The 857,114-nt window shown below is 35.3% G+C and overlaps 1 protein-coding gene across 2 annotated transcripts; it reads left to right on the top strand.

Moving 5' to 3' along the window:
• Positions 1-88,496: 88,496 nt before the first annotated feature.
• On the top strand, positions 88,497-832,542 carry SLC24A3 (solute carrier family 24 member 3). Of its 2 annotated transcripts, none has more exons than XM_051975857.1 (17): positions 88,497-88,930; positions 189,019-189,144; positions 513,564-513,640; positions 614,773-614,847; positions 622,862-622,946; positions 624,951-625,054; positions 713,500-713,574; positions 737,800-737,825; positions 753,499-753,552; positions 758,907-759,040; positions 760,612-760,772; positions 761,727-761,997; positions 773,249-773,415; positions 776,712-776,826; positions 778,551-778,663; positions 814,886-814,951; positions 816,061-832,542. In XM_051975857.1, the coding sequence occupies exons 1-17, from the start codon at positions 88,549-88,551 to the stop codon at positions 816,208-816,210; spliced, it is 2,181 nt and encodes a 726-aa protein (XP_051831817.1). In that variant the 5' UTR covers positions 88,497-88,548; the 3' UTR covers positions 816,211-832,542. The 2 variants fall into 2 exon arrangements, with proteins under 2 accessions (XP_051831817.1, XP_051831816.1); XM_051975856.1 differs by having other exon boundaries at positions 758,907-759,052.
• Positions 832,543-857,114: the final 24,572 nt, after the last annotated feature.

Here is an 857,114-nt window from a genome sequence, read left to right as displayed (position 1 = left end):
TTTCTTTGTATCTCTAACACTGAGCATAGCATCCAAGGTCTAGTAAACATTTAAATTTGTGTTGACTGACTACACTAAACATGGGTTTCTTCAAAGGGGTTAAACCAAAGCCTTTGGCTGGATAAATATGACTGAAGTTTTTGTTAGGATAGAAATCTGCCAATATAATAGATTTTCTCAAGGGGACTTGACCATTTGCAATTAGGAAAAAAGGGAAGAAGAAGGGAGAAAAGAAACTGTGGGCTTACATTTGCTAAACTCTCTCCTGACCCTCCATGAAATTCCTTCTCAGTTACTTTCTTGTCACAAAGAGGTGTCTTAGGTTCTCAGAGTTTAAATTCTGGCCCTATGGGGTTGGAAAGGTTTGTAGTAAAGGTCTGGAGATGAGCCTGCTTCAATTCCAGGAGGCCCATTTTCAGGTTGGCTGTAGACTTGTGAATTGTTTTGATCATAGCAACTCTTGAAGACTACTCATTAAGTTGTGGGAGGGGTGGTAATTCACCACAATCTGCATGAGTGAAGGAGAACTCCTTCTGACTAAACCATGGATGTTTGGAGTGTTGAAATGTTTTCTTCTTATGGCACTGAGAAAATTCTTAGATTGGATGTTTTTACAATACCCAGTAAATTGTCCAATCTAAAAGCTCTTAGTTATCAGTGTTGACTTGCCTTATTTAAGGTTATGCCTAACATTTCCAAGGATTTGGACATATTATAAAGATTTAGAACTCTGATAACTCTAGAGGAACTATCTATATTTTTAACATAGACAGAAACTGAGGCCAAGAAATATTAAAAATTACTTTAGATCAGAGGATTATAGATTTAGGCTGGAGGGAGCTTATTGGATATCTATTTATACCCCCATACTCTACCCCTCATGCTTAGCAGTGTTTTGCACATAGTAAGCATATAAGAAATTCTTCATTCATTTATTTAGTCTAACTTCCACATTTTAAAGATTAAAAAAAAAATGGAGGCACTAGTAAGTGAAGACAAGATTCACACTCAGGCAACAAAATCATAGGATCATGAATCCTAAGCTGAAAAGGATTTAAATATTGTCTGATCTAAGTCTCTCAATTTACATCTGAAAAAGCCAAAATCTGGTTCACAGAAGTATTAAGTTAGCAGAGACAGAATTCAAAGTATGCTTCATGAGAAAGTATCCTTCATGTATACGCTATACCACACTCTCTCCATTTTGTCACAACTATTGTTTTGTTGGGTTTTTTTTGGAAGAGGGCAGGTTCTCACTCAGGTGCATCTGGCTAATTTTCTGATTGATGTTTCAGGAATAGATTCTCTAGATAGGGCTTCTTAAATTTTTTTCATTTGCAATCCCTTTCTTCTAGAGAAATTTTTTATGTGACCCCTGATATATAAGTATATGTAGGTATGTATATAAAACAGGCATACAAAGCAAACATTTACTAACGATAAATCATTATTTTGTGACCCCCACATTCAGTTATAAGATATCATATGAAGTTGCAAACTATAGTTAAGAAGCTGGGCTCTAGATACTGGCCCTAAAGAGATGAGGCTGAACCAAATGGGTAATGTAAGTGTGAAGTCAAAGGCAGGAGGAGAAATTCCTGGTATCCAGAGAAGAAGAAGGCTGCTACAAGCTAGGGATATAAATGTCAGCTTTTTTGGATTATCATAGCATCTTTCCAAAGGATATGGGACTAAATTTAGGCAAGGATGTTTAGTAATACAACTGTAGGATCAATATAATGGAAATACCATCATTGTTCATATCCCCCCATTTATGCTGGAACTCAGGAGCAGCACAAAAAATGACCACAGACCTACTGTACATGGATGGAGATACATTGCACATGCCCAAGACCATTTCTTTTAAAGATTGAATAATCAAAATCACATAGAAGAAGCCCTAGGGAAGCAGAAAGGGACAACTGACCATCATTGCTAAACATAAAGATCTCCTGAACTTGCAGGACTTTTTATTTCCATACCTGACCAAGAATTTTGCTGAGAACAAAAGATAGAATAACTTGACTATCACCGATTAATAATTTCTCTTGCCATCCTCCCAAAAAACCTTCTGAAGCTCATCTTCATTGAATAGTCCCAGTTGTTATTAAGTCATAGATCTCTTGGTTTAACATGCCAGCCATGCTCTGAAGTTTGGTGTAAATATAACAAAAGGACTTGAAAAAGAGTCATTCCAAACTGTGCCTGCAAAGGCTATGACTGATGGTGAATTCCTTAACTCCCCACTGCCACTTGGAATTTAAAGAAAAGGATGGTATTTTAAAGACTTCCTCCTCTCTAGAGTCTCATATATAACAGTTCTTCCATGTTGATGCTAACCTACTTATGCAAGAAGAATGACTTGGAAATAACCAACACAGGTGTCCAACTATGAGGCATGTGCCAAATGTTGCTCCTTTTGTCACCTTGCTACTTTTCCATATTAGGAAAATTCATTACTAAAAGATTTCTCCTGTAGATATTGATTATATATATCTTATATTTATTAATATCTGTATCTATTTTCTCAGCAATTCCATGATACAAACTCATTCCAATAAACTTTGGATGGAAAATGCTATTCAAATTCAGAGAACTGTGGAGAATGAATGTGGATCAAAGAATACTATTTTTGCTTTTTTTCTTTCTTGTGGTTTTTCCCTTTTGTTTTAAGTTCTCTCTTCCAACATGACTTAGATAGAAATATCTAAAAAATTAATGTACATGTATAGCCTAAAAATAAAAACATACATATATGCAAAGAAAATTTAAAAATCACCTAATCCAACCCTTTTATTGTATAGATAAATAATTTAAGTCCCAGAGGGATGAAGGTAATTAGCAGCAACACCAGGACTTGAAACCCAGGCCATTTCACTGCCAGGTCAAAGATTATTCTCTTTTATGAAACTGCATCATTAAATTATGAGTAGCATAGATTTGGAACTGGAAACGACATAAAAATTCATTTGGTACAACTACCCAATTCTTCAGACCAGGACACTGAGGCTTAGAGAAGGGAAATGATTGATTTAGGGTCACATTGTAAGTAAGTAGATTTTGAGTCCTGGCTCTATTACTTATAATCCATATATCCTTGAATAAGTTTTTTTTTTACTTTATTGGAATGCAGGTCTTTATCCGTAAAGTGGAAATGTTGGATTAGATGCTCTATGATGACTTTTATTTCTAAATTCTATAATTTTGAATCATTTCCTATTAGAGCTGACTTTGCATCACCCCCTCACAATGCAACAAAGCACTCTACAAATAGTAGGTATTATTAAAATACTTGTTGGGTTACATTGAATAAATACTTTTACATCCTTAAATAGTCCCTACCTTCAGCAAAATACTGCATTTTTCCTTCCACATTTTCTCTGAAGGTAATGCTGGCTAACAACTGGGGGCTTTGCTTCTCCTGGCAGACTATGAGATCCTTGAGGTCAAAGACTGATTGTTTTGTTTTGTTTTGTTTTTCCCTTCTTTTCATTCTTTCATGTTCCATTCCCTGCAAAAGTTTTAGTTCATGGTAGGCCCTTAATGTTTGTTGAATTGAATTGAGAAATGTTTTACATTTTCTATTCATTTTTTGTTTTAATTTTGTTTTACTTTTGAAGCCACAGAATCCTAGTCTTAGCTGCCACTTGTCCTTTATGTGTTTTCATCTCTTACTAAGATAAAAAAATCTTTGAGGACCTTTATTGTTTTCATTTTTTATTTGTATGTTTGACACTTAACATTGGCACATTAATAAATGTATCTTTATTAACTTATTCATTTGTTCACATACTATCTTCCACAGAGAGTAAGCTACTTGAGAGCAGGGATTATTTCCTTTTTTTGCCTTTGCATCCAAAGTACATAGCATCCATTTAATAAATATTTATTGAATTGAAGGCAATTTCTTTCCCTCCTGATATTCATTAAAAATGTGAAAATAGCATCATGTCCAGCAATCTATATTCCACAAACTAACTCAATGAAAGATGCTTATTATCTATGATGTGATTGGTTGTTAGATGGGCAACTCATTGAGTTAATCCTTTAGTACATATATATGGGAAAGACTCTATAGTTATATAATGAGCTCTACCCAAGATCAAATAGAATAAAGTGGACTAAATTCTATATGGAGAATCACACAGTAATTTCAATGAACTCAAGCTTCTCCCTGAAGCAATAACCTATCTTTCTAAAATCAATATTATTGACAAAATGGAATACTGGATAGATGACAGGGCTGGGAAGTAGGAAAATGTGAGTTTAAATACCTCTTTTAACACTTATTGGATGTAAGACCCAGGCAATTTGCTTACTGCTATATGTATGAAATTCCCACTTATCTACTAAGTCATAAAAGGGTTGTGATAATAACTAGCCAAGGAAGCTTCTCACAAAGAGGAAATTTCAGATTCTTCCTGTATCTTAAAAGGGCAAATCCATATATTTCTTTATGATTCCACTCAAAATCCCCACAATTTTTGAAGTTACAGAACCCTAGCCTTAGCTGCCACTTGTCCTTTATATGTTTTCTTTTAAGATATAGGATCTTTTGCCAGTTCCAATGATCTTGTGATGAAGAGAGCCATCTATACCCAGAGAGGGGTCTGTGGAAATTGAATATGGATCACAACATAACATTCTCACTCTTTTTGTTGTTGTTCACTTGCATTTTGTTTTCTTATTCTTTTTTTCCTTTTTGATCTGATTTTTCTTGTACAGCAAGAGAACTGTACAAATATGTTTACATATATTGGATTTAACATCTATTTTTATTTGTATATCATAAAATTGGATTGCTTGCCATCTAGGGGAGAGGATGAGGGAAAGGAGGGGGAAATCTGAAACATAAGACTATGCAAGAGTCAATGTTGAAAAATTATCTGTGCATATGTTTTGAAAATAAAAAGCTTTAAAAAAGATATAGGATCTTTGAGGACTTTTGTTATCTTCATTTTTTACTTGTATTCTTGTTTTCTTTATTTGTAAATCTTATATTGATTTGTATTCATTTATTTATTTGTATACAATATTTGTATATTGTATTCTTTATATATTTAACACAATGAACTTAATAAATGCATTTGCTTTTACTTATTCATTGGTTCATTTATCCATACATTCATGTATAAATATACACATGTATTCATCTGGTGACATGTGAATCAATGAAAACCATAATCTCTGAAGAATCAAAGTTGAAAGTGATAAAGAGAACAATGGTGGAAATCAATTACATGTACCATTGCCAACAATGTTGGAGTATAAGAAGTAAGTAAAAAATATAATGTAGAAAATGTATGATCAGAAAAGTAGGAATAGTAGTCATATATTGAGACAATGGAACAACAAATGAAAGCTTGAATATTACACTAGTATTTGCAGAATGTTACAAGATCTAAAAAAAAAGACTTTCAGAAAATTAGGTGGATCCTCCATTATGGGAAGACATGAGCCCCATAAGATGGGAAGATGAAGATGTGTTACAAGCTACACTACTAGAAGAAGTACCTATATCCACAAAATCTCATATTATTGAAGAATTTTTCATAGAAAGGATAGGACATATATCATTCAGACTCATTGAACACATCAGCTTAGATAAACGTATCAGATTGGCCAACATCAGGTATCCATTTCCTGAGCCAAAAGATAAGAATCTTTTAAGATACATGGAAGTGTTGCCAGCACATGCCACAACTTTCTAATTACAAGGTCACACTCTTTGGGGATTAGGAAGGATTTTGGTGGTCATCTAGTTCAGCCCACATAGAAAAGGAATCTCCACTGAAATGTACCTGATAGGTAATCCAACTTTTATGCTTGAAGAGCTTCAAGGAGGGGGAAGTCTTTGTCTCTCTAGGCAGCTTATTCAATTTTTGGACAAGGTCTAATTGTTGGGAAGATTTTCCCCACCTAAATTTTCCTCCTTGTAACTTATGTCCTGTGCTCTGGATTCTACCCTTTGGAGTCAAATGGAGAAAGTCTTGTTCGTGCCCCCAAGATAGGTTTTCACATGCTTGGAGACAATTATCGTGTTCCCCACTGAGTATTCTTTTCTCCAGGACAAAAAGCTCTTGTTCCCCAACTGATCCACACTGGACATGATCTGAAGGCCTTTTACCATTGTTTATCCTCTTTTGAATACTCTTTTGCTTAACAATGTCTTTCTTAAACTCTGGTTCACAGTACTTAACATTACTCCAGAGGAGGTCTGATCAGAATAGAGTACAGTAGGACTAGCAATCACTCAATCAACATCCTATTTCTGAAAGTTCTGCTCCTTTTAATGTTGCCATGCTTTGCATTAGTTTTTGTGGGTTTTGTATCTCACTGCTGGTTTTTATTTAACTGATACAACTAAAAGAAATGGAGATTTTAAAATCAGAACTGCCTTCCTCATCTTATATTTGTGAAGCTAATTTTTTGGTACTATAGTACAAGAGTAGACATTTCTGTCCATTGAACTTAATCTTGGTAGGTTCAGCCTTTTCTCCTTATTTTGGACCTTTGATCTTTGCCTTTCAAGATCCTTTTGGGTTCTGATTTTATTACTCACCATTCCTCCTACTTTTGTAAACAAACAAATAATTCATTGACAAATATGTTAAATAGCATAGAGCCAAGCAGAGATCTTTGCAGTGCTCCATTGGAGATCTCCTACCATACTGATGTTGAACAATTGCTCTCTGCATCCTGCCATCCAACTATTTCTGATTTTATTTTTGACTAATTTATATCTTGCCATTTTCCCCTCCCAAGTCATACAAGATACTTTGCTTTGCTATGATCTAGGTAAACTGTATCCATCTCATTCCTCTCATTTGACAGTTTAGTAATCTTTTAAAACTGCAAATGAAGTTATTTTCTCATGACATGTTCTTGATAAAGCCATGTTGGCTCTTTGTTATTGCCGTTTTTCTTTCTAGATGTTTGCTAATCATCTCTTTAATTACACATGCGAAAAGTTTCCCAAGAATTGATCTCAAGCTCACTATTCAATAGTTCACGAATTCTGTTTTTTTTTCTTTTTTGAAAATTGGAATAAAAATCTGTGTCTCACCAATCTTGTGTTACTTTTCCCATTTTCCATGATCTTTCAGATATCAGTGTCAGCAGTTTAGTGACCACATCTGCTAGTTCTTTCAACACTTGAAGATAAAATTCATCTGGCCAGGTGACTTGAATTCATCAAAGGCAACTAGATGTTTCTATTTCCTTTATTTTCTCTGATATCAAATCTGTTTGTTATTTTTTGGCCATTTCCAATATAGAGGGAGTTCTTTTCTGTAGTGAAACCAAAATGAAAATTAAGCCGTTTTGCTTCCTGCCTGTTGTTACTTATCACCATTCTATTCTCCCCAAGCAAAGAATCCAATCCTTTCTTTTCTTTTGAGTTAGCTAAGAAATTCTTTTCTATTGTCTGTAGCTTCCTAGTTAACCTTGACTTATTCTGAGCTTTGGTTTTAATGAATTGTACCATTCTTATAAAATCTTCTGTTACTCCACTTTGCTTCCATCTTCTGCATATTGCTTTTTAAAAATCTAAGTTGGTTGATAGAATTGCTTCCTGCTCCCATCCCAACTCCTAAGCTTCCTATCATTTCTATTCCAACAATCAGTTTCTCATTACTAATGAGAATCAGATTTGGAATAGAATCTTCCTTTCTTGGTTCTTCCTCTAGTTGAAAGACAAGAATATCACTAAGGCAAATCAGTAGGTTATTAAATGATTTGATTTTGGCAGAGAGAGAACTTCAGCAAGTCCTCCCTCACTTCTCTATCCAATTGAATAGTTTAGCTGAAATCCTCCATCACTTCTCTATTGTGTTTATTTGCCAGAGGTCACTTTTTTTTCTAAAATTCTTCATTTTCTTCCTTTTTCTTCCCAGGTATTGTTGTTTAGTCATTTCAGTTACGTCAGGATCTTCATGATGCCATGTAGGGTTTTCTTAGCAAAGATACTAGAGTAGTTTGACATTTCTTTCTCCAGCTCATTTTATAAATGAGGAAACTGAGGCAAACAGAATTAAGTGACTAGTCCAGGGTCATATAACTAGTAAGGATCTGAGGCCAGATGAGTCTTCCTGACTCCAAACCCAACATTTTATCCATTGCGTCACCTTCTTTTCCTTCTTCTCAGATAGAATATAATGTACTACAAAGCAAAAATCACCTCTGTTTATCCCTCCTTTGACTTTCACTTTAATACTATCTGTTATATTTCCTCTCTCTGGTTTTTGGATTTTCTCAGAATGAATATAACTTCTTAGTGTGCAATATACTTTACTTATCATTTTAACCTATACTGTTTCTTTTGACTACAACATAGTTCTCCAGAGTCATAGCTTCTTAATGCATTTCATCCTATTAAATCATATTGATATCTATGAGATCAAAATTTCCCCTCAGGACCTCTTATGTCTCTTATTTTTTATTTAAACTTTGGAAATTTTAGTAAAGATACTTGGCACCTTGGGTTTTCTATTACTGACTTCTCTTTTGCTGGATGGGGGAGGATATTTTCTGTGAACTGTGAATTTCTGGATATTTAAACTGGTATTCTTCTCTCTTTGTGGTTAAGGGTTTGTAAAGAGGGATATGGGGAGAAAGTATATTGTATATTAAGAAGGTATACTCATCTCAAGAAAATCCAGAAACCAGATGGTGGAAACATAGTAGATAATACTTGGGCAAAAGTAACTTGAGGGATATAAATAGACAAGTTATCTCTCTCCTCCTCCCCATCCTTTTTAGTTTAAAGCCTTTTCGATTAGATTTATAAGACAACTTGGAAATACATTTGTACTGGGCTTTATTAGGTATACTTCATCTCTGGCCAGGAATATGTCAACCCTATATGTAAGCTGTGATTCAGAAGTACAAATCCTATTTTCAGGCACCCCCTTCTAAGCCAGATGTTCGCTTTACAAATTAATTTTTATCTTATGCATCCTTTACTTCCAGTGGAGGAAAAACAACCTGTGCCATTTGGGTTTTTAGTTGCTTTTCCAACACTTCAGAATCATTGCAATATATTTTAAGTTCCTTATGGAATGTCCTTTTGCTCATATAAAACATAGGATTGGTTAGTTTTCTTCTGTTTTAATAAGTCTTGTGACATTCTCTGCTATGTTTTAGAGATGTAACCTGAGAAAACAACAAGTAATTTTTATTGTCATTTGTTCAACCAGTAGTTGTTTGAATACCCTCTAAAATACCCAACTGTTACTACACTTCTTTATCTTACTTTGTCCCTAGCTATATCTGCTATATCATTATTATGCCATTGGGAAGATGAGAAGCTTTCTCTTCCTTATGAGAATCTGATTCTTTTGTTCTTTAGGAAGAAATTCAAATTTGTTCTAAAATTCTAATTATAGAAGTACCTTTTTGTTTCTCTTCCTTCTCTTTGTAAAACTCTTCCATTCTCTATCAGGCTAAATCACCAGTTATTTTCTTTAAGTTGAGGTTTGTCCATATTACTTCCCTGTTCAATAAACTGTAGTAGAACTCCCTATTATTTCTGTTTGGCATTCAAAGCCTTTCATAACCTAGCGTCCTCCTCCATTTGCATTTTCTTACACATATTTTTCCTTCCAGTGATACTGGTCTCCTGATTGTTCCATGAACAAGATCTCCCCTCTTTCATTTCAAAGCATTTTCTTAGTCCCATGCTTAGAATGTGCTCTTTCCTTAACTCTACCTAATGACTTTCCTGAGTTCTTCTAAGTGCCAACTAAAATTTTATCTTTTACAAGCAGTATTTCCCAAAACTTCTTAATTCTAATTTCTTCCTTCTGTTAATTCTCTTATTTATAATGTAGCTTGATATATACATAATTTGTTTCTATTCTTTTGCATTAAGATACTGTCTTTTGCCTCTTTTTGTATCATCAGCATTTAGCACAATGTGTGGCACATAGCAGATGCTTAATAAATGTTGATTACTTTACTCTATCTTAATAACAAGCATTTATATAGTGGTTTTGCTGAGTGCTTTAGAAATATTTATTCATTTTGTCTTCATCACAAAAATCTGTGAGATAGGTATTATTATCTTCATTTTACAGATGAAAGAACTGAGCCCTACTGTGTCTGCTAGTGTCCAGGATTGGGAACTTCCCAGCTATGTGATCCTGGATAAGTCACTTAACTTCTGGATGGCTAGCACATAGTAAACACTATATAAATGTTAATCATTGTTATAATCATTATTATTTCTTGTTGGAATTTTTACAAATCATTAAGTCATTAGAGTTGATAAAGACAATAATTATCTAATTTAGTATGATTGATCTGATCTTACAAGGAGATATTATGGGCCAGAAGAAACAAGGTACTTAGTAGAACTAATTGATACAATGCTTGTGTTCACACCTTTACTCTTTGGAATTCACAAGTATGGGAGATTCACAAAGTTAACTGTGTAACTTTGTGAATTCACACCTCCCTTGAAGCTCTTAGAGCCAGAGAACACTCTGAGAAGAAACCCATAATCCCTCTCTCTCACATCCCACAATCCCTCTCTTTCGAAGGAGCATAAATAGAGCTTCAGTGAGTCCAGTCAAGGAGTGGAGCTGAATTTAGATTGAGAGAGGAGAGTCAAGTGAGTTCAGCCAGAAGCCCTCTCTGAGTGAGGAGTGTTACTTTGGAACATTGACTGGGGTCGGAGAGGAGCACTCTGGGAGATTGAGAGCCAGAAGCCCTCTCTCAGAGGCAAGACAGATTCACCTTTGTGCTGGCTGGGCTGAAGGACAAACCTTTGGATTTGGAGACATTTGGAGGGAGCTCTTGGAACCAAGAAGAGAGATAGGCTTCTAAACTAACCGGGCTATATTGGAGGCAATAAAAGATCTGAACTTTTATCACCTGGCTGTGTTTTGGGTGATTATTTACTCTTGATTGAAACTAAGGTTGCCTCCAGAAAACCTCCCCGAGAAACCTGCTTTTCCCCCCAGAGAAAACCATTATATTATTATAAAGAAGAAAATCTCCACAATTTCTTATATTTGACTTAAGCTATCTCTCTTGGACATGGGCAAAGCTTCTGTAGCTTGTAACTTTATAGCAAAAAGTAGAAGATAGAGAGGATCCAATAAACTCATTGATCTTCCCATATATTCAGAGAGAATGCTTTTGTGGAGAATGCTCTGAAGAAGCCCAATTGTTTTTTTACAGCCCAAGCTTTTCTTGCTTTGATCCCTTCTGCTTTGTTCTATTCATCCCCAGATGTTTGTTGAATTGTTATTTGGTAGTAATGCCCACATCTATGTTTTCACAGATTCAATAAAATATTAAATGGGCTCATTTATATCCTCACCCCATTATTTCTATCCATTAAAAATTTTTTTTTCCATTGGTGTTGGGTTAGATGCACTTTATGGTTTTTTTCCAACTCTTATAGTCTATGATCTATTATCCCATCATATTGAATGCATAAAGTACTACATGATAAGGAAATTTACACATCCAGCTTGTAGTATCTCATCTCTGACAGAGACTTCCATTGATGTTTTTCCATTCATTGCTTCGACTTCTTTTGAGAGTAATAGAAGTATAAGTGATTCTTCCTGGAGTGCTTCACAGGTGAACTATAAAAGAACCCAAATAAGATCAGAGGGTATTTGGCATTACTGCTCTCCCTCTCCAGGTCTAAAGGAGTCACTAGTACATCTAATATATTGTAGGTGATTTAAATTAATTAATTAAAATTAAAGTCATTGGTTTCAGTTCATTTGACTGAATTCTTATAGAGGTTTTTGGTGGTGGTGGTGGTAGTGATTAGTATTGGCATTAGTGTATGTATATATGTATTATGTATGTTGAAAATATGCCCATTTCCTTAATATGAGAGAATGCTTGAACTAAGACATATGTTTCTCATTTAGAGAAGAGAGCTGAATGTCAATTTTCTTGGACCAGATAATAAAAGTGTTTGAGGTAAGAGAAGAGAAAGCCTATTCTACACCCAATTGACATTGAATACTTATTGAATGCATGAAAAAGCATCGTTTCATCTTTAAGCTACAATCAAGTATTTTGTTATAGCATTATATTGGTTTCTTGCACGTAGAAAACCCTTAATATTTGCTGAAGGAATAAGTGAATGTAAGGGTGTGTAGATGTATAGATGAATGAATGAATGGATGTCTCCCATCAAGGGCAAGGAAGCCTTAGACCAAAAAACCTTCCTTACGGATCCCTGTCTCACCTGAATTATTTTCAATTTACATCTAATGATCTTTGAAGGGGAGTGAAAGGTATATTAATTTGGTTTTGCTGAAGTTGTGGCTGTGTGTATTCCAAATTGGTTCTTGCTCCTTGTCAAACAAATTAATGTCCTGCTGGGCTGTATTGTAATCTGAGCATGACCTACTTGGGTGACATACTTCAGTGTTTTTGCTTCTGCAAAAATAATCTAAACATTTAGGAACTGGAGCTGTTAGGGAACAGAGCCATGAGTAAACAACAAACAACAAATGTTTATTAAGTTCTTGCTCTCATCAAGGTCCCAGTGATGCAAAGAAGAGTATAACAAGGACTCAGCTCTTAAGAATCTTACCATCTAACTTCTGCGTGTGAGTGGGGTATAATATATTTATACAATTGAAATAAAGTTAAGTGAAGCTAATGACAATGAAAGAGTAAGGGAAGTTACTATGAACCATTTGAGGAAGGAGAGCTTACAGGCTTCTGGGGGATGATAAAGGCTTCATCAGGAGGTAGTATCTGTGAATGAGTTAGCCCTGAAGAGAAAGAGAAAGAAATTTCAGGGGATGGAGCTGGGTACAGGCAGAATAGAAAAAAGAATTCACTCTGAACAATAGGGATGGCATAAGTGAAGTCACAAAGTGAGACTGCAGAGAACAAGAATGAAAGACAAAAATATTGAATGCATGAAAGGAATTAGCATGAAACAGATCATATAGGATCTTGAATGCCTTGATCAAGATTTTGTGTTTTATTTAGGCAATGGTGAGCCACTGAAGGAAGGTTTGAATGTCATGATAAGAATTGCATTGGCACAATTACTCAAGCCACAATATGAAAGATGAATTAGGGAAGGGAATAAAAGAAGAAAGGTCTTTTAGGAATCTTTTACAATAACTATGACAAAATTTAAATGAGAACCTAAAGAAGGATAGTTGCAATGGGAGTAGAAACCAAGATACACTTCGATCAAGTAAAACCAAGGAAATTGAAATGATTGAATGTGATTTGTGAGAAAAAGGGATGATTCAATATTGAATCCTAAGTGACTAGGCTCATTGGATGGATGATTTTAGAAACAATGCAAAGACTTATATTAAACATCAAGTTGAGGGGAAAGGAAGCTATAGATAGTAAATCATATTGGTAAGTTGAAACTAATTGGCATTGACCCCCTTTAAAATGACTTATCCAACATCTCCATTGGATGATTTTATTATTCAGAATGAATCTGGATGAGAGCATCATTGTTTTGAAGCAAATGTATAATCATATTTAATAATATAATATGTGGAATCATATTATATATCATCTATGTATCATATATACCATATTTAATATGCATATATACCTTATTTCATATGTCTAATATGTATAATCATATTTAATATAACAACTTCCAATTTGAATTACTCTTTTCTCTGACTTTCTAGATCATTCCTATCTGATTTACTCCTACATTTCATAGACATCAAGACATCTGAACCAAATTTTGTGTTGTTCTTAATGATCACCATTGAAAAACATTTATTGAGAACAAATTATTTCAACTCATATCATATACTGGGAGGTCTTGGAAGGGGCCCTAAAACAGTCACAAACTTGATTATTTCTATAATTCCCAGAAGCCTCAAACAAAGTCCTGTTCTACATGTATTTGAAGTGAGACAGAAAAGCTAACTTTATTTCAAAAAACTAACAGCAATCACAATAATAGCAGCTGACATTATTATGTCACTATAAAGTTTGCAAAGTGCTTTTCATACATTTTCCTATTTGAGCCTTACAGCAACTTTGAAATGTTGATATATGGGTGTATTCTAATTGCCTGATAAAAGCTCCCTGAAAGCAGACATTGTTTCATTTTTGTCTTTATGTACGCAGAATCTAGCCTATTGCTTGACTGTTAGTAGGCACTCAATAAAGCTGGTTTATTACCCTGCCCATTTATTTCATGGATGAGAAAACTGAGGCTCAGAGAGTCTATATGACTTGTCCATAGGCAAACAACAAAAGCTAGAGACCGAACACCTCTCAAATGTAAATCCAAAGATCTGTGGTAGTCAGTCTGAATTATGTAAGGAATGGAGTGGAAGCCAGTCAATAATACTAGGGAAAAGACTTAGAATTATAGAATTTCAGAGCCAGAAGGGATCTTAGAGATAGCCTAGTTCAACACTCTTTTATCTTACAGAAAACAAAAACAAACAAACAAACAAACAAACAAACAAAAAACGGAAGCTAAGATCACAAGGCTGCTAAATGCTGACAATAGAACTCAGATACTCTTTCCCATTCTGTTAATTCACAGAACCTCAGGTCATGACAGCCTGAGATCAAGCAATATCAGTCAAGACTGGCGGGAGAATATGTTAATTTCAAGCTATTTAAGTTTATTGCAGCATTCAATTGCACATCTTAGATAATTTTATGGGATAATTAGAAATGATTCTTAACTCCTCAAGTTTGGTGGGTCCTTTGCTTTGCAGCACTTCCTAAGCCTTTAAGGTTGGTAACTCCCAACTTTTGTGGAATGGTCAAAATCTACTGTTGTTTGTTTTTTTTTTTCATGAAGTTTTCCTGTAGGAAATGTAGAAAGATCAATTAACCTCTCATTCTTTTCAAACAAATTCCATTGATAACTGTTGTTTCTTATTTCATCTTCGCCCTATTTAGCAAACTAGCCTGTGTAAATAAAATGAAAGAGGGAGGAAAAGCCATTCCACCAACTAAGCAGGACACCAGCTGAACCTTACCCCTTAAAGTTCATTTTAGATATTATCTTATTTGTGCATACTTATTTGCAATTCATCTCCCCCATGTAAATGACGATCTTTGAAGACTGGGACTAGTTTTGTTTTGTTTTGTTTTTTGCCATTCTTTGTATCCCCAACACTTAGCACAGTGTCTGGGACAAAGTTAAGTGCTTAATAAATGCTAGGCGACTGATCTCTGCAAAGAAATTGTAGAAAAACATTTTAAAATCTTTTTTAAGCAATATGTTGAGTCAATATATATAAATTTTTATTATTTTCCTTTTCACTTACATTGCGTTGTGTAAATTGATTTTTTGGATCTGCTTGTTTTTCTTTGCCTATGAATCTTTCAAAGATTCTTAGGATTATTCATATTCATTATTTCTTATGGTGTAGTCATAGTTTACTTTATGAATTTGCCACAATTTGTGCAACATCCTTAGCTGATGTCCATCTGCTATTTCCAGATATTTCTAGATGGATAGTGCTAGGAATATTTGGATGTAATGAGATCTTTTGCTTTAAACTTTTTGCTTAATAGTGGGATCTCTAGGTCAAAAAGCATTAATATTTTAATCACTTCTTTGCACAATTCTAAATTACTTTAGCTCAATTGACAAATTTTATCAATATTGAATTATTGTGCCCATTTTTTCAAAGTCCCTCAAACATTGATAGTACTCATCTTTAATCATTCCTATCAATTTCTCATATGTAAAGTGAACTTTTAGAATTTGCTTTGATTTGTATTTCTCTTAGTGATTGGAGTTCACTTTTATATGATTGTCATAATTTGTTATTATTTTTGAAACCAAATATTCATATCTTTTGACCACTTATCATTTAATAACTTTTGGTTTCTGATAATTGCCTACATGCCTTAGACTTGACTCATATCAGAGATATTTGATACAAATATTTTTCTCCCTTAATCAACAGTTTCTTTTCTTATTTGGGTGTCATTAATTTTGTTAGTATAAAAATCTTTTCAATTATATGTGGTTCAAATTATACAATTTATCTTTGAAAATAACCTCAATTCATTATTCGATTAAAAATGGTTATTATAGCCAAAGCTGTGAAAGGTATCTGATCTTATTTTCTTTTAATTTTTCTTTCTATCATCAATTGACTTTAAATATTCAGTTATTATATTCATTTTGAGATAATTTTTTTTGTCTATGGTGCAAGATGATAGCATAAACCTAATTTCTGTCAAACCTCTTACTAATTTTTCCTAGACATTCCAGTTAAATAAAGAGTATTTCCCCCAAAACTTATGGTGTCATGATTATCAAACACTGGATTATTGAGTTTAGTCATTCTTCAATGGTATAGTCCGTACCACTGATGTATTTTTGTATTTTGTTAAGCCAGTACAAAATAATGTCAATGACTGGAAATTCTCTCTCTCCCTCATTTCAACTTTCCCCCCTTCCCCCATTTTCTCGGGTGATTCTAGATCTATTTTTCCTCCAAAATAAATTGTATAGTATTTGATTCATTTTGATTCTCTGAATCTGATCTTTTTAGTCAATAAGAGAATAATTTCCATTCCCTAAATATATTCAACACTTTTTTATATTTGTGCTTTTGCTCACACTATTTTATGTAGAATAATCTTCCTTCACAGCTTCATCTATCTAAATCTTCCAATATTTCAAGGTTTAACTCAGATAACATCTCCATCCTCTCTTTTACAGCTAAATAAATTTTATCAAGGCTCAAATATAAGCTAGTCCCTTAAAATTTAAAGGTAAAAGTGTCATAGTAATAGTCTCTAGTCTCTAGCTTATCAGATAACAATATGATGTTCCTTCAAAGAAAGGAAGGAAAAAATAAGCTTGAAGTAGATAGCACTTCCTTAGATTTCCTTTCTTTTCTCCTCAAAAGAACTATAAATATTTATATACATTTTTTTACTTAGGGTTTGTTTGCTTAGGTCTAAGCCATCCCATAATCTATTTTCCTTCTAATTCCTCCTTTCCTCTTTCTTCCTATTTTCCCACTGAATGAAACATATTTTTGGATCCAACTATGTGTATTTTTTAGTGTGTGTATTCTTCCTTTCTTTAATCAGTGAGGGTAAAGTATCAACTGCTCTTTCAGTTCTTCTTTTCTTTGATTAAAGGTCTAGTTGTAGACCCTGATTGTGTAATACCAGGATTTTGTCTTATATATTTTCTGGATCCATTTGGAGAAGTTTTGTGGATGGGAACTCAGTTGCCTTGCTTCTTAGACTTTGTCATCTTGGCTCTGCATTCTGATGCTTCTTTTGGGATTGATGATTTTTAAAATTTTTAATCATACTTTCAGGACATTAATTCTCTTTCAATTTTATTGAGATATTCTAACAAATAAGATTTTTTTCCTCTATGGATTATATTAGCTGCATTATTTGTGATACCTGTAAAAGAGACATGCCTTCTACAGAATGAAAATTTCCTGCCTTCATTTTTAAATGCAGTGAGTTCACCAACCATGAAATGTCACTACATTGTTTCATCATCATTCTCTTTCACAGTTATTTCCATAATTTGTTTTGATTCATTATTCCAAATGTCATTAAGTTTACTTTTATATATGCATATTTTCCTTATAGTCTTTATATTGATTGTTATTAATTGATGTTATGGTATTTAAAATATCTGCTTCTGATTTTTTATATGTATTTATAATTTGTGCTTTCACATATGGTATGTTTTTATAAAGGCATATTGTAGTTTTGAGACTAGGAACATTTTTTTTTAGTGTTCTAATTTATGTTACCACATTTTTACAGCTCTAAATTTTCTGACAGTTTTCCCATTTTCTATTTTCCTTTTTTAAAAAAAAAACCTTTCCATTAAATTTGTCTAGTTCTTAGGGAAAAACAGTAAAATCTTCTACAATTATTGTGTTAATATTTATGTACTCAATTTTTCCTTTATTAATTTAGATGTTATGAAATTTGGTATGTATATATACAAATATGCATATATATGTATTAGTATTGAAAATCATTTCTTGCCAATGGTTCCTTTGAGCATGAAGATAAATGTGTGAGAACAATTAGATTGGAAAAAGTTAATTTTACAAGTGGGAGGTGGCAGATGTGTGGCTAGCTATTGGACAGTATATTTTTAGAAATCAGAAGTAGAGTTAGAGGATACATGCTAATATGAAGCAATGGTATGGAGTAGTAACTGATTTTAAGCTGAGAGTTTACCAATTTTGAAAGAAGACAGCAAACATATATAGAAACATGATATAACTTTTAAAAACTGAATACTAAGGCAAGTAGGATTTACAAAGGTCAAAAATTACAAAGGTCAAAATTGAGTAGCTTCTCCAAATCCCACCAGCTGTCCTCGTGCATTTTCCAGATTTGCAACTGATATTATTTGGAGAAGAATTACTTGTTACATCATCCAGTCTTTAAAATGATGAGAAACTACCACTTCCAGCTATTTTCTCCTATCCATTCAAAATTGAATGAGATTTAGGAGAAAAAATTGGGTGTAGTTCATGGTTCAGAAATTTGCTAGCTAAGACTGAGGTTTATAAATCTCCCTTTTTGAGGAGTCTTATTTCACTATTCAGGCTCTTTTACTTAATAAATTCCTGGAGCCTCTGTATAATTCTATGACACAGCTATATCATTCTTATCTCATCAAGGTTTGCTAGTAAATATTCCCTTAGGACATGGGTTTGTATGTGCAAAAGTAAAAAGGCTTTGATTAAATAGTGTCCAAAGCATAAGACAGAACAGAATTAAAAGCAACACTGCCTATAGATGACAGAGCATAAGTAAGCTTGTGTGAAGGTGGCCAACTGCAATATTCTTCTGGTGCCTTCTTTGATCTTAAGGAGTCTTTTATACTGAATTTCAAATATATTTTCTTTGCAATTTTCACTCAGTTTTTAAAATTGCATTTGTGGAACAACAGGGGAACCCTTTAATTTAATACCTGTAAAAGAGTTTCATGTCTTCTGGAGATTGAAAAGTATCTGCCTTAAATTTCAAAGGCAGTGAGCGCACCTCCTATTATGGTTGGATTTTTTTTTTTTTAATAAATCCTTACTTTTGTCTGTGGCAGTCAGAGATTGTCAAGTTGTGCTGTTGTCTCACAGCCTCATATCAACCTCCACCTCCACCAAGCTCTTAATGTTTCTAAATCTGCCCCAATAAAAGGGTATTTCTTTTAAATAAATTATTACTTATAAATGGTAGTTTTTGTGTGAAATGTACATATGGTTTTGTAAGTTCATTGTTCAAAAGCGTTTCTTTACTGTAAGAAAAATGAAGTTTCAAAGGCCATTAGAAGTTATCTAATAATGTCAATTGGGGAATAGATAACCGAGTTATGGAATTTGATTGTATTACAAGAAAAGATGAACTGGATTATTTTAGGAAAACATGGGAAGACTTGCACAAAATAATGGAGTGAATTGAGTAGAACCAGGAGAATACTGTATATAGCAATAGCAATATTGTTTTAAAAATGACTAAATCATTTTGACTATTATAAATAGCCAAATTAGTTAAAAAGTACATATGAAGACAGGCACTACAGAAAGATGAATAGACATGTGTATAGATTGATTTTACATATATATATATGTACACACATAAATATGCATATATTTACATACATATACACAGTGTCTAATGATAGCTCTCTCTAGGATGGAGAAGAGAGGGAAGAAAAAAATGAACAAAAATACAATAACTTAATTATATATTTAAATGGAATAGTAAGTTGTATATAATAGATTTGCAGTTTCCTTTGCAATCATTTTTTAAAATTATACTGTTATGTAGATGTTTTTTAATTTTCCTAATTAAAAATAAATTATAAAAAGTGAGTCATCTAGTCCATTCTCTTGCTACAAGAAAAACCATTGCTATCCAAGCCTTCATATAACCTAAGCAGAAGAGAAAATTTTTGCCTTTGAAACAATGAAGGGCTCAAGATTTGTTCTAATGTGTATGTAGCCTTGGTCAAACTGTACCTAGAGTATTGTGTTCAGTTTGGGTATCATAGTTTAGGTTGAATGTTGATAAACTAAAGAATATGCGAAAGAAGACAATCAAAGTGATGAAAAAATGTCAGCTTCAAGCTATTTAGGGAATGGTTGAGGAATCTGTGGCTATACTGCCTGAAGAATAGAGGTCTTAAAGGGTCAGGATACTTGCCATCTATTGCCATGTGAAAGAGAGCTTAAATTTGTGTTACCCCACAGGATATATTAGGGGCAATACATAGAATGTGAAAAGAGGAATATTTACATCTGTTGTGAGGAAAAAAAAACAACATTCTGACAATTTGAGTTAGATCAAGTGGAATGGACTGCTTTGAAATGTAACAGGTTCCCCCTTACTAGAGGTCTGGATATTCACATGTCAGATAAGCTGGAGAGGCAATGCTTGTAACTATCTCCAAGTGAAATCAACTCATTTCAACAAACATTTTAGTTTGTATTATACCAAAGCCAGTTTTTTAGAGCTGAAATAACAATATCTTCAAGGTTTACAAAGTACTTTACAAATATTATCTCATTTTATTCTTACAACATCCCTTCAGGAAGCTACTATTATTATTTCCATTTTGCAGATGAAGAAACTGAGGTAGATTGCAGTTAAATGACTTGCTCAGGATCACACAGCTAGTAAGTATCTGATTCAGGAACTCAATTCTGACTCCAAATCCCCTATTCTATCCACTGCTCCATAGAGCTTTGACAGTCCAGTTTCCCTTTTTGAGGAGGAAAAGAACCAAGGACAGAGGGATTAAGAAATTTTTTTGTGCAGCTAAAGTAAGACCAGACACTAGGATTCCTGAATCTCAGGTGAATGCATTGCCACTCCTCTGTCTCTCTGTGCTCTTGGTCTATTCATAGAATTTTCTTGGGGTTCCAGACTACAGAACGTTCCAAGCCACTGGGGGCCAGAGAGAGCCTACAACAGTTGGCCAAGAAGAAAAAGTGAGGGCTACTTTTTTGGGATGGACTGATTTTCAAATAAATCATACAGATTATCATTCAGCTTAGGGGTTGAACAATTTTATGGTTTTGATCAAGGAAATAGATATGATAGAGGAAGAGATCTTCTCTGCTTTGACACTATTCCCTTATTACAAAAACTCACTTCCAGCCAGCCAGTCAGGCAGTCAAGAAACATTTATTAAGCACCTATTATGTGCCAGACACTGTGCTAAGCACTATGGATACAAACAATGGGAAAAAACAGCATTCCTCAAAGAGCTCATGTTCTAATGGGGGAGATATACAAAAAATGTATACATTCAAAATATGTACAATGTGAATGGAGGGTAATATTAGAGGAATAAGAAGGTCAAAAGGAAGGATAGGACACAGAAAAGTCTACTTTAGAAGTATTGAAGGAAACTATTGAAATTGGTAGATGGAAGAGCATTCTGGAGTGTCATAGGTTTGAAGCACAATATTCCTGAGTACACCTGAACCAGATAACAGTGCAATTAGGAAATATTTCACAAAATTTTGAAAAAACATAGATTATATAGGATTTTTAAATCAATAGGCAGCCATTATTTAAATAGATTAGCGGCTTCTTTCTCTGAGTTTAACACCACTGTTTTAGAAATTAGATTTAGAGATGCCTTAGATCTTGTCCTAATTAATTATAGCTGCTGCAGTAGAAGGGGGATAGGTGAGAAGGGTTGGTGGTGCAAAGGGACTAGAATAAAGATTTTTTACTGGTAAAATACATCACCATCCTAGTGCCAACTGGTGCCCAAAATCAAGATGTAGATGTTGAAAGGTTAAAGGCCTTTCTTTGGTCCATTTTAAGCTCATGCTAGGAAAGTGTTTATCTGGAGACCTCTATAGGGAGGAGAGCAAGAGAAAACAGCCTATTCCTCTTCCCTCTCTATAATCCCCAGAGAAGCAAAAATTTCCCGATATCATAGGATATGTTTATAAGTTGACCATTGAAGAGGAAATTGAACCCAGGAAAGAAGATCTTTAAGTCAAGGAAGGAGAATAAAAAAGGCGATGAATAATCAAATGAGAAACATTCCTTAGACATGGCACCTATTTCAGAGCAGGTTTCCATCACTCCTCTTAAACCAGGACTTCCAAGTTCTATTTCTCAGACAGGGTTGCTCCCTGATGCAGATGAGGGCCAGGTGTTCCATGGTTAAGGGGGAGACCTCCAGCAGGCATTTCTCATTAGTATTCCATCTCTGATATAAAAATCAGGGAGGCACCAATTACTAAAGTTTCTTGGGGCATGCAGATTTCTGGACAAGTGCTGGGTTTTCAGATATAGGTCATGGACAAGGGCAGAGATGCTTTGCAGGATGAAGGAGTTTGTCTTGAATATACAACCTATCACAACGAAGACTGAACCCTGAAAACCAGAGGATTTTGAAAAATCATTGTCACTGAGATCATCTAGTCTAATTCAGTCATTTTGCAGATCAGAAAACTGAGGATCAGAGTGGTGAAGAGATTTGCTCAAGGCTGCAGATAGCATGAGCCAGAAGCAGGAGATGAATGAACCTTTTGTCTACCAATCCTGGCATCTCTACCCCAGATGAGCCACTGACCATCTCCAGTGAAATGTGAGAGGTATTGCTACCTGATTATGTCATCTCTCTTCCTTTGAACTTCACCTGGCAAAACCAGTGCAGGTAGCAGTCAGGCCACGTACCTTTGCAGCTTATTGGTTAATGTAGCTCTTTAGGGAACACAAACCTTTCCTTTTTGCAGGAAAAAATGTATTTAAATTCAAGATCATGCCTTGCAGGCTTTCTTCATTCCTATTGCAGCCCTAATGTTTGGAAAGTTCAGAATCCAATGAATATACAATTAAACTGATCTGAAGGTGGGAGGGGGAGGGGAGATAACCAGAAGATTTTTGTAGCACGAAAAACTTGTAGTACCTCAGTCATTCTGATATTCCTGCCTTTTCTGCCATGTTCCATTTTTTCAGGTTACAATTCTTTGCAAATGTAATTTTCATAAAGATAAAGCCGAATAAAACATTTAGCAATCCTTTTTCCCTAAGTACTTCCTGTGTGTATGGAACATTTAATTTTAATCTTTTTTGTTACACCAATGGCCCTTTTCATGACTGTTCCTTGCACAAGCATCTCACCAGACTGCTTTCATATTCCTAGGGTAGCAGAGACATATTTCCCTTTATTCAAACTAACAGCAAAACTCTGTGGGTGACCTATGTTTGCCTGTCTTCTCTTTTCATTTGTACATTAAAAAAAAAAAAACAGGTCAAAGATTTTGATTTACAGGATTACTTTTTTGAGTTTAATTAGAAATATTAGCCTTTGCTACTATTTGTTATCGATTTAGACTTCATCTTGGAGCCAATCTGAGATCGTGATATTATAATGATTCATTTCAACACAGAAAAAGGAAAAGAAGAAGAAAAAAATAGCTGAAGAGAAGGCTCAGGTAATTCAAAACATGGCATTCATCATGTGTGGTTCCACTATAAGATTGCTGTTATAAGTGTATAATCACTTTTCAGTTGTCCTTTAAATTTCATCCAAGTACACTACTTCAGGTTCAAGGTATTTTTATATATATATATATATTTCATTAGCCTCTACCAATGTACTTATCTTTGATAGTCAGCCAAAAGACACAGCTAAAAAGCAAAGACATTTGCTGAGATGTCATCGTGAAAATTATCTATAAAACATCCACTCTTCTATCTCTGTAAAATGAGTCATAATCTTCCAAAACTATATAAGGTGTTAGAAGAATATGCGAGTAGAGATGCTTACAATCATAGAATCCATGTGGCCAAAGAAACTCATACTTTTGATGTTGTAAAGCCTTAATATTTCTTCTCTTTTTTGTGGTTTTAAGATCAAGAACAAATTATTTTATTTCCTACTCTTAAAATTTCCTACTATTTCACACATCTTACACAGAAATTTTTTTAAGACAATGTACTTATGACCATAGTCTAGAAGAACTTTGTAAGGCATGTGTCTTATCAAATGATGTTTTTCTCCCTGTAGAAATAGAAAATATTCCAGCCTTATCTGAAAAAAATATCTTTCAGTTTACACACAAGATTCTAGAGTTTCATGTTATTATTATTATTATTTTTTTTTGCTTTGCTTTGTTTTAAAAACAAGCAAATTTCATTTTCATAAGCAACTGGATTAAGTTGAAGAAAATAAATTTTTGTCATTAAAGGCACATTCCCAACTATGCTCTCACAATCTTGATTTTGCCCTGTATTCTGCTCCCTTAATGCCCCTTTTTAATCACAATTGAATTGTCGTAAAGAAGTGAGTTGATTAAAGGCTGGAATGGATGGTTAGGGATATTCCCTCCATTTCAAAGTCTTTGAGGTTAGTGATTCTATTTTGTCATTCTTTCCTCTATCTTTTAGAGAATCAAGTTATCCTTAAAGTAAGTTATGCATTTATCAGTACAGGTTTCACAAAGAGATATAGCTCTATCACAAACCATCCTAGTTCAAGTCTCCTGTTACTGCTATATTTTATTTCTGAGTCAGGTTTGAGATACATTTTCTGAACTTATCATCAATTTCTTCCTTCTCTTTAGGGGGTCTGCAACTTCTTTTTACAACAGTATTATTTTGTTTCTCACGATATTGACTCACACTCCCAGTGTTTTTCACTGTGTTTCTTGGTTTTTCTCATGAATATGCTTTAAAAAAAAATCAATGCCCTTGATTTTTTATCAACAATTTTAAAATAATTTCCTCATTGAAAGATCACATTATAAAGAAAAACAATTATGCAAAACTGACTAATAAAATAACCACATCTGACAGGTTTTTTTGTTTTTTTTGTTTTGTTTTTTTATAAATTCTCTCTCCCTTTAGCAAAAAGAGGAATGTGTGTTTTATCTTCTTTTTTGGAAATAAAGTTCATTATGATTGATCTGATTTTAACTTTGTTCATTTTAACTGATTTGAGTTTAATGACTTTTTACTATTGTTCCATTTATATGGTGTTTTTGTTTTTTGCTTTCTTGACTTTCTATCACTCCATGTATCTTTCTAACTTTCTGTTGAATCTTCATATTTATCACTTTTTAAGGGACACTACTTCACCACATTCAAATATATGTCTTTTACATATAGCATTACTTCACTGATGTTATTTTATATTCCCTGACTATACTTTCATCATGACTCCTTACTTAAAAGATATATAAGAGCAGAAATTTGTCCCTTTGTTTTTTACCTGTACTTAGTGTATTTGTCTATTGACATTTGTAACGGTTTTAGAGCTACCTCATTACTTGAATATAGTCTATTCTAAATTGTTTCTTGCTCTACATATTCCTTTTCCAATAGTATACCTGTTATTCTCTGTGGTATGTAGCTTGGCAGATACATGGGTAGTTTTTTTGGTGGAGAAACAGATCAATATATGCAAAAATATTGTTTGGGATTTTTCAAATATCAATGTTCTAGAATGTCACCACTTTCATCATTGCCTAGTAAATTCTAATGACATTTCATTCACAACAGTTCCCATTAGCTGTGCAAATTATTCTAAGATCTAAAAGAAATTAGATGGGGTAAATATTTGTTAATCAATATAAAGGGATGCTAAAGAGTCATGGTAGGCTTTTGAGATGGATAGTTTAAATGATCTAAATTCTCTCCAAAATTTGTTGATCATTGGTGTTAATTGGCACTATCAATAATATAATTAAGGAAAGCAGGGAGGAGATTAGTCATCCTGATTGCAGGCTGAATGTGTAGAGGAGTAGATGTAAGGCTACAGGTGAAGATTTCCTATTGTCTTTCTTTGCACATTTTCTAGAAAAGTATCACATGTGGAGCCTGCAGTTTTATTGGCCTGCAATCTTCAGACGATAGCCAGAAACAGATTAAAATATAATTGGAAAATATTTTACAAAATAAGTAATAGAACATTTTAAACTCTTTGTGATCTTGTGGGCCATAGAACAATAATATTGCCCATGTGGTTTTCTTGGCAAAGATCTCAAGTGTTTTGCCACTTCATTCTCCAGAGGATTCTTTCATCAGTCAATCAGAGAGGTTAAGAGACTTGCTTAGGATCATCACAGTTGGGCAGTTTTTGAGGCTAGATTTGGACTCAGGTTTTTCTGACTTTCTCAGGTCTGGGCCCTGTGCTCTAGCTGCTGAGCTACAGATACCTTTGTTGACAAGTGACTGTCCAAGTAAATGTGCCACCTGTAGGAATCCTTATGGGTGGTTTAGTGGCCCCCATTTCTTTCTTTCTTTTTTTTTTTTTTTTGAATTTTTTTTCCTTAAAAAATTTTTTTAAAATAACTTTGTATTGAAAGAACACATGCCAGGGTAATTTTTACAGCATTATCCCTTGCATTCACTTCTGTTCCGATTTTTCCCCTCCCTCCCTCCACCCCTTCCCCCCAGATGGCAAGCAGTCTTTTACATATTGAATAAGTTACAATATATCCTAGATACAATATATGTGTGCAGAACCGAACAGTTTTCTTGTTGCACAGGGAGAGTTGAATTCAGAAGGTATAAGTAACCCGGGAAGAAAAACAAAAATGCAGGCAGTTTATATTCATTTTCCAGTGCTCTTTCTTTGGGTGTAGCTGCTTCTGTCCATCTTTGATCACTTAAAGCTCTCTTTATCGAAGAGATCCACTTACATCAGAATACATCCTCAAACAGTATCGTTATTGAGATATATAATGATCTCCTGGTTTTGCTCATTTCACTAGCATCAGTTCATGTAAGTCTCTCCAGGCCTTTCTGAAATCATCCTGTTGGTCATTCCTTACAGAACAATAATATTCCATAACATTCATATACCACAATTTACTCAGCCATTCTCCAATTGATGGGCATCCATTCATTTTCCAGTTGCTAGCTACTACAAACAGGGCTGCCACAAACATTTTGGCACATACAGGTCCCTTTCCTTTCTTTAGTATCTCTTTGGGATATAAACCCAGTAGAAACACTGCTGGATCAAAGGGTATGCACAGTTTGATAACTTTTTGAGCATAGTTCCAAATTGTTCTCCAGAATGGCTGGATGTGTTCACAATTCCACCAACAATGTATCAGTGTTCCTGTTTTCCCACATCCCCTCCAACATTAGTGGCCCCCATTTCTATTTTATTTTGACACTACTGGCCCAGAGTTATTTCATGAGGAATTAGGAAATATTGATAGACCAAAAGGATACCAATAACTTTCAAAATGCTAACCATTCTTTCAAAGGGTTTGGAGGCTTCTGGTTTCCCTCATGAGATGCTAACAACTAGGTTCATCACCAAACATGAATATTGTCTGCGGTATCTAAAAGATTTTTCAGTAGAGCAGGACAATCACTCATATGCACGTTTTCACACGCAATGAGAAACAATATTTATCTCCTAGTTTAATACTTTAATGAATTTTTTTATCTTAATGATATGTAAATTTCTAGCTTCCACTTGAGGATTTTTTCTAATCTTTACCTCTACTGGTAGTTTGGCCCTGCCCTATAAAATTACATTGTATTTATTTTGTACGTATTTCATATTATATTTTATATTATACATGTTGTCTCCTTTAATTAAATGCAAGTTCTTTGAGAGCAGGAATCTCTCATTTTTTAATTTGAATCTCTAGCATATAGCCTAATGTCTCACACATAGTTGGCATTTAATAAATTCTTGCTGACCAAGTATGCAATTATTTAATTCTTAAGCTGTATCTATATAGCATAGCCTGTAGAACCAAGTTCACCCATACAACTACATATTAAAATATGGGGAATGTGTATTTTTCATCCACTTGATTTTTAGTATATACATTATTATATTGAATTGTTTGAGTGATTCATGACTCTGTTAGGAGGATCTGTAGCATTTCAGGTCTCACTGTAAATCAAACATTTAAAATACCTACTTATTAACAGAAAATCCATCTTCTCTTTAGAATTTGCTCAAAAAATTTAAAATTTTTAAAAACTAATTTGCACAGAACATCTTTAGTAAATGAAGAAAATAAACAAAGAGATACTTAATTTCTGAATTAACTCCTTATCAATATGAAATCCCAAAGGTTAATGAGATTTGATAAGTACAATGAATGGCACTGCAGGAGAGTCTGAATAAAACCTTGGTCACTAGTGCCATTTTTGTGTCTTTAGCATATTATTGGCTTTGCTTAAAAGATAGTTAATCAGTCAATAAACATTTATTAAGCATGTTCTATATACCAGACACTGTGCCAAACCCTGAGGATACAAAGAAAGGTAAAAGACACTCTCAAGAACCTCACAGTCTAATGCACTGTAAATCTCAGAAATTTGTTCCAATCCTTCCATGTAATTATTTGTAATAAAGCAGTATTGTTTAATTGGAAAGAATTATTACATTATTTTAAACAAGGATTACACACATTTATACATGGATGTAGCGATGGATACTGGTTATGATAATGTGGCTAGTTACTGTAGTAATCACAAGAAACCAAGACCAGATGAAAGGTGATGGGAGAGCATGAATAGATAGTATAACCTGATGGATAGCATTTGTCCTTATAAACCTTATGAAAAGGATCTCACATATCCTCCTCCTTCTGCAGGTTTTTGTCTGCCCCGTGACTCAACAAGAACTTTGGAGAAATTGGTTAAGGGTCTGATAGGATAAGAGGCTCAGGACCTAGCTTTTAGATGATCAAATCACAGAATACCTGAGTTGGTTGATGGTTAAAAGAGACCAAAAACACTACCAAGTCCAACCTGTCTCAAAATAAGAATACAATAAGTGAATAAATGAAAGAATATATCTTTATCTGCAAAGCACTGTGCTAAGTGATGGATGTCTAAATTTAAAAAGACAGCTACAGTTCTCAGGGAGATCATGTTCAATTAGGGGGAGGCAATACATATGAAAAAAAATTCAGCTAGAAATCATATGAAAAAAGCCTAGTAATAATAAGTAGCATTCATACAACTCCCTAAGGTTGTAAAGCACTTCACCAATATTACCTTATTTTAGCCTTAGAACAACCCTGAGCGGCAAATGTTATTATTATCTCCATTTTTACAGATGAGGAATCTGAGGCAAATAGCAGTTAAAGGGTCATGTGACTCACTATCAATGACTAGATTTGATCCCAGTTCTTCCTGCCTGGATCCAGGTCCAGGACTCTGTTGAATTGCAAAGCAGTCTCTTCCAGCTATATCAGTAAAGCAGATGGTAATGCATCTTATTTTCCATTAATATCTTTTATTCATCTGATACTGAGTCACTTTGGTGGTGAGAAATTTGTTAAATCTTCCGTAACTCGCTTGGATCTTCATGGCACTTGTTTCTTTTGAATATGGTTATGGAAAGGTTAGAAGCAGGATCAGTGATAAAGAAAGACATGATTAGAGACATGGTTATTTCCTGGCCTCTTGGACTTAGCTGCCCAACTGTGGCATTAGGTGTTGCTACTTTGGCAATGGAGATAGTTGGCTTATTCTCCAAAGAGATTGTTCCCTTGGATGATATCTTTATGAGTTGGAGGGAGCTTCTGTTTCTAGAGTACATAGTCCTGAGCTGTCTCTGATGGAAGTGGTAGAGGCATTTAACCTATATGACATTTCCTATTTTTCTGTCAAATGCCTTGCTATTTCACCTTAGCTAATTTGCCTGATGCAATGTTGCTAGTTGGTCATCAGTAGCTATTGATAATGGACTGCTTGATGAATCTAATTTTTCCACTACCTACAGAAGAAGCCCATTCTGCTTTTGGATAGCCCTAATTCTTAGGAAATATTTGTTTAAATTGAACCTAAATTTTTCTCTGAAATTATCAATCATTGCTTCCAGTTATGTAAGCAAAATATAGGGACAAAAATAAGGTATTTTTTGTTTGTTTGTTTGTTTGTTTTGATTTGCAGAGTAGTGCAAAGTGAATTGGCTGTAGAGTTAGAAAACCTCTGGGTTAGTCCTAGTTCTTTCCAGAGGTATAAATAGGGTTTTTTTTCATTGCAGGCAAAAGGACTATGATCAGGAATAGGTAGTATAGAGCAGAGCTTCTAAAACTTTTTCCATTCTCCCAGTTTTCTGTGAGAAATTTTTATGCAATTCCAGGTATACAAATCAAATATTTACTGATAATAAATCATAATTTTGCAACCCCCCACATTCAGTTACATGACCTCATATGGGGTCACAACCCTCCATTTAAGAAGCTTTGATATGGAGAACAGCCTAATTAAATATGAAGTCAAGTAAAGAAGGGGTATGGCCAAATCTCAATGAGTATGATCTGTACATTACTGAGAAAGGTGGTCCCTAAAGAAGTGTACTCTAGTGACAGATCAGGACAGGTGAAAATATGGGAGTATACCATGCAGTTCCGTCCAGATATTAACTCTCTTAGGAAAAAAAATTATTCCCTTATCCTATCAGCACCTTGGGACTAAATCTTTTTTGCTCTGCTCAAAATATTGATTTGTACATTCATTTACTCACTAATAGACCTCAAGCAAGTGACTTAACCATTCAGCCTGAATTTCCTCATTTATGAAACAAGGAAATAATATTTGCACTGTCTGCCTTGAAGGATTATTGCGTGGATCAAATGAGATTATGTAAAGTGCTTTGTAAATTGTAAAGCCCTATATTAATGTAAGATCATTATTGTTATTATTAAGTCTACTGAGCTGTCTAGTAGATTATATCACTTCCTATGTAGATAAGCTGAAATATTAGAAATTATAATAATTCCCTGTCAGTTTAAAAATGAAAAAAAAATTGCATGTTGCTGATAAGTGGCCATATCATAGAAGTATTTTTTGTGCATGTAAAATATTTCAACAATACCAGAGAATTTTGCTGTTTAAAGATCTATCATGAATCCATGTGTAAAGTGAATCTATTCTAAAGAATTTATAATTGCTTTCCATAGAATCATAAAATAGCAGAGTTTGACGTTAACTGTATCATGTATTCCAGTCTTGCATTTTAGTTTACTATGATGCAACTGGGACTTGAATCTGGGCCTCCTGATCCCCAGAATAATACTTCTGCTATCTTGACTCTTACCATTTCAGAATTCTGTAAAAGGAAGCATGTCTATGGAGAAATCCCTACCTGGCAAGGCATTTTTTGTTGAGATTAAAAAAGATTAAAGAAGAAAGTGCCTTCATCTATAAATAAGACAGGCAAGTCGAATTACAGGTGCAGAGCATGAAGACTTTGTGTAACAGCATAAGATGTCCAATGTGGAGATTTCTTTTATCCTAAATTCTTTTACAAGGCAAGGAGGTATATGGAAATAATTGAGATAGCATTAAAGTTTGGAAGACCTAACTTCTAGATGTACCTCTGAGGTGTATAATAAGGCATACTGACTGTGTAATCCTGAGCAAGTTACTTACTCTCTGTGCCTTAGTCTCTTAGAATATAAATTACTGTTTTGTTTTGCAATGGTAAAGAGTTTCCTCCTCTGGCATTTCCTATTTCACTATTTCACTATTGTGAATGGATGAATGGAAAAAAAAACATTTATTTAGTGATCATTATGAGCTGAGAACTGGTGGGATAAAAATGGTGAAAGCAATAGGCCCTGTTCACAAGAAACTCGCATTCCTATTTGTTTGGTTCTGTCCCTCTACTTGCTACCACCTTCTGCCCATATTTTCATTAATTCCCTGGGAATTTTTTAAAGTGCATTGGTGCTTTTGAAAAAATATCTCAAACAAACTATTTAAATCATGTTAAATGAGATTGGACAAAAGCCATAGTTTCCTGGTAACAAGTCACAAGAAGGAAAGACCTGCTGATTGTTTTCCATTGCTAATTTCTGGGATGCTCTGCTGCCAAGTTTACTAAAGAAATTTAGAAGGCTCTACAAGAAGCATGCTTGAACAAAAGTAAAATATTCCAAGTTTCCAAGTTTATGTTTTCAAGAAAGTATGGAAAGACTGCCCAGTAGAATGCTCACTGGTCCCCAAACTATAATAAAACAGTTTTCTTCCCAAATGCCTGAGAATAATGCTTATAATTTTAGTCCATGGTTACATGGAACTGTGTAAGGTAAATATTCAAGAAAAAGGAAGAATTAGAAAGGGGAAAGAGGAGAACCAATTAAACTCTTCATCTATTAATACCTAACCTCTCCAAAGAAGGAATAGTACCCAAGATTTTTAAGGTAATGGATCATAAAATGCTTGCTTAGATGAATTCCAGTAGAAAAAAAATAGATGATTTTATGAGTGGGAAAGAGAGAGAGAGAAAGAAACTACTATTTAATTAGGACTGACAAATGTATAAATTTTAGGGGAAGGTAAATGCCTGTCAATACAAAATATAATGCATTCAGAAATGACTTTTTGTGAATTTAGAATATAGTTCTTAATAGCAATCCTAGTAGAATAAGGTATGTAAGCATTCCTATAAATAATGTGGAGTTTAATTGTTTCTTCTGATTTCAAATCGGTCTATCTTAAAAAGAAACGAGAAAAGGAAGACAGAGACACACAGAGACGGAGAGAGACAGACACAGAGAAACAAAGAAAGAAATGCTGCCATTTTGTTCTCAGACCACCATGAGAGAACCAAATAGAAAGAAAAGAAAAATGTTTCTTGTTACAATTCTGCCACATAGAAAAAGAGAAGCCTAGGAAATCTTTGTTTTCTGAAAGCTTACTGCAGATAATTATTTTCCTTTTTGTTAGATCCTTCATAGCTTTTTGAAAGTAGCATTATGCTTAAGAAATTCTAAGCTTGATTGCCATGTTTGAAAAAAAGTGGGAGTGCCCCAATACCAGCTTTTCCACTGGACAAATCCTTTTAAAATTAATAAGATCCTAGTATGTTAATAAAAGATATCGCCCTCTTAAAAACACTCTAGTAAATCTCCTGCCCCTTTTCTGAGACCCTTTTTTTTTGCGGGGGGGAGGGGGAGGCGGGTAAAGCCAAGTATGTGTGTCACATAGTTAATAAGTGTCTGAAATGGGTTTTGAATTCAGCTTTCTTACTCTAGGTCCAGCACTTTATCCACTGTGTCACACTGCCAACTTTCTCATATTTCTTCAACTCTCCTTGATTTCAATTGCTTTGTTTCTAGCATCGACTTATTTTCTATATATTTAATCTAGCTTAGCTACTTTTCCTTTCTTTATTCTTTTCAATTTTCTCCATTTCTACTTTTCAATAAGCGATGCTAATTCAAAGCTATGATGTTAGTGATCAAATGTTGTGACTCTCCTGTTCTTGATGGTTGAAATAGATTGTTACATAAAGTCTTTGCATTTCTTTTCCTTCTTGTGTATATCTGTCATTCTTCCAATTTCATTCCTAAATGTGCTCAAGAGAACTTTAACTCATCAAAGCTTCTTTAAGCTAGTTTTTCCTCTATTCCTTCTCACTAAATTACTCCACTGCTTATAATCACCCCCTATCTTTCTCTATAAGGCTGATGTTCTAAGAGGCTGCCATGGGCAATCATGTCTCTCTTTCTGCCAAGCATTTGAAATGCTCGTTAAGGCAGTTGTTAGCTCTCTTTGGCTCTTTAAACTAACTGATCCTTTAAACTAAACTAATTAGCTATTGGCAAAGATACTTCGGTGTTTAGTCACTTTCTTCTTCAATTCATTTTATGATGAAGAAACTGAGGCAAAAAGATTTAAGTGAGTTCCCCAGAGTCACAACTAATAAGTGTCTGAAGTTAGATTTGAACTCAAATCTTCCTGACTCTAGTGTTTCCTTATCACACCACTGTGCAACTCTGTTTAAAAAAAAAGAGTTTCGGTTGGTGTAATATTATAATGATGTTAATGTGTGCTCCTTTAGCCTTTATGAATGCTAAATCACCTCTATACCAGCATCAGAGTAGGACTTTGTATCTGTGTTTTGTCCACATGACAGTCCTTCAAATACTTGGAGAGAGAATCATCATGCTCCTCCTGGGCATTCTCCAAGTTAAACATCCATGGTTTCTTCAACTGATTCTCATTTGGCATAAATTCAAGGATTTCAGCATCTTGGTTATCTTCTGGTGCTCTCTGTCCAATTTAATAAAGTTCCTTCTGAAATATATCACATAGAAATGAACACTGTGATCCAGTTATGGTCTGACTAGAGCATAATGCAGTGAGATTATTATCTCTTCATCCTGGATATTCTACCACTCAACATGTCCTAAAACTCTTAATATTTGGACAACCACAACCCTCTATTGTCTACATCATCCTACTGAATTTAGGATTCACCAAAAACTCTAAATCCTTAATCTCCAATTGCTGTCTTTTTGTTGTTGAGCTATTTCAGTCATGTCTAACTTTTTGTGACCCTGTTTAGGTTTTTTTCTTGACAAAGATATTGGACTGGTTTGCTAATTTTTTCTCCAGCTTATTTTACAGATAAGGAAACTGAGTCAAACAGGTTTAAGGAACTTGCCCAGGGTCATGCAGCTAGTAAATATCCAAAGCCAGATTTGAATTCAAATGCTACTGACTTTAGGGCTGTTTTTATCCACTGTTCTACCTATATGCCCATATGCTATCTAGTCATATCTTAATTAGACATGTAAAGATGATTTTTTTAATCCAAGTATAAGATTTTACATCTGCCTTTCTTAAATCTAATCTTATTAGATTTCACTCAAAGTTTTATTCTTTCCTGATTACATGAATCATTTTGCCATTCAACATGTTTTGTTATCTCTTCTAATTCTGTTTTATCTGAAAATGTGGTATCACATTTTTGTCTTTATCCAAGTCATTGCTAAGAATATCAAAGAGCAACAAATATATATTGCTGGAGTATCCCATTGGGTACTTCCTTCCAAATTCACAATCAACCATTAATGATTAGCTTTTGGGAAAATCAACCATATCTAAATTTAGCTAACCATCTAACCCACGTCTCCCCATCTTTGCCATAATAGGATAAGGTACTTCTCCAGTGTCCCCCCCCAAATCCAGTTAAAACTATATATGTAGTGTTACTTTGTCAACACTATCAAACCTGTGCAACTTTGTGATCTCTACTTCCTTTTCTAAATGTTCACTAACCATTCCTTTGATAATATAATCTCAAATTCTGCCAATATCCAGAATCAGGCTCATTATGCTATAGTTTTCAGATTCTATTCTTTTCCCTTTTATGAAAATAGGGACATTTTCTCTTTTTAAATGTGTCAACTTTCCTATTATTGATGATCTTTCAAAGATCATTTAACGATCATGTCATCATTTCTTTCATTGCATCGAGATCAAGTGAGTTGAACTCATAAAAAGTGTTCTCTTGTTATATTCTTCCTTATCTTTTACTTTAACTATGTATTAGCCACTTTTATTTTGTCTACTCAGAATCATTCTCTTGGATAGAGAAATCAACTAGAAAAGGAATTGAGTAGTTCATCCTTCCTTCCTTTGTCTGTAATCATCAGTCTATCCTGTCAAACAACACTATTATTTCCCTTTGATCTTCCTATTTCCTTCTGTCATTTTAGGGCTAATATGAGATTGAGTATTTTTTTCTTACAGGCTCATATCATGGCTTTATAGTCATTCTCAATTATATTCCCCTCCTTTACTCTTCTGTTTGTGTTTATTATGTATTTACATTTGTTAGTAATCTATATACCTATACTTGATGACTTTACATTTAAGTCTAAAATTTTAAACAATATATAAAGTACATTCACATCTATTTTCTGACTTCATTCTTGGAGCAATTAACACAAGGAAATAAGAGAAAGGGACAATCCTTCCCCTTCTAGATCCAGAATAGGCAGGGAGAACTTAAAGATCATTTCTACTCTTATCTTCACTGCTGTGGACAGTACGCTTTGAGATCTTAAGTAAACAGTACACTTGTAAGTACAAAGCAGTGTTATTTTAGCTCTCATAAATACAGGCTTTTGTCTCCAGCTGAGAAGTAGTTTGGTACAAACAGCCTAAAGCAAACAGAATTGTTAAGGAAAAGCAGCACTCCTTGGCATGCACAGTGGAAAACTCTCCATGGCATCTCCTCATGGCAGAAACTTCTGTTTTCTGGGGTCAGCTGGTACCCAGCTGACGACTCTGCTGGCAGATTCCACAAACAGTCATAAAATGGGCTGTCTCACTCAGTCTTACATTTCTTGTGTCTGTTTCATCCTTATTTTCTCTCTGGGGGCCAAAATGAGTTCACCTTCTCTCTGATCATTATAATCCTCAGAGACTTCAAATCTCTGCTGTCTTTCCAAAAGAAGAGAAAAGAAACTAAAAAAACCCACCTTTCTCCCCTCCTCTTTATACCCTCCACTCACCCAGGTCTAATAGGTGAGACCTTGAATTCAAAAAGAAAAAAATACCTGGCTTTATAGAATTCAGGAAGATAAAAGGAAAACAAGAGAGGCCAGATCTCAGGCAAGAGAGTAGAAACAGTTGAGAAGTTCAGGCGTACCTCACCTAATGTCATTAATTGATCCTCTGAAAACACTACTTTAGCTCAAAAAGAGTTGTAGGGGGCAATTAATTACATAGCAACAAAGTTATAAATGGAAGGTATGTTTCTGGGCAGCCGAAATTTGGATTAAAAAGCTTGAAATTGGTATCTGCTGAGGCAGGCTACAATAGGGTTGGGCTGGGCTGCTATAGAAAAACATGCCCCAAAGTGTAGAAGCCTGACACATACCAAGTCATCAGAAGGACCCCTGAGGCTTGCAGCTGGCAGCCACTCAAATGGGGGTTGGGAAGGAGGGAGTGACTGCTTCAAGTGCAAGGAGCAAAGAATCCAAATAGGGAAAGGGGCTAACTCTTTCCTCCCTAGGAATTCTTTAGCCTCTAGTTTAACTTTTAGCTTGAGATAACAACTCTAAGATAAGTTTGGACATTATTTCCTCCAAATTAAACACACACAACAACAACAACAACAACAACAACAACAACAACAACAACAACAACAACAACAACAACAACAACAACAACAACGCCTCTATTTGGGAAAGGTATATTCTATTTCTCCAAGAGGACTGATAAGGATGGGAAAAAGCTTGAGCTCTAGTGAAATAATAATAGTAGCTTAGCCTTTCTTTAGACTTTGGGTTTTGCAAAGTACTTTGCATGCATTATTAATTTGATCTTTCCTATAAATCCATGAAGTTGGTACCATTATTATCCCCATTTTACAGATGAGGAAACTGAGGCTTAGAAAGGTCAAGTGACTTGCCAAGAATCGTGCAGTTAATGAATGACTGAGACAGATGTAAAATTCTGATCTTTCTCATTCCAGGTCAAGTGCTCTATTCACTTAACTGCCTAGTTTCTTCAAGGAAGGCATTGATTATATAGAGAACTTGAAGGTTTAGGGACTAAGCATTCCTGATTTCTTCCCTGCTTTTAATTTTCATTTTTAAATGTGAACTTAAAAACATTAACACATATAATTACTTCCATATATAAAGAATAGAAATAAAAAATCATATATGATTCATCAATTATATAATTTTGTTTTATATATAAAGTAGGTATTATATTTATGTAATGAAATAATTTATACTAATTTTTATGTTTTTATATATACAAATGTGATAATGCCAATACTTCTGTTTGTCTGTCCCCCTCTAAAGTTCTTTTTATTCTCTTCTGCATATTTATTGAATTGACTATCTATTTTCTCTCTTCTTCCTCCTCTTCTTCTTCCTACTCCTCCCTCCTTGCTTTTCTTCCTTCTTTTTTCTCTTCCTCCTTCTCTCCCTCCCCTCTTCCTCCTCCTCTCCTTCCTTCTCCTTTTCTTCTCTTTCTCCTCCTCCTGCTCCTTTTTCTTTTTTCTTCTTCTCCTTCTCCTTCTTGTATTACTATTACTATCATCCAATAGTCCTCCAGTCTCCCTCTACCCAAAAGGAATAAAAGTCTTTCCTTGTAATAAATAAATATAGTTAAAAAAAACAAATCTACATATTGGCTATGTCGGAAAATACATGTCTCATTCTGTACCTCTCGTCCATCACCCCCACCAAGAAGCTGTAAGTCTTATTTATTATCAGTTTTCTGGACTCATGATTGATCATTGCTTTGATAAGAGTTCTTATATTTTTCAAGGTTGAAAAATTTGTCTTATTGTAGTCATTTTATAAATTATTTAACTGATTCTTCTCCTTCACTATGAATCAATTCATACATCTTTCCAGGTTTCCTCTAATCTGTTCCTTCCCTATTTTCTTATAATGGAAGTTTATTCTATTTTATTCTTTTACCAAAATTAATTCAGCATTGTTTAATTGATGGGCATTCACTTTGTTTTCATATTTTATTTTGCTACATTGAAAATAGTTGTTATAAAAAATTTTGTATATATGGATTTTTCCCTCTCAATTTTTTCCTTTTAATTTAAATGCCTAGTAGTGATATTGTTGAGTCATAGGGTATGCAGAGTTGGGTGAGTTTTTTCAGTATAGTTTTAAGTTGCTTTCTAAGATGATTGGACCAATTTCACAACCCAAACCTCCTTTTTCCAAGAAATTGGCAGAATAGGGCAAGCACTGGGACAGTGATTTTGAACTTGAATAAGTTACTAAATACAAATGTTATCAGTCTCTGAAGAACTAAATATTGTGTGCCTTTCCCCTTTTTTAAACTATTATGTAACTCCATCTAGGTTGCTAATCAAAGTTATGATTTAATTTGTACTTAATATCCTCCTCCTTCAGAAACCAGTTGTTCATTCTCTCCTGGAGGGTCTGCTAAAAAATCCCCCAAGCAAAAATCTTACTTGATTTGGTGAGTGCCAGGCCTCTGCCTGCTTTGCTATGTGATGCAGAAGAAAGCTCCCAGAGGCCCTCATATACCACACTCCCAGAGGCAGAGCTCTTCTAGCAGTAATATCAGCATTAAGCATCCATATTTTCTAACGGGGCTTCTGCTAGAGACAGGTTTTTCACCTTAAAGAGGCCATCTACCCTCTCACCCCCATCTCCTTTTTTTCTTTTCTCAATCTACTATAAACATTAAAAAAGCCAATTGAAGAAAACAGAAAAAACTTTGAGATCAGTTTTATTCCAGACATTATCTAATTTATTCTCACAGTTTTCCCCATAGAGAGAAGAACAGAGCTAAAAACTGAACTAAGGTAATCTGGCTCCTAACCTCTCTTTATCACTCTCTCTATCTGGCCAAAACCTACTGAAAATATTGTACAAGGAACTCAGAATGAGGTACGCTGGCCAAATGGTGATTTCCTTAAATAAGTTATCAAGAAGATCTTAAATCTATCCTGAAGGAGAAAAGAAGGAGAAAAGCCCAGACAAACCTGAAATACAAAGAAGAGCTAAGAGCCCAGAAGCAATTTGGCCTTTTTGCTACCTACTGGACTCTATTTGGATTATGTTTTTGTTATAGTATCTCACAGGCCAAGAGTTGAAATTTATTTAGACAATATACATAGAAACACACACATACACACACTTATAATAGATATAATATACATATTCTTATATACATGTAAAATACACACCAAGCATACCCACATATACATAATGCACATACTCATACATATTCACAATGATTACTATACATACATGCATACACACGAACACTCACAATATACATGTGCATAATGACATATATACATAGAAACACATAATAGTGTACATAATTTACATAATATATTTAGATATGTATATATACATAATCACATACATATACATAATTTACACATACACTTATATACATATACATACACAGAAACACATAATACACATATACACAGTCATACATATTCACAATACACATAAACATATATACATATTTATACAAATATAAGGATATATACACACATATTCAAATATATACATCCTATTGGTTCATTATTCTGAAGAATGAAATTGCCATCATGGAACATCACACCATGCTGAACTATATGTTCCCAGCGGCACAAACTATTTCTCAGCTAGTGGGTAAAAATGCCCAATAAGGGATTCTGTAGGTAGAATGCGTGAGGTTCTTCCATAATGTGATTTCTGGATCTTCCACAAGGCTTCCTTACACACAAAATAGCTCTTTTACATGCTTTCATTTTGCTGATGATAAATTGTTGTCGTACAGTTATGTCTAACCCCACGGACCATGGCATGCTAACTGTTAGGGTTTCTCGTCAAAGATACTAGAGTGGTTTGCCATTTCCTTTTCTACTGTGTCCCCATTTCCAGATGATGAACAAGCAAAGAGGAATTAAGTAATTTGCTAGTGGGTTACATAGCTAATAAGTGTCTGAGGCTGGATTTGAATTCAGTTCTTCCTGACTTCAGGCCCAGTACTCTAACATTGCTAGGTTGCCAACTATCTCATGATTCACAATAGAATTTGTGCTGTTACTTTATTACCAATAAAAATTGAGCACCTTTATTTTCTTCTTTGAAAAGTTAATACTGTGTGGTTATAAGATCTTAGATTCTAGATATCCAAGGAGGTCAGCTTTGATATTTAGGAAGGTGAGTCTCTGTTTTTTGTTTTTGTTTTGTTTTGTTTTTTGAGTGTGTCAAAGTTGAAGGGTATATCTTGATTACAGAAGAAAGCTCATAGTATTCGAAACCATTAAACAAAACATAAAAGATTTTACATATAAAAGATTTCTTCTCTTTATAAAGCTTCCCACACATACTTCATAGAAAATGGAAAGTATCATAAAAATGTCAAGATGACTTTGACAACATTATAATTAAATTTCTATAAGGTTCAATATCAGCTAGAAATTTCATGGTTGGTTTTTTAGTTCTTTGACTCTGGTAGTTTAATCTTGAAACTTAAAGATTCACTGATTCTCCATGATGGGCTTAACTGGTGATATAGTCGAAAAGGGCCTTTCTGGAAACTTGAAGAAGTGGCAGCCATCTTTAAAAGGGAGCTGATAAGCGCCTGATGTCAATCATTCCTGCCCTTCAGTGTGAAAGCTGAGCTCTATATTTTTACTTTACCAGCTTAGATTCGCCTTTGGGCTTCTAATTAGTCCCATCCTGCTTTCTAGTTAAATACTTATTAAAAATGAAGGAATTCAATTCACAGAATTACATAATCTCTGAATGGGAAGGGATCTCAACCATAACTAATCTAAGCCATTGTTGTCATTTCACTTCATTCTTCGTGACCTCATTTGGGGTTTTCTTGGCAAAGATACTGGAAATCTTCTCCAGCTCATTTTATAGATGAAGAAACTGAGACAAGCAGTGTTAAGTGATTTGCTCAGGATCACACAGCTTGGAAGTGTCTGAAGCCAGATTTGATCTCAGGAAGATGAAATTTTTTTATGTTAATGTATATAATGTATATTATCTATGAGCAGGAGCTCAAAAGAAATGTGTGAGATTTGCAAATTTGGAGACATCTCCCTTCCATGTGGTAATACAGATTATCTGTTGCCAAATTGTGGTAGAGACTTCTGAGCTCATATTGATATCAACTGGATATATTGTACATTGACCCCAACATTGTAATGGTATTTTGCATGAAGGGCAAACAACAATCACATCCTTACAAATCCTCAGTTGATCCTCCATCTTTGTTAGCTAGGATCTTTGTTTCTTGAACTCGTCTTTGCAAAAATCCTTGAGAGAGCCATTTATACCATTTCCACTTTCTTTCCTCTCACTCTTTTCTAAATGCTCTGAATTTTAGTCTTTGATCCTATTCAACTGATATTATCCTTCTCAAAATTACCAATGATCTCTTACTTGTTGAATCTAATTGCCTTTTCAACAAAATTGTTAACTTTCTTGACTTCTGTGTAGCATCCAGCATTGTTGATCATTTGGATGCTTTATCTTCATTATGATTTTAGAATTAGGGTTTGCTCTAAGTGTCCTTTTATCAATGGCTCCTTTTCAGTTTTTGTTAGTTTTTTATCTATATCATGTCTGTCACCTAAGTTTCTGTCCTGAACCCTTTTCTTTCTTCCTTTTATACTGTCTTCCTTGAAATTCCCAGTAGCTCCCATAGAATTATCAAATCTATGCAGATGATTCCCAGTCTACATATTTGTCTTCAGCTCTAGTCATCAATTGTCTTTTGGACATTTCAAATTGAGTATCTCATAGGCATCTCAAATTCTATGTGTTTAAAACATAAGCGGTTATTTTCCCCTCCCCCCCCATCTCTGTCATATTTCCAACTTCCTTGTTATTCTCAAGTATATCGCTATTGTTCAATTAGTCAGATGTGAAACTTTACTCTCCACACACTGAATCCATATGCTTGCAGTCCCTCAAGCGTAACAATTTTTTCCAACTTAGTGTATTTTTGTCCTTCATACTTTGAATGGTCACTCCTTCACATCTGCCTCTTAGTTTCCCTGTCTTTCTTCAAGGTTCACTTCAAAACCCACCTTACTCCAAGATGTTTTTCCTGGTCTTCTGAGATGCTAATTAATACCTTGTCTTTCAGAGCTCCTTCCAGCTTTATATATATAACTTGTTTTTACTTACTTGTTTACATGATATATCCATCATGAAAATGCAAACTCTGAGGGCTGTCTTTTTTGCCTTTCTTTGTGTATCTATGCATAGTAGTCAATAAAATTTTTAAAAAATGCTTGTTAACTTGAGGGAAAATCCACTGTTTTATTTTATTTTTCAATTGCATGTAAAAACAATTTTTGACATTTTTTTTTAAAGAAATTGCATTCCTAGTTTTCCTTATCTACTCTCCTTCCTCCTTGAAAAGGCAAGCAATTTGATATACATTATATATGTATACTCATGCAAAAGGTATTTCCATATTAGCCATATTATGAAAGAAAACATCAAAAAGGCAGATAGAAAAAGGAAAGAAAACCAAAAGAAAGTAAAAAAAATTCTAGCTTATGCATTCAGATTTGATTATTTCTTTCTCTAGAGGTAGATAACATATTTCATCATAAGGTCTTATGAATTGTTTTGTATCGTATTTCTGAGAATAGTTAGTCATTCACAGATTGTCACTTCACTTCACTTTATATAAGTTCATGTAAGTCTTTCCAAGTCTTTTTGAAAGTATCCTGCTTATTTTTTATAGGATCCCATCACAGTCATATATGTGCAACTTGTTTAGTCTTTTCCCAGTTGATGGAGATCCCCTCAATTTCTAATTATCTACCACAAAAAGGAGTTACTAGAAATATTTTTGGTATGTATAGGTTTATAAATATATATACACACATACACACATTATGCATACATATATATATATTTTATGTATATAGGTATATAAAAATTTTTAAATCTTTTTGGGATACAGAGCTATTAGTTATATTGCTGAGCCAAAGAGGATGTACAGTTTTATTTATTTTAATGAAATTTTTTACATGCACAGTTTTATAACCAATTTAGCATGGATCTAAATTGTTTTCCAGAGTGGTTGGATCAATTTATAATTCCATGCACAGTATTATTAGTATACCACTTTTTCCATATCCCCTCTATTGCCATTTTCTTTTTCAATCATATTAGCCAGTCTGATATTTATGAGGTAGTCATAGTTGTTTTAATTTTCATTTCTCTAATCAGTAGTGATTTAGAATAGTTTTATATGACTATAGATAGTTTTGATTTCTTTTTCTGAAAACTGCTTGTTTACATCCTTTGATCATTTATTGGGTAATGATTCATATTCTTATAGATTTGACTCAGTTCTCCATATATTTCAGAAATAAATTCTTTTTCAAAGACACTTGATCTAAGTCCCCCCATTACCCAATCCTTCATTTTCTGCTTTTCTATTAATCATGGCTGCATTGTATTGGTTCATTAAGAACTATTAAATTTAATATAATCAAAACTATCATTTTTACATCTTATACTGTTTCTTGTTTGGTAACAAATTCTTTCCTTATTCATAGATCTGACAGATAAGATATTGTAATTATATTAATAACATTCTTGGACTTGTCTTGGCAGGTAGACGCCAAGTATTTTATATTTTCTATACAATTTAAATGAATTTTTTTCTTTCTATCTCTTGCTCCTGGATTTTATTGGCAATATGTAGAAATACTGATGATTTGTTTGTGTTTATTTTATATTCTGTGACTTTGATGGTTTTTAATTGTTTCAACTCATTTTTAGTTGATTCTCTAAGATTCCCTAAGTATACAATCATATCATATTCAAAGAGTAATAATTTTATTTCTTCACTGCCTTTTCTAATTCTTTCAATTCCTTTCTCTTATTATATAGTTAGTATTCCTAGTAAAATGTTGAATAAAAGGGGTGATAATGGGCATCCTGGATTCACCCCTGATTTTATAGGAAATACTTCTACATTATTTCTATTACAGATAATGCTTTTTGATGGTTTTAGACAGATACTACTTATCATTTTAAGGAAAATTCCATTTGATCCTCTACTTTCTAATGTTTTTATAGGAACAAGTGTTGCATTTTGTTAAAAAAAGCATTGAGATAATTATATAACTTTATTGTTGTTACTGATATAGTCAATTATGCTGATAGTTTTCCTAATATTAAACCAACTTTACATTCCTGTATAAACCCAATCTGCTAATTGTATGTAATCCCTATGATATAGTGCTGTAATCTCTTTCCTAGTATTTTATTTTTAAAATTTGCATAAATATTCAGGAGAAATTGTTTTACAATTTTCTTTCTATTTTTTATTATACAGATCAAAAGTAGTGATACTTGTTCCCATATCCTAAGACTTCAGAAGCATTACTATATCTATTGCATCCAGCTTTCTCCTTAATGCCACATACATCTGTTTCTTCATTTTGATAGAAGTCCATGAGAGGCAAAGTCAGTCTGGGAATCAAGAAGATCCTTTTTCTTTTACTACTAAATACCTGGCAAGATCAGTCAAGAACTTAAATGACTTATATTAGAAAAAGAAATATGAAAAAACCAGAAATACCCAGAAAAAAACACAAACATAGGGTCTGTAAAGAACAAGCAAATGCAATAACCAGTCTGGCTGTCATTGTGAAAAGGAAAGGATTTTGTGCAATGAGGTTACTTTAAATGGAGATGCTTAGTAGTTACTATGACAAATCTACTTTTTAAACTTTAAAATAGCACTGTTAGCATTTGCATCTCTCCATCCTCTTGGGAATATTGTGATATATAAGGAATAATTACAGTTACTAATGAATCGGAACTCTATTTGAGATGAATACTATATCCATGTAGGGAGCATCATTGCCATTAAAAGGGAAATGGAAATGGTATTAAAAATCAAAGCCCATTGGTTTCTGAATTCAATCAGGGATCTTTACTTCTCCATTCATTGGCAGCATAATGATCATAGAGAGAGCAACCATATTATAGTGGATAGTCAAGAATGCAAATTAAAATGTGAAAAGTTTAAGGGCTCCTAGAGTATCCATATGCTAATAGCAGACACGTTAAATGTTTGATATTGAAACTGAAGATTCTAGCACATCAAACATTCCTTATGGGAAGGAATTTTTTAAAAGCTTGCACATGCTTTCTGATAGAAAAGAATATTTCTTCAGAAACTTGCAGTTTTGTGTTTAAGAAGACAGAAGAAGAGAATGGAAAATTTCTCTACCATCACTCTTACAATCAGTTAAGTTGAGAGACCTGTATTCTTCTCCCAAATATGCAATAAGATAGCTATGTGACCTTTGATAAGTCATAATTGCTTTGTTTCCTTGTTTGTAATGGTTGAGTTGGACATTAAAGTCCTTCCCAAATCTTACATTCTGCAAATATCATGAATATATATTTGAAGGTCTAAGATGTGTTTAATTACCTTTAGGCACTGTGGTGATACAAAAGATTAAATGAGACAAATCTGGGCTTGAATTCTACCTGAGACATTAAAATATATGTAAGATACATATTAAACATATGTGTATATGTGTATGTATACTTAATTTTTCTGCAATCTAGTCTTCTCATCTGTAAAGTAAGGATGTAAGTATTAATTTTAATTATTAAAAAGATCCCATGAGCAAAGTTTTCACAGCTCAACCCTATTCTTAGTCAGATAGTTTCAGAAAACCTGCCCCACTTTCAGTCCTCCAGTTAACCAAAAAAGAAAAGGGAAAAAAAATGTCAATTAAGTTATCCAAGAGTTATGGTATGTGAATGTTATGGAATATCTAGCTATATGAACATATAAAGGGTACAAGAAATCTGCCTCTCATTTTAATCATGTGTTTAGCCAGACTATATTCAGTCTCCATAATCCTCTTTCTGGATGTAGATGGTTCTTTTTACTACGTCTATTGGAACTGACCTGAATCACCTCATTGCTGAAAAGAACCAAGTCCATCACATAACTTTGTTGTTGCTGTGTACAATATTCTTTTGATTCTACTCATTTCACTTAGTATCAGTTCAGGTAACTCTCTCTAGGCCTTTCTAAATTCATCTTGCTGATTGTTTCTTACAGAACAATAATATTCCATAACATTCACATACCTTAACTTATTCAATCATTATCCAACTTATGGGCATCTACTCAATTTCCAGTTTCTTATCACTACAAAAAGGGCTGCTACAAACATTTTGCACATGAGGGTCTGTTTTCCTTTTTTATGATCTCTTTGGAATACAGTCAGTAGAGACACTGCTCCATCAAAGGGTATATAGTTTGATAGTTTTTGGGCATAATATTGGACTTTTTTCTATGTAAAACCCATGGATATTGGTACGGGCAAGAACCTTTGATATTGCTGGAAACCAAGTTGGCATATTTTCAGTCCAAAGATCAGAAGCATCTCTTGGTATTCAGCTTGGCTGAAATGAGGAAGAAAGCAATTTGCCTCCTTGGTTTCTAGTGTATATATAGAATTAATTTGTAGCCACATTTAAAGCATTCAGTGTTTGCAACAATTCAGCTAAAGGTGAAGCATCTTATTGAAAGCAAAGGGTTAACTTTTTAAGGTATGTCAGGTAAACAGTTCTAAGAGATTATAAGCTAGTGCTTCTTTTTCTCATGGTGGTGGTAGTGGAAGGGAGGTAGCATTGGAGAGAATAATAGCTTGGTTGTTTTTTAATAGACATCATAAAATTAAAAAATTTAAAAACCCTAGGAGTTTATTTGGAAGACACATGAACCTTTTAACTAGGGATGTCATAGGAGTAGGAAACTTAACTGGGTCTAAAATCTAGCTATATGAACATAGAAAGGGTACAAAAAAAATCTCCCTCTCATTTAAATCATATGTTTAGCCAGTCCTTACCTCATAGGAATGTTGCAGTTTCCAGAAAAAGAGTCAACATAAGTGGAAGGCATTATCATTTATATGGGGGTTGACTTGGTCCTTCCCTTCATTCTCCCTGTTTCCATATGTAACCAATAAGTTGTCAAATACAATTTTAGTTAAATATGTGTAGAGAGCCCAGACAGTGGGGGAACTCTGGGTAAGTTATAAGACCCTTCAGCCCAGAGGGAACCTGCTGACAATGTTTGGTTCTGCTCCCCATCTCTCCCTGGGGCTTCTCATCCTTCCTGAGGGGTAAGGGGCAGTGATAACCTGTGTTGTAATTGAAGCAGAGTGATACCAGGTGGCAAACTACATAGCAAGTTATTTATGTGGTCTCACAGGAGCAGTGTTGCTTTGGTTATATAAAGGTATTAAGGTATATAAGGCTGAGAGAATTTGGAATAAATAGACTCCATGTTTGACCATCCACATGAGTCTCACCTCATTACTTCTCCTCCACTAGACTAAGGACTCAAGCTGGTCCCGAGATCCTCTAGAAAGTTAATCTGGATGGTATATTTTGGCACCAACATGGGGGTTCTAGAAAGTACCCACCAAATTTGTATTTAACAAAACAAAATTAATTAAGTAAACAAAAATAGTTAATTTTATATCTGTATCATCTCTTTCATCTGTCCCTTTGCCTCCATTTACATGGCCACTACCCCTAATTTAGGCTTCTGTTATTGTTGTTCAGGAGTTTTTAAGTTGTGTCTCACTCTTCCTAACCCCATTTAGGCTTTTCTTGGCAAAGATGCCAGCGCAGTTTGCCATTTCCTTCTCTAGTTCAATTTATAGATGAGGAAACTGAGGTGAAAGGGTTAAGTGACTTGAGTGAGATCACATGGCTAGTAAGTGTCTGAGACTACATTTGAGCTCACAAAAATGAGTCTTGTTGATTTCAGGCCCAGCACTCTATCCAGTGGCCACCTCATTGCCACTTCTCAAGACTGCTGCCATAACTTTCAAATTGGTATCCTAATTTCTCATCTCTTCCTTCTTCAGGTTACTTTCTACATAGATGACAGATTCCTAAATCGCTAATCTCTCCATGTCACTCTGTTGCTCAAGAACTCACTGCTAATTCCAGGATAAAATATAGATTCCTCTTTTTGGCACCTAAAAATCTTCCCAATCTGGTTTCAACCTTTCTTGCCAGATTAATTTCACATTACTCTCTTGCAGACATAATGTATTCCAGACAAATTGGCCTACTTGTTCCTTGTATATGACAATCTATTTCCTGTCTTTGTCTTCATACAAGCTGTGCTTAATGCCTGGAATAATCTAGCTCCTCACCTCAATTTCTATTTTTTTTTCAAACTCAAGTACCAACTGTTTCTGATCCCCATACTGATCCTCTCTTCCCCTTTGTATGATTTTGCACATATTCAACTAAATACATGTTGTTCTGCAATATAATATGTATTTCTTGAGAATAGAACTTTTTATTTTTTTAATTTTTTGTCACCATCTCCTTGTACAAAACTTATTGAGTTTAAATGAAAATTTTGATTGATTTATTATTTGGACTGGATTTCATGAAGATTGCCTCAAATGCTTATAACCAGATGCCCCATTCTTAGAGCCATTCAATAAATGTTTATTAAATATTTTCTGAGTGGAGAGCATTGATATGGCTGCTGTGGAAGATAATGTCTAGACAAGACAACCTTTGGAGGCAGTGTAGTAAAAGGAAATAAAGAACATAAGTCAAGAAGACAAGGTTTCTAGTCTTGCCTCTGAAGAATTCTGGCTATGTAATGTTGGACAAGTCACTTTATACCTCACCAACTTTGAGTCGTGAGTCTCACCAAGAATGACTTATAGCTGATGACCTTTATGGAAGGAGAGAGGTAAATACACTGTTAAATCATACATACAGAATAATTGAAAGAAAAAGTCCCTTCCTACATAAGGTTTATACTTTAATGTAAAGAAGATACATACCAAAAAATTATAATAATACATACAAAACAAGTAGGTTTAAAAATTTTCTCAAAGTGCTGGAGCATTTGGAAAGTAATGTGGTAAAGTAGAAAGGGGGCTGGCCTTGGAGTCACAGGAAACTGTGTTTGACAGTTACTGTTTGACCTTAGCCATATCTAATCTCCTTAAACCTTAGTCTCCTCATCTGTAAGCCAGGAAGATTGATCTAGATAGCCTCCAAGGTCCTTTCTAGCTCTAGAACTATGATTTATGATTCTATTTTCCAATTTGGGGCCTAAAGGAGAACATTTTTCCCAACAGGATGGTTTCATGGATGAAGTGATTGCATTTTTCTTTAAAGGATGCATAGGAATTCAATAAGTAAAAAAAAATTAAAAAAACATGTCAGGCATAGGGAACAAAATGAGCAAAGGCACAAATATAGCTAGAGTGGAGACTTTTTAGTTTTGCCTATGGGAGAGAACTCATGGAGAGGAATAATATGAGATTAACCTAGATGTATCAGGTTGGGAAAGCAATGTATGCCAGAAAAAGAAATGTGAATTTTATTTATATAGTAAACAAAGAGATTCTTAAGACTTTTTAGCAGATGATGACTAGATCTATGCATAAAGAAGGTAAATCTGGAATAGAAGATATATAAGAGTGGGAAGCAAGAGAGAGACAAAGGTGTGGAGGGAGAGAGAGGGAGAGAAGGAGAGAGAGGGAAAGAGAAAAGAAAAAAAGAGAAAAGGAAAAAAGGGAAGGAAGGAGCGGGAGAAAGAGAAGAGAGAAAAGGAAGAGAGAGAGGAGGAGATGAGGGAGAGAGAAAGAATGAGAGAGGGAGGAAGAGAAGAAAGACAGACAGAGAAAGAGAGAGACAGAGAGAGACAAAGAGAGACAGAGAATCCAGATCTTTTAAGAGGATATGTAACAGTCAATGATAACTTGTATTGAGTTTGTGTCAATAGTAGAGAGGATGGAGCCAATACAAGCTGTAGCATGATGGAAAGAATCAATAGTTTATGTTAACTGATTGAATATGATAAATGACTAAGAGGAAAGAATCCAGGGAAATCCCAAAGTTTTGAACATGAAAGAAAATGGTGCATGCTGCTATCACTAACAGAAATGATAAATTCAGGAGGAAAAGCAGTTGTAGGGAGAATTAGCAAGCTCGGTTTTGAATATTTTGGGATTGAACTATTAGTGTAATATCTGGATACAGTGTGGTCCTAAAATGGAAGGGGAAAAACATTTAGGTGCTTTTTAAAATTATTATTACCTCATTTTCTCCTCACAAAACCCTGAGAAGTTGGTACTTTAATTATCTCCATTTTCCAGATGAGGAAATTGAGACAAATACTTATTAAGGGTCTTACCCATGGTCTCACAGATAGGAAGTGTCCAGGCCCACTGCTCTATCCACTGCCACTTAGTTATCTGCATATATATCTATATTTATATTTATATAGAAATAGATATGCAGATGGGTAAGAGCCAGTAGGGAGTAAAAGATTGAAGATGCATAAGAATAAGTAAGACCATTAGAACAAAGTTCTAAAGAAGGTAGCAGAGAATGTATTAGCATAAACATGTAGAGAAATTACCCCGAATGAGGAGATTACATGCATTGATGCTGAGAAGTTTTGAATAACAGAGGGTTGGTGATGAGATAAGTCATGGAGAGAGGCCACTGATGGCTTCAGCCTTCTCAGGGAAGTAGCTGGTCTCTAAAGGAAGCCTAGTGGTCCAAGATGTGACTAGGGGTTCAAGGAGAAAGGAATCACTGAAATGATGTGCAGTAGAATAGAATGTTTATTGAGCAAAAGTGAGAAAGCAGATGAAGCTATGTATCTTTGTGATGAATTTGATTCTTTTATGGTCATTTGCATTTATGCTGTGATCATGAAGAAATAACTGTGGAATTATGCATGAAGTCCAAGTACTCCAAATCCCTTCCCCCCCTCCCCAGTTCTCCCATGAATCAAAACAGAAGTCATTTCCCTTGATTGGCTATTTTGCAATGTGATTACCAAAGTCTCAAAACAGTAGAAAGTTGACAGAATCAAAACAGCTCTTCTTTCTTTTCATTCCCCTAAGTTAAAAAGAATTTTATAATTATAAACTTAATAATCAGTAAATATGTATACTCCAATATATAAAGGAGTACCAAAAGAAAATTATAGTAATATATATCTATAGATACATATATATACATATAGAAATATATAGGCTTATATACATATATAATGAAAATAGCCACAAAATCTAAAAATTGGTTATGAAATTTAAAACTACATATACATATAGACATATACACATAAATGAAATATGTATATGTAAACAACACACATATATAAAGATATGTCATGATGTGGTAGAAAGAACACTATTTTTAAATTACTTTTTTGAGTCATATGGCAAATTATTTGGTATGTATGTTATGTAATATATAATACATACACAGTGTTCTTCCTACCATATCATGATGTGTATACATGCACATATATGCATGTATACACATGTCTCCCACACTTTTAGCCACAATGGATAGGGTGCCAGGCCTTTTGAGTTCAAATCCAGCTTCTGTCGTTTAATATCTGTATGATCCTGGGCAAGTCACTTAACCCTGTTTACTTCAGTTTCCTCATATGAAAAAATGGAAGAGGGAAATGACAAATTTTCCCAGTATCTTTGCCAAGAAAACCACAAATGTTCTCATGAAGAATCAGAGAAGAGTGAAACAACTGAACAATAATAACAACAAACATATTTAATAAGATTATAGTTTGTTTTATTTTAATCTGTATTAAATTTGATATGACAGGAACAAAATTTGTATCCTTCATGTGGTTCCTAAAGTATTTTATTGATGCTTCTTTCTTCCTTTCTTTCTGCATCTCTGTTACTAGCCACTAAAATGAACTCTTTCACCTCCTTCAGTTTTCCCTTTATGATAAAGAAATATAATAAACAATACAAATTTCATTTTCTATCTGTAAGCTATCCCCTCCCCCCAAAATGAGCACTATGCTTTAACATTGACTTTGAAGTGGGGATTGGTCACAGTGCTGAAACTCTCTCTCTTTTTTTTTTTTTTTTTTTGAGCCAATGAATTCTTGGCATATAATAACCTGGAATTGTTGCTCCTATGTTGCAGGAACATTACAACTCATATAGTCAGCAAAATCTTCACTTGTCCTCAAGGGAATGAATTATAGGAGGTTTAAGACAATAATCATACCCAAGAGAAGATTAATCTGATGGGCCTCTGGATAACTACATAGTGACATTGTTAAACCTCAGTTTCCCTGAAGTGTAATATCTCAGTTTCCCTGCCTCAGTTTCCCTGAATTGTTCTGCTTCAGTTTCCCTGGTAGCAACCTCCCCTTCCTGGCCATTAGGACTGAGAAAATTAGAGCTGTAGAGGTCTGGCTACTCTAGTATTCCAAAAAGTCATAAAACTCCAGATGGCTTATCTCAAATACTTGGATGTCTCCTGAGCCCAGACTTCCTGTCTCCTGTTTGACCACTTTCTTCATTCCCAACTTATCAGAATTTATGGTGCTTTCCTGGAATTTCCACTCACCCACTTCTCTGCCCCCCCTGGCCTTTATTTCCCTGATAGCTGGAACCCTATAAAAGTCTCTGTAATCAATTGCTAGATGTTGGATGTTTTGAGGCAAGAGTCCAATCCGGCTTGCTGGCTATGGCTAGTATGGCTTTGCTAATCCAAATTCTCCAATATTAAAATATTAAAAACCCTAATCTTGGCCTTGCCTCAGTTTCTCTGGCATTACAAGATAATACTCATTTTTGAGCCTAACACTCAGAGATTTCCTAGTTTCTTCTGAAGGGCATGTTACCTCTCTGTAAGCTTTATCAGCTCAAATTTCTATCATTTTAAGACAAAGCTGTTACAAAATTTACCATTTGGTTATAATGAAACATATAATATACATGTATATATGTTATAGTGAGACATGTTATATATGCATATATGGTTATATATATTTATACACACACAAACACATACATGTAAAACACACAAAAGCACACACATAAAATATACACATATAAGCACATGCACATATCTATATAATATCTGTACACATATATAGATACATATACATATGTATACACTTGTATGTATATACATACAAATGTATATGCACATACATGTGTCTATACACGTAAATGTATATACATAAACATGTATAAAGACATATCGTAATATGGTGGAAAGGACACGGAACCTAAAATCCAAATAAGTCAATTCCCCAAGATCATTGTAGAATGAATGCACAAGTTCTTTCTATGTCTATTTCACAGGGATATTGAGAATGTAAAATGAGATGGCAGATTAGAAGATCACTTTAAAAAACTAAAAATTATTTTAAAATAACATGTTTCTCTTTTTAATTCATTTAAATAATTGACATTTGAATAGTATTTTCAGATTTTCCAATAGACTTATGACCATATTTGATGCACATACTTGCTTGATGATAAAGGTATTTCAATAATTATTATTCCTATTTTATAGATGAGAAAATGAAGACTCTCAGAGATGAAGTAGTTTGTTCTGATCACATGGTTGATAATTGATTAAAAAGTCTAAATTTAATCTCAGGTGGAAGAGGATGTATAATATTGTAAAAGGACATTAGCCTGAGAGTCAAAGGGCTGGAGAATAGCCCTGAATTTGTCCTTTCCTAATTATGTCATGATGAGCAAGCTATTAACTTTCTATTCACTCTATTGTTGTCTTTACAGATGTTCTTTTTTTTTAGAAGTAACAATTCATGCATGATGGAAGCAATGTCAGATTAAAGCAACACTCCATATTCTATCTAAGTTTTAATAGAGTATTTAAAATAATATCTAATATCATTCTTGTATTAAAGTTGGAGAAATGTAGGCTGTGTAATATCCAGTTTTGTGGATTTGGAAAAAGAGAGGTCATTAATGATCGAATATCATTTTTCAGTAGATCCCCCCAAAATCATCTTTTAAGAACACAATGTCCAGCTTTGCCTAAGCAGCAGTGCATCTCAAAAGTGTCTACAAAAGTTTATTCTTCATTCTTGAAGTGGACCTTGACATCAGGGAAGTGATGTCATGACTTGCAAATGAATTAGATTTAAGTGAGGGAGGGTTGTGCAAAGCCACCAGTGTTACTCTTTCCTCTGGAGCCATCTGGGTCCAGGGGCAAGATATAGAATAGGATGATTGAAGATGGCCCCAGATGCAGTGGGAGACCTTTGTCCTTTTAAGATAAGGTTTTTTCCCAGGTCTCAGTTTGACTAAAGCTATGTCCAATCATTAATTAAGACTAGATAAGAAATGAAATAGAAAATGGTCTCTTTTATCTAGTCAAAAAAAAATCAATCCAGGAAGGAAAGACCTTAAGGTTTCTGGCTAAAACAGAAACAATTGCTATTTACACTCACTATGTGTCAACAAGGTCCAAACAATAACCATGTGAATAACAATTAAAGGTCAATGGGAATCAATAATGAATAGTAGAATTGCCAAGAAAACTAACATTTTCTTTGGTTTCATTAAAAGAGGGGTAGAGTTCAGATTAGGGAGGTGAAAGTTCTATTATTCTGCAACATCTGTAATATTGTATTCTGTTCTGGGAACTATATTTTAGAAAGAACAGGGATAAATGATTAGGCCAGCTGGATTCGAAGGGTGTGATGGTAAATACATTGGAAATATATATTGGGACCAGATGATAGAGAAACACTGAACTGCAGGCTAATGAATGTGTATTTCATTGTGTAGGCGATGGAGCATCTTAGAAAGGTACTGAGGAGAATAATGTGGTTCAAAATAACAGGGCTATAAGTCTGGCAGATATGTGCAAGATAAATTTGAGGGGGGTAGCTACTAAAGGCTGGAAATTAGTTAGGAGGTTATTGCAATAATACATGAAGTGTCAGTGGAAATGGAAATAGATATATTTAAATATTGCTATTAAATGCTTCTTCCAGTAAGTAGAGAAATGCTCCAAAGATGAGATCCCAGGAACATAAATTAGCTAAGGCCTTCTCTGAACTAATTTAAACTTGACAATGGTGCCTTCCAACTAGAATGGTTTCATAAGGAAGAAAGTAAACTTAGGTCAGCTTTACAACCCTGCATATCTTATTTTTAATACCAGATAATTATATCCAAACCCTTTACAAAGAACTCAAGTAATCAGATGATACAAGTGACATACCTTAACCATGGCAACACATCTATAAGGGACTACATAGAGCATCTACCCACCCTCTCCACCCACTGAAATCCTATCCACTCTTCTAGGCTCAGCTCAAATGACATCTTCTCCATATAGACCCCATGTTAAATGAAGGAAAGAAAAATGATCAATAGGACAGTGAAGGTTCATGTGCCTCTCATCCATGGTCACCTGGTGGGTCTGTGGTCAAGTCTACGCTTGACTTCTGCCCTTCTCTTTTCTGGGACCTATTAATGTGACAATCCTTTTCCTGGGTTATGCTATTCTTGCACAGCTGGGAAAGGTTGGGCTTTGAACAAAGCATCATTTTATCCAAGTTCTTAGTTGTTGAGTAACTGCTCCTTGGTGTAAATTGTCCTGGTTTCTGTTATTTTGACATTTTAAATGGGCTTCTGGAATGAGAGAAGTGACCAGATATATTTTACTGTACTTCTAAAAATTAAGGCCATAAACAAGAAAGTAATTGCTTTTGATTTTAATTAGGCAGGATATTGCTCTTGCTAGCTAATGAGTGGCATAAACTAACAGAAGGAATTAAAGCATCACCCTCCACACATGCGATTATGTTTTTAATTTGAGCATGCAGTTTAACACTGATATGCTTATTTGTTAACTGGCCTGGAAAAACTGGTGGTTACTGCATTTCCAGAGACGGCATTAGGCAATGTAGGATGCTATATAATATTCCACTGTACTAGAGATAGTGACAACCTCCACAGAGTAACTTGGCTAAACTGAGTTCCACAAAATAAATAACAATAGCCATAATAACAGCTAGCATTTATATAGTGCTTTGAAGTTTACCAAGTGCTTTACAAATATTATATCATTTTATCCTCACCACAACCATGGGAAATAGGAGCTACTACACAGCTCATTTTATAGATGAGGAAATAGACACAGACAGAGCCGAAGTGCTTTGGCCAGGGTCATCCAGCTAGCAAATGCCTGAGGCCAAATATGAAGTCAGGTCTTCCAGACTCCAGCTCCAAAATTTAAAGTGATATCTTTTTAGAAGACAAAGGACTTTTCTATACAAAGCCATCTTCTGAATGTATGTCAAGGGAGTACATTGCAGATGGGTCTGTCTTAAAATGAAGTCCTTCAATCCCTTTGCTTGGGGTCCATGGAAGGCAAGTCTTGTACTGAATTTTTATCTTGTTCTACATAAATGTTCATCATAATCTGTTTTTCATCCAGGGAACTCTGATGAGTAATGCCGGGTAAAACATTTAATTTCTCTAGGTCTTGTTTTTTTATCTTAAAAATAAAGGTATTGAAACTGAGAATTTTTAAGTCCATAAATGTAGAACTAGAAAGGACTTCAGGAGTTATTAAATCAACTCCTTCACTTTATAGATGAAGAAACTGAATGAAATTAAAAGACTTGTCCAGGGTCACACAGCTGATTAAGTATCTAAAAAGGACTTAAATTCAAGTGCCCCAATAATATCTCCTTAAAATCTTCTAAAACTATACTAATTTTCCCCATTGTTTGTTTTTGTCTATTCTGATTCCTAGAGGCAGCTAGGTGACATAGTGGCTAGAGCTCTTGGCCTGGAGTCATGAAAATTCATTTCCCTGAGTTCAAATCCAGCCTCAGACACTCCTGGTAGGGTGTCCCTGGATAAGTCACTTAACCCAGTTTGCCTCATCTGTAAAATGAGCTGGAGAAGGAAATGGCAAACCATTCCAGTGAAAATCCCAAGTGGGGTGATGAAGAGTTCTATTGAAACAACTGAAAAAAAAAACAATTCTGATTCCCTATTTATTTCTATACTAGTTTATGACTTTTGTTTATTCCTTTGTAAGCAAGCATCACTGGGAAAAGTTAAAAAAAACAAAACTGGTTGGGACCAATGAAAATTCATGCTGATGCTCCAAAGGAACTATTCCAAAACTTTTTTCTATCCTCCTCAAAAATATACCAATGTTTTCATTTGTAGTAGATTATCATGTTTCCTATTTTATGAAAAAGATTGAGCCCATTGAATGTGAGCTTTAAAAAATTCCATTTTTTTTGTACATGATTATCTGTATACCTTAATACATTCTGTTTTTCCAGCTTGTTTTTATGATGAAAGTTCTCTTTTCTTTCTAAGGGCAATCCCACTCTTATTTACAAGCTATCCTTTCTATGTTTTCAGTATATTAGCCCTGGGAAGTCAGACTATCTCTCTTTGAGATTTAAGCTATATAACCAGCATCTAGCACAATACCTGACCACAGTAATTTCTTAATGATTGATTGATTAAATCTCTTCCCACATTAGTTCCCTCTCTTCCTGCTAAAAATATGAATAGGTCTTCTTATTCTTGACTTCCATATCCAATTATAGATGTCTGATAAAAAGTTGCAGAAGATGGGAGATTAGTAGAAAAGTTTGAGCTAGATAAATCAATCTGAAAATCATCTACACATAGATGATAAAAATGAATACATAGAAGCCAATGAAATAACCAAATGAGTGTAGAGAAAAAGAAGGCCTAGGACAGAGCCTTAGAGGACATCTATAATTAACAGGGATGAACTAGCTAAAAATTTAGCAAAGGAGCTATAACTCAGTGCAAGAAGGAGCAGTTAGAGAGCCAGGAGGAGAACCAGAAGAGAGCAGTATTTCAAGAAACTAGAGAGAAGAATATCAAGACAAATAGATGACTGACAGTTTCAAAAAGCTGCAAAAAGGTCAAGAAGAATGAAGTTAAGAAAAGGTCACTGTATGTGGCCCTTAAGAGATCATTGGTAACTTGTTGATTTTCCATTGAATTAGGAGGTCAGAAGTCAGACTGCAAAGTAGAAAGTAGAGGCACTGATTGTGGTTGGCTTTGTCAAGGATTTTCGCCATGAAAAGAAAGAGAGCCGTAAGATGATAGCTAGTGATATTAGTTGGATCAAGTAAGGTTTTTCTGAGGATGGGAAGACATGGATATGTTTGTTGGTGGTAGGGAAGCATCCCAGAAGAAAGAAAGGGATTGAATATTTGTGGGAGCAGAGATGAATGAAAGTCAAGCTGTTGGATGGAATGGTATCATTCATGCATGTAGAGGGATTTTGCTTGACAATGAGAAAGTTATCTTTTTATATGCAAAGGGCAGAAGAAGAAGATGGTAGGAAAGGCATCTGAGTGATGTGAGATGAGGAAGGCATGGAAGAAAAAAGAGTTCTTAGAGAGTGACCTCATTTTTTTCTTAAATTTTTTTTATTGATTTTGAACTTAAATACAAAAAGAGAAAAATATATTTCCATGTACGCAGCACAAAATAAAAAGGGGATTCAATACAATGCAATGAATTCTCTATTTTATACTGTTTACTTTTTTGGGTGAAAAATTATGTAATAAAACCAAATATAATTTTTAGAGCTACCCTGATTTTCTGTGTTTTCTTCTAAATTTTCTTTTGTTCTCTGCTGTGCACTTTTTTTCCTTCCTACCTCCCCATCCCATTAGACACAAATATGTATATATATGTAAAACCATACTATTCATATTTCTATTTATCAGTTCTTTCTTTGGATATGGATAGCATATTATTTATAGATCTTTTGTAGTTGATTTGAGTATTTGTATACTCAAAATGATGTAGTTGTTCAAAGTTATTCTTAGAATAATATTGTTGTTACTATGTACAATATTCTTTTCATTCTGATCATTTCACTTTTGACTATTTTATGCACATTCCCATATTTTTCTCAAATTAACCAGCTCATCATTTTTTATAGCACAGTAGTATCATCATGGTTTCACTTTTTAGTGAAAGATGAAGCAAGGTTCTCAGCTGAGGGGGTGAAAAGAAGAAATTTGGGGAGAGATAAAAATGTCAGAAAAAACTACTACATAGTAAGTGGGATGGTGGATAGATTGGGGAGATTTAAAAGGATTGCCTTGCCACAGTGAGGGCTTAGTTGATATTATATAATATAAATTTATAGTGGACTCAATCAATAAAGTTTTAGTCAGAATCCATTCATCATATTTTTCACTTCTCATAGTAGAGCAATATTACATTGCTTTCACATACCACAACTATTTTAACCATTGATTAATCTGTGAACATCTACTGTGTTTTCAATTTTTTGCCTTTACCAAAAGTATTTCTTTTGCAGCATATTTCTCTTATTGGTGATTTGAAATAATCTTTCATATGGTTGCTAATAATTTATGATTGATTCTTCTGTGGATATCTATTCAGTAATATCCTTTGACCATTTATCAACTGGGGAATCTCTTTTAGACTTGTATATTTCTGTTATTTGCTTACATGTCTTGGATATATCAGAATACTCCAGATTCAATTCATCATTTTCTCTCCATCATCAACACTCTTCTGGTTTCACAGAATGAGTGGATCTCAAAATTTTTAAGAGTGGCCAAAAATCATCTGATCCAACCACATGTGAACAGGAAACCTCTTTAGTCAGGCAACAATTCATTAAATTCATTAAATTTCATTATTTATTATTCATTAAAAACAATTATAATGCGCTAGGTACTATGCTAAGGAAAGGCAAAAAAAATTCCTGCCTTGAAAGAACTCAATAGGGTCACACAAAAATAACTATAGCTATGTATATACATACATATATGTATATCTTCACACATATATACAAGTATATATATATGTGTGTGTGTGTGTGTGTGTGTGTGTGTGTGTGTGTGTGTGTGTATACACATTTTATATATGAGGTAATGAAGGGTGATTGTGGATAATCTCAGAAGAAAAGAAATAAGCAATTGGGGAGGGACCAAGAAAGTCCTCCTGCAAAAACAAAACAAAACAATTAGATTTGAACTGAGACTTAAAGGAAGCCAAGGAAACTAAAAAGCAGGGGTGAGGAAGGAGAAACATTCCAGGATTTGAGACAGCCCTGTAAAAACAGATAGGTGGGAGGTAGAATGTTGTATTTGAAGAATTGCAACTAGGCTGAAATTGTTGAATCAGATGGTGTGTGGAGCAGAATAAATTGTAAGAAGACTGGGAATGTAGGAAGCAAACAGGTCATAAAGAATTTTAGATGTCAAAATAAAGGCTTTATAGTTAATCCTGGAGGTTGCAAGGACCTACTGAAGTTTGAGTAAGAGGGAGTGACCTACACTTAAGGTAAGCTGTCAGAGCTAAGTGGAGAATTCCTTAGAATGGGGAGAGACTTCAGGCAAGGAGACCAATTAGAAGATTATTATAAAATCTAAGAAATAGGCAATGACAGAGTGAACAAAGCAGGTGGCTGTGAAAGAAAGAGAAGAGGCTGTATTTAGGAGATGTTGTAAAAGTGTCAATGATACTATTAGGAAAGAGGTTGATGATGTGGGATGAGTGAGAATGAGGAGTTACTAGCCTAAGTAAGATAAGTGCTATGCAGAAGAGGAAAAGGCCTAGGGCAGAGTGGGGGAGAAAAAGAATCTGGTTTTGGACATGCTGAGTTTGATATGGAACATCTAGTTCAAAGTGTCCAAGAAGCACTTGATGATATAGGACTAGAACTAACTAGAGCTGGTCATTTAGATCTGGGAATTATTTACATAGAGATGATAGTTGAATTCATATCCTTGATAAATGTTTATCTGGGTGCTGCTTGAAAATCTCTAGCAAGGAAGAACCAACCCAAAAAGATTGCTGAGGCAGTTCTTCTGCTGAGGTAGTATAATATTATTTGGGACAGTTTTAATTGTTCTAAAGTTCAGTAACAATAATTCAACAAAGACAAAACAAAAACAAACCACTCCCCCTCCAATCCCCACAAAAACCCAACTATAGAGAAATGATTGCTCCACAGTATCTTGTTTATCCTTCATTTTTGAAAACCAATGACATCACAGAAAGATATCTTGACTCATGCATGATTTGGATTTGAGGGAGAGTTGCACAAAATCATCAACATCACTCTAATTTCTAGTTATCCAGTACCAGGACAAAAATCAAGATAACTGGAGATGGCCCAGGATGCAATGATTGACCTTGGTGTCTCTGGTGTCTGACCAAACTCTAAGTACTCCACAGGTCCTGCCTCTACCGCCTTCGTGATCTTTGGAACAAATTGTTCTCATCCTCCCATTGCACTTTGGGGAGTTATCACATGTTTGGGATCAAGCTCATTCACTGATGGGTTTGAGGACTTTCAGTTACCTTCACCTAATTTAGCCACTTTGCCAAGGAATGTGGCAGTTGCACATGCTGTAGATTCTTGGACAGGGGAAAGCTGAGCAAATCAGGTAGATACCAAAGGTAGATGAATGGCCCTGAAAATGACTTGGCAAGCTCTCACACCAGAGGTGCTAATCCTCTTGAGCACCCCTTAAACTCCACATACAAGGAACTTGGATCTTTGAAAGATGAAGCAGGTTTGGATGTCCCCCAATTGCTCTCAACTAGAAAGAGGTCTTTGAACTTCAGGTGCACTCAGGCTGAAATGAAGGGACATTATGACAACAAATTGGACATGTCCAAAGCTATTCAAATTCCAAAAAACAACCAAAAAAGCTTCTAAATATCACTCTTAGCTTGGTGTGAATAATATTTGGGGAGAAATGAGGAAAGAATAAAGTTTATATCATAAGGTGAGGTTTAACATATGTTAAATGATTGACACAAGAGGTAAAAAACCAGGGTATTCAATGTAATAAGTTTACTTCTCCTACAATCTACTTGGAAGCTGTGGTTGCTTGATAAAGTTCTCAGATAAGATCCATTTTCCCCTATGGCATTCTCTGCCATATCCTAGGTTAGAAAGCTAAAAAGGACAACACCATAGGAATGGTCTAACTTGATCACAGTATAGCAGGACTATCAACTCCCTAGTATTGGATATTGCATTTCACTTAATGAAGCCTAAGATGACATTAGCTCTTTTGGCTGCCCTATCACAATTTATTCATATTGATCTTGCTTTTAACTAACACTCTATGATCTTTTTCCATTAACCACCCCCCAAACTATTTTATAGTCTACCCTTCTCCATCTTTTACGTGTGCTACTGATTTCTTAAACAGATTCAGATCTTTGCATGTTTACTAAATGCCATTTGACCAGCAAATTATTCTCAATTTTCCAAATCCTTTCGGATCTAAACTTTGGCATCTCATATGTTAGTTATCCTTTCTAACTTTGTGCTATTATCAGTAAATTTGATAAAGATACTTAGCAAAGTATCTGACAAATAATAAGTATTTAATAAATGCTAGTTGACTAACAATTTGTGTCTTCATTTAAATCACTGATAAAAATTTTCAGTAAAATAGGCACAAGGAAAAGTACTTGAAAGACTGCATGAGTGACTTTTTTCTAGACTGACATCTAGATTGACATCTAGATTGACACTGATATTATTCACTACCCACTGGGCCTGATGGAACAGTTAACAATCCATCTAAATGTTCAGAACTCACATTTCTACTCTAGTGCTCACATTGTCCACCAAGATTATATGAAGGATTTTTCTTTTCAAATATTTTGCTAGAATTCAGGTGCATTAGATCTATAAAATCCCTCTAATCTATAATCTAGTTGTTGTTTAGTCATTTCAGTTATGTTCACATTTTTGTGACTCCATTTGGGATTTTCTTGGCGAAGATATCCAAATATATGGAGGTTTGCCTTTTTTTTTTTCTCCAGCTCTCTTCACAGAGGAGAAATCAGAGGCAAATAAGGTTAAGTGACTTGCCCAGAATCACAAAACTAGTGTTTGAGGCTGAATTTAAATTCAGGTTTTCCTGAATCCAGGCCTGGAACTCTATCCATTGTGCATATCCTGGCTTCCCCACAGTAACTCTGGGGGAAAAAAAATAAGGTTAGTTTAACATGATCTATTTTTGATGAAGCAATACTATGCTTTGAATGGCAGCACTTCCTTATTAAATCCTCACATGCCACTCCTTTGATGATACATTCTAAACATATTTTAGAATCACAGTCAAATTCAGTGGCCCATTAAATATAGACTGAATCCTGCCTTTTAAATATTGGGACATTTGCCATTCACTAGTTATTCAACAACTTCCCTATTGAATGAGGTTATTCAAAAATTACTGACAGCAGTTTAGCAATCACAGTTGCCTGTTCACATGGGACCTCAGAATAGAAGTTTCCTGGGCCTGGTAATTTATTTTATTATAATTTTATTTTTAATAATTATAACTTTTTATTGACAGAACCCATGCCAGGGTAATTTTTTACAGCATTATCCCTTGCACTCACTTCTGTGCCGACTTTTCCCCTCCATCCCTCCACCCCCTCCCCCAGATGGCAAGCAATATGTTATAGTATATCCTAGAAACAATATATGTGTGCAGAACCGCACAGTTTTCTTGTTGCACAGGAAGAATTGGATTCAGAAGGTAAAAATAACCCAGGAAGAAAAACAAAAATGCAAACAGTTTACATTCATTTCCCAGTGTTCTTTCTTTGGGTGTAGCTGCTTCTGTCCATCATTGATCAATTGAAACTGAATTAGATCTCTTTGTCAAAGAAATCCACTTCCATCAGAATATATCCTCATACAGTATCGTTGTTGAAGTATATAGTGATCTCCTGGTTCTGCTCATTTCACTTAGCATCAGTTCATGTAAGTCTTTCCAAGCCTCTCTGTATTCATCCTGCTGGTCATTTTTTACAGAACAATAATATTCCATAACATTCCACAATTTACTCAACCATTCTCCAATTGATGGGCATTCATTCATTTTCCAGCTTCTAGCCACTACAAACAGGGCTGCCACAAACATTTTGGCACATACAGGTCCTTTTCCTTTCTTTAGTGTCTCTTTGGGGTATAAGCCCACTAGTAGCACTGCTGGATCAAAGAGTATGCACAGTCTGAGAACTTTTTTGGCCTAATTTCAGATTGCTCTCTGGAATGGTTGGATTTTTTTCACAACTCCACCAACAATGCATCAGTGTCTGGGCCTGGTAATTTAAATTCATTAGGGTACCTAAAAGCTATTACCATCAGTGATCTTAGGTTTCAATTTCACATTAACAACTTTTGTATAATCTTCCCAATTTGAAGATCATTTTCTTTAGTATAGAAAACAACAAAAGAAGAGATCAATAGTTCTTCCTTCCTTTCATTATCCATTATCATGTTCCCATCTATTCATATTAATTCTATCTTTTTAAATCTTTTTCTTGCCTCCATATTCCTTGAAATATATTTAACACAGTTTTTGTCATCCACAATTTAGTTGATTGAGCAACTGGGGGGCATCCAATGAACTTTAGCTCATTTTGAACTTCAGTGTCAAGACTCTATTCTGACAATCTTTCTTTCGAATTTATCCTTTTTCACCTACTCTTGCTTCCATCATCTATACATATATTTTAAAATTTTAATTTGTTTTTATGAATCTTGTGATTGAAATAGTAGTGTCTATAGCTCTCTCAGACCACAGATGGCAAAAGGGTCTGACAACTAACTGGTCAGAAGATGATTATAAAAGACCCTTTACTGGTCTTTGGAATAGGACTCTGTTGCATTATTCATATGTATTTCCTGGGTGTAGTTTCAGGGTGAGGAGGATGAGGTGAGTATGCTTATGGTCACTCAGAAATCTGGGCATTGCCAGGAGAGCTATGACCACACCTCTCTTTAGACCATTCCACCTTGAATTTGAAGAACTAAAAACGAACTAACTCTGAAAACAGCAGCAATAAAAGTTTGGAACAATGCCCTCTCCACAGTAGGAGCAGAGCCCAACTTTAACATCACATTAAAAGTCAAAAAATAAGCTGGAAAAATGAGCAAACAATAGAAAAGAATTTGACCACAGAAAATTACCATGGGAATGGAGAAGATCAAATCAGACTCAGAAGAAAATAAAATCAAAACTGCTGCATCCAAAGAAATCTTCAAAGAAAAATGTGACTTGGTCTTAGGTCCTGGAAGAGCTCAAAAAGGATTCTTCAAGATCAAATGGTAGAAGAAAAATTGAGAAAAGAAATGAGAACGATTTAAGAAAACCAGGAAGAAAAGAGTCAAAAGCTTGATAAAGAAGACTATGATAAAAGCACAGCAGAAAACAATAGCTTAAAAAACCAGAATAGCAAAATGTAAAAGAGGCATAAAAATCCATTGAAAAGAACTTGTTAAAGAGCTGAACTGAACAAATTTAAAAAGAGAAACAAAATCCATTGAAGGAACTTCTTAAAAAGTAGAATTGGCCAAATGAAAAAGGAGTAGAAAAACTCACTAAAAAGAGTAATTCCTTAAAAATTAGAATGGGGAAAGTGGAAGCTAATAACTTCACTAGATACCAAAATATATTAAAATAAAATAAAATAGAAAAAAAATGAAACATCTCCTTGGAAAAACAATTGACCCAAAAATAGATTGAGAAGACACAATTTAACAATGATTAGACTAAGAGCCATAATCACAAAAAAAGAATTACTTGTCATCTCCATGGATTACTTCTTTCTATATAATGCCTTTCTGGTGTCTATCTCTGATGGCAGATTATACATAGCCAGATTTTTCCCTCTCATTTGAGATATAAAACCTTCTTGCTCAGATTTACAAATATGTTTTTTATCTGCTCTCATTATATCCACTCTATCCCTAGCCAAAATTTCTTAAACTGTTTTCTAAAAATTCAAATCACAATTTCAGACGCTATCTCTTTAAACCCAATTTCCAAGGCTAGTTTTCCCTTTTGAAGTCTGGACTTTAATTGGTAGCAGTAATGGAAATTCCAGTTGTGCTGTTCAAGTCTTTAGTTTCTTGTCCAGGACTCTATAATCCCTAGAAATGCTTTATTAGGTTCTTTTCAGTAGCATCAATTGACCTCACATAAACCAACAGGAATGGGTAGTAGTTGTCAGGACCAACAGGTTTCTGAAAGAATACTCACATCTTAGATATGGGTCTGAAGACAATAGACTTCTCTATTGTTCCTATTAGGTCAATGCATCACTTCAATAACAGAAAGTCATAAGTCACCAGTAATTGACTCTTCATACCCTAATTCTTACCAAATAGTTTGTCTTTACTTTGTGTATGTGTGTGTATGCAGTATAGATGTACAGTATAGATGTATTTTTTACATAAAATTAATAAATACATATATATATATATTTGTTCTTTGTTCTTGTTTGTCAGTTCCTGTAATGTATTAATTACTTAGTAAATACTTAACTGATTGATTGATGTGTGGCTCAAATGGATCACTTCTTGGATATTAAGAAACTGCACCAACCTCAGAGGGTTCTAACCCCACCCATTTTAAGAAAAGACTGGTACCTGTTACACTGCTCCAAGTAGTTACTGTTTTTTCTTCTCTGTTTCTATGTTGCATTCTTCCCTCCTGACATAAGAATAGAATTTCTCTCTTATTCTTTAGATACATCTTCATCTTTGCATTTCCTTTTTTATATTCTTTTCCCCATTCTTCCAAGCAACATTACATTCTTTTTACTATTATACTGAGGAGAGAGGGATTTCTTTATCTTCCTTCCCCTGCCCCTAAATTTTGGGAGACAAATCCAGTGCTAGAGCTAGTATGGGAGTGGTAAGGGCTTTGTCCCAGACGCTAACATTTGGGCATAACTATCACACTCTTCTGAAAACAGAACTTAGAGTTTTGTATCAGTCAATTGGACCGAACCCACCTCTAACCTATGGATGGCTAGAGCTGAACAGAGCAGGCTAGAGACAGGAGGATAAGGAATCAGTTTAATTTCAAAGATAGGGAAATAGCTTACAAGAAAGGAGGCAGATCTGACATATGTGCCAGGGTCCCATCCCTAGTGGAGGCACTCCTGTTATTGTGTCTGAACCTTAATTTATGTATTTGTGGCTATACAAATTGAAATTATGTAGTATAGCAACAGTAGCGAGGCACAACAGCAACAGTGAGGCAAGTTTATTTAGTGATAAAAATATGTTCAGAGCAAGGCGTCATGTCTGGGCCTGTTGGTGCTTGCCCAAGTTCAGGAAAAATCACTGTTGTGATTAAATTGCAGTAGTGTTCATCCAGAGGGTCAAAGATTATTGTTATGCTACTCCTAATAGTTTCTTGACATATTATATCATAACATTTAGGACCAGTAATGAGAAGATGTGAGGTGGGTCAGTAATGGAAGGAGAACTATTTCCTTAACACTTAATTTCCATGATATATTCACATCTATCTCTTATACTATTCACCCTTTTTTTTTTATAACCTTTCTACTATGTCCTGTGAAACTCTCCTCTACTGAGATTGTTTCAGGTCTCTCTTCTCACATTCTTTCCATGTTTTGGTGTTCTCTGAAATCTAGCTTTCTTCTGAAAAAAAAAATCCAACCACAACACTTTTTTGGTATCTATTCCAAGGCTCCTTTCACACCCGTAGGCATATAGTGTAAGGAGAAGGAATTGGCATTGTCTTTGATCCCCATTTTTACTTTTAAACTCTTCCTCTGTTTATACTCTAATGGGGAAGTGATACAGTATGTATACAGATTAAAAATTGAAAATATTTTTGGATTATCATGGAGAGTAATAGGTTGATCTGAATAGACTTCACTTTAATCTGAATTGAATCCAAGGAAGAGAAGAGAGCATTTAAGGAGAGAATTTTTAATAAATGAAGTGAGGAAAACATGGAGTAGGATATATACCTGGACATTTGGACATTTTGTATGTGTATAAGAGAAGACATGTTTTTCTTTTCCTTTTCCTCTCACCCATATGTTTTTCACCAAGAAGTCCTGACTGTTGATCAGTCTTGATCATCTTTAAAGTAATGGGTCCTGGATAACCATTCTCCCTCCCCACTCCATTCTAAGATTATTACCAGATTATTTGGGGGGAAGTTGATTCATCCATGTTAGCTAATATTTTGAATGCTAAAATGAGTGTTCTCTTTTGAGACTGATCTAAATCCACAAGCATGGTGACATTCAGCAAATGGTAGAGGAACAAGTCAGGCCAAGACACCATGGGACATCTCTCTGATGTAAGACCTAGTGTTTTTAAGCAAGTTTTAAAACTCATAACATTTTCACTCACTCACAAGAAATTCATACTGGTTTTGGAGTCAGAAACATCTCAATGTGAATTGCACCTCAAATACTAGTTGTATGATTCTTCTGATAAAAGCTCTCTGAAATTCAGCTTCCTCATCTGTTAAAAATAGAGAAAAATACCACCTGTAGTACTTACTTCACAGGATTGTTGTGAAACTCAGATGAGATAATATACATGGAGTCCTCTAAATAACAGCTACTACAGTGACTGTGATGGCAATGACAATGCTGATAAAAGGAATAACCAAATATTGTCCAGAAATGCATGACTAACTTAATCAAGTCTTCTGTGTTATTTAAGAGAAGCAATGAAAAGCTGTCACCTAGCAACAGATTCTAGCCACTTCTGATGGGGGCCCAATCCAAGAAAGTGACTTAGAGGTCACCTATTTGTAGGGTAGACTACTCCCCTCTTTCCTTGATTGTGACATAAGGGAAAAAAGCCATTTTTTGGTAACCTCCTTATCTTGGCAGAACACCATTAAACTAAATAGGGTCTTGCTTACTTCAAGAAATCTAGGCTGCTAAAATCCCTAAAAATCCTTGCTTCTTCAAGTTGAAGCCCTAGAATTATCAGACAAGAAATCCTGATACCAATCCCCTAGAAGGAGACCAGAGTCAAAATGAAGGTGTCAGATATCTGTCTTTTCCCACTAGTCAGAATAGAACCTGACAGCATACTCCTGGTTGAAAAGAAGAGGTAAATTAACTCTTACACAGTTAGAGTCAGGATGAATTGACCCATGCAGCAGGATAGCATGCCCCTGGTGAAAGAGCCCTTCTATAAAAATGGAACTTTCTTTCCTTACCAAGTCAGAACTAGGTAGAATTTTCTGCACTTTCCCCAAAAATCTCAGGGCAGCTTGAATTACACTGACATTATAAAGAAGCAGAATGACTTGGTGAAAAGAGCCCTGAATTGGGAACTGGGAGTCTTACTGGGTGATTTTGCTTATAATATTGCTGGACCTCAATTTCCAAGTTTGCCAAATTAGGGAATTGGGCTGGATGATCTCTAATGTTCCTTTCCAGCTCAGCATCTCGTTGATTATGACAAAAGGAAACGGAATGCATTTTGAGTTAGTTCTATGACCAAATCTTTGAGTCAATTTTATTTGTGTAACCAATCTTTATCTCGGTGGAGTTCAAGGAGATTGCCCTCTACATTTAGAGGTTTACCAGCATAGCCTCCTTAGTAGCAGAAAATAGGCACAAACCTACACTTGCAGACACTTAAATTCTTTAGTCAATAATGATGGACACTTGAAAATATGCCATATCTCAGAGGTCCCCAACTAACAAGAAACTTATAAAGTAGAGCAATCCAATTTTCAATGTTGTTTAGTCTCTAAAAGGCAGTTAGGTGACATTATGAATAGAGTACCAGTCCTGAAGTCAGAGAGCCCCTAGTTCAAATCCAGTCTCAGACATTTACAAGCCATGAGACTTCTCACAAAACTTTCTTTTATAGAGAACTCAGATCTGAACTTTCCTCTCTGATTGTAGGGGGCAGTTAGTTGGTGCAGTAGATAGAGGACCAGCCCTGAAATCAGGAGGACCTGAGTTCAAATGTGACCTCACACACTCAACACGTTCTAGCTGTGTGACCTTGAGCAAGCCACTTAACCCCAATTGCCTCAGCCAAAAAACCCAAACCAACCCCCCCCCAAAAAAAAAAAAACACACCAGGAAGGCTGTGGGTAAAGTACTAAACTCTTCCCAAAACTTTTCGTTAGAGAGGATGTGTCTCCAATTTCTATTAGTAGTTATATTTGTTTTTTTATCCACAGACTATATCTCCTGGTACTATTAAATGTTCTTCCACCTCCCCCAATCATATGTGCCATAACTATCAGGCAAGATACCCTGAAATTTCACTGGAATGTATTTTACTTTAGTGGAAATCACTGTAAGACTAGTGATCTCATCCAATTAGATTTCATTATCAAAAATATTGATACCTATATGACAAATTACTTTATACAAATGACTACATTTGATTCTTTAAACAGCAGACACCATGAAGTGAGTTGTAAAAAGGCTTCAGTGTGTTAGAAAAAAGACAAAGGGCCCAGGCTCAACTCCAACATAATATAAGCTGTTTGACTATGGGAAGGCCATTGTATTCCTCTGAGCCTCTTTTTTTTTTCTTTTTTTTTAATTAAAGCTTTTTATTTACAAATATACATGGGTAATTTTTCCAACATTGACCCTTGCATAACCTTTTGTTCTAAATTTTCTCCTCTTTCCCCCCACCCCCTCTCCTAGCTGACAGCTAGTCCAATACATGTTAAATATGTTGAAATACATGTTAGATCCAATATATGTATACACATTCATACAGTTATCTTGTTGCACAAGAAAAATCAGATCAAGAAGGAGGAAAAAGAAAAACTGAGAAAGAAAACAAAATACAAGCAAATAACAACAGAAAGTGAGAATGCTATGTTGTGGTCTACACTCAGTTCCCATGGTTCTCTCTCTGGGGGTAGAAGGCTCTCTTCATCACTGAACAATTGGAACTGATTTGAATCCTCTCGTTGTTGAAGAGAGCCACGTCCACCAGAATTGATCATTGTATAGTCTTGTTGCCATGTACAATGATTTCCTGGTTCTCCTTATTTCACTCAGCATCAGTTCATGTAAGTCTCTCCAGGCCTCTCTAAAATTATCCTGCTGGTTGTTCCTTACAGAACAATAATATTACATAACATTCATATGCCATAATTGGCCATTCTCCAATTGATGGGCATCCACTCAGTTTCCAGTTCCTTGCCACTACAAACAGGGTTGCCACAAACATTTTTGCACATGTGGGTCTCTTTCCCTTCTTTAAGATCTCTTTGGGTATAAGCCCAACAGTAACACTGCTGGATAAAAGGGTATGCACAGTTTGATAACTTTTTGAGTATAGTTCTAAACTGCTCTCCAGAATGGTTGGATCGGTTCACAGTTCCATCAATAATGCAGTAATATCCCAGTTTTCCCACATCCCCTCTAAAATTCATCATTATTTTTTCCTGTCATCTTAACCAATCTGACAGATGTGTAGTGGTATTTCAGAATTGTCTTAATTTGCATTTCTCTGATCAATAGTGATTTGGAGCATCTTTTCATGTGAGCCTCATTTTCTTAATCTGGAAAATGGAGATAATAAAATTTGTGTGCCTGCCTCAGAAGACTATACTACAGAAAACCCTATATGAATTATTGAATTTCTGAGTGAATACAACAATAAAAGCCACCTAATACAAACCATATCTGACCCAGAATTTCTAGCAAATATCTCCAATAATGATTACCCAGTCTTTGTTTGAAGAGCTCTGGTGAGAGTGATTCCACTACTACCTGAGGCAACTCACCTCTTTCCCTCCAGTCTTCTCAATTTCTTCTTGCCAGTCTGAACAAAAATGAGTGTCATTTCTCTTCCATGGGACAGTCTTTCAAATACTTAAGTATAGTATGACTATGATAATAGCTGACATTTATGGAGCATGTTTATGTTCATTCTCCCAGATCTCCACTACAACCATAGGAGGTAGAAACCTACATGAATTGTTTTTTTCTTTTTCTGTTCTTCTTCCTGAAAAGGAAGGTTTAGAGAGACTGAATAGTGACTTTGCTCATAGTCAGAGAGTTAAGGTAAGGAAGATGAGTTTGGGTCTAGAAATTCTTTTATTCCACATTCAGTCCTCTATCCCTATTTTAAAAATTATTATTATAGTATTTTATTTTTCCAAAAACATGCAAAGATACTTTTCAATATTCACTTTTGCAAAACCTCATGTTCCAATTTTTTTCTCCCTCTAATACCCCTTCCTCTCCCTGCCTAGACAGCAATAGGTTAAACATGCAATTCGTCTAAGCATACTTCCATATTTGTCATGCTGCACAAGAAAAATCAAAAGTGGAAAAAAAAAACACGAGAAAGAAAAAACATCAAGCAAACAAAAAAAAAACACACACTCACAAAGTGGAAATACTATGCTTTACTCTTCGTTACTCTTCATAGTTCTCTCTCTGGATGTGGATGGCACTTTACACTCTATCCTTATTACCACTAGAATCAAATAAAATCTTCTGTTTGGCTTTTAAAACCCATCACAACATGGCCTCTTTTTACCTTTCTTTTCTTTATATACTTTACTACCTTGCTTGCAAACTTTATGACAGAGCTACACTTGCTTTCCTGTGATTCCTTGCTCTAAATTCTATGCTCTTTCAAAGAAGCTGAAAGGTGGTTCAGTAGAGAGATTGCTAAGTTAAAATACGGCTTCAGATATTTGTTAAATGTGTGACTGGGCAAGCAAGTCACTTACCTCTGTTTGCCTCAGCTTTCCACTTGTAAAACGGGGACAAAGATAGTCCTACTTCCCAGAATTGTTGTGAGAATAAAAGGAAATATTTGTAAAGTGCTTTGCAAACCTTAATGTGCTATAGAAATGCTATTATTCACTGTCAGTTCCTATGCCTAGAAGACTCTCCTTCTTTACCTCAATCTCAGGATTCCTGGCTTCCTCCAAGAATTATCTAATGTTCATCCTTTATCAGGTCCTCCCAACTGTTAGTGCCTTCTCTTCAAGATTACCTTCCATTTACTTTGCACAGATCTCATGGGTACCTACTTATTTGTCTGTTATTTCTCCTATTAAATTTTGAGCTCCTTTAGGACAAGGAATCTTATAGCCTTTCTCTGGATCCCCAGTGCTTAGCACAATTGTCCTTATTTAGTAGGTACTTAGTTCCTGTGGCTATCATACTTCCTCCTCAACAAGTATCTACCTTCCAGGGTTATTTTAAGGATCAAATGAAATAGCTTATTGTAAAGCACTTCACAATCCTTGAAGGATCTTAAAAATGTGAACTGTTAGTAGCATCTTTTACTTTCATTCTTACTTTACCTAGACACATTTCAGTAACTTGCTCTAAGTTACCAAATGGCTAGGCTGAGATCCAAACTCAGGTGATCCAGGACTTATGACTTCTGGTTTAGATTAGTCCCATAGTATGGATTCCAATATTGGCGTAAAAGAAACATAGTACTGGGTTCTGATATGTAGCACTTGTGTGCTTTGATGAGCCTAAGAAATAGAACATGGTAAGATCTTGAAGTACAGCAGAACTTGGTAAGAAACAAATCACATGGAAAGAGCAAAATATGATCAATAAACCAAGCAAAACCCCACCTCCAACCAGCCAAAGATCCTGATTATTATGTCAATCCCCTCCATAACTGATGATGTTTTATTCTGGAAAAAAAAGTTAAATCTATCTTAAAATCCTTATAAGGTATGCTAGAGTCCATATTGATAGACAAGGAAATGAATGGCCCAAAATGGAACTTGATCCTGATTTTTTGGTTCTCTTATGATTCAGTGTTGTTTTAGCAATAATGGTTCTCCAATGTAGGAAGGGCACAGGAATCAGAATCTGAATCACTGGACTTGAACCCTAACTCTTTCACTTCCTGCTTGTATGATCTTGAACAACTTGCTTTATTTCTTTGAATCTCTGTTCAAGTGTAAGATGAGGGAATGAGTCTCTCTCATAAAATCTTAAAATTTTTGTAGCCTAACTTTGCTATGTCCAAAGAGAAGAGGCATTGACCAGCTTGCTGAGAAGCAACATGACATAGTGGAAAGAGTGGTTGATTTTCAGTCAAAGAATCTGAGTTCAAATATTCCTCACTACTTACTACCCAAGTAATACTGGACAAATAATTTAACCTCTACACCTCAGATTTGTCTTATGTAAAATGAGTTAGATTAGACAAGTTCTGAAGTCCCTTGAAACTTGTGGACTTTGACAATGGCATTCACTTATAGTTGACTTTTAGATCTCTTCATAAAAGTCATTTTTTTATTCTTGAAGACATGAATTTTGTAAATGGAATTTGACAATTTAAGTATGATTAGAAGCTTTTTTTTTTCTGAGGCAGTTGGGGTTAAGTGACTTGACCAGGGTTATACAGTTAGGAAGTGTTAAGTGTCTGAGACTAGATTTGAACTCAGGTCCTCCTGATTTCAGGGTTGGTATTCTATTCATGGTGCCACCTAGCTGCTCCAAAGCTAAAAAGTTTTACAAAGAAATGTAAGCCCATCTCACAAAGACCCCCCGACAACACCCTGATTTTTTTTTTATCTTTCCACTTGTGGTTTGAGTATTGTGCATAAATTGTCAGTTATGGTTCCATCTCTACTGCAAGCCAAACAAACCCAGCTAATTCAACCAGAGATACATATATGGGATTCTCAGCAATTAGATTGGGATCTTGTGATTAAAACTTTAGGTGCTAGATATGTAGTAGATCAACAAATGAATTGCTATCATCCCATCATGGTCCCTCTTTATGGTTACTGGCATTCCTAGCTGATAAGGGAAATGGACAAGTAGGGATGCTTCTTATTGTTGTTCGTCCTTCATTTTCAAAGAGAACCAATGGCATCATGGTGACAGCTTGACCTAAGAATGAATTGGATTAAGTGAGCAACCTCATTCTCTCTTCCAGAATCATCAAAGTCCAATAGCAAAACAAAAGACAACTGGTGATTGTCTTAGGTGCAGTAGATGACCATGGCATGTTTGACCAAGTTCTAAGTGCTCTAGCACGAACTGCCTTCATGGCCTTTTGAACAAATTATTCTCATTTGCCCATTCCACATAAGAAAGTCTTCAAATATTTGGGTTAGATATTCCCCAATTCCCCAGTGGGTTTGATGCTTGTTGGTTTTCCTCAATCTGGTTTACAGAGTTTCTGTTACAGCTTCTTAGAGCCACTGGTAAGAGTTGGGTGACAAACACCAAAGGTAAAAAGCAGCCCTGAAAAGGGTTGATGGCCCTCACACTAGAGAGAGCTAAACATGCTATATATACCTTTGTTGCCTCTTACTGCACTGTTCAAAGGCTAGTCTTTCAGTAGAGTTGTAGTTGCAGCTAAATGTTTGATACTGTATCTGGGTTCATATTTAGAATTAGAAAGAACTTCAGAGAACAAGTCCAGCCCTTTCATTTTACAGATAAAGAGACTAGGATGCAAAGAACTTAAGTGACTTGCTCAAGATTACATAGCTAGTCAATGTTTTAGTCTTCCTGATTTCAAATTCAGGGTTCTATCCATTATGTCATATTGTCTCTTCACTTCAAGGGCATAATTAGCAAAGGAGAATTTGGTTTTGCCTTCAAACTGCTGAAATGGATAATGGGAGTAGTGATGGTGATGATTGGATATTCACTTCCTTCTTGTAGCTGTCATTCCAGCATCCTATTGTGCTGGGTCTTTCCAAGACCCCATTTCAATTCTCTGGGGGAGGGCTAGATTTGTCCAATTTCTAGAATGTGGAGCTACTATATCCCAGGTGGGACTGCCTTCTCTACCTCTGACTCTGTCCTTCTATCCACTTTCATCTCAATTGTTTTCAGCTTGGAGGAAAAGTCTAGTTAGGGATCTTTTCCACATCTGCCTCCTCCTTCATCCTCAATGGTCATAAGGTTTGAGAAAATAAACCAGAATTCCTTCTCACAAAACAGATGGGGCAATTTTACTTTGGCTTTTACTTTGTTCTACCTGTCTGTCTGTCTATCTATCTTCTTCCTCTTTCTTCTTCTTTCTTCACTTTCTTCAAACCCAGACTATAATATGATCAATCCAAAATATGCTCATAGAAGTGTTTTGAAAAACTTAAAAAAAGGGAGGAAGGAAGTTCACATGTACAAAATGAAATATTCAGATCCACATACCAAATTCTTCACAGATTCCCAGGGATCCTCTAGTGTTTCTACTACTCCCAACTCTCTACCCTATCTATAGCCACACACTTTGCTTTTGAGGAAACTGAGGTCAAGAAACATAAAGTTCAAACATACAGTCAGTTCTAGGATTCAAATCCCAGTTTCCTGTATTGAAATTGGAAATGCTTTCACTTTTCAACACTCCACCCTCCCCCTCATCAACTTCTACTCAAACCACATCACGTGTAGTACATTGTAAACTGTAGGTTTTTATTATTTGGTGTTTGACAGAGATGGGATTTGACTTAAAATTTATTCTTTTGGATATCACGCATATATGAAACTGCCTGGCTATTCAGGCAGCTAAATGTTTGATACTGTATCTGGGTTCATTTCTCAGAGACCTTCAGAATATATTACTTTGGGGATTACTACATCCTTTTACATTACTCTCATTTCACTTTTAACTTAATGTTTGTTTGAACTATCACTTTATGCCTTTGGGAGGAAAAGACTACATTTTTCAATGTCCTGTTAGCTCTCCAATAATAATGGTATTCATTTACATGTCATTTCCTTGTTCACATTTGTTTCCCCTCAGAGCCCTTCCAGACTATTTGTGATAGCACTATTATGTTCATGTTATAGATTGGAAACTAAGGCTTGGAAAAGTTGTGACTTTTTTCAAGGTTATATAGGATGAAGATTTGAACCCAAGACTTTTCTAAGTCCAATCATCTTTCTTTATATCATGATAGAAATTGTAGCATGTGGAATAAAGTAATTAATTTGAAAAGCACAACCAAGGATTCATGTGAAAGTCATGGCCATACATTTAGAACAAGAAGAGAATTTAGAGACCATATGATCCAGTTTTTACATTTTGCAGACAAGAAAACTAATGCAAAGTTTAAGACCACCCAGATAGTAAGTATCTGATGTCTTTTTGTTTTTTTGGCAAGGCAGTTGGGGTTAAGTGGGTTGCTCAGGGTCACATAGCTAGTAAGTAATAAATGTTGGAGGTCGAATTTGAACTCAGGTCTTCCTGACTTCTGGACCAGTATTCCATTTACTGCTTCATCTAGGTGTCCTTTGATTACTTAATACACACACACACATGTATGTATGTATGTATGTATACACATACATACATACATACATATGTGTGTTTGTATGTATATTGATGGCAAATTGATAGATACCTATCACTAATTGGAGTATAAAATAGGAGATATATATTCAATTTACCCAACATTTGCTAAGTGCCTACTATGTGCCAGACACTATGTTAAGTGATGAGGATACATATAAGAAAAATAAAGGCTGTTCTTGCCCCCAAAGAGCTTACAGTCTAATGGACGAAGACATATAGAATACATAAAAGGAAGCTGAAAAGAAAAAAAGGTGGAGAAGATACTTGGTATGAGGCATGATGATCCTGCTGATTATACAACTGAATCCAAGGATTGGGTACATAGCTACCCCATCTCCCCAAGTAGGGAGAATATGGCAGTTCTGTTGTAGCAACTGGATCCCTTCTAGAAGTAGGAAGTATATCAGTGGAACATTCTTAAGAAACTCAAGCCCTGTTTCTGTTATATGGAATAAGGATTTGGTCTAAAATGAATCAAGAGTCCCAGATTATCAGAGGAGGAAGTAAATTGCTTAAAAAGTCCCATTTCAGAAAAAGAAATAGAACAAGCTATTAATCAAATCCCTAAAAAAAAATCCCCTGGACCAGATGGATTTACAGCTGAATTCTACCAAACATTCAAAGAATGATTAGCCCCAATGCTTTATAAACTATTTGAAAAAATAGGGAATGAAGGAGTCCTACCAAATTCCTTTTATGACATAGACATGGTACTGATACCTAAACCAGGTAGGTTGAAAACAGAGAAAGAAAATTATAGACCAATCTCCCTAATGAATATTGATGCTAAAATCTTAAATAAGATATTAGCAAAAAGACTACAGAAAATCATCCCCAGGATAATACACCACGATCAAGTAGGATTTATACCAGGAATGCAGGGCTGATTCAATATTAGGAAAACTATCAGTATAATTGGCCATATTAATAATCAAATTAACAAAAACCATATGATCATCTCAATAGATGCAGAAAAACATTTGATAAAATCCAACATCCATTCCTATTAAAAACACTCGAGAGTATAGGAACAAATGGACTTTTCCTTAAAATAATCAGTAGCATCTACTTAAAACCAGCAGTAAGCATCATATGTAACAGGGACAAACTGCAACCATTCCCAATAAGATCAGGAGTGAAACGAGGTTGCCCACTATCATCATTACTATTTAATATTGTATTAGAAATGCTAGCTTTGGCAATAAGAGTTGAGAAAGAGATTAAAGGAATAAGAATAGGCAATGAGGAAACCAAATTATCACTCTTTGCTGATGATATGATGGTATACTTAGAGAACCCCAGAGATTCTACTAAAAACTTATGAGAAACAATCCACACCTTCAGTAAAGTTGCAGGATACAAAATAAACCCACATAAGTAATCAACATTGTTATATATCACTAACAAAACTCAACAGTTAGAGTTACAAAAAGAAATTCCATTTAAAGTAACTACTGATTGTATAAAATATTTAGGAATCTATCTGCCAAGGGAAAATCAGAAACTTTGTGAGCAAAACTACAAAACACTTTCCACACAAATTAAGTCTGATCTAACCAACTGGAAAAATATTAAATGCTCTTGGATTGGGTGAGCAAATATAATAAAGATGACAATACTATCTAAATTAATCTATTTATTTAGCGCTATACCAATCAGACTCCCAAAAAACTACTTTGATGAACTAGGAAAAATAACAACAAAGTTCATATGGAAAAACAAAAGGTCAAGAATTTCAAGGGAATTTATGAAAAAAAAATCAAATGAAGGTGGCCTAGCTGTACCAGATCTAAAATTATATTATAAAGCAGCAGTTACTAAAACTATCTGGTATTGGCTAAGAAATAGACTAGTTGATCAATAGAATAGGTTAGGTTCAAAGGACAAAACAGTCAATAACTTTAATAATCTAGTATTTGACAAACCCAAAGACCCCAGTTTTTGGGATAAGAATACATTATTTGAAAAAAATTGCTGGGAAAATTGGAAATTAGTATGGCAGAAACTAGGCATTGATCCACACTTAACACCGTACACCAAGATAAGGTCAAAATGGGTTCATGACCTAGGCATAAAGAATGAGATTATAAATAAATTGGAAGAGCATAGGATAGTTTACCTCTCAGACCTGTGGAAGAGGAAGGAATTTATGACCAAAGAAGAACCAGAGATCATTATTGACCACAAAATAGAAAATTTTGATTATATCAAATTGAAAAGTTTTTGTACAAACAAAACAAATGCAGACAAGATTAGAAGGGAAACAATACACTGGGAAAACATTTTTACAATCAAAGGTTCTGATAAAGGCCTCATTTCCAAAATATATAGAGAATTGATTCTAATTTATAAGATATTAAACCATTCTCCAATTGATAAATGGTCAAAGGATATGAACAGACAATTCTCAGACGAAGAAATTGAAACTATTTATAGATATATGAAAATATGCTCCAAATCATTATTAATCAGAGAAATGCAAATTAAGACAACTCTGAGATACCACTACACACCTGTCAGATTGGCTAGAGTGACAGGGAAAGATAATGTGGAATGTTGGAGGGGATGTGGGAAAACAGGGACACTGATACATTGTTGGTGGAATTGTGAACACATCCAGCCATTCTGGAGAGCAATTTGGAACTATGCTCAAAAAGTTATCAAACTGTGCATACTCTTTGATTCCCTCAGTGTTTCTACTGGGCTTATACCCCAAAGAGATACTAAAGAAGGGAAAGGGACCTGTATGTGCCAAAATATTTGTGGCAGCCCTGTTTGTAGTGACTAGAAGCTGGAAAATGAATGAATGCCCATCAATTGGAGAATGGTTGAGTAAATTGTGGTATATGAACATTATGGAATATTATTGTTCTGTAAGGAATGACCAGCAGGATGAATACAGAGAGGACTTGCGAGACTTACATGAACTGATGCTGAGTGAAATGAGCAGAATCAGCAGATCATTATATATCTCAACAATGATACTGTTTGAGGATGTATTCTGATGGAAGTGGATCTCTTTGTTAAAGAAAGCTAATTCAGTTTCAAATGATCAAGGATGGACAGAAGCAGCTACACCCTAAGAAAGAACACTGGGAAATGAATATAAACTGCTTGCATTTTTGTTTTTCTTCCCGGTTTATTTATATCTTCTGAATCCAATTCTCCCTGTGCAACAAGAAAACTGTTCGGTTCTACACACATATATTGTTTCTAGGATATACTGTAACCTATTTAACATGTAAAGGACTGCTTGCCATCTGGGGAAGGGGGTGGAGGGAGGGAGGGGAAAAATCAGAATAGAAGTAAGTTCAAGGAATAATGCTGTAAAAAATTACCCTGGCATGGGTTCTATCAATAAAAAGTTATTTAAAAAAAAAAGAAGGGCAAAAAAAAATGAATCAAGAGCAATAAATGGAAGCCAATAAACTGTTGTAATTTCTGTCAAAGAACTAAACAAAATCCTAATTAGTGAATTTTCTAATGAACATTTAGTTTTTTTTTTTTCAGGGACACGAAAACAGAACCTTAGAGCCAGAAATAATCATTTGAGATCATTTGGTCCAACCTTTTTTCATTTTACAAATGAAAATGAAATCTAGAGAAGGGAAGTTCTGCAGTTAATAAATGACAGAGCAGAGGCTAAAACTCAGGTTTCCTGACTTCTTGGCCAAGATTCTTCCCATTAAATTACATTGCTTCACCTTGAGGCTTACACATGGATCATGGGTTTTAGAGCTTAGCATTTATTTAGAATATTAAAGTTTACAAAGCCCTTTATGTGTGTTGTCCCATTTAGTTCTCGCAGTAATTCTGTGTTACAGGTGCTATTGTTATCTTGATTTTACAGATGAAGAAACTGATGCCTAAAGAGATTGTGTTTGGAGATGAATTTGAATTCAAGATTTCCAAAGTTCACCTAGCAATCCTTATTTTGTATATGTACCCTCACACATACGTAAATGGATGCATCTTCTTTGAATGTTAATTCCTTGAAGGCAGAAACTCTTGGTTTTGTTTTTATCTTTATATTTACAACCTCTCACGGGGCCTAGGAAATAGCAGGCTCTTTTTAAATGCTTGTAGTTGACTGATTAATTAACTGTGAGTCAATTTTCTCATCTGTAAAATGAGAGGGTTGGATAGGATATCTAAGATCCCTTTTAGACCTAACTACTGTTTTATGAGGGAATAGAAATAAGATAGGAAAAGTTTAGCACAGCCACCAGGGGGCCTGCGTTTACAGGTTTTCTTGCTTTGCAGTTAGAATTAGGGTTAGAAAGCAGAAAACCAGGTTGAGAGACCCAAGGCTCAAACATAGTCCTGTTTCCCCATGGGGCAAGCAGAAACCTATTATTTAACAACCCTGAGACCTATCCTATTGACCCTCATGCATCTCAGAATTGGAACTCAGATCTCCACCCATCAATTTCACTTTCTCCCTAGTTACTTTGACTAAAAAAAAAACAAAACAAACAAAAAAAAAAAAAAAAACCCTCTTTTCCAGTGGACTGAAAGGGATACTACAGATGGTGGAATTGAATTCTGGGCATCTGGGAAGGGTGCTGATGTTGCTATCATTGTGATGCTTGTTTGTTGAGCTGAATAACAACGGGAAAGGAGACTGTGTCTGGCACTTGAGATGTTTTTCTTCTTTTTATGCTTTCCATTTGCTTGCTTCATTATTGCTCCTGTTACTCTGAGATAGGCCAGGTATCTGTCATTCTTTTTTGGATGGGAAAAAAAAAGTAAGGCAAAGAAAAAACAATAAAAAAGTATCCATTCCAAAATGGAAGCTGAAACACTATAAAATATGAGACTCTATCCTGCCATTATGAAGACTACAGTCTATATAGAAGGGGGCTAAGATGTATATATAGACAAGTGTAGTAGATAACATTACATCATTCACTGATTAGAGAAATGGAACTATGAGATTCAAGGGGGAGAAATGTTATGGAGTGGGAAATTAAAGAAGGTTTCCTGTAAAAGTAAAATTGGTGAACACAAAGAAAGGTACGTAGAGATAATTTATTTTAGGTTAGGGATTCTTTATCTTTTCTGTATCATAAATATCTTTAGCAATCTAGTGAGTATATAATCTCAGAATATTTTATTGCCTATATCCACAACTGAAGTAAATGTTAAATTTTAGATAGATGATAGTGAAAATAAAGATGTACTTTTTTAAAATCTAAGGTTATGGAGCCTAGCAGGGAATCTATGTATAGGAGTCCTATTCTAGGAAGAGGCAGCAGATTCAACAATACTGTGGAAGAAGGAGAGAACAAGATAATTTGTGAAAGAGAAAGTGAGTGGACAATAGGCCAAAGAGTAATCTAGTTTAGCATGAGTTTGGAATTCATCAAGAAGAGTTATACAAAGTGAGTTTAGGAACACAGTCTGGTGCCTGATTGTGGAGGGACAGGCTAATTTTGATACCTAGAAGGACAGGAATCACTGAGTTTGAATTGAGGCACAATCTGACCATTGTTCACAGTAGAGCTTCCTTTGAAATTGACGATGCTCAAAAAAATCTCCCTTACAAATTATCTCTCAAGCTGCCAAAAGTATTAGTGTTTCATTTTGAATTAATTTTGAACATAAACCTAAACTCTTACCTGCTTATTCTACTCAGCCTTTTCTTTCTTATTTTTTTAATAAAGCCATTTCTGAGCAATATTTGCATGAGAAAGTACTTGCTTTTGTTAGTGCACATATTTTGTTTTTCTATTATATCTTTCAGACACTTAAAATAAGTGGAATTTTATTTTTAAGTTGGAAAATTTCATCTAAAAAGTAATTTGAAAATATTAGATTAACTTTTGACCCTTTACTGTAAATGGCATCACACCCTTTTGGATTTTACTGCCTAATGTCTAACATATATTAGAACTTAATAAATGCTTGCTGATTGCTTGAATCAGCATTGGTAAATTATTTTTAAAAAGAGGACAATTTATCTTGATGGAACCATTATATTTTCTTTTTTTTGTTTTTTTAAATTATAGCTTTTTATTTTCAAATATATATATATGGATAATTTTTGATATTCACCCTTCTTCCCTTTCCCTAGTTGGCAAGTGATCCAAAATATGTTAAACATGTGAAATTCCTGTATATATATTTCCACAAATATCATGCTACACAAGAAAAATCAGATCCAAAAGGGAAAAAAGAAGAAAGAAAACAAAGTGCAAATGAACAACAACAAAAAGAGTGAAAATCCCATGTTGTGATCCACATTCAGTTCCTAATGTCCTTTCTCTGGGTGCAGATGGTTTTCTTCATCACAAGACCATTGGAACTGGTCTGAAACACCTCACTGTTGATGAAAGCTATATCCATCATAATTGATCATTGTATAATCGTGCTATTGCTGTATATAAGGATCCACTGGTTCTACTCATTCCACTTAACATCAGTTCATGTAAGTCTCTCCAGGCTTCTTTGAAATCATTCTGCTGATCATTTCTTATAGAACAATAATATTCCATAATATTCATATATATCTACTCAGTTTCCAGTTTCTTGCCACTATAAAAGGGGTTGCCACAAACCTTTTTGCACATGTGGGTTCCTTTCCCTCCTTTATTATCTCTTTAGGATATAAACGCAGTAGAAATACTGCTGGATCAAAGGATATGCACAGTTTGATAGCCCTTTGGACATAGTTTCAAATTGCTCTGCAGAATGGTTGAATCAGTTCATAACTCTACCAACAATGTATTAGTGTCTCAGTTTTCCCACATCTCCTCCAACATTCATCATTATCTTTTCCTATCATTTTAGCCAATCTGACAAGTGTATAGTGGGTACCATTATATATTCAAAAAAAAAAGAAGGAAAGGGAACAACAGTAACAATCACAAATCATAAAATCTTTAATTTTTAATAGAAAGTTCCTGTTCTGTCTATGGGACATACTTATGGGACAAATCTGTGCTGACATTCATTCATTTATTCATTCACTTATTTATTCACCAGTTTGACAAGTATTTATTAAAAATTTTCCATATGATATATATGTATATATAAAAATACATAATGTCTATATATAAACTCTATGAAGGAGAAACTTCTGCCATTGTAGGTGGTACCTTAGCTTCAATTTATAATCTTAGAAAGTTGTCAAGAGCATAGAGAGATTAAGCAGAATTACTAGGCCATTATGTCTCAGAGAATTGACTTGAATCTAAGTCTTCCTGGCTTCCAAGTCACCATTATACCAAGATACCTCCTCCCGGATACAAAAGGAAATAAAAACACATACATACCTCTACATATAGATATTGATAGAGTCATACACACACACACACACACATATACACATACACATATATACAGAAACAGAAACATATACATACATATATCTATATCTGGGCATAGTTTGGAAGTGCATACATTCAAGAATGCATCTCAATAGAATTTATCTGCTTTCTTCTGGCATTTCTCTGATCAAAAGTTTTTTATTTTTTTTAATTTAATAAGAACCATCTAGCCTCATTTTCCTTTTCTTTGTTCCCTTGCACTGCATCTGCATGGGGTTACCAGATCAACCATTCTGAATGAATTGACTTGTCAAACAACTGATTGTTTCTTTCCCCAGAGGCTTGATGAAAATCACCTGGCTGTTTTACCAGTTACCTAGACAACAGCCTGCTTATGTCCACTAAGCTACTGTTAGTTATGGACACTCCGATTTTCTGGAGAAGGAAGTTAGTCTGAAAATATAGTATAGGAAAGTGTGTTATCCTAGCCCAGATAAGATACCATTTATTGTGTTGATGGAAGGCTTACTTTGGGTAGTGATAATTCCAATGGATGTGTAGGCAGGAAGCTTTTATGATTTTGATATAAACTCAATGATTAGAAAAAACAAGCCAACTGGGTTACGTTTCCCCTAAACAGGTCAAGATCTCTTGGACATCTCAGACTTGAAACTAGAATGTTTATATAAAAAATAAAAACGGTATATAGAAGAGAAAAAGATGAGATATCTCCTACATACAAACATGCCCCAAACAATACAAAGTACTGGGATTTTTACCTAAATTTTTTTTCATACTCCTTTGGGGAAAAATCTGAAAAGAAATTTTACAAATAAAAATGACAAATCTGTATGTATGTGTATATATGTGTGCACTTGTTTCTGTTCATTTTATGATGGCCAGCAGTGAGGGGGCAAGGGGACATATTCATAATTTCAATTTATTACTCCCCTCCTTTCTTTCCAAGTTTTCTATTCATGAGTCATGAGGGAGACTATCATAGACAGAAATGTGCAGTGGGGGGAGAAATGGGACTGGGGAGAGTAAAGCAAGACAAAAATAAAAGCTTTCCTCTCAGAAATAGTATCCACTGAGATGTTTCCCTTCTCCTTCTCTTGTATTGATAGATAGCTTAAAAGCCTTCTGGACCCTGTAACTTGACTATCTGTAGAAGGGGCAAAGAGGAGATTCTTTATTTTTCAATCCTTTTCCTAGCGGAAGACCATATCTATCTTAATAAGTTACCCTCTGATGTAACATGTTTTGAAGTAGCTGACTAGACCCTTTCCCCTCCCCCCCTTTATTCTTCCCCCTAAGTTAACTGTTTGGAAGATTCTTCTGCATTACTTCAAAACTGCTTTAATCTGTCCTAGGAAGCCTGCCAAAAAAATTTCAGGTTAAATGAATTTTTTCTGTGAGCCACAGGAGTGAAGTCTAGCTGGGGGGCCCAAGCTGGAAATGAATTCCTAGAAGCTGACAGTTAACTTGTTTGCCCTTTCTTGTTTCCTTCAGTTCTCCTCCTACTTGTCCAATCACCATTCATTTCATTTGTTTATGCCTATATGAGTTCCTCAAACCCTCCAAAAATAGTTAAATCTGTCTAAACCCCCTTGAGCTGCTTCTAATTTCTTTCTAGATACAACTAGGGGCAAAATTTGGAATGCTTCTTTGAGTCACCTGAGAGGTAGAGTTATTAAAATCTTTTAAACTAGAACTACTTATCCTCCTCCTTTGAAAATATATCATATATTTTTGAGTGCCGAATTATCAAACCACATCCCATTAGGGATCATAATATTTATTTTTCAATCGTCATGACTACCTGGCACCCTTGAGCAATTCTACAATAACAATGCATATGTCTACCTGGCCCAGAAGGGATGAGACAAATTGAGTCAAAATAAGGGCATGAACTAGGATTCAGAGGTGGTGATGAGTTACCCCTTCCAACCATAACTAGGCAGCCATAGGGGGTAGGTGGAGAGAAGACAGAAGACAGAAGTAGAAAGAAAGACATTTTTTGTATTATATTTGCATTATATTTGATTCAACCGTTGCTAGGGTCCATACAGATAAGAAAATAGTTGTGTGAGGGGGTAAGGGGAAATCCTGGCTTGTGCAGGTGCAGTGCAGTCTGAGGTCCTGCCAAAATCAGACAGTCACAATCAATGTGGATCCTCCCTACTCTCCAAGTGGGAAATCTTGCCAGGAGTTTCCCTTCATCCTTTCTTCCCATAGTTTACTGATCCAATCTGAATCCATCTGAGATAATCATACCGACAGAGAATCCCTTGTTTGCCCAGGATCCACTTTTGAACAAGCCCTTTTGTTTTCAATCTAAGAGTGAAGGATTTTTTTTTTTTTTTTGGAGAGGTGGCATGAAGGAAGGAACTGGCATTTGTATCTCCATAGAGTTCCCACTAATCTAACCACCCTAGAGGGATACTAGTCTAGAAAAAGGAAGTGATTCCAAACAATCATTCCTGAGTTACTTAAGCTTCTTCTTAAATTAGATACCAAGTGTGAATTTCCTACCTCCTTGTTTTGCCAGGACAGTCACAAAATTATTATTATTATTATTTTTTGTGTGTGTGCGCGCGCGGGGGGGGGGGGGGGGGGGAGGGAGTGCTACCATGAAAAAAAGACGCTTAGTAAGGGTATGTATGAGTGAGCATAGCAACATGTCTGCTGTTAGATGAGGGCCCAGTCAATTTTATATTCCATTTATAGAAAGTAATATTTCTTTTCATGTGTCCTTCTGCCCCATAAGTACTGTGATAACCTCATTTGATCTAAGACGGCAACTGTTTTCCTTGGGTGGGGGAACAACACTTCCAATAAAAAGAGCAATGGGCTTGTGCCGGGTGGTGTGGAGGGGGGAGAGACATTTCTCCAAGTCAGATCCCAATACCACAGAGCAGGGAAAATGAATTCGTGGTGGTAAATGCTCTAAAGAAAAAAGAGTGTTTGGGGATTCAGGGAATTACCAAAGGTGTCAAAAAAAAAGATCAGGACGCAATGGCTGGTTGTCCGGGTTTAGGGGAGAACCGGATCTTCTTGGCGGAGGGGGTCAAGGGAAGAGCAGGTGGGGAGTGTAGGCGGGGAAGTGAGAGTTCCCACAGTTCCCCCACGCAGGATAGGGACACCCTGTGGGGCGAAGAGGGTGGGGTGAATGGGAGACCCCAAGAGGCTCGCGGATGATCGGAAAGTTTCGGGTAGATCCTTTCTCTAAGACACTTCTTTTTCTTGCCTCTCTGTATGCTTTTTTCCTCATCCACTTCCCTCTCATTCCTTCCTCCATTCCCTAACATCGACGGCAACAGTACTGTGCTTCCTCCCTCCTCCTCCTTTTTCTTTTTCTTCTTCCTCCTCCTCCTCTCCTCTTCTTCCTCCTCCTCGTCCTCCTCCTCCCCCAGGGACATTCACACAACCCTCTTTCTCTTCCACTCCATTCAGGTTTCTTTGGCAATACCAGGGCTGCATCCATGGCAAACCCTCCTCCTCCTCTTCCTCCTCCTTCTTCTCCTCCTCTTCTCCTCCTCCCTTCGCCTCCCCACGCCTCCGCCGCCACCTCCGCTGCCGCCCGGGGTCCCGAGCCTCTGTCCTCCTCCCGGCTGTGATCTCGTTGAAGGGGAGGAAGGGGTGGTAGCCCTAAAATCATGGATTAGGAGGATTTGGTCTCGTAGCTCCTGCCTTTGCACAGGCTAGAAGCCTGCCTTTGCACAGGCTAGAAGAGGGGGCGGGCGAACAAGCAGGCGGGGTGGGCTTGGCGAGCAGAGCTAGCAAGCAGCTTGCGAGCAAGAAGAAAATCAAGGGTCTTCCGCGAGCCTGCCCCGCGGAGTTTGCAAGCAACTGATTCTCCCTTGCGTACATCCACAGACCCGGAGAGCCCGGACCCTGTTTTTGCCCCTATCGCCCCTTCCTCGGTCTCTATCCCTGCTTGGCAGCAGAAGAACAAGAGTGAGAAGTGTGTGTGCGTGTGTGTGTGAGAGCGCGCGCGCGTGTGTGCGCGCGTGTGAGTGTGTGTGTGTGTGTGAGTGTGTGTGTGTGTGTGTGTGTGTGCGCGCGTGTTGTCTGTGTGTGTACGCAGGGAAAAGCTAATGGATGTAGTGAAGCTGGCGCTGGAGAAGGGGAGAGGGCAGCAGGCTCCGGCCGCTGTTGCAGCTGTTGCTCAGGCTCCTGCCCTGGCTCTAGCTCTGTCTCCGGCTCCAGCTCCAATTCCGGCTGGGGCTCAGGCTTCGGCTCCGGCTCCGACTCCGGCTCTGGCTCCGGTTCCAGCTCGCCGCCGCCTCCTCCTCCTGCCCCGGCCACCACCGCCGCTGCTGTCCCTTCGGCAGTCAGAGATGCTGCCGCTCCTGCCCAGCAACCAGCACCGGCTCCGAGCTCGCAGGAAAAGAAAGGAGCTGCTGCTGGGCCAGGTCTGCTTCCTGGGCTCGCTCTTGCTGCTCCTCTCGTCTCTGGGTAACTGGGCTGATAAAGCCGGTGAGTTTTTGCTGGAGTTGGCGTTGCGGATGGCAGGGGACTCGCGAGGCATCTCCTAGGGGTTGACTTTGTGTGTGTGTGTGTGTGTGTGTGTGTGTGTGTGTGTGTTGAAGGTGGGGGGCAATAGGAGTAAAGATGGGGAGGAACTGATTTCACTGTGGGTTGTGTTTGAATCAAGGTGTTTTCACCGAGTAGGGTAGGAGATTGGGAATGAGGAGTACGGTCACCGGGGGCAATCACCCTCACTCTGACCTGTGCTTTATCACCTCCGATCCGGCTCCGGCCCAGCGTTGCCCCGAGAGTGTTAGAGAATGGGGGTCTCAGTAGAGTGGGAAGCAGGCAAAGAACTATCTAACCTGAATGTTCAAATACTTCTTGGCAGAAGAATCTTAAGATGGGGAGTATGAGAGAACAGGGGAAGTTGGGGGACCTGGAGAATCGTTTGAATCTATTGGTGTTGGTCTGGAAATGTTGGGAATGCCCATCTTGGGCTTGTCACAAATACTTTGTTTGCCTGTGCCTCCCCATCCCCCCCATTTGGGAAATGGAAAAAGGGAAACACAACCTCCCTCCCAACATAAACCTTTCAAAGTGACCCCAGGAATAACCCATTTACCCCCCAAAATAAAGTCACCCTTGTAGGTTTGTAAAGGCCATGGTTTCTTATAAACACCTGTCTTTAGTTCTTAGTGACACCTTTCGAAGGTAACCACCTGTAAACCCCATGGGCATGTGGAAAAGATGGAATGATTGGTTTTTTTCCCTTAAATTCTTACACTTAAGACTATGTTGACTTTTCTTTGGATGAGGGGAGCAGAAGGCATCAAAGCCAATTTTGCCAGGCAGTTCATGCTGTCAGAGGACAACCTTAACTTTTAATAGAAAGGAACTATTGATCCTTCAGAGTTTATAAGTCAATATACTTCTCTTAAACTTATTGCCCATCAGCAAGACATCTTTTCCTGAACTTGGGTTTTGCATTCTTCTGACATGTTTTGGTAATCTGGTCTTATGCTTTTCAAAGTAACACTTTTTCTTGCAACTCTGGGGTAAAAATTTTCAGTGGATTCTATTACTTGGTTGTAGTAATTAATTCCATCTCTGTCACCTATTCCCTATCCCCATCCCCAACATCACTGCTCTGAACTTCATCCTTCCTCCTGCCTCTTCCCCTCCCCTCACACCATATCCTGGGTTCTTCCTAGGCAGAAATAGCTCATGGAGAATTGTATTTCATACAGTTGTTCATTAAATACTACATTTAGCCCAAGGTGTCTAGTTGCCTCAAGTGTCAGGAAAAACAATTTCTGTACAACTGATCATTCTGTATTCTGTGTCTTTAAATGCCACTTTTAAAAGGAAAACAATCTTGTGAAGAATAAAGTCACAAATAACAACTGATGTAGTGGGAAAAGCACTGACATTGGAGGTAGAGGAACTGGAATCAAATCTCAGGTATGGGCTAGGGGTAGTCACTTAATATCATTATGACTTTAAATGAAAGGGTTGGATTAAATGGCTTTTCAGGTTTTTTCCTAGCTCTAAATTGATGATCATAGGAGACTTTGCATAAAATTAGATGAAAAGTAATATAAATTCAGTTTGGTGATGGCAGAAAGCTGTCACATCATCTAATAAACTGGGATACCTAAATATTGGAAAAACAGGACTATACTCTTTTCAAGCCAAATGATCAGCTTTAGAATTTGGACTCTAGAATTTCTTCACCAGATTTCATTGTCAATAGTCCTTTGTCCATAGAGCCAAATAAACAGTGAAGAGAACTACTCTTCCATTTTTCCCCAAGGTGCTTTCATTCTGCAAATATTGTCATTGGAAAGGACCTTGTGTTTGAGTGAAGACAAAGCATCTCTCCAAATGTGGGTTCACGCTATGCCAAAGGATTGGTTGATTGGCTAATTTTCCTTAAGAGAAGTTCATTATTAACCTCCCTTTTAATCCTCCCAACTTTTACGAAGTAAAAAAGGCAGTTTATAGGTGTTAGTTTTTTTTTTTTTTTTTTTTTTTTTGCCTTCAGGAGAGACCATTCCAAATAAATTACATCTTGTCCATTTGTTCCTCCAGTTTTCATGTTTATGCTTTGTGAGTCATATAGTTCTGTCCACTTTCCAGGGTTTAAAAGACATTTCTAATTTTCCAGATGAGAATATGAGCCATATAGTTCAATCTATCTACTCCAGGCGGCTGCATGCCCTTAAGGAATAGTAGCATGTTTGTGATGGTCATCCACTAAGGGAACTTAGTACTCTATGACGAGCATACCATTTTGAAATTATTTCCCAAAGAGGGAAATTTCTTTTCAGATAATTACTGACTCAGATATAGCCCAGTCTTCCACTTTCTTCCATCATTGCATCTTTCTCTCTCATTTCCCTTCCTTTCTTCCCTTTTCCTTTTTAGTAGCTAGACCATATGGTACTCCAAAGCCCATCACTGGACCTATGAACTAGCATGTAATATGGAGTTAAAGATCAGACAGAAAGAGTTGACAAGGTTAAGAAGAACACTGTGCTTTGTGAATTAATTTATCAAAAAAGAAAATAGTATTTGTAATTCTGTCTCTAATCACTTTTCCCTCCATCAAATATTGATAATTTCAATACATAGTAAGCCACAAAGGGATTTTGTAGCAAGGCACAATCTTTCAGCATAATCCCTGACAGATTTATTTACACCAGAAAGAATCCGTAAACTCTTTGTAAGTTTATGAAATTTAAGCATTTGGAAAGTGACTTTGAAATAAGAAACATTCAATTCCCTACATGTATTAGTCCTTATGAAAAGCAGGGAATTCCCAGGCCTTGGAGTTAGAAGATCAGCATTGCCTTCCATGTGCTCTTAAGAAAGCTCTTTTACTGCTCTAGCCTCATTTTCTTCAACTATTAAATGCAAGTGTTAAACTGGATTTTTTTAAAGGTCCCCTCTATCTAAGAATCAAGTGATTCTATTAATATAATAATGAAAAACTAAAATTTAGTCTTATTTTAAAGCCTGGGCTTAGGGACACTCAGAGACATTAAAAGATTTACTTAGTCACATAGTAATTAGAAGCATGATCTGAATTCTAGAATGGAGACTTCTCATATCCTCCTTTATATCTTAGAATTTATGTTTCTCTTTTCTTAAAACTGTAACACACATACAGAGCATAATGATCAAAGCTAATGTTTTATTTATATACCATTAAAGCTATGTCAAGATAGTTGTTACTTCTAAACATAAGATAATGCAATGACTTAGATCCTTGCACTTTGTATGTAGTGATTTGTTTAAAAAATAGAATAAGTCAAAATAAAAAATGTATGGTAGAGATCATATTACATTATCACCTAGAACTCTATGATTATCCTGGACTCATGAAATTCTATTCATGACTACTACCTCAATTTAACTCATTTTGGTTTCATCTTTATAATTAACACAAGAATTTGTTGAGCAACTCTGCAGGACAGGAATAGAAGAAACCTTCAAGCCTTCTTTACAGAAGCTGAGAGATTTGGTTTCCCTCTCTTCCTATTACCCATTAAGGTCACATTCTCTGTGCTCTTCTTTCAAAGTCCACTGGAGAAATAATACCAAGTACAGCTCTCATCTGTACTACATTATAGTTTACAAAATGTTTTCACAGGTTTGATTTAATGTGATCAGCAAAACTATCCCATGAAGTTGAAAGTCAAAGTGTCATCACTGGAATTTTATGGATGGAAAAGTCTCAGAAAGAAAGAGGAGTATCAGAGAAGTTAAGTGACTTGATGGATGTCTTATAATGAATAAAAATAGAGCCAATCTTGAATATCTGATTCCTGGTTTTAGGATGTATATATGCATATAGATGTATACTATCTACTAATTTCTTCATCTTCTTCCTCAAGAAGAAATCAAGTTGGATTGATCAAGCCAGGTAATGATTATGATGTTACATATATATATATATATATATATGTGTGTGTGTGTGTGTGTGTGTGTGTGTGTGTGTGTGTGTGTGTGTGTGTATTTGGGAAGGGAGAGTCTGAAACTATGATTTCACCGATATAGGGGATTGTCTTTAGGAAATGCCTTTTTGGGATGCAGAAGAACAATTCTGCTATACTTTTATAGAGATGCCTGCTAAAATTATACTGAGACTATTGAATACTAAGAGATTAAATAATTTGTCTGGATCTTCACAGCCCAGTTTCTATCAGAGGTGATAACTTTTGAGGTCAACTTTCTGTAAATCATGTTAAATTATAATATACGTAACTATGACTTGTCACCCAATTCTTTAGGCTTATTGAGCAGGTTCATTCTTGGCAGTATCTACCAAATCATGGTATTTGATGTATTTTGCCCCTAGTCAGAGATTGTCTCAAATAACTCTCCAAATAGTTTGAATATGGCTCATCTCTAGGTCTCCACTGGTATTGGAAAGAGGGTTCTTAGATTCTACACATTTATTCAAAAATAGCAATGCAATCAGTACAGGATAGTCTTTGTTTCACTTAAGGAGAATTCAGAAAATATATAGGGGCATAACATTTTCTATAAACAATTAAACATATACATATACACACATGTGTACTCATGTACTCATACATGTACACACACACACACACACACACACACACCCCTCCCCTTCCCTTCTTGGAAAAACTTCTCCCCTCAAAGGAAAACAATCTTGTCATCACTAGAATTGAAGTTCTTAGGCCATTCAGATGAGTCCATTTTTCACAGTGTGAAACCTCTAGTTTCACTAGATAAACCTCTAGTCTGATGATAATACCCTAGGAGTTTGGACCCACTGGAATAAAATGAACTCAGAGTTACTCCAGAAGTGACCCTCTCCCTTTCTCATCTGTCCAAGTAACTTATAGAAATGTTCATGGGTAAAACTCAAGTTTTACATTCTCTTATATCATGACTTATTTCTTTACTATTTATTTCCTTAATCTTCTTCTTTAGAAGTATCTCTCAAGGCAGTGGCCCCCCCTCCAATTATTAAATTCCCTGAACTTTCTCTCTGTCCAAAAGGCAATCTCTCTCCCCTCTCCTCAGTATTGGGGCATCCAGTAATTGGGAATTAACCCAAGAGTTCTTGAACCCCAAGGTAAACCTGAAGCTAGTGCTATTCAGGAACTCTCCCTTTTTTCTCTAGACAGCTAGATACCTGAATTCTCAAACTTGGGATAGAAAAAGAAAGCCCAAGGCTGGTAATTTCCGGGAAACGGCCTTTTTGTTTTCTATAAAATCAACATCCTAAGCCCCTCTAGGAAACATGGTAAGAGCATATGCTTCTCACATGTGCTTTCACTGCAAAGTGGCCATTATAGGTTCAGGCCAGGTGTGTGTGTGTGTGTGTGTGTGTGTGTGTGTGTGTGTGTGCATATACATGTGAATATGCATTGTCAGAGGGTAGAAAGTGAGGAAGCTGGGAACTTTTAATTTCTGATGATCAGAAAGAGGAAAAAGGAAAAAAAAAGTCTAAAAGGCTCCAACTCTTTGATTATCCCCATCTCATTTTTAAGTAAAAGCTCAGTACAAAGAGGTATCTGTGTCTAAAAATCCCAAACTAACCAGTTCATCCACAGTAGGTCTCAAATAACTTGAATCTATTAATTTATTCTTAAGAAGTAACTAACTGGCACAATAAATTGATCCCAGGGCCTGGAGTCAAGAAGACCTGAATTCAAATTCAGGCTTCAGACATTAACTGTATGACATTGCTCAAATCACTTAACCTTTGCCTATCTCAGTTTCCTCAGTGGGGATAATAATAGCAACTATGGTTCAGAGTTGTTATGAGGAATAAATGAGACAATATTTATAAATGGTTGGCACTATGCCTAGCACATATTAGGCACTTAATAAGTAAGTGCTTGTTTCCTTTCTTCATCCACTGATAAAATACAAAGTTCCAAATAGAAATCCTCTGATTTGGTAAAAGGGAGACTAGAGCAATCAGGAATTTTGGCATAGGGCCAATTGTAATTATGATTTCTAGGAGGTCCATTGGGTTCTAATCCCAGTTTAGAATAAAGGTTCAATTTTTGAAAATGTACCTTAAAAGGGCAGTAACATTTTAAAGGATGAACTATAGAGCTTGATTTGGCTTGTTTCATTGCTTTTTGAATAGTGACTCCTTTGCTTAAGATAGATATGAATTCATGATGTGGAGATTTCTGTTTCAAGGGCAATAATTAGATGCAAAGTTAAAGAGAATGAGAGGCTTGAGAATACTAAGGAGATGCTGGTCTTATATTGCCTTTTTCAGTTAGATTCTATAGTAAAGAAGCAACAGAATGTTGGAATCAGAGCAGCAATATTTTAGAAACACATTTGGTTTTAAACTTTCTATTTTCTGCATAAACATATATAGATATGTCTTTCCTCCTGGCTTTTCTTAGCTGTCTCCTGAACCAGATTTTTCTCAGAGACTTCTTTAACTGTCTAGCCTTACATTCTTTTAGGAAGATTCCTTTACCCTGGAGGGATGGCAAAACCTAGAAGGATTTCAAAGCTAATATTTACAAAGAGATTTCTAGAATTGTGGAGGTTAATTTGACAGTGCATGATTTTGGCAACTCCATTTGACTTCAAGAAGAGCCACTGAGTTTGTGGAAAGAGCAGAAATAGTGTGGGTCAGGACAAGGAGAGATTTTTATCTCTGCATGTTGTAACAGCCAGAATAGGAGCTTGGGCAGCAATGAGTTTTCATGTAGGGCAGGTGTTCTTGATCTTTTGTGTAATGGGTCCTTGACTGATGAAGGTCATGAACCCTATTTCAGAGTGCTATTTTTAAAAAAATCATAATTTAAGGAAATGCCCAATTTTAGTTAAAGGTTCATGAAATTAAAGGTATTATTTTCTTCTCCCCTTTTAAGTTCACATGTTCCCTGAAATCCACTCAACCCTCTTGATCCAAGGTTAAGAATTCTGATTTAGGTCCCTTGACAGGGTATTTGTAAGTTGGGCCAAGAGAAGAAAAGCAAAAATAAATGCATATGTTTTCAGCTTAAGTCAAAGATGTAGCTGTGACTAAAGTGGGGGAAGGGTCTTACAGAGACCAGAACAGAAACAGAAAGTGATAGTAAAAAAAAAAGAGGAATTTGCTATATTAAACCCTTCTCTTAGCTGAAGAAACTGTCACAATCTCTATTGTGATCTGATCCAAGTCAATGTTTGCAAACCTAAAAGGCTGGGGTTGCAGAGAGCTAAAGATTACTCTGAGGTACCACAGCTCAAGGCTCTCTCTTCTGCTTTTTAGCAAAATTCACATAGCAGTTATGGGGTATGAAAATAGTCTTGATTCCCTTTACTTTACTCCAAAATATCTATAATATCACTCCCTTTGCCCATGATTCATTCAATATTCTGATACTGTCTGGATCAAAATTTATTAGTTTCATCCATTTATTTCAGGATTACTAGTTTTCCATGGTTGAATTAATTTTCTGACACTGTTATGTCATAGAGATTGTGTTCTCCTTGCCCTTTCCATTCCCCTGAGCTCCACAGAAGGGACTTTAGAGATAGTGAGTCCTACTTCCTTCATTTTACAGATGAGGAAATCAAAGTCTAGAGAGGGGAAATAATTTGGTTTTGTTTTTATGAAGTCTGTTGCTTAGTCAAACGACTTAGTCAGAGTCACACAACTAGTAAATGCTGAGGATATACTTGAACTCAGTTCCTTTTGACTTCAGGGTCAGTACTGCACCATCTAACATGTATTTTTATGTAGTGGAATAGCCAGGACTACAAGCCAAGGTATGTTGACATCTCATTCACTGTTCTTGTCACTTTGCCTGAATAGAAATAATCACCTTTGAAATGATGTGTTAGAAAATTTGTAGAAATGATATTCTCCAAGCACAATGGATTCTGGAATCTAGGATGGAATAAATTGAAAACACTTTTTGCTTCTAAGCTATGTTCTTTATATGGTGTCAATAAAGATCTATTAGATGGCTACCATGTACCAGGTGCTATATTTGGGACTGGGGATACAAAGAAGGCAAAAGATAATCCTTGCTCTTGAGGAGCTCACAATATGAGCTTTGCAACAACCTACATATAAGGTACAGGCCCAATATAGATAGGAGAAACTGGAAATAATCAATAGAAAGAAGATGCCAGAATTGAGAGGAATCAGGAAAGCCTTGTTGTAGAAGGTGCGATTTTATCTGGGACTCACGAAGTGATAATTGGGGAGAGCATTCTAGGCCTTGGAGAATAACTGGTGAAAACATCTATTTGAAGATGCTTGTATGAATTCGGGCATTTTATCTATAAATGGGGTGGGGGTGGGGTTCATAAAATGGAAGGTGACTCTACCTCAAAAATTCTTTAATTCTGTGATGCTATGATCCTAAGAATGAATTTCCTAGTAGCTTCCACCTCTTAGAATCTTTAGCTTCCTTCAAGACTCTGGTCAGACGACATTCCATCTATTGATTCCCACTCCCCATTCATCCCAGTACTTGTTAATGATCAAGTCCTTTAGAAATTACTTTGTATTTTTGTATCACTTTGCATGCTTATATCTACATGTGTACATGCTTAGGTCTTTGTATTGAACTGATATTTTTAGGAGTAGAGGATCCCTATATGACAGGGTTTCAAGGTTGATTGAAAAACTTTATCCTAGGACTATTACCTACCTAATATTCCTGATATTCTTTTAGTAAAAGATAAAGACAGAGATAAGATAATCTTTGGATAGGTAACAAAATGGTGTGTTCAACTATGGCACAATCGACTGATACCATGTTTGCTGAGGGTGATGGATGGAAAACAAGGCACTAGTAGAAAGAAGGAAATTTAGGAAGGAAGAATACAGAAAGAAATTGGAGAGCCTGAGGACAAATTTTAGTGCTTTAATTCTTTTTAGACCTCAGTATGTTGATTAAGGGGATTAGAGCAGAAAATGTTAGCCTGATTCAAGTTGGTTACATTTCTGGCCAATTCTAATTCACACTAGGTACACAACAACTTACCTTTTAACCTTAGACATAGAATCTTAGGTTTCCCATCATTTTTACATTCAAATTTTCTGAAGATTTAGAACATATGGTCAATTGCCGTGCTGTCATAATTTAAAAAGTACTTATTTATGAAACCTGATATTTGGAGGCTTTAAGTCAGAGGAATTATGCTATGGACATTTATATTCAGTATTTAGCTATGGTCACACATCATTTGTGCATAATCTTCATGAGAAATTATGTGTCTAAAACTGTTTTCTCTTCAGTAAAATGGGGATAATCACTGGTTAGAGTAGCTTCTTCACAGCGACTGTTATAAAGATCCAATAATATAATGCATTTGAAATGCTTTCTAAATTGTACAGTACTAGCACTTAGCACAGTGCCTGGCACATAGTAGGCTTTCAATGAATGTTTATTGATTGTTTGATCTATACATGATGAGTTACATATCCTGTGCATCTTTACTTTTTTTCTAGTGCTCTTTTTTGACATGTATGTTTTTACTGTACTCCTTCCTGACTAATGTGATTCATTCAGCTCCTCTTTTGCTAACAAAAAAAAAAAGGTGGAATTTCTAGGATGTTTTGATGGTGGAGAAGAACTGGGACATAATATATTAAATTAGGACTATATCAGAAAATTGAGGAAGTACAGGAACTATTTGTCTCTGTTAAGCCACCTCAACTTAAAATATGAGAAATTCCTCATCAGAAGGGAAGAGTTGGGAAAGGGCACAAGATTCCTAGTGAGTTTGGGCTCAGTTTTTACTTTTGCTTCCAACTTTGTCTCTAATTCTGTGATGATGCATATCAGTAGATAGGAATTTATTGTTAGTCAATAAGCTTATATTAAGTGCCCTTTATGTGCAAGGACAGTGCTAAGCATTGGGGATACAAAAAAGGCAAAAGACAGCCCTTACCCGCTCTCAATCCCATGAGTCACTTCATGTCACTTCTCTTCTTCCATAAAAGGAAGGCATTGGATCAGATCTGGAACTCTTAATAATAGCTTTTGAAATGTTTGCAAAGTACTTTACAAAATCATCTCATTTAGTCCTCACAACAATCCTGGGATGTATTTGCTATTGCTATTCCTATTTTATAGAAAACTGAATTTTAGAAGAGTTAAGAATCATTTGCTAGGCAGGATTTGAGATTTGATATTAGTTAGGTTTTCCTGACTCCAAACTCATCACTTTTATTCATTGAACTACCCAACTGTCTCTAAACTTATTTTTGGGTCTTGGATCCCTTTGGCAGTCAGTTGAAGCCTATGACCCCCTCTAAGAATAATATTTTTAGTTGCATAAAAATAGGATAGCAAAGAAAATCTATTATATTAAAATTCTGCCATCATTAAGAATCCCCGTGCCATATGATTATTACAGTTCCTTCCTGTTCTATGAAGGATATCTTCTTGTGAGAACACAGGAACAATGCCCTGGTGACCATCAAATACCAGTTCTATGACAAAACCACATTTACAACTCAGAGCATTTGACTCTCCAGGTTTCTGTCACCACTATGGAGCTGGCATACTAAGACATACTTATTTTTTCAGCACACCTGCTGCTGCTAAAAAGCACATTTCCTCCACATTATGACAGCATGAAAATCAATTGTACATTTCAATAAATGATTATAGAGTGAGAGGTAGATTTTGAATAAAAATGAAGACCTGGAATTAGCTTTTTTCATTTGCCACATAATAGTTCACAATGCCTAAATTTCTTTTTCTTTCTTTTAATTCCAATTAAGATTTTCCTGAAGCATTTACAGTGTAGACAGGTATGTCTGTCTAGGGGCAAAAGATAGGGAAAGGGGGTAAATGAAGAAGGTCATTCAAAAATCTGATTTTCATCTCATTTATTTATTCCTATTCATTCAACCACTGTACTTAATGCAACTAGAAAGATGAACTTCCTTGTTATTATTTTTTCATCTTTTCTCTAGACAAGGATATGACATTGCAGGGATAGTTGTGGGTCTTATGATATTTTTTCTTTTTCTAACCAGAGGTTTATGGCTTTCTCTAGAGGAATTTTTTCTGGGTCCTAATTGGGCCCACGTAGATTACTGCTGAAGATTGGGGCCATTGGAGAGCAGATGGCCAGTCCAGTTATCTCCTGATAGCAAGGATCTGCTTAGACAGACTGATAATTACTTTAAAGTTTTTTATATCTCTTTCCCCTTTGTTTGATCTTGGACATTCCACATTGAATTAAGGTTTATTTAAGTTGAATGAGGGGAACAAGTAAAAGATAGAAAACTGGGACTAAACACTACAAATTTAGGTGCTAAGAGTAACCTCTAGGACTTGGTTCTGCTTCGTATGCAACATGAGAGGTAATGTGTCATGGAGAATAGAGTCAGAAAGGACCTCTCTCTGTCACTTATTATCTGTGTAATCATAGGCTCCTTTTCTCTAGTCTCGGTTCTCTTGTCTATAAGAGGGAGTTAATATATGTAATTTCTAAGTCCCCTCCGCTCAAAGCATCAACTAAATGTTATTGTTTGAGCATTGTCAAAGAGAATAATCTTAAAGAGTGGACTCAAGAGAATCTTGACCATATACCCAGAAAATATAGGACCATTAAAAAAACATTTAGATCATGAAAAAGGAAGGAATTATTTTATTTGATAAGGAATGGATTGCAGAGGGCCAGAATCCTGGAGAAGTATACTTGAAACAAGGTGTTAACTCAATGGAATTGATGAGATGAGGGTTCTCTAGTTCAAATATATACTTAGTACTTAGTATGGTGATATAATGGGTTTCTAATTCATACATATTCAGTATGCTGTAATGATGTAATTGTACTAAGGTATATAAAAGCTAAGAAGGACTGGAAATGATTCATTCCATCTTTGACCAGCCTTGTGGTGGCTGTCCTGCCTTCATCACTTCTCCAGTAAGACCAAGGACTCAGGCTGGTCCTGAGGTTCTCCAGAAAGCTAGCCCCTTAGGGCACCAAAATGTAATGTTCCGGATAGTTTTCCAGAGGACCTCGGTACCAGCCTTGATCTTAGTGCAGGAGTACATGAGGCAGGAGAGCCACTAGGAGGAGCGTCAAACATGGAAAATCTAATTTCCAGTCCTTCTCAGCCCTTAAATACCTTGGTATGATTACATTATTACAGCACACTATGTATGTGTGCACTAGAGAACCATTGCATCACCATGCTAAGTACTAAGTATATGTTTACTGAAGAACCATCATCTCATCAATTCCACTGAGTTAACACCTTGTAAGTATCCTTATTTCAAGTAATTCTCCAGAGTTCCAGCCCTCTACAATGGACAACATACTTCTACTTAATGGAAGAATGATGTCAAGGGGAAAGATGATGGAGGTTGAAATCTTTTGGTTTTCCAAGCTAACCAGTTCCGTTTTCTGAAAGCAATCTCTCCCTCTCCTCCTTCTCTTCCTTCCTTCGCCTTCCTTTCTACAATAAGCTTTTATTGAGTACCTAAATTTACAAAGCACTATATTAGGCATTGGTAATAAAAAAAGTGGAAACAAAACATTTCTTGTTGTCAGAGAGTTTATATGCTACAGTGAAATTTCTTAAGAGTGGTTCTTTTCTTTTACACCAAAGGCTGTTCTTCAGGATAATAAAGATGAATTCTTTTATAGTTCCAGAGTCTGGGGTAGAGAGGATCAGGGGGATGAGGAAAAGTCCTTCAATTCTTAGAGTTGCTGACCCTTCAAGAATTGCTCATTTTAAGGATAAAATGCAGCAATAATGTTTTCCTTGTCAGTTATGATGTATCTCTAAAAAACAGGGTCCTAAGCAAGTTCCCAAAGTTCCTTGGAGGAGGAGGAGGAATGAGAATCTAATCAGTGACCTGGTACTCCTTACATCTCTCCTAATCTCCTTAGAGATTTGGTTCTTGTCAGGATGCCAGATGTTGCAGCTGTGGAGGGGGGTGGATCTAACACACAGATAAAGACTTAGAGATACAGAAAAAGGCTTGAAGTCAGTAGACTTGGATTCAAAGAATCATAAAAGGAACCTTAGAGTCCACCTAGTCCAATGCCTAATTTTGCAGATAAGGAAGAAGAGCCCTAAAAGATTAAGTGACTTGCCAAAGATCATGCTGGTAATAACAGAGGCAGAATTTGAATTTAAGTCCTGTCACACCAAAGTCTTTGCTTTTTACATTAGACCATTTTGGTTCCAGCTCTACCATGCTCCATTATTGACTATCTGTATGTGACTTCATCTCTGGGTCTACATTTCCTTTTTTAACCTTACTTGTAAAAGAAGAGGCTTAAACTAGGTAATTTCTTTTCTTCTTCTTCCTTGCTTCCTTTTTTCCTCCTCCTCCTCCTTTTCTCTTTCTATCTTTTCATCTCCTTTTGCTTCTCCTTTTTTCCTTCTTCTCCTCCTCCTCCTCCTTCTTCCTTAAATCCTAGGAATATAAGTACAAGAATATATAGAGACAGTCCTTGCTCTCAAAGAACATACTTTCTAAACAGAACATACTTGAAAGGGGTGCTAAAAAAACAGGAGGCAGGGTACAGAAGAAGGGACTCAGTGTAAAGGCATAGTCAACAAGGTTGTCCAGAGAGTCAGGAATACATTGTGGAGAGGATTGAGGCTATAGTAAACCTGGATTTCCTCCTTAAAATGTAGCTTTGTGGAGGAACAGTTAATCAAAAGGAGTGCTAACAGGGGAGGAGGATGTTTCCAATGTGAAAAGAACTCCAGGGATAAAGTGAGTTTCCAGGGTAAAGTGGTTTCAATGGTATGATAGACAAAGTCCTGAGTAAGGATTGTAGTCTGGAGAGCCTCCATGTCTCCATCTGTAAAATAGGGTAATAATACTTATATGACTTAAGTGGATTTTATGTGGAAAGCACTTTGTAAACTTTAATTCTATTGACTCTATAAAATTTGCATGATTTGGTTAGGCCTTAGATGCATGAACTGTTCTTCCCATTTTCATCTGAGGATATTGACTTGTACTTTACTGAGAAAATGAAAGCATTTACTGCAAGCCCTCTCTTTTCTCTTCCTCTTCATTAAAACCCCCTTAAGTGTACTCCCTTTCTTTTAGCTTCCACTGTAATTCTTCTCCTTACAAAAGTCACCCCTTCTCCATGTGTTCTTGATCTTTTTCTTTTCCACCATCTCCATCTGATTGTCTCCTCTGCTTTCTCTTTTCTCTCTCTAATCTCTAGTCCCTTTCTATCCATTTATTCCATTCCTATTACTTTCAAATATCCATCCCTAAATCTCCCCATCCTTAATAGCTTCATTTGACTCCACCATCCCCTTAACATATCTTTTATATCTCTTCCCTTTTTCAGACAAACTCTTAAGAAAAGATGCTTTTACTTTCCCTTCTTATCATGTACTCCTCAACCTTTTGCAATTTACTTTCTGATCTTACCAGTCAACAAAAATTGCTGTCTTCAGAGTTTTCTGGTGGTTTCTTAACTGCAAAATATGATGTTTTCCCTCTTAATTCTTCTTCATTTTGGTCTCTTTTGTTACTTTTGAAACTTTCTGTTCATTACTGTCTCCTACAGAACATATTTTTTTTTGTCTCTCTGTGTGTGTGTGTGTCACATTATTCTATCTTATTTCTCTTGCTACTTGTCACATCTTCTTAGTCTCCTTTATTAATTCATTTTCCATATCTCATCCTTTAACTGTGGCTGTTGCTCAAGGCTCTGATCTAGATGCTCTTCTCTTCTCTCTCTAATTTAAAATTTAGTTATGCTTATTCTGTCTTCTCTCCTTTTCCTTAGTGACTTCTCTTCCTCTCTTTTTTTTATTTTTACCAAAGTGTTAATGATAAGTTAACTGAGATGGGTTGTGCTTTGCTTTGCAAAAAGTGGAAAATTATAAATTCACTTCATCTATTAGTTGGTTTTGGTTATATTAGGATCAACAATTATCCCAAATTAACATGCCAAGTCTGTATTTGCTCACTCCTATGTATGAGTGTGTGTGTGTGTGTGTGTGTGTGTGTGTTTGATGGTGCTGCTATGTACAAAACTATACAAGGAGCCAGTCTGACTGGCTCAGCCAAAATTCTTGTCAGAAAAATAGTTGGTAAACCCCCAAGGGAATGTTAGCTTTCAGAAATATAGGTGCCCTAGGGAAATTGGGTTGGAAATAGATAGTTGGGAAGAGAGAGAGGATAGTATGGGCAACTCTTAACCATTGTTTTCATACTCCTATATTTATCTTTCCCCATAATTTTGGCCACTATACCAACTGAATATCTTGTCTGCCCTCATGCTGACCTCAAAGTCTATAGAATACAAAATAATCAGTTTTTTAAATAAATGAATTATCTAGATGTCATAACACATGTCTATATTCCTTGCTCCTAAGGAAACCGATGCTGATAAGCTGCTTCATTTTGGGAAGTCTAAACTGCATAGGATTCCAGCCAATCATGTGTCTATACTAAGGCTGGTACCAATATGTTAAGCCCTTAAGATCAGAAGGTTACCAGGCTACCTAAGGATGTGCAAATCATCTCAGCTTGGAAGAAAGGAACATGTTAAAGCTTCTATATTGATTAACATTAGAATTAAACCCTTGAGAAGTTATTATAATTCTAGTTTATTCAAGATAGGGAGACCCAGTGTAGATAGAAAGAAGGAGAAAAGGAAGGACAAAAACAGAAAGAGAGAGAAATAGGAGGTAGAGGACAGAGGGAGGGAGAATTAACTAGTTTGTTTAAACACAATTTTAATATTATTCTAGCTGGTGTAGAATAAGAATAATAGAGTCTCAATAATATTCTACCCAAAGCCTTATTACTTCTGTGCCCTTTGTATCTTTAGTGGTTGATTAGTGTTGCCTATTCTATGATGCTTTCATCATTTCATGATGGAGCCTTGTGCTAAATGTGGGCATTTTCATATTACTCCATAAATTTCTTAAGACTTTTGGATAGCATGCAATTAAGTATATGCAAAGCATCACAGAATTGATGCTTTCCAGTTATGGTTCTGAAGAAGACTTTTGAGAGTTCCTTGGACAGCAGAACATTAAATCAGTCAATGTTTAAAAGAAATTAATTCAGATTATTGACTAGAAGGACAAATACTAAAGCTGAATCCTAAATATTTTGGTCATATAATGAGAAGACAGAACTCACTGGAAAAGACCCTGATGTTGGGAAAGATTAAAAGCAAAAGCAAGAGGTGACAACAGAGGATAAGATGGATAGATAGTATCTCAGAAACAACAAACTTGAGCTTGAACAGATTTTGAGAAATAGTGGCAGATAGAAAAGCCTAGTGTGCTGTGGTCCATGGGGTCAGAAAGAGTCAGACATCATTGACTGAACAATAGCAACAACAACTGAAGTATAAAATAGATCACAATAGAAAAGATTGCTTCCATGATCTTACTGACAGAGCATGCATAGTCTACCTTTCATGTCTATTTTGTAGTTGGTTTATTCTCATAGCTAGTTTGAATGAAGATGTGATGATTGTTTTTGTAACCAGGTTAAAAGAACATGTCATGTTTTTTGTAATGAAATAGTTTGCTCAGAGAAAGTTTAATGATAAGATATCAGCCATGACCCCTTCCTGGGTTCACATTAGACCCAGTAGCTTAGAATGGTTGAGCAGCATATATGTAGACAACAAAGGTTACCAGTTGTTACTAGCAAAATATAAATCTGAATTCTTTTTTAGGAGAGAGAAATGAGAACATTTTAGATCACTAAAAATCATATCCACCTTAAGTTCTCTGAATACACATGGGAAATATTTCAAATTTGCATTTTCTAAAAATTTAAGGAAAAACCTCAGGAATAGTCATCATAACTAAAAAGACCAAAAAAAGGATTATTAAACATTAAACATTATTAACTGGGACCTAGCTGAGGGCATAGTCATTAAAGACTAGAAAAAACTCAGCATTATGTATTTTTCTAAAGAAATAGTATTATAGGTTTTAGACATGAACAACAACAACAAAAAAAAACTTTAAGGTTCATCTTATCCAACACCCTCCCCATTTTATAAATGAGGTAAGTGACGAGTAAGTAGCAAAGCCAGAATCAAAACCTGGCCTTTAAACTCCAACATAATTATATGACTGGTAGTTACATATAGTAACTTGAAATAGCCACAAAAGGATTGCCAAGTAGAGATCTTTTAGTGTTGTGACTCATCCTTAATGGAATAATTCCATTCAATTCAACAAATATTCATTATGTACTTATTATGTACCAAGCACTGTGCTAGGCTCATTTATATAATCATAGTTGGGTAGATTAGCAAGTATGCTTTCCGGGCTCACTATTCCAGAACCAGACAACTATACTTTCCCCTTTGGCTTCTGAAAATACATGAAGGGACTTGGATTATCCTTTTCCATGGCTATCAGTTCAAGTCCCTACCTAGAGGGGGAGTAGTTATTTTTCCTTCACTGGAAGTCACCAGTAACCTTGTAGTACTATTTGACCACTTAGCATCAATTAGCTTTTATAAGGGGATAATTTCTTTGAAAATAAAATAATAGGGGCAGCTAGGTGGTGTATTGGATAGAACACCAGCCCTGAAGTCAGGAGGACCTGAGTTCAAATCTGGCCTCAGACACTTGACACTTCCTAGTGGTGTGACCCTGGACAAATCACTTAACCCCAATTGCCTCAACAACAACAATAACAAAAATAATAATAGTATACACATTTCCCCTAATAGCTTGGTCTTCTCTCTAATACTTCAGTCTTAGGGAAGAATGGGCTCAGACACAGTTTCTACATAGAATTGGTCCTACAAGTTCATAGCCAAAGATAGTAATTTCTCCTGAATGAGTCTTTATTTCACCTCTTTCTGGACTGGTTTCTGAAAATCATTCCAGTAGTTGTTCCTTATTCCTGGAAGGATCTAGGTTGGTCTTTAAAACCCAGCATGCATTTTGACTCCCTGAATTCCAGATGCCCCAGATACTCAGAGGATTGCTCTCCTAGTCTTCTAAAGCACAATCGACACCTCCAGGTTAATCTTCTTCACCTAAAATGAAAGAAGAAATGGTGAGGAACAAAATCTGTTTTCATGAAAGCCTTGGAGGGAAAAAGGACTTTCCATTACACTCCCTCATATAGCATTGTGTCTCACCAGATGCCCCCAGTGAAGTAAAACTAAGAACATAAATTCACTAAGAAAGGGGCTGAGTGTGACCAAGGCCTTTTGAAGGCATCCCCAAGTTCCGTTTCTATAATTATAACCAATCAAATAGGCTGCTGACCACCACATGGGCAACAGATTTCAACCAGTTGTCAAGTCTCTACACTAATTTTCTTCAAAGCATTTCATATATATACATACACACATACACACACACACATACACTATATATATACACATACAATCACTCTTCTCCTAGAAGCAGGCTTTCCAGACTTTGTCACATGAGAAATAGTTTCAGAGGTACTGCACATATAATCTCTTGGAACATATATATATATATACACACACACACACATATTTGGAGTTAGATGCTACAATATGGCATAAAAACTGACCTCAGACTCAGAGAGATCTGGCCCTGACACATATTAGCTGCGTAACTCCTGGGCAAATCAATTAACTTTTCAGTGACCCTGCAAGACCTGTAGGACTATCATTAGCATAACAGTTATTGATCTACCTTGGTAGATTGGCTGTAATTGTGGAACTGGAACTAGGCCTTCAAAAGGCCTTGAAAGAATTTCTTTAATTCATAAGACTCTATGCCAAGGAAATCAAAGATCCAGATCAAAAATAATGACAACAACAATAAAATGAAACCTACTTGAAAGTGTTTAAAACCTGATTGCCCTTCTAAACAAGTTAATTATTCTCTCTTTTGTACAATATTGCTTTCACTATTCATTTGGAATATAGGATATTAGAGGGGACCTTTGGGGTCAATTTATTCAAGCTATTTTTTTTTTTTTTACAGATGAGGAAACATGCCTAGAGATATCAAATGACTCACTTAAGGAGGCCATACAGCTGATATTAAAACCTATTGTTTGTTCTTTGTGTGGTAAATCACCCCCCCCACACACACACACACAATTTTTAAAAGAAAGAAATATTCCATAAATAGAAGGATTGATTTTGACCTGGTCTTAACTTAATTATTAAGAATTCTGAATTAATAGGATTTGAGTTAATGAAATTTTACTATATGTTACTCTGGCCAAATAAGAATCAGGGAAAAATCCAAGCGTAGGCTATTCCCAGCATGCTTTGAGAGAGCAACTGATTGACTGATCTATCTTTCTTTTTCTGTAGAGAGGTCCCATGTGTGTTTGGATGGTTTGAGCCTTATGAGAATGAATGTTCTCTTTTTTTATAAGGAGTCTTTGGAGACAGACATTTTCTGCTTTTCATTCCCTAAACACTCTTTCTTTCTTTTCACAGACATGGGAATCATAGCTGCTTGTCTGAATACCCCTCTCAGATCAGAAATATCTTTCCTAGGGTTTGAACAATTTTTATTTTTATCGTTTAATAGTAAGAGCATCATGACTGTGGTTTTATACTTTATGAAACTGAAATCACAATCATGCTGAGCTAGAACCCTTTGCAAAAATCAACTTTTAAGAAAGCAAATGAAGAGAGGTCCTTCTGCGTACTTCCATGTCAGGCTATTAGCATCAGTTCTGGACTCAGGCTTATAAAAATGGTGAAATCTCAATTTATGCAATGCTTTCAAGATTTAGGGATGCTCTCTTCATAATAATGGAAGTAGATAATACAAGTATTATTAACCACATTTTACAAATGAGGAAGCAGACATGGAAGTGATTTCCCCATAATCAAACAGTTACAAGAACTGAGATGTGAACTCACGTTTCTGATCCCAAGACTATTACAGTTTCCACTATGGCATGAACATTCTAGAGGTATCATCAATAAGGCGAACTTGAAAATGAAGTGACTACTTAGAGGTGGGCTTAGTGACTTGTTTCCAACTCTAGTTTGAGGATTATCTATAATATCTTGGGTCCAGAGCAGAATACACACCCTAAACAAAATGGATACGTTGGGGCTATAAAGTTCTGACTGGCAAATTTTCAGCCCAGAACCAGCAGTGTTCTTTCCAAAACTAGTGTAAGAAATATGGTAATTCCATGAACCACAATACTAATTATTGTGCTACAGGGTGGTCCCCGAAATCTAGAGAATGACTAGAAGGGGATCCTAGCAGGAAACCAACAGTATGGCATGGTCTAGGGGGCTGCCAAACATCTGGGTGGTAACTAAAAAATTCAATTAAGTATCTAGGTTTTTTGTTTTCTTTTGAAGCAATGATGCCAAACATCCGGCAACATCTGGATAATTGATGGATTTTTCCCCCCCTTCGGTTTTCATCCACTGTCCTCATATAACCACAACACCTGGGTATCTGCAGCATGATTGGCACGGATATTGTCGACTATATTTTAAAGTCTGAAATGTTTTGCTTCAGGGGAAAATGCAAAATATACTATTCAAAAGAAAGCCACAGAAAGTGAAGGACAGTGAAAGGAGAACATATGCAGAAATAAGGACAATTGGGTATTGGTTTAGCACCTAGCCAACTGTGTGATCTTAAACAAGTTGCTTTTCTTCTCTGGGTCATAGGTATCCCCATCTGTAAAATGAGCTGAAGTTAGATGAGATGGTCTTTCTGGTCCCTGTGTCCAATGATTCTACAAATTTAAAAAAATTCAATTCAATTTGGTAAAAGTGATCCTCCTGGGGAATTTGAAATTGCTTTTAATTCCTAGAAAATTTAGCACTCCCTGAATGAAATAGACAATATTGAGCATTTCCTGTTAAATAGGTTTGGTGAATCTGCCAATCTAGAGAAAAAACCTTGCATGTGCAGAGATCTTGGTTTTCACATGTGAACCATAAAGTACTAATGAAGTGATTGAACTTAGATGGCCTCTCAGTTCCCTTCCAGGACTAATATTCTGTGAGCTTTTTTTTTTTTTTTTTTAAAGATTTTTCTTTTTCCTTTTTTTTTTTTTTTACTATTTTAAAGATATTTTTTAGTATCCTTGTGAGAGCATTTCTGCTTATCAAATAGATGATAATAAAGTTGCAGTTTCCTAACAAGTGAAAGTTCAGATACTTGATATGTGTGTGTGGTTTTGATGGGGAAGAACTGGATTTTCGGTTACTATTAGTATTTCACTGCTTAATTTGGGCTAGTGGGCCTATCCTAATTTACATGAAGGCTTTGGTTCTAGGCTGTTGTTGAAGAGCCTGATTCAATGAAAAGTGAAATGGTTTCTCCAAAAGGAGCCATTACCAAGAAAGATGAGACAGGAATCTATATGCCTTGGTTCCCTGTGTAGTGTTCTGCTCTCTTGACTTGAAGTGACTTGAGTATCTTTTTAAATTTCATTTAAACTTTTCCTAACTCATGAAACTTATGGTATTGAATTCTTGCATTCAATTTACAAATTCCAGCAAGAAACTGACCCCAACTTAATGGGATGGAGTAGAAAGATCATTGGGCAGCTAGATAGCACAATGGATAGAACACTGACCTTGGAGTTGGGAGGACCTGAATTGAAATTTGGCCTCATATTCTTATGAGTTATGTGACTCTGGGCTGGCCATGTAGCCCCATTTGCCTGAATTCCTCATCTGTAAAATGAGCTGGAGAAGGAAATGAGAAACCACTCCAGTATCCCAAATGGCATCACAGAGACCCATATACAACTAAAACAAAAGCAACACAGTGGAAAGATCAGCAGAGTTCATAAGATTTCATTTTGAATCCTAGCTCTTCTACCTACTAGCTGAATGACTTTGGCTAAATCTATTTTAGCCTTTTCATTTTTGATTTCCATGTTTATAAAATGAAGTAACTAGACAAGATGATCTCTAAGGTTGTTCAAATTCTGTGATTTCATGCATCTTTCGCTCTTCTCTTCCCTACCCAGTTATGACTGAAAACTCTGGAACCTGGGAAAACTCCGTTGAAGAGGGAAGGGCATAATGAAAATTACTAACCACTTGGCTGAAGTTGTCTAAGGGAGGTCATCGAAGTCAGTGAGATTAAGGAATGGGAAGACCTTGATATTTAAAACAGGCAAAGGTTATGGAGGCAAAAGCTGTGTCCAGCACTGAATTTTCTGGGGTAAAGGGAAAGTATCTTGGTGGTATGAAGATGATGGCAGCAAACAAAGGTTTGGACAAAGTAGCATACCCTTGAAAGGAGGGGGTGTAGTTGTTGGGCAATGATGGCAGAGAGAAGGTTCGGGACAGTCTGGGAAGGAATGTACCTCTTAATACTTTGTGTCAAGTGTGGAAGATGGAACAGCCAGCCCAGAGATTTGTGGTCTCTAAGAGAAGCTGACTTAGATAGAGGTTAAATGACTTGTCCAGTGTCATGAAGCTAGTATCTGAAGAAAAATTCGAACTCAAGTCTTCCTGACTAAAAGCTGTAGTGATCCATCCATCTCACTCCATTGCTGTCTCCTACTAAAAGCTGGGAAGAAGGTAAAAAGAAGAAATGAAGGCTGAAGGAAGCAAGGTTTTATAATTAATACAGGAGGGTTCCAGAGGGCATAGTAGAAAGGAAGGGCAGAAAGGGATAGAGCTTTGGAGAGCTAGCGTGGGGTTGTACAGGTAGGAGTGTAAGGAGAGGGACCAAAGGAAAGGTGGTTTTGCCTTTTTGGAAGAGGATTAGAGTAGTAAGAATGAGGAGTCATAAAACTTGGGTACACCAAGATCAGAGAGGCTAAATTATATTAAAGAATCCCTTTTGACCCTAACCCTCAGGAAAAGTCCTGTCATTTGATTATGGTGAGGAAGACTGAAATCATAAGGAAATATATTAATTATTATAATCAGCTGATTATACATTGATTGAAAATTTGCTTTGGATGGAACATTAAGCTCAGTGATGGGGAATCTAAAGGTTAAAGGTGACCCTTAATCTCTACCTTCAAAAAGTTTACTCTTATAGAGATGATATGAAATAATGGAAATAGTATTGTCTGGACTTAGAGTCAGAAATCAATGAGATGATTAATGAAAAAGGACTGTTAAGTATTTACTATTTGCTAGGCACTGTGCTGAAAGCCAGAGATCCAACAAAAGGTGAAATAGTACTTTTCCTCAAGAAACTTCTATATTCTATCATAAACTTGTTTGGGTTCAACTGCTAATTCACCTACATACTAACTTTGGATTAAAAAGGAAAGAAGTTATTAATATTTTCCCTATAAACACACACACACAAACACACATACACACACATATATAGCAGGTTAACATTTGCCTCTTTAATCTAGATATTTTGTTTTTTTATCTTCCCATCTTGATGGTTGCTTGATCTTTCCTACCCATTGAATGCTCCACTTATAATAAAATCAGAAGGCAAAACAACTTTTAAGCAATAGACTCAATTTTGCAAGCTTCTTAAATTTTCTAAGCCTCAGTTTTCTCATCTGTAAAAGGGGGATATAATAGTACCTACGTCACAGGGTTCCTATGAGATTCAAATGAGACAATGCAAATTAATTGTTTCATAAAACTTAGAAATCAGTCAGGCAAAAAGTAACTCATAGTCTAATGGAAGAGAGAATATATAAACAAGATATATATAGTGATGTATAGTTTGGTTATTATGACTATTATAGTAGTGGAGATGGAAGTCCCTTCCGAGACAGTTCCTATGCTAAATAGTCTTTTGATAGAAATTTGTGCCTGTTAGAAAGATGGTTGGAGGGGGCAGCTAGGTGGCACAGTGGATAGAGCATTAGCCCTGGAGAACCTGAATTCAAATCTAAACCTCAGACACTTACTAGCTGTATGATCCTGGGCAAGTCATTTAATTCCAATTGCCTCAAAAAAGAAAAAAAAAGATTTCTGGAAGTAGAAACTGATGGCTATAGAACTCTTATGTATCTATTTTACTCTGGGGAAGAGTCATAGAGCAGTTCTGATGTTCCATTGGGGTTAGGAAGGAATGTCTCCTCTCTTCTACTCTGGGGAAAGGTAAAAAGAACCGACCACTCCTATTCTAATTCTGACTCTGAATTTATAACACTGTTTCTCTATGAAAATGATTTCATAAAAGACTAGAAAAGAAAGAAACTAAAATCCAATGGGAAATTGATAACAAAAATGTTATGCGGGGAAAAATGAATGAGGTTATTAATAACAGACTGAATTTTCCGTGTAAAAATATACATTGCCGATTAACATTTGACTCTTTAATCTAGATTTCTTGTTTGCTTTATCTTCTCATCTTAATGGTCGCTTCATCTTTCCTACCCACTGAATGCTCCACTTATAATAAAATCAGAAGGCAAAACAACTTTTTAGTAATGGACTAAATTTCGCAAGAGCCCTGAAAGGTCCAGGAGGAGGATAGGAGGAGGGGAAGAATCCCAAGGCTTCTTTCAAATAGGCAAGCCAGCAATGCTAACTGAATTACAAACAACAGCTCAAAGACTGAGAATGATGTTCCTTGGGAGACAGATCTGGACAGTTGTTTTGCCTAAGATGGCAAGAACAGCATCCTTCATTCTAGGGCCAAGACTACCATACATGGACACAATTTGTCTCCCCTCCGAAGAGGTGCTTCAGAATTCATTTAGGGGTTGTTTTCCCATGAACAAATAGTTCTATCTTCCTTGGTATATATGTCACCTTTCTTTTGGAGGGTTTCTTTTCTTCCACTGGGTTGGGAGACAGAAGAGCCGTTTGTTGGAGCTATCTTTTATGGTGAACATTTTGAATATCAGCACAATACCAGGGGTTTATTTTAGGCCATAGCAGCAATGAAATCTTTTATGTTGACATTGCACAGGACTGACTATATTGTTCTATAACTTCTAAGAGTACGTCCTTGTGTCTTTAGGTTTTTTTCTATCAGACATTTAGTTGTGGGCCCACCAACTTCAAACCGAGTTCATTTTTCCTTCTAGGTGATGTTTTCTCACACATAACAATTCTTCTGGAAGGTGTTAAAAGGAAGATTCCATCTGTGGCCAATTTTAAAAGAAATTCAAATTCAGCAAAAAATAAGTTGCCGACTATATGTGCTTGGTGCTAAAATAAAAATAAATAAATAAATAAATAACGATCCCTGATCTCAGATAATTTACACTTTTGTGTGAGAACTAAGGAACAGTTGCAAATAGCTGCAGTACAAAAAAATACATCATTGAGTGAAGAAGAAAGGAACCAAAAGGGTTATGTTAGATCTGGGCTAGGAAAGTTCACTTCCAACTGGGAACATTAGAAAAGGCTGCATGGAGGAGGAAGCCTTTGATGATCAGTAAAAACCTAGGCAGTAGAAAGAGATAGAACATTTAGTCCAGAGAAATAACATGAGCGATTGCATGGCGATGAGAAAGAAAAAACGCGTTCATGGACTCTTGAGAAAGACTCTCATTTGACAGACAGAATTTTGTCAGGTAATAAGTATAACCAGATGCCCTCTGAAAATGACTTATTTTCCTCTTAATGAGAATTAATCATGTAGGCTTCATTCCCATTAGTTTCTCAGAGCTATTAAAATTTCACACTGGATAATATTAATCTAATTGTTTATCTCCAGCAAGATAGAGTTCTACAGGTCATGAACATTTTCTGATACTGTAAACCATAGCCATAAACTCTAGGAACAAATGCTACTCTCCCTTTGTGGGAAACCCACAGCATTTAATGGCTTTTCAATGATTGTACTTCTGAACGAGCCAAAGGACAGTATTGTAAGGATAGTTTGAAAAAGAAATATTATTTTTGGCTAAGTGGTGGAGTCACTGACAAATCCATTTGTATTCATATGCATATGTGTGTATGTGTATGTGTGTGTGTGTATGTGTGTGTGTGTGTGTTGTAATAAATATTAGGAATGGAGGAAAGGACCTTCCTTGGGAGAGGGAAAAGGGGGAGAAAGGAAAGCAGAAGAGATAGAGAGAGAAGGAGGAAGGAAGGATCAGAGACAAAGGAAGAGGAAGGAGATAGGCATTTATAGCACCATGCACTAGGTTCTTTAAAAAAAGACCAAATATTATAGTCAGTCAATAAACATTTATTAAGCATATAATATGTGATAAACCATGATAAGCTCTTGATATACAAAATGAAGCCAAAGACAGTCAAAGCTTTGCCCTCAAGATGCTCATAACCTTTTGAGGAAAATGACAAACAAATATGTGCAATTTATAACCTATGTCAGATTGCTTGCCCTCTTGGGGAGGGAGGAGAGATAAAAAGGAAGCATAGAATTTGTAATTAAAAACATGTTAAGAATTGTTTTGACATGTAATTGGGAAAAACAAAATATTAAAATAAATATATACAAACTAAATACAGGAAAAAAGAAATAAAAGAAGAAAGGCATAAAAATGTGAGAGTCTGGGAAATTTTTTATTTTGGCAGAAAAAGAGATTTTAATTGAGATTTGAAGCAAGCCAGGGGAGCCAATAGGTGGAGATGAGAAAGGAGAATATTTCAGGCATGAGAGACAGGCAGAGAAAATACCTGGAATGAAAAGATAGAATATTTTATTTGAGAAATTGCCAAGAAACCAGTGGCACTAGGTTGAAAAGTACATGATAAGGAACAAGGTCTAAGAAGACTGGAAAGGTGGATATGACAAATAGAAGATTTTGGATTTGATCTTGGAGGTGATAGAGAGTCACTGGAATTTTGAGAAAAGTGAGGCAAATAAAATTTAAATAATTTAGCCAAGATCAGACAGGTGGTAAGTAACTACTTTGCCCTTGGGGAAAGGGAAGGAGGGCTTGGAGGGAGGGAGGGAGAGTAAGAGAAATCAAAAGAGAGAGGGAAAGGGGAGAGACAGAAATAAATAGAGAGACAGAGACAGAGAAATAGAGTGAGAGACACAATTATAAGGATAGTATCACTACTCTCATCAGAAATGTGATAGTGGTGAGGAACTAAAATGGCATTGACATGAAAAGGAAACCACTTCAAAATTTCATTTGTATTTTGTTGGGCTCTCATTCTCTTAATCCTCTCTTTTGTATCTGAATTCAAAATTCTCTTGACAGACTAGAACAATAAGTTAACTTAAATATAGTGAAATTGAATAGAAATAAATGTAAAATTCTACACTTGGGTTCAGTAAAAGGACTATTGAAGGCCAAGGTAAATTATTCTGCAATGGGCCTGACCCAGGCTGGTCCAGTTACTCAAGCTAAGAATTATAAAATAGTGAGATACTTAAATCCCTAAAATTTAACAACAGGAAATTTGCTCAACAGTAGACATAGAAAGGTTATTCAATAAAGATGCAATGTTGATTCAGTGGCGCACATCTCCTGTCACCCACACATTAGACCAAGTGCCACATAGGAAGTTCATCAAGTCCAAAAGGCACTTGGATATTTTTGTTTTGGGCTCTTCTGCTTTAGGTGAATTTGCAGCTGTGTCAACAGTTCAAGCCTTAGTCCTCTTGACCAAGCTAGTTTGGTTTTGAGGACAATTTCATTTGCCTTTTAAGGGAAAAAACTAGCCTATGTGTCAGGGATCTTCAAGTCTTATCGGGCCATGCATAGTGAATTTTTCATTGTGCAATGGGGCTTAGTGCCAGGGTTCAACCAGATTAATAGCAGCTGTAGCTCATAGCACACTGGGGAGACATACCTACATAGGAGTTCATCTAAAAAACGATCTGGAATTTTAGTGGGCTGTAAGATCAGAATGAGTCAATAATGTGATATGATAACCAGTCAAGCTAATACAATATTAGCCTGCCTTAAAAGAGATAGATTTCTGGACTGGTGGAGTTTAGTCTTGTACTCTTTATTAGTCAGTCCACATTCTAAGTACTACTTTTTAGGAAGGACATTAACTGGAGAATGTAAAGAGGAGACTAACTAGAATGGTAAGGGCTCAAGTATGTGCCAAGTGAGAATTGCTCAGAGAAGCTTCAGATAGTTAAACTAAAAAAGAGAATTAGATGGCATTATGACTATGTTAAAAATTTAAAGACACTAGGAAGAGAGATTAGATTTATTCTGCTTGATCCCATATGACAGAACTATTTGTAATGGGTAGAATTTGTAAAGAGATAAATTTGATATCAAGAACAAATTTGCAATGATTAGAACTCTTTGAAAATGAACAGGGCTTCTTTTGCACGTAGTGGGTTCCTTTTCATAGAGGGATATAAATGGGAGATGGTAGACTTCTTTTCAGGTTGAAGAACTCCCTTTTTTCCTCTGTAGATTAGATTGGATCCCAGCTCCTTAAACTGTGGTTTGCAAATCCATATGGGAGTTGCAAAATTATGATTTTAAAAAATCAATAAATGTTTGACTTATATATCTATTTTATATACCTCTATACCTAAGGTTTAGGGCCAAAAGAAGTCTTGAGTAGAAAAAGTTTAAGAAGCCTTTGACTAGATGACCTCTACGGACCCTTCTAACTCTGAAACTCAGGGTTTCTAGTTTTGTGTATGGAGCCTTCATTGGCTTCAGAGGGAGCTCTGGACCTAACATGAAGAAGCAGAATACAGCGAAGTTTGATTGCTTTAAGGCAGTGAAACAACTGATTAGGGGTCTTATCCAAAATCAGTAATGAGTTTGGAATAAGATCTTGCATCAACCTCTCTATTTTTAGCTCAGTTATCACTTATATATTCCATCATAAGAGGACATGATAATTCAATCCCCCTAGAACTTCATGGCGATAGCAATGATTTAGTTCCTTTCCTTCAAATCTGCAAATATAAAGTGGGATGCTGTGTATGGGAAAACTATGTCTGAAGTTTGGGGAAAGCCATTAACTCTAGCCTCTAGGGTATTCCTTGTTGCATTACAATAGTAATTTGTTAACTTATTGAAGCATTATCCAAAACCTTACAAATATACAGAAACATTTTATCAGCTCATTAAAAAAAACACACACACACACACACACACAGAACTCCATTATCCACTGAGGTAATGTAGGATATATGCTGCCTGGTGTAAATTGGTGCTTGTCTTGAAAATGTTTTCTAACAACTTAACTTGTTAAGCCTAAGTTGAAGCCCCTTGGGTTAAGGCCTAGGAATACAGAATCAGAGTGGAAATTCTTTAAGAGACCTTAAGGTCCATCACTGAGCTCCAAAATAAATTGCTCAAAGTGACATAGTTATAAAGTGGCAGAGCCAAGTCTCAGGTCTTCCGATTCTAAGTATTGTGCTCTTATTCTACTCTTAGACTAAAAGTTCCTAGAAAACAGGAACTGTTTTTTGCCTTCCTTTGTATTCTGAGTGCTTAGTATAGTGTCTGCCAAATAGTAAAAGCTAAATAAATGTTTGTTTAATATCTCTACTATATTCTGATTTTCCCTTGTCAGTGTATTTGTTATTTATGTAAGTAGTACTTATGCAGCTATATAATTTTATAAGTAACCTAGATAATTTTACTAGTTATTATGCATAATTTACTATCATTTGTTATGTAACTTTACTAGTAATCTAATAGTCATCTACACCATTTTAATAGTAGTCCTATAAGTTAGATGGAAGAAAGGAATCCATTTAGATGTCCTTTCTTCAGCTCCAACACAAGATATCTTAAATCAAAACAAATTTCATTTCCTGAGTTCCCTGTTTCTATCAATGGCACCACTATTCTCCCAATCACTCAATCTGATGAGTTGAAGTATTTTTAGTATTCCATTCAATGGATAGGAAAGATCAAGTATTTGACCTTTCTTTCTGTGTCCTATATAACTATTACATCCTGTCACCTTTCCCATCATAATGTATTGTGTATCTATTTATCTATCTCTTTCATTCTTTTTATCACCCACCTCTTTGTATCTGCTATCACCTCTTCTCTAAGTTGCTATAGCAGCTAACTCACTGGTCACTATGACTCCATTTTCTTTCCCTTTCTAATTTACTGGATTTTGAGCTGTTTTATTAACTTTCCTAAATTACCACTTACCTGCTAAAACACCTTTAATAGCTCCCCATTGTCTAAGATTTAAATATAAAATCCTTAAGCTGATGTTTAAAATATTTCTTTATATGCCCCTCCTCCCCTGCTTCTTGGGAAGGTGTTTACAAAATGTAGAACAGAACTAAGGGTCATTAAAAATCAAGAATTATTTTTCTCAGACTGCAATATTAGAATAAATCCATCAAAATAAATTTATCAGGATTAAGGTAAAGTATTACATTTATGTTTTAAAATAACAACCAAAACAATTTGGTATATAGAACATAGAAGTGACCTGATTTGGCAGTAATTCATATGGCAAAGATCTTAGAATTTTCCTTGACCACAAAATTATCTTTTCCTAATAGCCTGATAAAGCTCTTTAAAAAGTTGATGATTTTTTCTCTTTTGTCCAGATCCATGATTTCATGAGATAGAATTTCTCAATTTACATACAGTCTTTTTTGTCCATGATTCTTAGAGATTAAATAACTTGTTCATAGTCATCCTGCCTACCTATATCAAAACAGGACTTGGACTTTGGTGTTCTGATTCCAAGGCTAGTCTTCTATCATCAAATCCCAGTTCTGAATTGATTTTGACATTTACTTCTTCTGATACTGACTGGAGCTGTAGTAAAAACCAAGTTTATTGAGCACATTAAGGATTCAAACTTAACTGGCCCCTCATTACAACCAGGCACATTTTTAACCCTCCCTAATGGATTCCCTCTCTCTCCACAGAAATTATTCCAATTTTTCCTTTCTTTTTTCCTCGAGACTCCTATACTTCTCAATCTGTTCATTTTTTCAGATGACAACATTGTCTCTCTTGAAAAAATAGAATATTCACTGAACTTCCTCTTCTTCCCTTTTCTTCATCTTAAGAGCCCTTAACATCATCCCCCAGTCTCTTCTTCTTTTTCTCCTATTCTCTGTTAGATGATCTTCTTTACAGTGTAAAGATCAAAATTTCTACAAAGGTCCTTGATTATATCCCTTTTTTCTTCCTTATCGTATTACCCTCATGTCATTTTCTTTTTCACTTTCAATCTTCAACCTTTCCTTATCTACTTCTTCCTTTCCTGTCACTTTCAAATATGGCTATTATTTAAAGCAAACAAATAAACATTAACTTGATACTATCATACTCTCAAACTAGCATTTTATATTTCATTTTCTGTCTCTTTATCAGCCAAATGCCTAGGAAGAGTTGGCTATATTAGTTGTGTTTACTTCCCTTCCTCTCATTAACTCTTCAGCCTTTTGCAATTTGGCTTAAGAACTGATCATTCAACTCAAATTGTTCTCTGAAAATTATTAATGATTTCTTAGTTGGCAAATCAGATGCTCTTTTCCTGGTTTCATCCTTCTTGATTTTTGTGTTGCACTTGACATTGTTGATCCTCTCTTTCTTCTTAAATACTCTTATTGGGTTTTCATGATGTTACTATATCCTTTTCTTACTAATCTACTATTTCTTCTTAATCTCTTTTCCTGAACCATAATCTATATCATTCACCTTTCCTAGGCTTCAAGCCTCTGTCCTGGTCCCTCAAATCTCTCTATACTCTCATTTAATGACTTCATTAGCTCCAATAGGGTTGAGTTCCTGAATCATCTCCACAGAGAGATGACTAACAGATCCATAAATATTATCCATATTTCTCCCCCGAGCTTCCATCCCATATTCCCAGTTACCTAGTTGATATTTCAAATTGAACGTCTTAGAGACATATCAAAATGAACATGTTCTAAATAGAGCTAAATATTTTTCTTTCCAAATCCTCTCCTCTTTCAAACTTACATTTGTCTTGAAGGTACCTTCATTTTTTCAGTCCTTCAAATTTAAAATCTTTTTGACTTTTTTACTCTTCTTCACCCCACATATTCAATTAGTTGTCAAATTGTGCTCTCCACAACATTTCCTACATCTGTCCCCTTCTCTCTTTTTCCACAACCACTACCTTATTCCAGGTTCTCATTACCTCTTGTCTGAATTATTGTTGTGCCTCTTAACTGATCTCCCTGTCTATAGATTCTCATTACTTTAATCCCTCCACCACTAACCTGTAAAATAGATTTTCTAAAAGTACAGATCTGACCATGTCACTCACTTATTCAATAAACTCTCATGGCTCCCAAGTGCCTTTGAAACCAAGTATAAGTTTCTCTGTTTGGGTTTTTAAATATGTTTTCAACTTAGTCCCATTGTGTCTTCCTACCCCATATATTGGTCATTTCCCACACTCTAGGGCTTAATCAAATAGATTTTTCTGTTACTCTTACATGGTACTCTGTCCCTCATCTCTATGCCTTCTTCATTCATATCATCTAAATGCCTAGACTGAAATATTTGCTCATCTCTGCTTCATAAAATATCTTTTCCTTTGCATTCTATTTGAAGCCTCTTCTGATTTCCCCAAATGCTGGGGAACCTTCAACAACAATTATGTATTTGGTAACTTTGAATTTATTCTGTATCAACTTCTATATCTACTCCTTCTTCTGACTTATTCAATGTATTTGTATCACCAATTTCTAGCATAGTATCTAGGATGTAGCAGATAAATGTTGATTGGTATTGATACTCAATGAAATCTTAGATTACAGTAACATAAATATATTGTTTAAATCACATAAAATGGTAGTTCCACTGTACTTAGCTTGTTAGTGCAATTTGATATATTCAATTCTTAGCACCACATTTAAAGCAAATATTGTTAAGACTTCCAAATAAAGTCCTATTTCAAGGTCTCATTAAGGCATGGAGGTTATTCTAGGTTCTCAAAAACTATATTATTAGAATGCAAGTTATTCTATGGGGACAAGCATAACTTCATGGAGAGCTATTAAGGTCATCTACTAAAGAGTAAGGAAGTTGTGATTTGTATTAGTAGAAAGAATATCATACCATCAAAAATGGATCTCTTTAAAGTATAAATAAACTAAAATCCTTAGAAGTAAAAGCCCTTCATATTAATAATTATTATAATTATAGAAAAATTCTGCTTTGCAGTGAAGAATGATAAGAAGCCTGGAGACTACGTTATATGAAGGGAAGTTGAGAGAACTGAAGTTTTTAGCTTGGAAGGACTCAGTAGGAATATGAGAACTATTGTTAATATTTGGAGGATTATAGAGAAAGGAGTAGGCTGTCCAACAACACAATGGATTGTCTCATAATGTAATGAGCTCCTTATTAGTTCTCAAAGAGAGCCTGGATGATAACTGATCAAACATGTTGAAGAAAGTATAGGAATGCTAGGATTCCTCCCAATTCTAAAGATTCTGTAATATTTTTTCAACCTTATGTCTCACTACTCATTGTGAATCCTTTATTCAAACCAGACTGATCACATTATTGTGTACACACACACACATACACACACACACACATCTATATTTTTGTTCAAACATTCTTCTCATTTTGATAGTTTTCTGTTACCTAAAGAATACTATTTAAGACATTTATGGTGTTCCAATCCTGTTCCAACATATTGGGGGAGAGATAGCTAATATGATAGATAACAGAATCAAGATTCATGAAAAGTTTGAAATGATTTTTACTGAAATATTGAACCAAAAAAACTATCAAAAAACTTTAAAGAAAAAAACTCTATAATGTCTTGCATTTACATTTAAAATCCCTCAACAACAGATACAATCACAAAAATGCATCATGGGAAGGACTTGCATTTTCATAAAAATAATAATTATAATAAGAATAAAAAATGTTAGCATTTTACATAGCGTTTTAGGATTTGCAAAGTACTTTACATACATAATTTCATTTGATCCTTATAATACCCATGTGAAAAAGATATTATTATTATTATTCTGATTACATCTGATGAAACTGAGATCACTGCAGGAAAACTGACTTACCCAAAGTCACACAGATAGTAAGTTTCTGAGACAGGACTCAAGCTCAGGCCTTTTTGAGTTCAAGTCTAACACTCTCCAATTCTCCACCAACAAAAATGTCCACATCCCCTGTAAAAGACCTATTCATTTTAAGACTCATCTCCTTCATGAACTCACTCTAACAACTATAGTCCATAATATCCTAGCCCATCTATAGATATCAAGTATTGTTTATATCACTCATTTAAAACTCTATCACATAAAACTTAATTTTATAATATTATTTAGCAATTTATATGGGTATGATTGTGGCTTCTCTTCTCAGTAACATTACACAAAGGCAGGAATTAGCACCTAAACATGTTTATTTTTTTTCCCTTAATTCCTCCCATAGTGCTATCCATGTAGTAGGCAATCAAAAATATATAATGAATGGGTGAATCCCAGGTTTCATATGAAGAAACTAATGCTCATCAGTTATTTTGGAAAGCCAGAAATGAAGCCTCTTGATTCTGATGCATTATTCTATCTTTGAAAATATGCTATCTTTTTAGGGCATCTGGACAGGGTGAAAAGAACCATTCACATTTACATAATGCATTAAATTTTGCAAAGTGTTTTGCTCGTATTGATCCTTAGAAAGCAGACATTACAAGTATTTATTATTATTATTATTATTTTGTAAATTAAAAAATTACAAATAAAGAAATATGCTCAGAGATGCTAATCTCTTATTCAGTGTCCCTCCTGTTATAAGTTGTGCAACCAGACACAGACTCAGTACTCCTTGTTACAAGTTCATTGCTCTTTTCAGTATGCTACATAGTATTTTATAAACTTGCTGAAAATAGTACAATTTATGAATAGAAATTATTGAGTGTGTGAACTGAACACTCCAGAGAAATAATACTGCCTCATTATCAACTTGATAGGTTTCCTTTTTTTAAAGCTGTTTTAATATTTTTCCAACTATGTATAAATTTTTAACATTTTTTTTAATTTTGAGTTCCAAATTCTCTCCCTCCCTTCTTACCCTCCCATTATTGAGAAGGCAAGCAATTTTATATGTTATATACATGTGCAGTCATGCAAAACATTTTCATATTAGTCTTGTTGTGAAAAAAACACAGACCAGAAAAACAAAACAACCAACCTCAACAACCTCAACAACCAAAAAAACCCAGGAAAGTTAAAAAAGAGTATACTCTGGTCTGCATTCAGACTTGAGTTTTTTCTCTAGGGGTAAATAAGAATTTCTCATCCTAAATCCAATTGTCTTCAATCATTATGTTGCTTAGAATAGCTAAGTAATTCACAGTGATCATCATACAATATTGCTGTTACTGTGTACACTGTTCTCCTGGTTCTCCTCACTTCACTTTGCCTCAATTCGTGTGACTCTTTACAGTTTTTTTTTCTGAAAGCATCTTGCTTGTCATTTCTTACAACATAATAGTAGTTGATAACAATCATATCATTTAGTCATTCCCCAATTGATGAGCATCCCCTTGATTTCTATTTCTTTGCCACTACAAAAAGAATTAACAATATTTTTTACACATAGGCCTTTTTCCTTTTTTACAGTCCTTTTGAGATACAGATTTAGTAGGGCTATTAGGTGGGTCAAAGAGTATATGCAATTAACTTGACAAATTTAAAAAGTCCTCTATTTAATAGCACATAATTATCACATATGTTATCCCTGCCCCTTTCTCTTCTCTTGTAGAGGTTAAAAACCCCTTGTTGAATGATACACTTCATTTTTGTGAGTACTCTCTTCACAAATGTGAATCTGAACCCTTTTCTTGCTTAATAAAATAGTGTGTGAGAGTTTTTGCTGCCAAAAATTCATCACTTTATGGTTGACCTGGTTATGAATCCCTCAGAAGTTAGCTGGACTAAAGATTAGTCATTATTTATGTCATCAACTCTTATTCTTTTTTTTTAATTTTTAATTTTTTAATTTTTATTTAATAATTACTTTATATTGACACTCGTTTCTGTTCCAATTTTTTTTCCCTCCCTCCCTCCACCCCCTCCCCTAGATGGCAAGCAGTCCTTTATATGTTGGATATGTTGCAGTATATCCTAGATACAATATATGTTTGCAGAACCGAACAGTTCTCTTGTTGCATAGGGAGAATTGGATTCAGAAGGTATAAATAACCCCGGGAAGAAAAACAAAAATGCAGATAGTTCACATTCGTTTCCCAGTGTTCTTTCTTTGGGTGTAGCTGCTTTTGTCCGTCATTTATCAATTGAAACTCAGGTCTCTTTGTCAAAGAAATCCACTTCCATCAAAATATGTCCTCATACAATATCGTTGTCGAAGTGTATAATGATCTCCTGGTTCTGCTCATTTCACTCAGCATCAGTTCATGTAAGTCTCGCCAGTCCTCTCTGTATTCATCCTGCTGGTCATTTCTTACAGAACAATAATATTCCATAATGTTCATATACCACAATTTACCCAGCCATTCTCCAATTGATGGGCATCCATTCATTTTCCAGTTTCTAGCCACTACAAACAGGGCTGCTACAAACATTTTGGCACATACAGGTCCCTTTCCCTTCTTTAGTATTTCTTTGGGATATAAGCCCAGTAGAAACACTGCTGGATCAAAGGGTATGCACAATTTGATAATTTTTTGGGCATAATTCCAGATTGCTCTCCAGAATGGTTGGATTCGTTCACAACTCCACCAACAATGCATTAGTGTCCCAGTTTTCCCGCATCCCCTCCAACATTCATCATTATTTTTTCCTGTCATCTTAGCCAATCTGACAGGTGTGTAGTGGTATCTCAGAGTTGTCTTAATTTGCATTTCTCTGATCAATAATGATTTGGAACACTCTTTCATATGAGTGGTAATAGTTTCAATTTCATCCTCTGAAAATTATCAACTCTTATTCTTAAAGCCTTTCCAACTTGGTTGAATCTTCCAGACCTAATGATTCCCTGGTATAACCTTTGAAAAACCTTTGAGGAATCCTTTTCATGATATAATGAAGTAGTAACGTCAGACTTTAGTGGATGAAACAATGATCACACTGAAGGGTTTACAAAGCAGTTTTTTTTTTTTTGCTACAGTAGGTAATGTGCTGAATGGAATTCAAACCTTCGTCTGTTTCAATTTTCTCCTGTGTAAAATGGAAATAATAATAATAGCCACTATATCATGGGAATCCAATCAGATAAAATTTGGGAAGCACTTTGAAAACCTTAAAGCACTAAATAAATAATAGATATTTTTCTCATGATAGGGGGTGCAATTATTATAATTTTCATTTTATAGCTAATAAATCTGGGATTCATCAGGACAGAGCAACTTGCCTAAACTGATATGGGTAATAAGAATATGAAGGTGGGTCATCTGATTAAGTCTAACATCCTTTCCTTTAGACATCTTTAACAAATGTTAATATACATGGACAGTATAATATCAATATAAGATGTGCTTTCTATTTAGCTACATTGGTTTCAAGGTCCTCCCTAATTTGTCCTCAATCTATCTTTCCAAATTCATTTCATATTGAAACTCTCTATATTCCAGCTAAACTAACTGATTCTTTCCGATATTCTGTTTCCAACATTCCCAAGATTCCATTTCTTGCATCAATATTCAAACTATAGCTCTTTGCTTAAAATTGCAGAATGAGCTCTGACCCTCATTTCTACCTTTCAGAATCCTTTTCATACCTCAGGGCTCAGCTTTGGTACCTTCTCTTCCACATATCTTTTCTTGATCATCTTCTCTATTCCCCAGGTTTTAATGTTTTTCCTCTTCCTCAAATTAACTTATATTACTTATTTGTATTGTGCAGCTCACTGATAGAATGTAAGTTCCTTGAAGGCAGGGATTGTATTGTTTTTGTCCTTGCAGCTTCAGTGCTTTTGGGTAATTTGCACATCCTGATACTTAATAAGTTTGTTGACTCAAAAACTTAGTTTCTAGTCCCTGTATTAGCTTGCATTTTTATTGGAGCTATCCACTGCTGGATTTCTCACTTGGGTTTACTTCAGATAGGAACGTTCAGATTTTAAAAGATAATATAAATTCATTGGAATATAAATTTATTGACTTCAAATAGCACTTAGCCTGATCATAATGGCAACATTAAAGTAATTATGCTGTACTGATAGTTGATGGAGTTGTATTCATAAACATATTGAGTAATATCCACCCTTAATGTTTCCTCTTTTTCTTTGCCAAGTGTCTTTAAAATCATGTTGTTAAAGATACCATTAAACTTTAGGTAGCTGCAAACTTTTTTATTTGCCCATTTAATTTATATATTTTTTCTCAACCAAGACATTTCTCCTCTCCATAAAATAAAGATTAAAGAGAGTCAGGGATTACAATTTTTGATGCAGCTATGAAGGAGGGTTGATGCAGGTCAAGAGTTTAGTTAGAAGCTAGAGTTAGGGCTGTGATTTAAACCTTGATTCACCATTACTTATTGGATTGCCCTAACAAGGTAATAGATTGCTATTGGTCTTTCATCTTTTCTTTGTATCATAGGTTTAGAGCCATATAGGACCTTACAGGTCATCTGATCCAACTCCTTCATTTTTCAAATGAGTAAACTATGATCTAGAGATTAAATTACTTGCTCAGGTAGCAGCTAATAAGTGGCCAAGAAAACATTTGAATCCGTGTTTTCTGTGCTTAATAGATGTTGTTTGACTGTTGTCTGATACCTATTCTAACTCAAGCTTATATGATGCTTCCTTTATTCTCTTTATTATTCCTCACAACTTGTGAAAATGATAGTGCAAGTATTACTAGGTCCATTTTACAGATAAAGAAACTAAAGCTCTGTGAAATTGTCACCCACCCCCAAGATCACACATCTAATAAATTATTAATTCAGGGCTTTTGATTCCAAATCCAGATCTCAGACTGACTGAATTACCTTTGAGATGAAGATAGTGATTTCTCAATATTCTTATGGACCCCTAGCAGTGTGTCATCTCAACACGACACAAACATAATATATGGATCAGCCAAATCATCTATATGCTGGAGCTTTCTTACACTAATGAAAGCCTGTGGTCAAATTTTCATTTCATCTACAAATGTTACTAATCAGGGCTTTATTTATTATAATTTTGTTGATTGTTTTGACTTTAAAAAGTGATGAAAGAGTTGTTAATAATGCAGATTAAACGTAGAAGTGTGTCATACATACATTTTCTTCCCTGAAGAGCAGCTTGTTCAATATTAACATTTCTGGACAAAAGAATCCTACTTGGATTCCACTTAGAAGAATGACCCAAGATGCTAGGTTTGAAATTTGTCCTCCTGAAGAGAAAATAAGTGATACTGGTTCCATTCATCCCAAGCTAAGATCCTATCCCTTCTTTAATTTTCTATTTTCTCCCTACATAGTTAAGAACTTTAAAATGAAATTTTTTTTGTCTTTAGTTTTTCTAATTAGCATTACCTCAATTTGAGCATTAGAATTCTTTATACTATTTTTTAGAAAATGTGCCACACTTTACATTGATCATCTTTTATCTTCTCTTGCTTACCTTTACTATAAGTGTCTTTTAAATATTTGACGTGGTGAGTTCCTTGTGCATCCACATTGATGACTTATAAGTGCTTTCCCCTTTATATAGATGATTTTGGGAAAAAAATTCCTCATCTTATATGTCCCCATCCCTCTTCCTACCCTCCATCCCCTACCTTTTCACTTTGTGATACAAATTACAGTCTCAGTCTTGCTTTAAATATTTTTATGTGTAAAGGGCAGAGCTATTCCCTAGTCTTAACTAACATTTTCATATTGTCATTTTCATTAAGATTAAAATAGTTAGTGTCTGGGAAGAGAGAAATATAGCTCCCAGCCCTCTACAGGAAAAGGTTTACTTGTCTAGTCAATTTTAGTCTTGTGTTTTGAGGGAAAACACAAGTTACATTTCACAGAATCACAGTCACAAAACTTGAGATTTGGAAAAAAAAAACTTCAGTCATCACTTAATTTGACCCATGCACAAAATGAATCTCACTATAACATATCCCAGAGTAATTATCCAGTCTCTGCTTAAAGACCTTTTAAGAGAGGAAATTCACTAATACTCACAGCACTCCGTTGCACTTTTGGATAACTAATTGTTAGGAAGTTTTTCCTGATGTCGACTTTGCAACTTTATCTATTACTCTTAATTTGGCCCAAAGAAATCTAATCCATCATCTGCATGACAGAACTCAGATACCTGAAAAGAGCTATTTTTCTTAATTCTTTTTTTCTTTAGGTGAAACATACTCATTTCCTTCAATTGTTCTTCAAATGTCATGAACTTAAGGTCTTTCACTATCCTGCTTAATTCTCCTGTAGATAAAGCTGTAGTTTATCAGTATTCTTAAACTAATGCCTAGAACTAAACACAACTCTCCAAAGGAATTCTGATCAGACAGAGTGCAATGGGACTATCATTTCCCTATTCCTGGAAACTCTACTCCTTTTAATGCAGTCTCAAATCACATTAAGCTTTTTTGGCTGTCATATCACACTGCTAAATCATATTGACTGTTCAGTCCACTAAAACCCTCAATTTTTTTTTTTAATATTCAAGTGAAAGACGTTATATTTTATCCTTGTGGAATTTCATCTTATGAGATTTAGCTCAATGCTCTACCTTGTCAGGATTCTTTGGAATTCTAAGGCTTTCCTTCCACTGTGTTAATTACTCTAACCAGTTTGTTATCCATCTGCAAATTTGAAGAGCCTAATAACTATGCTTTTATCCAAATTGTAGATAAATACTCTAAAAAGCATAGGGCCATGCATAGATCCATTAGAGACCATCTGCCATGTTGATGTTGAGCCATTTAACAACTACCCTCTAAGTCAGCCATCCAACCAGATCTGAATCCAGATATCTCACTAAATCCCAAACATATCTCTCATCTTTTCTACAAAAATAGTATGCGATAATTTTACCAATATCTTTGCTAGAATCAATGTAAATCATATTGATAACATCTTTTTCATCTACAAAAATTTGGTAATCATATAAAAGAAGGAAATGAACCTTGTCTCACATGATCTGGTCTTCATGAAGTCATACCCTCTTTTTGTAATCAACATTTCCTTTTTCTAGATGTTATATCTTTAATGAGCTAATCTAGAAATTTGGAAATGAAGTCAAGTTTACTGGCTTGACTTTTAGTTTTTCAGCTCTGTATCTTTTTCTTTTCTTTTTTTTTTTAAGTTGAGAAAACAATTTCAATTCTCTAACCTTGTACTTCTTCCATTTTGCATAATCTTTCAAATATCATTGATAGCCACACTTTTTCTTTACTTTTAGGATTCCAGAATAGAGTATATTTGGGTCAGGTAACAAATTCATCAAGGACAAGGAAGACTGGCTACTCTTGTATATCTTTTTACTTATCATGAGAATTAACTCCCAGTTAGTCATTCTTGTTCTATCATTTTCACTGGCTATTTCTCATTTAGAAAACAAAAACAGAAACAAAGAAAACAAAACAAGAGAAAACAGAAATTAAATAAGAATTTTAGTAGCTCTTTTTTCTCTCTGTTGTCAGTAATCATTGTTCCATTCATCCCAAGTTAGGATCCTATCTCTTTAGGAGATAAATGTCTTTCAAATATTTGACTTGGTGAGTTCCTTGTGCATCCACGTTAATAACTTTTCACTTCTATGTAGATGATTCTGAAATACTTCTAATCCCTATTTCTATCCTTAGTTCCAGATGCGTATTTTAAATTATGTTCTAGAAAGGAATGAATTAAAAACCATTGTGTTCCAGATTCTCTACTAAGCACTAGAGATACAGAAATAAAGTAAGATGGCTCTTGCTGTTAAGAAGCTTATGTTCTAAAAGGTCAAGAATATCAAGTGATTTAATGAAAAAAAAATACAAAAGATGGAGGTTAGCAGTACCAAACCTAAAACTATATTATAAAGCAGCAGTCATTAAAACCACTTGGTACTGGGTAAGAAATAAAGTACTAGATCAGTGGAATAGATTAGATACACACAACACAATAATCAAGACCTATAGTAATCTAGTATTTGATAAATCCCCAAACTCCAGCTTCTGGAATAAAAACTCACTATTTGACAAAAATTGCTGGGAAAACTGAAAAATAATATGTCAGAAACTCAGCGTAGACCTTCATCTCCCACGTCATATAAATAAGGTCAAAATTGGTATGTAATTTTGACATAAAGGATGATACCATAAGCAAATTAGGAGAGCAAGGGATTAACCTATCAGATCTTTGGAGAAGAGAGAAATTTATGATCAAATAAGAATTAGAGAACATTATGAAAGGCAAAGTCTACAACTTTGGTTACATTAAATTAAAAAGTTTTTGCACAAGCCAACAGAATAGAACCAACAGAAACAAGATTAAAAGGGAAGTACAAAGAAAACTTGAAAAAATTTGAGAAAAATCTTTATAGCCAACATTTCTGATATCTCATTTCTAAAATAAAGAACTGTGTCAAATTTATAAGAATACAAGTAATTCCCCAGTTGATAAATGGTTAAAGGATACGAACAATTTTCAGCTGAAGAAATTAAAGCCATCCATAGTTATATAAAAAAAAATGGTCTAAATCACTATTGATTAGAGAAATGTAAACTAAAACAACTCTGAAGTTCCATCTCACACCTATCAAATTGGCTGATGACAGGAAAATATAATGATAAATGTTGAAGGGGATGTGGGAAAACTGGGACTTTAATGCATTGTTGGTGGAACTGTGAAATGATCCAACAATTCTGGAAAGTAATTTGGAACTTTGCCCAAAGGGCTATAAAACTGTGCATACCCTTTGACCTAACAATGCCTTCATCCAAAGAAATCTTAAAGGAGGGAAAAGGACCCACATGTGCAGAAATATTTGTAGCAGCTCTTTTTGTAGTAGTAAATAATTAGAAAATGAGTAGATGTCCATTAAGAGGGGGATGGCTGAACAAGTTGTAGTATATGAAGACAATGGAATGTTATTGTTGTATAAAAAATGATGAACAAGCTGATTTTAGAAAAGCCTGGGAAGATTTACATGAACTGATGCTGAGCAAAACACACAGAACTAAGACTATATTGTACACTGAAACAGCAAAAATGTGAAATGATCAACTTTGAAAGGTTTGGTTCTTCTCACTAATTCAGTGATCCAGAGCAGTTCGAATAGACTTTGGACAGAAAATGCCATTTGCATCCAGAAAAAGGACTAAAGAGACTGAATGTAAATCAATACATGCTATGTTCACTTCTTTTTTCTGTTTTTTTAAAAAAAATCTTCCTATGGTTTTTCCCTTTTGCTCTGGTTTTTCTCTCCCAACATGATTCATAAAGCAAGGTATATTAAAAATAAATAAATTTATTAGCAGTGGAAAAAAGAAGCTTACGTTCTAATTAAAGAGAAATCACATATAGAAGAATGATGGTCAGAGAGGGGCAAATTTGGTAAGCTTTAATTGTTTCAGATGGCAGCCAATAAATATACTCTTTAAAGATGATGCTTCTTTCAAGTGTCATTCACTTGATTGTTAAGCCATAGCAAGATATGTATGTAATAGGAAAACAGACAACAGAATTTTTGGAGTGGTTAAAGGATACGAACAATTTTCAGCTGAAGAAATTAAAGCCATCCATAGTTATATAAAAAAAAATGGTCTAAATCACTATTGATTAGAGAAATGCAAACTAAAACAACTCTGAAGTTCCATCTCACACCTATCAAATTGGCTGATGACAGGAAAATATAATGATAAATGTTGAAGGGGATGTGGGAAAACTGGGACTTTAATGATGAGATATGATGCAATGTTTGGTCTAATGCTTTTGAGTGGAAAGAAACTGAGTTTTCAAATGCTTACTAGCCAATCAGGATAGCTTGGCTTAGGATGGATGTACCATTGCTATGTGGATTAATACTACAAGAACTGGGAATTATAACTTATCATGTCTGAAACCAAACTCATCAATCCACATTTATTCAATGCCCACCATGTGCCAGTCACTCTGCTAAATGCTGGGAGTACGTAAAGGGGCAAAAGAGTATCTGCCTTCAAGGAGCTTACAGTCTAGTTACACATATATGCACACACACATATAAAATATGTATATATATATATACACACATAAATATATTTGGGTTATGCATATTGTATATTGTATTATCTTCTTCCTATCCTAAAATTTATTCCTATTAATAGCATCTTTATTTCTTAGTTACTTAGGTTTGCATCTGGATTCCTCTTTGATTCCGAATCCTACTTTTACCTCTGTATCTAATTAGTTATCAAGTTCTGAATGTAGGACACTTCCCGACCTATAACAATCATGACACTTGTGCTTAAACTATCACGTTCTCACTAGTAATTTGGACTCTTATCACTTTCGTCTCTTGGATCTAGTAGTTTTACATTTTTGTTTATCTTTCTGGAGCTTGTGTCATTTCCCTCCTATACCACGTCATTTTCTAGCTTCCCTTGTATACTGCCTTTATCAATTAAAATGGGGCAGGGATTGTATTTCTTATATTAGTATCCTTAGAACTTAATATGTATTAACAACTACTGGTATTAGTATGGCAGTACAGTGCTTGAGAGATAGTAAGCATAACATATGTTTAATAAGTGCTTTATCTATATTAGTTTTTAGGATAAATGATTTCATTTTTGTCTTTTTTAAAAATTGGTGATGAACAAAGTGCTTTGTAAGTAGTAGAAATTGATGTTTGTTAAACTGCATTGAATTGTTAATTTATTCTGTAACATTTAACTCATCTTTTATATTCCAGTGATCATCAACTTAGTTCAGACACTTTTTACTTCTTGTTTGGACCGTACTGCAGTATGGTCTCTTGAGTCCAGCCTTTTCTTATTCCATTCCATTCTGAGAAGTGCTACTACATTATTTTTCTTAATGGATAACTCTAATCACATCATTCTACTGCTCAAAAAAACCTTTAATAACTTCCTCTTGCTTACTGGGTGAAGTCCAAACTCCTTCAACTGGCTTTTAAGAACCTCCATCATCCAACTCACATCTACCTTCCAGCTATTTCTTACTCTGATCGCTTTCATGTACTCAATATTTCTAATCAAATTGAACTCCTTCTCTTTCCCTGAATATGCCCCCACATTCTCCCACCCCTCAGGCTTAGCTTGTCACTTTTTGTATTAGGTTTCACTTCTGCAGATTCTTTAAATTTTAAAGTCTTACTCATGCTTCTAGTCTCTTTTCAGAGACCAACTCTGCTATCAGTCTTCCTTGGCACCATATCTCCTTCATAAGTGACCATTCCTTTCTCTGAAAATGATCACACACTCAATCACCAAGCATTTATCAAATGTCTTCTATGTGCTAGGCATTATACTAAGCACCAGAAATATGACAGAAGTAATTTTTTTTCAAGTAGCTTACATTTTAATGGAGGAGGCAACACGTACATATATAGACCAGAACACATGTGTAAATTTGTATCCACATATGTATATATGCATGTGCATATACATAAACATATCCAATATATTACCATGTTCTGAATGTAAGACTATTTCCAGACTACTTCAATCATGAAATCTCTTCTTGAACCATCACCTTTCCCACCTGTAACTTGGACTCCATTCCTTGGTCTCTTGATTCTGATAGGTTTTATTTTTATATAGATGCATATGTATGAAATGCATAGTGGTTACATATATATACACAATATATGTATATACATAGTTTATACAAAATTATTACTAAGTAGTTTTGAATGGGAGTACATGAGCATTGGCTGCTTTGGCGATCAAGAAAAGCTTCTTGTAGAGGTCAGACTTTGAGTGAGTATTCTTAAAGAAGGACAGCTAGATGGCACAGTGGAGTAAGTGCTAAGCTTAGAGTCAGGAAGACTCATCTTGCTGAGTTCAAATCTGGCCTTAGATATAAATACTTACTAGCCATGTGACCCTGAACAAATCCCTTAATCCCATATGCCTTAATTTCCTCATCTGTAAAATGAACTATAAAAGAAATGACAAAACAATCCAGTACCTTTGCCAAGAAAAATGCAAAAAGAATCATGAAAAGTTGGACATGACTGAAAGGATTGAAGAATCTCAAAAATCTTAAAGGAAATCATTTAGTTAGTAATAATTTATTAAGCACTCACTATGTGCCCAGGCACTATGCTTAGGTGCTAGGTTTACACATTTTAAAAAGAAACACACTTTCTGTCCTCAATTAGCTTATAGTCTTTTGCCATAAAGACAACACTGAAGTGGAAGCTAAAAAAGAGCTTGGGGGGAGGGAACTGGTTAGAGTACATGTGAAGAGATCTAAAGATCTCTTTGTCTTGGGTTCCGCGGGAAGTGAAGAATTGACTAGTCTGGTAACCATACTTAAATGGAGGTTTCAAGAGTTTTCTGCCCTAAAACGAGAGGTTCAGGGGCAGAGGGGACTGATGAGATGTGAAGACCAAGATTGATGTGATCTTGCAGGATGATGAGGTTACCTTGGTAATGACGATAGAAATTTAATAAATGTTTAGTTGCTGAAGCCATGTAGTATAGTAGAAAGTATGTTTGAAACTCATCTAGTATACTTTGTGAAAGATACTAACCCCTTCACTCATTCATCCACAATGCTACTAGTACTGTCTGTGGTGTGGGAGATAATATATAAACCCTACATCCTTAGCCTTTTATTCTCTTTGGCAAAGAGTATTCTACCCTCCCCCACCCTCACCCCTACATCCCTGCCACCTGTCATCCTCCCTTTACATCCACCTACATCTTCTCTTGCTGTCCTTACTCTTATAAGATCTGAGGTAAAGGAATTATTGCCTCTTATGTGGATGAAAGTCTTCTGAGATAGCAAAGATGAACAGAGGAATCACAGGCAGGAGAAGAGTGTTAATTATACAGGAGAAAGTGTGATCACAACAACTGGAGCTCTTCAGAGAAAATCTTGTTTAAAAAACCCAGAAAGAACAAGTCTTTCCAAAATTATCACGTCTGAGTCTATTTTGGCGCTACACAAGACTAATAATGAAAGTGGAGTCTATAAGTAACGTCCTTTCACAGAAAACAGAGTAGGGAGAAGTGCGTTTTCTTAAGAACCCACTGATATTTTAGCCACAGTTTTCAAATGACTGGGAATCCTGCTGTCAAAATTTCAAATAAAGAAGGAGAATGTATCCCAAAGGTAGGCTTGTGAAATCAAGATATATTTACCCCATTAGTGATATAATGCAATATGTATAGTAATGTAGCTGGTGGGATATCTGAAAGAATCCCTGACAATGAATTCTGAAGTGCTTATTATCACTCAGAATTTCGTATGAGCTTTTATTAAAATAGAACTGGATCTATCTGATAAAACTATAAGAAAGTTCTATCTAGGCTGAGGGGCTTTTTATCTCTGTCCTCAACTCCTCCAGCTTTTGAAACTGTGTGCAGGAGCCTAGCTTCATGACACAACCACAGAATCATAGAGTTGAAAGGAACCTCAGGAGCCATCCAAACTGTCCTATACCTGAACTATAATCCCCACTGCAACATTCATTCAGTCAACTAGTATTGATTAACTTATCAAATAAAAGTACTTGATTTTTTTTTTAAATGAGGACTTTTGAAAAATTAATTCTGCTTCCTTCCCTGGTAATCCAACTGTTAAGCACAACTGTCTGTCTTAGCTGCTCTGTCTGTGCTGATGGACTCATTAGGTCACTGAGATAATCTTTTCTTCATTCATTCTCTCTTGACAAAGTGAATAAATTGAGGACTTGGCCAAGCCACAGCTAAAAGGCTGCCAACCCATCAATTTGACTATTTCCTAACTCATGATAAACTGGCAACTTTGAAAGCCCTGTCCATATTAATGTGATTTCTTTAGGATTTTTTCTGGATAATGCCATCGTATTAGAATATTCTTCTGAGTGGAGCTTGGAACAGTTACTGTTCCTCATTCCTCTTGAATGGGATCTAGGGGGAAAAGATAGGAAAAGTCAGTTCTTTGCATTTGTGGGCTTAAGGGTAAGACAGTGATGATGGAATCCCAAATTAACTTGTACATACATATATGTTAGGAGGGTATTGTGTATAGGGCTGCTGTATAATAGTGAATACTGAACATCCTAATTTTGAATCTACTTATTTGCTGTAAGATATCATGTAGGACTTCTACAGTAGAAGTCCTGTAGTGACTTCTACAGGAGCTAAGTGTAGCTGTGACATTTCATTTGATTTTCCCTGGACTGCAGCTTTCTTTGGATATAGCCCATGATTTATCCCTAGTTATTCACATCATGTAGCTTCAGCTCATCCCACTAATGTTGGGGCTGATTATGTTATTGTTAGTGAATAAATATTTATTAAATGTCTTCTTATACATGCCTTATACTGTGCTAAGAGCTGGGGATATAAAGAAAAGCAACAGATAGCTCTTGTCTTCAAGAAGTTTACGATCTAATGGAGAAAGAAGCTGGAAAATGGGGTAAAGATGAGGGGAAAGAGTGAGGATCCCCAGTCAGGAGGCATGATGAAGTCCTGCAGCCTAGTAGAAAATTATGAGAATATTGCCCTAAGTACCCTCCTTATATGGAGAATCTGAAAGGAGCTCTCCAATGTTTTCCCTTCTCCAATCTCAGAGAAATAGGAGCACCAAGGGCAGAGAGTACTAGGGTGTGAGTTCAGAGTTGATGCTATCTTGTAAGATGCTAAGAAATCACAAGTCCACATAGAGGGCAGAAGGAGTGTGGCCAGTAGTATTTACATACCTAGTTAAGCATTGACAAGAATCTGTCTCTTTTCACCTCAAAAGTAAAATTATTAGCATTTCATATTCAATTCTACTCAGTATTTTTATGGCCCTGTAGGACATCCTAAAGGCTTCCAGTACACCTGTCTTGTGCTTTATTCTCTACTTACATAAGAGATTTTGGTAAATTGGTCATCTAAGTTCACATTCCTATTGGAGATACTTTTTTCTCCCCATCTATGACAATAATAGAGCAACTCATCAATAATTCAATCTAATAAAGGAATAAAAAATTGAAATATAGAGTATTTATTACTTTTCAGTCTATATAGTAGTTTAGGTTAGTAAAAATATTGCTACAGAGAAAGATCTAATTTAATGAGTAAATAAGAGTGATTTATGATTAGCATCTTAGTTATCTTTATGTAAATGGAACTTCTCTCTTTTATTTTTTAATAACTTTTTATTGACAGAACCCATGCCAGGGTAATTTTTTACAGCATTATCCCTTGCACTCACTTCTGTTCCGATTTTTCCCTCCCTCCCTTCACCCCCTCCCCAAGATGGCAAGCAGTCCTTTACATGTTAAATAGGTTACAGTATATCCTGGATACAATATATGAGTGCAGAACTGAACAGTTTTCTTGTTGCACAGGGAGAATTGGATTCAGAAGGTATAAATAATCCAGGAAGAAAAACAAAAATGCAAGCAGTTTATATTCATTTCCCAGTGTTCTTTCTTTGGGTGTAACTGCTTCTGTCCATCCTTGATCAATTGAAACTGAATTAGCTCTCTTTATCGAAGAGATCCACTTCCATCAGAATACATCCTCAAACAGTATCGTTGTTGAGGTATATAATGATCTCCTGGTTCTGCTCATTTCACTTAGCATCAGTTCATGTAAGTCTCGCGTCTTCTCTGTATTCATCCTGCTGGTCATTCCTTACAGAACAATAATATTCCATAACGTTCATATACCACAATTTACTCAACCATTCTCCAATTGATGGGCATTCATTCAGTTTCCAGCTTCTAGCCACTACAAACAGGGCTGCCACAAACATTTTGGCACATACAAGTCCCTTTCCCTTCTTTAGTATCTTTTTGGGGTATAAGCCCAGTAGAAACACTGCTGGATCAAAGGGTATGCACAGTTTGATAACTTTTTGAGCATAGATCCAAATTGCTCTCCAGAATGGCTGGATGTGTTCACAATTCCACCAACAATGTATCAGTGTCCCTGTTTTCCCACATCCCCTCTAACATTCCGCATTATCTTTCCCTGTCATTCTAGCCAATCTGACAGGTGTGTAGTGGTGTCTCAGAGTTGTCTTAATTTGCATTTCTCTGATTAATAATGATTTGGAGCATATTTTCATATGTCTATAAATAGTTTGAATTTCTTCATCTGAGAATTGTCTGTTCATCTCCTTTGACCATTTATCAATTGGAGAATGGCTTGATTTCTTATAAATTAGAGTCAATTTTCTATAGTAAATGGAACTTCTCAAGATTGGAAAGTAGTTAACATCTCATATATAATTATATTTAAACAAATAATTTACCTTACTGTCCTTTAATTGTATAAATTTACATCTGTCCCTTCTTGATAGTTATAGACAGTTCCAAGTTAGGGGAACCTGAATTAATGAGGGTTTAGTGTACTCAGTTCTCTGGGAAGGCAATTGTGTTGAGTGATGATTATATACCTCCTGTACAGTAGGGACTACTTTCATTGTAAATAGTACTTCCCCCCCTCTCAAGAGTGCACTTAGATATGAATGTTAAATGCCATAAAAATGCTGAATAGCAAGTGAACCTAAGGAAAGTTAATGGCTCTCTATTTGGTGACATCTTAAGGGCTTCTATGCTTTTTCACCATTTCCTTACAACCTAAAGGTGTCAAGTCAGAAACATTTGCCACTTTTTCAACAGCAGTATCAGGACATTCAAATACAGAATATAAAGTAAATGATTTATTTTTGAGAGATTGTTACCATCATAGGGAAATGTGATGGAACCTTTTACCACTCTAGACTCTAATCCAAATTCTAATTTAAATTGCAATTAAAAGTGAATTAAATTACTTGGTCTGGAGCCAAACTACTGGGACACTGACCAGTACCCAGAATTTTGTAATTCCTTCTGAGGCTGGATGAGATGGCAATCCTTTCTCCTCTCCCCAGGGAGCAAATTGGAAAACTGCAAGCTCCTTAAGAGTAGAGTCTGTTTTTTTTTCAATTTGCAGGCTGCCTTTCAACATCTAGGGCAGTGCTTTGGACCATCAGTTTTCAATCAATATTTGTTGTTTATTGGTGGATTGTCTATCTAGACTCACATCAATATTCTTTTGATTTCTAGACCACTATATGTATTCAGGAAAAGTATCTCTTTATGATTTACTTTTCATGTGTCATTAAGCAATGATAAAAGGCATTTTGGGGTACCTCTTCTGGTTTCTGTAACATTAAAACAGAATTAGCTGCCCCAAGTGATATTCAGAAGAGATTTAGTTTTCATGTATAAGCAACAAAGGGCATCAGGTATGTGAAATCTGATGTGTGATGGTTGTAAAATAGCAGGGGGGAAAATGGTTTTTTAGGCTTGTAACTGTGGTGAGTTTCCATGGACTTAACCATGGAATTAACAGTAGAAAATAAAGCAATAACAATAACAAAAAATTTACCTAGTGAAATATCCAGGTAATTTTAAATGACATACCCTATGCCTCTAAAAATTTCAAGTTTCACAAAATTCCTAAAATTAGCTAAGGTCTACAGCTGACCTTCTCAAGGCCGCCCTACCATAACTATATGAAGATTTTCTGACTTATCTGAATGACACCCCCCCCCCAAAAAAAAAACGCTTCAATTAAGCCATTTCCATTGGCCACAGTCTGTCTATACCTGCCAAATTCAAGTTGGTTGTATTCTTAACTTTGCCATGTGCTCCAGTGACAATGAATGATAAAGATATTTCATTGGGAGGGGTAAGGCATTGTGATGCCCATTTTTTAAAGAAAGGGCACAGCCCAAATCTCTTTGTTCATGACTATACCCACTGATTTTTGAGTTTAGAAAAATGCTGTTCAGAGGTGTGTATAATGCAATTGGGAATGAAAGGGAGAGTGTACAAGTGGCTGTGGGGACCAGGACTGGTAGTATTAGGTCTTGTGACAGATGGTGAGGCAGTTAATTTTGAGAGAATCATCCATATTTAAGTGCTGCCTACTCAAGTGACATAGGTACAATTTCTTCATGTGTCCCTTCTTTCTAGGAAAAGATGTCTTTTGCTCTGTTTGGATCAACAGGTGTCTTCCATTTTCTGAAATCCTTCCTTCCTTTTTCATGAATTTCAACTGATAGTCTGAGGATATTCTTCAAGGTTTATCCTTGCCAGTTGACCACTGAAAGAGGCCTAACTTGTCCTAACTTTGAGTGCTGGCAACAAATTTTTAATTATATTTTTCAACTCTTGCTTATGCACATTGCGTAAGACCTCCAAGGTACAGACAATTGCTCAGTTGACTAATATTTAGTTGTCCTGATTGCTTGGATGCAAGTAGAGTCTGGACCAGGAAGTCTGTGGCCTCCCAAAACATCTTACATCTTGACATATTAATGCTGCAGTCATGTCAAATGAGACAGTACCTTTCTTGCAAAGGATGAGTAACTTATGGACATTGTTTAAACTTGTATAATATTAGGTTGGCTCATTTCAAAGCATGTCTCATCAGAATCAGTGACACATTTCACAACATCTTTCTTCCAAGGTTTTTGATTGAACCCAACCTTATTATTGCAGAACACTAACAGGGTGTGTCATATTGCTAGCTCAAACATTAATGTCCCTGCCCTAAAGGTTGATTCCTGTGGACATCGTAGTTATACAGAAAAAATATAGACAATAAATTAGGCAGGGATTCTTAACCTGATGATCGTGTATTTATTATTTTTTTAAATTTTGATATATATTTTTTTACTATGTCGGTTTTCTTGTCATTTCTGTGTATTATATTTTGGTCATTTAAAAACATAATTCTGAAAAGGGACTTCACCAAATTGCCATAGGCATGTGAAACATCAAAACTGTTAAAAATTCTAGGCTTAGAGCATGGGTGGGGAATCTTTTTTCTGCCAAGGGCAATTTGGGTATTTTTAACAACATTCATGGGCCATACAAAATTATCAATTTATAGAATTCAAGTGGTGGACGAGGGGGATGGTGGTTGTACCTAGCTTTCAGATCAAGCAGTTGCCTTAACAAATTATTTCATGGGTTTTATACGGCCCTCAGGCTGGACGTCCCTCATCCCTGGCTTAGAGGGTGGCAAGGAGAGCAAGATTCATGAGCTTGTGATTTTCGTGTTTTTAATTCTTCTGAGGTGATTTATCCCTGAGTCATTTTATGGAAACAAGCCAAAGTCTTAGAGGTCTAGCACTGTAAGGATAGTACCGTCTAGATACCTATTAGGGGCAGGGGGATTAGGGGGATTAGGGATGGTGGTAGGGCAAGACAATGTAATACCTATGTACTACCCTAATGTTCATCCCTTGGAATATGTGATGTCTCTTGTGGTGGGAGTCTATGAAGCATGGGTTGATCCAATGAGCCAATCAGGATGGAGGACTGGACTTGGAATTATAGAATTAAGTTAGAAATTCAGTTCTGACACTTATTATCTGAGTAACCTTAGACAAGTTGGTTGACCTGTCTGGGATTCATTTTTTTTTAATCTCTAAATTGAGAACTAGATAACCTTTAAGTTTCTGAAGAAGAGAAGGGGAAGATAAGAAGCCTACTATGTGCCAGGCACTGTGCTAAGTGCTTTTTATACATATTATCTTATTTGATCCTCATATCAACACTACAAGATAGATGTTATGATTATCCTCATTTTATTTCTGAGGAAACAGGCAAACAGTAGCAAAGTGTTTTTCTCAGGATTATATAGCTGGTAAGTGTCTGAGTCTGGATTTGAATTCAGGTACTCTAAACTCTAAGCTAACCACTCCATATACTGCATCACTCAGCTGCCTCTTAATTCTAGCTCTATGAATTCTTTGGTTTTATGTCTGACCTAGGGAAGAACTAGAAGAATCAGGTTATTGACATTTGCTTGATTTTTTTTTAATTTTAAGGATTTAAATTGGATCCCCATCTTCAATATTTGTGTAATTTTCAAAGGTTCAACAGTTCAAGAAGTAATATCTAACCTTATATTATGCTTTAAACTTTGCAAAACAAATGATCTCACTTGAGCCCTCACAATAGCCCTGTCAGGTAAATACTATAGGTATTATGCCTAACTCAGAGAGGTCTAACTAGTAAATGTTACCTAGCTAGTTTGTTGTGACAATCAAATTAGATAACATAGTTTAAAAACTTTGTAAATCTTAAAATGCTATAGAAACACCACCATCACCACCACTACTACTATTACTATTACTGTTATTGTTGCTATTATTATTGCTATATTGGAGTTAATCACATTTTCTGTGTTAGAAATTAAAGAGAAAATGTTAGTACGAGGTTAAAGAGAAGAAAAAAAGAATTTCTCTTAAGGGAAAAACAATTGATACAAGAATAAAACCCAGAATACTGATTTGCAGCCCAGTGTGCTTAGCTGGACTTCTTCACACAGCAGTCATGAAGTCATGGTCTCTCTGTGGGTTGGAGAGAAGGCCAGGCTGAATCCATTCTCTCCCCTTAAAAGGCTGCCTGGATTCTTTCTGTTCTGAATGTCTGATGCCATGTGATGTATAGACCCCAAATGGCCCTTCCCTGTGGCCAGGCTACATTTTTAGTGGTTACAACACAGCCCTGAGGATCTGAAATTTATGGCAGTGGTTGGTTCCATCAAAGGGAAGACAGAGTGCTTGTGTGTAGCGCCTAATAAATTCCTTGTTATCTTTTACAACCATCTTGGGTGAACATTGTTCCTCTTAACACAGTGGGCCATGTCAGCCAGAGCAAATGTTACCCCAGACAACCATGTATTAAGGACTAAAGAGTTGTTGGTGCCAGAATAACTAGCCTTGAGACCTAGCCAGGCCATTATTGAAGAGTTGAGGAGGCTAGCTTGGCACAAATGGCACTCAGGTGAAGTATACACTGGAGAAACCTAAGGCTTTGAAGATTCCCAGAAGCCCCTGGGTAACAAAATTGTCTTGATGAAACTTAGAGCCAGAGGAGGAAGAGATGGTGGTGACAGAGTAACAACATACTTGTGGTCACAAGTGCTAATTAACCCACAGGGCTGATTTTAATCGTTACTGTCATCTGCTGAAATCAGATAACTAGAAAAATTCTCTTTCTTCCTTTCAAGTGAATTAATATTCAAGTTAAATCTAGTTTTCCAAATCAAACTGTTTTCCACATTTATGCCCTTCTTACCCTCTCTCCTCATGGAAGAAAAGAGGAAAAAAAAATCCTAAAAAGTGAAAATTTCATTGAGTCACAGTCTCAAGGTCTGAAGTGACCTTAAGAATAACAATGATAATAGTTAACATTGTATAGGACTTACTATGTCCCAGTCACTGTGTTAAGCAACTTACAATTATCTCATTTGATCTTCACAACTCTGGAAGGTAAGGGCTATTACTGTCCCCATTTTACAAACAAGGAAACTGAGGCAAGCAAGTGAAATGACTTGTCTGAGGTTGAACAGCTAGTAAAAAATTCTAAAAGGGAGGGATAGAACATAGAGTTCAACCTCCTCATTTAATAGACAGGGAAACTGAGGCCCAGAAAGGGAAGTGAGTTGACAAAAAGAAATACCACTTACAAACCAGGAATTTGGAATTTGCATTCTGTCAGCCTGTGCATTTTCCTTTATAGATTCTTTATACATTTGCTGCATAAGCATTAATTAAGCACATACAAAAATGAAAACAAAACAATCCTTGTCCTCAAGGATTTATGTGATAATTGTGACTCAGAAGAGGTGGGGATGGGGTGGATATGGGTCAAGTGACAGAATTTGGGGGATTCCTCACACTACATCTTTTGTGTTTCCATTCATCACATTGTTTTTTCAATAAATATCTATTCCCTTGGCTCTGGAAAGAAGGTGTTAATAAACTGCCCTATTGTCTTTCTGACTTTCCAGAGACCCTTATCTAGCTACCCATATCTTGTGTATATTGTTTCCATCATTAGAATATGAGCATCTTTTAAAAAATAGTATTTTATTTTTTCATATACATGCAAAGATAGTTTTGAAATTCACCTTTGCAAAACCTTGTTTTCCAATTTTTTCCCCTCACTCCCTCTTTTCCCTTAACCCTGACAGCAAGCAATCCAATATAGATTAAGCATGTATAATCCTTTAAACATATTTCCATACAATAAGAGCTTCTTGACAATAGGGCCTTCCTCACATTTTTTATTTGTGCCCCCAGTAATTTACACAGTGCTTGCCACATTCTGTTTAAATAAATGTTTTCCATTAATTCATTTATTCATTCATAATCTATCCCTAAGATCCTTTAAATTTGGTCTGTCACCAAACATTTATTAAGTATCTATGTGCCAGATCCTATGTTAAACATTGGGGATACAAAGAAAGGTAAAAAAAAAATAGTTCTTGCTCTACAGGAGTTTACAGTCTAATGGGATGATCACATGCAAACAACTATGCACAAACAAGTTATGTACTGTCTAAATTAGAGATAATCAACATAGGGAAGGTACTAGATTGAAGAGGGCATGAGGAAAGGTTTTATCCAGAAGGTATAATTTTAGCTAGGACTTGGAGAATGCTAGAGGAAACTGGAGGTGAAAATGAAGAGGGATGATTGTGTGGATAGGTCAGTGAGAATTCACAAAGTCAGGAAATTGAGTGTCTTATTTGAGGAATAACAAGGAGGCTAGGCTTAAGTGGATTGCAGAGTATATGGGGTTATAAAATGGAAGAAGGTGATAAAGGGCAGATTTTGAAGGGGGACACTCATGGTTAGTGGGCATGACCTGGAAATAAAGATTGAGAAAGCATAGTAAGGCAGGAGAACCTAGAGAGTAAACCTAGAGAGAAGAGAGCATCCAGAGGAGGATGATTAACAAGAGTTAAAAGCTGCAGAGGTCAAGAAATAGGAGGATTGAGAAAAAGCAAAACATGCATGTTTGTAGGATATAGTGGAAAATCCAAAACATATATATATGTAGGTAGAGACTGTAGATAAGTGAGGAAATAGCAAAGACAAACAGAGCAATCAAGATGTAATAGGATCTTCTAGGTATATAGAGGAGTTAACCTTGGCAAGGAGAAGGGCTGCTTCGTTATGTGAGCCAGGAAAGAAGGAGGAGTTCATGGCAGAAATTATCTGGGAACTGTGAGATGAGGAAGAGGAGAGAATCAACAATCAGTGAGTGGTCTCGATTTTCCCCCAATAAGTATGAAGCAAAATTCTCAATGGACAGGAATTCCTTTAAGGATGAAAAGATTGGAAGGAGCCATTATATTGAGTGGGAGAGTGAGTTTATAAGAGAATTATTTAAAATATATACTTGCTTTAGTGAGGGCTCAATTGAGGTTATACAACATAAATTTTTAGGGCAATCATGCAGTTGACATCATTTCATGAATTTTTTCAGCATCATACAGCAATATATTTGTAGAAGTGAAGGCAGCTCATGGAGTGAGTGATCCAAGACTGAGTCCTGGCAGGGCAAGATTGTCACAATTAAAAGGGAACAAAGGATTGAAGAGAGAAGGAAAATGTAGAGTTGAACTGGTTCACTAAGAGGTTAAGATGAGGGTGGTTAGACAGTGTGACTTAATGCAATGACCTGGGAGAGAATGGAGAGTCTGATGAATCAGAGATGAAGAGTAAAGCTTGTGATTTCAAAGCACACGAGGAGAAGGAAAGACACTAGATTGATTAAATAAGGGAATTTCAGAGTTCATGAATAGGGAGGTGGTAATTTTGTGCATAATGGCAACATCAAGGATATGATCATCTTTATATGCTTACTAGCAGTGAGATTATGGACAAGCTGTTTGTCTTTGATTGACCTCCGTTGGTTTATCCATATCACTAGTATAATCTCCATGGTGACTACCTCATTGAGTTGCCTTGAAATGTCAGAGACTATAAGGTATGTAAAGCAATCTATAAATGTCAGCTATCATTATAATTCTATAGTGTAACCTTCCAAGGCTGCTTGTTTCTAAATTCCCTCAAACTCCACGTTTCCAAATCTCTTGACATATCTTTTCTTTAGTTCCAATCTCTGATGAAGAGATGGTTCTTTTCTTTACCAAACACAACTCATGTATGTATAATCCTTTTTTTTTTGAAAAATTTGGATTTATTTATTTTATATGACATAGAATTTTTATTTTTATTTACAAAATATATGCATGGGTAATTTTTCAGCATTGACAATTGCAAAACCTTTTGTTCCATTTTTTCCCCTCCTTCTCCCCCACCAACTCCCCCAGATGGCATGTTGACCAATACATGTTAAATATGTTAAAGTATATGTTAAATACAATATATATACATATGTCCATACAGTTATTTTGCTGCACAAAAAGAATCGGACTTTGAAATAGTGTACAATTAACCTGTGAAGGAAATCAAAAATGCAGGTGGACAAAAATAGAGGGATTGGGGATTCTATGTAGTGGTTCATACTCATTTCCCAGAATTCTTTTGCTGGGTGTGGTTGGTTCAATTCATTATTGCTCTATTGGAACTGATTTGGTTCAACTCAATGTTGAAGAGGGCCATATCCAACAGAATTGATCATCATATAGTATTGTTGTTGAAGTATATAATGATCTCCTGGTTCTGCTCATTTCACTCAGTATCAGTTCATGTAAGTCTCTCCAGGCCTTTCTGGAACAGCCTGCTAGTCATTTCTTACCAAACAATAATATTCCAAAATATTCATATATCACAATTTATTCAGCCATTCTCCAATTGATGGGTATCCACTCAATTTCCAGTTTTTGGGCACTATAAAGAGGTCTGCCACAAACATTCTTGCACATACAGGTCCCTTTCCCTTCTTTAGTATGTCTTTGGGATATAAGCCCAGTAGTAACACTGCTGGATCAAAGGGTATGCACAGTTTGATAACTTTTTGAGCATAGTTCCAAATTGCTCTCTAGAATGGCTGGATGTATTCACAATTCCATCAACAATGTATCAGTGTCCCAGTTTTCCCACATCCCCTCCAACATTCCGCATTATCTTTCCCTGTCATTCTAGCCAATCTGACAGGTGTGTAGTGGTATCTCAGAGAGTTGTCTTAATTTGCATTTCTCTGATTAATAATGACTTGGAGCATCTTTTCATATGGCTAGAAATAGTTTTAATTTCTTTGTCTGAAAATTATCTGTTCATATCCTTTGACCAGTTATCAATTGGAAAATGGCTTTATTTCTTATAAATTAGAGTCAATTCTCTATATATTTTGGAAATGAGGCCTTTATCGGAAACTTTGACTGCAAAAAAAAAAAAAATGTTTTCCCAGTTTATTGCTTCCCTTCTAATCTTGTCTGCATTAGATTTGTTTGTACAAAAACTTTCCAATTTGATATCATCAAAATTTTCTATTTTGTGATCAGTAATGATCTCTAGTTATTCTTTGGTCATAAATTCCTTCTTCTTCCACAGATCTGAGAGATAAACTATCCTATGTTCTTCTAATTTATTTATAATCTCATTCTTTATGCCTAGGTCATGGACCCATTTTAACTTTATCTTGGTGTACAGTGTTAAGTGTGGGTCAATGCCTAGTTTCTGCCAATGTATATATGTTCTTGATCCCAGCTCCTTCCATTTTCCTTACCATATTGTTGTCCCCCTCCCCAAACCTGAAGTCTCCATTTCCTCTTTTAAGTCTATATACCTTTCAAGTTTTCTGACCTTTTTGCTGCCTAGAAACAAGTTTTCTCTTATTAAAAATAAATTTTAAAAATTCTTACCTAATACTCTCCAACTTGCTTATCCTATAATCTCTCCTTTCTCTTAAAGCTGAATCCTAGGAAAATTTTGACTATATTCTTTGTCTCTACTTCCTTTCCTCTCATTCAGTATTTAACTCTTTGCATTCTTCCTTTTGACCTCATCACTCAATCAAAATTGCCCTCTTCAAAATTATCAATGATCCTTTAATGACCAAAATCAATGATCTTTTTTTCAGTTCTCATCTGTCTTTATCTCACTACAGAATTGGCTATTATTGAATAATCTCTCTCCCAATATTCTCTCTTCTATAGGTTTTTGTGATTCAATCTTGATTTACTCTTACAGGTTTGACTGATCCCCCTTTGAGTCTCCTTTTCTGATCATCTTTCTTATTCTACCTCCTAAGCTCCATTCTATGTCTTCTTCATTTCACTCTCTGCCGTCTTTTATTCTTCAACCTCATAAATTCTCAAATTTCTATGAACAAACCTAGTCATGCATGTACAACTATCTATTGGACTTTTTCGGTTGCATGTCCAATTATTTAGACATAAAGAATGATACTAAAAGCAAACTAGGAGAGCAAGGAATAGTTTATCTGTCAGATCATTGGAGAAGGGAGTAATTTATGATAAAAGGAAAAGTAAAGAATGTTATAAAATACAAAATGGATAATTTTGATTACATTAAGTTAAAAAGGTTTTATACAAATAAAACCAATGCAGCCAAGATTAGAAAGGAACCTGAAAGCTAGGAAACACTTTTTACAATTTTCTGATAAAAGCCTCATTTCCAAAGTATATAGAAAACTGAGTCAGATGTATAAGAACACAAGTCATTCCCCAGATAATAAGTGGCCAAAAGATATAAACAAATGATCTTCAGATGAAGACATTAAAACCATTTATAATCATATGAAAACATGCTTTAAATCTTTAAACTTTAAACTTGCATTTCTCTAATTTATAGAGAAATGCAAATTAAAACAACTCTTGAGTTCCACCTCATACCTCTCAGATTGACTAAGATTATAAGAAAAGACAATGATAATTGGTGGAGGGGATATGGTAAAACTGGAATACTGATGCATTGTTGGAATTGTGAACTGGTCCAACCATTTGAAGAGCAATTTGAAACTATATCCAAAGGGCTGTAACATATGCTTTGATCCAGCAATGCCACTACTGCTTGATATCTCAAAAAGATCATGAAAGAGAGCAAAGGACCCACGTATGCAAAAAATGTAGCAATTATTTTTGTGTTGGCAAAGAAATGGAAAATGAAAGGATGCCCATCAATGGGGAAAGACTGAATAAGTTATAGTATGTGAATGGAATGGAATACTATTGTTTTATAAGAAATGATGAACAGTCTAATTTCAGATAAGCCTGGAAAGACTTAGATGAACTGATGCTAGTGAAGTTAGCAGAGATACGAAAATTTTGTACATAGAAACAATAAGATTGTGTGATGATCAACTAAGATAGTTTTAGCTCTTTTCATCAATTCTTGATCCAAGAAAATTCCAATTTTATTTGAATGGAAAAATGCCATCTGTATCCAGAGAGAGGACTATGGAAACTGACTGTAGATTAAAGTATACTATTTTGGTCTTTTTTTATTTTATTTTATTTTTTTCCCTTCCTCTTGATTTTTCACTTTTGTTTTGATCTTTCATTTCCCGACATGACTCACATGGAAATACATTAAAAGTGATTGTACATGTATAAACTATATCAGATTGATTCTTAGTGTGAGAAGGGAGAGTGAAGGTAGGAAAGAAGAAAAATTGGAACTCAATGTTTTACAAAAATGTATGCTGAAAACTATCTTTACATATAATTGGAAAATAATATACCATTAAAATAAAATTTTAAAAATTAGATATCCAGTAGGCAGATGTTGTGATCTAGTTCAGATAGATCTGAATCGGTCCCTGTTCGGGCGCCAAAATGTGGTGAGCTTTTTCTTCTCAAAACGCAGCCAGGTGATAAAAGTTCAGATCTTTTATTATCTCCAATATAGCCCGGTTAGCTTAGAGGCCTATCTCTCTGCTTGGTTCCAAGAGCTCTCTCCGAATGTCGCCAAATCCAAAGGTCTGGTCCTTCAGCCTCTGCCTCTGCTTTCTTCAGCCTCCAGCCAGCTCCATTCTTCATGTCATTCCGGTGAAATCTCTCAAAGTGCTCTGTGTCTGTTTCTTTTCTACAAGAGGGAGGAATTGTGGGATACGAGAGAGAGGGATTATGGGTTTTCTCCCATAGTGCTCTCTGGCCCAAAGAGCTTCAAGGGAGGTGTGAACTCATTGAACTCCAATGAGTAAAGGTGTGAACACAAGCCTTGTATTAATTAGTTCTACTTAGTACCTTGTTTCAGGTTCTGGCCAAAACATCTTCTTGTAAGATTAGATCAACTCTAATTAGTTAGCAGTTAGTAAGGATTCCAACACATGTATAAACTATATCAGATTGATTCTTAGTGTGAGAAGGGAGAGTGAAGGTAGGAAAGAAGAAAAATTGGAACTCAATGTTTTACAAAAATGTATGCTGAAAACTATCTTTACATATAATTGGAAAATAATATACCATTAAAATAAAATTTTAAAAATTAGATATCCAGTAGGCAGATGTTTTGATCTAGTTCAGATGGATCTGAATCGGTCCCTGTTCGGGCACCAAAATGTGGTGAGCTTTTTCTTCTCAAAACTCAGCCAGGTGGTAAAAGTTCAGATCTTTTATTATCTCCAATATAGCCCGGTTAGCTTAGAGGCCTATCTCTCTGCTGGGTTCCAAGAGCTCTCTCCAAATGTCGCCAAATCCAAAGGTCTGGTCCTTCAGCCTCTGCCTCTGCTTTCTTCAGCCTCCAGCCAGCTCCACTCTTCATGTCATTCCGGTGAAATCTCGACTTGTAGCTTCTTCACTCTGAAGAACTTCCTTGACTGGCCCATTGAAGCTCTATTTATGCTCCTTCAAGAGAGGGATTGTGGGTTTTCTCCCATAGTGCTCTCTGGCCCAAAGAGCTTCAAGGGAGGTGTGAACTCATTGAACTCCAATTAGTAAAGGTGTGAACACAAGCCTTGTATTAATTAGTTCTACTTAGTACCTTGTTTCAGGTTCTGCCCAAAACATCTTCTTGTAAGATTAGATCAACTCTAATTAGTTAGCAGTTAGTAAGGATTCCAACAGGCAGATGTCTTTCTCTTCTGCATCTCTCTATTTTTGTCCAAGATACCATCTTTTGAGTCTGGCAGATTAGAAGCTGGAATCAGTTGTCTTCAACAGTTGTCAAATCTTGTTAAATATAACTCCCCTCTATTGCTCACCTTCATACACCTCTTTTAATTCACACAAACACCATTCTAGTTTAGATACTTATCATCTCTGTATTAATTCAGTAATCTTCTAATTGGTTTCTTCTGATTCATTTTCCCTCACATAGGACAAATTTAATGAATGCTTTTTTCATTCATTTATTTGCTCTAATTCATCCTTCAAATAACCATTAAAATGATATTCCTAAAATAAAGGTCTGATCATGTCATCATCAATAGTGATTCTTTTAGAATTCATTTAAAGTCTATTAAAACCTGGCTCCAACCTATGTTTCTGGCCTTATCAAACTTGATTTCTCTTGATTTCAGCTAAACTGTCTATCTTCCTCACATGCCACATTCCATCTTTGGACGGATGTCTTTGCATAGAATGTTCCTTATATGTAGCATATATGTCCTCCTTATCTCTCTTTTAGAATTCTTAGTTTCTTTCAAAGTTCATCTCAAGAGTCTCCTACAAGAAACTTATCCTGATCTACCTCCAAATGCCTGTATCTCTTCCCCAATTATATTTCTTTTTTGTATATATTTTGTATTAGCTTATTTTATATACTTGCATATGCAATTGTCTCCTCCAATAGAATATAAGCATCTTGAGGGCGGGAACTGTTTATTTTTTGTTCTTTTGTCTCCAGCATGTAGCAGTGTCTGGCACTGATACTTAATAAAGCTTATTGGTTGATTGATTATGTCTGTGGGTAGAGAGAGACACAAAGTAGATAGAAGAAAAGATTCTGCCGCCATGAAACTTATATTGTGATTTGGAAGATAATGTATATGAAATAATGATACAAGAAGGTATACAAATTATCCAAATGAGTGATATGAACTCCACATATTAGAGGAAACATTTAAAGAACAGAGAGGTTAGTATAACTTACAATAGTTGCAGAAAGTTTCTTGGAAACCTTGAGTTATTTTTGTGGTCTTACTCTACCAAAGCTTTGGGGAAAATGAAAAATAAGAAACAGGATTTTTTGATTCTGTTATTTGTTACATTTCTTGATACTCTAGTTGTCCCAATGTCTATCCTCTTTTGTTAGATTTAGTCTATGCTGCTAGCTTTCTACACTAATTCCAGTATACTGATAAGGTAAGAAGTTACCATGACAATCTGGTAATGATTCAATCTCAATAGTGGACTGAGTACCCTACAGCACAAAATGTTGCTTTTATGCCTTATTTATAACTGACAAAGATGCTACTTGATCTTTTAAGTTAAGACCAAGGTAAAGAGATTAGACTCATGGCGAAATAGTCTTAAGCCACTTCCTGGCCTATGAATTCTAAACCACACATATTAAAATATATATCCTGCATGGCTAGAAAGCTATAGTTGTGCTTTCTTTTGACAGAAACTTTATGAATCTAAGCATTGCAGAGTATGTCATTTCTCAGCAACAAACTCCAAAACTTTTCTGATGTTTCTTCCAATTTAATAAATTCAGACCATTGTGAATCATTTAACATGTGTGATGATAATAATAAAGGCTTGTAAGAAAAGAAAGATTTTTTTTAACCCCTTTTGCAGCTCATGAGCATAGTACAGGGAACCCAAGGAAGAAAGATTTTGGGGGAAGGAGACTATGTATTTTTGGGGTTTCTGTGTTCATAGGTCTGGGCTTTGAAGCAAATTAGATACTAATCTCTCATCCTAAGGAGTAGCGTTGGTAGAAAAGGCTAGATTGTATTCTAAACTACCTTCATGCTGAAAGTCTCCTTCTCTTTTGAGAGTCTTGGAATAAAACAATGACAAGGTTGATACATGCAGAGATAGGACTATCTTCTTTTAAAATACAGTTATTCCTCTGCTTTTATATGACTAATTCCTTATGTTTTCGAACATGCCCACTTTTTGAAATACTATCACAGCACTGGACTTGGCATCAGAATATCTTATTCTTACTAACTGTGTTACTGCAGATAAGGCATTACATTCTCAAAATTGTGGTTTCCTTATCTTAAAATGCAAATAATCATATCTTGCTTCTTTTAAACTTCAGAGGGTTCTTGGGAAAACCAAATGTTCCATAAGGGCTTTACTTGATTCTTGCACCAACCCTATGGGCTAAATTAGGGCAAATATTCATGATTGTCTTCACCTTATAGGTAAGGAAATTAAAGCACAAAAGTGTTAAACAAAAACCAAAAAAATTTCCTGTCATGTAACTATTTGGTAGTGGAATTAATATTATCTACTTAAGTTATTCATATCTGATGCAGCCAGTATTGCTGGAGACTCTTTTCTCATTTAATGTCACATCATTGTTTACAGTGATGCTTCACCACCAAATTCCTGCTGCTTTTGGATCTCTTAATAAAGTACAATAACTAAATGAATTCAATTAATAGCTAAAGAGTGAAAGCCTAGATTTTATAGGATCATAGGTCTAGAGCTAGAAAGTAATTTGGAAGTTATCTATTTCAACTATGTCTTTTTTCTGATAAGGAAACTAAGGCACCAAACTTTTAAGTGACTTTTTTGGGGTCAAAAAACTAGAAAGTGGCAAAGCTAGAATCTGAGGGCAGGCCCTCTTATTCTAAATTCTACAATTTTATTTCACCATGCTGCTTATCACAAGTCTATTGTGCTAGCTCTTGGATCAGAAATTCTTACCCGTTTTTGTGTCATGAATCCCTGTGGTTGTCCAGACAGCCCTTTTTCAGAAGATTATTTTCAAATCCATTTTAAAAAGCACACAGGATTACAAAAGACACTATATTAAACAGTTATCAAACATATATTTTAAAATTTCACAGATCTCAGATTAAGAACATTTATGCTAAATTCTCACCTGTAACCCCTTCCAAACCAGTAGTAGCAAAGATCATGCTGAGAACCTCCCCATGGGTTTTTCTTTCTGCGTATTTGCCTATCACTTTATCTAAGAACCAATGGAAAGCAATTCATGTAGGTCTTTATCATTTGTTCTATCAGTTTTTAAAAGGAAATCCTAGAAGGAAACAGCCAAAGTCATCTAAGGTGAGCCCAAATAGCAAGAGAACATTATTCTCTTCTCCTCCATGGAGAGAAGCAGAGAGGAAATCCATAATTGAGGACAAGGCTATTTTAAAAAAGTAGTTTGAGAGTACACAAAATTTTTGCTCAATTGATTTTCACCTGATTGGGTTGATCCAGGGATCATCACTCATGAAGACCAGGAAGAATAACATAGTAAATTCTCCTTCCATTAGGATCAAACCAATTGGGGATTACATGTAATCAACCCATTCTATATGTTCCAGTTTTATTTTTATTTTTTTATTTTTTCCTTAATTATCTTTTTTTAATTTTAATTTTATTTTATTTAATAATAACTTTGTATTGACAGAATCCATGCCAGGGTAATTTTTTACAACATTATCCCTTGCACTCGCTTATGTTTCTTTTTTTTCCCCTCCCTCCCTCCATCCCCGCCCCCCAAGATGGCAAGCAGTCCTATATATGTTAAATATGTTGCAGTATATCCTAGATACAATACATATTTGCAGAACCGAACAGTTCTCCTGTTGCACAGGGAGAATTGGATTCAGAAGGTAAAAATAACTCGGGAAGAAAATCAAAAATGCAAATAGTTCACATTCGTTTCCCAGTGTTCCTTCTTTGGGTGTATCTGTTTCTGTCCATCATTTATCCATTGAAACTGTTAGGTCTCTTTGTCATAGAAATCCACTTCCATCAGAATACATCCTCATACAATATCGTTGTTGAAGTGTATAATGATCTCCTGGTTCTGCTCATCTCACTTAGCATCAGTCCATGTAGGTCTCTCCAAGCTTGCTCTGTAAGGAAGGACCAGCAGGATGAATACAGAGAGGCTTGGAGAGACCTATATGTTCCAGTTTTAAAGGAAAGTGTTTTAGGAGGTTTGGGGAAAATATATTAATATTTTCTATATTACATAATACATGTGTTTATATATTATATAATATAGTTACATATATTACATATGTTAAACACATACATATACATTTGTATTTTATGTGTTATATATTAGATATGTATATATATATATAATATTTATATTTCAGATTTAGTTTTTATTTTTGAGAAAACAAAAGCTCTACCTCAATTTTGCATGTAAAGGGAGGGATGATCACTAGGAACAATCAGGCAATCAATGGCTCAGAAGATATTCATTGGATATCTATAAACTCTGTGCAATAGTCTAAAAGATAAGACATAGATACAGTTAAAATAACTGGAGAGCAGTGTAATAGTGGACAAACCAATTCAGTACACATTGAGTACCTGATTTATTCAAGGCACCAGGACCTGGAGTGGAGGGAGCAGGCATCAAGGTAGCAGAGTTCCTGATTTTGCGAGGATACCTCTGTATAGTTTATCTCTATGATCTTAGGCATATCACTTAATGCTCTCTGGTTTTCAATTTTATTATCTGTAAATTGAGAGGGATTGAATTAGACTAGATTGTTTTTGAGTTCCCCTCCACTCTAGGTCTGTATCTTAGGAAGTAGAGGTGAGAAATATCTACAAATGAGTATAACATAAAATAGAATGTGATAAATACTATTATATATATATATATATATATATATATATATATATATATATATATATACTATTATATATATATATATATATATAGTATTTATAGAGTGCTATAAAGTTTGCAAAGCACTCTCTGTGTATCATATAATTTGATTCTCACTAGGACCCTGTAAGGGAGATATTATTATACATGTTTTATAGATGAAGAAACTGAGGTTGAAAAAGATTAAATGATTTGCCCATTATCATATAGCTTATAAATGTCTGAAGATTTGAACTCAGACTTTCTCCCTCCAAGTCCAGCACTCTTTTCATTAGCTGCCTTTAAATAAACAAAAGAATAATTAACCACATTAAATGTTCTGCAGTTTGCAAAGGGCTTTCCTCTCAACAACCTTGAGAAATAGGTAGTATAAGCATGAACCCTCTTTTACACATAAGAAAATTTTGACTTTGATTACAGAACGTGACAATGGTAAACAAGCATTTATTAAGTTCTGTTACTTTGGCTTCTACTAATAACTAATATTTATAAATCAATTTTAGGTTTGAAGAGAATTTAATATTATCTTATTTGATGTAACCACCTCGATGTAACTTACTATTTTCATTTTACAGAGGAGGAAACTGAGCATATAAAAATTAAGTGTCTTATTCAGTTCATACAATTAATAATTGTATGACACCAGATTTGGGCTCAGGCCTTTCTGACTATAACTCAAATACACTAATGTAATGTCTCTCTAGTGTTCGGAAGACCTAGAATGTCAGACAAAGCAAGAACAGCTTGAATCTGGTAGGCAACAGATGAGTTTTAGAAAGTTTTTAAGCAAAAGAGTGGTTTGATGGTATTTGCATATATAATGTTGATATAATATATGATGTGACATGATTTGATATAACATAAGTATCTCAGTATTCAGTCTATCTGTGAGGATTAATATGCCAGAATTTGATTACTGATGAAAGAAAACAAAAGAGATTAGTGAGGAGAGAGTAATCTAGGTCTATGGTAATGAACACCATGACCTGGTGATGGCAATGGAAAAGAGGAGCTGGATGTGAGAGATTGCAAAGGTAAAATCAATAGGGCTTGGCAACTGATTGGACACAGGAAAAAAAGGAAATATAAGAATCCAAGATAACATCAAGGTTTTGAGCCAGGGAGAAAGGGCCCTTAAATGGAAGTATGGGTCATATTTTCCATCTGGTATTAAGTTCTTCATCTCCTTGCTTCAACTTGACTTCTGAACAGTCTGGCCTATTTTTTTTTTTTTTTTTGTCCTATGAAAGGTCCCTAACCATTATTGAATGTGCACTGAAGAAAAGGGAATAATAGCCAAATCAAATATCAGTTGTGCAACTTTGTCTGAACCTGAAGCAGAAGATCATCACAGAATGATTTCCTGGTGGGACCACTAATGCCCTGACCTCAGAATTGTTTGTCCCCATGCCAATAGATGAACAAGATACCCCCAGAAAAATAATTAGGATGTATACTCCTGGTTGCCTTCAAATGATAGACTGAACAGCAGCAAAACACAATGATGATACATATAAAGGAAAACACTTGGACCCCTTAAGAAGAATTCTTCATCATTGTAATAAAAGATCAATTATTGGACTCAGATGGATCATTATATGAGAATCTTCTACAAGTTTCAAAAAAAAAAGTGTCACTAGCTATTTAATGAAAATAACAACCACTGAACCCTAGATTTAGAGTTGAAAAACACCTTAGAGAATATCAAGTTCAACTCCAGTATTTTCTATATGAGGGAACTGATGCACAAAAATATTAAGTGAGTGGTTGTTCAGGATAAGCACTAAAATACTGATCTGCAAGCACTGAATACTGATCCATTTAAGGAAGGATATAAGTAAGATTTTGTCACCCGTTATTTGAGATCACTACTTAATTTTAGAATCAGAAGGAGCAGAATCAGAAAGGCACTTCCTGGTACAAACTATAACTTGCTCTCATCACATTTCAGGGGTTAGTTGTGCTACTGACCTATGAACCCATAGTAGTTGGTTTGGCCAATTTCTGTTATTAGCGTTCATAATTTCAGAGCTTGATTGGGCAGCTTTATTTAAGATGATAATACATTTCTTGCTTCTCTTTGTCCATTTAGAAGCAGTGTAGTACACTTGATAAAGCACTTGTCTTGAAGCCAGGAATATTTAGGTTCAAATCCCACTGTGGATATTTGCTAGCTTTGTGATCCTGAACAACCACTCACTTAATATTTTTGTGCATCAGTTCCCTCATATAGAAAATACTGGAGTTGAACTTGATATTCTCTAAGGTGTTTTTCAACTCTAAATCTAGGGTTCAGTGGTTGTTATTTTCATTAAATAGCTAGTGACACTTTTTTTTGAAACTTGTAGAAGATTTCAGATAATTACTTCTCATGGCTGGGATGTCCCAAATAATTGTTATTATTTTAATGCTCTTAATAAATTGTCTCATTATTTTAGTTCTTCCCCCAGGACAGATGGAAAAAGGGATAGGGTAGGGAGAGAAAAGGCTTTGTTTTTGAGTAATAATTCAACTTGACCAACATTTACTGAAGGGAAGAGAGAGTGCTTAATATATTTATTTTATTTTATTCAATTGTATTTTATTTTCAGGTCCACATTTTCTCGTTTCCTCTTTTCCCCTTTCCCCCCAACTGAGAAAGCAAGAGAAAATCAAGGCTTTACAACATGATTGGACAAAGAAACTAATTCCCTCATTGGCTTTATTTTTAAAATTTTAAAAAATATGTTTCGATCTACATTTTGAGTCTATCAAGAGATCATTACAATGTTTCATCAAAAGGTCTGTGGAATTATGATTGTTTATTGTTCAATTAACATTTATTAAATATCTTCTGAATGCAGGACTTTGGTAGGTGTTAAGTGCTGTAAGAACAAAGAAAATTGACACACCTGTCCCCAGGAAGCTTATATTTTTCTGGGGTAAAGAATACAATGAATAAGTATAATGATATAATTTGAGATAGCAGTAATAATTGGGATAATCAGAGAAATCTTTATCCGAGGAGAACCTCAAATTCTGAAAATTGTCATGTCATGCTTTTCTGCAATGACCATCTGTTGCTACTCTTCATCAAATTTTCATCAGAGATACATTGTAGTCTCTTCACACCTACCACATAAATCTTTGAATGACTTGGCAATAGTATATATCTTTGGAGACTAATATCACATGATTTACAGCCATATAACAATGTTAAATGATGTTAAAATTGATAGACTTTTTTTTAAAGAAGGAAACACGGTAATTAAAAACTCCAAAAAACGGTTGTTTGATAAACTTCCCAGAAGAGTTGTGTTTTTTCATAAGCTATTTTGAAGTGAATTATTCTAGGAATGTAGGGAGGGGAAAAACAAGTCTATAGCTTTGAAAGAGGAAATGAAGCAAACATTTAGGGAGATCAACTGACAATGAACACTTATTAAGTACTTACTGTGTGCCAAGTATCATGCTTGTCACTGGAAATACAAAGATATATTGACAAAGTTTCCCAAGGAAATTACAATTTATTGGGGAAAGCAACATGTACACATATAAGTACAGAATGTATACATGCGTGTATGTGTATATATATACAAAGTGATTATAGTATAGAATATGTGTGTGTATACACCCAACCCCCCTCCTCCCTCTCCACACACAAAGTAATTATAGTGCAAAGTATGGTTATATATTTGGAGGGATGAAGGCATTAGTATCTGTTGTATCAGGAAAGGCAAGATTGGAAATTGTTCTTTAGCTAAACCTTAAAGGTCCTGAGGTTCTAAATGATAGGAGATGATAGGAAAATCATTTATCTTGAGAAACTAGATTAATTTTGAATATGGGTTCACATATATTCAAAGATAACATTTTTAAAAGACAGTGTGGAGATAGAAGGCGGAGCAACCTGGGATCAGGAAGGGCTGGTTTCAGGGTTTCTCTCCAAAACAAAATATTCGTTTGGTATTAAGGAAGTCGTTTAACCTATCCATGCCCCAGGAAACTCACCCAAAACTATAATCTACAGAGGAATTGCTGAGCTCTATCAGTACGGGAAGTTTCCTTATAGGTGTTCCTTAGACTGATAAAATCACAGAACTAGACGTGTGTTTCTATATCTTAAAATATCAGTGCTTCTTCATATATATAATATATTTTGAAAGAAAAGTGATTTTATAAACCTGTAACATATCCAACAATTCCATTCTTATCAGGAGATTAATTTTTAAAAATTTTGAGAGGGAATCAGACCAGTAATTGTAATACTATAGAGAATTCACCATGAGGAAACTCCTTTTATAAACCCTGATTGGCTTTTGTTCTGCACCTTACCATCTTAGAGAGCTGCTGAGCCTTTAGAAGTTAGTTAATAATGCTAATGATAATAACTTGCATTTATATAGAACTTTGAGATTTGTATATATAAAAATCTCCTTAATGATTTTAAATGCTTATTAATTAGTATTAAATCACTGTTGCCTATTAATTCATGTTACTAATCTTATGGGAAGGCTCTTGTTATAGGAGTATGGATGGTATCTTTTGAAAGGGACCTTCTGGGCAATCTAGACCAATCCCTTGATACATAGATAAATTTCCTTTACAACAGATTGTTGGAATCTTTACAAACTGCTAACTCATTAGAGTTGATGTTTTGGGCCAGAACCTGAACACAATGCTTGTGTTTACACCTTTACTCATTGGAATTCACAAGTATGGGAGATTCACAAAGTTAACTGTGTAACTTTATGAATTTACACCTCCCTTGAAGCTCTTAGGGCCAGAGAACACTCTGGGAGAAAACCCATAATCCCGTTCTCTGATATATAAGAAGAAAGCAGAGGCCCAATTGGGAAGTGATTCATTCCATTTTCCACTTGGCTGGCTGGTGGCAGAAGAGAGTGGAGCTGAATTTAGATTGAGAAGGGAACATCAAGTGAGTTCAGCCAGAAGCCCTCTCTGAGTGAGGAGTTTTACTTTGGAACATTAACTGAGGTCGGAGAAGAGCACTCTGGGAGATTGAGAGCCAGAAGCTCTCTCTCAGAGGCAAGACAGATTCAACTTGGTGCTGGCTCTGGAGGCTGAAGAAAGCAGAGGCAGAAGCAAAGGACAAAGCTGCAAGAGCTCTTGGAACCAAGCAGAGAGATAGGCCTCTAAGCTAATCAGGCTATATTGGAGACAATAAAAGATCTGAACTTTTATCACCTGGCTGTGTTTTGAGGTGATTATTACTTTCAACGGCAACTAAGGCTGCTTCCAGAAAACCTCCCGTTAGAAACCAACTCACCCCCAGAGAAAATCATCATTTATATTATTTTAAAAGAACAAGAACACCACATTTTGGCGTCCCACATGGGGCACCAAAAACAGATAAATGGTCTTCTAACACTTCTTTGAAGACTTCCACTGATAGTGGTATTTAGTAATACAGTATTTGAGGGAACAAAGATAATGACTGTGACATCTTGGAATGGCCAATAGATCTGTGACCTCTCTGATTTGGATAATTCATAACTTCCCATCTTGCTCATTTTCTCCCATATGTTCACCATTGGGCATGAGGTTTATCCACTTGATGTATCCACTTGACATTCATAGGGCCTTCCTCAGTTTCTCCTGACATTATAAGGATACTGATAGAACACAAGAAATGGTTGCCTGTTTTCTCTCACTCTTGACATACAAACAGACCTTCTTTTTTAATCATATTTTTCCATAATAATATAATTTACTTCTGTTCTTTAAAAAACTTCATTAGCTATATGTTGTAGTTGGCTCCCAGTCACTATGTATTTTTTTCATTTCCCTTTATAATAGTTTTCATTTTTGGTACATTTTGGGTTCATAATTTTGTTTTATTTCTCATAGAAATATAATAAAACCAGGAAAATATTGGTATATGAAAATATGGACCTTTTTCTAGGAGAAGTTTGGGTTCATCAAAGTTGTTTTGCAGTTCTCCTGAAGGTGATTCAACCACTCCCTCCTGTTTATTTCTGAACCTAATTCATTGCCTAATTGTATGGTTTCTCCTAGAGAGATATAAGTAGGTGTTGATGAATAAATACTATAGTTTATCTTTCTGGGTTATATTTGTAAGAAAATAATGGCACATATCACTATACATGGGGAACATGCACCCACAGTAAAAATTAATCCATAAATGCTTTATAACAAGGTTTTATTTCTTTTAAACATTTAAGTGTATAAAGTATGGTGCTGTAAGATAAAATGGAATAGAGTTTTAATGGAACATGGAAAATTATAAAAAATAATAAGATAATTATAGAAATGATACATATGTACATATACATATTACATGCACATACATATATGGATGTGTCTCTGTGTACCTCAATGGAAAACAACACATGGAACAGAGTGATGACATTTTCCACTCTGCTTAGTTTACTGGTTCTATCTTTTTAACTATTTATCCATTTAGTTTCTACTCTTCAATAACTTAGTTTGTCTATCTATCTATCTATCTATTTATCTGTCTGTCTGTTATCTATCATTAACTTATCTTTTCTCATCCACTGATAAATGTTTATACTATCAACTCTAGTCATTCCCTACATTTTTGCCTAGCTACTGCTACTTTTTCTTCTAGTATTTTAGGCATTCTTCTGATAATAAATAATAATAAACAGGTGGAGCTGTGGATAGAGTGTTGGACCTGGAGTTAGAAGAATCTGAGTTCAAATCTTGCTTCAGATATTAGTTAGCTGTGTGACTCTGGGCAAATCATTTAATCCTGTTTGCCAAAGTTTCTTCATCTGTAAAAATGATCTGAAAAGGAAATGGCAAATCATCTCAATATCTTTGACAAGAAAAGCCCATAGGGAGGTCAGAAAAAGTTAGACACTACTGAAACAATTGAATAAGAACTACTAGATATTATTTTTCTTCTTGTTTCTCATTAGGAATTGTAGATATAAAGCTGGAAGGTATCTGGGTGGCCATCCAGTCCAGTTCTGGTATTTTATAGAATCAGTGATTTGATCAAGGTCAAATTTGTAATGATTGTAAGAGACAATATTTGAACTCAGATCCTCTGATTCATAGTTGAAACTTTTTTCATTGTAACATATTGTTTGCTTCTCATTTTAATTTATTCTGATTATCTCTTTTCTTTTTTTGGGGGGGATGGGGAGGTATTTGTGTGCATATATTCTAGTAGTGTTAGTTGATCTCTATTCCATATATGACATTATTTTGTAAATTAGTGAGGTTTCCTGGGTTTTTTTCTCTCCTCTGAAAAGGGCATAACTTCCTTAGTTAGGCAAAATCGATGAATAGAAAAATTCATTAAATTCTTACATTGTGTTAAGCACTAGGGATACAGTTAGGAAAGTAGCCAGTCCTTTCTCTTAAATGGCTCATCTTCTAATGGGAGGCAACCACAGATAAAAAGTTTCAGCTGCAAATCAAGTGGAAAGTCTCATGGTGCTTAGGCTACAAAAGCAAATTGAATCAAATAGGATAATGATTGTGAAATGTTTAGCACAGTGTCTGGCATGTAATAAACACTATATATTATAGCATATATAATATTATTTCCTCTAATGTAATTATATCACTTTATGATATTGAACCATTTGACAGACAAGGTCTTGGGTGACAATGATTTTTTTTAAAGTGCTAAGTGTCTGAGACCAAATTTGAACTCAGGTCCTCCTGAATTCAGGGCTGGTGCTCTACCCACTGAGACACCCAGCTGCCCCACACAATAATGTTCTTTTGTGGGACATCAGAAACTGTGGTTGCAGCAGCACCTGAAGGAAGAGTTGATGAGGCATTCCTCTCTAAGAGTTCCTCCCTTGAATGGCAACTATAAAGACTAGGCTTGAAGTGACACTTTTAAGTTTTTTTGGGGGGCAATGCCACTTTAAGAGTTCTTGGACTTGCCTTTCTACCAATGTCAGTTGTTTAACAGTTGATGGTGATGGTAGCAAAAGAGACAGCCCCTTCTTCATAGTGATTATCCTCTTCAGTGTTAGCTAAAGGGATAGAAGCAGGGCAAGAGGTAAGATGTGGGGAGCACAGCTATTCTCAAAGTTCTTGAACTCGGACTCCTGGGCTATCTCCTTCTTGTTTGGAAGGGAAATGGCAGTTGAAATGGTAGTAGTTTAATTGCCTGGCATGTGCTGCCCTGTCTTGCTTTCATGGTGCTTAATCCAGTGTGCTTGGTCCATAAGGTTCTTAACAAATGTTTATTATCTTATTGATTTGGTGATTCAGGCTGACTAGACAGAATCCTAAAAAAAACTGACTGACTTAGATCAAACCATAATGGGAACCATCCAGTATGGCCTTTAGAAAAGTTAGTGGTTTACAGATCTTGGAGAGATCTACTGAGGTGTTTTAGTCAAGTAGAATAAAATATTATGTTTTTCACTGACCATTTTCAGTAATTCTTTTTGCTTGATGTTTGCTTGCATCCACTATTTATAACGGTTATCAGTGTAGTTTAGTGAAAAGAGTGGTGGATTCAAAATCAGAAGACTAATTCAAATCCCGAGATCTGCTACTTATTTGTATGACCCCAGATAATTTACTTTTCAAAGATACAGGTTTCTAATCTCTCAATGAAATAGTTAGAATTGATGTTCTTCAAGATTTCTTCCAGACAGTTTGAAGTAATTTGTGGTGAGGATTATATGATATTTAATATTGTTCAAGCAACTATTATTTTTTTTTTACCAAAGTACAACATGCTTTTCATAATTACATTGCATTATTTAACCATTGAAAATATTTCCAGGTAGGAAGGGAAAATGATATCTTTATTCCAATTTGTTTCATCTCTCTCTCTCTCTCTCTCTCTCTCTCTCTCTCTCTCTCTCTCTCTCTCTCTCTCTCTCTCTCCCTCCCCCTCTGTCTCCCTCCCTTTCTCTCTCCCTCCCTCCCTTTTCCTCTCTCTCTCTCTCTCTCTCTCTCTCTCTCTCTCTCTCTCTCTCTCTCTCTCTATATATATATATATTATATATATATATATGTATATATATGTATATATGTATATAGTGATCAGAACACTGGATTAAGAGGAAGGGAAAGCTAGTTTTAAATCCCACCTCAGACACTTAATGGCTACATGATTTGAGTAAGTTATTTAGCCTTTTCCTGATAAGTTTCTTCATCTATGAAATGTGGGAGTTGAACTTGACAGTGTCTAAATTTCCTTTCTGCTTCTAAATCTATGATCCTATAATCTTGTGAAATAATCCTGTAAAGTTGGTGCTATTGGCATCCCATTTTACAGCAGAGGAAAATGAGCTACAACAAGGTTAAATGACTTGCCAGAATTTTATAGATAATAAGTGTCATAGGCAGGCCTTGAACCAAGCCATTGTTTACTTGAAGTCTACCTGACACATTACTTCTCTAGATAAATATGTAAATGATAACTGGAAAAGGAAAAGAACACTAAAAAACAGGAGGTTTCAGAAAGCCTTCTTATAGAACGGAGGTGACAGGTGAATTGATTCATAAAAGAAGCTACAAATTCTAAGAAGACATGAGAGGAAGTGAATACCAGAAACCTGAGTCCCCATGCTCCCCATCTGTTGTGGCAAAGCACCCCTTTTCTCACTGAAATAATAATAGCTGATATTTATATAGCATGTTAAGTTATGTAAAATCTTTTATGCACACCCTATGTATACACATGTATATATATATATGTGTGTGTGTATATATATATGTGTGTGTGTGTGTGTATATATATATATATATGTGTATATATACATATATATATAATTATTTCATCTTCATAACAAGAAAAGAAGGAAAAAAGCATTTATTAGGTATTTTCTATGTTCCAGCTACTGTGCTAGCACTGGGGAGACTAATATAAACAAAAAGAAGGACAATTCCTGTCCTCCACTAGTTTATATTCTAACACCAGAAAACAACACATAAAAAGGAACCGAAAAGAGGTGGAAGGAAAGGAGCAAGATAAGAGTGCCTTCTGAGAGGGCTTGGTTTTGAAATCAGGAAGTCAGAAGTTGTGCCAGGGAAGGAATGAAGGCTGGACAGCCTAGGCTCCTCCCCCAAACTGCAGATTCAGGTGGTACTCACCAGTGGGTCAGGGCGGGGGGCAGCCTGGTGGAGGGATATTCCAGGCTGAGAATGCTGTCAGGAATAGTTGTATGTTCCAAATCAAAAAGGCACTAGTGGCTGAGAAGCAATAGTTTAGACTTGGTTTTGAAGTCTGGGAAATCAGGAACAGAGTCAGGAGGGAATGAAATCAGTGAGGCTTCTCCTCTTCACAAAATGGGGACTCCTCAGTAAGGAATATCTTGTGAGGAGGAATTTTAAGTGTCCATATCACTATGCAGGAAATGGAGGATCAAAGAATTTAAGGAATTTGCCTAGAGTCACAGAGCTAGTTAATATCAAAGAAAGAATTAAAATCTAGATCTCTCCTAACTCCATATTTATATTTCTTTTAAATATAACATAATGCATTTAAAGCACAATAAGCCCAAACTATAAATTTTCAATTCAATTTAAATTCAATTTAATTCAAATTCAATTCAAAATTTCAATGACACTGGCCTTCTTGTTCTGTGAACATGGTACCTCATGTATCTTGCCTCTGGGCATATTATCTGGCTATTCCCATGCCTGGAATACCCTCCTTTATTTCTACTTCCTGACTTCCCTCACTTCCTTCAAGTGCCAATTAAAATCTGATTTTCTCCAGTAAGAACCTCTCTTAATTCTAGTACTCTCCTTCTTTTAATAATTGTCTTTAATCCTGTATGTAAATTATATGTATTTGTTTGTTTGTTGCCCCTCCCATTATAGATAGTGAGCTCCTTGAAAGTAGGAACTGTCTTTTTGTATCTCCAGCACTTAGCACAGTACCCAAGACATAGCATGTGTTATAAATTTTTATTGACTGATTTGTTGATATTATGGTTATTAGTTTATCCATTGATACTGATGGTATATCACTGGGTTTTACTGTAGCTCCGAATTTAATTGACAACACTGGAAAAAAACTTGTAGCTTTTTTAATTTGGTAGAAGCTTTCAGAATTTACATACTGTTGGCATAGTTTTCGAGTACCCAGGGTGACCTCCACAACGTGATGAGATGCTGAAGCAAGAAATAGAGTGTCAATATAATGATTGTTATTTTGAAAATGAGATTCACTGATACTAGTCAAAACTTAATTGTGTGGTAATGAAAATTTGAATCTAAAGGCAGGTTGCACAATTCAAAAATTCAGGTCACATTGTTTTTATCTTTCTCTGCCCAAGTCCCTGGTTTCAGGAAAATTCTATAGTACAAACACATTTTGAAACCTCTCTGTGGATAATTATAAATGGAAAAAAGGTCTCCAACATTTGATTAGACCCAAAATTGTTTACTCAAAGTAATAATGCATTCTAGACCTGACTGAAATGATTCTACATAAAGGAAATTATAAGAGGTGAGCACCAATGTGTCACTGATTTTAACTACCCACCTTGAGATGATGCAAGGAATGGGCTGAGAGGTAGCAAATAGACGACAAAAATAGCCCTTGCCTGAAAGAAAACGCTTTCTCTATACTTCCATCCCTCTCACCCACCCTCCCATAACTTGAATGCTTACCTTCCAGAACAACAAGAAATATTTTTATGCTAATTAAAGAAATGATGCATGTGTTGTTATTCTTGACAGCAATATCTTTTCTGGCACTTCAGCCCTGATCTCCAGGGGCCAGTATAGAAATTATTACAATTGCTGTAGGACAGAGGAAGAGGGTTTATAAAACAAGGGGGAAAATGGTGTTAGGAGATCAGGCAAAAGGATTGAAAAACGATGAGAGAACAGGATGAAAGGAAAGAAGAGACAGGCAAAACATCTAAAAAGAAAATCTGGGTTTGTTTTGCTCTCTGCCAACAGTGTCACAGTTTGCCTGTAGAGAAGTTTATTACAAGTGTAGGGCCAAGCTACCTGCCAACACTACTAAGTCCTCAGTTCTGATCTAATGCATTTTGTTTTGGGGATGCCACATTGACAAATCAGGCCCTTTTGTTGGTTTGATTATGTTAATCTCTGTTAGTTTGTCCAGCCTGGATGGTTCTCTTGCTTGCTTTCTTCTGTGTCTTTATGTAGGACATCTCCCTCACCTTCTCTGCATGGGATTATCCTTTCTAGCTCGTTCCTCAAACCCTTACTTACTTAATTTCCTTATATTTTCTTAAATTTATGATGCTGTTTTGCACATTTAGAAAGTTTACTCAGGAAAATCAATTGCAAAATCCTATATCCATGAAGGTTAGGAACTCTGCCTTAAGAATGGACTTCAAAGATCTCGTTTTCTGAGATGCAGCATCTAATGGGATCTGTGGGAAGAAGGTCTGCATGTGGCTCTAGTCAAAGGACATGAGAGAATCAAATCAAAAGGAATGTTTAATGCATCTATTTTTGTATTTTGTTGTTCATTTCCTTGGTGTCATAAGCAGTAAGTATTCGTTGAATCCCCATTGTGGTCATATTCAGGGTTTGAGTTGCAATTGAAGAAGATGGAACAACATTTTAGTTATTTTTAGAAAATTTAACTTTCATTCCAGAAAATTCTACTAGATGAAAACTTTCTTTCCCCCTCATTTCCCACACCTTTCCTTCTTTGTATCTATCTTAGGTACAAAGATGTTTGCATGTTAGAATGTGAACACCTTCTGGGCAGATGTATTTTTTTATTATTTCATTTTTTAGTATTTATTTTCCCAAATATATGCAGAGATATTTTTCAACTTTTACTTTTATGAAACTTTGTGTTTTAAGTTTCTTTCTCTCTCTCTTCCCTTCCTTCTCCGAGATAGCAAGTAATCCAATATAGGTTAAACATGTACAATTCTTCTAAACACATTTCCATATTTGTCATTCTTCACAAGAAAGAAACAACAAAAACAGCAAAAAGTGAAAATACTGTGCTTTCACCTACGTTTAGTCTCCATAGTTCTCTTCCTAGATGTAAATGACACTTTCCCAGAGGTATTTTTAATCATCATCATCATCACAATATCTAAGATTTATAAATAGTGTTTTAAGGTTTGCAAATTACAATACAGGTATTATTTTATCTTTACAACAATCATAGGGGATAAGTGCTATTATCATCCCTATCTCACAAATATAGAAAATGAGACAGACTTAAATGACTTGCCTAAAGTCATAGAACTAATAAATATCTAGAGCCAAATTTGAACTCAGGAATTCCTGACTCCAGGTCCAAATCTATTCAAAAGAGTATTCAATACTCTTTGCATCCTCAGTATTTAGTTCTGTGTCTGGCATATAATAGATGCTTAATAAATGTTTTTGGATTTCATTTGACTTAATTTCTTGTACTGTCTCAGTATATAGCACCCCTGGGATAGCACCACATGCTCTAGATGGGGATAACAAAGAGCTACATTGAATTTCCTTTTCTTTCTTCCTGAACATCTTGGGGAAAATGCTATTGTAAATATGATGCGTTTTTAAAGTTTTGTTCTTCACTTATTTTTAGTCAAATAAAAGTAATTCTTTTCAACTTCATCTTTGCATATTTGCAAAAAGTTCGCAAATAAAAGTCTAATTCTTTGCAATTTCATCTGGGGTTTTCTTGGCAAAGATAACTGTAGCAGTTTGCTATTTCCTTCTCCAGCTCATTTTACAGATGAAGAAACAGAGGCAATTAGGGTTAAGTGACTTGCCCAGGATCATACAGATAGTAAGTGTCTGAGCCTGGATTTGAAGTCAGGAAGATCAGTCTTCCTGACTCCATGCCTGGCACTGTATTTATTTTCCTCCTATCTATCAGCTTTTCAAGTTAGGAAAAGACAAAATCTTGTCTTTGAAGGAGCTGTCTTACTCGATGGATTCATAACAATTCTTTAGAACTTCAAAGATCTATATTTCACAGAATCACAGAATTTCAAAAGATTAGAGTTGGAAGAAACCTCAAAAGCCATTAAGTGAGACAACTGAGTGGCACAGTAAATAGACCACTGACCTAAAGTCAGAAAAACCTGAATTTTAAACCTGAGTTATCTGGCCTCAGATACTTAAATAGTTATAGGTCAGTTTTCTCATCTGTAAAATGGGACTAGAATAGTGTCTACTTCCCAGAGTTATTCTGAAGAGAAAATGAGATACTATTTATAAAATGCTTTGAAAACTCTAAAGCACTATTAATGATGATAATGATAATATCAACTAGCACTCGAATAAGGTTTTCCTCTAAAACAAATTAGATTAAACTGTTTGTCATCCAGTTCTTACTTGGAGATTTCCAGTGCAAGAAACCTAGTACTCAACTAAGGAAACTCACTTCACTCTTAGATTGTTCCAATTGCTAGGATAAATTTCCTTACATAAAACCTAAGTTTTTCCTTTTTGTAATTTTGAAACCTATTGCTTTCTTGGGCCTAGTAGGAGAGAAACAATCTCTCTTCTATATAACAATCCTTCAAATACTTTAGACAGCTATCATGCCTTTTTTTCTGAGTTATTGATAAGAATGTGTTGTTGTTTTTAATGGTTCTGGACTAACCATAAATCTGCTACATCTCTTCTTCTACTCTCATTGCATCCCTTTTTCTTACCCCTTCATTTTTTTTTTCAGTTGATTCCAACATAATTGACTCATACCTTTACCTTTTGTTTATGTAAACTTCTAACTAAGAATGACAAAGTTCTTTGGAATCACTTGTCATCTTTCTGTAAAGGAATATAAACAGTTTAATCTTATTGACTCGTTTGTGATTCATTTTTAATGCTTACATTTTTATGCTTCTCTTGAGGTGTGTTTTGAACATCAGATTTTCTATTTCATCAGAAATTCCTGAAAATCCTCAATTTTATTATATACTCATCTTTTTTCCTGTAAAGGATTACAGTAAGCTTTGCTAGGTAGATTCTTCTTGGCTATAATCCTAGCTTCTTTGCCCTCTGGAATATCATGTTCCAATTTCTCTGTTCCTTTAATGTGGAAATCTCTAAATCTTGTATGATCCTTACTGATTTGTGTTATTTGATTTTTTTTTTCTGTCTGTTTGAAGTCTTTCTTTGACTTGGGAAGCCTGCAGTTTACACAATTCTAGATGATCTTTAGTCAAGAAGGTTACCTCTGATTCCTTGTGACTGACCACATGCACTCCTTTCCACCCCAGAATTGTGCATGGACATTAGAGTTTCCAATAAAAATCAGCTATACCCAGTGCCCTGAAATCGCTTTCTGATTAATTGTCTGATCTCCTACTACTTCTGGATTGAGAGCTCCTTAAAATGCTGCTGCTGCTGTGGTCACAGTGGCTTTTGCCCTATGCATGTACTCTTGATAGTTTTCCTCTCCTGTCAACCTCATAATTTTTCTTAGGCTAGAATCTCTTTCTGATCTTTTGTTGACTCTGTTGCTCCAAAATTTGATTTGAGGCATTATTTTAAAGTTGTTTGGAGGAGAAGATTGACAGTCAGTTGGACTGTTGTCTTGCATTTGGCTCTTCCTCCCTCAATTCCAGGATTTCAACTTTGCCATCATAGAGAATAGTTTGCATTTGCCACACATGGCTGGTTTTCCGTGATTGTGTTACCTTCTGAATGTCTTATGGTTTTATCTCTGTAAGATGTGCCTGGTAGTCTATTTTGGAGGGTTTATTATAAGTCTTTGGAATTGTTGCTTTAGAAATAGAAAAGTCTTTCTTTTTCTTCCATGCACTACTTCCTCTTTGCCAGATTCAACCCCAAACTGGCAAAAGCAAGATAAATTTTACTTTCTCTCTGTTTCTATAATCACCTTTTTTTATTAGGACAGATTATTTATTTCAGTAGGATCTGGTAGGGTAAGAGTTTAAGGTACCAGAAATTATGGAATATCCAATCCAGATGGGCAATATCCCCTATTTTTCTTCTGAAACAGACAAATTTGTCATTTTTTCATGCATCATGCTTATTAGTTTATTCATTCATTGAACAAATATTTTTGAAAGTATACTACATTTTTTTTAAATTAAAGCTTTTTATTTTTCAAAACAGATGCATGGACAATTCTTCAACATTAGCCCTTGCAAAACCTTGTTTTCCAATTTTCCTTCCCTTCCCCCATACCCTCCTGTAGATGACAAGTAGTCCAATTTATGTTAAACATGGTAGAAATATATGTTAAATCTAATGTATGCATACATATTTATTGTGCTGCACAAGAAAAATCGAATCAAACTAGTAAAAGAAAGAAGCAAAATAAAATGCAAGCAAGCAACAACAAAAAGAGTGAAAATGCTATATTGTGAACCGCACATTCAGTTCCTACAGTCCTCTCTCTAGTTGCAGATGACTTTATTCATCACTGAACAGTTGGAACTAGTTTAAATCATCTCATTGTTAAAGAGAGCCATGTCCATCAGAATTGATCATCCTGGTCCTGCTCATTTCACTTAGCATCAGTTCATGTAGGTCTCGCCAGGCCTGTCTGAAATCATCCTGCTGGTCATTTCTTACAGAATAATAATATTCCATAACATTCATATACTACAATTTATTCAGCCATTCTCCAATTGATGGGCATCCACTCAGTTTCCAGTTTCTGGCCATTACAAACAGGGCTGCCACAAACATTTTTGCACATGTGAGTCCCTTTCCCTGCTTTAAGATTTCTTTGTGGTATAAGCCCAATAGAAACACTGCTGGGTCAATGGGTATACATAGTTTGATAACTTTTTGAGCATAGTTCCAAATAAGCATACAACATTTAAAGGGTTTTTGGAGACACAAAGTCCCCAAAGTCCCCTTCAGTGCACTTACATTTTAGCAGGGAAAGTATAATTAACATTAATAATAACAACACAAGAATAAGATAAGTGTCATATAAATTGCTCACATAAGCCTTCATAATGATTCAAAGGAAAGATCATTTTTAGTGAGAGTGATCAACAAGGGTTCTTGAAGAAGGTGATATTTTAATTTGGCCAACAGATTCTGGGAAGGGCCTTTCAATCCCAGGGAATAATATGAACAAAGACGCAGAGGTGGAATAGCACAAAGTTTATGCAGAAATTATCCCCTAGATCAAATTAGAAGGCTTATAGATGAGTCTAGACTCATGAAACATTTTTCCAATGAAAATTAGAAAGGTTAGCTGTGGGAAGAACAGTGTTTACTGGGTCTCTTCCAAACCTTGAGAAGGTGGGGATGGGAACAACAAAACTACCCTAGCTTTATTTAAAAGGTTAGCTAGGGAAAACGAGGTTGTCCTAAATTGAGAGAAACCAGAAATTTTGCTGCTGGACTATTGTTTTCCAACAGTCTTCAAAGTAATTTCAGCAAGGAACTTGAGAGGCAGAAGGCTGAATAATGAAATATTTACCAAATAAAGCATGTAACCACACCACTAATAACTGAACATTTTATATTTTGACTTATTTGTGTTCTGTGATTTCCAAAAGTCTCTGTGGGATTTGAACTGCTGGCGTTTGTACATTGTTGTTGATACTCATTTCAAGATTATTTCAGCTGAAAATGAAAGATAAAGAGGTGACAACAATGACTTTGGTGACCAATTCATATTTGACTTATCTGAGGTCAAAAGTGGAAGCAGGACAAAATTGTAGTAGGAAGGAGTTAGTCTAGATTCAAGGAAGTTGTGCCTTCTAGTGAAGAATATTAAGTAATGGAATGGGTTACCCAAATTATCTGTGGAATGTCTGTAGGGAAGATTTCTCTGGGATGGTTAAAGTTAAATACCTAAATAAGAGGGACAAAATTGATGGCCTCTATTGTCTGATCCCAGACCCTAGATTACAAATAGTCGGCAGAATTCCTGTCAGTTTGCACGTAGGTTTGAATGACTCAGAACATCCATTTCTGGATGTGTAATGTAACTTGATTAATGTCCAGTGCAAGTATTTCAGAAAGATAGGAAACATTCTGTTATCCCCTTTTGCAGATGGGAAAATCATCTGAAAGTTGCTTGAAATCAGTCAATCCCACAGCTAGGTTGAAAATAAGTCTGAAGCTTGCAAGCTTCCAATTCAGGGCTTGAGGCCATGGCTGTAATGTGTTTTCATGCTTCCTGAGGATATAGAGTATTGCAATACTTTGAAGAATGGCAAATAATTTCATTCAGCAAATGTCAAAAAAGTACCGTCTATGTATAAAATACTGTGTGAGCTAGTGAGGATACAAACCTCATCACTCCCTCAAATACTCAGTTCCTACATTCAGTAAGTTACAGTACTTAGAATATGAGCAAATAGAGAATATACAGTACTGAATAACTTTTGTACAAAAACCAAGCAATTCAAATTCTCTTGACTTATTAACATATCTTTAGATAGAATTGACTTATGTCTCCCAAAGCATTATGGGGCAGCAGGTTAGGTAGAGGATTTAGTAAAGACATTTTCTCTGTCTTTGGGGAGCTAATAATCTAGGTCAAGTTATAATGCAATTCTTTCTTATCCCCCTTTAGGAAAAAAAAGTATTGTGCTTTAAGGCAATTAAATGCCCTCATGAGGCAAGGCTAGGTGGTTTAATAAATAGAATATTGGACTTGAAAACAGGAAAACCTGATTTTGAAACCTACATTACATGCTTACTTGTGTGTGAGCCTGCATGAGTCACTTAAGTTTCTTAACCTCTGAAATAGGGAAAAGTGCATTTATCTCACAAGGTTGTCTTGAAAATCAAGTGAGACAATACACGTAAAGCAGCTTAGAAGCCTTAAATCACTTTATTATTATTATTATTATTTATAAAAGTAATAATATTGGGGTAGCTAGTTGGTGTGGTGGGGAGATCACCAGCCCTGAAGTCAGGAGGACCCTGCTGGCTATATGACCCTTGGCAAGTCACTTAACCCCAGTTGCTTCAGCAAAAATAATAATAATAATAATAAATATTTTCCTATTAATCTTGTGTCTTTTCTCTTGAGTCCATAGTAAACTTCTAACAGATTGAGAAGCATGATGGTTGGAGAAATTTTTTTTCTCAAATTTGTTAGCTTTCTACTGGAATTTCTATCCAAATCCTCTAGAATCACTTTTCAGTTACTTTTTATTTTATTCTCTTTTGTTCAGGGAAGGCAATGAGATGGCCTTAGGCAGGTACAGTATATGACCCATATAAAGAATATCCCAGTCTAAAACTGAGAAGTGCAATAAAGGGTCTTTCCTCCCCTACTTCTCTTTTTGCAAAATTAAAAGGCTGCAGCTGACAAGGAACAAAACCTCAAGTTGAAAATGGGTCCGGCTTGGAGTTGAGATTCAGTACTCTGATAATGGGAGAACGTTTCTTAATTAAGCGTGAAGGCTGATGCCTGTAATTGCCATAGCAGAATTGGAATGAATTAAAGTCTGAAGGGAAAAAAAGAGCCCATTTCTGGCTAAGCAGCTTCTCAAACCAAGTTCCCTTCACCCACTTGAGATGATTTGAAAACAAAACGGAAAAGAGCAAAATTTATAAATGAATGTTGCATTATCCTTTCAGCCCTGAGCTTCTCCTCCAATTCCAGGCAAGACACTGATGAGCCCCTCCCCCTCTTCCTGGACCTCACTTCAATCCCTGTTTCCTTAGCTTTTTCTTTTTGTGTTTTAAGGCAATTGAGGGGAACTAGCATATGCTCCATTTAGATGTTGGCTTTTTCTTTTCCAATTGGTTCAGAGAGATCTATTTATTGGAGCTCAAACCTCAACTTCTGAACAATTGGCTTTAGTTTCTAAAGAGTGAAAACAATAAAGAAGACGACTCAAATTTCAGCTGAAAATATCTAATGAAAATCTCAATTATATGACACTGAACCCATTTCCTTCCTTTTTCTTCCATAGGATATCATAAATTCATTATCTAACATTACTAAAGGGGAGAAAATCTTCTAAATCACTATTTTTTGCCTCTTTGAAGGCAGCAAAGGGATACAATGAATAGAATATTGGACTGGAGACAGGAAGATTCGTTTTTCTCTGTTCAAGTCCAGCCTCAGACAAGCCCTGAGCAAGTCACTTAACACTGTTTGCCTCAGTTTCCACATCTGTCAAATGAGCTGGAGAAGAAAATGATAAATTATTTCAGTATCTTTGCCAAGAAAATCCCAAATGGTGCCATAAAGAATGGGTCAAGTTAGAAAGGACTGAACAACACAAAAAGGACTTCCTGAATATATAAGAAGAACCTCTTAGGATTTATTACAACATAATCTTAAGAAGTAGTATTATGTAGGGAGAGGGTTGGATGTGTAATTAGGAGACTGATGTAAATTATCTATGTTGTTTTAGACTATCTACTTGATATCTCTGAGCTTCAGTTTCCTCACCTCTTAAAAAAATAATATTTGCACTGCTCACCTCACAGGATTGTCATATAGAAAGTATTTTAAGGGAAATACAAGAGTTTCCATGTATCAAATAAGCCAAACTGCCATCAAGACTCTTCAACCATCGAAGTTACTAAAGACCAGGAAAATTCTCTCTACTAGTCATTGGTAGAAATAGATACAGTTTTATCAATGGAACTAACATCAATATGGTATGTACCCCATTAGAATATGATCTCTTTGAGAACTGAAATGTTTTTTAATTTTGCATTTCCAGTACTTGGTGCATAGAAAGTGCTTAATAAATGTTTGTCAACTGACCAACATAAAGAAGATGTGCTACTATATGCTTTCTCACTGCACTTTTAGGACTATGGGACTATTTCCTATGATTTGCTGCTGAAACTTCATGGATAAGTTGTCTCTCTTTATTAGAAAGTTAGCTCCTTCACAGAAGGGTCTATCTTCTTTTCTTTTGTAACCCTAGCATCAACTCAGGTGCTTTGCAGATAATAAGTGCTTAATGAGTGCTTTTTCTTTCACTCATTCATTGTAAACCAGTAAAGCTTGACATAAATAAGGGTTGGAAAATAAGAAGCACAGAATTGAGTATGTCAGTAGGAAACAATGAGGCTTTCACAAATAATATTCAGCAACAGTTAACTGAAGGCTGTAGAGATATATTTATTGTTTTTATTATCAAACACCCCCTCAAAAGACCCCCCAAAATCCCTATTCAAAATAAAACCAAACAAGACTTGGTAAAACAAAACATCCACTTATAGTTTATTTTACCCTCAAATCTAAATTATCAAGGTCATTCAAGATTACTTGGAAGATATAACAATAGAAATAACCCTTTTCAAAACTGATAATAAACATGAGATAATTCAAAAAACATGGATATATTTTGTTTTTCTTTGTATCCACAGTATTTAGTGCACTGCCTAGTGCATGTTGTTTTTCATTTGTTTCAGTCATGTCCACTTCTTCATGACACTATTTTGGGGTTTTCTTCACAAAGATACTGAAATAGATTGTCATTTCCTTCTCCAGTTCCTTTTACAAATGAGGAAACTGAGGCAAGCAGAGCTAAGTGATTTGTCTAGGATAACAAGATGGTAATTATTGAGACTGAATTTGAACTCAGGTCTTCTTGACTATATACCTGATGCTCTATTCAATGTGCCATTTAGCTGCTCTGCCTAGTGCATAGTAATCACTTAAATGGTTTTTAACTGATCTGCCAAAAGTTTTATCTATCACAGAATTTAGCATGAGGAGAGACTCTGTAGATGATGAAATACTTGAGATATGTTAACTTGTGGATGATTGATTACTTTAAGTCTCCAGACATTGCAGAACTTCCTGGAGTATATCTTTAATTGCTTGTAAGAATCTGGCCTGTCCATCCATACAAGAAAGACAAAATGGATGAATAATATCTATTGCCCAGATCTTAACATATATATGAACAGAAACCTTATAGAGCTTGTCCAATATTTTATTTATCTGGGAGACATAATCGAGATGGATAATGGACAAGGTCCATTATTGCAAAGGAGGAGAGCTGGCTAGACATCTTTTGGGAAAAGCTAAGTGTTGTTTACTGACCAAGTTTCCTTATTGTAAAGATCTAACTTTTTAAATTTAAACATTTTATCTATATTGCTATATGGCAGCAAAACTTTGAACATTATTGTCCCTGATAAACAGAGATGAACATTTTACACAGAGAAAAAAAGGAAGGTGATAGATTTGTGAGCAAGTCATGGCATAGGACCAATGAGAAATGTCAAAGGAGGATAGGATAAAAATATTATTCATGACTTGTATGACTTTAAAAAAAACATGAATTGCTCACATATTGTGAACAATGATGTGATGAATGGACAAAGATGATAATCTGCTGGTTGTCAGAATCAGAAAAAATCAAGGGAGGTCTCCAGCATTTGAGTGGATCTCCTGGGGCAAGAACAAGGTGAGCAGATATAGCAGATACAGCTGAAGTTATGATCAGCATGAAGTTATGATCGAGGGGAGTGCCTGAATTAATGTGATCCCAGATTCATTTGAAGATTTGTGGACTCATCTATAAAAACTAGACAGTCCTATGGGTTATAGCTGTTACTGAGTAATTTGTTCTAACAATAATATAATTAATAGCTGCTATTGTTTATGAAACATTTTTAAATTGGCAAAAAAAAACCTTTTGATACATTATTTCACTTGAAAGAACAACCAGCTGAGCTTTATCATTCCTATTTTACAGATGAGGAATCTGAAGCTCAGAAAGTTTAAATGACTTAATTGTAGCAGTCATTTTACAAGTGAGCAAGCTGTCTTTGAAAGGTCAGATGACTGAGCCAGACTCAGACAGTGTCTGAGGTGATGTATATGGCTAGGTCTTCCTGACTTCACATGCAGCATCCTTGGACAGTGTCAGTTAATGAATGTATATTAAGCACCTACCATATGCCTTGCACTATATTAAAGCCTGGGAATACAGAAAGATACAAAAGACAGACCCTGCTTTCATGAAGCTTACAGTTTAATGGAGAAGAAAATAAGCAAACAAATATATATATATGGACAATATATATGAATATATAGGAAATAAATAGGATAAATAGGAAATAGTTAATAGAAGACACAAGATTGGGAAAGACTTCCTATAAAAGAAGGAATTTTCTTTGGGACTTAAAGGAAGCCAGGGAAGTCAATAGGTAGCAATGAAGAGAGTGTTCCTGGCATGGGGTTTGAGGGGCTAGCTAGAAAAAATTCCAGGAGCCAATGGATGGAGTGTCGTGTTTGTGGAAAAACCAGGAGCTCTTTGTCACTGCATCAAACAATACATCATGGGGAGTAAAGTATTAGAAGATTGAAAAGGTTGACTGGATGAGGTTATGAAGGATTTTGAAAATAAGGAAAGCATTTTAATTTTTCTCCTTGAAGTGATAGAGAACTGGAATGTTTTAAGTGGGGGGTGTGTGGGTGTGGGTGTGTGAGAGAGACAGAGAAAGACAGAGACAGACAGAGAGACAGAGAGACACAGAGAGAGAGAGACAGAGAGACAGAGAGAGAGCGCCAGACAGACAGACAGACAGACAGACCAAGATAAAGACAGTGACAGAGTGATATGATTGGACCTATGTTATAAGAAAATTACTTTGGCTGAATTGAGGATAGATTGGAGTAGGAGACTTGAGGCAGGCTGACCCACCAGCAGGCTATTGCAGTAATCAAGATGAGAGGGGATAAGGGGTTTCATGAGGGTGGTGACAGTGGCAGAGGGGAAAACGGGTTACATATGAGATAAAACTGACAGGTCTTGACAGAAGCTTAGTTTGGGGGTGAAATGCATTGAGGAAATGAGAATAACTCCCAGTTTGTGAGCCTAAGGGACTAGAAGGAAGGTGATGTCTTCTAATAATAGGGGAGGTAGAAAAGAGGATGGTTTAGAAGGAAAGAAAACGAGTTCCTTTTTGAACATGTTAGTTTAAGATGGATATTGGGCACTCTACTGGGGCAGTGAATTAAGAGAGAGACTTTTTACTGTTTCTGATGCTGTCACTGGATCTACTTGGCACTTTTTTCAAAAACCAAATAACCTTCTTAGGCTTTAGTTTTCTCTCATCTGTGATACAAGACTTTATTTTCTTCTCTGAAATGTTTTGGGGGATGTATCAGAATGAAGTAGAGGCATTTTGCCAGTCTGGCCCTCTTTAAAGGGAGTGCGTTCTTCTCAAGGGAATTAGTAATTCAGGTGATGCTTACCACATGTGTTGTATTGAGAGGCCCCTGAAAGGGTTAATGCACTTTGCTGAAATGAGTAGCTACTCCTACTCTTTTATTCTCGGACCCAGTCCAATATTTGGAATGGATTTGGAGTTTGGAGACAGGTGTTTCACATACGGAAAATACCATTATTCTTATCAGGGTGTATTATTGTTTCCCTGAGCCAGGTTGTCTATTCAGTCACCTGCCAGCTTGGGTCTAGGAGCCCCAGGCAGGGTTCTCAGAGTGATACAGAAGTGCAGCAGGTCTGTTGGCCATCAAACCTCTATTCACAGAGTTGTTGCATTATTTGATGGCATCCTGTTGGAGAGAAAGGCAGGGAACAGCTTTGTAATGGAAACTTGGCACTGGGTGCATTATTTTTTTTATTGCATGTGGCCTGAGCCTCTCGGTTGAGAAATGTTCCTTCATTTTGCTTACAATAGATACTCTGCTCTCTCTGAACAAGACTTTTTTCCTCCTCCTCTCCAAGTCTGAAATCATATAGGTTGCATATGCACTGACATGTGAGCATGTTACCCCCCCCCCCATTGTCTCCTCTCCTCTTCCATTTCTTTTCTCCCCTTCCCCCCCACCCACTTAATTAGGCCAACATGCAATTTCCAGGGCCTGGAGATGCCCAAGCCAAGAATGCCATGGATCGGGGCCAAATGTTTTTGTTGACATTGCTAAAGTGGAGCTTCATGTAGCAGGACCTTCTAAAAAGCTGCGAAATTACAGCAAACTGGAAAGATGAGAACAGGGAATAATTCTCAAAAACTGTTCTGCAAGAACTACAAGGAAGCCAAGCAAAAGGACCATTTATCCTGGAACTTCTTACAGTTACTTGAGCAAGACACTGGCTGTGCCCCTTACCTGGAGTTCTTTCCCCCCTCATCTCTACCTCCTGACCTCCCTGATTTCCTTTAGATCTCAGTAAAATCCCACCTTTAATATTAGTGCCTTCTCTCTGAGAGTGCCTTCAAGTTGCCCTATACAGATCTTGTTTGTACACAATTATTGTCTCCTCCACTAGATTGGGATTTCCTTGAGAGCAAAGACTGTCTCTTGTATCCTTGTATCCCCAGTGCATACAGTAGGCACATAATGAATGCTAATTGACTTAACGTGATTTTCCCACTCACCATACCCCTAGTCCCCTCCTTTCAGGAAGGTAGTGGCTATCATCTGTGGCCACAGATTGGGTCCAAGCTCCTAATTTTACAGAGGGAGAAACTGAGGCACAGAGAGTTGCCCCAAGAGAGTTTGAAGGTAGAATTTGAAAACAGATCTTTTAATTCCAAATTGAGGTGCAGAAAAGCAAGCCCAGTCATTATATTATAAACTCCTTTTATATCTCCAGCACTTAACACAGTGCTAGTATATAACAGACACTTATAAATGCCAAGTGCTCTATTGACTGTGCAATGGGCACATGGTGAATAATAACCAGTATTAGCCGATGTGGCTCATCATTAAATCTTAATCACACAAGAACAGGAACTAGCTTTTTAAAAAAATTACCATTACTTATGGCAGTATCTGGCAAATAGTAATAGGCTACTAAATAAATGACTGATGAATGCATTTACCCAGTGGGCCCTCACAAAAAAAGAATTTGCTGTTTTGTGCCTTTTTTGCAAGCCTAGAACTTGGAACTGTTTTTTCAATGCCTGTTCCTCTTTACCCTATTGCTTATTTCACTCACACTTGTTTTTGTGCATGACCCTACATGCTATTTTGCATCTCCCTGTTGTACATCCCTCAAAGAGGCTGGGAAGTAAATAGAAACCTGGGCCTAGATGCAGAAAGAGCTGAGTTCAAATGTGGTCTCACACTCTTACCATCCCTATGACCCTGAGCAAACCATGTGTAACTTCTCAGAAGCTTTGTTTCCTTAATTGTAATCATAATTAACTGATCATAATATCACTTACCTCACAGGGTGGTTGTGAGAATCAAATGAGATAATATTTGTAAAGTGCTTAGCACAGGGCCTGGCTTATAATAGGCCTTTCATAAATGCTTGCTCCTTCCCCTTAATGAGTCTCACGGCTGTCCATGTGTTCTGGCAGGCTGTAACCTTGAATGAGCCCAGTGGAAAGGGTGCTGGATTTAGATGGGAGGCTTGGGTTCAAAACATTATGGCTGCCAGCAAGGCACTGAACTTCTCTGAGCCCAATAATTCATTTATAAGATCACTGCCTTTTTTTTTCTTTGCTTGCTATAATGATAAATATAATCACCACATAAAACATTTTGTAAATACTTCTTTATTTCTTTGTCACTTTTTCCATCTGTAAAATGGCTCTAACACTAATTGCCTCTGTTATCCTCTCCTGAGAACAAATGAAACAAGATATGAGCCTGCTTTGAGTAAATAAAGAAGATACATAATTATAAGGGATTGCTGTTATTTTTGGACTGTCTGATGTTTGAGTATTATGGCTTCATCTGACTATATTCTAAACTTTGAAACACAGATTTATTTGCCAGTTAGAAGTGTTCAAGGGCATTGCTTTTTCCATCTCCAGTTATTTAAGGTGTTTAATCAGTGGTGTGGTCCAGGACTCTTACATAATAATTGGGCTTGTTTTTCTGCTTCAGAAGCTCCACATCAGTTTTGTGTGTTTTACTAGATTCAGAGTTAGAGAATTCAAAGAGATTCAGCTTTACTTATATCCTCTGTAAAGGCCTTTGAGATTTCAATTTACTGAATCATTAGGAACAATGAACTCTACTCATTTATCAGCTTTATCAAACAACCAAACAGGCAATTTGTTCAATGGGCAAAATTAGTATAGCGTCATGACTTTGATCTACTTCACTTTAGCTTTCTCCCTTCCCCCAAAAAGATTATTCTTAGTTTCTTTGGTATGTGACATGGTATTAAACTATTTATTAATTCACATCTTGGAGGTAGCTGTTATTGGAAATAGCCTCATTGCTTCTGCTGGATGATCCGTTTCAGACAAGGCAGGGCATATTCCAATTATACCTTCATTGTGAGATGAATTATGCTAGCTATTTTACATTGGGCTCAATTGTACAGTGTTACATTTTAGTCATCTAGGACTGATTGAAATTACTGATGTTCATTAATATGCATGTGATGTTTAACATATATCATGAGCCATCTGTGACATCTGAGATGGATGGCTTTTGGTTATTTAGTTAAGCATTTAAGAATGCCAAATGAATGCTATGGGTTGCTCTTGATTGTGCAACCAGATACCTCCCCCCCCCTTTAGCCTTTTATGAATAGTATTATTTTTCTTAAATTATACAGTTTTCTGCAATTATCAGCTCTGTTTATCTGCCTACTTATATGATTTAATACAAGGATAACATTTCTGGTACCACTGTTGATTTTTCCCTTCAAAGGATTAGGCACAAATGAGCTTTGTTGTTACATTTATCATTTCACTCACTCATTCATTCAACGGCCCTTTATATAGGTCACTCTACCTGGGGAAGGATAAAAGAAAGAACTAAAATAATATAAGATGTGGCACTTATTTCTGAGGAACTTGAAATGTAGCAACATTACTTAAAATCATGGGAGAATTCTATATCTTTTAGGGGTGAGCATGTGTGTGTGTGTGTGTGTGTGTGTGTGTGTGTGTGTGAATTTTATACAAGTGAAAAGATGGATGGAAGAAAGAAGTCTGAGTCTGTGTTAAAAAAAATCTCACTATTCTCTGTAATCCTTGACCCTTTCAAGAGCAAGGGTTAATTATAGTGTATTTAATTAATTGCATTGGACTGTTCTTGAAGATCTCTTTAGTTCACACGTCTTTTGTGAGGGTTGTTAATATACAACGAAATAAGAGAGTATGCTTAGAGGTGCCAATGGTCTTGTCACAATCTATACTGGCTTTTTTACAGGGAATTATAACTTGGAACACATCAAAGAAGTAGAGAGGATGCTTAGGTCATATATATCTCTTCAGTCATCATATTCATTATTTTTTCTTAAAGTGGAACTTTAAGAGATATGTTAGAAAATGAACCAATTATATAGGAGTTTTTAAGACACTGAATAAGTAGTATATCAGTCACTCTATAAGGCATTCACATTATTTAGATAATATAATTTGATGATCTAGGGGAAGGGATAGGAATGAGATTGTATTCCAGATTAGGCTGTGCCATTAACTAGCTGTTTTACCATGGGCAAGTTTTTGATGTCTTTGGGATTCAATCTCTTCCTCTGTAAAATGATGTATTTGAACTCTAACAATATTTCACTTCTGAAAAATCTATAATCTATGATCACAATCCATGTCAATTAGGTGATGATAATAGAAAATAGCTTTGTATAAATAAATATGGCATTTACTATTGTAAATGTAAATATGTGTTATATATATACTACATATGTATATACATATACATGTATATGGATATAGTGAATGCATTTAAAACATAGTATATAGCATGCATCATATGTGTACATTATCTCCAAGTACAGTGTCCCAGATAATTCTCTCGGACTATGAATTAAAGATATTTTTCTGTATCCTTGGAGAATATCCATCCTGAATCAACACAATCACTTCCTTTCTTTCCCCTAAAACACATTCAATGAACATATTTTTTGTTTTGTTTTAGCTTTTCCCATTTATGCAATTTGATGTAGATATTGTGAGGAAGGTGAGTTAATGTCAGTATGGATGAGGTAATATACTGCCCTGGATAGGCATTTGGGGTTTCTCAAATGCCCATGCTAATCCCCTTAACATTGTCTCCTTTTCTGACATGACACCTTTATGTGCAGTCTCATCTTCCTCTGTCTTGGAAATAGGTACCTTGGCATCAACTTCTAAATGGGAACCTATTAAAAAAAGCAAGGTCTAAGGAATTGACAGCTTTCTGCTTCTAATGGGAACAGGGCTAGCTACTCCTCTGGTCATTAATGAAAGGCAAGAGACAGGGAGGAAATGCCCCAGATTTGGGGCAGTGGGAGGATAAGTTGTAAGACAATTTTTAAAGATGTTCAATGCTCTTGGTTTATCAGTTTTATCCCAGGTGGCACCTAATGCCCCAAAACCAGTATTTCTCACTCATTGCTGGGCTCAAACTGCATTGGAAAAGTGGTTGAAATGTTTCTATTTGTCCTGTAAAGATCAAAGGTGGAATTTGGGGGCTGCTAAATGCAATTATATGTGATCCCTGCCCTCTAAGAGCTTTTAGGCTAAGGAGAAGAAGGTGCATAGAGCAAGAACTGATGTGAGGTGTATAGATCAAAACATTTCTTTTTAAAAAAAATTAATGTGTCATTCTCATCCATCAAAAGCACATAATCCAAAAGAGAGAATTAAATTCTGAAACCAAATAGAGATACTTTGAGTTTTTTATTCTGCATTTACCTGTGAAAGTACCTCAGTTTTAATATAGTCACATACCTGACTGCTTTTTACTTTAGAGAGGAACTTATAGACATAATAATAGTATTTCATTGTGGTTTGGATTACCTTTCTTTTCCTTTCTTAGTCCCTACTGCACTCAATAGTCCATCTCAAAGCTGTCAAACGATTGCAATTTATATCAAGAGAGTCAATCTCCTCTCTGTTCACCCTCCTCTCTTCACTCTTTCTCCCTTTTCTTTCTTCATCACCAAGTACTTTTTAGAGCCATCTTCATTTCTAAACTGCCTCAGCTCCTATCTCTTTAGACCCTAGCTTCTTAAATTGTGGATTGCTGCTGAATGTGGGGGTCGTGATATTATGATTTATTATCAATAAATGTTTGTTTTGTATGCCCATTTTTATATCTATATATCTGAGATCATGTAAAAATTTCTTATGTGAAAAAGGGTTGTAAGTGAAAAAGTTTAAGAAGTCCAGCCTAAATTACTTTCTCAATTGTTAAAATATGCAACATAACATTTCCTCCAGTTGAGTCTGAGGATAGCTTTTTTCCTGTTTGTCATGTAGTGGACATAAGCCAGGAGACTGAGGTGAGAATCATAATTCTGACCTCATCAGCTCACTTAATCTGAGTCTCAGTCGCCAGCATCATTTTCATTTTTTTTTTTGTTATGTATAATCTTCCCATTTTAGAATGTAAATTCCTTGAGGGCAGGGACTGTTTATATCTGTTTTTTCCAGATTTTAGCACAATGTCCAGAATGTTATTGTTCAGTTTTTTTTTCAATTATTTGTAACTCTTCATGACTGTATTTAGGGTTTTCTTGGTGAAGATCCTGAAATGGTTTATCCTTTTCCAGCTCATTTTATAGATGAGGAAACTGAAGCAAACAGTGTTAAATAACTAGCCCAGAGTCACACAACTAGTAAGTGTTTGAGACCAGATTTAAATTCATGAAGATTAACCTTTGTAACTTCAGACTATATCACCTACCTGCTTTATCGAATCTAATATCTAGCCTGGTCTTCTCGGATGTTTTTGACTTTGCATACAGAATTTTTCCTTTTTTGATTATCAGTTAATAATTATCATAACAATACCTTATATTTTTGAATTGATCTTTATTTGTTAAGATATTTTCATATATATTATCTCATTTGGTCCCCTAATTTAGGTGGGCAGAGATTATTTAGTTACAATGGAGGAAAGAAGCTTAATTTACTTTAGATCAGTCAATTAATCAAGATGCATTTATTAAACACCTACTTTATAACAGGCAGTTAGGGGGACATAAAGAAAAGCAAAAGACAGCCCCTATTATTAAGTACTCAATCTAATAGAAGAGACAATGTGCAAGCAACTATGTATAAATTATATACAGGATCTTTTGGAGATAATCAACTGAAGCAAAGTATTAGCATTAAAGGGGATAAGAAAAGGCATCGTGTAGAGGGTGGGATTTTAACTGAGACTTTAAGGAAACCAAGAATTAAGGAAGAGAGGATAAAATGAAAGAGAATTCCAAGTAACTCGAATTTGAACTCAGGCTTACTAATCCAAGTCCAGAGCTTTTCCCATCATAACACAGGTTAGTTCTTGATTTCCTTCTTCTTAAAAAGAAATACTCTTACAAACATTTAATTTGCTACCTATTAGGAACATGTGCTGCATAAATAACAGTCCCTTCATTTGAATCTGGGGTTTAATTTTTTTCCTATTTGCTATATAGTGGAGCTCATGTGTAATCTGTAAATTAAAGCTGGAATCCCAACTGACCACAGTTGGTCAACTTACTCAATTTCCTCACTGGTGAGATAAGAGAAAATATCCTCTCTACTAAGTATCCTATAGGGTTTTTGGGGGAAATGCTTTGCAAATCAACAAAGCTCCATAAAAATCTAATATAATAATCTAAAAAAATAAAATAATAATCATAGCAAAAATGATTCAAGATTTAAATGTTCATAGACTGTTTACATTGGAGAGTGGTTTGTTTAGAGATTTTATGGGGGCATTGAGGGAGGCCATACAGTAGTAGGGAGGTAAGAGAGTCCAATGTTTCTATTGCTATGGGGAGCTCTCAATGGTGGCTTCTCTCAGAGTAGATGATTTCCTTTCCTGCTACTTATTTAGGAGAATTTCTTAAGTCACTGAGTGGTTAAAAGACTTGCCATGGGTAAAGAGACAGTATATATCCCAAGTCAGAAGTTAACCTTAACTCTTCTTGACTCTGGGATTTAAGGACATACTGTCTTTCAATTAAATTAACCATAGTGGCTTGATTTGACCTAATTATAATAAGAATAACTATAATTGATATATTCATTCCAGGCTTCAGGGTTTACATTCTGTATTATGGTGGCAGCATGAGGCTAAAATAAGTTACAAAGGAAATCTTTTGTGCTTTGATCAAGTGTAGTCATTCTCAACCTTTTTGGTCTCAGGATCTCTTTACACTTTTAAAAAATTATTGAGAACCTCAAAGAGCTTTTATTCATGTGGGTTATATCTATTGATGTTTTCCATATTTGAAATTAAAATGGAAAATTTTAATGAATATTAATTAATTATAACAAATCAATTACATATTAACATAAATAACATGTTTAATAAGAATAATTATTTTTCAAAACAAAAGAAATTAGCAGGAAAACTGGAATTGTTTTACTTTTTTTCCCCCCAAATCTCATTAATGTCTGGCTTAATAAAAGACATCTGGATTCTCATATCTGCTTCTGCATTCAATCTGTTGTGATATATTTTCTCAGTTGAAAGAAAATATGGCCTCAAACGTATAGAGTTGGAAAGGGAAGAGTATTTTAATAGGCAAAAAAATCTTAGTTTTATTAGAAAAATAATTTTGACCTCAAAGATCCCCAGCCAGGGTCTTGGGGACCTCCAGGGAATACCATCCATATTTTGAGAACCCTTGATCTAGTCTCTAACATAATCCTGAGATTATTTTTCTTGGTTTTGTTCTGGATAACATATATTCATACTCAGATCAATACTTGTTAGTTGTACTTGACTGCATATATTTGAAGATTCCTTTCTATCTCCTATGTCAAACTGTGCTTGATGTACTAAAAAGTAGACTGATTGTACTTTCAAAGCCAGTAAAGCAGAGGCAATGTTGACTGAGAACTGGAGTGGGTTATAGGTCATGGGTTTTTTTTTTTTTTTTTAATACAAGGTTAAAATGTTGAGTGATCCTGAATAAAATGAATTGACATGTTTGAGCCCTGTCAAACAATGGATGATTCTGTTAACATACCTCAAGGGCATGATTGTTAAAAGAAATAATGCTTCTAAAGCATTTGGCTTATAATAATAATAGGGCTATTTTCTCTTTTTTTATAGGTTATTATATCTTTGATTATATGGAAACAAGTGACAAGTGGAGTGGGAGAAGACTACTGCAAGAGAATACTACCTTGATTCCAGAGAATACAGAACCCTTGCATGGTAAAAACTGCACTGACCCTGGTAAGAATGAGCTGGCTACTTATTTTCCAACTATGGTAGTTTCTTTCAAATGCTATGATTCCATAGGCACACTATATTAAGAGGATAATTGATTGAAAAAGTGTTTTGTGGTTCCCTATTCTTCCTTATTTGAATTCCAAGTAGGTGGTTCAAAGAGAGAGAGATGTTCCATAATCATTTCTGCCAGTTGGTAAAAGGATTTACAGGTTAAAAATCCTATTGTTCTGTTAGCAACGTGGGCTGCATGCTTAATCCATTTTTTATCTATCTGTTGGAACAGAGAAAAGATGAAATGAAAATAGAGGATATCATTTTTCCCCATCTGATGGAGTGGTACGTGTTGATAAATGAGTGTGTAAGGTTTTTACTATGTTGACCCATGGCAGGCAGTTGGAGTGCATCAGGGATTTAAAATTACCTTAACACTGTGGGGAATAAGTAGGAATCCTTTCATTTATTTACCTTCTTTACATGAGTAGCCTATAAGTATAAGAATGAAGTAAGTAAAGATGTTCTGTGACTTAGCCATCAAAATGGTATGCTGTAATCTTCCATAATAGGTCATAGTACTAAATCACAACCAGAAACTTAAAATTATTGGGCCAGTATGACAGTTATGTTAATGGTCATTCTTGAGGGGATAGTTGGGGTGGTGACTTTATTTTTTAAATTTCATTGTTGTTGCACTTTTCCTCTAGAAAAGTTGAGGTGCTTTAAGAGCAAGCTTTAAACATAGTAATTTAAACTTTAATATCATTTTTAAAATATGGGAGACAAGGAAGGAAAAGAGGAACTATCCAGGAGCTTTAGAAAGTATACTCCAAGGACAAGTTATTTTTTTAAAAGTTCTTAATTTATGGAATAAAGAAAGCATTTCCATAACATAGCATAATAAAAATGGAAATTACACAAAAAATTACAAATGTATTATGTCCAACTTGTTATTCATTTTAAATATACAACAAAGTTATCATGGAAACATTTTTTCCTTTTCTTCTCCCTCCATCCTAGAGATGGCCACCACTATTACACACTCAAATAGGTGTATTTATATATAAACATATATACATGTATATTTACATATGAAATTATTTTTATATCTGCTTATCAATTCTTTATATAAATGCAGATAGTGTCTTTATTCATATGCCCTTTATAGTTACTTTAGGCACTTATAATTGTCCAAATAACATATTTGTTTAAAGTTGTTCTTAAAACAGTATTGCTGATATTATATACAATATTCTCTTAGATCTACCCATTTCACTTTTCATTATTTCATGCAAGTCCTTCCATGTTTTTCTAAGATCATTGAGCTCATCATTTCTTGTAGAACTGTAGTGCTTCATCAACAATCATATACCACAACTTGTTCAGCTATTCCCCAATTGATAGGCATCCCTGCAATTTGTAGTTCTTTGCCACCACAAAGAGAGGTGCTATAAACATTTCAGAATATATAGGTTCTTTTCCTTTTCCCTAATCATCTTTGAAAATAGACCTAGTAATAGTATTAGTGGGTCAAAGGGTATAGGTAGTTCAAAAATTCTTTTGTACAATTCCTTTTTTGTTTGTATAATTTGTATTTTTGTTTGTATACAATTTGTATAATTGTTCTTCAGAATAGTTGGATAAGTTCACAATTCTACCAGCAATGAATTAGTATTCTAATTTTTCAATATACCAAGTTCCTGGTAGATGGAACTTTTTGCTAGGACTGTTGGTGGTAGGTTTAACAGAATGCTTTTGAAGCTTTGCTGGCACTATCCCTCTAAATTGTGATATCTTTTCTAAACTTTAATGTTGTTCTGATAGATGGCTTAGCTTGCATGTATTTTAAGTCATGGGCAGCATGGCAAATATTTGGCCCCAAATTCAGAGGTCCACTAAGTTTTTATGTTATTTCCAAAGACATAAAATATGAGACAGATGCAATATTCTATTTTTTTCATAGTTCACAATCTCGTTGTCTATTAAGTGAACTCAAAAGTAGTTATCTAAATATGTAGAGATTTTGCAAGTGGAATTGATTGAATAAACTCCAGCAAAAGCAACCTAATATCTGAGTGGGCCCCAATGAAGAACAAACTGAACTTGTAGAATTAATTTGTACTGACAGAATTATCTTGTACTGACACAGTTATCCTATATTAAGGCCTATTGTTATCTTATACAACCTGAAGGTTAAGCTGTAGATGTCAATTCTTGACACCATCCTATCCTGTATCCTGTGTAAACAGAATGTACATGACTACCATTGATTAACTTAGATACACAGAATAGTAGCACATCTTACTCTGGATTCTTTCCCATAAAAGGTTCTACCTCTCCCCTTGTTAATTATGAGTTCTGCTAGGGAACTTTTTGTGATGACCGCATTGGCATCCTGGATACCTTAGAATCAGCTGGAGTCAGGATAAGCAAAAGCCCTTAGTCTTTATTCTTGGTCTTTAGGAGTAGAAGTGAATTGGATGGAAGCAGAATCTCCGCAACCTTCCTTCTTCGTCTCCCGCCCAGAAGTGACCCTGGCTAGTCTCCACCTCTTCATCCCTCCTACAATTCTCTGTATACACCAATTATCGAGCCAGCACAGGATAGTGGAAAAGGCCATTCCCCAAGCACATGCCCATAGAGTATTGTCCAATCAGTAATTAGCCCTAAGTGCTTGAACTGACCTCAGTGCAATGACTCAAGAATTTCAGCCCTCTACAACTTTTCTCTCTTGCTGAATGTCACAGTAAAGCTTTGTCCCTTGACCTGAGGATGGTTTGAGCCTGTGAATTCATTCCTGATCACTCCCCACCTTCACGACTTCTTGTACCTCATCATTTTTGTTAGATTTCATTAGAACCTCCAAGGTGATAGCTGAAATATTGAGAGGAGATGTCTGGTGTCTACTTTTATGGAAATATTGACATATCTTTTCCCCAACATCATGTAACAAAATCAGACTTTCTTCTTTACCATGTAAAGAATTATTCAATGTGGAGAAAGCACATGTTGGCTAAATATTGAAAATAGCATGCCTGATTCCTAATCCCTAATAGCATTTTCCGAACACTTGAATAGTTCTTCTTTATTTTTAAATACAATGGGATTAGTTATTGAGTTTTCTTTCCTTTTTTGCTAAGCAGTGAAATAAAAATTTGCATTCCACAGTAAAATCCTTTTTTAAAAAAATTATTTATTTATTTATTTAACCCATGCCAGGGCAATTTTTTACAGCATTACCCCTTGCACTCACTTCATTATCCCTTGAACTCACTTACAGTAAAATCCATTCGAGAAATCTATTTCCCCCCCTTTCCTAGAGTCATGTAAATAATTTTCCTGTTATACTCAGTTGGGTTGCCAGCATTCAAGAAGTCTCTGTCTTCAATGAGCTTATATTTTATTGGATAAAGCATTAGAAATAGGTAAATATGAAGCAATATCAGAAGGGAAAATACTAACAATGTGGAGATGGTATCAGAAAAAGATTTGAAGAAGGAGGTAACCACTTTTATTTAAAGTTCTAGGAGATGGAGGTGAGGTAGGATAACATTCCAGGACAACTGGGTTACCGAAGTAATTGATTGACTTGGAAAGGGCAATTCTTGATTCTCCTAGTTGTTGATGTTTTTCTCTCTCCTCAATTTTTTGTATTTATTTATTTTTATTTATTATGTTGCAAGCTGTACTGCTCCTTTTCTTTTCCAACTTCCCTTCCTCCACCCAGCCCCTAAATAGAAGTACATATGAATTCCTTGCTTGAAGACTAGGGTTTTTCAGGTACCTCTGTGGACTAGTACTTAGAGTACTGGATTTACATTCAGGAAGTTCTGGTTCAAAACTAGCAAGTCACTTTACCTCTTTGCCTTAGTTTCCTCACATGTGAAATAGGGATAATGACAGATCCTTTATGGGATTGTTGTGATGATCTAATGAGATAGCATATGTTGTTTGGTTGGTTAATTGTTGTCCTTCATACTTGAAGAAGATCAAAATGACAATGTTGTAGGTAGTACTTAGACTTTTGTAAACCTCTAATAAATAAAATAAATGTTAGCTCTTATTTATTATTGTTTTTGTTGTTATTTTTCAGGATTTTGGAACTTTGTATTATCACTGCATAGTAGGAATTTAATAAATACTCATGAAATTGAATTGATTGACTGGGAAAATGCATGTTTGGAATGAGTTTTTAATCACTTTTTGAAAGGTTCTGTATAGTGGTACTTTGGGCAAAGTTTTCTGCTTGGATGTATCTTTTGCCATAAAAAATTTTCATAATGATATCATCTGGTTTAATAACTTTTCATGAAATTTTATAAAATATATTTATAAAATAAGTTTTAAGGTTATAAATTATAAAACTTTAGAATTAAAAGTTAGGTTGGAGATTTTTTAATCTAATCACCTTCTTTTATAAATTAAAAAAAAAACAGATCAAGAGGAGAGAAATTACTTCTCTAAATCTCATAGCTTGTTATTGGTAGAAATAGGACAAGAAACAAGATTTTCAGATTCTCAGGCTCCTGCCCTTTCCACAAGTGTGCACTTACTTTAAAATAAGATTACATTACATTAGCCAAGAATAAAGACAATTTTAGGTACAGACTCTGTGATAGTCATCTGTTTGTACAATAGAGTCAATTTTTTACCTGATGTAGTTTAATATGCTCTGCCTTTGCTGGAATACATCTGGAGTCTTATGTTTAATCTGGGATGCCACATTTTAGGAAGAACATTGATAAATGGAAACTAGCTAATGGAGGGCAACCAGGAAGACGAAGGACCTGGAGTTCATATCATGGGAGAAGTCATTTAACGAATTGAGGATATTTAGTCCGAAAAAGAAAAGACATGATTGGGGTTACATTAGGGTGTAGACACATAATAGCAATGTTCCAGTATGTATTTGAAGGGCTGATATACAGAAGTGGGATTTAGATTTGTTTTGTTTGGTCCCAGAAGTTAGATCTCAGAACAGTAGGCAAATGTAATAAAAATCTTCCTATTAGAGATTTACAGAATCCAATGGGCTTCCTCAAGGAATTATAGGTTTCCTAGATGGCCTCTGACATCCCTTGCAACTCTGAGATTTTTGTGATTCTGTCAGTTACCATTTTGAGTTGAATACATACCATGATGAATTATGACTTCATGTGTTTTTTAAATAAAAATGGAATTTCGTTTTATGATGTGGCATCTGTTGCTTTGGCTTAACCATTATTAAACAGTCTTTCAGTCATTAAATTCAATGAGATGATGCTTAGACATAAGGAAAGATAAATGTATAAAGGAAAAACTCCAAGTAAAATTGGGAATTGGGAGAAATGAATCTCTGAGGATATCTATATCAATCCTGTCTCATTTGATTTAATAAGCATTAGTCATCTACAAAGGATAAATCATTGTGTACTTAGTTACTGGAATCAAAATTAGTCTGATAAATTTGAATTAATGAATTTGAAGGATGTTAAAGGAGTGGGATCCTAATTCCCATGTATAGGATGGGAAAGGGAATAGTCTGAAATGAGACTGGACAAGAGGTTGTAGCCATATTGTGGAGGTCATTAAATTCCAAGCTGAGGAATTACAGCTTATCTTACAATTAGCGAGATATAGTGGAATGAGTCCTGGTTCTACAGTCAAAGGATCTTCCTTAGTTTAAATACAGAGAGAGACAGAGACAGAGACAAACAGAGAGAGATGGGAAGTTCTCATGCTGATGGCAGTGATATTTGTCTAGTCTCTTATCATTTATCTTACCAAGAAATGCTTTTCTAGGATTGATAGACAAAACTAAAAAGAAGGAAACATTTTAAAAATTGTTTCAATGATGGAAGTGACTCAGTCTCAGTAGGTAGAAGAAAAGAAATTCCAAGAAGACAAGAATAGCATCAGAAAACAAGATGACTAGTTGTGACTAGAGCAGAATGAAGAGCAGAATGAATAGATAAGAGAAGCTGAGGGAGTATAGGGAAGGAGCCAGTTGATTAAGCTTTTGAAAAGCAATGGGTAATACACAATGTAATTTATTTTATCAGATCTTTTTCCTCCTTATAAAGCTCTTAGGCAGTGTCATACTAGAAGCTCGTAGGATGGGAAAGAGTGAATAGTGGGAAATATGAAGGTAACTCCTAACCAGCCCTCTTGAAAAGTATTACAAACTGCTGAGAAGAAATGTGGAAGGGAAGACATCAAGCATCTCCATGGAGGGAAAATAGAGAGCTTGGGGTATCAGTATAAAGCTACTGCCGTGGAAGCTGTGTGAAGTGGGATAGAGTTGGGGAGGGATGGAGGTAAGGAAGGAGCTTCCTTTATTCTTCCTAACTAGGTGCTTATCTCTATGACTTCTATGCTGCTGAGGAACAGTGAATGTCATCACTACTTTCTAAATTTGGTACCATGGAAACGAAATTCCAGTCACTCCATTCTAGTTGTAACTGTGAAAAACACCAGATAGACATTTTTGCTTATTCCATCATGTGGCAAAGGGATTGCCTTGAATCAAGAAGTTTCTCCCTCCCTCCTTCTCTCCCTCTTTCCCTCCTTCCTTCCTTCCCTCTCTCCTTCCCTCTTTCTCTCCTTCTCTCTGTCTCTGTCTCTTTCTGTCTCTGTCTCTGTCTCTGTCTCTCTCTCTCTCTCTCTCTCTCTCTCTCTCTGTCTCTCTCTCTGTCTTTCTCTGTCACTCTCTGTCTCTCTCTCTCCCTCCCTCCCTCCTGTCTATCTAGCTATCATTTGTCTAACTATCCAATTATACACACACAAATATCTGTGCATATATAAATGCATAATTAAGTCTTTTCTTCCATTTAACCAAACATAGAGGCTGTTTCAAAATAATCTGGTGGCCTTCAAATCTTGTGGCCCATAAAATGTTCACAAATTTATCCTCACACTAGTATCTTCATGATAAGTTTTCTAATTTCAGTGAACACTTGCATGCAGAAATAGCGTGAAACTAATTTGGTCGGCCTTTGATTCTGTTGAATTCCTTCTCTCTTTCCCAACACCTGTTTTTGACTTTTTTATTTTTTAAGGTTAGTTGAGTTTCTCTTCCAGAGTTTGTGGGCCTGTAATGATTTATATAGTCAATTGAAAGGGAATGTTTCCAAGTAAGGTCTCTTGCTTAGATCCCTATTTCACCCTTATCTTTTGCCTGATACAGCAGAAAACTAGGCGATGCTCTATCCAACTTGAACCATCTTTTTAATTTACAGATTATATTCATCCCTTTCCAAATTCAGAAGCCTACAGGGGAAATAGACAAAATTGAATATGAATGAAACAGTGGGGTGTGTTATCAATGAAGCATTATCTTTGTGGAAAATTAATTGAAAGCAACCTGATTGTTTTCATTATAAGTTTTTCTTCTTCATTTTCCCCACATAAAGTTTTCAAGATTTTGAGCTGGTTGTTTTCCCTTCTCCTCCCTCCCCCTTACTTCCCCCTTATCCAACTTTTAAGGATAAATTTGGAGCAGCTGATCTATTTGGGGTAGCAAGAGTTAAAAAAAAAAGCTGAATAGGTTACTTACTGTAATTCAGCAACCAAGTGATATTTCTGAAAGTAGAATTTGTGTGGAGAAGATATGTGCCAGTGTTAATTAGGAAGTGGCTGTCTAATGCGTTTTTCTGGCCTAAGAGGCCACTGTAGTCAAATAGGATGAAATAGCAAGTCAAGGATTTTCTACTTTATGTTAATGAACAATTTTGAAGTCTTGAGCTCAGAGAGGAAAAAGCTCAAAAATATGCATTTCAAATAATCTGGGCAGCACTTAAGACACTCCTTGCTGAGCAGCCCTTCGGAACCACTGGTGGGTCTCTGAGAGCAGCCTGTGTTGTCAGCTGGCCCCACTGACCAATAGCCAGTCTCCTAGAGGCTCAGGGGGAATTGAGGCAATAATGAAACTTCTTCAGGGGCTCACAAATGTAACTTTATTTTATAATTGTATCAGACTATAAAGTTTTGGAACACATTATATGATTTGGTCTTTGAAATAACCCCATAAAATGAGTTATATGATACAACATGACATACTTTGAAGAGCATTGCTTGGGTTTGGGAATCAGAGGCCCTAAGTTCAAATAATGTTGTGTTATGTGCCATATGTGTGGTTTTAGACCTTGATTTCCCCTCACCTTTAAAAGAGTGAGTTAGAGTAGAATATCACTAGAGGCTTTCCCGTCTCTAAAATTGCACTGACTTTCAGCCTAGTGCTTCCTCTGTCATACTGGTCTTAGTCTTTATACTTTGTGCACTGCAATAAATCTGGAATATTGGGAAGGCCAGTGATGGCCCACCTTGTCCCATTCCAGTCCACAGATACATGTAATGAATATTACCCTCATTCATTAGTCATGTCTTTAAAGAATCATATAATCACCGTATCATGGAGTTGGAGAGGCCATCTTTGCAGCATACCTGAGAAATGGACATTCAGCCTTTGAAAATTGTCTGTTCCTATCCTTTGACCATTTGTCAATTAAGAAATGACTTGCATTCTTTTAAATTGGAGTCATTTCTCTATATATTTTAGAAATAAGGCCTTTATCAGAAACAGTGCAGCCTTTGAAGACCCCTTGTCAGGGTAGTGCCTTCTAATTCCGGAGGTAGTTCGTTCTCTTTTGCAGGTTTGATTGTCAGGAGCTTTTTGTTTTCTTTTCTTAGATTCATCAGTTAATTAATCAATACATATTTATTATATGCCTGCTCTCCATTCTAGGCCCTGGGAATAAAAGTACAAAATGAAAAGTAAAATCCCCATCCTCAAGGAGCTTATATTCTTTTGTCAGAAACAATAAATAAAGCAACATAATAATAAAAAATACAGAAGGCAATTTTTAAGGGCCAGAATCCTCCTTTTTTAAATTTCTAACCCTTGTTTCTAGTCCTGACTTCTAGAGTTAAGCAAAACAGGTCTAATATGCAAGTCTTCCATATTACAGCCTTTAAAATAAATGTCAGATGATAATTACCATTTCCCAAACTGTATCCCCAATCCTCGCACATCCAATTCTTGTGATGGATTCTCATACTGAGGAATCTTGAGGCCCTTCACCATTTCTAGTTTCCCTTCTCTGAATAATATCCAGTTGCTCCATGTCCTTCTTGAAATGGGATACTCAGAACTAAGTATAATAGTCCAGAGTAAAAGTAGTATTGTTAACCTTATTATGATTTTTGAAGTAGATGGATAGATTTGACAAAGGGTGAAACTTCAGAAAGAAAAGCTAAGAGAACAATGATAAAATAACAATGTTCTTCATTTTAACCATTTTAATTTCAGAGAAAGAAAAACCTAAGCTCATATTAATTACTGGAGATGAGATTGGTACCCTGGATTATGTAGAATCTAAGGGAGTTCTTGAATTCTCCACCCAGTACCTTATGAAGGATTTTCCCTGTCTCCTTAGGGAAAGCACATGCTGCTAGAAACAAATTTTCCCTTGGGAAACAAGGAAGGAGTTTTACCACCATGAAAATACTTTAAAAAAAATAAAATAGGATGGGAATATTTCTGATTTTCCCTATCTGTTGATCTAATCTATGATAGGGTTAAGCCCTTAGTTAACTAAGAGATCACCTCTCCCACTGCACACTGTTACTCTGAGAAGTCACAGTCTATTGAGGTACTTCTATAAAGATCCCCGAGGGACTGAGGGAGGCAAGGTGATTGCTGAAAAGTGTTGATTTCATGATACAATGAAAATAACTGCCAGAATGTTTTGTTAAAAGCAGTTTACATACATTGTCTAATTTGAGCCTGACATAATCACCTCTTGATTTTGGATACATTATAGACATTATTCTTCCTATTTTATAGACGAGAAAACTGAGTTTCAGAGTGGTTAAGAGTAGACTGTCAGATGTGATGACTATAGATACCTGCCACTCTATCAGGGTAGCCTCAGACATTGCTTTTAATTCTGAGATTCTGTAATTCTGGGATTGGCTTTCAACCATCTGATTCAAGATGACAGAAAGGTGGAGAACCCATTGTTTGGTGTATTCCTTTCCCCATATCATTTTTGTAGCCATGAAATTAGTTGAATAAATCTCAGCAGTAGCCTTCAAGGGGAAAATAATTTACAAAATAACAGTTTAAGAGAACTTTGAATGTGAAAACCAGGAGGAATTGCATTACAGATTTTGCCTCAGTACTGTGATGAGTATGTGTTTATGTGTAATATGTGAGTGCATGTACACATGTGTATAAGGCTAACTTTATCTTTAGCCTTGCTGAGCCATTGGTGAATCCCTCTTTTCTATTTTGTGCCCCTCTGTTATAGTCTAAGGATGGCTGTCCCTGAGGTCTACATCTTGGTTCAAATTTTTCTGTGAAGGTAAAAAATAGTTCAGCAGCTTTCTTCTATGTGCATTCTGGAATAAGTAGCTGGTTAGGATGCTAAAGCAGTCAAGACCCCAGGAACAATGTGAAATCCATTACTGTGGCTGAAATTTCTGTAATAGAACATTAAGCCCCCTGAATGAAAGATTAGTGACCTTTTTTTAAAAGACAGACTTTCAACGACAAAATGGATTTGTGACCGCCTCAACTGTGTATTAAACCCTAGCGGTGTTTTAGTGCTGAGCCTGGGTTTGGAGATATGATAGCTCAGTTTTCAAAAGACTTCAGGTCGTTGAAATTGGATGGTTAACAAAAAACACTTGAAATGAATTAGTTGTTGAATTCATGAGTTGCTTCTAAATTTTCTTCTTAGAGTAAGGGGGGAATGAAAATCGAAAGGCAAAATGTAATAACAACAACAAAAGTAATAATAATAATAACTACTGAAATTTGTATTGCACTTTAAAGTTTACAAAGTGTTTTTCCTATATTACTTAATTTGTATTTAATAACAACCCTGTGATGTAGGCACTGCAGGTATTGTTATAACACCTGAGTTCTTTGGCTCACTTACTCTAGGACATCCTTCTCAGTGGTCATATCTCAGTCTCTTCATTATTTAGAATTTTACTCAATTGTTTTACAGTTGCTTAATTTGTGTATCAGTTCTTTAAGAAATAGCTCCCTTCCCTCCATAATAGTACCATTTCCCTATCCCAGGGTTCATGGGACTGATTGGATGTTGGGCTCTGACCATGGTTAAACTCTTGGATTAAGGGGAAACAAATGGGATTATCCAGATTCTGTTCAAGCCCCTGTAGCCAAAATCAGAGTAGTACTTTCAGCTAAGGGCTATATATTACAGTTATCCCCCTTACTCTCCCTGCCTGATTGTACATTCTACATAAACCTTGAGTTTTTGTTTCCTAAGCATTTTATAAAGGAATTTCCTTGGACACAACAGACCTGTGATACTGAGTCAGATGGCTTTCCTTTCTGACCTCCTGTACAAATCTTTTTAAGAACAACATAACCCAATTCACAGATGAGGAAATGGAGGTTCAGATAAGTTAAATTACTTATACAGGGTCACAGACCTAGTATGAATCGGAGATAAGATGTGAATCTGGGGCTTCCCGACCCTACATGATGCGCTTTATGCACTGTACCATTTGAAATCTTACACATTGTAGACACAATAGCTAAATGGAATCTGGAACTATACATATATAATAGGCACAGTGGACACTGTGGGCTGACAGTAGACACAATAGGGGCTGACTCAAACTAAAAGGTCTGTGGAAAAAAATTGGAATTGTTAAAAAACTTATGGTTAAAATCCATAAATAATTTTTTTTGAATTTATATAGGAAGGACGGGAACTATTTATCTATCTACCTATCTATCTATCTATTAGCTATCCATCTATCTATATATGTAAAGTCATATCAGTGTGAATTTTTTCATAAAGTGAAAGAAATGAACACCAGAGAACTTTTCAAACTTTTTTTTATCTATTATAAAATCAGATACATTTAAGTACATCTGTCTTGTAAGCAGGGCCTATGGAATCTGTATATGGCCCTGCAATAGACAGACAGACAGACAGATAGATAGATAGATAGATAGATAGATAGATAGATAAAGACAAAGGAAGGAAGGAAGGAAGGAAGGAAGGAAGGAAGGAAGGAAGGAAGGAAGGAAGGAAGGAAGGAAAATAGGTACCAAATATCAACTATATTTGAAAGTATTGGTAGTATCCATGCCTATTAAGCATTTCTTACAAAATGTGGATTCCAATTAGATTAAGAGTCTGCCCTGTGGGAAGAAAAAGAAGAAGACTCTTATCATTGTATCACAGTATATATGGAGGAGATACTGGAATAAAATATAAGAACACTAGAAAGTTAGGAAGAGATATAAAAGGCTTTAATCTTCAAATAGAATTTATTGAATGGAGGTAGGGAAATTGTGACATGATCAGTCCTGCACTTTAGGGAGATCAATTTGCCAGTTGAGAGTAAAAATATCTTTAGAAATTTTAAAGCATTGAATAAATTTTAGTTATCATTAGTAGCTGATAATGCTTCCAGGTAGTCTTAAAAGAGGACCCATTCATAGTTCTGTGCTGGGATCAATCTGGCTTAATATTGTGAATTTATAGTCCTAAACAAAAAGACCTTCATTACTCATATTCATCATTTGGAAAATAGATGTCAGATTGGTGAAGGAAAATAACAATTTTTCGCAGTGTTCTTGAAATGCTTTTTATGCTAAGTCCCTTAAAAATGATTGGGGATGGAGAATCAACAATTCTTTGTTCCCTCTGGGTAGATGCTTTGAGATGATAAAGAAGGTGGGAGAAACATTGAGCTAATGTAGCTTTCTAGTCCATTCTGCATCTATTAAGAGTTTATTTGCCTATTTCAACTGCAAGGGAGGAGCACCTATTTTCCTCTCCCCAGTTGAGTAGTTTAAAAATTGTTTAATATTTTGGAATGTCTATCCTAACACAAGAAGGCCATATAATTGGGTTCCCAACTTCCCCTCTGTGTGTATGTGTTTATATTGCTAAATAAAGGCATCAAGGCTCACTCCATTAGTTTTCACTGCATCATAATGTGTATTTGTAAAGTGCTAAAGGCTTGCCAAGTAATCATGCTTGGAGCATTGGTGCTCAGACTCAAATCACAGAGAAACCCATTCACATCAGACAGGCGGATGGTTGGCCTATTAAAGTGGAAGAGTTTTCAGGAAAATGAAGAGGCAGTCTCTCTATCTCTATTTCTGTCTTGGTTTCTCTGAGAGAATGTGGTATCTAGAAACAACCTTGAACCTACACTCAGAAGAGAGTTGAGTTCAAATAACATATTTGCTGTTGAATTGCTATTTAATTCTGGACAAACTACCTAATCTTTTTGAGACTTAGCTACTTTGTCTCCAAAATGTGGATTTTTTTCCTATTGTTGAATTGTGTCCAACAATAATGTCTTGTGTCAGACAATAATTTCATAATCTCATTGGGGGTTTTTCTTGGCTGAGATTCTGAAGTGGTTTGGTATTTCCTTCTCCATTTCATTTTACAGATGAGGAGACTGAGGCAAGCAGGGATAAATGACTTGCTCAGGCTAACACAGCTAGCAAATGTCTAAGGGCAGATTTAAACTCTATCCATTGGGCCACCTAGCTGCCCTTTAAAATATAGATTAGGATACCTTTACTACCTGTTCACACAATTGTTGTGAGAAAAGCACTTTATTATATTTTGGAGTGCTATGGAAATTAGTTATTATCATTATGTCTCTTGCTTCAACGGGATGGTCCTTTAGAGATTTGTGTAGAACACAAAACAATGCAAAGATTAAGGAAGTACAAGAAAAATTCTTCCCTCTGGTATGCAAGGTCATGCTATTAACTATTCCCCGCTTTATCTCTTATCCTCCCAACACTTTAAACTCCTGTGGTGTTTTACCATGGAATCCAGTCTAATATAATCTCCCAAGCATTTACCAAGTACCTACTACTACTAGGCATTTTACTAAGTGCTGGAGATACAAACGGGGAAAAAAAAAGCACTGCAAAATTGTCTCTTCCTCACACAGTTTGTATTCTTCTGGGGTAATATAACTTATGAATAGATAGGTATTCATGATAGTTTAGAAGGGAGAGAGCAGCTTGGAGTTGGAGGATCTGGAAAGGCTTCCTGAATGTTCCTTGAACTCTCTTGCCTTGAATTGATCTATTTACCTGGAATCCACTTGGAGCCTGTTACTCCAAATCACAATATTCCTCAGTATTCCATTGACTCAATTTCCAGATATTTTTAAAAGGAATTAGCTGCCCTAGGAGTTTGCCATTGTGAGGATGAAATGAGACATCAAATGTATTGAAAAGTATTTTGAAAAATACTTTGAAAAATTTGTTGTGGGGCAGCTAGGTGATGCAATGGATAGAGCACCAGCAGACACTTAACATTTCCTAGCTGTGTGATGCTGGGCAAGTCACTTAACCCCAATTGCCTCAACCAAAAAAAAAATACATGATGCTATGAAACGTAAAATAATATTATTTATCAAAAAAATCAAGAGAATCATTTCACATTCCTCATATTTACTGAATTAGGGTCTAGAGAGATTTAATAAATGCTTTCTGATTATTGAGTGACAGAGCAAATGCTTGCTCTTGGTATCTCAATTTTCATGCATTGGGTGTCTATGCTCCTAGAAAAAGTATATCTTTTAACTCACTGTGATTAGACATTTTTTATTGTTTCATGCTTTAGTCATTCATTTCTACTTAGCATTACAGTGCTTTACCAATAGAAGCAGCTAGTTTGTTTGATGTTGCTCAGGTTTTTTTTCCAATTACGTCCATCTCTTCAGGACTCTATTTGGGTATTTTCTTGGCAGAATTGCTGGCATGGTTTGCTATTTCCTTCTCCAACTCATTTTACAGATGAGGAAATAGGCAAATGGGATTAAGTGACATGTCTAGAGTCACACAGTTAATAAGTACCTGAGGCTGGATTTGAATTTAGGAAGATGTTTTCCTAATTTTCAGCCAACTGTTCTATGTTTAATGGGCCATCAAGCTGCCTTAGAAGCAGTGTTCGTATTTGAGTTCAAATATAGTCTTAGATATTTATTAGCTGTAAGACCCAGAACAAATTATTTAACAACTGTCTGTGTCAGAAACGTAGGGATAATACTAGCATCTACGTCTTGTGGTTGTTGTGAGAATAAAATGAGCTATTTGTACAACACTTTGCAAAACTTAGAACTATATCATTATTGTTATTTTTAAGATGATAAACTCAAGTAAATTAGTATATTATCACTCTTCCCTTAAAAATATATATGCACAAATATATAACGTACATATATAACATATGTGATATGTTTAAAATTTAATTTTTGTTACATCACTTGCTTAAGTTTAGATGATCAACAGAACAAAATTTCAAGCCCCAATTTGTAATATTTTCTGATTTTTAAAGCATAAATGCTTCCACTGAAAATTTAACAGACAACTCTCAGGGGCAGATACAAGCTGGTTCCAATACAAGCTTATCTTCATGTTTTTATGACCACATTTATGATGTTACATTCTTAAGGTCTTCAAAGGCACAGTTTCTTCAGCCTTCCTAGGAAATGTTGTATATATGGTACAATGAGTCATTGTCTTGGTTTTAGAATAGGGAGGTGTGAATTTCTGTGAATTCTAAAAGTTTCCAGCTTGAAAAGCAAGTTTTTGACTTGAAAGAGGCAGGGATAAGGTTGAGATGTGGGACTTTAGAAACCTGAGGGGTATGCTTAGCGTCTGACCTAGAGTTCCAGAAAATTATGGAATTCAATAATGTTAGCTACTTCGTATCTTATGCAGGGCTGATTCTCTGTAAAACTGGAAAGAGCAGCTGGTAAACTAGCTTTCTCTGCTGATCACTGCCACCTTCAGAGAACCCTGCTTCCTTTTCTCTACAGCTGGAAGAGAAATCAGAGTCCACTAACTCTAAACCCTATTTTATAATTGAGAAAACCAAGGCTAGGGTGACCTGTTCCAGGTCATACAGGGAGTTAGCATCAAAGCTTCCTTTATTTGTTTATCCCCTTCATTATAGTATGTTAGGAGAAGCAGGAATGAAATATTCAATTAATTTTTCTTTTTTTGTTAAAAGAAGTTTTATTAATGCATCTCTTTCCTTTTACATCTCTGCTACTTTCCAAGGATATTTCCCTCCTCTGTAGAATCTTCCCTTCTCACAAAGAATTCTAGATAAACAGAACATAACAGAATATTGGTCTGGCCATGGCTGATAGCGTATGTCTCGTTCTCTATCTATTGTATACTGCCTCTTTCTAAAGAAGAGGGAACAGACACTTTTGAAATGAAGAAATTGAAACTGTTTCTATTCATATGAAAAAGTGCTCCAAGTCACTATTAATCAGAGAAATTCAAATTAAGACAACTTTGAGATACCATTACATACCTCTCAGATTGGCTAAGATGACAGAATGTTGGAGGGGATGTGAGAAAACTGGGACACTGATACATTGTTGGTGGAACTGTGAACGGATCCAGCCATTCTGGAGAGCAATTTGGATCTATGCTCAAAAAGTGATCAAACTGTGCATACACTTTGATCCAGCAGTGTTACTTCTGGGCTTATACCCCAAAGAGATACTAAAGAAGGGAAAGGGACCTGTATGTGCAAGAATGTTTGTGGTAGCCCAGTTTGTAGTGGCCAGAAACTGGAAAATGAATGGATGCCCATCAATTGGAGAATGGCTGCATAAGTTTTGGTGTATGAATGTTATGGAATTTTATTGTTCTGTAAGAAATGCCCAGTAGGATGATTTCAGAAAGGCCTGGAGAGACTTACATGAACTTATGCTAATTGAAATAAGCAGGACCCAGAGATCTTTCTTTATACACAGCAACGAGATTATATGATGATCAATTCTGATGGATGTCACTCTCCAACAATGAGATGATTCAAGGCAGTTCCAATGATCTTGTGATAAAGAGAGCCATCTATACTCAGAGAGAGGGCTACGGGGATTGAGGGTGGATCACAACATAACATTCTCACTCTTTTTGCTGTGGTTTGCTTGAATTTTATTTTCTTTCTCTTTTTTTTTTTTACTTTTTGATATGATTTTTTTTGTGCAGCAAGATAATTGTATTAATATGTATGCCTATATTGAATTTAATGCATTTTTTACCATGTTTAACATATATTAGATTTCATCCCATCTAGCGGAAGGGATGCAGGGAAGGGGGGGGAATTGGAACATAAGGTTTTTCAAGGGTCAATTTTGAAAAAGTACCCTTACATATATTTTGAAAATAAAACACTTTGATTAAAAAAAAAGAAGAGGAAGATCTGTGTTTCCCTTCCTCAGATTAGATTCCCTTCAACAAACATTGGATTCAACAAGCATTTATTAAGCATCTCCTTTTGTGTAAATCTTATGATCTCAGCCACATGGATGAGGTGGGATTAAAGGAGGAGGAAGGAATAAGCATTTATTAAGCACCTACTAGGTGCCAAGTCACTGTGTTAAGCTCTTTATAAATATCTCATTTGAAAATATCATATGATAATGAGACTACAGAATAGATACAGAATAGTGCTTGCCTGGGAGGAATTTATATTCCATTTCTTAATTCTGCTTAGATGACCTTTAAATTTCCTCCAAATTCAAAAATTCTGAGATCCTTGTTTTATCGACTGCTAGGGGTGACCCTATATTATGAGCAGCATTATAAAGATCCAATCATAGAAATTTTCCTTTCCAACTGTCCCCTTGACAAATCCACTCTGTTTGTCCAGCTATTAGTGAGGTAAGTAGAAAAGGAGAAACAGAGGAAAAAACAAACATATTTTATGTTAAGTTGTCAGTGTAGTCTTGGAGGTTGGGCAATAAGAACATTGTGGATCTCAATCAGAATCTGGCACAGATATCTCTGTTGTTTAAGAACATTGCTAACTCAATTTTTAATGACTGAATCTGGCCCTTCTTTTTAAGTGTATGTCAGAAAATGATGGAACGCTTTCACAGACCTTTTAAGAAGGCTATTGTGATAACTGGGGCAGAGAAGAGTTAAGAAGAGTTAAGAAATGGGAAGATGAAGGCAACAATTGTATATTAGAAAGAGCTGGTCAAAGAATCCAGGATTGAACTATCAACTATTCTAACTAACCACAAGACCTTGGTTATACTACTTTACCCCTCTGGCTATCAATTTCCTCATCTTCAAAATGAGATTGTTGAAATAAATGACCTGTAAGGATCCTTTCTGGCTCAAGCAAACTGTGAAACCTACTGAGATAACTGCACCATGCTTTTAGGCTGTGTCTAAATTAAGTTCAAACTTCTCAGGTTCCCATAGTCACACTGGCATTTTTTCCTACATTGCAAAATAATAATAATAATAATAAAATTCACATTATTCTTTTTTATTGGTGCTATATTGCATTTATGATCTCATTAGGTAACAATTAGCAGCAAGCATTTATTAAGTGCTTACTCTGTGCCAGGGACTATAGTTTGACCTGGGGAATACTAATTCAAGCAAAAAGATAGTCCTGTCCTGAAGGAATTTACATTCTGATGGAAAACAATACATAGTACTGTCTATGTTGATTTATCCCTGCTTTCCAATTTAGTACTATTTCCTTCCCTTTCCTTATTTTTTTAATGCCCTCCTATAAATCTGTTGAAGGGTATCCACTTTGTGTGCCCTGTAGATTTCTTGATAGTGTGCTAACTTGGCAACTTTTGTAACTCATATTCCGCCATGCAAGAAAAAAATGCTGAAAGATCCATTTGTGTTATAGGAATTTGGGTTTTTATGGAGCTTTTTAATAAATTTCATTTTCCTTTTTTGATAAATTGCTATTTTAGATTGGGGCTGAATAACTTACTACAAGTTATTTTTAAAATCAGATTCCTTTTGAAATAGGAAAGAGTGACATGTTATGGAAAATAATCATCAATTTATTCTGTTATATAAATATCAGAATAGGAAAAAAAAATTTTCAAAGTGCAGTGTCAATATCTTACACAAAGTGAGTTTAAATTCCCTTTTCATGTACTGTTACATTAATATTTTCCTAAATGTAGATTTACTCCTCATTTTCCAAAGAATTTTCTGACACTAGGACTTCATATCTGATGTTAGGGTTATCCCTGTCTGTGTATTTAATTTTATGCCTGTGATGTCAGTATTTCCAACTTACTTATATGGAAGCAGCATAAACAATATGTAGTTGACTACTGGTTTCTTGACCTACTGATACTTTGGCCCAGAGAAAGCAAGAAAATGAGTCATGTTTTTCATTCTAATACCAATTATCTGTAACATAAAATCAACAAAGAGGAAGGAGATTATCTCCTTTCTGCACTCACGTGGATGAAAGAGAGTACATTTAGGTTTGGCACACTGGCACTCCCCATGATACAGTTTGCTTTGAATCTTAATGGAACATCAACATTCATCTTAATTTTTAAGGAGTTTATTTTTTTTTTCTTTTCCAAATGCAATCCCTGCTTAACTGGAACCTTTCATGACATTAACTAACATTTGCATCCTTACAAAAATAAATTTTAATTTAGATTAAGAAGACTTGTTGGCTCTTCCAATGTTCTCTATGGGTCTAGTATTTTTATGATTTCCATATTCAAGGATCTGTGAGACTCCTAGGATGAATTGAAATGAAATTATATTTTTTTTCTTAAGAGCTCTGAGAGTAACTTCTGTTTTTCCTCTAAGTCAGGGGGATGAGGCATGAGGCTCTCAAGCTTCCCTACCTCAAGGTGCTCTGTGTATAGGAATTAAGATTTGTAATGCAAAAGATCAGTGACTTGGAAGCACAAAAATCACCAATATTTTTCTTTTTTTAATTAATAAGCATTATTTTTCTCCTACCCAGCCTCTTCAATATGAGAAAAGAAGAAAAACAAAACACTTTAAAAAGTGAAAATACATAGTCAAACAAAACATATTCCTGTATCAACCTTGCCTTATGCTGAATCTTGAGGTTGTCACCTTTGTTCAAAACTGAATAGAATTTTTCATCAGTCCACTGAAATTGTAATTGATCATTTCATTGATCAGAATTCTGAAATATCTTCGAGTAGTTTGCCTTTACAATTTTGCTCTCATATCATTTGCTAACTTGTTCTGCTTCTGTTAGTTCACTTTGCATCAGTTCAGAGAAATCTTCAAAAATTTCTCTGAAGTTATATCTGCCATAATTTTATGGCATAATGACATTTATTTATTCATTATTTGTTCAATAATTTATTCAGCTTTTTCTCCCAATTAATTGGGACCTATTTAATTTTCAGTTCTTTGCCAGCATAAAGGATGAATATAAATGCTTTTGTCCAAGGAAAGAATTTTTCCACTTGAATATTCTGACTCTTTTTTTGATATAATTGTAGATATATCACTGCCATATTCATTGTTCATCCATAAATCCATTGAAAACCAAAGGTAGAGTTCAGGAAATGATCATTTTAATTTATCTTGCATGTGAAGATTTGCAAATCATTTTCTTCATAAATTCCCTGTAAGGTAGGTTGTACTGCTCTTCCTATTTTATAAATAAGGAAATGGAAGTTTTGAGAGTTAAGTGACTCAGTGATGATCATATTAAAAAGAAGTATCTGAGACACAGGACTTAAAGCCAGATTTTATTCATGCTATCTGCTATATTATAGTATGTTTAAACTTGGCCAAAAAAAAAAAAGATGATTTATCAACATTCTCTTGTGATGTATAATTTAGGAAAAGAAGGTGAAAAGGAATAGGATAGGAATGAGAAGGGCCAGATGAAAGACACTTATCTAAGTTTTCTCAGTACCTGTAGTTACTATGGCCTTTCTCTATACACAATGACAGCTATTTAAAATGATCTGAACTTTACGACTTACTGGATTTTTGTGTCTTAATGCAAACTGACAGTTGTACTTCTAAATTAAACAATTCTTTTACTGCTTCAGAATATTTGCTCACAAGACTCACAAGACTGTTGGACTGTTCATAAGGCCTTGCTGGATGGATTAAATGCTGTCATTCAACTGTCACCTCTGAAAAATAGCAATGACAGAAAATGTCCCTGAGTATGCATTTTCACTGTCTATGGAATTACTTCCAAAGGTTCTGTAGCATTTTGTAAAACTGGGACAATGTTGATTCTACAGTTTCTTTCTTATAAATTATCAGAGCTTATCTTTCCTAGGACTTCTCTCTGAATTCTTTTTCTTCTAAATTCAACTTTCTCATTCTTCTTTCCTTTCCTTTTCTGCATTTCTTCCTACCTACCCATTCACTTCTCCCCACAATTCTCCCATTATCTTAGGAAAGTACAAATAATATCCTTATAGGGATTGGATCAAATTCAGCAAACATTTTTAGGCATCTACTGTGGCTAAGGCACTGTGGTAAGATAAAAATGAAACAAGATGTTTTTCATTTGCCTTTTGAATGTTGCCCTTCACAGAATCTTAGTACTTAGAAATTTTCTGCTCTAGGATTACAGAATGTAAGCTCCTTGAGGGGAAGGACTTCATTTGGTATCTTTGGTATATAGAATAGGGGCTGAAACAAAATAGAAACTTAATAAATATGTGTGGAATGGAAGCGAATCTTCAATGTAGCATGGAGAAATAACCTCCTTCGAACTTTTTTGGTACTGCTTCTCTCTGCAATATTTAAAGTTCTAAGATGCTTAGTAGCTTGATGAAGGTGAATTGACAACCCAATCAAGAAACATTGATTAAGTGCCTCCTATAACTACTAGATCAGTTTTTTTACTGTTATGTCATTATTCCCAGGATTAACCTCTTCTAATCCTAAACTTTCTGTTAACCAAATTCTAGTTATAGAATTTGAGTACTATCACAACTAGTCCAACTCTCATTTTGCAAATGAGAAAGAACAGATAGAATCTGACAGTTCAGAAAGACCTCTGTAGCCATGTCATTCAACCCATCCATAAAAGGAACACCCCAGTGGAAAATGGTAGCTGAATTCTGGCTATGAAATCTTCTAGTCAAAGATTTATGTGGTTCAACTTCAGTTTCCATCTGGAATGAGGGTGATCTACCTGTCTTTAGTTTGAGACTTTGTCACAATTCTTAATTAAGAATTTGATATTAAATTGGAAAATGTTTTTCCTTTTCAGCTTCATTATGCCTCTCAACATGACATCATTTCCTTCAACATTTTGTACCTGGGAAAGTTAGATGTTTTATGAAGTTCAAAGAAATCATATGCATTGCCCCATAGCGTTGTTCTTCATGAGAATAGATAGTCTATTCAGTGTTGTTATTTCTTTGGACTTTTTTCATGTGAAAGAATATGTGCTGAGTTTTGGTGAGTAAAGGTTCTATGAATCTCTTCTCCATGACATTTTTTTTTTTTGATTCATCAATATAAACTCGGGGTCAAAGAACTGCTGCAGTTTCCTCATTATACATTCTACTCTGCATGTCCCCTGTCTTCTAGTATGTATCTTAAGGGGGAAGCTGAGTCACACAGAATATGTTATTGGGAAGATTTTGGGAAAAAAACTAAAATTTGATATGACAGATCTCTTCAAAAATGTGAAAGGCTGTCATCTAGAAGAGAGAATAGGTTTGTTCTATATTGCTCCAAAGAGCAGAACTATATGCAAAAAGCAGAGTTAAAAAGAATGCTATTCCCCACCTACCACTCTGTTTCAGGCTCTCATCAACTTCATGTGTGAACTACTGGCTGATCCCTATGCTTCATGTCTCTTCCCAATCTATCTTCCACAAAGCCATAAAAGTAAATTCCTAAAAACACAAATCTGTCTATACCATTCCCTATAGTTACTCTACATCTCCCTAACATCTCTTGTCATTGAGTCATTTTAGGTGTTTGTAACTCTTCATGACTTCATTTGGCATTTTCTTGGCAAAGTTACTGGAGTGATTTTCCATTTCTTTCTCCAGCTCATTTTATAGATGAGGAAACTGAGGCAATTGAGGTTATGTGACTCACACAGGATCACATAGTTAGTAAGTATCTGAGACCAGATTTGAGTGCTCTATTCACTAAGCAACTTAACTGCCCCTCCTAGAACTTCTAGAATCAAATAAAAATTCCATTATTTGGCATTTAAAACCCTTCACAGTCTGGCTCCAGCCTACCTTTCCAGCCTTGTTACACAGTATTCCTCCTCCCACACTTTATAATCCCAGATATCCTTGCCTTCTTGCTCTACATTTTATATAGTGCTCTGTATTTTACCTCATTGAATATTTCCCATTTCTGTAATGCTCCTCCTCTATCTCTTAATCGTAATCACTATTTCCTTCAACTAACCACTAGCACTACCCTTTATATGATACCATTCCAGGTTTTCCCAATTGCTAAAACCTCTCTCCCAGCAAGGTTACTTCGCATCTGCTTTGTGTTTGTTTTTGTACACAATTACCTATTTCCACATTGTCTTCTCTGTTAGAAAGTAAGGATCCTTAATGAAAGGGACCATTTTTCTATCATCTTTATATTCCCAATACCTAGCCCAGTGCAGGATACACAGTTGACACTTAAAATGCTTTTTGATGTATTTTAGATTAAAAACAGATACTAACAATTTGAGCTCTTTAAAAAAGGGAGTGTGTTGTATTCTGAGGCAGTAATCTCTGCTTAACCAGAAGTATTCAAATAAGGATGGGTAATTGTCAGAGATATTGTAGAGGATATTTGCATTTAGTAGGACCTTAGAATTGATGACTTTTAGTGTTCTTTCACCTTTAAGATTCAGCGATGTGAGGAGATTTTTGTTATAAATTGTGAAATTCTGTGAGTAGATAAATAGTGCTTGAAAATATGTACACTGTATGCAAAACAGGTCTTTGCCCTTTGAAGTTTGTCTATTTTCAAATAAAAAATGAATCCCCCTCCCCTCCAAAAGACTCTAATAGTGTATTGGAATAAGAAAACTCTCAGAATCCTAGTTACATTTTATAAATGCTCTCAGGTTCTCATACTGTAGTTGACTCATCCTAAGTCAGCAAAGAACCATCCATATTTTGGAGGGATTTTGTGAGGGACAAAGAAAGGTCACAACATTTAAATGGCTCCCTGTTTACCTTATATCAGTCACAGGACAAAGATCCAAGAGCCAGCAGACTCATAGATCCTCTCCATAGGTGATGTAGAGTGAAACATGGCTTCTTATTGTTGGATATATTGAAAAAGATTTTTTTCCTGAATCATTTTGAAAAGAAATTATTCTTTCTGCTCTCTGGCCAGCCTATTGCCTAAATCAAACAGTTTGTCATATTTACCAGATTCTGTGCTAGAGCTGTGAGATGACCTAATAGTCAAAAGAGTTTGTTTTCTTATTTTTTTTTAAAGGTATCTTTTGAAGTACTTCCTTATGTTGACTAGCTACAAAGCTACCAAATCTTTGTTCTGCAATTTTTCAAATCCCTTATAGGTATATATTAATCATACATGTACATATGAACATATTAGCCATGCTGCTGTACTAGAGATGGTTTATTTTGCAATTAACAGGGAAAGGGGACAGTGTCTTTAAGTTCTCATCTTTTTGTTTGCTCTTTTGGGGACTAAAAACTTAAACCTGACATCCTACCCTGCCCCTTTTTGATCCCAACTTGCTAACTGCTGGAATGGGACCATCTATGACCTCTTTCAAGACTATTTATTTCAAAGCTAAAGAGCTTTCAGGCCTGGTATTCATTTGGTATGTTTTTAGTGGAGGCCTCATCAGGATTGATTTTATACTTTATGCACTCTGCAAACATTTATTGAGCTTTTTATAGAGTCCCCTATCAGATGTGTCATTTTGAGCTCAGGTGCAGTCTCGCAAAATAGCTATTGCATAGAATGATTCAGTGACGTGGAGCTAAATTGCAGTGAAAATGTTGCCTTTTAAAGAATTATTAAGTGGACCTATTTATGATTTAAATTTCAGTAAAAATTCAATGTAGCAAACATTTACTAAATTCCTACTATGTGTGAGGCAGTACATAAAAAGACTAGGAATGTAAAGGTGAATGAGAAATACATTCCATTTAAATTAATTTTCCAGATAACTAAAGATCTCCTAAAAAGTCTTTTTTTAAGGAATTTTAACTATTTTTAATGGAAATCTTTCTAAAATTCATCAAAAATCCCTGCTTTCATTCAACACATATTAACAAACAGTTTTACTTTTTCTAGGTGACTCGGAACCACTATTTTCAACATGTCACAGTCATTATAGTTCTCTGAATGTTGCTTTTTCTGTTTCCTCCTTCATTTTCAGAGTCAGCTGTCATTTTTGTGGTATTGTGCCTGTCTTACCTATGATTTTATCTCCCTTAATTTTGCCAGTTCTTCTCCTTTGTGGGCTAGAGTACCAAGTAGCCAAGCTTGTTAAATAATTTTAAATTTAAAAAAAGTTAATCCCTTGGATGGATAAGATTGTAGCAGATGCTCTATGTAAAAGCAATTTGGAGCTCTTGAGGGTAGGGACAATAACCAGGGTTAGGGACTGTATTCTGGAGGTCTGAGGTTACTGAACAATTTGCTTCTGGATAAAGGGGAAATTGCTGTGCCACTTCTTTCTACACATATTTCCTGCATCATACTAAGCACCAACAGAGACAATTGCTGTCCGTGTTGTAATCATAGTGGCATCAGGAGTATAAACACTGGACGATGCTTCGTTTAGTTTTCATAGTTACATAATGTAACTTCATAGTCATACTTTCCAGATGTTAAATATTGACATGTTTTCTACATCTTGTAGTACCTATTTCTTTTAGACCACAAAGTTTTTCAGTAGGATGGGGTAGTGAAAGTTGGGGTAGGGGAAGTATACCAAATACAAGTTGGATAACTTAAGATATCTTAGGAAAAAACACTTTGCCAAACTCTCCAGAAATAAGTTTTCTTTGCTATGATAAGGACTCTGAGGGATTCTACCCTGCTCCACCCCCCTCTTCTTCCTAATTTTGTTCCTTTAAATAGTGAGGGTAGATTTGTGCATGACGGGTGAGACAGTGAGGGTCAAGGGTTTTAATCACTTACAGATGTGTCTGCATAACCTGGAGTTGTGTTATATGGCTATGTAGAAAAATATATTGGACAGTCAAGTGCTTGTTAGACTCATATTAATACAATACAAAACTGCTGTCTTTTTAATTGGCGGACTATAGGAATTGAGCACTAACAATAGTCAATGGCCACTATCTTCAAAACTGAGGACTTTTTTTCCTAAATGTTTCTAAACAAGACGTGAGACAGTGTAATAGTGCACAGTCCTGTCTATACAGAACATCTGGCAACACTATACTAAGATGATTATTTTCTCATGTCTCTGTAGAAAAACAAATGATTAAATTGTTTTACTCCTGAGAAAAAGATAATATCAAATTGAGAGAGAAGCAGAAACAAATGGCCAATATCATATAACTTGATGGATTATTTTTCTTTGGAAAAAGTTTTTGATCCTTCCTTGGTTGCCCATATCATCATGATAAGAATGCATTTTCCAGCAAGGATACCCATTAGACCAGCTCCTGATCTTTCAAAAGAAAAGAGGAATAATTCAGAGAGAGCAAATTGACTTTTCATGGTTTAATCTTTGGTTCCATACTTTAAAAAAAGGACGCCAGTAGTGAACTCTTATTGTGAGGAAGGATAGGGTTGGAAGTCTCATGTATGTGCACATGCATGTGTGTTTGTATGCATTTTTGTTATTGATGTTGTTTTACTATTTCTCTCCCATCTATCTCATTATTCCATGAATTATTGTACACCTATTTCCTTGTCTTACTTGAACTTATATCTTAAAAATTTGAGATATCTACTGGAAAAAAGACTTTATTGGGATGTTTAAATTCAAGGTTAATTTCCTGTGTTCTTTATGACTGCTTGGCTTTCAACCCCTTCTCTCTACAGACATTATCCTAATTCATCTTCTTTTCACATCTTGTTGAGATTATTGAAATAGCCTCTTTATTGGTCTTCCTGCTTCCAGTCTCTCCTTACTCTGCTCCATCATCTATTCAGAATCCAAAGAAATGTTTCCACATCACAAATGTGACTATATAACCCCCTTTTTTCAGCAGTCTCCCTATTGCTTTTTAATGTTCAGTCCTTTTCAGTCATATCCAACTTTTTAATGACCCCATTGGGATTTTCTCAGTAAAGATCCTGCATTGGTTCACCATTTCCTCCTCCAGGTCATTTTACAGATGAGGAAACTGAGCCAAACAGGGTTAAGTGACTTGGCCAGGGTCATACAGTTAAGAGGTATCTGAGGTCAAATTTGAACTCAGGAAGATGGGTCCTTCTTACCCCAGGCTTGGTACTCTATCCACTTTTTGGCCTATATTTTCAAATATAAACTTGTCTTTTTGACTTTTAAAGTCATTCACAACCTAATCCTAAGCTACCTTTACAATCTTTCTGTACCTAGTCTCTTTTCCATATTCTGTGGTCCAGGCAAACTGCCTTTCTTGCTTTTGCTCACACATACCTCTAGATCTTCTCATTTGCATCTAGGCTTCTAATCTATACAGCCTGGAATGTACATTGTCATCACAGCTTCCCAAAGTTCTTCTTTCTCTCAAAATATCACAAAGTATCTTATATTACACCTTCTCCATGAAACCTTTCTTGGTCCCTCCCCAAGCTTTGAATATCCTCCCTTTCCACTGAAATTACATTGTAGTTTGAATTTTGTGTACATCCACCCACACACACACTCACATTTATATATTGTATACATGCTGCCTCCCCAGTAGAATACAAGTTCTTTGAGGGAAAGAACATTTTTGGTTTTGACTTTGTAGTCTAAAACCTACTACATACCTAGCACATTATAAACACTTAGTTGATTGATTATAAAAATTGAAATTGACATAAGAGCATAAAAATGTTTTACTTAATTTATTAAAGCAAAAAGTTTTGCTTTAAAATAGAGCAGCACTTAAAGCCCTTCAAAAATGCCTCCTATCTACTTTCCAATCTTATTTCGTATTTCTCCTTCACTTTTCATTCTCGTTAGATTGATCTCCAAGCTATTCATATGAAATTTCACTTGCTGTTTTTGTGCTTTGAATAACTGGAATGAACTCTTTCCCCCACCTCTACTTCGTTGAATCCCCCATCTTTTTTCAAAGCATAGCTTGGGTGCTCCTTCATACAAAAAATAATACAGGAAAAAAGAAAGAAAAGGAGGAAAGAAAGAAAAGCCCAAAAGAGAGGAAAGGAGAGGTGAGAGGAAGGGAAGGGAGAGGAAAGGAAATGGTCTAAGGTAAGCAAAGGAAATGGAATAGGCAGAGATAAAGAAAAGGAGAGGAGAGGAGAGAAAAGAGGAGAAAAGATAAGAAGATAGGAGGGGAATAGAGGAGAGGAGAGGAGAAGAGAAGAGAAGAAAGGAGAAAGAAAGGAAAGAAGAGGGAAGGAAAGGGGAAAAAAGGAGAGGAAAGGAAGGGAGAAGAGAAGAAAAGGACTAAGGAAAGCAAAGGAAAAGGACTAAAGAAAGAGAGGAAAGGAAAAGAAAGGAGAGGAGAAGAAAAGAAAGGAAAGGGAAGAAAAAGGAAAGGAAGGAAAGAAGAGAGAAAGATTCAGGGAGGAAGAAAAGATGGAAAGGAACATTTTTGCAATGTGCTAGACCCTATGGTAAGCACTTTACAAATATTATTTCCTTTGACTATCACAACAACTCTGGGAAGTAGATATTATTATTATTATCTCCATTTTATTAAGTTAAGAAAACTGAAACAACCAGATATTAAATAACTTGCTCAGGGTCACATAAAAAAGTGTCTGAGACTAGATTTAACTTCAGGCCAAGTGTTTTAACCACTATATCATCTACCTATCTTCCCTTTATCAGTCTTCCTCAGTTTTTTTTTTTTTTTTTTAATCTCTTCCACTTCCAGGTGCTTTGTATAACTTTTTATATATCTGTATTTGTTTCCAAGTTGAACCTTCCCCAGTCTTCCCTCCATACACTTAAGCCTCTTTAGGACAGAGCCTGTTTCACTTGTATGACATATGCTACAGTGCTCAGCACAGTACTTTGCAAATGCCCTTTGGTTACAAACCCATAGTTCTTTATTTACTAATGAATTAGATTCATTCTCATTCATAATTGTAAGACTTTGGGGTATATTGCAGAGTCCTGGAATTGCCTAAAGCATAGATCAATAGATAGTGAAGAGAGAGACAAAAATTGGCCATTCTGATAAATTCTTTCCCAAAGCTTCTCACTTTTGCTTTCTAAGACCATGTAAGTTTCTGTTTTTTTTTTTTGTTGTTGTTGTTGTTGTTGTTGTTATTGTTGTTCCTAATGTGAACATAGTGGCCTTGAAGATGAACCTAAAATCCACAAAATGAATGTGTAAGGACTGGAACTAAGGTATCATTAGTGAAATCCTTGATTCTGAAATGAACTTCACCCAGCAGGTCTGACAGAAACCATCAGAGACCATCCATATTCTTTCCTCCTAACTCTCTACACCTCAGGGCACTACACACCTGTTTTCCTAGGTTTTAGCTTGAGTAGGCAAACCCTCTGCCTGGGTTTGGATAAGAAATTTAAATTTAAGTGATATTTAGATATAAATAAAGAATTGCTGTGCTTTTCTTCTGAGACATACATTTTGAAAATTTTAACTTTATACTTGGGGAAATAAAAGCTGTGAACAGAGTATGCATAATAACAAACGAGTCCCCCGACTGTAATAGCTGGTTACATACCTTAACTGGTTACTTTTTCCTGAGTTTCACAATTCACAGAAACACAAACAGCATGTACACTTTTCTCAGATTCATTGCTCTGTGACCATATATATTGTTGACAGATCAAGGCTGGAGGTTAGAATAATTAAGGATAATGTCTGTAGGGAAAAAAAAATAGGAAGAATGTTTTTCCTCCTTTCATTTTTTTCCTTCTGTTCCATTTAATGATTTTTCCCTCCCCCACACAAAAGAAATAAACCAGGGCACCAACAAAACCCAGGATATTCCACAAGACTTTGCACCCACTCAGAGGAAGTGGAATGAAATGAAAGTCCTTTTGAGAAAGAGGTGGCCTGGGTTCCTCTTCATTCTTTCTCTTTTGTATTGTATTAGTAGCAACCTAATTCTGTGACTTAGCTTAAGTTTTTTTTATCATTCCCATTTTTATTAATAGCTTTTTATTTCCAAAACATATGCATAGTTTTCAACATTGTGTTCCAAATTTTTCTTCCTCCTTCTCCCTCCTCCCCACTCTTGTAGATGGCAAGAATTCAATGTATGTTAAACATTTACAATTCTTCTACATATATTTCCACATTTATCATCTTAGTTAAATTTTTTATGGGTGATAGCCACACCATTGTTAGACTCAACTTTTAAGACTTCCCAGTTTAATAGGCGCCAACGTTCACCTTCATACCATGGATAGGTGTCAAGATAAGTAGTACTGTAATGTACTCAGTAAACTCAGTAAACATAGTAAGCAGACTGGAGTATTTGATGTCTTCATGGAAAAATATTTAAGATTCACCACCAAAATAGTAATGTCAAGAGCAATTAATATGAAATATAACATTCTCCAGGGAGAGAGTTTAAACCAGAGATTCTTTTTTTCTCAGTAGTATTTTATTTTTCCAAAAACACATAAAGATAGTTTTCAACATTCATTTTCCCTTTTTTGCATTTACTTTTTTGTTAAATAATATCTTTTTTATTTTCAGCATTCATTTTTCTAAGATTTTGTGTTCCAAAATTTTACCCTCCCTTCCTTACCTCCCCCTACCCCAAGACTGCAAGCAATCTGAAATAGGTCAAATATATAAAATCCTTTTAAACATATTTTCACATTTATCATGTTGGGCAAAAAAAGCACATCAAAAGGAGAAAAAACACAAGAAAGAAAAAGCAAACAAACAAAGGTGAAAATCCTATCCTTCAATCCACATTCAGTCTCCAAAGTTCTCTCTCTGAAAGCAGATGAAATCCTCTTAAACCAGAGAATCTTAACCTGAGATCTGTGAACTTATTTTTTTATTATTTTTTTAAATAACTTTTTATTGATAGAACTCATGCCAGGGTAATTTTTTTTTTACATTATCCCTTGCATTCACTTCTGTTCCAATTCTTCCCCTCCCTCCCTCCACCCCCTCCCCCAGATGGCAAGCAATCCTTTACATGTTGAATAGGTTACAGTATATCCTGGATACAATATACGTGTGCAGAACCGAACAGTTTTCTTGTTGCACGGGGAGAATTGAATTCAGAAGGTATAAATAATCCGGGAAGAAAAACTAGAATGCAAGCAGTTTATATTCATCTCCCAGTGTTCTTTCTTTGGGTGTAGCTGCTTCTGCCCATCTTTGATCAATTGAAACTGAATTAGCTCTCTTTATCGAAGAGATCCACTTCCATCAGAATACATCCTCAAACAGTATCATTGTTGAGGTATATTATGATCTCCTGGTTCTGCTCATTTCACTTAACATCAGTTCATGTAAGTCTCTCCAGTCCTCTCTGTATTCATCCTGCTGGTCATTCCTTACAGAACAATAATATTCCATAACGTTGTGAACTTATTTTTAAATAAAATTTTGATAACTGAATTGCAAAATAACTGCTTTCCTTTGTAATCTTATTTATGATAAATAAAGCATTATTCTGAAACGTCTGTAGGTTTCATTGTACTGCCAAAATGCAAAAATGATGCAAAAATGTTGGAGCTCCTGGTTCTTAAAGTAGGTGCTGGAGTACAAAGACAAAAATAAAACAGTCCCTGCCTGCCCTCAAAGAGCTTACATTCTATTGGGGAAATAACATGTATGTAATATATGTACTTGTATACAAGTACATACAAAATACATATTAAATATATAACTATCCTTTCTAAATAGAGCTAAATATAACTTCTAAATTAAAGAAAGATTCACACCAAAACTTCTTATCAATCATTTGATATACATGGATGAAATTAAGTTACATGGTTCTACCAAACGTTACATACGATCACATTACAATCAACTCTTTCATCTTGTGGAATCTTTTTCTGGCTATATGAAACTATCAATTAAATTTCAAATGTATAAAATTCTTAATGAAGCAAATAAAAGATGGATACTGAAGGCTTAAATTTATTGCTTTTTATTTTTCAAAATCCATATAAAGAATAATTTTAAACACTCATCCTTGCAAAAATCTTGTGCTCCAAATATTCTCCTTCCTTATTCTCCTCCTCTTCTCCCCTAGATAGCAAGTAATCCAGTATAGGTTAAACATACAATTCTTCTAAACATATTTCCACATTTATCATGTAGCATAAAAAAGTCAGATCAAAAGGGAAAAAATGAGAAAACCAAACAAACAACAACAAAAAGCTGATAATACCATGTTGTGAACTACATTCAATTCCCATAGTCCTCTCTCTAGATGCAGATGGTTCTCCATCACAAGTCTCTTGGAATTGGCCTGAATCACCCCACTGTTGAAAGAGTCATGTCCATCAGAATTGATCATCACATAATCTTATTATTGCTGTGTACAATGTTATCTTGTTTTATTCACTTCACTTAGCATAACTTCATATAAGTCTCTTCAGCCCCTTCTGAAGTCAGTCTGCTGATTATTTCTTATAGAACAAAAATATTACATTATATTCATATATCACAACTTATTCTGCCATTACTTATAGGTATGCACTCAGTTTCCAGTTCCTTGTCACTACAAAAAGGACTGCTTTAAACATTTTTGCACATGTGGGTTGAAGGCTTAGATCTTGAATTTGGAAGCAACATTAAGGTTAAGTTTAATACATATGTTGATGTCCTTCATGACACATTAAATATAAAGATATCAAGAAGGTTATGGCTTCATATATTATGAAACTTTTGGCATTCTGAAATTCAAGCTGAATGAAAAGAATGCATTTAAGGCAATTAACACCTAAGCAATATCAATCCACACACACACACACACACACACACACACGTGCTTGAAAATATAACATGGAATTATCCTAATAAAATCTTTGGCTGCTGTAGAAAGATGAATACTTATTTCTCAAAAAATGGAGAGGAGAACTGATGGTATTTCTCCAGTAACATAGTAAATAGGACCCCAAAACCTGTAGAAATATTTTTGAAACAAGCAGATATCACTTCACCAAATCATAGAAAAGGCTGATAGCCAACATTAGACTTGTTTACTGTAAACAAAAACTGTTCATCTTTATATAGAGCTTATGAGATATCAAAGATCCAAGAATAGAATTTCAAGGCCCTCTACAAAGTACATTCACATATATTCTGACAACAATATGTTAGCAAAGAAGCATTTAACAAAGGGATGAGTCATGTGGATTTGTTTGAAGAAATGCAGAGGTTTATAAAGGTGGTTAAGGACCAGATCAGCACCACCAAAAATTGTACAAGAGTTATTCTTAAAGATTCAGTAATCATTGTGGATCATGCAAGGAAATAGTAGAAACTGAGACATGTCGTTGAAGGCTATATAAATTTTGTAACCCCGAATACTTAATAAGACTTGATCTGGTGGATTGCATGAACTGACAGAAGACAAATCCTCTTTGTACAAATGTAGACTTCAAAATATCCAGGAGAACATAACTGGCAAACCATATTGAAACTAGATGATTATCATATTTGCTGAGACATAAGATAGATTGATGAAAAATTTAAGAACAGCACTTTTAATATAACTAAGCCTTCCACAAACTTATAGTTTCCAAAATACATGGAACAAAAATCTTTTTAAAAATATAGATATTCAGCAGAGAAGATCAAAGGCATGTTGTGAAAGGATAAACTGCATTTTATTCCTGTTGTTGCTATCTTGCCATACTGTAGATTCTCTATTATCTTTTCTCAGTTATTTCACTAGAGATAAGCTCTTGATGTTTAATGAATAATAATTGATATTTATATTGTACTTTAGAGTTTGCTGAATGTTTTACATATATATATATATATATATATTATTTAAGGTCCTTAACTATGTGAAATAGTTACTGCAAGATTATTACCCTCATTTTAAGACAGAGGAAAGTTTTAAGTATCTTACTCATTATCTCACACAACTAATAAGTTGCAAAGGTGGGATTTGAAGCTATGCATTCATTTCCCTTCTCTGGATTCACTGTTAGGTAGCTCAGTGAGATAATGGCAAGACCATTGGATGTGAAATATATCTGAATCCTAGTTCAGCCACTTATTAGCCATACCACCTGAAACTTATCATGATCTGTGAAACCCAGCTTCCTCAGTGTAATAGAATAATATTACATACTCTATGTCACAGAGATATAGCAAGGTCCAAATGAGATAATGTATGTAAAAGCCTTCAAGCACCATATAAACTTATGATATGGATATATGGAAGTTATTTTGATTTGATTATATGAGAAATGGAAGTTATTCTTTTAGTTCTGTATAGATTATAGCTATTGTTTTCAAATAAAGCACAAGACAGTCCTATAAAATAGTGTGTTTTTCTTGGATGACCCTAATCTCCCTTTTTGAGACATGAATATACATTTTAGATATTTTTATATTTTTATTTTATTTATTTATATTATGTTATATATAGCATGCATTATACACACATATGTATGTATATACATACATGTATGTATATATGTATGTATGTATATATAATGAAATTGAAAACTGGAAGCCATGGCGAAAATGAAGAACATTTAGTAAAATAGAGGAAAAGGTAGAATGACAACAAAATGTGATCATCAGATTAAGGAGTTTTTAGAGCTTGTAGACAAGGAAGTGGTATACTCTTATCCATGTTTAACAACTAGCTCCTTAAGAAAATGTATACATGACATTTTAAGTTTAATTTTCATTATTAAAATTTTCTCCATAACTTCTTAAAGTTTAGACAATCAGCAAAACAATAAACTCAGCCATGATTTCTAGCATTTGCTGGTTCCCAATGTCTAAATGCTCATACTGAAAATTTACCAGTTGGCTCTTGTGAAATGGTATGAGTAAGGATTTATTGTAGCCTGGCTTCTGGTAATGGCAAGCTGGAGGGTTTGACATTCTATATTTGTAGCTGTGGTGGAGAAGAAGAGGAGAAGGTCATGTGAAATGAATAAATTGAAGTATTTGGAGGTTAGGATTTTTGAGGGAGAAAAAATATGTATGGTTAATTCTACTGGTGTGAATGCAAGAATTAGGGAGAAAATCTATAAACCTGGCCCCAAACTCACTGAAGAAAGGAGAATTTTGTAGCAGTCAGTTGACAGTAGAATTTTGAATGAATGATAGATATGGATTTTGATGGACAAATTGGATTTTAATAATTTAAGGAGGAGAGTTTATTAAATGATTGTAGTAGAAGGAAATCATTAAAGTGCAAATAGGGAGTAAGGAGTGCCTCAAATCCCTCACTACAATCAGTGATCAGGAGGTGTGAATGAAAATACAACCAGTGCTGGAAAAGCAGGTAGTATCAAGAGGGAATCGGGTCTCAGTGAATGTAAAAAATTAGAGGCAGATAGAAATGAAAAAAATTTAAATTAATTAGTTTTTAACTTATGTAACAGGCATTCCAAAAAACCATAGTGGAGCAGCTAAGTAGCTTTATAGTGGAATATTAGAGGGACTGGGTTGAGCAGTCAAGATTAAGAACAAGGTTCGAACAGTGACAACTTGGGGTTCATAACCATTGGGAGAGGGAGAGAATAACATGGTGGGAGCACATTAATCCTGGAGGAATGAATTCAGTTAGATTATCAGTGACAAGAGAATTCAGCCTAGGGATGGAGCTGATCTATGACATCAAACTGCTGAGTATTGCTAGAAGTGGGGTGCAAAGGAAGTCTTTCTTAGCAGGAACAGGGAGGGAATGACTTCTTGAAGAATTAGCAAAAAGTAGTCGGAGCTCATTCAAAGTAGAACATTTATCATAGGTAAAATTAGAGAGTTAGGAAGGTTAGAAGGAAAAGATTATAGTCCAGTGGGGGGGAAAAAAGCAAACAAAAACACCAAACCACTGTATCTGGAGCCATAAAATTTTTCTTTATATTTCATTTCTGATACCTCTATGGTCCAATTCTAAATCTATGATTTTCTGATCCCATGTATGTAAGCAAGGATAATTTGACTTTCACTGAGTGGTGGCATTATATTGGAGAATAGTTAGAGATGAAGTTAGATATTTATAGGGACTATTCAATAATGAAAGGTTGAATGACAAAAAATAGAGTTTTGTTTAGTAGATTGATGAGAATAGGCTCAAACCTCAAGGATTGCAAAGTTCTTTCTTCACAATAGTTCTGTAAGGTAGATAGCTTAAGTCTTATTAAACCCCATTTATAGATTAGTAGCTCAGAAGGCAAATCACTTGCCCATGATCAGCAAGTGATAACGTAGGATTGGAACTTGGGTCTAGCACTGTTGGGACTCATAGCCTGGCACATGTCCACTGTTGCCATAATACTTATCAGTTTGATCTGAAGATACCTGAAGTTCTTGTCCTTGTGATCTTTTCATCTACTTTTATGCTATATTATGTAGCTTGCATACTAGATATTTCAATATCTCAACGGCTGCTGATGGTGCAACGATTATAGTACAGGACCTGGAGTTTAAATGTGGCCTTAGACACTTACTTACTAGCTGTATGGGCCTAGGCAAGTAAATTAGTTTCTGATGGCCTCAGTTTACTCAATTGTCAAATGAGGATGATGAAGATAGTATCTGTCTTATTAGTGAGAAGTTAATGTAAGGCTCAAATGAGATAATATTGTAAAAGGCCCTTAACAAAATAACTAGCACATCCATAACAGGAATTATATAAATGCTTATTTCTTCTCCTCCGCTCTTTCCTGGATATCACATAATTTAGAGGTCATTTAAATCATATATCTCATAGATTTATGATTATAAAATCTGATCTCATTTGACATTTAGAGAAATCCTCAGATTTAATTAAATGTCTTAGATTTAGAACTGGGATTCAGCTGTCCATCTTTTTTGTTTTTCCTAGTCTAGTCTAATTATAAAACCTCATTAATTTGTGACTAATCGAAAGGAATGCCATTGTCTAGCTACCTGAGAAGGGTTTTCCTATCTAAGGTGGCTTAAGCTGAAATGTGGATCTCATATCATTTAAATCAGAAACTAGATCTTGAAAATAGCAGGTCATTTAATAGTTGAAAATTAGTCTTAACAATGATACCTGTAAGTCATATAGAAGAAGCCAGTCTAATTATTTGTCAACAGGAGTGCAGGAGAAAAGTGAGGCTGTCTACAGGGAAACTTGGACTAACCTGCCTAGGTCTTACCCATAAGTAATTAGAAGCATTCCTAAGCTTTTGGCCTGGAGAAGCAGGACTTGTGAAGTGTTCTGTTCTCTTGTAATTAAATTAAGAAGTCTGGATAACTTGAATACCTTTAATTCCATTTTGGTTCCTTGAATTTCCAAATAAACAAGATATTTAGAGTTTGTATCCTTTCTCCTAGTTTGTTGTTGTTATTCAGTCATGTCTGACCCTATTTGGCATTTTCCTGGCAAAGTGGTTTGCCATTTTCTTCTTCAGCTCATTTAACAGATGAGGAAACTGAGATAAACGGGGAAAGTGATTTGCTCAGGGTCCTACAACTAGTAAGTGTCTGAGGCCAGATTTAAACTCAGGAAGATGAATCTTCCCATTTCCAAGCCCACTGCTCTATCTACTTTGCTACTTAGATGTCTTTCACCTGATACAGTTTTAGAAACTATTTATAATAAATCACTTGGCATTTCCCACTATTCTAGCACTTGAAAATCATGGATTTCAATTCAAAGTTCCTACTATGTTCAAATTATAGTACCAGGTGCCAAAGATACAAAAATACAAATTCCACAGCCCCTTGCCCACAAAGAACTTACAGTTACCTTGGGTGGATGAAAAAAGTTTTAAGAAAAATGCTCTATTTACACAGATAAGTATGTAAGATTAGTAGCACAGATACATCAGAGATCTAGAGAAAATTGTTTAGGAAAATATGAATAGAGAGAGAACATTTTTACCTAAAGGGAGCAGGCACTGCGTCTTAGACGAACCTGAGTAAAGTCTTGAAGGTAGAGAAATTTTCTGAAAAGAGAAGATGGGAATAGGAACACTAATTAACAGTCTCTATTATGGACTTTTCCATCACCATTGGTTTGCATAGGAAATAAAGGAGAATGGTGATTAAAGACAAATAAATAAGATCCCCTTTGCCTTTGCATTTTTAGTGATGCTGACATATAAAAGATTCTGGAATTCTCAGCTATAACTTTAGCTCCAAAACCACTTACCTTTGGATAGTTGATAAGAAGAAGCCTGATGGTGAATCTATTTTATTTTCTTGAGAAGCTTTAGACAGGTACATGAGTCCTTGAAGTTATGTCCCTTTCTCTGTATTTTCCTTTCTTCTTGTCAGGAAAATAGAATTATTTTCTGGATGAATAATGATGCTTCATATTTATATGGCACCTTTCTTCCAAGAAGCTCAAATCATTTTGTACAGCTTATCTCATTAATACTTAAAGCATTTGCCTAAGTTGGATAGTAAATAGGTTTCTCTGTCCATCTTTGACAGAAGAGAAAGATGAAGTGCAAAGAGACTGTGTAATTTGACTGATTCACACTAAGTTAAGGGTGAAGTAAGGGAAGTTACCAGTTCTGTAAAGGCCAGGCTGCATTGACATCCCAGGTGTAATCACTATCAGTCACATCATTTCAGGAAAGCTCAATCAGCTTCAATTGCTTCTTCATCCTGAGATTTAGCTTCGTCACCTAGTCTGAAAGCCAGATTGATAAAGGGTCACTTGTCTGAGTGCATCATATTGAGATCCCATAGACTATTTTGGTCTTGATAATATTTTCTTGCCCAGGAAGTATCAAATAATAAATTTGAGAATTGTGACAATGCTTCCTGGGATACTAAATCCAAGTTTTTAAAAAGAACCTTTGAGGAAGAACATACAGTTTACCATGGGAGAGGGAGGAAGCTACAAAGAATGAATGGAAAGCATTTTGTGATGGGCAACAAGTCTGTCCTGGAATGGCAGTCTGACTTGAATGCTTCTTGGCAGGAATTTCTTCCATTTGGTCTGTTTGCAGGATTGAAGAGATGGAGATGATGTTTTTTTGGTGCTATTTCATTGTGGGAAAGAGGCTAATTCCATACAAAATACCAATTTCTTTTCCACTCCAAGGGCAGCTTTTTGGCTCTGTGGTTTGGTCTTCCCACTGTTTCCTGGCTCTCTTATCCCAAGGCATATAGTTTCCTAAAGGGTCTTTATTTGGGTGTAAGACTTGCACAAACAAGCACCTTTACTTTCCTTCTCAATCTCCTTTTAGTAATCATGGAAATTAAATTAAAGATGAATTGGCACACTTAGTCATGTCAATGAGTTATTCATTATTCTGTGTCCATCATATCAGAATATACCTTATACTTCCTTGAGGTTAGAAAATTAAACAAATTGCCCACGAGTGCTAAACATTACAGCACATTTAATATCAGTTCTTCGTACTCCAAGTTCAATACTCTGATCAATATACCACACTGTCCCAACTGTCTTGTGTCTCAGTATTTGAGTTTTCTTACCTGAAACATGAAGGTCTCTTTTCACCTGCCATAACTATTTCATATGCATGTAGTATGGACCAATAAGATGTTAGCTCCAAAGTACTTTGAGATCCATGAGCCTAAAAGAACAAGTATCAAACAATCACCAAATTCTGAAACAATACCAGGTTAAATCTTCTTTATATTTATCTTTTCAAAATCATTCTTAGTCTTCTGAAATTTCTCCCTTTCCTTCTTTCCCCTGCTTCCTTAACATCTCAACACTGATTTTGTGCCTAGTTAATTTGTTAAAGGGTGTATAGGGGTGGGTGGGGAGGGAAGAAGGAAGGGAAAGAAGGAGAGAGGAGGGAGGTACAGGAAAGCAGAGAAGGGACAAGAGATAAAGGAAGAGAGAAGGAGAAACAGACACAGAATGTATTTAGAGGCTGATATTAGGATAGTCTAGAAGGAAGAATAAGAGCTTTAGTTCAGAGATTATATACTATGTCTTCTTTTTTCTAATTTCTCAATTCTTTTTTTAAAAGATATCTTGAGTGTTGTCTTGTTTTAAAATTGGGTTTCTAGCATTTAGCACAGTACCTAGTACATAGTAGGCACTTAACAGATGGAACTGGATTTCTATTTCTATCGGTCTTATGGTAGTACTTCAACTCATTGCCAAGACTTTCTTTCTAATATTAATATATTGATATTCATCTAAACCCTTGTTGATCCAGAACATTTTCCAAAAATACCCTGAAGAAATTGAAGTTTAGTATCATCTTTGAGTAGAAAGAGCCTATCCCATGAAAGGGTAGGGGAAAGATAGATTTGTCTTTTCCTGAATATATCTTTTCTGCTATTTAACTGAAAGAAAGGAATGTCTCACATAACCATATTTCTTAGCTACTAGAGCTTCCCTTGGTTCACATGCTTTGGAACCATTCTTAAGTGGGGACTTTGCCATAGAATAAAGTACATTCAACAACTCAATAACTAGACCACATCTGGATGGAATATTATTGTTAATAATACATGTTTATATAGCCCTTAAAATTCTTCCACGTGCATTATTTTATTTGATCTTTGCAGTAACTCTGTGAAATATGTACAGAAAACAATGTTATCCTCTTTTTACAGCTGAGGAAACTTAGGTCCAGAGAGTCCCCAAATCACGTAACAAGTAAGTAGCAGGGCTAGACTTGGAACTCAGAGCTTCTAATTTCTGTGTTCAGAGCTTGGTTTTTCTCCCTGCTACAACACCATGCAAGGTATGCCTGCCCAATAGTGAACAGCATTTTACAATGAGGTCCCAGAACATACTGATCCATGATGGCTCCAAAGATTTGTGGAGCTGTTGTGTATTTGAAAGGGTCAGGAGGCACTCCCTGCTCTAGGGTCAGATTATCAGATAAGGAAAAAACTGTGAGTCTTTCAGTTTCCTCTTAAAAAAACCATGTGGGAGTTTTTTTATTTTTTGTTTTTTGTTTTGTTTTGTTTTAAGAACTTGCCTAACTTCAGGGCAGCTACAGGTATCAATTTGAAACCAACGGGTCCACCCAGCTTGCTCACCTGTAATTATATTTGTTTTAAACCTGTTGGCATGTTTAATGTTAATTTAGAGCCAAGCTCAACCTGGGATAAAAGAAGAGAAGAAGAAATTTATGCAGTGTCTCCAATTCCAGCAGAGGTTTCAGTTTCTACCTTTCACAAAAGGCTGGGGCATTATCATGTGGAGGGCCAGAATTTTTATTGTTCTTTCTGTTGTTTTAAAAATTTAAATTACAAATGTGAAAATATACCAATAAGCAAAAGGTTGAGTTATGAAATTAACATTAGGAGATGCCTGAGTGGTTCTTAAGAGATTATTTCCACATCATTTGGGGTGTTGTGCTGCATAATTATTCTTGGATCTCTTATTTTTGGACATCTGTTCCCTTTTCTAAAAGGGATGTTGTCACTCCTTTGGTCTCAGCTATGGAAATTCTGCTGCTGGACAAGTGACCTTATTAGCCCTGCAGTGTTTCAATGCGGTTTTGGCCCAACCCCGGATTCTCCAGTAGCCTGTTGCTTTTAACCACTTCCTACTTTTGCCATAAAATATGACAAGCAAAAATGTTTCTAGAAGTAAATTGAGTTTTCATTAAAAAAGAAATTTCTTATATTTATTTTATATAAACACACACGTACACATACATAGACACATAGACACACCCATATAATAGTAAGTGTTCTTAACCTTTTTGAGTTTTTATGGATCACTTTCATAGTCTGGTGAAGCCTTTAGACCCCTTCTATGTATATTTTTCAAATGTGAAAATTGTGGTAAGCTGAGATATAGAATAAAAGAGAGAAATAGAATAAAAATTTTAAAGGAAACCTATGTTTAAATATAGTGATTAAAATGTTAAAAATAAAATAAAATAAAACAAATTCATGAACTCTAAGTAAAGAACCCTTGAATTAGAGGCTAAGTATTCATCTTGGCTCTGGAGCAGAAATGGACAATCAGCAGAGGTCAGCAATTATAAATGCCTATTATTTAATAGTTCTCTGAACTTGTCCAGATTTATTCTTTTTGTCATCTGGAACTGACAAAACAACAGAGAGAGACAAAGACAGTAAGGCGGAAAAGAACTCATCAGACCTAGTAGGGAATGAATTTCTCTTAGAAGAACTTCTCTTTATTTTTCAAATTTTCAAACTATTGAGAAGAGAACTGTGTAAACAGGATGATTTACAGTGTAGTAGAGCAGGACAAGCAGAGACTGACTAGTGGTTCAAGTGAAAACAGAAAAATTCACATTTACAATGTGAATTCCAGACTAAGGTGGGCTGCCTTATGAAAAAGATAATCTGGTTACTGAGGAGTTACCACATGATGCATCATATTCTTGATTAATGTTGGGAGTAGAATGCTTCTTCTCTTCCCTGACATCATCAAGGGTTTGATGTTAATGATAATGTTAACAATCTTTTTTCTTCCTTTTTAAAAAATTTCATACTCTCTTCAGTCTGGTGACTGCTATGAGGAATGAGAGGGAGGACAAGAAGAGTCTTCTGAAATACTGCATTTGGCACAAAGAAAATCTCTGGAGATGGAGAGTGGATAATTTATCTCAACAGTTTGTCTAAAGTAGGAAAGGGGAAATTGCACCTTGATTTGAAATTCTGCTTGCTAATTATGTAAGCTATGTGGATAGAGAGCTAGATTTGGAGTCAGAAAGATCTGAATCCAAATTCTCTCTCAGATGCTTACAATCTGTTTGATCGTGGACAAATTGCTTAATTATTCAGCCTCAGTTTTCTCTCAGTAAGATGGAAATAATGATAGTACCTACCTGATAGAATTTATTGTGAGGATCAAATAAGATAAGACATATATGTAAAGTGCTTTGCAAATGTTAACTCACTATCTCCATGATGATGATAATCATCCTGTATCATGTGTGAATTATGTAATTAAATATATCAGATAATTAAATATGCTGTTATATATCATAATTAAATACATATTCATAATAATACAATTTTTATTATGGCAGTGAAGGATAGGGGAGACAGGAAATACAACTTGGATAAGTTGTCATAAAGAAGAGAAGAAAATTTACAAAAATATCTTCTTTTTTTTTTTTTTTTCCAGGAGAGAAGACAAGGTTTTGCCTCCTTTGCATGATAAATATAGCACAGGCATGTCTGCAGAAGGCCAACAGTGGCTGTTGTTGAACATTAGAAAAAGAGATAAAAGCAGGAAACAGTGTGTTTTAAGGAAGAAACATGGAGCAGAGTCAGTGTTATGTAGAAGCCATTAGGGAAAAAAGACCATTGGGGAGTGGGGGGATTTTTTGGCAACAGCCATTGTATTCTCCATCCCAATTGACCATAATACTGTTGATAGGTTATAGAATCATCTTAATGGTATTTCCAAAATTAAATTCAACTTTGAAGAGAATGTGGAGAGGTTTATGGGGGAGACTTGAATCTAAAGAGAAATGACAAGAATTCTACAGTCATCTCACAGAATTCATAGTCTTATAGTTTTGCCACCAACATTTACTAGTTCTGCAACATTGTCACCACTCTGAATCTCTCAGGACTTCAGTTACTCAACTGAAAAATAAAGGATTTGGACTAAGTGATCTCTAAGGTCCTTTCTAACTGTTATACCTCCTCTAAATTAGTGAAGAACCAATAGAACTGAATTTGGTATCTTGACAGTGTGCAGATGTAGGCCAGTAGGTCTTCTGATTTGTAGGGTGACTTTGTAAAGGGCAAGAGGGCTATAAAAGCTTTCCTGAAGGCAAGTTCAGTAATTGCTTTTTGGTGTTTATTACTCAGCTGTTCAAATATTAAATTCCCCCAGATAGCAAAGGGCAGCCAAACATTTTTAGGGCAATGGGAAATGTCTGTGACCATAGACTACAGGTTTATTCAATGTGAACAATAATGCTCATTGGAGACAGAGCTTTGGCTTGAGAATCTAGGAGATCCAGGCTCTAGTACTGGTTTGCCCTTGTTTCCTGTCACTGATGCTTCTCTTTTGGGACCTAAGTTTCTAATACAATAGAGTCGTATCAGGACTTATTCTGAACATTGATAAGAATGGAAGTAATATTTATGGACCTTTGAGCTCTCAAGACGGAAGGCATCCTCTCAATTACAGTCTATTAGCCTTATTTTATACTTTAAAATCACAAGGCTCTCCTCTATTCCTTGTACACAAGAAGCTATTTATGAATATCCAAGGCACATTTCAAACTTCTCTTTCTTCTCATTATTGGAGTATAAAAGAGCATGGGAAACTGGCCAGAATACTGTTTTTCTTAGTACAAAAAAAAATCCATTTGAAACCATTTTTAATTTTAATATTTTTCTCCTACTGATAACATCTGCAGTAAGTTTTGGCCCCAAGCAAATCTTAATGTCTAAGTTATAAACCCTTTCAACATTCATCATGCAGGCACTTTCACTGTTATAATTAATGAACAAATCTTTGCTTTTAAGAAAATGTCTTTCTCATATTAGCAGTAAAAGAAAATATCATAATGATACCTTATATTTTTTTTAATAATGTGTATTTTCAAAGACCTTCACAGAATATCAGAAACTGACTCAGAAGCCTTTTAATCAAATCCACAGCTAACCAACTATCCCCTCAAAACCATATACAAAAGGTTATACAGTCTTATTTGAAGATTTATTTGTTTGAAGGAAAGCCTGTTCCCTTCCTAAGTCACCCATTCCACTTTTGTAAGCTTGCCTTTGTTGTTAAGTTTTTCCTTAAGTACCATAGGCTCTGGAGCTCTTCTCTCCAATACTACTAGGAGATTGGGCCCCTGTAGACTAACTTGTCTCTCTTCAGGTTCTGAAGAAATATCCCACAGAGGCTAAGAGGTTATCTTCTTGATGGCAGCTTCCTGCTCACAGCTCCCACTGACGTGGAGGATAATTATTGATAATATTTATTCAACCAAATTTAATTCATTTTCAGAAAGAGGTATTTACTAAATTGATATAGTAAGAATAGTTCATATAAAACATACCCCCAAGATTCTGGGAAGGAAGGGAGGAGATGAAGGCTCATCTTCTTTCCTCTAAGGATATCCATTTAATGGGTTTGTCTTGAACTGTGCTTTTCTGTTTTGTCACTGGAATCTCCTGGGTTCCAATCTGGTCTGCTATTTTTTTTTTTTTTTTTTACTAATTATATGTGACATGAATAAATTTTTCTAGCCAATCTCAATACACTTCCTCTATGGCATGATTTCACTTTATCCAATGGCTTTTGATCCTTCCAGATTGATCTGAGCATACCTTTCTCCTAGAAGATTTTTCCTGGAGAGAAAAATTTGTACATGTTGACTATTCTCACATAAGAGTTCAGTTTAGGTGAATTGTAGAATGGATATAGAATAGTACTGTTGAACAAAACTAGCAAGTAGGGCCTTAGTTAGTTTATAGTTTCCCTAAAGACAGAGGGGAGTTGCTGAAGTATTTTGAACAGGAAGATGTAATACTTTTTGTATTAGGAGAAAAGAGGAAAGCAATTTTTTTTATTTTATTTTATCATGGTAGAGTTACTTTTGTTCTGCTAACTATAGAAGAGATTAGACATAACAGGAGAGAAGGGATAAAGGAGTAACATGAAAACCAAGTGGAAATCAAGGACTATATACAATTTTATGTGCATAAAGTGTGGCAATCTTTAAACTTTTTTGTATTGTTTATTCTTAAAGTGGCACACCAATGGGAACTTTGAAATTCATATTGGTGTCAGTCTAGTTTGGATCATTTATATGATTCTTTTAAGATTCTAAGGAAAAGTTTGCAAAAAAGTCATAAACATTATTATTAATAATTACTAACCCTTTTTAAAAATAAGAATTATTTACATTTTTATCAAATATATTCTTGATGAGGGTTTTGGAAAAGAATAGGTAGATTTTCACAAACAATAATCCACATTAAATTATATATTTGCCATCATGCAATTGACCAAAGACATAGGGAATATTATTACTATCTGTAAGACTCAAATAAAATATGTCCAATGAATATGATAAAATTATAAAAAATACCTTGAAAAAATAATGACAGAGAAAGGTTCTTTGACCAGAAGGAATCATATTTGCCAATAATATAGATAGATAGATAGATAGATATAAATATAAATATAATCCTATTCAGAGTCCAAGTCATAGTGGGATTTCCTATAGAAACTGAGGTCCTCCAAACATTACTGTTTCCAAACAAACACATAATAGACACTTAATAAGTGTTTATTGACTGAGTCAATGACTGAGTCAAATTCCAGATCATTATTGTGTTTCCTAAGTGATACAGTCAAAAATAGAGAATGCCAGCTGTCCTCACAGGAAAAATGAAGCAGGTAAAAAATGTCTATTGTTCAAACTCTTGATATGTAGTTGAATGGATAGCCAGTAGAGTTTGTCCCTCAGAATATATGTTTTGAATAGCTCTTACAAATAGACATTGAGTTAGATATAGAGGAAGAGAGTGCACTGAGTTGCTTTTGGGAAATCACAGTTCATTCAATGATTCCTAACATCCCCCTGAAACAGAGGTTCATATTGTAAGTATAAGTGGTCTTTTGGTGGTATTGTATGGCTGAGTTGTAGAACACCACATTCTCTAAGGAATTGATCTGGAGGATTACCCAATGAGGAATGCAGTGATGGATCTAAGCAACTTTTGATACATTAAAATTAATTTTGAAGAAGAAATAGCGAAAAGAACATCAATAAAGACATGTAAGTGAAACATAAAATGGACCAGTCAAATGACAAAATTGGAGGATAACTGGTATACTACCTACAAGTTTCATTGATAGCCTCATAATTTTAGGAGAACAATAACAAAGTCTTCAACACTTTAGATGGATCTCTTGAGGGGACTGTAATTGAGGACAATGATGAACCAGGATGAATTGATGTGGATTAGTTGTAGTGTGCATCTCTGAAGGAAATCCATCAATGAAATTATAAATTCATTTGAGTATTTGAAATGTGATTGCTCCAACTTCTCTCTTTGCCCTTCCTTGATGGTACTCAGTGGAAGAACAAACAAGGTCCTATTTTATTCCTGGGTCCTTAATGAATCATTTCCTCTTGAGTTTTGTGGCCTCTTTGTTATAGTATTTGATGGAGTAGGGGAAGGGAGGATTCTCATTTCTTTCAAAATGTGGACTAGTAGCACTTACTTTAAGTAGGTACTGAAGTGTTCTGGTCTTGAATGATGAATATCTCAATTTTCTTAATGCCTCAGGCTATCCATCTGGATGTTCCATCATTACTTCAAATTATACACAAGCACAACTGATCTCATCATCTATTCCACACATACCCAAGTTTACCCCTCCTTCCAACTTCCCATTTTGTTGTTATTTGTCTTTGTTATGGTTATGGAAACACCATCCTTTTAATTACAGAGGCCTGAAACCTTAAAGTCCTCTTCAAGCATTCCCACTCACTCATCATCTACACTCAAATCCATTACCAAATCCTGTCAATTCTATTCCCATGATTCAACTCACCTTGGGACTGTACTGATGTAAGCCCTCATTGTTCTTTCTCTGGACTATGATGAAAGCCTCCCAATTGATCTTGATTTTTAGTAATTTCTTCTCCTCAACACATCATTTACATAGCTGAATGATCTTTCTAATGTAATGATCTACCCAGAGCGCCCTTTTGCCTCTAGGTTAACCTACAAATGCCAGATATTTAAGACTTTCCATAGTTAATCTCCGTATCCAACTATACCTCCCTATTTTTGTTTCAAATTATTCTTTCTTATACAAGTTACATTAATTCCAAAAAGAACTGCTAGACTTTCCCCTGGTATCAACATAGGAATGGTATGGGAGAGCAATAGTGTTGGAGTCTGAGGACCAAATCTCTAATATGTCCTACCTGTGTGACTCTGTATGGTCTGGGCAAATCATTTAATGAGTCTTAGTTTCATTATCTATTAAAAAGATGGGGTTGGATTTGACGGTCTCTGAGGTTCCTTGAAGCTCAGAACCAATGATTATTTGATCATTTCTTCTCTTGGGTCATCTTCCATTACTTTTATGCACTCATTATATGCTTTTCTATTTAAGTCTTTATTTTCCTTCAAGGACCATATTAGATGTCTCCATGAGTAACACTTCCTCCATGTCCCTCCCCCACCAAATGAAAGTGATTACTGTGTCCTCATATTTTCTTAGATCACTTTTTTTTAGATTGCTCGTTCATCCAAATTATACTCATAGGCTTGTTTTTGAATATACCTTAGTTTCTTCTCCTATTAAATGTAAAACCCCTGAGGACAGTTTTTATATCATTTGCCATTTTTGTATCCTCAATGTTTGGCACCAGAGAAGTACTTTTTAAAATTAAATTTTTCTTCATTTAATAAACATTTATTATCTCTTGCCAATGAAATAAAGAAAAACAAAATTCTTCTAATATGCTTAGTCAAGAAAAAGACTTTCCTGTATTGAGCATGTCAAAAAGTATGTGGTTTATTCAGCGTATGTAGTCCATCATCATGTTGTAAAGAAGTGATTAACATTTTCCATCAGCAGTCATTTGGAATCATGCTGGGTCATTACATTAATCAGAATTCTTAAGTCTTTCATTTTTATAGCCTTTGATTTTTAAAATGTTGTTATAGTATAAACTGATTTTCTGATCTAATTCATTTTCCTCTTCAACCATTCATATAAGTCTTCCTAGGTGTCTCTGAAACTATCTCATCATTTTTTAATAGCATAGTACTATTTTATTAGACTAATCTACCATAATTTGTTTGGCTAATTGATGAATATTCACTTATCTTTCAGTTATTTGCTATCATAAAAAGTACAGCTTAAAACTTTTTTTGGTACATATGGTTCCTTATTCTTTGATCTTTTTAGAGTATAGTTTAATTAGTGGTATACATGGAAGGAGCTAAGTAATATTTGTTGAATGAATGGATTTTCCTGAGAACTGAACTTTCCTGTTGGCTTGACTTGAGGTAAGAAACTTTTACTGTGAGTCCCAGCAGAGTTCTATGGTGTATCAGTAACAATGCTGTCAGAAACTAGGTGCATAAATTAGGGTAAAGAGAGTGCAAGACTGCACATTGGCAAAAGAAGAATAAATCATTGTGCAAAATTATTGCTTTAAGGATGTTAAAGTACAATATACTGTCTTGCTATAAATTGGACTTGACTATCATTTGATCCCCAACATTTCCAATCTCATTTATTAAGACTAAAAATCATCATTTAGAATTTTAGAACCTCTTAGAGAAATAAATCATGTCATCACCTAGAGGCAAATCCAGATCCTTTTTTTTTTTTTTAAATAGACATTAGGTAGAAAAAAATACTGGCCTTAACTCAAATTCAGGATAATTGGTGTCTAGTCCTGGCTCCAGCAGTAACAAAGCTGTGCAACCTTAGGCAAATTACTTTCCCACTCTTAGTTTCAATTTTCTCATTTGTTTAAAAAAAAAGGGAGAGGGAAATGATCTATTTCTATTTCTCAATTTTTATGAATTTGTGAAAACATATTGAGAGAACTGAAAGACTCAGTGAAAGAAAGAACACATTTTTTCTTGGCTGGTGATTTCCTTCTTAAATAAATGACTGTACAGTTGAGTATAAACAAAAGACAACTTGGATTTTCCCTTGCTTGGATACTCTGATGATATTCTGCACCCTCCGAAAACCTATGTTTTCACAGAAACTTACTCTACTAAAAAATTAAGAAAAAGCAAATTAGGGAAGCGTGAAAACATTTCCCTATCAGATCTATGGACAAGAAAAAAGTTCATGACTGAATAAGAGATAGAGAGATGATGGGAAGTAAAATGAATAGTTTTGATTACATAAAAATAAAACATTTTTGTACAAGCCAAACCAAGGCAGCCAAAACCAGAAGGAAACCAAGAAATTGGGAAAAAAACATTTTTATAGTTGCTTTCTCTGAAAAAAGCCTTATTCCTCAAATATATAGATGAATCAAATGTTTAAAATAATAGCCATTCCCTAATTGATAAATTGGCAAAAGATATGTTAGTTTTTAGAAGAAGAAATAAAGATCTGTACTCATATTTAAATTTTTAAAAAAATCAGTATTGATTAGAGAAATACAAATCTAAAAATTCTCAGGCGCACTACATAGCTATATCAGATTGAAAAGGAAAATAAAAAATTCAAGAAAGAATATGGGAAAAATAGGGACATTAATGCATTGTTGGTAGGGCTGTGAACAGGTCTAACCATTCTGGAGAATAATTTGGAACTATGCTGGAAGAGCTTGAAAACTGTATATACCTTTTGATTCAGCAATAGCACTACTAGGTCTATACCCCAAAGAGATCAAAGGAAAAGGAATAAGATCTATATTAATAACATATTGATAGCAGCTCTTTTTGTGTTGGCAAAGAATTGGAAACTGAGGAGGTGCTCATTATTTGGAGAATGACAGATCAAGTTGTGTTACATAATTGTAATGGAATACTATTGTGCTATAAGAAAAGACAAGCAGGATGACTTTAGAAAAACTTAAAAGATTTATATGAATTGATGCAAGTGAAATGAACAGAATCAGGGAGATATACTATAAACAGTAACAGCAATATTATAATGATGATCAACTGTGAAAGACCTCTAATTAGAATAAAACGGTTTCAAATGAATCATAATGCTATCTACATCTGTGGAGAGAGAATTGAAATATTCTCTATACAAATTGAAGCATACCTTCCCCCCATTTTATTTTTCTTGTTTTTTTGTAACATGGCTAATATTGAAATATGTTTTGCATGTCTTCACATAAATAATTGATAACATATTGCTTGTTTTCTCAGTGAGTTGGGGGAGGGGTTAGAGAGAGGGAGAAATTTTGAAACTCAACATCTTTAAAAATGAATGGTAAATAAAGAAAAAGATTTCTTTTTTTAAGTTAAGGAAAAAAGATAAATCTCATGCATAATGGGCAATGTAAGAGGAACTTGAATATGCCCAAGTAAAGTGATGAGCTTTGCTATTTTTATTGAGGTTTCTAATTCCCTTCATTCCTAATGGATAGTGTAGGCCACAGAGTTAGTTTGGAATCATTTTTATACATCCTAAGTGGTTTATAGATCCAGCAGATCTAAAACAGGATAATGAAATTACCAAACATTAAAAATATTTGGGTCTGTAGTAACTTATAATACAAGGAGATAGTTGAGGAAAATATTTTCCCTTATGATTAATGGTGTTTATAGATCATCAAATAGAGATCATAACAGTTTCTCTATTTAGAACTAAGGTAATTATTTTTACGTGCAATATGTGAAAATAGAACATTTTATGTGTTTAGATTTTGCCATAACTGTCTGAAATTAATGATTATAATAGCCAGGAAGTAGGCAGTGTATTTCAGTGGGAAAAATACTGCATTTGGAGCTGAAGGATATGAATTTGAATTCTAGGTTTGCAACTTAATACTTGAGTAATCTTGAGCAAATCAATTAGCTTCTCTAGGGTTTTGTTTTCTGATCTGTAAAATGAGAGAGTTATGCTAGATCAAATTTTCTTAAACTGCTCTTTGTGACCCCACCTGGGTCTCATAACTAAATGTGGAGTTCATGAAAATATTATTTGTTGTCAGTAAATGTTTGTTCTGTATAATTAATAATTATTATAATAATCATGTGATTATTATAATAATTATTACCTACATATTTGGGGTTGTGGAACGATTTCTTAGATGAAAAGGGGTCATGAGTGGAAAAAAGTTTCAGAAGTCATGTGCTATATGAATTCTGAGGCTTTAAATCTGAGGCATCTAAAGTTTACAAAGTGTTTTATATACATTACCTTTCTTGAGCCTCACAACTACCGTGTGAGGTAGGTATTTACAGATAATTGTTAAACTTATTCTACAGAAGAGGAAACTGAAGTTTCGAGAAGATATGTTTGTCCATGGCCACACGTAGCTAGTAAGGGTTATGGAAAGGATTTCATTTTCTTTCTTCCCAATTTCCAAGTGAAACCTTCTATCTTTCTTACTTCCATCTTCCAAACCTGTGTATTTTCAGTGGCTGTCACCCCTACATCATTCCCATCTCTGCTTTCTGTTTCCCGTCAAGTCTCCCTAAAACTCTGCTGCTTTTCATTTCTTGTATGATCTCATCTACTCCTTAATGTTATTCTTTTGCCTCTGGTTACCTCTACTTTATTCATCATCTTATTTGTATATAGTTGTTTGCAGATTGTCTCTTTTTTCTTTTCTTTTTTTTCCCCTCCTTCTCCTCCTCTTCCTCTTTCTCTTCATCTTCCTTCTCTTTCTCCTCCTCCTCCTGCTTGTACTCCTCTGATTCTTTTTGTTTTTCATTGGCTTTATCAAATTCTTTAAAATTTATACATATATAATATATCTATGGAGTTTGGGTGGGGTGGACAAAAGGATTGCAATTAATACACAAATGAAATGAGACACAGAGCTTTGGTCTGCTCTGGAAATTTGGGTGCCTTTCCCAAAGCTTGGGAAGAATGGGGATGGTGAAACAAGGTCAAGGGTTAAATTACACTTGATTTTGTGGAGGGTAGAGGTGGGACTTGCCCTTACTCATTAAAATGTGATTGCTTCAAAGGCAAGGACAATGTTTTTGACTATCATTGAATCCCTATTATATAAAAGCACAGTGCCTGGCACATAGTAAGTGCTTTTATTTATTACCTTGCATTTCTGACTTCAAATATTCTGTGTAATAGAAAGATTGGAGATTGCCCTCATCTTTACACATGAGGAAACTGAGGTTTCAGGGAAGGGAGTGACAGTTTATAAATAGCAAATCTAGAATATGAACCCAGGTTTTCTAACCAGGGGTTTCCAACTCTATCTCCTCTGATTCTGTTGGTGCTGCTGATCTCTGTCTGAAAAATATACTTTCCTTCTGCCTGGACTCTATCTCCCAAAATATATTTTTTTCTCTTTTGTAGTTTTAGCCATTCTGATTGACCTTGGAGTTTTCTATTGCACCTTTATTTTGTTTTTTAATGCCCCTTTTATTGTTTTAGCACAACATACTCTTCTTCTAGTTACTTTCTTCTTTCTCCCAAGACATCCCAGATCAAAGACATAACCTATGCTGTGAAATGTGTCTGTGAGAATACCTAGGAGGTACGAGAATGGGAAAACTGGATATCTTTGGTTTAGAAACATGTCACAAGATTGTTGTCCCTCTGGGCTTCCTGAAATCAGTGTTTTAATAATCGACATAGTCTCTAAACAAGACTTTAATTGAAAATAGCTCCTTAACACACATCACAGGCTGTTTTATACAATGTTCACTGAAACATTATTCTTGGACTAACCAAATTACGAACTCATCTTGTGAGCCATAATTATGTTTTAACATACGATTGTCGTAGCAATTCAGTACGGGGAAGCAAAGCAGCTATTAATCAACAGGATACTTATCCTGTCTCCATACCATCCTACGATAGGAACAGCACTGAGATGGCTTCCTCAAAATCTTACAGTCTTGCCTGTTGGCTTGCTCTCATGTAGCATAAGTGGGTTATGGAAACAGTGTACCCACGCTTGGATCTTATAGAGGAAAGCCTCTATAATTGCAAGCTGATTCTCTGGCATGCTCAATCAAATATTTTTATCTGCTTAAGTGTTTTAAAGAAACAACTTCCAATAAAACAAAATGATAGTAATTAGTAAAATAAAAAAGGTCCTGAATATACCACGAGAATAATTTGTATTTCAAACCAATTTCCAACATCCTTTATCAGTAAAGATGATGCATTCCATTCTCCTCTCTTCCTGTTAAAATAATTAAATTCCTTCAAGGCTTAAATCAAGAGCCACTTCCTAAGGAAACAACCTGATCTGCCTAGTTTGTTAGTATTTTCTCCTCTTCCCAAACTATCTTGTAGTTAATTATCTGTGCAAATGTCATGTCCTCCCCCTCCCCCCAATTAAATGTAAAGTCCTGACTTTTTTTCACCTTATATTATATCCCCAGTGTTTGGGGCATACTAAGAAATGATTATTGAGTGAATGAATACCATAGTGTTTATTGTATATGGCTTTTCCATCTAATCAGCACCCTTTTCATATAAACCTGAATTGTGATATGTATAGTCAAACATGGGGAATCTGTGTTTACTTAACATAAGTTCATGTGATGGCTTCTCCAATATTAGAATTCTGTATTCCAGTCCAAAATCATGTATGTTCCAAATTACTCTTTGTCTTACCAGTTGATTTGGAATGAATTTTGGTTTTTCCCCCCTAATTGTTCAAGTTGTAGTAGAGGTTAGCAACAAATGGGCAGAACAATTTAACCACACTTATCACTGCTAATTGATTGTGAAGCCCTTGACAAGTGTTTCTGAGCTTCCAAAATTATCATTTGTAAAATGAGCATGATAATTATTGCTCTAGATTATAGAACTAAAACAACAAAAGCAACAAAAAAATCCAACCCAATCCTATCTTATTTACTATTTTATAAATTTCTATATAAATAAGACTTTCATTTATTTATTTATCTGTCAATTTTTGTGAAGCAATTGGGATTAAGTGACTTGTCCAGTGTCACAAAACTAGTAAGTGTTAAGTATCTGAGGAAAATTTTCATTAAAGGTATCAACTACTTAAGATTATAATTCTACTATAAACACATTATTAAATTCCATTTTCATTCTAACAAAAGTTCTGAACATTGCAGATTTTGGTGAAATGAAAATTTTTTTCTCTCTCAGTTCTGTGACATTGGGAAGAAATTATCTGGAGAATCCCATTCCTTTAAGCATAGTAACTTGAACTTAACAAGTGTATACCAGAGAAGTAGAAATAATATGTCTATGAAAACAATTATCTTGAATATAAGATAAGAGACTTTAGGCAATATTATCTAATTAACATCTTTTTAAAATGTGTACAATGCAATATTTCATTGGTAGTACTCTGCAGGACTGGATAAGTGCTATATGTTAAATAAAAGGATGCTTGTACTAAATATATTCCTATGTGTCTTTAATTATGCTGAGTTAAGTTTCTATTCCTTGACAACTTTATTTTTCTTTTTTGTGGTTTGAACAAAAAGGGCTTCAATGCTATCAATAAATGCCATTCAGTGAGGCTTAAAATTAACCATTAAAATTTTATTTTTCCTAATCTCACAAATAGCAAGAATGATTACATATATGCAGTGTACATAAATAAACATTCACTTATGTATGTAGAAATGTATATATTTACACACAAACATATAATACATATAAATACATAAATAGACATGTATATAGCACACATACACATGTATTCCTCTGCAATTCATTTTATCTTATTACATTCAGAATTAAATGTCAATGGGAGGGATGAATATGCAGAAATTGGGACTTTTGAAATTGTTCCAGTTCCACAGAATAAAGGACCTATCCTATCTCTGAAGAACATTTCTATCATCAGCTAATCTTTGAGACTTGGGTTCTAGTCTAGGCTTCATTATTAACAAACATGTTGTGTGTCCTTAAGCAAATTATTTGAATACTGTAGAGTTTATTCCCTTTCTCTTTTGATATCTTACCTACTCCAAAATCCATGCACTCTGGAGGGACCTAGTGACTTGGGTTTTTTCAAGGGATAACTACTTACTTTCCTTCATGTATCATCTTTACAAAAAAAAGAGTGAGCAGTTTGATGACTTGTCAAGATCATTACAGATCTATGATTGTTCAAAGAATGTGCTACCTTTAATAGAATCTGTTTTAATTTTAGACCTGATGCTCCCTACGGGAGGTTGAGCAAGGAAATGAGGGTAGGTTACAGGGTGAAGGAATCCCTTAAGAATTTATCTGTTGCAATCAGTTGATTGAGTAAAAACATTGCAATTTCTATTCAGTTACCAAAATGTTAACCTTTCATCTTCCCTCTGGATTTAATTATTAACTACTCCAAAGCCCACCTCTGCCCCAACCAAAGCATATAAATTATAGTCTGTGGTCCACAAGTGGTTTGTGAATTGGCTTCTCGTGGTCTTATAGACGGCCTCAGTAGATGAGAACAGGGCTGGAGAAGATAGAGGATTGGCAGGTTGAGGACATCAGTGGTGGGAAGAGGGGAAGAACTGTTTTACCAAAGTGGTTTGTGGCAAAAAAAAAAAAATCCAAACTGAATCAGAGAACAAGAAAGGACTGGAAATTTAAACAAGAAAATGGGTAGATATCCAGTTCTTTTTGTGAGTACATTTCTACTTTTTGAAGAATAAACAAAGTGTTTCTTGATTGCTTCATCTTAATAATGTTTTTCTAACAGTATAAATAAGTGAATCAATGGCTGAAAGCGCTCCATCAATCTAAAAAAAAAGCACGCAGAAATAGAAGGAACTAGCAGGTTCTAACTATCAAGGTACATTCTTTAATGGTGGCAAATCTTTTTTTCTCTGAGAGTGAATTTAATTTTTGGAAATGACCAAAAGTCATTCAGAGCTTAGTCTAGCGATTAAAAAAACAGAGAATCTTGTTGGTCATTTGATGTCATTTAATTAAAAGTGAAGTGCTACTGATGACTTTTTAAAAAAAGTAATATGTCTGAATTTCTAATGCTGAACTTCATAGTCATTAGTTTGGTTACATAGACTATCTCTGATGGTCCAAACATGTGTGTCCTTAAGCTTTCCCTTAAGTTTTGGGAACCTTCTTTGGAAATGGTCTTATGAGCCTGTATAATAGAGTTCTCAGTATTCCAAAGTATCCTTGTGGTGACAGACATCTTGGGGAAAGAAATTAATTTTCTTTAATAATCATTTGGAGCCATTTTTTCAAATGAATATGTAATATACACAAGTAGTCTCCAATGTCTGAAATGAACTTGCAGTTCTCAATGAAGCTTGAGCTTCCTTCAAAACTTAGCTCTGGAACTGCCAACCTCCTAGGTAAATTTTTTCCAATATCTAGTATTCTTGAGGTACTTTCCTTAATTGTTTGTATTTTGTGTTGACCTCTCTGTGCAATATAGTGATATCTCTCCAGGATCCATGCATTAACTGTGAATTATTGGGGAAATTTCAGTTTTGTCTTTGTATTCCAGTGCCTAGAGTTTATAAAACATAATAATAAATGGGGTTTTTTTTCTACTAAACTGAATGCTATACTTTGTGAGTCATGGATGAAAGCTGATAGTTTACTTTAAACAACACTTTTAATATTTGCAAAGTGCTTTATATATTCATTTCATTTGACTGTTACAGTGGCCCTGGGAAATGGATACCATATATACTATTATCCTGATATTTCCAGCGGGAAAAAAACCTGAAACTCAGAGTCCTTCCTGTAATCATACATCTAATGTTACAGAGATAAATCCAGGTCTTCTTGACTCTAAATCAGGGTACTGCTAGATGAAAATATATGTGCAGAGTTTTATAGGCCTTTGGATATAGTTCCAAATTGTTCTCCAGAATGGTTGGATCAGTCCACCAATAATGCATTAGTGTCCCAGTTTTCTCTCATTCCCTCCAACAGTTATCATTTTCTTTTCCTAGAATCTTAACCAATCTGATAGGTATAAGACAGCACTTTAGAGTTATTTTAATTTACACTTCTCTAATAAATAGTTATTTAGAGCATTTTTTCATATATCTGTAGTTTTGCCAGGATATCTTAATCTGGATTCCACAAATATAACTTTTACAAATGTTTTGAATAATTATGTTGTTGATGTTTAGTCCTGTTCAATCCTTTGTGTCTCCTTTGGGGCTTTCTCGGCAAAGACACTGGAGTAGTTTGCCATTTCCATCTCCAACTCATTTTACAGATGTATAGGCTGAGGCAAGCAGGGTTAAGTGACTTGCCCAGGGTCACATAGCTAATAAGTGCTTGAGGTCAAATTTGAATTCAGATCTTTCTGACTCTAGTCTTGGTACCCTATCCAATGCACCACCAACTGCCTTTAATAATTATGAATTAATATAAATTATAATCAATACAATGAAAATTATAATTAATGTGAAATATGATGCTAATAAATTAATCAATATAAATTATCATAGCCAATATAATAGATATTATAATTAATATACATTCATATTAATTATCAACTACATTGATATTTATATAAGTAAGTACCTTTGTCACCCTATTTTTAAAATTTCATGCATTAAAAACAGATTTTTTGAGAAAGTGGCCAAAACTTTCTCTTTAGCACTTTAGCAGACTGGTAAATTGGTCCATGACACAAGAAAGGTTAAGAACCCCTGCTAAGGTGGCCCACTGAGCTAAGATGCCTATAGTAATGAGGCTGAGTTTCTTATATTAATCATTAAATTGGTCCTGAAAGAAATTCTAAAAGAAGAGTCAAAAAAATGGAAACACCATTGTTATATAAAAGCCATGTGGTACAATGGAAAGAGGACTGGTTTGGAATCAAGTATCACTTCTGGTGCTTAGTATCTGTGGTTCTTGGTAAATGTCTCAGTTTCCTAGTCTCAGTTTCCTCAATGGGAAAATGAGGGACTTGAATGCATCCTTATAGAATAGTGATATTTCTCCAAGGGGATTATTTTAAAGGAAGACACTCATTACTATACATATCCATATACATCCATGTACACATTCACATATATATCTATATATCTATAAATACACACACACACACACACACACATATATATATGCTTATTACCATGCCCATACATTTATTAAAATGGAATTCATTATAATATATCTCCTTTGGTTCAGTTCCCCACAATAATATTTTTCTATCTTGGATAGAGCATTTCAGATTTAAAAAAAATATTCCACTTAAAATGGTCACTTTTCACTAAGGACAATGGATATTTTTGGAGTCCTAGGATTTCAAAGATAAGAATGAGTTTTTCAGGCTAGACTGACTGAGGCTTCATGTCTGGGAGTATATTAGAAAATTAATCTCCAGACCTCACATGAATTTCAACTCTCTAAATGGTTGCTCAATATCACATTGAATTCTCCATGTTTTCCTTTTTAGGTACAGAGAACCTTCCTGTATTTATCTCTCATGTCTTAGCTTGGGAGGGGAGGGGAGTGAATCTGTTTAGTCATAAACCAGCCACAATATCTTAGTTCAGTGCAGTTTAATTCAACACGTATTTGAATAGCATTGCAAGAAAAGTAATGTGACCATCCATTTTGGTCTGGTATATAGAGAAGGATAGTCCTACTATTTTTGTAAGGGGCAAAAAATAAATCAAGGGTACCTGATGCAAGGTCTGGAGTAAGACTGCTAGAGACTTGGTTGGTATTACAAATCTAATTTTATATCACTATTAAAATTTATAGCTAGTGAAGCAGTTTTCTTACATTTTGTAACTTACATGGATGGGTTTTACTTTTGAGGGAAGGACAAGAAACTCATGGACCAGCTAGTAAGTTAAGGGCCCCTTAAAACCCTGGAGGGTCATTATATCACACCTGCTTTTGAAACACAGCCTGAAATGATTTCCCAAACTAATTTGTCTGGGAACACTTTGGAGCTGGAAATATATTGACAAAGCTCATAAAAGCTTTTCTGGGAGGTCTGGGAATATTACATACTGCTGGTTATTAGTGAGAGGTTAGGGAAATTTTCACATAAAATAGAATGAATTACATCTATGCACATACAGACAGTTGGCCATACATAACACATTTTTTGATATATTGTTTCATATGTCATGTTTTAAGCGGAAAATATCACCAGCATCAATATTTTCTTAAAGAATACTTGAATTCTCATCAAAGAGATCATTCAGGTCTGTAGCATGCAGGCAAGGAAATACTATATTATTGTATCCACTCATGATTACCTTTGCAAATGAATGTAGCGGTGGCAAAAATAATCTGGCCCAGGAGATAATCCAAATGTAATTTATATTTGATAAGCTTTGGAATATATTTTTGCATGAATATTTGGATACACAATTTTTGGATGTTCTCTGAATATCCAAAGTGCTTGATATTAAATAATGAAGCTATGTCATAAAGCTCTCACTCAGGAAAGTTACCCTGTTTACCCACTGTGCATTCATGCTGAGCACCCAGAGTGCTCCTCACATAGTGCTAAATTTGGTTAGCCTTCTCAGATTGATGTAAAAGAAAAGCTTTAAGCAGAATTGGGCAGCTTCCCTCTATCTCAAATTTCTTCAGGTGCATAGGTTCCCAGGAATTGGAAGGCCCTCTCTTTCAGCTAGCATTTTTATTCTGGTTTGTAAATAATATTAGCAAGAATAAGTGATTATTATAATTTAATTGACTAAGTGTGAGTCAAATAATATTGTCAGTTAATTGAGAGTTGAAACTTGAAGAAATTCTTTCTTTCTTAGCTTTAAGGAAGTAACTCACACCGTCTTTTCTATTTTCCTCTTAAATTCTCTTTAGTTCAATATGGAGAGTCCTTCTTTAATATTCAGCCCAAAGAAGCTGCTTCCTTTTTTTTTTTTTTTTTTTTTTTTTTTTTTTTTTTTTTTTTTTTACTTCTTAAAGGCAACTCAGGTGTTATTTTAAATAAAGCAGAAATGTCTAACTTGTAAAGTAAACATGTGGGTGTGGTAAGAATAACCAGCTTTTATATAGTCTACTAAAATTTGTAAAGCAGTTTATGTGCTCCGGAAAAATATTTTAATCACATTCCTTCCTGAAATGACTTTGTATTTATTTTAGATTTATTTACTTAAGTTCAAATTATTTCTTCTAGTGAATTGGTATAAAAATCAAATAGAAATGGGAACCATTCAGTCATAAAGATCTCTGCAGAGTGCATCGTTGTTGTTTGTCCCTCATTCTCAAAAAGGACCAAGACTTCAGGGTCTTTGCAAGGTGACTTGAAAGTGAATTGGATTTAAGTGAAGAAGGGCTGTGTAAAGATATCAAGTCTCCTCCAGAGCCATCTGAAGTGGACAGATAAAGATTAGGATGACTGGATATGGCCCTGGAGGCCATGGGAGATCTTGGCTTTTTTAAGTATTGTCTTTAACAAGTCTTAGTTTGGCTGAGGCAATGTCCATTCAGTGATTAAGGTAAGAAATGCTGCACCAAAAAAAAAAAAAAAAAAAAAAATCAATCTGGGAGGGGAAGACTTTCAGAGTTTCTGCCTTAAACAGAAACAATTGCTATTTATATTCACTTTGAGCCAATCAAGGCTCAAACTATGATCAAGTGGGACTTGTTCTGGAACCTATTGTTGATCCATCAATGAGAGCCAGAGTGATTTGGATTTTAGACAAATTTCTTAGCAAAGAAATCTAGCCCATAAATCCTAAGATATCTTATGAGATTTCAGTGATTGAAATTTACATTCCTTTGGACAGAGCACCCACAGGTAAAGAGGTATGATGCCCTATGTGGACAGAAGGAAGGGAAGGGAAAGAAGCAAGAAAAGAAGAGGAAAAAAAAAACAAGATAAGAAAGAGCTTTGTTGCTCGACTAACCAGTTCCAGTGAGGGTCTTCAATGGGTAGCTCCTACTTCTATTCACAGAGTATCTTGATTAGCCTTCTCAAAGGACCACGATATCAGGAGGTGATTCCATGACATGCAAGTGAATTGGATTTAATGAGAAGGCTTCAGTTCAGGTGCAGAGTGAATATTGACTTAGGAAACCATATATTGACATTATCTGTATTCTCTTAAGCTTTTACTTTTTATTGTTAAATATTTTTAAGTTATATTTTAATCTGGTTTGGGTGGCCCTCTAGAATGTTGTGGATTCAGTATATGGAATCCCATGTTTGAGACCTTTGGTTTAATGGAACATAAGCCTCTTGAAGAGAGGAACAATTTTCTTTTTTGTGTTCCAACCACCATAGTGTAGTACCTAGCATATAATATGTGATCCAAAATATTTGATGTGAATTAAAGTATTTAATTTGAGTCTCATAACAATCATGAATATCATAATATAGGTATTATTACCCCTAATTACAGTTAAGAAAATTCAAAACCCAAAAGCTTTATAGAAATGCCCATTGTCACACACATAAGTGACAGCAATGAACTCTGAAACCAAATGCTTAATGTATCAAGGGAAGTCACACTACATAATACTACTAATAAAAACTAGCATTTATATTTCACCTTAAAGTCTATAGAACATCTTACAGACATCATTTCATTCTATCTTTACAACAACTCATTGAGCTAGATAGTGTTATTTACAAATATGGAAACTGATTCACAGAGTATTTAAATAACTTGCCCAAGATCCTATTTCTCATTCAAGATCATAACCCTAACCCCTGTGCTTCATTGCTTCTAATAGATGACACCACAGAATATAAACCAGGACGGGATCGTAGAAATCATTCTATTTAAATTCTCGCTTTTTACATATGAGTCAGCTATGGTCCCAAGATATGAAAGTGACTTGTCCAATATTACACAGATAATAAGTGACAAAGCTGGGTTTCAATGACAGGACCTGTAACTTAGGATAGAGTGGTCTTTTATTCTACCTAGCTGCTTATCAAATTAAAAGACATTAATTGAATATTTATCCTAATTTTCAAGGTGATATGCTCAATATTGGCAAATAAGGACTCAAACCAAAATTGTCCCTCTCTTCCAGAATTTTCTATTATGAGAGGTCAGTTATTTTCTATAGAATGAATCCATCTCCTAAGAAAATCAACTCCTTTTTTTAGTTCCAGTAATTCTATCCAGAGCTTTAATCAATCACTTAATTTATTTCTCTGTGTTTTGTATTCTCCATATAGAACATGGGAGTGATTATCCTTACATTATGTATGAGATAGAGGCAATGTCCAAATATTAATAAACATTAGTACAAGAACCCAACATTCAATTGGTCATAATTAGCATAGGTTTTTTTTTTTTTTGTAGACCCAGAGTGAAGAAGATGGTAGATACATGTTTTTTGCAAAAAAAAAAAAAAAAAAGTTCTATCAATAAAATGCACTATTAGAAAGATTAACATGGTGTAGCAGGATCCATTCCGGCCATTCTTGCATTGGGGAATTTCGTAGCCATTGAGATAGGAAAATGTTTATTTGAGCTCTTGCCCTCCTGCTGGTTGACTCTTCAGTAACAGGGTCAGCAAGCCTCAGGGCAGCTGTTTGCTACATATCAGATTCCTTTCTCTGGTATTTTCACAAGCCCCTCAACCATCTCATTCTCTTATGTAGTATGCTTCAAACTTTCCATTCTTCAGAAGTCCGAACACAATTAATTAAAAGAAAATCACAAATGTAGTCCTACAGCTAAGGTCTCCGGGTAGCTGCAATATTGCAGTGTAATGGACCATCTCTTTGACAGGACTAGCTCAATCAGCTTATTGTTTTGGCTTATGGTCGACCCAGGCAATATCTCAATACTGTGGTAGAGTAGGAGGCCAAATTCCTTTTTAGTGACCAATACAGCAATAAATACATCCAAGACATGTGCCCTTTCCCCCCTTTTCAGGCTCTTACAAGGGGTCTGAGCTGCCTTTCTTAGCCTGGGTTGAAACAGCTCTATTTTAGTGGAAACATCTGTGCATTGCTATTGAGATGTAGTTTTTGTATCACCCAGTGACTTTCCATATTTTGAAGGGGATAACTTCTCATCAGTGAAGGGGCACTTGCCAAGCTCCGAAGGAGCTATAAACTTGCTGAATTGTGGAAAGGCATTCTTGGAAACTGAGCTCCCAACAAACTGGACTCTGTTTCCAATTAATTTGAATACTTCCAGAGCTTCATCTTATGCCCTCCCTGCTGCGTTCCCATCGGGAATTCATTGGGCAGTAGTTACAATTCTGATAGGTTAAAGTCCTCAGTGCTGCACTTGGTATTATTATATTTGATGTATTCTAGGTATAGGAATAAGGCTTTTAAATTTTCTTTTGGTTCTTATGCTCCCCCCTCCCACCTCCCCGCTCCCAGCATCTGGCTATTTACAGAGCAATAATAAGTATACAAATGCATCCAATTGTGGATATATTTATTCATAAGGATCTCTGTCTACTCATCACCAATTTATATGTTTATAAGAGAAGACAATGGCATTTTATTTCCTTAGTTGCAAGATGCTTACAAAGAAGTCCCAAGATTTTTGTTCTTTTTTTTAAAGGGGAAAAAAATGAAAGGAATTTGTAGGAAAATTGAGTCCAAAATATGGCAATGGTAGAGAGGAATAGAATATTGTGTAAATGTTCTCATCCATACATGTTTTAATGCCCACATGATATTTTAAAGAGAAGCTAGCCCTAATTTACCTGTGGTGCAGGCATATATACTTTCTCCCCAAGGCTACAAGGTTTTCTATGCAATGAAAGCTGATAGCTTAGAATATATCTTTGAGGAGAATGGGGCCTGAATTAAACTCAAGACAATCTTTTTTTTTTTTTTTTGTTAGATTCTGACCAAGAGTTGAGTCACTTGGATATAATTTGGTGTTACTAACACTTTATTAAGTGTCTGTCTGATAAATGCTGTTTAACTAAAAGCAAATTGAGGAAGGGGGAGGATAGCATTCCAGATGTAATATAAGTTCCATGTGATCCTTAGATGAGTTCATTATGTGTAGTAGGGGGAAAACAAGAAATTTTTCATGAAGGACCATTTGGACAGCTACTCAAACTCTTGCAAACATTTTTGCTGATGTCCACTGAACCAAGAGTATTAGACAATGTGTACTTGATAAGCTTGGGGGAAGCACTTTTCAGAAGAACACTTTTAGATGCATATATATGGGAGAGTTTTGTACCAAATATACTCTGTTTAAGTCCTTATCTCTAAAATCTTATTCTACACTATTCACACAACTTGTACCTGTGGAGGAACAGCTGATTGATATTCAGAAAGGGATCAACTTTTGAATTCAAACAATAGGTTCAGGCTTTTAGAATATTATCACCATCATCATTGTCATTATCATCTTCCACACATGGCACTAAAATGTGTAAGAGACTTTACACATTAACTGATCTTCACAACAACCTAGGAAAGAGGGCACTTTTATCTTCATTTTGCAGATCAGGAAAATTGAAGCTCAACAGGGTTAGAAAAAGGTTTAGAAAGATTAGAAAAAACTTTGTCCTGCTTGTGATCATATAGCTAATTACTTAATGGGACCAAAACAGTCCATTATCCTTATCCCCAAACTCACCCAACTTCTAAAATTTTCTTTTACTATTGAGGATTCTAAAAGTGTTTCTTTTAAGACTCAACTTAAGCACTTCTTGATACATGAAGCTTTTCCTAGTTTCCCCAAGCAATTGGTATACTTCCAAACAAAAAACATTTATTTTGTATGCCTATCACATGGAATGGTCTTCAACCTGGCATATAGCTGGAGTTTAACAAATACTTGTGAGTTGATTGATTGATTGACTGGGGTGAAATTTTAACCTGTGTCATCACTATACAAAATCCAGTGTTCTTTCCACTATACTGCTTTGCCTTTCATACTAACAAAAAGGTTGGGTTTATCATTTTACTGAAATTCCATTCTTCCGAATAACTACTGAATAATAGCACAAAGCCTAGGAATCATATGATATTTCTCATTATTTGATCCTCTCCTTTTCTTGAGAAAGTTAAGGAATATTTATCAAATATTTATTTATTTATTTACTATTTGGAAAGTTCCCTTGGGAACTAGAGCTTCTATTTACTACCCATGTGACCTTGAATAAATCACTTATGTTCTCCAGAACTCAATTTTCTCATCTTTAAAAAATACACGTGTGTGTGTGTGTGTGTGTGTGTGTGAGAGAGAGAGAGAGAGAGAGAGAGAGAGAGAGAGAGAGAGAGAGAGAGAGAGAGAGAGAGAGAGAGAGAGAGAGAGAGAGAGAGAGAGAGAGAGAGAAAGAAAGAGTATGTGTGTATGTAGAGACTAAATGATTTCTAAATCCCCTTCCAGCTTTTCAGAAACCTAGGTAGCAGAGTAAATAGAGTTGAACCTCGAATAGAGTTGAACAACTGAATTCAAATGTAATTATTGATAGTTACTATGAGATACTGGGCAAGTCATTTCACTGCTATCTCTTTCATTTGTCTTTTCTGTAAAGAAGTAAAGTAATAATGCCTGTCTCTGAGTTGTTGCGAGGAACAGACTTAGTATTTGTAAAGAAGTTTGTATACTGTAAAGCTTAAGTAAATGTAAATTATCTTATTCCTCCCCCTTCTTCCTTCTTCCCTTTCTCTTTTTCCCCTTCCCTTTTTTCCCTTTCACATCTTCTCCCACTCCTTCATCTCCTTCTCCTCCTTCCTATTTGCCTTCCTTTTCCTTCTCCTCTTCTTTATGGTATACTAGCTACGATGCTGTACTTGAAGTCAGAACTAGGTTCACATGTGACTGTGAAGACCGAGTTAGCACCCTGGATGCCTTAATCAACTGGAGTCAGGATAAGCAAAAGTCCTTGGTCTTTATTCCTGGTCTTTAGGGGTAGAAGTGAACAGGATAGACGCAGGATCTTTATGACCTTCCTTTTCCACCTCCACCTCCCAAGTGACTCGGGCTTGTCTTACTCCATCCCCTAATCCTTCCCACATTCTCCATATACACCAAAAGATTGAACCAGCACAGAATGGTGGGAAGAGCCATTTCCCAAGCATATGCTAATATTGGCCAATCAGTAATTAGCCTTAAGTGCTTGGTTGTCCAACCTCAGTACATCAACTCAGAGTTTCAGCCCTTTACATGTGACCATGGTACTTACTACCACCATAGTTGGTCCTGGGCAAGTCACTTAATTTTTATGACTTTCTGGCAGCTATGTAAGTGAAGGGAATTCCAAATCTGAGTGTTTCTCAAGCTGATTTATTTACATCTTAATTGTATACTTAATGACCATTGATTTGGATTTTAATAGAGTCACCATCTTAAAGATATAGAAGACTTTTCAAAAAGACATTTTGAATATTATTCAGGTTTGAGGTAGGGAGGATGGCAAAAGACTTTTTCAGGTTTTAGGTCCCATCATTTGAAACTTGTCAGGAAGTGAAATCAGCTAGATCACCTATAAGAAAACCCCAGTAGCTATTTAAAGTAAACAAACTAAGCAAGGCCCATAGTAGGTGCTTAATAAAATTCTGTTGAGTTAAATCATTTGGAAGAAGAAAGAACACGTTGCTGCTGTACTGGATCACAGATTTGTGTTGCTCAGTCCATTGCTTTAAGGAATAGTTTTGTCACCCAGAGCTCTTGGCTTCTGGCCCTGCCCTCTTCCCACTACATGCAGCTGTCTCTCCTGCTGTACCATGCACTTCCATCCATGAGCACTTCCATTCTAAGCCTGAGTCTTTTTGGCTGCTTTTCACTCTTCACTACTCTTGGTTATTTCTGCTCTATTTGGAACCCTTCCAGTTAAAGGCAGCTCAGGTCGTCAGGCTTCTGGAACAAAGATGTATTGGGCAACACTTTTCTATTCTAGGCAAGGAATAGCCTCTATGGCCAATGTGCTTCCTTCTATTTTTTCTTATATAGATCTCTGAAACTTAAGGCAAAAGAGGAATTGTATTATTTCACTTCTAACTTACTTTCTAGATTGTTGAACCTATACCTTGTCCATTTAAGAATGACTCTGGCTTAAAAAGTCATTGCTTGTTAATGTATTCCTATTTGGAACCACTATGTCTTGAGGAGCCCTAGATATATAGCACATTTTACTTTCTGGCTAACTTGTTCGACTACTCTATCTCCACACTGGCAGCTTTGCTCCAGCAGCAAGTAATTTCTTCATGCCCTTCCTTCCTACTTTCCATCTCCCTTCTATATTTTGTTTCCCCTTATTTAAATATAACTTCTTTGAAAGTAAAGAACAGGTTGTTTTCTTGTTTTAGCCTTATTTTTGTAAATCCAGTGCTTAGCAGAATGCCTGACACATAATACATAATTAGCAGATATTCTTTTTTTGTTTGCAAGTTTGTTTTTTCTCTCTTTTCCTTTCTCCCTTCCTTCTTTTTTCTTCCTTCCTTATTTTTCTTTTCTTTCTCTTGCTTTCTCTCTTTCTTACACCTTCCCTCCTTCCTTCCTTTGTTCTTTCTTTTCTGTTTCTTCTTTCCCTCCTTCCTTCTTTCCCTCTTTCTTTCCTTCCTACCTATTTTTTTAATCATCTATATTTATCTAATAACTATCTACACATATATCAAAAATGTTTATTAATACATTACCATACATAGGCTGTTTAACTAACGAACTCTCTGTTTTTAGGAGCTTGTAATCTAGAGCAGACAATAATCCCAAGAACTGAAATTGGTTTTTGCTTTGTTCTTTTACTACACAAAAACATTCTCATCTTCTTCGATATGGGCTCATCATTCTGCTACTTGACCTCTCCCTACCATTAGCTTCCATCTCCATAGCCAACAGGCCATCTTTCCAACTTCAATTCCAGTTCCAAAAACATCAACAAAGTCACTTTATCCTTCCAGGAAAAGACTTGTCAATCATTTATCCAATCACTACAATCACAATTCATTCTGATTTTCCTGAACAAAACACTTCTTCCTGGTCATCACTTCCCTTTATGGAATGAATTATCTCTCCCTATTAGAATATTAGACATTATATTATATTATATTACATTACATTATATTATATTGGTATCCCCAGCTCTTTATAGTGAGTTTTGCATATAATAATTGTTTAATAAATTCTTTTTCATTCATTTGTTCATTAAGAAGCTATTGCACTACATGATACTATGATATAAACTGTACATAATAGGGTGATGAATGAAGAATTACTCAGGACCATTCTTATGTTAGTTGGTTTCCAAATGCCCACCATTTTTTATTTCAGCTGACCACCAAGTCAATTTCTGACCAAATCATTTCATTGAAATACTTCAAGAAAATGTCAGAAGGAACTTAAGACATAGTCCCCATAAGTCACTAATGAATAATCACATAATTTTTTAAGTTTGCTAATCTGTAAAAAGAGTATAACATTCATATTACCACATTCATAAAGTTATTGCAGAGATCAAATAAAATAATATATGTAAAATACTTTGTAATTGTGGAGTGGTATGCCACCGTGAGCTATTATTATCATTGATTAGCAAATAATAATAATACTAAAATAACTATCATCTCTTAGCCTTACAAAGCTTAAAGCAAGCATGTTATTTAGAAAACATAAATGTGTTATGCACATTTTAGAAATTGTGAAAGTAAGAGGTAAACCACTAGCTTGTCAACATCATTCAGAAACTTGTCAGAACTAAGACTTGAGCCCAGATCTCTTGACTTCAAGTCTAGTGCTCTTTTCATTGTGCCTCCATACTTGGTATGTTGAATTTGGAAGTCCCTGTCCTTGAAGAATAATAATTGTATTGGAGAAATAGGACAAGCAGGGAGGACAATGGGGGTAGGCAGGAAGAAACTGGTGACCACAGCATGAATAGAGATAAAATAAGCAAGTGAATATAAATAACTGTGAGATAATTTAATCTGAGGAGAGATTGGAAGTTCCAATTAGGTACCCCTCTTGGAAGGCGCATGAACTGAATAGTATAGAAAAACAGACATTCTAAAGGTGCTATATTGAGGAAGAAGCCCATTCCATTCAGAGTGGAGTAGTCTTGTAAGATATAAAAGGTGGAAGGTGCAACGTCTAGTTCTAGGAACAGCAAACAAGCTAGTTTGACTGGAATGAAGAGTTCACAAAGGGGAGTGTTGTAAACTAAATCTGAAAATATATGCAAGAGACCAAGTGCAAAATGGGTTTTAATGCCAAGATGAGGAGCAGATGTTTTAGCTTAGCGAGAACCATTGCCACTTTTTCAGTAGAAGAATGGCATACATGATCAGATTTATGCTATAGGAAGACTAATTTGGCAGCTCTATGGAGGATGGCTTTGAGGAAGGAGAGACCTGAAACTGAGACCTATTAATTCATATAACTGGAATTTGAACTGGCTATAGGAGAGAGAAGAAGTGAAAGACTTCAAGGTTTTATGGAGATAAGATAGATAATAATTGGCTTCTAATTGAATTTGGGGAGTGTAGAAGGAAAATTCTAGCCTGGTCCTAATATTGCAAGTGAATAAAAGCTGGTGATATCCTGGACAGAAAGAGGAAAATCTGGAATGTGAGGCAGGTTTTGACAGGGAGATAATGAATTATGGTGTAGATATGTTAAGTTTGAGATGCTAATGGAACACGTAAGTGCAGATGTCCAGCAGGCAAGGCAGTTGGTATTGTGAAACTGCAGTACAAGAGATATGTCAAGACTAGATATAAAGATCTGAAAGTTAGTTTTAGTTTAGGAATGTTCATGATGGACCTGTGGAAAGAAATGAGAGGGTAGCATCTGGAGCTCTCTCTGGGAGAATTTTCTCAGGTCCCATATTTAGCATTAAAGTGTGAACAATGACATGACTTAACCGTATAGTAGTTTCCACAGAATTCCATCATATACCAGCCATGAAAATAAACCCTCAATATGTGTACCCAAGGATTAAAAAGAAAAGCACTCAGAAAAGAGCAATTGTAAGAGAAGGTTAGTGATATTGGTCAGTATCAATAAATAAGCATTTTGAGAACCAAATGCAGTTTGTAACTTTAACAGCAAGTCCAGCATAAAATATGGCCCTGTAATCCAGTAGGAACAGCTGTTGCTTTTGAAGTCAATCCCAATTCACATTTAGAACAAGAAGGGGACTTTAAAGACCATCTAGTTTAGAACTTCTTGTTTTACATTTGAGACAACTGAGGATCCAGGAAAGTAAGTCTCCCAAAGTCACATAGGTAGTAAGTTTAAAAATGAAGCCTTTGAATCAAAATTAGGTGACTCTTCTCTGTGCCACAAATCGATAATGAGCATATACCCTCTCGAATTTAATTTTGGCATCTGTAAAATGGGACTATAATTCTTTTCCTCATCTATAATCATCAGGATATGTTAATAGGAATTAGAAAAGTGCTTTGAGTACTATGGAGCATTAATGCTAAATAGAAACCTATGCCAAGTCTTAGGCAAAAATGAATTTTTGGCTGGATTGAGTGTTTCTACCATCTTTTAACTCAGTAATCCCTAGGCAGAAATGGACAACAGACAATATTCCTTTGGTAGAGCAAAATGAGGTACTAATTGATCTTCAGCTCCCCAGGATACCTATTTAAACTATGTATAAACTCAGTCCAGGTTCCATGATTGGGTTTTTCATTGAAACATTTTGAGGCTACTTGATTCATTGGGTAAAAAGTGTTTCCCACATCAGGAGGGCCACTTGAGGATGTTTCTTCTCTTTCAAGGAGATTGTGGAGATCACAGGAATACTTGAGTTGTCCTTATGCTATCATTTCAGGGCCTTAAATACACTCACACATAAACACTCATTTTTACAAGGAATTTTCAATCAGAATTGGGAGATGAGATCTTGTAAGGAGAAAGCTGCTTTGTGCCAATCAGAAAGGAGTTTCATGGGTTGAAATCTAAGAAGGGCAAAACTTCATCATAAAGAGAAGACACTCATGAAGGCACTTACATATCTGTTAAGCTGCCACACTGCTCATTATGTGATTTTTCTTCAAATTTTTTTTTTGCTATGGAGCATTTTATTTTTTAGATTCTTAAGGGTAGTTGTAGTAGAAATTATCTCAGTCTGCCTTTCCAAAAAGAATTAATTATATAAGTTATTATTATTTTTACTCTATTTTCTTTATTTACTAGTTATTATAAGCTAGAATTGTTTGTATTTCATTTTTTAAAATATCCACATGGGTGGATAAAATCAAAGTATCATAGCTTATAGATTTAGAGCTGTAAGAAAATTAGATGTCATCTGTAGAATAATACACTCATTCTACAGATGAGGAAATAGACACAGGGAAATTAAATGACTTGTACAGTGTTACAAAGTTTGTGACAAAGCAGTGGAACCATCTTCATCTGCTCAGGTTTATGTCATTATCCCCTCCTTTAAAGTCCTATCTTGTGGTCACTTTTTAAAGTTGTTGATTTTTTTTTCTCCCGAGTTGCCTTAAGATCAATCTAAATTCCATGAATTCATGACATTCAGAAACATATCAACCTAAGATCACTTTGTTATCTTCCTTCCAGTATAAATCCCTAGCCACAATGTTTTGACTATTGTTTCTTTCCTCTTCTGAGAGTCAGTTGACTTATTCAGAAAATTAGTGGATAGTACTAGATGGTCCCTAAGGTAACTTTCAATTCTAAAATTCTTTTTTCTACAGTCATGTTGTCCCCATCCCTTTTGTGTTAAAAAAAAAAACACATATCATTCACTTTGTGATATTTTATAAGTTTATGATTCTGTTGAATAATTACCTTTTCCTCAAGCTCTTACACAGAAGCTATCATTTGCAGTAAGTTCTTTTTTTCACATTCTTTAGACTGAACCAAGCCACTTAATCTACAGGCATTTATTAAATATCTGCTAAGCACCTGGCAGTGTACAAAGATAAGAAATAAAGTCTTTGCTTTCATGGAGCTTGCATTCTATTATGGGAGACTATTTTTACTTATAAATAGAAAATAATTTGGGGAAGGAAAACATTAATAGCTTTGGGAATCTGGGGAAACTTAAATGTCATTGGCATCAGTGACTAAATTAGGCAAATAGGGTCTTACCAGCAAACACTAGTCACCAGTTCCATGAAAATTTCAGTGGTACAGAGCTCAGTGAGATCAATGTAATCCAGACTATAAATGAAATGTTAAGTAAGCCATGTTTAGAAGAATAGACATCTAAATCAATCAATATCCATCCCTCTGTCTTGAGTCTTTAGTAATTTTTCCAAGCAAAAATTATTATGACATAATATTGGGGTGATTTTGAACAGTATTGGTTGGAGTGACATAATACATCCCATGTGTTTCCAAGAAGGGTCAGAAATAAACCTTCAATGCCCCACTTAAGGTTAATTATCCTCTAATGACCTTGCAATAGGTCACCAGGAATAATTATGTTGAGAATATCTCGAACTGAGATGAGAGGTTAGTGAAACAGTCCCAACTCCATTATTTCCTTTTTTTTCTATTCCTAAAGTGTCTTTCATGATATAAAATCTGTACAAAAATACCTAGAAATATTTCTTGAATGTTAAATCCCATTTGGTACACTCCAGTAGGTAAATGGAAACATTTAATTAGGACAGAATTTTGTAGGACAGTGATTAATTTGACTTTGCAAAATAGAGACTAGAATGGAAAATCCAGATTCCCAATTTATTGCCTTTACTCTTTTAACTTTACTCCTTTGATCTGTCTCTCATATGGATTGAGTGTCACATTTTCTTTCTTATCACTCCAAATCATTTCTGTCTCTTCTCTCATAAATGATTACTAAGGTTGTGACTGATGTAGAATTACATCAGCAACTTTTTCAGTTTGCTTGTCTTATAAATTAGAATTATTATTTAGTACCTGGACCCATTAGATATTTTAGATTAGATCTTGGATATCCATAAAGAGAGGGCAGTTGGTACCAGTTGGATAGGATCGAATTACAAATTCCAGAGCTTGAAAGAACCCCTTTATTTCATGGAATCCTTCTCCTTCATTTTTATTCATAAAGGAACTAAGGGGTAGGTGAGTTAAGTGTCTTGCCCAAAATCACATACATAGCAAAAGTATATTTTGAATTTAAGTCTTTTGACTCCTAATCCAGACCTCTTTCCACCTTACTGTTCTACCCACATGGTTGCTGCCTCTTCTCCTTTGTTAAAGTAATCGGAGACATTAGTGGGCTGAATAATTCTGAAACAATGGTAAAGTTGTTAATAACTTTGAATATGACAAGTTCTGTATTAATTATGAATTCTTTGATTTTGCAGAGTTTTAAGTCAACCATAAGTATTTGAGCACCAACTATTTATAACAATGTACTATTTCTAATTGAACCAACATCCTCTAATGAAGTTTTCCAACTCACATCTTTCTAGGATAGGTCAACTACCCAGAAATCTCAAGGGAAAGTTAGCTGAGTCTTTCAAGAATCCTTTTAAATGAGATTTTTCTGCCTATTCTCCCTGGGACATTATGCCTCAGGAGGTCATTATAGTTTTCAATACAAAACATTTCCTAAAATTCAGCCAATATTTTCCTTTATTTTATTTTTTAATCCCATTTTTTTTCCTCCCCTTGGCCACTTCTTCCTTGGTGTTTTATGGCCTTTTTATATTCATTGATTGGTATCATGTTCTCTGTTAATCATTTTCTAGCCAAGTTCTACACATTTAACTCTACTAATCCTTCTCTAAAAACCAATCCCCCAGGTTCCCTTTATCATTTTCATTGCTCATCTCTTGATGATCTATAATTTGGCAGTGTTTTTGCTAGCCCTGAGGTGTCCCAAGTTCAATGATGGATTCCTAGATCAGTATCTCTTGAGTCTCACAAAGAACAGATTAAGCTACACTTTGTCTCTTTCTTAAAGACACTGACCTTCATATCTTCAGTCATATCATACACCTTCTTTATAAGGAATCTTATCTTTAAGATCTTTTCTTAAGTTCCTCTTACTTCAAGATTTTCTTTTGTCACATTAATTGTGAAGTATTTAAGCTCCTTTACATCTATATACTTTTTAAAAAAATTTTGAATATCATAGCACTTTGCTGCTATGTATGTGATCATATTCTATTCTATTTACATCTTTTCTCCACTACTCAATTATAAATTTCTTGAGGACGAGAGTCTTATATTCTTCATCTCTGTGTATTCCCAAAGCTCAGCACAATGCCTTACACAGGACTTAATGTTTGTCAAATTCAAATGAGTTTGCTTTTCCAATTCTAACCCATCTTTAGAAATATTTTCTTTAAACAAAATCGAATCTCTTCTTTATAACTTCCAATGTTTGTTTATAGTTCTATTCTGTGGAGTTAAGAAGAATTAAAATTTCATCCCTCTTCTTTGGATCATCTCCTCAAAGAAATCACCCTCATCTATCTTAAGTTTTTTCTTCTCTAGAATAATAATCTCTAATTCCTTCAAATTATTTTTAGATTAATCTCAAGCTATTTTCCATTTCAAGGTATTCTCCTCTGCTTGCTTTTCATCTTAACAATCTTTTCTGAAAAGATGAGGCTTAGAAGCAAATGAAATATTCCAGATATGGTCTAAGCAGCATAGAGTCAATGAGTCACCTTCTAGTCTTGAACATAGTATGCCTCTTGATGAAAATTCATCAGTTGTACCTATTAGCCCCAAATATGGATGATTTATGTTGAGCTTCTGTTACACTAAAAACCCTAGGTCTTTAGCCAAATTAGTTTATCTAGCAATGTCTTGATCATCTTATTTTTCTCAAAGTGATTTTTTGGGCCCATGTATAAAAATTTATATTTATCACTATGAAACATTTTGATCCCTTCAAAGAAAAGTTGTGTTACAATTATTATATAATAATTAATCAGATTTAGAGTTGAAAAGGACTTTAGTATTTGTCAAATCCAGTTCCTTCACTTCATGAATGAGGAAACTAAGAACTAATAATTGGAAATGACTTTCAATTCTAAGAACACTTATTGAATGAATAATTTGATATTTTTTATGTGAGTCATAGTGTAGTGCTAAACACTTTTGGGGTTAAAAAAATGAATGACACAATTCCCCAGAATCTAATAAGGAAGATAACAAATATTCCAAATAACTATCATGTAGTTAAAATCTAATACCACTGGAGATGAGGTGGATGAAAAATTCTAGAACTTTCTAAGGAAGGAGAGATTACTTCCATCCTAGTCTTTTGTTCTAGTAATTTGTACACAGAAGAATCATTTAGACCTCTGAGTAGATTCCATTTTCCCCAATTTAACACATAATTCATGATTTTATACTTTACTCAAAACTTTGGTTATATGATTTTCCTAATAGTAGATTAGAAGCAGAAAATTAGAAGTTTGGAAATGGGCTGTTTGAGACATATACATACAAAGCAACTAGTGACAGTTGATAGCACGATTTTGAGGGAAGGGAGAAAAAAAATATAAAAAGTCGACATAGTAATTCTAATCTGAATCATTTATTGTAGGAGCAAATATTACCACACACTTCAGTAGTTCCTGAGATATCAATTTCTTAGCAACACAACATAAAGATCAATGTTTCACATGACTCAAATCAATTCAACAAACATGTATTAAGTGGCTTCAAGGGGTGAGCAGTGTGCTTGGCATCTGGGAAAGTAGAGAATGAATCATGTACAGTCATGATAAAACTCAAGTATATAAAATGAAAATTTGGACTAGAACATCCTTAAGATTTATCAGGCCCAAACATTTTATAATTTAATGACATTCAGCACTCTCTGTTTATGAAAGAAGGAAAAGTCAGGTGATTAGATTTTATTAATCACTTATTATGTGCCAGCTACGTTATACATTAAACACCAAGGATACAGAGCCAGACAAAAGGCTAACCCCTACCCTCAAGGAGATAGCAGACTAATGGAAAATTTGTAATGTATTAAATAAATATTTCCAAAAATTCAAAATGATTAACAATGTTTTGTGGCACGAAGGGTTAAACTTTCCATAGACTCTTGAATATCCAAAAGGACTCCTTTTATAATCATTCCAAGTAGCTGAGATTTCATTATCTACTCATCCATTTGATGATGTCTTAATACATGTATTGTCCTTCCCTTTTTTAAAGATTCCTTGAATGTTGCCAAGAGAAGATGGATAGCATTTTCAATTCAAATATTTTTATGTTGTTTTCAAATAAACTTTAAAATATAAACATTTAGCAAATAACATTGATTGTCTTCTTGAGATTAGAAAAATTTTAAAAAGGATAGATGCCAGTAACAAACATCTATTAAACAATATGCCTTGCAGACTAGAGAATGGTTGGAATGGTTAGAGATCTGGGGAGGCAGGATAAAAAAGACTTCAGTGATACCACCTAGTTGTGAGATGGTGCTGTCTAGAAGCCACATTCACTCTCCCTTTTACCAAAGAAATATGTCCATTTGATCAGGGGACGATGTGTACAGAGACTAAACTTGTTTTTACTAATCTTGATTGATGGTCAAGAAGGAAGGAAAGACAAAGTTCTTTTCTCTATTAACCTTGTTCTTGTTCACTCTTATAACCCTTAGCAATTCATACTGGTTTCTGACCCTCTTGACTTGGCACTCAATAAAGCAGTGCTAAACTGGAAATCACTGGGCCATGGAAGCTGCCCCAACTATAGCTATTGCCAAGTCAATTGCTATGGTTCCTTTTCCTAAAACTAATTCCTCAAAATAAACAATACTTTTGATTTCAAAAGAAGAAGCCAATTGGTTATCATTTTATTTAATTATTCTTCCTTTTCAGTTCAATGCCCTCACAATTATTTCTGCCACTTGTCTGTTTTATATCATAAATTTGAATATGGTTTCAGAACATTTAATGAGAGTCTCTAATTTAAAGAAAAAAATACATTTAAATGCAGGAATAAGTATAGAATAAAGTAGATGGCATGCAACTCAAGGTATTTTAATTTAATAAATCCATTTTGAAATGTCTAAACATTTCATGCATTCTATTTCGCAGTTGCTGATAGAACAATTTTTACAGTGTTCTTCATTATCTGAATGGTATCTCTGATTTTGTCTCTGTAAATTCTCTGGACCTCCTTTGCATATCTCCTTTGGAATCTCCCAGTTTCCATCTTCTGCCAATTCTGATTTTCTGTTAAGTCATCCCTCCACTCACTGCTTTTGCTAGTAACACAACTTTTCCAATGAAATCACTCCATACTATTCAAGATCATCATTAACTCCTTCCATTGATGGAGAAGAAATATGAGCATTAAGAGGAATCATCCATCCTTCTCTACAGGCAACCAAAGAGCAATAAACACACTTCAGGTATATAGCCAATGAAACTGATACTGATTTTCAAGTTGATAATTTTTTCAAACCTTAGCTTTGCCACCTGAATCTACTTATTTGAGGAATGTTTTAGTTCCTCAAATAGTCTTCAAAATGCTTTTGATCTCCTTTTTAATTTATTAACAACTAATTGTCTCTGTTCAAGATAGAGCCCTCATAAAATTGGCTTTTGTATTTCCTCTCATTTATTAATGGTTCAGTAATCTGTCACTAATGCTCTCCTGCTGCCTCAGTTTTAGCATTCTTTTTACAAAGTGTATTTGTGTGTGTGTACATGTGTGTTTAATATATGTAAATAAATAAAATATATAGGATGTAGACAAAAACTATACAGAATGGGAAATAATAATCTTTCTATCTGCTACTGACTTGGCTTCCTTCTCTTCTTCATTGCCAAACTTCTACTGAGAGTAATCTATATTCCCAGATCTATAGAATATTGGAACTAGAAAGGATTTTAACATGGCTAAGTCCAATTCTAATTTTCCTATCTTTCATTCAAAAAACAACTTTTAGTAGTTAAATTCACTACTTATCCCTCACAGAACATTTATGTGATATTATGTCTTATACTTATCTACATTTATTTCTTATCTCTGTAACAGATTTCAGACTCCTTGAGGGTAGCAACTATCTCTAATTCAAACTCTATTTACTTCAAACACAGTAGGCACTTAATGAGAAAGATACATCATTGATATATTGTTATTGATAAATCTAAGTACAATACCATTGATTACAAAGCATCAATGATAACAATATTTTTCTGCTTCCTGTTCCTTAGATTAATACCAGTGGCCCCTTTTTACAAGTAGAGAAACAAAGTCTTAATAAGGTAAAATAACAGATGGAAGAGAGATCCATGTTGATCTCCTGCCTTTGCCTTTGCTGATGCACTCTTCCAACTTTGGGCATTTTGCCTGACCAATAAGAAAATGATTTATGTTCTGATTAAATTCTCCATAGACAGAAACATTTCTATCTCTATAATTATCATTCAGCACAACTCAGCCTGTCAGGTTTGGGGTAAGGACAAGAGGGAGCATGGAACATCTGCTGAGAACACAAAGCTTTAGCTAACAGTTAGTCATGTTCTTCCCCTGCAGATGATGCCATGTTATGAAACCTCTTCCCTAAAGGAGCTGCCAACTCTCCCTGTGGTTGATTAATCTAAGTATCTGGGTACAGAGGAGATTATACAAACTTTCCAGATCCTCTGGCAGAGTAAATTAGGCAGAGGCAAAGGAAAGTAACAGAATCACCTAGAATATTTCCTCATTGTGAAAGGTAATAAAGACAAGGAAGGCAAATCTGAGTTCAGATTCTAGCTCTGGTTTTTGTTTGTTTATATGATTCAAATCATTCATCACTCTCATGAGCAATCACCTTATAGACTGCTTAATGCTCACTGGGAGTGCAAAGAATGTGGTTGGCAAACTGACTAGATTTTTCTGAGGAGTAGCTGGTAAACACAAAGAAGCCTCTCTCCTTGGGTAATTGATGTATGTCACTTTTTGATATCCTTTTGGTTCTAAATGCAAGATCAAGTACTGATGTGCTTAGTTCTTTGGAGAAGAGAGGGAGGTGAATTGGATTTTCAGTTTCTGAAAAAAAAAGGGACCAGATTTTGAAACTAATAAGAGTTCATTTTACATGTGAAACAAGTGTCATTGATCACATCTTCTCTCCTTTCCAATATCATAGAAAATCAACTAAGTGTCATGATTTAGAGTGCCAACTCTTATGGACATTTCTTTTAGTAGTCAGAAAAGGAGACTCAAGAGAGATTTTACACACACACACACACACACACACACACACACACACAGTGCTTACTATTAAAGTTCTGTGTTTTTTAAACAGCCTATGACTTTATACTCTTGTAGGTTTCTAATAAGACAACTACCTCTACAAATGCAAATTAGTGTTTTCTCTATAACTTATAGTTTTTTTTCATGATTTTGTAATTTTCATTCATCTTCTTTTATTTTATATTTTCCCTGGTTGCATTCAAAATAAATTTTTTACATTTGTTTTTAAAATTTTTGAGTCCTGTATTCTTTCCCTTATTGCACCCAAAATTAAGAAACCACTTGGGAAGTTATGCAAAACATTTCCATAAAAGTCAGATTTCTGCAACTTATAGTCTTAAAGACTTATTTCTCTCTGATGTAGCAATACTACTAGTAGGTCTGTGTCCCAAAAAGATTTAGGGAAAAAAAAGGAAAAGAACCTACATGTACAATTTTTTTTAAATAACAACTTTCTATGGTGGCAAAGAATTAGAAATTGAAGGGATGCTCATCACTTAAGGAATGGCTAAACAAATCAGCACATGATTTGATTGTGATGGAATACTATTGTTTTATAAGAGACAGTGGACATGATGCTTTTAGAAAAACCAGGAAAGATTTACATGAACTGATGCAAAATGAAGTGAGTAGCATCAGGAGAACAGTATATATAGTAACAACAATATTTTATGACCAATCTTGAATGCCTTAATTATTCTCAATAACACAATGTTTTAATATATTAATACAATAATAATACAATGTTACAAATGACTCATGGTGAAAAATGCTACCCACCTCTAGAGAAAGAATTGATATGGAGTTTCAATGCAGACAGAAGTTATATATTTTTTTTTCCTTTTTGGGGAGGCTATTGTGTTTCCATTCAAAATATAACTAATATGGAAATATGTGTTGCATGACTGCTCATGTATGTGTATATCAAAATACTTGTCTTCTTAATGAGAGGGGAGGGAAATGAAAGTAGCGGAGAATGTATAACTCAAAATTTAAAAAGAACTGAATGTTTAAAAGTTTACATGTATTGTGTAAGAAATTTTTTAAAAATATGTTAAGTATTGAGAAATTAAGCAATTTGCCCAGGATCATAGGAAAGTTGACATTTTGGCATAGTCATGGTGATATAACCAATATGTCTTGATGAGAGTATGAATATGCATTTGAGAACATAAGTATGAGAGGAGTTTGAACCCTTATCTTCCTGGATCCAAAGTCAACAATACCATCCTGTTGTCAAAGCTCCATACTAATGTTATTGTAATTATTATATTGAGAATATTCTGATAGAGTTTTTTTCAACAATAAATCAATGATCCATTTATCTGGAAATCATATTCTTGGCATTGTCAACCATTGAGAATATATCCAGGGAACTAGACAGAAACAAAAAGTAGCACCTCTGCAACAAGGATAGTAGTGATAATGCAAGGTGCTCCATAGAAGTTGGAACCATTTTCAGTTCCATACTGTGTAAAATAAGGTTCCCTATAAGAAATATGATTATCAGCAGTGGGGAAAAGTGACAGACAGTTGGCTGAAAGAGGATACAGAATAACTGTATTTTTTAAAGTCTAAGAGTACCCAGCACAAGAACAGACAGCTTTACACATCTCATTAGTGTATTATATCACAGTCAAAAATAGAAGTCCATAATGATGGTCCTATGCCAACCAGAAAAGATGAAATTTTTGTGTGTCTTCCTTAAGGCAGCACATAATGTGGACTCTATTCATGATGCTTCCTCTTCTTTAGCTGCATCCCTAATTCTAAGTTCACAGAGCTTTGAGACTCTGCAGAATAACAGTAGTAGAGCCAAATGTAGCAAAGAGTGCCATATTCGACTTCTGAAAGGCACCTAAGGAGCATTAGTCTTTTCATTGCTAGTATCAACCATTGGTTCCACCCATCCCTCTCCAGGAATAAACTATTATGCACCTACCATGTTTCAGGCACTATGGTAGGTGAGCCTTGGTGATAAAATACAAAAAATAAAACAATGCGTATTTGTTAAGAGATTACTTTCTGGAAGGGAAGAGGGTAAGTATTTTTATTAGGACAGGAATAGGGAATGGATCTATGATTTTATTGGTTGGTGAAGTTCCACATGAGAAAACTTTTTGCCAGTGCAAATTGGCACCTTTCTGGAATTTTTAGGATTAGCTCAGGGTTTTTTAATCTATTTTGCATCATGGCACCTTTTGGCTGTCTGATAAATACTCTGGATTTCTTTTCAAAAATATTTTAAAATATGTAAGATAATACATGTTATTATAAATGAAACAAATTATATTAAAATTACAGTTATGAAAAATGTTAACTAAGTTTATGGATGTTAGGTTAAGAATTCCTGACTTAAGAGAACTGCCTAAAGCACTGAGAGATTAAGCAATGTGCCCATTGTTACACAGGAGAAGGAAAAAAGAAGGAAGGAAGGGAAGAAGTAAAAAAGAAACATTTATTAAATCTCTACAGTATGCTAGGCATTGAGCTAAGTGCTTTATAATTATTATCTCATTTAATCCTCACAACAAGTCTGAGAAGGGAGATGCTGTTATACCCCCATCTTACAGTTGAGAAAATGGAGACAAAGGTTGAATGAAGTTAAGTGACTTGCCTAAATGTCACGCAACTGAGTATATCTGAGGCTGTATTTGAACTCAGATTCAATGATCTATCTGGTGCATCGCCAAGGGAAACTCTCAGCTGAGGAAAATTTCTCTCCTAATGCAGGTTGATTAGTCTTCTTTGCCTAGGACCACTGATAGTTGACTTGCTTATGGTTATATGGCTAATATGTATTAGGGATGGAACTTGAACCCAAGTTTTCCTGGTTATAAAGTTAGCTCTAGTTCCCTACATCATATCATCTCTCCTTTGTTATTTTCTACTACTTATCTGCTTATAAATTCTATACATGATCAAATATTTAGGTCTGTTTCTATGGGGAACAACTTCATTATGCCATGTCACAGGACTAACTGATATGTATCTAGTTAAGCAGAGATTGCCAGGATGTGAGAGTTTAGAGCTGTTTCCTTGTTGAATAAATCCATATACACATTGAGATGATAAGTGACACAACCTTGAAGAAGCAGGTTAAACTAAGGAATGAAAAACTTCTGTCTCTCAAAAAACTTGTCTTCCTGGGAACATTCATCCAGAGGGTTGAATGCATTTAACCACCATGGGGATCTTGGGAATGCTTACCTCTATTTTTTCATCAGTATTTTTTGGACAGTATAGGATAAAACATTGCTATCAATGCCAGCTGATAGTTGAATATTCTTAAGTGATTCTGGTCAAAAAGGTCCACATTAAAAAAAAAGAAGAAGAAAAGATTCTCAAAAGATACAATCTTCAATTACACGTCTGTTGAAGTCAGGAAATACTTTCTTGGAAATAAAATTGATTCAAATGAGATATTCCTATACTTCACATTCCAGTGATACCCATTCAGTTAATAGATCATATATGGGGCAAGATGGTGGTATAACAATAATAATATAATTCATATTTTTATATTACTTTAACGTTTGTAAAAAGTGCTTTCCTCTCTTCACCGTTATGAGGGAAGAAGTAGGATTATTACATTTCCTGTTTCAGAGATAAGGAAATAGGTTTGGGGAGATTAAATGTCCATGATCACCCAGTTTGTAAATTTCTGAGGCAAGCAAGGAAAGCAAAGCAAAAAAACGGATTCAGGAAATAAAATTAGATGTCACCCCCCAAACCAAAATTGTTTGACAATGAATATAGTTGCTGAAATTTTGTAAAAAATTTTAAACACCCCCAATGAAAAGGTAAAAATACACTTTTAGAATTACTCAGCAAAACTGTTCTGACCTTTTAAAAACCTGTTAAGCATTTGTGTCTTGCATGCGTCACTCGTAGAGCTGTGACTTAGACTGTTGCTGCCAACATTTGGAAGTCACATTGTGTACAATGACTGTTCTCTGTGATAATGTGAGCTTTCCAGGTTGGAGGTAAGGATTCTTGTTATATCACACAGTGTTCTCCTCCTCTCCTATGAATAATGTCTCTCCTTTCCCAAGTATCTGACCACTACTGAATCCAAAGCCTCCAAATCTGGGGGGCCAGACTCTTGAGGAGATAATTAGGATGGGCAGAGAAGCAAAAAAGTAGATCCATGGAATATTTTACTGACGTTGTCATAATCTGGGACTTTCCAATTAAATCCATATGACTTATTTGTAACCTATATTTCTAGGCTAGAAGTTCCCTTTCCAATTCTTTCCATTCCATTCTTTGTCATCTTTGGTCAGAACTATGGAGTAGCTATAAATGATCATAATATGAAAAAAAAATAATATGTGGCCTAGTAGAAAAAATCCATTCAGTTAAGACGTCAGAATTGAATTGTTTTTCCCAGGTTCCAGTGTGTGACCTCACATCTACCTTAGTGTCCTAAGTCTCCTATCACTTTGTCTTTTTTAGAATGGTAGTCTTGACCAATCCTCCCTCTTCATTATATGAAATAATTAAGAAAAGAAAATCAAAGGCCAATAGAAGCCCAAATGACTTTAGAGATCACATAATTTAAGAGTTAAAAGGGATGTTAGTGTCTGCCAACATGGAAATCAGGGAGCTTCAGAGGGAAGACTATACTTGGAGGCAGAAAACCCAGATTTGAATCCTACTTCTGAGTAAGATCCTTCTTCTCTTGCAATCTCCTTCTCCCACTGGTGAGTTCCTTCCAGAACCTTCATTTTTGAAGCTAAAAATCTTCCATTCCCCTTCCAGCTCAGTTTTTGATTATTCTGAATTTACCATCTTTCCTCCATTAGTTATTTTCTTCTATTCCCCCACTCCCTACCCTTCTATGTGTTATCTTCCACCATTAGAATATAAATTCCTATATCCCAAAGAGATCGTAAAGGAAATAAAAGGAACTACATGTGCAAAAATATTTGTAGCAGTCCTTTACATAGTGGCAAGAAACTGGAAACTGAGTGGATGCCCATCAGTTAGAGAATGGCTGAATAAGTTATGGTATATAACATTATAGAATATTATTATTCTATAAGAAATGATGAGGAGGATGATTTCAGAGCGGCTTGGAAAGACCTACATGAACTGATTCAAAGTGAAATGAGCAGAACCAGGAGATCATTGTACATGGTAACATCAATATTATATTATTATTATTATTATTATCAACATTATACAATGATCAGTTCTATTGGATGTAATTCTTTCCAATAATGAGATAACTGATGCCAGTTCCAGTGATCTTGTGATGAAGAGAGCCATCTACACCTAGAGAGAGGACTGTAGGAATAGAATGTGGATCACAACATAACAATCTTACTCTTTTTGTTGTTCACTTGCATTTTATTTTCTTATTCATTTACTTTCCCTTTTGATCTGATTTTTCTTGTACAGCAAGATAATTGTATAAATATATTTACACATATTAGATTTAACATATTTAACATATATTGGATTGCTTGCCATCTAGAGGAGGGGGTGAAGAGGAGGGGAAAATCTGAAACACAAGACTATGCAAGGGTCAGTGTTGAAAAATTATCTGTGCATATGTTTTGAAAATAAAAAGCTTTGTAAAAAATAAAGAGATCAATAACAACTTTTAAAAAATGAATATAAATTCCTTGAGGGCAGAAGCTTTCTTTTTGCTTGTATTTGTATTCTCAGTGCCTGCTATATAAGTGCTTAATAAATGCTTGTTGAATTGACTTGACTTGATTGACTCTTACTAACTCTAAATCTTTGATTTAATCCAACCTCCTAATTTTACAGATGTGGAAACCAAGACTCAGAAAAAGGTAATGTTTAACTGAAAAAAGTGTCACATGCCAAATGCTCCAATCAGTTTTGGAGAGAAAGAGATTTAAGCAGGTTATGTGATTTGGAATTATCAGTGCATATCCTGGGTGGATTATAAGCAATGAAGCCCAAGAAGGTAGGAAAGTACAGCTCAACCAGCCCAAAAGACAGAATTGATGGCCAAGTAATACATACCCTCATGTGGCTTATTGTTTTTAGAGTGTGTTAAAGAATTACAACAGACTGTTTGGAGCCTTAACAATCGCTGATTTTGTATTGAATTATTTTTTAAAAAAAGGAAAGAATTTTTCTTTGTATGTTAGCGATATGCCAGGAAAAATACTTCATGGAGAATGAAAACATTTTAAGGGTCAATTTGTAATATGATAGGTGCCATTGGACATAATCGTGAAGCCATTATTATCTCTAAAGCAGTACAGCCAAGGTGACTCAAAGGAAGGCACAGGGAGGAGACAAGTCAGAGCAAACTAAGGTATCCTAATTTGATCAAAAATCTCTTCTCATTAGTGAGAACTCGGCTGCTACTTCCCTGGGATTTTGGTGTGTAGGAGTGATCATAACCCTGGCCAACTGGAACATAAGCTTCTGGACAATCATTGCCCACAATATAATGGAGAACAGAACTGGAGGAAGCAATGCATTCATTAAGCTGACATTTTGACAACCTGGCTTGGGCACCTTCATCTTTAAATATCTGTTCATTTTAAAAGCACATGTCGCCTAAGCTCTCTGAGGTCAGGAAATAAATGATAATATAGGGCTCTCTCTAGGCAATGTTGTCATTGGTAGTGTATATAAACTCATGGAGTTAATAGAAGTACATACATATACATTTATACCCATATAACATACTATGTTCTTATAAATATGTATGCATATGCATGCACATATATGTGTGTATGCATATGCATACATATTTATATCATATTTATATATACATATATGGAAAAAAAACAGGCAGAGAGGAGACAGCAATGAGAACTTTAAAAACAGCAAGAAATCCATGATCCATGTTTTAATACTTTGACATTCCAATCAGAAGGTTATCAAACTCTTCTAAAGACTACTAAGAGAAGGAAGTCTTAGACTCTACTAAGCTTTTTCTTTTTGCTAATGAAATTTCCACCACTTCCCAAAATCTGCAGGACAAGGCTCCCCACTAAAGTACACTGCTCTACCTTGACATGAGGCAGTAGGAGACATTTACCCCAATTAGTTTTTGGAACAAACAAGAAAGGAGAAGGAAATATCAAGAGAGGAATATTTTTAGTTTCTCTTCTATAGGACAAGGCAAGATGATGGACCTGGCATCTCTGGTTTGTCTTTTAGACTTCCAGGATGCTTAAAAACCTGAAACAGACAAATAGTGATGTACATTAGTATTTATAGTGTATCCTCATGTGTAAAATGGGATAACAGAAGCACCTACCTTTCAGGCTTTAGGAAAGATGAAATAAAAAGAAAACCTTGTTCTATGTAAATGTCTGATAGTAGTCAGCAAGCATTTAAGTACTTATTAAGAACCAGTCATTGTGCTAAGTCACCATTATAAGGGATTTGGGGCTGACCAGATTTACAAATGTCACAGCCCTGTCCCTCATAAAGACATGATGAAGGACCAGAGCTGAAACATACCAGAGATCTAATAGCTGAAATCTGTTAAAATTTAGTAGGACTTATAGTAATATGCACAAAGGAAGAGAGGGAGAGAAGAGAATATGTTGTATGCATATGTGGGGGGAAGAAGGGATATCTGGGAGTGGGAGAAAGAAGACCATAAAAACCACTGATCAAAAAGAATAATTAGGAAGTTGTAAACTGAATCTGGAAACTAAGAATTCAAAGCTGTTTGGGTTGGGTTGGGCTGTCAGGGAAGGGTAAATGAAAGGAGAAATATCATGGATGGGAAAAGAACAAACAATATCTTACAACTGTTGATTGTTTATAAAAAAGAAAAAAAATGCAAGCATTTATTAAACTCCTACTGTATACCTAACAATATGCTAAGCACTATGTAGTAGTAGTAGTAGTAGTAGTAGTAATAGTAGCAGCAGCAGCAGCAACAGCACTAGCAGCAGTAGCATAGTAGTAGTAGTAATAGCAGTCATAACAATAGTAGTAGTAGCAGCAGCAACAGTAGTAGTAGCAGTAGTAGTAGTGGGGTGGGGATAGTAATAGTAATAATAATAATAATAATAATAGTAGTAATAATGATAATTAACGTTTAAATAGTGCTTATATCTCAGGCACTGTGCTAAATTCTCATTTAATCCTTATAACAATCCAGGTAGATAGGTGTTACTATAATAATCCCATTTTATAGTTAAGAAAACTGAGATAGTCAGTTATGGGAGTTAAACCCATAGTTACACTATAGCAGAGAATTAATAAAGGTAATAATGATGATGATGATAAATAACATTTATAGTTCTATATTTATATTTATAGTGTAACATATATCATTTATAATTGAGAAAACTGAAGTAGTCGGTAGTTAAGTGACCTAACCAAGATCACACAACTAATAATACAGTAATATTAATAATAATATGATGGATAATGATGATATAATTAGTATTTATATAGTACTTACTATGTCCCAAACACCATGTAGATCCTTAGTATAATGCTGTAAGAATAGATACTATTATTATATCCATTTTACAGATGAAAAAATTGAGACAGAGGTTAAGTGTCTGAAAGATTAAAAAAACTGATATCCTTAATTTGGTTTCTTTTTCTAGAAATGGGAATTCAGACATTAACTTAGTTAAGTTCTCAGCCTCTAATGCTATAACTAATTTAAGCCATTCCAAACTATGCTATTTTAAAAATAAGATCTTATCTGTTAGCAACCCATTCTGGTATTTGAATTGTTTATCTGAAAACAGGAAGCCATCTCATTTGTTCCCTAGTCATCTGACATGATATATTCTTCCTTTTGCTCAGGACACCTCCCTAGAGTAGCAGCTTCCTGAATTTGGCTAGGTCGAGGCTCAGATATAAGTCAAAATTAGAGCAGGAAATGGGGTGGGCTGTCATTTGCAAACCTTTAATCTTGTCAGATTCCTTCAATCAATAAATAAGGAAACTGAATCCAGTAGAGTTATGTGACTTGTCTAAGAGCACAGTTATCTAGTGAGATAAAAGAAGTTTGAAACTTAGTAGGTTTTGTGGTATGGTGGATAGAGGAAGGGGATAGGGTCAGGAGTTCAAATATAGACTCAGAAACTTTTAAGCTTTGTGATCCTGGGCAAATCCCTTAACCTTGTCTGCCTCAGTTTCCTCATTGGTAAAATAAGCTAGAGAAGGAAATGCATTATCTTTGACTAAAAAAACCCCAAATTGAGTCATGAAGAGTTGTACACTCAACAACAGGTTATGGTTGTTCTTTTATCAAAGTTAATGAATAAAACCCTTCTCTTGCCTTGGTATCATTTCCTTCTCATCACCAAGTCCTCAATTTTCAGGCCAGGATCTGACCATTTTGTAGCTAAGTCAGTTGCTATTGATTGTCTTAAATCCAATTTATTGAGCAACTGTATTAAGTACCTACTTTGTAAAGAACAACAGGAACTGTTAAGAGTGGAAAATTTAGAAGGAAAAAAAAACTGTAGTCATTGTATTCATGGACTTTATAGTTTAATGAGGGGGACAGGACATATACCCAGATAACTTCACTTTTTGTCATAGCTTCCTCAATGCATTGACAATGTGATAGGACTACAGAACTAATTGGAAAGGATCTTACCAACCAATTGTGAACAATTGCCTTCTTTTTACTTATGAGGAAACTGAGGTCAGAAGAGATTAAGAGAATTAGTTCAATAGACCTATTTGTACAAAGTAAGTGATTGTCAGAAGCAAGATTTGAATCCAAATTCTCTGATATACTCTATATATAATAGATATATATAATAGATAAACTCTAAAGTTTATTTTCTACCCTGACACTATCTTGAATATTCTCTACTATTTAGATTCTCTTTGGAGGTTTGTCATTGAAAAGTTTCTCACCATGAAGTCAATCTGATGAGGTGTCTTTCTTCCCTTCATTATAGTAGACTTCATATGGTGGATATATGGTTGGTTACTAGGCTTGTAACCCATATCTGTGTAAACTGGTAATCTGGTGACATAGCATTTGATTATTTAGGGTTCTTATTACATTGCAATGAGACTTCAGGACAAGACTCCAGAGCAGAGTAGATAAAAATAATAAAATGATAAAAAAAAAAAAGATGAATACATTGTTTGGGGGACCATATTTGTGATTTCATTGGCATAGGGAATACCTGATAAGGATCTACCTGTATTTTTAGTTGCCTGGGGACATTGAAAAGTTAAAGGACTTACCCAGATCACTATAGCCAGTCAGCATCAGAGTCAATACTAAAATCTAGACCTTTTACAAAGAAACTACACTTATAGTTCTAATCAAAGAACCATGGAGACTGACTATGGATCAAAACATTGTATTTTCATTTTTTGTTTGTTTGCTTTTTCCTTATGTTTGTTTTCCTTTTGGTCTGATTTTTCATACACAACATGACAAATATGGAAATATGTTTAACCTATATCAGATTGCTTGCTGCCTTGGGGAGGGGGGAAGGTAAGGGAAAGAGGGAGAAAAATTTGGAACACAAAATCTTACAAAAATGAATGTTGAAAACTATCTTTATCTGTATATGGAAAAATAAAATATTCCTGAGAAACAACAGAGATTGCATCATCATCATCATCATCATAATTATAGCAATTGTATAGCACCAACTACAATACTAAGTACTTCACAAATATTTGATGTTGTTCACCACAGCTCTGTAAGGTAGGTGCTGTTATGATCCTTACTTCACAGTTAAGGAAACTGAGGCTCAGTAATTTGCCCAAGATTATAACGAGTAAATAGATTACATAATTATAAATATATGAATCCATGCCTTTTTGACTCCAGGTTTAGTATCCTATCCACTAGATACCTATCTATTATGCCCCTCTGGTTTACAGGTTAATAACATTAGAAAGGTATAAAAAAAGCATCATGTGAGATGCAAGAGAGACAAGGTGATTACAAACTCTAGAAATTAAGCAAAGTTTTATGGAGAAGATGACTCTAGGGCAGAACTTTAAAGATGAGCAAATAGACAGATATTCAGCAGACAAAGATTTATTCTATTAATGTGATATAATGTGAGCAAATATCTAGAGTTATAAGTTCTGGAGAACCAAGAACAGTTCATTTTTAGCTAGAATATTGACCATATGGTGGTGAAGAATATAAGGTAAGGCTGGAAAAGTAAAACATTGTCAGCTTGGGGAAGTCCTTGACTCATGCAAAAGAGTTTGAAATTAATTTAGTAGTCCATAAGGAATCACAAGGTTTTTGCAAAGACATGACATAACCTGATCTAGCATATGAAGAATTTAATTGAGCGAGGAGAAATAGAAGAGGAAAGAACTAAGAATTGGCAATCATAATAACTCAGGTGGGTAGCAATGAAAACCTATACAACATTATGACAGTAGGAATGTTAAATGGGAAGAAAAGTGAGAGGTATGGTTGGAGAGAGAGGGGGTAGAGTAAAAGAAGTGATCGAAAAGAAAGGGTCAAAGATTATATCTTAGTTTCAAATATAGGAGAGTGGATGAAAGGTGGCACCTTCAATAAATCTTCACTTGAGAACTCTTTAAAAGTATGTTTCTCATGCAATGTTAGCTGAAAAAGGAAAATTGCTAGAACTATTTTAAAGATCTGGCGTTATAGGCCTAATAATTATTTCTAAGATGAATAACTTTAAAATTAGAACATGGGCCCTGAAATGTTTCTTTAAAATTCTTCCATTTAATAGACTTTTCAACTTTCTATACCAGTTCCCACAATTTCTTTTTTTTTTTTTTACTAAAGCTTTTTATTTTCAAAATTTGTACATAGATAATTCTCAACATTCACCCTTGCAAAACCTTGTGTTCCAAATTTTTTCCCTCCCTTCCCCCACGCTCTTCCCTAAATGTCAAAGAATCCAATATACGTTAAACATGTTCATTTCTTCTATGTATATTTCCACAATTATCATGCAGCACAAGAAAAATAAGATCAAAAAGGAAAAAATGAGAAAGAAAACTAAATGCAAGCAAACAATAATTTTTAAAAAGTGAAAATGCTATGTTGTGATCCACACTCAGTCCCCATAGTCTGCTCTCTGGGTGCAGATGGCTCTCTCCATCACAAGACCATTGGAACTGGCCTTAATCATCTCTCAGTTGAAAAGTTGAAAAGTCCATCAGAATTAATCATCATATAATCTTGCTGTTACAATGTACAGTGTTCTCCTGATTCTACTCACTTCATTTAGCATCAGTTCATGTAAATGACTCTTGGCCTGTCTGAAATCATCCTGCCGATCATTTCTTATAGAAATGATCCATAACATTCACATACCATCACTTATTCAGCCATTCTCCACCTGATGGGCATCCATTCAGTTTCCAGTTTCTTGTCACTACAAAAAGGGTTGCTACAAACATTTTTGCACACGTATGTCTCCCACCCCCCCTTTTTTTTTGCTCTCTTAGTTCCCACAATTTCTATCTCCAGAGCTAAGTCATAAGTGTTATTTCCCCAAACTGGAAACTCAATATTTATTATGGCCATTTCTAGCCTCAGAAACTGTGATAAAATTCAGTTGAGTCCTTTCCATAGAAAAGGGCCCCTCAGAGACCAAACAACAGGCTTTCTTAACAGGAGGATTCCAAGAAATATTAAATGGAAATGCTTGGTTAAAAAAAAACTTAGTTTTTTAAAAAAGCATTTTATTTTAAAAGTTTTAAAGGAAAAAATTTAGGCACCTCTCAGTTTGATAATTGTGAAAATTAATAATAATTTGTATGGTAAATGATTGATAAGCTGTGGCTAGCACAATGCATTATATAAAGAAGATTATTAATAAATGTTTGTTGAAACTCTGAGGTACTATTTTATACCTATCCAAGTGGCTAATATGACAAAAAAGGAAAATGTTGGATGTTGGAAGAAATATGGAAAAACTGGGATAGTAATGCACCATTGTTGTATTTGCCTTTTGCAAAACACCAAATCTATATTTACACATTGTTACATATATTTACATTTGTTTTATATAATAACATTCCTTGACTAAATTGAAATATGTCATAAATGCTAATGTTCAGTTGGTAGAGTTGTAAACTGATCCAACTATTCTGGAGGGCAATTTGGAACTACGCCTAAAGAACATCCAAATTGTGCATACTATTTTACCCAGCATATACTTTTACTGCTTATAGGCCTGTATCACAATGACATCCAAAAATCAGAAAAGGATCTATTTCTTCAAAAATATTTATAGTAGCGCTTTTTTGTAGTAGGTAAGAATTGTAAATCAAAGGGATACTCATCAACCAGGGAACACTAAACAAGTTGTGGTATATGATTGTACTGGAATTTTATAGTACTATAAGAAATGACAAACAGGATGATTTCAGAAAAACCCGGAAAGATCTACATAAATTGATGGATAGTGAAGTGAACAAAACAAGGATTATGTTAGACATAATAACAGCAGTATTGTTTGATGAAGAACTACAAATAACTTCACTGTTCTCAGCAATACAATGATTCAAGGCAATCCCAAAAGCTTAATGATGAAGCATACTATCTTCTTCCAGAGAATGAACTGATATTGATTGAATACAAACTGAAGTATGCTGCTTTTCACTTTCTTTCATTTTTTAAAATTTGTGTCTCCTTGTATAAAATGATTAATATGGAAATGTTTTACATAATTGCACATGTATAATCTATATCTGAGGAGAGGGAAGAGAGAAGTAGAATTTGGAATTCAAAGCTTTATATAAAAATGTCTTAATAATTGAAAACAAATATTTATTGAAGGGATTAAGGATGAAGTGGTTTAAAAGATTCTGGAATAGAAATCAAGATATCAGAGTTCTAAAACCTGATTCTGTTTATGTAGTTTAGGACAAATTGTAGTTTGCAGAATCATACAAGAGATTTTAGAGTCTATTCTTATTTAACCTACAACTGAGTGAAAGTTAATCTTTACAGTACAACTTATGGCTCTAGAACCTCTGCTTGTATAAACACAGTAAGAGAACTATTGCTTTCCAAGGCAACCCAATACACCTTTGGAGAGTTCTATTAATTTTTTTTTTATGTCAAACCCAAATATGCTTCCTTGAGACTTTTTTTATCCAATTGTTTGTAGTCTTATCCTAAATGAAAACAGATCTAATCCGTCTTGCACACAATGACCCTTGAGATACTTTAAAGGAAGTCGTCATATTCTTTCCCTGTCTTCCCTTCTTCAATTTAAACATTCCCACCCAATTCCCTCAACTGATTCTCATAATATGTAAGTTAGATGAATTTGGTTGACCTCCTCTGGATGGTCCCCAGTTTATCAAGTAGCCAGAATTAAAGTACCCTAAATATAGTATCCTGCAGAGTACAGCAGGCCTACCACCTGTTTACTCCTGGACACTTAGCCTGTCTAAACACAATCCAAGATTACACTGACCTGTATGGGGGTGTCATATCAGAGTGTTGACACATTAAAAGCTTTTAGTCCACTAAAATACCCAGAACTTTTTAGAAATAAATGAAAATAAGCAAGATCAGCAGAAGGGGAAACTTGAGGCAAAAGATAATGAATATTGTTTGGGACATGTTGAGGTTGAGATGTCTACAGCATCCAGTTCTAAATACTTATTAAGCCATTGGTAACGTGAGACTGGAAGTTAGAAAAGAAATTAGGGATAGATGTATAAATCTGGGAATCATTAGCATAGATATGGTAATTAAACCCATGTGAGCTGATTAGGTCATCAAAAGAATATAGAGAGAAAAAGAAGAGAGGTTGTGGGGGTGGAAGAAGGAAGGGTACTCTTACTTAAGAGTTAGCTCTGATTTAGCAAAGGAGACTGAGAAGTGATCAGAGCAATAGGAGGAAATGCAAAAATATCCATGAGGCTACAGAAGATGCACAAAAATACAGAGGTCAAAAAGGATATTGTAGAAGGGATTTTTATTCAGGTAAAATTTGGACAAGGTATAACTGTTAGATCTTGTGGTTCAGTGATTCTTCTCTTTCAAACTCCCCAAAGTTTAAGTGATTAGAAAAAGGTTGAGTAGTTAAATCTTCTTACCATAATTATCATCGACATTTACCTGGAATAGTATTGCTATCCCTTCTTTGATGCTGCTTTTGCCTTCAATATAGCTTTTTAAAAAAGCTTTCTTTTTTGTTGTCCTTTCTATTTACTACCTGTTAGTTGTTTTTGAGTTGAGGCTGACTCTTTATTTTGTCTAACTTTCTTTGGAGTTTTCTTGGCAAAGATAATGGAATGGTTTGCCATTTTCTTCTCCAGATCATTTTACAGATAAGTAAACTGAGGCAAACAGGATTAAATACTTGCCAGGGTCACGCAACTAGTAAGTGTCTGAGGCTGAATTTGAACTTAGATCTTCCTGACTTCACTGTATTTATTTTACCACCTAGATGTTCCATTTATTACTAACCTAAGCATATATTGTTCTTTGGTACTTGTAACCCTCTTGTAAGATTTTGCCACATCTTGCTTCCATGACAGATTAGTGAACTATTTTCCTAATTATTTATTTTTCCTTTAATTTGTGTATGTATGTGTTTGCCCAATGAGAACAACTCTGTTTCTCTAACTTGTCTCTTTCTAGCCATCTCCACAGTGAGTCACACCCAAGCCACTTCTCCACTCTCTGGTTCCCTTGAATGAAAATATTTTATTAATGGACAATCTTAATCCCTCACCCTATTGTATATATTTGCAATAAGGCAAACCCTTTTAGAGCCATATTCTAGTTGAGTATTATTTTGCCTCGCTTCAGTGGCAACTATGATGTCACTTTTACTTCCTTCAATGAATCAGTCAACAAACATTTATTAAACACCTATTGCTTTATTTTTTAGCTGTCATGGTATATTCAGTGCGTAACAAAGTTTCTGGAACATAGTTGGTGTTTAATAAATTGAAGGAGGCAAAACTGACTTCATAATTGTCACTGAAGTTAGATAAAATGAGAGTTCTTACTGGAATATGGCTCTAGAAGGGTCATCTGAGATATTGTGGTCTCCAACCAAAGCCTTGGTATATTTTGAATCTGCCTTTTATAAGAGAGCTCCTATCCTTCCCTCAAGCAAGTAAATTCTTCCCTGTTGGTTTAGCCTGTTGCTAATAACCCTCTTCACTACAAACAATGTAGACTTCATGATTAGTCACAAATAGAAGGCTCCATCTCTTGCTCATTAAGGTGAAGAACAGAGAAGTTTAAATGTAATTGTTCTGTGTAGAAAAGGGTAATTATAGTTCTACAATTTCACTGGGGGGAGCAGTAATTAATTATTCATTACATAACTCTATAGTAGGGAAACAGCCAAACCTGCCTCTAAGAACAAGGCATTGTTTCTTTTTAGGAATAGGTTATTGAGAAGTGTCAGGTTGATTATTTAGAGACTTGATTACCTAGGTTACCAGATTATCTCTGTCCTTGCCTTGGCTCCAGATGCTTGTCTGCACTGTTTAAAAATGGAGATACACATAGATCATAGCTGCTTGTTAAGGTTTGGGGATGGAACAAGTGTGGTGGTTTATAGTGAAGAGGAAAAATAAATCTTGAGAGTCTCTATAGAATCCATCCATACTTACAATCCTGAATTATGAAGAGTTGAGTATATTCCCTGAGAAATTCATTTTTAGCTTAGGTATATATTTTTGGACTTGGATGATGGAGGAATTTGTTTTGGCTGGCTCCATATTTGTTACAAGGGTTTTATCTTTCTTGTTTTTTTTTTTCTTTTTTCAATGTGAGTGGGGAAGTAAGAGTGAAAATAAATGTTTATTAATTGAAACAAAATAAAAAATTAGTTACATAAAATTTTTGTCAATTGAAAATAATTAGCAAAAATCAATTAACAAGCAAGAGGCAATATAGTAGCAGGGGAAAAAAACTTTTTCTAGAAGTCAAGAGAATTAGATTTGGATCCTGATTGTCACTAATAAGATGGTTGACTTTGGCCAAGTGGTTCAACTTTTCTGCGCAATGGTATCAGTGAATGTAGAGTCAGAATTTTGTACAATCCTTTTGGAATCACAATCTCTGGCTTAGTTTTCTCACCTATAAAATTAAAATATTAGTGGCACCTACCTCCCAGGATTGTTGTGAGGCTTAAATAAATTAACTTTTGCAAATGTTAAAGTTATAAATATGCTAGCTTTTATCATCTATTATTATATAAGTTTTTGTGTTTACTATGAAGGCATGTTTTACTACACTTAATGGATAAGGAGAAGGCGATCTAAGCTTGAGACTCCATCCTGCTGCTAACTTGTATGATTTGGGAAAACTCAAGAAGACATACTTCTAAGCCTTTGCAGAAAAAGACTCAAGTTAAAAAAAAAAGAAGAAATTGTTTGAACTATGTCATTTCTAAGAGCATTTCTAACTTTCATGGTCTCATACTAAGGACTTCGCAAAGGATTTGAATTTGGCACTAAAAAAGAATCTCATCTACTCCCAAAGCCCTAAATAAATCTACTTGTAAATCTAATTTCTCTTAAGTATGAAGTGTCTCTTAAACCCATCTCTATCTTCTGGTCATACCCATCTGAATGTCCTAATCATACTTGCAACTCAATATGTCCAAGGCTCAACTTATTATCTTCACATTATACACTTAAATGAGCCTGTGTTCCATTGAATCAAATAAGGAGGTGATGAATATTTGAAGAAGAGGAAATTATACTTTTTGTATCCCTGTATAGGGAAATTGTATAATTTTTTTTTTACTTGAGTCTTTTTCTGCAAAGGCTTAGAAGTATGTCTTCTTGAGTTTTCCCAAATCATACAAGTTAGCAGCAGGATGGAGTCTCAAGCTTAGATCTCCTTCTCTTTATTGTACATAGATATTTCTGTGGCCACATTCCATCCTTAGTCATTGTTAACCAAAAGGATTGCCAGTATGATTAGGTGAGACCAGGATGATAAAATATCCCAGTGAAAAATTAGAGATCTTGAGAATTCACTGGTTTGTACTTACGACTTAGAGCTGACAAAGATGTTAAGGTCATCTAATATAATCTTCTCATTTTATTGAAGAAAATTAAAGCCAGAGATGTCAGAGGGTCTGACCCAGTTTTTACAGCTAGGTTAAGAGGTAGAGCTCTGATTTCATTCCAGATCTATTAAATCCAGATTTGGTTCTCTTATCCATTATACTGTGTTACACCCAACAGATGAATTAGAGTATGATTGTCTTCCAGGAAATTTATTTGCTTTTATCTTAGAACATTGTAAAATTCCTTTAGATGATAATCTCCTTTCCCCAAATTAAAACACCTTTCAAATCATACAGTGATTTCATCAAAATAACAATTACATACTATTCCATCTCAACTTAGATAGCTCTAAAGTAAAGTCTATACAAATCAAATGAGGGCTTACTTCATGGCATCACAGATTTGGGACAGGAAGGGAGAGATCTTAATGATCTTTTAACCAACTTCTTCATTTCATAATTGAGGAAACTGAGGCCCTAAGAGATCAAATGAATCTCTGAGATCACCTGAGCAGAAGAAATTATAGATGTTTCTGGAGGACACTGATTCTGTAACAATTCTTCAAAGACACAGGAAAAAATTGAATCTGGAATAAATTTAATACATATTCATATTTCAGTAATTTAACTTTTTTCAGTAGAAAAGCTCATGAACATTGAGGCCTGAAAAGAAGTTATATTTTTGTTGACTCAGAACCACAAATGATTCTTAGGATTACAGTTTGTCATCATCCTTACTATCACTTGAAAATACATTTTTAATGAAATGTTGCAATAAGAATTAGTGGTGACTAGTGCCAGAAAATCTCAAGAGGGAGATCCAAAGGAACATAGGTACCAACACCAAATTACTTCTGTATTGGAGCCAGTTTATACTGGCAGTGATGGCACTCCTGCTTTGTGCATTATCCCTTATCTAATCTGCATCTTGTGGCAGCATCTTTTCTGTGGAATCAGTGTGAAGCCTGATGAGAATACCAATTTTTTTTTCTCTTAATCTAGGCCTTATCAGCTCTCAACTGAACTTGACAATGGGCTTCTATCCATCATTCCTTCTTGAATGAATGAATGAATGAAAAAGGACTCATTAAATGCAGACTATATGTCTGAACTGAACTAAGCTCTGAGGATTCAAGAGCAAGCAAGCAAAATTGTCCCTTTTTTCGAGGAGGTTTCATTCTAATAGGGGAAGAGAATAAATACAAGTTAGAACTGGTAGGGATCAGGCAGACTTAGGGAGTCGTGCAGTTTGGAAGTGTTTGGGAAGTGGGTCAGGTCCTGATAAGATAAGCATTATCAAGACCAGAGTCTCAATTCTGGTGCAAGAAGAACTAGGATGGCCAGAATCCAATAGTTAGAAATGACCAGCAAGTGTTGTAATCATCTGGTTCAGGTAAAGACCCTTAAGCACCCTTTAACCAAAAAAATTGTTAAAAAATCTTGAGCAGCATACAGCATCAAAATTAAAATTTTTTGCCTACCTTTCAAAACCTATGCAGGATCATTCTATTATCAACTAATTACTACATTGACTAATATGTTAATTCATTTATTAGTTCATTTAGTCTTGTAAGAGCCATTTATTAAGTTTTTAAAACACGCCACAATATTTGACTTCTTTTATTACTTCTCCCTAATACACACACTATTTATTCAGTCAACTTGTTTCCTAAATTTTCCCCCAATAGGCTCATTCCCACCTCTGGGTTTGAGTTTATGTCAGTTTCCTTGACAGGTGTGCCTTCCCATTTCCTTTCTGCCTATCCAAATCCTATTCACATTCTTGAAGAGTCAGCCTATGTCTTACTCATCTCTGTGAAGCTTTCCTCGACTGTTCTCGTTGCTCTTTTCCGCTCCTGAACTCATACAGAATCTCTAATTTATATGTAACAATTCACTACTTCATGTCTTATATTTCTCACTGTTGTTTCATATGCATTTCTCTTGTCTGCAAAGCCAATTATGAATTAGAGAGAGCTCTTTTAATCCTTGAGATGGCTATGTTGTAATGATACTAAACTTATGTAGCTCATAAACTGGCTCTGAAAACAATTCCTAAAGTAATTCTATTTTTAAAAATGACAATTCCACTTAAATAAGTTCAGAGTCTTTCAAAATAACTACTTTGAAGATACTTATTCTTGTTTGCATGCATGTTGAAGAAAAACATGAGTTTCATCATTTTGTAGTCATCCCAATATATCCCTGGCAACCCCTAGCATATATTGAGCATACAGTAGGCACACATTGTTTACTGATTACTTTGGCAGAAAACCAGTAGAAATTCTATGCTCTTTGATTATGTCATTTATATTAAGTGACCATGTTTCAAGTTCATAAATGAACTGGCCTCAGAATTCCAATCACTCAATAATAACCTCTCTAGTATATTTTTGAGCTTTTAAAAAATGCTATACCTCTTTAACACAAGTTGTCTGAAGAGGGTAGCTATATACCCTGATTCTGTCTGAGGTCAACTTTTGACTGCCATTTCTTTTCCAGAGATTTCAGCCAGCCATCCTGACTTGTTTTAAAAAGGTTCAGGACTTTTTCTTTTTTAATTTACATTGCTTTCTGTGTGCCAAGAAGCTCTAGTACACCATAAACTCTCCTCCCTCAAATCAGATGGAGCAAAATTTTTGTGCCAGCCAAAGCCAGGGGAGGAAAACAGAGGCTGTGAACAACTTGTCTTTCTAATCTTCTTGAATCTAGTGTTAGAATGTAGTATAGAATAAAGCTGGGGTTTTAATTAGACAGCTTCTTATGGAATCACTGTTTTAGTGCAATTAAAAAAAGATTTAGAACTCTTAGTTGTAATGGAATCACAGAAAATTGAATAGCAAAGGTTTTTGTGGGTGTTTGGTATTTTTCCTCCATTAAACTGCCATGGGTGCTTTTGATGAACGTGTTATCTTTTACAATTAGCCATTTCGTTTTGCTCAGTTTCTCCCCAGTTTCTCATCCTTTATGCTAGGAAATCCCCTTGAGATTTCCCTGGTGTTCTCATTTTGATACTTTTTACCTCCTTATTTTCAAGAAACCCTAGTACCTTAAAGACAAAAGACATTTTGTAGAGTATTTGTCATCCATCTAATCCAATGCTTATCAATTTTTGTTCACCTTTTGCCTCCTTCCTTTTGATTATTTCATCCACTTTATTAGTTGATATCCTTATCAGTGAAGGAAATAAGCAGAGGGAAAAAATAGGGGGGGTGTATGTGTGTGTGTGTGTGTGTGTGTGTGTGTGTGTGTGTGTGTGTTTGTGTATTTAATGGTTAACCTTCTTTTGTACAAGTTCTGGAAAACTGTTTTATGGACAAGGAAATTAAAACTGTGGATTCGGTGAAGCTTGAGATATGAATGGAGGCAAAGGATGCAATCTTTGAGTTTCACTCATCCATGTCACCATTAATTTGGGAGCTTTCCCCGTCTTCCTGCACTGTAATTACTTTTGGATAATATGACCAGGTCTCACTCATTTATAGTCTGTATTTTAACCTTTAGTTCTTATGTTATTTTTCTCATTGAGTCCTGGGGAATTCTTCCTCAAAGCAGGGGAGGATATTCTTAGACTTATTCCTTTGTATATTCCATAGAGCCTACAGTGCTTAGCATATGGTAGGTATTCAGTAAGTGCAGGTTGGTTTGGTTTCTGTCATATTCCTCCAGCTGGGACTAGTCTGTTAATCTTTATCAATCAAAGTCACAAAGAGACATTGGAAGGGCAGCTGGTCTTTTGGGGCAAAGTAAGTTCCAGAACCCAGACAGACATGAGCTTCTTGAGTTATCTTCTGGTAATTTTTGCAGCCTGGTCTGAGGAAGGACAAGTTAATGAGATTTTCATTGCATTGGAGTTAAAATTTTGGGTCAGTTTTGTGTCGTTCAATTTGTTCTGGTTGTATTTGTAAATATTACCTTTGTGTTGAATGTGTCTGCAGTATCAAGGACAAAGTTAATTTATGGTACCATTACATTTTCCTTTGGTGAGGTTCTTGCTCAGAAATCTGGAGAAAAAATCATCCTTGAACAGTATAGAAGTCGGATACCAACTCTTATTTACTAGCACTCAGCTCCTAACCCATCAAAAGAAAGTTTTCTCGAAAGAAAAAAATAAATCAATAAGAAGTAGGCATTCTGAATCAGGCAAAACATAACATTTTAAGGCTCCCTACAGTTTCCAACAATCTTCCAACATCCTACAGGAATTAAAAAAAAAACACACACCCTTGTTTTTTCATCATCAACAAAAATAAGCAAGTTGTGGCGTTTATTCGTGTGCCTTTCAGTCAATTTGTGCCTATGATGAAAAATTTCACAATGTCATTCACAATCCCTCGTTGAAAGGACTTTTCAGTGCCATTCATGTGAGCCACACAGAGAAATCTACTCACTGTCCTCCAGTGTTTCTTCCATGGTTTGGAATGGTTTCAGTCAGCACTTTCGTAGCACTATACATACAATTTTATTATTTTTTTTTTAGTAGAAGTAGTGACAGAATTATTCTCCTGAACCAAAGATTACAATTCTTCCAGTGCTTTAGAAGTAGAAAAGCCTCCTCCTAATTAAATCTTTTCCTTACTGTTTATAACCCTAATTGTTTTTGTATATATAGTGATTTTACAAGAAGAAGGTTCATTATGTCTGAGTGAGGAAAAGGTGGTAATATGTCAAAGTATGCTGTTTATTCCAACCACTCAATCTTGTCCTGCCCTTCCCTGAACTTATTCAGGCCATACCCTCTCCCTGAAAAACATTCTCCTTCCACATATTTCTCATTTAACATCTTCCTCTTCCTGCAAGATTGAGCTCAAGTAAAGGTCATCTTTACCATGAACTATCCTTTGCTGATGTTGGCTCAAAGCCATTTCTTCCTCCTTAAGTTTTCTTCTGTTTGAATTCTAGCTCCACCGCTTGCTAACTAGATGACATATTTAACTTTTAGTATCAGTTAGCTTTGCTGAATCTCAGTTTCTTTCTCTATACAATGGGGATAATGAGATCATCTCTACTTCTTTCACGGAGATGTGGTGAGGAAGGCCCACACTTGACCAATATTAATAAATGAGAAGAGGGGAAAGGGATTGAGGGCATGCAAATAGTAAGAAATGACAGGTGACAATTAATAGCCTCTTAGTAGAAAGATGCCAGGAAAATTATAAAAAAACAGACCAAGAACTAAAAAAACATAGCACTCTAGGCCAGTTACTCCTACACTCTTCAGTAGTTCCTGACATCACTATGGTTTGGCACAGTAAAGTGTAACACTTGATGTTCATAATGATCATCCAGACCCATTAAGAGCATATTAAACTATTCACTAGAGTTTATTTAAATATGTTGAACATTTTTGTAAAACCTAAATGATTCATTAGCCTAAAACTGCACTAAGACTTCTGGAAGATCATATAGTGTGGATGACTCTGTGTGTGTGTGTGTGTGTGTATGTGTGTGTGTGTGTTTGCTAAAAGGGAAAACCTTCAACTACATAGAATAATTGGCTATCCTAGTAACAATCTCCAGAAAATGAGACATAGCATCATGCTATGGAAGGAATACTGAATTAGCAAAATATCCAGGTTTAAATGGTGAGACAACCTGTGGGGTCCGGAGCATAGCATGCTCTTTGGGTTTTAGCTCTCTCATCTGAAAGGAGCTCTGAAGTCCCTTCCTATTCTAAATCTATGAGCATCCTATGATGCTGAAAATCTGGAAAATTGAAGCCTTTTATAGATCCTAAAGTATGCATAGTCTGGAAGACTTGCAGCTCCCCTGGGAAGATGAGAAAAGGGTAGGGAAAACACCAAATCTTCTTCCCTTTCTTCCTCCCTTCTTTCTTCTCTCCCTCCCTCTCTCCTCTCCTTTTCTCCCTTCCTCCCTCCCTTCTTTCCTGTCTTCTTTCCTTCTCTTCCTCCAACCTTCTTTCTTTCCTTATTCCCTTCCTTTCTCTCTGTCCCTTCCTTTTCTCACCCTTTACTTCCAAACAAGATTTTATATTTGATCCTAAAGGTAATATGGGGGCTATTGGAGTTTACTAGAAAAAGAGGGCTTGGTTATGTCTATGCTTCAGGAAGATTTATTTGACATCTGAGCAGAGAATAAACCAGAGTGGTGAGAGACTTAAGGTAGGGAGTCTTTTTGAGTGGCTCTAGACTTGGCTACCTCAGCTAAGTGCCTCATTTGCCTCCTCACTCCATTTCTGTAGACTTCTTCTCCCACTAGGGAGTTATTTTTCAAACCCTCTTTTTGGAGAAAAGCTCAGATGAGCCATTTTTTATTATGTGGATTTAACTACCATATTCCTAACTGGATATCACCTCTTTTCCTCTTTCCTCCTTTTATACTCTTCTGTTATATATAGTCTTTCCCATTAGAATACAAGTACCTTGAAAACAAGGACGGTTTTTTGTTCCTATATGTATCATTGGTGCTTAACACAGTACTGGACACATTGTAAGCATTTGATAAATATTTGTGAACTGTAGAAAACAAAAACTGGTCTATACTCGCTATTTTGAGGGAAACTGGGACTGTTAGACCACTTTAATTCTGACATTCTGAGATTTTGTAGGGCTAAAGTTCATTGAGTGTCTGAACTAAATCTAGTAATAATTAAGTTCATGGTATAAGGAGGCCACTGGGGTAACTTGGGAGGGGCAAGTTGGTCTGGTTCAAAACCAGACTGGATTAGAGTTTCTGTTGTGATTAGCAGTGGCCATGAGTAGGTACTGGACTTCCAGACAGAGTGAGATGAAGACATCCAGGCTCAAGGGGAAAAAAAAGAAAGCAGGAAAAGTAATTTTGCTTATGTTTTGGCTCCATTCACCCTAAGCTCGTACTATTCATCCACAGATAAAAAATTTAAAAAGTACATAGATAAGCATCCTTGGAACTTGCTAGGAGGCCACACTTATGCTCTACTGGATGTTGGATGTCATAAGGAGTAGGTCAATCTTTGTCTTTAGGATCCATCAGCAGTTGCAAAGATTTTCATCCAAAGAAATAAAAGTCACTTGAGAATAAAAGGTTGGCTGAAATGTAAATGCTTAACTAAGCCTGCTGAACTCCCACTGATCAGGGGACACTGTCTACTAATGACAGAATTCCTTCTTTCTCTGTTTGTGGTGAGGGATTTAATCAGGATGCATCAGTAAGCAAATATTTGGATTTCACTATGGAAAGTTCCACCAATTTACCACTTCATGTGGTAGCTCAGGCTTGGGGGTAGGGACCAGGAAGAAAAATGAACAATCTTTCTTATGAAAGATTCATGTTTTAGTATATTTACAAATTTTTAATACAGTGATTCTTGTTTGCTTTTAAATTTATTTTTATTAAAGGATACAGAGGCAATTATCTCTCACCATAGTCCAGCAGGGCTATATCCTTCTCTCCTCAGACATTACCTTTTAAACTAGATTTAAACTAGATTAAACTAGATTAGAAGAATTTTTCTATATTTCTTTTTTAAGATAATTTCATGCTATAAAGATTTCATTTCTTCTCCAACAAGTTAGAATTAAATAAATGCCTGTTAGGACTCATAGTGAAATATAAGGGGTGAATTCTTCTCTTTTGAGATTATTATCCTAGGTAGGAACTTCCAGGGCTCTGGGCTGTGGGAAAACAGCTTTCAGATCAATTTAATCAGAGCAGACAATGTGCAAGCTAGAGCTGAACAGCTCTTCTGGGACAGTTCCATCTGGTCAGGCAATAACAATGTGAATCTGGAATCACCATCACCTCCATCTAATTTAAGCATCCTGCTGGTCATTCTGATCAAGGTCAACTATTGAAGAAGATGATCAAGAACTATGAAATTTGTCCCATTTCCATCCAGAAGCAAATCTAAATTTGATTTCTTTCAGGTTTTTCATCAAAACAATGTGAGAAAAAAATCATACGAAATTTGATCATATGCTCATATATCCATATATATATATATTACATACACACACACACACACACACACACACACACACAAACATGCCCTATTCTGGAGGAACATGTATTCTACCGTATATTCTACAGTTCAAAGAAAGGATAGAGCTGATGCTTGTTGTGGATCAAACAAAAAATGGATTATGGAAAGAAGATTAAGTTGTCTAACTCTTATTTTACTTTTATTTTCTTTGTCTAGGAAAAGGTTCTTTTGATTAGATGAGACAGAATAAAAATGATTAATAGTGAGCTGAAATGCAAAATAAATAAGGAAGATAATAAGAGAGTATCCTGTTTAACTTCAAATTTGAATCACTAGACTCTTTCACCTTTGGAAATATCTTTACCAAAATATGGAATTTTCCCCCTGTTTTGCTTTGGTCAGAGAGATATCTAGAACAGATTGTTGTTGTTGTTCCCCTTTACTACTATACCATGCTTCCATGATAGGCTTGTGATATTTCTTGAGCTTCTTACTAAGTGGTATACCAGAGCCATCTCATTTCAGCTAGTAAGAACAGATTGCTAAGTTTACCAGTACATTTGCATCTAAGAAAGAAGCAAATAATTTTAAAAGGTGTGGGGGGGGGCGGTTCTTATAGTTTTGTTAGCTACCTAGACTTAAGAAAGTGTTGGAGGAAAGGTAATAATGCAGAATCAGCTTAAAACATTATTTTTTTGTGTGTGTGAAAATGCACTTCCTACTTTACTGCTACTGCTGCTGTTGCTATGTTCCACTTGGTCTACAATATATTCCATGGATACTATCAAATATTTCTGTCTCCATTAAGCTTTACCCAAATTATCTTTACCATATTTTCAACCCCTGGTTTCTGGTTTACATATCTTCTTAGTATACAGTGTTATTTGACTCACATTCCTCTTCACCCTTTGCTTTTTACCTATACTTTTTCATTTTGTATAAAGAACTAAGGAAACAGGTCTTTGAATACAAAATTTCCTCTTTAAGTTAGTATCTCTACTTGAGTCTTTTTTATTTATTACTAATTCTTTCTGTGTTTGTATATAGATATCTAAGCTCATGGGTTAAATCCTTTCTTGAATTTTGCCTCCTATAATTTGTTGGGTTCTGCTCTTTTTTTCTCATTGCAACTATCCCTTATGAATCTTGTTTTGTGGGTAATGTAGGCAGATTTCTGCAATTCCTTCAACCGTTTCAGTTTTAAACCCTTATTTTATACATTATCCTGAGCAGAAGCAATTTTTCCATCCTTAGTTGGGTAACCTCTATCTCTGGCCAGGTAACTGTCATTCTTGTATGTTAAGTCACATTCCAAAAATCCATATCAGATTCCTTTTCACTTATCACTGTTCATTATCTATGAACATATCTATCATATCTATATTATCCTCTTGATGGTTTTACTTTCAATTAGCAGCAGTGATATAAACACTACCTGTGCTTCTGATTTTTTTATTTTTTCTAGTATATTTATTTATTTTCAATATACATTATTTTATGAATCATGTTGGGAGAAAAAAATCAGAGCAAAATGGAAAAATCATGAAAGAGATAAAAAAACAGAAAAAAAAAAGAAGTGAACATAGTACATGTTGATTTACATTCAGTCTCTTTAGTTCCTTTTTCTGGATGTAGATGGCATTTTCTGTCCAAAGTTTATTAAGATTGCTTTGGATCACTGAACCACTGAAACAAACCAATTCTTTCATAGTCGATCATCACATATTCTTGCTGTTATTGTGTACAATGTATTCCTGGTTCTGTCTGTTTCACTCAGCATTAGTTTATGAAAATCTTTCCAAACTTAGCTTGTTCATCATTTCTATAAAACAATAATATCCCATTATCTTTATATACTACAATTTGTTCAGTCCTTCTCCAATTGATAGACATCTACTAATTTCCAAATTCATTGTTAACCACAAAAAGAGCTGTTAAAACATTTTTGCACATGTGAGTCCTTTCCCCTTGTTTCATAGCCCTTTGGGCATAGTTCCGGATTTATCTCCAGAATGGTTGAATCATTTCACAACTCCACCAACAACGTATTAGTACCCCAGTATGCTCACATCCCTTCCAACATTTATCATGATTTTTTCCTGTCATCTTAGCCAATCTAAGAGGAATGAGATGGTACTTCAGAGTTGTTTTAATATGTATTTCTCTAATCAGTAGTGATATAGAGCATCTTTTCATGGTTATAGATGGCTTTAATTTCATCATCTGAAAATTGTCAGTTCATATCCTTTGACCATTTATCAATTGGGGAATGGTTTATATTATGAATTTGACACAGTTCTTTACATATTTTAGAATGGAGACCTTTATCAGAAACACTGAATATAAAGATTCCCCCCCCCCAGCTTTACACTTACCTTTTAACCTTGTTTCTGTTGGTTTTGTTTGTGCAAAACCTTTTTAATTTAATATAATCAAAGTTGTCCATTTTGCCTTTCATAGTGTTCTTTAGTTTGTCTTTGCTCATTAATATCTCCCTTCTCCAAAGATCTGATAGGTAAATTATCCCTTGTTCTCCTAATTTTTTATGGTATCATCCTTTATACCCAAATCATATATCCAATCTGATCTTATTTTGATATAGGGTGTGAAATATAGGTCCATGCCAATTTTCTGACATATTATTTTCCAGTTTTCCTAAAAATTTTGTTAAAAAATGAGTTCTTATTCCAGAAGCTGGAGTCTGGGGGTTTATCAAATTATATATATATTACTAGAGGGCTTGATTATTGTATTGTTCTATATCTAATCTACTCCACTGATCCACCACTCTATTTCTTAGCCAGTACCAAATGGTTTTGATGACTGCTGCCTTATAATATAGTTTTAGGTTTGTTATTGCTAAGCCATCATCTTCTGTATTTTTTCCTATTAATTCCCTTGATATGCTTGACCTTTTTTCCTTCCAGATGAATTTTGATATTATTTTTTCTAGTTCTATAAAATAATTTTTAGGAGTTTGATTGGTATAGTGCTGAACAAGTAGACCAATTTAGGCAGAATTGTCATCTTTATTTTAGCAGTTCAACTTACTCATGAGCAAATGATGTTTTCCCCAATTATTTAAATCTGACTTTATTTGTGGGAGAAGTGTTTTATAATTATGTTCATATATCTCTTGCATTTGTCTTGGCAGGTAGACCCCCAAGTATTTTATTTTGTCTATGGTTATTTTAAAGGCAGTTTCTCTTCTGAGGGGTTTTTTCAGTAATATGTAATATGTAATTTCAGTAATATGTAGAAATGTTGATGACTTGAGTGGGTTTATTTTATATTCTGTAACTTGCATGAATTTTGAGTAGTTTTGGGATGATTTTCTAGCATTCTTTAAGTATATCATCATATCTGCAAAGAGTGATGGTTTTATTTCCTAAGTGACTATTCTAATTCTTTTAATTTCTTTTCTTATTGCTGATGCCAACATTTCTAATACAATGTGATGATGGACATTCTTGTTTTACCCCTGATCTTATTGGGAATGCATCCAACTTCTCTCCTTTGTAAATAATGCTTGCTATTGATTTTAGATAGATATTGCTTATTATTTTAAGGAAAGCTCTCTTTATCTCTAAACTCTCTGGTGTTTTTAATATAAATATGTACTATATTTTGTCAAAAGCTTTTTCTGCATCTATTGATATTATATATGATTTATATTGGCTTTGGTATTGATATGATTGGTTATGGTAATAGTTTTCATGATATTGAATCAGCTCTTTATTTGTGGTGCAAATCCCACTTGGTCATAATATATTATTCTGTTGCTAAGTTGCTGTAATCTCTTTGCTAATAGTTTATTTACAATTTTTGCATCAATATTCATCAGGAAGATTGGTCTGTAATTTTCTTTCTGTTTTGGTTCTTTCTGGTTTAGGGATTAGTACCATATTTGTGTCATAGAAGGAATTTGGCAGTACTTCTTCTTTACCTATTTTTCCAAATAGTTTGCATAGTATTGGAATTAATTGTTCTTTAAATGTTTGATAGAATTCACTTGTGAATCCACTTGCTTGGAGATTTTTGCTTACAGAATTCGTTAATGGCTTGTTCAATTTCTTTTTCTAAAATGGGACTATTTAAGTAATTTGTTTTTTCTTTTGTTATTCTGTGCAATTTATATTTTTTGTAAATATCCATCTATTTCTTTTTCTAATCAAATTAATCAAAATTGTATATATTTTGTTTGTTTTTTCTTAAAACTCTTTAGTTTTATTTATGGTTAGTTCAATAGCTTCAATTTTATTAATCTCTCCTTTGAGTTTCATAATTTCTAATTTGGTATTTAATTAGGGGTTTTTAATTTGTTCTTTTTCTAGCTTTTTTAGTTGCAGCTCTTTTATTTCTTGACCCCAATATCAGAATCCTTAAAAGTGCTTTCTAATGTATTGTTGGCACTATTATTTTGCCCACAGAATGGCTCAGAAATGAATTGTAATAATCAGACCTGCTTAAATAAGGTCTTCACATAACGAAGCCAGTCCTGCCACATGTCTTCAACCTTGGTACAAGCACAGGGATACTGTGAAGTCCTGTCTTGTCACCTTGTCTAGCAGTTATGGCTTCCAAGTCTCTAGGAGAGTCAGTGAAAAAGCTGAAGAACCTGGGTAAAGTCTGTTTCCCAGAACGTTGGAATTGGACCTTTCCCCCAGATAGGCCAGCTTGTTATAAATGATTCGTATTTCTGTCTAGGTGTATAGTTGTCAATACTGAGCTAAAAATGTAGTAAGTTGTACTGATAGAAAGGCTAGGTAAGACATTATGATGGTCAGCCATTCAGAATTAAAGTTGTTTTATTTTAAAAAAAATTTTTTTAGAATTAATTTTCTGTGATGCCTGACAGCTGGCTGCGTGGTCATTTGTATTTTCTGCCTAAAGAAATAAAGACAGAAAAGATACCAGATTTTCCCAAATGAAAAGAATATATAAAATCCCAACATTATCTTCAGCCCATAAAAAATCTAAAGAATTTATATATAGCCAACTTTATTTATCTTCCCTAATACTACAGAGATACTACTTTGACGTTTGACGTTACTTATGAGCATTTTTATAGAAGATAAAGTAAAAAATGGAGCTAAAAGCCTATGGTAATAATGCATAGAGATACATGTACCTATACAGACTCATAGTCTTTGGCATTCTAAATATTTGACTTATTTTGTTTTTTAAAATGTTAATGCTTTTATTCTCAGTGCTGAATTTTCTCCTTTTTTCTCCTTCTTTCCTTCATTGAGAAGGCAAAAAAAAGGAAGAAAGGAAAGTAGGTAAGAAGGTAGGAAGGAAGGAAGGAAAGAAGAAAAAAAGGAAGGAAGAAAGGAAGGAAGATAAGTAGAAAGGTAGAAAGAAAAGGGAAGGAAAAAAAGGTGGAAGGAAAAAAGAAAGAAAGGAAAGGAAAGAGGAAAATTTAAAAAAAGGGAAGGAAATAAGAAAGGAAAGAAAACATTTTCATTTACATTTTTCATCTGTTGGCTCTCTGATTGGAGGTATTATTATGTGTACTTTAGAATTATGATTGATCATTGTGTTGATCAGAATTACTGAATCTTTCAAAGTTGATTATCTTTACAATAGTTGTGTTATTGTATAAATTGTTCCATTTCTGTTCATTCAATTTTTTTCAGTTTATATGTTTTTCCCACTTTTTCCTGAAAATATTCCCTTTATTTTTTATAGCATAATAGTATTTCATCTAATTCATATAGGATAACTTCTTCAGCCATTCCCCACTTGATGAACAGCTCCTCAGTTTCCAGTCATTTGCCATTATGAAAAGAGCTGCTATAAATATTTTTGTAGTTATGGACCCTTTCCCTCTTTCTTAGATTTCTTTGGTATATAGAGCTAGTAATGATATTATTGAATCAAAGGGTATGCACAGTTTAATAGCTTTTTAGGCATAGTTCCAAATTACATTCCAGAATAGTTATATTAGTTCACAGTTCTACCAACAGTGAACATGTTTTCCCACAGCCCCTTCAGCATTTGCAATTTTCCATTTCTTTTCAACTTTGCCAATATGATGGATGTGACATGGTACTTCAGAGTTGTTTTAATTTTCATTTCTACTTAATTTCTTCTTTAAAAAGAAAAGTATAACATGTTATGATTGCAAATTTAACTTCTCTGGAGTCTAGGAAATCCAGATAGAAATGGAACCTCATTTCTTCAAATCCTTTAGACTAGAATAGATTAATATGATCTCCCTCTCCCCATACAGAAGTATTCCTAAGAGTAGAAGTCTATCTAATTTGGAACCAGATAGATTTATAGCAGTTCAGGTTTCCTTCACATCTGACTGAATGAAATTCATATAGTATAGGTGATTATAATTTTGCAGCATTATGCGGTTTTGTACAATGTTATCAAAAGCTCTAAGTAACAATTCCAACATTATATGTCCCAAATTTAAGAAGAAAGTGGGAATCCATTGGTATCTTTTGAAGGCTATTTTATGTTCACTTCATCATACTAATAATATCCCTAAGAGACTGGGTCATAGGACTTCTGAGAAATTAATTAACCTGTGTAAAATCATACTATGTCACATTCTATATCTGTACTCTTTCTGCTGGAAAACTGAGAACTTGGTTCTACTGCTAGTCTATCTCATTACCATATTTCTCTCCTTTGTGTGTATACTTCCACCCTATCATGACACAACTTGAAAAGTATTTAGGGTTATAATTCATTCCTTAATTTTGCAGATGAAGAAATTGAATCCTAGAAAAGATAAGAAATATCCTTAACTTTCCTTACTAGCCTTTACTTACTTTCTATCATACCTTATAGGACAATACAAAGCTTTTGTAGTTATTCACTGTTTTCTGCCTTCACTTCCATTTTTTTTTGGGGGGGGAACTTGTTAAAACGGGGATGTGTAATTATTTTGTGCCATAGACTCCTTTAGCTGTCTGTTAAAGCTTATAGACTTCTCAAAATAATATTTAAATGCATAAATTAAAATTCATAGGGTTATAAAAAACTAATTATATTAAAATATAATCACCAAACTGTTAACATTTCTAATTTCATTAACTTCCTGAAATCTATAGATACCATGAGGGACCAATGTACCTTAAGCCAAGAGTCTTTATTATAAGAAATCTAAGTTGGTCAGTAAGTTGCCTTTGCATTCATATCTTCTCTTTAAATGACTCTTCCTTTCATCCTCACTAGAACTGTTTTTCTTTACGTCTTCAGAATTTTATTCTAGAAGTTTACTTCTCCTGTGTTATTTAAATTTTCATCTATAGGATGCCTATCCTTTTCATGGACCTTTTGAAATCTGCTCTCTCCAAATCAAGGGTCTGACTTCCTCTTTTTATTACAAATTGTAAAGGCACTTATCTCCAAACCTTTCATCACTTCAGTTCCAGTAACCCCTTAGGTCTTGTTAATTCAAAGATTTTTGAAAGGTCATGGACAGTGAGAGAGGTACTGCAGAACTAGAGAAAATCAAATGCCTCAGTTTAAAAAAAAAAAAAAAGGAAGAAAGTGCAAACTGTATGCAGACTGATTCCTGAAAAAATTCTAGAACTTAAAGGAATGATTTGTAAATATCCAGGAAAAGGAAATGATAGTAATAAAGAACCAATATAACTTCAAGAATAGGTTGTACTATGAAACCTCATTTCCTGTTTTGAAAGATATTTGCAAGGCATATCAGAAAATGCTGTTAACAATTTAAATATGTTTTAATGAGATGCTTGTCAAATGTCTCTCATGCTGTTCTAGACAAGATGGAAATGGTCTAGATAGCAATACAGTTGGGTAAGTTATATATTTGATTAATGGCCAGACCCAAAGACTTTCTATTTACATTAAGTTGTTAACTTCATCTTGGAAGGATGGGTTTATAGAAGAATGCCACAGCTCTGTTCTAGTTATCATTTTTTATCAATGACTTAATAAAGGTATTCTTATTCTCTCACCAAATATTTATGTCAGAAAATTAGAATGGATCCAATATTATTTGTTAAGCACCCATTAAATATCTATTATGTACAAAACACTTAGCTGGAATTGCTATAACATGTTGGATAGAAGGTTCATTATTCAAAAACTTCTCAACAGGCACAAATATTGGATTGATGAAATTTAATAGGAATAGATGTAAAGCCTTATAACTAAGGTAAACAAAAAATGAACTTCTTAAAGTATAACATGAAAGAGACATAATTAAACTAAAGTTAAACTGAAAATTATCTGAGGATTTTGCCCCATTATAATCTCAACATATCAACTGTGAGATATAACAATAAAAAAAAACCTAACTTGACTTAAATCTTCATTAATAAAGGTAGAGGGTATATTCTGGTCACATTACATCTGCTCTACTATTTTAAATTCTGTATTACACATTTTAGAATGAACATTAATAAGCTAAAAAACGACTAGAAAAGAGTGACTGCAGAGCTAATGGATCTTGATATTATCAGTCATTCAGCAAACATTTATTAATCATCTCCAATGAGCTAGTCCACAAGAATACAAAAACTAAAATCAATTCATTCTCTTGGCAGAACAATATGTATATTAAGAGTGTGGCATTGGCCATGACTCTCCTTAGTCTCTTTAGCTGGGATGGGGCTATCTGCTGACCTTCCTTTTATCTATTTTACCAGGTTAATATATACCAGGGCCATAAAAATAACCCTGGTATAGGAGAAGGAAAATATATTATTCCTACTCATCATTATAGATCCTGAGTACCCACTTTTGTAATTTCTATCTAAATAAAATCAGTTGGTGTCTACTAACCTAGGCGCCCATTTTGGCAAGAAGGTAAAATAAATCTTTCTTGCATTAAAAAAAACAAATAAATAAATACAATCAGTATAATAACACTGTTAACCATTCAATGCGAAATGTTTCCTAAGCAAGAAGGCAAAAACAAGAATAATCATAACATTTTCTGACTAGAATGAACAAGAGGGAATAATCATTGCAAAACAATCTGCAGTTGTAAATAAATAAAGCTTGGATCATACTCTTCCACCAATGCAAACAGTATCCATGGGAGGAGAGTGAGCAAAGGTAATGATCAGGTCCAGGGTAATCCACTACTCTGGAATTCAGAATTAGATGTCAGTAATATTTTAGGGATAAATCAAGATAAATGTGCATTCCTTGTGAGATATGAGAGATTTCAACCTTTGCAAGTTAGAGAAGACAGTGATAGGCAATGCAGACAAACCTCTAAATAATTTCCTGCCTCAAGATGAAAGAAGTGTAAAAACAGTCAACTATTCAAAGTCAACTATTCCTAATCAACTATTCAAATAGCAGAGGACTCTCTTTTTTCCAGTCAGCTCTCTGTGAAACAATACATCTTCTCCAATCAGCACAACTCATAGCAAAGTAAATATAAAATGTTTTTCCTCAGTTATTCCTCTTAAGCCACAGATGACAGTAAAATGTTGATAGCAATCTCTGATAGGTTTCCTCAGTAGTAATAGATGGCAGTAATAGACAATAAGCCTAGCCAGCAACTCACATAGGAAAAGGATTCTGCTTTGCTCCAATAAACTCTCAAAAGATGAAGAATCTTTTTGGCTTCAGTCAGCTTTCTTAGCTGTTTCCATCCAAAGCAGTTTTTCTTATTATTATTCTCCTCTCATATGCTTCTTTCAAGTAGCAGGGGGCATTCTTTGTCATTACCATCTCTCTTTAGGTGGCTGCTGTGTCTTCATCTACTTTTTTTTTCCCTTATCTTTTATAGCTTCTAACACCTTAAATCAAGGTTCCCTCATAAGTAGTGACTCATCTCTAACTGAGATTTAAAAACACCCAAATCTTTAGTTCAATTACTTATAACAAAAACAATGTACAATTTTACTGTGCCCTCCAAAAAGTTCTTTTATTTATGATTTCTCAGCTATATCTTTCAAAACACTTAAAACAGTAAGATTTAAGTTAGCTGATGAATAGCAATGCAAACCTTCAGTCAATACATGTGCCTTTGAGCTGCCTTCAAATAGGTCATCTCAACTCATTTATCTGAAAATAAGTTAACTTTCAGGTCCTCAGAACTATTGTGTGATATTTTTCTCAGATGAATGTCCTTTTTGCACCTCTTTTAGCAAATAAATTCTTTATATTTGAGGATAACAATAGTTTACATATACAAATAAGTAAATATATAAATGCATGCATAATAAAGGCAAAGCAATTTTAGGGAAGGCATCAGTAACTCATTGGAGAGAGTTATCCAAAAAGTGATATTTAAATCTATAGCTATCTATCTATGAAGATCTACTGAAAGAATGAGAATAATTAGCCCAAAGAAGAGAAAACTCAAGGATAACATGAGAGTTATCTTCAAGTATTTGAAGAGTTTTCATAGTGGAAGATGAATTGGGCAATGTTCTGCTTATATCTAAAAAGCACAAGAGCAATGGCTGGAAATTAGAAATAATTAGTTTTAGATTTCATATCAGGAAATATAAAACAAAAAATTTCCAACAGGGAGAGCAATTCAAAAATGGGAAAAGCTGGTTCAGATAGAACTGGGTTTTGCCTCTCTAATGACCACTTGTCAACATTGCTTTAGATTTTGTACTATATTGGACTAGATGGCCTCTGAGGTCCCTTAAAAATCTAAAATCCTGTGACCTATGATTCTTTGTACTCGATATAAAAATCTAAGGCCTGTTGAATTTTAATTACTTTAAAAAATAATCTCCCCTGGCAATGGATATTGGATCAATCAATAAATATTTAGTAAGGTTCTGCTATCAACTGAGATAATATGTGTAAAATTTTGCAAACCTTAAAGGAGCATATAAATTTTAGGTATCATCATCATTATTGTTATTGTTAAGCTCCTACTATGTTCCAGGAACTATGCTAAGAAAGCATCTGTGAGAATGACATTCTAGGGAATTTAAAAGTAGAATAAACAGTGGTACCATATTGTAGTTTATCTACATGCAGAACTCAGGCATAGAGGGGAAAGAGATGAGGAGTATGGGAACATTCCAGTATTAACACACTTCCAAGCAAAAACATTGAGCACAATTATAATTTAACTGTCAAGGACATTAAATGGATTATTCTTTGTTTTCTTTAGGTATGAATCTCTTGTAATTCAGTGCATTTTCCAATTCATTTTTCCAATCATTATTTCATCTTTAATGTGCCTATGTTGATCAAAATACTACTACTTTGTACTACAGCAGGAACATAAGATGTGGTCTTGTTTTTAAGGGGATTATAAAAGGTGGAGGCAAAAACTCTATCCAAATAATTACTAGCAATGGTATCCAAGGATGGCTTGTACTTGTCCTTGTAACTCATAGTAGAGGATAAATGCAGCCATCCAAAAGGGACATTAACCACAGAAGTGTTCCACTTAATAATTTACTCTTTTTAAAAATTTTAATTTCATTTTTCTAATTATTTTCATGCATTTATATAAAATTTAATTCAAAATAAGAGAGAATAAAATAAAAAAGACAGAAAAACATTTTGTCATATGCCCAGCAGAATATGAGGGAGGATTCAAAACATTAACAATAAATTTCCATTTCAAGAAAACATATGTAAAATAGAAGACATTGTATTCATAACTGCCCATCTTCTCCTTGCTTTCTTGTAGGCTTTCTCCTGTTTTCTGGTGTTTACTTTTTACTTTATTCTTTTTTCCCCTTTCCTCCTTCCCACCTTTCTCAAGCAGGCTACAGTTAAGGAAGTATATATTTATATTTACATGCATACATATATATATATATGTACACATATATATACATGCACATATATACATACATTTACACATACACATATATCTAAAACAATAGTAATATGTATATTATAGTATAGATTGAATCTTAAGTTTAAATTTGTCTAAGATCGATGATTACTAATCCCACTCTTTTCCTAATAAATTCTACTTTTGACCATTGTTCTTATGTTTATGTCTCACAATTTACTCTTGCCCTTGGTATACTTAATCAAATCAAGAAATTAATGTAATTAGAATAGGGAAAAAGGATGAGGCCAGTCAATGGCCATCATCATGAAGAATCAAATAGAGAAATAGGGAAGGGAGGGGATGGAATTGGGAAAGAGCAGCCACTAAGAACATTTTTGAATCTCTAGCTTTTGTTCTGTGGTTTTATTTTGAACATATGGTTTGTTGTTGTATATAGCATTTAAAACAATTAGCTGTGATCTTCTTTGTATTTCTCTTTTCTTTATAAATACCATATAATGGGTTATGTTTTATGTTTTTGCACAAAGTTTTGCATACAGTTGTTTGTAGAACTTACCACTTAAGTTAATGATGAAGATATTCTGCATACTAAGCTTTGGGTAAGATCTAAGATATTTTACAGCTAAGGGATTTTTCTGAAAATCTTTATGAAGCCATCTTGCTTCAATATCCTTTAAGTGTGAAAAGTTCTAAAATGAATGGGGGAGTCTCTAAACAAATAGATGCATCCCCTGTCAAATCTTATATCCTTTATCCTCTGATTTTGTATTAAAGCAAACATATGATATAGTCCAAAAGTTGACAATTCCATTCTTTTCTTAGCAGTGTTTAGTTTGATGTTTTGGCATTTCCTTTTGTACTAGTCAGCCCTGTATGTAAGTGGATAATTCTTTATGTTGAATAGGAGCCTTTAGTCCTGGTCCTGTTTCTACTGCAAATTGATTATAAAACTTTTTGACCTGTAAAAATACAAGTATTGAAATAGTTGATTTCTTTTTTTTTTTGGCAAGGCAATTGGAGTTGAGTGACTTATCCAAGTATAAGTTGGATATACCAACTTATATTGGTATATATAAGTGTTAAGTATTTAAAGTCAGATTTGATCTTAGATCCTCCTGACTCAAGAGCCAGTGTGCCATCTAACTGCCCCAGAACAAGTTAATTTCTAAAGCCCTTCCAACCCTAAATTTCATGTTCTAGATTTTTTCTATGTTCTAAATTTAGGCGTGATAGCATTTTGCCATTCAGTTTCCAAAGTATTTTCCAGCACATTAAAATTATCATTTAATCCTTACAACAATCATATTCCATTGGTGGCACATGATGTTATTTTATCTATTATTAAAATTAAGAAACTGAGGTCAAAACTTTGCAGTGACACTGAAAATCACATAGGAGTCATTGCCCAGTTAGGACTCAGTCTTATATTCTGAATCAGAACTCAGGGCTGTTTGTCCATTAGCTTACACTGTCCTTTTCATCTTTCCTTTACTGGACCCAGATGGCTCTGGAAGGGAAAATGAGGCAAGTGACTTTGCACAATTTTCCCTCCCTTAAATCCAATTCACTTCCTTCACCTCCTTTGAGAAAAAAGGACAAACAACAACCTTTGTCTGCCTACTGTTTACATCTGAAAAGCATCTCTTTGATACAAACTTTGATTTAAATTAGCCTGTTTGAATGGAAGTGTCTTTGTATGTCTGACTCACTTTTCAGGGCTCCACTTTGGATCAGTTCACTTAAAGAGTCTTCTGACAGAAAGTAACTTTCCCTTATCTGCAGTCCAGGTTATATGTCTTTGAGTTCAGCCTTCAGTCCAACTTCTGAGAGGAATTTCTCCCTGAAAAAGGCAAGATGAAGATGGGATAGATGCAGGTTCATAGACTTTCCAGGCTCTAGCAGTGGGAAGGCAGAAGGACCTCAAACTGACCATGGACTATATGACATTAGTTCATTATTATGGTAAGTGCAATAAATTATGTGAAAAGGAAGCAGTGCTGTATAAAACACTATGAAATGTGTAGTAAATCATGGGAAATGCTGCTTTAAGATTCTTGGGAGTAAAAAAATTCTTGCTATGTAAGCTAACAAGGCTATTTACTATCTCTTCTCTTACATTCATTTCAATCTGGCCTTTCATCAAGGCCTCCTTGATGAAAAAAAAAAAGGCTCCTCCTTTCAATCAAGGGCTCCTGTTCTTGTCATTTTCATCTTTTCTTAAAGTTGAGGTTATGACAGGATTCTGACAGCAACTAAAAGTCTATGCAAGAATCTCTTTTGAGAATGATTGTTGGTAGAGCTTCAAACCCAAAGTTGTTCTGGGATCTGCTGCTGCTGAGGGAGCTTGGCTTTTTGTTACCTGTCCTTTCTTGATGGTTGCACATTCTTGGTCCATGCTCCAGGGATTTGGCATTTAACAACTCTGGCCACCTCCCCCAGCTTTTTTGGAACACTGTGAAAGCGAAAGGCAGGGACATCAGAGATGTCCATGAAATTTATTTTTGGAAGCAGAAAAAGATGGACTGAAATTTTGCTAGGATTGTGGGAGCAAATGAATGTCTATCATGATTTAAGAGAGATCTTAAAAATTGGGAAGAAGACTTCTACATCAATTTCACAACATGATGTTTCTGAACTTGTTTTTCAAAAATATTTTGATAACCCTATTTTAGTATAATTAGTTTCCTTTTTAATCCTATATATTTTATTTTATACATTTAAAAACATTCTGAAAAGGAGTCCATAGATTTCATCGGACAGATAAAAGGGCTCCATGATGCAAAAAGGAATTAAATATTAAATGTTTAGAACACTTTTTTCCTTTTACAAAAAAATTTTAAGAAAAACAAATATTTTGGGAAAGTACAGTCATAGACAACCAACCCAAGATTTTTCAGAAATTGATTATCCTTTACTTGTTTCTTGTCACTCAACTTTGGAGAACACTAGTTATAATTAGAGCATCTACCAGAAATAAGAATGGGGAAAAAAATAGAAAACTTAAATCAACCATCTTGTCGACTTATTTAAATTGTGGCTAATCATAACCATATTCCAATGTAAAGGTTTGATAATAGAAGGAGCTGAAATTACCAAAAAACACGAGGCTTTTAAATGACATTTGTATTTCATTTTATTCTTGCTATGTTTGTATTCCATTAGCATCGAAAGAGCTGACAATGATTATAGCTATGCTTAGAGAGAGACAAGTATATCCCCATTCTATCACCACCTATAGGAAGGAAGCCAAAGGAAGAGAAAAACTTCAAACCAAAGGTGATTCCCCATTTTCTGAAAGATCATTGAGACTTTTTTTGGTAGTTAACAGCACTTCATGAGCGCTTGGATGTAATCCCTGCCTGCTTTAAAACTATTCAAAGCTGCCTCCACTTATTTTAGATAAAAACTTCCCTTAAAACAGACTCCCAGTTCAGTAGCATTCATGGTTGAGTTGGCTTTGAGACAGAGGAGCCTGTGTTCCTAATTATCATTGAATGAAAAGTTCTGGAGGTGAGTGGAGAGTTGGGGAGAGGCTAGCCAGGCAAAGCTGTCATTGGAGTTCAGTAGATTGTCAAAAAAGGAAGATAATTAAATTAAGATCACCAGGTGCAGAATTGAAAAATAACTCTACCTAGAGTTGTATAATACTAATTATACAGTTGGACTTCATTGCTCATTGTTAACTGAAGGAATACAAGGAGGTACCAGTACAGAGTTGTTTGAAAGATTTAAAAGAACTACACTGATGTTTTTGAGCGAACATATTAGGTCCACCTGTTTGAGATATAGATAAATAGGTAAAGAATTTTCAGAAAATACTCAGGATTCTCATAGAATGTTTTTGTCATCGAGGATAAGCTCATGTTTTTGTTTGCTTGTATGGAGAATTTTAGGAATTTTTTTTTTATAAACCTGATGTGAGAAATACTGTCTTACACACACACCTATTCATACACACAACCAAATACACACATGCATGTAAATATGTCCAACAATAGTCATTGCAATTTCAAGTATAAATCTCACAGCCATCTACTTATTAGGAGAGAGTGTATTCTGTTTTTCTTTTCTGGGAAAAGAATGAAATGATAGTTTTAGGACCCCCAGAAGCATCTAGAAAAAACCAGTTATTTGTCATGGAAAATCTTGTGCAGAAAATTATGAAAACAACTATTGCCTCAAAGAAATTCAGGGATATTGAAGCAGTATTTGAAAGTCTCTCGCCATATTGTATTGTATTTAGAATTTGTGGACCGTTCAGCATTTCTATACTATACAAAAAAGAACTTTGTGTTTTGCCTGTGTGAGAAGTGATTTTCAGAATTGAGTGTAGTTGGTTGAGTTCCTTAGATATATTCAGATATTGAAAGACCAATAGTGAAAGTACCAAAAGGAATGGTGGCTGGCCAAATGTTGGCAGAAAAAGAAAATGGAGCTGGAGTGAGTCTGTTCATGTAAGGCACTTACCAGGAGAGCCCTATGACTAATTTATTTTTCATTTGATCATCTATTACCATAGAAGCCAGCATTTTTCAGACTTCTGACCTTAGACTACATTAAGGAGTTGTTGTTGTTATTGTTATAGCAGTAGTAAATCCTAGTTGGTGCAATAAATCTAAAAACAGGAAGACCTGAGTTCAAATATGATCTCAAACATCTGCTAGCTGTGTGACTTTGAGCAAATCACTTAACATCTGTTTGACCCAGTTTCCTCAACTGTAAAATAAGGACAATAATAACATTTCTCTTCTAGGGTCATTTTAAGGATAAATGAGTTAAAATTTATTAAGGGCTTACTTAACAGAGTGCCTGGCCCATAATAAGTGATATATAGATGCCAGCTATAATAATATTAAATTGTTATTATTATTAATATTGTTCATTTTCATGGACAAGGAAGATGATTATTACAGATTCTAGTGAAGAGTGTGTTCTACGAATAAGACTTGTCATTCTATTTTAAATTTAGTTTTCTTCTTCTGTAATTCAACAGTAGAAATACCATGGGCTTTAGAGTAGATTAAAACCTTGACATTTCTATACAAAGAACTGAGATTTGGGGGCATTATTTGTTAAGAATCAAAAAGGAAAGTTGCCAAGAGATTTCACTGAGATAATATTGGTAGCTGAGCATCATTTCTTTTGTTGAACTTGAGCCTTTCTTCCTCAAGTTTCAGAACAAAGGAAGGTTTGCTAAGAGTTTAACTATTACCATAATGGGAAACAAAATCAAATAATTTTGATTACAAGTAAACATATTATGATTCGAGTTGATAATGATTTAGTAGCATGGAAACTAGAATTTTGACTTGAAGCCAAAGACAGCAAGACCCACTACCAAAAACATTCTCCCATACCCAATTTTAAATTTTCATGAAGATAAAATTATATACTTTCTCTTAACCACTTTGAAAAATGAGTGCTGAAGGATCTCAGAAGACATTATAATGGGATAGGTTGTTCCCCAAAATTGGTTTTTCCTAATTTTTCTATTCATTTTTCTCACATGTCTATTCTTTCTTTCCATTACTACTAGCATGATAGCTTATTGGGATTGTGATTTATGACCATTAAGCATTTCCTTGAAGCCAGTGAAGCAGATATTTATTCTGCTTTAACTACTATATATGGACTAATTATAAACTTTCCAAAGCTGGTTAATTAGAGACAGGAGAATTTTAGAGGATTTCCTCATCTATGACATATGTTTTGGCTATGTAGACTTACATCCAAATAACCTTCTACAAGTGAGACCTAATAGTTAAAATAAACTGTAAAATTATAGCATTTCATATAAAATTTGAGAAATATGTACATTTGAACTAGGACGGAACCTTAGAGAAAAATCTAGTCTACATTCTTCAATTTAAAGGTAAGAAAGCATGCCCTCTAAAGGTCAAATGATTTATCCATTGTCACACAAGTTGGAAATAATAGTTATTTCCAAATTAAGTCTTCTGATCTTAAATATGATGATATATTTCTCTGGTTAATCATAGCATTTTGAAAGAATTGTTTTTTTTTTAGGTGGTAGATGTACATTCATTTTTTTACATAGTTCCATGAGTCACATTGGGAAACAAAAAAATAAAAATAAAAAAAAATAAAAAAAAACAAAAGGGAAAAACCATGAGAAAGAAAAAAAAGATGAAAATAGTGTGCCTTGATTCACATTCAGTCTTCTGGATGTTGATGGCATTTTTCATCCAAAGTTTATTGGGATTGCCTTGGATCACTAAATTGCTGAGAAGACTATATTTTCATATGTATGGTATTACATGAAGAATTGTAACCTTTCTGTAACTTAGTAAAGAAGTCATAGGAAGTTGCCCTAGATACAGAAAGGTTCATTGTCTTGAATAGGTCCATATAGCCAGTAAATTTTCCAGGAAGGTCTTGATCCTTTCTGGTTCAGTGATCCACCTCATATACCATTTTATCTCAGTCAAGTCTATTATAGTTGATCATCACATAATCTTGTTGTAGCTGTATGTAATGTTTTCATTTTCTACTCAGAATCAGTAAATGTAAATCTTTCTAGACTTTTCTAAAATTAGCCTTTCCATCATTTTTAATAGAACAATAATATTCCATTGCACTCATATACTATAACTTATTCAACCATTCTACAATTGATGGGCACCCTCATTTTCCAATTCTTTGGCACCACAAAAAGAGCTGCTGCAAACATTTTTGAACATGTGTGTCCTTTTCTCTTTTATGATCTCTTTGGGATACAGACCCATAGTAAGATTACTGTATCAATGGATATACATAGTTTGAAAACCCAAATTAGAATTTTGTTTATTAGCAAATTAGCCAATATTTCCCACACAAGGAGAAAAAATGCAACATGACACAAAAAAAAGAGTATTGGATTTGGAGTAAAAGACTCGGATTCAAATCCCATCTCTCTCTTCCAAATCATATTCTGTGGTATTGGGGAAATCAATTGACCTTTATGGTTTTTAGTTTCTGGGCCTGTAACATGAAGGGTCTTGGACTAATTGACCTCTAAGCACCCTTCAAATTCTAACTCTCTGATCCCATGATTCTTCATAGGCTATAGTTTCAGATGTATGGGAGTACAAGAAGGCTTGTTAACTTTCTGCAACTTAGTAAAGAGTTGCTGCAAGCACAGCAATTTGTCCAGGTACATATATCCATTAAAGTTTCCAGGAAGGTCTTAAACCCAGATCTTGAGCCTTTCCAGTCCAATGATCCATTTCATATACCATGTTGCCTTGTCAAATCATAGCCTTGATCTATATGGTGATGTAGAGTGCATCTCTAATGACAGCATCAATATTCACTCTTTCCATATTATTGGCCATATGCTATTTTGATGTATCTTTGTGGGAAGTTGAATTTAATGAAAATACTGTATTCAAAGACTAAGACAAAGGCATTGCTATAAACTCCATTCCAGTTGTTACTACATACTCTTGAAATATCTTTGTGTTTTCTGTATATAACATGTTTTTTTTTTTCCTTTATATGTTGTTTTCTATCCTGTCCCTCAGTAGAAGGTAAACTCTTTAGTGGCAGAATATATTTCACCTTTTTTTTCTTCTTTCTATACCCAATGATTAACACAGTGATTTACAATTGTTTATTGAATTAGATTGAAATGTATCTGATTGGTGTTTGTTTGACTATCTTTTATACCTAACTAAAAATAAGATAGGCAGGATATCTGACATCATCCCCAGTCTTGTCTGTATAGTGGGACAGTTTTCACTTTTCTGTGCCAATCTAGCCATTTATGCCTATCTTTTGACTTAGTATTAATATCCTAAGTTCCTCACAAGAGCAACATGGGGGAAGATAAAAGGAACCATAGAGTACTGCAGGAAATATAGTATAGCACTGAAGAGAAACTATTGGTATCACTTTCAATTTTCTTTATTTTTTTTTCTTTTTCATATCTCATTCCCATTTCCAGAAACTTCAGTCTTAGGCAAAGTCAATAGCCATCCAAATGTAGGATGACACTTCCCAGGAAAAATGAGTTGAGTTTTTTTTACTCATTTATAGAGATAAGCTCTATCCTTTCACACAATTATTTAAAGTTGGCAAATCCACATTCCTTTAACAATATGGTGACTAGGGAAAAATAGCCATTTTGTTTAATACAGGACTTAGAAGTAAGTTATGGCATCTGACATACCAAATCTCACTTGAAAAATGTCTCTTTGTAAACTGGAGCCAGTCAATTAATGTTTGAAATTTTTTCTATTTATTCAATTGATGATGCTCTCTGATATAACCATGATTTCCATTTCCTCTAAAGAAAGTTTCTATGTATTTGATTTGCTCTTTGTTATTGGTCATGAATCTTTTAGCATCTGAACTTTCAATGTAACTATCTATCAATTGTAAAATATATTGTATATAATATTTTATTATTTAGTTATTATATATAATATGTGAATTTAGTTGGACTGATATATTTGTGCACCAGTGCATATAAATGTAAGTGAAAATGCAATTTTGTATCTGATGGAAAAATGTAGAAAACATAAGTGGTTACATTAAATCAATATTTGTGTATATATTTACCAGGATGTATAACAACTAAATGTTGAAGAAATAATCTCCCAAATAAGAATAATTGTGGCTAATTATGACAGTAGGATTAATAGAGGGGCAGGTAAGTGGCAAAATAGATAGAGCTCCTTCCTTGGAGTGAGGAAGACTTCTCTTCCTAAGTTCAAATTTGGCCCCCGATATGTACTAGCTGTGTGATCCTGAACAAGTCACTTAACCATATTTACCTCAGTTACCTCATCTATAAAATGAGCTGGTGAAGAAAATGGCAAACCGCTCCAGTTTCTCTCTCTGCTAAAAGGGATCACAAAGAGTTAGATATGACTGACATAACTGAACATAATTAACAAAAGTCATTTGCCCATCCTATCAATATCAAAGGATGAAAATGCATTTATTCACCAAATATTTATTAAATGTCTATTATGTGCAATATATTGTACTAAACCCTTTAGGAGAATGGGAGAAAGCAGTAAAGCAGATGACATTTTACCTATTATTGAAGAATAGATGCAATAGGAATGTTAGATTGCAGTAGGAATGCAGTAGGAATGATCAGATACCTGGACATGGATCTATTAGATCTTACTTTGTTTTTGGATCAAGGAATAATTAAACTGTTGACCTGAACTCTAAAAGGGAAAAAACTATGATTCTAAAATAATTTAAGCTAAAAAATGAGTGAATTCCTATTATGATAATTATAATGATTAGAATGAAATAACTCTACTATTTCTGAAAAAGCCAACTGAGAAAGCCTTTTATTAGTGAATATTTAGGGAATTTTGGTTGATATAATGGCTGACATTCAACTCAGTTGGTTTTTTTTTTCTTAAAAATGTATAAGGCAGTTGAAGTCCTAGGAGTAATAAACATCTTTTCTTTGACTTCAATGGCCCAAATCATCATGGAAATCTCAAGAGAGCATTACAATAGAATTGCCAACATGAACAAATTAAAAAAAAAAAAAAAAGGTTTCCGAGTGATATGGTAGGTAGTTGTCTCAACTTGGAGTAAGGAAACTTGTAATGAAAATTCTATTCAAACACTATTACTAAACTATTTGATCCTGGGCAAGTCATTTAATTTTTCTCAGGCTCAATTTTCTCATTTATAAAATAAAGGGGTTTGAACTTGATAGTTCCTCTGGTCCTTTTTACCTCCTCTTTTCCAAATATCCTTACCACTCATCCTGTCCCAAGTTCTTGCCCCAGCCCATCCCTGGAAATTACTCTGTGAGTCAACATAATGCATAGTATACAGAGAACTTAAATAAAAGAAAGAGGTACCCTTTCTTTTGTCTCCCTCCTCCTACCCTTTTCTAAGCAAGAAATGTTGATGAATTATTTTAATATAGAACACTGGTCCATTAACTAGAGCCTAGCAGGCATGCATCTCTGTGGCAAACCTGCCAAAATTCAGGCATGAAACTATGGTACAATTATGGCGAGAAGTCCTGCCAAAATGTATTTCTCATACCTTACTGTTAGATTCTTTTCTTGAAAAAAAAGGGAGAGAAAGGGAATGAACTCTTCAGAAGACTCCAAGCCCGACTCTCAGAGTGCCAGTAATAAAGTCACCCAACCTAATTTGAATGAATTGATTTATCCTCTTTGGCAGCCCTGATCATCCCGATCCCATGAGGTTGGGCTATAAATGGGAGGTAATCATGATGATATTCATATTTCACTGGATGTTGCTTGGCTAATTCAGTCCATTTTCCATGAGATTATCACTTCAGACAGCTGGTATTCAATTCCTGGTCTTGAATTTTTCATTTAACCCAAGACTTCAGTAGGGAAATCTGGTTCTTTTCTAAATGTAGGGAAGTGGTCCAGAAAGGGAAGGGGGGCACAAGGGTAGACAATCTATTCTTTGACATGTTGCTGGTCCTGCTCTGTCCAATAACTTGCCTGTCCTGGGAGAAGAAAAGCATATACCCAAGTAAAATTTTCTCACAGTAAGCAATACTCATAAATGAATTCCTGTATAGCTCCTATTTGCAATCTCACTTAAAAAAACAAACTATGATAATAATTCTGATTGTTGGCAACCTTATGACACTATAGCTACTCCCTGAGAACTATGGTTTAAATCACAAATAAGATGCAATCCTTTCTGGATTTCCATATGGCTGATGATGTTTTAAGGTTTGAAAAGTTCTCATTGCCTTATTTGTTGCTCATAGCAAATTTATGAAATAAGTATTTTAGGTATTGTTATTTCTATTTTACAGTGAGAAAATTGAGGATTAGAGAAGTAAAATGATTTACTCAGAGTCACATAACTATTAATTACCAGTGGTAATTATCAGATCTCTCCTGGGTTTAAATTCATTAGACTATTACTTAGGAGAAACATGGGTTCAGTTCTCACTACTGGCACAAACTGGTTGTATGACCCTGGGAAAATTACTTAGATTCTCTGAGCTTATTAAACACAAATTTACTCACAGGGATATCATGGGGCTTAAATTATATATATATATATATATATATATATATATATATATATATATATATATATATTGCTTTGGAAGCTTTAAGGTACTGTATAAATGGTCACACATAATTATTATTCTAATACCCTATGATGAGCAAACTATTGACACAGTTAAGTTCATTGAACTGAACACAGATCAACTCCATGAGCTCTTAAGGATCACTTCCATTCTCCAAGGAAAATATGCTAAAATAAAGATGAAGGCTATTCTAAAACAAACTTGTTTTGTGTTTCTCAAGACTCCTATGCTCCATTCTTCGTTTTGTTCTATTGCTACAAAAATTATTACTTTACTTTTAGTGCTTTCAACTTGACAGAGAGATTTAACAACCAATCTCTATTGATTTATATAGGATTTTTATTATAAAAGTTATTATAAGAGCTCCCCAGGGAACTATGTTTTCCTTGTTCTATCCATATCTTAGATAAAGGTAGAGATGTCATGTTTTTTTACTCTGCAGATGACACAAAGCTGAGATGGACAGACAATACCCTGGATGACAGAATTGGGCTACACAGAGACCTGGACAGGCTAGATCATTGAGCTGAATCAAATCAGATGACAAACTCAAAGTATTATATAAATATAAACTACTATTAAAAGGACATTTGATAGTGCTAATAATAATAATTATAGTATTTGTATAACATTTTACATTTTGCATAGTGCTTTAAAAATAGTATCAGATTTGGCCATTATAACAACCTGAAAGGTAGGTACTATTATCCTCATTTCACAGATGTTACTTGAACAGAATTACCTAAGTAGTAAATATCTAGGCTAAAATTCGAACTCAGGTCTTCTTGACTCTAGACTTAATACTCTATCCACTGTGCCTACAACTGGATTCAATATTGGATTATATAGCAATTAACTTGAGAAAGATCTGGGTCTAATAGTAAACTCCAAGTGATGTTGCTTTAAAAAATGATTTCACTCAAATTAATTGATTGATTAACTCAGTAGAAATGACATAAAATCCAAAATTAGAAATATGTCAGTCCTTCTGTAGTCTGTAGTGGTCAGATCACATTCAGCATGCTGTATTCCATTCAGGATACCACATTATAGAAAAACATTAATAAGAAAAAGTATGTTGGAAGGACAACTAACACATTAAAATTTTGCCCTAAGATGATCAATTAAAGGAGATGGAGGTTTCAGACTGGAGAAGAAAAGACTTCAAAGACTTAAGGGAAACAGTATAGTTATTTCCAGGGTTTTCAAGAGGTATCATGTAATGGCAGGAATAGATTCATTGAGCTTGTCCCCACAGGACAGAATCAGTACCAAAGAGTGGTATTTCTAATAGGTAGATTCAGTATTGATATAAGAAAAAAAGCCTTTCTAACACTTAGAGCTATACAAGAGCTGAAATGAAGAACTTCCTGAAAAGGCTTGATGACCACTTGTCAAGTATGTTCTAGAAGGAACGCTTGTCTAGGTGAACAAAGAGATTTTCTCTAGTCCTGGTACTATATGACACTTTCATGACATGAAGATGGAAATTATTCTTCCTGAATTTAAATCTGGTGTCAGATATCTACTTGTTGTGTGACCTTGGGAAAGCTCAGATTTTTTATCTATAAAATGAAGTGGGGAAGGAATGGCAAACTACTCCAGTATCTTTGCCAAGAAAACCTCAACTAGGTTTACAAAGAGTTAGAAATGACTAAAAATGACTAAACAACAAAAATGTAAAGGAAGCAATGACAGGACTTGAGAGATGATTAGACATGGAAGGTGGGAGATGGTCGACAATTCAATATAACATCCAGGCTGTGAGTTTAGGTGAGTGAAGGTATTAGAAGAGTGTTTCCACAACTGTAATAAGAAAGTTGGTTGCATGGATATGTGTGTGTGAGTATGTGCATTGAATACTACCTGATGTTCTTCTGGGAACATGAAAATCTTTTGTTTTATTGTTCTTTCTTTTTTTTCTTTCTTTTTTTCTTATGCATTTAGTTTTAAATAAGTAATTTTTAACTGAAAAAAATTAAAATAGCCATCATATAAAAAAGTTTGGAAGTCAGAATACTTTGGAGAGTAAGACGAGTTCACTTTTAGACATGTGGGGTTTGAGATGTTTGATATGAAGTTGGAGATGTGAGACTGGAGACCAATAAAGGTTAGAACTGGGTAAATAGATCTGAGAATCATAAGAATAGAGATGATAATTGAATCCACGGGAGCTGATATTCCTAGTGGATAATTCACAACAATTTACTTTGATACCAAGTGAAACAATACAGAAGGAATAGAGAAGAGGGAGCAGAACAGAGCCTTTATAGGCTAGACCATTTCTTTTTCCATAATCTTTATCCTCAAAGTTGGGATTCCTCTTTTATTTCTATACCCCTTCCTTTATATAAGACCCCATAAAGTCTTTCTTTATAATTGAAAATTATATACAATAAAACACAATAAAATAATTGCTATCATAATATAACAACAATAATAGCTAGCAATTATATAATACTTTACAATGTGCAAGGCATTGACAAATTAAGCTGATAGTTTAAGTAACATGCCCAGAGCTTCACCTAGCTTCAAGTTTTCTTTGTATTTTATAACCAGTACCTTCTATTTTAAAAAGGTAATCAGACTTCCCTGTCTTAGATCATCTTGCCATATTTTACATTCTTTCCTGTTTTAACAGAAATTTGGTCATTCTCTGTATACCTAAATATGAAGATTTAGAGATTCATTTCAGCTCTTACCTCATAAAATGATCAGGAAAAGTCAAGTTTCTTTACATTTTAAAACCTTCCTTCTATGTGCAATCTCATTAATTCTCCCAGCCTACTTACCTTTTGGGGGGGGGATAAAGAAGGGGAGATATGTCTTTCTGATGTCTTAAATTGTATTTTAAATGCATATTTACTGGGCTGCATTATTACAGATCCATTCTAAGTATGTGACTTCATATGCCACTTTTTGGATACTTCCAGTTCTATAATCTTTATCCCAAGGTATAGTGAAAATCTCCTGTTATCATCCAGCTTGTCATATAATGGGAGAGTGCAATATCTTTAAATAAATTTTTCCTTCCATGTATCTTTTGTAATCCCATGTCAGGTGTTTTGTCCTCTGTTTATTTATACAATCACATATCTCCTAACCTAGATCTTCTGTTTTGCAAACATCCATAGTATATTTATTGAGACCCATCTCCATAAAACTCCTTTCCTTTTTTGTCCAGAATAAAGAACTCCAAATCCAGTCACTTTCTATATGATAAATTCCACTCCTTGTGGAGATAGTCTTGTTTTTATTAAAATCATATTTAGTTTCTCATCTCTTAGAGCCTTACAAGCTCCATCTCTGTGTTTTATGCTACTGGTGTTACATATTCCCACTTGAAAATGTGCTATTCTTATATTTTGGGGATTTTATTTAGTCTTTTAAAACTTCTTTTCAATTCTTTCTTCTTTTTTCCTCCTTTTACTACTGTGGCTCTACTTTTTAGCCGTATCTCAGTCTTTATCTTACTTTTCTCTTACAATATTCTTCTTCCTTTGGAGACCCATGTTCCCTATGCAGTAGGTTTGTTATTCTCAACTTCTTTAGCCTAGATTGAATTCATTTATATGGATGCCTATTATCTTCTTCTTTTCTTTGATTGTAGACAGATGGAGGAACTGATTCTTCTAAAATAAACACCTTTTCTCTCTCAATAGTCTATAGACATTAAGCATCTAAGCCCTGAGGATGCAAATAGAAATAAAAAGAAAAATATCCTCTGCCCTCAAGGAGCTTACAATCTAAAATGGGAGGAAAGTAGAGACAATGCACAAAATGAAGTGAAAAAGCTGAGGTATAGTGAAAGAAGAAAACACCCAATTTAGAACCAGAATAGGAAAGTCTAATAAATTTCCAAAGCAGTGTATTTGATGGGAAATGAGAAGACTGTATTGGTCTTCCTTCCCTAAATGGAGGTATTGGAGCTTACGGCACTGTCCTCCAGTCAAAGGGTCCAGGCGAAGGGACTAAGGATACTAATGAAATGTGAGCACCGAAGATACCCAGTTTTCCTTAGAAGACACCTCCTTTATTCAATGTCTTTTTTTGTTATTGAACCTCTTGCCATCCCTCCTCATTTTATTTGTTCTTCTTTTCATTTTCGCCATCCTAATATAATATCCATCCATCATATTTTCCTCCTTGGTATGTTTCCAACATCCCTGTCTTGTGCTTTCTTCTCTTTTAGCCACAACATACACTCTCACATTCTTTGAGCCAGATGTTCTGTTCTTTCTCTTCCTCTTTCATTCTGAGCTCTTCAATCAGGCACAGCTGTAATTCTTTCTCTCTTTCTCTTCTCTGTCCCCCAGGAGTTACTGCTATGCCCTCTTTTTCTATACCTAAAGTATTTTTCATGACTATATATTACATACAGATGGATTTTAGTCAATGTATAGTGTGACTCTATATTGTACCAGCAGCAAAAATTCCCTGGTAGTTGGAGTTCAGCTCCATTGTAGGGCAATGAAAAGGACCTTATATTTGTGCAGAGGCAATACAGTTCAGATGTCAGCTCTGTTATTTACTATCTCTGTGACTTGAGCAAAGCCCTTCATCTCTATATTATCTTATGATAATAAGATCGTAGATTTAGATCTTGGAAGGTCTGTTGAGTCCAAGGCTCCTTCTTTTTGTACACATGAAGAAACTGAAGCAGGAATAGTTAAGCGATTTGTCCAGAGTCACATACTTAGCAAGTACCTTGGGCAGAATTTGGGCTCAGATATTCCAGATTCAAAATCCAATGCTTTCTGCCATGCTTTGCTCATCAATAAAATGAAAGATTTGAATAATATGATCTCTTAGGGTCTCTTTTAGCTCTCAACCTTGAGCTAAAAAACTAAATTTAACAATAAAATAATTTTATATAATATGTATATAGCAAAAGTCACATTACATGTATATATAGATAGTAACATGTAAATAGTAGCATACTATATATATATATGTGTGTGTGTGTGTGTGTGTGTGTGTGTGTGTGTGTGTGTAATATTTTTATGGTATAATATGTGCCAGCACTATGCTTAGCATTTTACAATTATTATCTCATTTGATCCTCACGACTACTTTGGAAAGTATGTGCTATTATTATCCTCATTTTACAAGTGAAGAAATTGAGGCAAAAATTTTAATTTTTTATGCTAACTCTATATGCCCAAGGTCATATAAACTAGCAAGTATATTGGGCAGAATCTGGATCCAGATATTCCTGACTCTTGGAAGTTATCTTCTTGAATTCAGATCTGGCTTCAGATACTTACTATGTGTGTGACCCTGGGCAAATCACTTACCCCTATTTATTTCCATTTCCTTATCTGTAAAATGAACTAGAGAAAAATGGCAAATCACTCCAGTATCTTTGCCAAGAAAAATCCAAATGAGATCACAAACAATCAGAATTGATCGAAACAACTGAATAACAAATTCCTTATCAGAATTTAATGTCCTATCCTGTCGGCCATGTTTTTGTCATCCATAAATTGAGAGATTTGGATCAGATGATTTCTTAGGTCTTTTCGAATTCCAAAATTAGAGTTAGAAATTCATATATCTACTTCACCCTATATTCCTTATGTAAAACTAAAGCATGCCAACTACTTTTACTGGGAATGTTATTACATTAAAAAACATTTGTGTTATTAAGTCCCATATCTTCCATAATCTCTGCTTCATTCTTGATCACAGCTAATTGAGTTCATGACCTTGGTCTGTTCAGTGGGATCACCACAGTGTTCTCCTAACAATATTGGTCATTTTCTTCTAATACATTCTCCAAAATAAATCCAGTTCCTCTAAAGACTTGAAACTTACATCAAACATCAAACTTCTTGAGATCTGAACTATGTCCCTTGGGTTTATTCCAACTGAATTAATAATCAACATTACCCACCCATTATTTCTTACTGGGCAGCTATTTTTCTCCTTTGTGGAGTGATTCTAAAAACAAATCTGCCTGTAATAGAGTCCCCATTTACAGAAATCCCATTCGTTTTCCAATGTTTCCTTTTCTTCTCCCTCCCTCTTCTGTAGACCATATGGAAAACAGAATAGACAAAGCAGAAATATTTAGTTTTGATCCCTTTTTTCTTTCTATTTAGCATCCTTTTCTTTGTAAACTTTGCTCATCCTATCCCAGTTCTATGAGTTTGGGTGAATTATTGTTGTTATTCAGTCATTTCAGTCATTTTTGACTCTTCCTCAGCTTCTCTGGGGTTTCACATCATCTGGAGTGATGCCATTTCCTTCTCTGGCTCATTTTACAGAAGACAAAAGCAAGGAAAGCAGGGTTTAATGACTTGTCCAGGGTCACAGAACTAATTGTTTGATGCCAAATATGAATTTATATATCATTAACTCTATTCCCAGTGTTTCGTCCACATCTGGATTAAAAAAAGTTCTGGGTTCCAATAGAAAAGTGAATTGGGTTGTCTCGGGAAGAAGCAGATTCCCCTTTCTTAAAGAATTTCAAGGAAAGTCTAGGTCAGGGATATGTACTATAGACTGCCTGTAATACCCCAGAAAGCTGCCACAACCAGATTAAAATGTAATTGAAAATACCTAACAAAATAAAAATGCAATAGAACATAGATAGCATTAAAATTTAAGACTAAATCAATATGTGGCCTATAGGGACCTTAAATATAGATGTATGCCCCCTCTTTTTTCTATGTGAATTTAACACCATTGTTCTAGAGGATTACTTATTGGTTCTTCTTAAGTATAGTTGAAAAATGTGGCTAGTGGGGCAGCTAGGTGATACAGTGGTTAGAGCATTAGCCCTGGATTCAGTTGAAATCCAACCTCAGATATTTACTAACTGTATGAACCTGAGCAAGTCAACTACTGAGATCTCTTTCAATCTGAAATGCTATAATATTGCTAATTAGTATCTATATTTGAAAGCTGAAAAAAAATGAGACAATAACACATAAAACAATGAATTAGAAGTCAAGGGACCTGAATTTGAATTCTACTTCTTCTACTCACTGCCTGTATACTTTGGCTAAGCCACTTAATGGTTTTAGCCATCAGATTTCTTATATGTAAAATAAGAATATTGGACTAGATCCCAGCTTTTTAAACTGGGTTATGACCCCATATGAGTCTTGTAATTGAATATGGGGCTTGTGAAATGATGATTTATTAGCAGCAAATGTTTGATTTGTATACCTACTTTATATGCCTATATACCCAAAGTCATGTAAAAAATTATCAAATGAAAAGGGATCATAAGTGGGAAAAGTTTAAGAAGCCCTGAACTAGATGATCTCTAAGGTCCATTCCATTACTAAAACCTGTGATCTCTGATGATTTTAGGAGATAGAGGATTTGTCCATAATTATACAGGCACTTGAGATTAAAAAAAAAAAAAACAGGAATATAACACAAGTAAAGGTGAGAAAAAGAATAGAGAATAGCTGTGGCTGAGATTACTAGTCAGCTATCAGGCTCACAGGGATTCTAAAGAGTATTTAGCCCAATCTCCTCCTTTCATACATAAGAAAATTGAAAGCTTCTGACATCAAATGACTTGCCATAGTACATTAATGAGTGGGGAGTAGATCAGGTCTTGAACCAAGATTCTCTGATTGAAAGCTAGAAGTTCCTTTAAAGGTTTTCTAATCTGAGTCCTTCATTTCACATATCATTTGTTCATTGACTCTAGGATTCCATTCAAGCTTTGTGAGCTTTAACAATTTTTAAAAATCCTCCTGTATCTCAGTTTAATTGATTCAATCAATCAATCAATAAGTAAGCATTTATTAAATACCTACTTCATGCTGGCACTAGGTTAGGCAATGAACTATTTGGGATTCCTCCTCCTTCAATCCTGACAAAAGATATTCCTGGCTTCAAGGGCTTTACAATCTAAATAATATTATTAAAATGTATTTATTAAATACACATTGCTTTAGGAATCATGTTGGGAGAGAAAAATCAGAGCAAAAGTGAAAAACTATATGAGAGGGGGCGAAAAAGCGCACATAGCATGTATTGATTTACATTCAATCTCCATATTTTTTTTTTCTGGATGCTGATGGTATTTTCTGTCCAAAGCCTATTGGGATTGCATTGGATCACTGAACCACTGAGAAGAACCAAGCCTCTTAATAGTTGATCATTGCACATTCTTGCTGTTACAATATGTTTCTACTTCTGCTTGTTTAACTTAGCCTCAGTTCATATAAATCTTTCCAGGTATTCCTAAAATCAGCTTGTTCATCATTTTTATAGAACAATAATATTCTATTACCTTCGTATAGGGGAACACAATCTAATGAAGAAGACAATGAGCAAATATAAGAGAAGCAACTATACACGCACAGATAAGCTATGTACACATTAAATAGGAAATAATTAACACAGGGGAAGCACTATAATTAAGAAGAATTAGGAAAAGCTTTTTTTTTTTTTTCCCTAGAGGGAGGATTTGAATTTCCTCTAGTTGGATCTGAAGGAAGCTAAAAAAAAAAAAAAAGCCAGGAAGCAGAGATGAGGAGGGAGAGTGATCCTGGCATAGGGGGCAGTCAGAGAAAATAACCAGAGCCGGGAAGTGAAGTGACTTGTCTGCAAAACTACCGGAGGCCAGCATCATTGGGTAGAAGAATTCATGATGGAGAGTATATTAGAAATATATGTGGCATATACTTGGATCAAAGAGTACATGGTAGAGAATATTGGAAAGTGGGGAAGCATCTAGGTTATAAAGAACTTTGTTTGCCAAGAAGAACATTTTGTATTTGATACTAGAGGCCTAGAAATATGTACAAAAATAAAGAAATTGAAACCTGTGATTTCATTGATTTAGGAAAATCCCATATTAGATAACTCACTCTATCAGTACATGCTGGTATTTTCTCCACAACCTATCTTATTAGATGTCTAGAACAATGAGAATTTAAATGGTTAGTCTAATGTTAACACACACCAGTATATTTCAGAAACAGTACTTGAACTCAAGGCTTCTTAACTTCTAGGCCAGCTCTCTGTCCACTATGCCATGTTATCTTTATCTTTCATGCAAAATATATGCAAATATGTACAAAAGTTATGCAAGTCACATTCAAGGTAATTTAATCAAGAGGCACTAACAGCTGGTGGGATCAGGAAAGGCCTCTTGTGAAAGATTGATTTTGATCCAAACTTTGAAGGAAGGGAGGGATTCTCATAAGTAGAGGTGAAGAATAAGCATGTTCCATCTTAGAAGAATATTGAAAAGAGCTGGTTTTATCGAAAGCAGGAAGTTTCCCCATGAGATTGAGAAATTTTCTACCTTTGCTATTTGTGGGTATCTTAACATTTCTCTCTTGTTCACAGAGACATTTGTTAATACTTTTGTGGGGAGGAGTTGAGATTTAGAAAAAGAGTTTGCTTCCTGGAACATATGATGTTGCTATACTAATTTTTAATTTATTACTATTAATTTTCTTTCTTTCATTTTCCCTCTCACTCCCAACCAAAAAAATAACATACAACTGTTGTAGAAAACTTAATATTTTTTTTGGTAAAGAAATCACAGTGATTAAGAAGAGTAAGAAGGAAGAAGAGTCTGGCCTTAGGAATGGCAGAAATTCAAGTCCCATTTTCATCCATCGCTTAGTCTCATGTGAGTTTATATGCATATGTGTATGGATGGGTGCACTATCCAAATTGCAAATTACCCTGAAAATGAAGATGAGAATTAAGAATGAAGGCAAGAAGTTTAAATGATTGTTGGTGGTTGTTTGTTTGAAAGAGCTTTTTAAAAAAAGTCAATCCACCCTCCTTTTTAGTGCAGGGCCAGAGACCACAGATTAAGTTGATTAAGGGAGGAGGAATCCATGATTATCCAAGGCCTACCAAAAGAATCACCCCTCCTTCTCAATTTGACCTCATAGCAAAAGAATAATAGCTATTACCAACAATAAAGTGGTAATTAGAATGGATGACATGTTATACTGGGCCTGAATGAATAGCCTGTATGTTCTTCTAAATTTATGTAGCCAGAGCCAAATCCAACTAAGAAGACCAAGTAGTGACTTCATAACATGTGTGTCAGGCCCTGGATGTGGGACAAAAGGCAGATGATTGCCTTGAGTCCTTTCCTTAATTCTTTTAGCTCGGGGGATCCCTGGCACTCATCTTTACACTAGTCTATCCATTGTAACTCTAAGCTCCTTAAAGGTAGGATTATGTCATTTTATTTCTTTTCTATCCCATATATCATAGTACTAGGCACAAAGGATGTGCAATGAATACTTGGTTTTCAAATTTCCTTCAGTTATAATTTTCATAAGTATATGAATGAATGAGTGATTCCCAGTGGATGAGTTTAGGTATGTTATTCCAGAGTATAAAAATGCAAATTCAACTTTTATCAGAACTTCAGACCTATCAGGGGACCCGAGAAACACCACAGACCAATTCATACTTGGACAAGAATTCCTGACAACTTCTATCCATATGGTTTTCCAGCTTTTGTCTCAAGACCTCTAGTGAGGGTAAGTCTATTGCCTCCCAAGGCAGCTCATGACATGAACAAAGATATCACAAGCTCCCTGAAATGGAATTAATTTTACTTGATGATAAGCACAAAAAAGATGATAAACAATATATGACATATAACATACGAACCCAACCAACATTTCCACTGTAGTAAGGGTGAAATGGAGTTAACTTAGGGAGACCAGCTTGAACCTACTCCTGGTTTCAAAATTGAGTCTTTTAAAAGACAATCTCTTATTACTATCATCATCATCATTATCAATCTCATTCTGACCTTTTTCAGTTGGATATAGATGGGAAATTATCCTGGCACAAATTATTCTCCAGCTGTGATTTCTTTGTATTTAGTTTTCCTTTATTATATGAAAGATAAAATATCAATAATTATTAATATATATTAATAAGTTATGTATGTATACATGCATATTATTATTGTTGTTATCATTACTGCCTATTTGTCTTTCAGAGGAGAATACAATTAAAATCAGTTTGGGTAAATACAGTTGCTTGGTTGACATGAAAACAATTTTTAATAGAATGCTATTAATCTTCTATTTTCTTGAGCATTTTCTTGAAATTTCCTTTATTTCCATGACTTTGGAAGCTGCATTATAAAATCACTCTTTGCTGGAGCAACATATACTTTCTATCATTCTCCCTGCCTAGTATATGGCAGCCATTGGAAAGGCAACTTCACAGGAGACATATGATATCATTGATCCTGTCAGACTTAAATTCTTCTAAAATCTAGTGATTGTCTAGATTCTCATGTGAAGGAGGGTAAAAGGACTAATCACTGTTGAGGGTTTCATGGAGGATCAAAGGGCAAAGTTTTATATAAGCTGCAGTCTCTCAGTCTAAATGTTTTTGAGCCACACTGAGAGTGAACGTATCCATTCTTCAAAGTGTTAGTGACGTGTTCTGACAAAGTGAGTGTGTCTTATGAACAGAGGAGCCGAGGTCTATAAATGGAGATGTGCCTGGAAACCAAAGGGTAATAATTTTGTAGAAAAATATACTTGTACCGTCAAGTTTGATTACCAACTCTATCTGTCAAGACAAGGGTCTCACACTCCTTGGATAATGTCTCTCAGTTAGCATGAAATGTTCTCAGACACCAGCATTTCACTCACAGTTTCCTCATGAATCTTCATTCTGAATGACAAGTGTGAGTGTCAAATGTGTGCAAACCTTTCCCTGAGAAAAAAATAATACAAACATTTGGGTCTGTGTCTCAATCAATTGTTCAGATTTCTATTTGTCCTTTGGTGAATACTCCAAGGCATTCCCTTTTCCCTCTATGCCAGTAGAAGTCACGTCCCTGTGAATGCAAAGAAAAGAGAAACTCCTTTATCTTCTTACCTAATTTTTGTTTTTAAACAAACCTGAGCCTGGACTGCTGCTCCAGGAGAAGAACCACTGACTCCTAATTGGAAATGGCAGGCAGCAGATAAACATTTTTTCCCCTTACATATCTCTAAATGAAATTATTAGAATCTAGGAAATAGAAAAGTTTGAAATGAAAAAGAGAAAGATGTGAGGTTAAGGAAGAGAGGGACAGGCTTAATAGTTATCTTCAAGCAAAGGGCTTTCACATGGAAAAAAAGATAAATTTAATCTGTGAAGGAAAATCTCGAGTAAGTGAAGTATGAGTTTCATAGACACAAATTTAGGTACTAGTATAAGGAAAAATTTCCTAATAGTAAGGTAGCCTATAATGGAATGAACTGCTTTAGGAAGTTGAGTTCCTTTTCCCTGGAGCTCCTTAAGCAAAGACACATTTGTCAAATATGTTATAGAAAGGATTTTTTTTCCAGATATGAATTAGACCTCATAGCCTCAAATGTCCTTTACAATTTGAGATTCTGTGATTTTGTAACAATATCTAGTAGTCTCTTGGTGTAAGATGGGTTTTGTTTGAGGTAGACAGTGCAATAAATGTTCGTAAGAGCTATTTGCTTGTGCAAATGACATATGGCAAATCATGTAATTTACCATTTAGTGCCTAGAAAGAGGAAATTGACAATATCTTTAGCAGCCAATGAGATTTAGCCTACCTAGCATAAAGGATTATTTACTTACCTCTTAAGGGACAGTTTATTTGTTCTAGTTGCTTATCATAGTTACATTTAAAAAGAAAAACAAATCAGATATTAGCATAATAATTTCCTATATTATATGGGTCCTTTAAAATTAAAACGTCAGATTAGGGGAAAAAACCACACAAATAAAACACCACCAACCTTAAATTTAAAAAAGGCTACCTTGAATTGTTCTAATGACTGGGTTGCAATGGAAACACAATCAGCATCACCATACTTATCACTAGCCAGCCTAGAACAAAGGACTTGTTTGGCCTTTCTGAAGGTGTGAGCTTTTTAGCTTGATGGAGTATAATGTTTTTTGACACTTATTCCTTGGGATCATATGGTGTGTAAAAACCTTGCAGTTGTGTCAAGTGATGGTAATTAGCAGTGGAAAATCCTGCCCCCTGGGGAAGTACTATACAACTCCCTTTCAGTTTTGCCCTTATTCTCCCACTCAGAATATCATCCTGCTCTTCTAATTCAGAAGTGGGGACCAAATATTGCCTGAATATACAAATGTGGGGCATTTGTTAGTACTATATAAATGGTCTTTAAATTAGAATGTAATTTGTCCCCTAAGGGTAGTTGCATGAAAATAACCATTATCATTAGCAGAAAATATTAGGTATCTCATACATATATTGGTGGGTTAAGGAGTACACAATGTATATTTTAATTGTACTGAAAGGAATGAATGCTTTCAGGATCATTTTAACCTCATTTGAAAATTCATCTCATTCACTGTCATGTTTCATACACTCTTAATGTATAAACCTTCAACTATTAAGTCCTCCATGATTTTCACTCATAAATAAAGCATCTTCAAGTTACATTACTTTGCCAGTGTCTGAATGATTTGTTTTTAATCATAGCCAGTTGGGCTGTTGCCAAATGTATGAAATGATTTTGGGGGAGAAGAGATATATTGAAACCTGGCCCTCAAGTAGAGATAAAGTACTATCTGGAAATCCAAAGAATTGGAAAGAAAGTGCAATATTATTCCAGAGAGCCAAGCCATATTTTTAATAAGCCAAAAAATGTGTCAGAAACATACTTTTAAAAATATTGTACAATATTCAATTTCAAATTATATTTTATTTTTATTTTAGGAAAAATTCCTTGAATTTGCCCCTTTGTTTATAGTCTATGGATCGACAAATTTTACCTTGATAATATTAAGTCTTTTGTGTTTAATGATAGCAATTTCTAGAGTGGGGGGAAGAAAAAAAGAAGAAAAAGTTATATAATAATTTTGTTAAGTCTTTTAACATAATTTAAGTTGACATAATAGAGTTGCAGTTTCATGTGCAATAATTTTTTTTATTCTACTATATAATAGAAATGCTTGTTTTATTTCTTAAGTTCAGAATAAAATAAATATTTTTAAATGTAAATAATTACTGGGAGATGCTGTGTGGTTATTAACCAGAGAATTAATGTTTGATGAAAGTTTTAAAATTTATGATGCTTAGAGGTTATCAGAACCAGGAGAACATTGTGTACAATAACAGCAAGATCATCTTATAATCAAGTGTGATAGACTTAATTCTTGTCAGCAATATAGTGATCCAAGACAATGCCACAAGATTTGGTATGGAAAATACCATCTGCATCTAGAGAGAGAACTATGGAGACTGAATGCCGATTGAATCATAACATTTTTACTGTTTTTGTTTGTTTGCTTTTTCTTTGTCATGATTTTTCCCCCTTTTTTCTGATTTTTTTCTTTTATGACATGACTAATATGGAAATAAGTTTAAAATGATTATACATGTATAACTTATGTCAGATTGTTTGCTCTCTAGAGATAGGGAAGATAAGGAAGGAAGGAAGAAAAAAGTTGGAACTCAAAATCTTAGAAAAATGAATGCTGAAAACTATCTTTACATGTAATTGGAAAAATAAAATACTCGAGAAAAAAAAGAAATTGTTGAAGTTTAGCTTCTAGTGAAAGGCCATTAGACCATTTGAGTAAGTTAAAAATTTTTTTTTTACAAATAAGAAACTTTTATTTCCTCTCTATCCTATCTCCTTAAATGAAAAGGAAATTCTTTTTTAAAAGAAATATGAATAATCAAACAAAACAAACTCACATTGTCACATTCAAAAATGTAGATCTGATTCTGCTTATTTAGTTCATCATCTTCTTTTAGGAGGTGGAGAGCCTTCTTCATCTTCAGTCCTCTATCATCAAGGTAGAGCTTTGCATCGATCAGAGTTCTTAAGTCTTTCAAAAGTTTTTGTCTTGATGTTGTTATAAACTTCTTCTGATTTGGCTCATTGGTCTTCATAACAATTCATACAAGTCTTCTGAAATTTTTCTGAAATCATCCCATCTATCATTATAGCTTAATAGTATTCCATTACATTCACACCCTGTTGTACTTTTTTCAGCCATTCTGCAATTGATGGGTATCATGTAGTTTCTGGTCCTTCACCTCTACAAAAAGAGCTGCTATAAATATGTTTGTACTTTTAAGCTTTCTTCCTCTTTCTTTGAACACTTTGGAATATAGGCCTAATATTTTCATTGCTGGGTCACATAAAACTATATACATGGTTTACCAACTCTGTAGCATAGTTCCAAAATGCTTTTCAGAATGGTTGTATCAATTGACAGCCTTACTACCAATAGCAAATTAAATAATAAATTAAAGTGCCTCTAAAGTGTCATTTCCTTTCTTCCAATTTTGTCAGTCTGATGGATGTAAAATAGATATAACTTCTAAAAGCTAAAAAAAAAAATGCAGACTTTTCTTCTTCCCCTCCTACCAGTAGAATATCAGCTTTGTGGGGAGAATTGGATTTTGTTTTTGTATTACCAGTAACTTGTACAACATAATCATTATTAAACATTTATAAAAATAGTTGATGAACTGAGATATAATTCTATCTTGGCTCTGTCTTCATCAGTGGGGCAAAATTCCACATTTTAAACAACAGAGAAATATTTTGTAAGGTTTTTGTTATACTAGTTTTAATGAAGAAGAAAAATACATACACATTCAGAAAATGCAACAAGTTAAAGTAATTATGCATATGAATATAATATATGCACATATACATATACACATATCCACCCATATATAAATACATGCATACTCATGCATATATATGTGTATAAATATATACATGTATATTTGTATATAATTACAATATACACACACATACATAACACATGCATATAAATGTCACTAGTCCAGTTTGATTATCTCAAATAGAGATTCACCAATGTTGGTTCTCTGGACCAAGCTCTTTTGTCCATTCCTAGGTTTATTCTTAGTAAATAAGGAAGTCTATCAGGTTTATGTACTCTGTCATCACTTTATCTAACTAGATAATCTAATCTTACTTCCTTCCTCAAGGGACAAATGAGGAATACCATCAGGCATGAGTACATGAATCCCAGGGTTTATTTAGCTATCATTTCAAAACCCCTGGACCATTTTTTTAGTACATGATAGAGGCCTAGAAAATTTCCTAAGGACCAGAATTCTTAGTTAAAAAAAAAAGCTAAAAAATCCAGTTGAATATTATAGACTCATCAACTTAATATTGATATTAGGCAGAATACTAAAATAAACAATCAACCCTAATTCTTGTTGGTCCTAATGTGCAGGACTGAGAAGAGTAAACAAACAGTAAATAGTCTTCTTGAGCTCCAGTAGTAAACTATAATAAACTAAGCCATTACATAGGGTCTGACCTCCTGATGATGAGGGTAGAAGACAGCCTGAACAAAGTCACAGCATGTGAGATGGAAAACTGAGTTCTGAGAATCGCAAGTGACCCAGTTTGGTTGGCATCAGAGCAGGATTTTAGTGGCGTTGAAAACTAATCATAAAGATTAGTCCAGCTGTGCCTCTGAGATGATTTATTAATTTAATCTAAGAAATAGACTGCAGAGTGAAGGAACTGCTGAATATTACACTATGGGTTGTTGTCTGAGATCTAAAAGTACTTTCCTATAAGGATGAAGAAAAAATTGTCTTGTATCATCTTGGCTTGAAGAAATTATAGCATCTTGGGCCGAGAGAAAACTTAGATAGAAATAAGTCCATGGCTTTCATTTTGCAGATTAGAAAATTGAGGTCTTTAGAGCTTAAAAATGATTTTCCATGAGACTTCACTCTTGTCACACTTGAAGCTAGAACCCATATCTCTTGGCTTTCAGTCCAGTATTCTTATCACAATTCCACGTTGCCTTCCCTTCATCATTCTAATTTTCAAAGATGCTTTCATTGAGGACAATTTATTGACTCTTCCCTAAAAGGCACCTTAGAGATTGTTGTCAGTGATGTAGTAATTCAGGGTTCTATGGACCAATGATATGACTCACTGTACCATTTATTATAGTCTCAGGATTCTGTAGTTGTGAGAATAAAGATAGAACAATTCCTTACCTGTGAAACATTAGTGGTATAACCAAAAATGAAAAAAGATAAAAATTAGAGGTCCTATGTTATAATTTTAAAAGCTATAGGTGTGATGATCAGGCAGCAGATACTTTATTTTCTTAAAAAAAATGATTTCGAATTTTAAGGAGATATCTTTAACTCAATTCTCTTTTTCTTCTACAATCCACCCACTCATACTTTTATTACTTTCAGTCACTGAATAGTCATAGATTCAATATGTTTATGGCACCTACTAAGTGCCATACATACAAATACTAAGTGGATATTTGTTGAGTTGAAATAAAGTAAATAAACTTGTTTAGCTAAAGCACAGAGCCAAAAGGAGAGAAGGCTTGAACTTTGTAGTTCATACCCCATGGGAAACAATTAACTTTGTTCTGTTTCAAGTCATAATTTTCACCCAAACCCTGTTCAGCCATCTCACAAATGTTTGCCACTAGACAAAAGGAAAAGTAAACCAGAGAATATGGATGACTGTTCAAATCAATTAGCACTGATGGAAAACTCACTTAAGGCCAATGATCTAACTTGGTAGATCAGTCGTATCAGCTAATAAGTTCAATATAGTTCAATTTTACATCCAAATATTAAGCATCTACTATGTGCAAGAGGATAGAGAAGCAAAAATATAGCAGTCTTTGAGGAGCAAAAAGAATTTACTTTTATCATATATAAATGTATATTTATATCCAATCCAAATATTTAGCAAGTATCCTGAAAATCAAAGTGACAAGACATTTTTTAAAAAGTCAAGAGAACTTTATTGGAGGAGTTTACTGGTTGCTGATACTATATTTCTACAATAGATTTTTCTCCATTCCCTTTATAAGTATATGTGATTTTTAGGAAAATTGATCCGTTTTTAGTTAGGTGCTATTTCATGGGTACTACACACAAGTCTGGCCTCTTAGTAAAATATCCAAAAGCATAATTGAAAAAAAAGGATAATTTTGGTTTGGCCACAATGGTGAAAATAAAATTTCAACTGTACAGGAATGATTGTGCTTTAAAATTGGTATTTTTCAATATTTTCATTGAAAACCATCCCACGCATAAATACAATAATTCCTAGTAGCAGATCTGGCTTCAGTCATATTTCCAACAGGTTTATTTTATTTTTTTAGAAAAATACAGAACCCTGGAGAAGTATGTGAAAAAATTTTTTTATTTTACTTCCACCACAGAAGATGATTGAAAGGTGTGATTGCCAAATCTAATGAGGCTTTACATACTGGACAGTATCATGGAAGGTATTTTATCGTGGGGAAAACTTTGTATTAAATAATGAAAAGGGCTTAAAACATGAATTTGGAAATATATTCATGCTTTGATCAGCGAACCATTTATTTTGCTGCATAAGTCAGAAATCATCAGTCAGAGACAGTAAACGAAGTTTTGAAAAGGCCCATCTGAAAATAATCTGATTTTGAACTACTTATGGAACCTGCTAGAGTCAAATGACTATTTTTTTTCCTATTTCTTGGTTTGCTTTGAAAATATTTTAAAAATTCATTTTTGTTGTGCTCTTCGAGTACAGAGGATACAGAGCTAAAACATTTATTAGTTTAGTTCATTGTCTAAAATAATTTTTTAAAAGAAAATACAAACACCCATAGAATGGAACATCATTATTTTTCTAAATTTTTAATTTTGTTGAATTCTGGAGAAAACTTGGTTTCCTTTGAAAATCCAGATCAGCATTCTCAGCTCTCCTCTGGAAGAATAATCGTAGAACCAGAAACCTAATTAAAGATAGATTTAGGTTTCTATACATTCAGAGCTTAAACCATTTCTTTCTTACAACTTGAATGTGCAAGCATATACAAATGTACATATACAAATGAGTAAAAAGATAACTTTAGGGTTGTTTCCCAAAGAATGTGTATTGTAAAACTCTTCCCAGATTTTCAGTGATTCCTAAGATTTTACCACTGGTGTGATGGTAGATGATTAGCAACTCGCTATACAAATCATATACACCCGTATATACATATACACACATATATATATATATACATATATATGTACACATATACATATATATGTGTATATTATATATAATATATATACACACATACACATATACAACCAAAAATGTGTATAAACATACATACATTATATATATGTGTATGTGACTAAAAATATGATATATATGTATATATCACTGCACTCTTTCAAGTTTAAGCCACATTATTAACTTTTTTCCATCACTTTCTTAAGGCTAGACCAGAAATAACTAAAATAGAAATGTAAATCTCCTAATCTGTAAACAACGATCCTTGCAGATTGCATATTGATTTTGATAATCACTTTTTAGAACAACGAGGTAGTGCAATGGATAGAATACTGAGCTGAGGTCAAATTCAGCCTCAGATACTAACTGTGTGAACCTGGGCAAGTCACTTAACCCTGCTTCAGTTTCCTCATATATAAAATGAACTGGAGAAGAAAATGGCAAATACTCCAATATTTTTGCAAAGAAAATCCTAAATGGGATCACAAAGAGTTGGACAGACTGAAATGACTGGACATAAACCACATTTTAATATTATCTCTTCTATCATTATTTTTTGCTAAATATTTCTCCATTACATTTTCATCTGGTTCCAGCCCATAAAAGTACCACATTTGATACCTCTAATCTAGACAATCAACAAAATAATGTCAAGCTCTAATTTGAAGCATTTGTCAATTTCTGAGGTGTAAATGCTCCAAATCAAAATTTCACAATTGGCTCTCTTGAACCATTTCAACCTGGCTTCAGCTTGTTTCTGCTAGCATCACAATAGGATTCCTAACCGTGCAGCAAAATACATGGTTCGCTGATCAAAGCATGAATACATTTCCAAACTGATGGTTCATACACTCTTCATTATTTAACACAAAGCTTTCCTTATAATAAAATACTTCCCATCATACTGTTCAGTACGTAAAGCCTTATTAGACTTGGCATTTGCTAATTTTGAGATAGAATTGTGAACACATGAATTAGGAAGAACTGAATCCCAAAGGTTGCCAGTTTTTATGACCATGGATAGAAGGACTGTGTATTTATAAAACACATATTATGTGCTGGGTACTGTGCTGAATGCTTTTAACAAACATTATCTCATTTTATTCATAATACTCCTGGTACCTACTTGTCAGGATTGTGGTGGGCACAAAATAGTGTGTACAAAAGGCTTTGCAAATTGTAAAGCACTACATCATTGCCAAGTGTGTGTCTGTATGTGTGTGCACATGCACGTTTGTTTGTGATATTTCCTTATCTAATTTGTGAATTGTGGGAACTGAGCATAGCTTGAAAAAAGACATAAAACTTATATGATGAAGAAAGTTTTGTGTCAGAATGTGTCTGTAGGAAGCGAGCTGTGCCTTGAATTAGTGCCCTCAGGGAAGGTAGTAGGTCTGAAAAGCATAGGGCCAGCTTTAAATAAAAAGTCAGCAGTGAAGGCTTGCAAGGAATGCACCTTCTACTTCAGTGCTCAGTAAGTCTGGAGGAAAGAAATCATCTCTTATTTGGTCAATAGTGAAGGTCGAATGAGCTGACTGTGTGTGAAAAGTTTGAAATCACTTTGAATGCATACAGTGCTATCCTATAGACCTTATAAGTGTCAAGTATTTAATATTATTTGGTGCTCCCATGGAGTTGCCCCAGTTTCTGTCTTGCTCATATTGGGCCCTGATGATGCAAACTATCTTAGAAAAGCTTAGGAACTGAGAAGGGCCACCTGGTAAAATATAATCACCTTTTGCTTTTGGAACGGGGAAGAATGCTTTCCAGACGTTTGAAAACAACTTCAGGAAAATTTCAATGGGGGTAGAAGGTTGTGGGGTGGGAAGGAAAAACTCCAAGGAGGCCAAATGAATCACCACTGGGCTTTTTTGGTTGTCTTGTTACTCAGCTGATGAATCTCAGACATGGAGAATACTAACTTCCAAACAATAAATAATAATAAAAAATAATCATTGTAATATGCCATTGTTTTTTTGGCCTTCTGTTCTATGATTTTCTTTTCCCTTGCTGTCTCAGTCAATGAATGTCCCATTTTATCAAAGGAAGAAAATACTTTTTGGTATTATTCAGCTGGGTTTGCGTGGATTTCAGCAAATGGTACATGAAAGAAGAGTTTGCTTAATGTGAATATTTGTAGTTCAAGAGAATTGGTTATGCTAGAAAAACTAGGCATTCCTTAGCCTTTGCTTAATGATATAGGGATTAAGTAAAAGTGATTACTCTGCATTCCTTCTTTAAGTCCTTATACTTTTAAGCCTTGTTGAGTACCTATCCACCTACCATGTGCCTTAATACTCTACCAGGTACTATGGCGAATAGAAAAAAATAGCCAATTTAGGTGGATTTTACTGAAATATTGAGGGAAGAAAACTGATTAAGACAATGCCCTTATGACTCAAATTGAGAGAGTAAATTAACTAATGTGTTAGGTAAATGGGAATGGAAAAGTAGAGCTGATTTATTAAACTGGGGGTTTTGTTATATCCGTTTATGAAATAAATTTGGTGCAACTTCCACAACATCAAAAATCAAGTGGTTAAATAAGAAAATGAGACGTCAGACTCTGCTTGTACCTAGAGGACTCTGATAAGATAATTCATTTGAAAAAAACAAAAAACAAAACAAAACCAACAAATTTAAACTTGGGTTCAGGAAATAAAATAAAACTTGATAATGTTTGGAATTATCTGAAAGGGGTAGGGACTGCCATAAGAAGCAGTGGGCTCCTTACTAGAGGTCACCAAACAGTGGCTAAATGAACTTATCTGTCAAGTATACTGCGGTAGGGATCCTTTTGTTAGTTATGTGAGTTGGACAATCTGTGAGGTCACATCAAGTTTTGAGAGTAAATCTAAAACATGAGAGAATCCTAAAATCCTAGAATTGGAAAAGGGAGGTTGTTAGCAAATATTTGACACTATTTAGTTGTAGTTAAATGTGTGCAAGACATACCATTTATGTTTCAGCTGCATTATTAACATTTTGTTCATCAGTCTTGTAAATCTAGACAATCAACAAAATAAATGAAGTCCTAATTTGTTTGCCAATTTCCAAGGTATAAATCATCACACTGAAAATTTTAAGATCAACTCCTTGGAAAAAGTGAGATCCAGTTTGAGCTGCCTCCAGGATACTCCTGACTGAAAGATCATTTATTTCAACATTCTCATTTTTATCTGAGGAAACCAAAGCCTAGAAAATCAAAGTAGTTTGCTCAAGACAATTTTTGGTGGTAGGATGTAAGATTTGGTTTAGAACTTGGTCTCCTAACTGGACTAGGAAGACAAGTGTTTTTCCTTCTATATCAACATTTCCTAAATTGTGTTTGATGGATCTCTATTGTATATCATTCCTAAATATTTTTAAAAGCTCTATGGGAGAACATTTATACTAGCATATTTTCCCTTTAAAATATTTAGTAGGTTAGATGTATGATCCTAGGCAAGTCACTTAACCCCAATTACCTCAGAAAAAAATGTAATAAAATAAATATTTGCTAGGAAATTTTATGGACATGTTATACACATGCACACACATGTAAACAGAAATTATTTGCTCTGAAAATTGACTTAATTGTCTTGTTATGCTCCAAAAGGTTCTAGTCCCTTCCTCCCTAGGATCTTCTATAACCTCCAACTTCCTATATCTAAATTTATTGATACTTTCAGTGTATTTCTTAAGATCAAAGCTTAACATCTTAGAAGGGATTTTAAAGATCATCTAATTCAACTTCCTCATTTTAGAGAAGAGGAAACTAAAGCTCTGAGAAATTTGACCAAGGACACATGAGTAAAAAGGAGCAGAGCTGATATTTAAACAGGCTTTTTGATATGAAATCTAGTTTTCTTTCCACTATCCCAGATTGCCTTCTCTATGAGTTCCATGATTATATAGATTTGAGAAATGGTACATTATTGTATCCTCTCCTACCTCTGTGTAGCATTATTGGGGAACATTAAATATTATCCGTAAAATATTTTCCAAGAATTCTCAGCAAAACTGAAGATATGACTTTTGGACTTAACATATAGAAAGGTTCTTTCTAGAATATTAAATGAAATCAAAGAGAATGTACTGAATGTGATTCTGAGCCGTGAGCAGGAAGTGGCATAGGATGGATTTGTGGGTGAGCCACTAAGTAATAGTGATCACAACACAATTCAACTCAACATTCTGGTGGCAGGAGGAAAACCAAAGACATTCATCACATAGTTATTCAATTATAGAAAAGAGAGCTATGATAAAACATGGGCATTTGTTAGGAAAATCACTGCAAAGAACAGTTTGAAAAGCAAATAATCTTCAAGAAGGCTGGAGAATATTTATAATACTTTTGGGGGGAATTCAGGATGGAAAGACAGTAGGGATTAAAAACAAACAACAAACAAATATAAGATAATTGAAGAATAAACAAATTAAAAAACACCCCCCCCCAAAAAAAAACCTCAAACCTCTACCTGGCTGATAGAATTTACAATACTACAAAAATTAAGACATCATTGAAAAAAATGAACCTATTCCATATACCACTATGAAAAAATATGTACATGTATATGTATATGTTAAATATACATGTATGTATTATCAGAAACATTTTGTAAAGGACATTATGCTTACATAACGTTCTGGCCATCGTCCCTTCTGAGAGAATAATAATTCAGTAGTAATAATAGCTAATATTTATGTAATATATACTACATGGCAGGCACTATACTAATGCTTTACAAATATTACCTCATTTTGATTGTCATAGTAACCCTGAGAGGTAGTGTTGCTAATATTCACATTTTACAGATGAGGAATATAAGATAGAGATCAAATTACTTGCCCAAGGTCATACAGCTGATAAAATTTGAATTCTAATCCTTTTGTTTCCAGGTGCAATGCTCCATATGCTCTGCTGAGAAGATATGATAGAGAATGAGCATGAAGGGGATCTTTCTATTTCTATTAAGAAATTATATGTACATATATTATATTTAACTTATACTTTAACATATTTAACATGCATTGGTTAACCTGCCATCTGGGGGAAGGGGTGGGGGGAAGGAGGGGAAAAGTTGGAAAAGGTTTTGCACTTGTTAATGCTGAAAAATTACCCATGCATATATCTTGTAAATAAAAAGCTATAATAAAAAAAGGAAAAAAAAGAAATTATATGTACATTCTGTTAGCAATAATTAACTTCTTTCTTCTTATATGAAGGGGTGGGAAGCTACAGTAATCAAATATGGTATTTTTTTAAGTAATCCTGTGAATAGCACATAGCACTGCTGGCAAATAGGCTGTGTATCAGAGACCTATGATCCTTTCTTTAAAAAGGTCTCTTTCCATGAATGTCTCCCAATTCCCAGTTGTCATCATTTCTGAAATTCCTTCCCCCTCCTCTAACAATCCCCAATCTTTTAGGAGTCTGAAATAACCAAGCAAAAGAAGGGCCTTTTTTTACTTAAAAATTAAGTAATTAAAAAATAACTTAAAAATGAAATAGCATGCATTGTTAAAATATTAGGATATTGGCTAATATGGAAAACCAAGTAAAATATACCAACAGATATTATTTTAACTCATATAAGCCAAGAATGACTTTTTGGGAGGGAAGTAATCAAGATCTGTGAATTCATCAATATAGGAAGCTCCTAATGAGGAGTTTCTTCTACTAGTACATATTGGACTTTAGTACTATAGCATATAATTATAAAGTTTTTGTAGGGGACTAAGAGATTAAGTAATTTCTCCAGGATCATATATCAGTTATATATCAAAGGTATGATTTTTACTCATATCTTCTCAACCCTGTATACAATTTTCAAATCTTTGTTCCATGCTGACTTTCAGAATCTAAGAATTGAGTGAATGTGCATTGTTCATCAACCATGAGATATTCTTTGAGGCTTATAAACAATAACTTTAGGCCAAATGAAATATATTCCCTTGTCCTACTGGCATCTAACATGAAAATGGTTATTTTTGAAAAAGGTAATAAAAATATTTTGAACATAGAAATATAGTTTGGGAAAAAAGTTGAAATGATTTAATGGGAAATGTATTCATAATTGATCACTGCAGCAAGTTGGGAAGTTTGGAATACAATGGGCCTCTGGCTCTTGACTTTGTTACTAGAGGAAATATCCCACAAAATCCTCCTTGATTTTTCTATTGGAGAGTAAAAGAGTGTTTGGCAGAATGGACCAGTATGGAAGTTCATATGTTCTTTTGTTTTCATATGCTGTCCTCAATGTGTGCCATGGTTTTTGATTTAATTAGCCTGCTTCACACCCTGCCACAAATTGATTGTATAATTCTTCCACAGAGAATATATATATAGAGAGAGTTTCTCAATATATATGAAGGAAATTATTTTTAAAATAATGTACATGTGTTTCTCAATATAGAAGAAATTAATTCTTCCTAACAGAATATATATATATATATATATATATATATATATATATATATATATATATATATATATATATATATATTATATATATATATATATATATATATATATAATTTCTTAATAAATAGGGAGGAAATTAATTTGGTCTTAGAGGGTCATTGTGGGGTAATTGGTCCTTTCCTGTGCATGAATTCCCTACACACCACAAAGTGGTCTCATGAGTCAATGGGAATCCATCCCGGGGGATTGTAATTAGAAATTGCTTTCCTACCAAGCACCTAAATTATCGTTTTCCCCTCTGCCAAATCTTTTTTTTTTTTTTTTGATGGAGAATGTGGTTTTAGTTAGAAAAACGACTCCATAAAATGACACCACATTGAATTTCTGTAACATGTTCCTTCTGAACCCCACGGGTGTCATGTTAGCTGACTGGACAAAAAAAGAAAAAAAATCACCAATATTCAGGAAATGGCAAGATGCTTTTGTATTTTCCCTTGGGCTCTGTTTAGCAAACTGTGAACTTCCTGCTGATTCTGGTGGCTTTCAAGTGTACCTAGCAGCAAAGACTGTTTGATTTTTTCAGGTAGCTACAACTTCTGGCAGATGGGAACATCTTGTTTTGACTAGTTAATGAAGCAAGCTTGATGTGGAAGTCAGCAAAGGAGAATAAAAGAAGAACAATAGGATGTCACTTTTAGAACACTTCATCTTCTCTTCTTAGAGCTCTGGCCACCTTTCAGCTGGGTTGAATAATGTGGGCTATACTTAAAATAAGTGAAAACTCATATGTTCCAGTTTACCAGTCTCCTCATATATTCAAGCTTTCATAAATCTTTAACAGACTCATCACTCCAGCTCAGTGAAAAAGAGGTTTAATTTTGTTAGATGCTTCCAAAATACTATTTTATTTTTACATATTAAATAGCATACCCTAGGTTCATATTAGAAACTCTCAGTGCCTGAGAACCTTAAGTCCCAACTAAAATCCTACCTTCTACAGGGAGCCTTCCCTAAATCCTCTTAATTCCAGTGCTTTCTCTCATTTAATTATTTTCCATTTATCCTGTATATATACAGGATGTCTCCCCCCATTATACAATAACCTCATTGAGAACAGGGACTATTTTTTGCCACTTTTTCTATCCTCAGCACTTGGCACAGTACCTGGCACAGTACCATAGTAGGTACTTAATAAATGTTTATTGAATGAAGAAATGAAAAAAAAATTTCCTTTTTTTCTCTTAAAAAATTGTCCATATTTTCTAATAGGCATAGACATGTACCCAGCCATCTCTTTTTCTGCAACTCTTTGGGGAAACTTCCCTTGGATGTTAAACCTTATTATTAGAAGGTATAGTATTTGATCCAAATTCCCAACCCCAGTAACTTAGGAGTTCAGAGTATTTTGGCCTGAGAATTTTGCCTTGTGCTATTTATATTCAAATTCATCCAATGTGTCTTTCCTTTAGACATAATGAAATTAAGGTCTAATGAAATTATACAAGCAGAGGGAGGAACCCAGACAAAGAGAAGAGAGACAAGTTGGGGTGCAAGAATGAGCCACAAGCTCATGGAAAAATCCTTCCAATAGGACAGGAATGAGGATATGGTAAAGGCAATTTGGACTATGTGATTTCCCTCATGGATGAAATGTCAAATTAAAGCAAAAAACAAAATGAATAAAAATACACACACAAAACCTCTGCATAGATCAGGATAGCCTGACTGACATATTTTGAGCTAACTTATAGCGTAGAGTGTAGACTAGTTACTTTGGACATTGCAAGGGGGTGGGGAGGGAAGGCATCTTTTGTTTACAGTCCAAAATCCCATAATGCTTCCCCACGTGTAAAATAATAATTTACAAACCATTATATGATTGGCTCACAACCATTAAACTCCCAGTGACCTGCCAGTTGATAATATTTTGCATGTTGCCTTCTCTCAACATATCTCTGCTGAGCATATTATATTGTTTTCAGAATAAATACAAAAGACAGACAATCAGAATTGGAAACAACAGCCAGGACTGGATGAAGAGAAAGAAAAATTTGGCACTTGCTATCAGTGAATGCCATCTTTGGTCTGAGAACTGTACATAGATGCCTGACATGATAGACCTCCTCTGCTACACTCCCTCCAATACTTCTAACTTCTGTGGACAAAAATTAATGCTTAGCCCTTACATTTCTGCCATATGCCCCAAATAAGGAAGGAGCAACCAAAGGCAGTTGTTTATATTAGAATGAATCTGTGGTCTCAAGATTAAAAGAAATATTAGACCTAAAGAAAACTGAGTCTTTGCTACTTAGGATCTTTGAACACAAAAGTAAACTAAGTAAGACAATGCAATCAAACTGCTGAAACCATCTTCTTCAATATTCATGGTCATTAATACAATAGATACTAAGGAATGAAATAAAGAACATATTAGTGGTTGAGAAGACTTTTTAAATTCATGTTCACTACTGTGGTATATACACTTTTCATTTGAGTTTCTAGCACAGTATCTCTGAAAGATGGGAAAGAATAGAGTGCTGTATAAGGCAACATAATGTAATGGAGATAGAGCCAGAGCTAGCCTAAGATCCAAGAAGATCTGAGTTCAAGACTTACTTCTGATACAAAACGACTTGGTTTGCATCAGGATTCTATGATAATATCCTCTCTTGGTTGTCTTTCTACCTATCGACTATTTCTTTTCAGACTCCTTTGACATATCTTCATCCATTTTGCACCTGCTAATAGTGGGTATGCTCCAAGTCTCCGGGTTAGACCTTCTCCTCCTAAAGAATTGTATAATTATCTCTTTACTTCCCATGAATTTCATTATTATCTCTATGCAGATGATTCTCAGATCTATTTCTCGAGTTCTAAGTTCTCTTCTGAAACCTGGTCTTGCATCACCAACTGCCTATTGAACTTTTCTATCTGGATGTCCCATAGACATATAAAATTCAACATATCCACACCAGAATTCTTATATTTTATCATATAAAATTATTGCTCATCTACTTTGCGAGAGAGAAGGTCCAACACTTTCTCCTCTGTGTCACTTAAGTGATTATAGCCATACTGGATTCTTTGACTTCTGATCTATGCTATTTGTCTCCTGAAACTCTCTATGAAACTGTTCCTCTTCATCTCTATTTCTTAGAACCTCTAGTTTCAATCAAGACATCAGTACCTCTCAGAATACTTGCACATTTCAAGAGAAATTGCTCTATGTTTGCAAAGATACCAAGGTAGTGCAGTAGATAGAGCACTGGGCCTGATATCAAAAAGATATCAAATACAGCCTGAGATACTTTCCAGTTGTGTGACCCTTATAAATCATTTAATTTCTGTTTCAGTTTCCTTAATATAAAATGGAGATCATAGCAACACCTATCTCCCAGGGCTAATGTGAGGATCAAATGAAGTAATAGTGGTAAAAGCTCTCCTGGATCATAGTATTCTATAAATACTACTTTCCTTGTTTCTCTTCCTTACTTGTGAACCCATTGCTTCTATTCCTGTTCTCTGTTTAAAATGCTTTAATAGAAGTTCTGAGATGATGGTGGAAGAGGTTGGTAAATTTCAAATTCTCCAGATTTTCCCCAGAAATAGAACAAATTTGTACCTCAGGGCAAATAGAGATTGGGGGAAAACTCAGAAAGACTTGGGGAAGAACACAGGTCCTCCAGGTACAACACAAAAAGATCTAAAGAAAGACCCCAGGACCAGGGATTAACCCACATAAAGTGCATATAACTCAGGACTAACTCTAGAAACATCAATTGGGGAGCCCTGGAGCAAGCTGGGTATGGTTGGAGACTCAGCAGAAACCACAGAAACTTTCAACTTCTGGATACCTTGTGTAGTTAATGTCTGTGTCCAGGAAGACTGAGGGAAATTTGGCTGATTAGGAATGCCAGGCCCAGCTGTGTTGCAGGAATGGCCCTGGATGAGAAGGAATCAGCAGACCCATGAGTGCAGAAGCAATGAGGCAAGAATGCTACTGGCTGTGGGTACTTGCTAGAGGATGGAGCTCTTGGTTTGGGGTTCCAGGTCAGAGGAGAGAGCTCAAATGAAGCTAGAGGCACTATCCCCCTACTCCACCATTAGAGGTGCTACACTAATATCTTTTATTTAAAAAAAAATGAATTGGCAAAGAATAAAGAATCTCACCACTTACTATGGTGAGCAGGAAAGACAGGGATTCATCTTCAGAGGAGGAAAATGAAATAAAAAAAGTAGTGAAATGGCTCCCTGCCCAGAGAGAATTTATAGAACTCAAAAAAGAAATTAAAAATCAAATTAGAGACATTAAGGAAAAACTAAAAAATAAATAAAAACCATTCAAGAAAAACAAGATTATAGGGAAAAGTTAATCAAGTAAAAAAGGAGATACAGAATATCAAAGATGAAATCTTTGAAAATTAAAATTGGACAAGAGGAGGCCATTGAAACTATGAGAGACTAAGAAATAACAAAATAAATTATAAAGAATGAAAAAAAAGAACAGAATGTGAACCATTTTATAAGAGAAATGACAGATCTGGAGAACAGATCAAGAAGAGAAAATATTAAAATAATTGGTCTGCCTGAAAGTTGTGATAAAAAAAGAACCTTGAAGACACAATAATGCAAGAAATCCTTCAAGAAAATTGTCTAGGAATGATGGAACAGAATCATATTTAAGCAGAAATAGAAAAATCCACCAATCAAAAATTTCATTTCAATGAGATCCTTTGTGGAAAATACATAGGAATATTATTGCCAAATTTCTAAACCCCAAATCAAAGAAAAAATTTTGCAAAAAACAAGGAAAAAAACAATTCAAATACACTGGAACTACAATTAGAATTATATAGAACTTAGCAACAGCCACAATAAAAAGACCACAGATCCTGGAATCCTATTGACTAACAATCAAAAGAACTAGGCTGCATCCAAAAATATCATATGCAGCAAAATTATCTATAATATTGAATAAGAAAAAATGAACATTTAACAAACTTACAGATTTTCAGGACTTTCTATCAACATCCCAAACTTAATAGAAAGTTTAACATATATGAGCCAATGTCAAAGATCAGTTTCAAGGAACTCATCATGTACAAATTGTTTACAGTTATTTTTTAACATAGGAAATGTATACCATATGTTTAAGATTGACATCAACAATAGGGAGCTCAAAAAAGAAAGATAAGGGCAAAGTTAAATTAAAAATAGTAAACATCTAATGCAAATGAGGTGCAGAGGAGAAATAGACACAGAGGCATTAGAGGAAAGAGGAGGGCTTATAGCTCTGAAAACCTATTCACATCGGGAAAAGGTTAAATAGCTAACAATATCTATATATCATGAAGGATATAGCATCCTCCAAAATTTCTAAAAAAAAAAAAGAAAGGGGAGAGGAATGGATGGACTGGGAAACAAAGGGTTAGGGAAGAAAACATGGGAGGGATCCTTAGGTGGAGGGAGATTAAGTAATAATAAGGCAATTTAAGGAGCAGAATTAAAGCAAGGAATTAGCAGAGATAGGAAAGATATGTGTGTGTGTAGATGTGAAGTGGAGTATGTGTATGTATGTATGTATTATATATCTATATATGTATACATAAATATATTCTTTAACTGTAAGTTGCTTATGGGTGGTGGGAGGGAGATGAAAGGAGGGAAAAGAATAAAATTTTTTAAAAGTTGCACAGCAGAGAACAAAAGAACAATTTACAAGGAAATAAAGAAAAGAGGGACACACTTCTGAATGTAATTTCTTTTAATATATACATACACACACACACACACACACATATATACTTTTTTGAACTGGTAGTTTGTTATTATTTTTGTTTTATTTTGTTTTGTATTCGTTTTCTGTTTTTTTTCTTTTTTCTTATTCTATTTCTTTAAACAAAATAATTTTTAAAAAATTAAAAAATAAAATGCACTAACAAAACAATGATATCAAACATAACTCACAAAATGTGGTATTTTTCAGGGAGACACTTTTGGGTCATTATAACTTATTAAACACTGAAATTGTGGTTTTTAATAAATACAAACAAGTATGGTTTACAAAATAAAGAGTCAATATGCCCAAAGGGTTATGAAACTGTGAATACCCTTTGATCTAGCAGTGTCTCTTTTGGATCTGTATCCCAAAGAAATAATGGAAGAGGGAAAAGGACCCATGTGCAAAAATGTTTGTAGCAGCCCTTTGTATAGTGGCAAAGGCAAGAAACTGGAAATTGAATGGATGCCCTTCAGTTGAACTGAATAAGTTATAGTATATAAATGTAATGGAATATTATTGTTTTATAAGAAATGATGAGCAGGCTAGTTTCAGAAAAGCCTGGAAAGACATGTGAACTGATGCTAAGTGAAATGAGCAGAACCAAAAGAATATTGTACAACAAGATTATATGATAATTGAATATGATGGACTTGACTCTTTTCAAAATGAGATGATTCAAAGCAATTCCAATAGGCTTGTGAGGGAGAGAGTCACCTATATCCAGAGAGAAAACATGGGAGATTGAATATGGCTCAAAGCATAGTATTTTCAACTTTTTGTTGTTGGAACAGTGGAGCAACAGAGCCAATAAAAGAGTAAGACATATTTCCAGTCTGATAATTTAGGAGGTCAGCAGGAGAGGTTTGTAATAACAGGATTGGGATTAGCTTGGAGTGCATCTAGAGCGCAAGGGTGGGCCTTGGAGGTGGCAGCAACAGCAGCAGCAAAAGCTTTGGGAGCTCTCAATCCAGAGACAATAAAGAGATCAGAAAACTGTTCAGAAAGAGATTATAGGAAACCTTTTACTGGCACTAGGTACAGCTGGCACTGACCACAATTGCCTATCAGCAATTCTGGATCATGGTTCTATGGTGGAGAGAAGTGCCATGTGCCAGTCATAAGGAATCAGAGGCTCTGGTTGCTGTTACAAAGCAAAGAGGAGCTTAATGCTTGTGGCTACAGGAGAGTAGGGGTCCTTTCTGAGTAAAGACCAGACCTGGGTAAAGAACATAGACCAGAAGAAGATTAACTACATTCTCCCTGAATCTAATCACTTTAGAAATATCAAAAACTTGCAGACCCCCAGAACTAACTTTGAAAACATCAGGACAAAAAAAAAGTGACATTTGGCACAATGGCTTTCCCACCCCAAGGTGAGCACAGTCCAAATTTAACATGAAGTTCACACAAGCAAAGCAACAACAAGAATAAATTGATCATAAACTGTGTTGACAAGGAAGACTAAGACGTAAACTTAGAAGAAGACAACAGTGTGAAAACAGCTGTTAGCAAAGTCTTAAAGAAAAAATGCTAACTGCTCCTGAGCCCAACAAGAATTCCTGGGAAAGTTAATAAAAGATATAAAAATGGTGAAAGAAAATACCATAAATACCACTACTAAAATTGTATCCCAAAGAGATTAAAGGAAAAGAAATATTACAAAAAATATTTATAGCAAATCCATTTTGGTGGCAAATATTGGATATTAAAAGAATGCTCATCAGTTGGGGAATGACTGAAGAAGTTGTAGCATATGATTTGATTGGACACTATTGTGTTATAAGAAATGATTATGGGGATGGTTTCAGGAAAAAAAATATGACAAAATGTATATGAATGGAGGCAAAGTGAAGTATAAAGAACCACAAAATCATTGTGCAGAGTAAAATCAATGCTGTGATGACAATTAACTGTGAAAGACTTGGCTACTCTTATCAATATAGTGATCCAAGACAATTCAAAGGGACTCAAGATAAAAATAAGCTATCCAGTTCCAAAGATAAAAAACTAATGAACTCTGATGCAAATTGAAGTGTAATTGTCTCACTTTATTTTTTTGTCAGGCAATTGAGGTTAAGTGACTTGCCCAGGATCACACATATTTTTTGCCTTTTTTTTTTTTTGATGTGGTTAATGTCAAAATATTCTTTGTAAGATTTTACATATTGATATCATTTTGCTTGCTGCATAGGGAAGGAGAGAATTTGAGACAAAAAGTATTAAAATAAAAGAATGTTTAAAGTGAAAACTAATTTAAAAAAAGAAAGTAGGAGAAAATTCAGATCAAATCAGATAATATTTGTAAAAAGTGCCTAGCACAGTGCCTGGCACATAGTAGGTGCTATATAAATCCTTATTCCTTTCTTCCTTAATTCCTATAAATAGGAAAAAATAATAATATATATTTAGAAAAAATTTTCTAAAAAGCATTTGCCTTTCACCTCTATGAATCCATTTGTTTACTTGTAAAATATCCCTGACTTTAGCTAATTGTAAATATACTGGTATTCAGTGTTTATGCTGTATTTATTCTGTTGATCTTACTTGACACAACAGCTTAGAAGTCTGAAATTGTCTACATTAAGACTTTTAGGACTCATAGATCTCTTATAGATAGACTTGAAAATGCTAATTTTCTAGATGTATTAGGATGTAATAAATGTGTTAGGGAACATTTTGATCATAATGTCAGTTTTGAGTTTGCCTTTGTCAGATTTCTTCCTGGAGAAAAAAATAGAAGTGCAGAAAACTGTCTGCCTTCATAATAACTTACAAATGACTCCCACAACCAAACTTCAGTTCTTTATTAAGGGTTAAATGGTATATTTATTGTATGTGATTTTGTCCAGTAGGAGCTGTGAGTGGGGAAGAACTAGCCCTTGTCTCCAATAGCTTCTAACCTGGAGGCCCAGAATTTGCAGTCTGCCCTGCTTGCTCCTAGAGCCTGGAGCTTAGGCCAAAGACATGGTTGCTGTTTATATATTTCTTGACCATTTAATATTTAAAAAGCTGTGCTACCCTTTCAATTAGGTCCTTATTTTTAATGTATCATTATCAAAGTTTTTGAACTTTGTATTCCTAATTCTATTTTCCCTGTTGTGCATAAGATAGTGTTTTTTTGGAAATACCTATATTAAGTTATTAGCAGAATGAATTGCATACAGATAATTTCTTTCCTTTGGGGGATGTTCCAGTTGGAGCCCATTCCTAAGTACTACCAAGCAGAAGCTTCAAAATAGTGGGGCAGAGTATGTTAGTCTTCTTTAGGGATGGGGAAAATGAATATGAAGCTGCTAAAGTTTACTGAGCTAATGAGCAGAAAGTCTTGGTATTGATACTTTGAACAACACAAGCAGATCTTAAAAGATTTTTTCAGAAGTTGGATGGATTGTGAGAATTGTTAGTATCGCTATTTGGGATTTATATAAACAAAACTTAGAGCAGGCAGGGAAAAAGCATTTGTCAAGTATTTACTGTGTGCCAGACATTGTAATAAACAATAAGTATACAATGTTTGTCCTCAAGGAAATTACTTTCTAATAGTAGAAGACAATACAGAGAAGGTAACTGAAATTGGGAGACGGGACACAAGAGAGGCAGGAGGAGACTCATGAAAGATGATAAAGTTTGAAAAGCCAAAGTCAGGAAAAGCCTAAAGGTCAGATAACCTGGGCCCCTTCCCAAAATGGAGATCCCGGGGCGGGACAATGAGCACTGAGAGAAAGGATCATGATGGCAGAGAGATAATCCAGAATGAGAAGGCACCAGGTACTGAAGAAGATTCCAAGCTAAGACTACAACTGAACCATGATGACAGTTTGAAAACTCATAAGTGGATGTGGAAGGAAGGCTCTGAATGTAGTCAAATTCTAGTTGTCTCCTGGACTACATCATTGTGTCACTGAGTCCAGCTGGGCCTCTGCTTCCAAATGGTGAAAAAATTCCCATGCTTTTTGTCTAGATTGTCTAGAAAGGCCTTTGTGACCAGGAGCTTTTGTAATGAATGGCCCTTAGCTTTTGGTTACTTTCAGTGAAATTCTACTTTTGTTTGCTCAGTGTAGCAAAACTTTAAGGAAAAGACTAGGGGCTTTTCTCACTTGTTTTCTTACAACAGATGAAATATAAATGAGTGTTGCAAATATGTAATTTTATTTTTCCAAAGAGAAATCTTGACCAAAAGTTCAGGTTCCATTAAAGATACATAAGATGAATTCTTTAGGAATGAAATTTCAATGCTTGATGAGTATTTCTGCTGTGTAACTTTTATTAAAACAAACAAACATTATGACTGCTGTTCTTGAAATTATTAAAAGTTTTCACATATCTGAGAATTAATTCTGACATGCGAATTCTCCCCAGTCTTTGTCCAAAAGGGAGAATTTAGCATATTCAAACACCACAGCATAGCAATCAGAGCCCTTTTGTACCATTCAAACAGAATCCATTATGCTATGTGCACACTAATCAGAAAGAGACATCATTCTCTGTCCAAGAGTAGCAAAGGGGGTTCTGGTCTATTTCATAACTCATCTGGAGTTTTACTTTAAAAAACAAACAAGCATGGTGGGCCAATGAAGAAAGTGATAATAATGAGAGGTGATAAAGTTTAGAGATCTCTAAGCCACATCTGTACATATCTAGCTTGGCCATATGCATGTGATATATTCCAAATGCAGATCATAATTACCAATTTCAGAAACAGACTCTTGCAAAGGAAGTGAAACTTTATTAAGAAGATATTGCAACATATTTTCTTTGTGTCTCTGATAACATCTTGGTGTTCAGTCAAGCAATACTCTAGGAAATACCAAATTTCCTTAAAGTTTACTCTCAAGGAGGTAATAAAGCCTTGATGGAGACATGTTTTCAAAAGAGAGTTGTCTATCTCTACTTTTATGTGGTTACTGCAGTAAGTAGTTCCAGGTACTTAAATAGGCTGGCATTTATGATAAAAGGATTTCCCTTGGCTCTCCTAACCAAAAAGGGAAAAAAAGAAAAAAGGAAAGGAAAAAGAAAAGAAAAATATTAAAATTCAGATTCCAGAAATCCAGATGCTTTGATTGCAAGCTATTATATGTCTCCAGAGAGGATATTTGCCTTTATTAATGATGTCAGAATGATGTCTCAGCTCCAGGAACTGACAATATCAGAATTTAAACGGTCCATTCTCCAATATCCCCAGATGTGAAGAAACAGTGGATTGTAAATGCATCATGTGCCCTTACTTACTAAGTCCAGAATGAAGAATATATAAAAGTCCTCTTATTCATGATGAATACTTCCTATGATAATGTGTGTGTGTGTGTGTGTGTGTGTGTGTGTGTGTGTATGTATGTATTGGATGAGGAAACCAGACTTATAATGTAACCACTAGTAAATTCAAGAATATATTTTCAAATACAAATATTTGTACAAAATAGATTGGAAATACCATAGGAATACAAGGAAGATTATCTCATTGCACAAAAGCAGTCTGAGAAGACTTAAGCCTGGTAGAAAAACACTTTTACTAAAAGCCAAAATGCCACCTTGCTTTCCATTCTTAGACAAGTGACTTTACCTGTCTCTGAATCTTAAGTCTCCCATTGTAGACCAGAGGGAAATTCTATGACTATGCCACATGGAGTTCAGCTAAGAATATTTGTGCAAGGGTTTTGAACTATTTGAAGGTAAAATTTGTTTCAACAAAGAGTATTATACTAGACTTGGGGAAGGAATTTCATTTATTTATTTTATTTGGTTTTGAAAACTCTACCTGTCATTCACTTACTGGAGCTAATTTAAAAGAAAGCAATACAGAACAGAGAAAGCTAATTTAAGCAGACACTCTTTCTTCAGGGAAAATACCTTGCTTATTGCTCTAAGGGCCAACAGAGTCTGACTCCATCAGCTTGAATGAGATGGGAGATTTGGAAGTAGAAATACTTCCCAATTTTTGCTTTACCTCCCAGCTGTCTGAGTACCCAATCTTCAGAGATCTATTGAGCCCCAAGGGCAGAAAAAATGCTAACACACCCAAGAGAAATGAACATACATGAATGTGAGCAATTTAAAAACAAAAACTACTAGGAATATAGGTTAACTATGTAGGCTGAAGAAGGCAATAAATATAATGTAAGATCACAGAGTTTTGTGAACTCTGTTTTAGTCTTAGCTCTGCCTCATATGACATTCATGAAATTGTTTAACATCTCTGTGCAACAACTACATCATCTGTAAATAGAGCAAAGCAATATAACTTATTCCATGAGATATACACTGATAGTGAGAGAACTTTAAATTATATGTGTGTACATGCATATACACATGTATATGTGTATAACTGCATTATAAACAGATGTGTGTCTATATATGTATACATGAATATACATACCAATACATACATATCTCTACATATTTCATATATATATATATATGAGTCCTCTCCCTCATCATCAGTGTATAGCCTATAAAATAAGTTATAAACACATTTGAGAGTCCTGGGAATATGACATAGGAAATATTCCTAAATGACATACTTTTGCAAGATTTTATATCATCATCAATACATTATAATCAAATCTGATTTTAAAAGCATGGAATCCCACAGTGACATTACTGGATTGATTAGTTGTATATTCCTGTGGAAATGACAGTCTTTTGTAATGTTTCATCTTGCAGAAACCAAAAAAAATTGTAGTTAGATAGAGTATGTCTATTTAATATGTAAATCCTAGCTCAAAAATAGCTCCAGAAAGTAAGATCCATTGTTTGTTTGGTAAAACTGGCAAAATGGTATAGTAGAAATTTCAATAGAAGTGAACTCAATTCTGAATTTGAGTTCTATTCTATTATTTGTGTGTGTGTCACCTTAAACATGTGACAACTTATTCTCAGCTTCCTCATGTTTAAAATAGGCATAATAAGTCTCATAGGCTTATTATGAGTCTCACATGAAACAATGTTTCCTCATGTTTAAAATAGGCATAATAAGTCTCATAGGCTTATTATGAGTCTCACATGAAACAATGTTTGTGAAGATACTTTGTAATATATAATATACTGTTATCATTCTTGACACAATTCTTAGAACTTTGGTTCTTTATTTTCTTCTTATGGAATGGAACACTACTTGTCCTTTTTGTTGGATATAGAGAAAACAAAAATGTATTTTATCTTCCAGAAATTTCCCCTTCTTGATCTTTTAGATGTCAAGCTGGCTCCTTGGAGTTGAAGGGGCACTTGAATTGTGCTTGAGTATCCAAGAGTTGATCGTTAAATTTTCAGTGTGAGCATTTTTACTCAAAAAGTGACAGAAACTACAAATTAGAACTTCATTCATTGTTTTGCTGATTGTATAGACTTTTTAAAAAGAATGAGAAAAATGTTCATTCTGATTAAACTTAAAAGTGTGTCCTGCGTACCTTTTTCCACTTTGGTTGTTAAACAATTTCCAGAATTGGTTTTTAAACATTTACTAGCATACTCCTGATTGTGCTAAACCATCTGTTGCTCCCATAAGGTTTCTCTATCCTCCTGCTAAGACTTAGACTGAAAACTCATAGGCTTATTGTGGCTTTATCCTCCTATGGTATATGGCTTTTTGGGGCCATACCAGAAAATTGGATGTAGTAAAGTCTTAAAATCATAGAATTTAAGGGACCTTAAAGATCATCATTTTATAGAAAAGATCATCAAGGCTCAAAGATAAAGTAGCTTAACTATTGGTACTTAAGAAGTAAGAAGAATTAAAATATGAATTCAGGTCTTTTGACTTCAAATCTTGGTGCTAGGTTATGTTCTACTTCTGTTCCTTTCAAATAATATCCTAGCTTATAGTCCCACTGGCTCCTTCTCTCTCTCTCTCCTCTCCCAACATGAATGATTACCTGCCTTTAAAAAAATCATTTAATAATAGTTACCTTGACTTTTTTAATAAGAATAAGAATGGCTATCCTATAAAGATATGAAATCATTCAAACCAACATCTATACAAAAATTATTTCTTTTTCTCTTTGACATGCAATGTGTTAATAGAAGGTTTACCTTCTAAATAATGTTTGTCTTTTTTAAAAAACACTGGAAATAATCTGCATTTCTTGAATATACAGAGAGAAATAATGGGTCATTGGTGGCAGGGGCAGGGGAGAAATCATATCACTCAAAAGACTGTGTAATACTTGTGAATAATTTTGTGTTCCTTTAGGGCCCTTCAAAATAAGCTTCTTTATAAATATGGAGTATATACAGAAGTTTCATTAATGTTTAGAGTATTTCTTAAGTTCTGACCTATTTATTGAGGTATATATATACATATATACATACACACACACACACATATATATGTATGTATATATATATACATATACATATATACATACATACATACATACATACATACTTTGGCTGCCTTCAGGCCTCAGATAAAATTTTAATTTCTATGAGAATTCTTTCCTGATTCCTCTTAATGCTAGTGCCTCCCCTTTGTTCATTATTTCCAACCAGTGCTGTATATATTTTGTTTGTACATAGTTGTCTATGCTGTCTTCCCCTTAACCATGAAAGCCTTGAGAATAGGATTCTTTCTTTCCTGCATCCCTCCCTTTTTTCTTTTTATTTTCATTTTTCCTTTCCTTTCCTCTCCTCTCCTCTCCTCTCCTCTCCTCTCCTCTCCTCTCCTCTCCTCTCTTCTCCTTTCCTTCTCCCCTCCTCTCCCCTCCTCTCCTCTTCTCTCTCTCTCCTCTCCTCTCTTCTCCTTTCCTTCTCCCCTCCTCTCCCCTCCTCTCCCCTCCTCTCCTCTCCTCTCCTCTCCTTTCCTCTCCTCTCCTCTTCTTCTCTCCTCCTCTCCCCTCCTCTCCTCTTCTCTCCTCTCCTCTCCTCTCCTCTCCTTTCCTTCTCCCCTCCTTTCCCCTCCTTTCCTCTCCTCTCCTCTCCTTTCTTCTCCTCTCCTCTCCTTTCCTCTCCTCTTCTTTCCTTTCCACTTTCTTTTTTCCTTTCCTTTCCACTTTCCTTTTTCCTTTCCTTTCCTTTTTTTCTCTTTACCTTTTTTCTACTTCTCAAGCCTAGAACAATGCCTGACACATAATAGACACCTAATAAATGTTTGTTGACTAACCTCCTAAGGCAGCCCATTTCACTTAAAGACAGTAATTGAAAAAGTGTCTTTCGGAAGAGTTCATGGACTGTTTGACCCTGGAAGGCAACATGAGAAGCAATAAGTAAAAAGTTTGAAGAGGAAAATTTTGGCTTGATTTAAGGGAAAACATTAATAAATAGAGCTATCCCAAAATGAAATGGGCTGCCTCTCAAGGTTGTGTATATTTTCTTTTGGACTCTTATGCAGAGATTGGATGGCCATATGTCAGGTGTATTATACTTAGGAATCCTTTTGGACATGGGCCAACAGCTGTATTCTCATCTACATCCTGGCTTTCTAGGTATCTATTTTTAAAAATGGGTTCAGAGATAGTAAGTGATTTCTAGAAGGTGACAAAACTAGTGATACTTGTATACAGGTTGTCCAACATGTAAATCCAGTGCTCCTTCCATCAAGAACTAGAAGATAAAGATTCCATTCAAAGTTAAAGTTATATGTGAGTTAATTTTAGAGTCCTCACTGGCAAATTCATTTTAAAGATAGAAAAAGAAGAAAAAATGTCCAGAAATAAGTGATCACTGGTGCAGCTCATAAACCTTTCACATTATAATGGGGGGAAGAAGATCATGTTAGCACTGAGGGATAGAAGAAAATGAAGCTGGAAGGCAAAAAACCCTGCAGTTCTAAATAAATGTTCAGAGATGTTATCGTTGGAGAAGCAAAGGAACATGAATCTGCCATGGAAGAGGCTGTCAGCGCATTCTTCTCTGAGTCAGCAATTGAATTGCTTTTCTTAGTCAGAAGATGATGTTTATTGATGAAAATTTAACAAATGCTAGTAAGAGTTTGGGGTAGCTAGGTGGTGCAGTGGATAGAGTGTTAGACCTGGAGTCAGGAAAATGTTTTCCTGAGTTCAAATCTGGCCTCAAATACTTACTAGCTAGATGTGTTTGGGCAAATCACTTGAACCCTATTTGCCTCAGTTTCCTCATCAGCAAAATGAGTTGGAGAGTAAAATAGCAAAGCATTCCACTATCTTTGCCAAGAAAACCCCGAATGGTGTCATAAAGAATTAGATAGGACTGAAAGTATAACTGAAAAACAATGGAGAGACTTTAGAGTTAGACTGGAGTTGAAAAAGGCTTGGCTGGATGCATGAAGAGTTTGGAGGAGAGCAAATCACTGAAAAGCAAGACTTTAGCTCACTTGGTGTTGTCATAAGCACCAGGCTCTGGGCTGAAAGACACATGTTTCATTCTTGGCTCTTTCACGTGCTAGTTCTGTGTAATCTTAAATAAATCATTTAAATTCTCTGGTTCTTAATTTCCTCATCTCTAAAATGAATATGTTGTATAAGACGACCTTTAAGACCCTTGAACAGCTCTAATGTTCTCTAATTCTGTGTAGAAAAGTGAGAAGCTCCTTACAGAATAGACAGGCTCCCCAGATTAAAATTCTACAGTGAGATCAGCCCAAGAGAGAAGGAAAGTTCTCAAGAGCAAAATTCAGAAGACTGAAAGACAAACAATTTCTAAGAGGGGAATAAATTCTCTTATTGGAAAAGTACTGAATAGATTTTTACTGCCTAGTCCAAGATAGGAGTAGGAGCAATGGAGAAAAATCATAAAGATGGAAATTTAGGCTTAATGTCAGAAAAAAATCAGAATGGTCTACCTGGAGAAGTAGAGTGTGCTTCCCCTGGATGTCTTTAAGCAAATACTAGATGACCTCTAAATGACTATGATGTGCAGGGAATTCTTGATCAGGTTTAGGTTGGCAGATGATATCTGAAGGAACCTATCTGAGGTTCCTTCCAGTTCTAAGATTCAGTAATTCTATTAATGATCTCAAAGGACTAAGACTTATTAAAGAATACCTCTTTAACCTAAATAATGCCTTCTAGGACTTATGTGAACTGATGATAAGTGAAATGAGTAGAACCAGTAAAACATTGTATACAGCAGCAACAAGATTATATGATCATTAACTCTGATGCACTTGGCTCTTTTTAAAATGAGGTGATTCAGTCCAATTCCAATAGACTTGTGATGGAGAGAGCTATCTGCATCCAAAGAAAGGACTATGGGGACTGATTATAGATCACAATAGTATTTTCACCCTTTTTTGTTGTTGTTTGCTTGCTTTTTGTTTTATTTTTTCGTTTTTTCCCTTTGTTTTTTCTTTTGCAGCATGATAAATATGAAACTATGTATAGAAGAATTGCATGTGTTTAATATATATTGGATTGCTTCCTTTCTAAAGGAGAGGGTGAGGGAAAAGAGGGAGAAAAAATTGGAACACAAAGTTTTTCAAAGGTGAATGTTGAAAACTATTTTTGCATGTATTTTAAAAATAAAAAGCTAATATTTAAAAAATAACTATTAGGCTTGAAGAGCAAGGCATATAGGGTAGTGACAACTAAATCATGTCTGCTAGGCATATAGGCAAGATAAGCATTAAAAATATAACACTTATACAACTGCTTTTGTAACATGACTTAGTACCTTCTATTGTTTATAGTTGTGTTTCAGGGAAATTATCCAACCTAGAATATATCTGCATTCATGTACAAAATGTTCCAAGTAATAATGAGCTTCTGTATTTGCAGTGTTTAGAAATCCATTCTGAAAATATAGCATAGTATAGTATAAAAATAATATAAAATATAGAATGTGTAGTCAAGAGAGATTAGGGTTTGTTATTGGTTATGGAAATGATGGGCAAATAGCTTATTTCACATAATCTCAATTTCTTTATATATAGATTTCTTCAATATATGAAATTTCTTTATATATAAAATGGGGATAAGAGCAGTAGTACCTATCTCACTGGTTGCCATAAAGATCAAATAACATAAAGTCAGTTAAATAATTCAGTGGATAGAGCATTGACTTCAAGTCAGAAAGACCCATGTTCAAATCTACTCTCAGATAATTACTATCTTTGTGATCCTGAGCAAGTCATTTAACTTCTTCCTCAATTTCCTTATGTGTATATAACACAGATGATAATACAGAGGATTATGTTAAGTCTTATTCCTCAGAATTATTGTGAAGATAGAATGAGATATTATTTGAAAAGTGATTTGCAAGTCTTAAAAACTATATGTGATTGCTATTAATAAATATATACACAAATATATAACAATATATATTAGATAATATATTATACATAATTATTATGATATTAATGTGGATAATATATGAGCTATATATATCATATGTTACATATGATATAACAAGCATGTATATATATTACTTTTTAAATTTAAAGCACTATATACATATATATATATATGTCAACTATTATAATAATAATCACAAGAAACTCCATGTAAGAGAAGTAGGCTATCTGCATTAATTTAAGATCAATTCAATCTTATTGCAGAGTTTGGTCCCTTGTCTGTCAGGGCCAGACTGGGGGTGGGGAAGAAGATTGAATTTGTGGGTTCTATTTCCATTCAAAAAGCCAGCTGGATGATACCATGTTAGGTATGACCCAAGCCTTGCTTTTCACCACTGAGCATGTGTTGGTGAGAGTTGGCTGCCTTTCTGTCTCTTCTGTGACTAGTTATTGGTGAGGGTTGACTGCCTTTCTGAACTCTTCTGTAACTCTGGTGGGGGCCTGAGCCCCTGTGAAGCTTGGGGACCCAATAGACTCTTATTTCCCTGATGCAATTTATGTGAGGCAGATGTTACAGACAGCTAAGTTTCTAGTTATCTCCTTTCCTCCATTCATCTTTCTTTTCTTCACACCCTTCCTGGACCATAAAAGCAGAAATGTCTGCTTGTGGTAAATAGCATGATAAGGGATGCTTGTAAAAACTGTGGGAGATGCACACCATAATTAGGGCATTAGTAAATATAGCTGAGGCTTTAAAAAAGTTTGTGGGATAATGTCTCCTTTAGAATAACCAACTAAATGGGAAACACCCCAGAGATCTTTTTAATGGCTTGAGCTCAAGAAGGAACTTTCAGGGCTATTTTTTCTGGTCCTGGGGATTTTCTTTCTGTATTTGTGTTGACTCAAACATTGTTACTTTCCAGAATCTCATTTGTTCTTGCAAGTAACAACACCACAATTATTAAAGCCTGATCTTGGGGAAAGAGAAAATCTAAGGGAAGAGGGATCATAATTTTTAGAGTCTCCTGAAATGGACTATAGCAATTATTCCAATCATCCCATTTTGAAGATGAGTAAACTAAGGCCCGGGAAATTATAGATTGTTGTTATTGTTGAGTCATTTTCAGTCATGCTTGATTATTTGTGATCTCTTTTGGGGATTTTCTTGGCAAAGACACCAGAGTATTTTGTCATTTATTTCTTCAGTTCATTTTACAGATGGGGCAAACATTGTTAAGTGAATCTCTCAGGTTCACATATCTAATAAGTGTGAGGCCAATTTGGATTCAGGAGTCTGAAATCCTATCCACTGTACTACCCACCTGCCCTAAATTATAAACTACCCTGGCAAATTAGACTCTTTATGAGGACTAGAAACTAGCTCTCTCATTGCCTTGTACTGTGCAATTCCTACCACACCATGATCTGGCTAGATGATGAAGATTTTTCTGAATTCTCAAATTCTATAACATTATCTCTGTGACTTTAGGTAAATCATTTAACCTCACAGTGACTGAGTATTTTTTGTTTTTATTTTGATTCAAATCTGTGATTTCATTGAATTAAGAAACAAAGAGTGAATTTTAAAAATTTTCTGGTATTGCAGATCTACATCTGTCTTATCATTTAGACTTGTAGGGAAGCATTTGAGACACTACAAAATGAAATCACTTCTCATTGTCATAAAACTAGTAAATATGAGAGGAGAAATTTGAACAAGGGTCTCCTGCCTTATCTCTTTCTATGCACCACTGCCTTTCAATATGTACATTTGTAAAGTGGCAATAATAACACTTTTACATTTTTCCCAAGATAGAAGAATACTGGTTTTAAACTTTATTAGACATGGATAAGATTTCCTTAAAACTTCCCTATAATATGAAAAGTACTCAGCACACAAGGCATGATTAATAAATGCTGCTGACTGACAGACTCATGGATAAATACAAGAAAATGGGAATAAATTTGGTTGTTTGGGGCATTAGAAAGGGGGTTATATTATAAAGTATTTTTAAATTATGTCTTCAAAATTTCAAGAATTTATTATTGCCAATAGAGATCACAGCTCTTTTGTGTCCCATTAAAAGATACTGAGTAAATACAATAAAAAATTTTAATCAGTGTGTGGTCAACTTGATGAGTCTCCAAGTACTGAGAAGGTAGGTCCTTGGATAAGAATCTAGACCAAATTCCCTATTTAAACTTGTAGTTTAGATTTGTAGAAATTGTTAGAAATTATAATCTATTCCCCTAGCCTTTATGACTCAAGGTCACATCCCTGCCATGAAATAGCAGCAGAAGAAGGTTTCCATTGAGATTGTTTTATTATTTTTGTTGCTTAATTAATTTAAAATTTTAGAACTCAATTAGGCATGAAAGGCCTGGTATCATAATCATACTTGGGAAAAAAATCAACTTTCAAATTAAAGATGAAGGCAGTTAAAGGGGTTTGTTTGATAAAGATTGGAGGTCTTAGTGGATTGTGAGCTCCATATAAAAAAATAAAATGTTATGGCATTTAACAAGACTTATTTGACATCAACTACCTTAAGAAAATTGGAGTTTCCAGAAATAAAGAGTTGATAGTTCACTTTAATTCAATAAACATTTTAAGTGCCTAATATGTACCAATCATTGTGCTAAACATTTGCTCCATTATTGTCATCTCTGGTCAGACCATCTGGCCACAAGATTTAGGGAAGGACATTGGCAAACTGGAGAGCATCCAGGAGAAATTTGGTGAAAGGCCTTGTGTCCACTTCTTATAAGGAATGTTTGAAGGCTCTCAGAGTATTTAAGGGGGACACAATGGTTTTTCAAGTATTTGAAAAGCTGTCTTGTGTAAGAAGTATTAGACTCATTCAGTTTGGTATCATGAAGTAGAATTACAAGAAAAAGGTAAAAATTGAAAAAATCCAATTGAAACTTGATATCAAGACCTTTAGGCAAAACTTTCTAACAGTGAAATGGTAGTAGAGAATTCCTCCTCAGAGTATTTCTTAGGGAAAAAAGTTTTATTGAAATGTTTTATTTTTATCTTACAAACATTTATAGGAGAGACTGAATGACCACTTGTGAAGTATATTATGATGGGAATTCTTCTTCAAATACATATTGGACTATATGGCCACTGAAATCCCTTCCATCTGTACAATTCTCTGAATTTTTTTTCTCTAAACCTGGTTCCTCTATTTGATTGGGGGTTAAAGGAAATGCATTAATGAGGAAAGATGTATTACCTCCTTGGCAAACATTTAGGGAGGGCAAACAAGGCCTTCTGTTCAGATAAAGCACAGGCTAAAAACATATTTGATCATGCTGTGTGATTCCCACATCTGTGATGACTGTGTTTAGCACCCAGGGTATTTTAAAATCAGCCAGAGTCAGGATTAATGAAAGTCCTTGATCTTTATTCTTTGTGGAGATGAATGAGAATGATGGGAAGTGAGAGCAATCGCCACAGGAATCCGGCCAGCAGTGCCTCTGCCTCTCGCACTCCACCCACCAAATCCTCTACCCAATCTCCTATACAACACATCAAACTTGCACAGAGAGTGGGCGGGGCCACTCTTTCTCCAAGCATATATTAATAGAATATTGTCCAATTGGTAATTAGCCATAAGTGCTCAGACAGGACCTCAGTGCATCTGCTCAGCTTCAGCCCATTACACACATCCTTTTTTTTTAAAAAAAATTGCTACTGTCCAAAAAGAAATCTCAGTATGGGGTTTAGAGTTATATCATTAAAAATAAAATTTTCTGTTGACATACATGTATCTTTAAAAACACTAACTTAAGACAGTCCAGATGCCTCATATAATGGGAAGAGTGAACTTCTAAAAATAAGAGCTAGCAAGAATGTTATAGATCAACTTGAACTAATTATATATCTTCCTAATGTCTCTAATACCTTGTAAATTTTGGTGAAGATTAAGCACTCTTAGAATGATTATAGCTCTAGAGCTGGGAGGGACCCTTTAGGGGTCATTTAAAATTACTGGATTTTGTAGGTGAGAAAGCTGAAGCTCAGAGAAATTAGGGTACTTGGAATGGGTCTATAAATCATAGGATCATTGGTATTAGCTGCAAGGAACCTCAGAGACTATCTGGTCAGACCTGCTCACTTTCTAGATGAGGAAAGTGTTAAGTGACTTATCCAAGATTCAATGGGAGGCTGATCTCTTGAGGTAGCTTTTGATCTCAGGTTCTCTGCTTGGGAACTACCATGCTTTCCATTATATGATGCTGCCTTCCCCACTTCTCTTCCTTTCTAATCCCTTCTGAGATTCCTTAGGCTAAAACACAAAGTGCCTTTTTCTTATTCTTTAGGATTTGGAGCCAACTCATTTCTCTCTTCTCCCTAACTCTCTCCCTAGTCATCATTGTATGGCCTGTGCATTAGCACCTATGGGATATTATGCCTTTTGTCTTCCATCATGGAGCAATGGCTTTAATTATGTCTCTATAAAGGAAGAAGCTAACATTGTAAAGGGCTCAACTGTCTCAAAGGTTGATGGAACAATGTAATACTTGGAATACAGTTACAATTCCAATGCGGGGCCTCTTCCTCATGTTGTGCAATGTTTGTGTGCACGCTGTCTGAAACACTCCAGTCATGCTGCCATCGCCACAGCCCAGGGCTGTCAGCAGCTTCATGCGAGGGCCGTTTTCCATGTATTTATGACTTGGCTGTGAAATTACACCATGGGTTTAAATTTGACAAATGACTTTTCAATTTGGAAGTTTGTCCACCGACAGATATCCCCACCCCTGACCCATACTCTATTGAAATTATCTTTTTAAAAAAATTTTCTTTTTGGATAAGAGGAGGGAATGAAAACAGTATGTAAGGAAGAAAGATGGTGCTTTTGTTTGCAAAGTAAATTAGGTGGGGAAAATACACTTTCCTCTCTGAGAAAACAAAGGATGGGCTGTGATTTATTAAAATATGCAAATTCCACATAATTTTTGAATATGATAATCCAAAGAAAAATTTTGAACTTTATTTATGGGGATGTACCAGTCTCTACAACTTACAACCATCTCATGAGGTAATACATGTGAAATAAGTACTCCGTAGCCATCAAATGTCACCTACATATAAACTATTGTCCTTTATATTTTTCAATTTGGTTCAATACAACAGGCACTTCTCAAGCATCTATTATAGGCATCGTGGCAAGCACTGAGGATATAAAGAGATTAATTAAGCAAGTCCTGCACTCAGGGAGTTTACAGTCCTCTGGAGTTACACAATATAGATAAGACAGTATGATTGTTAAAAGGAGCCAGCCTTAAAAACTTGGGTATCAAAAAGAACCCAGTGGAGATGATGTTGAAACTGACTTCAAGGAAACTAGAGCTCCCATCAAATAGAGGTGAGAAGGAAAGATGTGAACATCTCTCTGGAGGCTAAAAGAGAATTTGTTATTGTTCAGTTCTGTCGAAGTCTTTGTGACTCCATGGATCAAAGTATACCTGGTTCTTCTGTCCTCCACTATTTCTCAATAATTGCCTAAGTTCATGGTTTTTGCTTCTATGACACTATATAGTATATAGATCCATCTCATCCTTTGATATCCCCTTCTCTTTTTTTCTTCAATCTTTCCCAACATCATAGTCTATTCCAATGAGTCCTGTCTATATTTCTCCACTTTTATCAATTTTAACAGATGTTGTTTATGCTACTGTCATGCCTTTTTCTTAGTGCCTCTCTAGATTTCACTTACCCTTGCCTCTCCTAGCTTGCTGCTTATAACTTTATTTGTCTAGGAAATTAATTAAACAGCCTTTTCACGAGTTCACTATTCTATATATATATATATATATATATATATATATATATATATATATATATATATATATATATATATAAAATAAGACTCACTAGAGTAAGAAGACTTGGAGGGATTCACTGCTTGTAAAGGATATTGCTCTGGCTTAGGAATATTATAGTAGTTATTTAAAGAGTTCACCTATTTCTAGATGAGGTGTCATATTTCAGAGGAGGATAAATAGAATGTAACTATACTAGACTGGGAATTTATCTTTAATTTAATTTTAAATTTAATTTTATTTATCTTGTTGCCATCAAAGAACTTCTACTCTGTCAGGAGAACAACATCTACTAGTGATTATATACAAAAATATACACAAGTTAAATACCAAGTCCTTTCAAATATATCAAGCATATCATTTATATAAAGAGTATCAATTAATAAGATAGACATTAGAATATATACATATACATATATATATATATATATATGTGTGTGTGTGCATTTCAAAGTACGAAACACAATAGAAGTTGATTGGGGAGGTCTATGCATGTTTAAGGGAGAGAGGTGGAAATTGAAGATTGTCATGAATTTTAAACTAAATAGGAATCAACAATATAATATGGTAACTAAGAAAATTAGGGCAATATTGGGCTGCATTAAGAGAAGAATGAGTTCCAAGAACAAGAAGATAATTTTCCCTTTGTTCTCATTGGTTTGCACTTGTCTGTATTTAACTTATTTAAATGGCTCTCTTCTCTCACAACCTTGAATTTGAAAAAGAAATACAAGAATATTTTTTCCTTTATTAGTTTCCCCTCAGTGGTTAAAGTCTTGATCTACTGGAGGCTTAGAAGGAGAAGTTGTAGAAGCATCAACTCTTTCAACTAAATCCTCTTTGAAAAAAAAAAGCAAATGGAAGAGCCAGCTGTTCATAATCCTTATGCTTCTCCGATGAAAAAATGAAATGGCTGTAGATAGGGAAAGCAGCAAAAAGGAGGCATGGAAAACTTATACCAATTGGGCTCATATATCAACCTTCTTGGTCTTAGTGATTCCTGTCTCCGTAGACTTTGCTCAGGCTTTCTCCCACTCTTTAAATAGACTTCTTCACTGTGGAACTTGTCCTTTCTTCTCAGGGCTCATCTCATAGGTCACTTCTACTATGAAGCTTTCTTAATCTCACATATCTCCAAATTTTCATTGGATTGTAAATGTCTCTTTGCACTTATAGCATCTTACTTTATATTCTAATAGTTCAATACAATGGTCAATCTGCCATCTGGGGGAGAGGATGAGGGGAAAGAGGGGAAAAATTGGAACAAAAGGTTTGGCAATTGTTAATGCTGAAAAATTACCCATGCATATAACTTGTAAATAAAAAACTATATTAAAAAAGAGTGCATGGAAAGCTGTTTGCAAGCTTTAAAAGGGTTTATAAATATCAGTAAAAAAAAATTAGTTCAATACAACAGATATTTCTTAAGCATCCATAATAGGGTATCATGGCAAGCACTAAGGATACAAAGAGGTTAATTAGGCAAGCCCTGCATTCAGGGAGTTTACAATCCTCTGGAGTGACACTGTGTGTGTGTGTGTGTGTGTGTGTGTGTGTGTGTGTGTGTGTGTCTGTGTGTGTCTGTGTGTGTGTCTGTGTCTGTGTGTCTACAAATCTCTCCCCCCAATTAATTGCTAAACTCCTTGAGAGCAATGATTGTGTATTTTCTATCTTTTTATTTTTAAGGCTTAACATAGTACTTTATTTGAAATAAGTACTTGCTAGATTTTGAATTCATTGAATTGGTTCATTGATGTCTAAGCACTATCTCTGGCTTTAATGGTTTCCTGTTGTCTCTATGAATTCCTTTGTTTGCTTTTCATAATTTGGCTCGAACTCATTCTTCTAGGCTGATTACCCATTACTCCCCCTCACATATGTTCCTGTCAAACTGCCTACTTACTATTGGCCATATGAGAAATTTTCTTTATATAGGCTGGCCACTGTAGAATGCTCTCACCCCTCACTTCTTGAAAACCTTTGCTCCCTTCTATTCTTGACTTGACAGCAACCTCTCCAAAGGGTCTTTACTTATTCCCATAATTATTTATTTTTTCTCACTTTTACTACCTCTAAAATGATGTTGTGTTTATTTTGTATGCATTCATTTCTGTACATGTTGGTCCTCCTACCTTATCTCCCCACTCCCAGGAGAAAGCAAGTTCCTTACAGGAAGGAAATGATTCATTTTTGTCATTTTGTATTTATAGCTGCCAGCACATAGTGGGCTTAAAAACAGTTTGATGAATTGAAATCCACCCCCTTTCTCCTTTTAATGATTATTTATACATACACAAACACACACACACACACACACACACACACACACAAAGATAATACAACTAAATGCAGTTATGTTAGCAGTAATTTTGCCTTTGGAAAGTAGAAAACGATTCATCTCAATTTTACTTAAATTCAGAAAATCTGAATTTTCTCTTTGATATCTATTATATTTGTGTGAATGGGGAGTGGACAAGAATTAGGACAGATCTCTGTATGTAGTGACTTTTTCCTAGTCTTGAGGTTCATTGAGAGCTGTCTTAGAAGCAGTGCTAATCTTCTAAATAAATAATGCCCCTGGCCAGCAGAATCTATATACAGTTCATGAGAAAGGGTTATAAATCTCCACTAATAGGAAAGCAGAAAGTGCATTTGCTCCATCTTTATTTCAGGCTAGCCCATAAAAAGCATCTTCAGTGTTGCTGATTATGAGATCGTCATCTGATTTAAAGTTATGTCACCCTTAAAGCAGGGAGCATTTCCTCAAAATAAATCTTTCACTTTCAGCCTGGGCTTCACGGAGATAGCATGTCAGTGAAACTCAGAAGAAAGGTGAGGTGCATTGGACATGTAATTATTTAGAATGGAGGGCAGATAAGTTCTATAGGATCACAGACTTTGAAGACAGGATTTAGAACCTATGTTAATAGTATTTGATGCATGAGGCAAGTGGAGGGGCAGAAGGGGAGGCAGCATTTTGCCTCTCTTTTTTTCCCTCTGAATCTGTTCTTATCACTTTTCTCTCTCTATGCTCATCCCATACTTGGAGAACAGATGCCTTTAATTTTTGGTCTAACATGTCGTGTTTTCAGGTTGGGCTATTTACTTAGAGGTATGAGGGAATGATTTTGACTTTATCTTTTTATTTCTCTATCAACCTAGATGATTGGTAATTATACAATATCCATCCCCTTTTCCCCCTTCTTACCATTCATACTGCCACCAGACCGTATCAGTCCCTCATCACCTCTCACCCATACTATTCCAAGAGTTTTCTAATTGGATTTCTGCTTTTAATCCCTTTCCTCTGCAATCCAACTTCCAAAATAATTTTCTAAAGCATATTTCCTGCTCAATAACTTTCAGTGGCTCTCCATTTTCTCTAGAATAAAATATAAGATCTTTTGCTTGACATTAAAGTCCTTTATAATCTGACATCATTTTCTATTATTGGATTATTGCATATTGTTCTCCTTCATGCATTTTATCTTCCAGCCAAACTAACCTACTGGTTGATTCCAAAACACCTCTATTTTAATATATTGTCCTCTGTGTCTATAATATCCTTATTCCTTACTTCTACCTCTCAGAATCCTTAACTTTCTGCAAGACTCAACTCCTGTGCTTTCCTAATCTCCTTGGTTGTTAATGTTCTCTTCTTCCCCTTCAAATGATCTTGCAGCCCTTCCTACTAGAATGTAAGCTCCTTGGGAGCAAAGACCCTTGAATGGTTTTGTCTGTTTTATAGTTTTAATGGAAAGGGCTTCCCCATCCTATGTGGGTCCAGATGTGTGTAGCTCTTACAGAATTTGTAAGTCTCAGGAACCTCAGTGACTATCTAGTCCAATCCCTCCTCATACATTACTGACACTGATAGTGCCTTCCTTACAAAAAGCCAAGTGGATAGGTGATAGGGAATGTTGTCTGGTGGATTTTTTGTTTTTGCTGAGGCAATTAGGGATAAGTGATTTGCCCAGGGTCAAATAGCTAGGAAGTGTTAAATGTCTGAGGCCAGATTTAAACTCAGTTCCTCCTGACTTCAGGGCTGGTTCTCTATCCACTGCACCACCTAGCTGCCCCTGTCAGGTGGATTTTAAGAATCTATAGCAAGTTGGTATACACGGTTGCTACTTTACACTCCTCCTCCTTCTCTCTATGTGTCATTGTCTTGTTTTCCTTCCCTCCCTTTCTCCCTCTCCAACCTACTTAAACTCTTGGTGCCTCAGTTTCCTCATCCACAAAATTAAGAAGTTGCACTCAGTGGTCTCTAAGTTCCTTCTAAACTTTCTAAAGGTGACCTTATGATCCCATGATTAGAGTCAGTTCAATTCAACAATTCTATAAATGTTTATTAAGCACTTATTATGTGCTAGGTACTTTGGCAGGTGCCAGGATACAGAGATGAAAACATGACATAGCCCTTGCCTTTAAAGAACTTACCATCTAATAAAGAGACAATAGACCCATAAGTAAATATAGTGCAAAATAGAATATATGCGAGGCAAAAACAACACTCGGAGGGCAACCTTAGAAGACTTGAGGAGAGATCATTTTGAGAGGAGCAGGAGCTACGGGATGGATAAGGAAAAGTTTCCTGAAGGATGTGACATCTGAAATCTGAAATAGTCCTTGAAGGAAGAGAAGGAACTGATTAGTCTGTGATGAGGAGAAAGTATATTTTTATATTTTACAGCTAGAGCTGAGGCCGAGGACAGAATGAGATTTCTGCTGTTCAGTTGTTTGGTCATTTCTGACTCTGTGACCCCATGCACCATAGCATGCCAGGCCCTTCTGTCCTTCCCTATCTTTCAAAGTCTGTCCAGAGATAAGGCTAGACATTAACTAGTAGTTTATTGTGACTGGTAAATAAAATGCATGAAAAGATATGGAGATAGAGTAGGAAGGGGGGAGCTAAGTGGCACAGTGGCTAGAGTAATGGGTCTAGAGTCAGGAGGCCCTGAATTCAAATTCAATTTCAGACACTTACTAGCTATGTGACCCTAGGCAAGTCACTTAACCCCAACTGCCTCCAGAAAATAAAATTTGTAAAATAAAATCAAATAAAAAGTGAATGAGATGAATTAGATTTTAAAGAACCTTTATGCTAGGCAATAAGAGTTTCTATTTTATCCTATGTAGACAAGAGAGATATTGGATTATTAGCCATAAATCCCTTAGTGACAGGACCTCTATTGTTTTTCTGGTTTTTTTAAGTTTATTAATTTTATTTATAACTTAAAGAATACAACAAGCATTTCCTTTAAATAGCATAATATAAAAAATGATTGCACATGAAACTGCAAATCTATTAAATATAACTCGCTATTTCTTTTAAATATTACAATAAAATTATCATGTAAATTTCTTTTTGTGTATTTTATCTTTGTTTTCTAAGTACCTAGCACAATGCCATGCCCTTGGTTGGGACTTAATAAATATTAATAAATAATAGGTGAATTGAATGGGTAATTACTAAAGATATTTAAATAGGATGGTGATGGTGTCTGAATTATGTACAGAATTTGAAGGATTGCTTAGGCAGTTGAGTGCATAGTAAATTGAGGAGAGAAGAGATAGAAGAATGGAGGAAAGTTCATTGAATCTAATAATAAATGGTTCAGGTCAGAGGCAATAAGGGCAGGAATTAGGGTGACAGCAGGAAGAGAAGGATAAGGATAAATGTAAGAGACACAATAGAGGTAGACTAAAACCATTGTGCAAATATTATTGGGTAGAATTGTGAAAAGAACCAGTTCCATTCATTAAGATAGCTAGTGATTTACTGGTTTCCCTAAAAATAGCATTGACTGGATTTTTTCCCAACAGGATCAAAGGCATAAACAAGGTCTAGGTCCATGCCTTCCAATATCAGAAATTTTATTATGAAGAGACACATAAAGAATACGAGGGGTATTAATGATGATAATAATTCTCATGCATAAGACTCTTTAAAGTTTGCTGTGAGCCTTCCTCACAACCACCACCTATGGGAATTAGGTGGTACTGGGTCACTTTTTCCTCAATGGATAGAATGTGGACTTGGACACACTCTGAGTTTCAATCTTTCAGGCACTTTCTAGAGTTAGCTGGGGGTGCAGTGGATAAGAGTACTAGAACTGAGATCAGGGAGATATCTCTGTTCATATTGGTTTCAGATACTTACTGGCTATGTGACCTTGGGCAAGTCACTTAACCCTGTTTGCCTCAATTTTCTCATCTGTCAAATGACTTATAGAAGGAAATAGCAAACCATGTAGTATCTTTGCAAAAACAAAAGAGTTGGACATGACTGAAAAATGATTGAATTACAAGAAAAATCATAGGCTAGTCATTTAACTACATCAGTTGCTATAAAGTGAGGATAACAATAGCATCTATCTCCCAGAGCCCTTGGGAAGATCAAATGAGTGTGTTTTGCAAACTTTTAAGCCCTCTATAAATTCTATCTATTATTGTCTTAAAATGAAGTTGTTTTAAAACAATCCTAAACTTCTCTTATCTGTCTATGATAAATCCAAAGTCATCTTGATTACAAGTTCAGGTGGGATGAATAAGATTATTTTTATAGATCCCTTTCAGAGCTTTGAATTCTTTCTGTTGTTGTCTAACTTCTATTTTGGGTGGGCTAAGGTCACAGCTGTCAAATGAAGATGTTAACAAGAATTACCTTACCGTAAAAGCAGTTGTACCTCAGCAAGTGATGGTCACATATAAAGGTCAATAAAATTTAGGATATGTCTATACACATACATGCAAAAGTGGAAAAGTAATTGAGGAGGGAGGAAAATGGTTCAACCAAAACAACTTAATATTTTTAACAACCAATTATTTATTATCAGTTAGTAACTGATAATAGGGGATAAAAGGGGATTTGTTATTATTGTTTTAATAAATATACAGCCTCCATAAGTATCCTCAAGGATTTGGTAAGAAGCTTTGAAGTTTTTAAAAGTAGTCATCAGAAAAGACAGAAAAGGAATGGGGAGATTTAAAATTGAGGTGTGTGTGTGTGTGTGTGTGTGTGTGTGTGTGTGTGTGTGTGTGATATGTCAACTAATACTCATAAGCTCCGTGGAGGACAAAACTTGCTCACAGAGTTCTTTGAATTTTCATATTATCTACTTAGTCTTGGCAGGTTTCTCAACATCTCATCTCCTGTTGAATCTGAATTCTTTGAGAGCCCTAAGTTAAAATCAAGTGTGGTGCTTTTCTGATGTTCTTCTCATCTTAAGGAAAAAGCTCAAAGGGATCAAAAAATTGAGATGTAGTAGGGACCTCAAGGATCATCTAGTTTAACCTTTTCATTTATATGGAAAAGACTTCTGAGGCTCAGGAAGGATATATAACTTGCTCAAAATTATGCAGATAACAAGAGGCAGGATTTGAACTTGGGACCTCTGATTTTTGAGTCCATCTCTTTTTTATTCACTTTCATTTAGTCAATACTTCCAATCTTTTTCTTACATGGTCTTTCTCATCTGGATTCCTTGCCCACATACACATCATATATTGATCCCTTGTCAAAAGTTCAAATCTTCAGATTTGAAAATCTTAGCAACCAGCCATAACCTGGTTTTATAACATTAAGTGGACATTCTCTTTCAGTCAAGGCCATCTTTAAAAAGAACAGTAGAATTTTCCCCTTTCCTTCAGTATTCCCACAGATCCTGAATTAGACATTCACTCCAGTAATGCAAGTCACAACCTCATTATGCCTTCCCATACATTAATCACAGATTCTCCTTCAAATATACTGTAAGCCTTCCTCATCTTCTTCCTTATGTTTATGATAATCCATGCAGTTTCTCTACTTTCCTAATGTAATTCAATTCCATGCAAGTCATAGCACAGAGAATTCCAAAATAAAAGTTGATCTACTTCTCCTCCCTCTCCCCAAAACTCATAAGACAAAATAAATTGGCAGTGAAAGTAAGAATGAATTGTTTGGGTATCTCTTGAATAATGAATTATTAAGTGTAGAGAAAATTATGAGGCTATGGAAATTGCCTACTGCTTTAGCTAAAAAGGAAAATGGTTTCATAGGACCTTGAATGACCCAGTTCCTCTGACCCAATGTCATGACATTGTTGGGGTACAGTGAATTGAAAGAAATGTGGGTGTAATTAGTTCTGTAAACTTCCATCTATGGTGGCTGTGTTCCAGGATATAAAAAGCTGGAATTTTATTAAGTAAGTAGCTGAATGAATTTTTTTTTCATCATGAAAAGCTGCGTTTTGATTATCCTCTCACTCCTCTAACTCCTCACCAAACAGGATCATCAGACACCAAATCTGGAAGGAGCTAAGCTATCAGATAGACAAATATACTAAAGTACATTAAGAGTTTTTATTAAGTGCTTATTTATGTACCAAATACTGAATCATAGATATTTTCTATCCTGCTATCCTTTACTTGCCCCCTACTTTATATTTCTTTTTTTTTTGAGAATGGTAATGAAATCACCATTACCATTGCTTCTAAGAAAAGAGTGTGTTAATGAACTTTTCTCTTTTTCCATCTTTCATTTATCTACTTTCATTTCTCATCTTTGTAATTTCCCAGGCAATAATTTCCACCTATGTCCACTATCCCACTATATGCTGTTATATCTATTAAAATGTAAGTCCTTGAGGGTAAGCATTGTCTTGTTTTTGTATTTATTTGTGCAGGATAAGTTCTTAATCAATAATTTTCATTGATTCAAACAAGATTTAATAAGATGAATATTTTCTCCAAGGTATACCTAGGAAGGACACTTTAAGGACACTTGGCTATGGTGTTTCCAAGTTGATATCTTCATCTATTTAGTAATGAAACATTCAAAATCTTGGGTTTTGTCACTAATCTTATTGGCAGTCTGTGAAGTGAAATGAGATTAAATCCAAGGAAATAGTACTTAAATCCAAGTAAATAGTACTTATTCAAACCAGGAAGATTATTAAATCTAGGACCTTCAAAAACTATTCTCACAGTAGTTATAAGTGAAAACTTTATAGGGAAAAAATGAAAAAAAATATTTTTCATTTGAATAAGAGTATGCTACATACAAGTGTATGCCAGCCATGGTGCTAAACACTTTATAATTATCTCATTTGATTCAAAAGAGACTTAGGGTTGTGTCTTTATTTGTCAGATATCTGATATAAGGGAAATTTTCATGAAAAATAAACCAAGGAATCACACAATTATTCTGTCCCAGTCCCATGTAAGTTATATTGCACAGAAGTGATCCAGTTCTTCAGCAAGATTAGTTTCTACTGGATAGGCATATGTGCCTTGGAGCAGAAGGCCGTAGGCAGTGGAGTAGGGAAGCAGAGAAGATGTTTACTGATTAAGTCAGATTGTATGAAACAAATCAGGATTTTTTGCTTCACTAATAACTAAATTTTTTTTTGATCCTAAAACTTTAGCCTAAAAAAATTCATCTTAAAGAGAGAACATTTCATTGCTAAATAAGATGCATACTTCTGGGACTTTGGGCTTTTATTTTTAGACATTTCTGATTAACAACTTTATTGGAGAATTTGCCATTTGCTTAGAAAGAAGAAAGGTTATGTCTCTAATATTTACAATTTAATATAGTGCCTGTTGCTTTGTCCTTTCCCAGCATCTTCCTTTCAAGTGCATATCATTTGCATTGGCCTACTATTTGTTTTTGACTGATTACAGAGATAAAGGATCTTTTCAACTGATAGGGGATCAACTGTTTTCTTGAAGAAAAAAAATCAAATAAAAATGTAATTAGAAGGTCAAGTACAAGCAATCCTTTGTTTACAAAGGCATTATTTATTAAAACCTCATAAGTCAGAATTAAAACCCTTCCCTACTCTGACATGGATACCCTCTTTCACATATGAATATTTTCCCAATTATGATATCTCTTCTGAAACTGTCCCTTCTTGATGCTGTAAGAGCCACCCAAAGAGTTTTTTCCTCATCCTTGTGATTTTTCTTCTACACAGGGGTCTTAACCTGGATTCAGTGAACGCTGTGTGTCTTATTCTGATAACTATATTTCAGTATGGTGTCCTTTGTAATACTTGTATTTTACTTTATGTATTTAAAAACATTACCCTCAAAGGGGTTGTATAGACTTTCTGAAGCTTTTGAAGGAAAAGCAAAGCAACAAGTATTTATCAAATGCTTATTATGGGCTAAGTACTGTATTAATTAGAGGGAATTTATTTAAAGCTCCACTCTCCATTCGCTAAAAAAAATAAAAAATGTTCTCATTTTAAAGGAGGTCAGTGTGTTTTAGGTAAGACTATGCAAGCAACTATGTACAAATTGGATAGATAATAAATTAGAGATCATCTCAGAAGAAATGTCCTAAGATTGAGAAATGATAGATAATATTTATATAGTACCCACTGTGTGCCAGGCACTGTGCTAAGTGCTTTGCAATTATTATCTCATTTGACACTCACAACAGCCATGGCAGGTAGGTGATATTATTATCCCCATTTTGCAGATGAGGAAACTAAGCCACCAGGATTACACAGGATCTGTGGCTGAGTTTGAATTCATGTTTTCCAGAATCCAAACTCTGAGCTCTATACAACACCCCATCTTGCTGCCTCAAGGGTTTTTGTACAAGAAGTAAGCAGAGCCTTGAAGGAAGCCAGGAGGTTGAAATAAAGGAGAGCTCTAGGCATGGGGGACAGTCAGTAAAAATTGTTAAGAGTTGGGAGATGTTGTGTAAGGAACAGAAAAGGGGCAGTGTCTGTGGATTGATGTGTGTGTGTGTCTATCTGTACATGCATGTGCATATGTGTTTAAGTATGTGTATGTATGTATTGGTGTGTAGATGTGTGTGCATGTGTCTATCTGTTCATATATATACTAGTGTAAGCATGTGTGTGTATGTTGAGGGGATAAAGAACTAAAGAGTAAGAAGATTGGAAAAATAAGAAGAGGACAGGTTATAAAAGATTTAAAAGTCAAGCAAATTGCTATTCTTTATTGAGGTCAGAGCCACACATTTTACAGAGCTCAGAGAAGCTCAGACTCAGTGAATTGGAGGGACTTAAAGCTCAGTTTGCTATTTTAACTGTTATGAGCTGACCTATGGTATGATTACAGTATAACTATTGCTTGTACCATTGCTCTGGGTGTGAGGAAGGAATATAGGCTCAATATGGAATCAAAGGATCAAATCCTAGCTCCCCCACTTATTTCTGTGTGATGAAGTAGGCTCTCAATTTACCTGAACTTTTTCCTCATCTAACAAATGAAGGTTTTGGACCTCTTAAGGTCTCTTCCAGCAATAATTATATAATCAAATGAAACCTCTGAATTTCAAGAGCAAGAAGTTCGGTATCACAAAAACAACCACTTTGCGAACAGACCAGGGAACACACTCCATACTAATTGGGAACTGCCTGATGAGTAGAATGCTGATTTCACACCTCAAACAGACACCCCACCCTATGGGAGCTTATCTTTGAGAGACAGAACACCAGCGATATTTATAAAATTATGAACTTTTGTGTAAAGGGATCCAGTCGAAGGCATTTAGTAAGGTATTGAATACTTAACAGATTCTAAAGAAATACTTAATTATTAATTGATTGAGCCTTAGTTTCATTACCATCATTATTAACTTGGTTTACACAAAACCAATAACTAAACCACATTGATCTAAATTTATTTAATTTAGTCACAACAATATTGTCAAGAGCAATCTTCCCCACCTTTCTTGGGGCCCTAAGCTTTACTCTGACAATGTGAAAGTAAGCAATCTTTCATCCTCGATATCTACCTTGGTTGTCAAAACCCAGAAAAGTAAGAAGGGACAGTTGCCATTGAGCCTGGGTATTTGATAGAGAGCTGTTTAAGAAGTGAAGAAAATGTGTTCAGGTGTGATCTCTGACACAAGCTGGCAAGTTGCTTAACTTATCAGTTTTCTAGGCAACTTTCTTAAGTATTTAAGTTATAGAGGAAATTGGTAGAGGGAGTTTTTCTAGTCTGAAAATTCTCCAATGTCAGTTAAATCATAGGTCTAATCCTTTTTTCACTATTCTAATAGTCAACTATAAAGAGTTTTTTAAAGGTCTTCAATTTCATTAAACTATTTTTCTCAGTGAAATAGCATATGGCATGTGCTTGATTTAATGAATGAATGAATTTTTAAAAAAGCATTTATTAAATGCTTACTATGTACAAAATACTCTGCTAAGCAATGGAGATAGAAATAGAAAAGAAAGTTAGTCCCTGATCTAAAGGAGTTCGCATTCTAATGTTAGACACAACACACATAAAAGGGTTTTTGCTCTAAGTCAAGTAGGAAGTCCTATGGTTCTTAAGATATACCTGGAAAGCAGATGGTAAGTTAATGTCATTTCCACTGATAAAATGATGCCAGCTTCTGATGTTGGACCACTGACAGTGTCAAGGACTTAGATAGTGAGAACTTTCTTTTCTGGGAACCAGTAGCCCTAGATATATCACCTCAGAAGCAATCACTTGACCATGTCTCCATGGGTGTTGCTTCCCAATATGAATGCTATGAGGACTGGAATAGAAATAAGATCTCTGTTCTAAAAGTGTTACAACTTCCAGAGTATGGCTGATCTTCCCATTAATAGCAATTGGTTATCGATGGTGTTTATGATGACATGGAAGGTATAATCTTCTTCACATAGATTAATTAATCTTCTCAATGATGTGGTCTAGCTTAGAAACAGGACCGGTGGTCTGTAGGGTATTGTAATTCCCAAAGTTCTTGGATTTGGGAGTCTGGGATGTCTCTAATTGGGGTTTCAAAAGTGGTAGTGATTGAAGGGTGATGATAATTTGGCTCTCCTAGAACATGCCATCTAGCTCTCCCTCAGGAAGTCTTAGTAGAAGAAAGATACGTCATCTTGTCTATTTTCTTAAGTTGCAATTGATGGTGGGTCAGGGTGGCTAAGACCTCCACATGCATTGCTTTCCCATATTATGGCTTCAGGGGCTTGACTGGGAGGCACTAGATTCTCAAGGCACTTAAGCTCAGAGTCTGGGATATGTAGTGGTCAAGATGGTGGTAGTGGTTTGACTTGCCTGACAAATGCTACCTCCTTTCCCTAAGGATACCCTTGCTGTTCAGCTAGTAGTAGAAGGCTCCATAACAATGAAATCTTGGGTGTTGGAGTAACCAAGTAAGCAAGGTTATTGAGATGTTGCTTATGGCTACTAAAGGTTAGAGATTACATTGACATGACTCCTACTTCCATTTACAAGTTGCTGTCTCAAGAGGATTTATCACATCTGCCAATCATTTGTTAACCATTAGCCATTCTTAAAAGGATGAATTCAGACCTGAGGAAAGAAAAGTCAAACTGGTTTAACAGTTGTATCTTGTCTTCATCTTTGGGGGATGGGAGAGGAAGAGGGATGTTCTGGGTGTTTGAATGACCACTGAATTAGCAATTTATTTGTTTTTGTTCAGTTGCTTCAGTCATGTCTGACTCTTTCCTGATCCCATTGAGGTGCAAGATACTTGCCATTTCCTTCTGATATTCATTTTATATATGAAGAACTGTGGCAAACAGGGTTAAGTGACTTGCCTAGGATCACAAAGCTAGTAAATGCCTACGGCCAAATTTAAACTCAGTTCTTCCTAATTCTAAGGCTGGTACTCTATCCACTGCGCTGCCTAAACTGCTTACTAAAAACTTCATCATTTTCCAAAATACTGTTGTGTTGATACATCTTCAGAGACTAGTTAGCTGATGAGTACAGTTAAAATATCATTGTCTCCTTGAAGCCTTTCCTGATCTCTGAAATTTATAATATCCTCCCTCCCAAACAATAGTATACTTACCTACTTTGTATTAATTTGTTTTTATTCACTTTGTATTTGTGCTGTATATATTTTTATAAATATATATATTTTATATGTATATTTATATATTTATTTATATGTCCTCGCTCTCTCCCTCATTAGAAAGTAAGCTCTCTGGGGGTAGGTTGCCTGCATTTCCAGTGCCTAGTACAAAGGAGTCATTTAATAAATACAAGCTAATTGATTAATTAGCAAGTATAAATTAAGTGGCTTTTGTAGGAGATGGCAAAGCCAAAAAGAGACTTCCCAACTTACAAGCAGATTTCCTATTAATAAGCCCATTCTATATTTCCCATTGATAATGATACCAATGTAGACATTCTTCTGAGACTAAGACCCAGAATCTAATCTATTATGATGTCCTTTCTACAACTAACAATAATTCTTTATTTGTACTAATGTTAGAGAGGGAACAGGGAGTCAAGAATGAGCCTCTAGAGTAATGAGGGGTGCTAAAAGGAGAAGACAGAAGAGAGGGGAAAGGAGAAGGAGAAAGATAGGTCCTCTCTTCAGTAGGTCATGTGTTTTGAAACATTTCTCCTGATATAAAGATATATTTGCAATGAATAATTTCCCTCCTGACTAATGATATAGTTACAAGATAGCTGATAAGATTTGGAGGTACCTTCTATGATAATGGAACAAAGCTAGCCAACTGACTAATACTTATCAGATTTGCATGAATAACTTCAACTTCATATCTTCTATTCTTTCTCAGAACTCTATAAACTAGTGTGAAGGGATAGAATGAAAACAAAAGTAGCCCCACACCCAAAATAAAGTTCATTTCTTCCGAGAAATACAAAGGCCAACCTTGTGATACCTAAATGTTCAGTTCTGGCCCCCTTCGCTAAGTAACGTCCATCTCCATGGAGATTAATATAGCCACGGTGTCAAGATACAGATGGCAGGGCCACCCGTACTTACCCGGCATAAATATCCATGTGTACCTCAGTATTAAAGTTTGACAGAAGATGAATGAAGCAAGTTGAGGAGACTCTTTGTGGAAGCTGAAGCTGGATTCAGACCCACATCTCTTCACTGTTTCCCCTCCTGTTCTGTTTTTGTCGTTGATACTAAGAAAGCTTCCAAACTAGACAGAATTTTCAGTCTTTAGCCCCTCAGCCCTGAAATCTTACACTGATCAAGGATTATCTTAAGACTCTTCCTTGAGGATGGAATGGCCACCCTTTGTCCTTTGCCTATTGGATTCCCTAGTCTCCTTGAAGGCTCCCCCCAACAGTAGCAGAATGTAGAAAGTGCTACATCTGGAATTAAGATTACCTCAGGCACTAATTACCTGTGTGACTTGTTCAAGTCAATTCTCTAGAGTTCAGATTCTTCATCTATAAAATGAAAGGCTTTGATAAGACAATCACTGAAATCAGTTCCAGCTCTAATTCTATGATCTTGCGATTCCCTTCCCTGCTTCTTATGCAATTCTATCATTAAGTTCCTTTCATTCATTTTGCATATCTTGTATAGGAAACAGGGACTTGGACTGGCTGAGACTAGACCTGATATTTGTTTGGTACAGAAAATTCTTAGTGAGAAAGTTCCTTGAGAAATAGACATATTGGAGGCAGAATTTGAATCCAGATTTTCAAGGCTCCAAAACCAACTCTCTCACCATGAAGCCATCTACTTCTCCTAAATCATGTAAAGACTTCTATGCATGTTCATGATTTCTTTTCCATTAGAATATAAACTCCTGGAGGAAAAAAAAAAAAAAAAACTTTTTGTGTTTGTTTCTTTGTATTCTCCACAGTGCCTGGAACATAAGCACTTAATAAATTTTTAATAAATGATTGATTAAATCCCAGCACTTAATAGGGTATTTGACCCATTTTAATCATTTAAAATTTTTTCATTCATTTTTGTTATCTGATACAGTATCTTGTATGTAATTATAGTAATAATAATAATAATGGCTAACATTTGCATAACACCTACTATGTTTCAGGTGCTGTCCTGAGTACTTTACAATTATCTCATTTTATTAGCCCTATTTTACAGTTGAGGAAACCTCTCCAGGGTTCCATTGGTAATAAATATACAAGGCTGTATTTGAATGCAGGTCCTTCTGACTCCTGGCTCAGTCCTTCTCAAGAGATGATTTTTCAATTGAATTGAAAAATTCCTTATCTTTGGAAATGCTTCTTTCTCTCCAGTAATATATAAGAAGCTATTTTCTGAAAAAAGACAATAAATATTATTTATTTATTACCTCATTAGTTAATGAGGTTATTTGGAGGCACCACATTGTAAAGGACCCTGAATCTGAAATCCAAAGATCTAGTTCTAATCCTTTTTCCATTTCCTGCCTACGTGACCTAGGACAAGAAGATTTTGCTCTCTAAATTTCATTTTCCTTATCTGTTTAAAAATTTAAAAGATAAGATTAGGCTTGATGGCCTCTGTAGGTCTCTTCCAGCTCCAAATCTATAATCCACTAGCATTATTTGAAGGATACGCTGCACAAAAGTCATGTTCCTCAATAAACTAATGGCGATAACTTCAGTTTCTGCCAAAGACTTCTAATAATATTTCATGATTTCTTATTGTAAGTTCAGTGTTAAATTCTCACGGATTATTTTATGGAAACATGTGGACCTCTAATTGAAAAAAGGAAGCTCATTGAGTTCAGAGAGTCGCTAGTGTCTTGATAGTTCTGGATATTTAGCTATAAAGAGAAAAACACTTTTTTTTTTTTTCATTTTACAGATGAGGAAACTGAAGCAAATAAGGTTAAGTGACTTGATCAGGGTCACATAGCTAGTAAGTGTCTGAGATCAAATTTGAACTTACATTCTTGATTCCATGCCCAGTCCTCTATCCACTACACTACCTAGCTTCCCTAGACAACTGTCTAAAAATGTAAGCTGCTGATGAGTTGTCAAACCACCTGATGGAGCAAGTTTCCATCCCTTGCCATACTGAAATTTTGTTATACTGAGTCAGTAAAAGTCACAGATGGAGCAGTAAATGGAGCCCCAGACTTGAAATCAGGAAGACTTGAGTCGAACTCTTGTCTCAAGATAATTTACAAATTGTTCAGTACTGGGTAAGTCACTTAACCTCATGTCTCAGCTTCTTCATCTGTAAAATGGGCACAAGAATTCTTCCCATCTTGCACAGTTGTTGTAAAGATCAAATGAGTTAACATGTATGATGTAAGTAATACACTTTGTGAAATACATAGTGATGTATCTAAATGTTAGCATTATTATTTATTTCACAAAGTTTAACAGTTTGGTGATCATCCCAAGCAAAAACGGGAATTTAAACTTGAAATTCATTTTTCCTACAGACTGTGCCATATACATATGTATACATTCACCAGGGATTTTGAGTGCTAGTTCAGGAATCAGAAAGACCCAAGTTCAAATCCATCCTCAAACATGTGTGACTTAAACTCTGTATACCTCAATTTCCTCATCTGTAAAATGAGGATAACAATAACACCTACCTGCTAGGTTTGTTGTGAAGATCAAATGAGATAATATTTGCATAGTGCCTGGCATATAGTAGGAATCATATAAATGCTCATTCTTGTTAAGTAGGAAGTAGGAATGGAATAAAATTCCCTGGTAAGATCAATTTTTCTCAGCCTCTGTAATGGACAGCTGCCCCTTTCTGCCACCCACTGTGCAAGTTGCAGCTGCCAACTGATGGCTTTCCAGAATTCTTTTGATCACATCTAGAAAGCAACATTGAACGAGGCTATGGGGGTTGTTTGACTATACTGTGGCTTTCTTGATAGGAAACAACCTTCCAGAAAACAAGGCCTCTTGCCCCCTAGTTTACATTCTTACCCACCAGTAAAGACCACTTGCTTTTATTCAATATATGCTTTGCATCCACATCTTAACGCTACGTCGCCAGTAGACATAACATCTCCTTAGGGAGCTATGGCGTGGTCTTTTAGTGAGCTTCCCAGCCCAGCTGTGGAAAGGGGGGTGTTGGGTTGAACTTGAGAAACCACTCCAAGTATAAATTGCAATCCCTTTGCTAACAAAAAGCCACCATGACTTGAAGTTTTTGCTGCAATTTGCAGTTGTCTTTTCGCCCAGAGGGGGAGAAAGCATTTGAGCCTGTCATGTAGCCAGTGAAACGGCACATCATCATTGTCATTCTCTCTAGCAAAAGCATTGGGTCGAGTTCCCTTGGCTCTGTGTGTTGCTTGATAAACACTTTTGAATTACTTATGCCCTTGGCTTATTTTATTTCCTTGTATTGTTCCCAAGCAGCAACTTTGGCCCCTGCTATGCCAATAATAGTCACATCTAGGATTCAGATATGTTCATTATTTTCCCAGAGAATTCAATACTCATGTGTTTCTCCTCTTCATTTATCCTTGCATACGTTATGGAGCCAAGATGATGAAACAAATGGTGAAAGTGGTCAATTCATTAAAAATAATCAATGAACAAGCATTTACTAAGTACCTTCTGTTATAGATAACAGGACAATGAGGTGGTGCAGTGGAAAGAATTCCAGGCCTGCAGTCAGAAAGATTCATCTTCCTGAGTTCAAATCTGACTGCAGATACTTACCAGCCATTTGAACCTGGATATATCACTTAATTCTGCTTGCCTCAGTTTCCTTATCTGTAAAGTGAGTTGCAGAAGGAAATGGCAAATCCATCCAATAGCTTTGCTAAAAACATCTCAAATAGTGTCATAAAGAGTTGAACACAATTTAAAAACTAAAAAAAAAATAGACAAAATGCTATACTTGCTGAGATTATGAAAACAGAAATGACACTATCCTTGCTTTTAAGGAATGATAATTCTATTTGAAGAAACACCATATACACTGATAAGTTCATGCAAAATACATGCCAAGTGAATATAGGGTCATTTTGAGGAAAGGAAATTAGCAGCTGGGGGTGAGGATCACCTCATGTTGGAGGTTGGTTTGAGTGGAGTTTTTACAAAACCTGGAGATTCTTTTTTTTTTTAATTTTATTTTATTTAATAATAACTTTGTATTGACAGAATCCATGCCAGGATAATTTTTTTACAACATTATCCCTTGCACTCGCTTATGTTTCGTTTTTTCCCCTCCCTCCCTCCACCCCCCCCAAGATGGCAAGCAGTCCTATATATGTTAAATATGCTGCAGTATATCCTAGATACAATACATATTTGCAGAACTGAACAGTTCTCCCGTTGCACAGGGAGAATTGGATTTAGAAGGTAAAAATAACTCGGGAAGAAAATCAAAAATGCAAATAGTTCACATTCATTTCCCAGTATTCCTTCTTTGGGTGTAGCTGTTTCTGTCCATCATTTATCCATTGAAACTCAGTTAAGTCTCTTTGTCATAGAAATCCACTTCCATCAGAATACATCCTCATACAATATTGTTGTCGAAGTGTATAATGATCTCCTGGTTCTGCTCATCTCACTTAGCATCAGTCCATGTAGAAAACCTGGAGATTCTTAAGAGGCAGAGTTGAGAAGGATGTGTGTCCCAAGCATGGATTCAAAAAAAAAAGTTGCATGGGAAGTAGAAAGAAAGCTACTTTTGTCTAAGCACTTAGACATGTAGCACTAAGTGCTATGCAAGGCACAAAAAACAAGGGGAAAGCCTTTGAAGGAAGAATCCAGTCTAGTTGTTAAGGGCTTTAAAAGCCAAAGAAAGAAATTTGTATTTAATCTTAGAGATAATAGGGAGCCACTGGAGTATAGTGAGCAGAGAAGGGTCTGTATTTCAGGAAATCATTAAGTGAAGACTAATCAGTTCTACTCAAACTGTTATACTCAAAAATAGAATGTCAGAATTGTATGAGACCTTGCAGTAATCTAAATTAACCCCCTTATTTGCTTTATAAAAGCAATCTAGTTTCACTAAATTGATTTATCTGTATAAAGTGCATAATATTTACAGTTATAATAATAGCTAGCATTTTTATAGTACCTTCTATGTGCCAAACACTGTGCTGAGCACTTTACAAATATTATCTCATCTGATCCTCAAAATAAGCCTTTGGAGGGAACTGCTTTTATTATCTCCATTTTAGAGCTGAAGAAACTGATGCAAACAAACTTACTGAAGGTCACATGGCTAGTGAGAATCTGAAATTCTACTGGAATTCAAATCTCCCAAAGTTCTGTTCATTGTGCCTTCTAGGTGAGAAAGGAAATATAGTTAAAATAGATATGGGCCAAAAAAAAATGAATGGGTTTGAATTATGCCAGCCCTGCTTAAGCTTGTGGCTCCATGAATCAAACCATATCCTTTAACATAGGTGCAGAGAGATAGAAGATATATTTGCATGCATTTATTGCTCCTGGGAAAATAATTAGACAAATAATTTGGCATTTTTATGCCTTTCAAATGAGAAATAGTGAGTTGGGGAATAATAGTCATCACAGTATGGTACAATATTAGAGATTGAATGTCTAATTTGTGCCATCTCAACAAAGTAGCTCTAATGCCAAATATGTTCCAAATACCTAATGTTCCATGCATGTCTAAGGATATATTCTTAATAAGTGGCATTATTTTCTATTCTTTGATTTGACCTCTCCTTTGAGAGTGGATCACTTTCTATTTGAAGCAACTATGTAGTTACCCTTGAAAGTAGGACCAATTCTGAGACTGCTAAAATTCAGTTTCATATCATGTGCCTCTAGCAATATTTCAAGCAAGACTGTGACATTCTGCTTGGGTCAAGCCATTTGTGAGATTACTGTTATAAACTTTTGAGTCAGAATGCTTCATGCTTCTCACCCTTCAATAGACTGGAGCAGGGAGAGTTTTCCCTTCCTCCTGGAAACAATAGGAGATCATTTTTTATCCTAGCTGTTTTATAGACATGCTTTGTGACCTTAGTGAAGTCCTTTAACCCTTGAAACCTTCTATCTTTCCATCTCTGGGAGAGAAGTAATTATAGCAATCCATTTCACAGCTTAAGTGCAAGAGCAACATAGGGTATTCTATAAATATCCTATATTTTCCAGATGTAGAAACCAATATAACAGAAAGTATGATAGCTTAAAGATACTCACTTGATGACTGACTATTGGTCCTAAAATTAGTATAAGCCCATTTTATTTCAAATCCACACCTCAGCCAAGAGGAACATTCTGCCTTCCTTAAAACTCCAAGAAATCAATTTTTTAAAGCTTGATTTATTTGGTAGATGAAATCCCTGAAAATATCTAGGAAGGAAAAGATTGTGATGACAGCACAAAGAATGCACTTTTAGAACTAATTTTTAGAGGGCAGCTGAGAATGAGTGTCAGGAGCTTTTTAATTAAACATTAAATGCACGAGAGATTGAGAGTAAGCAGCTTAACCGTAAAGCTAATATTTGTAGATAAAAGCCATGTAAAAGTCTAGAAATCTGGGTTTCTTATTAGTCATGATATAATTGCAATATGCTAGCTACCTAACAAAAAAGTGAATTATATTAATTCTTGATATATGTTTTGTCTTTAGGTAAGTACTAATTACAGTCTGGGTTCGTGAAGGTCTCTTGGTGATAGAATGGGGATTTCTATCTCATTCTCATGACATTCCTGGGAAGTTAGTGATTGGTGACCTTACTTTTGTGGCATAGACACAGGTAACTTGGCTGTAACCAAATGAGAAATCATCCTAGAATAATGGATTTAGAACCAGAGGAGTTGTAGAGAACATAGAGCTCAGTTCTTCCATTTAATGCCCAAAATTACGTAGCTAGTAAATGACATGATCCAGGATCTGAATCCAAGTATACCAACTTCTTCTATGCTATGGAGAAGACACATTTTAATGTATATATAGGAAATAAAGCTGTCAGACTCTCATTTGACCAGAACGTGACATATACAGTCAGAGGAGTAGTTACTTAAGACATATGGTTCATTATCCAGCTTTTGCTACTATAAGCTATTTGAGTAATATGGCGTTGGATTTCCTCATTTGATAAATGTTCATCCCTAAGGTCATGGCCAGCTCTTAAATTCTCCACTTCAGTCAAGCGATGACAAATATGGCAAGCATCTAGGAAAGCAACATGTTGAAAATATGCTCAACTGGCATTAAACATCTACTATCTACTATCTACTACTATGGGGCAGCTCAATAAAATAGTGGATCAAGTATTGGGCCTGGAACCAGGAGGACATGGCTTACTCAGTTCAGATTTGGTCTCAGGTAACTACTAGCTGTACTCTTTGCCTCGGTTTCTCCATCTGTAAAATAAACTGGAGAAAGAAATGGCAAACTGCTCCAGTATCTTTGCCAAGAAAACCTTAATTGGTTTCACAACAGACATGTCTGAAAAAATGACAACAAAATTATTGTCTTTTCACATATGCAATGCATTTTGTTTTCCCAACCATACTGTACATTTTTTTCTTTTGCTGAGACAATTAGGGTTAAGTGATTGCTCAGGGTCATACAGCTAGGAAGTGTTAAGTGTCTGAGACCAGATTTGAACTCAAGTCCTCCTGACTTCAGGCTGGTGCTCTATCCACCGCACCACTTAGCTGCCCCTATGCTGTAAGTTTTTTGAGGGCAGAGATCATATCCAGAACTATCATATGGTGATCTTGGAGAGGCAATTGACCAAATCACACTTTTGAACAGCAGTGGAAGACTTGAAAAGCAAATAAAGTCATGAAAAAGGGAATATGCCATCCAAGAAATGTGTCTTTAGAATGTGAATTCCTTAGGGACTTTACCTTTAATCTTCTATTTGTTGGCTTTTGTTTTTTGTTTCTTTGTTTGAATTTTTTTTGTATTCCCAGAGTTTAACATATAGTCTATTAGTAATAATAGCATATTGCGTATATTTATTTATATATCATGTATATATTTGTTATATAGACAATGTATGCATATGGATAGATAGATCAGTAAATAGGTAGATAGATTATTTATAACTTCACTTCTCTAGGACTTTCAATAATCCTTTAGGTCCTTCAAGCTGTATACCCAAGGATAATTCATGGACTAATTCCATTTATTTGAGTCTAAGATCTCCTTTGACCTCTACTAATGAGCTACTGCCTAATTCTGCTGCTTCCTTGAATCATTGCCCAGGCTACCATGTAGAACCCTAGCTGTTGAATTATGTCTGATGCCCCTTTGTGTCCTTGGGATATCATGCAGTGCCTGGCCCATAGCAGACTTTCAATAAATGTGTGTTGTGGATAATAATGATTATTCTTCTTTTCACAATCACTCATCAAATCCAAAATCTTGTTGCTGTTGCTGTTTTTTTTTTCTTTTCCATTTGGAGATAGGCATTAATTTTACTCCCTGAGATGGAGTTCAGTTGCTAACATTTGTGCCAATAGCTAATTGTACTTTGAAGGGCAAAGGACCTTTTTAAAATGTTTTCCTACTCACATTTTGAATAGAAATGGGTTGAATCCAATTCAGTTCAATAAGTATTTACTAAGTGTACATACATGTTCAACATTACATTAAGCACTGAGGGAATAGGATTAAATAATCCCTTCCACATCCTACAGGAATTTAGGTTCTATGGAAGAGGTAATCCTGGTGATATATAGGGGGTAGATTCTGATCAGATGCCTCTAGGAGAGACAGCTTTGGGCTGAATTGGCAAAAAAAAAAAAGGTCAGAGCATATTCACATTGAAAAAATATATCCAGGGTCAAAAGCAGAACAGTGAAATAGTCAGGGTTTACCACTTAGTTTATATAATTCTCAACCCCAACATAATGCCTAGACAACTTGATGCTACCATTTAAAAACATTTTTGAGTCTGTGTTTTTCCTTGCCTTTGGCCAAATATTTCACCAATTTGTCAGGCAGAAAGAATTTACATGTATTTCATTTGAGACTCTTTGAACTTGTTACTCTTTTGAAGCCATTTTTGGTTACACTGTTACTATGCATTCTTTGAAGCAGATCCTACATTCTTTTCTCTCTTTCCTTATCCCGACACATATAAAGTTGCCTAGACCATTGCTAGATTTTGTTGGACCAAAGCCATGATTATTGGGACCCTGATGGGGTGACTGCTTTTAGAAAGGCCTTTGTCAGGGCTGGTGAAGAGTTCAGCACTATCTGGTAGCTTCTATTTTAAAGAATATAGTTAATTTTTAGTTTGCTAACTCTATTATAAGCTCAATTAAACTTCTGTTGAAGGAGTAAAATACTACCAACTCCCCTTAGATGTCAGTATTCTAGGTCAGAGCCCTGGTAAGGTGACCCTAGATATGACTCTGAGTAGGGTCAATCTGTTGTTGTTGTTGTTGTTTTCTTGAAAGCACTTTTTATTTTTTGGTAGGACAAAGAAGAAAAAAAATATCGTATAAAAACATTAAGATGCTATTTATTTTTTGTTTAAACTATTAAATTAATTCATTAAACATATATATGTGTGATTATGCGAGATGGGGAGACAGAGAGGCACAATAAAATAATGCTGCTAATACTTTATGTTTTTATATTGCTTTGCTGTTTACAAAGTGTTTTCATATTTTACTATTTACTATGAAGGCAAAGAACCTCTATCTTGTTGGTGGAATGGATTACGTATACAGAAAGTATTTAACAATTTGAAACAGTATTATATGGTTAATACCAAGTAAATAGTTTAAACAACTAGATTCATTTCAACAAACATTTATTAAGCACTTGCTATGTGTAATGTGCTAGGTAACACTGAGTCCAGAGTCAAGATCTGACATCTTATGTGACATCAGATATTAGCTAGCTATGTGACACATCCTATTTGTCTTGTCTGTAAAATGGGAACATATTGGAGATGGAAATGGAAAACCACTTATCTCAGACACACCTGAATGACTGAACAACAACATGTGTAAAGAAAGCACTCTGCTAGATGCCGGGGATGCAAAGACCAAGTTGAAAGAGTCCCTCTATGGGTTTAAATTCTACTAGATAAGTATAACAGGGTTAGACATCTAACTGACCTTTTCTCTCTGTGTGAGAGAACAATTAACTTCACATTTTCTGGACTTCACTTTTTTTATTTGTTAAAATGAGATTATTGAATTAGAGTGTCTCTAACAACCCTGATCCTTGCATTTTAGAGATTAAAGCAGTGTGACGAAGAGAGGTTAAGGAAAGGCATATAGTTCTAATTCTAACTTCTCTTGGTTCCTCCTGAATTTTGAGTGTGATGAAACCTCAGGCATTGTGATATCAGATGATCCAACCAATCACACTATCTTCCTAGGGAATCTCATGGTAGAAACCACCTTCCTCCTGTGATGGAATTCTGGTGTTCCTTGAAGAAGTTATAGGAGGGCAGAAACTTCTCCTCCTAAGAACACAAAGACAGCTATTCATGTTCTCACTTCCTCAGTTCTAGATTTGGATTTGCCCAGAATAAAAAGGCTAGTGAATGTCTGAATTGGTATCCAAATAAGGCATAATCACACTAAGGTGGGGAAAGGGATTTATTAAGCACCTACTATATTCTAGTCACTATGACATCCATAGCTCACATTCACTTAGCATTTTAGGGTTTGCAATCACCTTTTCTCTGCAATCTTATTTGATTTCATTCTATATTAGATCTCTCTTTTCTGAAGGGATCACAGAGTCAGAACTGAAAGGAACCTCAACTGCCATCCTCATTTTATAAATGGTAGACCAAGACTGCCCGATGTTCAATATTACTACAATGCTCAAATACTACAGATGGAGTAAGAGATGGGCAAGAAACAGTTCTGTTGCCTGTGAATTCAGCTCTATAGCAATGGATTTTAAGGTATCACAGGGTCATTCTATTAGACTTTTCTTACTTGGAAACAGTGGGAATAACTGAACTAGGGGAATCTGAGGGGTGTGATATTGTGAGAAAAATGTTCCTAAGAACTAGAACTATCCAAATATCCAATGGCTCATTTTATAAAATTTTGGGTGTTCCCTTTTGTAGATCTTCAGGCAGTAGCTGAATTGACTACTTATTGGGAAATTTGGCTTCTTCAAGATTTGAAATTCTGTAATTGCATTAAAGTACAAGTGACTGAAGTCCACACGCTTGGTTTTCTGACTAGGCCCTAAAGTGTATTTTAAGAGTTGGCCTAGTTTTCTGCATAGAGAACAGCCAGCCACTCCATCTCTGGGCAAAGTCAACTGATAACTATACCCAATGAGTGCCAATGAAGTGTCTTGTAGGTTACTGATGCAGGGCATACAGAAACAGTCAGGCAGGCAGCCCCAGGTCACTCATGAGATGCCAAAATCTGTCTCTAGACATAATTTTCTGCATTGGCAGGAGTAAATGAAGAGTTTAAAAGCAGTTTCCTGAGTAGATATTTTGACTCCAAGGCCTGGAAAATTCTCAAGGTTGGCTGGCAGGTAACATTTTTGGTTGTTGATAAGTAACTATGTGTGTGGTGGGGGGAGTATGTGTGCTTGTTTATTTCTGTCGTTCTGTTCAAGTACTCAGCCTCTAGGACTGCTTTTTCCTTCTGTCCCTTTTCAAGGGTGTTTGTGAATTTTCTAGTGACTTGGGGACTGAGGGAGAAGCAGTATCTTGACTTCTGTGATTATCAAACTGAAATCAAACTTGGTCACAGTGTTTCTAGCCTTAACTGTGACTTTTAGTCTTTATGAAGGAGATTTGGCATGGAAAGGGAGAATTGTAGGGGCAAAATGGTGACCAGAAGTCCCTTCCTCTCTCTTTCCTTTTCCTTCTCATGGATTTTGGTCTCTATAGATCGATTAAGACTAAGAGCTACATGTTATGAAAGTGGATTTTCTCTGTCCAGCTGTTTTCAGGAGCCAGAACTATTTCTTATTACAGTACATGAACATGTTACAAAAGAAACCCAGTCCTGCTCATGGGACCCATTTCATTTGAGAGATAAGAGGCTCGAGGCTTATCCCACAAGTGCAGCAGTTCTATTTCAGCAAAAGACCAATTTTTTGAAGAGCCCAGAGGAAAAGAATGTGGATTTTATTTAAAGCTTAGGGTTGTAATTTTCCAGGGGGTTACCATTTATCAGTGGTTCCCATAGAAGATAGCAATCTAATGCATAGCCTTTTAGCCACTTTTTTCTTAATTGTGTCTGCTGTTGTCGGAACTCATCACTGCACAAGTTAAAACAAATGGATTTCTTCTTACAACAGATGGTAGAGGATGGACGTGTGGCTTTTGGTATAGAGGCTGGGGGAAGGGAGAATGCTTAAGGCCACTGGAGGGTTTTAGAAGGTTGTGTTTGTGGCATTATGCAGTGCTCCACAGGCTGGGAAATAATTAGAATAGACAGAACTGTCATCTCTTGAAAACGTCTTTTGGATTTAGGGTACTCCCTCCGGGCCACAATGTTGCTGTCATTGCTCAATCCATACATTAAGTTCTTCCTAACCACCTCCATTTCCCTATATAGCAGTCCCACCTGATAGAAAGTGAAATTGTTATTATGCCAGCTTCAGACCCAATCAGTTCAATTCAATACACATTCATTAAACCCCTCCAACAAGCAATTCACTAGAGTGTATTTGATCATATGAAGACCATGAGGATTTGATCCCTCACCTCTGTACTTCCCCTTAGACTTCTTTTCTTTTCCCTCTCCTGTTGCAGAGACAGAAATAGAAAAGCAGAAAGCCTGAATCAGAACTAGGTCACCAGGGTTCTCCTTTAGTCATAGGATTAAAAAAAGAATTGGAACCAGTCTCGGGGTAATTCATGATGTCATGAAGATTTGATCTGGCCACCTATTGACTCCTCTTTGTATACCAATTTTTCTTCCTTGACATGCTCCTTCTATCCTTCACCGTTTGTATGATACAGACATTTTGCCCCTCTGGATCCCAAGAGTGTGGGAAGGAATAGAATGTCCAATGAAATGGATAGATATGTTAGCCTAAATTGTGTATTTCTTCAAGGATATACCGGGGAGTTTAGAGGCAGTAGGAAGCCTTTGGAGTTGTTTTAGGAGATCAGGAGAAATCCTAAAGTTAGATATGTGCTACAGGTTAATTGCTTTGGCAAAAGTATATTATATGGACTGGAGTGGTAAGAAATTCAAGGCAGAGAAACCGATTAGGAGACCATTGCAATAATTTAGATGTTGAACTAGTCTGGTAGCTGTATGAATATTAGAGGGGAGATGCAAGAGATTTCTGACTTGCCAATGTCCATCTATTGAACTGATGTTTGCCAGAGGCAACATGGTATAGTGTATCCAAGTCCAGAAGCTTCATCTCTGTCAAGATATTTGACCCAGGGATAGCCACAGACTCTGGGCAGCTCTCTAAGATGATAAATTGCAGAAAAGACACTGACTTGCATTGTTAGAGAATATTTTCTTACTTGAGAATTTCTCTTCCAATGAAACCATAGAAGCAGGATCTATTCCTACTGGGCAGGGAGAGAGGAGGTTGGGGTACCACCTTAGGCAAATCATTCAATGAAAGAACCACTGGATTTGCACTCATAAAACTCCAAGCTAAGCTCTGCCACTTATTATCTGAGGGACTCTGGACTAATTTCTGGGCTTCAGTTTCTTTTTCTGTAAAATGAAGGGGTTAGGTAAGATGACTGTAATGTCCCTTCTCGTTCTCTATATATTATCCATGTATACCTTTTTAGAAAAGAAAAAGTAGAAGGACTCCAAGAACAAATATAGAAAGGACATTGTTACATTGGAACATATTCAGAAGAAGATGGGGGAAAATGCTACATAAAAATATAAAAGGAACCGATTATGCTTATCCTAGAGAAGATTCTGTCTTCAAATTCTTGAAGGATTCTCAGGAGGAAGGATAGTTATAATAGCTCAGCTTGGTGCTGGGGGCACAATTAGAAAGTCCATACTAGTATCAGAGATACAGATTTGGACTCGCTGTAAAGGTAAACAAATCCTCCTAATTAGAGCTCACCCAACTCATGTCTAGGTTGGATCAGATGGTTTTTAAGGTTCCCTCAAATGCTCTGCTTCGGTGGTTGTAGAATGAATTGCCACAAGAGGCCGTGAGTTCCTCATGAGTGGAGAATCATTTATCAGCAATGTTGTCAAGAGGATTTTGCTTCAGGGATATACAAGTCGAATGGCTATTTCGTCCAAATCCTCAAAATGTATGTAATTCACTTTTGCGGGTGTAATTTCTTCCAAGGGTATCTGCATCTCAAACTCTAATTATAGCTGCTTATCATTCAGCCATTTTCATTTATTTCCAGCTCTTTATGACCCCATTTGGGGTTTTCTTGACAAAAATACTGACATTATTTGCTATTTCCTTCTCCAGTTCATTTTACAGATGAGGAAGTTGAGGCAAGCAGGGGTAAGTGATTCGCCCAAGCTCACACAGCTAGGAAGTGTCTAAGGCTGCATTTGAATTCATATCTTCCTAATTCCTAACTTCCTAACGTCCTAACTCCACAGGATCACCTAGCTACCTTAATCACAGTTTACATTCATATAAAGCCTTTCTTTTTCTCCAACTATGCAATTTAACCTTTTTGTCTCCTGTAAAAGTAATTCCTCCCATCATTGAGTATCTGAAGGAGATATTTTTGGAGTGAGAAAGATGTTTCCTTGTGCCTCTGAAATGACCTTGGACTCAGGCTTCCCCTGACTTGGCCAATATTGCACAGAACCAGAATGTGCCCCTAGGAAGTTGTTGCTTCTTGCCACTAAAAGGGGACAATCAGATGTGCTGACTTGGCCAATTTTCTTATTTCACAGGCTGCTTTCACTGTATTTCATTGAATTCTTCCTCCCAGAAATCTGGCAAGTTTAGCAATATTACCATTTCATAGTTGAAGAAGCAACAAGGCAGGGAGGTTAAGTAATATACTCGAGGCCACATAATGACTGGGAGGCAGATCTGATTTAATTGAATATTGATAGAAGACCCCTTAATATATAAGGCCCAAAGCAGGGTAAATAGACTGCTTGATTGCCTGTATGCTATGGGGGAACAATTAAAAGAAAATTAATAGTGAGTAGATCCTTCAATCCTTGCATTCACTGTGTTCTAATCCATATCATAAGCCCCTGATCCACATCAGATTAAACATTTATTCAAGACAGCGACCTCTCCTGTTCCCTTCTTGTTTTGACATGACAGGAATCATAGATACACAGAAGAGCAGAACTGAGTGGTACTTTCTCTTTCATACCCTTCCTTGCCTTCCTTTCCACACATTTCTATACTTGTTTGGTCTCTTATTAGAACAGGCAAGGAAATTCAGTGAGGAAGTCAGAATCCAAAAACCTGAAGTTACTGAGATACTCCCTTAAGCATATACTAGCTTTGTGACCTTAAGAAAGAATGTCATTTAACATGTTGGAGCCTCAGTTTCCTCATTTGTAAAATGGGGATAGATAATAGTACCTGTGTCATAGATCTGTAATAAGAACCAAAATGAGATCAAAATGTGAAATGTTATGCAAGTCTTAAAACCCTATATAAATATGAACTATTTGTTGTTATTTTTATTATTGTCTCAGAATTATTGCAATAACCTCCGACTATGAGGCCATTCATTGCTCCAATTCATCTTCTGCACAGCTGCAAAAATAATCTTCCTGACATAGCTAAAAGTCTAATCATGTTTACTCGCCTATTCAAAAACATTTATTGTTTACTATATGGTTTATAGTATAAAATAAAAACTCCCTGTTCTGACATGGAAGCAGTTTCTCTTCACCTCCATACTGGCTCCAGTCTACCTTCCCAACAGGTGTTCTTGACCCTTCTTATGTTCTTCTCCCATTCTACCTCATGAATAGTTGTATGTTTATCATATCATGGCATTAGAAAATGGCAGACTTGGAAAAGACCTTAGCAATCATGTTTCAATTTATTGAGAATCCTTCCTATATTGTTCCTGGGAAGAAAAGTGGTTTTCCAGCTTCTATAGTTGTACATTTCTAGTGACAAGAAGCTCATTGCTTTTCAAGGCAGTGCATTCCATTTTTGATAGCTCTAAGGGTTATTTATATATGACTTTAAATTTTACCAAGTGCTTTAGAAATATTATTTTATCATTAACACAGTGCTGGGAGTTAGGTTCTTCTTTTATTTCCTTTTCAGAGGTCAAGATTATCTCTGAGACAAAAAGGGATTAAGTAACTTTTCCAGGGACACATAACTAATAAATTTCTGAAGCCAAATTTGAACTTGGGTTTTCCTAACTCCAGGAAGAAATTCTTCCTCCCACTGAACCAAAATGTACTCCCTTAAAGCTATCACTCTTTGATCTTAAGTGTGCCCCCTTGAGAAAGTAATACAAAATAATTTTCATTTTTCTTCCATAGGATAGTTTTTATAGCTTTTTATTGACAAAATTATGGATAATTTTTCAACATTGACCCTTGCAAAAAATTCTGTTCCAACTTTCCTCTTCCTTCCCTCCAACCCCTCCCCTAGATGGCAGGTGATCTCATACATGTTAAATATATTAAAGTATATATTAAATACAATATATGTATACATATTTATACAGTTTTCTTGCTACACAAGAAAAATCAGATTTAAAAAGAAGATAAAAATAACCTGGGAAGAAAAACAAAAATGCAAGCAAACAATAACAGAAAGAGTGTAAATGTTATATTGTGGTCCACACTGATTTCCCAGTGTTTTTTCACTGGGTGTAGCTGGTTCTGTTCTTACTGATCAATTGGAATTGATCTGGATCCTCTAATTGTTGAAGATAGCCACTTCCATTAGAATTGATCCTCATATAGTATTGTTGTTGAAGTGTATAATGATCTCCTGGTTCTACTCATTTCACTTAGCACTATTTCATGTAAGTCTCTCCAAGTCTCTCTCTATTCATCCTGCTGGTCATTTCTTACAGAACAATAATATTCCATAACATTCATATACTACAATTTACTCAGCCATTCTCCAATTGATGGGCATCCATTCAATTTCCAGTTTCTAGCCACTACAAAAAGGTCTGCCACAAACATTTTTTGCACATGTGGGTCCCTTTCCCTTTTTTAAAAATATCTCTTTGGGATATAAGCCCAGTAGTAACACTGCTGGATCAAAGGGTATGCACAACTTTTTGAGGATAGTTCCAAACTGCTTTCAAAAATGGTTGGATCCTTTCACGGTTCCACCAGTAATGCATCAGTGTCCCAGTTTCCCCACATCTCCTCCAGCATCATTATCTTTTCCTGTCATCTTAGCCAATCTGAGAGGTGTATAGTGGTACCTCAGAGTTGTCTTAATTTGCATTTCTCTGATCAATAATGATTTGGAACACCTTTTTATATGGGTAAAAATAGTTACAATTTCATCATCTGAAAATTGACTGTTCATAATATCCTTTGACCATTTATCAGTTGGATAATGACTTGATTTCTTATAAATTTGAGTCAATTCTCTGTATATTTGGACATGAGACCTTTATCAGAACCTTTAACTATAAAGATATTTTCCCAATTTATCGCTTACCTTCTAATCTTGTCTGCATTAGTTTTGTCTGTACAAAAGCTTTTCAACTTGATATAATCTAAATTTTCTATTTTGTGATCAATAATGATCTCTGTTTCTTCTCTGGTCACAAATCCCTTCTTCTTCCACAGGTCTGTGAGGTAAACTATCCTATATTCTTCTAATTTATTTATAATCTCATTCTTTATGCCTAAATCATGAACCCATTTTGATCTTATCTTGATGTACGGTGTTAAGGGTGGGCCAATTGCTAGTTTCTGCCATACTAATTTCCAGTTTCCCCAGCAGTTTTTGTCATATAATGCATTCTTATCCCAAAAGTTGGGGTCTTTGGGTTTGTCAAACACCAGATTGCTATAGTTATTGACTATTGTGTCCTGAAAACCTAACCTATTTCACTTATCAACTAGTCTATTTCTTAGGCAATACCAAATGGTTTTGGTGACCGCTGCTTTATAATATAGTTTTAGATCTGGTACAGCTAGGCCACCTTCATTTGATTTTTTTTTTCATTAGTCCCCTTGAAATTCTTGATCTTTTGTTCTTCCAAATGAATTTCATTGTTATTTTGTCTAGGTCAAAATTAGTTTCTTGGGAGTCTGATTGGTATAGCCCTAAATAAATAGAGTAGTTTAAATAGTATTGTCATCTTTATTATATTCACTCGACATATTCAAGAGATCCATAATATTTTTCCAATTGTTTAGATCTGATTTTATTTGTGTGGAAAGTGTTTTTTAGTTTTGCTCATATAGTTCCTGACTTTGCCTTGGCGGATAGATTCCCAAATATTTTTATACTGTCAATAGTTATTTTAAATGGAATTTCTCTTTGTATCTCTTGCTGATGGATTTCATTAGTGATAAATGAAAATGCTGGTGATTTATGTGGATTTATTTTGTATCCTGCAAGTTTGCTAAAGTTGTAGATTATTTCTAATAACTTTTTAGTAGAATCTCTGGGGTTCTCTCAGTATACCATCACCATATGATACTTTTTTCAGATATTTGAAGACAGCTGATATGCTCTTTATAAATCTTTTCTAAGATTAAACATCCCCCATTTTTTCTAATATAACATGATTTGTAATCATGTTATATTACTGATTATACTACTTTGGGCATGTCACAGTTTGCCACCATCCATCTTAAGATGTAATTCCAAGATACAAAAGGAGGCCAGAATTGGCAGATCTGAGTAGAGGAATTTTGTAGAATGGGGCTACTACCTTCCTTGCTCTAGACACATCCAGGTAAAAATCTGAGATGATCATAATTTCTAAAAATATCATATTGGTTTATGGTATATTAGGCAAGTAGCCAACACACAATAAACACTGATGGGTTGATGAATTAGTTTCTTGAAGTTATTTTTCATTTTTTAAAAATTATATTAAAATAGGATGAAATCAGGATAGATGTGAAACTCAAATCAGGGCCATTGTTAAATATGCAACAATACATTCCTGTTTACTTAGCTATTACCCTGGTGCCAATGAAATTCTGTCTGTAACTAAAAAAAAAAAAAAAACCTCATTCAGCAACTTATCATGGTCTTGGAGTTATTGTGGGCTGTTGGGGTTAAGTGATTTGACCAGGCTCACCTAACTAGGAAGTATTAAGTGTCTGAAGCTGGATTTTAATTCAAGGCCTCCTGAAGTCAGCTGTCCCAGATCTTGGTGTTTGAAATAAAATTTTTTCCCCAAGAATATATAAATACTTTTTATCTTCTTGAATAAATATTTTCTTGAATATTTAGCCATCCTCCTTTGAGTCCTGTGTCTGGTAATTTTTGAGGGATATTAAGGCCATATCTAGGTATTCCCTTTAGTATAAAACAGAAGATACTGGTATTTCAAATTTTGCTTTAAGTTTCATGAAAGTTCTTAAAAGACCAATGTTCAAGCCCCAATATCAACATATATCATCCATGTGATCTCTGGCAAATGACTTTACCTCTCATTTTTGCCTCATTTATAAGATAAAGATGTTGGACTTCTAATATCACTTTTAGTTCTTAAAATTTATGGCAGGGGTTTTAACCTGGGATCTATGGACTTGACTTTTAAATAAATATATACATGAGTGTGCATACACACACATATAAAACTATTTCATTGTAACTGGATTCTCCCATTTCTTTTGTTGGATGTCATGCTCATTAAAGGTGGATGGTCCCCAGGACTCTTTCTTGAACCTTTTTTCTCTTCTCTTTTTATACTGTTCAGCTGCTGAATTCAATAGTTCCCATGATTTCAGTTATCACTTCTTGGCTAATGATTTTCATATCTATTTATCCAATCCTAACCTCCCTCCTAAGTTCCAGATTCACATCTTTGTTTCTTAGACAACTTAAATTGGATATCCTGTAGGCATCTTAAACTCAACATGTCCAAAACTGAACTCCTTATCTTTCCCCATAAACTTTCCCCTCTTCCAAACCTCTTTTATTATTGGGGAGATCCTTATTGTCCCTATAATCCAGGCTTGCAACCTTAATGACATTTTTGATTCTTCACTCTCTCTTACTCCTCATATCCAATTTTTTGTCTCAGTCTTGTCTTTTCCACCTTTATGATATGTCTCCTATATATCCCCTGTTCTTCTCTGACACTAACACCACCCTGGTTCATTCCTTCATCATCTCACATCTGGGCTATTGCCATAGTCTGCTATTTTGTCTTCCTGCCTCAAGTTTCTCCCTATCCTACATTTAGCTGTGAACTTGATCTTCCTAAGGAGCAGATCTAATCATGTCACCCTCCTATATAATAAACTCTAATGGCTCCTTCTAATATCAAATACAAAATCTACTGTTTGACATTCAAATATCTTCACAGACTGGACTTCTCCTACCTTTCAGCTTTCTTACAACTTCCTCCCCATCATAGACCCTGTGATCCAGTGACACTGGCCTCCTTACTGTTCCTGACACAAGACACTCCTTCTTTCAAGTATAAAACCCTCTCCCTCCTTATGTTTAGTTCATGGCTTCCTTCAAATTCTGGATAAAATTACATCTCCTAAGAGAAGCCTTTATTTATCTCCCTTAATTCTAGTGCAAATCATTATTATTTGTTAATCATTATTATCTATTATCTTTAATTTATCACATAAATAAAATATATGTACAAATACTTATTATATGTAAATACTTCTTGTATATGCTTATTTTCATGTTATCTTCTCCATTAGATTGTAAACAACTTAACAAGAGTTACTATTGTTTACCTTTCTTTGCATTCCTCATTCACAGCACATAAGTGCCTAATAAATGCTTATTGACTAAGCATTTTATTTTTTGCATTTAAAAGTGTTATTCTGAAAAGGAATCTTTAGGCGTCACTATAATGCCAGAATGGAACAAAAAGTGTTTAAGGACTTTTGTTCTATTGAGTGAGTCTCCATATATGAAAATGTTCAAAAAAAAATGATTTGGGGAGGTATCTCTTTTCTGGAATCAAAAAAGATAAAATAGTGCTTTTGCTCAGAGCTTTACACATAGTAGGTCCTCTGAATGTGTTTGCTGAATTGCACTGAATGACTCTCAGAAGTTAAACAACAGAAGTTGCATTTTTCTCCGGGGATTAATATAAGGGAAGGAATGTGCTAGATATGGTTTCCCTGCAATCTTCCTAGTGTTATAAAAAGAAAAAAGCAACAAGATAACTTCCAGGAAAACAATAAAGCTCAAGAGAAAACCCATAATAACAGCAAATGTTGCTGAAGCTCAAGTAACCCATGGTCCTGAATATTTAGAGAGCCTAGTAACATTTCAAATAGAACTTCTTTATCCCTTAATGGAATATTTAGTCATTAATTTCACCTCCCACTCCACTTGTGAAGGGAACCATATCATTAGACAGAACTTTTGGCTTCCAGAGCAAATTCTAGTTGTCTTTTTTCTCCAATAAGTAGACCATGTATGTATGGTTCTCCTCTGATTTTTAATAACTATGTCATAATTTAACAAGCAAGGTGAGCAAGGTTCACAGTATCGTGATGAAATGTCTTTCGGTAAATCCTTATAAAGCTGGAAGATTGATGATGATGATGATGATGATGATGATGATGATGATGATGATAATGAACTTGACTTGCTGTAAACAAGTTGAAATTTATGAAGCATTTTATGTTATTTGTACTTTACAGTACTAGAAAGTGCTTAATACAGAATCTAATACAGAGTAAGTTCTTAATAGATCCTTATTGAACATCTCATAAACTGTGAGGTATTTACTGTAGGCATTATTACTCCAATCTAATTGATGAGGAAATCACTTACTTACTCAGAGAGATTATATAACACAGTTCTAAAGTGAAATGGGTTTTCCTTACCCCTAGTCTCATGTACTATGATGTTAAGGACCATGCCTAAGTGAAAGTTAATTCTCTGAGAGCCTCCACAGCTGTGAATCATAACACTTGAGGGAGTTGCAAAGCAACTCCTTGTGGATTGGGAATGAAATAAATTGGAGACAGAGGGAAGAGGAGAAAGGTCAGAGAATGCAACTGCCTCTCAGTCTCCTTGTATCTTCATCATCTGCTTACATGAAGAGATCCATTCTACAGGTCTGAGTTAGACCTCCAAAAGCCATTGGCAAGTGGCTCCCATGTCACAACACTGATGCTTTTTAATAATGTTATTGTTAACTCTAAATTTCAAGCATTCTTCCTTTTCTGTTTGACATCAATAAGTTCATCAATCTGCTCAAATATGACTTCTCAAAAGCATATGGCAAGGTGTAGGCTAACTTCAGCACTTTACACCTCTTTAAAATCCATCCAAGAATATGCCTGGGTGATTCTTTTATCTTTCATACTATATAAACACTGGCTTCATTGTTTCTGTGAATCATGGCTTACATACCTCATTTTTCCCTTGTTGGTTTCACTCAAATAATGGCAGTACTAGCATACTGGGATCCATTTCTTATTTTGTCCTAGGGCTCTTTAAAGGGAATCAAATGGGCCTTGTTTTCATTGCTGTTATTTATTCTATTTGGCAGAAAAAAGACTATATTTGTCAAAAGGGATTCAATGCCATAAATTTCATCAATCAATAAATAATACATACAAATCAATTTGACAAATGTTTATTAATCTCTAGCTAAATATAAGACACTATCTTGTTAGGCAAACTATATCTCACATACAACTGGAGAGGAAGAGTGGGACTTTGATTTCTTTTTGGTTTTTCTTTTACCTAACTCTGTGATTCTTGACAAATAACCTCAGTTCTCTGAGACTAAATCTTCTTGCTATTAACTACTGGGGAACTTGGTGCTTTTCAGTTGCTTCCTTCTTTGATAATGAGGCAAAAATAGGATTTGATTTACCAACTTCTCTACCCTAAACCAATTTCCTTTGATACTGATATTTTAAAAACTCTTTAGACAAGGAATTATGATATTAACAAAAGTTATTGAATCAATGAAAATACTGAGTGGAAGCCTTTAGTAATATCAAAATAAAAAAGTATAGTGTGGTAGGATGTAAAAAGAATAGGACCAGTAATCAATAAAACCTGAGTTTGAGTACTTCTCTGCCATCAATGAACTATGATGCCTTAAACAAATCACATTAACTTCTATGAGCCTCATATAAAATGAAAGAGTTAGATTAGATGATCTCTAAGGTAATTTGAAGCTCTAAAATTTTGTGAACTAATGTTCATTGGATTTAATTAGTCATCTCTCCCCAAATCAAATAGGCATTTATATTTTCCATATTGGCACTCAAACTTATGCTCAGTTGAACTCAATAAATCAACTTTATCCATTTAACCTCTGTTTGCCTCAGTTTTCTCATCTGTAAAATAGAGATAATAGCACCTGCTTCTCAGGGTTGTTGTGAGGTTTACATGAGATAATAATTGCGAAGCATTTAGCTTCCCTGTAACAGAGTAAATGCTACACAAATATTAGCAGTTATTGTTAATATTATTATTTCAAATGCTTCCTAGGCCAGTGCCATGAGGGTTCACAACTTCCAGGTAGACCTGGGAAAGGAGACATATCCTGAATGATTCCTATTCCTTCCCTTTATTTAAAAGATATTTAAGTAAATATGAAGAAACAAAGCAAGACCCCTGTTTTATTTTCCTTTTGTCATTAAGAAAATTAACCTCCTAGAATCTGCAGTAAAAAATCATGCATGAATATATCAGAGACTTTGATTATAAAAAGATATAGAATTCTAATAAATCCTCTATTAGGGCCCTGGGTTTCTGATTGGTGTGCACTAATTTTCCAATCATCTTCATGCTATATAGTCCAATGAATACCTTCCTTCCCCACACTAACTCTCAGAACCAAATCACCATTATTATTCCTGGAAAGGACATGTCAATCAGTTGTTCTGTGATGCCTCTACTATTCCTAGAAGGGACACAAATAAAACACTCCATCATAATCACAACTCCTCCTATATTTGCTGCCTTTTTCATTAGAATGGAAGTTCATTCAGAACAGGGACTAACTGCTTCCTGATAATCATATTCCCAGTGCTTAGCATAGTGTCTGGAGTACATAGTGGGCATTCAGTAAATGCTTTTTCATTCATTCACTGAGCATATTGAAAATCATTTATGATTTAGTGGTTAAATTATAGGGAGCTGCTTGAGGCATGGAGAAATTACCTAGGATTACCTAGTTAGTAGAGGTTGTTGTATCTAAATATGCCTTATTAAATTCTATGTGAAATCATGAATTCTTTAAACTTTTGAAAATTAAATTGCAATTGATATGATTCATTGCATTGTTTTTAGGTAGAAACACACCTAAAACTATTTTAGAACAGTGAGGATGAAAATATTCAACTTAATTAATTTCATTTTTTACTAAAGCTTTTTATTTACAAAACATATATATGGGTAATTTTTCAACATTGACCCTTGCAAAGCCTTCTGTTCCAAATTATCCCTTCTTTCCCCTTACCCCCTCTCTTAGATGGCAGATAGTCCAATGCATGTTAAATATGTTAAAATATATATTAAATCCAATATATATACATATTTATACAGTTGTTTGTACAAAAGCTTTCTAATTTGACATAGTCGAAATTTTAACTTTTTAACTTAATATAATCAAAATTATGTATTCTCTGATTAATAATGATCTCTAGTTCTTTGGCCAAAAATTCCTTCCTCCTCCACAAATCTGAGATAAACTATCCTATGTTTTTCTGATTTGTTTATAATATCATTTTTAATGTCTAGATCATGAACGCATTTTGACCTTATCTTGGTATATAGTGTTAGGTATGGGTCAATGCCTAGTTTTTGCCATACTAGTTTCTAATTTTCCCAGCAGTTTTTCTCAAATAGTGAGTTCTTATCCCAAAATCTGGGGTCTTTGGGTTTGTCAAATACTAGGTTATCATAGTCATTGATTATTTTGTCCTGTGAGCCTAAACTATTCCACTGATCAATTACTCTGTTTCTTAGCCAGTACCAAATGGTTTTGATGACCACTGCTTTATAATTTAATTTTACTTCTGGTACAGCTAGGCTACCTTCATTTGCTTTTTTAAAATTATTATTAATTCCCTTTAAATTCTTGACCTTTGATATTGATATTTGAAAAACTCTCTAGAAAGAAATTATGATTTTAACAAAAATAATTTAACCCAATGGGAATACTACAAAGTGGAAGCTGGAAGCTGAACTTTTGTTCTTCCAGATGAATTTTGTTGTTATTTTCTCTAGATCAGTAAAATAGTTTCTTGGAAGTCTGATTGCCATGATACTAAATAAATAAATTAGGTAGTATTGTCATCTTTATTATATTCACTCGACCTATCCAAGAGCACTTGATGTTTTTCCAGTTGTTTGGATCTGACTTTATCTGTATGGAAAGTATACTTATTTCATTTCAACAAATATTTCCTAAGTGCTTTGAATATGAAGAGTGTTTATGCAGTTAAATTTAGAATCAAGGTAGACTGTTTCTGCAGATAGGCTTCCATATATCACATGAGATGCTCTCATATGCCTATGATGTTAGTTACTGCATTTTGTGTGTCAGGCACTGTGCTAAGCAGTAAGGATATAAACAGAAGAAAAAGACAGTTCCTGCCCTCAAAAAGCTATTCATCTGATATATATATATCCTCTACAGAGACCTTCCAGATAAAAAATATGATGTTTGTTCCTTTATTTAACTCAGATTTACAGTTTGCAAAGAACTTTTTTTGCAACAACACTCTAAGAAAGGCAATACAATTATTATCCCTTTTCAATAGATGAAAAACTGAGGCTCAGAGGGGAACTTACTTGCCCATGATCATGTAGTGAGTAACACAGCTCATATTCACAAAATCACCTAATCAATCCATACCCTCACAAGAATCTTTTCTACAACATGCCAAACAAGCATCCATCTAGCCTTTCCTAAGACTTCTAACGAAGTCTCATTGCTAATGAGACAGGAGGTTATACTGAGATAGTTATAGATAGTTAGATAGGATATTATATTTAGATATAGATAGATTATTTTTGCCTGATTCCAAATCTATATGCTTCTTTTACTTCAAACCATTTATTTGGTCTGAAAGAATGGAAAGTGGATTTGGAAATTTTCTTATCAAGGGCAGACTATTTCAAATTTCATATGACAATTTAATTTAGAGGATAGATATATAGGGTGATGGAGGGTAAAGGAAGAGAATATATGATTTCAAAAATCTTGCTAATCATATATCAGGTCATATATTTGTTTTAAATCTTAGATCATTTTCCTATTCAGATGACAAGCATTTATTAAGCACTTACCATGTGCCAGCACTGAGGATATAAAGATAGGCAAGTGAGCAGATAGAACCATAACAAAGACATAGGAAGTTTCAGTGTCCTGGATACAGATATACCTGAACTTTTCAAGCCACCTTTGCCCACGAAGCATTTGATATAGCTCCTTCACAATCTAGGAAATCAGGACAGCTTCTGAGCTCAGTACTGCCTCCTCCACTTTTTTTTTCTTTTTTTTTTACAGTTTATGGTTTGAGGCATAGCCTGGGACTGGTCAAGCATTCATGTATTATTAGTAGGATGTTATTTTTACATCTTCTCTTGACTTTTGGTTTCTTTCTGTATTGCTGGCTCCACCGGGGGCATTGCAGGAATTTTCCAATAGGCCAGAAAGGTACTTGAGATCTGATGAAAATTAGGATGAACATGCTTTTCCTAAGGGCTCACACCTTATTAGGGAAAGAGGCTTCATGTATTAACTAACAATTAAGTTCCTACATATCTCAACAAGAGCCATTTGAATCATTATATCCTCTCCCTACCTTGATGATGTTCATTCTCTCTCTCTGTCTCTCTGTCTCTCTCTCTCTCTCTGTCTCTCTCTCTTTGTCTCTGTCTCTGTCTCTCTGTCTGTCTCTCTATCTCTCTCTCTTGTCTCTCTCTCTCTTGTCTCTCTCTCTTCTCTCTCTTTTTTCTCTCCTCCCTCCATCCCTTCTTCTCTTTCCCCCCTTCCCTCTCCCTCTTCCCTCTCTCTCCTCCTCTCTGATTCTCTTTTTCTTTCCTGCTCCTTCTCTCTCTCCCTGCCTCCTTTCCCTCTCTGTCTTCCATCTCTCCACCCCTTTTTCCCTTTCTCTCTCTTCCCCTTTTCCCATTCCTCTCCTCCCCTTCTTCCTCTTTTTCTCTCCCTCATTCTTTCTTTGTGTCTGTCTTGGTCTCTATCTACATTCCCGATCCCAGTTTTCTGGCAGAAAGATCTAAGAATTTGTTCTAACCTTGGTTACCTAATCCCAAAATGACCCTGATAATAAGCTTCCTCTGAACAGGTAAGAGATTTCCCCTGAAGATGCCATTTCTCTAGCTCTATCTGGTAAATAGCTTGCCCCTTGATGGGATGTTTCTACTTTGTATATTTATACTACATTAGATTGTTCTCCAACTACTATATTCTTTTCATTGTAGCCTCATCTCTGTGGCTCCGTCTTAATTCCATGGTCTTGAGTCTTTTTTTTTGGAATGGCAACAATCTTCTCTCCAAGTGAAGTCATGCTTTCAAACTTCTAAATCTGACTTAAAATAGTAGGGGTAGTAGTTAGACTGCTTTCTACAAGCAACAATTCTAATTCTCTGAAGATTATGAACACTTTGTGAGGAAGGAGAAATATGAAACCTTGTTCATACCAATCTGATGGGATTATTATTAGCTATTGTTTGCCCATTTTAATGAGAATAAATTTCTTGGGTAATCTCTTGGATGTACGTTGTTTTAATTTCCAAACTCTTACTCCTACTATTCTAAATGAAAACTCCTAATAAGCAGATTTCCTAGACCAATGAAGATCTACCATTTCTCCACAACTTATAGTTAAAGAGAAATTGCCTGAAGCAGTGACAAGTTAATAGAAAAAAAAAACCAACAAAGTTAGTATTATTGATAAGACTTGAATTTAGAGCCTGTCTCTGGGCTGGCTATCTAACAGAGAAGCTAAGTGATTTCTCTTAGTCATACACCTAGATATCATAGGTAGAATTGAAACCCAGATCTTACTGGCACTGAGTATTGTTCTCAATACCTGTGGAATTACAAATATTCATACGTTACTTTAAAATTTCAAAACTACGTATATTATTTCATTTGATCCTCACAAGAATTCTATGAGGTAGGAGCTTTTGTTATTCCCGTTTTACAGATGAAGAAACTGAGATTGAAAGAGATTGAATTTACCTAGGATTTTTTACCTAGGATCACAAAGCTAGTATGTGTCAGAGTTCAAATTCAAGTCTTTCTGATTCTGACTCCAGTGCTTGATCCACTATGGCTATCTAGGTTTCCCCAACAAACAATAAAACTCAGTTACTATCTACTTAACCCTAAAGACTGTTCTATGACTCAAATAAAACAATGTATCTAAAATATTTCACAAAATTCAAAGCACTATATAAATTATTGTTGTTCTTGATCTCATGGTAGTATTAACTTTGTATTTCTCTCACTATCTGACAGTGCTGTGAATTAATTAGCATTTAATAAATGTTTCTTTTAACAGGATTGTAGTATCCACCCTAGGATATTCTTCTTAGTAATTGTATCTTTTAAAGGCAATGTGAGTGCTCTGGAATGTTATCGCTCCAGTTACTAGAACCTTTTCCCTAGGTCATGTTGCTTCTATATTTCTTGTTGGGAATGTGATTTTGCTGGTCATCCCTCTGTCTGCCCAAGTTTACAATTAAAATTAAGAGAAAAGGTTCTACCATCTTCTTTTCTTTTATCTATTGTAGCTTTGTCTGTAACAAAAGTCCTTTCACTCAAAGCACCCATAGTGCTTCCTAATCTTTTCTTGCAAAGTGGAAAGAAAAAAAAAAAAAACCAGTACCACTGATGGGATAGGAGTAGTTCTGAGATTTTTGTTAAACCTTTTGGTGGATACCTATCCAGCTCTTCTGAAGTATGCGTCACAATAGCTGCCCTCACCAGCTCAATTTGCTATCTTAATCTCAGAGATTAGGTGGTTTTATTCAAAAGTGGAATGAGCAATTGAAACAATTTTACTCTGCTCCATCCCTATTTATGACTTCCCTTCCTACATTCATTTCCTTTCTGCTGCTCCCATCTGAGTGTGTACAAATGCACACACACACACACACACACACACACACACACACACACACATATATCTTTTCCCGAATGCAAGAATGAATGGTCAGTCACCATTTACCAAGTGCCAAGCACAGTGCTAAATTCTGGAAATACAAATAAAGGCAAAAACATTTTCTACTCTGAGGGAGTTCACATTCTAAGGAGAGAAAATGAAAATATATAGTCATACACATATAGCTTACATTGTCAGAGGAAGAAGGATGGAGATCCCTTGAAAGTGTTCTCTTCCTGCCACTTATCTTCCCAAGTAACACAGGTGTCCTCAACTGAGATGATGAAAGCAGCCCAGGGAAAGAGGCCCAAGGATTCTAGAAGGTAATAGTCTAGACTGGGGGGTAGGGGGGAAGGAAGAGGATAGAGTTATCTAAGTAAGGCAAATGCTTAGCCCCAGATATAGGTACAGGAGCCAAAGCCCTGATAGAACTACCAGTTCTTTTTTTTTTTAATTTTATGAGCAAAACTATGCTGGTTCTGATGATGTTTGTTACCTTTTTCTAGAGAGATTATATTCCAACTTTTAAAATTGCGAGTCATGACTCTATGTGGGTAAAGTAACAGAATGTGAGGGTGTTAGGAGTTCAAATGTTGGAGTTCATGTTCTTCTCAAAGCACAGCCGGTTTAGAGGCTTAGAGCCCTCCGAATATCTCCAAATCCAAAGGTTCTGTCCTTCAGCCTCTGCCTCTGCTTTCTTCAGCCTCCAACCAACACAGAGATGGAATGTCTCTCTTGTCTCCTTCTGTTGGAGCTCAGCTAGCTTTCTAGTGAGTCTTTCAGACCAGTTTGGTCTCAGTGGGGGGCGTGCAGGAGCCCAGCCACCAGCTACAGTGGTGTGAGATGAAGATGAATCTGGTTGTCCACTGAACTCTCCACTCGTAGCTTTATCCTCTGAAAACTCTTCATCTGCCACCAGCCAGCCAAGTGGAATATATTCTGCCTTGCCTCGGAAAGAGGGCTTCTGGCGTGATTCCGCTGAAATCCGTCAAAGTGCTCTCTGCACCAGAGTCGCTCCTCTCGAGTCCAGCTGAACTCTCTTCTGCGACCAGCCAGCCAGGAGGAAAAAATGTATTCTTGAATAGCTCTCTCTCCTTATATGCGAATCTTCTGAGAGAATGGGATTATGGGTTTTCTCCCATAGTGCTCTCTGGCCCAAAGAGCTTTAAGGGAGGTGTGAATTCCCTTGAAGTTAGAAAGTTTACTTTGTGAAGCTAGCATACTTGTGAACTCCAATGAGTAAAGGTGTGAACACAAGCCTTGTATTAATTAGTTCTACTTAGTACCTTGTTTCAGGTTCTGGCCAAAATCTTCTTGTAAGATTAGATCAACTCTAATTAGTTAGCAGTTAGTAAGGATTCCAACATGGGGGGTCTTGGAATTATGATTTATCAAACAGTAAATGTTTGATTTGTATACCTATTTTATATACCTATATACCTGAGGTCCCATAAAAATTTCTTAGGTGAAAAAAGAGTTACAAGAGGAAAAAGTTTAAGAAGTCTTATGTTATAGTTTACCTCTCAGATCTTTTACCTTAGGTAAAAGGTAAACTTTACCTCAGTTTATCTCCGTCAGACTAGGACAGAATTTGTTGGAAGCATATATACAATAAAGGAATACACAGTTTACTCTTAAAAAGCTTAAATTTAAAGCTTTAAATTTAAATTTAAAAGTTTAAATTTTCCTTCTGCAAGAGTCCTTCCTCTACATCTTCCATTTCCAGTAGATTACCTTCCATGATATATCCAATGAGAAAGATGCAGGGAAGGGACTCTTGCAGAAAATAAGACTTGAGTTTTTTTGTTTGTTTTTTATTTTGGTTTGGTTTGGTTTTTTTGATCAGATCTCCCAATCTTGTTCAGGCTAAAAATATGGGAACTCCTCATAGGCCTAGTTGTATTACCTCTCAGTCCAGGAATTTTGATCTGTCCTACCTGGGAAATTTTGGCTTACCTTAAGCAACCTGGTATAGACACCCAATCAGCACAGCCAACTCTAACTCAGAACTCCTGAGCTTAAGAGAACTGCCATCCTTGACCTCTCCAGTAACTGAGATTACAGGCATGTAATACTAGAACTTGCCTGAGCTGAATCTTGAAAGAAGCCAGAAAAACCAGTAGATGATGATGAGAAAGAAGCCATGGTGATCAGTCAGTGCAAAAATATGAATTGTGAAATCAGTGGATGGGTGGTTCTTGTGGGAGGACCAGACAAAAAGGCCAATGTTAGTTAGGGTTGCCTCCATCTACAAAATATGTATTATGATAACACCTATCTCATAAGAATGTTTTGAGAAGATAACACATGTAAAGCACTTTGCAAACTCTAAATTGCTATATCAGTGCCAGCTATCATCCTCTTTACCATCATTACTATTGCAATTATTTGGGATATTTCTCTAAAGGGAATAAAATAAAATAGTATACAGTGTTGTCTACTTTTGAAAACATTTTTTTAAGATATAGAAGGAAGCAAGTGCTTATAGAAAGGTGAAGTGATTTTTTCCCCTTAAACACATTTATTTTTAGTAACATCCTGCATCTAGCTTAATGCCTGGAACATAGTAACCATTTAAGAAATGCTTGGTTTTCTTTTTCTTCCTTTCCTCTTCCCATCATGTGCATACACATAAAAGACAGCTCTCAATTTAGGAATGTGTTCATTGGTATTGAATAGTACAGAAAGTGAAAAAAGGATTTTGGAGACCATTGAGCTTAGAACTGAAAAACAAATCTTCAACAGTGCAGAATCTTACTATGGATACCTTTTCAGAAGAGAGCTTAGGAAAAGACCTGCCAAGTAGCATAGTCAAAGCACACTGGGTGCATCACAGAAGACTTTTGGCTATCCCTATTAATAACTACTGGGAACTAGAAGATATTTCTGCATTAGTACTACAGCAGTCTTCCCCATGAATTTCAATAGAATACTCAAAACATTCCATCAGAACTCAGGGAAAAGTTGGGTGTTGAATGATTGGTGACCCTCAAGATTACTCATTTGAAACATGATTGTTTCAGAGACTAGGAGAACATCCAGCTCATTGTCACACTCTCTTATCACTTTGTGGAAACTTGGCATTAAAAATGCCTTCATTCTGGTACTCATTTTGTTTAGAGAATCACAGAATTTTCAATCTCAAAGAAATATTAAAGGTCACAATGCAATTCCCTCCTTTGATAAATGAAGCTGATGAAACCCATTGATGGTGACATAACCAAAATCACACAGCTAGTTAGTGGAAGAACTGATTTTGTTCTCCTTATTCTCATTATTTATATTTCCAATCTTTTAGATAGTGTCAGTTCTGCTTTTATCACTAAATGTCTTAATTTGTACTATATTTTAATTATTATAAATAGATATGGAATTATTCCTTTTTTTGGTTTGGGACAATTGAGGTTAAGTAACTTGCCCAGGGTCACACAGTTAGGAAGTATTAAGTGTCTGAGATCAGATTTGAACTCAAGTTCTCCTGACTTCAGGGCTGGTACTCTAGCCACTGTATCACCTAGCTACCCCCAACATGGAATTATTCTTAAGCAAAACTTTCTTGGTTTCTTTTCTTTTGTTTTGTTTTTTAATAAAGCTGTAAATACATTTTTAATTATATTGAAAAATGTGATGTTTCCTAGGAGTAGCCCAGATTCTAAATCTGTACAACGTTCTTTGAAGATCCTTAAGCTTATGATCAGAGTTTTTTGATGTTATTGTTGTTTTGTTTTGATTTTTTAAAACTAGGAGGGTTTTCTAGTTTCCTAGTTCTCAAATATTTATGAATCTTCTTTTGTCAGGACTTCTGAGCTACCTAAAAGAAAGATGAAGAAAATGTCTTAATAAAAAAGAACACACAGAGAAAAGACTATGAACTTAAAATTTCCTTTAGTTATAAGGACATTCCTTTTAAAAAGGTCTTAGCATATGCTATCCTTCTTTTGGCCAGTGCTGACCAGGAACTAATGATAAGCATACCCTATTTAGTTGGTGAACTAATGCATAATGGGATTGCCTTGAATATTTCTATAATCTCAGCTGTTCCTTTTTCTTCAAATGGCAATACAACATGTGTAATAAAACTTATTAGTAATAAATGTCAACCATTTTAACATGATAGAAGGCTCTGATTTCCATGACTTTGATAAATAGCTGCTGGAGCTCATGAATCTTTAATGGAAAGCCTATATTTAGGGGCTTTTGGTTTCTGAGGGAGATAAGAGGTTCTGCAGAGATGGAATTCTGGAAATGTTCTGCCTCTTGTCAGACCTGGTGCCTATTTAAAACCCACCTTGGCTTTCTGATATATGAATAAGTCCACTGACAGTGATCAATACTAGTTTTAAGTCTGAGATGTAGCTATAAGCCTGTCCCTTATGGGAAAGCCAGATAATGTAAGTAGCTTCAGGAGAAGTAAACATTGACTTTGGTTTGGAGTTAAAGCCAGTGCTTGCATTTATGCTTTTTTAGGGACTACCTCACCACTCATGTAAAGGGAGTCCTCAAGGGAAGCCCAAGCTATTGACCACCTAATGGTTTCAGGAATTACATCATGGGCATTTTCTGGGACAAGGTACATACCATAATTGTCTCATCTAAAAAAATTGGATGTAAAGTGGTACAGAGTGTTATTATAGAAAGACCACTAACTGTTTCTAATATACCCAGCTAATAGTACACCCTACTTTCTCACCCCTGTAAATTGTCTTACTTTCATTTTGAATGCTTTTTTGTGTATATGCATGTATGTATGTGCATAAATATATATATATACTTATATGTGTATATCGCATATCTATAAATACATATATTTATAAACACAGATGTACACAGAACCATGTACTATATATAAATATATTCTATAAACACATAAATATATATTTTATGCATATATACATTTTAGAAATGTATCCCAAAAATCATAGTGTTTTAATAGCTTGAAACTTCTTTACTGATTACATGTATCATTATGATAGTTTTTGAAATACCATATTTTTCAGAACAATCAAATAGAAGACAGACTTTGAGAATGGCATGTTGTCAGAACAAAATCAGATTGCCCAAGATTCAAACTAATGACAAAGCAAGTACTGACAGATTGCCTCCACTAGTCCTGTGAAAGTTCTGTTATGCCCAGAGTAATCTTCTCATAATTCAACATTAATTTGTACCATTAAATTATAGTTTTAATTTCTGTCTCAATGTTCCATTTATGCAATTCCAACTTCTTTTCAGCCACCAATATAGATTTCCACGGGAAAAAGCAGAGTCTAACATGACTTTTGTATGTATTTCTGAGTATTGATTTTTGCGAATGTGAAGATAATAGGAAAGTAGCTAACAAAAAATCTCTCATGCTGTTTGTAGTAAAAAAAAAAAAAAAAAAAAAAAAAAAGATGTTCCCTTCCTTTGGTTAGGCCTCTTATATCATTGAACAAGTATCTCCTTGCTGTTTGCCATCAAAAGATTAAAAACAAAAATATGGGCTTAACTAATGAGAATATAGGGTAGAAAGTTAAGGCCTCCAGATTTAATCATAGATCTATAACAAAAGCAACCTTAACAAAAAGAGACAAATTTGCACCTTGTTAATTAGAAGCAATGCAGAATTTTTCTTACTTTTACATAAGGATGGCAGGGTCCTTTCAAATAATCTAGGATATCTAAGATGATTAGAACCCCTTGGCATTTTTTCCCTATTTATATCAATCTTTTCAGTAATACTGGCAATAGTCATTGCAGACAAGGTTTTCATCTTGGAATTGGGACCCTGGTTTCAAGGCTTATCTCTGATACTTATTAGATCTGTAATTAGGTACAACTTGCTTGTCTGCTTCCAGGTTTAGTTTCCTCATGTATATCAGGGGTATAATAATACCTTTAAAACTGACTTCTTAAGATTCTGGAAAGGTTCAAATAAGATAATATATGTAAAGCTTTTTACAAACCTTATACATATATGTGTGTATGTGTGTACACATACACACATACACACACACACACACACACACACACACATATATATATATTCCTGCTACATGAGGCACACTTCTAAAGTGATTATCTATTTTTATATATAATACTGTCTATTATCACATAAGGAGTAGCACTGGGCCTAGAGTCAGGAAGACTCCAACCTCACTATGTAAATCTGACCTCAGACACTTAACTAGCTGTGTGATCCTGGCAAGTCATTTAGCCTCTGGCTGTCTCAGTTTCCTCAATAGTGAAAAGAAATTAATAATGTCTCTCAGAGTTGTGTAAAGATCAAATAAGATAATATTTTTAAAGTGCTAAACCTATTTCCTGGAACATGTGAGTATTTAATAAATGCTTTTTTTCCATTTCTGTTCTCTCTTTTTTATCTTATTTTTATTTATTTTATTTTAATGTAGGAATAAAACAATGATTTCTATAGCATAGTATAATAAAAAAGAGATTTCCCAATTCTGCCAATCTCCCTAAGGCAGATATTTGATGATGGCCTTCTCCTGTTCCAAAATCTTCAGTAAGCCCCTATTACACACCCCTCACCTGATCTTTAAAATCCCAAACATGTTTTAAACAGGTGGGGTTGAGGACTTCCTGAGAATTGTCTCATTTGCATTGGGAGACCCACAAATAGCACAGCAGCCAGAGTGAATGCACATTACTCTATCCTCCCAAGACATAGTTTCATTTATCTTTGTTGCTAATCAGGGCCTCGCCTCACTTGCATTCAGACTAAAAAACCTTATATTTTATTTCATGGACTAGATTTAGTCTTGCTCCTTTCTTTTCTTTCTTTTTTTCCTTTTTTTGCTCAGGTAATTGGGGTTGAGTGTCTGAGGTCACATTTGAACTCAGGTCCTCCTGGCTTCAGAGTTGGTTCTCTATCCACTGGCCACCTCTTGCTCTTTTCTCCAAAGCTTAAATACAGGTTAATTCTTTTCACTTGAAAGGATAATATTATCCCCATTTTACAGAAGAGGACGCTGAAATTCAGAAAGGTGCAGGAAAATTGCCTAAGATTCCATAGCTAGGGCAAATCTGAGATCACAACACAGATCTACTGACTTTTTTTCCAGTATCCCCCTTTTTACCTCACTTCCCATATTATATTGGTTCCCTATAAAACAGAAAATCATCTCTTTCTTTTAGATATCTTTCATCTCTTTTACCCCTGTGGGCTTTTTAATCTGTGATTCATTCTGCAGGGATACATTTAAATCTAATTGGGTTTTAGTTTCAGCAAATTTTTACTCATTTAACAATCTTTCTGTGATGTTTTGGACAGACTAAATTGACATTTTTTGCTGATAAGTAGAATAGTTTAGTTTGATATATAGAAAGAAATATCAATTCAGCTAATTAAAGTACCTATGGATTTTCTCCCTGTACTTTTCAACATAGGGTAGATGGTTTATCCTTGTAAAGCACCATTGACTGAAGTAGGGTAATGGTAGTAAAATCACCCTCAGACCAGTGTGTGGAGATAGTGGTGGCTGCGCTGGTTTGATTTTCTGACAAATACATAAAAAAATACAAAAGTGATCATATGCAATGTGATTTCAGGGTCACCAAAAAGACTGTTCTCTCTTCAGTCTACATTCAGTATGTAGACACACACACACACACACACACACACACACACACACACACACGCACGCTTTTACACCCATATATATATATGTTCTCAATGCTGTCTTTTAACAGAAGAAAATGCTTATTATAAAAGGAGGTAACAGACTTAAAATTGAAATATCTCTGAGAGAGTTAAGCACTTGTTACATGAAAAGATGGGAAATATTCTCTTGGTTTTATTCTCCAATTGTCTTGGCCTTAACTTACATAATCATGAACTGCTTGCTGAACAGCTCTATGTGGATACACACTAAAGTATAAGTGAGTAATATCAGACTTTTTGTAGCTATCTTTTCTAAAAGAATAGGTGAAAAACAGGCATTCATGGTGATTGTGGGAGAGGAGAAAAAGATTTAAAAAGAATAGAAAAAAAATAGTAAAGAGAATGCTGAAAACCAAAGTAAATGAGGAGATTAGAAGAAAACATCTAATTGGCCATGATGAGTTCATGTCTCTTGGTATAAACTACCTCCTAAAGTGCTAAAAAGATGTCATCAATTAGTCATTGTTGGTAATTATTGAGAGACTGTGATGAATGACCCTGTTTTTCCAGTTTTAAAAAAATTATGGTGGAGATAAACTATAGGTTATTAACTATGAGCCAGCGAAATTGAGTTTGATTCCTAGAAAAATTTTAAAGCATTATACTTATAAGGATGTTTAGTGAACATCATTAAATAAAGAAAGAAACATGAAGAGTTAACATGGGTTAATTAAAATAGGTCATGTCTGACCAATTGCATTTTTTCCCACAGAATTGTGAGAAAAGTGAGCTGAGAACATACTATAGAGTATAGATACTGTAGAATATTAGTTAATTTCAAGAAAGCATGTGACTCTCTTAAATAATCCTTAAAGAAAAAATAGTGATGCTGTTAACTGGATTCAAAATTGGTTGAATAACTAGACCCCAAGAGTAATGGGTCAATGTCAGCTTGAAAGGAGGTCTATAGTAAACTTTTACAGACTTTTGTTCTTATCTCTGTGCTGTTTAGCATTTTTTAAAAAATTATTTTATTAGTATTTTATTTTCCAGATACATGTAAAATAGTTTTCAACAATCATTTTTATAAGATTTTGTTTTCCACTTTTTTCTCCCTTCTACCTTTATCTTCACCCTCCAAAAGAAAGCAAGCAATTTAATATAAGTTAAATATGTGCAATTCTTTAATTGACATAGTTTCATATTTGTCATGTTGTAGAAAAACAATCAGACAAAAGAGAAAAAGTCACAAGATAGGAAAAAAAAACAAAATAAGGTGAAAATACTAAGGTTCGATCAACATTCAGTCTCTGTAGTTCTCTCTCTGTATGTGGATTACCTTGAATTTACTGAAATTGTCTTGAATCACCCCATAGTTGAGAAGAGCTGAGTCTATCACAGTTGTTCATCATATAATCTTGTTACTGTGTACAATGTTCTCTTGATTCTACTCACTTCATTCAGCATCAGTTCATGTAAGTCTTTTCAGGCTTTTCTTACATCAACTTAGCATTTTTATGATAATTTGAATGAACTCAAAAATAGTATGTTTATCAAATAAATAGTACATTTATCAAATAACAGGAACTTGTGTCTTCATATGTGATCCTCCACAAGTCCCTAAAACTGTGCTGTTTTCTCAATTGTAAAGAGATGATAATAGCACCTACTCGAAAGGGACACTTAGCACATTTCTTGGAACATAGGCATTATATAAATATTATCAATATTTTTGTTATTTTTGTTAGAAGAGATAGTAACACACTTAACAATTAAGTTAAAATCTGTAGATATTTTGCATGACAGATTAGAATACTGGATTTAAATGAATGCTATATCAATAGTCAATAAACATTTATTAAGCACCTACTCTGTGCCCAGGTGGGCTGCTAGGTTTGCATTCATTTCTAACTTCATTTTCCTGGTCTCCTGGATCAAGGAGTCTACTATATACATATGAGATACATAAAAATATACCCTAGAAGAGAAGATAATATTGACAAATATCCAAAGGATAGTAGAAATAATTAGTGCTATTGTTTCTTGGAGTGGTCCTTTAAAGGCTAGGGATCTGTGATCAAGGAAAGCTCCATGGTGGAGCTGAGACAAGCTAGGATTAAAGAATCAATAAATGGCGAAGACTGCAAAGGAATCTTGGATTAGATGTGACTTTAGTAAGAAAAGTAGAAGTGGAATTTCCATGATGTTTTTGGAGGACAATAAGTAGATCAATCCAATGGTAGCAAAACATGGGTATCTCATAATCTGTGGGCAGATAGACTGAATTCAATAGTAAAAAGTTTGAAAATAATTAATTAAGCAGTGGGGATCATTTGTTGATTTTTCTTCAGTGGAGTAGAATATTAATTTTATTATGATTTGTAATCAGTGGGAAATTCCATCTATTGCACAAATCTAGTGAAGGTCTACATATGAATGGTGGGGGATATATTTAAAAGAAGGAACTGATAGAACTTGATGACTTATGGAAAAAGTATATGTAGTGACTCCAAGATGGCTCTAAGATTTGAGCCTGGGTGATTTAGAGAGACTGAGGATGGCCCCAGGACTAAAACAAGAAATGATAGCAGCCATGTGGCATAGGAGAATTATGAAAATGGAATCCCAAAAAACTGAATTCAAATTTTGTCCTAAAGACTTATAAGAAAAAGAAAAAAAGAAGAAAAAAAAGACTTATAAGCTATTTGATTTTAGGCAAACCTTTATCTCCTTTAAGTTTTAATTTCTTCATTAATAAAATGATGATGATGAAGATAATGACAGCACATAACTCACAGAGTTGTTGTGAAAATCAACTTATTTAATACATGTGAAGCTTTTTACAAACCTTAAAATGCTTATAAAATATTAACTATATTAATACTTGTTATTATTATTATTACCAAGATAGCCCAGAGGGAGCAATGATTTTTTCAGAACTGATGAAGAGTTTAATTTCATATAATAAAATTATTCAGACTTTTCAGAATAGATGAAGAGTTTAATTTCATATAATAGAATTATATGAAATTAAACTCTTCATCTATTCTGAAAAGCTCCTTGAGCTGAAGGTAATAAAAGAATATACAAATGAAGATGTTCTAGCTGACGAGTAGAAACACAGGCTTAGGGCATAGGAGAGAGGTCAGGGGTGGAAATTTACATCTGGAAATTCACAGGTCACAAAGTACATTCATCTAGGAGAATGATTGTGAGAGAAATGCAGAAGATGCTATGTCCAAGGACTAAAAAATAATTGCCTTCTTTTACACTTTTGCTGACACCCATACCGGATCACCAGAATCTTAAAATAAAGACTCCATCTGAAACTCATAGACATTTAAAAAGTTACAGCATTGGTGGCTGAACTGATTTGCAACTGATCCCAAGTAAATGTGAATTTCTTTTTTTCTAGTTAAATTTTGAGAGAAAAAAATCCATTTAAGCATTTTTTTTCATTTGTGAAGTTAATATTGTATTCAGTGAGCCTGGAAAATATCTTCTATCCTATTCTTTGTATGTTTCCTACAAGTAACTCAAAAGCAACTTAATTCTCTAACCTCAAGAATGACATTCACTCATTGTTGATGAGTGAAACTTTCATTGTCAAGCTGGAGGAAGAAAAAAAGAACTTTTAAATTTGGAGAGTTATTAATGTTTAAAATAAGTCTCATTTTATTAAGGGAAATAATTTTTTTTTTAACTTTTTGCTTCTTGCTGAGGCAGTTGGGGTTAAGTGACTTACACAGGATCCCAAAGCTAGGAAGTGTAAATGTAAAGTGTCTGAGACCAGATTTGAAGTCAGATCCTCCTGACTTCAGGGCTGGTGCTCTATCCACTGCACCACTTAGATGCCCCCAAAAAAGTACTTTTCACTTCTTGCCAAGATTCTTATAAATCAGAAATGGTGGCTTCCCTTTTTGGCATACAAAGAAGGAAACAAACATTTATTAGTTGCCTACTGTATGCCAGGCACTCTGCTAAGTGTGGTTTATGATGATATTGTTAATAATTATAATGATAATAGCAATAGCTATTTGAGGATTTTGGTACTTTATATAAAATATATTATTTTGTTTTATCTTTCTAGTAGCCCTGTGAGATTGAACCTCATCAAATTATAAGTATCTAATCCCTTTTTACAAAGTTAATTTTCATGAAAGTGGAAATCAATTATGTTGCCTCCACAGAAAGTCTCTAAGTTTTTAACTCTTAAGAGTAAATGAAGAATTGAATGAGGAATTCCTTTAAATTACAGAACAAGGGAACTGAACAAGAGATTTTCATTTAAAATCTGTGAATTTGACATTGTTCCAGATGCCAGTGATTTAGAACAATGGGCAGAATCTAATAAGATGACATTTTAAAAGAATAAACATAAAGAGGTAGGTATAGTGGGTATAACGCTAGCCTCAGACTTTGTTCCAATACTGTCTCTAACATTACCTAGGTTTTAATGCTGGGCAGATCTTCTACGTGCTCTCTTAGGCAACTATAAAATATAGAAAAGTTGTCAATGTACATTGATAGAGGGAACTTCCTCATTGGTATTTCCCTACACCAATGAAATCCACAAAGTCACATAAATAAATGATTTATATGTTGTATTCTAAGTTAGTATATACCTGCAGAGAATCTTATGGATTTAAAGGTCCTCATTTATGTTTGAATTTGACTCTACTGGACTAGCCCTCACTTTGAGTCAGCAATATGGCAGCAATTGGAAAGTTGAATGTTACTTCAGGATACATTAAAAGATATATAATGGTCAGAATTGGAAAATGATCATTTTGTTGTACTATAATCTGCTCTAACCACATCTAGGGTTGTGGTATCATTCCTAGGCACCATGTTTTGGGAAATACACTGACAAATTAACAGTGTCCAAAAGAGGATGGCCAGGACAGTGAGAAGACTAGACATTAACTTTTGAGGACCTTTTGAAGGAATTCAGAATATTGGGCCTGGGCAAGGATTGGGCAGGAAACATGAGGGACATGGGATCATATTTGTAGAACTACAATGAAACTTAGAGACCATTCTGAATTCTAAGAAGATCTACCTTCTAAATCAGTTTTTTAAACTGTAGGTTTTAATCCCATATGAAGTCACGTAACTAAATGTGGGGGTGTGAAGTTATGATTTATCATTTGTAAATGTTTGATTTGTATACCTATTTTATATACTTACATATCTAGCATCACATAAAACTTTCTCAGGAGAAAAGGGATCACAAGTGGGAAAAGTTTAAGAAACCTTGTTCTAAATGAAGTTGTGATTCCTTCATTTTACAAATAAGGAAAGAGATACAATACTAATTTTTATATCTGTCATATGAAATTGGGTATTAAACTTGTTTTGCTAGCATCTGAAGGATAGAGCTAAGAGTACTAATTAGTGATTATTTAGAGATACCAATGTATGCATAATCAATGGACAAGCTTACTAACAGAACTATCCAAAAATGGGATGGATTGCTTTGGGAGATAGTTCCTGCCTGCCTTCATTGGAGATATTCAAGCAGAGACTACATGAATTTTACATCATAGAAGGGATTCTTGTTTAGGTAACTTCCATATACTGTAATACACTACAGTGTTTTACTTGCTGTTATTTATACTCAATATTCCAACTTCATCTCTGTGCCTTTACTTTGGCTATCCCTGATTCCCAGATTGCTTTCCTAGCTCATCTTTGCCTCTCGGTTTTCCTGGTTTCATTCAAGGTTTAGTTTAGATCTTGCCATCTGCAAGAGCCTATTCCCAGTCCCAACAGGGATGAATATCTTTATTTTTGCGATTTTATAGCCAGGTGGTACCATGGATAGAGTATTAGGCCTGGAGTCAGGAAGAATCATCTTCTTGAGTTCAAATCTGGCCTCAGATACTTACTAGTTGTGTGACTGTTGGCAAGTCACTTAACTCCATTTCCCTCAGTTTCCTTAACTACAAAATGAGATGGAGAAGAAAATGACAAACCACTCCAGTATCCTCATCCAGAAAACTACAAATGGGGTTACAGAAAACTAGATATGACTGAACAATAACAAAATTATATTTGTATCTTATTTGTACATAGTTGTTTGTCTTTCCCTATAAAATATAAAATTGAGTTCAGAAACTATTTGTGCCTTTGTTTATGTCCTTGGGACTTAATCCAATGCCTGCTTCATGGTAAAGTATTGAGTGATTGTTAGTCTGACTTAGAACATTGGGCTGGGTCCCACTGAGATTCCTTCCAACTCTGTAGATAAGTGACTCCATGAAACTTGTCCACTCAGTTCTTGACTGGATGTATAAGATTCTGAGTCCCAAAAGTTGGTTCCAACCCCTATCCTGTCATTAATTTCTTATGTGACCTTTGCAAGTCTCCCAGCTGCCCTGCATTTTAGCATCCTTTTTTGTAAAGAAAGTTTGTTGTTCTGTATTTCTCAAGTTCCTTCCTATTTAAACTTTCCATTGTTCTAGAAGCCAGGACTAGAATGTAGGTCTCCTGACTCGCAGTGATGTTTCTATCACACCACTAGATTGCCTTGTCTTTCTCTGATCTGTCAGACTCGGTTGACTTGCTTCCAGAATATTGCATCTATTCAGCCAAAATTTCATCTTCCTAGTCTATCATTAGTGTTGTGTGCACTTTGTTATATAAATGTACCCAGCATCTTTTTTTATGGATTATGATGTAAATCCAAGATGATGATGATGACTTAAGAAAAAAAAATTTACATCTTCCCTTTCCTCCCCAATAAAGTATGGATTTAATTAAAAACAATCTTAAAATAATCAATGCTTTACTATTCAGAGAGCTTTCTTTTTACCAATTTTCCCCAAGAGACTAAGAATTAGAAAAGACTATTCTTTTTAAACCCCATAGTTATATGTTGGCACAGAGAAATGTTTATGCCTGAAAAAAGGAATCTCAGCAATTGTGAAAACGGAGACTGGGATGGCTTTCTTGTCACAATATGATACACATGAGTCCTTTGTAGAGAAGAAAAATCAGAAAAATATTCAGTTCACTTTCAACAAACAAATCATCTTCCATCATCACTGGAATTAAGAAAAGGGCCCTCCCAATACCTTACAAAAGTAAATGCAACCTAGATACAATGACTACAAAAACATAAAGAAAAAAGATGCTTGGATTCATATTAATTGTAGTAACCACCCTTGGTTGCAGAAAATACATGATCAAGAACATTTCCTTTTTCTCACTGGAGAAGTCAGGGCCTAGGAGTGTAAGATATTATGTATTCTATCAGACACTATCACCCTGCTTTGTTTAACTGTTTTTCTTTATTATAAGAGGATTTAATGGCAGGACAGACCTTGAAGTCGGAAATCATAGGAAATTGACAAAAATACCTTTAAGGCAAATTTTTTTTAATTGTATAATTCTAATAAAATCAAAAACTAATTGGAAGAAGAATGAATAAAGGGAGGAAGTCAAAGAAGAGCCTCTTTCCTCCCTTCTTCTTCTTCTCTCTTGTTCTGAACAGTTATAAAGAAACTCGATTAGGAAATAATAATGATGTAAGAAATAGGCTTTTTTCCCCTTCTTATGGAAAAGCTTCAGATGGTTATGACCAAGAGTCAAATGTTCACTCTCCTCCTTTTTACCACAAATGAAATATTAAAGACTATGTAGGTATGTAAGTATGTAATTATATATGTACAAGTAGCCTTGAGATTTGAAGAGTAGTTTCTTACAGCAACCCTGTGAGGTAGGTGATTTAGAATTAATTATAATTAAATTAGTAAATTTGATTATTCCATTGAGGAAATTAAGAATCTGAGAGGAAAAGAAAATGTCACAAAGCTAGTTAATTTCTGAAATTGCATTTGAACCCAGGTTTCCTGACTCTAGATGATTCATAATAATGACTAACATTTATAATAGCACTTTTTAGTTATCTCATTTGATCCTCACAAGAACCAGGAGATAGGTGCTGTTATTCTCATTTTAAAGATGAGGAAATGATGGCAGAGTGTAAGTGGTCACATAGATATATCTGAGGCCACATTTGAACACAAGTCTTCTTGATTCCAGCCCTGGTAGTCTATCCATTGTAGCACACCACTGCCTATCTTAACACCCTCCACACTATACCACAAAGCTTTCAACCTCAAGGGAATCTTTCAGGATACTTATAGTCTTTTCTCTGATTCTATCTCAGTTAAGCTAAAGGAAAGTATCTTCCCTTGTTCCCATTTCAGTCTTAATGGAGCTCTCTTTGAAGGGCACCTAACAAAGAAATATGAAATACAAAAGAAACCTATTTCAAAATTAAGCCAGCTAAGCAATAACCATGAGGGACAGCCCCAGGTACAATATAAAAGACAGAAAAATCAATTCATCTTTGATATCCACTTTCCCCTTCAACACCCTCAAGTATCTAACTCTTTTACTACATAGAGATAGAAGTTAATAAGTTACAAAGCATTTAAATGACCTACTATGTTAAGTAACTAGAAAGGAAATTAGAAGCTCTTGAGCTCATTTTAATAAGAAGAAAATCAAGGCCCTTTTTGAGTAACTTCTTTATAGCTAATGGGGCAGCTAAATGAAGCACCAGATAGACCACTAATCCTGGAGTTAGGAGGACCTGAGTTCAAATGTGACCTCAAACACTTATTAGCTATGTGACCCTAGGCAAATCACTTAACCCTGATTCCCTTCAATCCCTCAAAAGATCACATAGTTAATAAATGTATTAGGCAGGAATTGAACTAGGCTTTCTACTATGCTTTCTAGCTGTGTGCTACCAAGAACCCATGTTACACAGGCAGCATCATAAATGGACAAAGCAACAAATTTGTATCTGGAAGCCCAAGTTCAGACTCTGAGTCATTTAATCTCTCTGTGATCTTGGGCAAGTCAGTCCTCTGTAAAATAATTAAATGGTCTCTAAGGTCCCTTTCTCCTCAAAATACTTTGATAAGTTCATTCACAGTTAGGTGTCAGGAAATAAACGTGCTAGAAAAATGTGTGGTTTTAACGAAGGACCTGCAGGGTTGAGCATAATACAAAGGATGGGTGCCAAAGAATCACAGGGTTTGGGAAGAAAAATTTTCGAGATCATTCACCCTATCTCCTCATTTTATAGCTTAGCTAACAAAAGTCCAATGAACAGTCCTGTATTCTCCTGGTGGGTGGACATTTTTTAACAGAGTAACCTTTACAATATTCCTGTTGGATTGTCCCAAGGATCACATACCCCCAAAAGGTAGATGTCACAAATGCTTTGCTCAGTGCTAAGGTTTTATTAAGCAATTGCTGATTGATTTGTGATTGAGAAAACATCACCTACTATTTCGTCACTTTTTGAGCTTTACAAAGCACTTCACAGGATAAAGTCTGCTTTCATTTGGACTTAGAAAAGAGAATACAAATGCAGTTACTAGTTGGATGACTCTTTGGTAACACTGAGCTATCACTTTATGTGAAAAGATGCTACTCAGGAAAGCAAAAAAGCATGCTCAGTGCACCTTGGGTGCACTATCCATTACTACCCATGCCTCGAAGTCCGCTGAGAATCCTTTCTGCACTGTCAAAAAGAAGACATCAATTATTTTTAGGTAGTGCTCCTCTGTCATCCTGGCTATTTCTGGAGATTTCAATTAATGACCAGGATTGAGCAATGCTACGAGAGTGCAGATATGAGAAAATAGCCTTGTGTTGGTAATGCTAGCCCATCCCAGCCATCCTTCAAAATGATAAATGGTACCTTTCCCATCTCCACCCCATCCCATGGGAAAGATGCCATCATAGGTTTCAGGGATTATTGATTTTTTTGTAATAATTGGTGTATCTTTAGGGACCTTTTTTTTTTATTTCAAGAGACTCTTTGACCTTCGTCAATCCTATAAATCAGCTTAGAAAATGTTCTAGTGCTATGGTCCAAAGGGTTTTCTTGTTTGTTTATTTTTCCTTCTCTCTGATATTGTTATATGTTCTTAATGTTTAAAAGAGAAAAAAACTTTTTTTTAACTCACGAACTCCAAATTCAAAGAAAGTGAGAGAAAAAAAGACAGATTTGTTCTATTCTGAATTCATTAAATCAGCTACAAAAAGCTACATTTTGCCCCAAGTGCAATTATATTCGCTGATAAAAATCCCCAGCATCTATTGGCTACTAATTCTGGCTTGGAATCCATATCTAGAAACCAGAGGTCTGGCCTTCCTAGTTACTGACCACAAATAATCCACAATAGGGGTTGCCCCACTCTCTCTGTGAACTTCACATTGGCCACCTGCTCCAGTAGTCTAAATCTGGTTTATTTAATTGTATTTTGCTTACCTCAAAGGTAAGTACTGGTTTAAGCAAAAATACTGTCTGGCCCTTGGCCTTGGAGAGCTTGTTCTCCCCTTCCTTGATGAAAGCACCACAGAATGAATTTCTCCAAATGCCCTTTATAGACCTCTACCAAGTCCTAGAAAGAGGAATTATCTTACTTAAGGCCCGATTAGCTGAATAGCTACCCTGAAGCTATATGCCAACAGAAAGAGCTTGATGATTAATAGCTTTTGTAATCTTATCCCTTTGCGACTGGTTTAAGTACAGATTTCTTCCCTACCAATGTCTAATTTGTTTTGGCACCTTTCTTAATAACATTTGACAACAGAGAGGTCCACAGGTTAATTACTTGTTGCCAGACAAAGTATTTCACTTTATCCATTTTGCATGTATGCACTTGGTCTTTGTAGCCTCCTTTATTCCTTTCCAGGGCAAAATATAAGACCCTTGATTGACTGTCACTCCTTCCCTATTATCTATTTCACACAACTCATTTAGTCTCACAAATTCATAAGCCCATCCTGCCATTCTCCAGAGACCTTGGCACCAATGGGAGTTGTTTCTGAAAAGACTATAAGCTTCTAGACTCATTCCTAAAAATCATCTCTAATTCCTTTCATCTCTCCTCATAAGAAAAAAAAATGCCTCATGGATTTCAAATCATTTTAGTTGTCCTTTCTGTTTCAGGTGGAAATTGATCAATTCATTGTACAAAATACATGATAAAATGATCTTAAAATGTTGATTTTTTTTCTCTCTTCCTTCCTTCCTTCCCTTCCTCCCTATTTCCCTTCCTTCCCTCTTTCCTTCCTTGCTTCCTCTTTCTCTCTTTCTGTCTTTTTTCTTTCTTTCCTTCATTCTTTCCTTCTTTCATTCTTTCTTTCCCTCTTTCTTTCTTTCTTTCTTTCTTTCTTCTTTCCTTCCTTCCTTCCTTCTTTCCTTCCTTCCTCCCTGCTTTTCTTTTTCTTTCTTTCTTTCTTTCTTTCTTCTTTCTTTCTTTCTTTCTTTCTTTCTTTCTTTCTCTTTCTTTCTTTCTTTCTTTCTTTCTTTCTTTCTTTCTTTCTTTCTTTCTTTATTTCTTTCTTTCTTTCTTGATCTCCTTTCCTTTCTTTTCTCCTTTTTTGTTTCTTGGGCCTATTTTAATATGACAGATTTGTCTTTTCTTCTGCTGCTGAGTTTTGTTGGGTTTTGCACAATTTCCCAGAATCTGGGTTTTAGGGAAAAGGTACAGTCTATTCAAGGCCTGTCACTGGGTAATTTGGGATGTGGTTTCCAGCATGAATCATTTTGCTTGCACTTGGTTGAATGCTTGTGGGGAGGTATGGTGTAGTGATTGAGTATATTTAGAGCATTCCTGCATATGTATGAGACCCTTTCTTCAAAGTGCTTCAATATGAGATCTTATTTCCTCATATGTTGGGTGAATGATTTGCATGTCCCTTTATAAATGGGAAAACCTCTTAAGGGTACAATTGACTTACCCAAGGTCTATCAATCCCCTGGAAAGAAATTAGCTGGCTTTCTTTTCTTCCATTGTTTTGAGTCTCCAAACCTCACAGAGCCAATGCTTAATACATTTTCATTATCAAAAAGTACTTTGTACATATTAAGTGTTTAATGTTTGTTGCATTTAATTGGAATGACCTCGAGAAAAGCCTTTGTCACTAATGCTTTCCACTCTGAGATTTCCCTGCATTCATCACCCCTATATATCATGTCCATCCCAAGTTAATTTACATATTGTCTCTCCCATTAAGATATGAAGTCCTTCAGAGTCAATAACCGATTTTACCTTTTGTTGAATCCTTAACTCTTTTTTTTTAATTTAATTTTATTTAATAATAACTTTGTATTGACAGAATCCATGCCAGGATAATTTTTACACAACATTATCCCTTGCAATCACTTATGTTTCGTTTTTTTCCCCTCCCTCCCCCCTCCCCCCCCAAGATGGCAAGCAGTCCTATATATGTTAAATATGTTGCAGTATATCCTAGATACAATACATATTTGCAGAACCGAACAGTTCTCCCGCTGCACAGGGAGAATTGGATTCAGAAGGTAAAAATAACTCGGGAAGAAAATCAAAAATGCAAATAGTTCACATTCATTTCCCAGTATTCCTTCTTTGGGTGTAGCTGTTTCTGTCCATCATTTCTCCAATGAAACTCAGTTAAGTCTCTTTGTCAGAGAAATCCACTTCCATCAGAATACATCCTCATACAATATCGTTGTCGAAGTGTATAATGATCTCCTGGTTCTGCTCATCTCACTTAGCATCAGTCCATGTAGGTCTCTCCAAGCCTCTCTGTATTCATCCTGCTGGTCATTCCTTACAGAGCAATAATATTCCATAACATTCATATACCGCAATTTACCCAGCCATTCTCCAATTGATGGGCATCCATTCATTTTCCAGTTTCTAGCCACTACAAACAGGGCTGCTACAAACATTTTGGCACATACAGGTCCCTTTCCCTTTTTTAGTATCTCTTTGGGGTATAAGCCCAATAGAAACACTGCTGGATCAAAGGGTATGCACAGTTTGATAACTTTTGGGGCATAATTCCAGATTGCTCTCCAAAATGGCTGGATTCGTTCACAACTCGAATCCTTAACTCTTAACACAATATCTGGTACATAGGCTCAACAAATATTCAAGGATTGACTAACTAGATGACAGGCAGCTAGGTGGCCCAGAGGATAGAGCGCTGGGCTTGGAATCAGGAAAACTTACCTTCCTGAGTTCAAATCCTACCTCAGATATTTACTATCTATGTGATCCTGGGCAAGTCACTTAACCCTGCTTGCCTCAGTTTTCTCATGTATAAAATGAATTGGAGAAATGCATGACAAACCATTCTAGCATCTTTGCCAAGAAAACCCCAATTGATAGCAACTGAAAATAACCTAACAACAAAATTACGCTGTAATGGAAAGAGATACTGAATTTTGAATCTTAAGTTATAGGTTTGACTTTTTCTTCTGCTATCCATGTAGCCTTGGGCAAATAAGTCATTTAGCTTCTCTGGGTCTTAGTGTTCTCATTTGTAAAGTAAAAGAGCTAACAAAATTGCTTCCAACTCTAAATCCTATGATTTTGTGGTCTCTAAGGTCCTTTCATAAATATAAATTCTATAATTTAACATTTTTAAATTTCTTTAATACTATGGCTCTTCCTTAGGATTACCTACCTACAACAGCTCTAAAGTCAATTCAGCTCTTCATTTAGCCAAAAGAGATAGCACTGACTATCTAAATAATTAATCTTGACTCAGTTAGCATCATCTCTGTTGCCTCTAAATAATTTTCTATCTGCTTCTCTGCAGGAGCCTGGGGAACAAACAATAAATCCTGAAGTTCTCCTTTTATTCCTCTCTTGACCTCCCCATTCCAATTGCTAGCATCTTCTTTAAGTTAATCAGGGTTTCAAAATGAGGGAGTATCTGATAGGTAGGAGAAGCAAGAAGGAATGGAATGGAACTTGAACAGATATTGTTGTCTCTTTGAATAAACTAAGATCACTCTCCAAAGTCACGTTCTCTTCTTCCTTGTACCCCCCTCCTAGTTTCAGTCTATTGTTTGTCATGCAAAGAAAGTTCTTACTGTCCCATTTTCTTTTGCTTTTCTAAGAATAGATATGCTACCAAAATGTAAGATGATTTTTTTTTTATAATGGTTCTAATCAGCCATGACTTTGCTGCAAAAATGTCTGTCATGACCAGCTTTAACCATTGGTGGAGTAGGCAACCACTTACATGGTATGATTTCAGAGTAGCTACAAAATATCTTCTTTTCATCTCCAAAACATTTCCCTCAAAAATTGATTCATTCATTGATAACTTCTATTCCTTTAATAGAGTACAAATCCAATTTCTGTAAGAAACACCAAGTGATTTAAATTCATACTGAATGGTCAATGACTGGTAGCAGATCCAGATTTTGGTAGTAGGAAATGAACAGAGAAGGCTCACTACATGGGATACATGATATGGGGAGGGGAAAGGGCAACAAAAAATAAAAGGATATTTGGGAGAGACATATCCACAGATAATGAATATTTTTTCTTAGTTAAGAAATAGTAAATTTTCACTTTTTATATAGAATATTTATCAATGCTCTCCAACACCCTTCCCAAAGAAAAGCTCGGGCCAAGAAGAAAAACCAACTTTGTAATATTTAGAACAATCCAAAAATGAAGCAGACTTCCTTTTACAACCAGCTCTCTTTATGGGGGTGTTCAAGTAGAAACTATATTACAGTTTGTTAAATTTGAATAGAGGGTACTCTTATTCTCTTAGGCTTAGACTGGGTGGCCCACAAGATCCCTGCTTCTTCTGAGATTCTATGATTCATATAAATCTTAATCAGTCCTTGACCCAAATTTAGATTCATGAAGGGACTCAGGGTCAAGTCAATTTGGAAGGCCCCAGGAATTAGTTCATTCCTTTTTCTACCTTTCCTATCTTGGTAACTTCCATAAATCTTTTTAATGAGCTTGAGAGACTCACCTATATCCTCAGTGTCCTATGTAGGACTTGGGGTGATCTTTCAGGTTCATGGCAAATGCATTTTTGCGTTTGGTAGATTGGAATGAGAGAAATCCTTGCAAAGTATACTTTGAGATTCCAGAATTTAACCTGTGTCCTTGAGTTGCCCTTCTAAGAATTGTCCTTCCAAATCATTTTGATCTGAAAGGCAAACTGACTTCAAGTTTTTGACTGTTCAGTAACTCTTAATTGTTCATGGAATGAAATAGTGAATAATCTAAGTGCCTAGAACATAGAGTACACAATGATAGTAAAGAAAAATAAGGATTGAAAACTGTTAGGACTAAGTTGTGAAGTACCTAGTGGGTCAAATGAAAGAATATAGACTTTATTCAGTAGAACATGAGAATCCATTGAAGGGTCTCAAGTGGAGAACCTCCCTTTAACTAGGTATTATCATTAGATTTTTAAATTTAAGTTGGAAAAAGAGCTTGAGCTGCATCATGCTCAGTACTTTCAAAGATCCTAAACTCAATTCTCCCACATAAATTCATTTCTATGGAACCAGTTTTTTGTCATTGATGCTATATTTCTATAAATAATGAAATTCCAATATCTCAGAAGAATTATAATTAACCCAAATGACCCCGGGAAAATGTATTATATGTAAGTAGGTTGAACATTAATGTTATAAAATAGAAGTCATAGTATCATTAAAAAAAACTATCATTAGGTCTCTCACCAAGCATGGAGAAAGAAGGAGATAGAATACTTGGCATATTGGATGTCCCTGAGATAAGAGAACAAGGGGAAAGGACTACATTGTCTTGAACAGTTTTCCTTTGGAGGATATATGGAGAACAGGGGCAAAAATTGAACATGATTAGTTCAATTGCATCCTGAAGTCTGAATGGGTGAAAAGAATACCCACAGAGATAAAATCATAAATCCACTGTAGTATACTATGGATTGGGTGGATTGTGGGAGGAAAGATTTGGAAGCAGTTGAAGCAGTTAAAAAGTTATTAGAATAGTAAGGGGGGAAACAATGCTTAAATGAGTGTAGTAGCAATAAGTATAAGGAAATAATGGGTGGCGAGGATTTTGGTGAGATAGAAAGGAGAGGAATTGGAATTTCCATACATAGAATAAAAGCAAAGGAGGAATCCAGGTCACAGGAAGTTTTAAAACTGAGCATCTAGCAGAATGGTGAGTCTATTGATGGAAGAAGGAAAAAAAGAATACAGGATGAAAAGGAGCAAGTAAAAGGGAAAGAAAAGTTGTGTTTTGAACCTGATGAGTTGAAAGTGCTAATTGAGACATACAGGCAGAGTTATGCAGCCAACTGTTCAAAATATAGCTCTGAAAGACAGAAAGAAAAGACAGAGCTGTAGAGATAGATTTGGAGAGTCATCCACACAAGAATGGAAGCTGAAGCATTAAGAGTGAATGAAATCTCCAAGGAAGAGTTGGGAGAGGAGAGTGGAGAACAAAGAACAAAACAGCCATTGAAGAAAACTTGTTGTCATAGTGTGTGTGTGTGTGTGTGTGTGTGTGTGTGTCCTTATTGAGTAGGAATGAATTAATTACCAATGAATAATTATGCTATTTTGCATATAATCAATGTATATCTAGACACAAATGGATAATTCAGAGCTGATTGCTGTCTTTGCTTGACCAAATCTTCAAGGAACAACTCCCCAGCCCCCAGTGCTTCATGCAGGTGGTATCATGCATTCAAAATAAGAATTACCCTGGTTGTAATTTCATTTTTGTACAACATCTTTGATTAGATTAAATTTAATAAGCAGTAGCTGACTGAAGTTGGACTTCCAAAAGAACAAAACAAAGAGGGAAGATTTTTAAGTTGTTTTTTTTAATTTAAACAAACGGGAAAAATTTTACTGAGGCATTTGGCCATATCTGGGACATTGAATGAAGAATTTGGGCCCTTTCATTTCATTGGTTTTGAGTTTTCTTTTCTTTTCTTTTTTTAAAACCTAAACCTAAATTTAAGGTTGAAAGTATTTGGCAGTATGTTTGAATATAGATGGTGGATATACAAGCAGTTTTTTGTTGCCTTTGGAATTCTGTGCTGCTCAGCATGCCAGAGGGAAACTGGCTTCTTGGTGATGTAGTCTCTTAAGTGTCTAAGTTATAAGCTGATGCCCATGAATGGTAGCAAATTATGGAAGCTGAGAATTTGTGGGCAAGTTCACTCAGTGATTTGAGGAATGGGCAGCTATGCTGAGCTTCTCACGTTCTATTGATCTGTTTCCCAAGATACAATGCTGTAGTCAGGTGGGAGCTAGTTAAGGTGGGGTTATGAACAACAAAAAAATACTTTTTCGGGGCTAAATGCCTCATCTTTAGCCAGAACCCAAAGAACTGCAAGATAGGGAAGGGAAATATAAGGAGCTGTAGAAACTTGAAGAAAGAGATATTGTTTGTCCCTTGCTCTTAAAGAGGACCCTGACTTCAGCAAGGTAATGCCATGACATATAAGGGAATTGGATTTAAGTGAGAGAGGACTTTGCAAAGTCAGCAGCCTCTTTTCCCCCTCCAGAGCCATCTGGGTCCAGTGGCAAGATAGAGATTAGGATGACTAGAAATGAAGAAAGGAAGATGGGGAAGCACCAAATGCAAACTTCTACTTTCCAAGTTTACATCTTCCAAGAAAATTTACAGAAAGTATGTCCTCTCTTCAGGAATTAGGGCTTATTGAGGAGAGAGCTATCACTGCCTGAGAAACTGGAGTGTCAGGGTAAAGTAGAAGTGGGCAATTTTCTGTGGCTATGATGTGAATGGATAGAGATGGAAGCCCTGGTATCAAATAAGCTTCTTCCTTTCCAATCTTAACCTAATTAACTGTCTCCAACTGAGAGTCCTCCTTCTTTATTTCTCTGTCCTCTGTCCTTTCCTTTAAACAAAGTGTAGATGGCCATTCATTCATACATTGTACCAAACACTATGATAATCCTAGGGCTATAAAGACAAAGATGAAATTGTCCTTGTTCTCAAGGAAATTAAATTCATTTGGTGGGAGAGGGGACAAATGCAGGGTAAAGTAATTATTAATTATATATAAAATTAATAGAAAGTCATTTCAAGGGTGAGAGAGTTCACAAGCAATCTGGGAATCGGGATGGGATTCCCTTCTAAACAGGTTTTCTTTAGGATTAGGTATAAGACAGTTTTAAGTGATGGGTTACAAGGAGTCAGAGTTAAGAAATGCAATCTTGCCTGTTCCTCCAGAATAGCTATATTAATGGGCTCCTTGATTTTGGATCTGATTGATGTGCAAGCCTTTCTCTCATCATTTTTTCTTTGTGTGTCAAAATGCACCTTCTGTCCTCAGACTTAGCACTAATTGTGTAGAAGGGAACTTAAAAGGGAATTCCTATGAAAAAAGGATCTTCCTGCCGGTGGAATCAATGAAGCAGATGAATACAGCTTGTGATGTGTGGGTGGCTGTCATTCCTAAAATACAGAAGAGAACTTCAACACTGACCTGACTGGAAAGGGCATGTCTCTGGGGATATGACTGAGTGTGCATTCAAGAGGCTTGACTGCCTTGTCTGAGAAAATTCAGAAGCATATGTTCAGATACACAATTTTAACTTTTCCTTTTTTCAAAAGACTTTCCTCTCCTATTTATTTACCATGGCTCCAGTTCCTTCAAAGTCCTTGGTAAGGTAAGGCAGTCTGACCCTTTTGGCAATCTGGTGAAACTTATGAATCCCTTTTCAGAATGGTGTCTTTAACCAGGTAAAATAAAATGCGTGGAATCACAAAGGAAAACCATCATATTAAAATCCAATTTTCAACAAGTCCATGGGCCCTCCTCTTCCAGATTAAGAATTCCTGGAGTTGAAAGTGCCTTAGATTTACATATAAAAGAACTGGATTGGAATCTTCATTCTCCCACTTATTAACTGTCACATTGGATCAGTCATTCAACTTTCTCAGTATCTGAGTTTCCTTATTTATAAAATGGAAATAATAACATTCATCCTACTTGCCATAGTATTGGTATAAAGACCAAATGAAATAATATTAGCAGCAGTGCATTTCAACTAAGTGATATAGTAAATAGTATTCTGCATTTGGACTTCAAGACAATAATGAATAATAGTAGTAGTAGTAGTAGTAGTAGTAGTAGTAGTAGTAGTAGTAGTAGCAGCAGCAGCAGCAGCAGCTAGATGGTATATAGCTCCTAATATGTAACAGGCACTATATTAAGTGCTTTACAAATATGTATCATTAAATCCTAAAGGGTAGATGCTATTATTATCTCCATCTTACAGTTGAAGAAACTGAAGCAAACAATAAGTAAGGAACTTGCCCAATGCCATACAACTAGTAAATGTTTAAGGCCATATTGTAACTCAGGTCTTTTTGACTCTAAGCCCAGTGCTCTATCTCCTGTACCATCTATTACTTCAATGCTACTCTTAAACACTTACTAAGCTGTATGACTCTGGGCAAGTCATTTAACTTGCCCTCTCTGCCTTAGTTTCTCATTTATAAAAATGGGGACAATGTACCTGCCACTCAGGGATATTGTGAGGATAAAGTGGGATAATATTTGTAAAGTGCTTTGCAAACCTTAAAGTGCAACATAAATATTAGCTCTCTTCCTCATTATTACTTTGTTATTATTTTCTTTTTTTAATCTTCACAGTCTCTTAAGTGGAGGAATAAATGCTGAAACTGTGGGAATCTCAAGCTATTTAAGTAGTGAACATTCTTAATGATATGATAAGAATTCTTAAGTGGAGAAAGTCCTTAATGTGTAATATGGCACCTGAATTCTAATTCTGACTCTAATATAACTTTCTGGACAAAAAATTTTATCTGACTCCTTATATTTGTTTCTCTAGTCTCCAAAATGTTGAGAGTGTCACTTGCTATATGGGAGCACTGTGAGAATCAAAGAAAGGGTAGATTATTGTAGTGGGCAGTCTGCATCATTTTTAAAAAGTAGTGAAATTCCATTATTTCAAACACATATTTTAATTATTTGGCCTAATTTAACAAACATCTAATCCCTCAGTGTTATTCTTGAAAGTCAAGGGCTTTTAATACTATCTGATATTGTAGCTGAAGTTTTAAGAGCTCCTAAATAACTGACTTGCCTTAGTGGACTAGATTTCAAATTGTGAATCTTCCTAGGGTAAGTCTTCAAATGTCATCATCTATTTTAAAAAATTAGCAACAAATAGCCAAAATTGTCCTAATCAGGGCCTTTATGTGGCATAGATAGTAGAATTCTCAATTAATGGGCATCAATGTAGACTTATTTTTGTATCTGTAAAGTGAGAGTTACATTAAATAATCCCTTAGTCCTCTTCCAAATCCAAATCCTGTCATCCTCTAAATTGGAAGTTATAAGACAATCAACTCAATGAGATGACTGGTAAGAGACTCTCAAACTCTTGAGATACTGTCACTCTCATTCTCTGCCTTCCTACATCAATAGGAGGCAGAAAAATTCAGATTCAAATAAAAATTCTCCTTCTGAGCTGCCATACTCAACTCCTTGAACTATCACCAGTCACTTCCTCCTCTCTCTACCCTACCCTCTCTGAACTTACCCCAATGGTTAAGGCTTCTATTTCAAGATGACAATCTTAATAGACATATAACCATTTTTAGAGTAAACTTCATGTTTTTGGCTCATGAACATTAGCTTTTTCCAGTTTTAAGTTCTAAGAAGTTCTAAGCTGGACAAGAAAGGACATTACCAATTTTCTTAAATAATTATCATTTCTAAAACCCTAATATTTGTTATTATACAATACTGGAGAATCATGAGTGTCCTAGATATCAAAATAAGTATTTGGGGAGAAAACCATTAATAAGGAATCAGTTTGAGTCTGTCTTTGTCAGGAAGTTATTGCACCAGCCAATTAGCTTTTTTCTCTAAAAATCTTGAAGAATCAATATAAATTTCAGAAAATTCAGAGATTCTGCATTTCTTACAGTGTTGGAATCTGGAAAAGCATTCTAGCCACATGAGAATATTGGGGCTCTAATTATGTATGGACATCTTTCTAATGGTTAACATCATGAAAATTAATTAGTCTTTCCCAAACTGTTTTATGGCACATTGAATATACCTCCTGTGGCTGATTTATAGAAGGAGATCATGGGCAAGAATTGAATGAGACAGATTGGCATTTTTTTTATTTTATTCATTTATTTTTGTCAGAGGGAATACTTGATTCAAGTCAATTCAACAAAACATTTATTCAGCCCTTCAGTGGACAAGGTACTTTGATAGATTCTAGGGGTACAAAGAAAGGAGAAGAAATTTGTCTTTAAGGGACTTTTATTCTACTAAAACTTACAGCTATTCAGTTGATAAATCAATTAACATTCATTAAGCACCTACTATGTACTAAACAGTGTACTTGTTATTGGAAACCCAAAGACAGACATGAAGGAGTTTCTATTCTTAGAAAGCTTATATTCTATTGGGGAAAAGCAATATGTAACATAAAAGTATGTAGAAAACATAGACAAAGTGAATATTGAAGTCACCAAGCATTTATATTAAGCATCTATTGTGTACCAGTACTGGTGTTAGGCTCTAAATAAAGGTTATTTGACATGAAGGTAGCATTATGTAAATGAAACCAACGATCTGTTGGATTATTAGAATCCTAGAGAATCTCATTGAACCCTGATGTTCTCTATAGGGTGGCAAAAGGAAATGGGAAGGAAAAAACCCAAAATTTATGATATTTTCTTTTTTAAAGTAAATATGAAATTATATTTTCATAAAAAAAAACCTGTGGCAATATCATGATCATGAAAGGATACTTTGGTTTTTATGAGTTTTTCCAAAACCTATTTTGTCCTGAGGTTTATTTCATATTCCTAAATTCTTTGTGCTTATAAGTAACTACCCCTTTAACTTTTTGAGCCTTGATTTTTTTATCTGAGGCCTTAAATGAGGGATTTCAGCTAGAAGACCTCAAAGTCTCTTCTAATTCCAAATCAAGTTTCATTTGACGCTTTGATTCCTAGATCACTTCAGGAAACCACAAAGCGTTCCTTAGACATGTGAGGCTTAGAAAATATTGATGCAAAGTAAAAAACAGTTCAAAAACTTGGACTCACTGCTTTACTTGCCTTTTATAAACTGTAATATTGTCATTGTGTCCATACTTCTAATATCCTTGTTAAAACATAAGCCCTTCCAGAGGATGAAAAATTGCATTCTTTTTATTTATCTTCCTATTGCTGCCCAGACACATCTAAGTGGTACAGAAGATAGTGCACTGGGTCTGGAAACAAAAAGGTCTGAGAATTCCAGCACTAGATACTTACAATTGTGTGACCCTCAGTAAATCACTTAAACTCTATCTGCCTCAGTTTCCTCAATTAAAAAATGGAGATAATAATAGCACCTATCTCCCAAAGTTGTTGTCAGAATCAAATAAGATAATATTTGTAAAACATTTAACTCTATGCTTGGAACATAGTAAGAGCTCAAGAAATGCTTGTTTCCTTTTTTCTATTACCAACCTATCAATAGTAGGCAATTACCTATCAATAATTTATGGTAGTAGACATTTAATGAATACCTATTGATTAATTGTGTTTGTTATATCCCTAGTAGCTAGTGAAGTGTCTTGCACATCATAAGCATTAATAAATAATTGTTGAATTAGAATCTAGTGAATCATTCGTTGATATTATAAATAATTTTTAGTTAATGATGATAGTGATATATCAATGTAATCATAGTTCTCTTTCATTTCTTCAGTCAACAAGTATGTGCCTATTTTGTGGCTCTAGTAGAGGTGCTAAGGACACATAGTTATATATAACACAGTATCTTCTCTCAAAAAGCTTAAATTCTAATAAGGAAGAAGACATCATTCAATGAATAGTTGCTTGTTTACATATTTGAGTCTACATCATCCACATTTTTTAGATTGTTGCTTTAGGGAAAACAGATAATAAGACCAAATAATCTGGACATCTGCCTAGTAATTAGCCAATCAATAAGGATTTATTACCCCTTTTCTTTATAATATAGTTCTAGATATTGTGAGAGATACATGAAGTCTAGAATATGACAGTTATGAAATTACAACGTAGCTAGTTGGAGACATGACTAAGGCTTAAGTAATATTTAAGTGAGGGCATATGCTTAAATTCTCTCTCTGCTATACATAATCTGAGTGGTATTAGACACGAGTCTAGCAGCTATCTATAATATGGATTGAAGGCAGAAGAAGATAAAAGCAAGGATTTACTGAGGAATTAAGTAGAATCATACTAATTTTAAGCAAAACCATTATGTTCATTTATAGATTGAAATTAATATGATGATTACTGGCCAAACAAGAAATTCCAGAGCCCAACTTTGGAAATCCATACCATTCTCAAAGTTTCTTCTAGTACAGAAGATATCAGAGCAAGTGTGTACTGATTAAGCCACTGGTCAGCAAAGAGTTAGTGGTTAACCAAATGTGAAATGACAAGAAAGATTTAAACTCTGGGAATGTCAGGAGGATTAGAGTATTAAGAGTCACTGCACAAATGAATTCAACAGCTTTAAAAGTCAAATTTCATTTGCCAACATCCAATCCCTGAAATGAGAGCTTGTGTGCATTTGGGTAAAGACAGCTGGGTTTGTGGGGCATGGAGAGCTGCAGCTTGAGATGAAGAGACCATCAGTAGGGAGAAGATCATAACCTGCCTGGTCCAGAAACTTTATAACAGTCTGAAACCTCATTAGTGGTTTACATTAACAACTCTAGATTAGAAAAAAGAACTTGTGACCTCTTCCTTTTCTCAGGTCCTTTTTGCTCTTTCCCTGAGTGATTTTTTTTTCATAACCAGTTCTCTTCCTCCCTGCTTTGATCTATCAGCTAGAGGCAGCTAGATGGTACAATGGAAAGAGTGCTGGGCTTAGAAGTCAAAAAACTCTAATCTAAGGAAGTCTGACTCAGTTTCTTCAATTCTAAAAAGAGAATAAATAATAGCACTTACCTTGGAGGATTATTGAAAAGATCAAATGAGATAATATTTAAAATCAAAGTACTTAATTCAAGACTTGTTTCCTCCCTCTCTGTCATTAGCTCTAAAATAATCAGTTTTCTCAGATATGAAACTTAGGTCATTTGGCTCTCCTATGTGTGACATTGTACTTTTGAAAGTCTCTCTTAAATATGTGGTGCAAGTGAGCGTCCTTGCCACTTTTCTATGTTATTAAAATAATATTTTCCAATTTGAATTTTAGTGTTGAGCTTTAAGGCAGTTGTAAAATTCCAGTGGTCATTGAACAAATGTTGATGACTAAAGCAGTGGGGGTCAGTGAAGTTATTTTTTGAAAGAATGTTTTGACAACCACATTTCAAAAGGTTTCCTTTATCATCTTATGTGTTTTATTTTGTGCATTTAAAAATATTCAGGAAAGAGACACATAGATTTTACCAGTCTTTGCCAAATATGCCCATGGATACAAAAAAAAAAAGGTTATGAATCCCTGAACAAAAAGGAGAGTAGCTGCACACTAAACTAATTGGCTAGTGAAATTGCAGTGCTAGACCACAGCTATGTAATTCTAGAAATATTGACTGATCCCTGAGATATCAGTGCTGTTCATAAGCCTGACATGTTTATGCAGTTCAATTTCAACCCTTCCCGGAATGGCATTTCATTTTGATGAAATTGTTACTTAAATTTTCTTTTCAAGTTTACCACAAAGTTTACTAAGATGAACACTACATGTGAGGAAAGTTTTGGGTTTTACAAAGTAAAGGCAGTGTTGAAGGTCTCAGCATTAAAACCAATAGCCTACTTTTGTAAAAGGCTTTAGCTTCCAAAACACCTTCATTTATACTCTCTGGATCCTCATATCATTCCTGTTTAGAAGATGCTCTATTAGGCTTCTTTTCTACCTCTTCCCTAGCCAGGTTCCTCTTTTATCGCTGCTGAGATATCTGGGAAAGGAGCTAAAAATATCATAATTTCAACTACAGGAATCTGGAAGAAAGTAAAATGCTGTTGGATATGATAAAAGGTTATGGATCTGAAGCTTCTTGAGTATGGAGAGAATGCTAGGGCATGGCAAGAGAGCCAGTGCTTCTGCTAACTGTATTTCAAGCTGAGAGCAATGAGTGAATGAATGAGTGCTTATAGAGGGGATAGAAATATGGCAGTAAGGCTTGCCTTGATTTTTCTTCTCCAGTGTGTCCATCATGGTGGATGGGGGAAGGATATGTTTATTTTTTTTTCTCAGAATTTATGGCTCAGTTGCTAGTACCTCCTACAAAAGGTACACCATAATGGAATGAATAATATTGAGCTATGTAAGATCAAATTTTATCTTGACCTAAATAATTGGAGAAATATGAAATATTCATAAATAGATCATAGCAGTATCATAAAAATGATAGTCTCTTAAATAAATTGGCTTATTCAGTTACAGACCAAAAAAACTTTTGAAAAGATTATTTTATTGTTAGGAAAAAATATTAACAATTTCACATTGTTCAAAAATAATAAATCCATCAGGAAATAGCAAGATTCTTTTTGTTTAATCTTCATTTCCAAATTTTCTCCCACTCTCCAGCCTTCCCCTCCATTAAGAAAGGAAATAAAAGGAATTAACATTCTTAAAGGAAATTTGGGGGGGGGAATTGGAAAGGAGGGAGACTAAATAGTACTAGTTCCCAAGCTATACTACATAGTAATATTATCAAATAATTTGGTACTAGTTTAAAAATGGGGAGATTGATCAGTGGAACAAATGAGATCTATAAAATACAGAATCACAATAGCCAAATGTTTGATAAACCCAAAGGACTTACTATAAGAAAAGGTCAAATTTTGTCTCATAGAACTTAAACAAATTGTGGGAATGAGGGGGTTTGTCTCCAGTTCTTGTTCCCCAAAGATAAAACTCTGCAGAAGAGGAAGTTGGCAAGCTAACTTGCAGGTTATTTGAGCCAGACATTGTTTTATCTCCACTTAACAGATAAAAAACTTGAGACATAGAGAGGCCAAAAATTTGCCCAAAATCATAATAAAAGTTGGTAATAAGATTCAAACTTAGAACCCAGGCCTTCTGACTACTAGCCCATGATTTTGTCTTCAAGAACATGTTGCTTTTATAAATGTTGTTATAAGATTTGTATCATGTGCTTTCAATACCAAAAGAGAAGACAAGCATTTTGTTCTGGCTGCTCCCTAAAGAAACTTCATATTTTCGAGGAGATGAAAAGATCCATTAATATGGGCTAAGTCATAGAATCTTAATTACTGGCTTCTTCCCTATGGTGGTTTTTGTATTGAGATCTAAGTCTAGATCTCAAAATCCTTCATGCAATAGTACACAGAGCTCTATGCCACAAGTATTCAGGTGTTTTTACATTGTCCTAACTCATTAATGCCTCTCTTAAAATATAACTTACATCTCAACACAATGTTTTAGATGTAGCCTGGACAGATCAGTAGCATCCCAGAATTTCTAAGCTGAAATGCCCCTTGGTGGTCATACTTTCCATCCTGGGACTGATCCAGAATTTCCTCTGTAACGTACCTGACAAGTGGTCATTGATACTTGGCTATGTCAAAGGAGAAGTAGCCCTACATTTCCCAAAAAGAGTTAATTCCACTTTTGAATAACTCTTCTAATTAGAATGCACAGTGGTTAGAATGCCAAGCTGAAAGTCAGAAAGATCCATCTTCATGAGTTCAAGAGTTGCCTCAGACACTTTCTAGCTGTGTAACCAGGGGCAACTCAAATAATTCTGTTTGCCTCAGTCTCCTTATCTGTAAAATGAGCTGGAGAGGGAAATGGCAAACTATTCTGTTATCTTTGCTAAGAAAATTCCAAATGGAGTCATAAAGAGTTGAATATAACTGAAATGAACAAACAACAAAAATTTATTAGAAAGTTTTCCCCTATATCAAATTGAAATTTGCATTTGCAGCTTTTGCCTACTGACAATCCTACTGGCCAACAGATTTTCTGGCCTCTCAAAGACTTCTTTCCCTCAGCCTTCATAGGTCCATTCCCTTCAGATGATCCCCATGTGGCATGAACTTTTCACCAATCTGATTATCCTCCTCTGGAGGCACACAAAGTTATGAGTGATCTTAAAATGTGTGGCAAGAACTGAACATGTGAACTTATCACTTCTGATAGATCTGGATCATTTAGCCCCCCCCCCCAAAAAAAAAAAAAAACCTTCAGATCTTTTTTTTTTCCCTGAGGAATTTGTCTTAGAATGCAAGCCTCCTCTATTTTGCATCTGTTAAGTTGATTTTTAGAATCAAGTTAAGTTGGTTTTTAGAACCAAGTGAAAGACTTCACATTTGTTCAGTTATTTTCAGTCACGTCCAACATTTTGTAATGTCATTTGGGATTTTCTTTGCAGAGATACTGAATGAGTTTCTCCTTTCCTTCTCTAGCTTATTTGACAGATAAGGAAACTGAGAAAAACAGGATTAAGTGCCTTCCCTAGGGTTATATAACTGGTAAGTATCTGAGGTCACTCTTGAACTCATGAAGATCAGTCCTCCTGATTCCAAGATCAGCACTCTACCCGTTACACCACCTAATTGTTCTAAATTTCATCTCAGTTGATTCAAACCAACATTCTAATTTATTGAAGTTATTTCAGATAAAGACTGTCCCCTAAACTTATTAGAGTTCATACCCAGTTATATATGTGTGTATGTATGTGTGTTATATTTACATTTCATGGCCAATTTATATATTTCATGACCAAAATATAAACTATTCCACTTGCAAATTTGGTAAGCATGTCAAATATATATGTTCATGCCCATTGTAAAAATGCTAAGAGAGAATAAAGATTGGACTCCCCTGTAGAAGCACTTGCCAGGTAATAGGATTGTAGCCTCTCTGCTCCTGGGTTGTGAGTCTTTATTAGTGTTCCCTATGATTTCATTCACCACATTGTTGAATCAGCTTGAGCTTACAGTCCACTAACCTCCAGTCCTGTTTCACATATACTGTTGTCTACCCATGAATGCAATTGTGATGTTCATGCCTATAATTTTTTTTTCAGATTTAACTAATTGCCCTGATCTATCAAAGTCTTTTAAATCTGGATTTTTCCATACAGTATGTTATCTAGTAGTTCTTTTCAACTTCATGTCATCCATAAATCTATGCCTTCTTCTATGGCATGATCTCTGTCTTCTTCTTAGGTATTGATTAAATTTTCTAAAAACACAAGACCAAGTTCAGATCTCTGAGGCATTAAATAAGAGCCTTTCCTGCAGTTTAATATCAATCCATTAATCTCTGATCTTGGGTCTAAATCTTTAAAACAGTTCTGAATCACCTTAACTATACTATCATTCAGTTCACCATCTTATCCATAAGGTTATCATGACTTTATTAAGTGCTTGATAAAATCCAGACCAGTTATTTCTGCAGCTTTCCTTTGATCTACTAGCATAATAACCTTATTATTACAAAAAATGTCTGACATGTAAAAGATCGGGATCCCTTGATAGAGTGAAACATGACTACTTTTTTTTAACTATACCGGGATGCTTAGAAAAAGAAGGGAGCATTTTCCATGTCTTTAAAGTCTTTGTGAGGACCACAGAACCTTATACCATCCCACATGGAGGGTCATTTAAAATTCTCATCCCCAGAGTTTCCATAAGATGGAAGTATCATAAGTACTTATGGGTGGAAAGCCCAAACCACAGAGCTCCAATTCTGCAGTGTTTTACCTCTGGAACACCAAACAGCACCCAGGATCACAATTCCTTCATAGATCAAGCCCCAGATGGAAGGTCATCAGTCTACTTTTCTCAAATAGCTTCCTAATTGGCCATGGCTCCCTCCAGGAGGCTTTTATGGTCCAGGCCAATGTGAATGACAAATAAAGCCTTAATGTTAAACATTGTCTTTTTTTTAAATAAAGTTTTAGAAACTAGAAGCAGCAGCTAGTACAACATATGCATCAAATAAATTAAATAAGCACTGTAGTGGGCCCTTTGTCTAGAGATTTGTCTAGAGACCTGCTTTTGCTGTAGGTTTATTATTTACATTTATTAAAAGCCCACTGTCTGCTCCATGCAATTCAGAACATCTATAAGGCAACTTCAGTTTTTTCTATTTTATGGCTGTTTTTCTTGATTTGTAGAAGGGAAGTAAATGCAGGTTTCTAGAGCATTCTGTCTACCAGAAAGCTCTGTTCACAGACATTTACTGTATTGAGGGGCCAATGATGAGGCTGTTCACAGAGGCAGACATGGAGAGATCTTTAAAGGCCTCCTGAATCATCCTAGAAGGATGAAATTATGTTCAAGGGCTAAGTCTATTTTATTGCATTCTAATTCTTTGGAAATTAGCAGTGCATAGGTGATATGTTTGGTAAAACTAGTAATCAGAATGTTAGATTACCTTGAGTCTCTTGTGCTACATGAAAGAAAGAACTTATCATAGTTTTCTGCTTCTATTTTTTAATTTTGAAATGAGTTACTCCCAAAAGTGTTAGATTTACCTACTTCCCCCAAATTAACCACAAGAATAGGACCTGAGAGAACATTATGATTTCTTACTCTTTGTCTGGAAGGAAGGCCACAGGCTCTAGGGCCACCATTTCAAGAGGTTGCTCAGAATGCTTTTCCCCACTTTTTACTAGCTAAACTACCTTTGGACTTTTCTGGAATTCTCCATTATGCCCCCACCCCCATGTACCTCTCTCTCCAACTCCCAACTTTTCAGCATCCTAACTTCCTATTATTTGAAGTCTTTCTCTAATAAATTTTAAGCCCCTTGAGTAGGGGAGGGATTGTCTTTGCTTTTATTTGTATCTGTAACCACAATATCTGGCACCTAATAAGTGCTTAATAAATATGTATTAGTTGATTTATTGATTGTTGCATCTGGAGCTAGATTTTGATGGGCTTGGGGAAAAAAGTTGCTGGAGTTTATCATTAGGAAAAAGAAGATTTATGTCATTCCTTGCATTTCTATTTATTCATTTTGTAATTATATGATTTCAGTACTCATAAAGGATTTTTCTGAAAATAGATTTATTTTATTTTGTATTACTTCATTTCTTATGTATATCCTTTTTCTTTATCAAGAGACACAATCATGGGCTAACAGTATATGCAGTGTTCTGCCTCTCTCTTCCCCATATTTTGTGTTAATTTCTAAGCCCTGATGACATACAGAGAGTTTCTGTAGCTCTGCATATAGGATGCCTGTCCATGCTTTGCTCCTCAGATCCTTATCAAAAATAGGAAAAATGTACATTTTCTCTTTTCTTCTTCAAGCTTTGCCGTAACAATTGCATAAATAATTACAAATTTTGATTTCATTTCTTTACATTTCAATTGTAGCCATTGTTTGTGTTATTTCTGTTTCTGTTTCACTTAGCATCAGCATATGTAAGTATTCCCATGCTTCTTTCTGTCCTTCACATTCATTATTTTTCTTGATGCAATACTAATATTATGTATTTGAATAAGGTATTTTCTTTATTGTTTACTTTTTTGTGCTTCTCTTGAGTATATATTTGAACATCAAATTTTCCATTTAGCTCTAATCTTTTCATCAGGAATGACTGAAAGTCCCCTATTTTGTTGAATATCCATCTTTTCTTCTAAGATATTATGTTCAGTTTTGCTGGGTAGTTGGTTCTTGGTTGTAATCCAAGCTTCTATGCCTTCTAGAATATCTTATTCCTAGCCCTCAAATCTATTAATGTAGAAGTTGTTAAACCCTGTGTAAACTTAACTCTTACTCCACAATATTTGAGTTGTTTCTTTCTAAATGCTTACAATATTGTATTTAGTATTTTCTACTTGAAGTGATAATTCTGGAGTTTAGTTACAGTATTCCTTGGAATTTTCATTTTATTTTATTTTAATTTTCAGTAGATGATTGATAAATTCTTTTAATGACTGTTTTACCCTCTGGTTCTAAGATATCAGGGCAGTTTACTTTTATAATTTCTTGAAAGATGCTGCCATGAAAAATGTTTCTTTTTTGATCATATTTTCAAGTAGTCCAATAATTCTGAAATTATCTCTTCTTGGTCTATATTAAAGGCTAGTTGTTTTTCTAATGAGGTAGTTTACATTTTCTTTGATTCTTTAATTTTTTTGACTTTAACCAATTCTTGATATTTCATAATTATTGGCCTCCACTGCCGAATTCTAATTTTTAAGGAATTATTTTCTTCAGTTAGCTTTTGTACCTCCTTTTCTATCTAACTGGTTCTACTTTTTAAAACGTTTTCTTCAGTGGATTTTTCCATATGGGCAATTGTATTTTTTAAGGAATTTTTTTCTTCAGTCAATTTTTGTCCTTCCTTTTTGAAGCTGTTGACTTTCTCTTGCATACCTTTCATTCCCCACCCCTAATTTTTATTCTACCTCTTTTATTTGACTTTTAAAATTCTTTTTGAGCTCTTCCAAGAAGACTTTTTGGTTTTGAGACTAATTCATATTCCCCTTTGAGATTTCACATGCAGGCATTTTGACAGTATTATCCTCTTCTTGGTCTGTGTTTTGATCTTCCCTGTTACCACAACAGCTTCCTGTGGTAGAGGCTCTTTTTTGTTTCTTGTTCATTTTTTGCCTATTTTGTGGCTTTTGAAATTAACGTTTGTTCCTGGAACAGAGGGGGCACAGTCCCAAACTTTTGCTTCAGGGGGCCAGAGGCCTGGTCACTGGCTTTACATGCTGGTGCTTTGAGGTCCTGATGACTTGCCCACTGTGCTGGAGTGGCCAGCCTAGTCACACTTACTATTGCCTGATTTCCAGGGCTGGCAATTTGCCTTTTGCACCAGCCCTGGACGTCTTATAGGGAGTCTGCTGTGCTACTGGTCTGTGGAGTCAGGACCCAGGGGTCTTGGTTACTGATCTATGCTGTGGCTAAGAGCCCCACCCTGGCTTGCCAGGATACCATCTGCTCTGGGATGTACTCCCCTTCCACCTAAATGAGACAGATCTTTCCTGAAATCTTAAGCTTAAATTACCTTAAATTGGAGAATCTTAAGTTTAAAAAATTGGAAAAACAAGTTTAAATTATCTTATATTGAAAAATTGTTTCACTCCACTTTTTTGTAGGTTCTATCACTCCAAAATCTGTTTAGAGATTCGATTTAACATTGTTTCTAAGAAAAACTGGGGAGAGCTCAAGAAACATCCTGGCTTCTCTCTGCCATCTTGGCTCTGCCCTGATCTAATACTATACATTTGAAAGAATTTTTGTCCATCATATAGTCTGAATTCCTAAATGAAATTAAACTTCTTTCCAGCCTCAAGGTTTTAAGGACTACACTCTCATCTCATTTATTGTGTCTCATCAACTCATCTATATTAACTCCTGCTTAGTTTGTGCTAATTTATAGACCATACTGTCATACAGATGCTTCCCACAACTCAGAATGTGAGATGCCTCCCCAGCTGTTTCTTCAGGTCAATAGCAAAATTGATGGATAATTCTTTATTTAGAGTTATTGTTCTACACCCAAACTACAGAATAGAGACTTCTAAAATGAACTTCCACATCCACCATAAGTGATAGTATAATGCTATAAGGTTATTTGCTAGAAATGAAAAGACCTTGATTTTAAATTTCAGCTCTACTACTTGTCACCCTAGTCTATGCATTTGGAAATATTATTTCTCAGGAAATAATTTGGAAAATATTACTAATAATAGCATAGTTTTTTTTGTAAGCAATCTCATTTCAACCTCATATCCCTGTGGGGTAAGTGTCACAGACATTATTTCCATTTTAAAGATGAAGGAACTGAGACTTTGTTGAGGTCACTTATAAATGACTTATTCATCGTTCCATCATTGATAAGTTTAAGGAATGGGGTTCCAGACCAAGTCTGTCCTGACCTCAAGCTTTCTATTCTCTCTTCTTCATCTACCAGAGAATATTGGTGATAGATTGCTCTTGAATATGGTTGAATCATAATCATTCTGGAGAACAGCTTGGAACTATGCCCAAAGGGCTATCAAACTGCATATCCTTTGGTCCTTTAGTGTCTCTACTGAGTGTGTATCCCAAAGAGATCATAAAAGGGGAAAAGGACCCACGTGTACAAAAATGTTTGTGGCAGCCCTTTTTGTAGTGGCCAGAAACTAGAAACTGAGTGGATGCCCATCAGCTGGACAATGGCTGAATAAATTGTGCTATATGAATATTATGGAATATTATTGTTCTATAAGAAATGATCAGCAGGGTGATTTCAGAAAGGCCTGGAGATACTTAGATGAACTGATGCTACAATGATCAGTTCTGATGGATGTGATTCTTTTCAATAGCAAGGATTCAGGATAGTTCCAATGATCTCATGATGAAAAGAGCCATCTATATCCAGAGAGAGGACTGTGGGATCTGAGTGTAGATCACAATATAGTATTTTCACATTTTTATTGTTGTTTGCCTGCATTTTGTTCTGTTTCTTATTTTTTTTCTTTTTCATCTGATTTTTATTGTGCAGCAATATATATAAAAGAATTGCTCATGTTTAATTTATGGGATAACTTGCCATCTAGGGTAGAGAAGGGGGGGAAAGGAGAAGAAAAAAATTTGAAAGGCAAAGTTTTACAAGGATCAATGTTGAAAGTTATTTGTGCATATGTTTTGAAAATAAAAACTTTAATAATAATAATAATGAAGAAGAAAAAGAAGAAGATGATGATGATGGCTGGATTAGTTCACAATTACACTAACAGTGAATTAATGTCCCAATTTTTCCACATTTCCTCCAAAATGTATCTCTTTCCGCTTCAGTTATTATAACCAATTTGATAAATAACTATGCTTTTAATTGGCTTTCAAAGACTTTGCTTGTATATTGAAGAAAGTTTGGGGGCATTTTTTGCTTGTTGATAACTTAGAACTTTCATGTTCTTTTCTTAGTAGTGGAGATGAGATTTTCTAGGAAAATTACAAAAGCAAAGGACAATGATAATGGTGACTTAAGCAAGTTCATATGATAGCATCAGTCTCAAGAGAATTTGTTCCCATTTCTAGTATCTCAGATTTTCATCCTCATTAAGTATGGAAGGGAAAATCCTTTTAAGGTATGTTTCAATTTTTCATCTAGAAAATTGGTCAAATAAAGTAGATCATTAGATCTGCTGATTTAAAACCAGAAGGTCCTTTAGATGCCAACCCAATCCAACTTCTTCATTTTACAGAAAAGGAAACTTATATACTTAGGCAAGCAAGTGACTCATCTAAGATCTCACATAATTGATATGAAACTTTTAGGATTGTAAAGTACTTTGCATATACATATACACATATGTTTATGTATATATTTGTGTGTCTTTATGTATATACCTGTTATTGGATATTCACAACAAACCTGTAAGTTAGATCCTATTATTAGTCCTTGTCTTACAGACAAGGAAACTGAGACTTGGGAAAATTAAATAGCTTCTGAGGATCACTCAATAGAAAGTAGAAAAGTGAAGGTTTGAAGTCTGTTCCATTTACTCTAAACCCACTGATTTTTTTTTCTGATACTCTGCTTGTTCTCTTACTAAGGTAGCAATTGGACATATTTTATAAGTAGATGCTTACACAGAGATCCTACTCATTGAAAAACTCATCCATTGAAATGTAGGGCACATTCTGAAAAAGTATTCAGTCTGTTTTTACATTAAAAGTGAAATGATGCAATAAACTGTTCTTGGACATTTCTTCTCTTCCCCTTTACTTCTTTCTTTGACTTTGAAATAACATCTTTTACAATATTAGATATAGTGTATATGACATATTTGCTCACGGTTGGGAGAGAGTGACAGGGAAATTTTCTTTGCTTCTGCTCTCCCCAGACAATTCACTGCAACCTGGGAAGTTGCCCATTACGCCTTAGGCCCCATCTGTTCTGTTTCACATGTTCCTTTGGGAGCAATAAGGTCACCAAATCAATTAGCAGTGACTAGATTATTCCTAGTAAGGGCCATGGGAAATGAAATGACCAGATTCAAAGGCCCTCTTGGTCTCCCTTTGCCTGAAATACACCATCATGCTCTTCTAATTTTCTTGAAAGTGCTGGCTAGTTTGCTCAGTGGGTGAGCGGATGGCACAGTTTCAGCAGAACAGAGGTCATTCATTGTTTAGTGATCCCTATACTGATCATTTAGATTGTATCTGTTACATTATCACAGATTCCATCCTTAACCTCAGGCAGATACCTTAAAAAAAAAAAAGTAAAGACTTGGCAAGAGAATGTGGATGGATGAGTTCAAACTGACTTAGTGGAAAAAGCAAAAATCTTGAAATCAAAATCCTAAGTTTCCAAATCTATTATACCAATGGTTGTTAGTTATGTGACCCATTCAGTTGTTTCAATTATATATGAATCTCTATGACCTGGCAGGATTTTCTTGGCAAAGATATTGCTGTGGTTTGCCACATACTTCTCTGGCTTTTTTTACAGATGAGGAAACTGAGGCAAACAAGGTTTAAGTAAAAAAAAAATAGGCTTTGAAGTCAGAATACCTAAATTCAAATCTGTTAGTAGCTAGGTGACCTTTCACAGCAAGGTAATATACTACTTAGATCTCTAGACCTGGAATCAGGAAGATGGGTTCAAATCCTACCTTGGACACTTATAGGATTTGAATTTATCTTCTTGATTCCAGTGTACCACCCAGCTGCTCAAGTTCACCCAGATAATAAATTTGAATTTAGGTAATCTGACTTCTAAGCTCATTTTCTTTTTACTATACCAAACATCAGAGTAGGACTTTATTTATCTCTACCTCCCTTCAAGGTCCAGCTTAAATTCTAGCTGCTCTAGGAGACCTTTACTAATAGCATTCTTCCTCCCCAAAGTTACTTTGTATTTTCTTTCAATTTATTTTGCACTCACATACATACATACATACATACATATAAATGTATGTCTATATATGCTGATTCTTCCCATGCTTAAGAGTAAACATTATTTTCATTTTTTATTTTTTGTCTCTGTTATATCCCAGCAGAGATCTTGACACATCATAGATGCTTAATAAAGTGACTGAGTTAATTGAATGAAATTATGGTAGTCAGGAAACAAAGGGAAAAGATAGATTCCTTCTCTTTTTGTTTTTTCTTTGTTCAGTCACTTTCCTTAATTTGTGCTCTTTCCATTTTTTCTTGTTATAAATTTGCCTTTTTCTTGTTATTTTTTTCTTTTGATTTCTTGATTTTTTAAATCCCCAAGCATCAGCTGTGATATATGCACTGTTTTTCTGCTGAATTTATCACCAATGGCTACATCTGTCTTTCATGGCTCTTCTGTAATCTCAATATTTTACTTTTATCTGTTGATATGAGAAATATGACTTAACAATCTGTAATTGATCCACCCAGAGTTCTTTGTCTTTCCTCCTATATATTAGCACTTTCTTTTTCCTTGAAATTGTCATTGGTGCCATTATCCTGAAAGGCTTCCAAGTCCAGCACCTTCGACTCAACTTCCATTTTTCCCTTTCTTACTAACTAGTATGAGATCCACCTCCAAAATGTGATTTCCTTCCAGATCTGTCTTTTTTCTCCCTTCCCCCTCTCATCCAAAAAGTCATCTCGTATTTCTGGTTTCTCTGACTTTGGCCAGGAAGTGTTAAATGTCTGAGGTCAGATTTGAAATCAGGTCCTCCTGACTTTGGGGCTGATGTTCTATCCACTGGTGGCCTCCTACTGTTACAAGCTGTGTGATCCTGGGCAGCCTCTTAACTTTTGATGTGTTACTTTGCTTATCTCTAATAGATATTACAGAAAATAAATATAATAATAGCACCTACCCTCAGAAATGTTGTAAGAATAAAATGATGTATTTGTTTTTTTATGTTAAATCCAATATATGTATACATATTTATACAGTTATCTTGCTGCTCAAGAAAAATCGTATAAAGAAGGAAAAAAAACTGGGAAAGAAAACAATATGCATGCAAATAAGAACAAAAAGAGTGAAAATTCTATGTTGTGGTCCACAGTCCTCTCTCTGGGTGTAGATGGCTCTCTTCATCATAAGATCATTGGAACTAGCCTGAATCATCTCATTGTTGAAGATGGCCAGGTCCATCAGAATTGGTCATCATATAGTATTGTTGTTGAAGTATATAATGATCTCCTGGTCCTGCTCATTTCACTCAGTATTAGTTCATATAAGTCTCTCCAGGCCTTTCTGAAATCATCTGCTGGTCATTTCTTACAGAACAATAATATTCCATAACATTCATATACCACAATTTATTCAGCCATTCTCCAATTGATGGGCATCCACTCAGTTTCCAGTTTCTGGCCACTACGAACAGGGCTGCCACAAACATTTTGGCACATACAGGTCCCTTTCCCTTCTTTATGATCTCTTTGGGGTATAAGCCCAGTAGAAACACTGCTGGATCAAAGGGTATGCACAGTTTGATAACTTTATGAGCATAGTTCCAAATCGCTCTCCAGAATGGCTGGATGTGTTCACAATTCCATCAACAATGTATCAGTGTCCCTGTTTCCCACATCCCCTCCGACATTCCACATTATCTTTCCCTGTCATTCTAGGCAATCTGACAGGTGTGTAGTGGTATCTCAGAGTTGTCTTAATTTGCATTTCTCTGATCAATAGTGATTTAGAACAGCTTTTCATATGACTACAAATAGTTTTAATTTCTTCATCTGAAAATTATCTGTTCCTTTGACCAAAATGACATATTTGTAAAGTGCTTTGCAAACTACAAAACTCTGTCTAAAGGTTTTACCACTACCTCTACCACCACTTCTACCACTATTACCATCACCAGTACCACCAAAAACAACAAAGAACTGCTCTGAGCTTTCTCCAGAATCATCCTCTTCAGAAAAGCTTTCTTACTCTGCTACCCCCAACCTCCCATTTTTCCAAAGGTCTTTCAACTATGTCTTCAGATAGCAACATGAGACTGAAACTGCAGTTTCCCATTGGGTGACATGTCAGTTTTCTCAGTTGTAATGTCAGACTGCTTGTTGAAAGAAAGATGTTTATATTTGTCAGAGCTTCTTGGTTCATGGGTAAATCTACTTTTATGTAGTTATTTAAAAGCTATAAAAGTCACCTATCTTTCATCTGTCTCACTGCTTCTGGCCACCCAGAATTAAAAATACGTAATGAGAAAGACAAGATTGCTGTACCAGTTGTCTTTTTTTTTTAACAGATGTCCATGACCATGACCAAATCATATTTTTCTTTCCCCCTTTTCCCAGATGCTTCTCTTACTCCGATCACTCATTGTTTTTGAATTCTGGAAGCAACATCAAAAGAACTTTGTTTAATAAGTTGATGATGCAGAATAAGTACACCATGGCATGGCCCCTTGGTCTCCTTGGCCCCTAGGCTCTCGTGTTATTTAACTCCCATCTAACCATGAGTGATGGGATATAAATAGCCTTATAGCCTGGAGGGGGAGAGAGTTATACACTGGTTTATTAATGTTCCATAAAGACTCCACAGTGGGTGGGTCAGCACAATGTTAGTTTGGCACTGTTTATCTTTTAAGCTGATGTCTTGATCTTAAAGTGCCAAGTGTCAAGCCCAGGCAGCATTGTTTCCAGACATCGCGATTTCATTTGAGCTAATGACAGCATACTGAATTAAATGGTTGATGCTGGGCTGATTGCCATGGGTGTACTAATTAACACTGTTTGGAGACCCATGGTGACCTACAAACAGCCACATAACAGGTGTTTGTCATTACTTCATCAGTCCAGCTTGTTAAGACCCTCCTCTCACATGTCACACAGCTGGTCCTGCCCATAGCTCATAGCATCAGTCTCAAATCACATTCCCCACTTTATTTGGGAAACGATTAAGACCTTAAAATCTCAGCTCATTTCTCATAGCCATAGGGGAAGATTTGGTGCAATCTAAAGAATTAGGGAATAGAAAAAGGAAAACAGTCTTAATTCTTGTGAAAGCATTTTTTTTAATTTTTGAAAATATATTAATGTATTTTTGAAAACTGAAGTCATAATCCCCTATACTCCCTTTCCTATTGAACTATCCATTATATATAAAGAAATAATAAAGCCAATTTACATAGTATCCTCTCTCCCAAAATAGAAAACTTTATCCACCCATACCCTGACACTTCTCTGAAAACAGAAGAGGAATGTGTTCCATGATTTTTGTTTGTTCTAGACCTAGATCAAGATTGGTTATTACAGTTAATCAGAATTCAGCTGCCTTTTGGTATTTGTTTTCATTTTTGTTACTGTAGTCTTTATATAGTGTTTCTTGTTCTCCGTTCAACTTACTCATTCGGCTACAAATCTTCCCATTTTCCTTTGAATTTCTCATATTTGTTACGTTTTACCAAAGCAATGGCATTCTATTATACTCATACATCATAATTTCATAGATTTCCAGAATTTGAGAATTGAAAGCAACTATGGGAATATCTAGACTGACTCATGCATGAATGAAATCTACCTACTAGAGCATACAAAGATTATACAGTTTCTGCTTTAAGATCTCCAAAGAGAAGAGAATCAGTGAGGTATCAACCTCTGTTTAGCCATTTCCATATTGATGGGCATTCATTTTGGTTTCAGTTCTTCAGCACTTTACCAAAGTACTGCTATGAATGTTGGGTACTTCTGGGACCTTTGTCTGTCTTTGACCTCTCATATAGATGCCTAAGAGATAGGCTCTGCGGGTCAATAGGTATGTATACCTATTATTAATTTTTCTCATCTAATACCAAAGGGCAGACCCCTCCTTCTATCAGATACAGCTAAAGTCAAATTTGTCAGCATTTAATATTCATTCTTTTTTTCATTCATTCATTCAATAATCATTTATCAAGCTGAGAAGATAAGAGAACAGGAGATATTAACATTGAAGATTATTTAAATTTATTTGTAAATTCCAAGGTATTTATTCCAAATTGGATCAAAGTTGTTTTTTGGGTTTTTTTTTAAACTAAAACTATTCCATTAGTCCTAGAAAGTACTCTTTTTCATTAAAATCTATATAATGAGTTATTGTAAAGAGAGAAGAGGTGGACTAAAAATAGAAATCTCAACATTTCCTGAGTTGAGAGGACTTGAGAGGTCAGCCCTAGTAATATCTAATAATATCATGGGAGAGGAGGGAAAAGATATATGTATGTTAGAGGAGGAATTCAGGCTTGGATTAAGGGTGGATGAAAGTAGAATTTAATGGCTCTATGCCTTCTCTCACTGCAGGGGAGAGAGAGGGAGAGGGAAAGGAAGATGAAGGAGGGGAGGAGAGAGAGGAGGAGGGAGAGAGAGAGGAAAAGAAAAGGAGGGAGGGAGAGACAGAGAAAGGGAAAGGTGAAGGGAGAAGGAGAGGGAGAGAGAGAGAAAGAAGGAGAAAGGATGGAGGGAAGAAGGGGGTGGCTTAGCCTTCAACTAAAATTGCACAGTGGATAGAATTCTGATGAATTAGGAGGCAGGAATACCTATATTTAAATATGGTCCTCCTAACTGTATAACCCTGGGGAAATCACTTAATCTCTGTTTACCTCAGTTTCCTCAACAGTAAAGTAGAGACAATTATAAGACCTATTTATTATAATTGTTGTGAGGATCAATTGAGTTAATATTTGTAAATCATTTAGCACAGTACCTGGTGAATTGGCACAATGGGTGCTTAATAAATATTTATTGACTGATAGCTCTCTGAACATGAATTTGAATACAAACTTAGTCCAACTTTGCCCTTTGTTGCATGTGTGACTCTGGCTTTGAAAGCCAGCCACTGGTTTGGAGCAGAAATATTGTTCTATCTTGGGAGTGTTCATCATGCATTGTATCTTTTGGCTCCTTCTTCCTTGGAATGAGGTGGTGAATTCCAAACTAAAATCATTTATATTCCTTATTGGCTGGGCATAACTTGGCTCTTCCGGGCTTGGGGTGTGGTTCTGTATGGGCAAGAAGGATAGGTTCTGTTAGTGCTCAGCGAGATCTCTCTTTTCCCCTTTGATCTGTAGTATTTTATGCAATTCTGACCCCAGAATATCTTCTGATACTCCTTGGGTCCTCAACTAACACCTTTAACAAGCAGGAACTTGGGCTTTTTAAATTTCATATATAAAATAGGGGGTTTCAGATGCAAGAATCTGCTCAAATTTAATCCATGCTGAGTTAAGTTTTTTTTAAAAAAAAAAAAGAAGAAAAGACACATGAACACACAAATATGCACATAGAAATAAGTACCAGCCCTTTCTCTCTTTCCTCTTCCCTCTCCTAGTTTAAAAGAAAGCCTTATTTCCTAAGAAATTGAGCTGTGGGCCAAGTATTCCTAATGTTGTCAGTCATCAGAGAACGACTTCTCTGATGATAGACTCTCCTCAAATGGTATAAAATGTGCTGAGGGAAGAAACTTTGAAACTTGTAAGCTTTGGGTTCTCTCCAAAAGAATGCCAGGAACTGAAAAGTGGTTTTGCCCAAACTTGTCCATCTTCATTTCATAATGATTTTTTTTTCAAAAATGATTCTTTACCCTTTCTCTCTACCTTCCAAAGTACAATTGAGGAAAGGAAACTCATTCCTGCATTCTTATATTTAAGATAAGTTAGAAAAAGGAAAGTACTTTTAAAGTTCCATGTCTGTATCCAGCATCAAAGTTCAGGGCACTCTTAGGGCACTCCATAACAGGCCTGTAGCTTACGTGGATTCTGGGCCTTCATTCAGAACACAAAGAGCTTAGAGTGACCGGGCTAGGCTAAGAGTGAGAAGCTTGAGGGAGCAGAACAGGAATTAAAAAGGAAAGTCTACATTAATCTCTGTCAAATATGATAGTCTCTAAGCAATGCTGGCAGCAGTCCTACTCTTTAAATTTTCTGAAAGGTATTAGATTTCCCGAGAGAATTAAAATTTGAATAAAAAAAAGACAAAAGGGGAGAAAAGGCATTCCTGTAGTCTTCCTCATATTTCATCCTGGACCAAATATTGTAAAACTATAAGTTGCTGTCAGTTTTACTATGGAATGTCATTTATCTATTGAAGGCTCTCCCTCAAGCCCATTTCTTAGCAATTATTTGGTGACTGGAGTTAGCCATATTTTACAAAATGAAGAAAAGGGAAAAAGGTATCTTTAAGAATGGAGGTTGACCCCCAAGCCATAGGGCTCCTTCCCCTCTCTATAAAATGAGGTGGCCTCTAGAGGCCCTTTCAACTCAAAATCTATCATTCTATAATTTTAAAGCCTTGGATATGGCCCCTGAACTGCTGAGCCAAGCCTCATAATAATTTTTGTCAGAGAAGGAGGCCACATTTTACTGTATAAGCTTGACTAGAATATATCTGGGATATGCAGTTTTAGGTGGTGACTTGTAAAGCATGCTATTTGTCCATACTATATCTTTCATCCTCTTCTCTGTATCTTTCATCTTTTCTCCCTCACTTCTCTTGATTTTTTTTTCTTTTGGAACACCAGTTGTACAGCCTTAGACAGGTCTTGGGTCTCATTTTCCTCTTCTGTAAAATAAGATGTTGGGTAGATGTAAGTGTAAGATCCAGTGTAAGATCCATAAAATAGAAGCAAGAGTTATGAGAGGGGGAGCAGTAAGACATCAACTGTGATTGTTTTCAGGACCCTTGTCTGCTTGGGTATACCAAACTTGGGGCAATGAATTGCCTGGTCTCCAGCAAGCTTGAGCTCTTCTCAACAAACCCTGTGAAGGCTTCCTCAGATCAAGCAGGATCCAAAGTCCTGTTCTGTTCAGCAATTTGGAAATGATCCCAGTGTGTAAAAACAAGATAAAAAGAAGTGGGGGAGGGACAGGGAAGGGCAAAGAGAAGAAACTTCTGGAGTTTTTTCAAGGCTAGTGAAAATGCAGTGAGAATTAGTCTCAATGCAGCCTTTCAGTTCAGACATGCCCATTTTAAACCCTGAGTTCCTATTGGTTGGCAAGAGGAATGGAAATCTTTGGTCATGGGTAGTTGTTTCTGGGTCTCTTCCATTTCCCGGCTCTTCTCTATCCTGCTCACCCAACCCCCACCCCAAGTCTCTCAGAGGCAAGTCTAGTCCAGCATCATTCCACTCTAAACACCTAGCCAGCCAATCTAAATGTAGCAAAGACCATAGGCACTGGAATCCAAAGAGAGATGGGGGAAATGTTGAACAAAAGCAAGAAAAAACACTTGGAAAATGACAGCCCGCCCCACTGATGTCTATGTTCACTTGAGATCCTGTCACTTAGAGATCAATCACAAAGGGCCAAGAGGTTCTATCCCCCTGCAGCCCACTAGACTACATCCTTCCTGGCAGCATAGGGGGAAAGAGGTGGCAAGTAATGTCTTACTTCTACACTAATCCATTTGCCATTCTCTGAATCTGTAGGTTCAGCATTAGGGAGACTGTGTGAGTTAGCTAGTCATCTTACAGAAAGAGAGAGGTGGGTTTTGCATCTTTCCACTTGATCAATGAAGTATTGTGTTTACATCATTTCACAGAAATGGAAATGGCTTTCTACATATGGCATCTAATTTCCAACGCTTAGGGACTAGCCGTGAAGAAATAAATACTTTGAATGTTAGGGTAATAGCACTTTATGCTCAGTCAGGTCCTATTATTAAATGTTTCGATGACTTAAACATAGGATTTTCTAGCTAAACAGATATGAAACATCACGTTTCTTATTTTATAGATGAGGAAACTGAGGCTCTGAACACTGAAAAGACTAGTGCATAGATCCCAGCTTGTCAGGCATGGAGCAAAGTTATATTAACGAGTACTTCAAAATTAAAGCCATATATAGCCATATGAAAAAATGCTCCAAATCACTACTGAATAAGGAAATGCAAATTAAAACAACCTTGCGATACCATCTCACACCTCTCAGATTGGTTAAGGTGACAGGAAAAGATAATGATAAATGTTGGAGGGGATATGAAAATGGGGAGACTAATACATTGTTGTTGAGCTGTGAACTGATCCAACCATTCCAGAAAGCAATCTGTAACGATGCTCAAAGAACTATATATACCCTTTGATCCACAGTGCCATTACTGGGTCTACATCCCAAAGAGATCAATAAAGAGGGAAAATGAACCAGATGCACAAAAATGTTTGTAGCAGCTCTTTTTGTAGTGGCAAAAAAAAAAACAATTGGACAATGAGTGGATGCTCATCAATTAGGGAATGGCTGAATAAGTTATAGTATTTGGAAGAAAGGGAATATTATTGTTTTATAAAAAATGATGAGCAGGCTGATTTCAGAAAAACCTGGAAAGACTTACACGAACTGATGTTGAATGAAATAAACAGAACATTGTACCCTGCATCAGCAAAACTGTGATGATCAGCTATGATAAACTTGGTTCTTCTCAGCAATTCAGTGATCCAAGTCAATTGCAATAATCTTTGAATGGAATATGCCATCTGTATATAGAGAGAGATTTGTGGAGACTGAATGTGAATAGAAGCATGTTGCTTTTACCTTTGTTTTTCTTTCTTGTGTTTTTTCTCTTTTATTTTGATTTTTCTCTCCTAACATGATCATATGGCAATATGTAGAAATGAATATACATATATAATCTAAATCTTTTAATACATTAAATAACAAAATCTTACTTGGTACAAAAAAATAAAAATAAACTTCCTTAAAAAATAGTACTTCACAGCAAAATAACTGTTAGGACATGTATGCTTATATTGTATTTAATTTATACTTTAACATATTTAACATGTATTGGTCAATCTGCCATCTAGAGGAGGGGGTGGAGGGAAGGAGGGGAAAAATTGAAACAAAAGGTTTGGCAATTGTCAATGCTGTATAATTACCCATGCATATAACTTGTAAATAAAAAGCTGTAATAATAAAAAAAAAAAAGAAAAAATAGTACTTCAGGTTAACAAATAGCATCTTATTAGTTAAAGCATAAGTTTACGAAACTGTGCCCTAGGCTACTGAAATAGGTAATATAGTTTTCCAAAATATGGACTATTTATGACCAGCCTGTAATAGATATTTCCCAGCTTATATTGATCTGATCAGCCATAGTCAGACAAAGCGAACCTTGTCTACAGTATTAGTGATGTCATTTTGGTCTTTTCTGAGAACAAAGAACAATAGCCAACGAACTAGGTTCCTAAAGCACCTGTGCATTGTCCTGAAAGTAATCATTTAGCACTAAAAAAATCTGCCTCCATTTACCAGTTTGCTCATTCTACTGTGATTAAAGTCAAGGAATTAAGAAGTTTATTTCCAAGTCTTCAATAAGACAAGCTTTAAGAATTACCTTTTTGTTATTGTAATTTCCTAATGGTCTTATTGTTGAGGAATATTTGCTAATTAATGGATTTTTGCATCTCTAAAGAGTTCAATCCTAAATTAAAAGTCCCAAATTCTGAGAGGATAATATGTATTTCACTGACCAGAAAATATCAACATCTAATTTCTTCTTTATCAATTATCCCTATTCTCTCAATGCAAAAGTTCTACTTGCCCCAAAGCTCCCTCAACAGGAGAGTGTTCAGGACTTTTTCTGCTCCAGAATTTAATTGCTAATCATAAGACTTACTAAAATACTTTCCAAAAATTGATCATTTGTAAATTTGAACTATATTTTGAATCCTAATTCAATGTGGAAATTTTTATTGTTTCTGGTATTATTTCTTTTTCTGTGTAAATTACATTTTGTGAAGATAAAAAGAACTGGATTGATATAAAATTATGGTTTACTGGACCCTGGCTCAGGGTTGGCTACTCACGGGAAATATGGTAGACAGCTTCCTACAGGATATGCTTTGAGGTATACAAGAAATACCCTACCTTTTTTTTCCTACCACCACCATCACTTAAGATATCTCCCTCTCCTATCCACTACTAAGCATCCATAGTTGACTGCCTCACAAGGCATCTAGGAATTGCTGTTGAACTTTCTTAAGTGAAAGTGTGTAAAGCCTCGGTTAACACACAAAGACATTATTTAAGAGAACTGACAGGTTAACAGCTTGATACAGTTAGTGTGTGAGATTAGTTTACTAGTCACCTATCAAGAGCCTGGGAGATAGGGACATGGAGGATTGGTAAGTGCTAATTGTGGGGAAGGGGCCCAGAAAATGCAAAAGTTAGAAAAGAACAGTATAGGGGGAGGATTGTTCTGCAATCAAAGGACTGCATAATGCCATTGAGCACTTAGATAAGGGATAGAGAAAGGAAGATTAAAGAGCACCAAAACCAAACTAAACTGCTTTAAAATTTTGCAGAGAATGAGCCCTACTCAGGATCCCATCTGCATAGGAAACTGATAAGAGAAGCAGTGAGCTGATTGGTTCTTAATCAATGTTGCATTGGATGCTGGAGATGAGGGATGAAGGTGGGAGGGGTTGGCGGCAGTGCCGTGGGAGGGATGAGTGCATAAAAGAGGGAGGAAAAGAGGCTGCCCTAAAAGCACTTTCTGTAACCAGAGCTGAGGCTCTGCTAGTATATGTTTATTAATTACCAACTTTATGCTTAATCCCTCTTCTTTTGCCTCATTTAATTAACAGGCTACATTTTCAAAGAATGCAATTTAGGCAGTCAGTGAAGCATGATTGCTCACAAGAATAACTAGAATTATTTTCTGGGAGAGAAATGGATGGGAATTGGGCTCCTGGAAATTGGAAATGACAGATGCAGAGTCCAGGCCTCCTGAACTCAGGGCTGACTCAGAAAATTGTGTTGGGTTTTCAAGGTAGGAAGGAAGCATCTAATTATGGTCCATTGTCTTGCTTTCTCTGGTTCCTTTCTGAAGAAGTTTTAAAACGGGACCTCGGAGTGAAGAAAATCTGGTAGTATTCTTTGGAGGAGTGTAGATCCCAAGAGATGGCTGCTGAGGGGCCTTCCACCTCTGACATTGACCCAGTGAGCTTCTTTCCTCACTATCACCCTCTTCTACAAGAAAGGTCTCTTCCATTTGTCAGGTGGATTCTTTACTCATTTGTTTTTGTCATAAACAAATTCTCCTAATAGTTCTTCTCCTTTTCATTTGATTCAGTTATGTCCACTTTGAATAAAGGAGACAGAAGGCAGGCTAAAGCCTGGCACTGTTGATTATCAGACAGTTGTTTTTTTTTTCAGGAAAATTATTGGCTATCACCCAGCTTTAAGGGAATATGAGCAGCTTTAGGTAGTCTCACCTTTGAGCTTTCCTTCATTACATTCCTTCCACCCTGAATGCCCTCCCTGCTTTTCAATCTACACACATTTTGCCAGTCCAGTTCATAACCTATTACCTCCAATTAGATGAACACAAATGTTGCTCTTTCCTCACCTCACAGGGCACTTACTATTTCACATATTTGGGTACTTTATTATTTTGTCTTGTGTTCTCCTATGCTTGTTTTTTTTTTTATCTGTCTTGACTCCTCAAATAGAGAATGAAGTCTTTGAGAAGAGGGGACCCCTTTTGTATTCCTTCCTGGGATTAGTGCTGAACCTAAAATTACAGATACATGAAATAGATTGGATTAATGAAAGAACAGCAAGATTTAATATCTGTAGTCTTAAAAGACAACAGCACAAGATACAAATCTGATCATGAGGAAAAATGAGTCATTTTAGTCTTTGAATTGATTCCTCAAAGGAACCCCTGAATCCTTGGAAGTAACTGTTCATCTAAAATAGCTGAACACAAGTCATCTAGTCTGCCTGTGTGTTGGGTATTCAGCAGAATAAAAAGCCATTCTTGCCAGCTTTCTCAGCCAGTAGGAATTTGACAGCCTTGCTCTCTGAGGTTATTAGACTTGGTCTTGTTTTCTCGGTCCAGGGTTTCCACAGGTTCTGCTGCTTCCATCTTCAGGTTAAAAACAGCTTTTCCTCATGTCTCCTTTTTTCTTAGTGTTACCTAGGAGATCAGAGAGATTTATGTAGGCAGTTTTGGCAGCCTGCTCATATTTATTTGGGCTGTGCAGTAAAATTTAAACTATGGGCTCCTTCTTAGAATCATAATGTTATTGGTATCCAAATAAACAAATTTGATTCAAATATTGGATAGAGCAGGTATTGAAGGGCTAATTCTATAAGTTCTTAATCTCTAAAGCTTGAGGAAATATCCTTGATTTCAAGCCTATAGAGAAGAGCAATAGATCTAGATTTCTAAACTTCTTCCTTAGCTATAACCTTTTTTCCTTCCCCTTATTCACTGTAACCCCAAACACTCAAGAAACCCACAATCTAGGAAAGAATTTCTCTCCAAGGTAGTGCCAGTTTTCAGCTGCAAAGAATAAAATGAGCATGTCTCTAATATTTGACAAACACCTTACTGAGACTGTATGCTTGTCATGGATTAAGTCTTGGTCCCTGTTGGTCCATGTCATAGAGTGATCTTTTTAGAGTATAACTCAAGTCTCTTATATTATGGGAAACCAAGACCCTGTCAGAGTTAAGTCACTTTCCCAAGATCATACACAAAATAAGTGGGAAAGGATTGGATTGGAACAGGATTGGAACACTGATTCCAAATGCAATACTCTTGTCACCTCATAACTTGTTTCATATGTCAGCCTTTTACAGGCAAAGGCCGTGATTTTCTTTTGATTAATCTCTGCATCTAAATAGGTATGGTGTATGTGTTGGTTTATGATAATAAATTTGTTCATTGGGTTCTGGCTTCTGCATTGCTTTTGTTGGATTTCATTATACCCAGTTTTATCTTGCTTCTTTATCTGAACATCCCCTCTCTTTCTGAAAGGATTGTATGCTCATACTAAAAGCCTTTCTTTGAAAAGGAATGTCAAACAGACAAAATATATTCAAATCAGACCAACCCAGCAGCTAAATAAAAGGAAACACACTTCAAGTCATGAATTAGAGAGCCAGAACGCCTACATAAATCATAATTACTGATTTCAGGAGATTGACATATTGACTGATAATGTAATCAGGTGTCTAATTGTCCTTAAATATAAGAACGGACTAGAACGTCATTTCTTCTTTCTGCTCTGTTTTTTAGTACCCCTCCTTGAACATAAATTGTGTGGAATTTTGGCACCACAGGAAAAGTCAGAATTATGCTTTCTTCATTAAATTGGTGATCTTCTTGCACATTTTATTCACTGACCAGATTTAGCAAAAAATATTCCTTATTTCGTGCTTTGTTTCTTGTTTCAAGAATCTAAGGAATTCTATTAGATTTAAAAGCACTCGTTAAACACCTACATTCTAATGACATGAAATTCAATCTGCCAATTTTCCTCAATCTGACCAATATGTGAAGTATCTTAAGGAATGTAAAAGTCAGCTTGCAACTCTTTCCCAACATTCTTGGTTTCTAAGGTTCTGCACAACATGTGTTTGTTTGTTTTCTTAGCCCTTAAGCACCACCTGTCAGCCACTCCAGAGCTGCCCTGCAGATGCTTCCTTGGCAAGAGCCCCAAAATGTGTGCTGTAAGACAGGCCTTGAGAATTCCAACCCTCCCCCAAAATGTCCCTGCCATGCATATTGATCTCATCACATCACCACACATTCCTCTCCTTCCCACTAAACCATCAGTAGCAATGGCAGCAAAAACCTGCCATCCATCAGAGAGTCCACTTTATCCTCTCAGCCAAAACCAGTGCCTCTTGCTCTTCAATTCAATAATTCAATTCCACAGACATTTATTAAGTTCCTACTATGTGTAACATGCTGAAGACACAACCATAACATTGGAATGGTCCTTATTGGGTACCTCTGTGTTAACAGGACCTGAATTCAAATCCAGTCTCTGACATTTAACACTTGCTATCTATATGACCCTGGACAAGTCACTTAACCCCAACTGCCTTGCAAAAAAAAAAAAAAAGGAAAAAAGTAATCCTTGTCCTCAAGAGTCTTACCTTCTACTTAGGGAGAGTTTCTTAATTTTTTCTGGGTCATGAATCCCTTTATCAGTCAGCTAAAGCCTATGGGTACCTTCTCAGAATATTTTTTTGTAAAGTTAATAATTTAAAGGAAATGCTAAATTCATTCATAAGTTAGTGAAAATAAATGTATAATTTATGTTTTCCTATCAACTTCACAACTCGATGGTACAATGGTTAGAGTTCAGGGCCTGGAATCAGGAAAACCTGAATTCAAATGTGACTTCAGATCCTCACTATTTACATGAACCGAGGCAAGTCACCTAACCCTGTTTGCCTCAGTTCCTCTTCTGTAAAATGAACCAGAGAAGGAAATGGCAAAAAAAAAAAAAAAAAAAAACAGTATCTTTGCCATGAAAACCCCAAATGGCATTATAGAGACTAGCACAACTGATAAGATCTAACTTCACAAACATCTTGAAGTTTAGGCTGTGGACCCTGAATTAAGAACCCCTGTACCAGGAAGGTACAAAACTTACGCAGATTTATGAATACAAAGTTATATAAAGGAATTTTAAGGGGAAGACATCACTAACAACTTGAGTGGAGGGGGAATCTTTTCAAAGCAAGTGGCATCTGAGTTGTGTTTTGAAGAAAGCTAGGGATTCTAAAAGAGAAAGATGAGGAGGAATGTATTCCAGGTATAAGGAAAAGCCTATTCAAAGGCATCGGGGCTGATGATAAAAATTCACATACAAGATCCATCCAGCAGACTAGTTGTTTAAAGCTGAGAAGCATGAAAGAATAATATAAAATTAAGTTGAGAATGCAAAGAGAAATCAGATTGTTGGGTCCTTGAAATGCTGGAGTAAGGATTTTATAAGCAATAGGGAGTCAATTAAACATTTTATTAGGGGAATAACATGGTTAGAGATGCAGTTAATAGGTCTCAATTTGATGATAAGATGAAGGATGAGATTGGAAACAAGGAGATAGCCATTGAAATTTTCTAGATGAGAGAGAATAGTGACTTCAGTAGGCCATGTGTTAGAGTGGAAAGAGCTCTAAATCTGGACCTGGGTCCTTTGTAACTTGTCTGGGTCTCATTTTGATCATCTGTAAACTGAAGGAGTTGAGCCAAAGTCGTTCTTAAGGGAAATTTTAAATCAGTAGATGATTACATGAATACAAAAGAAAAAAGAAAAGACCAATGAATTGGGCATGCAACTAAAAAAAACAAAAAAAAAGAATAAATTAAAAAACCCCAATTAAATGCCAACTTAGAAATTCTGAAAAATCAAAGAAGAGATTAAGAAAATTGAAAATAAAAAAAACTATTGAACTAATAAACAAAAGTAAAAGTTGGTTTTATGAAAACCAACAAAGTAGAGAAGTTGAAGGAATTGGACCCTTTCAGCTCTAGACCCTATGATCCTCCAGTAATTCATGAAGTCAAAGCAAGCTTCCAAAGTCAAAGAAATAGTCTTATTTTGATGGCACTCATTTGTTCCTTCTTGGGAGTTACTAGAGAAAGATTTCTAAGATGATTAGAAATGAATTATTGGAGTTGTGGATTTCATTCCTTTATTTTAAGTTTCTATAGCAAAGTGATGATTTATATTTTGTATCTACTTATTTTGTTTTTATCTTCCTCCCCACTCCTCCTAACTTACAAGAAACAGCCATGTTCTTATTTAGATCTATTCCTTGTCACCCATTCTTTTTGTGTACCTATGCCCCAATGAGATTCTCGGAGAGCCGCACATTCTTTAAAAGCAACTAAACTCACAATCAGACTGCTTTTATTTAGAGCTTTTGTAACATGAATTGGAGGGAGCAAATTGTTTTAGAATTTGAAATTTAGTCATATTAATTTCCTGAAGTTCACCTTCTCTTTGATATCTTAGGGATATTTGGGTTTTCAAAATTTTAACAGAGCATTTAGAAATGGACAAGTAGTGGGAATTGATAGTCAAAGAAATGTTCCTTATTTGCTTGGCTTCATGCTCATTAAAAATAGTCACAGCTGATTTCCAAGTGAGGTGTCAGGACATCTGGAAGTGGAAACTTGGAAAGTCTCAAAAGCAGTCATGGGTTTGAATTGTAGCCCAAATGACTTTGCAGGTGTAACCTGGAAATAAAGACATTCTCTGAAAATAAGAGCCAAAATTCATGAGTAACTTGTATTCTGACCAGCTTGGCTTAGTGGATAGAATGCCAGACTTACAGTCACACAGTCCTGGATTCAAATCCTACCCTCTAGCATTTATTAGTTTTTGTAACCCTAGGTGGGTAGCTTAACCTCAGTATGTCTCAACCAAACCCAATGGCCTTATCTTCTAAGGCATGATGGGTTGTGATTGCTCTTGCTGCTCGTGGAAGGATTTACCATAGCAAATGTTCCCTGAATTGAAAAAAATCAAAGATCCTTCATATTTTATGGATTGATGTTAAATAGGAAATGCTTTCTCACAGATGAAATGTGCACTTTGTTTTCAGAGAGCATGGGTCAAGGTCAGGTGCCAAAGTCTCTAGTCTATTGGTTGAATACAAATGAGTAAACAGTATGTTCAATTAGGTCATTTCTTCCAGAGGATGCTTTCTCATGGTCCTGAGCTTGATCAACTCTTTACTTAACTATGAAAGAATCAACTTCCACTTCAGCATCCTGGGAGTGGGCAAGTGACTTAATCCCTGTTTAATTTTCTTTTTTATCTATCTACTTATTTTCATTTTCATTTCTTATTCTAAATTTTAAAATATGCCAAATAAAACAAACATTTTCATAGATATAGTAGAACAGAAAAAAGGATTGCACATGAAATTGTCAATCACTAACTACATCTTGCTTTTCTTTTTAAGTAACAGATTCCACAAGTTAACTTTCTAATCTATCTCGCTTATCTGTGATTCTTTCTAGTCTTCTTTCTGCTCTTTGTTGTGCTTTAAAAAAAAGTGCTCCAATAAACCTTCTTTCTTTTTTCTCCTCTCTTTTGGTAATCTCATACCAATATCCATGCCCCGTTTCCCATTGTTGATTCTATATAAATTGTTCTCCTGATTCTATCCACTTTCCTATAAGAAAGTTTCCCAGGTTTCTCTGGAATCATTCCTTTCATTGTTTCTTAATAGCAAAATTGAAATTAATAACTTTGCCATATTATAATGTATTCAGCTAGTCCTCATTTGATGGATATCATTTTTGTTTCCAGTACTTTGTCATCACAAAAAGAACTATTATAAACACTTTTGCACATGTGAGAACTTTTCTTTCTTTGATTTATGGAGTATAAGCCTACCTCATTGTCTTTCTTTTGGAGACTTGAGGAATTTGCCTTCTAGGTATCCCAGCAACAATTATTTTTGTTGTTGCTTTATAGTATTAAACAGACCTTGCTTGTCTTTGCAGAGAGATACTGAAAAGAGATAAGAGATCAATGAAAGTACCTAGAGGAAACTAAAAACCATAGAGCTAATAATGCTAATAGTGTTGATTATCCTTTCCCTTTATGACAATATATACAAAGAGAAAGGACAGGAATAGAAGTATTTGTACTCACCAGGGGAGAATAATCTGAGGAAAAAATGGGTAAGATTTTGAAAGGTGAATAGCAGACTCCCTACCAAGTTAAATTCAACATTACATTCTCATTCTAATTATTCTTCACCTTACAGAATTTTCATTTAACACTAATATTACATGTTCTTCTGTTCTGTTCTACTTAAGTTCTCTGAGAAAGATTTCTGGAGGTGACACAAGGTTCTTGAAAGTTATATCATCAGTATATAATATCAGGCAGTTCTTTCTAATTTAGAAGGTCATTAAGCAGGATTATATAATATGTATTATAATGATATAACATGTTGTATCTATGTGTTTGTATGTATATTCGTGTGTGTATATATACACATACTTAATTATAATACATATAATTATATAACATGTTATATCTATGTGTTTGTATATATATTTGTGTGTATATATATATATATATAAATATATATACATACATCTATATATATGTATTATTATACATATATATATACGGGGGGTATGTATGTGTGTGTATTGTATCCCAAGAAATAACCCACCTAAATTCAGGGAGATTTCACCACCAGTTGACTATAAAATGAAGAGTTTTTCTGCTTACAACATACCCCAGAAACCATCTACCAAGTGATAGAGGGGTTGCAGTCTGAATCTATGGGAGAGAAGAATTATACTAACAAAATTAAAAAAAAATCCTTTAGGTAGGTAATAAACTCTCCTAGTTTGGGACAGCTAGGTGGCACAGTGCATAAGGTGATGGTCCTGAGTCAAGAAGACTTGAATTCAAATGTAACCTCGGATGCTTACTAGCTGTGTGACCCTGGGCAAGTCACTTAAAGTCAGCTTCTTCATCTCTAAAATGTGGATAATAACATCTACCTCCCATAGTTAATGTGAAGTTCAAGTGAGAATAATTGTAAATCACTTAGAACAGTGCCTGACACATAGTGTTATAAGAATGTTAGCTATTATTAATTAAGTGTTTGCCTCTTTTGGTAAATAAAATAAAATTTAATGAGTGGTGATTCTCAATGAATCAATCAATAGTCTATATTATGTGACTACCATGTTCCAAGTTCTAGAAATGTAAAGACAAAAATATAAAACCTTCCATGCCTGCAAGGAGCTTTCATTTTACACACACACACACACACACACACACACACACACACACACATATAAATATATATAAATATATCAACTTATAAATGCACATTTTTTACTAATGGCATCTGATATAGCTAATGTTTCATTGCAATGCATTGCTTGAAAATCCCCCATTTGCTAGCATTTAGTGTCTTCTTCTACAACATCGGTACTAAGGTAAAGTTTGTCATCCTAGACTTTCTTTTGTGTTGTTCTTTCAGTATTTTCCCACCCCATTCCAATTTACCTTTCTTCCACATTAACCTAACTCTCCTATGAGGAACAAAAAAAAAGTTTGATAATCTCATTCATACAAGAGTGCCAACATTTTTACAAAAGGAGACACTAATGTTTAACCCCAGATACTTTCTAGCTGTGTGATCCTTAATCTACATCAGCTTCAAGTTCTTCATCTGTAAAACACGGATGATAAAAGCCTCCATCTCCCAGGGTATTGTAAACATAAAATGACATAATATTTGTAAAGTCTTTTGTAAACCTTAAAGAGCTATATAAATGCTAGCTGCTATTACTATTACTATTGCTGTTGCTACTGCTGCTGCTGCTGCTGCTGCAACCACTATTGCTGCTGATGTTTTTTCTATTAAACTCTAAAGGAAACTATCAGAATTTCCAACAGGGGGTTAGAGGAAGATAAGATATGTGGTGGAAGGGAAAGGTATGAATAGCTATTCACTTCACCTAAGATATCTAGCTTATTAATGCCTGGAGCAAAGTTCCCATCTATCACTATGTTCTGCTCCTATCTGGAGCTTATTTAACCATTAAAATGATATCATGGCAAATATCCTATAGAAATAGCAAAGGCAGGCTTCCCATTAATATGTCTCAATGAGTTCTTTAGCTCCCACCTATGTTCATCCTACATCCTGTTATGTCATATACAGGCAGTATCTACACATATAACTGAATAAATCATGGTCAACTCAGTCCAAAAATAAATCCATCTATCTAACAGAAACCTCTTTGACTTGAATTTTCAAGCTTTATTTAAACTCAAACTTTCTCGGACTAGGACTGCTTTGGCTTTCTTTGAAAACTCTCTGCTTATCACAGTATCTGGCATATAGTGGGTGCTTAATGCTTACTAACTTGAAATGAAATCAGATCTCTAAACATCAACTTTTCTGCTCCATGAAAAATTCTCATACCAGGCTGTCCTTACAGTACTTTTACTTGACTGCCAAGCATGTGAATTTGAACTTGGACCAATAGGCAATCAGGAATCACTAAATATTTTTAGCAGAGAAATCAGATAACGAAATCCATGCTGAGGAAAGCAGCACTACAAGAGAAAGTTTAGAGAAAGGGAAGAAGAGGGGAATCCCTACTACAAGATCAATTAATTGCAGTCTCTTAAACAAGAATCTGAAAACTTAATTTTAAATAAATTTAGAACTGTGCTTCAAGCCAATTTCTTTTATAATTTTATATATTAAGTTTGACCTCTAAAGTTCTCTATCAACTCTCAAGATCACCAAATTGAAAATTGTAAAAGTGAAATTGCTGTCTCTTCTTATCATATTGTGCCACATCCCAAAAAGTCTAAATATAGACCACATAACCAATTTTGCCCTGAACAGCTATCTCCAAGAGGAGCAGACTTATATCAATGTATGTGGTTTGAATGCTGTTATTATTCAACCTTTGCTTTCATTTAGTTTGCATGAAATAATCAAAAATGCTAACAGAAAAGTAGATCCTTTTAAATGTTATCTGTCCATTGCACAGCTAAGAAGGGTGTGTTTTTGTGTCATTCAAAATTTCCTTGACTCCCTGATCAACAAGGGGTCATGAAAGCTTAAGGCATTCCTCAGGGCAATTCATCTAGCCCAGAGTTCTGGCTGTGTTGAAGCATCAAATGATGTTTTTATGCAATGTAAATAGTCCAATCAGAAGAAGAGACTTCTGAATGTTACAGAATTATTTGCCATTTTTAAAATTTTCTATCAAGTGAATTAATTCTCTACAATAAAAATCTCGGAGAACCAGCAAGGTGATGTCCTCTGTCTGCTTCAAAAAATGTGACTTGAGGACATTGATATTTTATAAAGTTTCCTCACAGAATTTTTTGAGACACAGGCTGACTAAGAGAAGGTACCAGAATGGTGTTATTTGTTAAGGTTGAAAAATCACATGTTATTGACTGAAAAACCTAGTTTAGTTCCTCAGATTGCATTTCAGGATTTTGTAGAGCCAAGAGATTATGTCAATAATGACGGGGATATTTTGGTGCCAAAGACTAGCTTTTCTTCTCTAACAGAAGAGCTTACTGGACTGCTATTCTAAATTGAACTTCAATAGCAGAGGTTCAAGAACTCTTTAAAATGGAAACCCAACCCTTCTCATGAGCTGTTGGATCAACTTCAACACACTGAATAATGGTCGATAGTTCTTCCCTAGTATGCCTTCAACCTTGAAGTGGTTTTATATAATTATCCAGACATATATCTTCATTATTTATCTATAAAACTGTGGAAATGAGCCTACTAGAAAAAATGCCTCTAGGTATAGAAACTCTGCTATTTGCAGTCTCTGAGACTATATGAGATTATAAGATAGGAAGGATCCCTTTTTTAGGGTCCAAAATAGGCTTCACATCAATTTTTAAAACCTACTCTAGAGGAGGTAAGACTCTCAGCTGACAACTTAAAGGGGTGGGAAATTCCCAAGACTCCATTCTGTGTTACGTCTCCTTTTTAATACTTCATTGTGTTGATGCCCTTGAAAACCATCAATGGGCTAGAAGTAAGTAAATGTAATATTACATACATCCTGTTTTTATACTAATCTTCATCAATATATTGGATGAGCTAGAGCTTTCTTATTAAGAAAGGGATAAATTCTATCCCTTATTAAGGGAAGCAATTTAAAAAAATAACCCAGACTGGAGCACTCATGTTAGTGGATTCAATTAATAATGGGCTCTTGAGTGCACCTTTTTTTTTTCCATAGGACTTGTCTCAAGATTTTGCAACTTGTTCACAATAATTCATTAGGATACAAAGTCTTGTTCCAGTATTTTTGAAACTTCCACAAGAAGTCAAGAAAAGAAGAAAAGCTAGAAAATTATAAGTTCCTCTCTTTTGAGCCTTTCTTCAAGTTTTCTACAAGCCATTTTTTTGGTTTAGATCTGTTTTTATCATGTATGTATATATGTATATATACATTTACATATATTTATATATATATATTGTTTTCAACATTTTTGTAAGATTTTGATTTCCTTTTTATTCTCTTTCTTGCCCTCCTCTCCCTCCCCCAAAGATGGCAAGCAATCTGATATAGTTATACATGTACAATCATGTTAAACATATTTCCACATTAGTCATGGTATAAAAAAAGAATCAGAACAAAAAGGGAAAGCCACAAGAAAGAAAAAAAATCAAAAATAATGTGCTTCAATCAAAATTCAGACTCCATAGTTCTTTCTCTGGATGTGGATAGCATTTTCCATCATGAATCTTTTGGAATTGTCTTTGATCATTGTGTTGCTGAGAAAAGCTAAATCTATCAAAGTTGATCATCACACAATGTTAATGTGTACAATGTTCTCCTGATTCTGTTCACTTTACTCAGCATCAATATATGTGTGTCTTCTCTGAAATCCACTGGCTCATCATGCCTAGTAGAAAATAGTATTTCCTTGCATTTATATATCTCTAGTTGTCCAGTCATTCTCCAATTTATGCGCATCCCCTCAATTTCCAATTCTTTGCCATCACCAAAAAGGCTGCTATAATTTTTTTACAGGAAGGTTCTTTTCCTTTTTTATGATTTCTTTGGAATATAGAACTACTAGTGCTTGTTGCTGGATGAAAGGATATACACAGTTTTATAGCCCTTTAAGCATAACTCCAAATAGTTCTCTAGGATGGTTGGGTCAGTTTTTAATTCCACCAATAATGTATTATCCACAGCCATTTAAGCATTGACTTTGCACTTGGACATAGATTCTGATGGAATTGAACAGTTTTATATTCATTCAAAAGCTTACCTTCAAATGACTTGCTATGCCCCTCTTTTACAACCCAGAATAGTACTCACTTGTAGGTCCTGACAGTTACTTAGGCAAACTTAAGAATGACTAAACATTTGTCTCTCTTTATTTTTAATTCATGTGTTTTTTCAATATCCTAGTTTTAACAAACACCTATTAAATATGTGTTAAATTCAGAGGATTGGGTTGAGAATTGGGGAAAATGCTCAAATATGCAAATGTTTAAGTAATCTCATCCAACCTAATCCAATAAACATATTACACACCTACTATGTGCCAGACATTGTGATAAATGATGGGGATAAAATTAACAAAAAGAAAGACAATCCCTGTCTTCAAGGAGATTGCAGTCTAAAGAAGAGATAATACCCAAAGGGGAAATTTAATTCTGTGGAGATGAAATTAGGCAGAGTAGCAGATGCAAAGTGGAATGAGCTGACAATACAGTTTCTACTCTCTAATCAGAGAGGGAGAATCTGAGAGAAGTGTTGTCAGTCTGTGCTTAAGGAGCTGTATATTGGTGAGCTTAGAGGTGATGAGCTTATCGTGGGAGAAATATGTTGTTTTGTAGAGTTGAAACTAGGCAGAGCCCCAGGTGCAAAGTGGAGAGAGGACATCCAAATGGATGTTCTACCCAACTGTAGATCACAACTATTCACTCATGTCAACCTATCCTATGTGATATTTATCCCTTGTCATTCCATAAACTCTGGGTTCTGTCCAGTGTATTGGGGGACATTCCGTTTTCTCTTGATGTGTTGAAGAGTCAAGGAGTTATCATTCATTCTCATCACATGACCAATACTTAGCACAGTGCCAGCACATACCAAATGCTTCATAAATGGTTATTGACTTTATTTGATGATCAATCTTTTTTCATCATTTACTCCTATATTTCTCTGAAGTTCCTCATTTATCATGTGCTGCAGATTGCTCACATCCATTCAGTGTACCTTCCTTCAGTTTTGATTCTACAGAGACTGTAATGTTCCATGACTCACAGCCATACCATATTGTGAGTATATGGGATTTGAAATAGATGGACCTTTGTTGCAGAGAGAATAAGTAGTTATTAAAGGAAGGAACTCTTACATTTTCCATGTCATGATTAATTCCAGATTCGTTTGCCCATTTGCAATATCTTTCCATGACATAGATTATAATAGATGAATTCTAAAGATTCTCCACTTAGTTGCACGTCACAATCAAAAACAATAGGTATTCTTTAGACACATGCATAACACAATGGATAGAGTTCTGGGCTAGAAATCAGAAATATCTGAGTTCACATCTAGTCTCAGGCACTTTTTAGTTGTATAACTCTGGATAAGTCTTAGCCTCAGTTTCTTCAACTGTAAAGTGAGGATAATAATAACATCTATCTCCCAGTCACTGTAGGGATCAGATGAGAAACTATTTGCAAAGTATTTGATACAATATCTATTACATAGTAAGCACTTATTTTTTTCCTTTTTTCCTTCTCCTCCCTCCCTTCGTTTCTCCCTCCCTTCCTTTCTCCCTCCCTCCCTCCTTGCTTCTTTCCCTCCCTTCCTTCCTTCCTTCTTCCTTCCTTCCTTCCTTCCTTTCTTCCTTCCTTCCTTCCTTCCTTCCTTCTTCCTTCCTTCCTTCCTTCCTTCCTTCCTTCCTTCCTTCTTTTCTTCTTTCCTTTCTCAAATCATAAATTTAGAACTATAAGGGACTTTAAAAGTCATCAAGTCCTCATCATGATCTTGTTAACTTCATGATCTTGTTAACCTATTCATAGTAATTCTTTAGGATGTAAAGTCTTGTTCAAGTATTTTTAAAAGATTTCCAAAGAAAGTCAGGAAAGCACAGATGAGGAAGTTGAGTCCTTTAGATCCTTACCAAGAATCACACAACTGAGAAATTTCTGAGGAAGAATTCAAACTTTAATTCCTGATTTCTAAGACTAGCACTTTATGTACCTATTTTTCCCCTGGAGATAGCTGATTCTTTTGAGTTGTTAGGGATGTTATCTAGAAGACCCTGAAATGTTTCAAGGTTTAGTGCAACTATCAAAATTTCACCTGCAAATAAGTCACCTTCACGGGAATGTGTCTGCTAGTCCTATGATCACTTGATATTAATGATCAGAAGGTTGTCAGACAACATTATCCCTATTGTTATAACTTTTAAGGAACCTCACATAACTCTGCTATATGTATGGGATATGGCTACTTTAAAAAGTTTTTTAAGTGATATTTTGCTTTCTGAATCAAAATTTTTTGTGGAAAATAAGCACAGTAAGATCTTTACTTTTCTTCTTCTTTTTATCAATTACATGATGATAAAGATATGATTCACTCTGTAATGTCACTTGTAGAATTTTATCCACTCCCTGTTGATGCCCACATCAAAGATATCATTAACATGTGCATATTTTATTCTCATAAAATATTTTATGAGTGAGAAAATAGGTATATAGAGAGGTATTTTCTAATCTAATGTTTTTGCTTCATTTACTTTTATATTATCTACATTTCCCATTGTGTTACTTCCTTCCTCTTCTAAGGTGCCAAAAAATGAACATATCAAAAAAGTCTGGCATTATATACTGTGCTCTACATCCCTACTCTCCTGTTTCACAAAGAAGCAGGTAGAGGAATCTTTTCTTATCTCCTCTTTGTGGCCAAGTTTGAGTAATATAATTTCACATTATTAAGTGTCCATTGTTTTGTTGTTGTTCTTTTCATTTACATTGTTGTAGTATACTACTAAATACTAACATTTAGTAGTATTGTATTATTGCATTGTATTTAATATTTTCTCTCTCTTGTTTATTTCAACTTGTATCAGTTCATAAAAGTTTTCCTTGATTCTCTGTATTCTCCATATTTGTTTCTTATACAACAGTAATATTCCATTATATCTCTATACCACAGCTTTTTAGGCATTCCTGTTTCCATGGGTTGAATTGTTATTTTGTTGATGATCTTCCAGTCAGCTTTTTGGAATAGTACGCTCCAAAATTTTCCTCATGCCTTTCCTATATTTATAATACTTCAGATACTTTGTGAATCACTTCTTCAATGCTTGTACAATTATCTTGTTTCTAATATGGATCTCTTCTAGGTTCATTTGATTTAATCCAGCTGATTTTCCATTTTCATACTTTAAATACCATTTCTAACTTGTCTATAAACATATCCAGGACTACAATGTAGAGTACAATTGTAGAGTCTCCACCTTCCTTAGTAGAGAATAGGGTTTATTATAAAAATCTTTGAGGATCATTTCCATCTTTGGTTGGTTATCCATCTTCAGATTCCTGCAAGATAACTTTACTTAATTAGGTCTTTTACTAACAAGGTTCTTTTTTTTTTTTTACCACTTCTCCCTGTTTTATTTGGTGATGGTGTTCATAATCTTCTATACTCATTCTCTGCATTATTTTCAAATTAGTTTATAATATTTTAAACAGATACTGCCTTTGTCTCCTATATATTTCTTCTACTTGTCAAGTAAGTCAACTGAATACTGCCCAAAGAAGTTTTAAAATGTCTCCTCAATTTGGCACCTTACTTATATTACTTGAATTTTTATATGAAATTATTATGGCCAATGTTGATGTCATTTCTTCCATTCATTTTACATTTTTCATCTTCAATAAGTTCAATAATTTGGAGAGGTTAGTCACATTGAAGTTGTTTTAATTGCATGACATCATTTTTCTCATTTTTATTTGCTTTTCTAACTTGATCTGACTTGATTTTAATTTTTGTTCCAACAAGTTAGAGTCTGACTAGAGTCAGTTGACTTAGGAATAATTCCCACATCAGGAATAACATTTTCTATCTGCTAAAATATAATCAATTTCACTTCTTACAATGTTAGTTGGTGTGTCACCATGTTAAGCACTACCTAATTTTCTTCTTGAAAGTGTTCAAGATGTAAAGATTGTAAAAAAAAAAAAACAGATTTTTGCATAGTCTAAGAGTCTTTAGCCTCTCTCCTTGTTCCTGATAACATTTTCTCAAAGCTGTTTTTTGCTGTCTTCACCTATAGCCACTTTAACATTAAAATCAACCAAATATCTAACATGTTAACTTAATTGGTAAGTTCTTACCAAGCTCTTTGTAGAATTTTTCTACCTACCTCTTTTTCAAAATAAATTGGTGCATAAACTTGCAATTATTTTTAAGTGAAGTCTTTTTGAAGACACTTAAAAAACCCATTGCAATATGAATTATTGAAATATCCCAAGAAATTAGACTTATTTTTGTATTTGGATATCTCAAAAAACAACTCTTTTATTTGTCTTTTTAAGACGAATTGTGATCAAACTTCTATGTAGCTATAACTTCCTTCTTTCTCTTTTCCTTTTCTTGCCAGTAGCTAAGTTAAAGCTTATACACAATGTAAAAGACTGTATGATTCCTAGCACCTGTTGTCCCCCTTTAAGTCTCTCTGACTGTGTCATTGCAAAAATGGAAGGAAGAGGAACATTAAGGACTAAAGATCATTTTATATTTTCTTTTATTTCATAGTTTGTCATGGTCGAAGAATTCATCCTTCAGATGTCAACCTCCTAGTGATGAGCCTCTCTGTGCTTAGCTAGATTGGTTCTAGAAAAACAGATATATTCAAAATCTTTTTTTTCATTCTGATTGCATTTTCAGGTAGAGATTATGAAGGTCTAAGGTACATAAAAAAGATTTAATGACTGCTCCTGCCTTTCTGTGGCTTACAGTCTTGTAAAGGAATATAGACAAATAACCACAATGTAAAATAATCATATTAAAGCCTTGTTTTAAGGTTTACAAATTATTCTTACCACAACTACTCTAAGTAAGGTACCAGAAATATCAGGCTCTTTCACAAATGAGAGAAAGGGGAGTTCAGTGATTTTTACAAAATTGGGACTCAAGGTTTATCCCGCATAACAGGGATGAAGAACCTCTAGTCTACTCGCCTTATAAAATCCACAAAATCATTTGAATAATCAACCACAGGCTGTGAATAAGCTGAAAGCTAGGTACAATCTCCCACTGCTTAAATTCTGTAAGTTGATAATTTTGTATGGCCCATGAATAATGTTATAAATATCCAAATGTCCCTTGGCATGAAAAAAAGTTCCTCATCCCTCTTCTAGAACAAACCCTCTTCCTATATATAGCTATAATGCCTCAATAGGAATGATACAAGCCAAATGCTATAGTAACCTGCGATGGGAAGGATTGAATCAAGTTTAGTCAGCAAACATTTATTAGATACTTATTCTGGGTTAAATACTGGATCTGTGCTGATTGAAGAACTCAATAAAGGTTGAGAGAGAAGCTAATGGGATTCTTGAAGGACTAGTCGTATTTCAGCAGACTGAGGTAGGAAAGAATATTTCAGGAATAGAAATAGCATGCTAAATGCACAAATACAAGCTACTATCTAGCAGAGGGATCAAACAGGTAGACCACAATACTCCTGAGTATACCAGAACTGGATCAAAATCTAATTAGCAAGTATTTAACAAAAGAAATAAAAATATGATAAAATATAGATAATGTCAATATTGCTTTCCTAAGTCACTCTTAAACCATATGGATACTTATTTATTGTTTAGTAGTCTCTGTTTCTACTTTTTGGCAGTGGATTTAGGTGGTATTTAGGACATAATCTTGATTTGGATCATGGATTATGTATAGAGGAATGGCATGAAACTAAAAAGTCAGAGTGGTACATGATTATGAAGAATCTTTAATGATATGTTAAGAAGTTTTCATTTTATTTGGTAAAAGCATAGGGAGCCTAGGCAGAGTATTAAGCAAATGTAGCAATGTAAAGGATAGTTAAAGGAAGGAGAGAGTGGAGAAAACTCATTTTAAGAATATGATCCATATAGCTGGAAATGAGAAGGATTTCTGTAAGAGTAGTTGCAGTGAGAATAGAGAAGAGGGCATAATTGCAAGAGAGATGGCAAAGGTAGAGATGTAAAGACAACTGGTTGAATTAATGGTATAAGAAACAAGAAAAATTCAGAAAAGCACCAAAGTTCTTAATATGGATGCCTAGGTCTGAAAGAGGAAGTCAGGGGCTATGGAATCTATTTCAAGTGTTTTCAGAAACCTGAGTCAAGAATTCATCTAGATGCTGAGTAAAGTAAGCAGAACCAAGAGCATATCATACAAAGTAACAATAAGATTATGTGAGAATCAACAGTAAGAACTTGACTCTTCTCAATAATGCAATGATTCAAGGCAATTCCAATAGACCAGGGATGGAAAGTGCCATCCACATCCAGAGAGAGAAGTATGGATTGAAGCATAATATTTTCACTTTTTTATATGTTTGTTTTTTCTTTCTCACTTTTTTCCCTTTTGGTCTGATTTTTCTTCCAAAATATGACAAATATGAAAATATGTTTAAAAGAATTGCACATATTTCACCTAAAATAGAATTCATCTAAGTATATTTTTGCTAATATTCTATGTGGCCTTTCCTTAGAATTTTTTTAAAATAAGTGAATTAGATGAAAACATTTTTTAAAGGAGAGAAAGGAAAACAATATAATGAAGTTCCATTTTTGCTGATAATATGAAAGTATATTTTCTTAACTGTAAAGGGAGGCCAGCTTACAGCACCACAGCCTTTCCCTGTCACCATACATTTGTGCAAAGGAGGAAAACTGAACCTAACTGAAGATGAAGAAGGGCAGGAGAGCATGAAGATAGTCATAGAATCTTACATAAGCCTCTTTTTTCTCTGTAGTTTAAAATGCTTGTGTCTGTTGAAAATTGTTAAGTTCATAGTAAAAAAAAAATTTTAATTAAAAAGAAGAATGGGCCAGCTAAGGGAGGATTGAAGTATTATGGTTTTAAGTTAATATTATTCTTATAGCAATGATATTTACTTGGCTATCTATCTTTAAAAGTTAAGGAGACAGTGAGGATTTCAGCTTTGGGGATGACTCCTTCAGTATCTGGTATTTGAGGAGTTGTTGATATTTTATTTGCTTTCATTATGAAACATATATTCCTTCATCCCCATACATCATTATGGCCTAAAAGAAACAAGACCATAGGAAAAAAAAAGGATGGAGCTAAAGGATGAAGCCAAAGAAGAAAGAAGATTAAAACATGGAAAATTATTTTTACAAAGCTTTTGCACTTTGAAAGCTTAGGTCATTTACCTTAATTTATGATTCTCCTTGTGTGTATATCTAAAACAGAACTTGTGCATACTTTTATTTTATGGACCCCTTTGGCAGTGTGGTGAATCCTCTTGATTCCTCAGAATCACATTTTGAAATGCATTAAAACAAACATAATATTGCAAAGGAAACTATACTGAAATAATTTTTTGTATGTACATACACGGAGAGACAGAGACAGAGACATGGGGCAGGAGGAGAGTCAGTTCCTAGGCACTATGAACTATGTGTCAATCTGTATTTGTGGAGGGAGAGAGAGAGGGAGGAAAGAAAGGAGGTAAGGGAGTGAGGGAGAGAAGGGGGAGGGGAAGGAGAAAAAAGAGGGAGGGAAGGAGGAAAAGAAAGAGATGGAGAAAAAAGAGAGGAGGAAGGGGGAGAGATGAAGGAAGGAAGGAAGGGAGGGAGAAAGGAAGGAGAGAGGAAGGAACAAAGGAAGGAAGGAAGGAAGGAAGGAAGGAAGGAAGGAAGGAAGGGAGGGAGGAAGGAAGGAAGGGAGGGAGGAAGGAGGAAGGAAGGAAGGAAGGGAAGGAAGGAAGGAGGAAGGAAGGAAGGAAGGAAGGAAGGAAGGAAGGAAGGAAGGAAGGAAGGAAGAAAGGAAGGAAGGAAATGAAGGAAGGAAGGAAGGAAGGAAGGAAGGAAGGAAGAAATGAAGGAAGGAAGGAAGGAAGGAAGGAAGGAAGAAAGGAAGGAAGAAATGAAGGAAGGAAGGAAGGAAGGAAGAAAGGAAGGAAGGAAGGAAAGAAGAAATGAAGGAAGGAAGGAAGGAAGGAGGAAGGAAGGAAGGAAGGAAGGAAGGAAGGAAGGAAGGAAGGGAGGAAAGAAGCAAGGAAGGAAGGAGGGAAAGAAGCAAGGAAGGAAAGAAGGAAAGAAGGAAGGAAGGAAGGAAGGAAGAAAGGAGGAAGGAAGGAAAGAAGGAAGGAGGAAGGAAGGAGAGAGGGAGGAAGGAAAGAAGGAAGGAAGGAAGGAAGGAAGGAGGAAGGAAGGAAGGAAGGAAGGAAGGAAGGAAGAAGGAAGGAAGGAAGGAAGGAAGGAAAGGGAGGGAGAGGAGGGAAGGAGGAAAGAGAGGGAAAGGGAAGAAAAGGAAGAGGAAAGGAAAGGAAAGGAAGAGGAAAGAGAAAGGAAAGGGAGAGGAAAGGGAGAGGGAGAGAGGAAGTTTTTACTCAGCCTTCATTCTTGGAGAAGACCATTGGCATACAGAGAGTGGTATCTTGACTTGAAAATGAATCAGATTTAACTGAGGCAGGGCTGTGCAAACCATGAGCATCACTTTTTCTGGAATTTTTGGAGTCCAGTGGTAAGACATAGGTCAGCATAACTGATGATGGCCTGGGATACAGTGGGAGACCTTTTCATTTTTAAGTTAAGATCTTTTCCAGGTTTCAATTTGTCTGGGGCAACTGTCATTCAGTAAAAATGGCTGGGCAAGAATTAAGACAAAAGGTGGCCATTTGCCTTCACAGAAAAATCAGTCAGAAAGGAATATCCTCAGAGTATCTGGCCAGAACAGAACATTTATACTTCACAAGATATCTTGGAGTTTGGGGGCTAGATTTTCCCCCTTACTTATTTATTTTATTATTGTTATTGTTGTATTTTTAAACTTTAGTTTAAAAAAAACCTGGTTTTAAAAATTAATTATTTTTTCTCATGCTATGTTCCTTTATGATTTCTTGAAATATACCTCTGGAAAAACCAGATAATGCCAACTGGGATTCAAAGGGAGCTATTCGACTATACCTTTAAACCCAAATCACTGTAGCTCTCAGTTGATTGGATATATATGGTGTGTGTGTGTGTGTGTGTGTGTGTGTGTGTGTGTGTGTGTGTGTTCAGGAACCCCAGATTAAAAATCCCTGACCTTGGAGATATAGAAGACATGATATCTTTTTTAGGGTGTTGTATACTGAGGCATTAAACAAAAATTGGTGTTTAGTATCTTTTACCATTAAAAAAACGAAAGTTTAAAAGCTTAAGCTTTTATTCTGAAAACTCAATTTAACCCATTCAAAAACACTGGACAATTGCTTGGGTATTTTTTCTTGCTCTGGTATCATTATTCTAAGGTTGATCAAATGCTTACTATATGCAGAGCAATATGTCAAGTATTTGGGAGAAAGAGAATGAGAAATGCACAGATCCTTGACCTCCTGGAAATTGCTCCGATTGGAAAAATGAGATTTTCACACATTAAAAAAGACTTTAATACAAGGCAGCAGAAAAATATAGATTTCAAACTGGCAGAGATCTTAGAAGCTATCTAGAGATTTGATGGAGAATCAGAAGCAAGAGCCAAGAGAGAAATGAAGGATGGCTGACGTGTGCTCTTCCTCAAAGTGGAGGTTCTGGGAAGAATTCATCAATGAAAGAAGGAAGTTGCAGGGCAGAGATATTTCAGGATAAGAAGACCAGAAGCACTGAAGAAGTTTTCAGGGTGAGAAGGTAGTTGCAAAATTGTCACAAATCCAGGTTCATTCCATTTAATTCAGAATCCCATAAGTTGGTTAAGTTCTAGTAGAACCCAATTTTTAGTCAAATCTGGGATATTTTGCTAGCTATGGATACCTAATTCAGAATTGGTGAAGAGTATTAAATTCATATTTTATGAGAGAAATTAATACAAACCTTATATCAGTTAATTGAGATTTTATTATAGCTGGTCCCCCAAATTTTTCTATTTTCTACAGTTATGTCCAGTGTTTATATAAAAGCTTTTCTTTTGAAGAGTTCTAAGTATCCAATAGCTAAGGGTTACTGTTTGATAGTATTTGTTAAGGGAAAGAAGAAAATGATTTTTGTGGATTAAATGAGACAGAGAGGATTGAAGAACCACACTTGGGATTGGTCATCAGGAGAGGAAGGGGTCATACCTAGATCTCCCAGGTGCTGCTTGCTTCTCATACCTGCTTTACCCATCTCTTCCTCTCAGCTTTTTAGTGGCATTCCATTGTGCTTTGTTCCTTGAAGGAACAGTATCACGTATCCCTATAACTTTAAATTTCCAGGGCACACAGGAGCTCAGTAATCTAGCCCACATCTCAAAATGAAGCATTCTCTCTATGTGTGTAGTATAGTTAGTTGTCAGTGAGAATGGAGGAAGTTTTTGCTTTGAAAAGACTGTTAGAGCTCTGGGGTTATTCCTGGGGAGTATCTGGAGACTGTTGTTAAGATCTTTCCAGTGACCTAATTTTTCTCATTCAGATATGCTGGAGGAGGGGCTGCCCTGAGTTCACAAGCTTTCTCAGATTCCAGGTTCATTTAAGGAGAAATGTATTGGTCCTAAAAATGGATGATCCTGTCATATTAATTTAGGATGAACACTGCTAGAGTCTGTGCTATTAATTTTGCTTTTTAAAAAAATCAAAATAAATAAACACCACTTTTCAAGTGAAGATTTGGAGATTTCAGTATTACTGAGGTCATGGAAGCAGGCTGGAAGGAGTGCCCTTAAGATGTAAATGTAAGAGCTGCTCCCTGTTGTCTTGGTAGGGTGATTCCACCTTATTCAGCTCCCTGAGGTTTCTATGGAAACCGCAGCGCCTCTCTTTACTGTCCAGTATCACCGGCTGAAAGCAAAGTTTGGGGGCCATGTCAAAGGAATGGAGAGGAGGAGCAGTATTGGGAAGATTCTGAGCATGTTGGAGGTGGGGAGAGCATTTGGCAGAAGGACGCCATTCCCCCCCCCCCGCCCCGTACCTGCGCTAAGGTGTAGCCACACTGAATGTTCTGTGAGGTGCCAGCAGGAGGGCCTTGGCGTCCTAGAGAAATTGAAGCTGACACAAAGCAGGCAGAGTTGATGTAGGCAGTCCACACACCACTTTCAAATAAATAACTGGAAAGCAATGGATTCACTGCTTCTCACCATGACGCTTCTTCTTATTAAATTCCATATAAAATCTAAACTCACCAAGGAAAATATGGCTGACTGCAGAAGGTCCAGGTACTCTAGCTCAAATCCTGATTTAAAAAAAAGATTTCTTGATATTTGGATGAGGAAGTCAAAAATAGACCCTAATCTTGCTGGGATGATGCTAGAAGGCAAGAATCAGGAAATGATTACAGTCAAGGAGACACTATCTCGGGAAAGAGGTGAAGAGTGGCAAGGTGGGGGAAACAAAGTCCAGAATGAACCAGTTCTCAGCTGCTGCTTTATGAATTTTCACTAGTATCCAAATCTCACACACACACACACACACACACACACACACACACACACACACACACACACAAACTTGCCCTCGCCTCCAGCCCCAATAGTTCATTATTCAATCTCTGTTTTCCTTTCTCCCACTTAAGGCAGTGGTGAGCCATATGATGAAATGTTTAGCCTTTGGACCCCAGACCACCTTTTTCCTCTTTCCCTTTCCTGCTCAAGTACTTTTCCCCCAAGGAAATAGTTTTCTTTTATCTTCAGATTCCCACTATCTAGTCAGATGTCTGGCGCATAAAAAATATTTTATAAATTATTGTTGTTTGATTGATCTGATAAATGAGTCACAAAGAACTAGTGAAAGTCCTTCCTCCCAACCACATCTGCTTTCTTAAAAGATAAAAGAAAGAATCTATACTTGGTGAATTATGAGAAACCTAGGAAGAAAAGATTTGGAGGAGAAAAAAAACCCTAAAAAATCTTAGCACTTAGGGGGTGCCCATTACAAAGACAGCTCTGCTCCTGTCATCTCTCAATTTACATTAAATAAATAAAACAGATGAGAGAAAAGAGACTGTTTCTCATTTTGCCACTAATTTAATCTGGAACAAGAATCTTTAATTTCCTCAAGTATAAAATAGAAAGAATCACCACTGTTCCATTTAAAGAATATATTTTAATATCAATATCTCTATTTTGTATGATTATTGTTATTGTTTAGTCATTTTTTAGTCATATCCAACTCTTTATGATCCCTTTTGAGTGTTTGGTTTTTGGGGGGGGTAGCAAAGATAGTAGAGTGATTTGCCATTTCCTTATCCAGATAATTTTACAGATAAGGAAATTGAGGCAAATAGGATTAAGTGATTTTACCCAGGGTCACATAGCTAGGAAGTATCTAAGTACAGAATTGAACTCAGGAAGATGTTTTCCTGATTCTAGCCCTAGTGCTTTATCCACTATGTCACCAAGCTGCCCATTTATATGCTTTATTATTATATAATATATTGTGATAGATATTGTATGTGATGATATATATATGTATGATATATAATATCTATCATGATAAATAATATATCACATATTCTCTTAGTAAAATAATGGCAATTCTTCTTATTTTGTAACTGAAGGAAATTAGTAGTACTTGTTCCAGATTAATTTAGTATATATTACATATGTGTGTTATGTATTTGTATATAATTTAATATATATCACAACTTTATATACATATGCATATATGGATATATGTACTATGGTTAGATCGATAGATCTCCCAAATTCAAAGGCAATTTTCTGAAGATCACATGTAGAATAAGAATCAGAACTATATCTCAGAGTTCCTAACTACAAGTCATGCTTTCCATAAGATTTTTCTGTTTTCTACATTCATTTCCAGTGCTTAACTCAATGTCAGGCATATAGTTTAATAAATGTTTATTAACTGACTTTTTTTTTCCTTTGGAGCTGAAGTAGAGAGAAGTGTTTCTCATGAATATGAATATATTACCACCATCACTGTTATAGTATTTTCATTATCCTCTGGGAAATAGCTTCTATTATTATCACTCAGGCTAGTCTGTAAATCCAGATTCCACTAAATAGCTGAGAAACCATATCCTTGAGTTATTAGGGTATCTTGAACAATCTTGATTCAATTTATCAGCCAACAAGCATTTATTAAGCACCTAGGTGTCAGGCACTGAGTCATAATTTGGGGGAAGAGAAGGGATATAAAGACAAAAAACAAAATTGCCTCAGCCCTCAAGGAGCTCATGTATTACTGGGAATAACATGTACATGAATGCGTATATATTTTTTAAAAATATGTATGATCAAGACAAGGTAATTTGGTAGAAACAGTTACTGAGTGGGGCTATCAATAAAGGGCTTATGTAGAAAGTAGTATCCAAGCTGAGCTTTGTAGGAAATTTCGAATTTAAAGAGGCAAAGGTGAGGAAGAAATGCATTATAACCAGTGCAAAGCAATGGAGATGAAAGATGAAATACCATGTGTGAAGAACAGCAAGTTTGACTGCATAGTAAAATACATGAATGGAATAGAGTATAAATTAGTCTGGAAAGGTAGGTGAGAACTTCATTGTTAAGGGCTTCAAATGCCAGATAGAGGAGTTTGAACTGACAGGAAATAGAGAAGCTCTAGAGAGAAATCACCCCTGCCTGTTCTCCACCCATCAGCATGATAGGTGCCAACATTTCCTGCTTATTGATGCTGATGTTACATAACTTAAAAATGTGATTTTGAAGAATATCTGCACCATAGCATAGTTCCTCTATAATCCATATGGATAAGGTAGAAATGTATAGGACACAGTTAGGTAGATTTGAACTGAGTTATTAATGAGTCATCAACTTTGAGAAAAAACTATGGTAATATTTCAAGGATTCATAATAATATTAAAATAACAATAGTAATAATGACTGACTTTATGTAGTTATTAATATATATATTACATTTATACATTGGAGATACCCACACTGTGAGGTAATTAATGTTGTTCTTATTTTATAAATGAGAAAACTGAGTTAAAGTTAAATAACTCTCTCAGACTCATATACCTAGTAAGTAGCTACCACAGGATTTGAATCATGTTGTTGGTCCCTGGTCCAGTGGTCTTTCCACTGGAACAAATTCACAGTTTTCATCATATTTTGTTAACTAATTGGATAAAATAAGGCAAAGAGTGCTATAGAAGTTATTGAAGAAATGTAGGATTGAAAAAAGGAGTAGGCAGATCATATAATGAATGTGAGACATAACAGATAATATTCTAAGTGATATGAGTACCCACAAAAAGTGATAAAAGATTTAGGATGAGACTACCAGACCAGGGGGTACATCCCCTTTGAAGATCTGTGTATAAAAATCATATGGAATAAGAAGGCATGGATAAGTTATATTACAGTCAGAATACACACATGGATGAGATTAAGGATCCACTAAAGAATCCATGTATTTGGGGGAAAGCATGATCAATAGTCAGTGGGCACTTATTAAGCACTTACTATGTATGTGGGAAGTACTGGGAATACAAATCCAAACAGTAAAAAAATTAAGTCCCTATCTTCAGGGAGTTTCCATTTTACTGGGAAAAGATAGCACATAAAAAGAATCTGAAGGGGCTGACTTTTGGTAGAGAAGTTCCCAAGCTGGCCTGGGAACTCTCTTCAGTGAGGTTTGGGGAGGAGCCATCCAGTAAGGGCTGCTGGAGTAATTGTTACTTCTAAGGTGTGCTTTGCAGCCTTGGGGCTAAACCAGGTTGAAGAGATGTTGGGTTTAGCCTTCAGCTGTTTAACATTTTTATTAACACTTTCCACATACCATATATGGCAAGCTCATCAAACCTGCAAATGACACAATCCTGGGAAGAATAACTAACATACTTGATTTAAATGTCAGGATCCAAGAAATCTTAATAGAACATGGGGTTTGATCAAATACGATGAAATTGGATGTACATAAATGTAAAGTCTTACATTTCAGTACAGAAAAAATCAACTTCAGAAATCCAAATAAGAAAGGCATGATTAGACAGTAATTTGTTTGAAAAATATCCAGGGGTTTTAGTGGAAGACAAATTCAATACACGTTAGCAGTATAATGTAGCACTTAAAAAAGCTAATGTGATAGTGGAGTTACATTGCTGATGTGAGTTAGTCATGTTGTTCAGTCTTATCTGACTTTTTGTGATCCCATCTAGGGTTTTCTTGGCAGTAATATTAGTGGTTTGCCATTTCCATGTCCAGCTCATTTTATACATGAGGAAATTGAGGCAAACAAGGTCTAGTGATGGGATCACATAAATAATAAGTGTCTGAAGCGAGGTTTGAATGCAGGAAGATGAGTCTTCCTGACTCTAACCCAGCTCCCTATCTACTTCACCACCTAGCCTCCATGAGCAAGTTATTATTTCCAAGAACAAGCAAGTCCCTTTAAATACTACAGCCTCATCCGAAATCATTTGGCATTCGGGTTTATTTCTGGTCACAACAGCTTAAGGATATTAAAGAGTACACAGGGCAGCTCAACCAGAATGATTAAAGGCCATGAGTTCATCTCATGAGAGGATATATTAAAGGAATTGGGCACTAGAGAACAAGAAATTTAGTGGTTTAAGGAAAAACTTCCTAATTATTAGAGCTGTCCAAAAGCAGAATGGACTTTGTGTAAGGTGGCTGTTCTCCTGCCCCTTTATAGATCTTTTAAGCAGCACCTGAATGGCCACTTCTCTGATACATTATAATGGGAATTCCTTTAAAGCTCAGCTTGGAACAAATAGCTATTTCAGCTCTCTAATTCCATGATTTTGTGCCATTGATATAGACTGGAGTAAAAAAAAAAAAAAACCTTCCTTATTTAGTGTAAAAGTAGAATAGGATTGTCACATTTGTAATAGTAGTAGTCATATCAATTAGCTGTTATTATTAAAAACTCACATGGATATTGTCCTTTTAGGCTTGCAAAGCATTATGTCTGTCCATTAGAATTCATTTGATATAGTAGTTCCCCCTAATGAGAAGGATGGATGGTAAAGGTTGGATCTCCACTTGTTAGCAAGATTGAAGAAGCAAGCTTTAGTCAAGTCTGGATTGCATTAGGGATTGTAGGATTTCATTATTCTATCCCTGCCATATTAGGTGCACTAGTACTTAGATGTAGGAGAAATCTAAAAAATCAGGTCACTAAAAACTGAGGTCATGATGTGGGCAGAAAATCAGAGCTATTAAATCCCTACCTTTCCAAAATGGATACTGAGTGTATTTTTTCAGCTCTCTTCTTTGGAGTAAATGGCTTTGTACCTAATGGAACTGACTCTTAAGCATGTGATGGTAACTGGTACATGGGTCAGGACTGATACTGAAAATACAGCCCTTAGTTTACTCAAACAACAGCCATATTTTACCACTCAAATGGAGAGAGCTTATTGAAGGAAGAAAACCTTTCAGACTTCAAAAACAGAAAATAAACTAGATGACACACTTGAATTTCATTTGCTGGTTATTGAAGAAAATTACTTCATATTTCTTATTAAGGTTGACTCGGTATACTTGCTTTTAAGTAAAACCAATTTCATTTTTGTTGAAGAGAAGAAAGCAAAAAGAAGCTTAAGATAATGGGTGTTCTCAGAGACTTTTAGAGGGAAAGGATGAGAAAAAGCAAAATAGAAATGAACATGAAGAAAATGGAAAGATTCAGACTTCAGAAAAATAATGATGAAAAAGAATTCATTCTCTTTGGATGACCCCTGCAGGTTCTTCACTGTTGCTTTCTTCCATTTCTAACTATTGTCCAAAATGTTCTTGCATTGTGTTTTGTCTTGCTCTTCCATATCCTCCTGAATGTTCTCTTATAATCTACTTGACTTATTTCTAGTATGTCTTGAGTGACATGGATCTAGATATCTTTTAGCCCCATCTTTTTGGAATCATTCTGCATGTCAGTTTCCATTCATTAAGAAGACGTGAAATGTAGCCATCTTTTGTCTACCAAATTTAGTTTATTAGAGAGAGTTGCTTTTAGAAAGCCACCAAATCTGTAAGAATAACAACTATATCTGCCTCCTCAGAAGGACAACTACATCATGGGATTTAGGGGAGTTGAGGAATTAAAGCAGAGTTTAGGGAATATATTGATGTGCTGTTGACAAGATGTTGTTAGAGTTGAGCTTCTCTTTTTTTTTTTTTTTTGAAAAGTTGGTCTTTAAAGTTTGAAAGGAAATCAAAACCTCAGATAAGTGAAACCAACATGTAACTTCCTCCAGTGAATTCATCTCCAAATGGAGATTAAGTACACATTTTTTCATTGGAAAAGCAAATAAAAGTTTTGGTTTTATTGAATATCCAAAGACAATGAAAAACATCATTTCATGGGATTCTTGATCACCTTGTTTTACAATGTTCATGAGTTTCTGCAAAAGGGCAACATGAAGATAATTGGAGCTGATGTGCCATCTTTGGCATTTGATACAGAAGTGAAGAATTTCTACGAAGTATTTGACAAGAGTCTTGAAATCCAATTAACATGAATTTTGCTACTCAGTGACTTCAATATAAAGAGGGCACAGAGGATGGTGAAAAGATATGTCTCAGGTTTGCCAGTCTGAAGAAACAAAAGTTTGGTAGTTTACTTAGGTGCTCTCAATATATGTAATATATTTATGTACATGTGTATATATTATATGTCTAGATATATGTATGACACATGTACATAAACATATGCTTATTACATAGAAATACACATCAGTCAAACAAAAAGCATTTATTAAACATTTACTATCTGCTGGGAACATAAAAAAAGAAACAAAACAGTACAGATAGTCCAACTACAAATTGAAAACAAAACAAAAGTTACAGCTCATTGAAGTAACTTTATTAGTTTTCTTTGAAGTATTAGATTTATCATATGAATCACTGAGAGCTCATAGAATTTAGAGCTAGAAGGAAGAATTTCTAATCCAACCCCATCATTTGTTAATGAAGAAACTGTGATGACTTGTACAAGGTCACACATGTTAAACATTTTGGAAGTCTTAAAGCATTTTGTAAATGCTAGCTGTTATTACTGTTCTGGCTCCATCTCTGTCATAGCATAGCCTGTGATTGCTTTGCACTTTCTGCAAAATGGGGGTAATATTATTCTCCCTATCCTAGCTCCATCTCACAGAAGCATTACTGAAGATTTTAAAAATACTCCTGAGGACTCATATCCCAGAACCCCGGTCAGGCACTGAACTTAAAACTCTTAAGGTGCATTCAGAGCATGAGCTCTCTCTCATACTCTCTAGCATGAGCGCACACATGCACACACACACACACACACAAAAGTCCATATTTATCCTCTCAAGAATAAAAATTCTTTGACATACTCAGGCCACTGTCGGCCTAGTCAAGCTGAGCTTTGTATGAGTGCATGGAATAATTATTTTTAAAAATGTCCTTGGATTCCAGAGTTTCTTTGCCATCCGTCTTTCTCGGTATCTTATTTATAGTTATGTTTTGAGCCTTCTGTCATGTTTATGGGATTCAGTGGCTATCTCCTGTGGAGGGAATAGCTGAAGCTTGGGGCATTCATTTATTATTCTCAATAAAGTTTAGGAGAATTGTAGGCTTTCATAGGCTATGCCCTGTTGGGAATAACAGAATATAATGATGGAAACTGTGATTAGCTAGGGTTTGAGACAATACAGGGAGAAACATCAAATTCATTTCTTCCCTTCTCTACCAAAGTGAAATATAAAGCGCTGCAAAGACTGCCTCCCCTTAGCTCGGTAAAGACATATGCTTGACTATTCCTTGTGGCAACAAAAGCCTTCAGCAAAGAAAAAGATCTTTTATGATCCTCACTTGATTTTGAAAAATTGTCTTAAGAAAGCCACAAACTTTGTAAATATAATACCCCATGTTTAAAGTAAGTGAGGCATTTTTTAAAAGTCCTGACTCCTCTACTTCATAGTTTCGTTGAGACTGAAGGAACCAACTTGGAGACCAAATGGTGATTAAAAATGCTTTCCTTTCTGATTTCTATGAAGAAAAAATGACTGCTTTTGAGTGGCTTTATTTCCATTGCCCTTTGCTTTGAATTTCAAACATCATTGTTCTTATAAAATATATATAACTTATTTTAACTAAAGACCCAGCATGATACACATTGGTGAGTCATGTGAGTACTCTATCAGCTGCTGTTTCTAGATTGTAAGATAATTTAGAGTTGGGCTAGGAGTAGGAATTGAAGTTATATTTTCTATCTATCATCTCCATACCTATGAACAGATTATCCTTCATGTCAGGAATATACTTTCTTTTTACCTCACCTCTTATAATCCATAGTTTCCATAAAGATTCAGTTCATACACTACCAAATAAGGCATTTCCTGATGCTTTCAGATGTTAAGACTTTCTTTTCAGATTTACCTTGGATATATTTGGTGTATATTTTGTATATATTTATATATACATGTATCTATCTTCCCTTAGATGGATTGTAAGGTCCTTAAAGTTAGAGATTCTTTTCTCTTTTGTCTGTGTCCTCAGTATCCAATACCAGGCATATAATAGACACAACTGATTGTTGATTGACGGATCTAGTCCATTTTTCTCATTTTACAAATTCACAAAAGGTCAAAAAGGGAAAGTTGATTTGTCCCAGAGTCATATGGGAAATAAATAACAGAGCTAGACATCATACTAAATGCTGGGACTAAAAAGAAGCTAAAATAGTACCTGGAGACCAGCTACCTATGAAAAAAATATATATTAATCATACAGTGTGGTTATTAATATTCTTTGAAGTTTCGTATCCATTTTAGGACTCAATGAGAGAACATAGGATTTAGAGTTGGAATATCTGAGGATTTAAACCCAGGTCATCTGTTTTCAAAGCCTGACTCTCCTACATTGCACTGCACTGCTCATGTTTCTTACATCTGAATTTAAAGATTTATTCATTACATAAGGCCATCTTTGAACTTGTACTGTTTGCATAGCACAGTAAAAAAAAAATACTTGGTGAATATTAAGAAATAGAAATATCTGACCCTGCTTCTTCTCTTAACATGTTCCCATTGTTTATTGGCAGAGGCAAAACAGATCCATTCAGAATGTCTAAAATATCCACACCAAACACATCAATTATAGATATAAGCTAGTAAACATTTAGCAACCAGATCTCCAAGGAACATTTTTGTGCCCACCTATATATTTAACAACTGGATTTCAGGAGGGTGATCCTGAAACTTTTAAGTTCAATCTACTTTATTAATTATATGTATATATGCAAGTTTGTATATGTGTGTATATATCTCTACACTTAATTGTAGCCTGGAAGGATTGGGGGGGGGGGAGTAAAAAGTGCACAGCAGAAAACAAAAGAAAATCTAATACGAAGCAAAGAAAAAATGGAAAACTCTAAATGAAATGTGTAGCATTTATAATATAGAATTTCTTGAAATGGAAATTTAATGTTTTATATTTTCAATCCTTTCTTATGTTCTGCTGTGCACATGACAATATTTTTCCTTCTTTTTCCTTTTTTTATTTGTATTTAAAATAATTTTTAAAAAGATAAAAAAGTTGTTCTCCATTATTTTCTTAAGTCTACATTAGTGGTATCAAACTCAAATAGAAAAAGGGGCTACCACTAAATTATAGGTAGAGATGATGACTGTCTGCTTATTGACTTAGAAAAACACATTATCGTATGTTATATTTTATTTTTATTTATTTTGTTGACTAGTTTAAGTGCTATGGGCCACATACCACTTGGGTAGCATGTTTGATACCTTTGGTCTAAGCCAATTAAAAAAAAATCAATAAATTAAGCACTGATTCATAGCATTGTCTGATTTCTGAGGTATAAATAGACTGAAAATTTAACAATTTGTTCTTAAAAGCCAGCATGATCTGGCTCCAACACACAACTGATTATACTTTATCATTTTGTATTCAGCATAAGCCAAATTCACAGGTGCTGCAAGATGAGGACAGGGAATTATTAGAGTAGAGTGGGTTAAATCAGCAAAACCTTCCTCGAGGAAACCAATGGTAAACAAAATAGTCTTTACCACTTCATTAATGTCAACTAAATACAATTTTTTTTTCTTTTATCTCAGAGCAAACTGATTTCGAGGTTTTTGCTTCCTTCTTCATCTGAGTTTTTTATTGCGGTGTTCAATTAAAAATGTAAATTTAATATTGCTAATTGAGGCTAAGATACTCTGGGCCAAGTTGGTTGGCATAATGGACAAGAAGAGTCATGTTCACATTCCACAAGCTGGAGTGGTGCTGAGCTTGTAGGCAAAACTCTAAGAATCTAAGTAACTGGTTATTGCTCTCTCCTAAAATACGCCTTAAGTCGCCCATGCTTTTGGAGTCCAGACTACACCTGCTTGCCTTTAAGTATGCAGAATAAACTTGGAAATTTGATAAAGAAACAATGCCAAAAATTCTTTTTTATTCACAATCTCTAGTTAGGAAAAAAATAAGTATTTGAAAGTATCTAAGTACTTTGGAAGTTGGAATACTCTGTACCCATTCAAAGTACAAGTCAAAGAAGATTCTAACCTTGTTTCATCCAAGGGAGCAATGAATTCAAATATGAATTCCATCTAGTTACTGAGTGTATGATGCTCCCTACTGAAGCAGAAGCATGGACTTCTTTTGTTCTCCCATCAGAATAACACGTTTATTGGTGAATTAAACCTGTGACTACACAAGAGACCTCATGACTCATCTACTAGAATCCTTTCTTTTTTCTTGTCCATATCTTTTCTCATTTCCATTTCCATTCCAATTCTCCAGGCCGTTTGGCATAAAATAAAGGGCATGGGATTTGAAGCAAGAGAACCTGGATTATGCTCTCATTACCTGAGTGGTAGTGACATACACAGGATGGATTATTTACTTCCATAGTTTTCTCATTTGTAAAATAAAGGAATGAGACAAGATGATCTTTAAAGTCTTTTTCGCTTTTTCCCTATAAATTTTTGCTGTTATTACATGATCCTTTTCTTATTTTGTTCCTCCCCCCAAGTCAGTCTTAATTTTGATTTTATGCTTTGGAAATTTTTGTTTTCTTTATGGTTTGCATTTATTTAGAGAAGAGGCACTATAACTCGTGATATTTCAAGACTTTTTCTTTCTCTTTATTCCTTTCTTCCTTTATTCCTCTATCTTTTCTTCTCTCCTTCTTTTCCTTTCTCCTTTCCTTCATTCCTTTTACTCTCTCCTTCTTTATCTCCCTCCCTCCTTATCTTCTTTCCTTTCTTCCTTCCTCCCTCCCTTTGGAAATTTTCATTTTCTTTATGGTTTGAATTTATTCAGAGAAGAGGCACTATAACTCTTGATATTTCAAGACTTTTTCTTTCTCTTTATTCCTTTCTTCCTCTATCTTTTCTTCTCTCCTTCTTTTCCTTTCTCCTTTCCTTCATTCCTTTCACTCTCTCCTTCTTTATCTCCCTCCCCCCTTACCTTCCTTCCTTTCTTCCTTCCTTCCTCCCTTTAGAAATTTTCATTTTCTTTATGGTTTGAATTTATTCAGAGAAGAGGCACTATAACTCTTGATGTTTCAAAGCTTTTTCTTTCTCTTTATTCCTTTCTTTCTTTTTTCTCTATCTTTGCTTCTCTCCTTTTCTTCTCTTCTTTCCTCCCTCCCTCTATACCTCCTTTTCTGCTCCTTCCCTCTCTCTTTCTCCTTCTCTCCCTCCCTTCATTCTTTCCCTTTTTCCTACACAGCTCAGAGGACAGATAAATAGCACATATAGAGTGTCAAACATGGATACATCTTCCTGAGTTCAAATCCTGCCTCAGATATTAGCTGTGTGACTCGGGAGAGTAGCTTAATTTTGTCTTACTTTCCTCATCTACAAAATGAACTGGAGAAGAAAATGGCAAAGTACTCCAATACTTTTGCCAAGAAAATCCTAAATGGGATCATGAAGAATCAAACATGACTCAAAAAGAACTGAACAACACAGCATAGAAAGAAGGGAGATCACAAGCTTAACTTATTGATCGTAAGAATTTTGAGCTAGGAGATTAGAAATTGTCTTGTCCAACCTCTTATTTTATAGATGAGGAAACTAAGATCAATAAACCTATAGGAAAATCATCATCATCACCATAGATAGCATTTGTGTAGCTTTAAGGTTTGCAAAGCACTTTATAAATGTCCCATTTAATCTCATTTCATCCTCACAATAACTCTGGAGTGATACGCCATTATTATCTTTATTTTACAGATGAGGAAACCAAGGCAGGTAATGGTTAAGTGATTTATCCAATATCACAAATAGTGTCTGGGATGGGATTTGAACTTGACTTTTCTTGACTTGAGGCCCAGGGGTCTAGTTATCACTCTATCTAGCTATTCTTTCAACAATAGGAATACAGAATCTGCCACCTATGACCTATGGGGAGAAATCCAGAGTTCATTTTCCTTAGCATACTTCTTTTGTACTACTTCTATTGCTGTTAAGTGATATTATCAGTCATTGTGCAAAGCCTCTTTTGACAGAAAGATAAAGAATAAACTGGCTTCCAAATGCTTGCAACAAAATATACTCTAACACACACCTTTACAGTATGACAATAGGGAGCCTTGAGTGAATCACGTTGATATGTGATCCTTTGGTCATAGTTAGCTGCAGAGGAGGCAAATAGCTTTGTCTTTCCTTAGATGATGGTCTTTTATTATTCATGTGACTGCTTGTATTTATTCACCCAAGTTCTCCAAATGTAGCTCTCTCTGGGGTGCGACTCGGCACAGTCATGTTATGTCTCTAAATGGCAAAGAGGGGGAGGAGGAGGAAGTAATTACATTTAAACTCTGGGGCTAACAAGTGCTGAAATGCTTCTGGTGAGGATGTAATGGGCCTTTTGCCATCTGTGCTCTCAGGTGATTAGGAAGCTGTGTGGAAAAAATGAAGAAGTTCAATCCCATCTAATTTCTCCTCACCTATAGTTGGCAGCAGAATTAAAATTCTGTGTGGGAGTCTTTGGCATTATTCCTTCTTGGGAAGACAATGTAAAAGCACTGGCAGTCCCCTTCATTGGACCAAGAATGTGGGTAAGGACAGGCCTAGAAAAAAATTATAATTTCTATTTAGCAACTACCTATCTTCTCTTTCAATTCTCTTATTCCCCCCATTTCAGTACCCTGTTATGTGGGTAAAGAGCCAGGAAGACAAGGATTTAATACCTGTCTTTATTACATACTGGTTATATGACCCAAAAAAACAAAAAAGGTCATTCGCATAGCTAGGTAATACAGTGAATGGAGTGCAGGGCCTCGGAGTCAGGAAAACTTATTTCCTGAGTTCAAATCCAGTCTTAGACATTTACTAGCTTTGTGACCCTGAGTAAATCACTTAACTCTGTTTGCCTCAGTTTCCTCACCTGCAAAAGATCTGGAAAACAAAATGGCAAACCATCTCAGTATCTGCCAAGAAAATCCCAAATGGTATCATAAAGAGTTAGACATGATTGAGAAGACTGAATAACAACAAATTTTTATTATTATTACCATTGTTATTATTTAACAAACCCATTCACACTTAGATGGTAATTTGGGGGAAAATTTTGTTTGGGGTGATTTATTTCACTAGGAAACATGGGGGGAGGGGAGGGAAGGAAATGCTTCCCTGCCAAATCAATCTAGTTTGCCCATCAACAATACCTGTATGGAAAGTTATTCCTCTATGCAATAATCCTCATGGAATTTCTCTTCTTATCTCCTGCTATGCTCATCTATGAGTAAGTCACCTTGTGAAAAAAAAAAAAAAACAAAACAGGATTATGTATAGTTTTACAGAGCAAAGAGGAAAAGATAATCTCCTTTGGTTCTGATGAGGGTATACATACCAGAGCATGAGCCCTTGAGAGAAGCACATGTCCATCATGCTAAAATTCACTTTCTTTCTGTAGGTAAATTGCCCAAAACAGAAGAAACAGGACTTGGTGCCTGAAAACAGAGAAACATATACAGGGTCAGGAAGAAGAGGTGAGGGGGGAGAGAAGACATATAGAGAATGATGAAGGGAAAACCGAATTTGGACAATGGACTTCTTATAATGGAGACCTGAAACCCTTCTCTAAAGAGAGCTGGAATTAACTCTAGTTATATCTCTGTCCTGGTTCTAATCTGACTCTACCTATGGACTTATGATTCTGCACTGACTTCTTTGTACTTTGTATTAGCACATCAGAAGAAAAGAAATGGACAGACCTCTCATCAAAGTATTTAAAACTCTGCCAGGAGAAGGGATACTCAGCTGGCTTTGCTTTCAGAATAACATTGTCACCCAAAAGGCATTAAGCTTATTGAATAAACAAACTATAAATGCAAAAATCTAAATGAAATTGCTGAAATCAACATAAAAATGAGGGCTTAATCAATGCCAGTTCTGCTTTTTCCAGACCATAGTCTTGGTTCAAATTGATTTCTGTATTCTTATGCTTTCTGATTATAGGTTCATTCTGAGTTCTGAGGGGAAGTTCCCCAAGCTTTCTCTAATTTTCTTCTTTATTCACTGATCAGCAGAATCTGAGCCAACTTTTTTAGAATACACTCTTACTCAAGGGGGGGGGGAGGGGGATAACACTCAACAAACAAAAATGCTTATTTATTTGCCAGATACTGTAATAAGGATCAAGATACAAAGAAAGGCAAAATGGGTTCCTGTACTCACTAAATTCAATTCTTCAGGATAGGGTACAGAAAAAAGTGCCAAAATTTTGTTTAAAATCTATTTACAAACTACATTGTTGTTCATATTTCGTGGGTGACCTTAACTTGAGCATAAATTAGATTTAAGTGAGGTATCATTGCACAAAGTTATCAGCTTCATTTCTCTTCCAGAATCATCAAAAGTTGAGTGATTGGACAAAAGTCAAGGTGACTGATGATGGCTTGGGATACAGTAGATGACCACAACCTCTTCAATGTCTGACCAAGCTCTACATGCTTCAGAGCATCTACTTCATGACCTTAGAGCAAATTGTGCTCATCCAGCCATTCCATCTGAAAAGTCTTTACATACTTGGGATAGACATCTCCCTAACTCCAGTACAGGTCTGAGGCTTGTCAGTTATCTTCAACCTGCTTTAGCTCATCTACCAAGATGACTTAGTGGCCACATGTATTTAGAGACAAAGGTGAGAATTGGATGAATCAGGTAGACAGGTATTAGTCCTCTTTGAACACCCCTTAGTATACAGAGAAGAAGGAAGTAATCTCAGAAAGAAAACTTTAGAAGGGGAACAGGGAATAGAGAAGGGAGAAGAACCAAGAACAAGAACAGAAAGGCAATAAGAACATATTACTTTTTATTTTTCCTTATTCCTCCTCCATGCAGTCATCCATATTAGGAAGGATTTCCTGTGGTGCAGAAGTAAATATTTAAAAAAAACTATAAAAAGCTTGTGTGCTTTGATGGACAAATACATATTTACCTTGGTTTATTTATTAAATGTGTCTCTGAAAAGTTACATGTAAATTGAAACTCTGTAAATCAACTCACATTTGAAAATCTTGTTCTATTAAAAAGCAATCATTCCCTAATTGGTGGGTCTTGAATATTTTCATTTTAAGATTTCTTTAAAATTAAGTATAGGAGATGCACAAAGCCTACCTGCTAGGTGTTCTACTAAGATGGTTGTCTAAATTTCTGTTCTTCCATGCAAATATATCATGGCAGTCTGCATTTTCCTCATTTCTAAATATATCTTCTTCCTCTTGATTATGCCCTTCTTCAGAGATCATTTTTGACCTGAAAATCTGCATAGCTCCAACCTGCAACTTTCTGAGGAGCTTTAAGTAAACTCAGCTCTAAGAAGCAAAAGACATTTGTTTTGCTTGAGAAAAGCAGGGAGTGGCTTTGTGAGCATTTTAAACTTAATTCTTAGCTAATGGCCCTGAAAAGTGAATTATCTATTAAGAAAATACAGACAAAAGAGAACTCACTCAAAATCATTAACAAGACCTTAGGAAGAGGGGAGATGGGAAGGTGAAACAAAAGGTGTTTTTTTTTTTTAATTAAAAAAAAACTTTCTCTTGTCATTTTTTTCAAAATAAAATTTTATTGCCATCTTTTAGTTTTTCCATCACTAAAATTTCCTCTAGTATCTCTCTTCTTCTCTCCCCCGTTGCAGAGAATCATTCCAAATAAGAAATTAGATAGAGAGATAGAGATAGATAGATGATAGATATATGAAATAATATTTTTAAAGAAAAAAGGCATTGGCACAGCAAAACTGATCAGTATGTTTAAAAAGTCTAGAAATGTGTACAACATACTATGTCTTTGGACCTCCCACCTCTGCAAAGGGGTAAAAGTGACTTTTCATGTATCCTCTCTGGAGCCATGCTTGCTTTTTATAATTTTGCAAGCTTTACTTTTGATTATTTTGTGGTTGTTCTTTTTGCTTACTTTGCTGTAGTCATTGTGTATATTATTTTCTTGGCAGTGCTTACATTATTCTCCATTATTTCATGTGAATCTTTCCATGCTTTCCATGTTGTATCAACATATTCATCATTTTTTAAAACACAGTATTACTCCAGTATATTTATGTGCTACAATTTACTTAATCACTCCCAAATCAATAGACATTTACTTTCTTTCCAATTCTTTATCTTCACACACACAAAAAAAAGTAGTGCTATAAATATTGTGGAGTATATAAGGACTTTCTTCATATCAGTGGCTCTCTTATAATGTAAACCTAGTAATGTAACCTCGGGGTCAAATGGCATGACCTTTTAGTCATTTTATTTGCCTAATTCCAAATTGATTTCCAAGATACTTATATTAAGTCCCAGCTCTACCAATGTTGTATTAGTGGGCTTATCTCTTTCCAACTTTTCTAACACTGACTATTCCCTTTTTTGTCATCTTTGCCAAGTTGTAGGATATGAAGTAAAATCAGGCCTTTTATTTGCATTTTTCTTATTATTGGAGATTTGGAATGTTTTTATATGATTGTTAATAGAGAATTGTTTGTTCATATTCTTTGACCACTTATCAATTGAATCATACACTAATATCAAAAATTGGAGAGAGGTCTGTTTGGGGAGCATCTGGGAGGTGCAGTGGCCTAGAGTTATGGATCTAGAGTCAGGAAATTCAAATTTGATCTCAGATACTTACTAACTGTGTGATCCTGTACAAGTCACTTAACCCTGTTTCAGTTTTCTTATCTATAAAATGGGAATGGAGAAGGAAAGGCAAACTACTCCAATATCATGGCCAAGAAAATCCCAAATGGGATCACGAAGAGTTGAACACAGCTAAAATGACTGAACAATAACAACAATAACTATTGTAGAGAAGTAGAACAGTAGACTGTTCATGGTCCTCCCTCACAGACCCAGCTGGTGGTAGAGTCTTATCCCTGGATGGGATCAATCAGTCAATAGACATTTTTTTTATTTATGTACCAGGCACTGTGCTAAGTACTAGGGATACAAAGGGATGCAAAAACCAGTATTCACAGTTTAATGGTCCAGCATTTAGACAACTACATTCCAACAAGATATATGCAGAAAATGTTGAAATAATCAACAGAGGGAAGTCATTCTTCTGTTCATTTAGTATCTTTGAAACATTCCATTTAGACGTCAGGCTAAGCTAGACAGCCTCTGAGGTCCCTCCAGTTCCAGCTCTCTGAGCCTATGTTCTATTCTCTGGAAGGATCACAGATACTAGAAACATGAGGCTACATATTTATATGTCAGTGCCAGTACTTGGCTATAGTGATAATCTGGAAGTTTCTTCTTTATAACAGGAGCCTAAAGAAGCAAAAGATTTTAAGACAATTACATTTCTATTAAATTAATATTGCATTTTAATATTTATAATTCTGTTCCTTCTTGGGACTTTGTGTGTATGTGTGTGTGTGTTTTTATCATCTCTACACAGTATTTCATCTTAAGATTGGATGGAGCTATGGACCTGTGAAATGAGTTTTCTTTCTCTTCTACCATTATATGAAAAAAAATTTAACTTCCTTTATGAAATTTCCCTATGATTCATTCACTTCAACCACCAGATGCTTGCTCCTGAGCTAATTAGACTAAAGGGCTTGCCAAAACCCTATAGTGTTACTATAGAGTAAACAGGTTTTTTTCCTTCATGCAAAGAAATGGCAATTTTTGCCTTTTAGTTTCCTGTATGAAGATCTATTATTTGGTATTTCAGACTAAATCTTACAGTAATGGGGAACAAAATAAGAAAATCAAGTTAGGAAAATAAATCATATTGCTTCAGAAAGATGAAAAGATGAGAGATTTGAAAGACCTGAACACTGCTTTCATTTTTTTAAAAAATCCACTCGTTTCATATACCTAATTCCTAATCTCTTCTTGTCCTTTAAGTCTCCCTGACTTGATGTTCTGATCAAAAAGACTTCTTATCAGTTGTGAACTGATCTAACCATTCTGGAGAGCAATTTGGAACTATGCCCAAAGGTTATAAAACTGTGTATTCCCTTTGATCCATCAATGCCAGTACTAGGTTTATAATCCAAAGACATAAAAAAGGCAGGGAAAGAACCCATTTGTACAAAAATATTTATAGTATCTCTTTCTGGTGGTTAAGAATTGGACATCAAAGGGACTCCATCATTTGGGGAATGGCTAAACAAGCTATAGTATATGATTTGTAATGTAATATTATTGTGCTGTAAGCAATAATGAGCTAGCAGATTTTAGAAAAACCTGGAGAGACTTACTTGAACTGACGCATAGTGAAGTGAACAAAACTAAGAGAATGTTATTATATAGAGCAATAGCAACATTGTACTGTGAAGTGAACAAAACTAAGAGAATGTTATATACAGTTACAGTAACATTGTACAACTGTGATAGACTTAGCTCTCCTTAGCAACACAATTATCAAAGACAATTCAAAAAGACTCATGATGGAAAATGCTATCCACGTCTAGAGAAAAAACTATGCAGTCTGAATACAGATTGCTATTTTTAATTTTTTTCTTTCTCATGGTTTTCTCTTTTCTTCTGATTCTTCTTTCACAACATGAGTAATGTGAAAATATATTTAATATGATTGCAAATGTATAATGTATATCAGATTATTTGTCATCATGAGGAGGGGAGAGGAAAAGAAGAGGAGAAATATATTTTGGAACTCAAAAAAAAAGGCAAAAATAACCATTATTTAAGTGCTTCTTAAAAAAATTAACTTCAGCTTTGCAAAGTAAATATACAATAAAAATACAATTCATAAGAAAAATAAATGCTGAATATCAAAAGAGACTCTTTATCTTATATTACTAAAGACGTGATAGAATAGATCAGAGACAAAATTTGGTATCTGGTAGACTCGGGACAATTGGCTTCAGACAATTGATAAACATTGAACATAGGCAAGCTGCAACTTTTTAAAGAATCAGATTCCTTATACATAAAATGAAAGAGTTGAATTCAATGTTTGCTATGATCTTTTATAGCTCTAGAATCCATTATCATCTCCTCCTATTAAAATAATCATTTGTCCATCCATTAGAACATTTGGTCTCCAACTCCCAAAGAAGATTTTAGGAATAATAAATTATCCATCCTAAGATACCTCTTAGGAACTAACCTTAGTTTCAGTTTTAGCATATCACTATCTATTGGAACTTAGGAAATAATTCACCCCACTAGCCCAGGAGAATATTCAAATCTGGACCTAGAGAGTTATCCTTCATATGTGACTCATGGCAGGCACTGAGTTTCCTGGATGGGACCAGACTTCAAATTAGGGCATTGTACCAGAACAAGAGGCTTCAGGCCCTAGAGGGAGTAAAAATAAAAGGGCTTCCACCTCCTCACTGAAACAAAAGGGACTCCCTTGGCAGACATGCAGAATCCAGAAGATTTTACTGACCTTTCCAAAACTGCTTATGAATCCCAACTCATTTGGGACACAAAGAGATGGTATATTATGCAACTGAAAGCGGTATGCCAAGTTTTCCTCAGAGCTGCTATATTTTTTTTTAATTCTCATGCTCACTTCATTTTGAATTTTCCATTCTAAGATTAACCTTCAGTGAAATCACTTAAAGATAGATTAGAGTCTTATAGAGTCATGAAGGATGTATACTGTAGGCTCATCATAACCACCCCCAGATTCCATGAAATGGATTGGATCATAATGGATAGGAAACATGAATTCAAAAACCCATCTTCAGTCAATTCCTAGTTTTGGGACCCAGAGCAGGTAACTTATCAGTCTGTTTTTTCATCTGTAAATGGGAAGAATAGTAGTTCTTGCCTTATAGGATTAATGTGAGGATCAAACAAAATAAAGTGCAAAATGCTTTGCATGAAGAATTCTGAATAGAGTTCTCCAAAGGTAGAATGAGCTGTGCCAGGAGGTAGTGAATTACCCCTCAATGGAGTTCTTAAAGCAGTTACTGGACGACCACTTCTCAAGTAGAAGAGAGTTCTCTTTGGGGTAGAATTGCCCGTAGACAGTCACTGATGTCTCTTCCAACTCTGTGCTTTTGTGATTTCATGACTTTCATTCGAGTTGTATCTTGGCTACTTAGAAACTGCACCACTGTGGGATGTCACTTAACTTCTCAGAGAATCCCACCGTTAGAGAAGACCTGAGAGGTCAGTGGCTGAACTCAGACCTAAAAAGTCTTTCTACTATAATATCCCTGACAAGTGGTCATCCAGTCTTTGCTCTAAGGATTTCAGTGAGGGAATAACCCATCACTTGCCGAGCTAGCTTGTTCCTCATTCTTAGAAGTCTTTTTTCTTTTATAACAAACACAAATTTGCTTCTTTGCTACTTCCATCTACCAGTTACTCCTCGTTCTTCCCTCCAGAGTCAAGCAGAGAAGGACTAATTATTTTAAAATCTGACTTGTTCCTCATCCTCAGTTTGTTCACCTGTAATATGGGAGTAGTAGTACTGCCTGTCTCACTGCGTCATTGTTGCTTTATAAAGTCATTGTGAGAAACAAATAAAATGTTTTGTAAATCTTAAAGGTGTAAGTTTGCTTTTCTCATTATTGATTAAGTCCCCTTGGATGGAATACATGATAGACTCCATTTTATACCAAATTTTTCTGGTTAGATCTGTTCATAATTTGTAGGGGACTTCAGTGCATTTAAATTTAAGTATCTGGCTGTTGGCAATATAAAATCAAAGCAAGAAAAAGAAACAATAACATACATGTCCAAGGCTTATAGCTATCAGGGCATACTGAAAGAGAATTAAATAATGGTCCTAAAGGGGATTTTTTAATGTATCCAGCTTTCCTTCCTAGTCTTCCTTTTGGGGGCTTTTCTGGAATTTTGTGTTTCTGGCTACTGATAAACTGACAACTGATAAAAATACATTAGATCAATAAGAGGCTGAAATGAGTCAGTTTAAAATGGTTTTAAGTTTTTGTTTGCACTTATATCCACTTGAGTTAATGTCAATAAGTGAAAGAAAGCATTAGCAAATGTATTTTAATAGTGTTGTTGTGAATAAACTTTTTTAGGTTAAGTGACACAACAAACTGTCACTCAATGGAAATAGTGATGCTAAGCCCTTACTTGAAATGATTCTGCATTTCACACCTGCCTGATAAATTAAAGTATAATTTCTCTCACTTCATTGTACTCAAATGGAGGTGGGGAAGCAACAGTACAATTAAACAACAGAAATATAAATAATAGTGTAATTATTGAATTTGCTAATTTCAAATTTCGAGTTTTGGTATGGTCCTCAGTTTTCTGTTTATGTTTATTTATCTTAATAATATAAAATGTCTCTTGCTTTGCTATTCTTGACTACCTTAGTGCAAGAATTCCTGATCTCAAAATCAAAGAGTATCCATGTTACTTAGTTTGAGAACAAACTTGGGAAGTGAAATATTTAAATTCTTTGGTTGCTTATATATTGCCTCTTTTATCTAATGGAAATATTATTATTTTTGGCTCTCAGAGGCTCAAGGAATTAGGAATTGTTATAAAAGATTTTCAAAATAGGATTTTCTTGTTGACATAGTTATTAAGGAATTTCAGTCTCCTGTCATATAATTTTAGTGAAATTGACATACTAAGTATAAATTCAAAGGTTCAGAGAACATAAAAAGATATTGCAATAAACTAAATGTTACTAACAACATTAATTGATTCCCTGAAAATACCATTAATTGAAAGTATAAGAATAATAACATCTAGAACTTATATATCAATTTAAGGTTTGCAAAGAACTTTATTGGCATTATCTCATTTTATCTCCACAATAACCTTGGGAAGTAAATGTTCATTTTATTTTATATAAAGAAAATAAGATAGAGAAAGGTTAAGTTGCCTAGGATCATAGCAAAGCGAAATGTCTCAGGAGAATTAGTTCAATGAGAAGCTTTTCATAAAACGATATAAGTGATTGAACTTTGTGACTAGTTTTTGTTGTGTTGTATCATTGGATGTTAATAATAATTGCTATTCACATAGTTCTTTAAAGTTTGTTAAGCACCTTTAATACATAATCTCATATGAGAATTGCAATAACCCTGTGACATAAGTATTACAGTTATCATTACAGCTAATAGGTATTAGAGATAGCATTTGAAACCAAATCTTTTTTATGCTAAACCCAGCTTCTATGCTAGCACATGGGCAACTGGCCAGATGGTGCAGTAGAGAGATCCCTGAGTCTGGAGTTAGAAAAACTTGAGTTCAAATGTGACCTTAAATACTAGCTATGTGTGCAAATCATTTAACCTATCTGCCTCAGTTTTCTCAGCTATAAAATGGAGATAGTGATAGCACCTGCCTCTTAGGCTTGTTGTGAGAACAAATGAGATAAAATTTATAATTAGCATAGTGCTTGGGACATAGTAGGAACTTAACCAATTTTTATTCCCTTTCTTTCCCTCAGCTTCAAACTTGTGCTGGCTAAAACTGTAAATTATTGCAATCCTTTTCTGAAATCTCTTATAAGTTAGTTTCTCTTATTCACCTTTAAACCACGCATTGTAATTACGGTTATTTCAATATCCCGCGTGCTTTATACTAGACTATAAACTTCTAAAGAACAGAAACTTATTTCTCTTTGTATTCTTACTAACACAAGGTACATTTTTTGTTCAATTCAATTGATGAGCAGTGATTACCCATAAAATATAATTATCTTCCTTGGGAGACTTTTCTTACCAGCTTAGAAAGAGCAGGCAGGATGCTGAAGGAGCAAAGTGAGACTGTTAACTTCCCCGCAATAAGATAAGACAGAACTTAGTGGAGGCAGCCTATGTGCATAAACTTCCTAGTGGTGCTTTGCCTCCTCTCTCTTCCCCTGGCTTCCTCTAAATCCCTAATATGCCTCTGGTACTTTATAACATCCTCAAGAATCTTGTCTTCTAAGCACAGTTTATGAGAGTAGTTACCCAGAATTTTCCCAACATGAATAAGTCCAAAACCTAAAGCATTTTCACTTCTTATATTTAAGCCTAAGTCCAGAGTATATAACTTTAGTGAATTATTCTGCATTAATATATCAAAATGCTCTTAGGGAAGGCATATTTCCTATCCCCTAGGATTCTCCAATGGAGAGATCCATTGAGAGTAGAAATAATAGAAAGAAAAGAGGCAGAGATGGTTTGGCTTCTGATTAAAGACAAATAATTATTGGAATGAATAGAACCATGGATCTGGAGTTAGGAAGGAAGATCTAAATTCAAATTCTTCCTTAGATACTTACGAGGTGTATGATTCTAGGTAAGTCACAACCTTTTTTCAGTCTCCATTTCTTCATCTGTCAAAAGGAGACAATAACAGCCCTTACCATACAGAATTGTTATAAGGATCTAATAGCACAACACAAATAAAGTGCTTTGCAAACTTTAAAGTACTGTGTAAATGCTAACTATTATTATTATTTTTACTGTTTAGAGATGCAAGCTAGAGGCTGTGAATATAGGATCAAATTAGTGCCATGGAGTTAAAATGTCAGAACAAGTTTTCAATGGATGAGGAAGCTAAAACTTCCTAGCAGTTGGACAGACCATACTGATAATAGGCAATTTAGAAGTTATTATTCCTGCCATGAGGCAGCAGGGCATAGTGGAAAGAGAGCTTGTTTCAGAGAAATCGAATGTTGGGTTCAAATCTGACCTCTGGCACATATTGGATAGGCAACCCCAGGTAAGTAGCTCACCTTCTCAGTGTCACAGTCAGCTCATAAAGACTAAAAATTGCAGTGATGGGCATTGGTGGAGGTAATTTCTTCATCCAGGAGTTATACAGACAAATGTAATTATATGTCTCATTTCTATTGCTATTTCTAACATAGGAAGATATTGACAGAAAACTAAGATGGACAGGAGTCCTTTGCAAGGGGCTCTGATACTCATTTCCTCTCTTCTGGCTAATCTGGTTAGCCCCAAGCCTCTCTACCTCCATCATGATGCCCTGGGGAGGGATGAAATGGTTTGCCTTAACCACAAAGAATATTTTATATGCCCTATATCTAGAGGAGAATAACTATAGACAAAGAAGAGAAAAATCCCTAGTAGTTGTTTTTTCAAGTTGTTGGGGGTTTTCTCCCTCAATTTGGTCCAATTTTGATTCTTTAAGACATTATTTATTGAGAACTAGTGGTATCAATTCTCTGCCAAAAAACAAAAACAAAAATAAAAACAAAAACAAAAAACTCCAGAGGACTAAAATCTTTTCTTTTTCCTTAGCTGTTCATTTGATCTAGAAAAATCTAGACTGAAGTCTCTCTTGAATCTTTAGGCAAGGAACACCTGTTTGGACTTCCAGCAGACTTGAGGGAGAGCATAGGAAGAAGTTAATGGAAAAGGAAAAAGGAAACAAATAGAATGCAAAAGGAAAAGAAAGTAGCAGGGGGAAAGGAAGAGGTAGTAGGGAATAGTAGAGCATATTCAATTATCTTAAGACTACCAATGCTCTAGGCTTCTCAAAACTGGTATAGTTCACTCACTAAGGTCTTAATTTCCTGATAGGTTTCTTCTCCTCGTATGTAACCAGGATAGCAAATTACAGTGAACAACTGATAGAAATTTGTTTTTGTGCTAGCCATCCCTGATGATTTGGGACTTTCTGTATCTCTCATTCCTGTATCTTATACTACTATGCTTCAGACAAAGTAGTTCCAAATAATTGATCTTAGCCTTTCTCTGGGGCCTAGACATTCCAATTGGACTATAACAAGAATGAAACAAGAGACTTGGTCCAGTTGCTTTTTAAAATCTTCATTATCATTTGTATTTAAGAAAACTCTTGAAGAATTTGCTTATGACTTGTTAATTATTGAATATCTTAAAGTACAGATTCTCTTTTAGTTGAATTTAAGCTCCCTGGATGTAGAGACTTTCTCTTTGTAGTTGAGTTTTCTCTTTGTAACCCTATCACCTTGCACAGGGCCTACTACATAGGAAGAATTTAATAAATGCTTTTGAATTAAATTGCTCAACTACTTATTAGTAGTAATCGTACTATATAATGGTTAGCCTTGTAATCATGAAGAACAGAGTGAAAATCCTTGAGTATACATCATTTAACTTCTCAGAACCCCTAGGTAACTCTTTAACACTATAAATTGTAGATACATAGGTAGAGAGAGTTTGCACACTGGAAGTTTCCTGCAGTAATTATATCACATATCTAAAATTCTCTCTGAAAAGAAGGAAAGGAGAGAAGAAGGGAGGAGGAAGGAGAGAAAGAAGGAAGGAAAGAAAGAAAGAGGGAGATGGAAGGAAGGAGGGAGGAAGGAAGGAAAGAAGAAAGGAAAGAAGGAAAGAAGGAAGGAAGGAAGGAAGGAAGGAAGGAAGGAAGGAAGGAAGGAAGGAAGGAAGGAAGGATAAAATGAAGGAATGAAGGAAGGATAAAATGAAGGAATGAAGGAAGGATAAAATGAAGGAAGGAAGGAAGGAAGGAAGGAAAGAAGGGAGGGAGGGAGGGAAAGAATGAAGGAAAGCTAGGAAGAAAGGAATGAAGGAAACATACATTTATTAAATTTACTATGTGCCAGGAACTATGCTAAGCACATTGCAAATGTTATCTTTTTTGCTCTTCATAACAATCTTGGGAGAAAGGTACTGCTATTATCCTCATTTTACAGTTAAAAAAATTGAGGCTGACAGAAATTAAATTACTTGCCTGGGGTTACATAGCTTCTAAGTGTCTGAGACTGGATTTGAACTCAAGCTGAATTTGAACTTGGGTCTTCCCAACTCCTAGCTTGGTGCTGTGCCAATTAACTATTGCTAAAATAGTAAAAAGTTCACAGCTATTTTTACTATTTTCCCTTTATATTTAAAAATATAAAATTGTTAGTTCATTAAAAAAACATTGCTTCCATACCCTTATTTTCAAGAACTTCCAGTCTTTAAATCTTGTGTTTAGTACTGAAAATGTTTAAGTATTAGGGTTTAATATTTCTCTTTTTTCTCCTTATTCTCTAGCTCTCCATGAATTCCCTAGTGACATCTTCACAAATGAGGAACGACGACAAGGAGCTGTGGTCTTACATGTCCTCTGTGTAAGTGATTCCATTCTGCGTTCTTCTTTTTGGATTTGCATGAAATAATGAAATACTTTTAGAATGTGCTATTATACTCAAACAGATATTCTTATTTAACATACTTACCACAGCTCTGTGGGAGATACTATGAAATTAGTAGTATGCTTTATTAGATTTGTGGATTCCTTGAAACTGATAGATGATAGAAATAAAATCCTTAAAAATCCTGAGACTGAAACAATGAGTTAAATCTAAGATAAATTTAATAGGCAAATTTAAAAACTTTTATTTAGGCTCAAAAGCTCAATTACATGAATTTAAGATGAAGGAGATTATATGCGATACCTTTATCTCATATAAGGAATTTATTCTCCAATTAATAAGTGTACAACAAAAATGAACAGGCAGCTCTCAAAAGAGAAAATTCAAGTTATCTATAGCTACTTAGAAAAAAATGCTCTAAATCACTAATAACTAGAGAGGTAAAAATTAAAACATGTCTGAGGCTACATCTCATGTCCATCAATTTAACAAATCTCATGAAAAAATGGAAATGATGAAGGATAAATGATGAGGGGTAAAAGGTTTTGGAAAATTCGGATGAATTAGGAAATTGTGGATGGATTTGCAAATAATTGTAGTCATTCTGGTAGCACGTTGGAACTACTTCCTCAAAGCTACTAAATCATACATAGCCTTTGAACCAGAAAAACCATTACTAGGACAATGCCCCAAAGAAATAAAAAAAAAAAGAGAGAGAGAGAGAAAGGTCCTATATATACAAAAATAGTTATAGCTGCTTTTTTTTTGTAATGCACAAAAAATTGGAAACTCAATGGTTGCCTATCAGTTGGCAATAGCTATACAATTGTTAAGATATGAATGTCATGGAAGACTAATGTGTTGTAAGAAATTAACAAAGGAGTTTCAGAGAATTGAATTACTTGCATAAATCCAATTATCCTTGGTAAATATAAAATGAAGGGAACAGGATTAGAATAATTTATACTATATCAATATTGTAAAATATATATATATATATATATATATATATTTCTGAAAGACTTAAGAATTTTCACTAAAACAATGATCAACCATAATTCCAGAGGAGTGCTGAAAAAAAATGCTGCCTACCTGATGATCAACTATGATGCTGAATGAACACACTTTTTTTATATTAGAATTTGAATTTTAATAGTTTGTTCTTTTTTTTGAAATAGCTTTTTATTTTTTCAAACACATGCAAAGGTAGTTTTCAACATTCACCTTTGCAAAACCTTGTAGTTCCAAATTTTTCTTCTTCCCTTCTCCATCCCCTCCCATAGACAGCAAGTAATCCAACATAAATTAAACATGTGCAATTCTTCTAAACATATTTACATATTCATTGTGCTACACAACAAAAATCAAATCAAAAGGTGAAAGAAAAAAAAAAAAAAACAAGCTAACAAATAACAACCAAAAAAAGTGAAAATACTATGCTTTAATCCATACTCAGTTTCTAGGGTTCTCTTTCTGGATGCAGATAGCACTTGGACAATAAATAATGGACAATAAATCTATTGGAATTGCCTTGAATCACCTCATTGTTGAAAAGAGTCAAGTCCGTCATAGTTGACCATCACATAATCTTGTTGTTGTGTACAATGTTTTCTCAGATTTTACTCACTTTATTTAGCATCAGTTCACATAAATCTTTCCAGGCTTTTCTGAAATCAGCCTGCTCATCATTTCTTTTAGAACAATAACATTTCATTACATTCATATCTCATAACTTATTCAGCCATTCCCCAATGGAGGGGAACCTCCTCAATTTCCAGTTCCTTTCCACTGAAAAAAGGGCTGCTACAAACATTTTTGCAAATATGGATCTTTTTTTCTTTTTTATGATCTCTTTGGGATATAGACCCAGTAGAAACACTGCTGGATCAAAGGGTATATACATTTTAATAGCCCTTTGGGCATAATTCCAAATTGCTCTCTAGAATGATTGGACCAGTTCACAAGTCCACCAACAATAGATGAGTTGAACACACTCATAATAGACCCTTCATAGATATTTATTCATTTGACTTGCATACTGGTTCTTCAGGTTCTATCCTTGTGCTTTGTTGTTGTTCCCGGATGCTGGTAGTTATTGTTGCTTCTCTGTTTTTATTTGAAGGGAGGCAATTTTTTAGCTCCATAATTAGCCTGCCTCTCTCTGTTATTTTCCAACATTTTTTCTCATTCCTGTGGAGTTGGTCCTATCCTGGAGTCTACCTGACACCAAGGTGCTGAAGCCAGAGAGAAAGTGGAGATTCTCAGAACCAATGACACAATGGAAGGATAGAGAAAAGTGAAAGGGATCTTCTTCCAAATGAATAATTAGTTCAGTTCACCTCTCTATTCTTTTATTCCTTCTCTTCTTTCTCTTCCTTTATCTCTTCCCCTACATTTTGTATCTTATAGATTTAAGTCAAAGAGGAACCTCCAATAGAAAGGGGAAAAAGCTCTTTGTTAACACAGAGATAGTCTCTCAAAGGACAATGGACAGCCAAATTCTTCTCCATGTTTATATCTCCTCCCCATACTATTTTAACACCCAAAAGCCCAGCTGTACTCAAGTCCTTTCAGCACTTACTAAAAATACTGGTTGTCTCCTGGTGCAGGAAGATTTGGTTCAACCAAGGGAAGCTAGCAAGTGACAGCAGGAACTGTCTACACAACCATCAGGCAGGGAAGAGCAGGGAAAAGAATAAACGTTTATATAGCGCCTATTGTGGGCCAGGCACATAGACAGAGTCCTTAATAATGGACCATTGGCTGACTGTTGCCTGAGGAAAAGGGATTGCAAGATCATGGATTTTAATAAAAAGGATTTTAGAGCTTTTATTTGTTCAAACCCTTCGATTTACAGAATAGGAAAGTGAGGTTTAGAGAGATAAAGAGCCTCACCCAAGATCATGGAATTGTTAAGTCATATTTGATTGAAACATAGTGATAAGGCTGGGGTAGCAATTCCTAGTTCAAATAGAAGGTGCAAGGCACAAGGTACGTGTGAACAATTCACAATGGTGTTCTCTTTGCCACAATGTACCTTTATTTATGAGAAGAGGTAAAATAGACACTAGCAGTAGTAAATATGAAATAGATTTGAAACCAAAAAAATAGAATTGCTTATAGTTAGCAAGGAAAGGTTTTTTTTGTTGTTGTTGTTTTTAACAATTAATAGTGGAAAAGACACCAAGAGAAGCGGAATACTTCTTGAGGTAGAAATATGTCATTTGACTGGCAGGCCAAATTCATAGAGAAATTTAGCAGAGGAGTTAAGAAAAGGGATTATACCATTGATTGATGAGTTAACACTAAAAGAGTTAGCTTTAGTTAACTTTAACAAGGAGAAAGATCACAAGGCATGAGAGAGGACGTGAGAAGAAAGATGCTTGGCAGACTAAACCCAAAAAGATTTCAGCAAAGGTGATATAGGTCATGGACAGATTTATAAAGAAAATTTAACCCTCGAAGTTTGACATCATTACTTGGTTTTCTGATTGAATACAATAAGATGAGGTTTCCCAGGACCTCCACAGGGATGGTACTGTAAGGCTGAACTGATTCCCATTAGTGCCCTTCCCCCATTGTCTCAGAGAGTATTATAACCTTATCAGGCTTTCTTTGTCAACTCCACCTACTTATCCAGGACCTCATCAATAAGGTTTGATGGATTAGGGTATAAAACTGTCTGAGACCAGACTCTGAAAGTTCAGATGCCAGGATATGACATTTGGACTTGATTCTTTAGGCAATGAGGATCTAGAAGGGACCTGAGAGGTCATTGAGCTGATCTCCCAATACTCTTAATTCACAAATTTGAAAATGGAGGCAAAGTGGTGTGGTAAGAGAAGGCATTCCTTCCAAGTTCACACAGGTGATAAGTGGTAGATTTAAGATTTGAACCCACATCCTCTAATTCTTTTAATTAGAGGCAGTTAGATGATTCAATGGATAGAGCATTGGACCTGGAATCAGGAAGACCTGAGTTCAAATATAACCTTAGGCACTTATTAGAAGTGTGACTCTGGGCAAGGAAATGCAAATTACTGCAGTATCTTTTGCTAAGAAAACTCCATATTGACAGAAGAATTGGCTAGGACAGAAAAGACTGAATAACAACAATCACTTTCAAATCCAAGTGTTTTTATACTTTACTACATTGTTTCACACAGCACCAGAAATATTTTTTTTCAAAGTTACAGATAGTAAATGAAAAAAACAGGATTTAAACTTAGATCCTCTGCCTTTAAATATAACACATCTTACTATACCATAATAGACCCTTGTCTATCCAGTAGAGTTGATTAAACTGGAGGGGAGAGATGACAGGGTCAAACTTGTTCTTTAGAAAGATTAATTTGACAGCCAACTGGAGGATGAACTTTAATGGGAAGAGATTTGAGGCATATTCCAACCAGCAAGGCTTTGAAGTAGTTTAGGCAATGGACATGAATGTCAAAGGAAAGGAGTCATTTGCATTAAAGGTGCTACAGAGGTAAAAATCAACAGGACTTGGCAACTAATTAGATATGGAGAAAAAGAAAGAATAAGGATTTGAGGAAGATTTCTACTTTGTGAGCCTGAATGATTGGGAGAATGTTGGTACCCTGGATAGTAATAGAAAAGTTAGGCAAAGGGGATGGTAAGGCAAGGAGGTGGAGATAGAGGGCAAAATAATGAGTTTAATATTGTTGAGTTTAATTTATTTCTAAGTTATAGTTATTTATATTTATTTATAAGTTAAGATATTTATTTATAAGTTAAGCATCTTTCTATCAATATATTCTCTGCTTCTGTGCCTTTATTCTCAATTTCTTTCTCTTCCAGCAATAATCTTCTCTATCTCTTCCTTTATCAATCTCAGCTTACTGGATTCTTCCATGATATCTTCCTGATCCTTTCCCCCATACATAGAAGTGATTTCCCCTTTGTCACTCCTATAGAACTACTCCTGTAAAACTTCATTTCTACCTCTTTTACAATCTTGTCCTATTGATATACTGCAACATATTTAACATATATAGGACTGCTTGCCATCTAGGGGAAGGGGAGGAGGGAAGGAGGGAAAAATCGGAACAAAAGTGAGTGCAAAAGATAATGTTGTAAAAAATTAACCTGGCATGGGTTCTGTCAATATAAAGTTATTATAAAAATTTTTTTAAAATCTTGTCCTATAGTAATTTGTGCATGTCTTTATCTTCTTCACTAAACTCTATGTTTGTTGAGGGCAGAACTCTATTCACATTTGTATTTTACATTTCCTGTAATGCCTTACATATACACAGCAGATGTTCCACAAATATTGCCTTACTGGATTTGAAATAACTTTTATGTGTTCCTTTTCAACTCCATTCTATTTCTATAGGAAGGCTGACTATGAAGTCAGTCTGATAGTGATTTGAAGGGGGCATGATTCTCTCACCATGGATTTTGTCACTGTTTGGGGCATTATATTGGGGGAAAGAGGTGTTGGAAATTATAACATAGGAGTAAGAAGGGATAGAAAAAAGAAAGCAGATCATAGGAGGAGGTGGGAATTATCTGACTTTCCCTGCCATAGGGATGGACATGTAACTATGTAACATGCTATGTAACTGATCTAGACCTGCTCATCATGGAGAGCAAGCACATCAAGGTGTAGTAATGGTAATTCTGGGATCTGAGGAGTCCTCCTTTAAATGTTCTCTACTGCTACTCAGGTACCACTGTAAGCATCAAGTTCACTTATAAGCACCATATTTTAGGAAGGGCATAAATAGAATGGAGACCATTCAGAACAGGGCATCTAGGATGATGAAAGGTCCTAAGATCATACCATATGAAAATAGGATGAAGGAACTAAGGGAGTTTAAAGTGGAAAGGAAAAGACTCAAAAGTGGGTAACAGCCTTCAAGTTTTTGAAAGACTATTACAAGGAAGAGGAATTATACTTTTTTCCACTTGGCCCTAGAGAGCAGAACCAGGAACAAAGTTACCAAGCTATGAAGAGACAAATTTTCGTACAAGGTAAGGAAAAATCCTTATAAGGATTAGCACTATTTGAAGTTGAATAGGCCACCTTGGAATATAGTGGCTTCCCCATTGAGGTTGATCTTTTAGGCAAAGATTGAATGAGCATTTTGTCAGGCATGTTGCATTCTAGAGGGGATTCTTGTTCATTTGAGAGTTTGGCTAGATAGTCTTTTCCAAGTCTGGATTTCATGATTCTTTCCTTCTAAAGCCTACAGTCCTCTAATTTATAATAGCCTTATATATTAAGCTAGCTAACTAGTTTTAATTAAGTGTTTATTATGTGCTAGACACAGTTATAAGTATTGGAAATAAAAAATACAAAGAGAAAGGAAGATTGTGTGTGCTCTGAAATGGTTTGCATCTTAATAGAGGGGATAGGTTGGTGGTGCTGAAAAGTCATAAGAAAGCAGCTGAGGAAAGTTCATGGGATGAGTGAAAAAAAAATATCTGGCTGGGCCTAATCCTTAAAAATGGAGGTTCTGGAAGGAACCAGTCAATTAGAGGAAGAAATTGATGGAGTGGAGGATCCTTCCAATATGTGAGCTTTTCAATGTGAAGAAGTTCCCAGTGCATTGTGGAAAAAGTCCAGATGAGTCAGGAATGCATCCTGGAAAGGAATGAAAAATATTACCATTTTTCCAGCTATATATGAATTCCAAGATCAAGGTGTTTTACTTTTGTTGATTTGTGAAAGGCAATTGGAATTAAGTGATTTGCCCAGAGTCACTAGTAAGTGTCTGAAACTGTATTAAATGCAAGTCCTCCTGTTTCTAGAACTGGTGCATCACCTAGCTTCCCGCAACATGTTCTGCACTTTAGTCAGGTATAGACTAAAGAACACTGCAGGAGGCAGTAAATGTTTGATTTATAGCAAATTCACATACCTATATGCCTGGGGTCATGTAAACATTGTAAAAAAAAAAAAAGGAATCGCTAGTGGAAAAAGTATAAGAAGCCCTGCTCTATACCAATAAATCACAGGTTCAATCTCTATCCCTGTCTCAGCCCAATTCAGAGATCCTAAGCCCTTTCCCTTACACTGACAGATGAATAGGATTTAGAATTGGAAATGTAAATATCCTCACTCAACAAAAGAGAAAATAGAGACCAAAAGAAGTCCAAATTCACAAAGGAAGTAACAACAAAGCAAGAATGTAAATCCCAGACCAATCCAAACCCAGTATTGTTTCAACTAAATCATCTGCCTCTTTAATAACCTTCTAATACCCTCAAGAGTGAATGTTTTGCTTTAGAACTTACAAAACACTCTTCTCCTGAGAGCCTAGTAGGATACACAGTACAAGTAGTAATATTATCATACCCATTTGACAGATGGGAAAACCAATAGCCTAAAGAAGCTAAAAGATTTGCCACCAGTCATACATAGCTGGTAAAGGTGCCAAATCTTGAATTTTAGCTTAGGCCTTCTGATTACAACACCTTTGTTCTTTCCACTTCAGTATGGGAAAGGAGCCAACCACTGAACATCCTCAAATTTGAGATTCCATGTAATTCAACCCCAGCCCACCTCCAGTTTGGGGCCAGCCTGTTAAGATTTAGTTGAGTCTTTTCTGTTCCTATCTTTTGAGATAAATAAACATGCAATCCTTTGTTAGTTTGAAGAAAGCAAACAGGCATTTCTAATTTTATTGAACTTTTTAGAAGCTACAGCTTTAATTTGCACTATGATCTTTCTGTGTTTATTGATTAAAGCAACCAGAAACTATTAGATTGTTCCAGAAAAACAGTTTATACAACTGTGTAGTTTTTCTACATGCCTAGGTTATTCAGAATGAAGCCCTGTAGAATTAGGGAGATCTATAGTATTCATAATATTTTATCAAAGATGAATATTCCCAGGAAGCATACCTGTCACTGGAATTGCTTTATGTTGAATCTGTTTTAACAATGAGATGCTAAAAGCAATATTTTTCCATCTCCAAGGAATTTCTGCCTCGGAACAAATTTGTTGAACTCGCCTGCAGCAGAGATGGGAGTCTGAGAACCACTGTTGAATTTTGCTTTTAATGTATATTAATACATCCCCAAATTACATTAATTGCTTTGCATAGAGAGGTTTGCCAGAACTGAGAATGGCACATATTTTCTATTCCAGGAAAAGCAACATAAAAATCAATTGCTGAAAATTATTTTCCCAATCTGCAGTTAATAAGTCAAGAGAATGTCAGACCTGAGGAGAAAAAAAGCTAAGACCCTCTACAATGATTCTGTGCCTGAGCACTTTTCAAAATTATGCTTTTTAAGCCCTTTGTGTTTTAAAATGGAATTCTTCTCTCCTGATGGATGCTTGTTTATGCAGATTTGTATGTAACATAGGCTAGAAATAAGATGCATTTTAGCATGATTCTATGGTTCCTTATTTGGTGGTTTTTTAGTAGAAGTGTTGGTGAGCTGAGGACTACATGAATTCCTTAGTTAACTAGATTATTACCCTGGAAAGAAATAGAAAATGTCTCAATTCTCTCATTCGTATTTAGAATTATATTACCAATCTATTTTGTATTATAGTGAACTATGTACATGTCTTCTCATACATACACATATACTCTTTACCTAGCTTCTCTAAATGATGGATATTATTTTCTATAATAATAATAATAAATAATATTTCATAATAATAATTGGCACTTTTGTAGTTTTTTAAAGTTTACAAAATGCTTCATATACCACATGTGCTTCTATATTTTTCCTACTCTCTCATAGCACCTAACACAGTGACTTATAAATAGGAATTAGGAAAAAATTGAAACCAAAAAATCATTTTGTTTCAAGGACAGGGGTCCTCCCTAGAATGAAGTTTTAGTTTTAACTCAGGGAACCCCAATGTCTTTTCTGTCACCTTTGTTATGGGAATGTTTTTAAGATTTGGCAGTAGTCTACTGTTTTGAGAGTAAATATGGGATTGTAAGCTTGATGAGGGAAAGAATGGCATATTATTTAAAGCTTCCCCCAGTGCTTAACATAATAAGTGACAGATCTGTGAAATGAATGACCCATTTACCTAGATTCTGATGAAGATTAAAGCATGCAGTTGATTAATCAGGGATCTTGAAGGTCTTCACTAGGATGGATTAGAAAAATACTAGTTAGTTTCAAAAAGTGTCACAAAAAAAATCTTAATGGTACAACAATCATCAATACTGATCACAAATTCTTCATTTTGACCTTCCACAGTGAGTCAAAATGATCTCTGGGGTCCAAGTTCCTTTTGGTTTACACACCGGCTCCAATATATTGTTAACTTTTCAAGGTCATTGCCTATGGAATATCCTTCATGAGATTCTTTTTAGGAAGATCTTAGGAAAGATACATAAAAGGTACATTGGACTCTCCTGTAAACCCTAGGCTTTTCCTAGTGGTTTTTAATTTTTCCCACCACTATCCCTTCTGATTAGTATGTTTGTGAGAATATTCAGGGAGAATTAAAGCAATCAAGACTAATATATAATAATTCTCTCATGTTATTTAGTTTTAAACCTGTTAGCTTAATGAACAAATAAATGATCGATAAATGTTTAAGGCTTTGTCCTGACTTTCCAATAAATAGCAATGATATGCTTTTATAGATAAGTTAACTGGCCTAATAGAGTTGAGGGACTTGGGTGAAGATGGCATGGTTTTATTCCAACCCTTCAAATACTTGAAGATAACCATTATATCACATCTAAATCTTTGCTCCAGGTTAAATGTCACAAGTTCCTGATATCATGTATCATGCAGTATAGTCTCTGGTTTTCTTATGATCCTAGTTACCATCCTCCTCTGGATAATCTGCAGTTTGACAATATTCCTCTTAAAATGTAGTCCTCAGAATTGAACTACATATGTACCCTAAATCAGATAGAGTATCATCTGGGATTCTTACCTCTTAGATTCTGATAGTATTCCTTTTTTATTTAGCATAAGGATGCTAACAACTTTGATTTCTATTTATCTCTATCGATCAATATTAAATTTGCAATCTAGTAAAAACTCTTGCATCTTTTTCAGATTAGTTACTTACTTGTCCCATCTACTCTAACCTATACTTAGATCTCTCTAACTGAGGCCATGTTGTTATATTGGGGGAGAAGGAAAACAAAGTTATCTTTGGCTAAAATGAAGATGATGCTAGTAAATCAGTGAAAAGTATTGAAAAATTTTAATGGGAGCCATTTCTAATCCCATTCTTAGAAAAGTTATTCTAATCAAGGACACTTCCCAGTCTTGATTTCCTTTTGCTCTTAGAGCTTTTATCTACATATCCTGTAATAAAAGACTGAAATTGGAGATGTTATGGTTATATTTGTAACTTATATGGACATATTTCAGTAACTTTTAAACTAAATTCATACTACTTTTCAATTATCTTCCAAATACAATTCTAGGTACTGCATTCTTATAATGTAAAACTCAAGTTATCATTACTAGCAGGTACAAATACACAGTTAGTAGTATGCCTATTTTTCTGTACTTATACGTTTGCATGTGTGCTTATATGTGTGCACATTTGTTTTTTTGTGTGTTCTTGCATGCTATATTCTCCCCAAGGTTACTCCAAACAACATTGTTTCATAATTGTTTTGTAATAGCAGAACATAACTTAAAACAAAAAAGTACTGCTTTTGGAGTTATAGAACCTGTGTTCAGATCTAAAATTGACTATTTACTACCCATCTGATCTTAGGTAAAGGTCCTTCTGGGCCTATTTTTTCACCTTTAAAATGAAGAAATTGAACTTCAGGGGTCTAAGGCAACTTCATGTTGTAAAGTAAGACCTTATAATCTACAATATAATTCTACCACATTACTTTGCTTTCTGGAAATCACAAAGGTACCTTCCATGGTAAGCAATAGCAGGTGAGCCTTATGGATTCATATCCTGAGAATAGTTAACTTAGGAGCCCTAGATTCCTTGATATGTCAGAAATTGCATTTGAGCTCTCAATAGCAGGAATATTCAGGTAGCTAATTAATAAATTTTATTAAATACTTACTAAATGCTCAGAATTATGATATGTGCTGAGGATACAAAAAGGGGCAAAAGAAAATTCCTGACCTCAAAGAGCTCATAAACTAATGAGGATATTCACTCCTATCAGGTGTTAACGCATCGATGTCTGCCTGAACTATGTGACTCTTGTCCATGTACTCCCATAAATTCAACACAGAGGGATCTATCCAATGTGCTGGAGGTCTTTGTTTGTACCTTTGCCAACACTAAATGGGGTTGTTGAAGAATTTGACACAACTGAAATGGCTGAATTTTAATTACCCATGAATATATCTTAGTTATTTAATTTAAGTTAGTTACTTTAGAATTAAATGCCTTTTGTAATGATATTTCATCTAATATCATGATTTTGCTGAACCAATTAACTGCATTATTTAGAGAATGCTTAATAAGAGTTTATTGTTGTAAACATGTCTTAAAACAGAATTAGTAAAGCAATTATTTAATGTATATATTTAATCATTCCTGTGCTACAGAGTAATGAGGTATAAATAGTAAGCAGTTACATAAATGATTGTAATTAATATTACTTTACAGTGTTGGGCAAAATGTTGATTTTTCCTCTTCTTGTTATGTTGGTTATGCAATATGCATACTCATTATCACCATTGACAGTTTTCTATGATATCATGTACTATTTAATCATCAATATTATTGTCACATTTATAACACACATAATGAGCAGAAACCCTGGATCTTCTTTTCCAATAGCTCAGTTTTTCTTGTCTATAATCAAACTTTTAACTTTTCAGGATTGCACTTTCTTGTGGCTATCTCACCCCACCACTCAGTCCCACCCCTTGTACTCTATTTTCCAACCTCTACTAGGGATCCTGAGATAGAGCTTCCTAACCTATGTTCCCTCTGCCAAGTGGCCCAAGAGAGGAATCAGAAAGTCTCTTTCTTAAAGCTATGAAATATGGATCTTCACTGATATTATGTGTATTATAAGGGGGAGGATGGCCCCAAATCAGAAAGGATGACACTTGGAGAGGGGAGAAGGTATAATGAGTTTTCAAGCAAAAAAAAAAAAATGGGATGAGTTAAGGGAGAAAGGAAAAGAGGTGATCCAGGCATTTGAATATCTCTGATTATCCATAAACAATTAAAGTATGCTGACTTTTTGACCTAGGCTTAATTAGACACAGTATGGTTTTCAAAGTGTAAGACTTCCTATAATATTTAGCTAACTTTTGTATATGCCAATTATGTGCCAGTAGACACTGTGATAAGCATTTTACAAAACATCTTTTGATCCTCATAAGCCTGAAAAGTATGTGCTACTCTTAGGCCCATTTTACAGTTAGAAAATGTAAAGCAAACAGAGCTTAAGTCACTTGCCCGATGTCACACATTTATTGTCTGAGGCCAGAACTGAGCTCAGGTCTATCTGATTTCAGGCCCATTGCACCCTCTAGCTGCCCCAACTATATATGAGATCTCTTGACCTGATGGTTTAATATAAAACAAAATATTTCATTTCAAAATTAAAAATGAAAAACTTTAACAGTACAGGTACCTTTAAGAGTAAACTCTTTTTTTTTCTTTTCTGGAAATGCTTTAGTCAAAGTGAAAAAGAATGTTATTAGACTTTCCTGCTTTGGGAGCCTGAAATGGTCAAAGAGTATCTGGAAACCTCAAGACAAACAGTTTTGCTGACTTGCAGCTTCTTTATCTTTGTGTAAGGAGAAATAAAAATAGTATGAAATGGTTCTGATAGTTTTACCTGGCACAGAAATTCCTCATAATGCCTGTGGTCACAAAAGAGAAGTAAATCCATGGACACTAATAGCTTCCCCAAACTGATAGCAATTCAAGTGTCAAGTATTTTTCTTTTCATCTTTGTAACTAGTACAATATAAGTACTTAACACACAATTGTTCCAGTCTATTTTATCACAGTCCTTTTATTGGGTTCAGCAAGGTAGCCTATCACAGAAAATGCCTGTTTTGGAATCAGGAAAACTTTGATTTCTGAGTTCAAATGTGACCTCAGACATTTAAAATACTAGCTATGTGATCATGAGCCTCAGTTTATCATCTGTAAAATGAGCTCCAATATCTGGACCAAGATAATTCCCAATGAAGTCATGAAGAGTCAAACACAGCTAAAATGACTGAATGAAAATTCCAATCTTATCTCTTCCAGTGAATATTTTTGAGGACTTATTATGTCCTTGCTCAAGGACATAGTATTACGTCCTTATTGGTCCTTGCTTAAAGGGTATGATACAGAAACAAAACAGTCATATCTTCAGGCTGGAGGGTAGGTGGGTGGAGAAGTAATATAACATGTTGAATTGTGTTGAAGTGGCCCAGCACTGCCACTAGGGTTATATAACAATGTTTTTTCATGAAACTAGAAACACTCTTGAGCCTGGTATTCTGACTCAAATTATATGAAGCTTCTTGTAGGTGACTTCCAGAAATCTCTCAGCAGTTTGACAATATGCTTCCTCTTCCACCTTGAACTATATCTGTAAGTTTTCTGAAATGGTCATTTCCACTGAGAATAATTCCATCAGTATCCATCCAGGCTGAATTTCTTTGGCCCTATTCTAAAGCCCTCCTCACTCTAGAAGCCAGCTTCACCATTATGCTCCAGAAAGTCTTAGTCTGGATGTCTCATTCCTCCAACTTTGCAGTTTTTTCAAAATGGAAGATGCTTCTGTCCCTGGGGCTCCTTTGATTATTTCCATCTCCATTTTAAGGAAGGGCCCTAGACTAGCCATGTTTAGTCTTTCATTCTTCTCTGATACCCTTTCCCAACCTTCCAGGCTTCTATTTCTACCATCCTTCCTCCCTAATACCCTTTTCAGTTTCCTTTTAATGTGCTATGTTCCCCCATTAGAATGTAAGCTTCTCAAGGAGTGAGAATTGTCAGTCATTTTGTTTATATTTGTATCTCCAGTGATTAACTCTGTATTTGGCATTTAGTAAATGCATAAAAAATGCATGTTGACTTGTTGGTTTGATTTTAGAAATTGAAGAGGATGTACTTAGTAAGCAGAACCTACCAATAAGTCATTCCCTGGTTAGTGATATTTATTCTGTGAACTTGAACTCTGAAAGAAGAAACAAAAGAGAAATAAGAGTGGCTCATAGAATATGGTACTTAATTCCCACAAAAACATTGTAAATATAATTAATTTTAATGTATTAGCACATAACTTAGGAAGCATCCACAAGCTACATACAATGATATTTAGGTATGTAATTTCCAGTGGTTTTCAATAGCTCTCTGGAGACTTGAGCTACATAACCTTCAGCAAGTCAGTTCTAATCCACTTAAACAAGCATTTATTAAACATTGGTGCAAGGTACAGGTGATACAAAGGCAAAATAAGAAAGTGCCTGCCCTTAAATAGCATATACTATAACTGGAGGGCGGGGCATAATATTTTAAAAAGTATATTATACAGATGAATTTGTAAGGGACAGAAAACTAACAACTAGAATGATCAAGAAAGGTTTCCTTGAAGAAGAAGACTTTGAGCTAAGCCTAGAAATAAGCCAAGTTTTATACAAAGGTGGAGTTGAGGAGTAAGTACATGGAGCAATGTATGAATGAATGAGTGACCAAAGAAGCGCTTACTTTATTAAGCACTATTTATCCAGCACAGTGCTATCTTTTGTTAATACAAATAACACAAACAAAAAAATTTTTTTCTGTTCTTAAGAAGCTTAGATTTTAATTGAAAAGACATATACAGGAATGGTACCCAAGGGAGGAGATCTTCAGTCAGGGAAATCACAGGAAGGTGAGTAGTCACTGAAGTCACAAAGCAATTGATTTCACAGGGAATAGTTTGGAAATTGGTGGGAGGTAGTGGATGAAGTGGATTACAGAATGCCTAAAATCAGGGACAGCTGATAGATTAGTTGTTTGGGCAGTAGAGCAGAGACAGGAATAATAAGAAATAAAACTGGAAAAGTGAGGCTACAGCCAGATTGTGGAGAACTTGTTCACTTCTCTGAGCTTGTTTCATCAGTCATAAAATGCTGGGTCTTAGACTAGATGATCTCTAAAATCTGTAGTCCCAGTTCTAATTCTCTGTGAATCTATAAATTCAGATATACTCAGCCTCACAGCATTTTTATTTTTAAAAAGTGAACATGCCCTTGGCCATACCTTATTTGTCATCCTTTCTGTCCTTGTTCTGAACCTTGAATGGATTTCTGGAATATTTTATAAAACAGAAATTTTTCATTTGGCCTTCACCTTATTGGAAAGAGGTATTTTGTTTTATGATGAAGGGTGATATGATAACTCTGGTTTTTTTGTTTTTCTTTGAAGACATAAATCCTTTCACTTGATGGCAAGAGAATAAATTGGGGCAATAATAAAAATAATAACTGAAATTTACATATAATACAATTATAAAAGTGTTTTCCTTATTTTGTGAGTTACGGGTAATATATTTTATAATCTATATTTGACAGAAAAGGAATCTGAAATTAATCAGGGATTTACCCTGGAAAGGGGGGTATACTGATAAATGTTTAATAACTGTATCCCCCTCACCCACTCACCCCCCCAAAAAAAATTTACAATGTATAGTTCTAAATTCAATCTGCATTAGCAATACTTCCTTAAGTTTAGACAATCAATGAAATACTTAAGCCATGATCTCACAATGTTTTCTGATTTCTGGGACATAAATACATTAAAATTTTAACAATCATCTCTTATGAGACAGTTTGAGTTGGTTCTGCACATTTAATCAGTCAGTATGCATTTATTAAATATCTATTATGTGCCAGATATTTTGCTAAACATTTGGAATACAAAGAGACAAAAAAATTAGTCCCTGCCCTCAAAGAATTTGCAATCTAATGAGAAAGATAACATGCAAATAAATATGTACAAAACAAGATAGATAGATATATATACATATATATGTATATGTATATACATATATATATGATAAATAACAAATAATTAACAAAGGAAAGACACAAGAATTAAGAGACAGTGAGAAAAGCTTCCTAGAATAGATGAAATTTTAATTGGGACTTAAAAGGAGCTAAGAAAATTGGTATGTAGAGTTGAGGAGAGAGAGCATTCCAGGCATGAGTAATAATAGCCAAAGAAAGTGCCTGCAGTGAGAGATGGAATGTCTTATTTGGGCAACAGCTATGAGGCCAGTTTAAATGGACAGAAGAATAATAGATAGTAAGCTGTAAAAATACTTGGAAAGTAGGAGACTAGGTTATAAAGGCCTTTGAATGCCAAATTGGCATTTTCTTTTTGATCCAAAGATAATAGGGGGTCAGTGGGTCATTGGATTTTACTGTATGGAGAAATGACATGGTTCTACCTTTATTTTAGAAAAATTACTTTGGTGGCTGGATTGAGGAAAGAATCAGGAGAGACTTGAGACAGATCTACTAGCAAGCTATTGCAATTATCAGAGTGTGAGGTGATGAAGGCCTGCATTGTCAAAGGAGAGAAAGAGATATATACAAGAGAAGTTGCAAAAGTAAAATCAACTTTTTTTGGCAACAGATAAATGGTAGTGTATCTCCTAGGAAGGATGTAGCAATAACCCTAAGGCTACCCAGCCTTGGGAGTGCCACAAACAATGTTGGCTGTCAGATGACAATCTATTGATAAGTAATAACAAAGTTTCTGAGAATTCAACAAGAAGTAAAGTCTTAGAATTCAATTCTCCTCAAAGACCACTCCTCAATTCTATCTCTAAGCTATGGAACTCCATTGAGTGCAACCACTTCTCAATTTTACCCCTAAACCATAAAATTAGCATATCTGTGACTTGAAGAACCTGATCTTTCTTTTTCAATATTTTTTCTTTCACCTGAGGGTTCTGGCATTTGGCCACTATATTCCTTGGTGTTTTGATTTTAGGATCCCTTTCAGTGGGTGATCGATGAATCCTTTCAATGTTTATTTTTTCCTCTGTTCCTATGACTTCTGGGCAGTTCTCTTTGATAATTTCCTGGAAGACAGTGTCCAGGCTCTTTTTTTCATCATGTTTTTCTGGGAGTCCAATGATTCTCAGATTGTCTCTCCTGGATCTGTTTTCCAGGTCTGTTGTCTTCCCAGAAGGTATTTCACATTTTTCTCCATTGTTTGATTTTTTTGGATTTGCTTGACTGATTCTTCTTGTCTCCTCGAGTCATTCAATTCCACTTGTTCAATTCTGATTTTCAGTGAAGTAGTCTCTTCACTCACTTTTTTAAAATCTTTCTCTAATTGTCCAATTGAGTTCTTTTGTTCTGTGGAATTTTTTTCCATTTCGCCAATTTTGTTTTTTAGAGAGCTGTTTTCTGTTTCCAGTTCACTAATCTTATTTTTCAAGGATTTTACTTCTTTATCCACTCTCTCTTTAACTTTCTCCAGGCTCTTTTGCCAAGCCTCCCTCTCCTTTTCCCAAGCCTCCCTCTCCTTTTGCCAAGCCTCACTCTGCTTTCCCCATTTTTCTTCTAGCTCCCTTGTGAGAGCCTTTTTAATCACTTCTATGAGGTTCATCTGTGCTGAGGAACAGATGATTTCCTCCTTTGGGGAATCACCTGGGGACTGCCTGTTTTTAGTCTCCTCAGGATTTAGAGTCTGCTCTTTATCTGTATAGAAGTTGTCAAGGGTTAAAGTCCTCTTCAGCTTCTTGCTCATTCTGTCTATTAATCAGAGATAAACTACCAAAGAAAAACAGAAAAAACTGGAGTCTTTCTTTGGGGGGGGGGCTGGGTGTGTTATCGAGCTTCCTCTACAGACTGCAGGTGGCAGCAGTGAGGCACTAGCAGGACTGTGCTGCGCCTGCGCTCTGAGATCCCAAAGCGTGCTGAGTCACTGAGGGGGGGAAAGGGGGGGCCAGGTCCTGAGAGACTCCAGCTGTTTGGGGTTGTATTCTTCCGCCCCGGTGTTTTTAGCTTCTCTGCTGGGCTGTTGACTTGCTGCCGGAGGAAATTATCCAAACCTGTAGCGAAGCTCTCCCCGCAGAAACGGCTACGATCACTCTCCACCCCCTCTCCAGTCTGCTCCCGTGCTCTCACTGCTGCTGCCCGCCGCCTGCGCCCGATCTAAAACCGCCCCAGCCCTCCAGTAAAGACAGACCTTTCTTGGTGGATCTCAAGGATGGCTTCTCTTGGTAACTATTTGTGGGTTTTTTTCAGTCAAGCATTGATTCAGAGGCTTGTAATGAAGTGGATAGTGAGAGAAAGCGCGGAGCTTATGCAACTTTGAACCTCCTCTCCGCCATCTTAACCAGAAGTCCCTGATCTTTCTTTTTCCAATAAAATTATCTTCTTGCTTCTTGTTCTTTGCTAAATTACCTTGGAACTTAACCTGCTGTCGATAGCATAATAAATCTTTGTCCCTTAACTTGGAGACAAATTGAGTTTGTGAATTCTTTCACCATACCTGCAAAATCAATCTGGGGACCCTAATATTGTTGAGGTGCTTTCTACCTTTATTACATGATGTGTAATGTACATGATATGATGGGTGTGAGATAGTGAACAATCATGGATGACTCGTAGATTACAAGCCTGAGAGATTGGGAAGATGGTGTTGCCCTCTATAGTAATAGGAATAATAGGAGGGAAAGGAAAAGGGAAGGTTTAGGGGAAAAGAAAATGAGTTCAGTTTAGAACAGGTTTAGTTTGACTCCCACACATCCAGTTTGCGATATCTGAAAGACATATGGGGATGTAATATTGTAGGTCAGCAGAGAGCAGAATAGAGTTGAAAATCAACAACAGAGATATTAATTAAATCCAGGGGAGCTGATGAGATCACCAAGTGAAGTTGAATAGAGCAAGAAGAGGGCCCATGACAGAGGCCTAAGGGACACTTATGGTTAGTGAATATGAGCTGGAAGAAGATCCAGCAAAGAAGACTAAGAAGTATCAGTTAGCCTGTTGATCATTAATCTAGGAGGAATAGCTATTGTTCTTAAATAATAATAATATTATTTATATAGTGTTTTGTTTTGTAAAGCATTTTATATACATTAGTTCATTTGACTTTGTTCCTTATTATATCTATGATATCATGAAGGCTATTGGCTTATATTATCTTTCTCTCCTTTCTTTATCCCTGGGTTGGGAGCAGGATCATATTTGTATCATAGAAGGAGTTGATAGGAGTTGATAGGATCCTTTTTTTTTTTTTTTAAACAGTGTATATAGTATTGAAATTGTTGTCCTTTGAATGTTTAATTGTATTGATTTGTAAAAATCATTTGGTCTTAAGGCTTTTTTCTTTGTGAGTTCAATTATATTTTTCTATTGATATTAGATTATTTAAGGTATTTTTTGTTCTGCTAATGTGAATATTGTATTTTTAAAATAAATAGTCATGTAATCATCAAAAAAGTATCGGAAAGGCAGAAAGATGGAAGCCACATGGTGAGAGATTAAGGGGAAGAGTGAAAGGAGAGAAAGTGGGGACCTTTTTGAGTTCACCTACAAAGGGCAGGAAAGATATAGCATGAGAGTTTTCAGGATCACATGACTAGTGTTTGGTTGTGGCTAGAACTTTATGACTACTACTCAGTGTGCTTAGCAGGAATTATGAAGCTTCCTGAAAGATCAAATGAGGCAATATTCATGGCATAGTAATAGATGGTAATAGTAATAGTAATAGTAATAGATGTGCCTGGCACATAATAGATGATTCATAAATGCTTCTTCCCTTACCTTTCCCCAACTTCCAAGACTATAGAGAAAGTCTGTCGCACTAGTACAGAGGGAAAACAAGAGACTTGAAGAATATTAGAATTGACAGGTACCTTCCTGGACTTCCTGTTTTATGGATGAAGAAACTGATTTCCAAAGATGGGAAGAGACTTGACTGACATTACACAACTAGTGGTCTAGTACTTAAATATAGGAATTCGAAATAGGCTCTGGGTCTTTCTTTTTTCATTCACTTCAAAATTCCTATTGTGATCCTATTAGAAATACTAAAAAAGGACATTTAAGACTTAAGATAAGCACATAGTTAGCTAGCATTGTGTCTTCTATGTGTCAAATTATGCCAACTTAACCTGTATTTTTTCTGTCAATTAGAGGCAACTCCATTACATTATGGAAATAAAACTGAACTAGGAATTAAGAAATGTTAGTTTCAGTTCAGTTCTGCTGTTAAATGTTTGACTATGATTATAAACAATCATTTCTCAGAAGAAATGCAAACCATTAACAATGATAGGAAAGAATATTTCAAATTAATATGAATAAGACAATGCAGACTGAAATAACCCTGAGGTTTCACCTCATACTCTGCAATTAGTAAAGATAACAAAAACTGGGAATTATACATTTTGGAGAGTTATGGGTAAATAGGCATACCAGTACATTGTTGGTAGAATTGTAAATCAGTACAACTATTTGGGGAATAAATTTGGAATTATACAAATAAAATGATTGAAGTATCCATATCTTTTGATCCAGTGATCTCACTACTAGATTTAAGGAGGATAATAAGAAAAAGAAAGTCTCCATGAATACCAAAATATTCATTGCACCACTTTTTGTGATAGCAAAGAAATGGAAACAGTATAGATATCACTGATTGGAGAATGGCTAAACAAATTGTGGTAACATAAATGCAATGGAATATTAAGGTATTGACAAAACTGATGAGAACAAAAAAGCATTCAATGATTTATAAGAATCATTGATATGGAATAAAATAAGCTGAAATAGAAAAACAATATATATAATAACTATAATAGATAAATAGAGCAACCACAAAATAATCAAAAGTGACTATTTTAAAATGACGGAGAACAAGCATGGTTCCAAAAAAGAACTATGAGAAAATATCCCACCTTTTCCCTTTGCAGAGGAATGTCCATGGGTTATTTTGTGGGCAGATAGATGGTTTAGTGGATAGAGTGCCTGGTCTGAAGTCAGGAAGACTCCTCTTGCTGAGTACAAATCTTGTTTCACATATTTACTAAGTGTGTGATCCTGGGCAAGTTACTTTATCCTATTTGCCTCAATTCCTCACCTCTACAATGAGCTAGAGAAAGAAATGGCAAATCATTGCTGTTTATTTGCCAAGAAAACCCCAAAAGGAATTTCAAAGAGTCAGGATTGAAACAACTAAGCAACAATCTATTTAAGGCTTTTTAAAATATTGATCAGTATTACTGATTTTTAATATTTTTTTTCTCCTTTAAAAATGCTATTTGCTCAATGAGATTGTTGTCTGGAAAGATTGTTGTCAGGAATTCAAGGGGAAATTTTAGTGATGTTAAAAACAAAAGATATAAATAAAAATTATTTTTAAAAAAATTTTACTTTTGGTAGGCAATTAACTTTTCTGAGCCTTAGCTTATTAATAAATTGGAGATAATAATGTCTCTTGTTCTTATCGTATATAGTTGTTGTGAGATTCACTGAGAGAATATATATAAAATACATGAAGGAACTGTGATTTCATCATTTTAAGGAACATCCCTCTGTGGGAACTCCTAAAACAAACTATAGTCTGTGAATTCTTTTACAAGTCCTAGGGAGTTTCTCAAGAGTTTGTGAGGTTGAAGAATTTACCAAGAATCACAAAGCTCCTAAGCTTCTGAAACAGAGTTTGAATCCTGGCCTTTCTGACTCCAGCTATGTACAAGAACAACAATCAACATTTATTTAGCATTTACTATTGCCAGGCACTGTTGCTAAGCACCAGGAATATGAAGAAAGAAAAAATGCTGCCTCTCTATTTATGTGAAAGCACTATTCAAATGCAGCAGAGTTTCATAAGGGTATTCTCACAGGTATGGTATTTTCTAAGCATGTGAATAAGGCTTAAGGGGTGGAAAGGTACTAGAAGATGTGATCTCTGCTATAATCCTTTCTTAAAGCAGAAAGTTACCTAAACCCTACAAGATTGATGAGAATAATTTCTATTAAAGTAGATGTGTTTTGTTGTCATAGACAAAAGTTTTTGTTTTAAAATTTTTCCTTTTAGGGATAGGGAGATAGTAGAAAGAACATGGACAGGGAATCAGAAGACCTGACTGAGTTTCCAACTATGTGCTTAACTTTGGACAAACCCTGTCCTTAGCTTTCTTTCTTTTTTCTTTTTTTCTTCTTCTTAGCTTTCTTATCTATAAAACAAGAGTTTGGATTAGATCATTTCTAAGACCCTACCAGTTTAACATACAATGATCTATAAATGAGAATTCAGTGACTTCACTCAAGATGACTTGCCTATTTCATATATCATCTCAAAAGAAAAACAGGTTGCATTCCTGGATTACACTATTATTCAGAGTAATGTGAGGTGATTTTCTTCTTTTAAAATATATAAATATGATGGTTCTCTCTGGGAGAGAGCAGTTTTCTCAGGGGAGGTTTTCTGGAGGCAGCCTTAGTATCAGTTCAGATCAATAATTACCCCAAATGCAGCCAGCTAGTAAAAATGCAAATATTTATTTCTTCTTCCAAGTCTTCTCTCTTTCCTTGGGCCTGGATAGCTAGCTTCTTAGAGGCCTATCTTTCTGCTTGGTTTTGAGAGCTCCTGCAACTTTGTCCTTTGCCTCTGCTCCCTTCAGCCTCCAACCAGCACAAAGATGAATCTGTCTCTCTTGCCTTCTGAAGTAATTCTCTCCTGGCTCTAGCTCAACTCCGACTCGTGGCTTTTTCTGACTTGACACTCCCCTCTTCATATAATTCAGTTGAATTCTGAAATTCTGAGAGCCTCTGTCTGTTTTTTATATATGAGAGAGAGAAATTGTGGGATACAAAAGAGAGAGGGATTATGAGTTTCTTCCCAGAGTACTCTCTGGCCTTAAGAGTTTCAAGGGAGGTGTGAATTCAAATATCTCATACTAAACCCTGAAACCTCCCAAACGTGTGAACTCCAATGAGTAAAGGTGTGAACGCAAGCATTGTATCAATTACATTGAGTTAACACTAGGATTCTAACAGTAATGCAGTAGAGGAGAATTTGAATTCCTCTGTTAATTCATATCAAAGTCCCTTGACCCAACTGAGTAACATGATTTGTAATGCTGCCACTCTATGAGGCATAAATTGGAATAAAAATTAGATTTGATACAAATTAGGGATAGAAATTAGAAATCAAAGTTGAAGGTAGAGCTCTAAATTTCAATACATCTCTGACTTTGAGCCTCTCTAGTCAATTCCTGAGGATAGCTAGAGGTCACAATGAATAAAGTGCCAGGTCTAGAATCAGGAAGACAAATTTTCCTGAGTTCAAATCTGCCCTCAGACACTTACTAACTATGTGACCCTAGGCAAGACATCTTATCCTCAGTTTCCTCATCTGTAAAATGAGCTGGAGAAGGAAATGGCAAACCATTTCAGTATTTTGGCCAAGAAAACCTCAAATGTGGTCACAGAAAGTCAGGTATAATGGAAACAAACCATTTAGAAGAAGTCAGTGCCCTTCTAGACTTGTTCCCACATCTGTAGAATAAGGGGATTTGACTAGAGGTCCTTCCTAACTGTTAAGTCTTATAGCTTAATGAAGATTCTATAATGGAAGCTAGGGGAAAAGAATGATGAAGTGTGTGAAAGTCATAGTTCATAGGTTGAAAAAATTTAAAGAGATTCTCTTATAGTCACAAAAGAGTTTATTTATACTGTTGCTGATGGGCTAGTCTCTAAAGGGAATCTAGAAATTCAAAATAGTTTGGATAGAGCCTTACATATTGAAAATTTTGGGCCTAGCTAGCAGGCTAACAGCCTACAAGGTTGTAAAAGAGAGATAAAGAAAAATAGAGATAAGAAAGGAGTCAGGATATCTTTTCATCCAGGTAAGGAAATAGGATGTCTTTTAGCAAGGTTATTCAGAAAGGATGTTTTGTTTGTTTTTTTGCAGAGGACAAATAAGGAGCAACAGATAAGAGGTTTTTGTGCTCCACATTCCTTACCTAGGTATGCAGTTTTGAGAAGATCCTCAGCTCTGCTCCATCAATTGCATGAGCAAGAATCAAAGAGGCAGCAATTTTAGTTTCATTTATTTAGCATTTTAAAAATAAAATAAACTATGCTTATATTAATATTTTTATTAATAATCAATTGATTAAATTTGAATTGAGTGTTTAAATATTAAATGTCAATTGATAAATATATTAAATTTATTTAAATTAATAAATAAAAGCTAAAAAATACAAACTAACTCTGGAGTCAGAGAAACAGCTCCAAATTCTACTTAAGACAATAACAAGCTATAACAGCATTGACAGTCACTTAACTCCTCCCAGTCTCAGCAAAATCAACATAATTAATACTTATTTCACAGGGTTATTGTGATATTTAAATGAGATGGCATGTGTATCAATATATTTAAAATACTTTAAACTATTTGTATATTTAAAATGTAACACATATCAACTATTATTATTCATAGGAATTTGTAACAAAGAGAATTAGAATGAATTTTAGTTAGAGGTCCATATGACAGAGGAAGATCTTTTAGCCCAGCCATCCTAGTCAATTGAAAGAAGCAGCCGGAATGCTTCCACTGCAAATATTTCCCAATGGAGATTTTATGTATGTGCAGATTGCTAAAAAAGTGCTGATATTCATCTTATTTGTCTAATTTATTACTCGGTTCACCCGTTCCCAACTATATGTACTGTAAATGTTGAAGCTCGTTGATTTTTATACTTTGTAAACAGTCTCATCTGCTGGTTCTGATCCCTGGAGAATCTCAGTGCGTGACCTGCTATTTATCATGCCTTGAGACTTCAAAGTCAATGCTACCCAGGGTGAACTCTGGCATTTTTTTTTCTTCCTGTCCCTATCCAAGGGGGAGATTCCAAATGGCACTTTTATGCTTTACATAAAACCTGAGCTTTACGCTAAGAAGCCCTGGCATAGCAGAAACCTCAGTGATGACTGATGTCTCCTCAGTGTTTTCAGCTTCACCCTAAGACAAGACTGGGTAACTAGAACTTGCCTGATTGGATTTTGTCGACAGGTTAAATTTAATCTGAATAACCTTTGCCTCCTCCCCCCAAATCCTTTCTCTGCCCTTTTTTTTTTTTTAATTTGAAAAAAAAATTCTCAGCTTCCTCATTACCTTTTTGACTTTTTGGTGCTTGGGTTTCCCTCTGCCTATATTCCCTCCTTCTCTTCCCCATCTCCAAAGGTCACATCCTTTGGCAGGAATGACTAGGAGTCAATGCCACAAGAGAATCCTCTTTCTAATAAATCTGACTCAATTAGAATTTCCTGAGACAGTTTGGAATAGTGACCTTTCCAAACAGCCAACTCTTCGGACTATTGGGATTCAAGATAGAACATACCAACTTAGAATGAATCATCCATGTATCCATGGAAGTGGGAGGAAGGAAAAGATGGTTGTCAATGGGTTTTATTTCTGATATATAAAGTCTATATCAACTTTATATAGACACCTCTGAGGATCTAACATTTTGGTCTGGCCTGATTTTCAGTCCCTCTCCACAACAAAGTTTCTAATGCCATTCCCTGGGAAAGAATATACCATTGCTCAGTGGCTTTCAATGGTCAGCCAACATTGCTCAAGCCATATAGCCTTCACTTCAACTGAACAAACATTGATTAAGTACTACTAGGCTCAAAGTACCATACCAAATGCTGGGGCTACGAAGCTGGAAAATGTCAGAGACTATTCTCAAGAAATATCTAATATATTAATATCTAATAGATGATGAAAGAATCAGAAGTTCTCTAATGCTAAGGCTAAACTTTTCCTTTCATCCCCCAAGAAGAGTAAATAACAATGTCCTTGAGCTGTCCTACAGTCTTTGCTTCTTTCAGTATTTTTCCTTCAGCACAACATCTCACTTTGGACCTGGAAGAGTTCATTTTATTCTAAACCTGTCAAGAAGTTAAAATATTGAGACCCTAGTTAATTAATGAAAAAATAAAGTCACCAAATATGGTGATAGTAATAATTTATGCTTTAAGATTTCATTAGTCAATAAGTATTTTTAAGCAGTCTTCATTGTTATACCCTACACACACACACACACACACACACACACACACACTCATTCATTCATTCTACTGATTAGATCCTATCCAGCCTGTTTAAAAACATGGCAGCCATCTGGTATAGTGGAAGGACTGATGAACTTAAGGGTATTATTTCTACTATATCTATATGCTAATATAGAACATATTATAATACATATTGCCATATATAACATTGTATATATTATGTAATAAAGTATACATGTGTGTTAAATAAATATATATATATATATATACACATGCTTATATATTCTATCTGGAACCACCTGATTTTTCTGGCCTATTCTACATTGCATTTTGCAGCCAAAATGTAATACTCACCTATTCTCCAAACAAAGCTTGAATGTGTTAGTCTTCATGTCTTGTCTCTGTCTGGAATATCCTCTACCTTCCCTCATTCTATCTTTTTTTTTCATTTTTAAAAATTCAATTTAATTTTCAGTCCCAAATTTTCTTCTTCTCACCTCCTTCCCCACTGAGAAAGCAAGAAAAATAAACATGGGTAGTTAAAGAAAACAAATTCTAATACTAGCCACATGCAATATATATACCTCAATCTTCACTCTTGAGTCCACTGCCTCTCTGTCAGAAGGTAGAGGTATCCATGATGTTTTATCCCCCCACTCTCTTTCAGTACAAATATGACCTGCCAACTGAATATAAACTGCTTGCATTTTTGTTTTTCTTTCTGAGTTATTTTTACCTTCTGAATCCAATTCTCCCTGTGCAACAAGAGAACTGTTCGGTTCTGCAAACATATATTGTATCTAGGATATACTGTAACCTATTTAACATGTATAGGACTGCTTGACATCTGGGGGAGGGGGTGGAGGGAGGGAGAGGGAAAACTGGAACAGAAATGAGTGCAAGGGATAATGTTGTAAAAAATTACCTTGGCATAGGTTCTGTCAATAAAAAGTTATTTTAAAAAATGACCTGCCCAACTCAAATGGTACCCATTTCAAAAATTGTTCTCTGATCCCCTTTGGACAAGAGTTCTAAAACTATTTATTTGTGCTAGAGCACTTGAAACATTCTGCTTGACATCAGTTAATTCTACAAGTTGTAGAAAGTTCTTAATGACAAGAAACCTATTTTATTCATTCTGAATTCTCCACATTTCTTCTCTATCACCCTTCTTTAACACAATCTTTTGTATAAACAGAAAATTATCGGATAAATTAACGAATAAATGAAGCTAATTTTTGTTTTCTTTTGGCTGCCTATAGTCAGCCCTTCCACTCAGGAAGTTATAAATAAGGTGTGTTTTTATACAATCACCAGAGACTTCCAAGGATCCATTAAATACTGTATTTCAAAACAATAACATGAGCCACAGAAGTCCTACCTTTATCATTTAGAATGGTACAGAAAGGTCATAAAGTAGAGAGGAAGTATTGGTTGGTCCTTTAATTATATTTCTTAGAACTAGAAAGGAAACAGAAATTATCAAAACCCACTCTTTTTTGTAAATATAAGAATATTTCTCTGAGGCACAGAGAAATTAAATAATTAGACCATATTGATATCAAGAATAAATGTAGGATTTGGTCCCCTGTTTTCTGACTTTAAATCCGTTAATAAAGTATTATTTAACTCCTAAATGGGTTTGCATAGACATAGTCATGAAAGTTCATAGGTAAAGTATGTTAAACATGAGCGTTTCTTGGTCTTATAGAGTTTAGGGTACCATGGAATCAGCACTATTTTGAAGATGAGGCATAGGCTTGAAAAAGCTAACATCATTGCCAGAAAAAAAAAAAACTGGGACTGCTCATGATTCCTATTGCTATTGAATATTTACTTAACACCAATACAATGGCCAGGGCATAGTTGGTATTCAATAAATGTTGGGCTGACCGCAAAAGATTTCATTGTAATCTAGGGGTAGGCTGGAATTGGCTTTTTAAAATGCCCCCTTCTTATTTTCTCATATTCCTCTCTTGGGTACAAATCCAAACAAGGTAATCAAAACAGACTCCAAATGATACTGTGAGAAGTTTCAAAGTTGAACTGAGTCTAGTTTCTGTGTGAAACTTTCTCTGTTCCATGCCTATTCTTTCCATCCTAGATCTGTCTCTTCTCTGAAGTCTTATAACATTGGGCAACTAGGCTGGGCAGGATAATTAGGGAACACAATGGATAAAACACCAGATCTGGAGTACTGGACCAGCAATAAGGAAGACCTAAATTCAAATCCAGCCTCAGACATTAACTGGGTGACTCCAAGTCAATTATTTAACTATGCCTCAGTTTCCTCATCTCTAAATAACACCTGTCTCTCAGGATTATTGTGAAGACCAAATGAAATAAGTGCAAAGAGTTTAATACAACTCCTAGGATATAGTATATGCTATGCTATAATATATTATGAATGTTAGTTACTATTGTTGTTACAGTATTTCTAGGCTCTAAAATTTGTAATATTCTATGTGATAATCTCTCATGTATCAGTCTCTTCTCCCTGTTATACTATAAATTGCTTGAGGAGATAATCCATTTCTCAGTAAAGATAAAGAGTAGAATCCACATATATAGTGAGACCCACATATAGCAGGAAAAGAAACTAAGTATGTTGAGTGCTTGTCCTTGCGTGGTTTGATGCAAGGCAGAATGGACATCTCTATCTCTCTTCTTCCCCTAACCTTCTCTAAGGGAGACTCTCATTCCTTGTAAGTAGAAAGACAGGAGGTTGAAGATAGAAACCACCATTCTGCTCTCCTCAGAGAGAGAAGAGGGTATCAGACTAGAAGAATATCTATCCATTCCTTTAATTATTTTCATCTAGGAAATATGATCAAATTCCTTTTAATTTCTGATCACTTTATCATTTCTGGGCAGAAGAGTGACTTCAAGTTCTATATCCAAGGTTTGATCCCTTTCCCGATTCCATAATGAACACACATAGCAAATAGCAAAGAAGCTCTTTTGTTCAAATCATAGCAAAACTGAAATCAGAAAAGTTATACATAAAGGAACATGTAGTTGTTGTTGTCCTTTGTTTTCAAAGAGAACCAAAATAACTTCATTATGTTAGAATCAGGTTATAGTGTGTCTGACGATGGCTGATCAGATCAGTACTAGTTCATAATGCTCTGCCACAGGTTGGACACAAATAGTCCATATGAACATTTGGGGTAGCTTCTCTAATTCTGCATATTTCACATTTCCTTTGAGCCAATTCAATTCTGCTTTGCTCAGCACCTTCTCCAATAATGGCACATCATATTGGGCAGTCCTGTGTCAGTGTCTCTCATGTTATAAAATCAATTCTAAAGTTCTTAAGACATACCTTAAGAGTGTCCTGGTCCCACTTTTTCTGACTATTTTGTGATTTGATCAATGTAGACAACCCAACAGAGTCAGGCTCTCTGCAGCAAAGTTAGAATGCTTGGCAGTTTAGTTTGAAAACGGTACCTTATCCTGCCAGGTGATCATCAAAATCTTCTTAAGACAATTCAAATGGAAGCAATTCAATTAGTGGCATTGCGTCAGTATATTGTCCAGTTTCACAGGCGTGCAACAATGAGGTCAGCACAATGGCTCTATAGATTTTCAGTTTGGTAGTCAGTCAAATACCTCTCTTTTACACACTTTGTTTCCACTGCCAAACAATGAGCTAGCTCTGGCAATGCATGTGTTAATATCACTATTAATGTGGACATCCCTGGAAAGTATACTGCCGAGGTAAGTAAACTTATCTACAACATAAAGTGAAGGAGCTCTCTCCCATTGAGAGTGAGATAACACAGTTAATCCAAGAAAGAAGATCCTGGAAGTCACCAAAGAGAACCCCTCCCCTCAAAGAGTGCTGAACTGGGAGTGAGGACATGGTGAAAAATGACAGCTCCTCTCACATCATCCTTGTGTCTTGTCCTTCAATAACCAAAAGTAGAGCTGGGCTATTCCATCTTTTTTCTTGAAGCTGGAGTTCAGGGGTGCCTGAAACATCTCAACTTTCAAAGAACATTTGAAGCTTGACCAGTCTCAGAGTGAACTAGCCTTGAAGAGTGATGAAGGGGAACTCAAAAGAGACTCTCAATTGTAGAATATCAAAAGGCACTGGCTTTAAGAATCCTAAAAAGAAACTCTTATTTAGAGAGTCCTGAAAAGAACTGGCTGAAAATTGAAATTTCCACCTCTCACTAATTTTATCCAGCCCCTTACTCAAGGCAGGGTCTTTATCTCCACATTAAAGAGAAGATTCTTACACTTACATATATATATATATATATATACATATATATATATATATATATGTATATATATATATATATATATATATATATATATTTAATATTCATACAGTGACTACCATAATGCTATGCCAAGAATAGACCTCTCCTTGACCCTTCCCATCTGATAAACTTCCTTTATTGTTGGAGATAAAAGCATCCTATTATGCTAATAAAAGGGAGCCCTATTGTTGCCAAAAAAAAAAAAAATGTGTAGAACTCTAGAAATAGTGAAAAGCATTAAAAGCAGGATAAAGAGAATTATAAAAGATAAAATGGCCATTTGTAGTATACAAAAGTGAAAAGTTTTTGAAGACACAAAAGTTAATTGGGGGAAAGACTGTTAACTTTTTCTGATTAAGGTATGACAAGGAAACTATATAAAGTACTGATACAAATAAATAGGGCAACTAGGTGACACAGTAAACAGAGTGCCAAGCCTGGAGTCAGGAAGACTTCTCTTCCTGAGTTCAAATCTGACCTCAGACACTTAATAGCAGAGAGTAAGTCATTTTACCCTGGTCCCCTCAGCTTCCTAATTTGTAGAATGAGCTGGAGAAAGAAATGGCAAACTATTCCAATATCTTTGCCAGGAAAATCCCAAAAGAGATTTTAAAGAGTTGGACACGACTGAAAAAAGACTAAAACACACATACATAAGGATGACAGTCATCCCCCAATGGGTAAAAAGTCAAAGGATGTAAACAAAAAGTTGTCAAAGGAAGGAGTATAATCAATAAGCATCCTTATTTTAAAAAAACAACCCTCTAAACTACCATCATTTTGTGAAAGGCAAGTTAAAATAATTGAGGTTCTATCTCCTATCAAATAGGTAAAGATGACAAAAAAGGAAAATGGAAAATGCTGAAGGACCTATGGGAAGATAGGTTCATAGGTATCTATTAGTACATCTGAGAGCAGACCTTCTGGAAAGTAATTTGAAATTATCCCCCAAAAGTCATTAAATAGTACAATTGGCCCAGTATTGGGCCCATATCCCAAAGACATCAAGGAACAAGAAGAAAAAAATATATATGTATGGAAATAATTATAGGAGCTCTTTTTGCTTGTAACCAAGAAGTAGAAACAAAAAGGATGTCGTCCATATGGGAATGATTAAACCGATAGGGCACATGAATATAATAGAATATTAGTGATTATTAGAAATTATGAAAGGGACAAATTCAAAGAGACCTGAGATTTGTATAAATTAATGCAGAATTAAGTGAACAGAACTAGGAGAAGCATTTATACAAAAAACAGCATTGTAAAGGAAAACAATTCTGAAATACTTAAGATATCTGATCAATTAAATGGACATGTATTCATGGAAACAAATAATGAAACTTGCTGCTCTTGACAGAGGGATAATAGATCTAGGATGCTGAATATGATGTATTTTTATAAATTACAATATATATAATATATACATATATATATATGGAATCTAGGCATAGATATGTGTATATTTGCCACATATATGTACATATGCATATAGATAGAATATTTAAAATCAGGATGTATCTTCTTGGCCCAATACTGCCACGTTATAGCATTATTTGAAATTAACACTCTTCCCTTCATGAGTACAACAGCCACATGCATACATTTTTGCTGCATGAAAATATCACTTTTCTTTGTTTTGTTTTATTTTGTTTAGGAAAAGAAATCATATATTTCAGTACTAAATGTGACAAAATTGGATGTCTTTGCCACTTTCATATAACAAAGACACGATTCAGGTAGTGGCAAAGGAAACATCCTGAGGAATTGTGAAAAAGCCCAGGATGATTAAAGGGGTGAAACATAGTCATAAAGTAGCCTATCCCAAGTTTAATATTGGAAAGTAAAGCATCTTTTCTGTAAATGACTTCATTTTGTGTTGGCATGGTGACACAGTAGATAAAGAAAGGGTGTGAAGTTTTGTGTGATTCGGATTATTTTATACTTATAAAAAAGGAGCCCGGGATAAGTTCAGATGCTCCAGACATTAGTAGGTCGAACTTGGTGGCTTAAATATTTGCTGGTCAACAGCGGACTGCAGAGTCCCTCTCTCCCCATGTCCAACTGTGCAAGGAAAGAACATTTGTATTAGACTCATTTACACAAAGATGTTTCTTGCTTCAATTGCCTCTCCCAGAAACACACTGAAAACCCCTTAGATTTGTTGATCATCATCTAAGCGCCAAGTGATGAGGGAATCCAAATCAATCAATCATTAAACATTTATTAAGCATCTATTATGTGTCAAGGTAGTTCCAGTGTCATAATAGATAGAGTTCCAGGCCTAGAGTCAGGAAGACTGAAAATCTGGTCTCAGTTACTAGCCTAAACAAATCACATAACTCTGTTTGCTTCAGTTTCCTTATCTATAAAATGAGCTGGAGAAGGAAATAGCAAACTACTCCAGTATTTTTGCCAAGGGAAAAAAAACCCAAATTGGGGTCACAAAGAATCAGATATGACTGAAAAATGACTGAACACAATAGGTGCCAGGCACTGTGCTAAGTACTAGGGATACAAAAAAGGGCAAAAGATAGTCCCTTCTCTTAAAGAGTTTACAATTTAATGGGAAAAAATACATGGAAACAATGATGTGTGGGTATGTGTATACACCCACACATACATATATAGAGGCATATGTTGCAAGCTATAGGAACTAATTTATGGAGGGAAGGCTTAGATGACCTCAGAAGCTGCTTCCAATTCTGAAATTCTGTGATTATTCTTAGAGTCACAGAAAGGTTAAAGACTTAAGGGACTATCTCAACTCACTAATTTTACAGATGAGAAAAGAAACTTAGGCTGAGAGAGGTGAAGTGATTAATGAAATCAAGACTCAAAGAGAGGAAGACTCACATGACAGCACTACATTCTAAGTCAAGTAATAACACTTAACCCCTGTGCCTAAGCCCTATTCTCCTAGAGAGGCAGTATGTTGTAAAGAAACAGTGATTTACCCTGGGAAGAACATTATTAGATTTAGAATCAGAAGGTCTAAGATCCAGTTCTGGCTATGACACTTTCTAGCAACATGTCTTTGGAACAGTAATTTTTGAATTTAAGCTCCTTTATCTTTAAATGAAGATGATGATTTTAGTGCTTTTGTGGTCCTTAAGTACCAGAGAAGTTAGTGTCAGTTGTGGGAAAAGGAAAATAGTTTAGAGTAGTGAGTGAAATACTGAGCAGGGAGTAGAAGACATGGTGGCTGATTCTAGTTGTCTTTAGGGTGACTTGGAGCCAAATCACTTCACCTCTCTCAGCCTAAGTTTCTTTTCTCATCTGTAAAATTAGTGAGTTGAGATAGTCCCTCAAGTCTTTAACCTTTCTGTGACTCTAAGAATAATCACAGAATTTCAGAATTGGAAGCAGCTTCTGAGGTCATCTAAGCCTTGTGCAGAAGGAATTTTGTTAACCTATGATGGATGAGGTGAACATATCAGGGCAACACCTTGTCCTTTAACATAACTAATTGTTCAGAAGTTCTTCCTTATGTGGAACTTAAATGTTTCTTTACAGCTGCCACTCACTGCTACTAGTTTTGCCACCTGGGGTCAAACAGAACAAATCTAACCATTGTTCCACTGACAATTAGATGGAGGACAGGGAATGTCTTCTGCCTCTTTTTGTATCCCCAGCATCTAGCATAGTGCCTGGCACATATTAGGTTTTTAATACATATTTATTGATTAATCTATTGATAAGAGCTAGTGACTGTGCAAAATGGAATGTAAATCTATATATACATTCAACCAAGTTCATACTGACTAATCTTCTGCATGATTCTCTTAAAATATCAGAAGGACTTTCACAAGAGAGCTTCGACTTGTTCTTCTTAGCCCAAAAGACATATCTAATGGTAATAGGAGAAATAGGAAAGAAACAAACTGGTTATGATAAATGCAATACAGAAATCCAAAAAGAATATTGTTTGAGAAGTGAGGAGCCATAGAGATCAGTGCTTATTGGGGGTAGTATGGGATAGAAGAATACTTCATGAAATAAATAGCAAACAAATTGAGTTTGAAAAATGGGTCAGATTTCCAGTTGACAAAATGGCAATGAGAAATAATGGAAAACGTTGTTAGTTAAAAGTGAAAGGAAAATTTCCTAAAAATTAATTGCCAAAAGTGGAATGATTTGCTTTAAGAGATGATGGTTTTCTTTTCTGCTTTGGAGTTCTTCAAGCAAAGACTGGATGACCTCTTGTCAAGGATGTTACAGAAGAGATTGATTTTTTCCATGTGTAGGTTGAACTAGATGGGATAGAATATAATCAGCATTTATTAAATGCCTGCTATGTACTAGGCACTGTGCTAAGATCCTCACAACAATTCTATGATGCAGTATTTTGTTGTGAAGCAGATCAGAGTTAAATGACTTGCCCAGTCACAGAGCTAATTAGTTTCAGTGGCCCCTAAGGTCTCTTCAGAGATCTGATGAGTTTACAGCAAGAAGCCAGACCTTGGTTTGTCATGTCCCAGATATTCCATGTATCGGTATCTTCCCTTTAGATCTGACCCATGCTCAGTCTTGCTGCTAAAATTACAGGGGACTATAGGAATAGTATTCCTGTGGTCTCCCTCCTCCCAAAAAAGCAAAAACAAATGGTGAGGTGACAAATATCTAATTTACTGTAGCTCGAGCAAGCAACTGGGTTAATGCAGAATCCCTCCATGGTCTTCCATGTAGTAGATATTCCATGCTTTCTTTTCTCTGTACCTTTAACTAACATTATTCCCCATGATTTCCCACTGCTAACTCCTCTATTGGAAATCTTACCTATTTTTCAAACTCAACTTGTTTGCTACATATTTCATGAATTCTCTCACCCCCACCTCTACCCCCAATGAGTACTGATTTCTGTGGTTCCTCACTTCTCAAATGCATTCTTTCTGGACCTCTTTATTTAACTTGTCATATTCTATTTTATATCATAATTATGGCAGAATCACATTCCCTGATTAGAATATAAGTTTAGTGGGGAAAAGGACCGTTATCCTATCTACTTTTGTTTCTGGCACACTACTATACAGATAGCAGATACTTCATAAATGTTTACTGAATTAAATCTGGCATGGCCAAATTATGTTCATTGCTCCACCAAGAATTGGCTCTGGATTGAATGTTTTCCTTTCCTCTTTGCTAATGTGAGTTGACCCTGCCTCTCCATCGGCCAATGACAGGTTTTCCCATGCAGAGAAACTCAGCCAAGTTCATTCCCACCCTTGTCTGAGATTCTGGAACCCTTTGAATAGCTCTAGTGATAATTACAGAATCTCCACATATATTGAAGAGAGGCGGCTACGTAAATAGCACAGCTTGATATTTACTAAGTGCCAGTTTTCTGTAAATATAGATTTTTGGCAATTATCACTATGTCTGTTAGTCTGCTTTTGAAGCTATTTACCTCCTAACAGATGGATCCCACTTAGCCTAAGGCTGACCTGGCCAAGCCAAGATGACCTTCCATCTTGAAGATGCCTTCTCTAACACCAAGTCACAAGTTACTCCTTTCTGCTGGCAGATTTCTAGTCCAATATGACACAATTTTGGATAAAGATCATAAAATTTGAGAACCAAAAAAAAAAAATACTGGTAATTGCCTCGTCCAAATGCTCCATTGGATGAATGAGAATACAGTCCTATAGAGGTGAGCTGATTTACCCAAGATTATATAACTTGCTAGTGGAAGAGCTGGAAGTAGGACTCTTGTTTCCTAATTCCTTCTGAACAGAATTAGTGACTGATCCCTAGCTCCAGAGAACTGAGGTCAATAGCATAATCTCTATATTACAAGCTCAGTACCAGTACCAGTGGAAGAAGCCCCTCTTTTAAAAAAGGAATAAATTAATTTTGAATCAAGCAGTATCTGCTCTATTAAAAGCAAAAAACAAACTCTTCAACCCAGGTGTCCAATCTTTAGAACCCTCTGCCCTGATAAATGACACCAGGTATTCTGGCAAAAGCTAAACAAGGGAGGGATGATTTATTGTGACATTCATTCCAGACAGCCAAAAGGTAACTTCATGTCATTAGTAATTAAGATATTGCAAAAGATAGCTAAGCAAGCACCCTCCTAATAGCCTTTTTCTAGATGAATTCATTTGTCGGCATCCTTCTTGCATTATGACACGCAGAACTGAACAAAATAAATACTTCAAATATGGTCTGAACAGAGCAGAATATAGGAAAACAATAATTCCTCTCATTTTAGATGCTATTCTTCTTTAATACAACATAAGATTAAGTAAGCTTTTTTGGCTGCCATGTCACACTGTTCATAGGAAATATATCCAACTTTAAGAAAGAGAATGAGAGAAAGAGAAAGAGAGAAAGAGAAAGACGGAGACAGAGACAGAGAGAAAATCTAACCATGTTACCCTCATTTGATACTTGAGCATTTAATTTTATTATTATTATAAAGCAAGAGCATTTTTGCTAATAGAAGCAAATAATAGAAATATTGATACCCAAGACTTCTTAGTCTTACCCACTACAGGATAGAGAGGGATTCTTGTTCATCTATACGCTGAACTAGATGACATCAGAGGAACCTTCCAAATCTGAGATCAATCAGTCAATTTTTCATTGACTAAGCACTTACTGTGTTCCAGGAACAGATCTAGCAAATTCCTAGTCTAATGGACTTTATATTAAACAAGAGGTTTGTGAATTTCAGTTGGTGAATTTTTAGAGATGGGGTCCCTATAATTGAATGTATCTCCATAAATCCTCAATGAGACTAGGACTTCTAAAATCATAGTGTGGACCTGAGAGACTTGGAGCTAAGTCTGATTTGAGGCAAGAAGAAAAACTGACAAATCCTAAATCTTTAAGAAGTTAAACAGTATCTCTCTGGTGCTTCCTATCACCCCAAATGGGCTATAGGCTTGACTATCTATTCTTAGCATACTTTTCCAGTGCCTTAAAGGGATGTAGCTATGCCTGCCATTTATAAAGATATCTACCACCCACACATCTCTCAGGGCTTTTGTGAAATCCACTGAGAGCAGAACAAAGGTTTTCTATGTAAATCTAGAATATAATCAACTTTCTTATCTCTACCATTATACCATTATAAATAACCCTCAAGTCTTATTTTGTCACTACTGTACTCATTAAGTATCTGAGTAAATACAATCTGTTGACTCTAGCAAGTAAAACCTAGAATGAGAAAACTTTCAAACTAAAATTTGAAATGAGCAGAACCAAGAGAGCATTGTACTCAGTAACAGCAGTATTGTTTTAAGAATGACTTTGAGCAAGTAAGTTATTTTGACTATTGTAAATGCCCAAATTTATTATAAAGGAAATATGAAGAAAGATGCTATCTATAGCCAGAAAAAGAACTGATAAATTATATACTTTTCAGTCATGTAAAAACACTTCTATAAAAGTCATTTTGCATAAGAAAACTTGAATAAAAGAAAATGAATGAAAGAAAGTGAAAATAGCATGCTTCAGTCTGTATTCAAACAGATTGAAGGCAGATAATATACTTCATTATTAGTCATTTGGAATTTTCTTGTATTGCAGAGAATAGCTAAATTATTCACAGTTCTTCACTGAACCATATTGGTGCTACTCTGTATAATGTTCTTCTGGTTCTGTTCACTTCACTATGCATCATTTCATGAAAGTCTTTACAGGTTTTTTGCAAACATTCTGTTTATCATTTCTCATAGCACAATGATATTTTATTATTTTCATATATCACAGCATGTTTAATTATTCTCCAATCGATAGGCATCCCTTTGAATTACAATTATTAGCTATCACAAAAAAAAAAAAGCTGCCATAAATATTTTGGTACAAATAGGTTTTTTCCCTATTTTTTGGATATCATTGGGATAAAAACTTTGCAGTGGTATGGCTTTATGGGCATAATTGCAAATTTTTCTCCAAAATGACTGGATCAGTTTACAACTCTACCAATAATGCATTAGTGTCCAAATTTTCCTGTGTCTCCAACATCATCGTTTTTCTTTTCCATCATATTAGCCAATCTGATATATGTGATGTGGTACCTCAGAGTTGTTTTAATTTGTATTTCTCTAATCAATAGAGCATCCCCCCCATATTACTATAGATAGCATTGATTTCTTTGTGTGAAAACTGCCTGTTCATATCCTTTGATCATTTGTGTAGTGGGGAATGATTTGTATTTTTATAATTTCAGCTCAGTGCTCTTTATATTTGAGTAATGAGGTCTTTATCAGAGATGCTTGTTGCAATTTTTCCAGTTTTCTGCTTTCCTAATAATTTTGGTTGCATTGGTTTTGTTTATGCAAAACATCCTCAAATTTTATATATTCACATTGATATATTTTATATTTTGTAATGCTCTCTATCTCTTGTTTGGTCATAAATTTTTCCCTTATCCATAGATCTGACAGATAAGCTATTCCAAGCTCTCTTAATTTACTTAAATCACCCTTTATGTATAAATCATGTATCCATTTTGATCTTATCTGATATACCATGTGAGATGTTTGCCATATGTTTCTCCAAGTTTTTACAGCAGTTTTTGTGAAATCATGAAGTTTTGTTCCAAAAGATTAGGTCTTATCATAGAACAGATTACTATAGTCATTTACCATAATGTAATTTGTGCCTAATCTCTTCCACTGATTCCATATCTTAGCCAGTACGATATTGTTTGGATAATTGCTGCTTTATAATACAGTTTGAGATCTGGTGTGGTTATACAACCTTCCTTCACTTTATTTTTCATTGATTCCTTTGGTATCCTTGACCTTTTGTTCATCCAGATGAATTTTGCTTTGTTTTCTTTTGATAGCTTGATTGGTATAGATTAATATAGATAGAATTGTTATTTTTATTATATTGGCTTGGCCTACCCATGAACAATTAATATTTTTTCAATTGATTAGATCTTTATTTATCTGAAGTGTTTTGTAGTTGTGTTCATATAGTTCTTGGGTTTGTATGAGCAGGTATGCTCCCATGTATTTTACATTATCTACAGTTATTTTAAATTGAATTTTTCTTTTTATCCCTTGCTGGTAGACTTTGTTGATAATGTATGAAAATGCTAACATTTTACGTTTTTGTTTTGTATCCTGCATCTTTGCTAAAGTTATTAACAATTTCAAGTAGTTTTTTTTAGTTAATTCTCTAAGATTCTCTAAGTATATCATATCATCTGCAGAGAATGCTAGCTTTGTTTCCTCTTTTCCTATTCTAATTCTTTCCATTCCTTTTTCTTCTCTTAACACTATAGCTAACTTTTCAAGTACATTATTGAATAACAAAAGTGATAATAGTCATCCTCGCTTCACCCTTGATTGTATTGGGAAGGTTTCTAGATTATCCCCATTACAGCTAATATTTTTAATATTAATCATGTCCATAAAAATGGAAAATTTTACAAAAGGTGTTTCCCATGTCGCTAGTTCACATCACCTTTTCATGTTCCTATGCCATCCCTTATGGATAATCTAAGTATACAGTGAATGTTAAAAAACGATGGTAATTAGGTTTTTACATAGAAGCAATAAAATAGTATGTACCTTTTTTAAGCCCCTACAGCCAAAAGTTTTCATTTTATGTAGACCATGTTTGACTTCATAGATATTTAGTCTTCCCCACCAATCTCATAACTCTAGAAGAGTTTTTTCCTACCTTTAGTCCTTGTTTGATTCTTAACCTTACCCTTGTTTTGCATTTCCAATAGAGAAAGGGTGCTTAATCTTTTTTAATGGTGTCACAGACTTCTTTGGAAGTATGATGAAACCTATAGATCCATTCTGATAATAATGTTTTTAAATGCATAAGATAAAAAATAGGATGATAAAGAAAACCAATTATATTGAAAAATAATTATCAAAGTAGTTTTTAGAAACTTCTTGGACCTCAAAGTCCTTTTCCTTGAAGGAATTTTTCCATCTTAATTATGATTAGATTGGCTTTAAAAACTGGATTCATGGCAGTACCTATATACTCCAGTATGCTAATATTAAATTAATGGATCCCAAATTCTATCTCTTAAAGTGAATCCTATTACAAAACAGGCATGAACATTTTCTTCCTCTCCCATGCAATTCTCATCTATGTCCTCTCCAGAGTTTGCTTTGAATACTCTACTTACATTCCTATGAAGTAAAAAATATGGTCTTACCAAGCACTCAACACACTGGAAAAGGAAATTAACCTGAATTTCATTTTCCTATCATCAGTCACACATAATTTTCTCCTCTTGACATATTATTCTTGGAAGTTGGCACTAAGTGGAGAATCCAGTATGCCCAAACATTTCTACCTGCCCTTTTTGGCTTTTCATGTCCCCTTAAACATATAATAATCATCTTACTCAGCCTCTTACTTTTTTACTCTTCTTACTTTTCTTTTCACCTAAGATTTGCATTTTAGGCTTTTCTGTTTGTAAACTAGGTATGATCATAGCTACTAAGTCACTAGTAGACTGCTGACTCCAGCTAGAATGGTAGCAGAATACTCTGTTGTGTGGGAGGTTATAGATATGGATGGAAGTTGTTTCATGCACTTTTCACTTTCCTACATTCCTCTAAAAGTTAAGATCATATGATGGGCTTCCCTAGAAGTGCAGCTCTTATCCCTTTATTCTTGCCAATTCTAATGAGAGCCCTCCACGTCCTGCCTTTCTCTAATTTTCCCTCTGATTTCAAAGTAATATTAAATCTTTCAATTTCATTCTCTATTCTTAATTGTCATCCACTGCTGACAGTCAAAAGGAAGAGAATCCCAGAAGGGATGTAAAAGAAGGGGGCAAAAAATAAACAGTCATTTGGCAAGCAGTAGACTACTTGGCTGATGGATTCAAGTCTATACTTGAATGCTATATCTGATTTATAAAGGCAATCCTTCCATGGAACCAACTGCCAATAGGAAATAAGGATGGTTATTTATAAGTAGATCTTTCCCTAAGCTGTTAGCATTAATTAACTATTCCACAAGGATCCCCATGATTTTTGAATGAGGAAGGGAATTTTTAAAGAAGAGAGAAAAGGAAAAAAACAACTATGGTACTTCTAAGGGTATTTTGTGGCTGGGGAAAAAGTTCAATCTTTTTAAGCAGGATATAAACCCAGTCCATAATTTTGGCATGTTTTGTGGTTCACACAAATCAAATTAATGAATATATAGCACCTGTTAGATGAAAGAGATTATGAAACGTATTAGCCCTGTGAAACATGAGATGAGCTATCTCAGAAAGTCATAGAATCATAAATTTAAAGAGACTAAGGAAATCTAGTAGATGAGAGCTACATGGAATGGGAAGAAAACTTTACATGGATAAGTCGAGATGGATATAATCAGAAGGAATCCTAACATCTATGAAAATAGAGAGCTGCTGGAATAGTTGATTATGTAGGCACTGCTACAGCATCTTTCTGAAAGTCTTTAAGCCTAGGTCTAAATGACCCATGGTTGATTATTTTGTAAACTGGATTGTTGATAAGATTTTGGTTTGCTTAGATGTCCTCTAAGGCCTTTGCTCATCCCTAAGGTTTCATGGGTTCTCCAAGTATCTCTCCACCTCTCCAGGGCTTTGCCTTTTTTCTTAAGAATGACATTAAATGAAAATCCACTCCCTGGGTCCTCCATTAATGTTGAAAGCCTGTTATACTATAGTTGTGAGACATGGAAAAGTGAAGGTTCCCCCAGTACTGTAACATGAACTCCCCCACATTCTTTATGTGCATTATGTATATTAAGGGCATAATGCCAGTACTAAATTGAGAAATAAATATTACATATGTTAAATGTGGGTGGATTAATATTTCAGTAAGACTATAAAATGTGAATTTCATGACAGTTATATTTTCACATTTTAATCAGCATTGCATTAATGGATTATTTTGCATTTAATTAACTCATTTTTTTTAACCTATAAAGCTTTCAACATCTAAATAGTGGCCAAAAGGACAGAACCCCTAACCAAATACATTCTCCACTGTTAGGGTAGCATTAAGTCACCATTTTGGAGTAATCAAATAGTAGTATATACATATATATATAATAGGGGAAAAAATCAAATTGAATCCTTCTAATAACAATATTTTTAAATATAGGAATGTGCAAATGCAGAATCCATTTTTAAATTGCTTATAAGTTAATGCATTCATTATGTTCCATGCAGTAAGCCTACAAAAGGTGTCCTCTGTAAGAAGATAAGTTATACACTTGAAACCCAAATGCTTTTTATGTTCCAGAATTTACAGTTTATATTTTTTTTCTAATTTGAAAGTTGCCTTTAGGGGTGTGGGGGGGAGAGTTGTTTCCCCTTTTACTTTTCAAGAAAAAAATAAATAAAACCAAACAGATTTTATTCAGACTTTCCAGAAAAAAAGTTTACTTTGGTGGAATACAATGCATCATGGTAATTCTTTAGATATCAAAAATAAAAAATGTTGATTTGGAGAATGTTTTTAAAGATAATAATAAAAATAATAAAAAAGACAATAATAAGGGAGGAATTAATGAACAAAGAAGTATTAGACAACATTATGAAAGGCAAAATGGATAACTTTTATTACATTAAGTTAAAAAGGTTTTGCACAAACAAAACCAACAGAAACAAGATTAAAAGGGAAGTATAAAGCTGGGAAAAAAATCTTTACAGCCAGTATTTCTAATAAAGGTCTAATTTCTAAAGTATATAAAGAACTGTATCAAATTTGCAAGAATACAAGTAATTCCCCAATTGATGAATGGTCAAAGAATATGAACAATCTTCAGAATGATGAAATTAAGGCCATTTACACTTAGATGAAAAAATGTTTTAAATCATGATTGTTAGAACAATGCAAATTAAAATAACTTTGAGGTACCATCTCACACCTCTCATATTGGCTAAGATGACATGAAAAGATAATGATAAATGTTGGGGGGGATGTGGGAAAACTGGGACACTAATGCTTAGTTAAGGAAATTGTGAAATGATCCAACTTCTGGAGAACAATCTGGAACTATGCCCAAAGGGCTATAAAGCTGGGCATACCCTTTGACCCAGCAGTGCCATTACTGGGCCTGTATTCCAAGGAAATCATAAAGGAGGGAAAAGGACCTACATGCGCAAAAAATGTTTATAGCAGCTCTTTTTGTGGTAGCAAAGAATTAGAAAAGAAGTGGGTACCCATCAATTGAGGAATTGCTGAACAAGCTGTGGTACATAAAAATAATGGAATATTATTGTTCTATAAAAATTGATGAACAAGCTGATTATAGAAAGGCCTGGAAAGACTTACATGAATTGATACTGAGAGAAACAAGCAGAACCAGAACTACATTGTATATAATAACAGCAAGAATGTGTGATGATCAACTATGAAAGACTTGGTTCTTCTCAGCAATTCAGTGATCCAAAGCAATCTCAATAGACTTTAGACAGAAAATGCCATCCAGAAAAAGATCTAAGGAGACTAATGTAAATCAACACATGCTATGTTCACTTTTTTTTCTGTTTTTTTCTCTCTCCCATTGTTTTTCCCTTTAGTTCTGATTTTTCTCTCCCAACATAATTCATAAAGCAATATGTATTAAAGGTAAATAAACTTACTACAATAAGAAAAAAGATAACAATAAAATGAGCCAAGAATACTGTTACTGAGTGTGGTATGCCAGAGAATTGATGAAAGATGGAGGTACTCCTGCATTTTGTTTCTGAGTGGGACCCTATGCTCCTACTTTACCAAAACTGTGATTGCAACTTGACTCCTTGCCCCTTAGGCTTTGGTTCTTTTGAAAACTATTACTAGTAAATTTGATTAATATATTTTTGTTTTTATATCACAATCATTTCCCTATATAACCTTCCTCCACTCCTCAGCTTTGGTTTCTTTTCTCTTGTAAGAAAAACAGTCAAATGAAATCAACTAATATAGCAATTATGTTTGTAAATGTGTTCCAAATTAAGGATTTAGAGTCAAATTACCCCTGGATGCAATATTTAATCATTGCATTTTTCTGAGGTCATCTATGTTATTTTTAATTACATGTCTATGGTAAATAAATGTAATATTCTTCTGGCACTACTTACTGTATTCTCTATCATATGTCTTCCCATGCTTCTCTGAATACCTCCTATTTGTCCTTTTTTTAAATAGAAAAACAGTAGTTCATTACATTTTTTACTTATGGACCCAAAGAGTCCTTTCTTACAAAAACTCCTATGCTGGGTTCACACAGATGCTAGATTCATTTTGGGAATGACCTGATCCTTAAAATCAAAGGAATCCAGCTTCTGTCATTGTCTGGCTTGTTATTCCTTCAACGCAAAGCAGAACTCAAGGGAAAAATTTGTAAAAACCAAATTAGATAAGGCTTATAGCAAGAGGCTCCCCAAAAGATATTAGGTATTCATATATACAAAATACTGTATATATAAGATATAGGACAGCTATTTTTTCCCTCTATCACAAAAGTAAAATAACTTAAAACTTATAAGTGTTTAGCAACAAGTATACAGCTAATGTAGCATTTGGAATACTTTGTATTTAAAAAATTAAAATAATGAGCAATTGCATCTATTATACTCTCTTAGGAATGAACAATTCAAGAACAATCTATCACCTTTGCTTAAAGCGATGTTCTCTGAGCAACTCATAAAGTCCAGATCTTCTTTCCAATCAATAATAATTCTTTAGTCCTTCCACAATAATATGATTTGTGGACATTTTGTGCTCAGAGAATCTGTGTGATTGCAGAAATCAGCTCTTGCTGACTAGCCATCCCTAACATAGTCACCCAGGAATTCTGTAAATTGTGCTCAGAGAAAGAAACAAAAAACAGAAGAGGCACCCGGTGACTTTTGGTTCTGTATAATTTTTCTCATGTAACACTACTCATACTACCACAAATATTATTGTTTCTTGGGCAAACACATGTTTTCATTGCCTTTTGATTATTGTCATCATTGCTGCTGAGTAGGGGAAAAATCCTCTCCTCCTCCATCTCCACCTCCCTCTCCCAGATTCCAAGGAGTCATAAAGTAAAAACATGAAACAAGTAAAAACATAATTCTTTTAACCTAACCTCTCTATAATTCTTTTAACCCAACAAGAGATAGTTTCCTCCACAAGAGTCTATCCCCCATGACATTAAATGGCCAGTCCTTTTTGCAACAACCCAATTCCTGTGGGCCAATAAGGAGATATTGTGTCACCCCAAGATATAGCTAATAATATCCCTTTGCAAGGGGTCACACTTGTCCAACAGAAATAGGCCAGAGAATTTGTCCCATTCCATGGGAAAGTTCCCAAGTTAGCTAGATCATAGAGTGTCTTCTGTTTATGTACATGATCCATGAATATAATGTATTTTTTGCTGTAACAATCTGAATAGGAAAAAAAATTGCTTTTTAAATACTTGTACTGATATGCCCTAGAAGAATCAGCTGCTCCTTCACAATATCCTCAAGCATCAGAAGAAAAAAAAACAACAACAACAGGCATTTAATTCCATCTGTTCATCTGCCATTTTAATACTTAATCTCTCTGGGGAAGAGGTATACTATTGTATATAATTTACTCAACAATATCAAAATTTCTTGGACCATTCTCTATTGAAAGGAATTCATTTTCTTTCCAGTTTGGGGTAACCATTTATGACTATGAATCCTCTTCTTTTCTTTTACTTCTTTCAGGTACAAACCTAGTTGCCAGATTGTTAAAATATAGGGATTTAAGAATTTAGTAATTTTTTTTTATTTTGTAATTCCCCATTCCCCAGGGGGGAAAGAGATAGATAGAGGCCTCAAAAAGAAATAATCCTACCCAGCAGGTAACATATTGTATAGATAGTTCTTAATTAGACCAAGAAAATAAAGGTTTGCAATCCAGAATTGTGAGTTGCCCTGGGGAATGTAAGTTTCCCTATTCACCTGTCTCACTGCTGGATTTCTGTCAATTATTATTGTTATCATTTTTCCTTCTATTTTTAAATGTTTCATGATTAAGAGTGAATGATATCATCTTAGCTAATTTGTTCAGATGGGAAACACATGGGTGGGAACTCAGCTGCTAGAGTTGTGAGCTGTAGACATGTCTTCCCTCTTATCACCCTTAACACCAGAAGAGTAAATTGTAGCCTCATGAACAGTCCAGGCAACCATTCTAACTTGCTAGCATGAGTGCACATAGAGTGAATAAGATAACTCTCATCCAGAGAGAGAGAAACTAACTTAAATCTTAATGTTTCTGTTGTACAGATAGGAAATAGGATTCTACTACAATTTAAAATAGGAAATTTTCCTGGAGCATTTAGAGCTCATCAAATGTGCATGCCATTTTGCACTTATATTTAAAGTGATGTGTTAGTTTTGTGCTGTAATAATCTGAACAGAAAAAAATTTTTTTTGTAAATGTGTATCTTGATAGACTCCAGAAGGATCAGCAGCTCCTTAACAGGATCCTCAAACATCAGAGAAAATGGCCATTTGATTCCATCTGTTCAATTTCTACTTTTATATTTAATCTCTCTGGGGATGAGGTATCCTCTTGTACAGATAAAAGAGAAAGAAGATCTTTACATCTAAATAAACTTCAATTATACTTTCAATTTAAATTTAAACATTTATTAAGTAACTAATATGAGCAAGGCACTATGATGGGTGCTAGAGATACAAAAACAACAATGAAATTTTCCATTCCCTCAAGGAGATCACATTCTGGCTCTAGACCATGACTTAGGTTTAGACAGCTGCCTATTTAAGTATCAAAACAGGACAGATTCCTCATAGCACTGATGATGTAACAGATAAAGCTCTGAACCTATAGTTGAAATAACCTAAATTCAAATCTGGCATCAAACAAGTAATAGCCGATCCTCAACATGTTACTTAACTTCTGTTTGTCTCAGTTTCCTCAACTGTAAAATGGGGATAATGATAGCACCTTCTTATAAGGCTCAAATGAGGTCATATTTGTAAAAAAAAAAAAAAAAAAAAAAAACCACTTAGCATAGTACCCTGTACAAAGTAGGCTCTATATAAATGCTTAGTTCTCTTCCTTAGTGCAAAGGAACTAAGAGATAATCTACTGGTGACACAGTAAATATAGCACTGGGCCTAGAGTCGGGAAAACTTAGCCTCATGAGTTCAAATTCAGATTCAGACACTTTCTAGTTGTGTGACCCTAGATAAATCACTTAACCCTGTTTGTCTCATGTCCCTCATTAGTAAAATGAGATGGAAAAGGAAATAACAAACAACTCCAGCATCTTTGCCAAGAAAATCCCAAATGGTATCACAAAGAGTCAAGCACAACCAAAAAAAAAAAAGACTCAACAATAATCCAATCTCATCATTTTATAAATCCAGAAGCATATTTAAGGTCATACAAGTAGGAAATAGTGAAGCTGGGACTTCTAATTCCAAATTCAGTCCCTTTCCCACTTGTAGAAACCAGATGTGATGTATTCTCCAAAGTGAATTTGCTTCTGTGTTACACACACACACACACACACACACACACACACACAGAGAGAGAGAGAAAGAGAGAGAGAGAGAGAGAGAGAGAGAGAGAGAGAGAGAGAGAGAGAGAGAGAGAGAGCGCCTATATATATAAGATGCACTTTGTATAGCAAATGGAACAAGTAACTAGGAGGAAAAGAAGAGAGAGAGAAACAGAGGAGAGACAAGAAAGAGACAGAGTGAAACAGAGAGAAACAAAGAGAGTAACAATAGACAGACAAAGACAGAGCGAAAGAGAGAGATTCCTTATTATGGGTCTCATGTTTAAGTTAATTAGTTTTCAGCCCAATGGAAATATGAAGTGTGAATTCAAAAAATGTTAATAGATTCAGTATGGAAAGGATACAGAATTATCCTCAATGTGAAGAAGACTTGGGTTCAAATCCCACCCTGACATATATTGGGTATATGACTTTGGACAAGTCATTTAATCTCTGTGAGCAACTTTGTAAAACTATAAACTACACAGAAGGTGCCCACCTGCTTTGGGAGAGGGAGTATCTTGAGACAGTTGAGAATTTAGGAAATTTAGGAGTAACAATAGACAGACAAAGACAGAGAGAGAAAGAGAGAGAGATTCCTTATTATGGGTCTCATGTTTAAGTTTTTGATCAAATTTATATCCTGAATGAGCTTGATTTCAATATTTATTTAGAGACTTGTCAGCTTCATAATAAGTCACATTTCCATATCTCTCCATATAAAGATGGTATGACATCTTTTTTACTAAAAGATTAAATGAGTTCAGTCTGGACTAAAATGAGGTTGTTGTAAATAGTAAGAAAGGAATAGATCCAGAAAACATTGTGGAGAAAGAAGTGATAGATCTTCTTGTTGAGTTAATGGAGAAGGGGAGTTGGGGAGAAGTTTGGGGTAGAGAATTAAAAAGAGAAGTAAAAATGCCATCAAGATCATAATACTAGTAAACTAAAAGATTGATGCCCTTGATGGCACAGCTAAGTCCAAATCCTCTGAAGTGGTCACATATATATTTGAATTTGCACTACTTGAATGTAATAATTATGTAAAACATGGTAATTAGTTTTCAGCCCAATGGAAATGTGAAGTGTGAATTCAAAAAATGTAATCCTTGAAAAGAATTCACTGTTGCCACATATTGGGACCTAGCTATAATAGACAATATGGATTTGGATATGTTGTTAATAGATTCAGTGTGGAAAGGATACAGAATTATCCTCAAGGTGAAGAAGACTTGGGTTCAAATCCCACCCTGACATATATTGGGTATATGACCTTGGACAAGTCATTTAATCTCTGTGAGCAACTTTGTAAAACTATAAGCTACACAGAAGGTGTCCACCTGTTTTGGGAGAGGGAGTATCTTGAGACACTTGAGAATTTAGGAAATCCTAATACCATGAAATAACTGATCTAATCCCTGTCCTGTTTGATAGGAAGTCAGTAAGTTCAGTTTTAAAACTGAATTTAAGTACAGTTTCAGGACAACTAAGCAGAGCTAGACTATAAGAAGGGGTGAAGGGGAAAAGATTGAAGAGAACTGGATAAAAAGGCCTGGGAATTATCCATATTTAGGTATATAAATTTACCTATATAAGTAGAAGAGTCTCTGAGATTGAGTGCAGAGCTGTTAAGTATCATAGGATCATATGTTTAAAACTAGGAAGTTCCTAATAAGCTACTTAGTTTAACCCTCTAATTTGAGAAAACTCAGGAACAAATGGTTAAATAACTTTGCCCAAGGTCATAGAGTAATAAATGACAATCAGGATTCTATCCAGGGGTTTCTAAATCCAATATTCTTTCTACTCTGCCATACTACCTCCTTTTTTCTCCAATGCTACTAATTCATAAAACATTTATGGCCAGCTCTATGACATCTATAAGTTCAAAGGCATAGGTTAACTCAAATTTAAGCAAAATTCACTCATATATTGTGACTTATATTAGAGAGATGATCTTGATACCATTATCTTGTACTCTTCTTTCAAGCATAGAGTTTAGGGTTGGCCAGGAAAGATGGCCACTTTTTCCAGGACTGCCAGGAAAGCTGGCCACTTTTTCCAGGACTGCCAATTCTACCCTCCATCAGTGTTGTTACCACTACCTTTGGATGTTTTGCATAGTCTTTGCTTATTTTGATATTTCTTGTTTTACGGTCTAAAATGCAAGAGTGAAGTAATCACTCTCAACATTCTATATCTTAATCAAAACTCAGAAAGTTTAGGTACTGCCAGGAAGGATCAAGGATAATCTTATCACTTTCCAGTCCAAACCCTTGAGCAATTAAACATATGATCTGTGGTTATACAGAACAAACCTCTTAACCTTTCACCTCCTGTAGCTATGGACTAGCATGAAACAAAAAAACAGACTACAGACTGGGAAAGTTGACAGGAGTTACTCTCAATTCCCTGCTGTCTTGGGATGTCCCCTTCCCTACTGTAAGAAGCTGTAACTGTAGAAGGGCAAGTTTTTAGTGGAGGCTTGTAGATCAGAGGGCTCCTAGCCTTTTTAAAAAAAAAAAAAAAGATGTACTTTCCATTTCCTGAAATTTTGAGTTTGTCAAGGAATTAATCTGACCCTATTAGTTACTAGTTAAGACAGTAAAAGGGGATCTAATCCTGAGTAAAGATATTCAAACACATTGCTTTGTAGTCAGTTTTAATAACAATTAGACTACTACAAACCTATTAATTAGGTTCAACAAAAGACCAACCTCAAAAGTAGCTATTGACTCAAATTTGAGGTAAGGGGAAAAAAGGTCACATTACTAATATATCACAGATGTTCCTTAGAAGCTCATAGTCCTAGAATTAGAAAGAGTATAGAGGACATAGAATCCAACCCCTTTCTTTTTATAGATGAACAACTGAGACTCAAAAAACACATAACTTCAGGTCTTTTTCCACTCACAACCTTGTTTTGCCAGAGAAATTTTTACATGACCCCAGGCATATTAGTATATAAAATAAATATATAAATCAAACATTTACTGATAATGATAATTTCCTGACCCCTACATTCAGTTACAAGACCCTACATGGAATTGCAAACCACAATTTAAGAAGCTGGGTTCTAGATCAAAATTTAAGACTGTAACTGGGCCAAGCAACAACAACATAGATGCTTGGGAAGGCTCTCGAGAGAAGTCAGAGTATAATTGTAAATTATAATTTATAGTAAAGTATAATTATAATTATAATATAAATATAACCCATATAAACAAAAACTCTTGGACAGATCCTTAATATTTTTTAATAACATAAAATACTGAGAAAAAAGTCTAAGACCCACTGGTGGTATACACACACACACATATACACTATATATGTGTATATATATATATATATATATATATATATACATATAATAATTTAGAAATTGTATAAATTAGAAAAAAATTAGCTGAAGAAAAGAGGATCAGTAAAATCTTATTTTTTACAAATCACCTTGGTATATGCTATCTCATCAAATCTCCACAAACCTTTGTGATAAATGCAAAGTAAGTATTAGCTCCACTTTACTGATTAGAAAAATGAAGAAGTTAGACATCATTAGATTAATTAAATCAGAAAGTTAGGTATCATTGTAATTTTGGACAAATCTCTGCACATTTCTATTCAGTTTTTATGACTATAAATTGAAGAATTTTGACTGGTGTTGTCTTTCTTTGTATCATACCAGATACATAGAAAGATAACAGACATCCTTTGCCCACAAGGAGTTAACAGTTTAAAGAAGGAGACAACATGCAAACAATTGTGCACAACAAAGTAGAGTAGATTAGAGAGGTACAAAAAGATACAGATATATCATTTTATATGTTTATCATACTTATCAGTGGTTCTCAAAGTATGGTCCAGAGAATACTGGAGGTCTCTGAAATCCTTTCAGAGGGTCTACATATTAAAAATTAGTTTTTATTTCTAAGATGATAAATGTCTATAAATATAACCCACATAAACAAAAACTCTTGGACAGATCCTTAATAATTTTTAATAACATAAAATACTGAGAAAAAAGTCTAAGACCCACTGGTGGTATACACATACACACATATACACTATATATTATATATATATATATATATACACTATATATGTATATATATATACATGTATGTATGTATATATATACATATAATAATTTAGAAATTGTATAAATTAGAAAAAAATTAGCTGAAGAAAAGAGGATCAGTAAAATCTTATTTATTGTAAGAGATGGTATTTTTGTTAAAATTGTAGAAAGAGAGAGAAGTCAGGAGAGAGAAAATAAGTAGGAAGAACTGAATTGTCCTAAGACATTGGGGACAACCTGTGAAAATGCCCATGGTTGGGAGATAGAATATCTTTTTTGATGAACATCATAGAGATCAATGTCATTTGACTACAGAGTATGTGAGTGTGAAAAAAAATATAAAAACTCTAGAAAGATATTTGGAAGTCAGGTTACTAAGGACTTTGAATGCCAAACAGGGGCACATAGTAAGCACTTAACAAATGCTTGTTGACTGACTAATAGACAGATGATCTTTTAGATGACTTCTAAAATACTTTCTAGAATTAACACTCTATGATTCTTGATTATGGACAGTATAGATGTTGCTAACTACTTAAAGACTGTATCTGGATGGATCGGGTTAGTTTTCAAGATCTACTCACTGATCAAGATTGACAGATAAGAAAGCCTTATCATAGCTTTCTAAAACCTTCTCTAGCAATATTTCAAGACTGAGGCAGGTCCATTGCAAGGTAATTGCCATATCTGAATTTTGATGGGGATAATATATGCATAATATTTTTTCTAGATTAACAGGATTTAAGTATAGAAACAAGAAGAAATATCACTCTGGCTGACTTTCTAAAATGAGTTAAGTTGAGTATGAAAGAAATTTAGGTAGGATTTGAAATCAAATTTCAAACATTTGCAATAATTAGGTTTCCTGACTGTAGGTTTTCCTATTTGTGAGGTCAGCTTTGCTTACAAAAACAAGAAACATAGAGCAGTGCTTTGAACTAAAACTTTTGGAAGAGCTTCGAAAATTGTGCTAGAGACTTGATAAATATTTGTGGAAAGAAGGAAGGAAGGAAGGAAGGAAGGAAGGAAGGAAGGAAGGAAGGAAGGAAGGAAGGAAGGAAGGAAGGAAGGAAGGAAGGAAGGAAGGAAGGAAGGAAGGAAAAGATATTTAAAAAGTGCGAATGGGATTTATACTCCAATATAGACAAATTAATTCATTAAGCATTTATTGACTATATACTAGATGCCCAACTCTCTTAGACCCTATTTGATACAGAAACATGAGAAATATTCCTTTCACTTTTCTATCTTACAGATCACAAAATACACTCATCAACAGTTAAATAGCACTCTGAAGCCCTAGAAGTGCCCAAAGTGGTTGTATGGACAGGACATGGACATTTATTTGACTATTTTAATCACCTAATATAAGTTAGCTCAGGCTAAGGTCTAAAAGAATTTAAATGCAGTCTAAGTGAATGTAGCATGTACACTGAAGGAAACAGCTTCCACTGTAGTGAAAACTGGTTCTGCACTAAGAACTGGGTTCAAATCCTGTCTCTGTCTTGGCAACTTTGCACAACTCAGTTAACTTCCCTGGCTCCCACTTTCTTCATGCATAAAATGAGGGGCTTAAATTAGAAAGCCTCTGAGATACCTTCCAGCTCTAGATCTATGATATAAATAGATACTCAATCAGGAAGGAATTCCCAGGCACTCACATTAATAAGAGATAGGCTTCTGCATTCTTTTCTTGTCCTTCAGCAAGATTCCTCCTTCCAAATGATCTCCCCTGTAGCCCCACTTGAGGCAGCAGGGCTACTGTATTGACTTGTAGGAAAATAACTGGTTAGCTGCTGCCCTGGTATGAGGATTTTGTTTAATTAAGACTTGATAAAAGGGCTCCTCATTCTGAATCATGCTTCCATGCAGAGTCGCAAAGGATCAAAGAACTAGGTCAGCTCCATTTCCCTGACTGTGCAAAGGGAGAGATGTCAGTTTTAAATTGCCTGAAGCTGGAGTTGAACCCTTGTCCCTGCTGTTTCCTCATGATGCTTTCATGGAGCCACCTGCTTTCAAAAGAGGGTTTCCTTGTAGTAGTGGGAATGTGAGTGTCAGTCTTAATAAAATGGCTTTATTAAACTAGACATGTAATTTTAGGTAATTCTTCTGGAGATGAGGGGGAAAATGTTTATTTTTTCTTAGATATAAGGAATAGATGAGGATATAAGATATGTTCATCAAATTTGCAGATAACTCAAAGCTGAGAGGCAAAGCTAACACAATGAATGACAGAATCAGGATCAAAAAAATTTTGACTGGCTGTGATGCTGAACTGAATCTAATATAATGAAATTCTGAAGGGATAAAGTCTTAAACTAGGGCACAGAAAGATCAGCTTCACAAGTACAACATGTAGAAGGAAGGCATGGTGAGATGGCAGTTTGAAAAGATCTGGGTATATTGGTGGACTGCATACTCAGTATGAGTCAGCAAAGGCAGTCTAATGCTGAATTGGACATCATTGTTTCTGGGAATAAGAAGATGACTGTCCCATTTTTCATTCATTAAATCTTATCTGAAGTATTGAGTTCAGTTCCAGGCACCATAGTTTAAGAAGTACATTGGTAAACTGGAGAGTATCCAAAAGAGGGTAATTAGTAAGGTTAACAGTTTTGAATTTGTCATGTGAGGATAGCAAAAATCACTAGGGATGTTTAGCCCAAAGGACACTATTCTAGAGGAATGAGGATTTCTTCTCCTCTCCTTTTAATCTGATGAAATTGTGAGGATTATTGAGTTCATAACTCCAATTATTCTGACATAGACAAATTGAGGCTTGGGAAAGACTTTTTTTTAAACTTAATAATTTTTTTCAATTAAAGATAGTTTTCAACATTCATGTTTTCCAATTAAATATAAGTATTGTTTTCAGCATTCATTTTTATGCATACATATTTATACAATTATCTTGCTGCCAAAGAAAAGTCAAATCAAACCAGAAAAAAATGAGAAAGAAAATAAAATGCAAACAAACAACAGAAAGAGTAAAAATGCTATGTTATAAAGCATACTCAGTTCCCACAATCCTCTCTCTGGGTATAGATGGCTCTCTTCATCACAAGGTCATTGGAACTGATCTGAATCATCTCATTGTTGAAAAGAGCCACATCTATCAGAATTGATCATTTTGTAATATTTTAATATTCATTTTATAAGATTTTTAAGTTCCAAATTTTTCTCCCACCTTCCTTTTCCTCCTTCCTGCCCAAGACAGCAAGCAATCCAATATACGTTATACATGTACAATTATGTTAAATATATTTATATATTAGTCATGTTGTACAAGAAGAATCAGAACAAAAGGGAAAAACCATGAGGAAAAAATATATTTAAAAAGAGTGGAAATAATATATTTCTATCTGCATCCAGTTTCCATAATCCTTTCTCTGAATATGAATGGCATTTTCTATCACAAATCTTTTGGAATTACCAATATATCTACCAATCCATGGAGCTAATCCACCACAATTGATTATCACATAATCTTGTTACTTTGTACAATGTTCTTCTGGTTCTGCTCACTTCACTCAGCATCAATCCATGCAACTCTTTCCAAGTTTTTCTGAAATTTACCTGCTCATCATTTTTTATAGAACAATAGTATTCCATTACATTTATATACTACAACTTGTTTAGCATTCTCCAATTGATGAGTATCCCCTCAATTTCCAATTCTTTGCCACCACAGAAAGAGCTGCTATAAATAATTTTGTATATGTAGGTTCTTTTCCCTTTGGGATATAAATCTAGTAGTGGCACTGCTGAATCAATAAGATATGTACAGTTTTACAGCTCTTTGGGCAGAATTCCAAATTGTCCTCCAGAATAGTTGGATCAGTTCACAACTTCACCAAAAGTACATTAGTGTCCTGGTCTTGGGAAAGACCTTAATTTAGAAAAGTCAATGTCATCCAGTGAATTCTGGGGCCATTGCCAGTAGCCTTGACTTTTGTCTTGCTGCCAGATTTCAATGGCTTTGGAGGATAAAGTGAAGCTGACCCCTTTGCACAGCCCTCTCTCACTTAAATCCAGTTTATTCTCAAGTCAAGATATCACTTCATAGTGTCATTCATCCTCTTCAAAAATGAAGGACCAACAACAAGACTCAGAAACATGATAGATTTCTTTACTTGTTTTAAGAGTTGTCACATGAGGAAGGAATTTTAATTGTTTCATTTGGCTCCAAAGGACAGACCTGGGAGTAATACACAATTGGGAGGTACAATGTCACATTAAAAAAAAAAAAGTTCAGAAGGTTCCCAAAGTACTGAGTAGTGTTGACTTTGTACTCACTGGCAGCTGTCAAGGAAAGACTAGATAACTGGTTACTTAATGGTTGTATTACTGCAAAGTTTCCTTTTAGTTTTAGGTTGGTCCACGTGGCCATTAAGGTCCCTTAATGGCTTTCAAATTTTGGGATTCTTTCCATTGCTGAGAGGAACCTATTAATCAACAATTAAATGTCTACTGTGGGCCCTATTTTCCGCATAATTGACAAAATCAGTAGTAGACATTTTCCTCCTTATTGCTTCCCATTCACATGAATCACAAAAGAGATCTCTGTCACTGACTGTAACTTCTGTCACTGGTACATTTAAGAAAACAAAAAAAGACTCAGAAGGTTTTTATCAAAGGCATAAATATCACTAATGTTGTGATACAGTTACCATCACCCAGCCTTTTGAGATACATTGTGTAGAAACCTTCAAGCTACTTAGAGCAGAGTTTCTTAAACTTTTTCTTTTTACAACCCCTTTTTTCCCAAGAAATGTTTATTTGACCCCAAGTTTATAGGTATATAAAATATATCAAACATTTACTGATAATTAGTCATCATTTCGCAACCCCCACTTTCAATTATAAGATCCCATTATGGGGTTACAACCCTCAGTTTAAGAAGCTCCGTGGGGTTTAGACCACAATCCAATGTACAGCTTTTCAAAGCACACACACAAGGAACACAAACAAAAACTCATGGGAAAAACCATTCAGATAAACTAAACTCCCCAGAATGATGCTTCTTTATCCCAGAAGAGGACTGACACTTGATTTTCCTTGTCCCAAATAAATCAACTATATTTTCACAGTAAATAGAGGAGACAATTTAGGGAACAGCAGAGAAGAAGCCTTGGCTTTTTCTGCTGTCTACAAGCAGCCTCAGAGTGAGGGAAAAGCTAACCTTTCTTAGAATGACTGGCTACAAAAGCTGCCTTCCAATACCACAACTCAATTGTTTATCTTCCCTGATTGTAGTAACATCCTTTGTCAGGTATTCCTATGAGACTGTGTTCCAAGACTACCTCCTGACTTTATTAAAACAAATGGAAAAGAGACATCTGGTCAGATAAACCCTAAAACAAGGCCAAATTCCTATGTGGTCACCTCCTTAGACAGAATGGCAAGCTGATGTTCTTTTCTTCCTAGTTCCCTAAATTTACAAGTTATTCTGTAGCTTACTGCCCTCTGGAGTTCTTCAACATTAAGAATAAATCCAGCTTTTCTTATTAGGTCTTCTAAGTGACCACAATTCATGGAATTTAGACTCATCTTTCCACCCGAGGGGAAAAAAATCAAGACTTTTGTAAAAGTTTGAAACATTAGAAAGATAAGTGCATTCTCAGGTAGGCCATGGGTTAAAAGGTCCAGTTAAAAACAACACTCTACCCTACTCTTTAAAGCAAGTAAGTGGCTCATTGAATGGAGCACCGGGTCTGGAATCAGGAAGGATGAGTTCAAATCCAGCCTCAGACACTTACTAGCAATATAACTCCAAGCAAGTCATTTAACATAATTCACCAGAGAAGGAAATGACAAATCACTCCAATATTTTTGCCAAGAAAACCCTATGGACAGTATTAGTTAGTGTGCTCTGGTCTGTAGAGTCTACACTCTACTTCTTCTTCTTGCCCCAAGCAGAGCTCACATGTGGATGGTAAAACAGCAATTTCTTTGACAATAATATAAAAGTATGAAAAAGATTCATGCATCTAATAACCTTCTGCCCCAGCTATAAGTTTCTTCTCACTAACTAGAACTTCTGTTGGCCAGAGTAAAAAATTCAGGCATTTTAGGAGTGGTTTTAGCAGAATAGCTATGGTACCATCTGGGAATGGTGATACATTCTAAGGTGTTTTTCTTTTTCAACAGATAAGAAATGTTCAGCCAATTTTAGATACTTTTAGATTTCTGCTTCTGGCTGCATTTTAAAAAATTCCTTCATATTTATGTGATTATTTCAGTCAGCAATACAGGTTAGTACAAGCCCAAGGCCTGAAAGAATTTGGGTCCAGCTTAAAAGAAATTGGTTTATGGCCAAGTGAAAATGTTCAAAAATTAGAAAACGTGGCTCCTAGTACAAGAGCTATATTTCTAATTCTTCATCTGTGTATGAGTACTGTGGCACTAAAAAAGACAGAAGAGATATTTTACAACCTTTTAAAACTCTTCCCTTTAATAATATGTACTGATATGAAGTATGATTATATTAAATGTAAAATATAAAACATACATGTTCTATTATACATGTCTACATAGAAGTGATATATAAAGATGCAGATATAGACATGTCAGAGACAATATTGTACAGTAGAAAGAATTGGATTTGGAGATTGAAGACTTGTTTAAATCACAACTTTTTCATTTACAGTTATAAATGACTTTATACAGTTCCCCTCAGCCTCAGTTTCCTCCTCTGTAAAATGAGGGCATTAGACAAAAATCATCTCTAGGGTCTTTTCCAATTCTCAATCTTTGCCCTTTTCTTTCTTGGTATTTTAGATGCAAATGACACTTCATCTCAAGCCTCTTCTTCTAGATTTTTTCTGAGTTTTCATGACATCACTCTGTCCAGGCTCTCTTCTGTCACTTTGAATGTTCCTTCTAATTGTCCTGTATAGAATCATTTAAGTTTTTTGTCTCCTATTCATGGATATACCCTTTTCTCTCCAGATTCTGTTTCTTGGTATCTCATTAGCTTCTTTGGATTCAACTATCATCTTCTCTGTGCAGATGAATTCCCAATTTACATATTCTGCTTTAATCTCTCTTTTGAAGTCCAGGCCTCTAAATGTCTGGGACATATTCATCTAGACATTCCATAGGTATCTCAAACTTAACATGTCTAAAACACATCTCATTATCATTTCTGTAAAACCTACCCTTCCTCCTGACTTCTCTATTTCTAGTAAGGATATCACCATTTCACAAACCTGCTAACAATCCTCCATATTTCTTTCCCACCCCATACACACACAAATTCAATGTTTCCAAGTCCCATCTTTTCTTATTTAACTTCATGCATCCCTTCTCTTCGTTTATATCACCATCACTCTAGAATGCTCTCACCTCTCTCCTGGACTATTGAAATAGCCTCCTAATTAACTTGTCATTTTACTGCTAAATCAATATTCCTAAAGCACAGGCCCAACCACTTAAGTCCCTGTTCAAGAAGTTTAAACAGTTTCCTATTGCATCTAGGATAAGAGAAACTAATTCAGTTAGCACTTAAAGTTCTCTACAACCTGACTCTAGCTGTCTTTCTAGGCTGATTATACATTGTCCTCATAGAAACCATGTCCTAGATGCACTTCTACCCTGAATCCCTGAGTTGGAGACCTACCTCTGCCAAACCAGTGGTGTACACACACACACACACACACACACACACACACACACACACCATTAATAGAATATTTAATATAGCTTGCTTGCTCTCTTCCTCTTTTTCAATGATGGGTCTAGTCCATTTTCCATCCATTGCATCAATCCAAGATACAAGATGTTCCAAAAGTCTTAGGTTAGTTTAAAGCTTAAAACTTACTGTACTGTACTATTATACCAGCTCTCTAGCTTGTACATCCAACTTACTTCATATTCTGGATAACTATGCTTTCTTCATTTTTCGCCTATGTGGATAGGGTAAACTCTTTCTTGCAATTAATAGTGGATCTCATTTAAGATGTTCAAAAAAGATCCTGTGTGAATACCATTGCACAATATCACTTTCCAGTAGCAGCATCAGAAGAACCTCCACTCTGTAGAACACTCTTTTCTCCATCAATTACATGAAGCAACTACATTACAATAATTAATAAGGATGTCCACATAGCTTTAAATAAAACAAGGATGGGAAGAACAACTGGACCAGACTCAATACACATCAAGTTCCTAAAATTTGGTGGTTCTTCGTGTAAAACATAGTACCTAGAGTCATAATGGAGTTCAAATCAGGCATCAGACACTTACTATCTATATGATTCTGGACAAGTTACTTAAACATTTGCCTCGGTTTCTTCAAATGTGAAATGGGAATAATAATATCACCTACTTACCAGGGTTGTTGTGAGGTCAAATAAAATATTATTTGTAAAGTGCTTGGTGCAGTGCCTAGTACACAGGCATTTGGTAAATGGCCATTCCTTTTCCCCTTTTCCCCTCCTGAAAGCAACACAACTTGGAGTGCTTTGAAGAATTGATTCTAATTGAAAGAGGGCATGAAAAAAATCACAGATTTTATTACCTAAAAAGAAATACCGAGAAAATATCAGTAACTTCCTATTCTACTGTCTTTTGCTAGATTTTTTTAGACTTATAATGAGTGCTAGAAGTGCCTGTGTAAGACTCAGTAAGAAAAAAATGAATAGCAAAATGATCTTGGAGTCAGAAAGACCTAAATTCTTTCATTGACATAATATTGTTCATGTGACCCTAAACAAGTCATTTGACCTTGAAGAGTTCTAGTCAGCTCTACTGGACTATAAATTACAGAACTGGTACCAACAAATCTGTTTTGGTAGAAAGAATTTCTCACTGAGCATTTCCAGTACCAATGAAATCACAGGTTGGGATCCTCTCCTATCCAAAACTAAAACTTGATGAGAGTATTCTATATACATATGAAAAGCTTCCATGATGACAACAGAAGGAAACAGAGAGGCTTCCATCACTGGTACTTAGCAACAGATCCTATCTTTACAATTGACTAAAAAGTATTAAAAATGTGAGATTCCATTATGGTTATGCTTAGATTATAACAAAGTATTTGACCAGATAGAACAAATTACCACCTTAAAAGTTCTTTCAAGTGCAGTTTCTCCTATGTATGTGTCAATACCATACAAGACTGCTTGAAAGAGGTAACATCAGAAATGACTTTGTTCAACTGCTTTTCGGTTATTAATGTCAAGTGAAGCACAACTGGAAAATGTGCTTTCCAAAAGTGTTTAGCACATGGAATGCCCAGCACAATATTCAAATGGAAGAGAGATTCCATTGTGTCTTTTTTTTTTAAATCAGTCTCATTACTTCATATGAATCCGCTTGGTGGCACAGTGGATAGAGCTCTGGGCCTGAGTTTTAATCTGGCCTCAAATACTTACTATCTGTGTGACTGTGAGCAAATCACCCCAGTTTGTTTCAGTTTCCTGATTTGTAAATGAGCAGCAGAAGGAAATGACAATTCTTTGCAATTATTTTCAATTCAATTCAATTCCAAATTTAAAATTTTTTGATTATTAAAGTTCTGATAGGCATTGAAGAAGGAAATATTTGTTTATTGTGATAAACTATTACTAAATGGCAGAGCCACAACTATAATAGAGTAACTGGAACTGTGAATTACGGTATTAAATTAAAGGACCACTTTTATTGTATTTTCTCAGTAGACCTGAAAAAATGACACCTACAGCATTTATTAAGTACTTGTTACTTAATGTGACAGGGACTATGTTAAGTGTTGAGGATGTAAGTATAGGCCAGTACCTATTTTCAAGAAACTTATATACTAAAAGGAGAAGACCATACATAAAGAGAAGCTGGAAATGATGGGGAGAGTGGCTCACTGCTAAGAAGAGATGGAGAAGTCCAAAAAGGAAGTTATATCAAGAGTGAAAGAAATGAAATAATTGTTGTTGGGATCCCATTATAAAATGGAATCAAGAAAGCAATCCTCAGGACAGACGTATTCCAGGATATGAAAGCATGATTGAGACCCTTCATGATAAGTTAAAATAGAAATTATGATGTAGTGAGCTGCCTGAATTTCATCCTCACACCATTATCCCTTTTCCCCTCCCCTAATAGTTTCTATAATATTAACATCAAATTAGTGTCCAGGATTACTGTCACCTATTTTCCTCTTTCCACAAATGAAAACCCTTAGACCCTAAGCGTTTTGAAATATTTGCCACAGGAACATTGATATATTTTTGAGACCAATGTACTATGTTGTTAAATATGGAAATTCAGCAGGTTGTAGGAAATCCCACCTACCCACTCTCAGACTCTCTTCCTTTTATTATTTTTTTTTCTGTTTTATTTCTGTAAGTCAGTAGTCTAAAGTGTTCTTATTTTAGGAGGAAATATTTTAGGAGGAAAAAAAGGTAAGTAAAAGACACTGGAGAGGATATTTAATGATTTATTGCCATGTACAATCTTTAAAAACACATTACAAATGCCAATTTATTAAGTCCCCCAAAGTCCTGTAAGATAGGTCAATCTATTAAAGAGGTAGAAAATGAATGAGGTACTCAAATTTAAAGATTTGCCTGGTCCACATAGCACAACCTTAAGATACTTGGGAAAAAAGAACTCCTGACATGTATAATTCTACTACTAATAATAGCAGAAACAGAGGCATAATATCATTTATCATTTAACATTGTAAGGTCCTATTTCTGACTAATGCATTATATTTCTGCTTGAGAAGGGAGGAGGCAGAGACTGGGCTGATTGTTATTAGAGTTGAGAAAAATAACAGCTAAAAAGATACTGATGAACATATTGGGATATTTATCAGAATACTGCCATGAGGGCAGTTAGGTAGTACAGTGGACAGAGGACCAGCCCTGAAGACAGGAGGACCTGAGTTCAAATGTGGCCTCAGACACTTAACACTTCCTAGCTGTGTGACTCTGGGCAAGTGACTTAACTCCAATTGCCTCGGCAAAAAAAAAAAAAAAAGTACTGCCATGAAATAATTTTGAAACACTTTGTAAGAAATAATTTAGGAAACTTGATTCCTGGCTTTTCACTTGTGACCTACCAGTGCCTTGGAACACTACAGAGGCAGAGCCCTAATTCTCTTTGGGAAAAGAAATGCCTTGAAAAGCTGTGACCAATTAAAGAACCATATTGAAAAATTAGAAAGTAGTGGTTAATAGCAAATGAGACCAAGAGTAATAGCAGAGAGCTAATTAGATCCAAGTTGGCAGCCTAGTCTGAAAGCCAATGGAGCTAGTGATGAGAGGACAGGAGGAAAGAGGAAAAGTAAAAATCCATGGAGTTGAGAGATGAAAGATGGACTCTTCATTTTTCATAGTCTTCTGCTACTTTAGTAGCTATTAATAAAATGGGGAAATAAGAGAAATTCTCATGAAAACCAATATAATTGATGAGAGAGACTGTACTGGAAAGGGGACAAAGGAGAAAAACAAACAGCTTGGTTGAGTTAAGATTTAGTGGGATATTTTCACTCTCTCTGAATAGCTAATGTGTTCAATCCATCCTTAAGTTCACAAGCCCACTGTTACTTGGTCCTACTAAACTGTCCAGGGGAATATTTTAAAATTACCATCTAGTTCACCTGGAGCTGGGTTTTTAGCCACTCTGGGACTGTCCCTGCAAAGCCTGATGTGGAAAAAGTAACCAGCTTTCTTTCCCTTTCTCTTTAGCCTTCAGAAAGTAAATGAGCAATCATCATTGTAAATAAGGGGAATTTTATGTTCAACCCCTGCTTGCTACTCTGGGAAGCTGTAGATGTAGCAGAAATGGTGTTGGCTCTGGAAGCCTAGGCTCTTAGATGAAATCCCAGTTCTGCTGCTTGTTAGACATGAGATCAAAGTTTTATGTCTCTTGTCTTCAGAGCAGTCATTATTGTCATCACCACTTAGAGATCCCAAATATGTTGTATATCAAACCTTCCTTATAATAAAATAAGTTCCCCTGATTTCATTCATTTACACCATGTATAAAATTTACCTTTTCTTAACTTTCAGATTTGTATGGAGTTTTGAATTTTGGATTTATTTTTCTATTACTTGGTTTAACAATAATTTAATTGGTTTAACAATAGTTTGAGTAATGAGAATGGTCTAAAATATAATGTTCTATTCTAGAAATGGATGTTAAAAGCATAAATAAACTTCTTTAATTTTAAAAAGAAATAAAATTTTTATGTAGCAGAATCAAAAAATAGATAAATAAATTAGATGATTGTACAAAATGATCTCTCCAATTCCTTGCATCTCTAAAATCATTTTCACTCCTCTTTTGCTTTCCTTCTTCCATTTACTTTCCAAGATACTTTTAAAAGAAACCAGTAGTAGGGAATAAAAATGCTGGATTTGCAATCAGGAAGACCAAAGCTAAAATCTACACTGGGGTACTAGCAAGTTATGTGATAATGAGCAAATTACTTAATTTAGCCTCAGTTCCCTTAAGTATAAAATAAAGATAACAACTGTAGCATCTATCCCACAGAGGTATTGAAGGGCTTTTGAGAGATGATGAATGTTAAAGTATTTGGCAATCCCTAAAACTTCCTTATCAATAGATAAAATTTTATTGGTCAACAGAATATAAGCTCACTGAGGCAAGGATTTCATCTTTCTAAACATAGCACCTTTCATGGTGCCCCCATTACACAGTTGTTACTTAAGAAAGGTTTTTACAATTGGATTCAATTGAGTATCTTTGGTGAACAATTCATTCTTATGAGCACTTCTCGATTTTAAAGTTGGTTAACAAAATTTCAGAGTCGGGGGACTTCAATTGTCATTTATACCAACCTGTCACAGAAAAAGGATTTGAAGAAATCAGCCATTCAGCTTCCATGTGAATACCTACACCATGGATTCAAACCTGTTAAATTATTAGGCAGTTCCTTCCCCTTTTATATGGTTATGTATATATATTTTTTTTGGGGGGGAGGGAGGAAGAATAGCTAGGTGGTGCCATGGATAGTACACCAGACCCGGTGTCAAGAAGATTCTTCTTCCTAAGTTCAAATCTGTTCTCAGCCACTTAGTAGTTGTGTCACTCTGAACAAGTCATTTAACTCTATTTGCCTCAGTTTCTTCATATTTAAATGAGCTGGAGAAGGAAATGGCAAATCACTACAGTATCTTTGCCAAGAAAACCTCAGATGGGATCACAGAGAGTCACATAAGGCTGCAACAATTGAACAATATTTTTATTTTTGGAGAAATAATTTTAGAGAAATTTTTTTCTCAAGCCCAAATTTGCCTCTATAACTTCTACTCATTGTTATTTTCCTCAGGAAGTCCAAGTAAAGCAAGACTGCTTCCTCTAATATTTGATAGCCCTTCTAAAACATGAAGAATGATCCCCCTATATATATTATCTTCCCCTATTAGAATGTGAACTCTTTGAGAGTAGGGACTGTCTCTTATATTTGTTACCTCAGGACTTTGCAAAGTGTTCTGCACACACTGAGATTTCAATAATTTTTCATTCATTCATTCATTCATTCCCACTTTCAGCCTGTCTTCTCTTTTCTGGGCTAAATAATGCTAGTTCATATAACATGAATTTGAGTCCTTATTACATCTTCATTGCCTACTTTTGGTTCATCTGGGGCTTATCAATGCCCTTCCTAAAAGGTAAACGCCCCGCTCTCCTCACACACACACACACACACACACACACACACACACACACACACTTTGAACTGAAAACAATATTCTGTATGAGTCTAAACAGGACAGAGTTTAACAGGACTATCTCCTCCTTCTTCTAGGATGTTATTGGATAGCTATAGGAATAAGATCCAGGAAAGTATTTATACAATGTCAAATGAACTTCAAAATATGTGGGGGAGAGTAAGAGGAGAGAAAAGATTTGTCTCCCTCCTTCCATCTCATTTGACCTAATCACAGAAAATAAGGGACAGATAACAGAGATAATGAGATGTTGATTTGTTAGAATCTAACTCTTTATCCCTTGTCCAAGTGTGAATGAGTTCTCCCTGATATGATTATTAGAGCATCTGGTAGAGATTGGTCATGTGGCTGGTAGAAAGTGAGGGGCAGATTACAGGGGTAATGAAATATTAATTTGTGAGTATCTAACTCTATTATCACTTTTCTGAGATACTGAAAGAGTGCTTCCTCATAAGAAAAGGAGAAGCATCTGGTCATTGTCAGGAAAGATTGCCTATGTGGCTTTGAATGAAAGAGAAGCCTGCTAGTCATGAACACAAGTTCAAGATAGTCCAACACTTAAGGAACATTTCCCATCTCTTCCCAACAACAGCCAGTGTATTTTGCAGAAAAGTTACTCGACCTATAAAAGACAATGCATCTGTGTTTCCAATGCATGGATTCATTCATTTATTTTAGCTGAAAGTTCACCTCCTCACTTGAAAGTCCCTGATAAAAACCACTTGGTATTTTCTTTAGGGCTCTTTGGCCCTTTGGGAATAGTTACCAGTACCTGATATCCCATAATTTTATTCTTTCTTGTTATTCTGGTCTGAGACAGCTGGAGACATTTTTTCTCTTTTTCTAAGGCCTAGATTTCTAATGCTCCATGGGGAAGGCTGAATATAATTTCATTATGAAAAGGCATCAAATTTCAGCTGATTCAGTTGAGTTTTTTACTTTTGAGGTTAAACACTTCAAACTAGCTCTCTCTCTCTCTGTTCTCTCTCTTTCCCTCTGTCTATCTCTGTCTCTGTCTCTGTCTCTCTCTCTCTCTCTCTCTCTGTCTCTGTCTCTCTCTTTCTCCCTCTGTCTCTATGTCTGTCTCTGTCTTTGTCTCTTTCTCCCTCCCTCCCTATCTCCCTCTTTCCTTTTTCTTCTTTTCTCTCCTTTCTTTTCCTTCCCCTTCGTTCTCTTTCTTGTTTTTCCTTTTTCTCTCCACCTTTTCTTCCTTGTCTACCTGTCTTCCTTTCTTCTTCTTCTTTCTCTCTCCATCTTCTTTTTCTTGCTCTATTTGACTATTTCTATTTCTTCCCTCACTGACCACTGTCTCCCTGCCATGAACATAGAGGATACCATTCTTTGCTCACTCCCTTGAACTTTGATTTCCACAGCAAGAATGTATATTTTATAGGTGCCCCCACAATTATAAGTAACCAACTTGGTGTCATTTTGTGTGACATTGGGTGTGGAAGAAGAAGGAAAAGAAACCACTAGCCAAACCAACCCAACATGAAACAATCATCAAGAATTCCATACGCACACTGTGGTGAGGCAGATGCCAAGATGTGCGGCATGCAAAGCTTTGAAATGGCCCTAGCCTAGCTTTTAAAATATGTGCTTTTTTTTAGTCCAGGAGAATTGTGCTGCCAAAGCAGAAGCAGATTACAGAAATCTTGGGCAAGTCTATATGCCTTTCCATAGTCCCTGATAAATGTAGGCTGAAGCTGGTATTGACGGATCACTTAAAAGTTATGTTGATGATGATATGTAGAATACCATTACTGGAAGACATTTAAATGCATTTCAAGAAAGAAAATTGCTTCCCAAAGAGAGACCAACCAACCTCAGTTCTCCTGCTCACTCAGAAAGAGTGGCTAGGAAGATTGAGTTAACAGGACCTTTCTAGCATCTGCAGAAAGCATATTCTTTCTATAAAACCTGCTGCTAAGAAAGTCATTTGCCATCCCTCCCAGTAATATCATCCACATGCCATGTGTGAAGGAATATTTCACTGTCTCAAAAGGGACTGAGAATTTAGGGAGAGATGTCCCAGACAGAGATGCTGGAGGTATTTATGTAACAAAAATTTTAGACTATAATGCATTAAGAAAAAAATATAACTGGTGTTCTGTTTTGATGGAGAATGCAAATGTATGTTGGACTCCCCAGAAATATTGCTAGAAGATATAATATCCAGGCGAGAAGAAGAGAAAGGAAACTTGATTGGACCTAATGGAGGGATTGCCATGAAGAAAGACCTGTCAGAATGAGGGCAGATTGTCAGAGCTGGGGAGAACTGCTAAGTAGGGATATAAAAAGGACAGGACAGGAAATGGAACTAGAAATGAGATTGCTGAAAAAAAAAGAAAAAAACAGAGATGTGATGAATCCTAAACCAGGACCTATAAATATAGCTTCTCAATAGAGAAGCAAGCATAGGAGAGAAAGGAAATAGAAATACCCAACATAATTTATTCCAGGGGTTAGAAAAATGTATATATTTTATAAAGGTCTGTATCATAGGCCAGATAGGAGAGGATAGACAGAAATAAATAGACAATAATTTTTCCAGAGACTAAATCAGTTGAATGATGGGGTCAAGATGTAATTGGACCAGATATGAGATCACCCAGCAGGATTTCTTAAGGGTTTCTTAAGCTTTTTAAAGTTATGGATCCCTTTGTCAGTCTGGTGAAGCCTATGGACCTCTTCTCAGAGTAATGTTTTTGAATGCACAACAAGATATATAGGATTACAAAAGAAATCAAATATGTCAAAATACAGTTATACACACACACGCATATATATATATATACATATACATACATATATATATATGCGTGTGTGTGTGTATGTGTGTGTGTGTGTGTGTGTGTGTGTGTGTGTTAAAGTTTACAGATCCCAGGTTAAGAACCTTTGAATCAGAATATAGGTTAAACCCAAACCCAATGGTAGTATATGTCTGCTGAGATATCTAGAGCTAACTTCTTAAACTGTGGCTTGCGACCCCATCTGGGGTCTTATAACTGAATGTGGGAGTCATGAAATTATTATTTATTATCAGTGAATGCTTGTGGCCACATAAAACTTTCTTGGGTAAAAGAGGTCTGAAGCAGCAAAAGTTTAAGAAGCCCTGATTCTAGAGAGTTAAGGGGAATAATTAACACTTGTGCTAGAATGTGCCTTTTAGTTCTCTAAACCTATGTGTTTAAAGGTATGTGTCCCATGCCTAATATTTTTAACAAAGCCAATTAAATAAAATATATTATGCTTAAAAAGAATTTAGACTGTGTGTAGTTTCTAAACCTGGCATCTCCCCCACTTTATTAAAGTTGAGCTGTACCCTTCAACTATATGCATAAGAATGCAATGAATGAGTTTTTAGGGGTGAGGATTGAGGGAATGTCCAGTTTGGCCTTGGTTGAGTTCTTAGAGAACATTATATTTCCACATCAACAGCTGTTCAGGGATGTATCGGATATGAGACTTGTTCAAGGAGAAGGGGTTGCCAATGACCCATACATAATCCTTTAGGAAAAAAGAAAAGAGCAGACCCTTATGATATAGAAAAGCAAAAGTTATCAAAACAGAACTCTGAGAAAAGAGTCAGAAGTGAAGAGCACATCCACTTGACCTAGTCATGTTTTTTGGCAGTAAAATGATAATTCTAGTTGAGAGAGGAGGCAGAAAAAAAGTCAAGAATTATAAGAAAAGTCATAAAACATCCCCAAATAAGGCAAACAGACGGAGTACAAGTAAAGCAAACAGCTTGTCATAACTTATAAAGAGTGAGCTGAAACTGAATGGTTCTCCAATAGGATCATAGATTTAGACCTCAGAGTTCATTCAAGTCCAGTTCCTTCAAGGTGGAAATTGAAGGTAGGCATTGAATTAAGAGAAGTTGGGGAAAACTTTCCAGCAGAAGATGACGTTTTGGTTGGGACTTAAAGAAAGCCAGGAAAGCCAGAAAGCAGAGATAAAGAAGAAAGAGCATTCTAGTCATGTGGAGAAAGCCAGATAAGATGCCTGAAGTCAAAAGACAGAGTTGTCCAGAGTGTGGCATAATGGAAAGAGTTCTGGATGACAAAAGAGGAACTGAGTTCAAAGTCTTCCTTGAACACTTGATAGCTAAGTCATCCATGTGGTCTTTGAGCCTCAGTCCCTTTATAAAATGCGGTGATAATCATAGTACTTATCTTGTTGGTATCAATCAATAAGCATTTATTTATGATGGTTTGGGCACTGTAGGAAGGGCTGGCATTACAAAGGTAAAACTGAACCAATCTCTGAGTTTATTTTCTCCCAACCTATCCCTCCATCTCTATTAACTAAATCTAAAGATTGAACCTGGCTCAATACCAGCTGTTTCTTTTTCACTCTTTAGAAGGCACAGAGGTGATATTTGCATATTCTTTATTTTATTTTATTTTATTTTTTTTTTTTGCTATTTCTAGATCCTGGCTGGACCACCATCCCTTAACTATCAATATTCTAATCTCATTTTCCTCCCTATCCAGTATTTATGCTAGAATCTGTCCCATTGCCAGTGTCCTTTCCTCTACTCATCATTCCCTTGTCCATCATTCCTCCCCTGAAAATCCTCAACTTTAGGATATCATTCACTTCCTCTGCACCTACTCTGAAGGACTGTGCACTGCACAGAATGGGTACAGAGCACTGACTAAGTGCACTGCAAATTTCTCGTTTGAGTCTTGGGTGCTGCAAAGCCACCTTTTAATTATCTGATTGATTCTCTATTGCATTCTTCACAAAGTTTGCCTGTTCTAAACTTTCCCTTTTCCCTGTACACCCTCTCCTTTTAAGCAATAGCCTTGTCTCCTATTCTACTGAATAAAATTATCCAAAACAAAATTCCTCCTAGAATAGAAAGAAAACTAGGAGTCAGAAGAGAGATTCAAATCCTGCTTCTGTTCATTAATACATGTGACCTTCAGCAAGGCATTGAATGTCTTTGGTCTCAGTTTCTCCAGCTATAATATTAGGATATTTTATTAAATGATCACTAAGGCCTCTTTCAACTCTAAAACCTCATGTCTTTTTTTCTTTTCCAATATAATTTCAAGAACCACTCAAGCAAAGATAACCTCATTTCTCTTTTTCAATTGGATTTCTCATCTGCCTCTAGGATAAAATTTCAACTCCTTTGTGTGGCATTAAAAGTCTTTTACAACCTGACCCCTACCTGCTTTTTCAATCTTATTATTTATTCCTTCCCTTCTTGTATGATAAAATCTAGACAAACTTGGCTATCTCTTATGCCTGGAATACACTCACTCCTTACCTCCTACTCTTAAAATCAATCCATAATCTCCTTCAAGACTTGACTCAAACTCCCCCTTTCACATGGAATACCCTCATATCCTTAGCTGCCAGTGTGCCCTCCCAACCACCTTGAATCTGTTTGTATCACTCTTATTATATGCATATGTATGTACATGCTGTAGACTTGGATAGAACATAATCCTCTCCAGGGTAAATATGCATTCACTTTTGTCATGTTCCCAGTGTCTGTCAAACTTTCTGACACACAACAAGTGTTTAATAAATGTTTGTTGATGGATTGACTCATTAATTGAAAATCTAGAGAATATCCAGAGCATCCAGGATTGCAACGAGGTTGGAGACTGTGTTCAAAGAATATTTGTAGAAGGACCTAGGAATGTTCAAAGAACAGAATGGAAGAATTCTTAAGAATAGAAAATTTCCTTCCAAGTATTTTAAGGATTATCATGGAAGGGAATAGATTTGTTCTATTTGGACTCACTTGCAGAGGGGCAGATTTAAGCCTCGATGTAATGAAAGACTTCTCTTTCTAGAAATTTGACAATTTCTAGGGCTCAGGGACAATGGCTTGAGGAATAAGCAGGGTCAAGACTACCCTGTCTCCAAGCCAACCTTCATACAGCTGCCAAAAATGAACAAGGGTGTTATTGAGTAAGCAAAGAATGGGTACAGAGGTATGGAGTAATTATTGATGAAATGTGAATGGGAATAGAAAATAGTACATGTGAGGGGGAAAGGGTTTACAGGTATAGATGCTCAGAGTCAATTCAGTGCTCAGAGTGAATCTTGAGTTTTGGATTTGTGGGTTTTAGGAATAATGGAGGCAAATTTTCACTACTTTTGTAGCAAATCACACTATGTGTATGTGAAATAAGCTGGATATGGAAGTAAGTGTAAGGAAGGAAGGAAGCCCTGTTTATAAACTGTTATCTTGTTCAGAATGAACATGCTTCAGTCTGTCTTTGTTGAATTTTATTTATAACAACTTTGTTGTCATTCCAAATGATGAGCAAAGAGTCATTGACTACTTATTGGGTATTTTGCAGAACATGTGACTTGGATCCAATTATATATGTATGTTTGTCTATGTGCATGTGTATATATCAGTGACGTGTGTGTGCATGTATTGTGTGTATGTGTGAATCTGTATCAAGTCCCAGGATTTCAAAGCCTCCCTTCACAATCAGGAGATGCCTGGCCCTAAAATCCATTCTTCTCATGAGCCCCCAGATTGATATGTACTCTGAGCATTAAATTAATTGTGAGAGTCCACACCCATAAGTTGTTCTTTCCCCCACATGTAATCCTTATTTTAGATCCTTCTCCACAGTAGGTCAGTAATTACTGCATCCTCTATTCACTCCTTTACTCCTCAGAATAGGAGATCCTTCACTTATTCAATAAGCTGTTCCATTTTGGGAATTGTGTGAAGGATGGCTTGAGGAGATCTTGCCAGTCCTTTAAGCTATTATTCTCCAGCTTTAAAAATTACCAAATTACCAAAATTACCAAATTCTTAGCAAAAAATGTTTTCCCCCTATCAACCTGACTTCTGATTTCAACATTCTAGCAGTCAGTAAATATCTATGTACCACTGAGCTAAATTTTAGGGATACAAAATGGCAAAATGTATACCTCCTTTCTGGAAATTCATCTGCTGGGGAAGACAACATATAAACAAAAATCTACCAGGCAAGCTATGTAAAGGATAAATAGAAAATAATCAAAGAAGGAAGGTACTAGAATTAAGAGGGTTTGGGAAATACTTCTTGTAAAAGATGAAATTTTATTTGAGAGTTGAAAGAAGCAGGGAAGCCAGGAGGCAGAGATGAGGAAAGAGCACTTCAGACTTGGGGGGCATCTAGAGAAAATAATGAGTCAAGAGATCAAGTATCTTATTCCAGAAATAATAAAGGAGGTCAGTGTCAGTGGTTCTAACAGTATGTGACAAAGATCATGGTATAAAAATACTAGAAAGCTAAGCATGAAAGGTTGCTTTTGAAGGGCTTTGAAGGTCAAACAGAAGATTTTGTATTTGATCCTGGAGGCCATAAAAATCCATTGGATTTACTGAGTAGGGAGGTAACATGATCAGAACCTCATTTTAGGAAAGTTACTTTGACAGCTAAATGAAGGACAGATTAGACTAAAGAAAGTCTTAAGTTGGTAGAGTAACTATCAGGTTAGCAAATTCTATGAAAAAAAATTCTCTCTGATTACTAAATGGCCTCTTTTTCACTAAATCCAATTGTCTTTTTAATCTTCATTCTCCTTGATTTTTCTGCTGCATTCAAAATGAAGGATCACCTCTACTTCTTCATACACTTTTCTCTCTTGGCATCTTCTCCTGATCCTTCCAACTTTTCAACCACTCCACTGTCTTCACTGATAGTTCCTCATTCTTTTCTTGGCCTTTAAATGTGGGCATCACTAATAATCAACAATTTTAACTTACCTTCTCCCTTTAGTCTCTTTACTTTGAGAATACTAAATTGATTCTGTATCTTTTTTATTGATCCCATTTACAGTTAATTGATTTTTGTCTTGTAATTGTATAATCCATGGTTCTTTATCCCTGAACTTAATGTAGAAGTTTAGCTTCTCTATAATAACTTTAGAAACCTAGTTCTCTTGTTTATTAATGTTCTATTCTTGCCTCAAGGGATTCTGGTATCTTTGGGAGATGCAGGGGACATCAGAGAGTCTGGTTTACTATCTTTATACCAGCAATCTCTCCTTCAAGGATGTCTGCTTTGCTATCCAAAGAAGTCTAACCCACTATCTTTTAATCTTGCAGGTAGACTCAAACAAGGAACTATTTTAGTCACAGAAGGAAAGAAGGGAGAGAGTCTCATTTCCAACTTCTAAGCTGTCATACTATCCCAATACCTCAGCTATGTTGTCCTCAAAACTATGGTATTATTTAAATTTTATTATTAAATAAAATTCTTTGTTCTAACCTTATAAAAATAACTTAAATCTTCATCTTGGGGTTTTTGGAATAAATTGAGGCAATCCACTGACCCTTTTATTAATAGGTCTGTGCCCTGTTAATACACTATTATCTTGTTCAGAGTGAACATGCTTCAGTCTATCTTTGTTAAATTTTATTTGTGACAACTTTGTTGATTTTATCCATTCCCCTGACCTTAATTATCACCTCTGGGTAGATGACATCCTAAGCTATGTCACTATCCTCAGGTTTTCCTTGGAATTTCTTTATGAAATGCTCTTTACATGGAATATAAACTAGGGTAAGATTTGACTTTGCTCAGAATGAGCTTATAGAATGGGAGTTGACTGGTTAAGTGCTTGGCTTTTAAAAATGCTTGTCTGCAAACAGAATAAACAGAGGTAACTGAGATGTTGACAGTATAAGTACTTCAGTAGAATTCAAGTTAATCTTCATTAAAATCACAATGAGATTTGCCACAGGAATCAAAAGTTGACTTCGTATGATTAGCTCCATTTTCCCAGCCACACAAGAAAATCCAGACGTAAACAATTGCTTTCTCACTGTCTAGAGAGTCCTATGGGAAAATTGATGATGGTCTGTTTTAATTAGTTTGTATTAAGAAGTTCTTTCCTGAAAAACTGGGAGGGAATCAGCTGAATAGTTTAAGTTGTTAAACAAATGGAATCTTTAAGCAAACCCAAGTAAGATTCTGGCTTCAAACAAGAAACATTGCTTTATGCTAAGTTTTCAATGGCATTGTTGCAGCATGAAGTATAAAGTATAAAGAATAAGCAATCTATTTAACAGCACTCACTTCTAGGGTAGTATTCAATAAGTATGTGGGTAAAAAAAGTTATGCATCAGAATTTTTATTGAATTAGTAATTAAATTCACTAATGAATTTCAAGGATATTTTATTTCATTTCTTTTTGGTTTTCATTTGGGAAAATGTCTGGTAGTTTCAGTCATGAGTATATTGGGGGCTTTTATGGAAAAGATATCAAGTGTCTGTGATTTCCTTCTCCAGTTCATTTTATAGTTGAAGAACTGAGGCAAACAGGTTAAGTGACTTGCCCAGCATCACATAAGTGTCTGAGGCCATATTTGAACCAAAAAAAAAAAAATGAGTTTTCCTGATTCTAAGCCTAATACTCTGCCTCCTCCATGAAGCTTTTGCTCTTGCCCCAGTCTGAAAAAAATTTCTCTTTCATCTGATTTCATAGTTCTTTTAAATGTATTTGCAATTATTATACTCTTATTATACTATATTAGTGTCTAGGAAACAGTGTAGGCACTTAATATATGTTGAAAATACATTTATAGGATTCGGTTTATTGAGAGATCCTATAGTGAAAGCAATAATCTTCTAATATATATTATGTAATTTCAAATATTCATAAATTGGACTTGTCTAAAAGGAGACATACACCATTTGATTTTTTAATCATTAAAGTGCTTCCAGCTGAGATATCCCATTATAATCTTTTAAAAAGACATAAAACCATCTCTGGTATAACTCTGGTGATAAAACACAATAGATGAAAAATAACTTGTCTGGACAATAGGTGAAACAGTGAGTTAATGTTCTTAATTAAAGCCCTAGAGACAATACCCAAGAAAAGACTCAGCAAAAGACCCAAATATTTATATGTAAATGCATAAAAAGTGAGTAATGATTAAAAATGTAAGCTAAAAATCCTAGTGCAAAGAGGCAAGTTGAAGTTCATTAGTATTACTCAAATTTGGTAAGATCGGACATAAGTCTAGAATATGATTTTATTCAACAAAGGCTTGATTCATTTGAAAGAATTCAGCAATCAGAAAGGAGAAGCATGGCACACAGCATTTAAGAAAAGTTCAACAGAGGGGAAATCAGAAAATTGTTATGAGAACACATTACAAACTATTTGAGAAGGATAGAAATAGAAAAATCTACTGAGTTTGCTTTCATCAGAGGTTTTCAGGTGGAACCTCAGTAATTACTTGTTAGGAAGTCATCTTATCGTTGAGGTCCCTTCTATCTCTGAGATACATTGATCCAGTGAAAACAACCCAAAGAGAATGGAACTCTTTATAAAAGTTATAAAGTAAATTTCTTTTAAATACAATGAAAACACTTTGCTTCTTAACAGGAAAGAAGATTATTTTCCTCAGCTATTTATCAGTGGTTTTTAAAAATGGTAACACAAAGGCAAATAGTGTAAAGAGTAATTGAATCCAATCAGATAATTGACTTATCTGAGCTTTTTTATAATTGGAATTAAATGTGAGCCCTCATATAACAAATAAGCGATTCATTTTATTTAAAAAATAATTGTTTCTTATCTCTAGATTGTCTCCTTGCTGATGTTTTCAGCTAGAGTAACAGGCCCAATATTTCCCTGCTTGACTGCCTACTTTAGCATTTCTGTGGTTATGTAGATCACAAGGAATCTTATCACAAAACTTAATAAAACATTTAAAAACATAAAAATCTAAGCACTCTTGTAATAATAATAATAATAAAAACAATAATGTGTTTTGGCTGTGGAATAGCTTGTTCTTCCAAAGAAGCTTCCCACAAACACTGAGCAATTGAGCCTGGACTGAGATGCTATTTTCCAGTTGTAATTAATATTGGGTTGTTCAGTGGGTTGGATTTTACCAATGTGTTGGATATTTCCCATGACCACTTCAGAATCTTGAAACATGTGGTTGTTGGAATGTGAAACACGTGGGTTTAGATTTCTCTGGATGAGTAATAACTCATATAGTATCAGTGTAGAGAAGAACAAGAGTTGAGGGTGGGGGAAGTCACCCTTTGGCAAATGGTTCCTGTGGGATTTTCTTTGAATATTTTTCAGTGTGAGTAGTCCCTGCCAACAACCCAGAAAAAGCATGTTAATTTGATTTTGCATTTTAAAAGCTATATTGTAGCAAGAATATATGGCTATCTACCTACATTCCTGTGTCATAGTGAAAAGAATTCTGATTTTGGACTCCAAGAACCCAGGTATGAATCTAGGTTCTAAAATTCAACGTCTGTGTGATTTGAGGAATTCATTCCATCTCACTGTACTGTTTTATCATCTCTAAAATGAGGAAATTGGATTAAATTACCTCTAAGGCTTTTTCTAGTTGTGATCGAACTCCATGAATTTATGTCTGAGTATTCTATGACTTAGCTGTGGCTTTTTACAATCTTTCCATAGATTTATACTGGTGAAGAGGGAGAGAATTTGTAGTGGTCAATCAATAATGTTGGTATACTGAGGCATGAAAGCAGATCATTGGACTAATGGAATATAAATCTTTACCCATTTCCAATCCTTTATTGACAAAGGAGTAAGAGGCATTTAGGATCCATCATGGTAATGGTTTTTATGTATTCCTTCCTGCCCCTTTGTTTCCTTTGATATTTTATTAGGTTTTTTTTTTCCTTTGCAATCCTTGAATCTTTAAGAATAGAAGAATTTGTTGAAAGAGAATTTACTTTTTTAAAAGATTGAGTCATCCCATTTCACTAGTGGATAGAAATTCAGGGCTACAAATGAGCCTGATCCCATTACTGATTAGCATCAGCATGGAAGGTTTGATCTGCTCCAGTTCCAATCTAGACCTGTTGGCCCCTCCTTAAACAACGTGTTGATCCACCTGCTCCTGGGATCTCACCAAATTGATGCCAAATCTATTATGGACATATATTCTGCAATGGATCACTGCAGCTCAGGACTTTAATTGCAAGAGATGTGCCAGCCTCAGCCCCCCCAATAGCTGGAATTATAAGAATAAGCCACCTGGAATGAGGCTCTAAACATGAGTCTTTTACTTATATCTATAGTTTAAAAAATAATAATAGTTTATACCATGCTATCCTCATAACAACACAGTGAGGGAAATACCAGAGATTTTTTTTTCTGATGAGGAAACTGAGGTTTAAAAAGTTAAAATGGCTTGCCTATATTGCTCAGCTAATGAGTATGAAGCATGAATTTCTGACCTGTTCTACTGAAAATTCTATCTGACTCTTAGTTGTAGGCTTCTCTATACCACTTTAGTCTTAATAACTTAAGGTCAGTTTTCAATTCCTACAAAGCCTAGTCCTTCAGGTTTACATTGAGAACCAGAAAGGAGATAAGAAACCTACCTCCCATCCAGAAAAGACTTATCACAGAATATCTTGAAATCATTTTTATCTTATATTATTGATTGTCTTATAAGGCTGTATTAATAATTATAATAATAGCTCTCATCAATATAGTCCTTTAAGGTTTTCAAAACACTATAAATATTAACTCATTTTATCCTCACAACAACCCCAACAGACAGGAAACTGAGATGAGGAAACTGAGGAAAACAGGTTATGTGACTTGTTCAGGGTCATGCAGCTAGTAATTATCTAAGACAAAATTTGAATCTCCTGACTCCAGGCCCAGTACTTTGTCTGTATTGTGACAAAAATGTTATCTAAGGCTAGCAGTTGCTTCTTCTGATAAACAGAAATGATTCCCATGATTACTCTTCAGTCAGCCTGAATGGGCCAATGAGAACACCAGGAAATCAACAGTGCTTAGCTCAGCTAATTCTCTGGTGAGGGAGAATATGAAGCTCTGTTAAAAATCCATGTTAATGACCTGGTAATTGTTTTAATGGCTTTTCAGTGAAGTGTGAAGTGCTTGGATGACATCAACAAAGTGAGAAATATCATAGTAGGTTGTATTGGCCTGGCCTAGTTAACTCAGTTGGTTAGGAAACTGTGTTAATAAAACCAAGGTCACTGGTTTGAACCCCATTCAAGCAAGTGAGCTTTGTCTTGTTATATAGCTGCAAATTGGGTCACTAACCACAGTCATCCATCTCATTAATGCAGTCCATGAGTCTCCAAAAGGACAATGTGAAAGCAGAGGGATTTCTTAGGGCAAACATCACTACTCATGGAGGGAAAAGAGAGATTTTCTAAAAGAATGATCATGGCAGACATCTCCATATGGGAAGCCCCCCTGCACTTTTTCCTTTTTCCTGTGTATAAGCAGGCTGATTTAGTGGTTAGAACACAGGGCTAGCATTCAAGAGGGTCCTGGTCTCAAATCCTACCTCCAGTCCTAGGGATATCAATCAATTTGGCTGAGTCTCAGTCTTTTTGTTCTTTATAATTAAGATGATGATAGCTCCTATGTCATAGGGTTGATATGAAAATAAAATGAAATAATTTCCACAGTTTTGTAACTTAAAGCTACAAAAATGTCTACTACTAATTACTCTCTATTTGTGTTTAGCATAATAGCACTTTCAAGTTTCTAAAGCACTTTATGAATATCATTTCATGTGATCCTCACACAGCCCAGAGGTAGGTGCTATTATTTTCATCATTTCATAGGAAGAAATTAAGGCATATAGGCATTAAATGACTTGCCCCTGAATTTATGAGGATCTGAGGCCTTCCTAGACCTAAGTTCAATGTGCCTACTTGGGTAACTAGGTCAATCAGCATTTCGGTACAGAGCTGGTAACTAAACTTGCTTATAATCCCATTGCAGCATGATATGAGCCTAAGGATCAGCTAGCCAATAGGACCAAAAATTTCTGGAGTGCAAAAATGTTTCATTGGTTCATTCAGCAAAGTATCTATTTTTCATTCAATAATATTCAGTTTAGACCTATGCCAGGCATTGGAGTGATACAAAGATACCTTGTAAAATAATAATAATAATTTAAGATTTGCATACTGCTTTCCTCACATTAACCTATAGGCAGCATACTATTATTATAATTTTATTTCATGGATGAGGAAACACTCAGAAAGAATAAAGAACAACAAAATAGTCTAGTACTTTTCCTATTATCACTGCATCCCAAAAAGTAAATGCCCTCAAGAGTCTTACAATCTAATCAAAGGGGATGGGGGCATAAGAGGAGTACTGGAAGAAAAATTGGAATTAGTCAGAGAAGCTAGGTATGAATGTCACCTCTTCTATTTAATACCTGTGTGAATTTGGGCAAGTTACAAACTTGATTAAACTTAGTTTTCTGATCTTTAAAAAGAGAATTGGAAGTAGTGACCTCTAAGGTTCCTTTCCTCTTTAAAAATACTCCTGTGAACCTGCAGACATAACTATATGATTAAAAAGAATGTGAATTAGATGATCTCTAAAAGCCCTTCTAACTCTAGGAGTATGGCTAAATAATCAGAGACCTATGTCATGCTAAGGATTTTTTTAATTTTATAACATCATTATCCTGAATAAATGGGAAGCCACAGAAGATTTTTGAATATGAGTCAAGATGATCAAAGACACATTTCAGGAAGGTTAATCCAGCAGCAGTGTGAAGAACTGAATGGGGGAATGAATTGTATAAGAAGCTATTGAAATGGTCCAGGTAAGAGGTAGGGGTAACCTAAACTAAGATAGGAATGCTGGGAGTGGAGAATATAGGGCATTTGTAAGATATCAAGAATATAAAACTAAAAGAACTTGGCTATTATAAGACAAAGGGAAAAGAGAGAAATCAGAGATGACACTGATATTCTGAACATGGTTCATGTAGACAGTAATTGTGCCAATAACAGCAAGAGAACAATTGAGGGAAGGAGCAGGTTTGGAGAAAAGATGACTTGCCAGCTGGGAGCGCATTGATTTTGAAGTGTCAGTGAGATGTCCAGGTGGAGCTGTCCAACAAGAAAGTAAAATATCAAGATCTTGGGAGTGAAGAAGAGAAAGATTAGCAAAACAAATTGATGAAATCAGAAGCATAACAAATGATATTTGAAGCCATGTAAATAGATAGTTTTGCCAAGGGCACAGAAAAAGAGGAGAAAAGAGAACTAAGAATGGAAAATCATGTCTACATGTGGATAAGTGAGATTTAGAACGGGAGTCATCCAGGAGTATGAAGAAGTAATTACCAAATAGGAGTAGAAAGATAGATTACACTGTGACCAAAGCCAGGGGAAAAAAGAACTCCAAACAGGATGGGGTTGTTCATAATATAGTAATAACTTTTGCAGATGATTTAATGCATAAAAAGTGCTTTGTTAGCTAGAAATGATCATGCAAAAATAAAGTATCATTTCCATAGTAATTTGCAGTTGACAAAAAAGCTTTCAGACAATAAAAACATCTTAACAGATATATCATTTTAAGGTTTACAAATTGCTTCCCTCATATTCCCATGAGGTAGATTTTTGTTGTTGTTGTTATTGCTTAGTAGTTTCAGTTATGTTCAACTCTTAATGATCCGATTTGGGATTTTCTTGACAAAGATACTGGAGGAGTTTGTTATTTCTTTCTCCAGCTCATTTTACAGAGGAGGAAACTGAGGCAAAGAGGGTTTAAGTGACTTACCTAGGATCACGTAGCTAGTAAATGTCAAAGGCTGGATTTGAACTCAGGAAGATGAGTCTTGCTGACTCCAAGCCTAGAAGTCTATCCTGTAGTTGCTCTAAAGTATTTGGTGCAAGTTCTATTTAACAGGTGAGAATACTGAGAAATTAGTGACTCAGAGGCAATAGGGAGGATCCGGAATATTGTGTTTTGAAGGCCAATGATTGCATTGAATGTCCTAAAAGTTAATCATGATTATTGTAAAACTTGGAGTTCATAAAGATGGCCACTTCTTAATGAGAAGGAGAGGTCTACACCATGATCAGAAATTTGAGACAAAAGAATCTATGCTCCTATAAATACAGGTAAAGTTTCAGTAGCCTATAGTCGCAAGGTTTATCCATCCATTGAATTTTATTCAATGAAAGGAGATATATGGAAAATAATAAAGAATCCTGATCAGTCTATAAACAGTACCCTAGATCAGGATCAGGAAAGGAATCACAAAGACCCACAATTGGAAGGGGTCACAAAGATCATCTGGTTCAATCTCTACTCAAACATTTTACTCTTGTACTACACACTAAACATATTGTCATCTGCCAAAGACCCCAGAAGCAGGGAGCCTTTTACCTCAAGAGGCTGCTCATTCTAATTTGGGAGAGCTGCATGGGTTAGAGTTTAAATCAAGCTGAAATTATCATATCTTATGGTCTTCATCCTCAGAGCTCCCAATGTAGGGCTGAACAGAAGATAAAAGGCAGTTTTTAATACCAAAGACAGAGACTGCAGGGACAACATGGCCAGATGAATATCCTAAGGGGCAGGGCATCCAGGAATAAATTATTAGAGTAGATGAAAAGGGAGGGGACAAACTACATGTTCATAGAAGGTGTGGGAGGCACAAGACTGAAGCCCAAGGCCAGAAGGAAATCCTTTTCACCTGGGAACAGCAATGATTTGCTTTAAGTAAGGGATTTTGAATCTGTGACTTTGAATCCTGGTTATGTTACTTATTACTCTCAGGATCCTGTGCAAATCAGTCTTCTTGGCACTCATTTTCTTTATACATGAAATGAGAGAGATCAGATTAGATAATCTCTAAGGTCCCTTATAGTATAAATGTTATTGCTTAGTATCAGGATTGACTCATAAAATTAAAGATCTGAAAAAGTAGAAAATAATTAATGTAACATAGTGATAAAAAAAGGAGGGGGGGAAGAGGCTAGATGAGAGGGCTTAATGAAAGAGTCACTATTGCTGATAATAATGATGATTATTTTAATGACACTGATAATAATGGTAACCTTTCTATAGTGTTTTAAGATTTGCAAAACATTTTATGAGGCAACTAAGTAGCACAATAGGTAGAATGTTGGACTGGGAGTCAGAAAGACTCCTTTTCCTGAATTAAAATCTGTTCTCAGACAGAGTGTGACTCTGGGTAAGTCACTTACCCCTATTTGCCTAAGTTTCCTCATCTGTAAAATGAACTGAAATGGCAAACCAATGCAGTATTCTTGTCAAGAAAATCTCAAATGAAGACATGCAGATTTCACACAACTAAACAATAAAAAGTACTTTATGTATTTTCTCTCTTTGATCCTTATATCAATCATATGAAGCAGATGCTATGTGCAAGTTTCCATAGCTAGCAAATTCTAAGGCAGAATTTGAACTCAGTCTTTCTAACTTCAAGTCCAGGACCCTACCTGAATACTAGGAAAAGAAGAATTGTGGCTCTTGCTTGGAGACATGAGGCAAAAGGAAGGAAACATTTGAAGTTGCAGAGGAATGTTGACATGTACAGGAAGAAAAGTAATGAAGCTTTCTTTGGATGATCTATGTTTTCTCAGTAAGAAAGGAGGCAAGGTCAGTTGAGAGTTCAATCTTGGACAAGTCAGTTCACTTAATTTTTGCTGTATAAAATCTATATCTATAAAATAAGTGGGTTAGACTGAATAATCTGAAATCCTCTTCTGGTTCTACCTTCTATGAGCAATGAGGACCACCCGTCGTAACTAGGAACTTTCACACTGTAAACCATGTTACCATGAGACCTTATGGGATTTGGGGATCCTGATCCCCAAAAAAAAAAAAAAAAAACTGAGCTGTTATTTAGCTTCCTGCTTTTATCATTTGTTCTTGAGAACTAGGTGCTCACTTCAGCTAGGAGGTATAGTGAATTGCTTAATTAAAATTGTAGTCAGGGCATACCTGAGTTTACATGCCATTTCAGCTTTTTTACTAGCTGTGTGACTCTGACAAGTCACTTAATCTCATTCACCCTCACTTTCCTCAATAATAAAATGGAGATAATAATAGGCCTTCTACACAATACTGTGAGGATCAATTGAGTTAACATATAAAACATGTTGTAAATCTTAAAGTCTATGTAAATGTTAGCTATTATACTATTTTTCATTAAATATTTAGGAAGTATAATTACAGGGGAAGAGATGGGCATAGAGAGGTAATGCTTTCAGGGAGCAGATGGATTCTTTGGAAAAAGAGGCTGAAAGAAGGATTGAATCCAACTTCCTCCAGATCCTCAAAGAATCATGTTAGAGCTAGAAGAAGCGCATCTAATCCAACACATTCATTTTACAGAAAAGGAAAAGGCCTTAAAGAAGGAAAATGACTTTTTTAAAGTCACAGGGGAAGACTCATTTAGCTTTTACTAAAATTAAAGCTGAACTAAGGAAGATTCAAACGAACTCAAAATCTCCTAAATTCAGAGACTATTAGAGCTAGATAATGCCTTGGAGACCATTCTTCCTAACCTCCTTATATTATTCAGGAAAAAGAGAGGTCTACATGTACTGTCTGAGTGGGAACCCTAGGAATCCTGAATCATACAATTAGCCTAGGGTAGCAAAGTGGTATAGTTAGTAGAGTTCTAGGACTGGTAGTTCAAACCCAGCTTCAAACTCTTACTAGTGTGTGACCCTTGGCATAGTACGTAACCTTGTCTGCCTCAGTTTCCTCATCTGTAAAATGAGCTGGAGAAAGAAATAGCAAATCACTTTCATATCTCTGCCAGGAAAACCTCAACTGGGGTCACAAAGAGTCAGGGACAACTGACTTAATTCTTGAAGTTTGACCTTTTTTTGGAGGATGGAGGCATCAGCCCTTCCAGAACAGTGTCATAATTGACAGGACCAATAATGGGAGATTGTGGTCAGAAATAGTGTCTTGGTTACTAGAATGCTGTCACCTCCATTAAATTGTGAGCTCCTTGAGAGGAAGGATTATTTTTCATTTTTCTATGTTTATCTAGAGCTTAGCACAGTGCTTGGCACATAGTAGGTCCTTAAGAAATGATTGTTGAATTGCCTCCTTTGTTAGTTCCCTTCTTCACCATTCCTTTTTTTCATTCCCCTCCCTTTCAAAGTATGTGCAGTAGTCCATTGTTGAACATACAATGGGAACTCAGGAAATGCTCCAGTAACCACAAGAGCTCTTATTTGCCAATACTTGCTTTGGCTGCCTGTACTGTTGTACTTCAGGCAAGCTTCAGGCAAGAACAATCTCTGTTCCTTTTAGGACTCATTTGTGAAAAGGAGTTAATGATACCTGCTTTACTGGAGTATTGTGAAGATTAATTAGTTCACCTTTATCAGAAACCTGAAATATGGCTTTTAAAATAATTCTGTTTTTATACCATTCTCTGCAGATCTCAAAGCACTTTGCTATAATTACGATTATGAAACAAGTTCCTACTAGAAAGATAATTGTTGGCAAAATAGGCTGGGCTCTTCCAGGAAAAGCATAAAGTTACAGATAATAGCAATTTTCTTTCAGAGTGGACTGATTTTAGCATCAATACCTTTGAAGAGTACCCAGCTGTCTCCAGTTATCCATTTGTGCCTCCAGATATTTGCATTTAGAGCCTTTTCGTCATTGAAAATAATTCTATATCAGGCTAGGAGCTGAGGTGGAATGTTGAACTGAGTAGTCACTGAGTCATATGAAACCATAAGCCATATCTATAGCAAAGTATTTTCCTTAAGACAGCCCTGTTAGGTAGCTAGGACAAGTATTCAGTTCAAAAATCATTTCATGGAATTAAAGCTTTAGATCTGGAAGGGACCTTATAGCTCATCCAGTTGAATTATTTCAAATTGTACAATAGAGAAAAATAAGGCCCATAGAATTTGAGTTACTTGTCAGGGATCACAGATAGTAGATACCTGAAGCAGAATTAAAAGGCAGTGCAATGCCTTATCTATTACTGAGTTGCTATTTATTTATTAAGTGTCTATTAATTGAGCAGTGTTGCACCAGGCTGGGACTGAGGGAAGCAGGGTGGATACAAAATTTATGAAAATTGTTCTCTCCTGCCATAAAACTTATAGTCTGGTAAAGAGATAGGGAACAAATAACAATAGTTTAAACTAAAAAGAGCTAATAAAATAAAATGATCCATGACAAGTACCTGAGAGAGGTATATAAGTAAAGGGCAGTGTGAGTTCCACAGGCAGGGGGCAATTATTAATAACGGAGAGGTTAGAATAGGCAGAATTTGAATGGGACTTTAAAGAATGAGTTAGAAATCAATAGGATGAGGCAGCAAGAGGATATTTCATGTATAGGTAATGATGTGGGAAAGTATAAGGTATATAGGGAAGAATAAGTAATATATATAGAAAAGAAAAGGACAAAGCCACTCTGATACATTTTTCAAGAAAATCTTAACTGGGTCACAAGGCACCTAAACAATTCAACAAGCACGTATATGGAGATTGAAAATGATTGAACAAGACAAAGAATGATAATAGCATTAGTATAAATGAACCACACTGTGTGACCAAAAAATCAACCAAAAGAATCAATTGAGACTAGTTATAAACCCCATTTTACAGATGATGAAAATGAGGTTCTGAAAGATTATTAATGACCTGGGTCTCATCTAGCCCCTTTCTACTGTCTCCAAGCCAAAAGCTCTTTCTCAGGCTTCATATTTCCCTTTACAAAATCAAACAGAGCGGCATTTCTTTTATATAACCACAGGTGAGCAAATAGTACTTCTAATATTAGGTGTGCCAGCAAATCCATGTGGCCAGATGTTTTCTTTTTGTTGGCTGATACTTGGGTGAGGATTAGCCTTTCACATTTTTTTTTCTAATAAGAATAGAATGAGAATTTCTCAGCTGAGAAGAAATCATGCCAGAAATTTGGAAGGCCAGAATTCTCCTATCCTTGAGTCCACTGGGACTAAATTGAGAAGGATCCTTTCACATGAAAATTTTCCAATTCAGATGTTGCACCATGGGTGGACAGTATCATGAATAGAGTGGGGCTAACAAGCCCTGGGGGACAGTGGGGAAAGTGCTTGATATAGAATTCGGGGCCTCGGATCACTGAAATTTTAATTCTGCTACTTACAGTGTGTGGGACCATAAACAAATCACTGCACTCCTCCAAGTCTCTCATCTTCATCTATAAAAAGAAGGCATTAAACCAAATGAATTCTAATGCTTCTTTAGGATCTCAGTCCAATAATCCTGACTCCTTGTATTATAGTAAGGAGTAAATGACATTGAGAAGAAGTAAATGGCATATTTAGTATATGTGTATATACATGCTTGTATATATACATACATGTAGGTACTATATATGAATGTACAAATGTGTTTATATACTGTATACATCTACAATATGCATGTGTGTACAGGGTGTATATACACACATATATTTTTAAAAGATATTCTATAGGTACAACTTTGTGCTTTAAAGAAGATGAGTAGTTAGTAAATATAAACTGCTTTTAGCTATTCAGGGTATTCCCAAAGTCTTAGTGCAGTTTTAAGATCTAGAATCTTAAACTACCGAGAGTTCTAATAGTTTAAATTATACTAACTCTCCGTATATACATATTCATGCTGGTAAAAAGAGTAATACTATATGATGGAATGGATAGCAAGCTGTGCTAAAAACAAACAAACAAAAAAAACTTGTATTCAAATTCTACCTTTGATATCTACTGGCTGTGTGACCCTGAATAAGTCACTCAGCCCCCTCAGTGCTCTATTTAATTCTCTAAGACCTTTATAAAGAGAGTGCCAATCTGCATAGGAAAAGGACTTTTCCTAACCTGAAATTATGTATACAAGGTGGCCCAAAAGTCTTAGTGCGGTTTAAGCTACTAAACTAATAGTTCTCATCCTGGGTATGTGTCTAGCTATGTGCATAAACATATATGTGTGTGTGTGTGTGTGTGTGTGTATAGATAGACACACATATATCTTTATGAAATATGTGTATTATATAAATATATACACATATGGCATGTATACATACATATGTATATATGTGTGTACATACATGCCTGCATGCGTGTATTATCTGCTAGATGATACATAAAATAAAGAGTGAACCCTGGAGTCAGGAAGACCTGAATTTAAATGCAATTCAAACATTTACTAGCTGTGTGATCCTGGACAAGTCACTTAACCCTGTTTGCTTCAGTTTCCTCCTTTGTAAGATGAAGGAGAAGGAAATGACAAAGCACTTCAATATCTTTGCCAAGAAAATCCCAAAAGAGGTCATTAAAAGTCAGACATAATTATAATAATTGAATATAGATAGACTGTCAGAAAGACACATTCACATGTATATTCCCTAAGAGGAATCAGCAAAGCAGTAATCATCTTCCTTGACTGATTTTAGTTTAGTTCCTGCAACTAAGATGGATGATGAGGGATTGTTTTATGATTTTTTTGAGGGTCACTATAATACTCAGTAGCACATTTGCTCAATTCCTCTTCATATCAAGAACATCATCAAAAGCTTTATGCATCTATACTGTGATCCCTCTCCCAAGAGATGCATTATTCCCATCCATTGGGGTTTGCATCCCATTTCATTTGGAGAAGAACACAATTGACAGACTGCAAATGCCAAAAATATTTATGAATGATAGAATGGAAAGAAAGCTAAATCTGAAGCTAAGGCCTTGAATTCTACTTTCAGCTTTGCCTTTCATAGCTTTATAACTTTAGGCAAATTACTCAGACCACCCTGAATCTCAGCCCTCATCTTTAAAATGTGGAATACTAATAACGTGCCTTTATGTAGCAGCTTAATGTGTGCAAAGTGATATAGATGTGTGTGTGTGTGTGTGTGTGTGTGTGTGTGTGTGTGTTATTTGATCCTCCCAAAAAGCCTGGAAAATAACAAATGAAGAAACTGAGGCTGAGAGAGGTTTAGTCCCACTGCTAGTAAGTGGTTTGGTTTTTTTTTTAATATTTTATTTTATAATAACTTTATATTGACAGAATCTATGCCAGGGTAATTTTTTTTTTACAACATTATCCCTTGCACTCGTTCTGTTCTGTTCGTTCCCCTTCCTCCCTCCACCCCTTCCCCTAGATGGCAAGCAGTCCTATATATGTTAGATATGTTGCAGTATAACCTAGATACAATATATGTTTGCAGAACTGAACAGTTCTCTTGTTGCACAGGGAGAATTGGATTCAGAAGGTAAAAATAACCTGGGAAGAAAAACAAAAATGCAGATAGTTCACATTCGTTTCCCAGTGTTCTTTCTTTGAGTGTAGCTGCTTCTGTCCATCATTTATCAATTGAAACTCAGTTAGGTCTCTTTGTCAAAGAAATCCACTTCCATCAGAATACAATATCGTTGTCGAAGTGTATAATGATCTCCTGGTTCTGCTCATTTCACTTAGCATCATTTCATGTTAAGTCTCGCCAAGCCTCTCTGTATTCATCCTGCTGGTCATTTCTTTGCTAGTAAGCGTTTAAGGAAGTATGCAAACTCTGGTTTTCCCTGACTTCAATTCCAGTATTCTGTCTCTTGACCACTTTATCTTACCCACACCAAAGAGCAAGGACCATTATGTTTTTACACAGTCCATAATTACTTCGAATTACACATCTTGAAGCTCCTCTCCTCTTAGGACCTCTGTGTCTGAGATACTGGTCTTTTCCTTATTCCTTTACACCTTATCAAAATGTGCACACCAAGTTATTCAGCAAATCAATCGACAAGAATCTATTTTTGGCCAATATTTGCCATACATTGTTTTAAGCACTTGAGATGCAAAGAAAGACAAAAAAAATTCCCTATTCTTGAGAAGCTCACAATTTTTCTTTCTTTTTCTCTTTCTCTCTCTCTTTCTTTTTCTTCCTTCCTTCCTCCCTCCCTCCCTCCTTTCTTTTCTCCTTCCTGCCTTTTGTTCATTCCTTCCTTCCTATTTCAAAAGTATATATTGTGTTAAGAGTTAAGGAGGAAGATTCTAGAGACTTTTCCAAAATCCAAAGTGATGAATGATAGAAATTTCAAAAATAAGAAGTCAAGGAGATACATAGGGATGGGGGGATGCACTTTAGGCACCTAACAAAACATACTAGATAACTCCTTTTCTGCTTTATCCATGCAAATTTGCCACATATGAACCCTGTGCATAGTTTCTTAAGAATAAACAACTCACAATTATATCCTGCTGGGAGGTTTATAAATTCCTTTTCTCACAACAAAGTAGATGCCATAAACATTATTTCCATTTTACCATTTAGAAAGTTGACAGCTATTAAGGTAAAGTGACTTAGGCTAAATTTATCTAAGGAGTAAGTTACAAAGCTGGATTTCACACCTGTGCTCCCTAGTGTCAAAATTCAAGGCTTTTTTTTACACTATATACACCACACTGCCTTTCTATTATTGTTTCAAAAATTATTTTCATATCAAAAGTGATGAATATCAATTGAAAAAAATATCAAGTTTCCCAATTTTACACATTGAAAAACAAAGGTACAGACTAAATTCACCTTTTTTTAGCCAAGGATGTATTGTAATTATTTCCAAGTGAGTGCTTGATTATCTAGATTTTAGGAATGGTGTTACCAGCCTTGGGAATGCCCAGTGTGGGATTTTGTTCTCCCAATAAATATTTAGAATATAAATTGTAGAGAGTTTCCCAAGTGTAAGTGACTTGTCTGCGTCTCACAACTAGTAAGTATCAAAGGCCAGATTTGAACTTAGATTTTTTTTGCCTCTAAGCTCATGTTGTATCTATTATGTCACCACAGTACCAGAAGAGGAAAAAAAAACAGGGGGAAAAAGACAAATTGAGTTTTACTTACAGAAACCTCTATTTTGTAATGGGAGAAAAAAGGCATTGGAGATACTGCAAAATAGCAAGCACAGTGTGATCACCCATAACCATTAATTGTAATATCTGTTTCCTTTGTGGCAGCATAAAGCTAATGAATTTTGAAAATTAAAATAATTTACTATATGATAATTTCCTTTGGTATTAGGTTCCCTCCAGATAATCTTTTTTAATTGAGGGACGGGGGATATGGTAGAGGTATCCTGGATTTCAAAAACACGTTTTCCCATATTTTGGAAAGGGATGGTTTTTCTAGATTGGAGAGTCTTGGTTTCCCTAGTTTTTCTTTTTCTGCTGTTCATTTTCCTTAACAATTATATAATGTTTTGAATCACTGTGGTCCCTGAAGAAAGAGTCAAAGAATCTATTCAAATCTCTCATCTTTGCCACTTATCTCTGTGTGACCTTGAGAGACTGAGCCTCTCTGGGTATCAGTTCCCTCTTCTTTAAAGTAAAAGTTGGATTACATGTTCTGTGAGGTCTGTTCCTTACCTGTCCTATGGTTCTTTCCTCATTTCTTAGCCTATCGAGAAATCTTCCCTTTTAGAACTAAAGTTTGGAGTAAGTGTTCATTCTCTTTTCTAGCTCTTTAAGGATAAAGAAAACAGACAAGAAAAGTCAGCTATTGCAGAATTGGGAAGCTAAAGTCTGCTCATTCACCTTATGGCGTGACAGGATTATTAGAGATCAGAGTTATCTATGACAAACAATGCTTTAAAGAGAGAGAGAGAAGTGCCAGGTAGGACCCTGAACTATCCCTTTTAATTGAGAAGGGAAAACAGCCAAAAAAGGAAAAAAATGTTACCTTAAACATCAGTACCCAAGAAAATCCAACTGCCTTTCACCAAGATTTTGGGTAATTTTGCTGTTCCCTGGCAACCTTTCTGGACCACCCTGTTTGAAATTGAAAATGGAGTGGCATGAATGCAGATGAGGTAATAAAAGGAAATCTCCTGTGAAAACTGCTGACTGTAACTGCCACATGAAGTGACAGTGTTGACATTACACAATTCAGATGCATTTCTTTGGTGTGACATTTGGGGGAACCTTCGTGTATATTGACATCTCAGCTGTAACTTGTTAACCTCCATTAAGCCCCAGTTTCTAGCAATTTCCTGCTATGTTAGATATTTTCTGTTAATCTCATTGGGAACAAAGTCCTATCATTTGACTCCTCTTCCCATATTTCTCTGGATTTCTATCCCATACACTTCAAACCCCAAGGTTAAAAAAGAAAATGGAAATTTACCTGGTGCCCTGTATTTTTGTCATGTGTCACAGAAAGGAAGGAGGAAGGAAGGAAGAGGAGCCTGCCATGCTTACTTTCAGCCTCATAGGAATTTGCCCAGAATACTTTATTGGAGAAATATTGCAGTATTCAAATTCAATTGTATTAGTCCATTTTGCATAAATGATAATGTTGAAATATAAGGAATCATAGAATTGTAGAGTGCTCAAGCAGGAAGAGATTTCAGAGGTCATCTAGTCCAGAGCTTCTTATTTTTTTTTAGGGGGAGGGGAGGGGGATGGACACCTTTGGAAGTTTGTTGATACCTTCTCAGAAAAATATTTTTTAAAAAAGTAATTGAAGGAAATGCTAAGTTTTAGGTAGAAATCAGTGAAAAATAATAAGATGGTATTTGGTTTTTTCTCTGTCCAAGATTTCCATTGCTTCTATGAGCAAGTGCTCTCTTCAACATTCAAAGCCCTTCATTACTAAGTCCTCTTCTGCCTTTCTAGTCTTCTTAGGCCTTTCTCCTTGGCATCTTCTCTGATTCCATGACACTGGCTGTTCTACAACACCACTTCATCTCTCATCTCCAGGCATTCTGACTGACCCCATGCTTGGGAAATGCTTTTCCTCCTTTGCTCTGACTACTTGTTTCCCTTTAAGTTTCCTTTTAAGTCCCAACTAAAATCCCATCTTCTATAGGAAGTCTTCCCCAACCTCTTAATTCCAGTGCTTCCTCTCTGTTTATTAATGCCTATTTATCTTGTACATAGCTTGCTTTGTATACAGTTCTTTTAAGTTATTTTCCCCAATTCTTTGAGGGCAAGGACCATCTTTTACCTCTTTATTTTTTCATCTCAATTATAGAAAGAAGGAATTTTTGTATTAGGATTTTTATTTAAAGTTTTGAGTTCCAAATTCTATCCTTCCCTTCCTTTCTTCCTCCTCCCCCCAAGATGGTAAGCAATCATAGAGGTTATGCATGTATAATTACATAGAACATTTCCATAGTGATAATTTTGTATAAGAGGACTCAAATGAAAGGGGAAAAATGAAAGGGAAAAATAGCATGCTTTAAACAATACTAATTTTTTCTCTGAAGGCAGTTTGCTTCATCATTATTCCTTTGGTATTGTCTTGGATTATATTGCTGACTATAACTAAGTCAGTCATAATTCTTCATCCAACAATATTGCTATTACCATGTACAATGTTTTTCAGGTTCCATTCACTTCACTGCTCATCAATTCATATAAGTCTTTCCAAATTTTTCTGAAATACTCCTATTTGTCATTTCTTAGAGCATAATAATATTCTGTTACAATTATATATCACAACTTGGTTAGCCATTCCCCAATTGATTATATCCCTTTGATTTTCAATTTTTATCCACTACCCAAAAAAAAAATTGCTATAAACATTTTTGTACAAATACCTTCTTTTCCTTTTTTGCTTTTTAATCTTTTTGAGAGGAAAGTGACTACTATGTGCCAAGTACTGAACTAAATAAATTCTGCATATACACATTTAAAAGGAAAGGCAGTCCCTACTTCCTTTTTTAAAAAAATAGCTTTTTATTTTCAAAATGTATGCAAAAATAATTTTCAATATTCACCCTTGCAAAACCTTGTATTCCAAACTTTTCTCCTTCCTTTCCTCCACCCTCTCCTCTAGAGAGCAAATGATCCAATGTATGTTAAACAGATGCAATTCTTCTATACTTATTTCCACTTATAATTATCACATAATCTTGTTGCTGTATATAGTGTTCTTTTGGTTCTACTCACTTCACTTAGCATCAATTCACATAAGTCTCTTCAGGCCTCTCTGAAATCATCCTGCTGATCGTTTCCTATAGAACAATAATATTCCATAACATTAATATATTAGAACTTATTCAGCCATTCCCCAACACTCACCCCACTCAGTTTCCAGTTTCTTTCCACTGCAAAAAAGGCTGCTACAAATATCCTTAAGTACTTGAGGATCTTTTTTTTATGATTTCTTTGGGATGCAGACCCAGGAGAGACACTGCTGGATCAAAGAGTATACATAATTTGATAGCCCTTTGGACATAGTTCCAAATTGCTCTCCAGAATGTTTGGATCAGTTCACAGTTCCACCAACAATGTATTTGTGTCCTAGTTTTCCCATCTTAGCCAATCTGAGAGGTATGTAGTGGTATCTCAGAGTTGTCTTAATTTGTATTTTTCTGATCAACAGTGATTTAGAGCATTTTTTCATATTTTCATATGACTAGAAATGGTTTTGATTTTTTTCTTCTGAAAATTGTCTGTTCATATCCTTTGACTATCAATTGGGAAATGGTTTGTATTTTCTATATATTTTAGAACTCTTGGATGTAAAAATCTTTTCCCAGTTTTCTGCTTCCCTTCTAATCTTGTCAGGTAATTCCTACTTTCAAGGAGACAATATGTATAGGGAAGTGATGGCCTTTTAATGACTAAAAAATGGTTTGGTTTTTAAAGTTTTATAGAGAAAGGGTAAGCAGGAGAACTCCACTTCCACACCTCCTAGGTATTAAATCGAGATCTATTGACTCTTAATACATATTACCTCACCAAGTCTGAGGATTCAGAAGAAAATCCTCACCCCACCCCTTCACCACCCACCACACCAGTGAGATGATTATGGATAGTTTGGCAAAAGAGATAAGAAGCTTACCTTACAAATAAAATGAAGGACCATTGTGTAATTAATCAATCAATAAGCATGTATGGATCACTGTTTTGCTTCAGGCACTTTGTAGGTTCTGAAGATAAAAACATAAAATGTAAAGCAATCCCTGCCCTCAACAAGCTTATATATGATTGAAACAAGCCAGCAGGTACATGTAGCACAAATAGGTTTTGGGGCTCACCTTTCCCCTGTTGTTGTTTGTCCTTCCTTTTTTGAAGAGACCCAATGACATCATGGGTGATACCTTAACTTGTAAGTGAATTAGACTTAAGTGAGGCAAAGTTGCCTGGTCATCAGCGTCCTTCTCTCTTCCAGAGTCATTTAAGTCCAGTTGCAGGACAAAAAAAAAAAAAAAAAACTGGTAATGTCCTGAGATGTATGGCATTATCAATGTCTGACCAAGCTCTAAGCTCTCCATAGCACTTGTGTTAGCCACCTTTATGGTCACTAGAATAAATTGTTCTCATCTGCCTTTTTCATCAGGGAAAGTCTTCATGTACTTGAGGTAAACACCCAACTAATTCACCAACATGTCTAAGGCTTATTGGTTACCCTTAATCTGGATTACCCATCTGCCCTCATGGTTTTATCAGGGTATGGCTACTGTATATGCTATAGCTTCTTGGGATTACAAGTGAGAGTTGGGTGACAGTTAGACTCCAAAAGTGAATAAACAGCCCTGGTAAAGGTTCTATTTGCCTCAGTTTCCTCATACATAAAATGAGCTAGTGAAGCAAATGGCAAATCACTACAGTGTCTTTGCCAAGAGTACCCCAAATGCGGGGGGGGGGGGGAAGGAAGAGTCACAAAGAGCTGGACACAACTAAACAATAAAAGACAAGTAAAAGATAGCCAAAAACATAACTGACTTGGAACAAGCAGTGTATTTGTGGAGATAAGATGTTGATACATAAAAGAAAAAGGAAAAATAATTAATGTTAAGTATCAAATCAATAATATAATCAGTTAATAAACATTTATTAAGCATTTATTATGGACTAAGCACTATATTAAGCACAGAGGCTTTGTTCTCAAAGACCCCCATTCTAACAGAGGATAAGACATACAAATAGCAATATAAATGCATAGATTTGAAAATATTGAAAATGAAAGGTAATGAGGAAGAAGGGGACATTTGGGGTCCAGAAAGACTTCTTATAAAGAGAAAATTTGACCTGAGGCACAAAGGAAGCTAGTGAAGCTAAGAGGTAAAGATTGAGGAAAAACATTCGAAGCTTACTGACTATCTTTCTCCTTCAGGATCATTCAAACAGTAAGCACTCAATACAAATAAATTGAATGCAGCACAAAATAGCAATTTGTATAACTCAGGGGAAGAGGTGCGGTCATTTCAAGGGGTTGGGATACTTGCCTTCACATGTATTCAGGAAATGGGACATTGTGGTTGATCTGAAAATCAGCCTGGGTGATAGAGAAGACTAAGCCTTGTGTTATTTACCACTGACAACCACCTAATATCTTTCATTAATTAAAAAGAATTATCATCACAAGTTAATATTTGGTCTGCAATAATTACTAATGGTTTTTTAGGAATCATGACACATCAAAAGAATGTTTTTAAAAACCAACAATAACAATTATCATCTTCAATACCTACTGTTATGTCCCTACTCTTAATAGCAAGAGTAATAATTATATGTTTAATTTATTGTATGGTTAAGATAATTTTTTATTGTAAACCTGGATCATGAAAACCCATTGTCATGAAGAGGTATGAAGGTATCTAAGGACAAGTAAATGAAATTAGATGAAGAAGTGAATGAAGGTGATCAGACCCTATCAATTCCTTTGTGATAATGAACTTGAAGTCTTTGGAATCCCAAAAATGGGATCATGGTAGGAGGGAAAACAAACAGGCCAGTTTGGGCTTGAAGCAGAGTAAGTCTGGAAAATATTTCCCTATTTCCTTTAAAAATTTTGCTCAACTACAATTCTTGCAAATGTTCCTGATCCTTTTCTAAGCTGCTTGTGCCAGCCGCCCCCCCCCCCACACATACACATAAAATATAAACACACACACATACACATATATTTTAACATGTATATTATACACATTCACAAGGGTATGTGAATATAGCTTCTGGATCGCTGCCTTGTCCTGATGGAGGGGATTCCATAGCTCAATAGAACTATGAGTTATGCCATGCAGGGTGATCCAAGATAGATAGGTCTAACAAAAAGTGATTCACCAGAGAAGGAAATGGTAAACTACTCCAGGATTTTTACCAAGAAAACCCTAGGGACAGTTGATTTGGCATGCTAAAATCCATAGGATCACAAAGAATCAGACATTACTAAACAAGATGTATCTATATTGATTATATTTATACATGTACATATTGTCTCCCCCAAGAGAATGTAAGTTCTATGAGGGTAGAAATTATTTCATTTTTGTCTTTATATCTTTAGTACCTAGAATAAGGCACACAGTAGGTATTGAATAAAAGCTTCTTGACTGATAAATTGATAGGAGGACCCTAAGAGCCATAGAGAATGCCACGTTCAGGAAAAGAAACATGATAGCCTGAGCTTTGTGCTACTAGACCATATGGTCTCCATAAAGTAAAGGTTCAGATGCTGATCTAGGGCAGTAGCTAAATCCAGCTTCACAAAGGACAGAACCATTTGTAACAATCAGCTGTCAAATTTGCTTGCAGCCAAGCAATCAGGACAAAGAATTAGCAGATGGAAGCAGAAAAAAAAAAGATAAGGAAAAGACAGAGGGAAAAAGTAAAGGCAAGAAAATGAGAGAGATGACAAGGAAGAGGGGAAAAAAGAACAGAGTTTCCAAATACGAGGCATCCTAAGATCTGAAGATGAGAATAACAGAATTCCAACCAAGAAAGAATCTTTCTTATTTGTTGTTGGAGCCAATGGGAAAGACAGGATTCAAATAGACCCATTACCATTGGAAAAAAAGAGCAAACATAAAGTATCTTTAGGCCTGAAACCCAAAGAAAAACTCTTTAAGATCAAATATGACAATACCTGCTGTAAGCCTGAGGCTTCCACACCTGGAGCTTGGTTAGAGAAAAACATTATGGAAACATTAAGACACATATAATATTTGTCAAAAATCAAATCTACTTCAGTCTGAAGATTTAAACTTAGGTCTAGCATGTTGCCTAAACAGGATTTGACCAAGTGATTCAGATGACAAGATTTAGAAAGAAGGATTCAGTCAGAACACAGAAGAGAAACTAAGAAACAATAAGGCCCTAGTGTCATGATATTTTCAGGTAGGACCAGAAAGTTTGCATAATTTAAAGCCTCATATGTCTCCTATGACTCTTAGTAATAAAATTTCTAATCCCCCCCCAAAAAAAAACACACTTTTGTGTGCTGTTTTCAGAAGCAAGATTAGAGAAAAGCAAAAAAAAAAAAAAAAAAAAAAAAAAAAAAAAAAGGCAGCATAGCTTTGTATATAATGTCCTGGGGATGAAATCCAGAAAATCTGGCTTTAAAAAAAAATCTGACTTGAGATGTTTCCTAGCTATTTGACCTTGGGCAAGCTTTAGCATAAAGCCCCTACTTCCTCATTTGTAAGGTGGCAATGATAATAATAACACTTACCTAATCATATAAAGATGGAATAAAAGAAAATATGTTGTTGTTGTTGCTGTTTTTACAATTCTTAAAGAATTAAAGAAATGTGAGGTTTTATTATTATCAGCCAACAGGTTCACCTCCATAATGAGGGAGTCCAGATCGCAAGGACAGATGCTGACATGAAGAATTAATAAAAGGGAACTGGCATTCTAAGCGCTAAGGCTGGACCTTAAAAAAAGTAGGGTCATGAGGATGCAGCAGACCTATAGCATCTTGGTTTAAAAAAAATAAACATTCATGATTACTTTGACAACCAAGGTCCAACATAATCACCAATTATTAATTCAATTTAATTCAATTCAATAAACATTTATAAAGCTCTTAAGCATTCCTCAAATGTGTACACATGCTTATGCTAAGCATTTGTTATACAAAGCCCCTCAAAATTAATTTCCTACCCTTCAGAAGCATACATTCTACTCAAGATATTCAAAATACACGTTGCTAAGTAAATATAAAGCAATGCCCTTAAAATTCTTCAGGAGGGATTTATCACTGTTGTTTAGTAATTTCAACCGTGTCCAACTTTTCATGACCTTATTTGGGATTTTGTTGGCAAAAATACTAAAATAGTTTGCTGTTTCCTTCTCCAGATATTTTACAGTTGAACAAATTAAAGTAAATGGAGTTAAGTGACTTGCTTAGGGTCAAACAGACATTGTGTCTGAGGCCAGATTTGAACTTAGGAAGTTTAGTCTTCCTGACTCTAGGCTAGCATCTCTATCCATTGTGTCACATAGTTGCCCTTCAGGAGGGATAGAATACTAAAAAAACATCTCTTATACGATATAGTTATAGAGCTGTGCTTAGAAGAAAGCTAGGGATTCTGAGAGCTGAGGGAGACCAGGGGCATTAGGAGGGATGATAAAGACAACATAAAAAAGGACAGAGTTGAGATAGGTGACAGATAGTGAGCTAAAGTGAATGAAATATAATGCATGAAATAGAATGATATAAAAGATAGTTGGAAGCCCTCTTGTACAGAGTTTGAAAAGCCAGGCTGAGAATTTTGCATTTTTTCTTAGAGGCAATAGGGAGCTACTGAAGTTTTTTCAACAGGTGAGTGACATGAGTAAGACTGTTTTAGGAATAATAATTTGGCAGCTAATGTGAATGATGGGTTGGAAAGATGAGACATTGGAAGTAAATGACCAATTAAAAAGTTATTTCAGTAGTTCAGGTAGGAGGTGGACCAGGGTCTGAACTAGACTGAAGGCTCAAGGAGTAACATGAAAGGAACACTGACAAGAGATATTGTGAAGGTAGAAGTGACAGAACCTGTCAACTGATTCGATGAAAGAAATGGAAAAGACAAGGATGTCCACAAAGTGATGACTGGAAGGCTCCACTAATTAAACTAACTTTGTGGACCCAACTCTTAATGAGGGAGGTCACTTCCCAGTTGCAATGAATTCACACTTCAGCATATATGCTGTTAGTCCCATTTCTCTCCTTTGTACATGGAAGAATAATTAGGATTCATTTAACCACAACAGGCATATAAGTATTCCTGTGCTCTTCTCTGGGCAATTATATATAGGCATACTACACTTTTAGCATACTAGTAACTTATTTAATTAATTTGTAATCAAGTATATAAATTATAATGGACTCCTCCTCACTTCTAAGCACAGGAATAATGGTTTCTACAGGGTTTCTTAAATTCTTTCCACTTGTGACCCATTTTCACCTAAGAAATTTTTACATGACCCCAGATATATGGGCATATAAATAGGTATGCAAAGCAAACAATTACTGATAATAAATTGTACTTTTACAACCCCAACAATCAGTTACAAGACTCTATATGGGGTCATGAGCTACAGTTTAAGAAGCTGTGATTTATACTCCCTAAAACTTTTTTCAATTTAAACATTATGTATAATGGGGGAAGACATAGATAATTGTTATTTTGTAGTAGTTTTATTACCTTTCCTTGAAAGCTTGAAGAAGCAGCAAAATAGTATCAGTGGTAGCTGACGTATTTGGATTTCACAAGGAAAATGTGGCCTTCTGTGATCTTAAGAGCAAGAATTCATTTTGGAATTCTATTATTTTTACTTGACTACTATCTACAAAGTCAAAGGGAATTATTCATGAAGCCTTAGGATAAATTGTTATCTAGCAATGACAAAATATATCATTGAAACAATCTGTTGTGTTTGGGGTGATTTTAATTATACTTGTTTCATTAGAAACATTACTTCAATACAACAACAATCTATCTCAAAGCTAAAATTCCAGGCCTTTCATTTACAGTACAGGCAGCCTACCTGTAATATATAGATTGTAAGACTTGGAGCTAAGAAGATCTTAGTAAAAATCCTGCCTCACACATCACTTAAACTCACTCAGCCTCAGTTTCTTTATTTGTAGTCCAACTACTAGTGCCTTCCCAAACTACCTTGTATTTCATTTGTTTGTGCTCTATTTCTATTTCATTTCTCTATTATTCTGCATATTTGTATATATGCGTGCATGTGCATATGTATAGTCATCTCCCTTGTTAGAATATAAGTTCCATGAGAACAGAGACTGTTTCATTCTTATTTGTTTTTAATTTATGGAATAAAACAAGCATTTCTATAATATAGTATAATAAAAAGATTGCACATAAAACTGCAAATCTATTGTGTACAACTTGCTTTTTCTTTTAAATATGTAATAATCATAAAAACATCTTTTTCCCTTTTTTTCCCTCTGCTCCCCTCCCCACCTTAGCTACCATTAGACAATATATATGTTGTCTGTATGTGTAAAATTATGTAAAATTATTCTACACATACTTCTATTTATCAATTCTTTCTCTGGATACAAATAGAATCTTTCTTCATATATCTTTTATAGTAAATTTGAGTGGTTTTACTAGTCAAAATTACTTAGCCCAAAGAGTTATTATAATATCTATACCCTTTGACCCAGCAATACAGCTACTAAGATTATTTCCAAAAGTGATTGGGGAAAAGAAAAGAACCTATATGTTCTAAAATGTTTATAGCACTCTCTCTGAAGTGGCAAAGAACTACAAATTGCAGGAACCCATCAATTGGGAAATGGCTGAACAAGTTGTGGTATATGATTGTGATAAGATACTGCTGTATTGTAAGACATGATGAGCTCGATGATCTTTAAAAAACATGAAAGACTTGCACAAAATAAATGAAATTAACGGAATCAAGAGAACATTGTTACATAGTAACAGCAATAGTTTCCTTCTTTATATTAAAATTCTCAGAACTCAGTTTCTGGTGCTTAATGAATGTCTGTTTGATAGATTGAACTGAAAAATGGGGATGATAGGACCTACCTCACTGGCTAGTGTAAGGATCAAATAAGATAATGTGCAAAAATCATTTTACAAATTCAAGAACTATGTAAATGGTAGCTGTTATCATTTTGATGTCCTGGATCTGAGTATTTTCTCTTTTCTTTCAGGCCATGTACATGTTTTATGCTTTGGCCATTGTGTGTGATGACTTCTTTGTCCCTTCCTTGGAAAAGATTTGTGAAGTAAGTATCTTTCTCTTTTTCCTTCTTTCTCTATCCCTTCCTTCTTCCCTCCCTCCCTCTCCTCTCTTTTTCTCTATCTCTCTGTATGTGTCTCTCGCTCTTTCTCCCTTTGTCTCCCTTTCTGCCTCTGTCTCTGTCTCTCTGTCTGTGTGTGTCTCTGTGTCTCTGTATCTATGTGTCTGTCTCTCTCTATCAGTCTCTGTCTCTGTCCCAGTGTGTGTGTCTTTTCTCTTTGTCTCTCTGTGTGTCTGTCTCCCTGTGTCCCTCCTGCCCTCCCTTTCTCTCTCCCTTCCACCACGGATAATTGAGTCATTTACTGTTTCTCAATGGGATTCTAATAATAGTACCACTTGGAAGGGAACCTTCCCATTTCTGTTCACTTAATTTGGGACATAACAATTTAGTTATTTCTAGGAAATCTTCAACCAAAAGGGGAACTGTCCCCTAGATTTGGGTAAAACTCACTACAAAACTAGTTTTATCATTTTCATGGCTACAAAGCAATATAATACAATCCTTTTTCCCATCTCCATTTCCTCCTTCTTACCCTTTTCTTCCCCTTGAAACCTTCTTTTATAGCTTCATACAGGTCCTTGCAAAGTCTGAAACTTTCAGACACCAATTTTTCTCCCTCTTTTTCTTTCTATATGTATATATAATTCTCAAAGCAGAAGCTAGAAAAAGATAAGATGAAAGAGTTGGGAATAAAGACCAGGAAAAGAGACAGTGTTAGAAGTCATCATAATAAGAAGGATACTGAATACCAAGTTAAATCGCTTTAATCAAAAAATATTCACCATATCTTCAACTCTTTCATTCTTTCTCCCCTTTCATCTCCCTTGTACATTTTGAAATTCAATTCCCTTTATCTGGAAGCTCTTTGGCATTTTTTAAAATTCAGAATCCCAGTTGGGAAAAGGGATTTCTCTCTCCCACACCTCCAATCTGGAGCTCCTTCTGTGGTTTCTCAAAAATGTGGGTCCTCCAGAGAATGAGGCTGTTAAAAAAAATAACCTAGCTACTTATTGTTTAAAATGTAGCCAATACTTTTCTTTTAAAGCTTTATTATTGATATAATAACAAATAGTAGCATTTATATGGCTCTTTAAGGTTTGTAGAGAATTTCACAAATATTTCAATTTTTTCTTCACAACCAACCTGGGAGTTAGGTACTGTTATTATCCTCATTTTATAGAAGAGGGAAGTGAGGTGGATTGGCTTGCCCAGGGTCCCTTGGCTAACCTGAGAATAAGTCAGTCTAACTCCAGATTCAGAGCTTGATCCACTATACCACCAGCTGATATTGCTCATAATCCTTCACTAATTTCCTTCTCTAATGATTCACTGTGGGACAAAAACAAGTCTGAGTCCTTGAATACTCTGCCTGCCTATGGAGCTCAAGCACTGGTAGATTCCTCCCCTGGAAAGCCTTCTAAGGGGTACAAGGTGATGGATGACATATCTGTCTGTCTAAGGGCCAACCTAGATGAATTTGAAGAGGCTCATTACCAGGAAGATGTTGGGTAATTAATGTCTTAGTAGTTCTTAAAAACCATCGAATAAGTTGTGGCAAGATTATGATCTGGGCCTGTAGGGAGAATACTCCCTGTGCCAAAATGATAGATCTTTGAAGTTCTAATCTGAGGCTTGGGTTTAGAAGTATAATTTAATCAATATAGAGAACTTTTAATATGGAAACTTCCACACCCAACCTCATATTGGCCATTTGTTTATTACAATCTTAAAGAACTATCTAAGTCACACTCAGAACAGTCAGATGTCTCCCTGACTAGAAGTCCATGGGAGATACTCTACTACCTCTCTGAAGTAATAATCATAATCATAACAGGAATCCACATATAGAGTAGCAAAGGGAATATTGACTTTGATCCATGCAAAGAGATGAGAAGCTTATACGTGTGCTGGACTTGTCATCAAGAGACTTGAGTTCACATTGTACTTCAGATACCTAATTAGCTGTGTGACCCCAGGAAAGTTACCCAACTTCTCTCAGTTTCAGTCTCCTCATCTGCAAAATGGGAATAATAATAATAGCATTGACCTCATAGTCTTATTGTGATCAAATGAGAATTACAAACCTTTAAATGCTATGTAAATGCCATTATTACTTAATTATAAGAAACTGATGCATACGAGGATATGACTTTAATGACTCAAGAAGCACTTATTAAAGTGCCTACTATGTGCCAGACTCCTAGAAATTGGAGCTAGTACACAGATGAAAGTGAAAGTAACTACCTTCAAGGAACTTGGAATAGCACTTAGAATCTAGTAAAGAATGACAACATGAACATATATAGACAGGTGCAAAAGAGATAGTTGAAATGAGAAGTTGGGAAGAAAGAAGGCAGTCAAGAAAGGTCTCATGAATCAGATGGTTCTTAATGCCTACCCTTGATGGAAATTTGGGATTCCAAGAGTTGGTGGTAAAGAGGGAGTACATTCTAGGCATAAGTCTTATGAGTATTTAAGTGGCAACCATAAGATTCAAACTCACATGTGTGATTCTAAGATCAGCTCTTTTTCTAGAATGCTTCCCTTGAGGAGGGATAGTGTCCATACCATTTTGGGTACTATTTTGCTGATGGGACCCCTTAGCAGATAGGAACATACTTTATAAGCAAAAATGGATTTTATTTAATGATACTTGCAAGTCTAGAATCCAATTGGTTTACTCTTTTGTGTTCAGCTTTATTCTCTTCTTTCCTTTACCATTATCTTCTGAAATGAGATAGTGTAGGAGGGATCACGTGAATCAATCAAAAAAAAAATTCTGCTGAATTGGGCCAATCTAGCAGCCTCAGAGCATGGGCATCCTGTAGGGAAGAAGTATTGAAAAGAGAGAAAAAAGATAAAAATGGAGAGTTACAGGAACTTCAAACACTTTAGAGCCCAAATAGTTTTACTTAGGTTTTCCCTTGTCAGAAAATGACCAGAGAGGAGAAAGGAAAAGAAGAGAAAAGAGATCATCCCTAACCATGTTTTCCAAAGCACTTTGCTCCTCCTCTTCCCCCTCAAGTCTAATCTAATCTTATATAAAAATGGCTTTTGGGGAGTTTTTTTTACCATAAAAAGAACTGCTATGATTTCTCTGACCTGTCAGGATAGTTTAAGAAATATTAGACATGTGATTTGTGGGTGGTAAAGAATAAAGTTTACATTTGTGTATATCTGTATATGTTTACATCATATGGGGCCAATTTTTATCTAGAATTACATTTTCTCACAAGATTATAGGATTGAGATGAGAGGAAATCTCATGGCTATCTAGGAAGGTTTTTCCAACTAAAACTATTGTTACCTTTTTTGGCAGTTTGCTCTCTCCTAGAGAGCATAGCCCAGATGGGAGGAGCAGCTATCCTTGGGCAACAAGGAAGATGACAAATTTCAGTTTGAGAATAGTTACAGTGAAGAAGGATAGGATTAACATCCTTCATCAAAGCACAATGTTAGCAACTAAAAACCTGCAGCATTTGATATAGACAAGTTAGGATCAGAGAGAATCAGTGGGAAAGTGAAAGAGAAAATTAGAAGGTACCAAAGAGAGGAGAGAACAAATCAACTTTGGAAGTATGAATTAAAACCCATACAGAGACTCAGTTGTGAGATAGTTATTAAACATTTGTGAGGAGCAAAGAGATATAAGGATGAGCTCCTCAAGAAGCTTATAATCTAAGAAGAAAAACAAGATGTATACTTCTAAAAAGGTCACTACCACTATAATAAATGTTAAAGAAGTAGCATAGATAACTTATACTTTGTGGTAATCAAAGAAGGAAGAGGTCCTTGCAGCAAGCAGAGGCATTGCAGAGGAGATGTCACTTGGCCCTACAATGACAGAAAGGATAAAATTAGGCACAGTGCAGAGGGAAGAGGACTAAGCCACCAAAGATTCAGATTAAAGCTCTGGCTTTGGTTAGTTATCTGATGTACAACAAATCAGATAACCTCTCTAGACCTGTTTTCCTTATCTGGAAAATAGAGATAATAATACCTGTCCTGTTAACCTTATAGGGTGAGGAACCACTTAAATTTTATATATATATATATATATATATATATATATATATATATATGTATACTAATATATGTGTATATATATAGTATAGACATATATAGTGTATATGTGTAGGAAATAAAGAAAGGAAGGAGGGAAGAAAGGAGGGAAAGAGGTGGGGAAGGAAGGAGGGGGAAGGAAGGAAAGAAGAAAGAAAGGAGGAAAGGGAGGAAGAAAGAAAAGAAAGCAAGGAGGGAGGGAAGGAAGGAAGAAAAGAAGGAAGGAAGGAAGGAAGTTTCCTTTACACATAATATACATAATAAAGGAAACTTCTACACATAATACCTCTCAGTCTTGCTCTAAAGGCCAATTTTTTTTAAAAAAAATTGGTACCTATTAAGCTTGCTGAACCCCTCTTTACAAGTATTATCAAATCTGAAGAACATAACAACCCTAAAAGATAGGTATTATTATAATCCCCATTTTACACTTGCGGAAACTGAGGTATGTAGAAGTTAAATGACTTGCCTAAAGTTATGTAACTAGTAAATGTCAGCAGATGGGTATGAACTCAGACCTTTCTTTTCTAGGCCCATCCACTCTGCCACCCATTGTCTCAAGGAGATAAAGTTGCTAAAATCTGTTAAGGATCTTGTTGGGGAGAGACTTAAAGAAAAAGCTGAAGGAGTTGGATTTTACTGAAGGTTCTTGAGAAGGCAAATGGCAATGTCTAACTAATTCATCTTTCTGATTAATTAGTGGTGTTTAAACTCTTAGTAGTCACTAGGAGGTACAAGTCCAAGATCAGCTTAGAATCAGGAAAACTCATCTTCCTGAGTTCAAATCTGTCCCCAGACACTTGTTAGCAGTGTGACCCTAGGCAAAGCAATTAGCCCTGTTGGCCTTAGTTTCTCATCCATAAAATGAACTAGAGAAGAAAATGTAGGATCACTGTAGTATCTCTGCCAAGAAAACTTTAAAGGGGGTCATGAAATGTCAGATATAACCCCCAAAAAATAAATAACTGAATAAATCAAATTCTTAGAGCTGACAATAAAAAAATATAAGATAAAACAGACTGCCAAACTCTTGTAATCCATATTTGGTTTGTGGGGTGTTAGACAACTTCATTTATATAGTCTTCTCATGTGGGCCAAAAACCCAAATAACTTCATCCCCCTTCCTGTAGTCCTGCCTTCAGCCTCACAAAAATTCTCACTTCCAACTTAGACCATAAAGACCTCTTCTTTCCATAGCATGATGTCCATGTTCAATCAGCAGTAGGGACTCAGGTCTTGCAGTTTACAAGAATCACTGTTTAATTGTTTTCAAATTAGTATTGTTGTATCTACTGGACCACACTGCCCCTTGATGGTGGAGAAATGAAATACAACCAGGGAGTGGTTCCATTTGAGGAAGGATCCCATGGCTTCTAGTATCTAAAATATACTTGTGGGAAATTTGATTTTTACTCATTAGCAGTGGGTTATTTCTATTCCATGATTAGCTACTTGAAGTATTTATTTATGAATCAAATGGGTGAAATCATAAGCAAATCTTAACAAGCATTCTCCCATGTGACTTTCCTTCCTAATCAGCAATAGCTTTCAGTTAAGATGTAGTTAAACATAGGCTGTAGCTCTGAACTGGTTGCTGTACAGAGTCACTCATGTAAACAATTTGTGTTGGAATGCAGTAGTCTAGAGATGTCTCTATACTCCCCATTTCCAGAGTTTCCTCAGTATTATTCTCCAGGTCTACTTTCAATAATTAGACATTCACATAGGAATACAATAATCCTTTGGCAACTTTGGTTTCTAGAATATATCAAGATCAGCATTTGCCAGGACATTGGCTTAGTTCATAAGAACAGAGAGGGGAAATAAAATATTTTGCCAAGAGTGAAAAGCTTATTCCACTCCTCAGTTCTTAATGTGTTATATTAATTAATATCTTAATTGTGATATAATCCCAATGAGACATCTAATCATTACCAACACTTGTGAAATATTGTCATGAGTACCAACCCAGCCATGCACTGGTTTCCATTTTTCCATGATGAGTTTAGTGGTCAGAGCCAGGGCAATAGCATTTTTAAAATGTTATGTGTTACTGTCCACTGGAGGTTTCATGCCTCCTTATCACAATAGTGACTTAGCTTATCACAAAATATCTGCAGAATCTATGCCTTCTCCTTGACTGTCTCCCAATGCTTGGACTGTTCTTCCTCACTTCTACTTTCTGACTTCCTTGTCCTCCTTCAAGACTCAGCTCAAATACTACTTTTTGCAGGAGGTCTTTCCCTGCCTGCAGACCCCATTCCTTCCTCCCTGAAGTATATTCCCTTTGGGATCACTCCCATGTTATGCTGCATTCATGTTTGCATGTTGTCTCCTCCATTAGATTGCAAGCTACTTGAAAGATTGTTTTTGCCAGTGTATCTTCTGTGTTTAGCTGTGTCAAGTGCTTAATAAAAACTTATTGACTGTCTAAATTTCTTCAAAGCAGGACTCAGGTGCTCTCTTCTTCAAAAGAAAAAGATACCATTTCTGATCTTTTTACTTGCTCTTGCTCATGTTTTCTTCAAAATGAAAGCCCACTGAAGGTGGAGAAAGTTTTCATTTTTGTCTTTAAATCCCCAGAATCTATCATAGTGCTTCTCAAGAAGCAAGTGCTTAATAAATATTTGTTCAGATGATTACTTTTGTGCCTGGAAGGGTAAAATCTAGCATTTTAAAAAAATAGGCTTTTCGGTATCTCATGAAGGAGTTTCCCTGCTGATGCCTTGGGGACTTGTCTCCTGAACCACATCTCTCCAACACTAGGACATGGGGAAATGTTGGACCTCCAATTAAGCCACTGGCCTCTTCAGAGAGTTTGTTGGTGTTTTAATTTTAAATTTTTCATGTACAACTTGGCCTCCATGCACATAATCTTGACCAGGAGTATCTGGTAAACTTTTTTTTTAATGGAGAAAAATGTATGTACACATAATTTAAGCATATCCCTATTATTAACACTTTTTAAGTCTATATAATCATCAAAAACAATAAATCAAGCCCAGATTTCTAGAAAGTGCTGATTCATGAAGTGTAAATAATATACTCTTACAAGTGGTCATAAAAAAATAATAAAAAAAATAAAAATTAAAAAAAATTAAAAAAAAAAAAAAAAAACAAGTGGTCAGAGTTCACTCCAGCACATCCTTTCTCCTGAGTCTGTTATTCATTGCCTCTTCCTTGTCAGCAGATCATCATAGCTCAGAGAGTGAGGTGTCCAAAATAAGTGGAAGAGGATTCATCTGAGAAACCTGGGCTTTTCTGCTTTAATCATATTAATTTTCTCCCAAGAAGCAAGGGGTGTGTGTGTGTGTGTGTGTGTGTGTGTGTGTGTGTGTGTGTAAAAATCTATAGAATGGGTTGTAAACATGGAAATATTGATTGGCACTCACAAATTCTTGACTCTAACTCTAAAGCTCTATCCACTGGGCTACTTAGCTGCCAATAGTCCCTCAACCTTATGTATGGCTCTTTGAATGTTTGTTTCCATTTTTCCTTATTTTCCACCTTCCTCCTCCCTCTAGCTTTCATCTTCGATGTATCATTCTGTCTTCTATGAAGTCAGTCTTTCATGATTAATAATATTGAGTAATAAACCAATTGTGTTTAAGCTGGACATATCCCCAAACCCTTTTCCCAACCTACCCCCTCCTTGCATGTACTTCTGGATATTATTTCCATTTTTGTTCATTAAATTTTTCTGAGCTCCCCAACCCAATTCTCTATCCTTATCCTTTTCCTACCTCACTTAATGTAAAATTATTTTACCATGGCATGAAATTACAAAAATACAAAACTTTGGAAAATGTGCCTTTGTAAAGAATAATATTTTAATATGCCCCTTCTGTATATTTTCCCACTTAAATGATTGCCCACTTTTTTCTATTCTTTGTCATAATGATCAGGAACTGATGGTCTTTCTTATACTTTTCTGCAGCGTCTCCATCTCAGTGAAGATGTGGCTGGAGCCACTTTCATGGCAGCTGGAAGTTCAGCTCCTGAGTTATTTACATCTGTTATAGGTAAATATTTTTGTTATTGTTTTGGTCTGGACTTATAATTGCAATGTCAGTCTCAGATGTGAAATATCTTTAAACCAAAGCAGATTGATAAGTTCTGTAGATAACAGTCTTAAAGTTATATGGGATTCTCAGATATTAAATGACATGTTTAGGGTCCCACAGTTACAGTATTTAAGAACCTTCTAATTTCAAGACCAATCCACCATCTACTATGGTGCACTTACTCTTTTAAGTAATTGTGTCAAATCACTAGATATTTATATGTAAGTAACTATGTGATGACACAGTTCACCAAGTTCTCTCTCTGTGATGCCCCAAGAATGGGGAATGAATGATAAAAGCGTTGCCTTTAAACCTTGTTTTGTTGGAACTTTCACTAATGATGAAAGGTGATGTAAAGTCAGAATTCTTAATCAGTTCATCCAGCCTCCATTTTCAATAACTCTAATCAGCCTATCCTGTCTTCAGCTTATTAGCATGTTTTCAGACAAGTCTGAGGCTTGATCAGTCACACAGACTACATCTAACTCTTTGATCCTCTCTGTGGCCTCTTCCTACTTCCTCTCTGGTTCTTCCCTTTACTCCTCAGACCCTGACCCTGTTCCTCCTCTACACCAAAAGATGTTTGCTTAATGCTCTATGTTTCTGACTTGCTTAGACATATTTGATTAAGCCTGTGAGCTATTTCACATAATAAATGGCAAACCTTTGTGACCCATGATAGATCTGACAAGATTTTTTCATGTTGTGAACATGTCTCTTACAGTCTGAAACTCTGCTCTCCCACAAAATAACTATACTGTCTCAATTTCATAGCCTACTTAAGAGGGACACTCTTAATATCCTAGTAATTTATTTTAAGACTAATTATATGCCAACATGGAGGCCTAGAAACATATGTGTATGTATAGGTGAGCTATGTTGAGGTAGGTGAGTTATGTCAGTATAGTAGATGAGGACCGCCAGCTCCCCTTTCTGGTTTTTTGTTTTGTTTTGTTTGTTTGTTTTTAATTTATGGATAAGTTAACTTTATTTGACTTTGCCTCATAAAAAGTGTTGAAGATTCTATATAGTAATTCTGCTTTGCTGCACAAGAGAAACCTCTCTAGTTTAATCCTCCTAAGCCATGCTTATTTTCTATAAATACCAAAAAGTACCAAATTTATGAATTTGGGGACTAAGCAAATCTACATAAAGTAGTTTATTTCTTTTAATATACTTTCACTTATCTTATTAAATATTTCCCAATGATGTATAAAAATTAGCAATCATATAGTAAAATTTAGAGTTCCAAATTCTCTCTTTCTCCTTCCTTGAGAAGGTAATCAATCAATTTAATTTCTATTATACATATGAAGCTATGCAAAACATTTTCTCTACCATTTTCTAAAATCTAGATAATCAACAAAACAAATTTATCCCTGATGTGTAGCATTTGAGCTCATATTCCACATTAGTCATGTTGCAAAAGAAAAAAGAAAAAAAAGTAAAATATTGTGTTTCAATCTTCATTCACAGTTTATCAGTTATATCTCTGGAAAAAAAGGAGAATTTTATGAATCCTTTGGAATTGTCTTGGATTATTGTCTTCATCAGAGTATTAAATCTTTTACAGTTAATCATTATTACAGAAATGTTACCGCGAACAATGTTGTCCTTATTCTGCTTGCTTCACTTTGTATGAGTTCATATAAGTCTTTCCAGGTTTTTTTAAACCATCCTATTCATCATTTCTTAAAACACAATACTATTCCATCACAATAATATAGTACAACGTTTTTAGCCATTCTCCAATTGATGTGCATCTCCTCAATTGCCAACTATTGGCATCTAAAAAGGAACTGCTATAAAAAAATTATACAAATATGTCCTTTTCCCTTTTCTTTGATTTCTTTGGGATAGAGGGTTGTAATTGCCAAGTCTAAGGGTATACAGTTTTATTGCCCCAAAGGGTCTGTGTGTGTAGTCAAGTAATATTTCAATAACTTCGTCTTTGTTTTTCAGGTGTTTTTATCACAAAAGGAGATGTGGGTGTTGGAACCATTGTTGGCTCAGCTGTTTTCAATATTCTGTGCATCATTGGTGTCTGTGGGCTTTTTGCTGGGCAGGTAAGACAAGAAGCTGGACTATCTTTGAAGAAATTGCTGTTTCCGTAGCAGTTCAAATTGGTGAGGGATTTTAGCCAAAGAGCTGGCATGCCAGGGCTAAGACCCACTGTTCTAAATATATGTCAAGTTATATCAACTTATAGGTGTTTCACATTCCAAACCTGGTCAGTCATCCAGCTAAACCCAGAATAAAAACATCTCAGTGGAGTACTTTGAAACTCCAGTCATATACAAACTAGTTTGTTCAAGATAGCTAACTTGGAATTGGTGAATGAACCAGGACTCTTTCAGACAAAGTTTCATGGGAAAAGGAAATGACTGAAATAAAATGTCTCCTATTAAACTCAATCCTAAATAGCTCTTTCCCAAGTTTCAACTGCTTCCTTTGGCTGTTCATTGATCTCTTATCAATTTTTCATCCCATTTAAATTCCTACTTTACCTTGGTACCATGAATTTGGAACAACCAAATGCCATATATCTTCATTGGGGAAAGTTCTGTAAGCTTTGTATTTCATTCATGACTAAGCATGAATCTTTGATACCTATATACCTTTTGTGAAATTATAGGATATTTCTTATATAAGAAAATAAAGAGCCTTGATTGAAGATGGGGGAGAGCCGATAGGTAGCTAGGCCCAGGATGTGCTAATGTATGTTTAACAACTGAATCTTTGAAAGATAAAAAAGTATGCCTGAAAGATATTTTTTAAGCTTAAACTGCCTTGTTAACATTTTCTCCACCATTTTCTAAAATCTAGATAATCAACAAACAAATTTATCTCTGATTTGTAGCATTTGAGCTCATATTAAAAATTCAACAACTCTCAAGAGTCAGAGATGGTTTTAGCATACCCCTTTTGTTAGGAACAAATAAATTCAATCTAGGTAGATCACAGAGAATAGGACAGAGATTAATGTCCAAAGACATTAGAAAAATAGTTTGAAAAGAACTTTAAAAGCAAAAAAGAGAAGTTTATATTTTTTTATCCCAGGGACAATGGGGAGCCACTAGAATGGACTGAGTAGGGGAGTGACAGACATGGTCTTAAGGAAAATCAGCTTAAACACCACAGTATATAGTGTCCTATCAGATTGAGGCATGTAGAGGCTGCTGCCATGATTGAGGTGAGACGTAGCATTACTTCTGAACCTGAACCACAGTGGTAGGTACATAAATAGAGAGAGGAAGGATCAGATGTGAGAAACCTTGTGGAGGTAAAAATTGCAAGATTTAATGACTGATTGGATTGATGGGGTGAGGGAAAGTAAGGCATTAAAGAGATTCAATACAGGGCATTGTAGAAGGGTAACATCCCAGGTATAAATAACAGCATGAACAGGAGAACTGTTCGGTTCTAAAAAATATGTATTGTATCTAGGATATACTGCAACACATTTAACATTTACAGGACTGCTTGCTATCTTGGGGGGGGTGGAGGGAGGGAGGGGAAAAAATCAAAACATAAGCGAGTGCAAGGGATAATGTTGTAAAAAATTACCCTGGCATGGATTCTGTCAATACAAAGTTATTATTAAATAAATAAATAAAAATATAATTGGGGGGGGTGGGAATAAATAAATAAATAACAGCATGAACAAAGTCACAGAAGCAGTATGTCCTGAGAATGGCAAAATAGTCCAGTTTGGAAAAGAGTAGCTTGAGATAAAGTATGTATTGGGTGGCAGTAGACTATGGAAAATCATGAATGCCAAGTTTAAAAGTTTGAACTTTATTCACTAGACCACAGAAAGCTAACATTGAAGCACTTGGGACACCTGATTAATAATGTGAAGACTGCTTAGGAAATATTGTTGACCCAGCCATGGTTAACTTGCTGAGCCACCCTGCTCTTATTTGAATTCTTTCTTCTAAGTGGTGTTGAAAATAGTCTGATAAATTCTTCACCAGTCTAACCCCATCTTTCTTTTCTAGACTTCAGGAGGATCATCATTCTACTGCTTTATCTCCAGCATTCCTTCTTCCTTGTTTCAATATATTTGATAACATTATGATTTTAATGTTCGGTTATTAATTTTCATTAATTGCATTTGAAGTTGACTGCCTCTTGCTGAACCAGAGAAACACTTTTATTGGAACAAAGCCAACGTCATCTCCAGATGCTCCTGTAGGGTATGAACATAAAATATAGGCAAGATTCCTGTAGGTAGATTACTATTGATCCTACAGTCAGGGAATATAGAGCCATTTCAGCTTCCAATTTTTGAGGTTCCTTTTTCTTTTGACCTCTGGCTTAGTCATCTTTTATACTCAATCTCAGAGTTGACCTCACTTTGGGACCATTTTCTGTCTCCTAAATGCTTAACTGGAGCAAAAAGAAGAATATCCATCCAAGTTCTTGATGCTTTTCACACTTGACTTACCAAAGATATGTTTGGAATTTTTTCATAGCTTTCAAAGATTAATAATCAAGTCCTGAAGGAGAGTTTGTTTTTATAAGCATTATCTTAATTAGCACTGTCACTATTAGCAGTGTAATTATTAGTCTTGTCATCATTAGTTTGGTGATTAGTTGGTTACTCATTTAAACCTGGAATCTAACTCAAAAGCATATTGAAAAGGGAGAGGAAATGATGTAAAGACATTTTAAAAATGACTGGAAAGTGTCTTCCAAATGCCATCTTGCTTATTTGTAATGGATTGGCTTTGATGCATTTATGCTTTCTATTTCATTAACAGCATATTTTAATCACTGAGTTGGCAAGAACTCTTGCATATAGAATGACTGCTAGATTTCTTGGACAGTACTTTCTGTTTCTTATTAAGATTTTCCCCTCTTTCCCTAAACCTATAACGTCATAGAGACCATATAGATATTATATGACACAACAATTTACTTTTATCGGCTAGGTGAGTATGTGCCAGCTCTTCCTTTTATGAATCATTTCTCCATGCCCAATTAGATTTCCCAGAAAATCCATTCTCATTTGCCAAAGCTCAATATGGTCTGTTCAGAAACACTTTATTCCTTATAATCCATTCACCTCTACTTCTCCAGGCTTAAAACATCTTGGATATTACCCAAAAGATTCTCGAGAATGTGCCCTGGGAAACATTACCACTATTATAATAATTTCTCAATAGATTTCTTTCAATAACTTCACAGGACAAGTACCACAGGGATTGTTTCAGCTATTATTCTCATTTTTCAGACGGGAACACTGAGGGACAAAATGGTTGCTTGATCTATCCAAGACCATCCCAGTAGAAAGTAGCAGGGTCAATATGTAAACTCTCCATAAGGTTCAAGATCTTATTTCACCATTTTTAAATGAGCATTTTTTTCCTTCACCCCTACCCAGTGATATCAAATAGAAGAAAACTCTTTTTAATAGGCATCAATCTCTAAAACTCCACCAGTAGAACTTCTTTCTGGTGGTCTCATTCCATAAGAATTTGCCTGGCCCATTGAGTGGAAGTATCCCAACTCCAGGGCAACTAAGACACAGCTTCATGTTGTATTTTTTTTGTGAGAAAAAGAAGAGACAGTATTGTAAAATGAAAAATCACGCCAAGGGAGGGAACTATCATTAGCTCTCAGAAGCTCTCAGACAAATATTTGCTTTCTGAACCATCTGATCAGTGGGAAAGCAATTCAGAAATAAATGAGATGACACCATATTACATCATGGAAAGTACACCTGTTTCACTGTAGTATTATCAGAAATTGAGCTCAGAAATTGAATTAATTAATAAATCCAATCTTTTTTATCTATCAGCTTTATTATTTATGGTAAATGTAAAATACAGAATAATTGTCATTGAGGACCTGTGTACTTTTTTTGAATGCATTCTACTGTGTCAGACTTCCTACAATTAGATAAGTTATCCATCTGAAAATAAAGCAGACTAAGTTTGTGCTCCCATCTAAATTAGAGACTTCGTTGATTCAGTATAATTCAATATCTCTTGCTTTTGCAATTTTCAAACATGCCAAAGGTCCTATGTTCTTGTGAGATATTCTGGCTTTGAATGAGAAAAGAAGGCTACAGATGAGTACTCAAAGCAAATTCAAGGGATAGATTTTTTCAGGCTATTATGAAGTAGCAGAAGGATTACAGTCTTACAAATTTGTTTTCTAAAGCAAAAAGAAAAATACCACATCTCTTAATGCAACATGATTCCAGTTTGTTAGTCATGAATTTGCATGTTGAATTCAAGAACCCCTCATATTGGCTAACTGAAATATAAAATTATGTGCCCAGATTCAGTATTTAGGGAGCAATACAATTTGAAATACATAATCAAATTACAAATTAAATCATTTGATCTGATCACAGATTAGGTATCAAGTCTGTTTGTTGTTATTAGTATATGGTTCACACTTCTAGTGGGAAGTTTGGAAGTCAAGTTCATTTCCCAACTTTGGCCTTTCTTCCTAACTTGAAGCATTTTCACAGGCAAAAACACACAAAACTAAAAAAAATCCCCATCTCCACCCTCGCTATGTATCTATAGAAGTCACATATCTGCATATACCTGAGACTTAGGAACCTACAGCATCACAAATGGGCACCCTTTGAAGCTTCACCTCCAATTCCAAGTCATCTAATTTAAATATTCAGTCATAAGCACTAAGTTATAGATTGTGCAAAAACATCCTTTTCCTCCAAGGAATGTTTTGTATGGCATAAAGAATTCTCTTTTATATTCTAAAGTTCCCAATGTCATCATAATTCTCTTATCTCAAACTTCTCTTAATTCTAGTTGCTTCCCTCTATTCAGTGTTTCCTTATTTGTCCTAAATATACCTCGTTTTGCATATGTTTGTTTGCATGCTTTTTCCCCATTTTAGACTGCAAACTCCTTGAGGTCAAGAATGCCTCTCATTGCTTAACTCAGTGTGTGGCATAAAGTAGGTGCTTAATAATTGTTTATCAATTGATTGAACCCTCTGGGGAAATTGGCAAGAGGATGGAAGTAGAGAATTTTAGGGGGGCTGCAGGTGATCTGTGAATTCTTGTTCAGGAGTGTTGCATACAACAAAAAAGGAAGTTCTACAGGGGATTATATTATGTATATTTCTCCCCAAATGGTTAAATTATTAGAGTTTTTATATATTTCAAATGATGTCCAAGTATAGTGTTTTTTGTAATCAAGCAGCAGCTCCCCCAACTAAGTTTCCAGGAATACCCCTAAACAGATGGTGAAGATGAACTGCTAAACATGGTAACATAGAAGCAGCCCAGTTTTTTTTTTCTGTTTACTATAATTCCTTGATGAAAATCCCTTAACTAAATACCAATAGACAACACATGGCATTCAGAATTCGGAAATGTCTTAGAGGCCAGGCAAAAGTAGTAGTGGTAAACTCTGACTCACTGAGTAGCTTGACTTTTTGTCCACAGACCCTACTCTTATACTGGCTGAGTATCTGAAACCTGCTGCTGGATTTTTCTATTATCAATTATCTGCTCACCTTCTGCTGATTCCTTGCTCTTTGGACCTCCGCTAATCTTTTACTCTGCCTCAGCATTAATTCCTCAGATCTTCTAACTAATTTTTGAGCCCCACTTACAGTATTCTCAGCCATCCTTTCCCTATTCATGATTTAATATCTAGATTTCAGATCTTTTTTTCAGAGTTTATGTCCCTATAATCCTATCCCTATAATCCCTAGTCATGAGCCTTAGTTCAGATCCCCTTTTCTGAAAGAGTTAGTCTTCTCTAATCAGGCCCAACCAATTACTACTCTAGGCCCAGATAAGATACTAAGCAGGAATAGAGCTTGAAATCAAATTCTATTAGTATAGTACATGATCTTTGATTTTATTTTATATGATAAGATTGGTGAAAGGCAAGGATGCTTTACTCCATCTTTAAAAAGTCACACTTCAGAAGGAATCACAATTGAATAGTTCTATAAACTCAGGATGTATAATACAGCTTTCTTTGTGTTAGAACTGGCAGTTTTAAGGACTCTTGGGATACTTGAAGCCCAAGATCAAAATCTTCTTGGCTAATCCCTAAACCAATTTGGATGGCATTCTCAAAATGCAGTCCGGTATATCTGCTAGAAGGAATTATGCATAGTCTGGAGTAAATATGTCAGCCCAAATACAACAGAGTAATTTGGGATGGTGCAATTATATGATCAGTTTCTCTGTTTTCAGAAATCTTCAACCCATCATGTGTTAATATCAATTATAAAATTTTATACACGTCACCTCACAATAATCGTAAAAGATTAAGCAGAAAAAGATATTGCTTAAAAGCAGTTAGCTCAAATACCAAACACCAATTTTCTTAGTGAATAAATATAATTTGTGCTAATGTTAAGGGGGAATTAATTATACATGCTCCCCAAAGGACTAATAGCAATCTGCTTTGCTCAATAGAATGGCATTAGACAAAATGGTTGAGGTTGTACCATTTTCCTTTAAATTTCCTTCCATCTTCTCTTAGTTTTCTTGGCATCTTGGCTTAGAAAAACTTAGCCATGGTCTGGCTTTGCTTTCTGCTTTTTAATGAGTTGTGTGAATTTGAGTAAGTCAGTGAAATGCTCACCCATAGAGGTGAAGATAGGGAAATAAACTAGTTGACCTCTCTTGCTTCTCCTTCACTCCAAAATGCTATCATCCTTAATCCAAAACATAACCTATTCTTCCAATTTAAGCATAATACACAGCAATGTCTTTACCAATTATTAGCAAGGTTCTAGGAGTAAGTATTTTCCTAGAGTCCTAGGAGGAAGTCCTGTCTTAGATCCTAGGACGAAGTCCATCCCTAACATGGTAACCTCACTAGACAAATCAAGGAGGTGATATCAGGTAATAGAAAGACCAATTTTTGGTCAAAGGACCTGAGTTTAAATACCAAATCTGTCACTTATCTGTGTGATAACTCAGGTCCTTGTGTGTGATCACTTATCTGTATGATCTGTCACTTATCTATGTAATCTATTTCTGCTATAACTCACAAAACTTATGAACCTCAAATTCCTCATTAGTTAAAAAAAGAAGAGGTTGGAGTAAATATTTTCTAAGGTCTCCTCTACTTCTGAATCTTTAATTCTATCACCCTTAGAACTTCAGAGGTATAGCAGCAACCAAGAATAAAAAGAAAAATTATTCCTTGTCTCTGGAGCCTTGACAGATTACACATAGGAAAGGATTTATTTTTCACAGGAGAATATATTGGGGGAGCAGGATAGCCTTTAAATATCATGATAAAAGTAAGAAGATAGTAGCAGAGAACAATTTATATCAGAGCCAGACAAGAATCCTGGAATTGTTGTCCACATTCAGAAATAGGGACCCAAACAAGAGAAGGGCGTGCCATGAAATGTCTAACCTGCCTCAAATAAAACAGTTCATCGATGAGTGTGAGAGTCTTGGTGAATACTGCATTTCTTTCCCTGGGGCCAAAATAGAGGGGAGTTGTGCAGGACAGTAGAAAATGTGACCCATATAAGCAGTTACTGAAACAGATTTCCTGTAAATTGTCCCAGAATCTTTACATAAAAGCTACAGGGTTCTCTAATCCGGCCACAGTGTGTAAGCACACCACTCATGTCTTGGAGAACATGGCTTTTGATTGAATTGCACCATCTGTGCTCTGTTGTGATCCATCCTACCAAATTGTAGTCATTTTTAAATCAGCAGGTAGTGAGAACCATTAAAAATGATTTAAGGTGATTATGGCTGTACTTTATTGGTTTCATTACCTAAACTTGGGTTTACAGGGAAAAATACAAGAGAATGGGACTTTGTTTCATTTAATAGAATTGCAGGAAATCCAGGAGTTACTTGATTTTGCCCATAAGTGGCAGAAATTGTGTTCTTGGATAGATCGTTGAAGAAATGTGAGAAAGAGGACAGGAGCTTCAGGTAGGTGGAAATGATATCCAATCCCAGAGATAACTGATGGCACAGTGGGTAAAGTGCCAATAAGTTCCTTTTTTGCCAAGAAGGAAAATGGTGTTTTGTAAAGTATATGGAGGTGGTAAGGGTGTAAGGAGTTTGGAAAAAAAGCAAGGGAGCATGATGTGATAGATTTTAAAAGTCAAATAGGATACCAGAGATAATAGGGAGCTACTGAAATTTACTGAGTGGGAGGAAAATCTCCTACAATTTAGTACAGCTGAGTAGAAAATGAATTGAAATGTGACAGAGAGGCCAATTAAAAGGCTCTTGCATTAGCTTTCTGCTGAGAGCAGATAAGGGCTTGAATTAGAGTGGTGGTCCTGTGAGTGAAGAAAAGGGGATGTATATCAGAAATGTGAGAGTAGGAACTGCAAAATTTGCCAATGTTATCAGATATGTGGGATAAATAAAAGTAAAGAGTTGAGAAACAATACCAAAGTTATAGGCCTGGGTGACCAGGAAAATGGTAGTGCCTATAACTATAATAGAGGAATTTAGGAGAAAATGACTTTTCTATTTGGGATTTGTTGAGGTTTAATATGCCTACAGGACATTCAATTGAATATTCAGAGATACCCAAAAGGCAGTTGGTGATACATGACAATACCTCAGGAGAGAAAGTAAGGCTGGATATATAGACCCAAGAGTCTTCTGCATGGAAGGAGTAATTGAAATCATCAAAGCTGGTGAAATCACCAAGGGAGGTAATATGCTAATTCCTTCCCTCTTGATTATCTCCAAATTATCCTGTTTGTACATAGTTGCTTGTGTATTGTCTTTCCCATTAGTTGTAAGCTCATTGAAGGAAAGCTGTTTTTTTACCTTTCTTTTTATTGTTGTTGCTGTTATTTTTTCTTGTTCTCAAAGAGGACCATGACATCAGGAAGGTGATGCTATGACATGCAAGTGAATTGGATTTAAGTGAGGGAGGGATGTGCAAGGTTACCTCCCATCTGGATCCGGGGCAAGATATATGACGGGAGATGGCCTTGGTCATAGCACTCTGCCTAGTTTACTTGTTAACTTCACTATATAGTTTATGGGGTAGTTTGGTGATGCAGGGGATGGAGCCCTGACTCTGGAGTCAGGAGGAACTGAATTCAAATGTGACCTTAGTTATTTACTAGCTGTGGAACCCCAGGCAAGTCACTTAACCCTGTTTGCCTCAGTTCCTCATTTGTAAAATGAGCTGGAGGAGGAAATGGTAAAGCACTCTGGTATCTTGCCAAGAAACCCCCAAATGGGATTATGGAGAATAAGGCATGACTGAAATGACTCAACAAAAACAATATGATGACAAAAAGTCATCAACCTGTGCATACCCTTTGATCTAGCAGTGTTTCTACTGGGCTTATACCCCAAAGAGATACTAAAGAAGGGAAAGGGACCTGTATGTGCCAAAATGTTTGTGGCAGCCCTGTTTGTAGTGGCTAGAAGCTGGAAAATGAATGGATGCCCATCAATTGGAGAATGGCTGGGTAAATTGTGGTATATGAATGTTGTGGAATATTATTGTTCTGTAAGGAATGAACAGCAGGATGAATGCAGGGAGGACTGGCAAGACTTACATGAACTAATGCTAAGTAAAATGAGCAGAATCGGGAGATCATTATATACTTCGACAACAATACCGTATGAGGATGTATTCTGATGAAAGTGGATTTCTTCAACAAAGAGAAGATCTAACTCAGTTTCAATTGATCAAGGATGGACAGAAGCAGCTACACCCAAAGAAAGAACACTGAGAAATGAATGTAAACTGCTTGAATTTTTGTTTTTCTTCCCGGGTTATTTATACCTTCTGAATCCAATTCTTCCTGTGCAACAAGAGAATTGTTCATTTCTGCACACATATATTGTATCTAGGATACACTATGACATATTTAACTTGTACAGGACTGTTTGCCATCTGGGGGAGGGGGTGAAAGGAGGGAGGAAGAAGTCAGAACAGAAATGAGTGCAAGGGATAATGTTGTAAAAAAAATTACCCAGGCATGGGCTCTGTCAATAAAAAGTTATAATAAAAAAAAACAATAGCAACAACAAAGTATATATATTTTTACATAGGGAACTGTTAGCAGCCTGGTTAGACTAAAATGAAAAACCATATAATGAGGTGCAAAGTAAGACTATTTAGGTAAGTGAAAGCCATATTGTAGAGGGCCTTAAGTGTCAACCTGAGGATTTTCGGTTTTATCCTAGATGTATATGGAGCCATTGAAGATCTGTGATTAAGCAGAGTGATATGGTCAGGTCTTTTTTTTTTTAATAGCTTTTTATTTACAAGTTATATGCATGGGTAATTTTACAGCATTGACAAGTGCCAAACATTTTGTTCCAATTTTTCCCCTCCTTCCCCCTACCCTCTTCCCCAGATGGCAGGTTGACCAATACATGTTAAATATGTTAAAGTATAAATTAAATACAAGTATGCATGTCCAAACAGTTATTTTCCTGTACAAAAAGAATTGAACTCTGAAATAGTATACAATTAGCCTGTGAAGGAAATCAAAAATGCAGGCAGACAAAAATATAGGGATTGGGAATTCTATATAATGGTTCTTAGTCATCTCCCAGAGTTCTTTCGCTGGGTGTAGCTGGTTCAGTTCATTACTGCTTTATTGGAACTGATTTGGTTCATCTTCATTGTTGAAGATGGCCAGGTCCATCAGAATTGAACATCACACAGTATTGTTGTTGAAGTATATAATGATCTCCTGGTCCTGCTCATTTCACTCAGCATCAGTCCATGTAAGTCTCTCCAGGTCTTTCTGGAATCATCCTGTTAGTCATTTTTTACTGAACAATAATATTCCATAATATCCATATACCACAGTTTATTCAGCCATTCTCCAATTGATGGGCATCTACTCATTTCCAGTTTCGGTCAGGTCTTTGTTAAGGAACATCAGATTGGAGAGATGGAAGACTGGAAGAAAGACCAATTAAGAGATTATTGTAATAATCCAAAGGGCCTGACTTGGGCCTGAGTAATTAGAGAGGAGATTGATACAAGAGAATAATGGGATTTTTTTTTTGGTGTCTTTTTACTTTGTCTGCCATCACATTATTTTTCCAAAATAGACACTTCACACACAAAGTTTGGATGAGATTTGACCGTATGCAACACTTACCTAGCTTGTTTCCTCTAATTTTAATCTATTCACATTAAACCAAGATCATCAAAATCAAGATGTTTTCTTTCTAAATAAAAACATTTCAGATGGAATTCTTCTTCCTCAGGAAGTGGATGGCATGATTCAGGTCAAGAGAAAATATGAAAATGGCAAAGGCATTTTTCATCAGCACCTAAGTTGTCCCAAGTGCTGCCCTTATTTCTAATGGGTGCTATAATGCTTTAAGCCAGAGTCTGACTTCAAATAGTTTCCAAAAGTATGTAATTTACTTACAAGGAATAAAATACAGAATGTCAGTGAACCATTCAAAACATGAAAACAAGTTCATAACAATCCCAAGAACCATGGAAAGAATGTGCAGTATCACCTTAGATAAACTTTATCTAAGTTTAAAGTGAGAAATAAGGTAGGGGCAGTAATGTGATGTGAACAATATTAAGAAGAAGGAAGATAGACTCAGATTTGTAAGATATTTTACCATTTGCAGTTTTCCTCATAGCAAACTTATGAGGTAGATATTGTAAAATACCAAAGGAAAAAAAGAAATAGAGTAACACAGAGAGACACAGAGATAGACAGAGATAGAGACAGAGAGAGAAAATCTTTATTTTACAGATAGAGACATTGAACCTCAGGGAGTTACAGATGGGGAGAGAATATCTTTATTTTATATATAGAAATATTAAGGACTAGGGGTCACAGAGCTAGTATATAAAAAAAGTAGGGGTCAAATTTCAGGAAATTTCAGAATTTAAAAATAGAAGAAATTCTATTCTAAGTCTGATTTTTCAGATGAAAACTTAAGGCTCCAGGAATTTTAAAAATTCACTGGTAGAACTTTGATTCCTAATTCTCACTCTAGGACTCTTTCAATGTTATCATGTGGTCATTCAACTTCTACTTGAACACATCAATGACAGAGACTTTACTACCTTTCAAGACTACACATTCCATTGTCCAAAATTATTATTAGGAGACAGTAAAAATAATAAATTAAAATTTAAAAATAATTATAAGGAAATTCTTTTTTATTTAGCCTGTTTGTTCCCATTATTTCCAGAAAACAGTCCTAGTTCTCATCTCTGTAGCAACACAGATAAATCTCATTCTTCTTCCACATCACAGCTTTTAAATATTTGAAGACAGCATTCATGTCTCCATTTAGTCTTCTCTTTTACACATTACCATCCTCAGTTTCCTCAACCATATCATGTAGTTTCTAGATTCCTCAACTATCCTGTTTTCCCCTCTCTAGTTTTCTAACATTCCTCTTAAAATGAAGTCCTCAGGACTGGACACAATATTCCATTTATTAAGTAATATGTTTGCATAAAATAAATACACAACAGGAATGTACCAGAAATTATGGAATGATGTGGAACCTGATAGGGAATGTTGATCCATTCTGTTGCTGGTCTTTATTTTTTTGCCCCCAGTTTCCTAGTAAGAGGATCATTGCTTCATTGCCATGTCATTGCTACAGCTGAGTTCCTTCTTTACTCAACAATACCCAGGCTCCTGATTTGTCCATGCCAGTCCTCCTCTCCCAGAACTGAGATTCTTTCCTCTAAACTACATCCCCTTCTGAGCAGTTCTCACTACCTGTTGCCCCCACTTTACAAATACTGACCATGTGACTATCTAGATGAGCCTTCCCTGCCTTAACCTCCCCTCTCTTGCTTCTCTGGACTATGTTTAAATATGTTTCCTGTTCTGGACAGGAATTAAAGTGACATAAAGAATAATGCATAGGATCTAGAGGCACTTGATGTAGTTTTGAGGTCTGATTCTGACATTTACTATGAAACCTCAGGCAAGATACTTCATTTTTCTGGTCCTTACTCAGGTCCCCCACAAGTATGGATAATAATGTTTGTGCTACTGAGGTCTAACAAGCAGCACTGTAGAGAAAGTGGTTTGTAAGCCACAAATATTATGTAGATATATTATCAATAATTGCTATATTAGGTTTGAACTTTGGGCAAGTGGTATTTCCATTCCAGGTAGCCTTTTTTCCACATCAAATGAACATTCGATAATGACACTTTGATAAATGGTTGGTGGCTTCTACCTAGGACCCATTTCCTTATCAACAGCCCTCTTCAAATTTTGACCAGGCTAGTATCATCATTCCTGGTGGAAAACAGAGTCACAGATGAGTATAATTCATCACTAAACAAGTATGCCTAGATTAAACAGGTTACACCCAAGATGTTTTTATCTTTTTCATTAAGACTTTAGTCATTGATACATCTGATTTGTTGCATGGTATTAAGTCCTATCCATTTCAAAATCATTATACCTGCACTCTAGCTATTTTTTTCATGCCCCTCTCGCCAGAATCTAGATTGTCCTGCCCCAGCACCCTGTTATATAAGTTTTCACCTTATCTTGCCCTTACTTCTCTTCCATTTTCTGTGACACTTTATATCTTGTCCGTTGGCTTTCTCCATTAGAAGGTAAGCTCCTTGAAGGAAGAAACGGACTTTCTTGCTTGTATTTGTATCACTGACTTAATACAAACCTTGACACTTAGTAAGCATATAAGTGCTTTTTTTATTCATTCAATTAATCAATCAATTAGCATGAATCTATTACCCTTAATACTCACGTAGTTAGAATCGTCACAGTTCCTTTCTTCTCCTTAAAACTTCCTCAACTCTATCCTTTTTGAAGGGGCTTGAGGACTAGAACCATTTAAAACTTGGTGGTTCAGGATCCATGGAATCAGAAATCTGTTATGATCATATCATTGGCCATATGCCAAATCTAAGAATGCTGGGGGAAAAAACAAACTAGCTCTTTCTGTTTGTTCAAATGAGAATCTTGGCTTCCCTCTGCTACTCAATTTAATAACTAGTCATTGCTTGATTCTCTTTAAGGTTTAGCAAAGAACTTTCAAACTTGTCCAAGGAGGGACAGGTTGGAATGAAATAATTGGGGTAATGTTTTTATACAAAAGTTTGCTATCAGACTATCCCTTTCTCCTCCCTCTTTTTATTTATGTGAAATATGAGGTTAATTTCCTCACAGTTGAGCTGTTCCTTTTTGTAAGGAAATGCAGTGTTGTATTTATAGGGAAACCCTGAGTCTGGGATCAAGGCCGAAATCATGAAAGCAAATGGTTCATATTAACCTTTCCAAGGCATTATGGGAAAGCTATTTGGAAAAGCAAAGGAATCCTAACTGCCTATTTCATCAGGGTCAGGCAAAGTCAATCATTTCAGTGAGCTTACCAAGGAACTCTCTAGTTGTCCTTGGAGAATAATGTTCTTACTTCAGCCTCCCAAAATGGAGATATCTGAGTTGCCTCCCACAGAGCCTCAGAGAAAAGTTGACCTCAATGTGCCATATTGATTTGTGGGGTTTTTCAAAGTGACAATTGTGTGTCTTTGGCCATAGAAAATAGGGTACAAAAATAGGTACAGAAAATAAAAAACCTGGTACTTAATAAGCGACATGACCAGCAGCTGGTGGGTTCACTGTCCATGCAGCTGTTGAATGATGGCAAGCCCAGAGCCAACCATATGTCTTAGAAGTTTTGTTAGTTTTTTTTAAGTACTTTCATCACTGTATGATGAAACCTTGCCTTATCTTTATTGAGATGAAGTATTCCAAAAACATAAGTCTTACATTACTATCATATATGGCTGCTCCCTTTTTTTGTGTTTTAAAATTATTTTTCTCCCAGTGATTATCTACTTTGCTTTTAAGTTGAGTAATGGTTTGAATGTCAAGTGGCAAATAGAAGTACTGTAGCAAAAATTCCCCAGTGGAAGCTCTGAAGAGAAGAGATATTGTATCTGAGGTTGCATTTGAACACAGTTCCTCCTTATTCCAAGGCAGATGCTCTTTCTAACTGGGCCACTTAGCTATCCCTCAGAATATTTTAAAATATACAAAATACATCAAATTATCAAGAAAACCACTTATAGTTATCAAAATTTTTATCAAAACAAATTAATGTCCAGACAAAGTTGAAGCTAAAATAAATTTAATCAAAAGAAAAAAATTGGGAAACTACACTGTATGGTAGCCATATTAATCAATATTGTTTTAGACTATTTAAAATAACTAGACAGCATAAGGTTAGAATATTGCTGTGGTGTAGAAAATAAGCTGGTGGATTTAGGAAAAAATTGAAAAGACTTGAACTTATGAAAGAATAAATTATCCACCTTCAGAGAAACAGAGCACAAACAAGTATAGTATAGTCTTACATAGATATACATATATACATATGTATGCATATATTTGTGTGTGATTTATAGGAATCTATGTATGTGTATGTATATGTATAAGGTATATATATATATATATATATGTCTATATATATATATATATGTATGTGCGTATAGACAGAGCTATGTATATATGAATGTGTGTAAATCATGCTTAATTGTAACCTTCTGAGAGGAGAAGAGGGGAAAAGAATAAAGTTGAAAGTGTACAGCAAAGAACAAAGAAAATCTACAAGGAAACAAAGAAAACATGGGCCACTCTGAATACAATGTGCAGTTTTTTATAAAATAGGCTTTCTTGAAATGTTTATTGTTTCATATTTTAAATAATACCTTGTGTTCTACTGTTCACATGACCATTTTTCTTTTTCTATTTTGTGTTTGTTTTAAATAAATTAATTTTTTAAAAAGAGGCAACAGATCAAAAAAAAACCACAAATTAGTAAAGACTTCATTAAGAATCTCTCTTGTGGAGTCATCTTCATCTTAAAACTTAACTCATTTTTTTAATCAAAAAATAGCTCAAATCTCTTCTGAGTTAACTTAATATGTACACTGATTATGAACTATTCTAGAAATGTCACCTGAAGGAAAATCTTAGTGTTATAATGTGTTAATTGAGGTTTCTTTATCTTGTTGTTGTTTTCCCCTTCTGATCATGGTCAGAGTCTTCCCTCATTTATCAGGTGCACTATTATTGAAGGAATGTAATGGAGAGAAATTGTGATGCTAAGCATCCAGGGGTACCAACTTATGTGACAAAAGGTTCACGGACACAGTTGGTCTCGTGAAATTCTTGAGTTCGCTTTTGGAATCACCTTTCTAGTGTGAATTGGAGTTCTTTCTAGTTTCCCCTGTGCTAGTATTTTTATTACTAATATCTTCCAGACTTAAGATTTGAGTCTGAAGAGTAGTGTTCTTATTCTCAAAGGACACCTCAGTGCTTAAGGCATTGAGATGTGAATTGAGCTAGCCTTTTAAGTATTACAGCTTTCAACATAGAGAAGGACACTCAGTATCCCAGGGATTATAATCATCTTGATAGCTCCCTGTATTTATGTCCCTATAACCTTTACAGTTGGTGCCACTTGACTCTAAATTGCAGATTAGACTAGAGGGGCTCAGTGGTACCTTCCTATTTTGAGATCCTGTGATTCTGTGTTTCAATCTGGATCTAAAATGCTGGGGCCAGTGATCTTTCTAGGCTGTAGTCAGAGACAAGAAATGATATGGGAAATCATATGAATTATGATATATATTAAAATATATTACAAACTACAAAAATTATATTACAATATATTTTCATATTGTTTCCCTCATTAGACTAATAATCTCTTTGAGTGTAAGGGATATCTTTTGCTTCTTTCTATATCCCTAACTCTTAGCATAGTGCCTAGGACATAGTTGGTGTTTAATAAATGTTTGTCAATCGATAAACCAGATCATTGAGTAAATCTTGTTGTCCACCCCTTTCTGGCTTTTTTTTCACCCCAGATTTCTTTAATATATGATTAATGGTTGCTGATGCCCCCTACCTAACCTGCAGAGTTGTAAATAACTAGGGATGGAGTAACTAAGAGATTTACTCAAGAGAATCAGAATTTTGGGGATACAAAAATGGAAGCCATATACTCCTATAACATCATGGAATCAAGAAGTCACCAACTCACTCTTCAACCTAGCGTGTTTGTCTTGATTTCTTCTTATATTATTGTTATATAGTGAATTATAAAATTAACATGTTAACAATTTTTGTGTTACCTTGGGCAGGTTTCATGCTGCTTGCCCCAAAGTATATAGTTATTGCTCTGCTAACAAGGCTAATCTGAAGAAAGTTATTTCACAAATTGCGAAATACTTTCTGAACATGAGGTATTCTTTTCATTGTAATTTTAGATTTTGTGGAAATGATGTTACTTACTCCTCTCCATCTCCCAACCAAATTAATCTCCCAGGATACCCTTTTTTGGACTCACATATTATCTTGGCCCTTTAAATAACCAAACAGCTCTAGAGTTGAATAAAACCTCAAAGGCCATCATCCAGTCTAGTCCCTCTTATTTGCAAGATAAGGAAGCTGAATGACAAATATGGAAATATGTTTAGAAAAAGTGTACATGTTTAACCTATATTGGCTTGGTTGCTGTCTGGGTAGGGGAGAGAGAAAATTTGTAACACAAAGTTTTGCAAAGGAGAGTGTTGGAAACTATCTTTTGTATGTGTTTGGGAAAATAAAATACTATAAAGAAAAAAGGAAAGGAGGCTCGGTAGCCTAAAGCCACATAGGAAATAAGCATCAGAGATAAAATTTGAACCCAGATCCTCGGTGAACTTTCTATTGTACCACATTGTCTCTAGATGACTCCCCTTTCTGTCTTTTCACAGGTTTGGTCCATTCTCTTGCCCAAGTATTGGTTATAATAGAGATTATACTTTCATTATCACCTTCAGTTTGAGATGGGGATTTAAGTATGTTAAAATTAATAGAAAATCCAAAATACCTAAATTTTCTCAATCTGTCTATTTCATATGTCAATGAGATACCAGCATTGGGCTAGATTTCCAATATTCACCCATTCAACCACCAGTTTCTACAAGGATCTAAGGAAATTCCTGGACTTATTTATACTTCCCGTTTCTCATCTGTAGAGTCATTATTTGACAGTTACCTTTTTCAGTGAGGACATGATAAAATTTAGTTGCTGCAAAGGTTTTGGTAGTTTAAAAAAAGAATCATAGATACTTTCAAGCTCTGTAAATATTTTATAGGTCTGATCGTATCAGCAAATCTACTGTCATCAATTTCTGGTTCACTTTACAAGATAAGTGTTTTCTAGAAAAGTTGAGATTATTATTATTATTTAAATAGAAATCATATTTTAAAGGCATTTTGTGGTTGACTCCATTAAGGCCATGGAATTATAGATTGTACAAATGAGGGCTTCAGGTAGCAGGTTTTCTTGAAGTAGAAATACCCCTGTAGATGCTACGGTAATGTTAGTCTCTTTTCTAACATTGGTACAATAAAGAGTTCCCCTGGTCTTCATCATTAAAGTATCTCTCTCTGAATACGAGAAGTCAAAAGGTATATTTTCCTTTTATTGAACCCAAATCTTAACTTAGCCAATCTTTGTACCACTAGGAACATTTCTATACTCAGTTTCAGGGGAAATAAGTTCACTGTCCTATATTGGGTCAGCAGATTATTATGTAAGGGGACTAAATCCAAGCCATTATGTTATATAAACAGGTCCCTTAATGCCATCATTTGGAGCATCAGCAAGCTAAGGAAACTTTTGTCCAAGCCATGATTGATGCTGAGAGGTGGATTTCTCAGGAGCAACCCCATATGTACCAAGCAGATTCAATATTTTCCTTTGGTACAATATAGCAGAGTCCCAATTCTTCATCTGGAGCATTTCCAGTCATATGACAATAACTGTCATTTATGTAGCTCTTTAAAGTTTGCAAAGCCTTTGCAAATCTATCCCATTTGAGCCAAATAACAATCCTTTGAAGTAAGTAGAGATAATGATACTTGTAGTATTATTGTCCCCATTTTTCAGATAAAAAACCAAGATTCAGAAAGATCAAGTGATTTGCTTAAAGCCATACCATTACTAAATACTAGAAGCAGGAGGCAAATCCACAACTTCCTTACTTCTAGTACAGTTGTCTGCCCATTCTGCCATTATGTATCCCTCTAGTTAGAAATGTTCAGAAAATAAATCTATCACCATTTAATGTTACCATTGATTTCAGAATTTAAAAATCAGAACAATTCCAAAAAGTTTTTAGATTCTGTTTCTGAATCCTGCTGCTTATTTCAAATGTGATTATCCATTATATTGTAAACTCTTTCAGAATGAGGATTGTCTTTTACTTATCTTATAGGCACTTAATAAACATTTATTGAATTGAACTGAATTGAGATGAAAATCTCAATTGGGACTCAAGGTGATAGATGGAGTTAAGCTCTCTTTAGTCGCTATATTTGATGTGCATCAAACATCAGTGATTTCACCAGCATGTGCACAATCCCTCACTGCCTGAATAGGTAAATCACCGTAATGCATTGCTGGACCCAGAAGGCTGCATCATCTGGTAGACCTCCTCTGGCAATGAGTGTGCCTGAACCTGACTAGCCAGATACATAGTCCATTGCAAACCTATACTCCAGTCCTTTCCAGTTTGATTAAATCTTCCAGAACTTGAGCTCTACTCACATAGCCTTTGAAAAAAAAAACAAGGCCACCCTCACACCACAGTAATTGAAGCATTGGAGTAAGACTTCCATGGAAAAAAGAACTTGACATATAACTTTAAGGCAGATGGAGCTAGATGTCTAAGCTTCAGCTTGGTAGAGGGGTCGTTTGGGGTTCTTTTCATCATCCACTTTCATATTCTGCTTTTCTATTTCTGAAAGAAATTTAAAAAAAGAAAGATCAATGTAGAATGAAGGTCCAGCTTATGATAGTCAATAGTAAATGTGCTTGGGGCTTTTTGCTTCTTTTTGTGCTCACACATCAAGCCAGCCTTTTCAAAGGCAGAATCAATGTGCTCCAGAAATAGTCCTAAATGCATTCACATTTGTATATAATACTGCATACACTGTATGCTGCTTTCTCCAGTCGAGCTGGTCATTGTTGAAGTACTTACTCAGACATTCAAAAGCAGGAAGTAATTTTTTTTCCATCCTTAAAAAGAATTCCTAGGGTGTTAGGATTGAGGATGTTTCTCTCTCTCTCTCTCTCTCTCTCTCTCTCTCTCTCTCTCTCTCTCTCTCTCTCTCTCTTTCTCTTTCCCCTCCCTAAAACCCTTTCTTCATTTATTAATGAAATGTGTTGCTAATGATTTAACTGCAATATGAGCATCTGGAATGAAATGATACAAAAGGAAATTAAAAATTCCTGGAGATACCTGGTACAGTTGAAGACTTAGTGACCCACAATTAGCAAAGTATTGTGTCTTGATAGTTAAAATGATGCTGATTGACCTCTCCCAACTTTTAATACACTGGAATCCCATTCTGTCTCACTATGTATCAGTATAAGGATTTCCAAGAGAAATATATGGCTTATGCTAATGGATATTAATAAGAAGTTCAATGATTATTTTAAAGAATAGTGAAACAAAGTGGTATTGGAAAACTTCATAGTTCTCCAAACTATAATAGACTTCAGCAGAAGATTACATTTATTCTTTTTCAATATTTGGTAGAAAGGGTGATGAGAAAAGTTTGTCAGGTGGCAAAAGATGACATATATCTAGTTCTTTTATCTGAAACAGAATCTGGCAGATTCTAATCCAAATCTCTCAGGGCAGCACACTGGTTTTTTAAAGTAACTGGGAGTCATATCTATACAAAAAAATGTGTTTTAGCCATGTGTCTATTAATATTATATATTATAGCCACGTGTCACTCCCAAGAACTGCTGATGCCTTTGAATGTTAGCTGACATTCTCATCTATTATACATCAAATCCCAATCCATCACACTTAGCTTTAAGGGCCTCCAACAATTAACCCCTCCTCTAAGCATGTCAACCGTGCACAGTTCTTTTTCTGTTTTATTTACTATTGATTTCTGAGTTTTCCTTATGTATGCTTACTGTTGTCCTGCTCCTCAAGGGAATGTAGCCTTTACGTTCCTGGTAACATTCTGCCTGCCAGTCTCCTCCACATAATGCTTTCTATTCCCTTTAAAATTCGGATCAAGAATCACCCCCACAATGAAGCTGATCTACAATAGTCCTAACTACTCCATGATCCTTCCCCAATCTTTCATCTTTCCAAAGTTAGTAAGCTCTTACCTAGGTCTCTAATTGCTGAAATTGATATAAATGTTTTTGGTTTATATCTATTTATTTTGTTATTTTCTTGTTGTCTGTTCTCCTTGTCTGTCTCATGGTACCCAATATTACATACCATAAATAGTCATCTCTAAGATTTGCAGTGCAATTTTGCATGGGTTAATTCAATTGATCTTCTCAACAACCCTAGGAGGTAGGTATTATTATTATCCATATTTTACAAATGAGGAAACTGAGCCTCAGAATGGGTAGATGATTTGCCCAGTCACTTGTTATCATCATCATCATCATCATCATCATCATCATCATCATCATCATCATGACCGACTAGTATTATGTAGCTCTTTAAGATTGGCAGAGCATTTTACAAATATTATTTCCTTATATCTTTACCACAATCCTGGGAGGTAACTGCTAATATTATCTCTATTTCAGCTAATAAGTGCCTGAGATAAGATTCAAAACAAGGGTTTCTTGACTCCAAGTCCAGTATGCTTACCATGATGCCATGATGACATTTTTTTCATCATCATGATAGCTAAAATCTTATATAGATGTGGTATATGTAGATAAAGTGATTTAAGTAGTAATAATAATAGATAACATATAGCTCTTACCTACACTAAATATTATTAAATTGCTATCCCATTTGAAATTCGCAACAACACTAATAAGAAATATTATTCTCATTTCAGTAAACTGAGGCAAATAGAATTTAAGTGATTTGCCTATGATCATACAACTAGTAAGAGACTGGATTCAAACTCAGGTGTTCTTGACTATAAGTCCAACAATCTATCCACTATACCATCTAATTTTCCATAGCAGCTACGTAACTTTTATAATGCATTTACATAGCTCTTTTGGTTTACATCATTATTCCCATTGTACAAATGACAAAACTGAGACTGAAAGAGGTTAAATGATTTCACCAGGTTCACAAAGATAATGTGTCTAAACTATGATTTGAATTCAGATTTTCTTGATTCCAAGTCCAGTACTTCATCCAGAATGTCCACCTGGCTGCCTCATGTTTTACAAAATATTTTTAATGCATTATCTCATCTGTTTCTCACAACATAATTTGGAGAAATAATATTATCCTAATTTTACAGATGAAGAGACCAGAATAAGTTTGTCCAAGGTCTGTCAACTTATGAAAAAATAAGCCCTTGAAACAAGGTCTTCTGGTTGTAAATCACATGTTCTTTCCTCAGCATCTAGCAGAGTGCCTGACACATAGTAGGCCCTTAATAAATGTGTTCTAAATTATACGGAATATGCTGCAAGTGACTTAATGTAGTTCACCAACACTAGTCTTTTATTTAATGGTTTTGATAAGGTAAAACATATCAAAGAAGAGTAATGTTTTATATAAAACTTAATTCTGCAATGAACCAGAAATTGAGGACCCTGTGCTATTCAAGATAGGTTGGTTCATGGTCAACCCAGAACGATGAGCATCATAATTCTTGTAATGTGTCTAGCTGACCAGATTCAATCCAAACTCCAGACATGGCCAATTCAGCTCCAACACTGCAGTGTTTATAGAACTTTACATTGTGTTAATTTCAAATCTTTCTCTCTTGGCTAGTCTAAATCATTTGGAGACACTGCCTAAACAATCTGTTTCTGATCAGAGCTTGTAAAAAAAAATATTGCCGTCCAAATGAGTTTCATATAAAATGTAGCCTTGGTGTTAGAATTTAATACCAACATGTGAGTTTTTGAAGGTTGACATCAACCAATTCTTACAAAATTATTTTGAAGGCTTTTAGGAGGTTATGGACAATGATTTAAAAAGCCTCTCAGCCTAAGTATCTCCAGATTTGCTTATCTAACGAGAGCAATAAAGTTTACAGCCTCCTTTTCAGAGGGATATTGTTTCAACATATATTTCCTGACATATACCTGAACACTCTTTGTAATAGCTTGAATTTTCTATATCTTTTTTACATGATAGGTATTTAAAATACCATTCTTCTCTCTTCACTAACTATCTTGTATTCATTTGTATGTACTTTTCTACAGGAGAGGCAATGTACCATAACGGCATTGACTCTGGAATCAGTATGACCCAATTCAGACTCCACTTCTTAACCACAACAGTTATGGCCCTTTCTTATCACTTAGTCCCCTAGGCAACTCTCTAAGATTATAGACTACATGGCTAGTACCAGTTTCTAAAGATAGAGAGAGTTTCTTCATTTCAAGTTACCTAAAGCAATGAAACACTATCGTACAATTTTTAAAAAATTACTGGGGCAGCTAGGTAGCATCATGAATAGAGTGCTAGGCCTGCAGTTAGAGTTCAAATCTGGTTTCAGTCATTCAGTCAGCTATGCTACCCTGGGCAAGTCATTTAGCTCTGTTTGCCCAGTTTCCTCATCTGTAAAATAATCTGAAGAAAGAAATGAAAAATCACTCTAGTATCTTTGCCAAGAAAACCTCAAATGAGATCACAAAGAGTTGGACATAATTGAAACAACAAAAAACAAACCAAAAAGAACACACACACACACACACACACACACACACACACACACACACACACACATAGAGAGAGAGAGACATATAGGGTGTCCCAAAAGTCTTAAGCAATTTTAAGCTTTAAGAGATTAAAACTGCCCTAAGACCTTTGAGATACTCCAGATAGATGTTTTTTCCCCACAATGAATGTGGGAGAAAGGAACTAAGGACAAAGAATATTTCATTTTTCTCTTTATATTCCCAAAATCCAGAAAAGGCATAAGGTATGCATATAATAAATATTTGTTGATTGGCAGACCTTTTCAAATTTGGATGTTTAGATTTAGATACTTCTTTAGCTTTAAGATTTTCCTTGATCTAGTTGAAAAGGCAGCAGAACTCCCAGCCCCAAAATCAAGTGATAGTAGACCTGAGTCCATTAGATTGTTACCCTTTAAACCCTTCCTTACAGTCCTAGCTGAAAAACATTTCTTCACTGGCAGAGAATCTTAACCAGTTTTTGTGTGTATTATGGATCTTCTTTGGCAGTCTGGTGAAATTTGTGGATCCCTTCTCAGAGTAATGTTTATCAATGTATAAAATAAAATATATAAGATTACAAAGAAAACTATATTGAAATATAATTATAAAAATATATATTAAAAAAATAACAAATTCACAGATCCCAGGTTAAGAACCTTTACTGTATGGCAACTAGAAGTAGTATTGGGAGAAGGAAAACATCAGAAGAAACCCTCCTTCTCTCTGCTACCCCCATTCTGAGCAGCTACATCACCTCTCTGAGCCAATTCTGACATTCTGAGACCTTTATTATTACAACTTACCAAGGGAAAAGTTATTAAATATGGGACTTGGGAAGAAGAATCTTCAAATTAGGCCCCATACCAAATAGTAATGGTTGGAGAGAGCCCTAGCTAGTGTTTGTGATAATGTTCCTGACTTGCCATGGAATGGTTGCCAAAGTGGTCAACTTTTTGTCATTTCTTCTTTCCAACTGGGAATCAACTTGTGTCTTGATCCAAAGCACCATGCTCATAGCAAAAAGGTGTAAAGAAGTAGTTCTACAATCAAGGTAAAATCCAGCTTCTTGTCCACAAAAGCACATTTTGCTTTAGACAAACTGTTGGTAGGCAGGGACTATTTTCACTCTTGTCTTTTCATAACTTGTGCCAAACACAGTTACTGACACATTTTAATCACTTAATAAATTCTTGTTGCATTGAATTGGATTCAACAATTTATATCTTGTCAACTCTGTCTCTAATTTACTAGACACTTTCACCTAAGAGTAAGGGTACCTTCTATATTGAAAATATATGCTATAGAGGAAATAACAGAAGCCAAGATTGGTTCAGGCAATGTCTCTGGTAGCAATAGTTGTTAATATTGATTTTTTTAAAAGAAAATCCATAAGCCTGCCTGTTTAAAAATTATTTGGTGCTGAAATGCAAAAATGCTATTTTATTGTAGAGACATTTAAACACCAATAAAACCTCAAGAATCTAACATTGAATTTCAACCCAAATGTGCTTCACAGAGATTATTTAGGTGATTTTGATTAGTAGATTTTCTTGTGACAGTATACTAGCTTAAGTCTTTGGCAACCAGGAAATCAAAGAAGCCGAATCTGAAGCATTTATCAAGCTCCTAACATGGGCTAGATAATGAGCCAAGTTCTGGGGCTACCAGAAGAGATTGAACTTCTTAGTTCTTTAATAGAGAGAACTTCTGGGTGAGGAAATTTTACCAATGAATATTAGCACCTTCTCTGCAATTAATAGTCTTAGAGATTTGCCTAAAACACTGAAAGGTTGAGCATGTGTCAGAAGTGTTACTTGACTCCAGCTCTTCTGACTTCCAAGTCCAGTCTTTACCCATTACTCCATACTGTCTCTCATACAAAATACATCTCAAGTAAATACAAAGCAGTTTCAAGAAGCCCAGAGGATGTCAGGTGATAGGAAGGAATGTAAAAAGAGATAAGTGTGGCAGATAAAAATCAAAAGCTTCAAGGCACACCAGGTCTGCAATGCCAATCTAGATTTTCCTTCATCCAACCCCAGTGTTCTTTCCATGAGCATCCATTAAGAGGTGAATGAAGAATGGCCAGATGAATTACTGGATGGCTAGAATTCCCCTTAAAAGAAAACTGGAAACTGAGGCTGTCTGACAGTTGGAGAATAACTGAATAACTCATGGTATATGAATTTTATGTAATACTATTGTTCTATAAGAAAAATCAGCAGGAGGATTTCAGAGAGGCTTATATGAACTGATGCTAAGTGAAGTGAGTAGAACCAGGAGATCATTGTACACGGCAACAACAAGACTATACAATGATCACTTCTGACATATGTGGCTCTTTTCAACAATAAGGTGATTCAAGCTAGTTCCAATGGTCTTGTAATGAAAAGTACCATCTGCTACTAGAGAGAGGACTGTAGGGACTGAATATGGATCACAATATAGCATTTTCACTTTTTTATTGTTGCTTACTTGCACTTTGCTTTCTTTCTCTTTTTTTTCCTTTTTGATCAGATTTTTCTTATGCACCATGATAAATATGGAAATATATAGAAGAATTATGCATGTTTAATATGTTGGATTACTTGCCATCTTAGATGGAGATGGGGAGGAAAGGAAGGAAAAAAATTGGAACACAAAGTTTTGCAAAAGTGAATGTTGAAAATAATTTATGCATATGTTTTGAAAATAAAGTTTTAATAAAAAAAAGATTAAAGGAGAAGCAGAAAGGTAGGATTAGGAATAGCAAAGAAGGCTAGAAGGAAGAAAGAACAGGAGGGTCAAGGATTGAATATGTGTGCATATTCATGGGAACACAACAGAGCATGTTGATGCATGAGCAGCAGCCCTTAGCACACTGAGAACAGAGCAGACTGGTGGTAGCTGCTGGCTTGCAGCATCCCCCTCACTGCATCTTAGCCTCAGGGTGCTTAGATGGTGTGATTGATGTCTACTCTGCCTCTCCAATTGTTCAGCTGCATCCATCTGTCTCTCAGCAAGAAATAGCTGTCTCTTTATTTTAAGTTGGATATGGGGATATCCCCATACATTTTTTTGGCCCTTGGCTTCTTAAATTCACCATACTTCATGCATCTTACAGCAGCTGCTTTATGAGCTTGTACTCCTTTACTTTAGCCAGCTTTGTTATTTGAGATGGTTTTTCTGTGTCTAACTCAAGATCCCATATCATCCAGACTGGGTCCTTTCCTTCTCCAATAGTTTGCCCTGGATTTCCAGAGAACAGAGCTAGTCTCATGCTCAGCTATTCTCGTGACTATGGTTTACTGATCATACTCAAATGATCACACACAAAAGAGATACAAGAAGGCAGGTCCTAAACTACTTTGTCACTACCCCAGGTATCAGTTTTAGTTCTAGTCCTGAGAAAAGAAAGAGTATGTGTTGTACTTCCAGGAAAGTAGCTCTTCACTAAAAGGTAGGCTTAACTTCCAGTAAACCTCAGTGGTTAGGGGAAAACTCTTTGATATCCCAGAGGAAAGGACAAAGGGAGCTAGATCCCTTTACAAATGTTCCAGTCTAGGATAAGAAGGCCCCAGGCATCTCTGAACATACCAATTATAAATAGGCTAGATAAAGGATGAACATGGGGACGGAGAAAATTCTTTGGTGCTTTATGGACCGAATAGTTGTTCTAGCTATTTCTGTCTCCTTGTCTCCCTTCCTCTCTTTAGGAAAAGGGTCTTAATTTGACTGGTGTGTATCGCTATATTCTTTCTCTACTTTTCATGTGTTAAATCCCGTATGACCTAAAAGGGGATTATAGGGCAAAATGAAAGGACAGAGGTCAAGGAAACAGAAAGCTGTTTAATGCAGTGGGCTTTTCACATGGTGTCCATGCAATGGTAGAGCTATAATAATAATTACTCACATTTATATAGCACTTTCTTCACAAACTCAATGAAGAGGGAAAGAGATGAAGCATTGATTCATTGATTAAGTGACAATTTTATGCCAGATAATGTTGTAAGCATTTTGCAAATATTATTTCATTTAACCCTCATAACACTCCTATAAGGTAGATGATATTATTATTATTACCATTTTATGTTTGAAGAAACTGAGACAGAGGTTTAAGTGATTTTTCCCAGGTCACACAACTAATATGTGACTGAAACAAGATTTGATTTCTAATCTTCCTGCTTCTAGGCTCAGTTCTATCTACTATACCCCCTAACTAACAGTGCGTGAAATATTGCAAGCAATATAATCCCCTTAACAACCATACAGCACCATGCAAAGTTCTGGAGGATGCCAAAAAAAGTATAAGACACAACCCTTATCCGCAAAGAACCTTGATTTACAGATAAAGAAACTGAGGTCAGTTGTTAGATGACTTCCACAAATTGGTTACAGGATGTAAACTACTAAGCAAGTAATTGGAGGTCCAGATCAAAAGAATATATATTTATTGATTGTCTCCATGTGGCACAATGCCAAGCTTTGAAGTCTGCTCAAAGTATAACTCAGAATTCCTACCCACAAGAAATATGGAGTCTAGTTAAGAAAACAATATACAAATATATGAAAATGTGGTTTATACACTTGTTGAGAAGATTACACCTAATTAAATGTGTGGAAATTTATTACAGTATGAAAGATATCATAATACAGGATGTGATAATTCACCAAATCATTCATGTAGTTCAGGCATTCATGCCAGTAGTTAATATTATAAAAGAGACATGGAATTATGGTTTTATATTTCCTTTGGCATTTGTGGTTAACTGAGTGATGTTCAGTTTGCAGTGTATTATGTGAGATGTAATCATCTCAGAATAGATAAGGACTAGATGTTTCTAATCAAGAGCCTCTGTCTAGGATCTGAGAATTACAGACCTGGTACTAAGTGAAGGTTAATAATGATTTTTACATGAGTGGAGAGAAAAGGAAATAAAATACATGTTTCATAAATAATACCTTATGATCCACATTTGTTTAAGCAGGATGTGATATTCTCAGAGAAAAAATAGGAGTATGGTCCTTGTACACAAGCATTTTGGATGGGGGCCACTTTATTCCTTTGTGACAAATGGAAGTTGAGATGTTAATATTCATTGTGTGTTTTCCTGTTGACTTAATAGACATTTTCCACCTTGGCCACCTACTTTATTATTAATGAACCAACATGGTGGCACTGAATTCTAAGACAGAACTGAGATTGCACATTTCAGAACTCAAATAGCATATCATTTTTCTTAAACTTTCTTGACTTGATTATATCCTTGTCTTCAACAAAATAAGTATTGTATGTTCTTTGTTATTATTTTTCTTTTACCTGAGGACCTTCTCTGTCCCCAGTAAAGTACTAACAAACTAGTTAATGAAGTGACTAACAGAAAAACATACTGGGATTTTCCAGCCAGCCTTTTTCTCCTTTGCTTGTCCAGATGCCACCAAATGGTTCTTGTGTATCAGGGCTGGATATTGCAAACATGACATTATGTCCTCATATCTACTTTTTAGCTAGAGATAATTCCAAGAATTGGTTCAGAGTGTCTCAGTCTTAGTGGTTATAAAGAAAGGAGCACTTAGTCAACTCCAATCTGAAAGTCAAGTTTGAATCCTTTCTCTGACATTCATCTAACATTTCTGTGATCATTTCAAAGTAATTTCAGAATTGGGAAGGACTTCAGTGGCCTTCTAGTCTAGCCTATAACCTAAAAAATAATCTCGATGTGCAATATAACCAACAACTGTTCATCTAATCTTTGCCAGAAGAATTCCAATGAGGAAGAAGCCATTTCCTTCCCTAGCAACTCACTTCACTTTTTAATAGCTCTAATTATTAGAATATCTTTCTTTACATCAAGTCTAAATCTAATCCTTTCTAACTTCTACTCATTGCTCTACTTCTACATAGTATTTTGCCCTTAAGGGTCAAAGAGAAGAATTCTAGCCTCTTATACAACCTATCAGATTATTATCAAAGTTAAATATACCAAGATCATTCAAAGGATTGTTTGTCATTGTCATTTACAATGGAAACCCAAAGTATCATGAACCTCATTATTCTGTAAGATCACATCAGTATTGGTACTCATACTTCATTAATACCCTCAAATTGGAAGGTGGAACAGGAAATTTCACCAAAACTACATTTACGGAGGGCCCCAGGCAAACTAAACCTTTATTTCTTACCTGACAATGCTTATTTGGAATTCTTCATCATACCCCATCTTGTACAAGGTATTTTTCCTTTCCACCTTTTCTCCCCACTTATCAGCTTTTTTTGTATGTTGTTCTCCCACACACCCCATGAGGTTGTAATCTCCTTGAGGGCAAAGGCTATCTTTTGGGGACCTTTGAGTTTGCATAATCAGCTTTATCACAGTGACTGGACTATAATAGATACTTAAATATTTATTGATTAACAAGCCATTTATTAAATCTATCAAACTATGTATCTTGCATAGATATATCAATACACTGGGTACAGAATTGAGTAAGAAAAGAATATCAGCCTGGATTACATTTGAGATGTTGTAATACTAAACTACCTGCTGCTGCCAAAATCTGCCTTCACCCATATTTAACCTTTTTTGGCTAAGGTCATTTTTGATGCTGTTAACTTGATTTTCTTCTTTTTTAAAAATGAAATTAACTAATGGTTTATGATATTGGGTTGTTGATTTTTTTTCATAAAACCAGCTCCTAGTTTTATTTATTAATTCAATGATTTTCTTTCAATTGTATTAATCACTGGAGATTTTTAATTTATTCTTTTTCTTAGGTTTTTTTTTTTTTGTTCCTTTTCCACTTTCTTGTATGGCAAGATAAATTTCTATACCCAATTGAGTCAATTCCAATGGGAACAGGGTTCAAATATTCCCTGATCTCCTCATCTTTCCTTTTATTGTAAAACTCTTCCTTTCATGCTTCTTTCATGTGAGGTTATTTTCTTCACACTTTTACTTCCTTTGCCTTTTTCTCAGTGAATCCTTTTTCACTCTTTAATTTTATTTTTTTTAAATCATCTCATCACAGTCAACTCACTCCTGTGCCCTCTGTCTATATTTGCTCCTTCCAACTGCCCCAATAATGCTAAGATACTTAAGAATTACAAGTATCATTTTCCCACATAAGATAGGAATCTTTTATAATTTCTCTATCATGTTTACCATTTTAAAGCTTCTCTTGAGTCTTGTATTTGAAAGTAAAATTTTCTATTTAATTCTTTCTTTTCATCAGGAATGCTTGAAAGTCCTCTATTTCATTATATGTCCCTTTTTTCATCTAAATGTTTACATTTAATTTTGCTAGGTAGTTCATTCTTAATTACAATCCTAGCTTCTTTGCCTAATGTCATCTTCCAATCTCTCTGATCCTTTAATATAGAAGCTGCTAGATTTTGTGTTATCCTGACTTTGTTACTTGATTTTTTTGGCTGCTAAAGTATTTTCTCTTTGTTCTGAGAATTCTAGTATTTGACTGTAATATTCTTGAGCATTTTCATGAAAATTTTCATTTTCAGTCTCTTTCATGAGATTACCATTGGATTCTTTCCATTTCTCTTTTACCCTTTAGTTCTAGGATATTAGGGAAGTTCTCCTTTAAAATTACTTGAAATATTACATGTAGGCTGTTTCTTTGATCATGGGTTTCAGGTTAATCTAATAATTCTTAAATTATCTCTCTTCAATTTGTTTCCCAGGTCAGTTGTTTTTCCAATTAGCTACTTTACTTTTTTTCCCCATAAATATCTCATAAAATCATTAGCTTCCATTTGCCCAATTCTAATGTAAATAATTATTTTCTTCAGTAAACTTTTTTATCACTTTTTCCAATTGGTTAATTCTGCTTTTTATATTCTTTTTTGATGTGTTTTTATGCCATGTGACCAATTTTGCTTTTTAAGGTATTATTTTTTTCATTATTTTGTACCTCTTTTGACTGTCTTTTCTTGATTTTCTTGCATCATTCTCATTTATCTTTCCATTTTTTCCTTCATCTCTAGTATTTGATTTTTAAAATTCTTTTTGAATTCTTCTAAAAATTCTGGGGGGGGGGGAGGAGGGTGTTGTGTCCAATTCACATTTTCTTTTGAAGCTTTGTGTATAATTGCTTTAATTTTGTTTCCTTCTTCTGGGTTGTGTGTCTTGATCTTCCCTGTCTTTATGATAACTTTCTATGATCATTACATCTCTTTGTTGTTTTCTTCTTTTTTCTAAACTATTTCTTGATTTTAACTGTATGTTAAAGTTCAACTCTGCTCCTGAGTAAGAGAGGACACTATCTCAAACTTCAGGGTTTTTATGCTACTCTTTTTAAAGCAAGTTCTGGAAACCTGAATATGATCTTAAGAGAGGTCAGTACTTTCCCATCTGCTCTGCCCCATGAGCTTCCACAAGTACTGCTCTATACTCTGAACTCATGAATCTGACCCCCAGTCAGGGGGTTGTGAATGCTCTCACTTACTCTGGTCTTGTAAATGAAACTTGAACCCTGTTCCTCTCCAAACTGCACTTAAAACAAGAGCCTCCCTTCTCCAATGAATAGCCACAAGTACTCTTCTGCCTTTTTGCCCTGGGACTGAAACCTAGAATTATATATGGGTAATACAACATGGTCCTAATCCCAGGGCCAGCATGTTATTCCATGTAATCTCATTCTGACCACTTATCCAATTCCCCTACTCTCTCTATGCTTAGAATTCTGGAAAATGCTGCCTTACTGATGTAGCTGTCCATCTGCATTGCATTCTCAAGACCTATTACTACAATAAGACAGACCTTTCCTGCTGTCCTCCTCCTAAACTGTCAGGCTCAAAAACTATTTCATCCCAATCTTTTGTTGATTCTATCACTCCAGAATTCAGTTTGAGACATTATTTGAAAATTGTTTGGAAAGGAATTAGGTAGAATTCAAATTAGTTTCTGTTACTCAATTATCTTAGCTTTACCTCTTTCCTAACTACTATTATATCTACATGCATATATATGTTTATTTTCATGTATTTTATTTGCTTTTACATATTCACAATGTCTTTTAATTAGAGAGTGTTAAGTATATGAAAGCTTTTGAAATCTAAAGGAATTTGGAGCTATTGTTGTAAGCCATGACTATTGTATCTTTTATCACATACAATTTTTTAATCTATTCTTATCATTCAATGAATCACTGAATGAATGAGGGGAAAAACATGTATTAGGCCTTTACTAAGTGTCAAGCATCTGTGCTAAGTGCTGGTGATGCAGATATAAAAAAGCAAGACAACTCTTGCTTTCAAGGAATTGAATCACATATAGGGGCACTGAAATTTTAACTATATGTTAAAGTTCAACTCTGCTCTTGAGTAAGCAGAATGGGGACCTGGAGCAGGAAATATGGTTATGCTGTGACAGGAAAGTAACTTTGTGGGCCTGAAACCAGGAAATACAAAGTAGAATCTCAAAAATCAGTGTCTAGGTTCCAGGGATAAGAGTGCAAGTTCTGATGTATAAGAAAAGAAGCAGAATCTGGAAGGGTACTGAGTCTAAACTGGACAAGATAAAGTGGAGCTTATCAATCAGAGTCTGGGACCCCAGATTCTAGAAAGAGAAAGAGGAGGAGAAGGAAGAGGAGGTGATAGTACTGATACAACACAAGTGTTCTAAAGAACATAGACATAAGTAGACTATAAAGAATGATGTTTTGTGTATAATGAGAATTCACATAAAAGACACCATCAGAAATACATATGATCACAACACTAGTTGCACCATGTATCAAGAATGAGAAAGAGTTAGTTGATAGGTTTCACAAGTGCTACAGTGGTATCCTTGAGAGATGAAAAAACCAAAGGGAGACCTCCACTGGGCAGGATAAATATATGGAATATGAAGGATTTGATGGAAGACATGATAAACTCCACTGAGAATAAGAAGGGGTTATAGTTTGTACCAGTGGAAAGAGCACCAACTCAGTGACATCACAGAAACTTCAAAGCATCAAAGCAAAATATTATTATTATAATTCAGTCCTCTGTGTCTGTCAGCCTTCTACTTATGAATTCATTTTATGCCAAGGAGAATATACAGCAAATGAACAGAAGGCAAAGTTTTTTCATTGCTTAAAATTTGGAGATTGGTTTGATCCCCCAAACACTAATTTTACACAACTATTTGGCATGGAAATGCAATCATTTAGAGCAGACATGAAGAAATACACTTTTGCCATAGCAACAATTAAGTTTAAATGTAGAGAAGACAGAAGTAAATTTAGGGTCATTTTTGTAAAACTGATCATAGGTTCTTTAGGAGATAATTTGTTCTTCAAGCCAATCATTTCTAATAAATATTTACTGAGTACTGTACTTTCACACCTGACCCAAAGAATTACTTCATATTTGCCATCTAGGGGAGGAAGTAGGGAGAAAGAGGGGAAATTCTGGAACACAAGGTTTTGTAAGGATCATTGTTGAAAAATTACGCATGTATATGTTTTGAAAATAAAAAGCTTTAATAAAAAAGAGACATATAAAGCACCATAGTCGTTAAAAAAGAGAGAGATTATGTCCTGTTATTGCTGTTGTTCAATTGTGTCTGACTCTCTGTGGCCCTGTTTGGGATTTTCTTGGCAAAGACACAGGAAAGGTTTGTCATGTTGTTCTCTAGCTCATTTCATAGATGAGGAACTGAGGCAAACAGGGTGAAGTGCTTTGCTCAGGATTACACAGCTGGTAAGTGTCTGAGGACAAATTTGAACTCATAAAAATGAGTCTTAGTGACTCCAGGCCCAGCATTTTATCCATTGTACTCCTACCTGCCCATTATGTCCTACCAGATATAAGAAAAGCACCATGGAGGAAATGATTTTTTGTCTGAGAGTTGAAGAAATTAAATAAATGAAACTTTGAATACATGGAAAAGTTAGGTTTCTCTATTTTATCTAAAGTGCTTATTATGAAGGGAAAGATAGATTAGAGCCAAGTCCTGGAGGGCTTTGAAAGCCAGGCTAAGGAATGAAGATATTCCTCTTGCTAGTGATTCTTCATCTCTTTATGCCAACATACTCTCTATCTACGTGAATCTTAAATTCATTTTTCAAAATTTAAATATGATAAGAACTAGAAGAAGAGAGAGGGAGAAAGAGAAAAACAAAGCAGAAGGAAGGAGGAAAGGGAAAGAGAGAAGAGAAAAAGAATGAAGAAGAGGAGAGAGTCAGAAATAGAGAAAAAGGAAATGATGGTGATAATATTCTGGGATGCCTTAGTGGAATAAAATTTACTCATTACACTAGTTAATATCAAACAACCAGCTTGAGTGGGTGTTAGTGTGAGAACTCCCTGCAGCTGTTTCACAGTTACACACTTTTCTATAATTGGATCTATCAGTCTGGGATAGATCAGCTACAGGTGGTTTCACGTTGTGTAAGTTCCTATCATTCTTTTTATGTCTACAACAAACCTTGCAGATGTCCCAAGGAATCACTTTCAGCCTGGAGCAATCAGACACTGTCTGGTATTTATGCCCTTATAATTTATGTTGGATGGCCAGGGTAAGATGTCACAGTGACAAAAGTAAATTGAAGGGACCCTAGTCAAATCTTTTTGTCTGAGATTTGGATATTTATTTGTGTAGTCATGTATCTTTCTCCTTTGTATTCCTCTCCTGTCCCTTTTTCTGGATTAGAACAGTAGTTAGCTATATCATTCTGGTAGCAAAGATTAAATCATATGTTTTGTGCTTGAAGTATACCATGCTTGCCCCACTCCCACCCTGTGATCATCCCTTAGTCCACAAATACTAGCAATTTGGAAGCAATAGCATTGTTGTACATACCACTTAAAACTGAGAGCATGTAAAGATTAGTGGTAAAGATTTTGAGGTTGGGAATATTATGACTATAGCACCCCTCCTATCCATGTAGAAGTGAAATAATAATAGAAAAGCAAAACTAAATGTGGTGGGATTTCTGCAAGTCTCAGATGTTTGGGGTGTATACAGTACAACAAAAGATTTGGAGAGTAGGGTAAAAGTTTCTCATTTCTGCAAGATATTGTCTCAGGTTGTTATATAAGATATCAATTGATAAAGTTGAACATATTTTGGATGGGGAAAAGGGTTCATTTTAATAAAAGGTCTCTAAAGACATGAAACCCTTTAAAGCACAAAGAAAGAGAACAGTAATATATATTTTAGGCAATATTGAATAATGAATAGAGCCCTAAATCAAGAGATCTGAATTCAAATCCTAGCTCTAAAACTCATTGTTATATAAATTTTAGCAAGTCTCTTCACTGTTTAAAGGCTAAATTTTCTCATCTGGAAATGGGCTCACCTGGAATATTTTCTTCACATGACTATTGTGGGATTTCCCACACAGCTACCCTCCTAGTTTTTTTTTCATTATGCCCCAAATATCTCCTCATCTTACAAAATGACTTCATCCCTTGAATTCACATATCTTCAGTATCATCTGCCAACCAAGCACTCCACCTCTCTCTGACTACAATGCAGATATCTCCTCCCAAAACCTTCATATTAGAAAAGAGTCCAAGTCAACCACCTCTTCATTTCTCATCTGATGGCAGTCCTTCAGATTTCTCCATCATACTCTGGGAAACTTCTTTATATCCTTCCCCTCCCCTAATCATCTTCTTCCTTTCCTATGTTTCTTTCCCTATTAAATTATAAGCTCCTTGAAGAAAAGGACTGTCTTTTGATTTTCTTTGTATCCCTGGCACTTGATAGAGTGCTTAGCACATAATTTAATAAATATTATTGACTGATTAACTCAAATGAGATAATGGATATAAAACTCTTTTCAAAATTTAAAGCACTACATAAATTGCTGTAAATTTGTCTACATATTTCTGACATAATATATCAGTAAAATTATAATATTTGTACCACACACCTCATATGATATTTTTATAGAGTAAGTTTATACGTTGGCATCAAATTTTGATCAACCAATTATAAGATCTCATATCTAAAGTTGGAGGAAATGTTAGAGACTACTCCACATCTAATTTGAAAATTAAGTGACTTGCCTAGGGTCACATTGGTGGTAAAGATAAGAAGTGAAATTTGAACTTATATACTCTCATTCCAGAGCCAGTATTCTTTCAACTGCATCTCTTTGCTTCCCAATTTCATAGAAAATTTCTATTATTACCTTAAGATGGTAGCAGACAAGACAATAGCTAGAGAATACGTATATTTTGTCTTTGCCCATATGGTTTTATTTTCCTCTTCTAAGTATCTTATTTTTAAAGTTTTTAATTCCATATATCTTGAAAATCATGAGTATTTGCATGATTACAGCTATCAAAATAATTGTTTTTAAATTTTTGTGGGTCAGTGCTACAGTATGCCCAAGGTTTAGAAAAACAGTTTGGTCTATGATCATGCTTTGATTCCAGTAAAGTTCATTTGAATTTTCAAGTATATTTTAAATTTGTATTGGTAATACAGAAATTTGTCATGTTTAAGTTTACTTTATAAGTAAAGTAATCCTCTGATTGTATCTTTCTCAGTGTACAGTAGATACCAATGTTTTTGCGATGGATAATGGAACATTACGCAGTTTTTACAAGTTTAAAACACAATCTCTATTGACCAATAAATCTGGGAACCTTAAGAATAATATTTCTAGTTTCCAATGGCAATTATATGATCTTGAACTCTTATCTATAAATCCCTCTATTTAAAAAAAAACTTCATAATTCTGCTTTTTATTTGATATTTCTTTATTAATATATTTTTGATTGAGTTTATATTGATGTTACTAATAGATTCCACTCCTAGATCTTAATGGCTTCACGGGATCTATTGAGAGAGAAATATTTTCAGATAGATGTATTTTGGTAATCTTAAATATTGCTTTTGGAATTCAAATGATATTTTCATAGTATTGTTGTAAAGTCATGTCTGACTCGAAACATCCCATTTGTCATCCCATTTGGTGCTTTCTTGGCAAAGATATTGAAGTGGTTTGCTATTTCCTTCTCCAGCTCATTTTACAGATCTTACAGAAACAGGGTTAAGTGACTTGCCCAGGGTCACACAACTAGTAATTGTGTCTGAGGTTGAATTTGAACTCAGACCCTCCTACTCTAGGCCCAGCATTCTTGTTAAAGAAAGTTATATGTGGGATTACGTAGGTGTTTAATTTTTTCCAATAGATTTATATAATTTTATATTATTCATGAGCACTGCCCCTTTTAAATTGAAAGCTATGCTCAAGTCTATAGTTATCCTTTTCACATTGTGACTTTCCCCACCATGGTTTTGATATATGATAAATCATAATAAGAAATTAAATGGGAATTCATGGGGAGTTTTGTGAAAGCTGCAGACAATGTAAAAAGGCCAGCAGACAACTCAAAATCTATGAACAAATACTTAACCCAAATTTTACAATAAGATATTATAAACATCCCATAAAAGAAAATGAAAAAATTCAAACTTCTGTGGTAGGAAAGGAGGGCCAAAAATTTTTACACAGATTTTCCAGATTGTGGGGCACCATGCCCCAATCTCCATAACGTGAAAGGGATATCTGTATTTAGGAATGATGATAAACTTAAGCTAGTCAGAATTTTAGAATACTTTCAGTGTCTCTCTGAAAAAAATTCATTTTTAGATCAATTGTTCTTGATATTATTGTGTTAATATATTTTAAACAGAGAATAGCTTTCCTTGAGTATATCAAATGCTTTAGTGTTCTTACCATGCTTGAATCTCTCTTATATGTGCAGTATGTGATTGAGCTATGAGTGCAGAACAGAGTCAAAATCCAGAGCCATAATCAGTACAGGCAGTGAAACTGTGACGTTTAATAATCATTGGATTCACAATAGTCGCTCTTTATACCAAACAGGACTGACCAATTCTTACATTTGTATGGGGATAGAAATCCAAAAAACCAAACCATCCTAATGCACAAGATTGCACAAATCAGAAAAAACCCACCTGCTACAGATGATTCACTGTATATCACACCAAACACTAGAGAGGGCAAACCACAAGTAAGCATAAAACAGAATACATAAACATCTTTTTGCTCCATGGCCATAATTTTAAAGTGTTTCTATTTTAAGAAGTACATGCTATGAATGCTTTATATAAAACACATAAACATATAATTAGCTTATAGCAAAAGAAGTAGTCTCATCTTTTTCTAATAAATATGTGATGCTAAGAAAGACAAGATCAGGCTTGCATCAGAGAAAAAGCTGGTAAAGTACTTTGTTCATAATATACCTATCACTGTGAAACATTTGAGCTAATAATCTCTTAAGACATGCAACTTCTATAAGCTAGAGTTTCCATTCCCTGTTTTAATATACTCACTTTATCATTAATTACATTAATCATCCTCAATATTTCTGTTTTGCATTTCAATTTTATGTGTACTTGTTGCACTTCTTTTGTATTTAGAAATGTTACACAGCCTTCTTCAGGGGAGCTCTCTCTCCTCTAATTTCTCTGCTTTTCAAAGTCCAATATGATTATTGATTAATATTAAATTGTTTATTTTGTTATTTGCATTGATTTCCCACTCCCCCTTCTATCACATTAGCCTTTTGGCTTTCATTTTTAGTTTATAATTAAGGGTATCAAAAATTTCTGATAAACTTTGGTGTTCTAGATTTCTTTGCATGTTTCTTTTTAATTGTCTTTAATTAGTGATATGGTATTCATGTTTTCTACTGCACAGCTAACTAGATATTAATATGATTAATATGATTTTCTACTGTATTTCCATAGGTTTTCAATAATTTTTTTTTGCTTTTGCCATGCTGCTATTTGTCACTTGTCCTCGGGAGATTCCTTAGATAGCTTTATATTTCCTTTTATGGTCCCATCTGTGGCAATGGATATAAGCTATTAAAGGCTGATCCTAAATGTTTTTGAACTCTATCAAATCCTATAGGAAAATGCTTCTATTCACGATGGCTATAGGAATTCTGAGTTTTAAGGAATTATTTGTGTTTCAATATGTGATCTTTTTATATAAATGATCCTTTATTTAAATTTGTGCTATCAAACAAAAAAAACTTTTGAAAATTCCTTTCAATGCATGCCTGTCTCTTTTACAAAGTCCTTAAAGGCGCAGGCATTTTTCTACTCATTTCATCATTAAGTTCCACTAATGTAGAAAGTATAGACTTTCAATGTCTTCAGAGTCTTCAACGTTTTCCTCTTTAGATGTAAATAACATCTTGGTTTCTACTCTTAGTTCATCTAAATTAAAGGTGGGGTCAATGTCTTCAGAGTCTTCAACGTTTTCCTCTTTAGATGTAAATAACATCTTGGTTTCTACTCTTAGTTCATCTAAATTAAAGGTGGGGAACCTTTGGCAAGCAGGTCATATAAGGCCTACAAAATCATTTGCATTATCAACCACAAGCAATGACGTGGTGAGAGCTAGGTAGAACAACCTCCCACAACTTGAGCTCTATAAGTTGAAAATTTTGTATGACCTGTGAATGATTTACAAAAATCCAAAGAGCCCTTGGCAGAAAAAAGGTTCTCCACTCCTGATCTAAACTCTGCCTGGGAATTAAGTTTTTTCTTAGTCTTGCCTTGCATTGTAACTTGATACTACTACAAAAACAAAAACTAATACTATGACGCTCTTGCTGATAATTAGTAAGATATTTCTAATTTCTAATAATTTCTAATTCTGTTTTGATGTAGTAGTGACATACAATAAAGATATTCATGTATTCCCTTTTGGCTTACACATGGTTTGCTTGTGTTAATACTCAGTGCGATATGCACCAAATCACTTCAGACAGGTTGGATATTTCTGATTTGTGCAAGTTTCTTAGGAGTCAATATTGTTTCATTCTTTGTGTTTATATCCCAAACACCTAAACCAATATCTGGCATATGATAAGTACTTAATAAATGTCTATTGATTTGATTTATGTTGATTTTTTCTGATGTTTATCCCCTTATGGTACCTGAATATGAAAGAATGTTATTTACTCTGCTATCTTATTTGTCAAGCTTATTATTATGACAGTTCCAAGTTGGGGCAGCTGCAAACTCTATGTCATAGATTTCTCAGATTTCTAGGGGCAACATTATCATGCTGGTGAAGACTCTCATACAGGGGAGTTGTAGAACCAAAAGTCAACTGACCTGAATTTCAGGATTCCTGACAAACCTTCAGAGCTATCCTAGTGATCTAAGGGTATATACAGGGTATCCAGCAGGGCTATAGTTACCTTACTTTGCCACACCTTCTAAGTCCCACAAAATGAAGAAGAAGTTAACTTTGAGCAGGCTTTTATTTGTGGTATAATAGGTCATAATATTCTCATTTCTGATTCAGTGGAGTTTAGATAGAAATAGTCCTTCTCAGACTTGTCACAGTTCTACTATTATTTATATTTAAAGTTCTATGGATTACTTTGCAGGTGGAGTCAGTGACTTCATTTTGTATGTTGGCTAATTCTGTACACTCACTGGGAAGCATTTTTAGGGAAGTTACAATGGAGCCAGGCTTGCAGTCAAAAAGCATTGAATTCAAATTTGACCTCTGACATTATTATCTGTGTAACTCATAGCAAGTTACTTAATCTCGACCTCAATTTCCTCTTAAGTAAAATGAGAATAATAATAATAGCACTATCTCCCATGGTTATTGTGAGGATAAAAATGAGGTAATATTTGTCAAGCATGTTAACTTTATGGTGCTATATAAATACTAGCTATTATAATTTTTAAAAGAAGTATAGTAGCATATGAGACTACAGGACAACATTTGATTGTCTTAATTTCCTTTTTTAGGCTGCTTTACTTTCAGAATTTTTCATTCCACATACACAGGAAATTATGATATTTTCTTTGGCAGTGTCTATTTAAAATGTTTTAAATTCTTTAATGAGTCAGTGTAATACTTGGGGAATTGTGGATAATGGTTGTCTATCACGATGTTTTGGTACCCCTCCTGTTTAAGAATTGGCATTATTATTTTGTGGCATTTCTGACTAGCATCCTCCTAAAAATCAAATAATGTAGGTGACTACGAATTTGATCTCTTTGTAAGTCAGTTTATAGAAGTGAATACAACAAGGCAAAGAGAGAATGTTAGGGAGCACAAGAGGAAGTAGACCTCAGAGCGAATTCTTTCTCATACCAAAAATGAATTTCCAAATGATAACTTTCCTTTCTTACACTGTCATGTGACAAGAATATCCTAGATTGAGAAGAAATAGAAGATGGCTGAAGAGAGAAAGAGACATTAGAGCATTTTGACAGGTCTGAATCTGTTTGCTATTAGATTCTCATTGAACTATTCTCAGATTTCCCTTGGGGTAAATCTGATCATTGGAGGACTGGTATACTTAATGCCTCAAAATCAAAGCAGGTTTACTGGACTGAGTTTAGATTTTAAAAAATGGATTCTGATCCACTCCTGAGATGGAGCTCCTCTGACCACTTCTCTGTTTGGCAAAATGAAGGTCATTGTTGCCACTGACAACTCCTGGGATGAAATGAGGAACAGCAAGATGAAATTCTAAATAAAAAGAAATTGATCAAATAATACATATTTCTAGAAACCATCTATTTAAGCCTCTAAGCTCTAGGAAGTAATCTATAGATAAGTTTGTTTCTTTTTCTATAAATGTAGATATTTCATTGGTAAAAACAGTAGGTGGGTGAGGTGAATTTTTTTAATTGCTTCCAGCTGCTGCTACTGACAAGTTAAACCTCAAGACAGAAAGGATTGATGCAGGACAGAAAGGTTTGATGCCCAAACCATTTATTGTTCATTCAGTCATGTCCAACTCTTCATGACTCTATAGACCATGCCATTGCAGGATTTTTCTCTCTCTGTCCTTCTATCTCCAAAGTCTGTCCAAGATCATATTTATATGACAGCAGTTATTCATTTCATCCTCTGCCATCTCCTTCTCCTTTAGCCTCCAATCTTTACCAGCAGCACTCTTTTTGAATGAGTCCTATTGTCTCATTAAGTGGCAAAAGTTTTTAATCTTTAGCTTCATTATTTGAATATGAATAGTCAGAGTTGATTGATTTAAATATTGACTGATTTGATCTCCTTGCTGTCCAAGGAATTCTCAAAAGTCTTCTCCAGAACCACAATTCAAAAATATCAATTCAGCAGCTCTTAGCTTTTCTTAAAATCTGACTCTCACAATTACTACTGGAAAAACTATAGTTTTTACTATATGGATATTAATTTGCAAGGTGATGTTTCTGCTTTTTAGTATGCTCCTCTCTCCCTTGGACTATTTCAGTAACTTCCTGCCTTGTCTCTATATCTATAGTCCACAATAATAAAGCTGTTGAAGGTCTTTTGCCTTTCTTTCAAGAGTTTCTATGATCTGACTTCATCTTAACTTTGCAGCCTTATTAGGCTATGGTGGCTTTACTAGAGAGATGAAGTGAGCTTTGGATAGAAATCATATTGCAATTATAGTGAGCTTTGAGGGGCAAAGGAGAAATAAGAATCCGGGTGCCAGACTAAAGTAAAGGAAAAAGTCAAGGTTAGAATACAAGTGGATGGGCTAAGTATTGTGTTCAGATTTTCAAGCAGAGCAAGAGCTCTTTGGAAGAAGTGTGTTAGGCTTATACAGTCAATCAATAAATAAATATATACTAAGTACCTGCTATGTGCTGAGCACTAGGGATGAAGAAAAAGGCAATAGACAGTGCTTGTACTCAAGGAACTTACAATCTAAAGGAATAATAATGTACCAAGCACTGTGCTAAGCACTTTATAATTATTTAATTCATTTTATCCTCACATCCACTCTATGAAAAGTAGGTGCTATTATTCCTTTTAATCAATGAGAAAATTGAGGCAAATAGAGATTATCTGACTTGCCCAGGGGCACAGAGCTACTAGGTATTTGAGACCATATTTGAATAAAGGTCTTTCTGATTCCTGATCCAACATTCTATCCACTACATCTGAGATTCAGATTGGGATACTAGAGAGCCCTGGATAATAAGCCACAGCCACTACCCCACTTCCTTGCAATTAGGACTGGGAAAATTTAGGTTAGAAAAGAGCCCAGGAAAACCTTGAAGCTCCAACTCCCCTTTACATACAATTGTGTCATAAATGTCCAGCTGCAATATCTTGCTAGGATAATTCCCCCTCCTTTTGAGTTTTGTCCCATACCTCACTTTCTCCTCTCTCCTGTCCTAGACCTTCTTATCTTGACCCCTATCCTGTCAGGTTTAAGTTATGATCCTTTTCTGGAATTATGGCTTGACCATCCTCCCAGTGTCCTCGCCCTCCTTATCTGCCTTTGTTTCCCCTAAAGCTGTAATATGTTAGGATAAAATTGTATAATCAGGTGAAGTATTCTGTTTACAAACCCTTGTTAGTTAAAACTATATAAGCTCTCTGTCTCTGTTTATCTGCACCAAATGCTTTAGATTGTAGTCCCATTTGGTCAACTAGCTTAAACTCTCCATATTAAAAATTAAAAGCAATCTCTACTTGCCTTAGTTTTTCTGGTATTACAGAAACACCATTTCATAATACAGAACATCCTGCCTGATCCAGGTGGTCATGATCAGAATTTATGTAATGGTAGCATGAGTCAAAATAAGGATTGTCAAAACTGTAGATCTAAGCTAACCCAAACATTCAATAAAAAAAACTTGTGTCACAATGAATATAAAACCAAGAATTGCTTGGATAGAATATAATGGGACATAATTTAAAAGATAAGTCTGGAAATTGAGATCAGTACATAGGGAGAAAAACTAGGCAAGACATAAGCCCCATTTTAGGTCCAAACCCAGTCCAAAATTCAAGGTCCAACATCAGTAAGGTAGACCAGTGACCATAAGATCTATGTAAGTAGGTAGTTAAGAAAACCTAGCAACTGACACAGACATGGGGATAATGAGTTTGGCTACACTAATCCAATCCATCAAGAGAATTTCTAAGGACACAAAGAAAAAAAATCTAAGAATTGGATTTTAGGAGCCAAGTTATGGAGAGAAAACGTAGGAATTTGAGAAAGTGAAATATAAGGTAAGACCTTAGTCAGTAAGATTTATTAAACATCTGCCCGGTGCCAGGCACTGTGCTAAGTCCTGTGTAATATAAAGAAAGGCAAAAACCAACTCCTGCTCCCAAGGAGATCACAACAGCTATGTAAAGACAAACTATTTTGCAAACAGTCAACAGAAGAACATTAGAAGTAAGAGGGATTGAAAAGGCTTCTTGTAGAAGGTGAATTTTAACTGGGACTTAAAGGAAGTCAAAAAAGCCAGTAGGTAGAGATGAAAAGGGAGAACATTTTAGGCATCATGGATAACCAGAGATAATACCCAATGTTGAGAAATGGAACAGATCACAACAGATGAGAAAAAAAGAATTCAAGAATAGTCAGTGACCTCTGTCATCCTCTATCTCCCCCTTGCCCAGGAACAGAATAGAGTCAGAATCCAAAATACAGCTAATATTCCCAGCAAGTATGACATGATCCCAGATAAAAAGAATTTTAAAATGTAGTAATAGGGAACCAAGCATTTGTTGGTAGATAAAACTGTCAAGTCCAAGAAACAGATTATTATGCCCTATTATGTGCTGGTTTTCACCACCAGCCAAATTCAGATTAAGAGATATTTACCATTTCCCAAAGTGAGACAGGATTATGTTACTATTGGTGACACTTATGCCTTTCTATTCTAGTCAGATCATTCTTGGCCTTTGACCCCCAATAATGAGCTTGGTCGTTGCTCAGATGTCAAGCTCATCTCTGCCTTCAGTGACTTTCTATTACCTCTAGGATAAAATATAGAGCATTCAGCCTGATACTTAAAATCCTATATAGGGGTAGCTAGTGGCACAGTGTATAGAACACCAGCCTTGAAGTCAGGAGGACCTGAGTTCGAATTTGAACTCAGATACTTAACACTTCCTAGCTGTGTGATCCTGGGCAAGTCACTTAACCGCAGATTGCCTCAGCAAAAAAAAAAATTAAATTATTAAATTTAAAATCCTATATAATCTGGCTTTCATTCACCTTTTTTCAACTTTATTTCATATTGTTTCTCTTCATATATTCTCCATTCTATTTAATGTAATCTATTTGGCATCCCCTCGATTATATTTGATTTCCACTTGTCTCTCTTCACTTTTTCACAGGTATTTCCTCATATCTGGAATGTTCCCCCTTTCCACTTCTGTTTCCTAGAATTCCTAACATTTTTCTAAGCAAGTCCCATGTGCCACCTTCTCTAGGAAGTTTTCCTAACTCCTACTCCCTCTACAGTTACTCTCCCTTGGGAAATTATATTGTATTAATATGTATATTTTTATGTATATATTGTATCTACTTAGTATAACAACAATAACAATAGCTAATATATATATATATATATATATATATATATATATAGCACTCGCTGTATATGTTGGGTACTGGGCTAAATGCTTTACAAATACTATTTCTTGATAGTATTATTATCATTTTCATTTTATAGATAAAGAAATGAGATAAATGAACATTAAGTTACTTGCCCAAGATCATACAGCTAGGAAATGTATAAGGCTAGATTTGAACTCAGATCTTCCTGAATGAACCCAATGCTTAATCCCTTGTGATGCCTAAAATTCGTCATCATCATCAAATTATTGTTATTGCTTTTGCTTTTGTATACCCTTTGCCCTCGTACAATACCTTCATGTGGAAATGTTTATTAAATTAATTCCCAACCCTTCAAATTTCAAGACTCAGATCAAGTCATCCTTCCTTCATGATGACTTCTAACTCAGTCCCTGAGCAGCATTCATTTATGCACAGAAGAGCTAAAAGGGAAATGACCAAACCTTATAATTTTGACCATGGTAACCATAGGGCAGCCCTAAGGTCCTATAGTTCCCTTTCTCTCTACCATTCTCTCCCTACTGGACCAGATGGGTGATGGATTCTGTGCCCAATTTTTAGAAGTTGTCTCAGTCTTTTAGACCATATACCCCAGCCTTTCTCTGCAGGTGCTGATCTCAGTAGAAATGTCTTTTCATCTCAGCCAGACAGGCTGGGATATATTCCATCCCATCTGACACCCACCTCAAGCTCAGAGAATTACAAAGCAAGCTATATTGTCAACTGTATAGAGCAGCAGGGTAGAGACATCACAAAGTCAGAGCAGCTGCAGCAGCCTGAAGCTAATTGCAGGAGGATGGCACTATGTTTATTCTCTAGGATTCTGAACCAAAGGGATGCAGGTGAAAGTCTGCCTATTCACTCTAGTTTCTGCCTATCATGTTCCATTCCCAGATAATGCTCTACCCAAGACTGATTAAAAAACCTTTTCAGACTTTGCAAAATGCATCCCCACATAAAGTGCTCACCCTTTGCATTAGCTTAGGATTTAACTATCACAGAAAGCTAATAGCAATAAATAGATCCATATGGTCTCATGTATGACAGGTAGAGTCTAGTGGGAGTTTCCTTAAACATGTGTGCTTTTAGAGATGTAATAAAGAACTATGCTCATTTCAGACAGCTGATGAAGGAAAATGGGAATTGCAAGGGAGACAAGGTAAAAGCTAGATACTTCTTTTCCTCTCATCATGCTCTCTTCTCTCCCTCTCCCTACCCCACCCATTCTCCTTTTCTTCCTCTCTTTCACCCTTTCCCTCCTTTCTCTCCCTCCCACCCACCCCTATCTCTGTTTCTGTCTCTGTCTCTGTCTCTCTGTCTCTCTCTCTCTGTCTCTGTCTCTCTCTCTCTCTCTCTCTCTCTCTCTCTCTCTCTCTCTCTCTCTCTCTCTCTCTTCTTCTCTGTCTCTCTCTGTTTCAGTCTCTCTCTCTCTGTCTCTCTCTCTCTTACTCTCTTTCTCTTTTCTCTCTCTCTCCCCCGTCTTCCCTTCATCCCTCCCTCATTTTTCTCCCCCTCTCTCCCTCTCTCTGCCCCCCCCAACACATCTTAGCATATATATAAGGAGTTAATAAAAGGGAAAGCAGTGGTGCTCAAGGAAGCAATTTCTGTCCCACAGGTCAGAAGGAGCTGCCATATTATATAATTATGGTGTTATGAAAAAAAGAGGGGGAGGTATCACTGTACTATGTGCTTTTCTCTTTGATTTTAGGCTTCCTAGGAGACTTGGGGAGCTTTTATACTTTCTCTCGACCTGTTTAAAATTAGCTGGTGTCAGTTTTTCCCCTTTTCTCTACTTTGCTACAAATTAGCTGCTCTTTCTTTCAATATTTCTACTTCAAGCTACCTTAAGATTGTTAAGAAAAGAGTTGTGGGCCTCTTCTTAATTAGGTTTGTTTTTAGCAGTAGAAGAAACCAAAGGAAGAAGCAAACATGAACTCCTGAGGTAATGCTCCTCCACCCCTTAATCATTTATCTGCCACAATTCCCACAATGCACCACTTTCATTTCATTGATGGAAAAGAGTTCTTAGAGGCAGAATCCTTCAAGAAAGAGACATTTATTTGAACTCAACTGTAGGGAGCAATGGTATACAGCCCAAATCCCCACAAACCAATTTCAGATAGAATAGCTACCTGAAGGAGAGCTGAGAGATTTACCCCTTTGGGGAGTGTGGGGGGGGGGAGGGGAAAGAGTTTAGGTCTTCAAGTCCTATCTATACTTCTCTCTTATGGGGTCCTTATGACCTCTCTCCCCACTCTTACTTGGAGGAAGTTCCTACTACTTGCTAATATCCTTCATGAAGTGCTTCTATAATCTTTTGAATAATGAAGTGACCATATCCCATAATTTTGTGGAAGAGGGGAAGAGAAATCTGCAGTTTATTGCTATGTGAGGAAGGGGAAAGAGGGTTTATGGGTATTCTATGTAAACATTTATATATTCTGAATGGGGCTTTTGTTTTTTACTTTTTAATCAAAAATGTAACAGAGTTATAGATGTAAGCTGGAAGAGACCTCAGTTTTTCCATTTTGTAGGTCATGGGATCAGAAATTTCAAATTGTAAAGGACTAGATCCTAAATGTCACTAAATCCAACCATTCTTTTTCTGGTGAAAAATCTAAGACCCAAGGAGATTTTGGGATTTGCCTCACTTCATAGAAAAGCATAGAGTTAGTAAGCATCAAAGATAGGATTTGAACCCAGGTTCCCTTTACCTTGCTGTCTTCCATGAAATGACATGAAGTCATTTGCAAGGTGAGTCATGAAAGGGATTTAATTAGGGATTGGGAAGTGTGTACATGTAGCATATGTTAACGATGTGAAATTATGATATTGGAACCTTGAATGGGGGATCTCTATTTGGAGGGAAAATGGATTATGGAAGCAAAGGTCCTTGGAAACCTGGTTAAAGACTCCTTCTCTTCATTAGAAAGCTTAGCTTTTGTAGCCAGTCCAAACATGGGTTGGTTTAACCATGTGGTAGATACTCCATTCATGTAAAAATGATACAAATCTGCTTTTGAGATTTATCCGGCCAGCACAGTGAATAGAGGACTTGGCTGGGTATCAGGAAGACCTGAATTCAAATTTGGCCTGAGATTCTTAATAGCTATGTGATTCTGGGCAAGTCACTTTACTTCTGCCTCAGTTAACTCATCTATAAAATTATGGTGATAATAGTACCTATTTCATTAGGTTGTTATGAGAACCAGATGAGTTAATATTTGGAAAGCACTTTGCACAATGCCTGACACATAGTAGATGCTTATTAAATGCTTGTCTACTTTCCCCTTCACTACCAGAAACAACTCCAGACAGATGGAGACAATTATCCTTGCAAAGTCTATAAATACCTAACCTAGCTAATGGTAGCATGATTGTGTCCTCTCAAATACTACTATAGAAGATTTTCCATCATGGCGGAGTCCTGGTAGAGTAGAAATAAAATGAAAGGACAGACTGCTTCCCCACAATGAACTCTACTCCTCCTTCCTATCTCTACTCCATTCAGAATATTACTCTTTATGACTGTTGTAAGGATCAAATGAGATAACTTTTATAAAGTGCTTAGCACAGTGCCTAGCACACAATGGGCACTATATAAATGTTTGTTTCCTTCCTTACTTTCCTTTCCTTTCCTTTCCCCATAAGGTAAGAGAGATCAGGAAGGGCAGGAAAGATGAAGCATTTTGAAAACTGATATATTATCTGTCTTTTCTTGTGAATATCTTAAAAAGATAATTATGAAATATGAACCTCTCCAGATTCAAAGCTCACTGAAATCAAGTCAAGCTGCCAGTGATATTCTGTGGGATAAGTTCTAGATCAGAAGCACTCGGCATCCCTGAGAGAAAAAGACTGAAAGAATTACAAAACGACATTGCCAAATAGTTGGTGGTTTACCATTTAAGTCTGCAACAGAGAGAACGTTCTCCTAAGGGGAGGCAGCTGAAATTTCAACATCAGCTGTTGTCGGATGTCATGGTGGCACAGCACATTGAAGTGGGAAATTGGATAAGATCCCCCTGCTGTGGTGTTATTAGCTCTGCTGTCTTTTGTTTGCCTAGTGGTTTGACAGACTAATCGCTCATTCTTCACCTGAGAGATGGGAATTCAAATCTTATCCCCCCCACCAGAAGAAGGCAAAGTTTGCATTGTGATTTCATAGCCTGAAGGTCCAAGCTAGGGTTCTGGTTTCATTTCAAGACAATTGTGCCTCGGCAAGAGAGGACAATAATCAATGAGTTTTCAGCTCCCATTTCATTTGCAATAGCAAACATTAATGGAACTCATAAAGATGCTCCCATAGCTTTTTTTATCCCCCTCCCCTCATTTCCTCAAAAAGGTCTCTTATCTAAAAAAAGAAACTTTCTAGTCCTTCTCCTTCAGTCTCAGGATAAATTGATGGAGGGATGAGAGGCCAGGGAGAGAGAAGGGATAGAGGATGGTAAGATATATTTTAAACACTAGACCCCTTTTCTTCTGTTCCAACTGGTACCAAGAGATAAACTGCATTCCAACAAAACCCAAAGGAATCAGATTTAGTTTATATGTATGTATACACACATATACATCATATATATATATGGATCCCTTCTATTTAAGCCTATATCATACTTGAGATTTCCCCCTCGACTTTCTTTCCTTAGAAGAATCACATAGTTTTGTTGTGTTTCCATTGACTAGGCCCAGTCAGGTCAAACTCTATTCAACTTTTACCCAGATCTTTTATTCTCAAGTGAATAAGCCACCCATCTCACTTGTATGAGTGTATTGTGTTGGTAAGGGGAAGAAGGCAGGGTGGGGACAGCCAGCTTTCTGCAGGTCTCAGAATTGTCTATCTTGAAAGGGATTCTTAAGACTATTCTCCAGAGAGAAATTGATCCTAAAAGCCTTGGCCTAAGTGCCTGGGGCCTGGACATTTTAGGGAGAATATCTAATTCCCAAATACTTTCAGTCAAGTGATCTTTTTGGCAACCACCAAATTCCATTCTCTTACCCCACATGTTTATGCTTTTCTTCTACTCCAGGCTTCTTCTCTTTCCCTTTCTTTTCTCCACAACTGCCAGATCCCATCCTTTCCATTCAAATGAAATTCTCTCTGCCCAAAGTTTTCTATCCCCCAGTTTCTAACCTTTTCTGCCAAAGTCTTTAGGATCACGAGACCATTAAATCAGATTCAGTTGTAAGAAACCCTAAAGATTATCACGTCCATTGCCTCCTTCTTGTAGTTGAAGAAACTGAAGCCTAGAGGAGACATCTCAAAGCCACCCAGGAGTAAACGGCAGAAAAAGAATAAAATTCCATGCTATAAATTCCAAGGAAACCAAATCAATTTAGAAGGTTAAACATTTAAAGAGCTTCCTAGTTAGTCTTTCTTTAAGATTATCTATCCTATGCCTAAAACCATGATAGATACAATGGCAAATAAAAAACAACTGCCCTTAACAAACTGATAGTCTTGTCTAAAAGTACAGGGTCCAAATTACATGTTTTAGAACATTGGCTATAAGAATTCAACAAAGACATAATCAAAGAAGGCTTTATGGAAGAGGAATTGAGACTTAAGCTAGATACCAAAGGAAGAATAGGATTTGGATGGGAGGAAATAAGGTAATTAGAGAAAGAAAGAGGGCAAAGGATATCATGAGCCATAGTTTATCAAGAGAATAAATATGGTGTTGTGCAGGATTGGATAGAGACTTGTTACTGTGTTGAGTAATAATAAGCAATAAGGCAAGACACAGAAAAACCTGATGAAAGGAAACTAAGGTGTGCAAGCCAATTAAAGTTTCTTTTCTCATCTGTAACCTGGAGGTAATACTAGCACCTACCTTCCAGATGAAGATCAACTGAGATCACATTTGTAAAGTGCTTTATAAGCCTTAAAGCACTGAATAATTGCTAACCATTATTATTAAGCAGTTTTAGAAAGATTATCCAGTAGACTGATAACAAACCTTGAAAAGAGCTTTCTACCTTTTTCCACAGTCAGCAGCCCCAATTCCAACCCACTGGGATTGTAATCCAGGCCAGAAGGGAAGGCAAAATGGAAAATCTGCTTCAACAAGCTGAGCTGGGCATGTTTTCCACCCTCATTTGAAAAGTTTGGGCAGCCTACCTTCTAAATTGGCCATTAGCCATTCAGTTCTTTTATCCAAATTGGTATGTGGAATACTTGAAGGAAGTTGTCCCTTATAAAGTTAGCATTCTGCCTCTGGCCAAGTTATTTTATTACACCGGAATATAAAGGTAAGGTTAACATTAAGAACTTTTTTAAATGAAAATGCTAAGCAGTGCTAACAAATGACATGGCTTAGAGTTAGAGAAACTTTAATCCAGAGATTCTTAACCTTTTTTGTGTTGTAGACCCATTTGAGAGTCTGATAAAGAGTATGGACACCTTCTCTGAAATTGTTTGCAAATGAATGAAATTAAACTCATGGGATTACAAAGGAAACCAATTACATAGAAATATGGTTACTAAAATACATTTTTTTAAAAGTTTGTGGGCCCCCAAGGTTAGGAACCCCTGCTTTAATCACTCAACAAAATGGGTCTCCAGTACTGGCTCACTTCATGTCCTATTCTGTACTTGGGATAACTTGCTTTCCAGTCTCACAAAACCTAACATTGTAGAACTGTGTTTCTATTTTCCATTTTATTTTTGGTAGTGGTATTTCACACACCACAAAACATTTCACAAAATGTGAAGTACTTGGCACCAGAAACTTAACCTTTCGAGCTTTCTTTATTGGCCATAGCAGTCTGAGGCAGCTATGAACCAGGTGGCTTTGAAGCAGGATAGTAAGCTTGCTGGAGTCAACTGTGAGAATGGCCTTAGGAAAAAGTTACTTTAAAGAGAATGAGACCTCACAGAATCAAGAATAGACTTATGGTTTTGGAGGGTTTTAGTTTTTTTCATTTTTTAAAATGTTGTCCCCATCACTTTTGTGGGAAGTAACCATCAGGAAAGAAGGAGGATTTCTGCTGGTTTACAAGCCTTCAAGTTTGGAAAAAATGATAGATAGGATTGATGTTACTATCACAGGCTTTCTTCTAGACTTAACACTGTCCCTGATGACAATTAGAGAGAAAGCTTCTGTCAAGTTCACAGCAGGATGGAGTAGGGACTGATTCTTTGTAGAAAACAAATAATCTTAAATTGATGCCATAGGTTCCTCCTTTTAAGTCAAGGTTTCAGAACTTAGGTGGTCTGTGAATACACTTATTAAATATATTGATAACTGTATTTCAGTATAATGGTCTTCCTTTGTAAATCCTATGTATTTTATTTTATGCACATTAAAAAACATTATTTTGAAGTGTTTGTAGGCTTCACCAACCTGCCAAAGGTCCTTTTTCTAGCAAATAAAAATAAAAATAAAAAAGGTTAATATCTGCTTCTCTAAGTAGTTTTCCTGCCTTTCATTATGAAGATATATATCCCATATTTACATGAATACATACAGATTCACATATACTGTTGTCTTAATCTCAGGCCATGTTACTCTCCTATATCTTATAGATTACTAATTTTGACTTTTATACTGCATACAGATTGCTTTGGGTTCTATAGGGGATCACATCCTTTTCCAAAATCTTGTCAACTTTACCCTCTGATGTTAATCACTTGCCAGTGAAAATTATTAGGCACTAATTAGGAGAGAGAAGGGTTATGTCACCTCACAGTTTGTTTTGCTCTATTAGCTGAATACTAGACCATTGAAGGCATTGGTATCATCCCGTAACTCACAGATTCAGATAGAAGTTATTCTTGTCCTTGAACTCATTCAAGGAGCATTAACTGCTTATCACTTGCCAGACACTGTCCTAGATACTTAGGATTTCTTATTTCATCAGTATAAGATACTCCTCAAGAGAAACTTTGTATAACTATGTAGATCAATACTTTCATTACAATTTCTAGTCTTAGAATGCCTTGGGCACTAAGTTAAGTTCCTTGCCCAGAGTCACACAGCCAATATGTGTCAGTTAAAACTTTGAAATCAAGTCCTTTTGCTCTGAGGCCAGTTAGCTATCCACCATTCCGTGCATCCTCTCAGGTCCCTAAGGTATAAATGCAGAAGACAGATAGTCTCTTTCCTCAAGAAGCTTACTAGCCATTGGTTTCTTAAATATAAATATTAGAAAAAACTATCTGGTCTCTGAACTCTGTGAAATATCCTTCCAGGGAGTTAGTCACTTATATATAGATTGAAGAAGAAGAAATTTCAAGACCTCTGCCAATACAGAGCTTTTCTGGGATGTCGAATCTTGTTTTAACCTCTTGGGCCATAAGCTACTACTCTGGCATAGTCTAATCTTCCTGACTTCTTAAGAATTAAGAAGTCAATCCAATAATCATCATCAGAATCAGACTTGGTTTATATAAGGTATCACAAAAGTCTTAGTGCCTTTTTTTTTTCATTTTTAAACATATTTGATTTATTGTTGAGGTCAGCAAAGTCAAGCTTGGCCTAAAACCTAATTCTTACTAGCTTACCTCAACCATTGTATGTTTTCTGATTATATTACTAACATTTATTTCTTATTTCCTCCCTAGATCTTCATAACTCCCACCATAATTCTTGAATGAAATTTGAAATTCTAAAGTGGACTAATCATTTAACCTAACTTGTTAAAAAGTCAAAGTGTATAAACTAAAATCCCAGAATAGTATTAGAATTAGAAGAACAATTTTCAAAAAGGGGCTCATTAGTTAGAATTCTTTGTTCTATTGATTTTGTTTTTGCATTCAAGGGAAAAAACAGTCCTAAAAGAGAGTCCTAAAACAATGTCCATCTGATACTTAATCTAATACTTTATTATAGAAACCTAGTTGAGATTCTCTTAGGAATCTTTTGCTTTACCACACCAAAGTTTCTTATTGATAGAATTCTCAAATAAATCTAACAAAAACATTCCTGAGGATATTTCTTTTTTTCTATTCTTAGTGCCTTTTAAAACTCTAATAGGCCTTCATAGAATTGTTCTAATGTGTTCACTAGAGTATAATTGAATATAGGTCCTTCTCCAGGATCTGGCCCCTGTTGCTTATACCATAGCATCCACCTCTCCATAGGTTTCCTCGGCTTCCCAGAGAGAAGACATAATACCCTATTTTAGATTCTACCCTTTGTCAAGGGATATTACCATTTTAATTGTGATAGGATCACTGTATTCTGTCCTACTCAGATCATACCTAGAGTACTGAATTCATTTTGGGCTGCTGCATTTTTGGAAGAACATTGATAAATTGGAGAATATCCAGAGGTTCACCAGCTGTGTAAAGAACCTCAGGATCATAACATGAGGGGAAAAAAAGAAGTAGAAATGTTTAGCCTGGAGAAGAGCATATGTAGAAGAACATAAGGAGAGTCTTCAAATATTTAAGGGGCTATCACATGGAAATAGTATTCTTGGTCTCCAAGAGCAGTAATAGAAGTAATAAATGAAAGCCATCAAGAAACTGACTGAAGTAAAGAAAAATACATCCTATCAATTAAAGCTAAAGAAAAGTAGAAACTATGCACTATCTTTGGAAATAGTTCTCTCTCAGTGGAAATCTTCACACAAAAAGTGAATGACTACTTGGGTCATTGTTGGGTCTGTTTCTTATTCAGGCATACCCACTTAGGTCCCTTGTAGCTTAGAGATTCTGTGATTGGTACTTCCTTGTGTTTCTACAAAGGAAAACGGCTGTCTCCTATGTTCAGAATTTCTTCTTCACTTTTCCTTACACTTCAAATTTCCACTCCTTGTGCTATTCTTTGAATAGTCTCTCCCCTCCCTGTTATGACTGCCATTCCCTTTCTCTTAACACTTTGATATGGATTTGCTGGTCAAATATGGGACCCCCTAAGATTGTTGCCTGCCTCTTTCTCTTCTTCATAGTTTGATATATGAGTTTAATTACCCAAGTTAGTGATTTAGTAACTGAATTATCTGGAAACATGATTTTCTACCCAACACTGTTGTTGGTCACTATCTATTCAGACTCACAGTGTGAACAGGCTGGACTAAGAATACATCTAATTTAGGCATTGTCCTACCTTAAGACCAATGTGAGAATGACTCAGCTGTTCTTAAAGACATATAATGACTGATAAAAAGACACACCACACTGAAGGGATTGTTGTTGGGGAAAAAGTGAATGGTAGGCAACATGCAAGGTGAATGTGTTCCTGTGCCCCAATGCGCTTAATAACTGGTGTACCCTATTTGGAATCTGAATACTAACACAAATCAAACACAGTCCTGTGGTACTTTTGTGTTGCACCCTCTCTGGATTCACAGCTTGAACTGGACAAGCAGGTTAGGTTTCCAAAGGGAAATTAGAATATCTCCTCTTTAGGCTTCTACCATGGATTAACCCTGAAGAGTTTGAAACTTCCTGACATTATCACTTCCGAGCCTTCATCCATTTCAATTTACCAATACACCAATTAATTTTTATGAAGGAATCATTGCTGAGAAGTTAAAGCAAGAACAAATTAGATTGGGAGATGGGGGGGAATCCTCCAAGGCACACAAGAACATGTTCTCCCATAGTATTCATAGGGTCCCTAAGAAGAATGGATTCAGGCTTAAATCAGTGCATACAAAGATAGAGGCCCATGTGTTGCAAACATTTCTGGAGCTGAAGATAGAAGAGTAACTCCCAGGCTTATTTTTCTCTCTTTTTTTTTTCTCTTTTCGAGGAGTTCCCACCAAATTAATTTTTGATGAGTTGCTCCCTGATGTTAAATTCCTATGTTCTCTACTAATAATTTTAGTTGGTCTTCGGTCCTTCTGGCTCCTTAGCTACCCAGAAGACTCTTTGTTACTCCATGGTACCAACTTTTCATCCACTCACGTCAGACAGAGACTCACCAACCTTCCATGTGTTGGGGTGAAATTAAACAGAAACTATTGTACAAGCTCTGAAATGAGATCGCTCTCTATGTATTACATCATGCTTTCATGAGTTTGTCAGATGACTATACCAAAGGATTATTTAGCAAATGTATCCTCACATCAAAACTTGCTTCTTTTCAAATTTCATCCATTATTTTTAATTTTTCTTTTGGGGGAAAAAAAGAATAAATTGAACAATTCTTCTATATAACAGTCATTCAGATATTTTAAAGATACTCCTTCAATTCTTCTCCTCTCTTGGTTAATAATCAGTCCGCTGCACCTATCTTGATTTGTAATGAATAAAGTTTAAACAACCCTCTGGCATCTCCTGCCTGTGACTGGGGATTCAGAACTGAACAAAATACTTCTGGTGTGGTCTCACTAAGACAGAGTACAATGGGATTGAGAGATAGGCCTCTGAATGCAGAATAAGATAACAGCTTTTTTTGGCTACCATGCCACACTGTGGACTTGCATTGCATTTGCAATCCCCTAAAACTCTTAGATATTTTCTTCAAACAACAACAACAACAACAACAACAACAACAACCAAAAAAAAAAAAAAAACACTCTGTAGCCATATTTTTTTCATCTTGTATTTTAAGTTGTTTTTTTAAAAACCCCACAATTATGTCTTTACAATTTTACCTATGGGATTAAATCTAATCTAATTCAGACCAATGTTCTAGTCATTTCTGGATAAAATGTGGTAATAGCTACTAATATATATTGGGAAGCAAAATGTACTGTACAAATATGAAATGTCATGAATAGTAATGATGATTCATTAGAGTCAAATTTCTCAAGATAAGTTCCACAGACATATGTCCTGGGTCAACTCATGTTAGCAGCTGTTCTTAAAAGTCTAGAGCATACAGTTGTTCAACAGCAGCTGCAATAATAAGAATAATACATTAAGATGTTAGACTATATTTTTGACTGGGAGTTAGCTTCTCATATACTTCTCATTTATTCCCAAAGAGTATTTTTAATTCAAGAATATTTGGATAGTGGGACAATACAAATTATAAACTAAAATTCTTATAAGTTATTTCCTTATAATTCTTTGATTTGTTTTCACTTAATCTACTAATGTAACACTTCTCTATTAGACTTAATTATAGCAGATTAATCTCATTTAAAAATTTCTTCAAATATATACCTAGAAACAATAATTCATTAAGTATAACATTCCTTTCTCACTTCTTCATTACTTTCTAAAAATAGAATTCATGCAGCATGATTCTGAGTGGCTTTCTATGGGGCACTTTAAAAAAGGACTTTTCTGAATTCACTATTAAAATATTCTCTCCCAATTTGAAGGTTGAGAAAAATCTCTTGAAACTATTTGCTTTTCTTGGTGGAAGATTAAGAAGTTCTACTTAAAATAATCCAAAAAACCCAAAAGTCTGCTAATCAGAACTCTGGGCCAGATTATAACCCCTAATGAAATCCCTATCCCTACTGAAATATCTATCGGTGTGGATATTTCCACAAAAGAAGGAAATTGCAAACCTCCCAGAACCTTAATAAACAGTTTCTTAAATTGTTGTGGCTGAGAGGCCAAGCTCCTAGAGCTTAGCAATTCTGAACTTGATTCTTAAAAGACAGATTTTCACTGGGCCATGCTAAGAGATTTTCCATCTTGATAGGGCATACCAGAACTTCCCACTCCTCTGACATAACCTAAAAAAAAAAAAAAAAACCCTCAGGTCTTCTTGTTGTTGGGTCATTTTTCATGACCCCAATTGGGGTTTTCTTGGCAAAGGTACTGGAGTGGTTTGCCATTTCCTTCTCTGGCTCATTTTATAGATGAGGAAATTGAGACCAACAGAAAGATTAAGTGACTTTCTCAGGGTGATAAAGCTAGTAAATCTGATGCCAGATTTGAACCCAGAAAGATGTCTGCCAGATTCCTAGCCCAGTGCTCCATTCACTGTCCCATCACCTACCTCAAACTCATCTCTATCTCTATCAAACAATAATAACTAGTTCTTACACAACACTCTAAGATTTATAAAGCTCTTTACATATATTAGAATTCAGGATTTCTTGATTTTCAGTCTAATGCTCTAGTCACTTCTCTATCTCACTGCCTCCATCATAGGTGAAGTTTTTAATGCAAGTTCTCCATTATTCTCTAAAGATCATCTGTCTTTCCAACTATCCATGAGAAAAGTTTTGTCCCTCCTGGCAATCAACTCAGCCATTTCTGACCATTTTTTAAAAAAAAAATTTAATGGTATTTATCTTATTTTTATTTGTATTATTAATTTATTTTATATAATAGAATAAAAATTATTAATTTATTTTAACAATGTACTGTTGTTACATTATTACTCACACAACTATACACACCAAATAGAGATACATGGGCAAAAGAACATAGGTCTAAAAGCATGGAAATTTTGAGGAACAACAAGTAACCCAGGTATATAGATTTTAATGTTTACAAAATGCTTTTCTCACACACAAGAATATACTGTAGGGCAGGCCTCCTCAAACTATGGCCCGCAGGCCAGATGCGGCAGCTGAGGACTTTTATCCCCCTCACCCACAGCTATGAAGTTTCTTTATTTAAAGGCCCACAAAGCAAAGTTTTTATTTTTACTATAGTCTGGCCCTCCAACAGTCTGAGGGACAGTGAACTGGCCCCCTATTTAAAAAGTTTGAGGACCCCTGCTAGGGAATGTATCAATCAACTGATCAATAAAAATTTAAGTTTCTACTGGACTTCATTTTTTTATTTGGAAAAGTAAGGGGTTGAAGTTGATGACCTCTAAGATCTCTTCTGTACCTATAAACCTATGACTATGACAAATTTTGTGCAAGCCTATCATCTTACTATGTACCAGGCATTATCCATGCCAAAGAGTAATGATAGTGGAATGGAAAAGTAGGCAGATGTCATTCAAAGCCTCTGAACACCAGCCTAAGAAATTTAAGTTTAATTCATTATGAAATTGAAAACTGTTGAGAGTTTTGGGCTATGAAAATAACATAGAAGAGTAGAATATTAAACTGGAAGCAACATCAAGCATCAATTAGTCATTCCTCCATCCCTCTTATTTTACAGGGACTCAGACAAGTTAGGTGTCTTACCCAAAATTACACAGGTAATAAGTGCCATAGGCAGCCAGATCTTCTGATTCCAAATCTAGTGTTCTGGAATTTCCACTATTCAAAAGTGGTAGTTAAGAGAACACACAATTTGTGGTCCCATTTCCCCCCATACATACACATATCCCCAGTGTTCTGCTCTGTTGCTTGGATTTTCACTAATGAATCATGTGCACCCACATCAGCCCATCCTAGCACCTTTCACTTCCTCTGACTCTTAGAAAAAACAGAAGGAATACTTCAAAGAACCAAGCCACCTTAATTGATTCATTGTAATTTTTTTTTATCCATGAGGCAAAAAAAAAAGTAGAAATAGAATGAAAATTTTTATTTCAAAGTATAATATAATAAAAAAATTTGAGTCAATCGATACTTCTAGTGCTAGGCAAGAGATATTATTCAATAATTCTAAATGTAATCTTTGCATTTATATGCCATTCCTTCCTGGGAATTTTTTTTTTATTATCCAAGATTTTGGCTAGGAAAAGAAATTTCTCTTGATGGTTTTCATTCTCAATGGTTAAGGTGAATGTTGATCCAGCTCCACAGGAGTGCCTTCACTTGTGTGGGGAACATGGTTAATTGGCAGCAAAGATGGGGTTGGGGTTGGGAAAAGTATAGTAGAATGAACAGAGTTGAACATTCTGGAAAAACACAAATCTTTTAAAAAAAAAAAAAAAGTGTCTTTCCACACCCCAACAGGAACCACAGACAATCAACAGCAGAGATAGGCTAAATTGTTCTAGAATAGCATGATTCTTTTTTTTTTTCTTTTCATCTGTCAAGTACATTAGCAAGAGAAGGAACAGAGAGGCTATCATGTGTCTTCATTTTAGAAGAATATTCACTTGAGGAAATTATTATTTACCAATCACACAAACTAAAAGCTAAATACAAAGTGATAAGCATTAGATAATGATTTGCCATAGGGATTTTATTAAGTGATGTACCGTGGCCCAGGGTTCTGATCAGTGTATATTTTTTTGGTTTATTTTTTTGTGGGGAGAAATAATGGATTATCTTAATCTTCCACCAAGAGAAATAGGGTTAGGCAGTAACTTTTGAAGGCATAAGGAATCAAGTAAATATTTTCAGTAAAATCCTTCACCTAGACAGGTAAGGTAGCATAACTTAAAAGGAAAAGGAAAAAAGGAAGATTTGGAAGTATGTATAATGTAAAAATGACTTATGATATCTCTGTTCAGGATGCCTGGATTAGGTACCAAGATGGAAAGAAACAAAGCAGACAAGGAGCCTACTGGGTGGTTCAGATAATTAATCAATAAGCACTTATTAAGCAGTTGTATGCCAGGCACTTTATTGGGAAATACCAAAGTTTATTTAAAGTTAAGTTAGCTAGTTAAAGTTAAGCTGAAAGTTTTAATTTTCAAGAGGTCTATGAGAATTTCAAGGGCTGGTCCAAGACAACAGATCCAAGCAGAGAAAACGAGGCAAAGTCCAAAGTTGATGACAGGAATTAAATACTCACATACGAGTCTCAACCAGTGGCACAGAAGAAAGGTTTTCAGAAGTGAAAAGTAGTCATAAATTAGCAGGAAATAAAGGTATATGGTCAGCCAAGTTACTTTGTTTTATATCCCAGACATCCTCTTTCATATTAGGGCGACACAGGTTCTCACTCAGTCCCTATCTTGGGCCTAAGACTAGCAGAATTTAGTGTAAAGAAAAGATGCAAAATTAGACCTATTTTTTGAAAAGTGTCAAAAAACAGTTTTAATGGTAGTCTGACATGTAGTAAAATAATTTCCACTTGATTTATAGCATTTCATAGTAATACGTGAAGCACTCTCACAAGGACAAAGGTGATTCACTTGTCAGCCTCCTCCTTAAGGAAAGTTCAAGAGTACATATAGCTAAGTCACAGGAGGAAAGATTACAACTAGAGCCTTATTTATCCTTAGATTGGGGAAGGATGGAGAATTTTCCTTTCAAGAAGTGTTTTAAAAGATGCTCAACTCAAATATGGTTCTTTCTGGAAGCAATCCTTGGATTCTTTCAATTAGGGATTATCTATTGGTCTTCCATTCCATCCCCATAATAATACAAATGCCTAAAGCACTTGAAAATTTACAAAACACTTTCCCCAAGACAGCCCTAGGTAATAGATAGCTATGAATTAGTGAAAGAAAATTGATTTTTTTTCTAATTTGGAGCACCCGTGATGTGCTAGCTTCTTCTATTAACACAAATCATGATTTGTGACTTAATAACTAAGGTCCTAAGCTGATTTAAGATGCATAGTAATTCTGTGACTTGCTCAGGAATATACAGCAAGTAAATATCTGAGGGTGGATTTTAACTGGCATCTTTGCCAACTCCAGGTTCAGCACTCTAATGATAATCTCTAATGAGATAATAACCTTTTTCATGCTGGAGAGTAATTTCATTATTTTTTATTCATATATAGCAAGGGCCCTAGTACTTCCATAGATCCATGATTTGCTATTGGTACTTAATATGGAAATTCTTAAGAAATAGGTGCAGGTAGTCCATCTTTTTCTATCTAAATGGCCTCCTTCCTTTTCTTGCCATACATATTCACAATGAAGTCATTTCTCATATGCCAATCATCACTAATAAAATAGAATGAACTCAACATGGGACCTTCCATGGCCCTTTTGATCACTTGTATTCATAATGCCTCTGAGATCATAACTCCACAATTTACATCCATGTAGCACGACAGACAAATATTGACCTTTTTTTAAAGCAACCAACAGCTTGTGATTGCTGAAAATGACCCCTACACAGTTTCTTCAAATCAATTCAATGTAATCATCTCTTTCTGCTCATTATCAATCTGTAGCTCCTGAATAAGACATGCATACTTATAGGCTAACTCAATGTGTTGCCCATCCAACTGTATGTCATAATCTGGAGAAAATATGTTTTTCATCCACTTTGCTTTTTCTATATAGATATCTGGACCATTTTGGGATGACTGTGGCTCTCCTTAAGAAGGTTACATAGAAATCAAAGCTTAATGCAACCAGCAAAGTGTCAGCCATGAACAGGAGCCTCCCTAGAGCCTCACCATCATTCAAGAGTCCCTTTTCTAATGGATTTTTCATAGGACATTTTCCATAACACTGGTTATAGAGAACAGCTTTGGCAAGCATATGTCACCTACCCGATGTTGAACAGGGTTATATATATAAAACAGATGCATAATATCTCTAGAATTAAATAGAATTTAGGTGTATAATTTCATGAAATATGTCAGGTGTTGAATGAAAACAGCTTTCTGTTATTTCCATTCTCTCAGAAAGAATCCTTGTCATTTTTTTTTGTAGGCAGAACTATTCATCTTTGTTGAGGAGCTGTCAGTCAGAAGGAATCCTTTTTCAATCTTTTGCTACACAATAGTAGTGTTTATATGCAGCACTTAATTGAGGCTTGCTATCTCTTTGAAATACTTATTATCAAATCATGCCTGGGCCAACTTTGATTTTCAAAGCCTATGAAATGCAGTGTATGGTTTCATTTTCTGGGCTCATTTGTTGTACCTCCTAGAATCAAGAGTCACATCATTCAGATGATACCCTCCCAAAGTGAGTATTACTCATTTATGGTGGGCCCCAGGATATTCTCTCTAGTTTTTTCAGCCAATGCCTGTAATTGTCAATGTTAATTTGATACATTTTTTTTAAAGAGAAAATAAGGAAAATTTTTTTTTGTTTTGGATTGAATGTCTACAACACCCAAACAACAGCCAGCTGAATAAGATAGAGGAAATCGGGAATCTGGAGTCATCCGGAATTGAAAAATGTTTAACAAAAAAAAAAAAATGATACAACATAAATAATAGGCAAATAACGTTGATTTGTGATTTTCTAATTGTAGAAAATTCTAATCTTCTATTGTAAGGCAAGGATCCATATTTTTTGCTGAAGCAATTAGGGTAAAGTGACTTGCCCAGGGTCACACAGCTAGGAAGTGTTAAGTGTCTGAGGTCACATTTGAACTCAGGTCCTCCTGACTTCAGGACTGGTACTCTATCCACCTACCTGCCCCTAAGGATACATTTTTATAAGAGTTTGAATCCACTATTATAGACTAAATCTTTTTGATGAGGAGAAACTTTCTCTCTCACTGTTAACCAGGCCATTATAGATGCCTAGTAAACCCTGAACAGTAGCCTTCAACATTTTTTAATGAATAAAATTGTGTAGACCTTTCAAATTTCAATGGTCTCTTTACTTGAACCCCATGATGGAAATGTAAAGAATCCTATGGAAATCCAGTCTCTGGCTCTCTTTCCCCCATCAATTTAGAAACCATTTTTATAAGTTTATATTAAAATGGCTATTGTATAATCATAATTATTAATCTATTATGATAAGATTTAGTGGAGGTTACCAAATCTATGATTTCATTGACATTAGGAATCCCTGTCTACTAACAACTCAATAACTGTATTGCAACAATTCATATTATGTATCAAAGGTAGAACTTGAAGCCAGTTCTTTCTGACATCTAAACCAGTTTTAGATGCATGATATTATATTGCTTTTCAATAATTGCCATGCTCAACTCAAGTCATCTTCTAAATAAGGACCTTCTTGACTTTCCTAGTTATTAGTACTTCCCCATTCCAAATACTGTTAGAGGTTGTTCACTTCTCAGAGTATGTATTTACTCACACTAGTGGAAAATAAGCTTCTTGAAAGTAAAAGCTGTTTCATTCTTGTCTTTGTGTCACTAATGTATTGCACAAGGCTTGGTATATAACAGGGACTTAGTAAATTCTTGTTGAATTGAATTGATTAATATGGCTCCAATTTCTAGGATTCTTTAAGGTTTACAAACCTTTCCTAAGTATTTTAAGTATCCTGTAAAGAGAGCAGTGCAAGTGCTATTTTTCCTACTTTACAGATAAAGAAACTGAGCCTCAGATGTTAAAAGACTTGCCCAATGATTGCTGAATCTGGATATAGAATCCACTCCTCTTCATGTTCTAATAAAATAATAATAATTAAGCAGGGGAAGAGCCAAGAGAAATGGCAGGAACTTGCCTGAGCTCTCCCAAATTCACTTCCAAACAACTTTAAATAATAACTCAAAACAAATTCTTGAGGGAGAAGCCACGAAAGGACAGGATGATGCAATTTTCCAGCCAAAGACAACTTAGAAGATTGATAGGAAAAGTCTCTCACACTGAGATGAGAATGGAATGTTGTTCAGCTCAGGCTGTGCCAATTCAGGCAGAATCCCAGCAAACCAGGAGCAGGCCTTAGGAGTGACAGAATTAGTGGTTGCAGTGGCTGCTTTGGAAGCTGTCCACCTGGAAATGGAAAAGGACTTAGATGGCTAATTAGAAGGAAATTACACATTTTACTTTGCTGGTACTGAGTGCATGACTCTTTTACATTACCCATATTCAGATTTGGATCAAAGTCCCAGGATGAGGAGGAGTCCTAGAACTCTAGTCCTAGAGTTTGTGGCTACAGGGAATTGAGACCGTGGTCACAGTTTCAGTGCAGAAATACAGTATTTGTGTCATTTTAAGACCAGAGAAAAAAACAGGGGGGAGTAAACACACCTCTCCTTAGATCATACCACCTTGTAAGAACTGAAAGCTTACAGACCCCAAGAACTAGCTCTGAAAACACAGCCACACAAAAAAATCTGAAGCTTGGATCAATGCCTCCTCCAGCCCAGGAACAAAGCCCAAATTTAATATAAAGTTAAAAGTCAAAAAATGTGTTGGAAAATAAACAAACAATAATAACAACAAAATGCTGACCATTGAAAGTTACAGTAGTGACAGAGAAGATAAAAACACAAACTCAGAAGATTAAAAAAATCAAAACTGCTACAGCCAAAGCCTCAAAGAAAAATATGAATTGATCTCAAACTCAAAAAGAATTTCTGCAAGAGTCAAAAAGGATTTTTAAAATCATATGAGTAGAGAAAAAATTGGGGAGGGGGGAAATGACAGTAATGGAAAAAAAATCATTTTTTAAAAAAGCTAACAGTTTGGTAAAGTACACACACACACACACACACACACACACACACACACACACACACACACACCTGCAAACAACTGAAGAAAATGATATCTTAAAAACAGAATGGGCCAAATTGTAAAAGAGACCAAAAAAAAAAAAATCCCAGTGGAGAAAAGAACACTTCAAAAAGCAAACTTAGTTAAATGGAAAAAGAGGTACAAAAATTCACTGAAGAAAAGAACTTTTTAAAAAACAGAATTGGCCAAATGGAAAAGGAAACACAAAAGTTCACTGGAAAAAATTATTTAAAAATTAGAATTCTAGCAAGTAAAAGATAATGATTCTATCAGACATCAAGAAGCAATAAAACAAAATCAAAACAATGCAGAGGAATTTGAAGTATCTCTTTGGAAAAACAACTAATCTTGGAAATTGAGCAAGGAAGGATAATTTAAGAATTATTGTTGATAAAACCTGAAAGTCACTATCAAAAAAAAAAAGAGCCTAGGCATCATCTTTCAAGAAAATATTGAGGAAAAATGACCTGAGATTCTAGAACCAGAAAATAAAATAGAAATCAAAAGAATTCACTGATCATCTCCTGAAAGAGATCTTAAAATGAAAACTCCCAGGAATATTATAGTCAAATTCCAGAACTCCCAGGTCAAGGAAAAAATATTACAAGCAACCAGAACAAAACAATTTAAATATTGTTTAGACTATTTCAGAATCAGAAAAAAGCACCTATTATATACAAAATGTTGTACTGCATAGAAGAAGGTACTACAAAAATAAGTAAGTCATAGCTCTTAACGAGACACATTGTAGAGGAAATATGACAAAATTAGAGTACAAAGTATCATGGGATAAATGCATCAGGATATACTCTTATTAATATTAAATATATTGATTGTTAATTATTAAATTGCATATTTTAAATTTTATATATATATATAAATACATATATATCTCAAGATTTCCCTTTCCAATATTTATTCCACCAAATGAACAAATTCATAACCAGTAATTAGTCTTAGCTTGAATTGGGAAGGAGGGGAAAATTTTTGCATTTATTGGCTTTATGCTTCTCTCCCCATCTTCAGTCTTTATCAAATGATTTCCTATCTCTTTACACTAGCCTTTCCTCAGTTCCTCCATCCCCTACTAAATACCTTTGTTCTTCAGAAACACACATTTTTATCTAACTTATGCTCCAAAATCTCTTTTAATTGTTCTCCTAAGGGAAGCCCTTCTCCTTCAAAGTCACATTTTGATGCAATTGTACCCTAAGTGTTGTGATTTCCTTTCTAGGCTTTGGAAATGGCATTCCCATAAATGACCAAGTAGTCCCTTGACAAAAAGAAAATGCCTATATGAAGGATTTAAAACCATGGAATATTCTCACTGGGGGGAGTTGCGGTGGATTTCTCTTTCATTTCAAAACATGCTTTCCCTTTTTTTGATCTTCTCCAGAGACTCACCATAAAGTACATGTGAACGTTACACTTTAGGCTTTTAACTTGAAAGTCAATAACTTTTTTGCTATAGCACACAACAGAATGTTTGATCTCCTAAAAAGATTTAGATTCTGAAAATGCTGGTTTCTTAGGAAAGAGATGAACTTCCCAATACTGTTAGCTAATCAGAGTAGAGTTTCTCTGTAGCAGAAAATGGAAAATCATGGCTGTAAAAAGGGAAGAAGACATAGTCATATCTGCTCTGTCATTTGGGTTGAGTGGCCGTAAAAATGGAACTTATTAAATATAAATTAGCCTTCCTTATTGGTTTTCCTTTTATGACTCAGTTTTAAATAAACCATACACTGAGACTTGAGGTGAATCCTTTCATCTCTGCATTTCAATTCCACCTTAATAAAAGGAGTATGTAGCTTACCAAGTTATCATGAGGATCAAACAAAATCATGTATATGAAAATGCTTTGAAAATGTAGCATGTTATACAAATACATGATATTCAATATTCTGTATTCATATAGGGAAATGTAATCATATCCATATCAGTGACATAGAGTCAAATTCAGGCAGCAAATTGAATCACTGTATACCCGGTTAGCACATTAAACTAACAATGGTTATTATTAGCCTCATCACCTAAACACAAAGCTTCAATTGATAACAGTTATGATTTGAAACTTTATAGGATTCTTTAATACCTTTTCCTTTTTTAGAATCTATAGCATTTTGACTTAGAATGGTACACAAGTATGTACAGGGAGACAGGAAGGTTTTTGTTCTGGCCAAAATACAATACAAAAGCCAAAGTGCTATTGTTATTATTGTTGCTGGAGACATATATATATATATATATAATGAAGGCAAGAATGTGGGCCCAAAATTGTGACAATGCTTTAAACCTGGGATATCTCATCTGAGTGCCAGTGTATGTTTGAGAAAAATGCCCTGAGTGCTCTACAGATATAAACAGCAACATTTTGCTTAGATTTTCTTCAACTGAAAAAGAGGCACTTATAAATAAATGTTCTACTTTAAAATGCTCTTGAGGATAGAGGTAAGAATTGGGGGATGTTACTAAGATACTATAGATCAGACAGCTGAAGAAAATCATTTCATGTATTTATTTATTGTATTTTAAATTACATAATAAACTCCTTAAGGACAAGGGCCTCAAAGTCTCAGGATAGGACCTTTATAACAACCGGGAATTGTGCCTTCCAAGTTAAAAATAATAATCCTTTTGTGCTCTGCCCTTGTCACACTTCATCTGTAGTATAAAGTTTATTTTTGGGCACAAGGTTTTATAAAGCTCATTGATAAGCTAGAGAATGATCTGAGTGGGGCAACTAAGGCATAAAGGGCCTAGAGTTCATGTCATATGAGAATCATTTGAAGGGACTGGGCATTATTTCTCTCCACTATATCACATTGAGTAGCTTAAATTAAGGACAACAATCATGTTAATCTAAAACAATGATCAAGTGTACACATTGTATGTGGTATTTTTGTAATTATATTCCACTCCTTGGAACACAAAGTATCCAGACTTAATATTTGTAAATGAGTCCCACATGATTTTCTTTTGACTCATGGATGAATAACAGCAGAAGTATTGTAGTAGATATAAAGATATAAAGGAAGGTAACCTCACTGGGTCTCAGTGGCCTCATGTGTATGTAAATTGACCATCTAATAGCTTGAAAACATTATTTACTACTGCTTATACAGAAGGAGACTAATTCCAAATTGGCAGAAAGAACACAAGTACTTGGGTATGGGTTGCATGGAATTGGTGCTAAAGCTTCTTTGAGGTGAGATATATCTGGTATCTGAATGTACAAACATTTAAGAGAAGAAAGTTCCCCAGTATGCTGCTGATTTCTAGCTTATGTACCTAAAGTCTTTAGGCTGAGATCTTATCTTGCTTCCCTCTCAAGAGGTCATTCACTCATGTATCTGCTAATATATTATAATCTGTGTAAATTCTGTGGGCTCTCTTTGCTTGGATATGTGGCTTTATTTACTATTTGTGATGGTCTTTTATGTAACTAGCAGTTGGAAGAAAGGGGCTAGACTAGCAGGTAAAAGCCTTGGACTAACTTTCTTTAAAAGTGACTAGAAATATGGCTTTGTTTTAAACTAACTGAATTCCAAGACCAACAGAATTTGGAGAGAAAAGATTGGTATCAGCCTCTTAGGCAACAATAACTTTCTTGGAGATAGGCAAGAGAAGAAACAAATTATCTAGCCACAGTTCTCATGCTTTCCTCAAAACAGAAATAATAATCTTAGGAGAGAGAGGGGCCAGGTTATAGAGATATCTATCCATATCATTTACGACTCTATGCCTATACATTTAATCAAACCATGTGGCCATTAATTTCTTACAAGGGCACATACACATGCACACACACTTTTTTATAAAGACTGATTCTTCCTATCTTGTCTATGATGTAAGTACAGAGGCTATTCATGAACCCAATCCCAACACTAATCAGCCCAATTGTTTTGACCTGCTCTGCTTCCACCTGGGCCACTTTGTCTCTTCTTAGGCAACCTATTGACCCCTCCTTCCCAGAGGCTCACCAGATTGATACTGGACTGAGTGAAAACACCTGATCAGCTTAAGTCATTACAGCTTAGACTTCTGGAGCTATGAGATCCATAACTTACCTATAAAATGAGGCATTTAGATCAGATGACCTATGAGATCACTTCTGAGTCTAGAGAAATGATTGTGGAGTATCCTAAATCCCAGTCTCATCTGTGGTACAAGGTGAAAAGATAAAGGACTTTTTTCCAGTTTTATGTATAGCCTGCAATATTCCTTAATTGTTTTTTTTAAATATATTGCAAAACAACATAGGTCATGTATATATAACATATGGGGGGTCAGAAATAACAAACAAAAGGGGGAGTTTCAAAGTCATATGGTTCTTTTCAGTCAATCTGACCTTTTAAAAATTCTCATTAGGAACTAGACCTAGCTTTTTTTTTAGTCCCTGTTAATTCTTTCTGGTTGACTAGTTAGTCATAAGCATTTTTAAAACACTGAAAACATAAAAACAAAAATGGTACCTGCTATTAAGGAACTTGCATTCTAATTAGGAAGACAACATGCAAAAAATTGAATAAAAATATATCCAATGTAAATTAAAGGTAATTTCAGAGACAGGACAGAAGTAGGGTGAGGGGATGAAAGAAGAGAGGACTAAATAGAATGCCTGCAGAAGGTAGATTTCAGCTGAATCCTAGAGTGTTATCTGGGGGAACCAGAAGGCAAAGGTAAATAAGGATGAATATTCAAGGCATAGAGTAAGTGGAGAACAGGAAGGTGTAAGAAGACTAGAAAGAAATAAGAAGGAACTAAACTATGAATGGCTTAAAAACCAAACTGGTATCTTTATATTTCATCCTGGAGGTGATAAAGAGCCAGTGGAAATCATTATAAGTGGAGGGTAGCATCCTCTTTAGGAAGATCACTTTGACAGCTAGGAGGAGGAGGATAGATTAGAGTGAGACTACCAAAAACATGCTTGCAAAAAGTCCAGCACACTGCCCTGAAGCTGTGTCCCAGGTTGAGACACCATCTCAACATCCTGCTATGTCCATTTACTAACAGCAATTTTTCCTCGCAGAATCATTTCCTGTATTTTCCTCATCATGTTTCTGGACCTGGGCATCATTATGACTAGCTTATTGATAAGGTATTTGATAAGACCAATCCTGGGCCTGACCAATAGTGGATATTTTTTTATTTTGTTCCTGCTACATGTTCCCCCCTAAATCTTATGAAATTGACTCGTGCTCAGATCTTTTTCAGAGAGAGTATCTTTGGAAATTCCAAGTTTCCTATTAATAAAATGTCACGTATCCACCCTGTTCTTGACCCCCATTACTGTTTCTCCACCAATAATTGAGATAGCCATATTTAAAGTCACCAAGTTTAGAAAATAACTAGAGAGAATATAGATAAATATACTTAAAGAAAAATGACAAACTGTGGCACACACAATTAATCAGTTCTGGCTATATAAAGACTGATGAGGGTTCAAGAAAGTACAAAGACTGACATTGGTGAATGGAGTGATTTCAGAATTTCTGAAGGAAATCAGAAATCTGTAGATTTATATTTATATCAGACAAGAAAGAAGAGGTTGCAAGGACATCTTCCAAATTGTGGAAAGGTCCCCCAGTGAAGGATTTCGTCTTTGAAGACTTTTTTTAAAAATCAAATCAATAAGTATTTATTAAATACTTTCATTTTGACAGAATCAGAATTTGAAAGTTGGAAGAGACCTCATTGGCCAGTGAGTACAAGCTATATAAAAAAGAATCCCCACTATAACATACCCAGTAATTTGTCATCTGTTGACTTTCATTCAAGAAATGGGACCTTCAAGGAAGAGGAGACCCTCCATCTCTTTCAAACAAATCTAATAATTGGGAAATTTTGCCTGACATCAAATCTAAATTAGCATCTTTACAGCCTCCACTCATACCACCTGGTTCTTCCCTCAAGAATCAAATAGAACAAGCTATATCCCTCTCTCCATGATAGCCTTTCAAATACATAAACACAGTTATTTTGCTCCTTTCATTCTTCTCATCTTTGGGCTAATTTACCTATGGTCCCTTCCAGATTTAGGCCTATGATCCTAATTTAAAATATAGGTCAATTTAGAGGGGAGAAAATATTCATTTTTCTTTCTGAAAGGACATTAAAAAACCAAGCAAGCTGACTTATAATGTCAGCTCTAAAAATTCAACTCAATTCAGTTTAGCAAGCATTTATTAAATGCCTACTATTTGCTAAACATTATGCTAGCCACTGGGGAAATACAAATACAAAAGTGAGACGATTGCTGCTTATGTTCTACTAAATTGATGGACTACCTAATGCTTCTTCCTAGAAGATACAAATGTATAAAACCAAGATGGCTCAGTGGATAGAGCTGAATTTGGAATTAGGAAGACAAATTCAAATGTTGCCTCAAATATTTTACTAGCTATATGAATCTGGGAAAATCATTTAAATTTACTCATCTGTAAAATGGAAGTAATAATCACTTCTAAATCCCAGAATAGTTATGTGATACAAACAAGATAATATATATAAAGGACTTTACAAGTTTTAAAGTGCTACATAAATATTAGCTGTTATCTACCCCAATATATAAAAATTCAAATTTCTCTGACTTTGTTAGGATAGATACCTATTCCACAAACTACTAAGTGGTCTTCAGGAATTGCTAAGAGTAAAAAAAAAAAATCATCCCTCTGTAGCCAACCTAGTGATGAGTCTTTCTTATCTAGGTCTTCAGAAAGTAGACCTAGAGTTTATTTTGATAGGACCTGCCAGAGCTTCTATTGCACTGGCTCTGATGAATCTTGAAAAATTCAATATCAGTCAATCAACAAATGTATACTAAATGCCTTTGATATAATAGGTACTGTGGTAGGAAATGAGAATTCAAATACAAAGAATGAAACAATCCTCACAAGAAGCTTATATTCTAATGGGGGATGCTAGTAAATATATAATCATAAAGAGCATAAATATGAGCTATTTGTTCATCTCATATTTATGCTATATATATAAAGTAATTTAAGCAATATAGTTATGAGGAGGGCACTAAAAGTTGACTTTAATGTAGAAGATAGTGTCTGAACTACATGTCAAAGAGAAGGATTCTGTGAAGTGAGGAAGGTACAGATTCATAGCATTTGAAATGCCCAGAACAAAAGCATGAATATAATAGGTGAATACCACAAAGAAGAATCAAAATAGACCTTGAGTAGGACCTTAGGAAGCCTGATTCATGATTGGATAGAGATTATTGTATATAGGTTTGATAAATGCTAGTTGTCAATATGTAATAATCTCTGAACAGAACAACTGTTTTAATAACTAAGTAAAATTGATAAGAAGTTATTAGTGGCAAAAACGTAATTAAATTAATGTTTGATATGCTTTATTATATAGATAGTGCTTATGCCTTGGGATCCTATGTGTTGCTGAAGCCTTCTATGTGCTTAGAAACACTACTATTCTGAATATATAGCCAAATTTTTATTTTCAAAATGGAAAATTAAGACAGCCAAATAATTAAGCCCCAATTGTTTTACTTCTAAATGTTAAGATAAAGTGCAACTGGATCACTGTTGGCTTGTTCTCTTCTGTTTTGTTTTTGTGAGTGTGTATGTGTTGGATTATTTTAAATAACTCCCTCGGCTCACCTCTTCTCTTGCTGAAAAAAAAAAAATCTGGCCTAAACATCAATGTGTTCTAAGCCTGAATCTCTTAAATTCATTTTTTAAAAACATCACTCTACCGTAGCATTGAAGTAATTTTTATTGTGTTTAATTCTCCATGGCGGTGGAATTGATACATGAGCATTCCTTGCACCTGTGACTATGTCCTTAATTTGATATCCAACTCCAAGCTTGATTCACAGAAAAGACTTAAAATAGAATGTGACTGACAGAATAGCTCAGGCCAGATGAGACCTTTGCAGTAATCTTATTAACCACACTCTCGGTTCCCAGTATTTTGGTGCTTACAGCTCACTGAAAGTCTCCCTGGAGAAGAGCATGGCACTGAACATGGAACTGAAGAGGTGGCCTATATTCAAGTTTTCAACCACAAAAAATACACACAAGGCATCTTAATAGGAACTCCTGCTCTCACCCATTTCTTTGGGAACATGCATATCACCCTAATTAATAATTAGCAAATAGCCATTGCTATTGTGGGACCTTCATTCTCAGGCCAATGGTAGGTGCAAGTAGAAATTAAGAGAAGAAATATTGCCAAAGACTTTCTGTCACATAAAAGGATAGAGTTATCTTTGGAAAGTCAAAGAAACTTGACTCCCCTATTATCTAAATGAGAACAAAACTCTGACCAAATCTATCTCCAAAGTCCTGTACTGTAAAAGCACTGGCTTTTTTTTTTCCCTTGGAGACTTTGAACATCTTAGTTTTTACATAGAATCATAGGAACATGGAACATCTGTGCCCCATTATCTTTGTTACCAGTTTTTTGTCTGTATGGAAATCAGCATCTTTACTGCAATAATGTTCCAGTCACCAAGGCTTAACATAATAATTTATGTATTATTCCAGGCACTGGCTGCTTCCAAAAGCTCAAGCTCAAAAACCAAATACATGTTCTTAGCTTGTCTGGGTCCTGAAACTTCCTTGTACTTAATAGCTTAAGGTTCAAATAGACAGAAGCTTTATCATTGTCATGACATCTTAAGTCATTAGGACCAGTTCAAGTCCCACTTACTTATCTCCTTGAAGCCTCTTCTTACTATACTAGCATTCCATGTTTGCTTCCTTCTTTCTTTCAATTACTAACAACCAACAATGTTTTGTTCTGTATCTAATTGACCCATTTTTGTGATCAACTTGTTCTTATGGACTGGGTTTTCTCCCTAATTAGAGAGTGTTCTCTTTGATAGCAGAAATCATGTCATACTTTTAAAAATTCCCTTAGTGCTGTGTAGAGTACATAACAGATGCTCAATCTATTATAATCTGAAGGATTGAAGGGATGCCCAAAGCAAAATATCTTTCCCACTTGCTTGTGAGGATGGATAAAATTCCTAACACTGGATTCTTTACTTTTTTTCAGATATGGAATTGCCTCCAAAGGGTCCCTTTTAAAAAATTCTATGTTTAATACCTAAAAAGGAGTTATTACACATTAGCATCTATCCATGAGTTGTCCCTTTATCATATTGGGAATTTGCTCATCTGTTTACATGTGGCAGATTCCCCAATAGAATGCAAACTCTTTGAGAACAGGGTCTATGTTTTAGAAGGAACCAGGGGAGGAACATTAGCCAGGGAGCCTGGCATATAATTGCTTAAATACTTTACAAATATTTCATTTGATTCTCACAATAACCATGGGATATATGTGCTATTATTATTATTCCCATTTTATCGCTGAGAAACCTGAGAAAGACTGAGGTAAGGTGACTCTAAGAATTACATAGCCAATAAGATCTGGAATCAAATTTTAACTCGGGTCTTCTAGATTCCATATCCATCATTCTAGCCATCAAACCACCTACTTGTTTTTAAGGAAGCATGGTACCAAAGGAAAGAAATTTCCAAGGCTGAACACTGATCCTGAAAAGAATGAGAATTATTTTAAGATTTATAAACCAAATTATAAACATCATGAGCTCCCTCTCAGTTTACAAGTGCAAGAAACTTTACACAGATATTTATTTCAAAACTATTTACGAGTATGTATATGTGGAAAATGTTAGTTAAAGAATAGTTTTATGACCTGAGTTTAAATATCAGTTTTCCTACTGACTCAGTGTGATCCTGGACAGGTAATTTCACCTCCCTTAGTCTCTTCTTTACTATTTTATAATATGAGAGAATTGGATTAGATGATTTCTGGGGTCTCTTCCAACGTTAAACTTTCAATTCCATGATAATAATTATAGTTCACATTTGTGTGGCTCTCTAAGATCTGCAAAGGATGAAGTAATAGTATTAATAGTAAATGTGATGATGATGGTGGTGGCAGTAACGATGGTAATTGCGGTGATGGAAGTGATAGTGATAGCCGCTACCACTGATCTAGCACTTTAAGGCTTGTAAATAACTTCGCAAATATTGTTTCATTTAAGCCTCCCAACAACCCTCTAAATAGGTGATATTGTCATTCCCATTTTACAGTTTAGAATACTAAGTCCCAGCAAGATTAAATAGCTCACCAATGGTGAGTCTGTGGAATTCACAGTCCTGCCATCTGCAAGATCATAGGACTTTTCCATCAAACTTGCAGATGAAATCTTGCACCCATGTACCCCTTCTGCTTTTCTGTTTGTATCCACAGCACTTAGCATAATCCTTTAAACATAGAAAGTGCTGAACCAATGCTTTATTCATTCATACTCACAAAACAGCTCAATTAAGCAGTAATTGTGAACTTTGAATTTAGTTTTTCCTTTTCCAGAACTAACCCAGAACTTCTTTCCTCATTTATGACCAACCAATAAACAATTAAGTGTCTACTTGTTGGAGGCTGCTGAGGTCTTTATATCACTATGTGCTGGGTACTGAAGATACAAAATGACAAAAAATGAACCAGCCATCTGCCCTCTAAAGTTCACATGTTATTAAGACAAACAACATGTAAATAAAAAGTAATTTCAGTAGGAAATCATTCAAAGCTTGGAGAATAAAAATGTTGGCATGCTTGAGTTGAGCTTTGAAATAAGTTGTGTCCAACTCTGTGACCCCTTTTGGGGATTTCCTGACAAAGATACTGGAATGCTTTGCCATTTCTTTTTTTTTTTTCATTTTACAGATGAGGAAACTGAGGCAGTGATAAGTGACTTGCCCAGAGTCCCACACTAGAAAATGTCTGAAAACAAAGATTTCAACTCAGGTCTTCCTGAGTCCATGTCTGGTGCTCTATCTACCATGTCATTTAGATAAAGTTTAATTAGAAGGGCAAACATCTCACAAATTAGCACAGGAAGCAATGGAAACAAGATCTGATTAGCAGAATTTGACTCAGATAACTTTTCATGATCATCTCTCTTACCTGAAGCACAGTACACTGACCCTGAAGGAAAATATTTACAATGAGAGAATCTTACAGTAAGTTATGGCCAGAAGGTTAATCTGGAAGAATTTTTACTGAATGTGACTTCACGTAAAATCCCAGAGCAACTGTGGTGATAGCTTCTCAATGCTCTAAGGAAAAGACTTTGGTTCTGTACATATTGTCTTTCTGAGATAGAAGAATGAATGAAATAATGTCTGTAAATTACTTTGTGCTCCTCAGAGAAAATTCTACAAAAATATCACTAACTTTTTATCTACAATAATGGAGTCAGCAAAGGCACAAATATAGAAATCTATAGATAGTCTGGGAACTTTGTAGGAGTTTTTTATTGTTAATTTCAACTTCCTACAAAACTTCTTACTGATTTAGTAAATATGTCTTATCTGAGTCATATGCTATCTCCCTGCTCCCCATTCATGTTGTAATAAAAGTGACCTCAGTAAAGTCCCTTACTCTGAAGATCAGTATTCCTAGCTATAAAATGGGAATAGTTATATATAACCTCTCCCCTTCACAGGATTGTTATGAGAAATAAGTGGGAGAAAAATGTATTTAAAATACTCTGTAAACTAAAAGTTGACAACCTACACTTCTGGGAGCCAAATCTAGTCCACCACTTGTCAAGCTAAAAAAAATTTTTTAAACATTTAAAATAAAATTGTATTATATTTTAAAAAGTAAAAATCATTCTTGAATTGTAAGCAGCTGGATTTGGCCCTCTGGCAACAATTTACTGACCTTTGCTCTAAACTATAAATCATTATATAAATGTTAGTTATGAGGAGAAAGCTTTGTGTAGTGGCAAAAGCACTAAAGCAGGGCAGAGTCCCAAATATAGACTGTATATGAATTTGGAAAAGTTATGTAATTCCCCTTGGCCACAGTGTTCTCATTATATATTAGATCTGGAAGGGTCCATATATGTGTGTTTGTGTGTGTGTGTATTTTTATATACAGAGAGAGAGAGAAAGACAGACAGACAGACAAAAAGTGCTTTTTCTCCTAGGCAAAAAGTCTTCCTTAAAAAAATTCTCACTCTCCAAAAAATCCTATAAACTAGTTCTAATCCACTACTTTTCTTTACAAAGATAACGATCAAGGTCAGATTTTTTTTTCAAAAAATGAAAGCAAATGTCTTATATTAAATAAAATATCTTTATTGTTTAATAGTTATTATTAAACTTTAAAAATTTGATGAAAAATTAAGTTTTTATAAATATTTATTAAAGAAAAAGTGGTACATATTATATGTAACTCAATACCAGGCAATATCAACTCAAAAATTAACATTAAAACTGAAAAATGCCTGGCTTTTTGTTGCAAAATTAATTGGCTACAAAAATATTTATCCTGCTAATACCTGAATACTCCATTTCTAAGGTGATTGTTTAATTAGGCATTTATCTATTCATTCACTAGAAACATACATAGAATATGTACAGTGCTATGGGAGGGACACAGAGGAGAATGAAACATGATTTCTGCCCTTTTATGGAATCTTCAATCAAACTAAAAAGGTAAAACATACACAAATAACTAAAAAAAGTTATAAAGTAAGAGTGAAATAGTAGAAATAAAAATGTTATGTTGGGTCGTAAGAAGGAAAGATTATTTTCTATTGAGAAAGATAAGGCAGCTTCATATCATGGTCAAACCCACAAAAATTAATACTTAATATGAACTCTATTTGGACTATATGACATCTGCTATTCCACAAAATCTATAACAATTCTCAGATAAACATAATAAATTTAGAAAACACATCTCAGGTAAGTTTATTTCATGTTATCATTCTTGTATCATAGGACAAGATCTTTGAAGCAGCTATTCCCGCAGGATAAAAGGGAAGGTTTCACTGACAAGTGTCAGATAAACAAAATGTAGCAAAATCTATAGGCATTTACCTTATCCTTGACTGGTTTTCCCTCGATGTCTATTTTTTGTAAATTTCCACACTTTTCTCTAGATTCCCAGAAAGACAAGGTAAATGGTTTCCTCAATCATGCCCCAGGGAACACACATGGCAGGACATGCCCCTGTACCATCTTCTCCAGTGAGCAAAGTTATAGAAAGAAAAAAAAATGAATGAAAAGCATTTAATAAGCATTTACTATACACCAAAGTTAGGAATACAAATACAAAAGTATAACAATACCTGCCTTGAAAGAGCTTAAATTTTAGTGGAGAAAACATATATGGGAATCAAAAGATTGTTAGCAATAACTAACAGTAGAGCAGTCTATTGGTGCACCCTTTCCAGAGATAATAGTTCTGCTGATTGGATTACAGCTCTTAGAGGAAGAAGTTGAGTGTGAGAGGATAGAGTACAGAGACAGGATCAAAATGGACCAGAATCAAGTGGTTCATTTTTTTCCCAGACCAGTGATCTGGTTCAATGGTGGAACAAAAGTAGGTATGGCAGAACTGAAAAAGACCAGAATGAAGATAAAAATGTACTGGCCTAAAAAAAGAGACAGAATGGCTGCCCTCAAAAATTGTCTCTAGTAATCAGGTTGGAAGGTAGAACAAGGAGGAACAAGGCATAACATACTATCCAAGGTCCCTTCAAGGTTTGAAATATTGTGATTCTAATGTGCCTGTTGAATTAGACAGTGTAAAGGGTTATGTTTGAAAAATGTATATCACTCTGGACCTAGAGTCAGGAAACTTGAGTTCAAATCCAGCCTCATACCCTTATTGGCTCTGTGGCTCTGAGCAAATAATTTAATTTCTGTCTGCCTCAGTTTCCCTATCTATAAAATATAGGTAATAAGACATTCACCTCCCATGGTCATTATAAAGATAAAATAAGATAATATTTGTAAACTCTTTGCAAACCTTAAAGCACTATATAGATGTTAATGTTATTACTCTATGCATAGAAATATTAACAAATATAGCTGAACAATGATGATAAGTGTACCTCTAGGGACATAGGGGATGGCTTGAAAAGAAGATATGGGCAGAAAAACTCAGTCTTCTCTCTGAAGTGGTGCCAGATCTCTGCTCTAAAACTACTAAAAATTATGATACAGCAGCAAGAATGCTTATGAGCCAGCATTCTTGGAAGTTCAAATCATGTCTTTATCTCTTCCCACCTATGTGATTTTAGGTAAGTTATTTAATCTGGTTTCAGTTGACTTATTTGTAAAATGAGAGAGATGGACTAAATTAGTTCTATGGTTGTAAAAACAAATTTCTAGGATTTTATAGTTGTATAATTACTTCCCAGGAAATTAATTTGGCTGCAGAAATTTTGTCTGCTACAAAGATTCACTTCAAATAAATTGTTATTAAAGGCCTGTTAAGGAATATGAAAGGAAAAATTTATAAAGGTCCTGCCCTCAAAGAGCTTACATGCTACTGAGGGATACAACACATACATAGATAAATAAATAAAAGATAATTTGGGGAGGGAAAGAACACTTAGAAACTGGACTTCGGGGCAGGTGGCAACACCAGGAAAAGATTTGGAGGATCCTTAGAGGGAGACAGCCCCAGAGAAAGAAAGGTCAGAATGCCCAGAATAAAGATATCTCACTGCTGCAAAGCACCTCCAAGGCCATGGAATGCTGACCTATATCTGAAACAGAATTTCCTCTGCAAAAAATCTTTAACAATGAGTCATCTAGCCTTTGCTAGAAGACCTACAGTTTGGGAAAGTGTTAGTTACACCAGTTTGGCTAGATCAGCCTCTATGTTTGGGGAAGGGAACAGACTTTGTGTTATGATTCTTTGAATCCCTTTCCCAAGAAATTTATGTGAGATGTCAACATTTCTTTGAGATGTTGGTAGTTTTATGTTTTCTTCCATGTAACTGTTACAGTGTACTGTCTGCTACAGTAGCCAAAAGTAAAAACACTCTAGAATGGAAAGTATTTGTGTCCATTAAAATACGAAGGAAATGCCAAGATGGTACAAATAAAATAAACGTGAACTTCCCCATAATTCCCTGACAAATTTATTTCAGCCTCTTGGAAAAGGCCAGAATTATGGGGATTATTCATTAAACACTGTGCAAAAGGAAAAATGGTTTCGTTTTGGAAGCATGATTATTTTTTCTCCTCTTGAAACAGGAGGATTTATTCAAAAAATCTCTTGGAAAATGAGTAACTATTATAGTAATAATAATAGCCAGCATTTACATAGCACTTTACATTTTCAAAGTATTCTTACAAATGGGATCTCATTTGATCTTCACAACAATCCTAAAAGGTAGATACTATATTTTTGCCACTTTTTACAAATGAGGAAACTGAAGCAGACAGAACTTAAAAGACTTGCCTAGAGTTACATAGCCAGTAAGTGTATGGGACTGAATTTGAATTCAGGTATTCTTGACTTCAAATCCAAGATTCCAAATTTAAAATGAAAACAAACTGAACTGAGCAGATGGATGACAATCACAATTAAAATAAAATGTATGAAATGAATTCTAGAAATAAAAGAGAAAGATCCAAGATAACACTTGGACTGTTGCTGATTCCTAGAATTGTTAGAAGTCAAAGGTAACATAACATAACTAACATATTGAATAAAAATGTGACTTTTTTTAATGTGCACCATCAGAAATAATAACTAATGAAAACTAGGCCATATCTGGAATAAACTCTCTTTTCACTGCTGACTCTTAGACATTTTTTTTTTTTTTTGCTGAGGCAATTGGGTTAAATGACTTGCCCACAGCTAGGAAGTATTAAGTGTCTGAGGTCACATTTGAACTCAGGTCGTCCTGACTTCAGGGCTGGCACTCTATCCACTGCACTACCTCACTGCCCCACCTTTTAAAGCTCAACTCAAAAGCTAACGGATACTTCATGTTTTTCCTGATCTGTCCAGCTATTAAAATCTCCCCAATAACTTAGCACATATTTTGTAGTTATATTTATTTTGTTTTCCCTGATAAAAAGTATACTCCTTAAGAGGAAAGACTATTTAATTTCTTATCTTGAATACCTGAAACAGCACATATTTAGTAGAGAGAGTGGAAGAATGTAGAGTTGGACTTGTGATTTGATATAGCTCTAGTCTCCTCCCACGAAAAAAAAAATTCTCAATCAATAAACATGTATTAAGCACTATTCCAGGCACTGTGCTAAGAATGGTAAACAAGAGGTAAAAGAAAGTCTCCATCCTCAAGAAGTATGAAATCTATGGGGAGACAATATGTAAACCAATATATACAAAACAATCAACAGAGGAAAGGCACTATAGTTGAGAGGAGGTAGGAAAGGTTTCCCTTAAAGATGGGATTTTAGCTGGGACTTTAAAAATAGAAGGAAGTCAATAGGTGTTGTTGAGGAAGGAGAGCATTATAGATATGGGGGACAGTCAGAGCAAGAGATGAAGTATCTTGTTTGGGGAACAGCCAGGAAACTAATGACATTGGATAAAAGAGTGCATGTTGGATAGTAATTTGTAAAAAGTCTGAAAAAAGTATGATGGGTCTAAGTTATGATGGACTTTGAATGTCATACAGAGCATTTATATTTGGTCTGGGAGACAATAAGAAGCCATTGGAGTTTATTGAGGAGGGAGTGACATGATCAGCCCTGTGCTTTAGGAAAATCATTTGATGGCTAAATGAAGTAAAGAGACTTGAGGCAGACAGACCCACAAATGAACTATTGCAATAGTTTAGGAGCAAAGTGATGAGAGACTGCACTAGAGTGGTGACAGTTTCATAAGAGAGAAGGGGATATTCAAGAATTCAAGAATTTTTGAAAAGTGAAATCAACAAAACTTGTCGATACATTTGATATTGTGGTTAAGAGGTAGAGAGGACTAAAAGATAACTCATAAACTGTAAACCTGAGGGACTAGGTAGCTAATCTTGCCCACTGTAGCAATCAGAAAGTAGTAGAGGGGAAGGATTAGGAGGAAAGATAATGAATCTCTTTTGGACATGTTGAGTTTAAGAGGCCTACTGGAAATCCAGTTTGAGCTATTGAAAGACAATTATCTTTAACTGAAGGCCAGCAGAGAAATTGGGCAGAATAGGTAGATTTGAGAATTGTCAACATGGAGATGGTAATTAAATCCATGTAACTGACATGGGGGTCTAGGACAGACCACTGAAGGTCAACTATGGTTAGAAGGTATGAGCTGAATGAGGATCCAGCAAAGGAGACTGAGGAAAATATCAGATAGATAGGAAGAGGAGTGCCAGGAAAGACTGATGTCCTGAAAACCTAGAAAGAAGAGAGTATTTAGAAAGAGAGAGTGATCAACAGTACCAAAGACCACAAAGAGGTCAAAAAGAATGAGAATTGAGAAAAGGCCATTGAATTTGACAACTAAGAGATGATAACTTTTGGAGAGAGCAGTTTCAGTGGAATGATGAAGTTGAAAGCCAGATTATAAGGGGTGAAAAAAGAGAGTGGGAGGAGAGAAAATGAATACACTGATTATAAATGATTATAGTCTCTTCAAGGAATTTAACTATAAAGGACAGAAGAAATATAAGACAATAATTAATGGGGATGAAAGGATCAAGTGAAAGTTTTTTCAGGATGGGGGAGACATGGATGTGTTTGTAGGCAGTAGGGAAGGAGCCATTAGACCAGGCCAAGAGAAAATAAATGATAGAATGGAAATGACAGAGGAGATATCTTCTTTGGTGGAGGAAATGGGATAAGTTGAACAGGTAAAGAAAGGTTGGTCTTGGTAAGGAGTAAGATCATTTCCTCATGTGACATGGGATGAAATAGGAAATTGTTACAGAAGGCATCTGAATGATAAAAGATGAGGAAGAAGAGAGGAGCTTTTAGCGAATGTCCTCAATTTTTTTCTACAAAATATGAGGCAAGGATCTCAGCTGAATGGGTTTAATTAGGGGAACCCATAGGAGGTTTGAAAACAGATAAAAAGTTTTAGAAGTGCCTCTATGGAGAATGGAATAGTGAGTTGACAAGAGCTGTGTAGCACCAGTAAGGATCCAATTGAGGTTATATAGCATAAATTTATGGATGAATCAATTCAACAAGAGATCAAGAAGGGGAAAAGGAGAAAATAGTAGTACAGTGGAAATGGGAGAGAAATAAGAAATTTCTCCTACCAATTAGCAATCTTAGAGCCTCAGGCACTTAGATTTAGTAATTAGCCTACAATTGCATCGTTATCATTTGGCAGAGACAGAATATGAACTTGGGTCTTCCTGGTTACAAGGCTGTCTGTCCATTATGCCATGTTGTTTCTTAGATGTTCCTAAGTGCTAGGAACTGACAGCTAATTAATGTTGCCTTGCTTGAAATGTATCTCTATAATAGATCCTCAATTGCCAGTTTTTACTTAACCTATCTGTCTCAAGTCCCTCTTTCTTTTTCAAAGTTGTCCCATTTGACAATCTTACCTCTCAATAACTATGTATAACTTTTATTGAAGTCCTTCTGTTCATTTAAATTAAACCAGCACTTATTAATAGTTTATTATTAATGTCTAAGGCATTCGTAAAAGAAATAGAGAATTTTTTAAAGGTACTTGTTAAAGGGAAGTTTCATGGTGTTGTAGAATGATGTCTATCACTTCCCATATATTTAGGAAAAATAGTCAAAGAAAATATTGACATTTCACATATGATTCTTTCTGTGATTTTTTCCAGTGGAGTTATTCCTTTCCAACATGTAAACAGCATCATTCTCATACTTGGTTCTTCCCTACAAATTTTTCAAGACCAATAATTACAAAGAGGAAATTTGTGCTGTATTTTTATTGATATTTTTAAAGATTTAAGATATCAAAAATAAAATAAATAGGAAAAGGGGAAAACTGATCCTTTAAAAAAAATCATAGGATCATAGATTTGGATCTGGAAGGAATGTTAGATACCAACAAGTCCCAGAAGCATAGAATACCTCAGAATCAGAGGATATAAAAGAACATTTAGTTCAGTCTTTATCTGAACAAGAATTCTTTCTAAAATGTATGCAACAAGTTTCCATCCAGCCATTGTTTAAAGACCTTTCCAATGAATGGAGACCAACTCACTACTTTCCCAAGGTAGAAACTTTCTACTTATGAGTAACTTTTCTTTTGCTCTTTTCCTAACAGCAACTTTAACTTTGTCTCTTTGCAAGATCCACCCATTGCTCCCACTTTTGCCTTTGGGGGCCAAATAGAACAAGTCAGTATCTTTCTCATTCACTTTGTCTTCCTGGCTGCTGAATTTCATTTCCAAGCACTTTTCATTCTTCTTGGGCTGATTTCCCCTGCAAAATATGTGTCCATAGGATTCTACTTTTGTCCTAATGAGCCAAAAATGTTTTTTCACCTTTGTGTATATAATCATAAGAGGTTATCTAATCTAACTCTTTTACTTCATACATGAGATAATTGACCCCTTCATTTTTTTCACATGAGACCTAGAGAAATTAGGGAACTTATTAGAGGTCACACTGAGAGTGAATGACAATGTCTATATTTATACCTAAATCCCCTGACTTCAAATTCAGTATTTTTCCCACCACACTCTAGTTTGGGTATGATTTTTAAAACTGATTTAAGTATGCACTATTCAATTAAAAAGCCTCAGTATTTTAAGGATCTGGGATTTTTTGTCCAGTGTCCTTAAACCCTTCCCCATAATAGATCACTATCTTTCTATGACAGCTCTAATATACTAGATAGCTATTTACTGAATGTCTCTGAACTGCTACATATTTTATACTCCAGTACAATGACTGAGAGATAAGGACCTTATCCTCAAAGAGCTTAAAATAAAAAAGAAAAAATATTTTATTCTAAAGGGTGTTTTGTACTTGACCCAGGCATTACTCTGTGATTTCATCCTTCTTGAAAATAATAACCACTGACATTTACAAAGGGTGTTCTGAATGTCTTAGCATAAATGTGTTAAGACATCTGGGATACCCTGTATAATCCTTGAAAGTTTGCAAGGAACCACATTATCTCACTCAATTGACCTGATGAGGTAGGAACTTCACTATTATTAGCCTCCTTTTACATGTGGGGAAACTAAGGCTCATGGATGTAAATTATTTATCCATGGTAAGTATTAGAAGCATTATTAGAAACCCTGTCATCCAGCCCATTTTCTGTTATATCCTACTTCTTTCTCAAATCCTTTTACCAGTGATATATGATCATGAATAAGAAAAGAAGTCAGGTAAAATTAGCGACAGAAAATACCTCTCTTATCTACATAGCAAATGGAAGTATCCATTAATGGAAAGGCATTAACCTAATTATTCATTTATGTTTCTATTTCAGCTGTGTCTTTCACATTATTAGAATTCAAAAAGCCTGCGCTGGCTCTGGTCTCATGAACTATCAGAGTAATCAGGAACATTGACCCAGTTTTTGCACCACAGTGTGCATTACAACCCAGGATAGGTGGAAGAATTGAGGCGGGGATGATGAAGAAAAAAGGCTTTCTGGTTCATTATTCCCTTTCTCAAGTCTATATAGTTCACCGCTGATTTAGTTCACAATAAGGAATCTGGATCTGAAATGCCTGTTATAAACAACAACCTCATTTGCATTTCCATAGACTTTTAAGATTTACAAAACACTATGGTCACAATTATCATTTTACATATTTTAGTACACAAATTTAATACACCATTTTAAAAATCAGAATAGTGTGGCTCAGAGAGAATAAGTGACTTGTTCCTAGTCAAATAGTAAGATCAAAAACAGGATAGAAATCCTTGCATCCTGGTGCTAGATCCAATACTTTTGTTAGAAAATGTGAGCACCTTGAGAAAAGGGATTGATATCTTCTTTGAACTGTTGTCCTTGTTACCTAATACCATGCTTGGACATAGCATTTGATAAATAAAATGCCTGTTAGTTGACTACAAAATTCTGCTGTAGCCTGTAAGAAGTTGACATTTGCCATTCCCTTTTCACTTATTTCCAGGTACACTCAGATACCAGGATCAGAATACTCCTAAAAGCAATTGTTCATTTGTCCAATACCCTGTGGGTTAACCTACAATTTGAAAAGAACTCTAACAAGGGAGTGATGGTAGTTTCCCCTAGAAATTACATAAAAGCAGTAGCATTATGGGAATATCCTCTTCCTGCTCAGTGAAGGTAGCCAGCAGAGAAAATGTATGTAGAAGTCACAGAATTGGAAGTACCCTTATTGATTTTAACCAACACTCTCATTTTAAAACTTTATCTTTCTTTGAAACCCTAGTGCTTGACACAGTGTCTGACCCATAGTAAACACTTCAGAAATACTTATTGACTGACACCCAGTGAGATAAAGTGACCAAGCTCACACAATTAATTAATGACAAAGTCAGACCCAAAACACCTGTCTCCTGAATCTCAATCCAATCAGTGTTCTTTCAATTAAACAATTCAAATTACCCAGCTCTGCCAGAAACTTTCACAAAATGGCCTGCTCTGCCAAATAGAAATCAAATTAAAAGCTTCCCCTTCCCAATGAATATTTATAGGGTTGACATATATGGATTATATATCTAGTCCCCAGCCACTAGAGTCTTTTTCCTGTGTTTCATCATGGCATAGAAATAATGGTGTTTGCTGTGTCTACAGAGTATAAGCTCTATATGTCATGGGCACATAGCTTAAAGGGCATTTGGGAGGACCAGATTGACTTAGACAATGTTATGCAGACTTCAAACAGAATTATTCTGACTCCAAACCAATAGTATCAAGCTACAAAGATTTTTGAGAACATGTCCATACCTGTCATCCAGTGGCTAAGTTCTGAGAGATCTATCACTCAAAAACAAACAGAATCTCCAGAGGATGTTCTCTTCTTTATTTTTTAAAAGAATTCATAAGGACTGCTTACTCAGGCTAGGATAAGTTGCTATCTGCACAATAAAGGGAGTGCCCATGGTTGGTTGTTGTCCTTCATTCTCGAAGAGGATTAAAATGATATCACTATGTTAAAGTTGAGTTGCAATGTGTGTAATTCACTGGCTGATCAGACTGTTGTGAGCTCAGATTGCTCTGCCACAAGTCAAACACAAATAATCCCTATTAAAGGAAGAACTTATATCAAAGAAATCACAGGTCTTCTCAGTTCTCTTCTTTTTTCTATAAACCTTCTCTGACCATGCTAGGTCCTTTCCTGAAGTCTTAGACCAAGTATAGTCTGTACCATTGAATTTAGTATTTAGCTCTCTAATCTTGTGTAGTTTACTGATTGTGTTTATCACTCATGTATCTCCAGCTAAATTTTTTTTAATATCTAATAGATTTTCTTTCAGATTGCAGAGAGTTTGTTTTAATTCAAGTTTTATTTTCAGTTCCATATTCTCTCCCTTTTCATTACCCCTCCCCTATCCATTCAAAATGTAAGAGAGTTATGGATTGATTAGGTCTGGTGAAAATGTTCCACATGTTTTTAATTATATTTAAATTCAAAGATTGTGTCTCATCTGTTAGTCTCATATAACTTTTTCCTCCCTCCCTCTCTCTCTCTCTCTCAAAGGTTGTGGCTCTGTCTTCTTGGTGTCTCCTGAGAGATTCAACTTACTATACACTGTCTGTCATTGCCCTCATTGTGGTAAGTGTTGGAATTTTATCATTAGTAACTACTTGGGGCCAGCTAGGATACCCAGTGGACTGAGTGCTGGGTTTATAATGAGGGAGATTTGAATTCAAACTCTGACTCAGACACATACTAGATGTGTGACTTGAGTAAGGCACTTCACCTCTGTCAAAGTCAGTTTCCTTGGAGAAAGAAATGGCAAATCACTCCAGTATGTTTTACCAAGAAACCCCCAAATGGGGTTACAAAGATTCAGAAATGACTGAAATAACTGAACATCACTACCATCTCGGTTCCCTCATTTATAAAATGGAGATAATAGCACCTACTTCTCCAGATTATTATGAGGATCAAATATGATAACAAGTGTAAAGCACTTTGCTAACTTAAAAACAAAATAAATGATAGCTATTATCTTTATTGTTATTTTGTCCCATTTTACCATGAATCTTTAGATGTCGTGACCATTTTCCAGAAGAGTGACATTTAAAAATACAGCTAAATCCAATTCTCTTCAGTCAGTTCTGGAATTATCTCAGTGTTTAGAAATTATGTAGCCAATCTGCCAGAGACCAGGATTATAGGGAAAGTTTAAGAACACTGGCTAGAAACTCTGGAGCTAGAAGAAACTTTAGCAGCCAACTGGTCCAGTTTAATTTTATTCAATTTGACTCAATAAATATTTTTTAAGCTCCCACTACATGCAGGGTACCATGTTGCGCACTGAGTATTCAAGATAAAAGTAAAACAGTCACTTGTCTTCAAGGAATTTACATTCTACTGAGGAGAAGAAAGTGGGAGCAGGGGAAGATACAACATGTTACCAATAAATACAATGTATATACATACTAATACCAAATAATATTAACAGGTAGCAAGAACTAATAGCTGGGGAAATCAAAAAAGGCTTCTTGAAAGAGAGTACCCAGAGCTATGCTTTGAAAGAAATAAATGGGGGCAACTAGTTGGTGCAGTAGGTAAAGCATCAGCCCTGAAGTCAGGAGGACTTGAATGAAAATCTGGCCTCAGACAGTTAACATGTTCTAGCTGTGTGAGCCTGGGCAAGTCACTTAACCCCAAATGCCCCAGGAAAAAAAAAAAAAAAAAAACTTAAGGATTCCAAGAAGTGGAAGTGAGGAAGAATGACTTTCAGAAACAGCTGAAAGACTGATTTATCTTGTAGGAGGAGTTAGCAGTCCAGTCTTTTGCCCTAATGCAAAAAATGTCTTCTATAATATTCATGAGATGTATGCAACCAACCAGTCTCTCCTTAAACACTTCAATGTGTTTAAAACTCATTACCTTATGAGGAAAAAAAAAAAAAAAAAGCACTGTGATAATGCTGAACTAGTAGTATGTTGGGCTCTTAAGTGAGTTAATCTAAGGACACTGGTAAAACACGTTTCACTAAGTTTTAACTTGGAGGCTTAATCTCTTACAATTCCTTGAGTGATAAGGAAAAATGGCCTTGATATAATGGGCATGGGAGGAGGAGGCATGTTTTCCCATTTCTTTAAAAAGGGAAAACAATCCTGGAAGACTCTTCTGTTTATTTTACTCTTAGAGTTCTTAAATACCATTTCAGAAAAGCTTTCTCCTGTGTTGTAAATTCACTCTGATTACTATGGATTATGGTTTTCTGTCTTTAGGGTATTTTAGTATGATTTTGGAAATTACATTTTAAAATATATATGGGCAGAGGATTTTTACAGCCAAATACAAATACTTTTTCTGTTGAATTTTAAAAGGAGAAAATGCCTGCAGTTTGTAAATGCAAACAAGTGGAAGGAAGAAGTCTAGCAGGTCAAGTTTTTCCTGGGAACATCTAGTCTTATTCTCCCTCACTGTCTTTCAATGACAAATTTGACTGAATTTGGTTTTTTCCTATTCTCAGCATGGACACCTTCTGGAATGCAAGTGAAATAATTTGTTTTCTTGTCTGTTTTATCTAAGCAGCTTCAAGGTAAAAGGAATGCAATTGCTAGTTACAATTTATGAAGTAGGGAGGGAGCAGATTCTAGATTTTTCTCAGATATACTTAAAGCAAATGTTCCATAGCCACTAACCTGTGACCATTTTTAGACCTTTCAGACTAGACTGTGTGTTTACAAAGCAATTCTCAATATGATTAGATATTTTTAAGAGTAGGAGAGACTATTATTCTAAGGAATTAGGAGCAATCACTTTGAGTATTTTCAGCTTGGTTCTGTCCCTTTTAAGAAGTCTTATGATAAAATGAAAGATTCTTTCACTCTTAAAGGAGAAACTCTAAGAGCATAATTTAGGAATAGCTAGAGTACATTTACGTTAAGTGAATCACTTTTAAAAGGCTTCTCGGATTATTCACAAAATAAAGGAAAAGAAGAAGAAAAATGCAGAGATTTCTAATTAGAGTTTACTAGAGAAATAGCTTAGACAAAGAAAAATTAGAAATTTAATTTGTATTGTAAATAGGAAAGAGATATGAAGGTACCAGTAATCCAAAATGTGAATACAAATTGAAACAGACAATCCCAGAAGCCTAAAGATGAGAGAAAGATTAAGAGCAACAGTTTTAGTAACAGTTAATTTAATGATTAGGAGATCAATTTGTGCTTAGATTTTTTTTAAACTTTTGTTACAACTGGGGTATTTTGCAGTTTATTAATAGAAAGTATATGTAATAAGTGTATATGAGGCTATATAAATAGTTAAGATAGATATGAAAAAGATATGTATATGTATGTATGTATGTATATACCATTATATCTGAAAACTTATGGTAAAGTGGGGCAAAATAAAAATAAAAATAATTTTATATATGCATGTATATGTATAATTGTGTATGTATATGTATATTCATATACACACACACACACACACATACAGATATAGAGAGTCAACAGGAAAACAATATACAATATAAATGAAGAAAACATAAAAATCTAACAGAATTCAAATCAACTACAGTGACCAATGGTTCCAGATGTTTGATCATTTCAAACACAATGCCTCCTTTTCTATTAAGAAGTGATAAGCTATAAACATGAAATGTTGTATGATCCTATCTTCTGTCAGTAGCAATTGCTATATCAGATATTTTTATTTAGGTTTTTATTGTTGCTTATTTTTTTAAGGGAAGATACTAGACAAAGGAGTTATTGAGAAGTGCTTGGTGGAGTCAAAACAAAATGCTTTAAAAGTTATTTTTAATTGATTTTAAAATAGATTAATATGTTGGAATAATAAGCCCTTACTTTTCTCTTCTACTTCTAAATTGGATCTAACCACTGGGACTATATTACTCTGTAGATATACTCTATAGATCCTTCCTGTCTGAGCTTCTTTGCCCATCCTCAAATTAACCACTGTCACATGATTGATCTACCTTTACTCTAGGCTGGTATTTTATATTTACTGGATTTTTGCCTCTCCCAATTTCTTTACCTTCTCTGGTTTTTCTGATGCCCAAGGACTCCTTGAGGTAAAAACCACAGGAATTCCTTTTTGGCCTGCTTCCCTCCAACCTACTTTTCCCTAAAATAGACCTCCTTCTAAGGTGCTTTAAAGGGGGATTTTATGCAAAGCTCTGCAGTATTTTTTTTTCTGAACAGACTTCTAAAATTTGCTTCTTTAGTTCTCAATTAAGGTACAGTTAGATTATTGCCCAGGCAAATCCTTTCTTCCTAGCTCTTACCCTTCGGGCATTATCTTTAGCTAACCTGATCCTCTATATTCATAGACTATGAAATATGAACACCCCCACCACAAGCCTTACCCAATTCCCTGCCAAAAGGACTCTCCTCTGCATTTGGTGAATTGATCTCTCTCCCACCCCAAATGGAAGCTTTATCCCCTCTGTATTACAGATTGACCCACTACCACCACTACCATTAAACTCAACTGGGTTTTTTTTGTTTGTTTTTTTTTTTTTTTTTGCATATTGTACCGCCAGTATGTCTCTGTACAGCCTAATTTACTGAAATGTGACTATAATTTGCATAATCATAATTTACATAAACTCAAATCCTTCATTGCATAGTCAGTCTAACAGCTGGAAAAAAAATTCTCCTTTTTTCCCCTTTTGCTCTTACTGCTAGATAAAGGGACATTATGAACGCTAAGATGCAGGAAATTGCCCACAGTAAATATGCTTATCAGGCAGTCTCAGTTGGAATCAGTGGGCCAGCTCCAGATAACCTCATCTGAGAATAGGCTTGGCTGTCAAATATAAATAGCTGCTAACTACCACACTGGATCTGTACCATGTGAGCCCACAAACAGAATCTGTGACTGGCACTTATGAGCAATGGAAATCTACACAGTTCAGCAAATATTTATCAAATGCCTACTATGTGCAAGACCCTAGAACTATGTTCTGAAACTCTATAAATATCTTTTCTGTTTTTTAATTGGTTTGTGAAAGGATTGTTGAGCTATTCCTGAGCAGTTCAGGAATAGAAATGAAAGGGATTCTAGGAAATAGATAGGAAGAAATATGGTAGCTACCCTCCTTCCCATTGTTGTAGATGGTTTCTGACTAATCAGTAAGCATTTTTTTAAAAGGATACTCAAAGGTTATTAGTTAGTATATTTATTATATAGTTATTATATATATTATATAAGTTACCAAAGCTGCTAAAAAGGACATAGGTGATTCAGAGAGTAAAAAAACAAACACATAATAGTCTTGTTCCTTTTACTTGTATTTTTGGTGTTTTGCTTTTGTTTTCCTTTAAAAAAAAAAAAAAAACACCACACACAACACAACTACTCGTATACTTAAGCAATCTGTCTATTGTAAAAGAATGGGTGGGAAAGGAAAGAGAAGGGGAAAACAGGGGAGAAGGAAATAGGCTTTGATGTCTAGCACACTTCAAAAATGGGACGGGGAGCAAAGAGGGTGCTGCCTTTATTAAGGCATTTATTAAGAGCCTATTATGCGCCAGATCTTGTGCTAAACACTGGGGATACAAAGAAAAGCAAAAGTCATGCCCTGTTCTTAAGGAACTCACAGTCTAATGAAAAATATCTCCTTAGAAAATAATACCTGGTGAATATTCTCACATGTTTATTTTACATTGAGAATATCTTTACTGAAGTGAGTTATAAAAAATGGAATGACAACAGTTCAGGCCTGGAACTCACATCTCATCAGTACTTTCTGCCTATGGGGCCTCTCTCTCCCTCTGATTGGAGATTCCCAGGAACTTGCAGTTAAGTGTCCAGATCAGCCATCTCTTTCTTTTTCACAGCTGCATTCCTTTAGATTTACTCATGATGCTTAGAGCTCTCTATACCTCCAATGTTTTACCTCTCATACTTGATTTCCACCTTCCTTTTGTGCGTTGTCTTTTTTTGTTAGACTAAGTTCTTTGAGGCATTGACTATCTGTCCCCTTTCTTTGTATCCCTACACTTAGTATGGTGCCTGTTACATGCAAACATTAAATAAATATTACTATTCCCTTAAATGATTCTGCATGGCCCCAACTAAATTTACCTTTTATTATTGCTTGCTTTCCACCCCACCAAATCACTCCCTTGGTCTTTGATGCATTTCAGTTTGACCTTTGTCAAAGTAGTATTTCCAGGCTTACTTAAGTACAAGCTGAAAGGGATCTCATAGCTATCTCATATGAATTTAGATAGAGAACTTAAGCTGAAAGGGACTTCATAATCAGACATAGGAATTCTTTTTGATTGTGGTTTAACCTTGTTTGGCAAACTTTTGAAAGTTAATATTTTGACAATTTTATTTCAATGTAATTAGTTTTTATATAATTCTATGTCATTTATTTCATGTATTTAAAAAAATGATTCTGAGAATGGGTCCATAGCCATCACTGAACTTCCAAAAGAATCCATGACACAAAAAAAGTTTAAAATCCCTCTTCTAGAGGCATCCAGGTGGCATTTTGAATAGAGCACTAAAATTGAAATTGAGAAGATCTTTGTGTGACTTCTGCCTCAAACACTTAATAGCAATAAAATAACCCTGAGCAAGACAATTTTTCTCAGTCCCAATTTACTCATCTGTAAATAGGAAAAATAGGATTAATAATGCTACTTCCCTCAAAGAGTTTCTATGAGTATAAAATGAGATAATATATGTGTAATAATTATATAGTCATATAGTATAATATCTAATATATATTAGTCATGTAATATTATATACACATATAATAGGTGTAATGATTATCTGTTGTGTATAATATTTATTATAACATAATATACACATATAATTATATATTACATATAGTATATAGTTGCATATACAAATATAATTTCCATTATGTTTTATACACACACACACACACACACACACACACACACACACACACACGTTTCATTTATATATACCTTGCAAACATTAAAGTACTCTGTAAAAGTTAGCTATTATTACTCCATGAATTGAGGCCTAAAGGGATCAGGCAACTTTTGCTAAGTTCGGGTAGTAAATGGCAGAGCCAGGATTTTAAACTGAAATTCTCTGATTCTGGTTTTAACCCTTGTTACAATCTTCTAAACTACCTTTCAATAAAAAATAGCTCTCCCCTCTCTGTCCCTCCCAGTTGTTTCATCATACTGTTGCCTTTCATCCCTTCCATTCCTTATTTTATTACTCTTTCTGAGAGAGAAAAGAATCCCTAGAGGTCCTTTATAGTTTAAGGTTTGCCATTTTACAATCTGGCACCATGTTCCAATCCTGTCCCTTTCACCACCATAAGTTGGGGATATGTATCCCACTGTAGGCTAGGCATCCCTTAGCCTGTTTTATTCATTCAAGCTTTTTCACTTTGCAGATCTCTCATAAATCAGCTACATAAATATGAAGAGCTTATCATAGTCATTTATGCTAGGAATAATTCCTGTTTTAACAAACAACGAAAAAGATAAGTAAATAAGACAGCAGGGGTATTGGGTAGTCTTTTATTTTTTGAATGAGAAAAGTAAAAAATATTGTTACAAAATATCTATTTATAATGAATATTTTTTGGAACTCTTTTTTTGGGTAGTTCAGCAAATAGAGTCCTTTAGATAACCATTTAACTTAACTCTGATTATAAAATTATCTTAGTACCTTGGTGTTTTTCATCACCATCACTATTGCATTTATTATAGGAAGATCACCACTATCTCAACTTTTGCCTCTTATATAATCTTTGTTTTTTCCTAGTTTGCTTTGACAAAAGAATCCTACAATCCTCAAACTGATTCATGAAGCAGGAATCCTTATTTAAATTTAACTTCAGGGTAGAAGTTATCCATGCATAACTGTCTGGTCAACTGCCATGCTTTCTACTTCATGCCTTTGGAATCCTCTCCTCAAATGTAATCAGGAAGGCTGGAGTTAATTCATCTCTGTTCCCTCTTGTTAAATTCATTCTTGTTAATTTGGCTAGATAAAGGCCAACAGAAATGACTGACAAATAACAGAATTTACAAATAGTTCCATGCTACCTATGTGAGGATGCACTGGGGGGGATGTCCATTCGAAATTCTTTCCATTTGATAAATAGTATTTTCAAAGTTTCTATCTCTTAAAGAATCAGAATGACATTCATTTTTTCCCCCATCATTTTTGATAGCTTTAAATTTTGGCAGAACCTATGACTTTAAAGCACACTATAAAGACTCAGATTTTAAAATGTGACATCCTTTTCCTCCATATTTATATAAAATATCACCACAAGAGAACAAAATGCATAAGAAGTGACATGTCTATTTTTAAATAGTTTTCTATTTAAAGTGGTACCCTATTACCAAGGTAATTTTTTTACCTTCTGACTATATATAGAAAATGCTTTATCTTCTCCTCCTCCTCTTCTTCCTCTTTCTCCTCCTCCTCCTCTGGTAATTGGAGTTAAGTAACTTGCCAGGGTCATATAGCTATGAAGTGTTGTGTCTGAGACTAGAATTGAATTAGGGTCCTCCTGACTTCAAGGCTGGTGCTCTATCCACTGTGCCACCTAGCTTTCTTAACCTAGCTTCCTAGATTTCGGTTTTTTTTTTCCTTTATCCATCCAGAAAGTATCACTCTACCTAAAGTGGTATTCCTGGAGAGGACACTTCCTAAGAATTTTTGAGTTATGCATATCTGCCATGTTTGGAAGAAATGACATCTAGACTAAAAGATTGTGACTGCCACTCCATCCTCCATACTGCTGCCAAGGGTTATTTCTAAAATTGTCTGACTTTGGCTTATCCCTGCTCCAAAAATTCCCATGACCTTTATAACTTTTCTCCAACCTGCCTTTCCAGTGTTGTTATACTTATTACATAATCTTATAATTATTCCCTTTCATAAACTCTGCTTTTTCTTATAAGGGACATTCCAAATTCTACCTCTCAGAATTCTAATTTTCTTAACTCAGCTTAAACTACACCTGGTTCAGGATACCTTTCCTGATCTCCTTAGCCTCCCCTCAAAAATTATCTCATATTTATTTCATATGCATGTTATATACAAAATGTAGATATATATGAAATTAATATGTGTGTACATGTTTTTTCTTCACTATAGAATACCTTCCTTGATAGTAGGAGCTGTTCTTTTTTGTATCCTTAGTATGTGGCCTATAGCAGTTGTTCAATAAATATTTCCCAAAGGCCAAGAGTAAAATAGATTGCTCATTCCCAGGCTACTCCATTTTTCTAACCCCTTAGCAGAGTTCCCTGAAGGGTAAAGGACCACATATAGGAATGTTGGAAAAGGATAAAGGATATCACCTTTGTAGATGGCCAAAATAGATCCATACCTTTTTCTCTTTGCAGTACATTCTAGGGACAAGTGTAGATGACATAAAGACATAGAATATACAGTCAGAAGGGACCTGAGAGGTCATCTATTGCAACAATCTCATTGTAAGAATCAAGGAAAGCTTCAGGGAGATAGCATTTGAACTGTGCTTTAGAAAGATGGATGGGGATTAAAACAGTGAAGATGAGGAAGAAGGATATTTAGGACACAAGAAACCACATGAGCAGAAGCAGAAGAATATGAGATGTATTCCATGATTACAGAGTAGATCCAATATGTCAAGAGAATGATTTTGGAATATTTAATAAAGTTCCAATAATATGATGACTTCAGTAGATGGAAGGCCTCCCAGGCCTTCACAAGAAATGTGAACTTTATGGATGATAGAGAACCAATGAAAGTTTGGGAGCAGAAAAATGACATGAGAGAGCCATGTATAATGAAGATTCGATTTCAAATTGACAGGTATCAAACTTGAGACCCTCAGGCCTCAAGCAGCTGCAAAATTCCTGGATGCTGCCTAAACCAAATTTTGTATACATAATTGGTGGATATTTAACAAAAAAAATAAAAGTACAACACAACAGTGGTTTTCTAAGTCAGTATACCCACTACAGAAATCTGTTTCTTTTTGAGTTTGCCATCATTGATTTAAAAGACATATTAAAGAGGGTAGAGAACTCAGGCAAGAAAACCTATTAGGGAGCTTTTGCAATAATTAGATAGTAATGAAGAAGTCCAAGAGGATGGTGGACATGACAATAGAGAGGAAGGAACAGTTGTAAGAGGTATTGAGAGTTGGAATATTTAAGATTTTATCCCCTATGAATGATAGGAATACATTTATTTCTGATCGTGACTCCTTTATCTTCACAAAAATTCTGAGATAGAGAGAGGTAAAGTCATTTAGCTAATATCACTTAACAATTAGCAATGAGGAAGATATGTACTGTTTCCCTGTCTCTTAACTTAGGGTTCACTCCACTGAATTATAACTTCTTTTCTCCCAATCTTCTGGATGTTTAGAAAGGGAGGAACAACAAGATGGGCCAGATTCCAAGCTATTTTCCACCCATCTCTCTCTCTCTCTTTGTCCATCACACAGATCTCTAGTGAAGACCGGCTTCATTTAGAATGGGGACTTTCTATTCCAACTCTGCTAACTCAGACAAAGATACCTTTTGAGTCATCAGGACTATTCTTGCCTCATGACTGTTTATGTGTGAGAAATGAGATGTAAGAGACAACAACAGCAGTAAGATTTTTCTCTGGGAAGCTATATAAAAAGTGGTACCACTGGCAAAAATAAGGAGTTCCATATTGAAAACAGATTTAGAAGGAAAGATAATATTTCATTTTGAGCATTTTGACTTTATAGAAAAAATATGAGATGTAGAAATGATCTTTAGGAAGTTGGAGATAATGTTCTAGAGCTCAGAAGAGGAGACAGACATGTCTGTCTAAATGTACATTTTCTTTTTTTTTTCTTTTTTTTTGGCTTTTTTTTATTATAGCTTTTTATTTACAAGATATATGCATGGATAATTTTCAGCATTGACAATTGCCAAACCTTTTGTTCCAACTTTTTCCTTCCTTCCTCCCACCCCTTCTCCCAGATGGCAGGTTGATCAATACATGTTAAATATGTTAGAGTATAAGTTAAATACAATATATGTATATTGTCCATATAGTTATTTTGCTGTACAAAAAGAATCAGACTTTGAAATAGTGTACAATGAGCCTGTGAAAGAAATACAAAATGCAGGCAGACAAAAATAGAGGGATTTGGAATTCTATGTAATGGTTCATAGTCATTTCCCAGAGTTCTTTCGCTGGGTGTAGTTGGTTCAATTCATTACTGCTCTATTGGAACTGATTTGATTCATCTCATTGTTGAAGAGGGCCACATCCATCAGAATTGATCATCATATAGTATTATTGTTGAAGTGTATAATGATCTCCTGGTCCTGCTCATTTCACTCAGCATCAGTTCATGTAAGTCTCTCCAGGCCTTTCTGAAACCATCCTGTTGGTCATTTCTTACAGAATAATAATATTCCATAATATTCCTAGACCACGATTTATTCAGCCATTCTCCAATTGATGGGCATCCACTCAGTTTCCAGTTTCTGGCCACTACAAACAGGGCTGCCACATACATTTTGACACATACAGGTCCCTTTCCTTTCTTTAGTATCTCTTTGGGGTATAAGCCCAGTAGTAACACTGCTAGATCAAAGGGTATGCACAGTTTGATAACTTTTTGAGCATAGTTCCAAATCATTCTCCAGAATGGCTGGATGTATTCACAATTTCACCAACAATGCATCAGTGTCCCAGTTTTCCCACATCACCTCCAAAATTCCGCATTATCTTTCCCTGTCATTCTAGCCAATCTGACAGGTGTGTAGTAGTATCTCAGAGTTGTCTTAATTTGCATTTCTCTGATTAATAATGACTTGGAGCATCTTTTCATATGGCTAGAAATAGTTTCAATTTCTCTGAGAATTATCTGTGCATATCCTTTGACCAGTTATCAAGTGGAGAATGGCTTGACTTCTTATAAATTAGAGTCAATTCTCTATATATTTTGGAAATGAGGCTTTTATCAGAACCTTTGACTGTAAAAAATGTTTTCCCAGTTTATTGCTTCCCTTCTAATCTTGTCTACATTAAATTTGCTTGTACAAAAACTTTTCAATTCAATGACATTAAGTTAAAAACAACTCCGACTAGACCAATTTAAATAAGCTGTTATTGCCACAAAATGGGAAGTGAATTTTAAAAAACAAACACTAACACTTTTTTTGATATGGATCTATAAGGTTATCAGTGTGCAAAACTCTCAGTTTGGAAACTTGCTCTAATGATTTAGATCTACAACTCATCTATAAGTTATAGTCTTATTGAATTGCCTGAAATACAGAGAAATTAAATGACCTCTCTATAGTCATATAATTATTTCTAAATGAGTTAATAATAGGACTTAATAGAACTTAATCTATCCTGTTGTCTATAATAGCACACTGTCTCTAACAAGTATAAATCAATTACTACAAGGAGACTAAAAGTACCCAAAAATCACCTTAACCAGCAAGCACTTGATCCCCTTGCCAAACAGAGAGCTATGACAGGTATATGTTATCTTACTATTCCCTTACTTTTTTTGAGCATCAACTTTTTATTAGTCAGTCTTGTAAGATCCTTTCCAAAGTCCTCAGTAAACAAGAGCAAATTAAGAATTAAGCACCTCTTCCTTCCCTTTGTTTTCAGTTATTATTGTGTTATCCAACTCAAGCAATCTTATCCCTTCTTTGGTCTTTTTCTTTCCCCAAGAATAGCTAATACTATAAGAACAATGGTAATAATATCAACAATAAAAATATTGTTGTTGTCCTTGCCTTTCCTTTTCATTCTCTGATTCTGACTTTTAAAATGCTTACATCCTTCTTACAAGATCATGATACATGTTTGTACTCATCCTTTGTAATTTGCCCTTGTTTCCATCACCTTTATCAGGGGTGCTTAACTAGTAGTCCATAGATCCTTTGTAGATTTAGGTGGGGGAGGGTATTGAACTTAGATGGAAAAAACTACATCATTATTTTCATAAATCTTCAGTTTTCTTTGAAATCCTATGTATTTTATTTTATGCACCTAAAAATATTATTCTGAAAAAGACTCCAAAATTTTCACCAGACTGCCAAAGGGATCCCCCTCCAACACACACACACACACACACACACACACACACACACACACACACTAAGAACTTCTGTTGTATATGTATTCTTTTAAAAATCTAAGATCTTTGGTGAGTTTTTCATATATCTATATCATTCCCTTCTGACAACTCCATTTTTCCCCAATGGAATTATTTTGATTTTGATTCTCAATATTTTCTATGCCTCCAGGCCGGACTTAACTCTGCAGAATTATAGTCCACAGGATCTTATGTATTCATTCTCTAAACCCCTTGAAATTTACTCCTTAAAATCTGCCTACTTGGGTAAATCTGACTGTGCCTAGTTTTCTCTCCTCTTCTCCTTCTTTTCCAAAAAACCTGGAAAGGCGTGGTCACATCTTTCTAAGGTTCCTATCATTTCTACTCTAGCAACCAGTTAGTCCCTGTTGGTAAAAATCAGAATCAGCACATTTTTCCTTGATGAATCCTCCACATCTTGAAGGATAAAATTATCATTAAAGCAAGATGAGAAGTTATTAGATACTCTCTTTTGAAAGAAATATATCTAACAAAGGGAGGAAAGATTATTTACTCCAATTTCTGGAGATGCAAATAGAAAAGGATACATATAATCGAAAAGTCCTTATCCCTATATCATGCCTTTATACTAGGCATATAATCTACACATATGGAGGACTAAATTAAAGATTGTGGATTTATCAGTGCAATTGTATTTACTAATGAAGAAAACAACTTAAAGGATGTGTCTCATTGATGCTGGATGAATAATATATTCACACAGAAAGATAGCCTTTTGACAAGAAAACTAAATTAAGGTATTTGGCCATTTCCTTCTCTTGGATACCATGTAGTTACTTTTGACATTATTTGTTGATGAACTTTGGCAAATGGGATGTCTCCTCACATAATAACCTGTCTTGTTAGTGTTGCCAATCCCATGTGGTATGATAAACCCAGAAGTCCTCCTGTCTGCAAAATTGAAAGAAAAAGCATATCAGCCAAAGTATATCTTAAATAAAAGTACATAGGAACATATCAATCAAGTCCTAGTGGTAAGTTCAGCATTCTATTTGTCAAATACTTCCATGGCAGCTGAGGCTCCAGGTAATTTCTTATATAAAAAGGAGAGACAATGGCAGCTTCTCCAAATATGGTTGTATCTGCTACATAGTCATCAGGAATAGAGTGATATGGCTAGAATATGAGTTTACATGCTTGTCACCTGGAAATTTGCAATCCAGAAGAAAATGGTTAAGGAGGCAAAAGCCTTTTAGTTTATATCATATGGGGATTAATCAAAGAAACTGAGGATGTTTAACACATTAGAGAGAAGCATAATAGAGAAGTGAGGAGAAAGCAAAAGAAGGAACAATGGGTGAAAGCTGAAAAGAAACAAACATAGACTTGATATAAGAAAAAGTTTTCTAAGGAAGTGATCCCCAACAGGATCTGCTGCCTGCATATGTTTTATCTTCTCCCTTACTAGAGGTTTTCATGTTTTCAAGCTTTGCCTGGATAACCCTTTGACAACTATGTTGCAATTGTGGGGAGGTAGGGAGTAGATTCTTTTTCATGCATGGGTGAAATTAGATGATAACTGAGTGCCCTTTCAACTCTGCAAATATATCATTCAGTGATTAATTGTACATATTCACAAGATACATGGGTGGATTCAGTTGTACAATCTGTAGAATGATTCCTATCTTTATGAAATCAAAGTTATATATAAGGAACAAAATCAGGCTTCATTAGCACGAAGTCCTGCTAACCGAATTACCAGCCCAGACATGTCAGAAAGGTTACCTGCCTACTTCATATTACTCACTTTTACACTTTCTACATTCCCATCAAATTGGACAACTAGCTATTAAAACCAAAAATGTTATCTCCAGCCTCCCTGCATTTGCAGGGGCTGTATTTTATTCTCCATATGGGCCTTTATGAATCCTTCTTTTCTTTCATGTGACTCAGGTGCCTCTTCTATGAAGTCTGCTTTGTTCTCCTCCTAGCAAACTCCAAGTTGATAGTGTTATCTTACTTCTTTGATATTCCTACTGCATTTTGTTTGGATCTTTCCTTTGTAACTATCACACCAGAGGCTATACAAAGTGTGGGTCAGGTGTGCTGAATGTGTCTTATACAAATTGAAGTATCACACTCTGTCTTAATTTCTGCTTATTCTTGTAAATCAGAATAAACTCATAGGAGGCAGTGACTGTCATTCTTAGACTCCCCAGCACTTAGCACAGTTCTTAGCATAGAGTGGATTTTGTAAGTGTTTATTTGAAGAGAATTTACATTTTTGGACATGGGCAATGAAGGAATTTGTTTTACTTGACTGCACATAATTATTATAGAGGTTATTGTTTCTTTTTTATAAGAAGGAGAAAAAAGAGAAAAAGTAAATGTTTTTTCTTGAAAAATAAAATAAAAACAATGCTAGATGGGGAAAAAGTGAAGAACTAAATTGAATAGCTCATCATATCCTTGAACTTATTTCCCCCAAAGACTCTCTTTGAGAGTGACCTCTTCTGGTGATTTGTATTATTGCATGGGGATTAGAATCTGGAATCAGGAAAACTCATCTTCCTGTATTCAAATCCAGCCTCAGACACTTACTAATTGTAAGTAAAGTAAAGTAAGTAAAGGGCAAGTCCTTTAACCCTGTTTGCCTCAGTTTCCTCATCTGTAAAATGAGCTGGAGAAGGAAATGGAAAACCATTCCAGTATCTTTGCCCCCCCCAAAAAAAAATAGATTCACCAGGAGTTGGTGAATAATAAACCCACCTATTGATTTGGATCAGTTTATAAATGTTTATTAGGCACTATGTTCAATTCATTGTGTTATGGACTGTGGAAAATAATAAAGAGACAAAAGACCTGATCCATACCCACAAAGAGTCAGATTCTTCTTTCCTCCAGTGAGAAATAGATGGGCCATAGAATTCAGACATGGAAAGAGCATTAGTTATCATCTAAAGTTCATCATCCTCATTTCTACTATATTTCAATCATTTCAGTCATATCCAATTCTTCATGACCCAATTTGAGGTTTTCTTGGCAAAGATACTAGAATGGTTTGTCATTTCCTCCTTCAGCTCATTTTACAAATGAGGAAACTGGGGTTAACAGAGTTAAGTGACTTGCCCATGATCATACAGCTAGTAAGTGTCTGAGCCAGATTTGAATTCAAGTCTCTCTGTCTCTCTATATTTTACATTCTATCCAATGTACCACCTATCCTCATTTTGCAGATTATTTTTTTAAACTGAGACAACTTGCCCAAAGTGACAAAGATAGTAGAGTTTGGATATCTAGAGGACCCAGATCCTCTTTACCCAAATTTTAGGGCTCCTTCTGTTACTTCATAGCATTGCTTCTCCCTTATCCCAGTATTACCAATACAAGATTATTTCAGTGGGTTCAACATGATACATACTCTATAACCTGGCTTGGGTCAAGCAAAGTTAACAGGTGAGAATGGGAATGGGAGAAGGGCTATTAGAGGTTTCTCCTATCAAGTCAACATATAATGAGAATACAGCCAGAAGTGGCCTAAGCATGGTTTAGTTTAACATAATGCAAGCCTGGCTGGACCCTATGTAGAATCCAGGAGTAAATAAGGCAAAGAACTACCACTTTACCCTTGCTGTCACTTCATCTCTGGCCTTCCTAATACATTTCAAAGACTGAGTAAAGTTTAAGAACTTTTGGTTTTCAGGACCCCTAATTTGTTTTTGTTTTTTTTATATATAAATTTTATTTTATTTAATAATAACTTCGCATTGACAGAATCCATGCCAGGATAATTTCTACACGACATTATCCCTTGCAATCACTTATGTTTCGTTTTTTCCCCTCCCTCCCTCCTCCCCCCCCCAGGATGGCAAGCAGTCCTATATATGCTAAACATGTTGCAGTATATCCTAGATACAATACATATTTGCAGAACCGAACAGTTCTCTTGTTGCACAGGGAGAATTGGATTCAGAAGGTAAAAAAACTCGGGAAGAAAATCAAAAATGCAAATAGTTCACATTCATTTCCCAGTATTCCTTCTTTGGGTGTAGCTGTTTCTGTCCATCATTTCTCCAATGAAACTCAGTTAAGTCTCTTTGTCAGAGAAATCCACTTCCATCAGAATACATCCTCATACAATATCGTTGTCAAAGTGTATAATGATCTCCTGGTTCTGCTCATCTCACTTAGCATCAGTCCATGTAGGTCTCTCCAAGCCTCTCTGTATTCATCCTGCTGGTCATTCCTTACAGAGCAATAATATTCCATAACATTCATATACCACAATTTACCCAGCCATTCTCCAATTGATGGGCATCCATTCATGTTCCAGTTTCTAGCCACTACAAACAGGGCTGCTACAAACATTTTGGCACATACAGGTCCCCTTCCCTTTTTTAGTATCTCTTTGGGGTATAAGCCCAATAGAAACACTGCTGGATCAAAGGGTATGCACAGTTTGATAACTTTTTGGGCATAATTCCAGATCGCTCTCCAGAATGGCTGGATTCGTTCACAACTCCACCAACAATGCATCAGTGTCCCCGTTTTCCCGCATCCCCTCCAACATTCATCATTATTTTTTCCTGTCATCTTAGCCAATCTGACAGGTGTGCAGTGATATCTCAGAGTTAGGACCCCTAATTTGTAAGGAGAATAGGAAAGGGGAACATTAATCAAATGAATAGATGACCCTGGGATAATATAATAGTTGGATACCTGAAAGATAGAATGGTATGGTGGTAAAAGTACTACATTTGGAGTTGGAATACTTTGATTCACAACTTGACTTTGCTTCTTATTATCTGTGTGACCTGGAGAAATCCTCTTCTCTCTGGAAATCAGTAACCTAAAAAATGAGGAGCTTCGACTAAGCAATTTTTTATATTTTGGGTCTATGCCCTGATCCTTAGTTCTTAAGGAGAGACTCTCTGGCCAGGCTCACCCTTAGCATTGAATGGTATCAGAATATCTAATCTATGGGCTACTGAACTATACTGATCTTATTGCCTAGTCCCAAACATTCCCAGGAGAATACAAGGAATAGAGACTCTTACTCAACATTTGCTTTTGAAAGTTGGAAATCTATTCAAAAAAGGGCTGGGTTATTTGACTGGGCCAAAAAAAAAATAAGATAACAAGCTTGCAACAGAACATGATGATTGAGCACATCAGTGTGAGATGCAGGGTCTGTCTCCCAAGGTTGATGTCCTGTGCAATGACATGCTTCTGAAATGTCACATCTCGCTGTGACAGTGATGGGTTAGCTGAAGGCTATTTCAGGAGGTTTTTAGTCCTCAGGGACTTGGAGCAACCAGCTGGTGGGCCTGTCAAATTGCAGAGGCCTCTCCCTCCCTATAGGAAACTTAATGGGGCTGAGAAACAGAGCCTGGAATACTTCCATTTCAACCTTACTATGATGGGTCTTAAGCTAGAAATAAAGGGGGACAGAACATGAGAGCCATCTAGTGGTTACTGTGGCTGGTGTTTTATACAAGTTATTCCTGTCTTAAAAGATGGCTACACATGTCTTCTCCAATAGTATCGTTTTAGCTTGTACTAGTAGCTACAGTTTACATACACACACACACACACACACACACACACACAGTTGAATGAAAGAATAACGAAGCAAGAAGAAATTTCCCCCAACTTTTCCACAAAGATTCACAGGATAAACAACATAGTGTCATAAAAGGAAAATGAGAAGAAAATAATTTGAGTCCATGATTTATTGCTTATAGATTATGTGACTTTGGGCAGGACCCTTAATCTTTCTAGATCCCAATCACTTCATCTACAAAGGAGAATGGAAGTAGCTACTCTGATGACCCAAAGGGCTATTATGAAAAGTAAATGAAATAATGTGTTTTATGTATGTAAAAGCAAGATTTGTGAAGAATTCTTTACATGTGAAATCTTATTATCTGTAAAGTTAAATAGATCTAGTTACATCTATATTATCTATACATATATGCAAACACATGCACATTATATATTATATTAAATAGATCTAGTTACATCCATATTATATATACATATATGCAAACACATGCACATTATATATTATATTAAATAGATCTAGTTACACCCATATTATATATACATATATAAAAACACATGCACATTATATGTGTGTATGTGTGTGAGAGTGAACATGTTTTTCTAGTGTATTTTAAAAGTTTTTTGGGGGACAGTATTTTCATAATTACATCTGTATCCAGTTCTAATGATTAATCACATTCATAGGTTATTTTTTTCCTATCTGAAAAACCTTCCTTTCTGCTATTTTGAACCAATGTCCTTTGAGTCAAACTGCTTTAGACAAGATGATGACACTTCCACATTCCCTTCATAATAGCTTTTTAAAATATAAAATTAAATGTAGTTAGTAAACCCCCTTTAGGCTTCTGTGTTCTAAACCAGCAAATCTACTTCCATAAATATCCTTTCCATATGACATCTTCACATCTCATCAATTTGGTTCCTCTTTGGTATATTTTATTAATTTCTCCTGCTACTCTTCTTTAAAATATAGGCACAGCATTCCAATAAGGTCATGGCTGATTCCAAGTAAACTCAAAGGATTACTGCCTCGTTCTGCTGTGTTATGATCCAACTGAGACAATGTCATGAAGGCATTCTGTTTTAGGTATAGAAATCTGTCAGCTTTCTTAGCAACTGATTCACATTCACTTTACGGTCACTGATAACAGATCTACATGCCAGACACATAGACAGAAAGTGAAAAAAATTCTTCAATCATCTGAAAGTTTCCAAACCATCTTTATCTTTGACAGTGGTTGTTCAGACCTGCTTCCTCTACCTCTCTTATTCCCCTTGCCATTCAGTAACTGGTTGTCTTGTCTATAACTTAAAATCTGCTCTTTGCCCCTATTCAGCTTTATTCTCTTTTTCATAAAACATTTCTTTAGTTTATTGAAGTCACCATGAATCCTGCTCTCATAATAATAGCTAGTATTATTAGTCCAGAACTGTGATTTCACTAGGGAGAAATCCTTGGTATGAAATCTTTCTCCACTGATCTGAGCAATATCTCAACTATCATTTACAATCTGAGAGTTTCACAGTGGCATCTGTGGTTGTACCTTAATAACAAAGCTAGAGTGTGTCAGGCAACACTTGAACTTAGGTTTTCATAGTTCAAGCACAAATGTATTAACTTTGTCATCTAATAAGTTATTAAAACTTCATCAATGTAGTCATTTTGTGTTAAAAAGCAATATATTAAATAGCAGCATAGTTCTATGGAAAGAACACTGATTTTGGATTCAGAGACCCCGAATTCAAATCCTGTCTCTGATGCTTACTCCTTGTATGGCCTCAGACAAGCCATTTACCTCTGTGATTCTCAGTTTTCTCATCTGTAAACTTAAGAAGTACTCAGTAGTCTCCCAGTTTCCTTTTGACTCTATATCAGTGATCTTAGCTTTGAGGCCATGGAGAATATAACATTGTTGATCCTGAAACACAGATTATTGCCCTCTATGCCCCTAACAATAGTCTTGTATGATATGAGTCAGTGTTCTCTAATTCTAATTTCAAATTTTGAAACTCAAATTTCAAGTTTTTGAAATTTATAGACTTTATCTTTCTGTATTTCACTTAATAGCTTCATTTAATAATAGCTAAATCTAAATAAATAATAAATGCTATCTATTCTCTTCTCTTCTCAAAGGCTTACTAATCTGATTCATTCATCTGATTTAAGGGCACAAGGAGTCCCTACATATCTTGGAGGGCTCAAAACAGCCCAAAGGCAACTATCAGTGGGAGATTCATAGCATGGACCCAATTTTTCCTGCTTCTTAGTGAAAATGTTATCTAAAATGGAAGCCAAAGTTTTCCTATAATTTTTGCCCTCATCTATTTAGACCCTTCATGTTATTTATAGCTTAGATCCTTTTGCTAGAAAAAAATTAAGTTGGTCAAACAGAATTTATTTTTTATGATCCAAGACTTTAGGTATGTCTGGAGATAATGACAGGGAACGGACTTATGATTTGTGGAGAACTCCCAAAAGAGGAAACTCCCTCTGTCAAAGCAAGTTGGTATCTTCTCTGCCACTCAAAGTGTTAGGGACTTGCTTAAAACCTTAAAGAGCAGCTAGGTGATACAGTAGATAGAGAGTCAGGCCTGGAGTCAGGAAAATCTGAGTTCACCTCTGGCCTCTTCAGATTATTACTAGTTGTATGATCTTGGGCAAGTCATTTAACCTGTTTTCCTCAATTCTATTATCTGTAAAATGATCTGGAGAAGGAAATAGTAGACTACTCCAGTATCTTTGCCATGACCCTAAATGGATTATGAAGAGTTGAACATAATTAAAAATAACTAAAAAACAATAATAAAGTCCTAAGAACTTAAATAACTTGCCCAAGATCACAAGTCACTTTGTGTCAGAGGTGGAACTTGTCCCCAGACTTCAGGTCAGGCTCTTTGTTTTATATATGTAGGTATATGTATGTTGTATGTGTGTATGTATATTATGGGTGTGCATGTATATATATATATGTGTGTGTGTTGTATGTGTATGGTTTTATGTTTCTCTATATGTACATATGTGCATATAGCCATGAAATGAGAGTTTGCTGATCTCTTCTACTATAGTCTCAAACACTGACATTGAACTATATTCTGTCTGAATTTAATGATTTCACAAGTTTCTCCCATTGAGGAAATCCACTTTACCACTACAGATGAACAACTATTCTACAATTTCATAGTTAATCTTAGATAATTTTCTGAAGTACTAAAACATGCAATGACTTGCCCAGAGTGGGTATAGACAGACTATATCAGAGGATAGATTCAAATATGGCTCTTGGTGACTCCAACGCTCACTCTCTGTCTATTATAGCACAGTGCTCCCACTAAAATTATCACAGTCATTTTTTCCTTGTTTCCTATGAGTTAATAGAGATTAACAGTAACAGCTATGAATACCTTATGGGTATTAAATGATATGTTAGCAGGCTTTGCTGACTTGACAAACTCCAGTATTTTTTTAATGATTCCTCCTCACTCCATTTGGATCTTCCCTATTTTCATCCTAGAAATCCTTCTCTCCATCATCACACAACTGAATCTTTTTGCAAACACAGAAATGAGATAAAAACTATAAAGTCAACACTTGCTCAGAGCCATCAATTTTCATTCTTTCCTCTTTATGAAAGAGGTAATATAGGGGAATATGGGGTTTCTTTTCCTAAGGTGTTTTTCCTCCCCTAGATTCTCATCTTTATTTTTTCCAATAATGGAAGAACTTCTAAGCTTTTCTAGGGCCCTTGCAAGTTACACACATTCTTTTTTTGTTTTAGTTTCCTTGACTGAATCCTTTTGTGATTGAGTATCACAACTTTAATTAGCTGAGATGAGCATCCTAAATCACTGAGCAATGAGAGATATATAGACAATTGTCTTCATGATGAAATCATATGCTCTTCTGAGCAACTAAGGTCCCAAAAAGCTATTCTATTCCCTTGCTTTTTCTACAGGTACCATTGCTAATAAGTCCTCAAAAACCAGGGACTATAGAGCTCAGATTCAAAGCATTCATTTTGCGGGGTTTGAAAACAGCGTTCCTTTTTTAGTTATTGGTGTAGGGGAATATAGAAAACAGGCTCAGATTTCTGTCAAGACAGAAGGAAAAAGTATGTATGTGGGGAGTAAATGCAAACATATATTTGTGTGTATTTGTGTGTGTATGTGTGTGTGTGTGTGTGTGTGTGTGTGTGTGTGTGTGTATTTTTTTTAAGTTGACTTTGTTGACAATGCCCAGGTTTTTAACAACATTCTTCACTCTTCTAAAATTTCTTTTCACATTGCCTGGTCACATTACTCCTATCAGCTCATGCTATCTCTAAAAATCAAGGCGCTAAAGCTCTCATAGATTCCCTCTCCCTTCCTTCTCTCAGTTGAGACTCAAATTTGACTGAAAAATTGAGGCCATTAACCAAGAGCTCCCTCTTCTCCTCTCTGCCTTATCTCATCATTTAGATGACTTCTTCTACTTTTTCCTCCTCAACTCATCTCACACAAAGAGCTGGCCATACAGCTTGCCAAGGCAAAGCAATTGCACTCTATCCCATATTCTACTGTAGACTGTTCCCTCCATCATCCCCATTTTCTCACTTATCTTCAATCTTTTTTCAATTAAAATCATGTTATAAATATGCTAATGTCTTCCCCAACCTCAAAAAACCCTCTTTTGATCCTTCTTCATCTCTGCTGTCTAACTATATTGCTTCAGTCCTTTGTGACTAAAGTCCTTGAGAAAGCTATCTATGATATGTGTGCCCACTGTTCTCCTCTCACTCTCTAATAATATCTCTAGAATCTGGCTTTCAACCTCATTATTCAACCAAAACTGCTCTCTCTAAAGTTACTAATACCAAACCCAATGGCTTTCCCTCAGCTCTCATCCTTTGTGATCGCTCTGTTGATCATCCTCTTCTCCTTAATTATCTTTTCTCTCTCAGTTTCCAGAATCACTCTCTCCTGCTTATCATCTTCTCTAACAGACCACTTCTCATTCTCTTTTGCCAGATCTTCATTCAAGTCATGTCCACTGCCATGTCTCTGTCCTGTGATTTCTCCTCTTCCCTCTATCCTATTTCACTTGGTGATCTCAGCAGCTCCCAGGAATTTAAGTATCATTGCTATGCTAATGATTTTTCAATTATTTATCAATCTCTAAATAGAGACCTCTAGACTTGTATCTCCATTGCCTTTCAGACATCTTGAACTAGATATCCAGTAGACACCATAAACTCACCACATCCAAAAATAAGCACATTACCTAAGTTCTCCTCACTTCCATACTTCCCTATCATTGTCAAAGATGCCACCAGTCTCCCAGGCTTAAAAGCTAAATATCATCCTAAATTCCTCACTCTTAACCCCCCCAAAAAAAATCTGTTGCTAAGGCTTTTCAATTTTGCCTTTGCCAAATCTATCAAATATGACTCACTTCTTTCCTTTGATACTCACACCACCCTGATACAGACCTCATCACTTTGCACCTGGACTATTGCCAGCTGGTGGTCTATCTGCATAAATCTCACTTTTCATTCAACCCCCAAAGTGATTTTCCAGAAGCAGAGGTCCAACCATGTTAGTCTCTGTACTTAAACTCCAATGGCTTGCTTTCACCTCTAGGAACAAATACAAAACCCTGCTTCATACCTTTCTATCCAGTGACAATGCCTACCTGTACAAGATATTTTGTCTCTCAGCTACAGGAATCTTCTCAAGCTGTCTTTTATGTCTGAAAGGCTCTCCCTCCTCCACTGCTATTACTGATTTCCCTGGCTCCCTTTAAGTCCCAATTAAAATTTCATCTTCTATGGGAAGTCTTTTCTAATCCCTCTAAATTCTAATATATTTCCTCTTAATTATTTTCCATTTGTTCTCTATATAGCTTATTTATATGTAGTTGTTTGCATATAGTCTTCTCCATTAGATTGTAAGCTCCATGTGAGCAAGGATTTTTTTTTTTTGCTTTTCTTTGTTTCCCTGGAATTTAACACAGTGTCTTGAACATAGTAAATGAGCATTGATTGACTGGCTGACTTATCGGGATATACCAAAGATAGCTGAATCTCCATCTCTTTCTCAACCTTACCCCAGGACCATTAGCATAGTACTACTGCCCACAGGTTCTGATTATTACTTTATGTAAATTACATAGTAAAGAATTTGTAGCTTTGATTATGATTACATAACTAAGATATCTTTTCTTTTCTCCACAGTTTATATATGATGAAAAAGTATCTTGGTAAGTATAATTATTTTCTACTTTCTAATTTCCTCCTCTTTGATTAGCTCAACTAAGTAAAAGGCAGGAAATATGTAAAGAAGATTTTTGCACCTTAGACCTCAAATTTTATTTAACTGTATACATGTAGTATTGCCCTCTTTCCCTGACCTAATGCAGTAGAATATAAGTTGCTTAATTCCAGCAATTCCATAATTTAAAAAAAAATGTTCACCAATACCTAGCATGGTGACTTATACTTACTAGACATTTAATAAATGTTTATTGAGTTGAATTGAAACAATATAGTTGCCATTGTTCATTCAAGCAACCCTCCATCAAGAAATGAAGCTCTTCCATGCTAGGTATTTATTGATAAATGATCAAAAGATATGATCTGTGCCCAAAAGGCTATAAAGTCATGCATATCCTTTGACCTCATACCACCATTACTAGATTTGAAAGAGATTGGGGGACAAAAAGGAAAATGACCAATGTATACAAAAATTATTCATAGCAGTTCTCTTCTCAGGGCAAAAAAAAATGGAAATTGAGGGGATTCCCATCAATTCAGAAATGGCTCAATAAACTGTGGTATGTGTTTGTGATAGACTATTATTGCTTTATGGGAAATGATGAGTCGGATGCTCTCAGGGAAAAACAAGTCCTCCATGAACTCAAGCAAAGTGAAATGTAGTGTATACAAAGTAATAGCAATGTTTTGGAATGATCAGCTGTAAATGACTCATTCTCAGTAGTATAGTAATCCACAACTGCTCTGAAGGACTTATAATGAAAAATCCTATCCATATCCAGAGAAGGAACTGATTATGCCTGAATGCATATTGAAGCATCTCTCTCTCTTTCTCTCTCAACTTAATTTTTCTTGAGAGTTTTTATTTTCATTAGGATGGAGATTTTTGTTTTCTTTCACAACTTGACTTTTATGGAAATGTTTTGTATAACTTCACGTGTGGTTTCTTAATTGTAAGTGAGAATAAGGAAGAGAACCTAGAACTTGAAAATCTTTAAAACAAAATTTTTTTTTAATTTTTTGAATGTAACTGGGGAAAATATTAAATATAATAAATTAAATTTTAAAAATTAAAAATTAATAAATCCATGAAACTCATAAAAAGAAGGCAGTAAAAGAGAACTTCAGGCTATACTCTCATTGGATTATTATATTCAAGCCATCTATCTTATAATTGGTAATGTAGTAGGGACTACTAACCTGTGGTCCTGTATAAAACAAAGAAAGCCCTAAGTATTTAAAGCTTGTGAGTACCTTTTCAGTTGGGTCTTTTCAGTCTAGTAATAAGAAATAATGTCCTTTTTATTTGGAGATACATTTATTTCTTAAAAGAAACTGAGTCCATGAATTTGATTGGCTTTAATTCATTAAAATAATGCTTGATGATCAAAATGTTTTTATAGCTTTTTTTAAAAAAAGAAAATCAACTCTTTTGGAAGGAAGGAAGGAAGGAAGGAAGGAAGGAAGGAAGGAAGGAAGGAAGGAAGGAAGGAAGGAAGGAAGGAAGAAGGAAGGAAGAAAGGAAGAAAGGAAGAAGGAAGGAAGAAAGAAAGAAAGAAAGAAAGAAAGAAAGAAAGAAAGAAAGAAAGAAAGAAAGAAAGAAAGAAAGAAAGAAAGAAAGAAAGAAAGAAAGAAAGAAATCATTTTGTAACCAATGATAAATAAATGGAAAAACAAAAAAAAATTACACTTGAGTCAAATGGTTAAATCCCCATGTTTGACAAAGGTTCTAAACTAGGTCAAATATGCTATGATAGACATAAAAATTCAGTGCATAGTACAATCTAATTAAATTTTCTCAAATATTTGACTTATCAAAGTGGACTTACCAGAAATATCATTTCATCAATATGCTAGATTCTCAAGGAAAGACACTATGAGTACTCAATGGAGTATGTTATTATATGGAATTGAGATTAAAGTAGTAGGAAATTAAATTGAAAAAGACAAGAGAGGTACCTGCAATATAGTAGAAAGACCACTGAACTGGAAATCAGGAGATATGAGTTCTAATTCTGGCTCTTACCACTATTGAGCTCATAAATCTAAGCAGAGTTCATTCTTTCTGGGTTTCAGGTTCCCCACCTGTAAATAGAGTATTAGAATTGATGATATCTTCAAGCTCTTTCTGCTCTAAAATTTTAGGGAAAAACAAACCTCCAAAGTCACTTATCAATTACCCCTTTCAACACATGAAACAGTAGATATTTTCAAAATGCATTGTGTTCATAAGAACTCCTGTGATTTTCATAATTCCAAGGAAAACACTGTTCCATCATCAGGCTTCCTCAATATCTGCCCCTCAAGATAAATAATAGAGAAGACAGGAAGAAGAAACTATTACAAGAGACAAAAATCAGAATTTCTAAAGTGTCTTTCTATATTAATTAGATTTTCTCATTATGAAGAAAAGAAGCCTAAGAGAGTGATTTAGTACTTCCTAGGCTCAGTAGGAGTCCTAAGAAGAATGAGCAATTCTCTATATTCTTCTCTTCTCCCCACCCCATTACCTCCATTTTACAAATAAGTAAGATACTTAGAGAAGTTGAATCAAAGGTGACATTTGAACTCACCTTCACCTCTACTTAAGTACTCAAATGTTACTTCCATATTCATGGCATTGCTGAATCATTATAAAAAGCCGAATTGAAAATCCAAAGGTTTTCTCTTACCCACTACTCTAGGAGCCCCATCCTATCTTTTGGGTAATTTAATATTTCTTGGAACATAAGAGTGTGTCCATTCCCTTTCATTCCTAAAGTAATATCTCCTAAAGTCTAAGGTTAAAAGTCTAATTCCCAATACTACAGCTAAGTATTCCAGATTCTTTGGGAGAAAACAAAAACCAAAATCCCTGGCATGAGCAATACAATTGGTGTTCAACAGGTGATATTTAACTAAGAAAGGGGTGCCAATTCGTGGTTACGCATTTTCTAGCTTGGGTGGTGTTTGAATCATGAGACACACACAGCTGTCATTTTCAGAGAAAAATTGTGTGGGTAGTTTCCATGGTACCCAAATACAAAATCATTCTAGAGTACAAACCAGTACTTATCATAGAGAGAAACATTGGTCTGGGAATTTTTCGTGAGGAAACCTGCAAGCACAGGCAGTACAACTAACCAACCCACATCTGAAATATCTATCTAATGATTATTCTTTAGAATAATGTTGTTAGTCATAGCTAACAAACTAAAGGATTAAAGAATAGAAATGCTTTTTTTATCTTTTTTTTCCAATTGAAGGTTGTAATCTGGAAGAGAAAGAATGATTATAGAATGAATAACATTGAGATGATACAAAAGAACTGAATTTGGTTTTCTGATCCATGACTTTTGGTATGAACAGAATTAATGTATCTCATAATGAAAGGAAAAGATCTTTAGCCTGTATTTGAGCAATCACTTTCTACTTGTCAGAACTATCTGAAAAATGAAATGAATTCTCTCAGGAGATAGTTTGTTTCTTCTCATTGGAAGTCTCCAGGATGACTACTTCTCAGGGATAATGGAGAGGGGTACACTTGCTCATACAGGTTAGAACAGATAGCATCTTAAAATTTTCCCAACTCTAAGATTCTGTGCTAGGTGGGAAACTTAACAAAATTAAAATGACTCAAATGTGACATGGAATTAAATACCATAATAGAGGTAAGTACCTAGGAATTTTTAGAAGAAAAATAACAAGAAAGAAACTCAAAGGAAACCTGCATAATTTTGGATAATAACCCTGCACCTTTGCATAGTTTGCAATTAATAAATAAATCAAACTTGCAAATACAAAACAAAATGATAGAGTCTCATAGGTATCATGATCCAATCTGATATGATCACTGTGTGGAATCAGATTCATAACTGTGTTGGAAGACTATAGCTTGTTCAAAAGAAATAGATTTAATGAAATGAGAAGGACAGGAATAATCTTGTTAAGGAACTATATAGCTCTATAGGAATCCATAAACCTGAGGGAAGAAACACAATGTTGAGCCCTTCCTTGGATGACTATAAAAGGAGAGAATGGAATAAAAGTGGTATTGTGAGAACTTAAAACTGACTATCTAAGAAGACCAAGGAAAGCACGTGCATGGTGCTTTCCAAATTCTAATACTATGATCTCTGTATCTCTAAACCAGCACAGAGGCAAGACACAAGAAAGATGAAGCAAATTCAAAGTTTCAAATAAATACTAAATGTGAAATTATGCTAAAAATATAACATATGATAATTTCATTTTTTACAGACTTACACACATATAGCCCCCATACACACTTGTCTTTTCTGTCCCTACTGACTATTTAATTAAATTTTGTTTCATAATTTGCCTTGCTATTACTTAACCACCCCCCACCCAAGGATCCCTCCCTTGTCTGCTTCCCTTACCTTTTGCTTCCCTATCTGTCCGTCTTATTTCTTTATAGATTTTGGAGGGTGATATACTCTTCATGGTATATATGTAGTGTTGCCTACTGAACCCATAATTTCTTAATGACCTAATTGGAATATCATTGCTGAGATGACAGAGAAAGAAATTAGAATACCTATTCCAGACTAACAAAGGTCATAAATTCATAGAATTTAGAACTGGAAGGGATTTAGAATTAAAAATAATCTGAGAGATAATTTCATCTAAGTCTTCCATTTTATAAAGGAAGAAGGTGAGGTCCAGAGAGGGGAAAATACTACTCAAAGTCAATAAGGTAGTTAAGCATCAGGACTGGGATTCATTCTGTTTCTTGATATCCAAATGATGGAAATCTTGGAAAATTGACTTCATTATAAAAGAACATCGAACATGGTCAGATTGTATTGTTAAGCAATTCACAAAAGCTTCATGGAAAAAATATGTATAATTCCATAACTAAAAGATAATTGGAGTTTCTCTAATAAGAATTTTGGTTGAGATTTTTTGCTATCATTACTCTGTTCAAAACAAGAAGTCAAACAAGGAAAAAACAAGCCCAATTCTTGGGGAAATGGTATAATGTTACAGAGAACTAAAGAAAGAAAAGCTACTCGATTTCCATTTTGTTTCCATCTTTTTCTAACAAGAAGAATAATCTGAATCCTGAAAAGTGTAGAACACATATCATTGAGAAAATTGAAACCCAAGAGGGACAAATGGGAATAAAAGAGCACCTCGCTTTTTAAAATGAATTCATCTCCAAGCCCAGACAAATCACAAACCAGGATACTGAAAAAAATGTTCAGATACAATCAAGCTGACAATCATCATGAGAAATCATATACATTGGGAAAGATAACAGGAGATGGAAGATAGACAAATTTTGCTCTAGTTTTCAAAAAGTTGGGAGCAGAAAATGTGTAGAATTCCAAATGACAGAAACCACAAACCTGAAGGTTTTACATGAATTTTATATTTAAAACAAGTACACTGTCTCACAATATTATCTCCACCACATCATAAAGAAAAAATAAGGTTATGATAGTGTAAATGTGAAGTAGTGACATAATTATGTTTCCCAGGTCTACTACAGTATATCTTGATTTCAGCAAGACATTTGACAAAATTTGTCCTATAATATCCTTATCAGCAGAATAAAGAAATGTGAGCTAGATTATCAGATAATATAGTAGTTTTAGTCATAGCTAGCTAAGAATCATCACATAAAGAATGGTGAATAATTAGTTGATATAAAACTGAAAAAAAGTTTCAAATGGAAGTACCCTGAAGAATCTGGTCAACATCTTATCAATGAATTCTAAAATTTGAGGATTGTAAGGGACCTCAGGAGCATTCCAGTCCAAGCCATACATGAAATAAAGCCACATTATAACATACTCAACAAATAGTTGGCTATTTTCCCCTTAAAACCTGCAAGAAGAGAGACTCCATCACCTTTCAAAGCAACTATTCCAATCATAGAAGAAATTCAATAGGGATAAATATAAATGCCTGTGTTTAGGTAAAAACAAATCAATTGTTCAAACATGAGACAGTAGGTATCCTATCTTCATATATGAAAAGAACTGTGATTATAGTTTATCACACTGATATGAATTCATTGTGACAACCGCTAAAAGCTAATACAATCTTATACCCTTTATTAGAAATATTGTGTCCAGATTAAGGGAATTAAAGGTCCTACCTTCCTGTTAGTATGCTCTGATCAGAACACATTTGGAAAATAATTTATACACCTAACACTCTTTAAAAGGAACGTTTTTATAAACCACAATGGGTCCACAGGAAAAGGGCAAGGATAATTAAGAGACTTAAAAACCATAACTTAGGAGAAACACTTGAGGCTACTAAAGGAGTATAGTCTCAAGAAAACCAAGAGACACGATGTTTGCCATTGAATATTCAAAGAGCTATTATATGAACAAAGAATAGACTTATTCTGTGTTCTTCCAAAAAGCAGAAATTAGATCAGTGGGTGGAACTTATAGGGAGACATATTTTGCCTCAATATATGAAAAGATTTTTCATCATTAAGAGCTAGCAAAAAAATAGAATGGACTGTTTTCTGAGATAGTGAACTTTCTACCAACAAAAGTGTTCAAGAAGAACTATTTTCAGAGATTTTTCCTGAAATTCCTAAAGCATTGGGTGGGAGAAGTGATTAGATGGACTCTAAGGTGACTTTCAACATTAAGATTCTTTGAAAAGTTTTATAAACTATTAGAACCTTTTATAAGTAGAAAAGTAATTTGAGCTATTTAATAATCTCTGTGGTTAATACTCTGATTTTATTAGGTTTTGTTTGTTTGTTTTAATTACCTGATTAAAAATTACTGAGTCTATAATGACCTAGTTTTTACATCTCTGAGATAATATATTAGATCCTTTAAGCATCTTAGTGGTAAAGTCATTCACAGTATTAGTAAATCTTTTCCATTAAAATAGATGATCAAATTCCATCCTTCCCAATTATACAGGATATCCTAAAAATCTTCATGGATTTTTAAGCTATTAAATCCTGCATGTTTACTTGCAGGGCATCCCTATTGGACTAGGAGAATAACAGTCTTAAAACTAATTATGAATTGATCTCAGGGAGGGAGAATATCACCCTACCTGATCATAGAGAATCTGAATAACTAGAATCCAAAGAAAGGAAGGATTGTAAAGCAGAAAACCGCCTAAGAAAACTTTTCAAGTCATAAGGGAATTAATAACAGTTTAAAAAGCAAAAAGAAGGAGAATTTATGTCACAACATAAAAGAAAAAATAGAAGTTCATGGAGGCTGATTTAGGCTATGTCCTTGGGTAAAAAAACATGAGTTCAATAAATTCTGGTCATTGAAAGCAGGAATAATGAGAAAAACCCTGAAAAATATGAGAGGGTTGTAGCCCAAAGCTCTTTTTTACTTGCTGTGGGTTAAGGTTAAGGGTTAGAAGAGCCTCACCAAAAATGATAGTGGTTTCTTTCAAAGTTTGGGACCAAGGAGAATTACTCATACAGAATAAGATTAGGAAGGTTGGAAAGGAGCATTGAGAATTATCTCAAAAGCTGACCCCGGTTATCATAACTATACTGAATGAATGTATAGCTATTTTATCTGCTTATGATTGGTTTGTACCCTGTTCCTCACAATGCAGGAAAGCATATTTTATATTTTCCAGGCATTATAATTTGGTGACTCTTCATGGAGAAAGGATATTACAGAACTAGACAGGATCCAGCATCACAGTCTATGAAAGAAAAGAGTCCCCAGTCTTGCAATAATTTGAATAGTGACAGCATAACTGACTGAAAGGGACAGCTGTTGGGTACAGTGGATACAGTGCTAAGCTTAGAATCGGGAAAAGTCATCTTAATGAATTCAAATCTGACCTCAGGCACTTATTAGCTGTGTGACCATGCAACTCATTTAACCCTGTGTGCCTCAGTTCCTCATCTGTAAAATAAGTTGGAGAAAGAAGTGACAAATCATTCTATGATCTTTGCCATGAAAACACCAAATGAGGTAACAAAGTATGAGACAACTGACAAATAACTGAACAACAAAAACAACCATTAGGAAATACTTTGCAATAGTTCAACGCACTGTCATGAGTCTCATGTCAGAAATTCAGCTTAGTCTTGTCTTAACATGGGAAAACAAAGGAGGCGTTCTAAGTACATTGTAACTATCTGATGATATGATGCAAATCCCTACTCTATGTGATAGATAGCCCAAAAGCATTGCCTTTCAACTTGTGTCAGTGTGTTATACACTATCAGTTCCTTAATAAACAGTAGCCAATTTTGCTAAAGGAGGTTACATGATCTGATAAAGGACTTGATTTCAATGCTCCTCAGCTCACGATCAGCTCCTCCATCATGTCTACCAAAGAATATATTTTGAGGACACCTAGGATGGTATCATCTAAAAAGGAAAAGCACTTTAGACATCATCTGGTCCAGTGCTCTCAATGTTGTGAGTAAGGAAACTGGGACTCAGCAATTAAGCAATTTTCCTGTAGTCACTCAGCAGATAAGTTTTGGGCTGTGATCCAAACTACGGTCTTCTGATTTTACTAGTTTCACACCCTAACCCTAATTCTAAGCTTTTCTGTTTAAAGAAACAGAAAATATCATGGTATCTGCTATTTTCTTGGTAAAGAAAATGGCAGGGTTCATCTCCCCATCTCCTCATTTACCTATTTTTTAGGTAATAGCAACATTTTTATTTCAAATCTGTCCCAATAAAATTGCAATGGCTGCTTCCATAGAATACTTGAGGATACATGCTGAGAATCACTGACATTTGAAGAGCATTATCTCAGTTGGTACAGTGCCAAACCTGAAGTCAGATTCATGAGTTCAAATCTGGTTTCAAACACTTGCTATCTGCATGACCCTGGATAAGTCATTTAACTCTATTTACCTCAGTTTCTCATCTGTAAAATGAGAAGGAAATAGCAAACCACTCCAGTATCTTTGCCAAGAAAACCCCAGATGGGGTCACAAAGAGTCAGACATGACTGAAAAAAAAAACACAGCTAAACAACAATCTCCTTTGAGTATCATAGCCAGCATTAAACTGAGTATTAGAAATAGTGTTGTCACCCTTTCAAAAAAAGGGGGGGAAATTGAAACTCAGTGAAGTGATTTGCCACTATGATTAATTAGTAAGTATCAGAGGCAGAACTAGAATTTTGGTGTTTCTGTCTTCAAGTCCAATACTCTATTCACTAGGAGATACTGCCTCTCTTAGCATGGTGCTAATTAATCTTCAGGGCTAGCTCTGAATATTAAGTTGTGAAAGAGGGAAAAGCTTGTTTCCAATGTCTCTAGAAGACCTTGCCAACTTCCTTCATGCTGACAAGGCTCCCCAACAAAAGTGTCATATCTGAGAATTAAGAAATGGGGAGATGGATCATGCCAAAAAAATGACTGGTATCCAAAATCCAGTTTTGGTGGGGTATGTTTTTGGTTTGATACCCATCAGTTTAAGTGAAACCCAGGCTTCCTAGCTTCAGTATAGCTGTCCTACAATACAATATTTTGGGATCTTAACATATTCAGTGTGTTAGCTAGCACTCCCAACTCTGTATCATCTGAAAATTTGATAAGCATGCCATTTGTCCCTTTATCCAAGTAACTGATAATAATGTTAAGTATAGACCTTAGGATAGTCCATCATAGACTTCTTGTCATATTGACACTGAACTTAAACCATGAACTTACTGAGTTTGTCTGATCCAAGGCTTCTTAAACTTTTTCCACGCACAATCCTTTTTTACCTGAAAACATTTTACCTGAAAATACCTGATTCCAGGTATATATGTATATAAAATAAGTATTAAAAATTTTCTAAGAAATAAATCATAATTTCACAACCCCCACATTCAGTTACAAGACCCCACATGGGGTCTCAAACCATGGTTTAAGAAACTTTGTTCTAATCCAAATCACATCATCTTCTCCAGAAGAACACAATCCTGTCTAAAGCAGAAATGATAGTAGTCTGGTGTGACTTGCTCATGATGAAACTGTCTTGGCTATTTATAATCATGGCTTCCCTTTCTAAGAATTTTTCCAGAGATTGAAGTCAAAATCACTGACCTGTAATCTACATTCTTTTTTTTTTTCCTTCTCTTTTTTAAACTGGGAGATTTGCTCTTCTCTGATCTTATAAAGGAAAATTCCCATTTTCTATGATTTTTCAACTATCACTATCTGCAATCACATCTGTCAGTTTTCCAAGGACCAAAGAATGTAATTCATCTGGGATAGGTAACATGTCTCAGGTAGCAACTCCCTGATAATTTTTCTTCTTTCATCTCCAGAGCAAAGATTATTCTCCTTTCAGAGAAATCAAAGAAGGAAACACATAATAACTGAACAATTATACCTTTTCTTTATCTTCAGTTATCATCTTCCTATCCACCCCAAGCAAAAATCAAATTCATTCTTTCATCTGTCTTTTTCTCCCACTATATTTTTTTTTTAAAAATACTTTTTTGTTGCCCTTATTGGGATTCCTGAAACTATTTTAATGAGACCATGCCCTCACTTTTAACTCAAATTCAGTAACCTAGTCTTGCTTTCATCTTACATTTCTTTTTTTTTTAATCTCTGTTGATTAGTTAATTTTTAAATCTCATATTTCCACCTCAAAGAAATTCCTTTCCATTCCCCACTCCAGATTAACTTCCCCTAAAGTATTTTACTTTGTAGTATCCTTCCTGTCTTTCCTCTGAATCCACAGAAATCTGCTTTCCTGAAATCTGTGGTATCTGTCAGACCACACACATATTTCTTTTCATTTATCATAAATTCTAAGATGGCAGAGTCACTTCCCCTTAAGGTTCTCTTCATTTCCACTCTAGCAACCTGAGATAATATTTATAAAGCACTTAAGACAGTGCCTAGCACACAGTACATACTATACAAATGCTTATTCTCTTCTCCCTTTCTATTAGTGACAATCAGATCCAGATTAGAATTTCCTTTTGTTCATCTCTTCCCCAATGAAAGATGAAATTATAGAAAAAAAGCTAGTCAAAAAATTATTACTTGCTATTTTTTTTGGCATAGAAAGAGTTCCAGTAGATGTCATTGGCAAAGTTTGAGTTTTTATTAGAGTTTTTAGATTGAAGGAAATTTTATTAAATGATACTCTTTTCAAAAATATTTACTGAACATAAATAAATGATCTTGGATGTTAGGATATAATTTTATTAATGTTATAACTTAGCTGTAGAGTAGAATAAAACAAAAAATGCACCACCCTTCTCTACTTTATCTCACCACTTCCTTCCCCCACCACTTGCCCCATTGTGATTAAAGCCCAACAATTATAAAACTGGGCTAGCCAAGCTAAAACCATAGTTGCGGTTTTATTTTATTACTATGGGCAAAAATACTATGCCATCTCAAATATCACACTGACAGATTTAAATCCTTTGGCTCAGTGATCCTCAGCATCAAAGGAAAGGAATAAAGAGAGGGCCCGGGTGCAACTGGCACCTGCAATATTGTAGAGCAATTATAGACTAGCAGCATTTGTGGTATCCAAAGGATTCCTGTAATTTCCCTCATTTGTAGTAGAAAATTTCTCACTTTTGTGCTGTGCAAAATGTCAGCACCACCTGAGTGAAAGCAAAAGGCTTCCTTGTTGCCACAGCTTTCCTAGAAGGGAGGAGGTAAGGAGGGTCACATATGGAATGTCAACGGCTGTCACTATAATGAAACAGAAAGCCTTTTCTGCAGCACATGTGGAATATGACTTGGAAATGTCAGTTTCCTGTTAATTAGAATATCACTTCAAGGCCAGAAAAGCTTATTCTGTGTCTATAAAACTGTCTTTTTTCAAGAAGAATATTAACATCCATGTTGAGGATAAACGAATGCCTCAGAGACATGTAAGAAAAGCTGGGCTAGTGACATGTCTGTCACTGGTTAACCCATTATTGTTCTCCTGACTTCCTGGCATTTATTGGCTTTGGAATTAGAAAACCTAGGTTTGGGCAACTAGGTATGATGTTGAGAGTCAGGAAAACTTGCTTCAAATCCTGCCTCAGATAATCACTAGCAGTGTCATCCTGGGCAGTTTACTTAACCTCTCTCTGTCTCTGTAAAATGCAGACAATGATTGCACCTAACTCACAGGATGGTTGTGAGGAAGAAATGAAACATAATATGTAAAGCACACTGCAAACCTTAAAAGTGCTGTATGAATGCTAGCTATTCTTATTATGACTATCCTTGCTTTGAATCACAGCTCTGACACTAACTAGCTTAGCTAGCCCTGTACTAGGGACTCCAAGGTTTTGTAGACTTAATCATAATCAGGTGAGAGATGGGGATGGGGGCGGGGGAGGGGAGAGGTATATTTTCTGTTCTATTCTATGCTACAGTTGAGTTGTAATCATAAGTGTGGAATCCAGGGTAAGTCTTTTATCTTCCAAAAGTTTAATTATTTCACTTGAAAAAGAAATACCATAATATTCATATTGGAGGAGGTAGGTAATGCCATAGTGCATGAAATTCTGGGCCTGGAATCAGGAAACCTCATTTTTTGAAGTTCAAATCTGGCTTCAGACAATTACTAAGCTGTGTGATTCTGGGCAAATCATTAAACCTTATTTCCCTTAGTTTTCTTATCTATAAAATGAGCTGGAGAAGGAAATAGCAAACCACTCCAATGTCTTTGCCGAGAAAACTCCAAACGGAGTCATGAAGAGTTGGACACAATTGAAAACTACTTACTGAAGATTCTTACTTTTTATTTAATAGGATTGTTGCAAGGAAAGTATTATATACCCTTAAACCCTATGATGAATGAGCTACTATTAACAATAAGTTGAGCAGAAATAAAAATTAGGTGATAATTTAAATTTACACCCCTTCCCAGCTAAAATTTCAAAAAAGACTTTTTCCTTTATGATTTACAGAAATAATCATATTCACAGCAGAGAAGGATTGCCTTCGTTTAAGGATCCCTCCAGGAGTGCAAATACCTCTTTGGCAAAAATGAGACCTAATAGCATAAAAGCCTTCACATATACCTTATATACCTTCCTTATACCATGAGTAAAGTCATCTATGCTGAGTCTTCTCTATGACAAAGATGAACGTGGATTATGACCTACTGATTCTCATTTGATCCTCCAGTAGGATTATATTCCAATTTCTACTAGTTTATCTAGAATAACTGAAACCAATCAATCTTTAGATTGCACTACTGAAGTTTCTTAGTCATTATAGATGTTTCAGTTGACAGCTCAGGGATAGGATATGAAATAGTACTGAAAATATAAATGGGATCTAGACAGTAGAGAGCTTTAAATGTTCAGCTGATATCCTAGAGGCAATAGGGAGCTGTTGCAGAATGGATTATAAATTCACCTCCATTCTGTTGCCAGAATCTCAACTCATTGAAATTGGAAAGAACCAAATGAATATTGATAAAAGTATAGTTTGGGGAATTTGAAAGTGGAGAAGTTAAGAAAAATCAGCAGTATGTTGAAGTAAATTCTCTTTCGAACATTTCTTAAACATTTTCATGTTTTACTTTATATTATATTTATGGAAGGTTTTATCTTTCATACTAGATTATTAGATTACATGATCATAGATGTATAGACCCTAAAGGAATTGTCTAATTTATCAAATCCCACCAACCCATGATTTTACACATGAGAAAACTGAGGCCAGATGTTAAATGAATTATCCAGTATCACACACCTAACAGATTAAAGATTTCAATCAAAGGTAGCTAAATGAAAGATGGTACCACTAAAAGAAATAATGAAGTCAGAAGGAAGAGCAGAATTGAGGTATGACATAACTGGACTTATTATCTTTCCTTAAATTGAATTCAATTGAATTAATATTTATTGAATAGATTCAATACATGTAGAATTTAAGGAAAAACAGTATCCAGTCTTAAACACCAGACCTAAAGGATTGTGGTTACATCATTTTAAAGTCATGTCTTTATATCCCCATTTGGTGTTTTCTTGGCAAAGATAGGGGAGTGGTTTGCCATTTTCTTCTCCAGTTCATTTTGTAGATGAAGAACTGAAGTGAACAGGGTTAAGACACTTATGCATTTTGTTTTTCTTCCCAAGTTGTTTTTACCTTCTGAATCCAATTCTTCCTGTGCAACAAGAGAACTGTTCAGTTCAGCACATATATATTGTATCTAGGATATACTATAATATATTTAACGTATATAAGACTGCCTGCCATCTAGGGGAGGGGGTGGAAGGAGGGAGGGGAAAAGTCGGAACAGAAGTGAGTGCAAGGGATAATGCTGTAAAAAATTACTCATGCATATGTTCCGTCAATAAAAAGTTATTTTAAAAAAGACACTTATGCAAAGTCACACAGCTAGTAAGTGGCCAAGGCCAGATTTGAATTTAGGTCTTCCTTACTTCAGATCTGGCATTCTATTTACCATGCCTCCAGATGCCCTCAAACTGATGGTAGCAGAGAACTTAATCTTAGCCAGTTTAGCTCTTCTCCCACCAAATGCTCATTAAGCAGAAAACAGTCACAGAAAGCAAACGTGATTCATGGATCAGAGAAGTTCTACAGAATAGAGAGGAGTAAAAAAAACTCTGCAATCCAGAAATGACATGGTATATCCACTCAATTGAAGAAAGATCTCTACTGAGAAATCCAACTTTTAACAGAACTGGGAATCAAGGGACATTTTGGGGTACTGGTTCCTCCCTACATGGCTGCTGCTCTGAGGGTCTTTCTTGTCCATGCCTTTTCTCTCTCTCCTTGCTCCTCTCAGTCAATCAAGAGCTATTATCTCTCTTCATATGTAGTGCCACAAGGTTGTAGGAAGGTCAAAACTACCTGAAAGTAGAGGGCCAAATTAGGAAGAACACTGATAAACCAGAGAGAAGGCTCAGCAGAAAGCAATGAAGAGAATGAAAAGTCTTGAGTTTCCATCATATGAGGGATCAGTTAAAGGAATTTGGGAGGTTTACCATCCCTTCAAAGAGTATTGAGATATATATATACATTTTATATATATACATATATACACACATATATATATATACACACACACACATATACATACACACTATATATGGTTAGGTAGGCTTCACCTTCCTTCAATCTTGTGGGATTACATACAAAGGAAAATAATGGCTTTTGATTGAGAAATTTGGGGGAGATTATGTGTGTGTGTGTGTATTATGTGTATATATATATAAAACATATACATCATCTCTCCCAAGAACATACGAGCTCTTTGTGAACAGGAACTGTTCTGTTTACATCTTACCCCCAGAACTTTGCACACAGTATATTAATAAATTAATAAACATTTGTCAAAGGATTGTTCTGGTTGGCCCCAGAGGGCAGATCCAGGAACAATTGGGTGAATGTCTCAGAGAAGCAAATACACATTTGACTTAAAGTAAAAGTTTTCCTCATCATGTGAGCACTTCCAAAATGCAGTAGGTTGTCTCCAGACTCACTAAAAGTCAACCACAATAGGGCTGATGTTTTAGCTATGATGGTGATATTGTAGTAAGGATTATCATTCAGAGCCTTGGTAGAAGTTGGAGTCTATTCCAACTTGGAAAAATTTTGAAACACTTCAAGCCTATGTAAGATTATCTTGTCCATGCTAATAATAATTGGTGCTAACTTAATATTCAATTAATTTTTTACAACAGAAACATAAATGATAAATAATCATCTGTTTTTACTGTAATTTGCTTTTACTGTTTTTGCAGGTGGGAGTCTTTAGTGCTAGTCCTAATGTATATTATCTACATCATTATTATGAAGTAAGTAATACACAATTTTTCCTTGGTTTTTTCTCAACACTCTTTCTAGATTCTATGCATTGTGGCATTCTGGGGAAATTACTGGCAGGGGAGAGAGGAAGGTAAAATTACAGAACAGTGACAATAAGAATAACAAGGCTCCTTCCAACTCCAATTTTTCCAGTCAAAAGAAGGGAGTGTCTTCTTGATCCCAACAATCCTATTCCTCTTCCTTTTATCAATAAAAAGATAAAACTTTTCCCAAAAAAGATAAAAAATTACTGTCATGTATGTTTGGGATGGGGACAATATTACTTTCACTTTTTACAAAGTTTTTGAAAGTGTAAAATGTTTGATTTTATTAATTGGCAGGAGAGATTGACAAAGTAGCTAGTGTTTTGTTCCAAATCATTGTCATTAGAGGGTATTCCAAGTTTTGCACTCCCTTCAGTGGTATAGAAACAGATAAACTGAGGTTTTATTGTTGTCTTGATTATAAAATTGAATGCTGTAAATGGCCTGAATTATAAAACTGAATGCTGTGAAATTATATTGGTCCAACTTGGCCCCAAAGAAAAGATATGAAAAATCTCTTTTTTCACCTTCTTGGCAAAAATGAGGGATGTGGATATGGAAGACTACAAATAATGTCAAATTTCTTCCATGTTTTTCTTAGTTTTGCTAAACCATTTCTTTCTTTTTTATTCTTTGTTATAAGAGATGATTCTCTGGCAGGAGAAAGAGGGAAGGATATAGGAAATAAAAGTGTAAAACTAAAATAAGTCAGTAAAAATTTTGTGAATGATATGAAAAATTGCTAGATGACATAATTCTTCCCTTTGATGGCCATACCCCACATGAGTTCTTTCCTGACTCAGCTCTCCCATAGTCACTTTACAGTATCTCAGAGTCTGCCTCCCCAGTTAAATTTGTCTTCATATATCGAGGAGGGTGAAGTCCTTGCTTTTTGCCCTAGGCAGACTGTGTGATTCTGATGCTAAGCAATAAAATGGCTTATGTCACTTCTGATTGACAGAAGCTTTGGTTTGGCTTTCCAAAAAGTCTTTCCTTCAGCGAATGCTGATCAGTAAAAGAATTCCACAACAAGTAATTACTTGGTTGGGCACCCAGAACTGCTAAGGCACCATGCAAGTCAAAGACACTGTGAAAAAGTCAGGGTGGCTTTCTAGAAATGTCAGCCTTGGAACCAAAAGACCCTGGTTTTTTGCCTGAAATCACTTTACTAGCTTTGTGATGCTGGGCAACTCACATGAAGTTTCAGAGCCTATTTTCCTCATGTATAAAATGGAAATATTGATACTTGCATTACTAACCTCATGGGATGATGACACCCTACAGAGATGTAAATTATAATAACAACAGCTAGCATATAAGGTATTCAGAACTCTTTACATACATTATCTCGTTTTATTCTAATAACAATCCTATGGTTGGGGGAAGCTAAATCAAAGAAAAGCTCATTTGGGATGTGACCACCAAAGGGAGGAATTATGCCATCTAGTAACTTCTCATTTCAATTAATATATACATATATTCATTTATTTTAGATGCTATTACTATCCACATTTTATAGATGAGACAACTGAGGGTAAAAGACATCAAGTAATTTGCCCATAGTCACAAAGCTAGTAAGTCACAAAGCTATGTCACCTGAGATAGGATTTGAACTGAGTTTTCCTGACTCCAAGTCCAACACTGTTTTCTGTGCTGTCTAACTACCTATTCATTAATATTCTTATTATTATTATTATTATTATACATAGCATTGGTGGTATCTTGATTTAGAACTCTCAATTGTTCGAGATAACCTGTTATATTGGGAGCTCTCTGCAAACAATGCAAATCATAACCCAGCCTATCCTTCAAGACTTTTGTCCACATCTTTCCCCAAGTTCACTCCAAGAGATCCACTTGATACAAGACCCTGCTCTTTTTTTCTGCCCAGCCATGCAATGAGACTTTCCATTTCTCATCACTTGTCTTCATGATGTGACCAGCCTATATTTCTCTTCCTACTATAGGAATCTTATCAGATAAATCTAGAAAAGATTCCATCGAGAAAATATATGATAAGAATAGAAGATATGAGGGGTTCGGTGGTCACATTAGATAAAAATCAAATATCTTTCCCAATGGAATAGTGGGTCTCACTCAGTGTAAGCTTCACTGCATTCTTTAGAATAAGAGTGCCTAGGGGATGAGACAGGGAAATTACTATATTGACCATCTCATTCTGTATTATTGTTTAGTCATGTTTGATTCTTTGTGGCTTCATGGACCATAACATAGAAGACCCTTCTATCCTCCACTTTCTCTCAAAGTCTGTCCTAGTTCATATTTTCTGTTTCTATGACACTATCCATCTCATCCTCTGCTGGACCCTTCTCCTTTTGCCTTCAATCTTTCCCAATATCAGAGTCTTTTCCAATAAGTCCTATCTTCTCATTATATATCCCTACTCTCCATCACTACAATTCCCCATGATCAATGGCTGGAGGAACACATGCAAATGGACATCATAATACAGTGAGCAACTAATCTCCTCCATTACTAAACATATGCAATATGAAAACCATTGGTGTGTCTATGCTGACTTCTCCAATGTTACTTCCGTTCCAGCTGTTCTAACTAACAAGATCCAAATAAAATGGAGATTAAAGCTTCAATCTGTGTTTCTCACACACACACCCCTTTACATTTTTTCATAAATTCTACTCTGAAGTTCTAAATTGGGCTAACTCTGCTGTTTTAGTTTCATCTCTGCAATTGAAGGCTTTAATCATTAGGACTGTGTTGTGTATGCTTTTTCCCGCAATTTATAAAATTGCATCTTTTCACAATTAAACAGCTTTGGGTGCACATACAAAATTTAAAACACTCAATTAAAAACACAAAATAGAAATGCAGCAGTTAAAAACAGCACATATTAGCACATTTGTGTCCTCTTGGGAAGACCATCTTAAAGATAGGTCTTAACTTTCTGTCTGAATGTCAAAAAACAAGCTCAGCTGGCCACAGAGGTAGGAGATTTTACAGCAATAACTTCATTCCCATTAAAGGAAGTGTGCCAGAGGACAAAGCAGGGAGGGGGAATTTGTCAGAGGTCTCATAATTAATCTGAACTTTTTTCACTTTCAGAACAGTCAGAGAAGCAGGGTAGAAGGGGGAGAAAGCAAAGACCTGCTATGCACCAGAAATTCTATCAAATGCTCTGGTAGTCTGATTTTTTCAGGCCTGTTTTATTTATTGGAGGCTTTTGAACATAAACTAAGAACAGCTAAGTGGTACAGTAGATAGAGTGCTGGCCCTGGAGTCAGAAAGATTCACTTTCCTAAATTCAAATCTGACCTCAGACACTAAATAGCTGTGTGGCCCTGGACAAGTCACTTCACCCTATTTGCCTCAGTTTCCTCCTATATAAAATGAGCTAAAGAAGGAAATGGCAGACCACTCTGCCAAAGAAAACCTAAAATGGGGTCACAGAGTTGGACGTGACTGAAATGACTTCACAGCAATAATTTGAACTATAAGGAAAGGATCACAGAATCATAGAGTCTAGAGCTGAAAGAGGAAGTTAAGATTCACCTCAACCTAGTCCAACTCCTTCTTTTTATAGAAGAGGAAACTTGGGTCTACAGGTTAAGTGAATTACCCAAAGTCATAGTCATAGGCATTAAAGCCAAAATTTAAATCTAACATTTCACTTAACAGCTCACATAGCACTCATCTGTGGATAATAATCCATCCATAAGTTTCTTCCCTGAATATACTAAGAGAGGTACCTGCCCCACCACTCTTATGTGCCAGTTTCAGTACTATGTGGTACCCTTTATTAGACAGCATAAGGAATTCCACTGGCTTGCCTTTCTACTGACAAAGAAATGTTCTATCAAGCCTAAGAATTATAGTTCAGAAATAATGCACAAACCCAGTTTCACATAATACTAAAGCAAAAACTAGGACCTCTGAAACCATCAAACTCCTTTGATTACTGGCCAACTCTTAACAAGGAAAAAGTGAGTCGTGCTACCCCTAGGCTAAAGTCATTCATCATCCCCACCCAGCTAAAGCACCAGAATTTCGCCCTATAAAATTCAGACACTTAGCAGCTCAGCTGTTCTGTGTCTTACCACAGTTTTTGATTTGTCAATCCAGAGATTGTTGGCGATTTCAGAGCACAGGTACTGATGCATGTCTCAAAAACTATATTCCCTTCATGAATTGCCACAGTCTATCCTCATGTTCTGACAACCTAGCAGCCAGCCTTGTACACATACCCTGCCCCCCAAAAAAGGTCGTAAGATCATAGATTTAGAGGTTTGAAGGAACCTTGTCAAGGCTAAAATTTAACAAAAAGGTAAACAGAATCACATTTTTTGTGCAAGGTAACATTGGTTGACAAGAGCATGATGCCTCTCAATAAATAGGTCGATCGCTTGCTTCCATTTATGCCAAAAACTTTGATTAAAAGGACAGCTCCCCTTTTATAAGTTTTGGGGAATACAAAAGAAGGAACAGAACAGGGGAGATGACATCATGGAATTAAGGATGACTGGTTATAGAGTTGTTATATAGAGAGTTATAGAGTTGAAACACAGGGAACAACATAATCAGTTGAAAGTTTGGTGATGGGGACTAGCAACACCTTCTTTCAAGAGAGTCTAGGTGTAACCAGACTTTTGGAAAGCAACTCTGATGACCTTGAAGGATAACTAAGTGATGTAAAGATATTAGATCCAACTCCTTTATGTTCACATGCATTCCCCAAAGACAGCTAAATTCCTTGAGGTATGAATAGATCAGTGATTAGCAGTCAAAATATATTTTTAAACTTAACCCATGATAAACCAAGTAAATTCTGAACCAAGTTCAGAAACAAAGAACCATGACTTAAATAGTTATAGAAAAAGGCAATTAATTGTAAATAGGATCAATAAGAAAATGCTTCAAGATTGATTCAATCTTCTCACATTCTTTGTAGAGATGGGGAGCTGTGACTTATTTAGGGTCATAGAGGTAATAATGAGCAGAGTTAGAATTTGAATCTAGGTCATCTGATTCCTAATTCTTTCTCCCATTACATGGTATAAAGAAAACCAGTTGAATTTATATCCTGTGGGTTTATGTGTTTGTGAGACAAGTTATAGAGCCCAGAAGGAATGTAGACAATAATAAAAATGGCAATTTTTATTTGATAGACTGATAAAGTTCAGGCATTTTTCCTATGTATTTAGCCCAATTAGCTAGGCAGATGAAGTGGTATCATTGAAACAGCCACACTTGTGCTTAAGAATGGAGAAAAAGCTGCCCAAACTCCCTGAAGTCCTTTTTGTTTCATTTTTTTCCCATTTTAGATACAATGCTTGCATACATCAGTGCTTTGAAAGGAGGACAAAGAGTGCTGGGAACATGGTCAATGGGTTGGCCAACAATACTGAAATTGATGACAACAGCAATTGTGATGCAACGGTAGTGCTCCTTAAGAAAGGTAACCGTGAAGGTACAAAACTCCAGAAGAGGTGCTGGAAAATGACTTATTTTGTCTATTTCCAAAGCTTCATAAAGGGCATGGGCAACTCCTCAAGGAAGTTGATCGTGATTATTAGGATTAAAAATACCAGGTATTCAACCAAACTTTTTTTTATTATTAAGCATCCCATATTAAATATTCATATTGGGTACCTAAAGGAAGAAGTCTCCTGAGGCAAGTAATTATTCTGCACTTCCTTTACTCCACACTTCATCTTTAAATGCAGAGAAGACTAGAAGTTCATATCTGGAGACTAAGCAGTTGAAAATACATTCATAAAAACTCAGATTAAATATCAATAGTTGATGATTTAGTGAGGTAGCATGGTCCAATACTTGAAATATATTTTCAAACTATATAGCCTCAATTTCCAGTATTTGAAATGGACATAGAAAATTACTTTCTTTCAGAGATTCAACTAGATCATTTAATTCACTAAAACACTAAAGAGCAAAAATTTAGTATGAAGGTTCCATTCAATTGAACAAACAATATTTCTTTGTATGGCAGCATACACAATTTATTTTAACTCAAGCTGTGATGTTTTATTTTTCATTAACATAGCAATTATGCTGACTTAATTAATTTCCTTTTCAAAGCTTCTCCTTGAAATGCTGAGGTTTTACTTTTCCTTACCCTCCCCCAACTGTGTTTCACACAGGTTTTTCTTTGCACCAAAAATAAATTTGAAGACATACAGATTATTTCTAATTTCTTCCCTGTCTCTCCACTGAAGGTTACAGATGACTATTCTGTTTTGTAAATTAAGGAACTTATAAAATATTATTGGCAAATACTTTCACATTTCATGAAAGATCAGGTCTTCAAGATTTAGGTATTTGGTTCCATTCTGTATTGGGACTTTATTCCAGTATTTGTATACTGGTCTGTTTATACTCCAAAGGAGAAATACTCCCAGAAAACCAGAGTAATTAACCCAAGTTTATATAATATATATTTAAATGATTATTTCAGAAATCTGTGACTTAGAAAACAGAAGAAAACACTGGGATAAACTTTGTATAGTTATAGAATGCCAAAATATCTCGTGTTCATTGGCAAGTATGGGAGGAATAATTAGATTTTTTCAGCATAGGAAACTGTATACAACAGAGAATTCTGAACAAACAGATCGTTATAAACATTCCTGGAAACAAATGCATATATATGTACATATATGTATATATATATATATATATATATATATATGTATATTACCCATATGTAGACAGATAAGTTTTACTTTCTAATGGCTTAGCTAATTTTAGTGGATGGGTAAGCATGTCATACTCAGACTCATATACTAGATTTAGAGTTCAGGAGGATTTTGAAGCTTATCTGATTCAACTCTATTTTGTTACCAATAAGAAACTAGAGTTCAATTTATCTCAATTTCCTCTAAAACTTATTTTAAAAACAACTACTGATCAATACTTTTCACCAGTTTCAAGAAAGTTTTTGATTAGTAGCCACTTATAATAAATCTTGCTGCTCCCTTGTATTAACTTGAGTGTTTTTTATTTACACAGCAAATTTCCACCGCAAAGCTTCAGTGATCATGGTGGATGAGCTACTGTCTGCATATCCACACCAGCTTTCTTTTTCTGAAGCTGGGCTCCGGATCATGATTACCAGCCACTTTCCCCCAAAAACTCGGCTCTCCATGGCCAGCAGAATGTTGATTAATGAGGTAATATCCAGCTTTTCTGAAAATGGGGCAGAGATGAAGGGAGAGAATGTTTTCCAAGAACCTGACTACATATATTTCCACCTATAAATTCAAAACAGTAAAGATCTGTGATTTCATGAGGATGTAAAAATCCTGGTGAGAGAACTCATTTCACTGATGAAGACTATAAGGGATCATGGGTATTAGATAAGTAGTAGATAAGACTTAGTAGATAAGATCTAAAAGGTTGACTAGAATATTGAGAAGCAACTTGCCATGTTCTTTCAGTATCAGAGGCAACATTAAAAGTCAGATCTTCCTGATGACAAGTTCAACACTCTCCTTCAGACCAGATCGCATCATATTATAACCAATAATTATCCAACAGCTATTTCCCAAAACTTCAGCTAACTCAATAGAAATGAGCTCTTTCACTATCCTTTCCATCATATTTTGTGAGATAGGAATCCAACTGTGATATAGACAAAATTTTGGATCACTCTTTCAACCCCCTTTTGGCTGTGTGTGTATATGTGTGTGTGTGTAGCTCTTGGCTCCCCACCTTTTCTCTTAACTTGCTAGCAGTTTTCAGCATCCATTTTAATAATTTACCAGCACGAGAGCTTGCACTATGAGAGCTGGGTGCTTTAAAGGGCTTTTGATGAAATTAACATAAAGATATTCTGTTGTCCCCTTTACCCTACTACTTTTTAAACCTTTATATGCTCTGATTTTGGATTTTTTCAAGCATGCAAAAGGTTCACTGAGCTAGCTATTATTTTTGAGTAATCACCATTCTCATTTACTAGCTCATTTAAAGGGGGCTCCAGGGTCTGCATTTTTTCATAACTGGGTTATATAAATTCTGTTAACCTGCATTCAGGGTCTGCCTTTACTTATGAAGAGTCTGCACCATTTACAATCCTTTCAGTTAATTTGGCTGAGTAAAGAATGTGTGAACTTTTTCCCTTCCAGAGGCAAAGATTAATAAATAGCAGAGCTTATGCAAATGGAGAATCAGAGGTGGCCATCAAAATCCCCATCAAGCATGCTGTTGAGAATGGAACAGGACCTAACAATGCCCCAGAAAGAGGTGCAAATGGGACCCGAAGGGATGATGATGTTACTGAGGCTGGCAATGAAACTGAGAATGAGAACGAGGACAATGAGAATAATGAGAATGATGAAGAAGAAGAGGAGGAGGAAGAGGAGGATGAGGGACCTTACACTCCATTCGACCCACCCTGTAAGAGGTCCTAAGTTCTTGTTTGTGTATGAGAATAATTTTAAGCCCATGAGGCCCACAAGTAATTTTCATCATCTAATGAGTCGATTCACATGTATTTTTGTTTGTTTTGTTCAGTAAATCATATCTCCATGACCCCATTTGGGGTTTTCTTGAAAAAAGATACTGGAGTAGTTTACCATTTCCTTCTCCAGTTCATTTTGCAAATGAGGAACTGAGACAAACAAGGTTGTTTGCCCAAGGTCACATCACGGGTAAATGTCTGAACCTGGATTTGAACTCATGAAGATGAGTCTTCCTGATTTCAAGCCCAGTGCTCTCTCCAATAGCTGCCCCAAAACATGTATGTTTTGGCAGAAAAGGGGACAATTTAGTAATTTACACATGCAGGGTATAGCCCATCCTTTGGTTTTGAACAAGATAGTGGTTCACAAATTGGAAGGCTAAAGGCTGCTGCTCCAGCAGCATGCATAGAAAAATGATTGTGGTGGGGAAATTGTTGGGCTTTGAGCCAAGCGAGCAATGGCAAAAAGAATGCATCTGAGCCTAAATGCTCTGCCTCCAGCCTCCCTTCCACCCTCCAGAGAGCAAGATTTAATCTGTGGCACATCACCATTAGTAGTAATTGGGGCTCTTTGTCATGAAGTCTGTAATTAATAGATTTTTAAGATGTATTTCCTATTCTTTTCTTAGTGTTTTCCAAGGAAATTTGATATTTACAGCATAATAATAATATTTATATAGTAGTTTTAAGTTCAAAAAGTGTTTTTACAGACATTTTCTCATTTTGAGTTTTACAAATTTTACATTAGATATTATTATCTTCATTTTACAGATGAGGAAAGTGAGGTTAAATTTCCCACTAGTGGAATTTAACCTGATGGGAAAATTATTTTAGAGGAAGACTTCCTCCTTTCCTCAGATTATACAATGAATGGAAACTAAGACAGTTTTAAGAGAGGTATAGCATCTAGAACTCTAGGATGAGAATTTCTCTGTGCTCTGCTTTGTCTAATATGGGTTCAATCATTATTATCTCATGAACTCTTTTGTCAATCTAGTGAAGCTTAGGGACCCTTCTCAAAATCAGATATTTTCATAATATTTATAATGCATTTATTATTAAATAATTAAATAATAAATATTATTAAATAATTAATGCATTTAATAATATTTGAAGGAAATGGTCATTTCACTTAGAATTTTGTTGTTGTTGTTGTTTCTATCCAAGCTCATGGACCTTCTGAAATCTCTCCATGGATCCCTTGTGGGTCCATAGAGTCAAGGGTAAGAACTCTTGTCTAGACCATATCTGGAAAATTGTGTTCACTTGAAATTCATTGGAAAAACTAGCACAAGTGAATAGAAGAAGAAACCATATGGTTGGGGGTACAGAAGAACAATGCCATACAAAGGCTAACTGAAGGAACTAAGGTGTTTAACACTCAAGGGGATATGGTAGCAGTTTGCAAGTATTTAAAGTTCTGTCATGTGGAAGACAAAGTACGTAAAGATCAGGCCTCAGAGCTAGAAAGAGCTGGGTCTATGTCATATCTCTAATATATGTTAGCTATGCAAACTGGGCAAATCTCTAGGCAGTTCTCTCAAGATTCTGACTTCGCAGAAAAGGCATCAGCTTGTATTGGTAGAGGGATTGTCCTCAGTCAAATATTCCCTCACTAACAAAATTACAGCATCCAGTCTCTATCCCACGTGGAAAAGAGATTAGATTCCAGCATGATGTAATGGAAAGGACATTGGATTTTAGGTCAGAGGGCTTGGGACCAAGCTTTGTTATACACTAAGTGTGTGACCTTGAGCTGGTCCTCCTATGGGAATTAGTTTTCCTCTTCTGCTGCAAAAATGAGAATGGAATAAGATGATCCCTAAGCTTCCTTCTAACAATCCAACAATTTAAAGCCTGATTTATTTATTTTGTTTGTTTGTTTGTTTCACCCTAGGGAAAAAAACAGAATAATAAGCAAAAATTGGAGAGGGGACTATTTAAACTTGATACATGCTAATGATTAGAGCTAACAAAAAGTGGAATGAGTTGCTGCTTCAAGTTTCTCCCTTTATCTTAAAGATAAGATGGCATGATCACTTTTCAGGGGTTTCTTTCAATTTCAGTTTTGAGATTCTGTGGTCTAATTGATGCTTATTTTCCATTATTGAAAAAGCCAGTCCAAGTGGCAAGCACCTTGACCCTTTCCCACCTTAATCAAATCTTGGTAGACAGTATGCAGTACATAATCCAGAGGTTTCTGAGGGCTGAGTAGAAATCTGCTTCATGATCAACTTCTAAACAAATTAAATAACATATATAATGTGGTTTAGAAATTTTAAATTGCTATATGTTACTTTTTATCATTAAAACAAAGAATAAGTAGGAAGTTCCATGTTCATCAATATCATTAATATTATCATCATTAAAAATAATAATGGCCAAAAATAAGTAGGAAGATCCTACTTATTAGTTCCCCCAAGAAAACAAAGCCGAAAATTATCAAATTTTTACATGTTGACAGTTTTCTTCAGTAGAAAAAAAAATCAATCATTTTTGCCACTCACTGATATATTTTCTTTTTTCTTCCCTCCTGATCCATAAGAGAAAAAAATTCATTTTGAATGTCTTAGTAGGGAAAGATGCTGGAAGTGCTTTAATTATCATAGGAAACTTCAATGTGAGGAAATTTCCTCTACCAATGTAGGCCAGCATCTTCTGCCACTTAATCTCATATATTAGAGGCAAGTAGTCTGGGTGGATAGAGTGTAAGTCCTGGAGTCAGGAAGACCACAGTCCAAAGTTGGCCTCAGACACTTCCTGGGAGGCCTGAGGAAGTCATTTAACCTCAATTTCCTCATCTGTAAAATGGATTAACAAAAAGCACATCTCTCCCAGAATTGCTGTGAGAATCAAATGAGAGAATATTTGTAAAGTATTTAGCATAGGGTCTGGCACATAGGAGGTGCTATAGAAATATTAGCTATCACTATTATTATTATCATGGTTATCTATGTGGTATAACTAGAGTACTAGGCTTGCAATTAGGAACACCTAAATTCAAATTCAGCCTTATACATTTACTAGCTGAAGAACAGTGGACATGGCACTTTACTTCTGCTTCAGCTTGCTCTGCAAAATGCGGATAACGATAATACCAATTTCCTTGAGTTGTGAGGATAGAATGAGATAATATTTGTAAAGTGCATTGCAAACCTTAAAGCTCTCTACAAATCCTAGCTGTTATTGTTACAGTTATTATTAGAGAATTAAAAAACCAAATGATTTGTCAGGATTATGGAGCTCAAATGTGCCAGAATAGGCGGTCCAAACACTATGCTACCTTGCCTCTTTTTAAGTATCATATTCTGAAATATTATTTTACTCTTTCAACTGAAATCCTTTATTAGAATTCCATAATGGGAGCCTGCAGCCCGGCTTCAGGGAATGTTTATTTTGTTGATGTCTTTCTCTGATTACAATAAGGCCAGGTGAATTGTGCACTTTTTTCCATGTACGGGTGCATGTTACCATTTTAGAAGCCCTTAATACACATTATGCACATTCATTCCAGCAGACTTTAAAGAGATGTCAAGGCAAGTAAACTATGGCCTGGGGCCTAGGCCAGTGCATTGTACTTTTGCACTTAGCCCCAATCTCCATCATCCAATCTGATACTTTTAACTCATATTATTTCTGCTTTCTTCCACAAATGAATTCTGCTCACAAGGATCATGCTGGGAAAAAATTGCAAAAGACCTTCAGTTTTTTCTCCCTAATTTTCAGTGATGTTCTGTTTTGAAGATTTAGCCATGGTGGCCCCATTCCCATTATTTTGGAAACCTTAAATCACTATATGACTTTTAACTTCCAATATTATGAATAATGAAGACACTGGGCACTGTTCACAAGTTTTCATCAACCCTAAATCAACAAAGATGGATAGCTATTGGGCAATTCCACCCCTTCAACTTATTAAAAGGTTCCACTCATATTTTTGGGGTTATTGAATCCCTCCTGAATAAGAGGAATATAAAGGGAGAGATGCAAAAACTGGACCTAGAGACTAAGAACATATATTCTAATTCTAATTCTGCCAGCCTCTATCTGTTATTTAACTTTCCCATGTCTGACTTTCCTCAGCTGCAAAATAAGGGAGTTAGACTGGATGACCTAGGATCATTCCAGGACTAAATATGTAGTTCTATGCCATATCAGCGCCTCATAATTAGTGGTAAATCCTTATTTTGCTACTGTATTTCTGTGTAGTCTGATAGGACTCTGTGTCCCTATGGCACAAATGACAGGAGCCAGAGAGATTTAAAGCAACCCAAAACTGTCAGTCCCATATGGGGGATTCCAGCCATTCTTCCATAGCACTGGGGCACTGAAGGTTAGACTTGAGCTAGTCATCCCTCCTGAAATGGGGCATGGGAACACTCAGTGAGAGGCACCTGGTTTATTCTCTGCCTCACTATTTCCTGGAGGCAGCTCCTAAAAAACCTCATTTGTGGGCTCAAAAAGCAAGAAGACCTCATTCTCAAGCATATTCTTCCCCTTCCAGGATTGATTGTCCCTGAAATTATGAGCCAGATTCTCTAACCTATAAGCCAGCAGTATGTATTTGAATCCAAAAAGGTTCAATTGAGGTATTCCCCACATATCAATTTTCTCATTAATCTCGTTGTTGTTATAGTGTCCAACTCTTCATGATCCCATTTGAGATTTTCTTGGCAAAGATACTGCAGTGATTTGCCATTTCTTTCTCCAACTCATGATGAGGAAACAGAGGCAAACAGGGCTAAGTGACTTGGTCAAGGTCTCATTGCTAGTAAGTCTCTAGCTGAATTTCTAAGGTTGAATTTGAACTCAGGTCTTCCTGACTCAGGCCTAGCACTCTATCCACTGTGCTGTCTAGCTGTCTCATTTATACAATAGGCATAATACTTGCCTACCTAACTCATACTGCATTGTGTTAAAGCAAGCACTTTGTAAACCACAAAAAAGGTAGGAATATGAGCTATTATTCTATCCTTTTTTTGACATTCAAGTTTTTGTGTTCCAAATTCTCTCCCTTCCTCCAGTCTTTTCCTCCACCCACTGAGAAGGCAAGCAATATGATACCCATTACACATGTGAAATCATGCAAAACATATTTCTATTTTGGCCATGTTGCAAAAAAAAAAAATAAAGTGAAAAAATATGCGTCAATCTGCAAATGTCAGTTCTATGAGGTATTATTTTTAATAAATCAAGTCTATTTGTGTCCCTAAGGACTGTTAATTTAAATGAATGATAGTGTCATGGATGCAGAAGACCAGGTTTTGAGTTGTGCTATTTATTATCTAAGTGACCCTGGTCAGATCATTTTTCTTTTCTAAATATCAGTTTCCTGTTCTGTCAAATGCTGGGTTATACTCCATGATCAATAAATCCCTTCCAATTCTCACCTGGTGATCTCAAATAATCTCTACCTATCACATCTGCTCGATTGTGGTACTTTCAGGGCACACAGATCTGTGTGCCTGCCTACTAGCCAGAGCTTTTTCTCACAGGGTCAAGATCTGGAGTTGGAGCTTATTCATTCTTCTTGTTACTGTTGTAGTCAAACTGCCAAGATAGTTTGTTGCTCTGAGAATCAAAAGCTGCTTCTCTGCCCCTCCACAATTTCTCATGTGGTTGATGAAATCACAGTTTCACAGTGGTTCTATTGGTCCCAATGAAACTAAAACTATACAATTTCTAGCCATTTTAATAGGATTCTCTCCCCCTTTTTTATTCAGGAAATTGAAATAGAGTAAGTAATGTTTTTAATATCTTTTGTGTATCTAAAGTGATTGTTAATTTAATAATATAAATGTATTATTTAAATCTTTATTCGATCTACAAATATATTTGACTTAGCTAGTTTTAAAAAAAGAATTACAAACATATATAATGTTATAAGTATAATATATAAAATATATTTAAATATTTTAAAATATAATAAATTTACATTCAAATTTGTTCTTACTTTTTGAGATATAATGTAACAATTGTAAGGAACCTAGAAAGGTTCCTTGAGGATAGGGATTATTTCATCTTTGTACTCCGGTATCTCAAATAATTATTAGTTATGTTTTTCAGTCTGTCTAATTTTTTGTGACCCCCATTTGGAGTATTCTTGGGAAAGACACTGGAGTGGTTAGCCATTTCATTCTCCAGATCATTTTACAGATGAGGAAACTGAGACAAACAGGGTTAAGTGATTTGCCCAGGATCTTACAACTTTTAAGTGTCTGAGGCCATAAAAACTTAGATCTTCCTGACTACAAGTCTGGCACTCTAACCACTGTGCTACCTAGCTGCTCCACTATGCCTTGTACAATGTCTTGCTTATAACTGATCTTTTAGTTCTTGCCACTTTATGAGAATTAGCCAGAATTTTGACAATAAAAATCATTTTACAGTGATAAAAAAAATAAATTTTTCTCACATATCTCCTCCAGTCTCAAACTGATAAAGGAAATGGCCACTTTCAGGAGGAAAATGAGAAAAAAAAAGTTGGGGGTTGTTTTTTTGGGAGAAGGCTTTGCCTGTTGATATGTTGGTTTATTTCATGATATCCCCTCATCCGTTCATTCATTGTTTGTCCTCCACTCTCAAAACGGATCAAGACATCAGGAAGGTAATGTCATGATTTATAAGTGAATTTGATTTAAGCAAGGAAAGGCTGTGCAAAATCACCAGCCTCACTCTCTCCTCCAGAGCCATCTGGGTTCAGTGGCACTAAGCATTTTCAAACACAGATCAGTGGTTTTCACACAATCCCAAAGCCACTGAGAAGCTGAGTCAGAGGCTACATCAAGCAAATTCTCAAGCTCCTTTCCCCACTTGAACCAGAAATAAGAATTAATGGCAGTACCTAGAGCCTGTGAAGAGAAGGAGGAAGAATTTTGGGGAGACAAATGACTTAGATTACCTTAAACAAATTACTTTTCTAGACATCAGATTTCCAGTCTATAAACTGAAGGCTTAGACTTAGTGTTCAACAAGTCCTTTCCTGCTCCCAAATAATCTTTGCGCATTGCCATGCCCTCTTGTGGTGAGCCTTAGGATATACAGATTTCTGTCCAAAATCAAGACTGAATGAAATGAAACTTCTATGAACATGAGAAAACCAGCCTAAAATGATGTTTAACCATATAAGTACTAAGACAGAAAAGACAAAGCCTGGGAATAAAGAGAACCAAAAGTAGGAAAAGCTTAGTCCATCACAAGAAACACAATTTGTCCTATGATGAGGCCTCTGGATCTCTAACATGAGGCAGCAAAAAATACAATAAGATACAAAAGTCCTTAAAAATATTTTAGTAGAGTTGAGGACAAAAGATAATTTTTACTGGTTTGCTTACCATTCCCTCCCAAAATTTAGAAGATTTGAAAAATATTAAGCTGGGAATTTTTTTAAGAAGAAAGAAAACAATTTTTAGCTAACCTATCTTGTGGGGGGAAAAAGAGGAATAAAAAATTAAACAACGTGGAATTTTTTTAAGCTTTTCTCATCCTTTTTTAAGCTGAATAATACAGATAAAAACAATTTCCTCACCCTACTGCAATGCATCTCCACTTAAAAATATAAAAGAAAACAAAGACTTTATCAAAAAAAAAAAAAAAAAAGGTGGAAATTTTTGTCACCAATCATTTCCTGGTGCTGCAAAGTTCTTGGAATCAAGATTAACTAGGAAAAATATCAGGGATATTACTATATTTAATCAAATTCCAGAATAGCTGAAATAGCTAGTATTTGTATTGTGCTTTAAGGTTGAGAGACTATTTTATATACATTAAGCCATTTGATTCTCACAGTCGATCAGCCAGTGTGCATTATGGACCTATAATGTGTCAGCCACTATGAAGCTCACATTCCAAAACAATACATAAAGGGGAATAGTAGTCAGGGAGGAATATTTCAGTAATGTTGATTTAATTATTGTTTTCAGAACTAGAATAGCAAAGAGGGTAGAGGGAAGATATTCACACAGTGACATGTCATAAAAATTGAATAAATGGATGTATGGTGGATCCATCAAGGCAAAATGTAGACAGAATATGTCTGTCAGATTGGTGACTATGAGGAAATTCTGGAAAATGTATTCACCAAAACTAACATATGTTTGATTGCTGTTAACTCCACATATTAAAATAGGGATTCTGAAATTCTTGACAGTTTTGTTACCTTTTCTAGGCTAAGAGCTAATTTGCAAATCCTCAGGGGCAGAGTTTTCCCCCCAGCTGATTCTTGGCTACTTAAAGCAAACAATAGCTGAGAAAGCAGACACAGTCTGTCCTCTGCAGGCCCTTCCCTCCCTCTATGTGTCGCCTCCAGGATCCCAATGTTCTTCTCATTTTTCTCCCAAGTAGCTAATGTCCTCGGGTATCCCAATGGGATTGTCACGGTTGCGCCATATTTGAAAATTACCTACCTGTTCTCTCATCACAAATCCTATTTGCTCCAAGGTAACGGAGGCAAAGTTAATTTGCAAATCTACATCATCCTCAGGAGAAACATCTTTCACGCGGTTTTTCTTTAAACCAAATGCTGAAATCATGGAGCACAAGAGCCACTTTTTCACTGGTCCCCATTAAATACATGTAATATGTAACAATTCCACAAGGTGTCACTATGTTCAGTGAAAGCCATCCACTCTTCCCATTTAAAAACAAGACTACATTTCTTAAGTTACAGTGTCAAAGACATAAGCAATTTATTTAGAGATTTGGCTCATTTTTTAAAATGCGATGTGCGTATTTTCTATCCATTTGCGCAATCCATTTGCCAAGTACCTGGTTGATATTAAAATTCCCCATCTAACTATTTAAACAAATGATTTTTTAGCGGTACTGCTCGCCTCAGCAATTATTCATGTAACTTAACAAAGTAGTGGTCTGGGTCGCCAACTTCCTGTTCCAAAAAAGGAACCGAAGGGAGAGTTGATGGAACTCAGATTAGCCTACTAGTTAAGGAGTATCAACATCCTAAAATATTTGATCTTGATTCTTCAAGCATTTATTCAAGTCTTTCTATTCACTCAGCAAAGTACAGTGGTCATAGCCCAGAAGATTTATTTTTTTGTTTGATTTTTTGCATTCTACTCCTGGCCCTAGTAATGAATCCTTAGTCTTATTATCTCTCTGTGTCTACTTCCCCATGTAGCATATTCTCTCGCTCCTCACCTCTCTCCTTATTTTCACAGTTATATCATGTTTTGTGTCTGTTTAAATATGCCTAGAATGTAAACTCCTTAAATGCAGGAACTTTTTGTCTTTGTATCACTAGAGCCTCTCTCACAGTAGTCACTTAATAAATACTTTTAAAATTAATTGGATAGAGAGTGATATTTGTAAAGCAAACTATGAAAATAGCCACTAATCTGTTGTACCCTGAAAAAAGGCAAATTACTTTCTTTACTGGCTCCTTACCTCTTCCTCTTCCAGCCAAAAGTTCTGACTTGACTTTTATTGCCCCTTTTCATTTGCCAAGTGATCACCCTCATATACCCTTAAAGTTCAAGCTTTTGAGAACTGGCAAAATAATAAGAAAGCAACAAGAAAATTTCTTTTTTCCTCTTTTTTCATTCTATTGGAATCCCAACAAAGCAGTTGGCCCATGGAGAGCAATTGGAGCTAATGATTTCCTCAATAAAGGAAGCTCCTCATGACTTGCTCTACAATATATAGAATCTTCTTGGCAATTTATATTGTCTTAGAGAATCACTTAGGACACTAAATAAATGACTTGCCCAGAACTATGCAATCAGTGTCAGAGGTATCCCCTAAATTCAGGATGTCCTGACTCTGTGATCAGCTCTCTAGGACACTTTAAGTCACAGTAATTCAGCAAATTAGTACACAGACATGTATTAAAAACCTTGTAAACGCACTGATGTAGGTGCTCAGAGTGCAAAGACAAAAATGAAAATAATCCTAAATTCAAGGAATTTAATAATAAATACAAAGTAAACTCAAAGCGATACAAAAGATATCAGAAATAGAAAGCATTAATCCCTGGGGGATTAGAGAGCCTTCTATATAGGAGGTGACCCTTGGACTGAGATTTGAAAAAAGAGGGGCATACTGAAGTCAAGCAGCAGAGATCAAGGGAGAATGCATCCCAAATATAAGGCAAAAAGATGGGAGATGGAGTATCCTGTATTAGAAGTAGCCTGTAAGCTAATCAGAGTGAAATGGAGAATTTGTAAAGGGGAATAATATGAGATAGACTGGAAAAGCAAGTAAAAGCCACATTATAGAATACTTTAGGTGCTAAATTGAGAATTTTATATCATATCTAAGAAGCAATAGATGATCACTAAAATGTTTTGAATGGAAATCTGGTCAGATCTGTGTATTGCAAATTAGTTTGACAGCTATGAAGAGAGTGAATTGGAAAGGGAATAAATACATCATGAGTAGGGAGCTCAACTAAGAAGCTCTTATAAGAGTCTAGCTGAGAAAATGTAAAAAACACGAAGATAATTAAAAATGAATGTTTCAAACTTAAAAAAAAACACAAGAATGACTTAAAAGAAGAAATACAAAAGACACCCCTACTTGACTCTTTGGCAGAGATGGAAGATCCACAAGCATTGTATGTGGCATATATTTTCATATTTTTTTCTATATATTAATAAATTATGCCAATGTTTTCCCTTTTTCTTTTATTGTCTTAAAAAATACTGTTTTTCATGTGAGTTTGTTTTTTGTGGGAGATTTTGGTACACAGAGGGGGAGGCATACTTAGAGAAACTATGATGATTTTTAAAAATCAATAAAAACTTGTTTTGTTTTTTTTAAAAGTCTAGGGAAGAGTTGATGTAGGCTTGAATTACTGTGACTATGTAAGGGGAGAGAAGATGATAGAAGAGGGAAATTCTTTGGAGGTAGAATTGACAAGATTTGACATCTAATTGGACTTAGGGGACTGAGAAAGTCAAGAAAATCTTTTAAGAACTTAAGAAGTAACTGGAAAGCCAGCAGTGCTATAAACACAAACAAGGAAGTTTATAAGAAGGCTAAGTTTCAGGAAAATATAAGTTCTGTTTTAGTCATGCTAAATTTGAGATGTCTAAAAGGCATCTAGTAATCCTATTAGGTATGTGGCCACCCAAGCAGGATTTAAGTAGACAGAGAAGATGAAAAATTAAGTCATCTAATATTTTCTTCTTCCTTCTTTCCCTTCATCCCATCTTTTTTTTTTTCCTCCAGCTGGCAAATTGGAAATAGTGAAGTGGTTGTTCACCTGGCCACTGAGTTTGGTTTTGTACTTTACTGTTCCCAACTGCAACAAACCCCGATGGGAAAAGTGGTTTATGGTGACATTTGCCTCCTCCACCTTGTGGATTGCAGCCTTCTCCTATATGATGGTTTGGATGGTGAGTGTTGTACCAAATGCCCAGTACTCAGGCCCTGATTAGTCCTGAAGCTTTTCAGACAACAATGTCAGTACCTCATGGGGATTGAAAAAGTTATTAGCTGCAGTGATGGCCAAGAGAAACCAAAAAGCTTAAGCAATTCAAAAATTGGGCTTTTCTTGGAGGATTTGAGATAGATATGATACTTCCTCTTCCCCTGGTTCTCAGTGTGACTGTGGGTCATTTGTAAAATGAAGAGATTGTAAAATTAGATCCAGAAAGAAGGAACTTCAGAGTTCACCTAGTTCAGTGCTCTCATTATATAGGGATCTGGAAAGGTCAATGATTTGCTCAAAGTCACACATTGAAAAGCTCATATTTTAATTCAGGTCATATAACTATTCAGTTCAGTATTCTTTCCATTGTACCACAATGGTTGTACTAGACCCTATCATCTCTTCTGGCCTTAAAAATCAATGTTACTATGGAAAAGGGTCTCATCCAATGCTATAGTATTGGACATCGGGAAAAGGCAACATATGTATGAAATAGTACAAATGCCATGAGCACAGATCTCACGGGTTATGTATTTTTTGTGTCCTACAGTATCTAGTACTATGCTCTGAGTGCAGTAGATGCTTAATTTATATTTGCTGAATTGAATTATTAAATTCACAAGTTTCCATTGACCTATTATGTGTTTGCTGTTTCATACTTTAGGATGTATATAAAGAATTAAATTCTGGATTTAGATAATTTGACAGATAATGGTGGATATGATATTATTTTAACACATGCTCAATAATGATTTATCTGTAATGGAGATAATAGTTAACCTAAGTGCTTCCAACAAGTTGTCTCCTGTCTTTATATAGAAGCAGAAGGGCAAATAAGGGAATCAAACTGATTCCTTTGATTTCTTATTTTAAATATTCCCTTTCCCTTTTCCTCCAGCTGAGGTGCTAATGAGCCTTGAAAAAATAGGAGCCTAATTCAGGGCACCTGGATAATTAGCTGCTGGATAACTGAGTCTTTTCTGGATCAGTAAAAATAGTGAGGATGCAACTTGAATAGCATTTCCTTTTCAGTCCAAGTACAACTGAGCCAAACCAGATAGCTACAGGGAATAATAAGCTGAGAGTTAGAAGGAAAAAGCAAGATTTGGCCAAGAAGGTCAATTTTAGCCAGGGCATTTGTAGTTAAGCCAACAAAACCAAACTCCTTTTCACAAAAGGCTTTTCAAAGCCACTAAATATGAATTGAACATATTTCCAAGTAGAAATACATTCTTCCTTGGAGAATACAAGCATAGAGTCCCAAGTCTACACCAAGTGCCATTCAATATTAAATGGGAAAGTTGCACATGTTTTTTGGTTTTCAAAGGATGACAGCCAAGGTATCCCAAAGGACTTTAACTGAACTCTCCCAACTCTCTCAACAGAAAAATAACAAGTTCTCTCAAACTGCTTTCAGAGAGTAGTCAGGCTTTTGTACACATATATTCCTCTTTAGGCTTTCAAACTCTGGTGTACCGGGAACCACACAGAATTGTGCTACTTACAACATGTGGTTTGCATTTCTTATAATTTCATAGAGGGGGGAAATCAAGTGCTATCCTAAAATGACCTAAGTTAGTTTCAGCTGTTCAAGTCCACATCTCCCAGACTAGAATGTACAGTCACAATGAATTTGCCTGGATTCCTATATAGTGGATATGGCACTGGAGTTGGAGTCAGGAAGAGCAGGATTCAAATCCTGCTTCAGACACTTGCTAGATTTTTGTTTTTCTTCCCGGGTTATTTTTACCTTCTGAATCCAATTCTCCCTGTGCAACAAGAGAACTGTTCGGTTCTGCAAACATATATTGTATCTAGGATATACTGCAATATATCTAACATATATAAAACTGCTTGCCATCTAGGGGAGGGGGTGGAGGGAGGGAGGGGAAAAATCGGAACAGAAACGAGTGCAAGGGATAATGTTGTAAAAAAATTACCCTGGCATGGATTCTGTCAATATAAAGTAATTATTAAATAAACTTAAAAAAAATTTCTTGGGCAAAAAAGGTCATGAGTGTAAAAAGTTTAAGCCTTGCTTTAATAAATGCTTGTTAATTGACAAAAAAAAAAATAAAGTTATTATAAAATTAAATTAAATTAATTTTTTAAAAAAGACATTTGCTAGCTGTGTGACTCTGAAAAATTCCATTTAACTTCTCTGGGCCTCAGTTTCCTTATCTATAATAATCAACAAATTAATGAATAAATACATAAATTAGGCATATATGTGCATATGTATACATATATGCATGTGAATAACATTTTTATGTCATACACATATGTCCAGGCACTAGGTACTATGTTAAGCACTTTATAATTATCATCTCATTTGACCCTTATGACAATCCTGGAAGATGGATGCTATTATTATGCCCATTTTGCATATGAGGAAACTGAGGCAAGCAGAAGTGACTTGTCTAGAATCATATAATTCATACATGTCTAAGGTCAGATTTGAACTCAGGACTACCTGATGCCAGGCTCAGGGCTCTATCCACTACATAACCTAAAATAAAGGAACTGGACTTCTCAATGATCTCTAAAGTTCCTTCCCTCTCTAACCCCTATGTGGATTTTACACTGGTACATGCTATGATGTCACCTCACCTACTATTCTCTGCCTTATTTCCCATCTGTTCACTGGGGATAAGAATATTTACCACTTAATTTCTGAGATTGTTTTGAAACATCCCAGATGCCTGCTATTGCCCATCTTCATAACTGAATTCTCTTTTATATAAATTGTCTCCAGTAGTCAAGAAATGGCTTACTATTGTCAATTCCTATTTAGATATAGGTTAGAGAAAGTAATCACTAAGTCACTTCTGCCCTCTGATAGTCTGCTTTTTTGTGTGTTTCCATCTTTAAAATGATAAGGAATAATCCTACCTATCTATACAATAATAGGCTTCAAAACTAAATACACAAATAAGCAATTATAGATATGATTATTTGATGGATAGATACATAAATAAAAATATAGGTTGACTTGAAGATAGGCTGGACCTGGATGGGATGAGTGTTGCTAAAAAAGAAATAGGAAGTAAGCAACCCCCTTTCACCACTTGTCAATTCCAATTTTGACACTGGCACACAAATTGTGCTCCCTGTGATTTTTCTATGATCCCATATTCTTGGAAAATTTAACATCTTGCTTCCATCCCTAATGTATCATCACAGAACTGAATAGATCAATCTTCTAAATACAGACTTCCTTGTCTTGAGCAACTCCTAACAATACATTTTCCCTCCTTGCAGGTTACAATTATTGGCTACACTTTAGGTATTCCTGATGTGATCATGGGAATCACATTTCTGGCAGCTGGGACAAGTGTGCCAGATTGCATGGCCAGCCTCATTGTTGCAAGACAAGGTATGTTAGGAAAGAAGGAGGGAGGGAGGAAAGAATGCAAAAGAGGAACAAAAAAAAAAAGAAAAAGAGACAGAAAATGGGAGGAACGGCAAGAGCCGTTCCCGCAAGAGAGCGGGAAGGAGGAAGAGGAGAGAGAAAGGAAAGAGAAAGAAAGAAGGAAGAGGGAAATCTTATAAAATCTAATTGTAATAAAGGATTGTGAGTTCTAAGCAAACTATCTTTGAATGAGAACACAAGTCAAACAAATCCAATATTAATGAGGAAGATGCTTTTCAAAAAAAAGTCAAGTAAATTCATATTCCCCAGAGAAGGAAGAGTACCTAGTTAGAAGCTTCAGAGATGCTTTCTGACTTTGGGATACAGAAAGTCACCAGATCAATGGTGTTTATTTTCCATTCAGATGAGACTTGTTCCTATACACTGACTTTTATAATGTGCTATAAAATACAGATTACAAATTCACCTCCTTTGAGCTTTCAGTGACTTAACTTGGCAAGTTGTTCATAACTTAAGGAGTGATTCCTTAACTTTATGGGAAAATTTACAATAAATGTTTGTATGTAACAAACTACCTCGATGCACTTAAAATGTAACAATTTGCAGAAATTCAGTTTGCATGCAATTTTTTAGGAAACTGTCTCTTCCCTTAAAATATACCATTGTATATGAATATTAAATGTTCATCAATTACTGTTAAGAACTGATAGCTCTATACACACACACACACACACACGCACACACACATACACACAGTCATCTGATCCTTACAACAATCCTGTGAGGTAAATGTTATTATGCAAGTTTTCCAGATGAGCAAACTGAAACACAGAAAGATCAAGTAACTTCTATACAATTATTGAGTTAATGAGTGTCTGAGACATGATTCAAAATGAGATCTTCCTGATTTCATATTAAACTCTGTTACCTAATTTCCTCTAAAAGTGTGTGATTATTTGGAAAGTAATAAGAACTATTAGTTTCAAAGAGCAAGTAGGCAACTAATGCAAATGAGTAAAGAAGCATTTTTTAAAATTCTGTAGATTCCTCTCTCCTCTCCATTTGTTTTCTAAAACTGCCAAAAAAAAAAAAAACCTTATTTGCCAATTTTTGACAAATGAAAATATTGTTACAACTAGTAATGTTTAGATGTGGGGAGCTTTTGCTTTTCTCAGGAGATATGGAGGGTGAAGGGAAGAAAGTATCTCTAAGGTGACAAAAATAAATCTAGAAAAAATTTGTGGAGGAGCAGCTAGGTAGTATAGTGGATAAAGCTTAGGTCCTGGAGTCAGGAAGACATAAGTTCAAATATGAAACTTGACACTTAACTAGCTGTGTGACATGGAGCAAGTTACTTAATCTAGTTGTTTAGCAAAAAATTTAAAAATTAAAACGTGGTGCTCAGTAGAACCTATATTGACATAGATTATAAAAAGCCTAAAATTAAATCAAGTGTGAACAAATGCAAATAGAATAGTATCAGAACCTGTTGTTTGTTAACTTTGGAAATGTGAAGGAAAGAATGTAAATTTCATTCATTTTCTTGCTATCAGTGTTACTCGCTCCATGTGAAAAGATAGTTTGGTTTAAAAAAAACTCACAAAAAAAAAAAAAAATCAAACCCAACTAGGAAGAAACTCCATGTATGGTCTGTTGTTTTGAAGATGCAAGGACCTACTAGAATCCCACCCCATTCCCTGAGGTCATGTTATCTCTTGTTCTTCCAGGGATGGGTGACATGGCTGTCTCCAACTCCATTGGGAGCAATGTGTTTGACATTTTGATTGGCCTGGGCCTCCCGTGGGCTCTGCAGACCCTGGCAGTGGATTATGGTTCATGCGTAAGTAGCATTCTCTGTGACTTTTTGGTGGTACACAGAACCTGGGTTTGTGCATGTCCCTTTTTTTTTTAAACTCTCTATTGAAGGATTTTCAATAACATTTCATTGGCTGTTGAGAGTGAATTCAGAGGGAAGTGAATCTTCTTTACAGCTATTGTTTAGAATGTCCTTTATGACATGGGTTCTTAACCTAGGATGTATTAACTTGTTTTATGTGTACATATATGTGTATAAGTGTATGGTTTGATGCACATGTGTGTGCACACCTGTACATTACACATGTACAACTATTTCAATATAATTGGTTCCCTCCGTAATCCTATGTATTTTGTTTTATACATTTAAACCATTATTATCAGAAGGGGTCCATAGGTTTCATCTGAGAGTCAAACAACCATGTTTGACCCCTACTTTATGCTAAGAAACTTGAATCTAAAGAAATGAATCCATGAAGAAAGGCTATTATGTTAGGGAGTCAAAACATAAAATTTATGTGGCCATTTTTATTCATATGTGGCCACATATGAAATATTATATTTAGTTCTTGTTACTACACTTTAGAAAAACAATAACAAACCAGCATGTATGTTCCAGATGGGATATAGCTAAGAAAGTAAAGGGTCTAGAAACCATGTTATAGTTGAAGGATATAAGGGCTGTTTGCACTAGGAAAGAGAGAACTTGAAGGGGAGGAGGAAAGGGGATGTGGAGGATGCCAGGATTCAGTCCTACTGAGCTCATTAGCATCCCAGAAAAGGAATATAGTATATGTGTGTGTTTATACACATATATATATATGATAAACATAGCACCTGCTTCACAGAATTGTTTGTAAGGACAAAATAAGTTAACATATATATATACACATATATATATATATGATTAAACATATATATATATATATATACATATATATATATATATATATATATATTATATATATATGATAAACATAGCACCTGCTTCACAGAGTTGTTTGTAAGGACAAAATAAGTTAACAAATGTAAGTACTTTGCACATTTTAAGATGCTATCAAATACTAGCTATTATTATCATCATATATCATCATATAATATATATTCTATCATATTTTAAATAAATCATATATCATTATTTTATCATTATATTATTATTACTATTATTTTTATTGGGCTTACTCATGCTTTTTTCACTTTTGTATTCCATAGTAGAATATTGGGTGGAATACTGGTGCTCTCTTGTCAACACTTGTCATTGCATCCCTAGCTTGAGAATAGAAGATATTTGGTCAATGCTTATTAAATGACTTAATAAATAAATGTTGCTAAAACTTCCCTGATCTCTGAAAAGCAATGAAAGGACCCTATACTCTTGAACATTCCTTGGGTTCCTGAATGAAATGGGTCACTGTGTTCAAAGATCTCCCATATCCAAAGGCTGGTCGAACATCTGTAATGTAGTAGGCAGTTTCTAAATGCTTGCATGCTTGACTTATTAGTCTCCCTTCCCCTGGTCATTTTGATATCTTTGGCTGGTAATGGCAGTGATAATAATGAGGAGGAGGATGCTGATCATAAATAGCGAATATTTACACTTAATCTAAAGTTTGTAAATTATACATTTGGGGCATTTCAATATCAATCTTGTGAAGTAGCTACTACAAGTTTTAAACTCATTTTGCAGATGAAAACTAAGATTCAAAGAAATTAAACATCTTACCTCTAGTAACAATCTGGTAAATGTCAGAGACCCAATCTGAATTAATTTTTCCCTTATTCCAAGGCTACTCATTTCTTTTTCTCCCAGTTTCCAAAGACAAGAATTAATTTTCCAGAACTTATTCCAAAGAAAAATAGGATATAAATTCAGAAATAATATATTAGAGTACAGCCATTAGGTGTGCAGGAAAAAAAATCTACCCCAATTTCAATGTGATAACCCAAAATTTCCCCATTTATCCCAATGGGCTTCCAAGCCAAGCCTGGACATTTGTATGTGCCATGGCCAGGGAATAGCACCACTGTTTCCAATATTCTTGTAGTTCTAGAAAAAGAATAGTGTTTTATTTCCAGGACTAAAAATATTTGGTTAGTCATTTAAATGCCAAGCTTATTTCAGACTTTTTCTGCCTATCCCCATGCCTGGAATGTTCTCCTTTCTCATTTCTACCTATTTCTTTCTCTGACTTCCTAGTCCCAACTAAAATCCCAGCTATTAGATGAAGCCTCTCCCAACCACTCATAATTCTAGTGCCTTTTCTCTTAATTATTTCCTATTTATCTTGTATATAGTGTGTATATACATATATTTGTCTCTTTCCCCATTACATTATGGAATCCTTAGTCATAGAAACTATACATCCCCAATATTTAGCATAATTCTTGGCACTTAAATGTTTATTGACTGATTGAATTTCAGCCAACCAAAAAGCTTCTGAATAGCCCCATTCATAATAATACAAAGTCTTTTAGCTAACTAATCATAATAACTGGCATTTATATGACATTTCAATGTTTGTTAAATGTTATTATATGCATGACTGATGAATTAGATTCTACAGATATTATTCCCATTTCACAGATTAGAAAATTAAAGTTCAGAGATTAAATGATTACTTGCCCATGATCACACTGCTAGTATCAGAAGTCTTTATGATGTCATGACTAAGTTACTGTACTGTACTGTTTTCCACAGTTTAATTTGATAAATATCTATATATCTAAATCCCCTTCCCACCCCCACCTCAACAATGGGATGAATAAGGAAAGACAAGTTCATTAAGACTTTCTTCATCTCAAAATCAAAAGAATTCATCTTAATATAAAATTCACCTCTAAAGTTCAAAAAAGATTTTTAAAAATAACAAAAGACATACAAAGTCTTTACAGGTACATGATAACATCTTTCAAATATTTGAAAGGCTATGCTGGGGAAGATGGAACAGTCTCACTCTACAGCAGGATTTCTTAAACTTTTTCCACTTGCAACCCCTGTTGCCCAATAAATTTTTACATGACCCTGGGTATATAGGTATATAAAATAGGTATACAAATCAAACATTTACTATAATAAATTTTAATTTCACAACCCCCACATTCAGGTATGAGACACCACATGGGGTAATGACCCACAATTTAAGAAGCTTTTCTCTATAGAACAGAACTAGAACAACAGGCTAGAAGAAGCCCCAGATAGATAAATTTTGGTTTAGTGTTAAAAAAAAAAATTACTAATAGTTAAGAGATGTACTAGAATGGAACAGACATCCTCTTTAAATAATGAGCCCTCCATCACTTAAAGTATTTGAACATAGACTTGGCAATCATTTGTCAGGAAGGCTGTGGGAAGGGATTTCTGTCTACAAAGCGAGGTTAAAGTAGGAAATCTCTATGATACCATCCAAATCTTTGTTACTGTTATATCTTTTTCAATCATGTCAACTCTTCATGATCCCATTTGGGGTTTTTCTTCTCCAAATCATTTTACAGATGAGGAAATTGAGGAAAACAGAGTTAAGTGACCAAGAAATAAAGTATCTTCCCTCCTCTAAGTTTTTCATAGCATACAAGTGACCTTGAGTTCTCAAAAATTTTGCCAATAAAGCACAAGATAAAAATCCATCTATTGATAGACTGTTTACTATCATAGGACCAGTCAAAAAAAAGTGCAATGAATGTCAGTATTAGCATGATGGCCACTTACTAAATTTGCTTCATGTTATAATAAAATGTTTGCCACCATGCAACTTTTTGTTCCAATCTTTCTGATTTTTGCTTTGACTAAAGATAAAAATATTACAAAAGTGGGGAATTTCAGTATTAGCCCCATGGCTTAAACATAACACAAAGCTTGTCAATGCTTTGCAAAAATTAAATACAGATTTTCTACTTAGAGTAGATTCATTAGACCTCTTAGAATGCCAGTTAACCTCTGGCCTGCTGATTCTGTCTTAAAATCCTTTACTAGCCAGGTACAGCTGTAGCTGCTCTCTTATGTGGGCTGAGGCCATTATCCCCAAGATCTTGTCACTATTGTGTGCTCTACCTCCCAAGCCTCATCTTTTCCTACTGCCTTTTTCCTACTTATTCCCTCCACTTGCCCTAGCCTCCTCCCAAGGTTCATGTTTCAAGACAGGTATTGCCAATTATGCTGCTGAAATATGAGTCATATTTTTTAGAAGATTAGACTCCTCCTAGCACAACTGAACTTGACTGGGGCATGTTATGCAATCACTGGGCAAAGGAATCTGAGCTACACATTTTATGGGGCATACCCATAAACAAATAATGTCCTTCAAAAATCCTCAGCAAGCTCATCTCCTCTAAAGAAACAGATCCCTAGCTCGCTCTTCCAAAAATTAGAAGCACACTAGAGTCATATGCCATCCAATTTTAACTGCTGTCCTATGATGGCCTCAGGACTAGGGAAATATAGGTTTTCAACACCTGAGTAAGATATCCCTCGCTATAATCCTTTGGAAATCAGACATACACATCACTGAAGGCTTCAGTGAGTTCGCCATCCATACATTTGGTCCAAAACTTTCATTTCATACATGAGGAAATTGAGATCCAGGAAAGTAAAGTTGCCTTGCCTATGGTAGCAAGCATGAGAGGTGAGATTTGGATCCAGGTATTCTGACTCCAGAACCCATGTTCTTTGGACCCTGTTGCTTCTTCATTTGGGAGAGTTCCCTGGAGACTATCAACCTAAATAAATAGAGATGAGCGTAAAGAGAGCACTGTACTTTCCAGCCATGTTGCTACTTACTTTGTTAGAAACTCTGAGTAGTTACCTATCATGACTATTCTCCAATGCCAATTTTTCTGCCTCTTTCAATCAGGCTTGCAAATTAATGAAAAGACTGACAGGTGGGACTTAATGTTATTTTCTGACATACTGAAATGGTTTCATTTTTCAAAGCAAAACTATCTTAGAAACAGTCTGCAGAATAAGCAAGAGGATGCAATTAAAGATTTCTTCATGCTTTATGAAGAAAGCCATGTTATGCCTCAGAAGCATTTACCATCCAATCCATTTCTGCTAGCTTTTGTCAATGTATTACACAGCCTTAATTTAGTCCATCTGTACAATGTGTGGCAAGTAATTGTATATTTTGCAGAAAATATTGTGGTTCATTTAATCAGATGATTGTTGTTTTCATATTCTTCTTACTAACAAGAATTATAAATCTCAACCAGGGAAGTTGTATCTGACAGTGTTGTATTAGAAGTGAAATCCTTAAAGGAAAAAACAAAACTGTTCTGTGCTCCCAGGCAAAAATTATCTATCTGAAACTCAGAAGATATTACAACAGGGCTGTGATAGCCAAAATGAAATGCAAGGGAGAAAAGTATGTTTTAAAGAGGAAAAACCACCCTTTACTGTGGATGAAATAATTGAGGATCACTTGGGGGTATTTATTTAGCAAGGATAGATTTATAATTTCCATACAACTAAAAACCATGGATGACCAAAAAGGTAATGGAGAAACATATAAGTATAAGCTGACTTCCCCATGTAATCTAAGATAACACGTAGACAAGAAGCGGCATAAAAGAAATTTTCCCCAGAGTAATCTTTGCTGTGGAAACAAAATGAGGCAAACAGTAAAAGAAAAAGCTAATTCTACACACATACACTTTTTTAAAGTTCATGCTCCCCCAGATCTAAACTCAGTTCCTAAATTCAGCATTAGGGTTCCTGACCACTCACTAAACTCCAGGTTTTTACATATAAACTTCTTTGCTTGGTATTTAAAACTCTTCACAACCTTCCTACCTTTTCTATATTCTTACACATTTATTCTTCTCTACAGTCTCCATGGTTCAACTATAATGGTCTACTTAGTGTTTCTTAGACATAATATTCCATCTACCATTTCCATGGCCTTTCTCCATGTCTAGATTTCTCTTATTTCTTACCTCCATTACTGTATATCTCTGGCTTTCTTAAAAGATAACCTTTTGAGAGAGTTTTCTAGACTAGTGTCTTCCCATCCATGTTTAACTTGCATCTGCTTTCTCTCTTCCTAATCTATATCCATATGTATTTGGACATGTTGCATCTCCAATTAGAATCTAAATTTTAATTTAACAGATCACTAATAACTTTAGAGAGAGTAATATTGATGGAATGATAAGGACAGGAGTTATACTTTAATGATTAAGAAGAAAGTAAGAGGAAATAAAGTGGATGCACCTATTGTAGGTAATCTTTCTGAGGAGTTTAACTACAAAGAACAAAGAGATATAGAATGATAGTTGGCAGGGATGGAAGGATCAGCTGAGGACTTTTTTTAGGACAGAGGAGACGTGCATGTTTATAGGCAATAGAGAACAGTGAACAGGGAGAAAGTAAAAATAAGTAAAAGAGTGGTGCTAACAAAGGGAACAATATATCGATGAAATGGGATTGTTTCAACAAGTAAAAAGATTAGCCGTGGTGAGGAGTAAGCCCATTTTATCACGTGAGATGGGAGAATATGACAGAAAACATATAAGTGATAGGGGATGAGAGGAAAAGATGATGATCACATCAAATGGCCTCAATTGTTTCTGAAAAATATGAGGCAAGGTTCTTAGCTAAGAGAGTGAGGGGAAAGGAGAGCCTTGGGAGATCTAAGGAGGAATAAGCTGGTTTGGAATAGCTGCTCTGGAGAGTGGGATACCGAATTGATAAGGAAGATATGATAGTATTGCCTAGAAGTAGTGGGAACCCAATTGAGACTGTGTGACATAAATTTATAATGGACCCAGTCAAAATGGTTGCCTGATTTTCTCTACCTTCATTAAGCAGCATGTATGTAGAGCAAAGATAATTAATGGTGGAAGAGATCTAAGGCTGGGGCTTGGCTAGGCATAAGTAGCAATGTATAGGAGCTAATGACTCATGAGAGGAGAGTATAGAAATTAAATCAGTTCACCAAGGAATCAAAATGGGGAGAAGAGGTAATAATAGGTATCATAAGGTGTTGGAATCTTTACAAACTGCTAACTAATTAGAGTTGATCTAATCTTACAAGAAGATGTTTTGGGCCAGAACCTGAAACAAGGTACTAAGTAGAACTAATTAATACAAGGCTTGTGTTCACACCTTTACTCATTGGAGTTCACAAGTATGGGAGTTTCACAAAGTAAACTTTGTAACTTTATGAGTTCACACCTCCCTTGAAGCTCTTTGGGCCAGAGAGCACTATGGGAGAAAACCCACAATCCCTCTCTTGAAGGAGCATAAATAGAGCTTCAATGGGCCAGTCAAAGAAGTCCTTCAGAGTGAAGAAGCTACAAGTCGAGATTTCAGCGGAATTACTGCAGAAGCCCTCTCTCTGAGGCAAGGGAGAATATTTTCCACTTGGCTGGCTGGTGGCAGAAGAAGAGTTTTCAGAGGAAGAAGCTACGAGTAGAGAGTTCAGTGGACAACCAGATTCATCTTCATCTCACACCACTGCGGTAGGTGGCTGGGCTCCTGCACGCCCCCCACTGAGACCAAGCTGGTCTGAAAGACTCACCAGAAAGCTAGTCGAGCCCCAAGTGAAGGAGACAAGAGACTCATTCCATCTCTGTGCTGGTTGGAGGCAGAAGAAAGCAGAGACAGAGGCTGAAGGACCAGACCTTTGGATTTGGCGACATTTGGAGGGGGCTCTTGGAACCAAGCAGAGAGATAGACCTCTAAACGAACCGGGCTATATTGGAGATAATAAAAGATCTGAACTTTTATTACCTGGCTGTGCTTTGAGAAGAAAAAGCTCACCACATTTTGGTGCCCGAACAGGGACTGACAAAATCCTGATTCCAAGGAAGGGACCCAGAGAGAACTTTTATAATATTTTAAAGAAGAACATTTGAATTCCAACAATAAGGGTGCCTAGGGAGAGAATTGGAGGATCAAGGGATTACAAGTCATGATACAGATCAATAGTAAGGTTATGTAAGGAAAGGCATGGGAAGAAATAAAAAATCAGTAGATTATGATCAGATAGATGAAAATACTTCAGAATTCTTGAATAAGGAAAATGTATACTTGTGGGTAAGTACAAAATAAAGGATATGACCATCTTTATGTATGGCTGAGGAAATGGAAGAATAGCTTAGGGGAGGTCAGTAGGTTAAGAAATTGAGTAGTTAAGGGATTTGAGGGAGAATCTATATGTATATATGTTTAAATCCTCTAATGTGGGGACAGAAGCTGGAAAGGAAGGAGAAAATGTAAGCCAAGTTTCAAAATCATGGAGGAAAGAAGAGGAATAAATTGAAGATTGTAAAAAAAAAATTAAATAAAAACAGCCACCAAGAGTTTGATTAGATTGTAGATATGAATAGTATAAACCGCAAAAGCAGAGACTTTACAGAATGACAGAGGAAGGGAGAGAGCCAGAAAATTAAAATTGGTGGGAGAAGAGTAGGGGCAAGTATTCAAACTCCCAAATTTCAACCAAGAAGAATGAATGAAAGTGCAGCCAATATTGCAAAGGGTGGCCAAGGAGGCTGTTTCATCTAGGGTGAGGATAGTTTCCATAATTTCTAGGAGACTGAAGGAGTAGGAGAGGTAAAGATTTTAAAGGAAGGGAAATTCATTGCCTACAGAACAAGTGTCTCAGACGGCATAGCAGAAAGTTTGGATAGAGTTAAGATGAAACTGGAGTGGGAGGATTGAGGGGGATGGAAATGAAGAGTTGGGTGGTAGGGGATATAAATGGTGACACACAGTTCATGGTTACTGAGATGTAAAGGGTATGAACAGATATGAGAATGTTCACCATTGGTGTGAATATTTCCATCAAGTAGTACAGATTGCAGCCCATCCATGCTTGTTCATTCAATATGAACCTAGTCCAAATCCTCCTACAAGTTCACCCAAGAGATTCCACTCATCATACTAAGATGAATATTTCTCACTTTTTCCTTGCATCATGAGAAAGCCAGTGGAAAAGACAGATATTCCACTAATTACCCCTCATTCTCACCACTTCACCACATGTCCCTTCCTTCTTTGATCATGCTTCTCCATGATGCCATCATTTCTACAACCTGTGAGATATTATTCCCTACTTACATATGGAGAAAATGAGATTCATGATGCTTAAAATGACTTTTTCCCCAATTTACACAGCTACTAATTGTTGCAACAGGCAATGAATTGAAGAACCAAATCCAGGTCATTGACCAGCACTAAAACCAGCAAATTTTATACCTGAAGTAAGAATGTAAAAGAAGCAAAAATGTATCCTAAAAGCATAGCATGCTTGAGTAGTTGCAAGTTTTGTATCTTTTCTGTGTCCCTAAGGCAAGTGCCTCACTTACCTCAGCCTACTTTGCTTCTGAGTCCAAGACCAGTGCTTCCATTCCACCAAGTTGGCTCCCTTGAATCTGAGAAGGAAAAAGAAAATATTCAACACAGCATCCCACCTACAAATTAAAATGTATCCTTTTCAAATCCACTAGTTTATAAGCAGTCCAGTAAGATGACATAATGAAGGCAGAAATCCAAGATAAATTGGATAACAGGCATATATGCATATTTTTAATGGCAGAGGGATACAATTTGGTCACTCTGGTCATTCAGTTGGAATTGTCAAAACAGCACATGTAGTTTTAGGATCACCCATTTGCTTCTAAAAGAGAAAAAAGCTCTTAATTGTTATGATTTAAAGTCTATGGAATGAAGAGGGAAAGTACTTTTGGAGGGAACTACTGAACAATTCTGACCACTGATGCTACATTTCTCATATAATTTCAAACAAATTAACCTCGTGGTTGCCTTTTTTAACATTAGAGAAAATAAAACCTCAATTTCCTCAAATGTAGACTGCAGGTTCTGTAAGGTTATAGAAAAAATATTGGATCTAAGTATGAATCACAGAATAACTACCACCTCTTGGGGAAATAATTGACCCTCTCTGGACCTCAATTTCTATAGCTGTAAAATGAAGCAATGAGACATTCAGTGCTAGAAAAGTTCCATAAGTCACTCAATTCACTAGAATCTTTGTGTCCTGATTTATGCATCTATAAAATAGGATTAATTTCTATATGTTTAGTCCATATGAATAAACTTAGGCCCAAGTTCGTAAAAATATTAAGAGAACCTCTAAGATACCAGCTCTAAATCTATAATCTGTTAACTTATAGAGAATAAGTTGGTGACAATGATCAACATGAGAACAGTCTCTCTCAGGCCTAATGTTCTGGGAATCTATAAGTTAAGCATTTTATTTGAAGGATATAAATTTAGTAGAAATCTCTTTACCAAGCAAGGTTCTTGGTAATGTCAGATGATTCACATCAGAGAAAGCTAGGATTTTATCATTATTAATGACATTCAAGATGATATATTTCCATCCGCTTTTCTATTGCATGCTAAGGACCATCAGATGAGCTGAAACTTCCTATACGTATTTTCTCCCCATTTGAATTTCCGTTCTTTGAAAGCAGGAATTATCTCCATTTTTCTTTTCTGTATCCCCAGAAATTCATAAGTGTTTAATAAAAGCTTTTTTATTCATTCATTCTAGTACTGTACAATAAAAAATGGAGATAAAACTCAGACTGAATTGTAATAATATGAACCATACATAGATGGGGAAGAGAGATAATTTCATTTTATGAAATAGTCAAAGGGATAAATTCTGAGTGACTGATTTTTCTACAATAACCACAGCTGGGGGAAAAAATGCAAATAACTAATATCTAAGGCCCTTTTGCATGCAGTACAAGGACACTGAAGTAAGTGATAATGCATGCATTAAATGGTAATGAGAGATAACAGAAGAATTGTCATAAGGCAAAGCTTGATTTCTGGCCAAATGAGTGGCATAGTTTATAAATTCATTAAGTTCGAAAGAGCAGAGATGTAGCTAGGAATTCTTGAAATTAAGACATATTCAGTGGGGGAAATTGGAAGAGAAATCACAGCTGCAGAGAAAAGAGTCTGATCACAAGGGTAGTTATATCAAAAGAGGTACCAGACCTTCCCACATGCTCCTCTAAGGGGTGTGGAGTAGGAGGCCCTAATAAAAATCCACTTTTGCAATCCACTGCAAAGGAACTATGGAGTTGTCAGGCTGGTGGATGTCTCTAGACCACCATACCAGCATGCATGCACACACACACAAATATTAGCACCTTAAGACAAAACTCCAATTACCCCATCTTACTCCAAACAGAGGAGAAAGAGAACACTTTGAACTAGCATCTGGGAAGATTTCAGGAAGCCATCGAATACAAGCTGAGTTTTTAAAAAATGGATAAGATTTAAATCTTCACAATTAAGAAAGAAAATATTATACAAAAGTAGTATCATGGATTATTATGTGTGAATAAAAATACAAAAATACTCTGGATATAATGAAGAATAGCCCACTTTGGTTGAAGCAGAAGGTTTGTAAGAAGCAGTCTAAGATAAAGTTAGAAAAGGCATGATCATATCATTATAAATTTAGAAGTGGAAAAGTCTTAGAGTTTAATTTTGTCATGTAACAAATGAGGAAACTGAGGCACAAAATATCAGGATCATGTAGAACAGCAAATCAAACCCATATCCTCAAATTCCAAATCTAGCAGAAGTTGAGACCAGATTTATATACTGCTTTTAATTCAAAGCAAAAGAAATTGGACATAATGATAGCAACATTTATGTAATGCTTTAAGATTTGAAAAGCACAACAACTCTGGGAAGTAGGTGCTGTTATTATCTCCATTTTACAGATGAAGAAACTGAGGCACAAAGAGGTTAAGTCACTTGTTCAGGATTGCCCAGCCAATAAATGTCTAAAGCCAAATTTGAACTGAGGTCTTCTTGATTCTAGGATCAGAGATCTATCCCTATGCTACTTAGCTGATGAAATCTGATAAATAACAAGAGAGCAATTAAAGACTATTGAGAACAAAAGTGATTCAGTGATCATAGTATTTTATGAAAATTAGTCTAATGATCATATATGGGATTCATATGTCCTTTGTCCTCATAAGTCTTGTTTTAAAATCATTTCCAAATATATGGAAATAATACATACGTCAAGTTGTGTCAAATATATTAGAAATAAGTCAGAAGTGCTTGACTGTCTTTGTCCAATGAAAGGTATTTAACACAAGCTATAAGAAAGCAAAATTATCACCATTACTTTCCTCTATCCCTACTTCATGCAACCGAAATTTCATTATATTTTCTTAAGTCTATACCTGCAGTTGCTTTCCCTTAATTTGTGATGCTGCTTAAGCTAACAATGACCCTTAAATATTGTAGTTTTAAATTTCTCTAATGATCTGCAAGCAAATGTACTTATTTGGGAAGTTTTACTGTTTGTAGATGCCCCCCAACCCCAAGAGACTCCTTCTGTAACTGCTAATACATACTGCCTGGCTGTTTTGTAATTTTTTTTCATTTCCTAAGAGTTGGTCATATTTCTATATTGGACTTTTCAGTTTATCAAGATTTGCCCAAGAGTCTCTTTGAATCTTCTAAAGGTTTCCAATTCCTGAGAAGAAACATTTTTCTTCTGAAAAGATACTCCATCTTTACTTATACCTCTTAGGAAGTCCATCACCTACAAAAAGCCTGTCCTGATCCTGGTTATTAGAATATTTATTCATTTTAATTCTAGTTTTCATAGTTATTTATTCTCTGTCTGTTTCTATGTGTGTGTGTCTCTCTGCCTATGTATGTCTCTGTCTCTGTCTCTATCTCTGTCTTTCTTTCTCCTACCCCCTCTTTCATTCTTGTTAATTGTGGGTATATCATATCCTCTCCCCACCCATGAGATAATTTCCATGAGAGCTATGACTGTTTCAAAATCTATGATCCGTTTTGTTTCTGTATTACCTTCATTTTATAGTGTTCCTTGAATTAAAATAGGAATGGCTATGTGCAGAAATACTGTAGCCCTTTGTGGTGGCTTGAGACTTGCCCCTTGATTCATGTTTCTGGGTCCTTATGAAAATACTTTTTTCCCCCCTGAGGCAATTGAGATTAAGTGACTTGCCCAGGGTCACGCAGCTAGGAAGTGTTAAGTGTCTGAGACCAGATTTGATCTCAGGTCCTCCTGACTTCAGGGTTGGTGCTCTATTCACTGCACCACCTAGCTGCCCCAAGAAAATACCTTTTACCAAATTCCATGTTTGTTATCAAGATCTCTCTAGTATAACAAATTTATGTTTCTAAAAGTGCTATGTAGCTTAATTTGTGTGTTTTTAATTTTTTAATTTAAAATTTACTCAGGTCCAATATATGCAAAGCACAACATTAGGCTCAGAGATACAAAAAGAGCTAGGGTACTGACGCTGCTGTCAAGAATCTCAAAAGGAAAAATATACATGTAAGGGTAAAAGTGGTTTGGAATCACTCAATCACCTTCTACCCAACTGAAGTGATTAATAAGATGCTATGCCCTGATACTTGTATCATGTGAGGCTATATCTGTTGGAGCAGTCAATCAAAGGGCATTGAACTGAGTGTAAGCAGTCATGTTATTCAAACTGATAAGCAAGAAAATGCTTCTAGATATTGGATAAAATGAAATTATTTGTGTTGGCAAAAAAAAAAATGAAGTGTGTTGGCAAAGTTTTGCAAGAGTGAATTTGAAGACTATTTCTGTGTGTATTTTGAAAATAAAAAGTTATTTTAAAAAGCATTTATCTCATAAAAAACAAGAAGTATGTTGGAATTGGTTAGGAAATTTTGTCACAGCCAATAAAATAGCAAGTCCTTTCAGATTCTGGCATTCCATTAGTAAGCCATGAGATCAGTTTTAGCCAAGCCTCTGATAAGGAATAAGTTAGGAGGAAAGGCAAAGAACCTGTCTCCTGTTCCCACCACTTTGATCAGCGAATGACTTGTTATTATTGTTGTTCTTGCTATACAATGGTTTCAGTCACAGTGGATTCTGGGTGATTCCATTTGGGTTTCTTTGGCAAAGATACAGAAGTGGTTTCCCATTTTCTTCTCCAGCTCATTTTCCTGATAAAGAAATTGAGGCAATCAGGATTAAGTGACTTGCCCAAGAACACAAAGCTAGTAAAGTCTGAAGCCAAATTTGAACTCACAAAATTGAGCCTTCTTGATTCTGAGCCTAAAACTCTACCTGTGCACACCTAGCTACCCAGAGGAAGAGTATAGAAACCTCAAAAGGTGTGGAACATATGGACTGCTCTTTGATATCATGAGTCTCCCAGAATAACAATATTTGGAGATACTGTATGCATCTGGAACTGAAGACAAAATAAACATACTAAAAAAAAAAGTGGTTTTTGACTATACAAGGAGCAGAATATCTTCCTCCGTATCTTCATGAGGGCTTCCAAAAATAGGAGAAAAGGACTTCAAGCAAAAGGACCCTTAGGAATTATAAGTTACCTCTTCTGCCATGTGTGCTCTTTAAAAGTTGAGCCCACTGTCCCCTGGACTCTTTTTAGGTTTATAGAAGAATGTCTCTTGGTTTAAGTAAAGGTTTTATATCAACTTTTTACATTATGCCACTTAGATAAATACCCATTTCTAAAAACTAATTAAATCTGGATGGCTAATTGATATTAATTATTAATTCCTAGAGAAAGCATAACAGTGGAGGCTCTTAAGCTATAGTACTAGAAACCCTCCTCCAGTTTCTCAGGTTCCTCTAAAACCATGAGGGTAGGAGACTTCCACATTTTGGGAATATACCAGGAAGAGTTTGAGATAACAGCCTCAGAACATGTGTTGTAAATATGAAAATAGATGAAAAAGTAGGATAAGCCCAATGGGCTAATTATGATACACTGAGAAATTTTATAAGGGTTTTCTTGATTTTCTCCTTTAGATTTAAATTTTGTAAGAGCAAGAATCAATTTTTCCCCTTCTTTTGAAATGCCACTCAATGCTGAGTATAATAGCTATTGATGATTTACTAATTCCAACTATAATGATTTACCCTCATTCATGAATTACCATAATAATTACTAATTACTGTAGAAATGGTTTGCTGACACTTTTTTATGTCATGGACTCCTTTGACAGTCTAGTAAAACCTATGATCCCCTTCTTAGGATGCTATTTTTAAATGTATAAAAGAAAATATTTAAGATTATAAAGAAAATCACTTTTATAAAAATAGTTATTAAAAATATAAATTCAAAATTCCCAGGTTAAGAATCTCTGATTTACTATCTAAGAAATAAAGCTAAAAACTAATATTGATATTTTACAAAGACAAATCTTCTAAAGAGTTATGCGGGCTGTGGTTGTCAAAGGTAAAATGGCCTCCTCGATGGACTAGCTTTCTTAAGAAGAACCAACCAAGTAGCATCATGAAAATTGTGAACAGAATAAGGACCAACATGTCTACCTCCCTTCTCTTTCTCTGTCTTCACTCCTAAAACAAGTCAACCAACTATAACAACAAAAACATAACAATCTACCCAACAAGCAAAAATATTCATTTCAGAAAATATGTGGAGGGAAGGAAGCAATAATGTAAGAAGACTAGAAAAAGAGGAGGCAGCCAATTTATGAAGTGTTTTCAATGCCAGTGCAATACTTGATCTGCTTATCTGTTAACTCAAGTGTCATTGTTATTCATGAAAACTGCCCCAAACTACCAGTTTACCCCAATTCTAACTGAGAATTTGGATTTTTATAAGACCTTCTTTGAAGAAAACATTCCATTGGGTGACATTATCTTATATAAAGTTTTAAGCTAAGATTCCTGAAAAAAAAAATTCTCAATAATAATTATAGCTTACATTTAAATAATGCTTTGAGATTCACAAAGCACTTTAATTCCCTTGTTAGATCCTTATAACAAATCTGTGAGGTCTGTACTACAGATCATATTATTTCCATTAGATAAAAGAAGAACTGGGGTTGAGAAGGTTTAGTGTCCATATCATAATTACATAGCTCATAAGTATGAGAGGCAAGTTTCTAACTCAGCTCATCTTGACTTTGAGTCCAATATTCTATCCACCAGGGTAGAAATGGCTTATTTGCTGTATGTACAAATTATAGCTTTTCTCTGGAGAAAGTATTCTTTAAAATGGCACTTTAGAGGTTCATTCCATCTGGCACAGTATTAACCCCTTGATTTTTTAAAAAATGTCTTTTATATAGGTTCAAAACAGTTGGGAAGCTGGTAGTGCCTCTTTCTCTGGCAAGGGAGACAACTTGAAAATATAATATTTTTATTTCCTATCTCTAATAGATGTGACTTCCAAGACGTAATTATTTTATAATTACTTTCTATAGAGACTGCCATTCTGCTCATGACATTAGGTCCATGCAATTGTAATGAGACAGGAATGGAACTCAGTATTTCTCAGGCCTCTGTGGTTTCATTTGGAGACTAGCTACCTGCTGAAGAATCCAAATAGGAAATGCTTCTCAGTGATAAAGTTCTGGAAACGAGCACCTCTCAAACTGGTAGAAGAGCATTCCTTTCTATATGCTTTAATAGAACTAAACATATACTCTTACAGGTTTCAGAAAGTGAGAACAGAATTTATATTTCAGAGTTAGGCTTTGAAATCTAAAACAAATCAAAAAAAAAAAAAAAAAGCAGAATTTGTCTTTTTTACTCACATAAGCAAAATCCTCTCAGCACATGCATGTGTGTGTGTGTGTGTGTGTGTGTGTGTGTATGTGTGTGTGTGTGTATGTGTGTAATTGTACCTGGTATAAACCCAAAGGTGAACTAGGAATTTTTGTAGCAGGTAAGCACTATAAATCATGGCCTAGAATAGCAACATGAAGGGTGCCATCTAAATGTTATTGCCAGCCAAGGGCTAAACTCTTTTTATCCCAAGATTAGTGAAGAACTTTGAAAGCTCTCCATATTCAGCATCCTGGGACAAAGTTCCATTCACCACTCCATGGTTATAGTTTTTTAAATATAACTATCTACATTAGCTGGTCTCTTTGTCTTCCCTGTCTTAACACAACAACTTTGTCCAAGACTAACTTTGGCCCAAAGTTATATATAATATGCTGATTCCTCGAGGTTATTTGCTCTACCTTGTAAAATTCATCCTAAAAGAAAAATCTCAGTGGTGGAATTTTAGGCTTTGTGGCAGGAAGATGGGAATAATTTTGAGGAAGGGAATGTGCAGTGGCACATCCTAAATCCTATCTTATAAGCAGGGACAATCTACTCTGACCCTGCCTATCTGTAGTAAATTCACTTTGGTCATGGCAAAAACAGGGAACTAAAGAAAGGGGCAGGAATTCTATCACTTATGATATCTTTTAGTGAGTAAAAAAATTTCCTAAGTTTCTAATGTGTAGCATGTAGCATGATTTATAACACAAATGTGATAACATTTGTAAAGTCCTATGTGCCCAGCGTGTCAGGTGCTATATAAACACTAATTATTATTATATAAGTTCTGTTTTTTCCTCCTAAAATAGCTAAGGAGAACTTGGAAATCTCAAAGGTCTAAATCCTCAAAGAAATCAAACTGATCATAATTGGTTTGAAGAAAAATTAGCCATTAATAAAAATAATAAAGAGGCATCCATATATAATACAGAGTCCCTACTGATATTTACTGTGTGATCCCAAATAAATCACTTAGCCCCTATGTGCCTCAGATAGGTTGTGATATATATAGATCATAGGTAAAAGAGGTCCTCCCATAAGGATAAAAACTGATAAAAACATACAATTTTAGTATATTTTGTATAAAACTTTATGACCTTGGTAGGACACTGATTTTTTCCCAGCTGTCAATGGTTACTGACATCAGATGTAAACCATCCTTATCAATGGGATGGAAAAAGGTAAGGGAAAACATTCTAAGTTTTCTTATACTTAACCTTCATTTTATTCTGTAAAGCATTTGGAAGCAGATTCCAATCCTAAGTAGTAATGATGCAAAGAAATTCACATGAACTTGAAGCCCAATCCCCCCCAAAATATTCAAATATCTAGATGCTTGATGGCACACAACATGTGTTCTGGATTGATTACATTTATATTAGTGATAATCGCTAAGGGTGGAATTGGCTCTTCCCAGATCTTTGGGCTTTCAAGAGTTCACTGGTTGGGTGGAGTTAACCTTGGACCCTGCAGTGATCAATTTGGAAGAAACTCTATATGATTGTTGCCATGGTGCATTTGGATGTCAACAAACTTTGGAATCAAAGAATATGTGTCATGTACTACATATAGATAGATGATAGATAGATAGATAGATAGATAGATAGATAGATAGATAAAGACAGAGAGACAGAGAGACCGAGATAGAGACAGAGAGAGAAAGAAATAGAGACAGGCACAGACATAGAGAGAGAGATACAGAAAAAGAGAGAGATAAGGATGAGTTTAAGAGTTTGTGCATATACTCTGAATCTTGGTGGGTTGTTATTGAAAGTTTGTGGAGTTGAATTGCATTGTCTCCTTACATATGTAGAAAGAAACTTATACTGTAAACATACTAAAGCTTAATAAGTTTTGATTTTGGAAATAGCCAGTAGCCTATTTCTTCCACAACAATAGGGGAAAGAAAGATGAGAGTGGAAAATAGAGAAAATGAAAATGATTTTTTTTAATAAAAAGAAGAAACAAAAACAATGTGAAATGTCAAGATAGCTCAAGCCAAGCTGAGCCTTCAGCATTCACTCTTGGCTAAGAAATGTTATTAAGATATTTGGCATTTATACTAATATTATTTACATCTGCAAGACAAGATAAAGGAAAGTAGAGGAAAATCTGTTGTTCAGCTCTCTTCAGTTTTAAATTTTCCTGTTCAAATCAGAGATGCATTCATTCTGCTTTCTGGTCAGCTTAATATTCCTCAAGAAGACAAAATGTTTGTACTTACATAAGTTTTACTTATAATATCGTCAAATTTTCATAACTAGAAAGGATGTCAGATTGATACATCTCTGAAAAGTCTCAACGTAAAAACAAACAAATAAATTTTTTTTCCTACTTCAGTCAGTCTTCAAAAAAAAAAAAAAATCACAACCAAAGGCAGTAAAATAAAATCATACATTCATAAAGAAACCTTGCTTTGAACTAGTTAGTAATTCAAAATTGCAAGTTGTTAGGAAGGAAAGGGGAAAGAAAAGAAAAGAAGAGAATATTTGTTAAGTGCCTACTATGTGCCTGGCACAGTTCTAAAGGTTTTTACAAATATTATGTCATTTGATTCTCATAACAAACCTATGAAGTAGATGCTATTATTATTATTCTGAATTTATAATTGAAATAACTGACAGAGAGGTTAAAAATCCACAGTCACACAGCTAAGGTCTAAGGTCATATTTGAAATCAGCTTTTCCTGACTCCAAGCCTTGAGTTCTATCTACTGTACCACCCAGATGACTGAGAAAAGTATTGATGAGATTTGAGCAGGCCAATAAAAGGTGAAAGATTCTGAGATGCAAACAGGAGAAAGTACCCTACCTTGCTTTTCTTTTAAAGAATTACTGCAGACATGTTTGACCTATATTGGATTATTTGGGGTCTTCAGAAGGGGGAGGGCAAGGAGGGAGGAAGAAAAATTTGGAACACAAGATTTTGCAAGAGGGAATGTTGAAAACTATTTCTGCATGTATTTTGAAAAATAAAAAGATATTATTATTTAAAAGAGAGAATTGCTTAGACCAGAGGTGTCAAATGGGGCCAATCCCTAAACCAGATTAAAATATAATTTATAAATTTCTTTAAATAAAATATAAATAATATTCAAAAAAGAGTTGTTGCAGGGTAGGAATTAAAAAACAGAGGATTTTCAGTTTTATTCTTATTTAATAGACTAGCTCTAACAATTTCAGAAAGAGGCTGACAGTATATGGCTGCTATTGGTTTCCACACACTATTTAGGGTTTGAACTTAGCTTTGCTCTGAGACTTCCCTCTGCACTCCCTTTCCCCTTTTCTCCTTCTGGATTCAATTCAACTATTAACCGTTCTTGAAGAACTTGGAATTGGCCCCCATTCCCAGCCAGCTGCCTAAAGCCACAAGTGGCCATGGGCCAATTGCTCAGTTTGAAGACTGCAATAGAGACTAAGACAGTCTGGTTTAATAGAAAGGCTTCTGATTGTGGAAGCTGAGGACCTGGTTTCAAATCTAATACTTAATGTTTCTAGGCCGTGTGACTGTAGGCAAATCAATTAATGTCCCTGGACCTCAGTACCCTCATCTGTGAAGATCAGGGGAACAATAAGATGGAGGACTAGAAATTTTCTCTGATTCCTACAATCTATAAAATGAGAGGATGGGATTAGATCAACTTCCAGCTTCAGATCTGTGATCCCTATGCTTCCTTTTACTTGACCACAAACCTCTTGACCAGACAAAGATTCTCAAGTTATAAGAGTGTCCAGTCAGCTCATTCTGACTTTACTTTTTGTACAGTCAAAGAATTTCAGAGCTGGCATTAAAGGACATTAAAGGAGTGGTCATCCGTCCCCAATTAAAGACCCTCCATTGAGAGGGAATCTAGTATTCTACTTTGGGACAGCTAGAAATGACTCCTTAAATCAAGCCCCAATTCTTCTTTTTACAGCTAATACCAAGTACTCCTCATCGTGTCCTCTGGGGACAATAGAACTGTTCGTGAAACTGCAGGTGTAATTAGCATTTCTTACATCTCAGGTAAATGCAACTGACCCAGACCCCCCAAAGTAAGCAAGAGGGAGACAAAACATTAATTAGTGGGTACTTTAAGCAAAGAATAGCTACCGAGTAGAGCAAGAGCTTTAGCATGTCAAGGAGGTGAGCTCAAAGTCCTTGTCCCAGCCTGACCCCAGGAAGAAGTCTTGGTGTTTTTCAGTGGTTTCCAAACCTAGCTAGCATTGCCATTTCCTGTCCTTTTTTTCACTCCTTTAGGGAGTTCCTGGAAGTGACTGACCTACTTGCCTTGACCCACAAATGCTGTTGCTCACAGAACCCCAGAGCCTAGCTGCCTGAAGATAATAGCACCTGTGTTACCTCACAGGACTTGGCCATAATGTGCTGAGTACATTACAATTTTATATTTTCCAACCTCAAGTAGGTCTTCATTGCAGCAAGGCAGTTATTTCATTGTTCCCTAACTGATGCCTTATCTCACGTCAAAAGAAGCTCCTCCAAAATTTCTCCTCACATTTCTTTCTTCAGTGCCCATCTGAGAAAATTGAGGCCATTTAACGGGAGCTCCCTCTTCACCCATAATTTTTGTCTCAAAACACATTGATATCATCTCCCACTCTCTCCTTCCCCCAGGTCCTCAACAAAGAGATAGTCCTTCTTCTTGCCTTGGCTAATCCTTTATGGATGCATTTGGTCTTCCATCTTTTTCAGTATATTGCATCCTCAGTCATCCTCCCATACTAGGAATCTTCAACCTCTTCCTAGCACTGGTTCTTTTCTTACTGCCTTCAAAGAAGTCCAGATCTTTCCCATTCTTAAAAATCTTTACTAGACTCTCCCATGCCTTCATGCTAGGGTCCTTTCTCAAGCAAACTTCTTGAAAATGATGTCTACATTGATTGCCTCCACCTCCTCTCCTATTCTCAAACATATGCTCTCTGGCTTCCAACCTCATCAGTCAAGTGAAATAGTTCTCTCCAAAGCTACTAATGATCTTTAAACCTCCAGATATGATGGTGTGATCCAGTCCTCATCCTTATTAACTGGCCACCCTCTCATGTTTAGTTACCCTCTCCTTACTGAGTTTTCATGGCACTCTTTCCTAATTTTCCCTCTGTTTAACCACTCCTACTTAGAATTTCAGTGCTGGCTCATTATCATGCACTGTCCTAGGTTCTTCTCTCATTCTCTTTCTCTCTCTCTTTCTCCCTCCCTCTCTCTCTCCATCCCCTTTTCTTCACCCTCACCTGCCTCTCTAGTCTCTTCCCTGAGATTCATTTATTCAGTAAACATTTATTAAGTGCCTACCTAGTCTACCTATTACCAACAAGTATAAAACCAAAATCATGTTTCCCCCAGTCCTTCCACCCTTCCAAACTTCCTTATTTCTTTCTTTCTTTCTTTTTCTTTGTTCTTTACTAATTTTTTTTTCTTTGCTGAGGCAATTGGAGTTAAGTGACTTGCCCAAGGTCATACAGCTAGGAAGTGTTAAGTGTCTGAGGTCAGATTTGAACTCAGGTCCTCCTGATTTCAGAGCTGGTGCTCTATCCACTACACCATCTAGCTGCCTCCCATCCCTATTTTTATCAAAGGCACTATCATAACTTTGTGTCCCTCAACATTATTCTAGATTCCTCACTCTCCTTTACTTCCCATATTCAATCAACTGTCAAATATTTGAACCTTCACAATCTCTCTCTCACCCCTTCTCACTTCTCCCTAACAATATCATCTTAGTTTAGGCTCTTATCACCTCCCACCCAGATTGTTACTATATTGGGCTCCCCTGCCTCAAAGGCCCCAAAGTGCTCTAGGCCAAAGTGGTTTTCTTTGTGCATATATCAGCACAGCATTTCTCGTTTCCATTCTTTGGCACCAGCCACCCAACATGCCTGAAATGCACCCCCTTCTTACTTCTACCTCATGGAGTTCCTCTCTTCCTCTAATATGCATCTTAAGTACTATCTTCTGCATGAAGCCTTTCTTTGTCCCTAACTGCTTATGCTCTCTTTTCCAAAGTACCTTATAGTAACTACCTTGTATTTATTTACTTTCTAATATTGATACTTAGGTACTTTATACGTGTGCTGCACATATATAATTGTTTTTTCCCCTGGTCCTTGCAAACTGGGGTTATTTCCTTCTTTATACGTTGTCCTCAATACCTGGCACAGCATCTGGAACATTATAGATAACCAATAAATAAATAGCTGTTGATTGATTGTTTCTTTGAGTGTAGTAAAGGAAGACCCATAATATGGTCAAAGTGTTCAAGTCTGTTTTGGTATGGAGAATTGTGGAGTTAATGAGAGAGAAGATGGAAACATGAATGAGAAAGCCCCCTCAGGAAGGGGAAAAGAAGTGTCAGGATTTCTGCATGAGTGTGGAGGTGCAGTGAGTAATGACCAGTGAATGAAAAAGAAGGGAATGTGGAAGACAGAGTCTAAAAGAAAAGTCTAAAGGAAAGACTAGTTCTAGAACACAACAGGTTATGTGAAGACAAAATGAGTGAGATTGGGCTGTGTTTAGTGTCATTCTGCTGTACCCCCCCCCCCCCACACACACACACACACACACACACACACACACACGCAATACCAGTATTGGGCAATGAAATGAGAAAGCCAGGTCAGAATCTACATTTCAATGGCATTTAGTCCTCCCAGGGCTTTAAAAGCTAAACAGAACAATTTATATTTTATCCAAGAGACAATAGAGAGTTACTGGAGTTTATTAAATAGGGAAGTAACATAATCAGATGAGCACTTAAGGAAAATGACTTCAGCAGTCATGTGTATTCTTGCTAGGAGGGGTGAGAAAAGAGATGGGTGAGTTGGTTCAATGGCCGTAAGAGGACCTAGAGGAAAAAATGTTTTGTTTTGTTTTACATCAGTGTGGTCAACTGGATATAAGAGAACCTTAACAATGGCAATGCTTTCAGGTATGAGTTGAATATGAAAGGATAATATCTTTTTTTCTAATATGATATTAGGGGCAGCTAGGTAGTGCAGTGGATAGAGCACCACCCCTGAAGTCTGGAGGACCTGAGTTCAAATCCAACTCAGACATTTAACACTTCCTAGCTGTGTGACTCTGGGAAAGATACTTAACCCCAATTGTCCTCAGGGGGAAAATATAATATTAAAGAGTGAAAGAGAAATATACTGGGATAAAGGGAAAGGAAGAAGTGGAATGGTGTGACTTTCTGTCATAAAAAGAGGCAAGAAAAAGCTTTTGCAGTGGAAGGGAAAAAAGGGAGGAGAGAGTGAGTGAATGAACCTAACTCTCATCAAAATTGGCTCAAAGAGGAAAAAACATAGACGTTCAATATGGACATAGAAATTTATTTTATCCTAGAGGAAAGGAAGAGGGATATGGGAAAGGAGGAGGGTGATGAAAGAGAGGGCATATTGGGGGAAGGATGATAAGTAATAAAATACTTTTGAGGACAAATAGGATGAAAGGAGAAAGAGACTATAATAAATAAGACTAGGTGTATAAAAATTTCTATGGTACCTATCTGTTCAAGGCAAAAAATTGGAAATTGATGGGATACCTATCAATTGGAAGAATGGCTGAATAGAATATGACATGTGATTATGATGGAATGTTATTGTTCTATAGGAAATAATGAGCAAGATGGTCTCAGAAAAAAAAATACCTAGAAAACCTCTGTGAACTCAAGCAAATTGAACTGTTTACAAAGTAATAGCAATATTCGGGGATGATCAGCTGTAAAGGATTTTGCTATTCTCGATAGTACAATGATCCATGACTATTCTGAAGCATTTATGATGAAAAATCCTTCTTACCCAAAGAAGCAATTGATTGTGTCTCAATAGAGATTGAAACATTCTCCTTTTTCTCTCACCCTTTTCTCTCTCTCCTTCCCTCTTTCTCTTTCTCCTTCTCTTCTTTTTTCCCTCCCTCTTTTTTTTCCTTTCATCTTTTTTTCTTCCCTTCCTCTCTCCTCTCCTTACCTCTCTCCCTCTCAACTTTATTTTTCTTGAGGGTTTTTTTAAAGGGTGGGAGATCTATGTTTTCTTTCTTATGGAAGTGTTTTGCATAAAAAAATGAATGTTGAAAACTATTTTTACATGTATTTGGAAAAATAAAATGCTACTGAAAATTTTTAAAATAAAAAGCAACAATGACAAATTTGAAAATAGCCATCAATATCACATCTATCTAATCTTTTCTTCTCCCAATCTTTCGTCAGTCCTGGCACAGCATAATTTCAAGTCCCTTAATTATCCCTTGCCATTCTCATATGACCTGGATGGATTGCTTTTAACACTCTATATAAGAATCATGTGACACTTGGGGCATTTCCGAATAGCCACCCCAAACTCGTTTGTGCATCTGTCTTCCTAAATCTGCAGAAGAACAATCTCACTATAATAAATATTTAGTTATTACGTTTTGTCATTTCAGTCATGGTTGACACATCCTGCTCCCATTTGGGGTTTTCTTGGCAAAAATACTAGAGTGGTTTGCCATTTCCCATTCCAGCTCATTTCATAGGTAGGGAAACGGATGCAAACATTAAAGTTGCCTGCCCAGGATCACACAGCTAGTAAGTGTTTGAGGCTAGATTTGAACTCAGGACTTCTTGAGTTCAGGGTCCAGCGCTCTATGCACTGCACAATCCAGCTGCCCCCTCAACACTTATTTTGGTTTTATTTTTAACAATAAAGCAACTATCTAGAAAAGCAATGAAATATATAATTTCTCCATCTCCTTCCTCTGGTCACACTGAAATTTACTAATAGCCTTTCTAATATGCTTCTCAGAACTGAACACACTGCTTTAGATTTAATCTGACCTGGTCAACGTTCAGTGGGATTATCATGTGCTTCCCATTCTATTAATTTGACTCTAGGACAGAAGCAGATCTAGTGGGCATTGCATAAGTAATCAACTGCTAATGGGCAGATTCTGTAATGGCCAAAAAGAGCAGAACCCAAATTGTCAGTCTTCTTCTGTCAGCACTAAATTCAGTTAGTTTGCTACAACTTTCCTTGGCTATAGAAAAATGCTTCATTTCCCTTTAGGTGTGCATTCAGGTGGAAGAAAATATGCATATTCCACTTTCCATTTGTCCTTAAATTCCAACTTTGGGTGACTGAGTGGCCCAAGGCATCTTCATCCATCAAATGACTTCAATTATGTTTTTTGGCAGAGGATTTCATCATCATCTACCTCTTTGAATTCATACTCTATTAATGATCATAGGCCTAGTTTTTATTTTGAGGATTTGATTTCCAAAGGTTTACTTCTTCCAGCTTTAGAATTTCTAGAGGGATGTTTAGTTTTAAAGAAGGTGGGAGGGGGGGAGGAGGGTAGATACCCTTGGTAATTAGCTAAAAATAATTGGAGATCAGATTAATCTTCCTTTAAAAAAATATTTCATTATGATATTCCCTTGCTCAAAAAATCTTAATTGCTTCCTTACTATCTAGCTAGAAGATAAAATCCAAACTCTTTATCCAAAGTCCTCCACAATATAGCTCTTTGTTTCATTTCCATTAGTCTAACCAAAATGGCCTCTTCACTTTTAATTATTCTACCTCTGTATCTTTTTCTCAAGTATTCTCTTTGCATAAAATACTTCCCTTCACCTCTCGCCCACTTCCCCAAATATTACTGTCAGTCACCTGGAATTTATTTATAACCTTGTATGGTTAGTTTTCTTTTCCCAAAAGGACATGTTTTCATGTCACTCTCACCAGCTATTTTATGTAGTCTCAGGATGGAGAATCTTATCTTATATATTTTTGTGTTCCTAACATTGCCTAGCATAGAACTTTGCATAATATAGTGGTATTCAATGGATAATTCTTTGTCATTGATTGTTACTCCAGGTAAAACATAATGTTAGCCAATAGTTTCCTATTTAACCAATTATTAGTCTCATTTCTCGAAGAAATTATTTCTGCTTACAGGGAAGGTTTTTTTTTAACTATATCATACAACTCTAATGAGAGATTATCTGGATAATGTGCAATGTTCAGATAAATGAATTCAAAATTTCTTGGTCAGCAGATTAATTAGAGAATGTATAGAATGCTTTCAACTTACCGACTTTCTTGTGCTACTTATTTGAGCTCTCCAGTGATCATGTCATGATTTTAATTGTTGGTTTATTTTTTTCCTTTTGTTTCTATGAGGAAACTATTCTGAATATGTATCAGAGAGGAATTTGAATTAGATTATACCTTAAATCACTGCCAAACATAAGCTCCAACTAATAGTGGAGCTAGTGTGGTGAAGCTAAAAAATGACTTTAAAATCAGAAAGCCTAAATTCTCTGTTATTACAGAACCACCTAATCTTGAACATCCCTTAATATCTACAAAATGGGGATGATGTTATCTAGAGTAACTGCCTCACAGGCTTGTTATGAGGATCAAATGAGATCATGCATGTGACCTAAATATGATTAGCATTTCTATAATTATTTCTGTTAATATACAAATCCAAAATATAATTTTTGTTTATTGGCTTGGAATCTATAAATATTATATATGTATACAAAAGATATAAAAATTTATATAAATATTATAAATGTACATAAAAGATATAAACCAACCATTAAAATCATGCTGTGATCACTGGAGAGCTCAAAAAAGTAGCGCAAGAAAGTGGGTAAGTTGAAAGCATCTTATACATTGTCTAATTAATATATATACATATATATGTCCATGTATACATATCTACATATATATACACATATATGGAAGAGTCTGTAAATTCTAAGCCAGCAATCTTGACTTTGCTTCCTAGCAAAATTCTAGAATTAATTATGGTTGTGAACTTCTAGAATTAATTATGGTTGGTGAACACTTAGGGAAAAAAAAAAAAAAAAAAAACATGGTGATTACAAACAACTAGTATTATTTTACCAAAAAGCCATCATGCCAGAATACTAACTTTTATTTATTTTTTTACAAGGTTACTATACTGGTAGATAGGGGCATGATATAACTTGACTATGATTTAGCCAAGTGTTTAATAAAGTCCTTAAAGCTGTAGCTGTTGTTTGTTTGTGTTTATTTGTTTTTTAAACATGAATGAATATGAGGTTAAAGAATAACCCAATTAGGTAGATTTGAAGATGTTTGAATAGCCCAAAGAGCAATCATTAATAGTTCAGTATTAGCTTAGAAGGAGGCTTGTAACAGGGTGTTCTGTGATCTGCAGTTGGCTGAGATTTTTATGAATGATAAAAGCAAAGATAGCATGCTTATCAAATTTGCAAATGACACCAAGCTGACAGGGATATCTAATACATTGAAAGACAAATTAGAATTCAAACAGATTTTGACAGGCTATAAGTTTGGGCAGAATCTAATGAAATTAAGTCTAATGGTGATAAATGTAAAGTTGTATAAATAGATTAAAGAATCAGGAAGGTGACACAGTGGATAGAGAGCTGAATCTGGATGTAGGAAGGTCTGAGTTCAAAGCCAACCTCAGACATTTGATAGCTGTGAGATTGTATTTAAGTCACTTAACCTCTCTTTGTCTCAGTTTACTCATCTGTAAAATGAGACTTTTAATAGCACCTATGTTCTCCAAAGAATTGTGAGGATCAAATGAAATAATATTTATAAAATGTTTCACAAATTTTAAAGCACTATATAAATGTTAATTAGCTATTTAAAAGAAACTCATGTGTACAAGATTGGGGAAAGCATAAGCAAGATGGTAATATGTCTGAAAAAGATTTAAGAGATTTAGGGGACTGCTAATTCAAAATGAATTTACAATTTGATATGGTAGCCAAAAAAGATAATGTAAATTTGGGTTATATTGACAGAGAAACAGAATCCATAAATAAGGAAATGATAATTAGATTATAGGTTATAAACATATAGATTATGTTTAGTCCTAGTTACCATATTTTAGAATATTATCAGGAAGCTTGAAAATATGCAGAGAATAGCCAGATTGATGAAAAGCTTTTATTTAGCTCATGCTATTGGGCCACAAAGAGCTGGACATAACTGAAAAATGACTTAACAACAATAAAGAGAGAGATCAGGCTGGTCCATAGCCTAGAGAAGAGGAGAAATGATATCTGTCTTATAGTATGTGAATGCTGATATATGGAAGAGGCTCTAGACCCATTGCGTTTGGTTCATAAAGAGACTAATTCAGGCTTACTAGAAGAACTTCCTTGCTAAGTTAAAGCTGTTCCAAAGTGGATCAAGATGTCTTAAGAGGTTCTCTCTCACTCAGGGTCATTGGAGCAAAAGCTAAATAAAGGCTAGGTTGAGGTTTCGAGTGGAGATTCTTTTTTATGAGACTAGATGGTCTTTGAAGTCCCTCCCAACTTTGAAATTCTGGTACTAGATGATTCTGGTATATTAGGAAGAATATGTTTAAAAAGCTGCTCTGTCATAAGCCAAATGAGCATAAATCACTCTTTGACCCCATCCTTCTCATTGGTAAAATGAGAGGATCGGACTGAATAATTTCTGTGAATGATTCTAGTTCTAGAATTTTACAAATACCAATAAATGTCCCTAAACCACCCTTTCCCCTTCTTTAAAATAGGCACAAGATACTTTTACTGCTTATCTGACCAGACTGTTGGGAGGAAAGGGTTTTGAAAAACTATAAAGAACTACAAAGAAGGGAACTATGATAAAAATAATGATTTTAATCAGTGTCCCAGGAGACATTCCAATTTTATAAAATATCTATCTCCAGGGACCATTTGTCCAATATTGATTTAGAGGATGGCTTTTTTGTGTTTGGGGAAGTTATGTGACTCAGTAATAGAGCTTGAAATAAGGGAACTTCATCTTTCTAAGGTCAAATCCAGCTTTGTACACTCATTGGTTCTCTGATTTTGGATAAGTCACTTCATCCTGTTTGCCTCAGTTTCTTCATCTGTAAAATGAGAATATCAACTGCTCCATTATCTTTGCTAAGAAAACCCCAAATAGGATCACAAAGTCAGAGGAATAACTCAACATAATTCTGGATTGAGATTCATTTATTCATACCGATTGGGTGACTTCATGTGCCTGGCTGTCAAAGTGACCTCAATCTAATTTAGCAAAGTCATTTCAGAAATTAACATGTTGATATAATGAGGATAATTCAAATACATACTTTTCCCTTGGTTTCCCAGTAATTTCAGTGAGACCAAAGTGTCTATAGTAGTAGTGGCCATAGCAGCAAAAGTAGCTGTCCCGTGCAATTAGAGTTGAGAAGACTTCAAAATCCTGCTTCAGATATTTAGCTGTGTTACCCTAGGCACTAATGAAATGGGAAGAATAATAATAGCACCCATTTCTCAGGGGCTGCTGAGAGGATCAGATGAGATGGCATATGTAAAATACTTGGCAAATCTTGAAGTGCTATATAAATGCGAGCTACTCTTAGTGGGAGTTATGTCATTAGCAGAAGCTATAATAATAAATGCTAGTTCTTAGTAGTAGTAATTATCATCATTAGTAATAGTAACAGTAATAACGATAGCTAGCATTTATATAGCACTTTAAGGTTCACAAAGTGCTTTACATGTTATCTTACTTGATCCTCATGACAGCCTCTGTGAGATTGGTGCTATTATTATACTCATTTCATAAATGAGGAAACTGAGGCAGACAGGGATTAAGTGGCTTGCCCAGGGTCACACAGCTAGTAAGTATCTGAAGCTGGAATTGAACTCATATCTTGCTAATTCCATATCTAACACTCTAATTTAGTGTCTATAGGTCCTTGAACTTCCATATCAATTAATCCAACAGCACTTATTTAGTACCCTCTGTGTTCCAGGCACTGTGCTAAGTGCTAAGGACAAAAAGACAACAAACAGTCCCTGACTTTACTGGCCTAATCTTCAATCAGAAAGAACAATAAGTACACATATAAAGAAATTCCAAATATATAAAAAGTTAATCTACAATAATTGGAGGTATCACTGGTAGCAGAGAGGTAGGGGAAGACAGCCATCAAGAAAGATTTCATGTATTTTATTTTTGTCTTTATATCCTCAACTCTTAGCACAGTATCAGGAACATCACTGGGTATTAATAAATATTTGTGATTACTTGACTAACTGAGATGGGATTAGAACTCAAGAAGGACTAAGGATTCTAAGTGAGTCCTGGAAGGAATGCACTCCAGGGACACTAGGTAGCCTATGCAAAAATACTGAAACAAGAGCTGGAAAGGCCAAAAATACACAACAACAATAGACATATTATGAGTAGCTAAGAAACAGAAAAACTTTACTAGCTCATTTGCTGTCTCTATAACTAATTTCCAAATCATGGAAACAAAATCAAGAGTTTACTTCAAGTAACATAGAGGTCATCCAAAGTGAGGTTTGGATCAACTGTTGTTATTTGTTGTATATATGTTCTATATAATTTTTTTCTATAATGAACATATTGCTGAATTCTAAAGTGTTTCCTTTGCTGAGACAGTCTTGCACAGAACCTGCTAATAAATGAAAATTTTAAATTGAAAAAATTGAAATGTCACATACAATGAACAGCAAGTCAGTTGGTTTGGCTGGATTGAAGAATGTACAAAGGACAAATAATTTTCAGAGAGCCAAGAAAAGTAGGTTAGAGCCAGGTTGCAAAGGAATTTAAATATTCAACAAAGGGGTTTATATTTGATTGTCTAACTGGTAGGGAACCACTGGGAGTTTTTAAACAGAAGAGTGAAGAGACATGACAAGTCTGTGCTTTAAGAATTTCACTTTTGCTGCTAAGTCGAGAATAGATTGGAGAGGAGAAAGGACTGAGGGAAGGAAATCAATTGAGCTGTATTACAACGGATTTCAGTATGCCACGAAGATCATAGAAGAACTTTTCATATTTTCAACTAGGCTCCCTTTGGGAAAACTAAATAGTTTTCCATATATCTCTATAGCACAGACTTAGGTTCATTTAATAGAATGAAATGTCCTAATGAAATGTCTTTACTATTGACAAGGACTCAGTTAAAAAAACCTCTTAAAAATAATGAGCCAATTTAAAAGTGTAAATCCATATCTAAAATGAATGTTTCCTTAAGTATTCTGTGTGCTGTATGATTTTCCAAGGGCAAAAAAGCTTCCCATTAGGACTTTACTTTAGGTAGATAGTCATGATAGAATAGTAGGATAGAATAGTAGGATGCAAAAACTGGGGCAACATCTTACACAGACACTTTGAATAATTCTTTGCCTCCAAACCATGTTTGTTACCAATTTCTGATAGGCCTCCTTACTACACCTGTACCTAATCTTAAGGGTCCTGAGGTTCTTAGTTAGTGCCAGATGCAAAAAGGACTGTTCATTTACTTTTCCTGGATTCTAATGCTAAGAGATCAGCCTCTAAAATCATTTAAAAGGGCAAGTTGAATGACCCGACTCCCCCTTCCCCCCCCACCCCATCAGGCATAGTATAGACAGTTTTCTGGGCTGGGTAGAAGTTGGAAAAGTGGTACTTTCCATCTTAGCAATTTTCTGATTCGGAACGTTTATTAACCTAGGGACTTATCTCCCCAAATAGCAGCAAGATGTAATATAAGACCTTGGTGATATTAAGCAGCTATGTGTTATATGGCAAGTTATTTCATTTCCCAGGGACTCAGGCAGACTGTATACATAAAGTAAGGAATCTATGATCTATGTTTGCTTTAGAGAACATGTTGCTTTTTTCAGATGTGGTGTTAAAGTAATCTATGATTACAGTGCTGGCTGACTGATTTTCCATTTATAGGTGGTGTATATGTGTGTGTGTTTCATAGAAAGATAGATAGATTGATTGATTGATTTACATACTCATATACATGATAGGTGAAAGGCACTATGAAAAATCTGAGTTCAAATGTGACTTCAGACTCTTATTAGTTCTTATTTAACTTTGATTGCTTTAATCTACTAGAGGAGGAAAGAGCAAACTACTCAAGATTTTTGCTAAGAAAACTCCATATACAGTATGGTCCACAGTGGTCACAAAGAATCAAACATGAACTGAATTACTGAACAACAACCATGAGTGTTACAGATCACCTCAGGTCACTGGGATACTGTTAAAGTCTGCCTAAATCAATTATTTCAGCTCAACAAACATTCTTTTGAGTTCTAGCCATATATAATCCCCTTTTACTAAGGACTAAGGAGAATGAACAAGATAGTTCCAATCCCTCTAGAAGCTCACAACTTGGATAGAGCATCCTCATTTCTCCTAATGGAAGAGTTAGGGACCAAAAGTTTTCTATTTGCTTTGGGTTATCATCCCTCAAAAAAGCCACATTCCAACCAAAATATTGACAACTGACTTAAGTCTGGTAGAGAAACTTGTTTCCTATGTTGGCATTTCAGTCCCTGGTGTCTAGTCAAACTCCAAATGGAATTCCTTATGTCATTAATAGCAGTCTTAAAAACCAGAAGGAAACCAGCTGTTAGAGAACAGCAAATATTGCCAGAGCTGCACCAGCTATCCTTAGGACTTTCTTCATTCTCTGTTTATAGCTAAAGATCAATGTTCATGCTCTATTAAACTACAGAATCTCTATATCATCTGTGAGCCCCATAAAGTCATCCAGTTTTGGAAATGGACCGTTCCATTCTCAGACACACCACTTTTAACAGCATCAAGAGATCTACTTAACCCTTTAAAGTAGGTAGGTGATATAGGAACAAGAACATCAGACTGGGAGTCATAAGATCTGAATCCTAAACTGTCTCCTACCATCAACTAGCCATGATCTTGAATAAGTCACTGTTGTGTTTCCTCAAAATGAAATGAGTTGATCTCTAAGGTCCCTTTTAGCTATAAATTGTATGAATCGAATTGAAAACTAAGTCAAATCTCAGAATGAAAAAAATCTCTATAGAAATAATCTTTTGCCCCATTCATAGAATGGACTATTTATGGATTCTGCTGATTAGTTATCACAAAATATAAATGATAGTAAAATATATGATAGTTTATGGATGTTCCTGAAATGTACTCACTCCTTATCATCATCCTAAGAGGCAGGTTAGAATTTTCTTCAGTACCTCAGATGAAATATACCTGCCCCATACAAGACCTTTCCTGATCACCCTGGCTGCTATTGCCTTCCCATAAAATTTTTTTCTTTCCTAATTTTATGTTGAGAACATTTTATAAATGCTTATTTTGAAAGTACCTTGGAGGTCAGGGATTGTTTCACTTTTGTATTTGTAGCCCCAGAACCTGATGTCTGGCAAATAATATGATAGAATGTGCTTAATCAATTTTTGTTGGGAGAGCAATAGCTTGTGAAATTGCTGTTCCATTCTCAGGCCAAAGTTTTCCTTTGCCATTTCCAGAGTGCACTTTTTCCTCAGCTTCACCTCTTAGAAATCCCAGTTCTTCTCATAATTTAATCTTGCCATCACCCACAAATAACCCACATTCATAGTCAGGAACTCTTAAATGACTTTATCTGTTTATAATCTGTTGTTATTCTACCTTTCGTGTGTTACAACTCCAAATCCATTCTTTATTCTCTTTTTTTTATTATAGCTTTTTATTTACAAGATATATGCATGGGTAATTTTTCTGCATTGACAATTGCAAAAACCTTTGTTCCAATTTTTCCCTTCCTTCCTCTCACTCCCTCCCCCAGATGGCAGGTTGACCAATACATGTTAAACATGTTAAAACATAAATTAAATACAATATATGTATATGTGTCCATATAGTTATTTTGCTGTACAAAAAGAATTGAACTTTGAAATAGTGAATAGTGTGTGAAGGAAATAAAAAATAGAGGGATTGGGAATTCTATGTAGTGGTTCATAGTCATCTTCCAGAGTTCTTTTGCTGGATGTAGCTGGTTCAATTCATTACTGCTCTATTGGAACTGATTTGGTTCATCTCGTTGAAGAGGACCATGTCCATCATAATTGATCATCATATAATATTGTTGTTGAAGTATATAAATCTCCTGCTCTGCTCACTTCACTTAGCATCAGTTCATCTAAGTCTCTCCAGGCCTTTCTGAAATCATTCTGCTGGTCATTTCTTACAGAACAATATCCATTCTTTATTCTCATTGTGATTTCCAATTCCTTTACCCCTCAGGTCTTTCCCAGGTGATCTCCCCTTCACTGACTATATTTTTCTTCTTTTTTCCCATTTAAACCCTTTGGCAAACCAATTCAATTCTACACTGTCCTCTTCCTTAGAAACCTTTGTCACTTTATTAACTGGAATATCTTGCCCTGTCAAACCACAGCTTTGGATTACTCCCAGTACTTTCTGTCTTTATTACTACTCATGTGCTGCTGAACAAAGCTAGAGAAAATCTTAAAACCATGTTGATTAGGATCCATTTCAAGATTATATTCCATCTTCTGCAAGAAGTCTTTCACTGTCCTTAATTTAAGTGACTTCCTTCTGTTGATTATACTCCAATTTATCCTGTATATAACTTGTTTGTGAGTATTTTATATGTTATCTCCCTGCCTCATTAGATTGAGAGCTCTTTAAAGGCGTGGACTGTTTTAGTATTTTTAATTAATTTTTTTGGCCTTTCTTTGTATCCTTAACACTTAGATGAGTGCCTGGTACACAGGAGATATTCAATTAATGTCTTGACTTGATCTGACTAGGGAGCTTAGATCAGAATCTGCCTCCTATTGGAAGGATTTTCTCATGCCCCTAGCTCAGTGGTTCTCAAACTTTTGTTTTCAGTATCTTTATCCTAGTAAAAATTATTGAGGATCTCTCCAAAGTGTTTTTGTTTATCTGGATTATATTTATGGACATTTACCGTATTGGAAATAAAAACTACTTTTGAATTTGTAGACCCTCTAAAAGGGTTTCAGAGATCCTCAGGATTCTCTAGACCATAGTTTCTCTGTCTTGAAATTATCTTCTATAATTTTATTTTTATTTGTCTTGTAGGATCTAAATTCCCTGAAAACAGAAACCATTTCAATTTTACCTTTTTATCTTTATCATTCAGCATAATGCCATGTTAAAAAAAAAAATTAGAGGGTGGAATAGCATGATTCTACCAAGAACTCACAGTGTGGGAACTCCTCCATACATTCATAGCTACAACTAATGTGTTAACTTATAGTTCTCAAATATTGCTTGTGTCATTGAGATGTTGCAGGGGGTCACACAACTACTATTTGTCAGGAGGAAGGACTAAGGCCTGTCTTCTTAATGGCAAGGCCAGGTCCCTCTCTATCTTGCCATTTCCCCTTTTATATAATAAGAACTTAATTAATGACATTTATTAAATTATCGGAGGGCTACCTTAAAATACTCACTATTGAAGATCTTATTAAAATCTCCATTAGACAGGCTTAGTAAATCTTTCTGTGACAATTGAACCCTTTCAAGTTCTGTGGTCACCTTCTGAACTTCACTCAATATTGTCCAATCACTAATTTACCAACATGTATTTATTGAGCCCAGGACTGTGCTAATAAGCACTCTAGGGAATCAGAGAAGTCATTGAAATAGAACACAGAGGAGAATTCTGGTTAATTAAATCTTTTGATTAATTTTGCTCTCTTCTTTTAGTCAAGGCTGCCTGCAGGAGGATGTTGGGAGAGGTAAAAAGACCATTCACTTTTCTTTGTTTTAGGAGGAATCTTACACACAATGCTATTTTAAAGTTGATGGCTTGCCAAAGAAAGGGAAAAAAATGGCTTTTATAAACCCATGATTCAGTCTGAAATTCCTTCCTTACAGATTCGCCTGAATAGCAGGGGACTGATCTACTCTGTTGGCTTGCTCTTGGCCTCGGTTTTCGTCACGGTATGTATACAACTTTCCAGTGAATATTTTCATCTCTAGGGGCTGGTTCACTTCATCTCCCCTGTTGACCCTTTCATGCCTATATTTGTTTGGACGCCTTCTACTGAGAGCCTTCTCCCGATGGTCTTGTCTTCATGGTGACTTGGTGGAATTTTATTCAAGACTCAGCCAGCTTCCATTCTTTCTTGGAAGGAGGCCCTGGCAACGTACTAACAATCTTTTATACTTGCCTGAAATAAAGCCAGGCTGCCTGGAGGGAAGCAGTCTTGTCTCACATCAGGCACATACAGCTTTATCAAGAAAATAAGCAAGTCACCCACCCAAATCTAAGATAATTAGGCATCTTCTATATGTCTAGAAGGATTGAAGGTTGTATGTATGCTTTGGTTAGTAGAATATTCTGGTAAACTGAGAGCAATCAAGTATTACACATATTGCTGACCAATTATTAAAGAATTAGAATGCAGTTGATATGTTTAACATATATGCTAAAATGATACTGAAAATAATTCAGCCTTTTAACCTTCCTTTGAAGACCCAGAAGATAGGGGCAGCTAGCTGGTTCAGTGGATAGAGCACCAACCCTGAAGTCAGGAGGACCTGAGTTCAAATGTGATCTCAGACACTTAACACTTCCTGACTGTGTGACTCTGGGCAAGTCACTTAACCCCCATTGTCTCAAGGGAAAAAAAAAGATTCAGAAGATACTTCAGGATACTGTAAAATTTCAAAATCAACACTATAAACATCAGTGATCCATAGCATAAAATTAGAAAGTTGCTATTTTTTACCAAATATAATAATCAGCTCAAAAAATATTTGTTGTGTAATCCACTTATTAATGTTTTGCCTAAAAGATAAAATCTGGCTCTTTGTGCCTGTTTGAATAGCAAATTGATCATAGTTTTCCTGGATCATGATAATGAGAATGGAGATTATGTCATTCATTTTTTGGTTGTTAGATGTGAGTTGTAAGTCTTTGGTCATGTTGTTCATGATCCAAGAGAGAGCTTTTCAAAATAGATTTGCACTGATTCCACTCAGGGCCCTCCAGGCTGACACCATTCCTTCCCCAAACCAAAACTCAAGTATTCTGTGTCTGTTTGCAGGTGTTTGGTGTCCACATGAACAAGTGGAAGCTGGACAAGAAGCTGGGGTTCGTGTGCCTTTTCCTGTACGGCATCTTCCTGTGTTTCTCCATCATGACTGAATTCAACGTTTTCACCTTTGTGAACTTGCCCATGTGCAGGGAGCACTGATCCACTTGGCAAGGCTGAGGTGCCATTTCCTTCTTGTTTCTGTGCAATACTCAACATGGCCGGCACCCCCCAAGAGCACGGGGTGCTTCTGAAGGGCCGTGAAGTACAATCTATCCTGCTCGCCGTCCTCCTCTCTGGTTAGCCCTGGATCCCCTCCATTCTTCCTCTTTCCCATTCCCAAGCTCCACCTCTTCACTCCCATGGGGGAAAACCTTCTGTGTTGATGTGAAGACTTTCCACATTCATATGATTTTCCAATCTCTATCTCTCCGAACAGTGACTGGGATTCTAGAAGCACTGGCTGCTACCTGGCACTGAGCCAGACAGAACTTGCTCCAATTCCTCCTCTTTTTTAAGTTATTTGATGGAAGACTAATCTAATTTATGACTTAAGATTGTGGGTGAAATAGAGAAGAAGAGGCTACACTGATTGTATGGGGTGTTTTTCTGAGGATAATTATGGGATTCTGGGTTTGGGGTTGTTTTGTTCTGTTTTTTTTTTTTTCCTTTTTCCAGAAAGCCTCTCTTACATCTTTTTCTCCTGTGTTTTGGATTACAATCAATGATCCAAAAGTCAAAAGTGCAGTGTTTATGGAAACTGAACTCAAGGTACTTTGGAGTATGAGTGGCTTTGCTGTTTATTAAAAGGAGTTGGTGAGGCAACAGAGAATGACTTTTTACTCGGAATTAGTTATCTCTTAAGGTCCTATAAGGAAACACAGAAGGGAAAGTACATTGGAGGGAAGACAACACTTTTCTGGTGTCCATTCTGGCCATCACCTTATTGTTAGGCTATTTCTAGCTTTCCAAGCAATAGTTCCAGCCTGCCAGCCTGCCTGAGCCTTTGACAAGGGGAGCCTTGGCTCGCCCCATCCACAAGGTCCCAGGTATAGTCTGTGTCCTAAGCTCCCCTGTACCTGTTAGAATCCTCCTGTTAGAATCATATTCAGGGTGACCTGGATAGAAACAAACGGCTTCCGCCTTTTGTAAATGAGTTAGAGACACTGGTTTCTTTGAAAAGAAAGAAGCGTACTTTGCACAGATGTTGTCGATGAAGTCACAATTTGCCGCTCAGTAATGAGTACACTGGACCCAGCCAGATTGCTAATGGGTGAACTTTCCTAAGAGAACACTGCCGAGCTGACTCACCTCTCCCTGGAGGGGAGCCTCCTGGAGGGTCGGGGGGAGGACCAGAGGAACAGAGAGATGGCACTTTTCAAAATGCAGAATGTGTTCGATGAATACTCACTCATGAGCATAAGTTATTGTGAAAGTTTTTGCCAATCACTGCTCTGAATAGCCCTGCTATTTTGTATGATACTGTATGAATATGCAGAAAAATCCCATCAAGTTGAGAAACACCTATGCTTGTAACACTTGTATTTATTGAAACTGTGGATCTTCCCCATGCTGATTCTTGTATTTACTTTAAGCACTGATCACTTCTAATTCATTCAGGACAGTCCTTTCTCCACCCAGCCCCCTCCTTCCCACCCCACCCCCCTTACACCCATACACATACATGTAATAGCATATTACAAGCTTAGAGAATGTCTTTGTCTATGGTACAATGGCCAATACTAGAATGAGAATAGGAGGCCTATTTTTTAAAACAAACAAACAAAAAAAAGAAACCACTTATTTTTACTTGTAGCAGGAAACCTGTTCACAGAGCTGATACATTTATCAACTGTGTTGCACATTTGCACTTGATTATTTGAGATTGGTTTTCTTTGGACAGATTGTGTCTAATAAACTTCTCTAATCTTTAGTTTTCATAGAGCACAACATATAACTTTCTATCCAGATCAGGGTCTGTTTGGCATTAACTCACTTGGCACCAACTAGCAAAAGCTGTCATACTCATCATGTGGACAAATATTCACATCTGCAACTGCCTCTGTATTGATTTACCCAGAAATAGATGTATATAATTAGCTACCTTAAATAAACAAGATGGTGGTGACTGGCAGAATGCAGAAGTGAACAGATGGAAGATTGGACACCTGTAAATCATAAAGGACCTTTATACCCGTCATCTTCTAAACTATACTCTTACATGGCAGTGTGTTTAGCACTATACTCCATTTGTGTGGCTATGCAAATTGGAAATGATGTTCTAACACTGATAAGATTTAGAACTTTTACTGTGTTCATATAGTCCATTTCATTTTATTCTGCCTGTGTTTAATCATGACATGACTCATGGTAATATCTCCCTAAAACTGGTTTTTGTTACTTTGTTTTTTATTTTTTTTAAAAGACCTTGAGACCATCATTATAAAAAGCCATATTCACAATCAAGGTAGATCTAGAGGAATACTTTCCCTACGTTTTGAAGAGCTTAGGATGGATTCCTAAACCAATTTTGACATTCAACCCGTTCCTCACCTATAAAATTCAATGTAGCTCAATTGGGAAAAAAAATAGTTGGGGAAAAAAATGAAGTGTTTATACTACTGGTCTACCAGTATTCATCTAAATGGAGTCTAGTTAAGACTATTTAGAGCTTTATCTGTGAAATAGCCATTATCTCACAGCAGCAATATGTGGCTTATCTTAAGAAATATTCCATCCCTATGGCATCCCTATTACATTTGTTCTGAGTGTTTGCCATAAATGACATTATTGTTACATTTGTGAATCTTAAAAGTAGCCTACAAGTACTTTAGGTATTTCAGTTTTGTTGTCAAAAGTGTAGTTATAATTTCCACTGCCCCCAGCAAGCAGCAGCATGGAACATACCTTCAGACCAACTTTTAAAAACAAAATCAGGAGTGAGAAGCTACAAGGACACCTTGGATCAGCTACTACAAAGGCTGATGATGGGAGGGAAAGGAATACAAGGTTAGCTCACCATCTATTAGCTTCCTATCTTAACTTAAGTAATCTTGCTAATTAGGTGCTAAGCTATTTCAAGATTATGAATAAATGCCCTCTAAATTTCAAAATCCTGGGAAAGCCCTTTCAGTACAGGTCTCCTGGTTGATACTTTATAAGCTATGTTAGAAGAATCCATATATTGGCTATTACACTTTGAGGAAGTTGTTCTTTTGCTCCTAAGGGTAGGCACTTGATATAGAACTTATTTTGTCTAAATGTATCTACTGCCACAGTGAAACCATCAAAAACTATATTCATATGCTAAATCATTCAATGGGAAAATTTAGTGGGAATACCTATTTCCCACATTCCCCATGGTAATAGTGCTCTCCTATAGTTATCACACAAAAGTGAAAATGAAATCCTTAATTTTCCCATCTGAAAAAAAATGATTGAACATATCTTCCCAGGAAACTTGAAAAATTAAACACAAAAATTGCAACCTAAATGTGAGCCTCTTTTTCATATGCAGCCTGAGGAGCAATCAAATAAGAAAGCTTACTAGGCTCACAATGTTAGTATGCTAATGTTAATATGTTATTGTTTGTCATCTTAATTTGTTTGGGGGTGAGGAGCAGGCAGGGATAAAACCTTTTAAAGCTCCTAAACTTGAGAATTATGCCATAGAGAAAATTTCTAGGATAAGATTATTGAGGAACTTGCCTCCCTAAATGGCCATGTCCACAAGTGAAACAATGCAGCAACATCAGAGAAAAGATCTACACTGGCCACTGTACCATGTAGATCTTGGTTTTTACTCTTAAGCAAATCCTTGAGAAAATCCTAAAGAATGAACCTGGAGTATAGAAAACAAATCCAAAATCCAGCTCTTTATTTCTGAAGAACACAACACTTTAGTTTCTGTGCTTGGTCCCCCTCAACCAGGATGCTAAACCAAGTGTGGGACCCAATAGCCAGCCACTTCAGTGGTCACAAACACAGACAGTTGGATTTGGACCCTGAGAAAGAATTAAGAAGCAGACAGGAGAAAGGTGATAAAGGAACCAAGTAGCTTTTGCCCCTACCAAAGGAAAACTCTGTACCTGCATTTTTAGAAATAGTGCACTTTTTTGTAGATACATGTTTTGTATTTACAACAGAAAATATGTGGGGGTGGAGGGTGGATGGGTGAAGGATGTTTTTTAATGATGTTTTTTCTTGGCCTTTGTATTCTAAACTCTCTATTTTAAGGCCATGAATATGCATGCTCTGGATTTGTGGCTTTGTATATGTTAAATAATCCATATTATAAGCATGTAGTCTAAAAAAATTCCCAAAAGCATTTTTTGTTGGTTGTTTTTTGTTTTTGTTTTTTAAGGAAAGTTGAAAATTTTAGATATGCAGGTGATAACACACTATCTCAGTTGGTTCGGGGTCCACAAAACAGGGGGTAATATCTAATTTGCAACGAATATATGAAGGGTAGTTTTATACCTTTACTTAATTGTTCATGAAAACATTCAGGTAGTAAGAATGAAAAAATACCAGCTGGGTATGTTTTTGGTAGGCATGGAGCATATATATTGCTTTGTGCCAAAAGTATTGACTAATTCTTTTCATGTCAAAGAATTGGGTAGATCCAATTAATTGTTCATTTCATCATAATAACTACTGTATAATAGATGTGACATACTAATATTGTGTTTTGAACAGCATGGTCTGCAATTGTGAGTCTCATTTCTCCTTTAGAGTCTGTAAGACAACTCTCTCTCTCTCTCTCACACACATACACACACACATATACACACAGACACATACACACAGGTGCACATGCACACAGAGACAGAGACACAGAGAGACAGAGAGTGTTTTTTAAAGTTGGTCAATCATACTGTTTGTTTATAAGCATCCAAATGCACTGTATCATGTAACTATTGTCATAAAGTAGATCTTGAACTCTTTTCTCATAAGATTTGTATATCCAGTGATTTATTCAAAGTAGAGGACTTCCAGTGTGGAAGCTTTCTCTCTCAATGTAGATCAGCAACTCTTCCCAAACTTAGCATCCTAGGGCATTGAGAAGTTGAGTGACTTGCTCATGTTCAAAGGTAAGATTTGAACTCAGGTCTTTCTGACCCAAAGTCAGCCCTCCATCTACTATCCCAAACTGCTTCTTCTAATAAAGTTGTAACCAATCAAAGCACAGTTCTAAATCCATAGGAACTCTTTCCCAGAGTATCTTACTGAAAGTAGAGGAGAAGCTGGGAACTGATTCTATGGAAAGGTAGAACTACATAACTACACAGCAAAAAATGATTTCCCTGTAGTAAAATTTTCAGAAGATGTCAGAACATTAAAATTCCACTATACTCTTTCCAATCGGTTATTCTTTAACATACAATGTTGAATGTTACAAGAATAAGACTATTGAAAATTATTAAACATTCTTCAGAGATTATGAGCTAGTGTAGAGCTACAATTTTTCTTCCCTTTTTTGTAAGGGATTAAAGAGAGGATGATCTCTTTTAGGGTTTGCTATCTAAAAGAAGGATAATTTCCCTAGTTGGATTTTCATAAATGATTAACATGTACATAAAATTAAGCTTATATATGTACATACAATTATGCTTGTATGTTAAATATTTTTCTACTCACTAGAAATGGAGTTTTAGATTAGTAAGTTTCCACTCTGAACCTAGGTTACAGAGAGTAGTTTTTAATCTTCATCTGGTTTTCTGGATGTGGTAGAGACCAGTAACTCTGGTTCAATAGAATTGCATATGGATCATGCAATGAAATGAGTTGAGTCTTGGGCACCTATGGAATCCTTGTGCTTATTTTTTTAGACAGGTTTCTTAAGAGAAATCCTAGAGCTCTTAACTAAAAATATAGTGTGTATTTGCATGAGAATGAGTTTTTGGTATCAGAACTAATCCTTTTTTTTTGAAACAGGAAAAAAACCAAACTGCATTCTCAGGTTCATCATGGCTTTATTTTTGAGAACAGATGTTTTGTTTCAAAACCATAGCTTTTTGAAGGTAGGCTTGTTTTTCAATTGCTAAATACCAAACCTTTATTCTATACTCACTAATATTCCTCCAGGCTTTGATGTACTTGAAAGAAAATATTCACTGTGGTTTGTTTCCAGAGATATTTAATCAGTCTACAGTTTCTGAGCAGGTAAGATATCATTTTTCATCATAGTTGTAGTTTTATTACTGAAACATCAGTAATATTCATTGCTGAAAAAATATTCTTTTCTATTTAAACTATTATGTTTATCAAAATTATTTCATTTTTCAGTACTAAATTTCTAAGATAGATCATGCACATATAGATTCATAAGGAAAATGGATATTTAGTATATATCTTTCCTTGTTATTCATTGAAGCCTGCAAATCCAATCCAATAAGCATTTTTATATGTCTACAATGTGCCAGGCACTAGATTTGAAAAGATAAGCCAAAATATAGTCCCTGCCCTAAAGGAGCTTCTATTCTAGCATTATTCCCTTGTGGGGAAGGGTAATGTGGTCCATTGATTATGGTCCACATCTTTAATTACTGCATTTATATGATATGGTACAAATAGATTATGACCATCTTAATACTGACTTTTTGGCAGAAATTTTTTTGTTTGGGAAGACTAAGGGGAAAAAAGTCACAAAGATATAGGTATGATGAAGATATAAGAAAGGCAAAAATGACAGTAGACTAACTTCTAAACATTTTATTATCAGTTTAATTCACAATGGAAAACATTTGGACTTAACCTATAACATAAGGAATTTGAATGAATCATAGGAAAACTTTCTTGCTTACATGACATAGCCATTAGCATTTTTCTAATCTAAGATGGTATGTTCATGTTAATCTGTTTGACAGAGATGTTATGATTCTATGACAAAATAAATAGTTTGTACGAATGGTCATGTGTTCATGATAAAAATGATTCACATGAGACTTATCTTGCCATTGTTATTGTACTAAGAGTAGTATACACACCAGACACACATACTCCATGTCCAAAAAGCTTGGTAGAAAGTCAGATGAAAAATCGACAAGAATTTCTTCAAACAGGAAAGATAGGACTTTGCAGCTAGAGGTGGTGGTCTGCCCATCATTCAGATGTGTATCATGCAAGAGTACTAAGCCTAGCCTACTATATAGAGAAGTGTCAAGTATTGAGATACAATGGTGTGATCCATATTACCATTTGTTCTGTATCAGGTAGCAAGGAAAATTAGAGTTTTAATTAGCTCATGCTGTGTATCAGCAAAGGATTTATTTATTTTTTTTTTTAGCAAAGGTCTTTTAAAGGAGGATATAATATCATCAACTTGGTTTAGCCTTTTACCTTAAAGTGAGATGATGAACTAGGTCATCCTTAAAAGTCCCTTTCAGCTCTAAAAATGCTCTGTTGATTTCCTGTTCCTTAAGAATGGTATATTCCCTGGGAAAAAAAGATCTACTCCAAAGAAATTATTGCCAACCAGAGAAGCTAGCCATCATAAAATTAAAATCTACAAGTTATTTAAATTTTAATAGGCTAAAGTGATATGGGTAACCCATTGAATAATCCTCCAATTTCCCTATAGCTAGATAGTCTTTCAGGAAAAAATAAATAAATAAATACAACAAGAAGAAGGCAGTAAAAGGTTTCCATTCCTAGAAATTCTATGGAGAAATGGATCAGTTAAAAATCATGTGAATCCATCCAGAAGAGTTTGTACCTAATGTGCCTTTTGAGTGGAAAAGGAAATAAATTTTTAAACAATTTATAGGATTTTTTAAAAAGAATTTATCCAAAAATAAGATACTGACCAGAATTTTTAACTTTTTATTTTTTTTTTATAGAAAGGAATTCTATTCCTTAAATATTTTAACACTGGTTGACAGGCTACTTATAACACATTACTTACTATTATATATACTAATTCCAAGACAAGACTATGACTAGAGCCAGTAGTTAGTTTTCTCCTGTGCATTCTCAGGGAAATTGATGTCAATTATTTTATCATTTCTTCTCAGAATTATTGTTTATGATTCAGCAGGTCTGGAAAGTAATCATCCCCCTTTTCAAAACCTGATATGTTCCTCTTCCCTTACTTTCTTTAGTACCACATGCTTCATTGAAGATAGTGCTGATACACCTCAATGTTTTGCAGATTTTTCCAACTTTCCAAGATGATCCCACTATACTTGAGCACTGGGTTGAAGATACCCAAATAGAATACTATTGCTGGGTGCTGATAAATCAGTCCAAGCATAACAGTGATTGTAGCTATGAAGAATCAAAAGTGGATACTGGCAAGAATGGATAGCTCATTTAACAACAATACAGTGTAGCCTAAGAAAGAAAAATAAGTATGTTTTAATTCCTAATCATGGGAGAGACATGGCAGCAATAAAAAAAAAAAAAAAAAAAAAAAAAAAAAAGATTCCTATGCTTTTGAATGCAGGTATTCAGTAAGGACTTTGTGGTAGAATTGAGATAGCAATGACCTAGCAGTCCAGAAATCAGGATGTTAATCTGCCACTAACTCAATCTACCACTAACTGTAACCTTGGACAAGTAATTTTAATTCCTTGAAATTCTGTTTTATCTGTGAAATGTTTTGGGTAGAACTATCTATGCTCTCAGAGACATGCATTGTAAAAAAAAAAAAAATGAGATACACAATGGTTAACATATAGTTTAGACTCTCTTGGTACATCTATGCTTGGAATCCTGTTATTGATCCTTATCTTTTTGGCAGTTCTCTTTAGGAATAGAGACCTTTGCCAGAGTCTGGTCCTGTATTAATCTCAGGGAAACTTTTTGGAGTTTCAGGAGCCAAAAACTGAACTCCTTGTTTTAAAAGAGATTCGTTGAATTCATTTCCCCCATTGCAAAGGTATGGAATTTCAATCACTACTACTTAGCAACTGCTCAATCCCTGAGAAAAAAAAAATGCCCAAGAGGCCTCCTCCATTTCTGAATAGTGGCAACTTGTGGACCAAAATCTAGGACAGTTTGTCATGTGTATAGAAATGAATTGAAGGACTGAATTCTTGGAATTAAGAGGCAAAGTCAAGCACAGTCACTTTTATCCTTGACTTTTAATAAATGCCCAATGACTTTTAAAAGTATGTTTCTAAGTCCCAAGAATATTTATTGAAAAGACAATAGTGAGACCAAGAGTTGAAGAATACATCTGCTATTTTCTTGGCCCCATAGGATACAATTCACCCAAGTGATTCTATTGTTTAGCAACATAACCATACTAAATGATGTCATGTAAAGAATATCATTTTGAAAAATTGATGATCCATTAAGAAATTCTTATGTTATTTTTCCTAAAGAAAATAAATTATTTAGCCATGACATTTACATTATATACAAATACACTATTTGATCACAATTTTAAGGTCGTCCCAATATAATTTATTAGAGATCATAAGATTCTGATGACCATAAGGAATAGAGATAGACCAAAACCCTGCTATTGATTAACCAAAGTGAGAAAAGCACATTCATTCTTGTGCTATAATGTATTGGTATCTTAATATTAGATTACAAAGCTGTCACTTTCACCATTCTGAAATATGTCATCCATGGGACAAAATGAGCATCTAATATTAGCCTTTCTTCTCTAGCAGATTTTAGTTCTTATTTTTTAGAGACTGAGATAAATTGAGATTTATATCCAGCTACAATATATTGAATATGTTTAAAGTTTTTTTTAAAAAGACAAAGCTCAATGGTAGCTGGCTGCCAACAAAATAAGAAAGAGAATGTATTGACAAAATTGTAATGAACATCAGTATTTAAGATGTGTGTGTGTGTGTGTGTATGTGTGTTGTATGTGTACAGAAGATAATTTCTAGCAATTTTTCTATTATTCCTGAATATTGAATTCTAATTTCATGCCATGTCTAAATTTACATTACCCAGTAACATTTCTAACCTGTTTTTTCTATACTACATTTATTTTGGCTATCTCCTTACCATGCTGCTTCCACACTAGCCTTCATTCTCATTTCCTACCCTACCATTGGACTCTGCTCCTTGGATCTCTAGTTCTGACACCTGAGCTTTCATGTTGCAGGAATCAGGCCTCTAAACCTTGTCCTACCCATTTCTGTACCATGCCACTTTGTTCATCATCTCCCCTCCCCCCAAAAAAAAGCTTCCCTCTCCATGTTGTTCTCCTAATTTTTTAGTTTCAGAAACATTCTTGCTTGCATTTGTACTCCCAGCATAAATAGAAAACAAGAAATATGGAAAACAGTATTTATATATTTTAATGTATTTGTGGAACTAGAGAATTTAAACTAGGATGGACTGGTCTAATGTTATTTTTCTTGGAGATGTAAGTCACACATTAACAATAGTTATCCTGAAGAAGCCTAAAATCTAAAGAGCTATTTGTGTCCTAGCAGCCCCATTTTCTACCTGGAATATCTTGGCCAAGTCCTTTCCATTCTCTGAACTTTAATTTCCTCATCTATAAATAAGATTAGGCCAACTGAGCTCCAAGGGCCATTCCACTTCTAAATCCTATGAATTTTTAAAACTTGAATTCAACTCAATTCAACATACTGTTAAGAAGAGCTCACCATCTTCAAGTCATTTGGAAGACAAAAGCAAAACTGTTCCTGCCCTCAAGAAATTTACATTCTTACAAAGATAAATCTATCAAATTAGTTATTTTTGTTTGCCCACTGATCTTACACTTCTTACTAAACCACCCTGGGCAGGGGTGTGATACCCAATGGAAAGAGAGCTGTATTGGGAATTAGAGTTAACAGGTTTTGAATCCAGACTTAGACATTTAATACTTTTGTGAATCTGTGAATAAGGCCCTTATTCTCTTGGGATCTGTTTCTTATCTATGAAATGAAGACCTTGGGGTAGAAATTTAAAGTCCCTCACAACTCTGAAAATCAGTGATTCTCTAAGCAATCACATGTTGGGAATGGAGAGTTTTCCTCCTATACAGGTTCTGTGAACCAATTATCTTCTTTCTCCTTGGAGCCCAAGTCATTCTGATTTCTGCCTGGCATATGAAATTTTTCTTACTTTAGCAGACCAAGTTTAAATTTTGGGATCTAAAAAAATAAATATCAGAAAGTCCTCCTAATATTCTCCAAGGCCCTTTTCTACTGCCTCATCCTCTCTTGTCAAGTGAAAGAGCTATTTTAAATGATATTTCCATGTTTTTATCAGGCATTTCTCTGGTTAGATATCAACTGGTTTTCTCTTAGGTATTACTTCAAAAAATATGCAATGAATGCAGATATGATGAGGCAATCCTCCACACAACTTTGCAACTAGACCTGCTAAAAACCCAGCAGTCAGCATTTTCCTGATAAGCTCAGGATACTCTCACTATCCTCCCCTCCTTCCACTGACAGGTTGAGTACTTTCAATGAATCAATTGTCTGAAGAAATACATAAAAAGTGCTATAGATTATTTTAATGGCTACTTTTGGGGAAGGGAAGCATATATATTTGCCAAGTCATGATGCCGAAAAAAAAATGTTTTATGTCAGTCCCTAAAATATTTGCCCCACTCACAAGATAATGCAAACCAATTTGCTGATATGCCTCTCTTCCTAAGAATGTCAATGACTTTAATATCTATGATATTATTCAGAAATCACCAATCATAAGAGAGAACAGATTAGTGAAAGAGACATAGCACAAAATGGAAAAAACTGATTTTAATGAAATACAAAAGTTAACAATTCATTTAGGAAAAGTTTGCAATTTGATGAGCGAGACCTCTAGCAGAAATAATGACCACAAAGAAACTCTATTCCAAATCCTAAGGTCCTCCCAGAAAAGAATCACATCAAATCTTCAAGAACAACCTACCCATTTCTTTTTTTAAGAAATGAAATTCAATTTTATTTCAATTATCAAGCATATTTTCCTCCCCCCATCTTTACCCTCCACCTATGCAGTAAAAAAAAAGAAAGAGAGAAAGAAAAAAGAAAGGAGAAGGGAAGAAGGAAAGGAGAGGGGGAAAGAGGGAAAAAAGAAAGGGAGAAGAGGAGAGAAGAGAGGAAAAAAAGAAGGGAGGAAGACAGAGAAGAAAAAAGGGAAGGAAGGAAGAAAAGAAGAAAGGAAGGAAGGAAGAAAAAAGGAAGGAAGGATCCTTGCATCATAAAATTTAGTTTATCATCTCTCTGTCATGAAGTGTTAAACACTCTAGAAAGCAATTTGGAATTAGATCCCAAAAGTTTCTAAACTGTGCATGTCCTTTGACCAAGCCATATCACTACTAGATCTATACTCCATCTATTTCTTCATAATGGAATGCCTTAGAAATTGGAGGATAGAGATAAGTCAGAAAAACACATCAACCTAGCAGGCTGAATGCATTCAGAGATGATCAATAAAGATATTTCCCAACATCTTACAGATATCATAAATGAGTTGGACTTTAATTTAAAAATAAAAGGTTAATACATCAATGTGCTTTCTAGTCATAATAGCTGTTTTTTTTTCCCTCTTGCTTAAATGTCCTTCCCAATTTCTTTACCTCAACCCCCAAAAATGAGAATAGAAAAATTTTCAGGAATTTGAGTCCTTTGAGATCTTACGTGTGTGTGTGTGTGTATGTGTGTGGAGAGAGAGACAGAGAGAGACAAAGACAGAAAGAGAGAGAGAGCACCTATATAGAAAGATGCATTTTGTATAGCAAATGAAACAAGTAACTAACTAAGAATGAGAATGAGTACTTTATAGGACAGCAGTTTTTTGTAGAGTGGGCAAGTTCCACAGGGATAGCACACAGGCTGGGATTTATCTGAAGTGATAATTGGAACACAGATGGATACCTTCAAGATTCAGTGCCAGCAGCATAGACAGGAAGTCGAGAGGGGGAGACAGTGAATCACAGCATAAGAGATGGGGAGGCTGGGACCATTTCCTACTTTAGAGGATACTCCAAGTCATCTGTTTCAGGGACATCAAACACAGCCATGTGAACTGGAGTTAGAACTAGGTTCTTCTATAACTAGTCCTGAAAGATGGTTAGAGGGATCATCTTCACAGATCGTGACTGAGAAAATCATAAGCAGTTCAGAAATCTGGTTCAAACTTTTGATAGTATACTTTCATTTCTCTCTTCCCCCATATCTTTCTACTATCTAATAAAAACATTAACGAGACTATTTTAGGTGCAAAAGCCAAAAAGATAATTATCTTAGAATGAAGTATGTTGGACGATGGAAAAGGGAAAAAAGGGAAATGATCGATTTTATTCTGTGAATTAAAAATTAAATATGGTTTTGAAGAACACATGACACTATAAGAAAGTAGAAAGGGTGAAAGAAAGAAAAGCAGCAAAAGAGAAACAGAGGGAAGAAGGGAGGCAAGCAGGGAGGGAAAAGGGAGGGAGGGAGGAAGGGAGAGAGAGAGAGAGAGAGAGAGAGAAATTTGTTGTGTATTAGCAAGAGTCCAACAACACTGGGATATCAATGTAGCTTCTAAATGTCCTCAGGGCTCACAATCCAACTAAGTATGTGTTCAAATGTTTTAGGGTGAATGTAAGTCCTCTTTTTGTTTTTATGTTAATGGCACATGCTCTGGTGATTGGAATAAAATTAATAATTGAATTAGTACAAAAGGAAATATGAGAAGAATACATTTAATATCCTAGGAGTTGTCTTGAAAAGCTTGCTCTTGCCTCCCTTCCCATATATTTTGGGAGTCAATCTTATTTCATACTCAGTATAAATCTAATTGTGAGAATGCCTAACTTTGGATGTTCCTGGTCCAATACCATATTACAGGAACATAGCAATAAAAGCAGAATTGAGTTATGTTTTGAATTCAGTTCAGAGTCAAGCTGTAACATTTTCTGAGTTTGGTCTGTTGAGTTATAAAAGGTGCCATGATGCTTCCTGCTATAGCAAAGTATATGAAAACAGAAGTGTGCAATTGGAAAATGCCTCTCCTGTTCTTATTCATGTACAGACTCTGGGACTCCAGTTTTCAAAGGGACAGAAAATTTAAAGTTTATAAAGAGGTTTTATTCTTCAATACATTGTGGGTTTTTTTCCCCTTCCTGTGGTTTTGAAATGTACAAATGGTGAAACCACAAGGAAAAAAAATTTGTTACCTTTTTAATTGAATTCAGCTAATTTTGTCATTTCTGTATAAGTATTATTAACCGTTTGTCTTTTTTCCATGTTCGTTTTGCAATTTGTTGTAAAGTACTACATACAACTTGTATGCAGAGCTGTCCCAATTGCCTGTGTTAGTTAGATCTTTAACAGAACTGAGAGCATGCATTTCTCTGTTTTCTGATAACCTTATGAATTTAGATACTTGTATTTCTGTGTTTTAAAGTGTTATCACTATTGGTAAACATGAAAAAATAATGATACTATTGTCTAAGGAAAAACAAAAAAAAGTTTTATTAGATCCAATTAATTTACATGGTTTTTCATTTGATTTGATAATGTGTGAACTATCTACTCAAAGATAATACAGAGTTTATGAATAAATCAGTTCTCTTTGGCTCTAACTTGAATCCCTAGGGCTTATGACATGATAGAATCAGAATGGATTAGGAACCAACTTCAGATCAAGTAACAACTTTCTGGTATTGTGTTCAGAAAGGATCAGGTAAGGGAACAAAGGTCCTGGTGATATTTTATAAAAGTTGACAATTTTAGAATTATAGAAGATCCAAAGCCATTAGTATATGGGTCTCTGCCTTCTGGAAGTTTACAGGCAACTCTTGAACATTTAAGTTTTGCATCTAAATAAGTTTATAGATTTGGAAATAAATATAATCTTTAGTTCATCTAGCCTCCTTTTACAGTCACTTGCATAAAATCACACAGATGATAAGAGGACTATGAAATTATTTAGACACATTTTCCCTTGAAAACCAAGCAATAAAGGGTTCCCATTTACTCTCAGGATACTTACAAAATTTTAACTCATGACTCACATTAAAGAGTCTAAGCCCCAGGTGAGTAGCTTATTTGGAGCCAGCTAGAACTGACATGAATGATTCTTCCACCAATTTTGAATGACAAAAAGCTTCCATGAACTCATATTACTAGAGGGGACTCCCTCCCCACCCCACCACAACCATGAGACTTAGGTGGGGGAGGAGATAGGCATTCATTTATTAAGTACCTACTATGTATAAGGTACCATGTTCAGCGCTTTACAAATATTTTATTTGATCCTGATGACTCCAGATGAGAGGAATATTAGAATGAGCTCTTTCCATCGTGTGGAATTACGTATGGAATTCTGGAGGAGCTTGAACTGGGGAGTTTCCACTGAATAGGCAAGTAACAAAGATCCTTGTAGTGAGTTTGCTTAGAATTTCTGATTGGCAAAGGGGAAAGACTAAGGCAATAGAGAATGAAGATTATAGGGACATAGATTTAGATCTAGAAGTGTTCTTATAAAGTTTAAGCCCCTCATTTTATAAATAAAGAAACCAAGGCACAAAGAAGTAAAATAATTTAACCAGGAGTCACAAAGATAATAAGTTTCTTTAGTCTTTGAACCCAGTTCCTCATGACTCCAGGACTAGTGCCTACCTACTATGCCATGGTGTTAAGTTTTGAGTAATTAGAGTTCTCAGAGAGGAAAGAATGAGGAACTTTGAGAACTCAATGTAGGAAAAGCAGCTTTGACTCCCAGAGCAACAGTGGCCAGGACACTGTGGGCAGATCAAATTAAATAAAACATTTGGGGGGAAATAATAAAGTAATAAATAAGAACTAAAGGAGGTGTTGAAGTTCCTCTCATTTTACAAATGAGGAAACATGAGTCTAGAAAGATTTAAGGGATTTGTCCTAAATGACGTATCAAAATCAAGAATTAAATTCATGTTCTGACTCCATGTCCAACTCTGTGTTCACTATGTCAAATTGTCCCAGGCAAAGGTTCTAGGAAAAAAGTCCTGACCATTGATATGGGTGCTATTCACAAGTCACGTTACTATTTAAAGAGCTCTTCAAAGTGCCTATACATTATTGCCCTTTGTAGTCATAGTAAGTCTGTTCTCATGGCTCTGTGCCACATGCTCATCTCAAATCTGGATTCAATGAGAGCTTCTAACTTGATGAACTCATCACCATCTGTATCAACAATCTTGAAATGAGAACCTGCTATGTGTAGGGAAAGCATCAAGAAAAACCAGATTAGACAACAACAGATGTGACTTTTACAATGATGGATATTCTAGGCAACCCACAGAGCAGAGATACTTCTTAAGATTTCATGAATTTGTTTCAAGTTAGTTCATTGGTCTCAGCAACTCAAAGTGTAGAAAACACTGATAGTGAGAATAAATTTTAGTGGCAAAAAATCAAGATGCTCTCAATATCTCGGACTTAGTTCTATTCCAGCATTGGAGGTGGGTCTAAAACAGAGAGCTCTGAAGAAATTGGAAGTTGGGGAAGAAAGCTAGGGTAGTTTTTGGGACAGTCTAGGCTTAGTGTCCATTCTAGACACTAAAAAAAAAAAAAAAAAAAAAAAACAGCAGCTCAGCTATTTCACAGAAGTATAGATTTAGAACTGGAATAATAAAATCATCTACTACGTGCCAGGCACTAAATGCTTTGTAAATGTCTCATTTGACCTCCCAAAAGTCTTATCTTCATTTTATAATTAATGAAACTGTGGCAAGCAGAGTTAAGTGATTACCCAAGGTCACATAGGTAGAAGCTATCTGAGGTTTTATTTGAGTCCCCCCTTTCCTGATTTCCTGACTGGGGCAGCTAGGTAGTACAATAGGATATAGAATGCCAGACCTAGAGTCGGGAAGGAACTCATTTCCCTAAGTTCAAATCCAGCTCCTAACAATAGCCAGGTGACTCTGGGCAAATCACTTACCTCTGTTTGCCTCAGTTTCTTCATCTGAAAACTGAGCTGCAGAAGGAAATGGCAAAATGCTCCAGTATCTCCCCCAAATAGGGTCACAAAGAGTCATACATAACAAACAACCAAATAACAACAACTTCCTGCCTCCAGGACCAGTGCTCTATCTGCTACACCAGCTGACTAGAAAAGTCATCATTCTGTCCAGTCCTGTCATGTTACAGCTGAGTAAACTGAAACAAATTAATTGACCCAATCAGAGCAATACATCTCAATATAACTATCTGAGGAGTGAGAAAAAAATAGGGCTGATTTTTAAACATAGCCAGATTATAGTTTTATTTCAGGAATCTATTCCTCCCCTTTGAAGAAAATTTCCTTAATATTCTTCCATTGCAGATAAGATTTAAACACACAGTACTGAATCCCTGAGAGAGAAACTGGGGGAATTGGTATACTAAGATAGCAACCATCCTCTCCTGCGAATAGAAATGGACAAAAAAGAAGGCAGGAATGATATTGGCCCTGAAAAGGGGGTATTACTGAGAAGTGGAGGGAAAGACCCATTAAGATATTACTAAAAATAAGTAAGTGAAAATCCTAATATTTGACAATTAACCTATTGCAGTCAGTCTGATCTTCTTGCTCCCACCACATTTAATTTTATGAAAAATATAACAGAAGAAAAGTCAAAGTTGATCTTTTCTTTTGGGTTTGCTGTCTGGTTTGCTTTAGACCCCCCAAAATCTGGGACTGGGGAAGAATAGAGGAATTAGCAGCCATAATGGATGAAGAACTAAGGTCCAATCTTGGACATTATAGGCCAGGAGTCCTATAGCAGAGAACTGTCACCTGGCAAGTCAGAGGAGTACATTAATATTTCTCTGGAAGGAGCTATCAAAACTCAGTTTTATTCCCCTTCCCAGTCAGCAATTTTCCTGATCTTGAACGAGTAGCTGATAGAATTGTGAGGAACTGAATCTCACCCAATAAAATAGATACAACTTTTAATATTTAATAAAAACTAATGAACATAGGAACTTTCAGAAAAAATCTAGTTCAATACAGGTATATAAATCTATCTAAAATGACTTTTAAATTGAGAAGATAAGCATTATTCAAATAAAATAGAATTATATTATTACAAATTGACACTTTTCCTGGGGACACAATAGATTTATTTGATATAAAGTCACAAGGTCAAATACAAAAAAGAGAAGGAGCAAGGGAAGAAAAAAGTCTATACACCCCCACATATCAATGGCCTAAAAGAAAGTGAAAGAAGATGTGGCCTGCTCTGGCCAAAGGTCTTCAGAAAGACCACAAAATAGGTCTTGGTCTGTCAGAGAGCCAGGAAGAGAAACAACTGTAGAAGGGCTACTTCACTATTACCAAAAAAAAAAAAAATCTGTATGCATTTCCCTCCACTATTTTCATTCTAGCCATGGCAAATATATAAGCAAACCCAAATCTGTAGCCTGAGGCTCCTATCCTGAGAATTGAAGGCAAAGTCACATTTTCTGCATTCTAAGTTATCATATCACAAGACCAATTTAAGAATATTGTCCCTTTTAAAGAAACAATAATGGCAACTTACAACAGGAGCATATGGAAGTAGAGGGTATTTGCCTGAGAATCACAGCTTGAGGGAAGAGCTCAAGAACAATACCTGAAAGCCTTTTAGCAATAACAGGGACATATCCTTGGCAATAACACCTTTGAGAGTTCCTTCATGGGTATAGGACCAATTTGAGAGTTCCTGAGTTTGGATACCAAATATTCTACAGCAGGAGTTCTTATTTCAGGGTCCAAAGATCTTGAAGAGGCCTGTTGATAATTTTTAGAGGGTTCATGAAAATTAGTTGGAGATTAAAGATTGCATCTAAATTTTCACTATTTTTTGGCAGGAATTTAGCATGTTTTCCAATAATTTATAAACAATTAGGAAAAGGAGAATGCCAAAGGCACAAAAAAGTTAAAAATTCCTTGTTTTAACGTGAAGATTTTTTGATTCAAAATGCTCCTTGAATAAAGAAGAAGACAGTCTTTATGGTTCCTGCACAACATCCTACTTGGAAAGCAAAGCCAGTGGTTTGGACAGTATACTTGATACTCATCAGTGTTTCTGATGAAAAGAGATGTGTTTACTCAGCAAATTTCAAAGTAAGTTGACTTTTAGATGGAGTCTAAACATCAAGATGTTATTAAGTCTTGTGGAGACTGTGGAGAACTCCACGGAAAAGAGAAACTCACCAGGATGAAGGGTTGTCCCATTAATAACACTTAATTCAATTCCCTTCTGGGAAAAGTTGAGATACTAAGGGCTTATATTTCTTTATCTGAATGACAACATTACTCCTGAGCATCTTTTGTATTCTCCATGGAGTAAAATTTTAAAAAAATATTGAATAGTCAGGAGTCTATTTAGGAGTCAAGGACCTTATTGCCCATATTTGAGAAAAATAAGACATCCCATACATTAGAGCTACAATTAGGATATTTTTCTTAAATTAACTTTAGGCCAGGAAAAAATACTGAGAGAAAATGATCTTTAGGAAGATTAGTTTCTATCCAGGGGTCCTCAAACTATGGTCTGCAGGCCAGGTGGCAGCTGAGGACAATTATCCCCCTCACCCAGGGATATGAAGTTTCTTTATTTAAAGGCTCACAAAACAAAGTTTTTGTTTTTATTATAGTCTGGCCCTCCAACAATCTGAGGGACAGTGAACTGGCCCCCTATTTAAAAAGTTTGAGGACCCCTGACTAACTTGATCCATGAGAGCCCAGAATCCTAGCGGGACTTTGTGTACCACAGGTTTCACATACAAATTTTAGAAGTTTTCTATTCTCCACTCCCAACTCCCATCCAATGTTACTGTTCTCATTTCATAATAGATATATCTGTAATGCATAGTGAAGAGTAAGTACTGTGTAATGGAAAGAATACTTCTTGCACTGGCAGCCCAATTTTGCTACTTCCTAAATAGAGTCCTCCATGTACCTTGGAATTCTCCTCTGTCAAAAAAAAAAAAAAAAAAAAAAAAAAAAGGTAATATTTATACTACAAAAATCATACTCTGGTGTGTCATCAAGTGTGGAAATCATTCTGAGTAACTGAAGGCTCCGTTGGTGGAGTGTCAGTATGCCCCATCCCTATGCCAACTTTTTGGGGTAAAGCTAGTGGCAATTCTAAGGGTGGCTAGGTAATCCAATAAATAGATTGCTGGGTTTGAAGTCAGGAAGACTTCTGTCTGGTCAAGTCACTCAAGTTAAAGAAATGGCAAAAACACTCTAGTGTTACAAAAACCCCAAATAGGGTTACAAAGAATCAGACATCACTAAAAACACCGGAACAACAGTCACAGTCTGAGTAGAGTACCAGCTACAAACTTTCTCTACTATGTGAGGAACAGCCTAAATGCAGAAGGATTCACCACCAGAAAGATGGCCTTTAGGAAGTTTGTTGTTTGGTTTTTGCTATTGCAATATAATTCGCAGAGTTGGAGTGCGAGAATGTAACTAAAAAAATGATTATTCTTTACATTGTATCATACAGTAAACAAGATCCTAAAAGACTTGGGTTCTACCATTCTGACAGGTTTGATGATAAGTTGGGAAACAGGGAAAGCCAGGCTCAGTTTGGTTAGAATAAGAATTTTAGTCTACAAGATCATTTAGTTCATACCTTTCACTTTACCTCTAAAGAAAATGAAAGCTAGGAAGACAGTTGCTGTAGAGTGGAAAGAGCTAGACTTGAAACCAAACAGCCTGGTCAAAGTCCTGGATTTCAATAGTCAATAAACATTTATTAAGTATCTACTATGTGCCGGGCACTATGCTAATCACAGATAAATTATCTGCCGCTTACTGCTTGTGCGACCTTGGAGAATTCCTTCCACCATTCCAATTCCTCTACTATTTAAGGGCTAATCTGGATGATTTCAAGACAACTTTCATCACTAGTATCACATAATTCTATGAATTATACTCTCAACTCTTGTAAATGCAGAAGAGAAATAGAAATTAGACTAGGAAATGGGTCCACTAGACTTGGAACCCAATTGTTTTTCCTTACCCCTCTTACAAATCTGCTCTAATGTTGACATTTATCTTCACCCTCCAGAGGAATTAAAAAAAAAAAATACTTTCTGACATCCACCCCCAACCACGCTATATACATGCAATGAGTCACTGCTCATGGGTTTATTAATTGATCCTAATTCAATAAATGTTCAGAAAGGTTCTATTAGAAGGTTCTCTCAATGAAGTCTCAATGAAATTGAAGAACTTAAAACCATGTACAAATGAATATATCTCAAGCATAGTGAACCTCGCTGATATTTATATATCTTTTATGATTGTGAAGAAAAAAGTTAACAGTGTGGTAGGGTAATTCAAACCCTACTCAATTTGACAATTATTTTAAAGTCCATGAGCTTCAGGCAACTTCCTAGGTTTCTCCCTAAAGGAAGTTGAAGGAATTCACCATATTGAAGAAATCACAAACTCTTTGTTATGATAGTGAAGAATAAATATATATTGTTCAAAAGTAAATCTTTTGTGTTCTGATATCACTACTAGATGAGCTATAGCCAAATTATCAGTACTATTTTATAATAACAAAATACAAACAACTAAAGAAGGCTCAGACAATAATGGCACAAATAGGAATCTATTGGGAATACTAGTATAGCACAGAAGAGGAGTGATATGCTTTCTCTTCCCTTCTGGAAGGGCAGAGCTGAATCTCATTTAGACTTCATCTGTTTCCATGTGGCTCTCTTTCCTTTTTCACCTTTGATCCTAGAGATTAATTACCTATAATCTATTACAATTAGCTGCCTTTAGCCTAGCAGCAATGATATAACATTCCATATCCTCTGTCTGCTATTAAATGAAGTTTATATCAGACAAAAAGTGAGAGTTTCCCAATTAGGGGAATTCCAAACATTCAGACAATTTGGCTCTCTGTGGTAAATTAAAGTTTTAAGTATTTCTAGATAATTCCTGGCTTCTTTATATTTAAAACAAAAATCAAGATAAAAAAAAAAGACAAGATAAAGAAAAGAGGGCAGTATCATTATTATTAATAATAATAGCATGTATAGAGAACTTGAAATTTTGCAAATCATTCTTTACTACATAAATTCATTTTACCCTCACAACAACCCTGTGAAGTGGGAGCTATTATTAGTTTACCAAATGAAGCTGAGGAAACTGAGACAAAGAGGTTAAGTATAATTATAATAATTAATAAGAGTCTAAAGCAAGACCTGAATTTAGATCTGATTCTGATGAGGTTTGCATTTGGGTTTCTGGTGGTCAGGGAATTAAACAAGATCTAGTAGCAGCACAAGGGTTGGGAGTTCTGGGAAACTCCCTTCTAGCAGCACAAGCAGTTCTCTGCAAAAGAATTTACAGACCCGAAAACCTAGATTGATAAAAAGAGGTTTATTATGGGGATTGGAAATAAGGTTAGTAAATCTAGTTAAGGAAATAGGTATGAGTAAAAAGAAGAGGGCACTGGAAACAGTATTCCAGTGGGCAGAGACCCTTGGCTTGCCAAGCATAAGGTTGGCATGTTTGGAACCTCTGCAAAAAGAGGGTTTTAGTTTGGCTCTTTTATAATAAGGGGTTTTGGCTACAAGCTGAAGAGGGCTCGTGGGTGGAGCCAGTTGGCTCCTCACTGGGTTTCAGCTAGGGCTAGAATTTGAATTGAATTCAATGGATTTTGGGACTGAGCTGACCCCACCCAGATAACAAAGATGAAACTCTTTGTGCTTGGGATGGAATCGCCTCATTGAGGCAGAGTTGAAGGAGGTTTTCTCCTTTAAGGATTTTCAGTTTTGGGGTTCCCTCTTCATTCCCCCCTCAAACAGTCAAAACTTAAATTCATTTAAAGGAAAAAGACTTGGGGCAGTGTCCCTTAATGAAACAGAGTTGAAGGAGATTTTCTCCTTCAAGGATTTACAGAGTTCTGGGGTCCCCTCTTCAATTCCAAGTCCAACATTCTATCCAATTACAGTATGTATTACTAGACAGGCATAAAGAAGGGAATCTGGTGAAAGAGCAGACTTAAAAAGATGAAGACAACCAACAGCTTCCATCTGAATACTCTGCTGTAAGATACTTGCAGGACTCATTCTTCCTTTCTTGGCCCAGGTTAGGCCCTCCTTCTGCTTTCTCCTTTTCATTTCCCCCCTCTAGTTATTGCCTCTGTGCCCAATTCTTTCTAGCTCAATTGGTTAAGTTTGAGGCAGGGCTGAGGGAACCCTCTCCTCACTGTTACTGCAGCTCAATTCTAATGCTTTTCACTCCTTCTTTTTGATTTATCTTACCCACTGTGAGTGTTCCTTTAAGAAATCACAACTCAAATTTCCTTTCAAGTTCAAAGAGATTCTTAAATCACTCTCAGATACAGAGGGAATGTTTGTCCCTCTTATCTACAAATCCCAAAATGCTAGTCAGTTCTCAAACTCCTATTATGCAGGAAATGGTCCTAGACAAGGAGTCAGTAGATTATAGTTCACATTTCACCATTCATATTTTGAACTGATAACTATACCTCCAACATTGTTTTCTCCCCACAGTCCCACCCAATCCCAAAAGCATTTATTCAAATTCTCTATCTGTACTCCACCTAATCTCTCCTTCCAGAAAATGCTGAAATCTAACCAAAGTGATAATGTTGTTGCTCAACCTGAGACTTGCTGTTAGAATACTGTATTGTCAGTCAATAAACATTTATTAAGTACTTACTATGTGCCAGGCACTATGCTAAGAAGTGTGAATACAAAAAATATTTCCTGCCTTCAAGGAGTTAACAATCTAATAATATAATGTTGGTTTTCTTTTTCCAAGTATACCTTGGAGCCATGATCTACAGGTTTTTAAGAGATGGAATTTGGGAAATAGCCACTTAAACTATCTTTCTGGTTCTTTTCCACACTCCAATTTCCAGCCATTTCATTCCTTTTTTGTCTTTTTTATTTCTAGTGTTTAGCATAATCTCTGGAACATAGTAAGCACTTTGCTCACTTATTGATTGTAAGCCTGAGTGAATGAATGGTAAACCATTTGTGAAGTGTTTATATATGCCAGGCACTGTGCTAAGCACTAGAGATAAAGATCTCTATCTTTAGATTGACTATCTATCTATCTAGTTACCTATCTACCTATCCATTTTAGTTACCTATCTATCCATACACACAACAAAGCTAGTCAGTCCCCCACCTCAAGAATCTTATAACTTAAAGGGACAGAATATATGCATATAAAGAGAAATATAAAAAGGGGTTGGAAGAAAGGGGAAGGAGCAAATAGGATGATGGCAACATTTGGAAAAGACCAGGAAGTGATATAAAGACATGGTTGGGGCAAGATGGAGTAAAACCAGATATTTCCTCAGTGAGAGAAGGAATGGTCCCACTGGAAGCAACAAGGTAACCTGGAAATGATGTGGAAGACTGGTTCCAGTTAAGATAAGGTCTGGAATCTCAACAATATTAAACAATAAAAACGTTCTCTTTGCAACACTTTTAAAAGGTTTGGGGGTTTGGTTTGTTGGGGGGGGGCAGCGTTGTTTATAAAAATGCTAATTAGAACAATACTAAACTCATTGTGTTTAGGGCACAGTGGAAGATTTTTTTTGTTCAAGAAAGGCCCCATAAGGTTTGGACTGTTTCACAACTAGCAGATTAAACTTAAGCAAGCTGCTTCACTTTTAGGGGATATTTTTTTCTTTATTTGGGCAACTAGGTGGCAAACTAGATAAAGAAACAGACTTAGAGTGAGGAAGACTCATCTTCCTGAGTTTAAATCGGGCCTCAGACACTTAGTAACTGTGTCACTCTGGGCAAGTCACTTAATCCTGCTTGCCTCAGTTGCCTTATCTACAAAATGAGTTGGAGAAGGAAATGGCAAAACATTCCAGTATCTTTGCCAAGAAAGTCCCAAATAGATTCTTGAAGAGTCAAACTCAATTGCAAAACAACAAATTTCTTTATAAAATGAATGGACAAGATACTCTCTAAGACTTCTAAAATTCTATAACTTTTTTGGAAAATTGGGGATGGAGGAAGTCAAGAGAATTGCATTCTAAAAAAACGTCTTGCCACTCTAAGAATGTGTCAAGTCATCTCTCTTGTTAACTAAAACAACTAGTGGTAAAATGGATAGAATAATCTGCCTGAAATCAGGAAGAAGAATTCAAATCCAGCCACTAGGCAAGATATTTATCGTCTGTTTTCCTCAGTTTCCACATCTGGAAAGCATCTGCATAAAAGCACTTTCCTCCCAGGGTTGTTTGTTGTGAGTTTTTGCAAACCTATAAATATGCTAGCTATTATTACTTCTTTTAAGGCTTTTATGACCAGTACACAGGTGGGTTTAAGGGGGTGGGGGAGAAAATATGCATACAAGATTACAGAGTCTTAAAAACTAATCCTATCCTTTCACTAAAATGGAAAAGCCAGATTTACATCTTCTCTAACTTTCCTTTCTTTTTTTTTTTTTAATGTTTCCAGGAGATAATTACACTTCAAGTTTCCAATTTTCTTTTCTTTGGGAGCTAGATTTTCTTGAAATTCACTCACTTTCACTAGAAGAAGGAAATCCTATCTGACAGTCTTAACACTTTCTATTCTCAACCACAGAAGTAAAACAGCTAGATCCTAAATTACACAACTGTGCTGACTAGATCTATTATAAATTTATGTTATCCAACTTCCACTAGCCCCTTATAACAGTAAAGTACTTGGTACAATGCTAGGCACTAATAAATACTTATTCCCTTTCCTTCACACTCCCTTGTTGAATGACTGGTTGAGGATGGCTAAAAGGACTGATATATGCCATGTAGATTGTATGGAAAACCATTGGATTAAATTATCTCTAAGAGCTTTTCTAATTCTCAGATTATATAATTTTCTAATTCTGTAAATCTAAATTAGGTCGAAATTTGTCATGCTCCTATGGTAAATTGAACCCAGAACATAAAGCAAAATGAACTATCTAAAAGATGAATGAGCCATTTTGAATTTGTTGAAGCCTAAAGCAAATTACATGTCTTTTTTTTTTTTAACAAAAGTTTAAAAAAAAAATTAGATGAAATACCTACTGAAACAATTTGAATCCAAATCAAACTTAATGAAAAGGGGAATCAAAAAATATTTTCTAAATCACATTTGACAAGAATTGATCATTTGATCCAGTTCAAATTTCTAATTTAAACTTCACAATTCATTCCAGTTCCTATATTTAACAAAGTAATAGGGACTCTAAGTAAACTGTGTTGCTGTTCAATTATTTCTATTATGTCTGACTCTGTGACCCCATTTAGGGTTTTCTTGGCAAAGATATTGTAGTAGTTTGCCCTTTCCTTTTCTAGCTCATTTTTATAGATGAGGAAACTAAAGTAAACGGGATGGAGTGACTTGCCCAGGATCATGCATCTAGGAAGTATTTGAGGCCAGATTTAAACTCAGGAAGATGAGCCTTTCCTACTCCAAGCCCAACATTCTATCTACTGTTCGACAGAATCCATACCCGAACCTTCAAAATACCTCCAAAATTTGCTATTTGTATAACACTGTTCCTCAAGTGAAATAACAGGGAAATGATAAGAATATGAAAGACCCACAGAAAATGCATCCTAACAAATCAATCAATTCAAACAAATTATTATGGACAAACTGGGAATATTCAGATTCGTATGATGAGATCAAATTTCTATCTATATAAGACAAAACAACTTTTGTTTTGTTAGTCAAAATGTCTAATAAATTCATGAGTGCGTTAGCGAATAAGAATGTCTTTTCTTTTGAAATAGCATATTCTAATGTTGCAGAGCAATGCCATTTGGATGTACCAGCCATGTGGACATCTTTTCTTGATGAGGGGGCCATCATTGGTTTGAGTGACAAAGAAATATTGGTGTAATCAATTTGGTCCTGGGTCCATACTTTTTAAAACTCTTACTTTGAAATCGTAATATGAATCATATTTTTGTGCCTCTATTCTAATACTGATCAATTTATCTGTTTGACCTTTGATGTATTGATTTCTCACTACTACCCAGTATTATTTAGAATCATAGATCATTAAAAGGTTCCTTGGAGGTCATCTGATCCATACTTTTTAATCTACAGATGAAAAAAAAACATAAAAAAGAAGGGATTTGCCTATCATCAAATGATTACCATCCTATATTTAACAGATTGAGGTGACTTTCATGTCAGACTCAATATTTTGGGGGATGGTGGGAGAAAAGGTACTTTACTAGAATAAATTACAGTATTCTATAACTTCTAGCCAGTTAACAGCAGGCCATAGTTATATTACTAAAGGGAATATAGCAATATGGATTCAAGACCCTGAAATATGGCTCTGTGCTACCAGTGAACTCTGAAGTTGTGGCACTCTGTCCTTGTTTCTATTTCCCTACGTATTAAAATGAAATCAACAAAATAATCTAGAATTCTTCCTGAAAATCTTTCAAATATTAAGTAGTTTGGTGAGGATCTTTATTGTATGGAAATCACCAATGGCATTATTTATCGTATTATTCAAAGAAGGCTACTCTTGTTAGAGAAATAGATTAGCTCATAGTTCTATATTTAAGATCTTATACAGTGGCTTTCTCCCAAACTTGTAAAGTACATAATTTAATATCCTCTTTCTACAGAAGAGGGAATAGAAGTTCAGATAAATGAAATTGATTTACCCAGGAAAAATAACTTGGGTCAATCTACAGTCCTGAGGGACAGGGGGAGAGCCTTCCTTCAAAGACATTAGCTAGGACAGGAGGACTGGGGACTATCCCCATCTTCTTACAGGGCCCCCTGCAAATGAGTTCTAGTTCTGTCTCTGTCGGCCACTAGCTATGTAACTGAGTAACTTATGAATATTTCTGGCCCTCAGTGTTTTCATACACAGAATAAAGGAGTTGTACTAGATGGTCTCTAAGATTACTTTTAGTTCTAACATTTGATGCTAAGTGACTCAGGACTATAGCTTCCTGGTCCCATGAATCACATAAGTGAGGTAACCAAGAAAACATACTATCCTGAGTGCATGCACATATACACACACACACTCCTCATCTCCTCCCTATATTTTCTGTCAGAAAGAGAGCAATACAGGTAAGAGGGAAAGCATGTTGCAATCAATGGGAATGAGAATAAACTAGCAGTTCTAAAGAACAATGATATAATCTCTGGGTTTACATTAATCAGGTTCAATCTTAAGAGGAGCTCCAAGATCATAAATTTTTGCCTACAACCTCAGCACTTTCCAAATGTCATTTATATCCTGGTCTCTATAAAGAGGGATAAAGAGGTGCTCAGATCCTGTACAGGCACTCAAAGTAATATTACATATCAGACATAGGACAGTCTTTATTTAATACATACACACACACACATAAATAGAGAAAACATAAAAAGCTCATAAAACAATCGATGTAATTAACTTCCCTCAATAAGAAATTCAAACTTCCCCCAGAGCTCTATCTCACAGCATGACTCTGTGGTTTAAAGTCCCTTTGGAAGATAAACATAATTGAGGTTGTTAAAGGACAACTCCTTAACTTCCTTGCCTTGTCCATTTCAGTTTCACTTCAGACACATAAATGCATTCAAATACTAAGTCCCCAATAAGTGAGACTTCCCTGAGAAGAAAAAGGGACTTGAGGTTGTTAGGAAAGCAACCTTCTTCCTATCAGAATAATTCTCAGGTGGAAAAGAAGGCAAAAATCAATATTTTTTGCTCCCAAAGTCATGACTTCAGCCTCTTGTAGATCCTCCAGCGAAGTAGATCCTTCTTCTCTCCAATAGAGGCTGCCTTGGGGATGTTCTACGATATCTTTCTCAATGCTAAGGGTTCAGATCCAATGCTGGTATAATCTAGAATCACCCATTTCTTTCGGTGGAAAATTGGATGCTGGAATTTAGGTTCTAGAAACTCTCTACTTGGGAAAAGTAGTTGAGACCACATGGCTCTTTGCCTCAAAGCAACCATAAGAGACTCCTGGGATAGACGGTGGAAGGGGGAGATCCCTCCAAGGTTCTGGTCTGCTTTTACTTCTGCTGCTATCTGGTCTGAAATGGGCAAAGAGGACCCGACTTTGCAAATGTCCTTTTGTTACAAGTAGACTTGTTTATTAAGATGTCCTTGACCTATAAAGTCTGAACCACCAATGATGTCTCTGTAAAAACTAAATCACATCCTCAGTGAAATATCCAAGGATCTATATGCACTAATGGGCAATCTGGATCCTCCATAGCATATAGATATCAATTTCCCAAGCAAAGCATCATCATCCTGTAAGCTCATGGAATTGATCAGATAACTCCCCTAATTAATGCCCTAAAAAGGCAAGATTTTTGCTTGAGGGTCAGTCAGTCCACAAGCTTTTATTAACTATTATGCACCAGACTGTGCTAAGCACTGAGAACACAAAGAAAGGCAAAAACCAAAACAATCTAGTTTCTTATCTTAAGGAAATCACCATGTAATGGAAGGAGATAACATTCAATCAGCGATATATAAATTAGAAAGATGTGGGATAAACTGGAGATATTCTCTGAGAGCAAACACTAAGATTAAGGAGGACTGGGAAAGGCTTCTTGGGCAAGGTAGGACTTTAATTAATACATGAAGAAATTAAGGGAAGCCAGGAAGTAGATAAGGAGAGAAAGTGTTCTAGACATGGAAGAAAGCCAGTGAAAATGCACAGAATCAGGATATTGAGGGGTAAGAAGACTGGAAAGATAGAAAGGGATCAGATTATGAAAGACTTGAAAACCCAAGCAAAGAATTTTACATTTGATCCTGGAGGTATCAGGTAACCACTGGAACCTAATTTAATAAATACGGGAGATGACATGGTCTGACCTAGGCTTAAGGAAGATCAATTTAACACTGAATGAACAGTGGGATAGAATTACTAGGGTGGACTAGACCTGAGGCAGAGAGACTAACTAGAAAGCTATCACAATAATACATGCAGAAGGTGATGAAGGTCTGCACTAGGGTAGTAGCAATATTGAGAAGTGGGGATGGGATGTTACAAAAGAAGAAAATAATAATGATGACAATAATAAGGAAGTTAGAAAAAGGGGAAGATTTGTTCAGTTTTGGATATAATAAATAATTTGTAGATACAGGCCTGGAGATGAGGAGAGAGGATAACTCTCACCAAATAGATCTGAGAATTATTAGCATAGGAATGAATGATAATTGAATCCACAAACGCTAAGAACACCTAGCTACATAGAATAAAAGAAAAAGAGAATTGGGTCCAGGACAAAGTGTTGGGGAAAATTCATGATTACTAAGTGTGACCAGGATCAAGATTCACTAAACTTAAAAAGGAGTGATCTGACAAATGGGAGGAGAAGCAGGTAAAAGCAATACCATGAAAACCAGAGAGAAGAGAATATAAAGGAGAAGAGGGTGATTGACAGTGTCAAAAGCCACAGGATTGAGAAAAGGATTGTTATTGGATATGGCAATCAGAGTAGAGATTTGGGACTGGGGAGTAATATGTTGCCGCATTGAGACATTTATGTTCCTAAAATCTATTTGGGTCTATCATCTATTCAAAAACCACTACCAACAAACTTCTTTTTAATACTGGCTTTCTTCAACTCCTGATTAGAATTAAACATATGAGATTATGTTAAGGGAAGCATATATTTGCCTGAAACCAAATTCAAAATAAATAACAAGGAATTAAAATAAGTCTATCACACAGATGGCAAACTATCTCCTTCTATATCTCTGGTTATAGGAAGATATTTTATCACTACATTGCTGCAAAAAAACAGAAAAATATTTAAGTGATTTGCTTAGCAGACCAATGCTGAAGCCTTAAATCATAGTTTTCATGCTAGATTTCAAACTTCATAAGAACAAGGAATTTCTTAACTTTCTTTATAATGCCCCTACTACCTAGCACTCTGCTTCACAAATTTTTTGGTCCTTTCTTTTATTACATTGGCATAAGGAACTTCTGATGAGCTAACTTCCACCAATGTAAATTAGTAATAGTCCTACAACTTATAATTTTAGGGAATTTTCTGGGATATCAAAAGCTTAAGCAATTTGAACAGTCATGTTGAAAGTATTAGTTGGAGGTTTAACCTCAGATCTTACAAATTTTAAGGCTGGTTGTCCTTCCACTATTCCACCTGACTTTCATTTCACACAGAATGGGCACTTATTATATGTTTATAATATAAATAAATTTTATGATTAAAAAGAAATAGAGGTTAAGAGTGGCAAATTGAAACAGTTTCAACTCAGTTCAATATTTATCATTTACTATGTGCTGACCCTGTGCTAGGTATTGGAGGGAGAGAAGACGGAAGGAAGGAAGGAAGGAAGGAAAGAAGGAAGGAAGGAAGGAAGGAAGGAAGGAAGGAAGGAAGGAAGGAAGGAAGGAAGAAAAGAAGGAAAGAAGAAAAAGGAAAGGAAGGAAAGAAAGAAGGAAAGAAGGAAGGAAGGAAGGAAGGAACGAAGGAAGAAAAGGAGGGAGGGAGAGAAGGAAGGAGAGAGAGACAGAGAGAAAGAAAGGGAGAGAAGGAGAGAGGGAGGACGGGTTTGGTGTTTCCAATATGGCACAATCCATGAAGAAGTCTGTTTACTGCTCTATTAGTCTGTAGTCTCATCCTTACACAAGTAGGGCCCTGATCCCTAGACATGGAGACCATTTCTCTCTGCCTTGGAGCGGTGACCTGGAACTGGGCAATAAATGACAAGCTTTTAGAATTCCTGCTTCCAGTACTAATACAGGGGTCCCGGGACAGCTAGGTGGCGCAGTGGATAGAGCACCAGCCCTGAAGTCAAGGAGGATCTGAGTTCAAATTTGATCTCAGACACTTAACACTTCTAGCTGTGGGACCCTGGGCAAATCACTTAACTTTTGCCTCAAGGGGGAAAAAAAAACCTATAGGGATTCCTTGGGATCCCTTTCCAGATCCCCAGTTTCCTTATCATTCTTGGTTGCTGGCTGCTCACCATCACCAGAGCCTGGTGATGCTCCTGCTACTACATTGTGGAGGTCAGCTACCATCCCTTTCTATCTTCCTAAGCTGCTCCAGGCTGAAAAAATATATATATTTACTGTGATTCTTTCTTGGATTTCTTATTTAGAATTGTTTGGCAAATTTTCAAGGTCATTATAAAAGATGTTTTGGGGAAGCTGAGGCAAAGTTGCTAACTTCTCATTCCACCATCTTGAGAAATTGAATTTTAAAATAGTTATTGCCAACAGTATAGTACAAATAGATCTCTGATCTTGCAACATGTCATAGTAGAAAAAGTTTTCAAGAAAAATGGTTCAATTTCTTACTTAACTAACTTTATGGCTGTGGGCAAAGTTCAATACTAGAATGAAATGAGGCACTTGTAGGTCATTCTACAGTTAACAAAGCTAGTTCATATTTATTTTCTTCATAAAACAATATTTCTCCCAGTGGATCCCTGAAGAAAAAGGGGACAAAATGATGATAATGGAGAAAGCAGAAATAGAAATTGAAGCCAGGAGAGTTTGGTTGGAACTAGTATGTGAGTTCTGTGAAATTAGTATGGAAAGAAGCTGGAGCTTGATTGTGAAGTACTTTAAGCACCCAGTGGAGGAGTTTGCATTTTAACTAGGAGGTATTAGAGATTCCTGAGAGTTTTTAAGAAGGAAAGAGATATGGTCAGACAGGTACTTTAAGAATATAAATTTGGCAGCTATCAAGGATGAATTGAAGGGAAAAGAGACTACTAGACTTTGAGAGAGCAATTGACAAGCCACTGTCCTAGTCTAGACAGGAGATGATCAGGACACAACCTAAGGGTAATAGCTATGTGAGTGCAAAAGAAGGGAAAGAAGATGGGGGGGAGGAGTTTCTATGGAAGAGGAATTAAGACTTGGGATCTAGAATGTGAGGAGAATATATAAGTATTGCTCGGTGGTGACCTCAACAAAATGTGGAAGTTTGGAAGAGTGGTAGGTTTAGGATAGGGGTTAATGAGTTTGGCTTTGGAAATGCTAGGTTTGCTGTACATATGTGGCACCCAGTTACAGGAATCAGAAGGGACCTTAGAGGTCATCTAGTCCAACTCCCTCATTAAAAAAATGTGGAAACTTGAGGCCCAGAGAAATTAAATGACGTGCCCAGGATGACATGGATAGTCCATATTAGATACAGAATTTGAAGTCCTCTGCCTTCAAAGTCAGTGCTTTTCCCACAGTGCACTCCACTTTGGTAATGCAGAACTGGAGCTCTGAAGAGAGCTACGTTGACCAGGAAGTAGAGGGGCTGGGTGACTGAAGGATATGAATCTGCATTTAGGAGATCTATGATAGGAGCTGATAAGAGCAGAAAGAGAGAGATACAAAAGAGGAAAGACAGAGCCTTAGGGAACAGCCAGGATTATGGGGACTGAACTAAAAGGTGAAGGACCAAATAAGACTGAGAAGAAATAATCAAATAAAAAAGAGGACCTTCTTTCTTCCCACAAGGTGGTTGATAGAAAGTCCTGAAAGTTCTTTGAATATCCTTTTTTTTTTCATTCAGTATCATAAATAATTTTGCTAGATATGATATATTTGGCCATAGGCCTAATTCTTTTGATTATTAGTAGATAGGATTCTAGGATTCTGGGACTGCAGTCTTTTATTGTGGCTGATAAGTCCTGTACAATTGTAATTGTAGCTCCAGAGTATTTGAATTTTTTTTCCTTGTTTCTTACAAAATGTAGTCTTTGACCTGGGGGTTTTGAAATTTGGCAATAATGTTCCTATGTGTTTTCCATAAAGGCTCCCTTTGAAGTTGTGATCAATGGATTTTTTCTACCATTTTTCCCTCATGTTCTATCACTCCAAAGCAATTTTCCAGAATTATTTCTTGCATTGTTGCATCAAGGACCTTTTTTTGGTCACCTCTTTCATGCAGTCCAATTATTCTTATGTTTTCTCAGATGTTTCATATTCTGTTCTATTTTTCATTCTTTATAATCCATTTCTTGGTCTCTCATAGCTTCATTGGCTTCCTCTTGCCCAATTATAATTTTCAAAGAGTTATTTTCATCTTTGAGACTCCTTTTCTAGTTGGTTTTCATAATCTTCTTGTTTTTATTTTTATTTTTTTAGTTTTTCCTCAATGTCTCTCATTTGACTCCTAAATTCTTTTTTGAGTTCTTCAATAAATTCTCTCTGGGCAGGGAGCCATTTCATGTTACTCTTTGGGGTGGAAGCTTTTTTTATCCTCTGAAGATGAACCTTGGTCTTCCCTAACCCCATAGTATGTTTCTATGGTGGGATTCTTTCTTTGCAGCTCATTTTTTTTTAAAATAAGAGGTATAAGTATAAGCATCTCTAATCTTGGGGGGAGGTGGTGATGATATCTCTGGTTTTAATTCAGTTCTCTTCTCTTACCAGGAACCCCAAAACAAAAGCTTCACCCTCCATCAAGGAGCCATAGCCAGCAGCATCATTGCCCTGTGCCTCTACACTCAATGGTTCCTTCTCTCCCAGGGCCATGTCCAGTAGCACAGTTGGGCCTGGAATTCTTTTTTTTTTTTTTTTTTTTTTTTTTTTTTAAATTTTATTTTTATTTTTAATAATAGCTTTTTATTTTCTTTTTTTTTTATTTTTTTTTAAATTTTTTATTTAATAATTACATTATATTGACACTCGTTTCTGTTCCGATTTTTTTCCCCCTCCCTCCCTCCACCCCCTCCCCTAGATGGCAAGCAGTCCTTTATATGTTGGATATGTTGCAGTATATCCTAGATACAATATATGTTTGCAGAACCGAACAGTTCTCTTGTTGCGTAGGGAGAATTGGATTCAGAAGGTATAAATAATCTGGGAAGAAAAACAAAAATGCAGATAGTTTACATTCGTTTCCCAGTGTTCTTTCTTTGGGTGTAGCTGCTTTTGTCCGTCATTTATCAATTGAAACTCAGGTCTCTTTGTCAAAGAAATCCACTTCCATCAAAATATGTCCTCATACAATATCGTTGTCGAAGTGTATAATGATCTCCTGGTTCTGCTCATTTCACTTAGCATCAGTTCATGTAAGTCTCGCCAGTCCTCTCTGTATTCATCCTGCTGGTCATTTCTTACAGAACAATAATATTCCATAACATTCATATACCACAATTTACCCAGCCATTCTCCAATTGATGGGCATCCATTCATTTTCCAGTTTCTAGCCACTACAAACAGGGCTGCTACAAACATTTTGGCACATACAGGTCCCTTTCCCTTCTTTAGTATTTCTTTGGGATATAAGCCCAATAGAAACACTGCTGGATCAAAGGGTATGCACAATTTGATAATTTTTTGGGCATAATTCCAGATTGCTCTCCAGAATGGTTGGATTCGTTCACAACTCCACCAACAATGCATTAGTGTCCCAGTTTTCCCGCATCCCCTCCAACATTCATCATTATTTTTTCCTGTCATCTTAGCCAATCTGACAGGTGTGTAGTGGTATCTCAGAGTTGTCTTAATTTGCATTTCTCTGATCAATAATGATTTGGAACACTCTTTCATATGAGTGGTAATAGTTTCAATCTCATCTTCTGAAAATTGTCTGTTCATATCCTTTGACCATTTATCAATTGGAGAATGGCTTGATTTCTTATAAATTTGAGTCAGTTCTCTATATATTTTGGAAATGAGGCCTTTGTCAGAACCTTTAACTGTGAAAATGTTTTCCCAGTTTGTTGCTTCCCTTCTAATCTTGTTTGCATTAGTTTTATTTGTACAAAAGCTTTTTAATTTGATGTAATCGAAATTTTCTATTCTGTGATCAGTAATGGTCTCTAGTTCATCTTTGGTCACAAATTTCTTTCTCCTCCACAAGTCTGAGAGATAAACTATTCTATGTTCCTCTAATTTATTTATAGTCTTGTTCTTTATGCCTAGGTCATAGACCCATTTTGATCTTATCTTGGTATATGGTGTTAAGTGTGGGTCCATGCCTAATTTCTGCCATACTAATTTCCAATTATCCCAGCAGTTTTTATCAAATAATGAATTCTTTTCCCAGAAGTTAGGGGCTTTGGGTTTGTCAAACACTAGATTGCTATAATTGACTATTCTGTCTTGTGAGCCTAGCCTTTTCCACTGATCCACTAATCTATTTCTTAGCCAATACCAAATGGTTTTGGTGACTGCTGCTTTATAATATAATTTTAGATCAGGTACAGCTAGGGCCTGGAATTCTTAATCAAAGGAGATTCACTCAGATCCAAACCCAACAGTCTGGGAGGTAAAAGTTTCAGTGATTCCTGCGGAGGCTCTAGCCACACCCAGGTCACCCTGGGGCTCCCCACTTGCTGTTTCTCTGGAGCTAGCCCGGAGGTGTTTGCTCTTTATTTCAATCTTTTCTGGTCTTTCTTCAGATCTTCTCAGGTTGTATCAGGAGAACTTCCATTTTATCCCAAGTCTTTTATGTTCACCCTGAGGCACAAATTTGTTCTATTTGTGAATTTAGCAACCTTCTCCACTATCTTCCTAGAATCCTCCAAACTTTTTATTTTCAAAACATATGCATATATAGTTTTCAACTTTCACCCTTGCAAAACCTTAAGTTTCATTTTTTTCCCTTCCCTTCTCCCCTACCCTTTCCCCTAGAAGGCAAGTAATTCAATGTGTTAAATATATGCAGTTCTTTTGTACATATTTCTACAATCATCATGCTGCACAAGAAAAATCAAATCAAAAAAGAGGAAAAAATGAGAAAGAAAACAAAATGCAAGCAAACAACAAGAACAAAAAAAGTGAAACTATGTTGTGATCCTCAATCAGTCCCCATGGTCTTCTCTTTGGGTGCAGATGGCTCTTTCCATCACAAGCCCACTAGAGCTGGCCTGAATCACCTTGTTACTGAAAAGAACCATGTCCATCAGAATTGATCATTGTATAATCGTCATTGCTGTATACAATGTTCTCTACTCACTTCACTTAGTAACAGTTCATGTAAGTCTCCCCAGGCCTTTCTGAAATTATCCTGCTGATCATTTCTTGAAGAACAATAATTAGAATACAATTCTCACTATGCTCACCATTCTCCTTATTCTGAGTCCTAACATGAATACATTTGCTCCTATTTTCCTATCTTATAGAAAGGGAAAAAAAATATTGTTGAGATTATCAGTTCTCTGGAATTTGTCTAAAATTCCCTTGCATGCTTTAAAGGGAAAACTATTTCTTTAGAAATGACACTTTCTTGGCCAAGTTGGTAACCAGCTGTTAGAAGTATCATGGGAGGCTCTCAACTTCTGATCTGCTTGGCCATTCCTATCACCAGGGAAACAGTTCAGAGGTCATACAGGCAAAATATGAAGTAAGGCAAACAGAATTTTCAAGATTAATAATTTCAAATATCTCAGTGTTTTTTGCTTTATCCAGTTCCCTCAAGTCCATTTCTATGGGAATAATAATTCTCCAAATGATAGTTAAAATATTTATTGTATGAATATTTATCTGAAAATACTTAATGAAGAAATGAATTTGATCCCCCAGTTATTAATGTGTCCTCTTCTCCCCCAACCCTTTCTCTCTGTATACTTATTTATATATGCAATGGAGAAAGTTTGCAAGGGAAGCATTAAGCAAGGCCCAAGAAAAATCCTGGACAAGGAATTGAAAATGAGATTTCATGAGAAAAGATTGAGCAAACAACACTGGAGTTCATGATTATCTAAGTGATATAGTGGATAGAATCCTAGACTTAAAGACAGGAGGAGATGAATTATCCTTCTGGCATTTGCTCTTCAGTGTCTTGCCCAATAGATAGAAAGCTGGACCTAGAGTTAGGAAGACTCATTTTTCTGAGTTTAAATCCAACCTCAGACACTTACTAGCTGTATGGTCCTGGGCAAGTCACTTAACCCTATCGACCAGCCTCTAATCTGTGAGGGGGCAGTGGGAACTGAGTCAGGGATCAAACAGAAGTGAGGGGGAAAACTTGCAAGCAAATTAAACACACATTCCAGGGGCCGTGTGGGGAGATCCATTCTACTCTGGCCAAATCTCAATATTTAAACTACTGGCTGGGGAGTGAATTATAACCTTGATAATGAGGGATAACAGCAACAACATGACAAGTTTGATTCATAGCAGGGCTTCGTGACCAGAACACGAGCACTTGTCTGGACCGGTGCTTGTCAGAGCTTGGAGAACACCTGGTGCTGGTCAAAGCAATACTATAATTATGCGGTTTTGCCAGAGGATGAGATCTTCCAGAGGGTGAGTGCAAAGGATTATTGTCACGCCAAGCTCAGGGTACAGCTTGCTTGCTTCCTTAGCTCTTGGAAAACAGGGTGTCCCCTCCCCCACCCCGATATCTTGACAATCTTATTTGTCTAAGTTCCTTCATATGTAAAATGGCTGGAGAAGATAATAATGAACTATTCTAGTAATTTTGCCAAGAAAATCCCAAATAGACTCATAGAGTATGACACAACTGAACAACAATAACACATAGTGCCTTAGTTTCCCCATCTGAAAACTGGGGACCTACATACAGTGCAAAAATGAGTTTCAAATATATGTAAAGTGCAAACCTGAAAGTGATACAAATGCTAGTGATGATGATGGTAGTGGTGGTGATTCAAGCTTTATACTATATGTCCTTGCATGTGACCTTAAATGAATTAAACAAGTAAGGAATGAATAGGGAAAAGCCAGTGGGATATTGCAAAGGAGGCTATCAGGGATGAGATTTGACTAGAAGATGTTTTAGACACACACATCCCTAATCTAGACTAAGCATCCCCAACTACTCATAAAAAAATAGGACCACTGGAATTAGTTACAATTGGCTAAACTGGGAGACATAGGGAATTTGATGAGTACCTCAGAGGCCCTCTCATGTTAGGTGAAATGAATTGCAAATAGACAGATGGAAAGAAAGAAAGAAAGAAAGAAAGAAAGAAGAAAGAAAGAAAGAAAGAAAGAAAGAAAGAAAGAAAGAAAGAAAGAAAGAAAGAAAGAAAAAGAAAGAAAGAAAGAAAGAAAGAAAGAAAGAAAGAAAGAAAGAAAGAAAGAAAGAAAGAAAGAAAGAAAGAAAGAAAGAAAGAAAGAAAGAAAGAAAGAAAGGAGGGAAGGAAGGAAGGAAGGAAGGAAGGAAGGAAGGAAGGAAGGAAGGAAGGAAGGAAGGAAGGAAGGAAGAAGGAAAGTAGGAAGGAAGGAAAGTAGGAAGGAAGGAAGGAAAGAAAGAAAAAAAAGAAAGAAAGAAAGAAAAGAAAAAGAAAAAAACTGCAACCCTCTCCTCTGTCCTTCAAGCCATGAGGATCTAAGAAAGAAAGAAGAAAGAAAGAAAGAAAGAAAGAAAGAAAGAAAGAAAGAAGGAAGGAAGGAAGGAAGGAAGGAAGGAAGGAAGGAAGGAAGGAAGGAAGGAAGGAAGGAAGGAAGGAAGGAAGGAAGGAAGGAAGGAAGGAAGGAAGGAAAGAAAGAAAAAAAAGAAAGAAAGAAAGAAAAAGAAAAAGAAAAAAACTGCAACCCTCTCCTCTGTCCTTCAAGCCATGAGGATCTAAGCTTCTTGAGGACACTTTTTGCCCTTTTGGTTTTTTGTTTTTGCTTTGTTTTGTTTGGGGGGAGAGATGTGGGCTTTTTGGCTTTGTTGAATCTCCAGCTAGCCTGATCACCTATGCTTTGGCCCTAACTACAATGTTTTGCACATATATGCTTAGTCACTATCTATTGAATTTAACTGGATGGTCATCTTTTGCCTAAATCCATATCTAGGCAGTGTAAAATAGTGTAAAATTCAGAGGAGCTGGGTTCAAATATTGTGGGACTCAGGTAACCTCCTTTGATTTTAGTTTTCTCTTCTTTAAAAAGAGGGGATTGGTTTGGATAATATTTAAAATCTCTTCTAACCCAAAATCTATGATCCTAAGATTTAGGGGCTAACCTAGACCCCCGTAATTTAAAGTGGATCTGACTATCTGAGACATACTGGAATTTATTAAACTGAGCTGAGGCAAGGAAGAGAGATTGAAGGGGAGGAAAGATTAGGAAGAAAACATAGAAGGAGAATCTGTATCCAGGCTTTTATTTCAGATGAACTTTCTCCTAACTCTTAAGCATTTGCTTTGCTCAGAATAGGGAGGGAAGAGTAAGATGGTATCAATTTTCACTTCTGAGCAAGTATCTTCCAACAGCCCAATTTCTTCTTTCCTAAAGGAGAGTGGGGGAGGGGGGGGTGGTTGGGGGGGAGGGGGGATAGCGGCAGGAGTTGGGGGAACCGGAAGTATAGTCTTTGCTGCAGAACAAGTTATACACAGTAGAGTCACCTGCTGGCTTTACAAATGGAGGAAAAACATACGAAGAAAACTACAATGAAATCTTCATCTTCTAAGCCTTCTTCTATTATTATTATTAGAAAGTTGGAATTTGGAAGAAAAACTTGTAAGGGGGAAAATTTTTTTTTTCATCTTTCTTTCTGCTTTAGTGTGGGCTTCCAGGCTGTAAGCTTCAGGATGTATATCGTTCAGAATGAAAAAATATCTTCACACACACACACACACACACACACACACACACACACACCTTTGGAGATACTCAATCCTACAGTATCTAACTAGAATACAATAATGTTTCCCATTCCCAAAAGATCTGTCCACTCTCGGGCAAGAAAACAGAGATAACTCTCGGTAAATAACCCTGGATTCCAAAAGGTGTTTATTTTTTCCAGATAAATTCTACCCCGGTCCCTTACTGCTTCCTTTTATTTCCACGATCCATCAAATAGAGTTTTCAAGAGTTTCTTGTACAACCCAGGAAACCAGGTTAAAGTTTTCTTTGCCTTTTTTTTCCCAGAGAATCTCGTGTCTGGAGCCGCTGAGGTTTGCTAGAGAAACAGACCAAGGGTAGAAGCATCTATCACTTATCATGACGAAGCAAAATAACAATCCGAGAAATGTGACCCTGTCCCTATCCCTAGAGGATGCAGCATCTTAAAAAAAAAAAAAAAAAAAAAAAAGAAGCCAGAACAAAGGCAGGACATTGACAAGAACTATACTAGGATCTAAGGCAGTTCCAAGAATAACTTGCCCTTTCTTTACCTTCCCTTCAAGTTCCAGAAAACTCTCAAGGTTGTTTGCCAGAAGGATGTGCATATTTGTGTTTAATTTTTTAAGTGATAAAACAGGAGTGGGGGTGGGGGCTGTCCAAGGAAAGGCTAGCACAGGCCCTTGCAAACATTAATAAATGTTTG

This window comes from Antechinus flavipes, chromosome 2 (genome assembly GCF_016432865.1).
Source record: "Antechinus flavipes isolate AdamAnt ecotype Samford, QLD, Australia chromosome 2, AdamAnt_v2, whole genome shotgun sequence".
In the NCBI taxonomy this organism is placed as follows: domain Eukaryota; kingdom Metazoa; phylum Chordata; class Mammalia; order Dasyuromorphia; family Dasyuridae; genus Antechinus; species Antechinus flavipes.
This window is presented reverse-complemented; position numbering and strand designations above follow the sequence as displayed.

What these genes read in the sequence shown, in the direction of transcription:
- SLC24A3 (XM_051975856.1), top strand. Translation starts at nt 88,549, where the DNA reads ATGGATGTAGTGAAGCTGGCGCTGGAGAAGGGGAGAGGGCAGCAGGCT. An exon ending in TGGTCTTACATGTCCTCTGT is followed by an intron (nt 513,641 to 614,772) that starts GTAAGTGATTCC and finishes CTTTTCTTTCAG; the next exon opens with GCCATGTACATGTTTTATGC. An exon ending in ATCTACATCATTATTATGAA is followed by an intron (nt 753,553 to 758,906) that starts GTAAGTAATACA and finishes TTCCCATTTTAG; the next exon opens with ATACAATGCTTGCATACATC.